Raw genomic sequence first — 1,153,433 nt, 5'->3', positions numbered from 1 at the left:
TGCAAGTGTAAGCAAATCTAAAAGGCACCTAATTAATTAAGTAAGGTATTTTTTTTAAAATACTAAATGAGGAAGAAACAACCCTTTAAGCCAAGTAAGCTTTACTGCATTGCAAATGTGACTCTAATAAACAAATATGAGCACAAGGATGACCACATCAGCAGTCTATCCACAGCCTTGGCAAAGATCTGTTGCTATACTGTAACTGCCATAGGCGTGCACTTAGGCGTGCACAGAGGGTGTGTTGGCATAGAATCTCTGTAAAATCTTAAGGCTACAGTTGCTCCACCTCTCTTTGCCTCCTTAGCCAATGGGAAAGGCACTGTAGCCGCCCCCTTCCCCAGCATGCTATTTAACTTTAAAACAGGAGGTGTCGGCAGTTGGAGCAGGTGGGAGAGGGAGGAGTAAATCCATCCTGTAGTGTGGGACAGACTTCAGCCTTCCAAGAGAAGGTAAGAAGGGCTGAGCTCAATGTAGTCAGTGGCTTACCTTATTGGGGGATACCCAGTGCCCTCCATACACAAAGGAGGGAGAAGAGGCTGTGCTCCCTCTAGCATTTTTTTTTGTCTGAAGGCAACTGCACTGCCTGCTTCTCCTGGAAGAAGGACATTTTCTGAGATCTCCCACAATATCTGCTAAACCTCCCTACTCATTATATATATATATATATATATATATATGTGTATCGGCGTATAACACGCACAGGTGTATAACATGCACAGGTGTATAACACGCACCCCAATTTTAAGGGGGAATTTTAAGAAATTTTTTTTTTCACAACCCCCTATCCAGTAGTACACGCCCCCCCTCACTGCACAGTACATAGCCCCCCATAGAGTATACGGCCCCCTCCCCCTGTACAGTATACAGCCCCCCATCCAGTATACAACCCCCTCTCCCTACACAGCACCCCATGCAGTCCCAAAAGACCCCCAGTCCCCTGGGACAGCACTGTCAGCCTTCTCTACAGTTAAGAAAAATTCACTGCCCCCAATAGGTGGCTCTTGGGGTGGACTGCCCGATCCTCACTCCCTGTTGGTAAAATATATTATGTTTACCCTTGGTTTTCAGGGGAAAAAGCACACACAGTTGTTCAAGACTCACAGAAAAACTTACAGAAAAAATGTAACATTACCAAGGTTCTGCACATGTAATTAATGTTCTTCTTAACAGGTTATGGAGAACAAAACAGATCATCATATAATGAATTTATCTTATCTTGAGTCCATAACATTTAAGAACCAGTAGGTGGCATTTTTTTGAGTTTAGATATATTTTACCAGACTGTCAAATACTTTGCAGGTATAGCATTCTTAATAGAGACATTTTGTATAAATAAATCGTTTCAATCTGTTAAACTTAGTACACATTGTACTATAGCATTGTTTATTGTTAATTGTTTAGTAAGGCCGCGTACACACGGGCGGACTGTTCGCCCAACTTAGTTCGTCAAACAATCCGACAAACAGTCCGCTCAAAATTTGCATGAACGGACTTGACCACACACGATGAACGAACAGTCCGCTGAAAGCGTGCGCGATGACGTACGTCACGTACGACGGGACTAGAAATAGGAAGTCCAAGACACAGCAAAGCACCCTTTGGGCTCCTTCTGCTGACTTTGCGTTAGTAGAAGTTTGGTTAGAGACGATTCGCGCTTTTCAGACTTCAGCTTAATTTGTCCGTTCACTGCGGCGCAGTCTACCTGTGAGGTTTATATCTGTCTTTCGGTACGCGTGGATCAGTTGTACCTGTTATTAGGCGCTTCTGGTCCACTCGTTTCTGGGTTTCAGGTCGTTCTTCATAGGTCTGACTGTTCTTCAGTGCGTTCAGTTGAGCTTGTCTGTCCAGCCGACCGTTTCAAAGCCATGGAGAGTGGACATACTCGGGAACGAGTTTGTGCTATATTGGGGCTTGGTGTTTTATTTGTTATGAATTGTTTTTATTTAATGACTTTTTTTTTTTTTTCCTGTGTTTGACTCCCCAGTGTCCTTCCACGCCACAGGAATGGCAGACTGTGGCTTCCCAATTCGCTGCCCGTTGGGACTTTCCCAACTGCGGAGGGGCGATCGACGGGAAACATGTGAGGATTGTGCCCCCACCCCATTCGGGGTCCTACTATTGGAATTATAAGGGGTTCCATAGTGTGTTGCTAATGGCGGTGGTGTCGGCACAATGTGACTTTCTTTATGTGGATGTGGGGAAGAACGGCCGGATGTCTGACGGAGGAGTCTTTAGGCAGACCGAGTTCTGCCACCGTCTTATCACTGGTGGCCTGGACTTGCCACCAGATGCCGAGAATGTGGAGGGTCTACCGTTTGTGTTTCTGGCTGATGAAGCGTTCGGTCTGAGTGAACATCTTATGAAACCCTTCCCCCAAAGGACCCTCACCCCGGAGAGGAGGGTTTTTAATTACCGGCTGGCCAGAGCAAGAAGGGTTGTGGAGAGTGCCTTTGGCATTATGGCCAGCCGGTTCCGTCTGTTACTGACAGCGATCAACCTTGCAGAATATAAACTGAACTATGTGATTCTGTGCTGCTGCATTCTGCACAATTTTCTACGTAAATTTTCAGGTAACCAGTACCTGCAGCCTATTGGGCCTGAGGCCGGACTAATATTTCCAGAACTGACAGGGCTGGATCAAGCCCTTCCTGGCTTAGCCCCCCAAACAGCACGTGAGGTGCGTGACCGCTATGTCAGCTATTTTAATGGTAGGGGGGCTATTCCAATGCCAGCTGACCAATAAAAATTTATTTTTCGTGAAATATGTATTGTCTGTTCAAATTTTTAAGTTTGGTTCTTGTTTGCTTTTCACGTTGCTTGTCTCCTACATTGTCCTAATTCAGGGATATGCAATTGGCCAACCTCCAGCTGGTGCAAAACTACAAGTCAATCATGCCTCTGGGTCTCATGCTTGTGGCTGTCAGTCTTGCTATGCTTCATGGGACTTGTAGTTCTGCAACAGCTGGATTTCCACTAATTGCATATTCCTGTCCTAGTGCATTTGTATAGCAAAGTGGTTTTTGACAATAGGAAATAAGGCCCTTTGTGACAGAAAACACAAAATGACTTCCCAAACTGGTATTGAGTATTGAAAGAAGTAGACACACACACACACACACACACACACACATCTTTTTTTTGGAATTTTTAATAGTGCACATTCCAACCAGTGCCTCTTTTTTAGATATTTCTATTTTTTTAGATATTTTTTTTTTTTAATTTTTTTTTTTTTGGAAACATATATATATATATATATACAATAAAATTATAAAAAAAAATACATAAAATCAAATTTTTAACTATTTACAGAAAACAAGGGGTAAAGCCAAATTTTGAAGATGCACACCAAAAATTGGTAATGTCAACATGTGCTATGTACCATCATGAGTGATCAATGGACGTGTTTGGTGTGTGCAATCCCTTCCTCTCACATACTAGAATGAGGAAGGGTTTGCAAACACCAAATGCGTCCATTGTGATCCTCTGATGGCACATAGCACATGTTGAAATTAGGGGGAAAACACTGCGCTAAAATTAAACATGTATAACAAAATGGCCTCAACAGCCAGGAAATAGCAGCTAACACCAAAAACAAACAAAGTTCAGCATGCAAATAGAAAAAATATGTGTAGCGCTTGAATAATAAAAAGTGTAATTAACATGGATTACAAAGTAATCAAATATCAAAGATCATATAGTGAATAATATAAGAAAAAAGTCCATAAGGTGAGAACCAATTTCACAATAAAGCTGGTATGAAGATGGCTGGACCGTCATAGGCAAAAACAGTTCATTGAGCAGATGTATTCATATAAGCCAGCTTGTCTGTAAACATCAAAAGAGGTAGATAAATACTTCTTACCAGCTGTGTTGGACTCACAAAGTCATGTGACAGTTGAGTCTAAAAAGGCTTGAGGTCTCGCTCTGGGACCAAGGGGTATGTGAAGGGAGGTCCAATAAGCTGGTGGAGGAACTTCAAACGGCTGTATACTCAATGGTGTGTTTCACGAATGGAACATCCAGGTAGTCCAAAGTTCAGCTCAGACACGGCCCATTATACCGATAATCCAATCACCCCAAGTGGGGGGGGAAATGTTTGGGGGTTAAGCCACAAAGAGAAGAAAAAAGAAGAAAAAGCTCCACATGGTGCGGGTCAGGCGGTATAAAATACGAATTTATTAAAGTCAAAAAGTAATTAATGACTTAGGTGATCACAAAAATAGAATAAAAGGGGGTTTAAAAAAGCAATGTGGGGTACCAACAGCTAGCCCAACGCGTTTCGACTTAAAAGTCTTCGACAGGGGCATGTTGGAACCCACCACATTGCTAACAAATATATAAGGAGTCAGAGACAGTTCCGCCTACAAAGGGGCGGAGACTCCTGTCACGGACCGCCTTTTCCAATTACAATGAACAATAAGATCGGGTCAAGATAAATATGTTCAATCGCACTAAACGAATACACATGTCATCTAATATAACTTTTCCAATCACACAGGCAGTTAGTTCAGATTTCATAATAGTAAAGGATAAATCAAATAATCTATGCACTCAGTAGGCCAGTTACATACATTGATCAAGGCCTCTTCCAAAGAAGTCTAGTATAGCCACAGGGTATACAACCCAAATACAAAGATATCAGACATAAAACATTACCTCAATGTAGATGTATGTTATATCATCGCCTGGGGGGACTGCTTCATGTTTATGTTATATCACAAATGTAGCTACGGGACTCAAAAAGTGATATCTCACGGTGGTCAGTCGTTATGTAAGTTAGATGTTTCTGGCTTGTTTGTCGGCAATCTACGGCCGAGAGTTGTATATTCGTAACCATGGTAACCGGTATTGTGTGCTATTCCATAGGCCAGAGATTCCGATCAGGTGATCGGAAGCGTCATGGCGTGTAGTGTAGCGGGGAAGTCTCCACCAATCGCTCGGTGTACAAGTCACATGATAAAATATGGGAGTGACTATGGAGGCTGGCCGTCCGCAAAATAGGGGCGTGTACATGTAGACGTCAGCTGGTACAACGTTATGCAGGCATGTGGGAGCGGGGAGGGGCGACCAAAATTGGCGCCATTTCCCCGTGGTGTACGTCACACGCCGCAGGGCGTGGCAAACGGCACCGGGACGAATCAAAGCGATCGAATGTATGACGATATTACGCATGCGTCATGGCTTGTGACGTGGCTACGTCACGTTATGCGCCGTGATATGCAGGAAGCCCACTACGCTTGGGCCAAGCGAAAAGATATGTAAACAAAAACTTATGTTACGTCGGGCCGAACAAAATGACAGGTCAGATGTCACGGTGTGCCCATGGCAACCAGGAAACATCCTGCATATTAGCTGGTTATTACAAGCTCCTAGTTTAATACATCATTAAAATGACATTTTTTTAGTTAGGCTGTGTTCAGACTGCTGCGATGTGCGAACGCTGCAAATCTACTGTGGTTTCACGCATTGCATGCCTCCCGGAGGCAGTTCGCACTGCCCTATGTGACCTGCTGGGAGTATCAGTGTAAAGTTTTATTGACACCTCCAAATTAGTTCTCATATCACAGTGCAATCTTTAAACTCGGACAGGAATCGGACCACGTGGTGTGAACACCCATGTGATCGGATTTGGCTGTGGACTAAAAAAAGGGCCATGTACAAGTTTGGGCAGGATGCGATGCGAATTCAGCCATACTATATGTATGGCTGAAATCGCATCACACAGAGATCACATGTGCTTTGCACTGCAGTGCGGTGCAAATCACATTTGATCTCGTACATTGCAGCAATGTGAACCTAGCCTTTAACCAAACTGTGATACTTTATATCTTTTGTCCAAGTTTCACAGACGGACACACTCGAATCATCCCCTGGAGTACCTGTGTGTGATTATGTCAAAAAATGTTCTATGATGTCCCAAACTACACTAAATGTTTCCCAGTCCAGATGTTGAACCAGCATTTTATCTATCTATCTATCTATCTATCTATCTATCTATCTATCTATCTATCTATCTATCTATCTCATTTTTTTAATTGAGTCTACATTGCACTGAATAAATTTATGAAACTTTTTTAAAAATTTATATTCTAGAAACTGAGTGTGACAATTCAGTTTATCATGAACAATACAAAAAAATTAATAACTAATTAAAATCTAATCCAACACCAGATAAATTTACACCATATACAAATTCATGCTATTTACGCCCACATATACGAACAACCATATGCGCTCATTACATGAACTATTAACTACACGAACGATCAAATCCAGATTTACATACAATAACTACACGAACGATTACGAGTAAATCTGCCAGATTTACATTCAATACCTACACGAACGATTACGATCAAATCCGCCAAATTTACATAGAATACCTACACGAACGATTACGATCAAATCCGCCAAATTTAAATACAATACCTACACGAACGATTACGATCAAATCCGCCAGATTTACATACAATACCTACACGAACGATTATCTCCGACAGTCACGCGGCGTTTACTCACTTTTTTTCAGGGCCTTTTTGATGCGATGATATTGCTCCGGCTCCCTGGACTTGATGTCGGACCATCGTTTTCGGAGCTGGTCCTTGCTTCTTCGTACCCCAAATTTGTTGTACAAAGTTGTGACGACCTCATCCGGACATTGGGTTTGGGGTACGGGCCATTTTCCCCATCATAGTCCTCCCTTCTTAATATAGCCACCATCTCCACCATCTCTTCAAAGGCCATATTGGTGGCCTTATATCTCCTCCTTGCTCCGGAAGCATGGGGTCCATGGCTTTCCTCCGCGCTGCTCACGCTGCTCATTGAATTTGCGTCCGCCATTTTCACCTATCATTCACCCACAGCGGAATGAGGGTAAAAGGGGCGGGGAAATACGGTCGCAAGGAACGTCAGGGGCGGGCGACGCAGGCGGAGCCTGAACGCATGCGCAATATATAAAGCGTAACCGTGAGCCCGTACGATTGTCCGAACGGAAGCAGCGAGTGCTACACGCGACGGTAAGATAGTTATCGTTTTATTTTCGTTTAATTTAAAGCCTGCGTTAGGAATGTGTATATTGAAATTTAATCTTATTGATGTTCAATAGATTTTTTTGTTGGTTGGTGGTTGAGTGGGGTTGGTGTTTTGTGTGGTAGTGTGGGGGTGGAGGTGGGTGTATAAGGGGGGGGGGGGGGGTAGTGTGTGTGTGTGTGTGTGTGGGGGGGGTAGTGTTTGTGTGTGTGGGAGGGGTAGTGTGTGTGTGTGTGTGTGTGTGTGTGTGTGTGTGTGAGGGGTAGTGTGTGTGTGTGAGGGGTAGTGTGTGTGGGGGGGGGTAGTGTGTGTGGGGGGGGGGGGGGTAGCGTGTGTGGTAGTGTGTGTCTCGCCTACATTGTCACAATATAGTGTGCATTTGGTCTGACTTTTTTTTTTGTTTTTTTTTTTTCTTTTTTTTCTTTTTCAGAAAATGCAAAGGTATACCCCAGACCCCTTTAAGGAGGAGGCCTTCCTCTCAACATTTCTGGATTTAATTGAGTCGCACAGTAGTCTTTGGGATTCAAAACACCCCCAATATTTAAGCCGTGCTGCCCGGAAGAAGACACTGGAGACAGTTTTGACGTTTGTGAAAACCCGACTCCCCCAGGCAGACACTGACTTTGTGAACGCCAAAATTAAGAACCTGCGTAGCGTGTATAGGCGGGAGCGCAGAAAGATCCTAGAGTCCCAAACATCAGGATCAGCAGCAGGTCAGGTCTATGTACCTAAGCTGTGGTATTATGACAGGCTGCGTTTTCTGGATGACACGTCAGAAGCCAGGCAGTCACTTTCGACTCTTCTGTCTACCCGTCCCTCCACCCTTCCCTCCACCTCAGGTGAGCCATCCCTGGAAGATCCAGACCCTTCCTTGCTGGACGAAGTTGATGCGTCCAGCTGGAGCCAGGTATATTTTAGTTTCTAAAGTTTGGATTGCTCAAATATTAATGATGTAAAGTTCAATGTTTGAATTGCTTCCAAATCTAGGATTTCCTCACAAATTAAATTAGATAGAAGGATACAGTAGTTTACACAAATGTGGCTCAAATCTTGGTGAACTGATGGAAAAATGATGGTGTCAAAATGATAGCCTTTTGTATTTCAAGACAAATGTATTTGCAAGTGAGAACTGTAAAATTGTTAGTGATTGATGATTTCAAAATATAGACATATTTTATTTATTGATTTCTTTGTTTTTTACACAGGATGAGCTCACCCAGGAGGAGGCCGGGACCAGTGGTATGGAGGAGGAGGCCGGGACCAGCCACACACAGGAGCTAGCTGGGCCCAGCAGGAGTCGGACTGAAAGCCAGGTCCCTCCCCTCCGCCTAGCCAGCAAAAGGCCCAGGAGGATGACCCGTACAGAGGAGGAGTCCTTGGCGCTTATACGCCAAGCCACACAAGTTCTGTCCAAACCCCCCAATCCGGAGGAGGCCTATGGCACTTATCTGGCTAGTAAGCTACTTGAAATGGACAAACCACAGTGCAACTTGTGTGAAGCAATATTTTTTGATGCCATCCAACGGGGTCTGAAGGGTGAGCTCACACCCACCACCAAGCTTTATAACGCAGACCCTACTGCTCCTCCTCTTCCTCCTCCTCCTCCTCCTCCTCCTCCTACCACAAGTCCACCACCAGAGGCACAGCCTCCAGGGACGCGTGGAGGGAAGGCTAGACGGAAGAGTCGCAAGTGACTGCCTGGCTTCAGTCTGCTCTGAAAGAAGACGCAGGCTGTTGTAGTACCACAGTCTGGGGACATAGATCTCATCTGCTGCTGTTCCTGGTCTTTGGGATTCTAGGACCTGGTTGTGCTCCCTATTTACATGCTACACAGGTTCGGAATTTTGGTGGCCACTCACTTGATGTGTGCCTGGGGGACAAAAGGCTTCACAAACGTCAAAATTGTCTCCAGTGTTGCCTCCCTCTTGATTTACTTTTGTTCTGAGGAAAAATAAAACTTTATTATTTCAAAAAAATATTGTATGTTTTTTTTTTTTTTTTTTGGCTTAAAAAACAAAGTTTATTTGTGAGTAGGCAGATACATGTCAAAAGACTCTGGGTGTTATTTACAAAACACACGTTCATGTAAATATGCTAACTTCAAGTGCAATTTTTAAAGCACTGCAAGTGCACTTGGAAGTGCAGTCGCTGTAAATTTGAGGCTTAACATTTGAAATGAGGGGAAGCTCTGCTGATTTTGAACCTGCAATCACGTGTAAGCTAAAATGCTGGTTTGGGTATCTATCTATCTATCTATCTATCTATCTATCTATCTATCTATCTATCTATCTATCTATCTATCTATCTATCTATCTATCTATCTATCTATCTATCTATCTATCTCTACTTGCATAGTCCTGCTTGGCCAAAAAAAATGCAAGTCCATCTTGTTTCAACCCCCCCCCCACAAAAAAAAAAAAAAAATGACAATAGTAGTTCCAAAAATATATAGTAATAGATAAATTCTATATATTTTTTTTTAATAAATAAATATATATATATATAAATTTTTTTGGGGGGGGGGTTTTGAAAAAAAAATTGAATAGATTTTTTCTATAATTGGAAGATTAATCATAGGATGAGGATGAATAAAAACATGTGGTATAACTCTGTGTGAATATAAGCAGCAAAGCTACTTCACTTTTCTTGCATTACGAAGAAGAAAAGAACGGGCTATATTAAAAAACCACAAAATTAGCAGCATGACGAATATGCTAGCTTCAATACGAACACTAGTTTTACAAGACCGAGCGCTTCCGCCCTGTCCGCCCTGTAAATCCTTTCTGGGCATGCGCGAAACTTAGTCTGTCGAACGAGCCTACACACGAGCGGACTGTCTTACGGGAATTCCGAAAAACTTTGTTCGTCAGACTGTCCGCTGAAACTGTCCGCTGAAGCCCACACACGAGCGGACTGTCCGCTGAAACACTGTTCAGCGGACAAAGTTGGGCGAACAGTCCGCCCGTGTGTACGCGGCCTAAGATGTCAAGCGTTGATTGCAAGCTTATGTTTCATTATTTCTCATACTAGCTACATAGAAACTGCTTTGTATATGTCCTAAGAATATATTTAGAAATTCAGGGACGTGGGTTTTTAACATGTGTATTTTTATTTACCAAGCAGAATAACATACAGTATATATAATTAGTGAAAACAAATATAGCAATTATAAATACAACCTATAAAAATCAAATATTTTTATTTTAAAAATCTATAAGGTATGGGAAACTAACAAGAGGGTAAAAAAGCATAAATGTTAACAAACCTAGACCATGCACAGTTAAGACATGACAGGGACTCTTTCAGTGATGTAAATTCTTAGTTACAGGTGCTGTGCAAAAAATTGGCATCATACCATTTCTGGTAGACCAATCACTATAATACTATTCAGGAGAATAAGTCACAAACAAGGTGTAACATTCATATGGGTGATCCAGCCTGTAGCCTTAGCATTTTTTTTTGTTTCATTTTTTTTTGATTGATTTCCTCATTGCAGACACTTTGAAACAAATGTGCTCTTTAACCACTTTCAGACCGGACCATTTTGCTGGTCAATGACCAGAGGTCTTTTTACAATTTGGCACTGCGCTGCTTTAACTGGTAATTGCGCGGTCATGCAATGTTGTACCCAAACAAAATTTGCGTCCTTTTCTTCCCACAAATAGAGCTTTCTTTTGATGGTATTTGATTGCCTCTGCGATTTTTATTTTTTGCGATATAAACGTAAAAAGACCGCAAATTTTGAAAAAAAATGATATTTTCTACTTTTTGTTATTAGAAAAATCCAATAAACTCAATTTTAGTCATACATTTAGGCCAAAATGTATTCAGCCACATGTCTTTGGTAAAAAAAAGTCAATAACTGTATATTTATTGGTTTGCGCAAAAGTTGTCACATCTACAAACTAAGGTACGTTTTCTGGAATTTACTTTGAATCTCATTTCTTGAGGTGCTAAAATGGCAGGGCAGTACAAAACCCCCCAAAATGACCCCATTTTGGAAAGTAGACCCCCTAAGGAAATTGATAAGAGGCATGTTGAGCCCATTGAATATTTTATTTTTTTGCCTCAAGCGATTGAATAATGACAACATTTTTTATTTTTTTATTTTTTTACACAAAGTTGTCACTAAATGATATATTGCTCACACATGCTATGGGCATATGTGAAATGACATCCCAAAATAAATTCTGCTGCTTCTCCTGAGTACGGGGATACCACAGTTTTGAAGGCCATAAAATGCCAAGATGGCACAAAACCCCCACAAATGACCCCATTTTAGAAAGTAGACACCCCAAGCTATTTGCTGAGAGGCATGTTGTTTTCATGGAATATTTTATATTTTGCCACAAGTTGCGGGAAAATTACAAACTTTTATTTTTATTTTTTTCACAAAGTTGTCACTAAATTATATATTGCTCACACATGCTATGGGCATATGTGAAATGACACCCCAAAATAAATTCTGCTGCTTCTCCTGAGTACGGGGATACCACATATGTGGGACTTTTTGGGAGCCTAGCCGCGTACGGGGCCCCGAAAACCAAGCACCGCCTTCAGGCTTTCTAAGGGCGTAAATTTTTGATTTCACTTCTCACTACCTATTACAGTTTTGAAGGCCATAAAATGCCAAGATGGCACAAAACCCCCATAAATGATCCCATTTTAGAAAGTAGACACCCCAAGCTATTTGCTGAGAGGCATGTTGAGTCCATGGAATATTTTATATTTTGCCACAAGTTGGGGGAAAATTACAAACTTTAATTTTTTATTTTTTTTTTCACAAAGTTGTCACTAAATGATATATTGCTCACACATGCCATGGGCATATGTGAAACGACACCCCAAAATAAATTCTGCTGCTTCTCCTGAGTACGGGGATACCACATGTGTGGGATTTTTTGGGAGCCTAGCCGCGTACGGGGCCCCGAAAGCCAAGAACCGCCTTCAGGTTTTCTAAGAGCGTAAATATTTGACTTCACTCCTCACTACCTATTACAGTTTTGAAGGCCATAAAATGCCAAGGTGGCACAAAACCCCCACAAATGACCCAATTTTAGAAAGTAGACACCCCAAGCTATTTGCCGAGAGGCATGTTGAGTCCATGGAATATTTTATATTTGGCACAAGTTGCGGGAAAATTACAAACTTTTATTTTTTTAATTTTTTTTTCACAAAGTTGTCACTAAATGATATATTGCTCACACATGCTATGGGCATATGTGAAATGACACCCCAAAATAAGTTCTGCTGCTTCTCCTGAGTACGGGGATACCACATATGTGGGACTTTTTGGGAGCCTAGCCGCGTACGGGGCCCCGAAAACCAAGCACCGCCTTCAGGCTTTCCAAGGGCGTAAATTTTTGACTTCACTCCTCACTACCTATTACAGTTTTGAAGGCCATAAAATGCCAAGATGGCACAACCCCCCCCCCCCCCCCAAGTGACCCCATTTTGGAAAGTAGACACCCCTAAATTTAGGGGTACACTAGTGAGACTCACAGGTAAAAAAGCACCTAGGCTGTCAGCGACTGTATCAAAACGCTACAAGAAAAACTGTTAGCGATCGCAGGGATCAGGCCTGACTCTGCGAACGCTGCAGTTATGCGTGTTGTGTTTTGTAAGTGACAGTGATCGATCGATACTGCACTTAGGTGGGCTGGTCTGGGCTTGGTGGAGGGGCTAAACGCAGGTGCTAGCAGGTATCTGGGCTGATCCCGCTAACAATGCGTTTTGGGAAACCTAAACTGCTGGCGACGCTAATATAGATCTGATCAGATACTATATTACTAAGGGAGGTGTATGCTTTGTGCGTGGGTGTTAGCGGTACTGGCACTAACCTGACGCTGCCTGGGGCGACGCAGACCTTATCTGACCCTCAAACTTATATCACCCGCCGGGTGATCAGGGGGTTAAACCTTTATTAGGTAATAAATGGCGGGTGCCCTGAAACTAAAAAAAATAACTAACCAACCAGCGTCACCTGTAACAGTTATATGGTGATCACTGGTGAAAGGGTTAACTAGGGGGCAATCAGGGGGCTTTATGCGGTAGTATATGGGGGTCCCTGGCGCTATAAAAAGCTGCGTCGAACCTAAATACCTACCTGCCTAACTAGCGTCACCTGTGACACTAATACAGCGATCAGAAAAACGATCGCTTATTAGGCTGGGTTCACACTGGAGCGATGCGGGAACGCCACGAATCCGCGGCGGGTTCCTGCATCGCATGCCTCCCGGCGGCAGTTCACACTGCCCTATGTGAACTGCTGGGAGTGTCAGTGAAATGTTAATGACACCCCCAGATCAGTTCGCATATCGCAGTGCGATCTGCAAACTCGGATCGCATGGTGTGAACACCCATGCGATCCGATTCTGCTGCGGACCAAAAAAAGGGTCCCGTGCGAGTTTGCGGCGGGTGCGGCGGGTGCGACGCGAATTCAGCCATACTATCTGTATGGCTGAACTCGAATCGCACAGAGATCGGATGTGATTTGCACTGCAGTGCGGTGCGAATCACATCCGTTCTCATAAACTGCTGCAATGTGAACCCAGCCTTAGTGACACTGGCGACGGGGGGTGATCACGGGGTTAAACCTTTATTGGGGGGGTTAGGGGGGTACCTTAGAACTAAAGGGGGCTAACCCTAACTGCCCTAACAGTTATTACAGTCACAAATGACACCCGCCGGGTGATCAGGGGGTTAAACCTTTATTAGGTAATAAATGGCGGGTGCCCTGAAACTATAAAAAAATAACTAACCAACCAGCGTCACCTGTAACAGTTATATGGTGATCACTGGTGAAAGGGTTAACTAGGGGGCAATCAGGGGGCTTTATGCGGTAGTATATGGGGGTCCCTGGCGCTATAAAAAGCTGCGGCGAACCTAAATACCTACCTGCCTAACTAGCGCCACCTGTGACACTAATACAGCGATCAGAAAAATGATCGCTTATTAGGCTGGGTTCACACTGGAGCGATGCAGGAACGCCACGAATCCGCGGCGGGTTCCCGCATCGCATGCCTCCCGGCGGCAGTTCACACTGCCCTATGCGAACTGCTGGGAGTGTCAGTGAAATGTTAATGACACCCCCAGATCAGTTCGCATATCGCAGTGCGATCTGCAAACTCGGATCGCATGGTGTGAACACCCATGCGATCCGATTCTGCTGCGGACCAAAAAAAGGGTCCCGTGCGAGTTTGCGGCGGGTGCGACGCAAATTCAGCCATACTATCTGTATGGCTGAACTCGAATCGCACAGAGATCGGATGTGATTTGCACTGCAGTGCGGTGCGAATCACATCCGTTCTCATAAACCGCTGCAATGTGAACCCAGCCTTAGTGACACTGGCGACGGGGGGTGATCACGGGGTTAAACCTTTATTGGGGGGGTTAGGGGGATACCTTAGAACTAAAGGGGGCTAACCCTAACTGCCCTTCATTCCTCACATGACTGGGCTATTAATATTCCTGGCTATGCACTCTTTCGGAAAGACAGAGTAAAAAGGAAAGGTGGAGGGGTCTGTCTGTATGTGAGAAATAATCTCAAAGCAAGTGAGAAAGAGGACCTGGTGGGCGGAGAGTGTGATGAGTCTGAGGCATTATGGGTAGAACTGCATACAGATGCGCGTAGTTCAAAGTTAATCATTGGAGTTTGTTATAGACCACCCAATGTTAATGAGGAGGTGGAGACTCAGCTCCTTGCACAGATAGAAAGGGCTGCAAGGGCTGGGACAGTGATAATAATGGGGGATTTTAACTACCCAGAAATTGACTGGGGTAATGGCACTGCTGGGACAGTTAAAGGGCAAAAATTTGTAAACCTATTACAGGACAATTTTATGGTACAGTTTATTGAGGCCCCAACTAGGAATGATGCTCTGTTGGACCTGGTAATCTCAAACCATGCAGAACGTATTACTAATGTTCAGATAAAGGAACATCTGGGTAGCAGTGACCATAACATGATTTCATTTGATGTTAGCTGTAAGCAAAAATCACATACGGGAAAGATAAAAACACTTAATTTCAAGAGAGCAAATTTTCCAAGGATGAGGGCTGCTCTCCAGGACTTAGACTGGGAGAGAATATTGGCACCAATGGGCACAGAACAGAAATGGGAATTCTTCAAAAAGCTTGTTTGTGATCTCACGGCAAAGTATATTCCCATGGGCAATAAGTTTAAAAGGTTAAAAATAAAGCCGATGTGGCTCACGGCCAAAGTTAAAAAAGCTATAAACTATAAAAAAAGAGCTTTCAAAAAATATAAAAATGAAGGAACACTAGTGTCATTTAACCACTTGCCGACCGCCGCACGACGATATACGTCGGCAGAATGGCACGGGCAGGCATATGGGCGTATATATAAGTCCCTGCCTGCCCGCGGGTGGGGGGCCCGATCGGGCCCCCCCCCTGCGCCTGCGGCGGTCGGCATTCCGTCGAGAGCGATCCGGGATGAGGGGGCGGCCATTCATTCATGGCCACCCCCTCGCGATCGCTCTCGACGAATGGAAATCCCCGGTGACATCACTTCCTCTCCTGTAATGTAAACACAGGAGAGGAAGTGATGTATTCTCTCCTCCGTGTCGGTATTTTTCATTCCGACACGGAGGAGAGCGGATCGGTGAGTTGCACCAACACTCTACACACACAGTAGAACATGCCAGGCACACTCACACCCCCCCTTTACCCCCCGATCACCCCCCCAATTACCCCTGCCCCCCAGTCACAGTGACACCAATGTCATTTTTTTTTTTTTTTTTTTTTTTTTTTTGCATTGGTGTCATTTGTGACTGTAATAACTGTTAGGGCAGTTAGAGTTAGCCCCCTTTAGTTCTAATGTGCCCCCCTAACCCCCCCCAATAAAGGTTTAACCCCGTGATCACCCCCCGTCGCCAGTGTCACTAAGGCTGGGTTCACATTGCAGCGGTTTATGAGAACGAATGTGATTCGCACCGCACTGCAGTGCAAATCACATCCGATCTCTGTGCGATTCGAGTTCAGCCATTCGCCGCACCCGCCGCACCCGCCACACCCGCCGCAAATTCGCACGGGACCCTTTTTTTGGCCCGCAGCAGAATCGGATCGCATGGGTGTTCACACCATGCGATCCGAGTTTGCAGATCGCACTGCGATATGCGAACTGATCTGGGGGTGTCAGTGACATTTCACTGACACTCCCAGCAGTTCGCATAGGGCAGTGTGAACTGCCGCCGGGAGGCATGCGATGCAGGAAACCCGCCGCGGATTCGCGGCGTTTCCGCATCGCTCCAGTGTGAACCCAGCCTAATAAGCGATCATTTTTCTGATCGCCGTATTAGTGTCACAGGTGACGCTAGTTAGGCAGGTAGGTATTTAGGTTCGCCGCAGCTTTTTATAGCGCCAGGGACCCCCATATACTACCGCATAAAGCCCCCTGATTGCCCCCTAGTTAACCCTTTCACCTGTGATCACCATATAACTGTTACAGGTGACGCTGGTTGGTTAGTTATTTTTTTATAGTTTCAGGGCACCCGCCATTTATTACCTAATAAAGGTTTAACCCCCTGATCACCCGGCGGGTGTCATTTGTGACTAATAACTGTTAGGGCAGTTAGGGTTAGCCCCCTTTAGTTCTAAGGTACCCCCCTAACCCCCCCAATAAAGGTTTAACCCCGTGATCACCCCCCGTCGCCAGTGTCACTAAGGCTGGGTTCACATTGCAGCGGTTTGAGAACGGATGTGATTCGCACCGCACTGCAGTGCAAATCACATCCGATCTCTGTGCGATTCGAGTTCAGCCATTCGCCGCACCCGCCGCACCCGCCGCAAATTCGCACGGGACCCTTTTTTTGGCCCGCAGCAGAATCGGATCGCATGGGTGTTCACACCATGCGATCCGAGTTTGCAGATCGCACTGCGATATGCGAACTGATCTGGGGGTGTCAGTAACATTTCACTGACACTCCCAGCAGTTCGCATAGGGCAGTGTGAACTGCCGCCGGGAGGCATGTGATGCGGGAACCCGCCGCGCATTCGTGGCGTTCCCGCATCGCTCCAGTGTGAACCCAGCCTAATAAGCGATCGTTTTTCTGATCGCTGTATTAGTGTCACAGGTGACGCTAGTTAGGCAGGTAGGTATTTAGGTTCGCCGCAGCTTTTTATAGCGCCAGGGACCCCCATATACTACCGCATAAAGCCCCCTGATTGCCCCCTAGTTAACCCTTTCACCAGTGATCACCATATAACTGTTACAGGTGACGCTGGTTGGTTAGTTATTTTTTTATAGTTTCAGGGCACCCGCCATTTATTACCTAGTCTCACTAGTGTACCCCTAAATTTAGGGGTGTCTACTTTCCAAAATGGGGTCATTTGGGGGGGGTTTGTGCCATCTTGGCATTTTATGGCCTTCAAAACTGTAACGCCCTTAGAAAGCCTGAAGGCGGTGCTTGGTTTTCGGGGCCCCGTACGCGGCTAGGCTCCCAAAAAGTCCCACATATGTGGTATCCCCGTACTCAGGAGAAGCAGCAGAATTTATTTTGGGGTGTCATTTCACATATGCCCATGGCATGCGTGAGCAATATATCATTTAGTGACAACTTTGTGAAAAAAAAAAAAAAAAAAAAAGTTTGTAATTTTCCCGCAACTTGTGGCAAAATATAAAATATTCCATGGACTCAACATGCCTATCAGCAAATAGCTTGGGGTGTCTACTTTCTAAAATGGGGTCATTTGTGGGGGTTTTGTGCCATCTTGGCATTTTATGGCCTTCAAAACTGTAATAGGTAGTGAGAAGTGAACTCAAAAATTTACGCCCTTAGAAAGCCTGAAGGCGGTGCTTGGTTTTCGGGGCCCCGTACGCGGCTAGGCTCCCAAAAAGTCCCACATATGTGGTATCCCCGTACTCAGGAGAAGCAGCAGAATTTATTTTGGGGTGTCATTTCACATATGCCCATGGCATGCGTGAGCAATATATCATTTAGTGACAACTTTGTGAAAAAAAAAAAAAAAAAAAAAAGTTTGTAATTTTCCCGCAACTTGTGGCAAAATATAAAATATTCCATGGACTCAACATGCCTCTCAGCAAATAGCTTGGGGTGTCTACTTTCTAAAATGGGGTCATTTGTGGGGGTTTTGTGCCATCTTGGCATTTTATGGCCTTCAAAACTGTAATAGGTAGTGAGAAGTGAACTCAAAAATTTACGCCCTTAGAAAGCCTGAAGGCGGTGCTTGGTTTTCGGGGCCCCGTACGCGGCTAGGCTCCCAAAAAGTCCCACATATGTGGTATCCCCGTACTCAGGAGAATCAGCAGAATTTATTTTGGGGTGTCATTTCACATATGCCCATGGCATGTGTGAGCAATATATCATTTAGTGACAACTTTGTGAAAAAAAAAAAAAAAAAAAAAGTTTGTAATTTTCCCGCAACTTGTGGCAAAATATAAAATATTCCATGAACTCAACATGCCTCTCAGCAAATAGCTTGGGGTGTCTACTTTCTAAAATGGGGTCATTTGTGGGGGTTTTGTGCCATCTTGGCATTTTATGGCCTTCAAAACTGTGATAGGTAGTGAGAAGTGAACTCAAAAATTTACGCCCTTAGAAAGCCTGAAGGCGGTGCTTGGTTTTCGGGGCCCCGTACGCGGCTAGGCTTCCAAAAAGTCCCACATATGTGGTATCCCCGTACTCAGGAGAAGCAGCAGAATTTATTTTGGGGTGTCATTTCACATACGCCCATAGCATGTGTGAGCAATATATCATTTAGTGACAACTTTGTGTAAAAAAAAAAAAAAAAATTTTTTTTTGTCATTATTCAATCGCTTGAGGCAAAAAAATAAAATATTCAATGGGCTCAACATGCCTCTTATCAATTTCCTTAGGGGGTCTACTTTCCAAAATGGGGTCATTTGGGGGGGTTTTGTACTGCCCTGCCATTTTAGCACCTCAAGAAATGAGATAGGCAGTCGTAAACTAAAAGCTGCGTAAATTCCAGAAAACGTACCTTAGTTTGTAGATGTGACAACTTTTGCGCAAACCAATAAATATACAATTATTGACTTTTTTTTTACCAAAGACATGTGGCTGAATACATTTTGGCCTAAATGTATGACTAAAATTGAGTTTATTGGATTTTTCTAATAACAAAAAGTAGAAAATATCATTTTTTTTCAAAATTTGCGGTCTTTTTACGTTTATATCGCAAAAAATAAAAATCGCAGAGGCAATCAAATACCATCAAAAGAAAGCTCTATTTGTGGGAAGAAAAGGACGCAAATTTTGTTTGGGTACAACATTGCATGACCGCGCAATTACCAGTTAAAGCAGCGCAGTGCCAAAGTGTAAAAAGACCTCTGGTCATTTACCAGCAAAATGGTCCGGTCTGAAAGTGGTTAAATGTTACAAGGAATTTAACAGAATATGTAAAAAGGAAATCAAGGATGCAAAAATTCAAAATGAAAGACAGATTGCAAAAGACAGTAGGACAAACCCCAAAAAATTCTTCAAATATATTAATAGTAAAAAGGTTAAGTCTGAGCATGTAGGCCCTTTGCAAAATAATCTGGTGTGGGTGACTGGGGACAAAGAGAAGGCTAACTTATTAAATACTTTCTTCAGCTCTGTGTATACAAAGGAGCATGGGGGAGCTCATGTCCACAATGGGGGTGGTACTGACGCAGCCCCTAATCCACAATGGCTCATAAGTGATATGGTCCAGAAATATTTGGACAGAATAAAGGTGGAGAAAGCACCTGGACCTGATGGCATCCACCCACGGATCCTAAAAGAATTGAGCTCTGTAATTTCAAAGCCATTGTATCTAATTTTTAGGGACTCATTAATGACAGGAATAGTACCACTGGATTGGCGCAGGGCCAATGTGGTGCCTATATTTAAAAAGGGAACAAAGTCTTTACCAAGTAATTATAGACCCGTTAGTTTAACTTCTATAGTTGGGAAGATACTGGAGGGATTAATAAAAGACCACATAGATGAGTTCTTGCAGGAAAAAAATATTTTGAGCAACAGACAGCATGGATTCATGAAAGACAGGAGTTGTCAGACAAACCTGATTTCTTTTTATGAGGTGGTAAGTAAAACCTTGGACAGAGGGGTGGCGGTGGACGTGATATATTCGATACTGTTCCGCACACACGGCTCATGTGTAAGGTAAAGTCTACAGGTTTGGAAACATCAGTTTGTAGATGGATAGAAAACTGGCTAAAAGACAGAATTCAGAGAGTAGTGGTTAATGATTCTTACTCTGAATGGTCTAAGGTTATGAGTGGTGTACCCCAAGGTTCAGTGCTGGGACCCTTACTTTTTAATATCTTTATAAATGATATTGGGTTTGGGATCAAGAGTAACATTTCCGTCTTTGCAGATGACACCAAGCTATGTGGTGCAATAACGTCCTTACAGGATGTCACCAATTTACAAGCAGACCTCAATGCTCTGTCTAATTGGGCGACTATGTGGCAGATGAGGTTTAATGTTGAGAAATGTAAGGTTATGCACTTGGGGGCTAAGAATATGCATGCATCATACACGCTAGGGGGAGTACAACTGGGGGAATCCATAGTGGAGAAGGATTTGGGGGTTTTGGTAGAGCTCGATAATAGCATGCAATGCCAAGCTGCGGTTTCCAAAGCGAGCAAAGTCCTTTCTTGTATTAAGAGAGGTATGTACTCCAGAGAGAGAGATATCATTTTGCCCCTGTTCAAATCATTAGTAAGACCTCATCTGGAATATGCCGTTCAGTTTTGGGCACCAGTTCTCAAAAAGGATATCGGGGAACTGGAGAAAGTGCAGAGAAGGGCAACCAAACTGATAAGAGGCATGGAGCAACTCAGCTATGAGGAAAGATTAGAGGAACTGAATTTATTCACTCTTGATAAGAGGAGATTAAGGGGGGATTTGATCAACATGTACAAATATATAAGGGGTCCATATAGGGAACTTGGTGTCGAGTTATTCACTTTAAAGTCAACAAAGAGGACAAGGGGGCACTCTTTACGTCTAGAGGAGAAGAGATTTCATCTCCAAATACGGAAAGGTTTCTTCACAGTAAGAGCTGTGAAAATGTGGAATAGACTCCCTGCAGAGGTGGTTATGGCCAGCTCAGTGGATTGCTTTAAGAAAGGCCTGGATTATTTCCTAAGTGTACGTAATATAACTGGGTACTAAAATTTATAGGTAAAGTTGATCCGGGGAAAATCCGATTGCCTCTCGGGGGATCAGGAAGGAATTTTTTCCCCTGCTTTAGCAAATTGGATCATGCTCTGCTGGGGTTTTTTGCCTTCCTCTGGATCAACTGTGGGTATAGAATTGGGTATATGGGCTGGTATATGTATGTGTGTATATATGTGTATGTATATGTATGTGTATGTATATATATATATATATATATATGTGTATGTGTATGTATATGTGTATGTGTGTATATATGTATATGTATGTATAGTATATTTTATTTTATTTATTTATCTATTTTTTTTTTTGGTTGAACTGGATGGACTTGTGTCTTTTTTCAACCTGACTGACTATGTAACTATGTAACTATGTAACTATGTAAGTTATTACAGTCACAAATGACACCAATGCAAAAAAAAAAAAAAATGCAATTGGTGTCACTGTGACTGGGGGGGCAGGGGTAATTGGGGGGGTGATCGGGGGGTGAAGGGGGGGTGTGAGTGTGCCTGGCATGTTCTACTGTGTAGTGTCATGTTGGTGCAACTCACCAATCCTCTCTCCTCGGTGCCGGAATGAAAAATACCAACACGGAGGAGAGATTACATCACTTCCTCTGCCTGTGTTTACAGGGACCTATATATACGCCCATATGCCTGCCCGTGCCATTCTGTCGACGTATATCGTCGTGCGGCGGTCGGCAAGTGGTTAAATATGTAATATTTTAAATGACAGTTCTCAAATTCCTGTTTAAGGTGAGCTGTGGCTATACTGTGTGGCTGTCTACCACAGACACAGTAAGCCCTTGTACACACGGTCGGACATTCCGACAGAAAATGTCAGATCGGACCGCGTTGTCAGATAATCCGACTGTGTGTGGGCTTCATCAGACTTTTTCCATTGGAATGTCTGACCAACAATGTTTGAGAGCTGGATATAAAAATTTTCCGACAACATGATCCGATCGGACTTTGTCCGATTGTTTGTAGAGAATTCCGATTGGACAAAGTGCCACTCATGCTCAGATCAATTTCCTAGACCAAAGCTATTAGCTACTAGCCTGAACGTAGTTCCGTCATAACTAAATAATGTCATCACGTTACGAACGACTTTGTCCGACCGTGTGTGTACAACACCAGTTTCGGACAAAATCCGATGGATTTTGTTGTCGGAATGTCCGACCGTGTGTACAAGGGCTAAGAGGTGCAACTGATACATAATTAAAAATAAATCTATTTTGTTCATGAGAGATCTACCTGTCGTTTGCTCACACTACAATTTAGCTATAAAATCAATATTTTATGAGCATTAAATTATGCTTAAAGTGGATGTAAACCCTCACATATACCCAGTGAAGTGAACAGCCTCAGATAACGCAGGGGATGAAACAAATCTCCCTACATTTACATGTATCTCTGCTGTCCTCAGCTTTTTATACTGTTTAGAAAATGTATATCATGTTAGGAGATTTTGTCTTCCTGTTTAACACTACAGTGAAGTCTGGGCATACAGCCAAGACAGCTGATTGGAGGAAAGGCACACACCTGGTCTCCTCATAGGTAGACTTTCAGAGCTCAGGGCTCTGCTAATCTATTCATAGCATCTTCCCCAACACAAAATTATGGCTGTTTGTATCCTATGTGACAGAGAACTTGTCAGAAGTTTTTAGTTTGATAACAGAAGAACTGAGCAGGAGACAGCTATGGACATAGTGCTTTGAAGAGAGATAACAAAATGCTAAGATATATGTGCCTAGCTCAAATTTCATGAATCAGGTTTACATCCATTTTAAAGTATAAGTTCACCTTTCACATTTTACAAAAGCCCTTGTGCAATTCCACTTCCCTTGAATAGTACATACCAATACTCCTTATTTTCCAGTAGTGCTCCTGCCATTACATATGCAGCCATGCCTGAACTCAGCCACTGCAGTTATTGAAGGAGAGAGTGCACTGCACGTGTGTGCAGTTTGAGCGACCCACAGTGGCCACTAGGAATCCACACTTGTAGCATCCAGCCTATCCTGCAAATGGCAGAAAGAAGGGCAAGCTATATTTGTGGAGAACCCCCCCCCCCCCCCCCCAATACCTTTATGTTTAAGGGAAAACAGAAGCAACAATTAAAAAATGTGGAACACTGGTATGTACTATTCAGGGGATCTGGGATTGCATAGAGGGCTTTTTGTGAAAAGCTGCTAAAAATGAAGGTACATTTTAACACTCATTAACACCCATTGGGGATATTTTCCTTCACTTGTCCACTTTCCTTCCATACAAGAGTTGGGGAGTGTTGACGTCAACTGATCAGGAAGGCACAAAAAGGAAAATAGAAAAATGTTGCTCTACAGAAAAAGTGTTTTTTATTATTTTCTGTGCTCCCATTGTAGAAATGTCCCTTCAGATCATGTCCTGACACATATATAGTACATATCCCAAAAACATCCCTACAGTTCAATAGAGACAACAGATGTTGCTGTGGATGCAGCAGGAGAATGTTGAACGTGTATAGTATTGTGGAGATGTGGAGGCCCTTTGCAGCAATTTTGTCTCACTAAGACCGCGTACACACGGGCGGACTGTTCGCCCAACTTAGTTTGTCCCACCATTTCGACAAACAGTCCGCTCAAAATTTGCATGAGCGGACTTGACCACACACGATGAACGAACAGTCCGCTGAAAGCGTGCGCGATGACGTGAACGGCACGTACGACGGGACGAGAAATTCGACGTCCAATACACTGCAATGCAACCTTCGCCGTGTAAATCCTTTCTGAGCATGCGCGAAACTTAGTTTGTCGAACAAGCCTACACACGAGCGGACTGTCCGCTGAAACCAAGTTTCAGCGGACTGTCTTACGGAAATTCCGAAAAACTTTGTTCGACAGACTGTCCGCTGAAACTGTCCGCTGAAGCCCACACACGAGCGGACTGTCCGCTGAAACACTGTTCAGCGGACAAAGTTGGGCGAACAGTCCGCCCGTGTGTACGCGGCCTAAGGTGCTGCTCCCACTGAGCTTTGTGGTGCAGAGTAATTTGTTTCCTCATGCAAATAGCTTGCTTTTACTACAGTTGATATGCTGCAGGAAGAGGCTGCAGAACACAAAGATGTTGTCAGCACTTTAACAGTGAGGATCTTCCTTGAGGATAGCCGTGGGATGTACCTCTAGTATAGTAGCATCAAATGGATTAGGCTCCCTCTAATTCATTGCAAGCTGCCTCTGCCCCTGAACAAAATCCTCCCTCACTCTCAGAATTTTCTTCCTATCCAGTCAGCATCTATTGGTAGGGCCACCTCTTTTTCCACAACCTCCTCATCACTGGAGCCAATTTTTCAATAAGCTCCAGTGAGGTAACTTAACTGCTTCTTGCTATTCCCCTTCTGATGCTCCTTCCCTATATGGTCTTGGCACTATATTCCTCACCCTCTATATCTAAAAGGAGGAATGTTTGCAAAATCATCTACCAGCAGCAAATCAGTGATCATATGATCAAATAATTCCACTGACTTATTTTAATCAGTTTGCAGGGCTATGACCTAAATAACAGTTGTGCTGCGTATAGGAAAATTAAGAAGAAAAAGGCTTTAAAAGTGACTTAACTACCTCCTGCATGTCTAGTGACTGTATAGTATGACTGTATAGATAGAAAAGGGAAACATGCCTTGACTCAAGATGGGGTGGCCCAACCACCACTTTATCTTGCAGAACCTGCTCATCCTCTACTACACCTGTATGCAGAACCTCTACCTCTCACTCTGCACTGGAGACCTCATTCAAAATTGGGTGTAAACTTAATACAGTCTTTTAAAAATACATATAGCTCACTGAATATAAAATTCTTGAATAACGAGCTGAGAGGACACTTACAACTAACCCAAACTAATAATGTACTGTAGATGTTCTGACTTGATATACTGTATACTACACCATCCAAAAAATGCATTGACACCAACATATGTGTGTGTTTATTTAAATTTGTGCGTTACAATCTTTGTCAAATACACATGGGGAAGCTTACATATGGCTTTATCTGTTACATCTGGGAAATATTCTAAAAGACCACAGCCCATGCCTCTCATCAATTTAGTTTAGTTGGCCTTCTCTGCACTTTTTGTGGCTGACCTATTGCGTCAAAACATGTTGGGCTACATGTCGGGCTATGCTTTTACTCTTCCCACATTGCTTTTAATCTTTTCATGTGATCACATTTTATGTCACATCTGTTTTACTTTAAGATGTGAATAAAGTTTTAGATAATTTTTGACCTGCACTATTGGCGTTCTTTTCCTTTTTGTTTTTTACACCATGGGATTGTTCTGAGCCATTCTGGAACCTTTGCTCAGAAATTTTCATCACAAGACGTTTGGTGTGGATAGGTGCTACTCTCCATGATGGCCACCTTGTAGCCTGGATCGTCTGGCTCCATCCTCCCTGTGTGCTAGTGGTTCTAGCACTTCAAGCCTGTATGATACATTGCCGTATGGTACTTGTATCCAATTATCTGGTAAGAGTGTTTTATCTCTCTATCTGACTTCCACCTGTGAAGCTACCAAGATTGATTCAAGACTCACTCTGACTACAATTTTGGGCATTTGAATTACTGATCACTTGATTGGACTATTCATTGTGTGGGATTTTCTGTTATATCACCACAACTTTGGGCAATTGAATCACAGATCACTTGATTGGACTATTCACTGTGTGGGGCTTTTTATTTTAACATCATCGTGGGTTATCCCCTATACAGTTTATGCATGCATATTTGTTTATATACACTGATTTCTGATCTGGAATAAACATTGCATATATACTGCTTTTTACACATTGTCACTGTCTGAGCACATTGACACTTCATTATTATTTTTTTTGCAGTATTCACCATTTTATCATGTCATCACTGTTTGAGTATTTTGCTTTATTGTTTGCAGTAATTAGCGCTACACTTTTTTTTGCTCTCAAATTTTTGAACTTTGCTTGTTTGAGTGTGTGCTGCTTTTTTCTGATATATTTCTTTGGGTTTAGCGCAGTTTTTTCTATTTTGGTGTTACCCTTTTAATATATTCTCAAGATTCTAGTGGTTAGGTTTGCTGCATTGGTAACTTGGTGGGAAAGATAAGCTTTTTCTGCCAGGAAGTTGAGTGTGATGTAAAAGTATTTCCACTATGGTTCTGGACAGTGATTTAGACCAGGTAGAAATTAAACATTAAACATTACCCCACCCCTCAACAGTAAACTTTACTTTGGAGAAGTTATTTTGTAATTACAGTCTTACTTCATGTAATAGTTACAATATACAACCTGCTTTGAACTTAGAGGGAGATAACAACTTGGTATAATTATTCATCAGTTAGGACAGATGCTTGCCTGATGTATTGAATATTTAGATCACTGTACCTAGCCAGTGGTATCACAACAGCCAAATGCATCTGATGTCAGTTCATGTGGTTAGATGAAGCCTATACATGTGTTTAGAAGTCATCTTCAAACTAAATTTACCTGCTGTGTCATTTAACATCTGATTAAGTCAAAATATGTGCTGCAGTTTACTATTCATACAGGCTATATTGCTTGTTCTACATGCTACATTGCAGAATGTTTGGTGTCAGCAGCAAGAAAATGCTTCAGCCTTCCCAAAAAAAAAAAAAAAAAAAAGAAGCTGTATCAGTTAAGTAAAGATAAACATAAAGCAATATTCCCACATCTGCCGTGAACTGGGTTATATACACTTTGTACTGACATCTACAAATAAATTTTACTACAATGGGCTAAAATTATCTTCCATTATAAAACTGTTGCTATTCCCTATTTGCTATAAATAGGACAAAAAATACTTTCCAAATGACAGAAAAAGCATGTACTCCACACAGAAATCCCTGCAGCGACTTGAAGGAAAATGTTACATGGAAACAGTGGTTATCCTTTCATCGCTTTAATAGCGTCCCCAAGACACCTCTTACAATCATTTAAATATGTTGCCCAATATCAACACTTGTTTATGACAGGTAAATGCATAATGTATATTTAAAAAATAATAACAGAATGCATTTTGTTTCCTGTCTTTATAAGCTATTTAAATCAGTTGTAACTAATACTATATCCCTTTAACTAACAGCAACATATACAATACCATAATAAGAAATATAGAAGGACGCTAAAATACCACATTTCCTCATTTTATATATATATATATATATATATATATATATATATATATATATATATATAAAAAATAATAATAATAATAATGTATTTAAATATACTACGAGACAAATGCCTAAACATAATTTAATAGCTTGCTCAATTAACTTCACTCTGCTCTAGGTTAGGAACACTAACAGTGTTCAGTACTTCAGGGCTGCCTCATAATGTAATTACTGAGTTTATTATCATAATCGCAATCCTTCTTTTTTACAGAATCCATTGTTTCTACTAGCTAAAAAATATTCATAGAAAGTTTGATTACTACAAAGGAAGCTAAAATGTAGACATAAAGCATATGTTGCCCCCTGCAAGTTCAATCGTAAAACTAATTAGTTAGGCAATCGACTACACAATTACAATGATATAATTTAGTCCAGCAAAAAGCAGTTTGTAAAGTATCACAGCCTTTAACAACCAATCAGAATTGTATTTTGTTGTTCCAATAACTTTATATTGACGACCTAAAATATCTTACTAGTTGCTACTGGTTGCTTTACATCATTGCTTCTAGCTCTTTTATTAAAAAGCGTTGTTTATACCAATTAGAAATGGAGATGGTTTTAGGAGAGCTCAAAGTACTGGTATGCACATTTTGGCTGCACTTACCATTACCATAGTTTTACCTTATGAGTTTATGTGAAATCTCCATTAATAGCTGTAAAATATTGTAATTATGAATATATTTCAGTTCGCTTTGTATCTATGTAACATAGCTTCCCAGAAGTCTCTGTTAGACAGATGAGTAGGGGTGTATCTAAACAATGGGACCCAAACCTCTTTTTTCTACACATATGCACTTCAAATAATCCCATGTTTGAATATGCAATGAAGGACCATGGCCAGTCCATCATACATACTAAATTTCTCTGAAAATGTAATCTTCTTACAAGGTTAAGTCTCCTGCTCAAAATAGTCTGGAATTTATGTAAAGTATAGGGAATGGAGATGTAGCCAATCCTTACCCAGGATTAGAGAGGCCCACCAATCAGAGCCACACCATGCCAACCAATGAGGCATCAGCCTATAATGATATTCACAGTCTAGATGGGAAACACACACTCTCTAGTAGAGTGGTCACCCGAATGGAACCTTTGTGGGTCATAGCCTGGTAACTATGGGAAATGTCTGCCTTGTACTTGTAACTAAATATGTTTGTCTTATATGTTCCACTGTTTGTAGATTATTGTTTTAAGGACTATACTCTGTATTCTTCATGTAATACATGATTTTTGCCCTTTTCCCTGTACAAATAGATTGTGTATATTTATCTAGGCCTCTTTACTATTTACCAATACATTTCTGTTAATGTGTTAAAGCTTTCACTCATGGTCAAAGAACTCTCATTTATCCCAAATCATATCTGAGAGATATTAAATCTCAAAAATAGTAAACTGGTAACATAATTGGTGACACACAAAGGGACCAGGACTGAAAGTATTTAAAATAATACTAAGATTTGTGTAATGCAAATTTAAGTTATTGGGCTGGATTTTAGTCAGTTTTCCGGTAGTTTGGAAGTCACAGCAAGTTTATCTAGGGAAAAATATAGGTAAATATTTTGTTTTTTTAGTGGGTATCAGAATAACTCTAAGGGGAGAGGATGTATGTTTGTTTTTTTCCTTTCCTGGTTTAGTTTTTATGCTTTATTTTTTATTTTTAAGACACAAAAACATGATGTGCCTGTTTTCTTTTGTGTTTGGGTTGAAACAGGTTCAACAGGTTTTTGGTTATAATTTAAATTGTGTGTCCACCAAAGGAATAGTATTTGTTTAGGACATTGAAACAAAACTAGGTTTTAATTGTTTTTTGTTTTTTTGCTGTTTGTTTTTTTTGTAGGAATTTACAACCAGTAATATTCTCATTGTTGTCAGTTAAAGTACCAAACTGTAGAAGTCTGGTTATTGAAGCGAATATCTGAGAACAATTAATTACAGAGTGTAAAATAGGGTGCATTTAGCATACTATATTATACCTTGAAATTGTTTTTTTTATAGGAGAAATCCTATCAATAATTTGATAAGCACATTTTGTTGTATAGTTTTTTTGTATGTTTTTATTTTAACTGAATTGGGTGGGCTTACTGAACACACAGTATCTCAACACTATTGCTTCTCTTGTCTACCTAGAGGGTTACCCTATTGTTTCTCGTGTGTTTATCTCAGCATTATTGTTTGTGGTGTGTATACTGTACATACGGTATTGCTATCTCTATTGTTCAGCACGTCTCCCCTATCTTTAGTTTCTTGGGTATAGACATGTTTCTGTGAAGATACTAGTGTTATTTTAATATTTGTGTCTCCACTCTCAGAAAAAACACAGCAAACCCGATGGGTAAAACTGCACTACTTTTGTGGCTTGCTGGTTGGCTAACAATTGCAAACAGTTATTGTTGCGAAACATACTTCTCAAGGGAAATCTAGAAATAGCCACAATTAATATCAATACTCTAAAAGTTTATATGACAAATTTGAATGCTAGCCACCAGCAACTAAGAGTAGACAACTAAAATGAGCAGGCAGAGGTTGATCAGCTGGCACGTGGGCTGAAGGAGGCAGAGAGTAAATGTAAACAATTGTCTGCATCTTCAAGCCCAGGACAGCTTGTGCAATCTCCACATACCATAGATTGTAATGCAACCATTTTGAGTATTTATAGATGCAACAGGAAATTATCTCCATCTTAAGTATGTGCTAGATTCAATATCTCATTAAATGGTGGGAGCTCTTTTGAAAGTGCTCTTATATCTCATATACAGACAGGAAAAGGGAATCAGATTTTAGCCATTGACTTTTCTCAGCCTAAAACCACACCGGTTATTAAGAGATGTTTTTTTTTTTTTTTAAATCCGACTTTATTAAACATTTTCTATCAAATTACATACATATTTTCTATCAAATTACATGTGTATTTTCATCTCATATATTTAACATACTATCAACTTTTCTATTCTTATAATTAACAATCTGGAGATTGGCTCCCTCCACGTTTCTTATCCCCCACCAGCCTGAGGAAAACAAATAAAAATTAAAAGGACCCCTTTATCCTCTCTCTTTTTCTTAGCCCTCCCTTCCCTTTCCCCTCACCTTACCTCCCCTTTCCCCTTTTCTTTGGTGCTCTCTATGTGGATATTCTTCTTCGTATTAGTGATTTCAATGTGTTTTAATTTCTACTTATGAATACAGTTTCCTTTATGTGTGTTCTGTGTGCATTTATTTACTCTTTAAATGTTTTCTTCTTTTGAATGTGCCTTCTTCTTGTGTGTTTAGTGTTTGTATATTTGGAATATTTAATTTGGTTCCTGGCATTATGTGTTCTCCGTGTATTCCCTTCTTTGTCCTATTCCCCCTACTCCTTTCCATATTTCTATGCAAGAAAGAAAAAAAGAAGAAAAAAAAAACAAAGAAAAAAAAAACATTTGAGGACCGTGGGGGTTCTGAATTCGAAGATACTAGAGTTATAGTCGGGGAGGGAGCCCCCCTCCACATCACCTTATATCATACAGTCGCTTCTTTATAACTTTACTTCTCCACAATATCAATTTAAAAAAACATGTAATAAGGAATACAGGTTGTGGTTCATCTCTCATCCCATACCCTTTGGAAGTTCTTCCTTCCCATCCCGTCCTATTTTTTGTTTTTCTATCTCTTGAGCATATTTTCCCCACTCTTCCCATATTGCATCAAATGTGTCTTGTTTATTTCTAATCCTGTATATCCATCTTTCTGCTTCTTTTATTTCATCTACCTCCTTTTTCCATTCTTCCAATGTTGGGCAGGTTACCTGTTTCCAATATCTAGGTATTCATTTTTTTGCCGCATTCAATAAGTGAGGGGGTTACACTGCCTTTATATGCCCTTCTGGAGTCCATAGCCCCGTGGAACAGAAGGTGCCCCGGAGTGAACTCCACTCACTCTTTTGACATTCTTCCAATCCACGGGGCTATATCCTCCCAGAACTTCCTAATCCCTTGACCACTATATATGAAGAAAGGTTCCTTTTTCTCCACATCCTCTCCAACTCCGGTCATCTGCAGTTGGGTATATTTGTGCTAGTCTTGCCGGGGTCCGGTACCATCTGGTCAGGAATTTATACGACATCTCCTGTATAGACTAGCTTATTGATAGGGAGTATGTTGCTTCGATTAGCTTTTTTATTTGTATTGTCGTAAAAATGCAGTCTAATTTCTTTTCCCATTCCTTTATAAAATAGGGTATGGTATTCTTTTCCTCGCTAAGGACCAGTTTATACATCTGGGATAATAGGTGTTTAGATCTTGATATCTTTCTGCACATCTTTTCGAATGTAGTAAGGGTGTCCTGGAATCTAACCTGCAGTTCTATTTTCTTAAAGTACCTCCACCCTGCCATTTTCATATTTCCATGTTTTAATTCTAGCTCCCTCTGTGACAATAGGACTCCTGATGGCGCATATCTTAAACACATTGTATTCACTTCTGATTCCCATGGTCCCATGGTTCCTTTTTCTTCCCCTGGGGGCTACCGGGAACCATGGATACCCTGCCAATGGGGCTAATGGGGATATCCCTGGGGCATTTGCCCTTTTTATTTAATCTGTCCCATACTGCCAGTGTGTTCCGCGTCAGAAGGGATGTCCATTAGATAAGCCCCTGTCCTTGGTTGGTATCCATGGTGCTCCTGCTAACTCACTTTCTGCCATTTTTTTCAATCATCACCCATTCTTTACCATCAGAATCATGGCACCAGTTCAGTATATGGACCAAAGCCATGGCTCTATAGTATCTGGCCATATCTGGTAACCCAACTCCCCCTTCATCTTTCCTTACAGGATTTTGTAAGCTATACTTGCTCTTCTGTTTTCCCATGAAAATGCTAGGAATATTTTACATATCCTTTTAAAAAACCATTGGAGTAATGGAATGGGTAGCGTATATAGCACATACAACAGCCTAGGTATTACATTCATTTTCAGAGTGTTTACCCTCCCAAATAATGTTAATGTCTGTCCTTTCCATCTCTTGAGATCCACTTCTATTTTTATTAATAAAGGGCTGTAGTTTTGTTCAAACAATAGTTTTGCGTCTGCTGAAATATGTACTCCTAAGGACCTCTTATTCCAAATAAATGGGTAGTTATTTTGTACACTACACGTAAAGCTGGTGGGACATGAATAGGCAGAAGTATTGATTTCTCTGTATTAAACTTTAAGTTTGACAATCTCCTGTATGTCTTCACCTCTTTCATCACCTCTTCTATGGAGTCTTGTGGATTTGATAAAGAGAATAGCAAGTCATCAGCATATGCTGAGGCTTTATATTCTCTGGCTCCTATTTCTACTCCCTTTATCTTCCTGTTTTCTCTAATTCTACATAAGAATAATTCCAACACTAATGAAAATAATATTGGGGATAATGGACACCCCTTCCTTGTTCCATTCGGTATTGCAAATCCCTCTGATAGGGCCCCATTCACTTTTACTCTGGCCTTTGGACCTGCGTACAATGCTATCACCCATCCCATCATTCTCTCACCTAGACCTATTTCCCTTAGCACCTCCACCATGAATCTACAATTTTATCAAAGGCCTTCTCGGCGTCCATAGATAGCATTACTCCTGGGGTCTTTTTAGGTCCATTCTGCATCCAGTGTAGCATGTGCAATGCTCTGATGGTGTTGTCTTTAGTTTCTCTACCTAACATAAATCCTGTTTGATCGACATGTACCACCTGTGTTATTTTCTCTTGTAATCTTGTGGCTAATATTTTTGCTAACAACTTAGTGTCTGTATTTAAAAGTGATATTGGTCTATAGCTAGCATAGTATTTCGGGTCCTTCCCTTGTTTAGGTATAACTGTCAGGAAGGCTAATAATGCTTCTGGAGTAGTGTATTTTCGGCTGTTATCTGATTAAATTACTTACTTAGTGGTGTAGCCAGTATATCTTTATATTTTTTATAATACATGCTAGTGAATCCGTCTGGCCCTGGGCTCTTCCCATTTGGTAGGTTTTCTATTGCTTTCTTTATCTCCTCTATAGATATATCTGCTCCTCCAACTTCTCAACTGTCTCCACGGACAGAGATGGTAGTGAGGATTCTTTGATATATTCTCTTATTTCTTTTCCTTGTTCCCCTCCTCCCATCCCTGATATCGGCCCCTTTATATTATATAAGTTCTTATAAAAATTTTCAAATTCCCTTGCTATATATTTAGTATCTATTATCTGTTTATCACCGGCTATTATACTATGGACGTGGAAAGATTCCTGTTGTTTTTTTTTATTGATTGGCTAATAGTTTGCCGCACTTGTTCCCATTTTCATAGAATCTGTGTGCCAAAAATCTGTTTTAGTTACCGTATATACTCGAGTATAGGCCGACCCGAATATAAGCCGAGGCCCCCAATTTACCCCCAAAAAAACTGGCAAACTTATTGACTCGTGTATAAGCCGAGGGTGAGACATGCCTGTCCATCCCTGTGTGTGTGTCCGTCCATCCCTGTGTGTCCGTCCATCCCTGTGTGTCCGTCCATCCCTGTGTGTCCGTCCATCCCTGTGTGTCCGTCCATCCATCCCTGTGTGTGTGTGTGTCCATCCATCCATCCATCCCTGTGTGTGTGTGTCTCCATCCATCCATCCATCCATCCCTGTGTGTGTGTGTCTCCATCCATCCATCCATCCACCCATCCCTGTGTGTGTGTGTCTCCATCCATCCATCCATCCATCCCTGTGTGTGTCTCCATCCATGTGTGTGTGTGTGTGTGTGTGTGTGTGTGTGTGTGTGTGTGTGTGTGTGTGTGTGTGTGTGTGTGTCCAGCCTACCTTTGTCCCGAGCCTCCGTCCCGTGCCTTGCCTCCTTGCCTCCGTCCCGTGCCTTGCCTCCTTGCATCCGTCCCGTGTCGTGCCTTGCCTTGCCCCCGTCCCGTCCCGTGCCGTGCCGTCCCGTGCCCTCTTCGTCGGCGGCCATTGTAAAGTTCAAAAGCTGCGCCGCCGCCTTCGCCTGTGATAGGCGGAACACTGAATTTCCCAGCAGCCTGTGTTCCGCCTATCACAGACGTCGTATCATCCTCGTCCGTAGTACGAGGATGATACGACGTCCGTGATAGGCGGAACACAGGCTGCTGGGAAATTCAGTGTTCCGCCTATCACAGGCGAAGGCGGAGCCGGAGGCGCGGCTTTTGAATAGAATGGCCGCTGTCTGTCTGCTCGACACGCTGATCGAGCGGGCAGACAGCGATGACTCGAGTATAAGCCGAGGGGGGCACTTTCAGCCTCAAAAAAGAGGCTGAAAATCTCGGCTTATACTCGAGTATATACGGTATCCTGTCCGTGTATAGAGTAAGATCTCCTCTCAGCTTTTCCAGTTGTCTGGCTTCTTTCGGATTCATACTTTTTTATGCTTTGTTTCTAGCTCGTGTATCCTTTCTTGTAAGTCCTCTAATTCCTTTCTGTTTTCTCTTTTGATTCGTGAGCCGTGAGCTATTAATACCCCTCTCACTACTGCCTTATGAGCTTCCCATATCGTTTGTTCAGTTACTTCTCCCGATATATTTTCTTTGAAATAGCTAATTATTCTGTTTTGTATATCTTCCACTATCTGTTTATCATCTTATAGTGTCTCATTTAATCTCAATATCCTTTCCCGTTTGCCTCCCGTTACCAGTAGGAACTTCATTACCACTGGTGTATGATCTGAGATTGTTATTACCCCCATTTTTATCTCTCTTACATGTTCTAAATAATACTGATCTACCAAGAAGATGTCTAACCTTGAATATACTTTATGAGTTGTAGGGTAGTGACTGTAGTCCTTTACATCTTTGTTATAAGCATGCCAACTATCTACCAAGTGCGCCTGTCTTATGTGTTTTTTCAGTTGTTTCAGTGCTTTAAATTAAGTTCCCTTTTTCTCTGATGTTGTGTCTAATTTGTAATCCATTAATTTTATATAAAATTCTCCTCCTAATATCACGCATCCTTCCTTAAATGTATCTAGTTTTCTCATAGTTTTTAGTAGAAAGTTAATCGTACCATTATTTGGTGCATATATAACTGCAAATGTGTAACAGGATCCATACAGCATTCCTTTAAAAAATAAAAAGATTCCTTCGGGTCTCATTGTATCTCTTTAGGCTTCATAGGGCAGGTTTTCCTAAAAGCTATGGACACCCCTCTGGCCCTTGCTATCGGGGAGAGGGCATGGAACCATTGATTATATTCATATCCTGGCAGTTTAGGGACCAACCCTGGCACAAAATATGTCTCTTGCAAATAGATTATATCCGCCAGCTGGTGGAAGATACCAAATAGATATGAATAGGTCAGACTTTTAAGGCATGGAAGCAAATAGCGAAGTAGAAAAAAAAATTATTTTATTTTTTCATAAAATAAATATTTTTTTCTACTTTCTTATTTGCTTCCATGCCTTAAATGTCCGACCTGTTGATATCTATTTGGTATCTACTTAGTTTTCCATTGCGACGGACAAATTGGACACTTTTGACATGTTTTTGGGACCATTGACAATTATACAGCGATCAGTGTTATAAAAATGAGAGTGGTGAGTCTGGGGTCTATTTATATTTAGTCCATGGACCTGCTCTCCTGTATTTATAGAAATAATTTGTTAGATTTCAAATGATAGAATTTGACTACCAAGGACTATAATTATTCATGTTATACTATAGGTACTACCACCCAACATTCGTTGTGATAGATGTGATATCAAGTCATCCCTCCCTATGGGTGACCCAACACAGCTGCGACTAACCACGGAGTGCATAACTGTTTCGTTGGTTGACATCTTTGGTTGATCCCCTGTATGTGCTCACTCCTGGACCCATGTTGAGGTATGGAGTGTTGCAGTATTTGGGTTCTTTTGACTAATGTGCCTGCCCCTTTTTTTCCCCCGGGGGGGTGGGAGGGGCTTTGGGTGGGATAGTGTGGGGTTCAGGTAGTTCATCCATTGTGGGTGTTCCCGAAGGGGTTTCATGTGGCCATCTCTGACTGATCTAGTGCTGTCTTTGTTTATGTGTTTTTTTATTAATTTGTATTTTTTCTCTTTTTTCTATACACCTAAGGTTGAATATGTATTAATATCTTTCTTAAAAATCTATTTTTGAACAACTTCGTCCATTTTTCTGGATGAAGCCGCTATTGGTGAAACATGTAGAAGTTTTTGGACGTAGTATTTCAAGTGTGTGATTACAGTATTAATGGTGTCGCTAATAAGGACTTTGTGTATATACCTATGACTCTGAACACATACCTGTATCCACCCTTTTTATCTGTGTGTTTTGTATAAATAAAAAGATTTTTTGCATTTTAATAATAATACATTGTAGTGTATACTTAAGATACGTACCTTTAACCCTAATCCAGTACTTTATTATCTGCCATTATAACAGAAATGGAAGGGAAAGCTTCCAGTGGGGACATTTGACAGGAACATTTGATAACTGTCCAAGAGGGGATTTCCCACACACTGGAAAACTCTACTCCCAATTCATGTTCAGTATATAGAACAGGAAATGTAGAAAAATCTTGCAAATGAGACGCAATGGTTTTTCCTTTCCATATACTTTATCCAAAGTGAAAAAAGGCTTTATGTACTGTATACCTACAATGTCAGTACTGAGTACTATAATTATTTCCTCACAGCACCAAAACACAACTTTCTAAAAAAAATACATATTTTTTCAGGGGAAGACTAAATCTAAACATGGGCTATACGGCAATAAGTACAGCTCTTAGTACCAGCACTTTGATACAGGACCGGAGTATAGGAAATCACAACAAAGTTCATGCCAAATTTTCGGTGTCATTTGCATAGATATTGAAGTACGACTAAACAGGTTTTATAATGTCCACATGACACTCAGGTTTTCATTGATAAAAGCACCTTTTCTCAGATTGGTGTTATGGGCGTGCTGACTCCATGTAGCTATGTGTTGTAAATTTACATCTGATGGTATTTTGTGTATGATATCTACGGTAGATATTTACTTCAGGAACTAAACATGCAGAGTTTGGACAAATCTGCCAAAAATTCAGTTTGGCCAGGTCTAATTATGGAAAATTTTAGATATGAGGTCTCTTAAAAACTGTGCAATCTGTACCCAGAAATAGTAAGTGGAGGACAAAGGACCAGTCACAAGTATTATCTGTGGGGTCCCTGAAACTGATCTTCTCCATATTACTGATTTATAAAGATTTGTTCTACACCATGTCTCTGTGTGGGTTTGTAGAGGTGCCCCCTCCTCTTCAGAGATGAATGATGGCCTGATGACAGATGGATAAATAATAAAGCAGCAGCAGGAAGGTTGTAGAAAACAAAGATCCTTAAAATGAGTGAAAAAGAATCAGATATACATGCAGTGCAGGTTCTTAGTTCTCTACAGAAATTAGAACAGTGAGCAGCACAGTAGGCACTAGGGATGGGCTGAACATCCCCCTGTTCGGTTCATATCAGAACATCTTGAACAGGGAAAAGGTTCTAGTGAACATGGAACTCTATTAAAACCTATGGGACATGAGCATGAAAAATCAAAAGTTCTAATTTTAAAAGCTTATATGCAAGTTATCGCCATAAAAAAGTATATGGGGACCTGGGTATTGCCCTGGGGGACATGTATCAATGCATTTTTTTTAAATGATCGGTTTTAAAGAAGCAGTGATTTTAATGATGCTTAGAGTAAAACAATAAAAATGAAAAATTCCTTTAAATATCAGGCCGGGGGGGGGGGGGGGGGGTCTGCCAGTATAGTGTTGCATCTGTACAGTTTATAGAACATGCTGCAGCAATCATGACATTTCTAAAGGAATAAAAATCATTGAAACTTGCTCATGGCTGTAATGTATTGCTAACTCCTGGCAATACAGATTAAAATAAAAAAAAATGGTGTAGATTGCCCTTCAAAATCCATACCAGACCCTTATTCAAACATGTAGCCTGGCAGGTCAGGAAAGGAGGGGGATGCCCCCCGAACCATACCAGGCCACATGCCCTCAACATGGGGGGCGGGGAGTGGGTACTTTGGGTCTTTGGGCCTCAATAAAGCTATTAATACATCAAGACTGATCAATTTTCATATATATATATATATATATATATATATATATATATATATATATATATCTCAATCATAGTTTATGTACTCTATGTTCACTTTACGAATTCCGACTCCTGGTTTGAGGACGGAATTGCCGCCTGCTTTCCCCTTCCCCTCAGGGATCACGGCAGATTACTACGTGACTTACTAAATTGTTCCCAATGGTTTAATGTCAGAAATGATTTTTAGACACAGATTGTCTCCTCTACTTCAATTTCTCTTTCTTCCCTCTGTCTCCTTCTCTCCCCTATTACTCCCCCCTAGGTGGCTTGCGTGGAAATTTAAGCCTAAAGGTAACACTCTGCTGATGATATGGCTTCACTAAAAATATCCTCATATAATGTGAGGGGCCTCCATGTTGCCGCAAAAAGACACCAGATTACCCGTGAATTGAAAAACACTGCATGCTCAATTGCCTTTCTTCAAGAGACGCACTTGACGCGTACAACACCGGTCAAGCTGACCTCCCCCCAATTTCCGCAGTGGTACTACAGCCTGTCTGATACTAATAAAGCGAAGGGAGTGGCCATAGGCTTCAGCAGCAGTGTTCCCTTCCGTCTTGTTGAAATGCTAGCGGATGATCATGATAGGTATCTTTTTTTAAAGGGATTTCTGAACAATACATGTTGCATGTGTATTGCCCTAACTGGCATCAACCTGCCTTCCTTTCCCAGATTCTCTCTAAATTAGCCCATTTCGACGATGGTTTAACTATCCTAGCAGGTGACATCAATATACCTCTTGACCCCATCATGGATACTCCCCACATAGCTGCGGCTTTTAGCGATTATTACATGGATTTGTATAATGTACAGAGCGAAACGGCCTCGCTAACTCTGGGGGAAAAACGCAATCGCATACAGGCATACTTAAGAGAGGCCAATTTGCCCACGTTATCCACTTGCGCACTTCAGGCCCTAGAAGAGGACCTTACGGTGGAGGAATTCCAGGCAGCCCTAAAGTCATCTCCCATGGGAAAGGCCCCCGGCCCTGACGGGTACACTGTCTGCTATTATAGCATGTTTAGTGGCATTCTACTCCCCCACCTCACGGCCTACACCAACTCTATATCTCACAACTCCTGTTTGCGCCCGGAATCACTTGTGGCCCACATAACAGTCATACCTAAACCAGGTAAAGACCCCACAGCATGCAGCAGCTATAGGCCAATTTCCCTGCTTAATGTGGATGTCAAGTTATACTCCAAGGTCCTGGCCAATCGGCTACTTCCCTTAATACCTAGCTGGATTTCTAAGGATCAGACTGGCTTCATACCTAGCAGGGAAGCCAGGGATAATTCCCTCTGAACCATATCCCTGAATCAATACGTTCAACGGTGCTCCCAGCCCACCCTCCTTGTTTCTACGGATGCCAAAAAGGCGTTCGATAGGGTGGACTGGGACTACCTCAAAACGACTCTGCACCACCTAGGTCTTGGCCCTAAAATGTTCTACCACATAACCTCACTTTACTCCACTCCCACAGCTCGTGTCCGCATAAATGGCTCTCTGAGTGAATCATTCTCGCTGTACAACGGGACCAGACAGGGCTGCCCCTTATCCCTGCTCCTATTTGCTCTCACCCTCGAACCCTTCCTGTCCACAATTAGACATAATATTAATATCCATGGGGTTCAGATAGGTCCCACGACCCATAAATAGATATAGATATAAAGATGGCACTACACCCCAGCGAAATTACATTGGATGTTCCCCGAAAACTCCCCGCTATGCTGGAGGAACTGTGGGTTCAAGGCCACTCATGCACACATCTGGCGGTCATGCCCACTTATTAATCATGCAGTAAAATGCAGCCTGGTATGTATTTGTTAATCTTTAAGAATATTTTTCAGAATATAATAATAATAAAACAGGCAGTCATAAATTTTACTAAATCTTGTTTTTTTGAGCAGTCAGTCAAATGAGATTAGCAGATTGTTACTGAATCTCTGTAACAGAATGCAACCTGCCTAATTTTAAAACCTGTCATTTTTGTTCCCTGTTTGTATAAACAGACCACTGCTACACATGGCATATTATAAGGCAGTTGGTGCAGCTTTGCATAGCAACTTTTTTACTTTAAATATTTTTTTAACTTAATTTATTTGGCTTTAATAAGGAGGACCTAATGATAATTCTTACTCACATCTGTTTTTTGTTAAAGGACAACAAAATATACAATTTACAATGAGATCAAATAATATGTTGCTACCAATATTAACGAATATCAGTCTTTATCTAAAAGGTAACCCTTTTATAGAAATGATAAATGTCATTAAATTTCTAATAAGAAAAACTGCTAAGTCCCTGTTATCTGTGTATCTCTATGTTGTTATTTTAGTTAATAGGGAAATTAAATCTGCCATTTGCTCCCTTTTCTCTTATCTCTCACATTCTTTTAATAAGGAAAGGTAAGCCAACTAATACACTGGAGAACATTAATCTTTTTTGGGGTTAGACTGTGTTAGGTAAATGTTTAACTTTTTTTTTTTTTTTTGCCAAATGTTATACTTAATCTATATTTGCAGAGTACTTTTTGAATTCCACCTTGGAATTGAGCATATGGGGGTAAATGTATATATTTGTCACTGATGGGAAGGGGTTAATATTTACGTGCTTTAAGAACAATCACAGTAACATTGATTAAACTGTATCATTTATTCAATATCTAATTAAAGTGACAGCATGACAGAGTCTATTTTACACCCATGTGAGGATGTATTAGGTCGTTTTGTGGAAATTCTAATTATAAAGACCAGCTATGCTTCGTTTCCTACTAATTTCAATGGATCTATGACTAAAAAGAGAAGCACGGATTATGAATGCAATGATATAAGGAGTGCTGGACATGACAGTGTGGATGAGGGACACAGAGGGTTAAGCTTTATGGGTGGAGCTGAGTAAAAAGGTTTGCAGGAAGCAAGTTCAGTGTAGGGGAGGGGTCATATAAAAGGGAGGGGTGTGGCTTTAGGGGATCATTCGGATCCCAGCGTGACACAGAGGAGGCAGTTTTTCTCTGCTCCTCTGTAATGGCCGACCTGGATGTGATTTTCAAGCGGCTGAGACGGGCGGCGGAGGTGTGCGGAGCGGAGTGGCTGCGGGACCGAGCGGGGACCTGGAGGACACCGCGGAGGATGTCGGGGATGCAGGTGAGGCGCCGCTGCGTGCGCGGAGGTCTCGGCCTCCGGCGCGTTTTTTCCCCAGGGCCTACACCTCGTCCACCTCGTGACTGTCGGAGCCCGGGGGCCGACCGCTCGGTCCCCCCGGCGAAGAGGAAGGTGCCTGGCTCTCCCTGGTCCGGGTGGTCATTGCGCCGCCGACCGGAGGGGGCGGGGCCTCGCGGCAAAATGGCGCCGGCTCCGGGTCGGGCCGGCACCCGGGAACGGGGGGGGGGGGGGGGGAACGGGCGGGGGGCTCTGGGTCCAGCCGCCTTGGGGGTGCAGCGGAAGGGGGGGGATCCTCGGACTGGGGGTTCCGGCATGGGGACACGCGCGGTGGGGGGGCAGGGTTGGCACGGGGGGGGGGTCGCGGCTCCCGGGCTGGGGCGGGTGGGATGAAGGGAGCCACCGAGGTGCCTGGCAGGGCTGGTCTTGGACACCAGCATGCCGGGGGTGGTCGGGGGCCACAGGCACTGCGGGATGCGCCTGAACGCGCGGACCAGGAGGTCTGCGATTCGCCCAGGGGGATGGCGGCGCCCCCAGCGCGCACCGCGGAGGACAAGTCCGAGGGTGAGCTGTCGCAGGAGGAGGAATTTTCACATGCAGCGCACGAAACCATGACTGTCGGCAAGGCCCCGGTGCGGCCAGGAAAGTCACGTGATCTTTTGGTTCTGACGGAAGCCTTGGGGGATTTGCTGGGGGACCCGGTATCCCAGAACGGCAAGGGGATGGGGGCAGAGGGCCGGTCGGCGGGGGTGGGGCATGTCGCCCTGGGGGGGCCCACGGACAGCTGCAGGACCTTCTTGGAGGGGCTGCGGGCCCTGGTGGGTAAGTTTGCCGGGGGTTCGGGGGCGCCGCAAGTGGGTCCCTGGATGGCTGCGGGCCCAGGGTCGGGGGGAGGGGGGTCCGGGGCCACGCCGGTGGTGGACCCCCCGACTGCTGCGGCTTCTGGGGGGGTGGTAGACATGGGGCCTGGGGGCACGGGGGTCCCCCCAGTGGTCACGGAACCTGGGGCGTGGACCGATGTGGTCAGGATTGCGGATGCTGCCCGGTGCGAAGTATATGTTGATTCGTGGGCCCGGTGGGGGCGTGCCTGGAGCAGGAGGTGCGGGAGAATATTGGCATGGGTGAGTATGTGGAGATTTTCTCTTTGCTCCCCCTTGAGAAGTTCACCTTGGATAGGGTCAAGCCGGACAGTTCAAAAAGGACGACGAGGAGCAGCGTAGGTATCGGTGATTCTGCGCACTTTCTCCAATTGGCTTCAGGCGTTCGCTGGCTTAGCTAGGGTGATTGGGGAGAAGAACCCCGAGCATTGCTCGGCGTTGTTCGGCTGTATGGACGCGACTGGAGAGGCTTATCGGGTGTATGGGGGGCGGCATGGCTGCGTTATGACGAACAGTCCAGGCAGCGGTGCGGCCGGAACTACGCTGGGACCACAAGGACATCAGCCTCTGGATGAGGCTTATGTCTGCGGCTCGGACTCCTGCTCCGTTTCTTCAGGGGGGGGCGGGAGTGTGTTGTCCTCAGGGCTGCCGGCCAGGAAAAAGTGGGGTGTGTGCTGGCCCTTTAATGGGGGGCTTGTAAATTCGGGAGAGCGTGCCGATTTAAGCACGAGTGCTCCGGCTGCGGCGGCGCCCTCGCACTGTCCCGCTGTTTCAGGAAAGGAAAGCGTTCCGGCGATGTTGCTCACGAAAGGGATGACGCCGGTAACCCTGGAAAGGATACTTCCTTTCCTAAGTAAGTATCCGGATGGTGAGGCGGCGCGGGGGTTGATTTCGGAGTTTTCGGGACGGTTTCAGGATTCCTTGTTCATTGGCGGAGGTGCCCCCAGTGGCCCGGAACTTGCGATCGGCTTTGGTACACCCGGGGGGTGGTAGGCGAAAACTTGGGCAAGGAAGTGGCGTTGGGCCGGATGGGTGGGCCTTTCGAAGTGCAACCGTGGGGCGACCTGTTGGTGTCCCCGCTGGGTGTAGTTCCTGAGAAAGAGCCTGGGAAATTTTGCTTGCTTCATCACTTGTCCTTTCCTAAAGGGGGGTCGGTCAATGACTTCATCGGCCCTGATGCGTGTACGGTCTCATACACGTCTTTTGATGCGGCGGTGAGGTGGGTCAGGCTTTCTGGATGCGGGGCTCTTATGGCCAAGGCAGATGTGGGGTGCCATTGGCGGGGCCAGTTCTATATGAGTAAGTGCCTGCCCATGGGTTGTTCCATTTCCTGCGCCTACTTTGAGGCGTTTAGCTCATTTTGGAGTGGGTGGTGAGGGACGTTTCGGGCCTGGAGTCGGTCGTCCACTATTTGGACGACTTTCTGTGCGTGGGCCCCGCCTGCCTCCAGTGTGGGTGCGATTTTTCTGTCCACGTTGCAGCACATTGCAGGTAAGTTCGGGGTACCGTTGGCTGGGGATAAAAAAGAGGGACCAGTTACGGACTTGAGTTTTTTGGGGATAGTGATCGATTCGAGGGCAATGGAGTGTCGATTGCCCGAGAATTAATTACTTGATCTGAAAATGGAATTGGCGGAGATGCAAGGATAGTAGAAGGTCCGGTTGAGGGCCCTGCAGTCTCTGTTGGGCTAGCCTAATTTTGCTTGCCGGATCATCCCTATGGGGGCAGGTGTTCTGAAGACGGCTGTCGGCAGCCTCGGCCGGGGTGAGTGTGCCTAACCATTTTGTGCGTCTGCGGGAAGGAACACAGGGAAAACTTGCGGGCGTGGCGTGAATTCCTAGCCTCTTGTAGCGGGCGGGACATGTGGATGTCGGGGCCAGTGAGCAATTTCGATGTGGAATTGGTCGCTGCCGCGGCTGGGTCGGCGGGTTATGGGGCGTATTTTCGGGGACGGTGGAGTGCTGACCCTTGGCCGCAATCTTGAGAGGTGGCGGGGTTGTTGGGCAACCTGGTTCTGCTTGAACTATTCCCGGTGGTGTTGGCATTGGAGCTGTGGGGGGAGGAGTTCCGTAATATGAAGTTGCGCATTAGTTGAGACGGCATGGGGGTGGTTCAGGTCCTCAACCATTTGGCTGCTACGGCGGCTGGTGTTTTGGTGCTTACGGCTCAATGTTTACGTTTCGGCAGTGCACATACCTGGGGTGGAGAATTCTTTGGCTAACTCGCTCTCTCGTTTTCAGTGGGACGAGTTCCGGGATCTGGCGCCGAGAACGGAGGAGTCTAGGGCGTCTTGCCCTGGGTGGATGTGGGGGATGCCCTTGTAGTCGCCGCAGGTTGGATTCAGGGGTCTTTGAGTGAGTCCACGTGGGCGGCCTATTCTAGGGTGTGGTCAGAATGGTTGAGTTGGAGCGGTTGGTCGGGGCTCCGACCAGCGCTGGTTGGGGCTGTATTGGGTGGCACGGAACATTGAGATGGGATTGGCACCTGCGTCGATTGATCGGAAATTGGCGGGGTTGGCATTTTGTTTAAGCTGTGGGGAGAGCCGGACGGGAATGCGGCTTTTTTGGGTGCGGCAAACCTTGAAGGGGTATAGGAGGGAACGGAAAGGTCGGGAGGCGCACAGGCTGGTGAAGTGTGATAACTTGGTGGCGATTTGTTCCCGGCTTGTGGAAGTTTGTTCTTCCGCTTACAAGGCCATCCTGTTCACAGCGGCTTTTTCATTGGCGTTTTATGGGGCGTTTGGGACTGGGGAGTTGGTGTCGGTCTAAACGGGGTGCTGTGGGGCTGTTGGATCAGGATGTACAGGTGGCTGCTGATCGGGTGAGTATACGGTGGCGGAGGTCCAAGCCTGACCAGCTGGGCAGGGGAGTGGTGATTATACTGTTTGCCTTGCCAGGCTCGGCAGTGGGCCCTGTGGTGGCGGTAAGGGCCTTTCGGGCGGTGCGGCTGGAGGGGGGGGGGGCCTTTCTTGCTGCATGCGGGGGGCTCTTTTCTCTCTAGGTTGCAATTCGTGTCAGTTTTCAACGGTGCCTGCGGACTGTGGGTTTGGACGACCGGGAGTACTCGTCGCACTCCTTCCGTATTGGGGCGGCCACTGAGGCTGCCCGATGTGGGCTGGCTGAGGCGATTGTTCGCCGGATCGGTCGTTGGGAACCTAAGAGGTTCCGTTCGTATGTCCGGCCGCAGTTGATCCTGGGGTGAGTGGGGGCGCGGCTGGGAGTGTTTTGCAGTATGGGGTTGGGAGTTACAGGTGTTATGGTATATTACGTTTGTTGGTTGTTATGTGTTCTGTGTTATGTTTTTTATTCCAGATGGAGGTTCCTCACGCCTCGTTTGGATCCTAGGGCACTCGGACGTGTGCTGGGGGGCCGGGAGAGGTGATGCTCAGCCGGCAGGCGGGCCGTTGGGAATTCCTGGGGGGAGGCTAGGTTGATGTGGTTGGGATTCCCGGGCATGCGGTGGGAGCGTGTGATGAAGGAAGTTGAGCGCTTTGCAATGAGGGACAGGCCCCCGGATGTGTTGGTCATTTACGCAGGGGGCAACGACCTGGGCATACGGAAGGAAAGGGACATCTTAGCTGATGTTAGGGCGGATGTTTTGCACTTACGAGTCCGCTTCCCGGGTACCATCTTGGTTTGGTAGGTCGTTGCGGGCGGATCGGTGTGGAGGTGGGCTAGGTCCATGGTAAGCATCAACAAAACCAGGATGGGGGTCGGACATGGGTATTGACCTTTGGTCATTGGGTCTGCAGGAGGGTATACAAAATAGCTCTTAGGGTGTGGGGTGGCCCTCAAGGTTGAGGGGGTCACCCTTTCGGGCTGTGGCGGTGTGTTTTCTGGTGGTTTCTGACGGTAGACAGGTACTCAGAAGGGATCTGAGGGTGTGGGGGGCTCATCTAACGATCGGCCCCTCTGGGTATTCCTGAACATTGGAGGGAATACGGTTATGTTCACTGGCGGAAGTTGTCTCCGACCGGTCACAGGTGGAGGCCTTTGGGAAGTTGGTGAGGTGTACCGCAGTGATTTGGTATTGGCTTAAGTGGGGTCACCGTCAGAGATCACCAGAATGGGCAGTTAATGTTATTTAATGTGGTTTAATGGTAATAAAGTTATTTATATTTATATATCTATATATATTTAGATATTTTCATATTTACAAGTTATTGGAGTGAATTTTGAGTTATGTTTAATAAAGGCTGTTGTGGCCAGTTTACTCCAACCTATGGTGTGGTCTCATTTCTAATAGGGGAAGGTATGGGTAAGGAATAATATAAGGGGAACATTCAGACTACACTAGTCAAGAGAAGCACGGATTATGAATGCAATGATATAAGGAGTGCTGGACATGACAGTGTGGATGAGGGACACAGAGGGTTAAGCTTTATGGGTGGAGCTGAGTAAAAAGGTTTGCAGGAAGCAAGTTCAGTGTAGGGGAGGGGTCATATAAAAGGGAGGGGTGTGGCTTTAGGGGATCATTCGGATCCCAGCGTGACACAGAGGAGGCAGTTTTTCCCGCCCTCCCGCCCTAATGTTATGTGGTTGTTTTGTTGTTTCGTTTGTTGCTGGTCTTTTCTTCTTTTGCAGGTTTCGTCGGTTGTCACGGCAGCTGAAGGTTTTCCTGTGTTGGCGGTGTGTTTTCTGGTGGTTTCTGACGGTAGACAGGTACTCAGAAGGGATCTGAGGGTGTGGGGGGCTCATCTAACGATCGGCCCCTCTGGGTATTCCTGAACGTTGGAGGGAATACGGTTATGTTCACTGGCGGAAGTTGTCTCCGACCGGTCACAGGTGGAGGCCTTTGGGAAGTTGGTGAGGTGTACCGCAGTGATTTGGTATTGGCTTAAGTGGGGTCACCGTCAGAGATCACCAGAATGGGCAGTTAATGTTATTTAATGTGGTTTAATGGTAATAAAGTTATTTATATTTATATATCTATATATATTTAGATATTTTCATATTTACAAGTTATTGGAGTGAATTTTGAGTTATGTTTAATAAAGGCTGTTGTGGCCAGTTTACTCCAACCTATGGTGTGGTCTCATTTCTAATAGGGGAAGGTATGGGTAAGGAATAATATAAGGGGAACATTCAGACTACACTAGTCATGGCCCTGTATCCTGTGAAGAGTTTTTTTTTGTGTGTTTATAAATATTATTATTACCTTATTATGTACAATTTTAGAATTTACAGACAATCTGTCTGCAAAAGGCTAAAGTGCTTTTTAGATGTCAGTCAAAAGCCTTCAACAGATATAATAGGGGTGCATAGAAAGAGAAAATGGCCGTATTCGAGGCTGATTTTCCATGTACATTGATTAACATTTGCTATTAACCCTCGTGACAGCTCGCTGTGTAATGCGTCAATCTAGTTCAAATCATCTTCATGGCTGTTTAATGTTAGTTAATTGTTTTAACACTGTGTGAAAAACACACCAATGAAGCATGAAGGAGTATTCATAATGACAATTTGTCATGTGTAGAATACTGCAAAATTGGTATGCATATGTTTAATTCATTGTTTACTAAGTCCTTTCCACAGAGGCCACTGTAAGGACATATACTGTATGATTAAATGGCTACATACAGTCATCTGAAATATTAACTTTACCCCACGGAAATAGTGAACTTTTTCAATATATTTAATTACTTCAATACAGGGTACTTACACCCCCTTCCTGCCCAGACCAATTTTCAGCTTTCAGTGCTCTCAAACTTTGTATGACAATTACGTAATCATGAAACACTGTACCCATATGAATTTTGAATCATTTCTTTCACACAAATAGAGCTTTCGTTTGATGGTATTTAATCACTAGTGGGTTTTTTTATTTGTTGTGCTATAAATAAAAAAAGACTGTCAATTTTGTGAAAAAAATGCATTTTTCTTTTTTTCTGTCATAACATTTTGAAAATTAGTAATTTTTCTTCATAAATTTTGGCCAAAATGTATCCTGCTACATTTCTTTGGTAAAAATAAACCAAATTAGTGAATATTATTTGGTCTTTGTGAAAGTTATAGAGTCTACAAACTATGGTGCCAATCACTGAACATTGATCACATCTGATCACATCTGATGTACTGAAGGTCTATTTCTTGGGACACTAACAAGTCAGGAAGTAGAAATACCCCCAAAATGACCCCTTTTTTAGAAACTAGACATTCAGAGGTATTACGTAAGTAGCATAGTTAGCTTTTTTAAGTTGTAATTTGTTCCCACAATTCTTTGTAAAATTAATATATTTTCTTTTTTACAAAATTGTCATAGTAACAGGTTATTTCTTTCACAGAGCATAGGCATACAACAATCTACACCCCAAATACATTCCGCTACTCTTCCCAAGTATGGCGATACCAGATGTTAGACTTTTACACAGCCTGGCCACAAACAAAGGCCCAACATTTAAGTAGCACCTTCAGGTGTTCTACGAGTATAAATTACACATCTCATTTCTCAACCACCTATTACATTTTTGAAGGCCCTGGAGCACCCGGACAATGGAATTGCCCACAAAATGACCACATTTTGGAAAGCAAGCACCTCAATGTATAATCTGTGAGGCATAATGAGTCTTTTGAAGGGTTCATTTTTTTCCAGAAGTTTTTAGAAAACTTGGAAAACAAATGAAAACACATTTTGTTACACAAAGTTGTCCATATATAAGATATTTCCAACACATAGAAAATACATAGAAAATATAACACCCCAAAATACATTCTGCTACTCCTCCTACGTATGGTGATACCGCATGCATGAGACTTTTACACAGTCTGGCCACATACAGAGGCCCAACATCCAAGTAGCACCATCAGGCATTCTAGGAGCATAAATTACATATATCATTCCCTGGCAACTTATCATTTTTGAAGGTCCTTCATATTTCTAACACATAGCATGTACATACCAAAAATTACAATCCAAAATAAATTATATTGCGTAAAGTATAAAAAAAAAAAAAAAAAAAGCATTATCTGGGTTTTTAGTAGTGTCCACAGAGGAGAGCACTGGTCCAGGCAGGGATGTGCTTAGTGACAGCAATAGTAATTATCCAGACAGCAGGCAGGAATATTGTCTATAGTCAGCACAAGGATATTTTCAGCACAGCACAGTCCATAGAAATTGTCCAGGCAGAGATAGCCAGCACAGCCATAATATTGGTCCAGGTACACTGTTACCTGCAGACACTCATAATTTTACTGCTCTCCAGCCCTTCATAAACATACTGCCAATTGCTACAGCTAATTATTTGCATAGTCCAGGTAGCAGGCAGAGGTGTAGTCCATTCGTGTGGCAGGCAGAGGCATGATGGCAGTAAGTCAGCAGCAGGCTGAGGGCCACAATCAGGTAAGACCTGTGCACAGGGGCACAGGGGTAGATGCTTCACACACCCAAATCTCTATGAAGCCTCTGGACTCCAGACCCTAATCTGTAAAACCTGGCAAAAACAAAAAAGTTTTCTCCACCCAGAAAAACAATTGTGTACTACAGTAGCAGGACAATAGATTTTAAACACAAAGATTTTAAACACAGCCACCGACCAATGGCTGTTTACTAGGAAAACTGCTTGTCACCGATGTGCACTCATAGCGTGCTTGTGGTCACACCCATGCACCATGTAAAGTTGGGAGGTACTATCTGTGATCGGCCGTGACTTTGTGACATGTTAAACAGCCATGCCCAATGGCTGTTCACCCCCATTCGTGACGAGTGGTGTCTCGGTGACACGTGTCCACCGACAGTACGGTGCTGCGCACACACAATCATGTGCATGCTCTGTTTAAATGGATAAATGTCATATGGCGCCACCCAGAACAAGAACCGCACCGCCCAGCTGTCATATGATGGTGGACAGGTGGCGAGTGGTTAAACAAGCAAACACTATATCTTTTTTTAAATAATGGCTATTCATAAAGGTGGTATACATAAATCGGAACACACAAACAAATACTTTTCAATCATTTATGCACTAAAAAAATCAATAAATGTAATGGTACACTGGTGAAAAAGTAAATACATGCCTGAAATCAAAAGTTGTATTGCCCCATTTAGTAGACATTACTTCTTGTAGGCATTTTTCATAACTGTCCACCAGTTACTGATATTGATGAACATTTTTGGTCTCTTCACCACAAAAAATTCCTTTGGTTGCAAGATGTTTCTGTCTTTATTTTCATGAACTTTGTGTTTAAAATCCCCTGGGAGTAATGAAATAGGAGTCATATTGAAACTTTTATTATGACAGTCCATAAGTCCTTCTTTATACTTTTTTGACCTATTCTTTGGTGGATTTGCTAGTGTGCTTCAGAACATCATTGTGTTGAAATGCTCAGCTTCAACTTTTGGACAGATGGCCTTCACATTCACATCTAGCCCACTTTGATATGATTCAGAATGCATAGTAGACTTGAAGGTTGCAAGCTGTCTAGACCCTAAAGCATATAAACGTTTTTAATGTAAGTGAATTTGGAATACACTGAACATGGGGACAAGGTGCATTGCAAGGGGATAACAGCCCCTCCCTTGCAAGGTACCCTGTTCCCATGTTAATGAGACAAGGTTGTCATTCCTACATACTGTCTCCTAAAAGGAATGCTGGAGTTTGGGGAGACTTATTAGAATCTGGAAGCACTCTTTAAAATAAGAGCCCTATATATTTGCCCCCATTTGAATGAGTCTTGAGTACATTATAACCTATTATTTTGCACCCCCCCCCCAAAAAAATGAAAATATAAATAAATTGATCTAATATTTCCAGAAGGTAATACTAGGTTAATGGTGTCACAAGCATCCACCCTCCTTTGTGTGAGTCAGCTCAGAGCAGGGAATCCCCTAACTAGAGCTCACTGGTAAAGAAACTGCAGTTGCCTTATGGGTTGAGGCACACCATCATGATGACCCACTACCCAATGATATTGCCTTGCTGCTGTGATGATCTGACACCCAATGATTGTGCCCCACCACACTACCACCACAAAATGACAGATCTCCAGTTGACTGTTTATAAACAAACAAACCATGACCATATTTGGTTAACCAAATCACTAACTATTCCTGTTTGATTTGTTTACAAACATGATCTTTTCAGGGATCTATCATTTTAGAGCTGTATTTTTTTTGGCTCTTTTTATGTCCCTTCCACTAAGCATGTTATTTAACATATTCATGTAGCCATTTAACCAGTTCCCGACCGGCGCACACGATGAACCCCCGATCATCTTATGGGACAGCTGAACGAGGAGATGCCATTGTAAACAGCATCTCCCCTAGCAACAAGTGACACTGAACTCTGCTCCATGTGATTGGAGCAGAGATCAGTGTTCACTAACACAAAGCCTAGCCTCTCACAATTAGTAACACGTCCCTAGGAACACTTAACCCCTACACTGCCTCCCCCTGGTTAACCCCTTCACTGCCAGTGTCATTTACACAGGAGTCAATGCATTTGTATAGCATTGATTGCTGTATAAATGACAATGGTCCCAAAAATGTCCGATGTGTCCACCACAATGTCGCAGTCACAATAAAAATTGCTGATCGCCGCTATTACTAGTAAAAAAAAAATATTAATAAAAATGCCATAAAACTATCCCCTATTTTGTAAACGCTATAACTTTTGCGTAAACCAATCAATAATCCCTTATTGTGATTTTTTTACCAAAAATATGTAGAAGAATACATATCGGCCTAAACTGAAAAAATGTTTTTTTTATATATTTTTGGGGGATATTTATTGTAACAAAAAGTAAAAAATGATGTGTTTTTTTTTTGTCGCTCTATTTTTGTTTATAGAGCAAAAAATAAAAACTGCAGGGGTGATCAAATACCAACAAAAGAAAGCTCTATTTGTGCGAAAAAAAGGACGTAAATTTTGTTTGGGAGCCACATCGCATGACCGCGCAATTGTCAGTTAAAGCGACGCAGTGCCGAATCACAAAAAGTGGTCTGGTCTTAAGCCAGCAAAATGGTCCAGTCTGAAAGTGGTTAAGGTGCAGTAAAAGATCCTCTCAATGCTAAATAGTATCTTTTAAAGTGCATTGATTTATGTATCCCATGATGGCTTTTTTTTTTGTACAACATTATTTATTGAGGAAAAAATACAACCATAAATATCACAAGAACAGTGGCCATATAGAGATGTATGAAAACAGGGAGATTGATTTAAAGACAAAAACATACTGCGCACTGCAGGTGCACTACAAGTGCACTTTTAAGTGCATTGAAAGTGCACTTCTAGTGCATTTGCTCTAGATGTGAGGGGAAGTTATGAAAAGAAGAAAGCTCTGCTGGTTTCTATCATCCAATCATGTACACAAAAAAATTCATTTTTTTCCCCTTTTATGTGACTGAGTATTCTTTGCAAAGTGAAGCTTTAACTCATTTACTAAGCTCTGCATCAAGTGCACTTGGCGTACACTTGCAGTTCACAGTATATTTGCCTTTAGTAAATAAACCCCATAGTATCTCAATAGGCAAGGTTACATAGTTACATAGTCACATAGTTAATCAGGTTGAAAAAAAGACACAAGGCCATGTAGTTCAACCATAAAAAATATATAAATAAATAAATAATATCATACTATCCAATATACCTAATCCTATACCCATAGCTGATCCTGAGGAAGGTGAAAAACCCCAGCAAAGCCTGATCCAATTTGCTACAGCAGGAGAAAAATTTCCTTCCTGCCCCCACTGAGAGGAAATCGGATTTTCTCTGGATCAACTTTACCTATAAATATCAGTACCCAGTTATATTATGTACATTTAGGAAAGACTCCAGTCCTCTCTTAAAGCAATCCCCTGGAGGGAGTCTATTCGACATTTTAACAACTCTACTGTGAAGAAACCTTTCCATATTTGGAGATGAAATTTATTTTCCTTTAGGCATAAAGAGTGCCCCTTGTCCTCTATGTTGAAAGTAAAGTGAATAACTCAACACCAATTTCACTATATGGACCCCTTATATATTTGTCCATGTTGATCATATCCCCCGTTTAATCTCCTCTTCTCAAGAGACAATGGGAGTTATTTACGAAAGGCAAATCCACTTTGCACTGCAAGTGCACTTGGAAGTGCAGTTGCTCTAAATCTAAGGGGTAGATCTGAAATGAGTGGAAGCTCATCCAAACATGTGCAAGCTAAAATTCTGTTTTTTATTTTCCTTGCATGTCCCCCTCGGATCTACAGCGACTTTACTTTCAAGTGCACTTGCAGTGCAAAGTGAATTTTCCTTTCGTAAATAACTCCCAAATTCATTGGGGGATATTAACAAAAGGAAAATCCACTTTGCACTGCAAGTGCACTTGAAAGTGTACTTGGAAGTAAAGTCACTGTAGATCCGAGGGGGACATACAAGGAAAATAAAAAACAGCATTTTTGCTTGCACATGATTGGATGATAAAATCAGCAGAGATTTCACTCATTTCAGATCTACCCCTTAGATTTAGAGTGACTGCACTTCCAAGTGCACTGAAAGTGAAAGTGGATTTGCCGAAAGGGTTAACTGACTTGCCAGAATTTTCTAAACCTTGCCCAGTGTATTCATCTCTATTATTCAATAGTTACAGGGTTCACCTTTGATATGTTTTGCTTTGAAGAAGGATTTCTCAGCTGGGATAATTTCAGAGGTGACCCCCTGCTACTATTCAATAAATGAAAAAAATAAATTCTGCAATCTGGAGCGCTGCAACGAATTCCGTTTTCTGACTCAAATTTCAAGTGCACTTCACAAGCCATTCTTTGAGCAATCATGTCCCCCTTATCATGTGGTGAAGTTTTTTTTTGGGGTGTGGGAAAAGCTTTATACTCCCATTGAATACCCTTTTCTGTTAAATTATGTATGGATTTGAGCAGCTGCCACTTTCATTTTTTCTGTATTTTTTGCAGTCACAGCTAGAGACTTTTGCTTGCCTTGAATGAGTTTAGGTGGTGTTCTTTAACCACTTGAGACCCGCGCTATAGCCGAATGACGGCTACAGCGCGGATCTCCTTTTCCAGGACTACGTCTATTGATGTAGTCCCGTGCACGAGCGGCCTCTGTGATCGGCGAGTCTATGAGACTCGCCTGATCACCGATCCGTGCAAGGGGTCGATCCCGACCCCTTATCACGTGATCAGCTGTCAGCCAATGACAGCTGATCATGTGATATAACGGAGCCGGTAATCGGCTATTATTCCTCCTCGCGCTGACAGGGCGAGGAGAGAAAAAAAAAGCCGATCACCGGCGGCCATGATCGGGACATCAGTCCCGATCACGGCCAGCCCTGCCAGTGCCCACCTGCCCCCTGCCAGTGCCCACCTGCCCCCTCATAACTATACATAATAAAAAATTAGTGCCCCCGTCAGTGCCACCCAGCAGTGCCCATAGTGCCACCCAGCAGTGCCCACAGTGCCACCCAGCAGTGCCACCCAGCAGTGCCCACAGTGCCACCCAGCAGAGCCCACAATCTGCCTCAACAAAGGTGCTGCACCCCAGTGCCACATATCCGTGCCCATCAGTGTCATCTACCAGTGCCTATCAGTGCCCAGCAGTGCCACCCATCAGTGCCCAGCAGTGCCACCTATCAGAGCCACCTATCAGTGCCACCTATCAGTGCCCATCAGTCCCATCTATTAGTGGTACCTATCAGTGCCCATCCGTGCCACCCATCCGTGCCACCCATCTGTGCCACCCATCTGTGCCACCCATCCGTGCCCATCTTTGCCCATCAGTGCCGCCTTATCTGTGCCCATCAGTGCCGCCTTATCTGTGCCTATTAGTGCCGCCTTAACTATGCCTATCAGTGCCCACCAGTGCAGCCTATCAGTGCCCACCAATGCAGCCTATCAGTGCCCACCAATGCAGCCTATCAGTGCCCACCAATGCAGCCCATCAGTGCCCACCAGTGCAGCCTATCAGTGCCGCCTAATCAGCGCACTTCAATGAAGGAGAAAAATTACCTGTTTGCAAAATTTTATAACAAACTATTAAACATTATTTTTTTTTATTTATTTTTTTGCATCTTTTTTTGTTTGTTTAGCAAAAAATAAAACTCCCAGCTGTGATTAAATACCACCAAAAGAAAGCTCTATTTGTGGGAAAAAAATGATAAAAATTTGGGTACAGTGTTGTATGCCCGCGCAATTGTCATTCAAAATGCATCAGCGCTGAAAGCTGAAAATTGGTCTGGGACTGAGGGGGGTTTAAGTGTCCAGTAAGCAAGTGGTTAAAGGTTAAAGTGTAACTGTGTCTGGACTTTCATAAGCAGGATTGGAACTTTGAAAAAGCCTTCATTTACCTTAAGTCCCCTTTCATATTGGTGGCTGTCCTGCCTCTGGTATAAGTATGTTTTATTATTTTTAGATTCCAAGGTTCCAGGCACAACTATTACTTGCAGTTGGATATTTTGATTAATAGCAATTACTTGAATTTGAAAGGCTATGTTTTGCTGTCATGGAACTTTCTTGTCATTTCCATACCAACTGTGTTTTTTTTGGTCCCTTGATTACCCATAGTGCATTTGTGCCCTCCCATTATCCTTGTCTTTGTTCAGTGCCTGTTTCTTTGTTCAGTGAGAGGTCTTCAACCTTTGTTGAAGTGTGATCATTGAATATGGATTACAGAAGCAATCTTATTGCAATGCTCATTTTACCACTTATGAGGATAAAAAGGAGGATGGATCTGCGTTAGCAGAGGAGATGTTGTCTCTACTGAAATCATCCCTTGACCTCCCAGCATACATCTATTGGCTACTTTGCCCTCATGTTTGGATAAATGCGTACTCGCCTAGACAGGTTCTAAAATTTTACCAGGATGTTGTTAGCAACCTTCGATCAGTTAGTAGACCTTGTAAGAGGAAGTCTGAGCCAAATTCATACCAACATGAGATGAATCATGCGTGGAAAAAACAGCAGTTACTTTAACCATATAGGTTTTCTATATGTTGAACAAATGCTTTAATATATGCTCATTTCCTTCTTCTGGGTTAGATTTTCTCTCAATTTTAAAAAATTTTGTATTGTAAATACCTTGCCACTGGTGCCAGTTTCACCTCTTTACACCATCAATTTTTAATGGGAATCTCAACTGTGCCAAGAATTGTGCATGACACTTGTCTCTTCCTGTGGGAAGAACTAAAAAAAACTCTGTATTCCAGAACCAACAGCCAGCTTACTGGGAAGAAATAGCTTATGAGTTTTGGGAGAAAGCTAATTTCCCAAATTGCACTGGGGCAATAGATGGTAAACACGTACCTAATTCTGGTACCTGCTTCTTCAACTACAAAAAATAGTTCTCAATTGTTCTGCTGGGACTCATGAAATGTATAGCGGTGGATGTTGTAGCCTATGGAAGTTAAAGAGATTGTTGAATTTTTTATAACTCTGTGATGGGTTGACATTTCTAATATGGGGAATTTGACTTGCCACAATCAAGGCCTATGCCTGGTGCTGCTGGGTCAGATCTGCCTCTAGTGGTTGTAGCAGATGAGACATTTGCTTTATCCACCTACCCCCTTGGGCCCTACATGAGGCATGGCTCCGATTTCACAAAATGCATTCTTAATTATCAACTGAGTAGAGCACTCCAAATGGTGGCGTGTGCTTTTGTTATATGTATATCAAAATGGCATGTTTTATTAACATTAATGCATCTAGAGGTTGAGTATGCAGTCAACATAGTTTTGGCGTGCTGTGCTCTACATAACTTTTTGAGGATAAAGGACAAATTATCCAGTGAATCTCCAGAACTGATCTCAAATGAACCCCAAGGTATCCAGACTGGTACTCATTCCAGTAATCATACCCTCCAAATATGTGAACATTTTTTGGACTACTTCTACTACTACTTACCGATGAAGGACAGGTTTCATGGCAAAATAACTTAAATAACTTAAATAAATATTTAATCTTTTTTTTTAAAGAGTTTTCCCATGTTGTAAAATTGTTATTACCACTGTTGTACCATTTTACAATTTTTACAATTACAATTTTGTTACATTTCTATAGATAGTATACCAGTTTTAAAATTCTTGATACATTTTTAAAAAGACTCATCACCAATTGTCATCACCAATTGTCATCACCAATTGTCCAATTATTTTGGATTTATTTTTATGTTTGCTTGATGTAAACAAGTAACAAACTTTTCAAACAAAGAAAGAAGGCCTTAGGTCTTCGAAATACAAAACCTTGAACACACATGATTGCATGTAAAAACAAAAAAATCCTTTGTGTCAGAAACCATAAATCAGACTGAGACAGAAGTACAGTTAAATCTTACTTGTTTAAAAATAATAAAAAAGTAAACATAGTCAAAACATAGCCAGAATTCAGGAACCGGAACTGATAGCCAGACAAGCCAAAACATCAGGGAGCCAGAGATGAGCATAGTAGAACTGCAAGCAGGATCTGGAGCCAGAAGGAATGTCAGCCAAGTGACTGTCTCCACCAGTGGAGACAGAGGAAGTAAGGATGGATGGACTGCGCTGCGCTGGAGTGGAGGGAAAGATCACCCGTCGCTGGATCAGATCAGCTGGAATCATTTTTTTTTTTAATAAAGGACTTTTTCAAAAGTGTGTTTGTCTTATTTAACTATTTTTTATGCTTTCTTTGTGAAATGGTAGGCCCTTACCATTTCAAATGGGGGGCCGGGATCTGGGGGTCCCCTTGTTAAAGGGGGCTTCCAGATTCTGATTAACCCCCCCGCCCGCAGACCCCCACAACCACTGGCCAGGGTTGTGGGGATGAGGTCCTTGTCCTCATCAACATGGGGACATGGTGCTCTGGGGAGGACCCCAAAGCATCCTCCCAATGTTGAGGGCATGTGGCCTGGTATGGTTCAGGAGGGGGCCACTCTCTCGTCCCCCCCTCTTTTCCTGTGGCCTGTCAGGTTGCGTGCTCGGATAAAGGGTCTGGTATGGATTTTTAGGGGGAACCCCATGTCATTTTTTTAAAAGAATTTGATGCACGGTTCCTCTTAATATCCATACCAGACCTGAAGGGCCTGGTGATTGAATTTGAGGGAACCCCACACTTTTTTTTTATCAATGACTTTTAATGAGTGCTCTCTGTATTACGGGAGCCGACAATTCATTATAGCCGGGAGTGATTTTAAATTACTTTTTGTCTTGCAGAAATGACACTTTGTGCAGGGACAGTTCTAAGCATGGGAAACATGTGCCACTTTACAGGCATACTATAGACACCCCCCAGGTACGAAATTTAAAGGAATATTACACTTTTATTGTTTCACTTTAATCATTATTAAAATCATTGCTCCCGAAAAAACGGCAGTTTTTAAAACATTTTTTGCATTGATACATGTCCCCTGGAGCAGGACCCAGGTTCCCAAAAACTTTTTAGGACAGTAACTTGCATATTACCTTTTAAAATTAGCACTTTAGATTTCTCCCATAGACTTGTACAGGGTGTTCCACAGCTTTTCAAATTTGCCGCGAACACCACAAATTGTTCACTATTCGCCGAACAGGCAATGTTCGAGTTGAACGTGAGTTCGACTCAAACTCGAAGCTCATCCCTAATCAATAGGTGAGTCACTGTGGAAAGATAGGAGCTGGCAATTAGCTGACAGCTGAGCAGCCAGCTCAGAGAAGGAACAGCTGAGTCCAGCGCTGACACTTTGTTGTGAAAGCTTTTTAGTTTCAAGTATACAACACTTTTTTTGACTCAGTATTGTAGGTGTGAGTCACAATAATCCCTTGCAGAAATCACAAAAAGTTCAAGTATTCCTCTGTCATGTGATGTGTCAAACATTTTTTGTTTAATTTATACAGATGGGCACGTTTGTGTTTTGTCAATTACAGGAACAACCTCTTTTCTTACTGAGTAAAGTGTCAATAATCACTATACACACAAAATATGTATGCATGCAAGGCTTTTTCTGAATTACAGGGGTACAGATAGTGACATTAGCCACCCACTTTGCAATTGTTGATAATTATCACAGATCATCAAAACTTTACTTTAGCCAGAGAGTGGATGTGAAGTACCAAGAAACACAGATGTGTCTACTGTGTGTAGTGGATGCTACAAGCATCATACTGTGCTTACAGTGGCCTCATGTACTGCTTTTTTATTTTTATTCTTTAATTATGGAAACACTTCTTACAGAAAATGGTATGAAACAGCAACCTAAACATCCAAAGCAAAGAATCAGTAACTGCTAAACACTTATTGATTACATCACACATCTTTCCCAACCCCCCCCCCCTTTTCTCTTCTTCTTTTCCAGAAGGCATGGGCCTCCCATCCCTACTCAAGGGACAAGCTCAGGAGGTCCCATGATGATTTTTTCCAACCGTGGCTTTCCTGAAACAGGTGTCTAATTCACCTACTTCCCATCACCTTACCAAGATATCACACCATAACCACTTAACTATTAGCAGAGACTGAGGAGAAAAACATTGACGCACCTCTCCCCTTGAACCCTCCCCTTCATCCCCATCCCTTCACCTCTATCTTCCACCATCCACTAAGCCCCCATTTTACTACCTGTTGTTAAAGGTGTTTAAGACAGAGCACCAATTTGGCAACATCATATTCCTTGGGATTAAATTTCATACAAATGCCCACACCATTTCTCACACATATGGAATTACCCTTGACTATTTTTAACACAAGACATGCTATGACATGCTATGGCATTTAGTAATATTTAACTACTGTTAATCTTTGTACCCTGCATACAATTTAATCTCCCCCTGGATTTTAAGATGATTATTTAAGAGATACATTGTTGGATACATGCCTTCAACACATTTGTCTTATCCATAACAACTAATGTTCTTTGATTCCTTAACCACTTGCTTACTGGGCACTTAAACCCCCCTCCTGCCCAGACCAATTTTCAGCTTTCAGCGCTGATGCACTTTGAATGACAATTGCGCGGCCATACAACACTGTACCCAAATTAAATTGTTATCATTTTTTGCCACAAATAGAGCTTTCTTTTGGTGGTATTTAGTTACAGCTAGGAGTTTTATTTTTTGCTAAACAAACAAAAAAAGATTAAAAAAAAAAATCATGTTTCATAGTTTGTTATAAAATTTTGCAAACAGGTCATTTTTCTCCTTCATTGAAATGCGCTGATGAGGCGGCACTGGTGGGCACTGATAGGCGGCACTGGTGGGCACTGATAGGCTGCACTGGTGGGCACTGATAGGCACAGTTAAGGTGGCACTAATAGGCACAGATAAGGTGGCACCAATAGGCACAGATAAGGCAATACTGATGGGCACAGATAAGGCGGCACTGATGGGCAAATATGGGCACAGATAAGATGGCACTGATGGGTGGCACTGATGGGTGGCACGGATGGGTGGCACAGCTGGGTGGTACTAAGGGGCACTGATAGGTACCACTGATAGATGGGACTGATGGGCACTGATAGGTGGCACTGATAGGTGGCCCTGATAGGTGGCACTGCTGGGCACTGATGGGCGGCACTGATGGGCACTTATAGGCACTGGTAGATGGCACTGATGGGCACGGATATGTGGCACTGGGGTGCAGCACTGTTGTTGAGGCAGATTGTGGGCACTGATAGGTGGCACTGTGGGCACTGATGGGTGGCACTGTGGGCACTGATGGGTGGCACTGATGGGGGCGCTTTTTTATTAAATAGGTGGCACTGTCAGGGGGCAGGTGGGCACTGATACGCTGGCCGTGATTGGGACTGATGTCCCGTTCACGGCCGCCGGTGATCGGCTTTTTTTTTTCTCCTCGCGCTGTCAGCGCGAGGAGGAAAAATAGCCGATTACCGGCTCTGTTGTCTCACATGATCAGCTGTCATTGGCTGACAGCTGATCACGTGGTAAGGGGTCGGGATCGACCCCTTGCTCCGATCCGTGATCAGGTGAGTCTCATAGACTCCCTGATCACAGAGCGCATCGTAGAGACGTAGTCCCGGCAAAGCAGGTCCGCGCTGTAGCCGTCATTCGGATATCTAGAGGTTAATGACTGTATGATAATACTGTAATCATGATACCATTATCCACTAAAACATTTTTTTGGGGGATCAGAAAAAAAGAATCAGTAACTGCATCTTATTCCCATATTTCTCAACACATATACAGTAATGTATGAGTATAGAATTTGCATTGAATAGAGCCGAAAGACAGACATCATTGAATCAGGTAAACAGAATCATGTAAGAAAAAATCATTGACTTTGGAATACCACAGTGACTTAGTCAGAGATTGAGATTGTGTTCAAAAACTAGGATGCAAGCCTTGACTGCATTCACCAGATAATTAGTAAGCGTAGCCTTGTATTTTTCGAGTAGGTCTCTTCGTCAGGTAGAACAGACATGCTGCTGGCTTCCCATTCAGGTCAACAGATGTCAATTGTTTCATTGTGGCTGTCAGGTCCTTCCAGAAGGGTCGTAGTCTAGGACAAACCTAGAAAATATGAGCTAATATGCCAACATCTTGAGCACAACGCCAACAGGTATCTGGAATGTTACGGTGGAGTATACAGTGGTGTGAAAAAGTGTTTGCCCCCTTCCTCATTTCCTGTTCCTTTGCATGTTTGTCACACTTAAGTGTTTCGGAACATCAGACCAATTTAGACAATAGTCAAGGACAACACAAGTAAACACAAAATGCAATTTGTAAATGAAGGTGTTTATTATTAAAGGTGAAAAAAAATCCAAACCATCATGGCCCTGTATGAAAAAGTGATTGCCCCCTAAACCTAATAACTGGTTGGGCCACCCTTAGCAGCAACAACTGCAACCAAGCGTTTGCGATAACGTGCAATGAGGCTTTTACAGCGTCCTGGAGGAATTTTGGCCCACTCATCTTTGCAGAATTGTCCTAATTCAGTTACATTAGAGGGTTTTCGAGCATGAACGGCCTTTTTAAGGTCATACCACAAGATCTCAATAGGATTCAGGTCAGGACTTTGGCTAGGCCACTCCAAAGTCTTCATTTTGTTTTTCTTCAGCCATTCGGTGGTGGACTTGCTGGTGTGTTTAGGATCATTGTCCTGCTGCAGAACCCAAGTTTGTTTCAGCTTGAGTACACGAACAGATGGTCGGACATTCTCCTTCAGGATCTCTTGGTAGACAGCAGAATTCATAGTTCCTTTTATCACGGCAAGTCTTCCAGGTCCTGAAGCAGCAAAACAGCCCCAGACCATCACACTACCACCACCATATTTTACTGTTGGTATAATGTTCTTTTTCTGAAATGCAGTGTTCCTTCTACGCCAGATATACTTGGACACACACCTTCCAAAGAGTTCCACTTTTGTCTCATCGGTCCACAGAATGTTGTGCCAAAAGTCTTGGGGATCATCAAGATGTGTTGTGGAGAAATTGAGACGAGCTCTGATGTTCTTTTTGCTCAGCAGTGGTTTTCTCCTTGGAACTCTGCCATGCAGGCCATTTTTGCCCAGTCTTTTCCTGATGGTGGAGGCATGAACGCTGACCTTAACTGAGGCAAGTGAGGCCTGCAGTTCCTTGGACGTTGTTGTGGGGTCTTTTGTGACCTCTTGGATGAGTCGTCGCTGCGTTCTTGGGGTAATTTTGGGCGGCCGGCCACTCCTGGGAAGGTTCACCACTGTTCCATGTCTTCGCCATTTGTGGATAATGGCTCTCACTGTGGTTCGCTGGATTCCCAAAGCTTTGGAAATGGCTTTATAACCCTTTCCAGACTGATAGATCTCAATTACTTTCTTTCTCAATTGTTCCTGAATTTCTTTGGGTCTCGGCATGATGTGTAGCTTTTAAGGATCTTCTGGTGGACCTTACTGTGTCAAGCAGCTCCTATTTAAGTGATGCATTGATTGTGAACAGGTGTGGCAATAATCAGGCCTGGGTGTGGCTAGAGAAATTGAACTCAGGTGTGGACAACCACAGTTATAGTATGTTTTAACAAGGGGGGCAATCACTTTTTCACACAGGGCCATGATGGTTTGGATTTTTTTTCACCTTTAATAATAAACACCTTCATTTACAAATTGCATTTTGTGTTTACTTGTGTTGTCCTTGACTATTGTTTAAATTGGTTTGATGTTCCGAAACACTTAAGTGTGACAAACATGCAAAGGAACAGGAAATGAGGAAGGGGGCAAACACTTTTTCACACCACTGTATATGGGACACAGCACCATTTGGCAAGCACATGTATTGTTTGAAAAAATATTTTTTCTAACAACTTGGGTTCTGAAACACAATCACACTTCAAAGTGCCCCCAACATCCTGCTGAATGCTATTATGCCTCCATTGGAGATGTGTCATTACATTGCTTGTGGTGATTCTGTGCAGGTACCCTCTCCTTCCTCTCCTTTACTTAATTTGCAAAAAAATCAGGAGATGGTTTGGCTAGATTAACCCCCTCCCACCTGCCGTATAGACAAATGATGGCAGGTGGGATGCTCTCTTGTTCTGAGACAATGTCATATGATGTCTCCCCAGTCTCACCATGCTTGTGCACCCACGTGTGTGTACCTAGTCCCCAGAAAACGGCACAACCCCGATCTTAGTAAAGAGCCAATGATGCGGGTCTTTACCTGTGTGATCAGCTGTGTCCAATGACAGACAAACAAGGAAGTGATGGTTATCGGCTTGCCTCTCACTGACAGAGTGTGAGGAGAGGAGAGCCGATCAGTGGCATCTTCTCACAGGAGAGATAATCAGGGCACTGATCATCAGTGCCCCGATGATCAGTGCAGCCCCATCAGTGTTGCCAATCTGTGCCCATCAGTGCCGTCTTTCAGTGCCGCCTATCTATGCTGCCTATTATTGCTCATTATGGCCCATCAGTCCCACCGATCAGTTCCCCCTACCAGTGCCCATCAATGCTGCATATTTGTGCCTCCTCATCAATGCCATCTCATCAATACCCTTTAGCGCCATCTCCTCAGTGCCGTCTCATCAGTGCCCATCAGTGCAGCAAAACAGTGCCCATCAGTGCAGCCTTATCAGCGCAAATTAATGAAGGAGGATTTTCTGACTGAAACAAAGAAAAAAATACCTAAAAAATAGAATTGGTGATTGATTGTCATCAGAATAAATTGTCTCTGCATTTGTTTTTCGGTTTGATTTGCCTTCGATTCCATTGTCTGATATACTGGCACACCTTGTTCTTGCAGGAGTGCTCGAGACAGTTCTAGGTAAACATAATAGCATACAACTTTGAGGATCAAAATTCATGGATAATTTCTCTACAAACCATATAGTTGTTTCAGGGTCTACAGCTGAAAAAAATAGGTCAGATGCCTTCAGGATAAGACGTGATTGTAGGAATACTACGCTGAAATAGTGAATGTTGCAGATGATAGCAGTCTGCAATATTATCTAGAAACATAACAAATAATAAGGTAGTTGAAATTAGACATTATCTGCAGTTTCTTGCATGCAAAATATATTATATATAAACTTACAGTTGCATCTCTGTTGTGCGCCTTAACAAGGCCTCTGCAAGGAGGATAAGCCTACATCATATTGAAGGTGCTCCACTTCTTTATGCAGATCTCTCTTCATGGAGTTCCTTCTTGTAGCAGTCATGTAGGGACCTAATTCTTGTAGAAATCTCCTTTCTTGCAATATATTCCATTGGTAAATATTAAACACATGACAAACATGATGGATAGAGCATTAATTGACCATAGCAAACAAGTACCCTAGGAAAATGCATTTGCTAGGTATGGTTGCTATGGGAAACTAATCCCATGTATGTATGCAATCCCCTGCACCCCCACACATCAATCTATTCACTCACCTTGCTTCTCCTGTTCACTTGCAGACATATTTTGCCAGTTTGGAGTCAATACCCTTCCTCCCATTTCAGCCTCTTCATGACGCCATGTCTAAGTATCCTGGGCATTCGGTGTCCCATATCTCTGGTTGTTTGTGCACCAAGGCTACAATGGCCTCATGAGAGATATCACAAGCCGCTGTCACTCCTCTGTCTATGTGTACCCTCCCTTCAACTTCCTGTGTCATTCCCAGGTATCCCTTGTGATTTTGATGTGCTTCCTATTGTTTTTCTTGCTTTTGTTGTCTCTGCTATCCACCGCTGAAATAGTGTATTTTTTCTAACCACACAAAATAACATGTAACGAAACTGTTGATAAATGCAGTATGTGAATGGAATGCATCTGAGTTTAGCTGTGGTGGATAACTTAATCTATCCGCAGCTAAAAGCTGAATTCTATCCAGCCACGTGAAAGTCATCCCTCAAAATGTACACTTACATTATGACTCCGTACCCATATTATTCAACAGATATCAGTGATCTTTATTTATCTTTATTTATATATATATATATATATATATATCTTTATTTATATATATATATATCTTTATTTATATATATATATATATATATATATATATATATATATATATACACACATACACAGTACACCCCTCACATTTTTGTAAATATTTTATTCTATTTGTTCATGTGACAACACTGAAGAAATTACACTTTGCTACAATGTAAATGTAAATTAGTGAGTGTACAGCTTGTATAACAGTGTATATACACACATATATACACACACAGTGTATATACACACATATATATATATATATATATATATGACTTTTTTTTTATGTTCACATTTTGAGAAGAGTAGCACTTAAAGAATTTAATTTTTTCATGAGATTGTTTTCAAGGCTAAATATGGTATGTGTACAAATCACTGCAACTTTGCAGTGACCTGCATGTCCCCATTTTGGAGCTTACATACCACACTTTACAAAAATGCATCTTGACATAGCCCAATGGAACTTAACTATGTTGTTCTTTATAACTACAGCATGCATTACTAAGCAGCAGAGTATGGTGTGTTTCTTACGAGCAAAACACAAATCATGTACTTAGGCCTATTTCCTTCCTTCAAAAAGATTTTATTGAACATACAATAGAGTATTTGACAATAGGTTAAGTACATAATATACAACAGAAGTGATGAAGCTCAGAGTTATATATTCAATACAATGTAAATGATATATTCAACTATAATTACTACTATAACAATAGCGCATATTAATGGTATGGTTTATTAGAGGAATTTGTTTCTGAAGTAGGAAAGAGCTTCAAAATCATAATAGGAATAGATAAAGAAAGGAAAGCTAGGAAGAGAAGAAACTAGGAAGGGAAGAAGAGGTACTTAGGCCTTTTTCCACTTTTTTTTATACATCTAACTTGAATAATCTCAGAATGCAGCTCATGTGGTAAAACCCTCTCTGACACCTAGCTCTCGTTTCCATGTGCATTGTGTATGCATAGTAAACACTGTGCGAATATGTTTGGGCTGTTAAAGCGGGGTTCCACCCTAAAGTGGAACTTCCGCTGATCGGAACCCTCCCCCCCCTCCGGTGTCACAATTGGCACCTTTCAGGGGGGAGGGGGGTGGAGATACCTGTCAAAGACAGGTATTTACACCCACTTCCGGGCATAGACTCCCGTGGGAGTCTATGCCTCTTCCTGTCCTGCCGTGCTGTCTGCTGGGACACACACGGGTCCCAGAGACAGCGCGGACAATTCCTATTGCGCTACGCGACTCGCGCATGCGCAGTAGGGAAATGGGAAGTGAAGCCGATTTGCTTCACTTCCTGATTCCCTCACCTAGAATGGTGGCGGCAGCAGCCGAGAGCCGAGCGATCGATCGGCCTCGGCTGCCGACATCGCTGGACCCCGGGACAGGTGAGTGTCCATTTATTAAAAGTCAGCAGCTGTAGTATTTATAGTTGCTGGCTTTTAATATTTTTTTTGTAGGTGGAATCCCTCTTTAAGCCAGGTTTGCAGGCAAATTGGTGAAACAACCATTTTACGTTTACTTTAGTAAATCAACCGCATATGCAAATAACTAATAGCAATCTAAATGGCGACACTGACAACCAACTAGCTATCATTTGATCATGTTTCAGTTCATGGGTTTTTACATAATGTGTTACATACAGTTGCTAATTTTTGCTCTTCACTCAAAATTCTTCAGTATGCCTGCATCTAGGAATATGTCAGCTGACACCTGGCATGTTTTCTAATCTTTCCAGGGAATATTTCTGAATTAAGTACAGGCATACCCCACTTTTAAGTACACAATGGGGTTTATTTACTAAAGCTGGAAAGTGCAAAACCAGGCTCACTTCTGCATAGAAACCAATGAGCTTCCAGGTTTTATTACCAAAGCTTAATTTAACAAGCTGGGGTTAGAAGCTTGTTGGTTTCTATGCAGAAGTGAGCCTGCTTTTGCACTTTCCAGCTTTAGTAAATAAACCCCAAAGTGTACTTAAAAGCGGGGTATGCCTGTATAGTTTTTTAGGGAATTAGATACTGTATCATTAATTTCTCTAAATATGGCAGAGGATTGTAAAATGGTATTGAATTCCTATGAATTCCTGTGATTTTGTGTTTCCATTATCCCAAATGATATCAGTGTTCAACTCACTGGCTAAACACAGAACACGGGTGGAACTTGTTGGCTTGATGTCAGTGCCTTTAAAGTTTTTATATACATTATATTTACATGAATGTTCAAATTGTCATGTTTCTGTTATTTTTTTATATCCATTTAATAAAGTATGATGGATTTTGAGGATAGGGACCAGAGCATTGTGCTTTACAGTGCCCACAGAAGTGCTTGAAGTCACATTGGAGCAATTTTATATATTTTTGTATCAAATTCACATAAGTTTGTTGTTTTATTAATTTTATTCCACTTGGAAATTAAGCACTCTAGGTCAGGTGCCTTATTAATCCTAATTTCAATATATATTTAACAGAGGAAAAAATATCAGATCACATTTTATTTATTAACTTTAAAAAAAATAGATTTAATTTTAGCAATTTGTTTTTTGAATTTTTATCTTTAGCAATTTCTTTTTGTTTTTCTTCAATGTTTGCTAACGTGATTTCAGTTTTGCAATTTTTATTACATCCCTTAAGGCATTTTCAGTACCTTTCACCTTTTATGCCCATCATATCTACATAAAAATATGATTTACCTACTGTATATCCAATTTCTTCTATTACTGGACATTTTGTTCCCCTAGGTAACAGAATTTGTTTTTTTAATGTTTCACATATAGTTTCAGTATCTGTATTTACTACAACAATATGGATTTCAGAATTCCAGTTACTAAATATAAACTTATAAATCTAGGCTACTTTGACGCTGGGGCGAGGGGGCATCAGCGGGAAAGAGCCGCTAATTTTAGCAGTGCTTTACCGCTGTTAAAGAGGCGCTTTTCGGCCGCTAGTGAGGTGCTTTTACCCCCGCTAGTGCCTGAGGAAAGGGTTAAAAGCACCCGAAAAGCACCGCTGCAAAGCACTTTGCAGGTGCTTCATCAGCGCTGCCCATTGATGTCAGAGGCATGTATACACCGCTCCCGCACCGCCCCAAAGATGTTGTGGCTTTCCATCCTGCAAGCCCCAAGCACTCGGACTTTCACACTGGGAAGACGAGTGATGCTTTTCAGGTGCTTTACAGATGTTATTTTTAGTGCTAAAATGCTTGAAAAGTGCCCCAGTGTAAAAGGGGTTTAAGTTATTAAAAAAAGTTTTGTCCTTTTATTTTTATACTTTATACAACTATAGAATAATGTGTACATACAAAAACCCCTGTTGCAGAAGTGGTAGTGGTAGTATGTATAGTATACATTATATATTGTGTCAGTTTTCAACCAATATTCCAGAACCTATATTCCAGAGCCCCTAAACCTGCAATAATCAGAACCCTGTATGACATTCAGTCCTACTAAGACAGTGGCAGGGCACATAACTGTCACATTTCCCCCTCCTTTGTTTCAATCCAGATGGTGGAACACTGAAGCCTATACCACGACCGATCACAGAACATGTTCATTCAGAAAAGGAAGGGGACAGTAAATTACATATTTACCAGCCTATTCCCCGCTCTCCATCCTTTCTGAAATATCCCCCTGTGTGCATTCAGCAGCAGCTGGCAGGAGAGGAGGATACCGGAAGCACTGCAGTGGGTGGGAGCACAGAGGGTAGGGCAGATGGGGAAATCTGTGCACCAGAAGCCTATGAATTATACTGTTTTCTTTCATTATGTTTCTTTATGCTATTTTGCCTGTACATGCATATATTTCCTAACACATACAACCCAGTTATCACTTCTCAGAGAAGCAGTCTAACACTGTCCAAAAACTGTGTGTATGAAAAAGGGCAGAAGGTGTGGCTTCATATACATATTTTTATACAGTATCACAGGAAGAAAAAAAAGATTTTAAGGGGGACTCCACACAAGAACAAAAAACAAAGAAAAATGCATGAGGTCCCCTTAAAACTCTTAATCCAAGTATGCAGCCTGACTAGAGCTTGAAAGGAGGGGGTCCAAGCAACCTGTTGAGGAGTACAAGGGCCTCTTCTCCACAACCTTTGCTAATGTAATGTAATTGCCTAATATGGCCAGTGGCAATCTTTGGGTAGTGATGTCACAGAAGCTGTCATATATAGAAGTGGTAGAACTGAGCCACCGGCTCGTCCCTAGTTTAGGTATCTATGCTTGAGTGACTAAACATAATTTTATAGTTAATAAATATTCTAGTCCCATCATACATGTTGTATGTCACTGCATTCTTGATGGTCAGACTTTGGTGTGATAGTGTGTACGCATGACAGATTCAGCGGAATTCCATCGAAACTCCATCAAAAATACCTTCAGAGTTTATTTTGACAGGAAAACCGGTCGTGTGTACCGGTCGTGTGTATAAGTGTATTGCACTTAACATGTGTTTGGAATTTACATTTTTATTCTATCTTTAGCAGTGCCATTTCCCTGTTTTCATTTAAAACATTTTTTTGGGACAACACTTTGTTATCCTTTTTTGGGGAGGCTGCAGATATATATATATATATATATATATATATATATATCCCAAGCACAGATTTTTTCTTTTATATAGTGCATAGATGTGGCTGCTACATTTTTTTCAGCATTGTTCTCTGTTTTCACCTAGTGATCCTTACTTACAGCTCACTCACTCTACTGTTTCTATAAAGGAGCTTGTTAGGACTACAGAACACCTAATCATCCTCTCATCTCCATAACATAGTAAGGAGATATTCGGTAGTCACCTAGGTGAATTGAAGAAAGCTTATATTATTGCCTAAGGTAACAGCGCAGAGTGCACAGTGCAGAAATAATAGTGCAGGGACATAGGAGAGCACAGGTTTCTTGCAGGATCAATATTTTTTTTTCTCACTTGTGCAATCATATAACAGATATAACAACATTCTTCCAATGGTATATTGAAACAGTCCAAAAAGTAGCAAAAAACTGTTATGGTTTATACACATGTTAATACTTATTTGTACATTTTACTCTTATATTATTTTAAACTGTCATTTTCAAACTCACGTCTAAGCAGTGCCTTGTTTGCTAACCTGGAACTCCAAATACTGTTTCAGACAATACTTTTCTTTCTTTTCTTATTTCTGTTTCTCCCATTTCACTTGCAGAGCTTAATTTTTTCAATTAGACGTCTTTTTTTTTCTCCTTACTTTACTCTCCTTACTGTATGCAATATTTATATATAATTAAATAACATCATAGAGCATGTATACATACTATAGGTATTGTTTCTCTTCTAGTGTTCGGTTTCAGAAAATCAGTGTGTAAGTGCAAACGCTAGCTGGTCTATGCATTCATTTGATTTTAAAAAAGTTGGCTTTGTGCGTCAACATTCAGGGTGAGACCCTGGACTGTTTTTTTTTTTTAACAAGAATAAAAAGAGCAATAGAACATGACTCCACTGTATCTAGAAGTGCCCAGTGAATTGCACTCTGTGCTGTGTTATATGTGATTGACTAATTTGCATGAGTCAAAAAGTGAATAACCTTGGTTTAACTGACTGTGAATGGTACACATTAAAAAAATAAATAAATAAATAAATAAATAAATAAACTTGTTCATCACTAAACGTCCTAACCCTTTGTTACAATCCTTGCTACAAACAGAGCACAGCACAAACTAAGTACGATCAAAAGAATGAAATTGAAAATCAAGGAATGCATACCGACAGTCTGACAGATACGTGATAGTAGCTGGATACTAACGATGAGCTGCATTCAGAAACCACCATGTGCACCGCATATACAATTCCTATAGGCTAAAATTAAACCCTATTCAAGAGAAGTATGAAGATCCGTTTGGCCTGAATGGATCTGTCAAGAACCTGTCGCAGGCATAAAGAGAAGCACCTTGAACACAGACCATGTCATGTTGTCGATGTGACAGATATTATCCACAACAATCATAAAAAAAATTCTCAGCAGCTTGTGCTGACTTTGACCCTGCAAATATTGTTGGTAAGAATGTGATGTTTTATATGTAACATGTGTCTAACTATATAGCATAGCTAGTGAAATTACTCATCTTGTCTGTTTCTAATGCTAAAGCATTTTCCAGTCGTCAAATGAAATTGCATGTAAAGGTTTCACAGTCAATTTAGTTTGTATATCTGAAGTATAAAGCTTAGAAGCATTTATTTTTTTAAGCAGCTAGGTGGCAGTGTAGTTCAGTTAAAACGATCCGTTCTTTAAACGTTTGCTTTCTCATTTATTTCTAAGAAACCACACAGAATCAAAACAACAAAATTTTGATTTTATGGTAATCTTTGATGGTGTTCTAGGTTAGTGTATTACCTTATTTCAGTTTGAAGTCATATCTCTTTGTAAAAGAACGGCTCGGTTAGCCAGCTGGTTTCCTCAAACATACATCCATTTTGGAAAACGAAGAATTTTCCCATATGAATGGCTGTAAATGTATTCAACCTAGTCATGGTAATTCAGATTCTAAGTAACAATCCATCACTTGGTCAAAATAATTATCAATGTACAACAGGCATGTGTCCTTGATATTTTCATTGTGCTTTTTTCCCCTTGAGTGTTTCAGCATCTCTTTAACATGCTGTATAATTTAAGAATTATTGAAGGTGAGTATTTAAAATGCAATTGAAATTTATAATGATCATGTTCAGTGCTTGGATCATGCTTAACAAGTGCTCTTTGTCCATGTAAAGTGCAGTAAATGATATGCATGGATGTCACTGTCTAACAGAAACATGAAATAAAAAGACAGGCCACCAAAGTGAATTCAGGGTTATCCGACAAATCCACATATACAGTATATAATATTTTCCTATGAAACATTCTTATATATATATGCATTCAAATTTCTATATAATAATTGCATTGATATTACAAGAATCACAACCAAATGGAAAAATCCAACAACGTACATTCTCAGGACAATGGCAAAATCCCAAAAATTAAAAACAGAACTCTAAACCTGCGGTTTAGAAGAAGGTCAAATACCCTTTTAAAGCATGGTCCAAAAAGGAAAAATTTCTGTTTCCCTAAAGCAATTTGATATTCCCCAGATCAACAATCTACTGTATTACTTCCTATAATTATTAATATCCAGCTATATGTGAAGTATGAAGACCCAAACAAAAAACAGATCATTATGGAAAACAATGTATCTCTGTGATCATCAGGGATCAACATTAACTTGACGGCACATAATAATAATAACTTGTGCATTTAGAAACACATCCAGCCTTTGTTTCTAAAGCAATCAACAGAGTTGGCTAGGTCTATATCCGGCAGAAATCCATTCTATAGTTTTATAGCTCTAATGGTAAAGAAGCCTTTCCGTATTTGGAAAAGCAAGCATGCCTTTTGCTCCAAGTTTACTATATAGAAATTTTTACACAATGTAATCATGTGAAGCTTTAATTATAATTATAAAAATGGATCCAACACTGTCAATAGACTACCCATTATTTGTTAATTAGTTGCCGACTGCCCCATAGCAGATTACTGCCCTTTATACATGGTCGGACTTTCTGCCGGAAAGTGTGCGATCGGATCGTGTTGACGGAAAAACCAATCGTGTGTGGACTCCATTGGACTTTTTCAGTCGGAATTTATGACACACAAAGTTTGAGAGCTGGATCTAAAATTTTCCGACAACAAAATCCGATCATTTAAATCCCTATCATGTGTAGACAATTCCACGCATGATCAGAATAAATTACGAGACGAAAGCTATTGGCTACTGCCCTCTTTATAATCCTGTCATATGTGGTTTACATCACCTTGTTCTGAACGATCGGATTTTCTGACAACTTTGTGCTACCGTGTGAATGCAAGACAAGTTTGGGCAAAATCCATTGGAAAAAATCTGACGGATTTTGTCGTCGGAATATCTGACGTTGTATACAGGGCATTACTGCTACAGGGCAGCCGCACTGCGCTGGATCACTTATATATACGTGATGCTGCACTTCTGGGTATTGGGTGTGAGTGTGTGCAGCCGGTGACTCGCTCTTGCTGTGATTTTACACAGCGGAAGCTGGTCAGCGGGTCCATCGACACCAGCTGATCATTCGGTACATGACAGAATGGCAGTCTGTAAAGCAGAAACGCTGATCCATGCCTTCCACTAGTAAAATAACCTCTCCAACTACACTGAAAAAATGTTAAAAGTGTCAGTTAGGTGTCTGATTTGTCTGCTGCAATATCGCAGTCCCATTATAAGTTGCTGATTGCTGCCATTACTAGTAAATAAATAAATAAATAAATAAAAAATATCTCATAGTTTGTAAACGCTATAACTTTTGCACAAACCAATCAATATACTGTTATTGGGGTTTTTTTTTTACCAAGAAATAGTAGCAGAATACATTGGTCTAAATTGATGAATACATTACATTTTTTTTCATTGGACATGTTTTAGAGCAGAAAGTAAAAAATATTGATTTGTTTTTCAAAATTGTTGGTCATTCTTTGTTTATAGTGCAAAAAAATAAAACTGTAGAGGTGATCAAATACCACCAAATTAAAGCTCTATTTGTGGAAAAAAAGGACATACTTTTTATTTGTGTACAGTGTCGCACAACTGCACATCGGTCAATTAAATTAACGTTGTTCCGTATCACAAAAAATAGCCTGGTCAGGAAGGAGGGTAAATCTTCCAGAGGTCAAGTGGTTAATATTGAGCATCTAAATATTGATCATGATTTACTGATGGTGCCATTGTTAGGGTCCTTTCAGACAGGACGGGTCCGTGATGATCCACCCCATGAACATCCGCTTGCTCAGAGGGGATCGCTCTGTTGATCCCCGCTGAGCCAGCAGATGACAGGGCGGTCCCTGCACACTGTGCAGGGACCGCCCTGTCAGGTATGCGCTCTCCCTGTCTGTCTGTGTTCATCCGATCCGCTCTGAAGACGGATAGAAACATAGGATTTTCCTCCGTCTGCAGAATCGGACCATAGCGGGGACGGATGATATTGGATGTCAGCGGATGTTCATCCACTGACACCCGCTATCCCATAGGGATGCATGTATGTCCGTATTTCATCCGAAAACGGATGGATGAAATACGGTCATACTGCCCGCACGTGTGAAAGGGGCCTTAATGTCATAGTACAGATGTTTACAAACAAGTCTGCAAAGTCTCAAAGATAAGTTTTAAGCTGGCCAGAGATCGGCCAGTTCTATTTGTTCAATTGAGTGAATTCAATTTAAAAAAAACTGACCCGATTACCCCATCCACACATGAGGTGTATGGGGGAAATCCTCCTGCTGTGTCATTGTATTCTAACAGAAGGGAGGCTTCCCCACTGTCAGAATACACTGATCAGTGCTATAGTTTATAATTATATATTTTTAAGATTACTGATGGAGACAGTGCCCATGTTTCTGCATGCTTGCCCAAGGTCTTGCTTTAAAAGTATTGAAGCCAGGCATAGCCAAGGACATAGCATTTCAGATCAGAAAACCAGATGTGCAATACAATGAATCCGAGGGGACAATCCCCTGTCAGCAGTTACAATTTGTGCGGAATAATAAGGCAAGCAGCATGGCACTACTCAGGTTAATACATGACCTCTGTATGTAATATTAGAACTGACATTTCCTGTGAAGAAAATACATATCCCCAAATCCCTAGGTCTCTCATTTGAGTGCTGGTGTCGGTGAGTGCTATGCTGTAATTAGATCTGCCACAGCTACAAGCCGGCAGAGCATTCACAGACGAACGAAGAGTTTACCATATAGTTAGAAGATTTTTTTTTATTACATTAGAACTCTGCAAACTATAGTGGATGTCAATGCATTGATTTGACCTTGTGTCATCTGGAACAGGAAGTGGTGTATAGGGACAAGTTGGCTGGAGCAATATGTGGGCAAAGGGGAATCAATTAGCCATGATCCTATGAACTGTAGCCACAACACGTGAGCCCATAATTAAGCAAGTAAACACAGGAAACATAATCACATTTATACCTAGTTAAAATAACGAAAACATTTGAAAGTGTACAATACTTTTAAGGTTTTATCATACTTTGCCGCTTTCAATAAAGCAACTCATATTCACCTTTATTTTACTCCTAATCAGATAATGGGCACTCCTTTTTCCTACCCTCACAGATACGTTTACAGTGACAATGGTTTCACCAAAAAGAAAGTGAGGGGAAATTTTACAACAGGACAGGGACACTTGTCCTGGCCTTCCCCCACTTTACCAAAAAAGGGCATTATTTTCATTTTAGTTTGATAAAAGCCCCACACACATGCAGGTCGGGTGTGATGATTGCACCACACATATTAGGCATTGCTGCACATGCCAGAGTAAGAACAATAATTTTAGGGCAATAATTTAGTGCTAAATTGATGACCTGCAAATGCTTTAAAAGCATTCCCTATTGACAATTTAAAGTACTGTAGCTTTTCACTATTTCACGACATAAGCTTAGATTTTTATTTTTACCAGAAATTTGATATTATATTGTGTTTGTGTGAACTAAAATTTATTTGAGTTTACTTTTACTGAGTTTTACTGTAAATATAGATTTTATAAACAATAGCCCAAATATTGTGTGACATAAAAATTGAATCATTCACCAGTTTATTCTACAGGGTTTCTGTTTTCAGAAAATATATCATGCTTTCATGTTTCAAGATATTTTTAGGTCATATGTGCATTTTAACATGTCTGAAAAAAAAAGAGAATTAAAAAAAGCTCAAACAACCCAAAGCAGAACAAAAAATAAAACCTGTAGTTGTGTATGGGTAAACCATTCATACTATTTTAGATTTTAATTAATTGCAGCAATGTGGTACAGATACATGATTGTACTACAACACACATACTGTGGGCTTGTGCTACTTCTAATGCCGCGTACACACGATCGGAAATTCGGCCAGCAAAAGACAGATGAGAGCTTTTCATGAGAAAATGTGACTGTGTGTATGCTAAATCTGAATTTTTCAGGCCGAATTCCCACCAGCAAAAATTTGAGAGCAGGTTCTCAATTTTTCAGATGGAAAAAGTTTTGATCGGAAATCCCGATCGTCTGTAGCAATTCCGACGCGCAAAATTCCTACCCATGCTCGGAAACAATTGGACACATGCTCGGAAGCATTGAACTTTCATTTTCTCGTCGTAGTGTTGTACATCACCGCATTCTTGACGGTCGAAAGTTCAGAGAACTTTTGTGTGACCGTGTGTATACAAGCCAAGTTTGAGTGGAATTCCATCGGAAAACGATCATAGCTTTTTCTGACAAGAATTCTGATCGTGTATACGCTGCATTAGGAGCATACGTATCCTGGAACTGTTAGGAAATTATGACACAGGTTATCATTTTTTATCAACAATCAAAAACAAAGCAAAAACAAATATAGCCTGTCTGTTTTAACTTTTTTAACTTTTGTACAGACTCTACACAGTAAACTTTGAAAGCCTGTCCACCCCCTGATTGCCATCATATATTGCCAAAATAGTAAATATGAGACAATAAATATGAATTGCTTATGAGCATTTAAGGCAGACTCAGGTAACACTAAGGTGTTTAACTTAAAGTGTATGTTACCATGTACTTATGTTAAAAAGCATTATGTTGTCTTTGTATTGCCTCTTTTTCATAACATATCTGTTTAATCTGCCAGCCCTCCTGCTTTCCTATTTCAAACTGACTACACTAGGCATAGAAGCACATTCTTATAACTGTGGACAGTTTTCTGATTGTGCTGGGATCACAGTTTGCCTGTCCTTCAATGGCCAAGACTTGTGCAGACTCCCCCCCCCCCCCCCCTGTCATCACTGGAAAGACCAGTGTATTGCTCTTTAGGCCCGGTTCACACCGCTGCGGGGGGAGATCCGGATGTGATTCGCACAGCAAATCACATCCGATCTCCGTAGCGATGCGAGTTCAGCCATACAGATAGTATGGCTGAATTCGCAGCGCTCCCGCAGCAAACTCGCACGGGACCCTTTTTTGGGTCCGCAACAGAATCGGATCGCATGGGGGTTCACACCATGCGATCCGATTCCTGTGCGAGTCGACAGATCGCACTGCGATATGCCGACGGATCTGGGGGTGTCATTAACATAACATTGACACTCCCAGCCGTCCGCATAGGGCAGTGTGAACTGCCGGCGGGAGGTGTGCGATGCGGGTAAACGCCGCGGATTCGCGGCGTTCCCGCATCGCTATAGTGTGAACCCGGCCTAAAGCCTCTCATGCAGCAGAGTTTATGTGATCACAATATATATATATATATATTCATTCATGGGATCCTGCAAAATATATAGAAATACATAAGCCCAGTAGGCTTGATAATCAAATTTAAAAGCATGAATGCGGGGAATCACATGGACATTCAGTTCTGAATCATTAGGGCAGAGCAACTTTTGGTCAAGTACAAACACTATGGAAATTACACTGCATGAACAGAAGAATCATTATGGAGAACTTACATAGTCAAATAAATCAAATCTATGTGATACTCTAGGTGTTGATGAAACATGTAGCATAATTATAAAAAATAGTTATCAAAATAGAATTTCATCAACAGATTGTTTTGATGATTATTAACTTTAAATGGCAAAATAGTATAAATCTTTCATTAAAAAAAAAAGAAAAAAAAAATAGAATTTTGATTGATCATTGAGCAGCCACACTTTTTTGATTTTTCTCAGTTTTAAAGTAACAAAAGTTAATGAGGTTAAACAGTTTGTTGGATTTTGCAAATATTGTAGTAGTATTAAAGCCTTGACATCTTTTGGTTTAAAGGATAAGTTCACCTTTGGGAGCATGTCACACATTACACCCATATGAAGGGTGTAACATGCTCCAGCAGTCCACCCAGCATGCCCCCCAATCGTCTCCCTGTGACAGCAAGCAGGGTATCTAATCCCCACATCCGCTATCACAATTTAAAAATATTGCCACTGCATGGGGCTCAACCTATACACCTATGCCATTAATAACAGTGATCTGTGAATGAATGAACACCACGGCAGATGGCTTGCAGTTCTCAATAAACCGCAAGGGCGCTGGTGAGCACTCTCATATTTCATTGATCTTCCTGCTCTTTAGGAACTGTCTGCCCATACGGGAAATACAGGCAGACAGCTATGCTGAGAGTCTGCAGAAGCCTGACATTGCACCTGTTATTTAATGATCATGGGTGCAATGCTTTTCAGGCTCCTTTGGGAAAATTTTCTAATAGTGCACACATAGGATGCTGCAAGAGAAAAGAGCCACTCTGAATCAGGACACCTGGGAAAAACTGGAGCACAGGCAAGGATTAAAAGATAAATACTGTAAGATGTGCATTTATTAAAGTGGAAGTAAACCCATTGATTTAAACAGTTTAAAAAAAAGGCATGCCGGGAATGCTAACTGCACATTGGCTGTGCTCTCAGCCAAACTATCAAACCATCCAATGGCTGGTGTCATAACGAAAAACATGTGCAGCGCCATAGCAGTTGAAGATTAAACAGAGGCAAAGAAGGCAGCTTCCTTGGCTGAAAACCCTGGATGCTTACCTTATCAGCCTATCAATGACCCATTCTATAGGGATGTGTGTAATTTACTAAACCTGATGTACACAGAATCTGGTACAGCTGTGCATAGTAACCAATCAGATTCTAACTTCAGCTTGTTCAATTAAACTTTGACAATAAAACCTGGAAGTTGATTGATTACTATGCATAGCTGCACCAGATTCTGTGTGTACCAATTTTAGTAAATCTCCCCCACTGTGTTTTGATGGTTTATTTCCCTTAAAGGGGTTGTAAACCCCCCTTTTAAAAAAACAAAAAAAACAAACATACCATACTTACCTTCACTGTTCAGTTAGTTTTGCACAGTGTGTCCCCAATCCTCCTATTCTGGGGTCCCCCAATGGTGCTCGCGGCTCCTCCTCGCAACGGTAAACCCCATAGGAGATGATCCCGAGTCCAGCATTTGCATCCATAGACAAAGAATGCCAGACTCGGCCCCACCCCCCAGCGCCTGGGTCATTGGATTTGATTGACAGAAGCGGGAGCCAATGGCTACGCTGTTATCAATCTATCCAATCAAGAGCCGAGTACCCCTCGGCAGAGAAGGTTAGTGTGTCTCTGCCGAGGGAATGAATGGGCTCAGGTGAGTAAAACAGGGAGGCTAGGGGGCCTGTCAGTGTCAGAAGTTTTATCGCAGGATGCATTAAGTTGAAAAAACACAAGGGTTCACAAGTATTCCCTCTGTTCATTGGACATGTGCACACTGAATTATTTTGTTTCTGAATTTAGTTTTTTTGCGCATTAGTTACTCCCGAAATTTGTTTTTATTTAGTTTGTTTTGTTAAAAATGCATTCATATGACAATCCAAATTAATTAAGGTGGAATCTGTCAATTGAAGGCTTATGGTGTCTGTCGGATGTTCTAAGAAGATTTGGCCAAGCAGCTAAACTGTGCGACGCCGTGATTGTACATTTCTGGTCGAATTGCTCCACCCTCAAGCTATAGAAGAATTCTAATGTTGTTTGACTAGTAATAATTCTAATTATTTATTATGATTACTAGTCAAACAACATTAGAATTCTTCTAAAGCCTATGAGCGGAGCATTTGACCATAAATGTCCATTCGTGGCGATTGTATGTTTTTAGTTGCTTCACCGAATCTTGTCTCTATAATCTTGAATCTTCTCTCTCTATGTCAAATAATCTTGGACTAATAGAGTTAGTTTAGGCACATTCGACAGCAGGTTCGATGGACACAGATCACTATTGTCACCGTCATGTTGAATCTTCTATCTATTTATATCGATCTGTTGTCGCAATGATGTAAAAATATAATGGATACAAAAATAAAGCATTTTTTTTATTTCAGATTTCATATTCTGTGCATTCTTTTTGTTAAAATGAACTTGAAAATCGCTGACATTCGGACGAAAATGCATTCGGACGATAACGAATGCACATGTCTACTGTTCATAAGGGTATCATTTGCATTTGTCTTGATTTAAAATGGGAGTGATGTGGTGGTGGTGTACTTGCAGCACCTTTCTACTATGATTCTAGCACTCTGTACATATTGCTTGTAGTACATTCACAGGACCCAGGTACATGTAGCATTCAGAATATAAGTACTAAACTACTGCACCCAATGTGTTCAGCGATTAGCAATCAAGGTAGGTGTCAGTGACACTGAAATCTGTATTGCAGATAACCTGAGTCTGATATGCAGTAAGGGTCACTCAATTATACATTTAGGTTCTCCTTTATAGTACATAGAGATGGAAAAAACTCATTAAAGTGTCAGAAGTTAAACTGAAACTTACTGGCTTGCTCCAAGCAGGGACTTACCCAGACTTTCTGGGGAACTTAATTCCTAAAATAAAATGGTGACATGCTCCAAAGACACTTACAGAGATATTAGAATATTACCACACTCCATCATTTACAAATATGAGAGAAGAAAATGTTCATGCATTTTTAATTATTGTTTTCATAACTTTTCAACTGATTCCCCAGTAGGACTGGTGACCTGTTTTGGAACATACTAAACACCGGGCAACAAGTTTTTCCTACTTTTTAATTTTTCTTCTAAAACGAATTTCCTTAAATATATAAAGCCATGGAAGAAAAGGACAGGCTGTATACTAATCCCTGCTTCTCTGGGGACCAGAAGCAATGTATACATTTTCTGATCATCAATTTGAAGTGCTGCTTATGGCTTTTGTTGCATAATGTTGATTAATCTATAGGGACCGCTGTTACTTCTGCTGCTTCCGGCACCATTGATTTTGCAGTGGGGATGCAATGATGTGTGTTAACCATTATCAAGGCAAACTTTTCTTTTTTTTTTTTTCACAGTCAAAAAGGGTTTTATTGAGAGTATGTTCAGGTTTACAATTAGCATAGAATTATAAATGTTATCAACAATGGTATGTATACAAACATTGAAACAATTAGGTAGCAGTAGTGTTGTAACTTAGTATCTCAATTAGAACGAAAAAAAGAAAGCAAAGATAAATAGAGAAGCGTATAAACTAGTGATATCACAAGGTAGGTTATGTATTGGGGGAAGGGTGAAGGGGGGTACAGGATAAAGGGGGTTGGTAGTCACGGGGGGGGGGGGGGGGTGCCATCGCACTAGGGTTCATTTCCTTAGGTTCAGTGTGTGTCCAATAGAGACATGTATAACACAGCCCTTCTATTTCCTCCTTACTATTACCTTCTTCTCTGTAGAGTAATGGATAAGGGAAGTTTAGCTCATGAGTAATTGATAATCTGGCGAGAGTGTAAAGGCCAGCCAAGGTTGCCAAGTTCTATTGAAGGATAAGCTGTTCTCTTTTTTCATTGCCACTATTTCCTCCATTTTAAAAATGTACTGTACCCTATTTAACCAGTCCTTAACTCCTGGGACTGTGGAGGTTTTCCAGTGGATGGGTATGAGCGTTTTAGCCGCCACTATTAGGTGTCGAGAGAGTGATTTTTTGTAGAGACTTAAGGTAGTTGGGACTAAATTGATCAGGCAGGCGGCTGCGTTTAGTTCTATATTGGTTTCCGTTATATGTTTTATCCAGATCTTAATTTCATCCCAGTAGGCGCTAATGAGAGGACATTCCCACCAAATATGTAGAAGTGAGCCTGTGTAAGTTTTACATCTCCAGCATTTATCTGAGGTGGAGAGAGACCATCCCCCGGCCTTTTGCGGTGTCAGATACCATCGAGTGAGGACCTTATAGGAAATCTCTTGGTATTTGGAGCTTAATGAGCATTTGTGTGTCAAAATACACGCCTTTTCCCATTGCTTTGCAGAAATGTTCATTTTAAGATCATGTTCCCACTTTCTTTTGTGTTTATTGTTATCGGCGTGTGGCATACAAATTAGCCATGAGTATGCAAGAGATGTGGTGTGGGCTACCGGTGATCTGTTTAAGCATATGGACTCCAACTGTGTCAACGGGAGGCAGAGTTTGGATTTGTGTTTACTGTTTACCACAAAGTCCCTTAATTGCATGTAAAACAACAGACCAGGAAATGTCTCGCCCACCTCAGAGCTAAGTGCGTCAAATGTTTTGATTTTCGAGTTTGTCATGCAGTGGTGAATAAGGAGGTCATGTGGTAGTTTATGGTGCATGCCCGGTGGGAAATCAGAGTTATTAGCAAGTGGTGTCAGTGGACCTGGGATGGATGCAATGTTGTGTAGGCTCGCTATTTTGTGCCAAATAGTGATTGTGTTTGCAACTAGGGGGTGGCCTATCTGTTTATCTTTTTTGGAGTTTTTGGACCATGGATAATAAAGCGTTTTATGTAAGGTTAAATTGCTTTCCAACTGGACCCAATCTTTGTTAGGGCCATGGCAGTGCCAGTCTATGAGTCTGGTGATGTGCGCAGCCTGGAAGTATTTCTTAAAATCCGGGGAGGCCTATACCCCCTTTGCTTTTGGGAAGCGTTAGTAGAGAAAAATTGATTTGGGGTTTTCTATCTGCCCAGAGGAAGTCTCTCTGTGCTTTAAGGAGAGTGCTAAAAAATGTTTCCGGGATTCTTATGGGTAGAGCATTAAATAGGTATAAAAGTCTGGGTAGTATCGTCATCTTCAGAATGGACGCTCTACCAAACCATGAGAATTTTTTCGGGTGCCACCTAAGTAGGTCTTTTGTTATAGCGGATAATAGTGGTTTATAGTTGGCGTTATATAAGGCATCGAGGTTGCTAGTTAAGTTTATACCTAGATATTTGAGTGCGGTTTGTTCCCATTTATAAGGGAAGTTGTCTTTCAATCTCTGGAGTTGGTAAGGCGGGAGGGTGAGGTTGAGTGCTTCAGATTTTGATTGATTCACTTTAAAATTGGAGATGAACCCAAAGGTTTTAAACACTTTCTGAAGATTTGGTAGGGATATATGTGGATTGGTGATGAAGAATAAGAGGTCATCCGCATAAGCGGCTATTTTGTATTCTCTATTGTTTACTGTGAAGCGCTGAATATCTCTATGTAAGTTGATTGTTCTTATCAGGGGTTCTAGGGCATCCTTGGCGTGTTCCATTGTGAATCGAGATGGGGTCAGATAGTGTGTTATTTACTTTAATTTGGGCTTGGGGTTTCTGGTAGAGTGCTGAGATCCATGACAGCATGTTTTCCCGTAGTCCGATATGGGCACAGCTGTCCATCATGTAGTCCCAGGAGACTCTATCGAAAGCCTTCTCTGCATCGGTAGAAAGCAATATTCCGGCTGTTTTAGAGTTTTGGGCAAAATGGATTAGATTCAGAGCCTTAGTAGTATTGTCACGAGCTTCTCTACCGGGCATGAATCCCACTTGTTCAGGGCCTATAATCTGTGCTAGGAGGGGTTTTAATCTGTTGGCAAGTATTTTGGCCAGTATCTTGAGATCAACATTTAGAAGGGAGATGGGTCTGAAGTTTGCGCATTCAGAGTGGTCTTTGTTAGGTTTGGGGATCACAGCTATGTGTGCCATTAGGAATGAGTTGGAGTTGTTTCTATTTTTTGCTAGGAAGTTAAAAGCAGATTGAAGTGGTTTCAAGAGAGATATTGTGTACGTCTTATAGTATTGTGATGTAAAACCATCAGGGCCAGGGCTCTTTCCTGTTTTTAAGTCAGATATTGCTTCTGAGATTTCTGATATAGCTATAGGGTCATCTAGTTTGCGTGTGTCGTCGCTTGACAGGGAGGGCAATTTACTATTTTCCAAAAAGTCTGTAATTGCTTCTTGTTTTGTCTGTGTTATATGGGGTGGTTTGTGTTGAGCCGGCAGATCGTATAATTTGGCATAATAATTGTGAAACAGGTCTGCCATTTCTTTAGATTTGTACTTCAGAGTCCCCTCCTTATCCTTTATGGCATGGATATGGCTTGATAGTGTTGCTTCCTTCAGGGCCCTAGCTAGTTGTTTCCCACTCTTATCCCCTTGTTCGTAAAAAATGTTTTTTTTAAAAAAAAGGGATCTTTTGATTTTGAGATCTAGTAGAAGGCGTAATGCCGTTCTGCAATCAGTCAGTTGCTCTTCTACCCTGAGAGATTGAGAATGTTTGTGTTGCAATTCCAAGTTAGCGATTTTTTGGGCTAGTTTTGTAATTTCTCCTTCTCTTTCCCTTTTCTTCCTGGCGCCCCATTTTATAAATTCACCTCTCACCACTGACTTGTGAGCTTCACAATTAGTCAGCGGGTTCGTGTCAGTGTCATTGTTGTTGTGAAAGTATGTATTAATCGTGTTGTGAATGTCATCTTTCACAATTTGATCAGTAAGGAGTGCAGGGTTGAGTCTCCAATTAAATGCAGATTTGCGGTGTGCACCCAGTTCTATTGAGATAGCTGTGGGTGCGTGGTCAGAGAGGGCAATAATTCCTATCTCAGCTGCGAGTAAGTTGCTCAGGTCCCTTTGTGAGACAAATATCATGTAAATTCTTGAGTATCGTTTGTGAGGTGCGGAGAAAAAGGTAAAGTCCCTCTCTGATGGATGCACGGATCTCCATGCATCAACCAGAGCCAGAGACTGTAGCAGCGATTTCATTCGTTTAAGAAGCCTATAACTGACATGGGTGTGTCCAGAAGAAGTATCCCCGAGGGGGGAGAGAGGAATGTTAAAGTCTCCACCCAAAAGGACACATCCCTCCGCAAACCATTTAAGTTCTTCAATTATTTTGCTACAAAATGGCACATGGGAGGTATTCGGGAAGTACACATTGGCAAGTGTTACAGGGGATCCCTCCCAGGTGCCTTTCAGAAACAAATACCTTCCCTCGGGATCAGTAAGTTGGTGCTTCAGTTCAAAGGGTGCATCTTTGTTCAGCAGGGTGGACACTCCTTTCGTTTTGGCAAGAGGGTTGGTAGAATGGTAAACTTTTGTGAATACATTGTCAGTGAGTTTAGGAATACTCTTGTCTTTAAAATGGGTTTCCTGTAGAAATACGACTAGAGGGGGCACTTTTTTAAGTTCTCTCAACAGTTTAGACCTTTTTTCAGGTATATTCAGACCATTTACATTATGTGAGATAATAGTTGGTGTCTTCCCTAAAAAAGCATATGCCATTTTGGCCGTTGGGTTAGGATGGGTGGTTTCTGGAGAAGCTGTGTCTGTGGATGGTTTTCACAAGAGATATTGGTGACTTAGAAAGTGTTAGGGTGGAGTGTTTTGGGACTGAAAAGGAGAGTGCGTATGTGCGTGGAGGAGGGGAGAGAGAGGAAGAAAGGGAAGGAAAAAAAAAAAGGGGGGAAAAAAGGGGGGGTAAAGTATGGGGGGAGGGGGGGGGGAGGATGTAACTAGTTAAGGGATAAGAAGGAAAGTACCCACTAGTCACCAGTTGGTGGTGGGTCAATTTGGGATTTAAGTAATGCGCGTAAGAGTTAGTATTTTCCCTTTGGGGGAGAGTGGGAGGTGATCAATGAGCAGTCTAAAAGCGTCTATTTCCTTTAACAGCTCTGTAGCAGTAATGGAGGTGACCAATAGAGGTGCCCGGCACATCTCACGGTTCTAGACCCCATCAAGAGGTTAACTGTAAGCAAGGTGTCTGAGACCATCCATTGGCATTTATTATAGACTATAGAGGACTTGAGTAAGGGGGTGGAGGGAGGAGAAGGGGTTGTGCGAGTCACAATTAACCAGTTTGCAGAATAAAATAACATTATAAACACTTTGTAAAACCGTTCTTAAGAAACTGTGGCCTAAGCGCCAAGCTGTATAACAGATATTAGCTTAAATAACTGTAAACTTTCAACCCATATCCTGAGCATTTAACTTCAACTCTCCTCAGCACATAGTGAGGAGTATACACCCCTGTATAATTGAGGGGTAGTCTAGACCCCAAGCAAACAGTGAGTGTACCACAGCATGCAGGGGCGTCACAGGAGCAGTAACAGGTGAATTTCTGCAGTAAGGCGCAGTTTGGTTTCCGTCCTGCATAGGCCCTATCCACTCCTACAGTCTTAGAGCGAAACATATCATAGCGAGACAGTGAGTGTTATCTACGTTAGTAGTTGCCGGGGCTGTACGTAAAAAGGTAGAGACAAGGTGCATTAAATGGTGTCTTTAGGATAGGCCTGTTGCTACGTCCTGCCGTGAGCCTCTAGGATATGTCTTTCCCCTTTTTAATTTTTGAGAGGGAGAGGAATGTAAAGCGGTGTCCCGGGTAATGTTACTCACAGTTCCGCAGTCAATAGAGAAACACCATCTTGAGGAAAGTAGAGGGGTGTGATACGTGCAAACGGCGGTATTCAAGCCACTTAACAAAGTTGCCATTCTCAGAACCTAGATAAAAGACAAAAATTAGAGCATAACAGGATAGAAGCATATGGTGTTGCCGCAGGTCATTGTAGTCTCTCTGCAGGGTGCGGTTCTCAAACCTTGGTTGGGGAAGAAAGAGGTAAACAAAAACAAAAAGAAAAAAAGCCCCTCTTGTAGATAGGTTGACATAGGTGCAGATAAAAGTCTCAAGGAGTAGCCTCAGGAGTTTAACTTTTAACCTTTAAGGTAGTGTGCCCCCTCGTTACCATAAAATTGTGACAGCCGTCTGGATGGGATAATGGGCGATTTATCCAAAAAAAACAAAACAAAGTGGGTATCATCTTAGCAAAGAGCTGTATTGGGGAACTGGGTAACAGCAACTCGCATCAGGCCAAGATGTATATTGCAGAGGGTCTGTCCATTTCAGTAGTCTCTTGGCTCCCTTCCTCTCGGGCTCCTAGCACTCTTAGAGGATGTCGGGGACTCAAAGTTGTTTCTGTCAGTACTTCTGCGATGCTTGCCAAGTTGGTAAGGTGATCGTGTGTGGCGGGGTTCCGCTGAGAATTGTGGGTTGTTAATTGCTGGTGGCGTGAGGAATTCAGCATAGCAGTCCGGGAGGTCCATCGGTGTAATTTGTAGGTCCTCACAGAATTTTTTGAGGTCATCGGGGACTTTTAGCACATGTTGTTTTCCCAGGAAGTTTGCTTGCAGTGCAAATGGGAATTTCCATCTGTAGTTGATACCTTTTTGTTTCAGCACTTCTAAAAGAGGACGTAGTGCTCTTCTATTTTTAAGTGTGATGGGTGAAAGGTCCTGAAAAAGTTGAATCGTGGCTTCCTCGTGCACTATCCTTTCTTTCATCCGCGCTTTTTGGAGGATATCTTCTTTCAAGCTAAAGTTGGATAGACAACATATGATGTCTCTGGGGGGGGATTCCGTCTTGTGCCCTGGGTCTGAGAGCTCTATGTGCCCTGTCAAAGTCAATGGGAGATTGTTCCGGCCGTTCAATGAGAGTATTAAAGATGGCTGTTAGAGCTGGTCTAATTTGGTCCGGGGGCACTGTTTCGGGTACTCCTCTGATTCTGATATTATTTCGTCTACCACGGTTGTCCAGATCTTCAATTTGTCTGTTCATATCGATCAAATGTTGGGAGTGCGAGTTCGTAATATCGTCCAGTCTGACCAGTGCTCTGTCCCTCCTTTTCCCAGCTCTGTCTGAGATTGCCATTTGCTCTGTTAGCCTCATTAGCTCTGTTTTAATATCTGTTATTGCTGCCGCAAAAGAACTTTTAATATCAGCAGCAATGTCTGTCATAGCTGCGTAGGTAAGAAGTTGGTCTGTTTTACCGTTGCCTGCGGCTGAATCTTCAGATGCTGGTAGGGAGACTTCGTCGTCATCCATATCCTCAACAATATCGTTTCTTTGTGACAGTGCCATTTTGGAATTTTTGCTCCCTTCACAGTATTTAAACTTGCTAAGGTTTGCTGGCGAGTTCTTTTTTTTCCTCTGGGGTGTCCCCAAAGAGCGGAGGATGTGGCTGTGCGTGCTTTTCCTTGATTGTGTTGACATATTCGTCTGTCAGGTCTGTTTTCAGTGCACAGGCCCCTCTGGTCACCAAGGTTCCTCTACATTACAGTCATGTGCGCCGATCACCAGGCCACTTCCCCTGTAATAATGTTTGCCAGTTCTTGTGTAGTAGAACTGTACTGTTAGTGGGGTGCGCACCTGTATTGGGGTTATGCTGGGGTAAGGTTAGGTGACTACAGTTCGAGCTGGGCTAGTTAGGGAGGTGCAGGGTGTAGTTGGAGTAGCAAGATGGCCACTGTCTCCAGTAGGTAGGCCGGAGCCTCAGGCTTTCCTAGCTCTGGTGGCTGTATAGCTGCATTCCGCCCTATTTGCTTCCTGTGCCCCCAGATTCTGCCCCCAGGATCTGCAGGTTCCCACTAAATATAGCAAATATGGTGTAAAAGAGTCCGCTGTGGGGGGGGGGGGGCGCCGTGGGTGTACTCACTGCGGCCTGTTGTTGGGTATGGGCCGGTTCCTAGGCCTGGATGGTCGCGCCGACCGTATCCGGGGATCTGCTGGATGCTGCGCCCTGCTGTTCCGGCCGTGTAGTCCCCGGGTGAGCGGCGGCGTGTGTCCGTCCGGAATGCAGCCTCCTCGCTCCGGCAGCGCTGCGGTAGAGGCTAGCGTGGGCCGTTGATTTTGTAGGCCGCAAGATGGCGCCGGATGCTCCGCTATGTGGCCGGGTGTGTGCGCGCCGTTAAGGGTGGATATATCTCCTCCGATGGCCTCCGGGAGACAGCGCCGCAATCCCCAGGCTCAGCACAAGTCTAGTGTGCTGTTATCTTTGATCGAAAGGGATGGATGGCGGAGGATGGCGGTGGATTTCTCCCTGCCTGTGTGGAGCTCAGCCGCCGCACGTCCTCCTTGCTCCGCGTCCGGACACGCCCCCCAAACTTTTCTTAAACCACAATAGCTACTTGGAGCAGAAGACACAATTCAATGGTCAAATTTTGGATGGCAATATACCAGTAATTTGCTGTCTGTGTGGATTCTCTCTACAAGACCCAATAATTGAAATATGGCATTCCAGCACTTTACCTTACATAGATGGGTAGGAGTAGAAAAAGGAACAAGTATTCTTAAATGAGTGCAAGGAGAAAGAAAGATGGATTCCGTTTTGCAAGTGAAATTCACATGGCTTTATGTCTAGTGAACCTGCTATATTACTGGTAACGTGAATGAAGAGTGCATAGAATTTTTTTTTTAAAGAAGCAGTATTGTAGGGATGAGCTTCCAGTTTGAGTTGAACTCATGTTTGACTCGAACATTGCATGTTCGCCTGTTCAGCGAACAGTGAACAATTTGGGCTGTTCGCGGCAAATTCAAAAAGCTGGAACACCCTATGCAAGTCTATTGGAGAAATCTAAAGTGCTAATTTTAAAGGCTAATATGTAAGTTACTGTCCTAAAAAGTGTTTGGGGACCCGGGTCCTGCCCCAGGGGACATGGATCAATGCAAAAAAAAGTTTTAAAAACGGCTGTTTTTTCAGGAGCAGTGATTTTAATAATGATTAAAGTGAAACAATAAAAGTGTAATATTCCTTTAAATTTCATACCTGGGGGGTGTCTATAGTATGCCTGGGGGGGGGGGGGGGGTGCATGTTGCTTAGAACTGTCCTTGCACAAAGTGTCATTTCGCAAGGAAAAAAGTATTTTAAAATCACTTTCCATTTTCGGCTCCCGTAATACAGAGAACACTCAATGAGTGTTCTCTGTATTAGCCGACAATTCATTCATTGATAAAAAAATAAAAGCGTGGGGGTTCCCCTAAATGCAATTACCAGGCCCTTCAGGTCTGGTATGGATATTAAGGGGAACCCCGTGTCAAATTAAAAAAAAAAATTGACGTGGGGGTCCCCCTAAAAATCCATACCATTATGGCCTGGTACCATTTATCCGAGCACGCAACCTGGCAGGCTGCAGGAAAAGAGGGGGGACGAGAGAGCGCCTCCCCCTCCTGAACCGTACCAGGCCAAATGCCCTCAACATTGGGAGGATGCTTTGGGGGTCTGTGACCCCTCAAAGCACCACGTCCCCCAGCCATCGGCAATCTCCGGCGGTATCTGAAGCCCCGATCACCGTTAACCTGGACACAAACGACCGAAGAGCTGAACGAGGATGGCTAGACACCACAAATATCCTCAGCAGCCACAGAAGATGACTAGCTATTATGCTGCGTGTGGCCCTCATAAAAATGGTGGCGGCGGCAAGGATCAGAGGATGGAGCACAGGCACGGAGGGAGCAGCGGAGACAATGGAACTCCATCCACCTCCACCCACTCCACTCACTCGCCCAGGGAATCCTCTTCAGGCCCGCTGACCCCCACAACACGGAGCCCGCCCAAATCAAAGCCATGGAGGGACTCCCCGAGTAGGCCGCACACCGATCTGGAAATGGAGCGGACCTCACCACGCCACCAATGCTCAGAGCGCTCAGGAGGGTGACCCAGCTGACAGACCGGTGTCCGTTACCATGTTAAAGGACATGCTGCTGTCTTTGCGCTCATCACTACAGGCGGACATGGTAAAGGGGATAACAGAATGCAGGAGGGAAGTATATACACTGGACCAGAGGGTGAACCAGGTGGAATTCAAAATGGAGGAGTATACATCTTCATATAACGTAATGGTAGAATCACACACAGCACAGGGGGAGGACATAGTTTGGATAAAAGATAAGCTGGCAGAACTCGAGGACAGGTCAAGAAGGAATATCTTCAAGTTAAGAGGCATACCAGAAGATATCCCCCCAACCAACTTCTACAGTTTGCCCAAACCCTCTTCTCTACCCTTGTACCTGAGTTAACGGCACAAGACCTCATCGTGGAGAGGATCCACAGAATCACAAAACCATCCTTTCTGCCAGCAGAAATCCCTAGAGATGTCTTACTAAGGGTACATTATTTCCACATTAAGGGCCAAATATTGCAAGCATCTTGCAAACAAGACAACATTCCCCAGCAATATTCCAATATCAGAGAACTCCCTGACCTCTCTAGACATACCTTACAACTCCGCCGTAATCTCATGACCATTACCAAAGCACTGAGGAACCACAACATCCTCCACAAATGGAAATATCCTACATAACGGCACTACAATTTCAGCATCTTCACTGGAGGAAGGGTTTACTGCTCTACGAAAGTGGAATATCATACCTGATCAAACCACCCACCACTCGCCACCAGTAGGGCTGTCACATATTCAGAATGACTGGCAAGTTGTTTCCTACAAACGCGCCAATAAGGAGTCCACTGGTGGGAATTCATAAATACCTTTCAGAAACACAAGGTTGCCTCCAAGGATGAGACTTGCATAGTTACTCTCTTAACAACCCCACAGTGCCAATAGCAGTTACGTCTGCTCAAGGATCGTTTTATGGATCCACTTCTTATAATACCTTTGTTATCATACATTAACGTTTTCCTTTGTTTTCTTTACTGTTTATTTGATATGCATAGTTATGATTGAAGCATTACCAAATCTTCCAATGATCTCGCCACTCCAAGACATCCCTTGATGGAAGCACTAAAGCAGTCCAGGACAAATCCTAAGGTCACAGTGAGTACTCCACTGACACCTTACAAAAATTTTACATACCCCCTGCAATGACAATAACATGCCTATCCATCAATGCTCGAGGGCTGAATCACTCAATTAAAAGGTTTTCTCTCTGGAAAAAAGCCAGTAAACATAAGGCGGATATTCTCTGCGTGCAAGAAACGCACTTCCAACTTGACAGAATACTGCAATGCACGCGTAGGGAATACCCTCACATCTACATGGCATGCAATCCTAACAGGAAAAGTGGAGGCGTTTTACTCGTCATTAAATGCTCCCTAGCCTTTTTAACCTAAGGAGACTTTTCTTGACAAAGAAGGCAGATTCATTATCATCACCAGGAGACATTAACTCGAAACCATATACCATAGTCACGATTTATGCTCCAAATACACAACAAATCTACTTCCTCAAGAGAGTTATATATAAAATGAACTCACTAAAGTACGGCAACGTATTGATTTGTGGAGACTTTAACATAGCAGCAAATCCAATAGTGGACATATTCTCATTTAAATCCAAAAATACACTGGCTCTACAACCACTTCTTCACAAAGAGGAACTATTCGACACCTGGAGGTGCCTTCACGCCAATGAAAAAGATTACACCTTTTTCTCTAACAGACACTGCTCCTACTCATGTATAGACATGTTCCTGACTGACAAATGGCTTTTGCAGAATGTAGTAGCAACCAATATTCATGACATTACGTGGTCCGACCACGTGGCCATATCTTTATCCATCATGGAACAGGGTGTCTCCTCCTCAACCCCCATCTGGCGATGCAACACTAGGCTCATCCAGGAACCATCTTCCTGTGGGCCACTAACACAACACCTACAAAATTTATTTTCAGATAATTATGGTTCAGTATCCAATCCTCATACTTTATGGAACACACATAAGGCATACATGAGGGGGATTCTAATTCAAGTGGGAGCCAAAGACAAGAGGCAGAGGTCTCAACAGCTTCACAATATTCTATCAAACATTCAAGATTTAGAAACCCAAAACAAAACATCACCAACAAAACTCATATCTGACAAACTTAATTCTTTTCGTGAACAACTCAGAGAATTATTAACACAACAATACGACAAACATCTCAGGCACCTGAAACTAAATTATTATGCTAATGCTAACAAAGCCGGCAAGTACCTAGCGAACAGGTTAAAAGCAGTACGCACAAAGACTAGAATAGCATTCTTGAAACACCCAACATTAGGACACAAAATAATAAACCCACAAAATATAGCAAACCAATTTGCTGAATAGTATGGTTCACTGTACAACTTACACAAGGATCCCAACACTCCCCAACCTACAGCTGACAAAATAAATGAATTCCTACAGAACATAACTCTACCATCGCTATCTACCCAACAACTGGAAGTACTAAATGCACCCTTTACAGTCCAAGAAGTTGAAAAAACTATAGACAAACTTCCTAATGGCAAGGCCCCGGGACCCGATGGTTTCTCGAATGAATACCTAAAAACATTCAAAAGTATTTTTTCACCACATCTAGTACACCCTTCCTCCAGAAATGCTGAAAGTACATATAGTAACATTACCAAAAACCTGATAAAGAACCAAACACACCAGCCAACTTTAGACCTATATCTCTCCTCATTTCTGATACCAAAGTTTGTGCCAAAATTATTGCTACAAGACTTTTGACTATTATTCATTCACTTATAAAACGTGACCAGATGGGCTTTGTGAGAGGGAGACAAACTTCTGACGCAACCAGGAGAATTGTCAATATAATTTATCATGCTGAGAGGCATGAGACGCAGAGAAGGCGTTCGATAGGGTCCACTGGACCTATATGACGCTAAGTTTGGATTTCGTGGTTCCATTTTACAGGCTATTATGGCATTGTATTCTTGTCCCACGGCACAGGCATATACTGATAACACATTGTCTACTTCTTTTAATATCAACAATGGTAAGAGACAGGGGTGTCCCCTATCCCCTTCCATCTTCAATATGATGATTGAACCACTAGCTGAAACTATAAGATCCCACCCCTCGATTATGGGTTTCCAGTTTGGCTCCACGCTACATACTATTAACCTATTTGCAGACGATTTAATCCTATTTTTAACTAACCTGAGTACATCTCTAAAACAAGCCCACAAAATTCTCACCACCTTTGGCAACATATCATACTACAAGGTTAATTTCTCTAAATCCTTAATACTAGATCTAGGAGTCTCTCCTAGTATAAGAAGTAAACTTCAAACACAACTGCCCTATACGTGGAGTAAAAGAGGTGTCACATATCTTGGAATAACACTAACAAACAGAACCTCCACTCTAGCCAAAGCAAACATGATCCCACTGATTGCTAAACTGGAAGCCCAAACCAAAAATATGGCAATGAAAGAAATATCCTGGCTTGGTAAAATAACAGCGTACAAGATGATGATTTTGCCACAAATATTATACATATTCCGTACCCTACCAACCCACATCCCATATCACTACATCAAAACCTTGGTCAGTATAGGCTGGAAGTATATATGGAATGGAAAAAGAGATAGATGCTCCAGAAATAACCTCACTTCCAATAAAAAAGCTGGTGGAGCAGGCCTGGTAGATATATATGACTACTTATGGGCAATTAGGTTAGACCAACTCAAACATTGGTTCCAAAAAGGAGAAACACCACTGTGAGTAGATGTTTTGGACAGACGACAGTACCAACGAATAATCTACTTCAGATAGTTATGAGTGACAGATGGTCTAAATGGAACATCAACATATACAAATTACTCCCTCCAATACAGATCTCATTAAAAGCATGGAGATTTATACTGGAACAGAAACATGAACTACCATTGACACTACTGGAAGCAAAAATCCCAACGCTATCAACAAAAGACCTAACACAAAAAGGCATAACGCACATAGCACAGTTGTACAATGAAACCCAACACAAATCTGTCAAACAGATTATTACCCAATACCATTTTAAAGATGACAAGATATTTAAATGCAAACAAATATCGCATTTTCTCAAATCACAAGCACATCCGACTATAACACTACCACATAAAATTTGGCAGTTCTATTCCACAGCCACACAAGAAACAAAAGGTATATCCTACTTTTACAATATTTTAAAGAACAAATTCACAACTATTAAAACTACAGCTGTGAACAAATGGGAAGAGGAGATAGGCACTACTTTCTCAGTGGACCAATGGTACTACTCATTCACTGAAATACACAATGCATCTCACTGTATTAAACATTGGGAATTAACAATAAAATTAATGAATAGATGGCACTACACCCCATACAGAATAGCAAATTTTTTTTGGGAGCCACACCACAATGCTGGAGAGCATGCGGGCAAATAGAAAATCTACTACATATGCGACAGTATTGCCCCACAGTTAGAAGTCCATGGAATCAAGTATTTCAACTGATATGCTCTATTACAGGGACACTCACGAAATCAGAACCAGCCCTAGCAATCCTACACCTGAACAGCGATAAATTCCATACCAACTTTAGACCAGTAATTTCACATATCCTGTTAGAAACACGCTTACTAATTCTTTATAATTGGAAATACACAACTGCTATTAATATCACAGATGTTACTAAAGCTGTACATAGAAATTACACCTTCTAACGCCTCCTCGCGATAAACTCCCTGAACTGTTCAAAGCAATTGTCTATAAGGACTAAAAAGTACTGAACATTCTATTGTAACATTGCAAGAGTTGTATTAACCGATTAAGGACCGCCCCCTGCACATTTATGTCGGCAGAATGGCACGGTTGGGCACAATCACGTACCTGTAGCCGTGCACGTGGCGACGGCGGCACGCTCGCAACCCAGTCCTGAGCTCCGTGACCATGGCCGCGGGACCCGCAGACCCGATCGCCACTGGTGTCCTGTGATTGGGTCACAGAGCTGAAGAACGAGGAGAGGTATGGGTAAACAAACCTCTCGCCATGCTTCCTAGTGTGGCTGTCACCGATCGTCTGTTCCCTGTTATAGGGTGAGACGATCAGTGACATCACATGCCAAGCCACGCCTCCCCGACAGTAAAAAAACACACACATGTCACACTTAACCCCTCCCCGCCCCCTATTGGTTAACTCCTTCACTGCTAGCGTCACAAAAAAAAATTCTTATATGTTTTTTGGGGATATTTATTATAGCAAAAAGTTAAAAATATTGCATTTTTTTCAAAATTGTCGCTCTATTTTTGTTTATAGCGCAAAAAATAAAAACCACAGAGGTTATCAAATACCACCAAAAGAAAGCTCTATTTGTGGGAAAAAAGGGTGCCACTTTTGTTTGGGAGCCACGTTGCATGACCGCGCAATTGTCAGTTAAAGCAACACAGTGCCAGATCACAAAAAGGGGCCTGGTCCTTTGGCTGCAAATTGGTCCAGGGCTTAAGTGGTTAAACAGAGTTGACTAATTTTTGGTTATTACAAAAGTAACGAGGCACAAAATGCTTTTACAGATGTTTATTGTATACAATGCATATGTCAGTTTGTACTTTCTTCTGAATTTTGTTTATTTCTGAAATAATCAATAAAAAATAAATGATTGAAAAAAATAATAATAAATATGAGCCTAGATCGTTAAGTAGGAATCTGACAGATTACAAGAAAGAAGAGAAGAGATAGTTTGCCATTTTTTACCACCATGTTTCTCACACAGAGCAAGGTAATGCAGCCACAGCTTTACTTTTGAATAAACAGGTTGCACACAGCAATGGTATATCTTCTAGCAATGTGAAGGAAAATAGACTGATTGGAGTTTCTTGTGCAACACCACTTCATTTACTAGAATACCTGAAATTATAGCTGGTCCTAAATATAAAATTGTCAGCTGCTTTAGCAGTGATTCTGCTTACTTTACATATATAATACATTTTCTCTGTAAACTGACAAATTGTGGTTTGTCAGAAACACAAATATCCTGCTCTGTTTTTGCTTATTTTCATCTTGAATTGGTTCCCACTTAAGCCGCGTACACACGTAGCGGTATGTCCAACGTACTTAGTCTGGCGGACTTCCGAACGGGCTACTTGCCCACACATGGCACTTTTTCAGCGGACAAATACAGGGTACTAAGTCCGCCGTACTATCCGCCCTACTTTTGAAATGAACGGACTCGCCCACACACGCAGAGGAAAGTCCGGCTTTCTTCCTCGCCGCCGGCCTCTTCTTCCGACTTCGGGGGTCTTGTCCCCCTCTTCGGTTCTTCTGCGCCTTCTTATAGCTCTTTTACAGGCGGTGGCCCGGTCTTCTGTCGCCGCCGCCACCTTCCGTTCTTCTTCTTCTTCTTCTTCTTCTCCAGGAGATGTTGACTCGACGATCTCTCCGGCCGCAATGCCAGGGACGCGCTGCGCTGCCACTTATATAGGGACAAGGGGCGGTGTCACATGGGTTTATGTCACATGGGTTGGTCACATGGGTTGATGTCACATGGTGACAGTCCCAGCATCCTCCGGGACTGTGACATCGTAAGTGGGCGGGGTCACCATGTGACACCAACCCATGTGACATAAACCCATGTGACACCGCCCCTTGTCCCTATATAAGTGGCAGCGCAGCGCGTCCCTGGCATTGCGGCCGGAGAGATCGTCGAGTCAACATCTCCTGGAAAAGAAGAAGAAGAAGAATGGAAGGCGGCGGCGGCGACAGAAGACCGGGCCACCGCCTGTAAAAGAGCTATAAGAAGGTGCGGTGGCCCAGCAGAAGAACCGAAGAGGGGGACAAGACCCCCGAAGTCGGAAGAAGAGGCCGGCGGCGAGGAAGAAAGCCAGACTCCTCCGCTAGCAAAAGAGCTACAAGAAGATAGCGGAGGAGTCCGGCGAGAAGACCCCCGAAGACGGAAGACCCCCGGAGCTGTGCAATAAAGTATTTTATCTCGTGTGTTGTGTTTTTTTTTGTACTTTTATTTTACAGGTGAATGGGTAGGGGTACATTGTACCCCATACTCATTCACATAGGGTGGGGGGCCGGTATCCGGGGGCCCCCTTATTAAAGGGGGCTCCCGGATTCCGATAAGCCCCCCACCCGCAGACCCCGACAACCAACGGCCAGGGTTGTCGGGAAGAGGCCCTTGTCCTCATCAACATGGGGACAAGGTGCTTTGGGGTGGGGGGCCACACGGCCCCCCCTTCCCCAAGGCACCCCCCATGTTGAGGGCACGCGGCCTGGTACGGCTCAGGAGGGGGGCGCTCGCTCACCCCCCTTTCCTGGCCGGCCGGGTAGCATGCTCGGACAAGGGTCTTTTGTGGAATTGGGGGGGACCCCCACGCCGATTTTTTTCGGCGTTGGGGTTCCCCTTTAAGTCCATACCAGGCGGCGGGGCCAGCGACGTCTCCTTCGCGGGCCCCGCCTACCTGGAGACCCGCTCGAAATGAGCGGACTTTTCTCCGGGCGGGAAAAGTCCGCTCATTTCAAAAGTACGGCGGACTGGCATACACATGGCCGGATTGTCCGCCGAAATGCGAGTCCGGCGGGAAGATTGGAGTGCAACACGGCATTCTAAGTCCGCCGTACTTTCGGATCAAAAAAGTATGCCGGAGGCTACACACGGGGGGATTGTTTGGCGGACTTGAGTTTGCCGGATTTTTCCACCGGATTGTTTGATCGTGTGTACGCGGCATTAGTGTCCATCATCGTCACGTAACTCAAAGTCAGAAGCAGGGTAAGTACTGCTAGGAAAAACAACAGAATTGTGGTATCAAATGCTCTGATTCCACCCTCATTTTTCACAATTTTGACATAAATGTTACCCACATAAGCACCTTCTCTGCCCATGAAAACCATTTGAATTGTAATGCTCATCTCATGCTCAGCCCATGCCCTTTATAAGTCTCTGCATCTCCTTATTGCATGAAAAAAAGTGTAGCATTCACAAATAGCCTCCTTAAATACAGATTGTTTAGATTTGAAGGAAAGCCTTCAACTAGCACCAGCAGTGCTTGCTTGCAGCTTGTGTGCAGCAAAAGCAATACAACAAGGCACTAGTTAAGATGTAAATAAAGATAAACGCATAGAAATAGTGCTTAGAATAGACATTAAGATTGCACTGTGTCCTGCCTCAAAGTCAGTGACGCATCAAAAACCCTGTTGTGACCACAAATAGAAAGACACTATATTGTCAACAATGTCAGATGCTTAGGTTAGATAAATCAGCCTGCTGCTACTCTGTGATTGATTTGGGAAATGCAATGCATTCTAGCTGCTGGTGATACCTTTTTGTACCACTGGCAACATTTTAATTTTGAAATTTACTAATGTAATGTAAATAGCTCCTATATTTGCACTGTAGTACAAATGGATAATGGAAGAAGTGTAAATAAATATATATATATATATATATCTTTTAAACAATATAATACATTTCTAGTGTGCATACATTTGCACATGTTTTCATCTTGGAAACATAGTTTAACTTTAACAGAAATACATAAATGAATTATTTGCCTGGCATACTATAAAAACATTGAGGCAAGTGAGAAATATATCCTAAAACACCTCTTAGAACATTCAAGCATATTTTGCTAGACTAAATATATCAAATTGCACAGAATATAATGGCTTATTTAAGAATTATTAGCTGAAGAAACTAGGCATTAATTACATCTAACTAAATTATTATAAGTATTTGCTGTAGGAGTATTGACTGCATAACTGCAATTGCTGTGCAGATTCTTTTTTTTTTTTTTTTGTTAAGCACATGTTAGACTATACATTTCCATCTAAAAGTCCTTCTGATACCTACAACTGATTATAATTGGTAATCAATTGCAATGACTAGGTGTGGAACTATCTGAACATTGCTCACTGGAGACAGAGTAGAATGTACACTGTAGAATTAGGACACTTAAACAGTTGAATTTGTCCTCATGTTCTATTGCTTTAGCTAGCACTTTCTCTAAGCTATTAATTTTATTATTAGCACACCTGGAGACATTCCCCTGAGGAAAAGCAATTCAACTGTGTGTGTGCTAGTGACACAAGATCAATGAGGCAGGAGAGAGCGTAACCATTCTATGTGCATTCGTTTTACACTAGATTGAATGGCAACAGACATACTGAAATTATGGATACCACTAGTATCAGTAGAATTAGAATGGAAAATATTTATGACTGTGCTAAGTTGTTGTTGCTTTACAAAGCAATGAGGAGAAATTACAATTACATTATTTAATCTTTATAAAATCGTAAACAAGGTTACTGGGTAGTAATCTTCTTTTTTTTCTGTAGTTGGGCTATATACAGTAAGATCAGAACATTGCCAAAGCTAAATGGCATATTGTTAGCTGCTTGTTGGTTTAATGGAGCCTGGGCTTCTCTATATTCTGTGTCTGCAACTTTCCTACCTTTGCTGAGACAATTGTAGAAACTAAGTAGCGCTCTCTCTCCCTCTCTCCCTCCCTCTCTCCCTCTCTCTCTTCCTCTTCTCTCTCCCTCTCTCTACTGTTTTGTGATTTAATAGTAATATCAGGAGAGTGAGAAATACATACATTTTATTAGGAGCATTTATAACCATCTATGACTGTGCAGCAGTACATTAGAACATAAACAGTAGTTACTAGGGATGAGCTTCGTGTTCGAGTCGAACGTACGTTCGACTCAAACATTGGCCGTTCGGGCGTTCGGCGAATTCCGAACGTTTTGGCCGTTCGCGTCAAAATTCGAGTGACGCGCGCGCGGACCACAATGCACTGCGTTGGCGCAGTGCATTGCTGCCCGATGATTGGCCAAGCATGCACTGTGACCCCGCATGCTTGGCCAATCGCAGCGCCGGCAGCGAGGAGAGCCATGATTGGCCACAGGCATCCTGCCTGTGGCCAATCATAGCTCAGGCTGTGTAGTGCACGCCCCACACTATATAAGGCCGCCTTTAAGGCGGCCTCCTGTAGTGTGTTACTTTGCATCTGAAGCAGTGGGTGTTCTGTGTACCTTCAACACAGTACACACCAATCGTTTTTGGCTGATTTCCTATCTTGCTGCTGTGTAGTGGTTGTTGTCTGTGCCCTGACTGCAGTATACACCACTATATTCACCTCACCTATATAGCTAGTGATATAGCTTTAACCACTTAACAACTGCCCATTGCCGATTAATGGCTTCAGGGCGGTTGTTTAACTCAGAGAGGCCGTTAATTAACGGCCTCCCAGAATTCTGCTCTCGCGTGCCCCGAGGTGTGCGCACTCGAGAGCATCCGTGACCGCCGGGTCCATAGGACCCGGCGCATCACGGTAAACGGCCGCTCATAGCGGCCGTTTACCACGTGATTGCTCCGTCAAATGACGGAGTGATCACTTGGAAACAAACCGGCGTCATGTTATGACGCCTGTTCCTACCTCCCCTTTCTGTACCGATCGGTACAGCGGAGGGGAAAGAGATCGGTGTCAGCAGCGATGTGGGCTGCATCTGCAGTGCCCACATCGCTGCTCACCGAATTTAACCCCTCAATTCCCTGCCAATACTCTGCAATACCAGTGCATACTCTGCAGTACCCTGCCATTACTCTGCAGTACCCCGCCATTACTCTGCAGTACCCCGCCATTACTCTGCAGTGCAGTACCCCGCCATTACTCTGCAGTGCAGTACCCTGCCATTACTCTGCAGTGCAGTACCCTGCCATTACTCTGTAGTACCCCGCCATTACTCTGCAGTGCAGTACCCCGCCATTACTCTGCAGTGCAGTACCCTGCCATTACTCTGCAGTGCAGTACCCCGCCATTACTCTGCAGTACCCCGCCATTACTCTGCAGTGCAGTACCCCGCCATTACTCTGCAGTGCAGTACCCCGCCATTACTCTGCAGTGCAGTACCCTGCCATTACTCTGCAGTGCAGTACCCTGCTATTACTCTGTAGTACCCCGCCAATACCCCGCCAATACTCTGTAATACCCTGCCATAAATTGCCATACCCAGCCATACTCAGAGATACCCAGCCATACTCGGTGATACCCTGAAATACCCAGCCATAGACGCCCCCCACCCCTCACCGCCCTCCGGTGCTTCTACCAACTCGCCAGTACGATCAAAGCCAGAATCTTTTTTTTATTTTTTATTTCAGGCTTCCCAGCCTAGAGGTGAGATGTGGGGTCATATTGACCCCCCAGATTTCACTGTAAAGAGGACCTGTCACCCCATATTCCTATTACAAGGGATGTTTACATTTCTTGTAATAGGAATAAAAGTGATCAAAAATATATTTTTGGGAAAAAAAATTTCAAACTAAAATAAATAAAGTAAAATGAACAATAAAACAATAAAATAAAAATTAAAGCGCCCATGTCCCCATGTGCTCGCATGTGCCACACATGTGAGGTATCGCCGAGAATGTTAGAGCGAGAGCAATAATTCTAGTCCTAGACCTCCTCTGCAACTCAAAACATGTAACCAGTAAAAAAATATTTAAAGCGTCGCCTATGGGGATTTTTTAAGTAGCGACGTTTGGCGCCATTCCACGGGCATGTGCAATTTTGAAGAGTGACATGTTTGATATCTATTTACTCAGCATAACTTCATCTTTCACTTTATGCAAACATTGGGCTAACAAGTGGTTAATAATAGAGCTTGCAGTCAGTAGTGTTAGGAGTGCGTGCTGTCTGCGTGCTCTGTACCCAGTACATACCGCTATAATATAGGGCAGGCCCCTACTTTCAAACATCCAACTTACAAACATCTCCTACTTGCAAACGCAAGGAGACAGCAGCAAGTGAGATGAAAAAAGATGGACGACAAAACAAATTATACAGGGGTGATAACCCTTCCCTATGTTTTCCAAAAAGCTTAAAGATAGTTTTTTTGACTGGAGCTACACTTTAAAAATGTACCGGTTGAAAATGACAAACAGATTCAACTTAACACAACAAACCTACACAGTCCCTGTCTTGTTTGCACCGCCTGTATACTGCTGTTCTGAGTATATAGGGCCTGGGGGCCACACGCATTTCCTTTTTTTAATATGGGTACGGGGTTCCCCTTAATATGCGTACAAGACCCAAATAGGCTGGTAATGGGCAGGGAGGGCTACCCATGCCATGTTTCTCAATGATTTTCAACCATATTGCAGGAACCAGATATAACATTAAAACCGCAAGCAGTTTTAAATGGTGTTATTTCCGTTTAATGTCATTTTGTGCAGGGACTGTTCTAAACACGGGAAACACGTGGCACTTCACAGGCATACTACAGACACCCCGCAGGCACCATATTTAAAGGAATATTTCACTTTTTTTTTTTCACTTTAATCGTCATTAAAATCAGTGCTCCCGCCAAAACGGTAGTTTTTAAAACTTTTTTTTGCAGTGACCCATGTCCCCTGAGGCAGGAGGCAGGTCGCCAAACCCTTTTTAGGACACTATCTTGCATATTAGCCGTTACTTTCCAATTCGAACGTTCGAGTCCCATAGACTTCAATGGGGTTCTAACGTTCGTACCGAACGCGGGGGTCGTTCGCAAGTTCTGGTGCGAACCGAACCGGGGGGTGTTCGGCTCATCCCTAGTAGTTACATAGTTAGATAGTAGGCAAGGTTGAAAAAAAGACACAAGCCCATCAAGTCCAACCTATGTGTGCAATTTTATCCCAGTATTACATTGTACATCTCTGTATTTTTTGGCCGTTCAGGTGCTTATCTAATAGTTTTTTTGAAATTATCGATGCTCCTCGCTGAAACCACTGCCTGTGGAAGAGACTTCCTCATCCTAACCACTCTAAGCCCTTGTACACACGGTCGGAGATTCCGACAACCAAATCTTGTCCGAAACTGTTGCATACACGCGGTCGACCAAAGTTGTTGGAAAATCCGATCGTTCAGAATGTGATGACGTAATTTCGTGACGATGGGACTACGTTCAGGCTAGTAGCCAATAGCTTTGATGTAGGAATTTGATCTGAGCATGTGTGGCACTTTGTCCGATCGGAATTCTCTACACATGATCGGAGTATGTCCCATCGGAGCATTTTGTCGGAAAATATTTCCGGCAAGTTGGAAAATTTGGTCCGACGGATATTCCGGTGGAAACAGTCCGATGCAGACCACACACAGTCGGAATATCCGACAAAATGCTCTGATCGGACACATTTCCGTCGGAATCTCCGATCGTGTGTACAAGGGCTAACAGTAAAAAACCCTTTACACAGTTTAAGGTTAAACACATTTTCTTCTAATTTTAGTGAATGGCCATGTGTCTTATTAAATTCCCTTTTGCGGTATTCCCTTTTAGCCCTATTGTGGGGACACCAGTATGGTATTTACACATTGAAATAATATCCCCTCCCAAGCGTCTCCTGTCCTGAGAGAACACATTCAGTGCTCATAATCTTTTCTCATAACTAAAGGTCCTCCAGTCCATTTATTAGTTTTGTTTCCCTTCTCTGGACTCTCTTCAGTTTCAGTACACCCTTCCTGAGGACTGGTGCCCAGAACTGGACAGCATACTCCAGGTGTGGCTGCACAAAAGTCTTGTAGAATGGGAGAATTATTTTTTTATCTCTGGAGTTCATCTCCTTTTTAAAATATTCTGTTTGCTTTGCTTGCTAGGTCCCCCAGGTCTTTTTCCCTCCTAGATTTCCCCAGAGGTTCTCCCCCTAGCGAGTAGATTGCATTTATATTTTTGCCACCCAAATGCATTATTTAAAATTTTTCTACATTGAACCTCATTTGCCATGTAGTTGCCCACCTCATTAATTTGTTCAAATCTTCTTACAAGGTTTCCATATCTTGTGGAGAAGTTAATTCTCTGCTTAGCTTAGTATCGTCCACAAATTCAGAGATTGAGCTGTTTATGCTATCCTCCAGGTCATTTATGAATAAATTAAATATGATTGGTCCCAGGACAGAACCCTGGGAGACCCCACTTTCTACCCCGGACCATTCCGAGTACTCCCCTTTTATCACTACCCTTTGAACTCACCCCTTTAGCCACTTTTCAATCCATGTACTCACCCTATGACCCATGCCAATGGACCTTATTTTGTACAGTAAATGTTTATGGGGAACTGTATCAAATGCTCTTGCAAAATCCAGATACATAACATATGGGCCTTCCTTCATCTAGATGGCAGTTCACCTCCTCATAGAAGGTTAATAGATTGGTTTGGCAAGAAAGATTCTTCATGAATCCATGCTGATTACTGCTAATGATACCGTTGTCATTACTAAAATCTTGTATATAGTCCCCTATCATCCCCTCCAAAAGCTTGCATATAGGCTAACCCGTCTGTAATTCCCAGGGATGTATCGTGGTTCTTTTTTTAATATCGGTGCTACATTGGCTTTTCTCTAATCAGCTGGTAGCATTCCAGTCTGTAGACTGTTAGTAAAAATTAGGAACAATGGTCTGGAAATTACTTGACTGAGTTCCTTAAGCACCCTCAGGTGCAAGCCATCTGGTCCCAGTTACTTATTAATGTTACATTTTTCAAGTCTAATTTTAATTCTGACCTCTGTTAGCTACGAGGGTACTTCCTATGACATGTCATGAGAATAAATTGCAGTTTTGGTTACTAAAGCCCCCTGTTTCACTCATAAAGACTGAGGAGAAGAATAAATTCAATACCTTCGCCCTCTCTCCATCCTTAGTAACCAGATTCCCTTCATCATTCTTTATGGGACCAATAGGATCGGATCTCCCTTTCTTACTATTTATGTACTTAAAGAATTCCTTGGGATTTTTTTTACTTTCCCCCGCTATGTGCCTTTCGTGTTCTATCTTACCCGCCCTGATTGCACTCTTAGGCCGCGTACACACGGGCGGACTGTCTGGCCAACTAAGTCCGTCAGACAATCCGACAGACAGTCCGTCCTACTTTTGAATGAACGGACTTGACCACACACGACGAACAGACAGTCCGCTGAAAGCTTGCGCGATGACGTGTACAGCACGTACGACGGGACTAGAAATACGACGTCCAATACACTGCAATGCAACCTTCGGCCGTGTAAATCCTTTCTGAGCATGCGCCATACTTAGTCCGTCCAACTTGCCTACTCACGAGCGGACTGTCCGCTGAAACCAAAGTTGGACGGACAATATTACGGAAATTCCGAAAGACTTAGTCCGCCAGACTGTCCGCTGAAAAAGTCCGCTGAAGCCCACACATGAACGGATTGTCCGCTGAAACACGTTTCAGCGGACCAAGTCCGTCAGACAGTCCGCCCGTGTGTACGCGGCCTCACATTTCTTGTTGCATTCTTTGTAAAGTTGAAATGCTGATGATAATCCCACAACCTGGTATTTTTTGAAGGCCTTCTCCTTTGCTTTTATATGCATTTTTACGTTGTAGTTAGGCCACCCAGGACTTTTATTAGCTCTTTTAAACTTATTTCCCATTGGGATGCACTGGCTAATACCTTTATTTAATATGCTCTCAAAAGCATACCCATTTTTCCTCTGCGTTCTTTGTTCCTAAGATTTTGTCCCAATTATTATCTTCTAGCAAGGATCATAGTTTAGGGAAGTTGGCTCTTTTGAAATTCAGTGTCTTTATATTCCCTTATGTCTCCTATTTGTGTGATTTATACTAAAACTAATTGACCTGTGATCTCTGTTTTCTAAATTGCCCTGTATTTCCACATCTATGATCAGGTCAGTATTGTTGGTAATCAGTAGGTCTAGTAACACTTTGTTTCTAGTTCGTGCATTTACCAACTGACCCATGAAATTGTCCCGCAAGACATTTAGAGACTGGCGAGCCTTAGATGAATGCACAGTTCCTTCAACCCAATCGATGTCTGGATAATTAAAATCCTCCATTATAATGTTACTTCCCTTTCTTGACGCTAATCCAAATTGTGATAGGAGATCTGCCTCTGCCTCCTCTGTCTGGTTAGGGGGCCTATAGTATATTCCACGTAATACTTTCCCCCTAGTTTTCTCTCTTTGTAGCTTAACCCATAAGTATTCTACCTCCTCCCTTGCTCCCTTAGTGATGTCATCTCTCACATTCACTTGTACATCATTTTTGATATACAGGAATACCCCTCCCCCCTTTTTACCCTCTTTATCCCTGCAATATAGGGAACACCCTTGAATGGATGTCAGCCAACTATGAGCACTGTCAAACCACGTTTCTGTAGTTCCTACAAAATCAAAATCCTCCTCATACAACAGTAGCTCTAGTTTTCCCATCTTGTCTGCCAGACTCCTGGCATTGGTGAACATGCCATGTAGTTTAAACCAGTTGCATACTATCTCCTTATTGGGTGTTCTGGGGTTGAAATAGGACTTGTTACCATACTTACCTCGGGTTTAGGTGCTTTAGTCAACCTACCTAATGCCCCTAATACTACCCTCTGGAATATGTTCCATGCTGATTATCTCTACCTCTGGACCCTCCCCCCATTGCCTAGTTTGAAAGACCCTCTAACATTTCGGCCATCTTCACTCCCCGCAGATCCGCACCTTTCCCATTTAGTAGCAGTCCGTCCCTTCTATAGAGCTGATAACTGACTGAGAAGTTGCCCCAGTTTTCCAGGAACCCAAACCCCTCCTTTCTACATCAGCTCCTCAGCCATGTGTTTAATTCCCTAATCTCCCTCTGCCTTTCTGGTGTGGCTTGAGGTACCAGTAGTATTTCTGAGAATACTACCTTGGAGATCCTTTTCCTAAGACCCTAAAATAATTTTTTTAGGACACTCCACCATCCTCTGACTTTGTCATTGGTGCCTATGTGCACAGCCCCTAAAAGTAATCTGTCCAACAGATCCGTGATGTGCCGGACCCGACCACCCGAGTAAACAACATACAGTTTGGCACTTTGGTTCTTTGTTACAGATTGCCCTCTCTGTCCTTCTAAGAACTGAGTCCCCTACCACCAGAATCTGACTTTCTTTCCCTTGGCTTTACTCCCACCCTCACTGGAGGAGTTATTCTCCTGGCAGCTAGGAGATTCACTCAGCTCCAGCAGTGCTGGTCTCTGACTGGTTTCACTAATGTCACTCAACGGGGCATACTTATTGGGATGCTCCAGCCCAGGTTCCGCCTCCCTGACTCTTTCCCCTCTATCCTTCCATACTGTCACCCATCTACTCTGATTTTATGCCTGCCCCTCTTTATCTCCACTCTGTGGTAACCCCTGCTGGAACCTGCCTGGTATGATCCCAACTCTCCTTTAGTAAGGAGGGACTTCTCAGTGTTGGCAGTTGCTTCCTTAGATTCAGAACCTGGGCTTCCAGGGAACAATATGCTTACATTTTGCACAGCAGTATTCACCCTCGATCAGATGATCAAGGAATGCATACATGTCGCAAGATGTACACCGAGTTGCATCTACACAACTGCTGGGCATCATTTTCACTAATTTAATGAGGATTGGGGGTTATACTCCAAATTAACTAACAACTAGCTTCCTGACACTAATACTCAACAATACACATTGTTCTGTGTACCTTTGACACATTTCATAGTCTTCCCAAAAATGTCCATGGCCATAAAACATTTCTTCATTCTTCTGAAAGACTTGCTTTATGACACAGAAAAAGCAACCAGGAAATAAAGATGTCAATAGTTACACTGGTGCCTCATATTCAGGTATGCTGCTGAAGAGGACAGACGCTGCTGGCCAGGGGTCCCAATTTCAAGCACAGTTTTGCTAGTCTGCTAATCTGACCTTCTACAGGAAATGGTAAGATTTTGCTTTCTTCCTATAAGGATTCACACTATGCATTATGACTTCCTGTATTTGATATACTGTGGACAAGCAATTCAGAACTGCACATTATCTTATTGCTAAGAGACTGAGAGTACCGCATTTTTTCAAGCCCTTGGAGGGGATTTTATTTAGTTGTGTCCTGGACTTCTTTGATTATTCATATATATGGTGTATCAGGAAAATTGTGGATAACATACGTACCTGTAAGTTCTTTACATAAATAAGTTCCTACTTTTGGATGTGGATTTTAATTAAGAAAGGAGAGCACTGCTGATTTTATAAATACCAATAAAAAATCTGCGCTCAGGTTTTCAATTGGAGAACCAGTTTGAAGTGATGCAATCTTGTGAACAATTTCCCCTTGCCAGTGCAAAAGTGAGATAAAATGACTTGTTCACGTACAAAGAGCTGCACATCCCACACTGTGATCACAGATGTTTGCGACCCTCAGGTTAAGAGTGGCAATAAGCACTTTAAGTAGGTAAGTTCATCCTCAGAATACATAGCACCATAGGACTCCTCCAGACTCCCCTCACGATCAAAAGCCACTTGAGAGACCAAAATCTTGACAAATCTGGCTTCTCATCATGTAAGCATGTAAAGATAGAAGACAAACCAACTGCTCCTCATAGTGTAAAACCATTTAAAAAAACAGTTTGCACAAATGCAACTCATGGTGATGCTTAACCTTGCTCCAACTAATGTTTTGTCACCCCTGTGCCATCAAATGACACAAAAGTACAATTGGGGAAGCTAGGTTGCATATCACAATGCATGTGCTCAAGTTGACCGGCAGCCATCTTGGTTTCTGGCAGATGGGTACTTTCTAATCATACCATATTCCTATTCTTAAACAGCTTTAATTAAAAACATTGTCTGACCCTGATGGATTTTATGGCAGAATGAATATCCTTAAAAGACCTTAGATGCAGAAGGAAGGTTTCTGTACTTAACATTTTGAGAAAAATTAAAAGCAACAATTGATTTGTGGATGTCTTATGGTGGGGTAAATGGTGAGATGATGGATGGCAAGAAATTAATGAGTATGCCACGTGGTTAAACTGTTTCTGTCTGCTGTCAAAGATACTGTTCCGTTACATTCTGTGAGCAGGACTATTGAATTTAAGCACTTTCACTAGAAGCCTATTTTTTCTATGTGGTTGTTTGCCAATATCTTTGTGGGTCATCTTCCCTGTGTGTATTTTTCTGGAAAAAAAAGTGCATGCAGTGTCCACGCTCCTATTTAAGGCTCCATTTCCTCCTAGTGCACTGTGGTAATGCATGCATTGGTGCAATGTATTGCACCCTAAAGAGCTTAGCTCATGGATGTGTATTGCAGTACAGTGAAATGTGTGGTAGTGTGCTAACATATAGAGTGGTGCCAAAAATGCTACATGCATCTTTTTTGGTGCGTTAGGCAACCTATTCAAATGAATGAGCTGCCTTAAAGCAATGCACATTACCTTCTTCAGACATGCGCTATACCTGAATGAAGGGTACAGCGCGGATCTGCTTTGCCGGAAGTATGTCTATTGACATCCTCCCATGCCCGAGCGGCCTGTGCATCACCTGTAGGGTGCGCGCGGTGCGCTCTGTGATCAGCGAGTCTATGAGACTTGCTGGATCACAGATCAGAGTAAGGGGTCGATCCTGACCCCTTACTACGTGATCAGCTGTCAGCCAATGGTAATTGGTTATTTTTTCTCGCTGACAGCGTGAGAAGGAAAAAAAAGCTGATAGCCAGCAGCCGTGAGAGGCTCATCAGTCCCAATTATGGAGAGCTGCAGCTAGCTCCTCAGTGTCCACCTGTGCCACCTGCCAGTGCCACCTAGCAGTAGACAACAGTGCCTTCTACAAGTGCACTCATCAGTGCCAGCAGTGACACCCATCATGCCCACAGTGCCACCTATCAGTGCTCACAGTGCCACCTATCAGTGCCCACAACAGGGGCAGACTTACAACTCATGGGGCTCCCGGGCAATAGGAGATTATGGGGCCCCCAGGCAATCAGAGATTATGGGGCCACACAATATACAATCACACAGGTTACACATAATGTACATGTACACACAGTATACACAGATATGTTGCTATTGGCTGAGAAGGTACTGGAGAGGTGGGACAGCTATAATCTCTGGATTTTTACATACTGTCCCTGTTTTTACTGAGGCTGGCAACCCTTATGGGGCCCCCTAGTGGCCCAAGGCCCTTGGGCAGTGCCCGAGAGGCTGAATGGTCAGTACGCCCCTGGTCCACAATCAGTGCCTCATCAAGAGTGCTGCATCAGTGCCACCTGTCAATGCCCATCAGTGTCACCTACCAGTGCCCATCAGTGCCGCCCATTAGTGCCACCTATCAGTGTCCATCACTGCCATCTATCAGTGATACCTATCAATGCCCATACATGCCACCTATCAGTGCCACCCATCAGGACCCATCAGGGCCATCTTATCAGTGGCCATCAGTGTCGCCTTATCTGTGCCCATCAGTACCGCCTTATCTGTCACCATCAGTGCTGCCTTATCTGTGCCTATCAGTGCCGCCTTAACTGTGCGTATCATTGCCTACCAGTGCAGCCTATCAGTGTCCACCAGTGCCACCTCATTAGTGCATATCAATGAGGGAGAAAAATTACCTATTTTCAAACTTTTATAACAAACTATGAAATATGATTTTCTATTTTTGTTTGTTTAGCAAAAAAGAAAAAAAAATCACAGCTGTGATTAAATACCACCAAAAGAAAGCTCTATTTGTGTGAAAAAAATGATAAAAATGTAATTTGGGTACATTTTTTTATGACCGCGCAATTGCCATTCAAAGTGTGTCAGCGTTGAAAGCTGAAAATTGGTCTGGGCAGGAGGGTGGTTTAAATGCCCAGTAAGCAAGTGGTTAACATTCAGCATAATGTGTGTTAAAATGTATGTGTGCTAATGCAGTGCAATTGTTTAAATGGGCCATAAATGACTGTAGAAAACTATTTCTCCAAAGTCAAATCAAAGTATTTGCTTTCCTAAAAAATAAAGTAATCCTGGTTAGTTACTAAGAACAACAGACATGCTTTTGCTCATTTTTTTCTATTTATTTATAAATATTAATTGGAATTACCCAATATAACAGGCTTCTGTGCTGCAGTACTGCTGTGCCATGATATGCAATATACCATCTCTGCCATACTCAACACCTTTATAACAGCATTATAACAGTTCAAAGACAAAAGAAGCAAGCAGGATGCATTTATCATTATCAGAGATACATGTGGGAGAAGTGAATTACTACAAGGACATAAAGCACTGCACTGTCGTTTATAGTGCTCACTGGTTCCTTGTCTATGGTCAGTATGTATTGCAATTCATAGAACTGAACTAAATGCTGAAAAGCACAAACATGTACAGTATGTCACTAAATGGCATGACCTGGTTTAGTAAAGATTTTGTGTTTCTACTGAAGAAAAATTAAAATATGGAAAAATTTGTTGCAGTGCTTGTTCATTTGTACATATAGTATCAGAAGTGCATTCCCAAAATGACATTCATTATTTATCTATAATAATAATAGTTCCACCAGAGTATAAATATACTTAATACTATTTTGTTATAATTAGTCCTTAATATCCTAGTTGCATAACTCACTCCCTAGACCAAGATTTATATCTGAAATAGTTAATAATCCCACAAGTCTTTTGTATGTATATCAAGGAATGAAATTACTGAAAATCATACTGAAAATCTCTGTTGCTTTCATTGTGCACTTTGTGCTGCTTTCAAAGCGCTACAAGGAAACATTGCTAATACGACAGATGATAAGAATGCAGATTGTTTTTTTTGTATTGCCATGTTGTGCAAATGTTTTGGAAAAAGTCACAAATGCTGGACTTTTTTATAACAATGGATCTGTTCAAGAACGGCTCTTTAGTTATACTAGTTACATTTAGTTAGGAAATAAAGATAAGAAAAGAAGAAAAAATAATAATTAAAAATAATGAAAGTTAATAAAAACACCAATGCCACTACCAGCTATCATCTTGGTAGTGGTATAGCCATGTAGGTGTTTTTTTATTTTATTTTTCTGGTTCAATCATTTTTATAGGAGTTACAAAGTAACAGCAGGAAGCTTAGTACAATTGACTGTAAAAGAGGCTGTGTTGACCACTTACAAAGAGGAAATTTAGGCATAAATTTATCAAAGCTCATCTATGGTGGAGAGTGCACAAGTTTGTGAAAGAGGTATCAAGTATGTCCACAAGAGCTAATGATGAAGAAGCTTATTACAAAAACGCAAAATCTGGAGTGTGTGTGTGATGATCACAGCCTGGGTGATCGAACAGAGGAGCAGGAGCTGCTAAAAGAAAGAGCAGGAGAAAAGTAAGAAAAAGGACAGAGATGAGGGAAACGGGAAGAGGACAAGGTGCATTGGGGGTAGGGGATGAGTCAGCTGGGGGGTACAGGAGTTGCCCTAATTGGGGAAATGTGGACGGGCTCTCTGGGCGATTGGATAGGCATTCCCCATGCCTATATAAGCAGTGCTGGACAGCAGGGAACATAACAATGGAGGAAGACAGCTTTGTGACGAGGCCAGTATTTTTTTGTTTTTTAGCGGGTAACGAGGGCAGCAAGGAAGACATAGAAGTAGAAGATGGTGACGTGAGGAGGAAGAAGGTGGCGGCGAGGAAAAAGATATCACTGGAAGATGACAGCTCGGGGAGAAATCAGTGGTGGAAGAAGACGAGGGCACTGGGAGAAACAACATCAGGAGAGACAACATCGGGAGAGATGGTGTCTCTGAGCTTTTTTACTAATAGATGAATTGTCAAAAACTGTTTCTTGTTTTTTTAACTTTTCACTGCTTTTTTGGTGAATGGGTAGGGGTACGATGTACCCAATACCCATTTACATAGGGTAGGGGGCCGGGATCTTGGGGTCCCCTTGTTAATATACATACACTTTAGCCCTCTTTTATTTTACAGAGTTCAGTAAATCAGTCAGATCAGTCTAATGTTTTATCGAGACAAAGTGAGATGCGCTGGCTCTCATATGCTGTGGCTTTAGCTAACGCATAGTTCTCTAGGAATCATTTGTTATATATTAAATATTTATGTTGGAAAATCTACAGTACAGATATAGCTGTACAATAAATAATTAATTAAAACATTATTTATATACTTAACTTTCTGGTGGCCTATGTATTACAAAGATGTCAAGCGGCCTCCTTCCAGCTGCTGCAAGTAAATATGTCCTTATGTCCTATAGTGACATATAAATCAGTGTGAAGAACCACAGTGGCCAGAGGGGTAGCAAGTATTCGGCCACTTTCACACTGAGGCACTGGCATTGACGGTAAAGCAACATGTTTCTAGCTGTGCTTTTCGGTCTCTAGCGGGGTGCTTTTAACCCCCACTAGTGGCTGAAAAGGGGTTAAAAGCACCCGCAAAGCACCGCTGCCAAAGCACTTTGCAGGCACTTCAGCAGCAGTGCCCATTGATTTCAATGGCAGAGGCAGTTTAGGAGTAGTGTATACACTGCCCCCGCACCGCCCAAAGATGCTGCATGCAGGATTTTTTTCAGTACTCGGCTTTCACACTGGGGTTGCAGAAGAGGCAGTTTACGGGCACTTTTTAGGCACTGCCTCAGTTTGAAAGCAGCCTTCTAGTCTGTGGTGACAGTACTAAAGCCATTGTAGTTTCCCTTTTAAGAAAATAAAAGTGATTTTCCATCATACCTAATTTTACATTTTTTGATGGTTGCTATTAAATGACTGAACTTTAAAGCTTACCCAGCTGGCATTCTATAAACTCCCATTCTAGTCCTGAAGTATTTGTTTTGCATTACTGCCACTAAATGACATTGAGATCGCTTACAAATGAATTCTATACATTTTCAAGAGGATCAGAGGTGCTTCACAGATATAAAAGGAATTCAAAGAATTCCTCCATATTTTCAGCTTCTGATGTAAATAATGTATGACTAGAGCATCATAGGAACAAATATAAATACACTGACCAAGGACACACCAAATAATGAAAATAAAGCATGACAGTGTTTCACATTAGTGCATTCAAAATATTTAGCAAATCTACTGTTTTGGATTAGTGAAACCTTAACCTGCATGAAAACTATTCTAAAAAGACAAAGCAGACAATAAGGAGGAATGCATCATTTCTTTCTAACAAAAAAGAACTTTTAAAAATGGTTTACTGTTTGTTATGGAATTGGCATATATTTTATCATAAGAAAGTTTTTTTATTGATGGCTACAAATGCTGTAAACTATTCTCATCACATTTTGTTATGGTAAACTAGTAAAACACTGAATTTTTGGTAGGTATAAAGCACACACATTAAAGTTATTGTAAAGCTTCTCATTTTGTTTTTTGTTTTTTCATTAAAACAACAAATACGTCTTACTTACCTGCTCTGTGCATAATCCACTTTTCAAATGAATGTGCATTTCAAAATGACAAAAGAATCCAAAGTAAAACATTTATTTAAAAAATGCAACAAATGTCAACAGCAATGCAAAGTCAAACGAAGCATCTAAAATTTGCTTCCACCATGTATTTCTTCCCAGGTGTTTAAATAAGTTACATCAAAAAGTGGTCCTCCACCACAATCAAGGTTTGCACTTACCAGACCCATATACCTATCTAGCAACAGGCTCTAGGAACAGAACCAAGCTCATTTCAGGCTCTTAGGCTGTCCACCACTTCCTCTGTTCTCCCTTTACAAATATCTCAGATGGATACATAGATGGATACATAAAAAGAGCACAGGTAAACTCCAATGGTGTGATAAACTTTGGATAATTTTTTGAAAGACACTAAAAAATGACAAATGAACAGGCACATTGAAATGTGATCTCCTAGGGAGAATAATTTCCGCAGCATAAGACTGCTCACAACCATTCCACTGGTCAAGAGACACAGATCCAAAGATCTCCCAAGCATCAGGCTCCACTCCCAATGTTTCATCGTTTTTATGTAATAAATAAATTAGTAAAAATATTTAAAAAATAATACAATTTAATAAAATAAAAAAGAACCACCACCCTCTTCTACACATGCACATATATAAAGGATGCACAAAAGTACATAAACAAAGGCCTCACAATATACAGTGTTGGTATGCATGCTGGAGTGAGAGAAATAATTCCAGTGGCATCACCTATAGTTATCTTCAAACCCATGATCTGTATTTTTTTAAATGTTTTTGAAATGTACCCTTTTAAGTATTATAGTTTTTCACCATTTCAACTTTTCAAGAGCAGAATGGCATACAGATGAGCTCATGTTTCTCTCACATTCAACTGTAATGTTGATGACATCTTGTCATTGATGACATCTTGTTGATGACATCTAATATCGTCTAAAGAGATGACATTAGATGTAGGAGGCGTGTTCAAGATTTAGGTTTGCTACGGTTCCTAGCTTTATTTCAAAGGAACTCTTCATTTACAGCAAAGCCACTGACTCACCAGGGCATTTTGGCCAAACAGTGGCTTAGCTGTTAATTGGGTTACAATAAGGAGCTTTGCTAACTTTTGAATACTCCGAAGGCTAGACATATTATAACAGCATCAACATTGCCACTATGGTCACTCACAAAGGGGGCTTCTGGCTTCAAATTAAAAAAAAAATTAAAATAAAATTATAAACAAGATTCACCTCAGCATAACCTCACCTAAAAACAACACAGCTTCAAATACTACGTCAAACACAGATTGATCATATTCTCTCCCTGGCTTGTGGGGGGCACATGGAGCAAGAAAGGGATTCACACACACACATACATGGCAGCATTGTATTTAGGTAAGGTTATGTTGGGATGAAAGCTCATCATTATTTTATTATCCTTTTTTGACCCCTGTTACTGTGTGCTGAACAGTTCATTTACAACGCTTGTTTTGATATTGATTTGTTTTCTAGATATTTTTGTAATTTCATTGTTTATTTACTCTTTTAGATGGATCTTAGTTTACTGTCAGGGCTTATGTGAAAACACATCCTCAATCGTTCTAGAAGCAACTAGGTGCAACAACTTTGAAATGTGTAGACTGAGTATGATACAATGCATTGTGATGTTTTGAGCTTTCAAAAAAAATTACATATGCTGTAATCACAAGAAGATCCTTTTTCTTCCTTGTTTGTTGAATTTTATTAATGTGTATATGATAAAAATGCATGTTTTAGCTACTAATAGTGTTTTATTACCAATTATTAATTCCTAGTGGTCATATTTAAAGTGAAACTAAACCCATCCATAAAACAGTTTCATTTCCGGCAAATGCCAGAAATGTAACACTACCATTGGTTGTGCTCTCAACCAAACTGTCAAGCCATCCAATGGCTGGTGTCTAAACTGATCACATGTGCAGCATATTGGCATTTGTAGATTAAACAGAGGTGAAGATGGCAGATTCCTTGGCTGAAAACGATAGGGGGGGTTTACTTACACTTTAAAATCCCTTATATATGTTTTTAATTTGTTTCCGTTGGGATGATACCCTCATGACATGTAATGCCAAGCTGCTGCTAACAAAGCAAACAGAGTATTGGCATGCATTAAAAAAGGGATTAACTCCAGGAATAAAGTAGTAATTCTTCCACTCTACAAGACTCTGATCTGGCCGCACCTGGAGTATGCTGTTCAGTTCCTGGCACCAGTCCTCAGGAAGTATGTACTGGAAACGGAGAGAGTACAAAGAAGGGCAACTAAGCTAATAAAGGGTCTGGAGGATATTAGTTATGAGGAAAGGTTGCAAGTACTGAACTTATTCTCTCTGGAGAAGAGACGCTTGAGAGGGGATATGATATCAGTTTACAAATACCGTACTGGTGATCCCACAATAGGGATAAAACATTTTTGTGGAAGGGAGTTTAACAAGACATGCAGCCACTCATTAAAATTAGAAGAAAAGAGGTTTAAACTTAAACTACGTAGAGAGTTCTTTATGTAAGAGCGGCAAGGATGTGGATACGGAAAGAAAAATCATTCAAATTGCTACATCCGTAAATTGTGAAGAAATAAAGAAAAATAATTTTAAAGAAGGAAAACCTGTGGTTGGACTTTAAAAGCACAACAGAAAGCATAAATATACAAAAATATTAGCATTTATTGAAATATATATATATATATATATATATATATATATATATATATATATATATATAAATATAATACAAAAAACAGGGACATGAAAGAAACGTAGATAAAAATCATGTATACAAAAAACAGTTTATATATGATATGGGCCCTAATGTGTCTACACGTTTCGTTGTACACTTCTTTAGGACACATTTGGGGTTCAGTGGTTGCAAGGAAGAGAAAGGGGTCTCACTAGCTAAAGATAAAAACACACAGATTACAGTAAACATAATAAAAAAGAAAAACACTGTTTATGTTGAGACAAAAGACTACAGCGCATGTACACAGAGCAGGGCCATGGCAGGGATAAACTGATTATTACCTTGCAAAAGGAGTCACATATTAATCAATCAGTGATCAGAAAAGTAGTTTCCAACAAAGGAACAAACAAGGTGGCGCAATGGGGTCAGAGCGAATCACCAGACAAAAAACACCTAGGAACCACCTAAAAGCCAATATACAATCAAAACTCAAATCGGATACATAATATACAAAAAAAAAAAAAAAAATGAAAAAAGAATAATACCTATGAATTGGTGATCACACGTGTCCAAATATGATAATTTAAAACAGGTGATGCCGTATCAGAAGACCAGATATAACCACAGATTGTTCACATTACTATAGATACAGTAATGTAATGAAACCCTGGGTGGTGGTCTCAGTGGCGGGCATCAATAGTTTAAAAAAACTATTAGATAAGCACCTGAATGACCACAACATACAGGGATATACAATGTAATACTGACATATAATCACACACATAGGTTGGAGTTGATGGACTTGTGTATTTTTTCGACCTCACCTACTATGTAACTATGTAACTCTGTATGTAAACAATGCCCCATCCCATTCAGCCTTCCCCCTGGTGGTCACTAGGAGTGTGGGAGTTCAGTCTTCAATCCTGTGTAGATATCAGTCTAGCCTTCTCCCACCTTCTATTCTGGGAGCAGATGCTCCCTGCTATCCTACCCTCTGTCTCTCTGTCACCTTCCCCTCCGGTACTAGCATTGGTCTAACACAAAAGCTGATGTGCTGACCGCTGGGGGGTGGGTGGCATTATTACTGGTTAATAAGGACGTCAGCAGGTTCTGGCTTCTTAACAACCACCCTCCAGAATCCTTAACAACCAGCTATTCAGGCACCTGCTCTGTAATGCAACACGGTTAAAACAAACTATGCTTTTTTTTTTAAGACCACAGTGTGTAAACAGATGTGCTGCAGTGTGAAAGCAGCCTTACTGGTGGACTCATATGATAATAGAAAAGACTGGCGTACACTGGAACTATAGCATTATTGATATAGAGACCTGGGTTTAAATCCACACAGCACTGTGACAACAATTTTAAATACAACTATTTTTATAAAATCATTTGTATTGACATTTGCTATCCTTACACAATCTTTTTTCTTAATATTTATATTTATAGTCTACATGGCTGTGTTCCAATTTTTTTGAAAGCAGAAAAAAAAAGTATTATCTAGTTAAGGCTCCTGCATTTTGACTTACAATTGACAGGAATGTTTGTAGTAAAACAACATATTTCATCTTCTCACTGTGTCCTGAGAATTATTGGTAATTCACTTAGGAATTTATTATGCCTGCACCACATTTACACAAAGTGGGTCAGCAACTGCCTGGTATCATTAGCGATAGACAAGGGAGTAACAACTGACAAGTTAAAAATGAAAAAGGTATTGTCCAACAGCTGGGACATACAATAGGGTCATTTTACAACACTGTAGTGATTCTAGTCTAGTGCAATTTGTGAGCTTTCCATTACAAAAATAAATCTCAAATAAAATATATGATATGCTGATTTCTTTATACAGATATAAATGTACCGACTTAAAGAGGAAGTAAACCCTTCCAAACAACTTGGACCTATAGGTAAGCCTAGATTAAGGCTTACCTGTAGGTCCAAGCAATATCTCCTAAACCTATATGGTTTAGGAGATATTTGCCCGAAAATGGGCACCGCTGTCTACGGCGCATGCGCCGTAGACAGCGGCGCGCAGGCGCACTAAATGCGGCAAATCCAAGAATGGATTTGCCTAATTTGTCGACTCCCGTGCGCATGCGCGGGAGTGACGTCATCGCGGCTTCGCCGTATGGCAGCAGCGGAGCTGCGAGACGCGACTCCCGTGCGCATGCGCAGGAGTGACGTCATCGCGGCTGCGCCGCTGTGATTCGTCGGAGCTGCGAGACGCCACCAGCAACATGGATGCGGCGGACTACAGGGGACAGCGGCGACTTCGCTGGCTCCTGTGTCAGGTAAGTGACACATAATGAGCTACTATGCGATGCATAGTAGTCCATTATGCTTTACCTTTGCAGGGAAAAAAAGAGGAAGTAAACCCATCAGGGTTTACTTCCTCTTTAAGCTCACGCTAAGATGCATCATATTATTATTATTATTATTATTATTATTATTACTGCTAAACAAAAAAATATTGGGAATTTACATACACTTGCAAAATGTTGGGGCATATTTGTATAATAGTAAATATGTCATTAACTGTAATCGTAAACTTGTAATAACCACTTGCTGACAGGATGTTTATGTACACACATCTGTCAGCAAGTGGTTAAACTGCAGTCTAGTAAAGACGATTTCATAGTGTGCATGGAATGTAATGTGAAAACATGTCTTGCTGTTTTTTGCTATGGCTTGTGAAATAACTTACTCAAATTTCTGTGAAAGGACAGGCAGCCTTTTTTATTTTTTTTTATACACTCTTTTTACTCAATGACAGAAGCACATCTCCTCCCTCTCACTACCAGCACCCCACCACCCTTCCTCCTATGGCAGGATTAGCAAAATAAAAGGAGGATAAGGCCGCATTAGCAGGTGCCCAAAACAATTGTTGGTAGGGATCCTTTAGGAGCAGTAGGTAAAAGAAACATTAGCAAATAAAATGGCTGCTATGCACCCTTGAGGAGGAGGGGAAAGAAAAGGTCACATTAGCAAAGCAAGATAAACAAAATTAATGTTGTGTGCCCTTTGGGAGGAAGTTAAAGAGGAGTTTCCCTTAAAAAAATTTTTAAAGTCAGCAGCTACAAATACTGCAGCTGCTGACTTAATAATCGGACACTTACCTGTCCCAGGGTCCAGCGATGCGGGGGAAGCCCTGCTCGTACCCCCTCCTCTCGGCTGTTTCCGGCATTGCAACTGTGTGAAACCCGTCTGTGGCTTCATAGCCGGGCACCCACTGCGTATGCGCCAGTGATTGACCATGCAGTCATCTGGGACCTGTCACATGTCCCAGATGACTGACAGGAGGGAGGGGGCGGAGCTGAGCCCTTCCTACACTGAGGGGAAGTGACGTCAGGAGCCCAGGCACTGAAGGAGGCAGACTACATGGGACCCCCTAGCAACAGGCATTTAGAGGTGAGTTAAATTTTTATTTTTTTTACCAAATTTCTATTTTATTTTTTTAAGGAATTTTAAGCATTTTTTTTGGTGTGTGGAACACCACTTTAAGGAAAATTGCACATTAGCAGTACTCAAAAAAAATATAAAAGTGGTTGCGAGGTACCTTTGAGGGATGAGGACAATGTGCCTTTTTGCAGCCAACTTATTTAATTGAGATGCTGCTTCCACAGAGCTGTATTTTTGCTCATGCCTTTATTACACAAATGGATGGTGGTTTCACCGCAGTTCCCACACCGCAGAACTCTATTTCCTACCTACATCATTCAAATGGTTGTGTGCTAGCACTGGCAATTTACCCCAAATAAACAACTAAAGCTGATTTTTTTTTATTATTATTATTTTGGGGATTAATTGGGGAAATAGGGAAGGGGGTTGGGGAATTTGTAGTTGGAGTTTTGAAGTGTTTTTGTTTTTGATATTTTATTAAACTTTTACAATAATACAATGCGGTAATCTGAGAATAATAATCTCACAGACAATACTTTGAAACTGTTTTGCCACTGGCTTTTTTTTGTACAAATTTGAGGTTAGATCTTTAGCTTTTCTAAAGCTTTTAGATCTTTTGTAGTGCCTGCTTCCACCATTCAAGTCAAGTCTATTATTGCTGCCTGAGAAAAACAAAACTATTAGAAAATATTTAATTCAAGTTGTAATGAATCAGATTAGTAACCACATATATACAATTTAATTTACTGTTACCTTTAAATGCTGAAAACTACCCATACATACACTGCCTTTTTTATGCCACCAATATTTTTAGAAATTGTACTGCTGAATGTACCTTTTACATACCTAAGTAATAAATAATAGTACTTGTCACATCATAGGTCAGTGATGGCAAACCTTGGCACCCCAGATGTTTTGAAACTACATTCCACATGATGCTCTGGCACTCTACAGTGTAGTTGAGCATCATGGGAAATGTAGTTCCAAAACATCTGGAGTGCCAAGGTTCGCCATCACTGTCATAGGTCATCAATACACAGTCATGCATTGCCACATGTTGTGCTGCATAGTCAAGTATGCCCATAAGCAAGTTTTTTGTTAAATAGCAAGACTTTTATTAAAATTGATAAAGATGTGAAGGGCACTAAATACACATATGCAGATGATCTGTACAATGTAAGTGTGCTATAAAATTCTATAAAATGGTCTTTTAAACCACTTTTGTAGTTTTCTTTGTAGTTATGTGAACACTTTTTCTCTTTTCCTGAGGATAGTATCATGTCTACAGTTGTGAATGGGAAATCAGTAATGTTTCATGACAGGGAAAGTCTTCATATCCAATTTCCAGGTATAGCAGAACCTAGGGCTGCTCCTACCGCCACTGTCAATCAGCAGTGAGGAGGGACAATGCTGGCTCAGACACTGCTGCAGTGGGAGTTGCCAGCTTCATAATATCATTGCTAAGAGGAAGAGACTGTCCTGTTGCCTAAGGCTCGGTTCACACAGGGGCAACACGACTTTCAACATGACTTTTGGAGGCAACTTGGACGCGACTTGGATGTGACTTGGACAGACTTGGACACGACTTACAACACAACTTTAAGTTGCCCCAAGCCAAGCGACTTGCCGTGGCCAATCAGAGAATGAGCTCTCAGGGGGGAACTCCTTTTGAGAGCTGATAATTCTCTGAGAGTCGCCTCCGTATAGACGGAGATCCGACTTGGAGGCGACCTCCATTGAAATCAATGGGTACCAGTCGCCTACAAGTCGGATTGAAGTAGTACAGGAACCTTTTCTGAAGTCGGAGCAACTTCAGTAGTGTGCATTAAGACAGCTCTCATTCACTTACATTGATTTCTACATGTTGTGCGACCTGAGGTGACTTGGGGCGACTTGAAGTCGGATCTGAGTCGCCCCTGTGTGAACCGGCTCTAATGGGAATGGGCAGGACTCGAATAGGTGACAAAACTGTTTACATTCCACTTTAGGTATTACTGGTAATATCAACAGAGATAAAGCTGAAAAAATAAACTAGAATTAGAAAATGTCTTCATTAACATATGTTTGCATTTGCTCAGATACATTTGAGTAGTAATATTAATTTAATTATTAAGGCAGCGTGTTTTTAGAGGTAATCAGTATATAGTCATATGCAGCTTGCTGTATTTGTGATTAAAAAGGAAGAGCACCAGTATGACCCTTAAGTATCTACTTTGCAGTATAAAGGTTACCTGTCAGAGGGTTTTTTAGACTGGGGTCACGCTGCAGATGGCCACGGATCGCAGCAGGTGTCCGATGTGTCCCTGTTCTCTGTTTCAGGGACATGTGTCCTATCAGTTGTGAGAATGTTTCTCGTCAGTACCTATGTTTATAGTAGAGCTTAACAGACTGTTTTTATATCTGCTTGGAGTTGGGTTCATGTCTTGCACATCAGATCTCTGAGATGGGGATAGAGGAGCAGTACAAGAAGCCAATCAGTTGTGCTGCAGTGCTCATATGCTAACATAAAATGTGCAGAAAGGAGAAGATAGCAGAGGGACATAGATAAGAGATAAGCTAATCATGCTGCTGCTTCATCTTTCACTATCCAATAACAGACCGGGGAGATACAAGATTTGTAAGGGATGCTTTACAACTTGAAAATGCAAATTGTGGTGCAGCTCTGCAAAGAAACCAATCAGCTTCCAGGTTTTTGGCAAAGTTTAAACACATTATGAACACATTGAAGTTAGAAGCTGATTGGCTACTATGCACAGCTTCACCAGCTTTTGCACTCTCCAGTTTTAGCAATTCAACCACTTAGTGTTACCTAGCTGCAACAAAGAAAAAAATCTGTATTTCTGCTTCATTCAGAACTGTGCTGTGTGTTTCTGTTATAAATGTCAAGACATTATGGGCATAATCACTATTGGCAGGTAAAACAGTTCCCACACATGTATTATTGATGGGTATGTAGCTGCCTGGAGTTCAGCTTAAATGACAGTCAGCATGCCAGCCAGGGAACTAGCATTTTAAAAAAGATAGTTAGGTAATGACAGTTTTCATGGTTCTTTCAACAGCACCATTCAACACTGGTAGTCATCCATATAATGTTACATATTTTTCTGACCAGTTTTTATAAAGCACTGTGTCACTTTTTTATAATGTGCCTGTTACCATGTGCCACAACATTTTTAATATTTTAGTATATTTGCTTCAGCAATGACATAGTCAATTAATGTTGGAGGCTGGGTATGATGCAAAATCTGAATGAGACAAACTAATGTTAATATATTTTTGGTCTAATCCCAATAATAACACTACCTGTCTGGAGTTTGCATGTTCTCCCTGTGCCTTTGTGAGTTTCCTCTGGACACTCAATAGAGAAAAAGCACTCACATTGCCTCATCCGTGAATATTGGGAACAAAAAGAAAAAAAAAAGGAATTCAAAGAAAATCCGTGGTCGGACTTTAAAGGCACAACAGACACTGGGAGTACAAAAAATTATTTAACATTTATTGAAAAGTACATATAGTATAAAGACCAGAGACATGAAAGAAATAATAAAAATCACTTATACAAAAAAGAATCGATACATGATGTGAGCCCTAATGCGTCGAGGGCTTTTATTAGGACTCATTAGGGCTCACATCATGTATCGATTCTTATTTGTATATGTGATTTTTATTATTTCTTTCATGTCTCTGATCTTTATACTATATGTACTTTTCAATAATTATTAAAATAATTTTTTGTACTCCCAGTGTTTTTTGTGCCATTGAATTCTTTTTTTTTCTTTTTGTTCCTCTGGAAACTCCAGTTTCCTCTCACACCTAAAGACATTGTTGTTAGGTTAACGGGAGCCTTTCTAAATTGGCCCTAGTATGTGCATGTATGAATGCGAAGGATCTTAGAATGTAAGCTCCTTGAGGTCAGGGACTGATGTGAATGTACAATATATATGTAAATTGCTGTGTAAATTCATGGTGTAAGTACCTATAATAAAAAAATCTTCCGCTAATCAAATAAGTGTCAAAAATGTGTATATCAATATGTAAAACAAATCTTTATGTCTGAGGAGTAACAATAACAATGGTCACATCTTTAAGTAGAATTATTAAAAATAGTAAATAATTGAATATCACAGATGCAGTCCATATTCCATAAGAGTAAATACCAGTTTTAATATATTAGAATAATCCTACAACTCAAAAAAGAGTAATCAAATAATTTACATGTATTAATTCACATGTTACATATTAATAAATGCTCATTGGTCATATACTCATTGGTTATATGCTGTATTATTAAATATACTTTGGTTTAATCAAGTCATACTTAATGTGAGAAAACTTAATTAAGCCTTCTAAATTCTGTATTGGCCTTTTCCTTACTTTTGAGAACAACTTTTAGATAAAACTAAACATTCACTTATTTTCATATCTTATATTTAATGGATGCTGCAGCATTGATGTGACCCATCCCTCACAGAGCTTGGCAAGGCTTCAATCACTGGAATTGTTTTACAAGCAAATGGCACAGGAATCTTGGCTTAGCTACCTTGACAACAGGGCTTCTCAAAGTGGAGCTTTGCCACTAAACATCCAAGCATTCAAGAAATGACACAAAATGGCTTCAGGGCAAGTATTCCATTCACAATTGATGTAGATGTATGAAAGTTTTACTTGAGTTCAGCCACACAGCAAAAATGTTGGCTCCAACATTTTCCCCTCTGAAAATAATGGGATGTTTTATTAATAAATGCTAGTCTTGTTTGCCCCAGCATAAAGCTGGATTTATACAATTTGCTACTACTTGCCATCGTCTTCTTGACCTATCATTATCTCTCTTTTCAGTAAACAGACCAAGAATAGAAAATTAATCTATTTGAACAACTTTCTCTCCAAATAACAGTTGTGATTAAACTTTTTGACTGTTCATGACAAGTCCCACAAAACATGATAGCAGCTATGAAACTCAAATCATTATCCAGAAACCATGTCTATACAGAAGCAGACTCCTACCTATAAAACTGACTCATTCATAAACAAATACACTGTATAACTTTAACTTTATTTTTTAATGGGGTGACTTTAGAAGTGATCCTTCTTGGTTAAAATATTTTATTGTATTCATATTTCATTGCAACAACAGTTAAAGATTTTAAGAAAAAATACAGAATTGGATTAACTTAAAAATCCTATCTGCAATCTTCAATATCTGCAATGTTACCATATTTCACGCAGGGAGTTGATCAGGCATTTAGACCACCTCAGAGTTAAGCAACAGGTAAATATGTTTCCAAAGTCCAGTCCCAAAAATACATTAATTATAGTTATAGAGAAAATAATCTCACATTTTAGGATAAAGCTGTCATATTGCATTGGGGATAATGACAGAGCCAAAACTGACTAAACATGACAGGATATAATTTTGCAGGTATAATGTAGCCATTATAAATCTATAACATTCCTCTCAACCTGATTGAATATTCCCAAGACTCATTATCACAATCACGTACTTCCCTCACTCAAGCTACAGCTCCTTCTCTGTCCTTCACATCCATGGGCATTTCCGAGCATTCTCTGGAGTGCCTTTGCCATGTTAAATAATCTGAAAGTGAAATATATTTAAAATTCAAGTGGGTGACACTGTCACCACTCAAGCATTGTGTCTGGCAGTGTTTTCACTGCTCGTGCCTTCTGAGTTCCCATCTGCTTTCCTTCTCTTCTAATCTGCTACAGTCCAATCACTACTGTCCAGACTGCTACAGTACAGTCTGCTATCATCTAATCACTATTGTCCAGTTTGTTTTGTCTGCTACAGTTCTGTGTCCTGCTCACTTCTACCAGTCCAGCTTGCCTTTAGTACAGTTCCTTATACCCTAGCCCTCCGAAGTCATTGCCTAGGGGAGGAGAGGGGAGACCCATGTGCACATAGGGATATTTTCGATGAGATGATGGTCCCAGGGGGCTAGGCCGCGACAAGTAGGAGGGCCGCCGCGGTGTGCGCGGAAGCCCCGGGCAAGGGGTGCAGATCTTGGTGGTAGTAGCAAATAAGAAAAAAAAATAGTGGTGTACTTAATAGTATATATATATATATATATATATATATATATATATATATATATATATATATTACCTCTCTTAACAGTTCCCAGATATACAGTGGTGTGAAAAAGGGTTTGCCCCCTTCCTCATTTCCTGTTCCTTTGCATGTTTGTCACACTTAAGTGTTTCGGAACATCAAACCAATTTAAACAATAGTCAAGGACAACACAAGTAAACACAAAATGCAATTTGTAAATGAAGGCGTTTATTATTAAAGGTGAAAAAAAATCCAAACCATCATGGCCCTGTGTGAAAAAGTGATTGCCCCCCTTGTTAAAACATACTATAACTGTGGTTGTCCACACCTGAGTTCAATTTCTCTAGCCACACCCAGGCCTGATTATTGCCACACCTGTTCACAATCAAGGCATCACTTAAATAGGAGCTGCATGACACAGTATGGTCCACCAGAAGATCCTTAAAAGCTACACATCATGCCGAGACCCAAAGAAATTCAGGAACAATTGAGAAAGAAAGTAATTGAGATCTATCAGTCTGGAAAGGGTTATAAAGCCATTTCCAAAGCTTTGGGAATCCAGCGAACCACAGTGAGAGCCATTATCCACAAATGGCGAAGACATGGAACAGTGGTGAACCTTCCCAGGAGTGGCCGGCCAAAATTACCCCAAGAGCGCAGCGACGACTCATCCAAGAGGTCACAAAAGACCCCACAACAACGCCCAAGGAACTGCAGGCCTCACTTGCCTCAGTTAAGGTCAGCGTTCATGCCTCCACCATCAGGAAAAGACTGGGCAAAAATGGCCTGCATGGCAGAGTTCCAAGGAGAAAACCACTGCTGAGCAAAAAGAACATCAAAGCTCGTCTCAATTTCTCCACAACACATCTTGATGATCCCCAAGACTTTTGGGACAACATTCTGTGGACCGATGAGACAAAAGTGGAACTCTTTGGAAGGTGTGTGTCCAAGTATATCTGGTGTAGAAGGAACACTGCATTTCATAAAAAGAACATTATACCAACAGTAAAATATAGTGGTGGTAGTGTGATGGTCTGGGGCTGTTTTGCTGCTTCAGGACCTGGAAGACTTGCCGTGATAAAAGGAACTATGAATTCTGCTGTCTACCAAGAGATCCTGAAGGAGAATGTCCGACCATCTGTTCGTGTACTCAAGCTGAAATGAACTTGGGTTCTGCAGCAGGACAATGATCCTAAACACACCAGCAAGTCCACCACCGAATGGCTGAAGAAAAACAAAATGAAGACTTGGGAGTGGCCTAGCCAAAGTCCTGACCTGAATCCTATTGAGATGTTGTGGTATGACCTTAAAAAGGCCGTTCATGCTCGAAAACCCTCTAATGTAACTGAATTAGGACAATTCTGCAAAGATGAGTGGGCCAAAATTCCTCCAGGACGCTGTAAAAGCCTCATTGCACGTTATCGCAAACGCTTGGTTGCAGTTGTTGCTGCTAAGGGTGGCCCAACCAGTTATTAGGTTTGGGGGGCAATCACTTTTTCACACAGGGCCATGATGGTTTGGATTTTTTTTCACCTTTAATAATAAACACCTTCATTTACAAATTGCATTTTGTGTTTACTTGTGTTGTCCTTGACTATTGTTTAAATTGGTTTGACGTTCCGAAACACTTAAGTGTGACAAACATGCAAAGGAACAGGAAATGAGGAAGGGGGCAAACACTTTTTCACACCACTGTACATGACTATTGACAATAGACTAGAATATCAAATGCTTTAATTATTGGCAACTAGATCCCATCTGTCCTTGTATCTCCCCTTGTGACCCTCAATAGAAGGAGTTGAGCCTTGTTCTGGGGCATATATCACACACATGGTTTTCAGTCACATATATAGGTGTAACAATATTTAATGAGGGAAACTGAAATATTGTTGTACACTGAGGCTTAGTTTACATGCATGCATTACAAGAATACACACAAAGTCATGGGGTTTCCTCCAATGCTCAAAAACAAGATTCCCTTTTACATAGCACAGCAGTATGGCAACCCCACGCATCTTGCTAATGCGTGCACAGTTGTGAATGTCAAAACCCATGGTAATGTGGTACCATGATTTTTTGGAATGGTATGATTTTCAAATGGGCAAGCTATTTCGTTTGCACATTCCTTGCACAACTTGGACCAATATACTGTAACTAGGAATATACATTGCTGTGGTATCCCCCCAGAAACTGCAAATCACTATATTAGACACTGCTACTCCAGTGATTTTCACTAGCTTCCATCTGCCCTGCTGCATTGTAGACAGATGTTCCAGGGACAACTGTCTAAGATGGGAATTGCCCTAACTTTGGCGAGATTTCTTCGAGTTTCTTGTTGCTTTTCAAAAAAAGGAATACGTTGAAAAGTGAAGGATGATTTCAACTGTAGGACAAACAATAAACTTCTAGGGATAATATTCCTTCCCTGTTCCACAGAACAATAAAAATAAAAGTTTTGACTAACTAATAATAATATATTATGAATAATGTATTATGTGAATAATGTTTGTACAAGGGAATGAAAAGTGAGTTTATTTCCAGCTTGTAGTTAGGTCTGTAAACTCCATTGTATGTGACTGATGTGAGGCTGTGCTAAAGGTAAGCTCAAGGTTTGGTTTAAACTTTGGCTTTTCAGGCAATTGGCTGAATGCTAGACTTTTTGCTTTTTGCTTAGGAACTGAAAATCTTATATAGTAGCTGTATTTCTACCACTACTATATATGAAAGCTTTCTTCTCATCAACCGCTGTTAAGAAAGGCCACCCACAAAAAGAGTTGAGTCTATCTACCAAGGAAAGTAAGGGATTTGTTGTACATTTTTTATAGTATATCTCACTGTTTAATTGCTTATACAGTATATCTCATGAAGGTGTCCAGATTCTTTTAACAAAACAATAGTTCCTCTTTATTGCTTAGTATTATGTCTTGGGTATTTTTTTATCTCCCAAGGGTCTTCTTGTTACCTCTGATTCTTAGCTTCCCAATTAATTTCCCAGATTTCCTGTGACATGAACTCAAAACACGTTTGGGTGGAGGAGGGTGGCGGAGGATCTAGCACGATTGTGGCTTGCCAGGTCTGATCCTGGATGTTTTCCAATATTTCTAAATCTTGCAATTAGAATTGTGTATAGCATATCTCACTGTTTAATTGCTTATACAGTATATATCATTAAGGTATCCAGATCCTTTTAACACAACAATAGTTCCTCTTTATTGCTTAGTATTATGTCTTGGGTATTTTTTATCTCCCAAGGGACTTCTTGTCACCTCTGATTCTTAGCTTCCCAATTAATTTCCCAGATTTCCTGTGACATGAACTCAAAACACGTTCAATGCAAATCTCAATCTTGACACTACCTTGCTGGAGTTTTTGTGTTCTTCCTGTGCCTTTGTAATTTTGCTCCAGGAATGTTGGTTTCTTTCCACACGCCAAAGACATGCTGGTAAATTGATTGGCTTTTATATTAGAATATATTGGCCCTAGCATGTGATTAAATTGTAAGTTCCTTGAGGCATGGACTGATGGTAATGTACAATATACTGTATATTTAAAGCATAAAAATAACAAATGTAAACCACTTACATCACAGACAAGGAGGACACTTGGAGAACACAGGACAGGACATTTCCTCCCACTCCACAGGCTGCACAGTGGCTTATACTGTAAAGGTGAAATACATCCTTGTGGGGTGAATAATAGCGGTGAGTGCGTTTCTTATGGGGCACTGTTTTCCAAGAAGAACAGAACAATTTGAAGGAGCACATTGTCACTTTATTGAACGTTTTTATACACCAGGGTTTAAGGATGGTATATGCATATTTCTGAACCCAGTTTCACAGCAACAATATACACCAGTCATATATGTTGGATTTTTTTTGCACAGAAATGTCACTTTGAACTGCAGGTTTTGCACAGGATTGTGTTAATTTTATTTTATTTTTGTTCGAACATAACAATGCATTATATAGTAGCGGTTAGGAAGTTTACATAGTATGATTTTTTGTGGATTTTTGTGAATATGCAAATATTTATTTTCTGCACTTTTAGTCACTTTTTGCACTAAATGCATCTGTGACACACACCCCTCAAGTATTTAGAGGTTTTAGGTCACCTCTTAATAATAGCAGCGCCATACCTATCCCTTCCTTTTCACATTTCTTCTAGATTTACCCTAGGGTGAATTTATTGATAGAGGCTCCAGCTCCTCATTTTTTCATTTTCACCATAAACGCGGGGGTCTAATTTTTTTTCACATGCACATATATTTAATTTACATATAGTGATGTGAAATCTGAACATAATAAATACTCAAACAGTTACCAGTGATAATGACTCACAAATACATAATATATAAAATGAGACAAAGTCTCTCAAGTCCTTTTAATTTATCAATGACTATAAATGGATGTCATCTTCAGTGTCAAATGCCAAGCCAATTCCCAGGGTGCCTATTAACTTGTAAACAACTCATGTCACCTCTGTGCTCACAGAAATCTCACCTCGCAATAGATGTAATGGTGCATAAATGTGTTAATTCCTCATGGTAACATAAATTCCAAGGTGTTCCAGCATCTCCTCCCCACTAGGGGCTCTCCAGATAGGTCTCCCAAGTTCCAGTGGTATATTGGGGTCAGGCTGCTTTAAAACTCCCACCAAGCTTAACTCCAGCTCGTGTATGAGGAAAAATCTAAGAAAACCTTCCATAGTGTAAGTGTTTTTAAGCGTTCTAAGTGTTTGACATACTAGAGGTACTGGGATGTGCTTGCACATGTGTCACTTCCAGTTCATGTCTGCCTCTGCTCATGCCCTATGCATTTTGTCACCATCAGGTGACTTCTCACGTGAAGTCTGTGAAGTGCTACTCAAGAAAGAAAGAGTCCTCTGTCCCACAAAGCTGCTGCCTTGAGTGGTGTGGAGGAGACTTTCTTCCTTCTTGTCATGCTCCATAAGGCTTGATTGTTGCTAATTAAACCTGATTACTCATATTCCTCTCTCCTACATGGCCGGAACACACCCCCTTGAAGAAAAACTACTTTTAATAAAGGTAATGTTACGCTAACTAAGTAATTAATGGAAATGTTCATAACTGAAATTTGTATTCAAATTAATAGGTAGCTCTACGAAAACATAGAAAAGTAGCATAGAATTATTATATAAAAGCCTGATCTATGACAGTAAGCAACAAAAAAAAAGAGAAAAATATTTTCCAGTTGCAACATATTCAGTTTGCCAAAATATCCTGCATGGGTTATTTTACAATTTTTATCAATACATGCAAATGTAAAGTTTCCTTTTTTTATAGAGATAAATATAGTCTTTGACTTTATACAGAATATTATACTATAAATATCATGCTGAGATTTCTTATCAGGAAAATGCTGGTTTATTGATTTCTTTCTGTATTTTCTGTCACGTTTCTGTAGTGTGGCATGTAACACCTTGGAATCATATATATGAATAAGTGAGAGGAGCCCAGTGGAGTGTGTGATGAAAAATATTTTATCTCAAAAGAAAAAGCAAAAAAATGAAAATAACCAGGAACCAGTACTGTTTAGTTCAGTGAATAAAGCTTTGTGCATAAAAGCATTTTTTTTAAGAACCTCCATCCGTGACTTCACATTGAGTTTTAAATTGATATTTGCTTTAAAGAAATTATTTAATATATTCCCCTGTATATTGTAAACTGTTTTTCATGGCTGCCAAAAAATCTACTGCTACTCATCATAAACAAATCTATGGTATGACAAACATACATATATATATACATACCCTTGTTTGATAAAGTTTAGTGCAGTAATTTAAACCAGACAGAATTAAATTAATTTGCTATGGATTTTCGGTAGGTTACTGCACTTTTCTGTCATTTAAAAAAAGGAAACCAACATGCAACCTCAGTCACATACATTTTTTCATTAAGTATATTTGTAAGTGTTTTTCATTTTGCTTTAAAACTTTGAGCCATTTTTCGTTTATAAGGACATTTTTTATATATTTCAACAGTAAAAACGTCTACAGAAAACATTGTCAAGATAGAACCATCAAGGGATAAATGAGCTGGAGTTATTCCTAAATTATGTATCACTGCTATCAAAATAATACCAAGAACTTACCAAGGAACAATGACAAGTGTTGAGCTTTGACCCAAACCCAATCTGTTGGCAGTTCAGTGAATAGGTGAACAAACTGGCAATATTAGCACAACCAAAGCTGACAGATACTTCTGTTAGTAAACAAGCTGGCAGGAATCCTGTGTGGCATCATTGAGCAATATAGTCACTGACTTCACCAAGGATCCCTGAGGGGTTGTTTACATACAGAAGCCAGTGAAGATCTGTCATAGCCATGCCATTTGCCATGGGAGTAGTGGCAGGACGGCATCATCATTCAGCAGGATATCATGTTTGCAGATCAGTTCTGTACCCTCTCAATGTAGGGGTGGTGGCATTCACTGACAAGCCAGGTCGCATGTCTGGATAAAAAATTTTAATACATTTTTAGAGTGTCCACAGGTTTTTTTTTTTTAATGGTGTACTAGTTCATTTTTAGAAAAAAAAAGTGTAGGGTCACCCTAAAAAATCATAAAATATGCTCATTCAGGATTTGAGAGGGGGCAAGCATGTGGTCCCTACCATCTGCATGATACAAGCCACATACCTTTAATATTGGGAGTTTACATCACAAGAGGCAAAGTATTCCTCCCCATTACAAGACATCTTGTCCCTATGTTGGGAAGACAAGAGCTTTATCCCAACATCATGTCTTCAAAAAAGATGTGAAGGTCAGGGGGAAACTTATCAGAATATAGAAGCCGCCACACATATGTCCCCTACCTCAATGGGTGCTGGGTCTGTGGTACCCCTTGTTACAAATTTACAAAAAAAAAAAAAAAGTAAAAAAGAAAACATGAAAAAAAGGCCTTTACTTTAAAAAAATATTGTCTTATTATGTTACTTCATGTCAATCAACATAGGCGTTGCCTGGCAATTTTGACCCACTGCCACAATGACCCTCCACGTGACAATACTGCTTTGCCGCTACTCCTGTCAAAAGTGAGATTCTCACTGGCTTCTGCATTTAAACGTATTCTACGGCAAGAGAAAAGTTCTTTATTAGAAAAAAGTTAAACATTTTACTCCAATGTAATTCCAACATCAATCAAATTGTCCAGTGATGTAGTTCCATGTCAATCATAATGAACCACCGAAATAATGACCCAATGATATTCACTCGCTTGAGTGAAGTTGTGTGATACTATGCTACCCACCATGCACAAATATGTTTGTGGGACAAATAGCTTTAAGGGACAGAGTTTTTCACTTGTTCTTTCTCGAGCATAACACCCTACCAGCAGCTACAATGGTGGTTGTGGAGTGCACAGAGAGAGACAGCTACTCAAGGCAGCCACTTCAATCTGCTCCAGGGGGCAAGGCGGATGGAAGATGCTGTCTTTGGATTCTGAGAATGTAGAAATTGAATAGGACATTAGAGCATATATTAGATCTCTTCCCACAAAGGCTAACTTGGAAACAATGCTTGATAAAGTGGAGAGCTTCCATAAACAAGAAACAGACAGCCGGATAGGGATGAGCCGAACACCCCCCGGTTCGGTTCGCACCAGAACTTGCCAACGACCCCCGCGTTCGGTACGAACGTTAGAACCCCATTGAAGTCTATGGGACTCGAACGTTCGAATTGGAAAGTGCTAATTTTAACGGCTAATATGCAAGATAGTGTCCTAAAAAGGGTTTGGGGACCTGCCTCCTGCCTCAGGGGACATGGGTCACTGCAAAAAAAAGTTTTAAAAACTGCCGTTTTGGCGGGAGCACTGATTTTAATGACGATTAAAGTGAAAAAAAAAAAAGTGAAATATTCCTTTAAATATGGTGCCTGGGGGGTGTCTGTAGTATGCCTGTGAAGTGCCACGTGTTTCCCGTGTTTAGAACAGTCCCTGCACAAAATGACATTAAACGGAAATAACACCATTTAAAACTGCTTGCGGTTTTAATGTTATATCTGGTTCCTGCAATATGGTTGAAAATCATTGAGAAACATGGCATGGGTAGCCCTCCCTGCCCATTACCAGCCTATTTGGGTCTTGTACGCATATTAAGGGGAACCCCGTACCCATATTAAAAAAAGGAAATGCGTGTGGCCCCCAGGCCCTATATACTCAGAACAGCAGTATACAGGCGGTGCAAACAAGACAGGGACTGTGTAGGTTTGTTGTGTTAAGTTGAATCTGTTTGTCATTTTCAACCGGTACATTTTTAAAGTGTAGCTCCAGTCAAAAAAACTATCTTTAAGCTTTTTGGAAAACATAGGGAAGGGTCATCACCCCTGTATAATTTGTTTTGTCGTCCATCTTTTTTCCTCTCACTTGCTGCTGTCTCCTTGTGTTTGCAAGTAGGAGATGTTTGTAAGTTGGATGTTTGAAAGTAGGGGCCTGCCCTATATTATAGCGGTATGTACTGGGTACAGAGCACGCAGACAGCACGCACTATCTAACACTACTGACTGCAAGCTCTATTATTAACCACTTGTTAGCCCAATGTTTGCATAAAGTGAAAGATGAAGTTATGCTGAGTAAATAGATATCAAACATGTCACTCTTCAAAATTGCACATGCCCGTGGAATGGCGCCAAACGTCGCTACTTAAAAAATCCCCATAGGCGACGCTTTAATTTTTTTTTTACTGGTTACATGTTTTGAGTTGCAGAGGAGGTCTAGGACTAGAATTATTGCTATCGCTCTAACATTCTCGGCGATACCTCACATGTGTGGCACATGCGAGCACATGGGGACATGGGCGCTTTAATTTTTATTTTATTTTTTTATTGTTCATTTTACTTTATTTATTTTAGTTTGACATTTTTTTCCCCAAAAATATATTTTTGATCACTTTTATTCCTATTACAAGAAATGTAAACATCCCTTGTAATAGGAATATGGGGTGACAGGTCCTCTTTACAGTGAAATCTGGGGGGTCAATATGACCCCACATCTCACCTCTAGGCTGGGAAGCCTGAAATAAAAAAATAAAAAAAAGATTCTGGCTTTGATCGTACTGGTGAGTTGGTAGAAGCACCGGAGGGCGGTGAGGGGTGGGGGGCGTCTATGGCTGGGTATTTCAGGGTATCACCGAGTATGGCTGGGTATCTCTGAGTATGGCTGGGTATGGCAATTTATGGCAGGGTATTACAGAGTATTGGCGGGGTATTGGCGGGGTACTACAGAGTAATAGCAGGGTACTGCAGAGTATTGGGGGGTACTACAGAGTAATGGCAGGGTACTGCAGAGTATTGGGGGTACTGCAGAGTAATGGCGGGTACTGCAGAGTATTGGGGGTACTGCAGAGTATTGGGGGGTACTGCAGAGTAATGGGGGTTACTGCAGAGTAATGGGGGGTACTGCAGAGTAATGGCAGGGTACTGCACTGCAGAGTAATGGCATGGTACTGCACTGCAGAGTAATGGCGGGGTACTGCAGAGCAATAGCAGGGTACTGCAGAGTATTGGGGGTACTACAGAGTAATGGCAGGGTACTGCAGAGTATTGGGGGTACTGCAGAGTAATGGGGGTTACTGCAGAGTAATGGGGGGTACTGCAGAGTAATGGCAGGGTACTGCACTGCAGAGTAATGGCAGGGTACTGCACTGCAGAGTAATGGCGGGGTACTGCAGAGTAATGGCAGGGTACTGCAGAGTATGCACTGGTATTGCAGAGTATTGGCAGGGAATTGAGGGGTTAAATTCGGTGAGCAGCGATGTGGGCACTGCAGATGCAGCCCACATCGCTGCTGACACCGATCTCTTTCCCCTCCGCTGTACCGATCGGTACAGAGAGGGGAGGGAGGAACAGGCGTCATAACATGACGCCGGTTTGTTTCCAAGTGATCACTCCGTCATTTGACGGAGCAATCACGTGGTAAACGGCCGCTATGAGCGGCCGTTTACCGTGATCCGTGATGCGACCCGGCGGTCACGGATGCTCTCGAGTGCGCACACCTCGGGGCACGCGAGAGCAGAATTCTGGGAGGCCGTTAATTAACGGCCTCTCAGAGTTAAACAACCCCCCTGAAGCCGTTAATCGGCAATGGGCAGTTGTTAAGTGGTTAAAGCTATATCACTAGCTATATAGGTGAGGTGAATATAGTGGTGTATACTGCGGTCAGGGCACAGACAACAACCACTACACAGCAGCAAGATAGGAAATCAGCCCAAAACGATTGGTGTGTATTGTGTTGAAGGTACACAGAACACCCACTGCTTCAGATGCTAAGTAACACACTACACGAGGCCGTCTCAAAGGCGGCCTTATATAGTGTGGGGCATGCACTACACAGCCTGAGCTATGATTGGCCACAGGCAGGATGCCTGTGGCCAATCATGGCTCTCCTCGCTGCCGGCGCTGCGATTGGCCAAGCATGCGGGGTCACAGTGCATGCTTGGCCAATCATGGGGCAGCAATGCACTGCGCCACCGCAGTGCATTGTGGTCCGCGCGCGCGTCACTCGAATTTTGACGCGGACGGCCCAAACGTTCGGAATTCGCCGAACGGCCGAACAGCCAATGTTCGAGTCGAACGTACGTTCGACTCGAACACGAAGCTCATCCCTACAGCCGGATCAAAATATAAAATGATTGCTTTTCACAACTGGATGATCAGGAACAGCTAGAGGCATAGCTGTTGCTGTGCCTCAGACTGACCCAGTGTGGCGTTTTTGTGAGACTGGATCCAAGGCCAGAAGTATACCTTTGCCTCTATATATGAAATTATCACTTGCCAAATAACATACTCTATTTTAGAGAAGGGTTCCACATATTGAGAGATTTTAATCTCAGACCAGACTTTAAACTTGACACTTGTAAATCAGCTGTATCATTCGTGGCTCTGAAACACTTCTGGAAAGCAATGCAATTTCCATACCCTTTAGATTACTTGGGATCAATCCATACCTCTCATTGACTTTTTAGCTTTTACTCAAAAGGCCCTATTGGTTCCTCTATTGAACAAATAACTTTGGGGGATCATGCACCTGTGTCCATCACACTTTAGCCCCTTGCTAGTATAGAAAAAGAACAGAACTGGTGCTTGAACAATAATATACTAGATGATCAGGCAGCTTATGATGCAGTTACATAAGCCCTTAAATCTTATTTTGAACTCAATATAACAGGCAAAATGTCAGAAGATTTGGTATGGGAAGGGAACAAAGCAGTCATGAGAGAGATTGTGATTTCCCATGGCATTTGGCTTAAAAAGCCCTTACCTAAAGATACAGCAGGAAAAATGATCACACCTTCAAACCAACATACTATGCGCACACATTTTATGAAAGTGGCAACAATGCCACATTCATAAAATGACATCCCTCGGGTTACTCTATATTTCACTTGACCCAGGTAACTAAATAGTTCTGTGGCTTTTACTAATGTCTATATAATCTGAAATTTAGTGGCAGCATCACAGGAATGCTTAGATAATAGAAACCAGATTAAGTATAACCCAGCTGAGGTATAATACTCCAAATTATTTCAGGATTAAAATTCCATCTTTGGAGAAGCTGAGAACACAGGATGAGATTGAAGTTACTATTAAAGGGCTCCTTAATGGGAAAAGTTCAGGGCCAGAATACAATAGCCCTTATTATTTAAAATGTCTGCCTCTTCTAGTCCCCCCATATGTGCAGATATAAAATATCAACTCCAAGACAACTGCATATCCCTTATGGAAAATATTACCATAATGCCAAAAGAGGGTAAAGATCTTACCCGGTACACACATTTTTGCCCAAAAATTTGGATATAAGAAGCCTCGCCTAAATTGTGGTGACCAGATTACAACACTTGCTTCCAAGCGTTGTTCATCCTGAGAAAATATATTTTCTCATGGGTAGAGAAGCTAGAGAAAACTCATCACAAGCCCTACATTCGATTCATTGGGGGGAACACAACAACCATGTCCTCATAGTTTACACATGTTCACTGATGCTAAAAAGGCATTGAGCTTGGTAGACTGGACCTTTCTGGAGGAAACCCTAGATGTCTTAGGGCTGTGACACAACTTGTTAAGTTGTTTTATACAAGGGGGTTAGGTCTCCTGGTGACATTATTGAGCATACACTTTATTACCAAAAGTATTGGGAAGTCTGCTTTTACATGCACAGGAATTTTAATGGCATTTGAGTCTTAGTCCGTAGGGTTCAATATTGAGTTGGCCCACCTTTTTCAGGTATTACAGAGTAAACTCTTCTGGGAAGGCTGGCCACAAGGCTTAGGAGTGTGTCTATGGGAATGTTTGGCCATTCTTCCAGAAGTGCACTTGTGAGGTCAGGCACTGATTTTGGATGAGAAGGCCTGTGGGACATGTCTCAGTGGTGACTTTTTTCGGCAGGTCGTCGGACGGTGCATCACTGGATGAAGTGATTGATAATGGATTTATGGTGATGTACTTTTTGTGGGGATTTTTATTTTTTTAATAAAGGTTGGATGGGCACAAAAGAGACATGGGTGGGCAAGGAAGTGGCATGGATGAAACACAGATGAGGTATGGATGAGCACGAATGAGGCATGAAATAGACATGGATGAGGTATAGATGGGCCTGGATGAGGCATGGATGAGGCATGGATGGGCGTGGATTATACATGGATGAGGCACAGATGAGGCATGGATGAACACGGATGAGGCATGGATGAGGCATGGATGAGGCACAAATGGACACAGATCAGCGCTGTTGGCTCTTCAGATCCAGCCCACTTGGAGCGATCATGTGGTAAAGGGCCACTGTCATTGGCCCTTTACCCTGATCCAGACATAGTGATCACAGACATGTCTGGATGCACATCCCAGGGGGCACACAGGAAGCATGAGTTTGGAAGGTCATCATAGTACACCCTCCCAGAACTAGCTGAACCTGCTGTAGGCATCATTCGGCTATTGTCTGGTCGGCAAGTGGTTAAACAAAGGCTTACGCACAGTTTAATTTACTGATGTTCCAAAGATACACGTGGGCATACACATAATCTGGGGCTCAGTAGAAGTTCTTCTGAGTATGAGCAATAGCAGTGAGAGCCACTGAGGCACAGATTCTTTACATCATTTAATCCTTATATGTTATAATGCTGGTGGAAGGAAATGGCATTGTTTAGGCAGGCTTATAGGAGGGGTAGATGACAGGGAGGAAATAACTAGTCGGGTAGAGTGAATTCATGATATCCAATGAGCAGGCTGGAGGTGAGGAAAAGACTCAGAGCTGCATTGATAAGAGGTGTTTATGTCCTGATCCCAGCATTATAGTCTTTGGCTTTGTTTGATTTGTTTAGGTATGTATACCTCCCTCTCCCCCTCTAGCATGTCTAAGCATTCATAATGTTTAATTATCTGGTAGCAATGGCAATGAACAGTTTTTATTACTCCATGTGACACCATAAACAGACTTGTACATATTTTTTAGTGTCAGGTGTAGGGGCAGAGGAAGGCTCACCAAAATCAGTTCTAATTAATGTAGGAATGTGCCTCCAGAACTACATCTCCCAAGAGCCCTTTTCCTACATAGTCTGTGGGCAGGCTCTTGTGGCAATAGGTGCAGCATTGATTTGTTGAGAATTAAATCAATGTATGCTTCAGAAAATTGACTAGATTGAGTTCTGTAGTCCAGCAGAGGAGAATTTAGGCAGAACTAACAATTCCTCCTGTGACTTCTGTACAGCAGCAGCAATGTTGTTAGCTAACAATAGAAAGTTAGGAGCTCAATGGATTTCTGGTAGAATCATCAGGTATTTTCTGTACCTTCAGCATTACAGAAATGTGCTTATGTTGCTTTTTATTTTGCCCATGTATACACTTTCCTTTTTAATGTATACTATATTGTTAATCACTTCAGCCCCGAAAGATTTGGCTGCTCGATGACCAGGCCATTTTTTGCGATACGGCACTGCATTGCTTTAACTGACTGTGCGGTCATGCGACGCTGTACCCAAACAACATTTATGTCCTTTTTTCCCAAAAATAGAGCTTTATTTTGGTGGTATTTTATGGCCTCTGTGGTTTTTATTTTTTGTGTATAAACAAAAGAAGAGCGTCAATTTTGAAAAAACACAATGGGGTTATTTATGAAAGGCAAATCCACTTTGCACTACAAGTGCAAAGTGCACTTGAAATTGCACTGAAAGTGCACTTGGATTTGCAAAGTGCAAAGTGGATTTGCCTTTATTAAATAACCCCCCGTGTCTTTTACTTTTTGCTATAATAAATATCCCACATATTTTATCACAAAAACAATTATTTTTTCCTCAGTGTAGGCAGGCATATATTCTTCTACATATTTCTGGTAAAACAAAAATCACAATAAGCGTATTTTGATTGGTTTGTGCAAAAGTCTAGAAAATAGGGGATAGATTTATGGTATTTTTATTATTATTATTTTTTACTAGTAATGGCAGCGATCTGTGATTTTTATTGGGGCTGTGATATTTTGTGGCAGACACATTGGACACTTTTGACACATTTTTAGGACCAGTGACAATTATACAGTGATCATTGCTATAAAAATGCACTGATTCCCATATAAATGTCACCAGCAGCAAAGGGGTTAACACTAGAGGGCAATCAAGGGGTTAACTGTGTTTCCTAGGGGTGTTATAACTGAAGCAGGGTGGGACTTTCTAGGAGGAAAGAAAGATTGGTCTTCATACATAGTATGAACACACGATCTGTCTCTACTCCCCTGAGAGACACACACACAGATCCTGGCTCTCGCTCTATCATGAGCGATCTCGGGAGCCTGGCAGTCATAGTGTCTGCTGGGCTCTCGCATCGGCTCCTTGCACATGCTGCTAGTGCGGGTGCATGTACCCCTAGTGGCCAAAAGGTGAGGCGAAGTAAGGTAAAATTGTTTCGTCCAGCCGTTCCATTCTGCCGCAGTAAAACTGCGGTGGCTGGTCGGCAATCGTTTAATTGCTATTTTTTTCCCCTTCCAATATACTGCATAGGGAGTACAATTTATATTAGACTGTAAACAAAGTTGCAAATTAGGTATTTTAACAGGCAAAAACTGTTTGTACATGTTTATATTTATATTGCACATTTAGCTGTTTGTGTGATGTTCTACTTGAAAAATACTTGTTGTTATCCAGCGAAGCCTATAAATGCAAGGTAAAAAATATACTTTAATATTTGGAGGCACACATCATCATAAAGTCGTCTAAAGGCATTACTGTCTCTGACATGATTTATTCCTTTGATTTTATTGCAGTTTCAATAATTAAATAACTCCAAATAAGAAATTAACTTTGGCAAAAAGATGAAACACTAATAAAAAGGAATGTTTAATGCAGCTATCAACCTCTATCCATTTACCAGTATTGTGACATCTTTGTCAAATGCTGCTAAGTGGCTTTCAATACATATTCATAAATGAATCTCAGATTGTCTACCCTGAAAAGCATATTTAGCCACAATAGCTACTGCCACTCCTTCAGTTATAGTGTTTATTCACTGGCAGATTGAGTGCTCTGATAATCAGCTACACAAATAAATCCTCACTTCTTCAATTTACAGTTAGCAGAACTGCTTCAGGGTAAAATATGATCACATTTATTGCTACCTCTCAATGCCCTTCTGTTAATGGGACCAAGATGTAACACATACTCCACAAGAACACTTTTTAAAGATGCTTATGACAGATGCAGTATACTAGCTCATATTGTAAATCTAGCAAGTAGTGTTTAATATCTTATGTTATAAAAAAAAATAGTAAAGCTTTATTTTATGATGGGAAATAAGTTTGTAGGTAACTAATAGAAAGTTATATAGTCTTTATAGGCTGTATAAACTAAAAAAAGCATATGGCTATCTTCTATGGATGGATGACCACTAGTTGGTTTAAGAATACATAAACACACCCCCATGTCACAGATGAACAGCTCAGAGGTATGTACTAAATTGAGTACATATGCAGCCTTGTGAAAGTGGGTCTTTATCTAGGAAGCAGAATATATATGATATGTTGTGATGGGATTGTGCTGCAAAGCAAGCCCCCAGCACAGTGAATGAGTCTGGGTCTAAAAAAAATGATCTGGAACCAGAAATACTGTAAATGGCAATCACAATGAACAGTCATTGTACAGCCAACCCTTGTATTTTTATTTTGCAGCTTTTTCTCCTTACTAGTGGAGAAAATTATCAACAAAAATGTTTGTGCAAAACAAATATACAAAAATAAAGATAAAACAGCAAGTTAGGGTCATTGGTCATGCCTAGAGTCAAAATCAGAGTCAAAAGTCAGAGTCAGTGTATTTTAGGTAAGGTTAAGAAAATTGAGTACTGTCCATGATACTTTTTTTATTTGCACTAACATACAATTTTTCAGGACAAGCTTTCGGGGTATGTCCCCTTCTTCAAGGTCCAAGCAGTACTGCTACAATCACATTAGGTAAGATTAACATTTTACAATTTAGTATCACCACCAGTGTGTTTTAGGTAGGCTTAAAAAAGGAAAAGTACACTATTGTTTCTGGGCCGTACTATGGGTACCAACAACAATACACATAAGCATATGTGGCATTGCTATGATTGTCAGAGTAGGAGAATTTGTTTTGGATTGTTCTTCAGAGGGTAGGTCATAGTAAATGCAAGAAATATACAGGTATATTATAGAAAATATATTTTTTTCTTTTTACTATTTTGTACTAGTTTTCCTTTGATAGTAAAAATAATTAGAGACGCATCTATTATCATTTTACAACCAAATGAACTCAGTCATTTCTGGAAAAAAAAGTATAATTCACCTGAATACACTAAATAGTTGTGATAACATGTACAGTTTTAGTGATACATGTCAGAGTTGCAAAATTGTGTTCAGGCATTAGGATTTGTTTTACTTTTGATATGAAGGAGCTATTCTATAAACTGGTAAACATTTGGTAAGTGTTAGACAGTGCTTACACCATGTGTATTTAAACTATTTAAAAATATCATACTACACTAAAAATATTTTTTTGAAACAAAGGGGCACACCACTTGGCCACTGCCTAACTGTAAATGTACGTCATTATTTTACAGTTAAATACCGGGGTTATGGCTGCAGCTATATGCCATAACCATGGTATCTTTTGTTTTCCTCAGATGGTCAGCTTTCTGATTAAAGTGTTTCCAGCAATGGATTCCCTGCAAGTTCACTTTTATAGGCGCCGGGAGAGGTTCCCCTCCCTCCTGCCACTTCCCGGTCATTTCCAAGCTTATCAAAGCCGTTGGCAAACCCAGAACTTATCTGGTTCAGCCGATGGGTAGGCAGGAAATTGACTGAGGGCAAGATAGCCCTCACTCACCTCTATGCCCCTGTTCTCGGGCAGACAAAAAGGATTTTTTTGCTTTTAAAGGTAAATGAGAGGTCTTTTTGACTCCAGATCTCTCAATAAAAAAGACCTGTGATGCTTATTTTTATTACAAGGGATGATCAAAAAAAAATAATTGAACGTTTAAAAATAAAACATAAAATAAATAGGAAAAAAAATAATTAAAGTGCCTCATCCATCTGAGCTTGCGTGCAGAAGTGCCTGCATATGTAAGGTATTGGCATTATTGTTAGCGCAATAGCAATAATGCTAGTTCAAGATCTCCTCTGTAACTCTAAACAGGTAACCTGTAAAATTTTTAAAACGTTGCCTATGGAGATTTTTAAGTACCATAGTTTGCTGCCATTCCATGAATGTGCATCATTTTAACCACTTGCTGACTAGCTCACACAGATATACTGCGGCAGGTTGGCTCTCTTGCATGAACCAATGTACCATTAAATCAGTCCATACAAGGAGGATAGCGGTGAGGAGAGGCAGAACGGGGAACTGTAAACAAGGCAATTCCCCGTTCTGCCAAATGACTTGACAGAAATCTACAGTTCCCAGTGATTGAGACAGTAATCTCTGTCATGTTCCAGTAAGTCCATTACCCCTACAGTTAGAACACTTGATTGTCCCCTAATGTTAACCCCTTCCCTGCCAGTGTAATTTTTACACTGATCAGTGCATTTTTATAGTACTGATCAATGTAATAATATCCCTGGTAAGGATGAGCCGAACACCCCCCGGTTCAGTTTGCACCAGAACCTGCGAACAGACCTAAACTTCGCGTGAACTTTAGAACCCTATTAAAGTCCATGGGACTCGAATGTTCAAAATCTAAAGTGCTAATTTTTAAAGGCTTATATGCAAGTTATTGTCCTAAAAAGTGTTTGGGGACCTGGGTCCTGCCCCAGGGGACATGTATCAATGCAAAAAAAGTTTTAAAAACTGAAATTTTTTCGGGAGCACTGATTTTAATAATGCTTCAAGTGAAACAATAAAAGTGTAATATTCCTTTAAATTTCGTACCTAGGGGTGTGTATAGTATTCCTGTAAAGGGGCGGATGTTTCCTGTGCTTAGAACTGCCCCTACACAAAGTGTCATTTCTGCAGGAAAAAAAGTCATTTAAAATCACTATAATGAATTGTCGGCTCCCCATAATACAGAGAAGTCATTGAAAGTCATTGATTAAAAAAAAAAAAAAAAAAAGCATGGGGTTCCCCCAAATTCAATTACCAGGCCCTTCAGGTCTGGTATGGATATTAAGGGGAACCATGTTGATGTGGACAAGGGCCTCATCCCCACAACCCTGGCCGGTGGTTATGGGGGTCCGCTGGTGGGGGTCTTATCAGAATCTGGAAGCCCCCATTAACAAGGGGACCCCCAGATCCGGGCCCCTGGTTTTAAATGGCAAGGGGGTACAAAAGTACCCTTACCATTTCACAAAGAAAGTGTAAGTGTAAAAAACAAACACACTTTTGAAAAAGTCCTTTATTAAAAATAAAAAAAATTAAAAAAAGATTCCAGCGTTGGTAATCCATTCTTGCTATCCAACGACGGATGATCATCTCTTTGGGGTCCAGCGATGGCTGATCTGATCCAGCGATGGGTGATCTCTCCCTCTAGTCCAGTGCAGCGCAGTCCATCCATCCATCTTCTGTCTCCACTGGCTGAGACACTGCGGGGATCCCGACAGCCTGACATTTCTTATATAAGGAGGGCGGGGCCACCCGTCACCTGACCCTGCCCCCCTATGATGCAGGGGGAAAGCCTGGTTTCCCCAATGACGTGTGGGTGACCCTGCCCCCCCTGATGTAACGGAAACCTGTGTTTCTATTCTAGGATCTGGGGATCCCCTTGTTAAAGGGGGCTTCCAGATTATGATAAGCCCCCCACCCGCAGACCCCCACAACCACCAACCAAGGTTGTGGGGATGAGGCCCTTGTCCTCATCAACATGGGGACAAGGTGCTTTGAGGGGTCTGTGACCCCCAAAGCATCCTCCCAATGTTGAGGGCATGTAGCCTGGTATGGTTCAGGAGGGGGGCCGCTCTCTTGTGCCCCCTCTTTTCCTGCGGCCTTCCAGGTGCTCGGATAAAGGGTCTGATATGGATATTTAGGGGGAACCCCCATCATTTTTTTTTTAATTTGATGCCGAAGGGCCTGGTTAATGAATTTGGGGGAACCCCACACTTTTTTTTTATCAATGACTTTTAATGACTGTTCTCTGTATTACGGAGAGCCGACAATTCATTATAGCCGAGAGTGATTTTAAATGACTTTTTCTCCTGCAGAAATGGCACTTTGTGCAGGGACAGTTCTAAGCACGGGAAACATGCGCCCCTTTACAGGCATATGATACACACCCCCCAGGTACGAAAATTAAAGGAATATTACACTTTTATTGTTTCACTTTAAGCATTATTAAAATCACTGCTCCGGAAAAACGTCCGTTTTTAAAACTTTTGTTTGGATTGATACATGTGCCCTGGGGCAGGACCCAGGTCCCCAAACACTTTTTAGGACCATAACTTGCATATTAGCCTTTAAAATTAGCACTTTCAGACGAGCAGGCAATGTTTGAGTCAAACTCCAAAGCTCATCCCTAATCACTGGTCCCCAAAAAGTGTTATTTGGGGTCAGATTTATCTGCTGCAATGTTGAAGTCCCGCTTAAAATTGTAGATGGTCGCCATTAGTAGTAAAAACAATAAAAAAAGAAAAAAAGTCTCTAAATCTATCCCATAGTTTGTAGATGCCATAACTTTTGCGCAAACCAATCAATATACGCCTATTGCATTTTTTTTCTAAAAATATGTAGAAAAATATATATCAGTCTTAACTGATAAATACATTTTTTTAATTTTTTGGGGGGATTTGTATTGTAGCAGAAAGTAAACATTTTTTATTTTTTTCAATTGTTGGTCTTTTTTTGTTTATAGTGCAAAAAAAAACTGCCGAGGTGATCAAATACTTAAAAGAAAGTCCTATTTGTGGTAAAAAAAATGAAGTTTTTTTGGGTACAGTGTCACACGACGCAGTGCCATATCACAAAAAATGGCCTGGTCATTAAGGGGGGAAATCATTCCAAGGCTGAAGGGGTTAAACCATGACATCTGGGTATCTATATGCTCAGCGTAATATCATCTTTTACAGTATACAAAAAAATGGGCTAACTCTTTTTAATTCATCAAAGTGTATTTTTTCCCAAAAATGGCATTTGAAAGACTGCTGTGAAAATCAGTGTGACATAAAATATTGCATTGTGAGGGCGCATGCGCGGCAGCTCGATGGACGGTTGCAGGTCCTGAGAGCTCCGTACACTCCGATCGTTAATTCCCGCCGCTGAGCCATACGGAGAAGAGCTCCTCACCGCCACATCGCCCTCACACTCCAGCGGATCGGTGTCACTTACCCGGTGACCGGTTACCACGGCGAGACGCAGTCTAACCCGGCAGTTAGATCCGGAGATCCAGGCCGCATCCGCCGCCATGATGGCGGACATTGCCTCACAAGCACAAGGCCGGAATCTTAATCCGATGCCATCCATCGCAGATCGGATCTCGTCTGATCCACAACCCAAGGATCCTCTTCCAAATAATGTGAGTTACCCGCAGATGTCTTTATCTTCCCCAGCATCTACAGAATCATTGCTGGGGAGATTCCATGGGGGATCTCCTCTCACTCCTATGGAAGATTATCTCTCCTCTCCTGCAGCACGTGGGGCTTCCCCATCTGCCCACACTAATCCCACTGATATGCCTGCTCTGCTTGAAACATTCTCCCAAATGCTATCGAGAGGCCTTGCTCAGAATGCTTCCCATATTACCTCAATTATTCAAGCTGACCTACAGCTCCTTGGGTCCAGGATTGAAGCAATTGAAATGAAAACTGATCAGACTGTAGCCAGGACCATACAGAATACTGACAGGATCTCTGAACTACAGGAGCAGCTGGACACTGCTTATTCTAAATTAGATGACCTTGAAAACAGGAATCGACGTTACAACTTTAGGCTCAGAGGCCTACCTGAATCTTTTAAAGATACAGATACGGTGGTACGCGCCTTCATTTCGTCTCTCTTACCAGATCTGCCGGATCATCGTCTAGAGCTAGACCGCGCACACCGAGCTCTTCAGCCTCCTCGCCAAGATGGGTTACCTAGGGACATCGTGGTCAAACCCCACTTCTTTAAAACTAAGGAAGAAGTCATGCGAAAGGCCAGAGAGACTGAAAATCTTTCCTTTCAAGGTCATCCAGTCCAAATCTTTTCGGATCTATCCCCGTACACGATCCAATTGCGGAGATCCTTAAAACCACTTCTACAAGTCCTAACGCAGAATTCTATAACTTATCGTTGGGCATTCCCATTCAGGCTACATTTTACACATGCAAACAAGTCGTATGGTTTTTCTAACTTCTCTGATGGCGAACGCATACTCCTTCAACTGGGCATTATCTCTCATTCTCCTACAGACCCTGCAGACCCCAAGTCCTCAAGTTCCGCGAAGAGACCACCCCCAGCGAGCCCAGACAAGCCCCTCTGGCAGAAGCAGAAGGCTAAGCGGTCTAAAGATGGTCGTCCTACCTGAGCGGGATCAATCCTGGATGAGTCTTCTATGTGAAACTCCATTGACACTACCTTTGGCTTTTTCACACTTTGGTAAAGGCGCTTAATTTGCGCATTTTCAATTGTTTCCCCCCCTTTTTTTTGCGGGATGCGAGAGGATATCTCCTCAGACGGGTGCGATCCGCACTCCCACGAACTTCCTACATGACTTTTGACTCTTTTTATTTTATACGTTTTTGTTTTCGGTTTTTTCCCTTTCTATACTACAGCCCTAGCTGGGCTATGCCACTATGAGCGGCAGCTCTTCTCCACATGGCAATTGTCAACTATCGCAAGCTTAAGGCTCTCCCAATTTTTGTTTGGTTTAATATTATTATTTCATGTTTTGTGCTGGTTTTTTTGATTCTTTTTTCTTTTCTCATTTAGGGGGCTGTAGAAGCTCCCCATTTATTTTGATTGGGTATTGGGCCTCGGGTGGGATCCGGTCGGGGTGGTTTGCACTGCGCCCCCTCCAGTCTCCGAGTGACGGACTGTTCATTCCTCTCACCCGGAGACTCCCACACTTTCCCCTTCGCTGGGAATTTCTCCCGAGACTTAGACTCTCGGGCCCTACATGCAGGGGACTGACATGTGTCCACCTCCCCTGCATTTAGTTCTTTGTATTATACGTGTTATCATAGTTTATGTTCACTCACAGTTCACCAACGTTCACAGGTGGTTTTTTATATCGCTTTTGTTTTATCTCCGCAGGATTAGTCATCTCCTCCCTATCCCTTCTTCCCTTCCCCTCCTTTTCCGGGTCTACCAGGGCATCACTACGCTGACAACCTCTCTGCCTAGGCCGGTAGCTTTCCCAGCATGGGATGATCCCTATCGCCATAGGGGCATGGTAAGAAAACCCTCTATAACGTTTTTGTTAATCTCTTTGACTCGTAATGCCTGACCACAGACATCCCCCCTCTTTTTGTATAGCTACACATAACGTACAGGGGATTAACTCTCCCATCAAACGGAGGAAATTATTTCAATTTTACCAAACCCAAAAGATAGATGTGATTTTCATGCAGGAAACTCACTTTAAATCCACCTACAATCCCTCCTTTCTACATAGTCGTTTTCCTCAATTCTTTCTGTCTAATGCCAAAAACAAAACAAAGGGAGTAGCAATTTGTATTTCTAAGAACCTTAGATTTACCTCTTCGGAAATATTCAGAGACAAAGAAGGTAGGTTTATTATGGTTAAGGGATCCCTGGAAGGAACTCTCTACTCTTTTGTGTCATATTATGCCCCCAACAAGGGACAATCGGCTTTCTTTCACTCCATGATGTCCACCTTAGACCCCCTATTAGAGGGTAAGATAATAATGGGGGGAGATACCAACCTCCCATTTGACCGCACCCTGGATAAAGCAAGTAATAGATCAGCACACAACCGAAAACCTCCTAAACAGAGCACTAAGATTGCGACTACTCTAAACGCGAGAGGTTTAGTGGACATCTGGAGGGAAAAAAACCCCACTGGTAAAGACTATACGCATTACTCAGCCCCCCATCAGGTACATGCCAGAATTGATCACATTTTTGTACAATCACACACTATTCCATTAGCCATAACAGCAGAAATAAGGGACACTGCACTATCTGACCACTCGCTTGTGCTCCTTCGACTTCAGTCCTCGCACAACTCCTGCACTAGATTCACTTGGCGACTTAATGAAGGTCTCCTTAGTGATCCTGCACATAGTGCAGAAATCTCAAACGCCATCAAAGAATACTTCTTCCTTAACAAGGAACCCCATACTGCACCGGACATTGTCTGGGCTGCTCATAAAGCTGTCATCAGGGGGAAAATCATTCAACTCGCCTCTCAATTAAAGAAAGGGCGGAAGGCTCATATAGACTCTCTGACCAAGGAATTCCGCTTGCTAAGTAAAGCGCATAAGCGTAATCCCACTAGAGAATCCATGGAAGCCATGCACACAGCTAGGACTGCCCTCAATCTGGCTCTGACTACTGAAGCGGAGAAGCACTTGCGATGGTCGGGGGCACGGTTTTACTATCAGAAGGACAAGATAGGGGCTAAACTCGCAGCCAAATTATCCCCGAGGCTACGTTCTTTTGCGTTCCCGAAAATCAGAGACCAAGATGGGACCCTAACACAGAATCCCCTCCGCATTATGTCCTCCTTCCACAAATTTTACACCTCCTTATATAAGGACGATAAAGATATTCAGCGGACTCCAGTGGCTCAATTTTTGGACTCTGTCTCCCTTCCAAAGCTGTCCCCAGAGCATTCTACCCTATTAGAAGAACCAATTTCGGTGCCTGAAGTCCTAGAGGTGATCAAACGACTCAAAAGCAATTCTGCCCCGGGGCCTGATGGGTTCTCGGTGGGATACTATAAAAAATTCGCCCCGATCCTTGCCCCCTCTATGGTTGCTTTCTTCAACTCCACCCGGTCTGGCTCTCCCCTGGATAAAGCCCTGAATTTAGCCTATGTTTCTGTCATCCCTAAACCTGGCAAAGACGCATCCCTGGTACAAAATTATCGCCCGATTTCACTTATCAATAACGATCTCAAAATCTTAACTAAGGTGCTTTCTAATAGAATCTCAACATTTATTTCCCGATACATTCACAAGGACCAGGTGGGCTTTATCCCGGGGAGACAAGGACCGGACCAAATTAGGCGAGCAGTGGACATCATTTCTATCCTTAACTCTCATTGGGATGGCGGTCCCTCTCAGGAAGGCTTTTTGTTGTCTATTGACCTACAAAAGGCTTTTGATACGCTGACATGGCCTTTTCTATTTCAAGTCCTGGAAAGATGGGGCTTTGGTCCACTCTTTCTGGGGACCCTCCGAGCTTTGTATTCTACACCAAGCGCTCAAGTTCGTTTACAAGGTTGTTATTCGGAGACTTTTAATATCGAAAAGGGCACCAGACAGGGGTGTCCGCTCTCACCCCTGCTGTTCGCTATAGCAATAGAGACCCTTGCCATTGCCATTAGAGCTCACCCTGACATTAGAGGAGTGCGTTGTGGTCAACAGGAACATAGATGTGCCCTATTCGCGGATGATCTCCTCCTCTTTATTACCTCCCCTCTGATCTCCACCCCTAATATATTTGCACTTCTAAACGCGTTCGGATTGGCCTCGGGCTTAAAAATGAATGCTTCGAAGTCCTTAGCTTTAAATGTCTCGGTACCCCTGACTATGGTTAATACACTTCAAACTCACTTTCCTTTTACATGGTGCCCCACTTCGTTACCTTATCTGGGCATTTACCTAACGCCTACTGTTAATACTCTCTATTCGGCTAATTATCCCTCAGCCTTTACAAAATTGTATGCAGATTTACTAAACTGGTCCCATCTTGGTCTCTCATGGCTAGGTCGCATTTTTGCGATCAAGATGACGCTACTGCCCCGCATCTTGTACCTGTTCAGATCTCTTCCAATACCCGTTAAGAAAGCCCAAATTCAGCCACTTCAATCAAAAATCCTCCAATTCATCTGGGGATCCAAGGGTTGTAGAGGATCAAGACAACTATTATATAGACTCAAAAGACAGGGTGGTTTAGCACTACCCAACATTTGGTGGTATTACCAAGCGGCACAATTGACGCAGATTTCTGTGGTTTATTCCAGGGGTCCCAAACCTGATTGGGTCACTATTGAAAGACAGGCTGTTCCACATCACACCATCGACTACCTCATCTGGGCTCCTCCCAGAAACAGACCCCCTATCATGTCTCCCACCCTCTCTCATTCGCTTGCCCTATGTGATCGGCTGCACAAAAATACTGCATTAATCTCGGAACTACGCCCGTTAACACATGTTTTCCATAACCCTGACTTTCCGCCAGGCATGAATATATTGGCATTTAGTTGGTGGCTCAACAAAGGTCTTCTGAGGATAGGCAACTTTTTCAACGCTTCTGGCCCATTTTCTCTTTCATACTGTTTGAAGAAACTTGAGATGCCCCGCACCGAACATTTTAGATATTCCCAACTAGCACATTTCCTTCACTCCAGATGGCCCAATAGACCAGAACCCCCTTCTGTCACGGCATATGAGTCTTGGTGTTCAGACATTGCGAGTCAAAGAGGAGGGATATCTACGATATATACGTCTCTAGCCTCTGCAAGGTCCAAACCTTCCTATGCGATAGCCTGGGAAAATGACCTCAATATGTCATGGGATAGTGACCTCTGGTTCTCCTGTTTCCGGAGATCCTTTACTGGGATCCTCAATGTGTCCCTGATTGAAGCTAGCATCAAAATTATTACTAGATGGTACAGGGTTCCCGCTCGACTTGCCCAGATCTTTCCGGAGGCGTCCCCTCTGTGTTTCCGTGGTTGCGGTCACGTAGGTTCACTACTCCACACATGGTGGAGTTGCCCATATATTAGGGGCCTTTGGAATAGGGTATTTGCACTCCTTCGCAAACTGGTATCAGTCCCGATTCCCCAAAATCCTGAAGTGGCTCTCCTTAACCTCAAAGTGGAAAAAGCTAACAAATCATCCCAGGCACTCATATTCTTTATCCTTTTGGGCACCAAAATCACCATAGCCGCTCACTGGAAACAGCGTACAGTCCCATTCAGGGCTGTCAAACAAAAGATCTCATGGATTATGGCTCAGGAGAAGCTGGTTAGTCGTATACTAGACAAAGCCTCTTTCTTTGAGAAAGTCTGGGAACCCTGGGCCACATTCCACAAAATCCCACTTCTTCCGGGACTATAAACGTGATTTGGTTTTCTTTTTTTTTTGTTGTTTTTTTTTTTTTTTTTTTTCTCTGATACCCTGGTAGACCCCCCCCCCCCACCCCTCCCTGCTTTACCTTCACCTTCCTCCCCTTCCCCCTCTTTAACACCTCTTTTTTAGACCGTTTTTGGTTCTGACTTGAGTTGACTATTCCTGTATTCTTCATGTTTTATGAACATCTTTTGATTTTTCATACCCACCGTATGGTTTTCTCGGCCTTTTGAGTTCTATGGTCGGAACAGGGGGTAACGGTAACTATACTCTAAATTGGTTTTAGTTACTAAGTTCATAACGAGCACGACGCAGCCTGGGTTTCCTGGGTTCATCTAGGGGACTCAGTCTCCGTTGCTATTTTTGGCTAATAGGTTGGACCCTCAAATTTTATGTATTTTGTCTAAACTCTAACGGACTATCCAGGTCTGGGTTGAGTGGGGGGGTTCCCTGCCACAGCAAGAGCCCTTTTCGGGGTGGTGGGGGGCCTTCGGACACTTTGCCCAGGTCCGTTTGCAATAGGGTGCAGGTGTGAGATGCACCCCCAATAACAATACTGAGCAATGACAATTGGCTATCCAAGTGATCTCTAACGGTCCAACCTATCTGGATGGCTGGAATCCATACATGGTCGTTATCCTTGAAGTTGTTACCCTTTTTCTGTTGTTACCCCAAATTGATCTACTGATATACCTACCCAGTTCCTGACCACTGTTCAATACATGTACGGTCTTGTTAACCCATCTGTTTTTCGTATATGATTCAAATTATAAAGGGTTGATATTTTCCGACACCAAAAAAAAAAAAAAAAAAAAAAAATATTGCATTGCAAAATAACAGCCACCATTTTATGCTCTAGGGTCTCTGCTAAATATATAAATATATATATATATATATATATATATATATATATATATATATATATATATATATAGTGCCTTGCGAAAGTATTCGGCCCCCTTGAACTTTTGCAACCTTTTGCCACATTTTAGGCTTCAAACATAAAGATATAAAATTTTAATTTGTGGTGAAGAATCACCAACAAGTGGGACACAATTGTGAAGTGGAACGAAATCTATTGGATAATTTAAACTTTTTTAGCAAATAAAAAACTGAAAAGTGGTGCGTGCAAAATTATTCGGCCCCTTTACTTTCAGTGCAGCAAACTCACTCCAGAAGTTCAGCGAGGATCTCTGAATGATCCAATGTTGTCCTAAATGACTGATGGTGATAAAAAGAAGCCACCTGTGTGTAATCAAGTCTCTGTATTAATGCACCTGCTCTGTGATAGTCTCAGGGTTCTGTTGAAAGCGCAGAGAGCATCATGAAGACCAAGGAACACACCAGGCAGGTCCGTAATACTATTGTGGAGAAGTTTAAAGCTGGATTTGGATACAAAAAGATTTCCCAAGCTTTAACCACTTGCTTACTGGGCACTTAAACCCCCCTCAGTCCCAGACCAATTTTCAGCTTTCAGTGCTCTCACATTTTGAATGACAATTACTCAGTCATGCAACACTGTAACCAAATGATTTTTTTGTCCTTTTCTTCATACCAATAGAGCTTTCTTTTGGTGGTATTTGATCACCTCTCGGTTTTTTATTTTCTGCGCTATAAATGAAAAAAGACCGAAAATTTTGAAAAAAAATGAATTTTTCTTCGTTTCTGTGACAAAATTTAGCAAATTAGCAATTTTTCTTCATAAATTTTGGCCACAATTTATACTACTACACATCTTTGGTAAAAATAACCCAAATTTTTGCATATTATATGATCTGTGTGAAATTTATAGAGTCTACAAGCTATGGTGCAAATCATAAAGATTTGCAAAAAAAGATCACATCTGATGTACTAAGGCCTATCTCCATTCTTGAGACCCTAACAAGCCAGGAAAGTACAAATGCCCCCCAAATGACCCCTTTTTGGAAAGTAGACATTCCAATGTATTTAGTAAGAGGCATGGTTAGTTATTTTAAGTTGTCATTTTTTCCCATAATTCTTTGCAAAATTACGATTTTTTTTTTTTTCACAAAATTTTCATTGTAATAGCTTATTTCTCCCACACGGAATGTGCATACCACAAATAACACCCCAAAATACATTCTGCTACTCCTCCTGAGTATAACGATACCACATGTGTGAGACTTTTACACAGCCTGACCACATACAGAGGCCTAATTTTGAAGTAGCACCTTCAGGCATTCTAGGAGCATAAATTACACATTTCATTTCTCAACCACCTATTACAGTTTTGAAGGCCCTGGAACACCAGGGCAATGGAAACGTCCAGAAAATGACCCCATTTTGGAAAGCTAACACCCCAACGTATAATCTATGAGGCATAATGAGTCTTTTCAATGGTTCATTTTTTTCCAGAAGTTTTCGGAAAATGTGGAAAAAAATGAAAACGCATTTTTTTTTTACACAAAGTTGTCCGTTTATAAGATATTTCCAACGCATAGCATTTACATAGCAAAAATAACACCCCAAAATACGTTCTACTACTCCTCCTGAATATAACGATACCAAATGTGTGAGACTTTTACACAGCCTGACCACATACAGAGGCCTAATTTTGAAGTAGCACCTTCAGGCATTCTAAGAGCATAAATTACACATTTCATTTCTCAATCACCTATTACAGTTTTGAAGGCCCTGGAACACCAGGGCAATGGAAACGTCCAGAAAATGACCCCATTTTGGAAAGCTAACACCCCAACGTATAATCTATGAGGCATAATGAGTCTTTTCAATGGTTCATTTTTTTCAAGAAGTTTTCAGAAAATGTGGAAAAAAATGAAAACGCATTTTTTTTTACACAAAGTTGTCCGTTTATAAGATATTTCCAACGCATAGCATTTACATAGCAAAAATAACACCCCAAAATACGTTCTACTACTCCTCCTGAGTATAACGATACCAAATGTGTGAGACTTTTACACAGCCTGACCACATACAGAGGCCTAATTTTGAAGTAGCACCTTCAGGCATTCTAAGAGCATAAATTACACATTTCATTTCTCAATCACCTATTACAGTTTTGAAGGCCCTGGAACACCAGGGCAATGGAAACGTCCAGAAAATGACCCCATTTTGGAAAGCTAACACCCCAACGTATAATCTATGAGGCATAATGAGTCTTTTCAATGGTTCATTTTTTTCCAGAAGTTTTCGGAAAATGTGGAAAAAAATGAAAACGCATTTTTTTTTACACAAAGTTGTCGGTTTATAAGATATTTCCAACGCATAGCATTTACATAGCAAAAATAACACCCCAAAATACGTTCTACTACTCCTCCTGAGTATAACGATACCAAATGTGTGAGACTTTTACACAGCCTGACCACATACAGAGGCCTAATTTTGAAGTAGCACCTTCAGGCATTCTAGGAGCATAAATTACACATTTCATTTCTCAACCACCTATTACAGTTTTGAAGGCCCTGGAACACCAGGGCAATGGAAACGTCCAGAAAATGACCCCATTTTGGAAAGCTAACACCCCAACGTATAATCTATGAGGCATAATGAGTCTTTTCAATGGTTCATTTTTTTCCAGAAGTTTTCGGAAAATGTGGAAAAAAATGAAAACGCATTTTTTTTTTACACAAAGTTGTCCGTTTATAAGATATTTCCAACGCATAGCATTTACATAGCAAAAATAACACCCCAAAATACGTTCTACTACTCCTCCTGAGTATAACGATACCAAATGTGTGAGACTTTTACACAGCCTGACCACATACAGAGGCCTAATTTTGAAGTAGCACCTTCAGGCATTCTAGGAGCATAAATTACACATTTCATTTCTCAACCACCTATTACAGTTTTGAAGGCCCTGGAACACCAGGGCAATGGAAACGTCCAGAAAATGACCCCATTTTGGAAAGCTAACACCCCAACGTATAATCTATGAGGCATAATGAGTCTTTTCAATGGTTCATTTTTTTCCAGAAGTTTTCGGAAAATGTGGAAAAAAATGAAAACGCATTTTTTTTTACACAAAGTTGTCCGTTTATAAGATATTTCCAACGCATAGCATTTACATAGCAAAAATAACACCCCAAAAATACGTTCTACTACTCCTCCTGAGTATAACGATACCACATGTGTGAGACTTTTACACAGCCTGACCAAATACAGAGGCGCAACATGCAAGAAACACCGTCGGCGTTCCAGGGACACATAGCCTGCACATACCAAGAATTACACCCCCAAATACATTATGCTGAGCAAAGGGTAAAGAAAAGATTACCTGTGGTTTTAGAAGCGCAGTTGTCCACAGGAGGATATCACTGGTCCAGGCAGCAGGCAGGGACTTGGTCAGCAACAGCGAACACAGTTTTTCAGGCAGCAGGCAGGGATACTGTCCATATTACAGTCCAGGGTTAGTGCAGAGATGTCAGCAGTGCCAAAAATATTGGTCCTGGTAGTAGGCAGGTCCTTGTGGTGTGGTCAGTGCGGCATGATGGCAGTAAGTCCTACAGGCAGCAGACAAAAGTAGAGCCTCGTTCAGGACAGAATGGGGATAGGGGTAGAGGCTTCTCCCTCCCAAATCTCTTTGAAGCCTCCGAGTCTCCAGACCCTAATCTAGGAATAAGAAAACAAAGAAAATTGTTTTCTTCTTCCAGAAAAACTATACTGGAGCCCCTCACATATGTGAGACCCCGTGTTGAATCCCACTAGTCCAGTTGCAGAATACAAGATCAGTCCAAGAGGCAGGCAAATATCGTGGTCAAACAGTCCAAGGTCAGTTCCAGATCAGGCAGAGATATATACAGAATCGTTAGACAGAAGCATGGTCGAATAACAGTCCAGGGTCAGTTCCAGATGAGGCAGAGGTATGTACAGAATCGTTAGGCAGAAGCGTGGTCGAATAACAGTCCAGGGTCAGTTCCAGATCAGGCAGCGGTATGTACAGAATCGGCAGGCATAAGAGTGGTCAAATAACAAGCCAGGGTCCGTTACAGAGCAGGCAGTGGCATAAGGGGTGTGAAGGTGTATGAAGGCAGGAACTGAGGATTATGTTTACCATACTTCACTAAAAATTTATTGAAGTATGGTAACGCCGAAAACAGTCGCCTATACAGAGGCCTGGTTGGGAAGGACATTGTGCACAATAATAACATGTGTCTCTTCTGACTCCTGCTTTGGTACACACCTTACATCTTTTTTGGCGTCTTTTGCCTGCTGGTGTGGGGGGAATTTTATCCGGAAAGTGGCGCTCGGAGAGTCGACTAACAACGTCTGATCTGATATTTTCTGGTGGGCCGTTTGGGAAAATAAGGGCTGTGAAAACTTCCTCCTGGTAGCCAAAGAAACGTTTTGGGTTTTGGGTGGCGTTGCGGTAAATGACATATGAATTGTAAATGGCCAATTGAAAAAAATAAATTACTACTTTTTTGTACCAATGATATGTCCGTCTTGAGACCAGATATGGTTCCATCATTTGGTCGTTGAAGTCGACTCCTCCCATGAACAAATTATACTCTGAAATACATTTGGGTTTCTTTACGGGCCATTCCTTCTGGGGATTTCTACGAAGGTATCGTTGTGGATAGAAGATAACATGTACACATCTCTTCTGTCCCTCCACTTCACTGCCAGAACCTCCTTGTTTCTTAGACTTGCGGTTTCTCCTTTCCGCAGCTTCTTGTTCACCAGACTTTGAGGAAAGCCCTTCCGATTCCTTTTTACAGTGCCACATGCTGGCGTCTTCTTCCGGTGAAGGTTGTGGAACAGGGGCAGAGATGTGTAGAAGTTGTCTACATAGAGGTGGTAGCCTTTATCCAGTAGGGGGTATATGAGGTCCCAAACAATTTTTCCGCTGGATCCAAAATAATCCGGACAATTAGGGGGCTGTAGCTGGGTGTCCTTCCCTTCGTACACCTTGAAGGAATATGTGTACCCTGTGGCTCGGTCACATAATTTGTAGACCTTCACCCCATAGCGGGCCCTTTTGCTGGGCATAAATTGCTTCATCCTAAGCCTGCCACTAAATTTAATAAGGGACTCATCCACACATATGTGTTGGTCCGGGGTAAACAATTTGGGGAATATTTCAGAAAAATAATTTAGTATTGGTCGAATTTTGTAAAGGCGGTCATAATTTGGATCATTTCGTGGAAGGCATTGGGAATTGTCACTGAAATGTAAGAACCTCAGGATCATCTGATACCTGGTTCTGGGCATTACCGCGGAGAAGAGCGGTGAGTGGTGGAGGGGGTGGGTTGACCAGTAGGTACGTAATTGTTTTTTTTTGTTGAGTCCCATATTAAATGTGAGGCCTAAAAAAAGCTTGAACTCCTCCACCGTTAGGTCTCTCCATTCGTAGGGACGAGCATAATAGGAGGTCGGATTTTGAAAAATAAATTGTTGTGCATACAGGTTGCACTGGGCCACAATTGACGCCAACATGTCCTCCGTAAAAATTAAATGAAAAAAATCGATGGGGCTAAAATTCTCCGTGTCCACCTGGACTCCTGGCTGGGCGGTGAAAGGGGGAACATTGGCCTCTCCTGAATTAGGAGGAAGCCACAAGGGGTTCTGAAGGGCATAGGGAAGGCCAGCATGGCTCCTAACCCTTTGGGGCTGAGATGACACCCCACTGGTACTTGGCCTTTCTTGCTGGGGCACTGCGGTGCTGGTGGACGGCATTGCGGTGCTGGTGGACGGCACTGCGGTGCTGGTGGACGGCATTGCCTCACTAGAACGCCTTTGCTTGATGGGCCGGATATCTTCCTCCTCGGATTCATCAGTCAGTGTTTCACTGCTGAGGACTGGCTCATAAGTTACGTCTTCAGAATCCGAATCCGAAAAGGAATCGGAAGAGGAGAGCTCCCCGTTGCTCTCGTCGGCCGCGGAAATAATTTGGTACGCCTCCTCAGCGGAAAAGACGCGTTTAGCCATTGTAGCACTGATGGGCACTGATGAGGTGGCACAGATGGGCGTTTTTGAGGTGGCACAGATGGGCGCTTTTGAGGTGGCACAAATGGACACTGATGGGTCGGCACAGATGTGCACTGATTTATTGCACAGATGTGCAGATTTGTTGCACGGATGTGCACTGATGAGGCGGCAGATGGGCACTGATGAGGCGGAAGATGGGCACTGCTGAGGCGGCACAGATGGGCACTGCTGAGGCGGCACAGATGGGCACTGCTGAGGCGGCAGATGGGCACTGATGGGTCGGCACAGATGTGCACTGATTTATTGCACGGATGTGCACTGATAAGGCAGCAGATGGGCACAGATGGGCACTGCTTAGGCGGCACAGATGGGCACTGCTTAGGCGGCACAGATGGGCACTGCTGAGGCGGCACAGATGGGCACTGCTTAGGCGGCACAGATGGGCACCGATTGGTACAGATGGGCACCGATTGGCACTGGCTGGCACTGGCGGGCACTGGCGGGCACTGGCGGGCACTGGCGGGGCACTGGCGGGCACTGGTGGTGCACAGATGGAGCACTGGCGGTGCACAGGTGGGCACTGGCGGTGCACAGGTGGGCACAGGTGGGCACAGGTGGGCACAGGTGGGCACAGGAAGGGTAGATCTGGGCACTGGCAGGGTAGATCTGGGCACTGGCAGGGTAGATCTGGGCACAGGTGGGGTTTTTATAGGTTTACTGTCACTTTTTATATGTTCAAAACTCACTAACACCTTCGGTCTCCTCACACGCTATCGCTGTGTGAGGAGACACGTTCGGCAATGGGTGATGATCTCATTTGTTTACATTTGAGATCATCACCCATTGGAGGAGGCGATCGCGCTGTAAACGGCCGCTGTGATTGGCCGTTTACAGCGATCTGTGATTGGCTGTGTCCAGCGGACACGGCCAACACAGATTTTCCCCGATGCGCGCTCCCGGGATCGCGCGGGGAACTCTTAAAGGGGACGACGTCAATAGACGTAGTCCCGGAAATTGAGATCCGCGCTGTAGACGTCTTTTTACTATAGCGCGGATCTCAAGTGGTTAAACATCCCAAGGAGCACTGTGCAAGCGATCATTTTGAAATGGAAAGAGTATCAGACCACTGCAAATCTACCAAGACCTGGCCGTCCCTCTAAACTTTCAGCTCAGACAAGGAGAAGACTGATCAGAGATGCAGCCAAGAGGCCCATGATCACTCTGGATGAACTGCAGAGAACTATAGCTGAGGTGGGAGAGTCTGTCCATAGGACAACAATCAGTCGTACACTGCACAAATCTGGCTTTTATGGAAGAGTGGCAAGAAGAAAGCCATTTCTCAAAGATATCCATAAAAACTCTCATCTAAAGTTTGCCACAAGCCACCTGGGAGACACACCAAACATGTGGAAGAAGGTGCTCTGGTCAGATGAAACCAAAATCGAACTTTTTGCCCACAATGCAAAACTATATGTTTGGTGTATAAGCAACACAGCTCATCACCCTCAACACACCATTCCCACTGTCAAACATGGTGGTGACAGCATCATGGTTTGGGCCTGCTTTTCTTCAGCAGGGACAGGGAAGATGGTTAAAATTGAGGGGAAGATGGATGCAGCCAAATACAGGACCATTCTGGATGAAAACCTGTTGGAGTCTGCAATAGACCTGAAACTGGGACGGAGATTTATCTTCCAACAAGACAATGATCCCAAACATACAGCAAAATCTACAAAGGAATGGTTCACATATAAACGTATCCAAGTGTTAGAATCAAGTCAAAGTCCAGACCTGAATCCAATCGAGAATCTGTGGAAAGAGCTGAAAACTGTTGTTCACAAACGCTCTCCATCCAACCTCACTGAGCTCGAGTGGTTTTGCAAGGAAGAATGGGGGAAGAATTTTTCGATGTGCAAAACTAATACATACCCCAAGCGACTTGCAGCTGTAATTGCAGCAAAAGGTGGCTCTACAAAGTATTAACGCAAGGGGGCCGAATAATTTTGCACGCCCCACTTTTCATTTTTTTATTAGTTAAAAAAGTTTCAAAAATCCAATAGATTTCATTCCACTTCACAATTGTGTCCCACTTGTTGGTGATTCTTCACAAAAAATAAAAATGTTATATCTTTATGTTTGAAGCCTGAAATGTGGCAAAAGGTTGAAAAGTTCAAGGGGGCCGAATACTTTTGCAAGGCACTATATATATATATATATATATATATATATATATATATATATATACTAAGTAATTTTCTAGCAAAAAGTACACATTTTTATTGTAAACAACAAATGTCAGAAAAAGCCCAGTCAGCAAGTGGTTAAAGCTGAATTCCAGGAATTCAGCTCCTTTGTAGAAAATTAAAGAATGCTTGGAGTTACATCCAGTGACTTAACACCTCCTGGGCTTAGTACTATTATTTTTATCTGACAGCTTTACAGTAATCCCATGACACAGCTATTGCCATAGTTCTAGGAAAATGATGCTGATCCTACTGAGTATTGCATCTTGAACAGGGGAGTCACTGCAGCTGCTACGCCTGCCCCTCTTATCCTACCCATTCACAGAAGCCTTTGTAATATGTGAACACATTCACAAAATTCAACTTCTCTGAATGGGCAACAGAGAGGAGGGGGAGACTTAGCTGCTCTGTGTGCCTTTTTCTTCTTTCGCAGCCCTGAGTGTATTTCCTGGCAGAGCCATACACCTGTCAGATGTAAATAATATAAATAATTCCAGGAGATGTCATGCAGCTTTAAGGCTTTGAGCAGCTAAATCATAGATCTACTCTTTAGCAGTCTGTTTGGGGCAGGTGGATTTAGCAAAACATACTCAACATCATCATTGCTAAAAAATGTTTTACTGAGTGACATTTTGAGGAGTCCATGCATTTCCATTTTGGAATGTTAGGGCACCAATAAATTCCAACTTTAGGATGAATTAGTATCTGCGCCATTGGTTAGGGGTTCCCAGGGAACCTGATAATTATGAAAGCTACAATTGCTGATCTCCTTACAAAAAATGCTAGTTGCCTGGTTGTCTCTGGTTTCAATACTGACCCAGATGAATGAACCAAGTAATGTTATAGCAAAATTAGAACTTCTGAACTGTATGCTTGTTCCTGACCTTGCAGAAGGGGAAATTTGTAATGGCAGCTTACATATTACTTCAGTACAATTTTCTTTCAATGAAGCATTATACACTGTTTCTCCAAAGTAATTATTGGTTTGCAATTGTGTGTACTGGACAATATTTTTTTAATTAGAAATTGTGGTGTAATCTAACAAAAAAGCAAAAGGAAAACTATTTGTCTGGATGGAAAACCTAGATGAAGAACAAGTTAGAAAATTAGACTGGTGGTATAATGTATTCATATGCAAATAGCTTTCAAACAAACCTGAATCAGATCAATTAAATCAAGCACTTGAACAATTAATGAACCTCTCATCAGGCAAATTAATTACAATTTCCTTTCATCGCTCAAAGTAATTGTATACAAAGACATGAAGTTCAAAGAGACAAATGCATTATATGTTTTAGATGTGCTTTGATCATTTGATATTTAATGGAAGAAGATTATGGATTTATGTATGGATTTATCGTAAAACCGATACATTTTTTCCAAACAGAAACAAGTAAAGCATATATTGAGAGGTAATGATTTCTTGCAGTCTTTGGCCCAATTAAAAAATAAAATAAATTTAAAAGGCAAAAACATGGCAGGCACACTAACTAATTGAAAATATCAGTACAAGATGAGTGACACACAATTACCGGATAAGCCAATTTAACTTTGCCCTGCTGAGATACCTATACTTGTCCATTAAGACAGAATAAGACTGTATCAATTAGTAAGCTTGAGAAGCACATCTTTAGATGGGTAATCCTGATGAGTACAGGAATGATGCCATTATTTGATCATTTTCAGCAATTTAATAATGATCAGTATTAAAATATATACAACTTCCGTTATAAAACTTGTAAACATTTATAAGAAATTCAACAGAGTATTGTGTTTATTTCTTTAAATAAGTGTGTATTTTTCCACACTTTACACTGATATTTACTATTGAATATTTATTACAGGTACTTATATAGCGCCATTAATTTAAGCAGTGGTTTAGACATATTTTGTACATTAACATCAGTCCCTGTCCTCAAAGAGCATACAATCTAAGGTCCCTAAGTCACATTTACACATATACATACTAGGGCTAATTTAGACAGGAGCCAATTAACCTACCAGCATGTTTTTGGAGTTTGGGAGAAAACCCACACATGCACAGGGAGAACATGCAAACACTATCAGTAGTGCTGATGACCCTAGTGTTGTTAGGGAAAGTGCTAACCACTTAGCCACTGTACTGATAGGTAGGAATTTGGGTTAGCCCTACCATAGATTTGCTGCATGTTGGAGATTTGTTGACCCGGCACACTAATTTAGGAATTCAGCAGAGCAGAATGGGTTCCCAGTAGTCATTTGACAATGTGTGTTGGAGAAATTTAGGGAGAACTCACAGTCAGTGTAGGGGGAATTAGTGGCTATAGATTGCTAGTCTGTGCTCTATTGTGATAAATTACTGTAAATTGCCGTGTGGTGGACTACATATTCCTACATAACCCCTCATGTTCATAGTTCATAGAACCAATGGTCTTTTTCAAAAAGGTTCCCTTTCCGTGTGTCAGCAAGAAATGTATGTGCTGCTTAGCTGCTCCCCCCCACCCCACCTTCATTCTTGTTTTCAGTTTTTCTAAGTTTCTTATATATTTATTTCCCCTATTGACATTACATTTAGGCAATCCCTCTTTATTGAAATGCAAGTAAGGCCTAAAGGTAGGTACAGAGCTTGCACAAATGAAACAAAAGTAGTAGGGTTGAGCATACTCTGCTGCACAAAATAGTGCATGGGATGCACCATTCAGAGGCAGGGAGTCACTTGCCCTTTGTTTGACAATAGCTTGTCTATTAGCTTTAAAAAAAAGCCTGAATTTTGTATCAAGATTTGGGTTTTGTGAATTTTAGGCAGGATGTAATGAACTCCCTGCAAACCGATTCAGAGTGGGATTGGTCATACATTTGTGGCATCTGTTTAGGATAGCTTTTGAAAACTGGATGCAACAAAAAATAAAAAAAATAATAAAAATGGCTCTAAGAAATAACATTTTTTTATAGTACCATATGTTCATAGCTATTTATTGAACTATTCTGTCTTTTGGTTTGTTAGCTACTGACTTATGGTCATTCTTACCTGTTCTAGTGGCACAATTAGTACATATGCTGGACATGCAATACTGATTACTACCAGTTTGATCAAAGTGGATTTCTATAATGGGAAATGCAGCTGCCACTTACTCCTCCTGCAGTATAATAATAGTATCAAAAGTAAAAACTGGGGAACATTTTTAAAGTGTGATAAAAATGTGCATAGAGCAGCTGAATGTACTGTATACTGTGGGGTGCATCTATTCAAAATGTAATACCCCAGGCACTCTTGAAAGGTTTAAGCACATGCAGTACCTCATCCGCATCATTAAAAGTACCCGAAAGGAAAGTCTGTTGTAGGTGTCCAGGGAGTATTAGGAAATGAAATGAGCCCTTACAATATATCAATGCACATATGTGCAATCTCTCAGATCAAATTGTAACCATTAATCAAAAGGTTTAAAATAACATTCCCATTATTTTTGGATAAAGGTGTTCAGAGTATATACAAACCATGCAAACCATCTATTGATAGGCTTAGAGATATAATATGTTTAAAAAATTCTAAAGATGTATTGAGCTGTTAGCTATAAACTGTGATACCAATTTGTGATAAATATAAAACAAAAAGTAGCGCTACACATATAAATGCATATAATCAGCATTAGCAAAAGTGCATGTAATCATCAAAATTTTACAAGGTGCTACCAATGCAAAACAACAAATAATAATTCACAAATAAATAAGGTACATAAATCCCTTAATGTTAGCAATCATAAGGTGCAAAAGTGCAATCACTATGAATGATCAAAGTCAAAATTGCAAGCAACCATTGATCCACTAATAACGTGAAAAGGAATGTGAAACTATCAAAAAAGTGCATATAAATACATGTATCTAAAAATACTTCAAAATACTTCAAACATTAATGAATGGATACAGTCCATAAGAGAAATGAGTCCCATCATAAGACATTCACAGTGTAAGATGCTCCAGGAAATGTCATCTGTGCAAATAGAAAAGTCAACTCCACCACAGGATATTAGTAGTTACCATGCACCTCTTACCAGAACAGTTGGGCCAAAAGTTATAAGGGCCAAAAGCACATTGAATGTGAGTCACAAGTACAACGCTATATATTGGGGGCCTCCAATCCCAGTAGATGCCTATTCAGGTGAAATGCAACAAGGAGCTATGAGTGTGGCGTTTTAGAGCACAGACCCTACTGCAGGCAGCCATGCACATACTATTGTGCAATTTTATAAAAAAAATTGTAAGTGCAACTTTTTGTAAAATTTTTATCTTTTTAAAAAGCTAATACACTATGAGCTTTTTTCTACCTCTCCAACGCACTTATTTTTGAGCACTGTGTCTAATGTGAATCCTAGCGACTGATCATAACTAGCTGAATTACCCTGGTGGAGACACACACACAAAGATCCTGTTGAAATTTCTTCAGCAGCAGGGGGAGTCGGTGTTGAGCCTGAATTCCAGCAAGTGATCATTAACAGCTGATTTCCCATTGTGGGGACAAGTGTATACAGATCCTTTTAGGATCTTTGGATCTGGTAAGCTGCCATCTATTTATTCATTAGCAGCGATGAAGTATTTTTGGATATGTTTGCACTGAACCTTTACTCTTGTATTATTTTGGATTGACATTTTCATTGTATCTCACAGTTGATTTACAGATCGACTAATTTTTGTACATACAATTGTATGCTATTAACGTTTTTCTAAACATAATTTTGAACTTACCTATTAGAAGTTTTTTGTACTCATAATTTTATTTCATTTCAGGAGTCTTGTTTTTCAGACTTTGTTTCACTGGTTTGTTTCAAGTTTTTTGTCATTTTTTTATCAATTGTTTATACACATTTGGTATTTTCATATAAGTCTATGAACTTATACATTTAGTTTTTATAGAGCACTTTACACTTAATACCACATTTACCACATCCCATCAATCCAGGGATTTTCTCAGTGCTGCAGTCCTTCACTATATTGGCCAAGCGCACCCTTTTTTGATTGTACATATTTTTTTATCTGTTGAATATAAAGCCTGCAATTCCCTACATACAAGCACTACTACTGAAGTATAACATGATATACTGTACAATATATAACAGAAAAAACCTCTGATACACTAGTCCCTATTGCATGAGGAATCAAATACACATAGCACTTAACCTCCCTGGCGGTATTCCCGAATGTGGCTCAGGGTGAATTTTCAGTACCAAAAGCGGTAACCCCGAGCTACACTCGGGGTTGCACCACAGGATCTAGGTACAGTTACTTACCTTGTCCTCAGGATCCTGCAATGTCTCCCCCTGTGTGTGAGCCATCCTCTACTCGATTCACCACAGCACCGAGCTTTGTTCCCTGTGAGCATTGCAATGCATGGGGATGGAGCGCGGCACCAAATTCAAAAAGTGGAACACACAAAATACATATAGTAGACTGTAATCTTACTGATTACATTACTATATCCAATTATTTCATCTCCCTTTTGTCCCTAGTGGTTTGTCCAGTGCCCTGCATGCAGTTTTATATTATAAATACTGTTCTTTCTGCCTGGGACCTGGAGATTGTCCATAGCAACCAAAACCGCATCTTTACATCAAAAGTAGTTTTAGACCATGTAGAAAACAGCGATAACAAGTTAGAACACTTGCAGAATTGAGCGATAGTGATTTGTGGGGAAATCCGTCATCAAACACTGAGTGTAAGTAAGTAATGACAGCGACAATTCTGCAACTGAGCAAATTTCAATGTTTTTGATTTGATTACATTATTTAATATTTTTTTATTATTATTATATTTTTATTTGTTATAATTATTTATAGTTATTTATTATATTATAAGTTATGATTTTGTGTTTCAAACGTTATCATACCCGGGCTGTGTCTAGTCTCTACTAGACTCTTGTTTGGAGAGATTTAAGTGTGTTATTCCTAAGAATTACAGGCCTACAATATAAGATTCCAAATTTCCAAGGCAAAACATTGTACCACTTTGAGCATCAAAAATCTGAAATAATCATACCACCAGGGAGGTTAATAAACACATTTGAAGATATGTAATATAAACATACTCAAAGGGTTTGTAAATCAAAATACTGTCAATAAATAGTTATGGGGTTGAGTTATTTTGCAACATTTTCTCACATGGCTTCATAAGGAGTTCTGAGGTACTGTTGAACAAGGTAATATAAACACATTGGGATTGATTTACTAAAACTGGGAAGTGCAAAATCTGGTGCAACTGTGCATGGTAGCCAATAAGCTTCTAACTTCAGCTTGTTCAGATAAGCTTTGAGAATTTAAACCTGGAAGCTGATTGGTTTCTATGCAGAGCTGCACCAGATTTTGAACTCTGCAGTTTCAGTAAATAAACCCCATTCAGTCATGGTATAAAACTATAGTAACATAGGAGAATATAAATAAAGTGTTAATATATCTCAAAGTACGGAAACCCTGCAAGTTCCAAGGAAGGCCTCACATATGAGCAATGAGTCAAACGACATAATCCGCAATGACTTGCAACTCAGATAAATGCTACATGCTGCAAAAAAATTATGAAAATGTCCAAACATAAAATCAAATGCAGCTGAACACACAACCTTATGCTCAATAAATTTTCATGGAGAGGAAGGTGCAAAACAAAGATGCAATATTGTTAGGGACATAACCATCCCAACTAGGGCAATGCCTGGTGGCTTGATACATTTAGAAGGTAAGCATGGGAAAGGAAACTAAAGAGAGAAAAAGATAGGAGGATTGAAGAAAAAAGACGAGGAGAGAAGATAAGAGGGGGAGTCCACGGGGCATGTGCCATCAATGTATTAAATTGTGAGGAGCACGGGGATCTAATCTAGAAGGTTGATTTTATGCAACCCACGCTTGCCAAACCCAAAGGAATTTATCATGTGTGTCTGAAAGAATACCTGCCAACTTTTAATTTACCATAGTATCATTCATGAGTTTTTTTACCGCCTCAAAACTAAGTACAGGAGTTTTCCAGGCCTTGCTATTGTTAATTTAGTTGCAGCAAAAAGATGTAAAGCCAGTTGATACTCCGGTCAAAGCAATCTCTCAATCAGTTTGCAAAAAATAGCTTTTTTGAGGTCCCTTTTGAGATTAATATGAAATAAATTTCAGAGAAGAGTGTGTACTCTGACCCATGACCTGCATACCTTCAGACAAGACCACCAAATGTGTTTCACAGTGCCCTCCTGGGAACGTCCCCAGAAGCAGAGAAGCAGAGGTTGGAATAAAATGGGCCAGTCTGACTGGCATATAATACCACCTGTAAAGTATTTTTTAGGTATTCTCAAGTATAAGAACGTTTTTGGAACACTTAGATAATGTCATAGTCATGATCTGTAAGTCTTCCGGATCCAGCTATTTCAGCTATCCAGATCTTTCTCCCACTGAAGATGATAAGGCCACAATAGTGTTTTTTTAGAGGAGATTATTGAGCAATAAATTAATGATATCAAGCCCGGCGAGTGAGGTCAGGCTCTACAAAGGCGTGTAATTATTTTTTAATATGTTTCAGAAAAAAGCCAGCTTAAAAAGAAAAACAAGCCTTTAATAAAGAGAGTTTAAATATAAACTAATCATTAAAAAGCTAGTTATTTTAACCAAATAAATGTAAATATAGTAGAGCCAAATGCACCTAATAAAAATCTTTGGGAGAAATCTAATACTATATGCGTGTACTAGGAAATCAGAGGAGAGGAGGTATACAGTTTGTCAATGCTAAAAGTAGAAGTTTCATTGGTGTAATGGGGTATGATCTTGTTTTGCAAGCAGATCCTGGCATTCTGCCATTGTGTGATTTGCTTGAGATTTTCTTGTGACTTCCTTTCCACTTTTGTGATCTAAAATTGCAATCTATGACACTCAATTCACACCAAAGTCACAGAAAAGTAGTGCAGACATTTTTTTTTGTTGCATTGATTAAGATAGCAACCATTGAAATGAATGCGTTTTGACTTGTGTGTCATGTGACTTTATGGGGGAGATTTATTAAAACTGGTGCACACTGAATCTGGTGCAGCTGTGCATAGTAGCCACTCAGCTTCTATGTTTTATTGTCAAAGCTTAACTGAACAAGCTGAAGTTAGACACTGATTGGTTATTATGCACAGCTGCACTAGATTCAGTGTACACCAGTTTTAGTAAATCTCTCCCTCTATGTCACAAGTCACATGATAAGTCACAGCAGTGTGAACTGAGGCTTATAAAGGGCCCCAGGATCAGTGGGAAGGGTCCCATAACCGAGAGAAAGGGTTCAGGTAGTGATGAATAGGACCTCAGCAGTCAGAGGTTCCTTTTGTGGTTTCTTGCATCAAGGCTCTAAGGTTCTAGCTACACTTTTAAATGTAGCTAAAAATGTTCAGTAAAAAAAATATTTTACTGTTGAAGTTTTACCTAATAGAATGCTTATTTACGGTTAAATTCAAGTTAAATTGAAACACAGAAGTTAATTGCATTTAAAAAAAAATGCATTTATTAATTTATTATTTAGTGTGGAAAATAGAGCTACAATAGTGAGCATATTATATTTATAACTAAAGTTTAGCTTTAACTGTAACTAGAAAAATATTTACGTGTGCTAAACATTAAGGGCATAAAATAAAATAATAATAATAAAAAAGCCAATTAAAAAAGAAAACGAAGGCAAAATTACTTTTGGTGTATGCCCAGTTTTGTACACACATGTAGAAGTTTTTCCTCTTTTAAACAAATAAAATTAACCAGGCAGTGTGTCTATTAAAGACCAAACATGGGTCAAAAATTACAATTAACTATAAGGCATTATGCCTATTAACCACTTCCCTAACCACCCATAGTCATATGACACCCACAGATGGGATCTCCCATCCTGGGTGGGCGTCATATGACGTCCTCCCATTCTCGGCCGCCTAGGGGCATGTGTGCCGCCGCGGCATCACTCGGGAACCAGTGCGCATGCGCAGCGCATACGATGTCCGCCGGGCACCCGCAATTGCCCGGGAACACAGCAGGACCGTGAATCTGTGTATGTAAACACACAGATCCACATTCTGTCAGTGGAGAGGAGACCGATGGCGTGTTCCCAGTACAGAGGAACACCGATCGGTCTCCTCCTCTTGTGAGTCCCCTCCCCGCACAGTTAGAATCACTCCCATAGGGAACATATTAACCCCTGCAGCGCCCCCTGGTGTTAACCCCTTCCCTGTCAGTCACATTTACACATTAATCAGTGCATTTTATAGCACCGATCGCTGTGTAAATGTGAATGGTCCCAAAAATGTGTCAAAAGTGTCCGACATATCCGTCACAATGTCGCAGTCATGAAAACAAATTGCAGATCGCCGCCATTACTAGTAAAAAAAAATAATAAAAAAATGCCATAAATATATCCCCTATTTTGTAGACGCTATAACGTTTGCGCAAACCAATCTATATACGCTTATTGCTATTTTTTTTATTAAAAATATGTAGAAGAATACGTATCGGCCTAAACTGAGGGAAAAAATTGTTTTTGTTTTTTAAAAATTGGATATTTATTATAGCAAAAAGTAAAAAATATTGTGTTTTTTTCAAAAGAAAAATACCACCAAAAGAAAGCTCTGTGTGAGGAAAAAATTATGTAAATTTTGTTTGAGTACCATGTAGCACGACTGCGCAATTGTCATTTAAAGCAGCACTGTGACGAATCGCAAAAAGTGCTCTGGTAAGGAAGGGGGTAAAATCATCCGGGGCTGAAGTGGTTAGAGCCCAAATCTGGGTTTCACATTCTATGCTTCTTCAGAGATAGGCATCCCTATAAGAAATTAATTGACCTGCCTTTATTCTTCCTTGATAAGTGATGATTAAACAGAGAACTTATCATTTTGGAATTTCCATATAGGTAATTTGGTGCAAAACTGGTGCAAAATTGTTGCGTTTAACGTCATTGCAACTTTGAGGTCTCCTCCGCATATGGAAAGGCTTCCTTACAGTAAGAGCTGTGAAAATGTTATATAGATTTCCACAGGAGCTAGTTTCACCAAACTCAATAGTTTAAATCATAAAATAAGCTGGATACACTTCTAAATGTGCAAAATATAACTAGGCATTAATAATAATAATAATAATGATAAGTAATAATGTAGAATATCTTTAGATGGTAGTATCTGATTACCTTTGAGGATCAGTAATGATTTTTTCATGTTTAGAGCAATATAGGCCATGCTTTTTGCCTTACTTTGATAAACTACACTTCTAGGGTTGAAAAGTTTTAAATATGTTTCATTTTGTCTTTTGGTTGGACTTGATGGACAGGTGTCTTATTTCTTTTTTGTTTAATATCTGTTTATTGTATAATAATGATGAAAAACAGATACACATTGTATAAAATCTTTTACAAGTATGAATTCAAGCAAGTGTTACCCGTGGACCAACAGGGACTGAGAACTCCAAAAATTAGAAGTAAGACAATAAACTGTAGCCTGAGTCCGGGTAGTCATTACAAAATAGACTTCACCCAAATGTTAAAGTATTTAGGCTGAGGGTTTAAAAGAGAAAATGGGGGAGGGAGGGAGAGGAAGAAAGAGAGAAAGGAGGAATGGGGGGAGGGAAAGGGGAGGCAAGGGAGATGGGTGAAATGCTGGTATCAGGTAGAGCGTTCCAATCTGGACAAGCATAAAATAAAGAACAATAGTAGAGTAATTATCACACAGAAAAACTAGAGAGTTAAGAACCATCACTTGAGGGGATACAATTATGATGTCGTTATAGCAAGAAGTAGTTTCAAATTAATACCAGTGGACCCATTTTGGTGTGGCGACTAATATTGCCTTTGGTGATATGAGTGAGTTCCTAAAAGACAGACTTCATCTACCTTTTGTAGCCAACTACTCAAAGAGGGAGCTGTAGGCTGACCCTATAAGGCAGGTATGAGGGCCTTAGCTGTATTCAAAAGATGCGGAGTTAGGGAGCATTTATACAGGCCGAATGGTTCAAGGTTTCCCGTGTGTCAGAAACAATGAATCAGACCAAGACAGAAGTACAATTAAATCACACTTAAAAGGTAAATAGAGAAAGCGTAGTCAAAGCATAGCCAGAGTCCAGTAACCGGATCGAGTAGTCAGCCAGGCCAGAGTTCAATAACCAGATCGGGTAATTAGCCAGGCCAGAAGTCAGAGATACAAGTCAGAGTCAGACTTGCCAGAAGTCAGAGATACAAGTGGAGCAACAGCAAGCAGGATAAGGAGCCAGAAGGGATGTCAGCAAGCCAGTCTTTAAACAGAAGCACAGGAGATGGTTTCTTGTGATGTGACCAAGACAAAGGAAGAGATGAAGTGAGCTGGACAGCTTTAAGTAGGCAGAACAGATGAGCATGATCAGGAACAGCTGGTAACTGTGGAGAGAGATGAGAGCTGGCAATTAGCTGACAGCTGAGCAGCCAGCCCAGAGAAGGAAGGGCTAAGCCAGCCCTGACACCATGGAGGAGTATTGGCCATGGGTCAAAGAGACCAACTATCTGGTTTATGAGGTTATGTTTGTCTGACCAATAAGGGCGGATTAGGGGGGAGACCCACCAGATATAGGCTTGTTAGGCAGTTGCCCCACAATTCCTCCAACACAATGGGGAATTGTAGGGGACCATACAGTGTAGTTTAATTGGAGTTTCATGCCATCTGGTTAGGAGTTTATAGTTGGTTTCCTCCATTTTGGATGAGATTGAAGAAATATGAGAAAGAAATGCAGAATTGTGTCTCTTTGCTTGTCAGTAAGGTGATATTGGAGGTTGGCTTCCCATTTGGCAAGATATTCCAGATAAGGGGGCCTTGCAGCATTCTGAGAGCCTTGTAGAAATGTGAGATGCAGTGAAGTGGAGGATCCTTGTGATTAAGCATGGATTCCATTGGGTTCAAATCCTGTAAGTCATGTATTGGATGAGGCAGAGAGTGAAGAAATCAAGTTAGCCAGTTATACCTCCATCTGTCCATGAATGTGATTAGTTTTGGACCTATAGTAGATGGGGGAGGCTTAAGAACATTGGATTGAAGAACATGGTAAAGCGGTAAAGGACCATTTGGGGACTGAGATATTAAGCCAGAGTCCATGGAGCCAGTTAGAAAATAGCTGTGATTAAAAGAGACATTAAAGCGGAGGTCCATCCTAAAGTGGACCTTCCGCTCATCAGAACCCTCCCCCCCTCCGGCGCCACAATTGGCACCTTTCAGGGGGGAGGGGGGTGCAGATACCTGTACAGTACAGGTATCTGCACCCACTTCCGGGATAGCTCTCTGCGGAAAGGGGCGTAGATTACGCCCCTTTCCGCAAGTGCCCCGCTGCCTGCTGGGAAACACACAGATCCCAGAGGCAGCGGGGACCGTCCTTATTGCGCAGCGCGACTCGGGCATGCGCAGTAGGGAACCGGGAAATGAAGCCGAAAGGCTCAATTTCCTGATTCCCATACCCAAGATGGCGGTGGCAGCACCCGAGAGACGATCTAGAGATCGGCTTCGGGTGCCGACATCGCAGGCGCGCTGGACAGGTAAGTGTCACTATTTTAAAAGTCAGCAGCTGCAGTATTTGTAGCTGCTGGCTTTAAAAAAAAAAAAAAAAACGCCGAGTCCCGGCGGACTCCCGCTTTAAGGGTGAGTTATAAGACCAGGAGAACTTTTTGTGGACCAAATGTCTAAGGTGAAGGTGATTAGAGGTGAGGTATAGGAGGAGGATAATGCTCTTGAGCAGTGGAGTATCCATGGAATGGTAGATAAATCAGTTCCACTTAAAGTGTATTCCAGGTGGACCCATAGTTTGACATTGCCATCATATTTCAAGTCAGATATCTGTGACAAGGCAATAGCATGGTAATATGTTTTGAGGTTTGGACATGCAAGCCCCCCAGAGCATTTGGAGCAATATAGAGTCAATCTGGATATTCTGGGGTGCTTACACTTCCAGATAAAGTGAGAGACCATTGTCTGAAGTATAGAACAGAACCCTACGGGTACACCCAAAGGCAACATTTGGAAAATAACAAGTATATGTGGTATAATATTCATTTTTATAATATTTATTTTACCCAACCAAGAATGAGACAGGGAAGACCATTGCCAGAGATCAGATTTTATGCTATTTAATAGAGGTATATAGTTATACTTCAAAAGAATGTGTAGGTGCAGGGTAAGGTGAATACATAAATATTTGAATTTTTTTTACTTCCAGTTAAAAGGTAAGAGAGGTTTTATTTGGTCAGCTTCCGAACATGTTTAGAATCTCAGACTTGAAGAGGCTAATTTTAAAGTTGGAAAGTGATTGGAAAGTATGGAAGGCGGTCATTAAATTCGGCAACAAGATACTTGGCTGATGAATAAAGAATAGAATGCCGTCGGCATAGGCAGCATATTTGTATACTCTAGAGCCTACTTTGATCCTTGGATGCTGTCATTATTTTTGTGGCTAGAAAGGGTTCCAGTGAGATGGCACATAACATGGGTGATTGGAGACAACCAGCCTAGTACCATTGTGAAGGGGTCGCTTAATAATCCGTTAATCCAAATTTGTGCAGAGGGTGGGAGTAGAGGGAGGAAATGTGGTTATACATCTTAGGGCCCAACCCAAAATACCTTATGGTCATCAGGAGGTAGCCCCAGTCCACCCTATCAAACATTTTTTCAGCATCTGTGGACAGGAGAAGGGTGGGCTGGGAGTACCTGCGAGCAAAGTAAATCAATGAGAGGGAGTGTAAAGAATTATCTCTAGCCTCTCTGTTAGAAATAAAACCTGCTTGATCCTCTGTGATCAATTTAGGAAGGAGAGGGAGGAGTCTAGTAGCCATAACTTTGGCAAATAATTTGACATCTACGTTCAGTAGAGATATGGGGCAGAAACTACCACAAAAAGTAGGGTCCTTGCCCGATTTGGGGATTACTGTAATATGGGCACAGAGGGATTCTGGGCACAGGCCCATGCAGTGTGGGACAAGGCCATTTGGTGCCCAGGACAAAGATGGCAAACTGTGCCCCCCCCTTTTAAGAAAGAATCAATGTCGTTTCAAAACAAGAATATACTTATTATTATATTAAGGGACGCTCTGATAGGCAAATTGTATGTTAAGGGGCACCCTGATGGGCACACTTTATATTAAGGGGCACTTTGATGGGCACAACAAAACGTACCCCTGAACGTAAAATCTGACGATCAGAGTGCCCCTTAGTTGTAAACCCTCCCCCACAACTTTGTCCCCTGTAAATCAGCATAAAAAACCCTAATGAACACTGCTTGTAGATATCTCCTTACTTGCTTAGTATTGTAATCCTTTTTGTTCTTTAGGATGAAGTCACTGAGCAAGCCCAGATCTCCCCTGATTTATGGTACACTCTCTATGTGCTTACCTATCTGTTATCAGGACTTCCTACGGCACAACACTGATATCCCAGGAGGCTGCAGAATCATTCAGAGCTTCCTCCTACACCCCCATGTGACCATGTGACATAACATGCAGTGTAAACTTGGCCATTACGGCAGTCTTATCAGCTGAAGCTGATAACACTGACAAAGGCAAACATTAGACATCAGCACAAGTAAATACTATGAAATAAAACAAATCAGCTATGAACAGGGAAGCAGGGTTGCCATGGAAACAAGTGCTCAATGTAAGGGCGGAAATACACTCCACTGTGGACTCAGAAAACAGTAATTAAGATGGCACTGCCTAACCCCTGGAAACAAGTTTTTTTAAAGTTTTTTTAAACAGTAAGTAATATGCGATTTGGGCTGGATTACAGGGGCTATAGTTTGATAATTACTTATAATGGACTAAATGAAAAGAATCATCAGAGTGGGAGAGTTTACTTCCTCTTTAATACAAAATGTGCCCATCAGTGTTGCTCTTAAAATAAAATATGCCCATCAGAGTGCCCCTTAACATCAAATAAGGGTCAAGCCGATGGACACCTTTTATGTTAAGGGGCACTCTGATGGGGACATTTTATTTTAAGGGGCACGCTGATGGGCACACCAAAATGTGTCCATCAGTGTGCCCCTTAAGAAAATATGTCCATCAAGTGTGCACATTACAAATATACCCATCAAGTGCCCCTTAAATAAAATGTGTCCATCAGAGTGCCCCTTAACATAAAATGTGCCCATCAGTGTGCCCCTTAACATAAAATAGGGGTCACACTGATGGGCACCTTTTATGTTAAGGGGCAGTACTGATAGGTATATTTTTAATGTGCATGCTGATGGGCATATTTTGTTCAGGGGCACTCTGATGGGCACTCCAAAATGTGTCCATCACTGTGCCCTTTAGGAAAATATGCTCATCAGTGTGCACATTAAAAATATACCCATCAGCGTGCCCCTTCAAATAAAATTTGTCCATCAGAGTGCCCCTTAACATAAAAAAGGTACCCATCAGTGTGACCTTTAACAAAATATGCACAGCAGTGTGCACAATACAAATATGCCTATTAGTGATCACTGGTTAACATGTGGCGCACATACCTTGGATGCAGGAGGGCACAACTGAAATACCAAAGGGGCGGAAGCTCCAAGATATGGAGAGCCAGGACCTGGGAACCACCAGTAGCAGGGGGCGAGGCATGGGGAGTGCACGTGATGTCACGCCCCTACTCACGGCCCGTGAGTGTGAGCTGTTCTTCTGTCAACATTCGAGACCTGTGGTGAGGAGCAGGGGGCGGGCGCACGCATGCAGCGTCACTGGATTCTGGGAAACCCGTGGTCCCAGCAAACTAGTGATAGATGATTTAAAAGGACGCTTCACTGTGCCCTCCCATCCCCAATAAATTGTACTGCCCAGGGCATCCTTCCCTTCTGCTCCCCCTTGTACCGGCTCTGGGCCCATATTATTAGAAATAGAGTTGGTGTTAAGCATGGGAGACCTTATAACCGCCTGGGTCTTTTCCTAAAGGCATTGATTTTAATGTAGTTTCTCCTCAACTGAGAAGTCAGCTTCCAATTGTCTAAGAGACATGCGTGGAAGTTTAGGAAGTTTTTCTTGTGTAAGGTAAGAAAGTATGCATTTGCGTTTCTCCATAGGGGAAAGAGAAGCAAGGTCTCCCTGAACATTATAAAGGTTGGCATAGAATTCCCTAAAATCTGTGGCAATTTGAGGGGTGGCATGGGCCATTTCTCCTGAAGGCAGTTTGATTTTCAATATGAAAGAGACTGATTTTTTTGCCCGAAGAGAACATGTTGTTTACCAGGTTTATCTCCCCATTCGTAACGTTTCTGTGAAAACTTCCTTTTCATTTATAAATCAAGAAGAGCCTTGAGTTTGTCTCTCTTTTGCATAAGAGCCTACAGGTGTGTTTTATGTAAAGATAATTTGTGTTTCTTTTCTAGGTCAGCAACCTGATGCAGTGTTTCTTTGGGCTGTTGACCATGCTCTCTCTTTTTCCTCACACCAAGCTCAATCAGTTAACCTCTCACGCGTCCTTGTGAGCCTCCCATAAAAGGGAAGAAGTCGTTTTTGGAGAAATGTTATCCACAAAGTACTGTGTCAAAGATAAGGATAAAATGAAACATCAGTAGGTTTGGGAGGAGAGAATCACTGAGTTTCCAATTATTGATGCGAGGGGGTAGAGAGGGCATAGTCAAATGAATAGAAACAGGTGCATGATCTGAAATGGATGCATTACCTATGGAGGTGAAACACACGAGAGGATGACTGTCATTTGGTGTAGCCTCTGGTCTCAAAGGAACGAGAAGGTTTCTAGGAGGCCATATAGAACAAAAACAGAACTGTGGCTAACCTAAACTTGGGCAGGCAATTGTAATGATGATAAGAGCAGAGTACATCTCTGTAAGTGGCACCATCAGCTGGTCAAGAAGTGGTTTAAGGGCCCAGCAACATTCCAGAGTTTCTTTAGAAAGGTCTGGGAATATGCTGATGGTAGCAGCATCGGGGTGCTGCGTTTAACTTTGATGGTGTTTTTATCTTCAAAGCAATGTAGGTGGCAGATTACATCCCTGGTTGGTCTTCTGAAAGATTGCATAGCCAGAGAGCATGATGAACACTAGGGATGAGATTCGAGTTTCGAGTCAAACTCATGTTCGACTCGAACATTGCCTGTTGGGTGAACAGTGAACAATTTGGGGTGTTTGCGGCAAATTCGAAAAGCCGCGGAACACCCTGTACAAGACTATGGGCAAAATCTAAAGTGCTAATTTTAAAGGCTAATATGCAAGTTATTTTTCTAAAAAGTGTTTGGGGACCTGGGTCCTGCCCCAGGAGACATGTATCAATGCAAAAAAAGTTTTAAAAACTGATGTTTTTTCGGGAGCAGTGATTTTAATAATGCTTAAAGTGTAACAATAAAAGTGTATAATTCCTTTAAATTTCATACCTGGGGGGGGGGGGGGGGGGTATGTATATTATGCTTGTAAAGGGGCACATGTTTCCCATGCTTAGAACTGTCCCTGCACAAAGTGTAATTTCTGCAGGAAAAAAAAGTCATTTAAAATCACTCGTGGCTATAATGAATTGTCGGCTCCCTGTAATACAGAGAACAGTCATTGAAAGTCGTTAATAATAAAAAAAAAGCATGGGGTTCCCCCAAATTCAATTACCAGGCCCTTTAGGTCTGGTATGGATTTTAAGGGGAACTCCACGCCAAATTTAAAAAACAATGGCGTGGAGTTCCCCCTAAAAATCCATACCAGACCCTTTATCCGAGCACGCAACCTGGCAGGCCACAGGAAAAAAGGGGGGACCAGAGAGTGCCCCCCTGAACCGTACCAGGCCACATGCCCTCAACATTGGGAGATCTGTGACCTCTCAAAGCACCTTGTCCCCATGTTGATGAGGACAAGGGCCTCATCCCCACAACCCTGGCTGGTTGTGGGGGTCTGTGGGTGGGGGGCTTATCAGAATCTGGAAGTCCCCTTTAATAAGGGGACCCCCATATCCTGCCCCCTCATGTTTGAAATGGTACCATTTCACAATGAAAGTGTAAAAGAATGTTAAAAAAGACACACACACCGTTGAAAAAGTCCTTTATTAAAAAAAAATAAAAAATAAAAAAAGATTCCAGCGGTGGTAATCCAATTTTGCTATCCAGCGACGGATGATCATCTCTCCGGGGTCCAGTGATGGCTGATCTGATCCAGCGATGGGTGATCTCTCCCTCCAGCACAGCGCATCCATCCATCCTCTGTCTCCACTGGCGGAGACACTGCGGGATCCCGGCAGCCTGACATTTCTTATATGAGGAGGGTGGGGCCACCCGTCCCCTGACCCTGCCCCCCACTGACGCAAGTAGGAAAGCCTGGCTTCCCCAATGACGTGTGGGTGACGAAAACCTGCTGAGGGCATGTGGCCTGGTACGGTTCAGGAGGGGGGGCGCTCTCTCGCCCCCCTCTTTTCCTGTGGCCTGCCAGGTTGCATGCTCTGATAAAGGGTCTGGTATGGATTTTTAGGGGGAACTCCACGCCATTTTTTTGTAATTTGGTGTAAAGTTCCCCTTAATATCCATACCAGACTTGAAGGACCTGGTAATTGAATTTGGGGGAGCCCCACACTTTTTTTTTTTTTTTTTTTTTTTTATCAATGACTTTCAATTACTGTTCTCTGTATTACGGGGAGCCTAACAATTCATTATAACTGAGAGTGGTTTTAAATTACTTTTTTTCCTGCAATGACACTTTGTGCAGGGACAGTTCTAAGCACCAGAAACATGCGCACCTTCACAGGCATACTATATACACCACCCAGGTACGAAATTTAAAGGAATATTATACTTTTATTGTTTCACTTTAAGCATTATTAAAATCACTGCTCCCAAAAAAACGTCAGTTTTTAAAACTTTTTTTGCATTGATAAATGTCTCCTGGGGCAGGACCCAGGTCCCCAAACATTTTTTAGGACAATAACTTGCATATTAGCCTTTAAAATTAGCACTTTAGATTTTGAACGTTTGAGTCCCATAGACTTTAATATGGTTCTAAAGTTCACACAAAGTTTAGGTCTGTTCGCAGGTTCTGGTGCGAACCGAACCGGGGGCGTTTGGCTCATCCTTAATGAACATGATCAAATCTCAGGGTTTCAGTAACCGGTTTACCCAGAATCAAGTTCAGGACACCTCGGATCGTAACCTCCGAGTCGCCATCTTTGGTTGCCTCTGGTAACACCCGGATTCGAAAATTGTTTCTGCGATTCCAATTTTCTAAGTCCTCTAACTTGTAGAAAGCAGAACAATGAGCAAGTGCTGGTTGGGTAACTGTGTCCTGTAGTTCTTTAATGGCTTCCCCATGTATATCCTGGCGTTTCTCCATGTCCTCTACTTGGACTAGCAGATGGGACATGTTTGACCTTACTGCTGTGATTTATTTCTTGGATTTCTATATTTTCTATTTTTATTTTCTATACAGACACCGGCCTGTCTATTGAACTTGTCCCCCAATTGCCGAAGGAGGCTCTCCTGGGTGTCCTATGCACTTTGATGGTACATTGCGTGGGGTAAGAATCTGTGATGTATATTTTGTATTAACCTCTCCCCCTTTTTCCTTGTATTCTATGGAATAAAACCTGCCAGTTTTTGTTTTTTTTGTTACTATTGTTTGTCTATATTTTTTGTACAGATGTGTGTATTTCCAGAAGAAGCTAAGATATAGCGAAACTAGTAGAAATACTTTAACACCTGTACCAGTTTGTTATTGTCAAATGGTTTTATTGTATCACTAAATTGATGTATGTTTTTATCTATGGTCTATAGCATTGTATTTACTATATTTCCAACATGTACCACAATAGCCCACTAGCTCCCCTTTGTTTTTGGTAGCTCTGGCTGGGGACCAGATCTCCAAGTTTATATCCTATATACAGTATTTATGGATGATGGTACAGCATATCAATACTTCCAGTTGTCATAAATTGTGAGGTCATTCACTTTTCCATATTTATGGATCTGCCCTTGTTTGATTTACAATGGGTTCATTGAATTCTGCTTGAAATCCATGAAACCCCATCAAAATCTTTACAGGGTAAATCTTCTTAATACATTCTGGCCATTTTCAAGGCTAATAGACTATTGTCAGATAATAGCATGGGGAGCAAATGTAAAACACATTAAAAAAATTACTTTACATTGGTGTGAGGGTAATTTTTTTATTTTTATTCAGCAGTAATATACCTGAATTGAACAGTGAAAGTAACAGCCACAACAAACCTAAAAACTGTAGGAACGTGTCTTCTTAAAAATAGTAAAGCTACTGTAAAGCTCTTAACTTTGTACAAACTGACTAGTGGTACAACATTTTTAAGTATAGATTGTGATCTTTTTTTAATTTGCAGTACCACTGCATTGTCTTAAAAGTTTAACAGAAGGCACAAAAAACAACAACCTCACATTCTTCAAACCCCTTCCCATCACTCCCCTCTGCATCCCAAAATATTCCTGGATATTCCAAATATAGGATTCAGATATGTTTTTGATGGAAACTGTATAGTATTAGCATGATACAGAAGGACTTAAATATAAATAGCCAAAGCAGGATTTATCTTTATGTATATTCTCTAGGAAACAATTGTAACACATATTTTTCAATGGCAGTATGTATGTAGCTTGTTTAGGACACAATATAAGATGCGTCAAGAGTCAGGTTTTAACTTGAAATAATAATTAGAGTGTATTGTTTGCGAAACAATACCTACAAATATTGCACAGTGAAGCTCCAGGTGGAAGCAGGCATCAACTGCCAGGCAATGTTTTGTTATACTTATGTTATTTATTTTTTCTGAACTATTTTCATACATATTCAATTTTTTTCTCTATTTTTTGGTATTGATATAGTAGTTGGGTTGCACACAACAGAGGCCAGCATAATTGCTCTCATTCCAAGCACTTAACATGCTGTTGTTTTTTTTGTTTTTTTTTTCTTAAAAATATATATAATTCTTAATAGTGTCTAGATTTCATCATATTATCATGTGTACTACATGATATAACCAACAATAAAAGATTACAAAAGGATTACAAAGGGACTATATATTACATCATTATTAATAGCTGTGCAGGATACCGGTGATATGTTATGGATGGGAGCTATGTATCCCCATTGTATCCCCCATTGTTTGAGTTGTGGTCCCTTTATGGGGGACAACAAGTGGCAATTGGAGTACTCAGGGATTCTCCCCCATGCAGGGTGAGGGGTTCTGGGTTGATCCGGCAGAGAAATGAAAAAAGTATTACAGTTTTCCCTGGATTGTTAAATTCTGTTTGGGTCCCAGAATCCAGAGGCTTGGAGAAGTTTTGAATGGAAAGGAGCTTCTAAACCTGACAATGGGTATCTTGGTCCTGTGAGGGTTAACCTGCCTGTGAGAGAGGATTGAAAAAGAGAGGAAACAGTAAATAATTGTCCATGAGGTGTTGTGTGGATCAGGTCATGCTCTTGAGAAGGAGCTGTGTACTGTTGGTCACTGAGACACTGCTGAGCAGCGGTGACCTCTTCTCTGGATTAGGTGGGGACTTCAAAGTGGTTGTAAACCCTTACAACACACTTTAACCTACAGGTAAGCCTAGATTAAGGCTTACCTGTAGGTGCTGCAAATATCTCCTAAACCTACATGGTTTAGGAGATATTTACAATTCCCCATACGAGGATTCCTTCTGCGCATGTGCTGATGTACTCGGCGCATTCGCATTTTAGAAGGGTCACGGCGTGCCGTCTTCATTAAAAGACATGCCGTGACTGGCGGCTCCCATGCGCACATGCGGGAGAGACATCACACGACTCCGGCAACTCACAGAGCCGGAGTCCATGACCCTGGAAGGAAAATGGACACTTCCAGCCGGCGAGGAAATCGGGAACATTGTTGGCTCCTGTGTCAGGTAATTGACACATAATGGACTACTATTCGATGCATAGTAGCCCATTATGCTTTGCCTTTGCAGGGAAACAAAGAGGAAGTAAACCCATCAGGGTTTACTTCCTCTTTAAACCCTGCTGTGGGACATGTTTTTACTGGTGGTGAGCCAAGGTTTTACTTTTGTATACCATGCAGATGGATTGTTTCACTTGATTTATGCTAAAAAGAAGTTTTCATTTTCCCTTTTAAAAAATAAAGATTATTTGTTTTTACAAAGTTGACTGGCTGGTGATCAGGAACCCCAAAATATCACAAAAGTGATGAGGAGATCTTGGACAATTTTGAAGCATTTTGTGAGTATACTCTTCAGGAGAGTATAGGGAAGTGAGGTCCAAAACCTACATAAAAATCATGAATACCACAGTGTGTGCCCCATCAATATCCTTCCTGATGGGGAGGCCTCAGGAGGTGATCAGAAGATAGATGTCACATTCTAAATTTAAATTAAGCCTCTCAGGGCACATGATTCAGTGAATAGGTATTAGAACAGAAAGATACAAAAGTATTAGACAGAAATTGTGCCTTCACTACTAGTAGTATACTACTATACCACTAGCAGTATAGATTAGGTGTTACCGGTAGTTGTTTACTAAACATTCCAATGCTTTATAGGTTATCCAAATATATAAGTAATATGCTAATGCTCCCAATTCCTGATGCATCTTATAGACTTATTACTTGATAGATCCTAAGATATACACAGTATATATATATATATATATATATATACAGTGGGAATGGATAGTATTCAGATCCCCTTAAATTTTTCACTCATTGTTATATTGCACCCATCTGCTAATGGCTAGTTTTTCTTTTTTAACCACTTGCTTACTGGGCACTTAAACCCCCCTCCTATCCAGACCAATTTTCAGATTTCAGCGCTGATGCACTTTGAATGACAATTGCGCGGTCATGCTACACTGTACCCAAATGACGTTTTTATAATTTTTTCCCACAAATAGAGCTTTCTTTTGGTGGTATTTGATCACCTCTGCGATTTTTATTTTTTGTTAAAAAAAACAAAAAAGCCTGAATTTAAAAAAAATATATATATTTTTTAAATTTGTTATAAAATTTTAAAACAGGTAATTTTTGTCCATCATTGATGTACGCTGATGAGGCGGCACTGATGGGCCCCAATAGGTGGCAGTGATGGGCACTGATCGATGACACTTCTAGGTGGCACTGATTGGCACCACTGGTGGGCATTGATAGGTGGCATTTGTGGGCACTGTCAGGTGGCAATGGCAAGTGGCAATGACGAGGCATAATTGCCTCTTGCTCTTTGGGACCGATGTCCCTTTCAGATGAGCCAGTGATCGACTTTTTTTTTCTCCTCCGCTGTCAGCGTGAAGAGAAAAAAAAATTATCTCCGAACTTTTGTTTTATAATGTCATGAGCTGTTATTGGCTGACAGCTGATCACATGGTAAGGGGTCGGGACCAGCCCCTTATACGGATCGGTGATCACCCGAGTCTCATGTAGGGTACGTTTAGGGAGCGTATACAGGGGAGGCCGTCATATGATGGCCTCCCGGGAATTCAGGTCTGCGCTGTGGCAGTCATTCTGCTATAGCACGGATGTCAAGAGGTTAATAAATCTGCAAACATGTCAACAACTCTGTGTTTTTCTGTCCATATGGGGTGCTGTGTGTATATTAATGAGGAAAAAAAAATAAACTTAAATGATTTTAGCAAATGGCTGCAGTATAAAATTTAAGGGGGTCTGAATACTTTCCGTTCCCACGTATATATATAGATTTATATAATACAGGAGCTTCTGCAGTGAGCTAATCACATGTATTCTCTTCTAAGGCACCCTAGCCTTCCTCCCACATAGAATAATTATTTTGTTTTTAACAATACAAGAAAAACTCAAACATAGAACCTGCTGAATATAGGTTTATGTGTGTTACTGTTATTTTGGTAGTTAAATATACCGTATGTGGTGACTTCTAGATTTAATCAGCTATAACATGCTTTAAAAGTATTCTGATATCTATGTTTATAGCATATAAAACACACTGCTTTATCTAATTTGCTTATGTGTCTTTTTTAAGATGAAAAAAAGGTGATACTGAATTGCACACTAGAGTATTTTAGTGAAATATAAAGTACAGTAACTGTAAAATGCAGATTAAATGCTGGATTACCATTTTTTAAGAAAAAAATACACTCTGTGATTTTTCTTTTTGACACATTAATTGCTCTTTTATATACAGGCAGAACAAAAGCAGCAGCATGCCATATTTATTCAATAAAAGTTTCACTGCAGGGGTCATAGTACTTACTTGCTCCAACACCAGCCAAATTATCTCAGTGGCCAACTTTTAAGAAGCTGCAATAATACTCGATCATTTTGGAAGGCTGGTAGGCCTATGCATCATTTTAACAGCATGGTGGCAGATTGTGATCATCTTCATGTTTAAGAAACCCGGGGACAAGTGGCAGACACAATCATTTTCAAGGATTCCATTTGTCCACACTGAACTAAAAAATACATGGTGCTATTTTTCTGGTTTGACTGTTCAATTAAAGATTTTAGTTAAAATGGTAGTATTATTAACACTGATGTACTACAGATACATACTGCAATAAAGTAGTTTTATAGTAAAACACTTGAAAAAACACAAAATATGTTTCATGTATTAGGACGATGGAACTGTGAGAAGCAAAGGCTATGTTTATTAAAAGAGCGTACAGGGGGCAGGAATAAAAAAAAAGGAAAGCATGATAGCACATTCTCTTTTACATAGGGGTTTAAATGCCACATATCCCATGTACTGTACCCTTTCCACACACATTATGCATGTAACATTTTTATTCCATTTTTTAAAACAATATTTTTTGCATTGGCAAGTGTGGTCATTTTATACCTGCTTACTACTTGGCAAATTTTACAAGCTTCTAGTGAATTCACAAACAAAGGGGCTTTAGGTGAACCTGTGACCATGCTCAAGACCATTAAGTATTTAAACATTCTTTACAAGTGTTAAAGCAAGCCCCTGCTGATTGTTGCATTTCCCAAATGCATACCTCTAAACTGTGAAGAATTATGTGGGACTGTCAAAAGATTTCAACAGACAGGAAAAATTACAGAGGTGCAGAAAGACTGGGCACTGAGGTACATTAGGAAATCAAGAATACAGGTTTTCTAAAGTATTCAGAGGATAACAAAGGTACTGGGATTTGGGTAACAAGCAGGTACACTCAGGGAGACTCTGACAGCCACTGAGAGAGGAACACTAGAGATCACAGAAGCAGGAAGGGAACTGGGAGAAAGTGGCATAGAGGAACACAGGGAGAATGCGTGGAGGTACTGGGAGCAGACAAATCAGATGCAGGGACTCATGACCTCTCTCTAGAGTCAAAGCCTTTGCTATCAATTGAATATAGAAGCTTCCTATTGGAGTCCAGGATCTGATGAACCTCATACTCTTAGAATGGGTTGCCAAGAGGCATAGCCAGGGAAAGAGAACAAGAGAATCAATGGCCTGACAAGTGATATTTGGAAGGATTTAGGTGAGCTGACAAGCAAAATTTATAGCATACTGCATTGCTCCTTGCGGTCATGACATAAAGACAAAAGTAGCAAAGACAAAGCTTCTTAGATGGAACCTTGTGATGCATAATATTTTTTGCCTGGCAAACCCTGTCACTTGGTTTTGGAGTCATTTGCCAATGCCAGTCAGCAAATCTTTTTTGCCTACCAACTGATTGCTGATTTTTTCTTTATACTTGGGACCAGATATAAATCATGTTCTTTTGCATAGCATACAAAGCAGGAATTTCTGGGGCCATAGACACCAGAAAGTGAATGCATGAGTGTTGGCGGTAAACAATGAAAAATATAGTTTCCTGGGTGCTGCCATTATGATGGTTTGTTATGGGTGAACTCTGCCCTTGAATTGTTACTTTAGTTGTCCTAAATGTCTTCCACCTATGCTACAACCCCTGATCCACACTGAGGATGTTTATGATGTCTGGCAATGTCAACATTCTAGTGAACTAGTGAACGTGACTATACATGTCATTCTCACAGGCATAATTTGTACATGTAAAAATCTACTACAAGCCATATCCTTTTCCACCATCCATGATATCATGTAGTCCGACCATGTACCTGTCTCTATAACAGTGAGAGAGGAGTATACCCAAGGCCCTGTATATGTGTGGCATGCTAACCTGCACTCATGACTTCTATAACCAATAATTTGAATATTTTGCACTGAACCGTATCTAATCCCTTATGGTGTGCACACAAGGCTTTCATCAGAGGAATTCTCCTGCAACTGAGCTCAAGGGCAAAGAGGCAGAGGACACAGAAGCTTGATCAGCTCCTTAAAGATATTAGAGAGCTAGAAACCCAAAACAAAAACACTGCAGATAATGACACAGCAAATAAGCTGTCTAAACTTTGCTCGGATCTCAGACTTATGCTCATAGAACAATATGATAAACAAATTAACTCCTTAAAACTGGCGCACTACTCATCCGGCAACTGAGCTGGTAAATTTCTGGCTGAAAGATTGAAAGACTGTAAGTCCCAAACAAAGATTCCCTTTCTGATCCATCCTACAGATAAGAGTACAATTCTTAAACCAAAGGACATAGCAAACTCTTCTGCTGAATATTATTCTTCTCTGTATAATCTCAAGGGGGAGCCTAATACCCCACAACCTACAGATGACACTATTTAAACCTTGCAGTAAGGCCGCGTACACACGGGCGGACTGTTCGTCCAACTTTGTCCGCTGAACAGTGTTTCAGCGGACAGTCCGTTCGTGTGTGGGCTTCAGCGGACAGTTTCAGCGGACAGTCTGACGAACAAAGTTTTTCGGAATTTCCGTAAGACTGTCCGCTAAAACTTGGTTTGAGCGGACAGTCCGCTCATGTGTAGGCTTGTTCGTCAAACTAAGTTCTGCGCATGCTCAGAAAGGATTTACACGCCGAAGGTTGCATTGCAGTGTATAGGACTTCGAATCTCTCGTCCCGTCGTACGTGCCGTTCACGTCATCGCGCAAGTTTTCAGCGGACTGTTCGTTCGTCGTGTGTGGTCAAGTCCGCTCATGCTAATTTTGAGCGGACTGTTTGTCAAACTGTTTGACGAACAAAGTTGGGCGAACAGTCCGCCCGTGTGTACGCGGCCTTAGACCTTGCAGGTCTTACGCTACCCTCCTTGTCACAAGAACAACTAACATCTCTGAATGCTCCTATCACCAAATCTGAGATCCAGAAAGTGATTAAAACCCTTCCCTGGGGTGAGTCCCCGGGCCCTGATGGCCTAACAAACAAATACTATAAGGCCGCGTACACACGCGGGGACTGTTCGCCCAACTTTGTCCGTCAAACAGTTTCGGCAAACAGTCCGCTCAAAATTAGCATGGACGGACATGGCCACACACGACGGACGAACAGTTTGCTGAAACCGTGCGCGATGACGTGAACGGCACGTACGACGGGACGAAAAATACGACGTCCTATACATTGCATTATAACTTTCGGCGTGTAAATCCTTTCTGAGCATGCGCGGAACTTAGTTTGTCGAACAAGCCTACACACGAGGGAACTGTTCGCTGAAACAAGGTTTCAGCGGACAGTTTTTCGGAAATTCCGAAAAACCTTGTTCAGCGGACTGTTCGCTGAAACTGTCCGCTGAACGCCCACACACGAGCGGACTGTCCGCTGAAACCTTGTTTCGGCGGACAGTTTCAGCAAACAGTCCCCGCGTGTGTACGCGGCCTAAGATCTTCCAAAATACTCACTCCCCAACACTGAAGTTTGATCTAGTCTGCAGCAATGTCCTCTATAGGGATGAGCCCGGTGTTCGATTCGAACCTATGTTCCAATCGAACATCGGCCGTTCCTCTGTTTCTCGAAACCAGAACTTTGTGGGCCGTTCTCATCAAATTTGTGTGATAAGAACGGCCCACAATGAACTGCGCCAGTCGTAGTGCATTGCTGGCTGATGATTGGCCAAGCATGCACTGTGCCCCCGCATGCTTGGCCAATCACAGCGCTGGCAGCGAGGAGAGCCATAATTGGCCACGGGTTGGATGCCTGTGGCCAATTATAGCTCAGGGGGTTTAGTACATGCCCCACACTATATAAGGCCGCCAGCGCAACGGCCTTGTGTAGTGTGTTGCGGCGTTCATAGAGAGAAGGATAGGCAGGGACAGTATCAGCTGTGCTTTACTTCTTTAGATAGCTCTGTTACAGTGAGAGTAGTGTTCAGGGAGAGAGCAGGATAGGCAGGGACAGTGTCAGCTGTGCTTTACTTCTTTAGCTAGCTCTGTTACAGTGAGTGTAGTGTTCAGGGAGAGAGCAGGATAGGCCGGGAAGGATTTGGGCCGCTGTTGTAGATTTATCTCTGTGTGGGTGATATTGTGAAGTCATTGTTATATCAGGAGGTAAGGTGCTGTTCTCATGGTAGGAGTGTGGTGAAGGGGAAGTACATGGGCCCCGGGTGTGGTGAAGGGGGGGGGGGAGAAAGGTTGGAGGGGGAAACCTGAAAATAAAACATAACAATCAATTATGTGAACTTCTCTTTTTTCCGCATGGGGTCACTGTGTAGGTCAGCTCACAATACAGGACCCTGTTAGTGTGGCATAAGAGTGCCCATTTTAAAAAGAGTTTGCACAGCTGCCTTGGGTCATGCATGGGGGGGGGGGGAGACAAAATTTAAGACACGGTACACAGTGAGTCCAGGAGGAGAGGTAGAGCGTAATAAAAACATTTACCAGAAAGAGTAATATTTGCTTAACATCATAACATGGAATATAGTAGTTAATATACGGTACCTAGAGGGAAAAAAAAACATGGTGGTTACAAACAAGTAGAGCTGGTGGGAGAGAAAGGATAAAAAGGAGTATCTCTGCAATGTAAGACAAAAAAAGATAGAGTCAGACCTGGGGTGCTATATTGTATGCGTCCTCGAGGGAGTGAGTGTAAGTGTCAGCTTTGCTTTGCTTCCTAACCTAGCACTGTTACAGTGGGTGTAGTGTGCCTCCTGCACAGCATACACCTGAATCTACCCCCCCCCCCCCCCCATTGCTGGTGTTGTGTAGTTGATTTGTGCAACACAGGCATCTGCCTAATATTCAGTCAGTGTAGTGTGCCTCCTGCACAGCATGAACCTGAATCTACCCCCTCGTTGCTGGTGTTGTGTAGTTCATGTTGTGTAAACATGGGAAATGCATGCCACTTCACAGGCATACTTTAGACACCCCCAGGTACAATATTTAAAAGAATATTTCAAATTTTTTTCACTTTATGCATCATTAAAATGACTGCTCCAGAAAAAACGTCAGTTTTTAAAACTTCTTTTTGCATTTATACATATCCCCTGGGGCAGGACCCGGGTCCCCAAATCCTTTTTAGGGCAATAACATGCATATTGGCCATTATAATTAGCACTTTAGATTTCGAACGTTCGCGTCCATTGTAATTAATAGGGTTCTAACATTCGTGCAAACTTTCAGTCTGTTCGCAGGTTCTGGTGCGAACCAAACCGGGGGGTGTTCGGCTCATCCCTAGTCCTCTGCCTCGTTTCCCTCCAAAATTCCAAAACCAGGTAAAGAACTTACTCTCATAGCCAACATTAGACCCATTTTGTTATTAAATACGGATGTTAAACTCTGTGCTAAGATCATAGCTAACAGGCTCCTCTCCATCCTGCCAACCTTAATCAAACTTGATCAGATAGGATTCACTTCAGGAAGGCAGGCATCAGATGCCATGAGGAGAGTCATCAGTATTTTACAATATGCCAGGGCCTGTCCAAATTCCTTCTCTGTTCCTCTCTCTGGATGCGGAGAAGGCATTCAACAGAGTTCACTGGGGGCATATGACACACACACTCAAAAAATGTGGCTTCACTGGACCCATTCTGTCCGCTATCTTAGCTCTTTACTCATCTCCAAGTGCACAAGTATACACACTAAACATGCTATTCCACCTTTTCTCCATAATAAATGGTGCAAGACAGGGATGCCCTCTATCTCCCATGATTTTCAACCTTCTCATTGAACCCTTAGCTGAGAAAATTAGAGCACACCCAGATACACCAGGCTTCTCCCTTCAAAATGTATCGCACAACATAAACCTATTCGCTGATGATATTATCCTAGTGATTCCTTAACTTCCCCATCTCTATCTCCACTCCATGCATCACCCTTACCCAGTTCAGTCGGATATCCTACTACAAGGTTAACTTCACAAAATCACTCATTCTAGGACTGGGCCTCTCTCCCCACATGTGTTGGCGATTTTGAAATATAATATTTATATCAACGAGCTTAAAAGAAACCATTCTGAAGACCTTCTAATTAAATCTCCATGCCCCGTTTTATATGTATGAATATGTGTAGATATGTGGAGATATATATGGGGATATAGGATGGTATGTATATGTGTATATATATGTATATATGTACATATGTATATGTATATGTATATATATATATATATATATATATATATATATATATATGGGAAGGGACGGGAAGTGTTCAGGGTTATATGTAAGATGGCCAGCTCATGGGAACCATTGAATGACCCCAGGTGATCAGCATATTTCCTTTTGTCCTGTCTTGTACTTGTGTAGACAGTAAGGCACCATCTCAGCAGGAGACATTAACATGCTAATGTCGAAACTGTTTGGGATTTAACAATAAAAGCAAACTGTCAGACTTACTGGCGTCAGCGGTCATTCAGGTTTGAACTACGAATGGTCCTGGGAGCTTGAGAATTAACCAATCAGAGTGTGAGCCATCCTGAACCAATCAGCATGTAGACTTGAGAATTAACCAATCAGTATGTAGACTTGAGAAGCGGCCAGTCAGAGGTTGATGCAATCTCAGAGCCAATGGTGCGTTCCATCTTCTGATTGGCCGAGAATGCATATAAAATAGGGAAGGAATTAGCTGAGCTCTCTCTTGATTTCTGGACCATGGAAGGAGACCGGAAGTCTGTGTAACGTATCTCTCTCTCTCTCTCCCCCTCTCTCTCTCTCTCCCCCCCTCTCTCTCTCTCCCCCTCTCTCTCTCTCCCCCTCTCTCTCTCCCTCTCTCTCTCTCTCTCCTCTCTCTCTCTCCTCTCTCTCCTCTCTCTCTCTGCTTTTTTATTATGTCTCTTCTATTTCTAGTTCTTTCTTTCTTAGGACTTATCTTGAAATATTGATAAATATATTGAAAGTGTATGTCTGTTGTAACCATATGACCTAAATTATCTTGGCAGCCTAAGCAACTCTGTACTTGTAACATCACTTGAGTTATATGATAAGTTCTAATTATTCTAAAGTTTCTTTTCTGTATAAATAAAGGTAATTGTTTATCTTTTCGCACTGTTATCGTTCATTTTTATTCTTATGTAGACAAAGGTTTAATCACTTATTTTCTTGTATCGTTAGTCATTTAAGTGAGATATAAAAATTGCCATAACACACACACCATCTATTTTGCAAAAAAATTTCCCCTACACCTGGAGCAACTTTAGCATACCCTAATTGGGATTACAAATTACAGTGGACCCCTAGAACCTAGCAGATGCTAACTACACCCCCTTGATAGACAAAATAACTAAAGAAGCCAACAAAAACTAGCTAAAGTGGAACTATCATGGTCTGGTCGCCTAGCATCACTTAAAATGCTCATACTCCCTCAAATACTGTACACATTTAGAACACTCCCCATTCCACTTAAGTTTCCATCTTAAATCACAAAATTCTCTACTTCAACAATTTATCTGGAAATCCAAACATCCTAGATGTTCTAAAACTATCCTAATTAAACATAGACTAATTGGGACTAATAGATTTAAATGATTACTTCTGGGCTTCCATCCTTACCCAACTTAAAAACTGTATTACACCCTCCCCTGATACTCTCTGGAACAGCATTGAACAAGTTCTGAGCCCAACTTCGGACCTATGCTAACTCCTACTTCTTAACATATGGAAACCTTTCTCCCTACACCAGCTCCCACTCACCGTACAAGCCTCCTTAATAGCTTGGGGAGACCTCTATAAATCAACAAATGTGCCTTCTAAAAACATAGGTGTTCCCATACTTATCGATATACTTGCTAACGCAATCCCACATACTACACTCCTAGATTGGCACAATAAAGGTATCACTTGGATTGCTGATTTGTATGATGGTGATACTCTCAAACCATTTGATTTACTCAAGAGAGATTTTAACCTCCTAACTACTGACTCCTACAAATACCTTCAAAACATCCCATTTCATGGCGTGGCAATTCTACATGAAATACCCATAATCTCTAAGGGCATACCTTTATTCTATTTTTTTTTTTCAACACAAACTTAATTTTAGCAAATCACGTCCTTACCAAAAATGGGAATTGGATCTTGGTAAAACCTTTACAACCTCCCAATGGCAATCTGCATTCACTATGCTGGAGAGATTGTGGGGAGGTGGGGTATATCATACATATGTTTTGGACCTGTAAACACCTAACTAGCTTCTGGAATAGCATATTCCAGTGCATTTCAAGTATTACAGGTTAAGAATATTATTTTTAATACCTCCAGTGGTAAAGACCTGAATTGATCAGGTAGATTCTGTGCATGTAAGATGAGGAGTATCTTCCCCAGCCAGCCTGCATTCACCCACAGCCCTATGCACATAAAGAAATGCCCACCCCAGTCATACCCTACACCCCATTCATACCCTGCCCTATATCCTCTCCGGATGAAGTGATGACTACATCTTTTACATGGAAATCTTCGTTGTTCATCTTTGTTGTTTAAATACCATAGGAGGTTCTCAGATGACTAAAGGCGGCCTCCTGCTGGAAAATGTTCCTGCGAATGACACCTCAAGGGGGAGCCAGATGACGCAAATCCGGGGTACAAAATTCCCGTGAGCACCACATGAGAGAGATCCAGATGTGCCAGCCCAAAGTCCCCGGTCTCGCCCAACGCATCAGTTCAAGTCTGTCTGTGGATATCAAGTTCTGTCCTTACAAAGAAGCAGTGTTTTGGGGTAGAGAATTCATGTCTGTACATATGAGTGATCACATAATTGAACCAAAAGGTTTTGGGAAAAGTTGAGCAGAATGAGAGTTATAATGTGGACATTTCTTTTTTCCTTCCTTTTTTGCGAATTTAATGGACATTCAAAAGCCATCCAAGAGACTTTTCTTTTTGAGCTTTTCTTTGGGACTATTTTTATTTGGCCTAAAGGCTTGGTTCATATGTTATCTACCAGCCTTTGTTTTCTCGGGGGAGCCTTAAGGTTATATGTGGCCCACCCGATAACACCACTAATAACACACTCATTGGACATAGAGGGGATGTGTATTCAGAGTCTACAGGAACTCCACAGTGTTTAACACCTTAGATCATGCCTTACATCACACTTCATGCATACCTCTGACCCCCAAAATGAGATGGCCAAGCTACCTTCACAGCTTGCCCTTGCAGGATTCTCTGAAGGTGCCCAACAGGTCCTTAAGCAGCCACTGGCCTTGGGCAACAGCATGTACATATGTTGTGGAAGAACATGCCATCTATAGATTCTGATAGTGGTGATTCACGGGGACAGTGAGGAACGTGACTTGCTCAGGGCTACTGTTCATCCTGGATGCCCCCTCAAACACTGTTATGCTGGGTCATTGTTTCTGGAAAAGAACATGACCTGAGCATGGTTCCTCTCAGGAGCCTAAGGGGGTACTGACATGATGAAAAGGCAAAATAATTGCTTGGGAGCCCCCTGGGTAACATGGGGGGTTTGGTTTCAATGCTGGATCCTGGATTAATCCTGGATTAGGGATATTGCTATGTTTGTTGTACTGAGTTTGCTTATGGTATTACATTTATATGCTTATTTCAAGTTTATTATGTGCATGATTTCCCATGGTACTTGAACTTCCAACCCAGCTGCAGCTAATAGAATATATCTTAACTTGTACTATGGTCACCAGGATGAGTATGTCACAATGAGAAGAAATAAGTCATGTTCATGATTTGATTTCATGACTTAAAGAGGGGATTGTTGTGATATGGTTGAATGGGAGTGACTCCATCTTTATAAGTTCATATAACTTGGGTTAATTTAAACTCTGTATTTACAGACTGTAGCAGTTTCCTATAAAGCATACATATAAGAAAATATAGCTTGCATAAGCAGTTTTATTCTGTACTGTCTAAATAAACAAATTGTGTCTCAATATGTCTGGGCCACCCCAGACATGACATAGGGAAGCAGGACTCATGACTATGACTCATGAAAGCAGGTGGCATAATTAATGATATGTAATGATATGTAATGTACACTTCTCTATTAACCACACCCATGTCCTATGCAATGATTGGCTAATAATAGCGCATATAAGTTGTATACCCGCCCAGAATTAAACCAGATAAGCTTTGAACATCAACTTTGACTCATTCTTTTCTTGTGTTCAGTAATAAGCTGTCTCATAAGTGCTGCAGTGCAGATCGGGTTTCGTAAGTGTGGTAATGGCCGTAATTATACCTAGCTGGTCTTTGTCAGGTATATAGAAACATAATTTTAATCACAACATTCACCTCACCAGATCCTAGTATTGTTTAACTAAACCTAAATATGGAGAACTTCCTTCCCTTCTTCTGTACAGTAGTCACTCATATCCTATTAGCTACCAGATCACTTATTACGAAATACTGGAAATCCAATAGAGTACCCAATGTATCTGAAGCACTAGAAATTACACAGACTCACTAGTCTACAAATCTTTACTGGTCAACAAAGGAGGTATTAGAGAAAACTTTGATGCACACTGGCAAATATGGTCTGTTTGGTTTAAGGTAGACTAAACTATATTATTGATAACGACCCTTCCTCAATAAGCTACCCAACACTCACCCAAAGGTCAATTAATGTCCATCTCCTTGTTATTGTTGTTATTATTTTTACTTTAGTTTTATTTATCCTGGCTTTAACAAACTTTTATTATTTGTAACTTCTATTTCACAATGCCACTGTTTCTAGAAAACAAAACAGGTTATTCTTGAGGTTGACCTACGATTGATTGCACCTGACACATCTGAGCTATCTATGGTTAACTTATGTGATCTTAAAGTTCAGTTCCTATATTTGAACTTTCTGTACAATTTTGTACTGTGTTTTATACTGTGAAAACGTTTTCCAATAAAAATAAAGAACTGGCTGTCCCCAGTTTTAAGTTGTTAACTTTCAAGTAATGAGCTGTCTGAAGGTACTACAATTTCTTCAACGAAAACGCAAAATACGATACTTGCGCTTAAGTCTGAAGTTTCCTATAGACAGAAGTTCCAAACAATCAAAATATTTAGTCCATCATAGAAGTGGTTAAGGCTCGTCTGTTGACACCACCTTGCAGCTTTCTTAATCAGTGGGCACTGAAGACTATGAAAACACAAAAGGGAAGAAGAGCGCACAGGCTCTGGTGCAAAATCTTTTATTCAATAGTAAAATTGTATATAAAATCAATACACTCACAGACTTAATAGAAAAAAGCATTGAAATCTGTTGAAAAATATCTCTCAACAAGAAGCATCCTGAACCAGGCTAGCAGTGTACACAACAAGCGACAAGGTGTACAAGTGAGCGTGCAACCACCAACAAGCTGCACGCTGACCACTCTCCCTCATAGAGACTTCCTGGTGGAGTCACCCTCAGTAACACGTGACACGGAGGACCAGCAGCTGATGGGATGCACGAATGGTTGTCAGAACGAAGCGTTTGAGAGCGTGTGCCCTCCTTCTTCAGATCCTCTCTGTGTCATTACATTAGCTCTTAAATAGTCTGAGCCAGTGCTGAGGGATCAACCCTTCACGCACTTGCTACATGACATCCGTAGATGACACTGGGGTGATGTCTAAGGAACTCACAAGCACTATAAATACTAAAGGAATTGCTTAACCCCTTTATATAAAATTTGCTATCTGCACTGACTGTAATACTTTTAAAATTACTTAATTAAATCAATGTATGTATGTATGTATGTATATATACTGTCCTATCTCCTACATGAAAGGCATCCAGCTCCATGGCAAAGGGTTTGGTTAAGTCTGTCCTCATGAGAGCAGGGTTGGAGATAAATGTTTGTATTAAAGGTGTGAAAAACTTCCAATGCTTGAGGAGTCTGCTTCTTGGGATTGACATTCTATTGAGCCTGAGCGGTAATTGGAGCAGCCAGCAAAAAAAAAAAAAAATGTTAATGAATTGCTGGTAGTATCACATGATTTTTTTTGGGCTAGGGCCACATCCTTAATGTAACATCCAAAAAGGTGCGGGACCAGATAAACAGGAATACGCGTAACTAGCAGGACTTTAAAGGCTCAACATAGGAGATAGCAAAGGTAAACAATAAGTTTTATTGCACAGAATTTTGTAAAAACAGAGGCATACCAGCCTAAAAATGATCCACCAACAATAATTTTCATAAACTCTAATAAGGTACTGGAAGAATATGAATAATTATCATATAAAGCATAACACCACCTGTAGGACTGCATGTTTCCGGGTAACCCAAGATGCCAGGTCGGTCAAAGTATTGCCGATAACATGGCTTCTTCAGGACCCAATAAGGCAGGGTACAGCACTAAATACATTATGCAGAAAGAAAACATAATAAGTATACATATAATGTGAACAACTAAACCACAATGAAGATATTGAGGTCTTATAATATAATAATAAAAGGAGTTTTCAAAAGAAAAAAGTGATGCCAAATCAAAATGTAGCCTTCAAGGTGTGAAATGTATTGAATATGATTAAATCACGGGATACCGTACTTTACACTTGCTATAGAAATCAGAGTATCTTCCAATGCTTTTATTATTACACACACACACACACACAATCTGCTAGATGCACCAGTATGTCAGAAATAGAATTATCAGTCCTGAAAGTAGATCTCAGATCCTCCCTTAGCAGTAATGTTTAAAAGGTTTTACATGAACACTTCTCTATCTTAGTGTTAAGCCTGCTGTCCCAAATACACTGAAGAATCGTGCAGACATGTTGACTGTGCTTAGGAACATCTGGAACAAAGATGATTATGTCATCCAGGTTAATCGCTACGCAGACATACAGAAGGTCATAGAAGATCCCGTATTGGATCACAGCTGGAGTTCTGCATCACCAGATAGTCAAAGTGGCCATCCCTGGTACTAAATGCTGTTTAAAGAGGTACACTTCAATCAGTTCACATGGGCATTTAAAGTGCATCCTTAACCGTGACCTCAAGCTTAGGTGTCTCAGTCCTATATAAATGAGGAGCTGTAAAATAAAGAGCCTCAATGACATTTCTTATATAAAGTAGATGGAACTCCTGGTTACAATTTAATGGTTACAATTTAATGGACATTCAATATGCAGATCTGATAATCTATAGCACAATCATAAATCAATTTAACAATCTCACATTTTTAAAAAGGCTACTAATGATTTTATTTTATTTTATCTTATCTTAGGGGGAAAAAATACACTGGAGCTAATAATGAGATACTCCAAATGGATTTAGTCACAGTGTGTATATTCAAGAATGTTTTAACAAATATTGGATATTCAAACAAGCCTGTGCATATCTCAGCCACATACCACCTGCTCCAACAAGCTCCTGTTTTCAAAGATAGAATATCACCTAAATAATTTCAGATATCACTTCAGTCTGTATAATTTCAAAAGGATAAGTACTCTTCTATATTAAGGACGAGTCAAACAAACTTGCCAGGTCCAGAGAAGCAGTAATAATCATGTTCTATGCTAATAGAAAAAAGACTGTCAAACAAATGGCATGGGGTGCTGGGAACTACCTAGAAAACATATACCAAAGATAAAAATAAAAATAAAAATTGAATTTGTCAGGGAACAGTAACGTTGAAAATGCAAAGTTCCTTTAAATTACATGCTTGGGAGATGTCTTAATCCTGCCTGTTAAAGCGGAGGTCCACCCTAAAGTGGACCTTCCGCTCATCGGAACCCTCCCCCCCTCCGGCGCCACAATTGGCACCTTTCAGGGGGGAGGGGGGTGCAGGTACCTGTACAGTACAGGTATCTGCACCCACTTCAGGGATAGCTCTCTGCTGAAAAGGGGCGTAGATTACGCCCCTTTCCGAAAGTCCCCCGCTGCCTGCTGGGAAACACACAGATCCCAGAGGCAGCGGGTCCATCCTTATTGCACAGCGCGACTCGCGCATGCGCAGTAGGGAACCAGGAAATGAAGCCGAAAGGCTCCACTTCCTGATTCCCATACCCAAGATGGCGGCGGCAGCACCCGAGAGACGATCGAGAGATCGGCTTCGGGTGCCGACATTGCGGGCGCGCTGGACAGGTAAGTGTCACTATTTTAAATGTCAGCAGCTGCAGTATTTGTAGCTGCTGGCTTTTAAAAAAAAAAACGCGGAGTCCCGGTGGACTCACGCTTTAAGTAGAGTATCTGTACACTTTATACAGCCTACCGCAGCAAAACTGACTTTGCCAAAGAAAACCATTCAGTTTAAATTGCTGGCAAATTAAAGCATTAGTCATTTGTAAACTAATTCTAGGGGATTCCCTTCATCTATACCAGATCCCATTAACCCCCCTGGCGGTATTCCCGAGTCTGGCTCGGGGTGGAATTTTTATACCAAAAGCGGTAACCCCGAGCCAGACTCGGGACCGCATCGCTGGATCCAGGAGGACGTTTACCTACCTTCTCCCTTGGATCCAGCGATGTCCCAGCGCTGTACGAGCGAGCCGTGCCTCGCTCGATCTATCACGGAGCCGATCTCCGTTCCCTGCGAGCGTTACGATGTACGGGGACGGAGATCGGCGCCAAATTCAAAAGGTGAAACACACAGTATACATACAGTATAATTTAATCGTACAGATTATATTGCTGTATGTAATTATTTCACATCCCCTTTGTCTCTAGTGTTCTGCCCAGTGTCCTGCATGTAGTTTTATAATATAAAAACTGTTCTTTTTGCCTGGAAACTGGAGATTGTCCATAGCAACCAAAACAGTCCCTTTACATCAAAAATGATTTTAGACCAGCTAGAAAACAGCGATAATAAATTGTAATCACTTGCAGAATTGAGTGATAGCGATTTGTGGGGAGATCCGTCATCAAATACTGAAAAGTAATGACAGCGACAATTCTGCAACTGAGCAAATTTCAGTGTTTTTGATTTGATTACATTATTGAATAATTTTTATTATTGTTATATTATTATTTGGTACAATTATATATGATTATGTATTATATTATAATTTATCATTTCATTTTTCAAACTTTATCATACCCGGGATGTCTGCTAGACTCTGGTTTGGACAGATTTAAGTGAGTTATTGCTAAGAATTACAGGACTACAATGTAAAACGCCAAATTTTCATGCAAAATAATTGTACCGCTTTTAGCACCTAAAATCCGAAATAATCGTACCGCCAGGGAGCTTAATAGGGGATACCACAAAAAACAGTGTGGGGTTTTCCCTAAACATACATACCAGGCCCTTATCCATAAAACTGCATTCCCTCCCTCTCCCCCAATGTAAGACCCCCCAAAACTTCAATAACAGACCCTCATCCAATCATGAAGTCTGACTATCCAGACTGTATCTCCATCCTTAACTATTAACCACTTGTCTATTGGGCACTTTTATCCCCTTCCTTCCCAGGCCAATTTTTAGCTGTCACACGTCACACTTTGAATAAAAATTGCACAGCCATGCAACAATGTACCATATGAATGTTTTAGATTTTTTTTTTCCACGCAAATAGAGCTTTCTTTTAGTGGTATTTAATCACCCCCGAGTTTTTTTTTTTTTTAGAAACAAACAAAAAAGGGACAAACTTTAAAAAAATAAAAAAATAAAAAACATTTTTCATAGTTTATTATAAAACTTTGAAAACTGGTAATTTCTCCTTCACTGATGTGTGCTGATGATGCTGCACTGATGGGCACTAATGGACACTGAGGAGGCATCACTGATGGGCACTCATAGGTGGCATTGATGGGTGACCCTTTAACACGGTTACTGGCTCTCTTCTCCCCTGTTAGTGTGAGGAAAAGAAAGCTGATAACCAACTTGTGTTTACATCGTGATCAGCTGTCATTGGACACAGCTGATCATGTGGTAAAGGGCCACTGTAATTGGCCCTTTACCTCATTTTATGAGCAGCTGAGTCAGAAGGAGGGGTATGCAGGCAGTGCGATCACCGGAGCATATCTGTCAGGTATCAGATAGGACCAGAACTGTGTGGACTGCAACAGAGGAAACCCAAACGTGTACAAGTGAAATATAATGATTTATTAAGGAAAGTGAATAATATAAATACAACCACACAGTGCAATAAATCAACCAACAGAGACCCCCAAATAACAACAGACAGATATGTACAATAAATGGGAAATACCAGGATCGTAAGCGATAGGCAGGCCAGGGTCATGCACAGAGGATCAGTAGATAAACACAGGGCAGTCCAGAATCAGAGACACAAGCCAGGCCAAGGTCATACACAGGGAGATCAGCAGATGGGGTAAGGAACACAGGGCAGGGAGAGGATGGATGGATCAGACTGCAGGGCAGGGAAACAGGATCAGAAACACGGGTCACAGGTTCAGGGAACAGAAACAGGTTCAGAATCAGGCTCAGGATCACAAGCAGCAGATCAGGGCACAAGGACAATACCAAGGCAAACATATGAGTGCTTGCCAGCTATTTATAGGCCTGTGATTGGCCTCAAGTGACACCTGATTGCAGGAGGTGCTGCCTGCTCTATACTGCCAGGACGCCACTACTGCAGCCCAAAGATGACATATCAGCAGGGAAAAGCTCTCCCGACAGTTCCAAATTGCCAGGAGACACCTACTGGTGGACATCAGTACTGCATGCAAAAAGACATATATTATCAGTGGATGGAACATTTCCTGACAGTACTCCCCCTCAAAGGAGCGACCTCCGGACGCTCCAACTAGCTGCTGCTGGGACAAGTCCATGGCATCAAGCTGGGCAGCAGGCAGAGTCACATTAAGATGGATATGAAGACAGTCTAAAATATTAAACCAGGCGATGGGCATCTCAAGCTGGACAGCAGGTGAAGACATAACAGGCTTAGCAGCAGGCACATTGAACTGGGTGGCAGGCTTCGGGACGTTGGGTTGGGCGGCAGGCTCCAGGTCATCGGCAGGGTCCGGGTTGTCGGACTGGGCAACAGGAACATCAGGCTGGGCAGCCGGCACCGGCACATCAAGCGGGGCAGCAGGTACATTAAGCTGGGCAGAGGGCACCGCAAGCTGGGCAGTGGGCACAGGCACTTCAAGCTGGACAGTGGGAACTTCAAGCTGGACAGTGGGCACAGGCACTTCAAGCTGGACAGTGGGCACAGGCACTTCAGGCTGGGCAGCGGGCAATTCAGGCTGGGCAGCGGGCGCAGGCACTTCAAGCTGGGCAGCGGGCACTTCAGGCTGGGCAGTGGGCACAGGCACTTCAAGCTGGGCAGCGGACACTTCAAGCTGGACAGCGGGCAGGGGTACTTCAGGCTGAGCAGCGGGCACATGCACTTCAGGCTGAGCAGCGGGCACAGGCACTTCAAGCTGGACAGCTGGCACAGACACTTCAAGCTGGACAGCGGGCACAGGCACGGGCACTTCAAGCTGGACAGCGGGCACAGGCACTTCAGGCTGGGCAGCAGGCAATTCAGGCTGGGCAGCAGGCGTAGGCACTTCAAGCTGGGCAGCGGGCACTTCAGGCTGGGCAGTGGGCACAGGCACTTCAAGCTGGACAGTGGACACTTCAAGCTGGACAGCGGGCACTGGCACTTCAGGCTGAGCAGCAGGCATAGGTACTTCAGGCTAAGCAGTGGGCACAGGCTCTTCAGGCTGAGCAGCGGGCACAGGCACTTCAGTCTGAGCAGTGGGCACAGGCACCTCAGGCTGAGCAGTGGGCACAGGTACCTCAGGCTGAGCAGCGGGCACAGGTACCTCAGGCTGGGCAGCAGACAGGAACACCTCAGGCTGGACAGCAGACAGGAACACCTCAGGCTGGACAGCAGACAGAAGCACATCAGACAGGGAAGCTGGCACATCGGACCCGGAAGCTGGCACATCGGGCTGGAAGGCAGGCAGTGGCACGTCAGGCTGGAAGGCCGGGACATGAGACTGGAAGGCATCGGACTGGAAGGCCAGGACATCAGACTGGAAGGCATCAGACTGAAAGGCCGGGACATCAGACTGGAAGGCATCGGACTGAAAGGCTGGGACATCAGACTGGAAGGCATCAGACTGGAAGGCCGGGACATCAGACTGGAAGGCATCAGTCTGGAAGGCTGGGACATCAGACTGGAAGGCATCAGACTGGAAGGCCGGGACATCAGACTGGAAGGCATCAGACTGGAAGGCCGGGACATCAGACTGGAAGGCATCAGACTGGAAGGCATCAGACTGGAAGGCCGGGACATCAGACTGGAAGACATCAGACTGGAAGGCTGGGACATCAGACTGGAAGGCATCAGACTGGAAGGCTGGGACAACAGACTGGAAGGCATCAGACTGGAAGGCCGGGACATCAGACTGGAAGGCATCAGACTGGAAGGCCGGGACATCAGACTGGAAGGCATCAGACTGGAAGGCCGGGACATCAGAGTGGAAGGCATCAGACTGGAAGGCTGGGACATCAGACTGGAAAGCATCAGACTGGAACACAGGAACTTCAGGCGGAGACACTGGCTGGATAGCAGGCAGATATTTGGCAGAATCAGGTGGGTGATCAGGTTCAGGCTGAGCAGTGGGCACAGGCTCTTCAGGCTGAGCAGCGGGCACAGGCACTTCAGTCTGAGCAGCGGGCACAGGCACCTCAGGCTGAGCAGTGGGCACAGGTACCGCAGGCTGAGCAGTGGGCACAGGTACCGCAGGCTGAGCAGTGGGCACAGGTACCTCAGGCTGGGCAGCAGACAGGAACACCTCACGCTGGACAGCAGACAGAAGCACATCGGACCGGGAAGCTGGCACATCGGGCTGGAAGGCAGACAGTGGCACGTCAGGCTGGAAGGCCGGGACATCAGACAGGAAGGCGTCAGGCTGGAAGGCTGGGACATCAGACTGGAAGGCATCGGACTGGAAAGCCGGGACATCAGACTGGAAGGCATCGGACTGAAAGGCCGGGACATCAGACTGGAAGGCATTGGACTGAAAGGCCGGGACATCAGACTGGAAGGCATCAGACTGAAAGGCCGGGACATCAGACTGGAAGGCATCAGACTGAAAGGCCGGGACATCAGACTGGAAGGCATCAGACTGGAAGGCCGGGACATCAGACTGGAAGGCAACAGACTGGAAGGCTGAGACATCAGACTGGAAGGCATCAGACTGGAAGGCCGGGACATCAGACTGGAAGGCATCAGACTGGAAGGTGTCAGGCTGGAAGACCGGGACATCAGACTGGAAGGCATCGGACTGGAAGGCCGGGACATCAGACTGGAAGGCATCGGACTGAAAGGCCGGGACATCAGACTGGAAGGCATCAGACTGAAAGGCCGGGACATCAGAATGGAAGGCATCAGACTGGAAGGCCGGGACATCAGACTGGAAGGCATCAGACTGGAAGGCTGGGACATCAGACTGGAAGGCATCAGACTGGAAGGCTGGGACATCAGACTGGAAGGCATCAGACTGGAAGGCCGGGGCATCAGACTGGAAGGCATCAGACTGGAAGGCCGGGACATCAGACTGGAAGGCATCAGACTAGAAGGCCGGGACATCAGACTGGAAGGCATCAGACTGGAAGGCCGGGACATCAGATTGGTAGGCATCGGACTGGAAGGCCGGGACATCAGACTGGAAGGCATCGGACTGAAAGGCCGGGACATCAGACTGGAAGGTATCAGACTGGAAGGCCGGGACATCAGACTGGAAGGCATCAGACTGGAAGGCCGGGATATCAGACTGGAAGGCATCAGACTGGAAGGCTGGGACATCAGACTGGAAGGCATCAGACTAGAAGGCCGGGACATCAGACTGGAAGGCATCAGACTGGAAGGCATCAGACTGGAAGGCCGGGACATCAGACTGGAAGGCATCAAACTGGAAGGCCGGGACATCAGAGTGGAAGGCATCAGACTGGAAGGCTGGGACATCAGACTGGAAAGCATCAGACTGGAACACAGGAACTTCAGGCGGAGACACTGCAGGATAGCAGGCAGATATTTGGCAGAATCAGGTGGGTGATCAGGTTCAGCTGGCATGCAGGCAGACTGGAACAGGTTGGTTGGTGTGGAGGCAGGTTGCGTTACTGGCAGGATCAAATGGGTAGGAAAGAACTTCTGTCTCTTTTTAGATTTAGCTACCTATAGATCTGCAAGTCCTGTTGGTAGCTGCAGATCTATAGGTAGGAGATGAAGCAGACCGGAGAGAAGGGTTGGAATATGGCAGGGAAGAGGTAACAGTGGCTGGGGGAAGTTCTTGAGGGATAGTAGGCAGCGGAAAAGAGGCAGGTGGATTAAAGGCAGGGTATGTGCAGCAGGAAGAAACAGGGTATTGATATTTGGTGGGGAGTAGAGAATATTGGGCTGAAACTGAGGTTGCCATAGGTGATGGAGTAAGAGGCTCTTGGGCAGGCATTTTTTTGGTAGCAGAGATGGTTTGTTGTGGGCTGACTGTGGCTGATTGCAAAATACCAGACCATGCTAAAAGTAGTGGTTGTACAAACTGCGGGTTACATACTGCCTGTCTGACAAGGGATTGTACAGAAGCAACACATTCTATTACCATCTGTTGGGAACAGGTTGTGTAATGCTCAAAAAAGCAAGGGGAATCATCTTCCAGAAGCCATACCAGTGATGTGACCTGATTAATACTGAAAGGGGGAGAAAAATCATCATGGCCCTCTGGGATGCAGGGCAGGGCCAGCTCTGTGCAGATTTGAATTAACGGCTGAACATCCCCAAACAGCATACAGCCCTGATCAACCTAGGAGTGAGCTAAACAAATGGTTTCCAACAGCTGATCACTGGTCCACTCTTTCAGTGTTTGGCGGAGATATTCACTACTCTCAGATGCCAGCAAAGCATAATGACGAATCACCTCTAAATTCATTTCAGAAGCAACCTGAACCAAGATGGTTCCTCTGTGTAGCCACTTCTGGTCAGGGATGGCCTTGGTATTCTGTCATATATCAGATAAGACCAGAACTGTGTGGACTGCAACAGAGAAAACCCAAACGTGTATAAGTGAAATATAATGATTTATTAAGGAAAGTGAATAATATAAATACAACCACACACAGTGCAATAAATCAACCAACAGAGACCCCCAAATAACAACAGACAGATATGTACAATAAATGGGAAATACCAGGATCGTAAACGATAGGCAGGCCAGGGTCATGCACAGAGGATCAGTAGATAAACACAGGGTAGTCCAGAATCAGAGACACAAGCCAGGCCAAGGTCATACACTGGGAGATCAGCAGATGGGGTAAGGAACACAGGACAGGGAGAGGATGGACGGATCAGACTGCAGGGCAGGGAAACAGGATCAGAAACACGGGTCACAGGTTCAGGGCACAGAAACAGGTTCAGAATCAGGCTCAGGATCAGGATCACAAGCAGCAGGTCAGGGCACAAGGACAATACCAAGGCAAACATATGAGTGCTTGCCAGCTATTTATAGGCCTGTGATTGGCCTCAAGTGACACCTGATTGCAGGAGGTGCTGCCTGCTCCATACTGCCAGGATCCATCCACTGGTGGATGCCAGTACTGCAGCCCAAAGATGACATATCAGCAGGGAAAAGCTCTCCCGACGGTTGCAAACTGCCAGGAGACACCTACTGGTGGACCTCAGTACTGCACGCAAAAAGACAGATATTATCAGCAGATGGAACATTTCCTGACAATGTCCATGGAAGTCCTCTTTGCAAAGTAAGACTGCACAGTAGCCATCTTACGGCTGTAGCATGGGGGGGGGGAGTGGTGTGTCAGAAACCATGATATCAGACCAAGACAGAAGTACAGTTTAAAAGTTCAGTAACCGGAACATAGAGTCAGCCAAGCCAGAACATCAGGGATTGATGTAATGGAACAGCATGCAGGATCTGGAGCCAGGAGGGATGTCAGCAAAGCCAGTATTTAAACAAGAATGCAGGAGATAGTTTCTTGTGATGTGACCAAGGCGAAGGCAGAGGTCCCCTGGACTGGATGGCTTACGTAGGCAGAACTGACGAGCAGGATCATCAACAGCTGAGTAACTGTGAAGAAAGATGGGAGCTGGAAATTAGCCGACAGCTCAGAGAAGGAGGGGCTGAGCCCAGCCCTGACAGGGGGGAAGAGGTTAAAGGCCACATGCCCTCAATATGGAGGGTACTTTTAGAACAGAACGAGAGAAAAAGTCTGGAAAAGTCTGGATAGCCGCACTCCAAAAGGAATAAATTAATGTCTTGTGCTATTTAGAGTTCACATCATCAAGTCCAATAAAGCTATTGTATCACCTTTGCTGTGGACTGGATGATGTGATCTTAACTTTTTGCAATAGATAGCACAAGACATTCATTTATTCCTTTCGGAGTGCAGTTATCCAGAGTTTTTCTCTCGTTCTGTTCTATTTGTGCATGTATTAGCCGACACCCAGGGCTCTTATCCTGGAGGACAAACATTTGCCTTGGCAGATCGGCCTGGAGCGGTGGTTATCTCTCTTTTCGATGGAGGGTGCTTTGCCAGGAGGGACACCCCCCCAGGCAAGTTCTTGTCCTCATGTTAATGAAAACAAGGCTTCATCCCCACAACCCTGGCCCAAAAGTTGTGAGGTCTTTGGTGCATAGGGGATTAATAATAAGGAGGCACCCAGATTCTGGCCCCACATGTGAATATATGAGGGGTAGTAGCCCTATTCAATCACAAAATAAAGTGTACGCAAATAAAAGAAAATAACTTTCACAATTTGAATCTACCTTCAATCACGTCATCTGATTAACAAAGTGATGGAGGTGACAAAATATGAATAAGCAAAGATTCCTGTGTTGTCATTGATGAAATATGGTGATGTCATTGACTAAATATGGACATACAAAATTTGGTCCAAACTTGTACTTGGACTGAACTGGGAACTCATCTCTACTCTATATATACAATTACATTCAGGTCAGTTGTAATATGCAACACATGGAAATTTACCAATGTTGAAAGCTCATGCAGATGTGATATATTTATTTATATGTATGTTAACACAGCAGTCACATTTAAGCCTAAATGTCTGCCAGGAAGTGTACAAATAAAGGTAGCAATTTACTGAAATGTGTGACTTGTGAATTTACCACCACTGAAAGAGGTGGGAGATCTTGCAAGACAACAGTGTACATGATAAAGCCTTTCATATCCAGGAAAAGAAATATGAGTGAAAAGAGAAGACATGCAAAGCAGAAAGGAAGAAAAATTCTCCTCTCGACCCACCCTCCCAGCCCCAGCTTAGATTGATGACTGCAAGTATCTAATCCAAGGGTTGCTAACTCTTGATTGATTTTGATTGTTTGTCCTTTAAAATACTGGCAAATTGTTCATAAAGCATGATCCAGGATAGATTTTTTTTTCCAGCATAGCTTATCATCAGGGTTTAGGAAGTGTTATCATACAGAATCCACAATTTCTCCTTAAACAGATGCATAAGGTGTTATTTACAAAAGGCAAATCCACTTTGCATTACAAGTGCAAACTACAAGTGCAAATTGCACTTGAAATTGAAATTGAAATTGCACTGAAAGTGCACTTGGAAGTGCAGTCGCTATAAATCTGAGGGTTAGATCTGAAATGAGGGGAAGCTCTGCTGATTTTATTATCTAATAATGTGCAAGCTAAAATGCTGTTTTTTATTTTACTTGCATGTCCCCCATAGATCTACAGCGACTGCACTTCTAAGTGCACTTTCAGTGCAATTTCAAGTGTACTTTGCACTTGTAGTTTGCACTTGTAGTGCAAAGTGGATTTGCCTTTAGTAAATAACCCCTATAGACCATTTTGCCCAAATCAATTCAAGTATGCTTGTTATACTTGATTGGGTTTCCCTCCCAATACATGACTGGACTCAGATGGACTTGTTAGACCTCACCTGACCAGTTTCACTGGTCCCACTCAGCTATGTCAGAGATTACCAGCGCACCTTTTGACTTTCCTCTTATGGGAATTTGGTCCCACAGAGCATGCTTCAAACTGCCACTTGTCTCAACCCACAGCTCCTCAAACCTAAAGTACTCCATGGATCTAAAGAACAGTCATTTAACACAGAAAATCTGAGACAGGAAATGGGAATTTTCTGAATAAAAGAACATCAATAAAAAGGAGTGTAATGCCAATTCCCTGTTAATAAAAGCTAAAAATTGACTTTAGAGTGTTCGATGCATGAGAATGCAGGCATTGTTATAACATAATTATTTGCTGTTTAATGGAATATTTGGGGCTATAAAAATAAAATATCAAAAACGCCAACCATATGCAATCACTCAGTTGCAAAATATGAAACTATAAATAGACTATGGGACTATGGCTTTAAAACAGGCTTTTAAGATTATAAATAAGTAAAAAGCCAAGCAGGCAGATAAAGCCTAAATTACAAAGAGATTGAAAATGTATATCCAGAAAATGGATACTAAAACCAAGCCAGGGAAACACTATGAATAAGGAATGTATAATCTTCTTTTACAAAGAGAATATGTACAAGCAGATTTGCTATCTCCAACTGCATGCATTTTTGCATTAATATTTATGTTTATGCTACTGTATTGGCTTGCATATTATCATTTTGTGCCTTGAAAGGTCAAGTTCACACATTCAGGTTGGGTATGTTTAATACAAAAATCCATAGCTCATGTGAGGAGAGATGAGAGAATATGCCCAGGTTTGATTTGCGGGGGAGGCGCACGGGGTAATCAAATCCTGCCTGAAATCAACATTACCCAAGCTTAGTTGCAAAGTCTATGAGGGGGTGAATCTTGATACTGAATTCTACTACTTTTCAAGAACATATAGAGCTGGGCACTGCTATGGGAAACTGGGATAGAAAAGCATATTTAACATTCCATGCAGTGGGTAAGGGATACTTTTAAAGAAAGTTTGAGGGTGACATGGAAAAAAACACTAATGTTTCAAATGATATGCTTGGGAGATCTCTTTAAAGAGGAACTGACGTCTGCTCACATAATTTGTAATAACAAAAATCTTTGCCACTCTGAAGCTTCCCTCCAACCACTTTGCACATTATTTTATATATGCTGTGATTCTGTACTTGCCAAATATGCTACAGAAATCTCCCACGGAGTCTGGTTGCAACCATTTTAACTGTGGGCAGCTGAAGCTGCTGCCTGTTCACTTCCTGGATTTACACAGAGGCGCACCTCCAGCTCTGCAGCTCTTATTGGCCCTCTTATGACTCACCCCCCCTCCATTCCTGGAAAATTCTCACAAGAGTGAGAGAGAGCTGTGCATGATGTCATAAGCCTAGGCTTTTTACCAGACAAGAAACAGGAACTGGGTTATTTACTAGTAGAAAAAAAAAGGTTTTACTATCCAAAGTTAAAACAACAAGGGCAGAGGATTTAATAGATGCAAAGTGGGAAAATGACTGAAGTCCACTTTAAGCTGTGTGTGGTGTACACAACAAGACATTTTTCAATAACAGAATGAATGTATTTTTTTTTTTTTTACATTTACATTTAGTTTGGCTCACATAGAATATCAGCACCCCAACTGATTCATTTAAACCTATAGAAAAAGTATTTTTTTTAGGTAGTTTTGGTTGCAACACCTGAATATTTTTATCCACTGGTAATAGGTCTGAATTGACATGTGGAAGTAGCAGCCACAAAAGCCGCAGAAAAGTTTAATTGTGAAAAAAATACATGTTAAAGCCTTCAATTTTGTACAAATTGGCCAATGGCAAAGCAATTTTATACTATAGTTTGTGATCTTTTTTTTTTTGTGCTACCATGCATTAATTAAAAGTTTCAAGGAGAAGTATGGCTAAAGATTTTTTTGGCCATATTACTCCTGGGGAACATAGGAGTACACTTAGTTCTGCACTCTTGTTTCCCAGGTTCAGCTGACAGCGGTCTAAAGCCTGCTTTCGGCAGGCGTCGCAGAGCCACTCTTATCTCTGCAGGGAACCTGACAATAATATCAGGATCCGCCCAGATGCTTGACTGGCAGCTGACTCAGCTTCTCAGCACACTGCTGAAAACCTGAGCCAGCCACTCCCCTTTCCTTCACAGCATTTCAGTGAACACTGGAGGGGCATAGCAGTGAGCTAGTGACTGACAGTCATCTGCTCACTGAAGACCGAGAACTGATCAATCAGCAGCCTTTGTTAGCTCAGTTCTTGGTGTAGAGCCAGCGGGGGAGACAGCTGCAGCATCAGATCAATGCTGCAGCCATCTAAGTGGCTATGTATGTTTGATTGTTTTACTGTAATTCTCATAAGTATAAACACATGCTGTATGCTGCACCAATGTGAATAAACTCTAAGCTGGAAAGACAGGTTCCAGTTAGAAGTGCTAGAACGTGGAGGTAACTGAGCTTTGCTAATGTGACCCCTTCCATCTGCTTCCTCTCCTCCACGTGCTTCCTCTCCTCCACCTCCATATGGCTTTGCTCATCCCCTTTCTCCTTCATTTCTGTTTTAATATATCTGTTGTTGAAGGGAAAAATTATATTCAAATTACCCCAATGCCCAGCAACTTAATGCCAGCTGGCCAAAAATGCCTGCTTTCCAGCTGCTTCCATTCTAGCATGTGGAATCAGAGGAATTGAGAGGAAATGTGTTAACCATTCCCAGAGGAAATCCCGGGTTCTTGCAAACCGTTGTTAGCGGTCCTGGTGGGGTAAAAATTTTAAATTGTTGGCACATTTTTTGTAAAGGTCCGAAGAGTGGTTCTTATTAGTGGGTGCTGTTTGCATCGTTGTGGAATATGGGTCACAGCCATCCAGGGAAGTTGCCTAAGAGCCAAATGGAAAAATGAATGTTCTATGTGAATCCATGCCTTGATGCTTGCATGCAGGCTCCAATCAATAACCCTTGACAGCTGACAAGATATTTGCGAATGTCCGGTAGTCCCACACCTCCCAAAATTTTAGGAAGTGTTAGTCTATCATAGCTTAACCTTGGTCATAGTTTACCCCAGATAAATTCTGAGCAGGATTTGTACAAGGATGTGAAGAACCGTTGGGGGAGAGAAACAGGGACCGTCTGTGGGACATAAAGAATTTTCAGCAAAATGTTAATTTTAACAATGGTATCTGGGGATACCAGTACTGTATCCAGGGATTCACGAGTCCTGCTCGCTTATTCGAGGTGGTTTTACACCTGTATGCAGGCGATTCCGGAGTGTATACACTTCCCAGGACCACACTGAGTCTGTTTGAAAAGCAAGAAGGGTAGTTTACTTTAAATTAATCCAGTGATAAAAAATAATTTATAGACTGAAAGGCTGGAAGAAAACCAGGGTCGCCTAAATAAGAGGCAAGAAGGGGGATAGGGGAGGCCATAAGATAGATGGTTTTTATAGATGGCCCATGATTGGGCAATAGCCAAGTTCAGGGGTTTAATAGCAGAATGGCTCATTGATTTCAACAGATAGCTTAAGAAAGCAAGGCATAATAGAGAAGTGTTCAAAAGCCAGAGAACATCATTGGGGAGTATATTCCGTTGTGCAAATTGGGCTAATCTAGCGGCCATGTAGTAATAAATTGGGAACCTCTTAACAACCAATGGCTTGGGGTCTGTGTAGGCGAGATTTACTACACCTAGGTTTCCTCGCTTGCCAGATGAATCTCTTGAGTTCTGATTAAACATTATCAGCAATGGATTTAGGAATGTAAATAGGTAAGGCCCTAAAAAAGAAAAGTAATTTGGATAAAACCGACATTTTAAAAGCTGTAATTCTGTCCAAAAACAAAGATTATATGAAGACTACAGTTTAGTAAAATTTCAGATTTTTTTAGAAAATGGGGATTAATAAACTGCATAAAGGAAACTAAAGTTAGAAGTAAAATATATACCCAAATAACAGCGAGAGGTATTGCCCCTCTGGGAATTAAAATTGGCTGTAAGAGAGGATAAGGAATCACTAGGATTTATCACAATAGCAGAGCAGAGATATGTTAAATCCTAGGCCCAGAGAGATTACCAAAACATTCTAGGGTAGAGAATAAATTAGATAAAGATATAAGGGCATAAGTCCAAAATAATAACCCATTATCATCGTATAAACTAAATTGAATTAAATTCTGCAGAACCTTTGTTGTAAGTTTTAATATTAGTGTTTTGCCTAATGGAACAGACAATGGGCTCAATTGCCAGGATAAACAGAAGAGGGGAGAGAGGACACTTCTGCCTTGTGCATTCATGGTACATTCTAAACTGCTGACCTCCAGTGTCGTGGATGGAAAATTTAAGGTTCAAGGTTTTGAAGGTTTGCAGGCTTCAAGGTTTTGACGTTTTTTTGAAATGTTGGGTATCTATATACCAAAACTTGAGTGATTTATTACTTTTGTGTGACCTTAAATTAACTTTAGTGTATTTTTACTGAAAGTTTGCATTTCCTAAACCTTTGCAATAATATCATGTGACGGAAATTGGAACTACTATATTGTATTCTATTGAAAGTCCGCTTTCAGAAAATATATCACTTTAGGGGAGTTTTATATAATCAGGCCTAAAATTAAATTTTAAACATGTATGCAAAAAAATACAAAAATGGTTCTGGCAATGAAAGGGTTAATGAACATGCTGACTGGACTTGCTATAAAATCCTCTCTGTAATATATAAGATTTAAATATCAAATATTGTTATTATTAGTAAAACGACATCTCTACAAACATACTTGTATTATCATCTATATTTTAACGTAAATCTGTACTGAGATAAATATGCTCTTATTGCTCACCTCTAATTCTCAAAAAACATTAGTTACATGTTGGTTTTGCTGATCCAATGACTTTAAAGTAGTTCTAACACCAAGACATTTTTTACCTTAATACATTCCATTAAGGTAAAATGTCTCATTAACGGTATCGACCTCCCTCCCTCCCTCCCCTTAAATACTTACCTGAGTTACAGTTATCTCCACTCTTCCTGGGGGAGAGAAGGGTTGAGCCATGCTGTGCATATCTATAGGCACACACAGCCCAGCTGTGGACTAAGCACACACGTCTGTCCTCACGACGTTGTGACGCCACGTTTTTGCGACGGAAGTGACGAAATTTCGGGGTCGGTTTCCGGCCTTCCAGGACGCCGGGGCGGCCACACGAGGCTGATCCTATTCAGGCAGCCAACACGTTTGGATACGCCGACTGATTGGTGGGCGTTTGCACCTGCAGCCAATCTCCAGGCTTTATATACGAACCTTCATTCATAGGAGGTGTATATTCATCCAGGAGGAAAGAAACCTGCACCCGTGGTTAGGTGAGCACTTATTTTCCCTTTGTACTTGACCTATACTTGGTGATATACTGCACCAAAACAAGTCTTTTTTATTGGCTGTTCAATATGAGGACTGATCTAAACTAATTTACAGATCGGACTTCAGGAAATACGTTGTAGGGGCTGCGCCAGTTACCACTTGTGGTTTAACGCCTAAGTCGCCGTCCCTCATCTTTACCTTCTGGAACAGTTTTCTATTAGGTCCTACAATTCAGGTAATAACCTCACCACCCGCCTGGCTATTCCAATGACGCTAATACACCGGTGCGGTATTTTCCCACACACCACATTCACACACTTTTTTTACATGTATATATTACTATGCACTTGACACTCTTATTGATTATGTCCCTCACCACTGTCACCTAGTTTAGCGCATCTTGTTTTTGCACATTTTCACATGCGGTGTCTTTTTGTTTGTTTGTCGTATGACCCGCATATACTATTACTTACTCATGTTTTCACTTTTTCACTATTCCTTTGCGCACTTTCTTCTTTCTCTGTTTAAGCGCATACTCATACCGCTTCCACACATTCCACTTCCCATCACCTTTATTCCTCTTTTTCTTCTCCATTTTTCTCTTTCCCCCGTCCCCCCTTTTTCTTTTTTTTTTTTTTTTTTCGTACATTATAGCTCACACACTGACACACATCTGCACACCCACTCACCCCAGGCCATTTTTTCCCTTTTTCCTTTGTTCCCCTCTTTCATAGGCTTCTTGGACTCCCAGGCGTGGTTTCTCTTTTTCCCCCCTCCCCTTTCTCTCTATGTCTGGGTTTTAGAAAGCATGTTATGTGGACATTTAGGCAATTGGGGGTGCAAGTGTGTATATGTATATGTGCACATGTGCACAACCCTTGGCATACATAATGGGGATATGATACTATTATCCCCATAGTACGTATGCACTCTATGTCTCCAACACCAAATAATCCTTGCTTTCAATTATCTAATTAATTAATTTTTTGCCATTGTTGGGATTTTGCTGCAGGTGTGACCCGCCATATCTTCGGTGTACCCTCACTCGTACCTACCCCCCCGGAGTTTCCCCCTCTGGGGGGCAAGGCAATAGTGTGACCTCCCGTGAGTCACGTCAGTGGGTGTATGACACTGCCTCTTCTTCCGTCTGACATCTTGGCAATACATACGGACCAAGTACCACTCAAGATGTGTAAAGGAAATTGAGATATTGCCTTATGGGAGAACTTTTCTTTTGAAGCACTATAATCCATCTTACCTACCTGGAAGTACATTATTGGGTAAACCATTTTTAAATTGATATTGGGTAAATCCCTAATATGCATAACACCGGATTTATTTATTCAGTGTAATCTTGTTTTTCTTTTAACAGACCACCATCTCTGAAGAAGACCCCCTCTGGGGTCGAAACGCGTTAGCTTTATGCTCTCACTGTTATCTACTCATACAGTGTAACATAGTTGTGTCTGTTATTTTACTTCCATGTGACATTATATGTACTTTATATACATGATTTTGTCTGTTATCCAAGTGTTCAGGTGAAGCTCATGTTTGTTTTTACCAATTATTATTATTAAAATACCTTTTATACTACTTCTATTGGCTTCTATTACTGTCTCTTGCTGCCTAAAAACCCCGCTTGTGGGGGAACTAGTTCTACACGTCTGTCCTCATAGCAAGTGCTTGCTATGGGGGCAGACACAGAAGAAGAGGAATGGAGAGAGGCAACATGGGACCCCAGAAGGGGAGATTCAGGGTTACTTTGTGTAATACCATGTGCAATACCAGAGAAGGTAAGTATAACATGTTTTTTTAATTAAACAAATGATCCTTTACAACGACTTTAATGTTTTTTAAGTCACTCAAAAATATATACAAATTATGTATTTTGTATTTTGACATCTCTCTGACTTCAGATGATGCATGCTTGATTTGGGTAAGAAACTCAAAAAGCATTAAAGCCAGTGCAGGCAATTATCATGTATAGAGGGAGCTCAGTAACATTAACCATATTCCCTGGTACAGATTTACCTTAACACCCCTGTAAATAGCTGTCCACAAACTTTCAATGGCATTGCATAATGCAGGGAACAATTATTCATAGAGTCAACAGTTTTGAGATACATACAAATCTAAGAAATGGACTACACAGAGCATTCACACATAACATGTGCTATTGTATTTCATTTTGTTGTATTTGATTTATTATGTACATATTAGCTTAGGTGTGAACTTTTATAAATAATACATGGATGAGATGTTATACTGGCATAGGTGTAACAAGTATTCATACAGTATGTTTTATGAAATGTTATTTAAAATAGATGTAAACATATTGCATTATCTGTAACATGTTAATGCAATTTAAAAAGCCATGTAAACCTTCTAAATCTACAACTTTCATTAAAATAATAACTGGAGATCCTACCATAAAGGTTCTTCTTAACCTCTAGAGATCCGCGCTATAGCCGAATGGTGGCTACAGAGCGGACCTGCTTTGCCGGGACGATGTCTATTGACGTCGTCCCATGCACAGCTGATAATGTGACACAACAGAGCCGGTCACTGTCCCGATCACGGCCAGCGTATCAGTGCCCACCTGCCCCCTGCCAGTGCCACCTATGTAATAAAATAAGTGCCCCCCATCAGTGCCCACGGTGCCACCCATCAGTACCCACAGTGCCACCTATCAGTGCCCACAATCTGCCTCAACAACAGTGCTGCACCCCAGTGCCACATATCCGTGCCCATCAGTGCCATCTACCAATGCCCATCAGTGCCGCACATCAGTGCCCAGCAGTGCCACCTATCAGTGCCACCTATCAGTGCCCATCAGTTCCATCTATCAGTGGTACCTATCAGTGCCCCTTAGTGCCACCCATCCGTGCCACCCATTTGTGCCACCCATCAGTGCCACCCATCAGTGCCATCTTATCTGTGCCCATCTTTGTCCATCAATGCCCCCTTATCTGTGCCCATCAGTACTGCCTTATCTGTGCCTATCGGTGACACCTTATCTGTGCCTATTAGTGCTGCCTTAACTGTGCCTATCAGTGCCCACCAGTGCAGCCTATCAGTGCCCACCAGTGCAGCCTATCAGTGCCCACCAGTGCCGCCTCATCAGCGCATTTCAATGAAGGAGAAAAATGAAATGTTTGCAAAATGTTATAACAAACTATGAAACATGATTTTTTATTTTTTTTTATTTTGCATTTTTTTTGTTTGTTTAGCAAAAAATAAAACTCCCAGCTGTAAATAAATACCACCAAAAGAAAGCTCTATTTGTGGGAAAAAAATGATTAAAATTTCTTTCAAAATATTTTTATTAGCAAATAACAAAAATAATTACACAGTACGATATAGACATAGAGCATGCGAAAAGCTTCGGTGTACAGCAAGTAAGCAATAACAGTGGGACATAGTCCCTATAAAACTGCGTCAAAGAGAACAATGGTTTATGCAGTTCGGATCATAAAAGAGAGTAATTCTCTGATTAAACAGTCAAGTGTCATATAATCCGGGATCACCAGGGGAGGTAAAGAAAGTGACTCCCCGGGCTTAGATCTATACGTTAGCGGAGAGTACAAGTACTGCGAGTGCAGTGATTTTCGGCAATAGGGGAATAGGATAGCGATAGAAGTTAGACTAGAGACAAGAAAAGGAGTAGAGGGGGGAAAAGAAAAGAGAGAGAGGTAGAGAAGGACAGGAAGGCTGTGTGTCGACCGGTCCGCACGGACCCAAGCCATTTATAATGAGGGTCTCCTTAATGAGGTGTAGTTTAGATATCTAAAAGGTCGGAGTCTAGGTCAGGCGGTAAAAAGTGTGTGATCCATGGCTGCCAGATCTTACGAAATCGGGGCATTCGATCTAGAATTTTCGTGTCAATTTTACAGTGAATCATGGCTTGCATGACCCTATTTTTAAATTCGGCTACGGGGAGTATAGGTGTCTTCCAGGCCCTAGCAATCGTTTGCTTTGCTGCTGTTGTAAGTTGGAGAAATAGGGACAATTAGTATCGAGTGCAATTGTGGGGTGCAAGATTAAGCAAGGCTAGAGATGGATCGGGTGGTATATGGTATCCCAAAAGTAATGACACTATCTGGAATATCGTTGTCCAGAAACTTCATACAATAGGACATGTCCACCAGATATGTATATGTGTGCCTGCATCAGCACAGCCTCTAAAACATGAGGCGGAGTAACCAGGGACAAATTTAGCTATTCTAATGGGGACCAAATACCACCGCAAGAGGACTTTAAAATTTGCCTCAGAGGCAACAACATTTTGAGAAGCTTTACAAGTATTGGCCCATATCTGCGTCCATATATCATCGTTGTAATCTATATTGAGGTCTGCAGACCATTTTGAGGTATAGGGTGGGAGGGTAGCAGGTGGGGAGGTGAATTGAGAGTACAGTTGAGAAATAATGCCCGGCGCATGTGGGTCAGAGTCGCATATTTTTTCATAGGGTGACATATATTCTTGCGTATTATCAAATTTAGGTAGCGAATTTACAAAATGGGAAATTTGTAAATAGCGAAAGCATTCCTTATTGGGGAGTCGGAATTGAGCTTGTAGGATAGGGAAGGGTTTGATCGTGCCATGTTTTGTAAGATCGCAAATTCGGTCCAGGCCTGCCTGAGACCAAGCCTCAAATAAGCCCGGCTCGGAGCAGGCTGGGCCAAATAGGGGGTGTCCAAAGATAGAGAGCAACGGTAAGTGTTGTGATTTAAGGTGAAAAAGTTTGTGGTTCATGTCCCATATTTTAATGGAGTGCTGGGTTATCGGGTTAGTAAGTTTACCTCTTTGTGAGGGGGGTAGCCATAGAAGATTGGATATAGTAATAGGGTGAGCATCTATGGCCTCAAGACTAACCCAAATCGGTACTTCAGTTTTGGCATGATATAGAGTGAGTTGGGCTAGTTGGGCTGCATAGTAGTAATAGCGGAAATTTGGTACACCTAGTCCACCTTGTGCTTTGTGACGATAGAGCGTAGACTTAGAGATTCTGGGTCTAATAGACCCCCAAATGTATTTGAAAATGTTGCTTTGTATAAGGCGATGATAATAGGGTGGTATTGGGATTGGAAGAACTCGGTATAAATAGAGCAATTTAGGTAGCACCGTCATTTTGACTGCCACGACCCGACCTAGCCATGAAACACATAGTGGTTGCCAGGTGGCCAAAAGACTTGTCAACTTTCGCAGCAAGGGTAGATAGTTGTGATGGAATAGGTGTGAGGGATTAGCTGTCAGGTGTATGCCTAAATAGAGAATTGAAGTCGAGGACCATTGAAAAGGAAAATTATTGCGTAACCAATCAAGCTCTCCTTCAGGCAGAGATACATCAAGGGCTTTGGATTTGGATTGGTTGACTTCTAGTCCCGATATCCCCGCAAAATTATCCAATAATTTACATAAATTGGGCAGGGTAGTGTGGGGAGTAGTTATAAATAGAAGAGCATCATCTGCAAATAGACAGATTTTATGGGTGGTAGATGCTACTTCTAACCCCTTAATATTTGGGTCAGCTCTAATTAACGCCGCCAAGGGCTCTATAGCTAGTGCAAATAATATGGGGGAGAGGGGGCAACCTTGCCTCGTCCCCCGTTGGATAGGGAAAAATTCAGACCGGAACCCCGCATACTGCACATAAGCTCGAGGCTGGGTATATAAGGCCGTTATCCAGCTGAGAAAGTGGGGACCAAAACCCCAGTAACGTAGGATATATTGTAGATACGGCCATGATACCGTGTCAAACGCTTTGCGTATGTCTAATGAAAGCAAATGCATGGGGATTTTCCGGGATTTAGCAAGATGCTGAAGAAGAATGATCCTTCTGATGTTATCACTAGCTTGTCTTCGGGGGATAAACCCTACCTGATCTTTATGTATTAGATTCCCTATCAGGGGATTCAGGCGGAGTGTAAGGATTTTGGCTAAAATCTTAACGTCGGTGTTAAGTAACGATATATGGCCTAAAATTAGCCCATAAGGTGTTGTCTGTGTTTGGTTTAGGAATCATGGAGATAATAGCCGTTAAGGCATCTCTGCCAAAAGATTGTTGCTGAAGAAGAGAGTTAAATGAGTTAGCAAGAAGGGGGGAGAGCGTATGCGCAAATTTCTTATAATAGGTCGCCGGCAGTCCATCGGGGCCGGGTCTTTTATGGGGTTTCAGGGATTTGATGGCCGCAAGGACCTCCGTTGTAGAAATAGGGGCATCTATGGACTCACGGTTAGTGGCCGATAACTGAGGAAGAGATACCGCTTGAAAGAGTGAGTCAGCTCGAGAGCTAGAGAAGGGGGTTCCGGGTTCATATAACTTAGATAGTCGTGATTTGAATTCAGATAAAATTTTGATAGGGTTACTGGTTAGGCCATCTTGATTTAGTCTTAGTCTAATGGGTTTAAAAGATCGTTCAGGTTGTCGCAATCGCATGGCTAGGAATGTGTCAGGTTTGTTTGCCTTAGTGTATACCGTGTGGGACGATTTACGTATCGCTTTATCTGCATCCTCAGCTAGTAGTAAGTCCAAAGCGAGCTTCGTTTTTTCCAGGACTAGTCTTTTGGCTTCTGATGGGGTAGCTTGGAATAGGAGAAAGTGACGCTGAAGGTCTTCCTCCAAGTGTTGTATTCTATGTCGCCTATCTCTATTGAGGTGGGAAGATACCGAGATGCAGGTGCCTCGTATGACTGGTTTGTGGGCTTCCCAAAGCAGAGTAGGGGATATACCCGGTGTGTTGTTAGTGGACACGTAATCATTTAGTGCTATTTGGATATCAAGACAGTAGGATTGATTGGACAGAAGGGTTTCATTCAAGAATGATTAAAATTTCATTTGGGTACAGTGTTGTATGGGCGCGCAATTGTCATTCAAAGTGCATCAGTGCTGAAAGCTGAAAATTGGTCTGGGCAGGAGGGGGGTTTAAGTGCCCAGTAAGCAAGTGGTTAAAGACACTTCCTGTTATATGGTTTGTCAACTGCCCCTCTGCATTGTCAACCTGTCACGTGTTCTTCCTGTATAGACTATAAGCAGACATGCTGAAGTTCAATGCTCAACCCTGGGGCACTGCCACCCAGAGACATGCCAGTTGCTTAAATAAGTGCACACGCTGTAGATGGGAAGTGGTTGCAAAAGGATGCAGGAGATCTTCAGTACTAAGGTACAAAAAAGTATAAAAAGGGTGAAAACAGTAAATGGTGAGAAAGGTACATTTTTATGATACACATTGCTTTAGAAAGCCAAATGGTGTCCAATTAGGGTTTAAACCTACTCTCAATTTCTGCTGTGAGTCTGAATATGTGGCGTAGGAGTAATTTAGTAATAAATATGTTCTAGTTCCAAAGGTAGAGGTACACAGGTAAAGAGACAAAACTATATCAGAATCTACACTGAAAAAAAAAAGATTAAGAAACAAGAATTTACAAGTGAAGGTGAATAGGTGTATGTTATGTTTTTTTTTTTTTTTTTTTTTCTGAAGGATTCTCAAGAGGATTATAAATTACTATTGAATGTATCTGAGACTGAGCCTCTGGATTCAAGCCAACAGGGCCAGGTTTGAATTAGTGTCTCAAACTGACTGTTATCTGATTATACCAGATACTTCATCCTCATTCCTTTATTTAATAAATGTATCTGCCCAGCCATGGAAGCATTGCAGTATTTTTCAGTGTCTACTGATTACATGTTTAGTTGCAGTGAGTCTGTATCTGAGAAGACATTTTTCATTGAGAGAATAGCTCATAGAAGCAATGACAGAAGTACAATTTTAGCAGAACCAAATTCATTTTTCTTTCTATATCAAAAAATGTTATCTCAGAAATCATAGAGTATTGCATTGTGTTAGCCATCAATTAATGTAGAAAGCTTGTAGTTTAAGTGATACTCTTTATTGGCTAAGGTGAATTATTAAAGATTCAAGCCTTTGAGATTTCTTAGATTCCCATTGTATAAGAGACTGACAAAGGCATCTAAGTAATTCTGAAAGCTTGCATCTTTACCTCTAAACCTCCAAACTTTCTGGAAAAATGTTATCTAAAAGACCGTCTCAATTCTTTCACATCATCTATAGGTTTTACTACATTTCCAGCAAATATTTACAATATCTAATGGATGATGGAAAGATACCCATACTGCCTGGTGATTTTTCCTTATTTTTTTCCTGAGCATAACTAATAAATGAAAGTTTTTCAGCAAGGCTGCTTTCACACTGGGGCAGCGGGTCTGTTAGCGGTAAAGTGTCGCTAGTTATAGCATCACTTAACTACAGTTTAAGTGGTGCTTTTAGGCCGCTAATGGAGCACTATTAATCCCCGCAAGCAGCCAAAGAAGGGGTTTAAAACGCCCGTGTTACGGCGCTTCAGAAGTGCCTTTCAGATGCTGCTTGCAGGACTTTTTTTCCCATCCAGTAAGTGCACTGCTTCAGTGTGAAAGCACTTGGGCTTTCACACTGGGGAGATATGAGAGGCAGTTTTCAAGCATTTTACAGATGTTATTTTTAGCGCCAAAGTGCCTGAAAACTACCTCAGTGTGAAAAGGGCCTAAAAACAAAATCTTTCATTCTCTTGAAGGGCTCTCCTTGGGTGGCAGCAAGCAACAACAACTTAATGTTCCTAATATTTTTTATTCTGCTTTCCTCCTACCTATCCCACTAACCTGTATATAAAGATATGTGTACTTGCCTATTTTTAACCGGTTCCCGACCAGCGCACACCAATGTACGTCGGCAGAATGGCACGGACAGGCATATTGGTGTACAGGTATGTCCAATCTTCAATGCCGCCCTGCCGCTCGGGACCCCCGTGAGTCCGGTCGCGGGTCCTGCAGACTTGATCGCCACGGGCATACCCGTGATCGTCTCACGGGATGGCTGAATGGAGGAAACGCCGTCTAAACAGCATTTCTCCATTCTGCCTAGCAACTAGTGACGCTGATCTCTGCTCCATGTGATTGGAGCATAGATCAATGTTCACTAAATGAAAGCCCAGCCCCCCACAGTTAGTAACACACCCCTAGGAACACTTAACCCCTACACTGTCACCCACTGGTTAACCCCTTCACTGCCAGTGTCATTTACACAGGAATCACTGCATTTGTATAGCAGTGATTGCTGTATAACTGATAATGGTCCCAAAAATGTGTCAAAAATGTCCAATGTGTCCGCCATAATGTCGCAGTCACAATAAAAATCGCTGATCGCGGCCATTACTAAAAAAAATAATAAAAGAAAAATATTAATAAAAATGCCATAAAACTATCCCTATTTTGTAAACGCTATAACTTGTGTGCAAACCAATCAAGAATCGCTTATTGCAATTTTTTTTACCAAAAATATGTAGAAGAATACGTATCGGCCTAAACTGAGGGAAAAAAATGTTTTTTATATATTTGTGGGGGATAGTTATAACAAAAAGTAAAAAATAATGCGTTTTTTCAAAATTGTCGCTATATTTTTGTTTATAGAGCAAAAAATAAAAACCGTAGGGGTGATCAAATACCACCAAAAGAAAGCTCTATTTGTGGGAAAAAAAGGACGTCAATTTTGTTTGGGAGCCACGTCGCACGACCGCGCAATTGTCAGTTAAAGCGACACAGTGCCGAATCGCAAAAAGTGGTCTGGTCTTTGACCAGCAAAATGGTCCGGTCTGTAAGTGGTTAATCTGCTTTGGTCCAGCCATGTGATCTGTTAGTTCTGACTCTTCTTTGTCCGGAAGCCTCTGCTGCAGTACAGCAGTCATCTGTGGATGCTTCTTTTGGCCGCAAGGATTTGCAGGCTGCTGTTTAAGAGGGGGGTTCCCTCTTGATGGGGATTTTATGATCAATATGGCCTATTTTAATTCCTGAAATTTTAGGGTGAATTCTAATTGCTTGGGCGAGTGGTTCCATGACTAGGGCAAAGATAATAGATCCAGAGTCTGGTACCATTAGTAAGATTGAAGGGACGTGCAAGGGTACTGGAGGAATATATTTTAGCACAAGGGCTAGAATAGAGTGCTCTAATGGCTAAGTCAACAAAGCTTCCAAATCCAAAAATGTGGAGCACTTCCTTCAAATAGGACCAAGTCATGCATGGGTGTCGTCCACAAAGAAAGTCTCTCCTAAAGCCCATGCACAAGAAAGCCCACCTAAAATATGCCAGGGTCCATGCTGAAAAAGAAGAAGACTACTGTACTCTGGAGTAATGAGACCAAGATAAATGTTTTTGGAACTGATGGCTTCAAAACTGTATGGCATTGCAAAGTTAAGGAGTAGAAAGAAAAATGCATGGTACCTACAGTGAAACATAGTGGTGTCAGTGTCTTTCTGTTGGGCTACATGGGTGCTGTTGGTGTTGGGGAGCTGAATTTCATTGATTGTATCATGAATTCACAGATGTAATGCTCTATATTGAAAGAGAAGATGCTACCATCACTCCATACCCTTGTCTGTCATGCACTTTTCCAACATGACAACGATCCAAAACACATATCTAAGGGCACTGTTGCATTTCTGAAGAAGAGCAGGGTGAAAGTGATTCAACTATGGGGAATTATGAAGAGACAAGTTGAGCATCACTCTCCCCATCCAGTATCCAAACTCTAAAAGAGAATGGAGAATGGAAAAGGGTAGACGTTGCTACATGTTGTCAACTTGTTCATTCTATGCCTAGAAGACTTGGTGCTGTCCTTTCAAATCATGGAGATCATACAAAAAATTATAGTTTTTGGTGTAGGGTGTACTCATTTTTGCATCAACTAATTTTAGTAAAACTGAAGAGATTGTAATCTAAATGATATTATTAACCTTACTTTCATAAAATGGAGCTAAACAAATGTTCTATAAAACTGTTTTGTCAACATTTTGGAAATTGTGCCTGTGTTCATTGAAATATTGATTAGAATCATACTTTTCAAAAGGGGTGTACTCATTTATGCTGAGCACTGAGCAGGTGTATATATATATATATATATATATATATATATATATATATGTGCATTGTCTGCATATTGTCACCCTCACCCTGCATCTGGTATTTTTTCTTATCCAGCTATGACAAACAAGATAATTGTTTCAACCAGGGATTTCCTCCTTTATATTTTTGCAGTATTTTTTTCTTCTCTAGAAGCTTTTAATTAGCGCTTCCTGCTTTTTGTTAATATACCTATTTATTTATTTTACAATGCTGCCAATTTTGTGCATCTTCCACTGGCCGCCTGTCCTTGCTATGGCAGCAAAGACCTTGCTGCTCTTATTCTTTTATAAATGAGTCTGGCCTTTTATTGTTCTTCATTTTCATTTCTTATACATTTTCTTTGTCAAAATGTATTTTTGTTTTTTTTCATCTTGCCTCTCTAAAATGGACTGTTAGCTATTAATTGTATAAATGATGCTCATACTCAGCCAATTCCACTCTTCTTCCACTTAAAGGGTGAGGTTCACATACAATTTCAAATATCTCTCTGTGTCCACTGATCACTTTGATGTTATTTTTACCAAAGGAATTCTCCGCTTATGTACTATATGTTTTCATCATATGCTTGTTTGAATCACAAGGTTTATGACAGGTGGACATGGCAACAATATAATTAAATACCCGTGTTCAGTAAACCAGAATTTATATAAATTAAATATGTAAAATGACACTAAGGCTATCTCTAAAATGTTTCAGTCTCTTTCCTGAGGACCTAATAACATACCAATTTAATAACTTGTATAAACATCAACATATCAGGCTGGAGGAGTGAAGACATCAGTGTTACTATCAGCTAGCATTTTAAGTATTATTTACTATCAGGGGTCAGCTAGGGGTGGAATGGGGGGGGGATCAACGTGGCATTTGCCTCCCCCGAGAAATTAGATGCAGGTGAGAGAGCGGGTGGGCTGGTGTTGTGCAGAGATCGGTGTCCCCAAAAGAATTTGTTTCCCCTGGCTCTTGACTGAGATCGGAACTCTGCCCCTCCAGCGCTCTGCACTGCTGCTCCTCCTACTCAGTCTCTCTCCGAATGCTAATCATTCTTCTACCCCCCGTGCCCCCCGTGCACGTCCCCGGTTTTCTGGGGAAATCTATTTCTGTACAGACACTGGAATTTCTCCCCGCCATCCCTATTATGTCATCATTATTAGTCCGACAATATCATCTGGAAGGTGGACATGTGCGGGGGCGGTAGAAGGATGATTAGCATTCGGGGGAGAGTAGGAGGAGCAGTTGTGCAGAGGTTTGGAGGGGCAGAGTTCCAATCTCAGCCAAGAGCCAGGGGAAACAGATTTTGTAGGGGAAACCGACATCATTTCTCACCTGCTACCTTGCAGTTCCACCCTCACTGTGCATGCAGCCCCAGGCAGCAGAGAGATTACATCATCGCTCTGCTACCTGACTCTGGGACACAGCAAGAGACAATCCCCACCTTAGCAGCAAGTGACAATCGGAAATGAGTGACAGGTGACGTGGCAAGTGACAATCCGCATCTGGTGGCAAGTGACAATCCGCAACTTGTGGCAGGCGACTTGGCAAGTGGCAGTCTGCATACCTGCACTATGCAGTTGTTTTTTTGGGTCCTCGGCTGGTGCTCTTTGGCCCCTCCCTCCTGCTGAGTGCCCCCACAGCAAACAGCTTGCTGTGGGGGCACCCAGACAGGCTCACTCCCTAACTGCTCTTTGTTTTCATTCAGACACAGAGCCATGTCTCGGCCCCACCCCCTCTCTCTTCTTATTGGCTCACCTTCTTTGATTGACAGCAGTGGGAGAAAATGGCTACCACTGTTGTCTCAGCCAATCAGGAGGGAGAGTCCCTGGGGAGCAGAGGCTCATGTGTACATTACTGAATCTCATTGGGGATCAGGTGAGTATTAGGAGGGTGTGTATTTTTTTTTATTATTGAAGTCCTTATTTCAGGCAGCAGCATATTACATTGTGTACACAAGCTTGCAATGGCCATAGTGTAGCGGTACCCCCGTATGGGCTGCTATCTGATGTGGCCCACTTGTCACTCAGCCCGGCACTCAGTCCTCAGACACTTCAAGGCACTGAACAGTCCATTAGCTTTGTTTTTGTATTTCATTGATGGGATCTCAGAGCTCTTAACAACTCTAACTCCTCCCCAGCTGGGCTGACCCAGGGTATTTAAGTAGGCATGCCCCCTGCCAATCCAAGTTGGGGATTAGCCAGGGCTCCTCAGAACACCCCAGGCAGGTCTCAGTGATGCTGTTTGTTTGTTTTGTTTTTTCCACAATTTCTGTCTTTTTTTGTTTGTTTATCAAAAAATAAAAGCCCAAATGGTGATTAAATACCATCAAAAGAAAGCTCTATTTGTGTGAAAAAAATGATAAAATTTCATTTGGGTACAGTGTTGTATGACTGCGCAATTTTCATTCTAAGTGCGTCAGCGCCGAAAGCTGAAAATCTGAGTTGGGGCAGGAGGGGGGATTAAGTGGTCAGTAAGCAAGTGGTTAAAAACATTTTATAAAACATCACTGTTTACATTTTAGAATTACATTATTAGAGAAAGAGTTTAGAGAAAGAATTACTTTACTATTCATCCTTAAAGGCTAAGTTCACCTTTTCGGGCAGAATTTCACTAATAATTATATATATATTTTTTACATATTGTCACCAATGCAGTACATCATTATCATATACGTGGTGTGGCAGTGATCAGGGACACTGACTTGTGACAGCATGTAAACTTTTTTTTTTAAATTGTGATTGCTTATACCAATGAATTTCATTGGTAAACACAATCATTTTTACTGAATGAAACTGGCTCATTCAGTGTCTTTTGTTGTGATTAGCTGTGATTGTTCAATGCTAATCACGTGGTACAGCTGGCTTGTTGTGGCCTTGTTGGTACCATGTGAACACTGTAACTAATCACAGCTAGCCACACAATTGTCTACAATGGATGGCATGAAAGGAAGCCATCTATTGTTTACAATTGTCATATGATCTGCTGCGATTGGTCACAGTGATCACATGACATTGGCAGCAGGCTGGTACAGTGATCGTTGACAGATCGGGGCTACGCTAGAGGCCAATTCTGGGAGGATATCATATGACATCCTTCCAGAACAACAGTGTTCCCTTCCAGCCATCATTTTATTATAGGCAGGATGGGAAGGTGTTAAGGTGACCATTCACATTACAATCTGATTGTACAATTTTCCTGCCTGTCTGATTGGATACAAATTGAATGAATTGTTCAGGTGGTTTATCCCAATCCATGGCTCTGGTAAATCTAATATAAATTGTACAATCAGCTTGCATAGTGTATGGCCATCTGTAAGTACATAGGAAGGAGTGGATGGAGACACTCATCTGTCAAGCCCCTTTCACATCTTCACATAGCAGGAACTCATGTTCCTGCACAATTTTCTTTTATGGAGAGTGTTTTGGAGTGTTTCCACTCATCACTCATAGGACAGCCCATTCAATTGAATGGGCTGCTTCATGCACAACAATTGCCACAAAGGGGCTCTAGAACTTTTTTATAGAATAGAGAGGTGCAATTTTTACTGTGTATTTTAAAGCGTTTTCAGCGTGTTTCTGAAATGCAAAGCAAAGCATGCAGTTCTTTGCCAATGCATTTGGAAACACACAGATGCAAATTAAGCCTCATTGTCCTTGTGTAAATGCACCAATTTCACTTTAACCACTTAAGGGCCTGGAAGATTTCCCCCCTTTAAGATCAGGCCATTTTTTGGGGATACAGCACTGCTTCACGTTAACCACTTGCCACCCGCCATATAGCAAAATGACGGTGGCAAAGTGGTTTTAATATCCTGATGTCATATGACGTGATCTGGATATTAAGCCGCTGCGGCGATCATTGTTGGGGGATGTCAGTCTGACACCCCGCAACTACGATCTTGGTAAAGAGTCTCCGACGGAGACTCTTTACCACGTGATCAGCTGTGTCCAATCACGGCTGATCACAGTGTAACTAGGAAGAGCCGTTGATCGGCTTTTCCTCACTCGCGTCTGTCAGACGCGAGTAGAGGAGAGACGATCGGCTGCTCCTCTGACAGGGGGTCTGTGCTGATTGATTATCAGTGCAGCCCCCCCCCCCAGGATGCCCACACGGGACCACCAGGGATGCCACCAGAGCACCAGGGATGCCCAGCACCAGGTATACCACCCTAGACCAACAGGGATGCCAATCAGTGCCCACAATGGGCATCACTGATTGGCATGCATTATTGTTTGGCACTGATTGGCATCCATCAGTACAATATAATACAATACAATGCCGCCTATCAGTGCCCATCCGTGCCACCTATCAGTACCCATCTGTGCCGCCTATCAGTGCCCATCCATGCTCATCTGTGCCGCCTATCCATGCCCATCTGTGATGCCTATCCATGCCCATCCATGCTGCCTATCCATGCCAATCCATGCCAGCTATCAGTGCCAATTTGTGCCACCTATCAGTGCCCATCTGTGTCACCCATTAGTGCCACCTATCAGTGCCCATCAGTGCCCCCTATCAGTGCCACATATCACTGCCCATCAAAGCCACCTCATCAGTGCCACTTCATTGGTTCCACCTCATTGGTGCCCATCAGTGCCCGTCAGTGCAGCCTCATCAGTGCCCATCAGTGAAGGAGAAAACTTACTTAATTACAAAGCTTTGAAACGGAAATAAAAGAAAACATATTTTTTTTCAAAAACAATTTTTATTTGTTTAGGAAAAAATAAAAACCGTAGAGGTGATCGAATACCACCAAACGAAATCTCTATTTGTGGGAAAAAATGATAAAAATTGATAAAAATTTCATTTTGGTACAGTGTAGCATGACCGCGCAATGATTCAAAGTGCGACAGCACTGAAAGCTCAAAATTTATCTGGCCAGGAAGGTTTTTAAGTGCCTGTTATTGAAGTGGTTAACTAACAATTGTGCGGTCGTGCGACACTGTACCCAAACAAAATTGTCGTCCTTCTTTTCCCACAAATAGAGCTTTTTTTTTGGTGGTATTTGATCACCTCTGCGGTTTTTATTTTTTGTGCTATAAATAAAAAAAGAGTGACAATTAAAAAAAAAAAATATTTATATTTTTTAATTTTTGCTATAATAATTATCCCCCCCCCCCCCCCCCCAAAAAAAAAAAAACAAAAAAAAAAACAAATTTCTTCAGTTTAGGCCAATATGGGTTCTACATATTTTTGGTAAAAAAAAGCAATAAGTATAAATTGATTGGTTTGTGCAAAAGTTATAGTGTCTACAAAATAGGGAACAGATTTATGGCATTTACATTTTTTTTACTAGTAATGGCAGTTATCAGAGCTTTTTAGTGGGACTGCGACATTACGGCGGACAGATCGGACGCATTTGACACTTTTTTCTGACCACTGACATTTATACAGCAATCAGTGCTATAAAAATTCACTGATTACTGTATAAATGACACTGGCAGGGAAGGGGTTAACACTAGTGGTGATCAAGGGGTTAAATGTGTTCCCTGGGAGGTGTTTTTAACTGTGGGGGGGAGTGGACTGACTAGAGGAGGAGAGAGATCGTTGTTCCTAATCACTCGAAACAGACAGTCACAGGCCATTCCTCTGTCCCCTGTTTGTTTATATTGACAGATCCCCGTTCTGGCTCTCTGTGAAGCGATCGTGGGTGGCCGGCAGACATTGTGGCCGCCTGCCACATGCATCGGCTCCTCTGCCATGCAGTGGTCGTGCATGCACACCTGCTATAGCTCTTAAAAGAGCCGATGTACAGTGATTTACAGGAAGGAGCCGACCTGACGGAGGTTGGTCAGCAAGTGGTTAAGGCCCAATTCACACTTAGAGGGAGCACAACATTTTTTTGGCTTGTTTTTCCAGTGGCATACATAGAGCAGCCCTTTCATTTTAATGGGCTGTGCTACATGTGAAAACGTAGCTCATGGGACATTTTGTCATGGTGCAAGTAGCAAGTTTTTTACTGTGCATTTTGCTGCATTTGTCACCCGTTTTTTCATGTGGCTAGATGTGTGATTGCTTCTGTGTTTGGTGTGCCCTTAACAATTAATGACACTGAAAGTGCAATCAGGTAATTTTAGGTGTATAAAGGTGGCCCAACGCTATACAATCTGATTGTACAATCTTCTTTAGATTTACTAAAACTATATAATAGGAGGACACACCATCTATCAAATCACTCTGCCCGTAAACATCCCCACTCTAACCTGATTTGCCTCTGGCTCCTGTGCTTTTTTTATTGGCCGGGACTGGAGGATGACTGGGCAGTGCTTTTTAGGCACTGCAGCATCACTTCCAGTTTCCTGGCGGCTCACTGTGTTGCGGAGAGTGACTGGGACCTGGGACCCTGTGATGTGAGGCGAGCGGATCACTGATACGGCGGATGAGCACGGAGATGGCAGTGCTGAGTCTGAGCTCAGTGTATCTAAGATGAGTGCAGGGATCGGAGGTGATATTAATGTGAATTGCTGAGTGTGTTTTTCTCTCTCCCCCCTGGGCTCCTCTGATAGGCTGCTTTCAAAGGAGTCTGTAAGTAAACCGCGTGTGTGTGACCAAATCCCCATATTTTTTGATAATGTTTTTTGAAAATGTCTAGGTGTTTTTAAAAAGCCTTGCTGGAGGTAAATGTTAGTTTTGCATGTGTGCGCTGTAATATTTTTGTTCTGTTGTATGGTCTTATGGCAGCACCATCTTAAATGCATTTTTTTAGGGTGTGCCCCCCAAATATCTTGTTTGTGTATTGTATGGATTCTGACCAAATCCTTTTGGATGGAGCACCCCACTCCCTCAATAAGTACCTCTCATTAGTGACCACCTGTGTCATAGTTTCATAGTTAGTAAGGTTGAATAAAGACACCAGTCCATCCTGAGTGAGTGTCTACAATTGTCCCTATCCCTGTACATTGCACACTCACCTCAAGGAGCCCACAATCCAAGGTCCCCATTCATATACTAGGGCCAATTTTGGACAGAAGCCAATTAACCTACCTGCATGTCTTTGGATTGTGGAAGGAAACCCACACAGGCACTCCCTGTGTGGGTTTCCTCCCACGATCCAAAGACATGCAGGTAGGTTAGTTGGCTTCTGTCCAAACTCTAGGCAGGTGGTGTTGTGGTTGGGATTTGAACCAGTGACCCTTCTTACTGCTAGGTGAGAGTGCTAACCACTACACCACTGTGCCGCCGATCTCCCATATAGACCGAATGTTCTCCCATATAGAGGAGTATAGCTCCCATGGTTCAGAGAAGCAGGATCTCCCAATCTATGGATAGTGTAGGACCCACCAATCATGGGGTACTTTTTTTTAGCAGTAAGTGGGCTTACGCACCATATGACCAAGTCCCCATATTTTTTGATAATGTTTTTTGAAAATGTCTAGGTGTTTTTAAAAAGCCTTGCTGGAGGTAAATATTAGTTGTGCATGTAGTTTTACTTACTTATATATATGTGTATGTGATTATATATATTTTTTTAGCAGAGGTCCTATAGAATAAAATGTTGGGTGTTGCAATTTTTTATGTCAGACGGTATTTGTGCAACAGTTTTTCAAACATATTTTTTTTGAAAAAAAAATATTTCATAAATTAAAAAAACAAAACAATAAAGTTATCCCAATTTTTTTGTATGATGTGAAAAATGATGTTTTACGCTAAGTAAATGAATACCTAACATGTGACGCTTTAAAATTGTGTCTGCCTGTAGAATGGTGGCAAACTACAGTGCTTAAAATTCTCCATAGGCATCGCTTTAAACACCATTACAGGTTATCAGTTCAGAGTTGCACAGGAGGTCTGGAGCTAGAATTATTGATCTCACTCGGACGTTCGGGACAATACTTCACATGTGTGCTGTGATCAACCTTTACATATGTGTGTGGGATTAACATATGCACTCACATTTGCATGTAAGCACGGTGGGAACGGAGCACTTTAAAAAAATGTTATTGATATTTATTTTATGCAATTTTTTTACACTTTTTTTGGATTAATTTTATTGCTATCACAAGGGATGCACCTTGGTGACAGCATGGGCCATGACAGGTCCTCTTTATGGAGAGATCTGAGGTCTTTTAGACCCCAAATCTCTCCTCTAGCCTCCCATGAAGTCAATCAGACACAGATTGGTTTGGCGGGCTTCTTTCCTGGCTGCTGGAGGCCTGGTTAACAAAGATGTGGAATCAGAAGTGGCAAATTGCTCATCACTTCTGGTTTCCAGGGTTAAAGAGAGAGAGGAGAAATGTCAGTTCTTGTCTCTCTGTTCAGGGCAGCAATCTCCACCAGCCACATCGCTCTTGGGCTCCGTGATGGGATTGTAGAGCTTGGGAAAGGTGGGGGGGGGGAGGTTGAACCCCCTTACACCACCCGCAGAAGTGATCGAGTGGCTAATTAGCCACTTAGATCACTTCTGCCTGTAAGGAAATCTCTGGATGAAAATATGCATACTGGGATGATGCCTGTAGGTGCAGGCATCATCCCAGTATAACCACTGAGACCCGAGGACATCCATGGACATCCTCCCGGCGGGAAATGGTCAATAAGTATTGTACCCATGTTTACAATAACAATAATGTGTATTTATTATATTTGAAAGGAACCTGTAAAACATTGCAACTGCACAGGGTGGATCACAGGTGCAATATATGGACTCCTGCAGACTCCTTCTGCAGCCACTGGTTTGTACTGAGGTAGGACCTTGAGTTACAGGGCTGAAGTAAATGTGAATGGATTTCTTCTGTTGTATGGGTCCTGCATCCCACCGATGAGTTTTAACTGTATCACTTGGAATGTCAGAGGACTAAACTCAAAGATTAAGAGATCACTCGTCTTTGATTACTTAAAACGCACTAAGGCGCAATTACTTATGCTCCAGGAAACTCACCTGGTGGGATCGAGGGTCATGGCCCTGAAAAAGAGATATATTGCACATGCTTTTCATGCTACTTACTCGACCTATTCTAGGGGGGTATCTATACTTATACTAAGATCCTTACCTGTCCAGATACTGGAAGTCAAAACTGACCCACAGGGCTGCTATGTCGTGGTAATATTACAATACCTGGGAGTGTTATATACTTTAGTAAATATGTATATGCCGCCACCGTTTGATTTGCAAAGATTGAGGGCCTGTATGGCGGTGGTGCTTCCCATGTTACAAGGTCACCTTCTTATAGGAGGAGATTTTAACCAGGTTATGAACGCAGATCGGGATAGGCTACGTTGCACTAGACCATCGACCACAGTGTTGAGTGACTGGGCCGCGTCCTATGACCTCAAGGAGGTATGGCGTTGGAAGCACCCTGAGTCGCGGGAGCTCTCTTGTGCATCGGCATCCTATAGATCGCTTTCTAGACTAGACATGTTTTTCCTCTCTGGGGCTGCACTGCCCGGAGTAGAGGAGATTTCCTATTTACCCAGGGCAATATCGGATCACTCACCTCTGCAATTGACTATGAGAGCGGGTAATGCCCTGGGTGACCGAGTGTGGCGGATGAGCTCGTACTGGTTGCAGGAGCCCATGGTAACATCTACCTGTAGGGACGCAGTGACACACTTTTGGCAGGAAAACAGGGAGGAGGTCCCCGAACTGATAACTTGGGATGCTTTTAAAGTGGTTTCCAGAGGGGCCTATATGAAGGGGGTACTGGATCTCAGGAGGGCGAATGGGGATTGCCTACGAAAGCTGGCCTCTCAGCTACAGGAGGCGGAGGATTCTTATGTCAGGGATCCCTCTCCCCCCTATTATCAGAACTTACAGAGTATTAGTAGAGAATATGAACTTGCACTTCTTTCAAAGACCCAAAAGAAAACCCTATACCAACGTCAGCGGATTTTTGAGATGGGCGATAGGAGCGGGAAATTGCTGGCGTTTTTAGCCGCACCGCTCTCTGACCCTATTTTCATCCCTTGTGTCTATGATACTTCGAATACACTTAGAGATACTCAGGATGAGATTATGGAGATTTTTCACAGTTTTTACACAAACTTATATCGTTCCCAGGCCCACTATACCATTCCCGAACTATATGAATATGTTGATACGATTGACTTCCCGACGTTGCCCCTAGAACAGAAGATGTCCCTGGAATCACCCATTTCTGCCGAGGAGATAACGCTCACCATTAAAAGCTTTGCCAAGCACAAGACCCCGGGCCCAGATGGATTCCCCATTGAATGGTACTTAGAATATCAGGATATCCTAGTCCCTAGACTGAGAAAACTTTTCTCAACCATTTTTGCACAAGGCTGCTTACCTCCTTCCATGAAAGAAGCACTTATTATATTAATACCCAAACCCAATAAAGACCCGCAGTACTGCGAATCATACAGGCCCATCTCCTTAATTAATACGGACTTGAAAATTTTATCTAAAATTCTAGCAACTCGATTAAATGCTATCATTAGCACCCTCATTAGCCCAGATCAGACCGGCTTTATCCCCGGAAGATCCACCTATAGTAACATTCGCAGATTATATACCAATCTACAAACCCCCAATCCACTGACAGTCCCCAGAGCGATTGTATCTCTGGACGCCCATAAAGCGTTTTATTCAGTGGAATGGCCTTATCTCATATATGTTATGGAAAAATTTGGCTTCGGACATAATGTCATCACCTGGATTAAGATATTGTATGACCTGCCCGTAGCACGCCTTAGGCATAATGGTATCATTTCTAAACCCTTTAAAATTCATAGGGGAACCCGATAGGGTTGCCCTCTATCACCTCTTCTGTATGCACTGGCAGTGGAGCCTCTGGCAAGGTTGTTAAGGAGTTCCACGGAGCTACAGGGCATGTGGATAGGGCCATTGGAAGAGCGTATATCACTATATGCTGATGATATGCTGCTTTATTTGTCAAACCCCAAATGTACGATTCCCAAGCTGCTGCAGTTGATTACTGCTTTTGACGCATATTCGGGGCTGAAGATTAATTGGACTAAATCCACTATATTTCCTTTAGACTCTGATTCCCCTGCTCAATTGCCACAGAACTGTCCTCTACAGATTGCCACAACGTTTAAATACTTAGGGGTAGTTGTTCGGCTACCAATTTCAAAATACATCCCAGATAATCTTCTTCCTTGCATAGCTTCCCTTAAGGTTAAACTTAATAACTGGGTTAACTTGCCCCTTACGTTGATGGGGAGGGATAATTTATTCAAAATTGTGTTTTTCCCCAAATTATTATACGTCCTGGAAAACTGCCGGGTATATGTGCCCAAGGCAATTTTTCAAGAGATTGACTCTCTGGTGTCTACATTTTTATGGTCTCCTAAAAACCCACGGATTGCACTGACTACTCTACAATTACCCGTAAATAAAGGGGGACTGGCACTACCAAATCTGAGACTGTACTACTACGCCTCACAATTGGTATATGTACATTGGTGGCTATTTCCACAATTGAATAATGCTGCTACTGCGGCGGAGGCAGCATTGCTCTCCTCCTATGAAGCACTGTCGAATGTGATATTTAGGGGAGCAGTTTTTGAGAAGAGGGGTACAGACATGATCAAAGTTTCTCTCAAAATCTTTAAAGTTTGTCAGACACTGGTACCTGAAGCCCACCCCACGATATCACCCAATCAGCCCATTTGGAATAATCCTTTATTTTCACACTTTAGAGATTTTCCTGCCGCTGGCAGTTGGGCTGAAAGGGGTTTAAAATATGTCCACCAACTGTACGAGGAGGGGGGATTTAAAACATTCCCAACGTTACGACAGGAGCTGGGTATACCTGAGTCCTGGAGGTTTAGGTACTTACAATTGAAACATGCATCCGAGTCTCAATTGGGACTCAGGGATGTTTTCTTTCAGAACTCTACTTTGGAAGGGGCGCTTGCCCGACCAGAACATGTTAAACTTGTTTCCACTTATTACAAGATACTGAATGAACCTAAAACCACTAGATTACAAATCCTGAAACGACAATGGACGAGGGATATACCTGGGCTGTTAGAAGATAATTGGGAGGAACTGTTGGATACTTATTTTAGCACTGCTATCTCCGCTAGAGATAAAATGATTCAGATACGTATATTTCACAGGATATACTACACCCCCCTACGTCTTTTTCGTATGCGGAAAATACCTACCCCAGTGTGTCATAAGTGTGGTAAAGAAGAGGGTGACTTGTTACATATGCTATGGGACTGTGAACAGATAAGACCATTTTGGTCTCAGGTGACCCACTTTGTTGCGATCACTTTTGACCTGCCCAATATATGTAGTCCTAAATGGTGTCTCCTCTCGGTGTTTGAGGAGGTAGATCTTAGTAACTGTCGGAAACAATTTTTGCGTTTTCTACTATATTATGCTAGGAAGACTGTACTATTACATTGGACGCAAACCACAATGATCTCCTTGAACAGATGGAAAGCTTTGATTAATCAGGACATACCAATATATAAAATAACATACGAGACAAGGGGCAGGCCAGGAAAATTTCTCAAAATATGGGGAGACTGGGTAGATAAGATAGAAACGTGTGGATCTGCTGAATCGTGACCTACCATAATATGAGAATGTTGCCATGGGATTCTTGTGACCTCAGAGGATTGGGTTGATGCTTTGACCTCATAGCCACCCGACTGTCTTACTTATGCATGCAACTGTTTATTTAAGGGTTTGTTTATTGTTGCTTGAGGGGTGGGGGGGGGGATAAAAGCAAAACCAGTACACACTTTCTGTATAACTGAAGCACAGGGAAGTTATTACTGTAAGACTTGATACTATTTATGATGTCTTGTTTGTACTACACAAAGATGTATAATATCTGTTTTACCATACCTGTCTGTACCAATTATTACTAATAAAAAAAGAAGTTTTAAAAAAAAATGTGAATGGATTTCAAGTGCGATTGCCACTGTGCTTGTTCCATTGGCAGATGAGACTTGGAGTTTATTCATTCACATATCCCTTTGAATGAATGATGCAGCTGTGCAGAGTGAGCCATGCACAGTCGTACAAAATTAAAAAGTGATAACGTCATCAGAAAGAAGAAGCCTGCGATCTTGCTAGGAGGGCTGTTTAGGGATAGAAGAGAACTTGGTACTGTTACATGTGTAGCGCTGAAGCTGCAGTTTGGTTCTGGCTTCTGTACCAGTTTGGCTGGGTTGTGCTAGTTTCCACTTGACCATGGGTGTTGCTGTCACCACCAGTAAGTGTTGGAAATGCAACAAGCTAAATGTATTGGGTACCCCTTTTACTCAGAAAAAGCCCAGTGGGAGTGGACTGCCCGCTGTGCATTCTGGGTAAGGGTACTTAAGGTACCAACGCCATATTATCTAGGAGAGTGGTTCATTTTTCCCAACCTCGTGGCCCTCCCTGGCCTGAGGCTCTGCAACTGAAAGGTAGGCCCAGAGGCTCTGGGGCCTACTGATCCAAAGATGACCCTGTGCTGTCTTGCCTGTGGGGAGAAGCCAAGCAACTGGAGGATCCAGGGGAGGACTTTTCTGAGGAGGACTGAGCAATAAGGCTGGTGCCTCATGGAGAAGTCTGGAGACTCAGTTGGAGGATGCATCCTGGGTTGTCTACCACACAGTATTGCCGGGTTAGCTAAAAGAATCAGGCACTGTATGGAAATTCTTTCATCTTTGCAACCAGAAGCTTACCTTGCCTTCCTGTGGCAGAGGATTTCATAACAAGATTGCTAAATGTATCAAGTCTGTAGCAGGGACTTTGTTCGAGCATCTCACCGGCTGCTAGTTCAGTGAGAGAGGCCTATCCGGTGATTGCTAGATCCAGTTTGTGGAAATTGTTTGTTCTCTGGATCACTTTAACTCGCAAAACTACAAAGGTACCTAAATAAATTACGAGAGATTTTAGAGTGTTCTCCTGGCTCCCCAAAGCTGAGGATGTGAATAGTGCATATCAGCAACAGCTAAAGATTGCTTTTTTAAATGGATTGAAACAGGATCATAAGGATTACATTGTTAAAAACATGGTTACTTACCGAACTGCATCAGTTTTAGATGTTTTACAATATGCTAAGCATTCTGAGAAGTATTTGAAAGCAAAAGCAAAAAAGAATGTGAAAGTAAAGGTTTTTGTGCAAGGTGATGAAGGAGAGGAGGATGCAGAAGAGTACACTGCTGAGGCAGAACAAGAGGGGTCTCATAGAAGGAGAGGCACAGGTGGTTTTAGAGGAAGGAACAGTTTTAGAGGAAGAGGAAGGGGTAGAGGACAATGGAAGAATAAAGAATGGGTGGAAAGAAGGGAATGTTGGGATTGTGGAAAAAAGGGACATTTGGCTAGGGACTGCCCTGAGGGGCCAGGCCCTCACAAATCAGATTGACTAGAAACAGTATGTGTGAGCCACCTGGAAAAGATAGGGTATGTTGAAAGCTTACCACAGGTCGAGTTAATGGTAGAGAGAAAATGTGTACAGTTTTTAGTGGATTCTGGTGCCTCTAGGACCTTAATTCACCCTGCAGATGCGCCCCCATATTGATAAATCTACAAAATCTATTTTGGTACAAGGAGTAAGTGGAAAATTGGTGAGGGAATTACTGTCTGAGTATGTCACCATTGAGGAACCAGAGACAGGGGTCAAGATCACAACCAGAGTGATCTTATCTACTGTCTGCCCTGTGAATCTCTTGGGTAGAGACCTAATGTCAGCCATGTGCATGTCAGTCAGTGCACAAAATAATGGGTTTGCAGTCCAGGACAGGGACCCATTAACCCAATAGAAGATACACACTACTATTACTCCTTAGATGTGTATATGAAAGATAAGGAGACAGTTGATACTGTTGACAAAATGATTAATTATGCTGAAACTGTGATGGAAGGGAGGACAGTGGATTTACAGACACCAAATAGAGCTCACTGCACAATGTATTTTAAGAGAACACCAGGACCTGATAGGTATTATGCCTCCAGATTTTTCTTAAAGAAGGAAGTTACCCTGCAATTAACCAATGTTTACTGGAGTGTTGAGGGATTCTGTGTATCAGCATGTTGTATACCCCCCGAGGAACAGGTTCTGTTTAGGGAAATTGCCCCACATCTATCCTTAGCTAAACCTAAAAGCAGAGATTGGAAAGATGTAGGAAAGTTTGTGAAGGAATGTCAAGACCTAAGAGATTGGGCTCCTGTGGGCCTACCTGAGTTATACAAAAGTAAGTCGACAGGTTATTTCTGTCACAAACCCTTGGGACACGAAATCATTACAACACCCTCAGCACACATGTGGGCTGCAGGAACTGAATGATACTTGGCACAAGAGGATCATCTGTTAGATGGGCTTGCAGAGACACTGTGGACTAGAGGTCCAGCAGATGTAGGACTCATAAAAGGAGTCCAACCAGTAACCATCACTCCAAAATCACACTACAGACCCCACCTAAGACAATACCCCCTTAAGAAGGAAGCAGAGGAGGGTATAGCCCCTATAGTAGATGAACTTTTAAAAACTGGGGTGATTATACCATGTCCTGACAGCCCTTTCAATACTCCTCTTTTCCCTGTTAAGAAGGCTCCGCCTTCTACAGGCTGGAGAATGATACAAGATCTCCAAGCTGTTAACCAGGCAGTTATACCAAGAGCTCCTGTGGTACCAGATCCACACACATTACTGAATGATTTAGATCCAGGGAATGAATTATTTTCTGTGTTTGATATAAGTAATGCCTTCTTTAGTATTCCGGTGCACCCCGACCATCAATTTTGGTTTGCTTTCACCTACAGGGGAAAAAGGTACACCTTCACCAGACTGCCCCAGGGCTATTGTGAGTCCCCTACCATCTTTTCACAAGCAATGTCCTCAAACTTGGCTCAGTTTGTACCACCAGGGGGAAGCCAGCTCCTCCTCTATGTAGACGATATCTTAGTGGCGTCTTCCACAGAGGAGGTTTGTAGGGCTGATACAATGGCTCTGTTATATTTTCTCCATGATCAAGGGCATAAGGTAAATAGAGCTAAACTCCAGTTGTGGTAACAGCAGGTCAAATACTTGGGGTACAACATCTCAAAAGAAGGTCGGCACCTGGATGAGGAGAGAATACGAGCACTCCTCCAGCTGCCAAAACCAAAGACAAAGAAACAAATGATGTCCTTTCTGGGTATGACAAATTTCTGTAGAGCCTGGATTCCTGGGTATTCAATACTGACGGCCCCATTGCTACAGGCAATATATGGGAACCCGATGGCCCCCCAGGATGCTATAAAATGGAGTGAGGAAACAGAGACTGCTTTTACTGACCTAAAACAAGTCCTTTCTAGCTCATCAGTGTTAGCCTTACCAAATTATGACAAACTTTTTGAACAAACAGTGGACTCAAGGGAAGGTCACATGACATCAGTACTTACACAGTCACATGGCGGCCACCAGAGGCCGATTGCCTACTACTCTACAAAGTTAGACAGTGTAACTAGAGCACTTCCACCCTGTGTACAGGCAGTGGTCGCTGCAGCTGAAGCAGTCAAGGCCTCAGCATCTATAGTGCTGTATCACACACTGACTCTCAAGGTACCACATGCAGTGTCTGTTATCCTGTTACAGCAAAAGATATCACATTTGAGCCCAGCACGACACCTTTCCTGTATGACAATACTCTTGACACAACCTCACTTAACAATACAGAGGTGTACTACATTAAACCCATCCACACTACTACCACTTCCTACTGACGGGTATAAACATGACTGCACTGCTGCCATCGCTGAAAAGGTACTGCCACGAAGTGATCTGAAAGATGTACCATTATCTAACCCTGACATGATACTTTTTGTTGATGGTTCTAGTAAGAAAAATCCAGATGGCACAAATGCAACAGGATATGCAGTAGTGACACAGGATGAGATTTTGGAAGCGGGGCCACTACCAAAACATTATTCAGCACAAGTTGCAGAACTTGTAGCACTGACAAGAGCATGCATACTGTCAGAAGGAAAATCTGTAACCATATACACTGACAGTCAATATGCCTTTTCAACAGTACATGTTTTCGCACAACAATGGAAAAACAGGGGGATGGTTACCTCCAGTGGTAAACCAATTTCACATACGGACTTCATTTTAGAACTCCTAGATGCAATACAGTTACCAAAAAAGCTTGCAATCTGTAAATGTCAAGCACACACAAAATATACGGACCCCATTTCAAAGGGAAATAAAAGGGCAGATGAAGCTGCCAAAATAGCGGCACAAGAAACACATAAAATAATGACAGAACAGGAAATCATAGTGATAGATCATACAGTCCTTACTGATATGCAGCAAAATGCCCCCCCCTGGGGAAAAACAATATTGGAAAACAAAGGGTTGCACAATAATTGATGACATTTACACATCACCTGAAGGGAAACCGGTATTACCAAAATCTTTATTTAGGTATGCAGCAGTATTGACACATGGAGTAACGCATGTGTCAAACAGGGGGATGACTGAGATGTTAAATAAAGTATGTACAGCCTATGGATTCACAAATTACTCAAAAACTTTTTGCTCTCAATGTCTTATATGTGCAAGACACAATGCTCAGGGAGTTATAAGACCACAGAAAGGGAAGTTCCCTACACCACAATATCCATTCCAACACATTTGCATGGATTTTATTGAATTAGACAAATGTGAAGGGAAGAAATATTGTTTGGTACTTAAAGACGCCCTGACTAAATGGGTGGAGATATTCCCGACAGGAAGTGCAGATGCACAGACTGTAGCCAAAGCATTACTAAGAGATATTATTCCTAGATTTGGAATCCCTGAAAGGGTTTACAGTGATAATGGACCCCATTTTGTAAATAAAACTATACAACATTTGACAGAAGTGATGGGTATCCAAATAAAAAACCATTGCGCCACCACCCCCAATCAGCTGGATTGGTGGAGAGACACAATGGAATTTTAAAAAATAAGCTGAGAAAAGCTATGGAAGAAACTGGTAAAAATTGGATGTACTGCTTACCATTGGCGGTGACTAGTATGCATATTACACCCACAAAAGAAGGTTTGAGCCCATTTGAAATAATATATGGAAGGCCATATAAAATACCCTTATTGCCAAATGAAACACCAGCTGAAGAATCAGAACGTACTCTATCAGAATATATGTCTAATCTGTTGAAACAGAAGCAAATTAATGAAGTCTGTTCTATTCCAGAAGGTCCAATCCAAGGAGAAGAGAAAATCCATATTGGAGACTGGGTCCTGGTAAAAATAATAAAGAGAAAGCATTGGCACTCACCTAAGTGGGAGGGACCGTATCAAGTTCTTCTCATCACTCCCACGGCTATAAGGATAGCAGAGAGGTGTACCTGGATTTACCAGTCCCATTGTAAGAAGGTTTTACAGGCAGAGTAGGGCCAGTTGGCTACAAGAGGTCCAGAAAATCCGGCTACAAAGGGAGGTCTCACACAAGGTGGGACTTGTCTCAAACCGGTGAAGTCTCCCTCCCCTTCCAACTCCCCTATCCTATCCGCTGGAACTCTGTAGCTGGTTAGGATGAAAGGGACAGTAATTATCCTTGGGTTACTGGTGACTCTAGGAGAGGCATCCATAAGAGGGGGTAGGCGCTACGGAAGAGTAGAGGAACCTTTGGATTGGGAAAGAACCGGAAAAGCATTAAATCTAACCTTTATAGAGGGAATAACTAGCACTATACTGGTAGACTTCTGTCAGATTGCAGATTGTGGGGATACAACTGGGGCTAGAGGACTTCTATGGGCAGATAAATATATCTGCTGGCTCTGGAATAAGGCAGGATGTCAAGCATGGGATCAGGCCCTGTGGACTACAGCGCATCTAAATTGTGGATATAATCAACCAGGGGCTAAAAAGAGTGGAATAAAGGAGAGACTCATAATCACAAAAGCGGCCAACTCCCCCTGCACAAATAGTAATAACTGTAACCAACTATTAATAACATTAACGGAGCCGAGGAAGGAAGATCAGCGGTTGTATTCCATGGGAGCATGGGTGTCAGGAACTGATCCCTCAGGAACATTTTTCCTTGAGGTATTACCACCTAATAAAACTAGACAACAGGAGAAGGTAGACTCAGAAGGGAAAGAAGGCCATACTAAAATAGAAGTTCTGAATAAAACTATAAGATTCACTAACCTAACAATAGAAGATGCCATAGCTTTGGAGACGGGCTACCAAGAAAAAAATGAGTGGTTAGAATGGTTGAGGTACACGGTTAGAACTCTGAAAAAGGAAAACTGTTTGGTTTGTGTCGGAGCCAGACCACATTTAGCAACAGTTCCTTTTCCTCTAGATCACAATACAGATCCAGAAGGTTTAAAATGTATGTTGCACTTGTATAATAAGAGCTATAAACCTGAAGCAAATTCTACTTGTCACACATTGAGTTTGTTGTTTCCCCCAGTACAGAGACCTCAAATACCTCCAGCGGTTACCGCTTATCCGGGCAACTTTACTTGTTTTGCACTCCCAGGGAACCGTAGCGTGGTGGATCTTGGGTCACTACCCGATGACTACTGTGTGGAGAGGATTAACACGGACAACGGTGACTGGGTTGAACATGACATTCAGAGAGCTGATGTCTGGTGGATGTGTGGGGATAAGAAACTGCGAGCTAGACTACCGGCCAATGCCCAAGGGGATTGCGCCATGGTCCAGCTGGCTATGCCCCTGAGAATCCTGTCAGAATACCCGTGGACTAAGAGTCACCGACAGTATCATAGGGACACCTCTCCCTTGGGGTCATTTGACTCTCAGATCTACATAGATGAGATTGGGGTTCCTCGCGGGGTGCCGGACGAGTTTAAAGCCAGGAATCAGATGACAGCTGGGTTTGAGTCTCTTCTCTGGTGGGTGACTATAAATAAAAATGTTGACTGGATTAATTATATATATTATAACCAACAACGATTTGTAAACTATACTAGGGATGCTGTGAAGGGCCTAGCAGAACAGTTGGCTCCCACATCTCTAATGGCCTGGCAGAACCGGATGGCTTTAGATATGGTCTTAGCTGAAAGAGGAGGGGTATGCAAAATGTTTGGTAGCATGTTTTGTACCTTTATCCCTAACAATACAGCTCCTGGAGAGACAGTGACCAGAGCCTTGGAAGGACTGACTGCGCTATCGAATGAATTGGCGGAAAACTCAGGTATTAATGATCCATTCACAACTTGGCTTGAAGGATGGTTCGTTAAATGGACTGGATTTATCACATCATGTTTGATCTCAATCGCTGTGGCTTTGGCCGTTTTGGTCACTTGCGGATGCTGCTGCATTACCTGTATTCGAGGACTTTCACAAAAACTCATTGAAACTGCAGTCTCAAGAACAATGTATCAAACCCTCTCTACCTCTGAGGAGACCTATGTGGACATTGAAGCTCAACTTAATGACATACAGTCCGAAAGTGTATAACACAGGGACTATCATCGAAATGTGTTGAGATAAAATAGTCACACAAAGAGGAGGGAATGTTAGAAAAGTTTTAAATGTTTATTGTGTGACTATTAGAAAAACAATAGTCCTGAGACTGATTTGTTAAAAAGCTTACTTCTGAGCACATTATTGTATTAACTCATTGTATTGTTTTGTCTTAATTAACTCCATAGTAAGTTGTAGAATCCTTAGATTTAACTAAATATCATAGCCTAAGAATGTACGGAACATGAATAGCAAATAAAGTACCATCTTGTACCATGACAACGTTATTTATGTTCCCTCAGCCAATAGAAGCATAGAGATGTTATTCTTGTGGGGTATGTGAAGGCGGGACACTTTCTTTTGGGAGACATTTTTCTTCAGCTTTTGTCCTGTAAGCATGTCTCTCTGTTGTGGGCCACATCAGAAATAAATTGTTTGCTTCTCAGAACACCTGGAGTTTTTACTGATCACAAGGGAAGTTCCTAACAATTCCCCTTATCCTTTACCTCTCTATTGCAAAAGTTTGTGTTCTTGTTAAATAAATACTCAGAAAAAGGACTAAGTGTCGGAGCTAATGTTCTTTAATCCACTCTATAACGGGACCCCTAAGACGGACACAGTGAGCAGGTGAGGTAAGGGTAAGCCCAATGAAAACCAGCAGCTCCTTGGGGGGTTAGTGCTACACATGTTACACCCTAAATACAGATGGAACAAGTAACCTGGTAAAATGAAAAGGTGGGTTATCCTTTAACTTAAGCACTTTAGATGATACTGGATTAACTTTTAAGGATCTTTTCAGTGTTTATATATTTTGAACTAAAAAATATTTAAAATTAGCCTTTTATTATAGCCAGATCCATCTTCTTAAACCCAGAATGCTTTTTAAAATGTGTGCAAGAAGAAGGGTTTAATTTATTGCCAACTTAGTTATCAAGAATTTGAAAGGCTTTATACCCAAATGTTCAACAAAGGCCCTGAGCATCCAGCAAGCATTTCATTTATTCTCCAGCGTTAACATCGTGTGGACATAAATCTTAATTCACACTGCATCTGCATGTTCTTTTGTTAATTTTTGGATACAAAAACCCCCAATTGGGATGCTGATTTTGCATTGTGCAGTAGTAGTTTTCTATCTTGTTTTGATTTTGTTTGTGCACTCATGTCACTGTATCCTGTAAATCATTCCTAGGAGAAAATGGACCCTGATTACATCCATGCAGGTCAGCAGAGAATGCAAGCCAAGTCATCACACTGAGAACCTAGTCATTACATATACTGTAAGCTATATTAGTTTCAACTATAGTTCTTTATGGTTTCTGGTTTTACTGTTTAGACATACAGATAGCCATTAGAGGAAGAATCTACACATCTGGACATAAAATACAATGAAGGCAATATGCAACTGTCTGCATCTACAGTATATTTACCGCACTTTAGTTTTCATGTAATTAGTTGTTACACTGCAAAAAACATAAGTTTTATATGTCTAATATGGAGGAATTGGTTAATATAAAACTATTTCAAATATTTTATGTTTCTTTCTTTTTCCAAAAAAAAAAAAAATGTTTACTTTTGAAGTATTTCTGTTCTGTGGTTGACATATTTGTTAGTATGCTAAAAGACAAAAAATGCTGACACCTAGAAAGTTCTGTAACCATACAATTCTGTTCTGATAAGTGGTTCTATCATTACTGTGAACCTCTATTATTTAGGTTACTGAACAATACACATAGTGAGAGTTTCTATCTGTTACCATAGAAACACAGCAATAAAAGTTTAATAAATATATAACTTCTGTAAAAAGGGGTATCGATCGCCTAAACCCACTCATTTCAGTACAAAACAGTAGAACACCTGCAATTAGCAAGATTCATTTCATTGCCAGCCTTGACTTTCCATTTTAAATGTGTATTGCATAACATATACAGTATCTCACAAAAGTGAGTACACCCCTCACATTTTTTTAAATATTTTATTCTATATTTATATCTAACACTGAAGAAATTACACTTTGCTAAAATGTAAAATAGTCAGTGTACAGCGTACAGCTTGAATAACAGTGTAAATTTGCTGCCCCTTCAAAATATCTCAACACACATTAATGTCTAAACCACTGGCAACAAAAGTGAGTACACCCCTAAGTGAAAATGTCCAAACTGGGTACAATTAGCAATTTTTCCTTCCCAGTGTCATGTGACTTAGTGTTAAAAGATCTCAGGTGTGAATGGGGATCAGGTGTGTTAAATTTAGTGTTATCGCTCTCACTCTCTCATACTGGTCACTAGAAGTTTACCATGGCACCTCATGGCAAATAACTCTCTGAGGATCTGAAAAAAGAATTGTTGCTCTACATAAAGATGGCCTAGGCTATAAGAAGATTGCCAAGACCTTGAAACTGAGCTGTAGCATGGTGGCCAAGAACATACAATGATTTAACAGGACAGGTTACACTCAGAACAGGCCTCCCCATGGTCGACCAAAGAAGTTGAGTGCATGTGCTTAGCGTCATATCCAGAGGTTGTGTTTGGTAAATAGATGTATAAGTGCTGCCAGCATTGCTGCTGAGGTTGAAGGGGTGGGGGGTCAGCCTGTCAGTGCTCACACCATACGCCACATGCTGCATCAAATTGGTCTGCATGGCTGTCATCCCAGAAGGAAGCACAAGAAAGCCCGCAAACTGTTTGCTGAAGATAAGCAGACTAAGGACATGGATTACTGGGACCATGTCCTGTGGTCTGATGAGATAAATGTATTTGGTTCAGATGGTGTCAAGCTTGTGTGGTGGAAACCAAGTGAGGATTACAAAGACATGTGTGTCTTTCCTACAGTCGAGCATGGTGATGGGAGTGTCATGGTCTGAGGTTGCATGAGTGCTATCTGGCTCTGGGGAGCTAAAGGTCAGTGAGGGAACCATGAATGCCAGCATGTACTGTGACATACTGAAGCAGAGCATGATCCCCTCCCTTTGGAGACTGGGCCACAGGGCAGTATTCTAACATGATAACAACCCCAAACCCACCTTCAAGACGACCACTGACTTGCTAAAGAAGTTGGGGGTAAAGGTGATAGACTGGCCAAGCATGTTTCCAGACCTAAACCCTATTGGGCATCTGTGGGCCATCCTAAAATGGAAGGTGGAAGAGCGCAAGGTCTCCAACATCCACCAGCTCCATGATGTCATCATGGAGGAGTGGAAATGTACTCCAGTGGCAACCTGTGAAACTCTGGTGAACTCCATGCCCAAGAGGGTTTAGGCAGTGCTGGAAAATAATGGTGGCCACAAAAAATATTGACACTTTGAGCCCAATTTGGACATTTTTACTTAGGGGTGTACTCACTTTTTTGCCAGCAATTTAGACATTAATGGCTGTGTATTGAGTTATTTTGAGGGGACAGAAAATCTACACTGTTATACAAGCTGTACACTCACTACGTTACTTTGTAGCAAAGTGTAATTTCTTCAGTGTGGTCACATGAAAAGATGGAATAAATAATTTACAAAAATGTGAGGGGTGTACCCACTTTTGTGAGATACTGTACATACCCAGTGTTTTTCTGTCTTTCACATCACAAAGCTGCATGTGTATTGCTGTGAATCAAATGTCTTCAATGAGGACCGCTAATGCTACTCTCACTTCTCTTTCCCATCCAATATAAAAAACTACTAGATGATGTACTCATAGAAGTTAGTCTGCTGCATATTTTAATATATCAGCAGCATGAAATATGAATGCTTTTGTTCCTTATTGTAAAAGCAGTTTATCTTAGTCACTTCTGTCCTGACTGTTGGCAGAGAATTATTACTATATATTAGATCTTCTTCCAAGTGTAAATATCAATCATAATTCACAAGACATGACAAGAATTTCATGACCATTTACTGGCCAGTGGCCACAGTCTGCTTATGTCTGGATAGATGTAATATCTATAATGCTTAACATTAGGCATTTGCTACCATTATAAAGTACTTCATATGTTTTGTATTTTAAGCTATGTTAATGACAAACATCGGTACTATGAAGTAATGTTCGAATTGGATATATATTATGTTTAATAACTGTATGTTTATTTAAGATTTTTCAAAACATAACCAATACATAATGCAAAAAACATTAAGTGCAGTAACAGCTCATAGAGAGTTATCACCAATTAGAAAGGCACTTCTCATGTCAAAATATAACAAGTACAATTAGTACAACAAATGTACAACAAATGGGCTCAAGTATAATAAAGTGTGGAGTGGGACAACTCTGCCCCAAACTTCTCCATAATTGAAAATAAGAAAATAAGTCATAAACAAAGGGAAATGTGAAACAAAGGGTTTGGTCTTTTTATGCACCGCACATTGAGAATATTAAGATTAAGATTAAGAAGGGAAATTGGTCTTTGGAGGGTTTGTCTGGATAAGACCAAATGGCTTCAGTTAAGGGTTCAAGGCATAAGATAAAAAGTAAGGCTGAAAATTGTTTAACTTGAAAAAATGAAGAAAAGTACAGAGCTTCTAAAGCTTTAAAGTGGTTCTAAAGGCCAAAGATAAAAATGCTTCCGTGTGTTGCTCCCCCACATAGCCCCCCTAATACTTACCTTAGCACCTTCTTGATTTTGTGCACAACAGCCTCAGCTGTCTTTCCCCCATCATTGGCTGAGACACAGCAGTGGGAGCCAATGGCTCAATCACAGCCAGTGAGCCAATGAGGATAGAGCGGGGGGTGGGGCCGAGCTGCAGCTCTGTGTCTTATGGACTCATAGAGCGGGGCTCAGGCGTGAGCACGCACCTGTACCCCCATAGCAAGGAGGTTGTTATTTGGGGCACTGGTCAAGAGGAGGAGCCAGGAGCACCAATGGGGAATCTGAAAAGATGAAGATTGGGGCTGCTATATGCAAAACTATTGCACAGAGCAGGTAAGTATGTCATGTTTGTTATTAAAAATAAATATAAAACTTTACTATCACTTTGAAGAAGGGGCCTTTAAATCCAACACATGATAAGTTGGAGAACATATAGGGTTAGCCTAAGCAGTCAAATAATTTTTGAGCATCTAAGCTCAGCAATGAGGTCCTATTAAGCACTACATTTATTGTCCATTTGGCATTATCATTGTCTAGCGGGGAAAAAAACAAACAACCTGATCTCTGTGTATGAGCTTAATGAGTATCTGAGAGAGCCTGTTAGCTAAGATTTTCATGACAACTGTATAGTCTGAGTTGAGCAAAACTATTGGTCCATAATTTGCTCATTGGCTGGTGAGGCTTGGTACTTTTTGGGTGTCAAGATAACTGAGAGTGCATATACTTAGTGTAAGGAATTTCAAGTAAATACAGATAGAGTTCAATCAAGAAAGGGGTCAAGGTAGGCAAAAAATATTTGTAATAAGAATTGGATAGGCTGTCTGGCCCAGGGGATTTGTGGGGGGGAATATTTAATCACTGCAAAGAGTTATTTCATGGTGATAGGTGCATTTAAAGGCTGCAAGCCAGACAGACAGATTAGGTAACCACAGACAATCAACACATTTATTGAAAAGAGGGGGGGGGGGTTCAGGGATGAAGCAATTGCAGAGTTTGTTATATAAGTCTTAAAAGGTCTTGGCCATGGCTTTTGTACAGTAAGTTGGAGGTCCCATCTGGTTGAAACAGATTTATGAATGCATTGAAAGGCTTGTTCACCAACAATCTGTGGGCTTTGTTAGAATATTTGTGTTTTTTAGCAGTTTTAGGCATATACAGGGCTTTAAGTTGGTCCCTAAGTGAGATAACTTCCTACAAAACTGCTAAAGGGCCACTGAGGGAGCACAGAGAAGCTGATGTTCAGCATAATTGACTTAGCAGTGTGGCTTTAGTCTGATCAGTATCTCTTTTTAAATCGAGTTTCAGCAGAAATATATTGGCCCTTAATGTAAGCTTTGTGTGGTTCCCACAATGTAGATGGACTTTGCACTGAGCACTTATTAATTTGAAAATGTATATTTGAAACATTCTACCAAGTCCTGGAAGAGTTGCTCTTGGATAGTGTCAATTTTAAAGGAAGTATTTACTCTTAAGCATTTCAACTCCTTCAATGTCAACCATTGTTTCCTAATAGAATGAAGCTTTGACATTTTAAGACATTATGTGCATAGACATGGTTATAAGGCATTACAGATTCTGTGTCAGACCTCAGTATAAAAGTTGATGGGAGAGAAATAAGTAATATTTATAATAAGTAATAGGAGCTTCAGTCATAGAAATACATAAACATAGAAAAGTGACAACAGAAATTTTTTTTTTTGCTTTTTTTTATTTTTTATACAGTATCTATGATTGTCCCAAGCAAGTTTGAAACCATTTACTGTTGACTTGCTCACTATATCTGCTGGAAGTTTATTCCAAGAATCAACTACCCTTTCAATATAATATAATATTTTCTAAGATTCATTTTGAACTTTCCTCCAGTTAGTTTGAGGTACTCGTGTTCTTTATTTTGTTTTCTTTTTGAAAAATCTGCCCTCCTGAACCTTATTCACCCCCTTGATGTATTTAAAGGTTTTAATCATGTCTTCCCTTTCCCTTCTTTCCTCTGGACTGCACAAGTTAGGTTCCACTGAGCAAGCCCATGTAGCTGTACGTCGGCCCTTTAAGACACCTCCGACGGCACGCGCAAACTAAGTGTGTCCCTGGAGCTGATGCGAGTGCCTAGTGGCCGCGATGGCTTCTGGGCACCCACAATTGCTCATGACAGAGCGAAAACTGGGACTTGTGTGTGTAAACTCTCAGGGGAGAGGAGAGACAGATCTCTCTCCTCCTCTAGTCAGCCCCATCCCCCCACAGTTAGAACACACCTAGGGAACACAGTTAACCCCTTGATTGCCCCCTAGAGTTAACCCATTCCCTGCCAGTGACATTTAAACAGTAATCAGTGCATTTTTATAGCATTGATCGCCGTATAGATGGCACTGTTCCCAAAAAATTTCAAAAGTGTCCGAATTGTCTGCCGCAATATTGCAGTCCCCATAAAAATTGCTGATCGCCGCCATTACTGGTAAAAAAAATAAAAAAATAAAAATGCCATAAATCTATCCCCTATTTTGTAGATGCTATAACTTTTGCGCAAATCAATCTTGTATCACAAATATGTAGAAGAATACATATCAGCCTAAACTGTGGAAAATTGTTTTGTTTTTTTGTTTTGTCTTTTGTTTTTGTTTTTTATTTGGGATATTTATTATAGCAAAAGTAAAAGATATCGGGGGTTATTTACTAAAGGCAAATCCACTTTGCACTACAAGTACAAACTACAAGTGCAAAGTGCACTTGGAAGTGCAGTCACTGTAGATCCGAGGGGGACATGCTTGGTTGACAGCTACTGTGAAAAACAAGCTGCACCCCTACAACAGGTCTTGCAATTGAAACAGGACTAACCAAACAAAAATGCTGATTTTGCAAAATAGTCTATTCAGATGCTCTTACTGTATGCCTATTGAGAACTGCTAAAATAATTACACATTAGCAAATTGTACATGTTACAGTTAAATTGCACAGTATTACACAGTTCATTACTTTATTATTACTTATCAATGCTTTAAAATCATATTATTATCAATGGTGATCTTATGCTGATCACCCTTGCCCTCAGTGAACAACCATCCAGTATTGTTCCTTCTCAATTGCAATGTATCACTAAGCCATCAAGTTTTTGTTAAAATGCCAGACACCTTGCATTCTGCACAATCCACTATTGTTGTTGATCCTAACAGGCAGCCCTCACATATTACACCCTGAATGACGTACATTTCCAGTGAATTGCCGGAATTAAAATGGAAGTAAACTCTCCCACTCTGAGCTTCTTTTCATTTAGTCCATTATAGTAAGTAATTATAAAACTATAGCCACTGTAATCCAGCCCAAATCACATATTACTCACTGTTTAAAAAAATGTTAAAAATCTTGTTTCCAGGGGTTAGGCAGCGCCATCTTAAGTATTGTTTTCTGAGTCCATAGTGGAGTGTATTTCCGCCCTTACATTGAGCACTTCCTGTACTGTTAACCAAGCCTCCTTCTCAATCCAACGTTTCTATGGCAACCCTGCTTCCCTGTTCATAGCTGACTTGTTTTATTTCATAGTATTTACTTGTGCTGATTATGTAGTGTTTGCCTGTATGAGTCATATCAGCTTCAGGTGATAAGACTGCAGTTATTTCTGTCCCATGCCATGCTTTACACTGTATGTGAGGTCACATGGTGTGTAGAAGGAAGCTCTGAGTGATTAGCAGCCTCCTGGGAGTTCAGTGCTGTGTGCCGTAGGAAGTCCTGATAACAGATAGATAAGACATAGAGAGTGTGCCGTAAAATCAGGGGAGATCTGGGCATGCTCAGTGATGTCATTCTAAAGAACAAAAATGATTACAACAATACAAAGCAAGTAAGGAGATATCTACAAGCAGTGTTAATTAGGGTTTTTATGCTGATTTACATTGGACAAAGTTGTGGGGGAGGGTTTACAACCACTTTAAGTCCTGCACTTTTAACAGACAAATGAGAAAGCAGATACATTTCTACTCTCCTAATTGTCTAAAGATGACTGCTTAAAGGAGAAGTCCAGCCAAAGCTCGTTTGACTGGGCTTTCTCCTATGGATCATAGGAGTGCAACAGTCTGGCGCTCCAATGAGCGCAGAGGGAGATGAGAAGAGAGGTTTGACTGACGTTCATATTTTGACCATATTTTTTTCTGCTGCCCATAAAAATCAAATATGGACAAACCACACCAAAAAGACTGTAGAGAAAACAAGATTCTTTTTACATTGCCAACAAGTTTTTAATTGTATTTTATTATTATAAATGAAGAAACATTAAACAACAGTGAAAACACACACTAATGCCCTGTACACATGGTAAAATGTGTGATCGGATCTTGTTGTCAGAAAATCCGATCGTGTGTGGGCACAACTGACTTTTTCAGTCGGAATTTCTGACACACAAAGTTTGAGAGCAGGATCTAAAATTTTCTGACAACAAAATCTGATCATTTAAATTCCAATTGTGTGTAGATAAAACTGACGGACAAAGTGCCACGCATGTAGAATAAACCAAAGAGCTCTGAATGGGGGGGGGGGGGGGTTTGTACAGGGCTTTCCATACCATTAGGGTGACACCAGCTTGCTTAGCAGCCTTTCAAAAGACCAAAAGTGAAAATGAAAAATTGTGTCTGATTGACTTAAATACAATAGAGTTCAGAAAGAGTATTTTTAAGGAGGTCCAAAATAAAGTTGTGTTAAATAAATAATATAAAAGTGACAAACAATTGCAAACACACTGAAACAAAAAAAAATCCATTAAGTGATATGAAATCCAATGCATCCCTCTGCTTTAAACTTTCACCAGAATGGTATGTAAATTTCAGAGAAAAGCCTCCACCTCTTGAAAATGGCCGCTTACCAGCTCCTTATGACCTCCTGTTATGGTAGTTCCTTCCCGCTAGTGGCTATATACCTCATCCAAAGGCTATCAAGCCTCCGCCCAAGTAGGGTCCGATCACATATGAACCCAAAAAAAGATAAGGCTTCTATAGTGTAAAATCTTAGGCATTTAATAATAATAAAAAAAAAAACTTAAAAAAAATACACATAGAAGAAAAGCTGGCTGGCTTGATATGGCAGCCTGCCCTTCCTGGACTTGCGCAAATGTGGTGACATCAGCACATCGCTCTCCCTATGCGGTTTGTCACATGGCATCCTGGGGCAAAGTATTCTTAAATTTGTTAGATTTGAGTAGAATCAAATTTCAGATTAGCTCATCCTGCTTTAATAAAAACAGTCAAGCTGTATCTGATAACTTTAAAAAAGTTTCAAACATGCAGCTGAAATTTATTTACATACATGTCTTGGTAACTGCTGATACCAAAGCACGGGGATAAGCTCAGATATGTTGAACATGAAAAAGAGGAAAGGAACACAGAAGCACCTCTAAGTGCAGACCGGTAAAAGTTTATTCAAAGTGAAAGGTGCAAGAGTGATTCACATTTTTCAAGAGAAAAATAGGCACATCAAAGTTAATCTCCAATGGGACATATCCCACCCCTAGGTCATCACCAGCGCTGTGGATGTTATGAGCCACCGCTCAGCTGGGTTCAGAAGCCAACTGTGTGTATATGGGAATGAGGAGAGAGGGCTGGAGTGCTCATGAAGCGTGGTGTTGAGCATGAGGACATCTCTGGGCCTACCAAAATGCATTTCTGAGCATGCCCACTGAGAATAACCTGTCAGGCATGCTCCTTTGTCAAGCTTTGGGTGACAGTCGTCTGTCATGTGCGTTATAGGTATAAGATATATATGGAGAACACACGTCATTAAAGATGATCATACACAAGAACCTTTAAATTAGAGGAATTTTACAATTGTTCTTTGATTTTGTCATATTTTGTCTAATTTGTCCTTACACATACAGTAGGTTGAACTATGCACCCACTAAGAAAGCATTTTGGTGAACTTTGCCATCTAGTGAACGGAGGAAAGGACAATCATAGTGTCCCCCCGCAACTTTGCAGAATGTCCCCACAAATCTACAAAAGGCCTAGTCTGGGTCATTGAACAAATGTCCAGGTGTCTCCCTGAAGCAGAGCGATTGGCTCTCCTCTACTCGCGTCTGTCAGACGTGAGTGAGGAAAAGCCGATAAAGGGCTCTTCCTGTTTACACTGTGATCAGCTGTGATTTGGACACGGCTGATCATGTGGTAAAGAGCCTCCGTTAAAAGCTCTTTACCAAGATTGGTGTAGCAGTGTGTCAGACTGACACACCGCATCACCGATCACCACAATGTGCGCCCCCCGGCTGTTATCCTGCTGTATGTCATATGACGCCCAGTCAGTATAACTGGACCAGTCGTATCTATTTCTCAATGATATACCCATAGATGTATTATTGTCCCTATGCATCATGCATCTTGACTGTCAATAGATATATAAAAAAGGCACCTCAGCCCTATACCCATAGCTTGACAAAAGAGTGCGCCTGACAGGTTAATCTCAGTGCGCAATCTCAGAAATGCATTGAAATATGTCCAGTGAGGTCATTACGCTTGACGCCGCACTCCATGAGTGCTCCAGTCCTCTCTCCTGGCTCCCATCTACACACAGCTGGCTTCTGGACCCAGCTGAGTGGGAACTCATAACATCCACAGTGTGAGTGATGACCCATTCCCCACCGGAGATAGATGTTGATGTGTGTATTTTTATTTTGTAACATGTAAGTTGCCATTACAGCTTTTATTTTGAATAAACTTTTAACAGACATCCCTGTGCTTCTGTGATCCCATTCCTGGATGGACATCTATTGAACTCTTTACACTTCTTTGCCAAAGGTGATCACCCGAGTTTGTACTATTTTCTATCCCATTTATCCCTATCTATAATCTATCCCATTTATGTTTGAACATGAGTCTGAACCTGCCTGAGCTATCCTACCAGGAAGCTGTCACTGCAGACAACCAATCTTAATAGGTGGAGCTGCATGTATACAAGGGTCATGTATACAAGGGCCATCTGGCTGCAGCTGCCTCTCTCATTAGCCCTCCTGGCTACTTACCACAGTCCTCCCTGACTGTCACACTCACCAGCCACCTGGTAGACTTCTCCTGGATGTGCTAGCTGGCTCTTTCTGTCCTCACTCTTGCTCCTGTGCCTCTGGACAGGACTTCTCCATTTGTTGTAAGAGGATCCCTAAAGCACTCGAACCCCAGGCCCAAGATCACCCCCAGACTAGGCGGTTACACTCAAGGGCCACAGCGGCTTCCTCAGCACTCCAACTCCATCTCCATCTTCCACCCAGCTGCCCCCTGCTGGCATGACCCTGAGTATTTAAGAGGTGCCCCGCCGTCTCATGTGGTTGGAGATTGGCTGGGGCCCTCCTCAACACTCCTAACCTCCCTCCCCATTCTTCTGGAAGCTTCTACAAGGTTCCAACAAGAAGTGGGAGGTATCAGAGGTGCGGCCTCTTGACTCATCTAGCCTCCCTGAGTCACTCACTGTGACCTAGTTTCAACCCAGGCTTAGCTACATTTACCTACACTATCAAAAATCTATTTACACTAGCACTCTACAGTAGAGGGTGCACACAGAATAACATTTTCCATTAAAGGAAAGGAACGATCAAAAATAGCAGAATTTCTCCATGTTATAGAAGTCCGGCTTTATTTTACATTCATAAGGGTGAAAAAAGAAACACACACAGCATACAAAAAATCCTCATGAACACAACAGATGAACAGGGCGCAGTATCTTTCTGCCTTATATACTTATACATGGATACATTACCAGTAACTTGTGTATACATAAATAGAGTAGGATCAGTTACAAAAGGAATAACCCTAAGTAAATCAGATGAACTGAATGGGCACAAGTGTCACTCACCAAGGCAGAAATGTGCTTTAGCCACAAGGACAATGTGTTGCATTAAGAATCACAGAGGGCAATTTTACAGCTTCTTGCTTTGTTTCTCTTTAACAACAGAATAACTGGTCTTTGAACAAGCGATGAAAAGGCATATATATGATGCGACAACACTATACAATGAAACAAATTCAAAATGAAGACGTAAATGACTAGCTACACATACTGTATTACTAAGAGGAATAATGATGTACCAAGAGCAACATCCAAATAGAAGTACTCAATAAAAAAGAATAAAAGGGCCTGAACTGTGGAAGTTGTGAGACAAACTGACTAAACACCAATATGTCCAGTGGTCTCCACACAACAGATTTATTTTTCTCACTTCTGATGTACCATGTCTAGTTCCGTGTCTCTATGTGGAAGTTGCCGTATTGGTATAGAGATTTGGTTCCTCATGTCAGAGCTGCCTACATAAAGACTGGTGATCTGATGAGCACACATCTACAGAATGAATGAAGCAGAAAGATTCTTGCACTGCAGATTTCTCTCCGGCAAGTAGAAAAGTGAGCAGCACAGTAGTGATATTACCAAATGTTACTTGAAATATCATAAGACACCAAATTCTGTAGAGCATATCTATAATTTTTCTGTACTGCCACTGCTTGTTTCAACCATTGGCTGATCGTGGTCATGGAACAAGACTAGGACCATGCATGGATTGAAATGTGTAGCATCAAATATATTTCAAGCTGTTTTTAATGGTTTAAGAATAAAAAGAAAAATAGAGTGTATGTATAGCAAAAAATGTTTTTTTTTTTTTTTTATAGATTGGGAAAGGGTTAAACAAACTTTATATTTAGCGGTTTGTATTTTTTGTGCAGATTCAACGTTCAGAGATGCAGCAGGTGCAAAGCAATCTTTCCAAAGTGAGACTTGCAGATTTACTCTCACTTTTTTTGTGACAATTGTAAAATTTTAGATTCCTTATCACTTATTGTCTCGCTAAAAATAGCCACCTGAACAAATAGAGAAAGTGAATCTCTGCAGCAGGGACATAGACAGCAATGAAAACTTGACAGAGGTGCTAACTTCCCTCATCCCAAACAATTTTTTATTTTTTTTTGCTCTATATAAACTTAAATATTCAACCATGAAGCATTTTGTCTAAAAATAATGTGCCCCATTCTATCCATAAAGTGAAGATTTTGTGATTTATTTGTAACTGAATATATAGATGTTTCATACACATAGATATACGGTAATTTCTAGACCAATGTGTTTACATATTTTAAGATGTGTCAAAAGCATTTTCATGAGATCATTTTACAATGATCTGGCAGTAATCTGGTATGTAAACCTTGCTGTTGTTAATTCTGCTTTTAAAAATAGTTGTATCCTTCTAAGGTTGATTATAATAATGATTCTCAAACACCAGCATTTTATAAGAATGTTATTGCATGGCACATCAATATGTAGACTGCACATGGAAAAGAACAACTCTTTTATTATTAATTCCTATTGCTTTATAACACTGCATGCTTAATTGTGCAATTCATACACTCCTTGAACATCTGCTGGTTTCCATTATTCAGAAGCAATTCAATAGTTTCATTTTCTACTGACTAAAACTATAGACGCATATTTCTTTCCATTATATCTTAGTTCTGCTGGCACAATAAAAACTTTATGGTAGGAAAACACGCATCATCAACACTATGTAAACTTCATTGTGATATATCAGTAGTAGCAATTCATAGCCAAATGAATAAAAATACATCACACCTATCACATATTGTAAAAAAAAGACTTATTATTTAATTGTATTTGTTTATTTTGCTTGCTGTGCTATGTAAAGTAAAGTTAAAACATATATTTTAAACCATTTATTTTATTTAAATTAAATGTCTAAGTGAACTTTCGCTGTAGACTTTATAAGCAAATGGTTATCCTATCTGGAAATCTTCATTACAATGAGACAAGTAGTTCCTAAAATAACGAAGACCATTAGTTGTACATTTGACCCAAACTGAGTTGTAAATTTGACCCAAACTGAGTTGTAAATTTGACCCAAACTGAGTCAATTCGCTTAAGATAAAGGTTTTCAAATATTTGTCAGACCATAGCATTTTAACATGGAGCTGCTTTAGCACTGTTCATGAGCCCAGTCAATAAAGCTTGTGTCATAAAAAGATTTGCTTTATCAATGCCGACTCTGCAAGGATTCTGTCGATTAATGTTTTCCAGAACTTAAAGTGGGGTGCCCCCTAAAAAAAAAAAATGTAAAAATCAGCAGCTACAAATACTGCAGCTGCTGACTTTTAATAATCGGACACTTACCTGTCCCAGGGTCCATCAATGTGGGGAAACAAAGCCCCCCTCGTTTCCGCTCACAGCCGGGCACCCACTGTGCATGTGTGTGCGGCTCCAGGTCCCGTGATAAGCCGCACAGTCATCTGGGACACGTGACAGGTCCCAGATGACTGTGCGGCACGAGGGGAACTGATGTCACCAGCCCCAGCATTGAAGAAGGCAGATTACGAGGGACCCCTTAGCAACAGGCATTCAGAGGTGAGTAAAAAATAATTTATTTATTTTATGAATTTTAAGCTATTTTTTTTTTGGTGGCAACACCACTTTAAAGTGGAAGTTTAGGCAAAAACGAACTCTAATGCTGCGTACACATGACCGGACTTTCTGGCAGACTAGGTCCAACGGGATCAGTGCGTCAGACAATCCGATCGTGTGTGGGCTAATCCAATCTTTTTTCATTTAAAAAATCAGATGGACCTAGAAATAGAATATGTTTCAAATCTGTCCGATGGAATCAATTCCTATCGGGAGAACCGTTCGTTTGTAAGCTGGTCCGGCGGCCCAAATATGACACAAGGGAAGCTATTGGCTACTGGCTATTGAACTTCGTTTTTTAGTCCCGTTTACGTCATCACGTTCAAAATGAACTGACTTTTGAACGGACTTAGTCTGTTCATGTGTGGGCAAGTCCGTTTGTTTGGAAAGTCCGACGGAACTCAGACGAAAGTCCAACAAAGACCGTCGGACCTAGTTTGCCAGAAAGTCCGGTCGTGTGTACGCGGCATAATCCTATTCTATGCCACATTCTAAGACTGAACAGAAGAACAGATAAGTACAGCAGAGGGCTAGATAGATTAGTCTTAGAATGTGGCATGGCGTAGGATCAGACTTAGTTATTTTTTTGCCCAAACTTCCACTTTGATCCCTTCACGCCTAAAGGTAAAACAAATCTAAATGCCTAATGCCGTGTACACAAAACCAGACTTTCCGGCAGATTAGGTCCGATGATCTTCCCGAGAAAAATGAGCCAAAAAATGTGCGCTTCCACTGTGCTAGATGTGAATGGGGCTTGAAAGTGAAATTGGTGTGTTTACACAAGAGCAATGCTACTCCACTTACATCTGTGCATTTCTGAATGCACAAGTAGCAGGTGCAAGTTTGTCGTGCAGCAAACATGCTGCAAGTGCACCAAAAAGTACAGTAAAAAAACATGCAACACTCTGCTCCGTGGTTCAAATCTAATACAGAACACTATCTGCATGGAGTTTGCATGTTCTCCCTGTACTCGTCACTGGGTAATCCGGTACTCTTCTGGGTAATTCGGTACTCTTTCCTCACTAATAAGGGCTCGCTTATGAGATGTTCAAAGCTTGGATTTTTTGTAGAACCTAACCCTGCTATAAACTTCTCCATGACTTTATCTCTGACCTGTCTGTTGTGTTCCTTGGCTTTCATGACGTTTGTTCACTAAGGTTCTCTAATAAACCTCTGAGGGCTTCACAGAACAGCTATATTTATACTGAGATTAAATTACACACAGATGGACTCTATTTACTAATAAGCTGACTTCTGAAGGCAATTGGTTTCACTAGATTGTAGTTAGGGTTATCAGAGTAAAGGGGGCTGAATATAAATGCACGGCACACTTTTCACATATTTATTTGTAAAAACATTTGAAAACCATGTATCATTTTCCTTCCACTTCACATTGTGTGCCACTTTGTGTTGGTCTATCGCATAAAATCCCAATTAAATACAGTTATGTTTTTGGTTGTAACATGACAAAAATGTAGAAAGTTTCAAGGGGTATGAATACTTTTTCAAGGCACTGTATCCACTCACTCTGTGTCCAATCAGGCAGGCCCTTGCAATACATAGTTGATGGTAAATAGTAAAATCAGATTGTACAGTGTAAGGTGGGCTTTACAGGCTTTAAGGGACACACTTCTCCAGTTTTCAATACTACAGCTCTGCTCCACATAGGCTTTGGTTGTTCAGCTCCTGCACACTCTGGCAAATGATTAATCAATGTAAGAAGAAGGTAAGATACAAATCAAGGAAGACTGTGGCTGTGTATTCCATGAGAATTTTGTTTATTAAGATCGATTGTATGTCAGCACAGAGGTGGGAGGATGCGATTTCCTGGACAGAATATGTGTTAAGGGCAGCTGGCGAACATCTTCCTGTGTCTTAATGGTTTTCTCAACCTAAGGGCCATCCAGGAGGTAATGAATGTTTTTCTTTTATACAAAAAACTGGAGGCTGAGGTAAAGCCTGGCATAGGACTTGTATAAAGTTTTTTATTTTCTGCAAAAGAGGTTCATTAATGTCATATTGGTACACAGGAAAGCTGGAGTTTAATAAAAAAAAAAAAGGGAACTTAGCCTTTGAAATCACTAACAGGTAAAGTGAATAACACTGTTACAATGGCATCTGAAAGATGGTGGGATACATTAGGCGGCAAGTAAACATGTTCCCCCTGAAAGTGGTTGTAAACCCTTACAAACCACTTTGACCTACAGGTAAGCCTAGATTAAGGCTTACCTGTAGGTCCAAGCTATATCTCGTAAACCTATATGGTTTAGGGGATATTTGCTCGAAAACGGGCACCGCTTTCTACAGCGCGTGCGCCGTAGACAGTGGTGCGCAGGCGCACTAAGCACAGCATTTCCAAGAATGGAGCTGCCGCGCGTGTCGACTCCCGTGCGCATGCGCAGGAGTGACGTCATCGCGGCTTTGCCGAATGACAGCGGCGGAGCTGCGAGACGCCACCAGCAAGATGGATGCGGCGGACTACAGGGGACAGCGGCGACTTCGCTGGCTCCTGTGTCAGGTAAGTGACACATAATGGGCTACTGTGCGATGCATAGTAGTCCATTATGCTTTGCCTTTGCAGTGAATGAAAGAGGAAGTAAACCCATCAGGGTTTGCTTCCTCTTTAAGTTGATGTGTTGAAAGTAGAAAAAAGGTATATTGCAGTTTGTTCTGTTTGGGGCTGTGTAGCCGCAGAATGGTCAGGGTGCCCATTGCTGACCCTTATCTATAGCCAAACATGCCTACAATTGGCATGTGAGCATCAGAACTGGACCACGGTGCCCTAGTCTGATGAATCACATTTTCTTTTATATTATGTGGATGGCCAGGTGTGTGTGTCACTTACCTGGGGAAGAGATGGCACCAAGCTACACTATGGGAAAAAGGCAATCTGACAGAGGCCATGTGATTCCTTGGGAAATGTTCTGTTGGAAAACCTTGGTCCTGCCATTCATGTGGATGTTACTTTGACATGTACCACCTACCTAAATATTATTGCTGACCAAGCACACCTCTTCATGGGAACAGTATTCCCTGATGGCAGTGGCCTCTTTTGGGAGGATAATGCGGAGGATAAACCACCCTGCAAAAATGGTTTAACCACCCTGGCTGTATGATTATGTCCGATTTTTGATGCTCAAAGCGGTAAATTGTTTTGCATGGAAATTGGGTGTTTCATATTGTAGGCCTGTAATTCTTAGGAATTAACACACTTAAAGTGGAAGTAAACTCTCCTATCGTTTTCAGCCAAGGAAGCTTCCATCTGTGCCTGTTTAATCTTCAACTGCTATGGTGCTGCACATGTGATTCGTTATGACACCAGCCATTGGATGGTTTGATAGTTTGGCTGAGAGCACAGCCAATGTGCAGTTAGCATTCCCAGCATGCCTTTTTTTTTAACTGTTTAAATCAATGGGTTTACTTCCACTTTAAATATGTCCAAACAAGAGTGTAGTAGACATCCCAGGTATGATAAAGTTTGAAACATGAAATCATAAATTATAATATAATAAATAACTATAAATAATTATAATAATAATAATAATAATAATAATAAAAATGATGCAATAATGTAATTAAATCAAAAACACTGAGATTTGCCCAGTTGCAGAATTGTTGCTGTCATTACTTTCAGTGTTTGATGACGGATCTCCCCACAAATGACTATTGCTCAATTCTGAAAGTGATTCTAATTTATTATCGCTGTTTTATAGCTGGTTTAAAACCACTTTCGATGTAAAGGGACACTTTTTGGTTGCTATGGACAATCTTCAGTTTCCAGGCAGAAAGAACAGTATATATAATAAAAACTGACTGCATGCAGAGCACTGGACAAAGCACTAGGGACAAAAGGGAGGTGAAATAATGTGATACAGTAATGTAATCTGTAAGATTACAGTGTACTGTATGTATTGTCTGTTTTTTAACTTTTTGAATTTGGTGCCGTGCTCTTTCCCTCCGAGCAGCGCTTGCAGGGAATGGAACTCAGCACTGTGATAGATCGAGCGGAGACACAGCTTGCACACACAGCAAGGGGACATTGCAGGATCCAGGGGACAAGGTAAGTAACTTTGCCTGGATCCTGCAATGTGATCCCGAGTGTGTCTCAGGGTTACCGCTTTTGGTACTGAAAATTCACCCCCAGCCACACTTGGGAATACCACTAGGGAGTTTAACACTGGTTTGAGGAACATAACAAGTTTGAGATGTTGACTTGGCCCCCAAATTCTCTGGTTCCCAATCTCTCAAGCTTCTATGGAATGTGCTGCAAAAACAAGTCCGACCCATAGAGGCTCTACTTTTTCAATGTACAGGATGTAAAGGATCTGCTACTAAAGGCTTGGTGCCAGATACCACAGCAAACCTTCAGAGGTCTTGCATCCTTGTTGTGATGGGTCAGGGCTGTTTTCATGGGAAAAGGCAATATTAGGGGGTTATCATAGGCATGGTAAAATTACTATTTTATGTAGTTAGGAAACAGTTTGAGGTTCTCCAAAATGTTTCACAGAGCCTTAGGAAGTGGGATGTTTGGGAAACGCACTGCTTTATGGCCTTTTGCCTGAGCCTTAAAGGCTTAGTTCACCATTTTTTATTTTTTCCTAAAATCCAGCTCCCCCATTTACCAACATACCATTACCAGTTAAGGACCATTTCCCTCTTAATGACCAGGCCATTTTTTGCAATACGGCACTGCATTGCTTTAACTGACAATTGCACATCGTGTGATGTTGTACCCAAACAAAATTGACATCCTTTTTTTCCCACAAATAGAGCTTTCTTTTGGTGGTACTTGATCACCTCTGTGTTTTTTTTTTTTTGGCTATAAACAAAAAAATACCAACAATAAAAAAACAAAAAAACACACAATATTTTTAACTTTTCGCTATAATACATATTCAAAAAAATGTAAAAATATGAATTTCTTCATCAGTTTAGGACAATATATAATATTCTACATATTTGTGGTGAAAAAAATCAGAATAAGCTTATATTGATTGGTTTGCACAAAAGTTATAGCGTCTACAAAATAGGGGATTGATTTATTGCATCTTTATTTTTTTTATTTTTTTACTAGTAATGGTGGCGATTAGCAATTTTTAGTGGGACTGCGACTTTGCGACGGACAGCTCGGATACTTTTGACACATTTTTGGGACCATTGACATTTATACAGCAATCAGAGCTAAAATAGCCACTTATTACTGTATAAATGTCACTGGCAGGGAAGAGGTTAACACCAAGGGGTGATCGGGGTGTTAAATGTGTGTCCTAGGGAGTGTTTCTAACTGTATGGGAATGTGACTCACTGGGGGAGGAGACAGATCGCTGTTCCTACTTAGTAGGAACAGACAATCTGTTTCTCCTCTCCTGTTAGAATGATGATGTGTGTGTTTATACAGACACATCCCCATTCTGGTTCTCGTGCCCATGATCGCAGATGGCCAGTGGGCATCACTGTGCAGCGGGTGTGAGCATACTATTGCCTTAAAGGCGCCAATGTAAACCTATGGCGATTTGTAGGATCATGTCGACCTGCCACAGTATATTGACGCGGCTGGTCGGCAAGTGGTTAATGTACCTCGGCTGCAGAAAAATACAAGCTTTCTCACCTTAGCCCTTGCTGTATTTCTTAGAAAGCTTCAGAGACTCCTTGGTATACAATCAGAGACAACGAAACCAGTAAGACACAGGAAGGCGTTTACCAGCTGACCTCAGTAGCACACACATTGCTCAAAAATAAAAAACCTGATTAAGCTCAACCATCAACCATAAATTATAAAAAATACTTATTAGAATAAAAGTAAGGGAAATTGACACACCCTTCGCCCATCAACTAAGTTTTCACAGCACCCCAGGCATCTCCCCGTGCATTCCTTTGCCTGGCTTCCCCAGGGTCCCTTCAGACAAGCTCAGGCTGCATGCTAATCTCCCTGGGGCCACATGCAGCCCATGGGACACCACTGATGTAGTGTAAGGGCCTGCCTGTTTGAATACAGAGTGATTGGTAAATCCAAAGGAGATTGTACAGGGATTGTACAAGCAGATTGTATAATGTATGGCCACATGTATACACCTACATTTACCTAGTTTCAGTGTCATTAATTGTTAACAGCACACCAAATACAGAAGCACAACATGCACAAAACAAAATCAGAACCAAACATGCACTCCCATTACTCTAGGTGTGAATGAGGCCTGAAAGTGAAATTGGTGTGTTTACACAAGAACAATGAGGCTCCATTCACATCTGAGTGTTTCCAAATGCATTTTGTAATGCATTTCAGAAATGCTGCAAATATACATCGTGCTTGTGTTGTCAATACATGTTAAAGGGACTCCAAGTGCGGCAAATTCACAAAAAAAAATGCAGTAACGCCTCATGCACCACTCCATAAAAAGTTTTGAAGCTTCTCTGGGGCGATGGTTGTGTGTAGGCCGGCCCATTCAAGTGAATTGACTGCCCTATGCGTGACAAATGAAAATGCTCCAAAACACCCAAAATTAACTCATATGTGAGTTTTTACTACGTGGAGATGTAAATGAGGCCTGACAACTGAGTGTCTCTGTCCACTCCCTCCTATGTACTTGTATAAAGATGGCCATATGCTGTGCAATCCGATTTTACAATCTCTGTACAATTTTGTTTATATTTATCAGAACTTTGGAATTGACACACCTGAACAATCCATTCAATTTGTATCAAATCAGACAGGCCCTTGTACTACATAACAGATAGGAGATCTAAAGGAGGTTGTACAATCAGATTGTATAGAAAGTGGGTGAAAGGTGGTATTATAATTTGGGAGGTGTGGTCCAGAGCCGTGAACACGCCTATCACACCCTCTTCTGTGATGCAACAAGGAAGTGAAGGCTTCTGGGAGATGGCTTAAAGGAAGTGAATGCTGAGAGAATCTACAGGAAGTGATGGAATCTGAAAACTGTTCAAAAATGTTAATAAACTCACAAGATCCTGTGAATAAAATAAGTGAGAGAAAAGCACATTGGAATGGCTGGGCCAGAAGTGGCATTGGAAAATGCTTCTATTTATTATGAAAACTGAAATTCTGCCCAAAACGATTAACTTATACTTTAAGGCGGAAAGGCGGGACGGAGTTCAAGATCACATGACTGCTGGAATTGGCTGTGCAGCACTATTATCTGGAATCCATCTGGAATCCATCTGGAATCCATCACCTCATGGATTCCAATCATAAATATATAACAGGAGCTATTAGGGAGCATAAAATGAGTGCGCTCTCAGAAGAGAAACCTTAGCTGTCATGGGCATGAATTTGCAGTATTAGAGCATTAACGGCCACACTTCTTGCTGCTGCACATATGTTATGTGATCCACAGGAGGTTATGCATAGTGTCGGTGGCTTTTGTAAAGAAAACATAGGAAAAGCTGACAACCTGCATAGGGAGAGATCAGGGTCTGTTAGGAAACTGTAATTTAATTCTGAAGTCTATATTTTTGGGCAACTTTCTGCCTTTGTTTTTTTGTTTTTGTTTTTTACTTTTTTTGTTTATGGGGGTATTTTTTTATGTTTTTGTCTTTGAAAACTGTCCCATCTATAGCAAACTTTTTTGGTACTGCAAGTCTTCCTTTAAAAATAAATTGTGCATTTGCAGGTGGCATTTTGATGTTCTATTTTTTTTTTTTTTTTGTTATATTGTGCTTTTATAATGTTGTTTGAACCTTTCATTTAGGCTGATTTATTTTTCCAAGTTTTTCCTTTATTAAAAGTGATCCTTTGTTTCAGGGTAGTATTTTTTGTATTCTTGTATTGGTTTTACTATTTTAATTTAGTGTATGTTGATATGGCCTTTTTTAAGTTTAGAGTGCTTAAAGTGGAGCATTTGCTTGTTATTCTCCATCTGTTCTTTAAGCTGCCATTTGTTTGCAGCATGCACAGCTTGAAAGAAAAAAAAAAACAGTGCAAGTACATTGAGTATCTAAACTCACATCACATCACATTATTGAGATTCCACGCAACCCTTCCCATCGAAGAAACCATAGGTTGGAGATTCTGTTAGGCGATTACCCCTGATTAAAACAGTCCTGCTGCTGACCAATTTTGTACTACTGTATCCTCTGCAAGATCTTTATTCATCTGTCATCTGAAGTCTCCTAATTCTTGTAATAGAATGCCAGCCTGTACTCGTCTTTAGTACATTTAAGACAATTCTCCTGGATTAAAAAATGCCCTGCAGCTGGATAGTTTTACACTTTTAGTTTTACATCTTTGGTCTGCTAATTCAAAATGAGGTCTTGATAGAAAATGACCAGGCACAGGAAAGTTTTACCAGTTATTTGCCAGGCAAAGGGGGCTTGTCACCTTTTAATGAAAAAACATGTATCTTTGTGTGCAAGCTGAGCTAATTGTAAAAAAAATAAAAAAAAATAAATTCCACAACCACATACTGTATGCTGTTGCTGATGCTGTCCATAAATATCAAACTGTTTCTTAACACCACATACTTTACGGCATCACCCAAGCATATTATTTAAAGGATTTTAATGTTGCCCTCAAAGCTGCATGAAAAGCAAAAGCTAACAAGTGAGTCAGTATACTTTTAATGGGATGCCCCTCTAAGTTGGAGTTTTTTTTTTTTTTTTACTTACCGTATTTATCGGCATATAACACGCACCTTCATTTTAGGTGGGAAGTTTCAGGAAAAAAAGTTAAATTTTAAATGAAGAACTTTAAAGCAAATACTGTAAGGCTCAGTGCCCATCAATGCATCTTAATCAATGCCTATCTGCAGCCTCACAATTGCCCATCAATGCAGATTGATCAATGCCCATCTGCAGCCTCATAATTTGCCCTCATTTCAGCTTGACCAATGCCTATATGCAGCCTCACCTTTGCCTAAATGCAGCCTGATCAGTGCCCAAATTGCAGTATTGGCATATAACACGCACACACTATTTCCATGCGGTCTTCAGGGTGAAAAAAGTGAGTGTTATATGCCAATAAATACAGTATTTATTCATTACAGGCACTTATATAGCACCATCAATTTATGTACCGCTTAATGTTATATATCGCACAATCACATCAGCAACTGCCCTCAAGGAGCATACAATCTAACACATTCATACATATAAATACTACTTGAGCTAAATTCACCAAGCGTTGAGAAATCAAGACTGGGCAGATTTGCCCATCACTAGTATTGAGTAACTTTTAACTTAAGCCAGCCATAGATGGTTCAAATCTTGGCCTGTTCAGCAGTTTAACTTGAGCACAACCAGACTGCTGTTTTTCACAAGCAATCATCGCTAGTCTCTATTAAAGCACTAGCAGTAATCACCATGTTCTCACAGTGGGAATAGCTTCCCCCCTCCCACTAGGAGAACACAATGGCTCAGCAGAAGGAATTCCCCTTCCATTACTGTCCAGGAATCAGGTGATTTTCTTTCCTGCAATCATGGGTTGAAGGAAAGAAAAATCACTCAGACTATGGCCAGGCCATAGGTTCAGTAAACCAGGGAAGACATTGTCTGAGGTCAAAGATAGTGATTGGACAACCTTGATACATTTCCAAGATTCCTGTGCACATTTGTGAGTTTCTGTGCATAAGGGCTTGAAGAAAAGTAGGTGATGCCCTTTTAGTGATTATTGAAAGGTGTTTATTTATACGTTTTGCAGTTAAACATAGCAATCACAGTATTGTAAAGTAATTACATGAATAAAAAGGGGGAGATAACAGGGGACCAATTACACATTGCCTAAGCAAGTATATTTGGGGTCCTTATCGGGGGGGGTCAAGGAGTTAGGATGGAACCGGAAGGTACCCATAAAAATACAACAGCAGTCACACACACATTCATTCAATTGTTCTCACTGGCTTTTAGTGATTATTAACAGAGATTGGGTTCAGGTCCCCTAGGTTTAAGGTGACTATTGTAGTTTCAGTACTTACAGTCCAAGCAAATGTTTGTGCAGATTCATCCAGGGGATTTTTTATACTTTATACATACTTTATTTACTGTATGACCTTTGAACTATTGCCAAATAAAAAAAAGCTGTTTTACCCCCTCCATTAACCATTTCATATTCACCAACATCCCCTATACGGATTTAGATGAATATACAGTAGTACTAAATTTGACTTTTTACTTTATACTTTATACATACTGTATTTACTGTATGACCTTTGAACTATTGCCAAATAAAAAAAAAACTGTTTTACCCCCTCCATTAACCATTTCATATTTACTAACATCCCCTATATGGATTTAGATGAAAATACAGTAGTACTAAATTGGACTTTTTAGGTACCAATATAAACTGAAATACAGCCAACTCTAAAATTCATACATTTTAATCATACCACATAAACAATTACAATTACATGATAAAACTGTATAAATTAATAATTCCATAAAACAGTGGTTGAAGATGATTAAGCCAAACACAAAAGTTTAAATCTTTACAGGTATCATTTGTATTAATGAATATAAAGATATTCAAAATGTTTTCAAGAACCAGAATATTTTTCCTCAACTCATTTCATGAACAATATTAACTTCTTCAGAAGAGGATTAGCATTAGCTTTAGATCTGGAATAGTCTTCAGGCACAATAAAAGCACATGTCATAATGTGGTCCAATAATTAAAACAGTCTATGGGGGCAGAAAAAAAGAAGGGAGAAAGAAAAAACCCACAAAGAATAACATAGACAGGCAGACTAATCCCATTGCTCTCATCAGTGGCAAAACCACAGAATCCTTAGGCAATGCAGCTATTTGGGTAGATATCTGGTGGACAGGATAAGGTAGATTCAGAAGACCATGAGAGGGCCATACTGATAGAGCCATAGGGATTCTGTGTCTACAGGTCAAAGTGGGCCTATTTCTGCTTGATAAAAAAGCATGTGCTTCTGCTAAAACTACCAGAATAAAAGATAATCAGATTGAAATTAATCAGATTGGGGCAATATTCCTTTATGTAGGTCAAGCTAATATTCAAAGAAAAATCAATTTGACAAATGTGTACTGTCATTGTACACTATAGTTTAGTTCCGCTCCAATGACCAGGTTGTTAAACAAATTGGTTGTTAAACGAGAAGTCACAAGTAATCAATATTTTAAGGATTCTTAATGATTGTACTGTATTGTGAAAAAAAGTTCTAAACACACAACTCCAGCTCAATAACGTTGTTTTAATTTGCATAAGTACAGAACACAAACTAAACTTCTGTACAGTACAATACAATGATGTAAAGTACATTGTTCGGGTGGGGAGGGCTGGTCATAAGTCTGAGTGGTCATTAAACAGGTAAGTCATTAAACGAGGAGCACCTGTATGTGTATGATGGCCTATTTGTCTAAGGTTGACTTTAAAAGGTGACTTAACAAATCTATTAACAGCTGTCAATATACTAGACCAGTGATGGCGAACTTTGGCACCCCAGATGTTTTGGAACTACGTTTCCCATGATGCTCACCTACACTGCAGAGTGTTTGAGCATCATGGGAAATGTAGTTCCAAAACATCTGGGGTGCCAAGGTTTCACCATCACTGTACTAGACCCTCCATTGCAAAATGGATTACTAAAGATTGGCTTACCTTCACTCTCAATTTTACTTATACAATTTTACAGTTTTTGTGAATAGTTTATAAGTTTTCTAAAAACAAATCTTAAAAAGTACAGCATTCTTTAATATGCAAATTAGGGTTTGGCTACTCCTACAAAGATATACAACAAAATAATTTGCTTGGTATCTTATACGCTTAGTTTAGTTTAAACTGTAATACAATTTAGATGCCCTGTGCAGTGGGAGCCCCACGGAAGTTTTGTTTTTTCATGCTCCTACAGTGTAGCTTTAAAATCTTGCATTAATGCAAAGCTACACCGTAGGAGCATGAAAAAACAAAACTTCCAGTGGGGCTCCCACTGCACTGCAAAAGTTAAGAGACACTAGCAAGATGAAACTTCAGCTTGAGGTAAAACCACTTGGTGACCGTATTACTTAGATATGGAGGCAAAGCAGGGACACAAATCTATGCCTTCCCTTAGTACAGGCAGCTCCCCCACAGTAAGAAAACACTGGTGAGTAGGGATGAGCCCCCCCCCCCCATTTGGTTCACACCAGAACATGCAAACAGGCAAAAAATTCATTTTAACACACGAACACCGTTAAAGTCTATGGGACACAAACATGAAAAATCAGAAGTGCTAATTTTAAAGGCTTATATGCATGGTATTGTCTTAAAAAGTGTTTGGGGACCTGGGTCCTGCCCCAGGGGACATGTATCAATGCAAAAAAAAAAGTTTTAAAAACGGATTTATTTTTTTCGGGAGCAGTGATTTTAATAATGCTTAAAGTAAAATAATAAAAGTGAAATATTCCTTTCAATTTTGTACCTGGGGGGTGTCTATAGTATGCCTGTAAAGGGGCACATGTTTCCCGTATTTAGAACACTCTGAGAGCAAAATTAAATTTCTAAAGGAAAAAAAGTAATTTAAAACTACTCGCGGCTATAATGAATTGTCAGTCCTGGCAATATACGTAAAAGTTCATTGATAAAAATAGCATGAGATTCCCCCACAGGAGAACCCCGAACCAAAATTGTTTAAAAAATGTGTGCGGTCCCCCCAAAGTCCATACCAGGCCCTTCAGGTCTGGTATGGATATTAAGGGGAACCCCACACCAAAATTTGTATTGTACAGTTTGTTCTGCACCCCTGTGACCTGTTTTCAGTCGACAGTGGGCTAAAGCTTGTTGTCAGCTGATATATACATAGTTACATAGTTAGTAAGGTTGAATAAAGACACCAGTTCATCCAATTCAACCTGAGTGAGTGTCTACAATTGTCCCTATTCCTGTACATTGCACACTCACATCAGTCCCTACCCTCAAGAAGCCCACAATCCAAGGTCCCCATTCATATACTAGGGCCATGTTTGGACAGAAGCCAATTAACCTACCTGCATGTCTTTGGAGTGTGGGAGGAAACCGGGGGAACTGGGAGGAAACCCATGCAGGCACAGGGAGAACATGCAAACTCCAGGCAGGTAGTGTCGTGGTTGGGATTTGAACTAGCTACCCTTCCTATGCTAGGCGAGAGTTAAAACCACTACAACACTGTGCCACCAATCACAGAGCCAGCCCAGGCTGTGGAAAGCTTGCCACCATATGGTTGGGATCCACCCAGGAGAGCCTGGACCAGCACCTGGCTTAGCTTCTCTGCGAGCTGCTGAGAGCCTGAATCAGCTGCTCTCACCCCCTCCACAGCCCAGCGCTTCAGTGAGTGGTGGGGGGGGAGAGCACACAGCTGAGACTGACAGTCACCGATATCTGCTCAGAACAGCGTGGAGAACTGAGCGATCATCAGGTTTTGATCGCTTAGGTCTCAACCTGGCATGGGACATGCTGCATCCACTTAGGCAAGTATGATTCACACAATCAATACTTCTCATTTAACACCTACAATGATTTTGCTTTTATGTAGCATTAAATAAATTGAACAATGCACATGAATACTATAACCTTTCATAAGGAGAAAGCAAATTAATCATAAATAATTCTATAAGCATAATTTTCTTTTATCCTTCATAAACCATAACAAAAATGATCATATCACAGTGTAATACAACTGCAGATGATTAAAAAAAGAATGTTTTAGAGAAATAAATTGATATAATGATATATAAGGTGAACTGTGCTTACTGGAAGGCTTGAGTCCAAACAAATACTGTGAAGAGCTTGTTTTCAATCACCAAATACTGTATATGTGCAATTATTGGGACATCTTTCACAACAAAGGAATCCAGCCAACTGCAGCATGGAGAAAAAAAGAGAAAATACATTGGTATTGTTAAAATGGCCTAAAGTCACTTTCATGGTTCACAGAAAGTAAGAAAAGTGTAAACATATTCAAAAAAGAATCCAAATTCTTAGGTCTGCATTTATATGATATACATATCTGTATTATTATACTCGTGCATTCTTGCATGTAAACTAATGACAAACAGGAGAAAATAGGAAGTTTATCTATACCCATGCAGAAAAGGAATCTGAAAAAATGCAAAGAAAAACCATAGAAAGTGTGTCCAAGCATTGTCTTAAAATGGGTCTCAGTCATAGCGGCTCTGGCTCTGGCTCAGTTTTGTAGACTGCTACTGTCAAGTCTACAAGAAAAATTCATCAGGTCTTTATATTGCAATGATACTATTACTCACAGAGTATTTACATTGCATGTATATTCTAACTATTCACTTTTTTTATTTGCTCTCTTTTGTTTAAAAAAAATAAACTCTCAAAAGGATTTTGTTATAACTGTTCATAAAGTATAAAATACAATTTTTTCCTGATAGAAATTGTATGATCACTTTCTATGCACTCTGCCTCTACTAACTGCTATCAGTTATGCTGTCCCCATTTCTTTTTGTGGACTAAATAACACTTCTCCCATATGTTTCTAATCTCCTCATCATTTTTAGTCAATTTCTGACCTAGGGTGGTTACCGTTTTTCAAAATTTTTCTCCACTGTAGTCACCTGAGGGCAGGATGTGTTTTACTGGCAAGAACATCAGGTAAAAATACAAAAGCCTGAAAGAATGCAACCATCAATCATACAATACATAGCACTTTTATTTCTTTTTATTTATTTTATTTATTTTTATTAGATTTATGGTACACAATATAAACAAGTACTACATCTTTATTCTTAGGTTTTAGATATTCTTAATCAAGTATCAAGTATTCTGTAGCTTTCATGCTTGCTTTACCAGCTGCTGAGCAGTGTGCTTGGAATTCTGGCACCACAACTTTATTATTCCAGTAGCATTTCAACATACAACACTTGCCATGGTGAAAGGGATAGTTCATGTTGGATGGCCTTACCAATCATGTTGAAACTCCTGTAGTGGAATAACCATTTCTAGACTATAGCCTATTGGTGTTGTGCTCCTGTTCTTTGCTGTCCCTTTGAGCAATAGAGATCTTTTCTTATTGTATCCAAAATGACAAAAGGTTTTGGCTATATATACACCTTTAAGGTGGTATTTATCGATTATCAAACTTATCGATTCTTAGCCCTTGTACACACAGTCGGAGAATCCGTCGGAATGTGTCCTATCGGACCGTTTTGTCGGATAATCCGACTGTGTGTGGTATGCATCGGACTGTTTGCGTCTGAATATCCGTCGGACCAAATTTTACAACTTGCTGGAAATATTTTCCGACAAACTAGTTTGATCGGACATACTCTGATCATGTGTAGAGAATTCCGATTGGACCAAGTGAGCGACCGTGTGTACAAGGGCTTAGATGTGGTGGTTGAGTTGGTTTTCTTTCTTGGACTATTTTCATTCGTTTGTTCTGGTGCTCTGGCCAGTGATGTCATGTAATGCCAGAGGGGAGCGGGGTCATCCATTTTCGTCATTGGTTTAATCGGTTAGCTGGATGCTGTTTATACAGATCCATAAGTGCCATCCAATCTTCTTTGGGGCAGCTGCAGCCATAATTCTAAGGGACTGACATAATTTTTTTTCAGTAGAGAGCATTTATTTGACTCTTGTTAGGAACCATTTATAGGACTTATTTATTTATTTTTGCACCTCTTCTTGTTTAGTGCCATAACAACTTTTTTATTTTGTGTGTGATTGTGTGTGTGTGTGATTTTGTGTTTTTTTTTATATCTGTTATATATGCAGAGTATTTAAATCTATCACATAACACACTGCAGAGTATTCCACCCATCCCCTGATACATTGCAGTGTATCTATCCATTCCACGACATTGCAGAGCATTCCACACATCCTATGACACATTGTAGAGTATTTCAACCATTGTAGAGTATTTCAACCATTCCATCATACACTGCAAGGCATTCCATCCATCCTGTGTTACTGCAGAACAATCCACACATCCCATGACACACTGCAGAACATTCCACCCATCCCATGACACACCGAAGAGCATTCCACCCATCCCGTGACAAACTACAGAGAATTTCACCTATCCCATGATACGCTGCAGGAAATTTCACCTATCTCCTGACACTGCAGAGCATTCCACCCATACCATGATACACTGCAGAGCATTACAACTACTGTATCTAATGATACACTGTGAACATTCAATCCATCCCATGACACTGCAGAGTATTTCACCTAGTGGCAGAACTCCCAGGGTTGCAAAGATCACACTTGTGACTGGGCACTGGTGTTCCGCCACCATAGGGGGCACCAAGATGGCAGGAGGGGGGCCCGCTGCAGAACATGTGAAAGGGTCCCACAGTGGTGTTGTAATAAAGGGTGCCACAATAGGATTAAAAGGCCCGTGACCAGGAGGGAAGGGCTTTACAACCAGTGGGTCAGGGGGTCCCTTGATTTTTGTTTGCACCGGGGACTGAAGGTTTTAGTTATGCATCTGCCTCCATTCATAAGTTCAAATTTCACCAGGTAGCCAGACCTCAAGTCATTATTAGTCTCATCTGTGCACAGGCCTTGATATATGTGAGTTGACTAATTCATGATGCTTGTATGCGTTAGTGCTGTTTGTCATCTAGATGAAGTCAGTAGGCAATGGTCTGATACTGACTGGCACAGATGGCAGACAAAGCAAAGTAGGCAGGTGACACATCGGTTAACATTAGGGCACCCATGCAAGCATACCTAGTTACTTTTCATCTTAGAACAAAATTTAAATCATGGTAGATTTCTCCTGTTTAATAATTTTTTTAAAGACACTTCCTACAGCAATGCTTTAATCTAAACACATTATTCTTGTTGTAGACTTGCTGAAATTTATCAGCATGTTGCTGAATGTGTCTGTAACCCTGGTAAGAGACCTGTTATCCTGTCTCATCTATGAAAGACTGTGCCTTGCCTTATAGTTAGCAATGGTCCTTGGCCAGCACTACAAACCCCCAAAAATACATTCTTACTTCCACTGCACTACAATGAACAGGTTTTATTTATTTTAATATGTTAACTGGATGTCTATTTACCTAATTCCTAAAATTGTAAGTGTTGGGTCATTTTTAGGTAAACGTTTTCCAAGTCCAAAAGCAGTAACTGCCTGGAACGAAATATGGTTGTAAACAACTAGATATGTAGCTAGAACTGCCAGCATTTTTTTTATAGATATACACTTAATCTTAAAAAGAATCCAGGAAGAATAGAAGACTGTTGAATAATTCAAACTGAATTCTTGGTTTCAATGCCTGATGGTGATATACAGAGGTCATTCATAAGATCAGAAACTGGTTTTAAAACCTCTTCCTTTTCAGATTTATCACTGCATCCTGCATTACTGAAGTTCAATTCCCAATGAACCTTAATCCATTCTTCTCATATGCAAATGATGATGCCAAGCAAAAGCCATGCTCGCGTTCTTGAAAGTTTGTGGTTGTCGATTTTCTATGAATTCTGTGGATTTTTTTTTTTTTTTGATAAAAAGTACATTTTAGTATTTAGATGAATGCCAGCTATTTTCAGCCTTCCTTTGATCACTATGGCTTTTTTGTAGACTTTAAAGGCAAATTCTGAGGTGAGTGAGATTAACAAAGGGGTTTTATTATTCTTTTAGGTATTTAATGCAATCTGAGACTATGATCTTCTTAAATGGGTATTCTTAAATTGAATAGCAGGCACATTCATCTATTATCTGTTATTTATTGGTGGTTTATGGAAAAATAGGCCATAAAAATCTATTATTAAATAATGTCAGAGAAGATGATCAGGAATAAAAGGGTCATTATGTCATTCATACATAATAGATAATCATAAGAAACATTAGATAGCAGAATACAGATAGTATCACAAGTGAGATAATGCCAGAATTATGATTCACTAGTTCCTGTTCCTTAGCCAATTCTACGTTATCTCCTTGCAAATTATAATGCACTTAGTGCACTGGTCTACTGTATAGTAGAAATTACTGTAATCAACAATCATACTGAAACCTGATCACTGCAAATCAGTGTCTGCTATTTTTCTGGCACAGGCTGCCAGAGATCTATTTTTACTCCTGCAAAGAAAATATATTTCTGAGAAAGTTAGCATGATTTTTTTTCTGCTGTTGTGAAATGTGCTTTAACATACAAATGTGCATCCATCTATGTCCTCACTAACAATCTTTTGCTTAACTATTGCATCCCTACCACCCAACCAATGATCTATTTAATTAGAACACAACAGTCAAAAGGTAGGTATCTTATGAAAGCGAGTACATAGAAATTTGGTGGTCTCATGATGCCCACACATATTTCAACCAACACATTTATTGATATTGTGATGGGATCTACAAAAATGGAACTGGATGCAGGCATTTTTCAGGAACATTTCATTAACTTTTTTAAGATAAAAAAACATAAATGATTGGACATACTGCATACTGTAGATTTTAGTTTTCTATTTTATTTTTTAGATAAATAAAAAGAATCCCATAATTTTTTTTTTTATGAAATTTAAAAACAGAGCAAATATGTGTGGCACATTTTAAAGACCATACTTCAAAAAAACAACTGGAAATTCTTATCGATTAAAAACAATATATGGAAAATGTATTCATGCTCAGCTAAAATTATCCTTATGTTAGTTGTTTCAGCTAATGCTGTGGGTCAGTTTGTCCTCTTCATTTCTTACTTGTGTTTCATGCCTTTTATTACTACTTTATGATGGAGTTATCAAAACCATTAGGTCTACTTGTAAAATACTGTTATAGTATAGTATTTGAACTGTTGAAAAATATAAAAATAAACAGATCATGCATAAGAATAAAATTCTACCAATCTGAAATACATAAAACAAGCGTTTTGCTTTTTCTTGTAAACATAATCTCAGTCTGATTGGCTGAGTAAATCATTATAAACCAGTAAAATGATTACTTATAATGGTTTTGTTGTTCATAATCTTAATAAAGCGATCTACTGGGTCAGTTTCTGCTCATCTAAGATAATGGTGCTTAAAAAAAAAATAATAGGAGAGGAGGGGCATGGCGCTGAAGAAGATGGCTGCCTAAGCCTAGAGCTCTCCACAGCAGGCCATTTAACAGCAAAAAACAGGCAGGTATTCTCCTCTAAAAACATACCTAAATACTCTGCAGTACTCCTAGAACAGTAGGGGCAATAATGTCTCGCAAAAGAGCACAAGAAAGGGGACCAAAAAAGCTGTCATCATTTACATTTAAACAGAGCAGTGAGCTGACTAAAATCCAAGATGGCGCCGCCGGAGCTGTGAGGAAAAATAATAAAACTCACACAAACCTTTCTGATAGCCATCCACCTGAAATGGATGAGGAATTATCATCCTCAAATGGCTCTTCTCAACTATCCCCAACATCTCAGGGACCCGCAAAATCGCGGATGAAGCTGGATTCATCTTGTCAGGCAGCTGATACTGTGAACACAGCTCTGCATAGTGATAATGCTATGTCCTGATTACAGACATCTATAGCTGCTTTCCCAACATCAGGCCAGCCGCAGCCAGTACTAGATACCACAATGAAAGAAATGCATATACAATCATCTATTATTTCTAATCTATCCTCCATGATTCATAAATTCTCCTTGATATGAAACATATGGATGGTAGACTGCAATACATTGAAAAAAAAATATGGAGGAATGCACTGAAACAGTGAATGAGCTAGTGGATGCATGTACAGAACAAAAAGATGATCCCATGTGGGTCCAGATGAAATTGGCAGATCTCGAGGACCACTCACGTCGAAACAACATTAAAATGAGAGGAATACTGGAGTCAGTTCTACCTATGGACTTACGTAACTATGCAAATACACTATTTTCTACATTATTGCCAGAATTATCACAAATAATTAATTCAAAGTACTCTAGCACCTATACTATGTGACATTTATAATTTAGCAGCCAATTCCTCATCATTTCCCAATGAAATGCTGAATGCTCTTGTAACTCTTCCAAAACCAGATAAGGAACCATCTTCACCTAAAAATTTTAGACCAATTTCCTTACTCAATTTAGATGTTAAAATTGATGCAAAACTTATAGCCAAAAAAACTAGATAGTTTGTTACCTTCTCTTATCCATAGAGATCAATCGGGTTTCACCAAAGGAAGACAAACATCGGATGCTACTAGAAGAATGATAAATATAATACACCATGTAGAACTCACAAAATCGCCATCCCTGTTTGTATGTAACACAGGCAGGTTTATCGTTACATCAGAGGGGGGCGTGGTCACCCATACGTCACGGGGAAGCCCGTGTTTCCCCTTGCATCAGAGGGGGCGGGGTCAGGTGACGGGTGGCCCCGCCCTCCGCATATAACAAATGTCAGGCCGCCGGAATCCCCGCAGTGTCTCCTCCGTGGAGACAGAAGATGGATGGATTTGCTACGCTGATTCAGATGAGCCATCGCTGGACCCCGGAGAGATGATCGTCACAGACCCCCAAAGCATCCTCCCAATGTTGAGGGCATGTGGCCTGGTACGGTTCAGGAGGGAGGGGGGCGCTCTCTCGCCCCCCCCCTCTTTTCCTGCAGCCTGCCAGGTTGCGTGCTCGGATAAAGGGTCTGGTATGGATTTTTAGGGGGACCCCCACGTCAATTTTTTTTTAAATTTAATGCAGGGTTCCCCTTAATATCCATACCAGACCTGAAGGGCCTAGTAATTGAATTTGGGGGACCCCCACGCTTTTTTAATTATTTATTTATTTTATCAATGACTTTCAATGAGTGTTCTCTGTATTACGGAGCCGACAATTCATAATAGCTGCAAGTGATTTTAAAGGACTTTTTTTCCTGCATAAATGACACTTTGTGCAGGGACAGTTCTAAGCACCAGAAACATGTGTCCCTTCCCAGACATACTATAGACACTAGACACCCCCCCCCCCCCCGGTACGAAATTTAAAGGAATATTACACTTTTATTGTTTCACTTTAATCATTATTAAAATCACTGCTCCCGAAAAAAACGGAATTAAATATCTATCTGATCTACTTGATAATGGGGTGATCAAATCATTTCCTACACTTTAAAAGAAATTTCAATTGCCAAATTCAGATTTATTCCTCTACATCCGAACTAAGAATTGCATTTCCAACCTCCCATCATGGATCTATAATGTTCCCCAATTGGCTTGGTCCTTCCTTAAGATCCCCATACATCAACAAAAAGGGATCTCTCTTTTCTGTAATCTTCTTCAACAAAAAAGTGTGTTTACAAAGACTATCCCTTTAATTAGATGGGAAGAAGACTTAGGATACACCTATACAGTTGACCAATGGGAAAAAGCTTGTAACACCACATATAGAGCCACATGCTGCTCTACATTATGGGAAGTATCCATTAAATTGACTCAACGCTGGTATCTTACTCCTGAGAAAATATCTAAATTCAACGGCACATTTGACGACAAGATTGGAGATTGTGCGGCAAAAAAGGTGATATGTTACATACATTTTGGACATGCCCTAAACTTGGGAAGTATTGGGAACAAATCTTTCAAGTTATGTCTGAAATTACCAAAACAGTCATTCCTCCAAATCTCTCACTGGCTTTATTATCCCTTGATCTTGATCGATATCCTATCCAGTTTAGAAATGTGTTTACACATATTTTGCTGTCAGCCACGATCAGTATAACGAGGAACTGGAAAAATCTTGATCCTCCTTCCATAAAAGAAGTGATAGAATTGATTCAAACTCATTACATTTATGAATCAATTCTAGCTCTTCGGCCTCACAAAAAAGAACATATAAAATATGGCAGCCATGGTTAAAATGGGCTAGTCCCCAAAACATTGAATGAGTTCTTTGTTCCTAGATAACTTGAATTAAAAAATTACTTACCCCGCTCTAATATTTTAATCTTTGTTTTGTATCTATTAAATGACAGGTTAATATTACTGTCCCGAACACAGTTTAGCACCCATAGGGGTGTTCGGGAATATATTTAGGTTCATCATCTTTGAATTACTTGAATTGGCAGTATATAAATATATGAAGATAATATGTATATTACTTTTGTGTATTGTCTCCACAATGGATGTATTAATAACCTCCCGATCGTTATCTTTATTATCCCTATTATAATTGAGATAATTAATATGGCTTTCTTTATTATATTTTTTATTATTTTTGGATACTATTATCTATGTATCTAAATACTGTAACTGATCTGTTATTTAGTCATAATTTCTGTCATTTGTCTTGATAAAAATTTAAACTTTAATAAAAACTATTGATTAAAAAAAAAGTAATAGGAGAGGATAGTGTGGTCCTGAAGAGCTGATAATTATAGCACTTTGTAAATGTTTTAAAACAACACTTAAAGTGGGACTCCAGGTAAACATCTAAATATACAGTTGCTATTTAAAGCTATTTACCATATAAAGGATTTTACTGTATATCCAGTCCTGAGGTTGACAGACAATATAGTTAGGTTTGTAACCAAATTGTTATTTTATACAGTTGCACAATAAACATTGGTACCTCCTTGCTATTAACCTGTGCATGGAGAATGAAGAAGCAGCATCTTACCCCTCTACTCACTCTGTTTTCTCCTCCTGTCAGTAAGCTCTGCTTCAGTGGATGTGCCTGCCACACACCATATTCTCTCACAGTCCTGCCCCTCTCTCTCCAATCTGTGCTATGCTGTCAAATGCAGGTACTTACATTAGTTAAAAATACAATTAATTATGTTTTAATAAACACATGACTGCATTAATTAGTGCTTATTTGCCTTGAGTTCTGTTTACAATACCTTTAGTCTTTATTTAAATCTGAAACCATGCCAGGCAAAGAAAAACAAAAAGAAACCAAAACAATATAATGTTTTCATATTGCCTATTTATACACAAATTAGCATAATTTTCCAATTCTCTTGGAATTGGCCACTTGTAATCTCCTCATAACAAAACAGAGGATCAGAATTCTAAACCAGTCAGCGACCCATTTCTTTGTACCCAATTACAATTGGAACATGCTTCAGAATGGGCTAGGACAGTGATGTTGAACCTTGGCACCCCAGATGTTTTGGAACTACATTTCCCATGATGCTCATATACACTGTAGAGTGCATGAGCATCATGGGAAATGTAGTTCCAAAACATCTGGGGTGCCAAGGTTTGCCATCACTGGGCTAGGAGATGGACCATCATATTAGTGTGCTGTTACTCCTTATCTTTCCAATTACAGGCTGAGGTTAATCCTCAATCCATTGCATAGCTACAATGCAGGACATGGTATGGCACATTGAAAGTTCTTGTTTAGAGATGAGCCAGATGTTCGAGTCGAACGCAAGTTCGACTCGAACATTGGGTGTTCATCTGTTTGCTGAATAGCGAACAATTTGGGGTGTTCGTGGCAAATTCAAAAGCCATGGAGCACCTTTTAAAAGTCTATGGGGGAAATAAAATGTGCTAATTTTCAAGGCTTATATACATGGTATTGTATTTAAAAGTGTTTGGGGACTTGGGTCCTGCCCCAGGGGACATGTATCAATGCAAAAAAAGTTTTAAAACTGGCTGTTTTTTTGGGTTCAGTGATTTTAATAATGCTTAAAGTGAAACAATAAAAGTGAAATTTCATACCTGGGGGGTGTCTATATTATGCCTGTAAAGTGGCGCATGTTTCCCATGTTTAGATCAGTCTGAAAGCAAAATTTTCTATTTAAGGGAAAAAAAGTAATTTAAAAGTACTTGCGGCTATAATGAATTGTCGGCATGGGATTCCCCCACAGTCCAAATTGACGTTTTTAAACCTTTTTTTTTGCATTGATACATATCCCTTGGGGCAGGACCCAGGTCCCCAAACACTTTTTATGACAATAACTTGCATATAAGTAGAGATGGCCTTGCAGTTCACCCGGCGGTCGGTTCGTGGCAAATTTTGGTTGGCAGACTTCTGCCACTGTTCACGCGGCAGACATATGCGTTTACATTGTGAAGAACTTTGACCCATGACACATCCATCATGGGGTACAGGACAGCCAATTGAGACATTTCAGCACACGGACAATTGGACCCCCTACCTTATAAATAGACCTGATCTGGTGGCCATTTTGTCAGTGTAGGGAAAAGACGCTGTGTGGAGCAGGGACAGTCAGTGTAATCACTAGCTATTACTATTAGGTCCACTAAAGTCCTTTTAAGGACTGGTATAGGTGTACAGTATATAGAGTTCTGGTGCACTGCTGCTGACTGCTGTGCTGCTGATTGCTGAGTGCACTGCTGACCGATTCTGCAGCTGTCTTTTGTCAGTGTAGGGACAGGACGCTGTGTGGAGCAGGGACAGTCAGTTTAATCACTAGCTATTACTATTAAGGACTGGTATAGGTGTACAGTATATAGGGTTGTAATGCACCTATAATATACTTTCTTTAAAATATACAAAGTATATTATGGTGCACTGCTGACTACTGTGCTGAGTGCTGCCCGATTCTGCAGCTATCTTTTGTCAGTGTAGGGAAAGGACGTTGTGTGGAGCAGGGACAGTCAGTTTAATCACTAGCTATTACTATTAGGTCCACAAAGGTCCTTTTAAGGACTGGTATAGGTGTACAGTATATAGGGTTGTACACGTATAATATACTTTCTTTCAACTATACAAAGTATATTATGGTGCACTGCTGACTGCTGTGCTGCTGAGTGCTGACTGATTCTGCAGCTGTCTTTTATCAGTGTCACTTCCTTGTACAAAAAAAGCACACCGTACTATATGCCCATACCCTCCTGTTTGAAGAGGTTGAGCGGATTCATATTTTTGGGTCCCGCAACGAGTTGCTGGTATCAGTGCTGGTGTCAGTGCTCTCTCTCGGTGCTGGTGTGGTGTCAGTTCTCTCTGTCTCGGTGCTGGTGTCAGTGCTCTCTATCTCAGTGCTGGTGTGGTCTCAGTGCTCTCTATCATGGTGCTGATGTCAGTGCTCTCTATCATGGTGCTGGTGTCAGTGCTCTCTACTTCGGTGCTGGTGTCAGTGCTCTCTATCACAGTGCTGGTCAGTCATTTGCAGCCTTCCATTGCAGCCTTGTTAGTCATTTGCAGCCTTCCATTGCAGCATTGTTAGTCATTTGCAGCCTTCCATTGCAGCCTTGTCAATCATTTGCAGCCTTGTCAGTCATTTGCAGTCTTGTCAGTGTCTTTGCCGTTTAAAAATGGTGCTGCCGAGATACAGAGTGGATGTCCTGTGTATCTCGGTAGTTCTCGGCCGTTCTCTGCGGCTTTCGGGTATTTTCGCCTGCACTCGGCTGTTCTCGGCTATTTTTGGCCACACTCGGCCATTCTCTGCGGCTTTCCGAAAGCCACCGAGAACGGGTGAGTGTGGCCGAAAATAGTCAAGAACGACCGAAAATACCCGAGAACGGCCAAGTGTAGCCGAAAATGATATAGGTGTACTATTTGGTGTGCAGTATATAGGGGTGTAATACACGTATAAAATACTTGCACATATAGAAAGCATAGTATAATGCATTTCCACTGTGCAGCATTGTGACTGCTGAGCGGTTCTGCAGTGATGCTACAAAGAGTGACAAATGCAATAAAAAAAACTATTATAACTGGTGTGATAGACCAGTGGCCCCCAAAAATGACAGATTGAAGCGGGGTGTTATATACCTTCTTCCACATACATACTGCACTTCTCTAGAGACTTTTGTCACAGGGTCATTTAAAAAATGACAGGCAGAGGAAGAGGCTGGCCCTTCCGCAGGGGTGGTAGGGGTAGGGCAGGAGCAACAGGCTTGAGCCAAAGTGGCAAATTGCAGAAGGTGCGTGCGATTACTTCAAAGGATGCACCAGACTTGGTTGAGTGGCTCACTCAGCCTTACTCTTCTGCACCCTCCTCATCCTCTCGATCTGCACCCTCTTCACTCTCTGCTGTGTGCACCCCCAAATACACTACCACCAACACCACCACCACCATATACCCTCTGCTTGAGTCACAGGAATTATTTTCCGATCCATCACAAGACATTTCCGATGCGCAGCCATTCTTGGCATTGGATCAGGAAGAGGAGGTAGCAACAACCGCCACTCAGCAGTCTGATGACAGTGCCCAGATCAGCCCAAGGAGGTTGGTCCCCGCTGTTGCTGCCTACTCTGAGTTCTCTAATTATCGTGGTGGGGAAGGTGACGTCGATGATGACGTGTCTAGTGATGTCATGTGGGTGCCCACAAGAGAGGAAGAGGAGGGGAGTTCAGAGGGAGATATGGACCAGCAGATAGGGAAGAGAAGCAGGCGAAACTTACATTGCACAGGAGGGACAAAGCAGACTACTAATATATCAGGAGCGAGGCATCAACCATGTACGGTCACATCTGGTACGCCCAGGACACCGGCACATGGCTCCGCAGTGTGGGCTTTTTTTAACGTGTCTGCTGCTGACAATAGTGTTGCCATCTGCAATCTTTGCAGTCAGTGCATAAGTCGCGGTAAACCCAACACTCACCTAGGGATGACTGCCTTAAGAAGGCCCATGAGCTTCCATCACCGAGCCCAGTGGGAGCAATGGAACCCACAAAGCCACACTCCAGGCTCTCACCGTCCAGCCTCGTCTTCTACTTCTTCTCCTCTCTCCTCACAATTGTCCTCCATTCCACCTTCCATCATACCGTCCTCACGTTTTTCTGGAAAAAGGCAGGCTTCCATGGGCCAAATGTTCGAGCGTAAAAAAAATGATGACGCCGGATAACCCTCTTGCCCAACGGTTGACGGCTGGCTTGTCAGAACTGATAGCCCGCCAACTACTGCCATATAAACTGGTGGACTCTGAGACCTTTCAAAAATGTGTGGCCATTGGAACACTACAATGGAAGGTCCCAGGAAGGAAGTATTTCTCACAGAAGGGCATCCCAGAGCTATATGGCCATGTTCAGCGGCAAGTGAATGTATCTCTGGCACACAGTGTCGGTGCCAAGATACATCTGACCACAGACACGTGGTCTAGCAAACATGGGCAGGGACGGTATATAACTTTATATAACCACCCAAGCTCCCCAGAACCTATTCGACATGCCAGGTGAGATGTTTCCATGCTGTGCTTCGTCTGTTGTGCCTGGAAGCCAAGAGCCACACTGGCCCTGCACTCCTTTCAGCTTTGCGTTCACAGGCAAATCAGTAGCTAACACCGCTCAATTTGACAGTTGGTAAAGTGATGTGTGACAATGGTGCCAATCTGCTTAGCGCATTGAAACAGGGCAAAATTACACACGTGCCATGCATGGCACATGTCTTAAACTTGGTCGTGCAGCGATTCGTTGCCAAATACCCTGGGATCCAGGACATCTTGCTGCAGGCAAGGAAAATCTCCGCCCATTTCAGAAGATCTTACACGGCCATGGCTCGCCTTGCTGACATTCAGTGGTGACACAATCTGCCAGTCAGATGTCTTATTTGCGATTGCCCGACGCGATGCAACTCAACATTCTATATGCTTGATAGGCTGCTCCAGCAGAAACGTGCAGTTAAAGACTACCTGTACGAACTCTGTGGCAGAACAGGTTCTGGGAGCTTGTTTTTTATTCAATGTGCCAGTGGCTCCTCATGCGCGACGCATGCAGACTTCTGAGGCCATTTGATGAGATCCCCAAACTGGTCAGTTGCAGCCATGACGCCATAAGTGACATGGTACCTTATGCCTTCTTTATGGAGCATGCATTGCATCGTGTCATTGGTCAAGCTGTGGAGGAGCAGGAAGATGAGGAAGTCACAATGCTGGATGAATTCCCAGGGGGGGGGGCTACTCTATCTGTGACAAGTCAACAAAAGGGATCTGAAGAGGAGTCAGAGGAGGATGTTGCCGGGCCGGATGAGGAGGAGCAAGAAGAGCATGCTTTAAACCTTTCTGGGATCCTTGTTGTTGTGCGTGGATGGGGAGAGGAGAATGAGAAGGACAACATTATCCTGGATGATGAGCAGGAGCCAGGCCACCACAATGCTTCCAGTTACGTGCAAATGGGGGCCTTCATGCTCCAGTGTTTTAACAGGGACCCCCGTATAAAAAGCATAAAGGTCAAGGAACAGTACTGGGTGGCAACGTACTTAGACCCCCGGTACAAACACAAAATGGCGGAAATGTTACCACCGTCACAGAGGGCTGTCAGAATGGAGCATTTCCAGGCCTTGCTTCGAGAAATGCTGCATTCTTCTTTTGCGTGCACTGGCAGAGGAGGAATTCCCACTCCCAGAGAAAGAATTGCGGGTACCAATCCAACAGCGGCTGCGAGAAGAGGGCGGTTTGAAGATGTGTTGGTGACCTCTGATATGAGGTCATTCTTTCAGCCGACCCATCGACAGGTCTCATAAGGATCCAACATTAGGGAACGCCTAGACCGACAGGTGTCCGACTACATCGGGTAACGGCCGATGTGGACTCTCTGAGAAGTGATGAACCCCTATACTACTGAGTGGGCAGGCTTGACCTCTGGCCAGAGCTTGCCCAATTTGCAATGGAACTGTTGGCTTGCCCCTCGTCCAGTGTCCTGTCCGAAAGGACGTTCAGCGCAGCAAGGGGGGTCATGACCGATAAGCGCACTCGCGTAGCTCACAACAGTGTTGACTACCTCACATTTATAAAAATGAATGAGGCATGGATCTCAGAGGAATTCAACACATGTGACCAGTAGTCCATGTATGTGCATAACTCTATAAACGATTTATTTAATCGAGCACACAGACCTTTTTTCTACCTTTGGCTCACTTCCTTGTACAAAAAAGCACACTGTACTATATTCCCGTACCCTCCTGTTTGAAAAGGTTGAGCGGAGTCATATTTTTGGGTCCCGCAGCGAGTTGCTGGTATCAGTGCTGGTGTCAGTGCTCTCTATCTCGGTGCTGGTGTCAGTGCTCTCTATCTCGGTGCTGGTGTCAGTGCTCTCTATCTCGGTGCTGGTGTCAGTGCTCTCTATCACGGTGCTGGTGTCAGTGCTCTCTATCTCGGTGCTGGTGTCAGTGCTCTCTATCACGGTGCTGGTGTCAGTACTCTCTATCACGGTGCTGGTGTCAGTGCTCTCTATCAAGGTGCTGGTGTGGTGTCAGTGCTCTCTATCTTGGTGCTGGTGTCAGTGTTCTATCTCAGTGCTGGTGTCAGTGAGGGAGATAGCAGGGGAGAAGACAATCAGCAGGCAGTGCCAGCACCATGGCTGAGGATCAGCACTGGACTGGCACCTCCGGACCACCGCAGTGGAGCCCTGCATAGGTGGGGGTAAGGGCCGGGCAGAGGGAGGGGCTCAAGCACAGGTTGGCACACTGTGTCACTGGCACAGGACTGTGCTGCCCTGACTGTGGCACTGATCATCTCCTGCACCCCCTTCATAGCCTGCCCTGACCTTGCCTCTTATCCATGGCCTTCATGCGCTCCTGAATTGTCAAAATTTCTCTCAGATTCACTTAATACTTTTGTTATATCAGTGTCCATGTTGTGGGACTATGTGTGCACAGCTAGTAAGTATTTTGTGGCTGAAAATATGACCTGGAGGTTTTTAAGGTTCGCCTGCCATTAAAGTCAATGGGGTCCGCTGCGAACTTCGTGGTTTGCGAACTTTTGGTCGCGTTCGCGAAGCGTCCCACCAGAAGTTCATCCATCACTAAGCAGGATACCATTATATGGTACCAGGAGCTGTGAGCTGTTTCTGGCTGTTGTGAGGAGATTTTCTTTTATGTGGAAGATGTGTACTTTCATTAGCACATCCCTAGGGATGGAGGCAGCTAGGTGAGGGGTTTAGCAATTTTGATCAATTAACAGATCTCTTTGTGAAGCATCTGGAAGGATAGTATGCATGAGCTTGTCATTAATGAGGACTGGAGTGACAGTAGCATGTCTTTTAGGGTGGTGTCAATCATTAGTTGCCCTGTAGTGGGGAAGGAAGCCATGGATGAGTGTAAGGCCTGGTTGGACTGGAAGGAATAGAAAGCCTGGGCCTCAATTTGTGCAGGTGGTGGCTGCAGATCCATCTGCATTTGGGCTTTGCTGGGCTGCCTGTGAGGGGGTTAGCCTTCGATCTATGTTTAGGGGATGAGGGTATTGTTTGGGGGTCTTGGTCTCCCTGAATCTTGTAAGGAAGATTTGTATATGCCTCCTGTGTCACGGCCGCTCTGATGCCATTTTGGCTTGAAGAAAAAGGCCATCAGTCATTCAACCGCTTAATCAGAGGACATGGCTATTTGGAGTGTCTGGGTGATGGGGAGTCAGGAAGGCCATGGATTGTGCTTGGGATTGAGACACCTGTGACACTCTGATTCTCTCTCCAGGCTGACAAACTCTGTATCTAGATTTCCAGCACTGGCAGACCACGCCCCACACCTCAGTAGAGTTTATACGCACATTCCTTTATATAAAGTTAAGGAAGAATCAAAAAGTTTGTGCTTCACATGGGACACATTTAATGCATGGCATATCATTTATGTTTGGAATTAAAAATATTTATTGCACAAGTAAGATATTGAAAAGGTAGACCTACGCCATTTTAGATCCTATCGGACCATGTTGTCGGACAATCCGACTGTGTGTGGTATGCATCTGACTTATTCCGTCGGAATATCCGTCGGACCAAGTTTTCCAACATGTTGGAAATATTTTCCGACCAACTGGTCCGATCGGACATACTCCGATCATGTGTAGCCTACTCCGACGGACAAGGTGCCACGCATGCTCACATTCAAATTCCGACACGGAAGCGCTCGTTCAGGTAAAACTACTGCTCGTAAGCGATATAGCACATTCGTCATGCTGCAATGTTAAAAATTATTTCATCAAGTGCATTCTCTTGCTGCAAGAACGAACTTCTTTTGATGCTCATAGTCACACACACTTCTCCCGAACGTATTTCATTACTCTTTTTCAGCAATACAATTTTAGTTTGCGTCACATCTACACAATTTTAGATTTGGTTTATTCTTTTTTGGATGCTTTTTTATTTTTAATTCCTAAAAATCTCCTTTAAAGACAGTTTGCTCATTTCTCCTTTTTTTTGGAGTGTTTTTTGTGTGTAAACTTACCACAACAACATTATTTTATTTTTTATCTTTGGTTTTTATTTTTTAATCTACAGGAGGTTGTTTAGTGTTGGTACCCCTTGTTATGCATTTCACTTTCTATTTTTGAAATGTACCTTCCTTTAAAATAACCTGGCCTTTTGGAAGGAAAACACATTACACAAGTATTTCATCAAACAAAAAAAACCTTTATTTTGGTCGCTATAAAATAAAAATAGGAACGCAGCACTGGAGAAACTTCTTACTTTGGTGCAACCTTTGGCCCCCAGGGCAGACATGAACAAATTAGAATATACAAAATTGGTGGCCTGAGGAGTAGATAGATATCTCAGAGAGAGAAGTCTTGTCCCGAAGTCCTAGAGAACAGGAAATTCAGATGCCATTTCTGTCCCCAGGATGTGGATCTTCAAGAGGCTGCATCTTCTGGCAGACCAGACTGAACCCCGGCCATCACTCTCTCTGTGGCTCAGCTCCTGTAATTGGGGCAGGAGGAGAAGGAGGGCATTAGTCGACCTCCTGGCTGCCACTTGCCACAGCCTCCCCCTGACTGAGGTCTTCCTGTGTATGAAAGGGGACATAGTTTTAGTTTTTTGATCATCAATCACACCATTTTGTGCTCCTGGCTTTTGATAATTGAATGTTACCAAATAGAACAGACTATCATTCTGAGACCAGCATTTTTCTTTCCCGTCCCAATCATTTTTGGTCACTACTGTCTATTGAGATGTAAACCACTTTGATAAATCACAACTTACTGATCAATAAGAACATCTAGTTAACATCATTAAATGTAACACAAGAAATATGTTCAACAATGCAATACCTGTCTCAAGCTGGTCCCCACCACATGTTGCTGCCTGGAAGGCCCAGGTTGGACATCAGAAGCCTCAGTTGGGGGTGAAGGATGCCTTGAAGAAAGACTGGAGAGTGGTGGCCTGAGTGGTGGCCTGGGTACCCCTTGGTCTACCAGAAAATGCAGCCTGTCAAAGTGAACCATCCTGGGGTAATAAACGGCATCTGGATCTCCTGCTCTCAAGGACTCCAGGTGCTTCTTTCTCTCCCTGAGATATGTAATCCGCATGGTCCCAATTTTCCTATTCAGATAGTCCATGTCTGCCGTGGGGACCATGATCCACACCAAAGAAAGCAGTTTCTCCAGTGCTGCGTTCCTCTTTGTTCTGTCGGCAAAAAACTCGTTGTGGAACTGCCACAGGCAGGGCATCTCCATGTAGAGTTCTAGGAATAGCCCCATAAAATTTTCATTTTGGAATGGATCCATATTGTCTGCAAGACACAACACAAGACAAACCCTCAAATACTAATAATGCCATTAAAAACCCTCCTAATATTGTCCCAACATCGGCCTAGATAGAAGCAGTCTAGTCTAGTGAAGCACCAAATTCAAAATGTACCTTCGTTTCCACGTTCGTCACGTCCGCGCCTCACTCTCTTCCCAGATCGTACGGACGATACACGCGTGTTGCGTTTTATACACAGTGCGCATGCGTGAAACTCCGCCCGCCCCTGACGTTCTTTCCCCGCCTCTTCACTTCTGGCGCAGTGGGGAGAGCATATGGCGGAGAGAACACAGGTGCGCACTAATAATAGTTCCACTAACGAGGAGGAGGGTGAGGAAAGCCCGGAGCCTGAAACGTCCCGATCCAGGAAGACAAGATTTAAGGCCTCAAATATGTCTTTTGGAGAGATGTCGGAGATGGTGGACATATTGAACAGGACCGACTATGATGGGAAGTATGGACCTTACCCAAACCCAAATATGAGAACGGCCAAGATCATGAATAAAGTTGTGAAGAGTCTTCATAAGAATTTTGGGGTACACCGATCCAAGGATCAACAGAGAAAACGCTGGTCAGACCTAAACTGAGGGAGCACGAGCAGTACATAAGGATCAAGCGTGTTCTTAAAAAAAGTAAGTAGTTGTCGTGTGTTCATATGATTATTCTTGCTTGCATACTGCTCCATGTGCTTTGATTTCATGTTGTGCATTTTAAAATGACCACTTTCAAGTTCATGGTTTCGTTTGCTCGTAAGAAACATCGTTCTGCAGGGAAGTATTCCAGCTTAACAAAGTGTACCCAATAATCTTGTAACTCGGCCCAAAAACACAATTGTACAACACTTCCAAGCAATGTTTCAGATTCCTATTTCTGCCCTCTGTGTGCTAATTATTCTTTGTTTACATTCTCATAGGGGAGAGAAGACTTGGCAAGTATGAGGACACCAGGGACCACACCCCTCACAAAGAAGGGCAACTTCCAAAAGCAGAAACAGAGGAGCAGGAGGAGGAGGAGGAAGGAGAGATCATGGAGGTTGGACAAATTGTCACCACAACAGGTGAGTGTCGGAGAACACAGCTTCCGGTAAGCTCAGCAATGTATATCACCATATTTTTATTACATGGTGTGTTTGTTTGCTTTGTTTTGTAGGTGATGTGGAAGAAGATTCCCGTTTTACCAGTGAAAGTGCCCAGATCTTGACCGGGAGATAATGGGGTGCAATTGTGATTTGGAAATTATCCAACAAAACAGCAATGATGTAAAAAATAAAATGAAGAACATCATTGATGTTTTGGGGAGAGTGTGAAACAACAAAAACTAGATAGGGTTTTATTTTTGCTATTTTAAAAACAAAATGTTGTATTTATCGAAATTCCAAATTTGGAAGATGCACATGAGTGTGTAAACATGCGCTATCTCCCATCATGGAGGATCAATGGACATGTTTTGTGGAAAGTGTCTGAGATGAAGGGGTTGCAGCCCCAAAACATGTACATTGATCCCCCATGATGGGAGATAGCACATGTTGACACACTGTGTGCATCTTCCAAATTTGGATTTTTCAGGGGTCACACCCCATGTGATGAAGGCAATATCAGCCCAGTTTGTATATACTCAGGTCTGATATTGTCTTCACTTTTCAAAGTTCCTGTGTTCAGTATTTTATGGTTTAATACATGCCTGTTTACACAAAAACAACAAGGAAACAAAATTCTGATTAAACTCTGTTTTGGATACACAAAATCTCTTGGTTTGTTGTAAAAACCTTTTAGAAATGCACATGTGAATGTGCTTGTATTAAAAAGTTTAATTCTCAACAATGTGTGGCTTCCTTTTTCATTGCGCATAAAATGTATTTGTAGTCAAATTTTAGTTTGTGCTGAGAAGGAGTGTGATTTACTAAAGGCAACTCCACTTTGCACTCCAAGTGCAGTTTCAGGTGTACTTTTGCAGTGCACTTGTAGTGCATAGTGGATGTGCCTTTACTAAAAAACACCCACAGTGAGGTATAAATTTGGACAATTATGCCATTTTCCTGCCATGGTGCTGAAAATGAGCACGATGTTAGTCAGTAATTCACTAGATACATTAGTTACAAAAATAAGGTGTGTGTGTAGCAGACCCACAACATAATAACATTATCTGAAGAAGAGACTGTCCCCTCATCTCGCTCTGAACTTGGGTTTGCACTGTTGGTGAAAAAGGCACAACTTAAAAAAAAACTGGCAAAGTGGGAGGCCACAGTCTGCCATTCCTGTGGCGTTGAAGGACACTGTGTAGTGAAACAAGTACAAAAATTAGTAATTTGACAAATCCACATTGCAAGCAGATTAGACACCCACATTTTTGGTCCAAATTAGTATAACATTTTGGGAACTGAGTATTTAAAGCCTAAAGTATAAGGTCCCCTTATGAGAGTCATCACCCCCCATCCCCCCCCCCCATATGATGGGCCCTTGCTAAAAAATGAGGGGGGATGTTTAGGACAGGTAAACCTCTCCACTTGATTGAGAGCTGAATGCCTAAATAATGTGTGATACTTTGTGAAGCCCCTCATTACTTACACTATTGGCAGCCCACGGGACAGGTAAGAAGTGTCATAAGAACAAAATGGAAGCACATTTTGACATTCTGCTATTACATAGCAAGAAAATGAATGTGTTAAAAAAATAAAAATAGCATTTGAAAGTATTGAGGCAGGCCCTTACACTACATGCTTTGGTGAATTCGTCCATAAATGTGATCATGAAAAAGGTAGGTATAGTGTGTATTGGGTTTGGTCAAGTCATCAGATAGAGGATTGCTATCAGCTGAGCTAGCAGTTGGGGAGAGGGGGGTTACTAATGAGTTTGGCACAACCCCATAAAAAAAAGGTCACTTTGCATGAATTGAAGCACACACATCACATTTGTAGACATTTTAGGGGGTGTTTAGGGGAAAGCAATACTATGGAGCTGACAAAAAACATTGTTAGGTGACTAGACTATAGTTTTATGGGCCAAGAAGAGCATGGTGGGGAAGTTAGTGAGGCAAATATGCATGAGGACAAAGGGGCAGAGCATATGAATTAAAGCATATTGCAATGATGGTAATTAGGGAATGAGGAAAGAAATGCAAGACATTAGCAATCATGAAATACATAGAATGTGATGTTTAAGGATAAAACTTAGCTTCATATAGTCCTTCTGCAGGACCTGAATGATGGCAGAACAGGTCTCTGGAATAATGATCCCCAGAGCCTGGGGGAGATGCCTGTAGAGAACTTGAGGTCCTGAAGACTTCTCCCTGTCACCAAGTAGCGCAACGTGGCGATGAGCCTCTGCTCCGGAGTGATGGCTTGCCACATGCAGGTATCCTGCCTGGTGATATAAGGGGTCAGCAAAGCCAGCAGACGGTGAAAAACGGGGTCCGTCATCCGGAGATAATTCCTGAAATGATCAGGATTATTCTCGCGGATCTCACGGAGCAAAGGCATGTGCGAGAACTGGTGACGCTGGAGCAACCAATTCTTGGTCCACAAACACCTCCCCTCCCTGTTCATGGACCAGGCTTGTGTCAAAGTAAGAGCCCCAACAGGAAGCCCCTGCACAGCACAAACTGTACGACGAGTACGTAGAGGAAACATGGTTTGAAAATGGTCGGCTGGTCAGAACGGACACCAGAAAGCACCGGTAAACAGCAAGGCCTGAAAGAACGACCTGAATAGCAGAAGCAAGCAGACAATAAAAAATGCCTTTCAAAGCGTACTATAGCTAGATATAGTCCACAATGAGAAACAAATATTTAATGACTGCACGCACTGATTATCAGATACGCAAAGACAAGCAGAAACCGAAGAGCAGTAGCGATCTGAATCACTAATGTGAAAATCGCAAATCGTCTCTCCCCAAACTTCTACTAACACGAGATCAGCAGAAGGAGCCCAAAGGGTGCCGGACGTGGTGCTGAACTTCCGTTTTCTAGTCCCGCCATACACGGCTTACGTCACCGCGTTCTTGGAAACCGCTAAATCCGACAACTGGGTCCGACCGTGTGTATGCAACAGTTTCGGACAAAATTCGTCGGACAAAATCCGACGGATTTGGTTGGCAGAATGTCCGACCGTGTGTACAGGGGCTAATAGTGACATAAGAAGTAGACAGCTGTGTTTATTATTTATTTTGAATTTTATTTTTATATAGGTATAGCAGTGCAAAAGTGATATAAAGACGTATAGGCCCCCTTTGTACATTCCTAGTGAGGTTTAAAGTGTTAAAACGTTATCTTTAAGGCTGTTACTAGATATTACCAAATTTATTCAGATGTTTGTGGATTGCTCTTTAACCACTTGGGTACCGCGCTATTGCCGAAGGACGGCATTAGCGCGGACCTAGATTTCCGGGACTACGTCTATTGACGTCGTCCCGGTTACGAGCGGCCTGCGCGCCCCCTGAGGGGCGCGCGCGGCGCGCTCTGTGATCGGCGAGTCCGTGAGACTCGCCTGATCACCGATCCGTGTAAGGGGTCGATCCCGACCCCTTATCACGTGATCAGCTGTCAGCCAATGACAGCTGATCATGTGATAGAACGGAGCCGGTAATCGGCTATTATTCCTCCTCGCGCTGACAGCGCGAGGAGAAAAAAAAAAAGCCGATCACCGGCGGCCGTGATCGGGACATCAGTCCCAATCACGGCCAGCAATGCAAGGCACCACATGCCACCTGCCAGTGCCCACCTGCCTCCCGCAGTGCCATCCTGAACTATAACTAAAAGTAAAAGTAAGTGCCCCCCGTCTGTGCCCATAGTGCCCACAGTGCCACCCACAGTGCCACCCACAGTGCCACCCCACAGTGCCACCCACAGTGCCACCCACAGTGCCACCCACAGTGCCACCCAATCTGCCTCAAAGGTGCTGCACCCCAGTGCCGCCCATCAGTGCCCAGCAGTGCCGCCCATCAGTGCCCAGCAGTGCCGCCCATCAGTGCCCAGCAGTGCCACCTATCAGAGCCACCTATCAGTGCCACCTATCAGTGCCCATCAGTCCCATCTATCTGTGGTACCTATCAGTGCCCATCCGTGCCACCCATCCGTGCCACTTATCCGTGCCACCCATCCGTGCCATCTTATCTGTGCCCATCTTTGCCCATCAGTGCCGCCTTATCTGTGCCCATCGGTGCCGCCTTATCTGTGCCTATTAGTGCCGCCTTAACTATGCCTATCAGTGCCCACCAGTGCAGCCTATCAGTGCCCACCAATGCAGCCTATCAGTGCCCACCAATGCAGCCCATCAGTGCCCACCAATGCAGCCTATCAGTGCCGCCTTATCAGCGCACTTCAATGAAGGAGAAAAATGACCCGTTTGCAAAATTTTATAACAAACTATTAAAACATGATTTATTTTTTTATTTTTTGCATCTTTTTTTGTTTGTTTAGCAAAAAATAAAACTCCGAGCTGTAACTAAATACCACCAAAAGAACGCTCTATTTGTGGGAAAAAAATGATAAAAATTTCATTTGGGTACAGTGTTGTATGCCCGCGCAATTGTCATTCAAAGTGCATCAGCGCTGAAAGCTGAAAATTGGTCTGGGACTGAGGGGGGTTTAAGTGCCCAGTAAGCAAGTGGTTAAGGAAAGTCCCGCTCAGGAGGTGCTAGGCAACCAGCTGATCACTTAGTATTAATTGTAATATGAGAGAAGCCCTGTGGTTGGTTGGGGAGAGAGTAGCAAATAAGGAAAAGACTGCACCCCAGTGGGAAAGCAGATGCCTTGTTCTTTAAAAAAGAGTAACCAGATCTTTGAACTTCCCCTTCCTGGGTAACTGTACTATCCTTCCTTGAGAAGCTATGCCAGGAAAGCAGGTATATTACTTCACGTGTCATGCTTATTCCTGGCCAAATGGCCAAAAAACAAAGCATGAGAGTCCCAGAAAACGAATCAGGTGTCATCTTTTGCTAACATTAACTGCAATCTTGAAAGCTTGAAATGAGTCACCTAAATAATAGACCAACTATGATAGTATTTGAATACAGTCATGTTACAATTCAATGATTTGTATGCATTTCTGTTAACAAATAAGGGGTTACCTGGGTATGGTTTGACCAAGTAATGGTAATCAATTTTTCCTGAAAGGCTCCATGGCAGCATACGTGTGGGTAGCCCCGCCTCCACGATTACCAATAGGACCCAACTCCCATAAATCTTTGCTCCCGGCTACTATCAGTGTTCCTTTTTTGTCCTCCCCAGTAGGACCAGATGGTTTCTTTCCTGGAAACAAAACTTCACGACGATCGATTGGCTGACTGACTGAGAATTTTTCCTCCGATAGGCCCTGACTGTTAAGCAGGGTATGCAGTGTATTTGCAGAGTAGCGCTGAAGAAAGGATTTCCTACCTGAGTGCGCACGGTCTGTGTCCCGTTGCTATGGGTGACCATTATCTGCTTGGAGGTGTGGCGTGTGTGTCCCAGTCCGTTCGGCCAGATGATCATTGGTGGAGTGGTGAGCCTTTTGTCTATCCATGGCAGCATTGTATTTGTGTGTATTTTCTCCTTTTGTTTGTCTAGCGGTCTCCTCTATGCTGTTTGCGGTCGCTTCCGCGTTCCAGCAAACCTCTCTCTCCTACTTCCAGGTTATGCAGGCGTTCTGCGCATGTGCGAACCCGGTGTGAGACCGAGGCTTGGTTCCCGCGCATGCGCGCGAGCGCCTCGCGTCTGACGTCGGCAATGACGTCACGGGCACCAAATTTAAAAGCCTTTGGAAGCTGTCAGAACCCTGGGAATGTTTGCAGTGGTCGCAGCGACTTCCCGGGGCTGTCAGTGCGGCGGTTTAAGGTAAGAGCATGTCCCTTAGGCTAGGGAAATGCTTACTTAACCACTTTCAGACCGGACCATTTTGCTGGTAAATGACCAGAGGTCTTTTTACAATTTGGCACTGCGCTGCTTTAACTGGTAATTGCGCGGTCATGCAATGTTGTACCCAAACAAAATTTGCGTCCTTTTCTTCCCACAAATAGAGCTTTCTTTTGATGGTATTTGATTGCCTCTGCGATTTTTATTTTTTGCGATATAAACGTAAAAAGACCGAAAATTTTGAAAAAAAATGATATTTTCTACTTTTTGTTATTAGAAAAATCCAATAAACTCAATTTTAGTCATACATTTAGGCCAAAATGTATTCAGCCACATGTCTTTGGTAAAAAAAAAAGTCAATAATTGTATATTTATTGGTTTGCGCAAAAGTTGTCACATCTACAAACTAAGGTACGTTTTCTGGAATTTACGCAGCTTTTAGTTTACGACTGCCTATCTCATTTCTTGAGGTGCTAAAATGGCAGGGCAGTACAAAACCCCCCCAAATGACCCCATTTTGGAAAGTAGACACCCTAAGGAAATTGATAAGTGGCATGTTGAGCCCATTGAATATTTAATTTTTTTGCCTCAAGCGATTGAATAATGACAAAAATTTTTTTTTTTTTTTTTTTTACACAAAGTTGTCACTAAATGATATATTGCTCACACATGCTATGGGCATATGTGAAATGACACCCCAAAATAAATTCTGCTGCTTCTCCTGAGTACGGGGATACCACATATGTGGGACTTTTTGGGAGCCTAGCCGCGTACGGGGCCCCGAAAACCAAGCACCGCCTTCAGGCTTTCTAAGGGCGTAAATTTTTGATTTCACTTCTCACTACCTATTACAGTTTTGAAGGCCATAAAATGCCAAGATGGCACAAAACCCCCACAAATGACCCCATTTTAGAAAGTAGACACCCCAAGCTATTTGCTGAGAAGCATTTTGAGTCCATGGAATATTTTATATTTTGCCACAAGTTGCGGGAAAATTACAAACTTTAATTTTTTTTTATTTTTTTTTCACAAAGTTGTCACTAAATGATATATTGCTCACACATGCTATGGGCATATGTGAAATGACACCCCAAAATAAATTCTGCTGCTTCTCCTTAGTACGGGGATACCACATATGTGGGACTTTTTGGGAGCCTAGCCGCGTACGGGGCCCCGAAAACCAAGAACCGCCTTCAGGTTTTCTAAGGGCGTAAATATTTGACTTCACTCCTCACTACCTATTACAGTTTTGAAGGCCATAAAATGCCAAGATGGCACAAAACCCCCACAAATGACCCCATTTTAGAAAGTAGACACCCCAAGCTATTTGCTGAGAGGCATGTTGAGTCCATGGAATATTTTATATTTTGCCACAAGTTGCGGGAAAATTACAAACTTTATTTATTTTTTATTTTTTTCACAAAGTTGTCACTAAATGATATATTGCTCACGCATGCCATGGGCATATGTGAAATGACACCCCAAAATAAATTCTGCTGCTTCTCCTGAGTACGGGGATACCACATATGTGGGACTTTTTGGGAGCCTAGCCGCGTACGGGGCCCCGAAAACCAAGCACCGCCTTCAGGCTTTCTAAGGGCGTTACAGTTTTGAAGGCCATAAAATGCCAAGAAGGCACAAACCCCCCCCCAAATGACCCCATTTTGGAAAGTAGACACCCCTAAATTTAGGGGTACACTAGTGAGACTAGGTAATAAATGGTGGGTGCCCTGAAACTATAAAAAAATAACTAACCAACCAGCGTCACCTGTAACAGTTATATGGTGATCACTGGTGAAAGGGTTAACTAGGGGGCAATCAGGGGGCTTTATGCGGTAGTATATGGGGGTCCCTGGCGCTATAAAAAGCTGCGGCGAACCTAAATACCTACCTGCCTAACTAGCGTCACCTGTGACACTAATACAGCGATCAGAAAAACGATCGCTTATTAGGCTGGGTTCACACTGGAGCGATGTGGGAACGCCACGAATCCGCGGCGGGTTCCCGCATCGCATGCCTCCCGGCGGCAGTTCACACTGCCCTATGCGAACTGCTGGGAGTGTCAGTGAAATGTTAATGACACCCCCAGATCAGTTCGCATATCGCAGTGCGATCTGCAAACTCGGATCGCATGGTGTGAACACCCATGCGATCCGATTCTGCTGCGGGCCAAAAAAAGGGTCCCGTGCGAATTTGCGGTGGGTGCGGCGGGTGCGGCGGGTGCGATGCGAATTCAGCCATACTATCTGTATGGCTGAACTCGAATCGCACAGAGATCGGATGTGATTTGCACTGCAGTGCGGTGCGAATCACATTCGTTCTCATAAACCGCTGCAATGTGAACCCAGCCTTAGTGACACTGGCGACGGGGGGTGATCACGGGGTTAAACCTTTATTGGGGGGGTTAGGGGGTACATTAGAACTAAAGGGGGCTAACCCTAACTGCCCTAACAGTTATTACAGTCACAAATGACACCAATGCAAAAAAAAAAAATGACATTGGTGTCACTGTGACTGGGGGGCAGGGGTAATTGGGGGGGGGGGTGATCGGGGGGGTGTGAGTGTGCCTGGCATGTTCTACTGTGTAGTGTCGTGTTGGTGCAACTCACCGATCCTCTCTCCTCGGTGTCGGAACGAAAAATACCGACACGGAGGAGAGATTACATCACTTCCTCTCCTGTGTTTACATTACAGGAGAGGAAGTGATGTCACGGAGCATTTTCATTCGTCGGGAGCGATCGAGAGGGGGTGGCCATGAATGAATGGCCGTCCCCTCGTCCGGGATCGCTCCCGAACGAATACCGACTGCCGCAGGCACCGGGCGGGCAGGCAAGGACGTACATGTAAGCCCTTATGCCTGCCCGTGCCATTCTGTCGACGTACATCGTCGTGCGGCGGTCGGGAAGTGGTTAAAAAAAAATTAAAATAAATGTATTTTTATTTTTTCTCTTTGGTTGCAGTATTTATTAAACTGTTGGTTTATTTTGGAATATGGACGCCTTACTGCCTCCTAGTGGCCAGCCCGCTCATGTTAGGTAGGTTGCTAGTATTCATGTTTTTTTTTATATAATGGAGAGAGTTTTTGGCATAGGTAGGATTGACTGTGTATCTTTTTCTCTCTCTGTCTGTTTTATCTTTACAGCCCTTCTGGGTCTGATCCACAGCCTAATACCTCTAGACGCAGTGGATCATCAAGATCACACGGCCATAAATCCTACTCAAGGTCTAGCCAGCATAGGTCAAGGTCTGAACAGCGTGACAAGAATTATTCTCACCCCCCTGCTGCTCACTCCAGCAGGCATACGGAAAAATCATGCTGGGGGTACAGGATGCCTGTTCCATCAGACAAATCCTTATGCGATCACTGCTTCTCCAAAGCTGCAGATGAAAGGGATGGTGCAGACCAGCGTTTGGAGTCATTAGTAAGACGGGTTGTGAAGGAGTCCTTGCAGGAGAGGGACGCTCTACAGTTGTGTGAATCCCCGTCAGAATTATTGGCTCCTCCAACCGGAGAGAACCTATTGCAGGAGACATGGGAATCCTCTCAACCAAGTCGCCTATCTGCTCCCATCTCAGACAGTGAATCTGACTGTGAGGATCCTGGTTTAGGATTTGACTATGGACTGGTGCCTTCATTGGTCAAAGCAGTGAGAGCGGCTCTGAAGTGGGAAGACCCTATTACTTCCCCACCAAAGCAGAGACAATTATTTAAACAGCTCAATAAGGAGCGACAATATTTTCCTTTCCTTTTTAGAGTTGGGTGACATTATCACCGAGGAATGGAGCAAGATGGGTAAAAAGGGTTCCATGCAGTCAAAAATCCTGAAGTTATACCCTTTTAAAGAAGAGGATGTGAAGCACCTGGAGTCAGCACCACTGGTGAATGCAGCGCTCATGCGTTTGGTGAGATATGTAACCCTACCTTTAGAGGATACGGTATCTTTTAAAGATCCTTTGGAAAGGCGGATCGATTCAGACCTTAAAAGGATATACCTGACTTCTGGAATGGCTTGCAAACCAGTGCTTGCAATGGCAGTGGTATCTAAGGCCATAGAATCCTGGGCTGATTCCGTAGAAGAATTCCTGAGGGGTATTTCTATTGAAACAGCCAAAGACTCCCCTATTCAAGAAATCAGGATGGCGTCTGCCTTTTTGGGGGAGGCATCTATTGATGTTATTCGCCTGATATCTCGGGATATGTTAGCAGCGGTCTCAGCACGCCGTGCGTTATGGCTCCGTCCATGGCTGGCGGATCCAGCATCCAAACAGGCCTGGTGCCATATTCCTTTTGAGGGGTCATCTTTGTTTGGTAACAAGCTGGATACTGCCATATCCCGGGCTACAGGTGGGAAATCTGGGTTTCTTCCCCAGGACAGACGTCTTCAAAATCAAAAGCGTCCATTTCCTAGAAGACAAGGCCCTGATCGTGCCAGGGAGGCACGGAGCTATAGACCTGGTCGAGAATTCTCAAGGTCATGGAGATCCAGGCAGTCTTCTTTCAAAAATACCTCAAAAGGGGGTTCGTCCGGCAAGTTGAAATTGGGCCCGCTCAAACTTGTCAGGTGGGGGCTCGTCTTCTCCACTTCAGGCATGTTTGGGCGGCCTCAATTCGGGATTTTTGGACAGTAAAAACAGTTTCCTCAGGTCACAAGTGGGGTTTTATCAGCACCCCAAGGCTAAGATTTATTCCCACAAATCTTCCAGAATCAAAAGAGAAGAAACAAGTCCTATTGACCTACGTGAACTCTTTACTGGATCAAGGCGCAGCCGTTCCCGTTCCAGAAGAAGAACGTGGAGAGGGCATGTATTCCCCTCTGTTTCTGGTTCAAAAGAAAAACGGCACATGGAGGCCGGTAATAGATTTGACCCATCTCAATTCCTTCATTCGCAAAGAGAAGTTCAAGATGGAATCTCTGCTTACCATCCAGCAGTCAGTGTATCTGGGAGACTGGATGATATCAGTCGACTTGAAGGACGCTTACTTCCATGTCCCCGTGGCAAAGGAGTTTCAACAGTACCTCCGCTTTGCGGTAGGCAATCAACATCTTCAATTTACATGTCTTCCCTTTGGGTTAACAACGTCCCCACGGGTCTTCTCCAAAGTTCTTTTGGCAGTTGTGGCCTTTCTCAGAGTCAAAGGTGTTCGTCTCCACCACTATCTCGACGACCTTCTTCTGCTATTTCAGAACAGAGAGCAGCTCTTGGAGCACAAAGACCTAGTCATGTCCACTCTACAGGAGTTCGGGTGGCTTCTGAACTTAGAGAAGAGTCACCTAGATCCAACTCAGTCTCTTGTTTTCCTAGGGGTGCAGTTCAACACAGTGGAAGGTACTATCGCCCTTCCAGAAGAGAAGGTTGGAGTCATACGAGACAGGATTCATGCAGCCCTTGCATCATCCCATCTCTCGGCTCTCCATTGTCTGAAGGTGATTGGCACAATGTCAGCCACCATTCCCATGGTAAAGTGGGCCCAGTGGCACACTCGTCCCTTTCAGAAGGGGTTTCTACAACAGTGGGACTTATCCAGCCAGACACAGCGCATATTTCTCACCCCAGCCATGAGGACGTCTCTTCTTTGGTGGCTGCAGGGGAAGAACCTGCGCAACCACCATTCGATCATTCCCATCTCATGGGTCACGGTAACTTCAGATGCCAGCAACCGAGGATGGGGTGCTCACTGCCTTTCGGATGTCGCTCAGGGCAGGTGGAAATTTCCATCACAAAGAGTCGTCTCCAATGTTCTGGAGCTAAAAGCGGCCTTCCAGGCGCTTCGGTCATTCCACCATCTGACAGCGAATGCCTCGGTCATGCTAAGGTTGGACAACACAACCGCGGTGGCTTACGTAAAGAAGCAAGGGGGAACTCACAGCTGGTCCCTGTTACAGGAGATGGAGCCGATAATGAATTGGGCTCAGAAGAATTTGTCCAACCTTTCTGCAGTCTACATCCCAGGGGTGCAGAATGTTCAGGCGGACTTTCTATCGCGTGTCGAGTTGGACAACAACGAATGGTCCCTACACGGGGAAGTATTCGATTGGCTCCTGACCTTAGGATTGTCCCTGGAAGTCGACTTGTTCGCTTCCCCGTGCAATCGGAAGCTTCCGAAATATTACTCAAGGTTCAGGGATCCTCAGGCATATGGGATAGATGCCCTCACAGAACATTGGAAGTTTCAGACAGCTTATGCCTTCCCTCCAGTTCCGGTGATCCTGCAGTTCCTTCGGAGGCTCAGGACAGAGAAGGTGGAGATTCTCGCAGTGATTCCATTCTGGCCCAACAGACCTTGGTTCCCTCTACTGCTGCTCCTCAGTTATCAAGAGCCAGTTCCCCTGCCTCTCAGGCCGGATTTGCTATCTCTAGGCACAAGGTTACATCCATGCCCATCATGTCTGCACCTCAAGGTATGGTTTTTGAGAGGGATAGGCTAGAAGCTCTTGGTTGTCCAGAAGAAGTCATTCCAACCCTTCTCAATTCCAGACGCGGGAGTACTAATAGGGTATATGAGCGCATATGGTCCAAGTTTTCAGCCCATATGTCCTCCAGAGAAAATTCTTGCAGTTCTCCAACAGTACAAGACATACTAAGCTTTCTCCAAACAGGCCTTGATTTACCTTTAGCTATCAGTTCATTGAGAGTCCAAGTGTCGGCTATTTGAGCCTTTACGGGTATTTCCTGGACAAACCATGCACTGGTACGACAATTCTTCAAGGGAGCTATCAGGCTCAGACCCCAAAGAAAACCAAGGTTTCCTAAATGGGACCTCCCTTTAGTGCTGGATTTTCTTTCAAACCTTGGAAAGGATTCTACAGAGCCTCTGTCCATAAGGGATCTCACTCTCAAGACCATATTCTTGGTAGCTATAACCTCAGCCAAGAGAGTTTCTGAGATTAGGAATCTAGGTTCGGAGGAACCTTTTCTGACTTTCTTTCCAGACAGGGCAGTATTGATTCCCATGTTGGGATCGAATCCCAAAGTAACCTCGGTCTTCCATGAGAATCAGGAAATTGTGCTTTCCACTTTCAAAAACTCAGATAGTCAGGATGTTCATCCTCTGGACGTAGGACACACGCTTAAACAATATTTGAAAGTCACAGCTCCTTTTAGACAAACAACATTTCTTTTTGTTCTCCCTCATGGCAAGAATAAAGGATTGCGAGCTTCGGCTAGATCTATCTCTACCTGGATCGTTCAGATCATTCAGAGGGCATACAGAGCAAAGGGCTTGGCTCCTCCTGAGGCATTAACGGCTCATTCAACACAGAGTATTTCAACGTCGTGGGCAGCTTCTCGTCATGTGGCGCCTGAAGTTATTTGCAGAGCAGCCTCTTGGTTTTCCATTAATACCTTTGTTTCTCATTACTGTGTAGAGCCAGCGGCTCTGTCTTCTGTTAATTTTGGTTTGTAAGTTTTGTCGGTTGACAATGCTAAATAAACTTTTGTTCTTTGCTCGACATTTTGCCCACCCCGGTGTGTTTGGTGAGTTATTTCCCACACGTATGCTGCCATGGAGCCTTTCAGGAAAACGGAAAATTTATATCAAATACTTACCATAATTTTCCTTTCCTGATAGGCTCCATGGCAGCAGGAGTTCCCTCCCAAATGTCTGGAGTTGGCTAGTTACGGAACACTGATAGTAGCCGGGAGCAAAGATTTATGGGAGTTGGGTCCTATTGGGTAATCGTGGAGGCGGGGCTACCCACACGTATGCTGCCATGGAGCATATCAGGAAAGGAAAATTACGGTAAGTATTTGATATAAATTTTCCGTTATTTCATAACAGTGTCCTTGAACTGTGCATATCTCTGTTGTTTTTTACTAAGGCATCACATATGTGTATGGCCTAATATGACCATATATGAAGCAACATATTAAGCAATAAACTTTGGTCAGTTGTTCATAGAAAACAATAAATTGCTGATCAGTTGAATTCAAGGTTTAATGCCAAGTAAGATAATTTTTTTTCAACAAAGATAATTGTTTATTGATCCCATCATCCACTAAAGATAGTTTTAATTAACAATGAGAAGTGCACAAACTGATAAAGGGTGTGCGTGTGCGTGTATGTGTTTTTTACCACCTCTGCCGAATTATTTTTTTTATTCTGGTGTCTATGCACAAGTGGGGAAATTTCCCTTCATATCCTGCCTCAAAGAAGCAACAGAAAGAGGAAATTCTCATATTAGGGCTTATTCATCAAAAACACTATGTACAAATGCCTGCAGTGAATCATTTTGTACACATCTGTACACATCTGTATGCAGCATTTTGGTCTGAATAATATGCTGTATGTGTAAAAACTTGTGCTAACATTTATACGCATATACCATACAGTGTACATTAACTCCACTGGCCAAACTCCTGCATGTGAATATTAGCGATGTGCACCCATTGCCGCCACTGCTGATTGCACACGATTAATGCTTACATGTCAGACCTGAATGAACCAATGTGCATCTGCCTACTACTGGAATGTCCCTGACACAGTGGCTGGCATTTATCCTTCACAAGATGCTTCAGCCAATAAATCTCCTACTTCCTCCACCAGTGCATCCCTAAGAAGAGCGTGGCAAGTGCATCCAACATAGGCATCATTATAAAACCACAGTGCCTAGAGGCGATTCTCCATTGCACAGTCCACAGAAAGCCAAGCTGAAACAGCAATCTGTGCATCAAGTACAGTGGAGGCCCGTCCATAGGGGGTGCCCCCCCCCATGCAATCAAAAAAAAGTGAAAAAAAAAAAGTAAAAATATATATATATATATTTAAACATGCCCCTTTAAAAATATATATATATTTATTTTTTTAAATGTCCCTAAGCGCACTGTATCCTGGCGCCGGGTGCAGGGCGCAGTGCAATATGGGAAGCGCCACGTCTATGCAATCACAAGATTGCAGACGAGGCGCTCCATTTGGCCAAAAAAAAACTGCTTTCTGGCGCAGCCAATTGCTCCACAGCTTCCGGCGCGATGGACTGGCCGGGCGAGGGCGTAGACTTGCTCTTTGAGTGACATGGGCGGCGCTTCTGACGTCACTCAAGGAAGTGACGTTGGCACGCGGTTCTCCCTACAACACACCGCCTGAGAGGATCGCAGGCTCACAGGCTGAGGTAAGGCATGGCCATGCTTTCCAACGTATCTTTAATATATATATATATATATATATATATATATATATATATATATATATATATTATCCTTTTTTCCGCGGCCCACCCCCCAACCTTAATTATTTTTCTTCTTCTTCTCGGCGGCAAGATTAATTGCTATTTTCGGCAGCCCTTCGGTGGTCGGCGGCACACCAATCCCCCTCAACATGATTAAAAAGTAAAGCTCTTATTCTCGGTGGTCGGCGGCATACCGAACCCCCCTTCCCAGTTATTAATTGTGATTAATTAATTGTTAGTTTACAGCCCCCCCCCCCCACAGTCTCATTCTCTTCTGCTTAGACAGTGGTTGGTGGTTCTTGATGAACAGTGCTCATATAGTGACATGTGACTGCTGTTCTGCAGATCAGTACTGTAAGCCCAGGCAAGTGTGATGAAGCACCCAGCTATGTAGATATGTGCAATTTACAGGTTGCAGAATGCAGATATGTGCGATTTACAGAATGCAGATATGTGCGATTTACAGGTTACAGATATGTGCAATTTACAGGTTGCAGAATGCAGTTATGTGCGACTTACACAATGCAGATATGTGTAATTTACAGGTTGCAGAATGCAGATATGTGTGATTTACAGGTTGCAGATATGTGCAAATACAGGTTGCTGAATGCAGTTATGTGCGATTTACAGTTTGCAGAATGCAGTTATGTGTGATTTACAGGTTGCAGATATGTGCGATTTTACAGGTTACAGATATGTGCGATTTACAGAATGCAGATATGTGCGATTTACAGGTTGCAGATATGTGCAAATACAGGTTGTTGAATGCAGTTATGTGCGATTTACAGTTTGCAGAATGCAGTTATGTGCGATTTACATAATGCAGATAGGTGCAATTTACAGGTTGCAGAATGCAGATATGTGTGATTTACAAGTTACAGATATGTGCGATTTACAGGTTACAGATATGTGCGTTTTACAGAATGCAGATATGTGCGATTTATAGGTCACAGATATGTGCAATTTACAGGTTGCAGAATGCAGTTATGTGCGACTTACACAATGCAGATATGAGCAATTTACAGGTTGCAGAATGCAGATATGTGCAATTTACAGTTTGCAGAATGCAGATACGTGCGATTTACAGAATGCAGATATGTGCGATTTACAGGTTGCAGATATGTGCAAATACAGGTTGCTGAATGCAGTTATGTGTGATTTACAGTTTGCAGAATGCAGTTATGTGTGATTAACATAATGCAGATAGGTGCAATTTACAGGTTGCAGAATGCAGATATGTGCGATTTACAGAATGCAGATATGTGCGATTTATAGGTTACAGATATGTGCAATTTACAGGTTGCAGAATGCAGTTATGTGCGACTTACACAATGCAGATATGTGCAATTTACAGGTTGCAGAATGCAGATATCTGCAATTTACAGGTTGCAGAATGCAGATATGTGCGATTTACAGAATGCAGATATGTGCGATTTACAGGTTGCTGATATGTGCAAATACAGGTTGCTGAATGCAGTTATGTGTGATTTACAGTTTGCAGAATGCAGTTATGTGTGATTTATATAATGCAGATAGGTGCAATTTACAGGTTGCAGAATGCAGATATGTGCGATTTACAGGTTACAGATATGTGCGATTTACAGAATGCAGATATGTGCGATTTACAGGTTACGGATATGTGCGATTTACAGGTTACAGATATGTGCAATTTACAGAATGCAGATATGTGCAATTTACTGGTTGCAGAATGCAGTTATGTGCAACTTACACAATGCAGATATGTGCAATGTACAGGTTGCAGAATGCAGATATGTGCGATTTACAGGTTGCAGATATGTGTTACAGGTTGCTGAATGCAGATATGTGTTATTTACAGGTTGCAGAATGCAGATATGTGCGATTTACAGGTTGCTTTACTAGAGCCCTGTGTATAATGTGCAGTCTGGTATATGAAGTGCAGAGCCCTGTGTATAATGTGCAGCCAGTATATGATGTTGATTCGATAAGGGGTGTGGTTTGTGAGAAGCGGGAGGGGCAAATCTGAAGGGGCGGGGTCTTGCGCCCCCCCATCCTAAAACTTCACCTGCCGCCACTGATCAAGTAGGTGAGTAAGCTGCTGATTACAATTCTCATGAGGATGTATTTATTAAACATGTGCGTTCGTTATCGTCCAAATGCATTTTCATTGAATTTCTGGGATTTCCGTGTTCATTTTAACAAAACGATAATGAACATGCAGAATCTGAAATCCGAAAGATCAGAAATAAAAAATGCTTTATTTTCCTATCCATTATATATTGGTATTATTGCCACAACTGTTCGATATAGATAGATAGAAGATTCAACATGACGGTGACACTAGCGATCTGTGTCTGTCGAACTTGATGTCGAATGTGCCTAACCTATTTCTATTAGTCCAAGATTATTTGACATAGATTCAACATTATAGAGATAATAGTAAAAGAGCTGTTAGTGGTCATTGATGGAATTGGTGGTGGAAGTAAAATGATGATGATGATGATGATGATAAATGTTTTTGGCTGATCAAAAATATGTATAATACCATTCGACATGAAGCAGCTAAAAACATACAATTGTTGCGAGCGGAAAAGTATGGTCAAATGCTCCTTCCATAGGCTATAGAACAATTCTAATGTTGTTTGACTAGTAATAATAATTAATAATTATAATTATTACTAGTCAAACAACATTAGAATTCTACTATAGCTTGTGGGCCGAGCATTCAACCAGAAATGTACGATCGTGGCATTGTACAGTTTAGCTGCTTTGTCTAATATTCTTAGAACATCCGACAGGCACCATAAGCCTTCAATTGACAGATTATACCTTAATTAATTTGGATTTTCATACAAATGCATTTTTCAACGAAACAAAATAAATAAAAACAAGTGTCGGGAGTAACTAAATTAATAAATTTTTCGGACAAAACTGAAATTCCGAAACAAAATGTGTGCGCATTTCTAGTATTTATTGAGCTGATTGAAGATTACCCTACCATTGGGTAACCCATTAACCAGTTCTGTCTATATATGGAGGCAGAATGGCTCCCCTGCGCAAAACTGCATACAGGTACAGGGTATCTTTATGAGCCACCAGAGGGCACGCGTGACCAATGCATGGCGGGGGTCCCAATGCGTGCGGTCGGTGGTCACAATCGCCACTGGCCAAACATAATCATGTGCACGAGTGCCAGCACAGGAATTTGTGTGTGTAAACACACAAAACCCTTTTGTCATGGTTATGCAATAGAGTTTGTCTGCTTACCTGTTTCCATGTGTTCATCTCTAGAGACCAGCCAACCCTCACCTGACTGCTTTTGTAATCCATCCTCTGGCATGACTCCACCCTAGCTCCTATCAGAGAACTCTATATTAACCTGTGCACTGCAGGCCAACCCTGCTGATCAACCATTGTGTATTCCTTTGTGTGTTTAGCTTCCTGTTACCTGCCGTGTGCTCTTCTGTTGTTCCTTACCGACTTTGGCGTGTCCTTGACTATCCCTGTTTGCCTGTGATCCTGACCTATTGGCGTGTCCCTGTCTATTCCTGTCTGCTTGTGGCCCTGACCTTGGCTTTATCCCTCACTATCCCTATCCTCCTGTTGCCTACTGTGGATGCAAGCTGGGGGACCCTGGGGTTTGCAACCTGGAGCCAGTTGCAGCCAAGTCCATCCTCACCATTAGAGGCTCTGGTGAACACCTGCTGGCTCTTAGACTCCGCGCCCCAGGGAATCTTGCGCTCTAACCTCAGTGGGATCTGTCTCCGTCTGCAGCAGTCAGCCTTAGGGTCCACAACCATGCAGTGCACTCCTGATCCCTATGGTGTGCATATGTCACCTGGCCTCAAGGTGACCTGACACCTATGCTGCCAGAGGAGAGGAGACATGTTGTTTGTTCCTAGTAAGTAGGAACAGCAATATGTCTCATCACCTACTCAGTCCAATCCCTATACAGTTAGAACACACTGAGAGAACACACAATTAACCCCTTGATCACCTCCTAGTGTTAAACTCTTCCCTACCAGTGTCATTTACACATTAATCAGTGTATTTTTATAGCACTGATCGCTGTATAAATGTCAATGGTCCCAAAAATATGTCAAAACTGTCCAATCTGTCCATCGCAATGTCGCAATACTGCTAAAAATCGCAGATCACTGACATTATTAGTAAAAAATAAAAATGCCAAAAAAAGCCATAAATCTTTCCCAGACACTATAACATTCGCGCAAACGAATCAATATACGCTTATTGTGATTTTTTTTACCAAAAATATGTAGAACAATATATAGTGGCCTAAACTGATGAAGAAATTTGTTTTTTAAAAACATTTTTGGGGATATTTATTATAGAAAAAAATTGTTTTTTTTTGTTTTTTTTAAGTTTTTAAAAAAAAAAATAATTTTTTTTAATAAAAAAAAAACAAAAAATGCAGAGATGATCAAATAGCACCAAAAGAAAGCTCTATTTGTGGGAAAAAAAGGAATTTTGTTTAGGTACAGAATTGCATGACCACACAATTACCAGTTAACCACTTCCCGACCAGCGCACGACGATGTACGTCGACAGAATGGCACGGGCAGGCATATTGGCGTACAGGTACGTCCAATATTCAATGCCGCCCTACCATCGGGAGCGCGCCGCCGGCGGCACGCTCCCGCGCTGGTCGGGACCCCCGTGAGTCCGGTCGCGGGACCCGCGGACTCGATCGCCGCGGGCATCCCCGCGATCGTCTCACGGAGCAGCCGAATGGAGGAAATGCCGTGTAAACAACATTTCTCCATTCTGCCTAGCAACTAGTGACGCTGATCTCTGCTCCATGTGATTGGAGCAGAGATCAGTGTTCACTAAATGAAAGCCCAACCCCCCCACAGTTAGTAACACACCCCTAGGAACACTTAACCCCTACACTGCCACCCACTGGTTAACCCTTTCACTGCCAGTGTCATTTACACAGGAATCACTGCATTTATATAGCAGTGATTACTGTATAAATGACAATGGTCCCAAAAATGTGTCAGAAATGTCCGATGGGTCCCCCACAATGTTGCAGTCACAATAAAAATCGCTGATTGCCGCCATTACTAGTAAAAAAAAATAATAAAAAAATATTAATAAAAATGCTATAAAACTATCCCTATTTTGTAAACGCTATAACTTTTGCGCAAACCAAATCAATAATCGCTTATTGCGATTTTTTTTTACCAAAAATATGTAGAAGAATACGTATTGGCCTAAACTGAGGGAAAAAAATGTTTTTTTATATATTTTTGGGGGATATTTATTATAACAAAAAGTAAAAAATAATGCGTTTTTTTCAAAATTGTCGCTCTATTTTTGTTTATAGCGCAAAAAATAAAAACCGCAGGGGTGATCAAATACCACCAAAAGAAAGCTCTATTTATGGGAAAAAAAGGACGTCAATTTTGTTTTGGAGCCACGTCGCACGACCGCGCAATTGTCAGTTAAAGCGACGCAGTGCCGATCCGCAAAAAGTGGTCTGGTCTTTGACCAGCAAAATGGTCTGGTCTGCAAGTGGTTAAAGCAACACAGTACCAAATTGTAAAAAGTGCTCTGGTCAGGAAGGGGGTAAAACCTTATGGGCCTAATTGGTTAATGACACTACCTTAAAATATGTTAGTGTTAGACATATGCACTGCCAATTTTTTTTTCATTTTCGTTTTATTGTTTTTTTGTTTTGTTTTTTGTTTTTCGGATCATTTGTTATGATCGGAATTCGAAAATCCCAAAATGCGAAAATAAGAAAGAGAAAATCTGAAAATTTGAAAGAACTATTAAATTATACGTATTGGAATTTCCTTTCAAATTTGCTGTTAGTGAACGTAACAAATACAAATTTATCTGCAGTTACGAATTATCCAAAATAACGAATGCCTCATCTAAACAAATGGAATGGAACAAATGAATAATAAATAATATTAATAATAAAAAGGTTTTAATATTATTATTATTATTGTTATTTATTATTATCTCATTAGGTTACATTAGTTTAGATACGGCATTTATTATTTCGGATAATTTGTAACTTTGGATACATTTGTATTTGTTACTTTCACTAACAGCCATATTTGAAACAAAATTCCATTACCTATAATTTAATAGTTAGCAATAGTTAAGTTATTAGTTATTACTTCAGATTTTCTAATTTTTCGGTTTTTGGATTTTCACATTTTGAATTTCCGAATTTTAGAATTTCCGAATTTTCAAATGTTCTCATTTACCAATATTCTGAAACATTTGTTAAATCGATATTTCTGAATTAACTAATTTGTCAAAATTCATAAAAAAAACTAATTTGAAACAAAACAAATTGCACATGTCTAGTTAGTATCTTTGAGAAGGACACTACACAAGGACACTATGGGTGTACTTACTAAAGGCAAATCCACTTTGCACTGCAAGTGCACTTGAAAGTGCACTGAAACGTCACTGTAGATCCGAGGGGGATATGAAAGGAAAATAAAAAATAGCATTTTAACTTGCACATGATTGGATGATAAAATCAGCAGAGCTTCTACTCATTTCAGATCTACCCCTTAGATTTAGAGCAACTGCACTTCCAAGTGCACTTTTAGTGCACTTTCAAGTGCACTTGCAGTGCAAAGTAGATTTGGCCTTCGTAAATAACCCCCTATGTCTTTTATTGAAAAAGTCTTATGTTTTTGCAATAGGAAAAAGAATAAGACATGTGAAAAACAATATTTGTGAATTTGCTACTACAAATAATGAGTTAGTGGTTGCCCAATGACACAGATGAGGAATTGAAGACTCTCTGATGATTCAAGCTAATGGATCCTGAGGATACATTCTGTAGAAACAATGTGAAATTGTGGACAGGGCACATAGTGACAGGAAGCCACTGCAAGGGGACATAATATGCATTCAAGAAATTAATTTTCATGCTCAAAAGATGCTCAAATGCAGTAACAGGTTGTATATCTACATGACAGACAATACCTACATGACAAGCAGTGCTGAATGAAAGAAAAGAAGGATATTTATTGCCATAAGCGACTCCATTTTATTTAAGCTTCACAATTCCATTCATGATCGCCAAGGTCTGCATACACAATCATCATACATTTATACACTCCCAAAATCAGCCAGATGACCTACATTCTTTACTGAGAAGAGTCATAAAAATACAGAAAGGCCACCTTTTAATATGTGGTCATTTAGATTCCATAATTAATCAATCAATACATCCTATTGAACAATGTATTCATCTCTTTCTGCATAAAGCAAGAAAAAAAGGCTTCACCTTTTACTCTACCTCACACAAATCAGAGAATGCATGCTATTACTGATTTATTGACTGAAATTAAATGTCTGGAAACACGCATAAGACGGCTATTTTTTCAGTGATTACAATAGAAATATGAAAGTGTAGAAAGGAGCTTATATTGCTTTTACTATCAGACCATGAAAAGTGTAAAAAATAAATTTAAAGCTTCTTACTACTCTCAAGGGAATAAAGCTGGTAAATTATTAGCTAATCAACTCAAAACCAGACAGGCCAGGGCAAAACTAGCCTCAGTTGTAGACCAAAATACCCATTCTACAGTGTATCACCCAAAAGATATAGCAAATGCTTTTCGAAAATATTACAGGCATTTATTCAACCTGAGGACCGGTTTACACCATGTCCACATATTAATCACACATGTTGTGTGTTCCTTTGCAATTCAGGCTGCATACAAAACACACTCCATTTGCGATCTGTGGCTGGTGTCAATAGAAAGTTAACATCACCCCAAATGCAGGTCCAAACGCAGTGTGTTTGCCTGCATCTGCTTGCACTGGATCACATGGTATTTTGTACCATGCAATCTGGTTACAGTGCATTTTAAAAAGTAGTGCAGTATGGTGCAGTGCGGTGCAGTGCAATTTTAGCCCATTAAAAATGAATGGGCTGAAATTGCACCACTCAGAACCACATGTGAATCACACAAGAATATATAGTGTGTTCCTGTGTGATTCATGTGCAGGCATGTTGTGAATCAGCCCTGAGTGAGGATATCAATACTCTCCAAACCACAGATAAAAATATTTCAGACTTCTCTACCTCTGCGGACCTTCCCCCACTAGATCCTCAGTTTCTAGATTCTCTAAACTCCAAATTTGGATAAAGAAATATTGACCGTGATCAAATATTTTACCAATAATACGTCTCCAGAAGCTGATGTTTTTTTGGCCAGATATTATAAAGATTTTGGAGAATTGTTACTCCTGTATTTAAACAAACTATTGAATGAAGCTGCATCCTCCACTTTTTTCCCACAGGAAATGTTCCAGGCTGTAGTTGTAACACTGTCCGAACTAGGGAAGGAGCCTAACTGTACCCAGAATTTTAGTCCTATTTCAGCCTAAAAATCTATGCAAACATTTTATTGAATAGAGTAGCAGCAGTCACTTCCACACTCATTAAAGTGGACCAAGTTGACTTTGTAAAGGGAAGGCAAGTCTCAGATGGCATGAAAAAAATGTTTAATCCGAAAAAAACGAAACACTGTAGAATCTTGTAAAACACCCATATTCTTCTTTACATTAAATACCAAAAAGGCATTGATATAGTACATTGGGGGTGTTTACAAGTAACTCTCCAAATATTTGTAATTAAAGGCTTTGTACTCTCAGCCATCATATTCTTGACCCATGTTTACGCCTCTAACATGATCCTGGATAATTTTTTCATTACGAATGGCACCAACCAGGGCTGCCCTTTTTCACCCTTTTTTTCCATGTTACTCTTAGCTGCAGCAATTAGACCTAATTATCTAATCTCAGGGATAAAGGTGGCCAATTAATCACATAAAATAGACTTTTTCTAATCCTGCTCCTTCCCTGTGTACAGTACAATGAAGACTTGATTGATTCCACAAAATTTCTTATTATAAAGAAAGAGCAATGAAGTCTTTAATCTTACCAATAGGTATAAACTGCTGCTCCCTAATGCCCAATTTCACATGGGTGCCTCCATGGAATGGAATCCGCTTGCTCAGGAAGGATTACTTCCCTGATCCCTGCTGACCAGGCGGATGACAGTTCCTGTCTGCTGTGCAGAGCAGACAAGGACATAATCTAGCTCTCCTCTATTAAGCACAACTTATCATGGGTACCCTCTAGCTTTTTGTTGCTCCTTGGATATTGCCATCAAACACTTAAGCCTCGTACACATGATCTGGTTTTTAGCAGGGAATTGTGTGATGACAGACTATTTGCCTAAAATTCGACCATTAGTGCGCTCCATCAGACAATTGTTGTCCAACTTTTCGCCAACAAATGTTGGATGGCAGGATAGTAAACTTTCGGCGGACAATGGTCTGTTGTCAGATTTTCGTCTCGTCTGTACACAAGTCCATCACACAAAAGTCCAAGGTATGCATGCTCGGAAGCAAGGAAATGTCTTGAAAACTAGCATTCATAATGGAGAATTAACATTCATAATGCAACAAATTATGAAATCTCTAAATGCAGCGCACCTTCTCTTCTTCTTTAATGGGATAATAATGAAGCTGTTTTGCTGGTGATACTGATAAGTTCTGCCAAACGTATTTTCAAAGGCTTTACTTTTCTAGTGATATCAAAAATAACATTATTATGCTTGTTTTGTTCTGTTTTTTTTGGGCCAAGTTACCACAATACTATTATCCCGTAGTTTTTAATATCAAAGATACAACTATGTTGGTGTCCCTTGTTAATTTTTATATTGTAATTTTGAAAAAGTACTATCGTACTCCCACTGTCATTTGAAGTAAAATATATAGCCAAGTATTATTCTACCCACTTTTTTTATTGTGCATTAAAAAAAAGAAAACAAATAAAATTAGACATTTTAATTGCCAATAGAACTTAGCCAAAAAGTGCATTCTATGCATCCAAAAATATATAAAATATAACAAATCAAATCATTATTCAATCAAAAAATAAAATAATAATTAGTAAGTGTGGAAGGGATGAAAATTCCAAGACCAGCGGCCTTGTTGCGGGTCTTTGGGCTGGAATTGCCATTGACCGCCATGCTGCTGTGGCGGGTGGGGTTGCTGTGGTGGGTGGGTTGGCTGTGGAGGTTGTGTATGTGGACCCACAAAATCACACAGGTGGGTGGTGGGATAGATCTCACTCGTCGCCCCCCCTGTTGAGGAGCTGCAGGATGAGCTCCTCACACCTTCTCCTCTGGTCACCGGCCATCCCCCTTAACCTATTGGCTGTCACCAAGCCAAATCTCTCAAACTCATCTGGGTAAGTACAGATGGCAGTAGTGGTCTGGCTGAGGAAGGCAGCTGTAGCCTCATCCAGATTACTGATCTTCCTGGCCCTTTCAGCAGGAGGGCATAGGGGAGGGATCTGGGACTCCGTCTGGCTTCTGCCCATGGGCTCCTCCTGACTGACACTGTGTATAAAAATGGGACATAATTAGAATCTTTTTTAGGGTTTGGTCATCAATCATACACAATTGTGATCTCCTCACTGTTGCAAATTGAATGTGGACAAATAGAAAAGACTATCATTCTGACCCAAGTATTTTTTATTCTTGTACAAATCATTTTTGGTCTCTACAGTCTATTGATATGAAACAACTTTGTTAAGGCAGAAATATTTTAAAAATAGCGTCTAGTTATCATCATTGTATTTTTGGATACAAATATGTTCAACAATGCTATACCTGGGTCAAGCTGGGCTCCTCCACATCTTTATGCTGTGTAGCAGGACCTGTGTGGACCTCTGGAGCTGTGGCCTCAGCAGATGTCGAAGGGAGTATAGACAGCGATGGACTGGATTCTGTCTGGTCAGGTCGGACAAAAACAGCAGGCTGTGGTAATACCACAGCCTAGGGACATAAATGTCATCTGCTGATGCTCCAGATCTCTATGAGTCCATGAACTTGTTGAGCTCCCTTTTAAAAGTACTCCTGAGGTTTGATATTTTTGTCTTGACATAGTTTATGCCTGCCCTGAGTGCAGCATGGTGGAATCAACAAGTCAGGAGCAAACATTGACATCAGACCAAGTGCAAGGTAGGGCAACTAATGTAGCAAAATTGATGCTAGAAACAGATGGGACTTGTGTTGGCTTAATGAATGGTGTATTTTTTTTTTTTTTTTAGAAGACAGAGCGTGGCGAGCTCTCACAGGATGTTGTTTGGGAGGCTTAGGATCTGACAACTGGGCCCAGCACAGATGTACAATACTCTGACGCGAGTCACACTGAGCAAAAGAGCAAAAGCGACCCAGAAGAGGAAGAAAGTATACGGGAGCCTCTTGTTTGTGCAAGTAAGTATTGTTGAACTCTTATTTAGACATCAAAACACTGGACATATATACACATTTTAAGCCAAACACTCACTCGACACAATAGCAAAGTATGTAGTGCATTAACATTAGCAATGAGAAGGAAAAGGTGGAAGGAGCTGGCAGTGTTGCTAGGTACCCGAGTTTTGGAGACCCAGGCACCAGGGCCAAGATTAAAGAGAACTTGCAGTGTGTACATTCCTAGCAGAGTTGGTGTCTGAAGGGCAAGCAGGTTGCAAGCAACAATAGACTGGGTAGGTAAGTATTTACTGAATTTGACCATAACTCACTATGTAGGGCCTCAGCCACTTGGCCATGGTTACCTTAATACTTTTTACTCTTCTTACCAGATCATGATCTTCCACGATGCACTATTGGCAGAATGAGTGCAGATGTTGCATTGTTTGGATAATCTGGAGAAAATCAAGGAGGCTGTCACTGCTTTACAGCAAAGAATCTGTGATTTTGTGGACATGCTTGCCAAATTTTAATTTTCTCTTGCCTGTTCAAGTTTTTTATTCCACTTATTGGCTCCCATTTTCCCTTTTCTGATTTAACATGTTTTTCGGACTTGAAAATGTGAATCTTTAGGGACAGAACTCAATGTTTTTCCACTCCACTTTTCTAGGTGCACCACCAGGTCATGTTTTCTGTATTTTCCTCAATCAAAAAACGACCATGCAAAATTACTAACATGACAACAAAACCTGTGCCAAATTCTACAAGTATAGAAAACATGACCTGGATTTACATCTTGAGGAGGAGAGTTGGGAAACAATGCCCTAAATAATGTGAATTGTAATTTGTCAGTGTTTTTAGGAATATAAAACCCAACATTTGAAGGTGCTCCCAAATTGTACCTTAACATTTCTCTTGTGATCCCATGCCTAAAATGTGTGTATTTCTATACATCTAGTTTGCCAAAAGCCACAAAACACACAGCGTGTCAACATGTGCTATCTACCATCACTGGGTATCAATGGATGCAATTTGGGGGTGAAACCCCTTCATCATAACTATAGAAACTATCAGAGGAAGGGGTTGCACCCCGAAACACATCCATTGATGCCCCATGATGGGATCTGGGAGCTGTAGTGTTGACACGCCGCATGTTTTGTGGGTTTAGAAAAAAAGTCGTTTGTAACTACACACATTTGAGGCATTGGATCATAAGGGTAATTTAATTGTTATGCCTCTACATGTACGTGGCTTCAAATGTTGTCTTTTAAAGGGGTGAGATCACCCCATATGAGGAAGGAAACATCCACACAGTCTTGGGATACTAATGTCTCATTTGGCCTTCACATTACCAGAATCAAACTTTGTAAGTTCCTGAGTTTGGGATGTGTATCTAATGTTTTTGCACATGCCTGTTTAGCCCCAAAAAAAGGGTAAATAATGCAAAATATACACGTTATACAACAAGATGTTGGTTGTTTTAAAATCTTAAAATGCTAATTATATTAGGCATAATCAGCTACAATTTACTGCCAAGCCACTGCTCCTCTACCCATAAAATAATCAAGGTATTTCTGCAGTACATCTCTGGCAATTTGTAAGGGCAATCCAGCACAGGCATTTTCAAAAGCCATCAGCATGTATGTAGTGCATTAACATTAGCAATGAGAAGGAAAAGGTGGAAGGAGCTGGCAGTGTTGCTAGGTACCCGAGTTTTGGAGACCCAGGCACCAGGGCCAAGATTAAAGAGAACTTGCAGTGTGTACATTCCTAGCAGAGTTGGTGTCTGAAGGGCAAGCAGGTTGCAAGCAACAATAGACTGGGTAGGTAAGTATTTACTGAATTTGACCATAACTCACTATGTAGGGCCTCAGCCACTTGGCCATGGTTACCTTAATACTTTTTACTCTTCTTACCAGATCATGATCTTCCACGATGCACTATTGGCAGAATGAGTGCAGATGTTGCATTGTTTGGATAATCTGGAGAAAATCAAGGAGGCTGTCACTGCTTTACAGCAAAGAATCTGTGATTTTGTGGACATGCTTGCCAAATTTTAATTTTCTCTTGCCTGTTCAAGTTTTTTATTCCACTTATTGGCTCCCATTTTCCCTTTTCTGATTTAACATGTTTTTCGGACTTGAAAATGTGAATCTTTAGGGACAGAACTCAATGTTTTTCCACTCCACTTTTCTAGGTGCACCACCAGGTCATGTTTTCTGTATTTTCCTCAATCAAAAAACGACCATGCAAAATTACTAACATGACAACAAAACCTGTGCCAAATTCTACAAGTATAGAAAACATGACCTGGATTTACATCTTGAGGAGGAGAGTTGGGAAACAATGCCCTAAATAATGTGAATTGTAATTTGTCAGTGTTTTTAGGAATATAAAACCCAACATTTGAAGGTGCTCCCAAATTGTACCTTAACATTTCTCTTGTGATCCCATGCCTAAAATGTGTGTATTTCTATACATCTAGTTTGCCAAAAGCCACAAAACACACAGCGTGTCAACATGTGCTATCTACCATCACTGGGTATCAATGGATGCAATTTGGGGGTGAAACCCCTTCATCATAACTATAGAAACTATCAGAGGAAGGGGTTGCACCCCGAAACACATCCATTGATGCCCCATGATGGGATCTGGGAGCTGTAGTGTTGACACGCCGCATGTTTTGTGGGTTTAGAAAAAAAGTCGTTTGTAACTACACACATTTGAGGCATTGGATCATAAGGGTAATTTAATTGTTATGCCTCTACATGTACGTGGCTTCAAATGTTGTCTTTTAAAGGGGTGAGATCACCCCATATGAGGAAGGAAACATCCACACAGTCTTGGGATACTAATGTCTCATTTGGCCTTCACATTACCAGAATCAAACTTTGTAAGTTCCTGAGTTTGGGATGTGTATCTAATGTTTTTGCACATGCCTGTTTAGCCCCAAAAAAAGGGTAAATAATGCAAAATATACACGTTATACAACAAGATGTTGGTTGTTTTAAAATCTTAAAATGCTAATTATATTAGGCATAATCAGCTACAATTTACTGCCAAGCCACTGCTCCTCTACCCATAAAATAATCAAGGTATTTCTGCAGTACATCTCTGGCAATTTGTAAGGGCAATCCAGCACAGGCATTTTCAAAAGCCATCAGCATGCCTACAGATGGCCGAGCTGCAGCATCTTCAGCTGGGCCTGCCACTGAAGGGTCCATGTTACTTGGCAGTGAGGCAAGGTAGCTAGTTGCATTCCTCCTTAACCACTTGCCAACCGCCGCACGACGATATACGTCGGCAGAATGGCACGGGGCAGGCATATGGGCGTATATATAAGTCCCTGCCTTCCCGCGGGTGGGGGGCCCGATCGGGCCCCCCCCGGTGCCTGCGGCGGTCGGCATTCGTTCGGGAGCGATCCGGGATGAGGGGGCAGCCATTCATTCATGGCCACCCCCTCGCGATCGCTCCCGACGAATAGAAATGCTCCACGACATCACTTCCTCTCCTCACAGGAGAGGAAGTGATGTAATCTCTCCTCCGTGTCGGTATTTTTCGTTCCGGCACCGAGGAGAGAGGATCGGTGAGTTGCACCAACACACCACACGTACAGTAGAACATGCCAGGCACACTCACACCCCCCCTTTACCCCCCGATCACCCCCCCAATTACCCCTGCCCCCCCAGTCACAGTGACACCAATTGCATTTTTTTTTGCATTGGTGTCATTTGTGACTGTAATAACTGTTAGGGCAGTTAGGGTTAGCCCCCTTTAGTTCTAATGTGCCCCCCTAACCCCCCCAATAAAGGTTTAACCCCGTGACCACCCCCCGTCGCCAGTGTCACTAAGGCTGGGTTCACATTGCAGCGGTTTATGAGAACGAATGTGATTCGCACCGCACTGCAGTGCAAATCACATCCGATCTCTGTGCGATTCGAGTTCAGCCATACAGATAGTATGGCTGAATTCGCGCCGCACCCGCCGCAAATTCGCACGGGACCCTTTTTTTGGTCCGCAGCAGAATCAGATCGCATGGGTGTTCACACCATGCGATCCGAGTTTGCAGATCGCACTGCGATATGCGAACTGATCTGGGGGTGTCATTAACATTTCACTGACACTCCCAGCAGTTCGCATAGGGCAGTGTGAACTGCCGCCGGGAGGCATGCGATGCGGGAACCCGCCGCGGATTTGTGGCGTTCCCGCATCGCTCCAGTGTGAACCCAGCCTAATAAGTGATCATTTTTCTGATCGCTGTATTAGTGTCACAGGTGACGCTAGTTAGGCAGGTAGGTATTTAGGTTCGCCGCAACTTTTTATAGCGCCAGGGACCCCCATATACTACCGCATAAAGCCCCCTGATTGCCCCCTAGTTAACCCTTTCACCAGTGATCACCATATAACTGTTACAGGTGACGCTGGTTGGTTAGTTTTTTTTTATAGTTTCAGGGCACCCGCCATTTATTACCTAATAAAGGTTTAACCCCCTGATCACCCAGCGGGTGTCATTTGTGACTGTAATAACTGTTAGGGCAGTTAGGGTTAGCCCCCTTTAGTTCTAAGGTACCCCCCTAACCCCCCCAATAAAGGTTTAACCCCGTGATCACCCCCCGTCGCCAGTGTCACTAAGGCTGGGTTCACATTGCAGCGGTTTGAGAACGGATGTGATTCGCACCGCACTGCAGTGCAAATCACATCCGATCTCTGTGCGATTCGAGTTCAGCCATACAGATAGTATGGCTGAATTCGTGTCGCACCCGCCGCACCCGCCGCAAACTCGCACGGGACCCTTTTTTTGGTCCGCAGCAGAATCGGATCGCATGGGTGTTCACACCATGCGATCCGAGTTTGCAGATAGTTAGTTTCCGGGCACCCGCCATTTATTACCTAGTCTCACTAGTGTACCCCTAAATTTAGGGGTGTCTACTTTCCAAAATGGGGTCATTTGGGGGGCGTTTGTGCCATCTTGGCATTTTATGGCCTTCAAAACTGTAACGCCCTTAGAAAGCCTGAAGGCGGTGCTTGGTTTTTGGGGCCCCGTACGCGGCTAGGCTCCCAAAAAGTCCCACATATGTGGTATCCCCGTACTCAGGAGAAGCAGCAGAATTTATTTTGGGGTGTCATTTCACATATGCCCATGGCATGCGTGAGCAATATATCATTTAGTGACAACTTTGTGAAAAAAATAAATAAAAAAAAAAAGTTTGTAATTTTCCCGCAACTTGTGGCAAAATATAAAATATTCCATGGACTCAACATGCCTCTCAGCAAATAGCTTGGGGTGTCTACTTTCTAAAATGGGGTCATTTGTAGGGGTTTTGTGCCATCTTGGCATTTTATGGCCTTCAAAATTGTAATAGGTAGTGAGGAGTGAAGTCAAATATTTACGCCCTTAGAAAACCTGAAGGCGGTTCTTGGATTTTGGGGCCCCGTACACGGCTAGGCTCCCAAAAAATCCCACACATGTGGTATCCCCGTACTCAGGAGAAGCAGCAGAATTTATTTTGGGGTGTCATTTCACATATGCCTATGGCATGTGTGAGCAATATATCATTTAGTGACAACTTTGTGGAAAAAAAAAAAAATTAAAGTTTGTAATTTTCCCGCAACTTGTGGCAAAATATAAAATATTCCATGGACTCAACATGCCTCTCAGCAAATAGCTTGGGGTGTCTACTTTCTAAAATGGGGTCATTTGTGGGGGTTTTGTGCCATCTTGGCATTTTATGGCCTTCAAAACTGTAATAGGTAGTGAGGAGTGAAGTCAAATATTTACGCCCTTAGAAAACCTGAAGGCGGTTCTTGGCTTTCGGGGCCCCGTACGCAGCTAGGCTCCCAAAAAATCCAACATATGTGGTATCCCCGTACTCAGGAGAAGCAGCAGAATTTATTTTGGGGTGTCATTTCACATATGCCCATAGCATGTGTGAGCAATATATCATTTAGTGACAACTTTGTGTAAAAAAAAAAAAAAAAAATTTTTTTTGTCATTATTCAATCGCTTGAGGCAAAAAAATAAAATATTCAATGGGCTCAACATGCCACTTATCAATTTCCTTAGGGGGTCTACTTTCCAAAATGGGGTCATTTGAGGGGGTTTTGTACTGCCCTGCCATTTTAGCACCTCAAGAAATGAGATAGGCAGTCGTAAACTAAAAGCTGCGTAAATTCCAGAAAACGTACCTTAGTTTGTAGATGTGACAACTTTTGCGCAAACCAATAAATATACAGTTATTGACTTTTTTTTTACCAAAGACATGTGGCTGAATACATTTTGGCCTAAATGTATGACTAAAATTGAGTTTATTGGACTTTTCTAATAACAAAAAGTAGAAAATATCATTTTTTTTCAAAATTTGCGGTCTTTTTCCATTTATATCGCAAAAAATAAAAATCGCAGAGGCAATCAAATACCATAAAAAGAAAGCTCTATTTGTGGGAAGAAAAGGACGCAAATTTTGTTTGGGTACAACATTGCATGACCGCGCAATTACCAGTTAAAGCAGCGCAGTGCCAAATTGTAAAAAGACCTCTGGTCATTTACCAGCAAAATGGTCCGGTCTGAAAGTGGTTAAAAAAAAATGATGTAATATACAACAGCACAGGACCACATGGTTGATCTTGTAGAGTGCCAGATTGATTGGAGTCAAAAACAGCCTGAAACGACTCGATAGGATGTCAAAGGCATTTTTGACCACTCTTCTGGCACGAGAGAAACTATAATTGAATATTCTCTGCTCTGGGGTGAGGTTCCTCATAGGAAATGGCATCATTAGATGAGGCAAGTTTAAGGTGCCATTCTGGAGCCATTCTTGTAGTTTCTGTAGAGCTCTGTCAGCATAATCACGCCTCCATCAGAGTTGTGGCCTTTCTTCCCAACATCCAGATACAGAAACTCATAGTTGGCAGACACTACAGCTAGCATGACTATGCTGCAAAAGCCTTTATAATTAAAATAATACGAGCCAGAGTTGGGTGGTGGGACGATCTGGACATGATTGCCTTCAATAGCACCACCACAGTTGGGAAAATCCCACTGATGGTGGAACTGGACTGCAACATCCTACTATTGCTGTGGGTTGGAAGGAAACTGTGGATTACAAAAATAAACAAAAAATGATTACTTCTTCACATAACATTGCAAGCAGATTTGACACAAACATGCTTAGCCAACATAAGGAGAAAATGTAAGTGAGTATTTAACCACTTACCCACTGGGCACTTAACACCCCTTCCTAACCAGACCAATTTTCAGCTTTTGGTGCTCTTACATGTTGAATGACAATTATTCAGTCATGCAACACTGTACCTATTTGCAATTTTTGTCCTTTTTTCACACAAATAGAGCTTTTTTTTGGTGGTATTTAATCACCGCTGGGTTTAAAATTTTTTGCGCTATAAAAGAAAATTCTGTAAAAAAATGCATTTTTCTTCATTTCTGTTATACACTTTTGCAAATTAGTAATTTTTCTTCATATATTTTAGACAAAATGTATACTGCTACAAACCTTTGGTAACAATAACCCAAATTGGTGTATATTATTTTATAACAAATATTGTAAAAAATTAAGAAAAAGGCGCAACTGATATTAATTCCTCCTTATCTTAGCGCAATGACATTCAAATAATATATATATATATATATATATATATATATATATATATATATATATATATATATATATATATATATATATACATACATAAAATTAGGATTCCCTAAAAATATGCAAAAACAGCCACTTACTTTAAAAAAAATAATATATCTTCTATATGATAAACACACCTATTAGACAAATAATGTCAGGTGACATTTATCGTAAGCAGCGCTCCTGTCCACAATAAAATTACCAGGCTAACTTATGTTTAATTTAAAAATTCATAAAAGGACATGACCTTACGGCGACTGGAAGTGATGCACAGATGCCTTGCGTTCCACATAACTGAGTAGAGAAACCGGAAGTGGTGCTGGGCGGCGCGTGGAGTGGCGAGTTGCACTGGAACACACCACGGAAGCAGCCAACAGTCTCCTCAGTAAGTGATTGATTATAACGCATGACAACAGGTTATACAGTCAAATTTGGACAAGGATTGTGGAATGTTTTAATGAGGACAAGTATCTTTTATGGAGGAAATTCAATAAAAGTGTATAAATTAAACGGAACTGGACTATGTGGAGTTTTTCTCTCTTCTCATATGGCGGTTTTGGTTGATCGTTTGAAAATTCTGACGTAAGAAAAGCAAAAAGAAGCAGGCTCTGGGGATATCTTAGTGAAGCTTGATACTCTTGGAAGCATGGTGAGGCGAGTGTGACGCACTAGTGGAGTGATTTGGTGAAAGGGTGCACAGCCAACAGACAACATTGATATCACGATTTGTGTTTGGACTCTCTTATCGCCATTAGATACTGCTATCCTGTGCTTACTGTAGATCTTTTATCAATTTTTAAATTGAACATAAAGTTAGCCTGGTCATTTTATTATGGACAGGAGCGCTGCTTATGATGAATGTCATCTGACGTTATTTGTCTAATAGGTGTGTTTATCATATGGAAGATATTTTGGTGTATATTATTTGGAATTTGTGAAAGTTATAGAGTCCACAATCTACGTTGCCAATCTCTGAAAATTGATTGCACCTGATATACTGACGGCCACTCATTTCATGAGACCCTAACAAGCCAGGAAAGTAGAAATGCCCCCTAAATGACCCCTTTTTGGAAAGTAAACATTCCAAGGTATTTTGAAGTTGTAATTTTTCCCACAATTCTTTTCAAAATCAAGACTTTTTTCTTTTTTCACAAAATTGTTATAGGTTATTTCTCACACATAGCATATGCATAGCACAAATTACACCCCGAAACACATTCTACTACTCCTTCTGAGCATGGTAATACCACGTGTTAGACTTTTACACTGTGTGGCCACATACAGAGGCCCAACATGCAGGGAACGCCATCAGGCGTTCTTTAAGCATAAATTACACATATCATTTCTTGGCTACCTCTTGCATTTTTGAAGATCCTGGATCACCAGGACAATAGAAACGCCACAAAAATTACCCCATTTTGGAAAGAAAACACCCCAATGTATAATCTATGAGACATAATGAGTCTTTTTTTTTTTTTTTCCAGAAAGATTTTATTGAGGATTGCAAAAAAAAAAAAATAACATGAACAGATTGTCACAAATAAACAGGTACAGTGCACAAGACAATCAGCAAGAAAAGAACACATCAAAGGAGGGGCCAAAAGGAACCTCCTAGGAGTACCAAGCAAAAGAATGGGTGGAGAAGTCTGTTCCAACAGCTATATCGGATTTACGCTAAGTCTTACTATGGTAGGTTCTCAGTGGTGGGGGGGAGGCGACTCGGGTGGCTACCAGCGCTCACCCGAGACGCCCTAGAGTAGAAATCCAGGCCAAAGGGTGGGGCAAAGAGAGGCGTCGGAAACCGGGCAACAGACACGTCAACAGGGGAGGGGAAGGGTAATGGGGAAAGGAGGGGGGGGGATCAGGGATGGGTGGGAGAAGGGAGAGGAAGGAAGAGAGGGAGGACAAGCGAAAGGAAAAGAGTAAGAAGAAGGGAAAAGAAGAAGAAGAAGAAGAAGAAAAGGAAAAAAAAAAAAAGGGGGGTGTGGCCCCCCGCCTCAAGACCCCGAGGGGCAAAAAGGATGAATAGCAGGGCTCTAGGTGAGAGTCAATGCTTAATCTGGGGGAACATGTTGTTTAAATTCAGGGGTGGTTGTAAAGTGAGACCAACAGGCCCACGTAAAGGAGTATTTCTCCATTCTCTCTTGGGAGATGTGAATCAACTCTTCCATGCCCCCAATCCTGGAGATGGTCGCCCAAAGTTGGGGCGCGGGTGGTCCGCCAATGTCTGGGAATACACAATCTTGCAGCGTTGACCATGTGCATGGCCAGGGATTTGAAATAGAGTCTGTGAACTTCCCTCCAGAAAGGTTGGATGCCCGGACATGCCCACCATAGATGCAACATCGTCCCAACGTCGGCGTTACATCTCCAGCAAACATTCGGGATGGCAGGGGAAAATTTATGGAGGCGGGATGGAGTCCTATACCATCTAGTGAGAATTTTATATCCGTTCTCCTGAATGGCTACATTCAGTGAACCACCGTGAGCGTACTCATGGACTCTAGTCCATTCAGCCGGTGTTAAGGGGGTCGACAGATCTCTGTGCCAGGAGGATTGCGACGGGGATAGGGTCGAGGCGCCCAGGTCTGAGACGAGGGCATATAGGAGGGAGACGAGGTGCTTTTGGGGCGTCTTACGGTTGCACAAGTCCTCAAACGGGGTGAGTGGTCTTGTCCAGTCCTCCAGGGAGGCCTGGGTAGAGAGGAAGTGGCGAACCTGACGGTAAGTCCAGAACGAGAAGGAGGAGGATTTCGAGAGGCTACGAAGAGTATCCAAAGAGGCGATCCTGCCCCCTGGGTAAAAGTGTGAGGCAAGGACATCCTCAAAGGGCCAGTCCTGCCCGAAGAAAGTTGGGCGAATTTCCAGGGGGAAAGTCAGGGTTGCATCGCAGTGTGGTTAAGGGGCCTGGGGACGGCGCAATAGGTACGGAGGCGGAAGTTTTCTTGCATAACATCAAGGAAGTGTAGATAAATGGGTGTGTGGCCAGAGAATGTGGCCATTGTTTCGGGAGTAGCCAGGGAAGGAGGTGGATGGGGACAGGGGAGAAGGCGTTTTCCAAAGATACCCACAATTTTTCAAGCGGGTGGATATTCCAGTCTGCTATCCTGATGAGATGGCAGGCTACATAGTACTTGTATAGGTCCGGGAGGGCAATACCTCCTTTAGGTTTGGGCAGTGTAAGTCTGTAGTATTTGATCCTCGGGGGGGGAATCTTTCCATAGAAAGGCCGAGCAGACCCTCCGATAGGAGGAGAAGAAGCTGCCGGGTAAGGCCATAGGGATGGTTTGGATCAGGTACAGGAAGCGAGGTAAGATAATCATTTTAAGAAGGGCTGCTCGGCCGAACCAGGACACGTTAAGGTGATTCCACTCCTTAAGATAGGTTTGGGTGTGGGCCAGGGCCGCGTGAAAGTTGAGGGAAAAGAGGTCAGAGAGGTGATGTGGGATTTTAATACCTAGATACAAGATAGCGGTACGTTCCCAATAGAAGGGAAAGGCGGCTTGACAATGAGCTACTTCCTGGGAGGGCAGGGTGACATTTAGGGCCTGAGACTTGGAGTAGTTGACCCTGAGGTTGGAAATCTTTCCGAAAGCCTCCAAGTCACGAAGGAGCGATGGGAGAGAAGTGCGCGGTGTGGTCAGAGAGAGCAAAATGTCGTCTGCAAAGGCCGAGACCTTAAACTCCCTCCCCTTCACCAGGACCCCCCTGATGTCCGGGTTCACTCTGAGTTTATTCAAGAGGGGCTCTAAAGTGAGAATGTATATCAGTGGAGAGAGGGGGCAACCCTGACGAGTGCCGTTGGTAATAGGGAAGGCGTCCGATAGGTGGCCATTGACTCTCACCGCCGCGGTGGGGCCCGGCGTACAGGGCCATTATAGAGGCAAGCATGCGGTCACCCAAGCCCACCGCTGCTAAGACTGCTCGCATGTAGTCCCAGGCCACTCTATTGAACGCCTTCTCGGCGTCTAGAGAGAGAAAAAAGCCAGGAGTTTTAGAAGAAGTGAGCCAATGGTGTAGGTTCAAGGCACGGATGGTGTTATCCCGGGCCTCCCTGCCCGGGACAAAGCCCACCTGGTCATTGAGAATAATGAGTCTTTTTAACATGTCATTTTTTTCTACAAGTTTTTGGAAAATGTGTAAAGAAAATTAAAATGCATTTTTTTTACACAATGTTGTCAATTTACACAATGTTTCTACGACATAGCATGTACATACCAAAGATTATACCCCAAAATAGATCCTCCTACTCCTCCTGAGTATGGAGATACCACATATGTGAGACTTTTCCACAGCGTGGCCACATAGAGAGGCCCAACATGCAGGGGCATACGTTTCAAATTGAATTTGACTACCTATTACACTTTTGTGAGGCACTGTAGTGGCATGAATGAGAACTGATGTGGCATGAATGAGCATGCATGGGGATGGATGAGCCATAGATGGGGATGGCGGAGTATGGATGGGATGACTGAGCATGAATGAGTATGGCTGAGTACAGATGGGTATGGCTGAGTATGGCTGGGTATAGATGGGATGGCTGGGCACGACTGAGTATGGCTGAGAATGGCTGGGTAGGGCTGAGCATGGCTGGGTAGGGCTGAGCACGGCTGGGTAGGGCCGAGCATGGCTGGGTAGGGCTGAGTATGGCTGGGTAGGGCTGAGTATGGCTGGGTATGGCTGGGTAGGGCTGGGTATGGCTGGGTAGGGCTGAGCACGGCTGGGTAGGGCTGAGTATGGCTGAGTACGGCTGAGTACGGCTGGGTACGGCTGAGTACGGCTGGGTATGGCTGAGTACGGCTGGGTATGGCTGAGTACGGCTGGGTACGGCTGAGTACGGCTGGGTATGGCTGAGTACGGCTGGGTATGTCTGAGTATGGATGGGTACGGCTAATTATGGATGGGGTGGATGGGATGGCTGAGCATGGATGGATGGATGGCTGAGCATGGATGGATGAGTATGCCGAGTATGGATGGTTGAGCATGGATGGATGGATGAGTATGGAGGTGTATGGGTGGGCGAGCATGGATGGATGGATGAATATGCTGAGTAGGGATGGGCTTTATGTTCATCTCCCCCTCTGGTAGCCCATTAGCAAAATTTTAGGGTGGGAGGAGGAAACGGGTAGATGTTTTGGACAGGTAACCCTCTCCACTTCCATGAGAGCTGTTTGCATAAATAATCTGGGATACTTCAGCCAGCCTCTCCTTACTTACACTATTGGCAGTCCAGGGAACAGGTAATAGGTGCCATAATTTAAAATATGGATCCACACTGTCCAAATTGCAGCACATTTTGACATTCTGAAAATACCTATCAATATAAAAGGAGACAAAAACTGTCTGTGTTACGATTTGTAGATAATCACGCAGGCCCTTGCACTACATGGTTAGGGTGAATTTATACAGAAATTTAAACACAAAAGGGGGATAGTGTGTATGGGTTTGGCAAAATCAGCAGATAGAGTATTTGTATCTGTTGACTTTGCATTTTTGGGGCGAGGAAGGGTTCCAATTGAGTTTGTGCCCCAAAAAAATGGTCTCTTGCACTCTGCCTGAATTTGAGGACAATAATAATATGTGTACACATTTTAGGGGTTGTTTAGGGTAAGCCTCAAAATTTAGCTGACAAAAAAAAACGTGAAGTTACTAGTCTAGGTGTGTATGGGCCCAGTTTAGCATGATGGGGAGGTTAGTTATGGAAACTATGCATGTAGGCCAACAAAGAAGCAGGAAAAGCTTACATCATGCATGAGTACAAAGAGGACATTCACAGCATATTACAGTATTGAAAATTATGTAATCAACAAATTAAGACAATACATTAGCAAACTTTAATACATAGAATGTGATCTTAAAGGGAAAAAGTTACATGAATATAGTCCTTCTGCAGTACTTGAATAATAGCTGAGCAGATGTCTGGAGTAATGAGACCCAGAGCCTGGGGGAGATCCCAGTGGTAAACTTGAGGTCCTGGAGACTTCTCCCCGTCACCAAGTAATGCAAGCTGGCTATGAGCCTTTGCTCTGGAGTGATGGCAAGCCTCATGCATGTGCCCTGCTTCTTAATATAGGGGGTCACCAATGCCAAGAGTTGGTGAAAGCAGGGGTCTATCATCCGGAGATAATTCCGAAAATCACCCGGATTATTCTCCTGAAGCTGACATGATTGGTAATGATTAAGAAAACATTTTTTGGTCCAAGAACTCCTCCTCCTCCTGTTCCTGAATTGGACTTGGGTGAAAGCAATAACTCCAAGGTCAATAATAGCACATTACATAGTTACATAGTTACATAGTTACATAGTTATTCAGGTTAAAGAAAGACACAAGTCCATCCAGTTCAACCTTAAAAACAAATAAATAAAATAAACAATAATCGTACAATCCAAATACCCAATTTTATGCCCACAATTGATCTCCTCCGATTCCGCAACATGGCTGGTTGACGAATGGCCGTTCAGAAACTAACAGAAAAGCACAAACTGAAAAGCATGATTCAACACTAATCAAACTTCTACTAACACCAAATTAACAGCAGGAGCCCAAAAATTTATCAAACTTTACCACACCCGGGATGTCTGCTAGACTCTGGTTTGGACAGATTTAAGTGAGTTATTCCTAAGAATTACAGGACTACAATATAAAACGCCAAATTTTCATTCAAAATAATGGTACCGCTTTCAGCACCTAAAATCTGAGATAATCATACCGCCAGGGTGCCAAGAATTTTGCCCAGCCCATTTTTGGAATTGTGTGTGACATTATGTCCAATTTGCTTTTTTTCCTCCCTTTTTTTGTTTTGTTCCAATACACACAAAGGGAATAAACATATGTATAGCAAAACATGTGTTACTGCAATACTTTTCTGTGAGAAATACTTGATTTTCTGGAAAAAAATTTGGGGCGCCAACAATTTCGGTCATGATTTACTGCTGATGAGAAATGGCAATTAGCGGTTTATATTTACTAAAATAATTGCATGTTCGTGTACTGTGGGAAACCAGGTATAGTTAATGCCGGGTCCTGGGTTTAGTAACACTTTAAGGGAGATTGGTGGAGGTGCACTTTTAAGAAAGAGAGAGTTTCTTGCAAAAACACACCATCTCCTTGTAGGGATTGGATTTCCTTTTGAAAAACTTTTCATTGGTGGGACTGTTAATGCTGTTTACATTGAAGGAGATTAGAGGAACAGGTGAGGAGCTGTGAGGATCACAAGACATCAGATATTGAGAAAAAAAAGTAATATATGCATACACCATACATGGGTGATGACAGGGAAGAGGGTAGGAAAGAATTATGAGCATTGAGCAACAAAAGATCTTTGTTGCAGAGGTGGAGAGGTAGAAAAGGAAAACATTGTCAAAGTAACTGGAGACCCTGACAAACAGTAACAAAGGGAGACAGGACCATAGAGAATATGTCCTACAGAAATGGAGTACATCCCGGTGGTGATGTTGTGGTTTCTATGGGAATCCTAGTCGTAGTGGACCTGTGAGGGAGTGGACCATCAGATGAAAGGATCTGCAAATCCTGGAGTAGCTTCAGGTCTTTGTCAAGACAATGAACAATGTAAGTCTTGCCTTGATGGGTAATGATTAGTTTAGTAGGGTGTCCCCAGCTGTAATTGACCTTATGATTGTTGAGGGTCTTGGTTATGGTCAGGAAGTGTTTTCTAGTGTTGATAGTAGCAGCAGAGAGATTTGTATACAGAACAACGCCAGCAAATTTCTTAGAGAATGAAGGATTATTTTGGCCAGCTGCCATAGCTTTCTCCTTGATGGTATAGAAGTGGTTGTGTGCTAGAACACCATGTGGTAAAGTGTCTAGCTGATAAGATGGTTGAGGAATGCGGGAGCGCTGTCAATAGTTAGATCTACCTCAGTAGCAGACTGTAGTAATTACTCTAGCAGTTGTGGTGGATGGTCTTTAATCTGTTCCTGACCAGCCACCGCAGTTATACTGCGGCAGATTGGCTTCCCTGCGCAAATTGCCGTATATGTATGGTGGTCCATGCACTAGCTTTTGTGGTGCCATTTATACAGTGATCAGTGCATTTTTACAGCACTGAGCACTGTACTGGTCACCAAAAAGTGTAACTTATGCCGTGTACACACGATCGGACTTTACGAACGAGCGGACCTGCCCACACACGACCGGACTTTTCTGGTGGACTAGGTGCGGCGGACAAACCGCCGGACTATGGTGGGAGTCCACTGGACTTTTGAAATGAAAGGACTTGCCCACACATGGAGGAAAGTCTGTTAATTTTGAACGCGGCTCCAGGTAGTCGGGACTAGCGAAGGAAGTCAATGTCGCAGCCTTCGGCATGGGGGTCCTCCCAAAGTCCATATCAGACCCTTATCCGAGCATGCAGCCTAGCCGGTCAGGAAAGGGGGTGGGGGCGAGCGAGCACCCCCCCCCCCTCCTGAGCCGTACCAGGCCGCATGCCCTCAACATGGGGTGCTTTGGGGAAGGAGGGCCCTGCGGCAAAGCACCTTGTCCCCATGTTGATGAGGACAAGGGCCTCTACCCGACAATCCTGGTCGTTGGTTGTCGGGGTCTGCAGGCGGGGGGCTTATCGGAATCCGGGAGCCCCTTTAATAAGGGGGCCCCCAGATACTGGCCCCCCCACCCCTACCCATTCACCTGGTGAAAAAGTGTAAATAAAAAAACAACAGAAGTTTTTAAAATAATTTATTAGACAGCTCCAGTGGTCTTCCGTCTTGGGGGGGGGGGTCTTCTCGCCGGACTCCTCCGCTATCTTCTGCTCTTTTGCTAGCTCTTTTACTAACGGAGGAGCCCGCCTTTCTTCTTCATTGCCGCCGCTGTCCGGGGGTCTTCTTCCGACTTCAGGGGTCTTGTCCCCCTCTTCAGTTCTTCTTGCCGGGCCCCCGCTTTCTTCCTATAGCTCTTTTACTAGCGGTGGCCCGGTCTTCTGTCGTCCTCACCATCGTCGCCGCTGCCTTCTCTTCTTCTCTTCTTCTTCTTCCTTGAGATGTTGACTCAACGCTGTCTCTGGCCGTAATGACAGGGACACGTTGTGCGGCGACTTATATAGGGACAATGGGCAGGGTCACCGTGTGATGTTCCTGCCCCTTATGATGTCACAGTCCCAGAGGATGCTGGGACTGTGACATCATAAGGGGCGGGGACATCGCACTTCCTTTGCTAGTCCTGTCTACCTGGAGCCATGTTCAAGATGAACGGACTTTCCTCCGTGTGGGGGCAAGTCCGTTCATTTCAAAAGTCCGGCAGACGAGTCCGGCAGACATTTTTTGAGTCAAAACTTCTCCGCCAGATAGTCTGATCGTGTGTACGTGGCATTAGGGTCAGATTTGTTCACCGCAATGTCGCAGTCCCACTAAAAATCACAGATCACCACCATTACTAGTAAAAACAATAGAAAAAATTTAAAGCCCCTAAAGCTTTCCCCGATTTTGTAAATGCTATAACTTTTGTGCAAACCAATCAATATATGTTAATTGCGATTTATTTTTACCACAAATATGTAACAGAATATATATTGGCCTAAACTGATGAATACATTTGTTTTTTTATATTTTTTTATGTCTATGTATTATAGCAGAAAGTAAAAAATATATTTTTTTTAAATTGTCACTTTATTTTTGTTTGTTGCCCAAGAGATAAAAACTGCAGAGGTACTTCCGGTTCCGGCGCCACATGAGGAGGAGGTAAGCGGACTCAGCTCCCGCCGCATACCCCCTATTAACCGGCTACAAGTCAGCTATTCGCCTCGGGGATCCCTCCTGCTGTCAGGGGAAGGTATAGAGCCCTTGATGGACCGTTTTGTGGAGCGGTCCGGGAACCGATCGCTGACCGCCATGATGTCCGCGACGGCAGACCCGGCCGAATCCTCGGCCAATATGGCGCCGGTGCACAGCCTTGCTGAGCCATCACTCACAGCTCCTCTGCTCCCAGGCATAGAAGCGCTTCCTTCGGCAGACATAGCCCAGGCTGTGGTAGCCTTACTGACGCCTACGCTGACAGCCTCTATAGACTCTGCAATACAGAAGGCTATGGAACAATATAGGAACGAGCTGCAGGCCCAGGCACAGCGCCTTACACAGGCTGAAGAGCGGATCTCCCTCATGGAGGATGACACCACTGCTCAGGCTGCTGCTCTGGCTCGCCTCACACGTACTACCAGGGACTTGTGGATTAAATTAGATGATTTTGAGAATAGGGCGAGAAGGAATAACCTGAGAATAGTAGGATTGCCTGAATCAGTTTCTGCGGGACAGCTTATGGACCTCTGTATGGTTACTATTCCTGCTCGACTGGGCCTCTCTACCCCATGTGTGGTGGAACGTGTGCACCGCCTAGGACAGCTCTCGGAACAGCGCAACAAACCTAGAGCGGTCATAGCTAGATACTTGAACTATGCAGACAAGCATGCTATCCTGCATAAGTTCCGATCCCAACGCACCCTTACGGTTGATGGCGTTAATTTACTCCTGTTTGCTGATTACTCTGCAGAAGTCATGCAAATGCGAAAAGAATTTTCACCGATTTGTGCCTCCCTCTTTAAGAACCATGTCAAGTTCACTTTGGCTTATCCGGCGATTTTGCACGTTACTCTTCCCAATGGCACTCGCCGCACCTTCAACTCACCCTCTGAAGCGGAACGATTCACCAACTACCCCGCAGACATGGATACCACACATGACCCCTCAATGCTGAGTCCCTCTGCTGATCTGGCTGCCACCCCCCAGGCCCCTACTGGTAATCAGCAGAGCCCCTCCAAACCACCATACAAGCGAAGTCGCTCCACCACCCAGCGCCCGCGCTCTGAGCTCCGCTGAACTTGCCGTTTGATCCCTCCCGGCTCCACGCCTGGATATTGGTAACGTTAAAAAGTGTTTCCACTTCTTGGTACTCTCAGCCACTACTCTTGCTGTGAGGTCAGCAATGGGATGCTTGCCTAAGAGATGGTGCTTGCACACTGTTATTTTGTTTTATACTTCATGTTCCTCTTATGTTTGTTTATAACTGGGGCTTTTATCCCTATTCTTGAAAATGTCCATGTTATGTTGTTTTAGTTTTGGGTATTAGCCCGCCTATTTCACCTGCACGATTGGTTTTCCCATTTTTGTCATGCAGCTATCATGCTGCCCATCTAAAACATTGGGGTTTTCCCCCCTTCCCCTGCCCCCCCAATCCTCCCCCACCTCCCTGTCAGAGATACTGATTTGTATTCTCTCCCTTCCCTTACCCTCCCCCCCTACCCTCACCCCCCCCCCCCAGGAGTATTTCCGGCCTCTCCCAGGGGGCTAATGCACCCGCTGGGAGCCGTGTGCCTTAGATGCAACCCGTGTGGAAAAAGGTGAAGTGGGCTACGGCTACTCTATGGTGGATACACCTAACGTGTTCTGCTGCAATTCGTACTCTCTGGTTCTGTCCCCTTTTCTTTTCCTTTCTCTTTTCCCGCTAATGCTTTCCTTTTTTCTTTCCCTTCCACCTGTACCTGGTTACCCTTGGGGGCTTCCTTACATATGCGCACTCCCTGGAATATTTCCGTCTATCTCCCTGTTGACTTAATGCCTCTTTTGCCAGCTATTACCCCCCCTGATGACCCCTATGGCTGATGCCTCTAAAGACCGATTTACTGTAGTATCATGGAATGTTAAGGGCCTTCGATCACCTTCCAAACGCATGAAAGTCCTCCGTCATCTGAAGCGGTTGAAAGCCGATGTGGCGCTCCTACAAGAGACCCACCTGACTGACGGAGATCTTTCACGCCTTCGCTAACTTTGGGTTGGCGAAGTTCTGGGTTCCCCGGCTGTGGGTCGCAAGGCGGGGGTGGTTATTCTGCTCCATAAACGACTGCAGTATACCACTCGTGACGTCCGTATAGACTCGTGTGGTCGTTTGATCACCTTGCACCTGACCCTGGCCTCTAAAGACATTGCTATAACGAACGTGTATGCGCCCAACTCCCCCGACTTGTTGTTTTTCAGGGAGCTGGGAGCCTGGATCTCCCAAGCGTCTGAAGCACTCCACCTGATAGGTGGGGACTTTAACTCGGTCATGTGTCCCTCTGAGGATAGGACTTGCAGTAACTCCCGTAGCCCTACACCTTCGGCCCAAACTGACAGTGACACCACCCCCCTCGCCCGTACGTTCACATCACTTAATTTCACTGATATATGGAGATTATCCCATCCTACGGATCGTGAATTCACTTTTTATTTACCCCCCCACAAGTCGTTTTCGCGTCTTGACTATGTCTTTGCGTCCCCTGCTCTCCTGCCGATGGTGAGCGATCCTGACATCAAGGACATGGCCATTTCAGATCATTGCCCTGTGACGGTTAGCCTGTTAAATGTGAAACCTTCCTCTTCCTCGCCCATATGGCGCTTCCCCTCCTATCTGGCCAATAACGAGGACTTCAAACAAATGCTACTCACTAGTTGGACCGAATATACAGAAACGAATGGTGAACATATCGCCACTCCGAATCTCTTCTGGGAGGCGGGCAAAGCCTTCCTCCGAGGCAGGATTATAGCTTATGTGACACAATACAAGAGACACTCAAAGCAACACTATATACAAGCTAGCGATAAACTTCGCTCCATGCATCTTGAGCTCCTATGTAATCGCACGCAGGCTAATCTCAGGGCCTGGCAGTTAGCCAAACAGGACTTTGACCTCTGGGCGGAAAGGCAGGAGCAGATTGCCTCCTCCTTTTTGTCCATGCGCCTTCACAAACATGGCAATAAAGCGGGTAAGCTTTTATCCCGGCTATGTGCGGGCTTTAAAAGGCCCGCCCATATCCATGCCCTGAAGCACCCCGACGGATCCATTGCTACCTCCTCTAAGAGGATAAGCCAATTACCGACTGACTACTACTCCTCCCTATATGCGGAGGACCCCATTGACCATTCAGTCGCTGACCAATTACTCTCGAGGGTGAGATTGCCACAGTTGACCGGACCGCAGTTAGACGCCATAAATGCCCCTATTACCCTGGACGACATTCGGTCTACAATAAAATTGATGTCCCCTTCTAAAGCACCTGGCCCCGATGGCTATTCAGCCGAATTTTATAAACTTACCCGAGACTTTATACCTGCCACTCTTTCCAAAGTGTTTACAGTCCTATGGGACGGTGGTTTCTACCCCCCTACGGGTTCTCAGGCTTACATCAAGTTAATTCCCAAACCGGGCAAGGATCCCTTATGCCCAGGTTCGTATAGGCCCATTTCCCTTATAAATGTTGATGTTAAAATACTGTCCAAAATTATAGCTTCACGCCTAGCTACCATTCTCCCTACCCTCCTGCACCAGGCCCAATCAGGATTCACGACTGGCAGATCAGCGACTTTAAATATCCGCAAGGTACTTCTGGCACTGGAAAGAGCGAAACTATGCCCAGAACAGGACTTAGCCATCATTTCCATTGACGCCGAAAAGGCTTTTGATAACATTAATTTTGCCTGGCTATTTAAGGTACTGCAAGCCTTTGGCTTCTCGGGTCCGGTTACGCACTTCCTCTGTCAAATGTACAGTGCCCCGACTGCCAGATTAGTTACTCCAGACTTTGTTTCGCCCACCATCTCTCTCACCAAAGGGACAAGACAAGGGTGTCCCTTATCCCCTCTATTGTTTAATCTAGCGATTGAACCCTTATCTAGACTTCTAAACTCCCCGGACGGTGTCAGCGGAATTGCGTTTGGGGACCAGAACCTTCAATCTGCGCTTTTTGCGGACGACATTTTACTTTTTTCGTCTAATCCCCCGGCTGATTTTGTTAAACTCCGCGACCTATTCGCAGCGTATCGCCTTTGCTCGGGATTTAGAATCAATTTTGGTAAAAGTGAAATCCTCTCCTTAAATTTGCGAAAAGCCATCTCCTGGCAATCATCCTCACCCTTTGCAATGGCACGACACCACATCACCTACCTGGGAGTGCGCATAGGTCGAGAGCCCTCTTCCCTTTATACCCTCAATTACCCACCCTTGATCTCTAAGATTGTGCAGGAGCTGGAGGCTTGGGCGGGCCTGTCGTTATCACTCTTTGGAAGATGTCATCTCTTCAAGATGGTCTCCTTTGCGAGGCTACTCTATCCGATGCAGACCATTCCACTCCTCCTTAAACACTCTGATGTGCAGAAAATACACAAAGCTTTGTCCGCTTTTCTCTGGGCCAATAAGAAGCCACACATTGCCCTTCAAAAATTGTGTCTTCCGAAGCCTGACGGGGGTGCAGGCCTGCCCAATCTCCGTTTCTATAATCTCTCGTGCCTCCTGAGACAGGGCCTTGACTGGATAGCGGGCAAATCCAGATACTCCAATCACCACCTTGAGAAGGCGTTGGTACATCCTTACACGCTCTCTGCGATCCTTCATTCCAACTTTCACGCTTTACCGCCTCATCTTAAATGCAACATCCTTATTCGGGACACTGTGGTGGCTTGGAGGGAAGTTAGGAGGCTCCTGGGATTACCCACTAATATTTCCACGCATCTACCTATTCAAGGCAACCCCATGTTTCCGCCCTCTACCATTCATTCAGCTTTTGCCCACTGGGAGCAACGGGGTCTACTCAACGTGGCATCCTTATATGAGCAGGGGCGAGGAACACTCAAATCCTTCCAAACATTATCTCAGGAATTCTCACTGCCTTCCCACCACGCGTTTTATCACCACCAACTGCTGAGCTACCTGAAGTCAATTGGAGGACTACGTCCGGACTCCCTCCGCAAATCGCATTTGGAGACTGTGCTTCGACAGGGTGATTATTCCATCTCCACCCTATACTCTCACCTAATCAACTACCAGGCGGAAAAGTACCACGTTGCCCCCTTCAAACAATGGGCCTCTGTATTTAATGATATGAACCTACCGGAAAGGATCCTGAAAGGATACAGACTTGTTTACAAACTGGTCATCTCGGAGAAATGGAGAGAAACTCAATTTAAGATCACTCATAGAGCCTATTACCCATTCCGTAATAACACCGAGGATCCCTCGCAAGCCAAATGTCCCTGGTGCTCTCTGGATCGCCCCACCCTACTACACCGTTTCTGGGATTGCTCCTTCATATCAGCATTTTGGAACTCAGTCTTGGATTATATCCAACTCGTCACCGGGACACATGTACCTAAGGACCCGCTGATCTGCCTGTTTAGCTGCGACCCTCCACCCGTGTCACTAACCTCTCCGAGTCCAGTTACCCTTTCCCATTGGTCTCACCTATGCTTGCTGGCGGCTCGCAGGACTATTATGAATTACTGGATTTCCACAACTCCACCGAGTCTAACAGGTGTTCAACATACCCTCCTCTCGCTGTTTCACATAGAGCGACTTGATGTTATATCGTCCCACTTTGTTTCCACTCCTCGCTTCTTTGCCAGATGGAGGGCTTATATCGAACAATCCTTTAACTCGGAGGAAATTAATACTATTATTTCCCCCTTTCGTTATACAAGCTGGTACCTACAACGGGACATTGGCAATGCATTGGGGAAACTCAAGCTGACATCACCCCCCGCCAACTCTTCTCCTTCACAGGACCCCGCTCTCTTATTGGATCAACTACCACAGGACATGTTTGACCCTATCTCTTATGCACTGGAGGACATGCAACCCTCTACTCACCCTTCTGCATCTCCATGGCCCTTCCTGGACTCGGATTTCTGTTTGTACCAAACATTAGTGTTCTTTTACTGTCCTACATGTAGGGGTCTTATGTATGTATAGATGATCCTGTTTTTCATCTCCATGTTATTCTTGTTACCATACTGCAATCGGATTGTGAAGTGATCCTCGCCTCCCAGGGTGCCATTCCCTATCTCCTCCCCCCCCCCCCTCTCCTTTATCTTTTCTTTCTTTTTCTTCTCTTCTTCCCCTTCTTCTCATTTTCCTTTTTCATTTTCCTCTTTCTTGAAAGATTAAACTGCTTGATATTGTGGCCCTTTGGGTTGATGGGGTGTAATACTCCTTCTCTTCTGTGTTGTTTTACATTCTCTCGCATATATGTCTTTCGAAAGATACTGTCTTACTGTTCGACTGCTGTGTATTGTTTACATTTTTCTTTTTTGCTCAATAAAAATCTATAAAAAAAAAAACTGCAGAGGTGATACTACCAAAAGAAAGCTCTATTTGTGGGGAAAAAAGGAAGTAAATTTTGTTTGGGTACAATGTCGTACCCAAAATGCAATTGTCAGATAAATTAACACAGTGCCGTATCACAAAAAAATTCCCTGGTCATAAAGAGGGTAAATCCTTCTGGAGCTGAAGTGGTTAAACATGTTTAGTAGGTCACTGTGAGCATGGCAAATGTTACTTTATTAATTTATCAACATGGGAGGTTCTAATAGGTTTAAAGGCCATTGAAGATGAAAGTAAGGGCATGGAGGCATGCATGCCGGAATTATTTTCAAGTACTACAGAGTAACGATAAAATAAACTTGGCTTACTCAGACAGTGGTTTAACAAGTCTTCTGGCATTAATCCATTGACTGGTCTTGACTACCCCTCTGCTGTTGCCTTTTTATAACGTTAATCTCTTGTCACATTTTGTTGCCTAATATGTCTTTTTTATATGTGACATTTGTATTGCACTGCAAGAAAGCGTAAGGCCGCGTACACACGGGCGGACTGTTGGCTCAACTTTGTCCGCTGAACAGTGTTTCAGCGGACAGTTCGCTCGTGTGTGGGGCTTCAGCGGACAGTTTCAGCGGACAGTTTGACGAACAAAGTTTTTCGGAAATTCCGAAAAACTGTCCGCTGAAACTTGGTTTGAGCGAACAGTCCGCCCGTGTGTAGGCTACTTTCGAAATGAGCAAACTGTTCCCGCTCGGAGGGAAGTCTGCTCATTTCGAGCGCGTGTGCAGGTAGGCGGGGCCCGCGACGGAGACGTCGCGGGCTCCGCCGCCTGGAATGGACATTTATGGGCAACCCCAACGCCGAAAAAAATCGGCGTGGGGGTCCCCCCAAAGTCCACAACAGACCCTTGTCCGAGCATGCTACCCGGCCGGCCAGGAAAGGGGGGCGAGCGAGCGCGCCCCCCCTCCTGAGCCGTACCAGGCCGCGTGCCCTCAACATGGGGGGTGCCTTGGGGAAGGGGGGGCCGTGCGGCCCCCCCCACCCCAAAGCACCTTGTCCCCATGTTGATGAGGACAAGGGCCTCTTCCCGACAACCCTGGCCGTTGGTTGTCGGGGTCTGCGGGCGGGGGGCTTATCGGAATCCGGGAGCCCCCTTTAATAAGGGGGCCCCCGGATACCGGCCCCCCACCCTATGTGAATGAGTATGGGGTACAATGTACCCCTACCCATTCACCTGTAAAATAAAAGTACCCAAAAAAAAACACAACACAAGATAAAATATTTTATTGCACAGCTCCGGGGGTCTTCCGTCTTCGGGGGTCTTCTCGCCGGACTCCTCCGCTATCTTCTTGTAGCTCTTTTGCAGGCGGTGGCCCGGTCTTCTGTCGCCGCCGCCTTCCGTTCTTGTTCTTCTTCTTGTTCTTCTTGTTCTTCTCCAGGAGATGTTGACACGTCGCTCTCTCCGGCCGGAATGCCAGAGCCGCGCTGAGCGGCCACTTATATAGTGACAATGGGGCGGTGTCACATGGTATATGTCACATGGGTTGGTCACATGGGTTGATGTCACATGGGGACTATGACATCATAAGGGGGCGGGGTCACCATGTGACCAACCCATGTGACATATACCATGTGACACCGCCCCATTGTCACTATATAAGTGGCCGCTCAGCGCGGCTCTGGCATTCCGGCCGGAGAGAGCGACGTGTCAACATCTCCTGGAGAAGAACAAGAAGAACAAGAAGAAGAACAAGAACGGAAGGCGGCGGCGACAGCGGCGACAGAAGACCGGGCCACCGCCTGCAAAAGAGCTATAAGAAGGCGCGGTGGCCCGGCAGAAGAACGGAAGGCGGCGGCGACAGAAGACCGGGCCACCGCCTGCAAAAGAGCTATAAGAAGGCGCGGTGGCCCGGCAGAAGAACCGAAGAGGGGGACAAGACCCCCGAAGTCGGGAGAAGAGGCCGGCGGCGGCGAGGAAGAAAGCCGGACTCCTCCGGCAGCAAAAGAGCGACAAGAAGATAGCGGAGGAGTCCGGCGAGAAGACCCCCGAAGACGGAAGACCCCCGGAGCTGTGCAATAAAATATTTTATCTCGTGTGTTGTTTTTTTTGGGGTACTTTTATTTTACAGGTGAATGGGTAGGGGTACATTGTACCCCATACTCATTCACATAGGGTGGGAGGCCGGTATCCGGGGGCCCCCTTTCGCTCGCTCGCTCGCCCCCCTTTCCTGGCCGGCTGGGTAGCGTGCTCGGACAAGGGTCTGTTGTGGACTTTGGGGGGACCCCACGCCGATTTTTTTCGGCGTTGGGGTTCCCCTTTAAGTCCATTCCAGGAGGCGGAGCCCGCGACGTCTCCGTCGCGGGCCCCGCCTACCTGCACACGCGCTCAAAATGAGCGGACTGTTGCCTCGTGTGTGGGCGAGTCCGCTCATTTCAAAAGTTGCGCGGACTTAGTACGACGAACAAAGTTTGCCGTATTTGTCCGCTCAAAAAGTGCCGTGTGTGGGCGTGTTCGTTCATTCAAAAGTTTGAGCGGACTGTTTGACGAACTTAGTTTCGGCAGACAGTCCCCGCGTGTGTACGCCGCCTAACTGAAGCTGGCATTTTGTTTTGTTTTGGATACAGCAAAGAGGAGTTAAAACATCTGTTCTTTTCTCTTGCTGTATGTGCCCTGTTAGGGAGATTCCCTCTCTCTATTTCTACTGTTTGTACTTATCGGTGAGAGTGAAATGACTCTAAAAATCAAAATTTTGTCTTGTCTTTCAAACAATAAAGAGTGAATCTCACCAAAGAGACCAAAATGGCAAAAACAGACTGGCAGGGGTTCTAACATTCTATTACTAAATCCCCCCAAAAAAAGTTTTGCCCTTTCAAGTCCTTTGGTGCAGTCTCTTTGGCAAAGGAATTGCTATAGCTTGGCTCATGTGTGCTTTTTGAATATGGAGAATAGCCATTGGATGCTCTTTACTGAAACTGGAGCATAGAGAATCAAGTACAGCTGGTCATACTAACCAATCAGCTTCTACATTTAGCTTGCTATATGAAGCTTGGATAATAACACCTAGTAGCTGATTGGTTACTAGGCCCAGCTAAGCCAGATTGTATGTGATGCAGTTTTAGTACATATCCACCATTGCCATTCTAGACAATGTTAAGCCTAGTTCTTTGAACCTAAACATCTCCTCATCATTAAAGCCTCATATACACTAGCGTTTTTTTTTGTTTGTTTTGTTTTCATTCGTAAAATGAATGTATTGCAAGTGCATGTCACATATATTCAAGAAAGGGCTCAGAGCTTCCACAGAAGCTGCTGAAACAAGCAGCTTGTGTTCAAGTGAGAGAGTTCCAGACAGCCTAATATGGGGCCACTTCTTATGTTCTTTTTCACCAAAGTAAACTACCTGGTAAGATTTACAGAGTAAGAGCTGATGCATACCTTGAAAAATAGATTTGTATGGGGGGCATGGCCACTGCGCGCTGGTGTATGGACGCTTGAGACGTGAGCTCCGCTCCAGCAACGGGCCCCGAGCGACACAGTACCGACGATTCGCAGTTTCACCTGCACCGGAGATCCCGCTGAGCCTAACGGTATGTCTCGCAAACGGAAAGACGCGGCCAAACCGAAGAAATTGGTGGATTTCTTCAGACCAGCGGACCGCGGCCTGCAGCAAGAGGGCGCCGGTGGAGGAGCGTCATCCCCCTCATGCAGCTCCCGATCAGCAGCGTCTAGCCCTGAAGCCACCAGTGCACCGTCTGGACGATCTCCAATGGTGTCCACCCCGAACTCCTGCAGCCCTGTGAAGTTTAAACCACGGCTGGATGAAGACTACAGACAGGTGAGCACAGAGCAGGAGTCACGGGAACTGGCAGACCCTTTTAATGCTTTCCCCACTGCTGATAAACCTGTATCAGACACCATGCTTGAGGAGATGCTGCTCTCCCTTCGCACTTCCATGCATGCAGACATGCTGCAATGTGTCAGCAGCTTTAAAACTGAAGTGGGGGAGATAGGAGGCAGAGTTGAGCATTAGGGATGAGCTTTGTGTTCGAGTCGAACATATGTTCGACTCGAACATCGGCTGTTCACCAGTTCGGCGAATTCCGAACGTTATGGGCCGTTCGCGCCAAATTCGTGTGACGCTCATGGCCAGTGCATTGCTGGCTCATGATTGGCCAAGCATGCACTGTGAAAAAGCATGCTTGGCCAATCACAGCGCCGGCAGTGAGGAGAGCCATGATTGGCCACAGGCAGGATGCCTGTGGCCAATCATAGCTCAGGCTGTGTAGTACACACCCCACACGGCCTTGTGTAGTGTGTTGGCGTCTGTAGCAGTTAGTGGGTGTTCTGTGTACCTTCAACACAGTATACACCGATCGTTATCGGCCGATTTTTCATTCTTGCTCTTCTGTAGTGGTTGTTGTCTGCATGCCCTGACCGCAGTATACACCGCTATATTCACCTATATAGCTAGCGATATATCTATCTTTTATAATAGAGCTTGCAGTCAGCGTTAGGAGATTGTGCGAGCTGTCTGCGTGCTCTGAACCCAGTATACACCGCTATATCCACCTATATAGCTAACTATCTTGCTCGTTTTAAATAGAGCTTTTAGTCAGTGTTAGGAGATTGTGCATGCTGTCTGCGTGCTCTGAACGCAGTATACACCACTATATCCACCTATATAGCTAACTATCTTGCTCGTTTTACATAGAGCTTTCAGTCAGCTGTAGGAGCTTGTGTGTGCTGGCTGCCTGCTGATTTTGATCTAAGCTTTACCAATGTTGTGATTATGGAAATTTTCATCACTTCCTTTGGCCTGATTAGGGGGACGAATCCCTGGAAAGGCTTCAGGATCATCCCTCTGAGTCGGCAGGAGGATGTGAAGAGTCTAACAATTTTGGTGAGGAACGAAAGTCTGCCGCCAGAGGACATTGCAACATGGCTAAGTAGGCATGGTCAACTGCAGTGTCCCCTGAGCAAGAGTTTAGATAAGCGAGGGGTTTGGACTGGGGCGTGGAACACCAGGATTCGGTTGCGGAGAGCTGGGAATACGGTGGCGCATGTTCCCGGTAGTGCTTTTATTGGAAGGGACCGAATCCTGGTGTTCTATCCAGGACAACCCAGGCGGTGTTTCAAATGTGAATGTCCGACCCATTTAAGTGCGGATTGTACAGTAGTGAGATGCATAAGGTGCAACAAGTTTGGTCACTCTGGTGAAGCTTGCGGCCTGATTTGTTGTAACCTGTGTGGACAAATGGGTCACCCCTTTAGTAGGTGTCCTAAGGCCTATAGGGGTGATGGTCCGTCTGGTGGTCAATCCAGAGGGGAAGCCCCCCCCCTAGGCCCGGAAGGGGAAATGTGGGTGAAAGACAGAATGTGGCCAAGGAGGCACGGAGAGAACCTTCAGGGGTAGCTAAAACCCCTCTTGTTGAGGAGACCCCTGGTACTGCTGATGTGCCTGGAGGTGGAGGGTCATCCGAATTGAATGTACCAATGGAAGGTGTAGCTTGTCCTGAAGATGCCTCTACAGCGAAGGTTTCTGGGGACAAAAGTATCTCTCCTGCTCCTCCTCTTGCTGGGAGTACCCCAAGTGGCAAACTGTTGGCCCGTCGGGGACGGAGTCCGGCAGAGGGGAGGGGAGGAAGAGTTTTGAGAAGAGGGTCGATACGTCAGAAGCCGGAACCGGTAAGGAGCTCCTCCCGGAGTAGGAGCCCCCTTAGATCTCCTGGCCCGGCTTCTCTTTCCCCGTGTCGTCTTCCAGGTAAAGGGGTTGAATCCTCAGATTCATCAGTATCGGGGGATGAGCGAGGGAATAGTAAGGTGATGGAAATGGAGGTTGGTGCAGCTCAGAATAAAGAAATAAGGGAAGGTTTGGGTGAGGAAAAAGGTCCTATACGTGGTTGTAGTAGTAAAGTTATCGGTAAGAAAAAGAAGAAAAAGAAGGAGCGTAGTGACTGGGATAAGGTCTTTGACAGTATGTTTGATGACCAAGTACGAGATCTTATTTTGTCTCCGTTATGTAAGCAAAGTGGCGCTAAGTAATTAAGTTCTAGTTAATGTTAAAGTACTTTTGTTATGTAACCTTGTAAAGTTTGTGATGTCAAAAGTTATGTTTGGTAGCAGTCAAATTTAATAAAAACATCCACCTATATAGCTAACTATCTTGCTAGTTTTAAATAGAGCTTTCAGTCAGTGTTAGGAGATTGTGCGTGCTGTCTGCGTGCTCTGAACCCAGTATACACCGCTATATCCACCTATATAGCTAACTATCTTGCTCGTTTTAAATATAGCTTGCAGTCAGAGTTAGGAGATTGTGCGTGCTGTCTGCATGCTCTGAACGCAGTATACACTGCTATATCCACCTATATAGCTAACTATCTTGCTCGTTTTAAATAGAGCTTTCAGTCAGTGTTAGGAGATTGTACGTGCTGTCTGCGTGCTCTGAACACAGTATACACCGCTGTATCCACCTATATAGCTAACTATCTTGCTCATTTTAAATAGAGCTTTCAGTCAGCGTTAGGAGATTGTGCGTGCTGGCTGCGTGCTCTGATCTGTGTGAGCTCCCAGACTTCCAGGAGGAGTGCAGCGTGATGACTTCTTCCAGCCCAGGGCCAGGGCCTTCTTCCCGGCCGGCGGTACAGCATGGAGCCCCTAAGTTCCAGGAATGGACACAGGAGGAGAGGCTGTTCCTGGAGGACCAGTTGGACTTCCCTGATTGGTCCACAGCACAGCAAGGAGAGGATTTGGTGGAAACCACAGGAAGGAAGAATAAGGTGAAGGCTTTATTGGTGAAAGTTTCAAGAGTGTTTTGTGAGAAAATAAGGATTTTATCCGAACTAAGAAACAGAAGGGATAAAGCTGAAAGTGGCAAAAGATCTGAGTTTAAGACGGCTATTGATAGCCTAAAGAAACAGTGCAACCAGATTGGTGAGTTGGTAACGGCAATGGTGGACAGTGCAACATATGAAAGAGACTTTCTGGAAAAAATTGACAAAATCATGAAAGTGGCGAGTGAGGAGGGATCCCAGGCGGTGAGGAGCCGTAAGGAGCAGCGTCTGTCCCAGGCAGTGGAACCTGAGAGAGAGGCGGCGGGACCCTTGGAGGAAAGACAGTCCGCAGAGGAAGAGGTGAAACAGAAAACCCCAGCAAAGACATTTGTGGAAGGTACAGACTCTAGCCCTAAGACCGCTGGTTCTGGTAGTGCCACAGAGGGTCCCGGTAAGCCTATGGGCACTCAGCCTGCAAGCAGGGCTGCAGTCCCGCAGGTTACGGCGGATCCCAGTGATGTGGTGAAGAGCCAGGGTCAGAAGGCAAAGCAAGTTCCTGTGGTACGGCTTAAGAGATTGCCAGAAGAAGGAAAGAAATCTGAGGACTTACCTTTAAAACCCCCAGTGAATCCAGCCGGTGCTTTCAAGCAAGGCAAGCCGTCAGTGTTGCTGTCGGCTGCCGTTGCCGCAGGCCAGGTGCAGGACAAGGGGAAAGGACTGGCGGGAAGTGTGGGTGGAGGAAATAGCCAGGTCTGCATGACTACTGCCGTCAGAGACACAGTGGCGTGCAGCAACAAGGCTATGGACGGTGAAACAGCAATGGCGCCGGGAGATGGTGGAACGCCGTCTTCCCGCAAAGTGGGAAGAGGAGTAGCCAAACAGGAAGCTGGTGTTGGTTTGGCGGGAGATTTTGGCGCGGTTTTTGGGGGTGGGAAGGTTGGTGGAGAAGCTGCAGTCACGCCGGAAGTGAGGTCACGCCCGGAAACGGAAGCCAGCTGTGTGGAAAACTTCCGGTCACGGACCTCAGGGACTTCCGGTGTCGAAACCCAGCGGGAAGAAGGTGGTAATGTAAGCAATGTTGTTATGTCTGAAATTCTACCCCCAGGGCAAGTATCAGCTTGGGGTGACTGCCCGATGGGAGATCTAGAGGATGATGATTTAGCCATGAATTATATTAGATGCCTAGAGGGCTCTCAGCAAGTTCAGGATCAAATAGTGGTGGACTCCTGTGGAGCTCACATGGAGGTGGGGTTGTCTGACAGCCTGAGTACTCCTGTGGAAGGTCCCCAGGTAGTCCAGCAGGAGGACATGATCACAGAGGGTGTGGGACAGGTTGGAGAAGAGTGTGCCCCCCGGGTGGATCCTAAAGAGGGAACTTCTTCCCCCAGACCAATTTTGAGGGGTACACCGGAGGCAAGGCTTTTAAATGCCTTAGGTGAAAGGCGTTCTTACGCCAATGTGGCGGGATCGTCCGTACCTCTGGACCATTTATATAACCAATTTGGTGCTAGTAATTTTCAAGCTCCCCCGGCGGATCAGCCTGCTGGAGCTGGTTCATGGTCCCGTGGAACGGGTGGTCCTGAGCGCAAAAGGCGCAATGTAGTACAGCTAAGGTGGGAGGGGGAGGGGCAATGCCCTACTAGAGGGCAGGTTGTGGATATGGTTCTATCGCTGGGGATCAAGGTCAGCGAGATCTTTGCAGTTATCCATCCTGCGGGGTCTCCTGACTTTGACCTGAGTTTCACTAATGTGATAATCATGGAGATTTTCATTACCTCCTTTAGTCTGATTAAGGGAACAGATCCTTGGAAAAATTTTCGGATCATTCCCTTGAGCAGACAGGAGGATGCTAAGAATCTCACGATTCTCGTGAGAAATGAGAGTCTGCCACCTGAAGATATAGGGACATGGTTGAGTAGGTATGGTCAGCTACAGTGTCCATTAAGTAAAAAGCTGGATGAGCGGGGTGTTTGGACTGGAGCGTGGAGCACCAGGATCCGGCTGCGTAGAGCCGGTAACACGGTGGCGCATGTCCCGGGGAGCGCGTTTTTGGGGCGCGACCGGATCCTGGTGTTCTACCCGGGACAACCCCGGCGTTGCTTCAAATGTGGGTGTCCGACCCATTTGAGTGCGGATTGCACAGTGGTGAAGTGCATCAAATGCAATAAGTTTGGGCATTCAAGCGAGTCATGCGGTTTAATTTGTTGCAATCTGTGCGGCCAGATGGGGCACCCTTTTAGCAGATGTCCCAAAGCCTTCAGGGGTGAAACCACATCTGGTGGCCAGCCCAGGGATACAAGTGCCCCTTCTGGAACTGAGCAGGGCAACATGGGAAGTGAACAAACCACTACTGGGAAGGGGAATGGAACAGAACAGGGCAACAGGGACAGTGAGCAAACCACTGCTGGCGGAAAGGTGAGGGCGTCCTCTAACGCTGCTGTTGTTGCCCAGGCCAAGGTGCCCTCTCGTGTCTCTGATGCACCTGGTGGGGTGGGTCGGACTGCTGACAGTCCGTCGGTGGCTCCGGTCCCTCCCCCGGACGAGAGTGCTCCTGGGGGGAGGGAAGTACCCCGTCAGGATCTAAATCCAGAAGGGAGGAGGAGGAGTAGAATTTCTAGGAGTGGGTCAGTCAGGCAGAGGCCGGAGCGTGCAAGCTCTTCTCGGAGCAGGAGTCCACTTAGATCTCCTGATCCGGCCCCTCCCTCTGTACGTCGAGGTCTTCCTAGTATAGGTGTCGAATCTTCTAATTCATCTATGTCAGAAGGTGAGCAGGAGGATGGTAAGGGTAAAGAAACTGGGTCTGGTAAACCTCAGGTAAAGGGTATAGTTAAGGAAGTTTCTGGGGAGGAAAAGAGTTCTGTACATAAGTGTAGCGGTAAGGCTATTGGTAAAAAAAAGAAAAAGAAAAAGGAGCGTGGTGAGTGGGACAAATTTTTTGATGATATTTTAGATGATCAGGTCCGTGACCTAGTCATGTCCCCTTTGTGTAAGTCAAAACAATGTTGATTTAAGCAATGGTATAGTTTAAGTTATGTATAGAAATTATGTTTGTAAAGTTTTTTTCTGTTATAAGTTATGATTGTAATGTTTGGTAGCAGTTCTATACAATAAAAACATCCACCTATATAGCTAACTATCTTGCTCGTTTTAAATAGAGCTTGCAGTCAGCGGTAGGAGATTGTGCGTGCTGTCTGCATGCCCTGACCGCAGTATACACCGCTATATTCACCTATATAGCTAGTGATATATCTATCTTTTATAATAGAGCTTGCAGTCAACGTTAGGAGATTGTGCGTGCTGTCTGCGTGCTCTGAACCCAGTATACACCGCTATATCCACCTATATAGCTAACTATCTTGCTCGTTTTAAATAGAGCTGTCAGTCAGTGTTAGGAGATTGTGCGTGCTGTCTGCATGCTCTGAACACAGTATACACCGCTATATCCACCTATATAGCTAACTATCTTGCTCGTTTTAAATAGAGCTTTTAGTCAGTGTTAGGAGATTGTGCGTGCTGTCTGCGTGCTCTGAACGCAGTATACACCACTATATCCACCTATATAGCTAACTATCTTGCTCGTTTTACATGGAGCTTTCAGTCAGTGTTAGGAGATTGTGCGTGCTGTCTGCGTGCTCTGAACGCAGTATACACCGCTATATCCACCTATATAGCTAACTATCTTGCTTGTTTTAAATAGAGCTTTCAGTCAGTGTTAGGAGATTGTGCGTGCTGTCTGCGTGCTCTGAACCCAGTATACACCGCTATATCCACCTATATAGCTAACTATCTTGCTCGTTTTAAATATAGCTTGCAGTCAGAGTTAGGAGATTGTGTGTGCTGTCTGCGTGCTCTGAACGCAGTATACACTGCTATATCCACCTATATAGCTAACTATCTTGCTCGTTTTAAATAGAGCTTTCAGTCAGTGTTAGGAGATTGTACGTGCTGTCTGCGTGCTCTGAACGCAGTATACACCGCTGTATCCACCTATATAGCTAACTATCTTGCTCGTTTTAAATAGAGCTTGCAGTCAGTGTTAGGAGCTTGTGCGTGCTGGCTGCGTGCTCTGATCTCTGAGGACTTCCAGAGTGGTGGAGGAAGAGAGGGAGCTGATGACTTCAGTAAGCCCAGGCCAGGTGCCTGTTTCTCAGCCTAATGAAGGACGTGGAGCCCCTAAGCTCCTGGAGCTCGTCAAGGAGGAGAGGTTGTTTTTGGAGAACCAGCTGGATCTTGCAGATTGGTCTCTGAGACAGCCAGGAGAGGATGCGGAGAAATCTGCAGACAGAAGGAAGAAAGCTAAAAGCTTAATTGTGAAGGCTTCCCGCAGCTACTGCGAGAAAATGAAGGTCCTGGCGGAGCTAAGGAACCGGAGAGACAGATCGGGTGTTGTAAAGAGACAGGAGTTCAAGACGGTGATAGACGGGTTGAAGAAGCAGTGCAACTTGATGGGTGAGCTGTTATCCAACCTGATTGACAGTGCTTCTAGTGAGAAAGAATTCCTATCTAATGTGGAGAAGGCGGTGAGAGTAGCGTGTGACGAGGGGTCCCGGGCAGGGAGACGCCGCAGACAGCATCTAGTCCCAAGCACAACGCAAGAGGAGGAAATGGCGGGTCCCTCTGAGGAGGCCACCCGTGAAGAGACAGAAAGAGTAGTGGAAGGAAAGATGGACGGTGAGAAACCAGTGAAAAAGACTGTGGGTGTGGGAAAGCCATTGACCTGCAAAGAGACAGTCCCAGTGCGTAAAGGTGCAGAGAAACCTGGAAAAGTGGAAAGTGTCCCTAAAGACAAAAAGGGTAATCAGCCTGTGTGTGAGGCTGTGATCCCGGGTGGCGTTGTAGGTCCCAGTGAAGCAGAAGGAAAGCAGCAAAGGAACAAGAAAGACTCTAAAAAGGTGAAAACACCAGTGGTGCAGTTAACAAGACTGAAAGACAAACAAGAAATGGACTTACCTTGTATGCAGTCCCCAGTGATCCCGGGCGGTAGTTGTAAGCAGGGCATGCCGTCAGCAGAGCTGTCGGCTGCCACTGCCGCAAGCCGACCTCAGGGAGAGGGGAAAGGGGTTGGTGTTGTAAAGAGCCAGGCCAGCTTGGCCGCCGCTGTGGGGAAGGTTACAGTGATGGCCGGCGGCAAGGTTCCTGGTGGTGTGGTAATGGCGGCCGTTGATAGCAAAACGCCGTCTTTTCGCGGGCAAAAGGGCGGGTCTGTGGGGCGTGAGCCCAATGTAAAGTCAATGGGGGAGGGTGACGCACTTCCGGTAGGCGGATCGGCCTCTCGCGGGGTTGATTCAGGGCCGGAAGTGATGTCAGCAGGAGTGGAAGTAAGCCGTGGAAAGCATTTCCGGCCGGTGGTTAACACAACTTCCGGTCCGGCGCTCCACACAAATGTTGTTGACGTTTCTGATAATGTGGATATGTCTGATAGTTTGGAACTTGGTCAGGGGGTTGCATGGGGAGACTGTCCAATGGGGGAACTGGATGAGGGTAATCCGGCACTAGACTACATTAGAGGTCTAGAAGGGTCCCAAAGTGAAGAGAGGCAAGTTCCAGTGGACTCCTGCGGAGCTCACATGGAAGTGGAGTGGAAGGAGGCCTGGAATGCGCTTCTTTTCAGTTCGGAGGATGAGGCCCCTTTAGGTAATCATCCTAGTGTAGAAAGGGAGGAGGGTAATGCTTCCCGTGCTGGGGAGGTAGGGGTGTCGCCCTCTGCTCCCCCCTCTACGCCTGTGACGAGAGCCCCTCCCCCTGAGCCTATTTTGAGGGGTTCACCAGAGGTGAGGCTACTTACAGCCTTAAGGGAGAAACGGTCTTATGCTAAAGTGGCAGGGGCAAGTGTGGCTTTGGACCACATTTACCATCAGTTTGGGGCTGGAAATTTCCGGGTTCCCCCGGCTGATCAGCCCTCTGGGGCCAATTCTTGGTCAAGAGGGACGGGTGGTCCAGAGCGTAGAAGGAGAAACGTAGTCCAGTTACGTTGGGAGGGAAGTGGTCAGTGCCCCACTAGAGGCCAGGTGGTGGATATGGTCCTGTCCTTAGGCATTAAGGTAGAGGAGCTTTTCGCGGTGATTCACCCGTCTGGCTCCCCTGACTTTGATGTCAGCTTCATGAATGCGGTTATCATGGAGCTGTTCATCACGACCTTTGGCATGATTAGAGGAACCGATCCCTGGAAGGGGTTTCGGGTGATTCCTTTAAGCAGGCAGGAGGACGTCAAAACTCTTACAATATTAGTAAGAAATGAGAGTTTGCCCCCGGAGGACATTGCGACCTGGTTGGGGAGACACGGCCAGTTGCAGTGTCCTCTAAACAAGTGTCGTGATGAGAAAGGGGTCTGGACTGGAGCTTGGAACACTAGGATCAAGCTGAAGAGAGCTGGCAACACAGTTGCACATGTCCCAGGCAGCGCTTTTCTGGGAAGGGACAGGATCCTAGTGTTCTATCCAGGACAGCCCCGTCGGTGCTTTAGGTGCGGGTGCCCGACCCACCTGAGTGCTGATTGCACAGTGGTCCGGTGCATCAAGTGCAACAATTTTGGGCACTCGGGGGAGGCATGTGATCAGATCTGTTGCAATCTCTGTGGCCATATGGGTCATCCATTTAGTAGATGCCCCAGGGCCTACAGGGGAGAAGCAACAGGTGGGGGTAAACCAAACGGTGACAGAGCTCCGCCTCCTGCTGGGCGGAGCTCTGGAAATAAACAAAACGCTGGTCCTGAAGCTGGGTTGGGACGTGGGGAAACCCAGTTTCAGCAAGAGGGTAGCGTTCCTCAGAAAGTAAATGTAGTTCAATCTGTCCCTGGGGAGGTTGTTCAGGCACCTGCAAATAAGGGGCCTTCCCCCTCAGAGGAGGTGGTCCAGGTTCCAGGCCCTCAGTCTTCTGGTCCTATTCCCCTCCCTCGGAGACGGCGACCTGGTAGTCGTCCAGTTAGGGTCTCTTCATCTGACTCTTCAGCAGGGGATAGTCAGACGGGGGAGGAGGAGATGGAGGTTTCTCTGAAGGGTGCCCAAAAGCGTCCTAAGGAACAGTCTGATGATGAGGGGGAAGTAAACTGGGTAACAGTTAAAAAGAAGTACGGGAAGAAAAAGAAAAAGAAGGCCCCGCCTCTTGAGGTGGAATTGAGGTCTCAGTCAGGGCCTAGTAACAAAAGTGAAGCTGCACTTATATGCTTCTCTTCAGGGGAGGAGTATAGTGAAGAGGATATGTAGAATTTTATTTTCTGTATAGAGTAATATTCTGTTGAAAGTTTGTATTATGTTTAAGTGAATGTAAACTGATGTTTGTTTTTCTTTTGTAAAGTATTGTATATTTCGGTAGCAGTTTTGGATTAAAAAAAATATCCACCTATATAGCTAACTATCTTGCTCGTTTTAAATAGAGCTTGCAGTCAGCGGTAGGAGATTGTGCGTGCTCTGAACCCAGTATACACCGCTATATCCACCTATATAGCTAACTATCTTGCTCATTTTAAATAGAGCTGTCAGTCAGTGTTAGGAGCTTGTGTGTGCTGGCTGCGTGCTCTGATCTCTGAGGACTTCCAGAGTGGTGGAGAAAGAGAGGGAGCTGATGACTTCAGTCAGCCCAGGCCAGGTGCCTGTTTCTCAGCCTAATGAAGGACGTGGAGCCCCTAAGCTCCTGGAGCTCGTCAAGGAGGAGAGGTTGTTTTTGGAGAACCAGCTGGATCTTGCAGATTGGTCTCTGAGACAGCCAGGAGAGGATGTGGAGAAATCTGCAGACAGAAGAAAGAAAGCTAAAAGCTTAATTGTAAAGGCTTCCCGCAGCTACTGCGAGAAAATGAAGGTCCTGGCGGAGCTAAGGAACCGGAGAGACAGATCAGGCGTTGTAAAGAGACAGGAGTATAAGACGGTGATAGACGGATTGAAGAAGCAGTGCAACATATTGGGTGAGCTGTTATCCAACCTGATTGACAGTGCTTCTGGTGAGAAAGACTTTCTATCTAACGTGGACAAAGCGATGAGAATTGCGTGTGACGAGGGGACCCAGGCAGGGAGACGCCGTAGACTGTATCCAGCCCCGAACACAACGCAGGAGGAGGAAATGGCGGGTCCCTCTGTGGAAGCCAGCCATGAAGAAAAGGAAAGTGCGGTGGAAAGAAAGGTGGCCAGTGACAAACCAGAGGGAAAGACTGTGGTGGAAAGAAAGCCAGCGGTGTGTAAAGAAACAGTTTTGGAGAGAGAGAGTGCTGTGAAGGCTGAAAATGTGAAGAGCATTCCTGGTGAAAAGACTGCTAGCCCTGCTAACTCCACTAATCCTGCAGAGGGGTCAGGTAAGCCTAAGGGTTGCCAGCCTATGAATGAGGCTGTGTCCCCAGAGGGCAGGTTAGACCCCGGTGAAGTGGGAAGGAGGCAGCAAAAGGACATTAAAGACAGGAGTGTTGTTAAGAAGATACCAGTGGTGCAGCTTGCTAGGATAGTAAGCAAAGGAAAAATGGACTTACCTGTACAGTCCCCAGTGATCCCAGCCGGTGGTTGCAAGCAGGGCACGCCGTCAGTTGCGTTGTCGGCTGCCACTGCTGCAAGCCGGTCTCAGGGTAAGGGGACTAGGGTATATGAGAGTCAAGCCAGCTTGGCTGCCGCTGTGGGCAGCGGTGCAGTGTCGGCCGGCGGCATGGCATCTGACAGTTCGGGAATGGCGGCCGTGAATAAGAGAACGCCGTCTTCCCGCGGGAGGAGGGGTGGTGCTACTGACCGCGAAGCCAATAGTAGCGCGGGAAGGGGTGATGACGCACTTCCGGTGCGCGAGCTGGTTCATGGCGAGAATAGCCCGCGGCCAGAAGTGACGGTGGCGGGTCCGGAAGTTGACCCCGAGGGTCGTTTTCAAAGGACTTCCGGTCTGCTTTCTGGTCAAGAGAGTGTAAACAGTAACAGTAACAGTAATGTTGAAATGTCTAATTGTATAGTGCCAGAACAAGCTACGGCCTGGGGTGACTGCCCAATGGGCGAGCTTGATGGTGAGAACCCTGCAATGACGTTCATTCGCGGCTTGGAGGGTTCTCAATCAGGGCCGAGCCAAGTGTCAGTGGATTCCTGCGGGGCCCATATGGAGGTGGAGTGGCAGGAAGCCTGGGAGGCTTTGCTTTATAGCTCTGAGGATGAGACCTATCCTAAAGTTCAGGCTGGGGTAAACGATGTGGGGAGTGTGACTTCCCATGCCGTGAGTGGGGGGGCTGCTTCTCATGTTGTACCCCCAGTGTCTGTGGCAGAGGCTCCTCCTCCGGGACCCGTACTAAGGGGGACACCGGAGGTAAAGTTGCTGACGGCACTTGGTGAAAGGCGTTCCTACGCCAATGTGGCTGGGTCCAGTGTGCCTCTGGACCACCTGTACCACCAGTTTGGGGCCAGTAACTTTCGGGTACCCCCGGCTGGTCAGACCCCTGGGGCCAGTACTTGGTCTAGGGGGACAGGTGGTCCGGAGCGCAAGCGTAGGAATGTGGTCCAGCTGAGATGGGAGGGTGAAGGTCAGTGCCCCACGAGGGGCCAAGTGGTTGACATGGTCCTGGCGTTGGGGTTCAGGGTGGCTGAGCTATTTGCTGTGATCCACCCAGCTGGCACCCCTGACTTTGATGTCAGTTTCACCAACGCTGTGACTATGGAGCGTTTTATAACCGCTTTTGGGTTGGTTAAAGGGGCTGATCCCTGGAAAGGGTTCCGCCTGATTCCTTTGAGTAGGCAGGAGGAGATCAAAAACCTGACGGTGTTAGTAAGGAACGAGAGCCTGCCCCCAGGGGACATAGCAACTTGGCTGGGGAGACACGGCCAGTTGCAGTGTCCTCTAAATAAATGCTTAGACGAGCGTGGGGTATGGACTGGAGCATGGAACACCAGGATTCGTTTGAGAAGATCTGGCAACACGGTTGCACATGTCCCAGGAAGTGCTTTCCTGGGACGAGATAGAATCCTGGTGTTCTACCCAGGCCAGCCCCGTAGGTGTTTCAGGTGTGGGTGTCCAACCCACATGAGTGCAGATTGCACAGTTGTGCGCTGCACTAAGTGCAATAAGTTTGGTCACTCAGGTGACACGTGTGGGTTGATCTGCTGCAACCTTTGCGGTCAAATGGGGCATCCCTTTAGCAGATGCCCCAGAGCCTACAGGGGTGAAGCTGCAGCAGGTGGTGGGCCAGGAGGGGATAGTGCACCTCCTCCTGCTGGGCAGAGTTCTGGAGGGGAAAGGCAGGGAAGCGCTCCTACGGCGGAGCCACAGGGTGCACCTCGAACCCAAATAGCAAGTAGGGTCCCTCAAAGAGAAAAGGGGGTACGGCATGCAGATGTTGCCCAGGCCCCTGTCACTGAAGTTCAGGTGCCCGGTCCAGATATTGGTCAGGTGGAGGTAGTTGGGCCTCCCTTTTTGGATAAGGGGGGGGCACAGGGTTCTGTTTCCCAGGTTACTGCTCCCACTCCCCTTCCTCGGAGATGTAGGCCGGGCAGACGTCTGGTCACTGTCTCCTCATCCGATTCTTCGGCTGGGGATGACAGGTCTGGGGAGGAGGAGATGGAAGTCTCGGTTAAGGGGGCTCAGAAACGCCCAAAAGAAGTATCGGATGAGGAAGGTGAAGTGGCTTGGGTCACGATTAGGAAAAAGCAGGGGAAGAAGAAGAAAAAAAGGGCCCTGTTACCTGAGGTGGATCCTGGGCCACCAGAAGGGCCTAGCAGTAGGGGTGATGCTCTACTTATAAATTTTTCTTCTGGGGAGGAGGAGGGGGAAGATGACATGTAAGTTGTTTTTTCCCTTTTGTTTGTATAGTTTATTATCTGTTAAATTGCAAAGTGTATGTTAACTGATATTTGATTTGTAATGAAAAATGTGTATGTTCGGTAGCAGATAACCATTAAAAAAATATCCACCTATATAGCTAACTATCTTGCTAGTTTTAAATAGAGCTTGCAGTCAGCGGTAGGAGATTGTGCGTGCTGTCTGCGTGCTCTGAACCCAGTATACACCACTATATCCACCTATATAGCTAACTATCTTGCTCGTTTTAAATAGAGCTTGCAGTCAGCGGTAGGAGATTGTGTGTGCTGTCTGCATGCTCTGAACCCAGTATACACCGCTATATCCACCTATATAGCTCTTCTCTATTTGAGCCATCTGCCATCTGCAGGAGTTAGTGGAAGTTGTGTGTGCCTCTAGCACAATATACACTACCCAATTGCTGGTTTTCCCAACTCCCTTCAGGCCATTACCATGTCTGAAAGGCCAGCAAGGAGAGGCAGAAAGGCACGAGCCGATAAAAGAGGGCAAGCAGGCTCTGTGTCTAGAGACAACAGTGCTGGTCGTGGACGCGGTGCATCGTCATCATCAGTACGTGGCCATGGGACATGCTTGTCCTTCTTTTCTGCAGCTGGACATGTTGAGCCGCAACATGCCAACGACTTGGTAGAGTGGATGACCAAGCCCTCTTCATCCTCTCTCACCCAGTCTCAGGGTACTAGCAAAGCAGCTGCCAATGCATCGTCTTCCCTCCTCTCAATGTCATTATCAGTGACTCCTTCCCTAGACCCACCACGTCCTCCTGAGGAGTCTCCTGAACTCTTTGAGCACAGTGTTGGGTACATGCTCCAGGAGGATGCCCAGTGTTTTGTGGGCTCTGATGATGACACTCAGCTAGAGGAAGGCAGTAGCGTGAGCGCAGAGAGAGGGGATGCTCAAGAAGGACAGCAATCTGGCAGTCATGTTCCACAAGCTGCAGCATACTGCCAGGTTTACTACAGCGATGAAGAGGGAGGGGATGATGGGGCACTGACTCCACGTGGGTGCCTGGTAGGAGAGAGGAGGAGGAGGAGGAGGCACATGTCCAATGAGGCAGGATGCCCTCCGGGGGCCAGCTTAGGGGCAGCACACCGACCGAATCACACCGAAGAGCTCCGCCTGTGCAGGGCGCTGCCTCTGTGCGTTATTCTAAAAGTTCTTTGGTGTGGGCCTTTTTTGAGACGAGTGCATCAGATCGCGCCGCTGCTATTTGCAACATATGTCTCAAGCGTATCTTGCGTGGCCAAAACATCAGCCACTTGGGCACCACATGCTTGACCAGACATATGTTGACCTGCCATGCAGCTCGTTGGCAAGCGTACCTCAAAGACCCACACCAAAAAACAAAGCGCACCTCTTCTTGCTCCTCATCAGCTGGGATCTCCAACCCCACTAGACCTTCAGTCCTCTCTGAAACCTGCGCTGAGAGGAATGAAGGTGTAGAATTAGATGTGTTAAAGCCAAGTGCTTCCGGGCACTCTACTAGCAGTACACCCACGTCCGATTATAGCAGGCAAATGTCCCTGCCCCAGCTGCTGGACCGGCGAAAGAAGTTCACTCCCAGCCATCCACATGCCCAGCGGTTGAATGCTAGCTTGGCTAAATTGCTAGCACTTCAAATGCTGCCTTTTCGGTTGGTAGACTCGGCCCCCTTCCATGAGTTTGTACAATGTGTGGTTCCTCAGTGGCAGGTCCACAAACGCCACTTTTTCTCACAGAAGGCGATTCCGGTTATCTACCAGCATGTGGAAGGCAATGTCCTTGCCTCACTGGACAGGGCGGTCAGCGGTAAGGTGCATATTACCGCTGACTCATGGTCCAGCAGGCATGGACAGGGACGTTACCTGTCTTTCACGGCCCATTGGGTCACTCTTCTGGCAGCTGGGAAGGATGCAGGACAAGGTGCAGTAGTGTTGGAGGTTGTTGCGCCACCACGCCTCCAAAATGCTACTATTGGTTGTGACACACCTCTCTCCTCCACCCCCTCCTCTTCTTCTTCCTCCATGGCCTCTTCCAGTGCTCTGTCCTCAGAACCAGCGGTGCTTCGTAGGCGTTCCAGGGGCTACGCAAGTACGCAGGCAAAATGATGCCATGCCGTGCTTGCGCTGGTTTGTTTGGGGGACAGGAGCCACACTGGGGCGGATGTTTTGTCAGCTCTGCAGGGGCAGGCCGAGAGGTGGTTGACGCCATGCCAGCTTAAGCCAGGAATGGTGGTTTGCGACAATGGCACCAACCTCCTCTCCGCCCTCCGACAGGGACAACTGACCCATGTGCCCTGTGTGGCTCACGTTCTTAACCTGGTGGTGCAGCGGTTCTTGGGAAGGTACCTGGGCTTACAGGATGTCCTGAAGCAGGCCAGGAAAGTCTGTGTGCATTTCCGCCGATCATTTATTGCCTGTGCTCGGCAGGCTGAGCTCCAAAAGGAGTTGAACCTGCCCAAGAACCGCCTTATATGTGACATGCCCACCAGGTGGAACTCAACGTTGGCCATGCTGCAGCGGCTGCACATGCAGCAGAGGGCCATCAATGAGTACCTGTGCGACTACGGCACCAGGACAGGGTCAGGGGAACTCGTTTTTTTCTCACCATGCCAGTGGGCCATGATCAGGGATGCATGCACTGTTCTGTCACCGTTTGAGGAGGCCACAAGGATGGTGAGCAGTGACAGTGCATGCATCAGTGACACTGTACCTCTTGCCCACCTCTTGGAGCATACGCTGCGTGGAATAATGGACAGGGCACTTGAGGCAGAACAGAGGCAGGAAGACGAGGACTTCCTTGCCTCTCAAGGCCCCCTTTATCCAGACAGTGTTCCTGATGTGCCACCCATCACACAGGAAGAGGAGGAGGAGGAGGAGGAGGATGATTGTGTCAGCATGGAGGTGGAGGCTGGCACTCAGCATCAGCAGCAGCAGCAGTCTTGTAGGGATGATTTACAGTCCCAAGAAACCCTTGGACTTGTACGTGGCTGGGAGGAGGTAGCTGCGGATCATGTTGTCCTTAGTGACCCAGAGGACTCCGGACTGAATGCCTCAGCTAACCTAAGCTGCATGGCCTCCCTGATCCTGCAAAGCCTGCGGAAGGATCCTCGTATTCTTCGGATCAAGGAGAGGGACCATTACTGGCTGGCCACTCTCCTTGATCCACGGTACAAGGGTAAGGTTGCCGACCTTATCTTGCCATCGCAGAGGGAGCAGAGGATGAGACATCTCCGGGAGGCCTTGCAGAAAGGTCTGTGCAACACGTTCCCAGAGACTGGGAGGTTACAAACTCCTGGTCTGGGACAACGTGTTGTTGAGGCATCGGTCAGAAGGAGCGGTGGAGAAGGTGGCCGTCTGACTGATGCTTTCAGACAATTTTTTAGTCCGCAGCCCCAAGGTATGATCGGTTCCAGCAACCATCGCCAGCGTCTGATTTACATGGTGCAGGAATACCTACGGGCAAGGTCAGACTTGGACACCTTTCCCACCGAAAATCCTCTGGCTTACTGGGTCTTGAGGATGGATCACTGGCCAGAGCTTGCACAGTATGCAATTGAGCTACTGGCCTGTCCTGAATCCATCGTTCTTTCGGAACGCACCTTCAGTGCTGCTGGTGGCTTTGTTACCGATCACAGGGTGCGCCTGTCCAGCGAATAAGTTAATCGACTGACCTTCATCAAGATGAATCAGTCTTGGATCACCCACAGCTACCAAGCACCTGAAGCTGATGTAACCGAATAATTTTTTTTGAAATATCACATCCCTTCAAGACTGCCTATGCTGATGCTGAGTGACTGTCCTGTTATGTTGATTGTCTATCCTCTTCCTCCTCCGCTGATATGTTTGAAGAACATTTCTGGTTCTGGGTGATGCCATCAGCCCAATTTTTCTGCCCCTGTTTAACAGGGGCGTTTAATTACAATTTTTGATGCAATGCTTTGCAGCAGGGCTAATTTCTGCACTACAACTAGAGTATATGGGAGAGGTTGCAGTGTCGTGGCACCAGCACCAGTGCCTAAGGCCCAATTTTTCTGCCCCTGTTTAACAGGGGCGTTTAATTACAATTTTTGATGCAATGCTTTGCAGCAGGACTAATTCCTGCAAAAAAACTAGAGTATATGGGAGAGGTTGCAGTGTCGTGGCACCAGCACCAGTGCCTAAGGCCCAATTTTTCTGCCCCTGTTTAACAGGGGCGTTTAATTACACATTTTTGATGCAATGCTTTGCAGCAAGGCTAATTCCTGCACTAAAACTAGAGTATATGGGAGAGGTTGCAGTGTCATGGCACCAGCACCAGTGCCTAAGGCCCAATTTTTCTGCCCCTGTTTAACAGGGACATGTAATTACAATTCTTGATATAATTTTTCACAGGAGGGCCCATTCCTGTGCCCACCCAGAGTAACTGTGAGGACTTATAGTGGTGTGCACCAGCACCACAACCACCAAAGGTCAATTTTTCTACCACTGTTCAACAATGACATGTAATTACAATTCTTGATATAATCGTTCACAGCAGGACGCTCCAGCGCCCACCAAGATGGGTGGCACAGTGGTGTAGTGGTTAGCACTCTCACCTAGCAGTAAAAAGGGTCGCTGGTTCAAATCCCAACCACGACACTACCTGCCTGGAGTTTGCATGTTCTCCCTGTGCCTGCGTGGGTTTCCTCCAGGTACTCCGGTTTCCTCCCACACTCCAAAGATATGCAGGTAGGTTAATTGGCTTCTGTCCAAAAAATTGGCCCTAGTATATGAATGGGGACTTTGGATTGTGGGCTCCTTGAGGGTAGGGACCGATGTGAGTGTGCAATGTACAGGGATAGGGGTAGACACTCACTCAGGTTGAACTGGATGGACTGGTGTCTTTATTCAACCTAACTAACTATGAAGAGTCACTTTGAGGGCTTACAATGTTGTGGCAAAACCAACACCTTGTTCCACCATTTCTGCAGAGCATATAGGGCAGGCCCCTACTTTCAAACATCCAACTTACAAACATCTCCTACTTGCAAACGGAAGGAGACAACAGCAAGTGAGATGAAAAAAGACGGGCGGCAAAACAAATTATACAGGGGTGATAACCCTTCCCTATGTTTTCCAAAAAGCTTAAAAATCGTTTTTTTGACTGGAGCTACACTTTAAAAATGTACCAGTTGAAAATTACAAACAAGCCCCAAATCTTATGGTTGTACTACAAGAATTCTCATTTATTTCGGGCCTTAAGGTCAATATTCAAAAATCTTCAGCATTAAACATTTCACTTGTCGAAAAAGATAAACAATCTTTACAAAATTCACTACCCTTCAAGTGGGTAGATCATAGCCTCCCATATCTGGGTGTGCAGTTTACTCCTAACCCCTCCGATTTATTTGCAGCTAATTACCCAGCTCTATTAAAAAATATTACAAGGTCGTTATCTAATTGGTCATCAATGCCGATATCATGGTTTGGGAAAATCAATATCATAAAAATGTCTGTTCTTCCGAAATTTTTATATTTATTCAGAACTCTCCCGATTCATATTCCTGCATATTTTCTTAGGCTTATTCAACAAAAAGTAACGAAATTTACTTGGGGGAAAATAAAACCCAGACTTCACAAAAAAACACTTGTTCTCCCCAAAGCTTTGGGTGGTTTGGGATTCCCAGACTTTAACATATATTATAAGGCAGCTCAATTATCTCAATTAACAAAATATCACTCTTCTACAGAGATTCCTTTATGGGTCCTCATTGAAGCTGTAGACTGTGATCCTCTTCCTATAAACAATATATTATGGTTACAACCTGCGGATCGTAAGTCTATAAATAACCCCATTTCTAAGCACTCTCTATCTATATGGGATAGGTATAGAAATTCACATGGTCTACAATCTCCACAAAATCCGCTATTATCTTTCCACAAGAATCCGACTTTTTACCCAGCCTGGAAATATCCCAAAACCTTTAAAGCTTGGTCTAAGGCTGGTATCACTTGTCTATATAATTTAACTTCAACTACATCAATAAAATCTTTTACAGATCTATGTGAATTATATAAGCTTCCACAATCAGAAATATTCAGATATCTCCAAATCAAAGATTTTTATACTCCTCTTCTCAATTTAAATGTAAACTTACATAATATTTCTCAATTTGAAAGATTTTGTCTCAAGGAACCACATGCTAAAGGTCGTATTACATCATTGTATACACAACTGATATCTAATTCTAATACTGTTATACCTAAATATGTGGCCAAGTGGGAAAAAGATTTAGATTGTACGATCGATTCTAGGTCTTGGTCCAGCATATGGTCTTTCACAAAATCTTCCTCTATAAATATATTGGCGTCTGAATCATCATATAAAGTTCTCACACGCTGGTATTTGGTTCCTGCGAGAATCGCCAAATTCTCAACAGACAACACTGGCCTCTGCTTTCGTGGCTGTCCAGAAAAAGGTACCTATATACATACCTAGTGGCATTGCTCAATTGTACAATCATTTTGGAAAAAGATCTTTCTGATAATTACAAAATTTTTTGATCGTCCAATTTTTCCAGACCCAATTATAGCTCTCCTTAATTTAAAACCAGCCTTTATGAATCAGAAACAATTCAAATTAGTTCTTACACTCCTGATAGCCGCAAAGCAGACTATAGCCAATACGTGGAAAACAGATGTGGTGAATATTGCAGAAACCAAACGTAGAATGAATCAATCTTTCATCCATGCTAAAATGGACGCTATAGATAAAAACCAGATGACAAAGTTTGATATCATATGGAAACCCTGGATTAAAAATTATACGTCAGATAATATTGACAACCGAGTTTTATTGTTATGGTGATTAAGATTTTTTATAGAATTACAACATTAGATGATATATAAAACCTCCTCCGAAGAATTATTCCCTCCCCTTCCCCTCCTATATACCTTTTATGTTCTTCCCTTACTATATAATACTTACTATAAACATGGTAAAAACTTTAAAATCATATATTTTCTTTTAGACATATTTATATTTTCTTGGGATTAAAATGTTTAAAACTCAGCTATAAGAATGTTTTCAAATTCTAAAATATATAAAGGCCATTTATTGTCATTCCCACGAGAATATCTTGAAATTCTTCTTTGCTTTGTATCATTCGTACTTCAATATGTCTACTTTTTATTTCTGGTATCACATAATTTGTCTTATATTCTGTACATGTAATTTATTTTAACATAAAATAAAAAATTTTTGAACGAGAAAATTACAAACAGATTCAACTTAACACAACAAACCTACACAGTCCCTGTCTTGTTTGCACCGCCTGTATACTGCTGTTCTGAGTATATAGGGCCTGGGGGCCACACGTATTTCCTTTTTTTAATATGGGTACGGGGTTCCCCTTAATATGCGTACAAGACCCAAAGGGGCTGGTAATGGGCAGGGAGGGCTACCCATGCCATTTTTCTCAATGATTTTCAACCACATTGCAGGAACCAGATATAACATTAAAACCGCAAGCAGTTTTAAATGACGTTATTTCCGTTAAATGTCATTTTTGTGCAGGGACTGTTATAAACACGGGAAACATGTGGCACTTCACAGGCATACTACAGACACCCCCCAGGCACCATATTTAAAGGAATATTTCACTTTTTTTTTCCACTTTAATCGTCATTAAAATCAGTGCTCCCGCCAAAACGGCCATTTTTAAAAACATTTTAGGCATTGACCCATGTCTCCTGGGGCAGGATCGGATACAGGATGGCAGGATGAGGATAGGTCAAGAAGGAATAACATTAAGCTACGAGGAGTCCTGAGACCATCCTCCCTGCGCAGCTACAACAGTATGCTAAAGAGCTCATGGGAACATTCCTGCCTTCCATGGCTGAAGCGGAGATGCAAGTAGATCGCATCCACAGGTTACCCAAGCCATCTCATCTACCAGATAACATACCCCGAGATGTACTAATGAGAGTACATTTCTATCAAACTAAAGAGAAGCTTATGATGGCGTTTCACAAACAGCAATATCCACCAGAAAAATTCGCCCACATTCAATTGTTTGCGGATCTTTCGCAATACACGATGCAAAAGCAAAAGTCGCTGGTGTCTGTGACCAAAGCATTGAGGAACCACAATATCCCGTATAGATGGGGATACCCGGTGAAATTGACAGTTACCCACGAAGACAACACTACTGTGGTTACTAACATTGAGGAAGACCTAGATCTGCTGCGATCCCTGGCCATTCTGCCAGTTCACACAGGAGAAGAGTCCTCTTCCAAAACCATGGCGCACTCTCAGGCCGAGTGGCAAACAGTGTCGCATAAAAAAAAGGAAAAAGTCAAGAAAAGCAGCCTTTAATATGCTCGCCACCCTCTGCTTCTTGTTGAATCATATCTTTTTATTATTGTTTTGTTTATTTTCTCTGGACATGATCATAACCTCCCCCCCCCCCTCTCGTCCTTGTTTCCCGTGGTCTGGTCGACTCCTCAATCTCTTGGATGCGAGTACCCAGAATGATCACTGCTGGTGAAAACATAGATCAGCTGGAGGTATGGGCTTATAGTTAGTTAGGTTGAATAAAGACATCAGTCCATCCAGTTCAACCTGAGTGAGTGTCTACAATTGTCCCTTTCCCTGTACATTGCTACACCCACATCCCTATCCTCAAGGAGCCCACAATCCAAGGTCCCCATTCATATACTAGGGCCAATTTTGGACAGAAGCCAATTAACCTACCTGCATGTCTTTGGATTGTGGGAGGAAACCGGAGTACCCGGAGGAAACCCACGCAGGCACAGGGAGAACATGCAAACTCCAGGCAGGTAGTGTCGTGGTTGGGATTTGAACCAGCGACCTTCTTACTGCTAGGTGAGAGTCCTAACCACTACACCACTGTGCCGCCCAGTAGACATCCAGGATTATTACAGGGCCTCACTCCTCACACAGCTCAAAAACTGGCTTAATCCCTCTTCCAAGACACCTTGGGTTGAATTAGAAAAAGTTCTATGCCTGACAAATGACTTAAAGCTAATGCTTCTCCTGGACGCCCTAAAGCCATACTCCTTACATACCCTTCCTCACACCATCCATGCTTCCCTCTTAGCTCGGAGAACTCTCCAAAAATTAGCTTCAGAAGGACAGGGTGAAATGGAGATACCCGTACCTGTAAGGCCCATCTCGTACATTGTCCCAAATCTTTTTATAGCTAAATGGCATGACAAGGGGATTCGATTTCTTTCTGATCTTTATGACGAGACTAGACCCATCGAATTCGGCACACTCCAGAGCCGATTTGGCCTCCTACCCTCAGACAAATATACACACTATCAAGTAATGCATTGTTTAGGGTCTATACGCTCCCATCAGGTATTCATCCCGGGAGAAGCATGAAAGTTCTATAGCTCTAGCTCCCCCACCCGAGGTGGGATTTCCCTTTTTTACAACTTATTCCAAAATAAATTGGAATTTACAAGGTCTCGCCCCTACGTAAACTGGGAAAGAGATTTGAACACCACATTCACGCCCCAGCAATGGAAGGAGGCTTTCCGGGCGATTTTACATTTCCTCTAAATCCATCCATCATTGGGAATTATCGCAAAAAATTGCCCTAAGATGGTATCTCGCACCTTATAAAATCTCTATGTTTGATCGCAAGGGATCCCCGTTGTGCTGGAGGAAGTGTGGAGATATTGGGAACCTATACCATATGTTTTGGAGTTGTAGGAGCTTGACTAGCTTCTGGAACTCCATATTCCGCATCGTCTCCAGTATTTCTGGAATTATTACAAGGCCTAATCCCTCCCTAGCCATATTGAATATTGGAATAGATAGTTTTCCCCCTGATTTCAGGGTAGTAATTACACACATACTCTTGGTAGCCCGTACACTCATAGCAAAACATTGGAAATCCGACATTGCTCCAAGAGTATCTGAAGTCCTAATGACCACCCAAACTCACTTTGTATATGAAACCCTAATCGCAAGTAGGCAAGGTAATAGAAGGAAGTTGGTAGGAAAATGGCAGGCGTGGACAAACTGGTATAAAACTGGTTGACTTTTTTATTTCCTATTTCTTACTGTTGTAAAACGAGCAGGTGAAAGAGACCTCCAGACCAATGACCCACTAACTCCCTCCCTTCCCCCCCTCCCCCCATCTCCTTCCCCTCCCCCCCCCTCCCTCTCGTCCCCAATAACCCTTTTCTGTTCATAATCAGAGTAATGAAAATGTTCTCTCAAATTGAGAATGATGCCTAACAATAGTAGGCTTAGGTAAGAGTAATGTTCGGTTCATGATTTATGCTTTATGGATAGAACCTAATGAGAAATGTATCTAATACTCATGCTCTGGAAATAACCTATGTACTCTTTTCAACTTAGTGAAATGTACACATCCCTTGTTTTCTCCTTGGTATGTTTTGACCTTCTATTTTCTTTATTTTCAAATGTTCTTGTAAATGTTTTATACGAATTTTCAATAAAAAATAATTATAAAAAAAAAATATATATATATATATATATATATATATATATATATATATATATATATATATATATTTATATATATATATATATATATATTTGTATGAAGTGCTGTTGGACTTGATGGCCACGCTCATCATAATAGTGTCCTGAAAATCAATATCCAGGAGCAATGATGGGTTAAGTTATAAAGAATGCAGCAGGGCAAAAACATGTCACCAACTTTTTTAGAGCTATGGCGCAGAAAACCACCAGATAGTGAGATACACTGGAACCTGATTCTGAAGATGTTGAGCACCCCGACAGTGGTATTAGTAGCCAGGGCAGACAACGGTAGCCAGAATCACCAACAATACAGTTTGAAAATGCCATTTTTAGAACAGCAATAGTATATCAGGATCAGTGGCTACTAACAGGAACATTTCTTCCTTAAATTTTGATTTCCATTGCTTAATATGATTGTAATGTGAAGGCCTTAGGCCATATGTAAAGTGACTTTAGTTGGAAATGGTTACACCATGTTGGATCTGGTTTATCTATTTATTTACCAGCCAAGGCTAAAAAGCTGCTGTGTATATTTTCTCTGCAAGGTGTGAGTTGTGAACACAGGAGAGAACATATGAACATATACCTCCATGTATGATGTATGTGGCATGCATTGAGACATATTTGATAATTAGAGATGAGCCGAACAGCCCCCTATTTGGTTCATGAACAAGAGGCCCCCCTACCGGAACCATACCTGGCTACATGCTCTCAACATGGGGGGTAGAGCCCCCCACACCAAAGCACCCTGTCTCCATGTTGATGGGGACACGCGTCTCTTCCCCACAACCCTGGGCTGTTGTCGTGGGAGTCTGCAGGTGGGAGCTTATCAGAATCTGATCCAGAATGAAATAAAAAAACAGTGTCTCCACGGTAAATTCATCATCAATCAGGACACCCGCTGCACCTGAAAAAAAAAGCTCTGCTCTTGTTGACGGCTGACCACTTAATTTTTCCTCCGCCGTCTGACAGTTCTTATACAGGTAAGGGCAGGGTCACCTGGTGATGTCACCTGGTGTTACCACCCCCTCGTGACATCACAGACTGCTGCATGCTGGGTCAGTGACATCACATGGGGTTCATGCCACCAGGTCACGTTGCATGGGTGGCCCCACCCTTACCTATTTAAGAACTGTCAAACAGCAGAGAAGGTATTTAGAGGTCAGCCGGCAACGAGTGGAGAGTGTTTTTTTTGGGTGCGGTGGGCATCATGATTGAAGATGGATTTAAATTGAGGGACGCTTTTTTTTATTTTTTATTTTGTAATAAAGGAATTGTCAAAACCTGTCTCTGTGTTTATATTACTCTTTGACACATTTTTTGGGGAATGGGTAGGGGCCCCCCTGACCCAAAGCACCCTCCCATTTTGAGGGCATTTATGTGGTTCAGGGAGAGGGGGTGCTTGTTTCTCCCATCCTTTCATGACCTGCCAGGCTGCATGCTTGGATAAGAGTGTGGCAGGAATTTTTGAGGGACCCTACACTTTTTTTTTTTATTTACAATTTTTTTTACCGGCAAATGTTTTTTAGTTCAGCTATCAATGGGGAAGCCCATAGGCAGCTGATGACTCATCAGTTGTTAAGGATGCCACGGCCAGCTTCCAGTCCCCCGCTCACGCTGATATACGTCGGCAGAATGTTACATATAGGCAGATTAATGTATCTGTATGTTGCTCTTTAAGAAGCAGTTTGCGGTCATGCACGTGCCTGCCACAACCTCTGCGAGTTTGATCGCGGGTCCCATGGACTCGATGTCCGCAGGGATAGCCATAGAGAGGAAGAATGGGGAAATGCTAATGTAAGCAAGCCTAGTGCCTAGTGACACTGATCACCGCTCATTGTGATTGGGAGCGGTGATCAGTGTCATGTCACATATAGCCCCCCCCCACAGTTGGAATCACTCCCTAGAACACATTTAACCCCTACAGCGCCACATATTGGTTAACTCCTTCACTGACAGTCCCATTTACACAGTAATCAATGCATTTTTAATTGCACTGATCCCTGTATAAATGTAAATGGTCCCAAAATCGCACCAAAAGTGTACGATCTGTCCGAGATAATGTTGCAGTCATGATAAAAATCACTGCCATTACTAGTAAAAAAAAAAATATAAAAATGCCATAAAACTATCACCTATTTTGTAAACGCTATAACTTTTGTGCAAACCAATCAATAAAGGTTTTTTTTTTTTTTTTTTTTTTACCAAAAATATTTAGAAGAATATATATCGGCCTAAACTGAGGAAAAAAAAAAAAAAAAAAAAAAAATATATATATATATATATATATATATATATATATATATATATATATTTGGGAATATTTATTATAGCAAAAAGTAAAACATAATGCGTTTTTTTTCAAAATTGTTGCTATTTTTTTTGTTTATAACGCAAAAAATAAAAACCACAGAGGTGATCAAAGACCACCAAAACAAAGCTCTATTTGTGGAGAAAAAAGTATTCTATATTGTTTGGGAGACACGTCCCACGACCATGCAATTGTCAGTTAAATTGATGCAGTGCCGAATCGGAAAAAGTGCTCTGGTGTTTGGGCAGCCAAATGGTCCGGGGCTAAGTGGTTAACAACCAGCTTTTACGCTGCCCTGATTGGGCAAATCTTTGCCCATATGGGGAGCAGAAAGCACTGGGCAACGTGCAGTGCATTAGAGGGTGTTTGGCAGGGGCGAACACCATGCAAATTCAGGTGTTCCCCGAATGGCCCGAACATGCCAATGTTCAGCCCAAACTTATGCTTGGGCCAAACCGTTCACCCAACACTATTGATAATAAAAAGTATCTTACTAAGAATCCAGCCTTCAGTTATTCTATTAGTGCAAGACGGTGGTAGATCTGTGATTGCCTTAATAAGTGGGCATAGTGGGCAGATCCTGGGAAGCCAGTGACCATATTTCTGATGAACATATTTGCATTGCAGACAACCTGTATGTTTAGGGAGTGGTAGCCCTTACTATTATGGCAGATGTTATCATAGGGTGAAAAAAAGGCACATGGGTACAGTTTATGACACCCATGACATTGGGAATCCCAACTACTGCATATAAATCATTCCTCATCAAATTATCTGATGTCACTCCTGATGTGTGTTAGGCAGGTAGATATATTTGGGGCAATTTGCCTGAAACACAGCAGAGCCTTAGCAAGCAAAGGGAGAAAGATGGCTGTGATACCCCATCCACATCTCTCACTATCATCTGATAGGAGGCCTTGCCCAGAAAGTGCAGGACAGCCAGCAACTTGGTTATGGGTGGTATGGCATGACTACGCAGTGTGGTGGACTATATAGAAGGTCTCAATTCCCCAAAGCATATCGAGGTCCTATATATTTAGACAAAATGTACTTCTGTTTCAGGGAAATTATGTAGCAAAGTGTGCTGCGTAAAGGAACATGGATGCATGACAACCACCCTTTGCCCTCTATAAAATGGCCTGAGAATCCGACAAATTGGCCTCAAATAGCTCCATTAGGAATTTAGGGGAGAGCAATGCAATGTACAGCTGGCAAAGGAGGTTAGATTAGCCAAATGCTCATTAGATAATCAATGGAATTATTTCTTAGATCCACTGATGTAAAATGGCATATTTTGTATGTACCTCCTTCTAAAATGGGTAGGTAGTAGCAGGCAGTCCTAAAAATATGAGAAAAGGATGCATACCTTGCCAGCAATGCCAGCAAGAACTGGCAACCTAGGGAATGCTTACAGTATAACAGGAACACAATATCAACATGTAAGGAACGTATAGCTTTGGTCTTGAAATTTAAGAGACAATAATGCCTGATGGGAGAGTAAAATTGCCCTCCTAATCTGAGAATAAGTAAATGTAGTTTGTAACTCAAATTCCTGTTTTTGAAAGAATAAAAGAACATAGTCATCCAGGGGCCCAATCAGTAGTTTGTAAACTACCATGATCAGGTGCAAGGCAACTGACAAATTCTGACATCAAGACTCAAAGGGAGAAATTAACCTAGCATACTGAGTAGGAGTAAGTAGGAACCTAAGAAAATGCCTAATTTGAAAAGTGGTTAGATACCCTGTGTGGGATGGCAAAAGCAAAGCTGTTCATGTTCCTGATTCAAAACAAAATGAATAAACTCTCCACTTGCCCATCTTTATAAGTCACCTAAATTGATTACTCAGCATACTCATTGGAAAATCTGGGTGTCCTACAGGTGAGATCCTTGGGAGCAGAAATGTCCTACACAATATACCAGTGGGCTCTATCGTGAGATTAAATTTTACCATCCACAATGTACTAAGTGGTAATCATGCCAGTACTAAGAGAAATCTAGAAGTATTATATTTCAAAATATGCTACAGTGAAGCTATAACAATAGAAGTATTATATTGTTTTACAGTGACCCATTGCTTGGGACTAGGGATGGGCTTTATGTTCGAGTCGAACATGAGTTCGACTCGAACATTAGCTGTTTGCCAGTTCGCCAAATAGCGAACAATTTTGGGTGTTCGTGGCAATTTCGAAAACCACAGAACACCCTTTAAAAGTCTATGGGAGAAATCAAAAGTGCTAATTTTAGAGGCTTATATTCATGGTATTGTCATAAAAAGTGTTTGGGGACCTGGGTCCTGTCCCAGGGGACATGTATCAATGCAAAAAAAGATTTAAAAATGGCAGTTTTTTCGGGAGCAGTGATTTTAACAGCTTGCCAACCAGCCACCGCGAATCACCTTTATGCTACGTCGGTAGCATAAACGGCCACTTTGGGGCACACACGCATGCCCCCCACTCGCTCTCCGAGCCGATGCAAGTGCCGGCGGTCTCGATCGCCACCGGGCTCCCACGATTGCTAAGGGGAAAACACAGAGAACTGGGAGCTGTGTGTGTAAACACACAGAATCTGGTTCTCTGAGCAGTGAACTGACAGATCGTCTGTTCATACAGAGTATGAGCAGCGATCTGCTAGTTTCCCTTCAGAGTCCCATCCCCCCTTCAGTTAGAACACTCCCTAGGATACATATTAACCCATTCACTGCCCCTAGCATTAACCCCTTCCCTGTTAGTGACATTTTTATAGTAATCAATGCAAAAATAACTTTTATTTCGCTTGTTGCACAGTACAAAATATACAATAGACAGTGCAGAAAGAGACATAAAAAACAAAAACAAAATATTGATTACAACAACATGAGATGCAGTGAGAGAAGAATCAAGTCCCAAAAAGAGTGATTTCACAACCCATTCCCTTGCATTTGTGCATTTAATCCCTTCCGTTACATACCCTTGTTATTCCCAGGTTCTTGTTACAACGTACCATTATTCTGTCTACTGACTCTCCCCTTCATTTCTTATACACCAATCTATCCACTGTGCAACAATTCCAATATCGTGTATCTTAGATAGAATAAACCATAGCAACTGATATGTCAAAAACAAACATTACATCCAAAGTAAACCTTTGCAGTACTTTTAGTTCCTTGTGTACACATTCTAGATAAGAACATCATAATAAATTGGTATTCCAACGTTCCCTCTTCCAATGGCAGAAATGCCTTGGTTTCGTACGGCTCACTCTCTGCCCCTATCAGCAACCTTTGGGTAATCGTGCTCCGAGTGTCTATCCCAGAATCAGTCTGTCTTTGATAAGTTGGTAGGGGACCAACCCCGGAACCTCCAGCCATGCTTGCCACATTAAATAAAATTTTTGTGGGACTTTCCTATGCTGGTATGTTAATTTTTCTTTAATTAATAATTTGCTCACACTGTCCACCCATTGCCCCCTGGTAGGCACTCTTGGGGTGATCCACCGTTGGGCAATCAGTTTACGTGCTTCATAGAGAAATCTTAGGACTGCTGTGCGTGTGTGTGAAGTCAGCGTATCATCTTCCAGCGCACCCAGCAGGCAAACGGCCGGATCCATTGGGATGGTCACATTATATACTGTAGAAATCATTACTGTAATCTCCTTCCAGAATCTAAAAAGCTTGGGGCACTTCCACAGCATATGAAGAAGATCACCATGGTCTGTCTCACACTTTGGGCACAGGGGAGAATCTCTGATGCCCCATGAATGGAGTCTCTTGGGTGTCCTATAGGCCCTATGTAATAGGTATAATTGTGACAGTTTGTGGGACGCTGACAGTGAGACTAAAGGGGTTGCAGCTAGACACAATTCCCATTTTTCCCCGTCAATGGGGCCAAGATCTGCCTCCCACCCCTGTCTACATGGCAGCTTAGCAGGGTCCTGTATTCGTGCAAGGAGTATACTGTAGCAGCCCGAGATCATCCCCTTCCTGTCCTCCTTCATAAGGATGGATTGAAGAATAGCGTGATCTGCAGGCCGATGCCGCTAGACACAATTCCCATTTTTCCCCGTCAATGGGGCCAAGATCTGCCTCCCACCCCTGTCTACATGGCAGCTTAGCAGGGTCCTGTATTCGTGCAAGGAGTATACTGTAGCAGCCCGAGATCATCCCCTTCCTGTCCTCCTTCATAAGGATGGATTGAAGAATAGCGTGATCTGCAGGCCGCAGCACAGTGGACCTTGCCTGTATTTGCAGCGCATGACGCAGCTGTAGGTATTTAAAAAAATTGTTGTGCGGAACCCCGAATTCCATTTGAATATCAGAGAACAACTTAAATATATGACCAGCATACAGCTGGGAGACATATTTAATACCCGCCCTTTCCCAGTTGCTAAAGCCTGTCAGTTTCTGAAGTTCTTTGAATTGTTTGTTTCGCCATATAGGTGTGTCGGGCAAGTACCCCCGTAATCCGAGTGTCTTTTTGACATACGGCCACAGAGTATTCAACAGTTTCACAGTGGGAGCCTTTGAATCTAGATGCGGATAACACGCCTCCAACCTCGTGAGTGCAGTCTCGCTGTCCCCCTTAGTGTCTAACAGTTTACGGATAGGGTCGGTCAGGTCTGTCAAACCCCACCCCCCTAGCTGTTGCAGTTGGGATGCTAAAAAGTAAGTCCTGGGAATGCGGGACCGCCATCCCACCTTCTTCCTTATTATACTGGAGGGTAGACAACTTAATCCTAGCTGTTTTTTTCCGCCAAATCAACTCCCGAAATTTTCAAACCATCTCCTAGGGATCCACACCGGGGAATTATGAAATATATATAGTAATTGCGGAGCCCAGATCATTTTAATTAGGTTAATTCTCCAGGCAATCGACAGGGGCAGTTTACACCAGGCCGTGCATTTTTTCCTAAAGTTGCTAAGAAGGGGGGCCAAGTTGCGCGCAATATAGTGGGATGGGTCCGGGGTTACCTGAACCCCCAAATACTTAAATTCAGTTACTATCTGGACCATCGCTGCACAACTAGGGATAGGGACGAGCAAGGGATCCAAGGGCATCAGCACTGACTTATCCCAATTGATGGCAAAACCTGACAATTCCCCAAAGGCTTTAATAAGGCCCATAACTGCCTGCAAAGATCCCTGCGTGTCTCCCAGGTACAGCAGGGTGTCATCAGCGTACAGGGACACCACATCCGTACCCATAGATCTTTGGAACCCAATTATAGCTTTGTCCCCGCGTATCCTAGCTGCCAGTGACTCCAGAGCTAGAGCAAACAACAGGGGTGATAAAGGGCACCCCTGCCGAGTGCCCCTGTACAATGAAAACGGCTCCGACAAGTCCCCATTTACCCTAAGTCTCGCTGTGGGCCTAGCGTACAGCAACTGAACCCATTTGATAAAAGTGTCTCCCAGTCCCACACACCGCAGCACCTGCCACAGATAAGGCCATTCGACACTGTCAAAGGCCTTAGCTGCGTCAAGGGAGAAAATTGCTCTATTGCCAGTGTTATCTGTTGGGATTTGCAGGTTCAAAAAGAGCCTCCTAATATTTTGCGCTGTGGATCTAGAAGGGATAAATCCGGATTGGTCTTTATGCACTAATTTATGTATTACCCTGGCCAGTCTGTTCGCCAATACCCTTGCCAGCAGCTTAACATCCGCCGTCAGCAAGGATATGGGCCTATATGAGCCCGGGGATCTAGCCTCCTTGCCTGGTTTCAACAAGACCACAATAATTGCCTCATTCATGGAGCTCGGCAAAGACCCTCGCTCAAGAGCCTCAGTATAAACTTTCAAAAGGGTGGGGAGTAAAGTACAGGGGTACCGTTTATAAAATTCAGACGGAAGGCTATCCATCCCTGGCGACTTGTTATTTTGGGAATGTGACAGAGCCACACCCAGTTCTTCCTCTGTCAGTGGCGCATTAAGCATGTCAGTGTCTTCTAATGACAGGACCGGGAGTTCGCTTCTATTTAGAAAGTCCCAAATCTCCTCCTCCGTGGGCCTCACTTTAGATGTGTACAGGTCCTCATAGAAATCTTTAAAAATACGAACAATGTCTGGGGTGGAAGAATATTCAATCCCCTGGTCGTCGCAGATAGCTGAAATGGTGGAGGACGACTGTTGCGCCCGCGCCATAACCGCCAGCATATGTCCAGTCGCCTCACCCTCCTCAAAATGTGTCTGTCGCAAAAAAAAACGTTTATTTTCAGCCAGCTGCAACGCCAGTTGCCTAGACATTGATTGTGCTCCTAACCACGCCCTTTTTGTGTCGTCTGTGGGATTGGCAATATACCTGTCTTCTGTGTCGGAGACCACTCCGCGCACCGTCACCTCCCAAGCTTTAGTGTCTGTTTTGATTCGATTGATAATTTGTATGCATTGCCCCCTTGTATAAGCCTTCAATGCATCCCACACCACCCCCAGATTCGTAGTGCCAGTATTATCCAGTAGAAAGGATTTAATCGTGTCCCGGAGTGGGTCTGGCTCCGGGAACAGCGTAAGCCAGAAGGGGTTGAGCTTCCAAACCGTGCACCCAACCATGTCAGGAAATGATACCTGGATGCGGAGCGAGGAGTGGTCAGAAAGGTGTCTGTCAGCGTAGTCCGAGTCTCTAATATGTGGCAACATCCTGTCATTACCCAGGCCCAGGTCTATTCTAGAGAGGCCTACATAGGAGGCCGAGTGGCAAGAATACTTTTTAAGGTTTGGGTTCCTGCTACGCCATACGTCGGTCAGCCCCAATTCCTTCAATACCCTGGCAAAAGGAGTACAGCCCGCTGCGCCTGGCTCTATATTACTGGGTATGGGGAACTTGTCTTTGGTATGACTCAAGTAGTTGTTGAAGTCTCCCACTGCCAGTAGGGGAACCTCCTGATATTGTGCCATAAATTTTGCCAGGCTCCCGAGAACCCCTGCCGAGTACGGCGGAGGCACATAAATATTAGACAGGATGCAGGTTAGCCTATGGACCTTGCACAGTAAAAAAATATATCTGCCACCTGGGTCAATCTGTACCTGAGAACATTGAAACCGGACACCTTTACGTACAAGCACGCTTACCCCCCTGGAGTATGAGGAATACGTGGAGTGGTACTGAACATCATACATGCGTGGGCTCAGGCTAGGGGGGGGGATCAGCCGCAAAATGCGTTTCCTGCAAACACACAACACTTGCATTCATTGATTTTAAATGTCTCAATACAGCTTTTTTTTTTTCACCGGGTTACCTAGACCCCGCACATTCCAAGTGAGGACATTTAGCTCAACCGCCATTGGGGCCTACCACAAATAATGTCAGGAGAACATACAATACTCGGCACCACCCCACATCCAAAAAGGACATGGCATTGTACCAAGGAAAAATTACAGTTAACCGAGCATCAAAATTACCCAGTTTGCAAATAAGTATAATCAATGCAATTTTAATTACACTGATCACTGTATTAATGCCAATGGTCCCAAAAATGTGTCAAAATTGTCAAAAAATATTAATAAAAATGCCAAAAAACTATACCCTATTTTGTAGACGCTATAACTTTTGCGCAAACCAATCAATATACGCTTATTGTGATTTTTTTACCAACAATATGTAGAAGAATACGTATCAGCCTTAACTGAGGAAAAAAAATGTTTTTTTATATATTTTTGGGGGATATTTATTATAGCAAAATGATGTTAAAAATAAAGCATTTTTTTTTTTCAAAATTGTCTCTCTTTTTTTGTTTATAGTGCAAAAAATAACCACAGAGGTGATCAAATACCACCAGTTTGTGGGGGAAAAAAAGTCTATTTTGTTTGGTAGCCACATCGCATAACCACGCAATTGTCAGTTAAAGCAATGCAGTGCCAAATTGCAAAAAGTGATCTGGTCTTTGGCCAGTCAAATGGTCCGGGGATTAAGTGGTTAATAATGCTTAAAGTGAAACAATAAAAGTGTAATAGTCCTTTAAATTTTGTACCGGGGGTGCCTATAGTATGCCTGTAAAGGGGCGCATGTTTCCTGTGTTTAGAACAGCAAAATGACATTTCTAAAGGAAAAAAAGTCATTTAAAACTACTCACGGCTATAATGAATTGTCGGTTCGACAATACACATAAAAGATCATAAAAACTGATAAAAACGGCATGGAATTTCCCCACAGCGGAACTCCGAACCGAAATTAAAAAAAAATGTGTGGCGGTCCCCCTAAATTCCATACCAGGCCTTTCGGGTCTGGTATGGATTTTAAGGGGAACCCCACACCAAATTTTTAAAAAAATGGCATGGGGTCCCCCCAAAAATCCATACCAGAACCTTATCCGAGCACGCAACCTAGCGGGCCGCAGGAAAATAGGGGGGACGAGAGAGCTCCCCCTATTATGTACCAGGTCACATGCCCTCAACATTGGGAGGGTGCTTTGGGGTAGCGGCCCCCGAAAGCACCTTGACCCCATGGTGATGGGAAGAAGGGCCTTGAAGTATCACATGGCGGGAAAGACTCCCACTAAGGCAGATCATGTGGATGGAGTGGAGAAGAAGCCGGAAAAAAAAGCGGGAAACGAAGAAGAAGAACACAGAAGGAAGACCAGAAGAAATAAGATGGAAGAAGTGGAAAGAAGAAGAAATTAATAAAGGGCTTGTAAAAAACCATCTCTTGTACATTTTTTTTGTAAAATGGTAGGGGTAAATTACCCCAAACAGTACCCCATTACCAATTCACACAGGGGGAGGTTGGATCTGGGGGTTCCCTTGTTAAAGGGGGCTTCCAGATCCCGATAAGCCCCCTGCCCGCATACCCCCACAACCAACGGCAAGGATTGTGGGGATGAGGCCCTTCACCCCGTCAACATGGTGACAAGGTGCTTTGGGGGGGTGCTACCCAAAAGCACCCTCCCAATGTTGAGGGCATGTGGCCTGGTGCGGTTCAGGAAGGGGGCTGCTCTCTCGCACCCTCTCTTTTCCTGTGGCCTGTCAGGTTGCGTGCTCGGATAAGGGTCTGGTATGGATTTTTCGGGGGACCCCCACACCATTTTTTTTTTAATTTTGGCGCGAGGTTACCCTTAATATTCATACCAGACCTGAAGGGCCTGATATGGAATTTAGGGGGACCCCATGTATTTTTTTTTTTTATTTTGCTTCGGGGTTCCCCTATGGGGAAATTCCATGCCGTTTTTATCAATGTGTATTGTCGGACAACCCCAGTACGAAATTTAAAGGAATATTACACTTTTATTGTTTCACTTTAAGCATTCTTAAAATCACTGCTCCTGAAAAAACTGCAGTTTTTAAAACTTTTTTTGCATTGATACATGTCCCCTAGGGCAGGACCCGGGTCCCCAAACACTTTTTATGACAATACCATGCATATAAGTCTTTAAAATAAGCACTTTTGATTATTCATGTTCGTGTCTCACAGACTTTTACGGTGTTCGCGTGTTCGAACACATTTTTTGCCTGTTCGCATGTTCTGGATGCGAACCGAACAGTGGAGTGCTCGGCTCATCCCTACTTGGGACCCAACTGGGAACACCAAGAGATCACCCAGGATAAATAAGACACTATATAGTACTTTCAATATCTGGAAGGCCAAAACCACCTGTGACCTTAGGGAGATACAAAAGAGAATGGCTTAAGCATGGGTGTAGCTTACCCAAATAGAAGATCTCATGGCCTGTAAATGAATAAAGTATGCTTGTGGAACATTAATCGAAAGTGTCTGTAAGAGATATAGAAACCAAGGAAGAATTTACATTTTAATGCATTACACAGACCAAACAATGTCAAAGTAAGTGAATATATATATATATATATATATATATATATATATATATATATATATATATATATATATATATATATATATATATATATAACTTGTGCTATGATTTAAAAAAGTGAGAAAAAAATATCTATATATAGTTCGCAGCTGCTATACATAAAAGTGATAACCACTCCTCAAAATGATACAATAAGATATACAGCGATAGCAAAAACAAACAATTGCATAGAAACATATATTACTATTAATGTCCCAAATAAAATGCTAATTAAAGTATGTCTCTACTCACCAGAGATAATGGACTCCCAGTTTTTCAGTTTGGGGGTCAATCAAGCTTTTCATCTGGTGGAGAGTGGTAGATCATACAGGTTTGGTGGGGATTCCCCCCAATGGGGTTCTCAGTAGATCCCAGTTGTAAACCAAAAACAGGAACGAGAAAAGGGAGCCAATAGTGAAGTACTATAACGCTGGTGTTTTATTATGCATAAAAAACAGGTGCTTACAGGACAGCAGTAAAAATGGGGCATCAAACAATCAATTCCCGGCACGTGTCAGGAATGTAACAGTTTTTTGGAAGCTGTTAAATTGATGGGTTTAATTCTGCTTTAAAGCGGACCTAAACCATCTTATCCTTAAGGGCTCTTTCACAGAAGCTGAAAAACTTTTCCTGGAATGCTGTAACCAGTGTGCATTCCACCGCAACAGGAAGTGACGCCTTTTGAACTCAAGAGCGAAAATTGCGTCAATGTGTTTTGCTCTCCCACAGGGCGTCATCAAAGTAAAAGTAAAGAATTGCCAATTCCACACTTCAAGCTTTATCTTCTTCAATAAGGGGTGAAAATGAACCCCATATAAAGAAGAGGGATTTGGCATCACTTCAAAAACCGGATAAGTAAGATAAGGACCTGCCCACTGGAAAAAGTTTTTATTTTTACTAAAATAACAAACATGGTATACTCATCTGATTTGTGCAATGGTTTTGCACAGATCAGCCCCAATGCTTCTCTTTCTGGGTCCCCCACCAGTGCTCCTCCTCTTCACTTAGTGCCCCTAAAGGAAGCCGCTTACTATGGAGACATTTGTGAAGGCTTGCTCCCGAGCCCTGCTGCCTGCGTCTATAGACGCAGGCAGCGGGGCACATCCCAGCCCCCTGCTCCTTCTTTACAGCATTTGATTGACAGCAGTGTGAGCCAATGACACCCACTGCTATCAATCTGCTCTCTGAGGAGGGACAGAGCTGGAAGAGCAGCTGCTCTAATGCACAACGTTAAATAGCAATTGGGCTCAGGTAAGTATAAGGGGGGCTGGGGAGGGGATTCCCAGGTACAGAAGGATTTTTACCTTAATGCATTGAACGCATTAAGGTAAAAAATCTTAAGGTTTTACAGGCACAAGTGCCTCTGATTTGGCATAATTAATCTTGAAGTTGGAAAATACCCAAATAAACGTAACAAAGCTGGAAACGCCAAGCCAAGGCTGAAATAAAAAACATAAAATGTACACCAGATACGGGACAGCAAGGGAAATATACTCACGGACATCGCCAAACAATTTGAATTTTTTTATTCTAAACTTTACAATCTGACGCGAGACAAGACAGAGACACCTACTGTAGGTGATCGTAATGACAAAATCGAGGACTTCCTATCCCAATACTGCCCGAAACCACTCACACCCCAACAAGCGCAAGCCTTAGAGCTCCCTCTCTCTTCAGAGGAACTTTTAGTAGCAATTAAACAAATGAAAGTGGGTAGAAGCCCAGGAACGGATGGTCTACCTCTTATGTACTATAAAACTTTTACAGACGAACTGACGCCTCCCTTAATACGGGCACTTAACACTCTAGCAAACCCCAACACCCCTCCAGGCCGTATGCTGGAAGCACACATAACAGTCATCCCCAAATCCGGCAAGGACCCAACACAAGTGTCCAACTATAGGTCCATATCGCTACTTAATGTAGACATTAAACTTTATGCAAAGATGCTCGCCAATAGATTACTTCCCCTCATCCTCAGCCTCATTTTATCCAACCAGGTGGGCTTTATCCCCGGTAGGGAGGCTAGGGATAACACTATCCGCACATTGAATCTAAATCACTGGTTTACCTCAACCCTGTCCCACGGGTTCTTCCTGTCCCTTGATGTGGAGAAGGCATTCCACAGGGTGGCCTGGGACTATATGCAGGCAGTACTGAAAGGAGTGGGACTCCTGCCACGTATGTGCGCTCATATTGATGCCTTGTATGCGAACCCCTCAGCTAGTGAAAGTGAAAGTCAATGGCCTCCTGTCGGCGCCTTCTACATCAGCAACGGGACGCGACAGGGCTGCCCCCTGACACCCTTAATCTTTGTTCTGACACTTGAACCCCTGCTCAATAGATTAAGAGCCAACCCTGATATAAAAGGATGTGTTGTGGGCGATAGAGAGTTCAAGGTAGCAGCATATGCGGACGATATTTTGTTGTCATTACAATCCCCGCCTAATCCTCTCAGAGGTACTAGCACACCACTTCTTCTACAAAAATAGACCACGTTCATATGAAAACCTAGCGGCACTTTCCCCGACTCAAAGCTTCCCCTTCTGGTCGTATAGACAATTGAGACATTTCCTCGCCTCGGAAAGCCCATCCACCACGTGATGTAGACAACTTCTTCCATTTGAACGCCTTTGTACAAGCGATACCCCTTTGCGACACTTAATATCAAGCATATATGTACTACTACATGATGAGCCTGACCAGACACTGACGACGCCCATGCGTAGCTCCTGGGAAAAAGACTTGCAGATCAACCTTACCAATGAACAGTGGGAGGACATATTTACTTACGTCCATAAAGGTTCGATGAACGTAGCAATTCAAGAAAATGGATATAAGATTGCCACTAAATGGTACAGGACCCCTGCTAGATTACACAAATTCTCCCCTACGATTCCCAACACATGCTGGAGATGCCAGACAGCAATAGGCTCAATGATTCATATATGGTGGGAATGCCCCTTAATACAACCCTTCTGGCAGAAAGTACACTCCATTATCGCACAGGTCACCACCTACACCTTAAACTATAACCCCGCACAATATCTCCTCCACCTTACGACTCTACCTAAATGGACCTACCTCAAATCATTAGCCATGCATATGGTTAACGCAGCCAGGCTGTGTATTCCCACACACTGGCGATCTACTGATATTCCCTCCATTCGGAAATGGCTGACCAGAGTCGCTAGGATAGAGGAGATGGAAGAGCTGATATATACCACACAAGACCGGCTACAGAAATTCTCGACTATCTGGTTGTGTTGGAAACATTTTCAAACCACAGATAAATATAAGACATTCTTCCCCCCACACTTATAAAACAAAGAGGCGCAACGTCGGCGGGGGCCGGGGGGACACCCACCCGCCCTCTCTTCTTCTTTCCCCCTATACCCTTACTTTCTATTTCCCTCTACCCCCCTTGCCTCAATCTTTTACCCCCTCACATTCACCCAACCAAATGTTGATTCCCCCGTAGAACATTTACACAACCGTTAATTCTGTAGGGCTGCAGCAAGGCAGCCGTTTGCTATCCCACTCGGTCACGAGTGTCGGGAACTACATCCCCCTAAGCACCCTAGTTGGACCGGAGGATACAGGTCCTGCAGGCTAGGCACTCAGGCCCAGCACTACCTGGCACGGCTTGAGTAAGCCTCTTCAAAAGATAGGGTCATATTAGTTATACGTTTGTTGACAAGTTATACCTCTGTATAGCACTGTTCTACTAGTCACGACCACTGCAGCAGTGTAATAATGCTTTCTGTACAGCGAGTGGATAGGGTCGTGGCAGCACTTTTTGTTTATGATGATTCTCTGACTTGCACGTTTGTATGCTTTGAATCTTTCAATAAAATCTTTTATGGAACAAAAAAAAAAAAAACATAAAATGATGAACATATGCCTCTACTTGAGTAAAATGAAGGCCTCTAATAGAGGAAAGAAATCAGAGTGTGCTTCATTTACTCTTACAGCTTCCTGAGGAGTTGAATATAGGGCTGAGATCCAGGATCTCATATAATGTCCCAGGTGAATGTGTTGTAGACTGCTATCTAAAAATTGGTAGTCTAACCAGTTGTAGGACTTCTCTGCATCAGTAGAGAGCAACAATACAGGAAGTCCCCTTGACTGGGCAGAGCATATGAGATTGATTATTCTATTTGTATGGTGCCGGCCTCCTGTTGTGCCCCAAAGCCTACCTGGTGTGAATCAATTTGCAAATGAAAGGCTGTAGCCTACCTTCCAAGATATTTGCAAACAGCTTAAGATCTACATTAAGTAAGGCTTTGGGCCAATAGCTGCTACATTTACAAGGGTCCTTATTCACTTTCGGTAAAACTGTAATATGTGCATACAAAGCATCTAAGGGGAACTTTAAGCCAGCCAGAATATAATTAAATGCCCCTAAAAAATATATATAATAGCTCAAGGTAAACCCATCAGGATCAGGTGCTTTACCCAACTTTCTAGATGTAATAGTTGCAAGTAGTTCTTTCCCAGCTATAGGAATCTCCAGGATCTCAGCCACCATCTGGGGGAGTACACAAAGGCCAGAGGTCTTAGGATAAGAGAGAATATGAACAGAATGCAAAAAGGACAGGGTGTCTTGAGGATCTTGTAAATTATACAACTGGTAATAGAAGTCATGGAAGGTCAGTACCATCACTTTGGATGTAATACGTTTCCTACCAGAAAGGCGACATCCTTCTCAATGACAGAATTCTTTAAGAGGGCTCATTGAGCCTCCAGAAAGAGGCTTTATAAGATGTGACAGAGTCCATATTCCCATTGTACACGTTCTTGGAATGAGCTCTTTAAGGTACTGGGTGCTGTAGTGACTGTCAACTGGATACTGGAACCTGTGCTATAAGTACATTTTTGCCAACACACCAAGGATCATCCATTTTGTCCAAACCTTTTTTATTCAGTAAAGATCACGTCAAAAAAAGTATAGTGCAATATTTTGAAGCTACGTAGGGCCCCTTCATCAGGCATCACCACATGCCTGACGAAAGGGTCCTGCGTGGTTGCAAAACATTGCACCATACTTTTTCCCAATGTGATCCTTCTTGAATAAAAAACATTTTGACAAAATTAATAATCATTGGTGTGGTGGTGAATATCTACTTATCTTATGAGATGTGATGGCAAGTTAACATGTAAATGGACCCTGGTGCACGATCCGAGGATACTATAGGTTCGGTTTCAGAAGATTCAAGTTCCATCAAGTCCTTATGAGAATTTAAAAAAAAATATCTAGATGAGAATAAGCACCATGTAAGGCAGAATAAAACTTGTAATCCCTAACTGTTGGGTGGGCAAGTTGGCAGGTATTCACCAAGTACAAGAGAAATTCTGCTTTTAATTTTTTAAGGTATGAGGCTAGGCTAGAAGAGACGCCCCTCGAGAAACATCAATCAGGGGATTATACTGAAAGTTAAAATCTCCACCAAGAATCTAAAGGTCCTCACTGTGTTCCAAGACCAAAGAAATCAAATGTGTAAGAAGTTATAATTGGTCAGTATTACACATTATAAACATTTAATAATGTCACTGCCGTAGTCCTTACCATGCCCCTAACCAGAATATACAGTACCTGCCATTTTCATCCATCTGATGGCACAACAGTTTCAAAGGAACATTATGACCAATAGGAATACTAACCCCTTTGGCCTTAGAAAAAGGTAAGGAACAATGACAAGCCATTGGAAAATGTCTATTCTTAAACTTAGGAAAAATATAGACTATACGAGTTTGAGTATTTTTATGTACTATATACTTCATTCTTAATCATAATAATACTATGAACAGTAAAACTGTCTATACCTAAGCATTAATAAAAATATATTAAAGATAAAAATAAGCCAGCCTTGGTCAATTACAAAGAGTAAGCAAACAAATAAATATATGCTTCAGCGATGAGTAAGGTATTAAAAGAATCTTAAATGCATTACAAAGGCATTAAATCAGTATGGTTGAAATTGAGAATTGAGACATTCTTAAGCCATTGTTTCTAACTTTTTGTGTGGCTTGGTGCAAATGGATTTCTAGAAGACAAAGGTGGTGCATATTTATAAAAAGAAATATTAATGTCTTCTGTCAGAAGAATTGTGCACACTGCCATTCATGAATTCTACTTTCTGATTCTGTATCCAAGCTGCTAGGTTGTTGCTGCCTAACTACTGTACATTGCAAGATCCTGCACCTACAAACACTTGGACTGTCTTTTTCATGGATTCTAGTCCTATGCTCACTGCATCTCATACAATACCAGAGCATTTTCTTCTACAGGCAGCCATGCCACTCTGTGCTCTGTTATACCCTGTCATTAACTGCAGGGGGGACAGAATAGGAGGTGTTAGGGAAGCCCTCTGATCAACTCAGCCCCCACCAGCTGTGTGACATATTCATCTAGTACAGGGGTCTCAAACTGGCGGCCCTCCAGTTGTTGTGAAACTACAAGTCACATGGGGCATTGCAAGGCTGACAGTTATAAGCATGACTCCCTCAGGCAGAGGTATGATGGGACTTGTAGTTTTGAAATAGCTGGAGGGCCACCAGTGTGAGACCCCTGATCTGGTATGTTTAATAACATAGTGGATATACCATATTTTTAAGAGTTTTGCTAGAAATTTACTAGACGACAATAATATAAACAATAACCAGCATGGGTTCATAAAATATGAAATAGAGATTTGTAAAACACTAAATAGCAGAGTTGTCAGACAAATCTACTTACTTGTTATGAGGAAGTAAGCAAAAATGTAAAAAAAATAAAAGAAATAGAAAAAGGAGTGGATGCAGTTTACATATTTTACATATGGCCTATAGGTTTACAAAAGTCTGCACCTAAATAGAAAACTGATTTAAACACAGATTAGTGATGAATTATGTATCCTCTTAATTTCTAAAGTTTTCAGTGCTGTATCCCAAGTTTCATTTTGGGGACAATTACTTAAGTACCATTTCTGTGTTTGCAGGTAGCACACAGCCATTTACTGGAATAAAGTCCCTGCAAAATAGTTCTTACTTTCCAGCTGCCTTGGACGCAGTGTTTTATCAGGCATCTACATGACAAATTAGGTTTAATTACTTCACATCCTTAGGCTGTTTGTAAACAGCCTAGGGTTAAAGTGATCAATTATAATTATCAATAGTATTGTTTTTTCAGCTGATGATTCTCTAAAATGTAAAAGTGATCAAAATGGCTATAAATGGAGGGGATCTCTTCCTCCCACTACTGCCACCTTTACTGGGATATCCTGTCCAATCAGGGAGCCTGGTAAGGATGTGACTCATAGCACCTGCTTCCTAGGACACAGTGAGGGGAGCTGATGTTGTTCCTCCCATTGTGTGATGTCAGAAACAGGAAGTGACAAGGATTTAGTCACTTCCAGTGACGGTCTCATGTCAACAAGCCCTTACTGGTTTGTGAAAGTATTAGATCAAACCAATCCAGGTTGGAGCAGAGGCTTTGGAGGCCAGAGAAGAGATCTGGGCTCTAATACTGTATACCCCAGATCTCCCCAAAAAGAGAACATGTAACAGCTCATGCTATCACTAAGAATATTGTTCATCTCTTGTGCTAGCAATAAAGTTAATAACAAAAAGGAAAAGTACAATGTATAAAAAAAAGTAATAAAAATACTATTAAAAAAAAAGTAAAAAAAAGTGCCCCATTCCTGCAGGTTCAAGTGTAAATATAAACACACATCTTGGTGTAGATCCCTTAAACATATGTAAAAGGTGACACAAACTGACTAACCCTGTCCAAGACAATCACCCATGTAAGCGAAAGATCTCCCGAGCAAAAATGGAAGTCAGTTCCTTAGAAGTGGGCAACTTCTTAAGTGGAATACAATGGGACATTTTTGAGAACCGATCAACCACCATAAGAATAAATGTGTTGCGTGGGGAGTTTGGTAACTTTACAATGAAATCCATAGACAGGTGGGTTCAGGGCCTCTCTCCATTGGGTATGAGTTGTAGGAAGCCCACTGGAAGGTGTCATGGAGTCTTACTCTGAGCACACACACAGAACAGGCAGCTACAAAGGCCGTTACATCAGCACGTAGACTAGGCCACCAGAATTGTTGGGAAATGGCCCAAAGGAGTTGGTTCTTCCCAGGGTGGCCAGCAGACTTGGGAGAATGGTAAGTCTGGAGTTTGGTAGTTCGGAGACTCTCTGGGACAAAGCAGCGGTCACAAGGTTTCTCAGGAGGAGCATGGACTTGAACAACAAGAATTTTGTCACCCAAAAGAGAAGTGAGACTGGTGCGAACCATAGTCAGAATACGATCAGGAGGAAACTCAGAAACTGGAACCGACTCTATCTTGGAAATGGGAGAAAATTGTCGTGCCAAAGCGTCCGCCCTTACATTCTAAGTACCGGGTAAGAATGAGACAATGTGGGGTGCATGCAGGGCGCAATGCAGGACGGCAGCTCTCCATAACAGCTTCGCCAGTCCAGGAGGATTTAAGCCAATCTGCAGGGCTTAAATACACTTATACCACCCGAAAAGCACCAACACCCCTGCAGGACACCTCCGTGCATGCCTGGAAATCACAGATCGCGTGGTCCCCGGTCTCAGCACTCTCCATCCAGCGTTTTACTTCGCTCCAGGGTGAAAGGCAAGATGTCTCAAAATGGCGCCCAGCCCTCTCCACATGCCTCTCCACATACCTCTCCACCTGCAGCATTGGTTACCTCTCAGGGAGCAGACTTATCCATGAAAGTAAGTTAATCCCTCTCACAGCTCACAAAAGCTGATATAGATGCAAGTCTCACTATTATGTATGACAAGCTGGCAAACAAATTTCACTTAGAACTTAAAGCATCCACTAGCACACTACAGCAAGAGATAGCTTCCCTGGGAGGGTGAAAACCATTCCTATCTTCAAACACAAGTAGAAGATTTGGACAACAGGAACAGAAGGAACAATTTAAGAATTCACAAGGTTCCAGAATCTGTAACAGACTTAGTTTGTTGTCTGCAATCTCTTCTACTTGACACCCCTTCACAGTCCTTCACATGCGATAGGATTCACAGGGCCCTGCGTCCCAAGCCTCCCGCAGATAAACCACCTTGTGACATCATTCTCTGTATGAAGGACTTTATTACTAAGGAAAACATTCTAAGGGCTGCCAGAAACTCACACAACATAGAGCTGGATGGCACAAGGATCCAAATATACCCTGATATTTCACAAGCCCCCCTCGAGAGAAGGCACAAGATGAAGGAGATAACTACTATCCTACAATCCGCCCATATCAGATACAGGTGGGGTTTTCCATTCAGATTAACTGTCCCTCATAATGGCACCATGTACTCTGTCACAAATGTCGCAGAGGGCAAAGAACTTTTGATCAAACTAGGTTTGCTTGACCCTGGAGTTATCCACAGACCCCCTTCTATACCTGTCTCTTCACTCATGTGGGCCACCCCCTCATCAAGACGTGACCAAAGAAGGATGAAATCATCTCTGCGATTCGCCAACCCATGACAGTCGCTTTAATTTCAATGCTGTTTTATTTCCTTTATTTCTTCCATTTTTTTTCTCTCCCTTTTGCCATTTTTACACTGAAACTGATCCTGACTAAACCATTTGTTTTACATTTTTTTGGATGTACATTAATTCCTGGCTTTACAACTTCCTTCCTTGTTTGCACTCTTCCTTCCCGGCAAAAATCGCAAGGTACAAATTCTTCATCCATCCTCCATTGCGAATCTCTCCAATCAAGAAAAGTATCCTCAGACTTACATATTTTTTCAAATCTATTCATATAATACGCTGGACTTTAATACCTCTCTTCATTTTTTTTTTTTTTTTTTTGGCTGACATAACTCATGCACGCTACTTTTTTCATATAAGAAAAATATAGATCTGATTTGGAGTGTTGCTTAGTCCCTCCACCTCCGCTTGTTTGTCCCCCACCTCACTGATCAAACAATCGGGTGGAAAAGTCTGGCAAACTCAAGTCCACCGGACAATCCCCCCATGTGTAGCCTCTGGCAGACTTTTTTGACCCAAAAGTACGGCAGACATAGAAAGTAGTTTTGCACTCCAATCTTCCCGCATTTTCGGCGGACAATCCGGCCGTGCGTATGCCAGTCCACCGTACTTTTGAAATGAACGGACTTTTCCCGCCCAGAGAAAAGTCCGCTCATCTTGAGTGGGTCTCCAGGTAGGCGGGGCCCGTGAAGGAGACATCGCTGACCCCGCCACCTGGTATGGAATTAAAGGGGAACCCCAACGCCGAAAAAAATCGGCGTGGGGGTCCCCCCAGGTCCACATCAGACCCTTGTCCGAGCACGCTACCTGGCCGGCCAGGAAAGGGGGGACGAGTGAACGACCCCCCTCCTGAGCCGTACCAGGCTGCGTGCCCTCAACATGGGGGGTGCCTTGGGGAAGGGGGGCCGCGCAGCCCCCCCACCCCAAAGCACCTTGCCCCCATGTTGATGAGGACAAGGGCCTCTTCCTGACAACCCTGGCCGTTGGTTGTCGGGGTCTGCGGGCGGGGGGGCTTATCTGAATCTGGGAGCCCCCTTTAATAAGGGGGCCCCCGGATACCGGCCCCCACCCTATGTGAATGAGTATGGGGTACAATGTACCTCTACCCATTCACCTGTAAAATAAAGTTAAAAAAACACAACACACAAGATAAAATAGTTTATTGCACAGCTCCGGGGGTCTTCCGTCTTCGGGGGTCTTCTCGCCGGACTCCTCCGCTATCTTCTTCTAGCTCTTTTACTAGTGGAGGAGCCCGGCTTTCTTCCTTGCCGCCGGCCTCTTCTTCTGACTTCAGGGGTCTTGTCCCCCACTTCGGTTCTTCTGCCGGGCCACCGCGCCTTCTTATAGCTCTTTTACAGGCGGTGGCCCGGTCTTCTGTCGCCGCTGTCATCGTCGTCGTCGCCACCTTCTGTTCTTCTGTTCTTCTCTTCTCTTCAGATGTTGACTCGTCGCTCCCTCAGCTCACAATGACGGGGACCAGACGCATGGTGACTTATATAGGGACATCACCGGATGATGTCCCCGGCCATTATGGTCTCACAGTCCCAAAGATAACAGGTAATGTAGGATCAAGATGTGGCAACACAGGAGCAGAGACAAAAGCAGCCTTGGGACTCTCAAAGGACTTAATGGACTCCGGAGACCAATTCTGTGGGTTACCATCCTTTCTTGTCATATCAGTCAGGGGCTTGACCAGAGACGAGAAGTTACAAATAAACCACCAACACTGCAGAGGGCGTAAACCTATGGTTTGGGGCCACTGTAGGACTGCTGAAAGTTTCTCTGGGTCCACTGAAAAACAAGCAGTGGAAATGACGGAACCCAGGAATTTAACCTGTTCACAATGGAATTCACACTTCTACAATTTACAATAGAGATTGTTCTCTGTTAGTTTCTGAAGCACACAACAGACATCTGTGTGGTGGCTCTCCAGGGACTTGGAAAATATGAGGATATCATTGCGATATCATGGAGGACATCGTTAATAAATTCCTGGAAAGCTGCTGGGGTGTTACAAAGGCCAAAAGGCATTATGAGGTACTCATAATAGCCTGTCCTGGTATTAAACACAGTTTTCCACTCATCGCCCTCCTTAAGCCTCATGAGATTGTATACTGGGATACCCTCTCAAATCAAGCTTTGTGAAAACCATTGCTCCCTTGAGGAGTTAAAATAACTCCGTAATCAATGGAATTGGATAGGCATTCTTAATTGTGAAATGATTGAGACTCCTATAATCAATACAAGGTCTCAGTTAACCACTCTTCTTCTTCACAAAGAAGAAACCAGCACCAGCAGGAGACGAGGATTTGTGGATGAAACCTCAAGAAAGTGCGTCTGCAACATTCTTCTCCATGGCCTTATCCTCCAAGAGCGACAAAGCCCGGCCACGAGGGGGTATGGCACCAGGTTGAAGGTCAATTGCACAATCATACAACCGGTATGGAGGCAAACTACCAGCTTGACCCTTATGAAAGACATTGCTAAAATTGTGGTACTCCTCTGGCAGGGAGGAGAGTGAAGAGGTGCACAGGATATTGGCTACCTTCTGGAAGCATGTCTTACTGCATTGTCGCGTCCATGAGAGAACCTCATCACAGAGCCAATCAAAAGAGGAGATGTGCCTCTGTAACCAAGGATAGCCAATAACCAGCAGAAACTTAGGTGAGGAAATAACTTGGAATTGGATTATCTCATGGTGAAGAGCCCCTATGGCCATGGACAAAGGAACAGTCTCATGAGTCACATGGGCAGGCTGTAGAGGTCTTCCATCAAGAGCCTCAAAGGCAAGTGGAGTGTCACGCAGCTGCAGCAGAATCAAGTGCCTTGATACAAAGGCCACATCAATGAAGAGGCCTGCAGCCCCAGAGTTGATTAAAGCCTGTATCTTGACGGATGACTCAGCCCAAGAAAGGGTAAACAAAACCAGGGGATTACCCTTCTGGATAACTGGGGATGAAACACCACCTAAGGTCTGTCTGTGACAGGACATCAAGGTTGTGGGGTTCCCTGCACGGGTAGGATAAGACTTCAAAAAGTGACCCGCCTTGTCACAATAATGACATATTCTCTCCCTCCTCCTAAGGGTTCTCTCATCCACATAGAGACGCATTGGCTTATATTCACAGACCGACTTGTTACCAGGATACATGGGAGGCGAGGGAAGCAAGGGTGGGACTGTAAAGAGACAAAGAGACAAATGTACAAGATGCTTCCGCAAGTGCTCCTTAAAAGAGAGTCTTTCTCTGAGTCTGGAGTCAATGAGGATGGCAAATGTGATCATCCTCTCCAACTCAGTGGGTATAACCCAGGCTGCTATCTCATCCTTGATGGTATCTGAGAGACCATGAGAAAAAGCAGCCACGAGGGCCTCATTGTTCCAAGCAACCTCTGCTGCCAGAGTATGGAATTCAACGGTGTAATAGGCAACAGTTCGCATACTCTGTTTGATGGACATGGGGCACTTAGCAGCAGAAGTGGAGCATACAGGAAAATCAAATACCCTTTTAAAAGAAGTCACAAACTCAAGGTAACTCAAGACAACAGGTTTTTGCATCTCCCATAGAGGGTTTGCCCAGGCCAAGGCTCAATCAGAAAGCAAATATATCACAAAACCTACTTTGGTTCTGTCTGTGGGAAATGGCTGGGGGCAGCATCTCAAAGTATATCTCAACCTGGTTGAGAAACCCTCTGCATTGGACTGGATCTCCCCCAAATCACTGGGGAAGAGGAGCGGAAACAGACATACCATTTATAGAGGTAATACTTTAGGCGGATGCCTGCACAGAGACTGGAGAAGCAACAGGGATGACCATCAACACAGGTTGTACCGGAGCAGCCACAGTGGGAGATTCCAGGTGAGCTATGCAACTCAGGAGTATTTGTAACACCATGACAAACTGATCCATGCGGTGATCCTGCTCATTCAATTTGGAAAAAATATCCAACAAGTGGATTGACTGCATCTTCTGAATTCATGGCCTTCGCCTACTGTCAGAAACCATGAATCAGACTGAGACAGAAGTACATTTAAATCACAATCGTTTAATAATAATAAAAAAGTAAACTTAAACGTAGTCAAAACATAGCCAGAGTTCAGGAACCGGAATGGATAGTCAGACAAGCCAAAATGTCAGGGAGCCAGAGATGAGCGTAGTAGAACAGCAAGCAGAATCTGGAACCAGAAGGAATGTCAGCCAAATGAGTCTTAAACAGGAACACAGGAGAGTGTCTCTAGAGATGTGATCAAGGTGAAGGCAGAGATCATCTGGACTGGAAGGCTAAAGTAGGCAGGACTGATGAGCAGGATATCATCAACAGGTGAGTCACTTTGGAGAGATAGGAGCTGACAATTATCCATCAGCTGAGGGGCCAGCTTTGAGAAGGAAGGGCTGAACCCAGCCCTGATTTAGCCAAAGGAAATCATATGCATTTGGTGAGGAGCCAAGATCATTGGAGAATATAGTGGAGTGTAGAGTTCCCCTTTAAAACAAAAAGCTAGCCAAAGGAAATCATAGGGATTGGGGGGGGGGGGCAAGATCATTGGAGAATATAGTGGAGTGTAGAGTTCCCCTTTAAAAGCAAAAGCTAGCCAAAGGAATTCATATGCATTAAAGGGGGGGGGGGCAAGATCATTGTAGAATGTAGGGGAGTGTGGAGTTCCCCTTTAAAAGCAAAAGCTAGCCAAAGGAAATAATAGGGATTAAAAGGGGAGCCCAGAACACTGGAGAATGTAGTGGAGTGTGGAGTTCCCCTTTAAAAGCAAAAGCTAGCCAAAGGAAATCATTGTGACTAGAGAGGGTAGACAAGAGCATTGGAGAATGTAGGGGAGTGTGGAGTTCCCCTGTAAAAGCAAAAGCTAGCCAAAGGAAATCATATGCATTAGAGAGGAGAGCTCATGCCCTTTTAAGCCTTAAAAAAGGAGCTAGATGAACAGACTTGCATTGCCTAACATTTACTAAGATTTTGGGCGCGCAATGTAAAAACTCATGTGAATGGGCACGAGAGCCACTTGCACATGTGCAATGCTTACATGGACCTCACACAATTCTAAATGTACTTCCAGGCACAGCAGGTTATCGCAAAAAAGTTACTTTATTATTCTATTTTGGGCATGTCTGTTACTTGGAAAATTATTACTAAACTTCCTCACATCAACCCATAATATTGGCATCTCCATCTTATGTTAATATTGAACTGGATATGCCGTGCACCATGTCCATATAGGTGTACAGATTGCATTCTCCCGTGCGCTGAAACCGCTATAGTTAATGGTGGATTTGAGCTCTGTTACCAGCTCACAATGTTGTAAATACTGAAATAAGGAATTGTGCATTGCACGGCTTTAGTAAATCAACCCCACTATCATGATTCAGAGATGAAAAGCTGGGATTGGAAATTTTTAAGTGGAAAAAAGTAATGGGAAGATTCTCATATATCAGAACCCTAACAATCCATTTGATGTTGATTTTTCTCTTGTAAAAAAGTTAATTCTTCCTGTAAGGGAAGTAAATAAAAAATAACAGACATGAATTGTTGGAAATCTCATCATTGCCTTTTTTTTTAAAGAAATGGATTTGTAACATTTGAAATGCACAGCTTAATCATTCGATACTCTTTTTCACACTGATACATAATACAGACTTAGAATGGGCTAACAAGAATGTGACTATGACATTTGAAGGCAATAAGAATGTATAATTTACATTTTAGCATATTTCTGACTGAAAGCAGCTCTAATGGTAAGTGTAGCATTTAGGGAATAATATGCATAACGATTGGCCGTAATAGGTTATAAAAAAAAACCCGCTGGGTCATTATTTAGTCAATCATAAGTAGAAATGTGAGGTGTTATTGCTATTTATTGTCATTAAAAAGCAAGGAAAAATAAAAAGTAAATATGTTTTTGCCTTTACTTTCTGTTTCTCCAATTGCTCTTTGGCACAGCAGGTGCCCATAATGACTTGAGCTTTGTATTTGCCTGTCATTAGCAAAACACTTGGTGATCTAATCCCACAGACCAACAAACGCTGGGGCTTCTGTCCAAATGCTACTTTTCTGCCCAACACTTTATGGCTTATACTGGATATAACTTCATTTCCTTTAAATGACACTGCACGTTTATCTGCGAGGAAGAGAAAAAATAGCATAATAAATAATGTAATGGGTTACATCAATGCATATTTATGTTTATCACCCATTAAAATGCATTTTTATCCTGTTAAGGAGCAGTAATGGCCATACTCAACACTGAGCTATCAGCAGATTCACTCAATGAATACGAATCCAGATAATGAGTAAGCAGGTTTATTTTTACAGTATACAAGTAAATGTTACCATTGCCTAAACACATAGACTTTCCATTACTGTGATATATATGTACAGTATATATATATATATATATATATATATATATATATATATATATATATATATAGAGTATCTCACAAAAGTGAGTCCCCTCACATTTTTGTAAGTATTTTATCATATTTTGTCAGGTGACAACACTGAAGAAATTACTAAAATGTAATGTAGTGATTGTACAGCTTGTATAACAGTGTAAATTTGCTGCCCCCTCAAAATAACTCAAACACACAGCCATTAATGTCTAAATCGCTAGCAACAAAAGTGAGTACATCCCTAAGTGAAAATGTCCAAATTGGGCCCAAAGGGTCAATATTTTGTGTGGTCACCATTATTTTCCAGCACTGCCTTAACCCTCTTGGGCATGGAGTTCACCAGAGCTTTACAAGTTGCCACTGGTGTCCTCTTTCACTCCTTCATGACAAAATCACAAAGCTGGTGGATGTTAGAGACCTTGAGACCTTCCATTTGAGGATCCCCTACAGACACTCAATAGGGTTTAGGTCTGGAGACATGCTTGGCTATTCCATAACCTTTACCCTCAGATTCTTTAACAAGGCAGTGATGATCTTGGAGGTGTGTTTGGGGTCGTTGTCATGTTGGATTACTGCCCTATGGCCTAGTCTCCAAAGATAGGGGATCATGCTTTGCTTCTGTATGTCACAGTAAATGCTGGCATTCATGGTTCCCTCTGCAAGAACAGTGAACATTATGGGGCATTTGCGGGAAATTAGAGAGCCACGGAATGCCCCATAATGTACTGTGGGATCACAGTGCATTGCTTTATGATGATTGGCCAAAGCATGCACTTGACCTTCATGTTTTGGCCAATCACAGCGCACTCTGCTGAGAGAGCAATTTTTGGCCAAAGGCAGGGTGCCTTTAGCTAATCATGGCTCAGGGGTACTAAGTCCATACCCTACACTATGTAAGGCTGCTTACATGGCGGCAATGTGTAGTGTTGTTGGCATGGGCAGAGAGATACAGTAGCTTGAGTGAGTTAGATTAAGCAGGCAAGTTATGCAGTGTATATATATATATATATATAATATATATATATATATATATATATATATATATATATATATATATATATATATATATATATAGGCGGTGCACACAGTATCTAATACAGTGTGTACAGTTGCTACTACACTTCTGGTGTTGTACACAGTATACAATACAGTGAAGCCATTGTATAGTATCTAATACAATGTGTACAGTTTCTACTACTTTTCTGACAGTGTACACAGTATCTAATACAGTGTGTACAGTTTGTAACACACTTCAGACGGTGTCTACAGTATCTAATACAGTGTAGTGTGGTGTTGCAAAACAAAAAAATAAATCATGTCCACAAGGCCACCAAGGAGAGGCAAATGCTCGGAGGCCACTAAAAGAGGGCAAGCACCTTTGTGTCTACAGTCAACAGTGGTGGTCATGGACATGGTGGCCGTGGGGCATGCTTGTCCTTTTTTTCTGCTACTGGCCGTGTTATTGAGCCACAACATGCAGAAGAGTTGGTGGAGTGGATAAAAAAGATGTCCTCATCCTCCTCATCTTCTGTCACTCAGGCTCAGAGTCTTCCAACGCAGCTGCCAAAGCAGTCTATTCCACCAGCTTCTTGTCCACAGTCACTCCTTCTGTAGCCCAACCATCATGCACAGAGGTGTCCCCAGAATAATTTGACCACAGTGTCGAGTGCTGGAAGATGCGCAGCGATTAAAAGGCTCCGATGTTGGTTTCTAGGTTGAGGAAGGGAGTAACGTGAGCCTAGAGAGAGGGGGTGCCACAGAAGGACAAGAAATTGGCAGTCATGTTCCCCCAGCTGCAGCATACTGCCAAGTTTGCTCCAGTGATGAGGAGGGAGGGGATGATGAGGTCATGACTGTACTTGGGTGCCTGAAAGAAGAGAGGAGGAGGCACAACTCCAATGAGGCAGGATGTCCTCTGGGGGCATATTAAGTGCAGCCACCCTATTGCATCAGACCACAGAGCTCCGCAGGTGCAGTGCGCTGCTGATTCCCTGTTGACTTTTAAAAGTTCCTTGGTTTGAGCCTTTTTTGACGTGTGCATCGTTGCTGCTTTCAAACTATATCTGAAGTGGATCAAGTGAAGTGGCCAGAACATCAGCAGCTTGGGCACTAAATGCTTGACCTGCCATGCAGTCCATTGGCAACAGCACTTGTAAGACCCACATCATAGAAAAAGGCAGACTTCTCCTTGCTCCTGGGATCTCCAACCCTACTATACCTCTGGTTGTCTCAAAAACCTGCACTGAGAGGAATAAAGGTATAGCAATAGGTGTCCTAATTACTTGCAGACAATCTGCTAGCAGTACACCACCAACTTATTTTAGCAGGCAAATTTTCCTACCCCAGTTGCTGAACTGTAAAAATAAATTTTGTTCCAGCCATCCACATGCTCAGCGTTTAAATGCTAGCTTGGCCAATTACTATCACTGCAGCTGCTGCCTTTTCAGCTGGTAGACATTGTCCCCTTTCGTGAATTTGTGGAATGTGCTGTACCTCAGTGGCAGGTTCCAAAATGCCATTTCTTTTAATGGAAGGCCATTATGGCTCTCTATGTGGAAGGCAATGTGGAAGGCAATGTTTTGGCCTCGGTGGACAGGGCGGTCAGCAGTAAGGTTCATATTACTGCTGACTTATCGTCCAGCAGGCGTGGGCAGGGACGTTACTTTTCCTTCATGGCGCACTGGGCTCTGCTGGCAGCTGGGAAGGATGCAGGACAGGGTTCAGTGTTGTTGGAGCTTGTTCCACCACCATGCCTCCAAAATACTAGTGGTGATTTTGCCACATCTCTTTCCTCCACCTCTTCCTCTTCTTCTTCCTGATTTGTCCTCTGAACCAACAGTGCGTTCAAGGGGCTATGCAAGCAGTAAGGCTAAAAGATGCCATGCAGTGCTTGAGTTGGTCTGCCTAGGGTACAGGAGCCACACTGGGGCAGAGATTCTGTCTAATCTGCAGGGGCAGGCTCAGAGGTGGTTGATGCCATGCCAACTTCAGCTAGGAATGGTTGTATGTGACAATGGCACCAACCTTCTCTCCGCCCCCCAACAGGGACACTTGACCCATGTTCCATTTTTGGCACACATCCTGAATTTGGTGGTGCAGAGGTTCTTGAGCAGGTACCCAGGCTTACAGGATCTCCTGAGGCAGGCCATAAACGTCTGGTCATTTCCGAGGGTCATACAATGCCATTGCTCGACTGGCTGCCATTCAAAGGGAATGCAACCTGCCCACCAACCACCTCATTTGTGACATGCCCACCAGGTGGAACTCAACATTGGCAATGCTGCAGTGGCTGCACACACAGTAGAGGGCCATCAATGAGTACCTGTGCAATTATGGCACCAGGACAGGGTCAGGGGAGCTTGGCTTCTTTTCGCCACCCCAGTGACTACTGATCAAGGATGCATGCACTGTCCTGTCACCATTTAAGGATTTAAGGAGGCCACAAGGATGGGGAGCAGCGACAATACATGCATCAGTGACACTGTCCCTCTTGTCTTCCTGCTGGAGCACACGCTTCATGGAATCATGAACAGGGCTCTTGAGGCAGAACAGCGTGAAGAATAAGAGGACTTCCTTTCCTCTCAAGGCCCTCTTTATCCAGATAGCATTCCTGTGGGCCCATCAAACACACGGGAAGAAGAGGAGGAGGAGGAGGATTGTGTCAGCATGGATATAGAGCAGCCCGTCTCAACCTTTTTGCCCTAGGGGACCCCTTAAAATAATTTTAATGTCTTGGGGGAACCTCTGATAAAAAACATTCATTGGGGGTCAGTGGGAACAATGCCCATTACTTTGGTGTTCAGTGAGAAGAATGTTCTTTTTTACAGTAGTGGTAAGAATGACCCTCCTACAGAGAACTATAAAGATCATTGGTGTCATACCACTGGCTCCTTCAAGTGGCATTGGCTCAGAACTATGTAGGCACCATCAAACAGGAGGTAAATCAGCCCCAGCTCAAGGAACCACTAGCCACCTCTGAAGGAACCCTAGGTTTCCAAGTAACCCTGGTTGAGAATGGCTGATGTAGAGGATAACCCTCAGCAGCAGTCTTCAACTGATAGTTTTCAGTCCACAGAAACCCAAGGAGTTGTATGTGGCTGGGAGAAGGTAGTTACGGATAATGTGATCCTTAGTGACCCAGAGGACTCAGAATCGGATACCTCTGCAAACTTACGCTGCATGGCCTCTCTGATTCTGCAAAGCCTGCAAAAGGACCCTAGGATTCTTGGTATCAAGGAGAGGGATCATTACTGGCTGGCAACCCTCCTTGATCCATGTTACAAGGGTAAGGTTGCAGAACTCATCTTGCCTTTGCAGAGGGAGCAGAAGATAAAACATTTTCAGGAGGCCTTGAACAAAGGTTTGTGCAATGCATTTCCAGACCCTGGGAGGTTACCATTTCCTGGACAACATGTTGCTGAGGCTTTGTTCAGTCAAAGGAAGAGCGGTGGAGAAGTTTGTCTTTAAAAAAAATTTCAGTCCTCATCGCCAAGGTCTGATCAGTTCAAGCAACCATCGCCAGCATCTGCATTATATGGTGCAGGAATATCTAGGGGCAAGAGCAGACTTGGAGACCTTTCCAACAGACCATCCACTGGTCTTGAGGATGGACCACTGGCCAGAACTTGCTCAATATTCAATTGAGATACTGGCCTGTCCTGCATTCAGCATGCTTTCTGAATGCACATTCAGTGCTACTATAGGGTTTGTAATGGATCAAAGAGTGTGCCTGTCCACAGACTCCATTTGTAGGCTCACATTCATAAAAATGAATCAGTCTTGGATCAGCAGCTATCAAGCACCTGATGCTAATGTAACTGATTGAGGCATGGAGGAGCTCAGCTATGAGGAAAACTAGAGAAGCTGAACGTATTCACTCTTGAGAAGAGGAGAATAAGCGGGGATATGATCAACATGTTCAAATATATAAGGGGTCCATATAGTGAACTTGGTGTTGAGTTATTCTCTTTACGGTCAACACAGAGGACATGGGGGCATGCTTTACGTCTAGAGGAAAAGAAGTTTAATCTCCAAATACGGAAAGGTTTCTTCACAGTAAGAGCTGTGAAAATGTGGAATAGACGCTCGCCAGAGGTGGTTCTGGGCAGCTCAGTAGATTGCTTTAAGAAAGGCCTGGATACTTTCCAAAATGTACATAATATAACTGGGTATTAACATTTATAGGTAAAATTGATCCAGGGAAAATCCAATTGTCTCTTGGGGGATCAGGAAGGAATTTTTTCCCCTGCTGGAGCAAATTGGAGCATGCTCTGCTGCGGTTTTTTGCCTTCCTCTGGATCAACTGTGGGCATAGAATTGGGTATATTGGATTGTACGATATTTTTTATTTTATTTATTTATTATTATTTTTTGGTTGAACTGGATGGACTTGTGTATTTTTTTTCAACCTGACTAACTATGTAACTATGTAATTTGCTATGGATGTGCCTATGCTGAGTATCCTTCCTCCTCGATCTTAATGATGCTAGCTTCCAACAATATTTTTGGTTTAGGGCACCACCACCACACCCAAGGCCCAATTTTTCTGCCCCTGTTTATCAGGGGCATGTAATTACAATTTTTCATCTAATATTTCACAGCAGGGCCCATTCCTGACACGAGTATTTGTGAGGGGTTACAGTGTTATGGCACCACCACCCAAGATACAATTTTCCTACCTCTGTTTACCCACCTCAATACAGTGCACTTACATCACCTTCCTGACCAGACCAATTTTCAGCTTTCAGCGCTCTCACAGTTTGAATGACAATTACTCAGTCATGTAACACTGTACCCATATGAAACTTGCGTCCTTTTTTCCACACAAATAGAGCTTTCTTTTTAGTGGTATTTAATCACTAGTGTTTTTTTTTTATTTTTGTGCTATAAATAAAAAAAACTTATATTTTGTGAAAAAAATGCATTTGTCTTTGTTTCTGTCATAAAATGTTGCTAATAAGTAATTTTTCTTCATAAATTTTGGCCAAAATTTATACAGCTACATATCTTTGGTAAAAATAACCCACATTAGTGTATATTATTTGGTCTTTGTGAAAGTTATAGAGTCTACAAACTATGGTGCCAATCACTGAAAATTGATCACATCTGATCAGGCCTTCGGTACATCAGATGTATCTCATTTCTTGAGACACTAACAAGTCAGGAAAGTACAAATAACCCCCAAATGACCCCTTTTTAGAAAGTAGACATTCCAAGGTATTAAATAAGTAGCATGGTGAGTTTTTTTAAGTTGTCATTTTTTTCCCACAATTCTTTGCAAAATGAAGATTTTTTATTATTATTATTGTTTTTTACAAAATTGTCATATTATCAGATTATTTCTCACACACAGCATATGCATACAACAATTTACACCCCAAAATACATTCTGCTACTCTTCCCGAGTATGGCGATACCACATGTGTGAGACTTTTACACAGCATGGCCACATACAGAGCACCAACATTGAAGTGGCACTTTCAGACGTTGTACAATCAAAAATGACACATCTCATTTCACAGCCACCTATTACACTTTTGAAGGCCCTGGAGTACCAGGACAATGGAATTGCCCATAAAATTACCCAATTTTGGAACGCTAACACCCCACGTATAATCTGTGAGGCATAATGAGTCTTTTGAACGGTTAATTTTTTTCCAGACATTTTTGGAAAATGTGGAAAAAATTAAAATGCATTTTGTCTGATGGACTGTGACAGGTACTCGGGTACTCTGATGGACTGTGAGTGACAGGTACTATAATGGGTGGTGACAGGTCCTCTTTATTGGGGGGGGGCAATCAGTGTGCTTGATGTTTACTGTAAGCGGTAATGAGATGTTACCGCAATCTCCTCCTCACACACGTGAGGAGGAGAACATCTCGTTACCGTGGTTTGTTTACATTTAGTGATCAGCTGTGAAAGGATCACAGCCGATCACGTGGGTAAACAGCCAGCCAATGGCTGTTTACCAGCGTTGGTGACGAGCAGTGTTCCCGGGAACACGCTGCCACCAGCATGCACGCGCCGTGCACAGTGGGGGTGGAACCATCTGTGATCGGCCGTGACTTCATCATGGCCGATCACATGGTAAACAGCCATACCCAATGGCTCTTCACCCCCCTCGTTGGTGAGCGGTGTCTCCATGACACATCGCCACCGAAGGAACAGGGATGCACACGCACGATCGTGCGCATTGCCCGTTTAAACGTGAGGACTTCATATGACGGCCTCCCGCCCAATAGGTGTGCCACCTGGCCATCATTTGACGACCGGCGGTCAGCATCTAGTTAACAAGGGCATGTAATTACAATTTTTAATATAATATTTGACAGCAGAGCCCATTCCTGCGCCCAACAAGAGTATCTGTGTGGGGTTACAGTGATGTGGCACTTATGGATATTGGCATCATTTGGGATACATCATACAGCTCTGCGCTTATTTTCCTGTTTTTGTACATATTTGGTACCACCAACACCTAAGGCCCAATCTCCTGCAGAGTATATAGGGCAGGCTGTATATTATATACAGTATCTCACAAAAGTGAGTACACCCCTCAAATTTTTGTAAACACTGAAGAAATGACACTTTGGTACAATGTAAAACAGTGAGTGTGCAGCTTGTATAACAGTGTAAATGTGCTGTCCCCTCAAAATAACTTAACACATAGCTATTAATGTCTAAATCGCTGGCAACAAAAAGTGAGTACACCCCTAAGTGAAAATCTCCAAATGTGGCCCAAAGTGTCAGTATTTTGTGTGGCCACCATTATTTTACAGCACTGCCTTAACCCTCTTGGGCATGGAGTTCACTAGAGCTTCACAGGTTGCCACTGGAGACTCTTCCACTCCTCCATGAAGACATCACAGAGCTGGTGGATGTTAGAGACCTTGAGCTCCACCGGCTTCTCTTTGAGGATGCCCCACAGATGCTCAATAGGTCTGGAGACATGCTTGGCCAGTCCATCACCTTTACCCTCAGATTCTTTAACAAGGCAGTGGTAGTCTTGGAGGTGTGTTTGGGGTCGTTATCATGTTGGAATTCTGCCCTGCTGCCCTGCTGCCCTGCTGCCCATTCTCCTAAGGGAGGGGATCATGCTCTGCTTCAGTTTGTCACAGCCCATGTTGACATTCATGGTTTTCCCTCAATGAACTGTTGCTCCTCAGTGCCAGCAGCACTCATGCAGCCCCAGACCATGACACTCCCACCACCATGCTTGACTGTAGGCAAAATACAGTTGTCTTTGTACTCCTCACCTGGTTGCTGCCACACACGCTTAATACCATCTGAACCAAAAAAATTTATCTTGGTCTCATCAGACCACATGACATGGTTCCAGTAGTCTGCTTGTCTTCAGCAAACTGTTTGCAGGATTTCTTGTGCAGAAGAGGCTTCCTTCTGGGAGAACAGCCATGCAGACCAGTTTGATGCAGTGTGTGAGGTATGGTCTGAGCACTGACAGGCTGACCTCCCACCCCTTCAACCTCTGCAGCAATGCTGGCAGCACTCATATGCCTATTTACCAAAGACAACCCCTGGATATGATGCTGAACACATGCACTCAACTTTTTGGTTGACCATGGCAAGGCCTGTTCTGAGTGGAACGTGTCCTGTTAAACTGCTGTATGGCCTTGGCCACCAAGCTGCAGTTCAATTTCAGGGCCTTGGCAATCTTCTTATAGCCTAGGTCAGTGATGGTGAACCTTGGCACTCCAGATGTTTTGGAACCACATTTCCCATGATGCTCTTACACTCTGCAGTGTAGTTGAGCATCATGGGAAATGGCATTCCGAAACATCTGGGGTGCTAAGCTTCACCATCACTGGCCTAGGCCAACTTTATGTAGAGAAAAAATTTTTTTTTTCAGATCCTCAGAGGGTTCTTTGACATGTGTCATGTTGAACTTCCAATGACTAGTATGAGAGAGTAAGAGCAATAACACCAAATTTAACACACCTGCTCTCATTCACACCTGAGACCTTGTAACACTAATGTGTCACATGACACCAGGGAGGGAAAATGGCTAATTTGGACATTTAGGGGTGTACTCACTTTTGTTGTAAGCGGTTTAGACATTAATGGCTGTGCGTAGCGTTATTTTTAGGGGACAGCAAATTTACACTCTTATACAAGCTGTACACTCACTACTTTACATTGTAACAAAGTGTCATTTCTTCAGTGTTGTCACATGAAAAGATAGAATAAAATATTTACAAAATGGTGAGGGGTGTACTCACTTTTGTGAGATACTGTATACTGCTGTTAAGAGTATATAGTGCTTGGGGGCCTGGGGGACCCCCACGTAATTTTACAGAATATTTTGGTGTGGGGTTCCCCTTAATATCCATACCACACCTAAAGGGTCTGGTATGAAATTTAGTTGGGAAATCCACGGCATTTTCTTTTGGTATTTTTATCTATATTGCCAGGATCCGACAATACATTACAGCCACGAGCAGTTTTGAATGACTTTTGAGTGGCACTGTTATAAACATGGGAAAAATGCTCTACTTTACAGGCATACTAAGGACACCCCCCCGGCATGATATTTAAAGGAATATTTAATTTTTATTGCTTCACTTTAAACATTATTAAAATGACTCCCGAAGAAACAGCAGTTTTTAAAACTTTTTTTTTGCATTGATACATGTCCCCTGGAACAGTACCCAGGTCTCCAAAAGCTTTTTATGCCAATAACTTGCATATAAGCCTTTAAAATGAGCACTCAAGTCTGCCAGACAATCTCCCCGTGTGTAGCCTTCGGCGGACGAGGCAACATCTGAAGAGAAGAAGAGAAGAACAGAAGGCGGCAGCGACAGCGGCGACAGAAGACCGGGCCACCGCCTGTAAAAGAGCTAGAAGAAGGTGCGGTGGCCCGGCAGAAGAACCGAAGAGGGGGACAAGACCCCCAAAGTCGGAAGAAGAGGGCGGCGGGGAGGAAGAAAGCTGGGCTCCTCCGCTAGTAAAAGAGCTAGAAGAAGATAGCGGAGGAGTTCGGTGAGAAGACCCCCGGAGCTGTGCAATAAACTATTTTAACCCTTGTGTGTTGTGTTTTTTTGTACTTTATTTTACAGGTGAATGGGTAGGGGTACATTGTACCCCATACTCATTCACATAGGGTGGGGGGCCGGTATCTGGGGGGCCCCCTTATTAAAGGGGGCTCCCAGATTCCTATAAGCCCCCCCGCCCACAGACCCCGACAACCAATGGCCAGGGTTGTTGGGAAGATGCCCTTGTCCTCATCAACATGGGGACACGGTGCTTTGGGGTGGGGTGGCCACGTGGCCCCCCTTCCCCAAGGCACCCCCCATGTTGAGGGCACGTGGCCTGGTACAGCTCAGGAGGGCCGGCCGGGTAGCGTGCTCGGACAAGGGTCTGATGTGGACCTGGGGGGGACCCCCACGCTGATTTTTTCGGCATTGCCGTTCCCCTTTAAGTCCATACCAGTGGGGCCAGCGACGTATCCTTCGTGGGCCCCGCCTACCTGGAGACGCGCTCAAAATGAGCGGACTTTCCTCCGCGTGTGTGGGCGAGTCCGTTCATTTTAAAAGTACGGCGGATAGTCCAGCGGACTTAGTACGCCGTATTTAAGCCGCGTACACACGGTCGGAGAATCCGTCGGAATGCGTCTTACCGGACCGCGTCCTCAGATAATCCGACTGTGTGTGGTATGCATCGGACTGATTCCGTCCGAATCTCTGTCCGACCCAATTTTCCAACATGTTGGAAATATTTCCCGACCAACTGGGCTGGTCGGACGTAATCCGATCATGTGTAGAGAATTTTGATCGGACCAAGTGCCACGCATGCTCAGATCAAATTCCTACATCAAAGCTATTGGCTACTAGCCTGAATCTAGTCCCATCGTAATGAAATGACGTCATCACGTTCTGAAAGATCGGATTTTTCGACAACTTAGTCTGACCGTGTGTATGCAACAGTTTCGGACACAATCCGTCAGACTAAATCTGACGGACAAAATCCGACGGATTTGGTTGGCAGAATCTCCGACCGTGTGTACAGGGGCTTAGTCCGCTGAAAAAGTGCCGTGTGTGGGCAAGTAGCCCGTTCGGAAAGTCCGCCGGACAGTCCGGCGGGAAGTCCACCGGACTAAGTCCGACGGATAGTCCGCTACGTGTGTACGCGGCATTAGTCTATCAGGTGTAAAGTACCATCTTGCCAAACATTTGTAATTTGTTTCTGCCGTTTTTGCATCTACCGCAGAGCCGTGGGTCAGTTTCCAAATTTTCCCTAATCTTTGTGAAGTGCATTTAGTCCCTATTTCCCTTTCCCATAATTGAACGTATGGAGGAACAATTTTATACAGACATGATATATTATTTTTAGCGTTCCCCTTCAAGATCCACTGCTCTATTGGGGTATACTCTTCTCCAGATCTAATTGGGGTTGGTAGTTTCTCTACAAACCCTTTCAACTGGAAGTATCTCCATATGTCAATTTTCATCATCTCAGTGTTAAGTTAAAGTTCTTGTAAAGTACATATTTTGCCATTTTTAACTATATCTTTCACTTGCAAACTTTCTTTTTTAATCCAATTTCCCCCCACTTCCCACTTCCCAGGTTCAAAATAATAATTTTCCTTTAAATAGAACAAGGGTGAGTTAAACTTAAATTTTTCATGAATATGTAATCTATCCCAGACCCTCAGTGTTGTGCGTGTAATAGCATGTGTATTTTGCCTCAGTGTTCTATGTTGGGATGGGTTCTACATTATATGTCCTAACTGTGAATTACTCAGTGTGTTTTCTAACTTTGTCCATCTTTTATCACTATGACCACTTTGACCACTCTATTATACGTGACAGAATCACTGCGTTGTAATATTTCTTATAATCTGGCATGGCTAAGCCGCCCTGATTTTTCTCTTAATTTAAAATTGTAGCCGAGAGTCAGGGTATATTACACCATATATATCTATATACTATTTCTTTCAAGATTCTAAAAAAGGATTGCGGGATTGTTAAGGGGAGCATCTGAAATGTATATAGGATTTTAGGGGTTAAAATCATTTTAACAGAATTTATTCGCCCAAACCAGAACAACCTGCAAGTTGACATTTTTTTTTTTTATTTCCCTCCTTATCTCGTCTAGTAAAGGTATATAATTTATCATATATGTTTTCCTTAAGGTGTCGGTTAATCTTATTTATAAACATTTAATGTCCTTTCTCCATGAAAAGTGGAATTCCTTTGAGAGATTGTCATCCTCTACTTTCCTTAGATTGATGTTTTCACTTAGGGGTGTACTCACTTTTGTTGCCAGTGGTTAAGACACTAATGGCTGTGTGTTGAGTTATTTTGAGGGGACAGCACATTTACACTGTTATACAAGCCATACACTCACTACTTTACATTGTAGCAAAGTGTAATATCTTCAGTGGTGTCACATGAAAAATATTTACAAAAATATGAGGGGTGTATTCACTTTTGTGAGATACTGTATATACTATACATACTATATATACTATACTATATGCCTGCCCTATATACCCTGCAGAACACTGTAAGCCCTCACTGTTATTCTTGATGGGCGCAGGAATGGGCCAAATATGTACAAAAAAACAGGAAGATAAGCACAAAGCTGTATGTTGTGTCCCAAGTAATGCCAATATCCATAAGTGCCACAACACTGTAACCCCTCACAGATACTCGTGTTGGGCACAGGAACGGGCCCTGCTGTGAAATATTATATCAAGAATTGCAATTTCATGCCCCTGTTAAACAAGGGCAGAAAAATTGGGCCTTTGATTCTGGTGGCACCAGGACACTGTAAGCCCTCAGTTACTCTTGTTGGGCACAGGAACAGGCCCTGCTGAGAAATATTATATCAAAAATTGTAATTACATGCCCCTGTTAACACTCATGTGCACACAGGCATGCACAAACGCATAACGGCAAGCCCAGGACGCCTGTTACTGGCAGGATCTTCCTGACAAGATATACTGATCTGGTGCTGGTATAGCTGAGGCTATAGCTGCCCTCCATACACTGACCATTATTGAGAAAGTCTATAAAGCAGTGTTCCTGGGGAGAGCACAGCTGAGCAGGTGTCAGTACTAGAATCCCTTTAGGACCCAGCACAACTCACCTGACACAGCCTGTGTCTGGGAAACAACAGAGATTGGCCAGCTCACGTTTAAATCACCTGTATCGGCATTCAATCAGTGCTCGTGTTAGAGTTCACTTGTGTTTGATCCAGCTGATATTTGCTCTGTGTCTTTCGTGTTTGACCCAGCTTGTTTGACCCTCCTTGCTTGCTTCTGATTCGGTACCGTTTGGATTCTGATCTACCTGTGTATGACCCAGCTTGCCTAGACTACTCTTTTCCTGATTCTACTAGTACCCTCATCTGCAGCAGTGAACCACAAGGTCCAGCAATCATATATCCTCATCTACAACAGTGAACTACAAGGTCCAGCAATCATCTATCCTCATATACAGCAGTGAACTACAAGGTCCAGCAATCATCTACCTTCGTCTGCAGCAGTGTACTACAAGTCCCAGCTGACCTGCTCTGCTTAGACCTGCTCATGGTATGTGCTTTGAACTCTTGTATAATCAGCACACCCGAACTGTTACTTGTTATCTGCTCCTAGCCTGACATTAACACAAGCCATACATAAAGGGAAACCTATCATGAATCCTGAACAGGCTCAGTTGTTTACAAAAGAACTTTGCCGTTTATCACATCAAGTTCAGGAAATGGCCACAGAGCTCACCAAGGTGCAATCTCTTTCTACTACCACCATTACAAAAACTCTATCTGAACCAAAAATTCCTTTGCCTGACCGGTTTTCTGGTGACCGTAAAGGGTTTTGCAACTTTAAAAACAGCTGCAAATTATATTTCTTTTTTTTAAATAAAATTTTATTGAACAAAGACATACAACAAGTTGTACAAAAGTTGCGGGCTAATACTTTTCTCATTGAAACAGAAAAAAGATAATGGCAGAAAAATAAATAAAAACATTCAGGCAACTCGGGGTTTGATAACAACTAAGTAATTTGTATATAGCAAAAAGGAGGATTCACCATTCCCCCAAAAAGGGAGAAGGGGAAGCCTCCCCTGGATGGATCTGGTGGTTAGAAGATAACCTGGTGTGCAATATAGGAACAATCTACAAGGTAACATAGAGTATAGGTGTAATGCTGTACATAGGGGAGGGGGGGGGGGGAGGTGCTGCACAGTTCCCGGCCGTCCATGAAAGGCGATGCATGAATGAGGCCCCATGTGAGGGGGAGATAGATAGGAGCACAGAGACACGCCTGGTATGATTTCAGGTTGCAGCGATTGGCGCCGGTAATGCGTGACCCTTATAGATGAAGGAGTGGTCCTCAAGGTGGGCTCGTTCCTGGGGGGTGAGTTTTGAAGACACATATAAGTCCCATCTATTGTGGAAGCGAAGTTTGGCTTTGGCGTGCAGAAAGCTAGTGTTTAGTTTGTCCCGAAAGAGGAGGTGCATGAGTTCTCTGTCCACTTGTGATACAGATGGTTTGTTCGTGGAAGTCCAGTTGGCCAGGATGTTTCTTCTGGCGAGTAATAAACAAAGCAAGGCCCAATCCTTGCCCAGAGGTGTGGAAGTAGCCGACCAAGGAAGCAGTTTGGGGTCCCAATGACCAAAGATAAGGAGTAGCGGATCCTTGGGGATTTTCAAAAGTGTTATCTTGAAGATAAATGCCAAAATTTCATCCCAGAATGAGGAGATAACCAGGCAGGACCAGTAACGATGGGTAAGGGAAGGTCTCGGATGCTGGCAGAGAGGACACAAAGAGACCGCAGGTTGACCTGAGGGTGGGGAGTATAGAAAAGGTATGTGCGCTCGGTGTACAATTTTTAATTGGGTTTCCCTCCAAATTTCATTTGGGACCAACTTGTAGACTGATTGTAGTCCTTGTAGGATCTTGTCCACAGTATCAACACTTGGAAAGTCTTTAGCCCAATTAGAAACCGAGGAAAGTTCCAAAGAGGGTGTAGTATTCAGCAATAGAGGTTTGTAGATATCTGAGATACCATAAGAGTCTTTATGGAGAAGTACATCAATGAACGAGGATTGGAATCTTGCGTGCTCTGCTCTGCATGTTTTCTGCATGAAACTGAGGCATTGACCATAGTGGAAAGCAGATGAATCCGGTAAGGAAAACTTAACGGCTAGCTGGCGGAAGGAAAGTGGTCGACCAGAGTCCGGGTCACACAACGAGAAAAAGGAGTCAAGGCCTTGTTGACGCCATGTATCATAGGGTTGGCGGTCCAGCCCCGGGGCAAAGGTCGGGTTGCCTTGTAACGGGAGATGTCTAGATATGTAGGGAGACAACTTAAGGCTCTTTTGTGTTTCTCTCCAGGCAATGGCCGTGTCTCGCAGTAAAAGGTTGTGTTGCAATGACGGATCCAATTGTTTCCATTTGCAGTGGAGAAGTGCAGCTAGGGAGTAAGGATGGGTCATTTCAGCTTCCAGTGAATAGTTGGAGCAGCGGGATTTTTGGGATATCCAGTCCAAACCTACCCTTAAAAGACATGCTAAATTGTACATTCTAAGATTGGGAAGACGAATACCCCCTTCGCTCCTAGGAAGGTGAAGTTTAGAAAAGGCAATGCGGGGCCTCTTACCTCGCCACAGGAATTTGGAAATTGATGAGTTTAAAAGTTTAACATCCTTATGCCTGAGGAGTAAAGGTATCGTCTGAAGGGGATACAGAAGGCGAGCAAAACTAACCATTTTTACCAGGTGACACCTTCCCAAGAGCGAAAGAGGCAGATCCATCCAGTTATCCAGTTCCTGCATGAGTTTAGTAAAGAGGGGGGGGTAGTTCAAGTGATAAAGAGATGAGGGGAGCTTCCCTATCCTAATGCCCAAGTAAGTGATATGGGTGTTAGCTACCTTAAAAATAGAGTGGTTTGCCCATGTCGGAGGTGGAAGGGAACCCAAAGGGAGTATCTCGCTCTTGGAGTAATTAATACGCAATCCCGAGCACTGCCGGAATCGGTCAAATATGGATTTGATCGTGGGCATGTCTGAAGAGGGGTTGGCAGAAAATATCAAAATGTCGTCGGCAAAGAGGGAGGTTCGTAACTCATGTGACCCGACTCTGATTCCGTGCAGCGGTGCATTATATGTCAAGTGTCTGGATAATGGCTCTAACGCTAGGTTAAAGAGAAGTGGGGACAGGGGGCAGCCCTGTCGGGTCCCCTTATGTAGCCGGAACTCATCAGACAGAAGGCCGGCGGCCACCAGTCTGGCTGCAGGGGAGGTGTACATGGAGCTGATCAGGTGTAGAAAGGGTCCGGTGAAGCCCATATCCCCCAGTACCATGGAAAGCCATTCAAAATTAACATTATCAAATGCCTTTTCCGCGTCCAGAGTAATAATAGCCAGATCGCTGGTTGGATGACATCTAGCATATTCTAATGCCATCATCACCTTCCTGATATTGATAGTTGCCGTTCTGCCCTTGACAAAGCCTGACTGAGCGGAATGGATCAGGGAGGGGATGATGTCGGCCAGCCTATTGGCTACTATTTTAGAAAGAATTTTGACGTCAAGATTAAGGAGCGAGATGGGTCTATATGACCCAGGCTCTTGCGGGTCTTTACCCTTTTTTTCTAACAACTTAATAATTGCTTGGTTACCTGACGGGCGATAGGGGCCACCAGACCATATATGTTGATAAACAGCAGCCAGAGTCGGAGTTAGAAGAGTATTCAAGGATTTGTAGAACTCGCCTGATAAACCATCCGGGCCTGGGGCTTTGGAGGAGGCTAGCTTACGGATCGTGGCAGATATCTCTGAAGGGGAAATGGGGGCGTTTAACGAGTCGAGTTGAGAGGGAGATATTCGAGTCAGGCGCGTACCATCAAGAAAATCGCGAGCAGTGGGTCGATCAATGGGGTCCGCCGCATACAGAGAGGTATAAAAGCGGAGCATTGCCACATTTATGCCCTTCGGAGTAGACATGACCGTGCCGTCGGGGTTGCGTAGCGACGATATGACCGTGGGACGGTAGGGTCCCTTGCACAATCTGGCAAGAAGCTTGCCAGCTTTGTTGCCAAATTTATGTAACGTGGCGTCGAAGTGGGCCCTTTTAGTGGTTTCCAATGTTTCAGCCCAAGTGTCAAATGACTGTTTGGCTGTGTGCCAAGCTTCGCGATTTTCAGGGGAGTTTAAGTTAGAGAGCGCCCGCTGGGCCAGATGTAGTCTGGAACTGGAAGCTTTGTATTGGGACTGGGCGTGTTTCTTGAAAGAGGAGGCATACGAGATAATGCATCCCCTAAGGAACGCCTTACCTGCATCCCAGAACAAGTGCGGGTTGTCGACATGTGTTGCGTTTGTTTGCGAGTATGATGCCCACTCTTTCAACATGTAAGTTTGAAAATCTGCATTGTGCTGTAAGAAGGAGGGGAAGCGCCAAATTCTGGGATTAGGATGTAAGCCGGGGGTGTCTAGGGTCACTGATATCGGAGCATGGTCTGATATGGCTATGTCATGGATTTCCGCCGTCGGAAGAAAAGGGATTAAATCGTCAGAGCCAAAAAAATAGTCAATCCTAGAGAAGACATTGTGTGGATAGGAATAAAAGGAAAATTCCCGGTCGGTCGGGTGGTGTAGTCGCCAGAGGTCATGGAGGTGGAGGGATTCCATAGTCAGCGCCAGGGTCGTGGGAGTGATAACAGTCGAGCAAAGTATAGGGCGGGGGGGGGAGGACTTGTCGTCTGCCGGGTGAGCAACAGAATTAAAGTCACCCCCTACCAGATGTGGGAGGTGTGGGAAGCGCAGAAGCCAACTGGTCAGCGTGCCAAAAAAGGATTTTGTGGGACTATTAGGAGCATAAACATTTGTAATAGCAAGTTCCTTGGTCCCTATGAGGGCCCTGATAGTGAGGAGTCTGCCCTGATGATCTGTGTCAGTAGAAAGGATCTTACAAGGGAGATTCTTATTGATAAGAATAAGAACCCCTGCTTTTCGACCCACAGCTGCAGCGCCCGCCACCTCACCTACCCAGAGCTTCCTCATCCGGACAAAGTCCGATGAAGAGAGATGGGTCTCTTGAGTCTCTTGAGGTGACGCAGTACCTTCATGCGTTTGTTGGGGGAACAGAGCCCTTTAACGTTCCACGATACTACTTGTAGCATGATGAATCGTTAAATGCAGTGATAGCGGGAACAGATAATACCATGTGTTCGGGAGGACCCGGGACATAAAACAGCAGGAGCTGCGCTCCAGAGAAGGCCAGGATAAACCTTGGTAGAATGACAGCAAGGGGGAATACATCAGGTATAAGTGCAGCTGTATAAGAAGGGGGAAGGAAGGGACGGGGAAGGGAGTGGCAAACAGGCCAACCAAAACAACTCACTGTGAACTTCTCTTTTTTCCGCATGGGGGGTCACTGTGTAGACCAGCTCCCAGAACCAGGCCATCGAACTGATATAAATACGGCTGCCCTAGAGAAGGAAATATGGCCCGCCGTCACCCCAGGAAAGGGTCAGAACGAAATGAGATGGTCCACACAGAAGACCCCACAAGGGGAACCAGTGATTGTAACCTGAAAGAGGGAATCGAGAGGCTACACACAAATATTGAGAGAGGAGGAATAAAATAAGATACATGCAGTTCTAATAATACAATAACAAAACATCCATAGGCCAAGGGCCCATGGGCCATGGTGAAGACATATGAACAGATAGTGCAGCGCCCAGAGCCAGTCACGGCCCTGGGCAAATAATACCTTATGAGTGCGCACAGCGCGCGGGTGGACCAGGATGAGAGTAAGTCAAAACAGGAGCCACTTCTACCAGGTGGAAACGGGTGGTAGGTAAAGCTGTGTCCCTAAAAAAGAAGGGAAAACAAAAAAGAAAAAACACGGTCCAAGTGTTCATCAACGAGCATTTAAAGCGTGGGGGGCAGGACCTGAGGCCCTGAAGCGCTTGGGGGAGTCCTTCCGTGGGCTCCTCTGGTCAAGAGCTCTATTGACAGGGGCTGCCTTGGGAGCCGGGCTCAGTGGAGGACCCGAACGTAGCGATTTCAGAAAACGCGATGCATCATCGGGGTCTTGAAAGGAGAGTTGTTCTCCGTTGGGTGCTTTGATCCGTAGAATTGCCGGAAATGCAAGAGTGAATTTCAACTGCAGTTGGAATAGTTCCGTACAGATATGTTGAAAAGCCTTCCTCTTCTTAGAGACATCCACTGAATAGTCAGCAAAAATCAGGATTTTGACTCCATCAATTTGAAGTGATCTGGACTGACGATACTGCTGCAAAATGGAGGCTTTGTCTGCGTAGTTTAGATATTTAGCAATTATCGGGCGTGGGGACTTGCGGTCCGAGTTTGGCGCCCCCACACGATGTGCTCGTTCCACGACGAAAGGTCCCCCCAGGCCCAGAGCCTCCAGGATGCGGTTTGCGCACAGGTCTGATAGGGCAGAATGGTGGAGCGACTCTGGAATACCAACAAAACGCAGGTTGCTCCTCCTGGACCTATTCTCGAGGTCATCAAGTTTTTCCAAAATAAATTTGTTGGTTCTGTCCTGGGCTTGTTCCAGGGACTGCGTTTGGTATAATTCTTCCTCTAATGTAGAGATGCGACTTTCAGCCTCATTAAGTCTGGATGCATGTTCCCCAAGTTGGGCCTGAATTTTATGCATGCCCAGGGTGACAGCTTTTTCAACAGAGGCCGCTATCATAGGGGAGAGGAGAGCAGCCACGGCTTGTGCCAGAAGCTCAGTCTGTGGGTCTTGCAGCTGTGGGGATGGCAAAGCATGTAGCATGGCCGCAGGTGCTACAGGCCCAGGTACTTGCGTGGAGGCAGGTGGATGCATGGGAGGGGGTGTCTTGGAGGCCATCTGGCCTTGCGCTGGGTCTCCTACCTCCATCGCTGGTGTCTGCTCCTCCGGGTAGGCCGCGCTGGCTGGAGCGGGGGCCGAAGCGGTGTAGGCCGAAGCCGGGGCCTCGATATGCGGCGCGGCCGCGTACGAACGCGGCCCAGTTTTTTCAACGAACCGGTCCATCGTGGAGCCGGTATCGTGGGGAGGATGGCTGGCCGGTGTAACGGGCGAAAATGCCTGATTTAGAGCAGATTTGAAGGCCGGTCTGCGGGAGCTGTGTGGCGGGACAGCTACTCCATACGGCACCGGAACCGGAAGTGCAAATTATATTTCAAGTTGAGGCCATCCTCGTCTGGCCCTGAAACTCAGAGGGTTCAAATCATTATCTCTCTACTACAGGCTGACCCCCAGGCTTGGGCCTTAACCTGGAACCAAACCATCCAGCCCTGCTAACAGTAGATGCCTTCTTTGAAGCCCTTGGGTTGCTATATGATGATCCAGATCGTGCTGCTACTGCAGAATCGACCCTGTGTAACTTAAAACAAGGAACTACCACAGCTGAAATGTATTGCTCAGAGTTTCGCAGGTGGGCCCCGGAATCTGGCTGGAATGATGCAACTCTCTCCGCAGCCAGTTTAGAATTGGCCTTTCAGATGCTATTAAAGACGCTCTGGTCAACTTCACCTACCCAGCCTCACTGGAGGAGGCTATGTGTCTAGCCATTAGAATTGACCGCCGCCAGCGAGAGAGGAGGCGAGAACAAACAATGGCTGTGGCAAACTATATACCTTCCTTACCACCTGATTATTCCATCTCCAATGCCAAATCTGAGGAAGAGCCTATGCAGTTAGGCTCCACCCGGTTATCTGCCCAGGAACACAAACGCCGGAGTAATATGGGACTCTGCTTATACTGTGGCCTCAAGGGTCATATGCTCCGTTCGTGCCCTACATGTCCGGGAAACTCCAGGACCTAGGTGATTGCGGGGAGGTCACCTTAGGTCTACTCTCATCTCCCCAGGGGGACAATCGTATACTCTTACCCATTGGCATTCACTTTGGGACAGAGGCTCATGAACTGCTGGCCTTGGTGGATTCTGGAGCAGCTGAGAATTTTATTGATAAAACTCTGATCACCTCTTTGTCCCTGGAAACTCATGCTCTAGGTTGCCCAGTCCGCCTGATCTCCGTGGATAATCGGCCTCTCTCACAAGACCTAGTGCTCAAATCCACCAACCCTTTTCAGTTACAATTAGGGGCTTTGCATTGGGAGAAGATGTTATGTCTTGTCATTGACTCTCCATCCACCCCTTTGATCCTAGACCTTCCTTGGCTTCAGAAGTACAATCCTGTAATTGACTGGCCAACAGGAAATATTCTGGCTTGGTCCAATCAGTGTAAAAAGAGCTGCATCCAGCACCTTGTTCGAATTGATACCTGTCAAGTGGGAATGGAAGAGATTCCGCTTTGTTATAAGGACTTTCGGGATGTGTTTTCTAAAGGAATTGCTGACACTTTACCTCCTCATCGCAGTTATGATTGTCCCATTGACCTCTTGCCTGACACTACACCTCCTTGAGGGAGAGTCTTTCCACTGTCTGAACCAGAGAATCTTGCTTTGCAAGAATACATCCAGGAAAACCTAGCTAAGGGTTTCATCCCTCCCTCCACTTCTCCCGCAGGAGCAGGATGCTTCTTTGTCCCGGAGAAGGATGGAGGACTGAGACTTTGTGTTGATTACAGAGGTCTAAATAAAATAACTGTTCCCAATCGGTATCCTCTCCCTCTCATCACAGAGTTGTTCTCTCAAATCCAGGGAGCCAAAATCTTCTCCAAACAGGACTTAAGGGGAGCCTATAATCTGTTGCGAATCCGTGCAGGCGATGAATGGAAGACGGCCTTTAACACCAAGGATGGTCATTACGAATGTCTTGTCATGCCTTTCGACCTCAGGAATGCACCAGCCGTCTTTCAGAACTTCATGAATGACATTTTCCGTGACATGTTGGGTCGCTTCATGCTTGTATATTTAGACGATATTTTGATATACTCTCCCAATCTTGAAACACATCAGAAGCATGTCTGCTCGGTATTAGCCCGACTAAAGACTCACTCCCTTTTTGTAAAGCCTGAAAACTGTATTTTCCATGTTAAACAAGTACCTTTCCTGGGTTACCTAATTTCTGACACAGGCCTCACCATGAACCCAGCCAAGGTTCAAGCCATTTTAGACTGGGCGCCACCTTCAGACCTGAAGGCAGTTCAACGCTTCCTGGGCTTTGCAAATTTCTATCGAAAATTCATTAAGAACTTTGCCACCATTGCACATCCCATCACCTCTCTCACCAGGAAGACTCCTACTACATTTAAATGGACTACTGAAGCCCAGGCAGCCTTCACTCAGTTAAAGAAAGCCTTTACCTCTGCACCAATTCTACGCCATCCTGTTCCTGAGCTACCTTTTATTGCAGAGGTAGATGCATCTGAAGTAGGGGTGGGGGCGCTTTTGTCACAAAAAGATCTTGTAAATGCTGCCATCCACCCTTGTGCCTTCTTGTCCCATAAATATTCCCCAGCAGAGTGCAATTATGATATAGGCAACAGAGAACTTTTAGCCATAAAGCTAGCTTTGGAGGAGTGGAGACATTGGCTGGAGGGACCTCGCTATCCATTCATAGTTCTGACTGACCACAAAAACCTTGAATATATCTGTTCTGCTAAAAGACTGAACTCGCGTCAAGCCAGGTGGTCATTGTTCTTCTCCAGATTTGACTTCACAATTTCTTATTTACCAGGTCCAAAAAACATTAAGGCTGATGCCTTGTCTTGCAGCTTTTTATCAGAGTATCCTCCTCCGCTTCCTCCACAACCCATTATCTCTGAGGATAGGATTTTGTCTTTTACCCAGACTGACATCTCTGAGGCCTTGTTACCAGCACAGGCTAAAGCCCCTCCCTACACTCCCTCTGGTATGCTCTTTGTGCCCCTGGCTCTTCGTTTGCAGGTATTGCAACAAGTACATGCATCAAAACCTGCAGCACATCCAGGGTTTAGACAAACTTTTGAGATTGTCTCTCGCAACCTCTGGTGGCCATCGCTTAGGCAGGATGTGTTAGCCTTCGTCCAGGCCTGTGAAGTTTGTGCCAGAAGCAAGAGCAGTACCTCTAAGCCCCCCGGTCTCCTACGTCCTCTACCAATACCTACCTGTCCCTGGACCCATTTATCTATGGACTTTATCACAGACTTGCCTCTGTCCCAGGGATGTTCCACGATTTGGGTGGTGGTAGACAGGTTCAGTAAGATGGCCCACTTTGTTCCGCTTCCGAAGCTTCCATCTGATAAAGAACTGGCATCTTTATTCATTAAGCATATTTTCAGGCTCCATGGGGCACCAGTTAACATTGTCTCTGACCGTGGCTCTCAGTGTATAGCCCAGTTTTGGAAGGCCCTTTGCTCTCAGCTGGGGATTAAATTATCATATTCTTCAGCATATCATCCTGAGACAAATGGCCAAACAGAAAGGACTAATCAGACTCTAGAGAAGATGGTACGTTGTCTGATGGCCAAAGATGAGGTGGAGTGGATCAACATCCTTCCATGGGCAGAGTTTGCCTTTAATAATTGTGCCAGCACATCTACAGGGACCTCTCCTCCTTTCTTTTGTGTTTACGGGTTGCATCCTCATGTGTGCTCCTTTGATCTTCCGCCCTCTGATGTTCCAGATGCCAACACCATGATTGAACATTTCTCCAAAATCTGGTCCGATGTAAATCGTGCTATTTCTCGCTCTGTGCAGACTTTTAAGAAAACTGCTGACAAGAAGCGCTCAAAGGCACTAGGATATAAAGTTGGTAACAAAGTGTGGTTATCATCTCGGAATCTGTCCCTGCATGTTCCATCTAAAAAGCTTGGCCCAAAATTCATCGGGCCTTATGAAATTTCGGAGATTGTTAATCCTGTGTCCTACAGATTAAAACTTCCCCCATCCATGCGCATTCCAAATGTCTTTCATGTTTCATTGTTGAAACCTGTTCATTCCAGCCTCCTAGTAAATGAACCAGAGCCTGTGGATGTGTTGGACAGTCAAGAATATGAAGTGGCATTTATTCTTGATTCCAGACGAGTGCGCAATTCCTATCTCATTCATTGGAAAGGGTTTGGCCCAGAGGATCGATCTTGGGTACCAGCTTGTGATCTTCATGCTGATCAACTTAAGAAGAAGTTCCATCTCCGTTATCCAAGTAAGCCTGGGGGTGCAGGAGCAACCCCTCGAGAAAGGGGGGTACTGTCAGTACTAGAATCCCTTTAGGACCCAGCGCAACTCACCTGACACAGCCTGTGTCTGGAAAACAACAGTGATTGGCCAGCTCACGTTTAAATTACCTGTATCAGCATTCAGTCAGTGCTTGTGTTAGAGTTCACTTGTGTTTGATCCAGCTGATATTTGCTCTGTGTCTTTCGTGTTTGACCTGGCTTGTTTGACCCTCCTTGCTTGCTTCTGATTCGGTACCGTTTGGATTCTGATCTACCTGTGTATGACCCACCTTGCCTAGACTACGCTTTGCCTGATTCTACTAGTACCCTTATCTGCAGCAATGAACCGCAAGGTCCAGCAATCATCTACCTTCGTCTGCAGCGGTGTACTACAAGTCCCAGCTGACCTGCTCTGCTTAGACCTGCTCGTGGTATGTGCTTTGAACTCTTGTATTATCAGCACACCTGAACTGTTACTTGTTATCTGCTCCTAGCCTGACAGCAGGGAACTGGGGGAGCAAGCACAGAGGCTGGATAAATCAGAGGATTTCTTCACTGGAGAATGAGTGCTCATCATCATGCCACAGACTCTTCACAATGGGGTGGTACTGGCACAAAGTTGAGATCACCGACACTGGAATCATCACTCTATTAATAAATAATGAGTGACAATTGGGCAGAGTGGGGAAAGTCATATGGTGGATGCAACAGATGATAATCATGCTGTAGGGAAGGTCAGTCCAATACTCAGGGTAAGCCTCTTGTAGAAAGTAGAAGCACACTCCAGTTACAAATGAAAAAGACAAAGCAGAGGCACCTTCTGAGTGTAAAACTGTGTAGCATTTAATAACAAAAGTATAAAGCACTAACATTTGAGTATACAAGAACCAGCACATCTGGGGTGTCCTGCAGGGGTGCTCCATTGCTATTCTGGAGGAACTGGGCATAGAAGGGCAATGTATGGTGGAGGGAGCACATAGGCTTGGTCAGATGGATGATACTAAAAAGTCTTCATGCCAGATTATTGTCCGGTATCTAATTAATGCTGATAAGCATGCAATATTGCATCGTTATCACCGCCACCCTGCGCTGCATATTTATGGGCACATTGCTTTTATTTTCTGATTATTCGTAAGAGGTGTCCCGCAAGCGAAAGGCTTTCACCCTGATCTGCTCCGCACTGTTTCTCAACCATTTCAAGTTTACTCCTGATTAACCCGCAGTTCTTAACTCTAGATGGGGAACACCATACTGTCAGGAACCATGAATCAGCCTGAGACAGAAGTACAGTTAAATCATTGTTTAATAATAATAAAAAAGGTAAACAGAGTAAAAGTAGTCATACCCAGAGTTTAGGAATGGGAAAGAATAATCAGACAAGCCAAAAACGTCAGGGAGCCAGAAATGAGCGTAGTAGAACAGCAAGCAGGGTCTGCAGCCAGAAGGAATGTCAGCCAAGCAAGTCTTTAACAGGAACACAGGAGAGCGTTTCTAGAGATGTGATCAAGGCGAAGGCAGAGATCATCTGGACTGGGTGGCTTAAGTAGGCAGGACTGACGAGCATGATATCATCAACAGGTGAGTCATTGTGGAGAGATAGGAGCTGTCAATTAGCCAACAGCTGAGTGGCCAGCTTTGAGAAGGAAGGGCTGGGCCCAACCCTTACAGTACCCCCTCCTCAATGACTCCTCCCCCTCTGAGGACCACCAGGCTTGAGGGGAAAATGTCTATGGAAATAACGGGGGAGTACAGGGGCACGTACGTCTGAGGATGAGACCAAAGAGTGTTCCCCTGGACCGTTGCAATGCACCAGGTACTGTATGCACCCACGGAACCTACAGGAGTCAACAATGGACTGTACTTCATACTCCTCATGGTTCTCAAAACTGTACAGGGTTAGGACGAGGCACAGAGGTGGTAAAGCGTTTGCAGCCCAAAGGTTTTAATAAGCAGACATTTGAGATCCGCATATTAGAAGGAATGTCTAATGCGTAAGCCACTGGGTTAATCCTGCAAAAAATATGGAAAGGCCCAATAAGCCAAGGTGCGAACATCAGAGAGGGAACACAAAGTCAAAGGTTGCGAGATGACAACCAGACTCTGTCCCCAACCTGGTAGGAAGGCACAGGCAAGCGTCTGCGGTCAGTATGGAGTCTGCACCTATCATTAGCATGTCACAAAGCCTCCTGGTCTTGTGCTAAACTGTAATGAAGACCACAGAGAGACTCCTCTAATGCAGGAATACTCTGTGGAACAAATGAGTCAGGCAACATGGAAGGTTGGAAACCATAGTTAGATATAAATGGGGACAATTGGGAAGCAGAATTCAAGGCACTATTGTGAGCAAACTCCGCCCACAGTAAGAGGTATGACCAGTTGTTATGATGGTCAGAAATATAGCAATTTAGGAATTGCTCCAAGGACTGATTGGCTCATTCTGCGGCCCCATTAGACTGCGGGTGATACACCGAGGAGAAAGCAAGCTGAATTCCCAACTGTGCACAAAAGGCTCGCCAGAACCGGGACACAAACTGACTACCCCTGTCCAAGACAATCACATTGGGTAGCCCATGTAAGTAAAAGATCTCCAGAGCAGAAATGAAAGTTGATTCCTTATAAGTGGGCAACTTCTTAAGTGGAATAAATGAGACATTTTCGAGAACCGGTCAACCACCATAAGGATAACTGTGTTGCCCTGGCAGTTGGGTAACTCCACAATGAAATCCATAGAAAGGTGGGTCCATGGCCTCTCTCCACTGGGTATGGGTTGTAGGATGTGAGGGGAATGGACACACATATTAGGTCTGAGGAAGCTTCACACCCCGATAAACAGTTTGAAGAAAAATTAGGAACAATTCCCAGTGGGGTTTTTTAGCAGCAATTTGAGAGACAACATTTCATAAAATATATGAGTTTTATTAACAAAGTGATGGAATTATTGTACATCATAAAGAACTAGAAATAGTTAAAATATGAGCTCTGGTATGTGCAACAAAAATGCAAATATTGAAAAAATAATACATCTCCACTTAGATCAAATATTTTGACAGTAAGTTCCCATATTTATAACCTGAAGAACCATTTGGTGTTCGGAAATACCCCAATACATTTCAACCCTGAACAAGTAATGGTCTTCTTCAGGGGGTTCTCATATTTTTGTTAATACGGCAAATGGATCATTTTTAATATTAAACAACATTTAAAATTCAATTGATATAAATATCTACCAAGGAACAATATTTACCCTTTCCATCAAAAAGCTGCATTAAAACCAGAGACTTTCTTTAAAACCACCCATCTCACTTAAAGGTGATCCCAGAATCCGCTGCACTGTCAACCGTGTCTAGCCCACTGGAAGGTGTTGTGGAGGTGAAATCTTACTCTGAGCTCACACGGAACAGGTAGCTACAAAGACGATTACATCAGCACATAGACTAGGACACCAGAATTGTTGGGAAATGGCCCAAAAGTGTTGACTCATCCCAGAGTGGTCATCAGCCTTGGGAGCATGGTAAGTCTGGAGCACGGCCATACGGAGACTCTCTGGGACAAAGCAGTGGTCACAAGGTTTCTCAGGAGGAGTATAGACCTGAGCAGTAAAAATGTTGTCACCCAAAGGACAAGTGAGACTGGTGCGAACGTAGCTGGAATACGATCAGCAGAAATCATAATAACAGGAACCGACTCCATCTTGGAAGTGGAGGAAAATTGTCATGACAAAGCATCAGACCTTACATTCTTAGTACCGAGTAGGGATGAGCCGAACACCCCCCAGTTCGGTTCACAACAGAACCTTCAAATGGACCAAAAATCCATACAAACTTTATAACCCCATTAAAGTTTATGGGACTTGAACATTCAAAATCAAAAGTAATAATTTTAAAGGCTAATATGCAAGTTATTGTCCTAAAAAGGGTTTGGGGACCCGGCTCCTGCCCCAGGGGACATGTATCAATGCAAAAAAAAGTTTTAAAAAGGGCAGTTTTTTCGGGAGCACTGATTTTAATGACGCTTAAAGTAAAAAAAAAAGTGAAATATTCCTTTAAATATCGTGCCTGGGGGGTGTCTATAGTATGCCTGTGAAGTGGCACGTGTTTCCCATGTTTAGAACAGTCTCTGCAAAAAATGACATTTAACTGAAAAAAAGTAAATTTAAAACAGCTTGCGGTTTAATGTAATGTCTGGTTCCGACAACATGGATTATGGCATGGTTAGCCCCCCCTGCCCATTACCAGCCCCTTTGGATCCTGTTTGGATATTAAGGGGAACCCTGCACCCAAATTTAAAAAAGGGAAGCGTGGGGCCCCCAGGCCCTATATACTCAGAACAACAGTATGCAGGCGGTGCAAACAAGACAGGGACTGTGTAGGTTAGTTGTGTTAAGTAGAATGCATTTCAGTTTGAAGTGGTACATTTTTAAAGTGTAGTTCCAGTCAAAAAATATATTTTTAAGCTTTTTGGAAAACATAGGGAAGGGTTATCAACCCTGTATATTTTTTTTGCCGTCCGTCTTTTTTCATCTCCCTTCCTGTTGTCTCCTTCCATTTGCCATTATATCAAGAATTGTAATTATATGCCATTGTTGAACAGTGGTAGAAAAATTGGGCCTTTGGTGGTTGTGGTGGTGATGGTGCCCTTCCTGTTGTCTCTTTCCATTTGCAAGTAGGAGACGTTTATAAGTTGGATGTTTGAAAGTAGGGGCCTGCCCTATATGCTCTGTAGAAATGTGGGCCTAAGGTGTTGGTGTTGCCACAACACTGTAAAGGACTTACATTGTTGTGGCAACACCTTAGGCCCACATACTCTGAGGACCACAGTTACTCTCAGTGGGTGCTGGAATGGGCCCTGCTGTGAAATATTATATCAAGAATTGTAATTACATGCACCTGTTAAAAAAGGGCTGAAAATTGGGCCTTAGGCACTGGTGTCACAACACTGCAACACCTCACAAAAACTCAAAAAAGAGCAGAAATGAGCCCTGCTTCAAAGTATTGCATCAAATATGGTAATTACACGCCCCTGTTAAACAGGGGCTGAAAAATTGGGCCTTAGGCACTGGTGCTGGTGCCACGACACTGTAATCTCTCCCAGATACTTTAGTTGGAGTGCAAGAATGAGCCCTGCTGCAAAGTCTTGCATCAAAAATTGTAATTACATTCCCCTGTTAAACAGGGGCTGAAAAATTGGACCTTAGCCACTGGTGGCGGCAACCAGAACCAAAAATGTTCATCCAAGCTATCAGTAGGATCCTTGAGGAGGAAGAGGATAGTCAGTCAACATAACAGGACAGTCACTCAGCATCAGCATAGGCAGTCTTGAAAAAAAAAGTATTCAGTTACATCTGCTTCAGGTGCTTGGTAGCTGGTGGTGATCCAAGACTGATTCATCTTTATGAAGGTCAGTCGATCAACCAAGTCGGCGGACAGGCACACCCTGTGATCGGTTACAAAGCCTCCAGCAGCATTGAATGTGCATTCCAAAAGAACGCTGGATGCAGGACAGGCCAGTAGCTCAATTGCAGACTGTGCAAGCTCTGGCCAGTGATCCATCCTCGAGACCCAGTAACCCAGAGGATTTTCGGTGGGAAAGGTATCCAAGTCTGATCTTGCCCCTTGGTTCAGTAGGTGCCGCCGACATTGTGTTTCCAGCGCGACAGTATCGCGCTGGTTCCCGGCGACAGGCTTCTCTAACCAGCGCGATCCCGTTGCGCTGGCTGCAATAGGAAAATGTCATTTTTCTATAGCAGCCAGAGCAAGGCGACAATGTCGCTTCACTCATGAAGCCTGCATGCCTTCTCGGGGGCATACCAGGCCCTTAGGTCTGGCAGGGATTTTAAGGGGAATCCCCTTCACCGAAAAAAACGGCATAAGGCCCCCTCCAAAATCCATACCACGTCGCCGCTGCCGCCTTCCATTCTTGTTCTTGTTCTTCTTCTCCTGGAGATGTTGACTCGACGTTCTCTCCGGCCGCAATGCCAGGGACGCGCTGCGCGGCGACTTATATAGGGACAAGGGGTGGGGTCATCGGTTGATGTCACATGGGTTGATGTCACATGGTGACAGTCCCAGCATCCTCCGGGACTGTGACATCGTAAGGGGGTGGGGTCACCATGTGACATCAACCGATGACCCCACCCCTTGTCCCTATATAAGTCACCGCGCAGTGCGTCCCTGGCATTGCGGCCGGAGAGAACGTCGAGTCAACATCTCCAGGAGAAGAAAAAGAAGAACAAGAACAAGAACGGAAGGCGGCGGCGGCGGAGGCAACGGCGACGACAGAAGACCGGGCCACCGCTAGTAAAAGAGCTGGAAGAAGAAGCGGTGGCCCGGCAAGAAGAACCGAAGAGGGGGACAAGACCCCCGAAGTCTGAAGAAAAGGGTGGTGACGAAGAAGAATGCCGGGCTCCTCCGCTAGCAAAAGAGCTAGCAGAAGATAGCGGAGGAGTCCGGCGAGAAGACCCCCGAAGACGCAAGACCCCCGGAGCTGTGCAATAAACTATTTTAACCCTGTGTTGTGTGTTTTTTTTTACTTTATTTTACAGGTGAATGGGTAGGGGTACATTGTACCCCATACTCATTCACATAGGGTGGGGGGCGGTGTCCGGGGGCCCCCTTATTAAAGGGGGCTCCCGGATTCCAATAAGCCCCCCGCACGCAGACCCCGACAACCAACGGCCAGGGTTGTCGGGAAGAAGCCCTTGTCCTCATCAACATGGGGACAAGGTGCTTTGGGGTGGAGGGGCCACGCGGTCCCCCTTTCCCCAAGGCACCCCCCATGTTGAGGGCACGCGGCCTGGTACGGCTCAGGAGGGGGGGTGCTCGCTCGTCCCCACCCCCTTTCCTGACCGGCCGGGCTGCGTGCTCGGATAGGGGTCTGGTATGGATTTTGGGGGGACCCCATGCCGTTTTATTGGCGAAGGGGATTCCCCTTAAAATCCCTGCCAGACCTAAGGGCCTGGTATGCCTCCCAAGGGGGAACCCATGCCGTTTTTTTTTTTTACATTTGGCGTGGAGTTTTCCCTTAGGATTCATACCAAACAGTGCCTGGTATTGGCAGGAATCCAATTCGGATCCCCGCACCAGTGTCAACCTGGCCAGCGATGCTTATCGCTTATCGGGAAAGGAAAATAAAAATGTTTCCTTTCCCGATGTGAGCCAGCTCGGCGCTGGCTCCCGCGACGGAGCTCGTAGGGTGTCAATCTCGCCGCTAGAAGCAGCGAGATTGACACAATATCGGCGGCACCTACTGTATTCTTACACCATGTAAATCAGACGCTGATGATGGTTGCTGGAACCGATCATACCTTGGGGCTGCGGAGTAAAAAATTGTCTGAACACATCGGTCAGACGGCCACCTTCTCCACCGCTCCTTCTGTGACTGACCGAAGCCTCAGCAACACGTTGTTCAGGACCAGGAGTTTGTAACCTCCCAGTCTCTGGGAACGCATTATACAGACCTTTCTGCAAGGCCTCCCGGAGATGTCTCATCCTCTGCTCCCTCTGCGACGGCAAAATAAGGTCCGCAACCTTACCCTTATACCGTGGATCAAGGAGAGTTGCCAGCCAGTAATGATCCCTCTCCTTGATCCTCTGAATACGAGGATCCTTCTGCAGGCTTTGCAGGATCAGGGAGGCCATGCAGCGTAGGTTAGCTGAGGCTTTCGGTCCGGAGTCCTCTGGGTCACTAAGGACGACATGATCCGCAGCTACCTCTTCCCAGCCATGTACAAGTCCACGTGTTTATTGGGACTGTAAATAATCCTTAAAAACTGCTACTGCTGATGCGGAGTGCCAGGCTCCACCTCCATGCTGACACAATCCTCCTCCTCATCCTCTTCCTGTATGATCGGCGGGACAGCAGGAACACTGTCTGGATAAAGGAGGCCTTGAGAGGCAAGGAAGTCCTCCTCTTCCTGCCTCTCTTATGCCTCAAGTGCCCTGTCCATTATTCCATGCAGCATGTGCTCCAACAAGTAGACAAGAGGCACAGTGTCACTGATGTCACTGATATTTGTGTTGGAAGATATGTTGAGTGTTAAAAGGGTGTCTCACTTCTAGGGCTGCATCTTTATATCTATTAGGTGTTAGGATTTTTGGTGGATTAATCCTTTTGTGTTTATGGCCGAAATGTGGAAAAGCTTTGTCAGCACGCCACAAGAACCAGCACCACCAGCTGATATGGAACGTGTTAGCAGGAGGCAGCATTTCACCAACATGGTGGAGCAGTATGTGTGCACATGCCTACACGTACTGAATGATGGGTCTGCCCCTTCAACTTCTGGGTCTCCAAATTGGGCACATGGCCTAAGGCTTGCCCTTTACACCTTGGAGGTGCTGGCCTTCCCTGCAGCCAGTGTATTATCTGAACGTGTATTTAGCATGGCAGGGGGCATTATCACAGACAAGCACAGCTGCCTGTCCAGAGCCAATGTGGACAAGTTCACGTTCATTAAAATGAACCAGGCATGGATCCCACAGGACTTGTCCGTACCTTGTGCAGAATAGACATATATACCGGCCTTACCCAGCCATTGTTGTTTTTTTGATCTTTCTCACTCTTTTAGGGTGTACTCTAATTAAAAAAAATTTTTTCAATTAAAAACAAAAAACAATTTTGGCTACCTCGTCCTCCTGCACCGCCACTTCCACCTACAACGCCACACCCACCTCCATCTCAACCTCCTACTCCATATGGACCTCGTCCTAGGTCAAGATTATTATTTTTTATTTATTTTTTATTTCAAAGTATTTTATTTTGTATCACAACAAGAATAATACATTTGAAAAGTGACATTCAGAATAATGATTCAGTCAAAACATAGAAAGGTTACAGGCGGCACAACAGGCTGAACCGAGTGTAACACGTCAGATATAAAATTTAAAATCATTTTAGACAGACAGAGATGTATGGCCAGGAGACCGAATCAAAGGCCTTTTGAAGGTCCAGTGATAAAAGCATGCCTGATTGTTTTGGACCTCCTGGCCAGTTTGTCTGGAGGAAGGAGACTATGTCTATGGCTCTTCTGTTCTGATCGGGGCCCTGTCTGCCTGGGATGAACACCACTTGATCTTTATGAACATATCGGTTAATGAAGGAAGCTAGACGATTTGCAAGGAGTTTGGTAAGGATTTTTAAGTCGTTATTGATGAGGGAGATGGGTCTATAATTACTGACTTATTTTTATCCGGTTTTGGTATTACTGCAATGTAGGCTGTGTTTAGGTGAGGATCAAGTGGGGTTCTCTGTGTCTTTGCCTTAAAAAATTGTGTCAAATGTGGAGTCAAGATGGTGGTAAATATTTTGTAATAAGAGTTAGGGAGACCATCGAGGCCTGAAGCAGAACCTGATTTGAGGTTTTTAATGACTTCCTGTTCCTCTTCTTCTAAGAAGGGGGCCTCCAGCATATTATTTTTTATTTTTATGTATTTTATGGTATTTTAAGTTATTTCCCTATCCACATTTGTTTGCAGAGAACTTGCCATGCTCTTAACAACATTGTGCTGCTATTTGCAGCCCTCTAGTCCTTTCCATTAATTTTTTAGAGCCATTTTAGTCCTCAAAAGTTCGGGTCCCCATTGACTTCAATGGGGTTCGGGTTCAGGGTCAAGTTCGGGTCCCGAACTCGAACTTTTTTGCGAAGTTTGGCCAAACCTGTCAAACCCGAACATCCAGGTGTCCACTCAACCCTACTCACCACCTATCTTCTGCACGCCAAGGACTAAAGATGGCACCCAGGCCCAGCGGGGCTCAGAGGCCTCAGCTACGCCACCCACGGCTTCTTTCCAACACCAGGAGCACTGTGAGTACCCCACACAACTTACAAAAGCTGATCTAGATGACAGCTTGTCTTCTACAGTATACAGTTGCATAAGACCATCAGCACACTGACACAGGAAATGACAGCATTGGGCAGCTGCACTGATTTATTAGAGACTAAGCATGATGAACTTGCCATAGCCCATGCTGATCTCCACAAGAACTATGAGCATTTGGTTGAAAATTTCAATTTTATACAATCCCAAGTAGAATATTTAGATAACCGGAACCACAGAAACAGAAACAATTTTGATTGAGAGGCATCCTCGAGACAGTCATTGATCTACTATCAAGCGATTCCATACCCTTCTTTCTGAATTCCCTACCATTACCTTTGCATGTGACAGAATACATTGGTGCCTTGTGCCAAAAACCATCATCAGATAAACCCCCTTATGATGTTATTCTTTGCATGAAAGATTACCTCATTAAACAGGAAGTTCTGCGAGCCTTAAGAAACACTGCTAATATTGAATTGGATAGTGTGAAGATCCAAATCTTTCCAGACATCTCTCAGGCTACCTTAGATCGCAGATGCAAAATGAAAGGAGTCGCATCAATTCTCCAATCGGACACCTTTGGTTATCACCACCCACATCTCTCCAGATCAGACCGGGTTTATACCTGGCAGACAAATTACTCATAATATATGCCTGGTAACAAATATCATCCAGGATGCCAATCTACATTCTAAACAGGTATTTCTCCTTGGCCTTGATTTCCACAAGGTGTTTGACAATGTCAGCTGATCATACTTGGACTATCTACTACTTAGATTTGGCATTACAGGAGATTATCTCAAAGGTTTTCATGCCCTGTACCAAGCTCCCAATTTTTCTTCTTACAGAGAGTTACTAGACAGGGCTGTCCCCTATCCCCACTCCTCTTTGCTTTGGTATAACCCCTGTCTAGGGCTATCTCAGAAAATGTTAACATCAAGGGCTACTGTAAGGGACCAGGCAAATTTAAACTTAGTCTATACGCCGATGATGTCCTGTTATTGCTAACTAATCTTTTTATTGCGTTACCTAATTTGACATCCCTATTAGAGTCTTTCTGAACCATAGCGGATCTGGGTGTTAACCTGACTAAATGCTCAGCAATGCCAATCAATATATCAAATGATCTGACGGCCACTTTGCAGAAACATTTTTTTTTTGCATGGTGGGCTCAATCTTTCCACTGCCTTGGGATACAACTTACTCCCACATTTCACAACAACTATCACCCAATAGTCTCTCACATTAGATCCCTCTTAAAAATGTGAACTATTTACCACATTTCCTTTCTAGGTAGAATTACAGATATAAATATGGCGATCTTGCCCAAAATATTTTTTTTCTTTCAAATCCTCCCCATATACAGTAAAGTACATTCAATAGAAAAAACTGTAGATATATCCGGACAAACAAACTATAGAGATCATTAAGATTGATTTGAAGTCCTAACAAAGGCTATTGACTCTCCTTGAAAGGAATTGGCAATCCAAAGAGGAATGGGAGGGGGGGGGGGCGGAAGTGGGGCTGACATGTTCTTTCTTTCCATGCCCCAGCGTGATCTTCGCTCCAAGAAACATGAGAAATAGCAGAGCATGTGTATGCTTAGGGGTCTTATCCACCTTGTGGTTATGAAGAGCAATCATGGGTTCCTGAGGAACTGCTGCCCTCTTGACTTTCCAAACTATTTGGAAGAATTTGTTCCAGTAGCTTCTAATATGGGGCAGGTCCACCATGTGTGGTACATGTAACTTGCGTGATTGCATCCCCTGTAGCACATGGAGGAAGCATTCAAGTATATTCTGGCCAGTCTAGTGGGACATAGTACCTGATACCACTTCTTGGGGTCCAAATGGGTGTCCAGGTCAGACTCCCAGGATCCAACATGAGATATATTTGACTTCTCTGCCAGGTAGGAGTATATGATGGAGATTTCTCCCTTTTTACCCATGATATTAAAGCCCCATTGTTCATAGACGGTAGGTTTGGGGGGGGGGGGGGGGGGGGTTCGGGTTTGTTCACCCAGATGGTATGTTAAAAATGTGTAATTTGAGAGAGTCTGAATTTCTCAGCAATCAGCATTTCTAATTTTCTAATACAGTATCCTAAGGAAAGAGGTCCTGCTGAAGTAATGAAGGGCCCTATTCTAAAAAGTCCCTTATTTAGTCACCTGCAGAAGGCAAAGATGTTTATCCCAGGGGGAAACGAGGGATTACTTAATAAGTGGAAAAAGGGCTTTGTGCTAGAGATTATTGTGGCTTGTTTTTGAAGAGCATCACAAAGCGCCATCGAGTGAGATAGAGTAGATACCAAAATAGGGGGTCTCAGTTTAGGGGGACTGCATAGGAGATAGTCAATCGTATGGTGAGGAACTGCCTGTCATTCCATAGAAACCCAGTTGAGGCCCCTGGAATATACTATAGAAATTTGGGGCAGTTGTGGAGCCTGGTAGTACCACCGTAGGTTGGGGAGTCCTAATCCACCTTGATTTTTCAGGCGCAGCAATGTCCTTTTTTCCCCCAGACAAAGTCTAAACTTTTTTCTTGATTGTTTTCTTGATAGCTATGGGGAGAGAGTGAATAAAGGTAAAGTAATAATGGTAACATTGTCATCTTAATAGCATTAATCCTACCTTGCCAGGATAGACCACATTTCGACCAAGTTTTTAAATCCTCATCTATTTTCCGAATCATAGGGAGATAGTTAGTCATGTATAATTTGCCTATACTGTTAGTGAGTTTGATACCCAAATATGAGACTGATTCATAGGCTCAAGAGAATGGAAAATGTTGTTTCAATTGTTCCACTAGCTTATTGGGGACTGATATGTTTAAAGCAACCGATTAAGAGATATTTGCCATAAGACCTGAGAAATGATCAAAGACTTGTCGTAATTGGAATATATTCAAAGTGGATATACATGGAGATGTAATAAAGAGCAGCCTCTACAAATCACACGCACTTATGCTCCTGAGAGCCATAAAATACTACTTTAATATCGTGGGTGGGATCTAATGGTGATTGCTAGGGTTTCAATTGTGATCGCAAATACTAGTGGGGATAAGGGGCATCGCTGTCTAGTCCCTTTTTTGATATCAAAAGCTTCAGAGTGGTGACCTATCAGACAAATTTGTGCACTAGGGGTAGAATATAATGAGTGGATAGTGCCCAAGAATGTAGGGCCAAAGCTCCACCTATCCAGTATTTCAAAGAGGAAAAGCACTAGGAGACTGAATCAAAGGGCTTCTGAAGATCGATAGAAAGAAGAAATCCTTTTTGTGGAAACCCCTTGCTCAATTGGGATTGCAATAAAGAAAGTACATCTCTTGGCTCTTCTGATTTGATCCGGGCCTTGTCTCCCTGGGATGAAGCCTGCCTGATCTTTGTGTATATATTTCGCAATAAAGATCAAAAGCCTTGTTGCAAAAAATGTTCTCAAAATTTTGAGACCATTGTTGATAAGGAAAATCGGGTGGTAATTACTGACATCATTCACATCTTTTCCTGGTTTATAGATGACGGAGACAAAAGCTGTGTTTAAATCTTTGTCCAAGGGAGCTCCCTCCCTGAGGGAATTAAAGAACCTGGCCATAAAGTGAGCCAAGGAGGGGCCACATTTTTTATAATAACAAATCGAAAAGCCATCAGGACCTGAAGCTGAGTTTAACCACTTGACCACTGGGCACTTAAACACCCTTAATAACCAGACCAATTTTCAGCTTTCGGTGCTCTCACATTTTGAATGACAATTACTCAGTCATGCAACACTGGACCTATATGAAATGTTTGTCCTTTTTTTCGCACAAATAGAGCTTTCTTTTGGTGGTATTTAATCACCGCTTGTTTTTTTTATTTTTTGTGCTATAAAAGAAAAAAGACCGAAAATTCTGTAAAAAATGAATTTTTCTTCGTTTCTGTTATAAAATTTTGCAGATTAATAATTTTTCTTCATAAATTTTGGCCAAAATTTATACTACTACATATCTTTGGTAAAAATAAGTACAAATTGGTGGATATTATTTGGTCTTTGTGAAAGTTATAGAGTCCACAAGCTATGGTGCCAATATCTGAAAATTTATCACGCCTGAAGTACTGACGGCCTATTTCAATTCTTGAGACCCTAACATGCCAGAAAAGTAAAAATACCCCCCAAATGACCCCTTTTTGGAAAGAAGACATTCCAAGGTATTTAGTAAGAGGCATGATGAGTTTTTTGAAGTTGTCATTTTTTCCCACAATTCTTTGCAAAATCAAGATTTTTTTTACTTTTTTTTCACAAAATTGTCATATTATCAGTTTATTTCTCACACACAGTATATGCATACCACAAATTACATCCCAAAACACATTCTGCTATTACTCCCGAGTACGGCGATACCACATGTGTGAGACTTTTACACAGTGTGGCCACATACAGAGGCCCAACATGCAGGGAGCACCATCAGGCGTTCTGGAGCACCCAGGACAATTCTGACATTTCTCTCCTACATGTAAAAATCATAATTTATTTGCTAGAAAATTACATAGAAACCCAAAATATTATATATTTTTTTTTAGCAAACACCCTGGAGAATACAATGGTGGTCATTGCAAATTTTTATCTCGCACGGTATTTGCGCAGCAATTTTTCGAATGCTTTTTTTTGGAGAAAAAACTATTTTGTGCTTAAAAAAAAAAACACAGTAAAGTTAGCCCAATTTTTGCATAATGTGAAAGATGAAGTTACGCCGAGTAAATAGATACCTAACATGTCAAAATTGCACACGCTCGTGGAATGGCGCCAAACGTCGCTACTTAAAAATCCCCATAGACGACACTTAATTTTTTTTTTTACTGGTTACATGTTTTGAGTTACAGAGGAGGTCTAGGGCTAGAATTATTGCTCTCGCTCTAACATTCGCAGCGATACCTCACATGTGTGGTTTGAACGCCGTTTTCATGTGTGGGCGGGACTTACGTATGCGTTCGCTTCTGCATGCGAGCACATGGGGACAGGGGCGCTTTAAAAAAATATGTTTCTTATTGTTCATTTTACTTTATTTATTTTAGTTTGACATTTTTTTCCCCAAAAATAAATTTTTTGATCACTTTTATTCCTATTACAAGGAATGTAAACATCCCTTGTAATAGAAATATGGCATTACAGGTCCTCTTTACAGTGAGATATGGGGTCAATAAGACCCCACATCTCAGCTCTAAGCTGGGAAGCCTGAAATAAAAATGAAAAAAAAAATCTGGCTTTGATCGTATTGGCGAGTCGGTAGAAGCCCCGGAGGGCGGCGGGATGTCTATGGCTGGGTATTGCAGGGTATCACCGAGTATGGCTGGGTATCTCTGGGTATGGCAATTTATGGCAGGGTATTGCAGAGTATTTGCAGGGTATTGCAGAGTATTGGCTGGAATTGTACTGCAGAGTATTTACGGGTACTGCAGAGTATTGGCGGGTACTGCAGAGTATTGGCGGGTACTGCAGAGTATTGGCGGGTATTGCAGAGTATTGGCAGGTATTGCAGAGTATTGGCTGGTGTTGCAGAGTATTGGCTGGTGTTGCAGAGTATTGGCTGGTGTTGCAGAGTATTGGCTGGTGTTGCAGAGTATTGGCTGGTGTTGCAGAGTATTGGCTGGTGTTGCAGAGTATTGGCTGGTGTTGCAGAGTATTGGCTGGTGTTGCAGAGTATTGGCTGGTGTTGCAGAGTATTGGTGGGTATTGCAGAGTATTGGTGGGTATTGCAGTGTATTGGCTGGGAATTGAGGGGTTAAATTTCGGTGAGCAGCGATGTGGGCACTGCAGATGCAGCCCACAGCACTGCTGACACCGATCTCTTCCCCCTCCGCTGTACCGATCGGTACAGAGAGGGGGAGGGAGGAACCAGCGTAATAACATGACACCGGTTTGTTTACAAGTGATCACTCCGTCGTTTAATGGAGCGATCACATGGTAAATGGCCGTGATGAGCGGCCGCTACCCGTGATTGTGATGCTCTCGAGTGCGCGCCCCAGGGGGCGCACGAGAGTGGAATTCTGGGAGGACGTCATATGACGGCCTCCCAGAGTTAAACAACCGCCCTGTAGCCATGATTTGGCTATGGGCCGGTTGTTAAGTAGTTAAGTGATTTAGTAACCTCTAATGCCGCGCACACATGACCAGACTTTTTGACAGCAAAGGTCTGATGAACGAATCAGTCAGACATTTCAATCGTGTGTGGGCTCCATCGGACCTTTGCTTGCCAAAAATCCGACGGACTTTATAAATAGAACATGTTTTATATTTTCTTCGCCGGACCCAGTTTTTAGCGGGAAACGCATTCGTCTGTATGCTGGTCCGACGGACCAAATATGACGCGAGGGCAGCTACAGCACCTGCCTGCAAGAATGTTTCCAGTGTGATCCTATAGCACTGGTTCTCATTGACAGGGTACTGTACATCTCGCGCTCGCTGCAATAGGAAAAACACATTTGAGCGTGAGGGGGAATGCCCCTCCAGGGGCATACCAGGCCCTTAGGTCTGGTATGGATTTTAAGGGGAACCCCCCTAAAAACGCCATGGGGTCCCCTCGAAATCCATACCAGACCCTTATCCGAGCACCCAGCCCGGCCGGTCAAGAAAGGGGGTGGGGATGAGCCAGCATACTAGGCCGCATTCCCTCAACATGGGTGTGAGTGCTTTGGTGAAGGGGGCACCCTGTGGACTCCCACCCCAAAGCACCTTGTCCCCATGTTGGTGAGGACAAGGGCCTCTTCCCAAAAACCCTGGCCATTGGTTGCCAGGGTCTGCAGGTGGGGGGCTAATCCCGCCCCCCACCCTATGTGAATAAGTATGGGGTACATCGTATCCCTACCCATTCACCTGGGGGAAAAACTTTCAATAAAAAAGAAAAAACACACTACACAGGTTTTTAAAGTAGTTTATTAGGCAGCTCCGGGGGTCTTCTTCCGACTTTGGGGGTCTCTTCTGACTTCCGGTTCTTCTCTCGCTCTCCGGCCTCTTCTCCCGCTCTCTGGTTCTTCTGCCGGGCTCCTCCACTATCTCCTGCTCTTCTGCTCTTTTGCCACTCATTTGCAATTGGTGACCCGGGTTTCTCCTTCATCAATATTGTCATCGCCGTCTTCGTCTTCTTCTTCCGATGTTGTCATGATGCTCTCTCCCGCTGTAATGCTGTGGACACGGTGCACAATGAGTTTTATAGGCATAAGGGGTGGGGTCACCAGGTGATGTCACCCAGTGACCCCACCCCTTATGATGTCACAGTCCCGGGGCATGCTGGGACTGTGACATCATAAGGGGCGGGTCACTTATTGACATCACCCAGTGACCCCATCCCTTATGCCTATATAAGTCATTGAGCATCCACGGCATTACAGCGGGAGAGAGCGTTGTGTCAAAAATCCGACGGACTTTATAAATAGAACATGTTTTATATTTTCTTCGCCGGACCCAGTTTTTAGCGGGAAACGCATTCGTCTGTATGCTGGTCCGACGGACCAAATATGACGCGAGGGCAGCTACAGCACCTGCCTGCAAGAATGTTTCCAGTGTGATCCTATAGCACTGGTTCTCATTGACAGGGTACTGTACATCTCGCGCTCGCTGCAATAGGAAAAACACATTTGAGCGTGAGGGGGAATGCCCCTCCAGGGGCATACCAGGCCCTTAGGTCTGGTATGGATTTTAAGGGGAACCCCCCTAAAAACGCCATGGGGTCCCCTCGAAATCCATACCAGACCCTTATCCGAGCACCCAGCCCGGCCGGTCAAGAAAGGGGGTGGGGATGAGCCAGCATACTAGGCCGCATTCCCTCAACATGGGTGTGAGTGCTTTGGTGAAGGGGGCACCCTGTGGACTCCCACCCCAAAGCACCTTGTCCCCATGTTGGTGAGGACAAGGGCCTCTTCCCAAAAACCCTGGCCATTGGTTGCCAGGGTCTGCAGGTGGGGGGCTAATCCCGCCCCCCACCCTATGTGAATAAGTATGGGGTACATCGTATCCCTACCCATTCACCTGGGGGAAAAACTTTCAATAAAAAAGAAAAAACACACTACACAGGTTTTTAAAGTAGTTTATTAGGCAGCTCCGGGGGTCTTCTTCCGACTTTGGGGGTCTCTTCTGACTTCCGGTTCTTCTCTCGCTCTCCGGCCTCTTCTCCCGCTCTCTGGTTCTTCTGCCGGGCTCCTCCACTATCTCCTGCTCTTCTGCTCTTTTGCCACTCATTTGCAATTGGTGACCCGGGTTTCTCCTTCATCAATATTGTCATCGCCGTCTTCGTCTTCTTCTTCCGATGTTGTCATGATGCTCTCTCCCGCTGTAATGCTGTGGACACGGTGCACAATGAGTTTTATAGGCATAAGGGGTGGGGTCACCAGGTGATGTCACCCAGTGACCCCACCCATTATGATGTCACAGTCCCGGGGCATGCTGGGACTGTGACATCATAAGGGGCGGGTCACTTATTGACATCACCCAGTGACCCCATCCCTTATGCCTATATAAGTCATTGAGCATCCACGGCATTACAGCGGGAGAGAGCGTTGTGTCAACATCGGAAGAACAGAAGAAGGAAGAAGAAGATGAATATGGCAATGACGACGGTGACAACGAAGGAGAAAGCCGGGCCACCGCTAGCAAAAGAGCGGCAAAAGAGCAGAAGATAGCGGAGGAGCCCAGCAGAATAACCGGAGAGTGGGAGAAGAACCGGAAAGTACAATTGCTGGACCCAAAGCAGCATGGCTTTATCAAGGACAGTTTATGTCAGACTATTTGGGTTGCATTTTTTGACTATATCACCAATGTTTTGGACTAGGGTGGTGCTGTGGACATGACATATCTTAATTTCAGCAAGGCATTGGATACAGTTCCACATAATGATCTAATACAAAAGTTGTACATGCTAGGACTTAACCCTTGGGTGGTTACAAATGGGTTCATTTGGAACAGATACCAATCACTAGTTGTGTACCACAAGTCTCTGTACAAACTAAAGGTTTGCTGGGCAAGGTATGTCTTTTTGCTGATAACACAAAAGTATGTAGTAGGGGTGATATCCCTGGAGGTGTCAGTAACATGGAACAAGATTTGGCCTTGCTGCTGGAAGATTGGTCAAATCAGTGGAAAATGCACAGTGTTGGCCCATACTACATAGATCTTTATTAATATCTCATTTAGAATACTGTACTGTGTCCAGTTTCAGAGACCTCACTTACAAAAAGATATTGATAAGACAGAACTAGTCCAGAGATGGGTAACAAAAATGGTAAAAGTTTTGGGGATAAAACATATTGAGAATGACTTCAGAAACGTAATATGTATATTATGAATGAAAGAAGGGAACTGGGAGACATGATTGAAACCTTTAACACATCAATTGGGTGAATAAGGTTCAGAAGCATAGGTTTTTTTTAAATATGAAACCAAAATCAAGAACACTGGACATGGTTCCAAACGAATCTTAGAAAGTATTATTTTAAGGGTAGTTGATGTTTGGAATAAACTCCCAGCAGAGGTAGTGAGCCAGTCAACAGTAAATGGCTTCAAACATGCTTGGGACAAGCATAGATCTATACTCAGATAAAAGATAAATAAATACATTTATATATATATATATATATATATATATATTATTATTTATTTTTTTTTTTTTATTTTTTTATTATTATTATATATAGATATAGATATCATGTATAAAACAAAATTTGATGGACTAATCAGTCTTTTTTCTACCTTCATGTTTATCTGTTTCTATATGTTTATGTTACAACCAGAAGTGACTGGAGCTTCTCTGTTGTAGTTCCCTATAATTTCCCAGTGTGTTCTGGTATACAGGGACCTCCATTGTTTCTCCCCCAATGCCCAGTTAACACTTCAATCAATGGAGGTGGTTGACAAACATCAATGCCTCATGAAAGCAACATGCTGCTTAATTGTCAACACAACACAACACAATGCTACCACTCCTGTGAACAGCAATGTGTGGTACTATTGTAAAATCAATGTCAGGCATTGACAAGGGTTATGAGGCTTTATAAATGCTGCATAAACACATGATATTGACACACATGTGAATGAGCCCTTAGAGAGGATGTCATCTCACATCTCACTCTGAAGAGAACTCCTCTCTCTGAGACAGGGTAAATCTTCATAATGGGCTCACCAATAGCTCTAGATGTTCTAACGCCTTTCAATATAGCAAAACAAATCTAATATCCAACATGAAACAATAAAATACATGGAGAAGCAGTGGAGCTGGGTGGTATTAGTAGGTTTACCTGGATCTTCAGAGCTGAAGGTGGTGCAGCCTTGTACTGCACCTAACAACTTGTCAGATCCATGTAAACTGTGGGGGAGATTTACTAAAACTGGAGTGTGCAAAATGTGATGCTGCACTGCGTAGAAACTAATTTCCAAGTTTTATTGTCAATGCTTAATCGAACAAGCTGAAGTTAGAAACTGATTGGCTATCATGTACTGCTCCACCAGACATTTAGTACTCCAGCTATAGTAAACCCCCCATCTCTGTCTCTCAGCACTCTAGCAAAGATGAAGCATGACCTGCTCATACCAGCCAGCTCCACCACAGGCCATGGGGAGCTGTCAGCTTTCTGTCTCCCACCCAGATTTCTGACAGACCACAAATCTGCAGCTACTATTGTGAGTGCTTTTTTAAACCCTTTTGGCATCTGATTCATCAATTTGTTATGCAGGTAGGTATGCCATTCTTCCCATATTTCACTGTTTATGGTGACTGACACTTCTCAATCTACTCAAAAGTAAACAACAAATTGAACTGTAGGTATACCTTATTTAACACATTATGAAAAAATAGTATATATATATATATATCATTTTTATATAATCAACAAGATTAATTATGAGATTTTTTAAGTTTCATATTTTTCTTTATTCAAAGCCAGCACACTACAGACAATATCAGATATATGAGATTTTTGTTTTTGTGTTTAAATTATCATTGCATTTTTCATTGTACAGTTTATCATTTTCAGACTATGGTAGAATTTCAGACACTTGGGTTTTTGTTTTTTATTTTTGGCTTTGACCAGTAATGGCAAAAGTCATGACCATTAGCGATACAATGTCTGATGCTTTTCTCACACTGCAAATAGAAAATTCACAAGTTCATACAAACCTCAGTTATTATAGTTAATATGTGAACTAAACTCACAGGTGAGCCATAATGCCTTATCAAACTGTCACATTTTCCTTGTGGAATGTGAGATAAAATTTAGTTGAAGGATCTATGGCTTATCATACTTCACCGTCTGCTCTCTACTGTCTTTAAATTTTTATGCAGTTGACACTGGCACAGCATTAAGACAGCTTTCTTTAAAATCTGTCTGAATTCTCCAATACATTTTGCCTACATTGCTATTTACTAAGTTATAAAAAAAATTAAATAAAAAAAAAAATTAAACTTTTTATTTAACTTAAACAATATTGTTATAAATACTGTATACTGTGTAAACATCAGAAACTTACCAAGGGGACTCTTAACCAACAAGACAGCTGGAGTCTGTTCACACCATGCTAAGTCCTCACTGCTTCATTGTATATTCATGCGTTCAGAATCCCACTTAATTTCCTATGTTTAGAGTTTCACTGATGCATCTTCTGGGTCCAGCTGTTGTTCAGCTCCCTCCTGTTGGATCCTCACAAATTGAAAACTTCCCTTCAGAGTACAAACAACTGATTTATGCCCCTTTTATAGGCTTAGGGATACTGTTTACCTGCAGGGATATAGCTGGGTGCACTCCTCTGTTAACAGGCATCAGTGTGCATCCTGATCAGTCCAGCTTCCTCTTTAAGGGCAATATATGATGCTTACAGGTTGCCTATCATAGAGATTGTTAGTGTGCGGGTGTGTATTTTTGATTGTCTTTAACTGTTGACCTTGCTTGCCCCTACCTTGCTAATATTCCTCCTCATTGTGTCACTTGTTCAACTTTTTACAGTTAGCTCTGGTGATCTCTGGCAATAACTTTCAGCAGCATTTCCTGGCTATGCTTCTGTCTAATTTTATGTTACTAATTTCATTTGTTTGGATGAAACCTTTAGTCTTTGATGTCATGGTGTCTATGATGTTGTCTGATTATTTTTATCTTCAAACCTTTTCATGTTATTGCTTTGCTCTGTATAGTGGTTTTGCACAGAGCAGCCCATAGCCTCCTTTTTTTTGGGTCCCTCATTGACGCCCCTGGCCTCTCCTTCCTGTTAAGTGCCCTCACAGCAAGCAGGTTGCTATGGGGGCACCCGAGCCAAGCCGCAGCTCCGTGTGTCAATTCAGACATAGAGCCATGGCCTTGCCCCACCCTCTTTCTCTCCTCATTGGCTCACTGACTTTGATTGCCAATGAGGAGGGGAGTTCAGGACAGCCGAGTGTCTCATGCACCATTGCTGTATCTAGATGGACCTCAGGTAAGTATTAGGGGGGGCTAAGGGGGGCTGCTGCACACAGTTTTTTTATTTTAATGCATAGAATGCATTATGATAAAAAAAGATTTCTGCTTTTACAACTACTTTAATACAGACAAAACCTTATGCCTTTAGAACAACTTTAAGTCCCTAGGGACAGCCAAGAACATCAAAAGTTGGCTGCTAGCATGTTGCAGTTGTGGTAATGTAGTTTTAATAGACACCTGACCATTACAATACCTATGTGTTTACACTTTACCTAATATAGGCATGTACACCTCAGGGGTTTTTAAAGCAGCAAGTGCTTTAAGTCATGCTCAATTGCATGAGTTTCTATGAAGGTCTGATTTTTGTATAATTTCTGTACGTTAACCATATGCATAGGATGACAGTTGTCTGTTCTAATCATTTTAAATTAATTGACTGACAATGTCATGTCATGTGTATTAGTAGACAGGTTTTTGTTCCAAATTACACTTTATAAGACTTAAGGGAAGTTCAGGAAATTACCATTTTTAATATTAAGCTAAGGTTAAAAAAAATATAGGACATGACCCTAAATTAGCAGGTCAAAAGTTTAAAATTGGTAATAATCGGAGGCGCATGCGCGGCAGCTCGATGGACGGACGCATCCCCTGAGAGCTCCGCTCCGCTCCAGCCTTATCCACCCGCCATAGCGAAAATCAGCGGAAGACGGCCGATCGATCCTCCCCACCGCCCGCTCGCAGCTTCGGGGGTCACGTCCGTATGCCCGGGATTTATCCCGCCAACTCGACCCCGGAGCACCGGCCTCAGCGGCCGCCATTTCCCTGCGAGGCCTACCTCAGAATCCGGGCCAATCCATCGTGGATACGCCGAGCTGGGACCCAATAACGGAGGGACATCATCCCCAGACAGTGAGTGAACATCAGGCTCCGCCATTTCTGTCCCCTGCGTCCACAGAGTCGCTGTTGAGCAGAGTGATGGATGGGCCCCCCCTCTCTCCCATGGAGGACATCATCAATACCCCTGAGCATCATGGTACTCGCCCTAGTACTACCCCACATTCTCCTACTGATCTCTCTTCTCTGATGAACACCTTTTCTGAAATGTTAGCCAGAGGACTTGCCCAAACTGCAGCTCAAATTACATCTACCATTCAGGCTGACCTACTCCATTTGGGAACCAGAATTGAAGCAATTGAATTTAAAACAGACCAAATGGCAGCCGTGGCTAATCAAAATACCGACAGGATCCAGGATTTACATGAACAACTGGATATTGCGTATGCAAAATTAGATGATCTCGAAAATAGATCTCGCAGATACAATTTTAGGCTCAGAGGCCTTCCCGAATCATTTAAAGACACAGACAAGGTTGTTCGTGCGTTTATCAAAACTCTGATCCCTGATATTCCTGACCACTGCCTGGAGCTTGACCGAGCCCATAAAGCTCTCCAACCCCCACGACAAGATGGCCTTCCCAGGGACATTGTGGTGAAACCCCATTTTTTTGGTGTCAAGGAGGAGGTCATGCGCAAAGCCAGAGTTACCGAAAACCTCTCCATTCAGGGTCACCCGATACAACTATTCGCTGACCTCTCACCATATACAATACAGCAACGGAGATCACTCAAGCCCCTCTTACAAGTCCTGATGCAAAAATCAATCGCTTCTTTTCTTTGCCGTCTTTTCCATTGCGTCTGAACTTCTCCTTTCAGAACAAACCCTACAGCTTCTCTAACTTCGCGGACGGGGAACGCCTTTTACTTCGACTGGGCCTCATATCTCATTCCCCAGCCTCTCATAATGTCCAAGGGATGAACTCACCCATTAAAAGACGCAAACTATTCAACCACTACAGTTCCCAGGGACTTGATATACTCCTACTGCAGGAAACTAATTTCCCATCTTCCTATAACCCCCCCTTCCTGCATGGCTCATACCCCCAGTTTTTTTTGTCCAATGCACAGAATAAGACGAAGGGAGTGGCCATCTGTTTCAGAAAACATCTAAAATTTTCCCCTTCAGAAGTGGTGAGGGATCAATTAGGCAGATACATTATGGTTAAGGGCACGATTGACGGCGTGCACTATTCTGTGGTCTCGTACTATACCCCCAATAAAGGCCAGGCTTCTTTCTTTGCTTCCATGATGTCCTCCATTGGCCCTCAGCTGGAAGGTAAAATCATTATGGGAGGTGACACGAACATACCTTTCGATCACTCTCTGGATAAATCAGGCTCCGGCAGCCCTAGTACAAGGAGGCCCCCAAAGCAAAGTACCAAAATAGCCTCTACTCTTCGGGCACAGGGCCTGGTGGACATTTGGAGGGAATTAAATCCAAGATCTAAAGATTACACACATTACTCTGCCCCTCACCGCCTCTATTCCAGAATAGACCATATCTTTATTCAATCACAAGGCATACCCGAGGCCCAGAAAGCAGTCATCAGGGACACCACCCTTTCTGACCACTCTTTAGTTGTTCTGTTTTTACTCCGTTCACACAATTCTCCTAAGCATTTCAAGTGGAGGCTAAATGAGAGCATTTTAAGCGATCCGGCACAATGTGAAATCCTTGCACACGAAATCCTAGAATACTTCCGAATCAATAATACAGCATCAATGTCCCCAGACACCCTCTGGGCCGCACACAAGGCGGTGCTTAGGGGGAAAATTATTCAGGTCACCTCAAGACTAAAGAAAGAGAGAGCGGCGGTCGTTTCCAATCTCCAAAGGTCATTTCAAGCACTCTCACAAACAAAACCCCACCAAGGATTCTTTGGAATCCCTAGAATCCACTCGGGTAGCCTTAAACCTGGCCCTAACCACGCAGGCTGAAAAACAGCTTCGATGGTCTGGTGCTCGTTTTTACTCCCAAAAAGACAAAATTGGTGCCAAACTGGCGGCGAAATTGTCCCCTAGGCCTCGCTCTTATCACTTCCCTAAGATACGTATGCCAACTGGAGACCTAACCCAAAACCCATGCAGGATCATGAAAGCGTTTCAGGAATACTACACATCACTTTATAAAGCAGACACCATAGAATCTAATTCTCACCTAGAAGAATTTCTGCATAATGTTGCTCTTCCGAAACTCTCTATGGAACACTCTGATCTCCTGGATAGCCCCGTTACGGAAGCTGAAGTTATACAGGTTATTAAGCAGCTTAAAACACACTCGGCTCCAGGTCCCGATGGTTTCTCGGTAGCATATTATAAAAAATTCTCAACTCAACTGATCCCATATATGGTCCGGTTCTTCAACCATATCAGATCCGAATCTCCCCTGGATGGAGCCCTAAACCTGGCCTATATCTCAGTTATACCCAAACCGGGCAAAGATGCGTCTCTAGTATCTAATTATCACCCGATCTCTTTGATTAATAATGATCTCAAAATCTTGACGAAAGTTTTAGCCAACAGGCTCTCTTCCTACATCGCACTTTACATCCACAAAGACCAGACGGGCTTCATCCCGGGGAGACAGGGACCAGACCAAATTCGGAGAGCAATTGATATTATCTCCCTCCTCAATTCACAATGGGACGGTGGCCCTCCACAAGCAGGGTATCTCTTCTCAATTGACCTTCAAAAGGCATTTGACACAGTGACCTGGCCCTATCTTTTCAAGGTCCTTGAGTGCTGGGGTTTTGGTCCACGATTCCTGGGGATTTTACGTGCTTTGTACTCGAACCCTCTTGCCTGGGTTTGTTTGCAAGGCTGTTATTCTGACCCTTTCCCCATAGAAAAGGGGACAAGACAGGGTTGCCCACTTTCCCCCCTCCTTTTCGCTATCGCCATTGAGACTTTGGCCATTGCGATTAGGCATAACCCTAATATTAAAGGTGTCCTTTGCGGGGGGCAAGAACATAAATGCGCGCTATTTGGGGACGATATCCTCCTATTCGTTACTTCCCCACTAATCTCAACGCCCAACATACTCTCCCTGCTTGACCAGTTTGGTAAAGCTTCAGGACTCCATGTTAATGTCTCCAAATCCACAGCCTTAAATATCACGGTTCCTCCCGAGTCACTGCAGAATATACAGAGCCACTTCCCAATTCACTGGTGCACATCACACTTCCCATACCTAGGAATCAATCTCACGCCTAAATTCGAAACCCTCTTCTCTGCGAACTTCCCAGCTGCTTTTAAAAGACTCACTGCTGACCTGACTTCCTGGTCCAAGTACGAGCTTTCTTGGGTGGGCCGCATTAATTCCATAAAGATGACTCTCCTTCCACGTATCCTATACTTATTTAGGGCTCTCCCTATCCCGATACGCAAATCACAATTACATAAAATCCAATCCAGCATACTACAATTTATATGGGGCTCCAAAGGTAGGAGATGCTCTAAACATATTTTATATTGTCTCAAATCATAAGGAGGACTTGCCTTACCTAATATTTGGTGGTACTATCAAGCAGCGAGGCTGGCTCAGTTTTCCATTGTCTATGCCCGGGGTACGAAACCTGATTGGGTAGCTATAGAGAGACAAGCAGTCCCTAGACACACGATAGACTACCTCATTTGGGTCCCCCCCAAAATGAGACCCCCAATTTTGGCCCCCACTCTCTCTCACTCCTTGTCCCTGTGTGACCTCATTTATAAAAATTTGGCCCTGATCTCACCATTACGCCCACTGACGCATATCTTCCACAATCCTAAATTCCCTCCCGGATCGAATATACTTGCCTTCAAGTGGTGGCTCAATAAAGGTTTATTTAGAATAGGGAATTACTTCACCCCCTCAGGCCCCTTCTCCCTATCATATTGCCTCAAGAAATTGGAAATGCCAAATGAGGAAAGGTTCCGCTTTTCTCAGATCTCCCACTTCCTCCATTCTTTATGGCCGGATAAATCGGTGCCCCTAAAAGTTACAACTTATGAAGCATGGTGCTCAGATGTCATTGATCAGAGGGGAGGAATATCCATCATCTATTCATCCTTGGCCTCGACTCTGTCTAAACCGCCTTATGCCCAGGCATGGGAGAAAGACCTAGACCTGAAATGGGAGAGTGACACATGGTTTTCCTGCCTCCAACGGTCATATAGGGGCATAATGAATGTGTCTCTGATTGAAGCTAGTCTCAAAATCCTTCTCCGATGGTATAGAGTTCCCTATATTATTGCAAAAATCTATCCTGATGCATCCCCGATGTGCTTTCGACAGTGTAATCATATTGGTACCCTATTCCACACCTGGTGGTCGTGCCCACGTTTGAGGGGTCTTTGGAACAAGGTTTTTGCTTTACTACGCAAACTTACATATGCCCAGATCCCTCAGACGCCGGACATCGCGCTACTAAACCTCAAAATTGAAGGTATATCCAAGCATTCTCAAACACTGATCTTTTTCATGACAGTTCCATTCTCTGCGGTAAAAAATAAAATTTCCTGGATCATGGCACAAGAGAAAATAGTATTATACAGGACAAGAAGCGTAGGTTTGAACTTATATGGGAACCTTGGGCCAAATATTGTCACATCCCACTATACCCGGGTTACTCCTTCTCTAGTTGATGGTTCTACTGGGTGTCCCACACTTTTTCCTATTCCTTACCTTTTTCTTTCTTTATCTTACTTTCCCCCGCTTTCTCTTCTTTTATGATTTCTCTATCTTTCTTCTATTTTAGCTACTGTTTGGTTTAAACCGTTTAGGTTTTAGTATTGTTAGTAACACATTCTATTGGGGGGGAGGGAGGGGTATATCCCCCTATCTCCCTCCTCCATTGTTATTTGGTTTTCGTTACTGAGGCATTTACATGTTTAGTACTGCTGCACTTTAAGTGGAGATAATTAAGCGGGATAACCCTCTGTCTCTCTGGCTGGGGGGACACTGGGGATCCCATCTATTTTGCCTACCATATTGGGGTGGAGCCTGGGAAGCTCGCGGAAGAGGGAGGGCGGGGGGAGCCCCTGGTTGCAGCAAGATCCCTTTAGGGGTGGCTGGGGAGGTCTCCTGTCATTTGCTCTGCCGTGCTGCATAGGGGGAGGGTGGGGAGGGTTGTTTCTCCCCTGGCTGTACCACCTCCTTGTTCCCCTTGACCCTGATCACTTGTACGGTCCGATAACTAGCTCTTATGACATGGGATTCTCCGAAATTCCTGCTCAAGCAGTCTACTTCTACATCCACTCTTGCCTCATCCATGTGCTATTTTCTTGATGTACTGAGTTACTTTTGGCCTTATGGCTCGATAGGTATATCTCTGTACCCTTTTTCGTTTATCAAATTCACCCTGTACTTTACTGTATCTTTATTGCTTTGTACTATTGTGCTCAAAAATAAAAAAATTTTGAAAGAAAAAATAAAAATAAAAAATTGGTAATAATCTACCTGGGTAATGTTCAGTTGCTGCATCTTCACCTAACTCATTAGTAAGTTCTCAAATATTAAACATAATGCTCAACCCCATTAACCCTTTTGTTGCCATTGGCATATGGTATAAAAACCTTCAGAACTGTTTCCAGCTAGCCAGGTCAGTATGCCCTACATGGGCTGAAATTCCCACTGAATGGGCTGAATTTTGCTATAAGCTGTGCACTACAGCAACCATAAATCATTATCAGAGTGTCCCCTGATCCACCTGAGATTTACCCTAAGTCCTTTGACACCCCCCATCCCAACCTGCAGAAAGAGAGACAGCAGGCTATGCAGGGGAAAAGTGTCCCAGTGGGAGGATCCAGTGACAGGTGGGCACCAGCAAGAACTTTGTTCCATCCAACACAGCCTGCTGCTTCCATTGTGCCTTACAATCCCCCACTCTTGTAGAGACAGTGGGCTGTGCAGGGGAGAAATCATCCAACAGGGAGGATCCATCTTCAGAATGACAGAACAGACTATTGGTAAATAGCACATATCCTATTTACTGATCTTTTGCATGTTTTTGAATAAACAGCAGGCGATCAGTGTTGATAATCACCTGGTGTTCATTTATAAATAGCATAGTAAATATGACTTGGTATTCATGTTTGCTATCTGATTTTGTAAATGAACAAGAAGTATTCTATACAGAGTGATTACTATTCAATGTGTGAGTGCAGCTAGGGCTGCAGTAGAGAAGAGATTGAGGACCTATTACTAAAGGCAAATCCACTTTGCACTGCAAGTGCAAAGTGCACTTGAAATTACACTGAAAGTGCACTTGGAAGTGCAATCGCTGTAGATCCGAGGGGGACATGCAAGGAAAATAAAAAACAGCATTTAGCTTGCACATGAGTGGATGATAAAATCAGCAGAGCTTCCCCTCATTTCAGATCTTCCCCTCAGATTTACAGCAACTGCACTTCCAAGTGCACTTTCAGTGCAATTTCAAGTGCACTTTACACTTGTAGTTTGCACTTGTAGTGCAAAGTGGATGTGCCTTTCGTAAATAACCCCCCTGTGTATCCGTATATCTCTTCCTGTATTTCAAAAGTGAAAACCCAGGATCTATTCATATTTCACTTCAGGGTCTATTCATATTTCACTAAAGCCCCATCAGAAAGAAAAACATGAAAGATTCCTTTTAATATAAATGTCAACTCTTAAAAAAGGCGTGTGTGTGTGTGTGTGTGTGTGTGTGTGTGTGTATATATATATATATATATATATATATATATATATATATATATATATATACCTATATATATCTATTCAGTGCCAAACTTTACAAGGTAATATACACAATAAAAAGCTGAATTCCAGATATGGATATTTTAGCACAGTTATATTGCTCCAGCTTGGACTATGTGCTTATGCATATTCCATACCTGGCCCATCCCTTTGGAAGCTGGAAATCACTGACTGTAGTAGGCACTGCTTTTACAGTAATCACTACTAGCTTTAAGGTCCCACTCCTAGCAGCTGCCTTGATGCTTAGGGAACATGGAAGGTCATGCATTCAGCACAGACACCATTCAGAGAGAACATTACATCTTCTCAATGAATGCAAATTGTTCTCTGATTGGATGAGTGAGCCAAGTAAGCAACCTACCAACCAGCATTTCCATCAGTAGCCACATTAATAAACCTCATCATTGGTGTCAGTGTATTAAAGTGATTAAAAAATCTGTTTGTAAAACAACCCATTCAGTTGAAAACTGAAATGAATGGCAAAACATTTGTGTATACAGTAGATATATAAAAAAAAAAAATATATATATAAATACTTTTTTTTCCCCTTTTTTAAAAGTAATCCCATAATCTCTGTTTTCAGCTGCATAATAGCTAGTGGGGGGAGAAGCAACAGCACACTAAACTCTTCAGTAAATGGCTGGGGGGGGGGGGGGTGTCAGGACAGGTCAGATCATTGGAGGGGAGCAGGCTAGGGAACTGACCACTGTGTAATAAGAAAGCAGAGCTACTAGCGGGAACATAAGGGATTTCACACGAAAGAAGTAACATAAATAGCAGAGGATGCTTTTCCATACAAGTACATGGTACATTGGGCACATATCAGGAATATGAGATGCTGGGGTAACAAACACTTTAAAGAGGGATTCCACCAAAAAAAAATATTAAAAGCCAGCAGCTATAAATACTACAGCTGCTGACTTTTAATAAATGGACACTCACCTGTCCCGGGTTCCAGCGATGCCGGCAGCCGAGGCCGATCGATCGCTCGGCTCTCGGCTGCTGCCGCCACCATTCTAGGTGAGGGAATCAGGAAGTGAAGCGAATCGGCTTCACTTCCCGGTTCCCTACTGCGCATGCGCGAGCCACACCACGCAATAGGAAATCTCCGCGCTGTCACTGGGACCCGTGTGTGTCCCAGCAGACAGCGCGGCAGGGCAGGAAATGGCATAGACTCCCACGGGAGTCTATGCCTGGAAGTGGGTAAAAATACCTGTCTTTGACAGGTATCTCCACCCCCCTCCCCCCTGAAAGGTGTCAATTGTGACACCGGAGGGGGGGAGGGATCCGATCAGCGGAGGTTCCACTTTAGGGTGGAATCCCGCTTTAAGTAAAATTCCACAGCATTGCTGCCAGTGAACACAATATTAATCAACAGTATTAGTGTCAGATGGTGTGTTAATGATCCCCAGCAATGGTGTCAGTGGATGAAGCAAGAAACCACTAAGAGATGGGTGTCTGCAATGATGTCAGTACATGCAGCAAAAAATAAATAAATAGAAAAACCCTTACAGCTCTTGCATTTTAGAATTTCTAGTAAGACATAGTAACTTTTTGGCACTTTGTATGAAAACTAAACACTGAGAGTGGCAATCTTTACATGGGGCTCTTTTAAACCGCATACTGCTAAGACCACTCTATTTCTTTCCAAACTCAGAGGAGGCCTGGGTTTGCCAAACTTTGCGGCATAATATAATACGACTCATTTAGCCATTTTAATTAAATACCATGAAACCTTTGAAGTTCCTATGTAGGTTGCAATTGAGTCAGTAGAATGCGATCCTATCTCCATGGCCAATCTTTTGTGGTCACACCCGAAAGACCGAGCCTCTATCTCCAACCCTGTTACAAAACATTCCTGCTGATATGGGAAACATTTAAGCTGGATTAAGCTGGCCTGCTGTGAGCTTCCCTGATCTATACAAAACTCATGGATTACCACGGCCGGAAATGTTCCGCTATGTGGTCACACCTGAAATAGAAATCTATTTGTGGGGCCCTAACCATCACTTCCAGGACTCCTTGTTTTTCTTTATACTGAAGACAATTCTTGATGCCATTGACTGTATATTTGAGGTCTTTGTCCTGCTGAAGATTAAATGTGGGGCAAATCACATGCCTCCCTAGTGGTGTGGCATGATGGATACGTATCTGCCTGTATTTCTCGGCATTAAGGACAGCATTAATCCTGACCAAATATTCAACTCCATTTTCAGAAATGCAGCTCCAAACTTGTAAGGAACCTCCACAATTGCTTCACTATTGCCTGCAGACATTCAATATTGTACTGCCTTTCAGCCCTTTGGCTAACAAAATGCCTCCTGCTAAAGCCAAATAGTGATGGACAAACATCTGATGGGATAATTCGTGAATGCGATCGTGTGAACGCACACTAATGTTCGTGAACCACAAGTTTGCGGCGGGTCCCATTCATTTTAATGGCAGGCGAACATGAAAAACCTCCAGGTCATATTTGCAGCCACAAAATACTTACTAACTGTGCATAGGGATGGCCGAACTGTTCGCCCGGAGGTCAGTTCACGGCGAATTTCGGCTGTTCGCGGTCCGCCCGATCGGTGGACTTACGCGTTTACTGTGTAAAAGAACTTTGACCTATGATGGCACATCCATCATGGGGTACAGGACAGCCAATTGAGACATTACAGCACATGGACACTTGGACATTCCCCCTAACTTATAAATAGACCCGATCCGGCGGCCATTTTACATTTGTTCTACTGTCACTATAGGGAGAGGTTGCTGTGTGGAGCAGGGAGAGACTGCAGTGACCCAAATCGCTAGCTATTAGGTCCACAAAAGTTCTTTTAAGGACTGGTATGGTATAGGTGTAGTTCAGGATATAGGTTTGAGACACTGCTATTCAAGTCATTGTTGCAGCAGATTGTCTTTTGTCAGTGCTGAGAGAGGGACAGATAGGACGCTGTGTGTTGCAGAGAGGGACAGTCAGTTTAATCATTAGCTGTTACTATTAGGTCAACAAAAGTCCTTTTTCAGGACTGGTATGGTGTAGTAGTACAGGATATAGTTTTGAGTGCTATTCAAGTTATTGTTGCAGCAGCCTGTGTTTTGTCAGTTTAAATAGGGACAGACAGGAAGCTGTGTGTGGCAGTGAGGGACAGTCAGTTTAATCAGTAGCTGTTACTATTAGGTCCACAAAGGTCCTTTTCAGGACTGGTATGGTAATTGGCTTGTACACGTATAATATTCTTTCTTCCAAATATAGAAAGAATATTATACTTGACTGCTGCCCTTCTGCTGCAGTAGTCCTTTATGAGTATAGGGACTGAGGTACAGTCTGCTAATCACAACCTACTAGTTCCACAAAGGTCCTTATAAGGACTGGTAAGGTATAGCGTACTAGAGTATATAGGGTTCAGTGAGGTACAGTCTGCTAATCCTTAAGGACTGGTATAGGTCCACAATATATAGGGTTGAGGTGCACTACTGCTGACTGCTGCCCTATTCTGCAGCAGTCCTTTATCAGTATAGGTACTGAGGTACAGTCTGCTAATCACAACCTACTAGTTCCACAAAGGTCCTTATAAGGACTGGTAAGGTATAGCGTACTACAGTATATAGGGTTGAGTGAGGTACAGTCTGCTAATCCTTAAGGACTGGTATAGGTCCACAATATATAGGGTTGAGGTGCACTACTGCTGACTTCTGCCCTTCTGCTGCAGTAGTCCTTTATGAGTATAGGGACTGAGGTACAGTCTGCTAATCACAACCTACTAGGTCCACAAAGAACCTTATAAGGAATGCTAAGGTATAGTGTACTACAGTATATAGGGTTGAGTGAGGTACAGTCTGCTAATCACAACCTACTAGTTCCACAAAGGTCCTTCTAAGGACTGGTAAGGTATAGCGTACTAGAGTATATAGGGTTGAGTGAGGTACAGTCTGCTAATCCTTAAGGATTGGTATAGGTCTACAATTTATAGGGTTGAGGTGCACTACTGCTGACTGCTGCCCTATTCTTCAGCAGTCCTTTATCAGTATAGGGACTGAGGTACAGTCTGCTAATCACAACCTACTAGGTCCACAAAGGTCCTTATAAGGAATGGTAAGGTATAGTGTACTACAGTATATAGGGTTGAGTGAGGTACAGTCTGCTAACCAACACCTACTAGTTCCACAAAGGTCCTTCTAAGGACTGGTAAGGTATAGCGTACTAGAGTATATAGGGTTGAGTGAGGTACAGTCTGCTAATCAACACCTACTAGTTCCACAAAGGTCCTTCTAAGGACTGGTAAGGTATAGCGTACTAGAGTATATAGGGTTGAGTGAGGTACAGTCTGCTAATCCTTAAGGACTGGTATAGGTCCACAATATATAGGGTTGAGGTGCACTACTGCTGACTGCTACCCTATTCTGCAGCAGTCCTTTATCAGTATAGGGACTGAGGTACAGTCTGCTAATCACAACCTACTAGTTCCACAAAGGTCCTTAAGGACTGGTATAGGTGTACTATTTGGTGTGCAGTATATAGTTGTGTAATACACGTATAAAATACTTGCACATACTTGACTTCCTCCTGGGGCTGCTTATTATGAGGGGCTCCCACCATCCCTGTGCTATGCTGACTTCCTCCTGGGGCTGCTTATTATGAGGGGCTCCCACCATCCCTGTGCTATGCTGACTTACTCCTGGGGCTGTACCTCTGCTGTGCATATTATGAGGGGCTCCCACCATCCCTGTGCTATGCTCATTATGAGGGGCTCCCACCATCCCTGTGCTGTGCTCATTATGAAGGGCTCCCACCATCCCTGTGCTATGCTGACTTCCTCCTGGGGCTGTACCTCTGCTGTGCATATTATGAGGGGCTCCCACCATCCATGTGCTATGCTCATTATGAGGGGCTCCCACCATCCCTGTGCTATGCTGACTTACTCCTGGGGCTGTACCTCTGCTGTGCATATTATGAGGGGCTCCCACCATCCCTCTGCTATGCTCATTATGAGGGGCTCCCACTATCCCTGTGCTATGCTGACTTACTCCTGGGGCTGCTTACGGTGCAGGTGTCAGTGCTGTATATCATGGTGCTGGTGTCAGTGCTGTATATCACGGTGCTGGTGTCAGTGCTTTATGTCACGCTGCTGATGTCAGTGCTCTCTATCAAGGTGCTGGTGTCAGATCACTCTATCACGGTGCAGGTGTCATTGCTGTATGTCACGCTGCTGATGTCAGTGCTCTCTATCATGGTGCTGGTGTCAGATCACTCTATCACGATGCAGGTCTCATTGCTGTATGGCACGCTACTGATGTCAGTGCTCTCTATCACAGTGCTGGTGTCAGATCACTCTATCACGGTGTAGGTGTCATTGCTGTATGTCACGCTGCTGATGTCAGTGCTCTCTATCACGGTGCTGGTGTCAGATCACACTGTCACGGTGCAGGTGTCATTGCTGTATGTCACGCTGCTGATGTCAGTGCTCTCTATCATGGTGCTGGTGTCAGATCACTCTATCGCGGTGCAGGTGTCATTGCTGTATGTCACGCTGCTGATGTCAGTGCTCTCTATCATGGTGCTGGTGTCCGATCACTCTATCATGGTGCAGGTGTCATTGCTGTATGTCACGCTGCTGGTGATCATCTCCTGCACCCTCTTCTTTGCCTACCCTGACCTTCCCTCGCCTCCATTGTCTCAAGAGTCCTGAATTGTCAGAATTTCACATATAAAAAAATAATGCTTGTAGTTGTCGATCCCAGATTCACCTCATACATGTGTTATGTCATTGGCCATGTGGTGGGACTATGTGTGCACAGCTAGTAATTATTTTGTGGCTGCAAATTTGACCTGTAGGTTTGTAAAGTTCGCCTCCCATTGAAGTCAATGGGGCCCGCCGCGAACGTTACGGTTCGTGAACTATCGGCCGCGTCCATGTTCCGCGTTCGCGAAACAGCCCGTCGGAAGTTCGTCCATCACTAACTGTGCACACATAGTCCCACAACCTGGACACTGGCATACCAGAAGTATTAAGTGAATCTGCAATCGACAAGCATTCTTTTTTTTATCTGTAAAATTTCGTATTATAAGTGTATTTCACCCCTATATACTGCACACCAAACAATAGTACACCTATACCAGTCCTTAAAAGGACGTTTGTGGACCTATTGGTTAGTGATGTGTGTCACTACAGTCTGTCCCTGCTCCACAGAGCAACCTCTCCCTACACTGACAAAAGACAGAATGTGAAATGGCAGCCAGATCAGGTCTATTTATAAGGTAGGGGGTATGTCCATGCGCTGAAGTGTCTCAATTGGCTGTCCTGTACCACATTATGGATGTGTCATGGGTCAAAGTTCTTCACAATGTAAAAGAATATGGTGGCCGCCAATAGAGCCATATGTTCGGCGAATATCAAACGCGCAAAGTTTGCCACAAACTGACCGCGGGGCGAACCGCAAAGCAATCTCTACAGCCAAATATTTCACTTTTTTTCCAATTAAATTGGAATAGTTGATTTTTAGGTTGGACAAATTCTTAAAGGATTCCAGTCCCTTGAGTAGATTTGAGAGGGTTATGTGTGGTTGTGATAAGAAAAGCAGATTATCATCTGCAAAGGCCACTACTTTGTAGGGTGAACCGTAAATCAATATCCCATAAATATCGGGGTTTGAGTGCAATTTGTTTAGGAATGGCTCGAGTGAAAGGACGAAAAGGAGGGGGGATAGAGGGCATCCATGTCTTGCTCTATTGGACAGACGGAAGGCTTCTGACAGGTGGCCATTGACCCTGACCCGGGCTTGCGGGGTTGAGTAAAGAGCCAGAATGCTGGCAAGAATCCCTGGTAGCAGTCCAATGCTCTTGAGAGTTGCTTCCAGGTAGTCCCAGGCCACTCTGTCAAATGCCTTCTCCACGTCTGACGACAAGTAAAAGCTCCCTTTATTTTGCGAAGTGAGCCAGTGGTGAATAATACTAAATGCTTTCACAGTGTTATCTTGCGCATCTCGCCCCAGAATGAAACCTACTTTCAGTCCAGAGTTATAAGGGAGGGCAAGAGAGGGAGCAGACGGTTGGCCAAAATCTTGGCATACAGCTTCACGTCCACATTGAGAAGGGAGATGGGGTGGTAGTTGGAGACTTGGGAGCTGTCCTTCCCTTCCTTCTGGATCACAGTAATACGTGCTTCAAAAAGATAGGGAGAACGGGGGGGGGAAAAGGGCAAGCAAGCAGAAAGCCAATATAAATCTTGGATTTAATATATCCGAGAATGTGCGATAATACTGGAGCGTGAGGTCATCCGGCCCGGGACTTTTGCCTGGTTTCATTTCCTTCACCGCTCTTTCGAATTCGGTATCCAAAATAGGTGCCTCCAAGTTCCAAGGCCTCTGACTCCAAAATCGGGGGGATCTGAAGCAAGCCAAGAAGTCAGTAAAAAGTTGTGTCCTCGTTTTCGTCATGGAGGTAGATTGATTGGGGTCTCTAAGGTTGTAAAGGGCTTTATAGTATTCTTCGAATTGTTAATTGGTAATGGCTTAATTCAAGCAATGTTTAAGGCCTTGAGAGTCCCTAATAGAGGGAATTGTCTTTGAGTTCTTTTGGGCCTGAATTGACTTGGCAGGAAGATAGCCGCTTTTATTTCCCTGCACATAAAATACTTTTTTTTTGTAGCATCAGTTGTCGATGGGTCTTTTTGCCAAGCAGTTCATGGAGCTGTATTCTGACTTCTGTCAACTCTTGCAATGTAGATGCAGCAAGGATTTTCTTGCGTGCTTTTTCTAGTGTATGAATGCGGGAGTACAAGGAGTCCATCATGGCCTGGTGGGATTTTTTTAGGGTCGCTGATGCGGACAGGAACTCCCCTCTGATGGTGCACTTGTGAGCTTCCCATTGGGTTAATTGGTCTCTATCGGGAGTGTCATTGACTACAAAGAAATCCTTTAACTTGATTGACACATTCGTGTCTTTAAGGAGGGATGAATTTAGTCTCAAAATCTTGGACCTAGTGACCTTTTCCGGGAAAGACATTGTTAAGGGGATGGGATGCTGATCAAACAAGACCATAGATTCAATTGTTGCTGCAGATAAATAGGGGAGGTCAGTTTGAGAAAGAAAAAAATAGTCTATTCTGGCAAACTTTTTTTGCATCATGTAGTCAAAGGTTTTGGAGCTGTAGATTGATTTGGTGTAGGACTTTGTAAGGGATAGAGGAGATGCCAGTAGATGTATCTAAGAGGGAGTTAAGTGGCAAGTTCGAATCTCTGCCAAGGATCAGAATTCCTGAGGTAAAGTCTGAGAGTTCTGGACAAAGTTGTCGAGAGAAAGACACTTGACCACTGTTTGGGCTATAAATGTTGGCTATCGTGAAGAGATGTGACCCAAGTTGGCCCCTTACAAACAAGTACCGACCCTCAGGGGTCTACTTTTGGTTTCATGTAGATGAAGCTCAGTATTTTTGGATAATAAGATTGTAACTCCCTTGGTTTTCGTTTCGGCAGATGGGGCATGGAACGCTACTGGGAAATGTTTAATAGTGAATTTTGGAATATGTCCCGAAGAAAAAAAAGAAAGGGGGAAAAAAAAGGGGGAGAGATACACTAAGTGCAAGGATGGAAGAGATTAAGAGAGAATAGAAGAGGATAAGAAATATATCCAGAGACGAGCTCAGACATGCTGGCTTGCCTATAGAAAGAGGAAAAATGAAGGCAAATAGATTCCCGACAGATCAGCAGGAGCTGTAAGCTTCCACTAGGTGGGAGCAAAGCAAAGCACAATCGGCCCGAGAATAGATAAGCACTTTGTGTATGGAGATGTATTATGATGGGTGTAGGGGAAAATATTTCACATTTTGACTCATTAGTTTAGAACACCTGCTGACATTTTTCTACACTGCAGTTTCTGTTTCATCCTAGTTGAATCGCTTAGCCTTGTTCCATGTCGAAACGGTGGCTTTTTGGATGTAATTCTTCCACGAAGACTACTCCTGGCCTACCTTCCCCAGACAGTAGATGGGTGTACTTGGGTCACAGTGGTTTCCACCAGTTCTGTGCTTAACGCACTGCTGGATTTCTTCCAATGTCGAAGGGAAGTAAGCATAATGTGTCTTTCATTTGCTGCATTAGGTTTCCTTGCATCTATAGTTCTCAGCGTTGCCTGTTTCTTTGTGCTTCTTCAAAATAACTTGAATAGCACATCTTAAAACCCCAGTCTGCATTGACATATTTGCCTGGGATAGACCTTGCTGATGCAATATAACTAAGTTGTGTCTTGTTGCTGTGCTCAGTCTTGCCTTGGTGTATGACCATCAGATGTTTCTCAAACTGTTTCTGTTTCAGTTAATGACTGTGTTTCAACCTACATATGAATATGATGATCATTAGCCTCTGCTTGGTATAATTGGTTAATCATACACCTGGCTCTAATCCTACAAAATCCCTGATTTAGTGCAAGTGCACAAAGTATGCAAGTGTAAGAATCGATGCTGATTTGAAACTAAAGGGTAGTTACACCAAATATGTATTTGATTTTTCTTCTGTTTGCTTACTTAGCTTTATGTAAATTGATAAAAATAAACAATAAAATATAGATTTTTGAAAGCATTCTTTCTTTTACAGCATTTCTTCACACCTGCCTAAAACTTTTGCATAGGACTGTACAGATTGATTCATAGCAGAATTGTAAAGTGTTGTAGCAGTAAATTATATGATGACAAACTGAAATAAAGTAATAGCAAGCACCTGCACAGTAACAAAAGGGAAGAAGTGCTCCAAGGAAGAATGGATATCACAGAATGTATTTGCCTCTGGACCTTAATGTTCAATTCAACAATTAAACACTCTTAACAGAGGGAGACTTTTGTAATTGACACCAGTGATGTGCTAGACCCTGAGTACCTAAGTCATATGGTCAATAAGACTGGTCAGGGTTTGGAAACCTAGTTCTTTCCAGATCATATAATGTTAGGCAACCAAGAGTGTGGGGGAGAAGCCAGGAATGGAGGATAAAGGTGGTAAATGAAATGGGGGTGAAAAAAAGAAACATCCTCTCCCCACCCCTCACTGCTGTTCATCACTCCTAAGTAAATCTTTTTTATCATACGTTTGTAGGTAGCATGCCACTTGACCTTATTTGCACATATATGGCAAAAAAAACTGTCAAAACAATTTCATTACCTATGCTTTTCTGTACACACAATATAAACCGAGAGCCACTGTTTCCACATCTGCCTAACAATAAACACTTGCCAGGACTGTACAACATCCAACAAAGCATACGGGGAGCATGGGTCAGAAGAATGTCCTTTATAGGGATGAGCTCTGTGTTCGAGTCGAAAACATGTTCGACTCGAACACCGGCTGTTCATCCGTTCGGCGAAACCAGAACTCTGTGGGCTGTTTGTGCCATATTCGTGTGGCGCTCATGGCCCACAATGCACTGCGCCATCGCAGTGCATTGCTGGCTCATGACTGGCCAAGCATGCACTGTGACTCCATGCTTGGCCAATCACAGCAAAGGCAGCAAGGAGAGACATAATTGCCTGTGGCCAATTATAGCTCAGAGGGGGTTAAGTACACGCCCTTGTGTAGTGTGTTGCGGCGGTCAGGGAAAAAGCAGGATAGGCAGGGACAGTATCTTTGTGGCTTGAAAATCTAGCACTGTTAAAGTGGGTGTTTTGTGCCTCCAGCACCATATAGTAATACAGCTACTCTTTATTACTGGTATTCTGTAATACAGGCATCTGCAGCAGTTAAAGTGGGTGTTGTGTGCCGCCAGGACAGTATACACCTGAAGATACCCCTTATTGCTGGTGTTGTTCTGTTTCTGTAACACAGGCAGGTAGCTGCAGTAATTACAGTCGGTGTACGTGTCATCTGCTCAGTGTACACGTAAAGCTACCCAATTGCTGGTTTTCCCATCTCCCCACAGGCCATTACTATGTCTGGAAGGCCAACAAGGAGAGGCAGACAGTCACGAGCCATTAAAAGAGGACAAGCAGGCTCTGTTTCTAGAGACAACAGTGCTGGTCATGGACGCGGTACATCGTCATCAGCACGCGTGTCCTTATTTTCGGCAGCTCGACGTGTTGAGCCGCATCATGCAGAAAACTTGGTAGAGTGGATGACCAAGCCCTCCTCAACCTCCTCATCCTCTCTCACCCAGGCTCAGGGTACTAGCAAATCAGCTGCCAACGCATCCTCTTCCCTCGTCTCAATGTCATCAGTTACTCCTTCCCTAGACCCACCATGTCCTCCTGAGGAGTCCCCCGAACTGTTTGATCACTGTGTTGGGTACATGCTCCAGGAGGATGCCCAGCGTTTTGAAGGCGAGAGGGGATGCTCAAGAAGTACAGCAATCTGGCAGTCATGTTCCATCAGCTGCATCATACTGCCAGGTTTGCTCCAGTGATGAAGAGGGAGGGGATGATGAGGCCACTGACTCCATGTGGGTGCCTGATAGGAGAGAGGATGAGGAGGAGGAGGAGGCACATTTCCAATGAGGCAGCATGCCTTCCGGGGGCCAGCTTAGGGGTAGCACACCAACTGAATCACACCGCAGAGCTCTGCCTGTGCAGGGCGCTGCCTCTGCACGTTATTCCAAAAGTTCTTTGGTGTGGGCCTTTTTTTAGATGAGTGCATCAGATCGCACCACTGCTATCTGCAACATATGTCTCAAGCATATCTCATGTGACCAAAACATCAGCCGCTTGGGCACCACATGCTTGACCAGACATATGTTGACCTGCCATGCAGCTCGTTGACAAGCGTACCTTAACCACTTGAGATCCGTGCTATAGCCAAATGACGGCTACAGCGCGGATCTCCTTTTCCGGGACTACGTCTATTGACATAGTCCCGTGTACGAGCGGCCTGGGCGCCCCCTGAGGGGCGCGCGCGGCGCGCTCTGTGATCGGCGAGTCCATGAGACTCGCCTGATCACCGATCCGTGCAAGGAGTCGATCCCGACCCCTTATCATGTGATCAGCTGTCAGCCAATGACAGCGCGAGGAGAAAAAAAAACCCGATCACCGGCGGCCGTGATCGGGACATCAGTCCCGATCACGGCCAGCAATGCAAGCGCCCACCTGCCCCCTGCCAGTGCCCACCTGCCCCCTGCAGTGCCACCCTAATAAAAAGTAAGTGCCCCCCGTCAGTGCCACCCAGCAGTGCCCATAGTGCCACCCAGCAGTGCCCACAGTGCCACCCAGCAGTGCCACCCACAGTGCCACCCACAGTGCCCACAATCTGCCTCAAAGGTGCTGCACCCCAGTGCCGCCCATTAGTGCCCAGCAGTGCCGCCCATCAGTGCCCAGCAGTGCCACCTATCAGAGCCACCTATCAGTGCCACCTATCAGTGCCCATCAGTCCCATCTATCAGTGGTACCTATCAGTGCCCATCCGTGCCACCCATCCGTGCCACCCATCCGTGCCACCCATCCGTGCCATCTTATCTGTGCCCATCTTTGCCCATCAGTGCCGCCTTATCTGTGCCCATCGGTGCCGCCTTATCTGTGCCTATTAGTGCCGCCTTAACTATGCCTATCAGTGTCCACCAATGCAGCCTATCAGTGCCCACCAATGCAGCCCATCAGTGCCCACCAATGCAGCCTATCAGTGCCGCCTAATCAGTGCACTTCAATGAAGGAGAAAAATGACCCGTTTGCAAAATTTTATAACAAACTATTAAAACATGATTTTTTTTTTTGCATCTTTTTTTGTTTGTTTAGCAAAAAATAAAACTCCGAGCTGTAACTAAATACCACCAAAAGAAAGCTCTATTTGTGGGAAAAAAATGATAAAAATTTCATTTGGGTACAGTGTTGTATGCCCGCGCAATTGTCATTCAAAGTGCATCAGCGCTGAAAGCTGAAAATTGGTCTGGGACTGAGGGGGGTTTAAGTGCCCAGTAAGCAAGTGGTTAAAGACCCACACCAAAGAACAATGCGGACCTCTCCTTGCTCCTCATCAGCTGGTATCTCCAACCCCACTAGACCTTCAGTCCTCTCTGAAACCTGCACTGAGAGGAATGAAGGTGTAGAATTAGGTGTTACACAGCCAAGTACTTGCAGGCACTCTGCTAGCAGTACATCGATGTCCAATTATACCAGACAAATTTCCCTGCCCCGGCTGCTGGACCGTCAAAAGAAGTTCACTCCCAGCCATCCACATGCCCAGCGATTGAATGCTAGCTTGGCTAAATTGCTAGCACATCAGCTGCTGCCTTTTCAGTTGGTAGACCCAGCCGCCTTCCGTGAGTTTGTGCAATGTACGGTTCCTCAGTGGCAGGTCCCCAAACACCACTTTTTCTCATGGAAGGTGATTCTGGCTCTCTACCGGCATGTGGAAGGCAATGTCCATGCCTCGCTGGATAGGGCGGTCAGTGGTAAGGTGCATATTACCACTGACTCATGGTCCAGCAGGCATGGACAGGGACGTTACCTATCTTTCACGGCCCATTGGGTCACTCTTCTGGCAGCTGGGAAGGATGCAGGACAAGGTGCAGTAGTGTTGGAGGTTGTTCCACCACCACGCCTCCAAAATGCTACTACTGGTTGTGATAAACCTCTCTCCTCCACCCCCTCCTCTTCTTCTTCCTCCATGGCCTCTTCCAGTGCCTTTTCCTCGGAACCGGCGGTGCTCCATAGGCATTCAAGGGGCTAAGCAAATACGCAGGCAAAAAGATGCCATGCCGTGCTTGCGCTGGTTTGTTTGGGGGACAAGAGCCACACTGGGTCCTGTCCTCCAAACCCCATTTTGTCAGCTCTGCAGGGGCAGGCCGAGAGGTGGTTGATGCCATGCCAGCTTAAGCCAGGAATGGTCGTTTGCAACAATGGCACCAACCTCCTCTCCGCCCTTCGACAGGGATAATGGACACATGTGCCCTGTGTGGATCACGTCCTTAACCTGGTGGTGCAGTGGTTCTTGGGCAGGTACCCGGGTTTACAGGATGTCCTGAGCCAGGCCAGGAAGGTCTGTGTGCATTTCTGCCGATCATTTAATGACAGTGCTCAGCTGGCTGAGCTCCAAAAGGAGTTGAACCTGCCCAAGAACCGCCTTATATGTGACATGCCCACCAGGTGGAACTCAACGCTGGCCATGCTGCAGCAGCTGCACACACAGAAGAGGGCCATTAATGAGTACCTGTGCGACTACGGCACCAGGACAGGGTCAGGGGAGCTCATTTTTTTTTCACCACGCCAGTGGGGCATGATCAGGGATGCATGCACTGTCCTGTCACCATTTGAGGAGGCCACAAGGATGGTGAGCAGTGACAGTGCATGCATCAGTGACACTGTACCTCTTGTCCACCTGTTGGAGCATACGCTGCGTGGAATAATGGACAGGGCATTTGAGGCAGAACAGAGGCAGGAAGATGAGGACTTCCTTGCCTCTCAAGGCCCCCTTTATCCAGACAGTGTTCCTGATGTCCCACCCATCACACAGGAAGAGGAGGAGGAGAAGGAGGAGGCTTGTGTCAGCATGGAAGTGGAGCCTGGCACTCAGCATCAGCAGTCTTTTAGATTGATGATTTACAGTCCCAAGAGACCCATGCACTTGTATGTGGCTGGGAGGAGGTAGCTGTGGATCATGTTGTCCTTAGTGACCCAGAGCACTCCAGACCAAATGCCTCAGCTAACCTACGCTGCATGGCCTCCCTGATCCTGCAAAGCCTGCGGAAGGATCCTCCTATTTTTCAGATCAAGGAGAGGGATCATTACTGGCTGGCCACTCTCCTTGATCCACGGTACAAGGGTAAGGTTGTGGACCTTATCTTGCCATCGCAGAGGGAGCAGAGGATGAGACATCTCCGGGAGGCCTTGCAGAAAGGTCTGTGCAACGCATTCCCAGAGACTGGGAGGTTACAAACTCCTGGTCCTGGACAACGTGTTGCTGAGGCTCCGGTCAGTCACAGAAGGAGTAGGTGGAGAAGGTGGCCGTCTGACCGATGTGTTCAGACAATTTTTTAGTCCGTAGCCCCAAGGTATGATCGGTTCCAGCCACCATCACCAGCGTCTGATTTACATGGTGCAGGAATACCTAGGGGCAAGGTCAGACTTGGACACCTTTCCCACCGAAAATCCTCTGGCTTACTGGGTCTTGAGGATGGATCACTGGCCAGAGCTTGCACAGTATGCAATTGAGCTACTGGCCTGTCCTGCATCCAGCGTTCTTTCGGAATGCACCTTCAGTGCTGCTGGAGGCTTTGTAACCGATCACACGGTGTGCCTGTCCACCGACTTGGTTGGTCGACTGACCTTCATAAAGATGAATCAGTCTTGGATCACCACCAGCTACCAAGCACCTGAAGCTGATGTAACTGAATATTTTTTTTTGAAATGTCACATCCTTTCAAAACTGCCTATGCTGATGCTGAGTGACTGTCCTGTTATGTTGACTGACCATCCTCTTCCTTCTCAATCATCCTGCTGATAGCTTAGAAGAACATTTTTGGTTCTGGGTGATGCCACCAGTGGCTAAGGCCCAATTTTTCAGCCCCTGTTTAACAGGGACATGTAATTACAATTTTTGATGCAATGCTTTGCAGCAGGGCTCATTCCTGCACTCCAACTAGAGTATCTGGGAGAGGTTGCAGTGTTGTGGCACCAGCACCAGTGCCTAAGGCCCAATTTTTCAGCCGCTGTTTAACAGGGGCATGTAATTACAATTCTTGATATAATATTTCACAGCAGGGCCCATTCCTGCGCCCACCGAGAGTAACTGTGAGGACTTATAGTGTTGTGGCACCAGCACCTCCACCATCACAACTACCAAAGGCCCAATTTTTCTACCACTGTTCAACAATGGCATGTAATTACAGTTCTTAATATAATCATTCACAGCAGGGCGCTTCAGCGCCCACCAAGAGTCACTTTGAGGGCTTACAGTGTTGTGGCCTACTTTCAAACATTCAACTTACAAACGCATCTGAAGGAGGGAAAATTTCCTTACCTTCAAAATAGAAACTTTCCGAATGTCTATCATGCCATAAATCAAGAGGCTAAAACCAAGGGCGTGGCTATTTTAATATCCAATCGAATACCGTGGTTCCTACTGGATAAGTGTCAAGAGCCAGGGGGGAGATATTTGTTCCTTAAGGGACTTATAGGACAGGTTAAAGTAACTCTTGCTACAGTTTATGCCCCAAATACATATCAAGATGGATTTTTGAATAAAGCTCTATCAAAATTAATGGAATTTAAGGAGGGGACTCTCATTATTGGGGGGGACTTTAATGTCCCTCTAGACCCAAAATTAGATACCTCTAATAGGACATCATCCGTTTCTGAAAAAATTAGGAAAAATATTCTTCGTAAATTAAATGAACTTCAATTGGTTGATGTATGGAGGGCCTTCCATGCTGATGAGAGGGATTATACATTCTTTTCAAACCCCCATCAACGGTATTCACGCATCGATTTCTTTTTGCTATCTCAGCGAACATTATCATTAGTACAGGACATACGTATAGGAAATATAACATGGTCTGACCATGCGCCAGTAACGATTAATATCCTCTTGAAGGATGCTCTATATAAAACGGACTGGAACTGGAAAATTAATGAAAGCCTTTTACAACATCCTGAAATCCAAGAAGAGATAGTTAAAGAAATCGATTCGTATTTTAAAATTAATGATAATGGAGAGACTGAAATGGGGATAGTGTGGGAAGCCCATAAAGTAGTAATTAGAGGAATTCTAATAAAACATGGGTCCCGAATAAAGAGAGCCCGAGAAAAGGAAACAGGCAGATTATTGGAAATGATAAGGAAGATAGAGATACAACATAAGAGGACAATGGAGAAGGATATGGGGACAGAATTAGCACATTTAAGAAGACAGTTATCAGATCTCCTCCGATATAAGGTAAGGGCTATTTTACAACAAGAAAGGGGAGTAATATATGAATCAGGTGATAAATGTGGCAAAGTGCTAGCAAGGAAATTTAAAAAGCAAGGACTCCGTTCATATATACCCTATATCAGGACAAAAGGAAATTCTAAATCCCTAGTACCAAAAGATATTGCAGAGGAATTCAGACAATATTATACTTCATTGTATAATCTTCCAGTTCCCCCCCCATTCCTCTTCATCACTAGAGGAATATCTTGAATCCTCACACTTAGCGAAATTGTCATCTTCAGCACGAAGAAAACTTGAATTACCAATAACAACAGAAGAAGTAACCTCGGCAATAAAGATGTTGAGGCAAGGAAGGGCTCCTGGTCCAGATGGATTTTCTCTGCAATATTTTAAAAGTTTTCATTTGCAACTTGTCCCTCATATGGTTAAAACATTTAACATACAAGGGAAAATCAGGCCTTCACCTGTAGAAGCATTAAGGGCACATATCGTACTTATTCCAAAAGAAGGAAAGGATCAATCAATATGCAGTAGCTACCGTCCAATATCATTATTAAATACGGATTACAAAATATTTACAAAGATACTCGCAGCTCGCCTAGAACCGTTTATGACGCAGCTGGTTCATATGGACCAAGTGGGGTTCGTCCCCACACGTGAAGCTAGGGATAGCACAATTAAGGTCCTGAATTTAATTCAATATGTAAATCAGAGGAAGTTGCCGAGTATCTTTGTTAATACAGACGCAGAAAAGGCCTTTGATAGGGTCAGTTGGTCCTTTATGTTAGGAGTTTTAAAGCAGATGGGCCTTGGGGATCGAATGTTGGACTGGATAGCAGGAATATATTCAAAGCCACAGGCACTGGTAAAGGTTAATGGGATAAACTCTGAAAATTTCCCAATATCTAATGGGACACGTCAGGGATGCCCCCTGTCGCCTCTTCTATTTGCACTATCATTAGAACCTCTGTTAAATAGAATAAGACGGAACCCCGATATTAAAGGTATCTCTATAGCGGATCAGGAATATAAACTCTCAGCATATGCAGATGATTTATTATTTTCACTTTCTAATCCACAAATATCATTACCCAATTTATTGGGGGAAATTGAGCACTATGGTGTTCTATCTAATTTTAAAATAAATTATGGTAAGTCAGAGGCGATGGGGATATCACTGGGGAATCCCACTCAAAAAAATTTAGAGGATAACTTCAAGTTTAAATGGACAGCCACAGCGCTGAATTATTTAGGGATACAGATCCCACCTAACCTAATAGATGCATACGCATTGAACTTTCCACCCTTATTAAGGGAAATTATTACAAGGTTGAATGAGTGGAATAAATCCTCACATTCCTGGTTTGGAAGAAGTAATATCTTGAAAATGAATATAGTCCCTAAGTTTCTTTATCTGTTTCAGGCACTACCAATCCGGATTCCACTGGCCTTCTTTAGCAAAATTCGGACAATTTTTACAAAGTTTATATGGGCAAGTAAGCACCCTAGGATTAATAGGAAATTACTAACTATGCCTAAAGAAGCGAGTGGAATCGCAGCACCGGACTTATATAAATACTATCAAGCTACCCAGTTGGGTAGAATTGTGGATTGGTGCTGCCATAGAGACAGTAAAAGATGGGTTGCTATGGAACAACAAGTAAGTCCCATCCCCTTAGACAGAGCCTTGTGGTGCGGCACAGCTATACCTCTTATATTAAGAGCTCATCCCTTAGTAGGACCTACGCTCCAGATGGGAATTAAAGCAGTGCGGAATCCCAGAATCTCAACAGTTAAATCTCCTCTATTTCCTATTCTAGGGAACCCACTATTCCCGCCTGGCATGGAACCAGGTATATTTAGAAATTTAAGAGAGAAGGGTTGTTTCCAGGCATTACATTTCTTGAGATCTAAAAAATGGCTATCAATAGAAACGCTAATGCAACCAGGAGGACAATATGAATTACCCCTCTGGCAGGCGCTACAAGTTAAACATTTTTTGGACACCTTAGGACCGGCTAAGGATTTTGATCGGCCACTTACTAAGTTTGAAAAGTACTGCGAGAATAAGGAGTCCCTTTCCCATATTATCTCCAAAATATATGCATTGCTAATTTCTCCTTTGGAGGATAATGACATAGTGAGTTTGGATAAATGGGAAAGAGATCTCGGACAAACTTTCACTCCGACTCAACGTCAGAAAATAATACACTTGACTTTGAAATCATCTAGGTGTGTTAAGATACAGGAACTAAATTATAAAGTACTAATGCGTTGGTATTATACTCCATCACGAATGCATACCTTTTTTCCAGAGACATCAGATAAATGTTGGAGATGTGGTAAGGAGAGAGGCACTATTGCCCATATTTTTTGGCATTGTCCAATGATTAGACAGTTTTGGGAAGAAGTTCGGAAAATCTCTCAATTGTTTACTGAGTATCATCTCGAGGAAGATCCGGCTTTCTTCCTATTACAATGTACACATATCCCATTAGAGAGATATAAGAATTCAATGTTATGCCATCTGGTGAATGCAGCTAAAAGCTACATAACCATCTGCTGGAAAGAAAAGGGAGCACCGCGAATCTCGCAATGGTTAAACAAAGTAAGGGAAATTGGGATCATGGAGAATTTGATCCCTATGCCCTCTGAGGAAAGGGAAGCCATAGCACAAATCTGGGCTCCATGGGACATTTTTTTACAGTCAGAGGAGGGGAAGAGGCTGATTGGAGAAGAAATTGAAGATTAGGTGAGCTGGTTGAGTAATGTAAACTAAACCCGCCGGTGGGTGGGATTGATCCTCTCCCCCCCCCCTCCCTTCTTCCCCTTTTTTTTTTTTTTTTTGTTTTGTTGGACCACTATGAGGAATAGATACTATATACTGTATTGGATATTGTACTGATACTGTCTTGTTTTTGTTTTGTTCATAAAAAGGGCAGGAATGCATTATGTTGTACTTCATTGATTAATGATGTTGTTTTGTATTCTTGCAAAGAAATAAAGAATTACAAACGTCTCCTAATTGCAAATAGGAGGAGACACAACAGGAAGTGATATGAAAAAAGATGGAAGGCCCAAAAAATTATGCAGCGGTGATAACCCTTCCCCATTTTTCCAAAAAGCTTAAAAATAGATTTTTTGACTGGAGCTACACTTTAAAAATGTACCAGTAAAAATTACAAACAGATTCTACTTAACACAACAAACCTACAAAGTCCCTGTCTTTTTTGCACTGCCTGTATACTGCTGTTCTGAGTATATAGGGCCTGGAGGGCCCATTCCTTTCCTTTTTTAATTTGGGTACGGGGTTCCCCTTAATATCCATACAAGACCCAAAGGGGTTGGTAATGGGCGGGTGGGGGGCTACCCATGCCATTTTTTTCTCAATGATTTTCATCCGTATTGCCAGAACCAGATGTTACATTAAAACTGCAAGCAGTTTTAAATGACTTTTCCGTTAAATATCGTTTTGTGCAGGGACTGTTCTAAACACGGGAAACACGTGGCACTTCACAGGCATACTATAGACACCCCACAGGCACGATGTTTAAAGGAATTTCACTTTTTTTCACTTTAACCGTCATTAAAATCAGTGCTCCCAAAAAAAGTCAGTTTAAAAAAAAAAAATTTGCATTGATCCATGTCCCCTGGGGCAGGAAAACCTTTTTAGGACAATTAGCATATTAGCCATTAAAATTAGCACTTTTTATTTCGAACGTTCGAGTCCCATAGACTTCAATGGGGTTCTAAAGTTCGCATGAATTTTCGGTCCGTTTAAAAGTTCTGGTGCGAACCGAACCGGGGGGTGTTCGGCTCATCCCTAGTCCTTTACACTTCTGGTCATCAAGTGAAAAATCTGTTCTGCCATTGATGTCAGTGGGTGTAAAAATAGACCCACTTATTTGTGTCAGTGAGTGCAAAAATAAATCATAATTGGCAACATTTGAAAATGATTAAGGGAATTTATAAAGGGTTTAATTGTGACATAGGTAGTGTGGTGCTGGTCAAAAGCTTGTGCGCATGAGCTGTTAAATGAGCACAGTAAATAACGTGCATGTCGTTACACTGTGATCAATTGGTATTCTGGCATCTTTCCCCTTCGGCTATGCTATGTTTTAGACAAAATTGGGCCTGGGAGCAAACTGAAGAAAAAGAGTTAAGTGAACTGCAGCATTGTGAGTGGATGCAATAATAAACACTGGTGTCAGTGAATGCAATATTAATAATTCCCCATTGGTGTCAGTACATGCAGTAATATCCCCAGCATTGGTGTTATTGAACATAATACCACCCCCAGAATTAGTGTCAGTAGGTGCAATAATAATCCCCATCACTAATGTTAGTGAATGAAGCAAGAAACCATTAGGGTACAGTATATGCCTGCAATGGTGTCAGTGGGTGCATATTTTTTATTTTAGAATCTGTAGTAACGCTTAGTAACTTTTTAGCACTTAGTGTGAAAATATGGAGTTGATCACGTTTACCTACCTCAGCACCAGGGCCGGATTAAGAGAATTATGGGCCTGGTGCTGAGGATTTTGGTGGGCCTTGAGGGCCGTGCATCAACGTGCAATCTGAGGTGAAAGTGAAAGGGTGCAGCGGCACAGGCCCAATGCTATGGAAGTCCCAGGCTTCCATAAGAGCCCTGCATCAGCGTGCGTGGTGTGCCCTGAGGTGAGGATGAAGTGCACAGGTGTGCAGATCTAATATAACACTACAGAAGCTGAATACCTGGCTTTCATTAGGACTGCCCGTGGTGCTTGTTATTAATCCCTCCACCAAGCCCAGGTGGTGCATGCGGAATGCAGGACTGGTCAGGCCTGGGGAGATCTCTACCTGTCGGCCAATTGCTTTTCTTGAGCGGCCTGTTCTTTTTGGGGAGAGTGTAATACACAGAGCGCTGGGTTCAGGACAGCATAATACACTGAGTGCTGGGTTGAGAACATCGAAATATACTGAGTGCTGAGTTCTGGAGAGCATAAGGGCATTGGCAATGCCCATCAATGCAACCTCACCTGGCCCATCAATGCAGCCTCATCAGTGTCCAGCCATCTGTGCCCATCAATGCAGCCTCAACAATGCCCAGCCATCAGTGCCCATTAATGCAGCCTCATGATCAGTGTCCAGCCCAATCCCATCAGCTCAGTCTAACCTGGCTGTGCCCAGGCATCTGGTGAGGAGAGTCACAGCAGCCAGTTTACACAGAGTGGGCCCCAGGGATATTCCACTTACCCATCAAGATCAGTGTCACACTAAGTCAAGCCTCCTGGGCCGTGTCGGCTCCTATGATGGATGGCTCAGCCTGTCCAGTAGACGGGACCTCGTGTGTCACTAGGCTGCGCTGGGTAAGCGGGAGATTTCTGCTCTGTAAACCAGCGGTGCTCGCCACCCCCTTCCCTTCAGAGGAGGCATTATAAATTATAAAGACTGAAACCCGGGGTTTTTCGGGGCCCCACTCAGGGCTATAGCCCCCCCCCCCGATGCCACGGAGCAGTGTGCTGTCACTTTTAGCACAGAAGCTGGGCTTCTGTGTTTGCAAGTGACAGAAAATAGTGGTGACATTGAATCTGGCCAGCCAGGGCCTATTTTATGGTAGGGGCCTGGTGCTGCAGCTCCAATAGCTCCTATGTTAATCCTGCCCTGCTCAGCACCTGCTTCTGCGATGTTGTATCATTACTATCATTATCAACAGCTATATAGGCAGAGCTGGAACTATAAATTAGCTAATGGGCAGGATGTCACTCCTGAGATATACTGAAATAGGGAGTGCAGGAATGCAAGCATTTAAGCAAATTGGGCATTTTTTTTTACAAATTCAACAGGGACCCATCTGAGGATCCCCAGGTCCATGCCTATTCCTAGGTATGCTGACTCTAGCACAACAGTTCTATCATTTGTGAGAAACTATGACTAATCCAGACCACTCTTTGGGTTCTGTTTGGTGTGCTCATCTATGCCAGGTTTTCATTCCCACCCACTTCTAATTACTGCTGCAGTTGATATAATAGGTGAACACAAGATACGGGAAGAGGAAGAGAATGAACACCAGCACCAGATCCCAATGATATTCAAACCAAAGAAAAAGTAAAGTATGTTTTTTTGGCATTTATTTATGGCCTCATATTGAACCTGTTACATTTAGAAGGCATATGTTTAGCACCTTGGCAGTAAAATAAGTATTAACATGGTTCTAAAGCCTTAGAGTGTATGTAAACCCTCACATATACTCAGTGAAGTGAACAGCCTCAGATGATACACAGAGATGAAACAAATCTCCCTACACAGGTTTTACATGCATATCTGCTGTTGTCAGCCTTCTATCTTCTTTAGAAAGTTAACATTGTGTTAGAGATTTTATTTTCCTGTTCAGCACTGGGAGTGGATTCTTGGGACACAGCCAAGACAGCTAATTGGAGGAAAGGCACACATCCCCCTCTCCACATAGGCAGGGCCTTGCAGAGCTGTGCTGTGACAAGGCAAGCTCTCTGCTAATCTATTTATAGCAAACTCCCTTGAAACAAAAAATTCAGGCTGGTTTTATCTTGGCTGACAGAGAACTTGCCAGAAGTTATAATTCTGATAACAGAGCAACAAAACAGCAGAAACACACAGGACTTAGTGCTTTGGAGAGAGATAAGAAAACACTACAGATATAAGTGCTTAGGTCAAATTTTATGAATCAGGTTTACATCCACTTTAAGTTTTTTTTTTTTACAATAATGCATTCTTTGCCTCTGGAAGAATATTTTTTTTTTGTTGTTCCTCATAGTTTTTTTTTACCATTCTCTGGGCTCTCTCCATTTCAAGGGCATCCTTCCTGAAGATTGGACAACATACTCAGGATGTGGCCAGAACCAGAGTTTTGTAAAGTGGTAGAAGTAACGTTTTATCTCTTGACCTCTGGGTGGGCTTTAACGCTGAGCTGCTGTATTTATGCGTCTCTATATAAACAGTTTACTGTACTGAGAGTGCGCTGCCTGCACAGTAACAAAGTGTCACTGAAATATCCTGATTAGTGTTGACAAACAGTTCAGGCTCAGCAAAATTGTGTCCTGAACATTGCTTGTTTACTCACTCTGCGAAAATCCAGCTAGCTTGGTGCAATCTTCACCTGCCAAGCACACCACAATGCACTGAACGCTTCACAGTGCATTCTAGGGCCCTAGTTGGATGAAATCTTGTACCTGACCAGCAAGGGCACAGAGCACTGTCAGAGCCCTGATTGGACAAAGTGATAATTGCTTTGTCCAATCACGACCCTGCTCATAGTCCCTTCACACTATAAAATGGCCCTTCACACAGGAAGCTTTTGCAGTGTGTTGTTGGAGTGGAGATAGATATTACTGAATTTTCAGACTGTGCTGCACCACAATGGCAATTTCCCAGTCGCTATTTCTTTGCATGTGAGGCCATTCCAGCTCTTTACCATCTCATGGAAGGAAATGTTTTGGCATCAATGGGCAAGGTAGTCAGCCACAAGGTCCACATTACTGCTGACACGTGGTCCAGCAAGCATGGTCAAGGATAATATACACTGCTCCTCAAAAAAATTAAAGAAACACTTTGAAAATACATCAGATCTCAATGGGGAAAACATCATGCTGGATATCTATACTTATATGGACTGGGTAATGTGTTAGGAACAAAAGGATACCACATCAATTGATAGAAATGAAAATTATAAACCTACAGAGGGCTGAATTCAAAGACACGCCGGAAATCAAAGTGAAAAAATTATGCAGCAGGCTAGTCCATTTTGCTGAAATTTCTTTACAACAACTCAAAATACTACTCAGTAGTTTGTATGACTCCCGTGTGCATTTAGCCATGCCTGACAATGTTGGGGCATGTTCCTAATGAGATGACAGATGCTGTCCTGGGGTATTTCCTCCCAGATGTGGACCAGGGCATCACTGAGCTCCTGGACAGGATGGACCGAGACATAATGTCCCAGAGGTGTTCTATTGGATTTAGGTCAGGCAAATGTGGGGGCCATTCAATGGTATCAATTTCTTCATACTCCAAGAACTGGCTGCATACTCTCGCCAAATGGGGCCAGGCATTGTCGTGCACCAAGAGGAACCCAGGACCAACTGCACCAGCATAGGGTCTGACAGTGGTTCCAAGGCTTTCAACCCAATACCTAATGGCAGTCAGGTTGCCATTGTCTGGCCTGTAGAGGTCTGTGCATCCCTCCATGGATATGTCTCCCCAGGCCATCACTGACCAAACACCAAACCAGTCATGCTGAATGATGTTACAAGCAGTATAATGCTCTTCACGTCTTCTCCAGGCACTTTCACATCTGTCACATGTGCTCAGGGTGAACCTGCTCTCATCTGTGAAAAGCACAGGGTGCCAGTAAAGGACCTGCCAATTCTGGTGTTCAGTGGCAAATGCCAATCAAGCTCCATGGTGCTGAGCAGTGAGCACATGGCCCACCAGTGGATGTCGGGCACTCAGACCACCCTCATAAAGTCAGTTTCTGATTGTTTGGTCAGAGACATTCACATCAATGGCCTGCTGAAGGTCATTTTGTAGGGCTCTGGCAGTGCTCATCCTGTTCCTCCTTACACAAAAGAACAAATACTGGTCCTGCTAATGGGTTATGACCTTCTATGGCCCTGCCCAGCTCTCCTTGAGTAACTGCCTGTCTCCTGGAATCTCCTCCATGCTCTTGAGACTTTGCTGGGAGACAGACCAAATCCTCTGGCAATGGCACGTATTGATGTGCCATCCTGGAGGAGTTGGACTGCCTGTGCAACCTCTATAGGGTCCAGGTATCGCCTCATGCTTCCAGTAGTGACACTAACCCTAGCCAAATCCCAAATTACTGAAAAACAGTCAGAAAAGATGAGTAGGGAAAAAAAAATTGTCAATGACCTCCACCTGTAAACCACCTCCACCTGGTGTTTGTCTCATTGTTGCCCATCTAGTGCACCTGTTGGTAATTTCATTAACACCAAAGCAGCTGAAACTGATTAACAACCCAATCTGCTACTGGCCAGATCAATATCCCAGGAGTTTAGTTGACTTAATGACTGATGCTATACTGATGAATTTGGTTCCCAGCACACTGAGCAACTCTGCTTGCAACTAGGACAGGGCTTGTTTTGCTGACACGTCTCAATACAACTGGTAGTGACTGATGATGCAAGATCTGTCAGCTCCACCCCCTCTTCCTCCTCCTCCATGCCTTCCTTCGCTGATTTGTCATATGATCCGCCATTACCTCCTAAGCATTCAAGGGGCCATTCAAAAAGTCAGGCCAAAAGATGCCATGTGGTGCTTAACCATTTCAATACCAGACACGTATGCCCCTTCCTGCCCAGGACAATTTTCAGCTTTCAGCGCTGTCACACTTTGAATGATAATTGCGGAGTTATGCAACACTGTACTCAAAGTACATTTTTATCATTTTCTTCCCACAAATAGAGCTTTCTTTTGATCGTATTCGATCACCTCTGTAGTTTTTATTTTTTGCTAAACAAAATTTTTTTTAGTTTCTGTCATAAAAATTTGTTTTTCCCTGCACTGACGAGAACTGATGAGGCGGAATTGATGAGGTGGCACTGATGAGTTGGCACTGATAAAGTGGCACTGATGGGCACTGATGAGGAGGCACTGATATGTAGAATTGATGGGCACTGACAGGTGGCAGTGATGTGCACTGACAGGTGGCTGTGATGGGCACTGGCAGGCAGCACTGATTTGCATTGATATGCAGTACTGATTGGCACTGACAGGGGGCACTGACAAGTGGCATTGATGGGTAGCACTGATGATGAGGTACTGATAAGTACTGACAGGTGTTACTTCTGGGCAGTGATTGGCACTGTGGGGGGCAGTGGTTGGCACTGTGGTGGACACTGGCAGAATTTATTGTTTTTACATTGCTAAGCACCGATTGTCAGGTGATTTGTACATTTGAGAGGGCTGTGCTGATAATCGGCACATTGATTATCAGCACAGCCCCCTCAAATAGCCCCCCCCCCCTTCTGACAGGGAGAGCTGCCTATCGGCTCTCCCTGTTAGCGCGAACCAAGGAATGCCATTTACCGTCACTTCCTGGTTCACGCGATGATTAGCTGTGTTCGATCACGTGGTAAGAAGCCTCTGACAGATGTCAGACTGACACGCCACATGCAGGATTGTCGTGCTACATGCCCCCATGGGCGCGCACCAGCTTGTTATCCTGCTGGACGTCATATGACACCCAGTCAGGATAACAGAACCACTTCCCGGCCATAATTCTGCATACGGTGGGTGGGGAAAAGCTGGTCTGTCCAAGGTATGGGAGCCCCACCGGAGCAGAGATTCTTTCATCTCTGCAGGGGCAGGCCCAGAAGTGGTTTTACTCCACAAAAGCTTGAGTCAGGAATGGTGGTGTGCGATTATGGCACTAACCTCCTGTCCACCCCTTAACAAGGAAGGTTGACACATGTGCCATGCACATGTCCTTAATTTGGTGGTGCGATATTTCTTAAACAGGTACCCAGGTTTGCAATATTTTCTAAGGCATGCCAGAAGAGTCTGTAGCTGATTCAGACAGTCATGCACAGCCAGTATTCAGTTGGATGAAATTCAGCAGGAATTCCACCTGCCCGTAAACCAGTCCCATGACTCTCTGGTTGATAAACCCTTGCATCTTTTCAAATTATTTTCCCTTTATCCTCTCTTTGTATGGGGCTTCTACTTTTGGTTCACCCCCCTCTATATTAAACCATTACTACTAGGGATTTTGTCTAATAGGGTTCTAGGTTTTCCTAAGCCCCTGTACACACGGTCGGAGATTTCGACAACCAAATCCGTCGGATTTTGTCCGTTGGATCTTATCCGAAACTGTTGCATACACACGGTCGGACTAAGTTGTCGAAAAATCCGATCATTCAGAACGTGATGACTTAATTTCGTTACGATGGGACTACGTTCAGGCTAGTAGCCAATAGCTTTGATGTAGGAATTTGATCTGAGCATGCGTGGCACTTGGTCCGATCAAAATTCTCTACACATGATCGGAGTATGTCCGATCGAACTAGTTGGTTGGGAAATATTTCCAACATGTTGGAAAATTGGGTCCGACAGATATTCAGACGGAATCAGTCCGATGCATACCACACACAGTCGGATTATACGACAACACGGTCTGATAGGACACATTCTGACGGATTCTCCGACCGTGTGTACAAGGGCTTAGTCATACAAGCATACAAGTTCTAGTTTTTATATGTAGTAGTAGTATAAACAAATGCTAGGTAGGGCCACTATATGAAGACTAGACTATTGCTCGATAAATGTCTATAATCAATCGACCAATTACTTTATATTATTTTATATGATTTCTTAATAATTTTTGTCATCAATGTCATACATTTTTCTAACAAACCACATAAATATTATGTGGATCAAAGTGTAGCACTGGGCCACCCCAGGGAGTGTGATATACATAATAAAAATAATTATTTTTATGTTTACAATATTATGCACTTTGGCTCTTAGATCTCTAGGCTTGAATGTTCCCCTGGTTTATTGTCCATTTATTAGTCTATCTATCTATATGGAATCTCTTGATGGCAATGCATTTACGGTCAAATTGACCGAGACCAATTTATACAATGTTTTTTTATAATGTGTATAATGTTTTTTATAATGTTTTTATACATAATAAGATATAGGTTCATGAATATTTGTATACGATTGAGCCTACACATACTAAGGAGCCACTGGTAACACTTGTTATGTCCATATATGTGTATATATGGTTTTACATCTATGCATGTCGGCTCTCTGTACGTGTGTGTGTGTGTGTGTGTGTGTGTGTGTATATATATATATAGCCCTTTGCGACGCCATCTGGTTCCTTATAATACCCGGTCCAGGTAGCAGGTGTCCAGAAGACATGGCTCTGAATTCTTGAAACAATGTTAAGCCTTTATTTTAACGTTTGTTTGTGAGTATGACTCATGCTTTTACTTTTTAAATAAATGTTATCTTTGGTAATGCGCAAGGTCAGTTCGCCCTCCCTGTTTTTCTATATGTTTCAGCTCTAAGGACACCCATTGTTCTGAGGAGACCTTTTGACTTTACATATTTTATCCAAAGGGTTGACCACACCACTTACATATGGACTAAGCTCCTGAGAGCAGGAGATTGTTTTGTGTTGTTTGGAACTCAACTTTGGCAATGCTGCAGCAGCTGCACATGCAGCAGAGGGTTGTCAACAAGTACCTATGTGAGTATGGCACAAGGATGGGCTGAGGGTGGCTAGGCTTTTTTCACCATGCCAATGGCTGCTGATAAAGCATGCATGAACTGTACTGTTATCATTTGAGGAGGCAACAAGGATGGTGAGCCATGACAATGCATGAATCAGTGACACAATCCCTCTTGTGTTCCTGCTGGAGCATACTCTGCATGGCATTATGGATGGGGCACTTGAGTCAGAGCAGCGGGAGGAAGAGGATGACTTACTTTCCTCTCAAGGCCTACGTTATGCAAACACCATTCTTGCAACACTAAAGAACACACAAGAGGACAAGGAGGAGAAGGAGGAGGAAGAAGAGGAGGAGAAGGAGGAGGAGGATGATTCTGCTGGTTTTGGAGGCATAGAAGCAGTGGAGGATATATGTCAAACCTGATGGTTTTCTGTCCTCGGAAACCTTGGGGGTAGGATGTGGCTGGGAGGAATGCAGTTCCAGATACTGTAACCTTGAGGACTCTGCTTCTCATGCCTCTGCAAACGTGTGGTGCATAGGTTCCCTTATATTTCAAAGCCTATCAAAGACCCAAGAATTTGTGACATCAAGAAGAAGGATCATTATTGGTTAGTAACCATCCTTGACCACCATTATAAGGGGAAAGTCTTGGAACTCACCCTGCCCTTGCACATATCTTGAGGACACCTAAAGTTGAGTTTATGTAACACCTTTCCAGATTCTGGTAGGTTACAGTCTCATTGAAAAGCTAGTTTTGAGGCTTCTGTTGATCAAAGAGGGAGCAGTTGAGAAGGGGGCTGCCTCAGTGATGTATCTCAAAAGGTTTCTAGTCCTCAGTGCCCAGTGCTGTCAGCTTCAGGATCAGCAGCATCTGCATGGTATGGTGGAAGATTATCTAGGGGCAAAAACCTGGAGAGCTTTTTATCTTCAATTCATTTTTTGGTATAAGTTTCATGTGCGTAAGTAATACCCAAAGACCAATTTTTTCTGCACCTGTTTGACAGGTGCATCAAATTCAAATTTTTTCAGCAGGGGCAATTTTTGCTTGCATCAAAAATATCACTAGAAGGTTGCGAGGTAAAGGCACCACCAACACCCAAAAAACAATTTTTCTGTAACTGTCTGACAGGGGCATCAAATTAAAAAATTTTTTTTTTTTTTTTACAGCAAGGCCAAGTTATGGGATGAAAGCACCACCAACACCCAAAGCCCAATTTTTCTGCACCTGTTACTTCTATCCAAAGTCCGCAAAAGACACCAGACTTTAAGGCTTGCTCACTGTGGTGCAAACATTTTTTTTTCCATCCAAAGTCCGACAAAGAGGCACCAGAATGTATTCAAAATATCTCTAATCTTGTTTCAAGTGAACTAAATTGTGGACTCATCATATAGACTGGCTCTCCAAGCCATTGTTTACAAAATAAAGAATGCTTGCAGGGAAATAAAATTGAAATGTCCTTTTTTTCTTTATAAATTTCAGTTTTGCTGCAGAAGGTGATGTACACTGTACAGATGTGCCACTATACAGGCAGACCAAGAGGACCCCCAGGGCCCATATTTAAAGCAATTTATAATTTAATTTTTTTTCACTTTAAGCATCATAAAATCACTGTTCATTTAAAAATGATCTTTTTTAAACTTTTTTTGCATTGGTACTTCCAGGGTAGTAACCATGCCCCCATACCCTTTTTAAGGCCAATAACTTGCATATAAGATCTCAAAATGGGGACTTTTGATTTTTGATGTTCAGGTGCTATAGACTTCAATGGGGTTCACAGATCGAGTCCGGACTTTTACAATGTTTGAGAGTTCTGGTTTGAACTGAACCGAGGGGTGTTTGGCCCATCTCTAATCCAGATGCATGCTTGTGATCAGGAGCTTTGGATCTTGTGACTGCTGTGATTGGAATGCCCACCTCCACCTCCCGGAATTTTGATTCACTTCTAGGGCCAGGAGGCAGCGGCAGGTAGGGGTTAAATAGATACCCTTATAAATGCATGATAATAGTCTGCTAGTTATGATTGCTGCAGTTTGGAATTGCATGCTATTCCTGGATCCCCAGATCCTTTTATAACCTCGATTAGGTCTTTATGTAAAGTTGCTGCATTATGTCCTGTTGCAAAGTTATGACCCTGCTTAGCTTTGTCTGATCAGCAAACACTGAGGCCGCGTACACACGGGCGGACTGTTCGCCCAACTTTGTCCGCTGAACAGTGTTTGGGTGGACAGTCCGCTCGTGTGTGGGCTTTCAGCGGACAGTTTCAGCGGACAGTTTGACGGACAAGGTTTTTCGGAATTTCCGAAAAACTGTCCGCTGAAACCTTGTTTCAGCGAACAGTCCGCTCGTGTGTAGGCTTGTTCGTCAAACAAAGTTGCGCGCATGCTCAGAAAGGATTTTCACGCCGAAAGTTATAATGCAGTGTATAGGACGTCGTATTTTTCGTCCCGTCGTACGTGCCGTTCACGTCATCGCGCACGGTTTCAGCAAACTGTTCGTCCGTCGTGTGTGGCCATGTCCGTCCATGCTAATTTTGAGCGGACTGTTTGCCGAAACTGTTTGACGGACAAAGTTGGGCGAACAGTCCCCGCGTGTGTACGCGGCCTGAGATTGAATTATTTATTCAAACATTTATATTATTTATGAACAAGTTAAACAGAATTGGTCCCAGGACAGAGCTCTGGTGTACACCTTACAACTTTTGACTATACAGAAAATTTAATTAATCACTATGCTTTGGACACACCCCTGTAGCAAAAATTCTATTCAACTACATACAATATCATTAATACCAAAATGTGTAAATTAAGCATTTTTCCCCTTAAAGAAAAAAATCTAAATACATTACATCCGCATGCCTTCCTCTGTATGAATTACAGATCATCTTCACATTAAACGTTCAAAGGTTGGTTTGGCATGAAAGATCATAAATTCATGTTGGTTGCTATTTACCACTGAAGCCCCAGACCATCTGAGTGGCAAAAGACCAGAGCACTTTTTGCGATTCGGCACTGGGTCGCTTAAACAATTGCACGGTCGTGCGACATGGCTCCCAAACAAAATTGATGTTCTTTTTTCCTCACAAATAGAGCTTTCGTTTGGTGGTATTTGATCACCTCTGTAGTTTTTATTTTTTTGCGCTATAAACAAAAAAAGTGTCAATTTTGAAAAAAACACATTATTTTTTTACTTTTTTCTATAATAAATATCCCCAAAAAATATATATATATTTTTTTCCTCAGTTTAGGTTGATATGTATTCTTTTACATATTTTTGGTAAAAAAAAAAATCACAATAAGCATTTATTGATTGGTTTATCCAAAAGTTATAGCGTCTACAAAATAGGGGATAGTTGTATGGCATTATTATAATTTTTTTTTTTAACTCGTAATGGCAGTGATCAGCGATTTTTATCATGACTGTGACATGGCGGACAGATTGGACATTTTTGGCGCTATTTTGGGACAATTCACATTTATACAGCGATCAGTGAAATGCATGGATTACTGTGCAAATGTGACTGGTAGTGAAGGGGTTAACCACTAGGGGCGCTGTAGGGGTTAAATATGTCCTAGGGAGTGATTCTAACTGTGTGGGGGAGGGGCTATGTGTGACATGACACTGGTCACCGCCCCCGATTACAGGGAGCTGTGATCAGTGTCAATGTCACTAGGCAGAACGGTAAATGCTTGTTTGCATTAGTATTTCCCCATTTTTCCTCTCCGTAAGATGATCACGGAGCTTGCGGAGGGCACGTGCCCCCAAAAAAACACTTTATAAAGGGCAACGTACAGGTTCTTTAATATGACTGTACGTGCCCTTCTGCCGACGTATATCGGTGTGAGCCAGTCATCAAGCGGTTAATAATACTATTTTCCTTGCCAAATTCTTGGATTTGGCCTCTTAGTCATTCCAATAGTTTACTCACTATTGATGTTAGACTGACTTGTCTGTAGTTTTCGGGCATAGTTCTTGACCCTCTTTTGAATTCTGGTACTGTTTGCTTTTTTCCAATCTGTTGGTATCATTCCAGTTAGTAAGCTGACCTTAAAATTATGAAAAATGGTCTAGCTATAGCAAAGATAGGTTCTTTGAGAACTATTAGGTGTAAGCCATTTGCTGTTGGGGATTTATAAGGATTAGTCAAACACCCCTGGTTCGGTTCACACCAGAACATCAGAAGAGGCAAAAATATTTGGCAGAACACACAAACACCATTAGGGACACGAACATGAATAATCAAAAGTGCTCATTGCAAAAGTGCTCATGCAAGTTATTGTCATAAAAAGTGTTTGGGGACCCAAGTCCTGCCCCAGGGGACATGTATCAATGCCATTTTTTTTTTAAAAAACATCAGTTTTTTTCAGGAGCAGTGATTTTTTTTGATGCTTAAATTGAAACAATAAAAATGAAATATTCCTTTAAATATCATGCCTGGGGGGTGTCTATCGTATGGCTGTAAAGTGTTTTCCAGTTTTTAGAACAGTACCACAGCACAATGATATTTCTAAAGAAAAAATTGTCATTTAAAACTGATCATGGCTATAATGTATTGTTGGGTCTCAGCAATATAGTTAAAACTCATTGAAAAAAAGAGCATGGGTCCCCCCCCCCCCAGTCCATTACCAGGCCCTGGTATGAATATTAAGGGAAACCCCATACCAAAATCTTAAAAAAATTGACATCAAAAAATTTACATCACTGAACATTTTTATTTTTTTAATAAAGGACTTGTCCCAAGCTGTCGCTTGTCTTTTTCACCATCTTTGACACTTTGTGAAATGGTAGGGGTACAATGTTACAAATTCACATTGGGGGGACGGGATCTGGGGTCCCCTTGTTAAAGGGGGCTTCCAGATTCCAATAAGCCCTCCGCTTGCATACCCCCACAACCACCGGGCAAGGATTGTGGGATTGAGGCTCTTGTCCCCATCAACATGGGGACAAGGTACTTTGGGGTCAGATTCCAAAGCACCCTCCCCATGTTGAGGGCATGTGGCCTGGTATGGTTCAGGAGGGGGGGCACTTTCTCGTCCCCCTTCTTTTCCTATGTCCTGCCAGGTTGCAGGCTCAGATAAGGGGCTGGTATTGGTTTTGGAGGGGACCTCTACACCATTTTTGTTTTAACTTGGTGCAGGGTTCCCCTTGATCTCCATACTAGATCTGAAGAGCCGGGTATGGTTTTTAGGGGGACCCCCATGCAATTTTTTAAAAAAATTTGGTTCGGGATTCCCCTTAATAATCATACCAGATCCAAAGGGCCTGGTAATGAACTGGGGAGACCAATGCCCTTTTTTCAATGAGTGTTATCTGTATTGCTGAGACCCGACAATTGATTGCAGCCATAATCAGTTTTAAATGACAATTTTTCCTTTAGAAATATCATTTTTCCGTGGTACTGTTCTAAACACTTTACAGGCATACTATAGACACCCCCAGGCACATTATTTCAAGGACTATTTCATTTTTATTCTTTCACTTTAAGTATTAAAAGAATCACTGCTCCTGAAAAAACATCCGTTTAAAAAAAATTGCATTGATACATGTCGCCTGGGGCACATTTTTTATGACAATAACTTGCAAATAAGCCTTTAAAATTAGCACTTTTAATTTTTCATGTTCGTGTCCCATAGACTTTAACGGTGGCTTTTGAATTTGCCTCGAACACCGCATATTGTTCAGTGTTCACCAAACATCCCGAACAACCAAAGTTTGGCCCGAACTTATACTCAGGCCGAACTGTTCACCCATCCCTAGTGATATATTCACATGACGTTTTTCAAGTCTTTTTTTGAACACAGGTTTCTGTCAACCACAAGGGTTACATAGTTGTTAAGGTTCAATAAAGACATCAGTCCATCCATTTCAACCTGTGTGGGTGTGTGTGTATTATGTCCCTATCATTTCCTATATCCCTTAATATTGTGTTCAAATATATGTCCATCTAAGGATTTTTTGAAATTAGCAACATTATCCGCTGCAACCACCGATTGTGTAGGGAGTTCCACATCCTTACTGCTCTAACAGTAAAAACCCTTTACGCAGTTTAACCACTTGAGATCCGCGCTATAGTCAATTGACGGCTACAGCGCGGATCTCCTTTTCCGGGACCACGTCTATTGACGTCGTCCCGTGTACGAGCGGCCTGCGCGCGCCCTGAGGGGCGCGCGCGGCGCGCTCTGTGATCGGCGAGTCCATGAGACTCGCCTGATCACCGATCCGTGCAAGGGGTCGATCCCGACCCCTTATCACGTGATCAGCTGTCAGCCAATGACAGCTGATCAGGTGACATAACGGAGCCGGTAATCGGCTAGTATTCCTCCTCGCGCTGACAGCGCGAGGAGAAAAAAAAAAGCCGATCACCGGCGGCCGTGATCGGGACATCAGTCCCGATCACGGCCAGCAATGCAAGCGCCCACCTGCCCCCTGCCAGTGCCCACCTGCCCCCTGCAGTGCCACCCTAATAAAAAGTAAGTGCCCCCCGTCAGTGCCACCCAGCAGTGCCTACAGTGCCACCCAGCAGTGCCCACAGTGCCACCCAGCAGTGCCACCCACAGTGCCCACAATCTGCCTCAAAGGTGCTGCACCCCAGTGCCGCCCATCAGTGCCCAGCAGTGCCGCCCATCAGTGCCCAGCAGTGCCACCTATCAGAGCCACCTATCAGTGCCCATCAGTCCCATCTATCAGTGGTACCTATCAGTGCCCATCCGTGCCACCCATCCGTGCCACCCATCCGTGCCACCCATCCGTGCCCATCAGTGCCGCCTTATCTGTGCCCATCTGTGCCGCCTTATCTGTGCCTATTAGTGCCGCCTTAACTATGCCTATCAGTGCCCACCAGTGCAGCCTATCAGTGCCCACCAGTGCAGCCTATCAGTGCCCACCAATGCAGCCCATCAGTGCCCACCAATGCAGCCCATCAGTGCCCACCAATGCAGCCTATCAGTGCCGCCTAATCAGCGCACTTCAATGAAGGAGAAAAATGACCCGTTTGCAAAATTTTATAACAAACTATTAAAACATGATTTTTTTTTTTTTTTTTTGCATCTTTGTTTGTTTGTTTAGCAAAAAATAAAACTCTGAGCTGTAACTAAATACCACCAAAAGAAAGCTCTATTTGTGGGAAAAAAATGATAAATATTTCATTTGGGTACAGTGTTGTATGCCCGCGCAATTGTCATTCAAAGTGCATCAGCGCTGAAAGCTGAAAATTGGTCTGGGACTGAGGGGGGTTTAAGTGCCCAGTAAGCAAGTGGTTAAAGTTGAACCTTTTTTCGTTCAACTTCATTGAGTGGTCACACGTGTCCTGTGACTGAATAGTTTCCACCCAGTGCTGGAATCACCATTAAGATATTGGTATAGCACTATCATATCCCCTCTTGAGCATCTCTTCTCCAGGGAGAATAAGCTTAATGCTTATAGTCATTCCTCATAGCTGAGACTCTCCAGCCCTCTTATTAGCTTTGCTATCCTTCTCTGAACTCTTTCCAGTTTTAGCATATCCTTCCTGAGGACTGGCGAAAAGAACTGGAAGGCATACTCAAGATGTGGCCGAGCCAGAGTTTTGTAAAGTGATAGAATTATAGTTTTATCTCTTGATTAAATACTTTTTAATGCAAGCGAACTGGTTTGCTGGCCAGCTTGCTGCAGATTGACATTGCATGCTATTGCTGAGTCTATAATCAACCAGGACCCTCAGATCCTTTTCCATCTTTGATTCCCCCAGAGGTTCTCCCCTATTGTATAACTTGCATTAATATCTTTAACCTCCAAGTGCATCCTTTTACATTTATTGAGGTCTTCCTGTAGAAAGTCTATATTCTCCATCAACAAACACTGAGATTGATACTAACATCTATATTATTTATGAACAAGCTAAACAGAATTGGTCCTAGGACAGAGCCCTGGGGTACCCCACCTATAACTGCAGACCATTCAGAAAATACATTATCTATCACCACCCTTTAGGCGCTACCCTGTAACCAGTTTTCTGTCCAGGTACATATACTGTCGTTGATGCCAACAGACCTTAGTTTGTGGATTAAACTTTATTGGGGCACTGTGTCAAATGCTTTGATAAAATCTACCACCACATACACAGGCCTTCCCTTATCACTTTTATTCCTATTGCAAGGAATATAAACATACATTGTAATAGAAAAAAAGCATGAGAGGACCTCTTGAATATGATATCTGGGGTTTAAAAAAAAAAAAGTTGCTTTAAGAGCTATAGGCAGAAGTGATGTTTTGATACCACTTCCGCCCTGCAGTGGTATGGAGACGGGTGTGGGCCATCTTCCCCTCACTCATCCCCATACCAAGCCAGGGAGAGGACCCAATTGACTAAAGAGTGGCGAGAAGGGAGGCCCTCTTCCACCACGAATACAAGTGATCTTGTGGTAAATCCGCCACAGAGACCACTATTATCAGAAACACGACCACTCACTAAAGAAGAAGATATCAGGGTTATGGCAGCTAGCTGCTGCCATAACAAAGATATCCCTCTTCAAAATGCTGACGCATATCAGCGTGAGCCAGTCGGGAAGTGGTTAAAGCATTCCTACTTTTCCCCCATGCTTTTGGTTTCTAGAATATCTTCCCATTTAGTGTCATGAAGCATGGAGCTCAGTTTGGTAAAGTTGGCTCTCTTGAAATGTAATGTACTAGTTCCACACCCTTGTCTGCTTTTCCTGTGCCTTACAATGAATGCATATCAATATGCATCTTCTATGGGTTTGTGAAACTGTCATAAAAAATTTTGTTTTACATCCTGCAACATGCCAACCTGGATGAGTTACCATTTTGATGAGTTTTTTAAGGTTCATCTTAATGGGTTACTGACATTGCCGCATTGCTAAATTCAGTACTAAAAGTAATCAGATGGTGATATTGAATACTGACTACCCCAGTGAGAAAACATTTTGAGAAATTACATGGTGAGTTTCATTGAAAAAAACAAAACTGTTAAATGACTATGTATGCTGCATGTTTATATTTCTGTTTTGTATGAAATCCTCTAACATATTAGTGATTGTGAAAACAAAGCAGGGGAAGAAAATGCCATTAAGGTTCCAAACATGACAATATATCAATTTCCAACAGATTGTGTTGACTAACTAAATGAAAACAAATGTTTGCATCTTATATGTAAAATCTTGAAAGCATTTACTTGTACAAGTCGACTTTAATAATTAGTTTTCTACTGACTGTGACAACATGAGCATTATCTGGAACTGATATGCATTTTAAAAAGGCAATGTCAGAAGGCTTTAAAGGTTGTACACGCCTTTTAATATGCCTGAACATAATTTTTTTTGTAGAATAGTTGCTTATGGAGATCTCTTTTCTACAAATGTTCCTTCTCTTTTCAATTGATGTGTTGATGCTTACCTTCAAACCCTGTAGCATATTAGTAGAGATGAGCTTCTGGTTTGAATTTAACATGACCTCTACTTGAACAGAAGACTGTTTACAGTTTGTTAAATAGGCAAACAAACTAGCCATATTTGGCCAGTTTGCCCTCTCAAATGCTTGTATTATGCTTTCAAACAAATGTCCTAAATTAATTCATTAGTAGTCTACCATAAACCACATGTAAACTGCTCATACAATCACACTGTGGCCAAACTGCAGCACACTGATGTGAGTCCACTATTAGGCCCCTTACACATGAGTGGACTGATTGGGTCAGCGTGTCAGTTTTTCAAGCAGACCCGATTGGACCCTCCATTTTCCTCTATGGATTGACAGGTGTAAACAGAAATGTGCCTGTTTACACCTGCTGACATCAAATCCAGTCCACTAAAAACAGACGGCTGGGAATCCCCATCTGTCTGGTGGACCGGATTGGATGGCAGTTGGGTGTAAACAGACAGGTGGTGAACTTACATCTGCCCACCCATAGAGGAGAACAGGACGTGTATGTGTCTGCTCTGCATAAGTGGAGTAGACCCGGACCAGCCATCCATATGCTCAGTGAGGATCAGTGGACAGATTCTTTACTGAGCAGGTGGACTCCTGGGAGAGCCCAACCTGTGAAAGGGGGCCTTAGGGATAAGAAAGGAGTGAATAGTTGGGGGTCTAGGTAGTAAGAGTACATGAAGTATAAGTATCCGAAATAAATAAATGAAGGAGTACAGAGAAAGTGCTAAGGCTGCATTACAGGGACAGGACAGGCAGTAGAGGAATACACTGGGATGGAAAGGGTGTCAGACATATGGGAGTGTGGAATGACCAGAGCTAAGGGGGGTTCTGCAGGGGCTTGTGCAGTGCAGATTTATGGGTGGAAGAGCAGATAGGAGAAAAAAGGATAAAGTTAACAGGAAAAAAGTTCAAGAGGATCACTGCTAATTTACTGCATGATTGTGGAGGGAAGGTAGAGAGATGTGCCGACCACTGGAGAAGAGCAGATTAAGTGAGACTGAGGAAGAAGGTTAAGTGACACGGAAAGAGGACATGCTGAGAGCCAGAGGGAGTGAGTGAGTAATAGTTGCAGAAATAAGGAAAGATAAGGCAAAGTTTGAGTGACTGGAACTGCACGAGCTCGGGAATCTACATTGCGCATATGAGGGAGAATAACAGTCTGTCCTGTCAGAAAGGAGAAGTGGCAGAAGCTCCCTATGTATCCCTCGCTCCCCCCTCCTCACCTCACCGATTAAGAGCGCCTAGGGCTGACTCTTCACTCAGCATCCATGCTGTCCTTCTTGCCATCTTGGGGCCCCTTCCACAGTGACAGAATGCCAGGGCCCAGTTGCAAATGCGACTGGTGCGACCCTGGTAATTCCGCCACTGAGAGTTACATATCCTTATTGTCCTGACAGTGAAAAACCCCCTGCACAGTTTAAGGTTAAACCTCTTCTCCAATTATCATTGTGTGGCCTCATGTCCTTTTACACTTCCTGAGACTGAATTGTTTATTTCCTATTCTGGGATCACAATTTTTGTAGATCGCTATTATGCCCCCCCCCCCCCCCCCCCCTCAAGTGTTGCTTCTCCAGCAGGAATAAATGAAGTGCTTGTAGTCATTCCTCGTAATTGAGGGTGTCCAGTCCCCTTATTAGTTTTGTTTCCCTTCTTTCGACTCTCTCCAGTTCCAGCACATCTCTTCTGAGGACTGGTAACCAGAACTGGATAGAGTACTCCAGATGTGGCCTAACCATAGTTTTATAAAGTGTCAGGATTATTATTTTATCCTTGGAGTATATCCCTTTTCTATGCATGCAAATATTCTGCCAGCTTTGGTAGCTGCAGCTTGACATTGGATGCTATTGCTCAATCTGCCATCTACTGTTATCTACTAGTAGTTTGCTGTAATGTTTTTTTTCCCCCAAGTGCATTACTTTACATTTCTCCCCATTAAACCTCATTTGCCATGTGGTTGCCCACTCCATTATTTGGTTCAGGTCTTCCTGTAAAATTTCTATATCCTGATGTGAAGTCATTACCCTGCTTGTGTCATCTGCAAACACTGAGATTGAGCTATTTATCCCATTCTCTATATCGTGTATGAATACCTTGAATCAATTGAATAGAATTGGTCCCAAGGCAGAACTGACCACTCCAGACCAGTCTGAGTACATGTTGTTTATCATCACCTTTTGGACACATCCCTGTAACCAGATGTTTACCCAATAACAAACCTTATGGTCCATGCCTGTAGACCTCAGCTTGTAAATTAAGCATTTATAGGGGACTGTGTCAAATTCTTTTGCAAAATCCAGATACACTAAATCCACAGGCCTTCCGATGTCTAGATGGTAGATCACTTTCTCGTAGAATGTTAACAGATTGGTCTGGCAGGAACGACCTTTTGTAAACCGATGCTGATTACTACTAATGCTATTTTTTCCTCAGTAAATTTCTGGATATAATCCCTTATCATCCCCTCCAATACTTTTCCCAATATTGATGTTAGGCTTACTGGCCTGTAGTTTCCAGGAATATGTCTCTGCCCTTGAATATTGATACCACATTGGAGAAAAGCTAATCAGCTGGTACCATTCCTGCCAGTATTAGGAACTGCATCAGGAACCTGACTGAGTTCTCTGAGGACTCTCGAGTTTAAGCCATCTGGTCCTGGTGATTTATTACATTTATTGAGTCTACTAACCAGGCCTGACCCTGCTTAGCCTCCGAGATATGACGAGATTGGGCGCTTTCAGGCTGATGTGGCCATAGGCAAGCTCTTTGGGCACCCTCCAGCCTCTGTTAGCCACAAGGGTATGTCTTGTGCTGTGTCACTGACCGTACTATCGCAGTTGGTATACCCCTCCTTTTCCTGCATAAAAACGGTGTTTAGTACTGTTGTCTTCTCTCTGACATCTCTAACCATCCTCCCATCCTCGTCTTTTATGTGGGCAATAGGGATGAGCTCAGGCGTGTTCGCATGGTCCATATGCAGAGCCCACCAGGAAGTCGGTGCAGCACTGCGCTAATCACAGGCAGGCCGATCTCTGCAGCCACGCATCGGGGCAATGTCTCACTGCCTGTGATTAGCACATAGTTGCACCGACTTCCTGATGGGCTCTGCACGTGGACCATACAAACATGCCTGAGCTCATCCTTAGTGGGCAATGTGCTCTGATTTTGCATTTTTGCTATTAATATATCCAAAAAATGTCTTTCGTTTTTTTTCTTTTTAATTCTCCCGCTATGTGTCTCAACCCCTTTTATATTTTTTAAAGGCCATCTTTTTCTCTTTTAATGAGGCTTTTTAAATACTGTTTAGCCACCCAGGTTTAACCGTCACCCTTTTATATTTTTTATTGCCATTTGGAATGCACTGTTTTTCTTCTGTTTTCAATGTTTCTAGGATATTGTCCTAATTGATGTCCTGTAGTATTGAACGCAGTTCAGAACAATTGGCTCGTTTGAAATTTAGTGTTCTTGTACTACCCTCATGCTTCCCTTTTCTATGATTTAAGCTAAATGAGATCATCCTTTGATCGCTAGATCCCAAGTTGTCCCATATTTCCACATCTGAGATCAGACTTGAATCATTTGTAATTAATAGATCTAGCAGATCTAGCAGGGCATTCTTTCTAGTTGGGGAATCCACCAATTGGGACGTGAAGTTGTCCTGTAAAACAATCATGAAATGACAGGCCTTTAATGAGCGAGCTGTCACATAATTACATAATTACATCGTTACATAGTAGGTGAGGTTGAAAAATACACAAGTCCATCGAGTCCAACCTATGTTGAACCTATGTCAGTATTAAATTGTATATCCCTGTATGTTGCGGTCGTTCAGGTGCTTATCTAATTGTTTCTTGAAACTATCAATGCCCCCCACTGAGACCACCTTCTGTGGGGAATTCCACATCCTTGCCTCTCTTACAGTAAAGAACCCTCTACGTAGTTAAAAGTTAAACTTATTTTCTTCTAATTTAAATGGGTGGCCATGAGTCTTATTATACTCCCTGTCCCCTCTGCCCAGTCAATATTGGGATAATTGAAGTCCCCCATTATGATGACGTTTCCCTGTCTCGTTGCCATCTCTAACTGTGATAGTAGGTCCAGCTCCTCCTCCTCCTTCGGGTTGGGTGGCCTATAACATTCCCCCACTATTAATTTGCCCCCTGTTCTTCCAGTACAAGAAATACCCCTGGATATTTTCCAGCCAATTATGCGAGCTATTAAACCAAGTTTCAGTTATTCTGTTAAGTCTAAGATCTCCTTGTATAAAAGCAGCTCCAGTTCCACTATTTTGTTAGCTAGGCTCCTAGCATTTGTGTATACGCTTCTAGTGTTGTATGAGTGCATATTATTTTCTCCTTAACTGGCTGACCCTGCCCCCTTCTGATGTCATGTGACATCAGAGGGGATGGGGTCATCTGGTTATGTCAGACGGTGGCCCCTTTCCTATACAAGAGCTGTGAAAGCAAAAAGACAGCAATCTCTGGGAGGCCTCCCATGGAGGTGGAATTTTTCATTTTTTCTATTTTATTTGGGTTCGTCAGGTGGCGTGATTGACAATGGATGTACATCGTGGGACACTTTTTCTTTTTAATAAAGGAATTGTCAAAAACGGTCTCTTGTGGTTTTTACATTCTGACACTTTTTTTGGTGAATGGGTAGGCATACAACGTACCTGATACCCATTCACATAGGGGGGCAGAATCTGGGGGCTTCCTTGTCAAAGGGGGCTTCCAGATTCTGATAAGCCCTCTGTCTGCAGATCCCGACAACTGCAGCCCAGGATTGTTGGTAAGAGGCCCTTGTCCCCATCAACAAGGTGCTTTGAGATGGGGGGCGCAGAGCCCCCCTGCCCCAAAGCACCCACCTCCCCATGTTGAGGGCATGTGGCCTGGTATGGTTCAGGAGGGGAGGGGCGCTCGCCTTGTCTCCCCCTATCCTAACCTCTAGGCTGCATGCTTGGATAAGGGTCTGGTATGGATTTTGGGGGGGCCCCACACCAATTTTTTTTTAAGTTTTAAAATCCATACCACAACCGAAGGGCCTTGTATGGACTTGGGGGGGGGGGCACTGCACATTTTTTTAAATAGATTTTTCATCTATATTGCCAGGAGTTGGCAATACATTACAGCCGCGTGCAATTTTAAATTATTTTTTTTCCTAGAAATGCCATTATTGCTGCGGCACTGTTCTACACATTGCACAGATGTGCCCCTTTAAAGGCAGACTAAGGGGACCCCCCGGCCCATTATTTAAAGGAATATTTCATTTTTATTGTTTCACTTTAGGCATTATTAAAATCACTGCTCCTGAAAAAGCTATTGTTTAAAAAAAAATACATAAATTGGTACATGTCCCCTAGGGCAGTACCCAGGTCCCCATACACTTTTCATGGCAATAACATGCATATGTGCCTTTAAAATTAGGACTTTTGATTTTTCATGTTCATGTCCCATAGACTTTAATATGGTTTGCATGTTCGCTAGAACTTTTTGCCTGTTCGAGGTGTTCGGGTGCGAACCTAACCAGCGTGTGTTTGGCCCATCCCTAAAAATAATCAGTGCCAAAAAGTCTCATACAAGTTTTACTAGTGCATATTACATCATGCACAGAATATAAAAGTTCAGAAGAAGCAGAGTAATGCCAAGATAAAACATCAGAGATAACAGTTCTGTATTTTACTGGGGAGACAGTGCTGCTCACAGTATTTTGAAATTGTCCGAAAACCTGCCTCTGGGTTACATAACTCAATTCTGCCCTACATGTTACATTAGAGTGCCTTCAAAAAGCCTTCATACCCCTTGAAATTTTACATATTTTGTCATGTTCCAACCAAAAATGTAAATTATTTTTATTGGGATTTTATATGATAGACCAACAAAAAGTGGCACATAATTGTGAAATGGTAGGAAAATGATAAATGATTTTCCATTTATTTTTACAAATAAATATCTGAAAAGTGTGGCATACATTTGTATTCAGCCCCTTTACTCTGATGGATACCCCTAACTAAAATCTAATGGAGAAGAAATCGCCTAATTAGCAAATAGAGTCCACTTTATCTCAGTATAAATATAGCTGTTCTGTGAATGAAAGCATTAATCAGAGAAACAGCCAAGAGGCCCATGGTAACGGAGGAGTTGCAGAGAACCACAGCCTAGGTTGGAGAACCTGTCCACAGGACAAATATTATTGCACTCCATAAATCTGGTCTTTATGGAAGAGTGGCAAGAAGAAAGCCATTGTTTAAAGAAACCCATAAGAAGTCCCGTTTGCAGTTTGAGAGAAGCCATGTGTGGGACACAGCAAACATGTGGAAGAAGGTGCTCTGGTCAGATGAGCCAATGCAAATTGGCGCTACCCATTTATCCCATGGGGAAAAGGCTTGAAGGAGAAATCATGGACTCTGCTTATACTATGGCAACCATGGCCACTTTGTCGCTAGCTGTCCTAATAAGCTGAGAAACGCCAAGAGTTTAGGGCGGGTGGGGTCTGCTTCTATAGACTATACTGTGTCAGTTTCCGTCAGAGATAAACTATTTGTTCCTGCACAACTTAGCTGTGCCAAGTTTTCTCAGTGCCTCTCAGCTTTCATAGATTCTGGTGCTACTAGCAATTTCATTGATAGGGACCTAGCACACTGTCTGAAGATTCTTGTGACTAAGGTGCACAGACCCTTCTCAATCTTAGCTGTTGATAACTCTCCCTTGTCCATGGGCCTGGTGGCCTTGTGTACTGTACCTATTACCCTCTCCATTGGGGAATTTCATTGGGAGACAATTAGCTTTAACTTGATCTCCCATCTATCCCCTTATCTTAGGGTATCCCTGGCTTAAACTTCACAACCTGCACATAGACTGGACTACAGAGGAGATTAGGTCCTGGTCTCAGACCTGAATCCAGAATTGCATTAAAACTGCTGACCAGTAGGTATGAGCCGAACACCCCCCGGTTCGGTTCGCACCAGAACTTTCGAACGGACCCCAAATTCGAACGAACTTTAGAACCCCATTGACGTCTATGGGACTCGAACGTTCGAAATTAAAAGTGCTAATTTTAATGGCTAATATGCAAGATACTGTCCTAAAAAGGGTTTGGGGACCTGGCTCTTGCCCCAGGGGACATGGGTCAATGCCTAAAATGTTTTTAAAAATGGCCGTTTTGGCGGGAGCACTGATTTTAATGATGATTAAAGTGAAAAAAAGTGAAATATTCCTTTAAATATCGTGCCTGGGGGGTGTCTGTAGTATGCCTGTGAAGTGCCACGTGTTTCCCGTGTTTAGAACAGTCCCTGCACAAAATGACATTAAACAGAAATAACATCATTGAAAACTGCTTGCGGTTTTAATGTTATATCTGGTTCCTGCAATATGGTTGAAAACCATTGAGAAAAATGGCATGGGTAGCCCTCCCTGCCCATTACCAGCCCCTTTGGGTCTTGTACGCATATCAAGGGGAACCCTGTACCCATATTAAAAAAAGGAAATGCGTGTGGCCCCCAGGCCCTATATACTCAGAACAGCAGTATACAGGCGGTGCAAACAAGACAGGGACTGTGTAGGTTTGTTGTGTTAAGTTGAATCTGTTTGTAATTTTCAACTGGTACATTTTTAAAGTGTAGCTCCAGTCAAAAAAACTATTTTTAAGCTTTTTGGAAAACATAGGGAAGGGTTATCACCCCTATATAATTTGTTTTGTCATCCATCTTTTTTTCATCTCACTTGCTGTTGTCTCCTTCCGTTTGCAAGTAGGAGATGTTTGTAAGTTGGATGTTTGAAAGTAGGGGCCTGCCCTATATGCTCTGCAGAAATGGCGGAACAAGGTGTTGGTTTTGCCACAACATTGTAAGCCCTCAAAGTGACTCTTGTTGGGCGCTGGAGCGCCCTGCTGTGAACGATTATATCAAGAATTGTAATTACATGCCATTGTTGAACAGTGGTAGTGGTTGACCTTTGGTGGTTGTGGTGCTGGTGCCACAACACTATAAGTCCTCACAGTTACTCTGGGTGGGCACAGGAACGGGCCCTCCTGTGAAATATTATATCAAGAATTGTAATTACATGTCCCTGTTAAACAGGGGCAGAAAAATTGGGCCTTAGGCACTGGTGCTGGTGCCACGACACTGCAACCTCTCCCATATACTCTAGTTTTATTGCAGGAATTAGCCCTGCTGCAAAGCATTGCATCAAAAATTGTACTTAAACACCCCTGTTAAACAGGGGCAGAAAAATTGGGCTAATGGCATCACCCAGAACCAGAAATGTTCTTCCAACATATCAGCGGAGGAGGAAGAGGATAGACAATCAACATAACAGGACAGTCACTCAGCATCAGCATAGGCAGTCTTGAAGGGATGTGATATTTCAAAAAAAATTATTCGGTTACATCAGCTTCAGGTGCTTGGTAGCTGTGGGTGATCCAAGACTGATTCATCTTGATGAAGGTCAGTCGATCAACTGATTCGGTGGACAGGCGCACCCTGTGATCGGTAACAAAGCCACCAGCAGCACTGAAGGTGCGTTCCGAAAGAACGCTGGATGCAGGACAGGCCAGTAGCTCAATTGCATACTGTGCAAGCTCTGGCCAGTGATCCATCCTCAAGACCCAGTAAGCCAGAGGATTTTCGGTGGGAAAGGTGTCCAAGTCTGACCTTGCCCCTAGGTATTCCTGCACCATGTAAATTAGACGCTGGCGATGGGTGCTGGAACCAATCATACCTTGGGGCTGCGGACTAAAAAATTGTCTGAAAGCATCAGTCAGACGGCCACCTTCTCCACCGCTCCTTCTGAGTGATGCCTCAGCAACACGTTGTCCAGGACCAGGAGTTTGTGACCTCCCAGTCTCTGGGAACGCGTTGCACAGAGCTTTCTGCAAGGCCTCCCGGAGATGTCTCATCCTCTGCTCCCTCTGCGATGGCAAGATAAGGTCGGCAACCTTACCCTTGTACCGTGGATCAAGGAGAGTGGCCAGCCAGTAATGGTCCCTCTCCTTGATCCGAAGAATACGAGGATCCTTCCGCAGGCTTTGCAGGATCAGGGAGGCCATGCAGCGTAGGTTAGCTGAGGCATTCGGTCCGGAGTCCTCTGGGTCACTAAGGACAACATGATCCGCAGCTACCTCCTCCCAGCCACGTACAAGTCCACGTGTTTCTTGGGACTGTAAATCATCCCTATAAGACTGCTGCTGCTGATGCTGAGTGCCAGCCTCCACCTCCATGCTGACACAATCATCCTCCTCCTCCTCTTCCTCCTCCTCACCCTCTTCCTGTGTGATGGGTGGCACAGCAGGAACACTGTCTGGATAAAGGGGGCCTTGAGAGGCAAGGAAGTCCTCCTCTTCCTGCCTCTGTTCTGCCTCAAGTGCCCTGTCCATTATTCCACGCAGCGTATGCTCCAAGAGGTGGACAAGAGGTATAGTGTCACTGATGCATGCACTGTCACTGCTCACCATCCTTGTGGCCTCCTCAAACGGTGACAGGACAGTGCATGCATCCCTGATCATGCCCCACTGGCGTGGTGAGAAAAAACCAAGCTCTCCTGACCCTGTCCTGGTGCCGTAGTCGCACAGGTACTCATTGATGGCCCTCTGCTGCGTGTGCAGCCGCTGCAGCATGGCCAATGTTGAGTTCCATCTGGTGGGCATGTCACATATAAGGCGGTTCTTGGGCAGGTTCAACTCCTTTTGGAGCTCAGCCAGCCGAGCACAGGCATTAAATGATCGGCGGAAATGCACACAGACTCTCCTGGCCTGTTTCAGGACATCCTGTAAGCCGGGGTACCTGCCCAAGAACCGCTGCACCACCAGGTTAAGGACGTGAGCTACACAGGGCACATGGGTCAGTTGTCCCTGTCGGAGGGCGGAGAGGAGGTTGGTGCCATTGTCGCAAAACCACCATTCCTGGCTTAAGCTGGCGTGGCGTCAACCACCTCTCGGCCTGCCCCTGCAGAGCTGACAAAACATCCGCCCCAGTGTGGCTCCTGTCCCCCAAACAAACCAGCGCAAGCACGGCATGGCATCGTTTTGCCTGCGTACTTGCGTAGCCCCTGCAACGCCTACGGAGCACCGCTGGTTCTGAGGACAGAGCACTGGAAGAGGCCATGGAGGAAGAAGAAGAGGAGGGGGTGGAGGAGAGAGGTGTGTCACAACCAATAGTAGCATTTTGGAGGCGTGGTGGCGGAACAACCTCCAACACTACTGCACCTTGTCCTGCATCCTTCCCAGCAGCCAGGAGAGTGACCCAATGGGCCGTGAAAGACAGGTAACGTCCCTGTCCATGCCTGCTGGACCATGAGTCAGCGGTAATATGCACCTTACCGCTGACCGCCCTGTCCAGCGAGGCAAGGACATTGCCTTCCACATGCCGGTAGAGAGCCGGAATCGCCTTCCGTGAGAAAAAGTGGCGTTTGGGGACCTGCCACTGAGGAACCGCACATTGTACAAACTCACGGAAGGGGGCCGAGTCTACCAACTGAAAAGGCAGCAGTTGAAGTGCTAGCAATTTAGCCAAGCTAGCATTCAACCGCTGGGCATGTGGATGGCTGGGAGTAAATTTCTTCCGCCGGTCCAGCAGCTGGGGCAGGGACATTTGTCTGCTATAATCGGACGTGGATGTACCACTAGCAGAGTTCCCGGAAGCACTTGGCTGTGACACACCTAATTCTACACCTTCATTCCTCTCAGAGCAAGTTTCAGAGAGGACTGAAGGTCTAGTGGGGTTGGAGATGCCAGCTGATGAGGAGCAAGGAGAGGTCCGCTTTGTTCTTTGGTGTGGGTCTTTGAGGTATGCTTGCCAACGAGCTGCATGGCAGGTCAACATATGTCTGGTCAAGCATGTGGTGCCCAAGCGGCTGATGTTTTGGCCACGTGAGATACGCTTGAGACATATGTTGCAAATAGCAGCGGTGCGATCTGATGCACTCGTCTCAAAAAAGGCCCACACCAAAGAACTTTTAGAATAACGCGCAGAGGAAGCGCTCTGCGCAGAGGAAGCGCTCTGCGCAGGCGGAGCTCTGCGGTGTGATTCAGTCGGTGTGCTGCCCCTAAGCTGGCCCCCGGAGGGCATCCTGCCTCGTTGGACATGTGCCTCCTCCTCCTCCTCCTCCTCCTCCTCCTCCTCCTCCCTCCTTCCTGGCACCGACGTGGAATCAGTGCCCTCATCATCCCCTCCCTCTTCATCGCTGTAGCAAACCTGGCAGTATGCTGCAGCTTGTGGAACATGACTGCCAGATTGCTGTCCTTCTTGAGCATCCCCTCTCTCTGTGCTCACGCTACTGCCTTCCTCTAGCTGAGTGTCATCATCAGAGCCCACCAATCACTGGGCATCCTCCTGGAGCATGTACCCAACACTGTGCTCAAAGAGTTCAGGAGACTCCTCAGGAGGACGTGGTGGGTCTAGGGAAGGAGTCACTGATGATGACATTGAGAGGAGGGACGACGATGTGTTGGCAGCTGCTTTTCTACTACCCTGAGACTGGGTGAGAGAGGATGAGGAGGATGAAGAGGGCTTGGTCATCCACTCTACCAAGTCATTGGCATGTTGCGGTTCAACATGTCCAGCTGCAGAAAAGAAGGACAAGCATGTCCCATGGCCACGTGCTGATGACAATGCACCGCGTCCACGACCAGCACTGTTGTCTCTAGACACAGAGCCTGCTTGCCCTCTTTTATCGGCTCGCGCCTGTCTGCCTCTCCTTGCTGGCCTTCCAGACATGGTAATGGCCTGAAGGGAGTTGGGTAAAACAGTAGTTGGGTAGTTTATATTGTGCTGGAGGCACACAACACCCACTAACTCCTGCAGATGCCTTTTTTATAGAACAGCAGAGTTAAAGGGGTATATACAGATGTATACTGTGCTGTGCTGGAAGCACACACAACTTCCAATAACTCCAGCAGATGTCAATCGGGCCCAAATAGAGAACAGCTATGTAGGTGGATAATAGCGGTATGTACTGGGTACAGAGCAGGCACACAGCACGCACTATCTCCTGAGTGACACTGCTGACTGCAAGCTCTATTGTTAAAGATGGACCACTAGCTATATAGGTGAGGTGAATATCACGGTGTATACTGCGGTCAGGGCACGCAGACAATAACAAGAAAACAGCAGAGTTAAAGGGGTATATACAGATGTATACTGTGCTGTGCTGGAAGCACACACAACTTCCAATAACTCCAGCAGATGTCAATCGGGCCCAAATAGAGAACAGCTATGTAGGTGGATAATAGCGGTATGTACTGGGTACAGAGCAGGCACACAGCACGCACTATCTCCTGAGTGACACTACTGACTGCAAGCTCTATTGTTAAAGATGGACCACTAGCTATATAGGTGAGGTGAATATCACGGTGTATACTGCGGTCAGGGCACGCAGACAATAACCAGAAAACAGCAGAGTTAAAGGGGTATATACAGATGTATACTGTGCTGTGCTGGAAGCACACACAACTTCCAATAACTCCAGCAGATGCCAATCGGGCCCAAATAGAGAACAGCTATGTAGGTGGATAATAGCGGTATGTACTGGGTACAGAGCAGGCACACAGCACGCACTATCTCCTGAGTGACACTACTGACTGCAAGCTCTATTGTTAAAGATGGACCACTAGCTATATAGGTGAGGTGAATATCACGGTGTATACTGCGGTCAGGGCACGCAGACAATAACAAGAAAACAGCAGAGTTAAAGGGGTATATACAGATGTATACTGTGCTGTGCTGGAAGCACACACAACTTCCAATAACTCCAGCAGATGTCAATCGGGCCCAAATAGAGAACAGCTATGTAGGTGGATAATAGCGGTATGTACTGGGTACAGAGCAGGCACACAGCACGCACTATCTCCTGAGTGACACTACTGACTGCAAGCTCTATTGTTAAAGATGGACCACTAGCTATATAGGTGAGGTGAATATCACGGTGTATACTGCGGTCAGGGCACGCAGACAATAACCAGAAAACAGCAGAGTTAAAGGGGTATATACAGATGTATACTGTGCTGTGCTGGAAGCACACACAACTTCCAATAACTCCAGCAGATGCCAATCGGGCCCAAATAGAGAACAGCTATGTAGGTGGATAATAGCGGTATGTACTGGGTACAGAGCAGGCACACAGCACGCACTATCTCCTGAGTGACACTACTGACTGCAAGCTCTATTGTTAAAGATGGACCACTAGCTATATAGGTGAGGTGAATATCACGGTGTATACTGCGGTCAGGGCACGCAGACAATAACAAGAAAACAGCAGAGTTAAAGGGGTATATACAGATGTATACTGTGCTGTGCTGGAGGCACACACAACTTCCAATAACTCCAGCAAATGACAATCGGGCTCAAATAGAGAACAGCTTTGTAGGTGTATATAGTGGTATGTACTGGGTACAGAGCACGCAGACAGCACGCACTAACACTACTGACTGCAAGCTCTATTATTAAAGCTAGATCACTAGCTATATAGGTGAGGTGAATATAGTGGTGTATACTGCGGTCAGGGCACAGACAGTAACCACTACACAAGAGCAAAATAGTAAATCAGCCAAAAACGATTGGTGTGTAACTGTGTTGAAGGTACACAGAACACCCACTGCTTCAGATGCTAACAAACACTACATGAGGCCGCCTGAAAGGCAGCTTTATATAGTGTGGGGCGTGCACTACACAGTCTGAGCTATGATTGGCCACAGGCAGGATGCCTGTGGCCAACCATTGCTCTCCTCGCTACTGGCGCTGCGATTGGCCAAGCATGCGGGGTCACAGTGCATGCTTGGCCAATCGTGAGACAGCAATGCATTGCGCCATCGCAGTGCATTGTGGGCCACACGAATTTTGCGCGAACGGCCCAAACGTTCGGAATTCGGCGAACGCACGAACGACCGATGTTCGAGTCGAACATGCGTTCGACTCGAACACGAAGCTCATCCCTAGTAGGGACCATGAGTGTGTGATGTATGTGTGGAGCACTGCAATTTAAAGTGCTATATGGCTCGGGGTACTTCCAGATACTATAGACAAATACGCTAAGACGTTCCTGCATGAGACCTTGTTTTTGGTGCGGAAGGTCATTGCCCGGAGGTGGATGCGGCCCGCACCCCCCGGGCTGGCGGAGTGGAAGGCGGAGGTCAATAATAATTTACCATATAAAAAGGTTGTGTATATTAACAGGGGATGCCCGGCCAAATATGACAAAATATGGGATCGTTGGTTACAAGACTCTGATACTTGTACGTAAGGCACTTTGAATCTATGTTGACAGTGCTATATGGGTACCTTAAATAGGGATAATTGTAGACATGCACCCACACACTCACTCAGGTTGAACTGGATGGACTGGTGTCTTTATTCAACCTTATTAACTATGTAAATACTATGTCCCCTGCTAACCAACCTGACCTCACAGATCCATGGACCTCTGCCCAGACTGATGGTCCTGTGCTGGATGTCCAGCTTGTCTTTCAGGGTCCGGATAGCCCTCCTCAGAGGTGGGTAATCTCAGAATCACTTAAGTGCTCCTGCTCCTCATTCCAGCATCTGGGTTTTAGCTATTGCATTCACCCTGTCTGTGTCCACCTGCACGGTCATTGATATGGTCAGTCACCTGTTATAAGCAAGCCAAATGCTCTGCCCCTTGCTTGTGATAGAGTGAGTGATACCTGTGTTGTTCCTGATCGATCTCCCTATCTGTCTGCCCTGCTTTACTAGTTTGGATTTTCCTGTGTATGACTTCGGACTGGATTATTGGACTATTCCTTGAACTCAGCCTGCCATTTTACCTGGACTGTCATAGAACCACACTACCTGTCTGATAACTACAAGTATCTCTTGGCTTTGCTCAGTTCGCATCTGCCCTGGTGTGCTATTGTGTATAAGTCCTGGGGGAAACCCAGTCTTGGTAGGCCTGCTTGCCTTTAGGGAAAGGGGGGCTGCTATAGGTGAAGCACACAGTAGCCAGCTATAGTGTGTGACCACTTGCGTTGGGGTAGACGTGACCATGTGGTGGAAAACTAACACTGCACATCGCCATGAACACACCATGTGGGGTTGCATTTCTTCATCAGAGACAGGGAAGCTGGTCAGAGTTGATGGGAAGATGGATGGAGACAAACACAGGGCAATCTTAGAAGAAAACCTGTTATTCTGCAAAAGACTTGAGACTGGGTTGGAGGTTCACCTTCCAGCAGGACAACAACCCTAAACATACAGCCAGAGCTACAATGGAATGGTTTAGATCAAAGCACATTCATTTGTTAGAATGGCCCAGTAAGTCCAGATCTAAATCCAATTGAGATTCTGTGGCAAGACGTGAAATTTGCTGTTCACAGATGCTCTCCATCCAATCTTGAGCTATTTTGCAAAGTAGAATGGGCAAAAATTTGACTCTAGATGTGCAAAGCTGGTAGAGACATACAAAAAAAGACTTGCAGGTGTAATTGCACCACAAAGTGGTTTTACAAATTATTGACTCAAGGGGGCTGGATACAAATGCACCCCACAGTTTTCCCATATTTTTTTGTAAAAAAAATTCAAAACCATTTATCTTCCACTTTATGTGCACATTATGTGCCACTTTGTGTTGGTTTATCACAAAAATTCCCATTCAAATACATTTATGATTTTGGTTGTAACATAACTATGGAAAATTTAAAGGGGTATGAATACTTTTTTCAAGGTACTGTATAAGGACTTCATTAGGATCACCAGTGTGTTTTTCCTACAATTACATCTTGTAGGCTAAATTGGCCAGCCATTGTCTCTTTTAGCACTCCACATAGTGACAGTTGATTCATTCTATTATGACCCTTCCATTATGCCCCCCCCTATTTTAAATCAGCCAATCTGATTTAACCTCATGGTAGAAAAATGTTTTAATCCCATAGCCAAACATGTTAAAATGCATCAATCAGTTACAGAAGGATATGAATTATAAGTCTTTTAACCACTTGGCGCCCATATTACGTCTATTGACGTTATGGGCTTTCAGTGGTTATATCTGAATAATGCCTGAGGCCACAGACATCATTCAGATATCGGCGTTTTCAGCCGGCGATTCCCTGCACCATAAGAATGATCATAGCGGCTGTTCCGCCGCTTGATCGTTCTTACGGGCGGCGGGAGGGGACGCCCCCCCTCCTGCTGCCCTCCGGTGCTTGTACCGACTCACCGCTTCCATCGGTGAGTCAGTGACAGGATCCGCCGGCCCCCGCCAGTTACCATAGAGATTTCCGGTGGACTAGATCATCCCCGGAGTCTCTATGATCGTTCGGAGGCCGGGCGCGATGTTATGTTGTCAGGCATTCAAATTAACGGCGCCGATTTGGCAGGGAAGCCAGGATCATTTTTTTTTTGGGGGGGATCTTATTGACCCCATATCTCACTGTAAATATATGTCCGATCGTGCCATATTCCTATTACAAGGGATGTTTACATTTCTTGTAATAGGAATAAAAGTCATCAATTTTTATTTTTTTGTTGTGTCAAACTAAAAAAATAAAAATAAAATTAACAATAAAAAAAAATGTAAAGCGCCCCTGTCCCCGTGAGCTCGCACACAGAAGCGAACGCATACGTAAGTATCGCCGCGAACGTTAGAGCGAGAGCAATAATTCTAGCTCTAGACCTCCTCTGTAACCCAAAACATGTAACCAGTAATAAAATGTAAAGCGTCGCCTATGGGGATTTTTAAATACCAAAGTTTGGCACCATTCCACGAGCGCGTGCAATTTTGAAGCGTGACATGTTGGGTATCTATTTACTCGGCGTATCCTCCTCTTTCACATTATGCAAAAAAATTGGGCTAACTTTACTGTTTTGTTTTTTTTTAAGCATGAAACTTTGGCCTGGGCGCGAAGTGATTAAAATACTGAATAACTCAGTATTCTTAGCATCTAAAACATAGATGTGCTGTAGAAAAACATTATGCATAACTGACGTGCTTCTCAGATATTTAATACAAAATTGATGACCAATAGAAATAGTTAGATGTTGATTTATTGTAAGTATTCCCTGATAGTAAGGTCCAAAACTTTGTTGGCTGACAAAGTGAGGGAACATTGGAGAAAGTTCTGACTGGTGATACGTTAACACATACCTCCAAAACAGTGATCTCCTCAAAGGTAAACATGATGAAAATTAGACATTTCTATTGAACTTTTTATAAAGTAAAGCAGTAGAAAAAAATGCATTACACGCCATTCCTTTTGAATGCCCAGTATAGACTTTTTCAGATTTAATGGGACTTGTTTTAAAACTGTTTGCAAGTCCAAAAGTTTGCATCTCTAAAATCTATATTTTTTGGTACGGGGAATGTGTTTGTGCCATTAAAATTTTGCTATTATTACCCAAATGATCAAATTACTTTTTTTTTATTACCTATGCAATTATTATCAATTGAGCTACAGACACAAAGGGGTTTATTTATTAAAACTTTAGCATGAGAAATCTGGTGCAGCTCTGCAGAAAACCCAATCAGCTTCCAGATTTCATTGTGAAAGCTTAATTGAACAAGCTGAAGCTACAGTAGAAGCTGATTGGCTACAGCCTACCAGTCACAGCTATACCAGATTCTGAGTGCAACTGTTTTGGTAAATCTCCCCCGAAGTGACACATACAAAATGGTCAACATTGGCCAAGTACCCTATGTGGACCAGCTCTCTGACACATTCCTCAGAGGCACATAAGCAGAATATTCTATTTTCTAGGTATAATTACTAATAATTTTTCTTAAGGCTACTGATAATACCTTGCAATGATTATAGGTGTGTAGAAGAAACACTCAGAAACAGGGGGAGGGCATACAAATTCTATGCAAATAGTGTATTGAGTGGAAATTGAATCTAGGACCCTACTGCAAGCAGCTGATAACTTTAGCATTTTTCATAGTAAGGAATACTGACCTAATTCTACTATATTTTAATCATGACTTTAAAGACTAAGCTAACATTAAATATACTAATAATTATTATTATTATTTGTGACTGAAAAGTATTAAACAAAATGTACATGATGTTTCAGTAGGGCATCATGTATTGCGGTTATATATATTTTTTTTTTTTTTTTTTTTTTCTGCGGTTATATTTTTTATTCTGATTTTGTTTTAAGGTAAGGAATTTTCTCTACAAAACCTGCTAAAGTGTCACATATTATACAATCTATTGTAAATTTAAATATGCTTTGTTTTTTTTGTTTTTACATCATTGCTGGATGCTTATACATTTGAAAAGGCTACGATTAACCTTAAGATTATTCCAGGTCATGGGGCCTTCTTATATTTTTGATTTGTTAATGCCCTACAAATCATATGATTATAAATCCTCTAAGCAGGATTACTTGCTTCCATTCAGTTTAATCTTGAAATCTCTAAAGCAGTTTTCTTTAGTAACTACGGTATGTGTTTACAGACAGTGGAGCCAGTCTCCTCACTTCTTTAATTTTTGTAATATCATCTGAAATGATAATAATCCCTGTCTCCTTCCCAGGCCACATGCGGGTCATTTATACATTTTTGCTTGCCCAAATTTAAATAGTTACATTGGAACTCCAAGTCAAAGTAAGAAACTCTCAAATACAATAAGAATCACTATTTTCACTTGCCACATTTTGTTGCTAAGGAAACACATATTTATATTGATTCCCTAAAATACCTAAATTGGGGCAGACATACAGCAATAACCAATTGCATATCATTATTGCTTTGTAGGAAAATAGTGATTTGCATCTTACTGCTCTGACTTAATTTGTGAACTCAGCACAGTCAATACCCTTTCAATGAAACAGAATGTATTGCTAAGCAAAAGCTTTTCAGAAACTAAAAGGGAATGCAACAACCTTTTCTGTGTTGTTAAAGAGATACTTTTTTTTGAATTAAGTAAAAAACAGTACTTGGTTTTAATAAAGATGAGGCAAAAGATGTCCACTACCAAAAGAGTTTTGTAGTCTTAAATATATATACATATTGTAATTTAAAGTTATGAAAATTTACCTTTCAATCTGCAGCTGCTGTAATTTTCTGTAATATGGTAAATAAATGTCAGGTCTTGCTTGTGTGATTGGCTCATCTATTTTCCCAGGAGTCTGTACTAAGATACAACAGTCAAAATCTCCCTAAGGGTTAAAGGGATGCAGGTGCAGTGCTCACAATAGGGAAACCATTTTTGGATCAGAGATGGAATCCAAAGTTGGGTGCTCTAGATCAAATGTCCTCCATCCTCCATTAAATGTAAAAATAAGCAAAAGACCTGACAGAGATGACTTTTAATACTAAAGATACAAAACATTCTATCAATCTTTTGCTAATCTTCTGTTGACATTCTCTAAAATATAACTTTTATCTAAGGGTCTCTCTTTTGCTCCTCTTTACCATTTTAGCATAGTTACAACATAGCTGGATGTCAATATGTTTGTACATAATATCCTATTGAGAAAGCATTATTTTTCATTCTGGTGGACTCATCTGGGTTCTCTCATGTAGTTAATTCTAATGACATAGACTTTACTATTACCTCTAATTTTCAGGACCTGGTTGCCAGGTCTGCCCTCCAGTCTGACTTGATGGGTGGTATGTACAGTATAGGTTCAGACAGTATACATAGAAACAATAAATATTTTTATCCGGTACACACTAGGAGCATGGCAGTAGAGATGTTCCAGAATCTAGTGGAGATAGATTTTCTTGGTTTAAAGGAGAGGTCGGCAACTGCTTCCACCCCTGTCAGAGATCATTTAAATAAATCTGAAAGACAAGCCCTTCTACGGCCCAAATTGTGTAAAGATATAGTGATACGTGAGGCTGACAAGGGTGGAACAGTGGTTGTTCTTATTTCTGAGGATTACAGAGTTGAAGCATTACATAAGCTTAGTGACACTTGTACATATTGCTTATTTAAAACAGATTTTACCTTAATTATCTAAACGACTGTTTTTGAACACGGGGGAAGAGATGGAGTGTTAACCCCTAAGATAGCGTATTTCCTGAATGTTAATTTTCCAGTAGCTCCAGTTTTCCATCATTTACTCAGAATACAATCCATTCTCCTAGTTTTTCAAACATTTGTTTGAAAAACTAGGAGAATGGGTTGATAAATACCTGCAACTGCTTGTTGCAAGATTACCAGGTTACATTAAGGACACCTTATCGATATTAGCACATGTTCAGGACATTGACTGAACATGACATTGACTCTTTTTCATGGGTGACTTTGGACGTTAAGGGCCTTTATTTATGTATTCCCCATGATTTAGCGCTAGATGCTTTGAAATTCCATTTGCACCATTATAGTATATATGCTGCTGAATGGTTTTACATGTGCCGTCTGCCCCATAGCAGAGATACTGCAATAGGGTGGCTCTTGTGTGCAATGATTCCACACTTCCATCTGCAGGGGGCATGCGCACCAACAGTGGGTCGCTTCTGCTGTGATTAATCACAGCAGGAACAGTTCTGTGGGTGCCGGGCACTGGATGTTCTCCAGACCTGCCGATCATCAGTAAACCACACAGAACTGAAATCTGTCCATGCAAACAATGCAGATCTTCGTTCTGACAGGGGGAGGGGTAGCTTTTGTGTTCCTGAAAAGCAGGAACAAAAATCCACCTTTTTTCCCTAGTAAAAGCACCTAACACAGTACACAAAAACACTGGCTTGGCACACAGTTATCCCCTTTGTATCACATTCCCCTATACAGTAATTTGTTGATTGGCACCATTACTAGTATAAAAAAAAAAAACATAAACATATACCATAGTTTATAGATGCTATAATGTTTCGGAAAACAATCAATATATGCTTACTGAGATTTTGTTACCAAAAACATGTAGCAGAATACATATTGGCTAAAATGTTTCAAGACATTTGACTTTGTACACTTTTTATTTGGGTATGTTTTATAGCAGAAAGTTAAAAAAAATATTGTTTACTTTTTTTTTTTTATTTTGTTTATAGCACAAAAAATAAAAAACACAGTGGTGACCAGTTACTACCAAAAGAAAGCTATATTTGTGTAGAATTACATAAACTTTATTTGGGTACAATGTTGCAGAACCGCACAGTTGTCAGTTAAACTAAATCAGTGCTGTATCTGAAAAAAATTGCGTGGTCATGAAAGGGGGGGGAGGGTAAATCATTTAAAGGTTCTTTTTTGGAGAATTCAAGGAGTTTCTAGTTTTGTCAGGCAAATTTCTACTAGAACACAGTTATTTCATTTTTGATCAGATTATCTGCAGTGTAGGGGTGCCTCTATGGGTGCCAAGTTTTCCCTATCTTTGGCTAACGCGTACATGAGTTTATGGGAGTAAATATACTTGTTTTCCAACCTCAATCAATGTGCGGGTGCCAAAAGGTGGTATAGCAGATAATTGGTGACCTGGTATTAGTTTGGGACACTGCGGATACAGTTTTACTGTCTGTTGTTTCTTACATCAATAACAACCATTTAAATCTGGTATTCTTCCACCTTTCACAAAGAATGTGCTGATAATTCTCTTTGGGCGACAAGCTGTCATCCTACTCATAGTATACAATCTATTCCTGTGGAGGAATATATTGGAACCAGACAGAATTGCTCTATTACAGACAGCTTTTCAAAGTAATGTGACATTATTATTTCTACACTTAAGGAACAGGGTTATATGGAGTAGCGTGTTAACAGGGCTATTCCTATAGCCTCTCAGAAGGACAAATTGGCCCTTCCTAATAACAAGAACAACAAGAGAAATAACAACAAGGAAGTGGGGTCCAAGTCAAATAAAGATAACCCTGTCACTTTTGTCATCAGGGTATAATAATACTTGCCCTTTTTATCTACGGACAAGGAACTTGTCCCCGTTCTCTCTAGTGGCTGTAGGTTTTCCAGCCAGTGTGCTATTACCCTTGGCAGCATATTGTCCCCTAGTCTATTTCAACAATCTTGTCATAAGAACACTTGGCTTCATACCAGTGATTCTTTTGGTTGCGGCTTAAAAACTTGCCACTATAGTGACAAGCACAGTAAAAATAATAAAACCGTTGTTTCCCATTCCCCTGGTAAAGAGTTCACTATTTGTAACATTATCAATTTTAATACTAAAAATGTGGTGTATGTTGAATGTACCATGTGCCCACTTCAGTATGTGGGGTGCACCTCTAGATCCTTTCTGGTCAGGATTAGTGAACATTATAATGGTGCTACTTATACCAGTGACAAGAATGTATCTAATGTCTTAAGACATTTTAAACATGTACATGCTGGTAACATGAGATAATTTGTGTTTAAAGCAGATTTTTAAGCACTCCTCGCCCCCTTATATGCCACATTTGTTATGTAATTTTTTTTTGGGGGGGTGGGGGCTTCATTAAGAGGGGGGACTTCCTGTCCCACTTCCTCCTTCCACCCAGGCACCACCAAGGCGACTCCTTCTTTTGCCTTGGGCGGCCCCTCCCTCTAGGCGATCTCCTGGGACACGTGACAGGTCCCAGGAGATCGCTAGTCCACTCCGGGAGTGCAGCGTGACTCGCACATGCCCGGCCTTTAAGCTGAAAGCTGTCACAGCCCGATGGCCAGAGTGGCAATCGAGGCACCAACGGAGAGAAGGGGGAGAGGAGCGATGCTCTATTTGGCCACATCACTGGACCGTGGAACAGGTAAGTGTCTGTTTATTAAAAGTCAGCAACTACACTTTTTGTAGCTGCTGACTTTTAATAAACATAAAAAGCCTGTAACTCTGCTTTAATGGTTAGAAAATAGGTTAAGAGATCCCCCCATGGGGGTGATATCCACCGTAGGCTTCTCAAAAGAGAGGTATGGTGGACTTTCACCCTTGGAACCAGAATTCCTGCTGGTTTAAATTGCAGATGGAATGTACAGTAGAACTATTTTTTGAAATAATGCCATACATAGTCATGCTAGCCCTTCATACCACTTGTACCTGTAGGGAATGTGGACATTACTTAATTAGTTCTTGTTATTTTCCTCTAGGTACAGACATTGATTATGACACCAACAGAGACTGTAGTCATGGCACAAGAGATGATCAGAGATTGCATTCATGGCACAATAGATGTTTAGAGATTGCATACATGGCACGAGAGATGGTCAGAGACTACACACATGGCACAAGAGATGGTCAAAGACTGCACTTATGGCACAAGAGATGGTCAGAGACTGCATACATAGCACAAGAGATGGTCAGAGACTGCATACATGGCACAAGAGCTAGTCAGAGACTGCATACATAGCACAAGAGATGGTCAGAGACTGCATACATGGCACAAGAGATGGTCAGAGACTGCATACATGGCACTCAAAATGGTTAGAGACCGCATACATGGTGCAAAAGATGGGCAGAGACTGGGGGCATGTCACAAGAGATGGGCAGAGGCTGGGGGCATGTCACAAGAGATGGGCAGAGACTGCATACATGGCACAAGAAATGGGCAGAGACTGCGGGCATGGCACAAGTGTTGGGCAGAGGCTGCATACATGGCACAAGAGATGGGCAGAGACTGCATACATGGCACAAGAAATGGGCAGAGACTGCGGGCATGGCACAAGTGTTGGGCAGAGGCTGCATACATGGCACAAGAGATTGGCAGAGACTGCATACATGATACAAGAGATGATCAGAGTCTGCATACATTATACAAGATATGAGCAGAGACTGGGAGCATGGCACAAGAGATGGGCAGAAACTGCATACATGGTACAAGAGATGGGCAGAGGCTGCAGGCATGGCACAAGAGATAGGCAGAGACTGCGGGCCTGGCACAAGAGATGGGAGTAGACTGCGGGCATGGCACAAGAGATGGGCAGAGACTGTGGGCCTGGAAAAAGAGATGGGCATACACTGCGGACATGGCACAACAGATGGGCATAGACTGTGGGCATGACACAAGAGATGAGCAGAGACTGTGGGCATGGCACAACAGATGGGCAGAGACTGCATACATGGTGCAAGAGATGGTCAGAGACTGCATACATGGCACAAGAGACGGGCAGAGACTATGGGCATGACACAAGAGATGGTTGGTCCAGAGAGTGTGGGCATGGCACAAGGGCAGGACTGGTACCATAATAATTCACAGCCAGATTCTGACACCATAAAGCTTGAAGCAGTTTACTTGCACTACCTTCCACAGAGATGGTATGATGAGATCTTCATATGTGGTAGTACATGTGCCACTCACACTCCTCCTGGGCCTTCTGCTGGCCTTGGCCACTCCCCCTGATCTCACTCGGCTCCATGCTACTCCCCTTGGTCTCACTCAGCTCCAGGCTCCTCCTCATCTCACTCCACTCCATGCTCCTCCCTGGGCTCCCTTTTATATTGCACACTCTCCAGTTCAGCGATGGTCTGTGCATGCTGCTGAACTAGAGGCGTTTCTGTGACCCTCTTTCTGCTACTGTAGCTGATCCAGTGATCCTCCCCTCGAGGGCTGAAGGGGCAGGGCGGTGTCTTCCAGCTGAGGGTGTCTCTCTCTGCCTTCCATCTGGAGGACTACAATTGCAGGCCTACAATATAAAACGCCAAATTTCCATGCAAAATAATTGTACCGCTTTCAGCACCTAAAATCAGAAATAATCATACAGCCAGGGAGGTTAAATACCATCACTAAAGTCAGCCTTCTTTCCAGAATTTTTTCCATTTAAAGTGCACACAAAAGAGGGGGAGAAATTCCACCCAAGAAGAGCAGTGAGAGAACCGTTGCTAGATTATATCAAGTAAATTTTATTATATATCAAAAAAGACCACTATAATAATAATACACAGCAAACAGGGATCAAAGTCACAATCCACAACCAGTTCTGGATCTACAATGGTGAAGATGTGTGTAAGAATGTGTGCAGCTGCACATCTCCCCCGTTTTAATTAGACAACGCTGTCTCATTTTAACTGTTGTGGATTGTGACTTTGATCCCTGTTTGCTGTGTATTATTATTATAGTGGTCGATATATAATAAAATTTACTTGATATAATCTAGCAACGGTTCTCTCACTACTCTTCTTGGGTGGAATTTCTCCCCCTCTTTTGTGTGTTATGGTTTAAGATCAGGGGAGATACCTTTTCTGACCTTTACAAAAAAATATAAAAAATCTGCGCTTAGTAACAAAAAAAAAAAAAAAAAAAAATTAAAAGAACAGCAGCTGAACACTATAACCAAGATACTAGGCACAACAAAACATAAAAGATAAAAGTGCAGCGCTTAACCTATGAAAATAAAAATGTGACTTAATATAAAAATTTATAAACTTTGGCAAAAAAACAAAATAATGAAAATCAAAATATTAGTGAATCCAAATACAGTGAAAATCAATAGTGAAAAAGTATTTTCAAAAGTTAATTATCAAATAAAGAACCTTCATCAGTAATCCAAAAGTCCAATACATTTGAAAAAAAAAATTTGTGAAAAAATTCAAAAAGTGTATAGTAGGGCTACACAGTATAAATAATGTCCTATGTGAATGAACAAACCAAAAATGTGGTTGATCATTGTTTGTTCAAACAAAAAATAGTGCTTGACCACGTGGACCCTTCACTGCTATAGGTCAGTAATGAATGGAGGCTTACCAGATCAACGGTCGGTATACGCAAATACGGTCATCCAGACTCGGAGTCTCGGAGTATCATATCATTGTAAAGATCAATTAACATTGCATCAGTGGAGGTTGGCAACTGATGTCTGTAGCAGTTGAAAGATGATCAGTTTGTGGCAGGGTCTTCAACCCAAGGTTTTAACAGTCCTTGTTAAATCTTTTAGCAACCGCCAGCAGCTCTCCAAGGCAGGTGTATTCACCAACTTCTCCAGGAGAAGTTGGTGAAAAGTTGGTGAATACACCTGCCTTGGAGAGCTGCTGGCGGTTGCTAAAAGATTTAACAAGGACTGTTAAAACCTTGGGTTGAAGACCCTTCCACAAACTGATCATCTTTCAACTGCTACAGACATCAGTTGCCAACCTCCACTGATGCAATGTTAATTGATCTTTACAATGATATGATACTCCGAGACTTTTGAGAGGACCAGAACGGACTTGGTGACTACGAGACATCCGAAGGTGTGGGTTGTCTTCCGGCTTCCTGTATCGAAACGCCTACGTATTCGCAGCCGCGCAGACTGGCTCACGAGAGGATTCGAACTGATTCGGTGATTGTGGAACATCTGAGGGACTGGGTCGTTTTCCAGCTTTCCGCATCGAACCGTCTGGATGACCGTATTTGCGTATACCGACCGTTGATCTGGTAAGCCTCCATTCATTACTGACCTATAGCAGTGAAGGGTCCACGTGGTCAAGCACTATTTTTTGTTTGAACAAACAATGATCAACCACATTTTTTGTTGTTCACTCACATAGGACATTATTTATACTGTGTAGCCCTACTATACACTTTTTGAATTTTTTCACAAATTTTTTTTTCAAATGTATTGGACTTTTGGATTACTGATGAAGGTTCTTTATTTGATAATTAACTTTTGAAAATACTTTTTCACTATTGATTTTCAATATTGATTTTCACTGTATTTGGATTCACTAATATTTTGATTTTCATTATTTAGGTTTTTTGCCAAAGTTTATAAATTTTTATATTAAGTCACATTTTTATTTTCATAGGTTAAGCGCTGCACTTTTATCTTTTCTGACCTTTGTTGGTCTAGAATTAAGTTGCTGATTAATTTAATAATCAATGATGTTTAATTATCATTAATAATATTGGTTGATCCGGGTACTAACCTTATTGTTTTTGGGATTTTACATTCAAAGTGGCAAACATGAACTCAAAATAAATTAAGCTGTAATTAAGACGGCTTTCACACCAAGCTGCCCATAGCGTTGACGGTAAAACGCCGCTATTTTTAGCGGCGTTTACCGTCAGATTTGCAGCACATTTCAGCCGCTAGCGGACGCTTTTACCCCCGGTAGCGGCCGAGAAAAGGTTAAAACCACCCACAATACGCCGCAATAGCAGCGTTTTGCCAGCGGTAATGCAGCGCTGCTCCATTGATTTCAATGGGGGAGCAGCGGTGGAGGAGCGGTAAACACACAGCTCCTTCACCGCTCCAAAGAAGCTGCTGGCAGGACTTTTCCTGACGTCCTGCCAGTGCACCACTCCAGGGTGAAAGCCAGAGGGCTTTCACACTGAAATGAATGGAGCAACAGTTTGAGGGCAGATTGCAGGCGCCATTTCTAATGCTATAGCACCTGCAAAATGCCCCCGGTGTGAAAGGGGTCTTAATGGGGATGATTTACTAATTCTGAAGAGTGCAAAATCTGGTGCAGTTCTGCATAGAAACCCACCAGCTTCAAGGTTTTTTTGTTGTCAAACCTTTATTGAACAAGCTGATGTTAGATGCTGATTGGCTACAATGCACAGCTGCACCAGATTTTGTACTCTCCAATTTTAATAAATCAACCACACTTTCCTTCATAAAGCTTGATGAACGTTAAAAAATGAGTACATTTTAATGGTCCATTACTAGGTTGTATACACTCATGGGATAATTGGAAATGGCAGTGCTAGATGCAGCATTGTGAGCTACACTTTGGGAGATATTTACTAAAACTGGTGCACACAGAATCTAGTAAAGTTATGTATAGTAACCAATCAGCTTCTAACTTTAGCTTGTTCAATAAATCTTGGACAATAAAACCTAGAATCTGGTTACTATGGACAGCTGCACCAAATGCTGTGTGTGCCAATGTCAGAAACCCCCTCCCCCCTATGTATTACCAACTACACGACTGGTGTTTGTAATCCTCTACCACTGATGTGAGATACAAAGAAAGAAATCTACAATATTAATGTGTCTGGGTTCTTTGAAGTGTGGCTGCTAATAATTAACCTTCTGGAAAAAATAAATGAATAATACGTACTCTTCTACATGCGGTTATGAATTTGGAATTGTTGCAGTTGTCTATTTTTGCAGGTGGTGTATCCTAATATATCATATTCCTATAATGGGATAATACAGTATTGTTTTGCAAATAAGAAATTTCCACACAGTTATAAGAACACAGATGCAAAAGCTGGAAAAGGCATGCTTTGTAAAAATAGATCTTTAATGTTAGTATGGTCTAACATACTGTAGTTCTTAATTGGTTTATATATCATTTTAATATTTTTATAAAAACAATACACATAGAAACATTTTAAATCAACAGTATGTGGGTACCTTTAAAAGTCAATTTCTTTATCTTGTTTCTTTAATATTAAAAGATTAATTTCAAATTGGAAATGCGTGCCAATTCAGTAAGAGCCGGTTCACACAGCGGGCGATGCGAGGCGACACGACTCGCCTCGCCTCGCTCTCGCAAGTCGCCCCCATTCTGTACAATGGAACCGTTCTGAGAGGAGCGACTCGAGTCGCTCCGACTCAGAAAAAAGGTTCCTGTACTACTTTTGGGCGACCTCGGGGCGACTTGCATTGACTTCTATACAGAAGTCATCTGCAAGTTGCCGCTGAGGTCGCGGCAGGTCGCGGCGAGGCAAGTCTGAGTCGCCTCGCCTCGCCTGCAGTGTGAACCGGCCCTAAAACTGAAGAATTTTGAAGAATTTGCTGGTTGCTGTCTGCACACAATTTTTGTTTAACAATGTTTTTATTAACCACTTTCAGACTGGACCATTTTGCTGGCTTAAGACCAGAACACGTTTTGCGATTCGGCACTGTGTCGCTTCAACTGACAATTACGCGGTCGTGCGACGTGGTTCCCAAACAAAATCGATGTCTTTTTTTTTCCCACAAATAGAGCTTTCTTTTGGTGGTATTTGATCACCCCTTTTTATTTTTTGCGCTATAAACAAAAATAGAGCGACATTTTTGAAAAAAACTCATTATTTTTTACTTTTTGTTATAATAAATATCCCCCAAAAATATATTAAAAAAAAACATTTTTTTCCCTCAGTTTAGGCTGATACGTATTCTTCTACATATTTTTGGTAAAAAAAAATTGCAATAAGTGATTATTGATTGGTTTGTGCAAAAGTTATAGCGTTTACAAAATAGGGGACAGTTTTATGGCATTTTTATTAATAATTTTTTTTTACTAGTAGTGCGATCAGCGATTTTTATTGTGACTGCGACATTATGGCAGACACATCAGGCATTTTTTACACATTTTTGGGACCATTGTCATTTATACAGAAATCAGTGCTATACAAATGCAGTGATTCCTGTGTAAATGACACTGGCAGTGAAGGGGTTAACCAGGGGGTGGCAGTGTAGGAGTTAAGTGTTTCTAGGGGCGTGCTACTAACTGTGGGGGGCTGGGCTTTGTGTTAGTGAACACTGATCTCTGCTCCAATCACTGGAGCAGAGATCAGCGTCACTTGTTGCTAGGCAGAACGGGGAGATGCTGTTTACAATGGCATCTCCCCGTTCAGCCTCCCCATGAGAGGATCGTGGGTATCCCCATGACAATTGAGTCCGCGGGACCCGTGACCGGATTCACGGGGGTCCCGACCAGCATGCGAGCTTGCCGCCGGTGGCGCGCACATGATGGCAGGGCGGCATATAAAAATGGAAGTACCTGTACACCAATATGCCTGCCCGTGCCATTCTGCCGACGTACATCGGCGGGTGCCGGTCGGGAACTGGTTAAAGTATAGCACCATGGCTAAGTGGGTTGCACCTCTGCCTAGCAGCACTATGGTTGTCGGTTTGAGTCCCAACCATGGCACTACCTGTCTGGAGTTAGCATGCTCTCCCTGTGCCTGCGTGGGTTTCCTCCGTGTACTCTGGTTTCCATCTACACTCCAAAGAATTGGCTCCTGTCTAAATTGACCCTAGTATGTATGAATGTGAGTTAAGGACCTTAGATTGTAAGCTCCTCGAGGGCATGGTCTGATGTGAATGTACATTATATGCATATAAAGTCTAAATTGATGGCGCTATATAATTACCTACAAAAAATAAGTATAAAAACATAAATTATAATAACATAAAGTATAATAAACATAAAGTATAATAACATAAACATTTAAATACCTGAAAATGAAAAAGAGATCTTATTAACATATTGTCTTAACATATTGTCTGAAAGCCAGAATACATTTGGTCAGAATTCAACTCTCCGTCCAACAATCACATAAAGAAAAACAAAAAGCATATGGCCAGCAAACAATAAAGTTGTGACATTTGAGATTTCATTGTATTTATAGTTGCATATCCTAATACATCTGCATAAATTAATTACTGTAGCATATATCATCAAGGTAGACCTGAACCTTATAGCAACCCATAAATAACAGAGAACCCTTAAAGAGATATTTAATGGTTAATATGATGACCAATATTCCCATTTGTGGTCAAATATATGTATGCATGGTGTCCATAACTGTATGGTATGTCCTCTCCATCAGTTTGATAGCTTCCATGGAGAGAAACACCTGAGACCAGGGCAAAGAGGGAGCCAGTTAGTCTGCATACAATTTGCTGATTACGTCTTAACAGTGAAGAACATCTCAGCTTGAAAAAATTGTTGGCATTCATATTTCCTCTTGCCCAATTGTGTCTTCAGGGATAACAACAAGGGTCAAGTTGTATCAAGGTTTCTGTGCATTTTTTTTACTCAACTTGTATTCAAATTATTAAATCTTTATAATCTTTCTTTAATCTATTGCACAGTCACTGGCATGAGCTACCAATGCTGTTGACATTGTTAACTGTGATTTGTCCTCTACATCAGACCAACGCACAGGTGAATTATGTTTTGACCTTTTTTGCCATACAATCAATGACAGCTGTATTTGTTACTGACAATGAAGTGACTGTGCTAGCTATTATAAAATACTTCCCTTGGCTTATTTCTAGGTCATGGTTATTTGGTCATGGTGATTTACAGAAATAGCAGGTCCTAAGCAAGGTTAGAATTAGGATTTCTTAGTTACCAAGGGCCAGAGCATAGATAGTGGAGGAATGAGAAATTACATTTGACAAGAATACAGGTATATTCTGGGATTTAAACAAATACATAGAAAAGTGACCAATGATTGTCCATAATACACACATTTGTTTTTAATATGGATGAAATGTTTGTGAATCAAGAACAATATTAAGCTGCTAGTCACTGATGACATCACAATGACAAAATGGGTAGGGCAGAGCTTTAATCCAGGATAGTAAGAAAGTGTCTACAAGTGAGCTACCAGCTTCTGTTACCTTTCCCCACAGTATGGCTACACTGACATGTGAGGGGAGGTGGCAGTTTGGTACTTATTTGTGCAGTTACTCTGGCTTCCTAATGTGAGTGTAATTTATTTTTTTATATCAATAAAATTTATTTTAAGGGTAATGGCTAGTACACACACTAAGTTGTTTTTCGTTCAACCCAGCAGGCTGAATGAAACAAAACTGAGGAGGTATCCATACTAACTATGCAATGTTAGTACATATATCTCCTTGCTGTGTTATTGTGCTGTGGCAGGGGGACACGCCCCCCATAACGCCCCCCATACCAGGACACACCAGTCAATGCTCGCAGCCATTGCCTGAGATTGCTGATTGGATGTTGATCGGCTCCTGGCTTTCCTGCATGCTTATTTGACAGAAGCTGGTTGTGAGATCAGCTTTGGTAGGACAAGCACCCATATACACATGGACCAAATTGAGGTTGGTTTCTACTCTGCCAGCTGATTTTGGCTGATATTTGGCCCATGTGTAGCTTTACATTTTGAAGTTTGAAGTGGAAAATCCTGTGACCTGCTCTGAATACATGCCTGACGAAGGGGTCCTGCGCGGCTCCGAAACGTTGCACCTTCCTTTGTGATGTGATCTTTTCCATTAAAACTTTTTGGACGAAAATTGACGATCCATGGTGTGCTGGCGAATATGTACGCTTGTTTGATGTTTCCACATGCACATGTTAATATATGTATAACTGTTTGATATGGCACACCATCGCTTTATTGTATAGAATATAAATTTATTAGGAAGCAAGGCAAACACCAGTAGAGTTTGGCTATATAAATCCTGTGTAATAATAATAATAACAACAACAATTATCCACCCTAGCAACTAATGCCCCGTACACACGAGCGGACTTTTCAACATCCAAAGTCCGAAGGACCGAGTCCGTCAGACTATCCGATCGTGTGTGGGCTGCAACGGACTTTTGATTCGCCAAAGTCTGACGGACTTTAGAAATGAAGCATGCTTCAAATTTTCCCGAAGGAACTCCGCCGGACCCGGTCCCCTTCGAAAACTCCGCTCGTGTGTATGCTACTCCGACGGACTAAAACCGACGCTAGGGCAGCTATTGGCTACTGGCTATGAACTTCCTTATTCGAGTCAGGTCGTACGTCATCACGTTCGAATCCGTCGGAGTTTAGTGTGATCGTGTGTGGCCAAGTCCGTTCGGCCGAAAAGTCTGTCAGAACTCCGTCGGAACTCCGGCGGAACTCCGGCGGAACTCCTTTGGAAGTCTGTCGGACATAAGTCCTCTCGTGTGTACGGGGCATAACTACCAGTGTTGAACATTCCAACTCTAAATTAATTCCTTCTCTTTCTGGGGAAAGCATATGGGGTGCTGTTGATAAAATGCCTGGGAACAGATTAGTGTAGGGTTTGTAAGCACTGGAATTTGAGGGTGTACATCTTAATGTGGTATTAAATCCACACACAAAAATGTAATCTATTGCAATGTACCAATTCTTAGATGTGGTGGTTGTATTCATTTTTGTTTTTAGTTTTTTTTCTTTAATTTTCATCTGCTAATTTCACCAGTTTTGTCTGTTATTTTTCAACGGGGAAGGGTGAAACATCCTCCTTAAAACCTCCCACCAATTTCTTCCTCCTCTCACTGCCTCTTATTTACTGCCAGCACCCCAAAATGCATTCTCATCACCAGACCCCCAATCTTCCTCCTTATCACTAGAATCCAACCCTTCTTATTCTTGTATTTTCCCTCTTTCTCCTGCTGCCATCTTGCATTCTACATGTGGCTGGGAATTTGTCATTTAATGACAATAGCAATGTATGATGGATCCATGGACAGCTTCTCTTTGTAAACAAAGCAGGGAATCTACCATTTAGTGCCACATAGTGCTACTACTGCTAAATTACAGATTCACATTGGTTTATTTTTGTGACTAAATATGGTCAATGACCCAGCATTCCTTTGTTTAGATCCAAAAGTTTGTGAGGATTCTCCTCTTTTTAAATGGGAGTAGGGGCAGGTAAACATCATTAGGAAAGGTGGGTGGTCACATCATCATGATTGACATCTATCTACATGGTAAAGTCTCCACAATTTGCCAGGCATTTTCTCCCCATGTTGAGGGGGAAAAGGACCTCATTCTTACATCAGATGCCCCACAAGAATGTGGGCTCTGCAGGGGGACTTCTGGAAGGCCCCTTTAGAATAAGTACCCCCCAGATATCCACCCCCATGTGAATCTACCCCTTGTTACTCATTCCCAAATGTAAATGTAAATTCAATGTCAATCATGTCATACTGCAATGTAGATTCTCAACAATCACAATGATCCCCTGACAGAGTATCCTACCAACAATAATCTGCTGCACCCAATAAGTTTTGCTTGCTGCTACTTCTGTTACAAATGACAGATTGCCAGCCAGCAGCTGTATGTAAATGAATTGGAATCCTGGGTAACACTATTGACCAAATATAATCATGATCTCATTTGTTCATCAAAGATCCCTGTATGTTTTTTTTTTTTTGTACTAATCTTAGTGCTATTGCTGCATTATTGCTAACACTAATACCACTAATGCCACATACACACGTAGCCGACTATCCGACGGACTTAGACTGATGGACTTCCCGCCAGACTGTCCGTTGGACTTTCCGAACGGGCTACTTGCCCACACACAGCACTTTTTCAGCGGACTAATATGGCGTACTAAGTCCGCCGTACTATCCGCCCTACTTTTGAAATGAACGGACTTGCCCACATGGGGAGGAAAGTCCGCTCATTTCGCGGAGGAAAGTCCGCTCAAAACACAACACACAAGATAAAATAATTTATTGCACAGCTCCGGGGGTCTTCCGTCTTTGGGGGTCTTCTCGCCATACTCCTCCGCTATCTTCTTGTAGCTCTTTTGCTAGCGGAGGAGCCCGGCATTCTTCTTCGTTGCCGCGGCCTCTTCTTCTGACTTCGGGGGTCTTGTCCCCCTCTTCGGTTCTTCTGCCGGGCCACCGCACCTTCTTATAGCTCTTTTGCAGGCGGTTACCCGGTCTTCTGTCGCCGCCGCCGCCGCCGCCTTCCGTTCTTCTTCTTCTTCTTCTCCTGGAGATGTTGACTCAAAGCTCTCTCCGGCCGCAATGACAGGGACGCGCTGCGCGGGGACTTATATAGGGACAAGGGGTGGTGTCATCGGTTGATGTCACATGGGTTGATGTCACATGGCGACATTGCCAGCATCCTCCGGGACTGTGACATCGTAAGGGGCGGGGTCACCATGTGACATCAACCCATGTGACATCAACCGATGGCACCGCCCCTTGTCCCTATACTGAAACTGAGAGAGATTGAGTTGTAAGATAAGCATTTTGGAGCATTTGTAGGTCTGACCTTAGGGGGATTGTAGGTGGGGGGGGGGGGGGGCGTCCAGTCCCCCAGTCCCAGTACGATGGGCAGATAGATTGGTCAGAGCTGAGAGATTTGCATTTGGAGGAGAGAAGTTGAAAGGTGGCATAGACCATGACTCAGGTAACCCTATTTTTGGTTTCCAAGATAAGGAGCTGTGGTATTTTCCAGGCCTTTGCAATGTTTTGCTTCACTGCAGTTGTAGCCTGCAAGAGTAGCTTTTAGGTAGGTTACATTGGGAGGTTTCTTATTGAATAGAGCAAGGGCTGGGTCTGGGGCTATGGTGTTGCCAATAAGTGTGGAAATGATATGGAAAATGTCGGACCAGTATGATTGGGCTCATGGGCAACTCTACTAGATATGAAAGTTCCATTGTCCAGGCAACCTCAGAAACAAGCAGGAGAGTAGAATGGAAGATATGTGGCTATACAGAAAGGGACAAGGTACCAGTGCATTAATACTTTGTAATTTGCTTCAGAGGCCACAACAGTCTGTGCATCTGATTTTGTGACAGCCCAGATGTTGGACTAATCTGTAGCATCCAGTTTTAGGGTGAGGTCAGATTTCAATTTGTTTACGTAGTGTAGAGATATGTGTGGTGGTGGGTCTACCAGTTGTAAATAGAAAGAAGAGATCATGCCCCGTGAATGGGGATTTTTCTTGCAAATACGTTCAAAGTTTGATGGGTAGTGAGGAATCCATGCTTAGGCATGAGGGCAAAAAATATTTAAGTTGGAGGTAGCGGAAAATTTTGGAATTAGGAATTCCGTACGTTTCAAAAAGTGTGGGGAATGTCTTAAAGGTGTCAGGGGTTGTGAATTTATGGGCTCGGATTAGGTTGGCTGCAGACCACTGATTAAAGGAGGAGGGAGATGTCCATACTGGATAGAAAGCAGGATTGTGTAGATAGGATAGAAGAGGGTTATGAGGGGATTGGAATATGAATTTAGTTTTGAGATTATCCCACAACCATAAGGAGTGGCATGTGACTGGGGTCCTTCACTGTCCTTTGATCACATGGACGAAGCCACATTAGGTTAGCTACAGAGATCACACTCTACGGGTTTCAGTGCTACCCAGAGAGGAGTTCAGTGGGAGGCGTGATATTTTGGTAATTAGGCAAATTGGTACTTTGTCAGTTTTACCACGGCGGATATGCTGCAGACAGCAACATTGCTGTCAATAGCAGATATATTTAAAGGTGCATACTGCCGAGCGCTTTATATTTTCTGCCTATTTGAGTATTCATGCATGGAAATTATGCTAAACAACTTCTAACATGCATACAGTATATCTCAAGTCTGTATTTAGATTTTTTTTGAGATAAGGGGTTGGTAGGGGGTTAGCAGTATGTCATTTTGAAGTGTTTTTGTGCACTTTGTTTTGACATACATATTCAACTTTTAAAACAATATAATATGGTACTGTAAAAGAAGCACACACATTATGTTAAACTTTTTTGTTTTGTTTTAAAAGTAAACATTTCTTATATCTGTTGTGGCTCTTACTGTTCAATTCACACCTATAACCACTGGTTAAAAAATTTGGTGTTGCACCCAAAGCTATCTGAAAAGTTTTATAATGAATGAGAATCAGATGATACTGATGTATTTAAGCCAAACAAATATTGTAACAGTAAAAAAAAGTACACATGCAAAATATGCGATACATGACATGTATTGCTGATGCTGTCCATGAGAATCATGCTGTTCTGTAACACCATATACATTTTAATCGCTTGGCACAGGCCCACCGTCAAATGACGGCAGGGCGGTGCAGCTCTTGTTCTGGGCCACTGTCATATGACGGTGGCACAGAACGGCCACTCTTGCGTGCTCGCGGGGGGCACGCGGCATGGCGATTGTGGCCACACTGTGTTGCTAGGACACGGTGCGACCCCGATCTGTGTAAAGAACCATGTCAGCGGCTCTTTAACCATGTGATTGGCTGTGTCCAATCACAGCCGGGCACATGTAAACACAGAGATGCTGGTAATTGGCTCTCCTCGTCTCACACTGACAGAGTGTGAGGAGAGGAGAACCAATCAGTGGCATCTCCTAACAGGGGGACAGCTAGGGAAGTAATCAGGGCACTGATCATCAGTGCCTTGATTACAATATATATAAATAAAGTGTAAAAATACCATGACCACCAATGCCAGCATACAGAGCCCACCAATGCCAGTGATCAGAGCCCACCAGTGGCAGCAATTAGTGCCCACGCTGCCCACAAATGCCACAAATCAGTGCCCAATAGCCATGCCAGTCAGTGCTGGCAATTAGTGCCCATCCCTGCTGTTCATCAATGCCTATCAGTGTCGCCCATCAGTGCTACCCATCAATACCACCTATCCATGCCGCCTATCCATGCCCACCAGTGCCACCTATCAGTGCCTGCCACTGCCGCCTAACAGTGCCCATCAGTGCCTCCTATCTGTGCTCATCAGTGCCACATATCAGTGCCACCTAACAGTGCCCATAAGTGTGGCATATTAGTGCCTCCTCATCAGTGCCCATAAGTGCCACCTCATCAGTGCCGACTTATCAGCATACATCAGTGAAGGTGAAAAATTACTTAGTTAATTTACTGACAGAAAAAAAGTAAAAAAAAAGTTTTTTTTCAAAATTTGTGGTCTTTTTTATTTTTTTGTAAAAAATAAAAACCCAGCAATGATTACATACCAGCAAAAGAAAGCTCCATTTGTGTGAAGAAAATGATAAAAAAAATTGTTTGGATACAGTGTAGTATGACCGCGCAATTGTGATTCAAAGTGTGACAGCGCTGAAAGCTGAAAAATGGCTTGGGCAGGAAGGGGGTGTTCGTGCCTGGTAGGCAAGTGGTTAAAGGCATCTCCCAAGCATATAGTTTAAAGGGTTGGTGTTTTTTTTTCTATGGGGCCTCAAAGTCACATTAAAAGGTGGACCCTTTCCTCACTGTTCAGTATTTCCTTACATTTTGTTTTGTCCCCCAGGCAATGCCCAGCTCCCCATTACCTTTTTTCCCTTAAATATTAGACTTGAAAATGGGCAGAATGTATTTTCATTGTTTTAATATATTTTTATTGAGAGAAAATGGTATTGTAAATGGGAAAGAAAAAGGAATAACAATGTTTATTAGCCAAGGCCTGAGAATACATTGACCATCCAAATTGCATACTGCCACATTCCTTTTAGTGCTTCAGCATCTGATAGACAAGAGATTAAACAAATAAAACATTCTATAATATTAGCTATCAATGCAAATTTTTTATAGAATAATAATAAAAAACGAGGGAAGAAAAAAAATGTATTTTCAAGCTTCACTCCCCACAGACTTCCATGAAATAAACCCTGACACATTTGCCACATATGTCAGACAAGTTTGCTGTTAAATAGGCCTTATTAGGAAAAAAAATCTTATCACGCACTAATAGGAATGAGTTGAACTGCCTTCAAATATGTTCAGATGGTGAACCCTATTAAAATCAATGCTGAATCCATTAAATAAAAAAATGCTAAGCTGAGCCCTAGATACCATCCTCTCCTATGTGAATGAGTTAAGGGAACTAATTGTAGTGTGTTTTGTGTGTGTCTATGTATATATATATATATATATATATATATATATATATAAAATATAATATAATATAATATAATATATATATTTTTTTGTGTATATGTATGTCCATGTATTTTATATGTTTATACATGGTGTTATATGTAGGCACTCAAAGACAAGTCCATTCTAGGCAGGCCACATTGAGATCTGTTAATCTAATGCGCATATCAAAGGAAATTTGTTGATGTTACTATGCAAGAATATAGATTAGGGATATAGGCATTCCATACAAGTCTGTTTGATGCCTCAAAAGGGTTTTAAGGTGGTATCTATTAATCTAATTGCGCATATTAAAGGAAACTTGTTGATGTTAATATGCAAGAATGCAAATTAGGGCAGTTTATGACTACAGCTGTTCACGGCTAGGGGGTCATCGTCTCTTACTCTGAAAAACAGAAGCAGATCAAAGCATTTAATGGAAACGGACAATCAAATTTCTCAGCCATTCAGTATATTGGGATATAACATCATCAGTCTTGTCTCAGTGTATGATTATGAAGGCACCAAGGTCTAGGAAACATGGAACTCTGAAGGCTAGGGATGAGCCAAACACCCCCCCGGTTTGGTTCACGCCAGAACCTGCGAACGGACCGAAAGTTTGCACGAACGTTAGAACCCTATTAATTACAATGGACGCGAACGTTCAAAATCTAAAGTGCTAATTATAACGGCCAATATGCATGTTATTGTCCTAAAAAGGGTTTGGGGACCCGGGACCAGCCCCATTGGACATGTATCAATGCAAAAACAAGTTTTAAAAACTGACGTTTATTTCTGGAGCAGTCATTTTAATGATGCATAAAGTGAAAAAAAAGGGAAATATTACTTTAAGTGCTCATGCACACGGACGTTTTAAAAAACTGGCTGCAAAGCTAGCTCCGATGCCTGGAAAAATTGTTGTTAAAAACTTGATTTTTACCGCGTTTTGCATTGGCGTTTTTGCGCGTTTTTGCGCGTTTTTTAGCGTTAGCGTTAAGTAGCTTTTTTTAAGAAACACATCTCTTGGCTATAGGACTCAGAAAACAAAGAAAATATGTTGCGCGTTTATGCGCGTTTTTGCGCGTTTTCCCGCGATTCGCGTTTTTACAGCTCTAGCTCCACGCCACGGAACGCACTGGTCCTGGTTTTTTTTTACAGCTTAAAAACGCCTATGCCATTTGCAGCTCAAAAACGTCTAGGTGGGCATGAAGCCATAGACTAACATGGACAGCCGTTTTTAAGCTGCAAAAAAAGCTCAAAAAAGCGGCTGTAAAAACGTCCGTGTGCATGAGGCCTAAATATTGTACCTGGGGGGTGTCTAAATTATCCCTGCACAAAATGAAATTTGTAAAGGAAAAAAAGCCATTTAAAACTGCTTGCGGCTATTAAAGCATTAATTAAGTAATTATAACTAATGTCTTGTCCTGGCAATATGGAGGAAAATCTTTGAGAAAAATGGCATGGCTACCCCATCACCCCCTACCCCAGCCCATTACCAGCCCCTTTCTGTCTTGTATGGATATTAAGGGGAACCCTGCACCCAAAATATGTTATGTTAATGTTAGGCAGATGCCTGTGTTGCACAAATGAACTACACAACACCAGCAACGAAGGGGTAGATTCAGGTGTATGCTGTGCAGGAGGCACACTACACTGACTGAATATTAGGTAGATGCCTGTGTTGCACAAATCAACTACAAAACACCAGCAATGGGGGGGGGGGGGGGGGTAGATTCAGGTGCATGCTGTGCAGGAGGCACACTACATCCACTGTAACAGCGCTAGGTTAGGAAGCAAAGCAAAGCTGACACTGTCCCTGCCTATCCTTCTCTCTATGAACGTCACAACACACTACACAAGGCCACAACGCTGGCGGCCTTATATAGTATGGGGCGTGTACTAAACCCCCTGAGCTATAATTGGCCACAGGCATCCAACCTGTGGCCAATTATGGCTCTCCCCGCTGCCGGCACTGTGATTGGCCAAGCATGCGGGGTCACAGTGCATGCTTGGCCAATCATCAGCCAGCAATGCACTGTGACTTGCGCAGTGCATTGTGGGCTGTTCGTATCACACGAATTTGATGCAAAGTTCTGTTTTCGACGAACAGACGATGTTCGATTCGAACATGGCTTTGAATCGAACACCGGGCTCATCCCTACTGAAGGCTAGTATTCGTATATATATGTAAGAAGGCCAGTATGGTGGCCTGAATTTATGGGAGGAGCCAGGGGGGTATTTAACCAGCCCGTTCGCCTGTGGTAGTTGTCGGTTTCCGGTGCGCAATACCACGTCACTAGGCCGACAGCGCGTGTTGATCACCATTGATTACCATTCGGACAAACGTCTCCCTTCTAGGAAGTCTCGCAGTGCTCGTGTTCCATCCGGTTTTGTACAATCTCGCTGGCTCGACTGCCACAGGTAGGGGTCTCGATTGACCTTCCTTTCCATATTTGTTTGAGGGTCGTAAAACCCAAAAATGTCATATCGTTCGTGATGATACCGGGTTGTTATCACTCAAAACGCACATGTCCGCATACGCCCTTCATTTCACGGGCGTCGTTCGGTAGATATTGCTTGTAATACTATGTTAGTAGCTGGTTGTCTAAATCTTGTTTGTCGTGTGCCGCAGTCATATCGTTGCCAGTCGTATCTTACGGCACAACGACTCGTGCCTCTGCCACAAGCTGGCTCACGTAGGCCATTTCTTCATTTCACCTGTCACTTACTACGCTCCGATTCGAATCCAGTTGCATAAACTAAATGCGCCGATTCGTCCCGGTGTGCCCCTAGGTACTCGGCCTCATTTCGGTACATGCTCCAGAGCCCGATCGTTCCAACCGTCCGGGTCTCTGTCATGGGGGGGGGGGTCATTTCACGTCACCTACTACGTTCGAATCGATACCAGTCGTCTTTTCAAATAAAAACGCACAGGTTCGACCAACGTATCCCAAGGATCTTGGCCTCATTTCAGTACATGCTCCAGAGCCCGTTCGTTACCATTCCAACCCGGGCCCTGTCATGGGAGTCATTTCACGTCACCTATCACGTTCGAATCAATACCAGTCGCTTTGTCAAAACGCACAGGTTTCGATCGACGTGTCCCAGTTTGCGTTGGCCTCATTTCGGTACATGCGCTAGAGCCCGTTCGTTGACGGTCGCGAGTCGCGTCCTCTCCGAGTCGTAGCTCTACCATGGGAAACATTTCACCCTCATCTAGTACGCCCGGTTCGAGTCCGATCGCATTCACTTGCATCGACTCGTCCGGACGGTCCCAGGTTTGTAGGTTTTTGGGCTCATTTCAGTGCATGCTCCAGAAATCCGGGTCGGTTCCAGCCTCAGTCCGTGGCCGGCCGTCCCAGGCCTCTGTCATGACAATAGTCCTTCAGTTCATTTCACTGTCACATTCCGCGCTCCGGTTCGAATCCAGTCGCACGATCGCATGCACCGATTCGTTCCGGTTCGCCCCAGGTTATTTCCCACATTTCAGTACGTGCTCCAGAGTCCGTGCTGTTGTCAGTCGTACTAGCGACACGACCAGTGGTGCCTCTGTCACGGCAACCATACTTCATCTCACGATCACTTATAGCGCCCCGACCCGAATCCAGTAGCATCTATGATGCATCGATACGGTTCGGCGTGCCCCAGAGGGAACAGCCACATTTCATTCATTTTTTCCACAGGTTGCCTGGCGTTCGGCCAAAAAAAAAAAAAAAAAAAAAAAAAAAAAGGAAACCCCAAAAGGAAAACAGAAAGTATGAGGGAAATAACGGCGCGATGACTTAGAAATTGTGGCGAAGAAATATCTACTCACCGGTGCACTTCAGTTGTGTTAGCCAGCCGCTTACGTCGCTTGTCAGTTTCCTTGTTAGGCTCCTTCAACAATTATCATCTGTTGTTTCTCTCTCCAGGTCAGTCTAACTTTAGCAGGTCCACCCTGCACCAGCTTGGACGTTATCTCCCAGGTAAAAAAAAACAAAAAAAAAACAAGAGGGCTAGGAGTGGAAAAGGCGACAGCGAGACGGACCGATACACATATGTATGTACGCTAAGGCACACGTCAATATATATGTGTATACGCGTTCGCTTCCGCCTTAGTACCCAGCAACAGGTGGGTTCACTTGGAAAATAGAGAAACAGTCTTGACTTTGTCATCCTTTATAGGTTCCGGTCGTCCATCTATCTTCCCCAAAGAGATAGGACATCACTCCTAGGACACGATCCATCAGGAGCCATGTCCCAGCTCGGCAGCGAAGACCTTACTGCCCCCCTGTCACCTCGCCCGCCTTCAGTGAGCGACAGCATACAGTCTTTCAGGGGCTGGACTATCCCTAGGCTGACAGCAGAGCTCAGACGCAGGGGCATCCCCTTCCCAGCCACAGCTAGGAAAGCAGAACTGTTTAGGCTCCTCTCTACCCCCCCAGCTACCGCCGGGCCTAGTACCCCGCCTCAGGCTACTCTGCAGTCCATCTCAACGGCCATAGGCCAACTACATGCCATGGTGTCGTCTCTATCCAGCTCGGTCACGGATGTTCAAACCAGAGTGACCCTCTTAGAAACACTCCCAGCCACAGCCACCCCGGTTCCGGACGCAGTCCCATCTCCACTACCAACAGGTACCGAAGGCACATGTCCCGTGGTCTGTCCAGCACATCTGGTGCCGGCCAGCATTAGGAAGGACATCTTGGACGGCAAGGATGTTAACCTTGCCTCCTTGCTCATTTCAGTACATGACCTGGCAGAGAATAAGGCTTACACCTGGGGGGATGTATCCGTAGTCCTCAAAGCTAAGGACCCCAGGCTGAACCGTAAACTATCCATCCCCGAGTTTACCCTAGCCTTTGGAACGCTGAGAGATGTCGTTTGCTCAGCCTCTCCTGCCAGGAGGGTAGAACTAGATTTGTATCTCCACACGGTGGTGGACCTGGGATACAAATATGCTGGCTTTGCTTTCTACGATTACCATCGTTCCTTCTCAGCGAAAGCAGCCGCCAAACTGGCACAGTTCCAGTCACCCACAGACTGGAGCCTTATGGATACGGAACTATTCTGCCGGCATTTTGCCGGCCTTCGTTCACCCCTGTGTGCCATCTGCCAGTCCTCCACCCATACCACTCCCTGGTGCGCCAACATACCGGCTAGTCGCCCAGTAGAGTTCCCCTCCACCTCTGCCGCAGCCCTAGGCCCATCAGGCTCGGCACCTAAGAACCAGGTGGACAAATTTGGACGCACGGTCCGAACCGTTGGGGGTGCGGCCATCTGCAATAACTTTAACTATGGTTCTTGCAATTACAGCCAGTGCCGTCTACTGCACATCTGCGTTATATGCCACAGGACACACCCCAGAAATTTGTGCGAGGTCAAAGCGCACAAAGGCTCTTGACTAAGCCGTATAGATGTGCTTTGCCTGGGCTTCTATCTCAACACGCACCCCACTCCTTCACTAGCCACCTTCCTCATCGGTGGCTTCACCTCAGGTTTCCACACCGGCCTCATCTCCCTACCCCACCAAACCCACGAGTGCAGAAACCTCCGCTCAGCAGCCTCTGACGAACAGGCCATCGACCTGCTGCTGCAGAACGAGGTGGATCGAGGCTTCGTCATAGGCCCCTTCACTCAGCCCCCCTTCAATATGTGGAGAGGCCCTATTGGGCTTGTCAAGGGCAAGTTTTCCAATAAAAACCGTTTAGTGTATGACCTGTCTGCGCCTCGTTCTTCTCACATTCCCAGCTTAAACTCCTTGATCCCTTCTGAGGAGTTCTCCTTAAAGTACTCCTCCGTGGACATGGCAATTCAGGCCATCCTTAAAGTAGGCACAGGTGCGTGGCTGGCCAAAGCGGACATATCCGACGCCTTTAAACTGTTGCCTATCCACCCGTCCCTCTGGTGCTGGCACGGGATTAAGTGGAAGGATCAATATTACTTCGCTACGAAGTTGACGTTCGGCTCCAAAAGCAGCCCGTGGCTGTTCGACATGTTCGCTCAGTCCCTCGAGTGGATTCTCTTACACAAGGTCGGCTGTCAGCAAATTATCCACTACCTAGACGACTTCTTGTTGATAGAACGGCCAGGCACACCTCCGAGGGATCTCGACAAGTTAAGGACCGTCTTTGGGAACCTCAATGTTCCCATCGCTGAACATAAGGTGGAAGGACCCGCACGTTCAATCACCTTCCTTGGAGTCAATTTAGACACCAGCTCCATGAAAGCCAGCCTGCCCCTTGACAAACTAACCCGCATCAAGGCGGCACTCCACAAATTCACTCGGACCAGGGGATGTACAAGGAGACAGCTGCAGTCGCTGTTGGGCATGCTCAACTATGCCATGCGCATTATTCCACAAGGTCGTTCCTTTGTATCACGTCTGTTGGTCTACCTGTCTCAGGCTCAAGACCCGGATCAAATCCTCTGCCTAGACACCGCAGCTTTAGCAGACCTGGCAATGTGGGACGAGTTCCTGTCCAACTGGAATGGCATCTCTCTCTTCATCCCGTGCATCTCACCTCTCTCACCACAGGTAGTCACAGATGCCGCGGCCTCTACAGGGTTTGCAGCAATTTTTGGCCACCATTGGTTCGCCGGACCCTGGCCTTCTCAAATTCTTAGGATCCCGGGGTTTAGTCAATCCTCTTCACTCTTCGAGCTCTACCCCATGGTTGCAGCCGCCCAGCTCTGGGGCCCTACCTGGTCTGGTCAAACGGTAGGCTTCACCACCGACAATCAGGCCACAGCCGAAATTGTCAATAAAGGCAGGTCTAAATCTCCCTCCGTGATGTCCTTCCTACGCAGGCTGGTGCAGCTGTCGCTACAGCACCAATTTAACGTTGTCTGCATGTTTATCCCAGGGAAATATAACCTCGCAGCTGACGCCCTGTCCCGTTTTAATTTCCGGTCCTTCTTTCTACAGGTTCCCAGTGCAGATACCACATCAGCTCCTATCCCGCATTGGTCGCAGTTGACCCTGGACTAGAGCCGCATCTACTAGGAGCCACGCAGCTCATCAACCGTTCTTTATCGGACAATACGCTGAAAGCCTACCAGGTAGCCTGGAAGGCCTTCAACACATTTCTGGTGGCCTCCACAGTAGGCACCCCCACAGATGCTAGACACATACTAGCCTTCATCTCGTACTGCCACAACCAACTGGCCTTGTCTTTTAACACCATCCGCTTATATTTAGCTGGCGTTCAGCACTTCCTCTCAATCCAGGATCCTACCAATCCCTCTGTTTTTTCGTCCCACGCTGTCCGAGCCATACTACGCGGCATCCAAAAACAATAGCCGCCAGTGAAAGTCAAACGGCTCCCCATCACCAGTTCCATTTTCAGGGACATGTCCACCATACTCACCAGCTACCCCTTCGGTGCTCTCCCCAGTCTGGTCATACAGGCAGCCATTTACCTAGCCTTCTATGGCTTCCTTCGGCCCGGTGAGTTCACTCACAACAGCCCACACAGCCCAGTCCTCCGCAGACGTCATCTGCTCCGTCACCAGGACCATTTCATCCTCCACCTCCCGGTAACCAAGACCCAGCAGACAGGCACCGGCGTAGACATCCACCTCTTCAAGACTAACAATGCCTGGTGCCCGGTCGCGGTGCTTACACAGCTTCTCTCTCGGCTACCCGAGCTCCCGGACTCTAGCCCTCTTTTGCCCTTCCCGGTCAAACCACTAACTAACCACCAATTCATTAAGCATGTCAGGATTCTCCTCCGCAACTTGCTCCTCAATCCCAGTGAGTATTCCGGCCACTCCTTCCGCATCGGAGCAGCTTCATCCGCATCCCGGCATGGGGTCCCGGACCACGTCATCAAAAGGTTGGGCAGGTGGAAGTCGGCCTGCTTCACTCGGTACATCCCTAACCCACAGGTAGAGATGTCACGAGCATTCACTCAACTGGCTCAATAAAGATTAACCAGGAAACAATAAAACTCTTATCCCTACCTGACTGTTTTGCCCCCTTATTTTGGTATACCGTCCATTAGACCAAGGCACACTTTCAGGTCCATTTCATATAAGGTGTCTCATGATAAGCTTGTTTTGTTCAGATACATATCGGCCATAGGGCTCCAGCCATAAGTAAGAAGGCCAGTATGGTGGCCTGAATTTATGGGAGGAGCCCGGGGGGTATTTAACCAGCCCGTTCGCCTGTGGTAGTTGTCGGTTTCCGGTGCGCAATACCCTCCCTCCCATCCCCTTTTTAGGGCATTTATCTAAAACATTTCTCTTCAATCACATTTATTCTAATTACTGGGTATGCCCCCTTATTTTGGTATACCGTCCATTAGACCAAGGCACACTTTCAGGTCCATTTCATATAAGGTGTCTCATGATAAGCTTGTTTTGTTCAGATACATATCGGCCATAGGGCTCCAGCCATAAATATATATATATATATATACACTTTGTTGGATTTTGTTATCTTTAGCATGACTTTGTTCTGTGTTGGAAGTCAATAAAGTGCATCTGACTTGGTGCACACAACCAATCTGACGTCACTCATCACCAAATGACCACCAAGCTCCTAGAGCTGTCAACAGCTAAAAAGCGAAGGGGTGGGGATAATAGTGACATCATTAACCAAACATGGCCACAGCAATACTTGTTCAATGTAATTGTTTAAGAACTACAGAACCCCTGCCCCTTTCACCTTGCCATTAACATGTGAGTTGATCTGTAGTTCACAGAGAGATTCGGGACCAATGCTAACTGATACAACTGCAGTAGAAAGTTATCAGCTCACAGGATTACTGTAAAAATCATCTGACATGTTTTTTTTTTGTTGTTGCATTGATTGAACAGATATAACAAAACTCTTTCAATTGTGTATTTACCAGACCATAAGGAACCAAGTAAGAAAAGTTAATAGTTAGGGCCCTCATACAGTACACTTCAATATAAAAGGTTTGCTAGCTTTTCATATGACATTTTCTACACAGAAAAAAAACAGCATTTATTAATTTTCAAAACTGTGAATGGTGTTGTTCCCCGCAGTGCAGCTAGATAGACATTTTACATTGTTACCTATTGCATAATAAAATACAAGCATTTAAAAATAATTTTACATTTACCATAGTGAATAAATCAGAATATTTTTGATTGTGTTTTGGCATACAGTATCATTCACCATTTGTCACAATACACTTTGCTAGTAAAAGCTCAGAGAATTGTGTGCTAGACCACATATCCTGTATTGCTTTAGTTGTATCTAGTGATAAGAGAAGGGATTAAATGTTCAGGAACTCTATATAAACAGAGTAAATTGTGATGACAGGATGCCCATTTCAAAGGCATCTAGCAGGTGGTCACTGCAAAGAAGCTGTGATAGGAAGATTATTCCTAATCTCTTTTGAAAAACCAATGTCAGTACTTTCTGTGATGCAGTACATAGCAATACTCATGGAGCAGTTGATGAGAAACAAAGGAAAATGCATTTATGTGCAGTCTGGATATTTAAACCCTTTACTAAAGGGAGATTTATTTTATTGATGAGTTTAAAAATCTCCTACCAGCATTATTCTAGGATGATGTGAAATGAAAGTAAGGAAAAAAAAATACACAGGGTTTTCATATATCATGTTCACTCCGAAGGTATCATCCTATTTATCATAGTGTCATATTAAACACCTATCACAATAGTTATATGCATAGCTTAAATAAATTGCAACTAATCTAAATTGAAATTATGAGCAAAATGTATAAATCATAGAAAATATAAAGGTGGTAAAGGTCACAGAGAAATTACATCATTTACTGTATAATAGAATTCTCGTTAAAGTGAAGTAAAGGCTGTATATTTATGTTTTACCTACAGGTAAGGCTTACTTGTACTGTAAATATCTTCTCTAAACATGCACCATTTAGGAGATATTTACTCATGTAGCCGCAGGTGATGTCACTGGCGCATGCACTCTGAAGGGCCGCCATACCCGTGCCATTCCTTCAGAGCCCTGTGCTGCAAACAGTGACTCCCGTTTCGGCTTGGCCATTCAGGCAGCTGCAGCTGGCACCAGAAGGAAGACCGGATGAAGATGGAAGCTCTGTCAGTGGTGACAGTGTGCTGCTGGAGGGCTTCAGGTAAGTTTGACATAGTGTGCTAGTATTCGATGCACACTAGCACATTATAACATAGGGGGTTATTTACTAAAGGCAAATCCACTTTACACTGCAAAGTGCACTTGAAATTGCACTGAAAATGCACTTGGAAGTACAGTCAGTGTAGATTTAAGGGGGCATGCAGGGTAAATAAAAAACAGCATTTTAGCTTGTACATGATTGGGTAATAAAATCAGCAGCGCTTCACCTCATTTCAGCGACTGCACTTCCAAATGCAATTTCAAGTGCACTTTGCACGTGAAGTTTTCACTTGTAGTGCAAAGTGGATTTGCCTTTCGTAAATAACCCCCATTGTCTTTTAGGGTAAACATTTTTTTTTTTTTTTCCAGTTTCAAGTTTCATCACTTTAAAGTGAAAATCAAGGCATCATAATAAATATAGACTTTACTAAAAAAATAAAAACAAAAAAAATTGTATATGCATTAAAATCCTTCACATTCAGGTCATATTACATTGCTTGTATTTCTTCTATTCCAAAAGATTTAGTCAAGAAAGAAGTAATACAAGATGTGTCACAAGGTGGGAACATGACACAGCAGAAATATGTGCTTTGTAAAACACTCATTAGGCATGACACATGTCACTGCTATGTTGTCAATTGGCCTGCAATGGTGGAGAAGAGGCATTGATGTCACTGGAGAGATAAATCTATAGTGTTCAATCTGAGACGTGCTGATGTTAGAAGTGGCAGCCATTTAATTGTATTGATGACACTACAGCCTATAGGATCCTTTAAACAGATTGCCGGGCATATTAAGACCATTACATAGTATTACAGTATACAGTGGAATTGAGAAATATTTATTTCAACCACGTATGATTTGATATACTGTTAAATTTCTAGTAAAATGTATTTTCAAGTTGTAACATCACATTTTGAAATATGTTATATTAGAAATAGTGAAATAAATATTTAATTCTGCATGTTGCTACATGGATTTATGTTTATTCAACAGTTAGCTATGAATAATGAATGTGTAAGCTGGTGTGAGTTAAAATAAGGGAGGGCCGTTCCAACTGGGAGAACACAGTAAATACTGCTAGCGGCTATAATATCCACTAGCAATAATCGCATGTAAAATCCAACAGGCTGGTTGTACTCAAGTTGATCGATCAATCAATTTGGGTACAATCAGCCTGCTCAGACATGGTTCGAATCTCTGCTGGTTCCTGCTCAACCAGCTCATATTCGAACTGTCTATCCAGTTTAACACAGCACATACATTTCATCAATTTGGAATACATAATGTAGTAATGTGTTTCGCATAAATAATGCGTCATTATTATTTATGGGAAATGCGTTGAGGCACAGCGGAATGACATGCGCATTATTACATGTTCCAGTGTAACGTCACATCCGATGACTAGAACGCACGCTGGCTTGTTTGCATGGAGCGGCGTGATAGCCATAGATACAGATTGCTGGATAGACTTAGTGCCGGTCAGATGGCACATTCAAATGTGAGTTAGTATTTTACACATGGTTTGTACAATGTTATATTGAATATAGACATTGCACAATGATGGCATTTTCTGATCACATGATTGAATAAAAGGGGAGATTAGTCCATTGGCTACAAACTCCCTGGTGGATTGGAGAGAATCTTTACACTTTTAACTTGAATTTTGGATGGTGGAGGATTATGCACAGTTTTCATGGTGAATAAGCATGCTGAGCACAGAATTGAAGAACAAAATATAGAGGTGTACACTGGCAGGGGTGACCCATCCATTTAGGGTGCACGGGCATCGCCCCCTCTCTCCAGCCACCCGCTCTATATAGAATGGACAAATTCATGCATTGAATGAATCTATCCATGGCTGCCGCCGCCACCCCCTACTCAGGCGCCTGACCCCTTTTAGGATGCTCCACGCCTGAATTACAGTGGTGAAGGTTTTTTTAAGCACCTGATTAGAGCCATAGGCTCTAATAGGCTTCATAAAAGGTGAACTCGGAGTGGAGAGCATTGCTTTTCTAACACTGAACCGCCTTTCCGCAGGGGTCTAATACCCGTCAACTGATTGACTGAAAGGACAGGCAAGATAGAAGAGACACATGAAGGACACAGCTCGCTGCTGCCTGACCCTCCACCAAGATGGGGTAAGTGTCGTTCAGACAGTGAGCGGGCGGGGGTCACAGTGTGTGCATTTTATGGGGCACAATGGTGGCATTTGATGGCACAGTGGTGGCATTTGATGGCACAGTGGTGGCAATTGATGGCACAGTGACTGCATTTGATGGCACAGTGGCTGCATTTGATGGGCACAGTGGCTGCATTTGATGGGCACAGTGGCTTTATTTGATGGGCACAGTGGCTTCATTTGATGGGCACAGTGGCTGCATTTAATGGCACAGTGGTGGCATTTGATGGGCAAGTGGCTGTATTTGATGAGCATAGTGGCTGCAATTGATGGGCACAGTGTCTGCAATTGATGGCACAGTGGCCTGTGATGTAGTGGCAAACGCTGCACTGGTGGATGTGGACATAAGCTCAGCATGTCCCTGCTAAATGCAAGCTGCAGCGAGTGGTATACATTTACATGGGAGTTTGAGAGTTAAGTGGAGAAAAGTCACAGTGCAAGTGTATGTTAATCTCTGAGAGTGTGGGCCTGCTTTAAAGTCAAGCATTCCTCCATGGTGGTCTCAGCCATGGATTCTGGTGATACTTTACTTAATACACCCAGATAGTTTACCAGAGTTCATTCCTGTTTGTCATCTTCTGGGTCATGAAGGAGACTCAAATAAAGGTACTCCATGTGTGAAGAGAGTGACCAGACTTAATTAATGGGGAACATGGAGGAACTGCCTACACCTCTTGCTTACTTGCTGGTCACTTATCTTAAGTGATCATCATGCAAGAGGTGAGTGAACGGAAATAGGCATATGTCACCTGAAAAATGTCAACAAATGTCATGTAAAATAAGTGGACTGCAGATTTGGATCTGGGTTTCTGCAAATGGATTGGTGATTTGGTCAAAACTGATTTAAAGCACAGGAAGATTTGTATCTGTCATACAATACAATCGGAGAGATGTTTGATTGGACCCATCTTTATTCTGCAGCATGGAAAATACAGAGTCAAAATCATAAAGGACTATCTATTTTGAAAAGAAGTAAAGAATCATGCCCCACAGAGTCTTGAACTCAGAATCATCAAACTAGATTGGAGTTACTTGGAGAGACAGAAGGACATAAAAGAGATCAAATTTCCCAAGATACAGAGTTCTTTCAATAGTACCAAGGAGAATTGCTGTTGTTGTTAATGATAAAGGTAGTCACACAAAATATTGATTTCATTGAATTGTTCCTGTTTACTGCACTTCTTAGATTAATACAAAACATTTATGATATTTAAAGCACTCCACCATCCTTTTATTAGTGATTATTTTTTTAAAGAATACTGTATATACATTATGTATTATATACAATATAGCATGTGTTTTTTACAGAGTTATTTAGGAAAAGAAAAGTTTTATCCTCTCTAAAAGATCATCAAAATATTTTTTAAAGCCTAATCCCTCTTTACGGGCATTCTAAAAAAACACTGTGTGGTGAATTTCATTGAATCATAGCCCTTTGTTTGAAGAGCAGGCGATTTGCATTTTTCTAATCACTAATCACAGCAAATCAGGCAAATAGGTGTGCAGTTCAGTAGAATAGCAAAAATAAATTGTAAAAAGCACAGCATGACTTTTGGCTTAAAATAAAAAAAAATCATATTTGCAATTTAATGCCAAAACATTACGTATTGTATGCAGATATGTAGAAGATATATTTTCATAATTTATTTGAAAGCTTAGAGGAATAACATATTTTACCTGCAATAATACTCATGGCAGGCTTATTATTTTGTTGAGCTTTTAGAGTGTTACATGCAAAAATTGCAATATAGGTGTATGTGGGTGACATAGTGCAGAAGGCTCTTTTTCCTTCTTCCGCCAGTTTCCAACATGGTAGCATGGGCACTTCCGGTTCCGGATGTGACATCATTTCCAGTTTCAGTCCAGACATCACGTCCGGCGGAACGATACTGGGACTAAGATGGCGGGAGATGATTGAGAGATTGCCTCTCCTGCCAGCCAGGAATTCCAATGGCTGTGGGAGATTTTGTTTTGGCTCCAATTGCACCACATACATTGGTCCATCTCTGTCACGTGATCTGCTCCCACTGCTCTTATCCCTCCCATGTTTGAGCAGAAGCTGGTTGGAGGTGTATGTCCTGTCTGTGGAGAATTTTTCTGGTATTGTTTGCTGTGACACTTGCACTGGTAAGTTGCACTTTTTTAATAATTTGGGCAAACTTGGACACTTGGATAACTTTTTTTTTTTTTTATGTTTTAAATTTTTCATCTGACAATGGATTTTGGTCCACAGACCCCCTCCTATATATTTCCTTAAAAACATATTTTCTTGATTAGCAATTGCCATCTGCTGGGTCATATGCTAACCTTATTAAGGTATGACCATTACTTTGGTATACATATATATATATATATTGTGGCAGCACGCAGGTAAAATCACCTGGTTGTATTCAGGATGGGAAATATGTGTGTCCTAGATTCAGGCTGTATGCAGACTTTTACAATTAGAGGGGAAGAGTTAATGAGCCCAGCTGTATTAAGTGGGCTCATTAAGGCCTCTACAAAAAACCCCAGCATGCATAGGGAGATGCTCCATCCTGGAACCAGTTTTGTGTGTATAGACTGGGGAGTCTGAGATCTGTTCTGTGCGGTGAGTTAACGCCTGTGTGGCAAACCCCTACAATAGAGACAGGGACTGGGGCAGCACAAGGCTGTACCCAGTTGTTAGACAGGGAGTCTACGTGTGTAGTTAGAGGTCAAGCTGACCAGGATTTATTTTCTTGTTTTATTTTGTTTGGCTGTTTATGTATCACTGCATGTAGCAGAAATAAACCGCATCTTTTGTTTTTTGAACCTACACCGCTGTCTGCTGTGCCTGACTTTGTGTTGTGAACCCATCCAGGGGGTCACACACACCCGCTACCGAGCTAACCCCTCACAGTTGGTGGAGAATTTTGGCAGTTTTTTTTTTTTTTGTTAAGGCCAGCATGGAGGAGATACTGAGACAGCTGGCTCTAGCAAATGCAAATCAGCAGCAAACAAATGCGGGTTTACAAAAGAGCCTTGCAGCTCAACAACAGAGCCTTGCAGCTCAACAACAAGCCCAGCAGCAGGCAAATGCAAATCAGCAGCAGATAAATGCAACTTTGCAGCAGAGTTTGGAAGCCCAGCAGCAGGCAAATGCAAATCAGCAGCAGACAAATGCAACTTTGCAGCAGAGTTTGGAAGCTCAGCAACAAGCCCAGCAGCGATCTGAAGCCCGCTTCATAGACCTGTTGCAGAAGCAAGAGCAGAATTTTCAACAGCAAATAGAGACATTGATACAGCAACGTCCGCAGACCAATGAAGCAAGTGGGTACAATAATACCGCAACCTTTGGTGTGAGCCGTTTACTGACAAAAATGACTGGAGAGGATGATCCGGAGGTGTTTTTGACCACATTTGAAAGGACTGCTGAAAGGGAAAAGTGGCCTAAGGAGCAGTGGGCTGGACTGGTGGCCCCTCTGTTAACTGGGGAATCGCAGAAAGCTTATTATGACCTAGAGCCTGACCAAGCAAAAGACTATGTGGTGCTAAAAGCAGAAATATTGGCACGGCTGGGTGTCACCCTGGCAGTCCGGGCTCAGCGTGTGCATAACTGGACTTTTCAGGTTGGAAAACCTCCCAGGTCTCAAATGTATGATCTCATTCACCTGAGCAGGAAGTGGCTGCAGCCAGAGATTTTGACCGCACCAAACATTGTGGAACGTGTGGTTATGGATCGTTTCCTGAGAGCTCTTCCTACTGCCATCCAAAAATGGGTAAGCCATGGAGACCCAGAAAATGCAGATAAACTTGTGGATCTGGTTGAGAGGTACTTGGCTACAGAGAACTTGACCACCTCTTCCAGGGACTCACGGACTTTCCCCCCTAAGACCAGATCATCCCCAGTGGCGGGTAAGATGACTCCAAGGGGTGAGGGTGGAGAGAGTGAGAGGGTGGGAGTTCTACCTAAGGTCTGGCGGGAGCAGCCCAGGAAGCCCATGCTGCAAGAGGCAGCGAAAAAAATTATTTGCTACCGCAGCCGGCAAGAGGGACATATTGCAGCCAATTGCCCAGTTGTGGATGAGCCTATGCAATGTGACTTTATAAGGGAGAGACGTCAGTCGCTGTTTGCGACAGTTGCATGCACTGCCATTCGGGGACCTGAGAAACATTTATGTAAAATGTGTATTAATGGTAGACATGTTGATGTGTTGCTAGATTCAGGTAGCCTGGTAACATTGATAAAAGCTGAATTAGTTACTACAGAGGTCTCTGGGAAGAACAGGGTGGCTGTTATTTGTGTGCATGGGGACACCCGAGAGTATCCTGTAACTTCAGTGTTTTTTGAGACCCCCAAAGGTAACCTCTCTCATCAGGTGGGGTTAGTGTCTCAGTTACCACATGATGCTATTGTGGGAAGGGATTTTCCAAAATTCTGGGAACTCTGGGATTGTCCTGAGGCCCCCATTGGTGCCCCTATAAACCAGGAAGATGACCAGAATTCCTCTGGGAGTGGTGAGGACTCTCCTGAATTTCCCTTGTCGGTATTGGCGGGGGAAACTCGAGAAACTGGGGAGGAGCCAACATCCTCAGATGAAAACATGCCGTCTGTGGAGTTTTCGGATCTTGAGGTTCACAGAGAAAATTTTGCCACAGAACAGTTAAAAGACCCCACCCTAATAAAGGCACGGGAAAATGTGGTGAAAATAGATGGCGAGTTAGTGAACCCAGATAAGACTTGCCCTTATCCTTACTTCACTATGGAAAGGGACCTGCTATATCGAGTGGCTCAAAGGGCAGAAGAAACCATTGAGCAACTTGTAGTGCCCAAACCTTACAGGAAGTTGGTGTTAGAATTGGCTCATGGACACATTCTGGGAGGTCATCTGGGGACAGAGAAAACCAGAGAGAGGGTATTGCAGAGATTCTATTGGCCTGGGGTCATGAAGGAAATAGAAAAGTATTGTTCCTCCTGCCCTGTGTGTCAGAAGTCGGCACCTATGCCACATTTCCGTAAGCCACTGGTACCTCTTCCTATCATTGAGGTCCCCTTTGAGAGGATCGCAATGGATTTGGTAGGTCCGATAATGAAGTCTGCTAGGGGGCATCAGTACATTTTGGTTATATTGGACTATGCCACCCGTTATCCGGAAGCAATTCCTCTCCGAAATACCTCGGCCAAAACCATAGCCAAAGAGCTATCCCTTGTTTTTAGCCGCGTGGGTATTTGTAAGGAACTGCTTACGGACCAAGGTACACCCTTTATGTCCCGGGTTATGAAAGAATTATGCAAGTTGTACAAAGTGAAGCAATTGCGTACATCTGTGTATCACCCCCAAACAGATGGGTTGGTTGAAAGATTCAACAAAACCCTAAAACAAATGTTAAAGAAGGTGGTGGATAGAGATGGAAAGAATTGGGATTGTCTAATACCCTATCTGATGTTTGCCATTAGGGAGGTACCCCAATCCTCTACAGGTTTCTCACCCTTCGAGTTGCTCTATGGGAGACACCCAAGAGGGCTGCTGGATATCGCCAAGGAAACTTGGGAAAATGAGAGTTCTCCTCACAGGAGCGTGATTGAGCATGTCGCCCTGATGCAAGATAGAATTGCACAGGTAATGCCAATTGTAAAGGAACATTTAACCCAAGCGCAGTTAGCACAGCAGAGAGTGTACAACCGTGGGGCCAAGACACGTACTTTTTCCCCGGGGGATAGGGTCTTGGTGCTAGTCCCTACGGTTGAAAGCAAATTTCTGGCCAAATGGCAAGGTCCATATGAAGTAATTGAAAAAATTAGTGAGGTGACCTACAGGGTTAGACAGCCAGGAAGGCGAAAGCCGGAGAAGATCTATCACGTCAATCTGCTGAAAGCCTGGAGGGATAGGGAATCCCTAGTCGCAGAGACTTTGTCACAAGTACAGCCTGATTGCTTAGTTCCTGAGGTTGGAATAGCAGACACCTTATCGAAACCCCAACAACAGGAGGTTAAAGAGTTTGTACTTCGTAACAAAGAGATTTTCTCTGAGCTTCCGGGACAAACATCTGGCGTAGAGCATGACATTATCACCCCGCCAGGAGAAAGGGTTAAACTAAAACCTTATAGAATACCAGAGGCCCGACGGGAGGCAATACGTGGGGAGGTTCAAAGGATGCTGGAATTGGGTGTGATAGAGGAGTCCCAGAGTGACTGGTCCAGTCCTATTGTACTAGTGCCCAAACCTGATGGGAGCTGGCGGGTTTGTAACGATTTTAGACAATTAAATAAAGTTACAAAATTTGACACCTACCCCATGCCACGTATAGATGAGTTGGTTGACCGGCTGGGAACAGCCCGATATATGACAACTCTTGATCTCACCAAAGGGTATTGGCAAATTCCCCTGGCCGAATCGGCCAAGGAGAAAACTGCGTTTGTAACCCCAGATGGGGCATTCCAATATAAGAGAATGCCGTTTGGGTTACAGAATGCACCGGCAACATTCCAACGGAAAATGGATAAGATTCTGAGGCCCCATCAGAAATATGCTGCAGCTTACCTGGATGATGTGATTATCCATAGCACAGACTGGGTCTCACATTTGCCAAAAGTACAAGCAGTCCTAGACTCTATCCGGGAAGCTGGGTTTACGGCCAATCCAAAGAAGTGTACCATTGGACAGGAGGAGGCCAAATATCTTGGGTACACTATTGGGAGCGGGGTGATAAAACCCCAAGTCAATAAAGTCGAGGCCATACAGAGTTGGCCACGTCCCAACAGCAAGAAACAGGTACGAGCCTTTCTGGGAATCGCTGGCTATTATCGACGCTTCATTCCCCATTTTGCTTCTCAGGCTGTGCCCCTCACCAACCTGACAAAAGGGAAAGAGTCGGTCATGGTTAAATGGTCCCCAGAGGCTGAAGAAGCATTTCAGTCCTTAAAAACAGCCTTATGTAGCCAGCCAGTGTTGTACTCACCAGACTTCTCTAAGGACTTTGTTGTACAAACTGATGCATCAGACGTTGGGTTAGGAGCAGTGTTATCCCAGGTCTGGAACGGGGAAGAGCACCCAGTCATTTACCTCAGCAGGAAGTTAAAGTCCCATGAGGTAAATTACTCCACGATTGAGAAGGAATGTTTAGCAGTGAAGTGGGCTCTAGATTCCCTTCGGTACTATCTGCTAGATAGGCACTTTGACCTGGTGACTGATCACGCTCCTTTAAAGTGGATGGTTCAGAACAAGGAGACCAATAGAAGGGTAAATAGGTGGTTCCTGGCCCTACAGGAATTTAACTTTACAGTTAAGCATCGCCCTGGTGTTAAAATGGGGAATGTGGATGCTTTGTCTCGGATACATGCGTGTCTGGCTGCTTGTGTTACAACCCCAAGGTTGAAACAAGAGGGGGGGGTATGTGGCAGCACGCAGGTAAAATCACCTGGTTGTATTCAGGATGGGAAATATGTGTGTCCTAGATTCAGGCTGTATGCAGACTTTTACAATTAGAGGGGAAGAGTTAATGAGCCCAGCTGTATTAAGTGGGCTCATTAAGGCCTCTACAAAAAACCCCAGCATGCATAGGGAGATGCTCCATCCTGGAACCAGTTTTGTGTGTATAGACTGGGGAGTCTGAGATCTGTTCTGTGCGGTGAGTTAACGCCTGTGTGGCAAACCCCTACAATAGAGACAGGGACTGGGGCAGCACAAGGCTGTACCCAGTTGTTAGACAGGGAGTCTACGTGTGTAGTTAGAGGTCAAGCTGACCAGGATTTATTTTCTTGTTTTATTTTGTTTGGCTGTTTATGTATCACTGCATGTAGCAGAAATAAACCGGATCTTTTGTTTTTTGAACCTACACCGCTGTCTGCTGTGCCTGACTTTGTGTTGTGAACCCATCCAGGGGGTCACACACACCCGCTACCGAGCTAACCCCTCACAATATATATATATATATATATATATATATATATATATATATATATATGTGTGTATATGTATGTATGTATGTATATATATATATATATATAGCATATATCACTACTTCCTTTTTCTTTTTATAAAAATATGCTCATAATTTTATATACATATTTTTGCTATGCACCCCTTACTCTCTGGCTGATATCCCGTGTGCTTGGAACACATGGGCTGACATTGTTCCTTCTTTCCCTCTGTGTCTTTCCAATGCTTCAATCCCATCCTGGAAGACCTCCAGCATCATATGTCAACTGCATCTTGTGTATTTTACTACTCATGTAAGTTTATATGTATATTTGAACCTGCATATGCTTTTTTTAATATTTCATAGTCAGATATATAGTATACTTATCATGTGTGTCTACTCCTTTCATGTGCTATGCAAGGGCCACCCCCTGAAGAAGACCGTCCGTTCGAAATACGTTCGGGGCCATTTGGCACATGCACCATCCATTATATCCACTTGGATGTATTGTATTCTGTACATGTTTTATGTTATGCTTTTTTAAATGCTCAGTCATTTTTGCTACTTTTATGTAGAGGGGACTTTTTACATTTTCCTAATAAAGATTTGATTTTATATTTACTTGTGCTATACACAACTATTTACTCCTTGGGTGTCACAAAGCCCATGTGCTCCTCACCACTTTCCCATTCCCTTTGTGGATTCTGTTGTCCAAAATGGGACAATTATTTGACAATGACACCATATGTCTAGTAAAGAACTTTATTGTCCACGTTGTCTCGCACAAAATGAAGAGTGATGTGAAGGGAAATGAAGCTAAATGTGAAGGAGTGAAATACCACTTCATAATCCTTCAGAGCTCTTTATGATCCACATGTTTTGCGTTATGCAATATCTATTCCCCCAAATACTCTCAGATAATGTTTCTTACTCACATCCTCAACCACTATTATTAACATACATTTATTATACTAACGGGTGACTTTAACTACTTGACCTGCAAAAGGTTTTACCCCCAGTAGAGCTTTCGTTTGGTAATATTTGATCACCACTGTTTTTTTTTTAATTATATCAACAACAAAAAAAAGGAAAAAGGAGAATATTTAGGGACAAAGAGTCTCCTATGTGTTTGTGTAGGACTTTATAGAATTTAAATTGTCAAAGAGGCAACAGATTAAAGTTTATATATTAAAATCTAGTAAAGCTTTATTACAAATGAATACATGGTGCATATAGATCAAGTCACAATTGATAGCGTGATGTAAATTGAGTTGCTCTATATGCACAATGTAATATTTTTAGAGCTTTTAGAGCTTGTGGGGATCTTTATGACCTGATTCATGTTTTTACTTATTTGTAATAAAGTTTTACTTGATTTTAATATATGAACTTTACTCTGTTTCTTCTTTGACAATTTACATCCTATTAAGGCATAGACAAACAAATAGGAGGCTCTTTGTCCCTACATGTTCTTTTTTATTTTCCTTTTTCAAATTATATTTGGATGTGGATGTAAATTGTCACATCCTTAAGCGGTATCATTTATTTTTCATAATATAAAAAAAATTGAAAAAAATTGAAAAAAAATACATTTTCTATTTTCTGTTATAAATCATATGCACTAGAATCTAATTTCTTCATACATTTAGGCCAGAAGTGCTGGCAGTGATCATGGGCTAACACTGCATTTTTAGGAAGGTTATGCTATTGGGAGCCCTAGTATAGATTTTATCATTAACAAGATACTGATCCGTACAGACACTATACTAGTAATGGTGGTGATCAGCGACTTATAGTTTGACTGTGGAAGTGTGGTTGACAGTTTGGCTCTTTTTGACACTGGCTGGGAGGGGCACTGACTAACTGACACTGACGTCACATCTGACACTAATACAGTGATCAGTGTTAAAACTGTACACTGACACTGTACTTATGGCACTGGCTGGTTTACAGGGGTGATCAGGGGGGCATTCAATGGGGTTCAATTGAATAACCAGGATCAATATAGGGCTTCCTCTACCTAAACAATATTACCCAGCAATCGATTCTTCCTTAAAAATATTTTGTCTGAAACTCCTCTTTATCATCAAAATCCCTCCCCCACTCATGCAATACACCTGCCTATAGACATCTTGAACCAATTTATACACAACCTAAACATCTATCAATGGAAGTCTAAAGGGCTTACTGGCTTTAATGGCCTACTCTCTAATCAAACTATGAAAACCTTTGCAAGATTGAGTACTAAATTTAGTTTTCTACCCTCCAATTACTTCTCTTACTTTCATATTTCCACACCAATGCTATACCAACTCATCTGAATATAGCCTGCCCTATTTACTTTTATTTGGGTGGTAAACACCACTTGAATGGTTGAGAAGAATCTCCTTATTCTATAATTTACTGAATAATAATATAATTGCTTTCAAAATGAATACCATGCCTAAATGGAAAATATAATTTTGAGGGAATTACAGTGAACCTATGTGGAAAAAAAACATTCCCTTCCACCTACTGTATATAGCTTTCCATTGTACGAATCATTGGGAGCTATATCAATAAACCTTACATTGCTGGTACCTTACCCCCTACAAACTTTCTAAATGATACCCTTCTTACTCTCATATACTGAAGATTATACAGAGAAAACGGATTCGCCTACTGTAGTAATGTAAGTCTATCTGCCCTTATTGGAACCAAATCTCGTCACCAATCTGAAAATGAGAATCTTGTGAGCTGTTATGCTGATGTATTATTGTTCTAAAGACTTTAACCACTTCAGGACCGCCGTATTGCCAATGTACGTCAGCACAATGGCACAGGCAGGCACAATCACGTACATCTACGTGATTGCCTTCCAGCGGGTGGGGGGTCCGATCGGACCCCCTCCCGCTGGTTACGGCGGTCCGATTCGGTCCAGGAGCGCTCCGTGATGAGGGGATGGCCGTTGGTTTTCGGCCACCCCCTCTGGATCGCTCCTGGCCAATGAGAAGCTTCCTCCCCTGTGTATTGTTTACACAGGAAGGAGGAAGTGATGTCATTCTCCTCGGGGTGGTCTTTTTGACCGGACTACGAGGAGAAGACAGAAAGTAAGTGTGCACCAACACTACACTGACATGTAGGTACACACAGGCACACAAACCCCCCCCCGATCCCCCCCCCGATCGCCCCCCGATCCCCCCCCTGCCCCCCCTCCCCCCCCCCAGTCACAGTGTCACTGATTGCATTGATCATTTCTTTACTGATCAATGCATTCAGTGTCAGTTGTGACAGTAAAAACTGTCAGGACAGTTAGTGTTAGGTCCAGGGTAGCCCCCTATCACCCCCCAATAAAGATTTAACCCCCTGATTGCCCCTAGAGTTAACCCTTTCACCCCCTTTTGCCAGTGTCACTAAGCGATCATTTTTCTGATCGCTGCATGTGTCGCTAGGTAGCTAGTTATTTTTTTAGGTTCACCGCCAGGTTTTTATATCGCTAGGTACCCCGATATACTACCCAATAATGGTTTTAACCCCCTGATTGCCGCTAGTTAACCCTTTCACCCCCTTTTGCCAGTGTCACTAAGCGATCGTTTTTCTGATCGCTGCATTAGTGTCGCTACAGTCGCTAGGTAGCTAGTTATTTTTTTAGGTTCACCGCCAGGTTTTTATAGCGCTAGGTACCCCGATATACTACCCAATAATGGTTTTAACCCCCTGATTTCCGCTAGTTAACCCTTTCACCCCCTTTTGCCAGTGTCACTAAGCGATAATTTTTCTGAACGCTGCATCAGTGTCGCTAGTGTCGCTAGGTAGCTAGTTATTTTTTTAGGTTCACCGCCAGGTTTTTATAGCGCTAGGTACCCCGATATACTACCCAATAATGGTTTTAACCCCCTGATTGCTGCTAGTTAACCCTTTCACCCCCTTTCACCAGCGATCACAGTATAAGTGTCACTGGTGACGCTGGTTAGCCAGTTAGTTATTTAGGTTCCCCGTCAGGTTTTTATATAGCGCCAGGGACCCCCATATACTACCTAATAAAAATTTGAACCCCCTGATTGCTCCTAGTTAACCCTTTCACCACTGATCACCGTATAAGTGTTACGGGTGACTCTGGTTAGTTTGTTTTTATAGCATCAGGGCACCCACCATTTATTACCCAATAAAGGTTTAACCCCCTGATCACCCGGCGGGTGATATCAATTAGGTTTTAGGGTCAGGGTCTGCGTCGCCCCAGGCAGCGCTAGGTTAGTGCCAGTACCGCTAACACCCACACACAAAGCATACACCTCCCGTAGTGGTATAGAATCTGAACAGATCAATATCTGATCTGATCAGATCTATACTAGCGTCCCCAGCAGTTTAGGGTTCCAAAAAAACGCATTGTTAGCGGGATCAGCCCAAATACCTGCTGGCACCTGCGTTTTGCCCCTCTGCCCAGCCCACCCAAGTGCAGTATCGATCGATCACTGTCACTTACAAAACACTAAACACATAACTGCAGCGATCGCAGAGTCAGGCCTGATCCCTGCCATCGCTAACAGGTTTTTTGGTAGCATTTTATATTCAAATCCGGAAGGCAGTGCTTGGTTTTCGGGGTCCCGTACGTGGCTAGGCTCCCAAAAAGTCCCCCACATGTGGTATCCCCGTACTCAGGAGAAGCAGCAGAATTTATTTTGGGGTGTAATTTGACTTCTGCCCATAGCATGTGTGAGCAATATATCATTTAGTGACAACTTTGTGCAAAAAAAAAAAAGTTTGTAATATTCCCGCAACTTTTGGCAAAATATAAAATATTCCATGGACTCAACATGCCTCTCAGTAAATAGCTTGGGGTGTCTACTTTCCAAAATGGGGTCATTTGGGGGGGTTTTGTGCTATTTTGGCATTTTATGGACTTCGAAACTGTGATAGGTAGTGAGGAGTTAAATCAAAAATTTGCACCCTTAGAAATCCTGAAGGTGGTGATTGGTTTTCGGGGTGCCGTGCGCGACTAGACTCCCAAAAAGTCCCACACATGTGGTATCCCCGTACTCAGGAGAAGCAGCAGAATGTATTTTGGGGTGTCATTTCACATATGCCCATAGCATGTGTGAGCAATATATCATTTAGTGACAACTTGGTGCAAAAAAAAAAAAGTTTGTAATATTCCCGCAACTTGTGGCAAAATATAAAATATTCCATGGACTCAACATGCCTCTCAGTAAATAGCTTGGGGTGTCTACTTTCCAAAATGGGGTCATTTGGGGGGGTTTTGTGCTATTTTGGCATTTTATGGACTTTGAAACTGTGATAGGTAGTGAGGAGTTAAATCAAAAATTTGCACCCTTAGAAATCCTGAAGGTGGTGATTGGTTTTCGGGGTGCCGTGCGCGACTAGACTCCCAAAAAGTCCCACACATGTGGTATCCCCATACTCGGGAGAAGTAGCGGAATATATTTTGGGGTGCAATTCCACATATAACCATGGCATGTGTGAGCAATATATCATTTAGTGACAACTTTTTGTAAAAAAAAAAATTTTTTATTTTTTTTGTCATTATTCAATCCCTTAGGACAAAAAAAATAAATATTCAATGGGCTCAACATACCCATCAGCAATTTCCTTGGGGTGTCTACTTTCCAAAATGGGGTCATTTGGGGGGGATTTGTACTGCCCTGCCATTTTAGCACCTCAAGAAATGAGATCGGCAGTCATAAATTAAAAGCTGTGTAAATTCCAGAAAATGTACTCTAGTTTGTAGACGCTATAACTTTTGCGCAAACCAAAAAATATACGCTTATTGACATTTTTTTTACTAAAGACATGTGGCTGAATAAATTTTGCCCTCAATGTATGACTAAAATTTAGTTTATTCGATTTTTCTTATAACAAAAAGAAGAAAATATCTTTTTTTTTCAAAATTTTCGCTCTTTTTCCATTTATATCGCAAAAAAAAAAAATCGCAGAGGCAATCAAATACCATCAAAAGAAAGCTCTATTTGTGGGAAGAAAAGGACGCAAATTTCGTTTGGGTGCAATATTGCATGACCGTGCAATTACCAGTTAAAGCAGCGCAGTGCGAAATTGCAAAAAGACCTCTGGTCCTTAAGGTATTTATTGGTCCGGAGCTGAAGTGGTTAAGCAGCCCCCACATACACACATTCTCATATGCGCTCACGAAAAATTAATTAACACAGGGTGTGGTGCTATTATTCCTCTAGTGTAAAATCCTTCTCTTACTGTGAAACCAATATTCTATCAATCATATATACATGAATGCATATGAATAAAAATAAAATTATAAATATTTCTGAGCAATCTATCAAACCAACATCAAAAGAAATAATATAATATACTATAAAAATGTGTATACATGTCATGAAACATTTTTTTTTCACTTCACCCTGATAAAGTCGCGTAGCCCTGTGATGAAACATGTAGGGGCAAGGTTTGGATGAATAGAGCTTCCTATGTAACTTTTCTACAAGTAAGGCCGCGTACACACGCGGGGACTGTTCGCTCAACTTTGTCCGTCAAACAGTTTCAGCGAACAGTCCGCTCAAAATTAGCATGGACGGACTTGCCCACACACGACGAACGAACAGTTTGCTGAAACCGTGCGCGATGACGTGAACGGCACGTACGACGGGACGGAAAATACGACGTCCCATACACTGCATTACAACTTTCGGCGTGTAAATCCTTTCTGAGCATGCGCAGAACTTAGTTTGACGAACAAGCCTACACACGAGGGGACTGCTCGCTGAAACCAAGTTTCAGCGGACAGTTTTTCGGAATTTCCGAAAAACTTTGTTCAGCAGACTGTTCGCTGAAACTGTCCGCTGAAAGCCCACACACGGGCGGACTGTCCGCCGAAACACTGTTCAGCGGACAAAGTTGGGCGAACAGTCCCCGCGTGTGTACGCGGCCTTAGTGTATTGAAAAGCTATGTTGTTGAATATGCTTATGATTGTTTGATGCGACTTAGCACTTAAATAATGTGAGTGGTTTTAAATCTGGGATTGGAATAAATGTAGTTTTAAAGGCAATACACTATTAACCTCCCTGGCGGTATGATTCAGTCTGGTTTTAGGTGCTGAAAGCGGTACAATTATTTTGCATGGAAATTTGGTGTCTTATATTGTAGTCCTGTAATTTTTAGGAATAACTCTCTTAAATATGTTCAAACCAGAGTCTAGCAGACATCCCGGGTATGATAAAGTTTATAATATAATGAAGAAAAATAAAAAATATTCAATAATGTAATCAAATCCTAAAACACTGAAAAAGGTTAGATGATATGTAAAACCTCCTCCGGAGAATTATTCCCTCCCCTTCCCCTCCTATATAGCTTTTATGTTCTTCCCTTACTATATAATACTTACTATAAACATACTTTAGAAGTTATGGTCAAAACTTTAAAATCATATATTTTCTTTTAGACGTATTTATATTTTCTTGGGATCAAAATGTTTAAAACTCAGCTATAAGAATGTTTTCAAATTCTAAAATATATAAGGCCATTTATTGTCATTCCCACGAGAATATGTTGAAATTCTTCTTTGCTTTGTATCATCCGTACTTCAATATGTCTACTTTTTATTTCTGGTATCACATAATTTGTCTTATATTCTGTACATGTAATTTATTTTAACATAAAATAAAATTTTTGAATGAGAAAACACTGAAAAAGGGACACTTTCTGGTTGCTATGGACAATCTCCGAATTCCAGGCAGAAAAAAACAGTATTTATAATATAAAAGTGCATGCAGGGCACTACACAGACCACTAGGGACAAAGGGGGTGTGTAATTTTGTAATACAGCACTGTAATCTGTAAGATTACAGTGCTGTGTGTGTTTTGTGTACTTTTACTTTTTTGAATTTGCCGCCGTTCTCCGCTCCCGTGCGCCGTAACGCCGCAGGGAACGGAACTCGGCGGCATTCGGCACTGTGAATCGAGCGGAGGACGGCTCGATCACAGAGCGTGGCGGACATCGCTGGATCCAGGGGACAAGGTAAGTAAGTCTCACTGTGTCCTCCCCTGCATCGAGCGAAGCGATCCCGAGTCTGGCTCAGGGTTACCGCTCCTATCAGTAAATTCCTAACCCGAGCCAGACTCGGGATTACCATTAGGGGGGTTAAAGTTGAGTTCCACATAGAATTTCCACTTTAAGGGAGGTGACCCCCGACATGCCACAATTGGCATGTCATTTTTTTGGGGGGGGGGCGGAAACCCTCTTTTTAGAGGGTTCCAGCTCCTTCTTCCTCCCGGGGCACTGTGGTGCTTGATGTAAGTTCACCTCTCCCCCTTCCTCTTGGCAATCATCTGGGACATGTCACAGGTCCCAGATGATTGCCCGGCCAGTCACAGTATGCAGCACGGCTCACGCATGCACAGTATGTGCCTGGCTATGAAGCCACAGCCGGGCGCCCACAGTGACAAAGCGGGGGCTTGGTTCCCCCACATCGCTGAACCCTGGAATTGGTAAGTGTCTGATTATTAAAGGGCAGCCGCTGCAGTATTTGTAGCTGCTGACTTTTAATTTATTTTTTTTAGTCGGAACTCCGCTTTAAGTGCTTTTTTTATGAGGTTGGTTTGAGTCTTATAGGGACAATGTTTGAAAAAATATAAGTAGGAAAACCTTGCTACAAAGGCATGTACCCAGCTTAAGGATTCCATTAGGAGCTGAGAAACATTTAAAGTCGGAGTTCTGCCATTTTTTGTTTTTAAAAGTCAGCAGCTACAAATACTGCAGCTGCTGACTTTTAAAATAAGGACACTTACCCACCCGGCTCTCGGGTGCTGCCGCCACCATCTTGGGTATGGGAATCAGGAAGTGAAGCCTTGCAGCTTCACTTCCTGGTTCCCTACTGCGCATGCACGAGTCGCGCTGTGCAATAAGGATGGTCCCGCTGTCTCTGGGATCCGTGTGTTTCCCAGCAGACAGTGGGGGACCCGCAGGAAGTGGCATAAATACCCGCAGATTCTGCTGATATCTATGCCGGAAGTGGGTGCAAATACCTGTACTATACAGGTATCTGCACCCCCCTCCCCCCTGAAAGGTGCCAATTGTGGCACTGGAGGGGGGGTTCCAATGAGCGGAAGTTCCACTTTAGGGTGGAGTTCTGCTTTAAGGACCCTTTTGAATGGGGACTCATGTGCTTTCTGACCTTACATTCAGTTGGGGATAATAGCTTTAAGGTGAAAGTAGTAGGCTGGAAGAAGGATAAGAAGCATTGCTGAAGACACAGTGGATATTTCTTTAATAGATCTGCAGATGACGGGCCTGAGATAGGGGAAGGGGACCTATCGGGTTTCTTCCCAGCCTGGGAAGAGAATGCAAACAGACTAGCTGTCTTCTCCTCCAAACCAGCCAAAGCCGTAACCAAGTCATCCATAGCAATGTATGCAGGGGCTGGAATGTTGGAAGTAGCGACAATGCCTGTCAAGCCCAATGGCTCCACCTGGTCAGCCGCTTAGGTTTTTGAGGGGAGAATGGTACTGTGGAGGCATGACTAGAATTCTCAGACCCTGGGCAGGAAGAGGGGAAAGTGCCTATTATGGAAGTGGTTAAATCTGGAGAGTAGTGATGGACGAACTTCCGACGGGACGTTTCGCGAACGCGAAACGCGAACGGGCACAAACGTTCGCGAAAACGACCGTTCGCCGCGGGCTCCATTGACTTCAATGGGAGGCGAATTTCGCAAACCTTTAGGTCGAATTTGCGGCCACGGGGTAATTATTAGGGGGTAGCACGTAGTCCCACCACCTGGACAATAGCATAATACATGTATGAGGTGAATTTGGGATCGATAACTACAAGCATTTTTTTTTTATTTGGGAAATTGTTCTGACAATTCAGGACTATGGAGCTAATGAAGGCAATGGAGGAGAGGGAAGGTCAGGGACCAGGGTAGGCAAACAAGAGGGTGCAGGAGATACAGAGCACTGACAGCAGCACCGTAATACAGAGCACTGACATCAGCACCGTGACATACAGCGCTGACAGCAGCTCCGTGACATACAGCGCTGACAGCAGCTCCGTGACATACAGCGCTGACAGCAGCTCCGTGACATACAGCGCTGACAGCAGCTCCGTGACATACAGCGCTGACAGCAGCTCCGTGACATACAGCGCTGACAGCAGCTCCGTGACATACAGCGCTGACAGCAGCTCCGTGACATACAGCGCTGACAGCAGCTCCGTGACATACAGCGCTGACAGCAGCACCGTGACATACAGCGCTGACAGCAGCTCCGTGACATACAGCGCTGACAGCAGCTCCGTGACATACAGCGCTGACAGCAGCTCCGTGACATACAGCACTGACAGCAGCTCCGTGACATACAGCGCTGACAGCAGCTCCGTGACATACAGCGCTGACAGCAGCACCGTGACATACAGCGCTGACAGCAGCTCCGTGACATACAGCGCTGACAGCAGCTCCGTGACATACAGCGCTGACAGCAGCTCCGTGACATACAGCGCTGACAGCAGCTCCGTGACATACAGTGCTGACAGCAGCTCCGTGACATACAGCGCTGACAGCAGCTCCGTGACATACAGCGCTGACAGCAGCTCCGTGACATACAGCGCTGACAGCAGCTCCGTGACATACAGCGCTGACAGCAGCTCCGTGACATACAGCGCTGACAGCAGCTCCGTGACATACAGCGCTGACAGCAGCTCCGTGACATACAGCGCTGACAGCAGCTCCGTGACATACAGCGCTGACAGCAGCACCGTAAGCAGCCCCAGGAGGAAGTCAGCACAGCACAGGGATGGTGTGATCCCCTCATAATAAGAACCCCCAGGAGGAAGTCAGCACAGCACAGGGATGGTGTGATCCCCTCATAATAAGAACACCCAGGAGGAAGTCAGCACAGCACAGGGATGGTGGGAACCCCTCATAATAAGCAGCCCCAGTAGAAATATGACACCGCTCAACCTCTTCAAAGAGGAGGGTAGGGGCATATAGTACGGTGTGCTTTTTTGGGTCAGGGAAGTGAGCCAAATGAATTAAGAAGGTCTGTGTGCTTGATTCCAAAAATTGTTTATAGACATATACATGGTCTACTGATCACATGTGTTGAATTCCTCCGAGATCCATGCCTCATTCATTTTTAGAAATGTGAGGTAGTTAACACTGTGGTGAGCTAGGCGAGTACGCTTATCGGTCACAATCCCCCCTGCTGCGCTGAACGTCCTTTCGGACAGGACACTGGATGAGGGGCAAGCCAACAGTTCGATTGCAAATTGGGCAAGCTCTGGCCAGAGGTCAAGCCTGCCCACCCAGTAGTCTAGGGGTTCATCACTCCTCAGAGCGTCCACATCGGCCGTTAACCCAATGTAGTCGGACACCTGACGGTCTAGGCGTTCCCTGATGCTGGATCCGGATGACACCTGTCGATGGGTCGGCTGAAAGAATGACCTCATATCCGAAGTCACCAACACATCTTCAAACCGGCCTCTTCTTGCAGGCGCTGTTGGATTGGTACCCGCAAATCCTTCTCTGGGAGTGGGAATTGCTCCTCTGCCAGCGCACGCAAAAGCAGAATGCAGCATTTCTCGAAGCAAGGCCTGGAAGTGCTGCATTCTGACAGCCCTCTGCGACGGCGGTAACATTTCCGCCATTTTGTGTTTGTACCGGGGGTCTAAGTACGTTGCCACCCAGTACTGGTCCTTGACCCTCATGCTTTTTATACGGGGGTCCCTATTAAAACACTGGAGCATGAAGGCCCCCATTTGCACTAAAGTGGAAGCGGTGTGGTGGCCTGGCTCCTGCTCATCATCCAGGATAATGTCGTCCTCTTCATTCTCCTCTCCCCATCCTCGCACAACAGGGATCCCAGAAAGGTTTAAAGCATGCTCTTCTTGCTCCTGCTCATCCGCCCCGGCACCATCCTCCTCTGACTCCTCATCAGACTCCTGTTGTTGACTTGTCTCAGATAGAGTAGCCCCCCCTGGGAATTCATCCAGCATTGCGACTTCCTCATCTTCCCGCTCCTGCTCCTCCACAGCCTGATCAATGACACGACGCAATGCACGCTCCAGAAAGAAGGCATAAGGTACCATGTCACTGATGGCGCCATGGCTGCGACTGACCAGTTTGGTGATCTCCTCAAATGGCCGCAGAAGTCTGCATGTGTCGCGCATGAGCAGCCACTGGCGCGGTGAAAAAAAACCCAGCTCCCCAGAACCGTTTCTTTCGCAGAGTTCATACAGGTAGACGTTAACTGCACGTTTCTGCTGGAGCAGCCTATCAAGCATATAGAAGGTTGAGTTCCATCGCGTCGGGCAATCGCAAATAAGACGTCTGACCGGCAGATGGTGTCGCCGCTGAATGTCAGCAAGGCGAGCCATGGCCGTGTAAGATCTTCTGAAATGGGCCGAGATTTTCCTTGCCTGCCGCAAGATGTCCTGGACCCCAGGGTATTTGACAAGGAATCGCTGCACGACCAAGTTTAAGACGTGTGCCATGCACGGCACGTGCGTGATTTTGCCCTGTTTCAATGCGCTAAGCAGATTGGCACCGTTGTCACACACCACTTTACCAACTGTCAAATTGAGCGGTGTTAGCCACTCATCTGCCTGTGAACGCAAAGCTGAAAGGAGTGCCGGGCCAGTGTGGCTCTTTGCTTCCAGGCACAACAGACGCAGCACGGCATGGCAACGTCTCACCTGGCATGTGGAATAGGTTCTGGGGAGCTTGGGCGGTGCAGTGGAAGAGACGCTAGCAGCGGAAAAGGAGGAGGCAGCTGAGGAGGAGAGGGAGGAGGATGGAGTAGGAGGAGGAGAAGAAGAGTCAGGCCTGCATGCAATCCGTGGCGGTAAAACCAAATCTACACGGGTGCCACGGGTTACATGCTTGACGGCCGTCAGAAGGTTCACCCAGTGGGCAGTAAAACTGATATACCTTCCCTGCCCGTGTTTGCTAGACCACGTGTCTGTGGTCAGATGTATCTTGGCACCGACACTGTGTGCCAGAGATACATTCACTTGCCGCTGAACATGGCCATATAGCTCTGGGATGCCCTTCTCTGAGAAATACTTCCTTCCTGGGACCTTCCATTGTGGTGTTCCAATGGCCACAAATTTGCGAAAGGCCTCCGAGTCCACCAGTTTATATGGCAGTAGTTGGCGGGCTATGAGTTCTGACAAGCCAGCCGCCAACCGTTGGGCAAGAGGGTTATCCGGCGTCATCATTTTTTTACGCTCAAACATTAGGCCCACGGAAGCCTGCCTTTTTGCAGAAAAATGTGAGCTTGGCGTGATGGAAGGTGGAGTGGAGGACAATTGTGAGGAGAGAGGAGAAGGAGAAGTAGAAGACGAGGCTGGACGGTGAGAGCCTGCAGTGTGGCTTTGTGTGTTCCGTTGCTCCCACTGGGCTCGGTGATGGCTGCTCATGTGCCTTCTTAAGGCGGTCGTCCCTAGGTGAGTATTGGGCTTACCGCGACTAACGCGTTGACTGCAAAGATTGCAGATGGCAACGCTATTGTCAGCAGCGGACACGTTAAAAAAAGCCCACACTGCGGAGCCATGTGCCGGTGTCCTGGGAGCGCCAGATGTGACCGTACATGGTCGATGACTCGCTCCTGATACATTTGCAGTCTGCTTTGTCCCTGCTGTGCAATGTAAGTCATTGCTGCTTCTCCTCCCTATCTGCTGGTCCATATCTCCCTCTGAACTCCCCTCCTCTTCCTCTCTTGTGGGCACCCACGTGACATCACTAGACACGTCATCATCAACGTCACCTTCCCCACCGCTATAAGTAGAGTAGGCAGCAACACCGGGGACCAACCTCCTCCTTGGGCTGATCTGGGTACTGGCGTCAGACTGCTGAGTAGCGCTTGTTGCTACCTCCTCTTCCTGATCCAATACCAAGAGTGGCTGCGCATCAGAAATGTCCTCTTGATATGGATCGGAAAATAATTCCAGTGACTCAAGCGGAAGGTATGTGGTGGTGGTGGTGGTGGTCGTGTTGTTGGTGGTAGTGTCTTTGGGGGTGCACATAGCAGAGAGTGAAGAAGAGGGTGCAGATCGAGAGGATGAGGAGGGTGCAGAAGAGTAAGGCTGAGCGAGCCACTCAACCAAGTCTGGTGCATCCTTTAAAGTAATTGAACGCACCTTCTGCAACTTCCCACTTTGGCTCAAGCCTGTTGCTCCTGCCCTACCCCTACCACCCCTGCGGAAGGGCCTGCCTCTTCCTCTGCATGTCATTTTTTAAATGACCCTGTGACAAAACTCTTAGTCCCTATACCGCTGAAGGACTGCTGCAGTATAGGTGAGCGGTCAGCAGTGGTGCACGTCAACCCTATCTATTGTGGACCTATAGCGGTCCTTACAGAACAGCAGACTGTACCGCACTCAAGCCTATGTACCGTAGCACCCTATACCAAGTTACCAGTCCTTATAAGAACTTTTGTGGACCAAGCAGGTTGTGTGTTAGTGATTAGCAGACTGTACGTCAGTCCCTATACCAATGAAGGACTGCTGCAGTATAGGGCAGCGGTCAGCAGTAGTGCACGGCAACCCTATGTATTGTGGACCGATAGCGGTCCTTACAGAACAGCAGACTGTACCGCACTCAAGCCTATGTACCGTAGCACCCTATACCAAGTTACCAGTCCTTATAAGAACTTTTGTGGACCAAGCAGGTTGTGTATTAGTGTTTAGCAGACTGTACGTCAGTCCCTATACCGCTGAAGGACTGCTGCAGTATAGGGCAGCGGTCAGCAGTAGTGCACGGCAACCCTATGTATTGTGGACCGATAGCGGTCCTTACAGAACAGCAGACTGTAACGCACTCAGGCCTATGTACCGTAGCACCCTATACCAAGTTACCAGTCCTTATAAGAACTTTTGTGGACCAAGCAGGTTGTGTGTTAGTGATTAGCAGACTGTACGTCAGTCCCTATACCAATGAAGGACTGCTGCAGTATAGGGCAGCGGTCAGCAGTAGTGCACGGCAACCCTATGTATTGTGGACCGATAGCGGTCCTTACAGAACAGCAGACTGTACTGCACTCAGGCCTATGTACCGTAGCACCCTATACCAAGTTACCAGTCCTTATAAGAACTTTTGTGGACCAAGCAGGTTGTGTGTTAGTGATTAGCAGACTGTACGTCAGTCCCTATACCAATGAAGGACTGCTGCAGTATAGGGCAGCGGTCAGCAGTAGTGCACGGCAACCCTATGTATTGTGGACCGATAGCGGTCCTTACAGAACAGCAGACTGTACCGCACTCAAGCCTATGTACCGTAGCACCCTATACCAAGTTACCAGTCCTTATAAGAACTTTTGTGGACCAAGCAGGTTGTGTATTAGTGTTTAGCAGACTGTACGTCAGTCCCTATACCGCTGAAGGACTGCTGCAGTATAGGGCAGCGGTCAGCAGTAGTGCACGGCAACCCTATGTATTGTGGACCGATAGCGGTCCTTACAGAACAGCAGACTGTACTGCACTCAGGCCTATGTACCGTAGCACCCTATACCAAGTTACCAGTCCTTATAAGAACTTTTGTGGAACAAGCAGGTTGTGTGTTAGTGATTAGCAGACTGTACGTCAGTCCCTATACCGCTGAAGGACTGCTGCAGTATAGGTGAGCGGTCAGCAGTGGTGCACGTCAACCCTATCTATTGTGGACCGATAGCGGTCCTTACAGAACAGCAGACTGTAACGCACTCAGGCCTATGTACCGTAGCACCCTATACCAAGTTACCAGTCCTTATAAGAACTTTTGTGGACCAAGCAGGTTGTGTGTTAGTGATTAGCAGACTGTACGTCAGTCCCTATACCAATGAAGGACTGCTGCAGTATAGGGCAGCGGTCAGCAGTAGTGCACGGCAACCCTATGTATTGTGGACCGATAGCGGTCCTTACAGAACAGCAGACTGTAACGCACTCAGGCCTATGTACCGTAGCACCCTATACCAAGTTACCAGTCCTTATAAGAACTTTTGTGGACCAAGCAGGTTGTGTGTTAGTGATTAGCAGACTGTACGTCAGTCCCTATACCAATGAAGGACTGCTGCAGTATAGGGCAGCGGTCAGCAGTAGTGCACGGCAACCCTATGTATTGTGGACCGATAGCGGTCCTTACAGAACAGCAGACTGTAACGCACTCAGGCCTATGTACCGTAGCACCCTATACCAAGTTACCAGTCCTTATAAGAACTTTTGTGGACCAAGCAGGTTGTGTGTTAGTGATTAGCAGACTGTACGTCAGTCCCTATACCAATGAAGGACTGCTGCAGTATAGGGCAGCGGTCAGCAGTAGTGCACGGCAACCCTATGTATTGTGGACCGATAGCGGTCCTTACAGAACAGCAGACTGTACTGCACTCAGGCCTATGTACCGTAGCACCCTATACCAAGTTACCAGTCCTTATAAGAACTTTTGTGGACCAAGCAGGTTGTGTGTTAGTGATTAGCAGACTGTACGTCAGTCCCTATACCAATGAAGGACTGCTGCAGTATAGGGCAGCGGTCAGCAGTAGTGCACGGCAACCCTATGTATTGTGGACCGATAGCGGTCCTTACAGAACAGCAGACTGTACTGCACTCAGGCCTATGTACCGTAGCACCCTATACCAAGTTACCAGTCCTTATAAGAACTTTTGTGGACCAAGCAGGTTGTGTGTTAGTGATTAGCAGACTGTACGTCAGTCCCTATACCAATGAAGGACTGCTGCAGTATAGGGCAGCGGTCAGCAGTAGTGCACGGCAACCCTATGTATTGTGGACCGATAGCGGTCCTTACAGAACAGCAGACTGTAACGCACTCAGGCCTATGTACCGTAGCACCCTATACCAAGTTACCAGTCCTTATAAGAACTTTTGTGGAACAAGCAGGTTGTGTGTTAGTGATTAGCAGACTGTACGTCAGTCCCTATACCGCTGAAGGACTGCTGCAGTATAGGTGAGCGGTCAGCAGTGGTGCACGTCAACCCTATCTATTGTGGACCGATAGTGGTCCTTACAGAACAGCAGACTGTACCGCACTCAAGCCTATGTACCGTAGCACCCTATACCAAGTTACCAGTCCTTATAAGAACTTTTGTGGACCAAGCAGGTTGTGTATTAGTGTTTAGCAGACTGTACGTCAGTCCCTATACCGCTGAAGGACTGCTGCAGTATAGGGCAGCGGTCAGCAGTAGTGCACGGCAACCCTATGTATTGTGGACCGATAGCGGTCCTTACAGAACAGCAGACTGTAACGCACTCAGGCCTATGTACCGTAGCACCCTATACCAAGTTACCAGTCCTTATAAGAACTTTTGTGGACCAAGCAGGTTGTGTGTTAGTGATTAGCAGACTGTACGTCAGTCCCTATACCAATGAAGGACTGCTGCAGTATAGGGCAGCGGTCAGCAGTAGTGCACGGCAACCCTATGTATTGTGGACCGATAGCGGTCCTTACAGAACAGCAGACTGTAACGCACTCAGGCCTATGTACCGTAGCACCCTATACCAAGTTACCAGTCCTTATAAGAACTTTTGTGGACCAAGCAGGTTGTGTGTTAGTGATTAGCAGACTGTACGTCAGTCCCTATACCAATGAAGGACTGCTGCAGTATAGGGCAGCGGTCAGCAGTAGTGCACGGCAACCCTATGTATTGTGGACCGATAGCGGTCCTTACAGAACAGCAGACTGTACTGCACTCAGGCCTATGTACCGTAGCACCCTATACCAAGTTACCAGTCCTTATAAGAACTTTTGTGGACCAAGCAGGTTGTGTATTAGTGTTTAGCAGACTGTGCGTCAGTCCCTATACCGCTGAAGGACTGCTGCAGTATAGGGCAGCGGTCAGCAGTAGTGCACGGCAACCCTATGTATTGTGGACCGATAGCGGTCCTTACAGAACAGCAGACTGTACCGCACCCAAGCCTATGTACCGTAGCACCCTAGACAGACCAAGTTACCAGTCCTGATAAAGAGCTTTGTGGAACAAGTGAGTTGTGAATGATTAGCAGACTGCAGCAGAAGGGCAGCAGTCAAGTATAATATTCTTTCTATATTTGGAAGAAAGAATATTATACGTGTACAAGCCTATTACCGTACCACTGATACCAGTCCTGAAAAGAACCTTTGTGGAACTAATAGTAACAGCAAGTCTTTAAAATTATCCTCACTGCCTGACACACTGCTTCCTGCCTGTCCCTATACAAATTGGCAAAAAAGAGTAGGCTGGAACGATTAGCTGGAACAGCTCTTTTGTGGACCTGATAGTAACAGCTAATGATGATGATGATGATGATGATGAAGAAAGACTAATCTGGCTGAGCTGTCCCTAAAATAGCAGCATACAGAGCTCTGTCCCTTTATCTAAACTGACAAAAGAAACTCAGGCTGCTGACCTAACACCTATACCAGTCCTGAAAAGAACTTTTGTGTACCAAATAGCTAGCGTTTTCTCTGTCCCTACTCCACACAGGATCCTTTCCCTACAGTGACAGAAGAAAGAATGTAAAATGGCCACCGGATCGGGTGTATTTATAGGTTAGGGGGAATGTCCAAGTGTCCATGAGCTGTCATGTCTCAATTGGTTGTCCTGTAACACATGATAAACGTGTCACGAAAGGTTAAAGTTCTTGTATACATTAAACACGTAAGTCCGCCGGGGCGAACGACGGAAAAAGGCGTTCGAACCCGCGGACGGCGAAAGTCGGAAATTCGCCGCGAAACGACCGCCGGGCGAACCGTTCGGCCATCACTACTGGAGAGTGCACAATCTAGTGGAGCTCTACATAGAAACCAATGAGCTTCCAAGTATTTTTTCTCAACGCTTAATTGAACAAGCTAAAGTTAGAAGCTGATTGGCTACCATGCACAGCTGCACCAGATTTTTCACTCTCCAGTTTTATTTTAAACCCCTCTGTTTTTACTGTATGCTTTCATTCACGCCCCTCTTCCCTCTGTTTCAACTTTGTATTATTTGGCCAGTGGCAAAACATACCTATTTTTTTTCTTGCAGTACCACACTGTTAAAACAGAATAAAAAAAAAAAACATGTAAAAAACCATATCTTCACATTTCAAAAACAAGGCAGTGTTTATGTTGAAATAAAAACTAGAGTGGACTTTTACCGGCTGTCTCATCTCCATCATCTTCCGGTGGGCTTGTGACATCACTTCTGGTGTATCATTTCCGGTGCTTGCTGCCCTGGGACTCTGAGTTTGGTACTGAAGCATTCAATCCTGCTAGGGCACAGCCAATTCCATCATCCGACACATTGCAGATTCCACCTTTTCCATGGCTGACCAGGATTTTGACATGATCACAGCTTGGGTATGATCATTACATTGACTAAAAGCAGCATATTCTTTTCACTTGAGTAGCCTGTACCCTGCAGTATTTTATAGTGCATCACTTTTTTCTATAAGGACTTTAACAATAAAGAGTACATTTTATATTAAAGGGGTTGTAAAGGTTTGTTTTTTATTTTCTAAATAGGTTCCTTTAAGCTAGTGCATTGTCGGTTCACTTACCTTTTCCTTCGATTTCCCTTCTAAATATTTTTTTTCTTTGTCTGAATTTCTCACTTCCGGTTTCTCCTCAGTAAACTTCATACCATCATCTGAGTGGTGTTTAGTCAGCCAGAACAGCTTACTGAACACCTAACTGAGGAGGAACGGGAAGTGAGAAATTCAGACAAAGAAAAAAAAACATTTAGAAGGGAAATCGAAGGAAAAGGTAAGTGAACCAACAATGCACTAGCTTAAAGGAAACTATTTAGAAAATAAAAAACAAACCTTTACAACCCCTTTAACTCCTTCACTGCAAGATGTTTGACTTTTGTCTCTATTACACTTTTCCTTGACCCACAATTGGTTCTAGTGTGTCCTAAGTGCATTACGGTTATGTGTATCTGGCAGGCCTGTCGCAACAGGACAGGCAAACCAAGCGATTGCTTGGGGCCCCGAGCTGGCCTGGGGCCCCAGCTGCGCAGCCGGCCGCCACTTTCTATAAGCAGATAGCATCTGTTTAAGCCTACACTTGACCCTATGTGTGGCCCCATGCAGCCCTTTTGGGATGGGCCAAAAGGCATGTCACTCAAATTGTTAGTCAAAAATCCATCCCCATAGCATTAGGCCACAGATTTTTTTGCATATGGAGATTCTCGTGAAGGAGTGAGGAATCATGCTGTGCTCTGTGAATGGGTCGGCTGCGGAGGGAAGTAGGAAGGGGTCGAACTTCCGGCTCACTTCACTGTGGCAAATTCAGCCAGAAGTAGGTGCGGATACCTGTCAAAACTAGATATCAGCTCCCCCCAAAAGATGCCAAATATGGCAGCGGAGGGGGCAGGAGGCAGACAAGCAGAGCTTCCTCTTTTGGGTGGAGCCCCGCTTTAAGAAATTGTGATTGCTTTGGATTTCCTCACTCTGGTATCTAAATGATAAATAAAACCACAATTTTCCTTGATTATAAACCCAAGCACTTCCTTTCATATTGTCACCTGCTATAAGCTGACGTTCCAATGGTTGCTAAGGTCAACCTATATAATTATCCTTTAGGATCCGTTCACACCAATGCAGTGCCATTCAAATGCCACTCCAGCACACATTCCTAGTGCTGTTGTGTTGCCCCGCTTAGCCAGAAATACTGCATGCATAACCAACTCATTTTATTTTATCTATTTATATATTTATGTTTAAAATGTAAATTCTATTTAATAAAACCTTTCATAGATATTTTTTAAGCACTAAATAGTTTTTAGTATATTGATATAATGGAGTTTAACCACTTGACCTCTGGAAGATTTCCTCCCCTTCATGACCAGGCCATTTTTTGCTATACGGTGTTACTTTTAACTGATGTGGTCATGCAATGCTGTAAATAAATTACATTTATAGCATGACACAAATAGAGCTTTCTTTTGGTGGTATTTGATCACTACTGTTTTTTTTTTTTTTGCTCTATAAACAAAGTCTGTTTTGAAAAAAAACATCTATTTTCACTTACTGCTACAAAACATATCCGATTAAAAATTTTCAGTTGCAGGGAAACTAAATCCAGAACATCCCGCTGACAGAACAGCGCTCTGTATTGTTTACATATGCAGAGGTCCTTCCAGTATGTCTCCTCGCCGATCAGCAGGTGCTTCGGTCATCTATTGGCCAGCACCCTCTGATCGGCTTCGGCTGTGACTAATTCCAGCAGAAGCAGCGCACCAACAGCATGCGTGCCCGCTACCCGGAAGTGCAGAATCATGTATATCATATGTCTGGGGGCATTATCAATTCACACACAAAGTTGTGGTTCTGACCCACCCCCTCTGTCTCGGGATTGGCTCACTGGCTGTTATTGACAGCAGTGGGAGCCATTGTATTTTTGATGGCTCAAAAAGTGTTGAAGCCAAAGCCAGCCAGGTAAAGTGCATTGCTAGCAGGAGGTAAGCAGCATATTTCTTTCTGTACATGTTTCCTTTAAATATAAATTACATTTATTTTTAGCAGGGTTCTTTTTCTTCCTCTCTTTTAACCAGTGCTATTGACTGAATGAGGCAGAGTTTATCAAACTTATTTTTCAATTATTGCTTTAAAGCCCCCTGCTGATGGTTTTTCAAGCGCAAAATTGACACAATATTAGCTCTATTTTCAAACAAAATTGAATCAATTTGCCCTGACCTATTGCAACAAAACCAGCTGTGAGCATCTAATGGGTTTATGTATTTGCATGATCTCTAAGAACTAGATATATATGTAAATTGTCACATAGTACCTACAGTTGCATTCATTGCTTTGTATTTTTAATTTGTCATGTAGTTAGTTTTAATATGCCATTTCCTTTCCTATGAAACAGTTTATTGGGTTTTAGTTGGAATAGGACAGGACTCCTGGACCACACAATAGACTCCCTCTACCCTAACTTAAAGGAATCACATAAATGGTTAACACTTTTCATACATACTGTATGCCCAGCGACTATACATATCAGATAAAAAAGATTAAGGATTTACTGCATATATCTCTCACTGCATCTTTTTGTGTTGCTAAGGTACAGGTTTTAGACAGATAAACACAGAACAAATATAGGAAGCTGGGGGGGCTAGTAGATGGTGGGATAGCAGATTTACCTTTTAATTTTAACAGTTGATTTTTTTTTATATATATATATGTGTGTGTGTGTGTATATATATATATATATATATATATATATATATATATATATATATATATATATATATATATATAAACTTTGTGATATCCTAAACAAAAAGACAATTGAACAGAAAAACCCATGTGGCTTCCCCAGTAGACACATGCTTGTTATTCTTCTAACTTCTGTTATATCTATTTATAATGACAAAGAGAGATGGTGCAAACCAGAGTTTTCCAACATCGCAAAAGTTCGGGCCTGAACCCTGAACCTATGGGACTCGAATTTCAAAAATCTAGTCCCCATTTTGAAGGCTTATATGCAAGCTATTGAAAATAAAAATGGTATGGGGGCCCAGATACTACCCCGGGGGACATATACCAATGCAACAAAAAACTTTTAAAAAAGATTGTTTTTAAAGGAGAGGTGATTTTAATGATGCTTAAAGTGAAACAATAAAAATGAAAAATGTCTTTAAATATAGTGCCTTAGTCTGCATGTAAAGTGGCCCACCTGTACCATGTATAGAATCTGCTGCAGCAAAATTGACATTTAGAAAGAAAAATAATGACATTTAAATGTCAGACAATACCATTTCTGGCAATACAAAAAGAAAACACAAAATAAAAAACAAACGGTGTGGGGTACCCCCAAAATCTGAATCCTGAACCATACCAGGCCACATGCACCCTCGATATGGGGGGGGTGCTTTGGGGTAGGGGAGCTCTGCAACCTCCCACCCCTAAACACCTTGACCCATGTTGATGGGGACAAGAACTTCTTCCCCACAACCCTAGGCTGTGGTTGTGGGGGGTCTAGGGGCAACAAGGGGGCCCCCAGATCCTGCCCCCATGTGATGAGTATGAGGTACATAGTACCCCTACCCATTCACCAAAAAGATTCCAAAAAGAAATAAAAACACACTCACAATTTTTGACAATTCCTTTATTACAAAAAACAGGTAAGGGGCAGAGCCACCTGGAAACGTCACCTGGTGGCACCGCCCCTGTGTGATATCACTGATCTGTGCATGCTGGGTTAGTGATGTTACATGAGAGCCGATGCCACCAGGTGACATTGCCAGGTGGCCCTGCCCCTTACCTATCTAAGAACTGTCAGATGCCGGAGTAGGCAGATGGTGGTCAGCCTTTGCCACTGGCGGAGTGTTTTTTTAAATTTTTTATATTTTGAGTCCAACGGTGGCGTCTGCGTCGAGATTGTCAGTGGATCTACATCGAGGGACTTTTTTTATTAATAAAGGAATTGTCAAAAACTGTGTGTGTGTTTTTATTTCTTTTTGACACTTTTTGTGAATGGGTAGGAGTATTATGTACCCCATACTTGTTCACATAGGGGGCAGGGATCTGAGGGCCCCCTTTCTTAAGGGAGGCTTCTAGATTTCAATAAGCCCCCTGTCCACAGACCCACGCAACCACAGCCCATGGTTGTGGAGAGGAGGCCTTGGTCCCCATCAACATGGGACATGGTGCTTTGGGCTATGGGGGCAGAGACCCTCTGCTTCAAAGCACCCTCATGTTCAGTGCATGTGGCCTGGTATGGTTCAGGAGGGGGGGCACTCACGTGTCCCTCCTTTCCTGGCCTACCGGGCTGCATGTTCTGATAAGGTCTGGTATGGTTTTCGAGGGGACTCCCATGCCATTTTTTTCACAGTTTTCTATTGCCAGCAATTTTTTTTAATCAACTGTCAGCAGGGAAGCCTATGACTCATCCGTTGTTAAGGATGCATCAGCCGGCTTCCTGTCCCAGCTCCTTAACAACCAGATATTCACTATGCTTTGATTGGGCAAAGCTTTACCCAATCAGGGATAAGAATGTACTGTGCAGTGAACATCCCGCCGAGTGCCCCACGGGAGACTCCATGTTTGGAGAGGTGCAGTGGTGACACATGAAGGGAGCCAGGCAGGCTGTAAGTATCCAGGCTGAAAGGATAATCACACCAGTTAAGTGGAATTTGCAGGACAACTACCTAGCTGCCACGGGGCCTCTAATCTAGGTAGTAAAAATGGTGCAGATGCAAAGGAGACTGAGATGGTCAGCTTCACTTAGGAGGCAGGTAGTAAACCTTGGGTTGATCACAATGTAATATATACTGTATATTAGAGAGGCATGATTCTGGATAAAATGAGAATCACTATTTTTTTGCTTAGAATAAAGATCATGATTCTCTTACGATTCTCGCAGCATAACATTGTCTTTCACATTATACCAAAAAATTGGCCTAACTTTACTGTCATTTTTTTTTTTATTCATTGAAGTGTATTTTTTCCCCCAAAAAACCTCTGCACAAATGCAGTGTGACATAAAATATTGCAACAACTGCCATTTTATTCTCTAGGGACTCTGCTAATATATACATATATACACAGTATTTGGGGGTTCTACATAAATTTCCTAGCAAAAAGGGGGCGTGGCTTGGCCAGCGGCGAGGATGGCGGCGCACTAGTTGAGCTCTGGGGAGAGAGTCGGCAAAAGCACAGATTGTCCAGCGCTAACAGCCTGTCATGGGTCGGAAAACCCAGCTCACACCTCACTCCAGTGCCCGGAGGAATCAATCCAGTGGTACCGCGCGGAACATCAATGAAATGTTCCGTTCTCAGTCCGTGCAGAGACAGAGCAGGCCGGACAAGATGGCGCCGGAGAGGGATGAAGAGGAAGATTTCAGTGAAGACTCCCAATCCACTGCAGAGGACGCAGGTAGGGGCCTTTCGAACACCTCCAAACCCCTTACATATGATCATATGTCTGGCTTCGCGGCGGACATCAAGTCCACGTTCTCAGCTGCCATAACGGACCTAAAACCCAACCTGCTTGTCCTCACAGAAAAAATCTCCACAGTGGAGAATGCAGGGAAGCGTAGAGACAGGGAGTTACGGGCCTTAGAATCAGTAACAGAGGCACACTCGTCCCATTTCATCGAAATGAACCGCCATTTAGAAGATTTGGACAACAGGGGGAGGAGGAACAACATTAGGGTACGGGGAATACCCGAATCGGTAGAATCGGATCAGATTGTCCCAGCTCTACAGAGACTTTTTAACAGCCTATTGGACCGGCAAGAGGACACTGCAATAGAATTCGTTCGCGCTCACAGAGCGCTCAGGATGAAAGGGCCGGATTCAGCTCCTCCTAGGGACATTATATGTTGCCTCCAGAGTTTTCCCCTCAAGGAAGACATTATGAGAAGAGCCAGGAGAAATGACCGCATAATTTTTAATGGTGCCTCCATTATGGTCTTTCAAGACCTGTCCCAAATCACTCTACGTAACAGGAGAGCTCTGCGCCCCCTGCTAGATGTTCTCAGAGAAAAGGAGATCCGGTACTCGTGGCGTTTCCCCTTTGCGCTGGTTGTCATGCTTGGCGGAAAACAGATCTCGCTTCGTACGCCCCAAGATCTTCCAGATTTTTGCGAAGCTCTGCATATTGACCTGGTGCCCCTACCGGACTGGTATCAAGAATTTCAAGTGCCACTGGGCAACAGGTCACCTCCCAGCTCACCCCTATCTACTCCGGAGAAACGCCTGTCGAAGCGGTCGAGGAACAACAAAGGCGGTCAGCCATTTTTGGGGACCCCTAACGTCAGACCCACACCACCTAGGCCCAGAGAGGAGGGCCCAGGCTAATTTTCTTTTAAGTCTCCTGCCTCGTCACTGATCTTGATGAACTACCTCACTCACCATAAAAGTTACTAGAAACTGGGCAAATATGCCATGGACTTCTGAGGTAATGGAACCTCTTTGAGACAATGCAGATTTTCAGTTATCGGTTACTTTCTTCTGGTTCTTGTTTCTTTTTCTTGTTTTTTTTCTTTTTTCGCATTTGCCACGAGATCGAACCAAGTGCTCTTTATCAAGCATGCTTCTGTCTCTATGATTATGTCCTTCGCAGCGGAGTCCATAACTACAGCTGGTCCCAGGTTCGGGAAGATATATCACATGCCTTGGAAGACAGGGAGCCTCACTGAGAGACTGCAAAATTAAAGTTGTTGGCACCCTTCATGAGGTTTTTGTTTTCTTCTTTTATTTTCCATTTTTTTTTTTTTTTTTTTTTACAATGGACTAAGTGGGGCCCAGGGGCCACATGCCAAGCAGACTTTTACTACTGTATTGTCAGCCACCTCAGAAGAGACAATCTATGCTGCTGGACTCTTGCTATGAATGGTGGCACCAAGAGGCCTTAGACTACAGAGGAGGCCCAGGAGGATACCCACAAGGTTAATTTTCCTTTGATGACTTATATTACACAGCAATTGCTTAGCAATCTGTTGTTTTGGGCTGATATACCTACATTGTTGAGCCTCTCCCTGTGAGAGGTCCGGTTTTGATGACAATTTTCTTTTTATTTTACTATTTGATAGATATTTAGCTGATTCTCTCCCCTATCTCAGCGCAAGTTTATATATTTTTTATTTTTTGTTTTGGTTTAGTCGACTTGACAGCCGCAAATTTTAAGTCAGTCCTGTAGATAGCTCATTACGCTATCTGGTCTGAACCTCGCTCCTACCGAGCCTCTCTGGACCGGACATATCTCCGATCCGTAGGGAGGCTAATTTACCACCCTGTTAGCTGGGCTCAGCTAACAGAGGTTTTATAATAAGTTGTTTTCTATCTGGGGACAGTCTTCTCCTTTTGGCTGTTCCCACTGACCTTTCTTCTCCTACACCTCATCCTACCTCACGTCTCTCCCTCTCTTTCTTTTCTTTTCTTCTCTTTCTCCTCCTCTCTTCAGTCTCTTCCCTTTCTTTTCCTTCTCACTGCTGTCTCTCTTTCTTTCCCCTCCCCTCTCTCTTTCTGCTCTTTATCTGAGTCGCCTCTTTTCCTCTGAGAAACTGCTCAAGGGTTTACAATACCAAGAAGTTTACTTGTCTCATTGAGGGTTGTAGAACTACCATTTTTTAATAGCTGCATACTCAATACCACTTCGGGTTGCATTTGCCTTGTTCCCCCTGGGGAGATTGTGGGACAAACAGACTACAAATGGCTTACGCGGCACTGGGCCATATGCCCACGATAATTTCACACAACGTGAAGGGACTGAACATCCCAGAAAAGAGAACCGCAGTGCTCAGGGAACTACAAAAGAGTAGGCCACAATGTGTTTTCTTACAGGAGACGCATTTTGTTTCTCGCCAGGCGCACAGCCTGACAAATAAGTTCTTCACGAGAGCTTTTCATGCAACGAACGCTCTGTCAAAGGCAAAGGGTGTCTCGATCCTATTGGGGAAAGATACTCCCTTTGTGGTCTCGGGGACGTTGTCGGATCCGGATGGCCGATACATCTTCCTGAAGGGCTCCTACAGAGCCCCTCACTTTAGCCAATGTTTATTTCCCCAACACAAACCATCTCCAATTCTGTAGGCGCATGACGAGGGAACTACAGGGCTTTGCAGAGGGGTGTGTCATTCTGGGAGGGGATTTCAATATCCCACTAGATCCTCTGGCGGACACTTCCACGGGGAGGTCATGTGTCACTTTCCAAATTTTGAAGAAAATCAAGCGTCTTTTACAGACACTGCAATTAGTAGACGTTTGGCGTCTGCTTAACCCGGAGGGAAGGGATTACGCGTACTATTCGATCCCACACAATAAATATTCCCGCATTGATTATTTATTTGTGACGCAACGTGACCTGCCGGTGGTTAGTGCGGCCAATATTGGTACACAGGTTATTTCAGATCATGCCCCCATTGCGATCTCCCTGGATCTTAGTAGACGAAGTCAGACATACAATTCGTGGAGACTGAACCCTTCCCTCCTGACTGATCCGACGACTTTACCCTTGATCGTGACGGCTCTCAAGGAGTTTTTTATTAATAACGACCTACCGGACACAGACCCCTTGGTGCTCTGGGAAACGCACAAATGTACCATTCGGGGGGTGTTAATCAAGCTAGGAGCGAGACGTAAACGCGAACGAGAAAAAGAGATGAAAGACCTTCTTGATAAAATAGGCAAACTAGAAACACTCCACAAACGCACATTATGCGAGAGAACGGCCACAGACTTACTGAATTCTAGGAAGCAATATCTGGATCTGTTACATATGAAAGCTAGACGAATGCTCTTTTTTAAGAAAAAAATATATTATGAAGGGGGTAATAAGGCAGGTAGGCTGTTAGCCAGAGCCTTGAAAGAACATAACTCTAGCCACACCATAAATGGCATACGTAATGCAAACGGCTCCCTAGACGTGAACAATGAGGACATTGCGGCCCATTTTCACAAATATTATACTGGGTTATATAATCTACCCCCTCAAAATAGACCCAGAGACCTAGAGGGCAATAGATCACAAATTATTGGAGAATTCCTACGAGAGAGCGGGCTCCCCTCTTTGGGAGAACAGGACTTAGAGTCCCTGGACGCACAGATTTCTGACACTGAAATTAAAAGGGCAATAACTGATTTAAAGACGGGGAAATCCCCATGACCTGATGGCTATTCGGCCATCTATTATAAAACTTTTTTGGATGTTCTCTCCGTTCCTCTGAAGAAAGCTTTGAACTCCTTGTCCTCGCCTCGGAAGGTTCCTCCTGAGTTTTTGTCGGCCCACATAGCGGTGATACCCAAGCCTAATAAGGATCCATCAACATGTGCGAATTATAGGCCAATCTCTCTCCTAAATCTGGACCTTAAAATATTGACCAAGATACTAGCTAATAGATTGAACCCTCTTTTGGCTGAGTTGATTGGTCCAGAACAGGTTGGCTTTATGCCGGGAAGAGAGGCCAAAGACAACATTATTAAAACGCTTTTGCTATCGCAGACGGCCCATAGGGGGAAGATCGGAGGCCTTCTCCTGTCCACGGATGCAGAGAAGGCCTTCGATCGCGTGGCGTGGGACTACATGACGGCCACATGCAAACAGGTGGGGTTGAAGACACGGATGATGACCTGGATCTCGGCTATATACCAAAATCCCACTGCTAGAGTAAAGGTGAACGGCTCCTTGTCTGAGCCTGTGAGTATTGCGAATGGAACCAGACAGGGCTGCCCTTTGTCACCCCTTCTATTTATTTTATCCCTGGAACCGTTCATTAGAATGGTAAACCATGATGACTCAATAAGGGGGTTCGGGGTGTAGGGCAGGGAGTTCAAAGTTGCGGCCTATGCCGAAGATCTGATGTTTTTCTTGACGAAACCGCACACGACGATTCCCAATTTACTGAAAGCATTTACTAAGTTTGGATACATGTCTAATCTAAAAATTTATTATTCCAAATCGGAGGCCTTGAATATTGATCTGTCCCAGGAGGAATTAAATAGAACCAAGCAAAATTGCCCCTTCCAATGGGAGACGGTGGCACTTAAGTACCTGAGGGTTTGGGTTTCCCCGGACACCAAAAGAATTTTTGAACACAACTTCTCCCCACTACTGAAATCGATAGATTGTGACCTACGCTCCTGGAACACGGGGTTATTCTCGTGGTTCGGGCGTGCGGCAATCCTGAAAATGTCGGTGTTACCCAGACTGACCTACTTATTTAGAGCATTACCGATTCATATCCCCAGAAGCTTCTTTCATAAACTACATTCCTTGGCCCTACGTTTCCTGTGGCAGAACGGGAGAGCGAGGATCAGGTTTGCCTTATTGACGAAGCCAAAAGTCAAAGGGGGGATGGGGTTGCCCGACTTTAAGAAATATCAGTTAGCAGCGCAAATTACTAGGATAATTGACTGGCATTGTCACGGGGCGGACAAGGACTGGGTAAGACTGGAAGAGATGCTAACAGATAACAGATTGCGTTTTTCCCCGTGGATTTCTTTGAGCAGTCTCAAGAGCGCGACTAACTTGAACCCCCTGACGGAAACTACGCTATCAGTACTGCACGCAAACTTGAAACGGTTTGCTGTGACTACCCCCCTCAGCCCTTTGACACCGCTCCAAAATAATTCCGACTTCAATCCAGGTATAGAGAACGCCCTTTTTCATGACACAGCTTCTAATACCCCAAGACTGGCTAAAGATTGTTTTTCTAGGGGCATAATGAAAGACTTAGAGACCCTTAGAGGAGACTGGAGGGAACCATCGTTTCCCCTGTGGAATTACTTCCAGATCAGGAGCTTTGTTACCTCCTCAAAACACAAACGGCACTTCACTAGACGGCTGACAGAGCTAGAGGAGGTCTGTGCGTCTGGCGAGAGAATACACAAGGCGACCTCGTTGGCCTACAGGTGGCTGCAAGAGTTGACTGGGCATGAGGATGATAGGTTCAGGAGCAAATGGGCTCGGGGACTACAGAGGAACATTTCGGATTCCCAATGGGGAAATGCATGTGCATTGGCTCACAAATGCTCTATAAGCTCAAAAACACAGGAAATGTGCTATAAACTGCTGACACACTGGTACCACACTCCTGATAGACTGCATAAATGGTTCCCTCAAGTCCCAGAAATGTGTTGGAGGTGCCAAGGTGAGGTGGGTACACTCATACATATTTGGTGGGGTTGTTCTAAACTGACTCCCTTTTGGGAGGAAGTGAGGAATTTGATCGCACAAATTACAGACCCCTCGATCACACTAGATGCGGCTTGCTGTCTCCTGCACATTACTGATGTTCCCCTGAAGAGATACAAACATTCTTTGCTTAAACACCTGCTTAACGCAGCCAAGTCACTGGTGCCGCTGCATTGGCGGTCCTCTAGACCCCCAATGGTGGTTGAATGGTTGAACAGAGTGTCTGAGACATATTATATGGAAGAAACAGTGGCCCAAGCCACTGAATCAGTGGAAAAATTTCATGCTACTTGGACACCTTGGATAGTGTTCCGTTACTCTACAAAATATGCTCAGCTTCAAGGAGACAAATGAAGTACTAGAGGTTAAATTGGTCATTCTTCTTTTACTCTTTCCTTATTTCTCTATTTTCATTATTCGTTCTTGTTTTCTTTTTTGAGCGCACTCTTAAACCTCGACTGTGGACAAGGTCAGAATGTGGACACAGTACGCATGTATAGGCAGAACATTTTGGCTTTGTTTTTGTGACTTGATTACAATATTTACATTCTCATTGGCCTTAGCACCCCAGATGATGTGCGTAGCATTATTTCATAGCACGAAAAGTATGTTGATTCGGGGTATAACACTGTACTTTGTTATCTGTATTTTCTTATGCATGTTTGCAGTTATACTATTGTATGCTTTTCCTTTAACTCAATAAACGCTTTTGATGTGTTAAAAAATTTCCTAGCAAAAAATATAGATTTTAACTTATGAGCAACGATTGTCAGAAAAAGGTTTAGTCTTTAAGTGGTAACAGACGGAACATGCTGGATTTTATCTTATTTTAAGATCTGTTTGTTACTGTTATCCTTTTCTCCTGGTGCTCTATACTGGGTTATGTTGTTTGCAATACATTTTTGGTTACAGTAACAACACCTTACATGGTGAGTGATCTGTGAGTGGCCACTCTGAGTGGATTCATTTCTTGATACACCCATGCCTTTGTTTAGTTTTAGTCTTTAAGTGGTTAAACTGCCCTCATTTGCAGACCAAAGTGCATCCCTTTGATCTAAAATAACCAAATAATACAATGTTTATTTTTATCTCAGTGCTAAGCAATGTTGTGATAAACGTGACAGGCTGCCTTCTTTTTTTACAGCTGTCAGCTGTGAGCAGAGAACAGCTCTGCACTGAATCCTGGAAATTTCAGGTTAAAGCGGAGGTCCACCCTAAAGTGGACCTTCCGCTCATCGGAACCCTCCCCCCCTCCGGTGCCACAATCGGTACCTTTCAGGGGGGAGGGGGGTGCAGTTACCTGGATAATACAGGCAACTGCACCCACTTCCGGGATAGCTCTCTGCGGAAAGGGGCGTAATGTAATGTTCCGCAAGTGCCCGCCCCTTCCCGCAAGTGCCCCGCTGCCTGCTGGGAAACACACAGATCCCAGAGGCAGCGGGGAGCGTCCTTATTGCGCAGGGCGATTCGCGCATGCGCAGTAGGGAACCGGGAAATGAAGCCGAAAGGCTCCATTTCCTGATTCCCATACCCAAGATGGCGGCGGCAGGACCCGACAGGCGACCTAGAGATCGGCTTCGGGTGCCGACATCGCGGGCGCGCTGGACAGGTAAGTGTCACTATTTTAAAAGTCAGCAGCTGCAGTATTTGTAGCTGCTGGCTTTTAAAAAAAAAAAAAAACGCGGAGTCCCGGTGGACTCCCGCTTTAAGATTGTGAGAAGGTTAAATTGAGATTGTGTTTTTTTAATGAATAATTGTGCAACTCTACTGTATATACTAAAAACCCCTGAGGGCTTTTGAGCTTGCAATGATCCATATGTCAGTTAAATATTAGGGCATTATTTGCCTTTGGCAGAGGAGTTCATATATATTATAGTGCCTTACCATAGATATCAGCTACTGGTAATCTATATAGGAGGTAGGTGTTAATGTTTATACAGTAGCTGACTAGATTATATAGCATAGGGTACCCAGGGTAGAAGGTAATTATACTATTTGGGTGAAACTTGTATGACACTTACCTATCTGCCAAAGGCATGGCGCAGACACAAGGGACACTGACATGATCACCCATACGTGGAGGTATGTAGTAGGACTCTCCTGCAATCCTTTGCTTGCATCAGTTGTACATATTAACCACTTTACCACCACCTGTATATATATGTCGGCAGAATGGCATGGCTGGGCAAAGTAACGTACCCGTACGTTACCTTGAATTTCCCACCGTGCACATGCGTGCGCCTGCTGGAAGCTCCCCGGCCGCGCCCGCGAGACCCCCAGACTCTGGGATACCGGCGATCGTGTCACGGAGCAGAAAGAATGGGGAGATTCCGGTGTAAACACAGCGTCTCTCCATTCTGCCTAGTGACAGGAGACTGATTGCCTGCTCCCTGTCATCGGGAGCATTGATCAGTGTTATGTCACTGCTAGCCCATCCCCCAGATAGTTAGAAACACGCTCCAGGACACACGTAACCCTTCCCTGCCCCCTAGTGGTTAACCCCTCCACTGCCAGTGATTTTTACAGTAATCAATGCAATTTTATAGCACTGATTGCTGTATTATTGCCAATGGTCCCAAAAATGTGTCAAAATTGTCCAAAGAGTCCGCCATAATGTCAGTCATGATAAAAATTGCTGATCGCTGACATTACTAGTAAAAAAAAAAAAATTATTAATAAAAATGCCATAAATCTATCCCCTATTTTGTAGACGCTATAACTTTTGTGCAAACCAATCAAATGAAGAATACGTATTGGCCTTGTTAAGTGTGACTATCAATGGGTCACATTAATGAGTTTATATTGCTTTTTCCCAATTATTATGCTCTTATCTTAGAAATAAGACACAGAGACCGTTCTCTGTATATCAGCTCCGAGCATGAAGTCCCGTGCCAAATTTAAGGTTTTTATTCAGCGGTATTTATACACAAACAAAGACAGGTCAGCAAGATAACAGTTATCATACGATTTCCATATAAGGTAATACTTGGTTACACAAGTGATCATGCGATGTGACCCATGGGGGGCGGATGGGGGGCGGATGCCGTAACTACTCCCATATTGCATCAAACACTAATTTCTGAAAAACAAGTAAAGAACAACTCTAATTTAGAACAACCTGATCTTCTCAATTCCCCTTTGACATCATCCCTCTCCCTCCCCCTGGGTCCTCATGAACAAGTTCTAGTTAGTTTTTCCCCAGGGTACTCTCCCTGACCGCGGGTTGTCAGAGGGGAATGGCTCCCATCCCCCCAGGTATTACCAACATCTTCAATTCTGAAGAGGATTTTGTGGGAGAAGGGTGATGTCAATCCAACAGTTTAATATCTTCTCTCCATCCGCTTTACCTTCTTTTGAATTTTCCTATATACACATATATTTATGATTGTGAGTACTACTAGTAAAGAAATTACAATTAGCATAGGACTAAATAACCAATTGAATATGCTAGTTGCTGTGAAAGACATACCATTAAAAATATCATACCAATGGGCAAAAGTATCCTGTTGTATCTGTGAAGATAAATGCACAAGTCTGCCTTTGTCTATTACTGCAGATATAAAGCCGCGTACACACGGGCGGACTGTATGGCCAACTTAGTCCGTCGAAACACATTTCAAAGGACAGTCCGCTCGTGTGTGGGCTTCAGCGGACTTTTTCAGCGTGCAGTCTGGCGTACTAAGTATTTCGGAATTTCCGTAATACTGTCCGTCATACTTTGGTTTCAGCGGACAATCCGCTCGTCAGTAGGCTAGTTCGACGGACTAAGAATGGCGCATGCTCAGAAAGGATTACACGGCGAAAGGTTGCATTGCTGTGTATTGGACTTCCTATTTCTAGTCCCGTCGTACGTGCTGTACACGTCATCGCGCAAGCTTTCGACTGACTGTTTGTGCATCCGTGTGTGGTCAAATCCGTTCATTCGAAAGTAGGATGGACTGTCCGTCAGATTGTATGGCGGACTAAGTAGGCCATACAATCCGCCCGTGTGTACGCGGCTTAAGATTATTTTGTAAAGTGTGTTCTAGTGTTTCTATATATTGTCTGAGCAGCTCTGACTGTTCCAGGATCTGCCTTAGTGGGTCTAGGGAAATGATGAAGGGTGTAGTATCGGTAAGATTAGATATTTGATAGACAGAAGAAAATATCTTTTCTGCATCTGGTTCAAAGAGATATGTATCATTACCCCATTTTAATATTTTTATGTCTTTAACACATCCCAAAAAAGGGGCAGATCTATTTAATGCTATCATGGTGTTACTATTATTTGTGATTATACATATATGTTGAGGTCCTATTTCGATGAATCTATTACTTTCATTAACAGGTGACCTCTGAAACTTACATATGCTAGTCTGATGTTTCAGCAGACAAGGTTCATATACAGGGGAACTTCTCCCACATACTATTCCTTTATTTGTCTTTTCACATAAACTAAGGTCGTGTGTTCTATTCTTATTGTCCACATATTTCCCATATATTTCAGGATACCAAAATTCATTTTTTATAATAAGAGGCATTACCACCATTTTACACATTTTCACTATCTCTTCTATTTTATAGGCCTCAAACTTGCCCGTACACCACCTTTGTTCACATTTTATCTCATTCCCTTTTACCTCGAACCATATGCCACCATCGTTCAATCCCCTGAAATATTTCATCCAAGTATGATAATTTCCTAACTGCAACTCCACTCTAGCTCTGTTTATCTGTATATGATATGATAAGATATCTAGGGAACACTGGGTGAAATTTATGAACTGTTGACTCTGATTCCACAATATGTTATCTGTTATTACCGTATGATTTATTAATTCACCTATATATCGTAACAGGGGTATTTCCTGGAGTTGAGTCTCAAAGGTGGTCGGTAACCACTTACTTGTAAACATCAGGCTATCAGCCACATGTTCTCCTGCATGTCTCCATCTGTTATTCATTTCTTCTATTTCTACTGAGTTCAAGACCCCCATTCCAGTGCCTGCTAATCCCAATACAGTGTCATACCAGGCACGTTTGTATCTACATTTTGGTGTTTCTGGAAAGGTTATGTTAAACTTAATCTTGGTTTTCTGTTGTGATACTGACACATTGATACAAGTGCTAGGTATTGGTGATAGCATGGACGACTCAAATACAGGGACCACTTCCTCCCTGATCTGTATATTAAACCCGTAGGACTGTGCATTCCAATACCACCCATCTATTCTTTCCTCTCTCCACCAGGAGGCACAGAGAAAAGTACTGGACTGATTAATTGCTACAATATTTGTTAGGGTGAACATGTCTTCTGATATGTTTTCTCCTCCTGACACTGTTACCAGAACGTTATACATCTGTTCCCAAATTCGTTTCTGTGCCTGTTTCCATGTATGTGAGGGTCCTAACTGATGACATCTATGCTTCTTAGTGTTATTAAAAGGCCATCCCATGCTTGTGTTTAGCTGGAATGTTATATTTATTTCTGCCGGTGGTTCTGCCCTTATCCATACTATGTTTTGATCCATGTGCAATGGTCCTCTGTGTCCCTCAACCGTGAAAGTCCCTACCGTGATATATTCATCCATGGCATACCCTGAATCATTGGCTACCTTTTGATCATCTACAACCCAAAGTATCCCTGCTGTGTCGTAAACTTCAGTCACATTAATACCAGGAGTCCAGGCATATAACTGTAAAATAGCAAGCTTAAACAAACAGTAGACAAGTAGGTATCTCATAATGTTGTTTTCCCAGGTTCCTTCTTGCAATGTGAGGCGTGTATCCAGGTGGGTTTTCCCTCCAATTTCACTGAAGTAGGAGTGGTTAATAATACTTGGAATGGTCCTTCAAAACGGGGTTCTAGGGTTTTCCTGGTGTGTTTCTTTACATATACATAATCAGGGAGGGACCCCTCCAACACACTATATGTGGGCATTGACAAACACAGACCCCATTTGAGGGGTGGGTCACTCGTTAGGGAGATTTCTAAACAAGAAATGGCCTGGATATACAGACTTAAAACTTTTGTTCCGTTTGGTTTGAATGTGGACACGGATGTGAATGCCTTCATTAATAATTCGTGAGGGCATCCACATCCTTACCACATCTTTCCAATTGTGTGTTCATTCCGTGAATACCCTCTGTAAAATGAGGGATCTGTATCTTTATCAGCGACTGCAGCCGATATGCTGTGGGAACTATTTTTTGGTTCTCAGTCTATGCTGTATTTTTTACTGTATGGTCGTTTTTGTTCTCCAATGGAGATATTTTTTATAAATGGCAAATATAGTCACATATGGTCACCTATATTTTTAAGTTTATGATGTTAGTTATCTTGAAGTGTTGTATTATCATGTCTAATTGATGATATTGTGAGCTCCCCCTACTTGATCTACACTCTGGGCCGGCGGCTTCATGACGTATGTCCATAGGGGATATCTATGGGGTCTCCAGGGCCACAGCTATGGGGAACTTTTGATACACCTCGTCTCTGGGGTCTCAATATGGTTCGGCATATGCTGAGGCGTTATAGGAATTGGTTATTAGTGTTTTGTCCATCATTGAATAATTTTTTAATGATTGCTGAATGGTAGAAATTCTGTAATTATTGAATATTTTTGTACATTATCGGCATCTCATATAGGATACTAACGATGGCTTCTTCACGGCCATTGTTATGGGGGTTTTCGATGGCTTTATTTAATTATAGGGTGAGCCCTCATATATTGGACACAATATAAATTCATAAATTCCTCTTACCTATTATTATCCATTGGACCTTTCTATCTATGGCAATACATCTTTCATTTTCATTTCATTTTTAATTTTTTTTATTTCTTTCTTCTCATAATTTTTTAATATGTTCTTTTTTATATTTTATTTTTTTATTTTTCATTTTTCTGATTTCAATTCATTTTATCGGTATATTCTTTTTCTCCTCTCCTGATGGGGTGATACTATGCTTCCTTAGCCTTAAGAATATATCTTTAAAATAGCCTGGAGCAGATACTTGGTTTGGTGTATGTGATAACTGCCTCAGAATTTTAGACCGTTATTGCAATGTTTGACCTATGCGGAATGTATGTCGTTCTGTGATGTGGTTGTTGCCTATGTTGGGGACATCGAATCGTTCGTCCGTGCGGGCGGTTATTGGACGGCGGACGGGTTATACTGGTGGCCATAGGCTGTTGGAAGCGAGGCTTGGGTTTTGTTACAGGAAGCCGCGCATCGGATGTGACATGCTGGGAGTGAGGCTTGGTTTCACAACCACATGCTGGATATGACCTATTGCAGCGGTGGGGAGGTGTGGCCGGTTGGGCCATAATCATTGACTGGTGGCGCTAGACCGGAAGTTGGCAGAGTCTGGAAACGAGGCTTGACTGTGGAGGATGGTCGCGAACCGGAAGTGGGACGGGTTAAACACGATTACGGTGCTCTATGTCTTTCTTTTCTCTTCTGGTGTTCTAGTCCTATCAGTTTTGGATATATACTAACACAGATGGGCATGTGACACAACAAATATAGTGGAACATGAAACACCAGGAGTTTATACACCATATCATGCTAGACCGGAAGCCGTCTGTGCTTGACAATGAGGCTTGGTCAAACCGGATGGCCATAAACCGGAAGTGGGGAGGGATGTTTGTTACAACATGGTGTCTCATGCTCCTCTCCCCCCTTATTTTAAGCATTGGAGGTATGTATTGGTGTGGAGGATTATAAGATATAGCAGACACAGTTGGGTTAACAAATAACAGCAGTTTGTACATCCAATCACTGGCACCACCACAGTCTAGATAAGTACTAGGAACCAATCGGGTCGGTTGCTCGTATGGGGGGTGGACATCTGACCCGGGCTTAGATTTTGACTGGCGGATGGGGTACGTACCTGACGAATCAGGTGTGGATATCACAGTGAGGCTTGGTTTTGGCGGGAACAGCCAGGTGCCCAGAGTGAGGTCTGGAAGGTAGAGACAGTATAAATGGAGGTGACGCAGCGTGCCGCTCGTGCCCCTGGATGACGCAATTTTGTTGCGAAACGCGTAGGGCTGAGTGGTACGCTATACATCACCTCGTGTTTGTGACGGCTTCCAGGAGAACGGGTCTGTCTGTGTGCGTCCGGCCGGCGCCACAGACTTAAGGCTTTTTTTCTTCTATACATTTGTAAGTGTATTTTTACTTTTTTTATTGTGAGCAATAAAGGGTTTTACACTATCTGGAGTCTTTTTCCATTTACGGTTCCTATATTCCTGTATTTGAACCCGCTTGTGGACCTGTGAGGAGGACGCCCAGGAACAGGTCCCCTTCCCTACCCCCATTGGAGTGGTGGAGCCAGGAGGACACAGAGGATCCCCCTTTCTTTTGGCCGGAAGTGACATCTATCCTTACAAGTCTCGTGTGACCCTCTGTAGTGGGGGGTCATGTCGTTCTGGTAAGCGGCAAATTTTATCGTATGGTGGTGGTGGATCGAATATCCCTTTTTGTTTTCTATTGAACCGAGAGGTGGATACCTATGAATATTGTGGTCTAATTTTGGAGGACTTTATTTTTAGTTATTTCATAATCAGTTTTTCATGCACATGGACTCACCATTCAAACACTGGGTGTCTTTGTTTCATCTTTTTTGCTGATAAGAGCCTTATACTTTGGGAACTTATATTGCAAGACTTAAGTTTTATATTTTGGCTCTTTTTATGTGTGTTTTATATTATAGATGTTGTAAGTAACACTATTCATATATGGTTGTTATTTAAAAAAAAAAAAATTATTTACGTATAATCACTTGTCTGTATAAGTTAAGCGCAGCTTAGTATTTTTTCACATATACATAATCTCCTGGTTGCAGTGTGTGTGTTCCTGCTATTGAGTTAGGGTCTGGAAGAGAAGAATACACACTTTTGTGGATCTTAGTTAGACGTTGTTGTAATTGTATCACATATGCAGTCAAACTATCACATTGCAATTGCATACTCTGGGGAAAGTATAAACCTAGTCTGGGTGCACTCCCAAAAAGTATTTCATACGGAGATAACCCTGTTTTCCCTGTTGGGGTGTACCTTATGGAGAACAAAGCTAAGGGTAGGCACTCAGGCCATGGTTTATTTAACTCCTGCATGGCTTTCTGTATTTTTAGCTTTATTGTCCCATTTACTCTTTCTACTGATCCTGAACTCTGTGGGTGGTAAGGGGTGTGAAAACTCTGTTGAATCCCTAACATAGCCATCACATTCTGCATGATTTCTCCTGTAAAGTGTGTCCCCCTATCTGATTCTATGGTTTCAGGAAGACCAAACCTAGGTATTAGCTCAGTGATCAGTTTCTTGGCTGTGGCTTTTGCTGTAGCTGATTTCAGGGGATAGCCCTCTGGCCAGCCTGAAAATAAATCGATGCACATGAGAACGAATTCAAAAGGGCCGCTCTTAGGCATTTGTATATAATCAATTTGCAGTCTCTGAAAGGGGTATTGGGCCCGGACCTGGTGTTTTCGTGGGGTTTTTACTTTCTGCCCTGGGTTATTCAGGAGACAGATTTGGCAGGCTGCACAGTAGTTTCTCGCAGTACTACTGAATCCAGGGGTGAGCCATCCTTGGTTCACAATCCTATACATGGAATTGGAACTGACGTGTGTGGGTAGGTGAACTACTGCCGCCATTGCTGGATATAGAGAGGCAGGTAGACATACTTTGCCCCCTTCCTCCATACATTGTCAAGGTCTGGTGCAGCTCCCATCCTGACCCACCTATCCGTCTCGCTCTCCCCTGCTTGTTATTGTAATTTGCTCAGCTGCTGCCATGTTGGGTCTGGGATACTTACCTTTATGGCTGCTAAGGACTCAGGGCCTCCTTCCCCTATAGCTGCCTGTTTTGCAGTCAAATCTGCAAATGCATTTCCTTTTGCCTCAATTGTTTTTGCGCTCGTGTGTGCCGCTATCTTCATGATGGCCACTCGTTTAACCTTTTGAAGATTGTTCAAGACTCTCTTAATCCCTTCTCCATGTTTTACAGGTGTACCTGCTGCTGTTAGGTAACCTCTAGCCTTCCATATATGGCCATAATCGTGTGCTACACCATAAGCGTAGGCAGAGTCAGTGTAGATATTCCCTTCCCCTCCTTCTAAGTATTCTAGGGCCTTTTCCAAAGCTGTTTATTCTGCTTCTTGTGCTGACATGTGGACTGGTAAGGACCGTACTTCAATTACCTGTGTGTCAGTTACTACAGCATATCCTGTGTGATATCTCCCCTTATCATCAGCAAACCTGCTGCCATCTATGTACAAGGTATGCTCAGAATTTAAAATTGGTGTATCGGTGACATGTGGGAATCCCATTGTTTCCTGTTCCATGAGCTGAAAACAATCATGTTCATCTATCTCTTTAAACAAAAGAGTGTCAGTTTCCTCATTACCTTCCTTATTAGCTTTATTAGCTCCATCATTCCCCCTTGCCAAATCTGGTGACTGAAGAGGCAAAAAGGTGGCCAGATTTAAAGTTGTACAGCGCTGAAAAGTAACCTTAGTTGTCGAGCCATGGAAAGGTGTTTGGGCTGTACCTGAGACAAGATTGCATGTATATCGTGTGTGGTGTGAACTACAACTGGATTGTCTAGAACAATTTCTGATGACTTATCTATGATAATTGACACTGCAGCTACCGCCCGTACACAGGACGGTGAACCTCTGGATACTGGATCTAGTGCTGCTGAGAAGTATGCAACGGGTCTTTGTTTTATATGTGACTGTGTCAAAACCCCTGTGGCATGTCCAGTGATCTCAGCAATGTACAGATGAAATGTCTTGGTGTAATCTGGTATACCGATAGCCGGTGCAGAAATCAACAACTCTTTCAGTGTGACAAACGACTCATAAGCTACTTCCGTAAGCATATATGGCACAATTTTCAAACAATCGTATAATGGCTGCATCAAAGAGCTAGCGTGTGGTATCCATTGTCTACAATATGACACCATGCCCAAAAACATACGCAATTGTTTGAAATTTCGTGGGGGTAACATTCCCTTTATCACTTGAATCCTTTCCTCAGTGAGATGTCTTATACCTTGTGATATACAATGTCCTAAGAAAACAACCTTTTTCTGACATACTTGTAACTTTGTCCTGTTAACCTTACAACCTTTTTCTGCCAAAAATCGCAACAGTGCAAGGGTGGTATCTAAACAAGTTTCCTTGTCAGGACAGCATAACAATAAATCATCCACGTATTGTAACAATACACAGGAATCAGGTGGTACCCGTTACCCCAATACCGTTTGCAAGGCCTGGGAAAACAAAGTAGGTGAATGCGCCATAGCCTGAGGTAGGCGTGTCCAGGTTAGTTGTCTATTTTTGAAGGAAAATGCGAACCATAGTTGGCATTCTTCCGCAAGTGGGACGGAAAAGAAAACGTTGGCCAAATCTATAACCGTAAAGTACATACTGGTTGATGGTATTTGTGACAGTAATGTATGTGGATTGGGTACTAAAGGTGTCATTGGGGCTAGTATTTTGTTGACCGCTCTAAGGTCTTGGACCATTCTGTACTTAACCGGACTACCGGGTACTGATTTCTTTTTAACCGGGTACAAAGGAGTATTCGCCGGTGATTTTACCTCTTTTAGCGCTCCACTTTTTAACAAGGATTGGACCTGCATTTCTATGGCCGCTTCTTGGGGTGCACTGAGTGGATACTGTTTTTGTTGGGGAAGCACTGCTCCTGGAACCAGCTGTAGGGTAACTGGAGGTATGGGCAAAAGTCCAACATCAGCTGGATGTTTCTCCCATAGTCCTGGAAGGGACGACAAAATCTGATCTAAGTCTGAAGGAGATGGACCGGATAGTTCCGATTCCTCCTCTAGGTATTGTATCAGGTTACACATCTCCATGTGTTCTTGATTATCCCCTATAGCTAAGGTGACAGTGCCATCTGGGTGATAGGTAATGTTAGCTCCTATTTTCTGCAAAAAGTCAGCTCCTAGCAAATTAGTGGGGGCTCCTCTAGATACCAGAAAGCGTGAAAGGAACATGTGGTTCCCTATTTTAACTTTTAGAGGTTTTGTCAGCGGGGTGTCGGCTAAAATGCCATCATATCCAGTTATTAATACTGTTTCAGTGGACTCCTGGCCGGGCCGTATCACCGAGTCTGAGAGCAGGCTACGCGAAGCTCCACTGTCCACTAAACATGAGATTTTTTTATTGCCTATTTGTATTGGGATGTGTAACATTTTTGTATGCGATTTTCCTAAGACAGGAGCGAGTCATGTCCTCGGACCATCTCTTTGTCCCCTATTATCGTCATTGCGTCTGTCCCTGATCTGATCCCTACCAGCACCTTCCTCCTCCTCATTCTCTTCCTACAGTTTTGTTTAATGTGACCAACCTTGTTACAATAATAACAAGTGAGGGGCTTGCGGGAGGAGCTCCTATTTTGCTCTTGTGGACCTGTAACTACATTAAGTACATGCTGTCTTCTCCCTTTGGCTTCTTCCAAATCCGCCTCTATGCCTTGCGCCTTCTGTAGCAACGCCCCTCTATCTCTAATTGCCCTCCATTCCGGGGTACAGGCCTTCAACCTCTCACTTATTTGTGGAATTAAGCCTTCCATAAATTGTCTATTGAAAGCTCGGATCGTGACTGGTAGAGCCAAATCTAGTCCTTCATCTGCCATCATACTTTCCATGTTTAAGTAAAATTCTGATACAGTCTGTCCTGGTGATTGTTTCATGGGTGATATGGACCCCCCTCTCCTGTTGTTTTGCCTGACAAAATGCTTCTAGTCTAGCAATAAAGGGGGCTCTGGAGTCTAGGTGTCTGACATGCCCTTCCTCCAGATTGCCATCCGCACCCATTCGATCTGGAGGCCGATGAGGACCTATTTTGGTCATAAACTGGTTAAACAGGGTTAGTGTCATTTTGTGTCTACACAAATCCTCCCCATCCTGCCAGGTTGCTTCATGCGTATTCATCAGCTGCGTCACGAATCTACAGAAAGCAGCTGGTTTTGCAACAGGATCTGGGGCGCTCTGTATTAATGCCATAAGGGTGTCTGCTGACCATGGTGCCCATGTCCTTATCTGCATCCTACGAGTAACAGTAGGTGGGGCGTCTGGATGGGCTGCTCCGAAGTCTGGATTGTTTACCTGTACAATGTGTGTATCTGTGCGTACGGGGGCTACAGTTTCTGAATGAGGTTTTTGTGCCCCACAATGCACACATTCTATTGCCCATTCTGGGTTTTGTGCTCCACATACCTGACAAACCCACCCTCTTCCCTCAAGGGTAGGATATACTTTTTGTGGCCTATTTCCTGTATCCGTATATGGGGGCGGGATGCCCGCTTTAAGGGCGATCGGAGTCTTATCATTTTCCTTTCTTCTATCTTTCATATCCCAACCATTACAATCTGGATCATATTTCCATCCTTCTTCTTTTGCCCTATTTGAGGCCTTAATTAAACATTGGACCTGATACATCCATTGTTTCTCCAACACCTCTCCTTGTCTGTCCCTTCTTATTTCACTCCATACATCTGGGTCTAAGCCTGCTGCTCCTTTTACTTTAAATTTACGGAGAACCTTCCCTATATCTCGAGCTTCATCCTTCCCATAAATGTTCTTAATTATCTGTGGTACAGTGTAATGCACCACAGTTTCTTGACGGGGTTTTGTACACTTCTGGCCCATTCTAACAGTCCGTGCCTAGGTAGCGTGTGGGACACTGTAAACTTCTACTACAACAGCTCCTCGTTGCCTTCCCCCTAGGGTGCTAGAATACTAAAGACCTCTCCTGGATGAGATTTCTGAAATCAAATTACTTTATATGCTAGCCAACTGACAAATATTATGACCAGACTGACGGCTACAACATATACAAGCATTCCTTTTGGTGGCCAGGTATCTGACTAGATCTCCGGACTTTGTGGAGACCTTACCCCCCCCCCCGTATCTGGGGTACCCCTCTCGTACACTCTTATCCCTGCTTTATGGAGCAGACAAGGCTTATACTCTCAACCCGCCTATGGTTTATGAATTAGATGTGAGGTTAAGCATAAGCGTCAGACCCCCCCGAAAGGGCGCATTCCGTTGCTTAGTTCGGCAATCCCCTTCCAACTCATACCATCCTTGACAAGGCTCATTCACTTTTTCAACAAGACAGACAAACAACAATCAACAAATAATTCCAGCAATATAAACCAAATATACAGTAATTCTAGACTCACCACTACAGAGGCTGGTATTTTACCTGGAGAACCGTAACTGACAGAACGGATAGGCACAAATCAGGGGAGCACAGAATATATAAGAAAAATAAAGCTTTTTCTTACCTGCGCAAGTTTTTATCTGTGGTTCCCGGAATGCCTGATCCTTTTGTTCCGTCGGTCCCGTTCATTCACCTATTGTAGTCTGCCGCTGGCGAGTCCGTGTTCGGGCGCCAAAAATTGTTAAGTGTGACTATCAATGGGTCACATTAATGAGTTTATATTGCTTTTTCCCAATTATTATGCTCTTATCTTAGAAATAAGACACAGAGACCGTTCTCTGTATATCAGCTCCGAGCATGAAGTCCCATGCCAAATTTAAGGTTTTTATTCAGCGGTATTTATACACAAACAAAGACAGATCAGCAAGATAACAGTTATCATACGATTTCCATATAAGGTAATACTTGGTTACACAAGTGATCATGTGATGTGACCCATGGGGGGCGGATGCCGTAACTACTCCCATATTGCTTCAAACACTAATTTCTGAAAAACAAGTAAAGAACAACTCTAATTTAGAACAACCTGATCTTCTCAGCCTAAACTGAGGAAAAAATGTTTTTTATATTTTTTGGGGGGATATTTATTATAGCAAAAAGTAAAAAATAATGTGTTTTTTTCTAAATTGATGCTCTTTTTTATAGCGCAAAAAATAAAAACTACAGAGGTGATCAAATACCACCAAAAGAAAGCTCTATTTGTGGGAAAAAAAGGACGTCAATTTTGTTTGGGTACAACATCACACAACCGTGCAATTATCAGTTAAAGCGACACAGTGCTGAATTGCAAAAAATGCTCTGGTCAGGAAGGGAGTAAATCATTCCGGGGCTGAAGTGGTTAAGGAACCTTAATTCTATTTTTGTTGATTGCTGATGAGAAAAATAAACATATGGATTTATTTGTTCCTGCCCCCAATCCTTCCTTTGCTCAATGCCTGGATGCCTGGACTACATACCTTCAAAACTTCACTATATGTTTTCTGCTGCATCACTGGCATGGTTATATCCTCTTAATCCTCTCCATACATTTGGCAGAAATCTGTGCTTAAATGAGAACTATAGACAACTATTATTTTCAATTTGGGTAGAGAAAGGGAGGATTACAGTCCCTGTCAGAGAGGAAATTTCTGCAATTTAAGGGAATCTATTGCCACCCCCCCCCCCCCCCTTCAGAACTAGTGTCCCCACTGGAAAATTTTAGGACGGATTTTAAACAGGAAGAGGTGTGGTCTTGACAGGAAGGGGTGGGTCATGTTTAAATTAGGTGGTGCACAAGTTTAGTCAGGCCTATGGCAGCACAAAACCTAAATACACCACTGCTGCTATAAGAAAGACATATAAATTAATAAATAAATAATCATCCATATTAATTTCAGGGGAATCCAGCACTTCCCATCCCATCTTCCCAGATAAAAAAATTAGATATGCTGTAAACATTTGCAAAAACCTTATGCTGTAAGATACTTTTGGAAAAAACCTACTCACAAGGCTTTATAATGAATATGATTAGGAGCTAAAAGTGTCATTAAAAAGATTGTTATAACGTTATAGCAGATGTCCTTCAGAGCCTGTGCACACTAGCTGTGTTGCTCTTTTGACTTTTAATGGAGGCAAAATGCAGAAACCAATGCATTCGGTTGGAGTACACTCTCATCTATGCACTGTTATAGGTTTAAAAATAGCTGATGTGTTGCTTTGGATGCTTTGCCTTGTGGGTTCCATTCAAGTCAGTTAAAATACTGTATATTCGGGGGGCAGAGTCAGCAGCCAGAGCGGATGGAGCTGTGATAGAAGCACTCTGACACACTGGGTGCTATACAGCTATCCACAGTGACGTGACACAGCCTAATTGCAGCCAGGGAGATAGTAAAGACAGTGGAGAACAGAAATACAGCCATAGCTAAAGGAAAGGAGAGAGAGAGGCCATGGAAACTGACTGAATTCTTCTCCTCAGTCCTGTCTAGGCCGATCCAAGATGGTGCCGGTGTCCTATCATATACTGTCCCCCATCGGATAGTGTCCGCTGTACACAGCACACACAGATTCCAAAAATACCCGAAGATGAACGACGCTTGTGCCGTGAGTCCAGGTTCTATCCCCACCATCTAAGTGGACATAGAGCTGGAATATAAAAGAGCCGAGCGCAGTGAGGCCGAGACCGAAGCATGGCGAGCGGCCCTCTAATTTTCCCAACCCTATGTCTGCTTGGATGGTGGGGCTACCACCTCCACTCACGGCGCAGGCGCTGTTCATCTTCGGAGATTTTCCCAAGCTTCTTCTGCTCTGTACTGCGCATGCGCAGTATGGGGCGGACACTATATGATGGCGGGACACTATCTGCCAGAACACCGGCCCTGAAAGGCATGATTCCCTGTCACCAGCCAGTAGTGTCCCCTGCAATGGAGAGGGTGAGTCGCCTGACACAGGCACACAGCACACATCCCCATCCTCAGTCCCCAATAGCCCTGTGAAACAGAAAAGGAAATTAAACTCCCCAGATGCCAAACCTGGTGAGAATAGCCCAGGGGAGGAGAAAATGGAGCAGACTGATGTTACCATGATGGATATGATCTTTACTCATATGCCGCGTACACACGACTGGACTTTTTGACAGCAATGATTTGACGGAACGTGTCCATTGGACAATTCGATCATGTGTGGGCTTCATCAGACCTTTGCTTGCCAAAAATCCGGCGGACTTTAGAAATAGAACATGTTTTACATTTTCCCGCCGGAACTCCGCCGGACCGAGAAATCCATTTGTGTGTATGCTAGTCCGACGGAGAAAAAAACTACGCTAGGGCAGCTATTGGCTACTGGCTATGAACTTCCTTATTCTAGTTCGGTCGTACGTCATCACATTCAAATCCATCGGACTTTGGTGTGATTGTGTGTGTGTCCAAGTCCGTTCATTCAGAAAGTCTGCCGGAGCTCAGACGAAAGCCCATCGGGAAGACTGTCGGGCCTAGTCCGTCGGAAAGTCAGGTCGTGTACACGGCATTAGAGGGGTTATACAGCAGCATATAGCTAGATTTATGTGCTCCACCATCCTTCACGCCTGCAGATCTTAACATTGACAGGGCCCACAGGCTGCCTAAGCCATCCCATCTACCTGAGAGAATATTCCAGGATGTCATAGCTAGAATTCACTTTTACCACATCAAAGATCAACTCATGAGATTCTCCAGACAAAATAATATCCTCCTGGACCTCTATGCAGGCATTACCCTCTAAGCCAACCTCTCACAAGCCACCAAAATGCTGCGGAACCATAAAAACTTCTATAGATGTGGCTTCCCAGCAAAAAATCTCCTGGACAGGAATAATGAGTTCCACACCATATCGTCCCTGGAAAAGAGATTGGAGCTGTTGTGCAAATGGGGACTACTACCCCCCGATGATAACCCTGCATTCATGGGTCCACTGTCTTCCTAAAGAGTGCCTAAAAAATACACCCACAGCAAGGTATAACAATCGTGGCACCCACCTCCTCTCATTATACTACAGGAATTTCTCCCTGAACCTATGTGTGAGGATTTACCTGCCAATGCCTTATTTATTAACATGCCTACATGTGTCAATGCAGTGAGCAACTGATGTTCGGCAGAACTGAAACTATTTTCCTCCTGATTTATTTCCAGTATTGTTCCGAATTCATCCAGTTTGTGAAAGTTCTAAGCTACTTTTTGATGTTTGTTATGAGTTTTTTTTTCTTCTTCTCAATCTTCCATGGTGCAGGAATTTCATCACCGTTCGCTCAGAATGCAAACCCTTTCATCCCACTATGCTGGAAACTGAGTTTATTTATGCGCACCTACCTGATGATACTACTAGATGGCTCTGCAGCACTACTATTCAGGTGAATGTCTCTTAAAATAATGCCTCTTAATGCTAGAGGCCTAAACAGCCCTTCCAAACACAGGACAATGTGGAAAACGGCTTTGGATCACAACTGTGATGTATTATATTTACAAGAGGCACACTTCCCAAGCCTCAACCCTTAGAAGTGTATCCACAATAAAATCCAGCACACCTTTACTGCGAATTACTCTGTTAAACGCAATGGGGTACTAATAGCTATTAAGGACTCTATTACATTTGCACTTCTAGACACATTTATTGATGTCCATGGTAGGTTTATAATATTAGTGGCTGAATTCAATAACACCCAATATACCTTGGTTAACCTGTATGCACCAAATAAGAAACCAGTACCCTTGATACCTTTTAAATCCATCAAATACTTCACTACAACAACAAAAAATCCAACCTCCCTTATAATAGTGCCACTTCCATTATGGAACTTTCTAATAAACAGAACCCCTTCTAACATTAAAGTTATCCTTGTAACTACCACACAATATATTCTAAGTTACCAGTAATCATCAAATGGGAAAGGGAACTGCAAAAAAAAAAAAAAACATTCCATTTACCTCCAATGAATCCAATGGCCTCTGGCTACAAAATACAACAGCAAGTCTTCAGCATGTGTGGACCATTGGGATAAGGCACAAAAAATACTCCATAGGTGATACATGACCCCAATGTATCTACACACTATGAATCCAAAACTTGTCCCTTTTGTATTGGAGGGCATGTTACTGTTATGGCAACCTCCTACACATACTGTGGCACTGTAGTGTCCTAAAATCTTTCTGGACTGATGTTCTCTCCATTATATCAAAATTACCGATACTGTATGCACCCTAACCCCAGAGCTGACACTGTTGAGCTTGGGCATAGACACTTTCCCCTACCTAACAAGGAAAACAGTGATACACATACTATATGCAGCCCGTATTTCCATAGCCAACAGATGAAGAACGACGCCCCCCCCCCCCGCAGCATTGAAGAAGTTGTCTCTAGAATCAACTCACGTTTTTAATGGAGCGAATGCTAGCATGCAACGAAGATAGAGCACAAGCCTTCCACAAATTTTGGTGCACATGTTTGTCAAACAATAAAGCCTCTAGAGCTACATAGGAGGTGACAATATTACATATGAATGAGGGATAATCCATCTAGTGGTATTAAATATTGAAGATTAATATAGCATAGCTGAACTGACCTGATAATAAATAACTGGAATATTCTCAATGTCAATCTAAGCTCCTTACAACTATTATCTTGTTCTGTTACAATCATTATTTTATTGTCATCGTTTTACCATCATTTACTTGATTTTTATGAGATAGCATCTACAATACTTACCTAGAGAGACCAATGTAAGGGTCTCTAGCAGAGTTCCAGAACATCCATCATAATTGCCTGTTCACAGTATGTTCCCATTAGGGATGACAGGTTTTTTCCTCATAAAGAGGAAACCTCTATGTAAACTATTGGGAACCCTGGAAAAAGCATTGCAATATAGTGTGTATATACTGTATACTTTGCATGCTATGTTCGTTAAATGTACAATGTACAATGCTTACCTGGTCACTCTGTCTGTACATTTTACTGTTTAATAAAATATATATATACTGTATACCCCATTCAAAATGCTGTGCACCACACTTGAAATTGCACAGCATGACCTGTTCAGCACAATGCACATTGCAACATAGGTTATAGCATGAAAACAATCAAGCAGCCCAGTCTTGAAGAGTAGACTATGCTTTTATGTACCAGCCAATTACAGGTGTTAATGACTTCTTTCTTTAGACTGACTTTGACTTCTGATTTTTAGACCGGTTTATTCTTTACGTTCCACTTTACCTTAGCTGCAACAATAAATTTGAAAGTAAAAAAAAACAGTTCTGCATGATTTACATGTTCAGCTCAGCTGCTGAACGTTTAGACCTATCAGGTTTGCCAAAGCACATCTTTGATCAGTGATACAGAGGGAAAAGGTTTTTGCATAAATGGTATAGAGAAATAAAAATATGTCCTGAAACAAGAATTTACAAATCACTTATTAATTACTTAGATTATGTTTTTATAAATATGTTGATCTCTTTTAACACTAAGCAAAGGTTTTAGAGCAAACAAACATAAAATAGATTACTGATCGGATTAGAAGATTAGAGGAAATTCATTTATTCTCTCTTGAGAAGAGGAGATTAAGGGGGGATATGATCAACATGTATTAATACGTAAGTGGTCCATATAGTGAACTTGGTGTTGAGTTATTCACTGTAAGGCCATCACAGAGGACAAGGTGGCACTCTTTACTTTTGGAGGAAAATAGATTTATTCTCCAAATATGGAAAGGTTTCTTCATAGTAAATGCTGTTAAATGTGGAAAAGACTCCCTCCAGAGGTGGTTCTGCCTAGCTCAGTAGCTTGCATTAAAAATGGCTTGAATTACATAGTAGGTGAGGATGAAAAAAGACACAAGTCCATCAAGTCCAACCCATGTGTGTGATTATATGACAGTATTACATTGTATATGTTGCAGTCATTCAAGTGCTTATCTAATAGTTTCTTGAAACTATCGATGCTCCCCGCTGAGACCACCACCTGTGGAAGGGAATTACACATCCTTGCCGCTCTTACAGTAAAGAATCCTCTACGTAGTTTTAAGGTTAAACCTCTTTTCTGGGGGCATGGCCGGACGTGAAGGCGGAAGGTCGCGCTATATTGGAGCTCCGCTTGCCAGCACAAAATCCAGAGCCATCCTGCTTCAGCGGCCTGGATTTTTGCTGACGGACAAATCTGCCAGCTGTCCAAGCACCCCCTAAGCCGTCTCCTGCTGGTTTGGAGACTCGCGGCCGTCCAAGTAGCCCGCGATTAGGCCCGAGGCCGGTGCCAGTCACAAGCCTTCAGCCACCATCTTGCAGCCTACAAGACTTCCCGATCCCCCACGCTTGAGTTTGGCAGCTTGCGGGAAGGGCGGTGACCCATCCCAAGCTCACCGGCGACGGATCCCACGGCATAGGGGCAAGAAACAAATGGAGACAGCTGGCCACACACAATAAAGGACGGTGCTCCGGGAGCTGAGGTAGGTGGCGGACATCTTGGTACACCCAAACATCTCTAGCAGGCCCCTCATCCCCCTCGGAGGCAGAGCCTAACCCCCCCAGTACATAATAATACCCCACTTGGGGGAAGTGGCCCGAGGGGACCTGAGATGGCCATGTAAGGAGCCAGCTCCAGCATACAGGGCGAACAAATAACCTTAGGGGGCCTAAGCATCATTTCCCCAGCATGGGAAAATCCAATAAAAGCGCATCAACACCTCTCACCCAAAAAGACTCGGGTACCCATTTGTCCGGAAACATCCTGGAGCTATTTAGAACCCGCCAGGCAGCCCAACACAAGGTATCACAGGCATCACAAGCAGCACTAGCCGCATCCCCGGCCTCGCATAGCTGCTCCACAGACTCGATTATGGACGGAGATGACAATGGACTCAGTAAACTAAACTATATCCGATCTAAAGGCAGATATCCATGAAATGAACAACTGACTCACTGATGTGGAGAACTCCCGGATGCAGGCCACAGCGATCCGGTAAGTCCAAAAACGTATGACATACACCTGCCACACATGTCTGAGCTGCACAGACAAGTAGAAGATCTGGACAATAGGGGACGTAGGCATAATATGTGGGTAAGGGGAGTCCCGGAGGGAATAGATCAGACCCCACTACCACAAGCAGTCTGCTCAATTTTTAATGATTTACTTGACCGCCTCACAGATTCCCCCATTGAGATGGAACGGTTACATCGGGCACTAAGACCTCCGCCCCGTAACTCAGAGCCACCCAGAGACATTTTATGCTGCATAGTGAACTTCCCCCTCAAGTAAGAAATCCTCAGAAAAGCAAGGGACAGAGGATGCATACTATTCAATGGTGCTGAGATAAAACTTTTCCAAGACCTTTCTCAGATTACATTACAGAACAAGCGCAGTCTACGCCCCCTACTGGAAGTTTTCCCCGCATGCAATATCAAATATCGCTGGAAATTCCCTTTCTGTCTCTCCGCTTCAACTAGAGGCCACACTGCACTCCTTCAGACCCCAGAAGATTTGCCCTCCTTTTGTGAGGAATGAGACCTACCTCCGGTTGACCTGCCTGAATGGTACTTCTACTTCCCTACAGAGCCATGGAAGCCACTATCCCACAATGCATCACCCAAGGCACAAAGACATTGATCCAGACGTCGCAGACTTGACCCCACGTCCCCAGGAGAAAGAGCATCTCGCAGAGATTCCTCACTCCGCAGCCTGGATCCAGCAGGCACCCCTGCATTGAAACCATCCAATGGAATAAGAAAACGAAGTTACAGTTTCCTCTGTGCACACACAGACTATCCTAATTTTTTCTTTTCCTTTTTCTGATTTAACCCCCTTTTTTTTCAGTTTACCTCCATGCAATGACCATCCAGGGACCTGGTCCACTTTTGGACAACCTGCTAGGAACAACGAGATCATCTCCAACGAGATATCAGGTACTTTTCTTACCCCCCCTACGTCTATGCCAGGACATCTATGCCCATTTGATCTTCTCTCCCCGGTGTCTACTGGAACGGGGTACTGCACAGCATAAGGGACCACTGGGGAGGAAGAGTTCTTGGATCCCATCCCCACCCCCTTTTTTTATGTGCTATAATAAGGATGTACACACACACAGAGCTGGCAAGTGGGGGGGGATGGGGCCCTAGCCGACAGGGGGGTGACCTTTATTTTATCACAAAACATACACCACTTAGTGGTGACAAACGTAGGCACCCTCTTGGTGTGGGCTTCAGCTTCCTCCACACAGCTAATATATTTAGAATATGGTTTATATCAGATATCACGCTCTGCAAGATTGTGTATCTTTTATCCCTCTAGTAGAAGACTGATTTTCTTTTCCACAGGTGTCAATAGTAGATGGGGTACCCTGCTAGCCTTTTAGAGGCAAATAAAACATATCTAACCCCCGCACGCTAGCCATGAACACTTTTTTGATACCCATCATTGATTGGCATATCTTTCTCCCCGTAAAATAGACTCAGAGGTAGACCGTGACTTTCCTTATAGCGACACCAGCTACAACACATATCTACAACTAGCCACCAGAACATACAGGGGGTCCTACATGTGGAAAACCAGTTTTGACCTTTTACGGTCTTCCATACTTTCAAAGCCATTCACACTACCACTTCTCTCTGGAGGAGAAGAAACTTACAGCGGGCGTAGTCCGGGGCGATTGACATTGAGACCCTCTTGGTTCATGACCAACAGAGACTCGAGCCAAGGTGGGTCTCCCTTCCTAGAAATTGATTGCACCACCGCCCCCAGTAGACATTATGTGTCGGCCTCCCTAGCTAATAGTGTCAATCGTGCAAATCAGGTTCCTCTGAATCTATGAATCTTTGAATCTTTGAATCTCTGAGTTACTGATTTACTGAGCTACTGTTCCGTAGGATAATTGTTATACTTAGGATTAACTGTTTGATTTCTGTGTGTCGCAGAGTAGCTTGTTCAGTTATTTCTCTGTTTATGAGTTCAATGATGCCCCAGGTGTCTGCCTGAGGATGTTATTCCTAATATGCAATGGCTAAACCCATCTAGGTGCCCCTTACCCTTCCTAAGCAATCAATCCTTATCTTCCTAACCCTCTCCACTGCTTCATTATTAAAAGATCGCCCTCTCCAATGTCGGAGCACTCGTTCACCCTCAGGCTTACATCCACCCCACAGCTGCCCCTACGGGCCTTAGCTGACACCCAAGCCAACATTTTTTTTTTTAGGTGGACTGGAGCCTCCATATCCACCTCTGGTAGTTGCACACATAGACTCCGTGTGTACCCTGTAAGAATTAGGCACACACAATCCACTTTTGACAAAATATCCCACCCCTCCCACCTCACCCACCCAAACACCTAATTTACTGCCCACCTTCTTTTTTCTCACTCTACCCGCTTCTGTTCTATACCCCCTTTCAGGGTGGGAGTGGCCCCCTGCCCACCCCCCAGCCTGCCTGCTGACCGCCAGTGATCCCTACGAGTCCACTGCCAAAGTAACCGGACTTGAAATAGGGATATCAGTTGCCAATACCTCGACAACGTTTGTTATTAGATCTCTCCTCCGTAGTTAAGAATGCAACCCTCCCTGACAATGCAACAGCAACTAACCTTAAAATGCCTATCACTAAATTACAAAGGCTTAAACCTTCCAGAGAAGTGATCGCAGGTACTAACAGCCTTGACGAAACACAGAGCTCACTTTCTACTCTTGCAAGAAACACACTTCTGTACTGTTGCCATACCTAAGCTAGCAAACCACATTTATAACAAGTCGCTACATTCCACCAATCCAGAAGCCAAAACTAAAGGGGTCTCGATCCTTATTGCCAAACATGCGGACTTCCAGCTTAAAGAGTCCAAAATAGATCCGGGGGGGAGATAGCTCTTTATCAAGGGCACGTATGCATCTAAACCAATTACGCTGGCCAACATTTACTGTCCCAATGAACATCAGCTATCCTTCCTCAGGGCCGTATGTGACTTACTATCCTCCTTTCAAGAAGGCATAGGGATTCTGGGGGGAGACTTCAACATTCCGATGAATCCCCTCCTAGATACCTCCACAGGGACGTCTTCTCTCCCATACCGTGCTCTTTGCCAAATTAAAATACAACTTAAAACCCTGACCTTACACGACACATGGTGTACCCTATTCCCAACTGTCAAGGACTATACTTTTTTCTCCTCACCACACCAAAAGTACTCTAGATTAGATTACTTCTTCCTGTCTCAACGTGACCTGACCTACCTCTCCCAAGCGTCCATAGAACCAATGTTTTTATCGGATCACCACCCCATCACAATGACTCTCACTTTCGCAGAATCAACCCCCAAATCCAAAATATGGAGACTGAACCCTTCCCTTCTAAAAGGCCCAGAGATATTGCAACAAATACTCACTCGAATCCAACTATACTTCATAGAAAATCTATCCACTGGCATGTGGCCCGTTACACTTTGGGAGTGTCTGAAGTGTGTCATCAGAGGGAAACTAATCTCCCTAGCAACCGCCTCTAAAATGCAACACCAAGAACAGATACAAATCCTTATTGAACTAATCCATAGACTCGAAAGGACACACAAACAGGCCACTTCCCTATCAACACTCCAGGAACTCACGCAAGCACGCGCCACACTTTTAGACGAATTAGGGAAACGCCCCAGAAGACGATGCATTCTGGGCCAAAAAATATTTTATGAGCATGGTAACAAAAGCGGGAGACTCATAGCCCGTACGATACAGACGGCCAAATCCCAGACTTTAATCCACCAGGTATGAGACAGTAAAGGTAACCTACTCTTCAGAAACATGGACATTGCCAAACAATTTGAAACTTTTTACTCTAAACTCTACAATTTGGCCTGAGACAACACTGGGACACCTAAGATAGGCGGCCGTAATGACAAAATAAAAGACTTCCTAGCCCAATACTGCCCTAAACCAATCACACCTCAACAAGCTCAAGCCCTGGAGAGCCCTCTCTCTCCAGAGGAACTCCTCTTGTCAATCAAGCAAATTAAAGTGGGTAGGAGCCCAGGACCGGATGGTTTCCCTCTTATGTACTACAAAACCTTTACAGATGAATTGACGCCTTCTCTAATACAGACATTCAACGCTTTAGCAAACCCCAACTATGCTCCAGGTCATATGCTGGAAGTACACATAACGGTTATTCTCGGTAGGGAAGCCAGGGATAACACCATCCGCACATTGAATCTACATCACTGGCTTACCTCATCACTGTCCCACGGGTTCTTTCTGTCCCTCGATGCTGAGAAGGCGCTCGACAGGGTTGCTTGGGATTATATGCAGGCAGTGCTGAAAGGAGTGGGACTCCTCCCACCTATGTGCTCCCATATTGGCGCTTTGTATACAAACCCCTCAGCTAAAGTAAAAGTCAATGGCTTCCTGACGGACGCCTTCTCCATCAGCAATGGGACGCAGCAGGGCTGCCCCTTGTTGCCCTTCATCTTCGTTCTGATGCTTGAACCCCTGCTAAACAGACCAAGAGCCAACCCTGACATAAAAGGATGTTTTGTAGGTGATAGAGAATTTAAGGTAACAGCCTTTGCTGACGATATCTTGTTGTCACTACAATCCCCGCGTATCTCCCTACCTAATCTTCTCAGTGACTTGAAACATTTCGGGGATTTATCAAACTTAAAGATCAACTTCTCCAAATCATACACCCTTAATGTCTCACTTACACCACAAGAAACTACTCACTGTCTGGACTCCTTCCCATTTAGATGGCAAAAAGATAGCATTACTTATCTGGGTATCCAAATTACAAGGAAAATGTCAGATTTATATAACCAAAACTTTCTACCCACGCTCACCAAAATTCAAACAGGACTAAGAGACTGGGCCAACCTAAATGTCTCCTGGTTCGGTAGGGCGGCTTTAATAAAGATCATTGTCCTCCTCGTCTCTTATACTTGATGCAAACAATCCCAAGTCACCTCCCTCCCTCCTTCTTTGCAACGTACAAAAAGACATGCACCACCTTTATTTGGAAGAACTCAGCCCCACGTATTAAATAATCCCACCTAAATTGGGCTAAAACAAAGGGAGGGATCGGTCTTCCTGACCTCCCCAAATACCACTTAGCATGCCACCTAACCAGGGTGGTGGATTGGCAGATCCACAAGACCGGGAAGGATTGGATCCCCCTGGAGAATCATTTCACAAATGGTCTGTTGCATTCCCTTCCCTGGCTCACCCCAAGCCTTTGGGACCAGGCCATTAAAACACATCCCCTTATCTTCCCCTCACTAGTGGCCTTTAACCAAGCATTACGCCTCACCAAAGTGTCCTCGCGACCAGGACCTCTGACCCCCTTACGCAACAGCCCAGATTTTCACCCAGGAGAATCCACTTCATTATTAAAAAGGGAATGGCCACATGAGGAGGTATTAACCCACCACTTCTTCCACAAAGGTAGACCACGCTCATACGAAAACTTAGTTGCTCTCTCCATGACCCAAAGCTTCCCTTTCTGGTCTTATAGGCAAGAGGCATTTCCTCACCTCGGAAAACCCATCTACTACATGGTGTAGACAATTTCCCCATTTGAACGCCTATGTACTAGCAACACCTTTAACATTGAGCATATATGTACTTCTTCAAGACGATCCTGACCAGACACAGACGGTACCCACATGTAGCTCCTGGGAAAAAAGACTTACAAATGAACAGTGGGAAGACATATTTATATGCGCTCATAAAGGTTCGATGAATGTAGCAATTCAGGAAAATGGATACAAAATCGCAACTAAATGGTACAGGACCCCAGCTAGGTTACATAAATTCTCCTCCACAATTCCCAATACATGCTGGAGATGCAAGACAGCGGTAGGCTCTATGATCCATATCTGGTAGGACTGCCCCTTAATACAACCCTTCTGGCAGGGAGTTCATTCCATTATCACACAAGTTACTACTTACACTTTAAACTATAACCCCACACAATATCTCCTCCACCTTACGACTCTCCCTAAACAGACTTACCTCAAATCATTAGCCATGCATATGGTTAACGCAGCCAGGCTATGTATCCCTACACACTGGCGATCTACTGATGTACCCTCTATTTGGGAATGGCTGACCAGAATTGCTAAGATAGAGGAGATATAAGAGCTGATTTATACCACACAGTGATGGCGAACCTTGGCACCCCAGATGTTTTGGAACTACATTTCCCATGATGCTCATGCACTCTGCAGTGTAGTTGAGCGTCATGGGAAATGTAGATCCAAAACATCTGGGGTGCCAAGGTTCCCCATCACTGATACCACACAAGAACGTCTACAGAAATTCATGACAATATCTGGGCTTGCTGGAAACACTTTCAAACCACAGACAAATATAATGCATTCTTTGCCCTCCTAACTAGAGATACTTAACTTATAAAACAATAGACATGTGCAGAGTAAAATATTTCGTTTCGGAATTTCGTTTGCGTCCGAAAAATTAATTAATTTAGTTACTCCCGAAATTCGTTTTTATTTATTTCGTTTTTCGTTCAAAAATTGCATTAGTCCGAAAATCCACATGAATTACGGTCGAATCTGTCTTTGAAGGCTTATGGTGTCTGTCGAATGTATAAAGAAGATTCGACAGAGCTACTATATAGCATACTTCGTGTGAACTTTAGAACCCTATTAAAGTCTATGGGACTCCAACGTTCAAAATCTAAAGTGCTAATTTTAAAGGCTAATTTGCAAGTTACTGTCCTAAAAAGTGTTTGGGGACCCGGGTCCTGCCCCAGGGGACATGTATCAATGCAAAAAAAAGTCCCCCCTCTGATGTAACGGAAACCTGCCTGTGTTACATCAGAGGGGTGCGGGATCACCCATATGTCACGGGGTACCCCAGGTTTCCCCTTGCGTCAGAAGGGGGCGGGGTCAGGTGACAGGTGGCCCCGCCCTCCGCATATAACAAACGTCAGGCCGCCGGAATCCCCGCAGTGTCTCCTCCGTGGAGACAGAAGATGGATGGATTCGCTGCGCTGATTCAGATGAGCCATCGCTGGACCCCGGAGAGATGATCGTCCGTCGCTGGATAGCAAGAGTGGATTACCACCGCTGGAATCTTTTTTTTTTTTTAATAAAGGAATTTTTCAAAAGTGTGTTTGTCTTATTTAACAATTTTTTACACTTTCTTTGTGAAATGGTAGGGCTACTTTTGTACTCCCTTACCATTTCAAACAGGGGGGGCGGGATCTGGGGGTCCCCTTGTTAAATGGGGCTTCCAGATTCTGATAAGCCCCCCGCCCGCAGACCCCCACAACCACCGGCCAGGGTTGTGGGGATGAGGCCCTTCTCCGCATCAACATGGGCACAAGGTGCTTTGAGGGGTCACAGACCCCCAAAGCATCCTCCCAATGTTGAGGGCACGTGGCCTGGTACAGTTCAGGAGGGAGGGGGGACCGCTCTCTCACCCCCCCTCTTTTCCTGTGGCCTGCCAGGTTGCGTGCTCGGATAAAGGGTCTGGTATGGATTTTTAGGGGGACCCCCACGTCAATTTTTTTTTATTTGACGCGGGGTTCCCCTTAATATCCATACCAGACCTGAAGGGCCTGGTAATTGAATTTGGGGGACCCCCACGTTTTTTTTAATTTTTTTTATTTTTTATCAATGACTTTCAATGAGTGTTCTCTGTATTACGGAGCCGACAATTCATAATAGCTGCGAGTGATTTTAAAAGACTTTTTTTCCTGCATAAATGACACTTTGTGCAGGGACAGTTCTAAGCACCAGAAACATGCGCCCCTTCACAGGCATACTATAGACACCTCCCCCCCCCCCCCCCCTACGAAATGTAAAGGAATATTACACTTTTATTGTTTCACTTTAATTATTATTAAAATCACTGCTCAAAAAAAACAGCCGTTTTTAAAACTTTTTTTTGCATTGATACATGTCCCCTGGGGCCGGACCCGGGTTCCCAAACACTTTTTAGGACAGTAACTTGCAGAATCTTTTCTCCCTGTCAAATCTTTTTTCTCTGTCGAATATTTTCTCTATATAATCTTGGACTAATAGAGGTAAGGTTAGGCACATTCGACCACAGGTTCTATAGACAGTTCTATAGATTGTTATTGACAGAGTCACGTTGAATCTTCTATTCTATATCAAACTGTTGTAATAAGGAAAACTAAAATAAAGCATTTATTTATGTTGGATCTTTCGTTTTTCGGATTCTGTGCTTTCGTTATTGTTTGTCAAAACGAAAACGAAAATAGCTGAAATTCAGACAAAAATGCATTCGGACGAAAACAAATGCACATGTCTATAAAACAAAGAGGTGCAATGTCTGCGGGGGAGGGAGGGTGCGATGGAAAGGGCGCACACCTCCTCTCTCTTTCCCCCCTTATACTCATACTTTCTATATCCTTTCACCCCCCCCCACCCCTCCCTCCTTTACCCCCACCCACCTATCCAATTAAACATTGAATCCTCTCTTAGGACGCTTAACAAACCATTAACCTTGTAGAGCTGTACCAAGGAAGCCGTTTGCTTTCCCACACTGTCATTGGAGCCAGGATTAACGCCACTCTCAGAACCCAAGTTAGACCTGATGACATTGGTCTCTCGGGTTCGGCACTCATAGCTAGCACTACCTGTCAGGACTCGAGTGCACCTCTTCTAATATATAATCTTATTGGTTATACGTCTGTTGACAAGTTATGACTATCTCTGTTTAGCAATGTTCTATTAACCACGACCAACGCAGCATTGTTATAGTGATTTCTTTCCTGCGATACGAAAGGGTCATGGCAGCATTTTTTGTACTTGATGTTTACCTGTCTCGCATGTTTGTATGCTGTGAATATTTCAATAAAATATTTTATGGAAAAAAAAACCTATTTTCTTCTAATTTTAATGAGTGGCCATGAGTCTTGTTAAACTCCCTTCTGCGAAAAAGTTCTATCCCTATTGTGGGGTCACCAGTATGGTATTTGTATATTGAAATCATATCCCCTCTCAAGCGGGAATACATTCAGTGTTCGCAACCTTTCCTCATAACTAATATCCCCTAGACACTTTATTAGCTTTGTTGCCCTTCTTTGTACTCGCTCCATTTCCAGTACACCCTTCCTAATGACCGATGCCCAGAACCGGACAGCATAATCTAGGTGCGGCTGTACCAGAGTCTTGTAGAGCGGGAGAATCATTTTATCTCTGGAGTTGATAACCTTTTTAATGCATGCCAATATTCATGCCATTGCTGAGCCTATCATCTATTAGGACCCCCAGGTCCTTTTCCATCTTAGATTCCAAAAGATGTTCTCCCCCCAGTGTATAGATTGCATTACTATTTTTGCCACCCAAATGCATTATTTTACATTTTTCTACATTGAACCTCATTTGCCATGTAGATGGCCACCCCATTAATTTGTTCAAATCTTTTTTGCAAGGTTTCCATATCCTGCGGAGAAGTTATTGCCCTGCTTAGCTTAGTATCGTCCACTAATACAGAGATTGAACTGTTTACCCCATCCTCCAGGTCATTTATGAACAAATTAAACAGGATTGGTCCCAGAACAGAACCCTGGGGGACCCCACTACCCACCCCTGACCATTTTGAGTACTCCCCATTTATCACCACCCTCTGAACTCGCCCTTGTAGCCAGTTTTCAATCCATGTACTCACCCTATGGTCCATGCCACTGGACCTCATTTTGTACAGTAAACGTTTATGGGGAACTGTCAAATACTTTTGCGAAATCCAGATACACCACATCCACTGGCCTTCCTTTATCTAGATGGCAACTCACCTCCTCATACAAGGTCAATAGATTGGTTTGGCAAGAATGATTCTTCATGAATCCATGCTGATTACTGCTAATGATATCGTTCTCATTACTAAAATTGTGTATATAGTCCCTTATCATCCCCTCCAAGAGTTTACATACTATTGATGTTAGGCTAGCTGGTCTGTAATTCTCAGGGATGTATTTTGGGCCCTTTTTAAATAGTGATGCTACATTGGCTTTTCTACAATCAGAAGACTGTTGGTAAAAATTAGGAACAATGGTCTGGCAATTATTTGACTGAGTTCCCTAAGTACCCTCGGATGCAAGCCATCTGGTCCCAGTGATTTATTAATGTTAAGTTTCCCAAGTCTAATTTTAATTCTGTCCTCTGTTAACCATGGAGGTGCTTCCTGTGATGTGTCATGAGGATAAACACTGCAGTTTTGGTTACTGAAGCCCCCCGATTCCCTTGCGAAGACTGAGGAGAAGAATAAATGCAATACCTTCACCATATCCCCATCCTTTGTAACCAGATGTCCTTCCTCATTCTTTATGGGGCCTATATGGTGAGTCCTCCCTTTTTTGCTGTTTACATACTTAAAAAATTTCTTGGGATTTTTTTTTTTGCTCTCCTCTGCTGTGTGTCTTTCATGTTCTATCTTAGCTGTCTGTATTGCACCCTTACATTTCTTGTTGCATTCTTTATAAAGTCTGAATGCTGATGATGATCCCTCAGTCTTGTATTTTTTGAAGGCCTTCTCCTTTGCTTTTATATGCATTTTTACATTGGAGTTAAGCCATCCAGGACTTTTGTTCGCTCTTTTAAATTTATTACCCAATGGGATGCATTGGCTATTGCCCTTATTTAATATGATCTTAAAGCAAACCCATCTCTCCTCCATGTTCTTTGTTCCTAAGATTTTATCCCAACTTATGCCTTCTAGCAAGGTTCGTAGTTTAGGGAAGTTGGCTCTTTTGAAATTCAGTGTCTTTTTATTCCCCGTATGTTTTCTATTTGTGTGATTTATACTGAAGACAATTGACCTGTGATCGCTGTTACCTAAATGGCCCCATATTTCCACATCCGTGATCAGGTCTGTATTGTTGGTAATCAGTAGATCCAGTAACGCTTTATTCTAGTTGGTGCGTCTACCATCTGACCCATAAAACTGTCCTGCAAGACGTTTAGGAACTGGCGAGCCTTAGATGAGTGTGCGGTTCCCTCCGCCCAGTCTATGTCTGGATAGTTAAAATCCCCCATTATGATAACACTTCCCATCCTGCTGCTAATCTAAATTGTGATAGGAGATCTGTCTCCCCTTCCTCACTCAGGTTAGGGGGCCTATAGCATACTCCCAGCATTATTTTCCCCTTAGCTTCATCCCTTTGGAGCTCTACCCATAAGGATTCCACTTCATTCCTAGCTCCCTTAGTGGTGTCATCTCTCACATTCACTTGTACATTATTCTTGATACATAGGCATACCCCTCCCCCTTTTTTACCCTCTCTATCTTTGTGATAAAGGGTATACCCTTGAATGGTTGCCAGCCAATCATGAGAGCTATTGAATCAGATCTCTGAACTTCCCACAAAATCAAAATCCTCCTCCTACAAAAGTATCTCTAGTTCACCCATCTTGTCCGCCAGGCTCCTGTCATTGGTGAACATGCTATGTAATTTTCACCGGTCGCATATTTTTCTCTTATTGGGTGTGCCGAGGTTGCAAATAGGACTAGTTGCAACTATACTTACCTTGGGTTTATGTGCTTTGGTCAACCTACTACTAATGACCCCAATACTACCCTCTGGAATATGTTCCACGCTATCTCTACCTCTGGACCCCCCCCCCCATCGTTTAGTTTCAAAACCCCTCTAACTTTTTGGTCATCTTCATTCCGAGCTGATCTGCACCTTTCTCCCTTAGGTGCAGCCGTCCCTTCTATAGTAAAGGTTATTGACTGAGAAGTCGGCCCAGTCCTCCAGGAACCCAAACCCCTCCTTACTAAACCAGCTCTTCAGCCACTTGTTTACTTCCCTAATCTCCCTCTGTCTTTCTGGTGTGGCTTGATGTACTGGTAGTATTCCTGAGAGAGGTCCTTTTCCTCAATTTAGCTCATAAGGCCCTAAAATCTCGACATTCCATCTGCCTTTGACTTTGTCATTGGTACCAACGTGCACCATGACAGCTGGGTCTTACCCACCCCCCCCCCCCCAGTAATTTGTCCACCAGAATTCTTTCCTAAATGCACATAATATAACTGGATACTAACATTTATAGGTAAAGTTGATCCATGGAATATTCGATTGCCTCCCGAGGGATCAGGAAGGAATTGTTTCCCCTGTTGGAGCAAATTGGATCATGTTTTGCTGGGGTTTATTGCCTTTCTCTCGATCAGTTTTGGGTATAGGATTGTGTATATGGGATTGTATGTTTGTTTATTTTTCCCTAGGTTGAACAAGATAGTCTTGTGTCTTTTTTCAACCTGGCTAACTATGTAACTATGAATTCGTACTGTAAACTGAGTGCTGCTGGGCATCATTTCTGAGCAAACAGATAATACAAGGCATATTTCAAAGGTTTCCAGTAATAATTAGTTACTGTAAATGTACTTTTGAATCATAGGTATTTTTTTAGATAAATGTGTTATAGAAGCCAAATTTGTATCTGGGCTCTAACCATTTCCTGATTGTTAGTCTTTCTAACCATAAATCATTTATGAAGCTTTCATGCTACATTTCTTTAAATCATTCTAAATTAGAGCATTTTATCTCTTTTAGAAGGTAAAACTATTACACAATCACATTTATCCTGTAGTCTAACTCCTGATGTTAATAATGCATATATACAGTACTTTAACTTGCTTTAGCATACAATTCTTAAAGGGATAGTCCAGCTCAAACTGATATTTTCATGGGCATTTCCAGGCTATTACAGGGGAACTATGTTCTGATTGAGGAATATTTTCAGTACCTTCACTTTTTTTTACTGAATTAAAACAGTTATACACAAGCATACAAGTATAAAAATGTTCACAATTATAAAGACTATACAAACAGAACTGCATACAAATATGCAGCATAACATTAAACATTGTGTTACTTTGTTACATACTATTTATACATATACATGCATAATATAACATAATTCAAAGAGGAAAATATATACTGATTATAATAGTCATGACTTTGAGGGTGGTCAGCCTGCATAGCGATGAGTCAAACATACTAATTTGGTTTGAGCAGGATTTGGACACTAAATACTAAAGTTTGTGTGCTGAATTTGAATTCCATTGAAGTCAATGGGAGCCAAATGTCAACAAAAAGGCTGTTTGGCTGGGAGTAATTGCTTCAGTGAATGATTGAAAAAGTGAATTTCAATTAGATAGCATACCTGGGAGACACCCTGACCATGCCTGTGAAATGGCATATTTGTTTAATGCATACAACTTACTAAAGCAAAGCTAAAGTTTTCAAAGTGGGGGACATACATGTAATATCCCTCCTGAACCAAACCAGGCCATATGCCGTTAACATGGGGGGCTTTTGGAAAATGTCTCTCCTTTAACATTTATGGGGCAACATATATTATCCACTCATGTAAAAGAGCTTTAAAAAAAAAAAGGAAGCATTAAAAAAAAAAAGAAAAACAGAAACAGATTTAAGTCCCTTAACCACCTTCCACCCGCCATATTGTCAATTGATGGGCGGGCAGCAGCTTTGTCATTCTGGGATCATGTTATATGATGTCATCCCACTTTTGCTGCTCTTGCCTTGGGGCATGGTGCATCACCGATCTCGGTAAAGAGCCAATGATGAGGCTCTTTACCCATGTGATCAGCTGTGTCCAATCACAGCTGATCACATTAAACAAGGAAATGCTGCTTATGGGCATTCCTTTTCTTTACACTGACAGCGCGTAAGGAGAGAAGAGTCGATCAGTGACATTTCCTCACAGGGAAGATCTGCATAGATAATAGAATGTTGGGCGGCACAGTGGTGTAGTGGGTAGCACTCTCACCTAGCAGTATCCGTTCGAATCCCAACCACGACACTACCTGCCTGGAGTTTGCATGTTCTCCCTGTGCCTGTGTGGGTTTACTCCAGGTACTCCGGTTTCCACCCACACTGGTATGGATTTTGAAGGGGGACCCCCACACCATTTTTTAATGGCGTGGGGGTCCCCCTTCCTAAGACCTAAACGGCCTGGTATGGAATTTGAGAGGACCCAAAAAAAAGATAAGGACCAGGCTACAGGCAAAAAGAGGAATGGATGATATTTAGTGTTTCATATTGGGCATGAATCAATGTCCAATTCAAAGGGCCAACATAGCCTTGTACAGTGGTGTGAAAAAGTGTTTGCCCCCTTCCTCATTTCCTGTTCCTTTGCCTGTTTGTCACACTTAAGTGTTTCGGAACATCAAACCAATTTAAACAATAGTCAAGGACAACACAAGTAAACACAAAATGCAATTTGTAAATGAAGGTGTTTATTATTAAAGGTGAAAAAAAATCAAAACCATTATGGCCCTGTGTGAAAAAGTGATTGCCCCCCTTGTTAAAACATACTATAACTGTGGTAGCCACACCTGAGTTAAATTTTTCTAGCCACACCCAGGCCTGATTATTGCCACACCTGTTCACAATCAAGGCATCACTTAAATAGGAGCTGCTTGACACAGTAAGGTCCACCAGAAGATCCTTAAAAGCTACACATCATGCCGAGACCCAAAGAAATTCAGGAACAATTGAGAAAGAAAGTAATTGAGATCTATCAGTCTGGAAAGGGTTATAAAGCCATTTCCAAAGCTTTGGGAATCCAGCGAACCACAGTGAGAGCCATTATCCACAAATGGCGAAGACATGGAACAGTGGTGAACCTTCCCAGGAGTGGCCGGCCGCCCAAAATTACCCCAAGAGCGCAGCGACGACTCATCCAAGAGGTCACAAAAGACCCCACAACAACGTCCAAGGAACTGCAGGCCTCACTTGCCTCAGTTAAGGTCAGCGTTCATGCCTCCACCATCAGGAAAAGACTGGGCAAAAATGGCCTGCATGGCAGAGTTCCAAGGAGAAAACCACTGCTGAGCAAAAAGAACATCAAAGCTCGTCTCAATTTCTCCACAACACATCTTGATGATCCCCAAGACTTTTGGGACAACATTCTGTGGACCGATGAGACAAAAGTGGAACTCTTTGGAAGGTGTGTGTCCAAGTATATCTGGCATAGAAGGAACACTGCATTTCATAAAAAGAACATTATACCAACAGTAAAATATGGTGGTGGTAGTGTGATGGTCTGGGGCTGTTTTGCTGCTTCAGGACCTGGAAGACTTGCCGTGATAAAAGGAACTATGAATTCTGCTGTCTACCAAGAGATCCTGAAGGAGAATGTCCGACCATCTGTTCGTGTACTCAAGCTGAAACGAACTTGGGTTCTGCAGCAGGACAATGATCCTAAACACACCAGCAAGTCCACCATCAAATGGCTGAAGAAAAACAAAATGAAGACTTTGGAGTGGCCTAGCCAAAGTCCTGACCTGAATCCTATTGAGATGTTGTGGTATGACCTTAAAAAGGCCGTTCATGCTCGAAAACCCTCTAATGTAACTGAATTAGGACAATTCTGCAAAGATGAGTGGGCCAAAATTCCTCCAGGACGCTGTAAAAGCCTCATTGCACGTTATCGCAAACGGTTGGTTGCAGTTGTTGCTGCTAAGGGTGGCCCAACCAGTTATTAGGTTTAGGGGGCAATCACTTTTTCACACAGGGCCATGATGGTTTGGATTTTTTTTCACCTTTAATAATAAACACCTTCATTTACAAATTGCATTTTGTGTTTACTTGTGTTGTCCTTGACTATTGTTTAAATTGGTTTGATGTTCCGAAACACTTAAGTGTGACAAACATGCAAAGGAACAGGAAATGAGGAAGGGGGCAAACACTTTTTCACACCACTGTACTTACTATGCTGAAATATAGATAGAGAATAATGCAGGGGCACCCATAAACGTGTAGTAATAGAAGAAAACTGACACTAGAAAGAACATAATCAACAAACACCCTTTCTTGACATTAGTATACAGTTTAGAGTTTAAACAAATCAAACACATTGTCAATAAGTACTTGCCTATACTCTACAATGATAGAATTTGTGCTCAACTTTTGGATAAGTGGATTAATATAGTGGCCAGGAGCAAAAAAAAACTCTGGGTGATCATTAATCTCCTAGTTTCTTTGCACCTATGGACAATTCCACACAATCCCTTACATGGCTTCACTGTAAGGGGAACTTTAAATGTGGTTTGTGAGAATGTCCATGCTGTCCCCATATACTGTGGGGTGACACATTTTGTTCTTTGGTTGATGGCAGACACTGTAATGTTAATACATTTTATAATTACAATACAAGTAATGCGATTTATGCCATCAACTGCATGGCATGTTCCTTGTAGTATGTGGGTAGGTCTACCCGCAGACATAGAGATAGGTTCTGTGAACATTTGGCAGATATAAAAGGGGAAAAATCTACCAATGTAGCCCACCACTTTAACTCTAGACATGGAGGTAATTTATCATTTGTACAGGTACAGATAATTGAAAAGGTTAAAACTCCCCAGAGAGGAAGTGATGTGTTCCACCATTCTATGCAAAAGAAAGGTTTTTTGGTTTTCAAATTGTGGAGCAGGATACCAGAGGGGTTGAACTATTAATGGGATGTTACACATTATCATGACTATTAATCTTTTTTCCATATATATGAAGAAGAAAAAAAAACGTTTCCAACTCTGCTCCCCCTTTGGGTCATGCTCTGCAAGTGGAAATTGTGTAAAAATGCCTTTCTGCCTTTTTTCTTTTTCGTTTAGGCTTCAATATGTCAGTATGCCTACATGCTATCTTGCTTTTGACCACATGGTTGTTAGGAATTTTGATATAAATTGGTAGCAGTAGACACAGTGGATGTATATATATATATAAAGTAAGTACTCCCCTCACATTTTTGTAAATATTTCATGCTGTCTTTTCATGTGACAACACTGAAGAAATGACACTTTGCTACAATGTAAAGTAGTGAGTGTACAGATTGTATAAGACACCTTTCACACTGAGGTGTTTTTCAGGCACTTTTGGGCTAAAAATAGCACCTGTAAAGTGCCTGAAAAATGGCTCCCCTGCAGTCTGCGTGAAAGCCTGAGGGCTTTTACACTTAGGTGATGTGCTGGCAGGACATTAAAAAAACTCCTGCAAGCACCATCTTTGGAGGGGTGAAGGAGCGGTGTATACACCATTCCTCCACTGCTCCTGCCCATTGAAATAAATGGGCAGCACCACTGAACCGTCAGGTCACCTGAGACCAGGTGACAGATGCACTCCATAGGAGTCGGAAGTGCACCGCTAGGTAGTGGACCTTAGGACTGACTGCTGCACATTGTACCCAGGGAGATTCAAGACACAGGTCTACTGGATCACTAACACAGATCCCAGTAGGAGCTAGAGCATAGATTCCCCAGGGTGCGGAGTCTAAGAGCCAGCAGATGTTCGCCAGAGCCTCCAGTGGTGAGGGTGGACTTCGCTGCAGTCTGGCTCTGGGTCACAGCCCCTAGGGTCTCAAAGCTCACGTTAACAGTAGACTACAGGAGAAGGAAGCAGCAGGCTGGAACAACAAGGATAGTAAGGGGATAAGGAAGAGGTCAGGGCAACTAGCAGACAGGAACAACAGAGTACACGCCAATGTCGGTAACAGACAAACGTAGAGCACATGGCAAGCAGGAAACAGGAAGCCAAACACACAATGAATACACAATGGTTGATCAGCACCGCTGTCTTGCAGTGCACAGGTTAATATAGGGTTCCCTGATAGGGTCTGGGGTGGAGCCATGCTTAGAGGAGAGGTTATAAAAACCACCAGGTGGAAGTGGCTGGCCTCTTAGTCTGAACACATAAGGAGAGGTAGGCAAACAGAGGAAGATTACTGCATAACTATGACAATGGTGGTGGGAGTGTTATGGTCTGGGTCTGCATGAGTGCTACAGTTCAATGAGGAAATGTGAATTCCAACATGTACTGTAACATACTGAAGCAGAGCATGATCCCCTCCCATCGGAGGCTGAATAAAAAACGTACATATATGTCCAAAATCTCAAAACATTATTTTTTTTTTTGACTCTACACAATTCTTCATAACTCCCCAACCACTAGCCATGTGGCCTCTACCATAAAGGCAAGTAGTCAATTGCTCCACCTGAGTACTGGTCTTTGATTCCAGCAAAGACTTGTGAATTGATTAAATAGAGTGGTAAATACTTGCAAAGACTCCAAAAGAAGAGTATGTTTTTACCACATAATTTACAGTATTTTCGATACTGTCATTGAAATACAAAAGCTAATTTCTCCCATGTTCATGGCAATGGAAATAATACACATCCTTTCTCTACACTGAGATCAGATACTGCAAAAACAGTTACAAGAAAAATAGACAGATTCTTCAAAGACTCTGGTTTATGAAAAAAAATGAATATGTTTTTAGATTTGCTGATTCACCATTAATAAAAATGGTATCTAGTTGTCATAAGGTTTCCATGTCTCAGCTACTATTTTTGCCCAGACCCTGCATGTAGATGAGAAGACAGTCCTTTGACTTTTACACAAAGCACTCATGCTGTATTGATAAATGAAACCTGGAAAACAATGTCTGTGACTCAAGCTGGCAGTAAAGAGGACTTGTTATTACGGTATCATGCAGATGTGAAAGTTACTAAATATTTTTTAAGTTCTAATTCATTTTTCAAAATGTCTTACTTTATATATAAGTTTCATACAGTATGTAAGGTTACAGAGATTATTAATATAATCTGGTTGTGTTGCATATTTGTAGGTAAAATACATCTGTTGACATAAAGGGGGCTATTTAATAAAACTGCATGGTGCAAAATCTGGTGTAGCTCTGCATAGAAACCAATCAGCTTCCAGTTGTTATTGTCAAAGCTTAATTAAACAAGCTGAAGTTAGAAGCTGATTGGCTACCATGCATGGCTGCACAAGATTCTGAGTGCACCAGTTTTAGTAAATCCCCCTCAAAGTCCCCCTTTGTGCATTTAGTAGTACTTAGTGAAAGTTATAATTCTTACAGTAGATGCAGTAACCATAGTAGAAAATCAATATCCAATATCTATAGGTCTGACAACAGCATAGTTGAACTTGAGAGTTGGCACTTAGAGCGGGGATCGAAAGTTTGGGCACCCCAGGTAAAAATATGTATTAACCCCTTCCCGCCGAGCGTACGCAGATGTACGTACTCGGCTTCCGGGGGGTATACCGGGATGATGCCCGCACCTGCAGGCATCATCCCGGTACCGTTTTGTTCAGCTGGCGATTGTCTATCCAGCCATAACAACTGAAGCAGCTAAAAGTCGCTCGGCTGTTATGCCAGAGGAGTGGGAGGGGACGTCCCCCCCCCCCGCCACCTCCCGCCGCTGTTACCGATCGGGAGCACCGATTCAAGATCCGGCGCCTCCGGCTGCCGGGGAGGAACTGGAACAAAGCCGCAATCGTAAACACGGAAGCGATGTCATGACGTCACTTCCCGTTTACTCGGCTGCCAATGGCACCGGTTTTAAAAATATATACGGTATTCAGAATCGCCGTTTTCGGTGATCTGAATACATTGAAGTGTAAAGGAGGGGTGCGGGGTCTTTTAGACCCCCGATCCCTCCATAAAGAGTACCTGTCACCACTTATTACTGTCACAAGGGATGTTTACATTCCTTGTGACAGCAATAAAAGTGATACATTTTTTTTTTAAAACAATTTATTAATTTTCAAATAAAAAAAATAATTTTTTTTTAAAGTGCCTGCTGTCCCCGCGAGCTCGCAAAGCAAAGAAAACACATATGGAAGTCGCGCCCGCATATGTAAATGGTGTTCAAATCACACATGTGATTCGTCAGAGCGAGAGCAATAATTCTAGCACTAGACCTCCTCTGCAACGCTAACCGTAAAATAAAATTAAAGCTTCGCCTATTGAGATTTTTAGGTACCGTACTTTGTTGTCAATCGACGAGTGCGTGCAATTATAAAGTGTGACATGTTTGGTATCTATTTACTCGGCGTAACATTATCTTTCACATTATACAAAAAAATTGGACTAATTTTACTGTTTCGTTTTTTTTTAAATTCATGAAAGTGTCCCTTTTCCCCAAAAATTGCGTTTAAAACACAGCTGCGCAAATACCGTGTGACATAAAATATTGCAACAATCGCCGTTTTATTCTCTAGAGTCTCTGTTAAAAAAATATATATAATGTTTGGGGGTTCCAAGTAATTTTCTAGCAAAAAATATGGATTTTAAATTGTAAACACCAAATTCCAAAAATAGGCTTAGTCATGAAAGGGTTAATGTGCATAACGAAGCCAAGGAAAGATGGAAAAATCTCCAAATGGCATTAAATTACAGATTAGACATTCTTATAATATGTCAAAAAAGTTAGATTTTATTTCCATTATTTACACTTTGAAAATTACAGAAAACAAAAAAATTGAGTCTGCAAAAGTTTGGGCACCCTGCAGAATTTATAGCATGCACTGCCCCCTTTGCAAAGCTGAGACCTGCCAGTGTCATGGATTGTTCTCAATCATTGTTTGGGAAGACCAGGTGATGTCAATGTCAAAGGTTTTAAATGGCCAGACTCATTTGACCTTGCCCCAACAATCAGCACCATGGGTTCTTCTAAGCAGTTGTCTAGAAAACTGAAACTGAAAATAGTTGACACTCACAAAGCTGGAGAAGGCTATAAGAAGATAGCAAAGCGTTTTCAGATGTCAATATCCTCTGTTCGGAATGTAATTAAGAAATAGCAGTCATCGGGAACAGTGGAAGTTAAAGCAAGATCTGGAAGACCAAGAAAAATATCAGACAGAACAGCTCGCAGGATTGTGCGAAAAGCAATTCAAAACCCACGTTTGACTGCACGATCCCTCCAGAAAGATCTGGCAGACACTGGAGTTGTGGTACACTATTCCACTATAAAGAGATACTTGTACAAATATGGTCTTCATGGAAGAGTCATCAGAAGAAAACCTCTTCTACGTCCTCACCACAAAAATCAGCGTTTGAACTTTGCAAATGAACATATAGATAAGCCTGAGGCATTTTGGAAACAAGTTCTGTGGACCGATGAGGTTAAAATAGAACTTTTTGGCCGGAATGAGCAAAGGTACGTTTGGAGAAGAAAGGGCACAGAATTTAATGAAAAGAACCTCTGTCCAACTGTTAAGCATGGGGGTGGATCAATCATGCTTTGAGGTTGCATTGCAGCCAGTGGCACAGGGAATATTTCACGAGTAGAAGGAAAAATGGATTCAATAAAAGTTCAGCAAATTTTGGATGGTAACTTGATGCCATCTGTGAAAAAGCTGAAGTTAAAGAGAGGATGGCTTCTACAAATGGATAATGATCCTAAACACACCTCAAAATCCACGGGGGATTCCATCAAGAGGCGTAAACTGAAGGTTTTGCCATGGCCTTCACAATCTCCTGACCTCAACATTATTGAAAATCTACGGATAGACCTTAAAAGAGCAGTGTGTGACAGACAGCCCAGAAATCTCAAAGAACTGGAACACTTTTGTAAGGAAGAATGGGCAAACATACCTCAAACAAGAATTGAAAGACTCTTGGCTGCCTACAAAAAGTGTTTACAAGCTGTGATACTTGCCAAAGGGGCAGTACAAGATATTAACTCTGCAGGGTGCCCAAACTTTTGCAGACACCATTTTTTTGTTTTCTGTAATTTTGAAAGTGTAAATGATGGAAATAAAATCTAACTTTTTTGACATATTATAAGAATGTCTAATCTGTAATTTGAGAGATTTTTCCATCTTTGCTTGGCTTCGTTATGCACATTAATACACATTTTTACCTGGGGTGCCCAACTTTCGATCCCCACTGTAAGTATAAAATTCTGTTTTGTTTTAACATAAACTCTCTCACTCTACACAAAATCCACATTATATTTGTTTAATGATTGTCTATACCTGGTCGCCCAAACACGTTCTGAAAATAAAAATGAATTAATACACGAAATATGGATCATTCAGCCTTACAATTATAGTCACCATAGGCTATTTAAACTTTTTTTTTTTCAAAAACAGATACAAGTGGCCTCTTAAAAACACTTGCCAGTATTGATAATTAAATCTGGGATATTTCTGATTTTCAGATGTTTAAATATTGCCTAAATGTTTGCTTACAGATCTTTGATGCATGCACTCATCTCTTGTCATTTTTATTGTTTATATACCGTTTTCATTTTTCTTATTGATTTTATTACATTTTTATACATTATGTCTAGTGAAAATAGACTCCCAGGGTTATACATGTACTAAACCTTAGATTTGAAAGCACTGTAAAACATCTGGGATAACAGGGACATTTGGAATAAATTGTTCAAATAATACAAAATGAAAAATTGGATGGATACTTGACAAAAATAATTAATAATCACATCTCACGCCTTCATAAATAACCACTTAGTCTCATCCATATATTCAAAAATATTACCATGGCATCTAACGTTTGAAGTGTTTGGCTCTACTTCATAACTTTCTTATAACCTGTCTTTATTTGTATTTTTTCCTACTTTGCATATGTCTTCATATTAAACAGTAAAGGTAAAAAGCTTTCCTGGGGGGTTTTGTTTGAAAATTACAGAGGAATTGTTTCCAAACTACAGTGACATAGTTTAGTGTTTGTATCCCAGTGAGTTCTGTAAATTGCCTGCATATGTTCAACCCAACCTTTTAAGAAAATATGATTTTCTTACTACTGTATTTCAATTCTAAAATTTTATGTTTTAATAGTGAGTTATTTTCCAAAAATCTTTTTTGATTATGAAGCCAAATTTTTTTTTTAAATTAGGTAACTCCTGAACTGTTTCAATTAACCGCTTCCCACCCGCCCTATGGCCGAATGACGGCCTTAGAGCGGGCGGCTTCATTCGCCTGGCCGTCCCTGGACGGCCTGGTGTTTACTTCCGCGCGCATCGCAGAAGTATTGTATTTGCCGTGTCTCCCGGAGACAGGCAAATACAGATCGCCGTGAACGGCCAATCAAAGCGGCCGTTCACAGCGCGATCGCAGCTGCCAATGGGAGATGATCTCATATGTAAACATATGAGATCATCTCCCATTGCCGTGTCTCTCCCTCTTCACACAGAGACAGCGTGTGAGGAGGGAGAGCGATCTAAGTGTCAGCCCCAGTGCAGCCCCAGTGCCTGTCTCAGCCCCAGTGCCAGTCTCAGCCCCAGTGCCAGTCTCAGCCCCAGTGCCAGTCTCAGCCCCAGTGCCTGTGTCAGCCCAGTGCCTGTGTCAGCCCCAGTGCCAGTGTCAGCCCCAGTGCCATCTGTCAGCCCCAGTGCCAGTGCCATCTGTCAGACCAGTGCCATCTGTCAGCCCAGTGCCATCTGCCAGTAGTGCCAGTGCCGCCAGTGCCACCTGCCAGCGCCTGCCGTCAGCCCCAGTGCCGTCAGCCCCAGTGCCGTCAGCCCGTGCCGCCAGTGCCGCCTGCCAGCCCCAGTGCCGCCCGTCAGCCCCAGTGCTGCCCATCAGCCCCAGTGCCGCCCGTCAGCCCCAGTGCCGTCCGTCAGCCCCAGTGCCGTCCGTCAGCCCCAGTGCCGTCAGTGCCGTCAGCCCCAGTGCCGTCAGTGCCGTCAGCCCCAGTGCCGCCAGTGCCGTCAGCCCCAGTGCCACCTGCCAGCACCAGTGCCACCTGCCAGTGCCATCCGTCAGCCCCAGTGCCGTCAGCCCCAGTGCCATCAGCCCCAGTGCCGTCAGTGCCGCCCAGTGCCATCTGCCAGTAGTGCCAGTGCCGCCAGTGCCACCTGCCAGCGCCTGCCGTCAGCCCCAGTGCCGTCAGCCCCAGTGCCGTCAGCCCGTGCCGCCAGTGCCGCCTGCCAGCCCCAGTGCCGCCCGTCAGCCCCAGTGCTGCCCATCAGCCCCAGTGCCGCCCGTCAGCCCCAGTGCCGTCCGTCAGCCCCAGTGCCCCAGTGCCGTCAGTGCCGTCAGCCCCAGTGCCGCCAGTGCCGTCAGCCCCAGTGCCACCTGCCAGCACCAGTGCCACCTGCCAGTGCCATCCGTCAGCCCCAGTGCCGTCAGCCCCAGTGCCATCAGCCCCAGTGCCGTCAGTGCCGCCAGTGCCAGTGCCACCTGCCAGCGCCACCTGCCAGCGCCAGTGCCACCTGTCAGCCCCAGTGCCAGTGCCGCCAGTGCCACCTGCCAGTGCCACCACCAGTGCCGCCAGTGCCGCCAGTGCCGCCAGTGCCGCCAGTGCCACTTGCTAGTGCCACCTGCCACCTGCCAGTGCCACCTGCCAGCGCCAGTGCCACCTGCCAGCGCCAGTGCCATCCGTCAGCCCCAGTGCTGTCAGCCCCAGTGCCGCCAGCCCCAGTGCCACCAGCCCCAGTGCCACCTGCCAGTGCCACCTGCCAGCGCCAGTGCCACCTGCCAGTGCCACCTGCCAGCGCCAGTGCCACCTGCCAGTGCCACCTGCCAGCGCCAGTGCCACCTGCCAGCGCCAGTGCCATCCGTCAGTCCCAGTGCCGCCAGCCCCAGTGCCACCTGCCAGCGCCACCTGCCAGCGCCAGTGCCATCTGCCAGCCGCAGTGCCATCTGCCAGCCCCATTTGCCAGAGCAATTAGCAAGAGCAAATAGCCAGCACCATCTGCCAGTGCCATCTGCCAGTGCCAGCCCCAGTGCCAGCCCCAGCCCCATCTGCCAGCCCCATCTGCCAGCCCCATCTGTCAGCCCCATCTGTCAGCCCCATCTGCCAGCCCCATCTGCCAGCCCCATCTGCCTCCAGTGCCATCTGCCTCCAGTGCCATCTGTCAGTGCCACGTGTCGTCAGTGCCACGTGGGGTCACTTTGTGGGCATTTCCATTGTCCTGGTGCTCCAGGGCCTTCAAAACTGTAATAGGTGGTTGAGAAATAAGATGTGTAATTTATGCTCCTAGAACGCCTGATGGTGCTATTTCAATATTGGGCCTCTGTATGTGGTCAGGATGTGTAAAAGTCTCACACATTTGGTATCGTTATACTCAGGATGAGTAGTAGAACGTATTTTGGGGTGTCATTTTTGCTATGTACATGCTATGTGTTGGAAATATCTTATAAATGGACAACTTTGCGTAAAAAAAATGCGTTTTAATTTTTTTCCACATTTTCCCAAAACTTCTGGGAAAAAAATGAACCATTCAAACGACTCATTATGCCTCATAGATTATACGTTGGGGTGTTAGCTTTCCAAAATGGGGTCACTTTGTGGGCATTTCCATTGTTCTGGTGCTCCAGGGCCTTCAAAACTGTAATAGGTGGTTGAGAAATAAGATGTGTAATTTATGCTCCTAGAACGCCTGATGGTGCTATTTCAATATTGGGCCTCTGTATGTGGTCAGGCTGTGTAAAAGTCTCACACATTTGGTATCGTAATACTCAGAAGGAGTAGCAGAACGTATTTTGGGGTGTTATTTGTGGTATACACATGCCATGTGAGAGAAATAACCTATTACATTGAAAATTTTGTGAGAAAAAAAAATAAATAAAAAAATCTTAATTTTGCAAAGAATTGTGGGAAAAAGATGACAACATCAAAAACCTCACCATGCATCTTAGTAAATACCTTGGAATGTCTACTTTCAAAAAAGGGGTGATTTGGGGGGTATTTGTACTTTCCTGACTTGTTCGGGTCGCAAGAAATGAGATAGGCCACCAGTACATCAGGTGTGATCAATTTTGTGCGATTCGCACCACAGCTTGTAGACTCTCTAACTTTCACAGAGACCAAATAATATCCACTAATTTGGGTTATTTTTACCAAAGACATGTAGCAGTATAAATTGTGGCCAAAATTTATGAAAAAAAAATTATAATTTGCAAAATTTTATCACAAAAACAAAGAAATATGCGGTTTTTTTTCAAAATTTTCGGTCTATTTGTGGGAAAAAAAGGACACAAAATTCATTTGGGTACAGTGTTGCATGACTGAGTAATTGTCATTCAAAGTGTGAGAGCACCAAAAGCTGAAAATTGGTCTGGTCCGGAAGGGTGTTTAAGTGCCCAGTAAGCAAGTGGTTAATTACTTTTATTAATAATAATAATAATAATATTAATAATAATATAAATAATCATAATAATTTTAGTAAAGCAACTAAAGGCATAAGGTGAAGAAAAGTAGAGGTATGCCCACAGAATTTAGATGTTCTTAATTGTGCCTCAGAATCTGCAGATATCAAGAATGCCCTAATCTGTAAATGTTAATGTTGTCTAAAAAGGGTGGCCTCACTGGCCAATATGAAGGAATGGAAGATGAATTGGTGAAATAGCCTCCGAAATTCCCCAGGAAGTGTTGAAGTTACGCTTCATGCCATTTTGAGGATTTCACATCCCACTTAAACACATTTGAAGTTATAGGCAAATTCAAGTAATCTTTAAGTATAGCATGGGTACGATTGCTTGTTTGTAGTGAACAGTTTTTTGTTTTTTTCCCTTCAACTCAATTTCATGCTTTAGCAAAATAGGGGAGAGGGGGGAGAATTGCTGAATTTTTGTTTGGGTGCAACGTCGTGCAACCGCACAATTGTCAGTTAAAGTTATGCAGTGCCGAATCGCAAAAAGTGCTCTGGTCAGGAAGGGGGTAAAATCTTCCGGGGCTGAAGCGGTTAACTTTTGTGCAAGTTGGACCCCAGGAGATTTATACATCAGCTTTAAAGTTGGACAGGTGTCTCTGTTTTTTTTTTCTGTTTGTGACCCCAGGGCCTTTTATACTTGGGCTCGTCCATCCTTTACTACCCTGGAACTCATATTTACATTTTCTGAAGTCTATTTTATCTACACTATAACAATCCTATATACAGATTTGCCATTAGGAATATGCCTATTTAGAGATACACTTTAACATTGGTCCTTTTTTGTTTCATCATTGCTAAAGTACTCATCATACCCCCTGAATAAGATTAATGAAGTTGAAACGCGCTGGGGTAGTGTACTGCGACCAGGAACTTTGCAGATTTCTCTGAATTGATTCATTCTTTGATGCATTGTTTTTATTTGATATTGTGGTTCTATGGAATATTTTTAATATTTGTATATAATACAATCTATGTATTTTATTTTAAAACATATACATTTTTGGTCTTTATGGGAAGCTTTGAAAAATCCTATCCATTTTTGAACCTTTTGTACTATACTTGTTTAGTTATGTAGCATGTATCTAACTTGGATACATATGTTGACAGCTTCTAAAATCAGCTTGTTCAATTAAGTTTTGACAATGAAACCTAGAAGCTGGTTTCTATGGAGAGCTGTGCCAGATTTTGCACCATGCAGTTTTAGTTAAAAAAAAAACCTATGTCATATAGAGTAGAAATATAGAACTAGGTGTTAAGTATGTCTTTAAAAATTCCAAAATAAACACCACCTTAGTTTTATTATTTTTATAAAGTGGGGTGTTATTTCCTTTTATATATATATATATATATATATATATATATATATATATATATATATATATATATATATGTATGTATGTATTACAATAGAGCACTGTTAATTTAGAAGCTGCATGTTGGAATAATTATTTTCATGGATGGTTGAATATGGACAATTGTAGTTAGTAGAGTGGACATATAAATGTAAAACTTCACAGTACTATACCCTTAGAGACTTTTAAAACAAAGTACTTTGACTTTATGTTGATATATTTTCTTTATAAACAAACTTGCGTGCCAGTCAATGTGAAGGATACAATTTGCACTGTTATTCACACATGAAAAAACTGAGGAAATGTGTTAGATTTCAGCATTTACCTCTAAACCAGTATATTTATTTAAGCAATAAAAATAAAGTGGTACCCACAATAAATTGTATTATTTAGTTTTGTCTATCATGAGGAAGGGTTAGACATCTTTTTAGCAGGAACACACATATTAATACAAAGCATATAGAGTTTCTAGACCTTACCCAGTCTTATAAAATGTGACTTTTATTGACGTCCTTTGACTTCATTCAAGAGATTCTGTACAGTATAGTGTAAGGGTAGATACCCTGTATTACCATTAAGGGCCAGTTCACACCAGAACTAGGTGCAGAAAAGATGTGCTCAATACACCTTAGAGATATGTTGTGGGTGCCAATACAATGTTAACAGCACGCAAATACAGATTATAAATGTAGTGCATTTACAGGCACCAGATTGCATGGTATCTTAGTACCATGTGATTTTGTGTGGTGTGTTTTCAAAAGTAATACATGCACAATGTTTTGTGTGTTCTGCTGCAATTTGCAGCCCATTCAAGTGCATGCCTCACTTGAAGCCGAAACGGACCAGTATTTACTGCACTCCACATTACTTTTTATACCTTTTTATATTTTGTGATCACTTAAAATTGTTGTCATTTTATGTATGACATACCTCAATAAACCTATTGGTTTGACCTGCACCATCTGAAGCCCTCTTTTTTTTCCATATTTTCTTCCACTGGAGCCTATAAGGAGCTGTTTCCTGGCACACTCACCCCAAGTGTACAGTAGTTGTGGAGTTCGCAGACCAGGAATCGGGAACCCCGCACCTGAACCATCTGCCCATTGTCCATACACATCACCTGATCCGGACCACCCAGGATTTGAAGCCTTACTGACTCACTGTCGTACAATATGTGTTCCATCTCAGTCGGTAAGTGTCCATCTTCTAATCTGTGAAGGGTTTGTTTCAGAGTAACTACAGACAACTTGTTTTCCTTGTTTTGGTGTTTGGTGTCACCTAAGAAGAAGAAGCTCTCTCCGTTCACTTTTTGTTCATATGGACTGTTTTTCTACAACCATTGGATTTTTTCACTTTTAATTGGACGCAATGCACATGGGTTTACTGTGTTATGCACAGTTAATTTTTGCTCTCTTATATTGTTCACTCATTTAAATATTTATATTGTGTTTTGGGTATACTTTTTGGTAATTTTACCAAATTTCACTAGCACTACACTATTTTGTGTACTGATGCCTTAAATGTTTTATTTTACTTTTTCAGGGTCTGTTTACTTATAAAAGTAATAATAAAAGTAATAATTGAAACCCTTTGGAACAAGAACCCAACAAGGTAGTTCAAATGAACTTCTGTAACACTTCCCTAACAAGAGCCATTTAAAGCACAATGGGAAAAAGGAAGAACTGCGCTAACCTCAAAATCCCAAAATGAATGAGATATATATATATATATACTAAACAAAAAAATAAAGAACTTCAAAATGTAGTGCCTCTAAGGTCACTTCAAAAAATAATGCAATAGATATGTATGCGTACATGTGCAAAATTAATTTAAAGTGAAACACAATTAAGTGTCATTACTGTGATGAATAAAAAACATATAAAAGATGAAAAATAACCCAAAACAAAATATACACCTAAAATTGAACATACCCCAAAAATTTAGAAATGCATAAGATGAAAAACAAATAAAAGTGATAATGGAAATTATCAATTCTATATAATGTCCATATAGTTATATAGCTAATTATTAACGCAAAATGTCCATATGATTAATCAAACACCAGTGAGATAATCTTCATGTGAATAACTGGACTTGAAGCACACAGATTAAATTTCCCCTCCAAAAGTGTGATGTGCTCTTTCCCATCACCAGACAAATAAATTGGCTCCTTACCAACTTCAAGCGACCCCCCGTTACAGAGGGTCACCACAAGCAGAATATGGTTAAATGGATATCCAGGTAGCTGTTCCCCTTAAATGATCCCAGATCTTCCACACAATGGGACTATAGCTGTTACTCCATATATCACTCCCAGCTCAACATAGTGTCATATAGGGAAAAACATAGGCTCCAGATAGTGTAAAACCAACGACTTTAATTCACAATCAATAAATGTATGCACTTACATGAAATATTTTAAAAACAGGCTCGAACAGAAGCGTGCGCCGGCCGGACACACGCCACAGAAAACCAACCCGTCCTCCCTGGTATGTAATGAATGAACACGACTGGGGTGACGTCGACACGTCGCACCACCCTACATCACCCCTTATATACCCATCCCCATATCCAAGCCTCGCTTTGGGTCAGCGGCCATCTTAGATGTCTTTCAACGTTAAAAAATCACATGATCGCGGACCAAGCCTCGCTTTCAATCCGCAGACATCATGTGTGTGTATATCACAGCAAAACATCCTGTGATTGTGGGCCAAGCCTCGCTTTAAAGCAGCGACCATATCGAAAAATGCTATCTCTCCACATCTACCCAGTAAATGTGTATCCTACAGGGGAATGGCAAGTAGTTAGAAAAAACAAAATTATCGTTCGTATCCTCCTCAATTCCAGGATCAGCCCCGAACGTATCTAATTAAGATATATGGGCAGAAGGAGAACGAAAAGACATTAAAAGGTTCACTTCCTATGTCCAAAGCAAACCGGAAGTGAGTCCAAAGCATGCAATGGAGACACGGAATGGAATCAACCAATACTAAACTAAAAAGTAGATGATAAAAAATATATAAAAATATGTAAAAAACATATATAAATATATATCAGAAAAAAGGAACGGTAAAATTATAAATTAGACCAAGCTACATATTCACTGCCCAAAAAAAGGTCTATATCGTTCCTTACTCTATATCGTTCCTTACCACATACCTTACCAGATTGAAAATTGGGCATATATATGCTTGAGGAAACCATGAATAAACAAAAAGCGTTTTGATATGTGGAATTCAAAATAAGATATATGCAGAAAATGTAAAAAATAAAAAATAAAATTGAATTAAAAATACCTTTGGCATGGGCCGTGGATCCCACAAGAATAACCGCCACTCATAAGTAAGCCCGAAATCTACTTATGAGCGACTACTCGTCTGGAATGGTTCTGCGATTTGACACCTACTTGCTGAAATATACCCCACACCTTGACCAGTTGCCCCAAGAGCTACCTATTACTGGTCCACCTACAGTAACTGTTTGTTCTTTTTTTCTTTTTTTTCTGTGTTATCTTCATTTCTTGTTTTTTTTACCACTTACCTTACATCGGTACCATATGGTGAACACAGCCTAGTTTAGTTGCAATTTAACATAACTAACTTGTTCTGTACCCCTATAGTGCATATCTGGATCAGCTATTCTCAATCCTTCAATCAGCGTGAAGGACTTCTCATTCAACATCGCCTGAATACACCGCTGCTGAATCAATATTATCCAGTACTGTAAGTCGTTACATGCTCATCTTTTATATATTTTTTTCGTAACAACTACCATGGGGTTCACTATTCTTTCACTAAATGTGAAAGGGCTAAACCACTCTCCCAAGAGGGCCTCTTTATGGAACACTGCTGTCGCCCATAATTGTGACATACTATGTGTCCAAGAGACGCACTTTGCAGTTGATGCTCCTCCTAGATGTTACCACAGATTATTTCCCCATGTGTTCAAATCCTCTTACCCCAAAAAGCAACAAGGAGTGATGATCGCTATCAGAAACTCTGTGAACTTCCAACTTACAAAGTGTGAAGGACGGTATATAATTTTGGTATGCGCAATTAACAATGTTCTGTATACTATTGTATCTATATACGCCCCTAATTATGGCCAAATGGCTTTCCTTAAAAGAACAATACGTACTGTAAAGAAACTCCAACAAGGTCATGTTCTAGTATGTGGGCACTTTAACATGGTCCCAAATACAAACATAGACTCAACATCAGGTATTAAAAGATGCTCTTCCCCTCCAAAAGGCTTCATTTCTTCTATCTGACGTGATAAACAAAAACAAAATAAAACCGTTTTCCTTACTTCAAGAAGAATACCACCTCCCTAGCTCCGACATTTTTCTATATCTACGCACCAAACACTGTGTCACCTCACTTAAGATGTGGACAATTACTATCCCCCCAGATAGCATGGATGTTTCTTACATCATCTCCAAAACACAGTAAAGGTATCTCCTTATTCTATAAGTTATTCAACCAAAAAACTACATTTACCAAATTGACCCCATTACTCAAATGGGAAAAGGAACTAGGCCATACCTTCACCAGTGAAGAATAGGAAAAAGCATGTAAATCTACATACAAAAACACTATCTGTTCCACCCTCTGGGAATTAGCATACAAGATAACCTACCGTGGGCCTGTGACATCATAATGGGCGGGGACATCATCTGGCAATGTCCCTATATAAGTCGCCGCACACCACGTGCCTGTCATTGTGGCCAGAGACAGCGACGAGGCAACAGCTGAACAAGAGAAGAACAGAACAGAAGAGAAGAACAGAAGGCGGCGACAGAAGACCGGGCCACCGCTTGTAAAAGAGCTAGAAGAAGGTGCAGAGGCCCAGCAAGAAGAACCGAAGAGGGGGACAAGACCCCCGAAGAGGGGGACAAGACCCCCAATGTCGGAAGAAGACCCCGGGTGGAGATGAAGAAGAAAGCCGGGCTCCTCCACTAGTAAAAGAGCTAGCAGAAGATAGCGGAGGAGTCCGGCGAAAAGAACCCCCAAGACGGAAGACCCCCGGAGCACTGCAATAAATTATTTTTAAACCTTGTGTGTTGTGTTTTTTTTTACTTTTTTTCACAGGTGAATGGGTAGGGGTACATTGTACCCCATACTCATTCACATAGGGTAGGGGGCCAGTATCCGGGGGACCCCGTATTAAAGGGGGCTCCCGGATTCCGATAAGCCCCCCGCCCGTAGACCAATGGCCAGGGTTGTCGGGAAGAGGCCCTTGTCCTCATCAACATGGGGACAAGGTTCTTTGGGGTGGGGGGGCTGCGCAACCCCCCCATGTTGAGGGCACATGGCCTGGTACAGCTCAGGAGGGGAGGGCGCTCGCTCGTCCCCACCCCCTTTGCTGACCAGCCGGGTAGCGCGCTTGGATAAGGGACTGATTTGGACCTAGAGGGGGACACATATGCCGTTTTTTTGGTGTAGGGCTTCCCCTTTAACTCCATACCAGGTGACGGGGCCAGCAACGCTTCCTTTGCTAGTCCTGGCTATCTGGAGCCGCGTTCAAAATGAACAGACTTTCCTCCGTGTGTGTGGGCGAGTCCGTTCATTTCAAAAGTATGGCGGATAGTCTGGCGGACTAAGTTGCCGGACCTAGTCCACCGCAAAAGTGTGTGGGCAGGTAGCTCGTTCGGACAGTCCGGCGGTTTGTCCACCAGACTAAGTCCGCCGGATTGTCTGATACGTGTGTATGCGGCATAAGCTTTGCTTGGTTTGCCATTTTGGATATTTGGTATAGTGCAGTCTCCCTGGTTGATATTTCCCTAGGAGAATATTGAACCCCAGTTAGTTTGGGTTTGATCTATGGACTGATTGCTTGTGAATAGGGATGAGCTTCGTGTTCGAGTCGAACGCATGTTCGACTTGAACATCGGTCGTTCGTGTGTTCGCCGAATTCCGAACGTTTGGGCCGTTCGCGGCAAAATTCGTGTGGCCCACAATGCACTGCGATGGCGCAATGCATTGCTGTCTCACGATTGGCCAAGCATGCACTGTGACCCCGCATGCTTGGCCAATTGCAGCGCCAGCAGCGAGGAGAGCCATGGTTGGCCACAGGCATCCTGCCTGTGGCCAATCATAGCTCAGGCTGTGTAGTGCACGCCCCACACTATATAAGGCCGCCATTAAGGCAGCCTCGTGCAGTGTGTTGGCGTCTGAAGCAGTGGGTGTTCTGTGTATGTTCAACACAGTTACACACCAATCGTTTTTGGCTGATTTACTATCTTGCTCTTGTGTAGTGGTTACTGTCTGTGCCCTGACCGCAGTATACACCACTATATTCACCTCACCTATATAGCTAGTGATCTAGCTTTAATAATAGAGCTTGCAGTCAGTAGTGTTAGTGCGTGCTGTCTGCGTGCTCTGTACCCAGTACATACCACTATATACACCTACATAGCTGTTCTCTATTTGAGCCCGATTGTCATCTGCAGGAGTTATTGGAAGTTGTGTGTGCTTCCAGCACAGCACAGTATACATCTGTATATACCCCTTTAACTCTGCTGTTTTCTGGTTATTGTCTGCGTGCCCTGACCGCAGTATACACCGTGATATTCACCTCACCTATATAGCTAGTGGTCCATCTTTAACAATAGAGCTTGCAGTCAGTAGTGTCACTCAGGAGATAGTGCGTGCTGTGTGCGTGCTCTGTACCCAGTACATACCGCTATAATCCACCTACATAGCTGTTCTCTATTTGGGCCCGATTGTCATCTGCAGGAGTTATTGGAAGTTGTGTGTGCTTCCAGCACAGCACAGTATACATCTGTATATACCCCTTTAACTCTGCTGTTTTCTGGTTATTGTCTGCGTGCCCTGACCGCAGTATACACCGTGATATTCACCTCACCTATATAGCTAGTGGTCCATCTTTAACAATAGAGCTTGCAGTCAGTAGTGTCACTCAGGAGATAGTGCGTGCTGTGTGCGTGCTCTGTACCCAGTACATACCGCTATAATCCACCTACATAGCTGTTCTCTATTTGGGCCCGATTGTCATCTGCAGGAGTTATTGGAAGTTGTGTGTGCTTCCAGCACAGTATACATCTGTATATACCCCTTTAACTCTGCTGTTCTATAAAAAAGGCATCTGCAGGAGTTAGTGGGTGTTGTGTGCCTCCAGCACAATATAAACTACCCAACTACTGTTTTACCCAACTCCCTTCAGGCCATTACCATGTCTGGAAGGCCAGCAAGGAGAGGCAGACAGGCGCGAGCCGATAAAAGAGGGCAAGCAGGCTCTGTGTCTAGAGACAACAGTGCTGGTCGTGGACGCGGTGCATTGTCATCAGCACGTGGCCATGGGACATGCTTGTCCTTCTTTTCTGCAGCTGGACATGTTGAACCGCAACATGCCAACGACTTGGTAGAGTGGATGACCAAGCCCTCTTCATCCTCCTCATCCTCTCTCACCCAGTCTCAGGGTAGTAGAAAAGCAGCTGCCAACACATCGTCGTCCCTCCTCTCAATGTCATCATCAGTGACTCCTTCCCTAGACCCACCACGTCCTCCTGAGGAGTCTCCTGAACTCTTTGAGCACAGTGTTGGGTACATGCTCCAGGAGGATGCCCAGTGTTTGGTGGGCTCTGATGATGACACTCAGCTAGAGGAAGGCAGTAGCGTGAGCGCAGAGAGAGAGGATGCTCAAGAAGCACAGCAATCTGGCAGTCATGTTCCACAAGCTGCAGCATACTGCCAGGTTTGCTACAGCGATGAAGAGGGAGGGGATGATGAGGGCACTGACTCCACGTGGGTGCCTGGAAGGAGGGAGGAGGAGGAGGAGGAGGAGGAGGCACATGTCCAACGAGGCAGGATGCCCTCCGGGGGCCAGCTTAGGGGCAGCACACCGACTGAATCACACCGCAGAGCTCCGCCTGCGCAGAGCGCTTCCTCTGTGCGTTATTCTAAAAGTTCTTTGGTGTGGGCCTTTTTTGAGACGAGTGCATCAGATCGCACCGCTGCTATTTGCAACATATGTCTCAAGCGTATCTCACGTGGCCAAAACATCAGCCGCTTGGGCACCACATGCTTGACCAGACATATGTTGACCTGCCATGCAGCTCGTTGGCAAGCATACCTCAAAGACCCACACCAAAGAACAAAGCGGACCTCTCCTTGCTCCTCATCAGCTGGCATCTCCAACCCCACTAGACCTTCAGTCCTCTCTGAAACCTGCTCTGAGAGGAATGAAGGTGTAGAATTAGGTGTGTCACAGCCAAGTGCTTCCGGGAACTCTGCTAGTGGTACATCCACGTCCGATTATAGCAGGCAAATGTCCCTGCCCCAGCTGCTGGACCGGCGAAAGAAATTTACTCCCAGCCATCCACATGCCCAGCGGTTGAATGCTAGCTTGGCTAAATTGCTAGCACTTCAACTGCTGCCTTTTCAGTTGGTAGACTCGGCCCCCTTCCGTGAGTTTGTACAATGTGCGGTTCCTCAGTGGCAGGTCCCCAAACGCCACTTTTTCTCACGGAAGGCGATTCCGGCTCTCTACCGGCATGTGGAAGGCAATGTCCTTGCCTCGCTGGACAGGGCGGTCAGCGGTAAGGTGCATATTACCGCTGACTCATGGTCCAGCAGGCATGGACAGGGACGTTACCTGTCTTTCACGGCCCATTGGGTCACTCTTCTGGCTGCTGGGAAGGATGCAGGACAAGGTGCAGTAGTGTTGGAGGTTGTTCCGCCACCACGCCTCCAAAATGCTACTATTGGTTGTGACACACCTCTCTCCTCCACCCCCTCCTCTTCTTCTTCCTCCATGGCCTCTTCCAGTGCTCTGTCCTCAGAACCAGCGGTGCTCCGTAGGCGTTGCAGGGGCTACGCAAGTACGCAGGCAAAACGATGCCATGCCGTGCTTGCGCTGGTTTGTTTGGGGGACAGGAGCCACACTGGGGCGGATGTTTTGTCAGCTCTGCAGGGGCAGGCCGAGAGGTGGTTGATGCCACGCCAGCTTAAGCCAGGAATGGTGGTTTGCGACAATGGCACCAACCTCCTCTCCGCCCTCCGACAGGGACAACTGACCCATGTGCCCTGTGTAGCTCACGTCCTTAACCTGGTGGTGCAGCGGTTCTTGGGCAGGTACCCCGGCTTACAGGATGTCCTGAAACAGGCCAGGAGAGTCTGTGTGCATTTCCGCCGATCATTTAATGCCTGTGCTCGGCTGGCTGAGCTCCAAAAGGAGTTGAACCTGCCCAAGAACCGCCTTATATGTGACATGCCCACCAGATGGAACTCAACATTGGCCATGCTGCAGCGGCTGCACACGCAGCAGAGGGCCATCAATAAGTACCTGTGCGACTACGGCACCAGGACAGGGTCAGGGGAGCTTGGTTTTTTCTCACCACACCAGTGGGGCATGATCAGGGATGCATGCACTGTCCTGTCACCGTTTGAGGAGGCCACAAGGATGGTGAGCAGTGACAGTGCATGCATCAGTGACACTGTACCTCTTGTCCACCTCTTGGAGCATACGCTGCGTGGAATAATGGACAGGGCACTTGAGGCAGAACAGAGGCAGGAAGAGGAGGACTTCCTTGCCTCTCAAGGCCCCCTTTATCCAGACAGTGTTCCTGCTGTGCCACCCATCACACAGGAAGAGGGTGAGGAGGAGGAAGAGGAGGAGGAGGATGATTGTGTCAGCATGGAGGTGGAGGCTGGCACTCAGCATCAGCAGCAGCAGCAGCAGTCTTATAGGGATGATTTACAGTCCCAAGAAACACGTGGACTTGTACGTGGCTGGGAGGAGGTAGCTGCGGATCATGTTGTCCTTAGTGACCCAGAGGACTCCGGACCGAATGCCTCAGCTAACCTACACTGCATGGCCTCCCTGATCCTGCAAAGCCTGCGGAAGGATCCTCGTATTCTTCGGATCAAGGAGAGGGACCATTACTGGCTGGCCACTCTCCTTGATCCACGGTACAAGGGTAAGGTTGCCGACCTTATCTTGCCATCGCAGAGGGAGCAGAGGATGAGACATCTCCGGGAGGCCTTGCAGAAAGCTCTGTGCAACGCGTTCCCAGAGACTGGGAGGTCACAAACTCCTGGTCCTGGACAACGTGTTGCTGAGGCATCAGTCAGAAGGAGCGGTGGAGAAGGTGGCCGTCTGACTGATGCTTTCAGACAATTTTTTAGTCCGCAGCCCCAAGGTATGATTGGTTCCAGCACCCATCGCCAGCGTCTAATTTACATGGTGCAGGAATACCTAGGGGCAAGGTCAGACTTGGACACCTTTCCCACTGAAAATCCTCTGGCTTACTGGGTCTTGAGGATGGATCACTGGCCAGAGCTTGCACAGTATGCAATTGAGCTACTGGCCTGTCCTGCATCCAGCGTTCTTTCGGAACGCACCTTCAGTGCTGCTGGTGGCTTCGTTACCGATCACAGGGTGCGCCTGTCCACCGAATCAGTTGATCGACTGACCTTCATCAAGATGAATCAGTCTTGGATCACCCACAGCTACCAAGCACCTGAAGCTGATGTAACCGAATAATTTTTTTTGAAATACCACATCCCTTCAAGACTGCCTATGCTGATGCTGAGTGACTGTCCTGTTATGTTGATTGTCTATCCTCTTCCTCCTCCGCTGATATGTTGGAAGAACATTTTTGGTTCTGGGTGATGCCAGCAGCCCAATTTTTCTGCCCCTGTTTAACAGGGGCGTTTAAGTACAATTTTTGATGCAATGCTTTGCAGCAGGGCTAATTCCTGCAATAAAACTAGAGTATATGGCAGAGGTTGCAGTGTGATGGCACCAGTGCCTAAGGCCCAATTTTTCTGCCCCTGTTTAACAGGGGCGTTTAAGTACAATTTTTGATGCAATGCTTTGCAGCAGGGCTAATTCCTGCAATAAAACTAGAGTATATGGCAGAGGTTGCAGTGTGATGGCACCAGTGCCTAAGGCCCAATTTTTCTGCCCCTGTTTAACAGGGGCATTTAAGTACAATTTTTGATGCAATGCTTTGCAGCAGGGCTAATTCCTGCAATAAAACTACAGTATATGGCAGAGGTTGCAGTGTGATGGCACCAGTGCCTAAGGCCCAATTTTCTGCCCCTGTTTAACAGGGGCGTTTAAGTACAATTTTTGATGCAATGCTTTGCAGCAGGGCTAATTCCTGCAATAAAACTACAGTATATGGCAGAGGTTGCAGTGTGATGGCACCAGTGCCTAAGGCCCAATTTTTCTGCCCCTGTTTAACAGGGACATGTAATTACAATTCTTGATATAATATTTCACAGGAGGGCCCCTTCCTGTGCCCACCCAGAGTAACGGTGAGGACTTATAGTGTTGTGGCACCAGCACCACAACCACCAAAGGTCAATTTTTCTACCACTGTTCAACAATGGCATGTAATTACAATTCTTGATATAATCGTTCACAGCAGGGCGCTCCAGCGCCCACCAAGAGTCACTTTGAGGGCTTACAATGTTGTGGCAAAACCAACACCTTGTTCCGCCATTTCTGCAGAGCATATAGGGCAGGCCCCTACTTTCAAACATCCAATTTACAAACATCTCCTACTTGCAAACGGAAGGAGACAACAGCAAGTGAGATGAAAAAAGATGGACGACAAAACAAATTATACAGGGGTGATAACCCTTCCCTATGTTTTCCAAAAAGCTTAAAAATAGTTTTTTTGACTGGAGCTACACTTTAAAAATGTACCAGTTGAAAATTACAAACAGATTCAACTTAACACAACAAACCTACACAGTCCCTGTCTTGTTTGCACCACCTGTATACTGCTGTTCTGAGTATATAGGGCCTGGGGGCCACACACATTTCCTTTTTTTAATATGGGTACGGGGTTCCCCTTAATATGCGTACAAGACCCAAATAGGCTGGTAATGGGCAGGGAGGGCTACCCATGCCATTTTTCTGAATGATTTTCAACCATATTGCAGGAACCAGATATAACATTAAAACCGCAAGCAGTTTTAAATGGTGTTATTTCCGTTTAATGTCATTTTGTGCAGGGACTGTTCTAAACACGGGAAACACGTGGCACTTCACAGGCATACTACAGACACCCCCCAGGCACCATATTTAAAGGAATATTTCTTTTTTTTTTTCACTTTAATCGTCATTAAAATCAGTGTTCCCGCCAAAACGGCCGCTTTTAAAACTTTTTATTGCATTGACCCATGTCCCCTGAGGCAGGAGTCAGGTCCCCAAACCCTTTTTAGGACAGTATCTTGCATATCAGCCGTTAAAATTAGCACTTTCCATTTCGAACGTTCGAGTCCCATAGACTTCAATGGGGTTCTAACGTTCGTTACGAACGCGGGTCCGTTCGAAAGTTCTGGTGCGAACCGAACCGGGGGGGTGTTCGGCTCATCCCTACTTGTGAACACTAGCTGCTGGTGATCTTACGGCTTTATTTGAGGAGAGGCCCTCTAGTGGCCAATACTAGGTATTTATCTTTATATATTATATTTGGCTGTCCTATAGGTGGCTATGGGAGTATTTTATACAGCTTCCATGTCCTATTGGACATGTACTATTTATAATTATATTACTAATTTGGTGTTTTTCTGGAACTTTTAGGTTGTTGCCTGAGCCTTCTCTTCTTATACTTGTGTATATAGTTAATTTGAGGGTACATCTCTGTCCGGCAGCTGTAAGTATCTGTAGCCTATGGTGTGGGGGGGTTTTGATTACTGTTTAGGAGACTGGATACCATGACAGATATCTTAATTGGATAATTATTTTGACAGATAGATCCTGTTTAATGCTACTCCCGGATCTTGAGTTTGCACAGGCACCATCCAACCGCCCCCTAAGTTCGATCTAAGGGTGGTACACCTCCTCCATTGTACGGGCCTCCTTTTATGGTTGGCCTGACTTGGGCTATACACATGTAAGTGAGTCTGATTCTGAGATTAAGATGGAATATTCATTGATAATGTACATATACTGTAATATTTAGAATCAATACTTGAAGGATATGACTTGAGGTATCTCTGCTCTCCCATCTTTTGGTCCTCCTAGGTTCTATGGTCATATTTACCTGGTTCCGAGGAAGCCATCGGTGAAACGCGTCAACCAATATCTATGATTTTGACTACAAAAATATACTAGAACATATGTTTTCATTTTAATGAATTTTTATATGTGTATGGTTTGGATTTTACATTAATAAAATTAGAAATGTATTAAAAATTGTTTGTATATCTTGTTCAGGTACCGGTATAGTCTGTTTTCTCCTTCCCTTTTTTTGTTTATAGTATGAATATGGAGTAGGGGCCATTGGTTTTAGCAGTTAGTAAATCATTTGTGAGTTTTAGAAACAAAAGTTTCAGTGGAGTGGAGTGAGCGAAAGCCAGACTGTAAGGGGTCAAAAAGGCTGTTGTCAGTGAAGTAGGAGCTCAGACAGTTGTAGACTAATGCTGCGTACACACAATTGGATTTTCTGACAACAAATGTTTGATGGGAGCTTGTTGTCGGAAATTCTGACCGTGTGTAGGCTCCTTCGGACATTTTTTGTTGGGATTCCCGACAACAAAAATTTGAGAGCTGGATCTCAAATTTTCCAACAACAAAATACGTGGTCGGAAATTCCGAGCATGTTTACACAATTCTGATGGACAAAATTCCACACATGTTCTGAATCAAGTACGAGACGGAAGCGCTTGGTCTGATAAAACTAGCGTGGAGATGGAGAGAGCACATTCGTCACGCTGCAAATTTTTAAATCTTTCAATGCAGTGCATTTTCTTCTTTGTAATGCTAGAATAATGAAGTTGTTTTGCAGCTGATATTCACAAAGAGTTCTGACAAACTGATTTCTTTATTATTATTTCTTGTGATCTCATGAATATATATATATATATATATATATCCCCCCCCCCAGATCTCCAGAATATTTTTTTTAATTTTTGTTTATAGTAATCTCCCCCTCTTTTTAAATCAAGATCTGCTGTTTTTTATATTTTTTCTAGTGATCTCCATAATATTTTTTTAATTTTGTGTGTCAAGTTACCACAACACCATTATTATCTTGTATTTTTTAACCTCAAGGAGATTGGTTGGTGTTGGTGTCCCTTGTTAATTTGACATTGTATTTTTGAAATGTACCTGCCTACTCACAAACAAAGTGTCCTTTTTTAATTTTATCACATAGCCAATGATTTTAGACAATAAATAGACATTTATTAGGAGTCATAACAAAATAAAGAGGAAGGCAACGCTGGGTAGACTGGTGAAATTTGTGAAGCCTTTGTACTCCAGGGCCCACATCAATTATTTTACAAAATTTGGAGCCTGAGGAGTCCGTTTAATAGGGAGCACAATCTGGCCTAGGACCCTGAGAGATCAGGAACAGCAGCAGATGACATATATATCCCCAAGCTGTCGTCTTGCCACAGCCTGCGTCTTTTGCCAGACCAGACTGAACCCAGGCCATCACTCTCTTCTCTTACTTATACGCTTGCTTCCAGGCTGTGGCTCTGGTGTTGGAGTTTTGGCAGGAGGTGGAGGAGGAGGAGGATGGTCCAACTCACACAGGTGGGTTTTGCTTGTGAGTTCACCCTCAACACCTTATTTAGGGCCATAGATATAACTTCCTCACAAAAGACGTGTTGGCCCACCTCCATTTCCTGCATTTTGTTGGCAGCCATGCAGGCATAAGCCTCAGGAAAACTGACGGGTTTCTGAGGGCCGCAGAAGCCTGACGAATTAACCCAAGTGCTGACTCCTCCATGCTCCTCCCCTTCCTGGGCCTTTTTTGTTAAAGATATAAAGGAGGAACCTTGGATTCCGTCACGCTACTGGGCCCACCCACCTCCTGGCTGCCACTTACCCCCTGCCACCTCCTCGCTGCCACTTACCCCCACCACCTCCTGGCTGCCACTTACCCCCACCACCTCCTGGCTGCCACTTTCCCCTGCCACCTCCTGGCTGCCATTTTCTACAGCCTCTTCCTGGCTGAGGATTACCTGTGTATGAAAAAGGGACATAGTTTTAGTTTATTGATTATCAATCACTCACAATTTTGAGAAATATGTTGAACAATGCTATACCTGACTTAAGCTGGGCTCCTCCACATCTTCTTCCTGGGTGGAAGGCCCAGGTTGGACGTCAGAAGCCTCAGCTGGGGTGGCAGGAAGAGTGAAAGGAAGGGTTGAGAGTGATGGCCTGATTTCAGTCTGGTCTGACAGAAATCGCAGTCTGTCATAGTACCACAGCCTGGGGACATAAATGTTACCTGCTGCTGCTCCTGATCTCTGGGAATCCTGGACCTTCTTGCGCTCCATATTATATGTGCTCCTCAGGTCACCAATTTTGCACTTCAAATAGTTGATGTCTGCTGTGGAGATCTGCAGCTTTACAAATTCCAGCAATTTATCAAGTGCTGCCTTCCTCTTTAGTCGATTTGTATGAAAAGGGTGTTTTGTCTGCCACAGACAGGGCAGCTCTCCGTACAAATCAGTAAATTGGGGGGGGGGGGGGGGGGGGAATCATGATCATTGAATCAATCCATTTTATCTGCAAAACACAACACAAGACAAACCCTAATGTCAGGCTAAACTCGCATAATCTTGTCCCAATATAGGCCTCAATCTCTAAGAAGTATAGGCCACTGATACCCCAAGTTAAGATCATTCTACCTTTGTTAGAACAATCGGCGCTTCCTCTACTCCGTCCTCCACTCCCAGATCATACGTGAAACTCCACCCGCCCCTGATGTTCTTTCTAGTCTATTCCCCGCCCCTTGTCTTTTGGTGCAGTGGGAGAGTACATGGCAGAGAGACAACAGCTACATGCAGAGGAGAGCATCAAAGAGCATCAAAGACTAAAGGCCAGAGCCCTGAACCTCCCGATCCCAGAGGAGATTGAAGGCCTCAATTATGGCCTTTATAGAGAAACCCAAATGTGAGAAAGGCCAAGATCATGCCTAAAGTCTGTAATGGAATTTTGGGGTTCGCCGATCCAAGGATAAACTGAGGAAACTATGGTCAGACCTCAAATTGAGGGAGCAGGATCAGTACAGAAGGATCAGGAGAGTGCTGCAAAAAAGTAAGTATTTTGTTGTGTTTTTTTCTTCTTAACGTTCGTGCTGCTCCATGTGCTTTTCTTTACTGTTGTACAGTTTAAAATGGCAAGTTTTAGGTTTGTGAGCACAGTAATCGTTCATAGTAAACATTGTTTGTTCGCCCACTAATACAATGTTTTTGGCAGATGCAGGTTAACTACATTTATTCAGGCCTATTTGTATTAAAAGAAGTTTAGGACATGGGGGTTATTTACTAAAGGAAAATCCACTTTGCACTGCAAGTGCACTTGAAAGTGCACTTGGAAGTAAAGTCACTGTAGATCCGAGGGGGGCTTGCAAGGAGAATAAAAAACAGCATTTTAGCTTGCACGTGATTGGATGATAAAATCAGCAGAGCTTCCACCTATTTCAGATCTACCCTTTAGATTCAGAGCAACTGCACCTTCAAGTGCACTTGCAGTGCAAAGTGGATTTGCCTTTTGTAAATAACCCCCATTGTTCTCTAGATGGGTTTGTAACTAGAATGAAATGCAAACTTAAATCAGTGTAAGGAGAGGACACTCAGCAGCTGTTTACACATCTGGACGCAGGAGCACTAGCATGGGACACCAGAACAAACTTTTTAGGGTGTCCCACACAGGTGTTCCAGTGGATACTAGGGGTGTCTCCATGTGTGAAACTTTACCCAAAAAGGTAAGCATTCCAGCTTGAAGAAAGGAAAAAAAAAACATGTCTTCAGCTTGGAACTGCCAAAACAGACAATTGTATGACTTCAAGCAATGTTTCATATTGCTATTGCTTGCTTCAAATATCTGTGTGCTAAGTATACCTTTATTTTATTCACATAGGGGAGAAAAGAATCGGGACATCAGAGGACACCAGAGACCCCCAACCTCCTAAAGAAGGGGAAGTCATAATACCACAACCTCAGGATGTGGAGGAAGAAGAGATTTATGAAGTGGGCGAAATAGTGACCACATCAGGTGAGTGTCTGAGACCACAGCTTCAGGTAATGGATGTATGCCTGCATATTTATAATACATGGTGTGTTGTTTTCTTTTAGGTGCTGTGGATTTTGTGTTAGAAGAATCTCATTTCACAAGTGCAAGTGCACACGTCCTCATTGTGAGAGATCATGGTGTGCAATCACATGATGAGAGCTAGCACATGCTGACCTTAGGCATGGGATCAGGAGTGAAATCCCCATTTTCACTCCCAATTTGTGTGCATCTTCAAAGTTTGGCTTTCACAGGCATGACATCACCCCATTTGATGAAGGCAATATCAACATAGTTTGGACATACTTATGTCTGATATTGCCTTCAATTTATCAAAGTTGAACTTTGTAAGTTCCTCAGTTGTGTATTGTTTTATGTGTTGAAAAACATGCCTGTTTACCACATAAAAAAATTATACTGTCCCCAAAAAATATATATATATATTCCAAAAAATATGTTAGTTTGTTCAAAAACCCTTTTCTAAATGCACATGTGAATGTGCACAGAGTAAAAAAATTCTACTCGACAATGTGTGGCTTCTTCTTTCAATGCTCAATAGCAGTTTTTTGCTTAAGTTGGTGTTTACCGTGACAATGCCTTTACTTTGCACTACTACTTTTGCAGTGCACTTGTAGTGCAAAGTTGATTTCCTTTAGTAAATAACACCCACAGTGCTTTATAATTTGCATCAATTAAGCCATTATTGTCACTCCAAAACATTATTTCAGGGTGCTGAAAATGATGAATATTATTATCATTAATGCACTAAATATATTAACAACAAAAAGAAGGTGTGTGTGTAGCAGACCCACAACATTTTTGAAGAAAATGGGCAAAAAAAAAAAAAAAAATCACCTAGGTGAACCTAGGAAACAGCTAAAAGAAACACAAGCAATAAATCAAAGGAAATATTTTTTCAGTTTAAAATACAAATTTATTTTAATAATACATTTATTTAAATACATATAATGTGATGTTAAAGGATAAAACTTACCTTAATATAGTCCTTCTGCAGGACCTGAATGATTGCAGAACAGGTCTCTGGAATAATGGTTCCCAGAGCCTGGGGGGAGATGCCTGTCGAGAACGTGATGTCCTGCAGACTTCTCCCCATCGCCAAGTACCACAAGGTGGCAACAAGCCTCTGCTCGGGAGTGATGGATTGCCGCATGCAGCTGTCCTGCTTCGTAATATAAGGGGACAGCAACGCCAACAGACAGCGAAAAACAGAGTCCGTCAGCCAGAGATAATTCCTGAAATCATAATGATTATTCTCACGGATCTCCCACAACAAAGGCATATGAGAGAATTTGTTATGCTGGAGCAAACAATTCTTCGTCCATGAATTCCTCCTCACCCTGTTCATGGACTGGACTTTGACCCCAACACCAAAACCCTGCACGGCACTAACTGTACGATAAGCATGTACCCGCAACATGGCTTTAAAACAGTCAGCTCGTCAGAACAAACTAACAGAACACGCTGAAAATCAGAAAGGCCTGAGAAGAGCGCGCTGAAAATCAGAAATGAGTGGACAAGAACGCACTGAATATCAAATACGTAATATAAAAATATGCACTGAAAGCCAGATGCGAACTGACTACACACATTGAAAACCAGATATGAACCGACAAGCACAAACTGAACAGGAGTAACAAACTGAAATGCACGAGGCTGAAAATCGCGAATCGTCTCTGACCAAACTTCTACTAACACTAGATAAACACAAGATTAGCAGAAGGACTCCAAAGGGTGGCGCACTGGCTATTGAGCTTCCTCGTGTTGTATGTCAGCGCGTTCTTGACGATCAGAATTTCCAACAACATTTGTGTGACCGTGTGTATGCAAGACAAGCTTGAGCCGACATCCATTCGAAAAAAAATCCTAGGATTTAGTTGTCAGAATGTCCGATTCTGTGTACACAGCATTAGTGTTCTAATAGCTGGAGGTAAACGGGAGCAAGGAGATGGGTCTGAAGTTGTTCAGGCTGGTGGGGTCCAGTGAAGGCTTTTCAAGTACGGGGGTGATTAGAGCATGTTTTAGAAGGGAGGGGAAGGTGCCATTAGAGAGGGAGAGATTGAAGATGTGAATGAGGGAGAATAGGTTAGAGAAAGAGGGTGACCGTAGTAGTTGTGAGAGAACAGGGTCCAGTGGACATATGATAAGGTGGGCTGCTGAGAAAAGTTTAGTGACTTCTTCAGTAGTAGCAAGATCAAAAGAGAAAAGTATTGAATGTGTTTTTTTACAGGGTATGTTAAGGTGGATAGATATCTGTGCAGTGGAGTCATTATATCAGTGCAGTCCGCGGATCGCATCAATCTTGTTTTTGAAATGATTGGAAATATCATAAGCAGTGAGTGAGTTACTAGGCGCAGGTGGAGAAAATAGAGAGTTAAAAGTAGAGAAGAGACAATGAGGACTGGATGAAAGAGTATTATGCCCGGTTCACATATGAGGCTCTGGGTTCATGCCTGGGATCCACTGCATCCAGTTCACCAGTTTAGGTGTGAATCAGGTCTGAATTTTTACCTGAATTCACACCTAAACTGGAGCCAAAGACGCACACAGGACCCTTTTTAAATGCGGACTGCGGCTGACCTGTGTAAACTGGCTCCATTGAGAGCCCGTCACACTCGCCTGTCATGCAAATTAGATGCAAATTGGAAACCTGCATCCAATTCACATGTGTGAAGCCAGCCTTAATCAGAGTTACAGAGTAGGCTTCTTTGGCAGCATGGAGGAAGGAACTGTATTTTAGAAAGGCAAATTTACATAGGGTGAATGCTGGCTGGTATTGCGTTTTACTCATTGTGGAGTATGACGAGAGAAGAATTTCTATGCGTGCACAAACTTCCCTGTTCTTGTGTTTTGGTCAGCGAGTGGGTTAAGTATTTGCATTGGCGAGAGGTAATGAGTACAGTAGTAGGGAGAGGGCAGAAGTGAGGGTGATATGTAAAAGCTTTGAGATGGAGAAGAGGAGTAATTTTGAGAACAGAGGATACTAATATGAGAAGGAAGAATAGAGTAGACATATTAAGAGGTACAGGGAGTAGGAATCTTGTAGACTTGTAAGAGATGCTTTACAAAATGTTGGTTTACTTGCAGTCAGTCCAGACTGGAGCAGTTTTTTGTTCGTTGAATACTCCTGCAGAAAAAACACTCAGGCAAAAAAAAAAATGCCCTGACTGTGAGTTCCCCCATAAGCTGATCTAAATGTTGGCCTAATATGTGCCTATGATTATCACAAGTTAGGACTACTGGTCTATATGATACATAGCCTTATTGCTATATCCAGCTTGTATCATTATTTTATAATTATAGGTGATTGCTTATACTGTATTTGTTTATACTGCACTTCTATATTTTTCTGATTTTGACAACTTTTTTTGAAAAATATCTATAAATAAACAATGCATAAAAATGTGGAAAAATATTTGGGAGGACCATACATTTTGAGCCAACAGGATTTATCAGTGCTTTGAGGGCTCCAGAGGTCCCCGTTTATCGGGGCACTGAAAAGAAAATGTTGAGAGGGAAAATGGAATAAAATAATTCTCAGAATTCTCAATTAATAGGATTCACAAATAATTTGTATAAAGCCGCGTACACACGGGCGAACTGTATGGCCTACTTAGTCCGTCATACAATCCGACGGACAGTCCGTCCTACTTTCGAATGAACGGACTTGACCACACACGGATGCACAAACAGTCCGCTCGAAAGCTTGCGCGATGACGTGTACAGCACGTACGACGGGACTAGAAATAGGAAGTCCAATACACAGCAATGCAACCTTTTGCCGTGTAAATCCTTTCTGAGCATGCGCCATTCTTAGTCTGTCGAACTAGCCTACTCACAAGCGGATTGTCAGCTGAAACCAAAGTATGACGGACAGAATTACGGAAATTCAGAAATACTTAGTACGCCAGACTGCACGCTGAAAAAGTCCGCTGAAGCCCACACACGAGCGGACTGTCCGCTGAAATGTGTTTCGACGGACTAAGTAGGCCATACAGTCCGCCCGTGTGTACGCGGCTTAAGAGTCATTGCAAGCTTTGACAGGTGATTCAAGTAACCAAATCTAAATTGAAATAAAGTTGCATTCATATTGAGTGCACTTCATCTAAATTGCAATATATCAATTAAATTCTTTGGGTATAGTGAGGAAAATATCCTGTTACACCATTGTCACTTCAACAGATGTCTCCACTGGAAGATTTTCCCTGTCTTTGTTATTTTGACATCACAAGCACTGAGGGCATAAACAGCACTGAAAATCTGACAGATATTCTAATTCTTCTCCACTCTATCCAAAACTATCTACAACATTTTGGCTTTAGATACACTTCGAGATGTACATAAATAGATGCACAACCTTTTCCGAACTTACATTTCAATGTATTAAATCAAATCTATGACTCTCCACTCCACTTCATTAATTGTTAATTTGCTTATGACAGTTAAGAACCATCATGCTATATTAGAGAAGGGAGGGGGGAATGATTATTAAGTCACAGGAAAAACCATTGGCAGAAAACATGTTTGCTCTCTTTCACAAAATTGTTATTTTTATTTTTATTTGATTTTCAACAAACATCAAGGTTATAATTGATATGCCAAAGATTACATTCAGTGAGGGGTTTCAATTAAGGCAATACATATAAAATATGAGAGGAGAAGAAAAAATGTTGAATGCAGTCATGAAAAGAATAGATATACAGTAATTGCAATAAGCAACTCAATGATCTGTTGAAACATCCATATGATACATTTAGTGCATTTAGGTGAGTATTTTGATATTATATGGTTAACGTTGATTCCCTCACTTCTGTTCTGTCTTGGATAAATAAAGTATTGGTCTATGTAGCAAGGCTTTCCAATGGTTTCATGTTAGGTCACAGTGCAAAATAGTTTACACCATGTTATACACAGGGATCCAGAATTGTTTAGCTTGTTTTTTTTTTTTTTTTCACTCAAAGCACTAATTTTGGAGCCTAACACATGGAAAATCCTAAACAATTATTAACTTTCATGCAAATTAAATCAGTTTGCACACACTTGAGGGAAGACAGTACAGTTACAATACAGGAGGAATCAGAGGGCCCTGCTCGTTAGAGCTTACAATCTACAGTATTAGGGAGGGTCAAGTAATACAAAATTTAATAACTGTGGGGGATGATCTGATGGAGAAAATAAGAGTACAGTTGTTAGGTAGGGGCAGAATAGGCTTCTCTGAAATAGAGGGTTTTCAGGGATCATCTAAAATAGTGGTCATCAACCCTGCCCTCAAGGCCCACTAACAGGCCAGGTTTTATGTATTACCTTTGGGAGATGCAGACTAGAATACTGCAATCATTCACCTGTGATGAATTTCAGTTATCTTGTAAACCTGACCTGTTAGTGGGCCCTGAGGAGAGGGTTGATGACCACTGGTCTAAAAGCAAACAGAGTAGGAGATAGTCAGACAGATTGGGTTAGAGAGTTCCATAACAAAGGCTCCGGGTCAAGTCCTAGAGGTGAGCATGGGAGGAGGTGACAAGGGAGCTAGAGAGCAGGAGAACAAATAGGTTGGTATTTTGAGACTCGGTTAGTGCTGTAGCTGTAAGCCGAATTGTGTATTTCTTTGTAAGTTGTTAACATTTTGACTTTAATCCGTGAGTGGAAGCCAGTGAAGGGATTGACAGAGAGCCGTAGAAGATACAGAACAGTTGGTAAGGCGAGTGTGCCTGGCAATAGCACTCATGATGGATTGAAGGGGAGATAGCCTATGTAAAGGTAATCCAGTGAGGAACAATTTGCAGTAGTCGAGGCAGGAGATGACCAGGGTAGAAACTTTAAGCTTTGTGGTGTGATGTGGTTAGGAAGGGGCATATTTTGGAAATGTTGAGTAGGCTGAGGTGGCAAGATTTGGCCAGAGATTAGACATGGGGCTGAAAGGATAGTTCAGAGTCCAAGATGGCTGATAGTAGTGCTATCGATCTTGACAGAGATATTGACCAGTTAATCACCCCCACTACATATAATAATTGGTGTTAACCTTGTCGCCGCTGTTTATGACAAAAGTAAAAAGTGGGAAAAATATATCTATATATACCACAGCACAAACAAAGCTAAATAAATACTAATACAAATACACTGCTAATACTGTGTATGAAATATGTGTGCAAAGAACAGATGAAATAGTAAAAAATATTGAACAAGCATGTAGCCAGTGAAAGTTAACAGGCTTAGTCTGGTGAGCAGGTTGATGAGACGCCAACTCCAAGATAAGATTCTTCCTGTGGTGTTTCAAATTCAGACATAAAGGGAGAGAGCCCACATATTGTAGTACGTCTTGTTTATTCAGTAGAAATCAAGCTTATAATGTTTCATAGTAAAAATCTAAGCAGACTATGGCACCACAGTGGCATCGCATTTGATGTATGTTGGAACACAGATGAGGTTGTGAAAGAACCTGCTGCTTCCTGGAATGAACGGACTGTCTTTTGATGCTACATTCTTTCGGTTTTTACTATGCAACATTGTAAGCTTGATTTCTACTGAATAGGCAAGACCTACTACACTATGTAAGCTCTTTCTTCTTATGTCCAAGTTTGAAACACCACAGGAAGAATCGTATCTTGCAGTTGGTGTCTCATCACCCTGTTCACCAGACTCATTCTGACCCACAATGCAGTACTGCTTGAGGGGACTATTGGATCTGGTGAGTCCAACCACTTGTTGGGGGGGTGGAGAATGTTATCATCTGTATGGATATCAATTATTATTGCAGCACTTTGGGAATTGTCAGCACAGCATCACTTGTGAAGGAGTCTTTGCAATTAGAACTTTATGCATTTGGCACACTTATTTGAACTTTCACTGTCTACATCCTGGTTCAATATTTTTTATTATTGCAACTGTTCTTTGCACATATATTTTATCATTAAAATGTTTATTTATTTTTTTCCACAGAAAAATAACATAACAGTAGAATTCACAGTGAAATCATATAATGTAACAATAGACTACTGGTCAACATACCAGTTATACAATGGGAACTGACAGAGTGGAACATAATTATGTGCAGCTTACTGTGATGACTCCTTATCACGTGAGATACCTTGCTATTCTTGAGAGGGTTGGAGATCTGCTCCCCTCCAGACACTCCAAAAGGGATCATACTTTGTCCAGTGAGGTGCAAAGCCCCCCACTCCCCAGTGTCTAGTGTCATCTTTAGATGCCTTAACTAGGGAGGAGTTGAAGTAACTTTGTCTTCTTAGGTTACCCTGTCTGAAGGGTGTTTAACACTCTAATAAGGATGCAGGTCCGTGTTCCTGTTGGACTTAAGTATAATCTAAAAACCTAAACTTAGAGTAATAAACTAGTGTCCAGACCTGAGTGTCAGGTCACTTTGAGGCGAGGTGACAGATGCACACCGTAGGAATCAGGAGTGCACCGCAAGGTTGTGGACCCTACGGCTGACTGCTGCGGATGGGAGACAGGTCCCACCGGGGTTAGAGCGTAAGATTCCCTTGGGCGCGGAGTCTAAGAGCCAGCAGGTGTTCACCAGAGCCTCGAGTGGTGAGGATGGACTTGGCTGCAACTGGCTCCAGGTCGCGACCCCCAGGGTCCCCCAGCTCACACCCACAGTAGGCAACAGGAGGATAGGGATGGTGAGGGACAAAGCCCAGGTTGGGACCACAAGCAGACTGGAATAGTCAGGGACATGCCAAAAGGTCAGGATCACAGGCAAACAGGGATAGTCAAAGACACGCCAAAGTCAGTAACGGAACAACAAAAGAGCACACGGCAGGTAACAGGAAGCTAAACACATAATGGAATACACAATGGTTGATCAGCACTCTTGGCTTGCAGTGCACAGGTTAATATAAGGTTCCATGATAGGGCCTGGGGTGGAGCCATGCTTAGAGGAGAGGTTATAAAAACTACCAGTTGGAAGTGGCTGGCCTCTTATGCCGCGTACACACGGGCAGACTGTATGGCGTACTTAGTCCGTCGAAACACATTTCAGCGGACAGTCCGCTCATGTGTGGGCTTCAGCGGACTTTTTCAGCGTGCAGTCTGGCGTACTAAGTATTTCGGATTTTTCGAAATTCTGTCCGTCGTACTTTGGTTTCAGCGGACAATCCGCTCGTCAGTAGGCTAGTTCGACGGACTAAGAATGGCGCATGCCCAGAAAGGATTTACACGGCGGAAGGGTGCTTTGCTGTGTATTGGACTTCCTATTTCTAGTCCCGTCGTACGTGCTGTACACGTCATCGCGCAAGCTTTCGACGGACTGTTTGGGTATCCGTGTGTGGTCAAGTCCGTTCAGTCGAAAGTATGACGGACTGTCCGTCGGATTGTATGACGGACTAAGTACGCCATACAGTCTGCTCGTGTGTACGCGGCATAAGTCTGAACACATGAGGGGAGGTAAGCAAACAGGAAGATCACTGCATAACCATGACACTGAGAATTCATAAGAAAAAAAAACCTATAAAGTCAGAAGGAAAATTCAAAGGGAGGAGACAAGAAGAGAGAAAGAAAAAATAGGAGAATAGAGAGGAGAAAAGGTGCCTTTCTACCCGATGCAGGTTCCAGTGGTCAGTGATTGGTGTTGCTATCAATGTCTGGTATCAGGGAAATTCCCAGATACTGAGCCCAGGGTTACCATATCGCTTCAAAGTGTTTGGTATTGTCCAATAAGGAACTGACCATTTTTTCCTGTGCCATTATGCCAGGAAATCTTTCTTTTCATGGATAATAGAGATACTGATGGTAGCTTCCACACTTTGGCTATGATAATTTTAACTCCTGTCAAAATGAACAGAATTAGTTTGCTGGTAAGTCTAGGCACATGCGACACTAAGCCATTGAGCAAGGCAGTCGCTGGTGTTTGGGGACTAGCAAAACCTGTGACCCTGCGAATAAGGTGGAAGACCCTGTTCCAGAACCCCTGGAGTTTGGGACATTCCCACCATATGTGGAGCATAGAACCCAGTCCCTGGCAGCCCCTGAAACATAAAGGCGAGGTGGATGGAAACATAGTGGCCAGACTTGTAGGCACTAGATACTATCTTGTAAATAGTTTGATGTTGGCCTCTATGAGTGAGGTATTGTAGATGCCTTTGATTGATCGAGAATAGGACTTGTACCAGTCCTCCAGTTCCCAAGTGGTCTAGAGGTCCTTTTCCCAAACAATCATGTCGGGTAATTTGTTAGAATTTGTAGCACGTGACTCATAGATCACAGAAATCCCTCCCCACTGCTCCATGGCTTGTCCACACCAGCATTCATATTTCGTGAACCCCGGAGGGTTAGGTTTATTTTTCCAGATGCAATTGGCGAAGCGAGAGATCTGGCAAAGTGTCCAATGCAGTACACCCCCTTGTCCAGCCACCATTTGAAGGCTTTAATGTCCATGTCAGGTTGGAATAGTGGATTTAAGAATAAATGGGCTAATGGTTGAGATTCAGAGACCAGGGAGGGAAGCTTCCTAAGCGAATCCCACAGAGAAAGTGAGTGTGAAAGAGTTGGAGAAAGGATGGGCACCATAATAAGTAGTCTAGGGTGAACGTAGGTACTGCTTGTCTTCCAATGGCTATCCAGTCTGGCTTCTCACCTTTAAGGTATAAGGTGGACAATTATGCTAATCGAGCGGCTTGATAGTAGCACCAGACCTAGCCCCCCTTGCTTGGGAAGATTAAATAGGTTGCATTGTGAAAGACGAGGGCCTTTCTTGTTCTATGTAAATTTAGTAAGTTTGCCTTGAAAGGTTTTCAGGTGGTCCCTTCTAAGCGGGATAGCCTGGGTAAAAGGGTCATCTTGACGGAATTAATTCTGCCTGCTCAAGCTATGTTGTGTGACTCCCAATTCCTAAGATTCACTTCTAGTTTCTGATACATTGGGGGTAATTTGATTGATAAAGGCTTTCAATCTTAGAAGTGATATGAAGTCCTAAGTATTTAATGGAGGAATTACGCTACTCAAATTTGTAGGTTTCCTTGTAGGTGGGAGACTAATGAGCCCAGGAGAGATACATTCAGAGTCTGAGATTTGGACATATTTACTCGGAGACCCAATATTGCTACAAATTTATTAAGTACTGAACATATCGTGGGTAGAGAGGAAGTTAGGGAGGTTACAAAGAGCAGCAGATCATCTGTGAACAGGTTGCATTTATGAGTGACTTTGCCACACTGAACTCCCCCGATATTTGGATGTTTGTGAATGGCTATCACCAGAGATTCCATCATTATGGCGAATATCAGGTGGGACAAGGGGCAGCCCTGACATGTGCCCCTGGCAATCGTGATTGGGTTGATGAAGAGCTCTTGAAGTCTAATTCTAGCTTTTGGTTCTGAGTATATGGCTTTTAGGATCCCTATAACATTTGGATCAAATCCCCAGTGTCTGAGGACTGCAAACGGAGGCCAGGATACTGAATCAAAGGCCTTCCGAAGGCCCAATGATAATAGCATGCCGTCTTGTTTATTTCCCCCTTCCCAGTCTAATTGTAATATTTTTATAAGGTCCACCACTCTTCTCATCTGGTTGGGTCCCTCCCGGCCAGGAAATAACTCAACCTGATCCTCTTGGATATATAGACCTATGAATGACACTAATCGGTTTGCTAAAACTTTAGTTAAGATTTTTAAGTTGCTATTAAGATCTAACTGGGGGAGACATTTCCATTGGGGGGAAGTTCAAACTGGGTGAGTTGCTAGGTAAGAGGTTCAGTCTCGGTGATGAAAATGAGGCATAAACCCCTAAACAATATTCCAGCAACAGTCCTGTGTGTTGAGCTCAGAGTCAATCCAGACTTGGAAATGGTTTGCAGGCATTACTTCCAGCCTGAATAAAAGGGTGAAGAGAATTATTTTTGTTTAGCAGATCCCTGCTGTGTATTAGACGTATCCATTGCTGACTCTTGTGGGATGAGCTTAGTCCAGCAGCAGACGCTCACCCTCTGGGAAGCTGTGAATTGCATGTTGTTTACATTTGTAGGCGAATTTCAGGCAAAATGGGAATACCCAGCGGTATTTGATGTCCTTCCTGGTGAGAACCACAAGGAGGGGGTTCAATGATCTTCTCTTTTGAATGGTGAATGGGGAGATGTCTGCAAATATTTGGATGGCTTTCCCCTGGAACTGTATCTGGTCCTGTTCGCAGGAGCGTTTCATCACTTCTTCCTTAATGGAGAAATAGTGTGTTTTTACTACAATGTTCCTTGGAACTCTTTCCTGGGAGGGCCAAGGAACCTGTGGGCCCTATTCAGTTCCAATTTATGTACTAGGACCGAAGGGATCAGGGATTTGATAACATCCAGACTGGACATCATTAATGGATTCTGGTAACCCTCTAATCCAAAAGTTGTCTCTCCTTGAGTGATTCTCGAGATCATCGATCCAGGCCCGAGCAGTGTCAAGCTGCTCCTGCATAAAATGCAAATGGTCAGTGTTCTGGTTCGCCATGGAGATAGTGATGTCCAGCTTATGCACTATGTGTTCAATTCTGGTTCCTAAGTTGTGAAAATCTGCTCTGATTTCTCCTGTGATCCTGTCAGCAGGTTGGGTCAAACCTTTGTCTAGAAGCTCTGAGATTTTGGAAAATAAGTCAGATACATTAAAGGTTACATCAAGAGCCTGTGCAGCTGGTACAGTTATGGAGTCTGGGGGAGTGGGGGTTACTTCCAGTGAGTACAGACCATAAGTCCCCATAGAGCATTATTAGGGACATGGTTGATGTGTCAAAAACAACAGAGAGGTCCAGGAGTAGGAGTGCAGAATAGTGTCTATTGGATTTAGCTGTTAGCAGATTGTTTGTGAATTTTTGGAGAGCAGTTTCCATGGAGTGTTGAGGGTGGAATCCAGACTGAAGGGGATCAAGAAAGTTATTCTTGGCAAGGTGGTCACTCAGTCAGTTATAGACCAGATGTTCAAGGAGTTTGGATAAAAGGAAAGCAATGAGATGTGGAATAGGTTGTTAAGATTGGTGGGGTCCAATGAGGGCATTTTAAGGATGGGGTTGACTAGTGCATGTTTTAGAGAGCTTGGGGAACATGCTAGAAGAGTGATGATGTGTGTTAGAGCGTGTATAACAGAGCCATAGCATTTGCGAGGGAACAGAGTCCAGGGGGCATGTGGTTAGGTGGATGTCAGGGAAAAGTTTAGCAACCTTGTCTATAGTGATGGGGTTAAATGAAGGAAGTAATGATTGCCCCTGTGGACATAGAGTGTTAAGTGAAGAAGGTATCTGTACAGCAGAGATCATACCAATTAGAAATTACAAAGTGGTTGGTGATCCCCTTGGCAGGGAATGAGTTACTGGGTGGAAGCAGTGGAGGACAAAATAGAGAGTTAAAGGTAGAAAAGAATTGATGAGGACTGGATGATAAGTTGAGAGTTGAGAGTGATACACGGTCTGCTTGGCAGTGAGGAGACAGGAATTGTATTTTTGAAGGGCAGATTTATATTGGTTGAAATATTTCTGAGACTTACACCACAGGAGCTCAAGAGTGCAGCTATGTGTTTTCAGACTTCTAGTGTCATCTGTTTGCCATGGTTGTAGGGGTCAGATAGGGGTGAAGTGCTTTAGACAGAAGTGGCTATGTTGGGGCAAGACAAGGATGAGATTTTGCCATAGAGGTGGTCAGTAGTAGAGAAGAGAAGGGTTGAAGCGGCAAAGGTTTCTATGGGTAATTGTTAGGCAGGTAGAGGGAGAGGAGGTGGAAGAGAGGGAGAGAGTGAAACTAATAAGGTAGTGGTCAGAGAGAAGGAAAGGATTGTTGTAGAGGTTGCATGGAGTGCATAGGTGGGAGAAAACAAGGTCAATGGTGTTAACATCAGAGTCAGTAGAAGCATGTATTCATTGTTTCAATCCAAAGGAGGAGGTTAGACTGAGAAGTTTGAAATTAGCAAGAGTGTTAGTATTAACAGAGATGTTGAAGTCACAGAGAATTATTATGGGGATTTCAGATGAGGGAAAGTAGGATAGCTAGGCAGAAAAGTCATCAAGAAAGGCTGATACTGGTCCAGAGGACCGGTAGATCACTGGAGAGAAAAGATGAATGCAATGTGCCTCAAATGATAAGGACAGGGGCAAAGATAGTGGCTGATTATAGTTCAACCCACTTACAGGAATGAATGCAAAATGAAGAAAAGCCAGAAAAATACAAACGGAACCTTTGAATAGGCACATACTCAATGGTCTGAACTTAATTTAAACTATTTCTAATAAGGCCATATGTGGAACAGAAATACTGGACAATGTGCAGCATATGAAAAAGGTATGTATATGTAAGTCTGGCAAATGTAAACCTTTCTATGCCCTCTGGGAGATTTCTGATCAGCAAGACAGTATAGACATGGGTGGATTGTTACAGCTGGAGAGACCACATGTAAAACAGTGCCAGTTTAAAGTATAGCACATATTACAAACAATTAAAAAGGTGACTTATATTGGATATTTAACTAATTTTACCTATGCATCATGTTTAAAAAAGGGTGTGTCAAGTAGCACCTTTGAAAAGTGAAAAAAATAGTGTTACTGAGTTCCAAAGATGCATAATAGCATCGAACTATGTGTGCATTGGTCCAAAAACTAAAAAAAGAAAAGAAAAAAGAATAAAAAACAATATATATATATATATATATATATATAATATAATATATTTTTCTTTTTTAAAGACAAGTTCAACAATCTCAAGGTTAACGGCATCTATGCAATAAGCAAACTGTATTGAGAAAGAGAAACAATGCCTGCAAGTCAAATATATTTGGAGACTTAACAGGATAGTTGTTATACACCACAAAAATATAGCCTTCAAAATTATTACTGAATTGAATGAGAACCTCTGTGACCCAGTCTCGACAAAAAAGCTGGAATTTATGGCAAAGCTGAGATTTTGCTCATACCCAAGGCCAGCACACAAAGACATATAACAATCAATTGGGTCTTCTTGCATTGCTGGTTTAAGGTTAAGGATTATAAAGCAAAAAGAAAAAAAAAAAGAAAAAAGAAAAAAAGATTAACAGAACTATATATTTTTTCACACCAGTTTAAAAGTCTCTCACTTTCTTTCTCTTTATTCTAGAAATATGTTCTACACGATAACTCTTCAATTTAGATTATATTTTTTTACATATATGAAACAGTTTGAATGCAGTTTGAATATTACATATAAATGCATTTCAAGCATTTCATGGAAATAACGGAAAACCTTGTTAGTATCTATATAACCTGAGGGTAACTTAAGTGATGACCTCAGAATTGTTAAAATATTCAGAGCATGATCCCAAGCAGCAGGGCATTATGATTCTACTAATAGACTTATAATATACGGATGCCATTTACTTTCATAAAACGGCAGGGGTGATGAGCTCTGATACAAAAAAAAAACATGATCATCAATTTCTGAAACAATCATTAAAGCCCACTGTATTGCACTGGGATGTTTACATCACTGAAAAAAGGACAAGAGGACAATTTGCCAACTGATGAAATAGCTACTCTGTCTGCATAAAGAAACAGTATTGCTAGCTAATTATTTAGTCTGTCATTCAAGAAATCTTGAATGCTGTAACATGACATTTTACTACTTCTGCATAAGGTGGTATTAATTTACTTCAATGCCTAAATCTACATTAGCAAACCTTTATTGATGAATCAAACACTAATTAGCAGGTTATATTGAGCAGTAACTACAGCAGAAACGCAGCTCAAATTAACTGCACCTAAAGCCTCAAACCAAAATTTATTGTAAGCAGAAAACTCCTTTTTAATTTTACTGGACATGAGTTTTTTTGCACCAAAAAAGCAATTCTCATGCACACAGGAACATAAAGGTATACAGTGTAAACTGTGAGCATACTTCTGCGCCTAGGAGATACAGCTGCAGCATACAGTTGCCCACAGTTAGGGATGCCTGTCTGAGGATATATGCTATACTTGATTAAACAAGCCTAGTTCAGAGATTTACACCTACGGGTGTTCACATGTTTATGCAAATATTGCATATAACCACATACAGCCATTGGGTGGCTGTATGATGCATCTGTGTCTCCTGGGTTCAGAGGGTTGCCAGCTATTTACATTGTATTATGTCATGTGCCTATGTGTGCAAGGCCTACGTTTATAGAATTCACATGTATAAAAAAAACTGTGATGGGAAAAAATATGTCAACAACTAAAGCCTATTTTTTTTTGTTTATTTCTCATATTAAGGGTGTGTTTCTCTCTTCCTGTCTATGTACTGTATCCAAGCTAAAAGTAAATTTTTCAATGTATTAGTTAATGTTTAGGTATAGCCAAGATGTTATGTTAGGTAGGATATGAGTAGAGTGGGGAATAACTATTTATTCATGTTAGCTTTTGTCACAGAGATTACAAATATCCAGAAATCCAAAATTTTATAAATGTCCCCAGATCAAAGATTTACTCTCCATTTCTCTTCTGTGTCCTTCAGAAGCATAGGGAAATCTTCCCAAAAAGTCACAGTAACAAAACATAACTTTGCATGAGCTTTAATGCATTCATTTTCTATTAAAAACTGAAAAAAAAATGTTTTGGCTATGAACTTATTATCATTACACATGATTTCTATCATTTACATTCCAGCGGGCAAAGGGTAGATGGGGGGTGCAGTTTTTTTGCTTTTTGTATTCATTTGCTTATTGATAGAAAGGGGCAGCATTTCATTTGACCAGCATGCTTCATTTTGTTTTGTTATTCCTCAACACTTTAGCAGGATAGTTGGTAATGTCAAAGAGTGTGCCTACATCCCAAAGAATATGTAGTGGGATGTAACTTCAGGGAAGTCAGATGTGTGTCATTTCCAGAGCCTTTACTACAGGTTGTCAGCCAATCTCAGGAGTAAAGCTATAACCAGGTTTTCATTCCTAGTTTCATAGTTTGTTAGGTTGAATACATCTTTCGCAATCACACTCAATCCCCTTAGCCCTGTTTGCAAAAATTTGTGAGATCTCCCTTTCAGACCACTCTATTGTGGTACTTGGAACCCAGCATCCTTTAGGGACATCTGCTCCTTTTAAATGGTGACTTAATGAAGCCTTACTGAGGGATTCGGTACAGTGCACGACACTGAAAAAGACATTGAAAAACTATTTTAATGATAACGATGATAACACAGTTAATCCTGAAACCCTATGAGCAGCCCACAAATATGTGAAAAGGGGAAACTCATACAGATAGTGTCCAAACTGAAACGCGAACATGGAGCAGATATCCAAAAATGCACAGAGGACTGCCTGTCACTGAGCAAAACCCACAAATGAAACCCCACATACAACACCCTGTCCTGCTTCGACACAGCCCAAATTAACCTTTACCTAGCTTTAACAACCAAAGCTCAGAAACATCTGCGATGGACAGGAGCAAAACTCTACATCCAAAAAGACATACCTGGCTCCAAACTAGCAGCCAAGCTTACCCCCAAACCCTGAGCCCTAGGCTTCCCCAAAATGTGCACCCCATCAGGATTATGGAATCGTTTCACCAGTTTTACTCGTGACCCTATGAAGCGAACCCCTCTTCTCTATCTGTGGTGATTGACTCTTTCCTTAAAGATCTCCCTATCCCTTTAATATCGAAAATCAGAGACCTGCTAGATGATCCCATATCCACTGCAGAGGTTCTAGAGACAATCAAATCCCTAAAAATTGCCACCTTTCAAGTCCCAAGTGGATTTTCAGTCTGCTACTATAAAAAATGTGGCCCCCCTTTGGCACAATTTTTTAATTCACTATGGGATGGAACCCCAATAGATAAAGACCTTAACACTCCATACATTTCGGCAATCCAAAACCAGGGAAATGCACAACTGATGTTAGCAACTACCGTCCAATATCCTTTATAAATAACAACCTCAAAATCATGACCAAAATCCTGGCTTCTAGCTTTATCCCAAGTTACATCCATAAGGACCAGGTAGGCTTAATTCACGGAAGACAGGGCCCAGACAAAATCAGGAGAGCCATAGACATAATCTTCACTCTCAATGGGATGGGGTCTTCCCGCAAAAGGGATTCCTGCTCTCTACAGACCTGCAGAGAACTTTTGATTTGGTGTTGTGGCCCTACCTTTTCGAGATCCTGGAAATATGGGATTCAGCCCCAAATTCAGAGGTATTGTTAGCTCTCTCTATTCAACACCCAGTGTGCAGGTTCGCCTGATGGGCAAATACTCAGATTCACTAGTGATTAGAAAAGGGACAAGGCAAGGGTGTCCCCTCTCTTCCTTAATATTCACTATTGCTATGGAGACCCTAGCTATAAGGATCAGATCTCACCCCAACGTTAAAGGGGTCCTCTGTGGCACCCAGGAACACAAATGTGCCTTGTTCGCAGATGATTTGCTTCTATTCCTAACGTCCCAATTAACATCTACACCAAATGTTTACAAACTGCTTCAAGAATTTGGCAACATTTCAGGCCTTAACCTCCCTGGCGGTACGATTATTTCGGATTTTAGGTGCTAAAAGCGGTACCATTATTTTGCATGAAAATTTGGCGTTTTATATTGTAGTCCTGCAATTCTTAGGAATAACTCACTTAAATCTGTCCAAACCAGAGTCTAGCAGACATCCCGGGTATAATAAAGTTTGAAAAATGAAATCATAAATTATAATATAATAAATAATTATAAATAATTGTACCAAATAATAATATAACAATAATAAAAATTATTCAATAATGTAATCAAATCAAAAACACTGAAATTTGCTCAGTTGCAGAATTGTCACTGTTATTACTTTTCAGTATTTGATGACGGATCTCCCCACAAATCTCTATCGCTCAATTCTGCAAGTGATTACAATTTATTATCGCTGTTTTCCAGCTGGTCTAAAACCATTTTTGATGTAAAGGGACAGTTTTGGTTGCTATGGACAATCTCCAGTTTCCAGGCATAAAGAACAGTTTTTATTACATAAAACTGCATGCAGGACACTAGGAGACTAGGAGACTAGGGACAACGGGGATGTGAAATATTTACATACAGCAATGTAATCTGTAAGATTACATTATACTGTATGTTTACTGTTTGTTTCACTTTTTGAATTTGGCGCCGATCTCCGTCCCCGTGCGTCGCAACGCTCGCAGGGCACGGAGATCGGCGATGTGATGCATCGAGCGAGACAATGCTCGCTCGTACAGCGGGGAGACAACGCTGGATCCGAGGGAGAAGGTAAGTAAACCTCCTCCTGGATCCAGCGATGCAGTCCCGAGTCTGGCTCGGGGATACCGCTTTTGGTATGAAAATTCCACCCCGAGCCAGACTCGGGAATACCGCCAGGGGGGTTAAAGTGGTTGTAAACCCTTACAAACCACTTTAACCTACAGGTAAGCCTAGATTAAGGCTTACCTGTAAGTCCAAGCAATATCTCCTAAACCTATATGGTTTAGGAGATATTTGGCCGAAAACGGGCACCGCTGTCTACGGCGCATGCGCCGTAGACAGCGGCGCGCAGGCGCACAGAGCGCGTCATTTCCAAGAATTGAGCTGCCGCGCGCGTCGACTCCCGTGTGCATGTGCGGGAGTGATGTCATTGCGGCTTCGCCGAATGACAGCGGTGGAGCTGCGAGACCCCACCAACAAGATGGATGCGGCGGACTACAGGGGACAGCGGCGACTTCGCTGGCTCCTGTGTCAGGTAAGTGACACATAATGGGCTACTATGCGATGCATAGTAGTCCATTATGCTTTGCCTTTGCAGGGAATGAAAGAGGAAGTAAACTCATCAGGGTTTACTTCCTCTTTAAAGTCAATGTTGCCAAATCTGTTGCCCTAAATATGTCTGTCCTACCCCAATCGGTAGAGCAATTGAAACAACATTTCCCATTCACCTTGACATCTGAGTCCTTACCGTACTTGGGGATTAAAGAGGGATTCCACAAAAAAAAAAATATTAAAAGCCAGCAGCTATAAATACTACAGCTGCTGACTTTTAATAAATGGACACTCACCTGTCCCGGGTTCCAGCGATGCCGGCAGCCGAGGCCGATCGAACGCTCGGCCCTCGGCTGCTGCCGCCACCATTCTAGGTGAGGGAATCAGGAAGTGAAGTGAATCGGCTTCACTTCCCGGTTCTCTACTGCGCATGCGCGAGTCGCGCAGCGAAATAGGAATTCTCTGCGCTGTCTCTGAGACCCGTGTGTGTCCCAGCAGACAGCGCGGCAGGACAGGAAATAGCGTAGACTCCCACGGGAGTCTATGCCCAGAAGTGGGTGTAAATACCTGTCTTTGACAGGTATCTCCACCCCCCTCCCCCCTGAAAGGTGCCAATTGTGACACCGGAGGGGGGAGGGATCCGATCAGCGGAGGTTCCACTTTAGGGTGGAACCCCGCTTTAAGCTAACACAGAATATAAGCAAACGATACGGAGCCAATTACCCTCCCATATTCCATAAGTGCGGGGAGGACCTGAAGGCATGGTCAAAGATGGGCATCTCCTGGCTGGGCAGAATAATTGCTTGAAGTCCAATTCAGTATCACAAGTTTTATAGGGTGAAAAAGGTTTCAGATGCCCCAAAGACACACTTTTCTGACTGAAAACGCGAGGGGGTTTCGGTCTCCCTAACATTTGGTGGTACGATCAGGCAGCGCAGTTGACACAAATCTCAGCAGTATTCTACAGAGGACCCAAACCTGACTGGGTGGCTACAGAAAGGGTATCAGTTCCCCGACACTCAATCAACTATCTGCTGCGGTGGAACCCGAAAGCACAGCCCCTCATCCCATTGCCCACTCTTACTCACTCAATAGCCCTATGCGACACCATACACAAACATCACAAGGTGACCTCCACTATGCACCTGTTGGCTCATTTATCCTCAAGTAAGTTCTTACTGGAACAAGGTATCCCGTCTCTTAAGGAAAATTTCTGGAGCAGTGATACCTCAAGACCCCACTATTGCTCTGCTGAATGATAGGGTACACACACTACACAAGCATATGCAAACCTTGGTCTAATTTATCCTCTTGGGTGCCAAGATTACACTAGCGGGGGCAGGAAAATATCCTGGATCATGTCACAGGAGCACATAGTAGCGAAGCTTCTAGACACAATACCTAAATTTGAGGCCATCTGGGAACCTTGAGGACCCTACTCTGGCATTTTCCTATGCCCCGGCATTACACCAGACTCTTAGATCCTCCTTGACTCCACTCTCTCCTTTCTTTCTTCCCTATCCTTTCTCTCTTCTGTTCTCTCTGAGGCAGTATGATGCCTTCCTCTCTTCTGTTCTCTCTGAGGCAGTATGATGCCTTCCTCTCCTACTTCTATCCCAATTTCCGCACATTTGGAATTTTATATTTTATGCTTTAAAGGGAGCAACTATCCCCCAGAGCAGGCCCTATAGCCTGTTAGGATATGGAGGGAGGTGGGGGCCCTGACCTCCAGGATGTGGGGAGGGGACTGCACACTCACAGGGTGACCCCATGGGGTGATGAGTGGCTGCCTTCTGGGGCGGGGGATTGGGTTACTTCACCCACCAAATAAGTGGTGATTTACTATCCCACTCTGGACTTGAGCCTCTGGAAAAAGATCTCCACCTAGAGGATCTGAATACTGTTAGTGCTCCTCTTCATTATAAAACTTACTCTTATCTATGCTTTGGAATTGATCTGTTACAATTGACACTTTGTTGCAGTTATACTTTGTTGCCGAGCAGGCTGATATGCAGTAGTACCTCATTATTTGTTATATATGAAAATGTAATAAAAATATGTGAAATTAAAAGTGCTGGGGTTTCGAGACCACATGCTCCATTTCATCCTTGCCCTTTATTCATCCCCAACAGCAAGAATCAAAGTCAACAATCACCTGTCGGTGCCTTCTCCATATCAAATGGCACATGCCAAGGATGCCCCTTATATCCACTTGTATATGTGCTCACCCTGGAACCACTGCTCCGCAGACTTAGGGCTAACCCAGACATTAAAGGGGAGAAATAAAAGATAACAATACAAACTAGCCGCCTACACAGATGACATCTTGCTATTCCTCACAGACCCCATCACGACAATTCCCAACCTACTAAAAGACTTCTCTCTCTTCAAATCTCGCTCCAATCTCCAAATCAATTTTGTGAAATCCAGGGCAGTAAATATCTCCCTGCCTACAAATACTATGACACTATGCCAAGCTAATTTTCCCTTTGGCTGGGATTCTCATGCCATCACCTATCTTGGTATCCAGCTACCGGTAAAACTAGTGGAACTATATTCTAGAAATGTCCTCCCTATTCTTAAAACTATCTAACAAGATCTCCAAAAATTGAACCAGGGCACCTTCTCATGGTTCAGGAGAGCAGCAATTTTGAAAATAAATATCCTTCCCAGACTCCTCTATCACCTACAGGCATTGCCAATTAAAATTCTGTTAACATTTTTTTCCACATATAAACAGATATGCAAAAACTTCATCTTGACCTGCAAACAACCTCGCTTGGGCTGGGATAGACTGGTTATTCCTACACTGAAGGATGAATTGGCCTTCCTGATATACATAGGCACTACTGGTCCTGCCACTTGGCTAGAATAGTTGACTGGCATCTCCACGCAAAGACTAAAGACTGGATCAGAATTGAGGAATCATTCTCCCAGTTGCCAATCCACCACTTGCCATGGATCAGACCTGACGGATCCCTAGGGAAAGCACCGTTCTCCCCCTAATTGGCCCTTCCTTCCTTAAAGAATTTCTGGGCAGTGTGTAAAAGGCTGAACCTAGTCTCTTCACCCAGACTTCCCATTGGAGCTTACGGAGCTCACCACACATAGCCTACATGCAGATCACTTGATTAGGGCAGAAACCTTCTTTGACGAGGACAAGATTGTACATTTTAAATCCTCCCTATACTCTGACTGAAACATTCCATTCTTCAAATTCCTGCAGAATAGACACTTCTTAAATAGCTCCAAACCACTCTCCAACTGGTACAGAGACTGGTTCAACTGCCTTTGAAACAATCTGCATCAGATCAGAACCCCAAAGACACTTGATATCAGATATGTATTCTCTACTATTTGCAGATAGAAATCCCAAAGACAACATGACTAGTCAACAATGGGAAAGGGAACTCGCAATAGATATCTCAAAGGAGGACTAGGAGCGAATACACACCCATAAACACAAAGGGACCACAAACGTGTCCACACAGGAAAATGGATTCAAAATCTACTCAAGTTGGTACAGGACCATGGATAGAATCAATAAATACCATCCCAATGTCTCTCCGCTATGTTGGAGATGCAACACAGCCTGCGGTTCTCTGCTCCACATATGGTAAGACTGCCCACAGATACAACCCTACTGGAAACAAGTACACCACATGATTTCTCAGATAATGACCTACACCCCAGATTTCACACCAACTCTATATCTACTTCACCACACATCCTTACCCCAATTGAACTACAAATGATCTCTCACCCTACATCTCATCAACGCAGCTAAACTGTGTATACCCTTACATTGGAAGGCTAACTCCCCCCCTAGTATCTCAGAATGGCTTCAACATGTAGGGATGATCGCCAAAATGGAAGACCTAATCCAACAGGTGAGAGAGACCCTGATGAAATTCCACAAAACAAGGGCCAGCTGGATTAATTTTACAGAATCTGAAGAAATTCCGCAATCTATCAAACGTAATACCATAGCCTGATTGGGGGCACCTCCACAGTGTCAAATAACTAACCCAGACAACAAACTGCATACCTACACTTCACTCGCTGTACCCAACTTGTCCCTCCCCATAACAGAAACTAAGTTTCCCTAATTGATTCTTGAGCTAAACCAACCAGAATACACATAACTCCAATTTAAACTAATATGTGGAGCTTCTCCCTTGAAACCCATCCTTGATAATGAATTTGATGTTCATGCACTTCCCGAGATGTTGAGTGACTCAAATATATCACTCAGAAGACCAGTAGGATAACATGCTAAGGACTGGTTGTATACATCCCTCCCCCCCACTCACGGTTTGTTCCCAATAGGGGTGTTTGGGTGCCTTGGTGGCAAGCCTGGTTTCTCTACAAACTCCTCAAAGAGTCCCTCATGTGTCTCACCCTTATTACCCTATGGACTCGACCCAAACAGGTTTGCTTGGTTATATGTATTATTTTGTTTAATTGGTTATTGTTACAGTTATTATCATTAGTCTGGCTGTAGTTTATATGTCAATGACTATACTATTGCAAATTGATATGTTTCTTTTCACGTATAATGGAAAACCTTAATATAAAAATTGAAACAAAGAAAGACAAAAATTAAGCTCATACGGCTAGATGGTTTAACTGGGAACAGTTCCAATTCACTGACTACTTACATTGCTAATAGCTGTTACCTTATCTGCCTGTTCATGAAGAGTGAGACAACCCCTCTAGACACCCTCTTCTGTCTTTTTTTATTTATTTATTTTGCAATGAACTTATTGTTATGTTGGCTCCTGATATGAATCTCTAATTAATGAACTGGAAAAAATAAAAAATAAAATGCTCAGCTCTATGTCTTCTAAATTGAGGATGTTATATGTAATATCTTATTTATGTAGAAACTTATAAAAAATAAATAAAAAAAAAGACCAAAAAAACCTCACTCACAAGAGTCACAGAGCATTGACCAACTTATGACTACCTGATATACAGCAAAATACATTTAGTCCATTTAACACTTGTGTATCCAAAACCCTGCTTCTGCTCAGCTACTATTTTATAAAAAAAAAAGTAATAGGAAACAGTACTGGATGTATGGCTATTAAGGGTTAAGAAATCACTAAAGATGTTTTATAGTGTAAGTAAGAAGACATGGAACATCCCCATAAAAAATGTAATCTCTGGCCTGGGCAGCTACATTGGATTGAACTGTAGGTATTAATAATTCATGGGAAAAACAAAAATAAGGTAATACAACTTTGTGGGGAATCTTCCTTGCAGAAGTTAATCTAAAAGTATGTCTACACAAGAATTCTTTCTGCATGTTAGGGTTCTGTCTAGCTATGAGTACAGACATCTACAGGCTACACAATTATGTATTGTGCCAAATGGAAAACTAATTTGCAGAGCAGTTAAGGCAAAAGAGAGCCTGCAAAGCAACATGGTGGAGCGGAATAGATGTCACTACATAGTCAAAATGGTGTGGAATTTTCAGGACAAATGTGAACTTCTAAATGTCCAAGAATCAGACTAGAGTAAAATGTTCAACCTATGATTTGGGTTAAACCTCATTTCATTGAACACTGATTAGCACATCTTCATAGTATTTATGAGGATATAGGTTCTATGCATGGGAAACCTGTGAACTAAGTACATTTTATATGGACTTACAGTCTTTGGAATACAACTGTGTTATCACTGTATCAATGTTCATTTTCCAAGGTCAGTATATCATAGGGGAATTTTGACTGGCTAATACATATTTAATTTAAACATACACTATACATGAAAAAAATTGATTTAAAATACATATCTGTCAAGTGTCTAATCAGAATTCACTAGAGTAAATACGATTTTCATAAGAACAATGTTTCCATTCATATGTCAGTCTCAACTACTAAAATTATTTTAAAACATGGACTATATTAATGATGTGATGAATAATGATTATGAAACCACTAAGTGAAGAAAGCCAGCTGCCTAAGAAAATCACTTTTTGTAAGTCATACCACGGCATTGTACATAATGGATGATTGGAGATAATGATGTTCTAAATTTATTGAGATTTTTCTAACCATATATTTTAAAAGTATGCACTTTATGATAAGGTTACATTTTCAGGTACATTTTGTATATGTCATAACTGAAAAAGTGCACAATTAACTTTGCAATCATACTATTTAACAAACAAAAATAGTTATTTTTTTAGAAAACTTTGTATATATATATATATATATATATATATATATATATATATATATAAATTCTTATTTACTAAGGCATTAGTATTGCTTTGGTAACAATTTTCTTTAAATGAGCATATTAGCTTAAATTATATAACGTACCTATACTATTTTTCAAATTAAAGTGGAAGTAAACTTCCATCACTACCTTATGCCTATAATAAGGCTTATCTATAGGTAGTGTAAATATCTTCTAAGACCACTTTCACACTGTCAGCGTTTTTCAGGCGCTACAGCGCTAAAAATAGTGCCTGTATAGCGCCTGAAAAAAGGGGCTCCATTCACTCCAGTTTGAAAGCCCGAGGGCTTTCACACTGAAGTAGTGTGCTGGCAGGGTGTCACAAAAAGTCCTGCCAGCAGCTTCTTTGGAGGGGTGAAGGAACGGTGAACTTACCACTCCTCCACGCTGCTTCCCATTGAAATCAATGGGACAACGTTGCGATACTGCCGGCAAAACACTGCTCTGGCGGTGTTTTGTGGATGGATTTAACCCCTTTTCGACCACTAGTGGGGGGGGGGGGGTAAAACTGAATAGCACCTCTAAAACGACGGTAAAGCAGCGCTAAAAATAGCGCCACTTTACTGCCGATGCCCCCTGCGGCTCAGTGTGAAAGCTTACTAAATGTTTAAGACATATTCACTGTACATGAAGCCAGTGATATCACTGACGCATACACTATGAAGGAACGGCCACCCGTTCCATTCCTTCAGAGCCATGCGCCGCGAGCTGCGACTCTCGAGTACCGATATCTCAGAGCTGGAAGAGCTTAATTTTAAGGAAAGTTAAACATAATGTGCTAGTATATGATGCATACAAGCACATTATGACATTAAAAAAAGACCGCTTTAAAAAATGTACAAAAATACAAATTCTTTCTTTTTACATATTTTGGCACTTCCAGTGGGTAAGGTCAGTTCTGACGTAAAGAAAATGCTACCTATGAAAAACAAAGATAGTTGTTCTTTTAGACTCTTTAATAAATGAGGTCTAAACATTATACGCATGGTATTAAAAACGAAGTAGTGACATTATAGCATTATTACTTTGCCAGACTTCACAAATATGTCTTATGCTTTAAGAGTTTTACATTCTCAATCTCTACCTGTCTATAACATGAAGCCATCTTCCTTTAACCCTCTATATGTTAATGCTGTGTGACATGCTAACATCAATTTTTAAGAAAATAAATGCTACCAGCTGCTAAAGACATATATATGAGGGAAATAATACTGTGATATTGTCAGTTTCTTAGTACACACTTGGGGCCGGTTCACACAGGGGGCGACACGACTTGCCGTTCCGTGACCTGACAAGTCGCCCCCGTTCTGTACAATGGAACCGTTCTAAGAGGAGCGACTCGAGTCGCTCCGACTCAGAAAAAAGGTTCCTGTACTACTTTTGGGCGACCTCGGGGCGACTTGCATTGACTTCTATACAGAAGTCATTTGCAAGTCGCCGCTGAGGTCGCGGCAGGTCGCGGCGAGGCAAGTCGTGTCGCCTCGCATCGCCCCCTGTGTGAACCGAGCCTTACTCTATGCAAATTCTTTACACTAATAGCTAGACCATAAGAGACAGTAATAGCAAAACATCTGATAACAGTGTATGCATACATCAATTACGTAATAATGGTTAATTGCTTGCCTGACAAACCCAAAGTGTTATTTCCTATAGCATTGAGCTAAATTATTGTGTATGCTTGTGCAGACATATTCCATCCTTGTGAAAACACTCTTATGAAAACTATTCCATCTGAGTACTGTGACTGTGTGGTCTTTCTTTGTGTTGTGACTACAGCTAGTCATATACCTTTAGATTGTTTTCATACAGCCGGTGGGCTATTGTTTTGAGGTTGTCATAGCACCTGAAAACCTTAACAGTGACTGCATTTGATAGGATGTAATCACTTTTTGGTTGACAATTTTACCCAGCTCATATGGTTTTTGAATAGACTTTTGTCATGTCAACATTACCACATTGGTTCAAATTTTGACAGATTCCGCAGGAATTGCCTGAAATTCAAGCTGTGTATGGCTAGCTTAAAGTGGATGTAAACCCTCACATATACCCAGCCCAGTGAAGTGAACAGTGTCAGACGATACACAGGGGATGAAACACATCTCCCTGCATATTGAAAAATGGACGTGTGCGTTTTTACCACAATTTTACAGCAATTTGTATTAATTTCAATGGGAAGCTGTGTTTTTGGTGCAGTATTCAAAACCGCACCAAAGATGCAGCATGCAGGACTTTTCAAAACACACTGCTCCTGTACCACAGGAGTTTAAAGAGACCCATTGGATTTAAAGCAAAACTGTTTTCTTGTGTTTTTCTTGCAAAGGAAAAATGCTGGAAAAACATATCAGTGTGAAAGGGCCCTCTGCCATTGACCCTCACATATACCCAGCCCAGTGAAGTGAACAGTGTCAGACGATACAGAGGGGATGAAACACATCTCCCTGCATATGTTTTACATGTATATCTGCTTCTTTAGCTTTATATACTATTTACAAAATGCACATCATGTTAGGAGATTTTCTCTTTCTGTTCAACACTGCAGTGAAGTCTGGGCATACAGCCAAGAAGGCTGATTGGAGGAAAAGCACACACCCCCTCCCCTCATAGGTAGAGACTTTCAGAGCTTATCGTTGAATAATTCAGGGCTCTGCTAATCTATTTATACCATCCTCCCTGAACATCTTCTGATAACAGAAGAACAGAACAGGAGTCAACAACGGGCCATAGTGCTTTGAAAAGAGAAAACAAAACTGAGCGGATATATGTGCCCAGCTCAAATTTCATGAATCGGGTTTACGTCCACTTTCAGTGTGTTCTATCTCTGTATGCTGTGACTTAGTGCCCTTTCACATTGCTCTGTAGCAAATGAAAAAAAATGAAAAATGTGAAAAATTTCTTGTGGAAAGCCATCCAAGAAAAGTTTTATAGCCATGGATGAGGTGATTGGAGTACTGCTGGAACCTTGAAAAAGGGGACATATCCTAAAAGCTTGTCCTGAAAAATTTGTATGTTAGTTAAAATAAATAAAAGTATCATGGCAATACTCAGTTGTTTCTATAGTCATGGATGAGATTGGGAGATTACATGTTAACACCAATAGATTTGGAATGGAATGTCCAACAAGCTAATATAGATGTCAAGATTAGGTGTTCACAAATGTTTGGCCATATAGTTTATTGATATTTAAAGTGCTTGAAGGTTAGTGACTTGATTAAAGGAATAATAAGGAGCAAGGTTCACATCTCTTCTTAAGTATTACTACCACCACTGCTCATTCTGGTAGTTGTAAAAAAAAAAAGAAAAGAAGACACTATAAAGTCACTAAAAGCCAAATGGAGGCAGAATATTGTTACAAAGACATTGATGAATCCTTGCCCCTGTCTATTACTTCTTCCAGACATCCTACTCCATATTATTTCTGTCTTCCACTTATCTGATATAAAACCATATCCTTAACAATTTAATAGGAAATTGCATCTAAGAATTTCCTAATCTGCACCTGCACACCTGGTGGTGTCTTAATGTACTCCATCCATATGGCAAGTCGAAATCACATTGCAATTTGAAAAGCTAAGACATCTGTCAAAGAAAACAGAGGAAATAGTTTTGGAGATTATTAGAAAACTGGTATTTTTATGTAATGGATTTTAACTCCCACTTCTGCATGTGGTTGCGTGTGCAGGGATATTGATTCCCATGCCCTCAACCTCCCGCAAAAAATGTGTGGGGTTGCTATTTTATAGCTGCATTTTTGAAAATGTGCATGCACCTTTTTGGGGGGGAAACACAGGCATAGCAGCCCATTCATTTGAATGGGCTGCTGTGCCTGCGCAAACGCGACCTGCAAAGACATATAGGTGTGAACCTAGCGTAAGCCTCTTCTTTTACCCTATATGAGTGTTTTCTCATATGAATCAATATTTTTTTGCACCCCACGTCTCCTAAGACTGGAGATGCTTGGGGGATGATTCTATAGAATTCTATTAGGACTCACTATGAAGCTACTGCCAATGGCAAAGTGTTATGCCACGTACACACGATTGGACTATCCGGCAGACTTAATCCGGGGAAAAAACCGCCGGACTTTACAGCTGAGGTCCACTGGACTTTCCGAACAAGCGGACCTGCCCACACACGACCGAACTTTTCCGGCGGGCCAGGTCCGGCAGACAACCCGCCGGACTATGGCGGGAGTCCGCCAGATTTTTGAAATGAACGGACTTCCCCACACGTAGAAAAGTCTGTTCATTTTGAACGTGGCTCCAGGTAGATGGGACTAGCGAAGGAAGTGAATTTCGCCGCCTCCATCGGCAAGATTGACACCTCGCTAGCCCTGTCATCTGGTATGGATTAAAAGGGGAAACCCTACGCCGAAAAAAATGGCGTGGGGGTCCCCCCAAAGTCCATAGCAGACCCTTAACCAAGCATGCAGTCCGGCCGGTCAGGAAAGGGGGTGGGGATGAGCGGGCACCCCCCTGAGCCATACCAGGCCACGTGCCCTCAACATGGGGGGTGCTTTGGGTAAGGGGGGCCCTGCGGCCCCCCACCCCAAAGCACCTTGTCCCCATGTTGATGAGGAAGAGGGCCTCTTCCCGACAACCCTGGCTGTTGGTTGTCGGGGTCTGCGGGCGGGGGGCTTATCGGAATCCAGAAGCCCCCTTTAGTAAGGGGGCCCCCAGGTACCGCCCCCCACCCTATGTGAATGAATATGGGATACATTGTACCCCTACTCATTCACCTGGTGAAAAAAAGTGTAAATAAAAAAACAACACAAGTTTTTTAAATAATTTATTAGACAGCTGTGGTGGTCTTCTCTTCTTCTGTCTGGGGGGTCTTCTCGCCGGACTCCTCTGCTATCTTTTGCTAGCTCTTTTACTAGCGGAGGAGACCGGCTTTCTTCTACGTCATCCCTGCTGCTGTCCAGGGGTCTTCTTCCGACTTTGGGGTCTTGTCCCACTCTTCAGTTCTTCTTGCTGGGCCTCCGCTATCTTCTTATAGCTCTTTTACTAGCATTGGCCCGGTCTACTGTTGCCGCCGCCGCCTTCTTTTCTTCTCTTCTTCTTCCTTGCGATGTTGACACGACGCTCTCTCTGGCCGCAATGGCAGGGACGTGATGTGCGGCGACTTATGTAGGGACAAGGGGCGGGGTCACCGGGTCACATGATGACCCCCCCCTTATGATGTCACAGTCCCAGCATCCTCCGGGAAGAGAAGGCCACTGGAGCTGTCTAATAAATTATTTTAAAAACTTGTTTTCTTTTATTTACACTTTTTTTCACCAGATGAATGGGTAGGGGTACAATGTACCCCATACTCACTCACATAGGGTGGGGGGCAGATATCTGGGGCCCCCTTATTAAAGGGGGCTTCCGGATTCCGATCAGCCCCCCACCCGCAGACCCCGACAACCAGCGGCCAGGGTTGTCGGGAAGAGGCCCTTGTCCTCATCAACATGGGGACAAGGTGCTTTGGGGTGGGGGGCTGCAGGGACCCCCCTTCCCCAAAGCATCCCCCATGTTGAGGGCACACAGCCTGGTACGGCTCAGGAGGGTGGGTGCTCACTCGTCCCCACCCCCTTTCCTGACCGGCCGGGCTGCATGCTCGGATAAGGGTCTGCTATGGACATTTTTTCGGCGTACGGCTTCCCCTTTGAATCCATACCAGGTTACAGGGCTAGTGAGGTGTCAATCTTGCCGATGAAGGTGGCGACATTCACTTCCTTCAATAGTTCCGTCTACCTGGAGCCACGTTCAAAATGAATGGACTTTTCTCTGCGTGGGCAAGTCCGTTCATTTCAAAAGTCTGGCGGACTAGTACACAGACAGGTGGACTGTCAATTGACAATTTTGAGTCAAAACTTCTTTCTAAGTCCACCGGACTTTTGGAAAGAAAGAGTCCGCCGGATAGTCCGATTGTGTGTACGCGGAATAAGGGATACTGAATGCAGCTATTTTGTGACAACAGGGATTACAAGATTGGTGAGTACACACAAAGAAGCTGAAATCAGGCCAAGTATGATTAAAGTAATACTTTTTAATAGTGAATAAAAACTCTATCCAACAACAACAAGGTAAACTTGAAAATAAATGAACAGTGAACCAAGGCCTAAAGTCAATCATAGATGATTTAAAACATTGACAATTTAAATCATAGGCGGTTCAACAGGAACCAGCTGAGATTCAAACCATGTATGGGCAGGCTGATTGTACCCAAGTTAATTGATCGATCAACTTGGGTACAACCGGCCTGTCAAATTTTTCATGTCATTATTGCCAGCGGCTATAGCGGCTAGCAATAATCACAGTGTTTTCTGTCCCGGCTGACAAAGCTGATCCCCCCACCCCCACCAGGAGAACACATGACTCCACGGGAGGGATTCCCCTATCAACACTCACCATTTTGCAGCCTTACAGGAAAGAAAATCGCTCCATCTATGGCAGCTTTAGTGGCAAACTAACTATAATACAATATATTCAAATAAGTGAAAAGCATAGATTAACAGTATGTTACAGGAGGTGAAAGGAACAGTAAGGAAGCGGGAACCAGGACTGGGATCAGGAACAAGGGAAGGAGATATGAGTTAGCAGGTAGAAGGATGCAGGCACTGGCCAGGAAAAGGAGAAGGAACATGGCAGGAACTGGGATCAGAATAAATCAGCAAGCAGGCATATGACTAACAGGCAAAACACTAAAGCACTGATGAAATTCAAGGGAGGGGTTATATACTTTTACAGCAGCCAGCATGAGGTGGAGCCTAATTACTGGGAACTGCTAGCTTCTGGTAGACGCCTGCTGGTGGCCCTGAAACTACACCCTTCAGCTCTGGGAACCACAGTGACACCAGCAAATGATCCAGGTTAGGGCACAATGAATATTTTGGCTACAGTGTGAAAAAATTGCACAATTCACAACTGTCAGATTCCAGTAAGAGTACATTTGGTGTGGGAAAAGGTTGAAAACTTTGGAGTTAATTTACTAAAGACAAATTGACTGGGCACTTTGCAAAGTAAAGTTGGAATCTGCAAGAGCAGTTGCTCCGGAGCTTAGTAAACTCTGCTGACTTCCATCATCCAATCACATGCAAGCAAAAATGCTGTTTTCTTTTTTTGTTTTTTGTTTTTCATTGTACGTGATTGGGTATTATTTGCAAAATGAAGCTTTACCTCATTTACTATTCTCTGGCGCAACTGCACTTGCAAAGTTCCCAGTCTATTTGCCTTTAAGGAATCAACCCTTTAGGTCAGAGGGGCTAGGCAAGCTGGATAGAAGTAATATTTTAGAAGTCCACATATTTCTTAAGAAATGTTAGAGACAAATGAGTACTGTCCGTGATAATTTTTTTATTTGCACTAATACACTTTTTCAGGACAAGCCTTGGGGTTTCCTTCATCCAATCATGTGCAAGCAAAAATATGTTTTATTTTTATTTTTTATTTCCCTTGTGTCTGATTGTGTATTCTTTACAAAGTGAAGCTTTACCATATTAAATGTGCTAAGGAAAATATGTGCAACTGCACTTGCAGACAGTCTATTTGCCTTTAGTAAATCAATTGTACAGTCTTCGTTCTAAACGCTTTCTTTGGTTCACTGTTTCTCAGTTTATAAAAATGGTACTTTAAAATGTGTACATTTTTACATTTTGGTTAAAGGAGGAATATTTTAATCAAGTTTTTTTATTTGTATTAAACATGCATTAGGTGTTAACTTTTACAGTAATTGTCTTAAGGTGAAGTTTTCCATGTGTTTGGCAAAAGATGCTTAGTGTGTGGATATATTGTACATGTGATATAATACTTTCCACTAGAACAATTCCTTTTGAAGCACTGGAACATCTTATATTATTATACAGTGCAACTCCGATGTCAAAGTGTTCATGAAATGTCATCAGCGTTCTAAGAAACAAATCTTAGGCGTTCAAAAAGTGTTACGATAGAGCTGAATCTCTGTTTTGATTATACTCTGAATAATCAAACTGACAGCTAATAATAATGTACATGGGCATTTAGCTGATTTCTAACACTCAAACATTCCAGATATACTTTAAAATTTGTCTTTTTTGTTAATGATAATGTAAGCCCTGTCATCCTACTCTTGACACTATGAAAACTCTCTGCCGCAGAAAGTCAAGTTCAGGGAAAATGTATTTTATGACTTTGAAAATAATGCATACATCCAAAATCCAGACTTCATAGCTACAAGTGAATGTTGCTCTTAATTTCTGACAGCAATGCATAAATATCGAATGATGTGTCATGTGCACTGACATTTTGACATTGAAATGTAATGTTGTAAAGTAGGAACAACAAAGAAAAGCTTTTCTGCATATATTCTAATACAAAAGGTAAAATGTAGTTTTTTTTTATTTTTCATAAGGACAAAGGGTACTGCTTCAGAACTTTATAAAGAACATTAACAGTGTGACAGCCACACAGTGTTATAATGGTTAGCAGTGAGGTCCGGCAACACAGCTTGGGTTTATATCTTACTACAAACCTATTTGTATGGAGTTGAACTGAATACAATATTTTTAATTCCTATATGTCTTGCTAATAGTATTAATACCAGGAACTTCCATCAATTTATAAAGGAATAAATTTACTATTCAGCAGATTTATTAGAAGCTTGTGTCTGAATATTAAACTTTTATTTCATGTCATTTGTCCCACTAAAATGTCCCACTTTCATTTGAAATCTTGCTGCCACTTGTTTCTCTGTTATTTTAATGTCTCCTTATATGTCCATAGTATTTTCTGTACCTTATGATATTTTTTATTGGTCAGCTACGATATTTAGACATGGACAAAATGGTCATCAAATAACGACTTTGTCTCAAGAATTTACCTCTTAGTGGGAGAGCCCTCCTAACACTTTTAACCACTTAAACCCCGGACCATTTGACTGCCCAAAGACCAGAGCACTTTTTGCGATTCAGCACTGTGTCACTTTAACTGGCAATTGCACGGTCATGCGGCGTGGCTCCCAAACAAAATTGGCTTCCCCTTTTTTTCCCCCACACATAGAGCTTTCTTTTGGTGGTATTTGATCACCTCTGCGGTTTTTATTTTTTGCGCTATAAACAAAAAATAGATTTTGAAAAAAAATTTTTTTTCCTTGGTTTAGGCCGATACGTATTCTACATATTTTTGGTAAAAACAATTGCAATAAGCGTTTATTGATTGGTTTGTGCAAAAGTTATAGTGTCTACAAAATAGGAGATAGTTTTATGGCATTTTTATTAATATTTTTTTTTATTAGTAATGGTGGCGATCAGCAATTTTTTTCATGACTGCGACATTATGGCAGACAGATCGGACACTTTTGGTGTGATTTTGGGACCATTCACATTTATACAGTGCATCAGTGCAATTAAAAATGCATTGATTACTGTGTAAATGTGAATGGCAGTGAAAGGGTTAACCACTAGATGGCACTGTAGGGGTTACGTGTGTCCTAGGGAGTGATTCTAACTGTGGGTGGGGTATGTGTGACACGACACTGATCACAGCTCCTGATCACAAGGAGCTGTGATCAGTGTCACTAGGCAGAACGGGGAAATGCTTGTTTACATCAGCATTTCCCCGTTCTTCCTCCCTGTGAGAGGATCGCGGGTATCCCCGTGGACACTGAGTCTGTGGGACCCGAAATTACACTCACAGAAGTTGCCCTTCTTGAAGGGCAACATACAGAAACGTTAATCTGCCTGTATGTGCCCTTCTACCCATGTATATCGGCGTGAGCCAGTCGGCAAGCGGTTAACAGGGATTCTATCACGGTAATAGTAATGACGTTTGGAGCTCACAGGCAGAATACAGGAAACAGACTTGGGTGGTTATCTTTCAATCATTTTATTGAATTTTCAACTTTTCAATTCAGAGATGAACAATAAGTACAACAATTATCTCTCATACATAGAAGGCACGTGTAACATCCACAGTAGGTGAGATCAAAAATGAACTGCATAGATTTACTGCACATAACCAACATCAGTTGGAAATAAGATGCAGTTGCCACATCTCTCTTCTGGTCATAGGACCTGCCCAGTTTAAAGAATAACATAGCTTTCTAACTAACATAAAGAAACAGGATAATCATAGCTTACAGAATATGGAATAAGTGCAACAACAAGACCAGAAGAAAAGATAGCCCAAACGACTTAAGTGGAGTTGATGAGAATACAGTGAATGAAATAGGGAAAAGAAGTTCAAAAACAAAAAAGGAAAGAATCAACCTCAGAAGAACGAACAATGAGGGAAATACCCTGGCTTCATGCATTTACCGAAATGTATCTTATTTACAAGTTCCATGCCTTGTTAAATTTAGCTTTATTGTTTTGGAGGGTGCAGGAAAGTTAGTCATTGACCATGATCCAATATAATTCATGTTTAACATAGTCGTGTCACCACAGGTTTCTTCCAGTGCTTTTTTATGGTTATTCTAACTGCTTAAGCCCATACACACTATCAGATTTTCTGCTGAGTTTTTCCTTCAGAATTACCAAAACCATGTAATATGAGGTCAAACATTAGGAGTTTCAATTTGTATGCAATCAGGCAGGCCCTTCTACTACATGGTTTTGGTAAATCTGATGACAAAAATCAGCAGACAATCTGATAGGGTGTATGGGGCTTAAGAGTCTAAAGCAAATTAACCATTTGGCATTCTTTGGAACATTAGGAGGCAGTTTCTGGCATATAACCAGTTCTGGAGATTTAGCAATGTGTACACCCATCACTGAGTGGATAAGATAAAAGATTCTGATCCAAAATTAAAATTATGAGACATTGACACCAAACATGGTACATGGTCTCAAGTTGGCCACAGTGCCTAAAACCAGCTTGTGAGGCTGTTGGATACATTCTTGCAATTCTTGTTAAAACTAAATACTATCTCCACATGGTTTTATATTAAGACTCTACTAAATTTGTATTAATAGACATTTTGAAGAGATTGTTGGCAATTTCCTGCCACGCTGTTAATTCAAACAAAATATTCATATATTTTCCCACAGGAGCATGAAGCAAAGTTGTTGATACAAATTTGCCAGCACGGCATATAAAGCGGACACACATCTTAGATTACTAGAGTTGCAAGATATTTAATAAAAAAGTAAGTTTCAGAGGGTCAAAGGATGATTCGATCTTAGATTGAATATAGGATATTATTTGGTTATAATTAAGTTTAAAAAATCATGGAGATACGTAGAGGAAATTACACAATAAGTCAGGGAAAAGTAATACCTAGCCAGGAAAAGATGAATTAACCACAAATCTCATGAGATTTCTGCAAGGAAGGGAGGGGGGGAGGGGAATTTAATGTTAAGTTTTGTATCTATAAATCATTAAGAAATTAAGAAACGTTGGTATCTGTGGAATCTAAATAAAGAATTTAAAAAAATATATAATAATTAAATGTTTCAGAATAAGGCATCTGCATTGTGTTGCAACAGTGTACTAAGATTTATGGATTGTTGACATTTAAAAAAAATCCTATTCTTAAGAAGAGAGAGAAAGGGACTTTATTGGTCCACCAACGAAATTAATGCTGAGTCCAGGTGGAAACTCCGGGTTGCGGAAAACAAGGGCAGGAGTAGATAAAAGGAGTCTTTGAGCCCTCTGTCTGTCCTGAATAGCTAGCAAATGTGATAAGGTAGGACAAAATATAGGGGAGCACAGCCTATTGGAAAGTCACATCAAATTTCCAATAGATTAAGGAAGGCGTGCAAGAGTTTCAGTCAAGACCCATTGAGGTATAGGTTCCTTCACAGTCATATAGGTCAGTTGGGTTATTTGAGTAGCCCAGTCCACCACGTATTTATGGAGTGTACAGAGTCAAATTCATACAAAGATATCTGTGTCCCCAGATAAAACAGAGCACATCATTTTGCAACCTATGTGGTTCCTGTCTATGGGCAGCAATAGGTAAAGTCCTAAAGTTAAAAAAGCAGCCTTGGTAAAAAAAAAAAAATCATCTTAACAGAGTGCATTCTTCCAAACCAGGATAGAGGGTAGTTTGACCACCCAATGGTGAATAAATTGCACTATAAAGAGTCTTATGAGGAAGTCAGATAGATCCCCAAGTATGAGAACACTCTAGAAGTATATTGGAAGTGGCATCTACTGCAGATTGAGGTAAGTTAATATTTAGGGCTATTGTTTTTACTGAGTTCATAATAAGGTCTGAAAACTGGGAGAACTATTGTAATAAGTTCAAAAAGTTGGGTACATTGTCAGGAAATAGAGAATATTTTTGCTCTTGCTGGCCACAAATGAGTCCATGAATATCTGGATTGAATCAGACAGTGATAGCAACCTTGTCTGGTGCCCCTTCGAATTACTATTGGAGAAGATGTATAGCCTTTGATGGAGATCCATCGATCCATACTAGATTTTTCTTTTCATTCTAGCTATAGAATATGCTTCATCAAATATGACAATTACAAAGCAAAAAATTAAAAAATAAAAATGCTGGTTTAAATTGCCAGCAAAGAAAACTGCATTGCCATCTTCTTAAACCCTTAGAGGTCTGTTATGTATTTTGTCTGACCCTTGGGTTATGTGTGCCATTTTTTCTATTTAAAAAAAGAAGCAGGAGGAAGATGACATTTTTTGGGAATTTAATACTCTTTTTCTCCATGTAAATGGTGTGCAAAAAAAATCACTGTTCCTGTCTGTATGGAATTTTTAAAACATTTTTTTGCATTGGTACACATTCTCCAGGGTAGCTCATACTCTTTGACATCCTCTCCTTGCCTATTAGACATTGGCTGAGAGAGCTGATCAGGAGCCAGTCGGCTGCTGGTTTCCCAGCATATTCGTACAACAAAAAACATCTTCTGTCGGACCAGCTAACATACACACAGGTCAAATGTAGGCTAGTTTTTATTGAACAGAACAATGTTGGCCAGCATTTGGCCCATGTGTATGGGGCTTTAGGCCCTGCTGTCGCCAATAATTTTCTTAGACCTAGAGAGTGTGTTTCATCTATTATAATATTCAAAATATTAGTTATAAGGAGATTGATTTCTTCTGATAGTATGAAAAATGGAGTCAAATGTTTTATGGACACTGCTTACAGCAGCCATGTATAGTTTGAACTTGCTGCAATTGGAATGATGTGCTAGTGTCTTTGACCCAGCCATCAGAAACAGCTGGTTTATGTATCCTACAGACACTTCAAGAAGCAAGAATGCTCCTCACACCATCTCCAAATGTAGGTTCATCCAGCAGTCTTAGCTCTATAAATCAAGTACCCTGAAAATGAACAGTGTAACTCTTCTGGAGAATATGTTAAAACTGTGGCTATTATGGAATGTCTGCCCTTCTCCCACCAAGAAGAATAAAGCAATACTGATTGAAAATTAAAATTAATTTCTGTTTTGATAACAAATAGCCAAATTACGTTTCAGTGTATCATTTTCTTTCTTGTCTTTTGGTCATTTTAAATTTTATACACATTTCTATGCACTGCAATGATGTTAAATATAAATATTGATAAGATGAATTTCTGGGTACTAAGCTAAGAATTAATAGCTTCTAGAGAGATCTATGCATTACTAGAGCCTGTATGCTCAGTGTGTTTGCATACAGTATGTATAGTTACCTAGCAGATCAGTCAGCTAACATACTGCAGGTGGTGGCAATCTACCTAGAGTTGTGTGTCTCTGTAGACAATGGGAAAGGTGAAAGTGTGCAAGGATTTCAGCTCACACTATAGCTTGAGGAATCTCAGAAGTCTGTGGGAATCACCTAGCTGCTACACAATCCTTAGCATGGATCAGATTGTGTAAGATTTGTATCTGCCTCTGTGTGTCCAGCCAGTTAGAATTGTCTGTGTGCCTTCTTCTAGTGCTGACTGATATTGTTGCAGACTGTAATAACCATTTAATGGCCATGTTCTTCCCAAGCCAAGCTTCCTCTCCTCATTCCTCCCTGTTAAAACAAGGTTCTTACCCTTCTTTGTAAGTCATCCTGGGCTTAATTCCTTAACAAACTTGTTGGGCATTATCATTGCTCTTTACAATATGAATGTGAATGTCATGAATCATTAGGCAGTGGTAGATGCATTCAAAACAAAATCACATGGATTTTGTATTAGATATTTCACTGTCCACAAGAAAAAGGTTTTAATCCATTTGCTTGCATAGAGAATTTATTGCTATTTTTTTCCCATCCAGATCCAAGTTAATTGGTAAGAATACTGGTACACTATGACAAATGCATTTAAAGGTAATATACTTAATGCATGTTTTCTTTGTCATACTAACAACCAAGGGATATATTTTTAGAAGGAGGATTTAATTTTTCCCCGCAAAGTGGTTACCCAAGGTGGTTGTGAATTAAGAAATAACAGTTATACAGTTTTCTTTTACATTTTAAAAATAGTTTTCTCTAATAAGAACTAATAAGGATAAAAATCTTCACGGAATCTGTGAAAAGTCCCAAACCATATCACATGCCAATTATTAGCCCATGTTTCTCATTTTACAATGTATTTTGACATTTGTATATTCTAGTGATCTTGGACTATAATAAGCGCATTTTCAATTATATTTAAATGCAGCAAATCCTCAAAAGATCAGTTGACAAGATCTGAGCGATCTACCAAAGTTCTAGATACAGACATTTTTAGGTTCATGTTGATTAGGTTAATTTCTCTGCCTTGTTTTTTCCTTAATGAACAGTGTTCCTTAACCACTTAAGGACCGAGCCTCTTTTTCAGACTCAGCGTTTACAAGTTAAAAACAGTTGTTGTTTTTTGCTAGAAAATAACTTAGAACCTCAAACATTATACATAATTTTTTTCTAACATCCTAGAGAATAAAATGGCGGTTGTTGCAATACTTTCTGTCACACTGTATTTGGGCACACTTTTTTTTAAAAAATACACTTTTTTGAATTAAAAAAAAGACAATAGTAAAGCTAGCACATTTTTTTTTTTTTATTGTGAAAGATAATGTTATACCAAGTAAATTGATACCCAATATGTCACACTTCAAAATTGTGCCCGCTCATGGAATGGCGACAAACTTTTATCCTTAAAAATCTCCATAGGTGACATTTAAAAAAAATTAACGGTTGCATGTTTTGCATTATAGAGGAGTTCTAGGGCTAGAATTATTTCTCTCACTCTACCGATCGCGACGATACATCACATGTGTGGTTTGCACCCCATTTTCACATGCGGGAGCTACTCACATATGCGTTTGCTTCTGCACGGGAGCTCGGCGGGACGGGACTTGTTTAATTTTTTTTTCTTATTTATTTTACCTTTTATTTTTTATTTTTACACTGTTTAAAAAAAAAGTGTCACTTTTATTCCTGTTACAAGAAATGTAAACATCCCTTGTTAATAGAAAAAAGCATGACAGGACCTCTTAAATATGATATCTGGGGTCAAAAAGACCTCAGATCTCATATTTGGACTTCAATGCAAAAAAAAGAAAAACATTTTCATTTTGAAAAAATTACATTAAAAAAATGTGCCTTAAGAAGTATGGGCAGAAGTGACGTTTTGACGTCGCTTTCGCCCTGCTATGGTATCTAGATGGGCCGCGTGTCTTATTAACCACTTCAGTCTTGGACGATGTTACCCCTTTAATAGCCAGAGAATTTTTTTTGCAATTCAACACTGAATCGCTTTAACTGAAAATTGCGCGTTCAATGCGACTTTGTACCCAAACAAAATTGACATCCTTTATTTCCTACAAATAGAGCTTTCTTTTTTAATTTTTTTTTTACTTTTTTTCTATAATAAATAGTATCAAAAAATATATAAAAAAACACATTTCTTTCTCAGTTCAGGCCGATATGTATTCTTCTACATTTTTTTGGGGAAAAAAATCACAATAAGTGTATATTGATTGGTTTGCAAAAAAGTTATAGCATCTACAAAAGAGGGGATTCATTTATGGCATTTTTATTATTATTATTTTATTTTTAATAGTAATGGCAGTGAACTGTGATTTTTAGCGGGACTGCAACATTGTGGCGGACAGATCAGACACTTTTGACACATTTTTGAGACCATTAAAATGTATATAGCAATCAGTGCTATAAAAATGCACTGATTACTGTGTAAATGTCACTGGCAGGAAAGGGGTTAAACACTAGGGGGCTATCAAGGGGTTACATGTGTTCCCTCAGCATGTTCTAACTGTAGGGAGGATGGGCTACCTAGGGCATGACAGAGATCACTGCTCCCGATGACAGAGAGCAGTAGATCCCTGTCATGTCACTAGGCAGAACAGGGAAATGCCTTGTTTACATAGATATTTCACCATTCTGCCTCTCCTCGCCGTGATCACGGGCCACCGGTGGAAAATGAGTCCTGGGTAACTGTGGGTACACTCTCCCGCAGTGTGCACATGCTCGCTAACCCTGGATTACGCAGGCATGTAGGGGTAGGCCCTTTTGCGCACCCGTGCCATTCTGCAGTGGTTCATAGGCGTGCGGCAGTCGGGAAGTGGTTAAATTAAATTACGCGGAAATGTTGTATCCCTATTATGGGGCCACCAGTACAGAATCTGTATATTGAAATGATATCCCTCTCAAGTGTCTCTTCTCCAGACTGAACAAGTTCAGTGCTCATAACCTTTCCTCATAACTAATGTCCTCCAGACCCTTTATTCGTTTTGTAGCCCTTCTCTGGACTCTCTCCAGTTCCACCACATCCTTCCTGAGGACTTGTGCCCAGAACTGGACAGCATACTCCAGTTGCATCCTAACCAGAGTCATGTAGAGCAGGAGAATTATTGTTTTATCTCTGGAGTTAATCTTCTTTTTAATGCATGCCAATTTTCTGTTTGCTTTGCTTGCACTAGCTTGGCATTGCATGCCATTGCTGAGCCTGTCCTTTACTAGGACCTCCAGGTCCTTTTCCATCCTAGATTCCCCAGAGCCCCCCCGTCAGTAGATTGCATTTCCATTTTTGCCACCTAAATGCATTATTTTAATTTTTTTCCACATTAAATCTCATTTGCCATGTAGTTGCCCACCCCATTAACTTGTTCAGATCTTCTTGCATGGTTTCCATATCCTGCAGAGAAGTTATTGCCCTTCTTTAGTATTGTCCACAAGTACAGAGATTGAACTGTTTATCCCATCCTCCAGGTCGTTTATGAATAAATTAAATAGGATTGGTTCCAGGACAGAACCCTGGGGGATTCCATTGTCACTATTAAAATCTTGTATATAGTCCCTTATCATCCCCTCCAAAAGCTTGCATACAATTCATGTTGGGCTAACTGGTCTGTAATTCCCAGGGCCAGATGGCCCTTTTTTTAAATATTGGTGCTACATTGGCTTTTCTCCAATCAGCTGGTACCATTCCAGTTAGTAGGCTGTTTGTAAAAATTAGGAACAATGGTCTGGCAGTTACTTGACTGAGTTCCTTAAGGACCCTCAGATGCAAGGCATCTGGTCCCGTTGACTTATTAGTGTTAAGTTTTTCAAGTCTAGTTATAATTCTGTCCTCTGTTAGCCATGAGGGTGCTTCCTATGACTTGTCATGAGGATAAACATTGCAGTTTTGGTTACTGAAGTCCCCCGATTCCCTTGTGAAGACTGAGGAGAAGAATAAATTCAATACCTTCACCATCTCTCCTTCCTTAGTAACCAGATTCCCTTCATCATTCTTTATGGGACCAATATGATCTGACCTCACTTTCATACTATTTTTGTACTTAAAGAATTTCTTGGGATTTTTCTTACTCTCATCCGCTATGTGCCTTTTGTGTTTTATCTTAGCCCTGATTGCACCCTTACATTTCTTGTTGCATTCTTTGTAAAGTTGGAATGCTGGTGATGATCTCTCAGTCTTGTATTTTTTGAAGGCCTTCTCCTTTTCTTTTATATACATTTTTACATTGGAGTTAAGCCACCCAGGACTTTTATTAGCTCTTTTAAATGTATTTCTCTTTGGGATGCACTGGCTAATGCCCTTATTTAATATGCTCTTAAAGCATACCAATTTCTCCCCCATGTTCTTTGTTCCTAGGATTTTATCCCAATTTCTATTTTCTAACAAGGCTCTTAGTTTAGGGAAGTTGGCTCTTTTGAAATTCAGTGTCTTTGTATTTCCCTTATGCTTTCAATCAGTGTGATATATGCTGAAACTAATTTACCTGTGATTGCTGTTTCCTAAATTACCCCGTATTTCCACCTCCGTGATTAGGTCTGTATTGTTAGTCTGTAGTAGGTCTAGTAACGCTTTGTTTATAGTTGGTGCATTCACCATCTGACCCATGAAATTGTCCTGCAAGACATTTTGGAACTGGCGAGCCCTAGATGAATGCACGGTTTCTTCCACCCAGTCTATGTCTGGATAAATAAAATCCCCCATTATGATGACACTTCACATTCTTGCTGCTAATCCAAATTGTGATAGGAGGCCTGCCTCCTCCCTCTGGTTAGGGGGGCTATAGCATACTCCCAGTATTACATTCCCCTTAGTTTCATCCCTTTTCAGCTCTACCCATAAGGATTCCACCTCCTCCCTTGCTCCCTTAGTGATGTCATCTCTCACATTTACTTTTACATTATTTTTGATATATAGGCATAAACCTCCCCCTTTTTTTCCCTCTCTATTCATGTGATATAGAGAATACCCTTGAATGGTTGCCAGCCAATCATGAGAGCTGTTGAAACAAGTTTCTGAAATTCCTACAAAATCAAAATCCTCATCGTACAACAGTAACTCTAGTTCTCCCATTTTGTCCACCAGACTCCTGGCATTGGTGAACATGCCATGCTATAATAATTAAGAAAAACAGAAATTCACCGCTCCAGGTTGATCCACCAACAGGCTACTGACTCTCAAGATGGGTGGAGGTTCCTGGTGCAGGCTAATTGCATAAGCCAAGTATACAGGAAACAAACAAAACTCTGGATAGCCGCACTCCAGATTGAGTAAAAAGTAAAAATGCCTTTAATTCTTCAAGTAAAAACACTCCATATTACACGAAACATCACAGCAAAGGGAAACAAAAATTTAGAACAAGATTGCTAACACGTTTCACGCTAAAACTAGTGCTTACTCATAGCTAACTTTAGTTCCAAATGAAAAGCAAATATATACCATACAAGTGTGGACACATGGTAATAAAATCAAGAACAAAATTATGACAGCTGGTGGGCCATCATCATGAAGTCTCCACACATGCATTCCACACCCAGTTGTTAAATAATGAATTAATTAAATAGCTAAAAATAAGTGAAAAATGATGTGTGGTGAAAAAGTATAATTAAATGAGACAAAATGTGAATGTATGAATGTGAAAATGATGATTTTTAGTGCTTGAAATCACATGTGAATATGTAAATATGTATGAGTTAATGAAAGTGTTATTTGATGCAATAGTGTTTCAACATATGTGAAAAATAAATGAAAAATGGATAAAGGAAAGAAATAAATATTAAACAATTCAAAATCTAAAGGCGGTGTTGTTTATTTGTGTGTCGATTAATGTATTTAGGGAAAACCCCGTTGAGAGTGACAATGATCAGCATTCATCAAACATAACCACGCCAATTGGCCGGCAATGTTGAGAGTGACAATGATCTGTGTTCGTCAAACATAAACTCACCAATTAACCGGTAATATCTATGTGAACTGTCAAGAAATGAGTATAAAAAACCCAATACCCCATACAATTAATAACATTATCCAAATAATTAGTAGTCTGCGTGTGTAGAAAACCCAGGACTCAGAACAAACCACAGCCGTCAATAGTTTATACAATTGTACATACTCCAGCCAATCTCTACATTTGTCGGTTGTGAAGATAAATGCTAGCAATTAAATAATAAATCAAATCATAATCATAAATTCATATTAACATTTACCATCCTATTGTCAATGCTAAAAAAACACATATTACATGTAAGATCATTGGTATTTATCTGACTATAAAAAAGAAAAAGTAAAACAAAACAAAACTTTAGGGACCCTCACGGACAATAAAGTAGGCACTGTAACTTCAGTCAAAAGTTAATTCATGAGGCAATAAATGCAGTTGAATGAGGGATGTGCTCTTTTTGGCCGACCATAACGTAAATGTTCCATTATGATTAATCCCATAAATGGGTAAACTACATAATGAAAAAGAAGAGAAAAGAAAAGAAGAAGAGAAGATGAGGGGAAGAGACAACCAATACAGAGGCGATCTGAACTCTCAGATGTGTGAACCAACACTATCCTTCATATATGATGCAAAGGAGAAATGTCCATAATTTGTATAAAAAAAAATATATATGGAGACATTTTTATAGTTATCAATAGTGGCTGTGATGTAACAATGATTATAGGTGCAAAGACATTATCCCCTGTGTATTAAATTGTAATGTGTAATCACGGGTGTATCTCTACTCACTCACACTTTATTAGTGAATTATATGTGTGAGGAGGATGTCCTCACCCAGCGATACTATGTGATGTCTCCTTTCTCAGCACTTGTTTCCATCTCACTAGCTTGTATGCAATACAGTGTATGTGAGCTCGCTTACATATAGACAACATTGATGGGCTATATATACAAAAGGATGTTTTTAATCTGTGATAATATCAGATATAAAGTGTAGTATATATGGAGACTCCCCTATATGTGGATTACGATTATGGAGCCTACATGCTACCAGATATACGATGCAATGTGTGTGAGATCACCCACACATGACTCGCATTGATAGATTGTATGTGTAGGGAGAATATCCTTTGCTCATAAACCTGCCCAATGTAAAGTATGGTGGATATGGACTCACCTATATATAAACTATATTTGTGGACAGTGTGAGCAATGAGGACATCCTCCCTTTGCAATACTATCAAATATAGGGGAACATATTCCTTTATCCTATAGCCACAAACTTCATGTATCTGGATGGGTTACTTATGTAAAACTTCATGCATCCAGATGAATGGTTTTAAAGGTATATATAATGCAAGCGAACCTATAACTGTTTTGACATCATTTGACATCATGCATCCAGATGAATGGTTTTAAAGGTATGTATAATGCAAGCGAACCTATAACTGTTTTGACATCATATGTCAATCTCCTGAGAGATAGATAAGAGAGTGAAATTGCAATATCCATACATTAATAGAAATTTCATGGATTTTATGAAATACTATTAAAATATAGAATGGGATCTCCAATGTCTCAAAAAGTTTTTTCAGTCATAGTAATATGAGGCATCCCAATCAAAATTTAACCGTGTCGGGATCCTGGTTTCTAGAAAAAATATCCAGAAAACCTCACGTTTACAGAGCATGGGAAATCTGTCACCCCCCCGCTTGGGGGTCATAATTCTCTCAATGCCCTGTATGAATAAATTTGAAACATCCTTCTGATGTACAATATTCCAATGTTTGGCCGCATTAGTAGATTTATTTTTTTCTATGTCATATAGATGATCATATAAACGATCCTTAAGTCTACGTGTAGTGCGTCCCACATATTGGACATGGCAAAGATTACAGGTTATGACATAAATCAGATATTTGGTATTGCAGTTTATGAAAGATCTAATGTCAGCAGTTTTGTTGTTAGTACAAGAGGTTACTTGTGTACCTCTCATAATGTGACCACAATAGGCACAACCTGCTCCACCACATTTAAAATTGCCTGTAAAGTTTAACTAATGCTGGTCAGATTGGCTCGTTGTAAATAAACTGGGAGATAGAATATGCCCTAGTGTGGGTGCTCTACGGGAAACTGTTTTTATGCCTCTAGAAAGAATTTGATTATATGCAGGATCATTAAATAAAACAGGGAGATATTTTGTCACTATTTTTCTTATGTCAGTAAATTATATGATGTAGAAAACACGGCAGTAAGGGTCTCGGTAAAAGAAACTTGACTTTTGTTTCTGTTTCTGTTAGAATAATGCCTATTCTGCAACAGTGTGTCTCTTGGAATAATACTAGCTGAGGTTAAGGCTTTTTGTATATTGGCAGATGTATATCCCCTTTCTCTAAACCTATTTGCCATTTCACTAGCTTCCACCTGAAATTTATCAGGTGTGCTACAAAGACGCTGCAACCTCAAAAATTGTCCATATGGTATCCCCCTAATAGTATGACTGGGATGAGCTGAATCTGCTCTCAAAAGTGTATTGACCGCAGTTGGTTTTCTGTGCAAACTAGTAACAATGTTACCCTCTAAACTAGTCAGATTAACATCTAAAAAATCTATGGCACCCTTCTTCAAAACTCCAGTGAATTGTAGGTTTAAAGTGTTGTCATTGAAGTAACTGAGCCATTCCTCCAAGCTGGCATGCTCATCAGATGAAATAAATAGAAGATCGTCTATGAAGCGCCCGAAGAATACTGTATCCTTACGGCGGGGGCTATCATGTCCAAAGATGCGGGACCTCTCCCACCAACCCATGTAAAGGTTGGCTAGTGAGGGCGAAAATTTCGCTCCCATGGAGGCCCCGCACCTCTGAAGATAATAGGCTCCGTCGAACATGAAAAAGTTATGTGTAAGCAGATATTCCAAACTGTATATTCAATATGAGCCCAAACCAGTGTCTTGTATAGGAGTAGAATTATTGATTTATCAATGGAATGTATGCCCTTTATAATGCATGAGAATATTTGGATAGCTTTTGTTAGCTATGGCTTGGCATTGCATGCTATTGTGAAGTCTGTGATATAACACTCCCAGATCCTTTTCATCATTGCTTCTCCAAGGGGCGCCCCTCCTATTATATATTTTGTATTTGTATTTTTGAAACTCAAGTCCATAACTTTACATTTCTCAGTATTGAACCTCATCTGCCACGTAGCTGCATAACCCCCTGTATTTTCAAGGTTTCATAGTTATTCTGGTTGAAAAAAGACCATCCAGTTCAACCCACAAAAAAAAACACACACGCAAATCGAACACCTCCATATACACAATCCTATACCCACAGTTGACCCAAAGGTAGGGAACCCCTCCCCCCCCAAAAAAAAAGAAAAAAGAAAAACAATAAAGCATGATCCAATTCAAGCTGGGGGAAAAAAAAATCCTTTTTAATCCCCCAAGAGGCAATCTGATATTCCCTGGATCAACTTTACCATAAAAAAATGTAGTATCCAGCTCTATTTTGTGCATTTAGGAAAGATTCCAGTTTTTTTTTTAAACTGATCAGAACCAGATCTTGAAGGAGTCTATTCCACATTTTAACAGCTCTTCCTATAAAGAAGTCTTTCTGTATTTGAGGGTTAAACCTCTTTTCCTCCTGGTGTAAAGAATGCACCCTTGTTCTCTGTGATTACCTTAAAGCGAATAACTTGACACCCAGTTCACTATATGGACCACTTATGTACTTATACATGTTGAACATAGCCCCCCTTAATCTCCTATTCTCAAGAGAGAATTAATTTAAGTCACCTAATCTTTTCACATAGCTGAGCTCCTCCATGCCTCTTATCAGTTTGGTAGCCCTTCTCTGCACTTTCTCTAGTTCCCCAATATCCTTTTTCTTTTTTTTTTTTTTTTTGAGTTTCAAAAATCATGTATTAAATCTTTAGAACATAACATCTATCCGACAATGACAAAAAAAAGCAGAGGGTGGAGTTGGTACAAAACATATGTCAACAGACTCTGAACGTCAAAGCAGGAATGACAATATACGGGTATAGGTGGAGAACAGAAAATAACTAAGGAGAAGTACAAAAAAACAAATACAAAAGGGTCCCGGGTAATAAAGTAGACTTCCACTGGGAGTAATCAGCCAGCTCTGCTAACAGGTCTTGGATGGAGGAAGTATACACTTAAAGACGTGGGTCCCCGTTTCCGGGTCCACCAGGATCAAACCCAGGCCAGGACCCCTCACCCCATAGGGATCTTGCTGTGAGGGGGCTGACCAAGGAGTTCCCGAGGGACGCGCGAGGTTAGCCCAGGAGGGACCACTGTCCGGAATCCCAAACCTGTAAAATGCTAGAACCGCTATGAGAAGTTGCATTTAACCTAGAAAAGTTGCCATAACATGGGCAGAAGGAGGGCAGATCCTTTCAGCCCAAACTCGGGGTGGGAGCCCGAAGCAAAGGCCTATATAGAAAAAAAAAATGAAACATATGTATAATAACAGGGAAAAAAACAAGAAAACCTAAACGGTTGGAATGACCAACTGTCATACAGTTCGCTCCAGATCAAAATGTGGGTCGAGGTGACCCTGCAACAAGGTAAAAGTAATAGAGGAAGTCAGAGCGGGAGAGTGAAAGGAGAGGAAGGAGGGAAGGAACAAGGGTGGTGAGGAGGAAGGGAAGGGTGGGAACCTTCGCGGGAGAGCCTGGTTTTAGAGGAATTGGGGGGTGAGGGACTCCCCAATATCCTTTTTGCAAACTGGTGCCCAAAACGGAACTGCATACTCTAGAGGTCTTACTTATGATTTCCACAGGAAAAAATGATTTATACATCTTTCTCTCTCTCTCTCTGGAATCCATACATGTTTTAAACACTGCAATACAATGCACTTACACCCCCTTCCTGCCCATACCAATTTTCAGCTTTCAGTGCTCTTACAGTTTGAATGACAATTACTTAGTCATGCAACACTGTACTGAAACTTGCGTCCTTTTTTCACACAAATTGAGCTTTCTTTTGGTGGTATTTAATCACTAGTGTGTCTTTTTTTGTGTGTTTTTATATATATATATATATATATATATATATATATATATGTATATATATATATATATATATAAAATAATAATTTGTCCAAAATGTATACTGCTTCTTTTCTTTGCTAAAAATAACCCAGATTAGTGTATATTATTTGGTCTTTGTGAAAGTTATAGTCTCTACAATCTATGGTGTTAATCACTAAAAAAAGATCACATCTGATCAGGCCTTCAGTACATCATGTGTATCTCATTTCTTGAGACACTAACAAGTCAGGAAAGTATAAATATCCCAAAATGACCTCTTTTTAGAAGGTAGACATTCCAAGGTATTAAGTATGTAGCATGGTGAGTTTTTTAAGTTGTAATTTTTCCCACAATCCTTTGCAATATGAAGATTTTTTTTGTTTTGTTTTTTACAAAATTGTCATATTATCAGGTTAGTTATCACACACAGCATATGCATACAACAAATTACACCCCAAAATACATTCTGCTACTCTTCCCTAGTATGGCGGTACCGCATGTGTGAGACTTTTACACAGCCTGGCCACATATGAAGGCCCAACATTGAAGTCGCATTTTCAGGCGTTCTAGGAGCATAAATGACACATCTCATTTCTCAACCACCTATTACAATTTTGAAAGCCCTGAAGAACCAGAACAATGGAATTGCCCACAAAATTACTCCATTTTGGAAAGTAAACACCCCAGCGTATAATCTATGAGGCAGAATGAGTCTTTTGAACGGTTCATTTTTTTTTACAGAAGTTTTGGGAAAACGTGGAAAAAAATTAAAACACATTTTTTTTTACACAAAGTTGTCAATTTATAAGATATTTTCAAAACATAGCATGTATATAGCAAAAATGGCACCCCAAAACACATTCTGCTACTGTTCCCGAGTATGGCAATACCACACGTGTACGACTTTTACACAGCCTGGCCACATACAGAGGACCAACATTGAGGTAATATCTTCAGGCATCCTAGGAGCATAAATTACACATCTCATTTCATTCCTACCCATTGCACTTTTGAAGGTCCTTGAGCACGAGCCCAGTGGAATTACCCACAAAATGACCCCATTTTGGAAAGCAAACACCCCAACATATATTCTATGAGGCATGGGCTGCAGATAGGTACTTGGGAACTCTGATGGGCTGGAGACAGGTACACATTTGTAGTACACACAACCATATACAGTTCTACCCATAATGCTTCAGCCTCATCAAACTCTCTACTTAACTAAGTACTCTTTCACACTCACTTTGAGATCACTTCTCACATACAGACAGACATCACCATCTTTCTGTTTTACCTTGTCTCTTAGAAAGAGAGGATTTCCAGGAATATTAATATCCTAATCATATGAAGAATGAAGCTGAAATTCAGCAATAGTAGTGTGATACCAATTAAAACATTGTTTTCTTCACGCACCAAAGCTTTCAATTTACCTATTTTGCTTGACAGACTTCTGCCATCGGCGAACAAACACTTTAACTGATTGTCACATTTTTCACATGCATTTTGTACATTTTTTTTTTGTAATCCAAATAATTAAATTTTCAATGGTTGTAACATGGGAACCTTCTTATCACCTGCCAGAGCCCCCCCCCCCCCATCTTCCCCATTTCACCCACCATTAGGGACTGACTCCTGTCTGACCTGCCTGCCCCATTATAATCAAATTCACTCTCCCCCTTTAATCCTAGTTTAAATACACCTCCAGCCTTCCCATAAACCTCTCCCCCAGGACAGCAGATCCCTTCCATTTAGGTGAAAACCGTCTTTAGCATATATGCTGTAACTCAATATAAAGTCAGTCCAGTGCTCTAGAAACCCAAATCTTTCCCTCTTACACCAGATGTTTAGACATACACCCAATTCTCTAAGCTCCCCCTGTTTTTCGTGTGTTACACACGGCACAGGCCATATGTCAGAGAGTATCACCTTGGAGGTCCTTCCCTTCTACTTGCAGCCTAATTCTGTGAATTGATTCTTAAGGATCCTCCATATTCCATGTATTCTATTATTGGTTCCAGCATGGACCAAGACAGATGGGTCAAGCCCAGCTCCTCCCATAAATGTATCAAGCCAGTCCACTATGTGTCAAACCCTGGCACCGGGTCTCCATCCACGTTTATACTTTTCTTTTAGATACGAAGATATCTTCTGTGCAGTGCCATTAGTATTACCGTTAAGACCTGTCTTTTACTTTTGTAAAAACAGGAGAAAACAGTATTTACAACAGCTGCCTTTTCCCATTCATTGTCATGTATTCATCTGTTATGTTAAGTCTTCATAGCCTTTTTACCATATTTGAAAAAAAAAATGAAAAAAAAAATTGGATTTGTTTTACTTGTTGTAATATCATTAGCACCATCATCATCTCTATCCCATTATCATATTTTCCCATTACCATTGTTGACCATCATACATTGTCCTTTTCTGTCCAGAAATCATGTCTTCTTTTTCAGTGATTATGAAAAGGGAAAGGGAATGATTATGAAGAGGGAGGGATAAGTGCCAAAAAAACAAATAGCATCTTAGAGGTACAAGATGAACCTTGGAGGAAGAGGGGGTAGAGGGATTGGAGGGAAAGGGGAGGGGGAGGAGGGGAAATGGGAATTTTTATGAAATAGTCTTTTATGAATAAAGTAAATGTATTTAATGAAAACAAATAAAATTGAAATAATAAAAAAAGAAACTTTTGCCATCTGCCATCTTATCAGCATGGGATAAATAAACTACACAACGGTTGGGATATTTGTGTCTGTACAACAAAACATTTATATATATATATATATATATATATATATATATATATATATATATATATATATATATATATATATATATATATATATATATTTTTTTTTTTTTTTATTTTTTTTTTTTTTTAGAGACAACACTCACCTTAATGCAGCAAGGTGAGGAGGAACATCATTGTTAATGTTGGAATTGCTGCTTTGTTGATATGCAGGGGAATCCTCTCACAAAGATTTGTGCAAGTGCAGAAGTGCAAGGAGCATTATAAATGCATGTATTTTCAGGAGAAAATGTTCTTGGTGCAGTACCTTGGTGATAAAGCCTTTGTCAGTCTTTGTGTTGTGATGTTCCAGAGCTTCTGATCATAATGTTTATAAAATCTTAAAGTGGGAGTTGCAAGTGACAACTTGGCATGTATCGAAGATATTAAACTTGTCTAGACCACTTGTCTAGGCTTCGGAGAGCTTGAGAGCAAAATGAAGGATCTTCTTGTAGCCTTCTGAAAGAGAAGAAGAAAAAATTTATTATTAAGATACTTTCCTTAACCAGCCTGTGACAGATTTAATTCATCACATGGTTAAATGAGGGTCCTTTCTTGTCCACACTGTGTTGTTTCTCAGAAGAAGCACAGCCAGTATTAGTCTGACACAGGATAAGCTTCTGAATCTCCAAACCAGAGCCAAAAGCCTGGCCTGCTCCTAAAAACCTATGATCCAATGGAGCCTTAAAACGTAACCTAGTTGCTTAAACTTCTTATTCAGATATTGTTTTATCACCTTTTCTTTGCTTATTATTATTATTATTTTTTTGCAAGAGTACTTATCAAAACAGTGTAACCCCTAAATAGATAAAATTGTTGATGGTAAAATGTCTTAGAAAAAAAATATACAAACATGTGAAAGATATGTGTGTGTGTGTGTGTGTGTGTGGGGGGGGGGGCAAAGGTCCAGATTACTCCAACCCTGATCTCATACTCTTCTATCTCTGAAATATGCTCAACCCCTCCATAGGGCGTCTGAAATAGTTACACTTTAGTGGTTTCTATGGCTGTTTTACATTTAGCCCAGGTTCACACTGACCTGCGGGAATGAAGCCGTGTGAGTTCAGCTGAATTTCACTCCCACATGTCAGTCCGATTTCGTCCACCATTTCAGAGACATCTGTGCAGGTTTCTGCACAGATGTCAATGTAAATCGCAGACCGAAATCGCAAAAAATAGTACAGAAACTACTTTTTGAAATCGGTGCAGCGCCGAAAATGCAGCATTGTGCTGACTAGGACGGTGCAATTGTCGCTGACTTGACATGCGATTTGAAATGTCAAATCATACCAAAGTGAACCAGGGCAAAGGATCCTTAAGAAAATGATTAGCTGATGGAAGTTTTAGCAGTAACTTCTTTATTTCCACAGCCTTGCAGCACACCCACCATGTGGGCAGCTGTTTGAGAAAAAGAAGATTGGTCACACACCATGGAAGGAAGAACTTCTGTAGAAAAGTTACTTTATTGTCAAGGTGCCAAAGGACGTAGACAGGATGTCACAGGAACATTGGTAGAAAGGATGAACCATCGCTCCAAAGTAATCCTTGAGGACTGAAGCTCTGTCTCTTATTGATGAGCCCCAGGTGCAGCTATGAGTAAGCACTGATTATGGTGTGAAACGCGTCAGTATTTTCCTGCACCCTGTTATTCCTTTTGCTGTGGATTTTTTTTATTTTGTTTTGATGTGACCCACGTTGTTTCAATTAAAGATGGGATTTCAAGTCTTTTTCCAGTGTGTGGCTATCCAGAATTTTGTCCTGCTTGTTTGCACAGGAACATTGGTAGATCGGTTTCACACAGATAACTTGTGCTTGTTCACAGCAAGCATGAGTTATCTGTGTGAAACTGGTCTACCAATGTTCCTGTAACATCCTGTCTACATCCTTTGACACCTTGGCAATAAAGTAACTATTCTACAGAAGTTCATCCTTCTATGGTGTGCGACCATCTTCTTTTTCTTCAATTACTATTGACGGCGGTTAGCCAGGGTCAGCAGCCATAAGGAAATCTTTATCCACAGTCTGAGCAGTGTTACACTCTTTCTGGACTTTGCATAGGCAGATATAGGCCCCAACAATAGTTTAAGTTTGTATGTTTAAAGTGAAGGTGTATTTCTAGACAGAACTTTTTTTTATTTTTAATGCAGTGGGGAAGGTTTAGACCCTCTGCCAAGTTTTTATTTCTGTCTATCTAGTTGTACTGATAACCCTTGTCACAAAGAAAAATAGTGAGAGGAAATTCAATATTTTAGTGCTATTTCCAGAACAAGAAGTGAGGATAAAAAAATGCAAATGAGACACTTTTTCTGGCAATAACGGTGTAAGAGGAAAATTCCCTTCACTAGGAGGTTTCCCTAAACTTCCTGTTGCACCTCTGACAGGAAGTAAAGGAACATTTTCTAAACGGTATACAGAGAGCAAAAAAATAACCTGAAAGAATTTGATTTTAATTCTTCACTACTTGAAAACTAAAAAATAAATGGCTATACATATATACATTCTGATACTTCTGAAGATTCACCAATAATATATTTTAATCCTCAAAATGGATATATGTAAACTTTGGGGATTCAAACTGGAGTTTGTAATCTGTAGTAAAGTAATTATATTTTGACACTCATATCTTATGTACCAATACATCAGGAGCAATGTAAGTGGTTATTGTATAAATAATACCTGCAAACTGTGCTTAAGGGCCGGTTCACACTGCGAGCCGCGGCGAGGCGTCTCCGACTTCCTCGCCGCGACTTGCAGGGGGGGTCAGCGGCGACTTGCAGAGGACTTCTGCATAGAAGTCAATGCAAGTCGCCCCCGAAGTCGCCCCGAAGTAGTACAGGAACCTTTTTTCTGAGTCGGAGCGACTCGAGTCGCTCCTCTCAGAACGGTTCCATTGTACTCAATGGGGACGACTTGCGGGAGCGAGGCGAGGCGAGCCGTGTCGCCTCGCCTCGCGCCGCAGTGTGAACCGGCCCTTACAGACCTCATACATAAATACATCATAACATAGTTACATAGTTACATAGATAGTCAGGTTAAAAAAAGGCACAAGTCCATATAAACCAACCGTAACATTCTTGTTACCATAGGTTTTCGTTTTAGGGTGTGTAAATGGTGCATGCAAACTCTATTTTTTCACAATTACATTGTAAAAATACTATAATGTCCTCTTAGTTCTTATGCTTCAAATCACAAAATTGTACAATTTACACAAAGAGGCTCATTTATTAAACAATTTGAGAATAAATGATGTGTATATTAACTTCAGTTATCCAATTATGTGAAAAAACTAATTTTGTTTACTTATTTCATCTGCACGATTGGGTATGCAAAATATATAGGAAGTTGCTTTCTTCAGTTTATTGTGTGAAGATTATCAGCTCCTTTATTAAAGTGGTTGTAAACCCTTCCCCACAACTTTGTTTCATGTAAATCTGCATAAAAAAACCCTAATGAACACTGCTTGTAGATATCTCCTTACTTGCTTAGTATTGTTGTAATCCTTTTTGTTCTTTAGAATGATATCACTGAGCATGTCCAGATCTTACCTGATTTATGGGACACTCTCTATGTGCTTGTCTATCTGTTATCAGGACTTCCTACGGCACACCGCTGAACTCCCAGAAGACTGCAGAATCATTCAGAGCTTCCTCCTACACCCCATGTGACCATGTGACATCACATGCAGTGTAAACCTGGCCATTACTGCAGTCTTTTCAGCGGAAACTGATAAGACTGACAAAGGCAAACAATCGGCACAAGTAAATACTATGAAATAAAACAAGTCAGCTATTAACAGGGAAGGAGGGTTGCCATAGAAACGTTGGATTGAGAAGGAGGCTTGGTTAACAGTACATGAAGTGCTCAATGTAAAGGCAGAAATACACTCTACTGTGGACTCAGAAAACAATACTTAAGATGGCACTGCCTAACCCCTGGAAACAAGTTTTTTAAAGTTTCTTTAAACAGTAAGTAATATGCGATTTTGGCTGGATTACAGTGGCTATAGTTTAATAATTACTTATTAAAATGGTCTAAATGAAAAGAATCATCAGAGTGGTAGAATGTACTTCCTCTTTAAGGTTCCATTCACATTGGTGCTCTTAAAATTGCAGTATACATTTTTTAACTTATTTTTATGAGTTGCATTAACAATTAACACAATACATATGTGTTTTAGATGCATTTTTCATGCATTTACATCCCTAATCAATTGAGAAAATATTGACGTGACTCAAAAAAAATGCACCAACAATGCACCACAGTACATTTTTGATGCATTTTTGATGTATTCCCATTAAATTCAATGGGAGGTGCATTTTTGGTGCATGTTTAAAACAGGGGACCAAAGGTGCAACATGCAGAACTTTTAAAAGCACAGCACACTTGCATCACAGTAATGTAAACAGTTGCATAGGATTTAAATGGTACAATTTTTTCATTCTCTTTTTCTGCTCTTGAAAGGTACATTTTCAATAGTTTTTATAGAATTTTACATTTTAGAAAAGGAGAATCAGACAAGCAGTGCCGGGACAAGGTCATCCAGAGCCCAGGGCAAACATGCCAAACTGCACCCCCGCCCCTAAGGTGTATGAGCATTATGCGTCATCAAAAATCCCCCCCCCCCAAAAAAACTGAGCACTAATCTTTTTCACCCCCAAATTCCCCCTCCCCAGTGCAAATATGTTCCCCTGCTGAAATCCCCCCCATCAGCAGAAATCTTAACCCCCATCCCACACATCCCCCCCCATTCAAGTGCCCCCCCCAAAAAATCACTCCTCTTAGCACAAATTATCTACCCCTAAGATTACCCCTCCCAATAAACCCACTAGAAACCCCCCCCTTCCAGCACAAAGCACCCCAATCATCCCTCCTAGCACAAATATTCTTCCCCATTCCTGCTCCCCCTAAATTTTAGCATACCCCCAAATTCCCCTCCTAGAACAATAATTACTCCCTGCTGCCCCCCAAATCCCCCTTTACAACATTAATCCCCTCTCCCTATTTCCTTGTAGTGCCCCCCTTACCTCACATGATACCACGGTGCCCAGGGAAGCCATCCCTCCTGCCCACCCCTTGTCCCGGCCCTGCAGACAAGGTACAGTAAACTGGTAAACAGGTTAACTTATATTGTGGTCACATTCAATCCCTGACAAATGTCTGCTTATATTAAATTTTTACATTTTTGTTAACAAGGAAAGTACTTGTGCCTCCTATTGTAGGTGAGGTTGGCTATCAGTTCAACCACTAATAATCTTTCTCTATGTGACACAGTGGGTGATCATTAGGCCTGAGTCATTCCCTGCCTGTATTGTCCCAGCAATGCAAGTAGTATACAGAGGGTATTAACCACACACAGAAAAGAAAATAAACAAAACTACAAACATAACTTTAACTAAACATTCCAGGCAGAGTGTTGTTGGTTATCCCTGAGATATTACAAGACCATGCAAGTCTTGGGGATAGGGGCCCTATTTATTTGGTCAGTCTATGCTTCATAGACATGAAATCAAAAGTTCAGAAAATAGCCCCTGAGTTCCATTTGAACCGGGGAGCCCAGTTCTGCTAAATCATTTCAAAATGCCCTAAATTCCTTGTGGTTGATGAGAAGAGAACCTCGTAAGTGCTGTGGGTGTGAGTTGTTCGGATCACCTCTGCAATTTCTGTGGATTTCTTTCCAGTGTCTGAGTATGGTTAAATGTGTTGCTAATAGTAAATGGGACACTTTGGTAGGATAAAGGGATAGGGTTCAATTCTAGGGATAGTATTGCCATTCCTGGGATAATGCTTGGTTTAAACCTATAATTTTGGTTATCACCCTCTCTACCTGAGTCCATAATAGGCAAAGTTTTGGACAGAACCAAAAGATGTGAATTATATACCAGAAAAACTAGAGTCTCCAGCATTCTGAGAAGGCATTGGGGTAAATCTTAGATATGTGGTGCGGTGTCAAGTACCAGTGCAGTAGTATTTTTTTGATGCTGTTCCCAGAGATGTTCACTCTTAATGGAGGTGAGAATGAGATGTAAAATTTTCTTCCAATGTTGTGCCGGGTATTCCTTCCCTGTTTGCTGTTCTCAAGCAATAATTAAAGAAGTATTTTTCTTTTCTTGTTGATATGCCTTTGCATAGGTTGGGGATTGTTGATAGTATTGGGTTATTTTCGCAGGGAGTGTTAGCTGGAGTTGTTTATTCTTCTTCAGTAGATGAGCTATTTGTGTGTATTTATATTGTTCTTTGGGTAGATTGTGTTCTAGTTGCAAGGTTCTGAAAGATTTAAAGCGGGATTCCACCCTAAAGTGGAACCTCCGCTGATCGGATCCCTCCCCCCCTCCGGTGTCACAATTGACACCTTTCAGGGGGGAGGGGGTGGAGATACCTGTCAAAGACAGGTATTTACCCCCACTTCCGGGCATAGACTCCCGTGGGAGTCTACGCCATTTCCTGCCCTGCCGCGCTGTCTGCTGGGACACACACGGGTCCCAGTGACAGCGCGGAGATTTCCTATTGCGCGGTGCGACTCACGCATGCGCAGTAGGGAACCGGGAAGTGAAGCCGATTCGCTTCACTTCCTGATTCCCTCACCTAGAATGGTGGCGGCAGCAGCCGAGAGCCGAGCGATCGATCGGCCTCGGCTGCCGGCATCGCTGGAACCCGGGACAGGTGAGTGTCCATTTATTAAAAGTCAGCAGCTGTAGTATTTATAGCTGCTGGCTTTTAATATTTTTTTTTTGGTGGAATCCCTCTGTGATGGGCCTTCTAATATATCTTCTAAGTGAGTAATCCCCTTTTCCTTCCATATATTAAGGTTAATGTCTGGGATAAGTTGGGAAAGTGCAGATATGGGGAGTTTTAAAGGTGTTACATTACCATTATTTGCAAAGATGAACCCAGGAGCATAGTGATGCCAGGATAGGTTGTGCTAGTTTGCTATCAAGGGAGGTATTATGAGATGCAGTTAGTAAAAAAAATCATGCAAATGTACATGACCCACTCTGCCTGCCTTCTTATGCTTAATTAACCTGCTAAATGCACATCTGGCCCTCTTGTCCTGCCAAATGTATTTATTCAGTATTGGTTGTAGATAAAATAAGAATTGGGTACTGAGATTAGTAAGTCCTAATAGATACAATAGCTATGGTAATATTTGCATCCTAAAGGCAACTAACCGGGCCATCCATGACAGTTCAGCTTGAGCAAGTTTGTTCAACTTGGTCCTAAATATATTTAGGAAGGGAGTGTAGTTGGCTGTTATAAGATCTTCGAGTTTAGGGGTCAATGTAGTACCTTTCCACATTTAGGGAAATTGTTGTACTAGTTTTTGTTTGGTCTTGTTGGGGATACCTAAGTTTAAGATATAAGATTTGGTATCATTCAATTTATAGTACGATATACCATTGAATGCCTGTAATGCCAGGTGGACTGAAGCCATGGAAGTTTTTGCATTTGTGAGCATCAATATGATGTCATCAGAGAATAAGCTGATGGTGTGGCATCTCTTATCCACCTGTAGACCAGTGATGTGGGGGTGTGATCGTAAATAAGTGGCCAGGGGCTCCATCAACACATAAAAAATCAGTGGGGAGAGAGGGAAACCTTGTCATGTCCCATTTGTAATTTCAAATGAAGTACATAGTGCCCCTGAGATGTAAACTTGGGCCAATGGGTTGGTGTAAGGTGCCATTATGGCTGAATAGATGGAACCTGTGAAACCAAACTTAGTCAACACTTGTGCTAGAAATTGCCAATATATCCTATCAAACGCCTTCTCTGCATCCAGCGCCAGGAGCAGAGAAGGTGTTTTTTGTTTGTTGGCCAGGTGAATTACATTGCATTACATTACAGTAAGTGTCTGGCACCCCTTGGTAAATCCAGACTAATCCACATCTATAAAGGGAAGGTTGAATGTCTACTAGTATGGTGGCCCGTAGTTTTGCATACATTTTAATATCATTATTGAGTAGTGATATGGACCGCCGGAAGTTTTGTGGGGTATTTGTATCCTTGACCAGCTTTGGCAGAGCAACTATCATGGCCTTGAGTAGGGATGAGCCGAACACCCCCCGGTTCGGTTCGCACCAGAACTTTCGAACGGACCCCAAATTCGTACGAACGTTAGAACCCCATTGAAGTCTACGGGACTCAAACGTTCGAAATTAAAAGTGCTAATTTTAATGGCTAATATGCAAGATACTGTCCTAAAAAGGGTTTGTGGACCTGGCTCCTGCCCCAGGGGACATGGGTCAATGCCTAAAATGTTTTTAAAAATGGCTGTTTTGGTGGAAGCACTGATTTTAATGAGGATTAAAGTGAAAAAAAAAGTGAAATATTCCTTTAAATCTCGTGCCTGGGGGGGTGTCTATAGTATGCCTGTGAAGTGGCACGTGTTTCCCGTGTTTAGAACAGTCCCTGCACAAAACTACATTTAACGGAAATAACGTCATTTAAAACTGCTTGCGGTTTAAATGTTATATCTGGTTCCTGCAATATGGTTGAAAATCATTGAGAAAAATGGCACGGGTAGCCCTCCCTGCCCATTACCAGCCCCTTTGGGTCTTGTACAGATATTAAGGGGAACCCCTACCCATATTAAAAAAAGGAAATAAGTGTGTGCCCCAGGCCCTATATACTCAGAACAGCAGTATACAGGCAGTGCAAACAAGACAGGGACTGTGTAGGTTTGTTGTGTTAAGTAGAATCTGTTTGTAATTTTCAACTGGTACATTTTTAAAGTGTAGCTCCAGTCAAAAAATCTATTTTTAAGCTTTTTGGAAAAGTTAGGGAAGGGTTATCACCCCTGTATAATTTGTTTTGCCGTCCGTCTTTTTTCATCTCACTTGCTGTTGTCTCCTTCCGTTTGCAAGTAGGAGATGTTTGTAAGTTGGATGTTTGAAAGTAGGGGCCTGCCCTATATGCTCTGCAGAAATGGCGGAACAAGGTGTTGTTTTTGCCACAACATTGTAAGCCCTGAAAGTGACTCTTGGTGGGCGCTGGAGCGCCCTGCTGTGAACGATTATATCAAGAATTGTAATTACATGCCATTGTTGAACAGTGGTAGAAAAATTGACCTTTGGTGGTTGTGGCGCTGGTGCCACAACATTATAAGTCCTCACAGTTACTCTGGGTGGGCACAGGAACGGGCCCTCCTGTGAAATATTATATCAAGAATTGTAATTACATGCCCCTGTTAAACAGGGGCTGAAAAATTGGGCTGCTGGCACTGGTGTTGGTGCCACGACACTGCAACCTCTCCCATATACTCTAGTTGTAGTGCAGGAATGAGCCCTGCTGCAAAGCATTGCATCAAAAATTTTAATTAAACGCCCCTGTTAAACAGGGGCAGAAAAATTGGGCCTTAGGCACCGGTGCTGGTGCCACGACACTGCAACCTCTCCCATATACTCTAGTTTTAGTGCAGGAATGAGCCCTGCTGCAAAGCATTGCATCAAAAATTTTAATTGAACGCCCCTGTTAAACAGGGGCAGAAAAATTGGGCTGGTGGCATCACCCAGAACCAAAAATGTTCTTCCAACATATCAGCGGAGGAGGAAGAGGATAGACAATCAACATAACAGGACAGTCACTCAGTATCAACATAGGCAGTCTTGAAGGGATGTGATTAGGGATGAGCTTCGTGTTCGAGTCGAACATACGGTCGACTCGAACATCGGCTGTTCGCCCGTTCGGTGAATTCCGAACGTTATGGGCCGTTCGCGCCAAATTCACGTGGCGCTCACGGCCCACAATGCACTGCGATGGCGCAGTGCATTGCTGGCTCATGATTGGCCAAGCATGCACTGTGACCACGCATGCTTGGCCAATCACAGCGCCGGCAGCGAGGAGAGCCATGATTGGCCACAGGCAAGATGCAAGAACGCAAAATCGGCTGATAACGATCGGTGTATACTGTGTTGAAGGTACACAGAACACCCACTAACTCCTGCAGACACCAACACACTACACAAGGCCGCCACGCTGGAGGCCTTATATAGTGTGGGGCGTGTACTACACAGCCTGAGCTATGATTGGCCAATCATGGCTCTCCTCGCTGCCGGCGCTGTGATTGGCCAAGCATGCGGGGTCACAGTGCATGCTTGGCCAATCATGAGCCAGCAATGCACTGCGATGGCGCAGTGCATTGTGGGCCGTGAGCGCCACACGAATTTGGCGTGAACGGTCCATAACGTTCGGAATTCGCCGAATAGGCGAACATACGTTCGACTCGAACACGAAGCTCATCCCTAGCCTTGAGCATCCCTGGAGGGAATAAGGAAGAGGCAGCAGTAGAACCAAAGATTTGGTGGGGATTGGATAATCTGATGTACCTCTGATTCAGTTACAGGGAAGTTGAGGTTGTTAGGGTGTTCGGCAGAGAGCTTGGGGAGTTTATTTTGTTTAGAAATGCTTCTATGACAACTGGGGAGGGTTTTGGTATGGTGGAATCCTTCTTAAGGTTGTATAGTGACCCCCCGTAGTAATGACTGAAAGCATCAGCTATTGCTTGGCAATGAAACTGTTTTGTTTGGGTGTTGAGGTGTAATATGTATGGGATTTGGGTTTTGTACCTGTGTCCTTTGAGTCGGTTAGCTAATAGTTTCCCTGCTCTGTTGCCACTCATGTAATAGGACATTTTGAGTCTCCTGGAGACTTTTTAAAAGTCCTCCAGGAGGAGCAATCTGAAGTCATTACAGGATTGTGTCAGTTGATCTGTCAGTGATTGGGAGGGTTATGTCTTATTTTGTCATTCAAGAGTTTCAATTATCAACATTAGTGCTTAGATGTGCTGCTGTCTCGTTCTCTTAATTATCACCCCCCTTGTGGATACAAATACCTTTTACAAATTACGATGTTTGTGATTCTTCTCAAAAAATTCACTGTTGTTGTTCAATTTTGGACTTGGTCGGAGCATCCTGGAAAAGTCAGGAGTCCCCTTCTGCTAGCTTCACTGACGCATGGTCCAACCTAGTAATTGTATTAATCACAGAAGGTTTGTATTCAAACAATAACCATTTATCTACTGGGAACAGGTAAACTCGGCTATTGGAGAAAAACGAGTAGCCCCTCTCGTTAGCGTTGAGCTTCAGGCTTCATACAGTACGTATGATTTTAACACTGACTGTAGTGATGGTGGAGGTCTTTTTGATTTTGAGTTGGAGTCAAGGGATGGGTCAGAAGTTAAGTTGAAGTCCCCACAAAGTTGTAACATTCCCTGCTGTATTGAGCAGATTTTTTTTCAAGACCATGAGGAAGAATTGGATTGGGTATATATATATTTACCACAGTATAGGTAGTGGAGTTGATTTCACACACAAGTATTATAAAGTGACTTTGCAGTCCCTTACAGCCACCATCACACCTTTCTTTTTTGTATCTGTGTTGGCTGTGTATATGAAGCAAAACTTAGGATGTGTGCAGGAGGTGCCTAGTTGTGAAAATGCGTCTCTTGGACACAGAGAATGTCACGTTTATGCTGAAGGGCCTCCTTGCAGAGAGACCTCCATTTTGCAGGGTGATTAAGACCTTTTTCGTTAATGGTTAGAAAGTTTACCACCATGGAAGAAGAGTAGGGTAGAGTTGAGTGGTGCATGATGTGAGGGTTTCACTTACAGTCAGTGGCATCTCGAACCACTGAGGCAGGAGGATTGAGGTCTGATGGGGCTCCTAACTTCATGTTGTTATCTTGTTGATACTTGTAGGTGCATAGAAAAAAAAAAAAAAAGACTTCTGACTGATGAAAAAAGGAAGTAAAGCTTAAATGATGAATAACATAGGATAACAGTGGCAAGTAGCCAAACAGTGAAAAACAGTGGTTGGGTGTGGCTCATAGCCATAGCCACTCAAAAATGTAAAAGGGGAAAAAAAAGTTTAGATCAGAGGGAAATCCAGGCGGTTATGATTGTGGGTGAACGTTACCCTTAGCCAGGTTATGTGTGAGTATGGGCATTCTTATTGGTCAATATGCGCCATTCAGGGTCAGCTTTCGTGTGGTTACCACTTTGAGTGAATCCATCACATGATCTGTTGCATCTTTGGTTACAATGGGCTTCATCAGGAATCCCCATTTATAGCCTAGTGTATGGTTCCTGAGTGCTTTTGTGATGTTATTCAGGTTCCTGAGATTTTGGAGCATATTTCAAGACAAGGCGGCATAAAACTGTAGGTTAGATTATGGAGCAGGGATTTGATACCTCTGTCTGGATACCACCATTAAGCATTCCTTAGCGAGGTAAAAATTTAATCTCAAAATGACATCTCTCTAGGTATTTTGTCAGAGAGAAAGGTAGGTTTGGGTAATTGGTGTATTCTATTCACTGTGAGGTCTAAGGCAGACATATCAGGCATCACTGTATTGAATATCAGGGTGACATACTTGCGTAGGTCCTGCTGTTGGACAGATTTTAGGCATCCCTCTTATCTTTACATTATTTCTTCTGGATCTGTCCTCTATGTCTGCCATTTTAGCCTCCACGTCATCCTCTTTGCTGTCATTAGCATCCACCAAGTCATTAATCGTTGCTCAATATTCCCCCATCTTGGTCTCTATGTGTCTCACTCTGGATGATACAGACTGCATTTCTGTGCTGAACTTGTATACACATAAGATCATGTCAGATTGAAAAGAACTCATCAAGGAGACTAACATCTCCTTGAGAACTGTGTCCATGGCAGGTTGATTATTTGTGGAGAAAAGGTCGACAGAGTCTGGCAGCTCCCTAATGTCATCCCCTGAGTCATGGAGAGAGCTCACCTCATGTTCTGCATTCAAAGCATCCATCTGGAGTCTTGCTTTTTCTGGGCTTCCAGAAGTTTGTGTAGCTGGTGAGGTTTGTAGGCTTTTAAGTGAACTGCTCCTTTTCTGAGTTGTACCCATCTGTGTGGAATTCTGTGCAGGGCGATGTACCGGGGTGAATGATGAGCCGGCACCATTTTGTTTAGGCCCCGGGTTGAAGAATGCTGTCAGCTTCTGAGGGCGATCTCCTTCCCTCTTGTGTCTAGGCATGATGCCTCGATGTTCCCCGGGGGCTGTAAGGCTAGAATGCTGCACTGGGGTGGTGAAAGGTTGTCCTGATGGGTCAAGTCGCTTTGTTCCTGCTGGTACTGGAGCTCCATGATCAAGTGTCCATCACAGTCTCTGGCTAGCTCCACCCCCCCTTGAAAGGTACATGTTAGCACAGCAAAAGCGCACCAATGTGAACAGGGCCTAAATTAGCCAAAAAGAGGCTGATTAACTTAGAGTTAGGAATGTTCAAAGAATTTTCAAAGTTCAAACTCACTTCAATTATCCAGTCATGTGGAAAGTAAATCCCCTTTACTTATTTCATCTGCAAATGAATGGATAATTGAGGTGAACAGTCACAAGTTATTTACCAAATCACCCCCTCATTCCTGTATTCACTTTTTTACTGTTTTTTTTTTTTATGTAAATATTTATTTTTTATTTTTAACCATTGTATTTGTTTATGCAGCAACACATAAAAAAGACTATTTATTTTAATTTGTAAATAACTTTATATTTCTGATGAATAGCTTTTTAATCTATAAAGTACATTTCCGAAAAGACAAATCACAGACTAAAGTTTGATAAGTAACAATCTACCATTTAGACCATATGGTCCACCGCTTTCTGAAATGTATTATCTTGCAAAAAAAAATTGTGTACTCTTTAATTATAAAGACACAACGCTAGAAGACATGTGTAAAAACACTTAATCAAAAGCATGAGAAAAGAAGAAACTGCTTTGAGAAAAAGTCAGAGGTTTATCAGAAACAGAATAATAAAGTGTTAAGGATTTGATTAAAGATACACATAAATAAGGTTTGCTTACCAAATTTATCTACAAATAATGACTATTTATGTAAGTCACCAAAACGTCTACTAATACTCATCATTAACTGATTGATTGTGGTGTCATTGTCTTTACAGAAATCACTGCCAAAATAAGTTCTACTGAGGCAGAAGATCATTAGGAATGTTAAATTGTGCAGGGATATAATGTTCTCAGAATACAATTGGCAATGGGAGCTAAAATGTGTCTGTCTCACAACACATGAATGATGCTTGATTATTCTTCTATGAGTTTCTTTGCCAGGTGAATTTTTTTCTTCTTAAAAGCATCTTCAACTATTGATTCATTTATACAACCTAACAAGGAAAAATATGTAGCTTCTAACTAGGAGTTAGGACTCAGTTCACTTGCTGGTGGCACTGTGAAGCTCTGGGCAGAAAGCTGCGGTTTTAGTGTCCACCAGCAGGTGTCACTCAGCACAGAGCAGGCTCCAATGATCAGCTCCACCTGGCCAAGCCAGCTGGGAGGGTACTTAAAGTGGTTGTAACCCCACTTGGTTATTTTCAGCCACTCACATGTCTTCCATAATGCCAAGTGACAAGTGTACATGTTGGCACTCACATGACTGCCCTCTGTTCCCTCTCCCGATCTGACAGCTACAATGGAGATATACACCACCACTCAAAGGCAGGTCCTGGGAAATCAGAGATAATTGCTCCAGGGGAAGGGATCCAGGTGCGAGCCACAGAATGCAGATAATGTGGATAATGACAGAACTCTGGACGGCCGCACTCCAATGCTAAAACTATGCTTTATTCAAATAATATTTAGGACACAGCAAATTACATCACAGCGAAAGATGCTAACACTGACACGTTTCGCACTAAGGCGAGTGCTTACTCATAGCTGGTGATGTCATTTTCTGTGTCCTAAATATTATTTGAATAAAGCATAGTTTTAGCATTGGAGTGAGGCCGTCCAAAGTTCTGTCATTATCCACTGACAGCTACAATGGGCGGGGATGCGAATTCCCAGAAGATGTCAGTTGGGAGGGGGAGATGAGAGGAGGAGAGAGGCAGCTGTTCATGTGAGCACCAAGTGGTGCTATGAAATATAGTATAGAACGGTATTTTTGTAATAAAACAGATACACTGTGCACTTACTGTAAATTAAGGAAGACAGGTGAGTGCCTTAAAATTACGCAGTTATTTCTGCAGGAGGGGAGGGGAAGGCACTGACATAGCTGATAGACAGGGATGGGGGGGAGGACAGAGGAGAATTGCAGATGATGGACGCACGCAAACTAACCACGTGTCAGGGCACAGTTGCCATGATAAACCGCGGTTAGTTTACAGGGGGAGGGCAGAAGCAGGCAGGATCAGCCAGGTATTCCAGTTGATACAAAGAGACAAATTACACAGCACAAGCACTGTGCCATTGTTCATGTTTTAAGGGAACAGGATATTTTTTTTTCAGAGTAACAAACGCTTTAATTCCACTTTTGCTACTGCTCCTTGCCTCCGTGTTTTGACTGTTTCTGCTGTGTACCCTGTTTGTCATGCTGCTGCCTGACTCTGTAGTCATCTCTTGCCCTGCATACAGTATCCTGCTGCTTTGTTACCATACATGTGTAAATGTGTAATAGATTACTTCCAGAGGTGATTCTGGCAAGCTCAGTAGATTGCTTTAAAAAAGGCCTGGATTATTTCCTAAATGTACATACTATAACTGGGTACTAACATTTATAGGTAAAGTTGATCCAGGGAAAATCTGATTGCCTCTTGGGGGATCAGGAAGGATTTTTTTCCCTTTGTTGCAGCAAATTGGAGCATGCTGTGCTGGTGTTTTTCGCCTTCCTCTGGATCAACTGTGGGTAAAGGATTGTGTGTATGGGATTGTGTGTGTGTTTTTTTTTTTTTAACTAGATGGATTTTTTCAACATAACTAAAGCCTCATACATGTGATCAGATTTCCCAATGAGAATTTTGTGATGACAGGCTGTTGACGGAAAATCCAATCATTTGTACGCTTCATCGGACAATTGTTGTCAGATTTTCCATGGACAAATGTTGGATGGCAGGCTTTAAAATTTTCCATGGACAAATGTCTGTTGTTGGATTTTCTGCACATGTGTACACAAGTGTGTTGGCCAAAAGAACAAAGTACAGGGCGGCGTGGCTAACCGCCGAGCAGGATGGACGTCTGACTCCTCAGCTCCCGCACCGACCGGACTATCAACCGGAGCATCGCCGTACAGAGTACACGTACGAACTCCTTACCGCGACAGGGTGACTACCATAGAGCCCAGCTATGCCTCAGACGAACCGAAAGCGGAAGGAATACCGGACGCCGAAGAAATTGACCGACTATTTTACTCAGCCGCCTGACACAGAAATCCAAGATGGCGCCTGCGGCCCTGTCAGAGAATCTTTGGCTTACACTGACCTCCCTGATGCGAACGAATCTGCAATATCCCTCCAGCAGCACTCCCCTGCAATATCTCTACAGAATTCTCCCTCTTCAACCAGTAACAGCCCTGCCAAAGCGCGGATGCGAATGGATTCTGCGGGGCCTAACTCAGAGGTAAGCCCTGCATCCATCTTACCCACACACCAGCCCTCAGCTATTGCGGCCTTCCCCACATCAGACCAGCCGGTCCTGGACACTACTATGAAGGAGATGCTCATCTCCTTATAATCCTCTATCCATAATGAACTATCATCCATGTTTACCCAGTTTTCATCTCATATGCTACATATGGGGCAAAAAATCCAACGTATTGAACACCATATGAGTGACCTGACTATTACGGTTAATGACCTAGTGGATGCCCAAGACCACACACATGACGAACAAAAATGGATGAAATCCAAAATGGCGGACCTCGAAGACCACTCTAGACGTAATAACGTCAAGATCAGGGGTATCCCCGAATCGGTATTACCTCATGACCTTAACACCTACGCCAGGAAAATGATCTCAACACTGCTACCTGACCTGTCACCGATGGAGACCATTATTGACCGCATACACCGCATCCCCAAGCCGTCGCACTTGGCAGACACCATACCCAGGGACGTCCTGATGAGGGTGCACTTTTATCATGCTAAAGATCAGCTAATGTTCAAGTCCCGGCATATGAATAGGCTACCAGAACCATTCTCTGATCTACAACTATTTGCGGACCTGTCTCAACACACCAGACAACTGCGCAAACAGCTGATAACGATTACCAAACCGCTGTTCAACCACAAAATCCCCTATCAATGGGGTTACCCGACTAAACTCATTGTATCCAGGAATGGGTCTAAACACATTATTACATCAGTCCCTGAAGGCATAAAGCTTCTACAACAATGGGATATTCTCCCGGAAGAGCCTACCGTACAGTCCAACAACCGCAGAGGGCCTTCTCCGCCTCTTTACCCCAAACAACCGCCTAATGCCCGCTGAATCTTTACTGCTGGCGATGCTCACCCGCTTCAATTCATATTCTGCACCACATTACTCCGGTTGGTGCCCTGCTCGGGATGTGTTAACCATAAACTTTCACCCCGTATAATTCCAACAGCCTAGTGTTTTTTTTTTGGCTGTTCTACACTACAGTATTAATTACCTTTTTATTGTTCTGCCTACCACTAACGAAGTACTAATTTCTACCCTTTCCTTCCACTGCTCCGGCTTCTCCTCTTCCCTGGTTTACCTCTGTTTTGAGAACTGCACCTGCTCCGGCTACAGGAACCCGCATCCGGACACCTTCTGACATCTTATAGAGAATCTCGCTCACTGTAAGTACCTACCACTACGCCTGACATCTGCACCTGACCTACATAATGCCGAAATTTCTATCCCTTAACACTAAGGGACTTAACCACCCAGCGAAGAGATCCTCCATGTGGAGGACCGCTCTCCAATCCAAATGTGATGTCCTCTGTCTCCAAGAGACCCACTTCAAAAAGCTAGGCAGCCCCCGCTGTTCCAATCGCCATTTTCCTCACATCTTTCAATCCTCAGGACCTGACAAACGTAATGGGGTTATGATAGCGGTAAAAGACACTGTCACCTTCACCCTCCACAATAGCATGGAGGACGAAGATGGAAGATATATAGCCCTGGATTGTACCCTCAACAAAACCAGATATACTATCGTAAACGTCTACTCTCCCAATACTGGCCAAATTAAATTCCTCTCTAGACTGATGAACAAGCTTAACAAGTTTCGACAGGGATGTCTCATTGTATGTGGAGACTTTAACATAGTTCCAGATAATTTCATGGATGCCTCCTCCCGTTCCTCCAGGCTATCCTCCCCTATGACTACCTTCATACGGAACAACAATTTATACGACATCTGGAGATGCCAACATACCACCGAAAGAGACTACTCCTTTTTCTCCCACAGACATAACTGCTACACGAGAATTGACTACTTCCTTGTAGATAAATGGATGCTGACCAACTCCACCGAATCAGGCATTGGTACGATCACTTGGTCGGACCACGCTCCAATCTCACTCACTGTCACCAATCATCTGAACTCTCCCCGGCATATGGTATGGAGAGCGAATGCGGACATCATTCACTCTCCGGAACACTCCTTGTACATACATAACCAGCTTGAAGAGTTTTTTACCCTAAATACTGGCTCAGTCTCCAGTAATACTGTCCTCTGGAATGCTCATAAGGCATTCGTCAGAGGGATTATAATGCAACTCTCTGCTCGAGAGAAGAGGAGGAGATCACAGCGTCTAGACACCTTAATAGCCAAAATTCATGCACTCGATGTTCAAAACCAAACCACACCAGACCCTAATTTAAAAGACCAGTTAGTCCTCCTTAGACAGGAACTTAGAAATTTACTCCTAGAATATCACACTCGCACCAACACGAAATTCAAAGCACACTATTATACTACAGGTAACAAGGCGGGGAAAGCACTTGCTCTAAGGATCAAGGGTCACTATGCTAAATCTAGAATACATCATCTCTTTCATCCAACCACAAAGCAGAAACTTTTAGACCCTCAAGCTATTGCAGATGCCTTTAGCCAATACTACCATACTTTATACAACTTGAAAGATGACCCCAACACCACTCAACCCTCTATTGTTGACATCAATTCCTTTCTTCAAACGATCGACCTACCAACATTATCACAACAACACATCTCTGACCTGAACACCCCTTTCACACAATTAGAAGTTCAAAACATTGTATCAACCTTGCCTTCCCACAAATCACCAGGGCCTGACGGCTTAACTAATGAGTACTATAAACAATTCAGTACTACCTTGGCTCCCTACCTATCCCAAGTGTGCAATGACGCTGCCTCCTCCTCTTCTCTTCCCAATGAAATGCTTAATGCTCTGATAATTACTCTACCGAAGCCAGGGAAAGAGCCCAACACACCACAAAATTTTCGGCCAATATCTCTTCTTAACACCGACACCAAAATCTTCGCTAAACTCATAGCCAATCGCTTAGTCCAAATTATGCCCACTTTGATACACCCTGATCAATCAGGCTTCACGAAGGGTAGACAAACTTATGACGCTTCAAGGAGATTGATAAACATAATTCATCACGCTGAGACTAGCAGAAAGCCTTCTCTGCTTCTATCTCTAGATGCAGAGAAGGCGTTCGATAGAGTCCATTGGGCTTACCTAGAAGCTACCCTTAAAAAATTTGGATTCCAAGGCCATATTTTTTCAGCAATTATGGCCCTATATTCTTCTCCATCGGCACAAGTTTACACGGACGGAATAACCTCCCGTGCTTTTCCAATAACCAATGGTACCCGCCAGGGTTGTCCCTTATCACCACTTATCTTTAACCTGATCATGGAACCCCTGGCAGCACATATCAGAAATTGCACAACCATCTCTGGCTTTAAAATAGGCCACATAGAACACAAAATAAATTTATTTGCAGATGATGTCATATTGATGCTTACTAACCCTATGACTTCCCTGGCTTCGGTACAACATGTTTTAACTACCTTTGGCTCCGTCTCTTATTATAAGGTCAATGAAACCAAATCATATATTTTAGAACTGGGCCTTGATGCTGTCACCAGCAATATTCTAAGAAACCAATATGCATACCCTTGGGCCGACCAAGGAATACCGTACTTAGGCATTGTACTCACTAAATCGGTGTCTAGATTGTTTCAAGCCAACTATGTTAAAACCAAACAATTATTAATCAAAGATCTGTCCAACCTCGCCAAATTTGAACTTTCATGGTCGGGTAGGCTCGCTGCGTTTAAAATGCTCACATTACCTAAAATTCTATATCAATTTCGCACCCTTCCCATCCCCTTATCCAAATCATACCTAGCTTCTTTGCAATCTATTCTTAGTAAATACATGTGGCAAGATAAAAAACCTAGAAGCAACTATTCCAAACTTCTCAAACATAAGCATGCTGGGGGTATGGGATATACAGACATCCGGGACTATTACTTGGCCACCATCCTTTCCCAATTACGGGAATGGACTAACCCCCCCCCATACTACGCTATGGGGAGATATAGAAAATCGTGCCACACCTGGTCCCGACCTCAAAAGCTGGTTATTTAGCTCCCTAGTCTCGGTGACAAATTTCAACATCTACTCACCCACCATAAAAGCATCGCTTTCTGCATGGAAAATACTTCGCAATAGCAAATGGTCATCCTTCCCTATGAAAGACATACCGGTATCTTTACAGACCCTCCAAATCTTATCACCTGATCTAACCATCCCTACATGGCTCACGTCCAGGGCATCCCACACTAATGACCTTAGGACCCTCACGGATAACAAATCTTTCCCTGAGATCCAGTCCATTTATGGGGCACCCTCCTCAGATTTTTTTAATTATCATAGGTTACGCTCCTGTCTGACCACACACACCCGCATAGAGGGTGCAATACCCTTGAAACTATGGAATTACTATTTCAAACAAGATTCCACATATAAAGGTATATCGATTATTTACCCCCTGTTGCAGGAGAAAAATATCTTCTTCAAATCCAAACCCTTCCTAGATTGGGAATCAGACACACTTCTCCACTTCTCTGACGCCCAATGGCAACAAGCCTTTACTTCTATATACAAAGCCACACGGTGCACAGGCTTATGGGAACTGACGTAAAAAATTACTCTTCGCTGGTATATGACTCCCCATAGACTCGCTAAATTTCAACCCGGCACTGCCCCACTGTGCTGGCGCAACTGCAACCATACAGGAACTTTATTCCACATTCTGTGGCAATATCCACATATTAATCTCCTTTGGTCAGACGTTACGAAACTTATTCGGGACGTAAGCAATGTTCCAATCTCTTTGTCACCACAACTTGCTATACTCAACATATTTCCGGACGATGTCCCTCATACATGCCGCACAGTCATTACTCATATTCTTCTAGCAACTAGACTACTCCTAACCAGAAACTGGAAATCCTCTACCATACCTAGCATCCTAGACGTTACCACACTAGTGCACTCCCACTATACATACGAGCTGATTGGGTCCAGAGGCCTACCATCCTATGCAAAAACCCAGGCCCAATGGCTCTCATGGCACAAATGGTACTCATCCCAGATAACCTGACTTTGTTCCTGATGAATATCATTCTTGTTAACTTACTTGTGATTGCTGGTTCATCATTCCATACTTTGTTCTCAAAACCTCCCCCCCCCCTTCCCTCCCACCCCCCAACCTCCCCCCCATCTTTTTCCCTTCTTTTTATCCGTCTCTCCCTCCCTTCATTACCCTACCCTCTACCCCACTTTTACTGCTGTACTATGTTCAAGGCACACCCTTGAGTTACACAATGCTAATACCTGTTTTTTGATTTAGATACACCTATGTGCCGAAGTTATTGTTGTTGATATCGTCATTATTTATGCTGACTATATCTGTATGACATCCAAGAATTGTATTGGATGTAGTTGCTATGCATGCTTTTGTATCTTGTGAAATTTAATAAACATCATTTTGAAAAAAAAAAAAAAAAAAGAACAAAGTACAAACACGCATGCTAGGAAGCAAAGACGAGCCAGAATCGGTCGGTCTTGTAAACTAGCGGTCGTAATAGAAAATTAAGATTTGTGATGCAGCAAATTATGAAATCTTGAAATGCAGCATACATTCTCTTCTTCTTTAATGGGATAATAATGAAGCTGCTTTGCTGGTGATACTGATGGAGTTATTGCAAACACATTTTCAAAGCTTTTTTTTCCTAGTGATATCAAAAATAATATTATGTTTGTTATTTATTTTTTATTTTTTTGGTGCAAGTTACCACAACACCGTTATTTCATAGTTATTAAAATACAAGATGCAACTATGTTGGTGTTCTCTGTTTTACATTGTATTTTTTAAAATGTAACTGCCTATTCCCAAACTGTCCTTTGAAATAAAACACATAGCCAGGTATTATTCTTCACAATTTTATTGTGAATTAAAAAAAAAAAAAAATTAGACATGCTATCTGCCAATAGAACTAAACCAAAAAGTGCATTCTATTCATCCAAAAATATAGAAAATATACCAAATCAAATCATTATTCAACCAAAAAAATAAAATAAATGCCACCTGCTTGTGTCCTGCTTCTTAATATAGGGGGTCAACAATGCCAAGAGTTGGTGAAAGCAGGGGTCCATCATCCAGAGATAATTCAGAAAATCATCTGGATTATTCTTCTGGAGCTCCCGCAGCAAAGGCATATGACATAATTGGTCACGACTAATAAAGCAACCAATTTTTGGTCCAAGAAATCCTCCTCCTGTTCCTGGACTGGACTTCAGGTCAAAGCAATAACTCAATGGTCAATAATAAATAACACGTTATCTCCTCCGATTCCGCAACATGGCTGGTTGACAAACGGTTATTCAGAAACGAACTGAAAAGTGCAAAATGAAAAGCGCAAAATTAAAAGCACGAATCAAAACTCACTAAACTTCTACTAACACAAAATTAGCAGAATGAGCCCAAAGGGTGGTGCTAAAGAGGGGAAAAACCACGTAGCAGGTCACTACATTCATGTTTGTTGGCCGACAATTCTTTGCTGTTTGTATGCAAGACAAGTTCCTGGCCAACGCCCTTCGGACACAAGTCAGAGGCTTTGTCTGCATGAAATCCGGTCGTGTGTATGAGGCCTCCTTCCCATCTGCTCCTTGCTCTCCCCTGCCTTATTTGTTTCTCATTTGTATATATAAAGTTAAGTTTTGCTTTTCATGTATTCTCTGGTTGATTGTTTGCTGGTGTGTGATTAGCTTTCTTTCACTGTAAATAAATCTCACTTTAAAGATATACATACATGGTCTGGTCCCAGCTTTCTTGATGTAGCTACCTATATCTGGTCTCCCACCTGCTAATTTCTGACACTATAGTTTGGACTTGTGGGGGCTGACTTGCTAAAGGAGGTGAGAATAGTCAGACAATAAAATTAAGAAAATAAATTAACTTCACTTATCCAGTTATGTAACAAGCAAATTCCTGTTTATTTATTTATTTTAACTCCAAAAAATCTCTAAAGTTTTTGATTTAAAATGGTTGTTAAGCCACACTGTTATCTTTCCACAAACGTCCCTGTTTGCTAATGACAAGTGTCCCAGTGTCTGTGCTTTGTTAATAAAATGCAGCTATATACCTGATTTCAGAGTGCCGCTGGGCGCTCTAGTGACTGGCTGCCTCTCCCCTCTCGTAATCTGATAGCTAGAGCAGGAGGGGATGAGAATTCCCCACTGATGTCAGCTGGGAAGGGAAGAGGAGAGGAGGAGAAAGCCAATCGGTCACGTGAGTGCTGTGCAGTGCTCTAAAATCAAAATATTTTAAACTAGGGTTAATTTCTCATGGAAGATGGTGGCATGGGATACAGGTACAGACAGCTGAACAGTGAATCGCTGCAAGAAAATGCTGATCTGATGGACAGGTAAGTGTATATTTTTACCGCAACTTGACATAACAAGTATGGAGGAATGGGTGGAAAAAGAGGAGAGTTAGGAGATACAGTTGTGTGTCTTTCAATGGCAATATGAGCTTGATCAGTACTTAAACCAACATCTACTTTTGCCTAACAACTTTTGTATATCTGTACTGATTTTCTTTTGAGAAACTGTATATTTTGCACTTCATTTCAGAATATTTTGTACTGTTTCAATTTTATATTATGTTTCCAAAAAAAAAATAAAAAAATCTTTCAAAAAGATGGATGTGCAAATCTCTCAATAAAATGATGAAACATCTGAACACTCTCACAAGTGCTTTCAGAATATATCAGTTGTTAATCAACAAGGCTTAATGAAAATAAAAGAGACATCAGAAGTAAACTAGCTTGTCAATGAAGATGTTTTAATTACAGATATACAGTATATCTACTGAGAACATTTCAGAAAAAAAAAAAAAAAAACGACGGAAAATAACAGTACCTGTATGGAAATGCTGAAGTTGAAAATGTCTGTTCTATTTTTGGGGAAAATTTAGATTGTCAATATCACGAGTAGGAATAGACATTTTTAAGAACATTAATCTTCAGTCTTTAAAGAGGAACTGCAGTCTGCTCACATAATTTGTAATAAAAGCATCTTTGCCATTCTGAAGCTTCCCTCCAACCACTTTGCATATTATTTTATATCCTGTATACTGTACTTGCCAAATATGCTGCAGAAACTTCCCTCCACTGAGTCTAGCTGCAACAATTTTAACTATGGGCTGCTGAAGCTGCTGCCTGTTCACTTCCTGGATTTACACAGGCACACAGAGGCACGCCTCCAGCTCTGCAGCTCTCATCGGCCCTCTTATGACTCACCCCCCTCCCTTCCTGGCAAACTCTCACAAGAGTTAGAGCTGTGCATGATGTCATAAGCCTAGGCTTTTTACCAGACAAGAAACGGGAAGTGCACTGTATAAGACATTTACCGGCAGAAAATAAATGTTTTACTATCCAAAGTTAAAACAACAAGGGCAGAGGATTTAATAGATTGAAAGATGAAAAAATGACTGAAGTTCTGCTTTAACATTTATACTTGTACAGCCTTATGGCTCATGGATTGGTGTGTGTTGTTGTTTACGTGTATTCTCTCAGAGCAGAAGCTGTAGTTCAGTATCAGGCTGTAAGACTTCCAGAGAAACTGTTCTATCGTCATCTTGTGTAATGGCTACAGAAGAAAGTTAAATCTATCAAATGACATTCTTTAGTTTTCTTTTATGTAATCCCAAAAATGGGTGCACGGGCTCACCTCAGAAGCAGAATGAGAAAAGGGTTTGGACTATCTCAGTACCTCAAGGACATAGAGAAAAGTATATATAGTTTGTATAAAAACAGTTTAATAGTATATATAATATAAAAACATGGTGGAACAAAACCACATTGACAGAAATACAGTTGATAGTTACAGCCTTACGTGCTGCTTCAAACAATTGCACAAACAATAGGATGAAAAGTAATCCACAAGGTTGAAGTGGAGTATAAAGTATGAGGCATCTTGGAAAATGATCTTTATTAGTTTCACAGCGAAAGCTGCTTCTTCAGAAGGAGCAAGTTATAATCATAAAATAAAATAAATTGTAATTACAAATTTAAACCATCCTTAATATTGTTGATACATATTTGAAAACATGAAAGTTATTTTCTTCATTATTGTATACATTCAGCTTCAGTTCTGAGAAGGATATGAAAACACTGCTTACCTAGACAAAAGAGAAACTGGGGCAAAGTGGCAGCATATGTAGATGCACCCAAAGGCAAATGTCCCCCATGGCGGACACGGGAGGCATCCATCTATTCCTCATTTTCCCCTATTGATTTTCAACTATTTTGACTATAATTATTGATCAAGTGGAATTGTTCCTCGGCGCATCTATCGTACAATCAAATCTTTGCTTAAAGAAACAACTCACTGCCAATAGTTTGCTCAAGAACACACTAGCAACATTACTCCTTTCTTTTCTAATCCCAGGTATTACACTGTATCTGCTGACCCAAAAGGTCAGTAATCTAATATTTTCTTTCCTCTTCCTTCCCCTTTCTTGCACTTTCCTTTTCTTTACAGATTACTGTCTTTTAGAAGGGAAGTAACAAATAATACATGAAAAATAAAAAGTGATGAAATAAATAATAAGAAAAAAAAACAATAGCATAAATGCCAATTTTAGAACACTAAGGCATTTTCAAAGAACACCCCACATACCAATAGATATCTATTGAGGCAAATACTATATTAACTGAGGAAAAAAGTGTTGCTTGTGAATAAGGATGAGCTTGGTGTTTGAGTCAAACGCATGTTCGACTCGAACACCGGCTGTTCGCCCGTTCGGCGAATATGAACATTATGGGCCATTCGCACTGAATTCGTGTGGCGCTCATGGCCCACAATGCACTACGGCATCGCAGTGCATTGCTGGCTCATGATTGGCAAAGCATGCACTGTGACCCCGCATGCTTGGCCAATCATAGCACTGGCAGCGAGGAGAGCCAAAATTGGCCACAGGCAGGAGGCCAATTATAGCTCAGGGGTTTAGTACACGCCCCACACTATATGAGGCCGCCAGTGCGGCAGCCTTGTGTAGTGTGTTCCGGCGTGCAGGGAAAGAGCAAGATAAGCAGGGACAGTGTGTTCTTTTCTCAGGCATCTGCAGGAGTTAAAGTGGGTGTTGTGTGCCTCCAGTACAGTATACATCTGTATCTACCCTTTACTGCTGGTGTTCTCTAATAAAGGCATCTGCAGGAGTTAGTGGGTGTTGTGTGCCTAAAGCACAGTATACACCTGTAGCTACCCTTTTTTGCTGGTGTTCTCTAATACAGGCATCTGCAGGAGTTAGTGAGTGTTGTGTGCCTCCAGCACAGTATACACCTGTATCTACCCTTTATTGCTGGTGTTCTCTAATACAGGCATCTGCAGGAGTTAAAGTGGGTGTTGTGTGCCTCCAGCACAGTATACACCTGTAGCTACCCTTTTTGCTGGTGTTCTCTAATACAGGCATCTGCAGGATTTAAAGTGGGTGTTGTGTGCCTCCAGCACAGTATAAACCTGTAGTTACAATTTTTTGCTGGTGTTCTCTAATACAGGCATCTGCAGGAGTTAGAGAGTGTTGTGTGCCTCCAGCACAGTAAACACCTGCATCTACCCTTTATTGCTGGTGTTCTCTAATACAGGCATCTGCAGGAGTTAAAGTGGGTGTTGTGTGCCTCCAGCACAGTAAACACCTGCATCTACCCTTTATTGCTGGTGTTCTCTAATACAGGCATCTGCAGGATTTAAAGTGGGTGTTGTGTGCCTCCAGCACAGTATACACCTGTAGCTACCCTTTTTTGCTGGTGTTCTCTAATACAGGCATCTGCGGGAGTTAGTGAGTGTTGTGTGCCTCCAGCACAGTATACAACTGTATCTGCTCTTTATTGCTGGTGTTCTCTAATAAAGGCATCTGCAGGAGTTAGTGGGTGTTGTGTGCCTCCAGCACAGTATACACCTGTATCTACCCTTTATTGCTGGTGTTCTCTAATACAGGCATCTGCAGGCGTTAAAGTGGGTGTTGTGTGCCTCCAGCACAGTATACACCTGTAGCTACCCTTTTTGCTGTTGTTCTCTAATACAGGCATCTGCAGGATTTAAAGTGGGTGTTGTGTGCCTCCAGCACAGTATACACCTGTAGTTACCCTTTTTTTGCTGGCGTTCTCTAATACAGGCATCTGCAGGAGTTAGTGAGTGTTGTGTGACTCCAGCACAGTAAACACCTGCATCTACCCTTTATTGCTGGTGTTCTCTAATACAGGCATCTGCAGGAGTTAAAGTGGGTGTTGTGTGCCTCCAGCACAGTAAACACCTGCATCTACCCTTTATTGCTGGTGTTCTCTAATACAGGCATCTGCAGGAGTTAAAGTGGGTGATGTGTTCCTCCAGCACAGTATACACCTGTAGCTACCCTTTTTGCTGGTGTTCTCTAATATAGGCCTCTGCAGGATTTAAAGTGGGTGTTGTGTGCCTCCAGCACAGTATACACCTGTAGCTACCCTTTATTGCTGGTGTTCTCTAATACAGGCATCTGCAGGATTTAAAGTGGGTATTGTGTGCCTCCAGCACAGTATTTACCTGTAGTTACCCTTTTTTGCTGGTGTTCTCTAATACAGGCATCTGCAGGAGTTAGTGGGTGTTGTGTGCCTCCAGCACAGTATACACCTATATCTACCCTTTATTGCTGGTTTTCTCTAATACAGGCATCTGCAGGAGTTAAAGTGGGTGTTGTGTGCCTCCAGCACAGTATACACCTGTATCTACTCTTTTTTGCTGGTGTTCTCTAATAGAGGCATCTGCAGGAGTTAAAGTGGGCATTGTGTGCCTCCAGCACAGTATACACCTGTATCTACACTTTGTTGCTGGTGTTCTCTAATACAGGCCTCTGCAGCATTTACAGTGGGTGCTGTGTGCCTCCAGCACAATATACACTACCCATTGCTGGTTTTCCCATCTCCCTGCAGGCCATTACTATGTCTGGAAGGCCAACAAGGAGAGGCAGACAGTCATGACCCAATAAAAGAGGGCAAGCAGGCTCTGTGTCTAGAGACAACAGTGCTGGTCGTGGATGCGGTGCATAGTCATCAGCACGTGGCCATGGGACACGATTGTCCTTATTTTTGGCAACTTAACGTGTTGAGCCGCATCATGCCAAAGACTTGGTAAAGTGGATGACCAAGCCCTCCTTATCCTCCTCATCCTCTCTCCCCCAGGCTCAGGGTACTAGCAAAGCAGCTGCCAACACGTCTTTTCCCTCTTCTCAATGTCATCAGTCACCCCTTCCCTAGACCCACCATGTCCTCCTGAGGAGTCCCCCGAACTGTTTGAGCACAGTGTTGGGTACATGCTCCAGGAGGATGCCCAACGTTTTGAAGGCTCTGATGATGATACCCAGCTATAGGAAGGCAGTAGCGTGAGCACAGAGAGTGGGGATGCTCAAGAAGGACAGCAATCTGGTAGTCATGTTCCACCAGCTGCAGCATACTGCCAGGTTTGCTCCAGTGATGAAGAGGGAGGGGATGATGAGGTCACTGACTCCACGTGGGTGCCTGATAGGAGAGAGGAGAAGGAGGAGGCACATCTCCAACGAGGCAGGATGCCCTCCAGGGGCCAGCTTAGAGGCAGCACACCGAATGAATCACACCGCAGAGCTCCGCCTGTGCAGGGTGCTGCCTCTGTGCGTTATTCCAAAAGTTCTTTGGTGTGGGCCTTTTTTGAGACAAGTGCATCAGATTGCACTGCTGCTATTTGCAACATATAAAACGAGAAATCAATCAGCGCTGAACACAATAAATAAGTGAAATAGTAAAAAAATTGCAGCTAGAATACTGTAGGTCAAAATACCAAATCCCACACTACAAAGTAAAAAAGTAATAGTACAGCGCAAAAATAAATAAATAAATAAATAAATAAATAAATAAATAAATAACACTCAATTGATATAGTGCATAAAAACACAAAAGTCCATAAGTGAAAGGAAAACAGGTGTAGTTGTCAGGAAGAGTCCGCTAGTGCAGTGTGTCTTCAATCAACATAACAAGTGATGATGTGATCCCTTCACCAATGAGCAAGATGGACTCTCACCTCAAATAATGGACCCCTGATATATCAGACAGGTCAAAAAACGCATGTTCCCATCATGGGTAAATCACAGCATTCAGTAGACATAACGGGAGTACTCCAAGAATAAATCCTTTTCCGTATCCTCAAATTAATATGATTCCATATAAAAACATAAAAAACAAAATCTAGTGCTCTCCGTTTAAACAAATTTATTAAAACAGAAACAGTAGTAAGAAAGGTACACTCACATTCTGGTGCACTGATCTCCAGTGCTGAGTGCTGAGCATGAAAACAAATGCAACAAAACGTCCATGCGCGGATCAGTGTAGCAGCTTGCGGATGACGTCATGGCTTAGGTCACGTGGTCCGTACGCGTTGCGTCCCCGAAAGTAGGCGGGACTTCATCAGCGGCGACGGCGTGACGTCGGACAGCCGCTTTTAAGCTAGTACACTGATAATAAGCCAATGAGAGAAAGGATAGTGCGCAAGACAGCTACCCAGATACACACGCATCAAGCGTGACTCCGGAAGCCAATTACAATTGATTAGGCGTATATTTGGCTTCCGGAGTCACGAGAGTCATGAGAGTCCATCTTGCTCATTGGTGAAGGGATCACATCATCACTTGTTATGTTGATTGAAGACACACTGCACTAGCGGACTCTTCCTGACAACTACACCTGTTTTCCTTTCACTTATGGACTTTTGTGTTTTTATGCACTATTTGCAACATATGTCTCAAGCGTATCTTGCGTGGCCAAAACATCAGCCGCTTGGGCACCACATGCTTGACCAGATATATGTTGACCTGCCATGCAGCTCGTTGGCAAGCGCACCCTAAAGAACCACATCAAAGAACAAAGCGGACCTCTCTTTTCTCCTCATCAACTGAGATCTCCAAACCCACTAGACCTTCAGTCCTCTCTGAAACCTGCAGGAATGAAGGTGTAGAATTAGGTGTATCACAGCCAAGTACTTGCGGGCACTCTGCTAGCAGTACACCCATGTCCGATTGTAGCAGGCAAATTTCCCTGCCCCAGCTGCTGGACCGTCGAAAGAAGTTCAGTCCCAGCCATCCACATGCCCAGCGGTTGAATGCTAGCTTGGATAAATTGCAGGAACTTCAACTGCTGCCTTTTTAGTTGGTAGACTCGGCCCCCTTCCGTGAGTTTGTGCAATGTGCAGTTCCTCAGTGGCAGGTCCCCAAACGCTACTTTTTCTCACAGAAGGCAATTACATTACAGAAGGCTCTCTACCGGCATGTGGAAGGCAATATCCATGCCTCGCCGGACAGGGCGGTCAGCGGTAAGGTGCATATTACCGCTGACTCATGGTCCAGCAGGCATGGAAAGGGACGTTACCTATCTTTCATGGCCCATTGGGTCACTCTTCTGGCAGCTGGAAAGGATGCAGGACAAGGTGCAGTAGTGTTGGGGGTTGTTCCGCCACCATGCCTCCAAAATGCTACTACTGGTTGTGACACACCTCTCTCCTCCACCTCCTCCTCTTGTTCTTCCTCCATGGCCTCTTTCAGTGCTCTGTCCTCTAAACCAGCGGTGCTCCATAGGCGTTCAAGGGGCTACGCAAGTACGCAAGAAAAAATATGCCATGCCGTGCTTGCGCTAGTTTGTTTGGGGGACAGGAGCCACACTGGGGCAGATACTTTGTCAGCTCTGCAGAGGCAGGTCGAGAGGTGGTTAACGCCATGCCAGCTTAAGCCAGGAATGGTGGTTTGCGACAATGGCACCAACCTCAACTCCGCCCTCCGACAGGGACAACTGACCCATGTGCCCTGGGTGGCTCACGTCCTTAACCTGGTGGTGCAGCGGTTCTTGGACAGGTACCCGGGCTTATAGGATGTCCTGAGGCAGGCCAGGAAAGTCTGTGTGCATTTACGCTGATCATTTAATGCCAATGCTCGGCTGGCTGAGCTCCAAATGGAGTTGAACCTGCCCAAGAACCGCCTTATATGTGACATGCCCAACAGGTGGAACTCAACGTTGGCCATGCTGCAGTGGCTGCACACGCAGCAGAGGGCCATCAATAAGTACCTGTGCGACTACGGCACCAGGACAGGGTCAGGGGAGCTTGGTTTTTTCACCATGCCAGTGGGGCATTATCAGGGATGCATGCACTGTCCTGTCACCATTTGAGGAGGCCACGAGGATGGTGAGCAGTGACAGTGCATACATCAGTGACACTGTACCTCTTGTCCACCTGTTGGAGCATACGCAGTGTGGAATAATGGACAGGGCACTTGAGGCAGAACAGAGGCAGGAAGAGGGGGACTTCCTTGCGTCTCAAGGCCTTCTTTATCCAGGCAGTGTTCCTGCTGTCCCACCCATCACACAGGAAGAGGACGAGGAGGAGGAGGCTTGTGTCAGCATGGAGGTGGAGCCTGGCACTCAGCATCAGCCCTCTTTTAGGGATGATTTACAGTCCCACGAAACCCGTGGACTTGTACGTGGCTGTGGATCATGTTGTCCTTAGTGACCCAAAGGACTCCAGATCGAATGCCACAGCTAACCTACACTGCATGGCCTCCCTGATCCTGCAAAGCCCGTGGAAGGATCTTCGTATTCTTCGGATCAAGGAGAGGGACCATTACTGGCTGGCCACTCTCCTTGATCCACAGTACAAGGGTAAGTTTGCAGACCTTATCTTGCCATCGCAGAGGGAGCAGAGGATGACACATCTCCAGGAGGCCTTGCAGAAAGGTCTGTGCAACGCGTTCCCAGAGACTGGGAGGTTACAAACTCCTGGTCCTGGACAACGTGTTGCTGAGGCTTTGGTCAGTCACAGAAGGAGCGGTGGAGAAGGTGGCCGTCTGACAATTCAGACAATTTTTTAGTCCGTAGCCTCAAGGTATGATCAGTTCCAGCAACAATCGCCAGTGTCTGATTTACATGGTGCAGGAATACCTAGGGGCAAGGTCAGACTTGGACACCTTTCCCACCGAAAATCCTCTGACTTGAGGATGGATCACTGGTCAGAGCTTGCACAGTATGCGATTGAGCTACTGGCCTGTCCTGCATCCAGCTTTCTTTCGGAACGCACCTTCCGTGCTGCTGGAGGCTTTATAACCGATCACAGGGTGCGCCTGTCCACCGACTCAGTTGATTGACTGACCTTCATAAAGATGAATCAGTCTTGGATCACCACCAGCTACCAAGCACCTGAAGTTGATGTAACCAAATTTTTTTTTTTAAATGTCACATCCCTTCAAGACTGCCTATGCTGATTCTCAGTGACTGTCCTGTTATGTTGACTGACTATCCTCTTCCTCCTCAATGATCCTGCTGATATCTTGGAAGAACATTTTTGGTTCTGGGTGATGCCACAGCCCAATTTTTCAGCCCCTGTTTAACAGGGGCATGTAATACAATTTTTGATGCAATGCTTTGCAGCAGGGCTCATTCCTGCACTCCAACTAGAGTATATGGGAGAGGTTGCAGTGTCGTGGCACCAGCGCCTAAGGCCCAATTTTTCAGCCCCTGTTTAACAGGGGCATGTAATACAATTTTTGTTGCAATGCTTTGCAGCAGGGCTCACTCCTGAACTCCAACTAGAGTATATGGGAGAGGTTGCAGTGTCGTGGCACCAGCACCAGTGCCTAAGGCCCAATTTTTCAACCCCTTTTTAACAGGGGCATGTAATTACATTTTTTGATCCAATGCTTTGCAGCAGGGCTCATTCCTGCGCCCACCGAGAGTAACTGTGAGGACTTATATTTTTGTGGCACCAGCACCACCACCACAACCACCAAAGGCCCAATTTTTCTACCACTGTTCAACAATGGCATGTAATTACAATTCTTGATATAATTGTTCACAGCAGGGTGCTCCAGTGCCAACCAAGAGTCACCTTGCGGGCTTACAGTGTTGTGGCAAAACCAACACCTTAGGCCCAAATTTCTGCAGAGCATATAGGGCAGGCCCCTACTTTCAAACATCCAACTTACAAATGTCTCCTACTGCAAACGGAAGGAGACAACAGGAAGTGAGATGAAAAAAGACGGACGGCCAAAAAAAATATACAGTGATGATAACCCTTCCCTATGTTTTCCAAAAAGCTTAAAAATAGATTTTTTGACTGGAACTACACTTTAAAAATGTACCACTTCAAAATTAAATGCATTCCGCTTAACACAACTAACCTACACAGTCCCTGTCTTGTTTGCACCGCCTGTATACTGCTGTTCTGAGTATATAGGGCCTGGGGGCACCACGTCTTTCATTTTTTTAATATGGGTACGGGGTTCCCCTTAATATCCGTACAAGACCCAAAGGGGCTGGTAATGGGCAAGGGGGCTACCAATGATTTTCATCCGTATTGCCAGAACCGGATATTACATTAAAACCGCAAGTTTTAAATGACTTTTTTCCCTTAAATGTCAATTTGTGCAGGGACTGTTCTAAACACTTGAAACACGTGGCACTTCACAGGCATACTATAAACACCCCAGGCATGATATTTAAAGGAATATTTCACTTTTTTTCACTTTAATCTTCATTAAAATTAGTGCTTTCGAAAAAACTGCCATTTAAAAAAAAAAAATTGGCATTGACCCATGTCCCCTGAGGCAGGAGCCGGGTTCCCAAACCCTTTTTAGGATAATATCTTGCATATTAGCCATTCAAATTATCACTTTTTATTTCGAACGTTCGAGTCCCATAGACTTCAATGGGGTTCTAAAGTTCGCACAAATTTTCGGTCCGTTCGAAAGTTCTGGTGCGAACCAAACCAGGGGGTGTTCGGCTCATCCGTACTAGTGAATATAAAAACAGAAATTATGAAAATATAATGAAATTAACAATAAATAATTGATGATAAATGATGAATAAATGATAGATGAAAATCTAACACAAAAATTACATATAAACAATAGTAAATAAAAAATACATACACATTAAAAAAATACTTTTTTTTAAATGTATAATATTTAATGTATTTTATTTATATTCATTATACTATGGGTCAAATTCTATCAACTGTTGTGATAGCTAATGCAGTGTTATGCAACAATATAATATATCTATAAGAAAAAGGCAAAACTGAATAGTCAAATTAACGACCTAGCTGGAGAGACTACATTATAGACTGCTAGGTACTTCTAGTTCTTCATTTAACCCATTGGAGATAAAATCTTGCACAATATAGAAAATCTTTCATTGGCAGTTAGGGAACCTTCTGGTATACACTCTATAGCAGTTACGGATAGTTTACTGATATCCTTCTTGTGATAAGATTTAATGTGCTGGGGTATGCTATATTTGTCACACCCCTTGATAATAAAACAACGGTGTTCACCCATTCTATTTTTTTCTTTTTTTTTTACATTGGAACAAGCTTGGTTGTCAAATATGATTGCATGCCCATGGGCCTCCTGTTGTACATCTTCTTTAACCACTTAAGGACCGCCGCATGCCAATGTACGTCATCACAATGGCATGTACAGGCACAAGCACATACATGTACGTGCTTGCCTTCCAGCGGGTGGGGGGTCCGATCGGACCCCCTCCCGCTGGATGCGGCGGTCTGTTTCGCTGCAGGAGCGATCAGGGATGAGGGGATGGCCGTTGGTTTCTGGCCATCCCCTCTCAATCGCTCCTGATGAATGAGAAGCTTCCTCCCGCTGTGTATAGTAAACACAGGCAGGGAGGAAGTGATGTCATTCTCCCCGGGCGGTCTTATTGACCGGACTACGAGGAGAGGACACAGTAAGTGTGCACCAACACTACACTAACACATAGGCACACACAGGCACACAACACCCCCCCCCATCACCCCCCTGATCGCCCCCCCCAGTCACAGTGTCACTGATTGCAGTGATCATTTATTTTCTGATCACTGCATTCAGTGTCAGTTGTGACAGTAAAAACTGTCAGGGCAATTAGTGTTAGGTCCAGGGTAGCCCCCTACCACCCCCCAATAAAGGTTTAACCCCCTGATTGCCCCTAGAGTTAACCCTTTCACCCCCTTTTGCCAGTGTCACTAAGCGATCATTTTTCTGATCGCTGCATTAGTGTCGCTAGTGTCACTAGGTAGCTAGTTATTTTTTTAGGTTCACCGCCAGGTTTTTATAGCGCTAGGTTCCCCGATATACTACCCAATAATGGTTTTAACCCCCTGATTGCCCCTAGTTAACCCTTTCACCCCCTTTTGCCAGTGTCACTAAGCGATCGTTTTTCTGATCGCTGCATTAGTGTCGCTAATGTCGCTAGGTAGCTAGTTATTTTTTTAGGTTCACCGCCAGGTTTTTATATCGCTAGGTACCCCGATATACTACCCAATAATGGTTTTAACCCCCTGATTGCCCCTAGTTAACCCTTTCACCCCCTTTTGCCAGTGTCACTAAGCGATCATTTTTCTGATCGCTGCATTAGTGTCGCTAGTGTCGCTAGGTAGCTAGTTATTTTTTTAGGTTCACCGCCAGGTTTTTATAGCGCTAGGTACCCCGATATACTACCCAATAATGGTTTTAACACCCTGATTGCCCCTAGTTAACCCTTTCACCAGCAATCACAGTATAAGTGTCACTGGTGACGCTGGTTAGCCAGTTAGTTATTTAGGTTAGCAATAAAAATAGATAAGATTGCGCTATGGACAAATTCCACCCGTCCGCCACACAGGCAAGGGAAAAAACAAAATGAAATAAAGATGAATTAAAATGAACTCAAGGGGTTAAAGCTGCCTGTGCTTGAAACCTGTCCCTAAAAATAGGAATAGGTTAGAAATCTGAGATATAAATTAAGCTTTGGCGCTAAAACCTTTTTGTGCACTGTGGATACCAAAATCATGTATGAGTGTGAAATGATCTATTATCTCTGCTAGTGCTCTGGAGAATTTAATACAAATTAAGGTGGAAATCTCCCAAAAACCACTATATACGTGATATTAAAATGCGTGAAAAAAGAGAAAAGGATGTGTGTTTGTTGACTTACACCTCAAAAATGCACATATGTATTAAAAAAATGGTGAATCAATCACATAGAAATAAACAATTAAAAATATTAATGTGCTCAATAGAAAAACATACGCAAACCAATATCTGAAAAATCATATGCAAACCAATATCCAAAAATTATGCTCTATGTTCAAAGTGACAATCAAAAAGCGTTTTGTGAAAGTACCAAGAAAAAATAATGGCCTAGGACGTGCACCTTACACTGGTATACAAGCAGCAACGCCGGCGCAGTTAATTTTAAAGCGATTTGTCTCTTTGGATATTGTGAGTAACCTGACTTCTTAATAAACAAAAACGTTCAAACAACAGTATTGCACTATGTTTGTACTTCTGTTTCCCTTTATGTATAATTGCTAAACGGACTATCTGCGGAAGGAAAAGTGTAAAGCATCCCCCCAGCATAGCAGAAGCAGAGCCCAAAGAAAGCTGCACAGTGGCTCATACTGTGGCTGCTCGGTTAACCCATTGAGGGTTTTTGGTCTGGTGAGCACATATATATACCTTTTTCCTAACACAGAGTGGCGCACCGGAGAGGAATGCATTTAACCCTTCTGCACTAGTCACTTTACTCTACCTTCCTCATTTGATGAAAGTTCCATGCGTTTTTCCAGCAACCAGATGATGCGACTTTGAAAAAAAATTTTTGTTGGACATTATAAGATTTTTGTTATTATTATTTTTTCTTGGTACTTTCACAAAACGCTTTTTGATTTTCACTTTGAACATAGAGCATAATTTTTGGATATTGGTTTGCATATGATTTTTCAGATATTGGTTTGCGTATGTTTTTCTATTGAGCACATTAATATTTTTAATTGTTTATTTCTATGTGATTGATTCACCATTTTTTTAATACATATGTGCATTTTTGAGGTGTAAGTCAACAAACACACATCCTTTTCTCTTTTTTCACGCATTTTAATATCACGTATATAGTGGTTTTTGGGAGATTTCCACCTTAATTTGTATTAAATTCTCCAGAGCACTAGCAGAGATAATAGATCATTTCACACTCATACATGATTTTGGTATCCACAGTGCACAAAAAGGTTTTAGCGCCAAAGCTTAATTTATATCTTAGTTATTTAGGTTCCCCGTCAGGTTTTTATATAGCGCCAGGGACCCCCATATACTACCTAATAAAAATTTGAACCCCCTGATTGCCCCTAGTTAACCCTTTCACCAGTGATCACCGTATAAGTGTTACGGGTGACTCTGGTTAGTTTGCTTTTTATAGCATCAGGGCACCCACCATTTATTACCCCGGCGGGTGATATCAATTAGGTTTTAGGGTCAGGGTTTGCGTCGCCCCAGGCAGCTCTAGGTTAGTGCCAGTACTGCTAACACCCACGCGCAAAGCATAAACCCGTAGTGGTATAGAATCTGAACAGATCAATATCTGATCTGATCAGATCTATACTAGCGTCCCCAGCAGTTTAGGGTTCCAAAAAAAGCATTGTTAGCAGGATCAGCCCAGATACCTGCTAGCACCTGCGTTTTGCCCCTCCGTCCAGCCCACCCAAGTGCAGTATCGATCGATCACTGTCACTTACAAAACACTAAACAGATAACTGCAGCATTCGCAGAGTCAGGCCTGATCCCTGCGATCACTAACAGTTTCTTTTGGTAGCGTTTTTTATTTAAATCCGGAAGGCAGTGCTTGGTTTTCGGGGTCCCGTACATGGCTAGGCTTCCAAAAAGTCCCCCACATGTGGTATCCCCATACTCGGGAGAAGCAGCAGAATTTATTTTGGGGTGTAATTTGACTTATACCCATAGCATGTGTGAGCAATATATCATTTAGTGACAACTTTGTGCAAAAAAAAATAAAAAATTAATATTCCTGCAACTTGTGGCAAAATATAAAATATTTCATGGACTCAACATGCCTCTCAGTAAATAGCTTGGGGTGTCTACTTTCCAAAATGGGGTCATTTGGGGGGGGGGGGTTTGTGCTATTTTGGCATTTTATGGCCTTCGAAACTGTGATAGGTAGTGAGGAGTGAAATCAAAAATTTGCACCCTTAGAAACCCTGAAGGCAGTGATTGGTTTTCGTGGTGCCATAAGCAGCTAGATTCCCAAAAAGTCCCACATATGTGGTATCCTCGTACTCAGGAGAAGCAGCAGAATATATTTTGGGGTGCAATTCCACATATAACTATGGCATGTGTGAGCAATATATCATTTAGTGACAACTTTTTGTAAACTTTTTTTTTTTGTGTCACTATTCAATCACTTGGGACAAAAAAAAATATTCAATGGGCTCAATATGCCCCTCAGCAATCTCCTTAGGGTATCTACTTTCCAAAATGGGGTCATTTGGGGGGGGTTTGTGTTATTTTGGCATTTTATGGCCTTCAAAACTGTGATAGGTAGTGAGGAGTGAAATCAAAAATGTGCACCCTTAGAAATCCTGAAGGCAGTGATTGGTTTTCGGGGTGCCGTACGCGGCTAGACTCCCAAAAAGTCCCACATATGTGGTATCCTCATACTCAGGAGATGCAGCAGAATATATTTTGGGGTGCAATTCCACATATAACTATGGCATGTGTGAGCAATATATCATTTAGTGACAACTTTTTGTAAACTTTTTTTTTTGTGTCATTATACAATCACTTGGGACAAAAAAAAATATTCAATGGGCTCAACATGCCCCTCAGCAATTTCCTTGGGGTGTCTACTTTCCAAAATGGGGTCATTTGGGGGGTTTGTACTGCCCTGCTATTTTAGCACCTCAAGAAATGAGATAGGCAGTCATAAATTAAAAGCTGTGTAAATTCCAGAAAATGTACTCTAGTTTGTAGACACTATAACTTTTACGCAAACCAATAAATATACGCTTATTGACATTTTTTTTACTAAAGACATGTGGCTGAATAAATTTTGCCCTAAATGTATGACTAAAATTGAGTTTATTCGATTTTTCTTATAACAAAAAGTAGAAAATATATTTTTTTCTCAAAATTTTCGGTCTTTTTCCATTTATATCGCAAAAAATAGTGATGTTTGCATAAGAGGGAGCAAAGTTAGCTCCCATTGCAGTCCCATTAATTTGAAGGTAGAACTAGTCTTGAAACACAAAATAAGTTGTGTTCTAAACAGAACTGTGCGGCATTTATCTAGAACTGGGCTTGTCTGTTTCATGTTGGGAACTTCAACGCTGGAGTGCTGTGAGACCAACCACATGCGATATAGAGGTATACAGGGAGCACACATGCAAGGATGCCCACACGTAGTCCTCCACTATCTGTAATGTTTCAAAATCAACATGTTGGAAAATTGGGTCCGACGGATATTCGGACGGAATCAGTCCAATGCATACCACACACAGTCGGATTATTCGTCGACACGGTCCGATAGGACACATTCCAACGGATTCTCCGACCGTGTGTACAAGGGCTTAGAGTTACACAGTGCCAAAAGATCTTGGTAAGTGGCTTGATAATAAGTCTCATGGACCTTTGAAAGAAATGGGAAAAAAAGTTGATTTTGCTTGGTACCCTGTGTGAACTATATCAGGTATGGAAAAAACAATCACTAAAGCCCCATACACACTATCAGTTTTTCTGCTGAGTTTTTCCTTCAGCTTTACCAAAACCATATAATATAAGGGCAAACCTTAGGAGTTTCAATGTGTATACAACCAGGCAGGCCCTTGCATTACGTGGTTTTGGTAAATCTGAAGGAAAAACTCAGCAGAAAAACTGATAGTGTGTATGGGGCTTAAGAGTATACATAGGTTCTCCATTATCCCATAGTTCCATTAGAATGGACGTAGCATTGTCTTCCATAGATGATATATCGGGGAGTCTGTCATACCACAGTCTCAACACTATGTGCCCCTTCTGCAGGCTTATTGCTTGCATCCTTATCATAGATTGGCTTGACTGTTAAATTATGAATAAACCTATTTAAATTTAGGCCATTATTTTTGTCCAGGAAAGGAAAATGTTTGAACTAAGAATGATAATTCTATAATGGCCTGAATTTAGATATTGGTTTCCTTACCCATTATACTAAAGTTTTATGACCCCCTCTGTGACTAGCACCCCCCCCCCCCCCTGACATAATGCCATTGATTGGTATGTGTTTGTTTTTCTCTCTTTTTTTTCTCTCTCCTTTCCCTCAGAGATGTGTTTTTTTTGTTTGTTTTTTAACATTCTGCTTAAAAATTGGTGAATCAGTACTGCTTGGACCTTGAGGAAGAGGACATACCCTGAAAGCTAGTCCTGAAAAATTATGTTAGTGTAAATAAAAAAAGTATCACCGACAGTACTCATCTGTATTGCCAAGACCTGACAATTCATTACAGCCACGATCAGTTTTAAATGAGTTTTTCTTTTAGAAATTTCATTTTGTTGTGGTACTGTTCTAAACATGGGAAAACTGCGCCACTTTACAGGCATACTATAGACACTCCCCAGGCACAATATTTAAAGTAATATTTCATTTTTATTGTTTCACTTTAAGCATTATTAAAATCACTGCTCCCAAACAAAACTGACGTTTTGAAAACTTTTTTTATGCATTGATATATGTCCCTTGGAGCAAGACCCAGGTCCCCAAATACTTTTTATGGCAATAAATTGCATATATTCCTTTAGAATGAGCACTTTTGGTTTTTCATGTTCATATCCCATAGACTTTAACGATGTTCTGCGGCTTTCGAATTTGCCACACACACCGCATAATCTTCGCTGTTCAGCAAACAGGCAAACACCCAATGTTCGATTTGAACTTACGTTTGACTCAAACATCCGGCTCGTCCCTACCAGACACTGAATGGAAGACAACCAGGTGCCAAATTATTGAATTAGTAACCCTCTGTAGCTAGAGGGGAACCTAAACACCCCTTTTCCCAGCAGTTGCCTATTTAAGTTTACTTGGCTGTCCATAGTCACATGATTTGATAAAGGGCCACAAACTCATTGTCATGACTACAGCTTGCTGACAGGCTCTCCCAAAGCCCCAGCTTAGTTCCATCCCTAGCCTTGTTGTGGCTAAGTCAGACCAAGATCGCATGCCACTCATCCCTTCTGGCTGCACACACCAGCTTACTGGAGTCTCTTGTCTGGTGTATAGTGGGCTTTGCACACCGATGACCCCCACTGCTTTAATCAGAGACTGGCCATGTATTCCATAGGGTGGTTCCTGTCCACGTAACACTGGGTCCAGCACCTCCTTTGGCCATCCCTCAACACCAACACTGACATGCACAAGTCAGCCTGCCTTGGTTTCAGGTGAGATCTAGACATATGACTGTTGATGGTGTAGTGTGACTGATTTTGAGCTTTTATTTTACTTCATTCAATTGTATGGGTATTCTGATTTTACTCTCAATGAATTAAACAGACTTTCTTTGCCACTACAAGCATTTAATGGGTTTTATCGAACAATCCCCCAGTGCTGGATCAAGTGGAACCATTTGTTGTTTGTAATTAGAGGTGGGCCGTACACCTCCCTGTTCAGTTTGCAGCAGAACTCCTGAACAGGAGAAAAGTTGTAACCCAAACGGCAAACTCCATTGAAGCCTATAAGACCTGAACATGAAAAATCAAAAGTGCCCATTTTGAAGGCTTAAATGCAAGTAATTGGTCATAAAAGGGGTATGGGGGTCCGGGCACTGCCCCGGGGAACATATATCAATGCAAACAATTTTTTTTGAGAAGCAGTGATTTTAATGATGCTTAAAGTGCAACAATAAAAATGAAAAAAATATTTAAATATGGTACCTTGGGGGTCCCCTTAGTCTGCCTGTAAAGTGGCACATACGTAGCATATATAGAACATGCTGAAGCAAAAATGTAATTTCTAAAGAAAAAAAAGTAACAAATTACATTTAAAATGACATGCGGTTGCAATTGCCAGCCATATTGAAAATAAATAAGAAAAAAGAAAATGGCGTGGGGTGCTCCCCAGTCACCAAAATAAAAAACAAAAATGGCGTGAGGTCCCATCCAAAATCCATACCAGACCCTTGTCCAGGCAAGCAGCCCAACAGGTCAGGAAAGGGGGACGAGTGAGTGCCCCCCTCCTGAACCACATCAGGCCTCATACCTTCAACATCATGGGGGGGTGGGGGACAAGGGCCTCATCCCCACAACCATGGCCAGTAGTTGTGGGGATCTGTGGGCAGGGGGCTTATCATAATCTGGACCCCCTTTAACAAGGGGCCCCCCATATCCCCCCATGTGAATGAGTATGGGTACAAAGTAATAAAAACACAGAGACAGCTTTTGATAATTCCTTTAATAAAAAATAAAAAAAATTAAAAACAATGGGGGTTATTTACTAAAGGCAAATCCACTTTAAATTGCACTGAAAATCAGCAGAGCTTCCCCTCTTTTCTTTTCTATGCCTCTGATTTACAGCGACTGCACTTCCAAGTGCACTTTCATTGCAATTTCAAGTGCACTTTGCACTTGTAGTTTGCACTTGTAGTGCAAAGTGGATTTGCCTTTCCTAAATAACCCCCAGTGTCTCGATGTAAATCCATAATCAATCACCCCACCCACCGCACCCGAAAAAAAAAAAAAAAAAAAAAGCTCCCGCCGACATGAAGGCTGGTCGCCTATGGCAGGCTCTTCTATTTGCAAGTTCTTATATAGCTAAGGGGTGGGGCCATCTGGCTACATCGACTGGTGGCACCACCCCTTCTGATGTCACTGACCCAGCTAGCACCAGCCTGCGTTGTCAGAAGGGCAGGTGCCACTCCTTGCCTATATAAGAACTGCCAAATGGCAGAGCCTGCAGTAGGTGACCTATATGACAGTGGGAGCATTTTATTTATTTTTTGGGTGCAGTGAACGGCATGATTGATGATGGATTTACATTGGGATACACTTTTTTTTTTCTTTAAAGCAGAGTTCCACCCAAAAATGGAACTGCTGCTTTAAGTGATGGTGACCCCCTGACATACCACATTTGTCATGTCATATTTTTGGGGGGAAGAAATTACCCTCTTTTTAGAGGCATCCAGCTCCCACTTCCTCCTGGGGCTCTGTGGTGCCAGAAGGAAGTTCACCTCTCCCCCTCCCTTCCTGCTGCAATCTTCTGGAACACGTCACAAGTTCCAGATGGTTGCCCAGCCAATCATAGTATGCAACGGGGCTGAGCATTTGAAGTGCATGCCCGGCTGTGCAGCCACAGCCAGGCGCCCACAGTTACAATGTTGGCAGAAAGGAGGGGGAGATGGGGCTTCGTTCAACCACATCGCTGGACCATGCTGACTCTGCTTTCATAAAGGAATCATCAAAAACTGAGTGTATTTTTATTACCTTTTGACACTTTATTGGTGAATGGGTAGGGGTACTATGTACCCCATACTTCTACACATAGGGGGGGCCAGGATATGTGGGCCCCATTGTTAATGGGGCTTCTAGATATAGTAAAACCCCCTGTCTGCAGACCCCCACAACAACTGGCCACGGTTGTGGGGATAAGGCCCTTGTCCCCATCAACATGGGGACAAGGTGCTTTTGGGTGCAGTGGGCAGAGCTCTCCCTGCCCCAAAGCACCCAACCCCCCATTCCAAGGGCATGTGGCATGTTGTGTAACTTCCACATGATTTCCAAAAATCATTTTATTGGAGCTTCATATGACAAGTGGTTGCTATCTCCATGCCTCCTTGTGTTAGGAAAATTAATATTTGACAACTGACCCAAGCTACTATCCACTGTCAACAGGGAAAGTACACACACGAGCTTGCCACTTGTCCACAACCTGATGGTGCAGCAGTTCTTAGTTAGGCATTGTAGCTTCCAGGATGTCCTGTGACAGACCAGAAGAGTATGCAGCCAAATAAGTTTATACCCTCTGAGTGTTTGCCTGATCATAATGCAGTGGAAACACAAGTAACCATGTAACTGCCTGACAATTGTCTCATATGCAATAAACCTATGTGATGGATGTCAACATTGGCATGCTGTAGCGACCTCCCTGTATCTGCAAAAATGTAACAATTAAACCACTTCATTATCATCTCCTACCCCCACTGTCAGCATTTTCCAGAGCTGATGGCCTGCCATTGTTACCAGCGCCTGCTACCATTGCTGGCCTGCCAATATTACCAGTTTCTTCCACCACTGCTGGCCTTCCACTATTACCAGCTCCTGCTAGCAGTGGGCATAGGGTCAATCCTGCATTGCACCTGAAAGTTTGTTTCCTGATAAAGTGATTGTGCACTGTAAAAATGCTCCATAAAAATTGCTTCTGCAAAGCTGGACCTCAGCTGCAAAATGTTCAATGATTATAGTTAACCATGCCCTGTGTCTCTTTCTTTGCAGCCTTTCCATTGTTCTGCCAATCCAAAATAATTGTGGCTATTGTCTCTGAAATACTGCCATCAAATTGTATTTTTTTGAATGAAACTTATCTGGTTTCTCTAGCTGTGAAACTGCAGCCAGCTAAAATGCCTAAATTTTGTGTATGAAGTCAGCACAATATTTGGCTTGCATTTTTTGTGAAATAATGCACTCTAATGTTTTAAATTAAAATCTGCCCCATATCTGTCCTTTTTTAGTGGTGCAACTTCACCAGCACTCTAAATAAATGTACTTCACGTGTTTATTATGAAGACAGCATCACATAAGGCATAAGAAACTAACATTTTGGAACCTCAGAGGGTCCCTTTTAGGGATGAGCCCCATGTTCGAGTCGAATACAACAATTTGGGCAGTTTGCGGCAAATTTGAAATCCGCAGAACCCCCTTTAAAAGTCTATGGGAGAAATCAAAAGTGCTAATTTTAAAGGCTTATATGCATGGTATTGTCATAAAAAGTGTTTGGGGACCTGGGTCCTTCCCCAGGGGACATGTATCAATGCAATTTTTTTTTAACGGATGTTTTTTTCACAGCAGTGATTTTAATAATTCTTGTGAAACAAGTGAAACAATAAAAGTGAAATATTCCTTTAACCACTTGCCGACCGCCGCACGACGATGTACGTCGACAGAATGGCACGGGCAGGCATATGGGCGTACATGTAAGTCCCTGCCTTCCCGCGGGTGGGGGGCCCGATCGGGCCCCCCCCCGGTGCCAGCGGCGGTCAGTTTTCATTCAGAAGCGATCCGGGATGAGGGGGCGGCCCTTCATTCATGGCCACCCCCTCTCGATCGCTCCTGACGAATGGAAGTGAGGCGTGACATCACTTCCTCTCCTGTAATGTAAACACAGGAGATGAAGTGATGTAATCTCTCCTCCGTGTCGGTATTTTTCGTTCCGGCACCGAGGAGAGAGGATCGGTGAGTTGCACCAACACGACACTTCACAGTAGAACATGCCAGGCACACTCACACCCCCCCTTCACCCCCGATCACCCCCCAATCACCCCTGCCCCCCCAGTCACAGTGACACCAATAGCATTTTTTTTTTTTTTGCATTGGTGTCATTTGTGACTGTAATAACTGTTAGGGCAGTTAGCGTTAGCCCCCTTTAGCTCTAGGGTACCCCCCTAACCCCCCCAATAAAGGTTTAACTCCGTGATCACCCCCCGTCGCCAGTGTCACTAAGGCTGGGTTCACATTGCAGCGGTTTATGAGAACGGATGTGATTCGCACCGCACTGCAGTGCAAATCACATCCGATCTCTGTGCGATTAGAGTTCAGCCATACTGAATTCGCGCCGCACCCGCCGCACCCGCCGCAAATTCGCACGGGACCCTTTTTTTGGTCCGCAGCAGAATCGGATCGCATTGGTGTTCACACCATGCGATCCGAGTTTGCAGATCGCACTGCGATATGCGAACTGATCTGGGGGTGTCATTAACATTTCACTGACACTCCCAGCAGTTCGCATAGCGCAGTGTGAACTTCCGCCGGGAGGCATGCGATGCGGGAACCCGCCGCGGATTCGTGGCGTTCCCGCATCGCTCCAGTGTGAACCCAGCCTAATAAGCGATAGTTTTTCTGATCGCTGTATTAGTGTGACAGGTGACGCTAGTTAGGCAGGTAGGTATTTAGGTTCGCCACAGCTTTTTATAGCGCCAGGGACCCCCATATACTACCGCATAAAGCCCCCTGATTGCCCCCTAGTTAACCCTTTCACCAGTGATCACCATATAACTGTTACAGGTGACGCTGGTCGGTTAGTTATTTTTTTATAGTTTCAGGGCACCCGCCATTTATTACCTAATAAAGGTTTAACCCCCTGATCACCAGGCGGGTGTCATTTGTGACTGTAATAACTGTTAGGGCAGTTAGGGTTAGCCCCCTTTAGTTCTAAGGTACCCCCCTAACCCCCCCCCCAATAAAGGTTTAACCCCGTGATCACCCCCCGTCGCCAGTGTCACTAAGGCTGGGTTCACATTGCAGCGGTTTATGAGAACGGATGTGATTCGCACCGCACTGCAGTGCAAATCACATCCGATCTCTGTGCGATTCGAGTTCAGCCATACAGATAGTATGGCTGAATTCGCGCCGCACCCGCCGCAAACTCGCACGGGACCCTTTTTTTGGTCCGCAGCAGAATCGGATCGCATGGGTGTTCACACCATGCGATCCGAGTTTGCAGATCGCACTGCGATATGCGAACTGATCTGGGGGTGTCATTAACATTTCATTGACACTCCCAGCAGTTCGCATAGGGCAGTGTGAACTGCCGCCGGGAGGCATGCGATGCGGGAACCCGCCGCGGATTCGTGGCGTTCCCGCATCGCTCCAGTGTGAACCCAGCCTAATAAGCGATCGTTTTTCTGATCGCTGTATTAGTGTGACGCTAGTTAGGCAGGTAGGTATTTAGGTTCGCCGCAGCTTTTTATAGCACCAGGGACCCCCATATACTACCGCATAAAGCCCCCTGATTGCCCCCTAGTTAACCCTTTCACCAGTGATCACCATATAACTGTTAAATATAACTGTTACAGGTGACGCTGGTTGGTTAGTTATTTTTTTATAGTTTCAGGGCACCCGTCATTTATTACCTAGTCTCACTAGTGTACCCCTAAATTTAGGGGTGTCTACTTTCCAAAATGGGGTCATTTGGGGGGGGGGTTGTGCCATCTTGGCATTTTATGGCCTTCAAAACTGTAACGCCCTTAGAAAGCCTAAAGGCGGTGCTTGGTTTTCGGGGCCCCGTACGCGGCTAGGCTCCCAAAAAGTCCCACATATGTGGTATCCCCGTACTCAGGAGAAGCAGCAGAATTTATTTTGAGGTGTCATTTCACATATGCCCATGGCATGCGTGAGAAATATATCATTTAGTGACAACTTTGTGAAAAAAATAAATAAAAAAAAAAAGTTTGTAATTTTCCCGCAACTTGTGGCAAAATATAAAATATTCCATGGACTCAACATGCCTCTCAGCAAATATCTTGGGGTGTCTACTTTCTAAAATGGGGTCATTTGTGGGGGTTTTGTACCATCTTGGCATTTTATGGCCTTCAAAACTGTAATAGGTAGTGAGGAGTGAAGTCAAATATTTACGCCCTTAGAAAACCTGAAGGCGGTTCTTGGCTTTCGGGGCCCCGTACGCGGCTAGGCTCCCAAAAAGTCCCACATATTTGGTATCCTCATACTCAGGAGATGCAGCAGAATATATTTTGGGGTGCAATTCCACATATAACTATGGCATGTGTGAGCAATATATCATTTAGTGACAACTTTGTGTAAAAAAAAAAAAAAAAAAATTTGTCATTATTCAATCGCTTGAGGCAAAAAAATAAAATATTCAATGGGCTCAACATGCCACTTATCAATTTCCTTAGGGGGTCTACTTTCCAAAATGGGGTCATTTGGGGGGGGGGTTGTACTGCCCTGCCATTTTAGCACCTCAAGAAATGAGATAGGCAGTCGTAAACTAAAAGCTGCGTAAATTCCAGAAAACGTACCTTAGTTTGTAGATGTGACAACTTTTGCGCAAACCAATAAATATACAGTTATTGACTTTTTTTTACCAAAGACATGTGGCTGAATACATTTTGGCCTAAATGTATGACTAAAATTGAGTTTATTGGATTTTTCTAATAACAAAAAGTAGAAAATATCATTTTTTTTCAAAATTTCGGTCTTTTTACGTTTATATCGCAAAAAATAAAAATCGCAGAGGCAATCAAATACCATCAAAAGAAAGCTCTATTTGTGGGAAGAAAAGGACGTAAATTTTGTTTGGGTACAACATTGCATGACCGCGCAATTACCAGTTAAAGCAGCGCAGTGCCAAATTGTAAAAAGACCTCTGGTCATTGACCAGCAAAATGGTCCGGTCTGAAAGTGGTTAAATTTCGTACCCGGGAGGTGTCTATAGTATGCCTGTAAAGTGGCACATTTTTCCCATGTTTAAAATAGTCCCTGCACAAAATGGCATTTCTAAAGTAAAATTCATTTAAAACTACTAGCAGCTATAATGAATTGTTGGGTCCTGGCAATACAGATAAAAGTAAATGGGTGGCCACCCCCCCCCCCCGACGCCACCGGGAATCCATTAGGAAGTCCCCGTGCTTCAGAGGGGGCGGGGTCACCTGGGTACATCACCGTGTGGCCCCATTCTCGGTTATATAGGAACTGTCACCTGTGAGGATGCGTCAGATGGTGGGAGCCTCAAAGGAGGCGGATTGGTGGCGTTTTTTTTTTATCTGTCTGCGAAGCCTTAGAAGAACTTTTAATAAAGGACTTGTCCCAAGGTGTGTCTTGTGTTTTTTTTTTTTTACATTTTGACACTTTTTTTGTGAAATGGTATGGGTACAAGGTACTCTTTACCATTTCAAACAGGGGGGGGCTGGGATCTGGGGGTACCGTAAAAGGGGGCTTCCAGATTCTGATAAGCCCCCCATCCACAGACCCCCAAAACCATGGGCAAGGGTTGTGGGGATGAGGCCCTTGTCCCCATCAACATGGGGAAAAGGGCTTTGGGAAGCTACCCCAAAGCACCCTCCCCATATTGAGGGCATGTGGCCTGGTATGGTTCAGGAGGGGGGCTCTCTTTCGGCCCCCCCTCTTTTCCTCTGCCTGCCAGGTTGCGTGCTCAGATAAGGGTCTGGTGTGGATTTTTGGGTGGACCCCCACGCCCTTTTTAAAAAAAAAATTGGCGCAGGGTTCCCCTTAATATCCATACCAGACCTGAAGGGCCTAGTATGGAGTTTGGGGGCATGCCCACGCAATTTTTTTTTTTTTTTTTACATTTTGGTTCAGGATCCCATGCCATTTATTTCAATGACTTTTATCTGTATTGCCGGGACCCAACAATTCATTATAGTCGCTAGTAGTTTAAATTACTTTTTTCCTTTAGAAATGTCATTTTGTGCAGGGACTGTTCTAAACAAGGGAAAAATTGACCACTTTACAGGCATACCATAGATGCCCCCCAGGTATGAAATTAAAAGGAATATTTCACTTTTATTAAACAATATACAAAAAAATTGTAACTTTTTTAAAGAAGTCCACTTTTTCATATATAGCAGCGCATATACACTCTTAAAAGATTTTTTATATATAAAGTGAGTTCATTGAAATTTTGATCCGTGTCCAGGATAGAAGGTGCTTATTTTATCTGTTCACTGTTGTGATTAAACTGTAGCTTCCACCATAAAATTCACCACTTGTGGGGCACACACGATCCCCCTTTGGGGATGCACTCACCGAACAGCAAGATCAAAAACGCCTTTAAACTGCCAATCAACAATGCTTCTTATGGCCACTAGATGTCTCTCTTGTTGGAATCCAGTTTTCTCATATAAAAAAGCAAAGATGCCCAAACATAGTGTGATATTGTTTAACACTATTTATTTAGATAAAACGAAACCCAACATATATATGCGTACCAAATAAACAAAGTATTTAAGCATTGAAAAAGTACTGTGCCTTATCCCATTGGTTCAGCTATGATCGAAGAGGAACGAACGTTTTCGCTGTCTCGTGCCTTACTACCGCTCGCTGGCTCGCTCGCTGATACGCAGGGATTGAGGCGCACTCGTCACCTCCGGTATAGTTACGCCCTGACGCGTTTCGTCATATCCGACTTCATCTGAGGGCGCCCTCAGATGAAGTCGGATATGACGAAACGCGTCAGGGCGTAACTATACCGGAAGTGACGAGTGCGCCTCAATCCCTGCGTATCAGCGAGCGAGCCAGCGAGCGGTAGTAAGGCACGAGACAGCGAAAACGTTCGTTCCTCTTCGATCATAGCTGAACCAATGGGATAAGGCACAGTACTTTTTCAATGCTTAAATACTTTGTTTATTTGGTACGCATATATATGTTGGGTTTCGTTTTATCTAAATAAATAGTGTTAAACAATATCACACTATGTTTGGGCATCTTTGCTTTTTTATATGAGAAAACTGGATTCCAACAAGAGAGACATCTAGTGGCCATAAGAAGCATTGTTGATTGGCAGTTTAAAGGCGTTTTTGATCTTGCTGTTCGGTGAGTGCATCCCCAAAGGGGGATCGTGTGTGCCCCACAAGTGGTGAATTTTATGGTGGAAGCTACAGTTTAATCACAACAGTGAACAGATAAAATAAGCACCTTCTATCCTGGACACGGATCAAAATTTCAATGAACTCACTTTATATATAAAAAATCTTTTAAGAGTGTATATGCGCTGCTATATATGAAAAAGTGGACTTCTTTAAAAAAGTTACAATTTTTTTGTATATTGTTTATATTTCTGTGTTTTAAAGCAGCAGCTAAAGAAAGGAGATTTTACGCCAATAGAGTATATTTTTAAAGGAGTATTTTTTTAAAAAAAGAGTATTTTTTTAAAATTATAATCTGTATATCATTTTATTCTTTTATCTTGCATATTGGTTTCCTAAAGCGCAGTGTGGTGTACTAATTAGGCAGGCATTTATAGGAATTTTTTAGTACACTCTTTTATATTATTTCACTTTTATTGTTTCACTTTAAGCATTATTAAAATCACTGCTCCCGGGTGTTTTAAAACTTTTTGATACATGTCCCTTGGGGCAGGTCCCAGGTCCTCAAACACTTTTTACGACAATAACTTGCATATTAACCCTTAAAATGAGTACTTTTGATTTTCCATGTTCATGTCCCATAGACTTTAATGGTGTTTGCGTGTTCGAAGACATTTTTTGCCTGTTTGCATGTTCTGCTGCTAACTGAAATAGGGGTGTGCTCATCCCTAGTCCCTTAATCATGGCAACATAGTCACCCTGTCAGGCCCCAAAATGTCAGTTTCCTAATCTCCTAATCTTTAGATCAATGGTCTCCAAACTGCAGCCTGGGGGCCGGATGTGGCCCTTTGCTTGATTTTTATGTGGGCCTTGGGGCACCATTCCTCCTACTGACATCGACAATGGGGCATCATTTTTTGCAGCTGAAACCAATAACAGGGCACTATTCCTACCACTGACACCAATGATGGAGCACTATTCCTCCAACTTAGGCCAACAATAGGACACTAATCCTCCCACTAATACCAACAATAGGGCACTTTTCCTATAACTATAACTTATCGGTCTCTTCCCTTTTAATAAAGTAAAACTCCACAGGAACAATGGAGCCTGCCACAGAAACCAGAAGACACAGGAGCCCATTTTATCTTTCGGGGGCCTCAGCCCTGGCCTCAGAGGACTCAGTGGGGGTCACGTGCCCATTTACCTCAAAAGACTAAGATGTGGTCACAGGACCAGATTATATCCTCTGGGGACATGACCCAGGCCTCAGTGCGGCCATTTTGACAGCAGTGACTTTGGAGGGCTAAATAGGGGTCACAAGACCACAGTCAATCCCTCAAGACCCCAGCCATGGCCTCTGAGCAGGTGTTGTAGGATCACATTTTATCCCCTGGGGAGCCAGCCCTGGCCTTGAAGGACTCAACAGAGGACATGCCCAGCATTGAACTCAAAGGGCTAAGCAGGGGTCACTGTACCACATTCTATCTCCCAGAGACCAAGTTATGGCCTTGGAGGACTCAGCAGAGGTCACATGACCAGCACTGACCCAAGATGGCTAAGTAGGGGGTACTAGACCCCCTTTTTTTGGGTTGAACTAGATGGACTTGTGTCTTTTTTCAACTTGACTAACTATGTAACTTTTTGTCCCACTGACACCAACGATGGGGAAATATTTGTCCCACTGTAACTTCCTATTGGAGCATAATTCCTGTCACTGTTACCAACAATGGAGTACTATTCCTCCCACTGGCACCAATAATTGGGCATTATTCCTCCCACTAAAGATGGGGCATTGTCTACTCCCATTGACATCAGGACATTTTATACTCCCACTGACAACAGTCCGGACCCCTAAAGTCTGAAGGACAGTAAATTGCCCCCTTGTTTTTAAAGTTTGGAGATCCCTGCTTTATTAGATGCTGCTGTTTTAACCATAAACATGCAAAACACAGTTATTTTGAGTACACATGACTATGTATTTTTGGCACAACACCATCCATTGCATTCACTTTGAGTCCTCATCAATACAAAGTGAGGATTGCAGCTTCTATTTGGACATTATAAAGTCTCTTTTTATTTTTTATTTGGCCTACTAAAAGTGCTTAAATACTGTGTACAGGGTTTGTACATTCTAATGTTGATTTGCTGATTAAAAGCTTTCTGGTGTCTCCCCTTTTCAAACAGAAGCCTAGCAAAAATGCTATGCCTTTAGTTTGTACAAAATATCTAGCTTTTGTCTGTGAAATAATACCGTCTAATTTTAATGTATTTTAATGTATTGATTAAAAGCTGCCTGCTATCTCCCTCTGAAACTAGACCCACTAAAGCTGTTTACATACTGTGCCTAGAGTCTGTACATGGTAATAGCAATGCCCAGATCCCCATGCCCTTTATTTTATTAGCTTTTAAGCCTTGAAAATGGCTAGAATTAATTTTCAAAATTCACCCCTTCCTTTGCACAGAGTTCAGTGGGTTTGGTTTAAAATTATACTATTTTCTGACTCTAGAAACATAGAAAGGTAATGGCAGAAAAAGATTGGGTAGTCCATCGAGTCTGCCCATTTTATTTATTTTTCATTAACCTTGTTGTCTGACTATAGATCTATGTTCATCCCAAGCATGTTTGAAGACTTTTACTGTTGACTTTCTCACTACCTCTGCTAGTAGTTTATTCAAATCATCAACTACCCTTTCAGTAAAATAATACTTTCTAACATTAGTTTGGAACTTTCCTCCAGTTAGTTTGAGGTCTTGTCCCTGTGTTCTTCATTTTGGTTTCATATAGTAAAGACTGCCTTCCTGAACCTTATTCACCCCCTTTATGTATTTATTGGTTTCAATCATGTCTCCCCTTTCCGTTCATTTTCCCAGACTGTACATATTAAGTTCTTGAAGTTGCTCTCAATATATTTTATCCCCCACACCTGTCACAATTTTGTAACTCATCTCTGGACTCATTCTGTCTTATCAATATATTTTTGTAAGTGATGTCTCCAGAACTGGACAAAAGGGTTGATTTACTAAAGGCAAATCCACTTTGCACTACAAGTGCACTAAAAGTTGTAAGTGCACTTGTAAGTGCAGTCACTGTAGATCGCTGTTGATCTGAGGGGAAGCTCTAAAATGAGGAGACGCTGATTTTATTATACAATCATGTGTAAGCAAACATTTTGTTTCCTTGCATGTCCCGCTCATATCTACAGCAACTGCACTTCCAAGTTGCAGTGCACTTGTAGTGCAAAGTGGATTTTCCTTTAGTAAATAATCCCCACAGTATTCTAAATGAGGTCTCACTAATTATCTATATAGAGGAATCAGAACCTCCTTCCTTCTGCTGGTAATCCCTCTAGTGATGTATTCTAGAATTCTATTTGCTTTCCCCACTGCCTGGTCATGCTGTTTGCTCATTGTGAAATCATCTGAAATAAGCAGCCCCAAATCTTTTTGACATTAAAAAATATTGAACTACTTTACAATGGATGAACAGTCCACTAACTGAACCTAGGCTAATTTGCTGATCCTAGTAATATGTGATAATCCACCCTATATCCTGTAAAATTGTGCAGTAATGTGCCTCCATCTCTACTCCTTCTTCATTGTTCTGGCCTTATCAAGGGTTAAATCTTGAGTAAATGACATTACTACTATTCTCTTATACAGGATTTTCTCTATACAAGACATGACTGAACATTAGCATACATTATTTATTAATTGCATTAATACTTTTTAATGCATTAAGATGTAAAACTATCTGAGAAAATCATGACTGATTATTGATGTGATAATAGAGTGTTTAACAAGATAATAGTTTTAATTTTAAAAGTATAACTTTGGTGGCTAGGATGGATTAAATGTTATATTCTCTAGATCAGGGATCCTCAAACTACGGCCCCCCAGCTGTTGCGAAACTACACATCCCATGAGGCATTGTAAAACTCTGACATTCCCAGACATGACTAGGCATGATGGGAATTGTAGTTCCAGAACAACTGGAGGGCCATAGTTTGAAGACCCATGCTCTAGATCCTATGCCCCAAAATACCTGAGCTAATTTAGCACTTATAGCAATATAGCACTTGACTCACCCACCATATTTGTGTACCACACACAAAATAATTCGCCATAGCGATATTAAAAAGATAATTTGAAACACTGACTTCCTACACAAACCTGTACATGAAAGTAAATACCAAATCTTTAAGTGGACAACCGATCACAAATGTCAATGTTTATAATAAAATCCATCACCAAAATCACCAAACAAAAGTCCAAACATAAGGCATAATGCATCCAGTAAAAATAAAAATAAAGTTATCTTTTTCTGAATCGTATTAGAAAAAAAAATATGTATGTTGTATTATTACAATACACTCTGCACTATTACTTTGCTGCATATAAAAAGTTAACAAAAAAGCCCTCTTTAGAGATATGAATCATACTTGTGCATTGCTGATATTATTTATAGTGAGTGATTATTGTACAATATCATTATGGAATTGTACTTTCAAAGTTAACAGCAATAACTAATATTTCAGGTTTATAATTCAGCTAAAATGGCTCAATAAGTTTGTTTTATCTATTTACTTTTACCAAATAGATGCAGTAAATTGTGAAATAATTCATACAAAATACATTATAGTTTTGGACATGTCTTCAAATCACACACTTTTCTAAGCACATTACTACTCTTCTTTTTTTATGTTAAATAGCTGCATTTACTCTGCAATAATTTTCAACCACAAACCGCATTGTATAACTTAATACATCAAACCAGTAAATTCTGTCATTTCTTGCCAAGGCAAAATCTAATTTAAAAGGATGAAATTGTGTTTCATCCTATAAATCACATGACAGAAAAAAAGAATAAAAGATTATCACCCACTAAGACAGCAGAATATACATAATAGAGGACTGTTTTTATTTGTTCTCATGTTATTGTTTCCCATTGTGCTGATACAATAGTTTGTTTGTTACTTAAAAGATCATTTAAACTGAAGGTGAAAAAATACATTATTGTTAGCAGACAGTACTGAGAATTAAAGATAAAACAGAACTAATCTCCTTACAAACATAACAAAGGTAACATCACATGCATTGTTATTAACATGCAAAGTAAATGTAATCTTTAATATGTATACAAATATTCTGAGGGAGTCAAGCAGAAGGATTTTCCAGTCTTATTAGTATTATAGTGGCCACTGTATGAAAGAATCATGCACAAACAAATCCGCAAATCCTGTACGCATTACTTTTTAATCTTGAAAACATTAAGGATTATGTCCAGAAATGTGATAACATTTGATGGTTTGCATAAAATATCTCAATGACAATGGTGTGACATAGAAAATTGATATACGGCAAATGCAAACAGTGTTTTATTAAAACCATATATGTGTTATAAATACTGTATAAACTGTATTTACAGTGTGGATTAGCATGGCCCAGGCCCTTAAATATACACCGTTTATTGCCTTTTTTTATGTGAAAGACCAAAATGACAAAGGCTAGTGAACTATAGCAAAACATCCTCTGCCTTTGTTATACCAGCACTAATCTAAAATAGATGAATGCCATAGAATTATGCACTGCCTCTAAGACCAAAAAAATATAAAAAATCAGATTATGCACTATCCGTTCATACAGCAAGTGATACTGGTTTATCAGTGTTATATGACAATAAACAGACACTGATATTCATGTATACAATAGTGTGTTGGAGCTTTATCAGGAATGTAACTGGTCAAATGTGCAAGCATATTGCCATGAACAGACACAGCCACACTTGATGGATGCTTTTTGGAATAAAGCTTACTTTGGGTGATCAATTAACAAATATTGAAGTAACGAGTAATTCATTCCAACAGTACACTTTTCTTAGGAAGGAAGAAAAAATGAAATTTGTTGGACAAATTTGTGGGCTATTAAAATTGTATAAAATAATTGTTAATACGTTCTTCTATTAACTACTGTAACAATAACTCAACTGTACAAATATATATTCGATAAATAGATAGAATCATGGTATTAATTGAGGCACTTGCAAATAAATATCTAACATAATTGATTAGAATGTTCATTGGCTGTTTCACCATTTTCTCTGAAGCAGTGCTTCCTAAATGGCACATGCAAATGTACATAAGTTTCAGTTGATTTGTGTAAAATGGGAGCATAGTTTTACACAAATCATTCAAAGAGATGCTGGGCGGTGATAACTCAAAGTCCAGGGAAATTGCACATGGATCTATTGACTATACAGACTGTGGCTGGACACTATGAGGATTGTTTATCAACCAAATAAAGATTTTTGCTTTACAAAGTGAAAATTCACTCAGCTTAGTAAAATCGACAAAGCAGGGTTCACTTTGTACACTTAATCATGTGTGAGGAAAACAAAAATAATATATATATATATATATATATATATATATATATATATATATATTTTTTTTTTTTTTTTTATAACAGGTAAATGAATGATCAAAGTCAGTATAGTTTTATCTCATTTACTAAGATAAGTGAACAAACATAGTACACAACAAAAATTCCCTTTGATAAGTGAACAACCTCTACACTTTTGGCTAAATAATCCTAATGAATGCAATGTACTAAATTAACTGTAACCATAGTGAGTGGTTAATTTATAAAATTAATTAACTAATCAACGACAGTGTGGGAATTGGACTATGGAACCTCCAATCTATCCACAGTCTATTTAATTGAATGACATACATAGAATTTGGTCACTAGAGGCTAAGCATATTAAATTAACCCATGGCACACTTTTTTGATAAAGAAGAAAATGGGCAGACCATTGGAATTTGTGTAACCTTTTCAATAATAACAAAGTCAGTGTGGAGGGGTTGCTGTTTTATTTTTAATAAAGTTTTTTAAAATAATATTTCAGTTCTTACTTGTTCATATACCTAAAGACATAGTAAAGTGTCTGAAGAGCCCCAATTTACATATGAAGAAATTGCAAAGTATAACATCCCCTGATTACAATACCACTCTCATCAAGTTTTTGAACCTCCTTCTTCTATACAAGACATGAGTAAGGCACAACCTCATTAAAGCACCCACCGGGTATGGTCCTGACATACTTTACAGCGAGCCACATGCTAAACAGCACTCTTGCTATAGGAATGCCAATGTGTATATGTCAGCCTAATATTTCTGTGAAGAAAGGGTCACATTATTTCTTTAGAAAAAGGTAACTAAAATGTAAATGAAAAGCGGATAAGCTGCACAGCCCCTGTAGTTTTACAAGAACAACTTTACTTTTTTTTGGACTTGTAGATATTTAAAGCAAGTGTATTAAAGTGGTTGTAAACACTTACAAACCACATTGACCTACAGGTAAGCCTCGATTAAGGCTTACCTGTAGGTCCAAGAAATATCTCCTAAACCTACACAGTTTAGGAGATACTTACTAAAAGACAGGCACCGATGTCTATGGTGCATGCGCAGTAGACAGCAGCGTGCAGGCGCTGTTAGTGGTGGCTCCCGTGCACATGTGCGGGAGTGATGTCATTGCTGCCCCGACGTTGTGATTGGCCGGAGCAGTGATACCCAGAAGTAGATGGATGCTCCGTACTACAGGGGACAGAGTTAACATCGCTGGCTCCTATGTCAGGTAAGTGACACATAATGGTGATGCATAGTAGCCCACTATGCTTTACCGTTGTAGGGAGACAAAGAAGAATTAAACCCATCAAGGTTTAATTCCTCTTTAAGCAGCATTCTACAATATTTTAGTCACTTAGAAATTTGCAGTTTAATAAATATGTATGTCTCATAGCTATTATCAGGAGTCTATATTTACCAAAATATATGTTTTTGTTGCTGATATCACAGTTAAGTGAAATGTTTGTTTCATATCTCATACACACTAGTATTTTGTTTTTTGGGACGAGAAGGTATCTATTTATTAATGTTTTACATGAAGATTCCTACACTTTTAAGAGCATAAAAAGGTTTTTATTTTTTATCTTGGATAAAAGCTGTCTGATTCATGGGTGAAAACTTTTATAAATAGACCCCAAAGTTACATAGTTGCTTAGTAGGTGAGGTTGAAAAAATAAACAAGTCCATCAAGTCCAACCTATGTATGTGATTATATGTCAGTATTACATTGTATATCCCTTTATGTTGTGGTCATTCAGGAGAGTATCTAACAGTTTTTTAAAGCTATCAGTGCTCCCCACTAGTGATGGCCGAACGGTTTGCCCGGCGGTCGTTTCGCGGCGAATTTCTGCTGTTCGCGATTCACCCGATCGGCGGACTATTGCCGCCGATCGCCCGGCGGACTTCCGTGTTTTCTGTGTAAAAGAACTTTGACCTATGATGACACATCCATCATGGGGTACAGGACAGCCAATTGAGACATTACAGCACATGGACACTTGGACATTCCCCCTAACTTATAAATACACCCGATCCAGCGGCCATTTTACATTATTTCTTCTGTCACTATAGGGAGAGGTTACTGTGTGGAGCAGGGAGAGATTGCAGTGACCCAAATCACTAGCTATTTGGTACACAAAAGTTCTTTTCAGGACTGGTATAGTGTTAGGTGTATATAGGTTTGCTGTGCTACTGATTGTTGCAGCAGCCTGAGTGTCTTTTGTCAGTTTAGAGAAAGGGACAGGACGGTGTGTCTGCTGTAGGTACAGTCAGTTTAGTCATTAGCTGTTACTATCAGGTCCACAAAAGTGCTATTCCAGTTATTGTTCCAGTAGCCTCTGTTTTGTCAGTTTATATAGGGACAGGCAGGAAGCAGTGTGTGAGGCAGTGAGGGTCAGTTTAATCAGTAGCTGTTACTATATTAGGTCCACAAAGGTTCTTTTCAGGACTGGTATCAGTGGTATGGTAATAGGCTTGTACACGTATAATATTCTTTCTTCCAAATAGAAAGAATATTATACTTGACTGCTGCCCTTCTGCTGCAGTCTGCTAATCATTCACAACCTACTTGTTCCACAAAGGTCCTTATAAGGACTGGTAAGGTAATAACCTGGTGTAGGGTGCTATAGTACATAGGGTTGAGTGAGGTACAGTCTGCTATTCTATAAGGACTGGCATAGGTCCACAATACATAGGGTTGAGGTGCACTACTGCTGACCGCTGCCCTTTACTGCAGCAGTCCTTCATCAGTATAGGGACTTAGAGTTTTGTCACAGGGTCATTTAAAAAATGACAGGCAGAGGAAGAGGCAGGCCCTTCCGCAGGGGTGGTAGGGGTAGGGCAGGAGCAACAGCCTTGAGCCAAAGTGGGAAGTTGCAGAAGGTATGTTCAATTACTTTAATGGACACACCAGACTTGGTTGAGTGGCTCACTCAGCCTTACTCTTCTGCACCCTCCTCATCCTCTCGATCTGCACCCTCTTCTTCACTCTCTGCTATGTGCACCCCCAAAGACACTACCACCAACAACACCACCACCACCACCACCACCACCACATACCTTCCGCTTGAGTCACAGGAATTATTTTCCAATCCATATTAAGACATTTCTGATGCGCAGCCACTCTTGGCATTGGATCAGGAAGAGGAGGTAGCAAGAACCGCCACTCAGCAGTCTGACGACAGTACCCAGATCAGCCCAAGGAGGAGGTTGGTCCCCGGTGTTGCTGCCTACTCCGAGATTTCTACTTATAGCAGTGGGGAAGGTGACGTCGATGATGACGTGTCTAGTGATGTCACATGGGTGCCCACAAGAGAGGAAGAGGAGGGGAGTTCAGAGGGAGATATGGACCAGCAGATAGGGAGGAGAAGCAGGAATAACTTACATTGCACAGGAGGGACAAAGCAGACTGCTAATGTATCAGGAGCAAGTCATCGACCATGTACGGTCACATCTGGCACTCCCAGGACGCCGGCACATGGCTCCGCAGTGTGGGCTTTTTTTAACATGTCCGCTGCTGACAATAGTGTTGCCATCTGCAATCTTTGCAGTCAGCGCATTAGTCGCGGTAAGCCCAACACTCACCTAGGGACGACCGCCTTAAGAAGGCACATGAGCTGCCATCACCGAGCCCAGTTGGAGCAACGGAACACACAAAGCCACTCTCCAGGCTCTCACTGTCCAGCCTCGTCTTCCACTTCTCCTTCTCCTCTCTCCTCACAATTGTCCTCCACTCCACCTTCCATCACACCAAGCTCACGTTTTTCTGCAAAAAAGCAGGCTTCTGTGGGCCTAATGTTCGAGCGTAAAAAAATGATGACGCCGGATAACCCAACGGTTGACGGCTGGCTTGTCAGAACTCATAGCCCGCCAACTACTGCCATATAAACTGGTGGACTCGGAGGCCTTTCGCAAATTTGTGGCCATTGGAACACCACAATGGAAGGTCCCAGGAAGGAAGTATTTCTCACAGAAGGGCATCCCAGAGCTATATGGCCATGTTCAGCGGCAAGTGAATGTATCTCTGGCACACAGTGTCGGTGCCGAGATACATCTGACCACAGACACGTGGTCTAGCAAACACGGGCAGGGAAGGTATATCACTTTTACTGCCCACTGGGTGAACCTTCTGATGGCCGTCAAGCATGTAACCCGTGGCACCCGTGTAGATTTGGTTTTACAGCCATGGATTGCATGCAGGCCTGGCTCTTCTTCTCCTCCTCCTCCTCCTACTCCATCCTCCTACTCAATCCTCCTCGGCTGACTCCTCCTTTTCTGCTGCTAGCGTCTCTTCCGCTGCGCCGCCCAAGCTCCCCAGAACCTATTCGACATGCCAGGTGAGACGTTGCCATGCCGTGCTGCGTCTGCTGTGCCTGGAAGCCAAGAGCCACACTGCCCCGGCACTCCTTTCAGCTTTGTGTTCACAGGCAGATCAGTGGCTAACACCGCTCAATTTGACAGTTGGTAAAGTGGTGTGTGACAACGGTGCCAATCTGCTTAGCACATTGAAACAGGGCAAAATCACGCACGTGCCATGCATGGCACACGTCTTAAACTTGTTCATGCAGCGAATTCCTTGTCAAATACCCTGGGGTCCAGGACATCTTGCTCCAGGCAAGGAAAATCTCGGCCCATTTCAGAAGATCTTACATGGCCATGGCTCGCCTTGCTGACATTCAGCGGCGACACAATCTGCCGGTCAGACATTTTATTTGCGATTGCCCGACGCGATGGAACTCAACCTTCTATATGCTTGATAGGCTGCTCCAGCAGAAACGTGCAGTTAACGTCTACCTGTATGAACTCTGCGGCAGAACAGGTTCTGGGGAGCTGTTTTTTTTTCACCGCGCCAGTGGCTGCTCATGCACGACGCATGCAGACTTCTGCGGCCATTTGAGGAGATCACCAAACTGGTCAGTCGTAGCCATGGCGCCATCAGTGACATGGTACCTTATGCCTTCTTTATGGAGCGTGCATTGCGTCGTGTCATTGATCAAGCTGTGGAGGAGCAGGAGCGGGAAGATGAGGAAGTCGCAATGCTGGATGAATTCCCAGGGGGGGCTACTCTATCTGAGACAAGTCAACAACAGGAGTCTGAAGAGGAGTCAGAGGAGGATGGTGCCGGGGCGGATGAGGAGGAGCAAGAAGAGCATGCTTTAAACCTTTCTGGGACCCCTGTTGTTGTGCGTGGATGGGGAGAGGAGAATGAAGAGGACGACATTATCCTGGATGATGAGCAGGAGCCAGGCCACCACACCGCTTCCAGTTTAGTGCAAATGGGGGCCTTCATGCTCCAGTGTTTTAATAGGGACCCCCGTATAAAAAGCATAAGGGTCAAGGACCAGTACTGGGTGGCAACGTACTTAGACCCCCGGTACAAACACAAAATGGGGGAAATGCTACCGCCGTCACAGAGGGCTGTCAGAATGCAGCACTTCCAGGCCTTGCTTCGAGAAATGCTGCATTCTGCTTTTGCGTGTGCTGACAGAGGAGCAATTCCCACTCCCAGAGAAGGAGTTGCGGGTACCAATCCAACAGCGCCTGCAAGAAGAGGCCAGTTTGAAGATGTGTTGGTGACTTCGGATATGAGGTCATTCTTTCAGCCGACCCATCGACAGGTGTCATCCGGATCCAGCATCAGGGAACGCCTAGACCGCCAGGTGTCTGACTACATCGGATTAATGGTCGATGTGGACGCTCTGAGGAGTGATGAACCCCTGGTCTACTGGGTGGGCAGGCTTGACCTCTGGCCAGAGCTTGCCCAATTTGCAATCGAACTGTTGGCTTGCCCCTCGTCCAGTGTCCTGTCCGAAAGGACGTTCAGCGCAGCAGGGGGGATTGTGACCGATAAGCGTACTCGCCTAGCTCACGACAGTGTTAACTACCTCACATTTCTAAAAATGAATGAGGCATGGATCTCGGAGGAATTCAACACATGTGACCAGTAGACCATGTATATGTCTATAAACAATTTTTTTAATCGAGCACACAGACCTTCTTTCTTCATTTGGCTCACTTCCTTGTCCAAAAAAAGCACACCGTACTATATGCCCGTACCCTCCTCTTTGAAGAGGTTGATCGGTGTCATATTTCTACTGGGGCTGCTTATTATGAGGGGCTCCCACCATCCCTGTGCTGTGCTGACATCCTCCTGGGGCTGTACCTCTGCTGTGCATATTATGAGGGGCTCCCACCATCCCTGTGCTGTGCTGACTTCCTCTTGGGGCTGTACCTCTGCTGTGCATATTTTGAGGTGCTCCCACCATCCCTGTGCTATGCTCATTATGAGGGGCTCCCACCATCCCTGTGCTGTGCTGACTTCCTTCTGGGGCTGCTTATTATGAGGGGCTCCCACCATCCCTGTGCTATGCTGACATCCTCCTGGGGCTGCTTATTATGAGGGGCTCCCACTGGGGCTGTACCTCTGCTGTGCATATTATGAGGGGCTCCCACCATCCCTGTGCTATGCTCATTATGAGGGGCTCCCACCATCCCTGTGCTATGCTCATTATGAGGGGCTCCCACCATCCCTGTGCTATGCTCATTATGAGGGACTCCCACCATCCCTGTGCTATGCTCATTATGAGGGGCTCCCACCATCCCTGTGCTATGCTGACTTCCTCCTGGGGCTGCTTACGGTGCAGGTGTCAGTGCTGTATATCACGGTGCTGATGTCAGTACTCTCTATCACGGTGCTGCTGTCAGTGCTGTATATCACGGTGCTGGTGTTAGTGCTTTATGTCACGCTGCCGATGTCAGTTCTCTCTATCACGGTTCTGGTGTCAGATGACTCAATCACGGTGCAGGTGTCATTGCTGTATGTCACGCTGCTGATGTCTGCTCTCTATCACGGTGCTGTTGTCAGATGACTCTATCACGGTGCAGGTGTCATTGCTGTATGTCACACTGCTGATGTCAGTGCTCTATATCACGGTGCTGGTGTCAGATGACTCTATCATGGTGCAGGTGTCATTGCTGTATGTCACGCTGCTGGTGATCATCTCCTGCACCCTCTTCTTTGCCTACCCTGGTCCTTGACCTTCCCTCTCCTCCATTGCCTTCATGCGCTCCACAGCCCTGAATTGTCACAACAATTTCCCATATAAAAAAAGAATGCTTGTAGTTGTCGATCCCAGATTCACCTCATACATGTGTTATGTCATTGGCCATGTGGTGGGACTATGTTTGCACAGCTATTAATTATTTTGTGGCTGCAAATTTTACCTGTAGGTTTGCGAAGTTCGCCTCCCATTGAAGTCAATGGGGCCCGCCGCGAACGATCCGGTTCGCAAACTATCGGCCGCGTTCGCGGTCGGCGTTCGCGAAACATCCCGTCGGAAGTTCGTCCATCACTACTCCCCACTGAAACCACCGCCTGTGAAAAGGAATTCTACATCCTTGCAGCTCTTACAGTAAAGAACCTTCTATGCAGTCTAAGGTTAAACCTCTTTTCTTCTAATCTTAATGAGTGGCCACGTGTCTTATGGACATCCTTTCCATGAAAATGTTTTAGCCCTATTGTGGGGTCACCAGTACGGTATTTGTAAATTGAAATCATATCTCCTCTCAAGCATCTCTTCTCCAGAGAAAATAAGTGCAGTGCTCATAACCTTTTCTCTTAACTAATATCCTCAACCCTTTTATTAGCTTTGTTGCCCTTCTCTGTACTTGCTCCATTGGCCCCAGTGTCTGTTGCCCTCGTTAGGGGTCGTGAGAAGGCTTGGGGTGGTTTTTATTAACTAACCATCTTTTGGCTTAATTTGGCTCAGACATTCAAAACAACGCTATTAGGAGCTCTTAAAGCTGTGAAACTGCTCTGTATACCTGTTCCACCGTCTGTTGTTTTTAACCACAATATCATAGAATGTTATCTTAATACGTAAGTGTAATGTGGGAAACTCAAAACATTGTATTTCTGCATAATTTTGCATATTTTTCTGTTTTCTTCATTCAATATATCTCAGTATATATTATTTATATTTTTAGAATAGAAAATATCTCGTTCAAATGCACACCCCTAAGGAAGGAGGTATATTTTTACTCTGAAATGCGTCGGTGCAAAAATATCATAGTTTACTGTATGTACAGTGGTGACTTCTATCTCACTGTATTTTCTATGTTTTTATGATGCTTTATAACTAGTAAATCATTATTTTCTGTACTTTATTATACTTTTATTATACTATTTTTAATACATGCCTATATGCCACAAGTTCACCATTAGGGATTTTTGATTCTATTACTGTATGTGGCACAAAACATTGCACAAAATTGTTGTTCTACACACATTTCTATCAGGTAAGCATTGAGTTTTAGTGGACAGAATGGATGAGCCAAAGACCCTCCTGTTCGGTTTGGAGCAGAACATGCGAACAGGCAAAAACATACAAACACCATTAAAGTCTATGGGACACAAACATGAATAATCAAAATAGCTAATTTTAAAGGCTTATTTGCAAGTTATTGTCATAAAAAGTGTTTTAGGACGTGGGTCCTGCCCCAGGGGACATGTATCAATGCAATATTTTTTTTTTAAATACCCATTTTTTCGGGAGCAGTGATTTTTTTAATGCTTAAAGTGAAACAAAAATGAAATATTCCTTTAAATATTGTGCCTGAGGGATGTCTACAGTATGCCTATAAAGTGGCCCGTGTTTAGAACAGTACCACAGAAAAATTAAATTTCTAAAGGAAAAATTGTCTTAAAACTGATTGCGGCTGTAATGAATTGTCAGGACACGGCAATATAGATACAACTTACTGAAAAAAAGAGCATGAGATCCTCCACCCAGTCCATTACCAGGCCCTTTGGGTCTGGTATCAATATTAAGGGGAACCCCGAACCCCCAAAAAAATGCGTGGGGTGCCCCTAAAATCCACACCAGGCCCTTCGGGTCTGATGTAGAAATTAATGGTAACTCTGTGACATTTTTTTTTTTTTATTGTTTTGGAGTCCCCCCCAAGATCCATACTAGACCCTTCATGTCTGGTATGGATTTTAAGGGGAACCCTGTGCCAAAATAAACAAAAAATGGCATAGGGGGTCCTCCCCCAAAATCCATACCAGACCTTTATCCCAGCATGCAACCTGGCAGGCCGCAGGAAAAGAGGGGAAATGAGAGAGTGACCCCCTCCCGAACCGTACCAGGCCATGTGCCCTCAACATGGGGAGGGTACCCAAACAATTTGAGTATACAAAAGAACTGTGCCACCAATCTCCTGAAGAAGCTCAAATGAGTGAAACATGTCGAGAGTGGTAGTGATTAATTTGACTTTGTCTGGATAATTCTAATATCCTGTTGTTTGGATGTATCATTGTTATTTGTGAATATTTTTTATCTTCGTGTAATAAAATTTTAAAAAATCTTTTACCTACTTCTACCATTGATACTTTGACTCTTTTATACTTGATACTGTTAAAGTCCCGAGGTTACCTCTTCAGCCCCTGTTTCCTTCTTTGTATTAAAATTTGGGATGTGGTATCACTAGTTTGGCTTCTTCATCTCATTCATTTGACACCTTGTCCCCATATTGATGGGGACAAGGGCCTCATCCCCACAACCCTTGCCTGGTGGTTGTGAGGGTCTGAGTGCGTGGGGCTTATTGGAATCTGGAAGCCCTCTTTAACAAGGAGACTCCCAGATCCTGGCCTCCCCCTGTGTGAAATGGTAACGGGGTACAAATTTACCCCTACCATTTCACAAAAAAAGTGTGAAAATTTTAAAAAAGACAAGACACAGCTTGGGAAAAGTTCTTTTTTAAAAAATAAAGAAATAAAATGTGCCACGATGTCCATTCAGTTTCTTATATTGCTCCGCCAATGGACCAAAAAAGAAAAAGAAAATGAAAACGCGACCGATCTGCCTCTTGAAGTCTTTGAAGGGTCTGGTATTAGATTGAGGGGCCCCCTACACCATCTTTTAAAAAATTTGGTGCAGGGTTCCACTTAATATCCATATCAAACCCAAAGGGCCTGGTAAGGGACTGGGGGGATGCCATGCTCTTTTTTTCAATGAGTTTTATCGATATTGCTGAGACCCGACAATTCATTACAGCCGCAATCAGTTTTAAATGACAAGCTTTCCTTTAGAAATTTAATTTTGCTGTGGTACTGTTCTAAATAAAAATTCATACTATAAACACCCCCCAGGCATGAAATTTAAAGGAATATTTCATTTTTATTGTTTCACTTTAAGCATTAACTAAAATCACTGCTCCGGAAAAAACGTTCATTTAAAAAAAAATGTATTTGCATAGATATATGTCCCCTGGGGCAGGACCCAGGTCCCCAAACACTTTTTATGACAATAACTTGCATATAAGCCTTTAAAATTAGCACTTTCAATTTTTCATGTTAGCGTCTCATAGACTCGGTGCTCCGGCAGCTTTTGAATTTTGTGGGCAGGGTGTTTCTGGTCTTCAGGGAGAGGATCCTCTAGGTGGCTGCCCAATGCTCCCGCAATTGCGGCTGAGCCTTCTCCACCTTCCTCCCACTGCTCTTCCTCCGCATTGGCCCTGTCCCGGCAGCAGCAAATCCAATCTTCTCCCCCGATGCTCTCTGCTTGCTTCAGAAGTCTTCTAAAGAGAGTCTCCATAGCAGACCCACAGGATCAAAATCCCGTGTCCAACCAGCAGTGCAAAGCCCAGGCTGCTGCTTACGTACTGGCCAGGTACATTCCAGAAAGTTTTTCACGGTCACCTGCTTCACCTAGGCCAGTTAAGTAACACCTGCCCAGGTAGCCTTGAAAATTTAAAGAGCCAGCAACACTATTATAACTGTAATAACTTGCAATGCATTATTTTAACAATAGGCAGGGAAGCCGCAAACCCATACATGTTGGCACAAACAAATTTCACCCCCTTATGCCAATCTCAGCCAATCTTCACAGGCACTAAAAAGATAAAAAAAATACCTACCATAACACAATACTGTACACTCACTTTATTAAAATCTGACCTCAGGAAAAATGCCGCTCATAAGCACAAAGCAATAATATCAAGCTTATCCAATAACTGCCCAAGCGTATACATCAGAACCCCTGGTGCTGGTGTGAATAAAATGTCCTACCTTGTTTGTGATTGCATTTCTGGATTGACGTCTGACATCATTTTCAGTTGTACTGCAGCTACACATTAATGTGTTTTGTCCTTATAACGTAAAGAGGAGTGCCACCTTAAACAAAAAATATTAAAAGTCAGCAGCTACAAATACTGCAGCTGCTGACTTTCAATAATTGGACACTTACCTGTCCCAGGGTCCAGCGATGACGGCAGCAGATGACGAGCAATCGCTCATCTCTCGGCTGCCCCACCGCCATCCTCTGTCAGGGAATTGGGAAGTAAAACACTGCGGCTTCACTAGCCGGTTCCCTACTGCACATGCGTGAGTCGCGCGTCTTTACTGGTCCCCATTGTGTCTTGGGAACTGCGTGTTTCCCAGAACACAAAGGGGGCAGGGCATCTGTGGCTAGCTGCAGCCAGAAGTTGGTGCAGATACCTGGATTATACAGGTATCTGCACCTCCCCCGAAAAGGTGGCAATTGTGGCACCGGAGGGGGGGAGGTTTCCGATGAGCGTAACTTCCACTTTAGGGTGGAGGTCCGCTTTAATTTTCTCAAACTTTTTGGTTAATTTGATTATAAGGTAAAGGTGGCCACAAGCATAACAAAAATCACTATTTTGAGAGACACATGAATTTATCGTGTTGGTTTTATGTTTTTCATTTGTAGCAAATACAACTTTTTTTTTTCCTTTTTAGAACAGAGAATATTTAATTACTTTATCCTGGTTAGGGAGCTTGTTTTCCTAATATCCTTACCCAGTTTTAGTGTCAGTTTTAGTATTTCCTCAACAGAAAGCAGCAAAAAATGTAGCAGACATTTGAAAGGATATATACATTTGCACAGACATTGCACTTAACTTTTTCTGACAAACCCCCATCCCATAGTAACCTGCCCTCCTCACACTAGATGCGTACACACCTAAATCTTGTGGCCTTTTGCAATATTAACATCTTTTGAGGAAGTCATCATTGAACTGGCTGCACCTGTGCAGTTGATCCCTGATCCCCATGGATTCCAGCCTTAAAGTGTTTGTTACCCTAAAAAAAAAAAAAAGAAAAGGATAATTTTCCTTTAAAACATGTTGCACAGCACGGTGCTTATGCTGTGTAATTTGGCCCCTGTATCACCTATGGCTTATCCTACTTGGATATGCCATCCCCCTTTAAACTGACCACAGTATATCATGGCTGCTGAGCCCTGACACTGTGGTCAGTTTACATGCCTCCCTCATCCGCAGCTCTGCTCTCTGTTCTCCTGTGTCCTCCTCTGTCCTCCTTCCCCCTCCCTTCCCTGCCTGTCAGCTCTGTCCAATCCATGATCCTCCCCTCCTGATGCAGTCAAATCTATAATATATGCATGCCATCCCCTCTGGTATATAATGCTATAGTGGAAGATGAAATACGGAGTTCCAGAAAGTCTTAAATACATTTCATGAGATGTGGAGAAGATATCTATAGACTCGAACATTTCCATAGGGAATAATCCTTTTATCTAATACGGTGCCAATGGGTGATCCTGTGCAGGAGACCATCTTGACGCAGATAAAGGCATTGGCTGGGCTAAAGTCAAAAGTGCATACGATCCCTTGTAATGAGGGATCAATTGGAGCTGCTAAGTGAGCAATTCAGCTGTTGGTTGAGGCACTGAAATTTTTACGATCACTATGGTGGTGGACAGTGCAGAATGACATCAGGATTATATATCACATTACTTGTGGAATTTTTTTTACAATCAATTTGAATCCATTTTTTGTTTTTGGGGTTTAATATTATTGATTAGTGCAACCTATATATTTTTTATATTTTTATATAATGCTATGTGCCCCTGTGTCTGTGCTGTATAAAAAAAGATGCCGATTATACCTTATATCAGAGTGGCTCCTCCTATCTTTCCCCTCTCTTCTCCCTCCCCTCGGCTGACATCAGTGGCAGTGCTCAGCACCGCCCACTATAGCTCTCAGCCAGGCAGAGAAGTGAGCCAAGAAGTAATGTGAGCGCTAGGAGCTGCTCTGATATACGGTATATTCTTCATTTTTTTATGTATCACAGGCACAGGGGCACATAGCATTATGAAACAGAGAGGATGATGCGATCATCATATAGTGAGATAACAACCACTTTAAGAGACAACACATAATAAGTATTTAGGATTCAATTGCACTGGCAAAGCCAGCATTGAAGTATGTAAATGTCACATCTCCGCAGACTGCGGCCGCTGGATATGGATACTTGTACATTTAGAGGTGGGTGGTTTATTTTAGAACATGATTTAGTACAAAAAGGATAAGTTCACATTCTGTGAAAGTGCACTTAACCTTTAACTCTTCATCAATATATCCAAAAGTTAAAAAAAAAAAGTTTTGTGCTTAAAAAATGTGTTGGTTTTTGCAAGATCCCTTATACATTTTTGTTTTATACTTGGCTGAAAGCTAATTTATTTACTTAAACCTTTTTCACTTTAAAGTAATCTACTGCTATAGTAAAGGCTGAATGGAACTGCAACTGCTCTGCCTAAGCCTCCATACTGACAAGAAGTGCCATTAAATGTGACTCAAGTGGTCAATATACAAGATAACAATGCACATTCTTAGCTTTGAGGAGCATAAATGTCTACAAAATATACAGCACCTAATTCAGACAGGAACCTTGTTCTTGCATATAAATTAGATGTTTCTGTTTGCCCCAAAATATAATCTATCCTATTAATTATCTAGATGTCAGATTAATGCATTATTCCTTTTATTTTCAGCTCATTAGAGAAAGCAAGGGTGAAACCCCCATATGCCTGACACAAAATGTATATTACATATAAAATGATTCTGCTATGCGATTATCTCTTACCTTTTTATTAACATGTGAATTGGCTCTAAAAGATCAATTACATATCTGAACACAAGCTGAAAGCTATTTTGCCACAGAAATACAATACATAGCTTATACATTTGTGTATAAAGGTATTGTTGAATAAAAGAGGTATTAGAATACTCAATGTAATAGAGTTGGCTATGTTTAATTCCCATAAGCTCATAGCAAGTTCAAAAAATTAACTATCCACATCTGTTCACTTCAGGCAGCAGGAAACATCTTTCTTTTTTTTCTTAATTGTATCATGCGTATTTGTTTCTCTCTAGTGTAATTTTAATATCATGGGAAGGGAACATCCTTACCTGTCTGGAGCTCTATAATGTTTCCCCTTTTACTCAAAACCGTTCCATTTTCATAGCAAGTTCACAGTTAGATATGAATCAATTTCACACAAAAAACCCTTGCATTTTCAGAACCCTAAACCCACAGTTGAGGAAGACAAAAACCTATAAAAAGCATAGTTTGAGCTACCCCAACAAAGAAAAAAAAATTACTAAACTGACTAAAATATTTACATTCAGATGTAAGAGAGGGTAAGCTAATATGTTGTTGCTCGATGTACAACTATACATCATCTGTAAAAAGTAAAAAGTTTATGATGTGCGGATAAGGTAGAAATCCCTTAATAGAATATTTTTTTTGAATGGCTTGAGATAGACGTTCAATAACTAAGACAAAACGTGGAGGCAGGTAGTACATTTACCTTGTACCTTTGGAAATCTTCAATGGTTGGGATGTTGTACCAGTTACCAGAATCAAGGCTGAAAGGGTTAAATATAATGACATAATCTTAGATGTTATATCGAGACCGTATTTTGTATCAAAGAAGGGCATTAAATGACAGGAAACATGTCTGGTGTTTCTGTTGATGGAAAGAAGTAATATTTTATTTGTATTATCCAGGATATGTAAAATTAGATGTAACATTTTAGGTTTATTAACGTTTAGCCTCCAGGTCAGGGAACATGTCCACCTGGTTCCTATTTGTATCAAATCCAGTAAGAAAGGGAAATTCTGTTTGCTAAAACTTTAGAATATACATTTAAGTCAACATTTAATAGCAAGATAGGTCTAAAATTACTTTTTTTCTGCTGGGTCTTCCCAGGCTTGGGGATGAGAGCAACATGTGCTTAAAAAGGTCAGCAGAGGGAAAATTATGGTCATTGATTTACCTCAAAAACTTGGGACATAAAAGGACACAATAATGTCACAATATTCTTGTAAAAATGAAGTGTAAAACCATTTGGGCTGTGACATTTCATGGTTTTTAAGGTTTTAATGGTCTGCAAGAACTTCCAGTCCAATAATTGTGCTTCTAAGGTAGAAAAGAGCTGAGCATCAAATTTTAGTAATGCCGTATCATATATATAAGTGCAGAGATGGTTCATAGAATTTTTCTCTCCAACTGAATCACAGGGTGGGGATAGATTATACAGTAATGTATAGTATTGATGGAATTAGGACACTATCCCTATATTATTATAAACTTTGGCATTGTTCAGACCATTGCTGATGTTCATAGAGCTCCTTCGGGGTCTAGTATGGAGAGTTTTTGATAAGAGTTTTCCACTTTTATTAGCTAGTGTTTTTCTCATCCTGTCATGTGCAGCTAGTGAGAGCATACAGTTGCAAAAAAAAGTATGTGCACCCTTTTGGAATAATATGTATTTTTGCACAAATTGGTCATAAAATGTGATCAGATCTTCATCTAATGCCGCGTACACACTATCAAACAATCCGGTGGAAAAGTCTGGCAAACTCAAGTCCGCTGGACAATCCGCCCGTGTGTAGCCTCCGGCAGACTTTTTTTACCCAAAAGTACGGCGGACTTAGAAAGTCTGTTCATTTTGAGCGCGTCTCCAGGTAGCTGGGGCCAGCAAAGGAGGCGTCGCTGGCCCCGTCACCTGGTATGGACTTAAAGGGGAACCCCTACGCCGAAAAATCGGCGTGGGGGTCCCCCCTAGGTCCACATCAGATCCTCGTCCGAGCACGCTACCCGGCCAGCCAGGAAAGGGGGTGGGGACGAGCGAGCGCCCCCTCCCCCCCTGAGCCGTGTCAGGCCTCCCCACCCCAAAGCACCTTGTCCCCATGTTGATGAGGACAAGGGCCTCTTCCCGACAACCCTGGCCATTGGTTGTGGGGGTCTGCGGGCGGGGGGCTTATCGGAATCCGGGAGCCCCCTTTAATAAGGGGGCCCCTGGATACCAGCCCCCCACCCTATGTGAATGAGTATGGGGTACAATGTACCCCTAGCTATTCACCTGTGGAAAAAAGTAAAAATAAAACACAACACACAAGGGTTAAAATAGTTTATTGCACAGCTCCGGGGGTCTTCCGTCTTCGGGGGTCTTCTCGCTCGTCCCCACCCCCTTTCCTGGCCGGCCGGGTAGCATGCTCAGACAAGGGTCTGATGTTGACCTAGGCGGGACCCCCACGCCGATTTTTCAGAGTAGGGGTTTCGCTTTAAGTCCATACCTGGTAACGGGGCCAGCGACGCCTCCTTCGCTGGCCCCGGCTACCTGGAGACGCGCTCAAAATGAGCGGACTTTCCTCCGCGTGTGTTCGCGAGTCCGTTCATTTCAAAAGTACGGCGGATAGTCCGGCGGACTTAGTACGCCGTATTAGTCCTCTGAAAAAGTGTGGGCAAGTAGCTCGTTTGGAAAGTCCGGCGGAAAGTCCGTCAGACTAAGTCTGCCGGATAGTTGGCTACGTGTGTACGCGGCATTAGTCACAACAATAGACAATCACAGTCTGCTTAAACTAATAACACACAAAGAATTCAATGTTACCATGTTTTTATTGAACACACCATGTAAACATTCACAGTGTGGGTGGAAAAAGTATGTGAACCCTTGGATTTAAAACTGGTTGAACCCTCTTTGGCAGCAATAACTTCAACCAAACATTTCCTGTAGTTGCAGATCAGACGTGCACAACAGTCAGGAGTAATTCTTGGCCATTCCTCTTTACGGAACTGTTTCTTGGGATGTCTGGTGTGAATCGCTTTCTTGAGGTCATGCCACAGCATCTCAATCGGGTTGAGGCCAAGACTCTGATTGGGCCACTCCAGAAGGTATATTTTCTTCTGTTTAAGCAATTCTGTTATTGATTTACTTCTACGCTTTGGGTCGTTGTCCTGTTGCAGCACCCATCTTCTGTTGAGCTTCAGCTGGTAGACAGATGGCCTTAAGTTCTCCTGCAAAATGTCTTTATAAAATCCGTCCAGGCCCTGACACAGCAAAGCAGCCCCAAACCATGATGTCCCCACCACCATACTTCAGAGTTGGGATAAGGTTTTGATATTGGTGTGCTGTGCCTCTTTTTCTCCACACATAGTGTTCTTTCAAACAACTCAACTTTGGTTTCATCTGTCCACAGAATATTTTGCCAGTACTGCTGTGGAAAATCCAGGTGCTCTTGTGCAAACTGTAAACATGCAGCAATGTTTTTTTTTTGGACAGCAGTGGCTTCCTCTATGGTATCCTCCCATGAAATCCATTCTTGTTTAATGTTTTATGCATCGTGGATTTGCTAACAGGGATGTTAGCATATGCCAGAGACTTTTGTAAGTCTTTAGGATTCTTCTCCACCTCATTGAGCATTCTGCGCTGTGCTCTTGCAGTCATCTTTACAGGACGCCCACTCCTAGGGAGTGTAGCAGCAGTACTGAACTTTCTCCATTTATAGACAAGTTGCCTTATCGTGGACAAGGCTTTTGGAGATACTTGTATAATCCTTTTCAGCTTCATGCAAGTCAAAAATTCTTAATCGTAGGTCTTTTGAGAGCTCTTTTGTGCGAGACATCGTTTACATCGGGGCAATGCTTCTTGTGAAAAGCAAACCCAGAACTGGTATGTGTTTTTTATAGGGCAGGGCAGCTGTAACCAACACCTCCAATCTCATCTCATTCATTGGACTTCAGTTGGCTGACACCTCACTCCAATTAGCTCTTGGAGATCACATCCTTTTTCCACCTGCACTGTGAATGTTTACATGGTGTGTTCAATAAAAAAACATGGTAACATTTAATTCTTTGTGTGTTATTAGTTTAAGCAGACTGTGATTGTCTATTGTTGTGATTTAGATGAAGATCTGTTCAGATTTTATGACCAATTTGTGCAGAAATCCATATCATTCCAAAAAGGTTCACATACTTTTCTTTGAAATTCAGATATTCGGTTTTGGGGATACTCTGAGTGGCCATTAAATTCCCAAATGTCTGAGTGCGGCCTTGTGTTAAAAGTTGGTGGGTATAACAGAGGCCATAGCGTGCCCAGTGTGTTACTTGTAAGTCTGGGGTGAGAAAGGACAAAGCTGAGAGGGGGATAGGGAGGTATTTAAGGTCAGTATTGGACGGTTGATGTTTACGTAAGTGGATCCAGGCCCTCAACGTAGCATTTATAATGGGGTGATGTGTATGAGCTTTAGGGTCGCCTATCATTGTGGCATACAGGAGCCCCGTTAGATCCCCTTGTTGAGTTTGTTCCAGTTCACATAAGTGCCACCGTTTCACCCCCGGATCATGGAACCATACTCTGAGTTGGTCCAGGATGGCCGCCATGTGATAGTCTCTAAGTTCGGGAACACCCATTCCACCCACCTTTCTATGTTTAACTAGGACTTTAAAACTGCTTCGAGCGGGTCTCCCATCCCATAGGAACCTATTTAATTGGCGTTGCAGCGTTGCATAGAAGGAGGCTGGGAGCACAATTGGAAGTGTTCTAAAAAGATAAAGGAGTTTGGGTAGTAAAAACATTTTGTATGCTGCAAGTCTTCCCGACCAAGAGAGGTAAAACTGTTTAAATCGAGACAACTCTCTTTCAAAACTGGACGGAATAGATTCAAAATTACATCTATAAAGTTGAGATAGGGAACTAGTTAATTTAATGCCTAAATACTGGATAGATTCAGATGCCCATGTGTAAGGTAGAGAGAGCTTAATCCGGTTCTGCATATCCGAAGGGACATTAATGCCCAATATGCTAGACTTGGTAGCATTAATTTTATAGTAAGAAATCTCATTAAAGGTCTCTAAAACATCATATACTGCTTTCAGGGATTCCTCCGGGTCGGCAAGAGACAAAATCACATCGTCCGCATATAGGGTAATGGGGTGCCTCGTCAGACCAGAGCTAATACCTCTTATACCTGGGTGGGTCCTGATCCTCTCCGCCAGAGGCTCCATCACCAAGGCAAAGATCAGGGGCGACAAAGGGCACCCCTGTCTTGTGCCATTGGTGATAGAAAACTGTTCAGAAAAAAGGCCTTCCGTGAACACATGTGCTGACGGTGTGGTGTACAGTGCAGAAATGGCAGAGAGGACCGGCCCCGTAAAGCCAAACCTCGAAAGTACCGCAGAAAGATACCCCCAGTGGACCCTGTCGAAAGCCTTTTCGGCGTCCAGCGAGAGGAGGACCGCTGCCCCCCCTCCGCCGGACGCCGAATGTATCAAGTTCAGCACCCTCCTGGTGGCGTCCGGAGCCTGCCTCCCAGCCACAAAGCCAACCTGGTCAGGCTGTACTAACTGAGGCAGAACTCCAGACAACCTATTAGCCAAAATCTTAGCATATATCTTCAGGTCCACATTTAATAAAGATATGGGCCTGAAGTTTTGAACTTTGTCTGGATCCTTTCCTGGCTTGGGTAACGTGACTATAGTGGCCGAAAGCATCTCTGAGGGAAAGGAGGCTGAGGAGGCAGCTGCATGGAACACCCTCTGCATGTACGTGGATAAAATATCAGAGAATGTTCTATAATATTCAGAGGAGTAACCATCTGGGCCGGGAGATTTGTTTTTAGGGAGGGCGTTTATAGTTTTTTGTATTTCGGCTATCGAAAATGAAGCATTTAGTTGCTCTAAGTGCGATGGTTGTAATTTCGGGAGATTAAGCGTCTGAAGAAAACTCTCTATGGCGTCAGGTGAGGGTTGTATAGTGGAGGTATCCTCTCTTAAATTATATAGGCTACTATAATACCAGCCAAAAGCATCTGCAATTTCTTTAGGATTGGTAATCCTCGATCCTGTGTCAGGATGGACTATATAGGGTATTTTTTGTTTAAGTACCTTCTCTTTAAGCTGCATGGCCAATAATTTCCCAGCCTTATTGCCATGAGTGTAGCAATTGGCTCTGAGTCTATGCATAGACTTGGCATGTTGGGTTACCAATAAGGTGCGGAGGTCGTTGCGGGCTTTAGTAAGTTTGTTGCTGGTGGAACAGGAGGGGGCAGCTTTATTCACGGTTTCTAAATCGCGTATTTCTGCTAGAAGGCTATCCATACGCTGCCTCCGCCTCCTATTCACTCCTGCACTAATCTTAATCAGCAGGCCCCTTATACAGGCTTTGTGAGAATTCCATAAGGTAAACGGGTCTATACCCTCAACATCATTAAACAGAAAGAATTCCTTCAGTGCAGTTTCAACCTCCTGCAACACCTCCGGGATCCCGAACAACTGCGGGTCACACCTCCACCGGTTTGCTCTGGTGGTGAAGGCGCCACCCCCAACCGTCATAGACACCGGAGCATGATCCGTCCATGAAATGGTACCGATCTCTGATCCGGATACCCGTTGTAATAGAAATTTATCAATCAAAAACATATCAATCCTAGAATAAGACAAATGAACCTGAGAAAAAAAAGAAAAGTCCCGTTCAGTGGAGTGTTGACATCTCCAAACATCATATAAGTCAGCAGAGCTTATGAATTTTGCGATCTCAGGCCTGCAGGAGAGCCTCGGGGAGGGATTAGATACATCTAGTATTTTATCTGGAACTGCATTCAGGTCTCCACACAGAATAACATGCCCTTTAGCTACCGTTTGTATCTTCTTCCATAATTTGTTAAGAAAATGTACCTGTCGGGCATTAGGGGCATAAGCGTTGATTATAGTGTAAGCTACATTGTTAATTTCGCAGTTGAGTATCAGATATCTCCCCTCACTGTCTTGATGATGGGAAATATACTTATAGGCAACTGAGTGTTTAACGAGAATTGCTACTCCCCTTTTTTTTGTCGGTGCGTTGCTTAGAAAAATCGTGGGGAAGTGTTTGTTGGTCAGTTTGGGAAAATTGCCTTCTTTGAAGTGGGTCTCCTGCAAGCATAAGATATCGCAATGAAGCCGCTGTGCCTCTTTCCATAACATATGTCGTTTTTGCGGGCTATTTAGGCCATTAACATTTAAAGAGGACAATTTGAATGCCATACTGAGGAATTTGCAACGTTTCCAACAATGGAAAACAGTACCTCCAGAGAAAAAAAAAAAAAAAAAAAAAAAAAAAAAGAAAAAAAAAAAAACCTCTATACACTCCTCTATATACACCCAGAGATTAAACTAAAATGCACGATAGTGAGTTTGTATAGGAAGTCTTGTTGCAAGAGAAAATGAATGCACAATGAAAAAAAACAAAAAAAAGACGTTTAGCAGAACAGTGGTGTGTGGAACCTTTGTTTCAAAAAAGTATAGAAAAAGTGGTGAGTAAAAAACAATGTAGTAACTGATTCCTAAGAACCAAGCCAACAGTGGCTAATAAAGATGGGGGAAAACAAGTCTCAATGCCGATGGGGTCATCCAGACTAAAGTGCAGTAAGTACAAACCAGACACGGAGTGCGGGAAAAGTCGCTTCAGGTCTCAGGGGTGTCCTTTGCTGCTTGATGGACCGGAAGGTTCCTAGGGGACTGCTGCTCCTTTTCAATGATGTCCCACTTCCTCAACAGGTGCAAGCCATCTTCTAGCGTGTTGATGCGATAATCTCTGTCCCCTTTGGTAATAATTAGGGTAGCCGGGTGATTCCATTTGTATGGTATCTTGTGATTCCTGAGCGCTTTAGTAATAGACAAGAGGTTACGTCTCCGTTGCATGGTATGAGCAGACAAATCTGCAAAGAACGTAAGTCCCTGAATGCAGTCTGGGGGATGATCTGCTTGCCTTATAGCATACATTAGCTTCTCCTTTACCCTGTAATAATGTATCCTTGCTATAGTGTCTCTGGGAAGTTTCGCTTGAATGTGTTGTGGCTTGGGCAGCCTATGGATGCGGTCAATGGTCAGTTCTTCTAGCGACACATCTGGTAAGATTTCACGCATAATAGAAGTGAGGTGTGCCATTAATTCTTGGGGTTTAACCGTCTCCGGAATACCTCTGATTTTGACATTATTTCTTCTCGAGCGGTCTTCCAAGTCCGCCACTTTAGTTTTAAGCCAGGATATGTCCTCATCATGTTCGTTGTGAGCATCCACCATATTGTTAAACGTGTCTGTAAATTCTCCCATCTTGTGTTCAATATGGGAGACCCTGTCACTGACCGCTCTAACTTCAGATTTACATTGTGACACCAGCTGTAACATGTCAGTGTGGATTGCCCCCCTCAAAGACACTAACATCTCCTTCAAGATGGAGTCCATGACTGGCTGGTTATTTGTAGGGAAGGCAGCAATTGCATCCTGAAATTCAAGCGTGTCATCTATAATAGGAGCTGTAACTCTATCCTCCCTGTCAGCAGTGCCTTGTGTAAGCTTAGGTTTAGATTTAGCAGGGCTGCTAGTGCTGGAGGAAGACGGGGACACAGCCTGTGGTGCTTTATGTTTGTGCTTGTTCCTACTCACAGTTTCCCATCCGTCTTCAGCGTCCTCCTTGCGGGCCTCCTCTGCGGCCTGTGATACACGTGCGCGCTCAGCGCCATCTTGCCCGCCTGTATGGCCTGGCCGGCCGAAAAAGTCCGTCATTTTCCCGGGCTGGGAGCGTTCCCTTCTCCTCCGCGACATGACCGGACACTTCCCTGGATCTTCCCCAGTGAGGATCTGCCGCGCGTCCGTGTCTGTAGTCGCTGTGAACGGCGCTGGATGTCCCGTGTGGCGAGGAGCTCAGACCTCACACGTCCATGCTCCTTGCGCGCCGGCTCCGCCCCCCACATACTTTTCTTTGAGATGTAACCTAATTAGTAAATAAAGTCCACCTGTGTGTAATTTAATCTCAGTATAAATACAACTGTTCTGTGAAGCCCTCAGAGGTTTGTTAGAAAACCTTAGTGAACAAACAGCATCATGAAGGCCAAGGAACATACCAGACAGGTCAGGGATAAAATTGTGGAGAAGTTTAAAGCAGGGTTAGGTTATGAAAAAATATCCTACTCATTGAACAATCCATCACCCAAAAACGGAAAGAGTATGGCACAACTGCAAACCTACCAAGACATGGCCGTCCACCTAAACTGACAGGCTGGGCAAAGGGATCATTATTTAGAGAAGCAGCCAAGAGGCCGATGGTAACTCTGGAGGAGCTTCAGAGATCCACAGCTCAGGTGGGAGAATCTGTCCACAGGACAACTATTAGTCCTGCACTCCATAAATTTGTGTACAAATAAATTGCGCTTATACCATGAGTAATCCTATGTGAACAAATGAAAAAAGCACAGAAAAAAATACACTATTGAAAAACAAAACAAACTCTGAATAAACAAACTGATACACATTATGAGTGTAAAGGTCTGTATGAAAGTCTATGCAAAACTCTTCATCAATCAATCATTTCAATGATAATATTAAAAGTAGCAATTGAGTTTGTGAAAAAGGAAAAAAAAAAACAGCAATCCCAAAAATAAATATATAGTGATAAAGTCCAAAATCCTTCCACTTTCATCAACGAAGAAAAAAAAAAGGAGGAGAAGACAAGAAGGGGAGGAAGATCCTCAGGTCAAAGGACGCAAAAACAGTCCTACTCAATGTGTAGGGACCCTTACCAGAGCCGGTGGACCGGCTAAAGCGCAAGGTGGTTTGCGCAAGCAGATTTAGCCCTCTGCAGGGTCTAAAAGATGAACCTCCATCTTCTTAGGGCACTCTGGATGTAGAATAAAAATCATCCACGATATCTTGAAGAGGAATAAGGTCCGTTCTGTAGTGTGCACTGTGACAAAAGTCACCAATGCAAAGGAACAAATCATGCTCCCATAGTGTAGTAATATTAAAAAATGAATAGCCTTTATTGCTAAAAAAGCGGACACAGCCACATAGCATTGTCCTTTGACCTGAGGATCTTCCTCCCCTTCTTGTCTTCTCCTCCTTTTTTTTTCTTTATTGGTGACGGTGGAAGGATTTTAGACTTTATCACTATATATATATATATATATATATATATATATATATATATATATATTTTTTTTTTTTTTTTTTTTTGGGGGGATTGATGTTTTTCTTTCCTTTTTCATTCACAAACTTTTCAAATTCACAAAATTGATTGATGAAGAGTTTTTCATACAGAAAGTCTTCTGAGCATCAGGAAGCTCTGAGGAGCTTCCTGATGATGGTCCTTTCTGAATTGGTTGAAACGCGTCAAGGCTTAATTACATCACCACTACATCACTTCCGCCTGCATATACTGGGTGTCAGGTTTCAGGCACCATAACAAGTGAGTTAATATACCTCTGTTTTACCTAAATTCTGAATACAGTTTATGGTTTTACTCTATGTGATATTCTCCCATTGTGTTTTTTTCCTTATTTCCATCTGAGTATTAACCCAGTGAGGTATCTGCCATTAAAGAGGAGGTAAACCCTGATGGCTTTTACTTCCTCTTCTGTTCCCTGCAAAGTAAAAGCATAATGGGCTAGTATGCATCACATACTAGCCCATTATGTTCCACTTACCTGCAAACTAAGCCTGCAATGTTCCCGCTGGTGGCTCTGTCCATCCTCACCCCTCTTCCTTCCGGGGCCATGGACTCTGTGACTGTCCAGAGTGGTGTGATCATGCCCTCTCTTCAGTGCGCTTATGCCAATGACCTCAGCACAAGCTTATATGGCAAATTTCTCCTAAACTGTGTAGGTTTAGGAGATATTTCCAATACCAGCAGGTAAGCCTTGTTATAGGCTTACCTGTAGGTACAAGTGGTATGTAAGATTTACAACCACTTTAAGTATCTTAATTAGGAGTTGACCCCCCAAAAAAGTGCAAAAGGTCACATTAGGAATGGGAGGTACAGGGATTAACCCTTTGAGAAAGTTAACAACAAGGACATCACCCAGGGGTGGATTCCCTATAAGCACATTGACCACACTAGAGATAGGTTGTCCATATATGGGGTAAGTGGACATCCATGTGGGGCACTTGAATTGAGCACTAGTGGTGCACCCGTTTTACATTTAAGATGCATTTTGAATTGCTCAGTAACACAAATTGCTAAACAGGCAATCACATGGCAGCAACTCAGTGCATTTAGACATCTAAATGAGGTGAAGATGACCTGTTGAAGTTCAAACTGAGCAAAAGAATGGGGAAGAAAGGGGATTTAAATGGCTTTGAATGTGACATGGTTGTTGATGCCATACGGGCTGGAATTTTCATGCGCAACCATCTCCACGGATTACAGAGACTGGTCTGAAAATATCCAGTGAGTAGCAGTTATGTGCATAAAAATGCCTTGTTGATGTAAGAGGTCAGAGGAGAATGGGCAGACTGGTTCTCGATAGAAACAGTAACTCAAATAACCACTCATTACAACCTTCCAATCTTTGAATGCACAACACATCGAACCTTAAAGCAGATTGGCTATAGCAGCAGACCACACTGGGTGCCACTCCTGTCAGCTAAGAACAGGAATGGGGGCTACAGTTCACACAGGCTCACTGACATTGGACAATAGAACATTGGTAAAACAGTGCCTGGTCTAATGACTCTTGATTTCAGCTCCAACATTCAGATGGTAGGGTTAGAATTTGGCATAAACAACATGAAAGCATGGATCTATACTGCCTTGTATCAACTGTTCAGTCTAGTGGTGTAATGGAGTGAGGAATATTTTCTTGGGCCCCTTAGTACCAATTGAGTATTGCTTAAATGCCAAGGCCTACCTGATTATTGTTGCTGACCATGTCCATTCCTTTAGGACTACAGTGTACCCATCCTTTGTCCTGACTCCTGACTTGAAACTGATGCAACACCTTTGGGATGAATTAGAGCAGGGACAGCTAGCAAGGCCTTCTGGTCCAACATGAGTGCCTGACCTCACAAATGCTTTTCTGGGAAAATGGTCAAACATTACCATAGACGCACTCCTAAACCTTGTGGACAGCCTTCTCAGAAGAGTTGAAGCTGTTATAGCTGCAAAGGGTGGGCCAATGCAATATTGGACTCTACGGACTAAGAATGGGAGGGCAGTAAAGTTGATGTGTGTGTAAAGGCAGGTGTTCCAATACTTTTGGTAATATAGTGTACTTTCAAAAACCAAACACGCAGAGTGTACTATGGCACTGATAGGCCGAAGAGGGAAAGTGTCAAAATCACTTAGGAAGACCCGCACTTACAAGGTTTGGCACTAATAAAGAAAACAGTACGCAAAGAGAAAACTATGATTCTGTTACTTACACCAAAAAAAAAAAAACTGACTAAATAGAGAAAAACTTATAGACAGAGCATCAAACAAATATTTACTGTTAGTACAAAATTCTGGATGTGATATATAAAAAAAGGGATATGAATATGTTAATGGTTTGTATTAATGGCCTTTTGCCACAAGATATTCTAACCTGGAAAGAGAAACCCTATTTGTATTTGATGTTTCTAGCAAAACATCCGTGATGGATTTAAGGGGACATCTCATTGCTATAGGTTGACAGGCAAGGTCAGGTAATAAAGGTGTCATTAAACATTATAGTATCCTGGGACCTGGCTACTTGTAGGATCTCTTCTTTGACCTTTTAACAATCCTGCAGATGGTGTCCCTGGGCAGGGAGGGTCCAGTTTTTTTTTTTTTTTGGTCCTAAGGATTTGTGTATGCAGTCAATTTCAGAAGATGTTTAGGCCATTAGGTTTTTGCAGTAACTGGTTGAAAATGCTCTAAATCCTCTAATTCAGGGCTCTCAAACACAAATTACCAGAGGACCACAGGACATGTTTTTACATCCAATGGGGGCCACATGTAAACTTTCCTTTCCCCCAGCATTGGTGCCAGCGGACGTACTATTAACCCCCAGCACTGGTGTCAGTGGACGCAATATTAACCCCTGCATTGGTGTCAGCAGACATTACCCCCTAAACTCCATACATACCCCCCCACACTCAACTTCACACAAATACCCCCCATACTCCACTTCACAAATACCCCCCTTACACTCAACAAACACCCCCTCTTCACAAATTTCAACCCCAGTCACATAACTAAGAACTTTGCTCAGCCTCTGTGTGATGGCTCACTTACCTCTCCTCCTGGCAGTCAGCTGGTGGCCTGATCTTCTGCCTCCCAAGTCCTCTCCTCCTGTCAGGTCCTGGCTTCATCACAGGCCTAGTGACAGGGAACTCTGAGAACACCACAATCTTCTGGCCTGAAGTGGAAACAGGACTCGGGATCTGGGGCCAGTGTTCTGTCGAGAAATGTCCACCATGGAATAGTGCCTGGGACGAACTGCACATGCGCCATGTGTAATAGCACAACAGCTGATTTTACGATCAGCTGTTGTATTAGCGAGATCAGTGAACACAATAGCTAACTGAAGACATTTTTCAGATTGTTGACTGTTCATGTAGGTGAGGGGCGAATTTAACATGAAGGAACGCAGATGTTTTCAATGATGGCCAGTGCTGCGAAGTTGGGCCGTAATTTTTAACAATGCCCAAACAAATCTGTAAAGCAAATCTTTATCTGCTATGCTTCCTGGAGGGCCTAGTTAGTTAGCTAAATGTTCTGCCCCATCTTTGCAGCAGTAGCCATCCTTGAAAACATCAGTCCCCTCATGTTAGATCAGCAATGGCAATCAATGAAAACATCCGCCCCTTAATGTAGATCAGCACTGGCCATCAATGAAAACATCCGCCCCCTTCATGTTAGATCAGCACTGGCCATCAATGAAAATATCTGCCCCTTCATGTTAAATTCTGGCCCTCACCTAGAGGAACATGCCTAGGCACAATCTGACTGAAAAATTTCTTCAGTGGGCTATTGCGTGCAGACCCTGTCTCACCGACACACCAGCTAAATGTAAAATCAGCTGTTGCAGTATTACATACACACTATTTGATAGTGGGCACTTCTCAAAAAGACTAGTGGGCAAGGCAATGGGCGGATCCTCCCTACACTCTGCTCTTCTGTGTTGCGTGTGCTGGGCTGCAGCAGCATGTGGGGAAAGGAGATGGAGAGAGAAAGCTCCCAGCCGCTGCAAACTGCCACATGTCACATCAGGCCTAGGATCGGCCCTGCCTATGGGCCATTTGTAACCAGTCCTCTGGCCACCGGTACTTTGAGAGCCCTGCTCTAATCTCACCCCTATGCCCCTAAGGTCAGAGATCTCCTGCCTGTAAGATTTTTCTAAGCATGTGACAAAAGTCTCAAAGATTGTTTAGTAGGCATAACCCTAATGTAAGCTTCCATGTTCCAGCTATTTTATAGCATAAAGATGCATGTAATAAGCTCCTGGAGCATGAAGACAGACTGTCAGGGCTGAGGGTAGAGGAAGAGCAGCTCTGAGTGCTCACCTGTGCAGTCAAACAAGAGAGAGAGGAAGAATTTGGGGCCATCTCGTCAGCTTACTTTTCTCTGGTGGAAGAGGATAGCGCAAAGAACTGGTCTATTCCCTGTTGGGGGGAGGGGGTGGGGGGGTGGTCCCCCAGACTATTTTTCTTTTCTGGGTTTTGTTTTTCCCATGTTGTGCTGTGCCATGCTGTTTGGAGCTGCTGGGAAGTTGGTGTAGAGCCCTGTTAGAGCAGGAGCCATAGGAATCTGTGTCTCACCATTCCATGCGAAAAGCCATGCCTTAGATATATTTTTTTTTAACAATGTAATAAAAAAATTGTAAAGTACACTGTATATCCCAAATGTGTTTTTAACAGAACAAACAAATCGCCAGTATGGGTTAAAAACAGGGGTTTAGTTTGCACACATTTGCAAATACATGCGTTCACTGCCATGAAGTGGCTCTGTAGCTTATGCATGGGAGCTGGGAATTGTCTTTGGTTTTGACAAACTTTGCAACAAGAGGTGAAGGAGGATCTTCTCAAAGTGAGGGGAATTCATATTTTTAGAGAATTATCACCAGTACATTGGCCTCCACTGGAAGATTATTCCTTATCTCTTGTTCTCAAGGCAACTCTAAAATTTTGACTACTTCTGGCTACTTTTGACTACTAAAGTTTCCCTACTTTCTGTCTCAAGAACAATGGTAATCAGGGGAAATTGAGGGTGAATCTCCTTTACACAGTCACAGACAACAAAAATGTGCAAGTAGGTCTAACCCTTCACCATTCTATCCAAAAAGTTTTGCTATTGTATACATTTAAAAGAATACTTTGTTATATTATTCCTTTATCTGTAGATACACATTTGCATGGGCATCTTGATAAAAGTTGGAAGGCTAGCCATATTACTGAAAGTGAATAAAGCACAAGGAACCCCTGCATGCATTAAACAAGGCAAGCAAACAACTTTTGGTTTTACATCTCTGGTTATCTTTTTATCATTGATAAGCCTGGATTGATTTTTAAGGTCAAAAACAAAAAACAATAGTAATGCACAGTATATAGAATGTTCATAACTGTATTTCAAAACTTAGCATTTTTTCTGTGATCTTTTTAAAGTTCAAACCCACCTCATACTATATAACATGTAGCCCCCCATTATACAGACTTGTAGGTTCTATTCATATAAAGATATTATAGCTGGCCCTTCAATGTGTGCACATGTTGTTTCTTGAACTAAGTATTTAATTTAAAATAAAAACACAAGCTTCAAAGTGTTATATATTTACAGACCACTTTACGCCTTGTAATGAAATAAACTTCTCTCTGCAAACAAGTATGTTATTAAAACTAAGCTGAATTTGGAGCAAAAGGTGAGGAAGACAATATGCAAAAGGATTGTTACAATGCCAATCTTTGTCCTATGGTACCACAATGAAGCTCCGCTCTTATGGTTACTAGACAAGCAGTTTCTTAACCATTACTGACATTATTGCTTTTCTGCTTGCTATAGATAAATTGCTATTCGGTCCACAATATTACCATGGGATTTTATTATGTTATGCATAAGAAACTGGAATTTGTAAAGTTTATGAATTTTTTTTTCTTTGGTTTGCTCTGACATTTTGGGCTAATGTGATAAAACTTTTTTTAGAAACAATTTTGCTCATGTTAACCCCTTACTGCTTATAATGATTACGTCATTATGATATTATGATATATGTCAGAAGAAGGGCTCTTACAGGCAAACCAATGTACTTGTATATGGCCCTTTAAGAGGTGGTCAGCGGGCGCACGCGCACCTGCGACAAGCTCCACGAGGGAGGAAGAACGGGGAGATGCTAATGTAAACAAGCATCTCCCCATTCTGCCTAGTAACAGTGTCACTGATCTCTGCTCACTGTGATCAGGAGCAGAGATCAGTGATGTGTCACATGTAGCACGCCCCCTCCACAGTTAGAAACACTCCCCAGGGCACACTTAACCCATACACTGCCCCCTAGTGGTTAACCCCTTCCCTGCCAGTGTCATTTACACAGGAAACAGTGCTGTATATTTTTGGGACAGTGGCCCCAAAAATGTGTCAAAAATGTCCCATGTGTCCGCCATAATGTCTTAGTAATGATAAAAATCTCTGATCACCGCCATTAATAGTAAAAAAAAATAATAATAATAAAATTAATGCCATAAACTATCCTCTATTTTGCAAATGCTATAACTTTTGCGCAAACCAATCAATAAATGCTTATTGCTTTTTTTTTTTTTACCAAAAATATGTAGAAGAATATGTATCGGCCAAAACTGAGGAAAAAACGTTTTTTTTATATATTTTTGGGGAAATGTATTATAGCAAAATGTAAAAAATAATGTGTTTTTTTCAAAATTGACGCTTTTTTTTTGTTTATAGCGCAAAAAATAAAAACCGCAGGGGTGATCAAATACTACCATAAGAAAGCTATATTTGTGGGAAAAAAAAGCATGTAAATTTTGTTTGGGAGCCACGTCACATGATGATGTAATTGTCAGTTAAAGTGGTGCAGTGCCAAATCGCAAAAAGTGCTCTGATCAGGAAGGGGGTAAATTCTTCCGGGGCTGACGTGGTTAACATGTGTTAGTAAAACTGTACATATCATCGCAACTACTTTGTGTATACAGGTGGATTATACCATGTATTTTTTCAGGGCAAATATGTCTTTCTTTTGGTCCCTTAATGGTAACTAATATCTCCTGTTTTTTTTTTTATATCAAAGGAAAGCTGGCTCAAAATTGTACAAAAAAAAAAAAAAAAATACCTGTTGCTGTATATTTCTTGCTGTTAGCATCATTTACCACCTAAGAACAACCCAAAACAAACGATCTTGCTCCTGATGATCACAGTGATACCACATATGTGTATGTTAGTTGTGGTTTGTACACGTAGTAGGGCCCAGAAACAATAGAGTTCATTTTGAATTTTTTTATCCTAACTAAAACACAATGACACTTACACTAATGCCACGTACACACGATCAGACTATCTGCCTGTGTGTGGGCTCCGGTGAACTTTTTCTTCCCAAAAGTCCTGCGGACTTAGAAAGAAGTCTTGACTCAAAATTGTCTTCCGGACTCAGCAGTCCTGCAGACAATCCGCCTGTCTGTGTGCTAGTCCGTCAGACTTTTGAAATGAAAGGACTTCCCCACACACGGAGTAAAGTCCATTCATTTTGAACGTGGCTCTAGGTAGACGGGACTAGCGAAGGAGGTCAATTTCGCCGCCTCCATTGGCGAGATTGACACCCCGCGAGTTCTGTCACCTGGTATGGATTTAAAGGGGAACCCCTATGCCAAAAAAACGGAATGGGGTCCCCCCCAAAGTCCATACCAGACCCTTATCTAAGCACGCCACCTTGCTGGTAAGGAAATGGGGTGGGGACGAGCAACCTTATGATGTCACAGTCCTGGAGGATTCTGTGACCCCACCCCTTATGCCTATATAAGTCGCCGCAAAATGCATCCCTGCCATTATGGCCAGAGAGCGTTGTGTCAACATCGGAAGGAAGTAGAAGAAGAGAAGAAGAAGGAAGAAGAAGGCGACAGCGACAAGACTGGGCCAACGCTAGTAAAAGAGCTGTAAGAAGATAGCAGAGGCCCGGCAAGAAGAACCGAAGTCGGAAGAAGACCCCGGACAGTGGCGATGATGAAGAAGAAAGCCAGGCTCCTCCGCCAGCAAAAGAGCGGTAAAAGAGCAGGAGCCTAGGAGTGGGCGTCCTGTAAAGCTGACTGCAAATACACAATGCAGACTGCTCAATGAGGTGAAGAAAAATCCTAGAGTGTCAGCTAAAGACTTATAAAAGTCTCTGGCATATGCTAACATCCCAGTTAGTGAATCTACAATACGTAAAACACTAAACAAGAATGTATTTCATGGGAGGATACCACAGAGGAAGCCACTGCTGTCCAAAAAAAAATTGCTGCACATTTAGGCCGCGTACACACGCGGGGACTGTTCGCCCAACTTTGTCCGCTGAACAGTGTTTCGGCGGACAGTCCGCCCGTGTGTGGGCTTTCAGCGGACAGTTTCAGCGAACAGTCTGCTGAACAAAGTTTTTCGGAAATTCCGAAAAACTGTCCGCTGAAACTTGGTTTCAGCGAACAGTCCCCTCGTGTGTAGGCTTGTTCGTCAAACTAAGTTCCGCGCATGCTCAGAAAGGATTTACACGCCGAAAGTTGTAATGCAGTGTATAGGACGTCGTATTTTCCGTCCCGTCGTACGTGCCGTTCACGTCATTGCGCACGGTTTCAGCAAACTGTTCGTTCGTCGTGTGTGGGCAAGTCTGTCCATGCTAATTTTGAGCGGACTGTTTGCTGAAACTGTTTGACGGACAAAGTTGAGCGAACAGTCCCCGCGTGTGTACGCGGCCTCACAGTTTGCACAAGAGCACCTGGATGTTCCACAGCAGTACTGGCAAAATATTCTGTGGATGATGAAACCAAAGTTGAGTTGTTTGGAAGAAACACACAACACTATGTGTAGAGAAAAAGAGGCACAGAACACCAACATCAAAGCTTAATTTCAACTGTGAAGTATGGTGGTGGGGGCATCATGGTTTGGGGCTGCTTTGCTGCGTCAGGGCCTGAACGGATTGCTATCATCGAAGGAAAATTGAATTCCCAAGTTTATCAAGACATTTTGCAGGATAACTTAAGGCCATCTGTCCACCAGCTGAAGCATTTATCAGAGAAGGCAGAGTTGTATTTGCTAAGAATTATTGAGGTTCTGTACCAGTGAGTTAAGAGTTTATAGTTGTTTTCCTAGATCAAGAGAACCTTTATGTGTTATTGTAGATATGCACTCCCATTGTGCCTCTGTCATCTCTGTTTAAAGGTCTCTTTCCCAATTTAAACACACCTTGTTAGATTTCATTGAACTGTCTGAGGAGAGTACTGTAATTTATAGATACTAGACATGTACATACTGAAATATTTTGTTTCAAAATTTTGTTACTCCCGAAATTTGTTTTTATTTATTTAATTTCATTAAAAAATTAGTCTGAAAATCCAAAATAATTAAGGTTGAATCTGTCATTGAAGGCTTATGGTGTCTGTTGAATGTTCTAAGAAGATTCGATGGAGCAACTAAACTGTATGACGTCGCAATCGTACATTTCTGGTCGAATGTTCCACCTACAAGCTATAGTAGAATTCTAATGTTGTATGACACTAGTAATAATTATATTTATTAATTATTATTACTAGTCAACCAACATTAGAATTCTTCTATAGCCTATGGGCAGAGCATTTGACCATAAATGTCTGCTCACGGCAACTGCTTTGTTGAATCTTCATGTCAAATCTTTTCTCTCTATGCCGAATAATCTTGGACTAATAGAGTTAGGTTAGGCACATTCAACCTTTTTTGCTATTGTTTCTATAATGTCAAATCTTTTCTCTCTATGTCGAATATTTTCTCTCTATGTAGAATAATCTTGAACTAATAGAGCTAAGGTTAGGCACATTCGACCACAGATTAGATGGACACAGATCGCTATTGTCAGTGTCATGTCGAATCTCCTATCTATATCAAACTGTTGCAATGAAAACTAAAATAAAGCATTTGTTTATGTCAGATCTTTCGGTTTTTGGATTCTGCACCTCCATTATCGTTTGTTAAAACGATTACGAAAATACCCAAAATTCCGACGAAAATGCATTTGGACGAAAATGAATGCACATGTCTAATAGATACTGGAGATCTCATACTGTTGAGGTGCAGATTGAGTGCATAGCTTTTAAAAGGGGATGAGTAGACAAGAGACAGAGGAATCACGGTCAGGTTCTCTAAGGAAATGTTGTATCTGGAAATATGCCCAGAGAGGAAAAGTATTGTTGTCTGCATTAGCTGGTAGGGAAGAACATTCTAGAAGTGAACCTGTTTGGAAAAAGTGGTGAGCAAAAATCTCTCTGGGTGTTGCCAGATGGCTGCTAAAAACTGTGTGGACATACCAGGAGGAAAGGCTGGGTTGAGTTTTACAACTGTGAGAGGTCTGGGGTTAGATGAGATGTGAAGCCTTCGTTGGGTTTATTTAAAGCAACTAAGTGTCTGGTTAATGAGAAGGTGACCTTTCAAATTCTGTGGGGTGTGATGGGTTGAGGTTCAAGGCATTGATCGTAGTGGTCAGGGGAAGAACAAGTCTTCAAGATAAACCCAGTCTTTGCAGTGGCCATGTAATGACCAATCTACAATTCTAGAGAGGTGGCAGGCCCAATAATATTTTTAAGGTCTGGGAGACCAATGCCACCCTTCGTTTTGGGTTTCGTCAGTTGCTCGTAACTTATTCTAGGTCTTTTTCTGTCTCCATTGGATTCTAGTGAAAGAAGGACAGGGAGCTTAATAGAGATGGTTTATAACATATACAAAATGTGGGGAAGTATATTACTCTTTAAAATCGCCACCCTTCCAAACCAAGAAAAATTAGGTTTATTCCACATACTGAAGTTGTTTGCAATAGTTTTGAGGATGGGTTGGTCATTTTTTGAGACTATGTCTGAAAGATTTGTTGTCAGGTATATCCCAAGATATTTAATCTAGTCATGCTTCAAGGGGAAGTTATTCTTTCTTATTTGTGTTACTGTTTCCTATGAGAGGGTGATATTAAGGCCATGGGATTTCACACAATTAATCTTGAAATTTGATATATAATGAAACATTTTAATTCTTTCCCGAAAATTTGGAATCACAGCTCTTTTGGAAATAGTACGATTTTGTCAGATTTTGTCAGTGAAGGCTGCTAATTTGTAAGTGTGATCAGCGATGGGAATGCCTTTGATATTTTTTATTAGACCAAAGACAGCGTAGGAAGGGTTCAAGGGTTAGGAAAAATAGGATTGGGAAAAGTGGGCATCCCTGTCTTGCCCCATTGCTAATGGAGAAGGCGTTCGACAGGTGACCGTTTACACAAACTCTGGTGGTTTGAGTTGTATAGAGGGACATAGTGCCATTGAACATCCGATCCTGGAGACCAATATGTCTCAAGACCGCTCCAAGGTAGTCGCATACCAGCCTGTCAAATGCCTTCTCTGCATCCAGTGATATGAAGAATATTTTCTGTTTATGGGTAGTAATCCATTGGTGTACAATCAGGGCTTTGATCGTGTTGTACCTGGCTTCTCTTCCAGGGATAAAACCAACTTGGTCCTTCCCTATCAGGGAAAGTAAGAAAGGTAAAAGAAGAGTAGCTAATATGTTGGCACAGTTTTATATCAACATTCAGTAAGGATATTGGCCTGTAGTTGCTAACTGATGTAACATATTTATCTTCCTTCGGGTTCACTGCGATGTGGGCTTCCAGCAATCTATGGAAATGGAGAGTGTATGAGGTTAAGGCGTTAAATGCCTTAAGAAAGTGTGGGGATATGATGATTGTGTAGGTTTTAAAATAGGCATCTGTAAACCCATTTTGGCCAGGGCTTTTACCTTTTTTTAAGCTGTTTGATTGCATTTTTAAGTTTATCTTCTGAGATAGGGTTTTGTAGATGAAGGGCATCCTCTGTATCTATAGGTTTGGGGCAATGTTTTCTGAGGAAGGTCTTAATTGAGACAGGTCGATTGTCAGATCCCATGTGGGTGGTTGAATGTTTGGGGAGATTGTATAGGTCAGAATAGTAGGTCTCAAATGGAACCGCAATGTCTGTCAGGGTAACATAGGACTTCCCTTGAGGGTCCTTGATGGTGTGAATGTTTGTGCTTGCTTTCTTGGTCTGGAGGGCTTTAGCTAGAAATGTTCCTCATTTGTTGCCAAATTCATAAAAAAAGTTTTTAGTGTAGGACAAATTTGCATTGCGTTTTATGGTTTAACTCTTCCCGTAGGAGTTTCTTATTTTTGGTGAGATTGTGATATATTTGCTGTGCTTCGTATTGCTTGTGGACAAGCTACAGATTTTTAATCTTGTTGAGAAGATTTGTAATTGTCTTTTGATGGGCCTGTCTCTGAGATGTTTTAAGTGCGATTAGTTTCCCTCATATGACACACTTTGGCTTCCCATTGGGTAAGTGAGGCTGAGTCAGGTGTATCATCCTCTACAAAAAAATTGCGTATGCTCCCACGAATATCTTTGACAACATCTTCTGATGTGAGCAGTGCAAAGTCCAAGTGCCAAATTTTTGTGAAAATATTTTAGTCTGGGAACGTCAGGGTTATTGTAACTGGGTGGTGGTCTGACAGGAGCATTGGTTCCATGGTTGCAGTGGATAGAAAAGGGAGATCTTACTGGGATAGGCATATATAGTCGATTCTAGAATATTTATTGTGTGAGGCAGAAAAAAAGTGAAGTCCTTTTTGTCAGGATGAAGGTTATGACGTATGTCATGTAAAAGGAGATCTTGGATCTGTAACCTAATTTGCTGAATGGCTTTGTATGGCAAAGAAGCTGTACCAGTGGATGTGTCCAAGATTGGAAATAGAGCAACATTAAACTCTCCCCCAAGGATGGTCATCCCAGAGTGGAAGTCCGAGAGGAGTTGTGAAAGGGATCTAAAAAAGCTAACTTGCAGTATTTGGGCTCTATATGTTGGCCAGGGTTACAGGTTACCCCTGAATTTGGCCCTTTAGGAAGATGTATCTGCCTTCTGTGTCTCTACTTTAGTCTATGAGTTGCCAGTCAAGGTTTTTTTTTAATTAGGATTGAGACGCTTTTGTTTTTGTTTTTTAAATCAGAAAGAGTTTATTAAATAACAAAGTGTACAAGTATAATTTACAGCTTACAGCTCAAGCATATATTCTTGTCATAACATAGGAGCATATTCAACCCTGCAAGAGGAATATTCCAGTATTTTTTCACATCTCCCTATGCCAAATTGTCCTATCTACCGTGGATGTTGACACTGTATATGTTGGCCCTGCTTTATTTCACCTATTCAGAATTATCTACGGTAGGTGTCTTACATTTAGTGCCCCCTCCCAGCTTAAACCTCCCTTCCCCTTCTTTTATCTCAACATTCTGTCCATGACCAGATCAACTGGAAAGAGGTGGGGGGTATCCAACCAGGGTTCCCATAGTTTGTCAAACTTTTCCGGTCATCCTCTATGCTGAAAGACATACTTTTCCATTACCCTTTTGGTTTTTGCAAGTGAATTAGTGGCATGGTATACTGTAGGGAACAAATGGTTTGTAAATTAGAAATTTTGTTTGTGTGGAAGTGGGTTTCCTGTAGGAAAACAACATTTGCCTTTAATTTATACATCATATCAAGGACTTGGCTGAGCTTTTCTGGGATATTGAGACCCTTTACGTTTAATGAGACTACTTTAAGTGTGGAAGGTTTCGTTGTAAGGTGTATATGTGACATAGGGGTTTATTTACTAAAGGCAAATTCACTTTGCACTACAAGTGCCCTTGGAATTGTAGTCATTGTAGATCTGAGGGAAAGGTCTGAAATGAGGGGAAGCTCTGCTGATTTTATCATCCAATCATGTGCAAGATAAAATGCTGTTTTTTATTTTCCTTGCATGTCCCCCTCAGATCTACAGCGACTGCACTTCGAAGTGCACTTGCAGTGCAAAGTGGATTTGCCTTTAGTAAATAACCCCCATAGCGTGTATGTGGTTAGTCTTAGGATTGTTGAGAGAAATCGAGATGTTGAACAGTTATCTCTATACAGGTATGGACAGGAAGGATCTGGAGAAAAGCAGGGTCTGGGGTGGTGGCGAAGACTGCAAGGTGGAAGAAGAAGGAGAAGGAAAAAAAGAAACAAAAAAAAGAACCCCCCCCCCCAAGAGGTGGGGAGGAACCAGGGGGAGAAAAGGGAAAAGAGGAGGAAGGGGTGGGCTAACGGGGAGGCAAGATAAAGTAGAATAGGTGTTAATCCAGAGGTAGGAAGGTTGTGTGCCTTCCCTAGGATTAAAAATTTATTGGGTAGGGTTCGACAGAAATAAATGTGTTCCTGTCTTGTGGAGAGGTGAAGGGTATAGAACAGATGAGATTGAGTATCTATTTATCTATCTATCTATCTTTCTATCTAGGAGCATCAGTTAACCCATTGGCTGGGTCTGATTATTGAGAGATTTTCCCAACCATTTGAATGACCATATCTCAAAGGCACAACATGAGAGATGTGGAATAACTATCTAACATAACATGCCATTCCAACAATCCTGTAACATCTTTTTATAATGTGGCATCAGAAAGAGGGGTAATATTGCACAGATGTCATGTCTAGGGAGCTACAAAAAAATAAAATGTCTGAAGCTTGTTCGTGTTTAACCACTTGAGATCCGCGCTATAGTCAAATGACGGCTACAGCGTGGATCTCGAATGCTGGGACTACGTCTATTGACGTCGTCCCCTTTAATGGCTCCCCACGCGCTCCCGGGAGCGCGCATCAGGGAAAATCTGTGTTGGCCGTGTCCCCTGGACACAGCCAATCACAGATCGCTGTAAACAGCCAATCACAGCGGCCGTTTACAGCGCGATCGCCGCCTCCAATGGGTGATGATCTCAAATGTAAACAAATGAGATAATCTCCCATTGCCGAATCTGTCTCCTCACACAGAGACAGCGTGTGAGGAGAGATATTCTGTGAGTTGACAAAAAAAGTGTTTTTGGTGCCATCTGTGCCCGCCAGTGCCCATCTGTACCCCGCCAGTGCCCATCTCTACCCCACCAGTGCCCATCTCTACCCCGCCAGTGCCCATCTTTACCCTGCCAGTGCCCACCTGTGCCCACCTGTGCCATCTGTGCACCATCTATGCACCATCTGTGCAACGTCAGTGCCCATCTATGCACCGCCAGTGCCTGCCAGTGCCCATCTGTGCACCGCCAGTGCCCGCAAGTGCCTGCCAGTGCCAATCGGTGCCCATCTGTACCAACCGGTGCCCATCTGTACCATCTGTGCCACCTCAGCAGTGCCCATCTGTGCCACCTCAGCAGTGCCCATCTGTGCCGCCTCAGCAGTGCCCATCTGTGCCCATCTGCTGCCTCATCAGTGCACATCTGTGTAATAAAAATGCACATCTGTGCAATAAATCAGTGTACATCTGTGCCGACCCATCAGTGCCCATCTGTGTCACCTCAGCAGTGCCCATCTGTGCCGACTCAGCAGTGCCCATCTGTGCCGACTCAGCAGTGCCCATCTGTGCCACCTCAGCAGTGCCCATCTGTGCCCATCTGCCGCCTCATCAGAGCACATCTGTGCAATAAATCTGCACATCTGTGCAATAAATCAGTGCACATCTGTGCCGACCCATCAGTGCCCATTTGTATCGCCTCAACAGCGCCCATCTGTGCTGCCTCAAAAGCACCCATCTTTGCCACCTCAAAAGCGCCCATCTGTGCCACCTCAAAAAGCACCCATCTGTGCCACCTAAACAGTGCACATCTGTACAATCAGTGCACATCTGTGCCGACTCATCAGTGCACATCTGTGCAGACTCATCAGTGCCCATCTGTGCCACCTCTGTGCTACTTCAACAGCACACATCTGTGCCACCTCATCAGTGCACATCTGTGCCATCAATCAGTGCACATCAGTGCCACCTCATCAGTGCCCATCAGTGCAGTCTTAACCAGCAACCATGTCTAAACGAGTCTTTTCCGCCGAGGAGGCGTACAAAATTCTTTCCACGGCCGACGAGAGCAACGGGGAGCTCTCCTCTTCAGATTCTTTTTCAGATTCAGATTCTAAAGCCGACATAAATTATGAGCCAGTCCTCAGCAGTGAAACACTGACTGAATCCGAGGAGGAAGATATCCGGCCCATCAAACGAAGGCATTCTAGTGAGGCAGTGCCATCCACCAGCACCGCAGTGCCATCCACCAGCACCGCAGTGCCGTCCACCAGCACTGCAGTGCCCCGGCAAGAAAGGCCAAGTACCAGTGGGGTGTCATCTCAGCCCCAAAGGGTTAGGAGCCATGCCGGCCTTCCCTATGCCCTTCAGAACCCCTTGTGGCTTCCTCCTAATTCAGGAGACGCCAATGTTCCCCCTTTCACTGCCCAGCCAGGAGTCCAGGTGGACACGGAGAATTTTACCCCAATAGATTTTTTTTATTTAATTTTTACGGAGGATATGTTGTCGTCAATTGTGGCCCAGTGCAACCTGTATGCACAACAATTTATTTGTAAAAATCCGACATCTTATTATGCCCGTCCCTACGAATGGAGAGACCTAACGGTGGAGGAGTTCAAGGTTTTTTTAGGCCTCACATTTAACATGGGACTCAACAAAAAAAATCAATTGCGTACCTATTGGTCAACCCACCCCCTCCACCACACACCGCTCTTCTCCGCGGTAATGCCTAGAACCAGGTATCAGATGATCCTGAGGTTCTTACATTTCAGCGACAATACCCAGTGCCTTCCACAAAATGATCCAAATTACGACAGGCTTTACAAAATTCGACCAATGCTTAATTATTTTTCACAAACATTCCCCAAATTGTTTACCCCGGACCAACACATATGTGTGGATGAGTCCCTTATTAAATTTAGCGGCAGGCTTAAAATGAAGCAATTTATGCCCAGCAAAGGGGCCCGCTATGGGGTGAAGATCTACAAATTATGCGACCGAGCCACAGGGTACACATATTCATTTATAGTGTATGAAGGGAAGGACACCCAGCTGCAGCCCCCTAATTGTCCGGACTACTTAGGATCCAGCAGAAAAGTTGTTTGGGACCTCATATACCCCCTATTGGATAAAGGCTACCACCTGTATGTAGATAACTTCTACACATCTCTGCCCCTGTTCCACAACCTTCACCGGAAGAAGACGCCAGCATGTGGAACCGTAAAAAGGAATCGGAAGGGCTTTCCTCAAAGTCTTGTGAATAAGAAGCTGCGAAAAGGAGAAACCGCAAGTCTGAGAAACAAGGAGGTTCTGGCAGTGAAGTGGAGGGACAGAAGGGATGTGTATATGTTGTCTTCTATCCACAATGATACCTTCGTGGAAATCCCCAGAAGGAATGGCCCCGTAAAAAAAAAAAAATGCATTTATGAATACAATTTGTTCATGGGGGGAGTCGACTTCAATGACCAAATGATGGAACCATATCTTGCCACAAGACGGACATACCATTGGTACAAAAAAGTAGTAATTTATTTTTTTCAATTGGCCATTTACAATTCCTATGTCATTTACCGCAACTTCACCCAAAACCCCAAACGTTTCTTTGGCTACCAGGAGGAAATTTTCACTGCCCTTATTTTCCCAAACAGCCCACCAGAAAATATCTGATCAGATGTTATTAGTCGACTCGCCAAGAGCCACTTTCCCGATAAAATCCCTCCCAAACCAACAGGCCAAAGACGTCAAAAAAGATGTAAGGTGTGTACCAGAGCAGGAGTCAGAAGAGACACATCTTATTATTGTGCACAATGTCCTTCCCAACCAGGCCTCTGCATAGGCGACTGTTTTCGGCGTTACCATACTTCAATACATTTTTAGTGAAGTATGGTAAACATAATCCTCAGTTCCTGCCTTCATACACCTTCACACCCCTTATGCCACTGCCTGCTCTGTAACTGACCCTGGCTTGTTATTTGACCACTCTTATGCCTGCCGATTCTGTACATACCGCTGCCTGATCTGGAACTGACCCTGGACTGTTATTCGACCATGCTTCTGCCTAACGATTCTGTACATACCTCTGCCTGATCTGGAACTGACCCTGGACTGTTATTCGACCATGCTTCTGCCTAACGATTCTGTACATACCTCTGCCTGATCTGGAACTGACCTTGGACTGTTTGACCATGATATTTGCCTGCCTCTTGGACTGATCTTGTATTCTGCAACTGGACTAGTGGGATTCAACACGGGGTCTCACATATGTGAGGGGCTCCAGTATAGTTTTTCTGGATGAATAAAACAATTTTCTTTGTTTTCTTATTCCTAGATTAGGGTCTGGAGACTCGGAGGCTTCAAAGAGATTTGGGAGGGAGAAGCCTCTACCCCATCCCCATTCTGTCCTGAACGAGGCTCTACTTCTGTCTGCTGCCTGTAGGACTTACTGCCATCATGCCGCACTGACCACACCACAAGGACCTGCCTACTACCAGGACCAATATTTTTGGCACTGCTGACAATATCTCTGCACTGACCCTGGACTGTATATGGACAGTATCCCTGCCTGCTGCCTGAAAAACTGTGTTCGCTGTTGCTGACCAAGTCCCTGCCTGCTGCCTGGACCAGTGATATCCTCCTGTGGACAACTGCGCTTCTAAAACCACAGGTAATCTTTTCTTTACCCCTTGCTCAGCATAATGTATTTGGGGGTGTAATTCTTGGTATGTGCAGGCTATGTGTCCCTGGAACGCCGACGGTGTTCCTTGCATGTTGCGCCTCTGTATGTGGCCAGGCTGTGTAAACGTCTCACACATGTGGTATTACCATACTCAGGAGGAGTAGTAGAATGTATTTTGGGGTGTTATTTTTGCTATGTAAATGCTATGCGTTTGAAATATCTTATAAACGGACAACTTTGTGTAAAAAAAAATTTTCATTTTTTTCCACATTTTCCAAAAACTTCTGGAAAAAAATTAACCATTGGAAAGACTCATTATGCCTCATAGATTATACGTTGGGGTGTTAGCTTTCCAAAATGGGGTAATTTTCTGGACGTTTCCATTGCCCTGATGTTCCAGGGCCTTCAAAACTGTAATAGGTGGTTGAGAAATGAAATGTGTAATTTATGCTCCTAGAATGCCTGAAGGTGCTACTTCAAAATTAGGCCTCTGTATGTGGTCAGGCTGTGTAAAATCTCACACATGTGGTATCGTTATACTCAGGAGGAGTAGGAGTATGTATTTTGGGGTGTTATTTGTGGTATGCACATTCCGTGTGGGAGAAATAAGCTATTACAATGAAAATTTTGTGAAAAATAAATAAATAAAAAAAATCTTAATTTTGCAAAGAATTGTTGGAAAAAATGACAACTTAAAATAACTCGCCATGCCTCTTACTAAATACATTGGAATTTCTACTTTCCAAAAAGGGGTCATTTGGGGGGCATTTGTACTTTTCTGTCTTGTTAGGGTCCCAAGAATGGAGATAGGCCTTAGTACATCAGATGTGATCTTTTTTTGCAAAGCTTTATGATTTGCACCATAGCTTGTAGACTCTATAAATTTCACACAGATCATATAATATGCAATAATTTGGGTTATTTTTACCAAAGATGTTTAGTAGTATAAATTGTGGCCAAAATTTATGAAGAAAAATTGCTAATTTGCAAAATTTTATCACAGAAACTAAGAAAAATTCATTTTTTTTCAAAATGTTCGTCTTTTTTCATTTATAGCACAGAAAAAAAAAACTGAGAGGTGATCAAATACCACCAAAAGAAAGCTCTATTGGTATGAAGAAAAGGACAAAAAAAATCATTTGGTTATAGTGTTGCATGACTGAGTAATTGTCATTCAAAATGTGAAGCACTGAAAGCTGAAAATTGGTCTGGGCATGAGGGGGGTTTAAGTGCCCAGTAAGCAAGTGGTTAAAGAGTGTTAACCTTTAGTGATGATGATTTTTACTAAACTTAGGAATGGGGGTGGTGGAATAAGCAAAGCAGGCCAATATACTATATAAGAGTGTTGGAATCTATGTGACACCATCCCTCAGAAGTAATCTTTTTAGGCAACATTTTGGATAACAATCCTGACATTCAATGAACTTAGCTAAGGATAATTCTATTGTCAGTAGATCACGGAAATATATACATGAAATACCTTTAGGGATATTTAGGTTTAGAGGGAATGGAGGGGTGGGGTGGGAGAGAGTAGGGGTATTGGAACGGGGAGGGGAATGGAGAGGGGGGAAAGAAGGGACTAGGAAAGAGTGGGAGGAGGTATTTTGAGTGAGAATTCTGCCCTTAAGGATGTATATCCGCCAATATGATTATATTGATCTCACAGTTTAGTCTATTGTTGTACGATTAAGGGCATTTGATTGGCCCTAAATAAGCGTCTTTTATCTTTGAGATCGCTAAATCTTCTTGGAGGATCGATCAAAACAAGGGAGGGTCTCTTGAATAGAAGTTTAGGCTTACAATTCAGGTGGAACTTATGTCACTTGTGATAGTTCAGACTGAAGAACAGTCTTTCAATTGGTCAGGAACACCTAGTGAGATTAATCACTGGAAAGAAGAAAAAGTTATCTCTAGTGTAAATGGTATCGCCATATGTTGTCTTGTGTACTAGCAACAGGTGTCATAGGAAAGTTCCTGTCTTAGTATGGAATAGTTGGCACTGGAATGTAAGGGAGGAGAAGAGTGAGGTTGCTCAGACGGATCCTCCATGGCAGGCTCTCCTGTGAGCCAGAGAGGCCATTGGGCTGTTGATTACGATAATCTGGGAATCGGTGGAACTGGCCTTCCTTGGTGGAGTAGATTTGCGGCATCTTATGTGGAAGTCGTTGCAGACTGGGATAGCATCAGTGGAAGTGGTTCTTCTCATACATGGAGGATGAAGCGGGCTGTATCTAGAATGTCAATGCAGGGAAGATTTTGTGTCTAGCAGAAAGTGGGTAAATCCTTCAGCAGAGGCAGATTTGCCATGCTACCTTGAAAAGAGGCAGAGAGGCAGAAGGGGAATTTCCACCGATATTGGATCCCTTTAGCATGCAGGAGATCAAGAAGAGGAAGTAAGTATCTTCTGTTCCTGAGAGTAATGGGCAAGAGATCTTGGAACAGCTTTATATCTGCTCCCTGACGGAGTGGGCATAGATGGTCTTTGCCTCTATGTAGGATTTATTATCATTAAAGATGGAAATGTGGCTTTTGTAAAATGGTTGGTTTCAATTGTTTCAGGGATGCCTCTTACCCATATATTGTGGCTGCGTCCGCGGTTGTCCAAATCTTCCATATGCCTTTGGATGTCTCTGATTTGAGTGTTTTGAGAGTGAGAAGAGGCTTGCAATTGTTTGATGGCAGTATCATGGAGGCTTGTTGTTACCTCTATGTCATCCATCCACACTGCCATCCACTGGACATCTCTCCTTAGCTCTGTGATGGGTTGATGCAAGTGTGGCTTTAATATCTTCTGCCACAGATCGCAGGTCTTGCATGTTCAGTGGTTGTAGGGTACGAGCTAAACTGTGACTTGACATTGCATGCTGTTATTAAGCTTATGTTGTACTCCCCCTAGTATGTGCAATGTGGGCATATATTTAGCCCCCAAGTGCATAACTTTACATTTATCAACACCTCATTTGCCACTTAGTTGCAAAAATAAACAGTGCATTGAGATCAGCTTGTAAGTTGGAGACATACTTGCAGGATGTTATTATGCTGAAAACCTTGGTTCTATCTGCAAAGACTGAAATGGTACTTTTGATCCCAGATTCTATACCATTTTTAAATGTATTAAAACGTAAGGGTCCCAAAACAACCTTTTTGTACACCGCTAATAACCTTAACCACTACTCTCGGAATATGGTCTTTTAGCCAGTTTTCTATAGTGACAAATAGGGATGAGCCGAACATCTCCCGGTTTGGTTCGCAGCAGAACATGCGAACAGGCAAAAAATTCGTTTGAACATGTGAACACCGTTAAAGTCTATGGGACAAGAACATGAATAATCATTCATGTGCTTTGGGAGCTACTCCAAAGTACCTTTCCCATATTGACGACATGTGGCCTGGTACAGTTCAGGAGGGTGACCCCCCTCTTTTTCTGTGGCCTGCCAGGTTGCGTGCCCAGATAATGGTCTGGTATGGATTTTTGGGGGGACCCCCACGCCATTTATTTAGAAATTTTGGCAGAGGGTTCCTCTTAAAATACATACCAGACCTGAAGGGCCTGGTATGGAATTTGGGGGGACACCCACACAATTTTTTTTTTTACATCTTGGTTCAAGGTCCCCCTTAACCACTTGCCGACCGCCGCACGACGATGTACGTCGACAGAATGGCACGGGCAGGCATAAGGGCTTACATGTACGTCCTTGCCTGCCTGCGGGTCGGGGGCCCGATCGGGCCCCCGCCCGGTGCCTGCGGCGGTCGGTATTCGTTCGGGAGCGATCCCGGACGAGGGGACGGCCATTCATTCATGGCCACCCCCTCGCGATCGCTCCCGACGAATGAAAATGTTCGGTGACATCACTTCCTCTCCTGTAATGTAAACACAGGCAGAGGAAGTGAAGTAATCTCTCCTCGTGTCGGTCTTTTTCGTTCCGGCACCGAGGAGAGAGGATCGGTGAGTTGCACCAACACTACACTTACAGTAGAACACGCCAGGCACACTTTTTACCCCCCTGATCACCCCCCAATCACCCCCCAATCACCCCTGCCCCCCCCAGTCACAGTGACACCAATTGCATTTTTTTTTATTTTTATTTATTATTTTTTTTTTTTGCATTGGTGTCATTTGTGACTGTAATAACTGTTAGTGCAGTTAGGGCTAGCCCCCTTTAGCTCTAGGGTGCCCCCCTAACCCCCCCAATAAAGGTTTAACCCCGTGATCACCCCCCGTCGCCAGTGTCACTAATAAGCGATCGTTTTTCTGATCACTGTATTAGTGTCACAGGTGACGCTAGTTAGGCAGGTAAGTATTTAGGTTCGCTGCAGCTTTTTATAGCGTCAGGGACCCCCATATACTACCGCATAGCCCCCTGATTGCCCCCCAGTTAACCCTTTCACCAGTGATCACCATATAACTGTTACAGGTGACGCTGGTTGGTTAGTTATTTTTTTTTTGTTTCAGGGCACCCGCCATTTATTACCTAATAAAGGTTTAACCCCCTGATCACCCGGCGGGTGATATAAGTTTGAGGGTCAGATAAGGCCTGCGTCGCCCCAGCGTCAGGTTAGTGCCAGTACCGCTAACACCCACGCGCAAAGCATACACCTCCCTTAGTAATATAGTATCTGATCAGATCTATATTAGCGTTGCCAGCATTTTAGGTTTCCCAAAACGCATTGTTAGCGGGATCAGCCCAGATACCTGCTAGCACCTGCGTTTAGCCCCTCCGCCAAGCCCAGCCCAGCCCACCCAAGTGCAGTATCGATCGATCACTGTCACTTACAAAACACAACACACATAACTGCAGCGTTCGCAGAGTCAGGCTTGATCCCTGCGATCGCTAACAGTTTTTTTTGTAGCGTTTTGAAACAGTCGCTGACAGGCTAGGTGCTTTTTTACCTGTGAGTCTCACTAGTGTACCCCTAGATTTAGAGCCCAAAATGGCAAAGCGAAGGTACACTAGTGAAGAGGCCTACACGTTTCTGAGCATGACAGATAGTGAAGAGGACGTCACTCATCTGTCAGATTCAGGCTCAGAATACGATCCTGTAGAGGACAGCGGCTCCATGACAGATAGCTCTGACGACGGAGATGAGGCCTCTGTTAGGGACAGGTGTGCCCAATCCCGAATGTATTCTGTTGTTGAGGTGCATAAACCGCAGGCCACTCGTATGGAGCAGACGTACTAGAGCCGCTCATCCTTCTGGTGAACTGGCAAGCACCAGTGGCCTAGTACACCCTGGACCTACATCCAGCACTGCAGTAACACGTGGTGACGTGGCGAGTCCCATAAGTGCAGTTCAAGCTGGCGAGGTGGCAAGCACAAGTAGTGTCCCGCTGCCACCAAGAAGAAGACAAAGACAGGCCCGTCGTACCCATAGTGCCCTTCCTGCAGAATTCGCCAATCCTATTTGGGTGCCCACCACTTCTGCAGAACCCGTACTTCCCCCATTCACTGGCCAACCTGGCATTAACGTGGAAACAGTTGATTTTACGACACTTGACTTTTACTCACTGTTTTTCACCGAAGATCTCTATAGATCTATTGTGGACCAAACCAATTTGTACGCTGCTCAACACATCGCCACTATTCCCCAGTCCGCCCTTGCCAGACAATGGAAACCAGTTACGGTTTCCAAATTTAAAATCTTTCTGGGCCTCTCCCTCAACATGGGCATAACCAAAAAGAGTGAGTTGCAGACTTGTTTACTCCCGATCAAGTTGTCTGCGTTGATGAGTCCCTGATTAAGTTTTCTGGTCGCTTGTCATTCAAACAATACGTCCCCAACAAGCGTTCCAGATACGGGGTCAAGATGTATAAGCTCTGTGACAGGGCCACAGGCTATACACGTAGTTTCATGGTTTATGAGGGTAAAGATAGTCACGTAGAGCCGGAGAACTGCCCTGACTACATAGGAAGCGCTGGCAAGATAGTGTGGGACATGGTGTCACCCTTATTCGGAAAGGGGTACCACTTGTACGTGGACAATTATTACACAAGCGTGCCACTGTTTAGTCACTTGTTTGATCAGCAGATTGGAGCATGTGGCACCGTGCGACCTAATCGCCGGGGCTTTCCCCAGCGGCTTGTAGAGTCCCGTCTTAGGCTGGGGGAGAGAGCCTGCTTGCGCAGTAATAATTTGCTCGCTATGAAGTGGAGGGATAATAAGAATGTTTTCGTTCTTACCTCCCTTCATGCAGACACGACGGTCCAAATTCCTACGGTGACTGGTATTGTGGAGAAACCCCTCTGTGTCCACAAATATAACCCTAACATGGGAGGGGTGGACCTCAATGACCAGTTGTTGGCGCCGTATCTAGTTGCCCGTAAGTCCAGACGCTGGTACAAAAAAGTGTCTGTTTATTTATTCCAATTGGCTATACTGAATGCTTATGTACTACACAAAGCTTCAGGACGGACTGGATCCTTCCTCAAATTCCAGGAGGATATCGTCAGAGCCCTTCTGTATCCAGGCGGTGCTCCACCTCACCTTCCCCTACCAGATGCAGTAAGCCGGCTGCATGAGAGGCATTATTCTTATGTCCTCCCGAGTACCCCTACCCAACGAGCCCCCCAAAGAAAATGTCGTGTCTGCAGAAAGCGCGGATTTAGGCGTGACACCCGTTCTTATTGTCCACGCTGTCCTGGCAATCCTGGTCTTTGTCAGGGTGAGTGTTTTGAACGCTACCATGAACTAGTTGAGTATTAGCGTAGGGTACAGCATTGCACAGGCTAGGCACACGTTCACAGGGTCTCCCAAGATGCCATCACATTTTGAGAGACCCAAACCGCTGGAACCGTTACAACAGAAGTGTTAAAGTTACATAAAAAAGTGTTAAAAAAAAAAGTAAAAAAACCAAAAAACCCAAAAAAATATAAAATAAAAAAACCAAAAATAGTTGTCGTTTTATTGTTCTCTCTCTCTCTCTATTCTCTCTCTATTGTTCTGCTCCTTTGTACTGTATTCTATTCTGCAATGTTTTATTGTTAACCATTTTTTGTTTTCAGGTACGCCATTCAGCTGTAGCGTGGATTTATTTATCTTGACAGCAACAGCGTTTGCTCCCACGATACGTAAAGCCACGACTCCAGCGCTGTCGGAGGTGATTTCACCACCACAGTTAAAAAAGAGCATATATGCCGAAGCATGGGGGCATAAGGGGTGGAGGAGCGATTTTGCTCCTAATGCCACGTACATACAGTCAAAATTCTGACGGAGGGCTTGCCCGTGGAAAAGTTTGAATGTATGTACGCGGCATAACTTTTTTGCGGGAGGATGCCCCCATGCTTCGGCATATATATATATTTTAGGCACAGATTGTGTTAAATGTGTTATTTTTTGCTATTTTTTTTGTATTTGCTTTGCAGGTATGGTACGTCTTACTGTTATACTGTAATGTTACTTTGTTTTATTGTTAACCATCATTTGCTTAGCAGGTACGCCATTCAGTTGCAGCGCGGATTTATTTATCTTGACAGCAACAGCGTTTGCTCCCATGATACATAAAGCCGCGACTCCAGCACTGTCGGGGGTGATTTCACCACCACAGTTAAAAAAGAGCATATATGCCGAAGCATGGGGGCATACGGGGTGGAGGAGCGATCTGCTCCTACCTTTTGCGGGAGGATGCCCCCATGCTTCGGCATATATAAATGGTGCATGTATGCCCACCATTAGAAGTGGGTGGATGAAGGGAGGTATCTAATGGTGGGCCTACCCACCGATCAATATTTTTTTTTCGTTCAGCCCACAGGCTGCATGAAAAAAAAATTACAATATATGCCCAACCAGTTCCAGCAACATACTGGTATGTTGCGGGACTTTGAGTGCTTATACCAGAATGATGCCTGCAGGTTTAGGTATCATCTTGGTATCATTCTTTTCAGCCAGCGGTCGGCTTTTATGTAAAAGCAATCCTAGCGGCTAATTAGCCTCTAGACTACTTTTACAAGCAGTGGGAGGGAATGTTCCCCCCCCCGCACCATCTTCCATGGTTTTCTCAGGCTCTCCTGTCCCAACAGGGAACCTGAGAATGCAGCCGGTGGTTCCGCCAGCTGACCATAGAGCTGATCAGAGACCAGAATGGCTCCAATCATCTCTATGGCCTAAGACACCGGAAGCTACGAGCATTTCATGACTTAGATTTTGCGGGATGTAAACAGCGCCATTGGGAAATTGGGAAAGCATTTTATCACACCGATCTTGGTGTGGTCAGATGCTTTAAGGACAGAGGAGAGATCTAGGGTCTGATAGACCCTAATTTTTTTTAAAAAGAGTACCTGTCACTACCTATTGCAATCATAGGGGATATTTACATTCCCTGAGATAACAATAAAAATCATAAAAAAATATATATAAATGAAAGGAACAGTTTAAAAATAAAATAAAAAAGCAAAAAAAATAATAAAAAAAATAAAAATAAAAAAAAACACCCCTGTCCCCCCCTGCTAAGGCGCAACGTGGAACGCAAGCGTTGGTCTGGTGTCATATGTAAACAGCAATTGCACCATGCATGTGAGGTATCACCACGAAGGTCAGATCGAGGGTACTAATTTTAGCAGTAGACCTCCTCCGTAAATCTAAAGTGGTCACCTCTAAAGGCATTTAAAGGCTTTTAAAAATGTACGTAGTTTGTCGCCGCTGCACGTTTCTGCGCAATTTTAAAGCATGTCATGTTTGGTATCCATGTACTCGGCCTAAGATCATATTTTTTATTTCATCAAACATTTGGGCAATATAGTGATTTTTAGTGCATTAAAATAAAAAAAAGTGTGTTTTTTCCCCAAAAAATGCGTTTGAAAAATCGCTGCGCAAATACCGTGTGAAAAAAAAAAATGAAACACCCACCATTTTAATCGGTAGGGCTTTTGCTTTAAAAAAACACTTCATGTTTGGGGGTTCAAAGTAATTTTCTTGCAAAAAAAAATATTTTTTCATGTAAACAAAAAGTGTCAGAAAGGGCTTTTTCTTCAAGTGGTTAGAAGAGTGGGTGATGTGTGACATAAGCTTCTAAATGTTGTGCATAAAATGCCAGGACAGTTCAAAACCTCCCCAAATGACCCCATTTTAGAAAGTAGACACCCCAAGCTATTTGCTGAGAGGCATGTCGAGTCCATGGAATATTTTATATTTTGACAAAAGTTGTGGAAAAAATACATTATAATTTTATTTTATTTTTTTTGCACAAAGTTGTCATTAAATGATATATTGCTCAAACATGCCATGGTTATATGTAAAATTACACCCCAAAATACATTCTGTTGCTTCTCCTGAGTACGGGGATACCACAAGTGTGAGACCTTTTGGGAGCCTAACCGCGTACGGTACCCCAAAATCCAAGCACCACCTTCAGGATTTCTAAGGGTGTAAATTTTTGATTTCATTCCTCACTGCCTATCACAGTTTCGGAGGCCATGGAATGCCCAGATAGCACAAAATCCCCCCAAGTGACCCCATTTTGGAAAGGAGACACCCCAAGCTATTTGCCGAGAGGTATGGTTAGTATTTTGCAGACCTTCATTTTTGTCACAAAGTTTTGAAAATTGAAAAAAAGAAAAAAAATATACATTATTTTTTTTTTCTTCATTTTCAAAAACAAATGAGAGCTGCAAAATACTCACCATGCCTCTCGGCAAATAGCTTGGGGTGTCTACTTTCCAAAATGGGGTCATTTTGGGGGGTTTTATGCTATTTTGGCATTTTATGGCCTTCAAAACTGTGATAGGTAGTGAGGTGTGAAATCAAATATTTACACCCTTAGAAATCCTGAAGGCGGTTCTTGGTTTTCGGGGCCCTGTACGCGAATAGGCTCCCAAAAAGTCCCACACATGTGGTATCCCCGTACTCAGGAGAAGCAGCAGAATTTATTTTGGGGTGTCATTTCACATATGCCCCTGGCATGTGTGAGCAATATATCATTTAGTGACAACTTTGTGAAAAAAAAATAAAAAAAAATAAAAGTTTGTACTTTTCCCGCAACTTGTGGCAAAATATAAAATATTCCATGGACTCAACATGCCTCTCAGAAAATAGCTTGGGGTGTCTACTTTCTAAAATGGGGTCATTTGTGGGGGTTTTGTGCCATCTTGGCATTTTATGGCCTTCAAAACTGTAATAGGTAGTGAGGCGTGAAATCAAAAATTTACGCCCTTAGAAAGCCTGAAGGCGGTTCTTGGCTTTCGGGGCCCCGTACGCAGCTAGGCTCCCAAAAAATCCCACACATGTGGTATCCCCGTACTCAGGAGAAGCAGCAGAATTTATTTTGGGGTGTCATTTCACATATGCCCATGGCATGTGTGAGCAATATATCATTTAGTGACAACTTTGTGAAAAAAAAATAAAAATAAATAAAGTTTGTAATTTTCCCGCAACTTGTGGCAAAATATAAAATATTCCATGGACTCAACATGCCTCTCAGCAAATAGCTTGGGGTGTCTACTTTCTAAAATGGGGTAATTTGGGGGGGTTTTGTGCCATCTTGGCATTTTATGGCCTTCAAAACTGTAATAGGTAGTGAGGCGTGAAATGAAAAATGTACGCCCTTAGAAAGCCTGAAGGCGGTGCTTGGTTTTCGGGGCCCCGTACGCGGCTAGGCTCCCAAAAAATCCCACACATGTGGTATCCCCGTACTCAGGAGAAGCAGCAGAATTTATTTTGGGGTGTCATTTCACATATGCCCATGGCATGTGTGAGCAATATATCATTTAGTGACAACTTTGTGAAAAAAAAAAAAAAAAAAAAGTTTGTAATTTTCCCGCAACTTGTGGCAAAATATAAAATATTCCATGGACTCAACATGCCTCTCAGCAAATAGCTTGGGGTGTCTACTTTCTAAAATGGGGTCATTTGTGGGGGTTTTGTGCCATCTTGGCATTTTATGGCCTTCAAAACTGTGATAGGTAGTGAGGAGTAAAATTACATATGTATGCCCTTAGAAATCCTGAAGGCGGTGCTTGGCTTTCGGGGCCCCGTACGCGGCTAGGCTTCCAAAAAGTCGACCACATGTGGTATCCCCATACTCAGGAGAAGCAGCAGAATGTATTTTGGGGTACAATTCCACATATAACCATGGCATGTGTGAGCAATATATCATTTAGTGACAACTTTGTGTAAAAAAAAAAAAATATTTTTTTTTGTCATTATTCAATCGCTTGCGGCAAAAAAATAAAATATTCAATGGGCTCAACATGCCTCTTATCAATTTCCTTAGGGTGTCTACTTTCCAAAATGGGGTCATTTGGGGGGGTTTTGTACTGCCCTGCCATTTTAGCACCTCAAGAAATGAGATAGGCAGTCATAAACTAAAAGCTGCGTAAATTCCAGAAAATGTACCTTAGTTTTTAGATGTGACAACTTTTGCGCAAACCAATAAATATACAGTTATTGACTTTTTTTTTACCAAAGACATGTGGCTGAATACATTTTGGCCTAAATGTATGACTAAAATTGAGTTTATTGGATTTTTCTAATAACAAAAAGTAGAAAATATCATTTTTTTTCAAAATTTGCGGTCTTTTTACGTTTATATCGCAAAAAATAAAAATCGCAGAGTCAGTCAAATACCTTTAAAAGAAAGCTCTATTTGTGGGAAGAAAAGGACGCAAATTTCGTTTGGGTACAACATTGCATGACCGCGCAATTACCAGTTAAAGCAGCGCAGTGCCAAAGTGTAAAAAGACCTCTGGTCATTTACCAGCAAAATGGTCCGGTCTGAAGGTGGTTAATATTCATACAGACCCAAAGGGTCTGGTAATGGACTGTTGGGGAATCCCATTCCGTTTTTTTCAATGATTTTTATGTGTATTGCGGGGACCGACAATTCATTATAGCCACGAGTACTTTTAAATGACTTTTTTCCTTAAGAAATGTAATTTTGCTCTCGGACTGTTCTAACCACGGAAAACATGCGCCACTTTACAGGCATACTATAGATACCCCCCAGGTACGAAATTTAAAAGAATATTTCCCTTTTATTGTTTCACTTTAGGCATTATTAAAATCACTTCTCCCGAAAAAACTGGCGTTTTTAAAACTTTTTTTGCATTGATACATGGCCCCCTGGGGCAGGACCCAGGTCCCCAAACACTTTCTTATGACAATACCATGCACATAAGCCTAAAAATTAGCACTTTTGATTTATTTCTCCCATAGACTTTTAAAGGGTGTTCCGCGGCTTTCGAATTTGCTGCGAACACCTCAAATTGTTCGCTATCCGGCGAACAAGCGAACACCTGATGTTTGAGTTGAACTTACGTTCAACTCAAACATCGAGCTCATTCCTAGTGACAAACTGATTTTTCCAAGTCTGTAGAATTGACCACATTAGTCATGAGTGGAGAACTATTTTCACAGCCACTCCTTTGTCAAAGTTTTTTTTTGTTTTACCTCCTCATAAAAAGAAATCAGATTTGTTGACAACTTCTGTCTTTCAAAAATACATATTGTAAATTTTTCTAGCAAAAACTCATCTAGGTCATCTTTTATCAATGTATTATATCTTCCCAACTATAGAAGTTAAACTAACAGGTCTGTAGTTACTTGGTAAAGACTTTAACCCTTTTCCACATAACTAACATAATTACTTTAACTGTTCCCCCAGTGCCATTACTCCAGTAAACTTCTGGGTAGTTAATATCCCCCATTATCATTATTGTGACAGCCTTTGAAAACATTTCTATCTGTGCAAGGAGCTGAGTCTCCACCTCCTCATGAACATTGGGTGGCCTATATCATAAACTCCAGTGACTGAACTAGGTCCTCTTCCACACTAGCTTTGAGATGACTTATCACATACAGACAGCACCACCTTTGTATTTTACCTTGTCTCTCATAAAAAGAGCATTGCCAGGCATATTAATAGCCCAATCATGTGAAGAATAAACCCTTCTATATGGTGTTTTATTAAACTCCCATGTATCTTCCCGACTATAGATGGTAAACTAAGAAGCCTGTAGTTACTTGGTAAAGATTTGAATCTCTATTTAAATATAGGCACCACATTGGCCTTACACCGATCCAGTGGTACAATGTCAGTCATTAAAGAGTCTTTAAACATTAGAAACAATGGCTTAGATATAAAGGAGCTCAGCTGTTTGAGGTCCTTTTTGTGTAAGCCATCTTTTCCCAGTGCTTTATTCACCTTTATTTTATATAAATGTTACTGAATCATGTCCATTTTGAGTCATTGTGGATCATTTGTGGCTACATCAATGCTATACCCATCAAGGGCTTTTGCTTCCTGATTTTCCATTTGTATACACAGAGCTGAAGAAGGTATTTAGTATATTAGCCTTCTCTATGTCCTCATTAACCAACTAAAAAATATCCATTAAGGGGCCTACATGTTTAAACATGATTTTTTTTACTGTTGATATATTTGAAGAGTTTTTGGGGGTTCATCCTACTCTCTTTTTCAGCCAGTTGTTTCTTTTCAATTTTCTTAGCCTTGTTTTTTTCCCTTTTACATATTCTGTTCAAATTTAAAAAACAAAAAAACGTTAGTGTCCCTATCTTTTTATATTATTTAAAAGCTATTTCTTATAAGTTATAGCTATTTTACCTTTGAACGTGAGCCACCTAGGCTTTATATATATAGCCATTTAAACGTATTGCCCATTGTAATATATTTTACAGTGTGTTCATACATAGTCGATTTGATATGGTCAAATATTTCTAAGTCACTATGAAGGTTAAAAGTTCTAATTTCACCTGCTGACTGGCAAAGTACTGAAGCTAAGAATGCATCAAGGTGAGGCTTTGGCCCAGGCAGCCAAGAGAAACTTTAACTGAAGAGATACAGCTTCTTGCTGCCTGGGGCCAGGAAATGTCTTCAGCCATGCCTAGCAATACTAAACCAATTCAAGGTAGCCACTTGTTTCACAAAAAATAAAAATCCTTACCCGATGATGTGAAACTCTTCTTTGAAACCTTCTAATGGACAGCAGAAAAACTGGAATAGTCCAAAGCACAAGGGGCAGGCCTGTCCTAACCTTTTTGTCTGGATATTCCCAGAAAGTACATTTTAATCTAGCCCCAGACTATGAAAAGTTAAATGCAGAGATGATGTGGTGTCGTGAAGTTACAACTTCCCACTATCTAAAGATATTGCTAAAGTAAAAAGTCATTATAGTATCTCAAAAGGTCACAATCAACTGTTTTCTAAGGTGTCTACCTCTAAGGCTGTAGAGATAAATGAGCCAGGCAAAAGTTGGTAGATCAATTGATAGAAGTGATTGAGTATAACCTAATAACCTCCCTACTAGGTCTTTATCCACCTGAGCCCCATCTCAATTGCACATTTATTTGAGTTTGCCTTTAGACCTGCCACCATAATGGAATTTCAAACTGTCTGTACCTTGGGAGGGAACTTTCTGAATTGCTGAGCAAGAATTTTGCAATGTCTACATAAGTAGCAGCAACATTTTAATTTGACCGTAGATGTATGTGGCTGGAGCCTGTTTTAGCCCTAAAATCATCTGAATTTAGTAAAGATCCTCAGGGGTAGAAAATACTGAATTATCTTTTGATCTTTCTGCCAAAGAAACTTGTCAGTGTACAGATTTTTTCCACTAACCATTACCAAACACAGGAGTAAACAGTTTTTTAAGTATTTATTAATGAACAAAGCCCTCTCTAGCAAGTCCAGGCAGTGTGCAATAGGCCTGAAAGAAACATCTTGTGTTGGGAATCAAAGAATAAACGTGATACCTCAGATTCAAAAGGTAAGGGTATTCAGGGACTTATTTCCACTGGTCATGAGCAAACATACAGGGCTTCAAGCAAACAATGTTTCAGAATTTTTCTACAATACTAGCAACCTGCCTGCCTAACCATTTGTCTACTGAGCACATTCACCCCCTTCCTGCCTTGTTCAATTTTCAGCTTTCACTGCTGTCACACTTTGAATGACAATTGCATGGTCATGTAACACTGTACCTATATGACATTTTTTATCCTTTATTTTTTAGACAGACAGAGCTTTCGTGTGGTATTTGATCACCACAAACAATAAATGACAGAATTGTTTTCTTCTTTCTGTTACACAATTTTGTAAACAAGTAATTTTTCTTTGTGGGAACGTGGTATTACCACAGAGGAGTATGGCCACCTGATTCCAGAGCTCTGGCAGCCAGAGGAACAACTGACAGGATTTACAAGTAACATGAGCCGGCAACAACATTGGGAAACTTCGCAACAGCTCTGCCTCCCGTTCATAATCCCCGTGGGAGCCAGGGACACAGTTAAGCCACCAGATACCTAAGGTCTTCCGGACTCAGCCCTCCAACATGGCAGCGACCTCCCCAGCAAGCACACTGACCTCAGGACATGCTGTTTTCCATCAGAGCCATAATCCAGATGCACTGGTAAGCAATCTCCCCCCTTCACTACCTACAGATCAGCACACCTCTCCCAGCCTGCAGGATCTAAACACAATAGCAGCAGACATTAAGGACAGCAGCTATATCTGATCTCTGCCATGACATTCAAACTATTGCTGAGAGGGTTCAGGGAGTAGAAACAGCCCCTTAACACTAAGAAGCACATCTTATTCAGCTTCACTCGGTGCAAGATGCCCATATGCTTCAGTTGAGGAATATGCATAGACATATGGAAGACTTGGCAAATCGTGGATGCAGAAATAACCTCCACGTCCATGGTTTCCCAGAGTCAGTAAAGCAGGATCAAATCCGACAGGTAGTCACTACTATCTTTTTTTTTGTATAATCTTTATTTATTCATGAAAGGTGAGGTAACATTACATCACAACATACCTTGTCATAATCGTATTCAGAACACCTTTCAGTTTTCCAAAGTGATATAAAAACAAATAGAACACATTGAAATGTATAAGAGAAGCTATCACCTCGTGACCCATTGTCTAATCTAAAGAAGGGAGAACTCAGTGACCAGGTGAGCTGGAGACGGGATCCTCCCCCCCCCCATACGGGGGGGACGGAGGCAGAGAAAAAAATGAACTCCCAACATAACCAAAGAAAAAGAGAAAAAAAAAACTGACAGGGGAGTGGGTACCTCCAACCTCCATCCTCTGCCAGCTGTGGGCATCCTCTGGGAGGAGTGACACTCTGGGGCAAACCAGCCTGCCATCTGGGCAGAGTCAGGGCTTAGGGCAGTGCAGAAAATGAGAAGTGATTTGGCTGGGCGAGCACGGAGGGAGGGGGGGGGCGCTCGGACCTCCAGCTTAACTCCCTCCATGCGGCGACGCCCGCCGGCCCTCATCTATCTCGGACCTTCCACACCGCTGTGGTTGCGGTATAATAGCAAAGCCCTGACCCCACCCCCCAATCTATGCCCCCATCCCCCACCCACCACCTGGTGTGTCAATTACTGGGTCATTCTTGATCAGTCAACCAATATATAGAGGTGAAAGAAGTCCGAAAAAGGAAAGAAGAAGAGTTGAGGGAAAGATAGAGTAGTAAGGAAATCAGATGGAACATACTTGGAATCTTACGTCCAGCTCCGCCTCCGTGCCACATCTCCCCATCACCTGATCGTACATGATATAACTGGAAAGGAAAAATTACTCCTGCTCCCACTCCTCTCCGGTTGTTTTTGGGCCAGGACAGTCTAGCCTAGTGCCTCGTTTCTAACTAGTGAGTTTATGGATTTGCTTAAGGGAAGGTTCTGCCAGTTTCAGCAAGGCTACATCCAGGCTTGAGGGTACCTGTCCTGGGTCCGAGACACATATCGCCCAGGCCGCCCAGGTGCTGGAGAAACATTCTTGAGTATTCCTACAGGTGGCAATCCAGTCCTCTGCCTTCCTTATATCTCTGATCTTATGGGTCCATTCCTCCCTGCTAGGGATTTGCGGGCGCTTCCAGTATATTGGAAGTAGCCGCTTCGCTGCTTTTAGTAAGTGTGGCAGTACACTTCTCCTGTACTGAACCAGTGGCATGGGAGGAATGTGTAGCAAGAAGTGAACCGGGGAGAGAGGAATGTCCAGATCTAGTATAACTTTGATCTGGCTTCGATTGTCTTCCCAGTGGGGTCTGATCACCGGGCAGTCCCACCAGATGTGCAGGAGTGTACCTCTGTGGCCGCATCCTCTCCAGCACTGGTCCAACATGGATAAATCCTTGCTAAGTCTGCCGGTACCCGTGTGTTTTGGAGTCAATGGAGCTAGACCTGGTGAGTTGGTACAAGTGTGACATTTGAGTGGGTGTAAAGACCTTCTCAAGGTCTCGTTCCCAGGACCTTACAAATGTGGGTTTCTGGGTATAGGTGGCAGAGACGATCAGGCGGTAGAGTTCCGATATCATGTGTGAGATTGGTTCCTCAGCTATGAAGAGGTGTTCAAAGGGCGTAAGTGTAGAGACATCCCGTATGGACCTCCCTTTGGTTGCAAAGAAGTGGTTTAGTTGCCTATAACGCCAGAAGTCCATGGGAAAGCTCCCGCTCCATTCTCTGAGGGTCGCCAGAGGCAATAGTTTACCATCCAACATAAGCTTACCACAACTAGCATCACCGCCCCCAATCCAAGGACCGAAAAAAGCCCTCTGTTCCCCCAACGGGAACCACAGAAAGCCTCCAAAGGGGGCCAGTGGGAATACAGAGGGGGCCAAGGTCAGTTTAGTGTTCAGTCAGTCCCATGTTCCCAAAGTCTGCATTGTCAGTAGGGAAGTTAGGGCCGACAGTCCCCTGTGTGCCTGGGGCTAACCATGGGGCGTAGGATACGTTTCTGCCCGCCATGTTCTTCTTTAGAGGGACCCAAAGCTTGGACTTAGTGTGGATACTCTGAAGGATGATTGACCTATGATACATTTGAATATCTGGAAGTCCCAGACTTCCTGCATCCCTTGGCGAGTCAGCAACCTAAGCGCAATTCTCGGTTTCCGGTCATGCCATATTAATTTTGATATTATGCTAGATATCTGAGTGAAGAAACTCCTGGGAAGGGACATGGGTATCATCTGCATAAGGAACAGTATACGCAGGAGGACGTTCATTTTAACTACAGCAAGTCTCCCCATCCAGGAAAAAAGCTGCCCTGGTCCAGGTGGCTACGTCGTTTTTCACGGTAGTCAGCAGGGGGGGGGGGAAATTTGGCCCCGTAGAGGGTGTCCAGTCTGTCTGTCAGCCTTATTCCTAAGTATTTAAGCGATGACTTGGTTCATGTGAATGGAAAAGCAAGTTGTAACCTGGTGGCCAGTGAGGGTGGTATCTGTACGGGAGAATCTCTGATTTTGTATAATTAATCTTAAAGTTAGATAGCATTCCAAATTGTTGGAGTTCCCACATCAGATTTGGCAAAGAGATCAGGGGCTCTGTGAGGTGGAATAGCACATCATCGGCATACACCAAGAGTTTCTGCTTCTGAGGTCCTACTGTCAGTCCCCTGATGTCAGTATTTGCCCAAACCGTACGTAGGAATGGCTCAAGCACCAGGGCAAAAAGAATAGGCGACAGCGGACACCCCTGTCTCAGCCATTTCTGATCGGGAATCTGGGGGAGAGGAGGCCATTAACCTTGACTTGTGCACTCGGAGCTCAGTACAAGGCCATGATCCAAGCCATCATGTGTGTACGTAGTCCTACGGCCTCAAGTACCACACTTAAGTAAGTCCAGTCCACCCGATCAAATGCTTTCTCTGCGTTGGTGGAGAGGATCAAGTATGGGGGGGAGTCAGGGGATCTACGAGCCCAGTGAATAAGATGGGTGGCTCTAATGGAATTGTCCCGGGTTTCCCGTCCTGCTACAAATCCAGTCTGGTAAGGAATTAGGTTTTTCAATCTGGTGGCAAGAATTTTCGCCAAGATCTTTACGTCCCCATTAAGGAGTGATATGGGTCGGTAGCGCTGGGGCATATTCAGGTCTTTCCGTTCTTTGGGGATAACTGAAATATGAGCCAATAGTGCTTCTCCTGGAATGGTATTGCCATCTGCTATGGAGTTAAAATAGCTACAAATCGACTCTGATAGTAGTGGTAAGAATAGCTTGCAGTGTGCATTAGTGAACCCATCAGGGCCAGGGCTCTTACCATTAGACAAAGATTTCACCGTTGACTCTATCTCAGCGGGAGTGATGGGGGATTCCAGCTCGGAACATTGCTCGTCTCTCAGCGGGGGGAGATCCGATGCAGTTAGATAGGTTTGAATGTCAGTCAATTTCTGACTTCGTTCTCCCGGGGGATGCGCCGAGTCCAAGTCATAAAGGGTTGCATAATAGTCCTGGAACCCAGAGGCTATTTGGGAGGACCTGACTGTGAGAACATCAGAAGATAGGCGCAGCTTATGTTCAAGCATTTGTACATGTTTCTTCCTAAGTGCTCTGGTGAGCATTCGGCCACACTTGTTGCCATGCTCATAGTATTTATGGGACATGTAGCACAACTGTTTACGTGTGTGTCGGTCCAGTAGGCGTAAAAATAGTTCTATTGGGTCTGTCAACTCCAGAGCCCCCAGGCCTCCGTGTTGTTTATGTTTGAGTTCCGCCTGTTGGAGTGCCTTTAGGACTTTGTTGAAGTCCACCTGCCAGATCTTCTTGAGCCTAGACCCCTGAGAAATCAGTTCGCCTCTCACCACCGCTTTGTGGCCTTCCCATATGATCCCCTTACCCACATCATCTGTTGTGTTTTCTTTAAAATAATGGGACAGAACACTCGTAACTCCCGAGACCACCACTGCATCGTCCAGCAGGGACTCATTCAGTCTCCATGTCCAAGGTCTTCTAGAGCTCGGTGTCAGAGCTAACATGGCCATTACAGGGGCGTGATTGGATAAAGTAATATTCCCGATGGACGCTGTTTGCAGCATCTCCAGGGCCAGACGATCCACACAGATTAAATCTATGTGGGTATGGACATTGTGAACCTTTGAATAATAGCTATAATCCCTACCTGAGGGGTTTATTACCCGCCAACTGTCCAACAGGCCATGGGCCTGGAGGGATCTACAAAAATGTATAAGGAAGGCGTGTGAGTGTGAGGCTCGACAATGCGATGTGTCAAGCTGCGGGTCTGGGCTGACATTAAAGTCACCTCCCAAAATCAGTGGCCCGTCTCTGAAATCCGTCAGGCAGTCTAGGGTGCTATCGATGAACGTGAGCTGATTAGAGTTAGGGGTGTAAATGTTGGCCACTGTGAATTTTTGACCTGTTACAGTGCCCTTTATAAAGATGTATCTTCCCAGGGGATCAGTTTTACTGTCTGTAACTTGTAAGGGACAAGATTTATGTATGGCAATAGCTGTGCCTCTAGACTTTGAGACCGGGGAGTTACTTAGGTACCACTGAGTGTATAGGTGAGTTGGCAACTTGGGCATTGAGCGTGTAGTGAAATGTGTTTCTTGTAAGAGGACCACCTGAGCCCCAGACCGCTTCAATTCCCACCACAGTTTGTTTTGCTTACATGGGGAGCACAGACCGCGGACATTATAAGAAAGTACCTTAAGTGATGCCATGGGTTCTGTCGGTAGGGGATCTTCTTGCTAGGGTGATGAGTGCATCGCGGGAGGCAGAGCCGAAGGTCGTTCCTGTGAAAAAAAGTGTAGCAAAGAGGGGAGAACAGAAGGGGAAAAAAAAAGAGACAGTGAGATACATCAAAACAAATGCATAGTGCCTGTTGCAACATGGGGGGTAATTCCCCACACTGAAATACTGGGGGGTGAGCGCCGGGGTCAGCCCTACTAGAGGGAAGCCCACGAATCCCATCCCCATTTCCAAAAAGGAAGAATACCTATGAGGTATGGCCTAAGTGGGGAACGTGGTTCAACATGTGAGGGTGGGACACGAGGGTCAGTCCCCGTCCCCCACCGCAACTGACCATCTTATAAAAACTAAAAAAAAAGAGGGGGAGGGAGGGAGGGAGAGTAGCGTGCTAAATCAGCTGGATATACTGAGGGGGCAGGGGGGCCAGCAGAGGGTAAGAGGAATGTTTGTTGCAGACTGTCTGTTAGTGCCAGCGGCCAACGGTGAGAAGTCCGACTCGGTTAGCCCAGTAGGGGCTATTGTCCCTGCAGTGGGACACGTGGTAATACTTAACGTGTCTGGGCTGCTGCCTGTCATTCAGACCAGGAATCCAGTTCAGTGGTCTTGTGCCCTTTCCAGAGTGCAAAAGAAAATTAAAAATTAAAGATAAAAATGCAAAAGAACAAGAAAAAAGGGGGCAACTTCTGAAAAACAGAATGCAACCAGCTGGAGAGAAAAATGTTGTTAGCTGCAGAGCAGAGCCCTGGGGGTCCCCGGTCCCAGGGCGATGTAGAAGAGGGCTGCCTATGGCCCTGTCTGCGACTTCTGTGCCTTACTGGATTCCAGGGTTGGGGAGGCTGCATCTGGGGGTATTCGTGTACTCCTCTCCAGCCTGGGAAATCAACCGCCTCTAGTCCCAGGGTGTCCAGAAAACTTGGGAGGTCATCTTTGGTGCGAAGCGTGGCTTGCTTGTCGTCTTTAGTCGGTTGTAGGTAAATGGGGAATCCCCAGCGGTAAGGCAAGTCCGCATTTTGGAAAACTTTCAGCAAAGGTCGGAGGGCCCTGCGCTGCATAAGGGTGCATCTGGATATGTCCTGGTAGAAAGTAAGGTGGGCCCCATCAAAGTCAAAGTATTGCTTCCCTGCCATTTTCTGCATGATCCGGTCCTTCAAGGTATACTTGTGGAGTTTGCAGATTATATCTCTCGGATTGTCCACATCCTGCGAGGGAGATCTGAGCGCTCTATGAGCATGGACAATCTCAATGGGTGCTGTGGCAGACAGTCCTAGAATTTCCCTGAATATATCGTCCAGTGTGGGGACAATATCTTTAGGAACCGTGGCCTCTGGCAGGCCGCGTATGCGCATGTTGGCCCTCCTGCTGCGATTCTTAAAATCATCTGACACAATAGGGCCTCCATTTTCTGATCCTGGGCACAGCACCTGTCTTGCAGCATAGAGATGGCTGGCAAGGCCTCATCAAGTCTCTGTTCCACTGACTCACCTCTAGCCCCTAGGTGATTGGTGTCTGCCGTGAGCTATTCTATATCTGCTTTAAAGGCCTTTTCCACCCTTGCAGTAAACTTCTCCAAGTCTTCGCAAGTGGGGAGGGACCAAATATGGCGTTTGATGTCGCCATCTCCCAGGAGGTCTATCATGTCAGGGCCCTGGTCTTGTGATGCGGAGGATCCTGGGGAGAATGGGGGAGCCGAATCACTCACCAATTCTGGAGAGGGGATCTGGGAGTCAGCGGCTTGTTGCTGCAGGGCTTCCGCTTTCAGTGCTTTGGCTGCCTTGTATGCCTTCGGTGTCGGCGCCATTTTGTGAGCCTCATGTCCCAGTCCACTGGTCCCGCTGAAGAAGGCATCCAACTGTTCCTGCCGGGTCCCGTCCCCCTTTATGTGCTGGGACACAGTCCACCATCCCTGCGCCATGTTTCCTGCCACTCTAACGGCCGTGTCCCCCCTTCATGCTACGCTTACAGCAGCAGTGGATGAGGGGCTGAGGGAATGTGCGTCCTCACTCCTCCATAGCTAGGCCTCGCCCCCGTCACTACTATCTTTAATGAACTCCTAGAAAGATCCCTGGCCACTGAGACTTGAATGGAAAAGATTCACTGATCATTGCACCCAAGAGGCAGGGAAACTGACCCACCAAGAGACATTGTATGCTGTCTGACAAGCTTCCAAATCAAGGAAGATATCCTTAGAAAGGCATGCAACAGAATTCATATCTCTTATGAGAGTGCTCATATTAGAATCTTTCAAGACCTTTCTAACATTACCTTGCAACAATGCAAAGACCTGAGCCCACTACTAGATGTGTTATGGGCTTGTGGCACCCACTACAAGTGGAAGTTCCCATTTTGCCTTTCTGCATCACTGACAGGCAAGACAGCACTACTGAGAGTCCCGGAGGACCTGCCTGATTTTTGGGAGACTATGGACACCCCCTTGTTGCTGTGCCAGATTGGTACAGTGCATTTCCCCACCCTCAACCACCAGAGGAAATCATTGTGAAGACTGGATGGATTTCCAGGCCTCAAAATACAGATGCCATAGATCTCCACAACGTAGCTCTCCCTACCCTGCTGGCCACAGGGAACCTTTTTTTTGTTCCAGCCAAACTGTCTCTCCGGTGCATTGGAGACCCGGACAAGATTTCTAAATCTCGTCACATGGCCGGCATGTAAACAACAGTTAAGTAGGCTCTCCTGTTTGTTATCTGGAACTGTTTTCATACAAATCTACTCTAACACTGCTTAGCCTCCCATATATACAGCACAAATAGAGATTTTTATGCACAACTCCTGACTTTACAAAATGAAAAGCCCCCCTGAGTTTGTCTCTCTTTATATTGGACATTGCAATGGCATACAATCTCCTAACGGCCTTCCATGCACAACAGGATTGTACAACTCTTTGCTTACAAACTAGCCAATACACTAGCAAATAAGGACATTCTCTATTTGTCTATGACTACATTCCTGGATTCCATCGGCAACTGGCTTTTGCATACTCAGGCTATATTCTCCACTCTCAATACCAATCTTCATATGAGGATTTCCTTCCAGGGTACTGAGAATGCAGTACAAAGGGACTCTACCTATGGCTCTGAGGGGGTGAGATAGTCTCACTCCTACCTATTACTTTTGACCCGAGGAGCAAGGCAGCAGATTTACCTACAAAATTACCCTAATCCCCTCTGATTGGTAAGCCATTGCTTTTATAGTGCGGATATCTGTGATTGACAATATATTGCTCAATCCTTCATTTAGACGTTGTTCTTGTTCTAAATCCCAGTTTGATATCTTAAATACATGCTACTCCAGACAAATCTTTATTTTCTCTTTCTGGGTCTATTACGTTTATAGGAATGCAGGATCTGCCTTCTGGGTGTGAAAAATGAATATTTGCCCTTTTGGAAACAATATTAACCTTACTAATATGAACTTGATGATCTGAATTATTATCTGTCAGAAACCATAAATCAGACCACAGAAGTGCAGTTAAATCACACTTGTTTAACTGCTTAAGGACCACCTCACGCCGATGTACGTCAGCAGAATGGCACGGCTGGGCACAAGCTCGTACAGGTACGTTGCTCTTTAAGTGCCCAGCCGTGGGTCGCGAGCGCACCGCCAGCGGCACACTCGCAACCCGGTCCTGAGCTCCGTGACCGTGGCTGCAGGACCCGTGGACCCGATCGCTGCCGGTGTCCCACGATCGGGTCACAGAGCTGAAGAAAGAGGAGAGGTAAGTGTAAACAAATCTCTCCTCGTACTTCCTACTGAGCCTGTCACTGATTGTTTGTTCCCTGTTATAGAGAAAAACGATCAGTGACATCAGACGCCAAGCCACGCCCCCTACAGTTAAAAACACACACACACTACACTTCCCCCTAGTGGTTAACCCCTTCACTGCCAGTGACATTTTTACAGTAATCAGTGCATTTTTAATTGCACTGATTGCTGTATTAATGCCAATGGTCCCAAAAATGTGTCAAAATTGTCCAACGTATCCACCATAATGTTGCAGTCACAATAAAAATCGCTGATCGCTGCCATTACTAGTAAAAAAAAAAAATTTTATAAAAATGCCAAAAAACGATCCCCTATTTTGTAGACGCTATAACTTTTGCGCAAACCAATCAATAAACGCTTATTTTTATTTATTTATTTTTTTACCAAAAATATGTAGAAGAATACGTATTGGTCTAAACTGAGGAAAAACATTTTTTTTATATATTTTTGGGGGATATTTATTATAACAAAATGTAAAAAATAATGTGTTTTTTTTTTCAAAATTGTCGCTCTTTTTTGTTTATAGCACAAAAAATAAAAACCACAGGGATGATCAAATACCACCAAAAGAAAGCTCTATTTGTGGGAAAAAAGTATGCCAATTTTTTTTCAGAGCCATGTTGCACGACCGCGCAATTGTCAGTTAAAGGAAGCCAGACAGGAAGCCAGAGATCAGCATAATGGTCAAGCAAGTCTTTAACAGGAACGCAGGAGATAGTCTCTGGGATATTGACCAAGGTGAATGCATAAATCATCTAGGATGATGGCTTAAAGTGGTTGTAAACCCTTACAAACCACTTTGACCTACAGGTAAGCCTAGATTAAGGCTTACCTGTAGGTCCAAGAAATATCTCCCAAACCTATACGGTTTAGGACATATTTGCTCGAAGACGGGCACCTCTGTCTACGGCGCATGCGCCGTAGACAGCGGTGCGCAGGCGCACTGAGCGTGGCATCCTCGATAACGAAGATGCCGCGCAATGCCACGCGTCTCAGCTCCCGTGCGCATGCGCGGAAGTGACATCATCGCGGCTTCGCTGAATGACAGCGGTGGAGCTGCGAGACCCACCGAGAAGATGGATGCGGCGGACTACAGGGGACAGCGGTGACTTCGCTGGTTCCTGTGTCAGGTAAGTGACACATAATGGACTACTATGTGCATAGTAGTCCATTATGCTTTGCCTTTGCAGGGAATGAAAGAGGAAGTAAACTCATCAGGGTTTACTTCCTCTTTAAGTGGGCAGAACTAACGAGCAGGATATCATCAACAGGTGAGTCACTGTGGATAGATAGGTGCTTCCAATTATCCGACAGCTAAGGGAAGGAAGGGTTGAGCCCAGCCCTGACAGTACCCCCCTCCTCAATGACCCCTCCCCCTCAGAGGAAACCAGGCTTGAGGGGAAAACGTCTATGGAAATCAAAGAGGAGAACAGGGGCATGTACATCTAAGCATGAGACCCAAGAGCATTCCTTCGGACCATACCCTTTCCAATGCACCAAGTACTGTATGTGCCCATGGAACCTACGTTAGTCAACAATGGACTGTACTTCATACTCCTCATGGTTCCCAACCTGTACAGGGTGAGGACGTGGCATGAGGTGGTAAAGCTGTTGCAGACCAAATGTTTTAATAAGGAGACATGGAATACATTTGAGATACACATATTAGAAGGAAGGTCTAACGCATAAGCCACTGGGTTAATCTTGTGAAGAATATGGAAAGGCCCAATAAACCAAGGTGTGAACTTAAGAGAGGGAACACAAAGTGGGAGGTTGTGAGATGACAGCTAGACCCCATTCCCAACCTGGTGGGAAGGCGCAGGCAGGCGTCTACAGTCAGCATTGAGTCTGTACCTATCATTAGCATGTCGCAAAGCCTCCTGGACTTGTGACCATGGAGATGCTCCTCTCTAACGCAGGAATACTCTGCGGAACAAATGAGTCAGGCAACATGGAAGGTTGGAAACCACGGTTTGCCATAATTAGGGACAATCGGGAAGCAGAAATCAAGGCACTATTATGAGCAAACTTCGCCCACGGTAAGAGGTCTGACCAGTTGTTACGATTGTCAGATTGGCTGTGCTGACTTCCTCCTGGGGCTGCTTATTATGAGGGGATCCCACCATCCCTGTGCTGTGCTGACTTCCTCCTGGGGCTGTACCTCTGCTGTGCATATTATGAGGGGCTCACACCATCCCTGTGCTGTGCTGACTTCCTCCTGGGGCTGCTTATTATGAGGGGCTCCCACCATCCCTGTGCTATTCACAGGAACTGGAACCGACTCCATCTTTGAAGTGGAAACGGAAACCTGTGTTACATCAGAGGGGGGCAGGGTCACCCATACATCATTGGGGAAGCCCTTGCTTCCCTCACCAGCGTCAGAGGGGGGGTCAGGTGACAGGTGGCCCCGCCCTCCTAATATAAGAAACGTCAGTGCTGGGATCCCCGCAGTGTCTTCTCAGTGGAGACAGAAGACGGATGCATAAATGGACTGCGCTGGACTGAAAATCATCCATCGCTGGATCAGATCAGCCATCGTTGGACCCCGGAGAGATGATCATCCATTGCTGGATAGCAAGAGTGGATTAGCACCGCTGGAATCTTTTTTTAATTTTTTTTATTTTTAATAAAGGAATTTTTCAAAAGAGTGTTTGTCTTATTTAACCATTTTTTACACTTTCTTTGTGAAATGGTAGGGTACCCCCTTACCAGTTCAAACAGGGGGCGGGATCTGGGGGTCCCCTTGTTAAAGGGGGCTTCCAGATTCTGATAAGCCCCCCCGCAGACCCCCACAACCACCGGCCAGGGTTGTGGGGATGAGGCCCTTGTCCCCATCAACATGGGGACATGGTGCTTTGAGGGGTCACAGACCCCCAAAGCATCCTCCCAATGTTGAGGGCATGTGGCCTGGTATGGTTCAGGAGGGGGGCCGCTCTCTCATTCCCCCCTCTTTTCCTGCGGCCTGCCAGGTTGTGTGCTCGGATAAAGGGTCTGGTATGGATTTTTAGGGGGACCCCACGTCAATTTTTTTTAAATTTGTTGCGGGGTTCCCCTTAATATCCATACCAGACCTGAAGGGCCTGGTAATTGAATTTAGGGGAACCCCAGGCTTTTTTTTTTTTTTTTAAATCAATGAATGAATTGTCGGCTCCCTAATACAGAGAACACTCATTGAGTGTTCTCTGTATTACGGGAAGCGACAATTCAAAGTGATTTTAAAAGACTTTTTTTCCTTGCGAAAATTACACTTTGTGCAGGGACAGTTCTAAGCACGGGAAACATGCGCCCCTTCACAGGCATACTATTGACACCCCCCAAACATGAGTTCGACTCGAACTCGAAGCTCATCCCTACTCATGGGATACAGGTTAGTTGAGAGCTGTAATGTCACTCCACTGTTTCTTTTACGATTGTGTTCTGTCTCACTATTTTGAATGGAAGGTATGCCTACATCTGTTATCTGCCATGTCATGGCCTCACTCCTATACCATCTGACTATTAGGATTTATCATTATATACCCATCCCACAGTCTATAGCGGGAACCCCACAACGATGTCCATCTCTTGAATATACATACAGGTTTAAACACGCCCACTTTAATTTAGGCTTAACAAGGACCGATTTCCCCCCCCCCCCCCATGCAGGGGCGGATCCAGAGTCTAGTCTCGGGAGGGGCACTGCCAGAAAATACGTTTTTTTTTTGCGGGCAATTTATCGGGGACATGGCTGGTGCTAGCGTTTCAATCATGACGGCACCATGGTTAATATGGTGTCAGGATGTTGGAAGCGCATTATTTTTATTATTACATTGTTATATAGAATGTTATATAAAATGAAATGGTTCAACTCACCATAATGCAGAATCAGTGAGAGCCCAGAGTGTGTCACCTGTCACCAGTTGCAGATCGTCACTTGCCATGCCACACGTTGCGGACTGTCACTTGCCACGCCACCTGCCACCAGATGCGGATTGTCACTTGCCACGTCACCTGCCACACGTTGCAGATTGTCACTTGCCACCAGATACGGATTTCCATGTCACCTGCCACACATTGCGGACTGTCACTTGCCACGTTACCTGTCACACGTTGCAGATTGTCACTTGGCACGTCACCTGCCACACGTTGCAGATTGTCACTTGCCACACCATCTGCCACCAGATACAGATTTCCACGTCACCTGCCACATGTTGCGGACTGTCACTTGCCACGTCACCTGCCACATGTTGCAGATTGTCACTTGCCATGTCACCTGCCACACTTTGCAGATTGTCACTTGCCACGTCATCTGCCACCAGATACGGATTGCCACTTGCCATGTCACCTGCCACACATTGCAGACTGCCACATCATCTGCCACATGTTGCAGATTGTCACTTTCCACGTCATCTGCCACCAGATACGGATTTCCACATCACCTGCCACACATTGCGGACTGTCACTTGCCACGTTACCTGCCACATGTTGCAGATTGCCACGTCACCTGCTACACGTTGCGGATTGTCACTTGCCACGTCACCTGCCACCAGATACAGATTGCCACTTGCCATGTCACCTGTCATTTGTTGCCAATTGTCACTTGCCACGTCACTTCCCTGCTGTCGGGGCGGAGGGAGTGATTGTGATGAGTATGGACAAGATGGAGGGATGAGGTGATGCAGGTAGGAGGGGCCAGCACACTCAACAAACTCAGGGGCGGACGCATAAAGGGAAGATTGCTGGCGCTCTGCCTCTGTCACACAGTGCCCCTATAGTGTCATATTTTGCTCCCCATCACAGAATGCTCCGGAAGTGATGTTGCAGCCAGAAATTTAGCACTGCGCATGCACGATGCGTTCCAAACACTTGCGCCATGCGTCTCAAATGATTTGCAACAATGCAGACCAGTGAAACAGTCAGATAATGTCAGAGAAGTGAGGGGAGGTAATCCCCTCCCTGAGCCACAGTTACCTGCTCTCTCTTCGCCGCTCTGTCTAAAGTTAATGTCACGATTACCTCCCCTCACTTCCGTGACATTATCTGACGGTTTCACTGACCTACATTGTCGGAAACCCTCTGAAACGCATGTGCAAGCATTTGGAACGCATCGCGCATGCGCAGTGCTAAATTTCTGGCCGCAACGTCACTTCGGGAGCATTCTATGATGGGGAGCAAAATATGACACTACACCGCTCCTCCAGGCAGCTCCTGTCACGTGACGTCGGCTCTGAGTCTGAGACTCCGAGTCTGACGTGAGTCACGTGACTGTCTCAATGACATCACTCGTTGCTAGACGCCAGGCGGGCAGGCGCTAGCAACGAGTGCAGGGTTGCCAAGCCAACGGCTCAGCTCCACCCACCTCCTAGCTCCTCCTGGTCCAGTCCCGCTGTGTAATACACCAGAGTCTCTCTCTCTCTCTGCGCCGCTGATCGCTGATGAGACAGAGAGAGAGACTTGGGCATAGCAGCGCTGCAGCCTGCAAGTCAGTCGGTGACAGTGTGATATTTTCGGGGGGGGCAATTGTCCTGTTGCCCCCCCCCTGGATCCGCCCCTGCCCCCATGACGAGGTCACTCCCTTACCTGACAATGTCCCCAGACTAGCCACAGCTTCCTAACTCCCATGTTTACATACTACGTTTACCCGCAGTGGTCGGTAACCCCACAGGACATTTCTGGGGGATATATCTCTTAGCCCCTGTACACACGGTCGGAGAATTCCACAACCAAATCCGTCTGATTTTGCCCGTCGGATTTTGTCCGTCGGATCTTGTCCGAAACTGTTGCATACACACGGTCGAACAAGGTTGGCGAAAAAATCCGATCTTTCAGCACGTGATGACGTAATTTCGTTATGATGGGACTACATTCAGGCTAGTAGCCAATAGCTTTGATGTAGGAATTTGATCTGAGCATGCGTGGCACTTGGTCCGATCAAAATTCTCTACACATGATCGGAGTATGTCCGATCGGCCCAGTTGGTTGGGAAATATTTCCAACATGTTGGAAAATTGGGTCCGATGGATATTCCGACGGAATCAGTCCGATGCATACCACACACAGTCGGATTATCTGACGACACGGTCCGATAGGACACATTCCGACGGATTCTCTGACCGTGTGTACAAGGGCTTACTGTTTCTGCCATTTTTTTTTGCCACTGAAATTTTTTTACAGACTTCCCCATTCTCCCTCAGAGCAGGTAAGCAGGTTGTAATGGATGGTATGAATTATAAGGATTACAGGCCTATTACTCTTGCGAATGTGTACTGCCCTAACTCGAAACAGACAAACAAACTTCCTTGACTCAGTAGTAAGCCACTTAACTACTTTTCAACCAGGCATACTAGTACAAAAAAAATAGGCAATACAAAAATTGCAAGAGTTGCTTTCAGCCAGGCCAGTGAGAACTGGACGCGTAATCAGGCCTAAGTACGCACTAACCAAAAAAAGTTTTACAAGCACAGGAATAAAGGTGGTAAGCTACTTTCCCTTCATTCCAAAAAACAGCTAACACCATTTCCCACATCAAATCCCCAGATGGTAGACTTCTTGTGTCTACAGACGAGATATCTACGCAGTTTGTACGATACTATTCAGACACTCCAACCCACCAAGACCAAGCCTCTAGACAACAAATCATCAATTACTTTCTTACTAAATACAGCCCTAAACTGGTTTCTTCAGTGGATTCTCAAAACTTAGATCGACCGCTCACAGTGGAAGAATTGTCACTGGCCTTAAACCAATTGAAAACTGGGAAAAGCCCTTGCCCTGACAGTCTTTCTGCAGCATATTATAAGACATTTGCGAATATTCTCTCCGTTTACTTTCTATCGGCCTTTAACTCTTTGGCCTCCAAACCATGGGGTCTCCAAGGCCTCCTGTAAGCACATATAACAGTAATTCCCAAGGATGGTAAAGACCCTACACAAGTGTCCAACTATAGGCCTATTTCACTATTGATTGTAGCTGTCTCTCCTCCTTTATGCCAACACTTATTAACAATGATCAGGTAGGAAAGCCAGAGACAATACCCCAAAAGCCCTAAACTGCACTACTAAAACCAAGAATAATGGGTTCTTCCTGTCTCTGCATGCAGAGAAGGTTTTCGACAGGATGGCCTGGGACTACATGCAAGCAGAATTGGAACATGTCAGTTTACGACAAGGCATGCTTAATGTTATTCTAGCTTTGTACTCTACCCTGACTGCCAAGGTTAGAGTTAATGGCCACCTTTTAAAAGCATTCTCCATATCCAATGGCACCAGGCAGGGATTCCCACTTTCGCCGCTTTTATTTGTTCTCACGCTGGAACCCCTAGTGAGTTGACTCAGAGATTGATGTTTGATTAAGGTTTTACTCTTCCTCTCTAACCCTAAATTTACAATCCCTAATCTGCTGAATGATTTTTCACACTATAACACCCTGTCTAACTTGCAAATCAACTTCTCCAAATCATTTGCCTTGAATGTAATGTTGGGAACATATATAATCTAAATATATAAACTCGCAGTGATAGTGTAGAAAATGGGTGGTAAAAAATGAATGTAGCTGCTATACACAAAGTGCTAAACACTTGACCATAGTGACAAAATATATAAATACAGCGCTCACAAACAAAGACTCATAATAGGTGACAAAAAACATATAGTCCATATAAATGGAAAAAAAAAAATGCTTCACAACTAAATACAGTCTATATAAAACTAAACTAAAAAGGTGTGTTACAACTAATGTGCAAAATCACAACGAATGCTTCACATCTGGTGTGCAAAAAGTGCAGAGAAAATATATTGCAGATATTTTTTTTTTCACGCATACCAAGACCACATGTGTCCCCACTCACCAAATCACAATGATACCCAGCTTTTCAGTCTGGGAGTCAATACAGACTTAGAACGATATCCAGAAAATGACACAGGATGGCAGGTTTACTGATGAGATGATAGACAATCCCTCAATGTAAAGTGTACTAAGCCATACAAAACAGGTACCCAGAAAGGAAGAAAAAAGGGGGACCAATAGTGAAGTATGCTAAGAAAGCAAATTTATTGAGCTTAAAGGAAATACTTACAAAAGTAAGCTACGTCATTGTAAATATCCCCTGTCACAGGAAATCCACATTTCCTTTCCTCAGACAGTGACAGCACTGTCACATTTATTTACATGGGATTGGATGTGATTAGACCCATCTGATCACATGGTAAAAAGCCAATGTCATGGGCTTTTTACCCTGACTGGTGAAGCGCTGTGTCTGAGGGACAGGGCTCACCATTGATTGCCATGGTTGCCGAGGGGCACGCACAAGCAGCGTGAATGAGGCAAAATCATATGACATCCAACCAGAAGGAAGAGAGTCCAGCCCAGCCATCAATCTGCTATAGGCGGGACAGTAACTGGTTAACAGACTAAACCAAGTGAAAGAATTGGTCATGTGAGGCCCTGATAGTGAGATCTGAGAGCTAGGTAAATCAATTACAAAACTGTGAACCAGGTGTGCCTAGGGCACAGAAAGCTTAACACTAGTTAATCACTTCCATCTTAGTACAGATTATTCTCCCATATGGTCTATAAAGAGACAGAATTGTACATCTTGACAAAGGAGTGACAGTCCACTCCAAACTATTAGTGATCCATTATCATAGTTATATATAGTCAGGTTGAAAAATACATCTAGTTCAATGAACCATAAAGTCTTTATGTCATATCATACATTATATAAAAAATTCACACACACACATATATGTAATTACAGTGCCTTGAAAAAGTATTCATACCCCCTTAAAATTTTGTCATGTTACAACCAAAAACGTAAATATTTTTTATTAGGATTTTATGTGATAGATACAATGTGGCACATAATTGTGAAGTGGAAGGAAAATGATAAATTGTTTCAAATTGTTTTACAAATAAATATGTGAAAGGTGTGACGTGCATTTGTAGTCAGGCCCCTTTACTCTGATATCCCTAACTATAATCGAGTGGAACCAATTGGCTTCAGAAGTCACCTAATTAGTAAACTGAGTCCACATGTGTGTAATTTATTTTTAGTATAAATACAGCTGAGCCTCCAGAGGTTTGTTGGAGAACATTCCTGAACAAACCGTATCATGAAGGCATAGGAACACACCAAACAGGTCAGGGATGAAGCTGTAGAGAAGTTTAAAGCAGGGTTAGCTTATAAAAAAATATCCCAAGCTTTGAACATCTCATGGAGCACTGTTCAATCCATCATCCAAAAATGGAAAGAGTATGGTACAACTTCAAACTTACCAAGACATATCCACCTAAACTGACACGCCAGGCAAGGAGAGCATTAATTAGAGAAGCAACCAAGAGGCCCATGGTAACTTTGGAGGAGCAGCAGAGATCCACAGCTCAGGTGAGAGAATCTGTACACAGGACAACTATTAGTAGTGGCCTTTATAGAAGAGTGGCAAGAAGAAAGTCCTTGTTGAAAGAAAGTTTTATGAGTCCCGTGTGCAGTTGCGTGGGAGACACAGCAAACATTGAATTGAACTTTTTGGCTTGAAAAGCAAAACGCTGTTTGGCAGGAAAACTAACGCTGCACGTCACCTTGAACACACCATTGTGGTGGCAGAATCACGTTGTGGGGATGCTTTTCTTCACCAGGGACAGGGAAGCTTATGAAAATTGAGATGGACGAACCCAAATACAGGGCAAGCTTAGAAGAAAACTGCACGTCACCTTGAACACACCATTGTGGTGGCAGAATCACGTTGTGGGGATGCTTTTCTTCACCAGGGACAGGGAAGCTTATGAAAATTGAGATGGACGAACCCAAATACAGGGCAAGCTTAGAAGAAAACTTTTTAGAATCTGCAAAAGACTTGAGACCTTTCAGCAGTACAACGACCCTAAACATACAGCCAGAGCTACAGTGGAATAGTTTGGATTAGGGGTCTCAAACTGGAGGCCCCCCAGCTGTTGTGAAACTACAAGTCCCATGAGTCATTGCAAGGCTGACAGTTACAAGCATTACTCCCACAGGCAAAGGTATGATGGAACTTATAGTTTTGTAACAGCTGGAGGGCCGCCAATTTGAGACCCCTGGTTTAGATCAAAGCATATTCATGTGTTAGAATGGCCCAGTCAAAGTCCAGACCTAAATCCAATTGAGAATCTGTGGCAAAACTTGAAAATTGCTGTTCAGACGCTCTCCATCCAGTCTGACAGAGTTTTAGCAAAAATGTCACTCTCTAGATCTGCAAAGCTGGTAGAGACATCCACAGAGAAGCCTTGCAGCTGCAATTGCAGTGAAAGGCGGTTCTAAAAAATACTGAATACAAATGCACCTCACACTTTTCAGATATTTACTTGTAAAAAAAAAAATGAAAACAATTTATCATTTTTCTTTTACTTTACAATTATGTGCCACTTTGTGTTGGTCTATCACATAAATTTCCAATAAAATACATTTATGTTTTTGGTTGTAACATGAGAAAATGTAAAACATTTCAAGGGGTATGAATACTTTTTCAAAGTACTGTAGTCTGTTCATTTTGGACCATATGGTTTGAGAAATTATGACTATATACACAGAATATTAAAAATGATATATATATTTTTCTAAACATATAATAAAATATTGAGAGCCTTGATAGCAAATTAACAGATCATTTCGCACCTTTTTTTTCTAAGGACTGTTATAATTAAGCTGAACTATTGCCGACGATTCTCATATTATAAGCATCTGCTACAAATACAAATTTGTTGTCACTGAGTCTCACTTTTCAGTATGAGTGTTTTTAGCTCAAGTGGATTCTGTTTTATTTTTTCACTTTCCCCATGTGTTTTTTTTTTTCTCCCAATGAAATCAATCAATGTTACACTGAAAACTGTGTTGTGTGGGTCCTCCCCAAGGTGCCACTGTCACTCCCTCCCTCTGTTACTGTAATTCACATGTCAATAGTGACATCAAGGTCACAAGTTGAATTAGAGTTCTGGATTGCCAAGCCAATCGAGCAGCCATTTCAACATGTGTCTGAATTTCCATTAAATAGACTCTAAAGTGACATTTCAGCAGATTGCCATCAAAGACGCATGGTCAAAATGCTAAATCAGAGCAAGATTTATTATTCATAAGTATAACTGAAACATTTAACTAGAATGTGACAGAAGTGGTAACCACAGATCTGTATGAATGCACAATTTTACTAATGGTCAGGTCTCTGCAACCACAACATTTTTAAAATAAAGCTAAGAAAATGATGAGGGTAATTGAAATTATATATTTATTTTTTAATGAAGATCATCAAGGAACAGTTGTTTGGTGCTGGGGAAAGTCTATGTAACTGTTAACAGATATTAGCAGATCAGTGGTTTTTATAAATGATATAAAAAAAAGTTAAGCACATTTTCTTCTTATTTTGTTTAAAAATTACTACTCACAATGATCCCCTTTATGCTCTGTATTTCATACAATCCTAGATAACCCTACAGTCATAAAAAATGTGATACTGTTCTTAAATGCTATGTGTTTAACTTACAGTACTGTCCCTTTAAATGCACAAAATTATTGCATCACTGTATATGTTCTTCAATATTGGTCCACAGCACTATTCAAATCCTGTGCAAAAAAAATAAAAAATTTATACAGAAAATGTCAGTCCCAAATAGTATTTCACACTTATTCCTTACATACATTTTAAGTGTAATTATACAGGTGCAGACAAGTAAAGTAAAAAAAAAAACTCTTTAATGCAGTGCAGACACAATGCTGTGCTCCACTCTTGTGCCTACACTTACAAAAAGATGTGAATCCCGATGCAAAGCATTGCTGCCCAGTACTCTCAACCCTCTCATTTCTATTTCCTGTGGTGGCCATTTTGTATGACCATCAACCAGTATATCCAAGCATCTTTTTCATTCTCACTTCCTATTACAGCCATCTTCCATGTGATAAGTTGTACATGGCTTCATTTACTCTAATGAACTTAAATCACTAAATTGGTACACCCTTATTCCCTGCATTACACATAACTAACATTTGTCTAACATGCTGTGCAATAAACATACCGTATTTATTGGTGTATAACATGCACTTTCCCCCCCTTAAAATGAGGGAAAAATTGTGGGTGCGTGTTATATGCCGATCCCCGCCAATCTCCACTGTCTGTGAGGGCTGCTGACATTGACCGAGCCGAGCCGGGTGTACTTTGTACTTGGCTCGGCTCCACTCGCAGTCAGGCCCAATCCTAACCTTTACGTCCCACCATTGGACCAGTGTTGTGTCCATCATAGGAGCCGGGCCAAGGGGCGGGATGGGGGAATGACTTCGGCTTCGGCTTGGTCTATGTTGGTGGCGAGAGGAGCCAAATATCTCAGTGGCGGTAAATTTAAAACCCAAATATGCTGACATGCCTGAAGCTACAAAACGCTGGAGGGGAAAAAATCTATTGTTCTCAATGGAGATGGTTCACATCTCCACTCCATGTCGCCTGAAGCCGAACGCCTGAAGCTCAAACAAGTTCCAGACCCTTTTTTGTCGCTCAAATTGAGCAGATTTCTTCTTCTTTTAACATTGGTGACCTTTTGCCCTGCAGAAAATCACGGCAAATCGCAGTGAAAAACGCTGCGAATCGCGGTAAAAAAAACACTGCAAAAAACGCTGCAAAATCGCAGTAAATTTGCACGATTTTCTGCTTGAAAACGCTACACTCAGGTGTGAATGCAGCCTAAAAGTTCCCTTCACTGAAACTAAGGGGCCAAGCCCAGTCCCTGAAAAACAACCCCACACCATAATTCCCCTCCACCAAATGATTTGGACCATTGCACAATGCAAGGTCCATAAAGACTGGTCTGCGAGTCCAGACCTCAACCCAATAGAATGCCTTTGGGATGTATTAGAGTGGAGACTGCAAGCCAGGCCTTCTTGTCCAACATCAGTGCCTAACCTCACAAATGCACTTCTGGAACTGATGTTGGATGAGAAGGCCTGGCTCACAGTATCCTCTCTAATTCATCCCAAATGTGTTCTATTGGGTTGAGAGTACACTGAGTCCCCAACATAGCTAGAGAACTGACTACGTAAGCTCTCCTGCTTAGTGTGGTCAGTTTTTAATAGGAAAGCAAGGGGACTGGCAGGGACACCAGGGACTTCACATAAAGAAAGCAATACAAAGAGAACAGTATACACTTCCATACAAGTACATGGTACAGCAGTCACATATCTGGAATATGAAGTGTAGGAGTAACAAATGCTTTAAGTGCTGGGGAGCAATAAAGAATTTGTATAATCCTAACAAGCAGTAAATTAGCTGTACAAGCCCTCCCTGTTCTTTATGGCTATGGGAATTATAAAGTAATTCATCCTCAAAGATCATATCACAGTCACTAAAGCCAGGTTGCAGTCAGTTTCTGAACAGATTATACCACCTGTTTGTTTACATTAGAAACCATCTAGAAGTCCTTTCTATCAGATAAAGTAATGGAGAGATGATCAATTTCATTTTCTCTATTCTGGACACTGTGGATGAACTTGTGCTGGCAATTAGAGGTCAGTGAAGTCTGCTAAGAATATGTTCACAGACTAGCTGCAGGTCATCTTTAAGGCTTTGTTTACATGGGTTCAGGGCCCCTGATAGGCCCAGTGGGATGGCTAGGGCAACCTGAATATAGAACGAATGCATGCATAAAAAAAATCAGTAAAAAATAAAATAAAAAAATCCTCCAGTCATGACCGAACGGCCCCTATACCCCCCCCCCCCCCCACCAGCCAACTTCTTCAATGTCATAATGCACGGGTGGCACTGTCTGCAGTGGTAAATATCACTTGAAGACAAACCTGCACTTTGTTTCTAGGTGGGGTCTAGGAAGTGGCAAGGGGTGGGGCTGAAGTGGGCTCAGTTAGCTAAGCTGTATGGGGCCCATGATTTCTATCAGCGGCTCTGCATGGGTGACAGGGGAGGTGAAAAGAATAGACAGTTTTACCACTCCCTGATGGCCAAGCCACAAATTAACATGTCCATGTTAACACACACTGTCTTTCCAGCATATCAAAATTTATAAAAGGGCATGTTTGGAAGGCAGTACTGTTGCCAAACATGACTCATTCAAAGGAATAGTGCTGCAACACAACTGCTAACAAAAGGCATGACTCACAATTGCAGTGTAATATTTCTATAGAAAATCCTTCTTCAGCTGAAACAAAAAAGACCATTCAGGAGGTGACAGTTTTGCCTCCTGAGTGGCTGACTGTCTCTGCTCTACCACCCTCTGAAAAGACATTCACCATGGATGGCTTTTCAGAGGTGGGGTATGGTGTGCCACTCATATAAATGAGCCCTAAAGGTTAGGTGTTAAAGCATTGGTTTAAGAGTTTAGGTGTTGGCAGGTTAAAAGCTAAAGTAAAAAAAAAAAAAAAAAAAAAAAAAAAAGGTTAAAGGGCTCAGGCATGGAGAACATGAAATGTTAGTATCACCTATATACAGAAAACAAGCAGCTCTGAGATCTAACATACTACTATTGCAACAAAATACGTGATTATGCCTCACTACCTCACTAACTGCTAGATGATAGGAATGTTTACTTGCCAGATTCTTTTAGGTATTGGTTTAGTCAATGATGTTGTTTAAAGCCGCGTACACATGTAGCGGTATGTCTGACATACTTAGTCTGGCGGACTTCCCGCCAGACTGTCCGTCGGACTTTCCGAACGGGCTACTTGCCCACACATGGCACTTTTTGAGCGGACTAATACGGCGTACTAAGTCTGCCGTACTATCCGCCCTACTTTTGAAATGAACGGACTCGCCCACACACGCAGAGGAAAGTCCGCTCATTTTGAGCGCGTCTCCAGGTAGGCGGGGCCCGCGAAGGAGACGCCGCTGGCTCCGCCGCCTGGTATGGACTTAAAGGGGAACCCCAACGCCGAAAAAAATCGGCGTGGGGGTCCCCCCCAAGTTCCCAACAGACCCTTGTCCAAGCACGCTACCCGGCCGGCCAGGAAAGGGGCGGCGAGCGAGCGCCCCCCCCCCCACCCCAAAGCACCTTGTCCCCATGTTGATGAGGACAAGGGCCTCTTCCCGACAACCCTGGCCGTTGGTTGTCGGGGGGCTTATCGGAATCCGGGAGCCCCCTTTAATAAGGGGGCCCCCGGATACCGGCCCCCCACCCTATGTGAATGAGTCCCTGGCATTGCGGCCGGAGAGATCGTCGAGTCAACATCTCCTGGAGAAGAAGAAGAAGAAGAACGGAAGGCGGCGGTGGCGACAGAAGACCGGGCCACCGCCTGTAAAAGAGCTATAAGAATGCGCGGTGGCCCGGCAGAAGACCCGAAGAGGGGGACAAGACCCCCGAAGTCGGAAGAAGAGGCCGGTGGCGAGGAAGAAAGCCGGACTCCTCCGCTAGCAAAAGAGCTACAAGAAGATAGCGGAGGAGTCCGGCGAGAAGACCCCCGAAGACGGAAGACCCCCGGAGCTGTGCAATAAAGTATTTTATCTCGTGTGTTGTGTTTTTTTTGTACTTTTATTTTACAGGTGAATGGGTAGGGGTACATTGTACCCCATACTCATTCACATAGGGTGGGGGGCCGGTATCCGGGGGCCCCCTTATTAAAGGGGGCTCCCGGATTCCGATAAGCCCCCCGCCCGCAGACCCCGACAACCAATGGCCAGGGTTGTTGGGAAGAGGCCCTTGTCCTCATCAACATGGGGACAAGGTGCTTTGGGGTGGGGGGGGCCGCGCGGTCCGCCCTTCCCCAAGGCACCCCCCATGTTGAGGGCACGCGGCCTGGTACGGCTCAGGAGGGGGGGGGGGCGCTCGCTCACCCCCCCTTTCCTGGCCGGCCGGGTAGCGTGCTCGGACAAGGGTCTGTTGTGGACTTGGGGGGGACCCCACGCCGATTTTTTTCGGCGTCTCCTTCGCGGGCCCCGCCTACCTGGAGACCCGCTCAAAATGAGCGGACTTTTCTCCGGGCGGGAAAAGTCCGCTCATTTCAAAAGTACGGCGGACTGGCATACACACGGCCGGATTGTCCGCCGAAATGCGAGTCCGGCGGGAAGATTGGAGTGCAACACGGCATTCGAAGTCCACCGTACTTCCGGGTCAAAAAAGTATGCCGGAGGCTACACACGGGGGGATTGTTTGGCGGACTTGAGTTTGCCGGACTTTTCCACCGGATTGTTTGATTGTGTGTATGCGGCATAACATTAAAGTGGATCTAAACTCCCCACAAACCTACAAACCCACAATCTCTGATTATCTAATCCTCTATTCTACAAAGACACCATTACGCTGGGCATCCTACAGTTGGAGGACCCAAACACAACTCCTTTACTAGAAGATATAATTGGAAGACCAGACAACACAATCTAGTTTAGATGAACTTGCACAATTTCAAACCAGCATTTCAGTCTGACTTCAGGGGGCAATTTGAGATACAACCCTGCGGGTTCATGCACAGATGTCACTTAAAATCAACCCCAAAGTCGCCAAAAGTAGTGCAGGATTTACTTTTGGGAATCGATGCGGCAATGCAAAGTCGGTGTTGCGCCGATTCGGACGGTGCCCTTTGCCAGCAATAGGATCTGATTCAAATCGGTCCAGTGTGAACGAGGGCTCAGGGAGAGTTTAGATTCACTTTAATTGAGGCACCATTGAATCAACTGCCCTTTGTGCATATAGGAATTTCTTATTTAAAGAACTGTATGTTTGCAAACGCTGTGCAACAAAAAAAAAGTGTTTTGTTTGCTGCATGCAAAGCACCTTTCTCTAAAAGATAGTTATAAATTGGGGTTGTTGCATATGTATAACATCTGTGTTTAGTGAAATAACATACACCCAATCACTAGAATCTTAGGCTTGATTCACACTAATGCGTTTGTTGATGCTTTTTGCATTTTGCAGAAATGCAGGGCATTTATTTAACATGGGTACCTATGGGACACATTCACATCAATTAATTTTTGTGCCTCTGCATATTTGGAAAAGGTCGGGGACTTTTTTTCCCCACAGAATGCAGCATTTTGCATGCAGTTGGCTTCAATGGACCCGTATACAAAACGCAAGTACTGCGATTTTACCGTGATTTTGCCATTTTTGCGATTTGCATTGTGCTATTTGAGAGGTGTTTTTCTACATTCAATATATATATATATATATATATATATATATATATATATATATATATATATATATATATATATATATATTACGGGTTGCTAAGGAGTGGGCTGGGAAGTTGACTGTGGCTTCCTTTAAAGGGGTTGTAAACACATCATACTACAGCTCATTTTGCACAGTGTGGCCCCGATCATCGTCTTCTACGGTCCCCCAAAGGTGCTCGTGGCTTCTCCTTGCATCAGTAAACCCCCTGGGAGAAGCACTCTCCCGGGGGTTACCTTGCAGCCCGCTTCTGAGTCCAGAATTTGCATAGAAACAGAATGCCGGACTCAACCACGCCCGCGGAACCCATATCATTGGATTTGATTTACAGCAGTGGCCAATGGCTGCGCTGCTATCAATCTATCTAATCAAGAGCCGAGAACCCCAGGCAGAGAGGTATAGCACGTCAGCACCGAGGGAACGAACCACTCAGGTAAATAAAATGGGGGGGGCTGGTCAGTGTCAGAAGTTTTTTCACCTTAACGCATAGGATGCATTAAAGTGAAAAAACACAAGGGTTTACAGCCCCTTTAACAACCGATGAGTCATCAGCTGTCAGTGGGCTTCCCTGCTGACAGCTGAATGTAAAAGAAAATTGCCAGCTAAAAAAAATGTATGAAAAGAATGGCTTGGGGGGGGGGGTGCCCCAGAGACCATACCAGACCCCCTAAGCCAAAATTATTTTTAAAAATGGCTTGGAGTCCCCCTCAAAATCCATACCAGATCGATGACGTCACAATGGACGAAGCCTCGGGACAAGAAAGGACTTTTTTGTCTTTTAGTGGGTAACCGGCAGTGAGGAAGAAGACAGCGTTGTGGGAGAAGACAGCGTTGTGGGAGATGACAGCTCAGCGAGAAGACGGCGGCAGGAGAGATGGCGGTGGGAGAGACAGTGGTGGGAGAACATGCCACCGAAACATAGCATCACGCAATTTCTTATGGAGTCCCTCAAGGATCACCCTTGTCACCCATGCTCTTCAACATCTACATCCGTCCCCTCCTCAAAATCATCAGCAAATCGGATCTATGCTTCCACTCATATGCTGACAACACTCAACTCTACTTTCGCATCAGCGGACAAAAAGACCAATATCAGGAATTAGAAAAATACCTCACATTGATAGATGACTGGATGACCACGAGCTCCCTCAAACTGAATGGATTGAAAACAGAGCTTCTTCTCCCCAATGCAAACCGAAATACAAAAACTAAGACCCCATGGACATCACCCACCATACTTGGACAAACCATCCCCCCAAGCACCAAAGACAAAAGTCTCGGAGTCATCTTCAACTTAGAGATGTCTATGGATGCACAAATAGGATCAGTAGTCATCCCACTATCTTCTCCGCCTGCTACATAGACTCATCCCCTTCATTCCAGAAGAGGAGAAAGCAGCAGTCATCAATTTGCGACTCGACTATGCAAACTCTCTCTACATAGGACTACCTAAATACCAGATTGCATGCCTAAAAAGTCATCCAAAACACGGCAGCATTGCTAGTTACAGGAAAAAAAAATCTAGGAATCCATCTCCCCATCCATGAGGACCCTACATTGGCTAACGGTAAAGGATAGGATCACATTCAAGACCCTCTGCCTCACCCATAAATGCACACAAGAAATCGCTCCTTAATACCTATGAGAGAAAATAAAACACTACACACCCAATCGCAGCCTCCGATCAACTAGCCAAAACCACCTCCTCATCCCCAAATCCCGCTAAAATTCAAAGGGAGAATGAAGATTCACAGTCCAAGGACCACGGCTATGGAACGCTCTACCCATGAACATCTGCAAGGAAGAAAACCATCAGGCCTTCAGGAAAAAACTCATGACCCACCTCTTCTAAGAAGCAGGATACCACGGGATGGACCAAGTGCCTTGAGGCGATTCAGTTTGCATTTTCAGCACTATACAAGTCAGTCAGTCATTCATTCATAGATGGTGGCGGGAGAAGATGGCTCGGAGCTATTTTTTTAATAAAGGACTTGTCAAAAAACAGCTCTTGTTTTTATTTACATTCAACAGTTTGGTGAATGGGTAGGGGTACAATGTACAATGTACCCCTACCTATTCACATAGGAGGGCTGGAATCTGGGAGTCCCCTTATTAAAGGGGGGCTTTCAGATTCAGATAAACCCACTGCCCACTGACCCTGACAACCACCGGCCAGGATTATTGGGAAGAGGGTGTACATGGGAGCAAGGTGCTTTGGGGTGAGGAGCACAGCCCTGCCCCAAAGCACTCACCCCCCATGTTGAGGGCATGCGATCTGGTATGGTTCAGGAGGGGAGGTTCTCTTGTCCCCTTCCTTTCCTGACCTGCCAGGGTGCATGCTCGGATAAGGGTCTGGTATGGATTTTGGGTAACGTAAAAAAATGGCATAGGGGTGCTCCCTCAGGATCCATACCAGACCAAAGGGGACATGGAATTGGGGGAGGGGGGCATGCCATTTTTTTTTTTCATGAATATTTTTAGCCAGGTTTTTTTTTTTTTTTTTTTTCAGCTGTCAGACAGCTTCCCAACCCAATCCTTAGCAATCAGCTATATACAGTGAATGTTAAAAAAACACACAAATCACAAAACGCAAATCATGGCCAAATTGCGGTTAAATAGCAAGAATAATGTGTTTACAGAAATGCAGAAAGCACAGCAAAAAGCACTGCTGAAACGCTCAAAAGCAACATGCATAGATGTGAATCGAGCCTTACGGTGAACTGCATTGATAAAGAAAAAAAAAATAACACAAAATAGAATAACAATAACCAAAACAAGTAATTTAAAGTGGCTGTAAAGGGATTTTTTATTTTTTTTAAATAACAAACATTATACTTGCCTCCACTGTGCAGCTCATTTTGCACAACCTGGTTTCTGGGGTCCCTCGGCGGCAAGTACTTCTCACATGGTGAGAAGTACTTGCGGGCGCGCTCCTGTGATACAGCCAGCGGGTATAGCCGCTCACTGTATCACTCGGCCCCGTCCCCTGGCGTGCAGCGTGGCAAGTGGCATGCCTCATCTGGTGGCAGGCAAGCTTGGCAAGTGGCATTCCTCATCTGGTGGCAGGCAGCATGGCAAGTGGCATTTCTCATCTGGTGGCAGGCGACATGGAAAGTGACACACTCAGGGCTCCCACTGATTCTGCATTATGGTGAGTTGAACTATTTCATTTATATTACAATGTAATATAAGAAATAATGCACTTCAATCATTCTGACACCATACCAACCATGGTGCCCTGATGATTGAAGTACCAACAGCAGAACACCAGCTATTGCCCCGATAAATTGCCTGCAAAATTCGCTTACCCCCCCCCCCCCCCCCCGCACGTGTGCGTACATCCACCCCCCTCTCGCCGGCCCTTGGCACAATTTTCTTCCACGCAGCCGGTCCCCGGTGACAAAAAGGTTGGGGACCACTGTTATAGACCACAACAGCTAATGGTCAGAGTAGCACTTGATGGCACAGTTCACATATTTCCCCTCAGATGAATGTTCCCTCACCACTATTTTACCATTTGAAATTCCCTTCAAATTGGAAGCCTTCAAGTCTTCCTTCCATTTGGGGCAAAACTCTTTAAAAATGCTATAGGGTGCGGCCATCTTGTTTACAACATCAGCGGCTGCCAACAGAATTTGCCTCTGCACACTCTGCTTCACTCATAGCGTCCTTTACCATCCTCAGTTGTTCTTACTGCGACTAAGAATTTTTTTTAACAAAGCAGCATGTAGCTGCTTATAATAAAGCAGCCAGCAACTGCTAAGGTAAAAGTTATGACTGGTTACATTTACAAAAACAGCATGTTTGCTTTGCAGTTCTATTCTGAAGCCATCTTACTTGAAGATTGTATTGCTGCATCAATTAATTGCTTAACAGCACACGCAGTAAGGTATAGGATCAACTTTTACTAAAGTGGTGCATTTTCTAATAAACTTGCTGGCCAAAAAATAAAAAATATCAACAATGGAGATGTGCTACAGTGATGTGAGCATATATAAACTTTAAAAAATTCTCTGCTTTCAACAGGAATTGTGTTCATTGTTAACACTAACATATTGCGACATATTGAGTGGTATTGACGGGTCCCAGCCGACATAGTTCCCAAGTACAATAAGGAGTTTTATTCTCTTGTAGACACCGCATATTCACATCAGGTGATTACCAAACAAACTTGGGAATATATCCACAACAAATTTCCCCGCACTCTGGTGTTCTACGCACTACCCAAAGTCCACAAGGACATAATCCCCCCCCCCCCCGGTAGGCCTATCATTTCAGGTGTTGGGGCAATAAGTGACAATGCTAGTAAACTCAGATTAATTCCTTAAACCATTGGTCACAGTACTGCCCTCATTTGTTAAAGACACGTTACGTTACAATTCCTTCAAATGTTGGAACACTTACGAATTCCGGACAATGCTCTATTTGTTACAGTGGATGTAGAATCCCTTTATAGCTGAATGCCCCATACCAAAGGCTTGGCAGTTATCAAACACCTCATACAAAGGGAACGACAATTGGACCCTATGTATGGTGACTTTGTGGTCTCTATGTTGGACTTTATCCTACAACATAATGTGTTTACTTTTAATGGCTCCCATTACCTCCAGGTGCAGGGGGTAGCGATGGGGACATGCTGTGCCCCGTCATATGCTAACCTGTACTTGGGAGAGTGGGAGTCCATGGTCCTAGATGATGAAGACTTATCGATGTACTCGGACCACATTTTATGCTGGTACCGGTACATCGATGACATCTTCATCATCTGGGATGGACCCCCTGACCTTTTGGAACAGTGGTTGTCCAGAATTAACAAGAATGACTTTAACCTGCAATTTACCATGTCTTCTGACTCACAACATAATACTTTTTTGGATGTTGAAGTGTATAGAAAATAAAATGGCTTAATTGGAAGCAAATTGTACAGAAAACCTACAGCAGGCAACTCCATCCTTTATGCCTCTAGCTTCCACCCGCAACCCCTGCTAAACTCTATCCCCTACAGTCAGTATTTGAGGATACGTCGTAACTGTTCTGATGAGCTGGTCTTCAGGGAGGATGTGAATAAACTCTGCGACCGATTATTGTCACGTGGTTACTCGCATGCCTCCCTGAAACGCTCATTTATGCAAGCCTGTACCCGCACCAGGGAGTTTTTACTGCATTCTACTAAATCCTCTAATGATGCCAACATCACCAGAATCATTACAAGTTATAATAACCAACATAATGACATAAAAAAGATTATTGATAAATACTGGCACCTGTTGGTGTGTGACCCCTCCCTGGGCAAATGTGTCACCCCCACACCCCAGTTCACCTTTAGACGGGCCACTTCCATTGGTGATAGATCTGTAAATAGCAAATTTCGGGGAGAGGACAGGAACCGCCACTGTAAATTTAAGGGTACTTTCATATGTGGCAAATGCCATTACTGTAAGTACATGGTAGTACAAAAAAATCCCACCTTACCCAATGGCCAGACTTTCTACCAAAGGCATTTCGCCAATTGCCACAGGGCAGGGGTAGTATATTTGTTGCTTTGTGAATTCCAATGCTTTTATGTTGGAAAAACAAAATTAAAGTTTTGGAGAAGAGCGTACAGACACATTACTAGCGTGCAGTCATGCGACCCAGATCTACCTCTGACATACGACTGTAGTCAACAATGGCAAATTTCCTAAGATCCAAGTACATCCTAGTTCTGGGGGGGGGGGGCGACTGGAATAAGACCCTTTTGCAGGTCGAATCTCGTTGGATTTTTAAATTAAAGACTTCACAGCCACCAGGCCTCAATAATTGTATCTGGTTCAAACCATTTCTTGAAGGTTTTTCAACAGGATATAGGGAAAAATAATTGAATGTATCAGTATAAGAACAACTTTATGATACATAGGTATAATATTCCTTTTTTTTTTGTTTGTATTTGGATGAACATTGTATATTTATAAGTTTTTAATTTTTGCTGTTCTTTGTACCTATTTTTTTGATAATATTGTTACCCTCTGTTTGGCTATGTATACTCTGTATCATACGGTTTTCCAGTCTTCCAGGCTCTTTAAACTTAGGCTTACATGATTGGCAATCCTTCAGTATCAAACCTTATTATATGATCTATGGTCACCTGTTGTCCCTCTTTGAACCTTTTACACCTCCATCGTATATACCTTTTTAATTGGTGCCGCTGCCATTTATTTATCTAATTATTCTGTTTGCATTGCAAAAAAATATATAACTTTTTCCCCCTAATGCCGCGTACACACGTAGCCGACTATCCGACGGACTTAGTCTGGTGGACTTCCCGCCAGACTGTCCATCGGACTTTCCGAAAAGGGCTACTTGCCCACACATGGCACTTTTTCAGCAGACTAATATGGCGTACTAAGTCTGCAGTACTATCCGCCCTACTTTTGAAATGAACGGACTCGCCCACGCACGCGGAGGAAAGTCCGCTCATTTCGAGCGCGTCTCCAGGTAGGTGGGGCCCGCGAAGGAGACGTCACTGGCCCCGCCACCTGGTATGGACTTAAAGGGGAACCCCAACGCCGGAAAAAAACGGCGTGGGGGTCCCCCCAGGTCCACATCAAAACTACAATGACGGGGACCGGGCACACGGCGACTTATATAGGGACATCACCGGATGATGTCCCCGCCTATTATGATGTCACAGTCCCAGCATCCTCTGGGACTGTTATACCATAATGGGCGGGGACATCATCCGGGATGTCCCTATATAAGTCACCGCGTGCCCGGTCCCCGTCATTGTGAGCGGAGGACTCGACGAGGCAACATCTGAAGAAGAAGAAGAAGAAGAGAACAGAAGAACAGAAGGCAGCGGCGGCGGTGGCGACAGCGGCGACAGAAGACCGGGCCACCGCCTTTAAAAGAGCTAGAAGAAGGCGCGGTGGCCCGGCAGAAGAACCGAAGAGGGGGACAAGACCCCCGAAGTCGGAAGAAGAGGCCGCGGCGAGGAAGAAAGCCGAGCTCCTCCGCTAGTAAAAGAGCTACAAGAAGATAGCGGAGGAGTCCGGCGAGAAGACCCCCGAAGACGGAAGACCCCCGGAGCTGTGCAATAAACTATTTTATCTTGTGTGTTGCTTTTTTTTGTACTTTATTTTACAGGTGAATGGGTAGGGGTACATTGTACCCCATACTCATTCACATAGGGTGGGGGGCCGGTATCCGGGGGCCCCCTTATTAAAGGGGCCCCCGGATTCCGATAAGCCCCCCGCCCGCAGACCCCGACAACCAACGGCCAGGGTTGTCGGGAAGAGGCCCCTGTCCTCATCAACATGGGGACAAGGTGCTTTGGGGTGGGGGGCCGCGCGCCCCCCTTCCCCAAGGCACTCCCCATGTTGAGGGCACGTGGCCTGGTACGGCTCAGGAGGGGGCGCTCGGTCGCCCCCCCCTTTCCTGGCCGGCCGGGTAGCGTGCCCGGACAAGGGTCTGATGTGGACCTGGGGGACCACATGCCGATTTTTTTCGGCGTTGGGGTTCCCCTTTAAGTCCATACCAGGTGGTGGGGCCAGCGACGTCTCCTTTGCGGGCCCCACCTACCTGGAGACCCGCTCGAAATGAGCAGACTTTTCTCCGGGCGGGAAAAGTCTGCTTATTTCAAAAGTACGGCGAACTGGGACACACACGGCTGGATTGTCCGCCGAAATGCGAGTCCGGGAAGATTGGAGTGCAAAACTACTTTCTAAGTCCGCCGTACTTTCGGGTCAAAAAAGTATGCCGGAGGCTAAACACAGGGGGATTGTTCGGCGGACTTAAGTTTGCTGGACTTTTCCACCCGCTTGTTTGATCGTGTGTACGCGGCATAAGGCTCAGTGTCTCGATGTGGGATCACCCAGCACACCAAGCCGCCGGGATTTTCTTTCCTATGGCGGCTTGGGAGGAGATGCGGCCGACGCATTGTACGCCAACCACCTTCCATCTTGCAACCCCAGCGGATATGTGCTGTCCGCTCGGGAAGCTTGACGTCTCGGGGGGTGGAGGGGGCGGAGCCCCCCGCTCCAGTGCTATTGTCCCGCGCTGGGACAGGACTCCGCTCTCACTGCTCGGGGGGCGTTCCGGCACCAAGCCCTGTATCTCCTCCACCCTCCATCAGCTGTCACATTCAGCTTTGCATCAGCTGATTGGAGGGTTGTGTCTTCTTATATCCTGGCCGCGCGCTTGTCGGCACTCAACAGCTGTCTGCTGTGGGACGCCGAGCGAACGGTCTTGCTGCTTCTGATTCTTCTATTTTTTCAGGTAACTGTTGTTCATGCCTTTTTGTTTCTTACTGGCTATCTTCATCACTCGACAAGGAGCCCTGTGAGTCATTGTTATGGCCACAGGGGCTCTGCCATTTCCTCCTCTCCCCCCTTCCCCTTTTTTTTCATCCTTTTCTTTCTTCCTTCAAGGTCTCCTGCCATTTGCGCCTCAGTGGCCCTCTCAGTATTTACCCTGCTGCCAGTCCTACTCCATCGGACAGGGAATTGGGGTCCTTCCAGGTCCCCCCATTTTTTATTTCAGAGCTTTTCCAGAAAGGCTAGCCCTGAACACTGGAACTCCATGCTTAATATTTGCTTGACCTGTGCTACTTTTAACCATTAACATATTACATGCATCTACCTCTGCAATTATACATGTAAGTATGATAATGTCTATATGTACCCTCATTTCCTATTGGCCGTCCTGTCTCATTAATATCCTGTTATTTATGCTTTTTATTAGAAATACGCCTCTTGCTCTAGATTTGCCCCTGATTAAGGAGACCAGTACTTCTCCAAAACGCGTAGTGTTTCTGAGCACCCTAGCCCACCACATGTTACATGGGTGATCTGTCTATCTACTATTGTCATTCTACTATGGATATTATTGCATGTATTTTAATTATTTTGGGATTTCTACTTTTCCATTTTGATTGTTATATTTGTCTACATATTTTGATAATAAATATTGTTTTATCTTATTCTGATTATTGTACGTGCCGTTAAAGTCCAAACAATGGGGGGTTCCTTTCCTCGTTCTTTTTCATTGGTAACATTTCATTGTATTCTTTTTAAGAATATACCATTTAACATTTTAGAAACTCTCGCTGTCACACTTTGAATGACAATTGTGCGGTCATGCTATACTGTACCAAAACTCAATTTTTATAATTTTGTTCCCACAAATAGAGCTTTCTTTTGGTGTTTGATCACCTCTGAGATTTTTATTTTCTGCTACAAAACTTTGTAAAGTAAATGTTCTCCTTCACTGATGAGGTGGCACTGATATGCAGCACTGATAGGCAGCACAGATGCGCACTGATAGTTGGCATGGATGGGCACTGATGTACAGTAATTGGTACGGATGGGTGAATGAATGAATGAACGGATGGATGCCAATCAGTGCCAAACAATAATGCCTGCCAATCAGTGATGCCCAATGTGGGCACTGATTGGCATCCCTGGTGGTCTAGGGTGGCATACCTGATGGTGACATCCTTAGTGGTCCTAGTGGCATCCCTGGTGGTCCACTGTTGGCATCCTCAGGGAGGGCTGTGCTGATAATCAATCAGCACAGACCCCCTTTCGAGAGGAGCAGCCGATCAGCTCTCCTCTACTCGTGTCTCACAGACGCGAGTGAGGAAGCGCCAATCAACTGCTCTTCCTGGTTATACTGTGATCAGCCGTGATTGGACACAGCTGATCACATGGCAAAGAGTCTCCATCAGTTTGACACAACGCACCACCGATCGCCACGATGTGCCACCAAACGGGTGCACAGCGGCTGTTATACTGCTGGACATCATATGACCTCCAGTCAGGATATTGAAACCTCTTTGCCACCATCACTTTGCTATATGGCGGGCGACAAGTGGTTAATTACTGCTAAGAACAGGTGGAAGCTATACATGCACACAACTACAAGCGCACGTGCCATCTAAAAATAGCGAGTCTGAAAAAGAGAAGACAATTTATAAACAAACAGCCAATAGCTTGAGGCCATGCAGTAATAATCCAATGTTTCTCAAAGAACATCAGCCTTCACCAGTTTAAATCACCCATAATGTGCTAAAAATGGATGGGCCGCTTACCAGACCGAATTGACCAATTTAACTAAATAGGTCATATATCGCTTGTAGTAGAAGCTGTCTGCTGGCAATGGTTGATCTCGGACTTGCAGAAAAACTTCTTCCCACTAAGGATCATAGAGAGTATATGAAAAAATATAAAAACTGGATATCGTGTAATCCCTTTTATTAAGATACAATATGAAAAAAAAACGCTTCCTGATGATGTAAACACATACAAAATGTACGTCGAGGTGCTGAGGCCACGTTCAACTTCCGGTCCCTTTGGTCCTAGTGCTGAGCTAAGTGGAACGCATGCCAGCACGGGAGGAAACCGAGAGATTAACAACGACCTACGAACACGCTCACAGCCCCGGTGCCGGGTATAGGCACCACAGATGCAAGCAAGCCATTTGGCTTTTTTAATTCATATGGTATTTTAAAAACAAATTTTAACACATTGGAAGTGCTGAATGTATCCTTGCATGTAGAGGCCTTAAACGCGACTCGTCAAACCTGCTCTTTTAAATGGGCGCAAAAGTCTGTAAAATACATAAATATTTGGCCTACCCCCAACCTTGAGGATTTATATAGCCAGAATTTCTATCCTCTAAAATCTATTACGTCAGGCATCAAGAAGTGGCATTCTGGGAATTGTCAAAATGGTCATCCTACCCAGATTATGATATTGCATGTATACCCCCCACCCCTTAATTAAAATTCCACCTATTTTCTTTAGACGTTTACAACATCAATTTCTCTGGGCCCATGAAAATCCATGTATAATATATATTTCAATAAAATTACTCACTCTAATGAGGCAGGAGGGATGGATCTCCCTGTCTTTAAATGGCATTATTATACTTTACATCTTACAGAAGTGATTGGTTGGCACTATCATACTCAGAGTAAGGACTGGATAACAATTGAAAGTGCCGTCTCTCCACTCCCACTTAAATTTCTTCCTTGGATACAGAAATCGTTCTATCCAACTCAATTAAATCATCATACACTTTTTGGGACCACTTTGCAAATGCGTCATGCTAAATAAATAAAAAAATCTCATGCTCAGCCTGATAAAATAGTGGAGACTGCTGCAACCCTAGTATACAGAATCCTGGGCCCAAAACAATAATAAAAAAAAAATCTAAAATAGGCGCACTGACCCTTTAAATTACAGAAACATCAACTTATTAAATCATGAATAAGTGCAAAAGCAAATGTGTATGTGCTGGCCCTTGAGTTTACGCACAGATAAGTGCAAATGAGCCAATTTTAATCAATGTTCAAACACTTGCAATAAATAAGAAAAAAGTTAACATTAAAAAATGCATGTTCGAGCTATGAAAATATACTGTATATATAAAAATATTTCATAAATGTGGTATGCAGTTTGCTGCCGCGAATAATAAAGTCCACAAAGAAAAAACGACAAAATCACAGTCCAAATCACAAGTGAATAAGTGTTCGGTGCTTATAAAAAAAATTTACTCTCAGACTTGTTCCATCAAGAAAAACTGCTGAACCAAAGTCCAAATCACAGGTGATAAAGTGTTTGGTGCTTAAAAAAAATTGCCTCTCAGACATGCTACAGTGCTCAGAGTGCTCCTTATAGGAAAAGCATAGCATCTTACCAGATAAAGTTGATCTTGAATCACAGAGATCAAAATATACCCAAACTCCATCTCCAAGGAGGAATGCTACACTGGCAAGAAGTTCCAGAGGATGCGGCTTTACCAATGGGCTGCACAGACCAGCCCCTGGAATTCAAGACACCACTCTCCTTGTGGGTGTATGAAAGGCATAAATGAGGAGAAGACTGATAGTGTAACACTATCAAGCCAGCTTTATTAAAAAGAAGGATTAAGCCCCGTACACACGAGCGGACTTATGTCCGACAGACTTCCAAAGGAGTTCCGTCGGAGTTCTGCTGGAATTCCGACGGAGTTCTGACAGACTTTTCGGCCGAACGGACTTGGCCACACACAATCACACTAAACTCCGACGGATTCGAACGTGATGACGTACGACCCGACTCGAATAAGGAAGTTCATAGCCAGTAGCCAATAGCTGCCCTAGCGTCGGTTTTAGTCCGTCGGAGTAGCATACACACGAGCGGAGTTTTCGAAGGGGACCGGGTCCGGCGGAGTTCCTTCGGGAAAATTTGAAGCATGTTCCATATTCTAAAGTCCTTCGGAATTTGGCGAGTCAAAAGTCCGTTGCAGCCCACACACGATCGGATAGTCTGACGGACTCAGTCCTTTGGACTTTGGATGTTGAAAAGTCCGCTCGTGTGTACGCGGCATTACACTTACATCAACACAGTGGAAATCTAGTAGTAATTATAAAACAAGCCAGCTGCAGTGTCACCTGACTCGCAGGCACATGGTGGCATCACACAAACTCCGTCCGACATGTTTCCCCACAAATGGCATCTTCTGGGATTGGAGCTCCAAATATAATTTTAATATAAGTATTTGGTCAAAAGAGGCAGGACTTTAAGCGGTCTTATTACGCTTTGCACCAACAAGAATGATAGATTGGCACTGTCACACTCAGAATAAGGACCAGATAACAATTCATAGTGCCTTCTCTCCACTCCCACTTAAATTCCTTCCTTGGATACAGAAATCTGTATCGTGGATGAGCTGTGTCCCTCGGACACAGCCCATTCCCGATCTGTGGGATTTTCCTCCCCATCGACCCCCCCCCCCCCCCCCCGATACATGCGATCGGCCAGCAGAGCGCCGATCGGGCATGTGGCTTGTCACCCTGCCACAGCCCAACCCCGATCGCAGTAAAGAGCCAATGAAATTGGCTCTTTACCACGTTACCGGCTGTGTCCAATGACAGCCGGTCACAGAATGTAAACAAACCGCGGTAACGAGATGTTACCGGGTTCTCCTCCTCACACACTGATCGTGTGTGAGGAGGAGATTGCGGTAACGTCTCGTTACTGCTCAGTGTACACCAACACACACTGATTACCCCCCAATAAAGAGGACCTGTCACCATCCATCAAAGTACCTGTCATCACCCATCAAAGCCCATCTGAGTACCCGAGTACCTGTCAGCCCATCTGAGTACCCGAGTACCTGAGTACCTGTCCCAGCCCATCTGAGTACCCGAGTACCTGAGTATCTGTCAGCCCATCTGAGTACCCGAGTACCTGTCCCAGCCCATCTGAGTACCCGAGTACCTGTCCCAGCCCATCTGTGTACCGAGTACCTGAGTATCTGTCAGCCCATCTGAGTACCCGAGTACCTGTCCCAGCCCATCTGAGTATCCGAGTACCTGTCCCAGCCCATCTGTGTATCTGAGTATCTGTCAGCCCATCTGAGTACCCGAGTACCTGCCCCATCCCATCTGAGTACCCGAGTACCTGAGTACCTGTCCCAGCCCATCTGAGTACCCGAGTACCTGAGTACCTGTCCCAGCCCATCTGAGTACCCGAGTACCTGAGTACCTGTCAGCCCATCTGAGTACCTGAGTACCTGTCCCAGCCCATCTGTGTACCTGAGTACCTGAGTATCTGTCAGCCCATCTGAGTACCCGAGTACCTGTCCCAGCCCATCTGTGTACCGAGTACCTGAGTATCTGTCAGCCCATCTGAGTACCCGAGTACCTGTCCCAGCCCATCTGAGTATCCGAGTACCTGTCCCAGCCCATCTGTGTATCTGAGTATCTGTCAGCCCATCTGAGTACCCGAGTACCTGCCCCATCCCATCTGAGTACCCGAGTACCTGAGTACCTGTCCCAGCCCATCTGAGTACCCGAGTACCTGAGTACCTGTCCCAGCCCATCTGAGTACCCGAGTACCTGAGTACCTGTCAGCCCATCTGAGTACCTGAGTACCTGTCCCAGCCCATCTGTGTACCTGAGTACCTGAGTATCTGTCAGCCCATCTGAGTACCTGAGTACCTGTCCCAGCCCATCTGTGTACCTGAGTACCTGAGTATCTGTCAGCCCATCTGAGTACCCGAGTACCTGTCCCAGCCCATCTGAGTATCCGAGTACCTGTCCCAGCCCATCTGTGTATCTGAGTATCTGTCAGCCCATCTGAGTACCCGAGTACCTGCCCCATCCCATCTGAGTACCCGAGTACCTGAGTACCTGTCCCAGCCCATCTGAGTACCCGAGTACCTGAGTACCTGTCCCAGCCCATCTGAGTACCCGAGTACCTGAGTACCTGTCAGCCCATCTGAGTACCTGAGTACCTGTCCCAGCCCATCTGTGTACCTGAGTACCTGAGTATCTGTCAGCCCATCTGAGTACCTGAGTACCTGTCCCAGCCCATCTGTGTACCTGAGTACCTGAGTATCTGTCAGCCCATCTGAGTACCCGAGTACCTGTCCCAGCCCATCTGAGTACCCGAGTACCTGTCCCAGCCCATCTGAGTACCTGAGTACCTGTCCCAGCCCATCTGAGTACCCGAGTACCTGAGTACCTGTCAGCCCATCTGAGTAGCCGAGTACCTGTCAGCCCATCTGAGTACCTGAGTACCCGAGTACCTGTCAGCCCATCTGAGTACCCGAGTACCTGTCCCAGCCCATCTGAGTACCCGAGTACCTCAGTACCTGTCCCAGCCCACCTGAGTACCTGTCCCAGCCCATCTGAGTACCCGAGTACCTGTCCCAGCCCATCTGAGTACCCGAGTACCTGTCACAGCCCATCTGAGTACCCGAGTACCTGTCCCAGCCCATCTGAGTACCCAAGTACCTGTCCCAGCCCATCTGAGTACCCGAGTACCTGTCACAGCCCATCTGAGTACCTGTCACAATCCATCTGATTACCTGTCACAGTTCATCTGAGTACCCGAATGCCTATCACCAGCCCATCGGAGTACCCAAGTACCTGTCACCAGCCCGTCAGAGTACCCGCGGACCTGTCACCAGCCTGTCGGAGTACCCGCGTACCTGTCACCAGCCCGTCAGAGTACCCGAATACCTGTCACCAGCCCGTCGGAGTACCCGAGTACCTGTCCCCAGCCCGTCGGAGTACCCGAGTACCTATTTGCAGCCCATGCCTCATAGAATACACATTGGGTTGTTTTCTTTCCAAAATGGGGTCATTTTGTGGGTAATTCTATTGTCCTGGTGCTCCAGGACCTTCAAAAGTGTTATAGGTAGGAACGAAATGAGATGTGTAATTTATGCTCCTAGAACGCCTGAAGGTACCACTTCCATGTTGGACCTCTGTATATGGCCAGGCTGTGTAAAAGTCTCATACATGTGGTATCCCAATACTCAGGAGGAGTAGCAGAATGTGTTTTGGGGTGTAATTTTTGCTATATACATGCTATGTGTTAGAAATATCTTATAAATGGACAACTTTGTGTAAAAAAAAAAAAAAAAAAAATTTTCTTTCCTCGTTTTCTGAAGACTTGTGTAAAAAAAATAACCACTCAAAAGACTCCTAATGCTTCATAGAATATAGTTTGGGGTGTTTGTTTTCCAAAATGGGGTCATTTTGTGGGTAATTCCATTGTCCTGGTGCTCCAGGGCCTTCACAAATGTAATAGGTCGTTAGGAAATTAGAGGTGTCATTTATGCTCCTAGAACACCTGACGGCGCTCCCTGCATGTTGGGCCTCTGTATATGGCCAGGCTGTGGAAAAGTCACACATACGTGGTATCGCCCAAAAAAGGGGGAAGTTTGGGACTTTAAATGAAGCACTTGGATAGTGAAAGACAGAAATATTTCATTAAGCCATATTAATTTGTTTAACTGAATGTTCAATAAAAAACTACTCATTATACATAAATCCAATTCATAATATGTGTAAACATTAATACAATAAAAACATAATATATGACATAATATATAGTATCCACGTATAACTACACATGACAGTAATAAATAAATTAATTAAGTAATGTGGCAGAATAGTGCCCATGATAGCATATCCGACATCGACAAATGTATGCACATGGTAGATATACATCCCATAGATAAAAACAAAATTTAATTTGTAATAAATGGTCAAGAACTTCAAAGTAAATGGTCAAGGACTTATGAATGTGGTTTCGTATACAGTGTAACTAGAGCATCAAAATACAAAGCTCGACGCATTTTGTGGGTGTCTCCCCACTCATCAGGAGCTGATGCTACCACAAAGTTCCTATAAAGAATAAAATAGAAATTATAAGAATAATGTACTGACCAGTAGATAAAAATAATAAGTTCATGAGAGTGTGTTATGAATAGGTAGTTTGGCCAAGGCGGACTCACCAGTCCAGGCGACAAATGCAACGCACAGCGGTGGGCGCTGGGCTGGCCAGGGACAAACTCCTTCCATGGGAACTGAGGCGGCAAATAGATGGATACGATATCCGGCACAGAAGGAGTGTACCTGCATGAGAAGGTGTGCCAAATGGTGGAAGATTTGGTAGTGGTAGAAACCAAGAAATCTGAGGACAGATTGATAATAAGTATGGACAAAAATGGTGTTGATACTAAGAAAAGTGAATGTGAAAATAAATCTACAACAGCAAACTTAAAAGGATGATGAACACAAAGCAGTGTGATGTTGAGTGGTGAGTATGCAAGAATAGCTGACATCTTAAATAAAGAGAGAGTATGAGAGAGTGAAATGGATATGTGTATGAGAGTGTGAGTGCATAGGGTGTAAAGAGTGTGGGAATGAGAAGTGAGGTATGTGTTGGTGGTAATAGACAAGAAGGGATGACCAATTAACCATAAGCAAAGAATATGTAAGTAAGAATTGAGAGGAAGAAAAAAAGGGGGAGAGTAAACAAGTTATGTACCTGGATATCGATCCTGGAACAACAACCAGCAGACCAGACAGCTGATGTGTTCAGACCCCATGCAGAGACTAGCCTGACAAGCAGCTAGCTCCGAATGGAGATTAAATATGCCGCCAACGCCATGTGCGTGAGACTGAGGGGGAGGGGCCGCGCCCAACCCTGGTCATCAACCAGCGACAGGCGCACCACCCCCTCTCTTAGAGACACGGAGAATAGAAAAACCAGAAACGCCGGCGTGGTGACGTCAAGACCAACGTCACACGCACGGCGTGGGTGACATGGCGCCGATGCGCACAGTGGAGTCCACCCGAACCTCCCAATCAGAATGAAAAGGGAGGAGGGGAGGACCCGCTGGCGCATCGCAGTACCCGCGAGAAAGGAAAAGACCAAGTACCGTTCAGGCGCCCAATCGCCTCACACGGAGCACAATCGGCCGGCCAGTGGGTATACATCAAACCATGATGACTAAGTATCCATATGAGGCATATTATACGGTGTCGGTAAATGCTGTCATTATATAATATATGCATAGATGGAAAAATAATAAGTGTATGTGGATACAAGCAGTTCAGCACTGAAGATAACACTATATTGACAATTTTGACACAGGGAAGGTAGGGGAACACTACCAAACCCATTTATCCAAGTGCTTCCATCCCGGTATATGTATATAAACAACGAGGGGGGAATTTTGGGACTTTAAATGAAGTACAATTAAGTACCTCCTTCCCGGTAATTGATACGCTCAAAAAAGAGGGAAGTTTGGGACTTTAAATGAAGCACTTGGATAGTGAAAGACAGAAATATTTCATTAAGCCATATTAATTTGTTTAATTGAAAGTTCAATAAAAAACTACTCATTATACATAAATCCAATTCATAATATGTGTAAACATTAATACAATAAAAACATAATGTATGACATAATATATAGTATCCACGTATAACTACACATGACAGTAATAAATAAATTAATTAAGTAATGTGGCAGAATAGTGCCCATGATAGCATATTCGACATCGACAAATGTATGCACATGGTAGATATACATCCCATAGATAAAAACAAAATTAAATTTGTAATAAATGGTCAAGAACTTGTGGGTTATTTTTGTGGGTAATTCTACTGTCCTAGTGCTCCAGGGCCTTCACAAATGTAATAGGTCGTTAGGAAATTAGAGGTGTCATTTATGCTCCTAGAACCCCTTACGGTGCTCCCTGCATTTTGGACTTCTCTGTGTGGCAAGCCTGTGTAAAAGTCCCACACATGTGGTATCGCCATACTCGGGAAGAGTTGCAGAATGTATTGGAAGTATGCATATGCTGTGTATGAGAAATAACTTGTTACCTTGGACTGTCTACTTTTCAAAAAGGGGTCATTTGGGGGGTATTTGTACTTTCCTGACATTTCAGAGCCTCAAGAAATGAGATAGGCCATCAGTGCATCAGGTGTGATCAGATGTGATCAATTTTCATTGATTTGCACCATAGCTTGTGTACTCTATAACTTTCAAAGAGACTAAATAATATCCACTAATTTGGTTTATTTTTACCAAAGAGATGTAGCCATATAAATGTTGGCCCAAATTTATGAACAAAAATGACTTATTTGCAAAATGTTATCATAGAAACTAAAAAAAAGTGTTTTTTTTTTCAAAATTTTCCCTCTTTTTTCACTTATGTCGCAAAAAATTAAAAACTCTGTGGTGATTAACAACCACCAAAATAAAGCTCTATTTGTATGAAAACAATGATAAAAATTTTGTTTGGGTACAGTGTTGCAGGACTGAGTAACTGTCATTCAAAGTGTGAGAGCGCTGAAAGCTAAAAATTGGTCTGGTAAGGAAGCTGTATAAATGCCCTGTATTGAAGTGGTTAAAATGGCCCAATTGAAATGAATCAAAAAAGTGTCCATATATAATTCAGTGAGCAAAACAATGGTGAAAATACATTATAATAAAGATTAAAAAAGCACTTCAGTCCAATTCGAAAGCAAATACAGATGCCCATCAACATTCAGCTCTTTGAAGAAATAAGAGCAAACTCCCTTGCAAGCAGAATTACAATCACAAGCAGATTCAGCCCTCTGCAGGGATGGATGGATCTCTGATGCTTCAAGTCTGGCCAATCACTTGTGAAGGTAGACAAGGAGACCCGACAGCAGAGGACAGTGTGAAGATCAGCTGGTGGATAGGCTCGTCAGTCCCTCTCATGTTCGGCGTCTTCTGCTGATAGACAAAAAGTCGCTTCAGCAAGAGGTGGCAAGCGCAAAAGTGCAGCCAGTGAATCCACTAATCTGAAACAGATGCCCCCGGGCTCAGGGCCACGAGTGTAAGAGGAGGAAAATACCATTAAAAAAAGCCTTTAATGCTTAAAGTGGAAGTAAACCCACTTTTTTAACTTTTACCTACAGGAAAGCCTATAATAAGGCTTACCTGTAGGTAAAAAAAATATCTCCTAAACCTGTACGGTTTAGGAGATATTCCCCTCGGTATGCGCCGCTGACTGCAGCGGCGCATGCGCACAAGGGGGTTCTCTCCGCGAAAATCCGGCAGCGCTCGTCCGGCCGGATTTAAATCTCCTGCGCGCATGCGCGGGAGTGACGATATCGCGGCTCCGGCCACTCACAGCGCCGGAGCCGCGATACCCGGAAGAGACGCCGAGGGAGCATGTCGGCTTCCTCGGCGTGGATCGGGCGAGATGTCGGGGCCTCGTTCTAAGGTAAGTATTTCATAATGAGCTAGTATGCGGTGCATACTAGCTCATTATGCCTTTTGCTTTGCAGGTTTTAAAAAAAAAAAAAAAAAAATGCGGGTTTACTACCGCTTTAAAAAAGAACAAGCGGAATAAGCTGCAATACAACATAATTTATGCACAAAGATAAATATTAATATAAAAAAGCAGGCAAAATTAAAAAACAGCCACAAACACCCGTGCAAAGGAGTCACATGTAACGTGATGGTAACCGCCGGAACATAGGTTTGACTTGAACATCGGGTGTTCGCTCGTTCGCTGAAGAACAAACATTATGGGGTGTTCATGGGAAAATTGAGTGCCCGCAGAATGCCCCATAATGCACTGGGAGATCACGGCGCATTGCTGTATGATGATTGGCCAAAGCATGTACCTGACCTGCATGCTTTGGCAAATCCCAGCGCCCTCTGCTAAGAGAGCCATAATTGGCAAAAGGCAGGGTGCCTTTGGCCAATCATGGCTCAGGGGGACTAAGTTCATGCCCCACACTATATAAGGCTGCCTACAACATGCCACTGTGTGGCATTGTTGGCGTGGACAGAGAGATAGCTTAATTTAGATTAAGCAGGTAGGTTATTCAGTTAGTGGCAGTGTATTTGTACAAAATACAGTGCAACTGTAGTGTATGAGAAATACACTTAATAGCCATAGGTCAATCCATAGTAATGGCAAAGCAGAAAAGAGTGGAGCAGGGCACATAAAGGTGCCAGAGCAAAAATTTGTGTGAGTAGGGGTGCCAATCATTCGCATAAGGTGATGCACTGATGCCATACCTGACCTACAAGGCGAATAACCTAGAGTAGCAACGAGACTACATATAGATATCAATGATACCAAATCTTTGTTAGAGACATAAAAACTGGAAAAGAACACCATATATGAAACAACCAAAAAATAAATAAAATTTGTTAGACTTTAGTAGCAAGATGTTCAAACTTGAAACCAGATAGTAAACTGATTGGGATCAGGAAGTAAAACACATCCTGATAGTCGAAAATCAGAACCGAGACAAAAAAGTCTCAAACTCAGCTGAGGTAATACCAGAAGTTAACTGAACCATAGAAAAATATGAATAAAATGCAAAAAATTGTACATGTTTGCACATGAACAAGGCAACATCACAGCTGGGTGGGGAGGCACTGCACCAACATCAGGGAATGGTGTCCAGCTGTTGGAGTGATAGCCAAATGATAGCCAAAGTCCAGGGGAAGAGTGTCCACAAAATCTACTGAGAACAGATGTAAGACATTGTTTCCACTGTAGGGGTTTGACCTTAGCCAATTTTATGTCGGACCCTCTGACGCTCTCTCCTGGGTGAAATCATATGCCAAATGAGCAATGGTCTGGGAGTGGAGGGTGGATGAATTTATCGCATCAGTGTCCATCAGTCTCCATGAGACCTAATTAAACCAGGATTCTCATGGAGACTAATGCGATACCTCATCCACCCATATTGGCTTTCTAAGATGGTAGTAGCTACATATGAGCTTGAATGGAAACCCCCAATGGTAGTGATGTGGACTGATTGAAGTGCTGAAGTGATATCCTTCATGTTGCGCAACTATCTAGAGTGGCAGGTGAGATATCGGGGAAGATTTGTACCTTATATCCATCAGCCATTATGTTAGGTGTATTTCTGGCATTCATACATAGGACAATATCATCTGTCAATATCATGCAGTGGTTTGTCTGCCGGTGGTTTAGGCCTAAGCGCATGGTGTATCCTGTCACATGTGAAAGCTGCAGATGCATGGTCAGGTAGAATAGATTAATAGCTGATGTAATCAGGTCTGTGACCGACTCATGGATACCCCACAATCTAAGGTTGTTGCGCCTGTTGTGGTTATCCAAAACTTCAACCTGTGTTTGCAGTTGTATAAATGCCACAGAAAAGGTGTCATGCTCCCTGCTGAACTCACTATAAACCAGGGTGAGTTCATCATGCTTGGTTTCCAGTCTGTCAGTTCTGGTTCCTGAGGCTGCAATTTCCTGTGAGAGTTTATGAGAGGTTTTGTGTAACTCAGATTGGAATTATGCAGCCAGTTTTGTGTACATAATGTCTAGACTAGCCTCTAGGTCTGAATACTTACAACTCACAGTGGATGAAGTGCCTGGCAGTGGAGGCAGAGGAGATGTGGGAGCAGTCGAAGAGCAGGCCTGTTCTGCCATGCAATCTTGTGACATGCTGTACTGCTCCCTGGCATGGAGCAGGTATGTAGTGTGTCAGCGACTTCTGAGCCGAGCCCCAGGACTTCTTCCTAGTCAAAGGTATGCACCGGGATGTGGAGCCTCGATGGGTGTTATGTGTGTGTGGATCTAAGCAGATTATAAGCCGCTGGTGTCCCTTTTTTGGATGGAGCTACAACTTTAGACAGCCATTCCGCAACTGGGTCATTCTAGCACATGAATATGCTTTGATCTAAACCATTCTATTGTAGCTTTGGATGTATGTCCTGCTGGAAGGTGAACCCCCACCCCAGTCTCAAGTCTTTTGCAGACTTTAACAGATTTTCTTCTTTTCTTCTGTATTTGGCTCCATCCATCTTCCCATCAACTCAGACCAGCTTCCCTGTCCCTGCTGAAGAAAAGCATCCCCGCAACATGATGGTGCCACCACCATGTTTCACAGTGGGGATGGTGTGTTCAGGGTGATGTGCAGTGTTAGTTTTCTGTCACACATAGCGTTTTGCTTTTAGGCCAAAAAAGTTAACTTTTGGTCTCATCTGACCAGAGCACCTTCTTCCACATGTATGCTGTGCCCCCCTCCCCCACATGGCTTCTTGCAAACTGTGAACGGGACTTCTTATGACTTTCAACAATGGTCTTTTAACAATGATTTTCTTCTTGCCACTCTTCCATAAAGGCCAGACTTCTGGAGTGTACAACTAATAGTTGTCCTGTGGACAGATTCTCCCACCTGAGCTGTGGATCTCTGCAGCTCCTCTAGAGTTACCATGGGGCTCTTGACTGCTTCTCTGATTAATGCTCTCCTTGCCCTGCCTGCCAGTTTAGGTGGATGACCACGTCTTGGTAGGTTTGCACTTGTGCTATACTCTTTCCATTTTTGGATGATGGATTGAACAGTGTTCTGTGAGGTGTTCAACGCTTGGGATATTTTGTTATAACCTAACTCTGGTTTAAACTTATCCACAACTTTATCCCTGACCTGTCTGGTGTGTTCCTTGGTCTTCATGATGCTGCTTATTCACTAACGTTCTCCTCTGAGGGCTTAACAGAACAGCTTTATTTATACTGAGATTAAATTACACACAGGTGCACTCTATTTACTAATTAGTAAACTTCAGAAGGCAATTGGTTCCACTATTTAGAATTTTAGTTAGGGGTATCAGAGTAAAGGGGGCTGAATACAAATGCAAGCCACACTTTTCAGATATTTATTTGTAAAAAAAATGTGAAAACCCTTTTTAATTTTCCTTCCACTTCTCAAGCCCTCAGTTAGTCTTGGTGGGCACAGGAACGGGACCTGCTGTGAAATATTAGATAAAAAACTGTAATGACATGCCCCTGTTAGACAGGGGCAGAAATATTGGGCCTTAGGCAGTGGTGCCACAACACTGCAACCCCTCACAGATTCTGTTGTTGAGCACAGGAACGTCCCCTGCTTTGAAATATTACAGCAAAAATTGTAATTACACGCCCCTGTTAGACAGAGGCAGAAAAATTGGGCTTTATGCACTGGTGCTGCTGTCCAGAACCAAAAATGTTCTTAGAAGCTATCAACATGAACATTGAGGAAGAATAGGAAGTCTTCAAGGGATCTCACATTCATAAAAAAATTAATCGGTTACATCAGCATCAGGTGCTTGTTAGCTGATGATCCAAGACTGATTCATTTTTATGAAGGTGAACCGATCAACTCTGTGATTGGTTACAAAGCCTGTGTGTTCAGATAGAATGCTGGATGCAGGACAGGCCAGTAGCTCAATTGCATACTGTGCAAGCTCTGGCCAGTGATCAATCTTCAAGACCCAGTAACCCAGTGGATTTCCGGTTGGAAATGTCTCCAAGTTTGATCTTGCCCCAAGGTATTCCTGCACCATGTAATTCAGACACTGGTGATGGTTGCTGGAACTGATTAGACCTTGGGACTGAAAACTGAAAAATTGTCTGAACGCATTGTGCAGACAGCCACCTTCTCCACTGCTCCTTCTGTGACTGACCAAAGCCTCAGCAATATGTTGTCCAGAAGGAACAGGAAATTGCAACCTCCCAGGCTCTGGAAATGCATTGCACAAACCTTTCTGCAAGGCCTCCCAAAGATGTTTCATCCTCTGCTCCCTCTATGTAGTCTGGATAAGTCCCACAACCTTACCCTTGTAACGTGAATAAAGAAGGGTTTCCAGCTGGTACTGATCCCTCTCCTTGATACCAATAATCCAAGGGTCCTTTTACAGGCTTTGCAGGATCAGGGAGGCCATACAGCTTAGGTTTGCTGAGGCCTTCGGTCCAGAGTCCTCTGGGTCACTAAGGACGACATGATCCACAGCCACCTCCTCCCAGCCACGTACAAGTCCATGGGTTTCTGGGGGCTGAAAACAATCCCTTGAAGACTGCTGCTGATGCTGAGTGCCAGGCTTCACCTCCATGCTGAATCCTCCTCCTCCTCCCCCTCTTCCTGTGTGATAGTCAGGCCTGCAGGAATACTGTCTGGATAAAGTGGGCCATGAGAGGTAAGGAAGTCCTCCTCTTCCTCCCTCTGTTCTGTCTCAAGTGCCCTGTCCATTATTCCATGTACCGTGTGCTCCAACAGGAAGACAAGAGGGAAAAGTATCACTGATAAATGCACTGTCACTGCTCACCATCCTCGTGGCCTCTTCAAATGGTGACAGGACAGTGCTTGCATCCTTGATCATTATCCACTGGCGTGGCGAAAAAAAGTCAAGCTCCCCTGACCCTGTCCTGATGCCATACTCACACAGGTACTCATTGATGGCCCTCTGCTGCATGTGCAGCTGCTGCAGCATTGCCAACATTGAGTTCAACCTGATGGGCATGTCACAGATGAGGCAGTTCTTGGGAAGATTGCATTCCTTTAGAAGGTCGGCCAGCCGAGCACTGGCATTATATGACTTGTGGAAATGCCCACATACTTCCCTGGCCTGCCTCAGGAGATCCTGTAAGCCCAGATACCTGCACTACCAAATTAAGGACATGAGCCAAACAGGGAACATGGGTCAAGTGTCCCTGTTGGAGGGAGGAGAGGAGGTTGGTGCCATTGTCATAAGCCACCATTTCTGGCTGAAGCTGGCATGGTGTCAACAACCTCTGAACCTGCCCCTGCAGAGCTGCCAGAATCTCTGCCCCAGTGAACCGCATGGCATCTTTTTGCCTGAGTGCTTATGTAGCCCCTAGAATGCCTACAGGAACAAGTCGGAGGTTGCAAGATGACAGCCAGACCCTGTCCCCAACCTGGTAGGAAGGCGCAGGCAGGCGTCTGCGGTCAGCATAGAGTACCTGTACCTATCATTAACATGATGCAAAGCCTCCTGGACTTGTACCCAAGTGGAACAAAGACCATGGAGATGCTCCTCTAACACAGGAATACTTTGCGGAACAAACGAGTCAGGCAACATGGAAGGTTGTAAACCATAATTCACCATAAATGGAGACAATCGGGAGTCAGAATTCAAGGCACTGTTGTGACTCTGTCCATGACAATAGGTCTGACCCGTTGTTATGGTGGTCAGAGATATAGCAACGTAGGAATTGCTCCAAAGACTGATTGTCTCACTCTGCCACCCCATTAGACTGCGGGTGATACTCAGAAGAGAAAGCAAGCTGGATTCCCAACTGTGCACAAAAGGCTCGCCAGAACCAGGAGACAAACGTACTGCCCCTGTCTGAGACAATCACCTTGGGTAGGCCATGTAAGCAAAAGATTTCCAAGCAAAAATGTAAGCCAGTTCCTTTAGAAGTAGGCAACTTCTTAAGTGGAATACAATGACACATCTTTGAGAACCGGTCAACCACCATAAGGATAACAGTGTTGCCTTGGGAGTTGGGCAACTCCACAATGAAATCCATTGACAGGTGGATCCAGGGCCTCTCTCCATTGGGTATGGTTTGTAGGAGGCCCACAGGAAGATGTCGTGGAGTCTTACTCTGAGCACACATGGAACAAGGCAGCTACGGAGGCAGTAACATCAGCCCATAGACTAGGCCACCAGAATTGTTGGGAAATGGCCCAAATGAGTTGATTCTTCCCAGGATGGCCAGCTGCTTTGGGAGAATGGTAAGTCTGGACCACAGCAGTATGGAGACTCTCTGTGACAAAGCAGTGGTCACAAGGTTTCTCAGGAGGAGCATGGACCTGAGCAGCAATAATTTTGTCATCCAAAGGAGAAGTAACACTGGTGCGAACCGTAACCAAGATACGATTAGAAGGAATCACAGGAACCAGAACTGACTCCGACCTGGAAGTGGAGGAAAATTGTTGTGACAAGGCATCAGCCCTTAAATTCTTAGTACGAGACAAGAATGAGACAATTTAATTAAAACTTGACAAGAAAAGAGCCCATAGCACCCTTCTGGGAGAGAGTCGCTTAGCCTCAGACAAGAATGTAAGATTCTTATGGTCAGTAAGAATAAGAACCATAACAGTGGTACCTTCAATGTCTCCATTCTTTCATTGCTAAAATGATCGCCAACAGCTCTCTGTCACCAATCTCATAATTGCACTCAGCAGGTGACAATTTCTTGGAAAAATAGCCACAGGGATGCATAGCGCTCTCAGAGTTAGGACGTTGAGAAAGAAGAGAGCCAACTCCAGTCTCAGAAGCATCAACTTCTAGGATAAAAGGAAACATAGGATCAGAATGTGCCAACACAGGAGCAGAAACAAAGGCAGCCTTGAGAGTCTCAAAGGCCTTAATGGACTCCGGAGACCAACTCTGTGGATTACCGTCCTTTCTGGTCATATCAGTCAGGGGCTTGACCAGAGATGAGAATTTACGAATTAACTTTCTATAGTAGTTGGCAAAGCCCAGGAAACGCTGCAGAGGATGTAAACCCACGGGTCGAGGCCACTGTAGGACTGCCGACAGTTTCTCTGGGTCCATCGAAAAACCAGCAGTGGAAATGACATAGCCCAGGAATGTAACCTGGTCATGATGGAACTCGCACTTCTCCAGTTTACAATAGCGATTGTTCTCTCTTAGTTTCTGAAGCACACGACAGAAATCTGTGTAGTGGCTCTCCAGGGACTTGGGAAATATGAGGATTTCATCAAGATAAACCACCACACATAACTGCAACAAATCTCGGAGGACATCGTTAATAAATTCCTGGAAAACTGCCGGGGCATTACAAAGGCCAAAAGGCATTACCAGGTATTCATAATGGCCTGTTCTGGTATTAAACGCAGTTTTCCACTCGTCACCCTCCTTAATGAGCACGAGATTGTATGCCCCTGTCAAGTCAAGCTTCATGAAAACCATTGCTCCCTTGAGGCTGTCAAATAACTCTGTAATCAATGGAATCGGGTAGGCATTCTTAATCATGGTATGATTGAGACCCCTATAATCTATACAAGGTCTCAGTTCACTGCTCTTCTTCTTCACAAAGAAGAAACCAGCACCAGCAGGAGACGAGGATTTGCGGATGAAACCTCAAAAGTGTCTGCAACATACTCCTCCATGGCCTTATCCTCCAAGACCGACAAAGGGTAAACCCAGCCATGGGGAGGTATGGCACCAGGTTGAAGGTCAATTGCACAATCATAAGACCAGTGTGGAGGCAAACTACCGGCTTGATCTTTGTCAAAGACATTGCTAAAATTGCAGTACTCTTCAAGCAGGGAGGAGAGTGAAGAGGTGCACAGGACCTTGGATACCTTCAGGAAGCATGTCTCACTGCATTGTGGTGACCAGGAGAGAACCTCAGCACAGAGCCAATCAAAAGAGAGGTTATGCCTCTGTAACCAAGGATAACCAATAACCAGGGGAAACCTGGGTGAGGACATAACTTGGAATCGGATTATCTCATGGTGAAGAGCCCCTACGACCATGGACAACAGAACCATCTCATGCGTTACATGGGCAGGCTGTAAAGGTCTCCCATCAAGAGCCTCAATGGCAAGTGGAGTGTCACACAGCTGCAGCGGAATCAAGTGCTGCAAAACAAATGCAGCATCAATGAACAGGCCTGCAGCCCCAGAGTCGATTAGAGCCTGTATCTCGATGGATGACTCAGCCCAAGAAAGGGTGACCGAAACCAGGGGCTTATCCTTCTGGATAACTGGGGACGAAACAATGCCACCTAAGGTCTGTCCATGACAGGACCTCAAGGTTCGGGCGTTCTCTGGACGGGTAGGGCAAGACTGTGTGACCTGCCTGGCCACAATAAAGGCACAATCTCTCCCCAGGCCAAGGCTCTCTCAGAAAGAAAAGATATCATGAAACCTACTCTACTTCTGTCCATGGGAAATGCCTGGAGAAGCATCTCGACGTATATATATCTCAACCTGATTGAGAAACCCTCTGCATTGATCTGGATCACCCCTAAATTGCTGGGGAAGCGGAGCGGAACCAGACATACCTCTTATAGAGGTAATACTCAAGGCGGCTGCCTGCACAGAGACTGGTGCAGCAGCAGGGAAGGCCTGCAACTTAAGAAGTACCAGAGCAGCCACAGTGGGGGATTCCAGGGATTCAGGAGCGTTTGTAACGGCATGTCAAACTGATCCATGCGGTGATCTTGCTCATCCAATCTGGAAAAAATATTACTAAGAAGTGGATTGACTGTATCTTCTGAATTCATGGCCTTTACCTACTTCAGAAACCATGAATCAGACCGAGACAGAAGTACAATTAAATCACACTTGTTTATTAATAAAAAATAAAAAGGTAAATAGAGTAAGCGTAGTCAAAGCATAGCCAGAGTCCAGTAACTGGATCCAGTAGTCAGCCAGTCCAGAGTTCAATAACCAAATCGGGTAATCAGGCAGGCCAGAAGTCAGGGATCCAAGTGGAGCAACAGCAAGCAGGATAAGGAGCCAGAAGGGATGTCAGCAAGCCAGTCTTTAAACAGAACCACATGAGGATGGTTTCTTGTGATGTGACCAAGGTGAAGGCAGAGATGAAGGGAGCTGGACAGCTTTAAGTAGGAAGGTCAGACAAGCATGATCTGGAAAAGCTGGTAACTGTGGAGAGAGATGAGAGCTGGCAATTAGCCAACAGCTGAGCAGCCAGCCCAGAGAAGGAAGGGCTAAGCCAGCCCTGACAAGTAGAGAGCGGGAATGGCCTTTCCAAAAAAAAAATAGCATTTGGGAACTTGCCACTAAGGTACCACACATTACACAAATTCTTGAAAGGGGGCAGAGTCTACCATGTGAAAGGGCAGCAGTTGGAGTGATAGCAATTTAGCCAAACTAACATTCAGCCACTGAGCATGTGGATGTCTGGGACCAAATTTCTTTTGATGGTTTAGCAACTGGGGTAAGGAAATTTGCCTGCTACAATTGTATTTAGGTTTTCCACTAGCAGATTGCCCGCAAGTGCTTGGGACGCCTAATTCTACACCTTCATTTCTCTCAGTACAGGTCTCTTAGAGGACTGAAGTTATAGTGGGGTTGGAGATCCCAGCTGATGAGGAGCAAGGAGAGGTCCGCCTTGTTCTTTGGTGTTCATCTTTTAAGTACTGTTGCCAACGGGCTGCATGGGAGTTTAATATATGTCTGGTCAAGCATGTGGTGTCCAAGCGGCTGCTGTTTTGGCCACGCTTGATACGCTTCAGACATATGTTGCAAACAGCAATGGTGCGATCTACTACACACACCTCAAAAAAGGCCCACACCAAAGAACTTTTGGAGAAAAAACTCACTGAGCCAGCAGTGCCCTGCACATGTGGAGCCTCCTCCTTCTCCTCCTCCCAGGCAGCCACGTAGAGTCAGTGACCTCATCATCCCCTCCCTCCTCGCCACTGGAACAAACCTGGCAGTATTCTGCAGCTGGGGGAACATGACTACCAGTTCCTTGTCCTTCTTGGGCACCCCCTCTCTCGGGGCTCCGGTCAACCTGGGTACCATCATCAGAGCTTTCAAAAAGCTGTGCATCCTCCTGCAGCATGTACCCAACACTGTGATCAAACAGTTCAGGGGACTCCTCAGGACATGATGGTGGGGCTAGGGAAGGAGTGATGCCACTGAGCTGAAGGAATATGCTGCATTGGCAGCCAAACTTCTCTTAGCCTGGGTGACAGAGGATGAGGAGGAATGGCTTTGTCATCCACCCTACCAACACTTCTACATGTTGTGGCTCAACGCGGCCAGCTGCCAAAAAAAGGACAAGCATGCCCCAATGGCCACATGCTAAGGATGCACCATATCCATGACCAGAACTGTTGGCTGTAGACACAGAGCCTGCTTGCCATCTTTTAGTGGCCTGTGAGCTTTCCTTGGTGACCTTCCAGACATGCTGTAAAATTGGATTAGCAAAATACTGCCTGAAGTTTACAAAAAAATTACACCAGGAATGACCTGCAGTCAGGTTTAGGCTTGGCTAGACTAGAATGCAGTGGATATATACCGTATGTAGGAGACAGTGTATATATATATATCTTTATGCACTGCAGATCACTGAATCACCTGCCTGAAAGTGTATTTGGAAACGTACACCAGCAATGACCTGCAGTCAGATATAGGCTTGGCTAGACTAGAATGCAGTGGATATATTTATGTTGGAGACTGTATATATATATATATATATATATATATATATATATATATATATGTATATATATATTTAATGCACTGCAGATCATGTGCATCCAGAAATGGCCTGCAGTGAGATCTAGCTATGCAGGATACGGTGTACAGTGTGTGTATATATATATACAAAATACACTGCAGCTAACCGAATCAACTGCCTGCCTGAAGTAGATTAAAAACAGTACAGCAAGAACGGTCTGCAGTGAGATCTAGCTAACTGAAAAAACTGCCTGCTCAAAGTAAATGAAATGACACTCTCCCTCTCTCTCTCTCTCTCCGCCAGCAGTACCCTGCCTTTGGCCAATTATGGCTCTCTTTGCTTACGGCACTGTGATTGGCCAAAGCATGTGGATCATACTGCATGCTTGGCCAATCATCAGCCAGCAATGCACTGCGATGACACAGTGCATTATGGGGTGTGACGCTCCACTTGAATTTGGCATAAACGCCTCATAATGTTTGATCTTCATCAAACGATTGAACAGCCGATGTTCGACTCAAACTCGAAGCTCATCCCTAATTTGGGGAGAGCATGCTTTGCTGGCTGGCTGCAGAATGAGGGGTGTGATTTATGTTGAAGTGGGCTTGTTCACATTGAACATGCACGGGCCTATTGTACCCTCCCACATTCACTGCAATTACCAAAGTATGATGGGAAGTGTAGTTTGAATATAGTGGAGAGAGAGAGGAGAGGATATCATGTAATCCCTGTTGAGACAGCTCCTCCTTGGAGACAACCACCACCAACTTTGAAAAGGCTTACCAGAATGTGTGGACCCAATAATGCTTATGCCCAATGAGTCAACAAGGCTTGAGGTGAATATACACCAATAAGATGGAGCTTTCACGCCACTTAATCCTGGTCTTTTTTTTTGTGGCTATACCGTTTGAGCGTATAAGGAAGACATGGTCCATCCTTTGATCTGAGGCCGTCGATCCTGACCAGTTATTACAAAATTGAGCCATGAAAGGGACGGAGGGATCATCTTCTATTGTGGCCAGGATTAAGTGGCATGGAAGCTCCATCTTATTGGTGTATATTCACCTCAAGCCTTTTTGACTCATTGGGCATAAGCCTTATTGAGGCCATACTTTCAGGTAAGCCTCTTCAAAGTTTGTGGTGGTTGTCTCCTCTACACGTGTGATCAATGTGTGATTTTTGCCGAAGTCTTTGGGACTTACCCTCCTTTTTTGAGTTCTATTTGAACACTTGTTTTTCACCTATGTGGACTCAATTTGATTTTTTTCTCCACTTTTTCTTTTCTACCTCTCTGGTTATTTTATTTTTATTTTTTTTATCGCATGATATGAATTTCAGATTACTATTTATTTACACATCGGAGTGAGATTTACATATTGTTCATATTTATCGTTTTTTCTGGTATTTTGTTGATTTATGACCTTTCAAGGTACAGTGATTTTCACTGGTTGATTTACACACATGATTATCCTGTAGATCAGGGGTCTCAAATGGGTGGCCCTCCAGCTGTTGCAAAACTACCAGTTCCATGAGGCATTTCAAGGCTGACAGGTACAACCATGACTCCCACAGGCAGAGGCATGATGGGACTTGTAGTTTCACAACAGCTGGAGGGCCGCCAGTTTGAGACCACTGCTGTAGATATACAGATCATTTTCACTTTAGCGTTGTAATTCCTTTGTTATAAACAAAAAAAAAGTGGCCCCCAATGTAATTCCATTGTTAATCATGCCACCCGCCGCACTGGGAAAAGAAAAAAAAAACTCTGCATTAATTGATGACCGACCCCGAATGCCTCTTTCGCCATTTGCCAAATCTTATATAAGTAAGGTCGGGGCACCTTGGTGATGTCACTTGGTGGCACCGCCCCCTTGGGACATTACTGACCCAGCATGCACTGGTCTGTGACATCACAAAGGGGAGGTGCCACCAGGGGACGTGGCTAGGTGGCCCCAACCTTACCTATATAAGTACTGTCAAACAGTGCAGGAGGCTTTCAGCAGTTGGCTGTTAATGAGTGCAGAACATTTTTTTTTTGGGGGGGTATGGGGTGTGGTGTAACGATGGATTTATCAGGGGACACTGTTTTTAAATTTTTAATAAAGGAATTGTCAAAAACTGTCTGCGCTTTTCTAAAATTTTTGACACTTTTTTGGTGATTGGGTAGGGGTACTATGTGCTCCATACTCATTCACATGGGGGGGGGACGGGACAGGATCTGGGGGCCAACTTCTTAAAGGGGGGCTTCCAGATTCCAAAACCCCCCCTGCCTGCAGAACCCCAAAACCACAGCCCAGGGTTGTGGGGAAGAGGCCTATCAACATGGGGACAAAGTGCTTTTGGGTGAGGGGCAGAGCCCCCCCTCCCTGAAGCACCACCCTTGTTGAGGGCATGTGGCCTGGTATGGTCCATGAGCGGGGGCACTCACTCACCCCAATTTCCTGACCTGCCAGGCTGCATGCCTGGATAAGGGTCTGGTATGGATTTTGGGGGAACCCCATGCCATTTAACCACCTGCCGACCAGTGCACGATGATATACGTCGACACAATGGCACGGCTGGGCAAATGGGCATGTAGGTACATCCACTTTAAATAGTGGCATTGTGAGCACACATGCACCATTGTCGGGGCATACGCGTGCCTGCAGCATACTCCATGACCATGCCCACAGACTCGATGACCGCCGGGGGCCCGCGATCATGTCACGAAGCGGCAGAACAGGGAGAGGCCTTTATAAACAAGGCATTTCCCTGTTCTGCCTAGCAACCTGACAGAGATCTACTGCTCCCTGTCATCAGGAGCAGTGATCTCTGTCATGTTGTAGTGAGGCAACCCCTCCACACTTAGAATCACTCCCTAGGACACACTTAACCCCTTGATCGCCTCCTATTGTTTAACCCCTTTCCATCCAGTGTCATTTGCACAGTAAAAAACAACATTTTTAAAACTAAACCCTTAAAACAAGTTTGTATTGATGCATGCCCCCAGAGCAGTACCCAGACCCCATACCCCTGTTATGGCCAATTACTTGCAAATTAGCCTTTACAATTGGCACTTTGTATTTTTCCTGTTCAGTTACCCTAGACTTTAGTGGGGTTAGCTGTTCAAGTCAGAACTTTTCCCCTGTCCGGGAGTTCTGCTGTGAACCAAACAGGGGGGTGTTGGGCCTATCTCTACCAAGGGGTAGTTCTCTAATGTGAAACATACTTGACACCCTATGAGGAACATGGAAGAAGGTCTGCCATCAACTGCCAAACCTTCCTTGCTTAAAAGTCACCAGTTGGATGTAAAAATGATCTACTTTAGAATTGTCCAGGGGTAGACTGGACTGGGGGCAGGGGGCAACCAGTGTACTGTATATATTTAGTCTGTGTGAAAGTTATTCAAACTATGTTATATATATTTGAAAATTGATCAATCTTGATGTACTGACTGCCTATCTAATTTCTTGAAGGCCTAAAAATGACAGGGCAGTAGAAATCCCCTCCAAATGACCCCTTTTTGGAAAGTAGACAGTGTAAGGTACATAGTAAGAGGCATGCCATTTTTTATTTTATTTAAGTTATTAGGAAGCTAAATATTTTCTTTTTTTTCTTATTTTTTACATACTGTCACCAGTGCAGTACAGCATCATCATATGACTATATTTTTAAATATTTATTTTGGCATTTTTTTACCTATTCACCCTAGTATATCTTACTATATCATCAGAGTAGGGTGATCAAGAACCTAATCTCATCAGAGTAGGAGGATCACTGTAACAGCAAATATTTTAACTGCCCTGACTAGCTTTCATTCATGACTCATTGTTTAATAATTCGATGCTGTGATTGGCCTACAGCTATCACATGGTACAGGGTGCTGTGATTGGCCCAGGTACCATGTGATAGCTGCTGACCAATCACAGATCACACAAAGTAGTACACAATGATGTCATGAATGGATTCCATTTATGACTATAGTTTACTAGGTGTCGTGATTGTACAGCGTTCACGTATTATCTAGGTTGCTCACAGTGGCCCGCTACTGAGCACACCAATCTGCTGTGTCTACCAGAACATGCCACTGCCCACCCCAGGGGGCCCACCAGTGTGTACATGCACCGCAACATAACTAACATACCTGGGAGAGCCGCTCGCCAGCAGTAAATGTCGGCAAATAGTTGAAGTTTCAATGTAGAAAAAACAAACCATTTGTATTCCCTCTTTCTCTGAAGCTTGATGTTTACTGTTTTGGAACTCACTGATATATTGATCTTGCTCAAATACTCATTTGAACTTGTGCTTTCTATGCTTTATAAACTTAAATAAAAACGTATTTAAAGAGAAAACAAACCATTTCAACAAAAGGATGGAAGCCCTTACTATTGTAAAAGTTACATATGAGAATTTAATAATCCATCATGATGCATGGATTGTCCACCTGCTCTTGCCCCTCCCTGTTCTGTTATATATATATATATATATATATATATATATATATATATATAGATAGATAGATAGATAGATAGATAGATAGATAGATAGATAGATAGATAGATAGATAGATAGATAGATAGATCTATATACATATTCTAGAGTTTCTGTGCACTTGCATCTTTATCACCTAGACAAGAATGATATTCACGCCCCTCAGACTCTGCATCACACGGGGGGGGGGGGGGGGGGTCCTGTGCATGCATGAAGATCCAGCAGGTATGAAAATCCCATGTGTCAGAAACACAATTCATAGAGTTTTAATTGCAGTACACTAGGGTGCTATCAGTGGCCCTGCAGCTTATGCATATATATGCAAACGTGCAAATGACACCCCTGGTTGTAATGTGAACTTAGACTTCATGTAAATTAGACAGAACAATTTGTTTGTTGCAGGCTGGCTGGTAAAAGAGCTTGGCATTTTTATTGTTGTTTTTTTTTTACATGCGTCGCTCATCCACATGCTTCCTTGCTGCACAGGCCAGTCAAAGGTTGCCATTTGTTTGCACTGATAGAAATCCCATACCTCACCATGTCTGCATTTGTAGATATGCCCCAGGGCTCTGCTGGGACCCAAAGGCTGGGCCTTCCCACATTTGTGAATGTGCTATAATACTAAGAATGGTGGCACTGTAGGGGAGAGGGGCCACAATCAAAGGGGACTGAACTTCCTCCTTACATTCTTTACAGAGTGTATTTGATTAGAGCCTGAAGGAGCAGGTAGAGCAGTCCATACACCAAATGCTATGTTCATGAACTGTATACCAGACCATTTTAAGTCTGCACCCACTGTTCAGAGAAGCAAGGGATAGAAGTGCTTGTAGAGGAGCAATACATTTCTCTCATGAGTAAACAAATTATTTATAATTAGAAAAACTGTGCAATCAAATTTAAATGTAAACAAGTATTATGAATTCTTATAATAAACAAATAACTATTCAAGAATACATTTCACAGTTATATTTACTTTTTAAGCAAGAGTTTCTTTCACTGAGATCCAAAATTCAGATTGCTGCATGCAAATATATGCTTTTTTAAATCTATGATCATACATCAATCAATAACAATCACAAAGGTACACACTAAAATTAATTAGCTCTTTGAATGTCTTAGTACCAGAAACTAGATTGTTCTTCATAATAACATTTATAGAATATATAAGATAGGAGCCAATTTCAAAGATCTTTGTCTTTTTCAATAAAGGATTGTAAAATGTCTAAAAAAGCATCTTGAATAAATGATATTTGGCAAAGGTACATGGTCAAAATGCTTTTGTGGTTATTAGATTTATGATTATGGCATGTACATTGATACAAATTGAGAAAGTGCTTGCACTAAACAATGAAAGCTATTGTTCCATTAATGTGGAGATTAATAGAACAGGGTGATTTACAACACTGGCAAAACAGTGCAATATCATCAGTCTGCGGCTAAAGCCAAAGTACTTAGTAAATGTTATTTTTGTATTATAATCTGAAAACTATTTTTGTTTTCTATGGGCAATTTAACATCAGTAATCATGTTTGGTATATATTCATTGCATTTTGGTCTGTAAGCCACACTTAAAAGCAAATTATTTCTCTTAAAATGTCATATATTCTATATATCTTACTGACCAAATGTCTCATTCTTTTTTTTTTTTTTTTTCTTCTCTCTTTTTTGTCTGGTGACTAATAAGGGGATTGGTGTTTTTTTTTTTTTTTTCAGGTTTGTGGTTGAATAATTGATGATAACTAATATTCAGTCTTTTGTCATGAATCTGTAGATATGGATAATAAGGAAGATTAGCAGATTACGATTCTTACCTAAGGTTTTTTGTTGCCCACTCTTTGGATAGTTCCCAAAAAGAATCTAGCTATTTTAGTTCTTCAGAAATTGAAGAGGCTTTTGGTAAATCTGCCTTGATGATTACTTTTGCTTCCTCGTCTTCAGGGATTTCACTTTTAATCTGCAGGAATTTCAGTCTCTTAGTTTTTAATCTGAAGTTCAAAAACCCTATTTCTCCTAGAACCCAGGTTAAATATTTGCATACCTGGTAAAGGATTATCTGAACTTTGTCCCTTAATTCTAATTTTGTATGCCGTCTATTAGCAAAATGTTAAGCTTTGCATTTACTAATACAGTTGTTTTTTTTTAATTAACTTTTAGGTTTTCCTGCTAAAATTTACTTTTTATTATGTTTAGCAAGCTTTGAAAGGTCTGATCTGTCGGGGGGGGGGGGGGGGGGGCATTGGTGATGGTAAATAACCTATCTATGTGGATGTTGTGCTACAATAAATGGGTATTTCTGTATGATGTTGGGTTTTCTACTTCAAGATCAGATGCAGAACGCCACTCATTTCAAAGAGACCTGAATCTTGAAATTTGTAATGCCTCTTTCCTGGGCTAATAGGCAGAGGCTGTCAAAAATTGCATGGGAGGGGGGGGGGGGGGATGGTGGTCACTACCCTAGGGAACATGTACCATTGTAAAAAAAAAATCAGTTCAGCTAAGGGACAGACATTTTTTCAAATGTTTGAAGTTAAACATTAAAAATGTCCCATTCCTTTAAATAACATGTCCAATGGGTAAACTAAACCTGCCTGTGAAGGGTGCAAAAACATATTTAAAAAAAAGACATGGCATTGACAGAGTCTTAAAACAAATACTAATTAAATAAAAAGCAGCAGAGAGAACCTTTTTGGGAACCTTGGAGGATAGGGGGATGTTTTTTTTTTTTTGTTTGTTTTTTTTTTTTTATCTTGGCAATGAATGCCATTTGCCATAAATGTAAACTGCCTTTTTTTTTATTTTTCTAGTAAATGTCACTTTTGTTATAACACAAATGATCCAAGGTCTGGTGTTACCCCAACATTACCTCCATCCCTAATTCAAGTGAGATGAATATAGTTAGTCAAGAAACATGTCATGGAAGTAAAATAATGTAGATTTATTACAATTGTTGTTCATCTGAAACATAACAGCAATAATTACAGGCCAATAAAATATGCATATAATGTGAACATGAGACAATCCACATACATGGTAAAACTACATATACCAATATACAAACATCAAAGAAATTTGCAAGCATGATGAATAGTACCTGACAACGTTTCGTGAGACCACGCTCGCTCTTCAGGGGTACATGCTTTGCTAAATCTGTAATACAAGTAGTACATCAAACGAATGAGTGTATGTTGCATCAAATGTGCAGGAAGGTGAGTAATCATCGGTGTCAGGCTAGGGACCCCTATACCCACCGATGGCCTGGACCAGGCCATCAGTCACTAATTCCACCAGCGGAGGTAGCAAAAAACATCCAGCATGGGAGCTGAGGAAGCGGAGAAAAAGGTAACCCCAATAGGGAACAACCGGTGCACCGACATGGCCTTGGTAGATACAAATATAAGTGTCCCTAGAAGCACCCCTTGTCCATGATCATGAACTGTAAAGATGGTAAGAACAAGTATGTGTATATATAAAAAAAGACCCTGTGAGTAAGGTAAACTTCCTGCTGTGTTGGGTATGCATTTTCTTATAACACATCCTACAGCAAGGATGAAAAAAGTATGATGTTCCCTATAAAATCTTTGTAAGACCCTTACTGTGAACATGCAATCTGGCTTGCCAGAAAAGGAGTGTGGACAACCATGTGCTCTCCCACCGGAACTATACCAGGCCACATGTATTCAACCTGGGGGTAGGCCCTGGCAAACCTCCTTTTCCCCCTATTGAATAGGACAATGGCCTCTTCCCCACAATCCTGGCCGGCAGGCAGGAGTCTTTTTTGGAATCTGGAAGCCCTCTTTAATAATGATAATATTATTATTATTATTAATAATAATAATAATAATAAGTGAATAAGTATGGGGTACTCATTCACAAAAAAAAACTAAAACAAACTATAACCTAGAAGGCATCCAAACATTTGAAAAGTCCTTTATTAATAGAATTAAAAATAAACACCCCCAAAATGTCCCTAATTGTAAATCAATCATCAATTATGATGTTCACTGCCAGCTGAGGCTGTTATTTTATATTTAGCTTTGTAGAATATCATTTATAACATACCAGGATGCAATATTTGTGGAGACTTCAGCCTTTTGTTTACTGCACCACTTTGGTGGTGGGTCTAGTCATCCAGTCTAGTGCTGAATGACAAGATGATTTGATAATTTGGAGCTGGTTTATAGTTTGGTAAGTGCCTTAAAGCTAAACTCCAGGCAAACTCTGAATACAGAGTTTAAAAATACAAACATGAGAGCTGTTTTCAATATCAAAAGGCAATTTTATGCCTCATGTTATTTTGAAAAATCTGCACAGCCCTACTGGACACAAAAGCCAGTTTGGTGATCTTTAAAATAACATAAAAAAACGCAATTTTTATTATAACATAATTAGAAGCATTTAAATAATGAGGCTGATAATACAGTAGTGCAATTGTATTTTTACGGATATGACTATCCTAATATAGATAAGCATCCTGCCTCAATATTCAAATATGAAATCTCAATGATATGCTATTCATGTTGAGTATGAGTTTCCCTATGTATTTCAAGTTTCTCTTCTTCAGTGGCAAGATTGAACCTTATGGCCACCCACAACACTGCAAAGCTGAAATGTGCAAGGCAATCTGGGGTCCGGCCGACTATAACAATCAAGCAGAGAGACAGACACATCACAGCATGTGTATGTAGAATATCTAATTTGTTCTGTAGATATTGCTCAGATTTTTATATCTACACAGAGTTCATCTTTGTTTTGTTTTTTTCTCAAAAGAGTTTATTGAAACAAACAAAAACATACAATCCAACATTGTAGGTTCCAAATAAAACATTGCCATACACAATCCAACATGTCATTACTAGGGATGGGCAAACGGTTCGGCCCAAGCATAAGTTCGGTTCGAACTTTGGCTGTTCGGACATTGCGCGAACCACCACCATTACGCAGTGTTCGTGGCAAATTTGAAAGCTGTGGAACCCCATTAAACTCTATGCGACACTAACATGAAAATCCAAAGTGCTCATTTTAAAGACTTATATGCAAGTTAGTGCAAGTGAGATCTCACATATGAGGACTAGGGATGAGTCGAACACCCCCTGGTTCGGTTTTCACCAGAACCTGCGAACGGACCGAAAGTTCATACGCACATTAGAACCCTATTAATTACAATAGACGCGAACGTTCGAAATCTAAAGTGCTAATTATAACGGCCAATATGCATGTTATTGTCATAAAAAGTGTTTGGGAACCCGGATCCTGCCCCAGGGGACATGTATCAATGGAAAAATAAAGGGGGGGGCGCTCTCTCATCCCCTCTCTTTTCCTGTGGCCCAGTTGCATGCTCAGATGAGGGACTGGTTTGGCTTTTTTTGGGGGGCCCCCATGCAATTTTTTTTTTTTTAAACAAATTTTATTGAAAAGAGATAATAGGCACAAAGGTACAGATATACAGTGAGATCCCCAACAATCGGGGGGAGTAAGATGCTAACAAAATTGCAAATTAAACGTACAACAAGTTCAGTAAGATTGTATACAAGAACATTCTTGGATTAAAGGGACCATAAAGGTGTGAGATGTGAGGGTATAGACTGCTAGGCATAAGGCAACTACTAAGAGTGGGAGAAAGGGGAAGTTGAGATGGGGAGGAGTATAAGGGGGACTTGGTTTGATCTGCAGCAGAGAGCTAAGGAGATATCTGTCCCCGTGAGGTGTGTGGGCCCATCCGGGGGATGGGGTCGGAGCTCTAAGCAAGAGGGGATGGGTTTGTTTCAGAGGGGTCCAGGGGTAAATGGTAGGGCAGGGTAGGTAACCGGTTTCCAAGTCGCTTCTTGTAGGTTCCTGGGAAACACTGCGGATAAAGGCTGGAATGATGTCATGTTGGGGGTCTGTGACTTGAAGTACAGTGGTATGTCTGTGTGCCTAGGTTGGAGGAGAGGGGGCAGAGGGGAGTGGGAGTGGAAAGAGGGGAGAAAGAGAAAAAGAGAGGGAGGGGGGGGGAGGGGGAGTGATAGGGAAGGGAAACAGCAGTAGTGGGATGTAAAGGTACAGGAGAGACTGGGGACGTTTGGGGTCCCCTTCCCCAGGACCCCCCAGAGCAGGGAAGCTGACACATAGTTAGATATCCTGTTCGCCCTTCTGGCCTGGTGATCCCCAGAGTAAATCAATATCATGATAAGTAACTCTTCATAGCCAATCCTTAATTCTTGAGGTCTCTATTTGTTTGCGTCCAGGTAATCAGCAGTGGTCTGGAAGTGTTTCCAGCAGGCCCATGCAATTTTTTTTTAAATTTTGGTTTGGGGTTTCCCTTAATATACATACCAGAGCCAAAGGGCCTGGAAATAGATTGGGGGGAACCCATGATGTTTTTTTCAATGAGTTTTATCTATATTGAAGGGATCCAACAATGCATTACATCAGTAATCAGTTTTAAATTACTTTATTCCTTTAGAAATGTCATTTTGCTGTGGTAATTTTCTAAGCACGGGAAAACTCTGGCATACTATAGATACCACCAGGCACAATATTTAAAGGAATATTTTATTTTTATTGTTTCACTTTAAGCATTGTAAAAATCACTGCTCCTGAAAAAACTGCCCATTTAAAACTTTTTTTTGCATTGATACATGTCCCCTAGGGCAGGACCCGCGTCCCCAAACACTTTTTATGACAATAACCTGCATATAAGCCTTTAAAATTAGCACTTTGGGGGCGTGGCTAGCCAGCAGAGCGGATGGATGCACATTAGAGAAGCTCCATTGCATCCTGGGCTACAACAGCGATTTACAGCGCTCTTAAACTTCGTTTCAAGCCGAGAACTATCACACCACCTGCGGGCTCCCTTCCAGATGCCATTCCGCAAAAGGAAAGAACTTTCTAGAAAAGGAAAGATGCTGGACATTTTCACACACCAGCGCCATCAATCTGCCCAAGATGGCGCCGGTGATTACAGCGGCAGCACACGAGGCTCATACTCTCAGTGGGAACAAAAGAAGAGGCTTGACAGCAACGAAACCAACACTCCCTCACTACAATCACCATATCCACCACCACCTTCGGCCTCATCAAGCCCTGCAAAAAGCAGCCAAAAAACGGCTCAGACACAGGCTGATAATATGGAGGTGAGTGCTTTTAATTCGTCACTAGATGATACCAGGGAGTTGCAGGAATCCATTATAGACTTCCCCAGTCCCACACTGAACCAGTTTGTTATGGACACTACACTTAAGGACATGCTGGTATCTTTACGCTCTACCTTGCATGCTGACACAATGTCCATTACACAGCAGTTTAAAACTGAAGTGTCCGCAGTGTCCAATAGAGTCTCCCACATTGAAGAGAAAATGGGTGAATTTGCTAAAACCTTCAATGACATGGTGGATGCCCATAATGATAGGGATGAGGAGATCATAAGCATTAAAACGAAATTAGGGGACCTTGAGGACAGATCAAGATGTAACAACGTCAAGATCCAGGGGATCCCCAAAACGGTCAAACCATTTTATAAACCTAATGAAAGTAGCACTTGCCAGAATTACCATTAGAGGAGTTGGTGGTTAACCGTATTCATAGACTACCAAGGCCCAAGAACATCCCGCCCCACCTGCCCAGAGACACCATAGTCCAGGTTCACTTTTTACCACATAAAAGACCGGTTCATGATGATGACAAGGAGGCATGATGACCTGCCAACTGAACTTCATGATCTATCATTCTTTGATGATCTTTCGGCCTATACCATGCAAAAATGCAGACAGCTGGCCACAATAAACCAACCACTGAACAATCATCGTATTCCCTACAGATGGTTGTACCCAGCTAAACTGCTGATTACCCATGAAGGTAGATCGCACTTAGTGACCAACATCAAGGATGGCATCTGCCTCATGGAAGAATAGCAAATATTGAACCAGCATAATGAGAAGGAACGGGTGCATTCACCTCCTTCCATCCGCGCAAGCTCTGATACCGAAACAGGTTGAAATTACAATTTGTAAGACTTACTAAAATCATCTAGATGCCCAGGAAGATGATTCACAGTTAACTGTTATATTTCTTTAAATTTTACATTTCTGATCTGACAGCTTTACCCCCCAAGCCTTAGCGGTGTTATACCAGCACAGATTCTCCAAAGAATCTCTAACTTTTTATTCCTGTTTGATACCCTCAGCGTCCTCCCTTCCCCACTCCCTGTTTCAGGTACAGGACTCAGGTACTTCTGGACCAAGTTGCTCATCACTCGAGTACACATCCTGATCCAAGCTCCATCTACAAGGTACGGGCATCTTCTCTGGACCCCAAGGATATCTCAAACACAAATCTGTGGCAAAAAGGTACGCTTCTAACACAACACAATATGGCCTTTACAATATCTTCACTAAATGTGAAGGGACTCAATAGCCCCCACAAACGCCAAATTACTTGGAAAGAAGCATCTAGTCTCAAATGCGACATAATTTGCTTTCAAGAGACACATTTCATGGCAGAAAATCACCCATCTTTTTCCAACCGGAAGTCCCCGCATGTGTTCATGGCGAATGGCCCCAAGAAAAAAGCTGGTGTAGCGATTGCCGTAAAAAATTCCATCCCTTTCACCCACTTGGAAACCCATTTAGACTCGTCCGTTAGATTCATAGTCCTCATTAGGGATGAGCCCGGTGTTCAATTCGAAGCCATGTTCGATTCGAACATCGTCCCTTCATCAAAACCAGAACTTTGTGGGCCATTCGCATCAAATTCGTGTGATACAAATGGCCCACAATGCACTGCGCCAGTCACAGTGCATTGCTGGCTGATGATTGGCCAAACATGCACTGTGACCCCTGCATGCTTGGCCAATCACAGCGCTGGTAGCGAGGAGAGCCATAATTGGCCACAGCTGGATGCCTGTGGCAAATTATAGCTCAGGGGGTTTAGTACACGCCCCACACTATATAAGGCCGCCAGCGTGGCGGCCTTGTGTAGTGTGTTGTGCCATTCATAGAGAGAAGGATAGGCAGGGACAGTGTCAGCTTTGCTTTACTTCTTTAGATAGCACTGTTACAGTGAGTGTAGTGTTCAGGGAGAGAGCAGGATAGGCAGGGACAGTGTCAGCTTTGCTTTGTTTCCTAACCTAGTGCTGTTACAGTGGGTGTAATGTGCCTTCTGCACAGCATACACCTGAATCTACCCCCTCGTTGCTGGTGTTGTGTAGTTCATTTGTGCAACACAGGCATCTGCCTAACATCAACATAACATATTTTGGGTGCAGGGTTCCCCTTAATATCCATACAAGACCCAAAGGGGCTCGTAATGGGCTGGGGTAGGGGGGGTGATGGGGTAGCCATGCCATTTTTTCTCAAAGATTTTCATCCATATTGCCAGGACAAGACATTACATTAAAACCACAAGCTTTTGTGCAGGGACTGTTCTAAACATGGGAAACACATGCCACTTCACAGGCATACTTTAGACACCCCCCAAGTACGATATTTAAAGGAATATTTCACTTTTTTTACTTTATGCATTAAAATGACTGCTCCAGAAAAAACGTCAGTTTTTAAAACTTCTTTTTGCATTGATACATGTCCCCTGGGGCAGGACCCAGGTCCCCAAACCCTTTTTAGTACAATAATATGCATATTGGCCGTTATAATTAGCACTTTAGATTTTGAACATTCGCGTCCATTGTCATTAATAGGATTCTAACGTTCGTGCAAACTTTTGGTCCGTTCGCAGGTTCTGGTGCGAACCGAATCGGGGGGTGTTCGGCTCATCCCTAGTCCCTGTGAGATCTCACAGATAAACTATACACTTGTAAATGTGTACCTCCCAAACACTAACCAAAACCAACTTGTACAGAACGTATGGAAAAGAGTGATATCTATGAAACAGGGTCATGTATTATTATGTGGAGACTTTAACGCAATCCCGAAAAGAGATTTGTACATCTCTAATCGATCATATCGGAAAACCCACAGACCCACCCTGGCACAATTTATCTCCACCTCTGGCCTTCTTGATGTATGGAGGTGCCAGCACGCCTTTGAAAAGGACTTTACTTTTTTTTTCAAATGTACATCACACATATTCACGTATAGATTTATTTCTTGTGGACAAATTCATGCTACAAAAGATTGTTAAGTCTGATATTCACGTTATATCTTGGTCAGACCATGTGCCGATTTCTGTGAGTGTGGGGGATCACAGAGCCGAAACGAGAGCGAATAGATGGCAGAGCGATGTATCAACCATCTCACAACCTGAAAACGTAAAATTCATCAAAAAAAGCAATGATAGAATTTTTTGATCTAAACGCTCCATCGGTAACGGATCCCTTCACACTCTTGAATACGCACAAGGTATATGTGAGGGGTTTGCTTATCCAAATGAATGCTAAACTCAAAAGGCAAGGGACAGAGCAGCTCAATGATCTGCTAGGGTAAATACAAACCTTAGAAACCTCCAACAAACAAAATTCCACACAAAAACAAGGGATTCGTTGTTTTACGCTAGGCAAGAGCTACGTTCCTATCTGGTTTCTCAGCAGGAGAACCGCTTTCACGTTCTTAAAGCCAATAGCTACAGAGACAGTAATAAAGCCGGGAAACTGCTGGCAGGCCAGCTAAAAGAAAGATTAGTACAACAAAAAATCAACCATATGGTGAACCCCAAAACCAAACAAACAGTCTATAACCCTAAAGAGATAGCAGACACTTTTAGCGACTACTATGAACCTTTATATAATCTTAAAGATGACCCAGATACATACCAACCCTCTGACAAACAGATTTCATTCTTTTTAGCAGCGATAAATCTACCAAAAGTCCCCCAATGTGAATTAGATCTCCTGAATACACCCTCTACAATCCCAGAAATACAAAAAATCATCAAAAGTATGCCCCACAACAAATCACCGGGTCCAGATGGTTACTCCTCTGAATATTTTCAGTTATTCAACATGAGCTCTCCCCATATCTGAAGCAGATCTTTGATGCCGCAATGTCCAGTGCCTCATTCCCCAGTGGAATGCTAACTGCAACCATCATTACTCTTCCAAAACTGGGTAAAGACCCCTCAGTCCCACAGAGCTACAGACCGATTTCTTTATTGAATGTCGACATCAAGGTGTACACAAATTGGTGGCTAATAGGCTTGCCTTCCTATTACCCTGGCTCATCAACCATGACCAGATGGGCTTCGTAATGGGCCGGCAAGCAAACGATGCAACCAGGAGAATGATACATATTATCCATTTGGCTGAAAAGTCGCCAGGGTCTTCTCTGCTTCTAGCTTTGGATACAGAGAAGGCATTCGATAGAATCCATTGGGGATACCTAACCAAAGTTTGGGTTGATAGGACAAATTCAGCAGGCCATATTAGCATTGTACTCTTCACCTTCAGCATTTGTTTATACGGAAAACAAGAAACAAGAAAAATAGCCCTGGGACTTTAAATGAGGTGAGAGAGGTTTAGCCAATGTCCACAACAAACACTGAGACAAAATCAATGTATTTGTTTCAAAATGTTATGTAACAGAGCGGCAACAACAATGATTGTGAGTTACCCGGCATAATAGCTAATGTACACAACACAGATGAAAGTAAATATACAAAGATTTATTACAAATGTTGTACACCCATGAGCAAAAATAAAACTTAAAAGTTGCTGGGTCAGTAAATACACATACACAATAAAAATGTACATGCATGTGGACAGGAAATATGTAAACATAATGCAGACATCAATAATACCCAGCATGTACTGGCATAAAACAAGCATCAATAAAGCCCTATGCATTTCGCAAAACCCTGCTCGCTTCTTCAGGGGCGGATACATGAATGTTGTATCGAAGGTCTGAGATAAATCGCCAAACGCTGGATATAAAAATGGCAGCCGTGTAGTGCATCCAGCTCGGGAGCTGAGGGAGCAGAACAAACAAAGGCCACAACAGTGGAACATCCGGAGGATCAGCACAGTCTGGATAGGGATATTTCTCACTGCGGTCTCCACTTAGCCCCATAAATCATGTCTTGAAAATGTCTCAATGGGGTGAAAAATCCAATGGCTGTCAATTTGTTCTTAGAGATGTGACTTCTCTATCCAATCATCAAGTTGTGAATCAGAATCCCAGCCATGCTGAACGTTTAGATATACCCACAAGGGCTTGAAGGTTACGCCACCCAACACCATGTACGGGCTGTGATGCATGGGTGTCCATAAGACGTCCACCATCAAAGGGGGTGCACAGATGCCATATTTATTGTTTATACGGAAGGTATGTTCTCAAAAAACATTCATGTACCAAACAGAACCAGGCAAGGTTGTCCACTTTCACCAATAATTTTTGCCATGATGATGGAACCGCTAGCAGAAACGATTAGGCAACAGGCAGACCCTGGTATACCCTCGCAAAACAAACAGTATAAAATCTCACTCTTTGCTGACGATATTATTTTGACACTTTCTAACCCTTACAAATCCATAGCCACAGCACATGAAATTCTAGTAAAATTTTGTAAGGCTGCTTACTACAAAATTAATGAAAATAAATCTAGCATCCTGGGCATAGGAATTAATAGCCACTTGAAATCAAAAATACGAAGAGACTTCCCTTGCCCATGGTCCTCCGATTCCATACCCTATTTGGGAACCCATTTGACTCCCTCCACTTCTAAATTATATCAAGCGAATTTTCACCCATTAATAAACAAGCTACAAAAAGACATCTTTAGAATTCAGAAGCATTATATCTCCTGGCATGGGCGTCTAGCTGCTTACAAAATGCTACTTCTTCCCAAAATAACATACCTATTCAGGGCACTACCAATACCCGTGCCCCCTTCCTTTTTTAAGGCCCTACAACAGCAAATAACAGCCTTTATTTGGGCTGGGAAAAAAGCTAGATTTCCATCCCATATGCAAAGTAAACGCAAATGAATGGGAGGCTTAGGCATCCCAATTCTGCAGGATTATTTAAAAGCAGTGGTACTGGATCAACTGCGCAGTTGGTTTTCCCCTTTAGAACCTAAAACCTGGTGCCAACTAGAATAAGTGTGGATATATCCCAAATCCTTAAGATCACTTCTAATAGCTTACAATTCCAATCAATTTAATATTTCCATAGACCATCCTACTATACAGGCCTCTCTTCAAGCTTGGAAATACTTAATTGAATCCTCCCACCCCAACAAACAACTAATGGCTGTACCCATCCCCTTAGACTCACTCCCTTGGCTAATTCCAAACATATCATTGACCGCATGGCAAAATAAAGGCATAGATTCAATACAAGACCTTATGGAGGGTGAAAGCATTATTTCCTTCAAAAAAATTCAAATTAAATTCAATATCCCTCCCTCAGAGTTTCTGACTCCTTTACAAATTTTACCTTGGTATCAAAAAATTAAGGCCACAAATTCCTCCTTTATTACTTCAGCATGGAAATTTCAAAATACCACCAACCCTAAAACCAAAGGTATCTCGTTTATGTATGATCTGATTAATGCAAAGTCATCCTTCCACAAATTTAATCATCTAAAGAAATGGGAAACAAACCTTGGTAAACATTTTACTGATAAACAATGGCTATCAGCAATCAAAAATAATCTCTATTTTTCAAGATGCTCAAAATACGAGGAGCTGGCGGCGAAGCTAACAGCTAGATGGCATTTCACTCCCTACATAGTAGCAAAATTCTCAGAGGACAAATCTAACTTGTGTTGGAGGGGGTGTGGTCAGGTGGGAACGCTGGTCCATATGTGGTGGGCTTGCCCACACTTGCATAGCTTCTGAAATGAAGTATTTAAACTGATAGCGAAAACTACCGGTATTCTCACCCGGCCCTCTCCTGAGAAAGCAATACTGAGTATAAGTATGTCCGAATATCCAATTTCAGTGAGAGCAATAGCAATGCACATCACATTCACCGCCAGGTCTTTGATAGTGTATAGATGGAAAACAAATGATATCCCTAACCTACGAGAATTAATCATGAAGGTCAATATTGTCTCGGAATATGAGAAAATACTAGCTTACAGAGACGGCTCCGGAGCAAGATATACATCAAACTGGTCCACCTGGAATTCCTTATTCTGGGCTATGGTTTAACCACTACACAGCCTGTGAGGTATCTCCACATGTCTTCATTGCACCCCCCTTAATTTTCCTTTTCTCCCCCTTTCCCACTCCCCACAAGGTTATGAGGTGATAAGTTTCACGTCACCATTATCCATGTTGGTAAAGTTCAAACCTTTGTATCCTAAGTAACTAGGTTGTAATACATTTTGATGCTTCTTAACATGAATCTGTATACAGAACTGTTACGTTACTATGATTAATGAATCAAAGATTAAATCTCCCAGGCAGCACTATGAGTGATGGGAATATAAGCATAGCTCTCTGTCTGCTATCTGTAAATATGTGTTTCACTGAGAATGAGTAATCCACAATCTGTAATGTTATATTATTTTTCAATAAAAAGCATTTGAATTAAAATGAGCACTTTGTTTTTTCATGTTTGTGTCCCATAGATTTTAACGGTGTTCGCATGTTCATCCAAACTTTTTGCCTGTTCGCAAGTTCAGGTGCAATCCGAACCAGGGGGTGTTCAGCTCATCCCTAGTCATCACAATCCACCTGTACATACTGAAATTCTCATACATTTCACTGTGTTTCTTGTTCACAGAGTTCATCTTTAAAGTGAATCTATGCTTTAGACTTGTGCACAATAGAAAATTCTGTTTTGTTTTGTTTTTGTTAAAATACATAATTTCGTTATGTTATATTCAATATGTTATGTTAATTTGTTTTTGGATAATTCATTATTTCTGTATCAATATTTGTTATAACGAATCGACTCGTTTTTGGATAATTCGTATTTTCGTATTCACATTTATGTATGTGTGTGTGTGTGTGTATATATATATATATATATATATATATATGTATATATATATATATATATATATGTATATATATATATATATATATATATATATATATATATATATATATATATATATATATATATATTCCTGATAATTTGTAGTTCGGAAAGTTGTCTGTTCATTGAACCATTAACACACACAATGACAATAACTCTTCTCCTATGCTCAAATACAATACAACACCTTTCTCACAAAGCTATCAGGAATTCACTCTGCCAGTAATCCAACCACACAAGCACAAGATGAATCAGCTGATTGGACTGTAAGATTTACTCCGAGTTGACCTTTTGTTGTCATTAAACCTTTAACGAATTGATGAATCATGTAGAATTCATTCTTTATTTAAGTTATAATTTCTTTTGTATTAGTTGAAGTTCCTTAAATTTTTTATTCGGGGAATCCGAATGTCTGAAATATGCAACATTTGGCTAAATTTTGATTTGTTATAAAACGAATTGCACATGTCTACTATGCTTACTTTCCTTGTACTTTCCTTGTTTTCTCTCTCCTGCTGATCTTGCCAGTTGCAGTGAAAGAAAAAGCTTAAACTGGTTGGCTCATTGTTTTTACATGGACTAAATTAAATGCGTCCACATACTTGTAAGTACTGGATAGGATTTTTTATTTATTTTTGGTTCTGGCTCTGAATGACTGTTTTAGGGCAATAGTTACAGAGTTACATAGTTAGTAAGGTTGAATAAAGACACCAGTCCATCCTGAGTGAGTGTCCACAATTGTCCCTATTCTTGTACATTTCACACTTATATCAGTCCCTACCCTCAAGGAGCCCACAATCCAAGGTCCCCATTCATATACTAGGGCCAATTTTGGACAGAAGCTAATTAACCTACCTGCATGTCTTTGGAGTGTGGGAGGAAACCAGAGTACCTGGAGGAAACCCACGCAGGCACAGGGAGAACATGAAAACTCCAGGCAGGTAGTGTCGTGGTTGGGATTTGAACCAGCGACCCTTTTTACTGCTAAGTGAGAGTGCTAATCACTACACCACTGTGCTGCCCAATATACGCTTATTTTAATGCTTGGCCTAGTTTTGTTTATGATACATTTTATTGAATATTTTTTGATGTGGTTTTGGCTCTCCACTTTAAAAAAAAAACACCTATAGGGGGTGTGGTTCCTCTCTTTGGCACACTGAGGTCCTTTTCACAGCCTGTACTGTAACAGCTAATCTGCTGTGCCATGGAGAAAAATAATCGGTCTGCCTCTGCCTCACGTTCCCGATCACCCCAAAACACAGGCAGACAGCTCAGCCACAACATACCAGGGATTTTCCGGACCCAGTCTAGGTAAGCTACAGAAATAAAGGAGACCCTATTGGTGGCCAACTCAGTCTTGTGGCTGTCCCTGGAAGAGGTGAAAGAAGTGACCGCCCACCATGATGCTGCACTTCAGAATGTCCAACATGTTAAAGAGGCGCACACTTACACTTCCGTGAACACCATCGTCACCTGGAAGACCTTGGCAACAGAGACAGATGCCACAACCTCTGGGTAAGAGGGACCCCTGAAGCTGTGAAACCAGGACAGCTAATTCAGGTGGTGCTTGTTATTTTTAACAACCTACTAAAAAGGCCTTCAGAAGCCTTGATTGAATTGAAGCAAATTCACAGAGCACTCCATCCAAGGGGCAGAGACACAGACCCCCCCAGGGATATAATCTGCTGTCTAGTCAGCTTTCACCTTAAAGAATTGATTATCCGGAGGGAGAGGAATAGAAGTCACTTTCTATACCATAGGGCTGAAGTTAAGCTATATCAAGATCTCTCCCATATTACTTTTCAACACAGGAAGTATCTCCGTCCCCTGCTTGAACTCCCCCTAACCCGGGGTATAACTTATATATGGATGTTTCCCTTCTGCTTATCAGCTAATGGGCTGCACAGCCAACCTGAGAGGACCAGAGGACTTACAAGCATTTTTCGAAAGTCTGAACCTGCCCCTAGTGGAGCTTAAAGACTGGTATAGTGGTCTTCATCTACCTCCTCTGCGTGAAGGTGAACCCATGGAGCTGCAGCTACCTCCCACATCCAGATGTCTGAGATCACCACAGCATGCAGAACCAGTTAATAGGCTCATTCCACATGGACAAAGTCAACCAACCTCTCCTGGTAGTGCCAGCCTCTAGCGGATTGGCATGCACATGATAGATCAAAGGACAGGGTACATCTAGAGACCTCCTTCTCGATGCTCCTCTGAAAGCTATTCCTTGGCTTGAGAACCGGCAATTTCCCATTGCTCTGCATGATCACCTGCTTATCATTGTCTGTTTTCACAAGGCTTGTATCAAAACCATGATCTTATCCGTCCTGGGTCCCCTAATGCCAATCTGGGATGTCTTCCCTCTTCCTATCAGGAATGGAACCAAATGATGTCTTGCGAGCTCATTGCTTCTTTAATGCAGGAGTATTGCTGGATCAAGATGACTTGGATTCCCGTTGGCCTGAAGCTCGTCTTACCCCTTGGGTGTACATCCAGCTATGTCACTTCCTCCAGACCCCAGGTTATTCCGTAAACATATCCATCCTGACCACTTAACCCATTTGAAAACATTTGATTGACAGATACCCCTCAACATGTTATTTCCTCAGACCACACGCTCCTCAGAGTACGTATACCAATGGACACAGGGAAAGCATGTCATGCCTGGGATAGGGACTTACTAGTCAACATACCCCCTGAAGATTGGGACCATATTTTCCCTGCTGTTCATAGGGGCTTGATACATGTCTCAATTCAGGAAATGAAATACAAACTTCTGTCTAGGTGGTACAGGACACCAGCACTACACAACATCAGCTATACAAATTTGATCCATCCCTCTCCAACTGCTGCAGGAGATTTCATAAGGAAGTGGGCATGCTTTTGCATATGTGATGACACTGCCCACTCCTCCATTCTTTCTGGTCTGAAGTACATGCATTGATTCATGTAGCCAAGCAGTTCCCATCCAAGTAAAATACAATTTGTGCTTCCTGGCTTAATTTTCAAACACAAGATGCTTATCACCGAATAATGGCTGCTGTTTCCCACCTGCATACACCAGTAGAAGAAAATTATATTTTCTCCCCAAAGGGAGGAAAAATCAGGAAGGAAGGCTGTAAAGACTGGGAGTGCTGATCACTCAATAAGAATTTCATAAATGTATTAATAAAAAAGATATAAAAAGTCATGTTGCTGCCTAGCAGCTACAGGTGTGGCAACATAAAATCTGCCAGATAATGCAAGGTAATGCATGCTAGCTGTGCCAAAGACACAGAATCCCAGACAGGGTAATATACAAATAACAAAAAAACACACACCACCGTCTGGATGCCAAGTCAATTGGCACAGAGAAACCTCCACAGCAATTGCCATATGTCTTGTGCACTATGTGTCTAGGAGGTGTGCCAGTGTGTCAACTCCTTGGAGGCTCGAGCCATGGAAGGAATGGAGAGATAGTCCAATTGATCTCTGTTGGGCATGGATTCATGTAGTGACTAACTATGGATTGAAGGGTGCCATATGAGAATGTCAATGCTAGTCCATGTAATGCCTGGGATCCTGATGAGTGCTTTGCTGGGTGATGATTGTAATGGTGGAGTATTGTAGATTCTGAAAGATAGATCTTGTAATGAAAGGCACTATGTTGAGAACAGATTCACTGCCTAATGCAGGTGAATTTACTGTAGCTCTTTAGTGCAAAACCCTCTGGCTGCAGCTACAGTGATGTGCGTGTGTGTGAGAGAGAGAGAGACACATACAGTGATAAATGGATCTAGAGCATAAAAAACTGAAGGGGTTTATAAATACCAGCATGGGTGAATAATGCTGTGTACAGAAATGCAGTTGCACATGGCAATACAAGAATAGTGTCAATAAAGGTTTCTGGACTTAGCCCCTCCACTGGAAATCTCAATGCTCAATCCTCTGTTGATGTCTATTGTTGGTAATGTGTTTCCTACATAAAAGTCCATCCCACCTGGGGCTGTGAGTCAGCCCATTGTGTTTACAACTCGGGGCTGATGGTGCCACCACGGACCATTTTTCGCTGTCACCTCTCTCTGATCAGCTCACACACATATCAGCTGGGCCAACCTTCTTTCTGCTACCCACAAGCAGTGCTCTCCAAGCAAACAATTCCCCTTGTGGGCTCCCTTATATGCTCACCAACCCTGTAGGGGATGCTGTTATGGCGTCAGGATGGTCATGGCGGTGATGATGTCAACACATTTTGCTGTGCAGATGCGTAACTTCATTTAGGCATCAGGTGGGTATCCTAGAGCTCCCTTTCAATGTAACAGACACGGATAGAGCCACCCCTCTTCAATAATCTTAAAGAGACCTGCTGGATTCTGACATACTAAAGAGGTGCTGGATGGAAATGCTAAGCCCCTATGTTTGAAAGGTAGGCAAATATATGTTGGCCAATCATTCTACAACCCAATCTATGAAAGTTAGCAGCACACTGGAACTAACTAATACTAATCAAAAAGATAGATGGCGGTGCAGGAACATTGCATACACCTGGGGCTCTGGGAGGTGGAGCTAGTTTATACCTCACCGATGTACCATGTGTATATGTGGCTGTCATGAAAATCGCATGAAGGGACTGACCTCCAGGTCTTCTGGTTTACGATCGCGGGCTTCGTCGCGGGTGCGCACGATCGTATGAACGCGCATGCGTTTGTATGCGGGTGCGTGTGCGCGGGCACGTGCGCAGTCGCGTGCGCGGTCACGTGCGTGCGTCCGTGTTGCGCCAAGCGGCCTATTTAAACTAGCCTCTTGCTAATGGTCTCTGCTGTCTGCTCTACAGCGCTATACCTGTGAGACCTGATCCGTAGCATTCGTTCCTGTTTGACCCGGCCTGCCTGTGACCCATCTGCTATCGGCCTGCACCCGACCCCGGCTTGTTGTGACGATTCTTCTGCCTGTTCCCTTGTACTTCGCTTCCAGTCTGATATCTGACCCGGCTTGCTTTGACCATCCATCTGCTAAAGGTGAACCTACTTACATTGAACTGTGTTATCTGCTGCAAGTAACCTGCGTGTATTGAACTGTTCACCTTCTGCAAGTACCTGCTTATACTGAACTGTGTCATCTGCTGCAAGTAACCTGCTTGTATTGAACTGTTCACCTGCTGCACGTACCTGCTTATATTGAACTGTGTCATCTTCTACAAGTAGACTGCTCATATTGAACTGTTCACCTGCTGCAAGTGCCTGTGTATATTGCACTGTTCATCTGTTACAAGTTGCCTCCTTCCCTGCACTGCTTTTCATCTGCTGCAAGTTACCTGCTCCATTGAACCGTGTTATCTGCTATAAATTACCTGCTGATCCATTCGCTGTGATTACCTGCTCCACTGAACTTCACCTATCCATCCTTCTCATCTGTTGATCCTGCCAGGCACCTGTACCCCTCCTTACTCCTGTGTTCCCTGTTACATTGCCAGGAAACCGGTAGTAGGAGTCATAAGGGAGGCCTCTTTCCGCAATCTGGGCTCGCTACTAGAAGGTACGTGACAGTGGCTAAGGTACATCAATGATTTGTTAATGATATGGCAAGGAGATGAAGAATCCCTGGACCAATTCATTGATCACCTCAATGAAATGATTGCAACGTCAAACTTACATACATGTTTGACAGACAACAAATTTCCTTTCTTGATCTGCAGATCAAGTAAGAAGGAGAATTCTAATGCACATTCGGCAAGGAGATAGCAGCCAATACGCTGTTGAGAGTGGACAGCCACCATCCCAAATAGCTGAAGCATGGTATTTCTATTGGCCAATTCCTGCGTATAAGAAGGAACTGCACTAAGTCGACTGATTACAGACAGGAAAGTGATGACCTTTACAGGCGCTTCTGTGATAGAGAGGATACTCTCATAGGCAAATGAGAAGAGCAAAACAAAAGGTGACTAGATTTGACAGGAAAGATCTCCTGATTAAGAAATTCCCAGAAGTGAGTACAGGTGGGCCAGGCCCGGTGAGAGTTATCACTCAATTTGGAACCCAATGGAATACACTGAGGGATATGCTCAATAAACACTAGGGTATTCTAACAAATACACCCAAGCTAGCATAGTAGGACGAGTCCCTAAAATGGCAGCCAGAAGGGCCAAGAACCTAGGAGACACACTTATTGAATCTGAATTCACCAAGGTATCGGGGCTACATATAAAGAAGGATATATAAAGAAGAAAGGAGGGTGCACCGACCCTGTGCATTACCAAAAATAAAATGTATTAAAAACTTTAACTGCAGTAGTCATACTCACAAACAAACATGATAAAAAGGCTTCCAGGAAATGGAATCATGTCTCTAGACCTGCAACCTGGACTGGGTGTCGAGAGGGACCAGATGGCATCGTCAACGGCTTACACATTTCAAGGGAGGGTCCTCTTCCTCAGAGCCAAAGCGGTCACATTTGTTTGTGAGTATGACTACTGCTTTTACAGTTTTTTAAAAAACTTTATCTTTGGTAATGCACAAGGTTGGTGTGCCCTCCTTTCTTCTTTATATGTTTCAGTTTTAAGGATACCCATTATCTAAGGAGAGCAGCAAGACCACTGACATTCCACATTCTATCCAAAGGGTTGGCTGCACCACCCACCTATAGACTAAGCCCCCAAGCACAGGAGATTGTTTTGTGTTTTTGGGGGCTACATGACTGTCTGAATATCCAAGAAGCAGAGTTATGTTTACTCGCAGACACTGACAGATTTACACCTTTGTTGACAGAACCAATACCTTTAGTGATGGCATGGGGGTGGAATGCTTGCAGATAAAGGACCTGATCAACTGTGCCATTACCAGAGTTGTCTATATGCTGACCTATCCCTGTAACAAAATATACATAGGGAAAACAAGACATCAGCTCAGAATACATATAGGGGAAATTATGCGTGAGATTACAGAAAAAAATCCAGATAAGCCCTTGCCCAATTCCACGAAAGTAGCCTTCAAGGTATGAGGGTCAAGGCTATATATCAATTATATACAAATAGCCACGCTTATGCTGAAGACGTCTCTGACGAAACGCGTACAGCTTCACCGTGCACACTACGTCATTTCCGGCTTGTCTGACCCGTTGAAGCGCAGCTGGAACGCACACCGCTCGCTCGCGGGGTTTGTTTCTTTCACAAAGCCGGACACACTGTTTAAACTAGCGCTAACACGCTCTGGACACTATTTTATATATTTTTTCTTTTATTTTTTTTACTTTATCCTTATTTTTATTTTTACTCTTATTTTTACCCATTTTTTTGAAAAAGCAAGCTTTTGGGGGTAAAAACATCTAGAGATCAGGGAGGCTAGTCTACACCTATATACACCTATACTGGGGGCACCAATGAGGTGGTGATACTGGCCTCTTCTCTAACATTTGCCTAACAGGGTTAAACTACCAGCTTTCTCCTGTAGACATATGTATTCTGTCCCCCACCAGCTAAGGTGCTGCACTGCTTTTTAAATTGTTTTTATCTGATCGATTTGTTATAAGAGTTTTCATTTTTAAAAATTTTTCTAACAATTTTTTTTTCAAATAAAGTAAGTGGTTTAAAGACCCCCCTTTTTCCTGTGACCTTTATAAACCTGTTCAGTACCACCTAATAAATCCCCCAAAAAAGCTCTGGGAAAATGTGATAAAAGTTTTTCCTTTTTAAAAAAAAAGTTTTTTTGGGTAACCGACATACTACACCATGAGAGCTGGTTTTTCTCTCCCTTGAGGAACTACCGTACCTGGCATAGATCGTTTTTCTGCATGTTACTGTGTGACGAACCAGAACCTTTGGCAGAGTGTGGAGGATACAGCCGGCCGGTGGAACCCTCAACAGCAAGGCGCACACTGGAGTAGAACTTACATGCCTGTATCCCCCTAGGGGGTACATGGATCTGGTGAGTGGGGACCCAAAAGGGGGAACGAGCACGGAAGTCACCAAAAACATATATGATCACGAAAGTCACCTTCTTTGCTTCTCCTGAGCTGGAATTTTGTATACTGTTGGACATTTATTAGAGGAACTATTGTGGACTGCCTCGATATTCTACTTAGCTCTATTTTCAAATTTTTTTCTTTTTTTTCTTTTTTTCTTTTTTTCTTTTTTAATCTTTTTTACATTTCTCATGTGGATAGGGAGTACTTATATATAACTCTCGGTATAATTTTTACAACTTATATATGCTTTACACATATTTTGCACTTATATATATTTTTCTGCACGCCTTTACAAAAAAGATTTAAAAAAAACGTTCTTTTTATATATATATATATATATATTTTTCTGCTGATGTCTGCATAGGAGTCACGGATCTGACGGTTGATGATTTATGCACTTATAAGTTAAGTTTATATTTGTTGTGATACATTCACATAATTTTTTGTACTGTATTATTATTCATTGAGAGCCGTAGGGGTAATACGCATAAGTACTAATATTATGAGCAATTAATGCTGTTTTTGGAATTTTGTAATATTTAGCACTTTTAAGGGGTACACCTTTAGGTCCGGTTCACACTGCTGCGGGTGGGAGATCCGGATGTGATTCGCACCGCACTGCAGTGCAAATCACATCCGATCTCCGTAGCGATGCGAGTTCAGCCATACAGATAGTATGGCTGAATTCGCATCGCTCCTGCCGCAAACTCGCACGGGACCCTTTTTTTGGTCCGCAGCAGAATCGGATCGCATGGGTGTTCACACCATGCGATCCGATTCCTGTGCGAGTGTGCAGATCGCACTGCGATATGCGGACGGATCTGGGGGTGTCATTAACATTTCATTGACACTCCCAGCAGTCCGCATAGGGAAGTGTGAACTGCCGGCGGGAGGCATGCGATGCGGGAAAACACCGCAGATTTGCGGCGTTCCCGCATCGCTATGGTGTGAACCCAGCCTTATATTGCACTGGAACTACTCATATTTACTTGCAATGCACTTTACACTGGGTTCTATCTTTTATAACCCCTGATCTAATGCCGCGTACACACGAGCGGATTGTATGGCGTACTTAGTCCGTCGAAACACATTTCAGCGGACAATCCGCTCGTGTGTGGGCTTCAGCGGACTTTTTGCAGTCCGGAGTACTAAGAATTTCGGTTTTTCCGAAATTCTGTCCGTCGTACTTTGGTTTCAGTGGACAATACGGCCGTCAGTATGCTAGTCGGACGGACTAAGAATGACGCATGCCCAGAAAGGATTTACAGGGCTTTGATGTGTCTTGGACTTCCTATTTCTAGTCCCGTCGTACGTGCTGTACGTCATCGCGCAAGCTTTCGTCGGACTGTTTGGGTATCCGTGTGTGGTCAAGTCCGTTCAGTGGAAAGTACGACGGACTGTCCGTCGGATTGTATGACGGACTAAGTACGCCATACAATCCGCTCGTGTGTACGCGGCATAAGGCTCTCTTCATCTTTTTTCACCCACTCATAGGGTCTATTACATATATTTGCTGGTGTACACTATTGGTGTCACCAGCACATATATATACGCAATAGGGAAGGTTTTGTATTGATATCACTTATTAATTTTAGGTTTGTGAAGTGGTGAGGGTTATTAGTTAAACGCAAGATTTAACTTTTAACAGCCCAATTATAACTATTTGAAGTAGCGCAAATAGCCCACATTAACAACCCATATAAGGCTATATATCGGTTGAAACTATCACCAACAGGGTGACTTAAAATTGATACTCCTTCAAAAAGAGACTTGTGCCAAGGGGCCTCAACACAAAACTAAACCTACAGGTTTTCCTGGAGCACTAACTCCTTAACCTCTGAAACCATAAACTTTTATCCATATATGTGCACACATATATGTGCATGTATATGGGTATACACACTAATGGATAAATATATGGTTCTATCCTTTCCTATTCCCTTTACTTAATGATTGCCCTATCCCTTCCACCAGCTACACATCTGTTCGATAGATGTGTAGATGGTGGAAGATGGTTTGTATGCCTGTTCCAGATGCAGCACTTGTCTAGTCTAGCTTGCTATGCAGCATATGTAACCAATTTTGTGTATATGCAAATAGCACAACAATATTTTTGTTGGACCTGTGTCTGTATACCGTTGTTGCCTTATGAGTTTACAAAATAAATCCATTAATTGTTGTAAAATAATTCTAAATATGAATATATTTCATTTAGACTTGTACCAATGTGGGTGTGTTAGGTAGCATCGCAGAAGTCTCTGTTATACAGACACGTCAGTGCCTAAGTTTGAGTATCTAGACAATGGGACCCAAACCTCTTTGTTCTACAAATATTCACTTCAAAGGATCCCTTATTTAGATATGCAATGAGGGCCATGGCCAGTCTGTCATGAATACTTAATCTCCATGAAAATGTCTACTTAAACAGTTATATCTCACATTCAAAAGTCTGTGCCAAGGATTTGCATTAAAAGGAGCTGAGCTATGCTAACTCTAGGGATTGTAGATTTAGCCAATCCTTAATAGGGGGGCCACCAATCAGAGCCACGCCATGCCAACTAATGAGGCATCGGCCTGTAATGATATATACAGACTAGATGGAAGGGAAGCACACACTTTCTGGTAGAGAGGTTAACTGAATGGAACCTTTGGGGGCCATAGCCTGGTAACTAAATGGTTAAGAAATGCTTTAATACTTTACAAAAGATAAAATGTTACACCTGTGTCTTATTCAAGCACATTTCTCAATCGTGTTTGTCTTCTGGTGAAAAAACATGGAAACAGAATCAATACACAACAAAGAGGTGTGATGTGGAAGTGTACTCATCACTCTGGGGAGAAGGGTCTAGGGGTAATAAATATGAAAATATGAGATCATACATCCCTTCCTCAACTACTGAGGCTGAGATATATATCTTACATGTACATTGATAAATGGTCAATGACATTCGCACTTTGATCTAGTGAAGCTAAAAATACCATAGACATCTGAAACCTAACTTCCATCTGGTATTTTATCCCCGCTTTTACTATAGCGGTTTGGTTACCGATGGGCAAGTTACACCATCCATTTTTCCATTTCAAGGATTCAATAAAATTACTTTTAAAATTACATTCCCTAATGAGACAAGAGACTAATATACAGGTATTGAAAGCTAGGAATACGTATTAGGAACAAGGGAACAAATCTGGCAAAATGGCTAACACACTCACTTAGGGAAAACTCTCGGAAGAACTATATCCCACATATGGATTCTGACAGTGGAAAACGCACTTTCAAAACGAATGAAATTGCAGAGATCTTTCCGAGAATATTATATGTCGCTTTATAATCTGCAGACTAATATTTCGCCAGATCAGTTCTTGATAAAGCAACAAAAAAACAGGGACTATCTCTCTTCCTCGGGACTACCATCAATTCCAGAGGGTGCGCTGGAATTATTGAACGCACCGATTTCAATTGATGAATATACAAGGGCAATTAACACAGGGCTGAGCGATGCGCTGACGTCACCCCTTACGAAGGAATTGTACCCAGGAACGAAGAGTTTGTCCGTTTGCGTCTGCCCGGCACATCGGACTTAAGGCTAATCTTTCCTTTGTGCTTTGTAAGTGCATTTTTGTTTTTATATTTGAGTTATATTAAAAGGTTTTACACTATTGGAGCTTCAATTTTGTTTTTGCATGGAATTGGCACATATGACCTAATATATGGGAGATAACTAAAGATACTTGTTTGACAACCTGGTCATGATATTGATGGAGGGAGGAGAACAGCTGAGACCCTTCTGAAGTGGGAGATATCTATTGTTACATGCTGTTGGTGACCCTCTGTAGTGGGGGGTCATGAAATTCTGGTAAGGAGTAATTTTGGCTGTATGGTGGTGGATCAAGCACTTGCTACACAGTAGAAGATTTGACGATTTCATCTATATTGGACTCTGTTGGAATTTAAATGTCTATATAATTACACATTGGGTGTTCACTATTTTGTTTTATATATATTTTTTATTTAAATGTATATTTATTGAAGAAAAATTTTTGCATAACAGAAAAAATATACTTCCGATACAGACAATCAAAATTGACATTGCAATCATAACAGCAAAAACCGCCGCAGGCGGAATATAAAATGTTGATATTTTGATACATCACATTGGGGGGGGAAGGAAAAAGGATACACCACAGGTTCGCAAACAAAAGAAACATAGTTAAACCCAGAGCTGTAAGTTGTAAAAGGGACGTATAATTAGAATCCCGAGATCAAGCCTTAGTAAAACATTCCTGAGAGTTCGTATCTACATATCAGGGTGTTGTCTCAGGGTTAAATATGGAGTTGTCCCACCTGTCCCATATCTTAGAGAACTTAGATAGGGAGTCCTGTACCAGTGCAGTCATGTGTTCCATCCTGCGCATATGTGTAATAGCGGAGACTAGCTGTGAGTGAGTCGGGGGGGGGGGGGGGTGGGAGACAGCCAGAGGGCAGGGATCACTTTCTTGGCAGCTAAGAGGATATAAGCTGTCAGCTTCTTGGCGTGTTTAGATAGCGCCGTAATAGGCAGGCCTAGTAAATAATGCCTTGGGTCTAAAGGGATATCTATCCCCAACACAGAGTGGAGTAGGGATTGGACCATAGACCAAAAAGATACAATCAAAGGGCAGCTCCAGAATATATGGTAATGGGTGCCTTCATTTCGTAGACACCTCCGACACAGTTTAGATACGGTGGGATTGTATTTGTGTAACACTTCTGGGGTCTTGTACCAAAACATCAGTATCTTATAAGCTGTCTCTCTCTGCTCCACACACCTAGAGACTTTAGAAGTGGACGTCCAGATGTCCTGCCATTGAGAAAGAGTTAAGGGAATTGGTAGAATTTTGGCCCCTCTCCTCATATAGAGGTGGGATTCCATGGTGGGAGAGATTGAATTGTGGAGGATGCTGTATATAGAGGATATAAGGCCTTTCTGACAAGGACCCTGGGAGCATAAAGTTTCAAAGGTGCTAGGGTTGACTAAGGTCAGGTCAGGAGATCTGGAGTGAAAATAGTGTTTAAATTGGAGGTATGAAAAAAGGAGCTGATTGGGGATGTCATATTTATTCTGAAGCTCTGGGAAGCATAGGAGTTTGCGAGATATCGGATGCACCAGGTGGCGGAGTTGGAAGATGCCCGAACTAAACCATGGGAACATATTCTTCACAGAGAGACTGTCTGGCAAATCTGGATTGAAGATGACATTCAACAGGGGTGAGCATGGAGAAGAGAGAGAGAACTTCCTATGACATTTTTTCCATATGGATAGAGTAAAGAGCATCGGCCCAAGGTTTATGCGCCTAAGCTGAGCTATAGAGGAGGGTAGATCTGACCACAGCATGGAGCAAGGATGAACAGGGCTGATGACACTCATTTTCAGCTCCGACCACCTACTGGTAGCGAAATACGATGACCAGGAGATAGCTGCCAAAAGATGAGTTGCATAGTAATACTTCACTATATCAGGGGTTCCCAACCCTCCATGGGAACGTGGAGCAAAAACCACTGTTTGGGCGATTTAGTGAAGGCCCGTTGAATATTCCTAAGCTGTGGCATGGGAATAGCGATTGGTAAAGTTTCAAAGAGATATAAAAACTTAGGGAGTATGGCCATTTTTAATACATTAATCCTGCCCATGAGAGATAAAGGGCAGGTTGTCCAACCCCGAAGCAGGCTATGTGTTTGCGCGATTAGAGAGATAAAGTTGGCTTCGTAGAGAGAGCTGTATGTGGCGGTTAAGTTGATGCCAAGGTACTTGAGGGAAACAGGGCACCAATGATAGGGGAATTTGTGTTTCAAAGAAGCAAGAAGTGAGGGTGGGATATGAATGGGAAGCGCTTCAGTTTTAGTTGTATTAACCTTATATCCCGAGAGTCTGCTGAATGTATCTAAAAGGGTGGGGAGTTTGGAAAGGGAGATGTGAGGTTTCGTCAGGGTGAGGAGTATGTCGTCTGCAAAAAGAGACAACTTGTATTCCTTCAGTCTGAGGGAGATTCCGCTTATGTCCGGGTTCTCCCTTATAGCTGCAGCTAGAGGTTCAAGGCATAATATAAACAGCAAGGGGGAGAGAGGACATCCCTTTCTAGTGCCATTACTGTGTGTAAAGAGCGGGGATCTATAGGATGCCAATTGGACCTGGGACGTAGGAAGTGAGTACAAAGCCTGCAGGGCTGACAGAAAAGAACGAGAAAAACCAAAACGCTGAAGCGTGGCAAACATGTAAGGCCACTCCAGCCTGTCAAAAGCTTTTTGTGCATCTAAACTTAAGATAATGGCAGGGCGGGACGTCCTATCGAGCAGGTCTATGAGGTCGATGGTACGTCTGGTATTGTCACCAGCCCCTCTACCCAGGACAAACCCCACCTGATCGTTGTGGACCAAGGCGGGAATCATTGAGGAAAGTCTATTAGCTAGAATTTTAGTGAAGATTTTATAATCTGAGTTAAGTAAGGCTATGGGTCTGTAGTTGTCCGGTAAAGTAGGTGATTTACCCGGTTTCGGGATAACTGTAATATGTGCATGGAGGAACTGGGAATGGGGTACGATACCCTTCTGTAGGGAGGTAAAAAGATTTAGCAAGTGGGGGCTTAGTGTCGAAAGGAAAGTTTTATAATAAATATAGGGTAGTCCATCGGGTCATGGGGATTTATGGGATGGGAGTTCTTTTACAACCGCTGCCAATTCTTCTGGCGTGACAGTAGCATTAAGGGAATCTACTTGGGATGAGGACAACACTGGTAATTTCAAGGAAGTACAGAAATCATCAAAGCTATCCTGAGAGAACACGTGCTTGGGATCAGAAGCTAGGCAGTTATATAATTTTTTGTAGAAAGCACCAAAGACTTTAGTCATTGTTAAGGGGCAGTAGGTTGGAGTGCCATCCGACTGAATAAGGAGATCAGGATAGGAGTGAAACGGGCAGGGGTTGAGCTTATTCACTAACATCCTATGAGGCTTGTTGGCAAACTCATAACATTTCTGTTTCGCCCAAAGTAGGGCTTTAGAGCATTTATGCATATCTAAAGATTTTAACCTTTCACGTAGGGAGGTCACTGTGCGAAGACGAGGCACCGAAGGGGAGGACAAGAGCAGAGCTTCAGCTTTTTGCAATTGCGAGAGAATGTCCAGTCTCTGCGCAGCCGAGTCCCGCTTAAGGTGGGAGCCAGCTGAAATGCACAATCCTCTAAAAAAGGCCTTGTGGGCCTCCCAAAGGGTGGACACGTCCCGCACAGACCCTTCGTTAAGTTGAAAGAATTCGGCTAAGCTTTGGGACAGATGAGTTTCAGTAACCGGATCGCGTAGGAGAAAATCATTGAGTCTCCAGTGGCAGGTTCTGGGTGTAGAGGAGGAGAGAGTGAGGTTGAGCTGGACCGAGGCATGGTCCGACCACGTCACAGGGTTCAACTCCGAGGCCACTGCAGACGTTAGTAAAGGTGCCGTAACAAAGATATAGTCTAATCTGGAGTACATCTTGTGTGGGGGAGAGTAGAAGGAAAATTGCCTGTGTGTAGGGTGCTTAATCCTCCAAATGTCTAAAAAATTATGGGACCTAATGAGTTTGCGAAATGCAGTAGATTGACGTTCCGTTTTAGAGGAGGGGTTATCTGAGAACAGGGTTTGTCTGTCCCTCCTAGCGGACATGGTCATATTGAAGTCCCCGCCGATGATCATGAATGGCTGGGCATATGTGCCCAGATTTCCCAAGATCTCAGTGAGGAATTGAATCTGACCCGAGTTGGGAGCGTAAATGTTAATTACAGTAAGAGAGCGGGATAGGTAGTCGCAGTCCAGGAGAATGTATCTACCCTGTGGGTCAATAAATGAAGACTTAACCCATAACGGACAGGTTTTTTTAATCAGTATCGCAACCCCTGCTTTACCAGAGGGGTCGGAGGCCATAAAAGAGACCGGAAAATGTTTGGCGGCAAATTTAAGAGAGCCCCCTGGGCGGAAGTGAGTCTCCTGGACTAGGACCACGTCTGCGTTTGAGGACTTGAACTCCTTCAGAGCTAACCAGCGCTTATGAATTGAGTTCAGGCCCTTAACGTTGTAAGTAAGTACCCTCAAAGCCATTGTGTACAAAATAGTTTAAGCTTAAGGTATCCATAATAAACAGACAGTAAACAGATATAACTATACAAACCAAGAAAATACTGGGTTCCGTGGTGTATCCTAGGAATGGAAAGCAGGTGAAAGCATATAATAACAACAATGCATCTAAAGAGTAAAAAAGAGAACATCCAAAATGAGCAAAAAATGAAAAAAAGGCCAAAAAAAAGGCCTAAAAAATAGAAAAATAAACCATAAGTGTTAGAAAAAAAGCCTGGGGAGTAAAAACCACCCAGGAGACCACAGCCGCAGCCGTGGAGCCAAAGGAGGCACATCAGGGGTTCCAGCTCATCTGGAGAGACCCCGCCACCTTCCAGCAATAGTTACAGGTAGTAAGAACATTATACTGTAGTCCCAACAACCAAAAATAGGGATAGAAGAAAAGTTACAACCCATAAATAAGGGTGCAAACACCCCCTGTCATGGGGAAAACATGGTGGGATAAGGGCCGAGGCCGAGGTCAACCAAACACTGCATATGAAAGTTCTCTTCAAGGAGGGAGCCTGGGATGCGGGTTACGCTGGGGAGTAGAGAAGGACTTCTGCGATTTATGGCGAGCAGGGGTCCAAATCTGTGCCGGGATGGATGAGGGTCTGGGTGTCATCGGGAGCGGGGTGGGATCTTCGTCTGGCAACGGTGGTAGACCCAGGTTGCGGATGAAAGCTTCACTTTCCTGGAGGTCCCTCATGGAGTATTGAGCCCCGTCTTTAGTAGCCGATAGGCGAAAGGGGAAACCCCAACGATACGAGAACTGGTGATTCTGCAGATGTGTAGTCACAGGGCGGAAGCTGCGACGTTTAGCGAGGGTGATATGGGATAAGTCACTGAAAATTTGTATCTTGGCCCCCTTAAATTCCAAACGAGATTTGTTACGGGTGGCCATGGTCAAAGCTTATTTGCTGTCGTAGTAGTGGAAGCGTACAATAATGTCTCTAGGGTTGGCTCCAGCAGGGGGTTTTGGGGCTAAGGATCTGTGTGCTCTATCCAATCTCCAGTCTATATCCGGGATTCTAGGGGCGACAACATTGAAGAGGCTGAGTAGGTACAGTTTGATCTCTCCCTCACTGACGGCCTCAGGAACTCCTCTGATGCGTAGGTTTTGGCGGTGTTCCCTGTTCTCCAGGTCTTCCTGTTGGAACTGGAGCTGAGAGACAGATTGCTTCAAACCAGCGTTGTCTTCTTCTAAGACGTGCACATACTGTATCAAGTCATCAAATTTAGTTTCCAGGACGTCAGTCCGTTCACCAATCTGAGCAAGCTCCCCCCGCATCTCATGAGCAAGTTTACCCTTTCCTTAGAGACATTGCTTGTCAAGTCTTGCAGGAGAACTCGCAGCTTGTCATCGAGTACTTCAACTGTTACAGGGGCGGACATTGTGTCCCAGTGGCCGCTTGGCAAAGATCTTGAGCTGTCTTGTACTGACAATTGGGAGGCCACTTGTGCATATGTGGAAGAACCTGGAGATGGGGAAGGGGAGGCTGGCCTGCTCAGAAAGCGGTCTAGAGTCTGTGAGGGCCGCAGATCCGGAGACAAAGACTGAGGAAGGTGTTTCGGCCCGTATTTCACCATGAGGCGCTGGGACTAGGCATATATTCAGTTACATGTGGTGCTTCCCATGTGGAAGTAGCGACTGTTAGCAACACGGGAGCATTGGAAGGCGGCTAAGGCCCATGTAGAATGATCACATGTCCGTCAAGCAGGGGGACCCGGGGTGTGACCCCGAAATAGGATGTTGCAGGGTAGAGATCACAAGCCAACAGGGGGGGGAGGGTGAACAGACAGTAGCAGCCCCAAGCAATCAGGGGGGGACTCCAAGAAACACAGCACCACTAGCTGGCAGAGAGAGACAAGGCAAGGGCCAGGGCAGAGAGTGGGCAAATGAAGGCCTCAGGGAGCAGGAGAAGGGGTTGGGTGATCCAAGATGGCCGCTGAGGCAAGGGTTAATGCCTTTGCTTGAGGGGGTAACAAGCTAGAAGCCGGAGGGGGTGAACAGATAAACTGCAGCAGGTCCTGGGTGTAGCAAGATGGCCGCCGGAGCTCACCTCCTAGGCTGAAATGCTGGCATCTCTCCAGGCATCCGACAGACGGCCACAGGATCTCTGTCACAGGCGGGGGTGTCCTGTAGGCCAAGCAGCGAGCGATGTCCGCGACCCTGCTCGAGATGTGTCCCGAGATCCGCTGCCCGAAGGTCCCGAGGAGCGGGGTAGGCCGCAAGATGGTGGTGTCTCACCATCCGTGGCCGCGGGCTGGATCACGGCGTCAATACGGCCAAAAACAGCCCCGACCGGAGCTCAGGAGTCCCACCGGTAGGATGGATGGTTCGGTGGGCTGGAAAGTCGTATGGCGGGTGAGGATGGATGTGGATGATGAGAGGCACTAACGGAGCTCCTCTCTGACACGTCCGTCCTCTTCAGCTTCCAGCCACGCCCCCCTTGTTTTTTCTTTTTCCGTTGTTCACTGTGATCAATTACCCTATAACCCTTATTCTTTAGGACTGGGGGTAATAGGCCTAATTTTGCACATTATTATTGAAATTTTGTCTAATGTTTTTTACCTTCAATTCATAAAAGCATTTAATTCCTTGTTAGAAGACTGGCCTATACCGAGAGATACCCTTAGAGCACATATGACAGTTATCCCTAAGGAGGGCAAGGATCATGCTCAATTTAAGAACTATCGACCTATCTCTTTGTTAAATGTTGATTTAAAAAGATTCACTCATATACTAGCCACTAGGTTACAGCCTCTCCTTCAGAATGTCATTCACCTTGATCAGGTGGGTTTTATGCCTACTAAAGAGGCATAGGACAACATCTCGATATTATCCATTTGGCTCATGCCTGTAAAATACCAATGTGCTTATTATCCTCCGATGCTGAAAAAGCCTTTTATAGGGTGGATTGGACATTTCTGAAAGAGACACTGAGCTATACAGGCGTGGGAGAGGCATTTAGTAAGTGGATAGAGGCTATATATTCTGTTCCTTCAGTGGCGGTAAGAATCAATGAGGTGACCTCCTCGTATTTTGATATGAGTAATGGTACTAGACAGGGTTGTCCCTGTCACCACTGATTTTTATACTAACCCTCGAACCATTCTTAAGGCATGTAAGACAGAGTTTGGATATCCAAGGCTGTTCAATCAATAAGTCAGAGCATAAAATTGCGGCCTTTGCCGATGATATTTTGTTTTTTGTCACGTCACCAGAAACGATATTACCAAATCTACTAAAGGAGTTTGATCGCTATAGTAAAGTGTCGAATTTTACAATTAACGTTCAAAAATCTGAAATATTGAATATCACATTGTCAAGTAAACAAGTACAGGCTCTTCAATCGTCTTTCTCTTTCCCCTGGCATTTACATCTTTGTAAAATTTACTTTTTCAATAGATAAGGGTTTTCATGCAAATTTTCCACCAGTACTGCGTCAACTCTCTGTAGATTTGGAAAGACAGAATAAAGGTCCCTACACTTGGATGGGTAGGAATGCTATTCTCAAAATGAATATCCTACCAAGACAACTATATTTTTTTCAGACTTCACCGATAACTATCCCAGAGTCATTTTTTAAATCAGTTCTTAGTGCCTTTATTAGATTTGTTTGGGCAAAAAAACATCCCCGAATAGCCTTTCACTATCTGTCAATGCCTAAATGATATGGCTCTCCCAGATCCGATAAAATATTACAAAGCAGTTCATCTAGCCAGGGTACTAGCCTGGTGTAGAGAGAGGGACATAAATCCTGGGTATCGATAGGACAATCATGTACAGAGATCCCATTGCGTTGTTTGCCATGGTTACGGTCAAGAATTTTGGGAACATTAAGACAGCCCCCTTTGATAGGGGCAACTTTAAGAGTAATCCAACAAACCAATTTATTTGTAGAAGTGGAGGGGGCAATTACCCGGCTCTTTCCAGTTCTGGGGAATCCTTTATTCCCTCCAGGGTATACAGATAGTAGCTTTAAACAAGTGAGGAGAGATGGTAAAATCAGATTTGGCAATTTTCTTGAAGGGACAAGGATGAAAACTGTGTCGTAAATACAGCTTATGTTCAACCCGCCATTGGATTTTTAGCGGATGCAACAGCTTACTCACTTTCTCAGTTCTCTTATGCGGGGAGAGAGATCAGATTGCCTAAATACGCCAATGGAAAATCTCTGTTTGATAGAAAAACCTACTTCCCACGCGGTATCGGCGGTATATAAAATATTAATAGATCCTCCGGAAGATTATGTCACTAGATTTCTTGAGAAATGGGAAAGGGACTTAGATACCACATTTTCTAAAGAACAACGTAATCAAATCTTATACTTTGTCCATTATTCTTCTACAGCCAGTAACTATCAAGAGTTATGCTATAAAATTCTTACGAGATGGTACAAAGTCCCATTGTTAATACAGAGAACTTATCCGGAAGAGACAAATATTTGTTGGTGTTGTAAAGAATCGGTGGGCGATATGCTACATATCTTCTGTTCATGTCCAAAATTATGAGTTTTTTGGGTCAAAGTGAAAAAGATCATAAAACAGTTAACAGAATACGGTATGATTTGGGATCTGACCCAGCTAGATACCTCCTCCACCTTTCAGATTTTTCAAAACGTAAGTACCAAATCTCATTGGTCACTCATTTGTTGAATGCAGCAAAGGCGTGTATTCCGGCCTTATGGAAGCAGAGAACACCCCCTTCGATTGTACAGTGGTTTAAAAAAATGCTGACATATATGCTATTGAAAAGGGTATTGCAACTACACATGGTAAAGAGGAGAGGTTTGAATCAAAATGGAAACCTTGGTCACCTTTCGTATCCAACAGAGAATACGGCAGGGCACTTGTGGAAGAGGAACCAGAGACATGAGAGAGAATTTAATTACTGTTTTTTTTTTTTTTTTATGTATAAATCGGATGAAAAATTAAATGATATATATTTAAGATATGTTTTGTGATACGCATGCAATGGAATTGTATTTGTGTTAACGTATAAAAATTGTTGAAAATAAAATATAGAATTTAAAAAATTTTCATGGGTTTCTTTCACAAACTCATCCCATTCCTGTTTCATTTGCCTAATCTCATACTGTAAAGCCTCATTCTCAGCCTTAGTCGTTTTTGTTTAACTAACTACAGATTCAATGCTCTTTAATAGGGATGGGCGAACGGTTCGGCCCAAGCATAAGTTCGGTTTGCACTTTAGTTTTGTACTTTCATTGTTCGGACATTCGGCGAACATCTGAACAAATGGATAATTTAACCGTTTTTTCACCCCCCCCAAACCGACCACAATGCATCGCAGCGCTGAAAAGTGCATTGCAAGCCCTAATTGGCTGAAGCGGTGAAAGCTTCAGCCAATCAGGGCACAGAGCACTGTCAGAGTCATGATTGGACATTGTTATCATGACTTTATCCAATTGTGGCTCATTCCCACCCCACAGTATGAAAGTATTCTTTCAATGGCAGACATTTTCAGTGTGATTTCAGCATAGAGAGAGATAGAACAGGGCTCTGTTCAGTGTAGTTAGTGTGCTATACTGTGCTATTTTGCTTCAATTGTCAGTGTAGAATATTAGTTTAGTGTCAGTCTAGGGATACTGTGAGTGTAGCGAGGAGGACTATCATTCAGCTTTGCATAGTGTGCAGCTAGAGTAGGGACATCTCAGATAGTTTCACTGTAGTGTAGTGAGACAGTGTCTTTCATACAAATATTAGTGTAGAGTAGGGACAGCTCAGATAGTTTCAGTGTAGTGTAGTGAAACCCTGTCAGTAATCTTAAAATTAGTGCATAGCTAGAGTAGGGACAGTTCAGATAGAATCAGTGTAGTGATGATTGAACACTGTCTATTTGATTGTGTTACTGCCAGTTTAACTCCATTTACTTCCATATGCGTTACTGACAGTTTAACGCCATATAATTCTGTGTGCGTTACTGCCAGTTTTATAGTTTAGTGTGCATTACTGCCAGTTTACCACCATATAGTTCTGTGTGTGTTATTGCCAGTTTAACTCCATATAGTTGTGTGCGTTACTGCAAGTGTAACGCCATTTACTTATGTGTGTGTTACTGCCAGTTTAACACCATATAGTTGTGTGTGTATTACTGCCAGTTTAATGCCATATCATTTTGTGTATTACTGCCAGTTTAACACCATGTAGATTTGTGTGTTACTGCAAGTTTAACATCATTTACTTCTGTGTGCGTTACTGCAAGTTTAACCACTTCAGCTCCGGACCAATAAACACCTTAAGGACCAGAGGTCTTTTTGCAATTTCGCACTGCGCTGCTTTAACTGGTAATTGCGCGGTCATGCAATATTGCACCCAAACAAAATTTGCGTCCTTTTCTTCCCACAAATAGAGCTTTCTTTTGATGGTATTTGATTGCCTCTGCGATTTTTTTTTTTTTGCGATATAAATGGAAAAAGAGCGAAAATTTTGAAAAAAAAAGATATTTTCTTCTTTTTGTTATAAGAAAAATCGAATAAACTAAATTTTAGTCATACATTGAGGGCAAAATTTATTCAGCCACATGTCTTTAGTAAAAAAAATGTCAATAAGCGTATATTTTTTGGTTTGCGCAAAAGTTATAGCGTCTACAAACTAGAGTACATTTTGTGGAATTTACACAGCTTTTAATTTATGACTGCCGATCTCAATTCTTGAGGTGCTAAAATGGCAGGGCAGTACAAATCCCCCCCAAATGACCCCATTTTGGAAAGTAGACACCCCAAGGAAATTGCTGATGGGTATGTTGAGCCCATTGAATATTTATTTTTTTTGTCCTAAGGGATTGAATAATGACAAAAAAAAATAAAAAATTTTTTTACAAAAAGTTGTCACTAAATGATATATTGCTCACACATGCCATGGTTATATGTGGAATTGCACCCCAAAATATATTCCGCTACTTCTCCCGAGTATGGGGATACCACATGTGTGGGACTTTTTGGGAGTCTAGTCGCGCACGGCACCCCGAAAACCAATCACCACCTTCAGGATTTCTAAGGGTGCAAATTTTTGATTTAACTCCTCACTACTTATCACAGTTTCGAAGGCCATAAAATGCCAAAATAGCACAAAACCCCCCCAAATGACCCCATTTTGGAAAGTAGACACCCCAAGCTATTTACTGAGAGGCATGTTGAGTCCATGGAATATTTTATATTTTGCCAAAAGTTGCGGGAATATTACAAACTTTTTTTTTTTTTGCACAAAGTTGTCACTAAATGATATATTGCTCACACATGCTATGGGCAGAAGTCAAATTACACCCCAAAATAAATTCTGCTGCTTCTCCCGAGTACGGGGATACCACATGTGGGGGACTTTTTGGGAGCCTAGCCACGTACGGGACCCCGAAAACCAAGCACTGCCTTCCGGATTTGAATATAAAATGCTACCAAAAAACCTGTTAGCGATGGCAGGGATCAGGCCTGACTCTGCGATCGCTGCAGTTATGTGTTTAGTGTTTTGTAAGTGACAGTGATCGATCAATACTGCACTTGGGTGGGCTGGGCAGAGGGGCAAAACGCAGGTGCCAGCAGGTATCTGGGCTGATCCCGCTAACAATGCGTTTTTTTGGAACCCTAAACTGCTGGGGACGCTAGTATAGATCTGATCAGATCAGATATTGATCTTTTCAGATTCTATACCACTACGGGAGGTGTATGCTTTGCGTGTGGGTGTTAGCGGTACTGGCACTAACCTAGCGCTGCCTGGGGCGACGCAGACCCTGACCCTAAAACCTAATTGATATCACCCGCCGGGTGATCAGGGGGTTAAATCTTTATTGGGTAATAAATGGTGGGTGCCCTGATGCTATAAAAAACAAACTAACCAGAGTCACCCGTAACACTTATACGGTGATCAGTGGTGAAAGGGTTAACTAGGGGCAATCAGGGGGTTCAAATTTTTATTAGGTAGTATATGGGGGTCCCTGGCGCTATATAAAAACCTGACGGGGAACCTAAATAACTAACTGGCTAACCAGCGTCACCAGTGACACTTATACTGTGATCGCTGGTGAAAGGGGGTGAAAGGGTTAACTAGCAGCAATCAGGGGGTTTATTGGGTAGTATATCGGGGTACCTAGCGCTATAAAAACCTGGCGGTGAACCTAAAAAAATAACTAGCTACCTAGCGACACTAGCGACACTGATGCAGCGTTCAGAAAAATTATCGCTTAGTGACACTGGCAAAAGGGGGTGAAAGGGTTAACTAGCGGAAATCAGGGGGTTAAAACCATTATTGGGTAGTATATCGGGGTACCTAGCGCTATAAAAACCTGGCGGTGAACCTAAAAAAATAACTAGCTACCTAGCGACTGTAGCGACACTAATGCAGCGATCAGAAAAACGATCGCTTAGTGACACTGGCAAAATGGGGTGAAAGGGTTAACTAGCGGCAATCAGGGGGTTAAAACCATTATTGGGTAGTATATCGGGGTACCTAGCGATATAAAAACCTGGCGGTGAACCTAAAAAAATAACTAGCTACCTAGCGACACATGCAGCGATCAGAAAAATGATTGCTTAGTGACACTGGCAAAAGGGGGTGAAAGGGTTAACTAGCGGCAATCAGGGGGTTAAAACCATTATTGGGTAGTAAATCGGGGTACCTAGCGCTATAAAAACCTGGCGGTGAACCTAAAAAAATAACTAGCTACCTAGCGACTGTAGCGACACTAATGCAGCGATCAGAAAAACGATCGCTTAGTGACACTGGCAAAAGGGGGTGAAAGGGTTAACTAGGGGCAATCAGGGGGTTAAAACCATTATTGGGTAGTATATCGGGGTACCTAGCGATATAAAAACCTGGCGGTGAACCTAAAAAAATAACTAGCTACCTAGCGACACATGCAGCGATCAGAAAAATGATCGCTTAGTGACACTGGCAAAAGGGGGTGAAAGAGTTAACTCTAGGGGCAATCAGGGGGTTAAATCTTTATTGGGGGGTGATAGGGGGCTACCCTCGACCTAACACTAACTGTCCTGACAGTTTTTACTGTCACAACTGACACTGAATGCATTGATCAGTAAAGAAATGATCAATGCAATCAGTGACACTGTGACTGGGGGGGAGGGGGGGCGGGGGGGGATCGGGGGGCGATCGGGGGGGGATCGGGGGGGGGGTTTGTGTGCCTGTGTGTACCTACATGTCAGTGTAGTGTTGGTGCACACTTACTATTAGTCTTCTCCTCGTAGTCCGGTCAAAAAGACCGCCCCGAGGAGAATGACATCACTTCCTCCTTCCTGTGTAAGCAATACACAGGGGAGGAAGCTTCTCATTGGCCAGGAGCGATCCAGAGGGGGTGGCCGAAAACCAACGGCCATCCCCTCATCACGGAGCGCTCCTGGAGCGAACCGGACCGCCGTAACCAGCGGGAGGGGGTCCGATCGGACCCCCCACCCGCTGGAAGGCAATCACGTAAATCTACGTGATTGTGCCTTCCTGTGCCATTGTGTTGACGTACAATGGCAATACGGCGGTCCTGAAGTGGTTAACGCCATATAGTTTTCTGTGTTACTGCCAGTTTAACGCCATGTAGTTTTGTGCGTTACTGCAAGTTTAGCACCATTTACTTATGTGTGCATTACTGCCAGTTTAACACCATTTAGTTCTGTGTGCATTACTGCCAGTTTAACGCCATATAGTTTTGTGCTGTACTGCAAGTTTAACGCCATTTACTTCTGTGTGCGTTACTGCAGGTTGAATGCCATATAGTTTTGTGTGTCACTGTATGTTTGGTTCATTGTATTGCAGTATATTATAATGTATCTGTGGAATGTGTCTGTGTAGTGTGAGTACTCAAATGAAAGTACACCAAACACTACTTTACACTGATTAAAGTGCAACTACATACAGATTTCCACTTCTTTACATTTGCTTATAAGCACCACCTCCTCCCTCCCAATAATGTCTGAGAGGACAACAAGGAGAGGCAGATATTCCCTTGGCACTGTAGCGGGGCAGAAACAAATGTATCCACAGGCAAATGTGGACATGGTGGTCAGTCCTCAGGCAGGGCATCATTTCCTCTGTTTTGTGAGTTTGCCCATTGCTTACTAAACCTTCCTCATCCTCCTCATCCTCTGTCACGCAAGCAGAGATAAGTGTGCAGTCCCCTGCAGTTGCCAGAGTGGATAGACCTACCTCCTTGTCCACATCTATTCATGCCATAGCCCCAACATCAGTGAGGAGTCAGCTGAGTTATTTGACCACAGCATCAGCCACTTGTGCCTTGCTCCTTGTCCAGCCATTACTGGATTCAGATGTTGGTTCTGAGGTTGAGAATGACAGTAACATGAGCCTAGAGAGAGGGAGAACACTGGTAGACAAATTGGCATTCATTTTCCCCCAGCCACAGAGTATTAACAAGTTGTCTCCAGTGGTAATGATGATGATGAAGATGGATATGGGGATGGAAATGGAGATGATGATGATGATGAGGTGACTGATGCAACTTGGGTACCATATAGAGCAGAGGAGGAAACTGAAGGTGAGGCAGCACAATCCCAAGGAGGCCGACATAAAGAAAGACTCGAGAGCAGCCACCCTATTCCATCACATTCTGCAGCTGTTATCTCCCTGACCACTCCCCAGAGCTCAGCTGTCTGGGCCCTTTTCAGCACATCTGCAGCAGAACGCACTGTTATTATCTGCAAACTGTGTCTCAGGCACATCAAATGTGGCAAAAACAGCAGCCATTTGGGTACCACAGGCTTAACAAGGCATTTAACATCCAACCACTCAGCCGTTTGGCAAGAGCATCTAAAAGCCACACAAAAGGGACACAAATCTGTCCCTCCTCCTCCTTACCCACTTCAGTCTTCCCCTGCTATTCCAATTCATTACCATGCAGCAGCCTCTAATGACAGGGATGATGGTATAGCAATGGGTGTCCCAGGTCCTAGCAGCACACCACCAGCTGTAGACTGTAGACAGCAAAAATCATCTACTTCAGTGGGAAAAAAAATACAGTCCTTGCCACCCACATGCCCAGCATCTAAATGCAAGCTTGTCAAAGCCATTGGCTCTCCAACTTTCAGCCTGGTGGATTCTGCTCCCTTCTTTGAATTCGCACAATGTGCTGGCAGGTTCTCAGTCACTACTACCATTCCATCTCTCTACCATCACGTAGAATGGAATGTTCTGGCATCATAGGGCATGGCAGTCAGCCATAAAATCCACCTTACTGCTGATATGTGGTCCAGCGAGCATGGACAGGGATGATATATTTCATTCACAGCACACTAGGTAATACTGCTTGCAACTCAAAAGGATGCAGGACAGTGTTATCCTATGAACACCAGGTAACCCCAAAGCTTTCAAAGGGCTATTCCCAGAGTCAGGCTAAAGGGTGCCATGCAGTGCTTCAGCTGGTGTGTTTAGGAGACAGGAACCGCACTGGAGCAGAAAATCTTGCAGCTCTGCAGGGACAGGCCCAGAGATGGTTTACACCATGCCAGCTGGAGCCAGGAATGGTGGTGTGCAATAATGGCTCAAACCTCATATCCACCCTTAGACAGGGAAAGTTGACACATATGCTATGGGTGGCACATATCCTCAATTTGGTGGTGCAGCGTTTCATAAATATGTACCCAGGGTTTCAAGATGTGCTAAAGCTGTCCAGAAGAGTCTGTAGCCATTTCAGGCGGTCATACACCGCCAGTGCTTGGTTGGCTGAAATTCAGCAGGAATTGCACCTGCCCATAACCTGCTTGATTTGTGACATGCCCATCAGCTGGAACTCGACGTTGGCAATGCTACAACGGTTATAAATGCAGCAAAGGGCTGTCTACGAGTATCTGTGCCGGCATGAAGATAGGCTCAGGCCACCTCAGCTTTTTTTGCATCAGTGACACAATCCCTGTTTTGTTCCTGCTGGAGCAGACTCTGCATAGCATTATGGACAGGGCACTGGAGGCAGAGCAGCCGGAGGACTTCTTTTCTATCAAGGCCCACTTTATCCAGACACCATCATTCCTATGTCACAGAACACATAGGAGGAGAGAGGGGAGGAGGATGAGGAGGAGGATTCTGGCACTTTCATAGGCTTTGAAGAAGAGGAAGGCATGCATCAATCTGTATGAGATGGTTTTCCAACCCCAGGACCCTTGGGAGTAGTATGTGGCTGGGAGGAGGAAGTTCCAGATGATGTAACCCTGAGTGACCCCAAGGAGTCTGCTTCTCAAGTCTCAGCAAATTTGAGGCCCATGGGCCACCTCATGCTTCAAAGCCTGCGAAAGGACCTAAGAATACGTGGCATAAAGGAGAAGGATGATTACTGGTTGGTAACCCTCCTTGACCACCATTAGGAGAAGGTCTCAGAACTCATCCCATCCTCACAGAGAGTACAGAATATAAAATCTCGTGAGGACACATTAAAGAGGATTTTATTAAATGTTTTTCCTGACTCCGGTAGGTTACAATGTCATGGAAAATGTAGTTTTGAGTCTTCTGTTGGTCAAGAGAGGGGTGTTAGAGAAGACATCTGCCTAAGTGAGGCATTTCAGAATTTTTTAAGTCCTCACCACCCAGAGCTGTCAGCTTCCACATCTTATTGGCAGCGTCTGCATCACATGGTGGACAATTACCTTGGGGCCAAAACAGAGATGGAGAGCTTTCTAGCTGACAATCCACTGACTTACTGGGTCATGAGAATAGACTGCTGGCTAGAAATTGCCCAGTATGCTATTGAGTTGTTGGGCTGCCCTGCATCCAGCATGCTTTCAGAACGGCCAATCAGTGCTGCAGAAGGTGTTGTTACTGATCATAGAACGCATCTGTCCACAAACTCTGTGGACCGTTTGACTTTAAAAAAAAATTAATCAGTGCTGGATTAGCACAATTAACACCCAAAGACCAATTCTTCAGCACTTGTTTGACAGGTGCATATCATTGCAATGTTTTATAGCAAGGCTAATTCTTGCTTTCATCAAGAGTACCTCTATAAGGTTACAGTGGGAAGGTGCGACCAACACCCAAACAACTATTTTTCTGCACCTGTTTGATAGGTGCATATCATTGCAATTTTTTACAGCAATGGCAATTCTTACTTTTATCAAGAGTACCTCTATAGGGTTACAGTGGGAAGGTGCGACCAACACCCAAAAAACAATTTTCCTGACGCCTTCATGGCAGCACACACTGGGTTGTGACTCCGCCCCCACAACCTGACAGGATTGGATTAACTATAAATTTGAAGGGGAGACACCCTGCTGCATTCTCTTTTTTATCCTCACCTGACAGGTTGGACGGACTGAGTTTTCCTGTTACAGATGAATAAGCCTCTACCGCATTCGCCCCAGCAGGTTCAAGCCTCTCCTGTTTGGAAGTCCCTCCTGTACAGTCTCTAAAGGAGCTTCTATGGAGGGAACCCCCGCTCTGGTGGTCTCAAGGGGCTACTGGATTTCTGGCATTACCAAAGCTTTAAAGAAGCTTTTTTGCTTTGCAGTGGACTCCCCTTCTTTGCCTATTGATTCCTCTTATTTAAATAATATCCATCTTTTATTCCTATAGTAAGTGGTGGTTTATATTCCCTTTTTTTCTCTACCTTTGGGATTGCTGTCTTTTGTAGTCCCCTGTCATGGCTGCCGTTTGTTTCTCCTTCAGTGGTGTTTTCTCTATGCTGTAATTCCAGCCTAGATGGCGCTGTTCAGCCACTCTGAGCACGTGCAGTGCTAGTGTTTTTTTCCCCTATGTTTTTAATGTGTGTTCCCTTATCCAAAATGGCGCCGGAACACTCGGGACGCTTCTGTGCATGCGCAGAGTGTCAATTAGCCGCCGCAATGGCGCTATTTTCAAATACAGAGCTGTATTTCTCTGTGATTCTGCTGTGCAATCTGCAAAACTGAAGGAAGGTTGCTGCCTCTGCATGTAGATCACTCTGCAGTCTCCAGGTAGGTCCCTGTGGGACTCCTATATATATTATTATTGTTATTATATTGTTTCTTGCAGATAAACTTTGTTAATAAATAATATATATATTTATATTTATAAGTGAATTGTGTGTGTGTGTATGTGTATGTATATATGTATATATATATATATATATATATGTGTATGTATATATATGTGTATGTGTATGTGTATATATATGTGTATGTGTACACATTATTTCTCTCTATCTCAGACTGTCCTTCACCCCTTTCTTTCTATGGAGTCCACTGCCCACGCAGACCACCATCAGCAAGTTAGGTAAGAGGCTTTTTTACCGGGCAATGTAAGTATTGAAGGGGAGAAAAAAAGAGTGCCAGACGTTAAATGCTGCATTTTTTTGGCAGCCCATCTAGATCAAGAGGCGCAAGTTCCAGCCATGGGAGAAGGTCTAGCCATACGTCTAGCAGGATGTCCCGCAGGAGCCGCTCAAGATCTCCTTCATGGCACTGAAGACACAGCCACTCACAACATAGCTACTCACGCCAAAGTCGATCAAGTCGCAGGAGATCTCTTTCCTCACAATGTCAAAGCCGCCACACCCAACCTGCAGCAAACGCTTGCTGGGTATGCGGCACTCCGGCACTGCCAGATAACTTGCCTGTCGCAGACGCAAGAATTGCTACAGACCTCATAAGAAAATCAGTGCGGGAGTCCATACTGGAAACAACACCAGCATTAGATAGAGCTGCTCCCAGTACGTCTTCAGCAGACCCCCATCTCACTCAGGCATCACAATCTTCCTCTGACGATGAGGGTCAGGAGATGTCAGTGGGCTTTGATTTTTCCCTGGTGGAACCCTTTGCAAAGGGCGTTAAAGAAGCATTCGGCTGGCAAGATGATGCGGCGGAACCTCAGAAAATACGGAAATATTTTCCAAACCTAAAAAGAGATCCGTTATCCTTCCCATTTTATAGAGGAGCTGGAGGATCTCATTAAAGACGAGTGGGAGAGGTCTGACAAAAGATCTAGTCTTACAAACAGATTAGCCAAGATGTACCCTTTAAAAGAGTCAAAAGTGAAGCCTTTAATTAATGCTCCCATCGTCGTTTCCTCATTAATGCGCCTCATCCGCCACGTCACACTACCAATCGAGGATGCTGTTTCCTTTCAGGATGTGCTCGACCGAAAGATGGACCTAGAATTTAAAAAGGCATATTCCATGGCTGGGGGAGCCTGTAGACCAGCAATTACCACAACAGCAGTGGCCAGAGCCATCTCAGGATGGGCATCTAAAATAGAAAAAGACCTACAGGATGGCATTGAAATGGGAAAGATTATTTCCTCTCTGCAAGAAGTCAAGCTAGCAGAGGCATCAGTTGATATTATAAGATCTTCAGCCAGGGCTATGCTGGCCTCCGTAACAGCGAGAAGAGCGCTATGGCTTAAACCTTGGATGGCCGATACAGCATCAAAAATAAATTGGTGCAGAATTCCATATGATGGCGCAAATCTGTTCGGTGCCAAGTCAGACTCTGCCATATCCAAGGTAACAGGAGGGAAGTCAGGCCTGATCCCCTCCGACAGGAGACCCAAGACGCAGAAGGGACCTGTTCACAGACGTAATCTTCCGGACAAATATAGAGAGTCCAGGTCCTACTCTCCTGGTAGGGAATTTAGAAGGGACTGGAAAAACACAAAACCTTCTTTTCTAAGGATACAGAAATCTAAGGCCACCCCGGGTGGGGAACAGAAGGAACTTCACCAAGATCTGGTCAGACCATATAAAGGATTTATGGACATTATCCACAATCCGATTCGCACACAGGTGGAAATTCAAAAACGGACTCCCACCAAATCATTTCCAGGCAACCAGAGTACCATCCGCAGTACCCCAAAGGATTCTGCTACTAAAGTACGTAGCAGAATTGAAACAAAAGGGAGCGATCCTGGAGGTCCCATCATGCCAAAAGGGAAGAGGGTTCTACTCTTCCTTGTTTCTGCTAAAAGACAGGGGATTTGCGTCCTGTATTAGACCTCAAGATGCTCAACAAGGATATCAAAGTGGAGGCTTTCAAAATGGAAAACCTTCAATCCATACTTCTAGCAATAAATCTGGGCGATTGGATGATTTCAATAGATTTATCGGACGCTTATCTGCATATACCAATTCATCTGGCCTTTCAAAAGTTTCTCCGGTTAGCCATAAACCAACATAATTTCCAATTCCAGTGCCTCCCATTCGGCATCTCTTCGGCACCCAGGACATTTACAAAAGTATTGTTACCGTTGGTGGCTTTCCTCAGAGAAAAGGGATTATGCGTCCACCATTATCTGGACGACATCCTACTTTTAGCAAAGGATCAAGAGATGTTGATTCATCACCGAGAGATCCTCCTTACAACCCTCCAGAAGTGGGTGGATAATCAATTGGGAAAAGAGCTGTCTGCGACCCACACAAAATATGATATTTTTAGGGGTAGATCTGAACACCAAATCAAACAAGATACAGCTCCCACAAGAGAAGATCCGGCCTCTGATACAGAAAATGCAGAAGATGCTATCAAGGAATCACTTACCAGCCAGAGCCTGTCTGAGTGTACTAGGGTCCATGTCCGCAACCATACCCATGGTGCGATGGGCACAGTGACACATGAGAATCTTACAGAACTCATTCCTCAGGCAGTGGGATGGAGTCTCAATGCGTCGGACCATCTTCATCTCCAGATCGGTGAAGCAATCGATATGGTGGTGGACGCGCCCGAGCAATCTCAAGAAATACAAACCGATAGTCCTTCCAGACCCGGAAGTAGTCACTTCGGATGCCTGCCAGAGCGGTTGGGGGGCCCACTATCAAGACCAGGCAGCCCAGGGCCAGTGGCATATTCAGGCTCAAGGTTTGGTCTCTAACATTTTAGAGCTCAGGGAAGCCGTTTATGCCTTAAGGGCCTTCGCACCATTTCTGACGGACAAGAATGTGCTCATTCGAATGGACAACAAGTAGCAGTGTCTTATGTTCAGAAGCAAAGGGGTACCAGGAGTGCCACCTTGATGGAAGAAGTTCGGCCCATCTTGGAATGGGCTCGGATACATCTAAGAAGTTTAAAAGCAGTGTATGTCCCAGCGGCACAGAACATACTACCCGACTGCCTGAGTCGAGAAACGCTATCCAACAACGAGTGGTGGTTGAACCCTCAGACTTCTCCCTCCTTACGGAAATCTGGGGAACGCCGAAAGTAGATTTAGAAGCCACTCTGACAAATACCAAGTGCCACAGATTCCTGTCAAGAGGTTCATTCCCATCTGTGGAGGGAGTGGACTGTCTAGTTCACCCATGGAACTTCAAGTTGGGGTATATATTCCCTCCAACTCTGTTAATTGTGAGGTTCCTATCCAGGCTTCGGAGATCCTCGTGACGGTATTTACGATTATTCCACTGTGGCCGAGGAGGCCGTGGTTCACGACACTCTTACAGCTCAGCCTTCAACCTCCAGTTCCTCTCCCAATAACTCCGGATCTTCTGTCTCAAGGTCAATTTTTACATCCTGCATCAGAGAAATTGCACCTGATGGCCTGGAGATTGAGAGGGCTAGACTAAGAGCGCAAGGCTGTTCTCATGAAGTCAACCCTGATGCAAGCCAGGAAAAGCCACTACCAATACCATCTATTCAAAGGTTTGGGGAAGATTCTGCTTCATGGCACAACAGAAAGGATGGAATTCCCTTTCTCCGGAACCCTCTCAGGTCCTGGAATTCCTCCAGTCGGGGGTCAACAATGGTCTAAGCTTAAGTACCCTAAAGGTTCAGGTATCAGCTCTGTCGGCTAAAACAGATACTAAGTGGGCATTCCACCCATTGTTAATCCAATTTACAGAGCCTATCTAAACATTAAACCCCCCCAGGAGGCCAGTCTTTCCATCATGGGCTCTTTCAATAGTTCTCCATGCTCTCGCTTCTCCTCCGTTTGTTCCATTTGAAACTATCTCTTTATGGGACTTGACTTTAAAACTGTCTTTTCTCATTGTGATTACATCAGCTAGGAGAGTGTCGGAGATCCAAGCATTAAGTTAGTTCTTTTTCCTGACAAAGTAGTCCTCAGACCTTCCGAACACTTCATACCCAAAGTGGCAACTTCCTTCCATTACAACCATCATCCTTCCATCCTTCACAGACGATCAGGGTAATCCTCATCCACTAGATGTCAAAACAACCATCATGAACTACTTAACTGCTACCACCTCTTTTAGGAAAACTAACTCTCTTTTGATCATTCCCCATGGAACCAGGCGTGGGCAAGCCGCCTCCTCATGCACTATTGCATCCTGGTTAGTCAGAACCATTAAAAAAGCTTACTCCACCCAGCATATGGCGATTCTTGAAGACATCAGGGCTCATTCAACTAGGGGAGTGGCTACCTCTTGGGCAGCGTATTGCAGGGTCTCACCAGAGACAATATGCAGGGCAGCAACGTGGTCCTCCAGGAATACCTTTATTTCCCACTACAAGGTGGATTCTGCTCATTTATCCATGGCCGACTTCGGCAAATCCGTCAGAGCCAATTCTTCAGCATTATAAGGAATAAATATTATTTTACTTGCACCCACCCGACTGGCGAGTTATTTCCCAGTGTGTGCTGCCATGAAGGCGTCAGGAAAATGGAAAATTGTATACTCACCTTTCCGTAATTTTCCTTTCCTGACGCATCTTCATGGCAGCACACAGTTGCCCTCCCTGTTTCTTTTGTGATGATATTTACAGAGAATGCAGCAGGGTGTCTCCCCTTCAAATTTATAGTTAATCCAATCCTGTCAGGTTGTGGGGGCGGAGTCACAACCCAGTGTGTGCTGCCATGAAGATGCGTCAGGAAAGGAAAATTACGGAAAGGTGAGTATACAATTTTCCATTTTTATGCACCTGTTTGATAGGTTCATATCATTGCAATTTTTTTATAGCAAGGCCAATTCTTGATTTCATCAAGATTACCTCTTGATGAAAGCAACAATTGGAGGTTATGTTAGAAAGGTGCCACGACACCCAAAGACCAATTTTTCAAAGTGACACCAGAATGTATCCAAAAAATCTCTGATCTTGTTCCCAGTGCACTACATTGTGGCCTCATCATACACACTGGCTCCTCAGTTGTTGTTGAGCAAAATAAAGGCAGCTTGCAGCGAACAATTTTTTTTTTACTTTATAAATGCAATTATTGCTTCAGCAAATTCTAGACATGGTACAGATCTGCCACTTTACAAGTAGACTAAGGGGGCCCCCGGCACTATATTAGAAGGATCCAGGCACTATATTGGAAGGATTTTTTTCATTTTTATGCTTTCACTTTAAAAATAAAAAAAACACAGCTTATTTAAAAATTAAGGTTTTGACAAACTTTTTTTTATTGATACATGTCCCCAGGGCAGGGCCCGGACCCCTATAACCATTATATTCCCAATTACTTGCATATAAGCCTTCAAAATGGGTACTTTTGGTTTTTGACGTTCGGGTCCCATTGACTTGGGGTTTGTTATTTGGGTCCGAACTTTCGTGGTGTTTGAAAGCTCTTGTTCTAAATGGACAAGGGCCCGTTTGGCCCATCCCTACTCTTTAACAATTTAAAGAGACAGCGGTACAACAAATCTCATGTTGATGCAGCATTAAATCTGTACTTTTTTTTTTAAGTTTCTTTTTTTTTTTTTTTTAACCACTTGCAGACCGGACCATTTTGCTGGTCAAAGACCAGACCACTTTTTGCGATTCGGCACTGCGTCGCTTTAACTGACAATTGCGCGGTCGTGCGACATGGCTTCCAAACAAAATTGACGTCCTTTTTTTCCCACAAATAGAGCTTTCTTTTGGTGGTATTTGATCACCTCTGCGATTTTTATTTTTTGCGCTATAAACAAAAATAGAGCGACAATTTTGAAAAAAACACATTATTTTTTACTTTTTGTTATAATAAATATCCCCCAAAAATATATAAAAAAACATTTTTTTCCTTCAGTTTAGGCCGATACGTATTCTTCTACATATTTTTGGTAAAAAAAATCGCAATAAGCGATTATTGATTGGTTTGCGCAAAAGTTATAGCGTTTACAAAATAGGGATAGTTTTATAGCATTTTTATTAATAATTTTTTATTATTTTTTTTTTTACTAGTAATGGCGGCGATCTGCGATTTTTATTGTGACTGCGACATTATGGGGGACCCATCGGACATTTTTGACACATTTTTGGGACCATTGTCATTTATACAGTAATCACTGCTATATAAATGCAGTGATTCCTGTGTAAATGACACTGGCAGTGAAAGGGTTAACCAGTGGGTAGCAGTGTAGGGGTTAAGTGTTCCTAGGGTGTGTTACTAACTGTGGGGGGGTTGGGCTTTCATTTAGTGTACACTGATCTCTGCTCCAATCACATGGAGCAGAGATCAGCATCACTAGTTGCTGGGCATAATGGAGAAATGTTGTTTATACAGCATTTCCTCCATTCGGCCGCTCCGTGAGACGATCGCGGGGATGCCCGCAGCGATCGAGTCCGCGGGTCCCGCGACCAGACTCACGGGGGTCCCGACCAGCGCGCCATCGAATATTGGAAGTACCTGTACGCCAATATGCCTGCCCGTGCCATTCTGTCGACGTACATCGTCGTGCGCTGGTCGGGAAGTGGTTAATGTCAACTATTTTTCTTTCTTTCCTATACCACCTTTATTTTTTGGTGATTCTGCAGGTTTTTTTTGCTATGGTGAAACAAAAAAAAAAAAGAGGGCAGTATGGGAAACATTTTACGGAGAACATTTAAAACAGTTAAAAATGTTGAAAGAAATTATTAAAGCTTCCCTATAGCATTTTGGGGGTGGGCCAAGTTCCAACAGTTATTTTTCTTGTTTGACATTGGATAATTGTTTCATGTAAATTTATGTCATTGTAGCTATTACCAACTCTACAGTGGCAATAGTAACAGTAACACCAGGGTTATCAATACTCATGTGACTATTTTCTTTGTATATGTGACACACAGTCCTCTCTACAGTCCTAATATGTGGCAGTCATCATATTTGATCATTGGTAAAAAAATAAATAAATTGTTGGCCAAATTTGTTTTGTGCCATAATTAAGCTCAAAGAGCATTGCTTCAATATGATATAGATATACTGGGACTTGTGAGACTCATCGTGATTTTTCAAATAGCAGGGAGTATAGTACAATTGTATGTAAGCGTAATTTAGTAATATAGTTTGATTATTCCTCAAGCCACAAGTAACTGGTGACATCTCACTTATCCGTATTCTGAAATCAAGTTATTTTTGTCTGCTTAGTTGACACTGCCTAATTTGCACTGAGACCTCATAAAGTTATGACCTCTTCCGTAGCCTGCTAAAGGCTGGACTTGTACAGTATCTACACATGGTAGCCAAGGACGGAGCTATATGCACAAATGCTTGGCACCAGCCAAGTTTTTAGCCAATCAGGATTGGTATAAATTAACACAGTTTCGGTAAAAGAAGGCAGTGGTGAGTTGGGATGGCAACAAAATCCCCCTGGACACTTGGTAATCAGCAAAAGATGGGGCAGAGTTATTTGCAGGCATGTGACAATGGATGAAAAAAGATGGGATGGGTCTCATTATTATGTTTCAGTATATTTATAGCAATTCTAATCAAAGGTCCTTAATACTCAGAATGACAGGATAAGCATTCATATGAATGCATATGTCTTAAAAGTACTTGTGTTCTTCTTTCTCTACCTTTATCCACATTAATAAAGTATAATCTCAGAAAGCCAGGAAAGCTGGTCCAAAGGCCGTAACTGTATGCTGCATCCAATTGGAATCACCATGGAAGGCTGTCCCAGAAGCAAGGGCAACATGACCAGATTTACATTATGGCCTTTCGTACTATTATTATTGTACTGTAGAGAAAAAGGATCCTCATATATTTTTCCTTCTTGTTTTTTGTCCCTTTTTATGTTTTATTATGGACTTTTTACATCCAGAAGTGATGACTACCGATACTGAGATGCAGAATAATGGACTGTAGAGATGGAGAGTTTAAATGCTTTTTCAATTTTTTTCGTTTCAGAAAGCAAAGCCAAAAGTTCACAATTATTTAAGGAGATTACACATAAACCATTATTTTAGGTGTGGCCAAGTCTCATATTCTCAACTGGCCACAAGGGGACATCTGTTGCCTTATGAGTTTACGTGAAATCTACATTAATAGTTGTAAAATAATTGTAAATATGAATATATTTCATTTAGACTTGTGGGTGTGTTAGATAGCATGCCTAAGTTTGTGTATCTAAACAATGGGACACAAATCTCTTTGTTCTACAAATATTCACTTCAAAGATCCCATGTTTAGATATTTAGATATGCAATGAGGGCCGTGGCGAGTTCGTCATGAATACGTAATTTCCCTGAAAATGTCTGCTCACAAGGTTATATCTCACGTTCAAAAGTCTGTGCCAAGGATTTGCATTAAAAGGGCCTGAGCTATGCTAACTCTAGGGATTGGAGATTTAGACAATCCTTAATAGGGAGGCCCACCAATCAGAGCCAGGCCATGCCAACTAATGAGACATCAGCCTGGGATGATATACTCAGACTATATGAAATGGAACCTTTGTGGGCCATAGCCTAGTAACTTTTGTAACTAAATATGTTTGTCTTATGTCTTTTCTGTCCTACTGTTTGTAGATTCATGTTTTAAGGTAATATACTCTGTATTCCTTCAGGTAATCCATGATTTTTATCCTTTTCCTGTACAATTAAATATATTGTGTATTCGTCTAGGCCTACTTACTATATAGAATACATTTTTGTTATTATGTTGAAGCTTTCCCTCAAGGTCATTAGAACTCTCATTAACCCTAGTCATATCTGAGAGATAGTTACATAGTTACATAGTTACATAGTTAGTCAGGTTGAAAAAAGACACATGTCCATCAAGTTCAACCACAAAAAAAAAATAATAATAATAATAATAATATCATACAATCCCATATAACCAATTCTATACCCACAGTTGATCCAGAGAAAGGCAAAAAACCCCAGCAGAGCATGATCCAATTTGCTAAAGCAGGGAAAAAATTCCTTCCTGATCCCCCGAGAGGCAATCAGATTTTCCCCGGATCAACTTTACCTATAAATGTTAGTACCCAGTTATATTATGTACACTTAGGAAATAATCCAGGCCCTTCTTAAAGCAATCCACTGAGCTGGCCAGAACCACCTCTGCAGGGAGTCTATTCCACATTTTCACAGCTCTTACTGTGAAGAAACCTTTCCGTATTTGGAGATGAAATCTCTTTTCCTCTAGACATAAAGAGTGCCCCCTTGTCCTCTTTGTTGACTGTAAAGTGAATAACTCAACACCAAGTTCACTATATGGACCCCTTATATATTTGTACATGTTGATCATATCCCCCCTTAATCTCCTCTTATCAAGAGAGAATAAATTCAGTTCCTCTAATCTTTCCTCATAGCTGAGTTCCTCCATGCCTCTTATCAGTTTGGTTGCCCTTCTCTGCACTTTCTCCAGTTCCCCGATATCCTTTTTGAGAACTGGTGCCCAAAACTGAACGGCATATTCCAGATGAGGTCTTACTAATGATTTTAACAGGGGCAAAATGATATCTCTCTCTCTGAAGTCCATACCTCTCTTAATACAGGAAAAGACTTTGCTCGCTTTGGAAACCGCAGCTTGGCATTGCATGCTATTATTGAGCTTATGATCTACCAAAACCCCCAGATCCTTCTCCACTATGGATTCCCCCAGTTGTACTCCCCCTAGCATGTATGATGCATGCATATTCTTAGCCCCCAAGTGCATAACTTTACATTTATCAACATTAAACCTCATCTGCCACATAGTCGCCCAATTAGACAGAGCATTGAGGTCGGCTTGTAAATTGGAGACATCCTGTAAGGAGGTTATTCCACTGCATAACTTGGTGTCATCTGCAAAGACAGAAATATTACTTTTGATCCCAGACCCAATATCATTTAACGCTTTTGCAAAATCCAAGTATACCACGTCCACCGCCACCCCTCTGTCCAAGGTTTTACTTACTACCCATAAAAAGAAATCAGGTTTGTCTGACAACTTCTGTCTTTCATGAATCCATGCTGTCTGTTGCTTAAAATATTTTTTTTCCTGCAAGAACTCGTCTATGTGGTCTTTTATTATTCCCTCCAGTATCTTCCCAACTATAGAAGTTAAACTGACAGGTCTATAGTTACTTGGTAAAGACTTTGTTCCCTTTTTAAATATAGGCACCACATTGGCTGTGCGCCAATCCAGTGGTACTATTCCTGTCATTAATGAGTCCCTAAAAATTTGATACAATGGCTTTGAAATTGCAGAGCTCAATTACTTTAGGATCCGTGGGTGGATGCCATCAGGTCCAGGTGCTTTATCCACCTTAATTCTGTCCAAATATTTCTGGACCATATCACTTTTGAGCCATTGTGGATTTGGGGCTGCATCACTACCACCCCTATAGACATGAGCTCCCCCATGCTCTTTTGTATACACAGAGCTGAAGAAAGTATTTAATAAGTTAGCCTTCTCTTTGTCCCCAGTCAACCACTCCAGATTATTTTGTAAAGGGCCTACATGCTCAGACTTAACCTTTTTATTATTAATATATTTGAAGAATTTTTTGGGGTTTGTCCTACTCTCTTTTGCAATCTGTCTTTCATTTAGAATTTTTGCGTCCTTGATTTCCTTTTTACATATTCTGTTATATTCTTTGTAACATTTAAATGACACTAGCGTTCCCTCATTTTTATATTTTTTAAAAGCTCTTTTTTTTATAGTTTATAGCTTTTTTAACTTTGGCCGTGAGCCACATCGGTTTTATTTTTAGCCTTTTAAACGTATTGCCCATGGGAATACACTTTGCCGTGAGATCACAAACAGTCTTTTTGAAGAATTCCCATTTCTGTTCTGTGCCCATTGATGCCAGTATTCCCTCCCAGTCTAAGTCCTAGAGAGCAGCCCTCATCCTTGTAAAATTTGCTCTTTTGAAATTAGGTATTTTTATCTTCCCGTATGTGATTTTTGCTTACAGCTAACATCAAATGAAATCATGTTATGGTCACTGCTACCCAGGTATTCCTTTATCTGAACATTAGTAATACGTTCTGCATGGTTTGAGATTACCAGGTCCAACAGAGCATCATTCCTAGTTGGGGTCTCAATAAACTGGACCATAAAATTGTCCTGTAATAGGTTATACATTTTTGCCCTTTAACTGTCCCAGCAGTGCCATTACCCCAGTCAATTTCTGGGTAGTTAAAATCCCCCATTATTATCACTGTCCCAGCCCTTGCAGCCCTTTATATCTGTGCAAGGAGCTGAGTCTCCACCTCCTCATTAACATTGGGTGGTCTATAACAAACTCCAATGATTCGAGAAAAGGGGGGGAGGAGGAAAACATTTTGGGACTTTAAATGAAATTACGGCCTGGTAAGGTCGTGTATTTCCATCCCTGTCAATATGACTATATATTTTTCAGCACGCGGGCAAATTGCTAGCGATTTGAAAGAAAGGAAGTTGGGACTTTAAATGAAGCACATGGTTTGCAAGACAACACAAAATGGTGGATAAATAGACGATTTAATAGTTCATATACAAAACAATGGTATAAAACAATATCCTATTAATATTTGACAAGATATCTAGAATGGGTAGTGACACTGATAGCCAGTGAAAACATACAGACTATGATATCAATTGGCAAGATAGGTAGAACAAGTAATAACAATGGTAAAAATGTCTTTGCTTGGTACAATCAAGGGACCACCAGTGTTGAATCAGGTAAACAATTATTGCTCGATCATGCCTGCCCGATCTCAGACCTCAAGAATCCTGTTAAAAGGGTAATTCGTATGTTGTCCAATAAAATTGGCAAATAAAAGATGGCCGGTAGCTCGACGCGTTTCGTGGTTCAAGACCACTCATCAGGAGCGGACACGTCATGTTTCTAAGGTTAGAATGATATAATAAATCACCATGGTTAAAGGGTACATCAGGGGCAGATACATCTCCTGAAGGGCTAAAATACTCACTGAAGTAAGTTTGTTGGTGGTGGAAGGGCAGGAATGGTAAGCCATCCAAGAAAACTGCAACCAGGAGTTGGGGCGGATGCCCCCCGCCGCGGCGAAAAAAACAGAGGCACCCATCAAGGAAACGCAGGACCACGGGGCACCCTAGGGGGAGGATGGCAAATGAGAATGTGAAGTGTGCAAGTATGTGAAACAGAATGTGTGTTGGGAGAATAATGATGAGGGTTGTAATCTAAGGTGTAAGAACCAAGAATGGGGGGAAAAAAGCAACACAAAACCAAAAACAAAAACCAAAAAACAGAAAAAACAGAAAAAAACCCACAAACGGGGAAAATGTGAACTATATATTGATAGTGAATTGATAATTGTCAAGAGACAGAGAAGGGGGGACCAAAGTTGTGGAGAGGTGCAGAAAGTGGGACTGTTTACCTAGTATGGCTTAAGAAGAGCATGGTGTGGTGAAGGATAAAAGCCACCCCAATAGTGCGTCTCGGGTGCCGCGTCTCCTCATAACATGATGGGCGTCCATATATAGACGCCGCCGCAGGATAGCCCGCCCACGTCGCGCGCGCTGAGTAAAACAAGTGGGAGGAGTCCCGGCTAAAAGGCCGACGATCGTCGGCGGTGAACCGGGCGCTCCCAACAGAGCCCGCGAGTGTGGTAACAGCAGCGCAGCGGGCGTAGGCGCGCCTAATGGCACGTCGCAAGCCCGCCGCGGGTGGCGCAACGTCGATGCGCAGTGTCGGCAAGCCCCGCCCCCCACCCCCACCACTACAAGCGGGAGAAAAATAGAGGGGGGGAGGGGGCCGACAGTGCACAACGCAACTCCCGGGTATTGCAGAGTCCGGGCGACCCCACACATGAACCAACCACACACCACCAAAAAGGGAGGGACTCCTCCCACTTGTTTTACTCAGCGCGCGCGACGTGGGCGGGCTATCCTGCGGCGGCGTCTATATATGGACGCCCATCATGTTATGAGGAGACGCGGCACCCGAGACGCACTATTGGGGTGGCTTTTATCCTTCACCACACCATGCTCTTCTTAAGCCATACTAGGTAAACAGTCCCACTTTCTGCACCTCTCCACAACTTTGGTCCCCCCTTCTCTGTCTCTTGACAATTATCAATTCACTATCAATATATAGTTCACATTTTACCCGTTTGTGGGTTTTTTTCTGTTTTTTCTGTTTTTTGGTTTTTGGTTTTGGTTTTGTGTTGCTTTTTTCCCCCCATTCTTGGTTCTTACACCTTAGATTACAACCCTCATCATTATTCTCCCAACACACATTCTGTTTCACATACTTGCACACTTCACATTTTCATTTGCCATCCTCCCCCTAGGGTGCCCCGTGGTCCTGCGTTTCCTTGATGGGTGCCTCTGTTTTTTTCGCCGCGGCGGGGGGCATCCGCCCCAACTCCTGGTTGCAGTTTTCTTGGATGGCTTACCATTCCTGCCCTTCCACCACCAACAAACTTACTTCAGTGAGTATTTTAGCCCTTCAGGAGATGTATCTGCCCCTGATGTACCCTTTAACCATGGTGATTTATTATATCATTCTAACCTTAGAAACATGACGTGTCCGCTCCTGATGAGTGGTCTTGAACCACGAAACGCGTCGAGCTACCGGCCATCTTTTATTTGCCAATTTTATTGGACAACATACGAATTACCCTTTTAACAGGATTCTTGAGGTCTGAGATCGGGCAGGCATGATCGAGCAATAATTGTTTACCTGATTCAACACTGGTGGTCCCTTGATTGTACCAAGCAAAGACATTTTTACCATTGTTATTACTTGTTCTACCTATCTTGCCAATTGATATCATAGTCTGTATGTTTTCACTGGCTATCAGTGTCACTACCCATTCTAGATATCTTGTCAAATATTAATAGGATATTGTTTTATACCATTGTTTTGTATATGAACTATTAAATCGTCTATTTATCCACCATTTTGTGTTGTCTTGCAAACCATGTGCTTCATTTAAAGTCCCAACTTCCTTTCTTTCAAATCGCTAGCAATTTGCCCGCGTGCTGAAAAATATATAGTCAAACTCCAATGATTAACTTTGAACTACGCACATCTGTATGCAGTTCCACCCATAATGCTTCAGACTCATCACACTCTCCGTCCACCAGGTCCTCTTTCTCACTCGCTTTGAGATCACTTCTCACATAGAGACAGACTCCTCCACCTTTCCTTTTTACTCTGTCTTTCCAAAAGAGTGCATAGCCAGGAATGTTAATAGCCCAGTCATGTGAGGAATGAAGCCAAGTTTCAGCAATACCGATTACATCATAGCTCTCCTGATGCACCAGAGCTTCCAACTCACCTATTTTGCTTGGCAGACTTCTGGCATTGGTGAACAAACATTTTAATGCATTAATATATTTTGACCGGTCACATACTATCCTCTTGGGTGTTCCAAGATTACAACTAGGACTTGCTACTATGTTTACCTTGGGTTTATGTGCTTTGGTTACCCTACCACTAATGCCCCTAATATTACTCTCTGGAATATGCTCCATGCTGACTATCTCTATCTCTGGACCCCCCCCCCCCCCCCATTGACTAGTTTAAAAACCCCTCTAACTTTTTGGCCATTCTTAATCCCAGCTGATCTGCACACCTCCTCATTTAGGTGCAGTCCGTCCCTTCTATAGTACCGGTTATCGACTGAGAAGTCGTCCCAGTCCTCCAAGAACCCAAACCCCTCCTTACTACACCAGCTCTTGAGCCACTTGTTTACTTGCCTAATTTCCCTCTTCCTTTCTGGTGTGGCCTGATGTACCGGTAGTATTCCTGAGAATACTACCTTGGAGGTCCTTTTCCTCAATTTAGCTCCTAAGTCCCTAAAATCATTCTTTAGGGCACTCCATTTGCCTCTGACTTTGTCATTGGTGCCAACGTGTACCATGACAGCTGGGTCTTCCCCAGCCCCTCCCAGTAATCTGTCCACCAGATCCGTGATGTGCGGGACCCGAGCGCCCGGCAGACAACATACAGTTCGGCACCTCAGGTTGTTGTTACAGATTGGCCTCTCTGTCCTCCTAAGAATTGAGTCCCCTACCACCAAAATCTGTCTTTCCTTTCCCTTCGCTCCCCCCCCCCCCACTCTCACTGGAGGAGAACCTAAAACTGCAACCCAGCAGTCACCAGCAGTCAAAAAGCAATACTTATTCACACTCCACTCAAGGCTCCACTGTTCAGTTTACAACCAGCAGTTTGGCAATTTCACATGAGTTCTACAGAAGGTTATATAGACCTCAAGCACCTGTGCCCAATTAACCACTCCCCTTAATTAGTAGGCTGTTATTAGGTCATTAGAACTCTTATTAACCCAAGTCATATCTGAGAGATATTAAATATGAAATATAACTTTCGGGTTACACCGTAAGAGATGACAGCGAAAAATAATGCGTGGTGGCACCATCAGCCCAGAGTTGGAACACAACTGGCTGATTCACAGCCCCAGGTTGGACAGACTTTTAAGTAGGAAACACATTACTATCAATGGACATCAACTGATGGACAGCAACAGAAGATCGAGAATTGCGATTTCCAGTGGAGGGGCTAAGTATGACAACCTTTATTGACATAATTCTTGTATTACCATGTGCAACTGCATTTCTGCACACAACATTATTCTTCCATGCTGATACTTACACACACCTTCATTTTGATATGCTCCAGATCCATCCATCACTGTATGTCTCTCTCACACACACACACACACACACACACACACACACACACACACACACATCACTGTAGCTGCAGCCAGAGAGATATTCTGGCCATGAGAGGCTTGCACTAAAGAGCTACAGTGAATTCACCTGCATTAGGTAGCCGTAATGAAGCTCTTCTCAACATAGTGCCATTCATTACAAGATTTCTCTCAGGATTTACAATACTCCACCATTACAATCATCATCCAGCAAAGGACTCATCAGGATCACCAGCATTACATGGACTAGCATTGACATTCCCGTATGGGACCCTTCAATACATAGTTAGTTACTACATGAATCCATGCCCATAGATCAATTGGGCTATCACTCCATTCCCTCCTGGCCCCCCATGGCTCGAGCCACAAAAGGGTTGAGACACTGACACATCTTCTAAAAACAAGAAATACGGCAATTGCCGTGGACGTGTCTCTCTGTGCCAATTGACTTGGCATCTGGATGGTCTTGTGTGTGTTTTGTTGTTTCTTGTTATTTGTATTGTACCTTGTCTGGGGATTTGTATCTTTTTACACAGCTAGAGTGCATTGTCCTGCAAATTTGATGTTTTCCACACCTGTAGCTGCTAGGGAGAAACATGACTTTTAATATCTTTTTGATTAATAAATTTATGAAATTCCTATTGAGCGATCTGCACGCCCAGTCATTTACAGCCTTGCTTTTTGTTTTCTGCTCCCTTTGGGTAGAAAATATATGTTTCTTCTAGTATGCTTTTAGGCTATATGATTGAATTGAATTGGTATTAGTAGAGAGGATATAGCGCTACGATTCATGACTTGTTCCATTTTGCTTTTTTTGATACATACACCAGACGCGACAAATAGCTGACCAGCAATTTCTCCCTTTGAACCCCCTTCTCGTAATTGTATGAATTATAGTGCACACTCTCCTCCTTATACAAGCCTGTCCTTAGATTACTGCTTCCAAGTGATACCTCTCGCATGGCTAAGCCATCTTAGATGCAAGGGAACGGAAGCTGCAGGGCAATTTTGATGAAATACCTTCTAACCTCTACCTTTTGTCTTTTCCACTTCTCTCTTACATTCCCTTTTGTTTTCAGATTGGTTTGTCCTTACTCACTATTTTAACTTCTATTTTTATATCTGCTATTCTACCCTTGCTCTTACGTGACTGCCCCTCACCCTTTCCCCAGTCCCCCCACCTCCTCCCTTTCTACTCTCCCTTCTTCCCCCCTTGATAACCCCCTTTTATTTTTTCCTTTCGTGGGAGTTTTTTGAATCCCAGAATTATGTATCAATAGGAGGGTGACAATGGCCAGAGTGAATCTAGTATATTGAATGCCTTACCACAGATCCCTCTACTGGCAAATATGTATTCTTTCCATTCTGGGAGCAAGAAGCTGTAACCTTGTGTGCCTATATGAGACACATTATACCACCATTTTGTTTAGTTTTTTTCACAATATATATTTTCTTCAAATGAGCCTCTCTGCTTGTTACTTCATTTTTTAAGCTAGAGACTTCCAAACCACTGTTTTGGTTTCTATATTCTTGTTATATCATTATATCTGTTATGTAAATTATATTTCTGGCTGGGACGTTATTAGTGCTGTATGCCTGTCATACCATTTTCTGATTATTGGATGACTGAAACACTGATTCTGTATTTGTTCTATAGCCTCAATCAAATGTGTTTGGATTAAAAAATAAATAAACACCTGTAGGTCATTAAACCAATGTATTTGTTAGGGATGTACTGATACCAATTTTTTACAGTGAGTCAGTGTACCAGTAACTGTTTTGTTTACACTTCAGCTGACAGCAATGGTACAAAGCACTGAAAAGTTATTTACAAATTAAATACATTAATTTCAAATGTTGCGTTTTTTTTCAATGTAAAACATTTAAATATATGTTAAAGGTGTACAAATATTAATGAACAAAGCAAACAAAAAAACAAACAAAAGTTTTAATTAAAATAGTTTATAAAATAGAAGTAAACAAAAAAAAAAAAACATTAGGAAAGTAGTAATTAAACGGAGAAGGAGAATAAGGAGTTAATGAAGGCTGATTAGTGTAAATGAGAGGTTAATAACGGGTTAAAGAGAGGAACATTTAATTATAAAAAGCTTTTTTTTACTTGACAGGTTGCTTTAAACTGACTTCATCTGCAGAGAGATAACAAAACACTGCAGATATATGTGATTAAAAGTGATGTGACCTGACACAACCTATTAGTAGCAGCAGCAAGCTTTCATCCCAGATATATGTTCAATATTCAAAAAAGGGGAAATGGGACTTTAAATGAGGTGTGTTGCTGAATAGAAAAATATTTATTTATTAAGTACAAACCATATCACAAAAAGTGTCAAACTAAGATATAGGACACAATTTACTTTGGTACATTTCTTTAAATACATTTGTTTAGATATACAGTCATTTTACAAAGTACGATACAATATCATTAACAATACAGATGTGTAGACATACTCATCCATTCATAAAACCAATAAACATTAGCAATTGCTCATAGTAAGTCGAAATGATCTGGGCATCAGTTGGATATATACTCGACGCACGTTTCATGGCTCTTGCCAATCATCAGGAGTACAAATGCTCTGAAATTAGATCAAGAGTATCTATAAATATGGGATAACCTTTAAACGGAGAACCATCTCTCAAGAAAAGGGGGGGGGGGGCTATAACTTACTGTCAGGCCCAAAGGTGATACCAAACATCTGTCCAGGAGATACAAAGGACAGGGATATCGATCTCCCCCGGGGCTGAGGTGAGGAATCGCACCCAAAACGAGGATAGCAGCTGTGTAAAGCCCAGGTGACCATGATAGTATATGATGTGTGCTTACCAGGCCGTACTATTCTGCAGAAATATAGAGATAAAACCTTTCGAAATTATTTGCTATTGATGGGACAAATCCATACTTGTAGGTAAATAAAATAAATGAATAATATGCAATTAATGCAATCATTTTAAATGTAATAATTAAACTACAGTAAGAGAAAGTATGCAATATGTACCCACTATGGGTCACCATAAATCAGACCCCCCCATATAAAGGTGATCTGAGGAATGTAGTAAATCTCAGTTACCTTGTGTATGATTCTATGGCTGCAGATATGCCTGGAATCCTGCTTATGTGGATGGACAAGGTGAAATGGTCAGCTGGCTAACACAGACAGCCTAAATCCCCAGCAAAGGGCGGGTCCCCACCAGCGTCATGAAGCTCCAATTGATGGAGAAAGAAGGAAAAGAGCTCCATGCTCAGGTGTATAATCTCACCGAGCAGAGCAAATAATCATGACACCGATGCACAGGAGGCAGGCCCCCAACCCCAACCACTAAGGGAAACAGATATATGTGCCCAGCTCAAATTTCATGCATCCACTTTAACTTGGTTTATGGGTTCTTTCATGGACATATTTGGACATTTTTGTATACAGTATATAAAATGTCACAATTTATTTATTTATTGCACATATTAACATGAATTTATTTATTGCATATTGAAGTATAAACTTTGAACACTTTAATTGTTGCATTATTTTGCACCATATATTCTAATATTGGATATAGTGCTACACTGTAAATTTGTAACATTTGTAAAAAGTGTTTTCAGTCCTGCTTAAGTAGAGAAAAATCTGTATGATTATAATTATTGTTTGTTTTTTTAATATATATGCACCAGTAGTTGTTGTTCAAATCATCACAGATCAAAACATTTTCAGACATATCATAACACAGGCATCAAGCAGCACACTTAGATCATTGCTATTAAAGCTACAAGGCTAAAGAACATTTAGGATTACAAATATGTTGATTTAAATTGCAGCTGCAATAAAGCAATTTTACTTTTTATGTCACAAAAATCTCTATTTACAGTCTTTTAAGAGTTCCTGAAAGAAATACCCTTCTTCTTTCTGCTTATTAGACATTTATTCACGACAATAAATTACAAAAATACAGAATACATATAGTTTTTTGACAAACAGTTTTACTCTGTGCTCATTATTTCCCTGTATTTACTCTGTCCATTCTCTCAGTTGTTTTTTCTTTCAACCTCTAAAGCCTTGTACACAGGAGCTGAATATTAGGTGGCATCAGCCTGTTCATCAGAAACCAGCCGATATTTGGTCTGTGTGTACTATAGTCAGTCGGACAAAAGCCAGCCGTTTGGCTGTCTTCTGTCAAATGGGGAATGACCAAAAAAGGTCTGCTGATCGCCTCCCAATCAGCACCCACAGCCAATACCTGAGACCACTGATCAGAGTGTTCTGGCCAGGGGGCCATCCTCCTGTTGGAACACAATAGAACAGCAGGGGAGATTGCTGTACTAACATTGGATAGTAAGTACAGTGGCTCCTCCTGAGCTGTCAGTTTTTTTTTGAGCCCTGCTGGGTTAAATGAAAGAAAAATAACTAGTTTGTACTAGGCTTAAGACTTTCTTCTCTCCACATTCTCCTAACTGTCCACATTAACTTATAACTGAATCTGCTTGCTCTATTCATCTTTCACCTAAACAAAAACTGCAGGCAGCATGTAAACATTATTTTTCTTGAGGGACATTACTCACCTGACCTTACCCTTGGAGGGGAGCAACTTACCCCTACCTCAAGTAAACACTGAAAGAAAAAAAAAATGAAAAAAAAAATTCTCACTGCAGATTGTAGCTTTTTTCATTGTAGCGATCTATACAGGGTGCTTCATCTGCACACATAGAATAGGTCGAAAGGTGTCCTTGTGTTATATCATATAAAAATGGCTACAGAAGTGTGACTCCTCTGCAAAATAACACAATTTGATTGCTTGCATTCTAGATTTGATGTTTAAATGCAAACAATTGTATTAAAATATTTAAAAGAGAAGTAAAGGATTTTTTTTTAGGAATCATATTTACTTTGATGGATGCAGCATTGGTCCGAGGCTGTCCCCCGATGCCTCTACACTGGGAATCGAGTGATCAAACATTGCAGATTGCTCAGTTTTCAGAGCGCCCCAAGCAGAGAGCTGCTGACTGACAGTCATACTTTTCTGCTCTGCCCCTTCCTTGCTCACTGGAGTGCAGTGGCAGCCGGCTCAGGCTCTCAGCTGTTCACTGAGAGGCTGAGACGGGTGTCAGTCCAGACTTTATTGTCATGATAACGTGCTGCCTGGACTGACAGAAGGGATGTCAGCAGAGAGTGGACTTCAGCCTGCTCACTGCTGAAAACGGATCACAGGAGTGCAAAAAGAACTGCACCTCTGTGATCCATAGGAGGAGTAGAGCCAAATGAGCTTTGGCTTGACTTCTCCTTTAGCATAACTTTATCAGAATACATCTAGCATCAAGGAATACATCTACTATTTGGGATAATAAACATAAATACTTGTAGGTAAAAATTGCGTGGGAGCCTAGACATGTCTAGTGTAGTGTTATTGGTACGAATATAGATATCAAAACAGAGAAACAAAAAGGTTGAAATAAGTGTCTCCTGCCTTATTTCTGCAAACATGGGACGCTTATTATATTTGAAAATCAATCAAACAAACATGATTTTTGTTACCAAACATGCCTACTGGGCAGAGTAGCTCAATAAATAAAGAATTATTTAAAAATTATGTAAGTATGTGTTTGCATAAAAATATTTTTAACCCAACCCCCTCCCTTCCAGTACACATATTCAGCTCAGTCATGTGGTGTGCAAGCTACTCTTCCTCTCTTTTCTTTAGAATTTTTTGGTCATCACCAAGGTAGAGAACAGAACTGACATCATCTTTTCAGCAGAATTTAACTGTGAGTGCTGCCCCCCCCCCCCCTTTCAAGAGATGGGACCTTGGCTCCCTGCTCTTACAGGAAGTAGGTTAAATAAATCTGTAGCTCCTAGGAATACATGGACACAAATGCAAATCCTTGGCTTGTAAACTAATTCTTATTTATGTATTTTGGCTATGTATTTTGCTGTTTTGATTATGTATTCTGTTATGTATTATGTCTGTTCCTTAAATTATTCTTTATTTAGCTCACTTCATCTAAATAGTACCTTTTCTATTAAAAGCCCAAATCATCCCAAATCATCACTTTTTCCTATGGCTCAACAATAATCATTCACAGTAAAAGATGATAAATGTCATGGGCCACGGCTAGTAAAAGAGCTGGAAGAAGGTGCAGAGGCCCGGCAAGAAGAACCGAAGAGGGGGACAAGACCCCCAAAGTTGAAAGAAGAGGCGACAATGACAGAAGACTGGGCCACCACTAGTAAAAGAGCTAAAGGAAGAAAATGGAGGCCCGGCAAGAAGAACCGAAGAGGCGGACAAGACCCCTGCAGAGGGGGACAAGACCCCCAAAGTCGGAAGAAGACCCCTGGGTGGCGACGAAGAAGAAAGCCGGGCTCCTCCGCTAGTAAAAGTGCTAGCAGAAGATAGTGGAGGAGTCCGGCGAGAAGACCCCCCCAAAACGGGAGAAGACCCCCAGAGCTGTGCAATAAATTATTTTAAACCCTTGTGTGGTCTTTTTTTTTTACATTTTTTTCACCAGGTGAATGGGTAGGGGTACATTGTACCCCATACTCATTCACATAGGGTGGGGGGCCAGTATCCGGGGGCCCCCTTATTAAAGGGGGCTCCCGGATTCCAATAAGCCTGCAGACCATGACAACCAACAGTCAGGGTTGTCGGGAAGAGGCCCTTGTCCTCATCAACATGGGGACGAGGTGCTTTGGGGTGGGGGAGCCGCAGTGCCCCCCTTCCTCAAGGGACCCCCATATTGAGGGCACGTGGCCTGGTACGGCTCAGGAGGGGGGGCTCGCTTGTCCCCACCCCCTTTCCTGACCGGCCGGGCTGCGTGCTCAGATAACGGTCTTATATGGACCTGGGGGGCCCCCACACTGTTTTTTCATTTTTTTGGCCACAATTTACACTGCTACATATCTTTGGTAAAAATGACCCAAATTAGTGGATATTATTTGGTCTTTGTGAAAGTTAGAGAGTCTACAAGCTGTGGTGTGAATCATACAAAATTGATCACATCTGATGTACTGGTGGCCTATCTCATTTCTTGTGACCCGAACAAGCCAGGAAAGTACAAATACCCACCAAGTGACCCCTTTTTTGAAAGTAGACATTCCAAGGTATTTAGTGAGAGGCATGTTGAGGTTTTTGATGTTGTATTTTTTTCCCACAATTCTTTGCAAAATTAAGATTTTTATTTTTTTACATTTTTTTCCACAAAATTGTCATTGCAATAGGTTATTTCTCTCACACCAGGAACACCAGGACAATGACATGTGGCACTGATAAGGCACTGATGACAGATGGCACTGATACGTGGCACTGATTACACGTGACGCTGATGTGGCACTGATGACAGATGCCACTAATATGGGGCACTGATGACATGTGACACTGATGACAGATGGCACTATGTGGCGCTGATGACAGATGGCACTTATACGTGGCACTGAAAACACATGGCACTAATACATGGCACTGATGACAGATGGCACTAATACGTGGCACTGATGACAGATGACACTAATACGTGGCACTGATGACACGTGACACTGATGACAGATGGCACTGATACATAGCATTGATGGCATGTGACACTGATAACAGATGGCACGTGACACTGACAGGTGGCACTGATGACAGATGGCACTGATACGTGGCACTGAAGACAGATGGCACTAATATGTGGCACTGATGACACGTGACACTGATATGGCACTGATGACAGATGGCACTATGTGGCACTGATGACATGTGGCATGATGTGGCACTGATGACAGATGGCACTTATACGTGGCACCGATGACAGATGGCACTTATACATGGCACTGGGGACAGATGACACTGGGGATACATGGCACTGGGGACAGATGGCACTGATGACAGGTGGCACTGGGGACAGGTGACACTGACAGGTGGCACTGGGGACAGATGGCAATAACTGGTGGCACTGGGGACAGATGGCAGTGGCGGCAGATGGCAGTGGGGGCAGATGGCAGTGGGGGCAGATGGCAGTTCATTTTACATTTTTTTTAACTTACGGCCGCTGCAGCAGTTCATCTCTCCCTCCTCAAACGCTGTCTGTGTGAGGAGGGAGAGCGGTGCTGAAAGATGATCTCATATGTTTACATATGAGATCATCTCTCATTGGACACGCCAACCATGCTGTAAATGGCCGCTGTGATTGGCCATTTACAGCAATCTGTGATTGGCCGTGTCCAAGGGCTCTCAGGAGCATGCATTGCGGAAGTAAACAGGAGGATGTCCAGGGACGCCCTCCCGGCAGGTAGCGTCCGCGCTGTAGCCGTCTTTCGGCTATAGCGCGGGGGCGCAAAGTGGTTAAATACCACCAAAAGAAAGCTCTATTTGTGTGAAAAAAGTGTGCAAATGTCATAAGGGTACAGTGTTGCATGACTAAGTAATTGTCATTCAAAGTGTGAGAGCTCAGAAAGCTGAAAATTGGTCTGGGCAGGAAGGGGGTATAAGTGCCCTGTATTGAGGTGGTTAAGAATTGGTAAGCTGTAAAACATTACATTTTAGGTTTTGGCTTTAATACCACTTTAAATCTATTCAATAACTGATTGTATTTACAACTTACTGTAGTCCTCTAGCATTATATAAAATCTAATACTTTAAACATAAGCCATTCTTTTGCAATTCTTTCTACATACCAATCCCAGAAGAATATTCTTTAAACAGAATTCACACTAAAATCATGTCACTATGTAATTTGTTACTTTACCTAGCTATTATAGCAATTTTTCTATCATCCCTATGATGTGCTTATACGATGTGTTGTATTTCTTCAAAGTATGGTGTTTATATGGCTTGACATTCCTAACTTATTATTACTATGACAACCAGGTAACTAATTCAGACATGTACATTTTATTTTATGACTGTTCAAGTTACAAAGATTACATTTAGATTTTTTTTTTGAAAGATGCATTATTAATTTATTTAAAGCATGTTCTTGCATTAAAACCACAAAAATACAATGTCGTTTATAAATAGTTGTGCATGTTTGGTACCAAAATATATGATATATAAGTATATGTAAATATATGTATATCATGATTAAAAGATATGATGTCATAAAAAAAAAAAAAATATTGGGTTGATTTACTGAAGGAAGATAGCCTGTGCACTTTAAAAATGTGTATATAGATTGCGCTGCAAAAAATGTGAATCAAGATTACTAAATAGTTTACCATGTAAACATGGAAAACCACCATAAACCATATACAGTGCCTTGCGAAAGTATTCGGCCCCCTTGAACTTTTCAACCTTTTGCCACATTTCAGGCTTCAAACATAAAGATATACAATTTTTTGTGAAGAATCAACAACAAGTGGGACACAATTGTGAAGTGTAATGAAATCTATTGGATATTTTAAACTTTTTTAGCAAATAAAAAACTGAAAAGTGGTGCGTGCAAAATTATTCGGCCCCTTTACTTTCAGTGCAGCAAACTCACTCCAGAAGTTCAGCGAGGATCTCTGAATGATCCAATGTTGTCCTAAATGACTGATGGTGATAAATAGAATCCACCTGTGTGTAATCAAGTCTCTGTATAAATGCACCTGCTCTGTGATAGTCTCAGGGTTCTGTTGAAAGCGCAGAGAGCATCATGAAGACCAAGGAACACACCAGGCAGGTCCGTAATACTGTTGTGGAGAAGTTTAAAGCCGGATTTGGATACAAAAAGATTTCCCAAGCTTTAAACTGTGCAAGCGATCATTTTGAAATGGAAGGAGTATCAGACTACTGCAAATCTACCAAGACCTGGCTGCCCCTCTAAACTTTCAGCTCAGACAAGGAGAAGACTGATCAGAGATGCAGCCAAGAGGTCCATGATCACCCTGGATGAACTGCAGAGAACTACAGCTGAGGTGGGAGAGTCTGCCCATAGGACAACAATCAGTCGAACACTGCACAAATCTGGCCTTTATGGAAGAGTGGCAAGAAGAAAGCCATTTCTCAAAGATATCCATAAAAAGTCTCGTCTAAAGTTTGCCACAAGCCACCTGGGAGACACACCAAACATGTGGAAGAAGGTGCTCTGGTCAGATGAAACCAAAATCGAACTTTTTGCCCACAATGCAAAACGATATGTTTGGCGTAAAAGCAACACAGCTCATCACCCTCAACACACCATCCCCACTGCCAAACATGGTGGTGGCAGCATCATGGTTTGGGCCTGCTTTTCTTCAGCAGGGACAGGGAAGATGGTTAAAATTGAGGGGAAGATGGATGCAGCCAAATACAGGATCATTCTGGATGAACACCTGTTGGAGTCTGCAAAAGACCTGAAACTGGGACGGAGATTTATCTTCCAACAAGACAATGATCCCAAACATACAGCAAAATCTACAAAGGAATGGTTCACAAATAAACGTATCCAGGTGTTAGAATGGCCAAGTCAAAGTCCAGACCTGAATCCAATCGAGAATCTGTGGAAAGAGCTGAAAACTGCTGTTCACAAACACTCTCCATCCACCCTCACTGAGCTCGAGCTGTTTTACAAGGAAGAATGGGCAAGAATTTCAGTCTCTCGATGTGCAAAACTGATAGAGACATACCCCAAGCGACTTGCATCTGTAATCGCAGCAAAAGGTGGCTCTACAAAGTATTAACACAAGGGGGCCGAATAATTTTGCACGCCCCACTTTTCATTTTTTTATTAGTTAAAAAAGTTTCAAAAATCCAATAGATTTCGTTCCACTTCACAATTGTGTCCCACTTGTTGGTGACTCTTCACAAAAAATTAAAATTTTATATCTTTATGTTTGAAGCCTGAAATGTGGCAAAAGGTTGAAAAGTTCAAGGGGGCCGAATACTTACGCAAGGCACTGTAAATCTTACAATTAAATTTTTCGGCTGGAGAACACTGCCTCAACTAGTTTAGTCTGTAATTGGACATCTTCAGGAAGCTTCCTGAAGACATCCAATTATAGACTAATATAGTTGAGGCATTGTTCCCCAGCTTATACGTCATATCCCATCCCCGGAGCGCAAGCCAGATTCTGGTCTTGGGGCAGTGGTGGCTATCTTAACCATAAGCGCTGTATGTACCTGGTACACATGTGAGTGCAGTGTAACTGTAAGATTTATATGGTTTAGAAGTTGGCTGCTTTGCGCAATAAACCTTCTCCCTGATATTGTTTTTTGAGTAGCAAAAGGAATCTCATCCTGTACATGTAAATGGTCAAGTTGGTGACAATATACACAGTAGGCCCAATCAAAAAAGTGCAGTGAGACCTATGTAGTCTATGCACCCTGAAGTGGTCACATGTTTATCTGTTACTAATGGCACCAGCATCTGTTCCCTTACCTTTTTTTTTGAGAAACTATTATTTGCATGGGACTTATTGATACATTGGACATTAGTTGTATTTTTTGTTGCTGTTGATTTATTTGCACTTTTACATGTGGTAAACTGTTTAGTAATCTTGATTCCCATTTTTGGCAGCACAATCTATACACACATTTATAGGGTTTGTGAATGTGAAAGTTAGCCCTTGTACACACGGTCGGAGATTCCGACAACCAAATCCGTCGGATTTTATCCGTCGGATTTTGTCCGAAACTATGGTATACACATGGTCGGACAAAGTTGTCGGAAAATCTAAAGTGATGATGTTATTTTGTTACGACGGGACTACGTTCACACTAGTAGCCAATAGCTTTGGTGTAGGAATTTTATCTGAGCATGCGTGGCACTTTGTCCAATCGGAATTCTCTACACATGATCGGAGTATGTCCGATCGGAGCATTTTGTCGGGAAATTTTACCGACATGTTGGAAAATTTGGTCCGTCGGATATTCCGATGGAAACAGTCCGATGCAGACCACACACAGTCAAAATATCCGACAAAATGGTCCGATCGGACACATTCCGTCGGAATATCCGACCGTGTGTACAAGGGCTTAGACACATTTTAAAGACTTTTTGCCTGTGGTGCAGAGTTTTCACTATTGTAGCTGTGGTCTTTGCAAGTGCAGCTCCACTCATTTTCCCCAAGCTTAGTGAATGTGATGAAGCTTTGCTGATTTCCATCATCCAATGATGTGCAAGCACCTGATTGGGTGTTCTTTACACTGAAACAGTAAATTAACTGTTACTGTCACACCTACAATTTTTGTGGAGACTCTCATTTTCTTAAAGTATACTTCCAGGCAAACATTGAACTCAGTTTAAAACAAAAGTACACATCACCCACAAACACCCCCCCCCCCCCCCCCATTTATGGATATTATTTTGTTTCTTTTTTTTACCTTTTTTGGTATGTTTTCTTCCGACTTCCGACCCATGTCGCTGTGTCACTACCACATTTTTTTTGCCCTCCTCCTTCCCCCATTGCTTTTGGGACCTGTGTGTGACCCAGAAGATGACAGGACCATTCAAAAAGTGTCATGCGCTTCACGCATGCACAGTAGAAAACAAGCTATGAAGCTGCAAGGTGGGTCAGTTTCAGGTGCCGACATTGTGGGCTCTCTGGTTAGGTAAGTGTCTTTATATTTAAAGTCAGCAGCTACAGTATTTGTAGTTGCTGGCTTTTACTTTTTTTTTCTCCCAGACTGGAACTCCGCTTTAAGTGTTGACCTTTTATGAGGGGTCGCTGTGAACACTGAAGTACAATACAGAAAGAGGAGCTCAGGTACATTCATCTTTGAGCAGGATGCATATCACGCCGCATAAAGTAATGTTGTTAACAAATATTTTCCCGGGTGAAATATATTTAGTATTCGTTTTCTTTCACATACTAGTCTATTAGGATATCCTATCGATGTGGTCAAGTGACTGCTTTTTTACTGCTATCTGTTTAATTGAGGTAGGTTAATGGTATTAAACCCAGGATACTTTGCTTTAAGTCTGAGTACCACACAGGTGCCCTACGTGTCCACTCAGCTCAAGAGCTGATGTTGGCATGTTCCAAACTTCCAAACTTTTAACAATGCTGCATCCCCTACAGAGCAGGTGAAGTCACAGCCATGCCTTCAAAGAAAAACAGCACCACTGCATATTATTAAGAGTAGAAAGTATATGACTTGCCATTATCTAACAGCCCAATGTTACGATTTATATTCCTTCTCTTTTATATACTGGAAGCATGGGTGGGAAAAAATCTATGTCCAAACAGTTCATGCTATTCCCTAATCCTACTCTAACTAGTATGTACAAAGGCATGTTGTAGACTTTCTGTGGATCCTGTTCAATTTTGGTCTCTAAAATGTATGATCCTACAAAAGAAAAAAAAAAAAAACATGATATCCTGTCAATCTAGCTGATTATCTAAACAAATTACTCTTATTAACGTATTCAAATTACTATACTTTGTTTTGGCAAGTTGTTGTTTTAATTGCCATTTGTGACTTTGTGTGACATTTAAAAAGATGTTTCACACAAAGCTCTAAGCTGGAATTATGCATAATTAAAAAAAAAACAAAGCTCTCATATAGCATTATCTATACTAGATAGGAGCAAAAAAATAATTACCTAAACTGAATATTGAAAATAGTAAACTTTGGTTTGATTTACTGAAGGAAAATAAGTTGCAAGGTAATTTTCACTTGGCAAGGGACTTTTAGCTGAATGAATGTGGTGAAATTTTACTTTGCAAAGAAAACCCAATCACATGCAACTAGGGATGAGCCGAACACCCCCCGGTTCGGTTCGCACCAGAACTTGCGAACGACCCCCGCGTTCGGTGTGAACGTTAGAACCCCATTGAAGTCTATGGGACTCGAACGTTCGAATTGGAAAGTGCTAATTTTAACGGCTAATATGCAAGATAGTGTGCTAAAAAGGGTTTGGCGACCTGCCTCCTGCCTCAGGGGACATGGGTCACTGCAAAAAAAAGTTTTAAAAACTACCGTTTTGGCGGGAGCAGTGATTTTAATGACGATTAAAGTGAAAAAAAAAAAAGTGAAATATTCCTTTAAATATGGTGCCTGGGGGGTGTCTATAGTATGCCTGTGAAGTGCCACGTGTTTCCCGTGTTTAGAACAGTCCCTGCACAAAATGACATTAAACGGAAATAACACCATTTAAAACTGCTTGCGGTTTTAATGTTATATCTGGTTCCTGCAATATGGTTGAAAATCATTCAGAAAAATGGCATGGGTAGCCCTCCCTGCCCATTACCAGCCTATTTGGGTCTTGTACACATATTAAGGGGAACCCTGTACCCATATTAAAAAAAGGAAATGCGTGTGGCCCCCAGGCCCTATATACTCAGAACAGCAGTATACAGGCGGTGCAAACAAGACAGGGACTGTGTAGGTTTGTTGTGTTAAGTTGAATCTGTTTGTCATTTTCAACCGGTACATTTTTAAAGTGTAGCTCCAGTCAAAAAAACTATCTTTAACCTTTTTGGAAAACATAGGGAAGGGTTATCACCCCTGTATAATTTGTTTTGTCGTCCATCTTTTTTCATCTCACTTGCTGCTGTCTCCTTGCGTTTGCAAGTAGGAGATGTTTGTAAGTTGGATGTTTGAAAGTAGGGGCCTGCCCTATATTATAGCGGTATGTACTGGGTACAGAGCACGCAGACAGCACGCCTAACACTACTGGCTGCAAGCTCTATTATTAACCACTTGTTAGCCCAATGTTTGCATAAAGTGAAAGATGAAGTTATGCTGAGTAAATAGATATCAAACATGTCACTCTTCAAAATTGCACATGCCCGTGGAATGGCGCCAAACGTCGCTACTTAAAAAATCCCCATAGGCGACGCTTTAAATATTTTTTTACTGGTTACATGTTTTGAGTTGCAGAGGAGGTCTAGGACTAGAATTATTGCTCTCGCTCTAACATTCTCGGCGATACCTCACATGTGTGGCACATGCGAGCACATGGGGACATGGGCGCTTTAATTTTTATTTTATTTTTTTATTGTTCATTTTACTTTATTTTAGTTTGACATTTTTTTTCCCAAAAATATATTTTTGATCACTTTTATTCCTATTACAAGAAATGTAAACATCCCTTGTAATAGGAATATGGGATGACAGGTCCTCTTTACAGTGAAATCTGGGGGGTCAATATGACCCCACATCTCACCTCTAGGCTGGGAAGCCTGAAATAAAAAATAAAAAAAAAGATTCTGGCTTTGATCGTACTGGCGAGTTGGTAGAAGCACCAGAGGGCGGTGAGGGGTGGGGGGCGTCTATGGCTGGGTACTTCAGGGTATCACCGAGTATGGCTGGGTATCTCTGAGTATGGCTGGGTATGGCAATTTATGGCAGGGTATTACAGAGTATTGGCGGGGTATTGGCGGGGTACTACAGAGTAATAGCAGGGTACTGCAGAGTATTGGGGGTACTGCAGAGTAATGACGGGTACTGCAGAGTAGTGGGGGGTACTGCAGAGTAATGGGGGTTACTGCAGAGTAATGGGGGGTACTGCAGAGTAATGGCGGGGTACTGTAGAGTAATGGCAGGGTACTGCAGAGTATTGGGGGGTACTGCAGAGTAATGGGGGTTACTGCAGAGTAATGGGGGGTACTGAAGAGTAATGGCAGGGTACTGCAGAGTAATGGCAGGGTACTGCACTGCAGAGTAATGGCAGGGTACTGCACTGCAGAGTAATGGCAGGGTACTGCACTGCAGAGTAATGGCGGGGTACTGCACTGCAGAGTAATGGCGGGGTACTGCACTGCAGAGTAATGGCGGGGTACTGCACTGCAGAGTAATGGCAGGGTACTGCACTGCAGAGTAATGGCGGGGTACTGCAGAGTAATGGCGGGGTACTGCAGAGTAATGGCAGGGTACTGCAGAGTATGCACTGGTATTGCAGAGTATTGGCAGGGAATTGAGGGGTTAAATTCGGTGAGCAGCGATGTGGGCACTGCAGATGCAGCCCACATCGCTGCTGACACCGATCTCTTTCCCCTCCGCTGTACCGATCGGTACAGAAAGGGGAGGGAGGAACAGGCGTCATAACATGACGCCGGTTTGTTTCCAAGTGATCACTCCGTCATTTGACGGAGCAATCACGTGGTAAACGGCCGCTATGAGCGGCCGTTTACCGTGATGCGCCGGGTCCTATGGACCCGGCGGTCACGGATGCTCTCGAGTGCGCACACCTCGGGGCACGCGAGAGCAGAATTCTGGGAGGCCGTTAATTAACGGCCTCTCTGAGTTAAACAACCGCCCTGAAGCCGTTAATCGGCAATGGGCAGTTGTTAAGTGGTTAAAGCTAGATCACTAGCTATATAGGTCAGGTGAATATAGTGGTGTATACTGCAGTCAGGGCACAGACAACAACCACTACACAGCAGCAAGATAGGAAATCAGCCAAAAACAATTGGTGTGTACTGTGTTGAAGGTACACAGAACACCCACTGCTTCAGATGCAAAGTAACACACTACAGGAGGCCGCCTTAAAGGCGGCCTTTTATAGTGTGGGGCGTGCACTACACAGTCTGAGCTATGATTGGCCACAGGCAGGATGCCTGTGGCCAATCATGGCTCTCCTCGCTGCCGGCGCTGCGATTGGCCAAGCATGCGGGGTCACAGTGCATGCTTGGCCAATCATCGGACAGCAATGCACTGCGCCAACGCAGTGCATTGTGGTCCGCGCGCGCGTCACTCGAATTTTGACGCGAACGGCCAAAACGTTCGGAATTCGCCGAACGCACGAACAGCCAATGTTCGAGTCGAACGTACGTTCGACTCGAACACGAAGCTCATCCCTACATGTAACCATATGACTGAATGCTGGAAGTTAGCCGAACTTCGCCCCTTTCACTAAGATAAGGGACGATTCTATTGAAAAGTGAACAGCCTACTGTATTTGTCTTTTGTGTATTTTTTTATTTATTTGCTATTGTCTAAAAAAATAACAAAATAAATCTCCCCAAAATATATGGAATAAAAAGGGTAAAGGGCATGGCATGTAATCGTAGTGCTGCAAAATTAGAGAATAATTCCCAACAAATTTCTAAAATCAGCAACTTCAGAGGGAAATAAAGTTTGCTGAAATTTTGGTTTCATCCATACCCATAAATGAACAAGTTGGTAACCCTGCTTCAAGAACCAAAGCGAATCATGCCATTCTGCTTGCTTTGCCACCTAACAATACATGCACATTACTCTTGGAAGCTTTCGTTGCTCCCTCTCTCATAGTCCTTAGAAGTCATCTATTAAAACTCAGACTGAAAAAATTACTTTGGGCAGTAATATTATATAAAGTCATGTTGGATACAATGATGTCACCCCTTTGAATTATTGTTATTATGTGATCAGACAATAGAAAAGCGCACGCACACACACACTCACCTGACTACAACGGCACAATAAAAAAAAAATGCATAAACAAACAAGCACCACACAATACCTGGTATCAATAGATATGGTTAGTTTAATGTTTTAACGTTGAATGTTTAATGTTTTCTAGTTGAAATTACTTGCATTCATAAATAAAAAATCCATAGCAGAAAAGCAGTCTTGTTTCAGAGACAAACACAAGAAATGTCAGTATATCATATTGTATTAGGAATGAATACAATAGAGTCAGCATATTATGTCTCTAAATAGCAATAATCAAATCCATAGCAGCAAGTATTTTAATTGAATTTAAATCCTATAGATCTATGAACTGCTCCCCATCTTTTCCAGGCAGTATCAAACATAAATTGGCTGTTAATTACCCTGCTCCTTTCCCATTGACATTAAAACTTTTTCATAAATTATCACTAGCTATGAATAATAGCCTTAGGATTTTGCTGGTGGTTTTCGTTCATATTTCTTTACAATTTTCTCAAACTGGATTTTGCTGACTATCACACTATATATTGCAACATTTAGAATGACCTTGATAATTGACATTGTTTTATCTTTTTTACAGTAAATAATTTAAATCTGTTTGCAAAAGTGAAATCCTTTAAAGCAGCTTGACGCAACATATTACATATTTAATTTTTATAATGTACAAGGTGATAGTACGGGAGATATTTTTAGAATTTTATTTTCCATTATCCTAGTGCCCTTGCACCTGTCACTTTGTGCAGTGATTGATGGCATTGAAAAAAAGGTGACATCGTGACAATTACTGAAATAGAACTGCAGCAAAAAGTGCAGTAAAATATAAGTTAAATGACAATACTGTAGATGAAGACATCAGCATTTTAACTAATCGTGTATTGTTTGGATACTGTTATGCACATAATTGAGTAAATAAATTAATAGAGCTTTGATTACATTTTACAATATTACCTACTATTTCCTATTCATATAACATATTGTTAAGTACATTTTTAATTTTTGCATGGTCATGTTTGCTTATTTTTGAAAAATGTTTTCCCCATGTGTGTATACATATGTATAATAATGACAAGGGAGATGGTACTTTATTATAAATAGTCACCGTCAAGGTCCCTGCTTTGTTTGATGTCGTCAGGAAGGGTATGATACTCACTGGGCCATATTCTGCAAAATATTGTGTCATCTTTAAATACAGACCAATCTCAGAGCTGCCTCAGAATGATTATTCTATGCTACAAATACATCTTATAGAAATGAAATGCAGAAAAACAAAATCGCTTAAGTCCTTAACCACCTCAGTACAGTGCAGTTACACCCCCTTCCTGACCAGACCAATTTTCAGCTTTCAGCGCTCTCACACTTTGAATGACAATTACTCAGTCATCCAACACAGTATCCATATGAAACTTGCGTCCTTTTTTCCACACAAATAGAGCTTTCTTTTAGTGGTATTTAATCACTAGTGGGTTTTTTATTTTTTGTGCTATAAATAAAATAAAACGTAAATTTTGTGAAAAAAATGCCTTTTTCTTCGTTTCTGTCATAAATTTTTGCTAATTATTAATTTTTCTTCATAAATTTTGGCCAAAATTTATACTGCTACATATCTTTGGTAAAAATAACCCACATTAGTATATATTATTTGGTCTTTGTGAAAGTTATAGAGTCTACAATCTATGGTGCCAATCACTGAAAATTCATCACTTCTGATCAGGCCTTCAGTACATCAGGTGTATCTCATTTCTTGAGACTCTAACTAGTCAGGAAAGTACAAATACCCCCCAAATGACCCCTTTTTACAAAGTAGACATCCCAAGGTATTAAGTAAGTAGCATGGTGAGTTTTTTTAAGTTGTCATTTTTTCCCACAATTCTTTGCAAAATGAAGATTTTTTATTTATTTTTATTTTTTTTTACTAAATTGTCATATTATCAGGTTATTTCTCACACACAGCATATGTATACAACAAATTACCCCCCAAAATACATTCTGCTACTCTTCCCGAGTACGGCGATACCACATGTGTGAGACTTTTACACAGCCTGGCCACATACAGAGCACCAACATCGATGTAGTACCTTCAGACGTTCTACGAGCAAAAATGACGCATCTCATTTCTCAACCACCTATTACACTTTTGAAGGCCCTGGAGTACCAGGACAATGGAATTTCCCATAAAATCACCCCATTTTGGAAAGCTAACACCCCAACGTATAATCTGTGAGGCATAATGAGTCTTTTGAATGGTTAATTTTTTTCCAGAAGTTTTTGGAATATGTGGAAAAAAATTAAAACGCATTTTTTTTTACACAAAATTGTCAATTTATAAGATATTTCTAACACATAGCATGTATATAGCAAAAATTACACCCCAAAATACATTCTGCTACTCTTCCCGAGTACGGCGATACCACGTGTGTGAGACTTTTACACAGCCTGGCCACATACAGAGCACTAACATTGATGTAGTACCTTCAGACGTTCTATGAGCAAAAATTACGCATCTCATTTCTCAACCACCTATTACACTTTTGAAGGCCCTGGAGTACCAGGGCAATGGAATTTCCCATAAAATTACCCCATTTTGGAAAGCAAACACCCCAACGTATAATCTGTGAGGCATAATGAGTCTTTTGAATGGTTCATTTTTTTCCAGAAGTTTTTGGAATATGTGGAAAAAAATTAAAACGCATTTTTTTTTTACACAAAATTGTCAATTTATAAGATATTTCTAACACATAACATGTATATAGCAAAAATTACACCCCAAAATACATTCTGCTACTCCTCCCGAGTATGGCGATACCACATGTGTAGGACTTTTACACAGCCTGGCCACATAGATGGGCCAAACATTGAAGTAGTACGTTCAGGCGTTCTAGGAGCATAAATGACACATCTTATTTCATTCCTACCCATCACACTTTTGAAGGTCCTGGACCACCAGGACAGTGAAATTACCCACAAAATGACCCCATTTTGGAAAGTAAACACCCCAACGTATATTCTATGAGACATGGGCTGCAAATAGGTACTCGGGTACTCTGATGGGCTGGAGATAGGTACTCGGGTACTCAGGTGGACTGTGACAGGTACTCGGGTACTCAGATGGACTGGAACAGGTACTCGGGTACTCTGATTGCCTGGTGACAGGTACTCGGGTACTCTGATGGCCTGGTGACAGGTACTCGAGTACTCTGATGGCCTGGTGACAGGTACTCGGGTACTCTGATGGCCTGGTGACAGGTACTCGGGTACTCTGATGGCCTGGTGACAGGTACTCGGGTACTCTGATGGCCTGGTGACAGGTACTCGGGTACTCTGATGGCCTGGTGATAGGTACTCGGGTACTCTGATGGCCTGGTGACAGGTACTCGGGTACTCTGATGGCCTGGTGACAGGTACTCTGATGGTTTGGTGACTGGTATTTAGGTACTCTGAAGGGCGGTGACAGGTACTCAGATGAACTGTGACAGGTACTCGGGTACTCAGATGGGCTGTGACAGGTACTCGGTACTCTAATGGACTGTGACAGGTACTCGGTACTCTAATGGACTGTGACAGGTACTCGGTACTCTAATGGACTGTGACAGGTACTCGGTACTCTAATGGACTGTGACAGGTACTCGGGTACCCTGATGGGCCGTGACAGGTACTCGGGTATCCTGATGGGCCGTGACAGGTACTCGGGTACCCTGATGGGCCGTGACAGGTACTCGGGTACTCTGATGTGCCGTGACAAGTACTCGGGTACTCTGATGTGCCGTGACAGGTACTCGGGTACTCTGATGTGCCGTGACAGGTACTCGGGTACTCTGATGTGCCGTGACAGGTACTCGGGTACTCTGATGGGCCGGGACAGGTACTCGGGTACTCAGATGAACTGTGACAGGTACTCGGGTACTCAGATGGGCTGGGACAGGTACTCGGGTACTCTGATGGGCTGGGACAGGTACTCGGGTACTCTGATGGGCTGGGACAGGTACTCGGGTACTCTGATGGGCTGGGACAGGTACTCGGGTACTCTGATGGGCTGGGACAGGTACTCGGTACTCTAATGGACTGTGACAGGTACTCGGTACTCTAATGGACTGTGACAGGTACTCGGTACTCTAATGGACTGTGACAGGTACTCGGTACTCTAATGGACTGTGACAGGTACTCGGGTACCCTGATGGGCCGTGACAGGTACTCGGGTATCCTGATGGGCCGTGACAGGTACTCGGGTACCCTGATGGGCCGTGACAGGTACTCGGGTACTCTGATGTGCCGTGACAAGTACTCGGGTACTCTGATGTGCCGTGACAGGTACTCGGGTACTCTGATGTGCCGTGACAGGTACTCGGGTACTCTGATGTGCCGTGACAGGTACTCGGGTACTCTGATGGGCCGGGACAGGTACTCGGGTACTCAGATGAACTGTGACAGGTACTCGGGTACTCAGATGGGCTGGGACAGGTACTCGGGTACTCTGATGGGCTGGGACAGGTACTCGGGTACTCTGATGGGCTGGGACAGGTACTCGGGTACTCTGATGGGCTGGGACAGGTACTCGGGTACTCTGATGGGCTGGGACAGGTACTCGGGTACTCTGATGGGCTGGGACAGGTACTCAAATACTCTGATGGACTGTGACAGGTACTCTGATGGACTGTGATTGACAGGTACTATGAGGGGTGGTGACAGGTCCTCTTTATTGGGGGGGGGGCAATCAGTATGTTTGGTGTACACTGTATGCGGTAATCTCCGATCGGTGTGTGAGGAGGAGAACCCGGTAACATCCCGTTACCGCGGTTTGTTTACATTTTAGTGATCGGCTGTGAAAGGATCACAGCCGATCACGTGGGTAAACAGCCAGCCAATGGCTGTTTACCAGTGTCGGTGACGAGCAGTGTTCCCGGGGAACACGCCGCCACCGACGTGCACGCGCAGCGCGCTCGCGATCGCGCGCATGCGCCGTGCACGTAGGGGGTGTGACCATCTGTGATCGCCCGTGACTTCATCACGGCCGATCACGTGGTAAACAGCCATAACGAATGGCTGTTCACCCCCTTCGGTGGCGAGCGGTGTCTCCGTGACACGCCGCCACCGAAGAAACAGGGATGCGCGCGCACGATCGCGCGCATCCATGTTTAAACGGGAGGCCGTCATATGACGGCCTCCCGCCACAATAGCTGCGCCGCCTGGCCGTCATTTGACGGCCGGCGGTCAGCAACTAGTTAACGCCCATTTAGCCCTTGTACACACGGTCGGACATTCCGACAACAAAATCCGTTGGATTTCGTCCCAAAAGGTCCTCACAATACCCATTCCCTTCAACCCCACACATCTTCTTCTAGGTTTGCCTCTTCCGAATACCCCTAAACCTACCAGAAGACTGATGGCATTCATTTTATTAGTGGCCAAATGTGCTATACCTCAATGCTGGTTATCCATGGCCCTGCCCACTTTTCAGCAGTTTGTTTTAGCCATAGCCAACATTCACAGAATGTAATGACTAACAGAAATTATAGACGATTCTCTAACGAGGTTTGATAGCATATGGAGGAAATGGGACAACTCCGAATTTCACAATGAGACACAACTTCCAACGCCTTAATAATATAACCTTAGTGCTAATTTTTATACCATGATGTATTAATATTATTGCTTTATCTCTGTTAAAGTACCGTGTACCTATATCTTATTTCTATGATTGAGAAAACTTTTCTTTATGTTTATATAGATAATGCACCTTTTATCTTACTTTGAAAAGTACAATCATAACTGCAGGCTTTGAAATATTGATATATAAACAATTTAAAATAAATAAATATATTGAAGAAACAAAAAAAAGGGGAGTGTAAAGAATATTTAAATGATACATGAATATGTCTGGGATATATAACATAGAAACATAAAAAAAAACATTAAAAAAATATTTTTTACTTTCTACTATAATTAACCACTTCAGCCTTGGACCATTTTGCTGGTCAAAGACAAGACAACTTTTTGCGATTCGGCTCTGCGTCGCTTTAACTGACAATTGCACGGTCATGCAACATGGCTTCCAAACAAAATTGGCATCCTTTTTTTCCCCAGAAATAGAGCTTTCTTTTTGTGGTATTTGATCACCTCTGCAGTTTTTATTTTTTGCGCTATAAACAAAAATAAAGCAACAATTTTGAAAAAAACACAGTATTTTTTACTTTTTGTTATAATAAATATCCCCCAAAAATATATATATAAAAAAAATGTTTTCCCTCAGTTTAGGCCGATACCCTATTCTTCTACATATTTTTGGTAAAAAAAATTGCAATAAGCGATTATTGATTGGTTTGCGCAAAAGTTATAGCGTTTACAAAATAGGGGATAGTTTTATGGCATTTTTATTAATAATTTTTTTTACTAGTAATGGCAGCGATCAGCGATTTTTAATTTTTATATCAGCGACATTATGGCGGACACATCGGACATTTTTGACACATTTTTGGGGCCATTGTTATCTATACAGCAATCACTGCTATATAAATGCAGTGATTCCTGTGTAAATGACACTGGCAGTGAAGGGGTTAACCAGTGGGTGGCAGTGTAGGGGTTAAGTGTTCCTAGGGGTGTGTTACTAACTGTGGGGGGCTGGGCTTTCATTTAGTGAACACTGATCTCTGCTCCAATCACATGAAGCAGAGATCAGTGTCACTAATTGCTAGGCAGAATGGGGAAATGCTGTTTACAACGGCATTTCTCCATTCAGCCACCCCGAGAGATGATCGGGGGTATGCCCACAGCGATTGAGTCCACGGGACCCGTGACCAGACTCACGGGGGTCCTGACTGGCACTCGAGCGCGCCGCCGGCGGCGCTCTCGCAAAGGCAGGGCGGCATTAAAGATTGGACGTACCTGTACGCCAATATGCCTGCATGTGCCATTCTGCCGACGTACATCGGCGTGCGCTGGTCGGGAATTGGTTAATACCCAATAAAAATCAATTTAGACCAACATGTGTTCTGCTACATATATTTGGTAGTGTATATTTATTGGTTTGCGCAAAAGTTATAGCATCTACAAATTGTGGGATAGATTTAGATTTTTTTTTTTACTAATAATGGCGATTTTAAGTGGGACTGTGACATTGCAGTGGACCAATTGCACACTAAGTGACACTTTTTGGGGACCAGTGACACCAATACAGTGATTAGTGCTAAAAAAAATGCACTGATACTGTATACTGATACTGTATAAATTACACTGGCAGGGAAGGTGTTAACATCAGAGGCGATCAAGGTGTTAACTGTGTACCATCAATATGCTTATTAACTGTGTGGGGGATGGACTGAGGGATCTGTGTTCCCAATTAGAAGGAAGCACAGATATTTCTGTTCCCGTCTGAAATTACTCAGTGGAAATACAGTACAAATGTCCTCCAATTAGTGAAAATAAGCCATGGAGAGAGACTCAAATAAAACTTATCCACAGAGCATATATACCTTTTTTTCCCATCTAAAGATGAGCCTCATACCAATGCCAGATTTCTAAGGATCCATTCCTTATGTTATTTTCTCATGGCCCAGAGAATAGTTGATCCACCCTGACTCAGTCAGAGAATTCTACTTCATTCTGACTGCATACATCTCTGCCTATTAGCACACAAGGCCATAGTAAAAAAAAAAAAAAAATGGACATCCTCAACAATGCCAACCATTTCGGATGTTAAAATTGAGTTAAAATCTCTCCTTTACTGGGAAAAATAGGAACTGGATTTCCTACCTATCATCAGCATCAAGTATTTTCTTTCCAGGTGGCAAGCAATCCTGAAATTTGTCCTATCATGGTCTAAGTAATCTGCCTTGCTGTCCTTCTTCCATTTCTCTGAAAGGCCTTACTCAATGTTCCCACCTCAACCAATGACCAACTCTTTCCCATCACTCTGGATGACTAGGCTGGCTTTCATATATTACATAGTTACATAGTAGGCGAGGTTGAAAAAATACACAAATCCATCAAGTCCAACCTATGTGTGTGATTATATATCAGTATTACCTTGTTTCTTGAAGCTATCGATGCTCCCCACTGAGACCACTGACTGTGGAAGGGAAGTCCACATCCTTTCTGCTCTTACAGTAAAGAGCCCTCTACGTAGTTTAAGGTTAAACCTCTTTTCTTCTAATTTTAATGAGTGGCCATGAGTCTTGTTAAACTCCCTTCCATGAAAAAACTTTTTATCCCTATTGTGGGGTCACCAGTATGGTATTTGTAAATTGAAATCATATCTTCTTTCAAGCGTCTCTTCTCCAGAGAGAATAAGTTCAGTGCTCGCAACCTTTCCTCATAACTAATATCCTCCAGACCCTTTGTTAGCTTGGTTGCCCCTTTTACCCGCTTCATTTCCAGTACATCCTTCCTGAGGACTGGTGCCCAGAACTGGACAGCATACTCTAGGTGCGGCCGTACCAGAGCCTTGTAGATTGGGAGAATTATTGTTTTATCTCTGGAATTAATCCCCTTTTTAATGCATGCCAATATTATGTTTGGTTTGTTAGCAGAAACTTGGCATTGCATGACATTGCTGAGCCTATAATCTACTAGGACCCTCCGGTCCTTTTCCATCCTAGATTCCCCCAGAGGTTATTCCCCCAGTGTATAGATTGCAGTCATATTTTTGCCACCCAAATGCATTATTTTAAAATTTTCTACAGTGAACCTCATTTGCCATGTAGTTGGCCACCCCATTAATTTGTTCAGCTCTACAGAGATTGAACTGTTTACCCCATCCTCCAGGTCATTTATAAACAAATTAAACAGGATTGGTCCCAGCACAGAACCCTGGGGGACCCCACGACCCACCCCTGACCATTCCGAGTACTCCCCATTTATCATCACCCTCTGAACTCACCATTTATCATCACCCTCTGAGCCAGTTTTCAATCCATGTACTCAACCTATGGTCCAAGCCAACTGACCTTATTTTGTACAGCAAACTTTATGTGGAACTGTGTCAAATGCTTTTGCAAAGTCCAGATACACTACATCTATGGGCCTTCCTTCATCTAGATGGCAACTCAACTCCTCATAGCAGGTTAATAGATTCATTTGGCAAGAATGAGTCTTTGTGAATCCATGCTGATTACTAGTGATGGCCGAACGGTTCGCCCGGCGGTCGTTTCGCGGCGAATTTCCGACATTCGCGGTCCGCACGTTCGAACGCCTTTTTCCGTCGTTCGCCGCGGCGGACTTACGTGTTTAATGTATACAAGAACTTTAACCTTTGGTGACACGTTTATCATGTGATACAGGACAGCCAATTGAGACATGACAGCACATGGACACTTGTACATTCCCCCTAACCTATAAATACACCCGATCCGGTGGCCATTTTACATTCTTTCTTCTGTTACGATAGGGACAGGTTCCTGTGTGGAGTAGGGAGAGATAAACCACTAGCTATTTGGTACACAAAAGTTCTTTTCAGGACTGGTATAGGTGTTAGGTGTTGATAGGTTTGCTGTGCTGCTGATTCTTGCAGCAGCCTGAGTGTCTTTTGTTAGTTTAGAGAAAGGGAAAGGACGGTGTATGCTACAGGGACAGCCAGATTAGTCTTTCATCATCATCATCATCATCATCATCATTAGCTGTTACTATCAAGGTCCACAAAAGAGCTGTTCCAGTAACCACTAATCGTTCTCTTTTTTTGCCAATTTGTATAGGGACAGGAAGGAAGCAGTGTTGTCAGGCAGTGAGGGTAATTTTAAAGACTTGCTGTTATTATTAGTTCCACAAAGGTTCTTTTCAGGACTGGTATCAGTGGTACAGTAATAGGCTTGTACATGTATAATATTCTTTCTTCCAAATATAGAAAGGATATTATACTTGACTGCTGCCCTTCTGCTGCAGTCTGCTAAACATTCACAACTCACTTGTTCCACAAAAGTTCTTATAAGGACTGGTAACTTGGTATAGGGTGCTACGGTACATAGGCTTGAGTGCGGTACAGTCTGCTGTTCTGTAAGGACCGCTATCGGTCCACAATAGATAGGGTTGACGTGCACCACTGCTGACCGCTGCCCTATACTGCAGCAGTCCTTCAGCGGTATAGGGACTGACGTACAGTCTGCTAATCACTAACACACAACCTGCTTGTTCCACAAAAGTTCTTATAAGGACTGGTAACTTGGTATAGGGTGCTACGGTACATAGGCTTGAGTGCGGTACAGTCTGCTGTTCTGTAAGGACCGCTATCGGTCCACAATAGATAGGGTTGACGTGCACCACTGCTGACCGCTGCCCTATACTGCAGCAGTCCTTCAGCGGTATAGGGACTGACGTACAGTCTGCTAAACACTAATACACAACCTGCTTGGTCCACAAAAGTTCTTATAAGGACTGGTAACTTGGTATAGGGTGCTACGGTACATAGGCTTGAGTGCGGTACAGTCTGCTGTTCTGTAAGGACCGCTATAGGTCCACAATAGATAGGGTTGACGTGCACCACTGCTGACCGCTCACCTATACTGCAGCAGTCCTTCAGCGGTATAGGGACTGACGTACAGTCTGCTAATCACTAACACACAACCTGCTTGTTCCACAAAAGTTCTTATAAGGACTGGTAACTTGGTATAGGGTGCTACGGTACATAGGCTTGAGTGCGGTACAGTCTGCTGTTCTGTAAGGACCGCTATCGGTCCACAATAGATAGGGTTGACGTGCACCACTGCTGACCGCTCACCTATACTGCAGCAGTCCTTCAGCGGTATAGGGACTGACGTACAGTCTGCTAAACACTAATACACAACCTGCTTGGTCCACAAAAGTTCTTATAAGGACTGGTAACTTGGTATAGGGTGCTACGGTACATAGGCTTGAGTGCGGTACAGTCTGCTGTTCTGTAAGGACCGCTATAGGTCCACAATAGATAGGGTTGACGTGCACCACTGCTGACCGCTCACCTATACTGCAGCAGTCCTTCAGCGGTATAGGGACTGACGTACAGTCTGCTAATCACTAACACACAACCTGCTTGTTCCACAAAAGTTCTTATAAGGACTGGTAACTTGGTATAGGGTGCTACGGTACATAGGCTTGAGTGCGGTACAGTCTGCTGTTCTGTAAGGACCGCTATCGGTCCACAATAGATAGGGTTGACGTGCACCACTGCTGACCGCTGCCCTATACTGCAGCAGTCCTTCAGCGGTATAGGGACTGACGTACAGTCTGCTAAACACTAATACACAACCTGCTTGGTCCACAAAAGTTCTTATAAGGACTGGTAACTTGGTATAGGGTGCTACGGTACATAGGCTTGAGTGCGGTACAGTCTGCTGTTCTGTAAGGACCGCTATCGGTCCACAATAGATAGGGTTGACGTGCACCACTGCTGACCGCTGCCCTATACTGCAGCAGTCCTTCAGCGGTATAGGGACTGACGTACAGTCTGCTAAACACTAATACACAACCTGCTTGGTCCACAAAAGTTCTTATAAGGACTGGTAACTTGGTATAGGGTGCTACGGTACATAGGCTTGAGTGCGGTACAGTCTGCTGTTCTGTAAGGACCGCTATCGGTCCACAATAGATAGGGTTGACGTGCACCACTGCTGACCGCTGCCCTATACTGCAGCAGTCCTTCATCGGTATAGGGACTAAGAGTTTTGTCACAGGGTCATTTAAAAAATGACAGGCAGAGGAAGAGGCAGGCCCTTCCGCAGGGGTGGTAGGGGTAGGGCAGGAGCAACAGGCTTGAGCCAAAGTGGGAAGTTGCAGAAGGTGCGTTCAATTACTTTAAAGGATGCACCAGACTTGGTTGAGTGGCTCGCTCAGCCTTACTCTTCTGCACCCTCCTCATCCTCTCGATCTGCACCCTCTTCTTCACTCTCTGCTATGTGCACCCCCAAAGACACTACCACCAACAACACGACCACCACCACCACCACCACATACCTTCCGCTTGAGTCACTGGAATTATTTTCCGATCCATATCAAGAGGACATTTCTGATGCGCAGCCACTCTTGGTATTGGATCAGGAAGAGGAGGTAGCAACAAGCGCTACTCAGCAGTCTGACGCCAGTACCCAGATCAGCCCAAGGAGGAGGTTGGTCCCCGGTGTTGCTGCCTACTCCGAGATCTCTACTTATAGCGGTGGGGAAGGTGACGTTGATGATGACGTGTCTAGTGATGTCACGTGGGTGCCCACAAGAGAGGAAGAGGAGGGGAGTTCAGAGGGAGATATGGACCAGCAGATAGGGAGGAGAAGCAGCAATGACTTACATTGCACAGCAGGGACAAAGCAGACTGCAAATGTATCAGGAGCGAGTCATCGACCATGTACGGTCACATCTGGCGCTCCCAGGACACCGGCACATGGCTCCGCAGTGTGGGCTTTTTTTAACGTGTCCGCTGCTGACAATAGCGTTGCCATCTGCAATCTTTGCAGTCAACGCGTTAGTCGCGGTAAGCCCAATACTCACCTAGGGACGACCGCCTTAAGAAGGCACATGAGCAGCCATCACCGAGCCCAGTGGGAGCAACGGAACACACAAAGCCACACTGCAGGCTCTCACCGTCCAGCCTCGTCTTCTACTTCTCCTTCTCCTCTCTCCTCACAATTGTCCTCCACTCCACCTTCCATCACGCCAAGCTCACATTTTTCTGCAAAAAGGCAGGCTTCCGTGGGCCTAATGTTTGAGCGTAAAAAAATGATGACGCCGGATAACCCTCTTGCCCAACGGTTGGCGGCTGGCTTGTCAGAACTCATAGCCCGCCAACTACTGCCATATAAACTGGTGGACTCGGAGGCCTTTCGCAAATTTGTGGCCATTGGAACACCACAATGGAAGGTCCCAGGAAGGAAGTATTTCTCAGAGAAGGGCATCCCAGAGCTATATGGCCATGTTCAGCGGCAAGTGAATGTATCTCTGGCACACAGTGTCGGTGCCAAGATACATCTGACCACAGACACGTGGTCTAGCAAACACGGGCAGGGAAGGTATATCAGTTTTACTGCCCACTGGGTGAACCTTCTGACGGCCGTCAAGCATGTAACCCGTGGCACCCGTGTAGATTTGGTTTTACCGCCACGGATTGCATGCAGGCCTGACTCTTCTTCTCCTCCTCCTACTCCATCCTCCTCCCTCTCCTCCTCAGCTGCCTCCTCCTTTTCCGCTGCTAGCGTCTCTTCCACTGCACCGCCCAAGCTCCCCAGAACCTATTCCACATGCCAGGTGAGACGTTGCCATGCCGTGCTGCGTCTGTTGTGCCTGGAAGCAAAGAGCCACACTGGCCCGGCACTCCTTTCAGCTTTGCGTTCACAGGCAGATGAGTGGCTAACACCGCTCAATTTGACAGTTGGTAAAGTGGTGTGTGACAACGGTGCCAATCTGCTTAGCGCATTGAAACAGGGCAAAATCACGCACGTGCCGTGCATGGCACACGTCTTAAACTTGGTCGTGCAGCGATTCCTTGTCAAATACCCTGGGGTCCAGGACATCTTGCGGCAGGCAAGGAAAATCTCGGCCCATTTCAGAAGATCTTACACGGCCATGGCTCGCCTTGCTGACATTCAGCGGCGACACCATCTGCCGGTCAGACGTCTTATTTGCGATTGCCCGACGCGATGGAACTCAACCTTCTATATGCTTGATAGGCTGCTCCAGCAGAAACGTGCAGTTAACGTCTACCTGTATGAACTCTGCGAAAGAAACGGTTCTGGGGAGCTGGGTTTTTTTTCACCGCGCCAGTGGCTGCTCATGCGCGACACATGCAGACTTCTGCGGCCATTTGAGGAGATCACCAAACTGGTCAGTCGCAGCCATGGCGCCATCAGTGACATGGTACCTTATGCCTTCTTTCTGGAGCGTGCATTGCGTCGTGTCATTGATCAGGCTGTGGAGGAGCAGGAGCGGGAAGATGAGGAAGTCGCAATGCTGGATGAATTCCCAGGGGGGGCTACTCTATCTGAGACAAGTCAACAACAGGAGTCTGATGAGGAGTCAGAGGAGGATGGTGCCGGGGCGGATGAGCAGGAGCAAGAAGAGCATGCTTTAAACCTTTCTGGGATCCCTGTTGTGCGAGGATGGGGAGAGGAGAATGAAGAGGACGACATTATCCTGGATGATGAGCAGGAGCCAGGCCACCACACCGCTTCCACTTTAGTGCAAATGGGGGCCTTCATGCTCCAGTGTTTTAATAGGGACCCCCGTATAAAAAGCATGAGGGTCAAGGACCAGTACTGGGTGGCAACGTACTTAGACCCCCGGTACAAACACAAAATGGCGGAAATGTTACCGCCGTCGCAGAGGGCTGTCAGAATGCAGCACTTCCAGGCCTTGCTTCGAGAAATGCTGCATTCTGCTTTTGCGTGCGCTGGCAGAGGAGCAATTCCCACTCCCAGAGAAGGATTTGCGGGTACCAATCCAACAGCGCCTGCAAGAAGAGGCCGGTTTGAAGATGTGTTGGTGACTTCGGATATGAGGTCATTCTTTCAGCCGACCCATCGACAGGTGTCATCCGGATCCAGCATCAGGGAACGCCTAGACCGTCAGGTGTCCGACTACATTGGGTTAACGGCCGATGTGGACGCTCTGAGGAGTGATGAACCCCTAGACTACTGGGTGGGCAGGCTTGACCTCTGGCCAGAGCTTGCCCAATTTGCAATCGAACTGTTGGCTTGCCCCTCATCCAGTGTCCTGTCCGAAAGGACGTTCAGCGCAGCAGGGGGGATTGTGACCGATAAGCGTACTCGCCTAGCTCACCACAGTGTTAACTACCTCACATTTCTAAAAATGAATGAGGCATGGATCTCGGAGGAATTCAACACATGTGACCAGTAGACCATGTATATGTCTATAAACTATTTTTTTAATCAAGCACACAGACCTTCTTAATTCATTTGGCTCACTTCCTTGACCCAAAAAAGCACACCGTACTATATGCCCCTACCCTCCTCTTTGAAGAGGTTGAGCGGTGTCATATTTCTACTGGGGCTGCTTATGATATCCCTGTGCTGTGCTGACTTCCTCCTGGGGGTTCTTATTATGAAGGGATCACACTATCCCTGTGCTGTGCTGACTTCCTCCTGGGGGTTCTTATTATGAGGGGATCACACCATCCCTGTGCTGTGCTGACTTCCTCCTGGGGCTGCTTACGGTGCTGCTGTCAGCGCTGTATGTCACGGTGCTGCTGTCAGCGCTGTATGTCACGGTGCTGCTGTCAGCGCTGTATGTCACGGTGCTGCTGTCAGCGCTGTATGTCACGGTGCTGCTGTCAGCGCTGTATGTCACGGTGCTGCTGTCAGCGCTGTATGTCACGGTGCTGCTGTCAGCGCTGTATGTCACGGTGCTGCTGTCAGCGCTGTATGTCACGGTGCTGCTGTCAGTGCTCTGTATTACGGTGCTGCTGTCAGATGCCTCTATCACGGTGCATGTGTCATTCCGGTATGTCACGCTGCTGGTGATCATCTCCTGCACCCTCTTCTTTGCCTACCCTGGTCCCTGACCTTCCCTCTCCTCCATTGCCTTCATTAGCTCCATAGTCCTGAATTGTTAGAACAATTTCCCAAATAAAATAAAAATGCTTGTAGTTATCGATCCCAAATTCACCTCATACATGTATTATGTCATTGTCCAGATGGTGGGACTACGTTTTACCCCCTAATAATTACCACGTGGCCGCAAATTCGACATGAAGGTTTGCAAAGTTCGCCTCCCATTGAAGTCAATGGGGCCCGCGGCGAACGTTCGGTTTCGCGAACGTTTGGGTCCGTTCGCATTTCGCTTTCGCGAAACGTCCCGTCGGAAGTTCGTCCATCACTACTGATTACTGCTAATAATACCGTTCTCATTACTAAAATCTTGTATGTAGTCCCTTATCATCCCCTCAACAAGTTTACATACTATTGATGTTAGGCTAACTGGTCTGTAATTCCCAGGGATGTATTTTGGGCACTTTTTAAATATTGGTGCTACATTGGCTTTTCTCCAATCAGCTGGTACCTTCCCAGTCAGTAGACTGTCAGGAAAAATTAGGAACAATGGTCTGGGAGTTACTTAAATGAGTTCCCTAACTACTCTCGGGTGCAAGCCATCTGGTCCCGGTGATTTATTAATGTTAAGTTTCCCAAGTCTAATTTTAATTCTGTCCTCTGTTAACCGTGGAGGTGCTTCAGGTGATGTGTCATGAGGATAAACACTGCCGTTTTGGTTACTGAAGCCCCCCAATTCCCTTGCGAAGACTGTGGAGAAGAATAAATTCAATACCTTCACCATCTCCCCATCCTTTGTAACCAGATGTCCTTCCTCATTCTTTATGGGGGCCAATATGGTCTTTCTTCCCTTTTTTACTGTTTACATACGTAAAGAATTTCTTGGGATTTTTATGCTCTCCTCTGCTATGTGTCATGTTCTATCTTACCTGTCCTTATTACACCCTTACATTTCTTGTTGCATTCTTTATTAAGTCTGAATGCTAATGATGATCCCTCAACCTTGTATTTTCAACCCAGTTACATAGTTAGTCAGATTGAATAAGGACACAAGTCCATCTAGTTTAACCAAAAACCAGTTCAAAAGCTCTTTTGTACTAGGTCTCAGGGTTCTGTGGTTTAAGCTATTAACTGCTATAGAGTTATACTGCTTTCTGTTTATTAATTATTAACTTTGTTGTTCCTCTCTGGGTGGGGATGATCCCTGTGGAATCTTTTATCCATGTCTCACAGGGTAAAATCTGTTAACAGGTTATTAGGTATACCACTGCTTTTATTGTGTTTTGTCTCTTAATAATTTTCTATTTTTGTAATAAAATATGTTTGTTAAAAGTTAGCTGCATGAAAGTCATTTTTTATAAATAATTATTTTATAAATAAATATTTAAACTTTCATGCAAAAAGAAGATATTTTTACAGCAGTGAAGTCTAGAACTAACTAGGCTTAAATTCCCCCTCCCCTCCTTCTAACACCTATACTAACACAGCTTCATCCACTGTTGGCTGTTCCTCCTCAACCCTGAAACCAGCCACTGGGATCCATTCACGTGACAAGATCAAAGCACCTTGAGAATACATAATTATATGCATCTTCCTTCTAGTAGGTATAAGCCCTTGTACACATGGTCGGACATTCCGACAACCAAATTTTGTCCGACGGATTTTGTCCGAAACTGTTGCATACACACAGTCGGACAAAGTTGTCAGACAATCCGATCGTACTTAACGTGATGACGTTATTTCGTTAGGACGGGACTACGTTCAGGCTAGTAGCCAATAGCTTTGGTCTAGGAATTTGATCTGAGCATGCATGGCACTTTGTCCGATCGGAATTCTCTACACATGATCGGATCATGTTGTCGGAAAATTTTATAGCCCAGCTGGAAAACTTGGTCCGTCGGATACTCCGATGGAAACAGTCTGATGGAGCCCACATACACTGTCGGATTATCCGACAACACGGTCCTATCAGACATTGTCCATCGGAATGTCAGACCATGTGTACAAGGGCTTAGAAGTGGGGTGGAATCAGTTTAAAGCTTAGTTAGTCTTAGACTTGAATTCCACTTCAAGTTACCACAGGCTGATTAGAGTATTTACCATAAACTCTGCATATGTTTTTTTCTCAATTTCTGCCTTAACCCACTTCAGGTCCCTGAACCAAAGGACACTTAATAAGCAAATGTAGATAGTCAATGGGACAGCCCATGCAAAAAACATCTATTTACTGGTCTTCAGGATGCACTCACTATTATAATGTTAGAGGTTCTCTAGTTGAGTATTATTTTTTAATTGACATTATATTATATCTAACTACTTTGGGAAAATGTCCTCTTTGTCTGGGATAAGAGAACATTTTGTTACTATACTATTAATTACTAAAGTGCTGCAATTATTCTCTACAATTGGGTAGGTGTGGCTCTCCATTCAGCCAAATAATTTATTTGTGTATGACATGCCTTCTCTGCAGCCGTTAGATTTATCTTGTCATTCCAAAACTTGCCCTAACTTAACCACTTAAGGACCGCCGTATTGCCATTGTACGTCATCGCAATGGCACCGGCAGGCACAAGCAAGTACATGTACGTGCCTGCCTTCCAGCGGGTGGGGGGTCCGATCGGACCCCCTCCCGCTGGATACGGCAGTCCGGTTCGCTTCAGGAGCAATCCAAGATGAGGGGATGGCCGTTGGTTTCTGGCCACCCCCTCTCGATCGCTCCTGGCGAATGAGAAGCTTCCTCCCACTGTGTATTGTATAGGCAGGGAGGAAGTGATGTCATTCTCCTCGGGGCGGTCTTTTTGACCGGACTACGAGGAGAAGACTAAAAGTAAGTGTGCACCAACACTACACTGACATGTAGGCACACACAGGCACACAAAACCCCCCCGATCGCCCCCGCCCCCCCCCCCCCCCCTCCCCAGTCACAGTGTCACTGATTGCAGTGATCATTTATTTACTGATCACTGTCAGGGCAGTTAGTGTTAGGTCCGGGGTAGCCCCTACTACCCCCCAATAAAGATTTAACCCCCTGATTGCCCCTAGAGTTAACCCTTTCACCCCCTTTTGCCAGTGTCACTAAGCGATCATTTTTCTGATCGCTGCATTAGTGTCGCTAGTGTCGCTAGGTAGCTAGTTATTTTTGTAGGTTCACCGCCAGGTTTTTATAGTGCTAGGTACCCCGATATACTACCCAATAATGGTTTTAACCCCCTGATTGCCCCTAGTTAGCCCTTTCACCCTCTTTTGCCAGTGTCACTAAGCGATCGTTTTTCTGATCGCTGCATTAGTGTCGCTAGTGTCGCTAGGTAGCTAGTTATTTTTGTAGGTTCACCGCCAGGTTTTTATAGCGCTAGGTACCCCGATATACTACCCAATAATGGTTTTAACCCCCTGATTGCCCCTAGTTAACCCTTTCACCCCCTTTTGCCAGTGTCACTAAGCGATCATTTTTCTGATCGCTGCATTAGTGTCACTAGTGTCGCTAGGTAGCTAGTTATTTTTTTAGGTTCACCGCCAGGTTTTTATAGCGCTAGGTACCCCGATATACTACCCAATAATGGTTTTAACCCCCTGATTGCCCCTAGTTAACCCTTTCACCCCCTTTTGCCAGTGTCACTAAGCGATCGTTTTTCTGATCGCTGCATTAGTGTCGCTAGTGTCGCTAGGTAGCTAGTTATTTTTTTAGGTTCATCGCCAGGTTTTTATAGCGCTAGGTACCCCGATATACTACCCAATAATGGTTTTAACCCCCTGATTGCCCCTAGTTAACCGTTTCACCCCCCTTTGCCAGTGTCATTAAGTGATCATTTTTCTGATCGCTGCATTAGTGTCGCTAGTGTCGCTAGGTAGCTAGTTATTTTTTTAGGTTCACCGCCAGGTTTTTATAGCGCTAGGTATCCCGATATACTACCCAATAATGGTTTTAACCCCCTGATTGCCCCTAGTTAACCCTTTCACCCCCTTTTGCCAGTGTCACTAAGCGATCATTTTTCTGATCGCTGCATTAGTGTCGCTAGTGTCGCTAGGTAGCTAGTTATTTTTTTAGGTTCACCGCCAGGTTTTTATAGCGCTAGGTACCCCGATATACTACCCAATAATGGTTTTAACCCCCTGATTGCCCCTAGTTAACCCTTTCACCCCCTTTTGCCAGTGTCACTAAGTGATCATTATTCTGATTGCTGCATTAGTGTCACTAGTGTCGCTAGGTAGCTAGTTATTTTTTTAGGTTCACCGCCAGGTTTTTATAGCGCTAGGTACCCCCATATACTACCCAATAATGGTTTTAACCCCATGATTGCCCTAGTTAACCCTTTCACCAGCGATCACAGTATAAGTGTCACTGGTGATGCTGGTTAGCCAGTTAGCTATTTAGGTTCCCCGTCAGGTTTTTATATAGCGCCAGGGACCCCCATATACTACCTAATAAAAATGTTAACCCCCTGATTGCCCCTAGTTAACCCTTTCACCAGTGATCACTGTATAAGTGTTACGGGTGACTCTGGTTAGTTTGCTTTTTATAGCATCAGGGCACCCGCCATTTATTAGCCAATAAAGGTTTAACCCCCTGATCACCCGGTGGGTGATATCAATTAGGTTTTAGGGTCAGGGTCTGCGTCGCCCCAGGCAGCGCTAGGTTAGTGCCAGTACCACTAACACCCACACGCAAAGCATAAACCTCCCGTAGTGGTACAGAATCTGAACAGATCAATATCTGATCTGATCAGATCTATACTAGCGTCCCCAGCAGTTTAGGGTTCCAAAAAAACGCATTGTTAGTGGGATCAGCCCAGATACCTGCTAGCACCTGCGTTTTGCCCCTCTGCCCAGCCCACCCAAGTGCAGTATCGATCGATCACTGTCACTTACAAAACACTAAACACATAACTGCAGTGATCGCAGAGTCAGGCCTGATCCCTGCGATCACTAACAGTTTTTTTTGGTAGCATTTTATATTTAAATCCGGAAGGCAGTGCTTGGTTTTCGGGGTCCCGTACATGGCTAGGCTCCCAAAAAGTCCCCCACATGTGGTATCCCCGTACTCGGGAGAAGCAGCAGAATTTATTTTGGGGTGTAATTTGACTTATGCCCATAGCATGTGTGAGCAATATATCATTTAGTGACAACTTTGTGCAAAAAAAAAATTTTTTTTTAATTCCTGCAACTTGTGGCAAAATATTAAATATTTCATGGACTCAACATGCCTCTCAGTAAATAGCTTGGGGTGTCTACTTTCCAAAATGGGGTCATTTGGGGGGGGTTTGTGCTATTTTGGCATTTTATGGCCTTCAAAACTGTGATAGGTAGTGAGGAGTGAAATCGGTGGTTTTCGGGGTGTCGTACGCAGCTAGACTCCCAAAAAGTCCCACATATGTGGTATCCTTGTACTCAGGAAAAGCAGCAGAATATATTTTGGGGTGCAATTCCACATATAACTATGGCATGTGTGAGCAATATATCATTTAGTGACAACTTTTTGTAAACTTTTTTTTTTTGTGTCATTATTCAATCACTTGGGACAAAAAAAAATATTCAATGGGCTCAACATGCCTCTCACACAACTTCCTTGGGGTGTCTACTTTCCAAAATTGGGTCATTTGGGGGGGTTTTGTGCTATTTTGGCATTTTATGGCCTTCGAAACTGTGATAGGTAGTGAGGAGTGAAATCAAAAATTTGCACTCTTAGAAATCCTGAAGGCAGTGATTGGTTTTCGGGGTGCCGTATGCGGCTAGACTCCCAAAAAGTCCCACATATGTGGTATTCCCGTACTCAGGAGAAGCAGCAGAATATATTTTGGGGTGCAATTCCACATATAACTATGGCATGTGTGAGCAATATATCATTTAGTGACAATTTTTTGTAAACTTTTTTTTTTGTGTCATTATTCAATCACTTGGGACAAAAAAAAAATTCAATGGGCTCAACATGCCTCTCCACAACTTCCTTGGGGTGTCTAATTTCCAAAATGGGGTCATTGGGGGGGGGGGGTTTGTGTTATTTTGGCATTTTATGGCCTTCAAAACTGTGATAGGTAGTGAGGAGTGAAATCAAAAATTTGCACCCTTATAAATCCTGAAGGCAGTGATTGGTTTTCGGGGTGCCGTACGCGGCTAGACTCCCAAAAAGTCCCACATATGTGGTATCCCCATACTCAGGAGAAGCAGCAGAATATATTTTGGGGTGCAATTCCACATATAACTATGGCATGTGTGAGCAATATATCATTTAGTGACAACTTTTTGTAAACTTTTTTTTTTTGTGTCATTATTCAATCACTTGGGACAAAAAAATATATATAATGGGCTCAACATGCCTCTCACACAACTTCCTTGGGGTGTCTACTTTCCAAAATTGGGTCATTTGGGGGGGTTTTGCGCTATTTTGGCATTTTATGGCCTTCGAAACTGTGATAGGTAGTGAGGAGTGAAATCAAAAATTTGCACTCTTAGAAATCCTGAAGGCAGTGATTGGTTTTCGGGGTGCCGTATGCGGCTAGACTCCCAAAAAGTCCCACATATGTGGTATTTCCGTACTCAGGAGAAGCAGCAGAATATATTTTGGGGTGCAATTCCACATATAACTATGGCATGTGTGAGCAATATATCATTTAGTGACAATTTTTTGTAAACTTTTTTTTTTGTGTCATTATTCAATCACTTGGGACAAAAAAAAATATTCAATGGGCTCAACATGCCTCTCCACAACTTCCTTGGGGTGTCTACTTTCCAAAATGGGGTCATTTGGGGGGGGTTTGTACAGCCCTGCCATTTTAGCACCTCAAGAAATGAGATAGGCAGTCGTAAATTAAAAGCTGTGTAAATTCCAGAAAATGTACTCTAGTTTGTAGACGCTATAACTTTTGCACAAACCAATAAATATACGCTTATATACATTTTTTTTACTAAAGACATGTGGCTGAATAAATTTTGCCCTAAATATATGACTAAAATTGAGTTTATTCGATTTTTCTTATAACAAAAAGTAGAAAATATCATTTTTTCTCAAAATTTTCGGTCTTTTTCCATTTATAGCGCAAAAAGTAAAAATCGCAGAGGCAATCAAATACCATCAAAAGAAAGCTCTATTTGTGGGAAGAAAAGGACGCAAATTTCGTTTGGGTACAACATTGCATGGCCGCGCAATTACCAGTTAAAACAGTGCAGTGCGAAATTGTAAAAAGACCTCTGGTCCTTAGGCTGTTATTTGGTCCGGGGCTGAAGTGGTTAATTTGGTATCACAAATATATGCAGCAACACCGATTTATAGCAATTTCTTAATGAAGTATTTGGATTAATAACTAAAAAATTCTTCCTAATTATCTGTACTAATTACAGTTTTTAAATGCACACATTTATTGTATTCAACTCTTTTGTTCCTTATGAAGTTGTACTTTTGGACTACTGACTATAAACTATACACAAATGATGATTATGACAGTGCAGGATAAGAAATTTTAATAGCGATTTAATGGGCACTTTTGGTAAAACAGACTGACAGAGTAGGTCAAATGGTAATTAAATGTTTTATTTTGTGTTTATTAAAGTGTGCTACTAATCTACTCTAACTGGCAGCAGAAGATATAAATGTAAAATAATAAAAAAATTGTTAATACCAAATATGATTTTTTTTTCAAAAAAATATTATTCCACCCCCAGGGGTTAATGTAGGAGGAACTGGAAATTAGTGAATATATTATTGATGTACTTTGTGTAAACTTCAACTAGAAAATAATTCTACTTTTTTCTTCAATAAAGCTTTATTATATGCAATAGCAAAATATAAAAATACAAAGTCAAGGGCATTTATCAGCAGCATAGTGAATGTGGCAGAATAACGATCTGCAATCTGTTACACATTTCTGGCAGGATGCATTTTGTGCAATTATATAGCAAGCAAAAAGCGATTTCTAAAGAGATTTTAAAGGGTTTACAATTATATGAAATTAGTTTGTTCAAGGAATCGTAAATTCTAAGTGTGTTAAATGAGAATAAACTTTTTGCTGATATGGATAATGTAGCATTTGTTTGGGTATTTATATCTGTAAAAGTTTAAATTCATTTTAAACATAAGTTGTTCTAAGTAAAAATTTTCTAAGGAGAAGAGCAAACTTTTTAAAATCTGCTTCACCATTATTTTCCTCTGTTCACTCTTGCCAATTGTTTTCCAGGATCTATCAACCCACTACAGCCTTCCAATGTGTTTTGTTTTCAATTTGGTTATCAAACGTTTTAGCACCGTACACACGATTGGAAATCCCACCAGCAAAAGTCTGATGAGAGCTTTTGGTCAGATATTCCCGACCGCATGTGCTCCATTGGACTTTTGCTGGCGGAATTTCCACCAGCAAAAGATTGAGAGCAGGTTCTCTATTTTTTCCAATGGGAAAAGTTCGGATCAGAAATTCCGATCGTCTGTAGCAATTCTGACACGCTAAAGTCCTACACATGCTCAAAAAATGTTTAAATGCATGCTTGGAAGCATTGAACTTAATTTTCTCGGCTTATTATAGTGTTGTACATCCCTGCGTTCTTGACGGTCAAAAGTTCAGAGAATTTTTGTGTGACTGTGTGTATGCAAGCCAAGCTTGAGTGAAATTCCATCGGAAAAAACATTCAAGATTTTCCGGCAGAAATTCCGCTCATGTGTATGAGGCATTAGACCACTTCCTTACTTTACATGTGATACTATACCAATGTAATGAGACAATGCCAATTCCAGCCTACTACTGATTATGCTCTGCTCATACCCCCACTTGCAGGACCTAACTCATAAATTTGACTCCCGCCCTCAGGCCGGCGTTCCTCTCTTTTCCTCCTCACCTAGTAGGACCAAGCAACCTTACTTGGCTGCAATAAACTTGTGGCCTTCCACAGACCCCACTATACAGACCCTTAAATAGGCATCTTGCGTAGGTATTATGGCTGGCATTGGGGTTGATGCCATGCCAAATGTACAGCTGTTCCCAGAGGTGAAACCATGGATCCATCAATCTGGTATGTAACGCTGCCTGATTTTATTGCCTTTTTGTCTCTGCGATGCATGATACATCTTCCTTCATTCAGTGATGTTTCTCTAGTTTGCATGGATCCCCATGTGGCAGCTGGGATGCCTTTTTGGTCTCAATAGCAGCCTGGGGTTGTATAAGGCCCCTGCTTTGGGCTATTAAGGCGTACCCCATTTTTGTTAAAAGGCACATTAATGATATTTACTATTCCCTTGAGTGATATGTGTACACTGCAGAATATTATCATAATCTGCTACAGAGTCCTACCTCTTGTTTTTGTCCTGAACAAAACTTTTTTCCTTGTCCTGCTTCTGGCATGACTGGGTTTTGATGAACAAATCACCTGGTGAATGTCTGAGCTGGTCTGGGAAGCTGCAGTAATTAGCCTTCCTTAGCAGAAGTTAACCCCTTAGAGGGTTAGTTCCAAACACATTAATTCCTATTGCATTGAATTTGATTTTGTGCTGCTTTTTTAGGGCTATACTTTGACATAAATGTGTAACTTTTAAACATTTTCATCTTAAGTTACCAAATGACTTGGGTAGCGTTGTATTTGTTTTATTTTATTCCTATTGTGGAGTTCTTCTTTACATTTGCTCAGTATTCCTGCTTGTCAGGGATTGATTTTTACTGAGACAAGTCCTTGTGCAGCAACCAGTAAAACTGTGTACTGTTACCTCCTTGTACAGTATTTCTTGCTGCCAGTTTGCTGCAAAGCTATGAGTGTCACCTCATCCTAGTAGCCAATCATTGCAAAGTAGGTAATGGGGCATCGTTCGGAAAAATGTCCCAGGAATTGTGGGGGGAAATTACTCAAATAGGGTAACGTATGGATGCTTTAGAAACAAAATTTGACAACCTGGTGCAATATGTCCAGGAATTAGAGGAGGACTCCTCACAGCTAAAGCACACTGCTTATCAGCTCCAACTACAACAGGAAGACCTAGAGAATAGAGCGAGATGGCTAAACCATCTCTCTCTGTTATTGGGGGTATTCCAGAAACTGTGGGCGATTACGTCCTACGCTCCTATTTGCTGGCAACGGATGTCACCAGTTCCCAGTTTCAGGCATGCATGTAAAGGTTTTTTTTTGTTCTGGACTTTAGGTTAATATTGATCTCCTTACCTGGAGACATTTTTCTACATACCCATGGGGTATAGATTTGTTTGACTTTTTTCTCTTTCCTAATACATACCTGCTGGAGAGCAGGTGGATCCACCCTCCCTACACCTCCATCTGATGGAAGTCACCTTGTTGCCCCAAATTGTCCAAGACTTTGGTCACTTGGGTCCCTTTAATGATTTTTTTTTTCATTTTTGCTCTTATAGCAGTTTATAGAATGTATATATTTTTACAGTATTTAGACGCATGCAGGTTCCAGGGTCCTTCATTGTTAACAGCAGATATATTGTTAAGAGTTATGGCATTGAAATTCATTTCAAACATTGTTAAAGGTTTGAACTCCATTCAAAAGCATTGGCTTGCTCTGGAAGATTTTTGAATGTCTGGTGCAAATGTGGTCATGGTCCAGGAAACCTGCTTTTGTACTGGGGGGATCAATGAAATTTGCATCAAAATACTTCCCTACTTCTTATATGGCGTCAGACCCATCAGGCAAGTCCGGTGTAGCTATTCTTATTAAAAAATCTTGCCCCTTATGGGTCAAAGACAAGTACATCGACCCTCATGAGAGGTTTGTTATCCTGGTGTGTGACTACACATGTTCCTCAGTCACATTAAATGTATATGCTCCCAACTCTGAACAAATTGGTTTTCTAGATGACTCAGCATTTTTCTCAACCCTTTATGATAATAGGAGGTGACTTTAATCTGGTTATGTTCCACATTAGAGACAGACACGTATTGTTTAGAGACACTGGCGGTTATTTACGAAAGGCAAATCCACTTTGCACTGCAATTGCACTTGAAAGTGCACTGAAAGTGCACTTGGAAGTGCAGTCACTCTAAATCTAAAGGGTAGATCTGAAATGAGTGGAAGCTCTGCTGATTTTATCATCCAATCCTGTGCAAGCTAAAATGCTGTTTTATTTTTTTTATTTTCCTTGCATGTCCCCCTTGGATCTACAGTGACCTTACTTCCAAGTGCACTTGCAGTGCAAAGTGGATTTTCTTTTAGTAAATAACCCCCACTGTCTCAAAGGGTTTTGTCTCAGGCCACCTCATTTAGAAAATGTATCAGATCCCATTGTCTGTTAGATGCCTGGAGAATAAAGCACCCAACACATCGGCAATATACCTTCTACTTTATGGCCCATGAAATGTACTCTAGATTAAACCATTTTTTCATATCAACTCCACTGATTTCTCATGTTGTAGACTCTAATATTTCACCCATTACTTAGTCTGATCATGCCCCTATCTCCTTAGACCTATCATTACAGTCCCCCACAGTCCCACACCTTTAAGTCCTGTCATTGGCATCTCAATGACCACCTTCTTAACTCCACAGACACCAAAAAGAGACTGGCAATGATCTGGGGGAGTTTTTTTCATCTAAATGTGGGTTCTGTTCAAGAGGTCTCAATCCTTGGGTGTTGCCAAGGGCTCTCGCCTAAAGAAAGTTAGTGAGAGTCTCTGAATATCTTTATTAGCAGACTTGAAGCTTACGGAATTTAGACTTGTGGGTAACCCTACAGTTGAGAGCCTCCATAAGGTAGTATCTTTATGCAACCAATTGAAGTCTTTGGCTCTAAGCAAGGTAGCTAAGTCCCTGATGTGGGCAAAACAAAAATTGTATGAGTTCTCTATTAAACACCATGGAATACTGGTTAATAAGCTTGGCCCATGTCCATTCCATTATTTCCCAGACCTACTCATTTAAGCAGATGGTACCCCTACTCATTGTCCCCTAACTAGGACTAAAGTCTTTGGTGACTTTTATTGTAAACTTTATAATTGCCTTAGCCCAGAAAACCATTTTAAGTTTACAAAGGATAATTGTGATCAATTTGTTGAAAATCTCTCCCTACCTAAATGAACTCTCTCCGACCTTGAAAAACGTAATGCCCCTATTTCCCCTGAGGAACTAGAAAAAACAGTCAAGAACCTTCCCCTTAATAAATTCCCAGGCCCTGGTGGTCTATCGCTATCATTACTACAAAGCTCTCTTGCCCACTTTGTCACCACATATGTTGGAGTTATTTGGAACACTGCTTCATGGGGACATCCATGTGTCATGGGGACACACCCACAGATTACTCATTCATATATTTCAATAATACCTAAACCTGGCAAGGATCCCTCTCTATCAAACAACAATAGGCCCATAGCCCTACTGAATTCTGATTATAAAATTTGCATAAAAAGATACATAATGCCCCTATTTCCCCTGAGGAACTAGAAAAACTGTCAAGAAACCTTCCCCTTAATAAATCCCCGGGCACTGATGATCTATCGCTATCATTACTACAAAACTCTCTTGTCCACCTTGTCACCACATATGTTGGAGTTATTTGGAACACTGCTTCATGGGGACATCCGACACCCACAGATTAATCATTCATATATTTTCATAATACCTAAACCTGGCAAGGACCCCTCTCTACCAAACAACTATAGGCCCATAGCCCTACTGAATTCTGATTATAAAATTTTCACTAAAATCTTCACTAAAATCTTCACTAAAAAGACTATCCCAATTTATATCTAAATTGGTCAATAGGGACCAGGTGGGTTTTGTACCAGGCATGCGGGGGGATAATACAAGAAGCACTATAGATTTGATTGACCTTTTGAACAAATTCCCTCACCCGGAATGTAAGTCAACTTAAAGCCCTTCACATATGTTTTCTGAAATGTATATGAAATGACAAAGCACATTATATAGCCAGCTCAATGGTACTTTCCCTTAAAACTCAATGAGGTCTGGGACCCCCTAATATAAATAAATGTTATTATGCCTCACATCTTAGGGCTGTCATCTCCTGGTCTAGTCAGAAAGTTCCAAATAGGTGCTCAGAAATTGAAGGTGGTGCCATGTATCCTATTCATCCATGTTCTTTAGTGTGGTCTTGATCTTGATGAACTGAACCTGTATTGAAAGGTATGTGTCTATCACCAATGCTAATAACCATGTCAATTTGGTGCAAATGTGCTCTAAAGTACTCTCTCTCCTCACCATGCCCTCCTTTGTCCAATATTCTATTCAACCCAATCTTACCAGATAGCCTATATTTTGGACATAGGATGCAGACCTCCCTTTTCCAGCTACATAACTTTGTACACCCTGTTACTCGCAAACTATATTCTTTTGCGACACTACAAGAAAAATTCTCTATTTTTCAAAATCTGTTAAATTTTTATCTGCAAGTCAAGCATTTTTTCCAATCAATGTCTCACCTTAGATGTCCCTACACTTTTTGAACGCATTTGTGCTGACGGTCCACACCAACTACATTTCATTTCCTCCATATACCACATACTACATGAGTATACCACTATATTGGAGGACTTACATTTATACATGCGTAAGTGGAACGTGCTCTTGGGGCAATCTATCTCTCTCCGGATGTGGGAAAAAATTTGATTATCAACCTTTAAAGCCTCTAAATGTGTGGTGCATAGAGAGCCTTCTGTAAAGATCCTGATGTTTTGGTATAGGACTCCAGAGCTTATACACCATTTAGATCCTTCCCTTTCAGCTATGTGTTGCCGGGTGGGTCAGAAATAGCTTCACACTTCCATATATTTTGGTTATGTCCTCTTATTCTGTAATTTTGGTCAGAGGTTATGATAATACTTTAAAATGTAGTGGGCTTGTCATTCCCTTTAGATTCTATACATTATTTACTGGGGATTCCTTTTTCGGGTACAGCTAAACCAGTCAGACGCTTACTCTCATATATACTCTTAGTTGATAACAGTGCTATACCATTATGCTGGTTGTCAATGGTTCCTCCCTCTCAGTTACAGTTCTTACAATTCATAACGGCAATTAGGAGGATGGAATATCTTACAGCCAGACACAATATAGTTTCTTAATAACATCTGGGTATTGTGGAATCAATCTGAATATGGAGACCATGCATCTTAACCTTATTATTATTATTTTTTTGTTTTGTTTTTTGTATGCTAATCGGTATCCCTCTTCATCACTATGGGGGTTATTTACGAAAGGCAAATCCACTTTGCACTGCAAGTGCACTTTCAAGTGCAGTCACTCTAAATCTAAGGGGTAGATCTGAAATGAGTCGAAGCTCTGCTGATTTTATCATCCAATCATGTACAAGCTAAAATGCTGTTTTGTATTTTCCTTGCATGTCCCCCTTGGATCTACAGCGACTTTACTTCCAAGTGCACTTTCAATGTACTTTCAAGTGAATTTGCAGTGCAAAGTGTATTTTCCTTTAGTTAATAACCCGCTATATGTCATTTCACACTACCTGCCCAATAGTGTGTATTTAAGCTTCTGCAACTTCTTGATAATTTTATTTTTCATGTATATTTCATGTGCTCTGATACTGTTTTGTGGCTTTGCCTCTTGACATCTTGAGATTTTATACTCTGTATACTGCAGTTTCTTTGTTTCTTTTTGAACTAATAAAAATACAATAACAAAAAAACAACAACTCAGGCTTCAATAATTACCTTTAATCCAAAACCACAGTACCTCACAAGATTTCAGATATCAGATTCTGACACCTAGTGTTAATCAACCCGGAAGACTGATTGAAGACTGTGAGTGAGTACAGGGGGTCATGGCCCCACAAAACGGAGCAAGGAATACTGCACTCACAACATACAGTATTAATGCAATTACATCAGCTCCACTCTCTGAGTCATAAAGAATTGCCCACCAAATGGAGAAGACTTACAGCAGGTGGAATAGGACCTAGCACATCACATCACCAGTGTCTGCACAACGAAGCCACTATGCTTCATCATACAGGGATCACGTAGGTTTTTGTTTTATTGTACTTTAGCCAGTACTTTATTGTACTTTAGTCACTTTAATCTCACATCTGTATGTATCTTATGAACCAGAGCAGTTTTTACATTTCTGTTATGGGTCTGTTGATTCAGTGACACATTTATAATTTTTTGAAGCTGAATTTTACTATATACATTGGGTAGAATAAGACACATCACCTTTTTTCTAGGTAAATATATTTCTAAAGGTGCTATTGACATGAAATTTTCACAACATGTCAGTAACAACCAATGTGAGCCATACATATTACAAAACCAAAACAAATAAGTTAAGAAATTAAGTTATTTATGTAATAAAATTGAATGACACAGGGAAAAAGTATTGAACACGCTAAATGAAATGTATTTAATACTTTGTACAAAATCCTTTGTTGGTAATGTCAGCTTCAATACGCCTTCTGTATGGAGAAACTAGTCGCAATCATTGCTCAGGTGTGATTTTGGTACATTTTTCCATTCAACCTTCCTTCAATGAGTCCCACACCATGATGTTCCCACCTCCAAACTTCACTGTTGGTATGGGGTGTTTTGGGGAGATGTGCAGTGCCATTTGACCTCCAAACATGGTGTGTATTATGGCATCCAAAGAGTTCAATTTTGGTCTCATTTGACCAGACTACCGTATATACTCGAGTATAGGCCGACCCGAATATAAGCCGAGGCCCCCAATTTACCCCCAAAAAACTGGAAAACTTATTGACTCGTGTATAAGCCGAGGGTGAGACATGGCTGTCCATCCCTGTGTGTCCGTCCATCCCTGTGTGTCCGTCCATCCATGTGTGTGTGTCCGTCCATCCATCCCTGTGTGTGTGTCCATCCATCCATCCATCCCTGTGTGTGTGTCCGTCCATCCATCCCTGTGTGTGTATCCATCCATCCATCCATCCCTGTGTGTGTGTGTGTGTGTATTCATCCATCCATCCATCCCTGTGTGTGTGTGTGTGTGTGTGTGTGTATCCATCCATCCATCCATCCCTGTGTGTGTGTGTGTGTGTGTGTGTGTGTGTGTGTGTGTGTGTGTCCGTGCAGCCTTGTGTGTGTGTCCAGCCTACCTGTGTCCCAAGCCTCCGTCCCGAGCCGCCGTCGTCCCGAGCCTCCTCTGTCCCGTGCCTCCTCTGTCCCGTGCCTCCTCTGTCCCGTGCCTCCTCCGTCCCGTGCCTCCTCCGTCCCGTGTCGTGCCGATGGATCGCCGCTCCAGGATCGCCGCTCTTCTCGGCGGCCATTCTACAATTCAAAAGCCGCGCCTCCTTCTCCGCCTCCGCCTGTGATAGGCGGAACACTCAATTTCCCAGCAGCCTGTGTTCCGCCTATCACGGACATCCTCTCATACTCGTCCGTAGTATGAGAATGAACGGATGTCCGTGATAGGCGGAACACTGACTGCTGGGAAATTCAGTGTTCCGCCTATCACAGGCGGAGGCGGAGAAGGAGGCGCGGCTTTTGAATTTTAATGTCCGCCGTCTGTCTGCTCGATACGCTGATCGAGCAGTCAGACAGCGGTGACTCGAGTATAAGCCGAGGGGGCACTTTCAGCCTCAAAAAAGAGGCTGAAAATCTCGGCTTATACTCGAGTATATACGGTATATTCTCCCAGTATTTCACAGGCTCGTCTAAATGTTATGCACCAGCCTTTAAATGAGCTTCAACATGCTTTTTCTTCAGCAATGGATTTTCACATGGTGAGTGTGCATGGCAGTTGAGTGCATTACTTATTGTTTTATTTTAAACAATTGTACCTGTTAATTCCAGGTCTTTCTGAAGCTCTCCACCAGTGGTCCTTGACTCTTGGACAACTCTTCTGATAATTCTTTTTCTTTTCACTCCTCCTCTGTAAGAAATCTTGTGAGGAACACCTGTTATTGGCTGGTTTATGCTGAAATTATGTTCTTTCCACTACCAGATTATGGTCCCAACAGTGGTCACTGTTTAGAAATCCTTTTTTAACCAATGAACTCAGTATGTTTTTCAACAATAAGGTTGGGAAGATCTTGAGAGAGCTCTTTGCTCTTACCCATCACGAAATATGACACCTTGGTAATGAGACACCTTTTTATAAGGCTTGCAGTTGAGACTGAACTAGCTGATATTAATTTGCATTGACAAGTGGCAGCTTTGCTTTCTAATTACTGATAGATTTTATCTGTGTATTGGCTTTCCATGCCTTTTTATACTTCCCTTTCTTCAAGTGTTCAATACTTTCATTCCATTCAATACGTTCATTCCATTCTATTACACTTAATTTAATATCTGAACTTTTATGTTTTTTGGGATACATTACCATACACATTAGTTATGTTTACCACCTTAACTCCAGAAAGTTTTATCCCCTTCATGACCAAGAAATATATATATTTTTTTCCACTTCAGTGAAATTTTCCCAAGAGACTAGAAACTTATTTCAACGTTACAGTTCAAACATTGTCCCTTTTCATTTTTACATCATCGTGGCTTAAATCTAAAATGTTCATGTTTGATTATCAAAAAAGTAAAATATACACTTTTTAATTACGTACAAAAATGAAATGTATTTCTTATCACCCCATTCTCACTACCCCTCGCCCCCTATTCCACCCCCCACCTTTCTCCCTGGTTTGTTTTAATTTAAATCTCTTCCACTCCTAATTCACATTCCTCTTCCTTCTGTCATCTTCTCAATGTATTTATCTGAGGATTTAAATTTTTCCCAACTTTCCCAAGTGCTACTATAGTTTCGATATTGTCCTTTATTTCTACTACCCAGGCATTCCATTTTATTATAGTGCTCTATTCGGTCAAACCACTCTCTTATACCTGGTTTTTCGCTATTTAGCCATTTTTTTGGGATCAACCCTTTCGCTGCATTCAAGAGTTTTGGAGTAATTGATTTCATATATTGATTCTTTGTAGTTTTAGAGTTATGGAATAAGTACACCAGTATATTATTTTCTAACTTCTCATCCGTTAGCTCCTCTATAAAGCTCACTATTTCTTGCCAGTACTCCTTTATTTTTGGGAATCCCACCATATATGTGTCATTGTTGCCCTTTGTTTACAATTTCTCCAGCATAGAGGTGAGCTCTCCGCTTGATATTTATGGGTTCTCTCTGTGGTAAGATACCATCCCGCTAAGAGTTTGTAATTAATTTTGATGGTACCCATGTCCCAAGCATTGTTGTATGCAGCTCCAATGATCTTTTCCACTTGATGATCCTCAAGTTTTAAATCTATTTCTTTCTCCCATTGTTCTATATAAGCCAGTCTTCCTTGTACTTCTAATTCAGTCAATACTCCATATATTTTCGATATTCCATTCTTTAATGGCATTTGCGTAAAGCAGAGTTTTTCCAGGGGAGTCAAGTCCCCTTCATCTTGGATTGGGTATGGGAGTGATTTTACTAGATGTCTTAATTGGAAGAGATTCCATTCCAACCTTTGGATTCTACTATTTCCTTCTGTGTCTTTATCTTCCCCTTTGTGATGATATCTCTTAATTGTGGATTTACTATTTTCCGTACAGTGAAAATCTCTCTCCCTGGTGTAAAAAATGTTGTTCTCGTAAGGGCCATTAAGGGAGAATTATACTCCCATTTTTTTCCAGATGGACAGTGTCCCAAACTTTAAAAACATTTTTGGTCAAATCATGCGTATCTTGGTCTAACACCCTGAACTTGTGTGGTATCCAGATATTTTTTATGTAATATATTACTAATTGTGTTTTCTAACTCAACCCACCATTTTTCACTATTTTTATTCGTCCACTCTATCATACATATTGATAACTACTAAAACCACTGCTTTATAGTATCTTTTTATACCTGGTGTTGCCAATCCACCGTGTTCCCTTTTCCTAGTGATGAGTGCAAATTTTATTCTTGGTTTTTTATTTTGCCAAATATATTTTATCAAATTTTTTTTTATTATCTTAAAAAAAAACTCTGCAGAATTTTTATTGGTAGCATCTGAAATTTAAAAATAATTTTTGGTAATATAACCATTTTAAACATATTTATTATCCAAATCCATGATATTGGTTGTGTACTTAGTTTCTTTGTTTCTGTCTTTACCTTATTTAATAATGGGATATAATTTACTGAATATAGTTTTTTGACCGTTGATGTTAATTTAATTCTCAAATATTTTAATTCATTTTTTACCCACGTAAATGGGAATTCCTTTTGTAAAACCAATGCTTCATGTTTCCCCAGTCCAATGTTTAGTAATTCTGTTTTTATAGGATTTATTTTAAAATTTGAGAGTTCCCCGAATTTTTTATTTCTTTAATTATATATGGCAAGGTCACCCTTGGGTCTGTTACGTACATCAGAACGTTGTCAGCATATGCCACAATTTTATAAACGTTTTCATCTACTCTCACCCCTCCTACGCCTTGATTATTTTGCAATGTCACCAAAAAAAGGTTCCATTGACAGGACATATAGGAGCGGCAAGAGCGGTCACCCTTGACGTGGGCCATTGTACATCCCAAACACAGGCGACAATTTACCATTGACCTTCGCCATTGCTGTTGGGCCATTGTATAGGTTTTTGACCCACTTCATGTATTTTAGTCCTATTCCTAGCTGTTGTAATGTATCCCTCATGAATCCCCAGTCTACAAGGAAATATTTTGCTACAGTATTCAGCACTGTGCTAATTTAACCACGTAAGCACAACTACACATATATTTACTGCAGCAGGGTGGCCCCTGCAAAATCAGATACCTGTACATGATTCTTGTGCACAGCTTTGGCATGCATCACTGGAGCCCTGATTGGACACAGCAGGAGCCAATCAGTGGACAACCCGCCATCGCTCACTGGAGAGACATAAGGGCAGTCTGCCCATAAACAATCTGCCTGTAAACAAGGCAGATTTGTCATTCTGTCAGACAGGATGAGAGACATCTGTGATTCCTGCTAACCAGGAACACAGATGTCTCTCTTCCTTGAGTGCACCTGTCCCCCACACAGTAAGAAAACACTCATAGGGAACACAGTTAACCTTTTGATTGCCCCAATGTTAAAACCTTCACTGTCAGTGTCATTTATACAGTCAGTGCATTTTTTAGCACTGATCACTGTATTGGTGTCACTGGTTCCCAAATAGTGTCACTAAGGGGGTTATTTACTAAAGGAAAAGCCACTTTGCACTGAAAGTGCACTTGGAAGTGCAGTCACTGTAGATCTGAGGGGGACATGCAAGGGAAATAAAAAAGCAGCATTTTAACTTGCGCATGATTGGATGATAAAATCAGCAGAGCTTCCACTCATTTCAGATCTACCCCTTAGATTTAGATTTCAGTGCACTTTCAAGTGCACTTGCAGTGAAAAGTGAATTTGCCTTTCATAAACAACCCCCTGTGTGTCAGATTTGTCTGTCACAATATCACAGTCCCGCTAAAAAATCACTGATCGCCACTATTACTAGTAAAAACATTTAAAGAAATAAAAAGTCCCTAAATCTATCCCATCGTTTTTAGACACTTTTGGGGATTTTTTTTTAACAAAAATATATAGCAGAATACAAATTGGCCTAAATTTATGAAGAAATTAGATTTTTAATTTTTTTATTGAGAATGTTTATAGTGAAAAAAATAAAAACTGCAGAGGTGATCAAATATCACCAAAATAAATCTCTATTTGTGGGGAAAAAAGGACATTCATTTTCATTTTATTACTGGGTACATTGTTGCATGACCGCGCAATTTTCAGTTAAAGCAATGTAGTGCCATATCGCAAAAATGGCCTGGTCAGGAAGTGAGTAAAAATTGTGTCATCATTCAGCACTGTACACAAATGAAATTAATATAATTATTTCTATGCTTCTGAATTGTATATGAAATATCAACTTTCGTTGACGAATTTCAGATCCAAATTCCATTACAGCAGAAAACGTGACTGGTGTTTTGTTGACCAGAGGTTTTCTTCTGCTGCTGAGTGAGGGTTGGGAAAATTACTTTTTTTAAATATGGGAGTGGGAGACTGGTACTAGTAGTCGATGGGAGATTCAGAATCGGCCAAAATAAGAATGTTCGTTAATATTGTTTTATTATTGTCATAATAATTACAATTATTTGTTATGATGAAGTTAAAAACCCAGGAAGTCAGCACAGCACAGGGCAGGGATGATGGGAGCCCCTTATAATGAACACAGCATGGGTACAGCCCCAGGAGGAAGTCAGCACAGCACAGGGATGGTAGGAGCCCCTCATAATGAGCACAGCACAGGGATGGTGGGAGCCCCTCATAATGAACACAGCAGGGGTACAGCCCCAGGAGGAAGTCAGCACAGCACAGGGATGTTGGGAGCCCCTCATAATAAGCACAGCAGGGTTATAAACCCAGGAAGTCAGCAATCACAGGGATGGTGGGAGCCCCTCATAATGAGCATAACAGGGGTACAGCCCCAGGAGGAAATCAGCAGAGCACAGGGATGGTGGGAGCCCCTCATAATGAGCACAGCAGGGATATAGCCCCAGGAGGAAGTCAGCACAGCACAGGGATGGTGGGAGCACTTCATAATCAGCACAGCAGGGGTACAGCCCCTGGAGGGTGTCAGCACAGCACAAGGATCCTGGGAGCCCCTCATAATCAGCACAGCAGGGATATAGCCCCAGGAGGAAGTCACTACTCTGTTTTAAATTGTTGCTGGAGGTGCCAGGAGGGATTAGGAGACATCTCAGACATATTCTGGTCTTGTCCAAATTTGGAAGGAAGTGCATAGAATCTCACAATTCAAAGGCATAATTTAACCTTTTTCCTCCTACATGTTGCAGATATACTAATCAAACTGACAAAAAGCCAGTTTTGCATCACCAAATCAATGTTGCTAAATCATGTTTCTCACTAAAGTGAAAGAACCCTGCCCCCCTTCTGTAGCACTTTGAGCCTCTGGATTTAAGGAGCTAGAAACTAAAAATAAGACTTCTCTCATAATCATCATGACATTTGGAATGTCTTCAGATTCTCTTATGAAGGTAAATCCTTATTTGTCTCTGCTCCCTGAATCATCCGCTTCCCCCATACCCATTTTTTTTACCCCCTAAGTAATTTTCCCCTCTCAACCACTCCTTGTATATATTTAAGAAAACATGAGAATCCAGTACCTCTCTTTTTCCATTTATTTCCTGTCTTGTTCACATACAATGTCAGACCTTCTTATTCTTTGGGGAATACTTATAACTTGTAGTTTAACTCATCTTCAAAGATTTAGTCAATATCATACTCATCCCTTTTATAATACTGTTTGTATGCATTTTAGACATTGAATATTACTATACCTGTTGTTCGATTTTCCTTATTGCATATACCTTTATATAATTTTGACCTGACTTGACTGGTTTGTAATATGTTCATATGTTGTAATATGTTCATCTTTGTGCAACATATTGTCTGGGTTATTTAACTAATTAAGTAATAAAAAATAAAAAAACAAGCAAGCATTAAAGAGGAAGTAAAGAGGAAGTAAACCCTGATGGGTTTACTTCCTCTTTGATTCCCTGCAAAGGTAAAGCATAATGGACTACTATGCATCACATAGTAGTCCATTATGTGTCAGTTACCTGACACAGGAGCCAGCGATGGCACCGCTGTCCCCTTGTGTACGGAGCCTCCATCTTCTTGGTGGGTCTTGCTGCTCCGACACTCGCAGCATATTGCCGTTGACAGCGGCGCGCTCAGTGCGCCTGCATGCCGCTGTCTATGGCTCATGCGCCGTAGACATTGGTGCCTGTCTTTTGGCAAATATCTCCTAAACCGTGTAGTGTAGGGTAATGGTGATGTGGACTTTAAGGGCCTCTGGAGGGAACATTGACATGCTGCTTAAGGAATTAAGGGTGTTCACTAGATGTTGAGTAAGGAGTGGAAAGAAACTTTTGTAGTAATGCGAAGCCATCTAGGCCAGTGGATTTATCAATTTTTGACAAGTTACTGGTGGTTAAAATTTCATCCATAATGATTGGTGCCTCTATTTCTTGTTTTAAAGGCTGAGATTGGGGAGATGGAAAGAGGATACATACTCATTGATTTGGGATTGTAATTGGAAAGAGGCAGGGGTTGAATGGGCAGAAGAAAGGCTATAGAGGGATGCATAAACATCTTTAAATGAGTTTGCTAGAGAGGGTAGCTTTTATGCCACCTGATAGGGAGACATGCGGAATAAAAGAGGATTGTTGGTCTTGTAAAATGCAAGCTACGAGGCAATCACATGTATCTCCGTATTTGTAATAATGTTTAGGGATTGTAGTTAGGGAAAGTTTTAGAATAATTAGGGCATGGTCTGACCACATTATGTTGCCTATTCCAATGCAATGACTGATGACTGAGGCAATGTCAATATAAGAACTTTTTTGTGTGGCTAGAAGTAGAATGCATAACCTTTCTTGTCTGGGTTTTGTAAGCACCAGAAATCAAGTACTTGAGCTGTATGGATTGCCCTTAGTGAGACTCCTTTAGATTTAGTGGAGATATTATCAGAGTGGTAGACAAGTGGGAAAGGTCTGTACTGGGATATTCCCTTTCTTAAAATAGGTCTCTTGTATTGGAGCACTATCAGAAATGTAAACATTTCAAATTGTTTAGGAACATCTGCCTTTTCTCTGGGATGTTGACTCCCTTGACATTGTTGAGTAAAGCCCCATACACACTATCACATTTTCTGCTGATTTTTTCCTTCAGATTTACCAAAACCATATAATATGAGGTCAAACGTAAAAGTATGCAACTGGTGAGGGGTGTTTCTCATGGCTAAGGTTTCAAAATAGCAAAAAAATTAAATGGTACCTGCACCAGCAATATAATAATTATAGAAACATCAGAAGCTCACTGCACTGATTTACCTTCTATTTTTCCTACCGCATCAGTACATATACAATCCTGCAAAAAATAGAAGAGAATACAGTGATCATGTGCTGCCAATATGAGGGGCTAACCTGACTTGTGGTGGGTCTTTATGAAAGAAACAGACCATGGTGAGACATAACAAAGTAAAGAAATTTGCCTTCTGTGAGACTCATCATGATCAAAATAAGTACCTGGAAGCACAAACTGGTAATGCAATGAAAAGGGGTTGAGGGGCACCTCCAAGATTGATGACCAAGTGAGGGAACACTGCCGATTGCTTGGTTCGGATAGCTCTTTGAGAAGAGAGCTGCTGACTTCAGTCCACTCTCTGCTGAAAACAGGTTACAAGAGTGCAAAACGAACTGCACTCCTGTGATCCACAGGATAAGTATAGCCAAACAAGCTTAATATAAGCCTAACATAAACATATAACATCAAAACAATTCATATGTGCAAAAAATATTTTAAAAAAAAATGCAAAAAGAAAAAAAAAACACACAAAGAAACAAAAAGTAAATATAGTCCCAAGTATCCATGCAGAAAAAATATATATATTTACATATTCCTTAATTTGCAGAGAAGCTAATGTCCTCTAATAGTGGGTGGTGAAAAAGAAACCTTCACACATCATGTGAACACTTCAAGTGTTTACAAACTACCTTACCAGAAGTCATAAGAAAATGTTCATATAACGCTCAGGGCACACATCCATCTTATATCCTAGAGTCCTCCCATCAGGAATTCAAACGGAGTGACACAAATAACATATGAAAAAATGAACCCCTCATAGTTTAATATGATCCAATACCCAAATTCAAAATAAGTAATGTTCATCACTAAGTAAAAAAGGTACAGAAGTACATCTATACCATCTGATCATCCACTGTCTCCTTCCACAAAGCTGCTTACGGTATTGGCATGCATGGTGATGTCACTTACGTTGGTTCTGCCCAATGCTATTCATCACCGATGATGTCATCAGGTGGAGTGGACAGAAAGGAGACACCATGCAATTAACATTTATATAGTGATAAGAAGCAGGAGAAAAAAAATATGACTGGAAGTGAGGGACAAACAAGCGGCAATGCATGTAGTACTCAAACAAAAAGACTAAAAATCATAATAAATAAATCAGTTTAGAAATTAAGGAAAAGAGGTCTGATCAGATATCCACAAGAACATTCAATATATAATATATACAGTTGTGCTCATAAGTTTACATACCCTGGTAGAATTTATGATTTCTTGGCCATTTTCCAGAGAATATGAATGATAACACAAAAAAAAATTATTTATCTCATGGTGTTTGACTGAAGCCATTTATTATCAATCAACTGTGTTTACTCTTTTTAATCGTAATCACAACAGAAACTACCCAAATAATCCTGATCAAAATTTTACATACCCTGGTGATTTTGGCCTGATAACATGCACACAAGTTGACAGAAAGGGATTTGAATGGCTATTAAAGGTAACAATCCTCACCTGTGATTGGTTTGCTTGTAATTAGTGTGTGTGTGTATAAAAGGTCAAAGAGTTTCTGGACTGACAGACCCTTGCATATTTCGTTCAGTGCTGCACTGATGTTTCTGGATTCTCACTCATGGGGAAAGCATAAATAATTGTCAAAGGATCTGCGGGGAAAAGGTAGTTGATCTGTATAAAACAGGAAAGAGATATAAAAAAAATATCGAAGGAATTGAGAATGCAAATCAGCAGTGTTCAAACTCTAATCAAGAAGTGGAAAATGAGGGGCTCTGTTGAAACCAAACCACAGACAGGTAGACCTTATTAAAATTTCAGCCACAACTGCCAGGAAAATAGTTTGGGATGCAAAGAAAAAAACTAAAATAACTTCAGATGAAATATAGGACCCTCTGTAAACATGTGGTGTGGCTGTTTCAAGATGCACAATAAGGAGGCACTTGAAGAAGGATGGGCTGCATTGTCAAGTCACCAGAAGAAAGCCATTTGTACGCAAATTCTACAAAGTATCCCATTTACAATATACCAGACAACACAGAGACAAGCCTCAAACCTTCTGGCACAAAGTCATTTGGAGTGATGAGACCAAAATTTAGCTTTTTGGCCACAACTATAAACACTACATTTGGAGAGGAGTCAAAAAGGCCTATGACGAAAAGGTACACCATTCCTACTGTGAAACACGGAGATGGATTGCTGATGTTTTGTGGATGCGTGAGCTACAAAGGTACTAGACATGTGCATTCATTTTCGTCCAAATGCATTTTCATCCGAATTTCGGGTATTTTCATGCAGAATCTGAAAAAACCAAAAGATCCGACATAAACAAATGTTTTTCTTTTCATTTTCGTTGCGACAACAGTCCGCTATAGATAGGAGATTCGACATGATGCTGACAATAGCAATCTGTGTCTATCGAACCTGTGGTCGAATGTGCCTAACCTTAGCTCTATTAGTCCAAGATTATTCTACATAGAGAGAAAAGATTTGCCATAGAGAGAAAAGATTCAACATTATAGAGACAATAGCAAAAAAGATCAAATGTGCCTAACCTAACTCTATTAGTCCAAGATTTTTTCGACATAGAGACGAAAGATTAGACATGAAGATTTGACGAAGCATGGGGCCGTGAGTGGACATTTATGGTCAAATTCTCCGCCCATAGGCTATAGAAGAATTCTAATGTTGGTTGGCTAGTAATAATAATTAGTAAATATAATTATTACTAGTGTCATACAATATTAGAATTCTACTATAGCTTGTAGGTGGAACATTCGACCGGAAATGTACAATTGCGGAGTCGTACAGTTTAGCTGCTCCGTCGAATCTTCTTAGAACATTCGACAGACACCATAAGCCTTCAATGACAGATTCAACCTTAATTATTTTGGATTTTTGGATGAATGCATTTTTTAACAAAACAAAATAAATAAAAACAAATTTCTGGAGTAACTAAATAAATTAATTTTTCAGACGAAATTCCAAGAATGAAATATTTTAGTGTGCACATGTCTAAATAGCACAGAAAATGTGGTCAAAATTGATGGCAAGATGAATGCTGTATTTTATCAGAAAATGCTGGAGGAACATTTGCATTCATCAGCCAGGAAGCTGAGCATGGCATGTACTTGGACATTCCAACATGACAATGATCCAAAACACAAGTCCAAGTCCACCTGTCATTGGCTACAGCAGAGTAAAGTGAAGGTTCTGGAGTGGCCAACTCAGTCTCCTGACCTCAATATCATTGAGCCACTCTGGGGAGATCTCAAACGTGCAGTTCACGCAAGATAGCCCAAGAATTTACAGGAACTGGAACCATCTGAGAAGATAGAGAGCCTCATCCACAAATACCACAAAAGACTTCAAGCTCTCATTGATGTTAAAGGGGGCAACTGGGGTCTGCAAATTTTTGATCAGGGTAATTTGGGTAGTTTTTTTTCTGTCATTATGATTTAAAAAGAATAAACACAGTTTATTGATAATATATGGCCTCAGCCAAACACTAACCATGAGTGAAAGAAAAGTTTTTGTTACCATTCACATGATCTGAAAAATGGCCAAGAAATCATAAATTCTGCCGGGATATGTAAACTTATGAGCACAACTGTATAATAAACATTAAATGCATACAATTATTAAAATGTATTTAATAGAATTTAGAATCCTAATATTATTTTTTATGTTAAAAAAAAATCAACAGAGCCTGAAAAGGAGAGGAAAGAAACATGGATGTCAAAACACACCTCAACTAATGTTGATGAACTAATTAACATCCCAGTCAAAATTCAGGTCAAACGGCCTGTATGTTTTAAGATCATAAAGCCACAAAGTCTCTTGTTTTGTCATTTATCTTCTGATAAAGCATCCTCTCTAATGGAATGTATACAGTATTTACCAATGGCCATAAACAAAGTCCCTGTAGGATCCCTATTGTGGCATCTAGCAAAATGTTTAGAAAGATAGTGTCCCCAGAAACCATGTTTAATATTTGCAACATGCATATTGAAAAGCACAATGTGTCCTTCATATTTCATCGCACAGGGACATTAGATAAGATAGGTCACATTTTTAGTGGAACAAGTTATAAATTAAAAAAACAATAAATGTGCTAATAAACACAAAGATTTACACATAATGTGTGAAAATGTGTTATAAATCACAACTTCACATTAAATAAAGTTTAAATGGAAATCCGCTAACATAAATATCCACATACAGATATGTATAAGCCCAGAGATCCCATATTGAATATTGGATTGTCCTTATTGATACAACTTCTTTGCTGCTGGAAACCATGTATATTTTTGATTTAAGAACTCAGTTTAGCATTAATTCAGATGATGTGTTTGATAAAAATATTGAACAAAGTAAGGAGAACTTGCTGAGAAAAGATCTAAGAAAAAAATTTAATATAATCACAAGTGATTATCTTTCTAATGTGTTTTTTAAATGACAAATTGTAGATGATAAAATTGCCAATGTTGGCTCAGGGTATAAAAATGAACAAACTAGTTTTCTAGAAAGAGAGGCTGGAGGGGAGGTGGAGCCACCTGGGGTGTTCTAAGGAGCCCTGACTAATCCCCAACTTGAATTGGCAGGCCTCCTTAAATACCCAGGGTTACCTTAGGCCTGGGCTCGGGTGCGGATGGGACCCTCCTACAACACACAGAGGTGTCCTGGCCAGAGAAGCAAGAAGAGAACAGCGGGAGAGAGCAAAGCTTGCCAAGTCTCCAAGAAGTAACAACAGGTTGCAGCCAGGAGGACTGGTGAGTGAAGCACAGTTGAGAGGACTGGGGAGACAGGCCTGAGAGGACTGATAGAGAGCAGTCTGAGATGGGTGTAGAACCAGAAGAGTGGACTGGGGAGGCACGGCTGAGAGAACTGGGAGATTGCAGTCTGAGATAGGTGCAGAACCAGCTGACAGAACTGTGGAAACATAGACAGTGGAGAGAGGCAGCTGCAGCCAGGAGGGCTGGCAGGGTCTGAAGATGTGGTACTAGCCTCAGTAGCCATGTGGACAGCTAGCACTAAAAAACAACTTTATTTTTGTTGCTACACTAAAAGGGGCCCATGGTCTCTGCCTGCAAAGGGCATCTACTTTCGGCATGGCTGAGCCAGTGTCAGGCCTACCAAATGAGTGCTAGCTAGTCTGGAGTGCAGAAGAGAGGAAGCGATTTACAGGAAGAGAAATTGAGTACTGTATATGCCGGATGCATATATAGTCCCAAATTGCAATGTTCTGATCACTATCCAAGTTTAATACCCTTCAATAAAATAATAACAAAAAAAAAAAAAAAGAAAATATGGGAATTTTAGAAATAGAATTTATAGCCAAAGGTGTATCTTTCCCTAATAGATATCCTTACCAGCCTGATAAGAATTATCATAATTGTGATTATATAGGAGACTACAGACCTGCCAAATACAACCAGTCTTCTAATTTTAGGAGAGGTCCTGAAACTGCTGGCCCTCATTAGCCGACTTCAAGACATCAAATGCAGACTAATAATAGCTATGCACCTTTTGTTGATAATAATTGTGACCTTTTTTTAGGAACAAAATGTCATTGTCAGACATCCTCTACATACTCCACGAGGACCATATAGTAGGGTGGTGGAGCAGGGAAGGGGTACTATAACTATCTGGCAGCTGAACAATGTTCTGCACCTGAACAGCCATGTTTTTTTACCAAGTGCCATCAAAACATTAAAAGAGCTTACGCAACAAAAGAGGCTGCAATGGGTTGGGAGTGGGGGGGGGGGGAGGGTAGGGGGGGTGGTTGGTGAATTAAGGCCAAAATCCCCCTTGTAATCTGAGCAAACAAGTTCTCTCAGCTGAACAGAGAGTTTTAATTAGAGATTTGAAATTTGCATCAGCACATGAGCTTAACAAATTTGAGATGTTCTAATACAATCAGTTTCACTTTTGAACAACGAAATTTTAAGCATACTAACCAGTCCAATGCATCTCCATTTTTAGAAATTTAGTATTGAAAGGTTTGGAGACCATCAAGGTAAAAAAATCATATATAGATAAAAGATTTAAAGATAGGTTGAGTTATTTGTGTGCATGACAAGATATTGTCATACATCCCACTAATAAAGGGGGAGGTGTGGTAGTTTTGGACAAAGACAACTATACGTTGGAAATTAATAAACTGCTATCAGACCATGACACTTGTTCCTTTAGAGGGTAACCCTACAGGAAATCATAAGCAAGCTCTATAACACATTATTATTAGGCACTATACTCAACACATATTGAATAAAAAAGAAAAAAAAAATTGATACCCGCTGCCCCGAGAGTTCCAATTATATACTACTTACCACGGGGGGGGTACATAAGAATCCCACTAATTTACCAGGGCTCCCTTTTATTAGTGGTGAAAAATCCTTCTTACCTTAAGGATACTACACATGAATCTCTTGAGCGGGGTTATGTGCAGGGAGGGCTACATCTTAGCTACAGTGGATGTGGACACCCTCTATATTATTATCACTCATGATCTCATATTATGGTTAAGCTGCGGTACAAAATGTGTTAGATTGTGATGATATGGTACCTGATAGTCAGAAATGTTTAATTTTAGATTTTCTTACTATTACCATAACACATAATTATTTTTGGTTTAGGGGGTCAATATGTCATGGTTATGCAGTAATCTTCCTCTGTTTGCTTACCTCTCCTCATATGTTCAGACTAAGAGGCCAGCCACTTCCACCAGGTGGTTTTTATAACCTCTCCTTTAAGCATGGCTCCACGCCAGGCCCTATCAGGGAACCCTATATCAACCTGTGCACTGCAAGCCAGCGGTGCTGATCAACCATTGCGTATCCATTGTGTATTTGGCTTCCTGTTTCCTGCTTGCTGCGTGCTCTATGTTTGTCTCTGTTACCGACCTTGGCGTGTTCTCAACGATTCCTGTCTGCTTGTGACCTTGACCTTGACCTTTTGGCATGTCCTAAACATCCCTGTCTGCCTGTGACCCTGAACTTTTGGCGTGTACTTTGTTGTTCCTGTCTGCTAGTTGCCCTGACCTCTGCCTTATCCCCTTACTATCCTTGTTGTTCCAGCCTGCTGCTTCCTTCTCCTGTAGTCTACTGTGAATGTGAGCTGTGAGACCCTAGGGGCCGCGACCTTTAGCCAGACTGCAGCGAAGTTTATCCTCACCACTGGAGACTCTGGTGAACCCCTGCTGGCTCTTAGACTCTGCACCCTGGGTAATTTATGCTGTAGCTCCTACTGGGATCTGTGTTAGTGATCCAGTAGATCTGTGTCCTGAATCTCCCTGGGTACAATCCGCAGCAGTCAGCCCTAAGGTCCACTACCTAGCAGTGCACTTCCGACTCCTACGGAGTGCATCTGTCACCTGGTCTCAGGTGACCTGACACAATACTACCTAGAGATTCAAGGTGTGGCCATGAGGGCCAAATTTACAACCAGCATTACCAAGCTTTGTATGGCCAAGTGGCAGGAGGATGTTGTCTATGGGGTCCCTACACCACAATAGGTGTTTTGGGGAAGGTACAGTGGTGTGAAAAAGTGTTTGCCCCCTTCCTCATTTCCTGTTCCTTTGCATGTTTGCCATACTTAAGTGTTTCGGAACATCAAACCAATTTAAACAATAGTCAAGGACAACACAAGTAAACACAAAATGCAATTTTTAAATGAAGGTGTTTATTATTAAAGGTGAAAAAAAATCCAAACCATCATGGCCCTGTGTGAAAAAGTGATTGCCCCCTAAACCTAATAACTGGTTGGGCCACCCTTAGCAGCAACAACTGCAACCAAGCGTTTGCGATAACGTGCAATGAGGCTTTTACAGCGTCCTGGAGGAATTTTGGCCCACTCATCTTTGCAGAATTGTCCTAATTCAGTTACATTAGAGGGTTTTCGAGCATGAACGGCCTTTTTAAGGTCATACCACAACATCTCAATAGGATTCAGGTCAGGACTTTGGCTAGGCCACTCCAAAGTCTTCATTTTGTTTTTCTTCAGCCATTCGGTGGTGGACTTGCTGGTGTGTTTAGGATCATTGTCCTGCTGCAGAAACCAAGTTCGTTTCAGCTTGAGTACACGAACAGATGGTCGGACATTCTCCTTCAGGATCTCTTGGTAGACAGCAGAATTCATAGTTCCTTTTATCACGGCAAGTCTTCCAGGTCCTGAAGCAGCAAAACAGCCCCAGACCATCACACTACCACCACCATATTTTACTGTTGGTATAATGTTCTTTTTATGAAATGCAGTGTTCCTTCTACGCCAGATATACTTGGACACACACCTTCCAAAGAGTTCCACTTTTGTCTCATCGGTCCACAGAATGTTGTCCAAAAAGTCTTGGGGATCATCAAGATGTGTTGTGGAGAAATTGAGACGAGCTTTGATGTTCTTTTTGCTCAGCAGTGGTTTTCTCCTTGGAACTCTGCCATGCAGTCCATTTTTGCCCAGTCTTTTCCTGATGGTGGAGGCATGAACACTGACCTTAACTGAGGCAAGTGAGGCCTGCAGTTCCTTGGACGTTGTTGTGGGGTCTTTTGTGACCTCTTGGATGAGTCGTCGCTGCGCTCTTGGGGTAATTTTGGGCAGCCGGCCACTCCTGGGAAGGTTCACCACTGTTCCATGTCTTCGCCATTTGTGGATAATGGCTCTCACTGTGGTTCGCTGGATTCCCAAAGCTTTGGAAATGGCTTTATAACCCTTTCCAGACTGATAGATCTCAATTACTTTCTTTCTCAATTGTTCCTGAATTTCTTTGGGTCTCGGCATGATGTGTAGCTTTTAAGGATCTTCTGGTGGACCTTACTGTGTCAAGCAGCTCCTATTTAAGTGATGCCTTGATTGTGAACAGGTGTGGCAATAATCAGGCCTGGGTGTGGCTAGAGAAATTTAACTCAGGTGTGGACAACCACAGTTATAGTATGTTTTAACAAGGGGGGCAATCACTTTTTCACACAGGGCCATGATGGTTTGGATTTTTTTCCACCTTTAATAATAAACACCTTCATTTACAAATTGAATTTTGTGTTTACTTGTGTTGTCCTTGACTATTGTTTAAATTGGTTTGATGTTCCGAAACACTTAAGTGGGACAAACATGCAAAGGAACAGGAAATGAGGAAGGGGCAAACACTTTTTCACACCACTGTACATAGACAAGGTCCTCCTCATATGGGATGGGGGTGACATGCATTCTTTGGATGTTTCCTTTCAAAACCTTAAATCAGGCATGTCCAAAGTTTTGAACGGCCCGCCTGGTCTTTCTCAATTTAGTGTGCCGCGGGATCAGGGCTGTCAGATGAGCCCGATCCCCGACACTATGAGAAGCTCCGTGAGCTTCAAAAGTGAAAGTAAAGTGCAGAGGAGTGTGCTGTGCTTTCTGCTTCCCCCTACAGTGCAGTACCCGGCTGAATGAGGAAGCTGCAAAGGTACTGTACTGTGCTACAAGCTAAATTAGTGTTAAAAAGGGCTTTATTCGTGTGTGTATGTGTGTGCATGTATGTCTGTATGTGTGTGTGTGCACATGTGTCTGTATGTGTGTGTGTGCACATGTGTCTGTATGTGTGTGTGTGTGCACATGTGTCTGTATGTGTGTGCACATGTGTCTGTGTGCGTGTGTGTGCACATGTGTCTGTATGTGTGTGTGTGTGTGTGTGCACATGTGTCTGTATGTATGTGTGTGTGTGCACATGTGTCTGTATGTATGTGTGTGTGTGCACATGTGTCTGTGTCTGTGTGTGCACATGTGTCTGTGTGTGTGTGTGTGTGTGTGTGCACAGGTGCCTGTATGTGTGTGTCTGCATGTGTGTGTGCACATGTGTCTGTATGTGTGTGTGCACATGTGTGTGTGTGTGTGTGTGTGTGTGTGTGCACATGTGTCTGTACGTGTGTGTGTGTGTGCACATGTGTCTGTATGTGTATGTGCACATGTGTCTGTATGTATGTCTTTGTGCGTGCACATGTGTCTGTGTGTGTGTGCATGTGCGTGTGTCTGTATGTATGTCTGTATGTATGTGTGTGTTCACATGTGTCTGTGGATGTGCGTGTGTCTGTATGTATGTCTGTATGTATGTATGTGTGTGTGTGTGTGCACATGTGTCTGTATGTCTGTATGTGTGTGCATGTATGTCTGTATCTGTGTGTCTGTATGTATGTGTGCGTGTACACACATGTGTACACACATGTGTCTGTATGTGTCTGTATGTGTGTGTGCACATGTGTCTGTATGTCTGTATGTATGTGTATGCATGTGTCTGTATGTGTGTGCGGCGTGCATTTGTCTGTATGTGTGTCTGCATGTGTGTGCTTGCGTCTGTGTGTATGTTACTTTTAATCCTGACCCCCCCCCCCCATTCTTATACCATCAAAACTGCTTTTGTAGGGCTTGGTGTGATATTAGCCAGGACTGCTGCTCCTCTGAAAAGCAATCCATGCACAGATCTCTTTTCAGAGGCATTTGAATGGCGGTAAAGAGGCATTATGTTGCCTCCTCACCACCTGTTTTAAGCCCGTAAATGCAACATCTGTGTGGCTGCGTACTGTGTTTTGGGCAGCCTATTAATTTCAATGGTCTTCCCTACTCACAAAAATGCAGGGAAAGAAGTTCCCGAGCTTTTTTTTTTTTTAAATTGCACTGCACCAAAAGCACCCTACATTTTCCAATGTGTGGGGTACCATTAAGAATTAACGGTACCCCCTAAAGTGCAGACCATTCGTCTGTGTGTTGGGAACAAGCGCGACAAAGGCAAGAGAATTCTTGTTGGGCCGTGTATTAGTGCTCGGATGGACACACTTAGACCGAATTTTCAATGGTTCAAAGAATATCAGGCAAAATGGTCGGCCCTCGAGCATGTTCACTTCATCAAATCTGGCCCTCTTTGAAAAAAGTTTGGACACCCCTGCCTTAAATGTAAAGATAGGGGTATCAGGCCAGTTCAGAAGATATACATTTTCTTGATCTTACCATTTTTCAAGGAAACAGATAGAAATTTCTTTATCCCTATGCCCCCAGCCGTCATCTTTCCTCTTGGCTAAAATCAGTTACCAAGAGCCAATTTCAAAGAATTCATTGTACTAACAAAGCTGACGAGACAGAGAAAACATTTATACATTTTTAGAAATGTGTTGGCTTCCCCTAGGAGGCCCAGGTTCTTTAAATCTTTGATTGGATATTATCCCCGTAAATGTATAGTCTGTAATGTTAACTCTATTGTGGGTAGGAAAGCTACATCCTTCCACTCTTAGCAAACCATGAAATGTTATGATATCCGGACATTTATAAATTGTTCCACTAAAAATGTAGTCTATCTTATCCAAAGTTCCAATGTGGGACGCACTGTGCGTATTTTGCAGGTACATCTCAATGAGTATGCAAATAATAAACATGTTTTTTGGGGACATTATTTATACAAATGTTAAGATAGATGAAACAACAGGAACCCTACAGGGACTTTGTTTATGGCCATTGATAAATATACACCCCGCTGGAGAAAAGTTTCATTAGAAGAGAAATATCAAAACTAGAGACATGTTGGATTTCTTTTTTTTACTTATTAATACTCTTTATTTATTTTCTTCAGTATTTTACACATAAAACATTCTTTCTAGAAGTATATCCACATATTACACCCTTATTATAGAAAAAACACAATAGTGAGAAAAAAAAGGGTAAAAAAAACCCAACACATAAAACATTACATATCATGGTAAACCATTAAAACACTCTTATCCATGATACAGCATTACTTCTTCTATCTCAATTCCCTTTTCACTACTCAGATGTTCCTTCTCTTTTACTCCTTTTGCTATTCTCTTCTTCCACCCTCTCTTCTCCCCCTCCCCTGTCCTCCTAATCCCTCATACTGGGTATCTCAGCCTATCCAGCCAGGGTTTCCACATCTTTTTAAATTCCTTGATGTTTCCTCTCCTTAACCACTTCCCACCCGGCCAATGCACATATACGGTCGGGTGGGAGCCATCTACTCCTGATAGGACGTTCAGGAACGTCCATCAGGAGGAGCGGGATCGCGCGCGCGCGTGCCCGCGCAGCGGCGCGATCCCGATGCGCCCGTGTCACCGGGACACGGAGCATCTCAGATCGGCAGGAGGGCTCTGTGATTGGCCCTCCTGATCACATGACGGCCGTGTCCAATCACGGCCGTCATGTGATGTAAACAAACAGCCGGTTGCTAGGCAATCGACTCCTCCTCTCATCACACAGAAGTCATCGCTGAGGAGAGGAGAGCAGATTGCTGCAGCCGGCTGATGATCAGTGAGTATGAGCTGTTTTTTACAGCTTTTTACTCACTGATCTTCAGTCTAGTGTAAACACACAACACACCACACAGTGTAAACACAGTCCCCACATATGTCCCCATAACACACATGTCCCCAAAACATACATGTCCCCAAAAAATAAAAACACATGTCCCTAATAATAAAAACATGTCCCCCACATATGTCCCACTAAAATCACTTGTCCCAATGATTATGTGCACACATATGTACGTGATCACCTGCACACATATGTACATGATCATTTGCGTACATATGTCCGTGATCACACAAACCAATTATTATACACTTTTTACCAAAAACATGTAGCAGAATACATTTTGGCTTAAATTTATGACAAAATTTGATTTTATTGGATTTCTTTTAAAATAGAAAAAAGAAAATATTGTTTTTTTTCAAAATTTCCGCTTTTTTGCGCCTATATCGCAAAAAATAAAAAACAGAGTCGTGAATAAATAACACCAAAATAAAGCTCTATTTGTGCGAACAAAATGATAAAAATTTCATTTGGGTACAGCGTAGCATGACCGCACAATTGTCACTGAAAGCGCTAGAGCGATGAAAGCTGAAAATTGGGCTGGGAAGGAAGGGGGCGAAAGTGCCCTGTATTGTAGTGGTTAAATATGTTACCCTTTCCTTCCATACTGTTTCTATAACTAATGTCCACCAAGCTGCTACTGCGGGGGGATTTTCCACTTGCTACCTCTGCGCAATCAATTTTCTTGCTTGAAACATACACCTCAATACTGCTTTATTTGTACATGGTGGTCCTCCTATTCCTTCGTCCAGACCCAACACACATAATCTGGGATCCCCCTTGACCGCCACGCTAAATGTTTCATTCAAGATGGGGATAATCTCTGACCAGTAGCGAAACAGTTTTGGGCATCGCCAAACATCCTGATCACCACCATCTTGGACATTCATCATCAGCTCTTCGTCCAAAGCTAAACAATCTCTTTGGTGTATAATATGCTCTATGTAGCAGCATTAACCAGTTGCCGACCAGCGCACGCCGATGTACGTCGGCAGAATGGCACGGGCAGGCAAATGGGCGTACCTGTACGTCCCTTTAAATTTGCTGCCCTGCCATCGGGAGCGCGCCAGCGGCGGCGCGCTCCCGTGCTGGTCGGGACCCCCGTGAGTCCGGTCGCGGGACCCGCGGACTCGATCGCCGGGGGCATACCCGCGATCATCTCACGGATCGGCCGAATGAAGAAATGCCATTGTAAACAGCATTTCTCCATTCTGCCTAGCAACTAGTGCCGTTGATCTCTGCTCCATGTGATTGGAGCAGAGATCAGTGTTCACTAAATTAAAGCCCAGCCCCCAACAGTTAATAACACACCCCTAGGAACACTTAACCCCTACACTGCCACCCACTGGTTAACCCCTTCACTGCCAGTGTCATTTACACAGGAATCACTGCATTTATATAGCAGTGATTGCGGTATAAATGACAATGGTCCCAAACATGTGTCAAAAATGTCCGATATGTCCGCCATAATGTCGCAATCACAATAAAAATCGCTGCTCGCTGCCATTACTAGTAAAAAAAAATATTAATAAAAATGCCATAAAACTATCCCCTATTTTGTAAACGCTATAACATTTTTGCGCAAACCAATCAATAATCGCTTATTGCGATTTTTTTTTACCAAAAATATGTAGAAGAATACGTATCGGCCTAAACTGAGGGAAAAAAATGTTTTTTTATATATTTTTGGGGGATATTTATTATAACATAAAGTAAAAAATAATGCGTTTTTTTCAAAATTGTCGCTTTATTTTTGTTTATAGCGCAAAAAATAAAAACCGCAGAGGTGATCGAATACCACCAAAAGAAAGCTCTATTTGTGGGAAATAAAGGGCGTCAATTTTGTTTGGGAGCCACGTCGCACGACCGCGCAATTGTCAGTTAAAGCGACGCAGTGCCGAATCACAAAAAGTGGTCTGGTCTTTGACCAGCAAAATGGTTCGGTCTGTAAGTGGTTAATTGTGACATCTTCTGGGCAGGCGAAACTGAGATTGAATGCCCCCCCCCCCCCCTCCAGTATCCTCATCCATTGCTCATCCGTAAATATTCCAAATTCCTCCTCCCATTTCCTTCTACTTTTAAACCTTTCTGGACTTTCTATACTCCCTTCACATATAAGTGGATAGGTATCTGCTATAAATCCTCCTGCCCTTTCTTGAGAATTTAATCTGCAATAGATAGGGGAATTGCTCCAGACTGGTCCCTGCTTATTAAACTGTTTCCCTAATGCATGCCTAATTTGAAGGTATTTATAAAATGATTATTTTGGTATATCAAATTCCATGCAATAAAGGTTTTTAATATATTTCCTATATATAACTGGGCCAACTTGTTTATCCCCTTTATTTCCCAGTCTTTATATCCTCCTATCTTTACCATTTCCTGCAGGTTCCGATTATTCCATAGAGGGGCGTGTTTAGTTAGTCCTCCTAGGCCTTTAATCGCCTTTAGGGCCTTCCACACTTTTAAAGCTAATTTTACTGTGGGTGTTTTTTGGGGAAATGAGTTTGCCTCAAGGGCTTCTACCATAGTCTTATGGGGTGTCCCTATTAGCATTAAAGCGTTGTTTGTTCCACCACCTATTTCCTTGCTCATTCCCAGATGCTGCAATTGGGCAGCTAGGAAGTAGCTCCTTGGGTGTGGTACTGCCATTCCCCCTTTTCTTGTTGGTGACTGCAGGGTTTGAAGGGCAATCCTTGACACTCCCCCTCTCCATATGAGTTCTCGGAATAGTACCTCTATTTTCCTAACCCATTTTATATCTACCCATATCGGGGAGTTGTGTAGCACGTACAGTAACTGCAGCATCCATAACATTTTAATCAGATTGCATCTCCCTGCAACCGATAATGGGAGTCTCTTCCAAATTTCAATTTTATTTTTAAATGTATCTATTAATGGGGTTACATTATCACTTATATATTTATTGGGATCCGGAAGTGGTGGAACAAATAAAATACTTGGGGATACATATACAAAGAGATTCCAATAAATATACACGTTGGATTTCTGATCTTAAAGCATACAGGCCTTTTGAGTGTTAATTGGGAGGTCAATTGCTTCATCCATGTTTCTCTGCTCTCCTTCTCAGGCTCTTTCTATTGAATTTTACATATTTTCTATCATTAAAAATAATATTAGGATTCAATATTTTATTAAATATATTATAATAATTGTATGTATTTAATATTTATTATATATTTAATGTTTTTGTAAACATCTGATCAGTCCTCTTTTCCTATTTTATATTTTGTTTTCCTTTTTTTCTTCTTTGAAGTATCTATCTGCTGAACACAAGGGGTGGCTGCTCCTTTATGTGGTACAGTAATACAATTTGTAGACTTGTTGTTTGTGTATTACATGCATTGCTGTTTGTTTGTCTCTCACTTACAGTTACTCTTTTTCTTCCACTTCGTATCACAATATAAATGTTCATTGCATGGTGTCTTATTTCTGGCTACTCCCCTGATGACATCAGCATTGACAAAATGCACTGGGCTGGGCCAACGCAAGTGACGTTGCCACATACACTGATACTGGATGCAGCTTTACAGAATAACTGGTGTGGTGGTGATCAGGATCAATAACTGGTGATTGTACAATTTTTTAAAAAAAATTTATTTAATTTTTTAATTTTTTTTTTGTGATTTTTTTTAACACACTGTAACCAGAGCAATATAATGTTACTGTAGTAACATTGTGCTACTCTGGTGAAGTGATCAGGATTTTTTTTTTTTTTACACATTATATTTGCTTATAGCAGTGGATTGCATTGCTATAAGCAAACATTTTACTGATTGAAACTGAACCATTCAGTTTGTTTTGTTGTGATTAGTTGTGATCGGTCAAAGCTAATCACATGGTACAGATGGGTTGTGTTTGGCCCTGTAGGTACCATGTGATCAAATTGACCAATCACAGCTAGCAACACAATTGTACACAATGGATGGTATGAAAGGAAGCCATCTATTGTGTACAACTGTCACAATGATGTTTGGTCAAGGTGGTCACATAGTACTGTCAATGAGCCGGAACTCTGATCAGTCATTGGCTGTGTCCTGTGGATATGAGCAGTGACAGCTGCGTGGCCCCACAGCTGGGCGATCAGTGCTTCCTGACAGAACATCATATGACCTCTGATAGGGATGGGAAAGCCCCCTCCTGGCCATCAATTGACTATAGGCTGGATGGGTACTAGTTAAGCAATATATAATTTTTTTTTTTCTGAACAAACTCTTGGGACTTTTTTTGTTTCATATTTTTTGCACATGAGTAATTTTTATGTTATATATTTATTTTATGCTCAAGTGCATACTGCACTTTTTGAAAATATATTTTTGGGATTTTGGTATCACAGATTTTAGTGCTGGGCACTCTTTGCGGGTATTTCTAAGTGCAGAGTTCCCCTATTGATTATTGAATCTATGTTAATAACTATGACTAGAAGAATCCCTCTGTGGAACAAAAACATTAACGGACAGTGATGTAAAGAGTACAACCTGATGAGGAGTCACAGAGACAACCATGGTGTTGAAGAGATTGAGTATAACAAAAAAGGAATGAACATATTGGAACAATAGTTGTCAGAGTGAGTCTGCCAGGTAATTAGCAGACAGGCAGGCTGAAAAAAAAATCTGAAAATAGGCACTACTTAACTATATCACTGGAGGTAGGCAGTTACTGTTTTGGGAGATCTAGGTAAAGAGAAGATTGATTGAATGTGGTGGATTCTGGAATAAGAGTGCCTTAAACGTTGTTTATTAATAAAAAAAAAAAAGGTAAATAGAAAAAAGCGTAGTCAAGCATAGCCAGAGTCATGTAGCCAGATCGGGTAGTCAGCCAGTCCAAAGTTCATTAACCAGATCGGGTAATCAGCCAGGTCGGAAGTCAGGGATCCAAGGAGAGCAACCGCAAGCAGGATAAGAAGCCAGGTGGGATGTCAGCAAGCCAGTCTTGAAACAAACAGCAGGAGATGGTTCCCTGCGATGTGACCAATGCGAAGGCAAATGAAAAAGTGAACAGGAAGGCTTTAAGTAGGCAGGTCAGACGAGCATCATCGGGAACAGCTGGTAACTGTGGAAAGAGAAGAGAGCTGGCAATTAGCCGACAGCTGAGCGGCCAGCACAGAGGAGGAAGGGCTAAGCCAGCCCTGACAAGACACCCCTGTGGGACACCCTAGTGCATGCTGGCAAGCAAGAGGGCATGCAGTCATTGCTCCCAGCACTCGCTCACCAACTATTTGCTCAGAAATCAGTAACAAAAATTACCCAAAATGGCACCAAGTCTCCTGCAACCTCCTGCAGTTCCACGCCTGAGCACACTCCAGCACAATGGGACTGTGAGTACAACCTTCCATTTTCTAAAACAGATTTAGATGCTATCCTGTCAGCAATCTATGAAATGCTTGTAGAGAAGATACAGCTTGAATTGCACAAATCCACTAATCCCAAGAGATTGCAGCTATAGGGGGCCGCACTGATATTCTTGCCATAATAATATACAGGTACGTGGGATCCCTGAGTTTGTAACTGATCTAATACCAGACATTTCTAAACTCTTCCACAACCTCCTGCATGACAAACCACTGTCTGCCTTCACATGCAATAGGTTCCATAGGGCGCTTCACCCAAAACCAACACCTGATAAGCCTCCTTGTGATGTAATTATGTGCATGAAAGATTTTCTTAGTAAAGAAGATATCATACATGCATCCAGGAACACCTCCAACATAGAGTTGGATTGCATCAGAATCCAAATATACATTTCTCCTGCTACACTGGACAGGAGATGCAGAATGAAGGATGTCACTTCTATCCTGCAGATGGCAAGAATTAAATATTGATGGGGCTTCCCATTCAAGCTAGCTGTGCTGCACAATGGTACATCCTACACGGTATACAATATAATTTAACCACTTCAGATCCGCGCTATTGCCAAATGACGGCATTAGCGCGGACCTACATTTTCAGGACTACGTCTATTGACGTCGTCCTGGTTACGAGCGGCCTGCGCGCCCCCTGAGGGGCGCGCGCGGCGCGCTCTGTGATCGGCGAGTCCGTGAGACTCGCCTGATCACCGATCCGTGTAAGGGGTCGATCCGGACCCCTTATCACGTGATCAGCTGTCAGCCAATGACAGCTGATCATGTGATAGAACGGAGCCGGTAATCGGCTATTATTCCTCCTCGCGCTGACAGCGCGAGGAGAGAAAAAAAAAGCCGATCACCGGCGGCCGTGATCGGGACATCAGTCCCGATCACGGCCATCAATACATGTGCCCACCTGCCACCTGCCTGTGCCCACCTGCCTCCCGCAGTGCCATCCTGAAGTAAAATAAAAGAAAAAGTAAGTGCCCCCCGTCAGTGCCCCCTGTCAGTGCCCATAGTGCCCACAGTGCCACCCACAGTGCCACCCACAGTGCCACCCACAGTGCCACCCACAGTGCCACCCCACAGTGCCACCCACAGTGCCACCCAATCTGCCTCAAAGGTGCTGCACCCCAGTGCCGCCCATCAGTGCCCAGCAGTGCCGCCCATCAGTGCCCAGCAGTGCCGCCCATCAGTGCCCAGCAGTGCCACCTATCAGAGCCACCTATCAGTGCCACCTATCAGTGCCCATCAGTCCCATCTATCTGTGGTACCTATCAGTGCCCATCCGTGCCACCCATCCGTGCCACTTATCCGTGCCACCCATCCGTGCCATCTTATCTGTGCCCATCTTTGCCCATCAGTGCCGCCTTATCTGTGCCCATCGGTGCCGCCTTATCTGTGCCTATTAGTGCCGCCTTAACTATGCCTATCAGTGCCCACCAGTGCAGCCCATCAGTGCCCACCAATGCAGCCCATCAGTGCCCACCAATGCAGCCCATCAGTGCCCACCAATGCAGCCTATCAGTGCCGCCTAATCAGCGCACTTCAATGAAGGAGAAAAATGACCCGTTTGCAAAATTTTATAACAAACTATTAAAACATGATTTTTTTTTTTTTTTTTTTTGCATCTTTTTTTGTTTGTTTAGCAAAAAATAAAACTCCGAGCTGTAACTAAATACCACCAAAAGAAAGCTCTATTTGTGGGAAAAAAATGATAAAAATTTCATTTGGGTACAGTGTTGTATGCCCGCGCAATTGTCACTCAAAGTGCATCAGCGCTGAAAGCTGAAAATTGGTCTGGGACTGAGGGGGGTTTAAGTGCCCAGTAAGCAAGTGGTTAAGGAAAACTTCTGGTCATGCTGGGTTTACTTGAGCCGGAACCTTCTAATCGACCACCTGCTACCCCCAGATCATCAAGCATTTGGTCCACTCCATCATCACGTCGCAATCAAAGAGACCAAGAAAGATGTCTTCAATCCTTCCAGGATCAAGCAGCATAACCATACCCATGATTACTAGTTTTCTAGTTTTATTTTTTCAACTTGCTTGACATTCTAAAAGTTTTTATGTTGTAGTTTCTATCACTAGATTGCCAGAAGTGATCAAGACAGGTGGACTTTCTACCTTCTGTAAGACAGGCCTGCCTTAAAAAGTAAGATATCACCAGTATACTAAGATCACCTAACTTTTTCTACCTTAAGTTATCTACCAAAGATTTAAGTGACAAAGACAATGAGGTCACACTGTTCTATTTTAGTCACCTAATTAACCACTTTGGATCAGGTAGTAACTATGACCACATGTTTTAGAACTCAACCCTGAACACTGTTTCTGTTTTTACATTGAAACATTTGGAGTCATCCTGCAGTCAATTTATGTTAACTTGTGAATTATACATATGATCTATAACTTCTCTAACATCTTAGCCCTTCTACACACGGTCAGACATTCCGACGGAAAATGTCCGATTGGACCGTGTTGTCGGATAATCCGACTGTGTGTGGGCTCCATCGGACTGTTTCCGTCAGAATATCCGATGGACAAAGTTTTAGAGCTGGGCTATAAAACTTTCCGACAACATGATCCCATCGGACTTTGTCCGATTGTGTGTAGAGAATTCCGATTGGACAAAGTGCCACGCATGCTCAGATCAAATTCCTAGACCAAAGCTATTGGTTACTAGCCTGAACGTAGTCCCGTCCTAACAAAATAACGTCATCACGTTACATACGATCAGATTTTCCGTCAACTTTGTCTGACCGTGTGTATGCAACACAAGTTTTAGACAAAATACGTCGGACAAAATCCAACGGATTTGGTTGCCGGAATGTCCTACCGTGTGTACGGAGGCTTAGAAGTTCATAACAAGCATCTCTAATGAATCCCATACAGGTTTATATGCTCAGTTGTTCGTCATTATATTGACTACCTTTTCTGAACATACAATTTTTTACCTCCTTATCTACTTAATTTTTATTGCAGGTTTTTCAAGGTTCCAATTTTGTTTTGTTTGCGCTATGTCAAGAATTCTTAAAAAAATTCAACCACTTAATTTCTTTATATAGATTCTATATATTCTTTATAAACATGCACATTTATATCTCAATAATAATTTTTTGCTTGGCCCATCCGTCATAACTGCTTTGTCCCTCTACTTACGTTTGTAGCTGGTGCTGCCTCCTTAAACCTTGGGATGGTTCTTCAGGCTCCGATGGTAGTTTCAGGACATTTTTGTCCTCTTGTTCACAATACATGGTCAAGTCACCTGATGTCAATTGACCCCCTTGTTTTTCTATTTTTCAGTATTTTGCCCTTATGGCATTGATTATTTGTAAACTGCTTACTGGAAGACCCAAATGTTCATCTTGCTCCTGTCTTCCTATAAGGATTGTTATACGTAACTTTAAAGTACTACAAATTATTCACACAGTGTTGTCTACTAGTATTATTCTTTATGTTACAAAGTGTATTCTTATTGTGATTCTTATTGTGGTGGAGCTGCCTGTATAGTTTGTACTTTCCTTTTACTAATGGGTCTTAGAATATATTCACACAACATTCAAGGGTTTAATTCCCCACATAAACCTAAAAAAGCCTTCCATCATTATAAAAGATTGCGTGCAGACATAATTCTTTTACAAGAAACCCATTTTTCTTCTGCAAATCACTCACAATAGTTTGACAAAACAGGCAGTTCTATTTTACTACGTTTTCTACTAGATCCTGTGGTGTAGCCTTTTTTATTTGCAACTCCATAATTTTTTATATTCAAAATATATAAAAAGATGTTTACAGCCGCTTCATAATATTAAAGGGCACTATAAACAGTTGCACACTGACAATCGCCTCAATGTACGCCCTGAAAGACTCACAATCCTCTTTTTTTGTTTACAAGGTTTTTGAAATTTTAGACTGCTACAACTCCCCACACATATTATTGGGAGGTGATTAATTTGGCTGCTCATCCAGCTCTTGACAGAAGCAGAGTGGTCCCTTCATCAAAAGTCTTTTCTAAATCAGTCATTCGCTCTCTTAACAAATTTCAATTGACAGATTCTTGGCGAGCTCATAACATTGGGGTAAAGGCTTTTACCCATTACTCTCACCCACATGGCTGTTACACCCGTTTGGACTACATATTTAGCACTCCAATATTACTAGCCAACTTCTCCAAAGCTCACATTCACTCTTGCCCTGGTCTGACCACCATATTGTTTCCCGTGACACCTCTCATTTATGTCTAGCAGATATCTATGCATATCTACGCATACTGAGGAATATTTTTCCCACAATACAACTGATAATATACTCCCCACCTCACTTTGGTCGGCACACAAAGCTGTATTAAGAGGTCACGTAATTAGCATAGCAGCAGCCAAAAACAAGGTCAGACTTACAAATATTAAATGCCTTACAAGAGACCTTGATAATCTACACAATAAATTAAATCAGTCACCCTCCCAAGATATTACTCAACAAATCCAACTTAAATGCCAAGCACTAGACACAATTGTATCAGCTGACACTGAAAAAACCTCTTAGCCCTCGTACACACGGTCGGACATTCCGATGGACAATGTCCGATAGGACCGTGTTGTCGGATAATCCGACAGTGTGTGGGCTCCATCGGACTGTTTCCATCGGAGTATCCAATAGACCAAGTTTTCCAACTTGGCCATAACATTTTCCGACAACATGCTCCGATCGGACATAGTCCGATCATGTGTAGCCTAGTCCGACGGACAAGGTGCAACGCATGCTCACAATCAAATTTGGACACGGAAGCGATCACTCAGGTAAAACTACCGCTCGTAATCGATATAGCACATTCATCACGCTGCAATGTTAAAAATTCTTTCATGCAGCGCATTCTCTTGTTCTTTACTATGCTGCAAGAATGAATTTGTTTTGATGCTCATATTCACACACACTTCTCCCGAACGTATTTCTTTATTCTTTTTACTCATTTCAGCAATACAATATTTTAAATTGTCACATCTACCCAATCTTTTTATTTATTTTTTATTTTGTGGTTGGTTTTTTTAATCAACATCTCCTTTTTTGACAGTTTGCTCATCTTTGCATTTTTTTGGGTGTGTTTTGTGTGCCAGCTTACCACAACACCATTATTATCTTTTTAATTTTGTTTTTCTTTTTTAATCTACAGGAGGTTGTTTAGTGTTGGTGCCCCTTGTTATTCATTTCGTTTTGTATTTTTGAAATGTACCTGCCTATTCACAAATAAACTGTCCTTTTTGAAGTAAAACACATACGCAAGTATTTCAACCAAAAAAAAACCTTTATTTAGGTGTCAAACAAATAAAGAGGGAGGCAGCGCTGGAGAAACTGGTCAATTTGGTGAAGCCTTTGGCCCCCAGGGCAGACATGAACTAATATGAAAATGCAAAATTGGTGGCGTGAGGAGTACATATCTCAGGGAGAGAAGTCTGGTCCAGAAGTCCTAGAGATCAGGAAGAGCAGATGCCATCTATGTCCACAGGCTGTGGCCCTACAAGAGGCTGCATCTTCTGTCAGACCAGACTGAACCCAGGCCATCACTCTCTAGTCTTCCTTGGGCATTTCCCTCCAGGCTTCTTTCCAGGCTGTGGCTCGGCTCCTGTAGTTGTAGCAGGAGGAGGAGAAGGAGGGCGATGGTCGACCTCCTGGCTGCCACTTGCCACAGCCTCCCCCCAGCTGAGGTCTTCCTGTGTATGAAAATGGGACATAGTTTTAGTTTTTTGGTCATCAATCACACAATTTTGTGCTCATGACTGTTGAAAATTGAATGTTACCAAATAGAACAGACTATCATTCTGAGCCCAGCATTTTTCATTCTTGTCCCAATCATTGTTGGCCACTACTGTCTATTGATATGTAAACCACTTTGTTACTTCACAACTTACTGATCAATAATAACATCTAGTTAACATCATTAAATGTATGACAAGAAATATGTTCAACAATGCTATACCTGTCTCAAGCTGGGCCCCTCCACATGTTGCTGCCTGGAAGGCCCAGGTTGGACGTTGGAAGCCTCAGCTGGGGGTGAAGGAAGCCTTGAAGGAAGACAGTTAAGTGGTGGCCTGGGTTCACCCTGGTCTACCAGAAAATGCAGCCTCTCGTAGTACACCATCCTGGGGTAATAAATGGCATCTGGATCTCCTGATCTCAGGGAATACTGGTGCTTCTTTCGCTCCCTGAGATATGTACTCTTCATGGCACCAATTTTAAACATCACATAGGTCATGTCTGCCGTGGGGACCATGATCCGCACCAAAGCAAGAAGTTTCTCCAGCGCTGCCTTCCTCTTTCTTCGGTCATTATAAAAGGGGTTGTTAATCTGCCACAGGCAGGGCAGCTCCCTGAGCAGTTCAATGAATAGCCCCATAAAATTGGAGTTTTTGAAGGGATCCATCTTGTCTGCAAGACACAACACAAGACAAACCCTAATAATAATAATGCCATACTAAATCCTCCTAATCTTGTCCCAACATAGGCCTTTATAGAAGCAGTATAGGCTAGTGATGTACCAAGTTAAAAAATGTACCTTCGTTTGCACGATCGGCACGTCAGTTCCTCACTCTGTTCACAGATTGTACGTATGACACACGTGTGTTGCGTTTTATATACAGTGCGCATGCGTGAAACTCTGCCTGCCCCTGACGTTTTTTCTAGACTATTCCCCGTCCCTTCTCTTTCGGCGCAGTGGGGAGAGCACATGGCGGAGAAAACGAGAAGATTTAAGGCTTCAAATATGTCTTTTGGAGAGATGTTGGAGATGGTGGACATATTGAAGAGGACCGACTATGATGGGAAGTATGGACCTTACCCAAACCCAAATATCAGAAAGGCCAAGATCATGACTAAAGTTGTGAAGAGTCTTCAGAAGAATTTTAGGGTACGGCGATCCAAGGATCAACTGAGAAAATGCTGGTCAGACCTGAAACTGAGGGAGCACGATCAGTACAGAAGGATCAAGCAAGTTCTTCAAAAAAGTAAGTAGTTGTTGTGTGTTCATATTATTATTATTATTGCTTGCATACTGCTCCATGTGCTTTGATTTCATGTTGTACAAGTTCATGGGTTGAATCGTTCGTAATAAGCATCGTTCGTTAGCCCACTCCCAACACAATGTTTTCCCAACTTACACTTTACTACATTTGTTCACACTGCAGGTAAGTATTCCAGCTTTAGAACGTGTCCCAAATAATGTTCTCACCTTTGAACTCGGCCAAAAAACACAATTGTACGACGCTTCCAAGCAATGTTTCATATTCCTATTTCTGCCCTCTGTGTGCTAAGTATTCCCTTTTTACATTCTCATAGGGGAGAGAAGACTCGAGAAGTCTGAGGACACCAGGGACCCCACACCTTCCAAAGAAGGCAAAATTCCAACACCAGAAGCAGAGGAGCAGGAGGAGGAAGGAGAGATTGTTGAAGCTGCACAAATTGTCACCACAACAGGTGAGTGTCGGAGACCACAGCTTCCGGTAAGCTAATCAATGTATGTTGGCATATTTATAATACATGGCGTGTTTATTTTAGTTTTTTTTATGTAATGTGGAAGAAGAATCACATTTTACCAGTGAAAGTGCCCAGATCCTGATTGGGGAGATAATGGGGTGCAATCGCGATTTAGAAATTATACAGAAAAACATCAATGATGTTCAACATAAAAGGAAGAACATCATTAATGTTTTGGGGAGAGTTTGAAACACCCCAAACCAGCTTGGGTATTTTTATTTTTTTTCCAAGAAAAGTTTTATTGTAAATGTTGCATAAAACTTACAATTCAGCACATCAAAACAATACAGCACAGTGATGTTCAAGTCGATTAATAACCAAGAAACAATGAATGAAACAAATCGCATGTCTACAAGTTAAGGCAAATACCTTTAGAGGAGACGAGGATCATGAACAAACTGACCCGTTTACCTAAAAGCTCCTCTAGATCAAAAACAGACACAAGTAAAATTTGGGCAATGCGTACTAATAGAACAAAACAGGAAAAGTACATGCCAAGGCATGCGTAACATTCTCAACAGTGGGTCATCTTGTGTCGAGCATTAAGGTAACTGGAGACTTTAATGCCCAGGAGCTTGGGGATTTAATTGGTAGCAAGTATGCCTTATTACCATGCCGAGAGAGGTGTGGGGGTGCGGTCACGGACCACTAGCGACCCCCCTGTGAATGCTACCCGAGAATACACATATATCCAAACACCAGAAAAGCAAAGATAAAAAAACAAACAACAAAACAGGGGAGGTGGATGGGGAGTGGGAAGAGAAGGGACATGGAGGGGATCATGAGTGACGCATGCAAAGGGGGCACCCAGACTAGGATGTAAGTGCCCGACCTACACACGTACACGTCAAATATGTTATCACTTCCAGAGGATGACAGCTGTCCTCAGAACCAGCCTGAGGATGGTAGGGGGGGCTATGCCGCGTTTACCCTAAGCTTTCGAAAGCTAGGGATGCATCCTCTCATTGGGAAAGTAGAAGTTTATATTCATCAGATAACTTAAAGTGATTCCAGCAGGACCATATCTTCATGAATTTAGACGCTGTGTCTTTGGCTTGGTGGATGAGATCTTCCATTTCTGCAATTCTAGAAATGCGATTAAACCAATCTGCAGTTGTTGGCACTTTCGTGGAGTTCCAAAATGTGGGAATACACATCTTGGCCGCATTGATTAGGTGGAGAGCTAATGAACGATGATAATGGTTAAAGGGGATCGAAGAGTGATGTAATAACATTTGCCCTGGAGTGTAATCTAAATGGTAAGTCGTGATCTTGGAAGTCAGGCGGTGTACAGTTTGCCAGAAGGGTTGGAGTCTAGGGCAGGACCACCATATGTGTAGCATGGAGCCTGTATCCTGCGAGCAACACCAGCATTTGGAAGAGATAGTCGGGGAGATCTTGTTCAATTTAGTCGGAGTTTTATACCATTTTGAGAAGATCTTAAAGCCATTCTCTTGGGCCGACACGTTAATAGAACCTTTGTGAATCAGCGTGTAGATATTTTCCCACTCGTCCGGGGAAAGATTAAGGGCAAGATCTCTTTCCCAGCTTCGAACGGCCACATTGGATTTAGGATCATGGGTCGAAAACAGCATCGGGTAAATATTGGAAATTAGGTGTCTTTGTTGTTCTGTTTGCAAGCACAAATTTTCAAACAGGGTGGGTTGTCTAGAGAAGTCACTGCGCTTATGGGGATCAGTTAAGAAGTGTCTTAATTGGAAATAAGTCCACATAGGGCAAGCGAGATCAGCATTCCGTGAGGGGATATCAGCCCGGTCCAAAAACGACCCCGCAGAAAAGAAGTGTCTTGCCTGCATCACATCATGGGGCCAAAATTCAGACAAAAAGGAGGTTGACATGCCCGCAGGGAATTCTGGATTCTGTCTAAGTGGGGTCAGGGGACCATTTAACGAGGAAATATGGTGTACCTTACAGGCCTTCTGGAACACTTGGAGGGTGCTACCGATTAGTGGATGTTGTTTACACGTACTAGGTGTGTGTTTTGAGGCCAACCATGGCAATGAACTTATCGGCAATCTAGTAAATTTTTGTTCTATATTAATCCAAGCTTTCGAGTGAATATGGACATTCCAATCTATAATACGAGTCAACTGGCACGCCCAGTGGTATTTAGACACGTCTGGTAAGCCTATACCGCCTGCTATTTTGGGTAGGGCCAGCCTGTCAAGACTAAGTCTGGGACGTTGAGAGCCCCATATGAATCGACGTATGGCCGCTCTATATGAGGCAAAAAAAGTCTGGGGTACCTTAATGGGGACAGTCTGAAAAATGTATAGCAAATGCGGGAGGATATTCATTTTAAGTATTGCAGCCCTTCCAAACCAAGAAAACAGACCTGACGACCAGTCTTTAAGATCTTTTTGGATGTTTCGAATGATAGGGATATAATTAAACACGTATAGGTTAGATAGGTGAGATGGGAGCTTGATTCCTAAATAAGTGATGGCGTCTTTAACCCATCTAAAGGGGGAATTGGCTTTGCATATTGTGAGCGTCTCAGGGTCTAAAGATACATTCAGGGCTTCTAATTTGGATAAATTAATTTGAAGATTAGATAGGGTGTTGAAAGTAGCGAAATCCGCGAGTACATTCGGTAGGGATATATGAGGATCTGTCAAAAATAGGAGGATGTCGTCCGCAAAAGCGGCTAACTTGTAGATAGAATCAGATATTGTAACTCCTTTGATGTCTGGGTTAGCTCGTAGCCGATTGAGCAATGGTTCCAGGGTTAGCACAAATATCAAGGGGGAGAGGGGGCACCCCTGGCGAGTTCCATTTGACACGGAGAAGGCGCCCGACAGGTGGCCATTAACTCGGACTCTAGCTGTTGGGGACGAGTACAGGGCTAAGATAAAATGAAGCATGCGTTCCCGTAATCCTATCCGTTTGAGAACTGCTAACATATAGTCCCAGGCCACCCTGTCAAACGCCTTCTCCGCATCAAGGGAAAGGAAAAAACCTTGTTGATGGGAGGACGATAACCAGTGGTGAATGTTGATAGCTTTGATCGTATTGTCTCTTGCCTCTCTGCCCGGTACAAAACCAACCTGATCTAAAGAAATCAGGTTGGGCAGGAGAGGCAAGAGACGGTTGGCTAATATCTTTGCAAAGATCTTAAGATCAACGTTTAGGAGGGAAATTGGCCTATAATTCATCACAAGGGATGTGTACTTATTTGGTTTAGGAATCACGGCTATGTGAGCAGTTAGCAGGTCTCTAGGAGGGTTGTCGCCAGACGCTAAGGAATTAAAGGCGGTCAGAAAATGCGGCTTGAGAGGATCAATGAACGTCTTATAGTATCCCGACGTTAACCCGTCTGGGCCCGGGCTTTTCCCAGGTTTCATTTGTTTAAGTACCTTATCCAGTTCTGAGGGAGACAAGGGTCTTTCCAAGTCGGCTGCATCTAATTCCGACAAAGGGTCGGGGCTGTAAATGGAAAGAAAGTCATTGATCATCTGAAGCCGGGAACCGTCACTCGTGGGATGATCAGCGGGACGTAGGTTATATAACTGGGAGTAATACGTCACAAATTGTTGCGCTATGTGGTCACTAGCCGTCAATTGCCAGAAGTTTTCCAGCCTTATTTCCGTATTCATAAAAGGTTTTTTGCGCGAGGGAATAGTTTTGACGTATTTGTTTATTTAGGGCCTCTAAGAGCTCTTTCCGGGCTTGGAGTAAAGCTGGGAGTGTCGCTAAAGCCTGAGAGTGTTTGTGAGCTCTTTCTAAGAGCTGTATGTGTTGGGACAATTTGGAAATGAGTGCGATCCTTTCCTTTTTCCGTCTGGCCGAGATTGCAATAAGATCTCCTCGTATCGTGCACTTATGGGCTTCCCAAAGCATCAAGGGGGACATGTCTGGAGAGGCGTTTTCTTGAAAAAATAAAGTTAATCGGTTAGATATAGTGGCCGTAATAGTTTCATCTGTGAGTAAAGACGGGTCAAGCCTCCAAATAGAGGATCTGGTGGGGGCCTGTGCGATATCTATGGTCAGAGATACTGGGTTGTGATCAGATAAATACATGGGGTGAATGGAAGCGGAATGTAGAGACGGAAGATCATCTTGTGAAATGAAGATATGGTCCAATCTAGAATACTTATTACATGGGGTTGAATAGTACGTATAGTCCTTAACATTGGGATTCAACGTTCTCCAGGAATTATGTAACGCTAGATCTTGTAATCGGTCTTTGATTGTCCTAAGTGCTCTATATGGTATGGAGGATGTACCATTCGAAGTGTCAAGAGAAGGATTTAGGGGGAGAATTAGCATACCCTCCTGAAATGTGATAAGTTCCCTGAGAGCCGCATAAAAAAACGGGACCTGGCCATGGTTAGGGGCATAGATATTGGCTAGGGTGATAGGTTTGCCGTAGAGCGTGCCTTTAACAAAAAGGAAGCGAGCATCTTCATCTACACAAGTATCCTGTATTTGGAACGGGCAATGTTTTGCAATTAAAATGGAGACTCCCTTGGTCTTGGCAGAGTGGTTAGTGGCATGCAAAGAGGTAGGGAAGCGGAAGTTTGAGAATTTCGGAGCGGAACCCGTTTTAAAATGCGTCTCCTGGAGGAAAGCAATATCAGCTTTGTATCTATATAATTCAAGTAAGACTTGAGACCGTTTTTCTGGTATGTTGAGACCTCTAACATTTAGGGATACTAAAGTTATAAGCCCATTAGTGGGCCGACTATGGGGTTTTGACATGGTATTGTTTAGTGAGAGAAGAGAGAAAAAAAAAAAATGCGGCTATGTCCGAGCTTGAGTCAGTTGGTTCACTGGAGTAAGGGCTAATGGAAAGAGAAGGAAACGAGCTGAGCGGCCTTCAGGCCCAGGGCCTATGAGTAGTCCCCCGCGAGAGCGGAGAGAGTAATAAGGTATAACTGATAAGGTATAACTCTGGGGTTGGGGAAGGGGGTGGCAAGGGAGGGTAAGGTAGGGTGGGAATCGGATGGTAATAAACAAAAAGAGGAGTAAGATAACCCAACTTGTGCTGATACGTAGGTTAGATCTGGGGTGGGAAATTGGAAATTAGCAAGAACCAGCTTGCTAATCTGAGGAGACCGAGAAACTGATTCCAAAAAATAAAACAAGAAGTATATATATACCAAAAGCGATGCAGTGGAGGAATAAGAACAGAACAGCTGTAAGAAGGTAAAAACTATCGGGCCACTGCGTGGGGGTTGGTTTGAGATAGTGGAGATATGCTAGAATTTAGAACAATAACAATAACAGGTCTAAGCTGGCCGACTGGAGAGAAAGAACATTAGAAAAAAAAACACATATGTTATAAGGGAGGAGGCCAAAAATGGGAATAGGTAACCGAGGCAGACGAAAAAAAAAAAAAAAAAAGTGGGAGCCAGGGCCTATTAAAAGTGGCCCTCTTCAAACCGTTCGTTAGATGGTGCGGACCGGTCGAGCCAATGGAGTGACCAGATAAGAGTAACAAATATACTACAGGAAAGAAAACAACAAGCAACAACAAAACAACGAAAAAAAAAGATACGAAAGTTAGAGGTTACAATCAAGGTCCAATCAACATCCGAAGGGATCTGAAAACAGCAATCTGACCCGCTACTTAACTGTCCGCTTGGTTGGTTCGAAGCAGATCCTCAACGATCACGACGGGCTCTCCTGGACTGCGGTGCTTTCGTCGGGCTGGGTCCGTGCGTTAGACCCGAAGCCATGGGTTGAGCTCGTGGGTCCGAGGGGGAGCGTCTCCTCCGAAAGCGGGAATCCTGAGTGTCCATGGTGTCATCGCGTGGAGCGGCTTTTCTGAGTATGGTCGGTCTGAAGTCCGCATACCAATCGGGCACCACCGTCAACGGTATCTCCAAGGTTTCACAGAAGTGACGAAGATCCTCCGGGACACGAAGGAGAGCAGACCGACCGTGTGCCGAAGCGGATAATCCGAAGGGAAACTTCCAACGATAGGGTATTCCCTTGGCCCGTAGAACTTCCAGAACTGGGTGCAGTTTTCTACGCCGTTGCAGCGTAATGTTCGACAGGTCCTGGAAGAGGTGAATGTTTGCACCATTGTACAACAGGGGTTCCGCCTCCCGGGCTTTTCTCAGGATAGCTTCTTTCAACTGGTAATCAATTACACAGCATATGACATCCCGTGGCGGATCTGTTTCTTTCCCCCTGGGGCGTAGAGCACAGTGAATCCGCTCCATGCCTATCGGGGTGGCGGCAGGTCTGTCTAATAAATTGTTGAATAGGGTTGTTACCTCTAATAGCAGGTGTTCCGCTTCGATGGATTCGGGCAAACCGCGGATGCGGAGGTTGTGACGCCTTCCACGGTTATCCAAGTCCTCGATGTGGCGATTAAGATCTCTCAATTGCAGGGTATGCGTATCGATGGTCTGACAGGAACGCCGAATCACTGTATGAATGAATGAATGAATGAAATACTTATATAGCGCACAATGCGAACTGAATCGCCTCTGTAGAATGGGTCTCCAATACGTTTTCAACTTCCTGCACTCTGCCCGAGATAGCTTGGATATCCACTCGTAGGTCCGAGATTGCCGCTGTGAGGGCCGCAGTAAGGGTTTCTTTGATATCGGTGGCCACCGATCGTAGGTCTTGTAGGCTAGGTTGTTGCTGAGGAGTGAGAACAATGCCATCTTCGGCCGGGGGGGTCCGCCGGCGAGCGTTGTGTGACAGGCCCGTAGCTTGTGCCGCGCCTCGTGGCGCCGCCATATTGCCAGCTTGGCTCCGGAACATATCGGGTATGTTTTGGCTCAGGCGCCCGGTATTCTCCCTTGGAGACCTCGAGCGGGAGGCCGAAGAGCTTCGGGATGAAGTTCCCATGATTTACGCGATGGAACGAGGGTAGAAATCCTCCGTTAAAGGCTGATGGTTCTCTCAGTCGGCAGGAGCTGAGGAGTTATGCTGCCATCTTCCACCGAGGTCAAGCCACGCCTTGAGCTTGGGTATTTTTTTATTCAAATAAAAAACTTTTGTATTTTACTAAAAGCCAAATTTGGAAGATGCACACAGTGTGCCAACATGTGGTGACTCCCATCATGGGGGATCAATGTACGTGTTTTGTGGAAAGTGGCTGAGATGAAGGGGTTGCACCCCAAAAACATGTACATTGATCCCCCATTATGGGAGATAGCACATGTTGACACACTGTGTGCATCTTCCAAATTTGGCTTTTCCAGGGGTGATACCCCATGTGATGAAGGCAATATCAGCCCAGTTTGTACATACTCATGTCTGATATTGTCTTCACTTTTCAAAGTTGAACTTTGTAAGTTCCTGTGTTCTGTATGTTATGCTTTGATACGTGCCTGTTTACACAAAAACGCCAAGTTACAAAAAAATTTATGAAAATAATTTTTCCGAGACACCCAATATGTTGGTTTGTTGTAAAACCCTTTTCTAAACGCACATGTGAATGTGCTTTGATTAAAAAATGAAATTACAAACAATGTGCTTCCTTTTTCAATGTGCAAAAGCAGATTTGGAGTAAAGTTGTTGTTTTCTGTAGCAATGGGTGTTATTTACTAAAGGCAAATCCACTTTGCACTCCAAGTGCAGTTTCAGGTGCACTTGCAGTGCGTAGTGGATATTCCTTTAGTAAATAACACACACAGTGATGTGGGAAATTCCCCAATTCAGGACCCCACATATTTCTGCCATGGTGCTGAAAATGAGCAATATTTTTGTCAGTAATGCACTACATACATTAGCAACAATAACAAGGTGTGTGTATAGCAGACCCACAACATAATAAGATTATCTGAAGAAGAGACTGTCACCTCATCTCGCTCTGAACTTGGGTTTGCACTGTTGTAGAAAAAGGCCCAACAAAAAAAAAAAACCTAGGAGACACCTAAAACCAAGCCAAGCAGTAAATGAAAACCAAGATTATTGTAGTTTCAAAGAAAATGTTATTCAAAAAATGCCTCTCAGACATTGTCTGGCATATCAATGGCCCCCCTACCCACAAAGTACTCCATGTATTGGGTTCTGACCTTGCGGGCGCTTTGGGGGGGCAAGCCAGGACGAGCAGCTTCAAGGGCTGTGAGGTTGTCATTTTCAGGCAAGTCTGCATCTGGGCCAACTGAGACCACATAGTTTGCTGAATCTCTTTTCAAGAAATTGTGCAGAACACAGCAGGCAAGCACTATGTGATTGAGTTTATATTCCACCATGTGGATTGGCGTCAAAAACCGGCTAGCCAGTATTCCAAAAGTGTTCTCCACGACTCTTCTGGCTCTGGCCAGCTGGAAATTAAAGATTCTCTGATCCAGGGTGAGGGTCCTCATCGGGAAAGGCCACATCAGGTGGTTTGCCAGGGCAAACGCCTCATCCGCGACGAATACAAACAGGAGTTCTTCAATATTCTGCTCTGGGGGTGGCAAGCCCAGACTGCCACTCTGGAGATGCCAGTAGAATTCCGTCCATGAGAACACTCCACCATCTGACATCCGGCCATTTTGCCCCACTTCCACATACAGGAAGTCATAGGTCCCTGACACCACTGCCAACATCACAATACTATTAAACCCCTTGTAATTATAATAGTACGACCCCGAGTTGGGGGGTGGGATGATGCAGACGTGTTTTCCATCAATTGCACCTCCACAATTGGGAAAGTCCCAATTTCTGGCAAAGTGGGAGGCCACAGTCTGCCATTCCTGTGGCGTTGAAGGAAACTGTGGAGTGAAACAAGACAAAAAATTAGTAATTTGGCACATCAACATTGCAAGCAGAATAGAAGCCAACATTTTTGGCCAAGATCAGTATAACATTTTGGGAAATTAGTATTTAAAGCCTAAAGTATAAGGTCCCCTTATCAGAGTCATCACCCCCCCCATCCCCCCATATGATGGGCCCTTGCAAAAAATGAGGGGGGGGGGGGTTTGGACAGGTAACTCTCTCCACTTGATTGAGAGCTGAATGCATAAATAATGCGTGATACTTTGGCCAGCCCCTCCTTACTTACACTATTGGCAGCCCGCCGGACAGGTAAGAAGTGTCATAATACCAAAAATAAAAAGAAATGGAAGCACATTTTGACAGTCTGCTATTACCTATCAAGATAATAATAGGAGAATTTTTTTTTAGCATTTGAAAGTATTAAGGCAGGCCTTGCACTACATGCTTTGGTGAATTCCTCCATAAATCTGACCAGAAAAAAGGTAGGTAGAGTGTGTATTTGGTTTGGTAAAGTCAGCAGATAGAGGATTACTATCAGCTGACCTAGCAGTTGGGGGGAGGGGGTTCTTAATGAGTTTGGCACAACCAAAAAAAAAAAAATGGCACTCTACATTAATTGAAGCACACACATAACATTTGTAGACATTTTAAGGGATGTTTAGGGGAAAACAATACTATGGAGCTGACAAAAGACATTGCTAAGTGACTAGACTATAGGTTTATGGGCCCAGAAGAGCATGGTGGGGAAGTTAGTGAAGGCAAATATGCATGAAGGACAAAAAAGGAACTTGAAAAGCTTCCAGCATGCATGAGGACAAAGGGGCAGAGCATATCAATTAGAGCATATTGCAATCATGGTAATTAGTGAATGAGGAAAGAAATCCAAGACATTAGCATTCATTAAATACATAGAATGTTATGTTAAAGGAGAAAACGTACCTTCATATAGTCCTTCTGCAGGACCTGAATGATGGCAGAACAGGTCTCTGGAATAATGATCCCCAGAGCCAGGGGGGAGATGCCTGTGGAGAACTTCAGGTCCTGAAGGCTTCTCCCTGTCGCCAAGTAGCGCAACATGGCGATGAGCCTCTGCTCCGGAGTGATGGCTTGCTGCATTCAGGTATCCTGCCTGGTGATATAAGAGGACAGCAAAGCCAGCAGACGGTGAAAAACGGGGTCCGTCATCCGAAGATAATTCCTGAAATCATCAGGATTATTCTCCCAGAGCAAAGGCATGCGAGAACTGGTCACGCTGGCACAACCGATTCTTGGTCCACAAACGCCTCCTCGCCCTGTTCATGGACCGGGCTTGTGTGAACGCTAAAAGCCCAACACCAAGCCCCTGCACAGCACAAACTCTACGACGGGTACGTACACGAAACATGGCTTGAAAACAGTCGGCTGGTCAGAACGGACAACAGAAAGCACCGATAAACAGCAATGCCTGAAAGAACGACCTGAAAAGCAGAAGCAAGCAGACAATAAGCAATGCAAATCAAAGAGTACTATACCAAGATATAGTACACAATGAGAAACAAATGCTTACTGACTACATGCACTGATAATCAGATACGCACAGACAAGCACAAACTTAAGAGCAGTAACGAACTGAAGCACAAATCTGAAAAGCGCGAATCGTCTCTCACCAAACTTCTACTAACACGCGATAAACACGAGATCAGCAGAAGGAGCCCAAAGGGTGCCGGACATGGTGCTGAACTTCCCTTTTCTAGTGCCGTCATACGTGGCTTACATCACCGTGTTCTTGACAACTGGAAATTCTGACAACTTAGTCCAACCGTGTGTATGCAACACCACTTCCAGACCACTTCCGACGGATTGTCCGACCGTGTGTATGGGGGCTTAGATTCTCCAAAACCAAATAATGCTACATAGTAATTCCACTCCAGCCATGTTCGCTAGGAAATTAGACCAAGAATATAAACCATGATAATGACATGACCAGAGAGGTAATTTGATCACTCACCCTTTGCGAGGTTCAAGATTTTCAACCTTTTATAAAAATCTCTTTTCTGGACCACAAACTCAACCTCAATTGTCTTAACTTAATTGGCTGGATGGTTTTCAACTTTCAACTGTTTCCAGCCGACAAATTGCCTCCCTTAATGAACCTTTTACATACCTAGACATTATTAAATCTCTCAAAACCTCCACTTCCCCAGGCCTTCATGGTTTCACTACCTCGTATTATAAAAAATGTACACCCTTATTAGTACCCAAACTAACCGAATGATTCAACCACATCTTACAAGGAAATCACTTTCATGATGAGATGTTTTTAGCTAATCTATCCTTACTACTAGAATCACATAAAGACCACACCCTCCCAAAACATTTTCATCCCATTTCCATTCTCAATAATGATTTAAAAATCTTTGGTAGAATGTTGGCAGCTAGACTAGTGACAGTTGTAACAGCCTTGATTTATACAGACCAAATCTGCTTCATCTCAAGTAGACAAATAGTAGACATTAGGTTGTCACAAACATTATTCAAGATGCTAATCTTTATTCTCACCCAGTATGTATACTTAGCCTTGAAACCTACAAGGCCTTTGAAAGTGTGAACTGGTCTTACCTCAAATACTTACTCCCCGAATTTGGCATCTCAGATAAATTCATACATGGCATTAATGCCCTCTACCCTTCTCCCAAACAAGAATTAAACTTCCAGGCAATAACTGAATTTTTCCCTTTGAGTAGAGGCACAAGACAGGTTTGCCCTCTATCCCCACTTCTATTCATGTCAGTGGTCAAGCCCCTTGTGTACGCGGGAAGAAACAATATAAATATTAGAAGTTGCACCAAAGTACCTAGAGAATTTAAATTGAGCTTAAATGTGGACAATGCTCTTTTATTTTGATCAGATCCTCTTGTCTCTTTACCCAACCTTATGGCTGAACTTAACATTTTTCATAATCTTTCTTGTTTGGGAATTAACATAACCAAATGGGCTCTACCCATGAACTTCTCCCCTATTATGACTTCCTTATTGGGAGAGAAACTCTCATTCATATGTTGCTCCTATTCATTTAGATATCTAAGTATCCATATCACATCCTCTTATAACTCACTTTTCAAAACCAATTACCCCCCACTCTTCACACATATAAACTCTCTACTCAAACGATGTTCATCTTACCACACATCTTTTCTTGACAGAATCTGCACTGTTAAAATGACAATTCTCCCTAAATTTCATTACTATTTTCAAGCACTCCCTATTAATATCTCCAAAACCAGATTAGAATCTCTACAAAGAGAAATTAATAAATATCTTTGGTCAGGCAAAAAAACTAGATGTAGCTACTCTCTCATGCATAGACCACAATCTAAAGGCAGTCTTGGCCTTCCAAACACATGGCTCTATTTCCTTGCAGCGAGATTTACACAGCTGGCACAATGGTTTGCTCCTATAAATAACATCCCATGAATCTCCTCTGAATCTATCTCAATTTCCCCTCTATACCTACAAGGTCTTCTTTGGTCTGGTATAAACTCCCACCGCAAGATCCTCAATCAGAACACAATAATTACTCAGTCCCTCCACTGGCCTCTTTTTTGGGGACCCTAGATTTACACAGACCTACAAAGACAATAGTCCATTGACACCATGGCTAAGCAACAACCTGACTACTCTAAGATCCCTAGTGATTAACATGAAATTTCCCTCTTTTGAATCTCTCCGATCTAAATACAAATTTCCTCCTTCAGAATCCTCTAAATATTTACAGCTTTATTCATTAACCCTCCAATCTCTGAACACATTATTTGTACACATATGTATAACCTCCTCGAGAGACAGAGGTTTGATTTCTCAGCTATATGGTTATCTTAACAGACTTTCCCTATCAGAGAAATCTGGACCAATGCTACATTGGAAAGAAGACTTAGAATGCTCTTTTACTATAGAGACATGCGATACAATAACCTTTGCAAAAGTAACCGTGCAATTTCATTTAGAAAAACACCAATAAAGCTATTATCTAGATGGTATATGACTCCTAAAAAATTAAAATTGTCTATCCTACAGCCTCTCCCAACTGGTTTAGGGGATGTACAGAACAATGAACCTTTCTACACATTTTTTAGAGTTGCAAATTTCTTAAAACAATATGGCAAGCAGCAGCCATCAGAATTAAAAATGCATTAGGCAAAACTATCATCCTCAAATATGCCATCTATATGCTTCCATACCAAATATTCCTACATCATGCAATAGACTGCTACACTCATTATTAAGTTCCATACAATGGATGATTGCATATAATTGCAGGTAAAACACCCTATGACCACAGGTCCTATCTAGGATGAAAATGATTAAACTTTCTGAAAAATAATTCATCACACCCTCTATGACAATATGCACATCTTCAACAAAAAATTGATTTATTGGGATTTGCCATAATCATTTACATACCTATGAAGTACCACTAATATAAGATATGTTATTGTTGTATTAAGATTAGGAAAGAGCTTCAAGTTCGAGTCGAACTCATGTTCTACTCGAACATTGCCTGTTCGCCTGTTCTGCGAACAGTGAACAATTTGGGCTGTTCGCAGGAAATTCGAAAAGCCGGAACACCCTATACAAGTCTATGGGAGAAATCTAAAGTGCTCATTTTAAAGGGTAATATGCAAGTTACTGTCCTAAAAAGTGTTTGGGGACCTGGGTCCTGCCCCAGGGGACATGGATCAATGCAAAAAAAAGTTTTCAAAACGGCCGTTTTTTCAGGAGCAGTGATTTTAATAATGATTAAAGTGAAACAATAAAAGTGTAATATTCCTTTAAATTTCGTAGCTGGGGGGTATCTATAGTATGCCTGTGAAGGGGCGCATGTTTCCCGTGCTTAGAAATGTCCCTGCACAAAGTGTCATTTGTGCAGGAAAAAAGTCTTTTAAAATCACTTGCGGCTAAATTGTCGGCTCCCCGTAATACAGAGAACACTCAATGAGTGTTCTCTGTATTAGCCGACAATTCATTCATTCATTGATAAAAAAATTTAAAAAAAAGCGTGGGGGTTCCCCTAAATTCAACTACCAGGCCCTTCAGGTCTGACATGGATATTAAGGGGAACCCCGTGTCAAATTAAAAAAAAAATTGAGTGTTCTCTGTATTACTGGGAGCTGACAATTTAGCCGCAAGTGATTTTAAAAGACTTTTTTTCCTGCACAAATGACACAAATACCCCCCAGCTATGAAATTTAAAGGAATATTACACTTTTATTGTTTCACTTTAATCATTATTAAAATCACTGCTCCTGAAAAAACGGCCGTTTTTAAAACTTTTTTTTGCATTGATCTATGTCCCCTGGGGCAGGACCCAGGTCCCCAAACACTTTTTAGGACAGTAACTTGCATATTACCCTTTAAAATGAGCACTTTAGATTGTGAACGTTCGAGTCCCATAGACTTTAATAGGGTTCTAAAGTTCACACGAAGTTTAGGTCTGTTCGCAGGTTCTGGTGCGAACCGAACAGGGGGGTGTTCGGCTCATCCCTAATTAAGATATCAGGATTTCCTCTTAATTTTTCTATACTTTATTCTTATACCACTTGAATATGATTGGTAGTTTCGTTTAATCTATAATACTGCATAACAATAATATGAATCAACAATATTTAATGTAGAACTGTTATACAACATTGTCATACTGTTCAATAACATTCACATTGTTTACAATTTTGTAAACAAAAAAAGCTGAAAAGGGTAATATTAACTGGCAAATGAAGGAACAAATAAAAAATAAAAAAACAACATATTTTATTATAAACATTTTTAAAGATGCCTCCTTTTATGTTATTGTGTGACTAATTTGTATTTTACTGTGTACAATAAAATATATTGTTTTTATGATTTATTAAGTTTGTTCCCTTCATGTGCCAGTCTATTATTACCGTTTTTAGCTTCAAGTAATTTAACCAATATGTGGCATGTGTGTGGCATAGATTTGTTTATACATAAACTATCGATTTCTTTATACATAAGTTCTTCTTTTCAATGTAGAAGTATACTCTAGATAAGATGTTACTGTAATTTTCAAGTTGGACCCAGTGGTGGCTTCTGGTATCTCCCACATCTTAATATTATTCAGGTGATTCCTGATCTTACCATCTTTGACCTGTAGCTGGATATGAGCAACCTGCTGAGAGTGTAGGGTAGACAGTTGTTCAAAGACATATATGTGGGACTCTTGTGCAGTGGCCAGGGATTCCACAGCCGTTACCCTGGAGCCTGTATTTGCTTGTTGTTGGTGCAGACCTTCTATTTCCATTTAAAAAGAATGTTCCAAGTGCTGAGCCTATGTGACCAGATTGGATTGGCAGAAGTAGCAGGTCAGCCTTACATGTTACATCCTAAATATGGGTGTAACTTATAATATGTTCTAAAATGTGAACTTATCCTTTAAAAATGAAATCCAGTTAACCTGAAAATACTCCCTTGGAGTGGGGCTGTAGTCATGCTGCCTCCTCCTATCCCCTCAAAGCACTTTTCAGGTTCTTCATCCACCCCCCTCTCTGTCCCTCTCTTCATTTGAAGCTCACTGTATTCGGCTATTTTCTCTGGTTTCATTGAAAATTGCTGTGATCTATCGGCCCCCTGGACCACTATCAAACTTCCTTGACAACTTTTCTGCCTGGCTACCCTACTTTCTCTCCTCTGAAATTCCAACACTCATTCTTGGTGACTTCAACATCCCTGTTAATCTTAACACTCCTGCTACTTCTAAGCTGCTGAGCCTAACCTCCTCTTTTGATCTAAAACAATGGACAAGTGCTTTCACTCATTCTGTTGGCAACTGCCTTGACCTCATCTTCTCCTACGTATGCACTCTGCACACCCTCTCCAATATTCATTTGCCTCTATCTGATCACCACCTTATTAGTTTCAATCTCTCCTTGTCTGCCTCCTCCTTACCCTCCAACTACCAAACTATTACCTGTAGAAACCTTCGCCATCTTAACCCTTCTCTTCTTTTCTCTGCTACTGATTGTCTCTACGACAAAATCTCATCCTTGTCCTGCCCCAACTTGGCTACTTCTGTCTACAACAGTTCACTGTCATCCACCCTGGATACCTTGGCCCCCCTTACTACGCACAGAATCAGGCCCCGACCACTACAACCCTGGCAGACAGACAATACCAGAAGCCTCAAAAAACGTTGCCGTGCTCTTGAGCGTCTGTGGTGTAAAACTAAGTCACAGCAAGACTTCAGCCAATATAAATCTGCCCTCCAAAAATACCATTCCTGCCTGCACGCTGCCAAACAGACCTACTTTATCACTCTCATTAACACCCTCTCACGCAGTCCCCGTCAACTCTTTTCTACCTTTACCACTCTACTTCGTCCTCCATTACTCACTAACTTACTGCCCAGGAGATTGCTGTTCACTTCAAAAATAAGATTGAGACGATCCGTCTCGAGATCTCTGCTCTACAGACATCTCCCTCACCTTACACTCTCTGTCCTCCTGCGCAATCAATACTTTCCTCTTTTGACCCAGCTACTATAGAGTCACTAAACTTTTTTCTAATGCCCACTTAACTTCCTGCCCCCTGGACCCCATTCTTTCTCAAATACTATGGTCACCATCTGACTCAATCCTACACTCCTTAACTCATATCTTCAACCTCTCACTCTCTACTGGCATCTTCCCCAAACCTCTAAAACATGCACTAGTCACTCCCATACCAAAAAAGGCCTCAGACCCCACCAATCTTAACAATTTAAGACCCATCTCTTTACTCCCTTTTGCCTCCAAAACTCCTTGAACGTTTAGTCTACAACCGACTGAGCAACCACCTCATTGAAAATAACCTTCGTGATCCTTTTCAGTCTGGAATTTGCCCACAGCACTCCACAGAAACTGCCCTCCTAAAACTCACTAACGACTTACTAACAGCCAAAACCAACGGCCATTATTCCATACTCATACTCTTGGACCTTTCTGCTGCCTTTGATACAGTTGACCACCCCCTCCTCAAAAAAACTCAATTTGCTTGGTCTCCATGGCTGCACTCTCCGTTGGTTTGAATCTTACCTATCTCATTGCACCTTCAGTGTCACTTACAACTCCACTTCCTCTTCTCCAACTCCCCTTTCCGTTGGGGTCCCCCAAGGTTCTGTCCTTGGACCTCTACTATTCTCGATGGGTCAGCTAATAGCCTCTCATGGCTTTCACTACCATTTATATGCTGATGACACCCAAATCTATCTCTCTACCCCTCAGCTCACCCCATCAATCTCCTCATGCATCACTGATCTACTAACAGACATATCAGCCTGGATGTCACACCACTTCCTCAAACTTAATCTATCTAAAACCGAGCTCTTAATATTTCCTCCCCCACGTACCCCTTCGCCTGACTTCTCTGTCAAGATCAATGGCACATCTATCAGTCCATCCCCACATGCCAGGGTGCTAGGGTAAACCTTAGACTCCGAACTGTCCTTTCAGGCCCACATACAAGCCCTGTCCAAATCATGCTGCCTTAGCCTCCGCAACATTTCCAGAATATGCCCCTTTTTAACTAATGACACCACCAAGCTTCTAATTCACTCCCTGGTCATCTCTCGCCTCGACTACTGCAACTCCCTCCTCGTTGGATTACCTTTACACAGACTATCCCCCCTCCAGTCCATAATGAATGCCACTGCCAGACTCATCCACCTTACCAGCCATTCAGTGTCCTCCACCCCTCTCTGCCAATCGCTGCACTGGCTTCCACTCACCCAACTAATAAAATTCAAAGCACTAACAATAATTTACAAAGCCATACATAACTCTGCCCCCAGCTACATCACTGACCTAGTCCCAAAATACCAACCAAACCGCCCTCTTCGGTCATCTCAAGACCTCCTGCTCTCTAGCTCCCTTGTCACCTCCTCCCATGCTCGCCTCCAGGATTTCTCCAGAGTTTCTCCCATCCTTTGGAACTCCCTACCCCAATCTGTCTGACTGTCCCCTAATCTATCTATCTTTAGACGATCCCTGAAAACCCTTCTCTTCAAAGAAGCCTATCCTGCTTCTAACTAACACTGTTTTACTTCCTCCATCAGCTCATCCCCCACAGCTATTACCTTTTGTATCAATTGCCCCTTCCTTTTTAGATTGTAAGCTCTAACGAGCAGGGCCCTCTGATTCCTCTTGTACCAAATTGTAATGTAAATGTAATGTCTGCCCTCATGTTGTAAAGCGCTGAGCAAACTGTTGGCACTATATAAAACCTGTATAATAATAATAATAATAATAATAATAATAATAATAATAATACTGCAGCAGTTAACTGCTTATTTGGGTATAGTGGACTGGAAAAATATATTCCTTTATCTAATCCTTTACTCCTTCAGGCTCACCCATGCTGTTAAACTGGTCTCTGCCTTCTCTTTTTCCCCTTGCTATCATGCTCCAAAGTGCTGACATCTTTAAAACCAATGCAGGGTATATAGCCCAATAGTGGATGTGAAGGTGATGAGGGACAGTCCACTGCCAGAGCATAAGGGAGTGCCATTTGCAAGGGAAGCCAAGGATTGAGTAAGTGTTTTTATCCCCCTTGACTAAATAAGCGGTTAACTCTTGCAGTGCAGATACAACTCAATTGCAAGACTTTTCAGGTGTCTGGGACTTCAAGTTTAAGTTACATAGTAATAGATGTAGTGAGGTGAGGTGTTAAAGGTGAGGTGCCAAGGGTATAAGCAGTGGTAGGTGCAATACATACTTGAAAGAAAGGATAATTGCATACTAAGCAAGCATGGTTTGTCAAAAATCAATACTATATTTACAGTTTGACAGGCAGCATATACAAATTTGTTACCATAATAACAGCTTGGCATTAACAACGGAGCATAAAAAATTATATAAAAATGTGAAGTGCGGGGGCGTGGCCTGACCTCGGCGGAAGATGGCAGCATAGCTTGATAGCTCCCGCGGACAAGAGGAAAACCTAACCGTTAACGGAGGCTAAATTCCCCTAAGAGTCTCCCGCAACATGGGCACCTCGTCCCGCAACTCGTCCGCCTCTAGATCGAGATCTCCGAGAGACGAGACGAGCAGGATCTTGCAGAATATCCCGGAGATGTTCCGCACCCAGCACGGCAATATGGCGGCCACACGAGGTCAGTCACAGAGGACGGGCTCTATCCCAGACTCTTCACCGCAAGGCCCGCCATCGGAGGGCATAACACTCACCCCTCACCTTCAGCCCAGCTTACATGACCTACGCTCCGTTGCAGCGGACATCAAGGAAACACTTACCTCAGCTCTTACGTCCGCCATCTCAGACTTGCGGTTAGACCTACAAGCAATGGCGGGAAGAGTTCAGGACGTGGAGAAGATCACCGCTACACACTCCACTGTTCTCAGGAAAGCATGCCAAGTGATCGATACCCATACGTTACAGCTTCGGGATCAGAACCGCCATTTGGAGGACCTCGACAATAGGGGGAGAAGGCACAACCTTCGCCTCCGAGGTCTTCCAGAATCCATAGAATCGGAGCAGCTTGCCAAAGAAGTGTCCAACCTGTTTAACGCCATCTTAGAACGGCCTCCAGATTCCCCCATCGGAATGGAGCGCATTCATCGTGCCCTGCGCCCGAGATACAGAGAATCAGACCCTCCTCGAGATGTGATCTGTTGCCTGATCGACTATAGACAGAAGGAAGACATTCTCCACAGGGTGAGAGCATTAACCACCCCAGTGACCTATAAGGATACTGTGATTAACATTTTCCCTGATCTATCTACTATTACTCTGCAACGGAGGAGGGAACTTCGGCCTATATTGGAGGTTTTACGTGCGAAGGGAATCCCGTATCGCTGGAAGTTCCCCTTCGCTTTATCAGCCACAGCGGGAGGAAGAACGGCTGTTCTCCGGGTCCCGGAGGATATCAGGTACTTTTGCGAAACGATTGATATCCCCCTCACTGAAGCACCAGATTGGTATGCAGAATACCGTCCGCAAGCAGCAAAAAGCGGACACGTCCAAACCGAACGGATGGAGTTCCAAGAACAAAGATCCAGACGAAGACGCTCGCTTTCGCCTTCGGATCATAGGAACCCTGACGAGAGAAACGACGCGTCCTTGCGAGAGAGCCCATCGAAGGCTCCACACTCCAGAAGAGCCCGAAGGGATCGCTGAATGAGAATTGCTTCGCATCATTCCACATGCTGTTTTTGTTCGTTACCGTTCTAGCAACTTTACCGTACGAAGTTTCCTTGTTTGTTGCCAAAACGAAGAGTGCACTCTACTGTTCTGACGGAGTCCTGTAAACGATGGTTTTGATTTTTACTGTAAGATCTACACTTCATTAGAACGTTCTTCCTCTTTCTACAGGCCAGTGTGATCACTAAGAAGAGACCGAGAAACTGAACTGTATCCCTTACACGATTTTCTCTTCCCACCAGGGAAAGGGGGGAGGGGGGGGAAGGAAAAGGGAGGGAAAAGAAAAAGGGAAAAAAAGGAAAAAAATTTTTGAGTACTCATCATTCCCTCCTCCCAAGATTTTTTTTTTTTTTTTTTTTTTTCTTTCTTTTTTACCCGGTTGTATATGATAATATTGTATAGTCTCATGATAGGATGTAGCGGAGAACGGGAGGTACTGATGGTGTCTAATTGTTACTGCTATAATTGGCTTTAAGGTACCTATCCTATTTTATTTCGCTGATTATCACCTATCAGCTCGGTGTCATCTTCATCTTTTAATTCCCCCTTCCCCGCCTTCCTACCTATGTCTCTCCCGTCTCCTAAACATCTTTCGTATTGAGAGGAACTTAGAGGCAAGGAAAAGGGATTTGAAATTCCTAGAATTTCTTAAAAAGTTCTCTTTTTGGAACTTTTCATTTTTACACGACACACACGTTCCAGAAGGCCTAATCCGTTCACAAGTGGGGTGATCCCCAATTAACCATCACTTTACGGTCATATTACACTCGTTACTCTCTAAAAACAGTATACACTCTCTTGAAACGTTTATTTGAAGTATATTTGTCTAGGTTATGGCTCTAAACTTTATATTTTGTTCTAGTTAAATGATTAACAAGGCTCGTGACTAAGGACAAGTACCCTTACCGTACATGTTACCCTCTGCTGCACATAACACTCTAATAGTTGGTGCAATCTCCCCTGCAAGTCATGTTCTACACTCAGTTACTTTACACGCACTTAGAGTTTTTCAGATATAGACTCTCTTCTCCTCCAACCGATTCTTCACTTCCACACAGGGGCCCTTGCTTATGTTCTTTTTCTTATGTTCTTATTCTTAAATTAATTGTTACACCTCTCATCAGTTGTTTTACTTACAGATACTTGGTTTTCCCTCGTTCGGCGGGTAGAACCTGGATCACATCCTTTACCCATCCGGTCGACCCGAGCTTACCCTCCACACACAGTGGTTAATAGTTAGAACACTTTAAGTGATAACGTTTCATTTGTGACCCAGTGTAGACTCCGGATACTGTGCTTTGCACCGCCCACCACCGGTGGATAGGATCAGCAAGCTGGTACTTGCTTTTCTCCGGAATTCTGACCAGCGTGCGAATACTTCACTCTCTTTTGAGTAAGTAATTCTCTCAACCCTTTCCGTTCACCCGGCCCAGTTCCCAACTGGGTCTGGTGAAATTTCTTTGCTTGTTCGGCCCTGAACGTATCTAAAGATTATAGTGTAGTACAGATCTACATTAACTGATTGATTAACCCAAACAGATAGTGTTTTCTTCTTTCTCCCCCCTTTTCTTCTCAATAGGGATTGTAACATTCCCATAAATTCAGGATGACACGACCACACAAGACCAACCCCCAAGATTGGACTAAAATTATCTCCTTAAATACTCAAGGGTTGAATATACCCGAAAAAAGATCCCAATTATTATTCTCTCTTAAACAAAACAAGGCCAAAATAGTATTTTTACAAGAAACACACTTCAAGTCTTCTTCCATTCCGAAATTAACGAATAGATATTTCCCCACAGCAATACACACCACGAATTCAAACAGTAAATCGAAAGGGGTTTCCATCCTGTTCGCGAAGCATTGCTCCTTCCACGTTGAGGATATCCTCCGTGATCCAGAAGCTCGTTTTCTTTTCGTTAAAGGTACGATGTTAGGCAAGCGTGTCACGCTGGCTAACATTTATGCCCCTAATTCTGGTCAAGCATCTTTTTTCACATCGACCATGAATAAGTTAACAGACTTTCAGGAGGGAGTCCTCGTTGTGGGAGGAGATTTCAATGTACCGCTTAATCCTTTACAAGACTCATCAAACAAAACCTCCTCAGTCCCACACAAGACCTTGCGCAATATTAAACTAAGATTGCAAGAATTAAATTTACATGACTCATGGCGGACCCTCAACCCGCAAGAATTAGATTACACTTTTTTTTCTTTCCCACACAAGAGACACTCCAGAATAGATTATCTATTCCTGTCGCAGAGAGATCTTCCTTGTCTGGTTGAGGCTACCATTGACCCCAAATTCATCTCGGATCATCACCCTATATCCATGACCTTGGTACTTTCAGATAATCCCCCTAACACCCCAATTTGGCGATTAGACCCTTCCCTTCTCACTGATCCCATTATAGCTGCGACAACGAAGGAACGTCTGGTGACCTATTTTGAAGAGAATGCTTCCCCTGATATCTCCCCCATGATGTTATGGGAGGCACATAAATGCACCATTCGGGGAACTTTCATGGCTGCTGCGGCTAAACGTAAAAAAGATAGATCCGATCACCTTTTGTACCTCACTAACAAAATTAAAACCCTGGAAAAAGCGCATAAATTATCCCAGGTAGAGAATTCTATTACCGAACTTATAGAGGCCAGACAAGAGTTATTAAACTACATAACCACACGAACTAAAAGAAACGACATACTTTCACGCAAAACCTTTTATGAATTTAGTAATAAATCGGGCAAACTTTTAGCCAGGGCGCTCCGCAAACAGAAAGCTACAAACACTATCCACCAATTGATAGACAAAGCAGGAAACACGATCTCCTCTAATCATCAAATTGCTGAGCAATTTGTTCAATTCTACAAAAACCTATACAACCTGAATGATGCCCATCATTTTTCACCGAACGCACAACGCACACAACTGATTAGAGAATTCTTACACCAATATGGCCCTAATCCTATAACTCCCGAAACAGCCACTAGTCTGGAAGCACCAATATCCTCACTCGAACTGGATACAGCCCTCAAAAGCCTAAAACCAGGCAAAAGCCCTGGTCCAGATGGGTTAACATCTGGGTACTACAAATCATTTATTGACATCTTGAAACCTCGTTTTCTAGCGGCTTTCAATTCTTTTTCCACCGAAAATCCACCTCCTCGAGATCTGCTTACAGCGCACATCACGGTCATTCCCAAACCGAATAAAGATGATTCCCTAGTTTCGAACTATAGACCCATTTCCCTACTAAATGTGGACCTTAAAATTTACGCTAAAATTCTATCTAATCGTCTCTTGCCCCTCTTGCCGGGACTGGTCTCCCTGGATCAGGTGGGCTTTGTCCCGGGGAGGGAGGCAAGAGACAACACAATTAAAGCAATTAATATACATAATTGGCTTTCCTCTTCCAAAACTCACGGATTCCTCCTCTCCTTGGACGCGGAGAAGGCGTTTGACAGAGTGGCCTGGGATTATATGCAAGAAACTTTACAGATTATAGGTTTACCTAACAAATTTATTTCCCATGTTATGGCACTATACGCCTCGCCGAAAGCCCATGTAAGGGTGAATGGCCACCTGTCGGACGCCTTCTCCGTGTCCAACGGGACTCGTCAGGGATGCCCGCTCTCGCCCATTCTTTTTGTTCTCACGTTAGAGCCCTTACTCAATCGTATTCGGGCAAATAGTGATATAAGAGGTGTGTCAATGGCAGGTACAGTCCAAAAGATAGCAGCTTTTGCTGATGACATCCTATTGTTCCTCACAGAACCACATATTACATTACCCAACCTCCTGAAAGATCTAGACTCATTCAAACGTATCTCCAATTTACAGATAAACTTTAGCAAATCTGAAGAGCTTAATATATCCCTCGGCGAACCTGCGGTGGAGCAATGTCAAAGAAATTTCCCTTTTAAATGGAACAGCTCAGCTATCACGTACCTGGGCATTAAACTACCTTCCGACCTTAAGAACCTTTATACGTATAATTATCTTCCTCTACTCCAGACCATTCAAACTGATCTTAAAAAATGGTCCTCGGGAATCTTTTCTTGGTTTGGCAGAGCCTCGATCGTCAAGATGAATATTTTACTCAGATTACTTTACTTGCTACAAACGATCCCCATTAGGCTCCCCGTGGCCTTTTTCAACTCATACAAATCGATTTGCACTCATTTCCTGTGGAACGGAAAAAGGCCCAGATTAAGCCACGACAGACTAACAATACCTAAAGCAAAAGGTGGTATAGGCTTACCAGATATGAGGAAATATTATTGGGCTTGTCATCTATCCAGAATTGTAGATTGGAAAGTACATAGCACTACTAAAGCTTGGGTACATCTGGAGAATACACTTGCACCTATTCCGACAAGATATCTACCCTGGCTGGACCAGAAACACATCCCCGCGATCTGCAAACAGCACCCGTTAGTTGCACCTACCTTACATGTGTTTCGCTTAGTGTGCCAAACACAGCGTATCTCGTCACACCGCAGCCCACTAACACCTATCAGACATAATCCAGACTTTCCGATTGGTCAGTCTGAGTCCTTTCTCCGTTCCATATGGCCACACTCAGAGATACTAGCGCAGCACTTTTTCACCAATGGGAATCTTTTACCGCGTGCATCTGTACCGTGTTTAGACTCCAGACGACCCATTCCTCAATGGGTATACTTCCAAATTAGACACTTCCTAATATCACACCAGCATCAACCAGACTTTGTTAGATCACTCACTCCTTTTGAATCTCTCTGCGACACGACAGAACCTCAAAGACACCTCATATCTAAAATCTACACCCTCTTCTTCACGGAATGTAACCCCAAATCTCTTAAATCCTCCAGCAGTTGGGAATCAGACCTGGACCTGCATTGGTCCGAAGAAGAGTGGGAAACCATATTCTCCCATATACACAAGGGATCTGTCAATGTGTCAGTTCAAGAAAATGGTTTCAAAATTGCTGCTAAATGGTATAAAACTCCTTCCCAGTTACACAAATTTTTCCCCCAAGTACCCTCTACATGCTGGAGATGCTCCCAGGAAGAGAGAACTCTCCTTCACATTTGGTGGTCATGTCCCCGTATCCAACCCTTCTGGACGGAGGTACACCGTCTCATCTGTAAGATCACTACCCTACCCGTTGATTTTACTCCTGCACAACTCCTTCTTCACCATTCCTCGATCTCGAGATCAAAATATCGAGGATCACTGGCGCAACACCTCATTAATGCCGCGAGAATGTGCATCCCAGTCCTATGGAAATCCAGTACCCCACCTTCCATCTCAGATTGGTTCCATCGCATTTCTAAGGTGGCTGAGATGGAAGAACTAATACACCAATCGAAAGATTCTCCACTAAGTTTCTGGAAAATTTGGGCTTGCTGGCAGCATTTCCGAAATTCATCGGAATATTCCTCATTACTCTCCTAGGGCCTTGCACTTATATATTACCTTATACCATTCTTTAGGGCTTATTCCTAATTCATTCTCCCCTGTCTAATAACTTGTCTATTGGTATCCTTTTGTTAAGAAAATATTTGAGAATGTGAACACCTATTGTCATCATTATTGGGTTATACTGCTGTTCCACTCCTTGGGGTCTATATTTCTGTAGAACCTTTTAAGAATTTAAAGCTAGTCAAGTTGTTTTAATGTATTGTACCATTTTAGGGTATTTACCCTCCTCATAGATCTGTCACGTTTGAATGACTTATTGAGTACCTGTGGTACTTTATGTCGGCTTTTCATGCTGTAACTGTTCATACCTTTTGTCAATAAAACTTTTTTTTGGAAAAATGTGAAGTGCAGTATAACGCAGCCTAAAAAAATGTTGAGAAAGTTCTGTATTTGACAAATTCTCAATTTGCTCATGGGTATAACTTACTAAAGTTGAAGGCCATGATAGCATTTTTATCTGCTCCAGAGGATCCTGATTTCAATACAATTTTCCTATATTGCTTCCACTGTGTCAGGAATGGTGTCATTACTGTTTTCACCTGCTGGTGGCACTGTTATGCTCAGCACCAAAGGGTCTAATTCTGGTGGCCTCCAGAGGTGTCTCCCTGCCCTGACTACAGACCAGCTATCAGGCACACCTGTTATGGGTCTGTTGGTCTATATAAACCTGCCCTGAGCCCAAGCTCATTGCTTCAGAATTCCCTCTGCTAGCCCTGTCCCTGTGCTTTTTCCTGCTTGTTCCTGGACTCCGTTCTGTGAATCCTGTCCTTGAGACCTGTTCCCTGTTATATCTGGCTTCCTTATATATGGCTTTTGTTCCCCTGTTGCTTTCATCTTTCATCCCCGCCTTGTTTATTTCTTGTTTGTTCCTGTGCCTGTATATATATATATATATTAGGTTGTTTTGGGGTTTTCTGTGTCTTGCACTTGTTTACTTGTTTATGGTTTATTTAATTGTTTGTCCCTGATTCCTTGGTGCAGCCCAACGATCTGATCACCTGTATTGGATGTTTGTGTATAACATCCCTGACACACTGTATGCTAAGAAAATCTGTGAGTGCCTTGTTGTTGGTATGCTGCCTACTCTCTTGCAGGTTGCTAGAAGTGACAGGATATGCAGTATGGGGGAGAAGAGTTTCATGAAACTAGATGGGATGAAGAGGCACAGTGCATGAAAGATCGTAAAGGTGCTAAAGCAAAGTAATACAGGAGTAATGCTGTAAGACATGTAGCACATTGAAGGTGGTATAGCAGTAAAGGGGAGCTGCATGGAAGGAACAGCAAAGTTGTATGAGAAAGAGGATATACAGAACAACATGGTTCTAGAGGGAAAAAATGAGTATGGAAACAGATACTGTAAATGTAGTAAGCAGGGGGCTGAATACAAATACATGCCACAGATTTTCAGATACAGTATTTGTTAAAAACTTTGAAAACCATTTACCATTTTCCTTCCACTTCACAATTATGTGTCACTTTGTGTTGGTCTATCATACAAAATCCCTATAAAATACATTTATGTTTTTGGTTGTAGCATGACTAAATGTGCAACATTTCAATGGGGTATGAATACTTTTTCAAGGCAATGTATAGAAACTGTAACTAATTTGTATTGCACAGTGTTGTAATTATTTTCAGAGATGTGATGCATGTCAAACAAATAAGGGCAAAACTATACTTCTGGAAAGCTTGCCTTTTTTAACACACAATGGCTTATACCAGTGACACCTTTATTTGCAGTACTTCTTGGGTAAGTTTGCAACACCAGTCTGGGCTGTGTGTTCACCCTTCTGGTTATACGTCTCTCCATTAATGCAATGACATTACATATTTTGTATACATGTATGTGTACATCTTTCAAGATAGGATTGCCAACTGATGAGGGTGGACCCACCATATATACGGAGGGAATGAACCGATCCCTTAATGGAACCCCATTTATTTTCTATCCTAAGGTTAGCATTTACCTCATGGCTCCCATGCAAATATCTCTATTCTAGCTGCTCTGTGAATTTTCTGTCTGTATTAGACTGTTCTCTACTTTTTATTAGAGGAATTTATGGCTTTCAAACAGGTACACATACCTTTTTATTTTTATTTTCCAAGTGAGGAGCATCTATATTAGACCTGTGATTGAGGGTGTTTCCTGTGCCATGCTGCACCTGCAATGTGGGTTACTTTTGGTCTCCCCTTAATCCGGATGCCCTGAATGGCTTAAAGGTGTAAAAAAAACAACCTTTTTTTTCTTCCTTCCCCCCCCCCCCTCTCCTCTCCAGTACCTCCACACTCTAGGGACAGGGAGTCATATACTTATAATGTATATTGTTGTTTATATGCATCTTTATACTCTGTCTAATACAGATTATGAGTTAGTTACGAAGCAAGAAAGCCCTGAAGAAGTGGATACACAGGTTGCAAAACATGTATGTCTGCTTCAATGTAACATCTCTGCTTGACATGTTGTATATACACCATTGTTTTTATATTTAGGGGCGTGTGTTATTCCCCTGCTGCTTATATGTCTTTTTCTATTATTCAATAAATATTTAAATGCCAATATGTATCTTTAATTGTCTGGAGGAGACCATTTAACACCCAGATCCATTACAAATTCTCTTTTCCTTTATTAGGTGAAAAATTATCAACATGTTGTTGGATCCAAACATGTGGCATAGAGCTCCAGGGAACGAAAAAGAAAAGAGTTTGGGACTTTAAATGAGGCCTCTGAAGTAGAAATCAGAGGTACCTCCATCCCGGCTTTTGCGCAGCAAAAAGAGAGAAAGGGTTTAGGACTTTGAGTGAAGCATGCAGCTGGAGAGCAAGGAGGCACTAAAGGTTATCAAAATTCATTTTATTCCATAAATACAACATACAATACATTGATGGAAAAGAGATACATTGAGACCTGCAAGCCATCTAAAGTTGAGTTGCATAATTTATAATATGCAATATAAATACGTAAACATAAGATACAATTGTATATGACGTCCCATACAATAGTGATAAAATAGTCACTGACTGTAGACATAAGGTAGTAGCATTGTTGGCTCAAACAGCTGGATGTATAACCATGATTGTAGCATCTATAGCTCCACGTGTTTCGTGACTGTCACTCATCAGGAGAAGACGCTATAGGGATGTCTAAAAAATTGAAAGGTGAACAGTGAGTAAACTGAACACACATAAGATGGGGAAGGGAGAATGATGGAACATTCACCCATACTTACAGGTCAACAATGAACGTGGAGTGCGGCGGTGGATGCCAAGGCGAAGCTGCGGACTATTGTCTCCCACGGGAGCAGAGGTGGCAAAAACAATGGAAAAGCAATGGGGAATCCTGAAGGGGGAGGTGTGACTGGGGGAGTGGACCCCACCAAAATCCATGTACAGTATGTGCATGGTTTGTGAATAAAAACATCTGTAAATGAATATAAAAGTGTGTATGAATATATGAGCAGTATGTGAGATATTATTATATTACTGGTGAAGCAGTAATTCAAATCTATTGTAAAAAAGTGGTAAAAGATGTGGGAAGTACATGTACCCAGGATTCCCTGGAACCACTCTAGAATCATGTTTAAACTGGGGGGGGGGGGGGGGATTTCACTCTTCATTTAGTTGGATGGAGGAATCTGTTTGTCTAGAAATGCCAGGTTTAAGACTATAGGTATCTGAAAGTCAGTGGGATATACTAGGCAGCATATATACATGTTGACCCTGAAGTTGATGTGTTAAAAGTAGAAGAAATGGGCATTGCAGTTTGGTGCATATGGGGCTGTGTATGCTGACCCATATCCACAGCAAAAAGCATGTACAATGAGCATGAGCATCAGAACTAGAGCAATTGAAGAAGGTGTTCTGGCCTAGTTTAAATAATCACATTTTCTTTTACATCATGTAGTTGTGATGCTTTGGGTAATCTTCTGCTGGGAAACCTTGGTTTCTGTCATTCATGTGGATGTTATTTGTGATATACCACCTATCTAAACATTGATGCTGACCAAGTACTCCCCTTCATGGAAATTGGATTCCCTGATGGCAGTGGCCTATTTTAGCAGGATAATACACCATGCTATTCTGTAAAAATGGTTCAAGATCGGTTGAGGAACACAACAATGAGTTCAAAGTGAGCTCAATTCAATCAAGCATATGTGGGATGTACTGAAAAAACAAGTCCAATTCAAGGAGGTCCCACCTCACAACTTACAGGACTGAAAGGATCTGCTACTTGGTACCGGATACCACAGCATACCTTCAAAGGTCTGGCAGTATCTATGCCACAACAGGTCAGGGCTGTTTTGGTGGCAAAGGGGTCACCCTTTTCAATATTAGGGAGGGTGGTCATAAAGTTATATAGATTTAATAGATTTAATGCTTGGTTATGGCTTGTAAATGCTTTAGTTAAGCTCTTTTATGCCGCGTACACACGACCAGACTTAGGTCCGACAGACTTTCGACTGAGTTCTGACGGAGTTCTGACAGAGTTCTGACAGAGTTCTGACAGAGTTCTGACGGACTTTCCGAATAAACGGACTTGGCCACACACAATCACACCAAAGTCCGACGGATTCGAACGTGATGACGTATGACTGGACACTAGAATAAGGAAGTTCATAGCCAGTAGCCAATAGCTGCCCTAGCGTCAGTTTTAGTCCGTCAGACTAGCACACACACAAGCGGATTTCTCGGTAGGAGTAGAGTTCTGTCGGAAAAATTTGAAACATGTTCCATTTCTAAAGTCTGTCAGACTTTTGAAAATCAAAAGTCCGCTGCAGCCCACACACGATCGAATAGTCTGCCGGAATTGTTCCGTCGGACCTTTGATGTTGAAAAGTCCGCTCGTGTGTACGCGGCATTAGAGTTTGGGTGCATAAGCTGGTTTGAAAAGCAACAGTTTTGTTTATACAAGTTTATTCAATTGTCTTTTTTCCAAGCAGCAAAAGACTTGCAGAGACATGTTGTTGGCATTATTATTATTATTTTATCATTTTAAGTTATATCCGGTATGCATAAATCAGTAACTGAAAATATTAGCAATAGCTTGCTTGAAAGCATTATCCAGATTGTAAGTTGCAAGATCCCACCGCAACCAATCAGAAGGCAGTTAAAAAAAAGGATAAATAATATTTAATTTTACCAAAGGTTACTACACTTTTCACATTGGTCTTTGTCTTATTCACTTAGCTTGGATTTATATATTATTAATGTTATAAAGAAACAAGTTAAGGATAATTAAATATTGTGAATAATGGATGGAAAAATCTTGAGGCATGGAGGATATTAAATCATTTCAGAATAGATTTCCACAAAATTATTAGGCTATTAGGAGAGTAGGGATTTAGGTTATGACAGCCTGAATATGACTTAAAGTTAAACTAAACTCTAAAATGAAAAAAAAACTGCAATCAGGCAGGCTCTTTATTGCAGAAGAGACACGCAATGTCTTGTCTGCAATATAACAAACCTACCTGCCTGCACAGCTCAGTTTACATTCTTGCACAGTGCCTGTGTGCATGGGAGTGTGCATCCCACACTTACCAATCAAGATGGCCAAAGGCTGGCTTCTGGAAGAAGCCAGGACGAAGATGCTGGCACCAGCAAGGGTTGCAGGGGATATACCGTTGAGGCATAGGTAAGTATTTCAGACTTTAGTTCTGCTTTAACCACTTCAGCCCCGGAAGATTTGGCTGCTCAATGACCGGAGCATTTTTTGCGATATGGCACTGCATCAGTTTCACTGACAATTGTGCGGTCGTGCGACGATGTACCCAAATAAAATTGATGTTATTTTTTTTCCTACAAATAGAGCTTTCTTTTGGTGGTATTTGATCATCTCTGCAGTTTTTATGTTTTAAAACAAAACAAAAGCAATCATTTTGAAAAAACATAATATATAATAAGGAGAGAATTAGATAGGAGTTCTGCTTCAGAAATCGAATTACTCAACAATCTATCTTGATTTAGTTGTGTGGGTGCAGTGCACATTATTTTTACACTGCCCTGAGCCCAGTGCCAGAGAAAATATAATTTTTATCCATCTGTTAGTTAGGTTGGCATCAGCAGGCATTTTATGCAAGCTCAGTGCACCAGCACTGCATATGTTACTGTGAGATACATCCTTTAGATACTGTTGCTCTATTCTGCTATTCTAAAAACACCCATTTAGGGCAAAAAAATATATTTTGCAGTGTTACCTGCATATCTGTACATGTGACATACACACTTTAGATACTGTTGTTTTATTCTGCTATTCCCCAAAAAATTATTTAGGGCAAAAAAGAAATTTTTGAATAGCATTTTCTTCACATCTGTATGTGTGAGATACACCACTTAGATACTGTTGCTCTATTCTGCTATTCTAAAAACACCCATTTAGGGCAAAAACAGATATTTTTCAGTGTTTATTGTATATCTGTATGTGTGAGATACACACTTTAGATACTGTTCTTCTATTCTGCTATTCCAAAAAAAATAATTTAGGGCAAAATAATTTTTTCGGTGCATTTTCTGCATAGCTGTACGTGTGAGATACACCGTTTACATACTGTTGCTCTATTCTGCTATTCTAAAAACACCCATTTAGGGCAAAAACAGATATTTTGCAGTGTTTCCTGCATATCTGCACATGTGAGTTTCACACTTTATATACTGTTGTTTTATTTTGCAATTCCAAAAGAAACAATTTAGGGCAAAAATATTTTTTTTGAATAGCATTTACTTCATACCTGTACATGTGAGATACACAGTTTAGCTACTGCTGCTCTATTCTGCTATTCAAAAAATACCATTTAGAGCAAAAACAAATATTTTGCAGTGTTTCCTGCATATCTGTACGTGTGAGATACACACTTTAGATACAGCTCTTCTATTCTGCTGTTCCAAAAAAATAATAATTTAGGGCAAGATCCTAAATTTGAGAAATATGAGGAAAACATCAAATAAGGGACGTGGCCCCAGTCGGGGTGCTGCTGGTGGAGCTCCTGTTGCAGGGAGAGGACGTGGATGATCTGTGCCAGCTACATGCACAAGTGAAACACCTTCCTCAGGTGCGAGTAGGCGACAGAGCCTGCAGCGGTATTTGGTCGGGCCTAATGCGGCTCTACGAATGTTGAGGCCAGGACAAGTACAGGCGATAGTAGATTGGGTTGCTGACAGTGCCTCCATTTCCTTCACATTGTCTCCCACCCAGTCTACTGCTGAAAGATCAGAGTTGGCACCGGCAACCAATGTCCATCAGTCTTTCAACTCACCCCCTTGCAAATAAGCCAAGCAGTCTGAGCCCCAAATCATGCAGCAGTCTCTTCTGCTTTTTGTTGACTCTGTTAGCAGGGTTTCCCAGGGCCATCCACCTAGCCCTGCCCCAGAAGTGGAAGCGATTGAGTGCACTGATGCCCAACCACTTATGATTGAAGATAAGTACATGGGAGGACCATCGCAGCACGTCTTGGATGATGATGAAACACAGGTGCCAACTGCTGCTGCTTTCGCAATTGTGCGGACCAACAAGGAGGGCAGGGGTGAAGACTGGGTGGAAGATGAAGTGGAGGACGATGAGGTCCTTGACCCCACATGGAATCAACATCATGCATGTGACCTGTGGAGTTTGGAGGAAGAGGCGGTGGTCGCACAGAGCCACCAGCACAGCAGAAGAGGGAGCAGGGTGCAAAAGCGGAGCATCCGTCTCCTAGACAGTATGCCTGCTACTGCCCAATGCAGCAAGGGGCCGAGCACACCAAAGCCAGGTCCAAGGAGTTCCCTAGCATGGCAGTTCTTCAGACAATGTGCTGATGACAAGACACGAATGGTTTGCACGCTGTGCAATCAGAACCTGAAGCGAGGCATAAATGTTCTCAATCTGAGCACAACCTGCATGACCGGGCATCTAAGTGCAAAGCATGAGCTGAAGTGGAGACGACAACTCAAAAAATGAAAGAAAGATCTCTGGCTCCTCCTGCTTCCTCTTCTGCTGCAGTCTCGGCCTCTTCATCCACCTCTGTTGTGACAGTGGCACCTGCCAACCCGCAAACAGAGGATCTGCCAGCAACACTACCACCTGGGTCGCCAACCATCTCCACAATGTCCCATGGAAGCATTCAGCTCTCTATCTCCCAAACACTGGAGCGGAAGAGTAAGTACCCCCCTACCCACCCACGATCCCTGGCCCTGAATGCCAGAATTTCAAAATTCCTTGCCTTTTAAATGCTGTCATTCCGTCTGGTGGAGACACAGAGTTTTAAAAGCCTGATGGCATTGGCTGCCCCACAGTACGTCAGGCCCAGCCGCCACTACTTTTCCAGGTAAGCCATCCCTTCTCTGCACAACCAAGTAGGGGACAAAATCAGGTGTGCACTGCACAATGCCATCTGTGGCAAGGTCCACCTAACTACAGATACGTGGACCATTAAGCACGGTCAGGGACGTTATATCTCCCTAACAGCACACTGGGTAAATGTAGTGGTGGCTGGGCCTGAGGCCAATAGCAGTTTGGCGCATGTCCTTCCACCACCGATGATTGCAGGGTGCTTCAGTTTGCCTCCTGTTGCTAACTCTTCCTAATCCGCTTCCTCATCCTCTACCGCCTCCTCATCCGGTCATCGTAACACCTTCACCACCAACTTCAGCACAGCCAGGGGTAAACGACAGCAGGCAGTTTTAAAACGTTCCTGTTTGGGGGAAAAACCCCACACCATGCAGGAGTTGTGGAGGGACATAAAAAACAACAGACCGATGAGTGGTTGGTGGCAGTGAGCCTCAAGCCCGGCCTGGTGGTGTGCGATAATGGGCGAAATCTCGTAGCAGCTCTGGGCCTATCCAGTTTGACGCACACATCCCTTGCCTGGCGCATGTGCTGAACTTGGTGGTCCAGAGGTTCCTTAAAAATTACCCCCATATGCCAGAGCTTCTGTAGAAAGTGTGGCTCTTCTGAGCTGATCAGAGCCCTGTCTGCCTGGGATGAACCCCACTTAATCCTTATGAACATATCGGTTAATTAAGGAAGCTAGACGATTTGCAAGGAGTTTGGTAAGGATTTTTAAGTCGCTATTGATGGGTTCTTATAACAAAGAATTTTGTCTCACCAATTGATGATTCAGCCTCAATTGAAGATCCTTTAGACAGACAAATAGTCCCCAACTTAAAGGAGCTTATTAAATGGCAGGCGGGTAAATGCCTGGAAGTCAGCAATTGCCGTATCTGTATCCAAAGCCTTGCATGCATGGACCGAAAACATAGAAACAGTGATTCATCAAAATGACCCTAGGAAAAATATAGTCAAGGTTTGGATGAATTATGGCTCTAATGCCGCGTACACACGATCAAACAATCGGGTGTAAAAGTCCGGCAAACTCAAGTCCGCCAGACAATCCCCCAGTGTGTAGCCTCCGGCAGACTTTTTTGACCCGAAAGTACGGCGGACTTAGAAAGTAGTTTTGCACTCCAATCTTCCCGCCGGACTTGCATTTCAGCGGACAATCTGGCCGTGTGTATGCCATGAGTACCCCATACTCATTCACATAGGGTGGGGGCCGGTATCCGGGGGCCCACTTATTAAAGGGGGCTCCCGGATTCCAATAAGCCCCCCGCCCGCAGACTCCGACAACAAACGGCCAGGGTTGTTGGGAAGAGGCCCTTGCCCTCATCAACATGGGGACAAGGTGCTTTGGGATGGGATAGCGTGCTCGGACAAGGGTCTGATGTGGATCTGGGGGAACCCCCACGCCAATTTTTTCGGCGTGGGGGTTCCCCTTTAAGTCCATACCAGGTGGCGGGGCCAGCGACGTCTCCTTCACGGGCCCCGCCTACCTGGAGACGCGCTCGAAATGAGCGGACTTTCCTCCGAGTGTGTGGGTGAGTCCGTTCATTTCAAAAGTAGGGCGGATAGTCCCGCGGACGTAGTACTCCGTATTAGTCCGCCGAAAAAGTGCCGTGTGTGGGCAAGTAGCCCGTTCGGAAAGTCGGACGGACAGTCTGGCGGAAGTCTGCCAGACTAAGTCCGTCGGATAGTCGGCTACGTGTGTAGGCGGCATTAGTAGACTTCACCGGTGAGACGGCGATGGATACAATTCAATACTTTGCAAGATCAATGTCACTACTTGTGATAGCCATATGGGTAATGTGGTCAGAACTATGGGCAGCTGACACACAAAACAAAATTAGTATAAATCCCATTTTTTATGGCAAAGCACTCTTCGAAGAAAGGTTACAGGAAGCCATTTCACAGGAGGAAAGTCAGACTTGATTCCCCATAACAGCAGAATTAGACGTACCCGGAGATTCAGGGATACTTACTTGCACACACTCATACTACAACTGTTGTAGATGTATCTGAGATTTTCTGTCGAACAGGTACATCTACAATTACAGAGTCTCCCCTTTGGACCCTGCACTTCCCTCAGAGCCCTCAAGAGGGCTTGGATCACTATTCAAGCTTCTTTATGAGAACTGGGCCTCAGTTCTTATCATTAACAAGACAATATCCTTCTTTTTTCAAAAGATCCAGCCCAGCTAGTGGGACACAAGTGGATGCTGTGGCCAACACTATCAAGATAAGGTTGGATGTTAAATCGTCAAACTAGTCATCTTTTCTCCAGCCTAGTCGCCTTAATCAACACTGCCAAAGGGTTGGTGTAGCTGCCATCTCAGAAAGTGTGGGTGATCATTCAGAAAGTAAGGAGAGAGAGGACTAACAGCCCCAAGCTAACTCATCTTAACGGGGATTTTTGTCTATTTGTATCCAGATGGTCCCATGGACACATGGATACCTCAGGCACCTTTTATCTAGAATTCCTGAAGCAATGGAGCAAACTGTCTATTCCAGCCCATATATCAAACAAGTTTTGTGCACAGGGATCTGCACCAGTGGACAAAGAGGGAGATGCCTGTAAAGCCACGTCCATTAAGGCGTGTCTTCTGGACCTCAGTTACCACAGATGCCAATGCAACAGACTAAGAAGCACATTGCAACTTGATGTTGGTTCAAGAGAGATGGGTGTTCAATGCAGCAGACATCATCTCAAATATAGTGGAAAAACCAGGCGGCTTATCTCGCATCAACAGCATTTGCTCACTCAGATCAAGGACAAATCAGTTCTTATTTGTATGGACAATAGAGCTGCAATATCATACATACACCACCAAGTCAGAACCAAAAACAGTTCCTTACTAAGGGAAGTGGAACCTATCTTCATTTGGGCAGAGGGGAATCTGAAGGACCTAAGAATAGTCTATCTTCCAGCCCACAACAATCACCTATCCCAAGGATTTCTGGATCCCAACATATGGTACTTACAACAGAAGTTATTCAGTTGGATTGTGGGCCAGTGAACCTTTCTTGAACTGCATCATTTTGCTACAGAAAGCAATACCAAACTGCAGAGGTTTGTTTTACATCTACCTCATCCTTGGCAGAAGCAATAGATGCCCTGTCAAGTCCTTGGGCATGCAATCTAATTTAGGCCTCCTCTGGCCTCCTACCTCAAAAGTTTTCTTGAGACTTGCAATAGCAACAATAATGGTGATAACAATCCTGCTACATTTGCAGGGAGACCCATTATTCCCTAGGGCAATATATATTAGTGTCCAGCCTCCGGTAAATATTCCTTTGATACCCTTTCTTCTGGCTTGAGGCAACACACCCAGAATCCTCACAAATCGAACCTTCACATTAGAATGTTAAAACACAGAGGCTTTAATCATTAGGATGTTCCTCTAAAGTTGTCTCCACTCTGCTCAAAGCACAGGAGCCTTCAACAAACAATATGTATGACAAGGTTTGGAATAAGTTTATATCTTTCTCTAATGGCAAAACTTCAGTTCTGGTGTACCCTCTTCCTCCCAACTCCTTTACTTCCTACAAACAGACCTGATTTAGGATTAAGATTAAGCAATTTAAAAGGTACAGCTGGTGGTAATCTCTGCTTTGACCACAAGAGATGGGCTGAAGATCCTTCAATAATCAAATGCTTCAAAACAGTCAAGAAGATAAGCCCACCCTTTAAAACAAATACTTCCCACTTGAGATCTCTCTATCACTCTGAAAACCTTATGCAAACAGCCTTTTGCCCCATCTGATTGAGCATCCTTGTGGAATCTCACTTAGAATAAAATTTTTTGTGGAGATGGTATTGGACTGGGGAGTATCAGAACTGCAAGCTCTGGCATCAGAAGGCAATCATATTATTTTCTGTACTCGGATAGAGTGGAACTTAGAACAGTACATGGATTCATCCCTAAGTTCTCCTCTTCCTCTACTATCTCCGAGCCTTGGGCCCTGACAATTTTTTCAGATCCAATGTTGGCCTTCTTCAAAAAGAAAATATTACTTCAGTACTAAGACACTATCTTCAAGCCACAACTCTCTTTAGACTTTTATCTAACCTATTTGTAATGCCCCCCCCCCAAAAAAAATAGGGGCAAAGAAGCATCATCTAGGGTGGAGGTCTCCAGAATGTGGCCTTCACTCCAGAACTGCAATATCCATCATGCCTGTTCATGTCTGTGAATATCAGAGCTTTTAAATACATTGTGGGACATGTGGTTATGCGGCAGCTGGGAAGCCATGGTTTGCAGATTCCTGCTCTAGTACAATAGTCATGGATAATCAAATTGGTTAAGAAGGCGTATGGGGCTAGAGATCTAGAACCCCCTCTTCAGTTGGTCTGTATGCCACCTGGTTGATTTCTGCTTCTTGGACAACCAGAGCAGAGGTATCCATCAAAATTATCTAAAGGGTAGCATTTTTTTCATCCCAACGTGTGTTTACGAGGCGTTACAGAGTAGACTTTCTCATCTGTAGAAACTGGCAGACAGGCTATCAGGCAGGCATTTGCCTATTTTAAATCTTTTTTCAAATACATTTTTTACTATGTTTCATCCCACCCATTTCAGCTAGTTATTTGTCACAGGTATGCTGCCATAGAGGCACCAGGAAAAAAAAAACTGTTTTATACCTAGCGTAATTTTCTTTTCCTGGTGCCTATCATTTTAACTCACCCTCGGTATGCTATATTATGTAGAATGCCAGGAGTGCACTAATCCCTTTCTTTTATAATATTCACTGGTCCTGAAGGAGGAGCCAAGGTCGAGCTTGTCACAGGTATGCTGCCATCGATAGGCAATATTTTTTACTTTTTACTATAATAAATATCTCCAAAAAATATATAAAATTATTTTTTTTTCCTCAGTTTAGGCCGATATATATTCTTCTACATATTTCCGGTAAAAAAAATCGTAATGAGCTATTATTGATTGGTTTGCACAAAAGTTATATCATTTACAAAATAGGGGATAGTTTTATGACATTTTTATTATTTTTTTTTCCTAGTAATGGCGGTGATCAGCGATTTTTAGTGTGACTTCGACATTATGGCGGACACATCAGACATTTTTGACACATTTTTGGGACCATTGTCATTTATACAGCAATCAGTGCTATACAAATGCACTGATTTCTGTGTAAATGACACTGGCAGTGAAGGGGTTAACCACTAGGTGGCAGTGTAGGGGTTAAGTGTGTCCTAGGAGCATGTTGCTAACTGTGGGGGGCGTGGCTGTGTTTTACACATCACTGATCTCTGCTTCAATCACAGGGAACGGAGATCAGTGTCACTGTTGCTAGGCAGAACGGGGAGATGCTAAAGTAAACAAGCATCCCCATGAGAGGATTGCAGGTATCCCCATGGCGATCGAGTCCGCAGGACCCGCAATCAGATTCACGGAGGTCCCGACCGGTGCGCACGCGATGGCACAGCGGCAAATTTAAAGGGACGTACCTGTATGCCCATTTGCCTGTCCATGCCATTCTGCCGACCTACATCGGCATGCACCAGCCGGGAAGTGGTTAAAGAGAATAACAACAGCTAAAAATACATTACTATGTTAAATCTTATACAAGATTTTAGTGATTGTGATTAGGCCAACTTTATATGTTTGTATGTTAAAGGATAAGTTCACTTTTAAAAAATGAATACTAAATGCACATTTTTTTCCAAGGTAAAATACGTACATTTCCTCTTTTTTGTAGGAGCGGGACTCCTACAGACTGTCAGAGTAAGCCGCCTGCCCGTACACCGTACATCGTCATTTCACAAAAACAGGAAGAATCAATGAACTATTTAGATCACTCAACAGTGCCAATTGAGAACTATAAGCCAACAGGCACAAAGCATGTTGGTACTTGTAGTTCATTTATACATAGAACTCTGTGAATAATTGACACAGCCGTATGACCACACTGTTTTTAAATAATGACAGCAGATACAGCAGAGAGGGTTTGGATTGGGGAGAGGCTGCAGGAGTGGGAAAATATGACATGTTTCAACCTAAAAACCGGTGGAACATGTAACATATTCCCAAAGGTGAACTTATCCTTTAAATATAAATCAATAAAAGAATCTGAGCTTAAAATAATTGTACAGTCTTGTTTTTTTCTATAAAAAAAAACACGTTATACTTACCTGCTCTGTGCAGTGGATTTGCACAAAGCAGCCTGGATCCTCCTCTTCTCGGGTCCCTCTTCTGTGCTCCTGGCCACTCCCTCCTATCGAGTGCCCCCACAGCAAGCAGCTTGCTATGGGGACACCCGAGCCAAGTCACAGCTCCCTATGTCCATTCAGTCATGGAGCCCCAGCCCAGTCCCACCCCCTCTCTCTCCTGATTGGCTAACTGACTTTGACAGCTGTTGCTGATTACATCCGGACTACTATGGCCTAATTCCGTGCTGTGATGCTGATATTTGTTGATACTACTTATCCTGACGGATATTTTTATTTCAAATGTTTTTTTGAAGTCCAGCTTTCTTTATTCTTTGAGGTTATGTTATTGCCTACTTTCATGCTGAAAATCCTGTGCAATTGCTCAGGCTGCGTGGCACTTACTGTGCTTTATTAGCCTCCTATCGTTATGTATTTTTTATTTGTTCATCAGAAAATTGCTGCTCCTGAGGAAGCGTAATCCACGCGAAACATGTCGAGCTTCTGAAAAAATTGATATACCCGGATCTAGATTTGGACACACAACTTATTGGATATTTACATCAGGCAATGATCTAAGAACCTATCTGGCTCATTGTCATGAGTGTGGTTACATTAGCTATTATGTGATGTCATTCTCTATATGTACAGGGTATATTAATAATTAATTTTATTTTTATTCTAGATCTTTTACTTGGGTGACTATTTATGTAGTACTTCAATCTTCAATTAAGCAGTGGGAGGCAATGTCACTGCTGCTGTGTCTCAGCCAATCACGAAGGAGAGTCTCAGACAGTTGAAGCACTCGTGGACATCTCTGGACAGAGATGGCGCTCAGGTAAATATTGGGGGGGGGGGGGTGCTGCACACTGAAGGCTTTGAATCTTAATGCATTAAGATAAAAAAAAAACGTTTGCCTTTAGTCTCGGTTCACACTGGTAAGATGCAGGAAACCCTGCAAATCCAGTGTAGGTGTTAGTACAAAATGAATGACACCCACAGATCGGTTCACAGTTCACAGTGCGAACTGTGAATAAGGACAGGAATCAGAATTGCATGGGTGTGAACACCTACACCAGCCTTTCTCAACCTTTTCAACACAGAGGAACCCTTGAAATAGTTCTCCTGTCTCAGGGAATTCCTGCTAAAAATTAGAATTCTACAACTCATGATACATTAGTGTTATGTCAGTGGGATGCATGGTCCTTACACTTGTGGTCATTGGGAAGAATTACCTCCTTACATATAGTTAAAAAGATCAAAGGTGTCAGTGGGAACTTATCTGAGAGGCAGAAATTGCCCAATGCTGGAGGAACCCCTAGCAAGCTTTGGAGGAACCCTAGGGTTCCACGGAACCCAGGTTGAGAAACACTGACCTACACACTCCCATTCTGGTACAAACAAAAAAGGGTCCTACACAATCTTGGTCCAAATGTGATATGATGTCTGACATCACACCAGTGTGAACCAAACCTTAGAATCACTTAACCACTTGCCAACCCGTAACACTAGAATTACTGACACAGGGCAGCAGCTGCAGGCTCAGCAATGTAAAAACAAATTACAATTCCATTTCTTGGTTAGGAGCGGGCCTACACGCCCTCAATCAGTGCTGTAATTTGATACAGTACAAGTTTATCAACACGTTCCAGCCAATGATCTTGCCCTTGAGCTACCAGGGCTGCTGCATCACTAACATGTTACATTTTAAACCTACTGATCAGCTGTAGCCAATCACAGTACAGCTTGTGTCAAAGTATAAAAAATTGACACAGGTTCTGGCTGGATCTCTTCTCTCTAAAAGTAGCCAGACCTATGTGAGTAAAATTAGCAGATTTACACTTCCACATGCAGGGTTAGGCACATTTCAACCTTTGATTGACCTAAAATTAACCCTTTGAGTGCCATGTCACAGTTTCATTAATGCAGTGTACAGCTTTTTTTTACTAATCACTGTATTATTGTCACTAGCGACCTCAGATGGTGTCAGAGCCAGTAGGTGTCCCTCCCAGCTAGCAACAGATTGTCCGCCACACTATCACAGTCACATTATAACCACCATTACTAGTATAGTATCTGAAGGGATCAGTATTTTGATCACAATCATAACTATACTAGTGTCCCCAAAAATGCATTATTAGCAGGATCAGCATTTAGCCTCCTGTCTCCCCGTCACAAGTGCAGTGTCAGTATATTTTCTGATCACCTCTGATACATTGTATGACAAAACCACAGCATTAATAAGATCTCTGATAGCACTAGCAGGGAAATGTAATTTCTACTATGCAAGCAGTCTCTGGAAGCCTGGGGCTCCTTTTCCCGTAGTTGTGCTAGGTACCTGTAAATTTATTGCTCAAAATGTCCCAAAAAGGTACACCAGTAAAGAGACCTATATGATTCTGAACATGTCAGATAAGAGTGAAGGGGACTTCCCACTGACAGAATCCACCTCAGAATATGAGCCTGTGAAAAACAGTGGCACCTTGACAAATAGCTGATTAAGGAGAAGAGGTCCATGCTAAGATCAGGCTTACCCGACTCCAGGTTGCTGATGTGCAAAAATGCATAGTTATGGTCATATGCAACAGACTGCCAGTACTAGTGCTGCCTTACTTTTTTGGTGGACTGGCAAGTACCTCTGGCCATTTAGACACCAGTACTGTAGTATTTCATGGTGAAGCAGTGAGCACCTGAAGTGCAGTACAAGCTGGTGAAGTGGTTAGCACTAGTAGCAGAATGCAAATGCAGCCACCAAGAGCCACCAAGAATTTGAGCACAGACCCATAGAGCCCATAGTGTCCTTCCAGAGGTGCTTGCAAATCCTAAATCACTGCCCTCATATTCAGCAGCACCTGTTATCCCCCCATTCACAGCCCAGCCAGAGGTTCAGGTGGAAACAGTGAACGTAACACCCCCCCCACCCCCATTGATTTTTTAAAGCTGATTTTCACTGAAGGCTGTGGTAGTGAGAGCTAAAATTGATACTGTAACAAAATGGTTGCTTCTGATATGTTCTTGTTTGTAAAACGTTGTAGTGAACATTTACAGTAAGTGAACATTTAGCATGTAGGTAAGATATTCCAAATGTTTGTATCTAACTCCCCCAAATGTTTGTATCTAACTGAAAGACTGAAGAAAATATTTGCTAACAAGCTATGTAGGGGTTAGGAGAAGCTTTAGGACTGTCTATGTAACTGTTAATATAAATATAGGACATGATAATATAATATAGGACACACTTTGTCTCTTTGTGTTAACTGGGGCAGAGTGTATTTTTGCTAGTAAAAATAAAAGGTTGTTCTTCTTAGAGTCTGTTGTCCATAGTTTCCACTGGTTTCCCAGAACTTAAAGAGCTTTTTGATACAACAAGACCACTACAATTTGATTGTGGCCCAAAGTAATTTGTATGCTCAACAATACATCGCTACCAACCCAAATTTAGCCTTGAGACACCATTCAAGTGGAAACCTAGCACGTTTACTAATTAAGCCTTAACATGGGCATTACAAAAAATTAATTGCAGTCATATTGGTCCACAGACCTGATTTATCATACAGTATACCCATGTTCTCTGCTGCAATGGCCAGGAAGAGTTATGAGCATATAATGCATTTCATGGAATTTAACAACAATACCCTCTGCCGTCCTTGGGGTAACCATGACTATGATCAGCTCCATGAAATTACCTTTCCCAAAAAGCAGATGTATATTTGGCCCAACAAAACATCTAAGTACATGAGTCTCTCATACATTTTACTGGCAGGCTTGCAATTAAGCAGTAGCTCCCCAGCATGTGTGTCAAATATGGGGTCAAACTTTATAAGACATTTAGAGTTTACAAGGTAAAAGACAGCCATGCGGAGCTTCCTGAATGGCCAAACTACATGGGGGGCAGTGTGCCATATGGGGTAACATTTGTACGTGGATTTTTACAAGTGTGCCACTTTGTAGACATTTGTTCAATCTAGGAATTGGCTTCAGTGGTGCCATGTGACCTAATTGCCAGGGCTTCCCCCAAACAAATCGTAGGGGGAGAAATCCTGCTTGTGGAATGATTAATTACTCACAGTGAGGTACAAGGACAAAGAGGATGTATTCATACTGTCTTCCATTCACCCAGACACAATGGTAGAAATTAACGCAGCATCTGGTGTCATTTAAAAGACTCTCTGCGCCCACAAATATAATCTAAATATTGGAGGCATAGACTTCAATGGTGAGGCCATATAATTATAATTATTGTCCTACAGAGTTAGACACTGGTACAAAAAAATGCCTACATATTTCAATTGGCTATATATAATGCTTTTGTAATTTACAAAGCAACTGGACGAACTGTATTCTTTCTAAAATCATAACAGCTATTTTGTATCCAGAAGACGCTGAGGGCCCAACATCTCAATCCAGATGCAGTTAGTTGGTTGCATAAGGCTGGGTTCACACTGCTGCGGGGGGAGATCCGGATGTGATTCGCACCGCAAATCACATCCGATCTCCGTAGCGATGCGAGTTCAGCCATACAGATAGTATGGCTGAATTCGCATCGCTCCCGCAGCAAACTCGCACGGGACCCTTTTTTTGGTCCGCAGCAGAATCGGATCGCATGGGTGTTCACACCATGCGATCCGATTCCTGTGCGAGTCGGCAGATCACACTGCGATATGCGGACGGATCTGGGGGTGTCATTAACATTTTACTGACACTCCCAGCAGTCCGCATAGGGCAGTGTGAACTGCCGGCGGGAGGTATGCGATGCGGGAAAACGCCGCGGATTCGCGGCGTTCCCGCATCGCTATAGTGTGAACCCAGCCTAAGAGGTATTTTTCAGTTGTCCTCCCTGGTACCCAAACACAAAAGTCACCCCAAAAAAAGACGTGTCTGTGGGAAACACGGAATGAGACGTGACACACAGTTTTTTTGTCCCTTCTGTCCTGGCTAACCTTGTCTCTAGCTCAGGGACTGCTTCCGTTGCTACCACACACTAGTGGATTATTAGTCTGGGGTACAGCAGGGCATACATTTCTGCATGAAAAGTGTCTTGAAAGATGTTAGGTAGTCAGGAAACTGTCTATCCCATTTTGACTCTAAAATCAAGAGCTGGAATCATTGTTCTATAAAGTTACACAAAAAGTAAAAAAAAAAAAAAGATGTTTTATTGAATCAATGTTATATTGTTACTGTGTTTTTGTTAACTATTGTTGTTTGCTTTGTAGGAACACCAATCAGCTGAGGACTTATTGACAGCAGTAAAGTGCTGCTCCCAGAATATATACTTCAATGCCTGCAGTGCTGCAGGAGGAGATTTCTCATTCGCTGTTAAAAAATAGAACATATGTGCCTAATAGGGATGGGCTTTATGTTCGGGTCGAACATGAGTTAGACTCGAACATTGTCTGTTCACCTATTCACCGAATAGTGAACAATTTGGGGTATTTGTGGCAAATTTGAAAGCCGCAGAACACCATTTAAAAGGCTATTGGAGAAATCAAAAGTGCTAATTTTAAAGGTTAATATGCAAGTTATTGTCATAAAAAGTGTTGGGGACCTGAGTCCTGCCCCAGGGGACATGTATCAATGCAAAAATATTTTTAAAAATTGACATTTTTCCAGGAGCAGTGATTTTAATAATGCTTAAAGTGAAACAATAAAGGTGTAATATTCCTTTAAATTTTGTACCTGGGGTTGTCTATAGTATTCCTGTAAAGTGGCACATGTTTTCCATGTTTAGAACAGTCTGACAGAAAAATTACATCTCTAAAGGAAAAAAAAGTAATTTAAAACTACTCATGGCTATAATGAATTGTCGGTCTCTGCAATACACATTAAAGTTCATTGATAAAAATTACATGGGATTCCCCCACAGGTGAACCCCAAACCCAAATTTTTTTAACGAAAAATGTGTGAGCTCCCCCAAATTCCATACCAGGCCCTTCAGGTCTGGTATGGATATTAAGGGAAACGTGCGCCAAAATGTAAAAAATAAATGGTGTGGGGGGTCCCCCTCAAAATCCATACCAGAATCTTCAATGGGAGTCTCCCACTGTGTGACGCTTCTTTTCAGGTGACAGCTCTTATATAATAGAGGGCGGGTCCACCTGGTGACTCTGCCCACCTCTGACACATGGGGACCTTCCCTATGCCTTACTCATGTTGTTAGAGGGGACGAGGTCATCAATTTACATAAACAGGTGACTCCACCCCCTCTGAAACCATGGGGAGAGCCATAGGGAAGTCCCTGTGCATCAGAGAGGGAGAAAGAACAAGATAGAGGAAGAAGAAGAACAGCAAAGGAAGACCAAGAAGAACAGCGAATGAAGAGCAGAAAAAGATGGAAGCCGTGACTGACCCATGACTGACCCGCCTCCATGGGATGCACCCATCATAATGACTGTCTCTCAGGTGAGAGCTCTCTCATAAGAGACGGTCATTACAATGGGTGCCTCTCATGGAGGCGGGTCAGTCGCATTTTTTTTCTTTTTCGGTCCATCGGCGGAGCAAGAGAAGAAGACGACTTTGTGGGACAGTTTTATTTTTTATTTTTTATTAAAGGACTTTTCCCAAGCCATGTCATGTAATGTTTACCATTTTCACACTTTTTTTGTGAAATGGTAAGGGTACATTTGTACCCCGTTACCATTTCACAGGAGGGGCAGGGATCTGGGGGCCCCCTTGTTAAAGGGGGCTGCCCGATTCCGATAAGCCCCCTGTCCACAGACCCCCACAACCACCAGGCAAGGGTTTTGGGGATGAGGCCCTTGTACCCATCAACATGGGGACACGGTTCATTGACTACCCCAAAGCACCCTCCCCATGTTGAGGACATGTGGCCTGGTACGGTTCAGGAGGGGGTGCTCTCTCATCCCCTCTCTTTTTCTGCGGTCTGCCAGGTTGCCTGCTCAGATAAGGGTCTGGTATGGATTTTTGGGCGGACCCCCACGCCATATTTTTGAAGGGTCTGGTATGGATTTTGAGGGGGGTTCCCCTTAATATTCATACCAGACCCATAGGGCCTGGTAATGGACTGTGGGGGAATCCCATGCTGTTTTTTTCAATGACTTTTATATGTTTTGCCGGGATGACAATTCATTATAGCCGCGAGTACTTTTAAATTACTTTTTTTCCTTTAGAAATGTCATTTTGTGCAGGGACTGTTAAACACAAGAAACATGTGCCATTTTACAGACATACTATAGACACCCCCAGGTAAGAAATTTAAAGGAATATTTCACTTTTATTGTTTCACTTTAAGCATTATTAAAATCACTGCTTCCGAAAAAACTGAGGTTTGTAAAACTTTTTTTTTTGAATTGATACATGTCCCCTGGGGCAGGACCCAGGTCCACAAACACTTTTTATAACAATAACTTGCATATAAGCCTTTAAAATTACCACTTTTGATTTTTCATGTTTGTGTCTCATAGACTTTAACAGTGTTCTGGCGGCTTTTGAATTTGTCCCGAACAACGTATATTGTTTTGTGTTCTGCAGAACATCCGAACAACCAAAGTTTGGCTCAAACTTATGCTCGGGCCGAACCGCTTGCCCATCCCTAATGTGCAGTGGCCGGGTGGGAGGTGATTAAAGTTTATGGGACATGAACATGAAAAATAAAAAGTGCTCATTTTAAAAGCTTGTATGCAAGTTATTGCCAAAAAAGTGTATGGGGACCCAGGTACTGCCCTAGGGGACATGTATCAATGCAACAAAAAGTTTTTAAAACAACCTTTTTTCAAGAGCAGTGATTTTAATAATGCTTAAAGTGAAATAATACAAATTATATATTCCTTTAAATATCATATCAGTTAATCCATGCAATGTGTATAACAGTGTCACAGAAAAATTACATTTCTAAAGAAAAACATTTCATTTAAACTTGCTTAAAATGACTCGCTTGTGGCTGTAATGTATTGCCAGCAATATAGATTCAAAAATCAAGGAAAAAATTTGGCGTGGGTCCCCCCCAGTCCATACCAGTCCCTTCGGGTCTGGTATGGATTTTAAGAGGAACTCCACACCAAAATTACAAAAAACATTGGCGTGGGTTCCCCCCCAAAATCAATGCCAGACCCTTATCTGAGCATGCAGCCTGGAGGACAGATAGGGGGAGCGAGTGAACCATACCAGGCCACATGTCCTCAACATGGGGAGAGTGCTTTTGGGTCCCCACCAAAGCACCTTGTCTCACTGCTGATGGGGACAAGAGCCTCTTCCTGACCACTCTGGCCATTGGTTGTTGGGGTCTGCGAGTTAGGGGCTTATCAGAAACTGGAAGCACCCTCAACAAGGGGGCCCACAGATCCCCAGCCACCTCCCCTATGTTAATGGGCATTGGATACATTGTATCCCTATCCATTCACCTGAAAAAGTGTCAAAAAATAAAAACCACAATAGACAGTTTTTGACAATTCCTTTATTAAAAAAGAAAAAAACAATCCATTGTCAATCACGCCGCCCAACGGACCCGAAAAATATAAAAAAAAAAACTAAAACACCTCGCTTCCATGGGAGGCTTCCCAGCGACTGCTGTCTTTTGGCTTTGACAGCTGTTATATAGGCAAGTGCGGGGCCACCTGCTGACATAAACAGGTGCGCACTGCAGCACTCAAATTTGCTGGGAATGACCCATATGTTTCATAGTTTCATAGTTTCTACTCTAATATCGGGACCATCCCTAGTCTGGACTTTGACTGGACCATACTTACAAATGAATATGCTTTGATCTCAACCATTTCATTGTAGCTCTGGCTATATGTTTAAGTTTGTTGTCCTGCTGGAAAGTGAACGACCACCTTAGTTTTCTTCTAAGATTGCCCTGTATTTGGCTCCATCCATCTTCCCATCAACTCTGACCAGCACCCCTGTCCTTGCTCAAGAAAAGCATCCCCACAACATGATGCTGCCACGATCATGTTTCATGGTGGGGATGGTGTTTTCAGGGTGATGTGCAGTATTAGTTTTCTGCCACACATATGCCCCGTACACACGATTGGACATTGATGGGACATTCTGACAACAAAATCCATGGATTTTTTTCTGACGGATGTTGGCTCAAACTTGTCTTGAATACAAATGGTCACACAAAGTTGGTCGGAAATTGCTAACGTCAAGAACGCATTGACGTACAACATGTACTTTGAGCCGAGAAAAATGAAATTCAATAGCCAGTGCGGCTCTTCTGCTTGATTCCGAGCATGAGTGGAGCTTTGTGCATTGGAATTGTGTACACACAATTGGAATTTCCAACAATGGATTTTGTTGTTGGAAAATTTGAGATCTAGATCTCAAATTTTGTGAGGCGGAAATTCCAAAGGAAAATGTTCAATGGAGCCTATACACGGTCAGAATTTCTGACAAAAAGCTCCCATCGAACATTTTCCGCCGGAGACTCCGGCCGTGTGTACGGGGCATTAGTGTTTCGCTTTTAGGCCAAAAAGACTAATTTTGGTCTTATCTGACCAGAGCACTTTTCTAAGTGTTTGCTTTGTCCCCCACATAGCATGTTGCAAACTGCAAATGGAATTTCTTATGCCTTTCTTTCTACAGAGGCTTTCTTCTTGTCACACTTCCATAAAGGTCAGATTTGTGGAGTGCACGACTATTAGTTGTCCTGTGGACAGATTCTCCCACCTGAGCTTTGGATCTCTGCAGCGCCTCCAGAGTTACCAGGGGCCTCTTGGCTGCTTCTCTGATTAATGCTCTTCTTGCCTAGACAGTTTATGTGGATAGCCATGTCTTAGTAGGTTTTAGTTGTGCCATACTCTTTCCATTTTCAGATGATGGATTGAACAGTGCTCTGTGAGATGTTCAAAGCTTGGGATATTTTTTATGAAATAACCCTGCTTTAAATCTCTCCCCAAATGACCTGTCTGGTGGGTTCCTTAGCCTTCATGATGCTGTTTGTTCACTAAGGTTCTCCAAAAAACCTCTGAGGGCTTCACAGAGCAGCTTTATTTATACTGCGATTAAATTGCACACTTGACTCTATTTACTAATTAGGCAACTTCTTAAGGCAATTGGTTCCACTAGATTTTAGTTAGGGGTATCAGAGTAGAGGTGGCTGAATACAAATTCATGCCATGCTTTTCACATAATTATTTGTAAAAAAAATTGAAAACCATTTATCATTTTCCTTCCACTTCACAATTATGTGCCACTTTGTGTTGGTCTATTACATAAATTCCCAATAGAAATACATTTATGTTTTTTGGTTGTAATATGAAAAATGTGGAAAATTTCAAGGGTTATGAATACTTTTTCAAGGCACTGTATTATACATATGGAGACAAAATCTGCAAATTTCTAGCCAGGGCCTTAAAAAACGCAAAACTGCCCTCTATTATTCCCAACAACCGAAATAAGGAAGGCAAGCTGGAGTATGCCATTGACCAAATTGCAAAACAGTTTCAACATTTTTATACACAATTATACAATCTTGCTTCTTAGCAGAAGCCCATGTCTTTACAGACAGTTGGTTCTGATAAGCCGACCATTTTGAAGCCATGTTGTGGTTATGTACTTGAGTTCGTGCTGTGCGGGGACTTGTTGTTTGGTTGCTCTTACTTTGACCCAAGCCCAGCCAATGAACAGGGTGGGGAGGAGTTCATGGACCAAGAATTGGTTACTCCAGTGTGACCACTTTCTCTAATATGCCTGTGCTGCGTGAGATCCAGGAGAATAACCCTGATGATTTCAGGAATTTTCTCCGGATAACGGACCCCATTTTTCATCGTCTATTGGCTTTGCTCACCCCTTATATTAGCAGGCAGGAAACCTTCATGCGGCAATCCCTCACTGCTGAGCAGAGGCTAGTCGCAACCTTGCGGTACTTGACAACGAGAAGAAGTCTACAGAACCGCAATTTCTCTACAGGTTCTGGGGATCATTAATCCAGAGACCTGTTCTGCTATTATTCAGGTTCTGCAGAAGGAATATATTGGGGTAAGTTTTATCCTTTAACATCACATGATATGTATTTAATGTATGCTAATGTTTTGTATTTCTTGTATTTGTATAACCCTCCTGCAAAAAAATGTATAAAAACACACCCTGCAAGATAAAGGCATAATAAGCTAGTATGCATAGCATACTAGCTCATTAAGAATTACTTACCCAAGAATGAATCCCCCATAGCCATCCTCGTCTCCCCATCAGGCTGCCGACATGTCACCTGGGGCTTGCTTCCGGGTATCACGGCTCCGGCACTGTGATTGGCTGGAGCCACGATGATATTACTCGCATGCACATGGGAGCCGTGGGCGAACGGCACAGTATAACTGAAGCAACGGTACATTCTGCCATTGCTTCAGTTGGCTTAAGTGCGCATGTGCCGCATGACGTTGGCACATGCAATTACAGGGATATCTCCTAAACCGTGCAGGTTTAGCAGATATCCAGTGCAGCTACAGGCAAGCCTAATTATAGGCTTGCCTGTAGTTTAAAGTGGTTGTAAAGTGTTTACAACCAATTTAATGCTCTTTTTTTTTGGCCTACATGCATATTTGCCTTCATTAACCTCCCCAGCATGCTATCCTGGGCCCATACACACTTAGCCTAGTCACTTAAACAATGTATTTTGTCAGCTCCATTGTACTGCTTTACCCTAAAACCCCCCTATAATGATTACAAATGTTATTATTGTCCTTAAATTCATGCAGAGTGTCAGAGGCTTTTTTGGAGCTCACAAACTCATTTAGAACCCTCCCCCATAAAATCTGGACAATGGGCCATCAGAGGGGGTGAGGAATCTGATAAGTGGACCTTATTTATTTGTCTTTAAATACACATTAAAATCAATGTTATACTGATGTTGGCCAAGAATGTTTGTGTCTAATCTGCTTGCAATGTTTATGTGCAAAATTACTATTTTTTTTTTCAATTTGGACTCCACAGTTTCCTTCAACATCATAGGAATGGCAGACTGTGGCATCCCACTTTGCCCATCATTGGGACTTTCCCAACTGTGGAGGGGCAATAGATGGGAATCACTTCCACATCATCTCACCACCCAATTTCGGGTCATACTATTTTAACTATAAGGGGTTTCATAGTATTGTGTTGATGGCGGTGGTGTTGGCGACATATGAGTTTCTCTAGTGGACGTGGGTAAGAATGGCCGGATGTCGGATGGTGGAGTCTTTGCCCAGACCAAGTTCTACAGATGTCTCCAGAGCAGTGGCTTGGGATTGCCACCTGCAGAAGAGAATGTCAAAGGACTTCTGTTTGTTTTAAATTGCCTATTAAGCCTTTGGTTTGGCCAATCACGTGATGAGGCCATTCCCCCTGAGGACCTTCACCCCGGAGAAGAAGTTTTTTAATTAGCAGCTGCCCAGAGCCAAAGGAGTGGTGGAGAATACCTTTGGGATAATGGCCAGTCAGTTCCGCCTAATGGCAATCAACATGGCAGAGTACAAACTGAACCACATTGTTTTATGTTGCTGCATTCTGCACAACCTTTTAGAAAGAAATGCTCCAAATTATATAGCCTCAGTTGGGCCTGAGGCCGGACTTCTTGAACTAACACTGATGGCCCTGGAAGCTGTCCGTCCTGGCTTGCCTCCCCTAAGCACCCGTGAAGTGCGTGAAAAAATATGTGGAATATTTTCCCGGTAGGGGGCCATTGCTATGCCAGCTAATTTGTAAATATCTTTTAAATAAAAAAAATTGATATGATAAAATCTTGATTTGGATTTACTGCTTGTGTTTCTTTGATCTGTCTCCTAGGTTCTCCTAGTGCACTTGTAGTTCCAAGTGGTTTTCACATTATTTAAATAGCACCCATTGTCACTGTAAACACCAACTTAAAACAAAAAGTGTTATTGAGCATTGAAAGAAGAAGCCACACATTGTTGAGTACAAAGCCATTTACTCTGTGCACATTCACATCTGCATTTTATAAAATATTTTGCAGTAAAAAAACACATCTTTTCTTCAAAGTTTTACCTTGATTTTTTTGAAAAAACACAGAAACAGGCATGTTTCCAAACATAGCATACACAACGCTGGAACTTACAAAATTCAACATTGGCAATATCAGATATTTTGAAGGTTATGAAAAAGGTCTTCATCTTGCCTTCATCAGATGGGGTGAAGTCAGCCCTGTAAAACCCAAATTTAGAAGATGCACACAAATTGTGAGTCAAAATGGGGATTTCCTTTTTGATCCCATACCTAATGTCAACATGTGCTATCTCCCATCATGCGGGATCAATGGACGTGTTTTGGGCATGCAACTACTTCCACTCACCTACTAGAGTTGGGAGGAAGGGGTTGCACCCACAAAACGCGCACATTGAAATCCCCTAATGGCAGATAGCACATGTTGACAAACTGTGCGCATCTTCCAAATTTGGCTTTTAAACTGTTTTAAAACTTTAGAAAAAATGAGTGTGACAAGAATGAAAATACTGGGGTCAGAATGATAGTCTTTTCTATTTATTAACATTCAATTTGCAACAGTCATGAGCTGAAATTTGGGTGTGATTGATGAACCAAAAACTAAAAGTATGTCCCTTTTTCCATACACAGGAAGACCTCAGCCAGGAGGAGGTGGGGGAAAGTGTCAGCCAGGAGGTGGCAGGGCCCTGTAGCCTCAACCAATCCCAGGTGCCTCCCCTCTGCCTTCCAACAAAAAGGGCCAGGAAGGAGAGTAACATGGAGGAGGCAGCACTGGGCCTCATTAAGGACACTAATGCGGACCTGAAAAGCCCCCTGACACTGAAGAAGCCTATGGCTGCTATGTAGCTGCTAAATTGCAGCAAATGGAGGAGGGCCAATGCCTCAGGTGTGAGAAATTTGTTTATTTTAGGCCATTCAGAAGGGGTTGACTGCCAAATAAGTGATAACATGCACTTAGGTATGCTCACCCATCCTCCTCCTCCTCCTCCTGCCACAAGTCCACCTTCAGAGCCACAGCTTCCAAGGAAGGCTGCAAGGATGGCTGCAGGGGAGGCTGCAAGGAAGACAAGAAAGTGATGGCCTGGGTTCAGTCTGGTCTGACAGAAGACGCAGGCTGTGGTAGTACCACAGCCTGGGGACATATATGTCATCTGCTGCTGTTCATGATCTCTGGGAGTCCTAGACCAGATTGTGCTCCCCATTATATGGACTTCTCAAGCTATTCATTTTATTTTCCAAATAGTTGATGTGTGCCCTGGGATAGAAATGCTTCACAAATTCCAGCTGTTTCTTCAGCATTATCAGCCTGAATAAATGGAGATTTTTTTTCTGAAAATACTTGCCTATGTGTTTTTCTTCAAATAGGACAGTTTGTGAGTAGACAGGTACATTTCAAAAATACAATGTCAAATTAACAAGGGACACCAACCAACCTCCTTGAGCTTTAAAAAGGCAAGATAATAATGTTGTTGTGTAAACTTGACACACACAAAAAAAAAATGATGGAGATGACTAGAAAATAATTTCAAAATATTCCAAAAAAAGAGTTCTTGATTAAAAAAAAACAATAAAAAAAATCCAAACATTATTATGGAGATTTGGCTTTAAAAACAAAAAAGATTATTCATGAGGTCAGGAGAAATAATAAAGAAAGACGTTTGTGAGAACTCTGTGTGAATATGAGCAGCAAACAACTCCATTCTTCTAAAGTAGAAGAGAATGCACTGCATTAAACTATTAAATCAAATTCAGCATGACAAATGTCCTATGTCCATTACAAGTTGTAGTTTAACCAGAACAATGGCTTCCATCTCGTACTTGAATCTGAGCATGTGTGAGTTTTTGTGCATAGGAATTTCATACACACAAACGGATTTTAAGATAGGAACTTTTTCCAATTGTGAACCTGCTCTCAATATTTTGCTGGCTGAAATTCTGCCAGCAAAAGTTCGCTGGAGCATATACATAATTGCATTTTTCAACCAAAAGCTCTCATCTTTTTCTGGCCGAATTTCTGATAGCATGTACAGGGCATTAGACCACTTCTACTGAAGGTGATAGGATCCGAGTAAGTTGGCTTTATGCCAGGGCAAGAGACCAGGCAACATAATCAAAGCTGTGAATTTAATAAACAAAATGCGATGGGATGCATGTCTGTAGACATGGAGAAGATCTTTGACAGGGTGGTGAGGGATTATATGTTCACTACATGTGGCCACATAGGTCTGGGTACTCATACACTGAATTGGATCTCTTTTTTCTTCTAAAGACCTTCTGAAATAATTAAAATTAACAGTACTCTCTCTGAGATGGTGTTGATAAGCAATGATACGAGACAAGGCTGTCCTCAAATCACGTTATTATTCATTTTATTATTGAAACTATTCATCCAAACCGTGAATCTCAATGTTTCCATAAAAAGCTTCCATAAAAGCCTAATCCTAATCCATCAACAGCATGTTTCCAAATGTAAACAATAATTAACATAAGCCTGAGGCCCTGAGCCTGTTCCTGACGCTGTCAGACGTAAAACAATTGTGCCCATTTATGTGGTAATCTATTGCCCTAAAGTAACTGGGATTATAGCTTGGCCCTAACAATATGTTTCCTTATAATTTCACTCCATTGCTCAAAACAATAGCGAGGGACCTTAAAACCTGGACAAATAAAAACGTCTCCCTGTTTGGCCAGGCTGCTATAACAAAAATAATGATATTGTCAACATTGCTCTATGTCATGCACACACTCCCTATTACCATCCCATTTATTTAAACTTTTACAGGCGATCCAAACTGGATTTGTTTGGGCACACAACAAGCCTCATATTCCAACTAATAACAAAATCCAAAGCTAAAGAAGGCATGGGTCTCATTGATTTCAAACAATAGTATCACATCTCTCAAATTGCTAGAATTGCAGACTGGAATTGCCATGTCAACAACAAGGACTGGGTCAAATTGAGAATATGAATAAGGCCGCGTACACACGGGCGGACTGTTCGCCCAACCTTGTTCGGCAAACAGTTTCATCAAACAGTCCGCTCAAAATTTGCATGAGCGGACTTGCCCACACACGAGCGGACTGTTTGACGAACAAGGTTGGGCAAACAGTTCGCTCAACTTTTGAAATGAACGGACTCGCCCACGTAAGGCGGAGGCAAGTCCACCCATTTCGAGCGCGTGTACAGGTAGGCGGGGCCCGCGAAGGAGACGTCGCGGGCTCCGCCGCCTGGAATGGGCTTAAAGGGGAACCCCAACGCCGAAAAAAATCGGCGTGGGGGTTCCCCCCAAGTCCACACCAGACCCTTGTCCGAGCACGCTACCCGGCCGGCCAGGAAAGGGGGGCGAGCGAGCGCGCCCCCCCTCCTGAGCCGTACCAGGCCGCGTGCCCTCAACATGGGGGGGTGCCTTGGGGAAGGGGGGGCCGCGCGGCCCCCCACCCCAAAGCACCTTGTCCCCATGTTGATGAGGACAAGGGCCTCTTCCCGACAACCCTGGCCGTTGGTTGTCGGGGTCTGCGGGCGGGGGGCTTATCGGAATCCGGGAGCCCCCTTTAAGAAGGGGGCCCCCGGATACCGGCCCCCCACCCTATGTGAATGAGTATGGGGTACAATGTACCCCTACCCATTCACCTGTGAAATAAAGTACAAATAAAAACACAACACAGGGGGAAAAAATATTTTATTGCACAGCCGGGGGTCTTCCGTCTTCGGGGGTCTTCTCGCCGGACTCCTCCGCTATGTGTGTAGCTCTTTTGCCAGCGGAGGAGTCCGGCTTTCTTCCTCCCCGCCGCCGGCCTCTTCTCCCGACTTCGGGGGTCTTGTCCCCCTCTTCGGTTCTTCTGCCGGGCCACCGCGCCTGGTCCGGTGGCCCGGTCTTCTGTCGCCGTCTTCCGTCGCCGCCTTCGGTTCTTCTGCCGGGCCACCGCGCCTTCTTGTAGCTCTTTTACAGGCGGTGGCCCGGTCTTCTGTCGCCGTCGCCGCCTTCCGTTCGTGTTCTTCTTCTTGTTCTTCTTGTTCTTCTCCAGGCGATGTTGACACGTCGCTCCCTCCGGCCGGAATGCCGGGGACGCGCTGTGCGGTCACTTATATAGTGACAATGGGGCGGGGTCACATGGTATATGTCACATGGGTTGATGTCACATGGTGACCCCGCCCCCTTACGATGTCATAGTCCCCATGTGACATCAACCCATGTGACCAACCCATGTGACATATACCATGTGACCCCGCCCCATTGTCACTATATAAGTGACCGCACAGCGCGTCCCCGGCATTCCGGCCGGAGAGCTCGTCGAGTCAACATCTCCAGGAGAAGAACAAGAAGAACAAGAAGAAGAACAAGAACGGAAGGCGGCGACGGCGACAGAAGACCGGGCCACCGCCTGTAAAAGAGCTACAAGAAGGCGCGGTGGCCCGGCAGAAGAACCGAAGGCGGCGACAGAAGAACGGAAGACGGCGACAGAAGACCGGGCCACCGGACCAGGCGCGGTGGCCCGGCAGAAGAACCGAAGAGGGGGACAAGACCCCCGAAGTCGGGAGAAGAGGCCGGCGGCGGGGAGGAAGAAAGCCGGACTCCTCCGCTGGCAAAAGAGCTACACACACATAGCGGAGGAGTCCGGCGAGAAGACCCCCGAAGACGGAAGACCCCCGGCTGTGCAATAAAATATTTTTTCCCCCTGTGTTGTGTTTTTATTTGTACTTTATTTCACAGGTGAATGGGTAGGGGTACATTGTACCCCATACTCATTCACATAGGGTGGGGGGCCGGTATCCGGGGGCCCCCTTCTTAAAGGGGGCTCCCGGATTCCGATAAGCCCCCCGCCCGCAGACCCCGACAACCAACGGCCAGGGTTGTCGGGAAGAGGCCCTTGTCCTCATCAACATGGGGACAAGGTGCTTTGGGGTGGGGGGGCCGCGCGGCCCCCCCCTTCCCCAAGGCACCCCCCATGTTGAGGGCACGCGGCCTGGTACGGCTCAGGAGGGGGGGCGCGCTCGCTCGCCCCCCTTTCCTGGCCGGCCGGGTAGCGTGCTCGGACAAGGGTCTGGTGTGGACTTGGGGGGACCCCCACGCCGATTTTTTTCGGCGTTGGGGTTCCCCTTTAAGCCCATTCCAGGCGGCGGAGCCCGCGACGTCTCCTTCGCGGGCCCCGCCTACCTGTACACGCGCTCGAAATGGGCGGACTTTCCGAGCGGGAACAGTCCGCTCATTTCGAAAGTACAGCGGACAAGCCCACACACGGGCGGACTGTTCGCTCAAACACAGTTTCAGCGGACAGTTTTTCGGAATTTCCGAAAGACTTTGTCCGTCCAACTGTCCGCTGAAACTGTCCGCTGAAAGCCCACACACGAGCGGACTGTCCGCCCAAACACTGTTCAGCGGACAAGGTTGGGCGAACAGTCCGCCCGTGTGTACGCGGCCTAAGAAGCTTTTTACAAGGGTGATAATGACATTTGAATCGCCTTTTATGAAGGGTGAGGAACTTAAGAAAGGTACTTGGTTACAGCAGAGGACTGACAAATCTCCAGACAGGTTTAGGTCTCTCTGGGAATCTGCATTACAAGTAGAAATTTCAGAAGAGCAGTGGACTAAGGCCTATATCTTGGCCCATAAGTGCTCCCTTAGCACTTGGACGTAAGAAAATTCCTATAAGCTCCTGACACATTGGTACACAATGCCTGGTTAGTTCAAACAATGGTACCCTCAGACCTCGGGCACCTGCTGGAGATGTGGGCAAGACAGGGGAACAATGCCATACATCTGGTGGGATTTCCCTCTAGTCCAGTATTGGTGACAAATTTGTAAAATGATTATTCACGTCACAGATATAGAGTATTGTTTTTTCCATATCCACTTACACCCCCCATTTTTTAACTAAACACTTGCGGAATGTGGCTAAATCACTAATTCCCTCAATTAGAAATCCTCTTTGGTTATGTCTTTCAAGAACTGGCTTTAGAAAGTTGATAACATTTATGACATGGAGAGGACAAGAGCTATAGCGCATGACTCCACACTCCATGCCATTGCACAAATCATGAATGGCATAATTCATGTTTACATATTCTGATCAGTGCCTCGCCTTAATGCAAGGGCAATTAATGTTAACTTTACTTGGGTATTTTTTCTCTTTCCCCATTATTTGGGTATCACAGATTGAGGAAGAGGGTATAAGCAACCACATGCTATTTATATACATATTTTTTTAATATAATTCCCTATCAGATTATCAGTTCCAACTCTAATGCTAACTGCTGGACTTTCTGAACGAGCGGAACCTGCCCACACATGACTGGACTTTTGCGGTGGACTAGGTCCGGCGGACAATCCACTGGACTATGGGGGGAGTGCAATGGACTTTTGAAATGAACAGACTTGCGCACACACAGAGTAAAGTCTGTTCATTTTGAATGTGGCTCCAGGTAGATGGAACTAGTGAAGGAAGTCAATGTTGCCACCTCCATCGGCGAGATTGACACCTTGATAGCCCCTTCACCTGGTATGGATTTAAAGGGGAAGTCCTACACTGAAAAAACAGCGTGGGGGTCCCCCCAAAGTCCATAGCAGCCCCTAATCCGAGTACACAGCCCGGCCGGTCAGGAAAGGGGGTGGGGATGAGCGAGCACCCCCTCTCCTGAGCCATACCAGGCCGCGTGCCCTCAACATGGGGGGTGCTTTAGGGAAGAGGGGCCCTGCGGCCCCGCAGCCCAAAGCACCTTTTCCCCATGTTGATGAGGACAAGGACCTCTTCCCCACAACCCTGGCTGTTGGTTGTCAGGGTCTGCGGGCGGCTTATCAGAATCTGGGAGCCCCCTTTAATATGGAGCCCCCAGATTCTGGCCCCCTACCCAATGTGAATAAGTATGGGGTACGATGTACTCCTACCCATTCACCTGGGGAAAAAAGTGTACATGAAAAAAACACAATACAGGTTTTTAAAATACTTTATTAAACAGCTCCGGGGTCTTCTCTTCTTCCGTCTTCGGGGGTATTCTCGCCGGACTCCTCTGCTATCTTCTGCTCTTTGCTAGCTCTTTTATAAACGGAGGAGCCCAGCTTTCTCCTTCGTCGCCGCCGCCGTCCGGGGATCTTCTTCCAACTTCAGTGGTCTTCTCCCACTCTTCAGTTCTTCTTGCCGATGTCACTGTCGCTGCCACCGCCTTCTGCTTCTTCTGCTTTCTTCTCCTTTTGTTCCTTCTTCCGATGTTGACACGACACTCTCTCTGGCCATAATGGTAGGGACGTGTTGTGCGGCGACTTATATAAGGACAATGTCAGGTCACCTTGAGGCGAGGTGACAGGTGCACACCGTAGAGATCAGGAGTGCACCGCAAGGTTGTGGACCCTACGGCTGACTGCTGCAGACGGGGGACAGATCCCACTGGGGTTAGAGCGTAAGTTTCCCTGGGGTGCGGAGTCTAAGAGCCAGCAGGTGTTCACTAGCGCCTCTGGTGGTGAGGATGGCTCCAGGTTGCGACCCCCAGGGTCCCCCAGCTCACACCCACAGTAGGCAACAGGAGGATAGGGAGGGTGAGGGACAAAGCCAAGGTCGGGGCCACAAGCAGACAAGAATAGTCGGGTACATGCCAAAAGGTCGGGATCACAGGCAAACAAGGAGCGCACGGCAGGAAACAGGAAGCTAACACACAAAGGAATACACAATGGTTGATCAGCCCTGATGGCCTGCAGTGCACAGGTTAATATAGGGCTCCCTGATAGGGCCTGGGGTGGAGCCATGCTTAGAGGAGAGGTTATAAAAACCACCAGGTGGAAGTGGCTGGCTTCTTAGTCTGAAGACATGAGGGGAGGTAAGCAAACACAGGAAGATCACTGCATAACCATGACAGTACCCTCCCTCTTACGAGGCCTCCCCCTCCCCCGCCTGGGTCCAGGCTTAAAGGGAAACTCCAGATGGAACCTCCTTAACAGACAGGGAGCAAAGACCTCAGATGCAGTGATCCAAGACCTCTCCTCAGGACCCAACCCTTTCCAAAGTACGAGGTATTGAAGAATGCCTTTACGGAGCCGGGAATCCAAAACTTGACTAACCTCGTATTTTAGATTATCCTCAGAGACCGAAACAGAGGTAGGGAGAGGACGAGAGGACTTGAGGACTAAAGGCTTTTTAGGAATGGGTAAGGGCATGAGAAGATCAGGAGTCTGAGCACGGACCCCCACACCCTTAAAGATGAGCTGGGCATCCATTACAGGACCACCAGACTGGGCAGAGGTCAGTGGATCCCTGAGGTCATGTTGGTTAGAAAGTGACATGTCACAAGAATCAAGCTGGGTAGCTGCAACACAAACAGAATGCAGAGAACCCTGAGAAAAAGATTGAAAACCCCTCCTGGCCGAATTAGGTATTCTATCCAAAGGATGGATTGAGCCTCTTAAACGGGTTTGAACGGACATAGTAGCAGTAGGGTGAGGCCAGGTCACCGAAGGTGTTAAACAAGAAGCAGGAAGCTCATTGGGCATGGGCTGGACTAGCATAACTGGTGCAGAGGTCGACTGAATAGTATTGTCAGGTGTAGCGTCCATCTCGATCGCATCACAGGGCATAGCAACTGTGGAACTTGCAGACAAGTTAGTCTGGCTGTGCGTCCAAGGGAAATTAGGGACAGGCAAAGGTAAATGGTTATGCGAACTGGAGTGAATGATCGACTCAGGTTCATAGGTGGGCCCCTCATCCAGAGTACCACATGACCTAGAGAGTGCATCAGTCCGACTATTGCAGGACGCATCCCAGAGATCGCTATATACAGCGGGAAGAGCAGAAGATACTGAGATGGTGGTAACAGGAAATTTCTCCTTTGGGGTACCCTTGAGTAGGCAGGAAGAGGAACAGGAGGAACCCCAAGCCAGGATCTGACCGGCAGACCAGTCAACATGTGGAGAATGGAGCCGTAACCAAGGAAGACCTAATATGATAGGAGATGAAGCCTTAGGTAAGAAAAGGAAGGATATCCACTCCTGGTGGAGTGTCCCTACTGACATCTTAACAGGAAGGGTCTGGAAGCGGATAGGGCCCCCTGGGAGAACAGTGCCATCAATCGCCAAGACCACCAATGGCGCTGTAAGGGGCAAAAGGGTAAATCTCATGGAGGATGCAGTTTCCCAATCCATGAAATTGGCAGCGGCTCCGGAATCCAGATGTGCTGAGACCGAACGAGAGGAAGCATCGACATGAAGCAACACAGAAAGGAGAAGACGAGAAGGTGAAGGTGATATTTCAGGGTCTAATATGCCACCTTCCAGATGTATTAGCCCTGAGCGTTTTTCCGGATGAAGAGAACAAGTGTCACGGAAATTACCTTTGGCCTCCACAATAGAGGCATAGGCCCAGAGTTCTGCGCCTAGCACGTTCTTCGGGAGATAACTTAGTCCAGCCCAACTGCGTAGGTTCCTCGGTAGGCAGGGGGTGCTCCTTGGACCGAAGAGAAGGGACTGGGGACTCAGGCTGCCTAAAGAACGGGGAGTGCTGGCGTCTTTTTTCCAGGGCCCTCTCCTGAAAGCGAATATCGATCTGGTTACACAAGGTGATGACACTGTCCAGATCAGCAGGAAGGGTGGGAGAGTCTGTCCATAGGACAACAATCAGTCGTACACTGCACAAATCTGGCCTTTATAGAAGAGTGGCAAGAAGAAAGCCATTTCTCAAAGATATTCATAAAAAGAGAGGCCATGTAAAAAGGTTGCAACTAGGGCCTCATTATTCCAGCTCAATTCAGCTGAGAGGATACGGAACTGAAGAGCATACTGTCCCACAGACGCGGACTCTTGACGGAGACGTAAAAGAGCGCTAGCCGCTGTGGAGACACGACCCGGTTCCTCGAAGATATTCAGAAAAAGTTTCAAGAAATCAGACAGGCTAGAAACCACTGGATCATTCAGTTCCCACAGAGGGGCGGCCCAGGCTAATGCCTCACCGGACAGGAGGGATATGATATATGCGACTTTTGCCCGATCGGACAGGAAGTTTTGGGGCAGAAGTTCAAAATGAATTGTGCACTGGCTAAGGAACCCCCTGCAAGCCTTGAAGACCCCAGAGAAACAGGCCGGAGCTGGTAGTTGTAATGAATGTGTGGCTGCGACTGATGCGATAGGTGCAGCGGCAGATAGCGGTTGAGGTTGTTGAACCGGGGGTGCTAATGAGGCCTGAACCTGTTCAAAATGGGATGCCAAATCCTGAAGGAATCTCATCACCTGGGTCTGATGCAATTCTTGGGTCTCAAGTCTGCGAACTAAGCTCTGCAATGGATCATCTGCAGGAAGTGGCACGTCAGCCGGGTCCATGGCTGATCAAACGGTCAGGTCACCTTAAGGCGAGGTGACAGCTGCACACTGTAGGGATCAGGAGTGCACCGCAAGGTTGTGGACCCTACGGCTGACTGCTGCAGACGGGGGACAGATCCCACTGGGGTTAGAGCGTAAGATTCCCTGGGGCGCGGAGTCTAAGAGCCAGCAGGTGTTCACCAGCGCCTCTGGTGGTGAGGATGGACTTGGCTGCAACTGGCTCCAGGTCGCGACCCCCAGGGTCCCCCAGCTCACACCCACAGTAGGCAACAGGAGGATAGGGATGGTGAGGGACAAAGCCAAGGTCGGGGCCACAAGCAGACAAGAATAATCGGGTACACGCCAAAAGGTCAGGATCACAGGCAAACAAGGATAGTCAAGACACGCCAAAGTCGGTAACGGAAAACAGTAGCAGAGCACACGGCAGGAAACAGGAAGCTAACACACAAAGGAATACACAATGGTTGATCAGCCCTGATGGCCTGCAGTGCACAGGTTAATATAGGGCTCCCTGATAGGGCCTGGGGTGGAGCCATGCTTAGAGGAGAGGTTATAAAAACCACCAGGTGGAAGTGGCTGGCTTCTTAGTCTGAAGACATAAGGGGAGATAAGCAAACACAGGAAGATCACTGCATAACCATGACAGACAAGGGGCGGGGTCACCGGGCGATGTCACATGCTGACCCCGCCGCTTATGATGTCACAGTCCCGGAGGATGCTGGGACTGTGCAATCATACGGGGCGGGGTCACCATGTGAAATCTTATTAAAATGGGGCTCCCGGATTCTGAGTCCCCCACCCGCAGACCCTGACAAGGAGGGGGGAGCTCACTCTTCCCCACCCCCTTTCCTGACCGGCCGGGGCTGCATGCTCGGATAGGGGTCTGCTATGAACTTTGGGGGGAACCCAATGCTGTTTTTTCAGCGTAGAGCCTCCCCTTTAAATCCATACCAGGTGACAGGGCGAGGTGTCAATCTCATCAATGGAGGCGGCGACATTGACTTCCTTTGCTAGTTCCGTCTACCTGGAGCCATGTTCAAAATGACTGATTATTGGATGTTTACCATGATTGTTTTGACATATACAGTATTTCTGTATATACTAGCATACAGTTTGATTAATACTTTCTTCTGGTTGTGATTTTGAGCTGGTATGTTCTATAACAAGCTGTGTGTTTTGAATATTCTGTATTCACCTCATGACCAAAATTCTGTAATAGGTTGAAGTTTTCTTTCTAATGAAGGTGTTATTGTGAACAAAATAGCCTTTAGTAACTCTTTAACGACCCCGACCGGCACACGACGATGTACGTCGGCAGAATGGCACGGGTAGGCAAATTGGCATACAGGTACATCCATTTAAAATTGCCGCAGTGCCATCGGGTCCCGCAGACTCAATTGCCGTGGGGATACCCACGATCGTCTCACGGGGAGGCTGAATAGGGAGATGTAGAAGTAAACAGCATCTCCCCATTCTGCCTAGCAACAAGTGACAATGATCTCTGCTCCCTGTGATTGGAACAGAGATCAGTGTTCACTAACACACATCCACGCCCCCCACAGTTAGTAACACGCCCCTAGGACCCACTTAACCCCTACACTGCCACCCCTTGGTTAACCCCTTCACTGCCAATGTCATTTACACAGGAATCAGTGCATTTGTATAGCACTGATTGCTGTATAAATGAAAATGGTCCCTAAAATGTGTCAAAAATGTCCATAATGTCGCAGTCACAATAAAAATTGCTGATCGCCACCATTACTAGTAGCCATATTAATAAAAATGCCATACATCTATCCCCTATTTTGTAAACGCTATACATTTTGTGCAAACCAATCAATAATCGCTTATTGTGATTTTTTTTTACCAAAAATATGTAGAAGAATATGTATCAGCCTAAATTGAGGGAAAAAAAAAATTTTTTCTATATTTTTGGGGGATATTTATTAAAGCAAAAAGTAAAAAATAATGGGGTTTTTTCAAAATAGTTTTTTGTTTATAGCGCAAAAAATAAAAAACCGCAGAGGTGATCAAATACCACCAAAAGAAAGCTCTATTTGTGGGAAAAAAGGACGTCAATTTTGTTTGGGAGCCACATCGCACGACCACGCAATTGCCAGTTAAAGCAACGCAGTGCCGAATCGCAAAAAGTGGTCTGGTCTTAAGCCAGCAAAATGGTCCGGTCTGAAAGTGGTTAAAGAAGAACTACAGTCTTCTCACATAATTTGAAATAAAAACAATCTTTGCCATTCTGAAGTTTCCCTCCAACCACTTTGCACATTATTTTATATATACTGTGATTCTGTACTTTCCAAATATGCTACAGAAATCTCCCTCCATTGAGTCTGGCTGCAACCACTTTAACTGTGGGCAGCTGAAGCTACTGCCTGTTCACTTTCTGGATTTACACAGACACACAGAGGCACACCTCCAGCTCTGCAGCCCTACAGCTCTCATTGGCCCTCTTATGAATCACTCTCCCTCCCTTCCTGGCAAACTTTCACAAGAGTGAGAGAGATCAGCGCATGATGTCACAAGCCTAGGCTTTTTACCAGACAAGAAACATGAAGGTATAAGATGTTTACTAGCAGAAAACAATATTTTTAGTATCAAGAATTAAAACAACAAGGGCAGAGGATTTAATAGATGGAAAGTTGAAAAAATTATTGAAGGTCCGCTTTAAGATTCATATTAGCTGGTGAAGAAAGGAATGATAAGTAAAGATAGTTTGAATTGTAAACAGACTTTTTGCTACAATTGTACACAAAAAATGTTATCCTGAAAACAGGAAAGCAGAATCATCAACATCATAATAGAAATAAAGGTAGAGTTACAAAGACTAGTGAGTCCATTTAAAATTGGCACACAAATTAATGCTATAATTTTATTGGTATGGTTAATGTTACATGATTCATGACTGACTGCCCATGCAGGGCAAAAGAAAATAAGCTCAATTCACAAATCTGACACACCAGGATAAGGATACTTATTTTCAGAAAAGTAACAGTTATATTCAGCTGTTGGCAAAATGTAACCTTACTTCCTCTCACCATGCAGTTCTACATAAGCAGCTCAAGAAATAATCTAGCAATCATGCCTAATGCTGTGTACACACGGTTGGACTTTCCGGCAGCAAAGGTCCGATGGAATCATTCCATCAGATATTCTGATCATGTGTGGGCTTCAGCAGACATTTTTTTTTTGAAAATTGTGATGGACCTAGAAATAGAACATGTTTTAAATCTTTCCGACAAGATCAATTCCTATCGGGAAAACCATTCTATGCTATTCTGATGGACCAAAAATGATGCAAGGGCAGCTATTGGCTACTGGCTATTGAACTTCCTTTTTCTAGTCCCGTCATACCTCATCGCATTCTAAATGATCAGACTTTGGGGTGAGCAAGTCCGGTTCAGTGTAACTCCATCAAAACTGGTATGGATTTAAGGGGGAAGCCATACGCTGGAATAACACACAGCCCAGCTGGTCAGGAAAGGGGGTTGGGACGAGCGAGCAGCCCCCCCTCCTGAGCCGTACCAGGCCGTGTGCCCTCAACATGGGGGGTGCTATGGGGAAGGGGGCGCTGTGCCCCCCCACCCCAAAGCACCTTGTCCCCACATTGATGAGGATCACCATGTGACATCACCCTGTGACCCCGCCCCCTGTCCCTATATAAGTCGCCACACAACGCGTTCCTGCCATTACAGCCAGAGAGAGTGTTGTGTCAACATCGGAAGAAAGAAGAGGAAGAAGCAGAAGGCAGCGTTGGTGGCAGAAGACCGGGCCAATGCTAGTAAAAGAGCTGGAAGAAGAAAGTGGAGGCCCATCAAGAAGAACTGAAGAGAGGGACAAGACCCCCAAAGAGCGGGAAAAGACCCCTGAAGTCGGAAGAAGACCTCCGGATGGCCGCGGCGATGAAGGAGAAAGTCAGGCTCCTCCGCTATTAAAAGAGCTAGCAAAAGAGCAGAAGATAGTGGAGGAGTCCGGCGAGAAGACCCCTGAAGACGGAAGAAGAGAAGACCCCCGGAGCTGTCTAATAAAGTATTTTAAAAACCTGTGTTAATCCAGATGATTTTCGAAATTATCTCTGGATGAGGGACCCCTGTTTTCACCAACTTTGCATTTTTGACCCCGTATATTAAGAAGCACGACACATGCATGAGGCTTTTATTTTATTTTTTGGTTGAATAATAATGATTTGGTACATTTTCTATATTTTTGGATGCATAGAATGCACTTTTGGGTTAAGTTCTATCGGCAGATAGCATGTCTAATTGTATTTGTTTTCTTTTTTTAATGCACAATAAAAAAAATGTGTAGAGTAATACTTGGCTATGTGTTTTACTTCATATGACAGTTTGGGAGTAGGCAGTTACCTTAAAAAAAAATACAATATAAAATTAAAAAGGAACACCAACATAGTTGTATCTTTGATCTTAAAAACTACGGGATAATGGTGTTGTGGTAACTTGCGCAAATAAAAAAATGCAAAATAATATTATTCTTGATATCATTAGAAAAAAAAGCCTTTGAAAATTAGTTTTCAATAACTCCATCAGTATCACCAGCAAAGCAGTTTCATTATTATCCCATTAAAGAAGAAGAGAATTGTACACTGCTTTTGGAGATTACATAATTTGCCATGTCACGAATGTTAATTCTCCATTACTAACGTTAGTTTACAAGACTGACCACTTCAAGCTCATCCTTGCTTCCAAGCATGCGTGTTTGTACTTTGGACTTTTGTGTGACAGACTTGTGTACACATGCTCGGAAAATCCGACAACAGACATTTGTCCGCGGAAAATTTTAAAACCTGCTATCAAACATTTGTCTGCAGAAAATCCGACAACATTTGTCCGATGGAGCATACACACTGTTAGATTTCCCCCCAACAGCCTGTCATCACACATTTCCTGTTGGAAAATCCGATCGTAGGTATGAGGCTGGAGAGGAGGCTATGTTACTTACCTGACTCCTCACTCCAGCAGGCTCCAGCACTGTTTGACTTTTTTAAAGCTTTAAACTGTCTAAACCTCATCACATACAATTCAAGGCTATTATCCCTGCATTGTATGTGGTGGAGTGCAACTACAGCTGGGATGGCAGCAGAAAATCAGTTGCATGGATCAAGGGAACCTGCTAGAGCAAGGCGTAAGGTAAATAATAAGCCTCTTATGCAGCCACCTATGCTTTAAGATTGTTAATCCCTTGCAGTGTGGGGGCCACACTGTAAAGATTTTTTTTTTTCCTGCCCAGAGATTAACTTTAAAAGTAGAGACATGCAGTGTTAAATTTTATTTCTTAGGACGCGACAAAGTCCTTTATGAGATTAAATTACAGTAGACCTCCTTAAGGAATTATCATTAACGTTTATAGAGAACTAAAACTTGTTTTTTGTTTTTGATGGACAGTGAAAGAGCTAGGACCTTCATTCGATTTTTACTACTATCCAGTTAGACAAATTACCCCCTTATCCTATCCTGACCTTATACCAGAAAGGAAGCAAGATATAATCTCCAAGAGCAACACAGACAATACAGCAGTGAAAACCTAGAGCACCTATAAGTTTTCTTTTCTTTTTCTTTTTTTTTTTTTTTGGCTGTGTCCCAGTTACAGATTTTCCTTAACTTCCTGTCTAGTAAGACCATTAACATTGTTAGAGAAAGTGAGGGAAAATCTCTCTAAAGGAGTTATGGGTAGCAGTAAAAACCTTAGGGGGTTATAATCTTTTCCCACCTAATCCAAAACAATAAAAAAAAAAACATTTATGTTTGACATATATTTAAGCAGAAACTCCTAAGGAGGTTGAGTGTTATCAGAAACTTCCTCCTGTAGCCTACTGTTCTCCATAAATACACTCTAACACTGTAGGTCTCTACAATTTACATAAAGTGCATGCTACTAAGATACACAAATAAATGCTTATGAAAACTGAGCTAATTAATTTTTTGCAATGAGAATAGTTGCTGATATTCTACTGCTGTGTGATGTTTATAGCCATCTTTATGTTTGCAAAAACTGCTGTATATAAATAAAGAGAATTTATATAATAAGGCAAATTAAGTGCACTCTGGACAAATTGTGGTACATTTTTTATATGCATGTAGTAAACAGCTCAAGTGGCAAATGCATTTCTTAACTAATGGAGAAGTATTTATGTGTATTTGTAGAAAATGCAGATGCACACAATCCCAAACTGTGACTGTAAACAGTTCAAAGTTATTGAGCATGTTTTTATTGAGATTGAAAATGGAAAAAGGAATATAAAGTATATAGGATTTTTTATGTATTTTGATATACACATAACAAGATTAGCTAAGTGTAAAAAAAAACTTGCTCCTGCATAACATTTGCAATTATAATTGTACAAGGGGCAGCCCTTTTTTCATTTAATACTCTGTCTCTACTTCTTGATTTGTAGTGCTACACAGTGAGGTTGATTTAGTAAAACGGAGGGTGCAAAATCTGGTGCAGCTCTGCATAGTGGCCAAATAGCATCTATTTTCAGCATGTTCCATTAAGCTTTGACCAAAAAATCCAGGAAGATGATTGGTTTCTACGTAGAATTGCACCCCGAGTTTTCACTCTCCAGTTTTAATAAATGATTGAATTTTTTGAATGAGTTGTAAAGTACAAACTTATTGGCCTGTTTTAATATGACAAAATGAACAGGAGCAGAGAGTAAGCAATATGATAAATATAGTTACAGTATGTGTGTGCTGCAGGTTGGCATGAATACACAGACCTCTTTGCACCCAATAAACCTTATTTGTTAGCTCATCTGGTAAAGCAACACTCTTGTATAATCCAAACGCTGCTGTCCCCATTTGCAGTTTGTTAATTTGTTAGATGTTAGGTGCATAAATATATAATCTGATATGCGCCACAACTGCATACTAAGGTTTGAAAAACACAGCGAATCTGAGCGTGAGATGTAATCTCCCTTCAGCTCTGCTGGTGCACAATCACTGTTCGATCCTGTACCATTGTGAGGTAATCATATACTCTCCCCCTATTCTCACATTGGGGTAATACAAATGATAACATTTCAGTGTGTGTTTCATGAATGGGATGCCAACAAAAAGCAACCCATGTTAATAATGTGTAAGGCCTGCTCCTTGAAATTCTCATAACGTACTTCTCTACCTACACTCACAGACTGTTCCAGAAGTAGCAGCCTGAATGGTCCCCACCATCCTCTTTATAGCAACCTTCGACCCGGACACACTTGGTATCTCAGTCTCCCCTCTCAGAATGCCAGTGCAAAACTCCAATCTTAGTCCGCCGGACTTTTGGGTAAAAAAAAGTCCACCGGAGCCTACACACGGGCGGATTGTCCGGTGGACTTGAGTCCGCTGGATTTTTCCACCGGATTGTTTTATCGTGTGTACGCCGCATTAGAGGCACGGTGCAAACTATACAAAGAGAAGTTAATGCCCACACTGACAAATTAGAAGATATGGAAGACCTCCAAAGATGGAAAAATTTTCGATTTGTAGGATTCCCTGAAGGGACAGAGGGTAAACAACCTGGAACTTTGGCTTAAAGACAATATGGCAGATAATACTTTCTGCCGCTTATTTGCTATTGAAAGGATGCATAAGATCCTTTCTAAACCTCCTCCCCTGGGTCACATCCACGCCTGATGATTGCACACATCCTATATTTTAGAGATCGCAAAAATATCCTCCATGCAGCAGGATCTCTGGAAGACCTACAATTTAATGACAACCACATTTATATATACCCTGACTTCTCAGCAGCCAGACAGAAACAAAGGGCCAGTTTTGTTCATGTGAAAAAAAGGCTTGGGGAGTTACAATTGGCATACAGTATGCTTTACCATGCAAAATTGACTTATGTGTGCTTTACTGCCAGTTTAACGCCATATAGTTTTGCATGCGTTACTGCCAGTTTAACATCATATCGTTTTGTATACGTTACTGCCAGTTTAACGCCATATCATTTTATGCGTGTTACTGCCAGTGTAACGCCATATAGTTCTGTGCATCACTGCATGTTTGGCACATTATATTGCAGTATATTATAGTGTATCCTTGGAGTGTGTCTGTGTAACTTGAGTACTCAAATTAATGTGCACCAAACACCTCTTTATATTGATCAAAGTGCATCTACGTACAGATTTCAGCTTCTTTACATTTGCTTATAAGCACTGCCCCCTCCATCCCAATAATGTCTGAGAGGACAAGGAGAGGCAGACATTCCCTTGGCACTATAAGGGGGCCAGCAACAAATGTGTCCACAGGCAAATATGGATGCAGTGGTCACTACTCGGCAGGGCATAATTTCCTCTGTTTAGTGAGTTATCAGCCATAGCATGCAGAGGAGGTGGTGGACTGGCTTACATCATCCTCCTCATCCTCTGACATGCAAGCAGAGACAAGTGTGCAGTCCCCTGCAGTGGCCAGAGTGGATAAACCCACCTCCTTGTCCACATCTATTCCTGCCATAGCCCCAACATCAGCCATTGAGGAGTCAGCTGAGTTATTTGACCACAGCATCAGGCACTTCCGCCTTGATGATGCCCAGCCATTACTGGATTCAGATGGTTCTGAGCTTGAAGATGACAGGAACATGAGCCTAGAGAGAGGGAGGAACACTGATAGTCAAATTGGCATTCATGTTCCCCAAGCAGCATCATATTGCCAAGTTGTCTCCAGTGGTAATTATGAAGATGGAGGAGATGGAGATGATAATGGAGATGGAGATGATGATGGAGATGATGATGATGATGATGATGATGATGATGATGATGTCACTGATGCAACTTGGGTGCCAGATAGAGCAGGGGAGGAAACTGAAGGCGAGGAGGCACAACCCCAAGGAGGCCGACATCAAGAAAGAGTAGAGAGCAGCCACCGTATTCCATCACATTCTGCAGCTGTTATTTCCCAGCCCACTCCCCAAAGATCAGCTGTCTGGGCCTTTTTCAGCATCTGCAGCACATCTCACTGTTTCTGTCTGTAAACTGTGTCTCAGGCACATCAAACGTGGCAAAAATACCAACCATTTGGGTACCACATGCCTAACAAGGCATTTAACGTCCAACCACTCAGCCCGTTGGCAAAAGCACCTAAAAGCCACACAAAAGGGGTCCAAATCTGTCCCTCCTCCTCTTTACCCAATTCAGTCTGCCCCTGATATATCGAGTCATTACCTCTCAGCAGCCTCCACTGACAGGGATGATGGTATAACACAAGATATCCCAGGTCCTAGGAGCACATCTGCCAGCACCACACCACCAGCTGTAGACTGTAGCCGGCAAATTTCTCTGGCCCATCTGCTGCAGAGGAAAAAAAATACAGTCCCTGCACCCACATGCCCAGCATCTAAATGCAAGCTTGTCAAAGCTGTTGGCTCTCCAACTTCTGCCTTTCAGCCTGGTGGATTCTGCCCCTTCCATGAATTTGCACAATGTGCTGTACGACAATGGCAGGTTCCTACTACTACTTTTCACGTAAGGTCATTTCATCTCTCTACCATCATGTGGAAGGGATTGTTCTGGCATCGTTGGACAAGACAGTCAGCTGTAAAATCTGTTGACACATGGTCCAGCATGCATGGGCAGGGACAATATATTTCATTCACAGCACACTGGGTAACTCTGCTTGCAACTTGAAAGGATGCAGGACAGGGCTCAGTGCTGATGCTTGTTGTGCCCCCATGGTGGGGATGGTGCCAGATCTGTGAGCTGTACCCCCTCCTTCTCCTCTGCAACCTCCATGCCCTCCTCTGCAGAATTGTCCTATGAACATCAGATACCCCCTAAGCGTTCAAAGGGCTATTCCCAGAGTCAGGTTAAAAGGTGCCATGTAGTGCTTAAGCTGGTGTGTTTAGGGGACAGAAACAGAGCAGAGAATCGTGCAGCTCTGCAGGGACAGGCCCAGAGTTGGTTCACACCATGCCAGCTGGAGCCAGGAATGGTGGTGTCTGATAATGGCTCAAACCTCCTGTCAGCCCTTAGACACGGAAAGTTGACACAAGTGTAATGCCTGGCACATGTCCTCAATTTGGTGGTGTGCTAAAACAGGCCAGAAGAGTCTGTAGCAATTTCAGGTGGTCATACACAGCCAGTGCTCAGCTGGCTGAAATTCAGTGGGAATTCCACCTGCCCGTAAACCGCCTGATTTGTGACATGTCCACTAGGTGGAACTCAACTTGGGCAATGCTGAAGCAGCTATAAATTCAGCAGAGGGCTGCCAATGAGTACCTGTGATAGTACGGCATGACAACGGGCTCAGTCCACCTCAGCTTTTTTTCCCACGCAAATGTCTGATCATTAAGGATGCATGCACTATACTGTCACCATTTGAGGAGGCCACAAGGATGGTGAGCAGTGACAGTGCATGCATCAGTGACACAATCCCGGTTGTGTTCCTGATGGAGCAGACTCTGCATAGCATTATGGACAGGGCACTGGAGGCAGAGCAGCAGGAGGAAGAGGAGGACTTCTTTTCCGCTCAAGGCCCAATTTATCCAGACACCATCCAGCATTCTTATGTCACAGAACACACAGAAGGAGAAAGGGGAGAAGGCTGAGGAGGAGGATTCTGGCACTTTCATAGGCTTCGAAGAAGAGGAAGACATGCGTCTATCTATAAGCGATAACTTTCCAACCCCAGGACCCTTGGGAGTAGTACGTGGCTGGGAGGAGGAAGGTTCAGATACTGTCATCCTGAGTGACCCCGAGGAGTCTGCTTCTCAAGCCTCTGCTAATTTGAGGTGCATGGGCACCCTCATGCTTTAAAGCCTGCGACAGAACCCAAGAATACATGGCATAAAGGAGAAGGAAGATTACTGGTTGACAACCCTCCTTGACCACCGTTATAAGGGGAATGTCTCAAAACTCATCCCATCCCCACAGAGAGCGCAAAAGATAAAATCTCTTTAGGACATGTTAAAGAGGATTTTATTGAATATGAATGTTTTTCCTGACTCCAGTAGGTTACAGTGTGGTGGAAAACATAATTTTCAGTCTTCTGTTGGTCAAGAGAGGAGTGTTGGAGAAGGCGCCCGCCTAAGTGAGGCATTTCAGAATTTTTTTAGTCCTCGCTTCCCAGGGCTGTGAGCTTCCACATCCCATTGGCAGCGTCAGCATCACATGGTAGACGATTACCTCATTGCCAAAACATAGATGGAGTGCTTTCCAGCTGATGATCCATTGACTTACTGGGTCATGAGAATAGACCACTGGCCAGAACTTGGCCAGTATGCAATTGAGTTGTTGGGCTACCCTGCATCCAGCGTGCTTTCAGAATGGGCATTCAGTGCTGTAAGAGGTTTTGTTACTGATCGTAGAACCCATCTGTCCACGGACTCTGAGGACCGTTTGACTTTTATAAAAATGAATCAGTCCTGGATTACCAGCTATGTAGGCCCTGATGCCAATGTTACTGATTAAGGCTTTTTTGATTGTGGAATTTCTGCAGGACTTCAAGGCTGCCTAGCTTTGAGGGTGTTCAATCATGGGCACAATTACCGCCCAAAGGCCAATTTTTCTTACTATTAAGGTGGGAAGGCAACATCGACACCCAAAGACCAATTTTTACGCACACATTACTTCTATCTAAAGTCAAAATGACACCAGAATGTATCCAAAAAAATCTTTAATCTTGTTCCCAGTGCAGTACATTATGGCCACATAATTCCCACTGGCTCCCCAGCTATTGCTGAGCAAAATAACAATTAGACTAAGGGGACCCCCAGGCACTATATTGGAAGGAATTTTTAATGTATGCTTCCACTTTAAAAATCACTGCTCATTTAAAAACGAAGTTTTTAACAAACTTTTTTTATTGATACATGACCCCCAGGGCCGGACCGGTCCCCTATAACTGTATGCCCAATTACTTCCAAATGGGCACTTTTTATTTTTTACATTCGGGTCCCATTGACTTTATCAGGGTTTTTTATTCGGGTCCAAACTTTCATGGTGTTCAGAAGTTCTGGTGTGAACTGAACAGGGGTCTGTTCGACCCATCCCTAGTTGTCACCACCCTGGAGTCAGAGAGAACTCCTGTCACTCAGAGACTCATAGGACACTGTCCAGTGCTTCTTGCCTCCATAGATGGTCTTCTGCTCATATCCAATGTCAGATATCTCTCCAGAGCCCTATTGGAGCACTCATCAATGGAGGTCATACTGGACCTGAATGCTCCTCAGGGGAGAAGACACTGGCGTTTGAGTGTCCATTGGTTACAGGATGAACTCATTACCATAGAATGCAAAACTGCTATTGATCATTATTGGAGGGAAAAAAGCACAGGTACTCTGGTCCATAACCAATGAGAGGCATTTAAGGCAACCCTCAAGGGGGTGTTCACTAAGGAAGTGAGAGATTTTTCCAGAGCTTTGAATTCTGACGTGACACACACAGAATATGGTGCTACTGTTGCGGAACAGAATATATCCAAGACTCATGCCCTAACATGTACAACTGATGGCAAGACCAGACAAGGCAGTACAAGTTACCCTTAACTGAACAAAATACAAAAAAGCAACTACGCTAGACCAGAAACATTTTTGAGTTTGGCGATAAAAGTGGATGCTATGGCCCTGTCTCTGTGATACAGCTTAGAAACCCACAGGGTGATATTGTATGGCACTAGAGATGAGCTCTAGTTCCTGTTCGCCTGTTCAGCGATTCCAGAACTTTGTGGGCCGTTTGTGCCATATTCGTGTGGTGCTCAGGGCCCACAATGCACTGCGCCATCGCAGCGCATTGCTGGCTCATGATTGGCCAAGCATGCACTGTGACCCCGCATGCTTGGCCAATCACAGCGCCGGCAGCAAGGAGAGCCATAATTGGCCACAGGCAGGATGCCTGTGGCCAAATATAGCTCAGGGGGGTTTAGTACACACCCCACACATATATAAGGCCACCAGCGAGGCGGCTTGTATAGTGTGTTGGCGTGCAGGGAAAGAGTAGGATAGGCAGGGACAGTGTCTTTTTTCTTGTGAACCTAGCACTGTTACAGTGGGTGTTGTATGACTCCTGCAAAGTATACACCTGAAGCTACCCCTTATTGCTGGTGTTGTTCTGTTTCTCTAACTCAGGCATCTGCAGCAGTTAGAGTGGATGTTGTGTGCCTCCTGCACAGTATACATCTGAAGCTACCCCTTATTGCTGGTGTTTTTCTGTTTCTGTAACACAGGCATCTGCAGCATTTAGAGTGGGTGTTGTGTGCCTCCTGCATAGGGTACACCTGAAGATACCCCTTATTGCTGGTGTTGTGCTGTTTCTGTAACACAGGCATCTGCAGCATTTAAAGTGGGTGTTGTGTGCCTCCTGCACAGTATACACCAGAAGTTATCCCTTATTGCTGGTGTTGTTCTGTTTCTGTAATACAGGCATCTGCAGCAGTTAGAGTGGGCGTAGTGTGCCTCCTGCACAGTATACATCTGAAGCTACTCCTTATTGCTGGTGTTATTCTGTTTCTGTAACATGGGCATCTGTAGCTGTTAGGATGGGTGTTGTGTGCCTCCTGCACAGTATACACCTGAAGCTACCCCTTATTGCTGGTGTTGTTCTGTTTCTGTAACACAGGCATTTGCAGCATTTACACTGGGTGTAGTGTGCCTCCTGCACAGTATACACCTGAAGTTACCCCTTATTGCTGGTGTTGTTCCGTTTCTATACCACAGTCATCTGGAGTAGTTACAGTCGATGTATTGTGCCACCTGCACAGTATACACCTGAAGCTACCCCCAATTGCTGGTGTTGGTCCGTTTCTTTACCACAGGCATCTGGAGCAGTTACAGTCAGTGTATTGGGTCTCCTGCACAGTATATACCTGAAGCTACCCCTAATTGCTGGCGTTCTCATCTCCCTGCAGGCCACTAGTATGTCTGAAAGGCCAACAAGGAGAGGCAGACAGTCAGGAGCCAATAAAAGAGGGCAAGCAGGCTCTGTGTCTAGAGGTAACAGTGTTGGTCGTGGACGCGGTGTATTGTCATCAGCACGTGGCCATGGGACACGCTTGTCCTTATTTTCGGCAGCTGGACACGTTGAGCCGCAACATGCCAAAGACTTGGTAGAGTGGATGACCAAGCCCTCCTCATCCTCTCTCAACCAGGCTCAGGGTACTGGCAAAGCAGCTGCCAATGCGTCCTCTTCCCTCATCTCAATGGCATCAGTCACTCCTTCCCTAGACCCACCATGTCCTCCTAAGGAGTCCCCCGAACTGTTTGAGCACAGTGTTGGTTATATGCTCCACGAGGATGCCCAGTGTTTTGAAGGCTCTGATGACGATACCAGTTGGTGTGGGCCTTTTTTGAGACAAGTGCACCTCTGCTATTTGTAACATATGTCTCAAGCCTATCTCGCATGGCCAAAACTTCAGCCGACTGGGCACCACATGCTTCACCAGACATATGTTTACCTGCCATGCAGCTCGTTGGCAAGCATACCTTAAAGACCCACACCAAAGAACAAAGTGGACCTCTCTACCGGCATGTGGAAGGCAATGCCCATGCCTCACTGGACAGGGCGGTCAGTGATAAGGTGCATATTACCGCTGACTCATGGGCCAACATGCATGGCCAGGGACGTTACTTATCTTTTATGGCACATTGGGTCACTCTTCTGGCAGCTGGGAAGGATGCAGGACAAGGTGCAGTAGTGTTGGAGGTTGTTCCACCACCATGCCTCCAAAATGCTACTACTTGTGATTGTGAAACACCTCTCTCCTCCACCCCCTCCTCTTCTTCTTCCCCAATGGCCTCTTCCTGTGCTTTGTCCTCGGAACCAGCAGTGCTCTATAGGCTTTCAAGGGGCTATGCAAAAAAAGATGCCATACTGTGTTTGTGCTGGTGTACTTGGAGGACAGGAGCCACACTGGGGAAGATATTTTGTCAGCTCTGCAGGGGCAGGCTGAGAGGTGGTTGACACCACACCAGCTTAAGACAGGAATGGTGGTTTGTGACAACGGCACCAACCTCCTCTCCCCGACAGGGACAACTGACCCATGTGCACTGTCTGGCTCATGTCCTTAACCTGGTGGTGTAGCGGTTCTTGGGCAGGTACCCGGGCTTACAGGATGCCCTGAGGCAGGCCAGGAAAGTCTGTGTGCATTTCCACTGATCATATAATGCCAGTGCTTGGCTGGCTGAGCTCCAAAAGAAGTTGAACCTGCCCAAGAACCGCCTTATATGTGATATGCCCACCAGGTGGAACTCAACGTTGGCCATGCTGCAGCGGCTGCACACGCAGCAGAGGGCCATCAATGAGTACCTGTGTGACTATGGCACCAGGACAGGGTCAGAGGAGCTGTTTTTTTTTCACTGCGCTAGTGGGGCATGATCAGGGATGCATGCACTGTCCTTGCACCATTTGAGGAGGCCACGAGGAAGGTGAGAAGTGACAGTGACACTGTACCTCCTGTCTACCTGTTGGAGCATATGCTGTGTGGAATAATGGACAGGGCACTTGAGGCAGAACAGAGGCAGGAAGAGGACTTCCTTGCCTCTCAAGGCCCCCTTTATCCAGACAGTGTTCCTGCTGTCCCACACATCACACAGGAAGAGGACGAGGAGGATTGTGTCAGCATGAAGGTGGAGCCTGGCACTCAGCATCAGTAGCAGCAGTCTTGTAGGGATGCTTTACAGTCCCAAGAAACCTGTGGCCTTATACGTGGCTGGGAGGAGGTGGCTGCGGATCATGTCATCCTTAGTGACTCAGAGGACTCCGGACCGAGTGCCTCAGCTAACCTACGCTGTATGGCCTCCCTGATCCTGCAAAGCCTGTGGAAGGATCCTCGTATTCTTCGGATCAAGGAGAGGGATCATTAGTAGCTGGCAACTCTCCTTGATCCATGGTACAAAGGTAAGATTGCAGCCCTTATCTTGCCATCGCAGAGGGAGCAGATGATGAGACATCTCCGGGAGGCCTTGCAGAAAGGTCTGTGCAACGTGTTCCCAGAGACTGGGAGGTTACAAACTCCTGGTCCCGGACAACCTGTTGCTGAGACTTTGGTCAGTCACAGAAGAAGCGGTGGAGGAGGTGGCCGTCTGACCGATACGTTCAGACAATTTTTTAGTCCGCAGCCCCAAGGTATGATTGGTCCCAGCAACCATTGCCAGTGTCTGATTTACATGGTGCAGGAATACCTAGGAGCAAGGTCAGACTTGGACACCTTTCCCACCGAAAATCCTCTGGCTTACTGGGTCTTGAGGATGGATCACTGGCCAGAGCTTGCACAGTATGCAATTGAGATACTGGCCTGTCCTGCATCCAGCGTTCTTTCGGAATGCACATTCAGTGCTGCTGGAGGCTTTGTAACCGACCACCAGGTGCGCCTGTCCACCGACTCGGTTGATCGACTGACCTTCATAAAGATGAATCAGTCTTGAATCACCACCACCTACCAAGCACCTGAAGCTGATGTAACCGAATAATTTTTTTTGAAATGTCACATCCCTTCAAGACTGCCTATGCTGATGCTGAGTGACTGTCCTGTTATGTTGACTGACTATTCTCTTCCTCCTCAATGATGATCCTGCTGATAGCTTGGAAGAACATTTTTGGTTCTGGGTGCCGCCACCAGTTGCTAAGGCCCAATATTTCAGCCCTGTTTAACAGGGGCATGTAATTACAACTTTTGATGCAATGCTTTGCAGCAGGGCTCATTCCTGCACTCCAACTAGAGTATCTGGGAGAGGTTTCAGTGTCGTGGTACCAGCACCAGTGCCCAAGGCCCAATTTTTCAGCCCCTGTTTAACAGGGGCATGTAATTACAATTTTTGATGCAATGCTTTGCAGCAGGGCTCATTCCTGCACTCCAACTAGAGTATCTGGGAGAGGTTGCAGTGTAATGTCACCAGTGCCTAAGGCCCAATTTTTCTGCCCCTGTTTAATAGGTGCATGTAATCACAATTCTTGATATAATATTTCACAGCAGGGTCCGTTCCTGTGCTCACCAATGCCGCGTACACACGTTCAAACAATCGGGTAGAAAAGTCCGGCAAACTCAAGTCCGCCGGACAATCCCCCCGTGTGTAGCCTCCGGCGGACTTTTTTTACCCGAAAGTACGGCGGACTTAGAAAGTATTTTTGCACTCCAATCTTCCCGCCGGACTTGCATTTCGGCGGACAATCCGGCCGTTGGTATGCCAGTCTGCCGTACTTTTGAAATGAGCGGACTTTTCCCCCGCGGAGAAAAGTCCGCTCATTTTGAGTGCGTCTCCAGGTAGACGGGGCCAGCGAAGGAGGCGTCGCTAGCCCCGTCACCTGGTATGGAATTAAAGGGGAACCCCAACACCAAAAAAATCAGCGTGGGGGTCCCCCCCCAGGTCCACATCAGACCCTTGTCCGAGCACGCTACCCGGCCGGCCAGGAAAGGGGGGAAAAGTGAGCGCACCCCCTCCTGAGCCGTACCAGGCCGCGTGCCCTCAACATGGGGGTGCCTTGGGGAAGGGAGGCCGCACGCCCCCCCCCCACCCCAAAGCACCTTGTCCCCATGTTGATGAGGACAAGGGCCTCTTCCCGACAACCCTGGCCGTTGGTTGTCGGGGTCTGCGGGCAGGGGGCTTATCGGAATCCAGGAGCCCCCTTTAATAAGGGGACCCCCGGATACCTGCCCCCCTATCCTATGTGAATGAGTATGGGGTACAATGTACCCCTACCCATTCACCTGTAAAAAAAGTAAAAAAAAACACAACACACAAGGGTTAAAATAGTTTATTGCACAGCTTCGGGGGTCTTCCGTCTTCGGGGGTCTTCTCGCTGGACTCCTCCACTATCTTCTTGTAGCTCTTTTGCTAGCGGAGGAGCCCGGCTTTCTTCCTCACCGCCGCCCTCTTCCTCCGACTTCGGGGGTCTTGTCCCCCTCTTCGGTTCTTCTGCCGGGCCACCGCGCCTTCCTATAGCTCTTTTACAGGCGGTGGCCCGGTCTTCTGTCGCCGCTTTCGCCATCTTCTGTTCTTCTCTTCAGATGTTGCCTGGTCGCATCCTCCGCTCACAATGGCACGGATGCGACACGCGGCGACTTATATAGGGACGATGGATGCTGGGACTGTGACATCATAATAGGCGGGGATATCATCCGGTGATGTCCCTATATAAGTCGCCGCACGCCTTGTCCCAGTCATTGTGAGCAGAAGGGGCCGCGCGGCCCCCCTTCCCCAAGGCACCCCCCCATGTTGAAGGCACGCGGCCTGGTACGGCTCAGGAGGGGGGGCCGCTCACTCGCCCCCCCCTTTCCTGGCCGGCCGGGTAGCGTGCTCAGACAAGGGTCTGATGTGGACCTGGGGGGGACCCCCACGCCGATTTTTTTGGCGTTGGGGTTACCCTTCAAGTCCATGCCAGGTGGCGGGGCCAGCGATGTCTCCTTCGTGGGCCCCGCCTACCTGGAGACGCGCTCAAAATGAGCGGACTTTCCTCCGCGTGTGAGTCCGTTCATTTCAAAAGTACGGTGGATAGTCCGGCGGACTTAGTACGCCGTATTAGTCCGCTGAAAAAGTGACGTGTGTGGGCAAGTAGCCCGTTCGGAAAGTCCGACGGACAGTCCAGAGGGAAGTCCGCCGGACTAAGTCTGCCGGATAGTCCGCTACGTGTGTACGCGGCACAAGAGTAACTGTGAGGACTTACAGTGTTGTGGCACCAGCACCACCGCCACCAATTTTTCTACCACTGTTCAACAATGGCATGTAATTACAATTCTTGATATAACAGTTCACAGCAGGGCACTCCAGCACCCACCAAGAGTCACTTTGAGGGCTTACAGTGTTAACTTGTGGTAACACCAACACCTTAGAGCCACATTTCTGCAGAGCATATAGGGCAGGCCCCTATTTTCAAACCTCCAACTTACAAATGTCTCCTACTTGCAAACGGAAGCAGACAACGGGAAAGTGAGATGAAAAAAGACAGATATATACAGGGGTGATAACCCTTCCCTATGTTTTCCAAAAAGTTTAAAAATAGATTTTTTGACTGGAGCTACACTTTAAAGATTTACCACTTCAAAATTACAAACAGATTCTACTTAACACAACAAACCTCCACAGTCCCTGTCTTGTTTGCACTGCCTGTATACTGCTGTTCTGAGTATATAGGGCCTGGGGGCCCCACGCCTTTCCTTTTTTTAATTTGGGTACCGGGTTCCCCTTAATATCCATACAAGACCCAAAGGGGCTGGTAATGGGCAGGGGGGATGCCCATGCCATTTTTCTCGATGGTTTTCATCCGTATTGCTGGAACCAGACATTACACTAAAACCGCAAGCAGTTTTAAATGACTTTTTTTATGTTAAATATCTTTTTTTTCAGGAACTATTCTAAACACGCGAAACACGTGCCACTTCACAGGCATACTATAGACACCCCCCATGCATGATATTTAAAGGAATATTTCACTTTTTTTCACTTTAATCATCATTAAAATCAGTGCTCCTAAAAAAATGGCCGTTTAAAAAAATTGCATTGATCCATGTCCCCTGGGGCAGCAGCCAGGTCCCCAAACCCTTTTTAGGACAATATCTTGCATATTAGCCTTTAAAATTAGCAATTCGTACAAATTTTCGGTCCGTTCGAAGGTTCTGGTGCGAACAGAACACAGGAGTGTTCGGCTCATCCCTATATGGGACTCTCAGGGAATTTTGAACACATTCCTAGAATTTTATGAGACCCTATACCAGTCCCAGACCTGACACACAGATCAGGAAATATTATCCTATCTGGAAGACCTGACTTTATCTTCATTAAGTTTGGGAGATAGTAATATTCTGGAACACTCCATAACGCAGGAGGAAATATGTGGTGCCATTTCCTCTTTCAAACCAGGTAAGTCACCAGGACTTGATGGTTTTCCGGCTAACTGGTATCAGCTACATAAAGAGAATCTGGTGCAACATTTGCAAATGGTTTTCAAAAGAAGGTATACTCCCGGAATCCAGGAGAGAGGCCCTGATTGTGGTGATACCCAAGCCTGGGAAGGATCCATATACCAGATGAGATTTATACCTGGATGAAGTACCCAAATGAACCTTAGAACTTACAGATCCAGCATACTAATAAGGGCAATATGGTAATAGTGTCATAATAGTGACACTAAAAAAGCATTTGACTCAGTTGAATGGGGTTACCTTTTTTCCCTTCTAACTAGGTTGGGCTTTGGGACAAATTTATCTGCTAGGTTAAACTACTGTATAATGATCCTAGGGCCAGTATTAGAGTGAATGGGTTTATATTGAACACTTTCTGAATGCATAGGGGAATGAGACAGGGGTGCCCTATATCTGGGAGACCCTGATACATCCTTATCCACTGTATTTTCGTTAATACAGGAATTTGGAGATTTCTCAGGCTTCAGAATCCATTGGTCCAAGTCAACACTGTTTCCTCTAGACCCACAGCCAAATTGAATGCTCCCCACCCAATATCCCCTAGCTGTTACTTCCCAGTTTAAGTATTTGGGCATAAACATCCAGCTGCTGGTGGATTTATTTATGTACATTAATCTGTGGCTCATAATCATATCTTTGACAGAGTACAAAAATGGAAAGACCTACCACTTGCACTGTTAGGCAGAGCTAACCTATTCAAAATTATTTTCTTGCCTAAGTTTTTATATGCCCTCTAATGTCCTAATCTATATCCCCAAAAAACATTTTGGTACATTAATTCACTGACTGGCGGTGGTCCATATACATTGGCAAATGTTTTCACAATTAAACAACAATTAAACAATGCAGCAGTAGCGGTCAAAGTGGCAATTGTAACTTCCTATGAAACCTTATTAAATAAACATTTTAGGGAGAGGTTGCTACAGAGTGAGGCAGAGTGATGCTCAAATCTGCTAAAATGATCTTAGGGATCTGTCTGAAACATATAGCAGACAGCCCTCTTTACTTATCCCTCAATGCCCCACTATGGTTTAACCCCTGTCTGAAAGAATTTTTCCATCTGGAAGATGGCTATAAATGGTCTAAATTTGGACTTGTGTACCTACACCAACTATATGATGAGGGTGAACTCAAAATGTTCGCACAACTAAGGAGGGAACTGGGAATTCCTGACTCCTGGGCATTCCAATATACTAGACTGAAACATGCATCACACACTCAGTTTGGTACTGAATCAATCTCCCTAGAAAACACAAACTTAGAAAAACTCTTTGCCACCCCTGACCACACTAAATTATTATCTAGCTATTATAGTGTACTAGTAGGCAAATAGCAAAATTAGGGACTGATGGGCCACTATTATACCTGAGCTAACAAAGGAGCAATGGGAGGAAGTGCTGACCTCATATACGCCCACAAAATGATTCAACTCTGGTACATACACCAAATATACTACACACCCCTTAGACTGTATAAAATGGGAATCCCACGTGCCATAAATGTTTGGCAGCAGAAGGATCATTTCTCCATATGGTGTGAGATTGTAACAAGATATGGCCTCTCTGGTCGCAGGTGACCCCATTTATTGCTGTTACATTTGATCTCCCGAATATTTGTAGCCCATTACTGGGACTTCCAGGCATTATTAAGGATGAAATTATGAGTAACAATATGAGAACTTTACTATGATTACTATTCTTCTATGTCCGTAAGCTGATTGCTATCAATTGGATTAAGAGGGACAGCGCACATTAGCCTCCTGGAAGGGCCTGGTTAATGCCAATGTAACAGTATATAAAATGACTTATGAAACCAGAGGATGCTCAAAAAAAATCAATAAAGTCTGGGGTAAATGCATTAAGTCTAGAGAAACTGTACAAAAACTGACATTTAAGATATGTTATGTTCTGAGATTTTGAATACATTGTAATATGAGAATATGATTTTTTGGACCATAAATGAATAACAGCACACAGCAGGAGAGTTTACAGAGGAATTTACCTCTGACTTAGTTTATTTCAGCCCATTGTTTATCTTCTGGGCTAAATGGACTGTTACTACATCTTCCATAGAGCCAGAAACATGAAACAACTAAAAAGCAACAACTCTACAGTCTCTTTCTATCCCTCTTTCCTGACTATTCTACAGGTTAGGAAACAATGCATCTAATTCCAGGCCATTAAGCAGTGACTTGGGTCTATAGGTCGTTAAAACACTATAATTTCCCCAAATGCATGCTCATTATAAGAACAAAGCACATTTTCCCACTTGTCTGGAGGATACCCAGGAATGGCATTGCTCTATTTCTCAATGACAAGTGTCTCCCAAGCCGATGACCACTACCTGATACACCACTGTACCCCAATGAGCCAATCAGTACCAATGTACTCCAGTGAGTATTCCACGTGGTCAGTTTTCATTCTGAAAGTAAATCAATATTTAAGAGAGATATACATTAAATACAGAAGAGATGGGGCAGAAACATTTTCGGGTAATTTTATATCTGTTACTCTAGGCAACAATTCTATGTTTGTGTCCTTCAGTTGATTTTTCTTATGAGGATCTGGATGACTATTTTTTAAATGATGAAGAAGACCTGCTTTTATTTCAAACAACCAGTTTTTAATTAGTCAAAACATTTATATTGGGAACTAAAGAACACACCATCAATACTAAGTATTATTCTAAATTAGAATAATAAGCCCTTTCTTTTAAGAAATAATTTCTCAAGGGATCCACAGCTGCTTTGAGTCAATCAGTATTTGGCATTTTAACAATGCAATATAAATCTATGTATGGTATAAATTTTCTCTGGCTATTAATCTAGCTAAATTAGATTGTAAGATCAGACAAGACTTTAAGTAGTATATATTCCAGGGTCTGTGTCTAGTATTACCACATCTTTGCCAATTATAGCTGTCAAGTATTGCAGAACTAATATTTACAACAGCATACTCACAGATCACAGCTATTTAATTCAAATTTTTATATATTGATTTAAATGTTGTGTTACAAACATACATGATATAAACTCTTGTACTAGAACAATGTCGTTTTACAATCAAATGTAAATTAAGAATACAAATACCATATTTAACCTCCTTGGCATTAACCCAGAACATGTATTCAGACTTGGAATGCTATGTAAAAATGGATAACCCCTGTGCATCACCATTTTCATTTCCCATCCCAAGAAATTCCCAAGAAATTCTTGGTGTCATTGCAAAAGTAGAATGGATGTTTCATGTTTTGAGGGGTAAAAAAATCAGTAAAATTTTATTTTCTGGTCAGTCTACTCTGGTCTATTCTGAGCATACTTCAGTTCACTGCTGAAAGGGAAAGCAAAATCCCCCCCAAAAAACACATTTTATGGACCCCTCCAATGCACTCCCATATGAATGCGTGTGCTAATTGCATGCAATTAGTGATCAGGTAACATACTGTATTTTAGGTATCAGTGCATAAGCCTGAGTGAGAGGAATCATTTTAGTGCCATTAATAATAGTTAAAGCATAGCAATGGTGAAAATTTTAAGTCATATACTGCATATTCTCAAGTATAATGCCTCGTACACATGATCAGATTATCGGGCAGACTTAGTTTTTCTTCCCAAAAGTCCGGCGGACTTAGAAAGATGTCTTGACTCAAAATCATCCACCGGACTCTGCAGTTTCTGTATGCTAGTCCGCCAAACTTTTCAAATGAACGGACTTGCCCACACATGGAGTAAAGTCCATTCATTTTGAACGTGACTCCAGGTACACGGGACTACAGAAGGAAGTCATGTCGCCGCCTCCATCGGCTAGATTGACAGCTTGCTAGCTCCATCGCCTGGTATAGATTTTAAAGGGAACCCCTACCCCGAAAAAATGTCACGGGGGTCCCCCCAAAGTCCAGACCAAGCCCTTATCCAAGCACGCAGCCCGGCCGGTCAAGAAAGGGGGTGGGGATGAGCAAGCAACCCCTTCTGAACCATACCAGGCCGTGTGCCCTCAACATGGGGGCGCGTTTTGGGCATGTGCCCCCCTGCCCCAAAGCACCTTGTCCCCATGTTGATGAGGACAAGGGTCTCTTCCTGACAACCCTGGCCGTTGGTTGTCGGGGTCTGCAGGCAGGGGGCTTGGGACTGTGACATCATAAGGGGTGGGGTCAACATGTGACATCACCCAGTGAACCCACCCCTTATGCCTATATAAGTTGGCGCGTAATGTGTCCCTGGCATTATATCCGGAGAGAGTGTCATGTCAACATCCGAAGAAGGGAAGAAGAAGAAGGCGGCGGCGACAGTGACAGAAGACTGGGCCAACACTAGTAAAAGAGCTGGAAGAAGATAGCGGAGGTCCGGCAGAAGAACCAACGAGCGGGACAAGACCCCCGAAGTCAGAAGAAGACCCCCGAACCGTGGCGAGGACGAAGGAGAAAGCCAGGCTCCTCTGCTAGTAAAAGAGTGGTAAAAGAGCAGAAGATAGTGGAGGAGCCCGGAGAAAAGACCCCCTATTTCAGAAGAAGACCCCCGGGGCTGTCTAATAAACTACTTTAAAAACCTGTGGTTTGTTTAATTAACACTTTTTCCCTCAGGTGAATGGGTAGGGGTACCATGTACCCCATACTCATTCACATAGGGTGGGGGGCTTGGATCTGGGGGCCCCCTTAAAAGGGGGCTCCTGAATTCCGATAAGCCCCCCACCCGCAGACCCCGACAACCAACGGCCAGGGTTGTCGGGAAGAGGCCCTTGTCCTCATCAACATGGGGACAGGGTGCTTTGGAGTGGGGGGGTCGCAGGGCCCCCCTTCCTTAAAGCGCTCCCCCATGTTGAGGGCACGTGGCCTGGTACGGTTCAGGGGGAGCGCTCGCTTAACCCCAACCCCTTTGCTGACCGGCTGGGTTGCGTGCTCGGATAAGGGCCTGGTATGGACTTGGGGGGACCTCCACGACGTTTGTACCAGGCGACGGGGCTAGCAAGGTGTCAATCTTGCCGATGGAGGCGGCAACATTGACTTCCTTCCCTAGTCCGGTCTACCTGGAGTCACGTTCAAAATGAATGGAATGAATGAATTGTCCGCTGGACCTAGTCCACTGGAAAAGTCTGCTTGTGTGTGGGCGTGTTTGTGCAAGTCCACTCGTTCGGAAAGTCAGGCGGACCTCTGCTGCAATCTGCCGGACTAAGTCCACCAAATAGTCTGATCGTGTGTGCACGGCATAAGTCGAGTTTTTCAACCCATTTTGTTGGCTGAAAAAACCTGCTTCGGCTTATACTTGAGTGAGGGAACAAATTCCCAAAATGGAGGAGAAAAAGGGGTGGGACCATGCTGCTGGATCACGCTCGTGAATGGCCCGACGCCCCTGTGAGTTTCCCCTCCCTCCCATGCTGTGTCAAATCTCTGCGCAGCCAGCCACATATCGATGCCCCGCCTCCTCTTGTGTCCTTGATAAGGAGTGTAATCAGGCCTTTGTTATAGTTTCCCCTCCCACGCTGTGTCAGATTGCCACGCAGACAGCCATATAGTAATGCCCCACCTCCTCTTGTTACAGACGACACAGTGATCCAATGCTAGGAATCACTGTGCCGTGTGTCATAGGAGGCTGCACCGTAATCTGACACCTTAGAGGGACTACTGGAAGAAACCAAGACAGAATCGTGTCCTATATCCTGTACACCTCAGCAAGAGCAAGCAACCATAACATAGCACTAGATGAGTGCATAGCTATTGACTGGGCCCTGGTTGTGAGATAAAAGCCTTTTTTATTATGTTTTGGACCTACAAAATATTCAGTTGTATGATTTGTGGAAAAAAAATACTGAAGGCTGCATGCATCTACTGTATCTGTCTTCATCATGTTCACACTATTGTCAAAAAGTGGAGAAGAGCCAAGTTAGGGTCTGCGAGGACAGGTTTGGTTTGGTTTTAATGGAATCAATTTGAGACGATTCTGAGTATTGTCAGAATTCATTGTTGACTTTCTCCTGATCTACTGATTTAAGCAGGTTGTGCATTTAAACAGACTTGTATGTGATACAAAACCCATCTGTTATGAACAAAAATTAGAAAAAAAATTGAATTGTGCTACTCACATAATCCTAAGACTATGAAATCAATTCGATCAATTTGAACCAGCGAACTTTTTTTAGTGCTAGGTGAGATTGCTACCCACTACACCACTGTGCTGCCTGTTAGTAATGCTATGGATGGCAGTGAAGACATCACTTTGTTTGAGAACAACAGCAGTGATGGTGATGACTGCAAACTCAGTGATGATGACAATGTTTATGCTGATAACCTCACACCAGCTAATGCTGAAGCTCTGTTTAGAGATACAGATAATGAGGAGGAATCCAGTTTTAATGGATTTTAACTCTTGTGTTTTAGCTTGTTTGCTGATTGAGCTAAGGTTTTTGTACCTTTAAAGATATTGTTGATATCATATTGTTTTTATTAAGCCTCTTTTCCACTTACAGAGCCAGTTTGCTGTTTTTCTTTTAAATAAATATTCAAAAACATTATTGGTATCAATTTTTATGTAGCACTGACCCCCGAAGGAGTGGCTGGTTTTCTTGGGCTTACCGTTTATCTTCTCCGCCTTGTAGCTCATCGGTCTTATCTAGGGGTTCCGAAGGTTGATGGCCCAATAACTGCAGAGATCAACACTTGATTTCCCGTAGGAATTTTTATTTACTTAAAACGTTGAACAGAAACACAGTCTCTCAGTTGGGAATAAAGGTTATAGGTATGGAAGCTCAGGCACTTTGAAACTGCTGACACTTAGTAAATGTCTCTCTCTAGGTAATCCTGGGAGTAGCCACTTGCAACTGGATATTTCCACTGTCGGATAAATGCTGGTTTATGAACTTAGCAGGCGACACATGACTCAAACTTAGCAAAGTCTCTGCCACAGGCTTGGTTTCAAACTTTTAGATGAACACAGAAAGTCTCTCACAGGAACTTAGTTGTAACACAAGGATGGAAATAGGAACCTTCTTGCGGCACCAGTATCTTGCAGCCGGTCTGGCGATACCGTAAGAAATGTGGATTCAATTAGTGTCCATACAGCGCAACATCCAGGCTCTTACCCTCCCCTGGTTGCATGACGAGTTGCTGGGACTCTCCAAAACCCGAGATGGCACCAGACCACTTTAGAATCCTCCTTCCAGTTACTGTCCCTCGGACCAGCCAGTTCTGAGACTCAGAAACAGATGGATCCGCACCCCAGGCCATGAGGGCCTCTGGGGGCTGGTCAGGAGGACCAGGACCATGGAGTCAGAACATACTTCTGGACCAGAACCCAGAACCACATGAGTTCAGCACCATAAGTACCCTCTCCCGGAATACACAGCAAGACAACGCACCCATTGATAGGCTCAGAGAGAGAGATTGGTACCCAATGCGTCCAACCAGACTGCATTCCAATGCCTGTCAAAGGTGTTATCTGCATCTTTGACCAGGCAAAACGTTAATACAGCCCAGCCAAACTGATGCCAAAACCACAATTTAGAACAATTAACCTAAAGACTCAACTATAGTCTTGGGAAAAAAATGTTTACAGACAGCGGCGCTACATTTATTTTTGGCTTTTAGGCTTATACTCAAGTCAATACGTTTTTCCATTTTTTTTGTGGTAAATTTAGGGGCCTCTGCTTATATTCGGGTTGGCCTATACTCAAGTATATATGGTATTCATTTCCATATTGTATTTTAATTATTTTTAGCCTAAAACTATTAACCCGAATGATCTTGAAGTTTGTAAACTTACTTTGTGAAGATCCCCGTATATGAGTACAGCTTGTATAACAGTGTAAATTTGCTGTCCCCTCAAAATAACTCAACACACAGCCATTATTGTCTAAAATGCTGGCAACAAAAGTGAGAACACCCCTAAGTGAAAATGTCCAAATTGGGAAAATTAGTCATTTTCCCTTCCCGGTGTCATGTGACTCGTTAGTGTTACAAGGTGTCAGGTGTGAATGGGGAATAGGTGTGTTCAATTTGGTGTTATGGCTCTCACTCTCTGGTCACTGGAAGTTCAACATGGCATCTCATGGCAATTGTTGCTCTTCATAAAGATGGCCTAGGCCAGTGATGGTGAACCTTGGCACCCCAGATGTTTTGGAACTACATTTATCATGATGCTCATACATTCTGCAATGTATTTGAGAATGATGGGAAATGTAGTTCAAAAATATCTAGGCTGCCAAGGTTCGCCATCACTGGCCTAGGCTAAAAAGATTGCCAAGACTCTGAAGCTGAGCTGCAGCACTGTGGCCAAGATCGTACAGAGGTTTAATAGGACAGGTTACACTCAGAAAAGGCCTCGCCATGGTCGATCAAAGAAGTTGAGTGCATGTACTCAGCATCAGATCCAGAGGTTGTGTTTTGGAAATAAACATGTGAGTGCTGCCAGCATTGCTGCAGAGGTTAAAGGGGTGGGGGAGAGCCTGTCAGTGCTCAGACCATATTCCACACGCTGCATCAAATTGGTCTGCATGGCTGTCAACCCAGAAGGAAGCCTCTTCTTAAGATGATGCACAAGAACATGTACTGTGACATACTGAAGCAGAGCATGATCCCCTACCTTTGAAGACTGGGCCACAGGGTAGTATTCCAACATGATAACAACCCCAAACACATCTCCAAGATGACCACTGCCTTGCTAAAGAAGCTGAGGGTAAAGGTGATGTACTGGCCAAGCATGTCTCTAGACCTAAACCCTATTGAGCATCTGTGGGGCATCCTCAAATGGAAAGTGGATGAGTGCAGGTTCTCTAACATCCTCCAGCTCTGTGATGTTGTCATGGAGGAGTGAAAGAGGACTCCGGTGGCAACCTGTGAAGCTCTGGTGAACTCCATGCCCAAGAGGGTTAAGGCAGTGCTGGAAAACAATGGTGGCCACACAAAATATTGACAATTTGGGAAAAATTTGGACATTTTCACTTAGGGATGTCCTCACTTTTATTGCCAGTGGTTTAGACATTAATGGCTGTGTGTTGAGTTATTTTGATGGGACAGCCAATTTACACTGTTATACAAGCTGTACACTCACTACTTTACATTGTAGCAAAGTGTAATTTCTTCAGGTTTGTCACATGAAAAGATACAATAAAATATTTACAAAAATGTGAGGGGTGTACTCACTTTTGTGAGATACTGTAACTAAAGGCTCCTGTTTGATAGTCTAAACAAGTCCCATATCCAATTGCTATAGGATGACATGCCTCATAAAGTAAACTAAAAACATGCTTTCCCTTGCTTTAATGAGACAAATCCTCCTTATTTCTGTCACTCTAGTTCTCCCTTCTAGAAGCTGCAGCTCCCAGTGGGAAGGTTTTCGCAACAGAGAACATGCTGTTAGCCCAGAAAGTAGTAGGCTGCAATAAGTGTGGCCAAGTGCTGATTGACAAGTTATAGCCTACATCAAAGAATCAAATCTGCCCTGAACTCAGGAGCAGTACAGCTTTGCTTACACACCATCACAGAAAACTATATGGGATGGACTACACTAGCAGGCTCAAAAAGTATTTGTGGGTCTTTACAAAGGGACTAACTGTAAAGACAGAAGCACATATAATTAAGTACTGAGGCACAGCAAATTTTTTTTAATGGGAGTTCATAGTTCTACTAACCCCTCCCTTACATGCTTGCAATGCATAGCAATAGCAGTTTAGGGAAAGTAAAGAGAGCACAGGTTCACTTAAAAAAATGTTTTTTGAAATGTATCAGATAAAGTTCAAAGTGGTATTCATAACAAAAAAGGGAGTACATTTACTATACCATAAAACCATGTTGGCTTTAATTTCCCAACTAATCTGTAAGGAAAACTATCCCATGATATAAACACAGGCTGGCTGTTCTATGAATATTTTAGTTTCAATCCTACTCCTGATTTGCTCTGCAGCACATCTTGGTTTGGGTTTTGAAATTATTTGATACTAACAAAAAGTGTTAATAGTGTCAAATGCACAGAGTGCCATGTGTATTTATCCTGTAGCTGAAAATATGTATTAAATCAATAAAACAGCATAGGAAAAAAACATTTACACAGCACACATTTATAATACGTTTGGAATATATGTAATTTGATATTCAAAGTTCAGATTATATCTGTATTACAGAAAAGTAAAATATAACTAAACAATCTTAAAACAATAATACCATAGGTGCCCTGCATTATAAAATTTGTATTTCTTGCCACTTTACAAAAAGTTTATACATAAATTGCCTTGGCGCATTCACCTAAGAGACTATTACATGATGGGAGCATATGCCAAGATGCCAAAAATAAACCCACTAATAAGCAAGATAAATGCACCGGTCACTCATGACATTGATACTTAGACAAGAGTGAAGTGATATTGTTTGCTCACAATAACTTTACAATTCTTTTTTTCAGGCTTGTAACTCAGTTAGAAAACCAAAAGGGGTACATTAAGATGCCAATAAATATTGTGAGAGCTTTAATAAGTACACATGCATGTGTCTCTATAATTAAATGTGCATGAACACAAAAAATAATATATGAATGGTAAAGTTTTCAGCATAAAATACATAAGTAAAATGATTCAGGCCTCTGTAATTCTAAGATGTGCATTTACATTTTTTGATATCTTAAAAGTCCAGATGCTCACATTGATGTTCACATTTCAGATCAGTGAGCTTTTTGGTGAACTATGTTCCATATGAAATAAAGCATCAGGATTTTATTTTTCATTACATTATAAGATCGAAGGACCATGAAAATATCTAAAATGATCTATAACTCAGTCATTTCAGAACAGTGGATACTTTTATGCCAGCCATCATCAATAAAATGATTACTTAGGACTAGCAAAGCAAGAAATCATGAATATGATTATTTGTGTCATCCAGCTATGAACAGATTGAACATAGCAGCTAAAAAAAATCAAAGGTGAGCTTTTAAACCAAAGGCCACCAGAACTTCAGCGGTAAAAAGAAAAAGAAAAAATAAGAAAACAAAATGTCATCCCACAAAAGATGGTTCATAAAACATGAACACAAGTTAATAAACTTTTTCATGACTTCTTTACTTTTATCATAAGGACAGGGTGATGTGTTTTATATAGCTAATGTATATATATATATATTTATTTATTTAATAAATTGAACCTGTAGTGTTAGTGTTGTTTCCAAGTTAACTTAAATTTACTGGCTCTGTAGTTTTATTTTCTGATATCATGCTAACAATGATAGACAACCAGAAATTCTTAATTTGTCCAGAGGAACTGTTTAGTAGCTGTTTTCCACAATCAATAACATCTCAGTTAACAGAAATTTTACAACTGTAAACAGAATTGATTTGTTTTTAACGGTACCAACTTGTCATTATTTATTGATTGCTTCTTCACCTGCAGTTAAACATCAGGCAGCTGAACTGACTGTCATTGCTTTACTGTTGCCTTCACCAATTAGTTGAAATTTAAAATCTGGCAGCAACACACCTGCATGTGTATGTACAAAAACAACAACGTTGTGTGTTTATACATAACCTGAGTGCATATTTCTTTAGCTATGATTTATGCTTTCAAGCCTGTAACATTATCATACAGGCCCTAAAAACAGCAGCAATTTCAGAACCACTAAACAAGACATCACTCATCTCCTAAACTCTTAAGTCTGAAATTTATTATTTAGAGCAATTTAGCGGTAGCTCAATCATTATGGACAAACAACATGAGGTAGCACTAAAGCACTTATATGTTTTTATTACTATTTACAAACAAGAATGCTGTCTATTATTGCCTCCTGCTGCAATGATGCAAAAACAGCATCCCTTTTTTTTTTGTTTTTTTGTTTTATTAACATGACTCCTTTCTCCTTCAAAAAAAAAACAAAAAAAAAAAACAAGGATAGATCTCATCATATATACACCTAAACATTAACTTCTTCAGATTTGCCAAACGCATTGCTATGGACGTAATAAGGGAAAAAGTAATAGTAATACTAATAAAAAAGCACCAATGTCAGCTAAGGACTTAACGCACAACTATGTACTTCCAAAAGTCCTTAGCCGTTGTCACTCATTCCAGAGATGTGTGTACACACATAGTAGGTGCACATGGAGCTGAAAACCTCTAGTGACGACAACGGTCCTATGTGAAGTGACAGCTTTAGCATGCATAAGCAATCAGCCTACATTACCCAAGGGATAATAATAATAAAAATAATGTTACCAGTGATTCCTACAGCATCCCTGCGGTAATGATCTGCAGTGAATTGACTCCTTGTGTCCCTCTCCCACGCCTTAATAGTCTCAGAGTTCCACAGTACAAGGCTATCCCACAGCGGACAGTAAGTCCCAGCAATCCACAAACTTGCCGCCCTATTACTATAACCCCCGGCGAAAGGCAAGTAAAGCAGGCAAGCCACTGCAGCTCCGTGTATTGAATGAAAGCAAGGCGCAGACTGAATGGAAAAGACGTCCAATCCTCGGGCTCGTAGCTCCAACGTTCACAATCACAGCAGACTGGGAGCTACCACTAGGAGCTCAGGCCAGGGAGAGTGTCGGAGACGAGGCCACGAGCTGCAGTGCAGAGCCGCTTCAGCACCCCGGACAGCTCCTCGCTGTTTCAGCACCCCAGACAGCTCCTCGCTGTCTCAGCACCCTGGACAGCTCCTAGCCGCTACAGCTTTACAGACAGCGCCTTGCGGCTTCAGCACCGCGGACAGCTACTTGCCGCTTCAGCAGCACCACGACACAGCTCCCTAGCCGCTTCAACAGCACGAACCGCTCCTCACGGCTTCAGTAGCACCACGGACGGTTACTCGCCGCCTGCCGCATCAGCACCCCTCTCCTGCCTACCAGCGTCATTCACATGGGAGCCGATCGTTTAGGATGCAGTATAACATCACGTACTACTAGATTTACTTTACAAAAAGGTGGAGCTGGGGAATGGGTGCTAGGTACACAACGTCTACTGATTGATCATTTTTTTAATATTGTTTTATGTTGATGATTCTTATTTTTTTTATTTTTTTTTATATATATATTATTATTATTATTATTTTTTTTTTTTTAGCTTGAAATATGTTGAGGTTTTGCTTTCCCTACGCTGCTCGTAGGAAAAGGATTTTGCACGTGTTTCTCTCGCCTTTCATTTCCTCCCAGGAGGTGGGAAGAAAAGATTTGCCAGCGCGTCATTCAGAGCATTATTTATCGGCTGCCAAAAGCTTTCATTCCTTCACTGTCTTTGCCAAGTGCTGTATGTGAAATGATGTCCTGTCACTGGCGAATCAAGTTTTCAAATGCTTAATAACACTACATAAATACAAATAAATATAATACTTAACAAGTTATATGTTCCTTGCACTGTATTATTTACTAATGGAACAGAAAAGTGCCAACTGATTTCTATTCTTGTCAGATCTAGGGGTCTGTACATGGTTATGCATTCTTTTACATCAATTGTTGGGAACTTTTTTTTTTTTCCATATGTTTTGTTGAAATTTTTCATATAAGATACAGAAATATCAGACGACAAGTGTTTTAATCAATGACATGCAATGTATATTTGAGTGGTCTAAACAACCAATAAAAAACAACATTCAGTAATAAAAAACGGAGAGATGGGGTACTACGGGGAGGGGGAGATGGGGGGTACAAGTGACAAAAACAATTCTAATTATGAAAATATTTATTAGATTATGTCTATTCGGCATATTAAGGCTCCATGCACACTATAAGCTAAAAAAAAATGTCAGAAAAACGCTGGATGAAAAATGTTGATAATAGCATTTTTGTGCTAGCTTCTAGTAGTATTTTAGTAGATTTTGGAAGCAGTTAGAAGCAGTTAGGAACATTCAGCATTTTTTTTTTTTCTGCTGGAAAAACACTCCAAGAAACTTTACAAAAATATATTTATTTTCTGCTCCTAGAAGTTGAAGGTCAAAAATGCTAATAGCCTAAAGTAGTGTGCATGGGCACATAGGATAACACTATTTAGCTTCTAAGAGCAGAAAAAAAAATGCTTCTAGGAGCTTAAAAAAAAACGAGTGTGTATGGAGCCTAAAATAAGTCCCCAGGTGCCTCTACACTGAGAACTGAGCGATCAAACACAGTTGATCCCTCGGTTCTCACAGCTCCATGAACAAAGAGCTGCAGACTGTCAGTCACAGCTCTCTGCTCTTCCCCCTCCTTGCTCACTGGAGCGCTGGGCTGTGGAGGGGCCGGTCAGCTCAGACTCTCAGTTACTCGCTGAGAGGCTAAGCCAGGTGCCGGTCCAGGGATCTGGCGGATCCCAACTTCATGGCCGTGATGATGCAGAGCCTGGACCAACTTCTGTGATGTCATCAGAGAGTGTACTGCAGCCTTCTCTCTGCTGAAAATGGTTCACATGAGTGCAAAATGAACTGTACTCATGTAATCCATAGGAGAAGTACAGCCAAACAAGCTTTGGTTGTGCTTCTCCTTTAACCAGTTGCCGACCGCCGCACGCCGATGTACGTCGGTACAATGGCACGGGCAGGCATAAGGACATACATGTACGTCCCTTGCCTCCCGCGGGTCGGGGGCCCGATCGGGCCCCCGCCCGGTGCCTGCGGCGGTCGGTATTCGTACGGGAGCGATCCCGGACGAGGGGACGGCCATTCATTCATGGCCACCCCCTCGCGATCGCTCCCGACGAATAGAAATCCCCGGTGACATCACTTCCTCTCCTGTAATGTAAACACAGGAGAGGAAGTGATGTATTCTCTCCTCCGTGTCGGTATTTTTCGTTCCGACACGGAGGAGAGCGGTTCAGTAAGTTGCACCAACACTCTACACACACAGTAGAACATGCCAGGCACACTCACACCCCCCCTTTACCCCCCGATCACCCCCCCAATTACCCCTGCCCCCCAGTCACAGTGACACCAATGTCATTTTTTTTTTTTTTTTTTTTTTTTTTGCATTGGTGTCATTTGTGACTGTAATAACTGTTAGGGCAGTTAGAGTTAGCCCCCTTTAGTTCTAATGTACCCCCCTAACCCCCCCAATAAAGGTTTAACCCCGTGATCACCCCCCGTCGCCAGTGTCACTAAGGCTGGGTTCACATTGCAGCGGTTTATGAGAACGAATGTGATTCGCACCGCACTGCAGTGCAAATCACATCCGATCTCTGTGCGATTCGAGTTCAGCCATTCGCCGCACCCGCCGCACCCGCCACACCCGCCGCACCCGCCGCAAATTCGCACGGGACCCTTTTTTTGGCCCGCAGCAGAATCGGATCGCATGGGTGTTCACACCATGCGATCCGAGTTTGCAGATCGCACTGCGATATGCGAACTGATCTGGGGGTGTCAGTAACATTTCACTGACACTCCCAGCAGTTCGCATAGGGCAGTGTGAACTGCCGCCGGGAGGCATGCGATGCGGGAACCCGCCGCGCATTCGTGGCGTTTCCGCATCGCTCCAGTGTGAACCCAGCCTAATAAGCGATCATTTTTCTGATCGCCGTATTAGTGTCACAGGTGACGCTAGTTAGGCAGGTAGGTATTTAGGTTCGCCGCAGCTTTTTATAGCGCCAGGGACCCCCATATACTACCGCATAAAGCCCCCTGATTGCCCCCTAGTTAACCCTTTCACCTGTGATCACCATATAACTGTTACAGGTGACGCTGGTTGGTTAGTTATTTTTTTATAGTTTCAGGGCACCCGCCATTTATTACCTAATAAAGGTTTAACCCCCTGATCACCCGGCGGGTGTCATTTGTGACTAATAACTGTTAGGGCAGTTAGGGTTAGCCCCCTTTAGTTCTAAGGTACCCCCCTAACCCCCCCAATAAAGGTTTAACCCCGTGATCACCCCCCGTCGCCAGTGTCACTAAGGCTGGGTTCACATTGCAGCGGTTTGAGAACGGATGTGATTCGCACCGCACTGCAGTGCAAATCACATCCGATCTCTGTGCGATTCGAGTTCAGCCATTCGCCGCACCCGCCACACACCCGCCGCACCCGCCGCAAATTCGCACGGGACCCTTTTTTTGGCCCGCAGCAGAATCGGATCGCATGGGTGTTCACACCATGCGATCCGAGTTTGCAGATCGCACTGCGATATGCGAACTGATCTGGGGGTGTCAGTAACATTTCACTGACACTCCCAGCAGTTCGCATAGGGCAGTGTGAACTGCCGCCGGGAGGCATGCGATGCGGGAACCCGCCGCGCATTCGTGGCGTTCCCGCATCGCTCCAGTGTGAACCCAGCCTAATAAGCGATCGTTTTTCTGATCGCTGTATTAGTGTCACAGGTGACGCTAGTTAGGCAGGTAGGTATTTAGGTTCGCCGCAGCTTTTTATAGCGCCAGGGACCCCCATATACTACCGCATAAAGCCCCCTGATTGCCCCCTAGTTAACCCTTTCACCAGTGATCACCATATAACTGTTACAGGTGACGCTGATTGGTTAGTTATTTTTTTTATAGTTTCAGGGCACCCGCCATTTATTACCTAGTCTCACTAGTGTACCCCTAAATTTAGGGGTGTCTACTTTCCAAAATGGGGTCATTTGGGGGGGGTTTGTGCCATCTTGGCATTTTATGGCCTTCAAAACTGTAACGCCCTTAGAAAGCCTGAAGGCGGTGCTTGGTTTTCGGGGCCCCGTACGCGGCTAGGCTCCCAAAAAGTCCCACATATGTGGTATCCCCGTACTCAGGAGAAGCAGCAGAATTTATTTTGGGGTGTCATTTCACATATGCCCATGGCATGCGTGAGCAATATATCATTTAGTGACAACTTTGTGAAAAAAAAAAAAAAAAAAAAAAGTTTGTAATTTTCCCGCAACTTGTGGCAAAATATAAAATATTCCATGGACTCAACATGCCTCTCAGCAAATAGCTTGGGGTGTCTACTTTCTAAAATGGGGTCATTTGTGGGGGTTTTGTGCCATCTTGGCATTTTATGGCCTTCAAAACTGTAATAGGTAGTGAGAAGTGAACTCAAAAATTTACGCCCTTAGAAAGCCTGAAGGCGGTGCTTGGTTTTCGGGGCCCCGTACGCGGCTAGGCTCCCAAAAAGTCCCACATATGTGGTATCCCCGTACTCAGGAGAAGCAGCAGAATTTATTTTGGGGTGTCATTTCACATATGCCCATGGCATGTGTGAGCAATATATCATTTAGTGACAACTTTGTGAAAAAAAAAAAAAAAAAAAAAAAGTTTGTAATTTTCCCGCAACTTGTGGCAAAATATAAAATATTCCATGAACTCAACATGCCTCTCAGCAAATAGCTTGGGGTGTCTACTTTCTAAAATGGGGTCATTTGTGGGGGTTTTGTGCCATCTTGGCATTTTATGGCCTTCAAAACTGTAATAGGTAGTGAGAAGTGAACTCAAAAATGTACGCCCTTAGAAAGCCTGAAGGCGGTGCTTGGTTTTCGGGGCCCCGTACGCGGCTAGGCTCCCAAAAAGTCCCACATATGTGGTATCCCCGTACTCAGGAGAAGCAGCAGAATTTATTTTGGGGTGTCATTTCACATACGCCCATAGCATGTGTGAGCAATATATCATTTAGTGACAACTTTGTGTAAAAAAAAAAAAAAAATTTTTTTTTTGTCATTATTCAATCGCTTGAGGCAAAAAAATAAAATATTCAATGGGCTCAACATGCCTCTTATCAATTTCCTTAGGGGGTCTACTTTCCAAAATGGGGTCATTTGGGGGGGTTTTGTACTGCCCTGCCATTTTAGCACCTCAAGAAATGAGATAGGCAGTCGTAAACTAAAAGCTGCGTAAATTCCAGAAAACGTACCTTAGTTTGTAGATGTGACAACTTTTGCGCAAACCAATAAATATACAATTATTGACTTTTTTTTTACCAAAGACATGTGGCTGAATACATTTTGGCCTAAATGTATGACTAAAATTGAGTTTATTGGATTTTTCTTATAACAAAAAGTAGAAAATATCATTTTTTTTCAAAATTTGCGGTCTTTTTACGTTTATATCGCAAAAAATAAAAATCGCAGAGGCAATCAAATACCATCAAAAGAAAGCTCTATTTGTGGGAAGAAAAGGACGCAAATTTTGTTTGGGTACAACATTGCATGACCGCGCAATTACCAGTTAAAGCAGCGCAGTGCCAAAGTGTAAAAAGACCTCTGGTCATTTACCAGCAAAATGGTCCGGTCTGAAAGTGGTTAAGCATTCGGTGGAAGTTGATGACCAAACCTACCCTGCCACCCCAGATCAGAACAAACGGTGACAGAGTAGGGGCCATACACCACTCCATTATAAAGCATTCTGTTTCTAACAATTTTTGTTGAGTTTTTGGGAAAAACATATATATCAAGGCGAACCATGAAACAATGAAAATTGTAACAGAAGAAACCAGGGAACTGATGACCACCTCAGCCCTTATCAATCAGGTAGGAGTATAGAACAAAGTGAGTGGTTAAGATAGGTAGGAACTTGTCGTCTGGTGTGTCTAAGGGTGGATTATAATGTTGCATTGTGACCCAACTTGGGAAATGAGCATTCAACTCAGTTTATGAAATCATGGGTTTGTCCTGTCCCACAAGGTTATACCATTGTGAAAGCATGATGTTTCCCTTCTGTTACCTTTGTTTGTTGTTAACTCTCTTGATTTGGGGGCCTCGTGTTCAGCCATCAACATCACCGAAGGGCCTCACATAAAATTCAGCAACAGAGACGGCAGACACATTACAGCATACAAAGACAAAGACTATGGGCATGATACAGGAGATGATCAGAGACTGAGGACATAATGCAAAAGAAGATCAGATGCAATGGACAGCATACAAGAGAAGATCAGAGTCTGTAGATATAATACAAGGGATGATTAGAGACTGTGAACGTGGTACAGGAGATGGTCAGAGATTGATATGATACAAGAGCTAGAGACTGCAGTCATAATACATAAGATGGTAGGGCAAGGCCAGATCTAGGGGGTGATGTGGTGGGCTGCCCCCCCCCCCCCCAGATTTTAGTGGTTCCCTCCTCCAGGCTGTTGTTGATGCTGTGCCAGGCTAAGTGTTTCTACTCCTTTCCATCCTGCTGATCACCTTATTGCAGAGGACCTTTGATACTCAGGGGCAGAGGTGTTACTCGCAATTGCATCCAAGACACTTGCCCCACATCTCAGGATAGGTTTCCCAGGTGCTTCCAGATGGCCTCACGTGCAATGAAATAGTGCCTGGGAACCTGCCATTGTAATACAGCACATTCTGCAAACTCACAGAAGGGGCAGAATCCACCATATGGAAAGGCAGGAGTTGGAAAGCCAGCAGCTTTGACAAGCTTGAATTTAGAAGCTGAGCATGTGAGTGGCAGTTATTGAATTATTCCTTTTCACTGCAGCAGCTGGGGCAGAGAAATTTACCTGTTATAGTCTACAGCTAGTGGTGTGCTCCTGGCAGACATGCTGTAAGAACCTGTGACACCCTTCGCTATACCATCATCCCTGTCAGGTCATTAGATATAGCAGGGGTAGACCTGAAAAGTGGGGAGTGAAGAGGAGCAGAATTGCATCCCTTTTGTATATCTTTCAGGTGCTCCTGCCAACGGGCTGTGGTGGGAGGTTAAATGCCTTGTCAAGCATGTGATACCCAAATGGCTGGTGTTTTTACCATACTTGATCTGCTTGAAAAAATATTGCAAATTGCAACAGTGAGATTGGCTGCACATGTGCTAAAAAAGGCCCAGACAGCTGAGCTGTGTGAAGTGGCCCGGGAGATAACAGCTCCACAATGTGATGGCTACTCTCTACTCTTCCATGATGGCTACCTCATTTGGGTTGTGCCTCACCCACACTTTCCTCCTCTGTCTCATCCGGGACCCAAGTCGCATCAGTGACATCATTATCATCATTCCCTCTATCTTCATCATCACTGATAATATGCTGCAGCTGGGGGAACGTGACTGCCAATTTGTTGTTTATCAGTGTCCTCCCCTCCCGGTAGCCTCATGTTCCTACCTTCCTCAACCTCAAAACTAACATTAGAATCAAGTAATGCCTGTGCATCGTCAAAGAGCAAGTGGCTGATGCTGGGTCCAAATAACTCATCTGACACTTCCATGCATGATGCTGGGGCTATGGCAAGATTAGCTGTGGACAAGGAGGCAGAATAAGCCGCTCTGGCAGTTATGGTGGAATGTGCACTAGTCTCTGCTTGGGGGACAGAGGATGAGGGGGGTGAGGATAGTTTAGTAAGCCAGTCCACCACCTCCTTTGCATGCTGGGGCTGGATAGCATGAGCATCACTAAACAGAGAAAATGGTGCCTTGCCTGAGAACAGACCACATTCACCTTTGCCTGTGGACACAGACACTGCTGCCCCCCTCACAGTACTATGGGATTGTCTACCTCTCCTTGTTGGCCTCTCAGACATAATGGGAGGGGGGGTTATTACTAAAATGTAATAGAGAAGGGGACATGTGTACTTGGAGGCACTTTAATCAATGGAAAGTGGTTTTTGTTGCACTTTAACTTGAGTACTTACTACACAGACACACTCCACTGACACACTTCAATAAACTACCATAAAAGTGCACTAAGGCACTTCGATATACTACAGTAAAATTGTACTAACGCAATTCAATATACTGCTGTAAAACTCTACTAACGCACCCACAATATAGTGCCGTAAAAATGTACAAGGCACTTCAATATAATGCCATAAAATGCACTAACACACTGAAATATACTGCAGTAAATGTGCACTAATGCACCTCAATATATTGCAGTAAACGTGCACTAATGCAGTTCAATATACTCCAGTAAACATGCACTAACACATCTCAATATGCTGCAGTAAACCTGCCCTGAAACACTAAACTGACAATAAAGTAAAAATGAATGATTGCACTACACTCATGCTGCACTATCAACATATTCACACTACACATTCACTCTAAAATCAAATTAGACTCACAATAGCTCACTATAGCACACTAACTTGCTAGTATTAATGAACAGAACCCTGTTCTAAGTGTCTCCACTCCAATATCACATTGTAAATGGCTGCTCTGGGAATAATCCTTCTATAGAGGGAGTGGGTGCATGAGCAATGAGCCATAATTGGGCACAGTCATCACTTTCTCCAAGCATGGCTCTGACAGTGTTCAGTGTTCTTTCCCTGATTGGGCAAATCCTTCATTGCTTCAGCCAATCAGGGATTCCAATGTACTGTGCGGCAGGCACTCAGCAGGCTGAACAAATGGTTAAATGCGCCGGAAATTTGGCCCGAACAGTCAATGTTCGGGCAAGATTTATGCTGGGCCCAAACCATTCGCCCAACACTAGTCCCACCAATCTCAGTATAGAGCCTCTGATGGAGGCTCTTTACCACGTGATCAGCAGTGTCCATTTACGGCTGGTCACGGTCTAAACAGGAAGAGCCATTTATTGGCATTTCCTCACTCACGTCTGACAGACGCAAGTAGAGGAGAGCCAATCGGTGGCCCTCCTGATGGGGGGGGGGGGGGTGTGTGCTGATTGTTTATCAGCACAGCCCCCCCCCCTGCGAATTCCCGCACTGGACCAACAGGGATGCCTCCAGGACCATCAGAGATTAGTCACACATGCATGAGAAGGTATGCCCCCCATGGCCCCTAGGGATGCCAGTCAATACCCTAAAAGATGCCAATCAGTGCCTACAAATGGTGCCAGTCAGTGCCCACTGTGAATGTCTGTCAGATGTCTCCCAGTCAGTGATGACCAGCAGTGCCACCCATAAGTAATCTTAAGGGCCCATCAGTGCCACCTACGAGTGCCCATCAGTGCTGCATACCAGTGCCGCCTATCAGTGCCACTTCATTGGTGCCACCTCATCAGTGCCAATCAGTGCCACCTTATCAGTGCCCGTCAGTGCAGCCTCATTAGTGCCCATCAGTGAAGGAGAAAACATACTTATTTACAAAAGTTTATAACAGAAACAAAGAAGAAACATTTTTTTTTCAAAATTTCCGGTCTTTTTTTATTAGTTGCGCAAAAAATAAAAACCCCAGCAGAGATCAAATACCACAAAAAGAAAGCTCTATTTGTGGGAACAAAATGATAAAAAAAAATTGTTTGGGCACAGTGTAGTATGACCGTGCAATTGCCATTCGAATTGTGACAGCATTGAAAGCTGAAAATTGGCCTGGGCAAGAAGGGGGTGTAAATGCCTGGTATTGGTGGATAACTAAGCCGTCCTCATCCTGCTCATCCTCTGTCACCCATCCTCTGTCACCCATGCTCATACTAGTTTGCCTTCCAATGCAGCTGCCAAATCAGCCTATTCCACTGGCTCCTTGTCCACAGTTACTCCTTCCGTAGCCCCACCATTATGCATGGAGGAGCCACCAGAATTATTCAACCATATTGTCGGCTGATGGAGGATGCACAGCACTTTGAAGGCTTTGATGTTGGCTTGCAGGTTGAGGAAGGGCATAACGCGAGCATAGAGAGAGAGGGTGCCACAGAAGGACAAGAAATTAGCAGTCATGTTCCCCCAGCTGCAGCATACTGCCAAGTTTGCTTCAGTGAAGAGGAGGGAGGGGATGACTGTAGCTGGGTGCCTGAGAGAAGAGAGGAGGAAAGTGAGGAGGAGGTACAACTTCAATGAGGCAGGATGTCCTCCAGGGGCCGGCTTAAGGGCAGCCACCCTATTGCATCACAGCACAGAGCTCCACAGGTGCAGGGTGCTGCTGACTCCCCGCTGACTTCCAAAATGTAATTAGTGTGGGCTTTTTTTTAATTTTTTCTATATATTTTTCTATATTCTTTATTTTATCTATAAAATCATTTCCAATCCTAATGAAAATTGTCATTTTAATTTCCCTCCACACCCCCACAAAAAAAAGAAACCTATATCCCCCACTCCCCGTCTCACTCCCCCCTTTATTCAAGCCATTTTTGCCATATCTTTTGGTATTTCTCCAATGTGTCTTCTGTCAAGTGCATTGATTCTTCAATAGATTTCACCCACTCTATCCTTACTACCCACTCCTTCAACCTTGGGGCCTCCTGAGTTTTCCATAGACAGGGAATCAGGGCTTTAGCTACGTTCAGAAGATATGGTGCTAGTGTATTTCTATACAGGAACACAAACAAAAACAAAAAACGGGCCCTTTAAGACATTTAAAAAAAAAAAAAATGTCATTTAACAATTTAACACAGTGTACTGTGGCGCCGGTCACAGTGCACTATGAGAAGCGCCACGTCGATGCAATCACAAGATTGCATCCATGGCGCTTCATTTGCGGGTTAAAAACCTGCCTTGCGGCGCATTGCAGAACGCCGACTAGCTTCCGCCCGTAAAATCACTGTGATTCTACGGGCGGGAGCATTGTCATTCTTAGACAGGCAGTCACTTCCGGCTTTCGGCTGCTTCACAAAACCCGGAAGTGACGTCGGCAGCTCCGTTCCTTAGCCCGAGCGGAGCTGCCAGACAGTGAGACAGGTGAGTCACCGCATAAAGGCTTTCTAGTTTCTACTTTGTTGAGAATGTTCATGCATTTAGCTGAATGAATGCAAAAAGCTTTCACAGCCAGAAAGGTTTCCCCAGGCCAGGCGACTTTTGCCGTGGCCAATCAGAGAATGAGCTCTGAAGGGGGAACTCCACGCCAAATTTCTGGAAAAAAATTTGACGTGGGTTCCCCCTCCGAGAGCATACCAGGCCCTTAGGTCTGGTATGGATTCCAAGGGGAACCTCCTACGCCGAAAAAACGGCGTGGGGGTCCCCCCAGATCCACACCAGACCCTTATCCGAGCACGCTACCCGGCCGGCCAGGAAAGGGGGTGGGGACGAGCGGGCGGCCCCCCCTCCTGAGCCGTACCAGGCCGCGTGCCCTCAACATGGGGGGGTGCCTTGGGGGAGGGGGGGCGTGCGGCCCCCCCACCCCAAAGCACCTTGTCCCCATGTTGATGAGGACAAGGGCCTCTTCCCGACAACCCTGGCCGTTGGTTGTCGGGGTCTGCGGGCGGGGGGCTTATCGGAATCCGGGAGCCCCCTTTAATAAGGGGGCCCCGGATACTGGCCCCCCCACCCTATGTTAATGAGTATGGGGTACAATGTACCCCTACCCATTCACCTGTGAAAAAAAGTACAAAAAAAACACAACACAGGGTTAAAATATTTTATCGCACAGCTCCGGGGGTCTTCCGTCTTCGGGGGTCTTCTCGCCGGACTCCTCCGCTATCTTCTTGTAGCTCTTTTGCTAGCGGAGGAGCCCGGCTTTCTTCCTCGCCGCCGGCCTCTTCTTCCGACTTCGGGGGTCTTGTCCCCCTCTTCGGTTCTTCTGCCGGGCCACCGCTCCTTCTTATAGCTCTTTTACAGGCGGTGGCCCGGTCTTCTATCGCCGCCGCCGCCGCCCGTTCTTCTTCTTCTTCTTCTTCTTCTCCTTCTTCTCCAGGAGATGTTGCCTCGACGATCTCCCTGGCCGGAATGCCAGGGACGCGCTGCGCTGCCACTTATATAGGGACAATGGGGCGGTGTCACATGGGTTGATGTCACATGGGTTGGTCACATGGGTTGATGTCACAGTCGCCATGTGACATGAACCCATGTGACCAACCCATGTGACATCAACCCATGTGACACCGCCCCATTGTCCCTATATAAGTGGCAGCGCAGCGCGTCCCTGGCATTCCAGCCAGGGAGATCGTCGAGGCAACATCTCCTGGAGAAGAAGGAGAAGAAGAAGAAGAAGAAGAACGGGCGGCGGCGACGACAGAAGACCGGGCCACCGCCTGTAAAAGAGCTATAAGAAGGCGCGGTGGCCCGGCAGAAGAACCGAAGAGGGGGACAAGACCCCCGAAGTCGGGAGAAGAGGCCGGCGGAGAGGAAGAAAGCCAGGCTCCTCCGCTAGCAAAAGAGCTACAAGAAGATAGCGGAGGAGTCCGGCGAGAAGACCCCCGAAGACGGAAGACCCCCGGAGCTGTGCAATAAAATATTTTAACCCTGTGTTGTGTTTTTTTTGTACTTTTTTTTCACAGGTGAATGGGTAGGGGTACATTGTACCCCATACTCATTCACATAGGGTGGGGGGCCGGTATCCGGGGCCCCCTTATTAAAGGGGGCTCCCGGATTCCGATAAGCCCCCCGCCCGCAGACCCCGACAACCAACGGCCAGGGTTGTTGGGAAGAGGCCCTTGTCCTCATCAACATGGGGACAAGGTGCTTTGGGGTGGGGGGGCCGCACGCCCCCCTCCCCCAAGGCACCCCCCCATGTTGAGGGCACGCGGCCTGGTACGGCTCAGGAGGGGGGGGCGCCCGCTCGTCCCCACCCCCTTTCCTGGCCGGCCGGGTAGCGTGCTCGGATAAGGGTCTGGTGTGGATCTGGGGGGACCCCCACGCCGTTTTTTCGGCATAGGGGTTCCCCTTGGAATCCATACCAGACCTAAGGGCCTGGTATGCCCTCGGAGGGGGGAACCCACGCCAAATTTTTTTTCAGATTACATAAGGGGCGTGTTTTATGAGAAGTGGGATGGGCCAAAATGATGGGCGGGGTCATGATGGGCGGGGTCTGGCGCCCCCCCATCCAAAAACTTCACCAGCCGCCACTGGTAGAAAGACCCTAGATATGGACAAAAGTACCCCCCGGTGCACTGGGACTTTATAGGCATACAGAAAAAGAAAAATATTTTAAAACATTATTTATTTAGAAAAACATGGTTTTCATAAAAAGCACATGTGAGATGATCCAAACATGTGCATAAATGATACATAAAACATATATTCACGAATAAACATTGCACACTTCAATGCAAATAATTTTCCTCCTTTTGGCCTAACATGTTTCGGGAAATTCATTCCCTTCTTCAGAGACAATACAGGAAAGAATGTAGGCATTCTAAGCCCTTGTACACACGGTCGGACATTCTGACAACCAAATCCGTTGGATTTTGTCTGACGGATTTTGTCAGATGGATTTTGTCCGAAACTGTTGCATACACATGGTCAGACAAAGTTGTCGGAAAATCCGATTGTACATAACGTGATGACGTTATTTCGTTACAACGGGACTACGTTCAGGCTAGTAGCCAATAGCCTTGGTCTAGGAATTTGATCTGAGCATGCGTGGCTACACATGATCGGAGTATGTCCGATCGGAGCATTTTGTGGAAAAATTTTATAGACAAGTTGGAAAACTTGGTTCCTTCGGATATTCCGACGGAAACAGTCCGATGGAGACCACATACAGTCCGATTATCCGACAATACGGTCCGATCGGACACATTCTGTCTGAATCTCCGACCGTGTGTACAAGGGCTAAGAAAAAACAAAAACAGTGGTTTTAGCATAATGTCTCATAGCATCATCAACATTGTAGCACGTAGATGCATCTGACATACATACCAGCACTATATTGTAGAAATACTGTACTACTCGTAGAGAAAAGGTTTGCTAACTTTTCATGAAGAAATAGACTCGCCACCATCTAACCCACAGGGGAAAAGATAGTAGACCCAATTTGGACTTGACACAAACCCCCACAAGGGTCCCTGCACCAAAATTCCCATGGTCCATTTGCACAGAGGATCCTAAAAATAATTAATTGACTAATTGTAATCAACAATAAGGGTATTAATGAGTAATTTATATTGTGCATTGAGAGGGCTTACATGGGTATATGGCATATGTCAAGGGCTGTACACACCAGGTTCTCTATGTTGAAAAAATCGCTCTATCTGTGAAGCAAATAGGAGCCATCAATTTAAATGTTAATTACCTCGCAAACGTATACCTCATTGCTCATAGAGGAACATCTGCTTAAATGGAGTAAATTAAATGGTTGCTTAATATAAAGCTTTTTGATATAAAATAATTTTTGCACCAGACGCAGACTTAAAAGACCGCCGGTGCATGTGCAATAGTTGATATATAGTACGCTGACCCTAGGGGATGTGTCTTCCAGAACGTTGTCACATAAACAAACGTGATGACGTCATCACGAAGTGACCGCACACTGAACTAACAAGCTGCCCACACTAGCTATACAATAGAGGAAGTAATCATCTGATATCATAACTAAAAGTTTAGAAAACTTTTTATAGTATAATATATTCTTTATCGCTCTGTCAACTTCCTCCTGCGAGATGGGGCGAAGAAAATTCTAGCCCTCGCCTATCATCTCTGATCTTAGGTATGAAGGTCTTGTTCTTTTTTTTTCTTTTACCCTTTTCCCTTTTCGTCATCCATTTTCCTGGTTTGTTCCCCTACTGGTATTTTTTCCTTATTTATGGAGTAAAAAGCACATTTCCTGTCCGGTTCTAACAGCTCTTTTATCTTTCTTCTTGTTACTATTAGTTCTTGCCTTTCTGGGAGCCCTTTTCAATTTTGTTCTTTGTTCAAGTTCCTGAATCTCTCTGTATAAGTGTCATCTTTTTTCCCCTCTCTTTCTTTTTCCCCACTCCAATTCCAAATGAAGATCCCCCTTATGAAGGCTTTGTGTGTTTACCAGAAAGTTGCCCTAGATATTTCTGTTGTATCATTGATCTCAAAAAAGACCTCCAATTCCTGCTCTATCTTTCTAATTGATTCCGGATCCTGATTAAGGGAGTCATTCAGTTTCCAGTTCTTCCCCGTCAGAGAATCCCTCAGTATTTCCAATTGGATTTTCACTGGGGCATGGTCAGACAAAATGATTGCTTTCATTTCTGCACCTCTGAGAGATGGGGCTAGTTGATGTTCTATTAGGATGTAATCAATCTTTGAAAATTAGCAATGGACAGGAGAATAATAGGTATAGTCTTGCTTCTTTGGGTGACTAATCCTCCATGCACCTAGCAACTGCAAATTCTTCGATACTTTTTTTTTTTTTTAGTTTCAATATATTTTCATTGTTAATTATAACAACAGTTTACAAAACATGTCAATAGTAAATGGCAGTAGGGCGAGATGCCCCCTAAAAGACAAATGCATCATACTGATAAAGCATATAATGGGAAAACAAGTAAGAAAAACATATCCCTCCCCAGACCAAGGTTGCAATATAGAAGGTAAAAGAATAAACCTTGACCAGTCCGAGAAAGAGAGCACGTGATAGCAATGGTACATTCGAGAACAAGGGGTCAACGAGGCCCCCTCCTAAGTCGTGGGGACCCGGAGATCCCCCCTTAACACCTTCCACCCGAGGCCGAGACGGGCCCAGGGAAGATCGCCCCGCCGCCCCAAATGGGAACACACTGCGACCGGGCAACTTCCCAGGGCCCCCCCACCCCCCAGCGAAAGGGACTGGTCAACCAACTACATTGGTTATGCATTCGAAATATAGCAAGTGAGAACTATGAGTTATGCAACTTAATGAGGCACACGTGATGTATACTCAAGATCTGGGAGGGAGAGCAAAAGAACATAGTAGAACAAATGGAGGTTTCCTTGCAGTGTATAGATTAGGAAATCCAGTAAGTGAAATGTTAACTAATCACAAAGAATATTTGCAACCAAAGGGAGCATCCCCTACAGGGAGGGGAAAAGGAAGTATAGGAGGAAAAGGGGATAGACAAAGAAAATAAGAGCAGGAAAAGTAAAGGAAAAGTAGAGGAAAAAGGCAATTAGCGCAGAAGAGTGTAAAAGGAGATAAAGGGGGGTGTAGAAGGTCGTCTGGAGAAGTGAGCGACAGCCAGTAATACAGCTATTTCAATGTGGCCCAAGGTTCCCAAGTGTGATAGAATTTCTCAGAACGATCCAAGATTACACCGGCCATTTTTTCTTGATTCATGATCCAAGAAATTTTTTTCTTTGCTACTCTGGGTGATACAGTAGGCGTCTTCCAGGCTTTTGCCAGGGTAAGTTTGGCACCCAGTAAAATAAAGTGGATGAGGTGTTGTGTAATCTTGGGCGCTCCCGTGACTGGGAAGTTGAGAAGTGCAATGAGGGGGGATGGTAAGATAGGCTGTGAGGTAATTATGCTTATCCAGGAGAAAATTTTACGCCAGAAATGTCTTACTCTGGGACAGGACCACCAAACATGAAGCATGTCACCTCTAAGTTTACAGCCCCTGAAACATAGAGGAGATGTGGTCGGGAAGATGTGGGCAATCAATACTTTTTTAAATGCCTCCTGCCTTTGAGCTGTAGATCTAATAGCACCCCTGAAGTATCCACTCTTGGGTCAATACTCCAGTTTAAATTACCTTCAATAATTAATTTACCTTTCTTAAAAGTTTCCAGTTTCTTCAGTACTTCCTTTAAGAATTTATCAGGGTCCTTATTTGGAAATAAATATTTGCCATTAAACAATTTCCCTTTTATAAAGAGGTACCTCCTCTCAGGATCGGCCAGACACTCCCCATCCACAAACATCATCATCCTATCAAATCCAATGGCCATGCCCCTTGAGCGCATTGATACTGTGTCCCCATAAAACCGAACTGGTACGGTACCAAGCCCCCCCCCCCCCCCCCCCGAAGCGTGCGTAATATAAGTCTCCTGGAGACATGCCACATTTGTGCCCAGGGACTGCAGCTCCTTGTTAACTTTATACTTTTGTTTCCTGTATTTAATACCATTACATTATACGTGGGCAAATTTACCACCACCGTATTTCACCCCCCCCCACGCTCCCAATCTTTCTAACTCTTCCCATTGACCCTGAATAATACTCCTATTTAGGGTCTCTTACGCCCCCTCTGCCCCCTTTATTCCATCTCAGTTTCCTTTGAGGAAACAGTACTCCTTCCTCCTCACCCCATCCTGGTATGGGGGGAGAGGGTATGTCCAGTTTGCCACAGAAGTCCCCCAATTATTCAGGGAATCTCAGGACTGCAGTTCGGCTATTTTTTTCCTATCAGGCAGGCTGGGAACCCCCATTGATAGGCTATCTCTGATGCACTCATCATCTCAGTTAAGGGGTTTAAGAGTCTCCTTCTTGTTAAAGTCTCAGCAGACCAGTCTGAGTAGACCTGTAATTCTGCTCCTTCAAAGCGCATTCCTGGACCGCATTTTTTCCATAATTTTGGACTTTTCTTCCACATAGAGAAACCTCACTATGACATCTACCGGGCTCTCTGATCTTTGGATGGGGTATTGTGCAGTCCTGTGGTCTATTTTCAGGGGCTCTGTCATTTCTGTCTCCAATAAAGGGTTAAATAACTGTTCCAATACTTTTGTAAATTTCTCATTCCTATGTTTCTCGGGAGACCTTTCATTCACAGGTTTTTATATCGGCAGTGATTCTCCTGATCCTCTAGTTTGTAGAGGAGGCTTCTATTTATTCTTTAGAGGTAGTTGATTTGTTCTGTTATGTACTCAAATCTTTGGTCATGATCATCCAATCTGCCCTCGATCTCTTCCACCTTTCCTAGGACTTGCCCCATGTCTGTCCTTACTGTGGCAATATCCACTTTCAATGATGTCTCCATTTTTTCCAGCATCTCTGCCAGCATCTCTTTGATTTGCAGGACTCCCTCCTGCGTTAATGGTTGCATGTATTTTTCTCCCAATGGTTTGTTCTCCCCTCCTCTTTTCCTGTGTGTCCCCTCTTGGTCCTTATAACTTCCCCGGGGGTTATTCCCATCTGTCACGTACCTTCTAGTAGCGAGCCCGGAATGCAGAGAGAGGCCTCCCTTGCAACTCCCACTACCGGTTCCCTGGCAATGTAACAGGAAACACAGGAAGTAAGGAGGGGTACAGGTGCCTGGCAGGATTAACAGATGGGTATGATGGGTAGATGAAGTTCAGTGGAGCAGGTAATTACAGTGAATGGATCAGCAGGTAGTTTATAGCAGATAACACAGTTCAATGGAGCAGGTAACTTGGTGATAAGCAGTGCAGGAAGGCAGGCAACTTGTAGCAGGTGAACAGTTCAATAAGACAGGTGACTTGAAGCAGATGAACAGTGCAATATGACAAGTACTTGCAGCAGATAAACAGTTCAAGATGAGCGGGCACTTGTAGCAGGTGAACAGTTCAGTAAGACAGGTGACTTGAAGCAGATGAACAGTGCAATATGACAAGTACTTGCAGCAGATAAACAGTTCAAGATTAGCAGGCACTTGTAGCAGGTGAACAGTTCAGTAAGACAGGTGACTTGAAGCAGATGAACAGTGCAATATAACAAGTGGTTTGAAGCAGACAAACAGCGCAATATAAGCAGGTATTTGCAGCAGATAAGCAGCGCAATATAAGCAGGTTACTTGCAGCAGATGATACAATTCGGTATAAGCAGGTTACTTGCAGCAGATGACACAGTTCAGTATAGCAGGTTCACCTTTAGCAGACGGATGGTCAAAGCAAGCCGGATCGGATATCAGACAGGAACGAAGTACGAGGGAACAGGCAGAAGAATCGTCACAACAAGCCGGGGTCGGGTGCAGGCGGATAGCAGATGGGTCACAGGCAGGCCGGGTCAAAACAGGAACAAACAATACGGATCAGGTCTCACAGGTATAACGCTGTAGAGCAGACAGCAAAGACTATTGGCAAGAGGCTAGTTTAAATAGGCCGTTTGGCGCCAACACGGACACACGCACGCGACCGCGCACGTGCCCGCGCACCTGTGTACGAACGTAAGGGCGTTCGTACGATCGTGCGTACCCGCGACGATCGTAAATCAGAAGACCTGGAGGACAATCTCTTCATGCGATTTTCATGACATTGCCCCCTCCCAAGGGGCAGCCTCCGGATGCCCCTTCGGGCAAACTTTTCCGGATGGGCCCTTTTAAAGGATTGAATCAAGTCTTTCGCATGAATGTTGTCCAAGGGCTCCCAGGAGTTCTCTTCAGGGCCATATCCTTTCCATTTGATTAAGAACTGGTTCTGGTTTCCTCTTCTTCTGGATTTTAGGATGGCTTCTATTTCAAATTCTTCTTCACCATCAACCAAGATCGGATCAGGAGGAGTGTTTTTTCGGTTAGGAAATGGATTGGGGGTGAAAGGTTTCAATAAGGATACATGGAATACCGGATGAACCTTTAGTGAGTCTGGGAGTTCTAGTTCAAAAGCAACTTCGTTAATCTTCCTTTTGACTGAGAAAGGTCCTAAAAACTTGGGACCTAGTTTCCTTGAAGGACACGCCATCTTCAAGTTTACCGTGGATAGCCACACCAAATCACCAGGTACCAGTACTAACTCCCCTCGTCTCTTCTTGTCAAAGGTTGCCTTGTTGTGCTCTTGAGTTCTAGTCATTGTTTCTTGCAGAAGTTTGTTGTTGGTTGAGAAAAAGTTCATCTTTTCCTGGACCGCTGGTACTGAACATTCAGGAAGGGAGTTGGTTAAAAATGAAGGGTGGAAGCCATAATTGGCAAAAAAGGGTGTCTGTTTGGTGTCGGAATGGAGAGAATTATTATACGCAAATTCAGCTACTGGAAGCAGGGAGATCCAATCATCTTGTGCAAAAGAGGAAAAACAGCGTAAATATTGTTCGAGAGTTTGGTTCGTCCTCTCAGTCTGCCCATTGGATTGAGGATGATAGGCGGATGAGAAAGATAACTCAATATTCAAAGCCTTGCAGAGGGACTTCCAGAATCGAGAGGTGAACTGTACTCCTCGATCCGAAACTATATTGGCTGGTACCCCATGGAGCCTAATTATTTCCTTGATAAACACTTGTGCAGTTTCGGAGGCTGAAGGGGTACCCTTCATGGGAATAAAATGTGCCATCTTTGACAGACGATCGACCACCACAAAGATAGTGGTATGACCGTCTGCCGGAGGCAATTCAACAATGAAGTCTAGAGACAGCATTTTCCATGGCCTGTCCGGAACAGACAACGGTTTAAGGAGGCCCCAGGCCTTAGTTTTACAGTTCTTACTTCTAATGCACGTAGTGCAGGTGTTCACGTATTTCCTGCAATCCTCCCGTAACTGAGGCCACCAAAAAGTACGCTGTACCAAATCAATGGTTCTAGTGATACCAAAATGTCCGGCGAGTGCGTGGTCATGACACAGCTCTAGAACAGATACCCGCAGAGTTTCGGGGATGTAGATCTTGTCTTTATACCACAGTAACCCACCTCTGGTTTGTAGTTCCGGTTCTGAAAAAGGTCTTTGTCCCATGGAGGCTTGTCTAAGCCGGGAGAGAAGATCTTCCTGAAGCAGAAGGAAATTCCCAGGAGCGAGAATGGTATCTGGAGGAGAATTTTCCTGGGACTTGTGGAACATCCGTGACAAGGCATCTGGTTTTATATTCTTAGACCCTGGGGGATACGTCACATGGAAAGAGAACCGGGAGAAGAAGAGTGCCCACCTGGCTTGTCTTGGTTTTAGTCTTTTTGCAGATCTTAAGTACTCCAGGTTTTTGTGATCGGTAAATATCAGAATTGGATGAGAAGCTCCTTCCAACAAATAACGCCATTCTTCTAATGCGGATTTAATCGCCAACAGCTCCCGGTCTCCAACATCGTAATTTTTCTCGGCTGCTGATAACTTACGCGAAAAGAAAGCCACAGGATGAAGCAGGGCCTTAGTTCCTTGTCTTTGGGATAATATAGCTCCTACGGCGATTTCGGATGCATCCACTTCTAAAACAAATGGCAGGGAGGAATCTGGATGTCTTAAAATAGGAGCGGAGGTGAAAAGTCCCTTGAGAGTCTCGAATGCTTTTTGAGCTTCAGAGGTCCAATAAAAACGGGTTCCTTGTCTGGTTAGTTGTGTGATGGGTGCAACAATAGCTGAGAAACCTTTAATAAATTTGCGATAGAAGTTGGCGAATCCAATAAAACGTTGGATTCCTTTCCTGTCAACAGGAGTCGGCCAGTCCAAAATCGCAGCAATCTTCTGGGGGTCCATTTTTATACCCTTACTAGAGATGATCAGCCCCAAGAATGGTATACTTTCCTGTTCGAACAAACACTTGTCTGCTTTTGCATATAGTCCGTGTTGGCGGAGCCGACCCAACACGCTTTTGACGTGCTTGCGATGGGCTTCAAGGGAGGAAGAAAAAATCAAAATATCATCCAAATAAACGACAGCGAATAAGTCCAGAAAGTCCCGGAGCACATCATTGATAAAGTATTGGAAGGTAGCGGGGGCATTACACAAACCGAAGGGCATCACCAAATACCCGAAGTGTCCGAATCGGGTACGGAAAGCAGTCTTCCACTCATCTCCGGCCTTGATACGGATCAAGTTGTAAGCCCCGCGGAGATCGAGTTTAGTGAACACCGTAGCAATTCCCAGTCTTTGGAATAACTCTGGAAATAGAGGGAGAGGGTACCGGTTCTTTATAGTGATGTTGTTTAATTCACGGTAGTCCACGCAGGGTCGGAGAGTGTGGTCCTTTTTCTCGACAAAGAAAATACCTGCACCTGCTGGGGACGTAGACGGGCGGATGAACCCCTTCTTTAAATTTTCTTCGAGGTATTCTTTGAGTTTCTCCTGCTCTACCTCTGTTAAGGGGAAAACCCTTCCAAACTGAATTTTGGCTCCGGGAAGTAACTCAATGGGGCAGTCATAAGCTCGGTGGGGCGTGAGCACCTCTGCCTTTTGTTTACTGAACACGTCCAGAAATTCATGGTAGACTTCAGGAATGGCTTGACGTAAATCGATCTCTGAGTCAATAGATAATAAAGTTGCTGGTCTCAGAGAACCGGATGAACCACAGAACTTCTGGCAATAAGGTGAAGGAAAGGTAATTTCTCCTGTAGCCCAATTTATGGTTGGATTGTGGGCCTGTAGCCAGGGCATCCCAAGGATTACAGGAAAAAGAGGGGAGGTGATAATGTCCATCCGGAGAAGTTCTCGATGCGAACCAGAGATAACAGTAGGTAGAGGTGCAGTTTCTCGAGTTACAGGACCAGATTTAATAGTGGAGCCATCGGCCAAATGAATAGAGAGTCCACGGGTCTTAGGCAGGAGAGGAATCTGATGTTGGGCAGCAAAGGATGAATCCATAAAACAGCTGCATGCCCCGGAATCAATAATGGCGGGTGTCTGTAAAGTCTTTCCTGGGAACTGAAAGGAGACAGAAATGATAAGGTGAGATGAGGACTTTATTAAAGAGTCCGGGAGATCAGGAGGCATGGATGGACACTTACGAAGTTTAATAGGACAGTTCCTGACGTAATGTCCAGATTCCCCGCAATATAGACATAAATTGTTATTCCGCCGACGTTGACGTTCTTCGGGGGGTAAGAGATGGCCGCAAGACTCCAAGTTGCATAGGCTCAGGTGTGTCAGACGTGGGTTGGGCGGCAGGTGCTGGATGTACATGGCTTGGGGCCTTTGGAAGGATCCAGGTTGGACGAGAGAAACCAGTGGCCCTCTCAGCTCTCCTCTCTCTCAGACGACGATCGATCTGTATCGCCAAGTCAATTAGTGCGTTTAAGGTCTGTGGAACACCGACTCTAGCAAGCTCATCCTTCAAAGAATCAGAGAGTCCCATGCGGAACTGATGACAAAGGGCAGCATCATTCCAATTCGTATCCGCGCCCCATCGCCTGAACTCGGCCACATAATCTTCAACCGCCCTTCGTCCCTGCTGGAGGGTCCGCAAGGCGGTTTCTGCAGTTGCTGAAAGTTGGGGATCTTCGTATAATTGAGCCATTGCATCAAAAAAGGTAGTAAGATTAGCCAACGCTGCGTCCTTGTATTCTAACAGGCGGTGGGCCCAGGTCTGGGGGTCTCCAGAGAGTAAAGAAACCACAAAACCCACCTTGGTAGCCTCTAAAGAGAAGGTCCGTGGTTGAAGGGCGAAATATAATTCGCAGGAGTTGCGGAAGGCCCTGAAGCCACTGCGATTCCCAGAAAATCGCTTGGGTGTGGGAACTTTAGGTTCTGGTGGTAACATTACAACTGTAGGTGTTGGACCTGCTTCAGCTGAAGAAACTGATGGTTGAGGGGCCCCCAAGGATCCGGAGGGGTTGGAAAGAGCAATTACCCGTTTTTTCCAGCCGGGTGTAGCCTTGCTGAAGGCCCTTAACAGCCTCAGAAAGTCCTGCCAGGTGTTGACAAAATTCTTCCATGGCGGAGGCTCCCCGCTTGGGCTCAGACATTGGCTGTCTGCTACTGTCACGTACCTTCTAGTAGCGAGCCCGGATTGCAGAGAGAGGCCTCCCTTACAACTCCCACTACCGGTTCCCTGGCAATGTAACAGGAAACACAGGAGTAAGGAGGGGTACAGGTGCCTGGCAGGATTAACAGATGGGTATGATGGGTAGATGAAGTTCAGTGGAGCAGGTAATCACAGTGAATGGATCAGCAGGTAGTTTATAGCAGATAACACAGTTCAATGGAGCAGGTAACTTGGTGATAAGCAGTGCAGGGAAGCAGGCAACTTGTAGCAGGTGAACAGTTCAATAAGACAGGTGACTTGAAGCAGATGAACAGTGCAATATGACAAGTACTTGCAGCAGATAAACAGTTCAAGATGAGCGGGCACTTGTAGCAGGTGAACAGTTCAGTAAGACAGGTGACTTGAAGCAGATGAACAGTGCAATATGACAAGTACTTGCAGCAGATAAACAGTTCAAGATTAGCAGGCACTTGTAGCAGGTGAACAGTTCAGTAAGACAGGTGACTTGAAGCAGATGAACAGTGCAATATAACAAGTGGTTTGAAGCAGACAAACAGCGCAATATAAGCAGGTATTTGCAGCAGATAAGCAGCGCAATATAAGCAGGTTACTTGCAGCAGATGATACAATTCGGTATAAGCAGGTTACTTGCAGCAGATGACACAGTTCAGTATAGCAGGTTCACCTTTAGCAGACGGATGGTCAAAGCAAGCCGGATCGGATATCAGACAGGAACGAAGTACAAGGGAACAGGCAGAAGAATCCTCACAACAAGCCGGGGTCGGGTGCAGGCGGATAGCAGATGGGTCACAGGCAGGCCGGGTCAAAACAGGAACAAACAATACGGATCAGGTCTCACAGGTATAACGCTGTAGAGCAGACAGCAAAGACTATTGGCAAGAGGCTAGTTTAAATAGGCCGTTTGGCGCCAACACGGACACACGCACGCGACCGCGCACGTGCCCGCGCACGCGCACCTGTGTACGAACGTAAGGGCGTTCGTACGATCGTGCGTACCCACGACAATCGTAAATCAGAAGACCTGGAGGACAATCTCTTCATGCGATTTTCATGACACCATCACTTCTTGGCCTCATAGTTTTACCATCATTAACTTTCCCTGCTTTATTCTCCTCTTCTATCACCTTCTGTCTATTTATCCCTGAGCACATTGGGGCCCCCAACCTGGGGCTACCTTGTGCTTTTTCCGCTATGCTAATATCCATATAGTACTGAATACCTCCCGGGTTTAACGCAGGTGGGGCACCTTTACCTGCTTTATTTGTTTCCCCCCTCATTACCAATAGTTTATTCACCTCCTAAAAGTATAATTAGCTAAAATATTGGGAAAGCAAACATTCACAGTTCGTGTAATGCAAAAAAGAAAACCAAGAAGCCTCCTCTAGGTTCCAAAACACCATTAAGCATCAGTCCCCCAGCTTCCAAGTCCTTATGTTATAATGCGAGTGTGAAACAGAGGAGTAGTTAATAGGGATGGCCGAACTGTTCGCCACGCGGTCGGTTCACGGCCAATTTTGCGTGTTCGCGATTCGCCCGATCGGCGGACTATTGCCGCTGTTCGCCCGGTGGACATATGTGTTTACAGTGTGAAAGAACTTTGACCCATGATGAGACATCCATCATGGGGTACAGGACAGCCAATTGAGACATTTCAGCACATGGACAATTGGACATTCCCACTACTTTATAAATAGACCTGATCTGGCGGCCATTTTACATTCTGTCTTATGTCAGTTTAGGGACAGGATGCTGTGTGGAGCAGGGAGAGACTGTAGTGACACAAATCGCTAGCTATTAGGTCCACAAAAGGCATTTTAAGGACTGGCATAGGTGTAGTACAGTATATAGAGTTCAGTGCACTGCTGTGCTGGTGATTGCAGCAGCCTGTCTTTTGTCAGTGTAGGGACAGGACGCTGTGTGCAGCAGGGACAGTCAGTTTAATCACTAGCTAGCTATTACTTTTAGGTCCACAAAGGTCCTTTTAAGGACTGGTATAGGTGTACAGTATATAGGGTTCTGGTGCACTGCTGTGCTGGTGATTGCTGAGTGCACTGCAGACTGATTCTGCAGCTGTCTTTTGTCAGTGTAAGGACAGGACACTGTGTGAAGCAGGGACAGTCAGTTTAATCACTAGCTATTACTATTAGGTCCACAAAGGTCCTTTTAAGGGCTGGTATAAGTGTGGTATAGGGTTGTACACGTATAATATACTTTCTACCAAATATAGAAAGAATATTATACTTGACTGCTGCCCGATTCTGCAGCAGTCCTTTATCAGTCTAGGGACTGAGGGACAGTCTGAAAATCACTAGCTACTAGGTCTACAAATGTGCTTTTAAGGACTGGTATAGGTGTACAATATATAGAGTGCTGATGCAGGGCTGTGCTGCAGATTACTGCCCTATTCTGCAGCAGTCCTTTATCAGTGTAGGGACTGAGGGACAGTCTGCAAATCACTAGTTACTAGGTCCACAAAGGTCCTTGTAAGGACTGGTATAGGTGTACAATATATAGAGTGCTGATGCAGGGCTGTGCTGCAGATTACTGTCCTATTCTGCAGCAGTCCTTTATCAGTGTAGGGACTGAGGGACAGTCTGCAAATCACTAGCTACTAGGTCCACAAAGGTCCTTGTAAGGACTGGTATAGGTGTACAATATATAGGGTTGTGGTGCACTGCTGCTGACTGCTGCCCTATTCTGCTGCAGTCTTTTATCAGTGTAGGGACTGAGGGACAGTCTGCAAATCACTAGCTACTAGGTCCACAAAGGTCCTTGTAAGGACTGGTATAGGTGTACAATATATAGGGTTGTGGTGCACTGCTGCTGACTGCTGCCCTATTCTGCTGCAGTCTTTTATCAGTGTAGGGACTGAGGCACAGTCTTCAAATCACTAGCTACTGGGTCCACAAAGGTCCTTTTAAGGACTGGTATAGGTGTAGTACAGTATATAGGGTTCAGTGCACTGCTGTGCTGGTGATTGCAGCTGTCTTTTGTCAGTGTCGGGACAAGGCGCTGTGTGGAGCAGGGACAGTCAGTTTAATCACTAGCTAGCTATTACTACTAGGTCCACAAAGGTCCTTTTAAGGACTGGTATAGGTGTACTATTTGGTGTGCAGTATATAGGTGTGTAATACACGTATAAAATACTTGCACATATAAAAAGCATAGTATAGTGCATTTCCACTGTGCAGCTTTGTGACTGCTGAGCGTTTCTGAAGCGATACTACAAAGAGTGACAAACGCAATAAAGAAAAGTATTATAACTGGTGTGATAGACCAGTGGCCCCAAAAAACGACAGATTGAAGCGGGGTGTTATGTACCTTCTTCCACATACATACTGCACTTCTCTAGAGACATTTGTCACAGGGTCATTTAAAAATGACAGGCAGAGGAAGAGGCAGGCCCTTCCGGAGGGGTGGTAAGCTCACTCAGCCTTACTCTTCTGAACCCTCCTCATCCTCTCGATCTGCACCCTTTTCTGCACTCTCTACTGTGTGCACCCCCAAAGACACTACCACCAACACCACCACCAACACCATACACCTTCCGCTTGAGTCACAGGAATTATTTTCCGATCCATATCAAGACATTTCCGATACACAGCCACTCTTGGCATTGGATCAGGAAGAGGAGGTAGCAACAACCTCCATTCAGGAGTCTGACGACAGTACCCAGATCAGCTCAAGGAGGAGGTTGGTCCCCGCTGTTGCTGCCTACTCCGAGATCTCTAATTATAGCGGTGGGGAAGGTGATGTCGATGATGACGTTTCTAGTGATGTCATGTCGGTGCCCAAAAAAGAGGAAGAGGAGGGGAGTTCAGAGGGAGATTTGGACCAGCAGATATGGAGGAGAAGCAGGAAGAACTTACATTGCACAGGAGGGACAAAGCAGACTGCGAATGTATCAGGAGCGAGGCATCAACCATGTGGTGCTCCCAGGATGCCGGCAATTGGCTCCGCAGTGTGGGCTTTTTTTAACGTGTCCGCTAAAAGCACACCGTACTATATGCTCGTACCTTCCTGTTTGAAGAGGTTGAGCGGTGTCATATTTTTGGGGCCCAGCAGCGAGTTGCTGGTATCAGTGCTGCTGTCAGTGCTCTCTATCTTGGTGCTGGTGTCAGTGCTCTATATCACGGTGTCTTTATACGGTGCAGGAATATCTAGGGGCAAGATCAGACTTGGAGACCATTCCAACAGAGCATCCACTGGGTTACTGGGTCTTGAGGATGGACCACTGACCAGAATCTGCTCAATATGTAATCGAACTACTGGCCTGTCCTGCATCCTGTGTGCTTTCTGAACTGACTTCACTGCTTCTGGAGGGTTTGTAATGGATCAAAGAGTGCGCCTGTCCACAGACTTCATTGATAGGCTCACATTTATAAAAAATTGTCAGTCCTGAATAACTGATTGAATTTTTCTAGGGATCTGGGATCCCTTGAAGACTTCCTATGCTGCCTATTCTATTCCTCCTGAATCTTGATGATGCTAGCTTCCAACAATATTTTTGGTTTAGGGCACTACTAACATCCAAGCCCCGAATTTTCCGCCCCTGTTTAACAAGGGCATGTCATTTCACATGTTAAAATAATTGTTTACAGCAGGGCCCATTCCTGCACCCAACAAAAATAACTGTGATGAGTTATAGTGTTCTGGCACCACCAACACCCAAGGCCCATTTTTTTCTGCACCTGTTTGACTGGGGCATATCATATTTTTTTTTAAATAATATTGAACAGCAGAGCCAGTTCCTGTGCCCAACAAGAGTAAATGTGAGGAGGAGTAAAGCCCCATACACACTATCAGTTTTTCTGCTGAGTTTTTCCTTCAGATTTACCAAAACCATATAATATGAGGTCAAACCTTAGGAGTTTCCATTTGTATGCAATCAGGCAGGCCCTTGGCACTACATGGTTTTGGTAAACCTGAAGAACAAAATCAGCAGAAAATCTGATAGTGTGTATGGGGCATTACAGTGTTCAGGCACCACCAACACCCAAGGCCCAATTTCTCTGTACCTGTTTGACTTGGGCATGTCATTTCAATTTTTAAAATAAGGCAAAAAAAATTCTGAAGAGTATATAGTGTGGTCCGTATAGTACATATACTGCAGTTCAGAGTATATAGTGCAGCCAGTGTAGTATATATAATATAGTGCAGGGTATATAGTGCAGTGTACAGTATAAACTATAGTGTATTGAAGTGTTTAAGGGGAACTCTATGACAGAATTAAGTAAAAAAAACGCATGCCTCCCCCAGTCCATACCATGCCCTTTGGGTCTGGTGTATATTTTAAGGGGAACTCCATGACAAAATAGAAAAAATATGGTGTGGGGTCCCCCCAAAAATTCATACCAGGCCCTTTGGGTCTGGCATTGATTTTAAGGGGAGCTCCACACCAAAAAAAATTGGCTTGGGGTCCCCCCAAAATACATACCAGACCCTTATCCGAGCAAGGCCAGGATGGGGGGGGAGAGTGAGCCGCCCCTCTCCTGAACCATACTATGTGCCATCAGAGGGCGGTGGGGTCATCCGATCATACAGTTACGTCAGCAGGTGGCCCCGCCCTTGCCTATATAAGAGCTGTCACAGCAAAAAGACAGCAGTCGGTAGGACACCTCCAATTGAGGCAGAGTATTTTTGTTTTGTGTTTTTTTTAATTTTTCCATCCCATTAGGCGGTGTGATTGAAGAAGGATGTACATTGCAGGACACTTGTCAAAAACTGTGTATTGTGGTTTTTACTTTTTAGCAGTTCTTTTGGTGAATGGGTAGGGGTACATTCACATAGGGGGGTCTTCCAGATTCCGATAAGCCCCCCACCCGCAGACCCCTACAACCAATGGCCAAGGTTGTGGGGATGAGGCCCTCACCATGTTGAGGGCATGTGTCCCCGCTTGCTTGCCCCCCTATCCTGACCTCCAGGCTGCATGCTCAGATAAGGGTCTTGTATGGACTGGGGGGGATCCCACGCTGATTTTTTTCATAGATTTTTATCTATTTTGCCAGGAGCCGGCAATACATTATGGCTTTCAAGCAATTTTAAATGATATTTTTCTTTAGAAATGTCATTTTGCTGCAGCACAATAAAACACATCCCACAGATGTGCCACTTTACAGGCAGAATAAGGGGACCCAAGGCACACTATTTAAAGGAATATTTCATTTTTATAGTTTCACTTTAAGCATTATTAAAATTGGTTATTTTAAAAACTTTTTTTGCCCCCTGGGGCTGTACCCGGGTCCCATGTACTTTTTATGGCAATAACTTGCATATAAGCCTTTAAAATTATCACTTTTGATTTGTCATGTTTGTATCACATAGAGTTTAATAGGGTTTGCATGTTCGCACAAATTTTTTGGCTGTTCACATGTTCTGGTGTGAACTGAACCGGGGGGGTGTTCAAACCATCCCTACAAACCAGTTATGGACTTTGTACTGATGAGTTCCTCTCTGTGAGTCTGCTCTACTACCAGCATGTCCCTTGTTAGAATAACTGACTTCCATCATGTGCTTCTTCTTGCTCTCCCAGTCAGAGTTGGAGTGTATTACAACAAGCTAATACCAAATAAAACTGGTGTTTTTATTGCTTTCATTTAAAAATAAACTACATTTAATCCTTCAATAATTATTATATAGTTACATACTGCCAGAGGTCGTGTTCTTTTTTTGTCCTCCTCCATAGAACCTAGCATGTGTCTTTTTACCCTGAAGACTTTAATTTTTTTTCTGTGATACAGACCGGCCGAGCGACTTGGAGTCACATATTTCCAATAAGCTCTAGCTACTAGTGGAGTATGGAAAAGGGGCATATGGAAGAGGCGCTGAAGAGGTGTATGCCTGGTCACTGACAGGTGAAGCCGTGTGTTAGTCGTGAGCCTAGCTACTAGCAGGTAACTATCGCCACCCCCCCCCCAGAAGTCCGGCATGTGTTTGGGGACCTACCTCGGCTGGTGTCCGTGTACAGGAGTGGTGAGCTTTATGTTTGTCCATGGCAGCCATTCTATGTCATTTTCTGTATGTTTTTGTCTTCTTGCTCTGTGTCTCTTGTGTCCCCCATACATCGTTTTGCGGTCTATCTGGCAAGCTGGGCGGCTAGTTTCCTTGTGTTCCAGCCACCCAGCTACTTCCTCATTCGCTGCTTGGTCGTTCTGCGCATGCGCAAGACCGGCGCGAGGACGAGGCTTGGTTTGCGCATGCGCGTTGCGGGCTTCGCGCATGCGCACTAGCGTTTTCATGGCGTAATTTGTGACGTCATTAAGGCGGCAGTTTTAAAAACAGAGAACAGCTTGCAGAGCCTCTGGGATGCTTGTAAAGCCTGCAGTGCCATTCCTGAGCCGTGATTTCTTCAGCATTAGGTATGTGTCTATGGGGAAAAGGTCAGTTTATCTTTGCTTATCCTAGCTGTTCTCTGTGTTTAATTGGGGCTGTTTTATTTCCAGCCCTGATGGATCCCTTGGATGCCTCGCCACCTGCTAGTGGCCAGCCCTCTCGTAGCAGGTACTTTTTTCTGGGTACTTTTTTGCCGGGGGGGGATAGTGGAACATGAGGGGATGTTCTGCTAACACTGACTGAGACTTTACCCTTTCAAGGAGGAAGAAGTTAAATATTTGGAGTCTTCCCCTCTGGTGGATGCGGCAGTAATGAGACTGGTCAGACATGTGACCCTTCCTCTTGAGGACACAGTCTCTTATAAGGATGCTCTGGACAGGAGAATTGATTCTGACCTGAAGAGGATCTATCTTACGGCTGGCATGGCCTGTAAACCAGCTCTGGCCTTAGCGGCTCTGTCTAGAGCGATGGAAGTTTGGTCTGATAGTGTTGATGAAAGATCTTGCCAAGGGTTCTCCCATTCAAGAACTAAGGCTGGCTTCGGCTTTCTTGGGGGAGGCCTCGATTGATATTATCCGACTGGTGGCTCGAGTTATGCTCTCATCTGTAACTGCCAAGCGTGCCCTGTGGCTCCGTCCTTGGCTAGCCGATCCCGCTTCTTAGCAGGTTTGGTGCCGTATTCCCTTTGATGGTTCTTCCCTTTTCGGCAATAAGCTGGATAGTGCTATAACTCGGGCCACCGGGGGTAAGTTGGGGTTTCTCCCCCAGGATAGGAGCCTGCAGAGACAAAGGAGATCGTTCCCAAGAAAGCAGGGTCGAGTCCATGCCAGGGAGGCACGCACTTACAGGTCTGGATGGGAATTCTCCAGATCTTGGAGGTCCGGACAGACATCTCTCAAAAAGTCTGCAAAGGGCAGTTCGATGGGGGAAAAGGGAGCCTATTCAGTCCTTTTGAGATCGGGCCCGTCCAGGTGGTCCGGGTGGGAGCTCGTTTGTTCCACTTTCGGCACGTCTGGGCGGCCTCGATCCAGGATTTTTGGACCAGACGGTCTCCTTCGGGCACACTTAGTCGTTCAGCAGTGTCCCCAAACTCAAGTGTGTTCCCACATCCATTCCAAGGTCGGAAGAAAAAATGCAAATTCTTTTAGCCTACATAAAATCTTTGTTGGATCAAGGCGCCGCTATTTCTGTTCCAGACAACCAACGCGGCATAGGAATGTATTCCCCTCTTTTCCTGGTCCAGAAAAAGAATGGTACGTGGAGACCCGTAATAGACTTGACGAGTCTAAATCGCTTCATAAGAAAGGAGAAATTCAAAATGGAAACTCTGTCCACGATTCAACAGTCAGTGCAGTCAGGGGACTGGCTTGTCTCAATAGATCTCAAAGACGCTGTCATGACCGTCCTGGCGATCCGATCGCACATGGGAGGTCTGCTCGCAGGGGACCGTTGCTGAGAACCTGTCGTTACCCTTTGGCATGTGTTAACGCGAACGGACGCACGCGGGTGCGCGTTGGTACGATCGGGCGCACGCGGGTGCGCGATGTTGCGAATGAGCGCACGCGGGTGCGCGGGGTCACGAACGGACGCACGGCTACTCGTGGGGGCACGCCCTAAAGGCTACTTAAGGACTCTGCCTCCACTTCCCTCTTGCTGTCCAGTCTACAGTGTGTCTGGAGATTCTGTTACTTGCTATCTGTTGCCTTGATTCTTGTTACCCGGCCTGTTCCTGACTACGTTCGTTTGCTGCCTGCCACCGACTCCTTGCCTGTCTGACTACGTCTCTGCCTCTTCCCTTGTACCGTTGTTGTCCGCCTGTTACCGACCCGGCCTGTACCCGACTCTGCTGTTACCTCCTGCTGATCCGATCGGATATCCAAATACCTGCTGTCACCTGCTGACGACCTTTTGCTGTCCCAGCCTGATTGCCTGAGCTTGCTGTCACCTGCTGACGACCTTCTGCTATTCCAGTCCATCTGCCTGTGCCTGCTGCCACCTGCCGACTGTCACCAGCCGTTCTTATCTGCTGCCTGTGTTGCTGCTGACGATCCGGATCTGCCTTACACCTGCCAGGCACTTGTGCCCTCTGAACTTTTGAATCCCTGTTACCACCCTCAGGGGTTCTCGAGCCAGGGGTTATGAGAGGCCGCTCCCTGCATTCTGGGCTCGCCTACCAGGTACGTGACAGACGCCTATTTTCACGTCCCGGTGGCCACAGAGTTCCAACAGTTTCTTCGTTTCTCCATTGGCCAGCTTCATTTACAGTTTACCTGCCTTCCTTTCGGTCTGTCAACCTCTCCTCGCACATTCTCGAAGGTCCTTCTAGCAGTTGTAGCATTGTTGAGAATCAGGAAAATCCGGATTCATCATTATCTGGACGATTTGCTTCTTCTGGCTCAGGACAGGGATTGTCTCTTGAAACACAGGGATCAAGTTATCGCAACCCTCAAGGAATTTGGGTGGCTCCTGAATTTGGAAAAAAGCCAGTTAGTTCTTGCACAGTCTCTCGTGTTCCTCGGTGCTCTGTTCAATACGGCAGAAGGTACCATCCCTCTGCCCGAGGAGAAGGTTGCAGTAGTACGGGACAGGATCCACCTGGCCCTCTCTTCGTCTTGTCTCAGTCCTCTTCATTGCCTAAAGATCATAGGCACCATGGTGTCCACCATACCGATGGTGAAGTGGCACAGTGGAGGATGCGCCCCTTTCAAATGGGTTTCTTTCGCCAATGGTCGGGAGAAAAGGTCCAGTCCATCGAGATTACTCAGACCATGAGAGGTTCCCTCCTCTGGTGGCTTCGTCGGGAGAACCTGTTGAATTACCACTCCCTTCTTCCAATCAAATGGATCACAGTGACGTCAGATGCCAGCAACAGGGGCTGGGGGGCGCATTGTCTATTGGAAGTGGCTCAGGGCATTTGGGACTTTCCCTCTCGGGGTATAGTGTCAAATGTGCTAGAACTACGAGCAGCCTTCCTAGCGTTGTTGGCATTTCCGCATCTGATAGTGGGAGCATCCGTAGTCCTCAGGCTGGACAATACGACTGCGGTCGCCTACATAAGGAAGTAAGGGGGCACCAGAAGTCGGTCTCTGCTGCAGGAAGTGGATCCAATAATGCGTTGGGCCCAGAAGAATCTGGCCAACCTAACAGCAGCCTATGTGCCTGGAGTTTTAAACGTCCAAGCGGACTTTCTCTCACGAGTCCACTTGGACAACAACGAGTGGGCCCTTCATGAAGATGTGTTTCAGTGGGTTCTATCCCTGGGGATTTCTCCAGAAGTAGATCTCTTCGCCTCCCATTTCAACAGGAAGCTAACAAGGTTCTATTCGAGGTTCAAGGATCCGCAGGCCTACGGGATAGATGCCCTAACAGAGCAGTGGTGGTTCCACAAGGCATACGCCTTCCCTCCAATTCCAATTATTTTTCCGTTCCAGAAGAGACTCAGATGGGAGGAAGTGGAGGTGTTGGCAATAATTCTGCATTGGCCCAACAGGCCTTGGTTTCCTCTCCTATCCCTCCTCAGTTTTCGGGACCCAGTTCCTCTCCCATCCAGACGTGACCTGCTCTCCCAAGGCTCGATTCTCCATCCATGTCCGGCTCACCTTCAGTTGAGGGCCTGGTTCTTGAGAGGGGAAGGCTGGAAGCACTAGGGTGTCCTAAGGAGGCCATTTCCACCCTCTTAAGTGCAAGGAGAAGAAATACTAATAAAGTGTATGAACGGATCTGGGCCAAATTTGTATCTTATATGTCTTCCAGAACTAGTTCCTACGTTTCACCTGCAGTTCAAGATGTTTTGGGTTTCGTGCAATCAGGCTTGGACTTACCCTTGTCAGTTAGTTCCCTTCAGGTTCAAGTCTCGGCTATCTCCGCATTTACAGGGGTTCCGTGGGCCAAGCATGCCCTTATCCAGCAGTTCTTCATAGGCGCAGTAAGATTGAGACCCCAGAGAAAACCCAGATTCCCTAAATGGGATCTGCCTCTAGTTCTGGACTTTTTTTCTCATTTCAATAAGGCTCTTTCCATCAGAGAACTCACCTTGAAAACTGCATTCCTGGTGGCAGTCACCTCGGCAAAATGAGTATCAGAGATTCAGGTTCTAGGAGTCAAAGAACCCTTTCTAACTTTTTTTCCGGACAGGGTCCTAGTTCCAATGTTGGGGTCAAACCCTAAGGTCACCTCGGTTTTTCATGAAAATCAGGATATCTCTCTACCCACATTCAGATCCTCGGATTCCTCGGAAGTTCATCCACTTGATGTTGGTCGCTCATTAAAGCTATATTTGGAGGCTACAGCTCCATTCCGGCAGTCGGACTTCCTGTTCGTTCTGTTCTGTGGGAAGAACAAGGGCACTAGGGCATCAGTCAGGTCAATTGCGGCATGGATAGTTCAAGCAATCCAGTGGGCGTACAGAGAAAAGGGCTTGGCTCCTCCTCAGACGGTGACGGCATATTCGACCAGAAGTCTTTCTACCTCGTGGGTGGCCTCTCGCCATGTGGCTCCTGACGTGATATGCAGGGCGGCTTCGTGGACTTCAATACACACCTTTATGTCTCATTATTGTGTTGAGCCGGCGGCTCTATCCTCAGTTGACTTTGGTGTTAAAGTTTTGTCGGTTGACGATGTCAAATACATCTTTGTTATGCAGCACTTTGCCCACCCGGGTGTGAGTTATTTCCCACACGTTGGCTGCCATGGAGTCTGTCAGGAAAATGGAAAATTTATGTCAAAATACTTATCGTAGGAGTGCGCATGCGTGGGCGCTCCGTAATGGCCGCCTAAGCCAGGAGCTCCGCATCACCCCTGCTCCGTGATAGCCCGCAGCACCACAGCACCGGTCCGAGTGGCTCCATCCCACCTTGTCCGCTTCGGTGACCCCGGCGGGAACACCCGCAGATGCTGGTCCGGCGGCCAGACGTGATCTAGGACTGGATTTTAACAAGGCCAGAGGGAAGATGGCCGCCGTTCAGAATACCTCACAGCCTCACACAGCCACGGGGGACAGGAAAACAGAACACAGGCAAGTGTTAACCCCTGCAATGCTATCATACTCACAAGTGACCCAGGGTAGCCATCACTATCCCCAGACTCCGTCCCCAGCCTCCACAGAATTGCTGTTGAGCCCCCATTGAAGATAGTGCCCTATCTCCATTAGGGCCCCTATCTCAGTGCCTCATGACTACACCTCCCCCACCCATGCCTGTACAAGACTCTGTCTCTCCGCAGGAAGACCTTTTCATCAAACTGTCAGCCCTCCTGGAAAGGGGTCTAGCGAACACCGCAGCACAGATCACTAATGATATGAGGTCTGATTTTGCCAATCTGGGCTCCAGAATGGAAGCAATTGAAAGCAAACTGGACATTACTGTGTCGTGCACAAACCAAAATGCAGCACACATTCAAACCCTTCAGGAGCAACTGGATCTGGCCCTATCCAGGATCGACGACCTTGAAAACAGATCCAGGCGTTATACTATACGGATCCGTGGCCTTCCTGAGTCCTTTTCTGATGTATCTACAGTAGTCCAGGAACTTTTTAAGGAATTGATCCCTAATATCTCTTCACATCGCCTGGAACTAGACAGGGCCCCCCAGAGCTCTTGGACCCCTGAGAAAAGATGGCTCCCCCAGGGACATCATAGTGAAGCCACATTTCTATGCCGTAAAGGAGGAGGTCCTAAAGCAGTCGAGACTAAGGCAACAGGTCTCCTGCCATGGTCACCAGCTCCAAATTTTCGCTGACCTGTCCCCAACCACCATTCAGAAGAGATGAGCCCTGAAGCCGTTTCTCGTTGCCCTCTCTAACCAGGAGATCAAATATCGCTGGGCTTTCCCCTTCGCAGTTAAATTTGCCTACAAGGAACGCACCTACTCCTTTTCCAGTCTGCAGGAAGGTGAAAAGTTTCTCCTCCACCTAAAGATTATCTCCCAGGAGGCTCCCATGGAAGTGTCGGCCAACGCTGCAGCTTCGACCAAGCGTCCACAACCAACGAGCCCGGTCTCCCCCCTATGGACATCCGGAAAGAGCAAGAAGTCAAGAGATGGAAGACCCCCCTAACGAGACCTTCAAGATCCTCAAACTGTTTTTCTCTCGGTTTGGTCACTAATTTGGGACGGGTTTCCCTCTGTTGTTGTGAGCCTTGGGCTCCTACTCTACCTTGTCCCCCTGCAGGACCTTTTCTGACACCTCAAGGTGTTTCCCCCCCCCCCTCTTTTTTTTTTTTGTTCTGGATTATCCTCATATTGCCCCTGGGCGAGAGGGAGTTAGTCCACCTGCCCAGGGCTTTCGGGCCCTTTTTTCTGACGGCCATGTTAGTTAATTTTTCTCCCCTCACAGAGGAGATGTGGAGGAACTGTTAGCTTTACCTATTCGTTATCCTCTTAGCTACCCCTTTATTACTCCCCTGCATTGTTAACAGCCCACCGAACGGTTTTTACCTTCGAGCTGGACTGGAATTTGACTTAAATATATTGCTAGTCTTTCATTATCTATCGCAAGTTGTTCATGTTTATTTACTGTTTTACATGACCTTTCATATGTGGTGTCTTAGGCATTTTTTTTGGTTTTATAAATTCACTTTTAAGTTAGGAGCAGGGGTGACCCCCTTGCGCCTCCACCCTTCCCGCGAAGACAAGTTCTTGTATTTGCGGGACGGACAGCCGGCCCTCAGTAAGGGTAGCCGGCTCCTTTGGCCTTTTGGTCCATGGGGGGTAAATTCCCCCAGACTCTACAGTGCTTATTTGTTGATGTCTTCTCGTATGTGTCTGTTTCTCTCTTTACCTTTCTCCCCTTCTTCTTTCCCCTTCGGAGCCAGCCGCCAGACCGAGCCGGGACCCCGGTGCCAATCCTGTACTTGTCTGCCTCCTCACCTCCAGCCAGTCCTCATGGTAGGGGATCGCCCTTAGGTAAGAGCAGCTTATTTACACAACTTACCATTCACGGGGTTCCATGACTGATTCAAATAGTCCTTCGGGGGCCCTCCGAATTGCCTCTCACAACACTCAGGGACTGAACTCCCCCAGAAAAAGGAGATAAGCCCTTGACCACTACCGCTCCCTCAAACTCGATATAGTTCTCCTACAAGAAACACACTTCCCAGTTCGGTACAGCCCTAAATTCCTTCACCCACACTACCCAAACTTCTACTTAGCTAATGCAGAGAATAAGACTAGAGGGGTAGCTATCCTTTTCGCCAAGACGTGCAAGTTTGAACACTCCTTTACTTATAGTGACCCTGAGGGCAGGTTCATATTGGTCAGGGGCTTGATCGAGGGCAACATATATTCTATAATATCATATTATGCCCCCAATACAGGACAATTTAAATTTTTTCAGGACCTTCTCAAAACCTTACTCCCCCTGACGGAGGGAAAGGTGCTTTTTGGAGGAGATTCCAATGTTGCCTTTGATCAGGGTCTTGACAGATCCAAGCCCCCTGGCTCACAATTAACACGCCCCACCAAAGTCAGCTTATCCATTGCGAGGTTCCTTCATAGTCACAGCTTGATTGACATATGGAGGGAATTGAACCCTACCAAACGTGATTTCACACACTACTCTCCACCACACCAATCCTACGCTAGGATAGACCATATATTGGTTCCCCCGGAGAGGCCTCCATTGTCGATGTTCCCTGGTCAGATCATTCAATAGTTAGCATTTCAATGAACAACGTTGTTACGAAAATGACAGGGACACACTGGAGACTCAATGAATCTCTTCCGAACGACCCACTGGTCTCCAAAGAAATCGAGAGCTCCTTGAATATTTTAGCCTTAATGATGTGGGGGGGATCTCTCCGGA

The 1,153,433-nt window shown here is 43.2% G+C and overlaps 1 long non-coding RNA gene across 1 annotated transcript; it reads right to left on the bottom strand.

Annotated features, from left to right (window-relative positions):
- Positions 1–276,447: 276,447 nt before the first annotated feature.
- LOC143962644 (uncharacterized) lies at positions 276,448–1,115,280 on the bottom strand. Its single transcript, XR_013270746.1, has 3 exons — positions 1,114,582–1,115,280; positions 701,564–701,915; positions 276,448–276,566 (listed from the first exon to the last, which is right to left on the bottom strand). It is a non-coding gene; the product is annotated as an uncharacterized LOC143962644 (long non-coding RNA).
- Positions 1,115,281–1,153,433: the final 38,153 nt, after the last annotated feature.

The sequence above is a fragment of the Lithobates pipiens genome, unplaced genomic scaffold, assembly GCF_037356315.1.
Source record: "Lithobates pipiens isolate NorthernLeopardFrog02 unplaced genomic scaffold, aLitPip1_a1.2 Scaffold_8, whole genome shotgun sequence".
In the NCBI taxonomy this organism is placed as follows: domain Eukaryota; kingdom Metazoa; phylum Chordata; class Amphibia; order Anura; family Ranidae; genus Lithobates; species Lithobates pipiens.
Note: the sequence above shows the minus strand (reverse complement) of the source record. Positions and strands in the feature narration are given on the sequence as shown.